This window comes from Tursiops truncatus, chromosome 5, assembly GCF_011762595.2.
Source record: "Tursiops truncatus isolate mTurTru1 chromosome 5, mTurTru1.mat.Y, whole genome shotgun sequence".
Lineage (NCBI taxonomy): Eukaryota > Metazoa > Chordata > Mammalia > Artiodactyla > Delphinidae > Tursiops > Tursiops truncatus.
The window spans coordinates 110,167,116-111,171,666 of record NC_047038.1 but is presented as its reverse complement, the minus strand read 5'-3'; the positions used below and the strand labels follow the sequence as shown (position 1 = coordinate 111,171,666).

Here is a 1,004,551-nt window from a genome sequence, read left to right as displayed (position 1 = left end):
GACACTCAGGAAAACGCTAAAAATCCATTTGAGAGGAAAGAATCTAAACCCGGGAGTCACCTCAACTCTTTGTACTCCTCTCCCCATTCCCCATCAATCACTGCTAGTCCAGGTCCCAGAAGGAAAAAGACTCAGAGGGCTTATTAATTAAAGAGAGTTTAGCCAAAGGACTCTTTACAGAGGTCAGGGAAGTTAAGGGAGTCAGCAAGATTTGAGAGGTACCCACAGACCTGAAGAAGCAGGAGAGGACTGTATTACCAGAACCAGAAAGTTGTAGTTATGGAAGAGGGACCACCTAGATGGAACTATAGCCGTAAGCAGAGGAGAGAATTCCCTGACCTTTTTCTCCCCCTGCCCACCAGTCTCTTACTAATGCCTCCTACTAGCAGAACCCAATCCAAAGCCAGCCAGTAAGGGATTTTGGATGATACAGTCCAGAGAGTCAGCCACCCTCCAGGGCACAGGGCTGGGCAAAGAAAGGTAAAAAATGGTGCTGTAGGGCAAATGGAGAATAACCAACATAATTACCAAGTTTTACCTCTTTACTTACTAAATTTTGAAAAGTCTGCCCTCTCCTCTCCATGCTTATTACCACTGCCTGCGTTCATCTTCTTTTAATCTTTCACCTTGTCTGTTATAATGGCCTTTTCATCATCGAGCCTTCAGTCATGCACCCCTTAAATTTACCTTCCATGCTGAAGCTAGAACAATCTAAAAAGCAAATTTCCCGTTCAGTGGCTCCCTAACGCCTATAGCTGTGTATTATAAACTTAAAAAAAATTATTTGTGTGGAGAATAATTCTAAATCCTAATTAAAGATTTCCCTTAGAAAAGGGGAAGCAAGAGTCATGTTGAATGTGTAAGTTTACACACTGAGGTTGTTTGGTTTAGAATGTACATTTGAAAAAATGTATTAAAGATGTGGGGTTCCTTAGTGGTTAAAAGACCCAAGAATTTCACTTATAGTGTCCTCCCTGAGCAAAATAAAATAGTTGACCCAATTAGAATTGACCCGTGGTTAGTAAACGAGTTGATAAGGACACAGCCTCAACTTCTTTTGTAGCAACCTTGGGGGAACTGGACCATCAAAGTACAGTAAGTTCCCTACACACGAACGAGTTCCATTCCAAGAGTGTGTTCGTAAGTCCAATTTGTTCGTAAGTCCAACAGAGTTAGCCTAGGGACCCAACTAACACGATCGGCTATATAGTACTGTAATAGGTTTATAATACTTTTCACACAAATAACACATAAAAAACAAACAAAAAGTAACGAAAACATTTTTTAATCTTACAGTACAGTACCTTGAAAGGTACAGTAGTACAGTACAACAGCTGGCATACAGGGGCTGGCATCAAGTGAACAGGCAAGAAGAGTTACTGACTGGAGGAGGGAGCGGAGGTGGGAGATGGTAGAGCTGAAGGATCATCAGCAATAGGAGGTGGAGGGCAAGCTGCAATTTCACTCACGCCTGACGCTGATGGCACAGTTTCTGGTTCCTTGCTGGATTCAATTCTATTTACCCTCTTGAAAAAACGATCTAATAATGTCTGGGTAGTAGCTCTTTTTCTCTCATCATAGATGACACGGTAGCACTGGGTGCATTTTCAACGGCTGCTGCAAACTTCGTGTACCGTGCTACATTTGAGTCCTGTGCCTCAAAAACTAACAGTGCCTCCTCAAATAAAGAAAACCCCCTTGCCATTTCCTGCGTCGTGAATCTCTTTGGTTCTTCAGTTCCTTCTTCCTCTTGTCTCTCTTCGTCCTTTCTCTGGGCCTCCAATTCCTGGCGCTTCTTAGTACCACCTACATCACCACTGCTTTTACACTTGCTTCCGGACATCCTGGGCTTGAAATAAAGATACTGCACTACTGTATACAGTACGGTACAGTAAAGTACACAAAAACACAACCACTTGCAGAGGATGCACGTGCGTGACAATGTATGCCAGGCATGTGAACTAACTTACGTGACTGGACATGCAAATGCACGTTTGCATCTTTGAAAGTTTGCAACCCGAAAGTTCGTACGTAGGGGACTTACTGTACAGGCTTTCTTTTCAAATGGTAGAGATGAGATAGATTGACTTTAAAAAGACTAAGCCCTGGTCCCAGGCTAGGCTTGCTGGGGTTGGCCTTTTACACCCTTTGCATTGAAGGACTCTGTGTAAGACCCACTTTTAAGGAGACGCTTTAGCTCAGTGATTGTGAGATCAAATACGGGAGCCAGGCTGTCTGAATTTGAATTCTGGCCCTGCCATTTACCACCTAGGTATCTGGAACAAGTTACTTAGCTTCTATACCTGAATTTCCTTATACTTAAAATGAGGATCACACAGTACCTATCTCTTAGCTTCGTTGTAATGGTTAAATAAGTTAATGCAGTTATGGTACCCAGAACATATTAAGCCCTCGGTGAGTTGCCGTTCTTACTCCAGCTCCTCCTGGAGCAGAACTCTGATGATTCTCAGAGGAGCCAGGCTTCCACCCAAGAGGAGCCGTATCTCCTGCCAGTTACAGAAGCCTTACACAATGCTTGGACTTTGAGACCTCTAACTGGGGGGAAAGAAGACAAGAAGTCTTTCCTCCTCTGCCTGCTGCCTCCCAAATAAACTGACATCTGCCTTCAGAGCTGAACAATAAGTGCTTAATTCTTTTCTCCCACAGCTGAGTTAAGGAAAGGGAGCAAATACAGTGTTTTTCTTGGTACAATAGATCTTAAATTGTGGTAACAAGCCCACAGAAGGTGTTTTGAACTTGGTGGAAAGCAAGTGATCACAGAAGATTCCTGTCACCTAATTTTTGCGCAAGGTACTGATTGGATGTGAAAGATCATAGAAAGCTATGTGGAAATGATAACTGAATGTCTCATCTTGTGATTCGTCTGCAGAACAGTTGGCTTAAACTGTTCAGCACTCATGCTTTCCAAGCTAATGATACCCTCTCCAACCCCGTTATGTGTGTGATTTTGATAAGCACCCAACACCTTTAGGTCAGGGAACTATTATGCAAATGATGGGATAAAGGTTAGCTGAGCTGTTCCCCTTGAAGTAGGTGTCAGAACCAAAGCTGTGAAGCCCAGCTGGCCTTCCATGCCCCCGCCCACTCAGTGAACCCTGAGGAGCTTTGTTTAGCCCAGTTTGAAACTACTGCCCTGTAAGGTTAAGTCTAAGCTCCTTAAGTAAGTCCATGTTACATGATTTGGCTCCCACTTAACCCCTCCCTCTAGCCTCAGTCTTCAATATTTCCTTCTCGGTATCATCATTCACACTTTTGCTAAGGCAGTTCTCCCTCCCTGTATATAATGTGTTCCATTTTAGTTTGCTCTGCTCACTCCATGTCATCCTTTCTCAGTTCAAAATTCTCCACTTCTCCAAATGGCTAGTTTAGGTAAAGCATTCTTTCTCTGATTTCCCGTAGTCCCCTATCCATAACTCTGTTTTAGCATTTACCCTGTTGTATACATGAAATGATCTGTTTATCCTCTTGACTAGAAAGTGAGTTCCTGGGCCTCAGGGAGTATGCCTTATTCATTCTTTATCTGCAGCATTTAGAATAGGAATTAGTATTAAAGAAGTCATTAAATGTCTGATGGAACGGAGCTGCAGGCCATGGCAGGAGAACCAGAGGAAAAGGACGATTTGGCACACGTGTAGAGACCAGACTCTACAGGAGTTGAAACAGTTACATGATTGGAATAGCCAGGGCATGAGGAAAGGGGAGAAAATGAAGGTGATGCCAAAATGTTGAGCATGAGCAACTAGGTACATGGCGGTGCCATTAACCAGGATAGGCAGTACAGGCCCAAAGAAGAAGGAGAAGAAAACAGATTTGAAAAGAAAGGTGATGAGTAGAGTGGCTGTGTCTGAGGTGTCAATGGGACATGAAGTGAAGGTATCCAGTGGGCAGATGGGTAGGTGTGTCTAGAGCACAGGAACAAGATCTGGCCTAGAAGTATATTTGGAGGTTTTAATTACGTTGGCAGGTTGAAGTTGTATGAACGATTATAATTCTCCAGGGAAAGTATACAGAGGGAGGAAATACGCAAACCAAAATGTAGACTGGGGGGAAAAAATGTAGACCAGAGAGAAAGCAGCAAAGCCTCTGATTGGGAGAATCTTCTGAATATTGAGAGTGGAAGAAAGTAAGATACTGCGTAAGGTGGATCATCATTCTAAGGAATGGTTAAAAAATGAGTTGCCAGTAGGACCAGGGTCTCTCCTAAATGCAGTCAGGGCAACCAGCATATGTAAGAAATATGAATAAATTATGTTTTCTCAATATATTATAATTCACCTTTATGATGAGAATGTTTTATGACTCACTAAACATGGGAGTTGGAAAGTTAGGATTTATTGATGGTTCTCAGGGGAGTCTATATTGAATGCATTCTGTATTGTAGGCACTGTTTTAAATAATTTAATGTTTCACCAGCCAGCATCTCCCCTCTCTTTTTCTGGGAACTGCTTGTATTAGCTTTCACCAGGTTATGCTGTATAACAAACAACTCTGAAAATTCAGTGATTTAGAAAACAAAGGACTAATTTTTGCTTATGTTACATGTAGACTACAAGTTGCTTACAGTGCTGCTTCAGGCTTTGGGAAGACTATGGCTGTGCACCATGTGCTGTCTCATCCTGGATTCCAGGGTGAAGAAACAACTCCTACATGAGACTTGCCCAATCTCAGGACAGAGTGGGGCAGCCAGGGAGCTGCCAGAGGATCATGGTGCCTCTTAAAGCTTCTGCACGAGTGTCACATCATATGGCTAAGCTCAACCTCAGTGGAGAGGGGATATATACTCTTTCCACAAGGAAAGGAAGCTTCAAGTCACATATACATGGAAAGTGAGGAGCAAATAATTGGGGGCAATAATACAATTTACCACACTGTTCCTCTGTCAGCTTAAACCCTGTAGCACCTGTGGGAAAATTGCATGTTCTTTCCTTTGGCCACAATTGATTTCTTCAGGGTTAAGGATGTAACCCAAACATCTTCTAACAGGAATTGAGAACAAAAGGAAAAAAAAAGTAGAATCTTGGTAGCCAGATTGTAAGATGTAAAATGTGGGAGTTATCAGTGACCATGTTCCTCACCATATGGAGGAAACTAAGCTGCAGTTGCAGGGAACAGAGCCAACACACAGAGTAAAGTCAAACAGGGACAGAGAGGAAGACATTATTCCTGCTCTTCCTATGGTTTGGTTGTTCAGTCATTCCTTGGATTCTGTGAATTATGAAGTTTTCCTTTTTGTCTAAAGTTGAATTGATTTCTGTCATAGTGAAATCATGATTCATGCACATGTGTAATTTCATTTAATCCTAACCAATACTTTTAAGTGGTTACTGTAATTGACATTTTATAAATGAGGCTCAGAATTAGAGATGGAAATTCTCCCTGGTACCCTGCCTAGAAGAAATATTTTACAGTAACACCCAACTGCATTATTCTAACCTGTGCTCACCAAGCAATTTTTTTTTTTTTTTTTTTGCGGTACGCGGGCCTCTCACTGTTGTGGGCTCTCCCGTTGCGGAGCACAGGCTCCAGACGTGCAGTCTCAGCGGCCATGGCTCACGGGCCCAGCCGCTCCGTGGCATGTGGGATCTTCCCGGACCGGGGCACGAACCCGAGTCCCCTGCATCGGCAGGTGGACTCTCAACCACTGCACCACCAGGGAAGCCCCCATGCAATTTTTTGACCTGGTCTCTTTCACGGCTACTAACACACTGGGAAACAGAGACCAAAAAATGGTCTGATATTGGTTATCTTGCCAGAAATAGTTTGCATTATGAAATAATTTATTGACATTATGATTTATAAATTAGTTTCTTATTAGTTTGGTTAGCATGAATCATTTCTGAGAATTAGAGGTAACTCTTTAGAGTTTAAGGATCTGAAAAGTTGAGGGTCATATTAGAGCTAAACCATCTCAGGATCTGACCTTGCCTAGACTTGTACGACCTCTTTTGGACATCTTCTTAGCTGCACAGCTGCCATAAACTAAGATTCCTCAAGATGTCAAAGATAGAGGTTCCACCAACAATTGAATCCTGGCCACAAAACTGAACTTTCTAATCAGTTGTATCTCAACAAACATTTTTTAAAATTATTAGGCAAAATTCCCAATGAAAAATGGGCAAACAACTGTCAGAATCAACATTTTTTGAACTCTGGAAATTAGCCAAAGGCCTGCAACAACCTGGCAAAAATACTTATTTAAGGAAAATAGCTGATTCTTAATAAGTACTAATGTGATTCCAGTCCCATCCCCCTCTCCTTAGATCAGTGGTAGCTATGAGAATAACAGCCTGCATTCCTGGTACCAGAGTGAGTAAAGAATTGTGGTTAGTTATTTGTTCTCATCTGCCTGGTGGCTTCCTAGAATAGTGGCTTAAAGGCGTGTCTTTATTTTGCCTAACTACAGACTAGCCTAGTGCTAAATCTCCTTCCCTGGAGTATTGGTTGAAAATATTTACAGTCTAATAATCTTAGGTTACTACTGCCTGTGGTGATCACTAACAGCAGGGGCAAACAGACTAAACAAAAAGCTTGTGAGGAAAGGCTGGGGAATGAGTGTCCAGTAAGGGCTTACAAAGCTCTGACAAAGTCCTGAGAATGTAGAAAGCCAAATGCATGCATAGGGCTGTGTGCGTGTTCAGGAGAAACCAAAAAAAAAACAGAAATTTTCACCTCCCGCTGACCTTAAGGGTCTAAGAAAGCTGGAAATAAAGGCTAAGGTAGAATTGTAAGGTTCTTGGCAAGTGTTGAAAGCGGGCCAAAACAAACACGTATGAGCCCTCTGCAAAGACTGGAAGATTTTTTGTTTCCAGGTACAGCCATACCTCATGTTATTAATTTCACTTTATTGTGCTTTGCAGATACTACATTCTTTACAAATTGAAGGTTTGTGGCAACCCCACATCAAGCAAGTCTATCAGCACCATTTTTCCAATAGCATTTGCTTACTTCATGTCTCTGCGTCACATTTTAGTATTCTCACCATATTTCAAACTTTTTCATTATTATTATACTTATGGTGATCTGTGACCGGTGATCTTTGATGTTACTATTGTAATTGTTTTGGGGCACCACGAGCCATGCCCATATAAGACAGAGAACATAGTCGATAAATGCCATGTGTGTTCTGACTGCTCCATCAAGCAGCTGTTCCCTGTCTTTCTCCTTCTCGGACCTCCCTATTCCCTAAGAAAAAACAATATTGAAATTAGGCCAGTTAATAACGCTTCATTAGCATCTAAGTGTTCAAGTGAAAGGAAGAATCACATGGCTCTCACTTTAAATCAAAAACTAGAAATGATTAAGCTTAGTGAGGAAATCATGCTGGGCTGAAAGCTAGACCTCTTGCACCAACAGTTAGCCAAGTTGTGAATGCAAAGGAAAAGTTCTTGAAGGAAATTAAAAGTGCTGCTCTGGGCTTCCCTGGTGGCGCAGTGGTAGAGAGTCCGCCTGCCGATGCAGGGGACACGGGTTCGTGCCCCGGTCCGGGAAGATCCCACATGCCGCGGAGCAGCTAGGCCCGTGAGCCATGGCCACTGAGTCTGCGCGTCCGGAGCCTGTGCTCCGCAACGGGAGAGGGCACAACAGTGAGAGGCCCGTGTACCGCAAAAAAAAAAAAAAAAAAAAAAAAAAAAGTGCTGCTCCAGTGAGCACATGAATGGTAAGAAAGCAAAACAGCCTTATTGCTAATATGGAGAAAGTTTTAGTGGATCAAACCAGCCACAGCATTCCCTTAAGCCGAAGCCTGATCCAGAGCAAAGCCGTAACTCTCTTCAACTCTGTGAAGGTTGAGAGAGGTGAGGAAGCTGCAGAAGAAAAGATTGAAGTGAGCAGAGGTTGGTTCATGAGGTTTGAAAAGGAAGCCATCTCCATAACATAAAAGTGCAAGCTGAAGCAGCAAGTGCTGTTGTAGAAGCTACAGCAAGTTATCCAGATCTAGCTAAGATCATTAATGAAGGTGGTTACACTAGACAACAGATTTTCAGGGTAGATGAAACAACCTTATATTGGAAGAAAATGCCATCTAGGACTTTCATAACTAGAGAGGAGAAGTCAATGCCTGGCTTCAAAGCTTCAAAGGACAGGCTGACTCTTGCTGGTGCCAACACAGCTGGTGACTTTAAGTTGAAGCCAATGCTCATTTACTATTCCAAAAATCCTAGGACCCTTAAGAATTATGCTAAATCTACTCTGCTTGTGCTCTATAAATGGAACAACAAAGCCTGGATGACAGCCTATCTGTTTATGACACAGGTTACTGAACAGTTTAAGCCCAATGTTGAGACCTACTGCTCAGAAAAAAAGTTTTCTTTCAAAATATTACTGTTCATCAACAATGAACCTGGTCATCCAAGAGCTCTGGTGGAGATGTACAGTGAGATTAATGTTGTGCCTGCTAACACGTTTGTTCTGCTGTCCATGAATCAAGGAGTAATTTTGACTTTCAAGTCTTATTATTTAAGAAATACATTTTGGGCCTTCCCTGGTGGTGCAGCGGTTGAGAGTCCGCCTGCCGATGCAGGGGACACGGGTTCGTGCCCCGGTCCAGGAAGATCCCACATGCCGCGGAGCAGCTGGGCCCGTGAGCCATGGCCGCTGAGCCTGCGCGTCGGAGCCTGTGCTCTGCGATGGGAGAGGCCGCAACAGTGAGAGGCCCGCGTACCGCAAAAAAAAAAAAAAAAAAAAAAAAACATTTTGTAGGGTGTAGCTGCCATAGTGATTCCTCTGATGGATCTGGGCAAAGTAAATTGGAAACCTTCTGGAAGGATTCACAGTTCTAGATGCCATTAAGAGCCTTTGTGATTCATAGGAAGAGGTCAAAATATCAACATTAACAGGAGTATGGAAGAACTTTATTCCAGCCCTCACGGATGACTTTGAGAGGTTCAAGGCTTCAGTGGTGGAAGTAACTGCAGATGGGGTGGAAATAGCAGGAGAACCAGAATTAGAAGTGGAGTATGAAGATGTGACTGAATTGCTGCAACCTCATGATAAAACTTTAATGAATGAGGAGTTGCTCCCTAAGGATGTGCAAAGAAAGTGTTTTCTTGAAATGAAATCTACTCCAAGTGAAGATGCTCTGAAGTTGGTTGAACAAAAACATAGGATTTAGAATATTACATAAACTTCGTTGACAAAGCAATAGCAGGGTTTGAGAAGATTGACTGCAATTTTGTAAGTTCTACTGTGGGTAAAATGCTATCAAAGAGCATTGCATGCTGCAGAGAAATTGTTCATGAAAGGAAGAGTCAGTACAGCAAACTTCATTGTTGTCTTATTTTAAGAAATCGCGGGACTTCCCTGGTGGCCCAGTGGTAAAGAATCCACCTTCCAATGCAGGCGACTCGGGTTCGATCCCTGGTCAGGGTACTTAGATCCCACATGCCACGGGGCAACTAAGCCCATGCGCCATAACTACAGACCCACACGCTCTGGAGCCCGCGTGCCACAACTAGAGAGAGAAAACCCGCAGGCCACAACTAGAGAGAAGCGCACGCCGCAACAAAAGATCCCGCGTGCCGCAAAAAAGATCCCGCGTGCCACAACTAAAACGTGATGCAGCAAACAACAAATATTAAAAAAAAAGAAAAGTAATTGCCACAGCCACCCCAACCTTCAGCTGACCACCCTGCTGACCACTCTGATCTGTCAGCAGCCATCAACATCAAGGCAAGACCCTCTACCAGCAAAAAGATTACAACTTGCTGAAGGCTCAAATGATGGTAAGCATTTTCTTAGCAATAAAGTTTTTAAATTAAGGTATGTACATTGGTTTTTTTAGACATAATGCTGTTGCATACGTAATAGACTACAGTACAGTGTAAACATGACTTTTGTATGTACTGAGAAGCCAAAAAATTTATGTGACTCACTCTATTGAGATACCTGCTTTATTGCAGTGATGTGGAGCCAAACCTGCAATCTCTCTGAGGTATTCCTTTGTTTAAGGACTCTGCCCAGTCATTTGCTGACCACTAAGATAATATAACAGAGATTTCAGGAGCCACATAAAACAAAGAATAGACTACAGAATTTGTCTGTTTAGAAAAGTCATTAAACAATAACAACTACAATAAGCAGCAACAACAAATCCTCGGAAATGGAGAGTTGATACAATTATTATCACCCGAAGTCCGTAATTTACATTAAGATTTATTCCTGGTGTTGTACATTCTATGAGTTTTGACAAATGTATAATGACATGTATCTGCAATTACAGTATTGTACATAGTAGCCCTAAAACTCCTCTGTGCTCTGCCTATCCATCCTTTTCTCCCTCTAACCCCAGGCAATCTTTCATCTTTTTACTGTCGCCATAGTTTTGCCTTTTCCAGAATGCCATATAGTTGCAATCATATAAGATATACCCTTTCCAGATTAGCTTTTTTCACTTTGTAATATGTGATAAATGTTCCTCTATGTCTTGTCATGGCTTGATAACTTACTTCTTTTCAGTGATAATATTCCTTTTTCTGGATGTACCACAGTTTATTTATCCATTCACCTACTAAAGGGCATATTGGTTCCTCCCATGTTTTGGTAATTATGAATAAAGCTGATATAAACATCCATGTGCAGGTTTTGTGTAAGCATGAGTTTTTAACTCCTTTGGCTAAATACCAAAATCATGATTGCTAGATTGGGTGGAAAATTATGTTTCATTTTTCAGAAGCCACCAAATGCCTTCCAGAGTGGCTGTACTATTTTGCATCCCTGCAAGCAATGTATGAGACTTCCTGTTGCTGCATATCCTCAACAACATTTGATGTAATCAAATGGTTTGAATTTTAGCTATTCTAATAGATGTATGGTGATACCTTGTTTTAATTTGCAAGTCCCTGATGAAATGTGATGTTGAGCATCTTTTCATATGATTATTTGATAACTGTGTATCTTCTTTAGTAAGGTGTCTATTCATATCTTTAGCCCTTCTTTTAGTCAGGTTGTGTGTTATTGTTGGGTTGTAAGAGTTCTTTGTATATTTTGGATAACAGACCTTTATCAGATCTGTCTTTTACAAATATTTTCTCCCACTCTGTGGCTTGTCTTCTCCTTCTCTTGACAGTGTCTTTTTGCAGAGGAGAAGTTTTTAATTTTAATGAAGCCCAGGTTATCAATTCTTTCCTGGATTTTGCCTTTGATGTTATACCTAAAAAGTCATCACCATGCCCAAGGTCATATAGATTTTTTCCAATGTTATCTTCTAGGAGTTTTATAGTTTTGCATTTTACTCTTAGGTCTGTGATATATTTTTAGTTAATTTTTGTAAAAGGTATAAGGTCTGTGTCTAGATTCACATTTTTGCATATGAATGTGCAGTTATTCCAACACCATTTGTGGAAGAGTCTACCTTTGCTCCATTGTGTTGCCTTTGCTTCTTTGTCAGAGATCAGTTGATTATATTTATATGGGTATAATTCTGGGCTCTCTAGTCTATTCCATTGATCTACATGTCTGTTCTTTTGCCAGTACCACACTGTCTTGATTACTGTAGTTTATAGTACGTTTTAAGGTAAGCTTGTGTCAGCCTTCTGACTTTGTTCTTTTCCTTCAATATTGTGTTGGCTATTCTGGGTTTTTATCTCCCCATGTACATTTAGAAACCGTTGTTGATATCCAAAAAATAATTTATTAAGATTATTAGGATTGCATTGAATCTGTATATCAAGTTGGGAAGAACTGACATCTTGACAATATTGAGTCTTCTTATCCATGAATATGGAATATCTATTTATTTAGGTCCTTGATTTCTTTCATCAGAGATTTGTAGTTTTCTTCAACTAGATCTTGCACATATTTTGTTAGATTTATACCTAAGTATTTCATTTTGTGGGGAGGGGTGCTAATGTATGTGCTATCTTTTAAAATCTCAAATTCTACTTGTTCATTGTTGGTACACAGGAAAGCCATATACTTTTGTATATTAACCTTGTATGCTGCAACTTTGCTATAATTGCTTATTAGTCCCAGAAAGGTGTTTTTGGCAATTATTTCACACCTTTTGTATAAACAACCATGTCATCTATGAACAAAGACAGTTCTATTTCTTCTTGAAACTCTATATCCATTGAACAATAACACCCAATTCCACCCTCCCCCCAGCTGCTGGCAGCCACCATTCTACTCTCTGCTTCTCTGAGTTTGACCACTCTAAGTACCTCATGGAAGTAGAATTATATAGAATTTGTTTTTTTGTGACTGTCTTATTTCATTTAGCATAATATCCTCCAGGTTCATTCATGTTGTAGCATATGTCAGAATTTTCTTCCTTTTTAAGGCTGAATAATATTCTATTGTGTGTATATATTACATACAATGTATGCATCCATTACTGGACACTTGGGTTTCTTCCATGTTTTAGCTACTGTGAATAATGCTGCTGTGAGCATGGTTGTACAAAACATCTCTTTGAGACACAGCTTGCAATTCTTTTGGGTACATACCCAGAAGTGGAATTGCTGGATCTTATGGTAATTCTATTTTTAATTTTTTGAGGAACTACCATACTGTTTTCCACTGTACCATTTTACTTTCCCACCAACAGTACACAAGGGTTCCACTTTCTCCAAATCCTTGCCAACACTTTTTATTTTCTGGTTTTTTTGATATTAACTATTCTACTGGATAGGAGGTGGTATCTCATTTTACTTTTAATTTGCATTTCCCTAATGATTAATGTTGTTGATCTTTTTTTTCATGTGCTTATTGGCCATTTATATATCTTCTTTGGAGAAATGTCTATTCAAGTCCTTTGCTGATTTTTGAATCGAGCTGTATGGTTTTTTTGTTGATGAGTTTTAGGAGTTCTCTATACATTCTGGATATTAATCCCTTATCTGATAAATGATTTACAAGTATTTCTTCCATTGTGTGGGTTGCCTTTTTTACTCTGTTGATATTGTGATTATTATTATTACTTGCAGTAACATAAGTTATCCATAAGGTACATGGTGTAATGGAAAGAGCACTGTATCAGGGGACTTGATTTCAAGTCCTGTTCACATTTATTATCTCTGACTGAGGTATATAGAGTCCTGGGTTTGAATTCCAGGTCTACCACTTATTAGCAATCTGAACTCAAGAAGAATTTTGAAACTTAGTTTCCTCATCTGAAAAATGGATAATATAATAAATCGCACCTTGTATGTTCTTGTGAGATTAACAATACTATATATAAAGCACCTGGCACATAGAAAATGATTATTATTTGATATTATTTTAGTGTTTTTTTCCCCTTTGAGTTGTTCTAGTTGTATACTTTAGGAACTTAGGGAGAGATTATCGTAGAGTGGTTTTTAATCCCAGTAAAAAAGAGTAAGACCACTTAGTACCGTCCCAAGGAATAGAGATAAAGAATAGTGGATGGGATACAGCTTCATGGGATACCTTATCTAGTTCTTTGATAAAGGAAAAAGAGATGGAAAAGACAGAGAAATCAATTATGTTTAATTTCAATTTCAAAATTTTCCTCCTTAGTCCAAGATGTTCAGTATCAAGCCATATGTTTGATGACATTGGCAGAAGGCAGGAGGAGAAATTCCAGAATGTTCTTTGCAGCAAATGGAAATATAAGGAGAATCATTTGATAGCAAATTTTTTTTTTTTTTTTTTTTTTTTTTTTTTTTTTTGTGGTACGCGGGCCTCTCACTGTTGTGGCCTCTCCTGCTGCGGAGCACAGGCTCCGGACACGCAGGCCCAGCGGCCACGGCTCACAGGCCCAGCCACTCCGCGGCACCCAGGATCCTCCTGGGCCGGGGCACAAACCCGCGTCCCCTGCATCGGCAGGCGGACTCCCAACCACTGCGCCACCACGGAAGCCCAATAGCAAATTTTTATCTTTCTCTATGGTGTATAATAAATATATACGAACCCAAATTTTTATTGGATATTCAAATTTGTAAATAGGCAAATTACCTTCAAGTGTAAATGTGGTATTCAAATATACATTTGTCTCTCTGATAAAGATAATTAAAAGAAAGGGTAAAGCTTTGTTTGATAACACATCATGTCCATTTCTCTCCTGAAAATAATAAATACCATAAAGAATAGTATATCCCATAATAAAATTTTTAATAATATGGTTGAAACAAAGGAAATCAGGTTTTATATATATATATATGTCATGATTAAATCCTGTTATTTATTAATGCACTTAAAATAACAGTGATAAATTCATTAAATATTACCATGCATAACATATTTTTATGAAGAATAACTACATTTTCCAAAACAAAAAAATAGTGAGGACAGTGGCATTGTTTTACATTTTCAAATCTGATTAATATCTAACTTAAACAAAGATCCTCATATCTTCTCATTCTATGAGTGCAATATGTTGTTTTAGTAGAATTTTATAAAGAAAATCCAGCCTGATATAGATATGTAGCTGTAAAAGTGAGGAATATTCTAATAACATTTTTGCATAATCGAGGATATTTTTCTTTGATACAATACTCAACAGCGAATAGTTTCTTAAAGGCTAGTTACAATATGAAATCTGAAAATATATCAATGGACTTTTAAAAAAAATCATCTGGCTGGAACCGTTATTATTTCAGAAATAAGCATCCTGTGTAATTTGAGGTGGCTAGAATATAGAATATATCTGTAATATAATACTTGTCAGATTACTGTAATAAATATTTGTCAGAAACAGTCATCTCAGTAATCATACACATTTATTTTATTCATAAAGTACTTACAAAAATAATTCTTCTGTATCAAAAAACTTACAAATGTCACAAGAGAGTTAGCTAATGGTCTACACAGTAGAGAAGGAAAAATCTGCTAGGGAAAGCTCTAAAGAAACATTTTCCCCATTACATTTTTGAATGGTACAGTTCATGAAGAAATCCTAGCTTTGCCTTCCTTTTTGGTGCTTTGTCTGAGAAGCAACACAAGAAACCAAGTCTTAGGAGAAAAACTGCTTTCAAAATCTCAAGTGTAAGCCACAAATAGGCTCTTTTGATAAAAGCTTCAAAGTTAAAGACATGAGAAATACAAGTATATATTGTATAAGGTATTTCAAAAAATTCAGCAACTATAAATGTATCCTTTGTATACTTGAAATTACAATTTTCATGCTTTGAATATTTTATCCTGAAAAAAGGTTTGACTATTTTGTTCTAGAAGATTCGGAAATGAAATTTACACACACATATACACACACACATATAATATATATTATGTGTTAGGGATTATGGATATATTATGTACAACAGGATTTCTCCATATGATTAACATTCTGGACTGTCCAAACAATGTCAAACAATGAGAAACCAAACATAATCACATCTGTGTTGTAAAAAGAGCACGGAGGGCAGAGTCAAGATGGCGGACCAGGAGGACGCGAAATTCACGTCTCCGTACGACTACGACACCTACCAGGCACCGGTGGGGGACCACGGACACCTAAGGGGACGGGAAGAACCCGCAACAACTGGGTAGGACGTGGGGCATGGGGGAAGTGAAGGGGGACGAGAAGTGGAGGCGGGACGGGACTGGTGCCCCTGAGAGGTGGCTGGGGGAGGGGAAGGGATCCTACACCCGAAGGGGGAAATTGGGGGACCACTGGGAAGGCAGAGCATCAAAAGGGAGCATGTCCAGGATTCCCCTGCCCCCTTGGGCCCCCTTCGGCCCTCACCGAACTCCAAACTCCAGAGGCCCTCCTTTGGACATGCTGTCTCTCCCCTTCCACACAGGTCCTAAACAGAGGCCCCACCCCACGCTTGAACATCGCCCTGCCTAGGCCCTGCCCCCAGGGCCTTTTCTGGCTGCCTGTGTCCTGAGCCAAGGCCCCACCCCAGACTCAAACGTCACCCCACCACCCGCCTAGGTCCCACCCCACCCTAAACCCCGCCCCTGCCCAAGTTCCACCCCCGCCTAAACTCCACCCCCATAGCTAAGGCTTTTTTTTCTTTTTTCCTCTTTCAAATTGGGGTTCTGTTTTACAGAACCCCAATAACAACCCCAAAACAATTAAGAAAATAGTAATAGGAACATATCGATAATTACCTTAAATGTAAATGGATTAAATGCTCCAACCAAATGACATAGACTGGCTGAATGGATCCCAAAACAAGACCTGTGTATATGCTGTCTACAAGAGACCCACTTCAGACCTAGGGACACATACAGACTTAAAGTGAGGGAATGGAAAAAGATATTCCATGCAAACGGAAATCACAAGAAAGCTGGTGTAGCAATTCTCATGAGACAAAATAGACTTTATTTTTTACTTATTTATTTTTTAATTCAAGACCCATTCTCTAGCTCTGCCCACGTGGAGATACCCTCCTTGAAAAGGCATTAAATCCTTCCGTTCACTTTAACACCTTGTGCTGAAAACACATGTTCCAGGGTTTCAACTATGAGATCCACATTCTTAAAGCACTAATTCTTAAACCTCATCTAGATTTCTCCCCTTGGTGGGGGGAGATGACCCAAACACAGCGAAGAACAGCTCAGGACTGTGGGCTCTGCTCTCCCAGAAGACCTTGCAGCTCCCCTGACCACCCGGCTGGAGCCAGGATTAGGACCCTGAGACGAGGGGTGCCTGCTGGGCTGCTGCCACCAAAGATGGGACGCCACTGCCTTTGGGCACCTTCCTGCTGCCACCGCCACTGGCCCCCAGCTCCTGTCCTCTTCACTAGGCTTGCTGTCACCTTTAGTTTCCCTGGAGTTTGGGGATTCCAAACGGTCTCTGCTCACACTTCTGTATCACTCCTGCTGCCTCAGCACTGCTGATCCACACCAAGAGGTGAAAAGCACACAGAACTGCTTTTCAACACACCAACATTCCACACAAAAATTGTTTTATAAGCCTGCAGGTTCTTTTTCATCAGAGGATATTCCCAAGGCCATGAGTTCCTCCGGCTCTCCACTGCACTTTTAAGCAGACTGGCCGTGCGTGGCCGCTGCGCTGAGTCGGGCACACCACCCTCGCTCCACTACTGCGCACTCTCCTGGAGCACTGAGGACGGTGCCCTGGGCTCATCAGCAGGATCTGTCCTGAATCCAGTCCTAGAGTGACAAGAGCCACACCTGCAGGTCTATTCCACTGACCAGCCGCACAGGACCGAGCTGGGCCCACGGTCCTTGGTCTGGATTCTGTTGGGTGATCATTCTTGCCTAGGTTCACAGGCCAACAGCCACCATCCTTCCTTTCCTGCTCATCACTGCACCAGTGGCTGACTCCTACCTGCTGCTTTCACACGCCTGGCAACCTCATATTCCAGGGCAAGCCAAGAACTGAGACCCCAGCAGGCCCTAGTTCCCAGCAGGCAAACTCCCCATTATGCTACTGCTGCCTAGACGTGTTCTCGAGGCTTCAGAGCCAGGAAAGTGCAGAGAGCATAGCGAGCTACAGCGCCCTCAGCCCCAGACCCACGATGCTCCGCGGAGGCACTGGAACCTCGCCACACCCCCCTGCAACACAAGCAACTTCTGCACCTGCCTGTCCCACAGACCTGGGTGCACCTCTGGCCCCCAGGACCCAGGATGGAGGTGCAGGATGCGGGACTCGGCTGGCGGTGGGTGCTGGGGTGGGCGGGGACCTGGGCTCCAGCCCTGAGGCCTTGCAGACCCCTCCAGGCCCACCTGCGTCCCCACCACCCAGAAAGTGACAAAACAGACTTCAAAATAAAGACTATTACAAGAGACAAAGAAGAACACTACATAATGATCAAGGGATCAATCCAAGAAGAAGATATAACAATGGTAAATATTTATGCACCCAACATAGGAGCACCTCAATACATAAGGCAAATGCTAACAGCCATAAAAGGGTAAATCGACCGTAACACAATCACAGTAGTGGATGTTAACACCCCACTTTCACCAATGGACAGATCATCCAATGTGAAAATAAATAAGGAAACACAAGCTTGAAATGACACATTAAACAAGATGGACTTAATTGATATATATAGGACATTCCATCCAAAAACAACAGAATACACTTTCTTCTCAAGTGCTCATGGAACATTCTACAGGATAGACCATATCTTGGGTCACAAATCAAGCCTTGGTAAATTTAAGAAAATTGAAATCATATGAAGTATCTTTTCCGACCACACCACTAAAAGACTAGATATCAATTACAGGAAAAATACTGTAAAAAAAAAAACCCAACACATGGAGGCTAAACAATACACTACTAAATAACCAAGAGATCACTGAAGAAATCAAAGAGGGAGTCAAAACATACCTAGAAATAAGTGATAATGAAAACATGACGACCCAAAACCTATGGGATGCAGCAAAAGCAGTTCTAAGAGGGATGTGGTAGCAATACAATCGTACCTTGAGAAACAAGAAACATCTCAAATAAACAACCTAATCTTACACATAAAGCAATTAGAGTAAGAAGAAAAAAAAACCCCAGAGTTACTAGAAAGAAAGAAAGAAATAAAGATCAGATCAGAAATAAATGAAAAAGAAAGGAAGGAAACAATAGCAAAGATCAATAAAACTAAAAGCTGGTTCTTTGGGAAGACAAACAAAATTGATAAACCATTAGCCAGTCATCAAGAAAAAAAGAGAGAAGACTCAAATCAATAGAATTAGAAATGAAAAAGGAGAAGTAACAACTGACAGTGCAGAAATACAAAGGATGATGAGAGATTACTACAAGCAGCTATATGCCAATAAAATGGACAACCTGGAAGAAAAGGACAAATTCTCAGAAAAGCACAACCTTCTGAGCCTGAACCAGGAAGAAATAGAAAATATAAACAGACCAATCACAAGCACTGAAATTGAAATTTGTGATTAAAAATCTTCCAACAAACAAAAGCCCAGGACCCGATGGCTTCACAGGTGAATTCTATCAAACATTTAGAGAAAAGTTAACACCTGTCCTTCTCAAACTCTTCCAAAATATAGCAGAGGGAGGCACACTCCCAAACTCATTCTAGGAGGCCACCATCACCCTGATACCAACACCAGATAAAGATGTCACAAAAAAAGAAAACTAGAGGCCAGTATCAATGATGAACATAGATGCAAAAATCCTCAACAAAATACTAGCAAACAGAATCCAGCAGCACATTAAAAGGATCATACACGATGATCAAGTGGGGTTTATCCTAGGAATGCAAGGATTATTCAGTATATGCAAATCAATCAATGTGATACACCATATTAAAAATTGAAGGATAAAAACCATATGATCATCTCAACAGATGCAGAAAAAGCTTTCTACAAAATTCAACACCCATTTATGATAAAAACTCTCCGGAAAGTGGGCATAGAGGGAACTTACCTCAACATAATAAAGGCCATATATGACAGACCCACAGCCAACATCGTTCTTAATTGTGAGAAACTGAAACCATTTCCTCTAAGATCAGGAGCAAGACAAGGTTGCCCACTCTCACCACTGTTATTCAACATAGTTGTGGAAGTTTTAGCCACAGCAGTCAGAGAAGAAAAAGAAATAAAAGGAATCCAAATTGGAAAAGAAGTAAAGTGTTCACTGTTTGCAGATGGCATGATACTATACATAGAAAACCCTAAAGATGCTACCAGAAAACTAGTAGAGCTAATCAATGAATTTGGTAAAGTAGCAGGATACAAAATTAATGCACAGAAATCTCTTGCATTCCTATACACTAATGATGAAACATCTGAAAGGGAAACTAAGGAAACACTCCTGTTTACCACTGCAACAAAAAGAATAAAATACCTAGGAATAAACCTACCTAAGGAAAGAAAAGACCTGTGTGCATAAAACTATAAGACACTGATGAAAGAAATTAAAGATGATACAAACAGATGGAGAGATATATACCATGTTCTTGGATTGGAAGAATCAACATTGTGAAAATGACTATAGTACCCAAAGCAATCTACAGATTCAGTGCAATCCCTATCAAACTACCAATGGCATTTTTCACAGAACTAGAACAAAAAAGTTCACAATTTGTATCGAAACACAAAAGACCTTGAATAGCCAAAGCAATCTTGAGAAAGAAAAACAGAGCTGGAGGAATCAGGCTACCTGACTTCAGACTATACTACAAAGCTACAGTAATCAAGACAGTATGGTACTGGCACAAAAGCAGAAATATAGATCAATGGGACAGGATAGAAAGCCCGGAGATAAACCCACACACATATGGTTATCTTATCTTTGATAAAGGAGACAAGAGTATACAATGGAGAAAAGACACCCTCCTCAGTAAGTGGTGCTGGGAAAATTGGATAGCTACATGTAAAAGGATGAAATTAGAACACTTGCTAACACCATACACTAAAATAAACTCAAAATGGACTAAAGATCTAAATGTAAGGCCAGACACTATAAAACTCTTACAGGAAAACATAGGCAGAACACTCTGTGACATAAATCACAGAGTGCCCCGGTCTGGGAAGATCCCACATACTGTGGAGTGGCTGGGCCCGTGAGCCATGGCCGCTGAGCCTGCACGTCTGGAGCCTGTGCTCCGCAACGGGAGAGGCCACAACAGTAAGAGGCCCGCGAACCACCCCCTCCCAAAAAAGAAAACTGGCTACACAATATTTAGGGGACTCCACAAAAGAATTGCCAAGCCCTTAATCAGGGGCGCGGCACCTGAGGGCTTTTTACACCCAGACAGGCCTGAAAAAAAGGGGATAAAGTTTCATTCTTCTCACTTACTCCATCATCCTCTCCATCTTGAGCGTTGTGCTTGACAGTCCCCGGCGCTGTCCCCACGCCAGGTTTCTGCCACGAGCCTTGTCCCTGTGCCATTAATAATCACCGAGGTCGCCCGCACGGCAAGGGCACGCTCACTGCCTTCCCTGGCTCCCTGGGGCCCACATCCCAGCTACTCTTTGTTTCCTGTTTGGAGAACTGGAGGGGCAGGACCTCATTTCTCGTTCTCCCTGGATGAGCCCCTATGTCTCCAGGGCAGAGATCCGCAGACTGTGGCCTGCCTCTGCCTGTTTGTATGAATAATGGTTTATTGGCATGCAAAAAAAAAGAAAAAGAAAAAAGCACTGAGAAGGAACAGTGGGAGAATGAATCACCTATGTCTGTGTTTTCTATTTATTTATATTTTGGCTGCGCCGGGTCTTAGTTGCAGAACACGGGATCTTTGTTGCAGCATGCAGGATCTTTAGTTGTGGCATGTGGACTTCTTAGTCGTGACATGTGAATTCTTAGTTGTGGCATGTGAATTCTTAGTTGCGGTTGTGCACTCTTAGTTGCGGCATGCATGCAGGATCTAATTTCCCAACCAGGGATCAACCCCAGGCCCCCTGCATTGGGAAAGTGGAGTCTTACCCAATGGACCAACAGGGAAGTCACCGTAACTGATCATTTTTATGTATTTCTTCCATTGATGCTTCCGGGGAGGCCTCCTTGAATTCTTGGCCAGTATTTCTATAATGGTTCTCAATTCTTTTCTTGTTGGTGTATTCCCTCCTGGGTGTTAAGAGCCATTGATCCTTTGTAATGAAATTCTTCACGGCATGGGAGGCCGTGGTTAAAGCTGGGTGGAAAACCCCAGAAGGATCTGGAAAGCTCAGTCCCTGGTCACCTCAACTGCACAGTTCCCCTTCTCGATGAATGTTTCATACTGTTACATTAAAGTTTAATGTCTCTCTCACACCTTTCACCGACCTTTAACGCATGGATGATTTTGTAACCTTATGCATTTGTCATTTGGAAAATAGTTCGCTGAACTCTGTGGATCTTCCAAATGTTGGCACACTTCGTTACACAATATCAAAAAATCACATTTGCTAATATTGCCACCAATCTCATCAGAATTCTTTGTGTTTTGGGAAGCTGTCAAACTAACAGTGGTGGATACAGATTTTCCAAAATTCTGAGTTTTACCTGAAAGGTTGAATTTTACTGCCAGTTATTTTCCTGGAAGTTGCAGAATTACTTGGCTCATTTTCAAAAAAAGAAAAAAAAAGTCTGCCAAATTTTCAAGTCTAGAAAACCATAGTTTATCTTCCAGTTGTTCTTTCAAGGAACGATGAGGTTTCATTTTAAAAAAGCGGCTAGTTCAGCATGCAATTCAAATCATCACATGTGCTTTTCCTCAAGACAACCATTGTATTTCTGGATGCAGCAGAGGTACTTAATGTGTATTTCCCTTTTTGTCACACAGAATGTTAAAAAAAAAGTGTACTCAAAGGGTGAAATTTAACATAAAAGTTGATCAGTTTTATTGCTCCATTAAAGACTGATTAAATGAAACTGGCTTTTTTTTTTTTTTTTCCTGAAGGTGTGTGGTGGTGGAGAATGCAGTAACTACTATACAGTTGGTACCATTCCCTTTTTTTTTTTTTTTTTTTTTTTTGCGGTACACGGGCTTCTCACTGTTGTGGCCTCTCCCGTTGCGGAGCACAGGCTCCGAACGCGCAGGCTCAGCGGCCATGGCTCACGGGCCCAGCCACTCCGCGGCATGCGGGATCTTCCCGGACCGGGGCACGAACCCGTGTCCCCTGCATCGGCAGGCGGACTCTCAACCACTGCGCCGCCAGGGAAGCCCGGTACCACTCCCTTGATTCATGCTAAGGCACTTGCAGTTTAACCCACCATTGTTTTTGTACTATCAGTGCACATATGAGCACACTGAAAAAGTCAAATAATACCTTAGTATTATGAATACAATGTTTTTGACCTCTTGGACCCTCTGAGATATTTTCCAGGGACCACACTTTGAAAACTGATGATCTAGAATGTGAGCTCTATGAAAGCATTGAGTTTATTTTGTTCACTGTTGTATTTTAAATATTTATTTATATATTTATTTATTTTTGGCTGCGTTGGGTCTTTGTTGCTGTGCGCAGTCTTTCTCTAGTTGAGGTGAGCGGGGGCTACTCTTGTGTGCACAGGCTTCTCATTGCGATGGTTTCTCTTGTTGCAGAGCACAGGCTCTAGGTGCACGGGCTTCAGCAGTTGTGGCTCATGGGCTCTAGAGTGCAGGCTCAGTAGTTGTGGCACACGGGCTTAGCTGCTCTATGACATGTGGGATCTTCCCGGACCAGGGCTTGAACCCATGTCCTCTGAATTGGCAAGCAGATTCTTAACCACTGTGCCACCAGGGAAGTCCCACTGTTATATTTTCAACACTGCTGTATCTAGAACAGTGCCTGACACACAGTAGATGATTAGTAAATATTTCCTAAATGTATTACTGAAGCAAGGACAGATGGGAGATTAATCCTCTGTGGAGAACAGAATAACTTAAAATGTATATTTTTTTTTACTACATATAGCTCAATAATCAACCAACACTTGCCACAAAATGGTATGAAAATCTAGTTTCATTATTGCCATTTCCTCTGCTGAAGACTCTACTGACTTTTAAATTATGAGCAAAAAAGACTAAAGGACCTTTGTGAAGGAAGAAATGTAAAGCGTGCCCAAACCACAGAACAAATGCATTTTTTTCGTTGAAGCACAGAACTGAGATGTCGTTAGATCATCTAGCCCAATACCTTCATTTTTACAAATGAGAAAACCAAGCTGCCTGTGGGGTTAAATGATGGACCCTAAGTCATAGTTAGTGACAGGGCTAAAATATAGGCTCTTTCACATTTTCTCTTGCACATAGCAATGATGGGAATGGGAATGAGAAGCAAGAGATGAACTTTGGTGTATTTTTTATGTAGGAGACTGGCCAAGCAAGCTCAGAGGCAAAAACTCAAACCACTCCATGGATGGAAGAGGAAAGTGAAGTTAAAAGATGGAACACCTAAAGGTACCTCTCGGTCCAGCACCTTGTTCCTCCCGCAAACAGCTCAGGCTGGAGAGGTGCAAAGACTGCATGGGGAGACAAGCTAGTCCCTTGGAACTGTGGAGAGGAAAAGAGTCAGCTTCTCAGAGGTAAGAAAGGAGGACCCTGGAGCTGTACCGTTTAGTAACACAGATGGGGCCACAGATTGGAAAAGCCCCCAAAGAGAAGAACATCTTTGGTATTTTTCAGCAGGGAGCTATTGGCATTTTGTATGGCATTGTCCTGCAACTGCATGATATTTACCATCCTTACTCTCGCCCACCAAATGCCAGTAAATCCCTAAGTCACTGTGACCACTAAAAATGTCCTGCACGTTTCCAAATGCCCACTAGGGGGCTCGCATCACCCCTGATTACCATTTCCCCCTTCACCCACTGAATCAATAGCAGTCATCGCTCTAGGATGAGGGTTAACATAGCCAAGAGCGAAGAGGACAACTAAGTTTCTGAATGGAATTTTAAAATCAAAGCTGAAACAGTGGACTTCCCTGGTGGCGCAGTGGTTAAGAATCTGCCAGCCAATGCAGGGGACATGTGTTCCAGCCCTGGTCCGGGAAGATCCCACAGGCCACAGAGCAACTAAGCCTGTGCACCACAACTACTGAGCCTGCGCTCTAGAGCCCACGAGCCACAACTACTGAGCCCACACGCCACAACTACTGAAACCCACGCACCTCGATCCCGTGCTCCACAACAAGAGAAGCCACCGCAGTGAAGCCCAAGCACTGCAATGAAGAGTAGCCCCCCTTCGCTGCAACTAGAGAAAGCCCGCACACAGCAACGAGGACCCAACACAGCCAAAAATAAATAAATATAAATAAATTAATTTAAAAAAAAGCTGAAACAGTAGGCTTTTTATTATAGGGCTGGTTTCTTGAAAGTGGAAACATTTTTTGAGTTCTAAATGAATAAGCGCTTGGAGGACTCAGGACGTTTACATCATAAACCAAAGAGTTAGGAGGTATGAAGTTGTCTATGGAAAGGAAAAAAGAGGAAGAAAATCTAAGGGCATATGACAGAATTTAGATGCTTAAGAAAGGATCGTACCCTCTGTCCACTCTCCTCAGTCAGCTGAGAGGACAAGAAATTCCCTGCGGGAAGACAGGAAGGACTTGAGGGCAGAGAGGATCCTCACCTCGCTTCCAGCAGGCCTCACTAGGCGACTGAGACATTGCTTCTCACCCTCCAGGTTAGTGAGCATCCAGCACTTTCCTGAGCACCCCCAGCCCCCAAAGCACACAGGAGTGGCTGAGAGACGGATGGCAGAACAGGAGGGGCCTAGTGTTCAGGACAAAGCTGGCAGAGGTGGGTGCAGACATGGGGCAGCAAGGGAAAGAAGCTGACAACCAGACTAGGGAATTGCCCAGCTCAGCGGATCCTGAGCCAGGGGCCTTTGAGGTCAGTACAACAGAAAAGAGAAGGAAAATGGAGAGGGGGAAAACCCCTGTACTGACTGAGTTTAAATCTGTAAATTGCAAAGTTTACATAAAAGGTTAAGTCTTAGGCTCTTAAGTGGAAAGGGGACTCAGCAACTAAGTATAGTAATAAGGACATAAAGAGCCCAAGAAATTCATGTTTAATACATTAATGAATATTTACCCTTCTTTAGTGAAGCCCTTTTAATTTGCAGGATGTATCTAGGTGCCAAAAAACAGCTATTCAGCTTGTTTGGAGTTAATTATCTGTGTGGCTCTCATGACTGTATATTGGCAAACAAGTGTTCCTTTTACCTCTCTGTGATTGTAGATATCACTGAAGTAGCCCCTACCTATATAGAGGCTGCAGATCTGTTAATTTTGCCATTATCAAAGGATGAGATACTTGAGCTGGAATATGTCCATTTTTTAATCAATGAAATATTTACTCCCTATTTTGTGCAAAGTGTAATTTTAAAATTGTCACTAAGAAAACAAGCACCTAGACCTTAGGATGGTTTTCTTGAAACATCCGCCAAAGAATTACAATCCTTAAACTGAGAACCATAGTGTAAATTGAGAGAGAGAAATTCTACTTTAGATTTGACTAAATATCTAGGAGCAAATGATTTTCTCTTTGTTCACACTCTTTTTTTTTTTTTAATGCTATAGTGTCTGAGTTTCACCCCATCAGCACCACATTTTGTTTTTGTTTTTAATTAATTAATTTATTTGGCCGTGTCGGGTCTTAGTTGCCGCAGGCAGGATCTACATGGTGGCTTCTCTCCAGTTGTGGCGCGCAGGCTCTAGAGCACGCAGGCTTAGTTGCCCTGTGGCATGTGGGATCTGATTTTCCAGACCAGGGGTCGAACCCACATCCCCTGCATTGGAAGGCAGATTCTTAACCACTGGAGGCTTTTTGTTGATGTCATTAACATTCAGGTTTTTTAATTTGCTAGACGTATGCGGTGTACAGACTCAGCTCGCCTATGGAGATGACCAAAATGGGCACTCCTAGCCTACTTACACCCAATCCAAGTAAGCCTGGAGCTGATTTCCTTGTTTTGATACTGGTAAGAAGCTCCCGTTTTACATTAGTAATTTCTACCTCTCTCTCTCCCTAGAAAACAAAGGAATTTTAGTTTGTTCACAAAGAATGCCAAAATAGTCTGAAAAAGAAAGAAAGCCTTAAGCTCATAAGCACATAATCAGATCTTCCTGCCTTTCATGGGGACTGTTGTTTGGTAAATTCTGCTTTATGTTCTAGAAGAACTAAGTGGTGGTGTTCTCACACAATTCTAGTTTTGCAACAAAGTCCGATAAACTGTCACGTTCTCAGTATTCAATATGTGGCTTTTTAAGGGCAGTCTCCTTGCCTTATGTCAAAACCAACCGATGAAACAAAGGAATGTGCTGAAGCCAGCCTATTTTATTGCATACCTGACACCTTTTGTGGTTGACTTTATTACTTGATTCATGAAAAAAATCTGCAAGCTTGGCTTTCAGGTCATTTCTGATAGTCTTGTGGTTTCTTCTGTTGCTACTTACAAGCTTCGTATTTTGCTTTTCAGTAGTTTGTTTTACTTTTCAGTGAAAATGAGTTGGTAGCTTGAATGGCACCTATGCTTCAGTTATGCAAAGAATAAAGAGAGATGACTTCTTAGACTTCTTAATCGTATTAATGTGTTCTCGAGGAAGATGGCTGAGGCTGAATGGAACAGAAAGGCAGTTGTGAATGTAGAGTTTCTTTTTTTCTTTTGATCACTTCATTCCGTAAGTAACAAGAAACCCATGAAACATAAAATTCTAAAAACTAACTTTTAAGCTCAATGTTTAAAAACCAACTTGTAAATTAGAAACTGGATATTAGTCACCAAGCATGCCAAGCAACTTATTTCTTGCACTCGTAACTCCTTTTTTCAAACAGGTTAAAAACTGATAAGAAGCTTGGGAAACTCTTATCAGTCATTGCAAAAAATAGCTTAACCCATCCTAATCTGGCAAGATTTAAAAGGCCTAAATTCCTTAAAGTTTTAGGGGATTTATTTATTTTTTCTATTCGCTGTGTGCAGAATAAGAATCATTTGTGTTACAGTAAATTCAGATTTAAATATCTTCCTATTCATGTGATATACTCTATGAGGGCATTTCCAGCCTATAAAATAGATCGTTGCTTAAACTGATGCTGTAAAACATTGCAGGAAGTACAGGTTAGACTTTGCACATTTGCTCTGAGTTTGTGAATTCCAAGCAGGTCTGCTAATGGGAAGGAGCGGCTCTTCCATGGCTGTGTAGCTCTAGATCACGGTAACCTGGGTCTGTTTCCTAGGGACGACTGCCACTGATATTTTGGTGCATATTCTTCCTGTCTTTTCCTCTCTTCATATACTTTTCTTTTTTTTTTTTTTCTCGTTACACGGGCCTCTCACTGTTGTGGCCTCTCCCGTCGCGGAGCACAGGCTCCGGACGCGCAGGCTCAGCGGGCATGGCTCACGGGCCCAGATGCTCCGCGGCACGTGGGATCCTCCCGGACCAGGGCACGAACCCGTGTCCCCTAAATCGGCAGGTGGACTCTCAACCACTGTGCCACCATATACATTTTTTAATTTGCAAAATTAATCCCATAGTATACTTGCTAGTTTGTAATCTTTTTTCATTAACAGTCTTATTAATTAAAAAAAATGGATAACCATGTCAGATAATCCATCATTTGCTATAATGTAATTTATTAAACTACAGTTGACCCTTGATAACGCAGGTTTGAACTGTGCAGGTCCACTTATATGCAGAATTTTTTCAAACAGGAAATACTACAGTACAACCTGATCCGCTGTTTGTTGAATCGAAGGATGCAGAACCGTGGCTGTGGAGGAAATAACGGATGTGGAGGAACCACTCCTGAGGAGAGTTGACAATATGTTATACTCAAATCTTCTACTGCGAGGAGGGTCAGCGACCCGAACCCCCTTAGTTATTCAAGGTCAACTCTTCTCTCCTATTGTTATACACTTAGATTATTTCCAATTTTTACCTATTGTAAATATTGTTGTGACTAGCATCCTTGAACTTAAATCTTTGGGCATATCCTAATTATTTACTATAGATAAATTCCTAAAAGTAATATTATTGGGTCAAAAGACAAATATTTTTAAATAGTCACATGTGCTATTACCACCCTAAGATAACCACTGCCAACAATTTGATGCATATCTTTAGTCTTTTAAAAAATGAATATGTATGTGCATGAATATACATTTTTTTGGGGGGGGGGAGTTGTTACTGTGTTATGTATAGGAGGGGATGTACTGAAGAATTGTAAGCAGAGGAATGATATGATCTGTTTTTGTTTGTTTGTTTGTTTTGCCGCGCCACTCAGCTTGCAGGATCTTAGTTTCCCAACCATGGATCGAACCTGGGTCTCGGCAGTGAAGGTGCCAAGTCCTAATCACTGGACCACCAGGGAATTCCTGATTTTCATTTTAGAAGGATCACCCTGGCTGCCCCGTTAAAGATAGACTGCAGTGAACAAGAGCAGAGGCAGAGCCCAGGGCGGAGTCGACAGGTCCCAGCGGCTTGCAGCAGAGGGCAGCATGGAGGGAGTGAATGGAGGTCAGATTCTGGATATCTTTTTTGCAGGAAGTCAGACTGGATGTGCAGTACGAGAGAAAGAAAGCAGTGCAGATTAACTCCAAGTTCTGGAGGCCTGAGCAATTGGAAGGATGACACTGACGTCAAGTGACAGGGGAAAAAGGCTGTAGGTGGAGCAGGCTTGGCGAGAGGGAAGAACAGGAATTTCATTTGGAGAGAGTGTTTGAGGCGTCTAGTAGATATCCAAGTGGAGAGGTCCAGTGGGCTGCTGAATACGACTTTCGAGTTCTGGGGTGAGCAGCTGTTGGAAATATACACTTGGGAATCATTGGCATATAGATGATATTAAAAGCCAGGAGACTGGGTGAGGTTACCAAGGGAGTGAGTACAGACCAAGAGAAGAGGAACTAGACTAGAGAGGGGGAGTAGGGCAACATGAAAGCACTTACTCTGCACCAGGCACTGTTCTGTGTGCTTTGCATAGATTATAGGGTGACTCGTTTATCTCCAAATAAACTCAGTGAGAGGGGACGATTGTTATCCCCATTTTACAGAGAAGGAATCTGAGGCATAGAAAGATTGTCAGTAAAACAATAACTACTTCCTATTATGAACTGATGAAATAAGTTTTAACTCTCTTTTTCAATAATGCAAACTTATTTTGAAATAAATCATGTGAACTTTTTCTGCACAGACTTTACCCATCATGTCTCAAAAATCTTCGCAATTATACATTTTAGTTATACTTTAAAGAATCAGCATGACTAATCTGTTCAAAGGTGCTTTTCTTTTCAGCTGACAACACATTCTAGGGTGGAATATTGAGGAGAGACCAATAAAAAAAAAGCTTATGTTCAAAAAGGAGAAAAGGAGAGCCATATTTAGTGTTCGATATTTCTTAAGGACATTTTTCTTGCTTACATGTGTCTCTTCCTCAATAATCATGCATTTTCTAATTATATTTGAAGATGGGAGAGGCAAGTTAATAAAGGGAAATTGTCATCATTCCTACCACCTCACCCTATAACATAATCAGAATATCTCAGAGGGACAGTTTCTAAGGCCATAGTTACTCTTAACAGAAATGTACAAAAGACAGGGAAAGACAAAACGCACTATGGTGGGTTAATCATTACAGAAGGCTTCGGGAAAAAAATCTTTGAAATTGTCCCCTTGGTACCCTGGAGATTCTTACATCTTGGGACAAGGATGCAGATGAATGAGCTCGCAGTGTGCTTTTCCACCTTCTCCTCTTCTCTGGGAAAAGGGTTATTGTGAAAGGGGAGGTGGGTAGGAGAACTTGCAAAATAGCTTTTCAGACAGATCAATTTTAGGAAGAAGAACAAATGGAAATTGGGGATCTGGAAATAAAATTTTCCCTGCCAACAGTGCTTCTTGGAAAATTTCGACATACTTTTGGGGGTTCCTGTAAGTCGAATTGAAGATGATTGTCTTAATTCCAATAGGGAAGAAATAAAGAACGATATCTTAAAAAACCAGAAGCAGCTGCAGAGGCATTCCTCTACTGAGCTCAAAATATGAGCTAATGGATAATGTTTATATTTACCTAAATACCAGAGAGCAGCACATTATTTACGCATGACCCTTAAGTAACAATATCAGGAAAAGCAGATGCAGAATGAGCTTAGAGATGTGAAAAATAGTAGAAAACCAAAAAGGGTCCTTTTAAGGTCATGTTCATAGCAAGAACAAAAACACAAAGACTCTGGGGAAAGATGATGTAATGTTAAAAAGATAACAGAGAAAGCAGAACTAACCAAAGTCTCTTTTTCTCCATTCTTCTCTCAATAATTACCTTCAGATGGAAAGGGGAAATGAGTTATGGTACGACAGAACCTAAATTCAAGAAAGGTAAGAAATAGGAGGAGATATTTTTTAAAGTTAGTTATTTTAATGAGCTTATTTTTATGCCCAGATACATTGTATCCTGAGATATTTAGAGAACTTGTAATTGTAATCATGCAACCATGGTTAACAATCTTAGAAAATAATTTTATGAACAGAAAGTCAACTGCATTCATTAAGTCAAAACTGTCAAACTAACCTTACATCTAGGAACTTACTACTCAACTTATGAACGAAGGTTTGTATTTTTTTTTCATTTAATATTATATTGGAGCAGTTCACCAGTATTCCTCATTAAACATTCTACTGTACTATAATTCTAAATAGCTAAATAATGCTCAATTATATGAATATACCCTAAATTACATAACCAATCCCCCATGGTCCACTGTTTCACATTTTTAGCTTTTAAAAACCATGCTGGGGTTATGATAATTTTACAGAAAATTTTGTAAATTATTTTTAAAATTTTAGGTCAAATACCCAGAAAAGGAATAAATGAATCAAAGGGCTTCATATTTCAAAGGCCTTTTTTAGTACCAAAATTGCCTCCAGAAAGGAGTACGTATTTATAGTCTCAATAACAACATATGAATGCCTATTTTTCCAACCCTTATCATTATTGGAAGATTTTGATAGAAAAAAAGTTTTCGGTGATTTTTAAAAGATTTTTTTGATGTGGACCGATTTAAGATCTTTGTTGAATTTGTTACAGTATTGCTTCTGTATCATGTTTTGGTTTTTTGGCCATGAGGCATGTGGGATCTTAGCTCCCGGACCAGGGATTGAACCCTCACCCCCTGCATTGGAAGGTGAAGTCTTAACCACTGGGCCACCAGGGAAGTCCCTGGGGATTTTTTAATTGTGGCAAAATATACGTAATATGTAAAATTTACCACTTTCACCATTTTTCAGTGTACAGTTCAAGTAGCATTGAGTACATTCACAATGTTGTATAACCATCATAACTATCTATTTCCAGAATTTTGTCATCATACCAAACGGAATCTTTGTACCCATTAAACAAAGAAAAACTTTAAAATAATTTAAAAAAATATTGCCCTTCTTTTGCTATATGTTATTCAGTCCCATGAGCGATAGTCTTCCCCCTTCCTAAGATCTTGGAATTCTTCTGTGTTAGTCAGAATAGGACAAGCTATACTGTGGTAACAATCAACTCCAAAATCTTGTGGCTTACCCAACAAGGCTTTATTTCTCACTCAAGTTACATAATCTATGCCAGTCAGTGAGTATATCTGCTTCTCAGTCTCTCAGAAGTTCAGGCTAATAGAGGCCCAATCATTTCATTGCTTCGTCTTTTGGAACATGAGGACTTCATGGTTACTAAGCCAGGGCAAGAAAGTGCAGTAGAGCCTTGTACCAGCAATTAAATGCCTCAGGCTGGAGACAACACATGTCTTGACTTGTTTCTCCAGTGTGTGCCATGGGCTACTAGGTTCCCCTCTCAGAATATAAAAGGGTATGTAACTGTTTTCTCTTCTAGCTCAGCCACATAACCAATTCCAAGTGCCCTACAATTTCCCTGAAGGTCCATTGCCTTCTAGTACCGATCTAGGTATCTACTGCTTCTTGGGTTGCAAGGAAAAACAAAAAGATTCTGGCAACTTAAGCCAAAAGGCATTTCATTGGAAGAATGTGGGGTGCTAAAGGAAGCCTGAAGAACCAGCCTGGGAACTAGAAGCTGGGTAGCCTTCCAGGCAGCAGGTCTCTTTTGACACTCTTGGCTGGACAGATGAACTGTTTCTCCTGTCAGTGCTTTACGGGGCGCAGGAGTCAAAGTCCAGGGAAGGAGAGTCCAGTTGGCTGAGGGTAGGTCACGTGCTCAGCCTTTGGCAGCGGCAGGCCTGAGAGGAGGGATTAACAGAAGGAACCTCCAGGGATCTCTGGACTCCCCAGTGTGAAGCAGGCACACGCATTTTACCGAGACTCCATGCTTTGCGGGAAAATGATTACTCAGGTGGAAATCAGTGTGCTCTGGGGAAGTGGGAGTGAAGGTAAAATGCCAGTGTCCACCACTGAGAGCTAAAGCACGATCATATTAATGGCATCAAAGCCTGTGAACCCCTGAGTCTGCTGAGTTGATATGTGCTGATTTGTTTTGCTATTTTCAATTATTAGATTGGTTCTTTCTTTTCCCCTCTGTAACGAATAGCCCGAGGCATATACCTCTAAAAAAATTAGCTTCTTAGGACAAATTGCCAGGTCTGGAATTATTGCATCAAAAGATATGAGTATTTATACGTGTTCATTTTTTATTTCACTGAAGTGACCATGGACTCTGAGAATATGTCCCTAGTCATGGCAGATGGGCTTTCTAGTGACAGGATAATTGCCTGGTTGAAGGTCATCCTACGGAAACCTCTTTCTGGGTCATGCCAGGGGCATCTGGGCTACTGGGAAAAACATACTCTTTAGAGCTCTTCTCTTTCCTTCGACATTTGTTTTATATCCATTGCTATCTGGATAAAATAAACTGCAGCGTCACTGCTTAGGTCAGTCGATCCACATGTTATAGGAAAGAGGGTAGCATTTGCCTGAGGGACCCATAGGCACTGGGCGTGCCTGCTGATATACATCAGCAAATATAAGATGGGGCACCCAGCTCCCTTTTCTCCACGCCAGGTCTCTCCAAAAGCTGAGGGCAGGGGAAGCAGTGATTGCACGAGGACAGGGCACACCACCTGGGGAGGGTACCGCTTGTGTGCCTTGACCTACATTTTAAGCCAGGTTCTTCTAACTCCAAACTTGAAAAGATAAGAGTCCCAGATTTTTCAGAGGATTTTAACTTAAATGAGAGAGAATTGGAAAATCCCTCCCGCTTCCCTGCCCACACACTCATTCCCAATTCCCCCACCCCAGCTTCACTGGAAACATCCCCTTCTCAGCCAGACCACCAGGGTGGCTAGACCAAGCGGCAGTGAACTTCGTTTTGTAATTATCCCTGTGTCAGCTTATTCCCCATGGCTGGAGCATATCAGATGGTAAACGCCTTGAGATTAGGGACTGTCTGACCTTAGTACTCCCTGCAGGACTCTCCACAGTAGCTTGCCCACTCCAGGTATACAATCAGTATTTGCTGACTGAATATCCTTAGGAAAGTGGAGTAGTTCTAGAACTTCCTTGGGGTTCCAAACTCTTCTAAGTTATGATGTCTAGGAGTGTTGGGAAAGGGAGCTCTCCCTAGAAGCAGTCAGGGAACCCTGGAGGGGTTCTGAAACCCACACTTAGTGTTCTTTTTTTTTTTTTTTCTTTGTTTTTTTAGTTTTGGCCACACAGTGTGGCTTGCAGGATCTTAGTTCCCCAACCAGGGATGGAACCCACGCCCCCTGCATTGGAAGCGTAGAGTCTTAACCACTGGACCATCAGGGAAGTCCCTCACACTTAGTGTTCTTCAGCAAAGAAATGAGTCTTGTGCAGAAGCAGGTGGGATGGGCCCTCACTCCGTCTTCGGGGGCTGTATCTCAGCGTGTGGTGCTCCAGCCACAGAGCCTTTTTCAGTTTCCTGTTCTAGTTCTTTGACAACACTTTCCCTGGGAACACGTCTTCCCTCTCCACGTCACATCCTTTTCACCTCTACCCATTAACTCCTCATCCCACAGATATCAGCTCAATTGTCAGTTCCTCAGTGACGTCTCAGAATAGGCCAAATTCCCATTTAACACCTGTGCGGCTCTTCCCCAGCACTTATCAGGATTTTCAATTACTATTTACATTTGTGTTTGTAATTATCTGATACGTGCTTTCTCTCTGACTGGAGACTCTTGCTTCATGAGGGCGTGAATTGTGCTTGTTTTGTTTGCTGTTGTCTTCCTGGTTCTAGCACACCGCCGGGCATGTATATAATGGGAGAACAGTTACTGTTAGAGGCACAAGTAACAATTTCTCTACACCACATGGGTTTACTCTCTGCAATCCTGGGAGACACAGAGTGTATTAGGGTTCTCTAGAGAAACGTCATCAACTAACAGGAGATAATATATATTTCTATCTGTATATCAATAGCTATCTAGATATCATCATATTGATATTGATATATATGAGAGAAAGAGAGAGAGAGATTGAGATTTACCATAGGAATTGGCTCATGCAATAATTATGGAGGTTAAGAAGTCTCACAATCTGTCATTTGCAGGCTGAAGAACCAGGAAAGCATTGGTGTAAATCCCAGTCCAAGTCTGAAGCCAGAGAACAAGTAGCACCAACGTCCAAGGGCAGAGGAAGATGGATGTCCCGGCTTAAGAAGAGACAGAGGGAACTTATCCTTCCTCTGCCTTTTCTATTCAGGCCCTCAGTGGATAGGCTGATGCCCACCTGCATTGGTGAGGGTGATCTTTTTCACTCAGTCTACTGATTCAAATGCTAATCTCTTCTGGAAACACCCTCCTAGACACACCCAGAAATAATGTTTACCAGCTCTCTGGACACCCCTTAGCCCAATCAAATTGACACACAAGAGTAACCATCACACAGAGATTCTGGCTTGACCCTCAGTAGAGCTTATGCAATGTGGTGCTCTCAGAATAGAATTTCTCAAATTGCATTACCCAGATTACTAGTTCATGAACTCTTAATAGGGTTCTGTGAAGGAAAAAAATTTCTTTTAAAAATATAGATGTAATGAAAATGTCAAACACGCTTGGACAGCTGTTTATTCTGTGATAATTTATCTTTAAGAAAACATACACTCCAAACTGCTACCATTGGTTATGTATGGGGAGGAGGTTTTTCCGCTCTCCCCTCTTTATACGTTTCTGTTATAATGTATCTGAACCTAATTCTAACTGACTCACAGCCTGAAACAGATCCAAAGATAATGTTCAGTGGAATCCATATTTGACTTTACAGGTAGCAACTTTGTGACCCATCAGGGAAAGACAATATTGTATGTAGTGGAACCTACATAAAGGGAAGGTTTCATCTGAGTTAACGTCTAGACTGGAACCTGACCAACTTTTTTTTTTTTTTTTTTTTTAATGCGGTACACGGGCCTCTCACTGTTGTGGCCTCTCCCATTGTGGAGCACAGGCTCCGGACGCACAGGCTCAGCGGCCACGGCTCACGGGCCCAGCCGCTCTGCGGGACATGGGATCTTCCCAGACCAGGGCACGAACTCGCGTCCCCTGCATCGGCAGGCGGACCCTCAACCACTGCGCCACCAGGGAAGCCCTGACCAACTTTTATTGATTCAAATCCTTAACTCATCCAGGCACTGATGAGTGCCCACCTGACAAACTGACATGCATACTTGAATATCTCCCAGGCATCTTAAGCCTAATGAGTCTGAAACTGAAACTGATCTTGCCCATCCCAGTCACCACCACATGGACTCCTTATCCCCTGTTTTCTTTGCAGTCAGTGTTCAGTAGAGTTCATAGCTGTCTACCTAACTTATCATGCCAGGAGCCTGGGGCCATCTTTGACACCTCCTTCCTCATTTCTATATCCAGGTCTCTGTCAAGTCCCAGAATCTCCCTCTAAAATACATTTGGATCTATTACTCTCTGTCTCCACTGTCACTTGGAGGGTGAAGCTGTACCATTTTTTGCCCAGACAACTCCATAAGCCTTCCCTCTGGATTCCCATTCCCTATGCAGCACCTGGAGAGAAAACACAAACCAGATCACGATACCACCACACTGAAACCTCTTCAAAGGCTCCCGATAGCATTAGGATACAATCCCAAATCCTACTGTTGACAAAAACAATCAATAAACAATCTACAGTAGGAATAGAAAAGAGTTTCATTTGAGCCAAACTGAGGACTATAGCCCAGAAGACAGTCTCTCAGATAACTCTGAGGAACTGCTCCAGAGAAGCATGGTTTTCAGTGCAGTTTTATGTCTTGTCAGAACAAAGAACATCACATGAATCATGGATACATGCCTTCAAGTTAAAAAAAAAAAAAAAAAAAAACCCAAACAAACCAGATCATCGCGAATGCAGTGAGTTAGTGTGGCCTTGGCCCCTGGGAAGGGAGTCTTATCATCGAATGAGTTCCAGCACTGGTGTCCCAGAAAGGGAGGCATTGAATCTTTATTTTTAACATGGACATTCTTATCTTCTGGTCAATGCAGCCTTTTCTTTAAAAATTAAAGCAGATGTACAATGTATGTTTGATAAGCTACAAACAGGCTATTTTAGCATAAAATTTGAGTTAACTCATGTATAACCCAGTAAGACTTCCCCATACCTCCATACGTGGAAATTTCTTTCATCACTATATATGGCCTGTGAGGCTCCACCAGATCTGACCCCTGCTGACCCTCCACCACCCAGCATTGTCATAGTTTCTCTCACTCACTGGGCTTGAGCCTCCTGACCTCCTCTTTTAGTCTCTGGAATGTACCAGACTCTTTCCCATCCCAGGGGCTTGCACAGGCTGCTTCCCTGCCTGGATTCCTCTGCTCTCCCCCCCCCCCCCCCCCCCCCCCCCCCCGCCTATTTAATGGTCACGCCCTACTGATTCTTCTGGTCACTGTTTAATGACACCTTCAATGAGGGCTTCTTTTTTTTAAATATTTATTTATTTATTATTTTTGGCTGTGTTGGGTCTTCGTTTCTGTGCAAGGGCTTCCTCTAGTTGCGGCAAGCGGGGGCCACTCTTCATCGCGGTGCGCGGGCCTCTCACTGTCGCGGCCTCTCTTGTTGTGGAGCACAGGCTCCAGACGCGCAGGCTCAGTAGTTGTGGCTCACGGGCCCAGTTGCTCCGCGGCATGTGGGATCTTCCCAGACCAGACTCGAACCCGGGTCCCTTGCATTGGCAGGCAGATTCTCAACCACTGCGCCACCAGGGAAGCCCTAATGAGGCCTTCTTAACCCCACTCCCAATTTATATTCGGACACTTCATACTGAATATTATATGTGGTGTTTTGTGGCTGGCTTCTTTCACTTAGCATAATGTTTTTAAGGTTCATCACGTTGTAGCATGCATCAGTACTTCATTCCTTTTTATTGTAGATGAATTATTCTGTTGTATGGATACACACATTTTGTTTATCCACTCATCAGCTGGTGGACATTTGGGTTGAGCCCACTTTTTGGCTATTATGAACAATGCTACCAAGAACAAGCATTTGTGTGGACATATGTTTTCATTTCTCTTGGGTATATGCCTAGGGAGTGGAGTTGCCGGCTCATATGCTATTTTCATGTTTAACACTTTGGGGAAGTGACAGCGGCCCCTCTTTATGAGGAAAGGTCTAGGATTTTGCCCAGAGGGTCGCATGCCTGTCAGTGTTTGGTTGTTTTGCAAGGCCCTCACTGTTTACACCCTTCCTGTTCCTGAGTGTCTTTCCCCCTTTTATTTGCCTCTTTTATTTTCTGCTCTGTAGACTCCAGCCCCCCAGCTGATTGTAGCCGGAACCAGGCTTTTCAACGGGTAAAAGTTATTTGTAAAACATTTTGAACTCTCTGGAGGATGGCCATTAAAGTAATAATGTTTATCTGTGGGCTAGCCACTCACAGAGCTGTTTTGTAACGAAAATCTTATTGAGTAGGAGGCTTATTTAACTTGTTTCTGAGGGTTACAGCCCTACAACCTGCCATCCAGAGCCTCAATTACCCTACTCCGAGTTTGAACGTTTTAAAGAATCACTTTGAAGTCGCTTGGTGACATTATTAGTGAACCTATATATGTAAACATATGTTGTGAGCCTGTAAAAATGTATGTAGAGTTCCTGGTGTGTGCCTGGCACATAATAATTGCTTAATAAACTGTTAGCTGCTAATTACTAAAAGTTACTCTAATGAACAATCGGGTTCTTTGAGGTAAGGCTTTCAATCATTTAAAATGTCTTAACATTTTGGGGACACATTTGAGTTGTTTCAGGACACGTGGAATAGTACCCTTGTTCCATCTGCCCTGACAAATTCTCCTTTGATCCCCGCCTTTGATCCCCGCCTCGCGAAAACCAGAGAACCTGGCATTCGTTGTCAGGTGGTTATACTTAGCATAATAAAGATCGACTCTACCTACCCAGGCAAATTTAATTTGCTGAATACAACAGAACCCTTCCGTGGTTTAGATACCTTCTCCCCTCCCCCCAAGTCGTTCAGTGTGGATACACAGAAGAGTAGGCTGCCCGGCCCATAAGAAAATGCACCCTACCCTTAAAAAGCTTTCAATCTAAAGCGGAGATTTATACGCATTTTACTTTAGATGGGGATCGAGAGTGGGGAAGAAAGAGCCATGAATGCGAGTCCATTCACAGCTCAGGGTCCGTCCCGGTTCCATGAGATAGTTGTCCATCGTTTCCCCTAGCAAGCCAGAGCTGAGTTAAGTCGCCCGGCTGCGGGGATTTACAGATGCTCTGAAGACGCCCCTTCCTGGGCCCGGTCAAGTTCCCCGCTTCGGGGAGCCGACAGTGAGTCACCCCGAAGAAGGGCGCTAAGAAAAGGGGAGGCGCCCGCGCCCGGAGGAGAGCCGCGGGGCGAAATTCTAGATCGAGGAAGCCTCGGAAGGAAGAGGAGGGGCCACTGCGCGTGGGAAGAGAAGAGGCGTCTGGGGGGAGGAAGGGAGGGAAAGGAGAGAAGGAAGGAGGAAGGCGGAGGAAAGAGAAGGGGGCGAGCGGCTAGCGCGGGAGGGGGCTGGGCGGGAGGCGCCGGGGCGGGGCGGGCTCGCGCCTCCGGGAGGGCGTGCGGCGCGGGGGCCGGGCGGGGCGGGGCCGCGGCGCCCGAGTTTAGGCGGGGGCTGCCGGGATCGGAGCTCCGCCGGGATCTGAGCGCCGCATTCTCGCTCGCCTCGGCGGCGCTGCTCAGCGCGGCCGGGCTCACCTCCGCAGGGCATGTCTGCGCTGCTCTCGCCGCGCGCCTGGGACTGCTAGCTTCTCCGGCGCTTCCTGCGCGCGGGGCCCCGCACCTGGTACCGAAGCCCGGCTCGCGCTGTGCTCGCGGACCGCCGCCGTCATGGGGCTGCAGCCCCTGGAGTTCAGCGACTGCTACCTCGATAGCCCGTGGTTCCGGGAGAGGATCCGCGCCCACGAAGCAGAGCTGGAGAGGACCAACAAGTTCATCAAAGAGCTCATCAAGGACGGCAAGAACCTCATCGCGGCGACCAAAAGTAAGTGGGGGCGCGGGCGGGCTGCGGCGTGGCGAGGCCGGGAGGAGCCTCTCCCGGAGGGAGACCGACCGTCCGGTGCCCGGGGCCGGCAGCCGGAGGATTTGGAGATTGATCCGGGACCCGGAGGCCCCGGGGTCGTTCCTCCGCGGCTCCCCGAGCAGCCAGGGGCGAGTCCTCTTTCCCGTCCCTGCCCTGCGCGGCGGCCGGAGCCGGGAGCCGTGCGCGCGAGCGCGCCGCCCGCCAGCCCCGCTGCTCCGACCCGGCTCCTTGTGTTCCCCGCTGGACCCCCCCGGGGCAGGTTCTTTTACCCCCTAGAGCTTATCAGTGTCTCTCCCGAAACAGACACATAAGTTTCACGGGTCTTGTCAAGTTCTTTTGAGAGATCACGAGACTGGGAATTCTTTGAAAACCTGCTGGGTGTTGAATTGTTCAGAAGGCCCTTAAGCCGTACGCTTTCCGTGTCATTTTCGGATCGCCTGCGACAGTCTCGTCCCGGGTCCCTTACTGTGCTCAACCCGAAAGTCCACCTGGCGTTGTGCTGCCTTCCGCACATTCCTTCCCTCCTCCTGCGCCGAGGACGGTTCAAAGATTGGGGCTTGTGAGGCTGTGCAGACAGCCTGCCCTCCGGCCCGAGCGAGCACTGCCTGCAAAGAGGGAATTTCACCCCGGTCAAGCTTAATGCTTTCCTCCCCTCTCTTCCTCCATCTTTTAACTCGGAAGTGGCCACACAGGAGAACACAATTAATTAGTTGATTATCTGAAGAGTCTTTCTAGGAGGGAGGGGGCCTGAAATTCGTGTTGAAACACTAAGTTGGCTGGAAATGGGGAGACATTTGCTTGAGTGAGGAGCTGCGCAGCCTGACCACACCTGTAACCCATAGCCGGTTCTGAGGAAGCCTGTGAGTGCTCCCTTTTCCCAATTAAAAAGACCTACCCGTATAGCAGACTGGGAAAAATGCCCCGTGTCATCCCTCCCCCGCTTTTGCATTAAGGAAGATGAAAACATACTGAGCAGACTGTCTCAGGTACCCAGCCCAGTGCCTATTTGTTGAATGAATGAGTTGAAAGAAATACGTCTTCATGGGTAGAATTCAGTGAGCCAGCTCTGTAATTTTGGAAGCACGTCCCACGACTTCTCTGGATGTTGTCCGTGGTTTCTTTTGCCTCTGTGACCTCTTTGGTGTTGCAAAACGAGGACTGGGAATCACTTTGTTTGGGACATGTGATAGGTGGGCATATTTGGTTGGTGGCTCTCCAGTGCCTTGGCATTGGGTATGTGTGTTGGGATGGAGGTGGGGAAGGGCTGTAAATATGTAGGAGTGGAGAAAGGAGGAGGAGAGAAGGGTATGCGGTGCCTGTGTGTGTGTGTGTGTGTGTGTGCGCGTGCGAACGTGCATGCACATGCGTGTGGGTATGTGTGTGTAGTGAACATCTCCCTCTGTAGTTTGGTCTTAACTAGCGTCACTAGGTAGGGGAGTGCCCCTTCTCTCTTACTGGCTGTAGCAGCTCCCTCTGGGACATGGGGCATGAGGAGGGAGGCTTTGGTGTGGAGAGAGGTAGATGGCAAAGCCAGTTTGGCCACTGGTAGAAAGCTATTTATGTGACTGCATATTCGCTCTTCTGCCAACAGGACACATGCCCGGTGTTCCAGCAGCAGCTAGTGCATCTGGGGGGCCAGCTGTCAGCCTTCCCCTCCAGAATGTAGACTTTCTTGAGTTTACGAATTGGCTCCTTACTCCTTTTGATTCTTGTCCTTTACCATAGGAAACATAATTTATGCTCAAAGAAAATATCTTTTCTCATTGTGTGTAATTACCTTAAATTCTTTTCCAGAGGAGGACAGAGATACAGCTTTAGCTCACACGCTTGTGGCAAGTTAGGGGGACCTGGCCTTTGCCCAGCTTGCCCCGTACGTAAAGTTGACGTCCAGCTCCTATCAAGACTAAGAGCCCTGGACGTAAGTCAGGACACCTGGGTGTAATTAGCCTTCACTGTTAGAGCCTGGCTACAGGACAATTGGGCAGGTCATTTTTGTGTTCAGTTTTTCTTGTCCTACTTCTCAGAGGCATCAGTAAGATTCTGCAGTGTTTGGAAATGGCGTGATTAGGTCATTTGAAATTGCAGTCTAGGTCAGTCGTTGGCCTAACCAGTCGAGCTTTTCTATAACAGCTGAGAAAAGCTCAAGAGGTCGAGGCGGGACCTGAGACCGAGGGGGAGCTACAGAAAGGAACAATCAGCTAGGTCAGACTGATTATATTTTCAGATGTTTTGTGCTTTGTTTTGCAAAAACGGCGTTTTGCGCATTTTCAGAATCTGCGTGTTTAAGTGATTTCTGCTTTTAATTGCCCTGTAAGATGCCTCCTCCATGCGCTAAATACATGTTGGATTTATATAACTTTGATGTCTTGATGCTTTAGTTTTTTTTTAAAATTTCTTAGTCGTTGGGGAATGCGTAGTCTCTGAAAATTATGAAAACATCCCTGCTACATTTCTAAATACACAACTGACGACCATATTGTTACTTCCGTGTAGAATGTCTTGATGCTTTGACTAATCCGCAGATATTTAAAGAAGTTGGAGGTGACTTCTGTGGGACCTGAAAGTTTATTGCCGAGTTCAATTATGTAGCGATCAGCAAATATTTAGCATCTACAGTTTGTTAAATATTGGGCTTGAGACACAAAGAGGAAAGAAGTTAGAGGCCCTTGTCCTTGAGGTTATTGTCCTATAGTTGAATTCAGTTCAATCTAGGGAACATGTTTGAACTGCTGCATGCATTGTGCTAAGTTCTTGAAGAAGTGAAGGATACACAGACACACATATTAAAAGATTCAGAAGATTCAGTGGCAAGGTTTCTAACTTTGACAGAAACAAGAGTATGTTGTAGGTTAGAGTGGAAGTTTGGGAACTCATTGGTGTTTTAAGGAAGGGATAGAACCTTGTAGAACCTTGTCAGATTGGAAACAGCTGAGAAGAAACCAGCGCCCCCCCCCCCCGCCCCCCTCCCCCACTCCCGCCACCGTGTCTGAAGAGGATGAGAAGACCAGTTTGGCTGGAATGGTGATGATTTCATTTGGGGGAGTAGAATGAGATTCATGGAAAGGTCAGTTTCAGATTGTGGAAGCCATAAAAGTGGGCTTGGAATGTGGGCTTTATCCTGTGGAGAATCACTGACATAATGGGAAAGAGATGGTTTAGAGGCTGTGTATGGTATCTGTCTGTGTGTCAGGTGATTTTTGGAGATAGCGGTGGGGCTGGGGAGGGGCTGCGGAGCGCAGAGTCTGGGACCACTGATTTATGTGGTGGATTTGGAGATCATTCACTCAGTTCAGTGGAGTCTTTGTTTAAATGGTTTTATTAGCCCTTTTTCTTTTTTCACTCCTTTCCTAGAATAATCAGTGTCTTCTTTCAATACAGTTTAAACTTTTGTGAGCCTTTCGTAGGATGTCTATGTAGTTGCAGATGCTTATGATTCGTAGAAATGCATAGTCTGTTTACCAGAAACAGCAATAAGCTATATATACTTTTCTCATAAATTTTACAATTAGGTGTTCTTTTTCTTTTTTAATTTATTTAATTTATTTTAATTTTTGGCTGCGTTGAGTCTTCGTTGCTGCGCGTGGGCTTTCTCTAGTTGCAGAGAGTGGGGGCTACTCTTCATTGCAGCGCTTGGGCTTCATTGCGGTGGCTTCTTTTGTTGCAGAGCACGGGCTCTAGGCGCATGAGCTTCAGTAGTTGTGGCCTGTGGGCTCTAGAGCTGGCGGCTCAGTAGTTGTGGCTTAGTTGCTCTGCGGCATGTGGGATCTTCCCGGACCAGGGCTCGAACCCGTGTCCCCTGCATTGGCAGGCAGATTCTTAACCATTGCGCCACCAGGGAAGCCCCAATTAGGCATTCTTGAAAGAATATGTTCTGTTCTAGAGAAGGAGAAGGATGTTAGTGGTGGCCAGGACCAGAACTTGAGTCTTTCAAGTCTTGATACTTCTTTAGGCCTTGATGTTTAATGATTTTTGGCTTGTTTTTCTCAGGACAACATAAAAATTCCCTTTTTCTGTCTTTGTATTTATTGTTCCAGAAACATGGTTCACGTGGTAATTCCTTTTGGAGAAATTTCCCAGGTTGCTCTTGCATGGAAACATAGGGAGATTCGGATGACTTAAAAGAATTTCACTTTGTAAACTTCAGCCTTGGTCTCCATATCTGTGAAATGGGACTGTTGCATATAGCCTTGAGGATTGAACCACATGTGCCAAAGTGTTTTTATTTTATTTATTTATTTTTTTTGCGGTACGCGGGCCTCTCACTGTCGTGGCCTCTCCCGTTGCGGAGCACAGGCTCCGGACGCACAGGCTCAGCGGCCATGGCTCACGGGCCCAGCCGCTCCGCGGCATGTGGGATCTTCCCGGACCGGGGCACGAACCCGTGTCCCCTGCATCGGCAGGCGGACTCTCAACCACTGCGCCACCAGGGAAGCCCCCAAAGTGTTTTTAAAACACAAGTGTGAAGCGGTTGTGTAGGCTTTATTGTTTGCCCAGCTAATATTTTTTTCTGACAATCCAAATTTTGTTCAGGTGTCTACACTCTTTCCCAAGTGACTCATAGAAAGGTGATTAGGTATAATTCTGATTAGTCTGACTCAGTCGTTCTCAGTCCTGAGCATGGCTGACCGTTAGAATCACCTGGGGAGCTGTAAAAACCATGCAGTTGGGATTGAGAAACACTGAACTCTAACAACTCAGCAGGGTAAACCTATTTTCTGGGCTGGTAATTGGATAAATGAGGATGTATCTCAGTTCTGACCAGTGAGACATGATAGGAAGTCTGCTGGAGACTTTGGGAAAGGTTTTCTTTTGTGTGAGAGGAGACTTGTAAAATGGGTTCTAGACTCTTCTGTGATGTCTGGTTGTGTTGCCTGGAGCTGCTCCTGCCATCTTGGGACGGTGAGTGGAGCTCAAGGTAAGGACCATTGGAGCAGAGAGGTAACTGAATCTGGGTTTTTGATGCGGTCATGGAAGCCACAGATGGTTCTGTGCCTGAAGCCTACCTCTGCATAGCTTGTTAAATGACATAAGCCAGTTTGAGTTGGGTTTTCTGCTACTTTACACCCTAATTTTGTGGGGTTTTTTTGACTGCACCACGTGGCTTGTGGGGTCTTAGTTCCCCCACCAGGGTTTGAACCCGGGTCCTCGGCAGTGAAAGCGCAGAGTCCTAACCACTGGACTTCCAGGGAATTTCCAACATCCTAATTTTGATGGAGAGATATAATTGTAAATTTTGGGCTGATGCTTCGGTTAAGTGGAAGTTAGAGAGGCATGGAAGTGAAATGATATTTAAATTACAAATATAATTTTACCCCAGATGGACAAGAAGGCTCATCTATATTCTTTGCCCCAAAGAAATTACTGTGGACCCCCTACATTTCAGGGCATCACTTGGGGGTAAGTCTTCAACTCTCACTTGGGGTCTTACTAATGGGCTGGTCTCTAAAGCTAATGTAGATTTGCTGTGAAAAGATTTCCTATCTGGCTGGAACTGGGCTGTGGACCCAGAAGGGCTCTAAAAGCTTTCATTGCTTTACTCTCTGCAGGTGGTCCGTGTCTCCATTTAGAGTAGTTCCAATTGAGGGCCCTCCACCAGCCGACCCTGTCTGTATGGAACGTTTGCTGGGTCTGTGAGTCATCTGCTGTTGTGAGTTTTCCTGCCACATTGCCTTTTCCCTGCCCTCCCATCTACTGGAGTTCCTTTGACCACCTCCTCTTCACTCTGTTTTGGGGGGGGGGGGGGGGGGGCCAGAAGCATTGTGGACTTCTGGAAGAGGGAGAAGGCCCAGGAGGAGGGCATTTTTGTGTTTTAACGTTTAACGTGGCTGATGAGACAGTGTAGTAGAGAAGATTAAGAGCGTGCTAAGGCGCTGCCTTTCATTCACGCTGGAAACCTCAGTCACGTTGCTTAGCTTTTCTGTATCTGTGTTGTCCAACAGAAAATGGAGATAATGATACTGTCTGCCCTGTAGGGTTGCCAGTTGGGTTGAATGAGTTCATACGTGTAAAGCATTTCAAATACGCCCTCAAACGTGAGCAGTCATGATGTTCTAAATTGCAGGTATATGTTTTAATATGCAGGCCCTTTTCTTGCCTGAAAGAGGGTTGCTCTGGCCCAGCGGCTAGCGTCTAACTTTTTAGCGCTTATTACCCCTAAGAATGTATTTGTCCAAATCATCGTGACCAGTGACCAAGAAGAAAGACAAAGTGGTCAAAGTCTGGTAAGGCTTCGAAAGTTTGAATGTAGCTCAGTATGCTGGAAAATCTGGCAGGTAAGTGGATGAATCAAAGCTAAGTGGTATCTTGGGAAAATACGTCCCAGGATTTGTTTCTGAGTCACAAAGATCTGAAGATGATGTGGAAGGTGTCACTAAGAATGTTGGAAATCTAGCCCAGCCGTCTGCAGCTGAGACTTGAACAGGCCTCTCATTCAGGGGATTGCTAAGAAAGCCAAAGAAGGCGGGGAGAGCTCTGACCAAGGAACTGGGATGACATCATCAGAGGCTGGAACCTGCAGATACTTAAAATTGCAGTGATGCCTTTAGAAGGTATTCACTTTAGTGTTTAACTTGCAGGAGACCCTAACAACCTACTGGACAGTGCTTGTATTTGCTGTGGGAAATGTACCAGGAGAAACACAAGGCAGCCAGAGACCGCCCAAAAGAGTTGTTACGTAATCCTCCTATTTTCTGCAAAACGATACTCAGAGTCTCCTGGACAGATTCCCAAAGAAGCTGTTTTGAATTCTGACTCCAATAGCTATTTATCACCTTATGATTTTGTGTTTATTGGGGAGGCAAGAATTATGAAGGAGGTAAAAATATTGGGTAGTCAGCTAGGTTACCGTGTCATGCTTAAGGTGATTGCTAACTGTATGTGGCAGTGAATAGGTCAAGTGTTTACATCTGACCATAGTTAGTAACATGTGGTGTCTTTTCTCACTTTTTAAAAGTTTGATGTTAGAAACGTAGCTATGAACACATTGCTTTATGGGATTCAGTATGGTCTTGCATTGCCTTTGATTCTACATCTTGTTTAGAGAAAACTCATTTAGTCAGGTTGGCTTTCCTTCAGGATTTGTAGGAGAGTGGTTAGAAATTTGTAGATAATAATTCTGATTAAGGGTGTCTTGGATGTTTTACTAGGTTACTTTTTAAAAAAATATTTTATTTCCTTCGTGGCACAGATCAGTATTTTATTTTATTTTAAAATTTTATTTGTTTTGGCTGCGTTGGGTCTTCGTTGCTGCACGGGAGCTTTCTTTAGTTGCAGCGAGCGGGGGCTACTCTTTGTTGTGGTGCACGGGCTTCTCACTGCGGTGGCTTCTCTTGTTGTGGGTTCTAGGTGTGCGGGCTTCAATAGTTGTGGTGCGCAGGCTAAGTAGTTGTGGCACGTGGGCTCAGTAGTTGTGGCTCGCAGGCTCTAGAGTGCAGGCTCAGTAGTTGTGGTGCACGGGCTTAGTTGCTCTGCGGCATGTGGGATCTTCCTGGACCAGGGATCAAACCAGTGTCCCCTGCACTAGCAGGCGGATTCTTAACCACTGCGCCACCAGGGAAGTCCCTACTAGGTTACTTTTTTTTTTTTTTTTTTTTTTTTTTGCGGTACACAGGCCTCTCACTGTTGTGGCCTCTCCCGTTGCGGAGCACAGGCTCCGGACGCACAGGCTCAGCGGCCATGGCTCACGGGCCCAGCCACTCCGCAGCATGTGGGATCTTCCCGGACCGGGGCACGAACCCATGTCCCCTGCATCGGCAGGCGGACTCTCAACCACTGCGCCACCAGGGAAGCCCTAGGTTACTTTTAATGGAATTACATTTCAGAGACAAATAGGCAATCACAAACTACAATCGAAAAATGTTATTTAAAATGTATATGTTAATGATTTTAATAATAGCTAACTTTTATTTATTTTTATTTTAAATAAATTATTTATTTACTTTTGGCTGTGTTGGTTCTTCGTTGCTGTGCTCAGGCTTTCTCTAGTTGTGGAGAGTGGGGGCTACTCTTCGTTGCGGTGGGCGGGCTTCTCATTGTGGTGGCTTCTCTTATTGTGGAGCACGGGCTCTAGGCGCGTGGGCTCAGTAGTTGTGGCTCACGGGCTTAGTTGCTCTGTGGCATGTGGGATCTTCCCGGACCAGGGCTCGAACCTGTGTCCCCTGCATTGGCAGGTGGATTCTTAACCACTGCGCCACCAAGAAAGTCCCAGCTAACTTTCATTAAGCATTTACAGTTTGCTTTACTTCGTGGTAAATTCTATTATTTAATGTGAAGACTTCCTTATTGAGGTATGTTGTCATTCACCCCATGTTACAGATTTGGAAACTGAATTTAGAGAGGTTAGCAGCTTGTTCCAGTCACACAGTTTGTCAGTGGTGGAGCTGGAACGAAAACCCACATTTGTCTGACTGCAAAACCCTTAACCACAACAGTAAGCTGTCCCTGTAAAGAGATGTAAGTGCGTTCTTCTGTTAGGGGAAGTTATTACGATAAATCCTGGTTATCTGGCAAGTGTGTACGTTTCACAGTCTGGTTAGGAGACTATTCTTGTTAGCTCAGCCCAAGGACCATGATTTAAAATTTAAGGCCACCTGGGATGGTTACTGTAAATAAAACCGATTATTAATTTGTGCAGTAAGTGTAGATATTCAGAGATTGGGTTGATTTAGGATGAATTACTAGATGCAGACGTCTACTCAAAAAAGTATGATTTCCTTCCTTCAGTCTCTCTCCCTGTCTCTCTCTTTTTTTTCTTTTTTAGTTCCCCAACCACAGATGAAACCATGCCCCCTGCAGTGGAAGCATGGAGTCTTAACTGCTGGACCGCCAGGGAAGTCCTCTCTCTTCCTGTCTCTTAATCTTCATCTCTCCCCCTCTCTTAGTGTCTCTTTTACTTTCCACCCCTCATCCCACCCTTTAGAAGAGTAAATTTTAATTTTGTTTTCGTAATTTCATATTAGGCTTTTTCCTCTACAGAAAATTTGAGTTGTTTTAGAACTATAAACCAATACAAAGAATCTCATGATCATCTCTGTATTTGCCTCTCAGCTTAGAAATAAAAGCTTCCTGTCTGCCTCTTCCTAATGGCACCCTTTCTAATAGAGAACCTGTTCTTTTCCCCAAGAGGTGCAACTGTCTCAAATCTGGTGTATATTATTCCCAGACATTTTAATACATCTGTACACATTCCTGAATAATAGATAGTATGTTTTGCATGGTTTTAGACTTTAATGGATTCATATACTATTTGTTTTTCTGCAGTTTCTTTTCTTCCCTCAAGATACTTGTGAGATTTATCCATGTGGACACATGTAGCTCAATTTCATTGAGTTCAACCTCTTTTTCCTACAGGTGGCATTTGAAAAGACTTGGTTAATTGATGGTATGTAGATGTTATATAAAGAACTTAAGATGTTTTATGATGTACCTTATTTCCATGCATTTTTGGATTGTGAAACAATATAGAGAGTTTATTCAATATAAAAGCCTTATAATTAATTTTATAAACTTTAAAACACTAGCTTTGACAACAATCTATAGATAACGAATCCATAAATTTTAAAGGCATTTAATAAAAGTTCTGTTTGATATTTAACGTTATCAGCTTGGCATGGATAATCAGACCAAACGAGTTTAACTTTCAGGATTGGAAGAAATAAGTGGTCTGAGTCACAAAAAATCTTCAAGGGCCTTTTTGCCTCATTGAAATGAGATTTCCAGTGTTAGCGTATAGAGAAGAAAATGATATCTTCATAGACACAGTGCTAGTGAAGCACTCTGGAAGCCGTCAGTCTAGATAGGTCAGATGAGCATGACTTTTAGGCAGGGATTGGTTGGTATTTTGTGATAGGCTTCTATGCAAACAGCCTGTTGATTTCATTACCCTAATGTAGGAACATAATTTATAGACTTGCCAAGGGGATGCTTTTGTAATGAGAAAGCCTTGACACCCTTCTCTTTAAACAAACAGGCAGGCACACTGAAAAACCCCTGACGCTTTACATTCGAAGGGCAGGCATCTCTCTAAGGTCCAAGATCTGCTGGGACCACTGCTGGATGCTAGGCCTGCCTCCCTGGTCAGACCAGAATTCCCTCCCTGTGTTTCCTGAGGAAGCTGTTAATCCTATGCCACTAGATATTTCAACGGGGAGTATGGGTTCTTCTTCGTTGCCCGGTTCACCGCAGGCACTGTCTGCCCTTGGATCCCGAGGTCCCATCATCGTCTGGTAGTGAGTCACGATGAGGTGTGTGGCTGAAGGAAAAATCAGTTTGGCTGGGAGATGTCACCTCTGGTCTGAATATTTAAGACTCTCTTAAAAAAATTTTTTTTTTTTTTTTAATCTCTGACTATAAAGTTAGCTGCTTCACTTATTAGGTGACCTTGGGCAAGTTACTGAAACCATCAGTGGCTAATTTTCTGTTTCTTTGTTAGTAAAATGGAGATACTAAGAACTCTGTCTCAAGGGGTAGTGGTATTTAATTCTCATGTTACTTACTAGAAGATCTTAGAACTCTCCCTGGCCCATGGTAGGTGCTATAATTATCATCATCACCACCACCACCATCATCGTTGTCGGAAGAGCACTGTCCTGGCTTCCTTTGGTTGAATTTGGGTACAGCTGTGGCTTTACCCGTAGTGACAGTAGGAGTAATCTGTGAACGTGTTCTTGCCTCTCTTTGAAGCGAACCATATTTTGAAGTGCAGGGATGGTGTAGGCCTCTCATTTATTAAACAGGAGAAACCATCTGTAGAAATCCAGCATATTACTGAAGATCTTTGCTTGAAAGTTTTGGAAACAAAGCCAAAAAAAGCACAAGGGAGCAGAGTGTCGTTGACGTGTTGTTACTTGTATTTGAGAATCTGGTAGATAGTACTTCTGTCACTGTGACGGATAGTTTTGTTTTTCTTTTGTGAAATGCAGGTCAAAGGCAGCACAGCCAAAATATTAAAGATCATGGTCTTTGAAGTTACATCTACTTCCTGTGTGACCTTGGGCAACTTGCTTAACTTCTTTGTGCCTTAATTTCCTTGTCTGTGAAATGTGGATAGTAATTTTATCTCCCTGAATGTTGCTAAGATTAAATTAGTTATTTGTAAAGCACTTAAGAAAACAGCCTGATCCATAGTGAGCCCTATATGTGTTTGTTAAGTCTTGGAAAAAAATTTGTAAAAATCTGTTTACTATATAGTCTTCACTGTGATAATCTCCTGTACGACAGTGGGGGAGAGGTGTCATCCCAAGTCATTGAACTCGACCTATTGTTGAGTTGCTAGAGGATTAGCAGTGAAAAGAGACCTTTTATATCTCCGTGCAGAAGTTAGAGTTCTAATGGGGAGAGACAGATTAATTAAGCACTGTCATTCACACCCCTGAGTGAGAATGGAGAATGGGATGCTATGGCCGGTAGTTAACAGGACTAATTAGTTGAGAGGGTCAAGGACAACTTCAAGAAATTGGTAACTTCTCTGGGACTTCCCTGGCCGTCCAGTGGTTAAGACTCCAGGTTTCCAGTGCAGGGGGCGCGAATTCGATCCCTGATCAGGGAGCTAAGATCCTGCGTACCGCGCGGCAAGGCCAAAAAAAAAAAGAAATCTGAGACCAGAAGGAAGTCTAGGAGCTCTCCGCGCTGAGGGTAAAGATGCCCCGAGCACAGTGAAATGCACGTGGGAGGCTGTGGAGACCAGAGCCAGAACATGTGTGGTTGCAGGAGCTGCACAGATGGGTCTGGGCGGGAAGAGGGGGCTCCAGAGCGAGCAGGCGCAGTGTTGGGAAGCCCTGGTGAGGCCCACCTCAGGGTCAGGGACTTCAGAATTTATTCAAAGCTCGGTGGGAAGCCATGGCGACATTTTGAGCAGGGGGTTGGCATCATGTGAGTCACATTTGAGAAAGGCTTCCCAGACTGCGGTTGGGAGAATGGATTTGAGGACAGCAGGCCTGGAGGGTGGGTCCTCACTGACCCAGGCCACAGACTTGGGTGGAAAAGGCAGATTCTTCAGGAGTCAGGATTCAGAGGCTGCGGGCTTTGGTGGGTGCTTGGGTGTAGGGGCCGACGAAGGAGGTGTCCAAGACGATTCCTGGGTTCCTGGCCTGGGCGGAGAGCGCTGGGCGCTGAGGTAGTCCAGCCAGAGGAACGGGTTTCATGGGAGTGAAGATGTGTTTTTGGTTTGGCCTGTGTGGAGGCGGAGGTGCTTCTGGGCTACCCAGTGGATGTGTTCGGGAGTTTGTTTCTTTTACGGGTGGAGTTTGTTTCTTTTACGAGTGTGTACTGCACAACAGGGAACAGAGCTGAAGATTCTGGAGACACAGCACAGAGATAGGAAATGACACCAGGCAGCTGGGTAGCAAACCAGCTGGAGAGAAAATGTAGAGGAAGAGGCAGGGTGGCTCAGGGCAGATCTTGGAGAGCAGAACTTTTAAGGGATGGGTAGAAGAAGTGGTTGATAAAGAGATTTGACAGCGGTAGCCATTGAGAGGGAGGGAGGGAGGGGGTGGGAAAGCCCCAAGAGGGTTTCACAAGTTAAGGAGAAAGATTGTTTCAGAAAGTAGGAGGGAGCAGACAAGGTCATGCTACAGAGAAGTCAGGTCCCAGGAGTCCAGATGACACTGCGTTAGCAAGACAGTGTCATTGGCACTCCTATATATAAAATAGGTTACTAATAAGTACTGTATAGCACGGGGAACTCTACTCAATACTCTGTAATGGCCTATATGGGAAAAGAAGAAAAAGAAAGAGTGGATATATGTATATGTATAACTGATTCACTTTGCTGTACAGCAGAAACTAACACAACATTGTAAGTCAACTGTATGCCAATAAAAATCAAAACAAAACAACAACAAAAAGACAGTGTCATGGGTAATGAGTGGGAGATGAGTTTGTGGCACGGCAGGGATGGGAGCCTGATGGCACAGGGTGGAGAAGAGGGTACCTGGAAAATACATGAGCCTGTGGTGCAGGCATTTCTCCCAAGCTGTTGGCTAATTGGTGAGATTTGAACACGCCGATTTAAGTGTCCAACAGAGAGGAAGAGGTGGAAGATTCAGGGAATATTCTAGCATACACAGGGCTTCTGAATAGCATAGAAGGTGGGATTCAGATTCCAGGTGGAGGGGGGCAAGATACATCTACTTCAGTAACAGAAGGGGTGGAAAGGATGTGTGCAAACCCGGGTCCATTTGTAGCTTTGTGTCAGGACATTGAGGAAATGAGGAACCGATGGATTTATTTCGTCTGTGAGGTAGACAGCAAGGTGGTTTTCAGTAATGAATTCTGTTTTAATTTCTCCCTTACCGCATTCTTTTTCCGCTTAATAAGTAATACATGACTTGTAAAAGTTTTGTCTGTTTGAATCGGGTGGGATGGAATATAGATGTTGAAAGAGAAGAAGTGGTGAGAGGTGAGTGGGGAGAAAAAGTAGGAATAAAATGTCTGGAAAAACAGACTTGGGACTTCCGTGGTGGTCCAGCGGTTAAGACTCCACGCTTCCACTGCAGGGGGCGCAGGTTCGATCCCTGGTCGGGGAACTAGGATCCCGCATGCTGCATGGCATGTCCCCCCCGTTAAAAAAAAAAAACCCAATAAACAAAAAGCAGTCCTCAAGACACCAAGACATGTGTCTATTTCAGAGTTTGTTCTGCTGGTACTTCAGGTCGAATGCTTTATTCAAACAATCTTTAATCTTGGTTTAAAAAAAATATTCAATGAAGATGGCTTTTTTTCTTTTTCACTGAGGGACCCTGCCGATGTTTCGGTTTGCTCTCAGTGGAATTGTGCTGGTTCTCTTTGGATGTTTGTAAAGAAGAAGTTTCTCTTGGCAACATCGGAGAAGAGATTCCAGGACTTCAGGTTCAGAAGAGAACCTGTAAGAGTTAAAGGCGTAGCCATTATCAGTGATCTAAACCAGAGGTCCCCAGCCTTTTTGGCACCAGGGACCGGTTTCGTGGAAGACAGTTTTTCCACGACGGGGGCGGGGATGGTTTTGGGATGACTGAAGCACATTACACTTATTGTGTGCTTTCTTTCTATTATTATATTGTAATATATAATGAAATAATTATACAACTCACCATAATGCCGACAGGAGGCGGAGCTCAGGCGATAATGCGAGCGATGGGGAGCGGCTGTAAATACGATGAAGCTTCACTCGCTTGCCCGCTGCTCACTTCTTGCTGTGTGGCCCAGTTCCTAACAGGCCACAGACCAGTACGGGTCCATGGTCCAAGGGTTGGGGACCCCTGCACTAAACATATAATATCTTTTCTTCCTCTTTTCTAGCTAACTACTTAGTTAGGTTCCAACTAGTTTAAGAAACAATTCATGGCCGTCCTCTTCCCTCTGGCTCCGGATGCACTGGCTGTGAGCACGTGGCACCTTCAAGGACGGGAAGCATGCAGACTTTCAAGTTCTTCACTGGGAGAGAGATTCTAGGACTTAGCAGAGGAGTTCATAGCCTGTGTCGCTACAGCTAGAGTTGGTGGCCTGTTCTTGTGGAAAGCAATAGGACAGGGTTCAGATTAATTCTGTTTTTTTTTTTTTTTTGACAGTTCAGATTTTGGCATAAGACATCCTGCATATCCTCATGCATTGCCTTCAGTTGCAAGTGAGAGAAACCCAACTAAAACTAGTTGAAGCAAAAAAGAGACTTTCTGGCTTGCGTGAGTGAAGTCTTGGGAGTGGGGTTTCTTTGGCTACACTGGCATCCAAGGGTTCAAGCGATGTCATCAGGTCTCTCTTTTTGCATCGCTAGCGTTTCCTGCAATTGGCTTGACCCCGATGGGCACTCTTTCCACAGTGGCGATAGCTTAAGTTTACTTACATCTTTCTCATTGCTCTGGGGATTCCAGAGAACAGTGACTCCTTTTCCTTAGAGCAGTTGTTCTCAATCAGATGGTTTTGTGATGTCCTGGAGACATTTTTGGTTGTCATAATTGGGAGGTGCTGCTGGCATCTAGTGGGTAGAGGCCAACGTTGCCATGTGGCTGAACACCCTACGATGCACAGGGCCAGACACCGCACCCCACCCCCCACCCCGCAACCTCCCAAGAACGATCTAGCTCAGAGCTAATTGCACTAAGGCTGAGAAACCCTGCCTTAGACATAGAAACACCACATAGTTTAGATCAGAATACTTTGGGGGGTAAAATTACGCTGGGACCACAGGCATAAACTGGTCTTGTCCTGGGTGAACCGGAACAGGTGGCTGCCCTCTCTGAAGGCCCATCAGTCCTGGGTCACTTGTTCAGCCTGGACCCATCACTGAGTGTGGCAGATGGGATGCCTTGGCCAGCCTGAATTGCATGCCTACCACGGGGGAGAAGCAGGTGACAAGTGATGTCTGCCTCACCGGAACGCCAAGGGTCCCAACAAGGGATGTGCAGAGCATAGAATAAAGCTGTCTAGCGTGCAAGAGAAGGTGCATTTTTTTTGAAGCTTCCTCTAAGTTCTTTTTTTAAAAAAATAGTTATTATTTATTTGTTTTTATTGTAGTTTTACAATGTTGTGTTTGTTTCAGGTGTACAGCAAAGTGTTTCAGTTATACATATATATCTTTTTTCATTTTTTTCTTTTTATTGGAGTACAGTTGCTTTACAATGTTGTATTTCGATTCTTTTCCCTTATAGGTTATTACAAAATACTGAGTATAGTTCCCTGTGCTATACAGTAGGTCCTTGTTGGGAACACGGATTTCGGAAAGCAGCTTTACTAGACCTGTTTTTGTCCGGGCCTAGGGGCCACGTGTGGCAAAGGACTGTGAGATTAGCGAGTCAAGATAAGGAAGCCTTCTCTTTTTTCCTGTTGTTCGGTTGATTCATTTTAACCAAAATAGAGAAGGAGGGGAGAGGTGAGAGGGTGGAAGGGAAGACTCTGGTCTGCGCAGCTCGTCTGGATACAACATCGAGGTTGTTGATTCACTGCAGTGCTTAGTGTCTGTGCCGTCCAGTATTTAACCTCTGAGCTATGGAGTAGCTCAGACGCTTGTGATCATTGTGGAAAAAGCTGGAAGTAGTTAACGTTTATAACATCTTAACTTGTTAGAGTTCAAGAAAATGTTTTAAAAACTAAATAGTGATTTTATGGCTTCATTTAGATTTCTGACACAGTGTTCCTGTTTAATTTTGGAGAAATATTCTTAAGAAAAGCTGATCCTTGTGAGTGTAATTCATCTGGCAGAGTGGATTGAGTAATTTTACGTTCTTTTTCCTTTTAAACAAACAAAATATTTGAACAGAAATGAGAGCACATTTAAAAAATTTCTAATTTTCTATATGCCTGGCTTGATTTTAAGTTTGAAATCAATTGAGAAATCCTATAAGCACCTAGAAGAGTTGTCCAAATAAGTTTATTTTCTTCTGAAATTGTATGATAGTCCCTGGAAATGCTTTCCTTGTCTCTGTTTTATTGTGTATGCTGGATAATATCAAAAGCAAGGATTCAAAAGTAGGTAAGTGACCTGTTTGGACTGTTTTCTTTTAATTCATACTGTAGGGGAATTGAGATGGTTAAATTAAATACTTATGATGTGAGCTCTGAAATCTTTTAGAATTGACTGCTAGGTCTTAATTGATATTGTCTAAAAGGCTTGCAAATTAACCTGGTAATGAGCAGTCCTATGTCCAGAAACCGGATGTATCACTTAACCACAGCTAAGTTTTTTTGTTGCTGTTGCTATACGATGGTTCAGTGCCTTTTGGCAGTGTCTACAGGGTGTCTGTAGGACTGATTTATCTTGACAGTCATCGGACCAAAAAGGTTTTAAAAAGTGCTTCTTTGTCCAGGGAACAAAGAGGCAACTTTAGTAAAGACCTTCACGTTTTGTGACTTCGAAGCTTTCATTTCCCAAAGCTTTAAAGCTGAAAGTAGAGCTTTGAGTAAACACACTTCCTCAGTTTAATGTCTGCAGCGAGAGCACAGCAGAAGAGTGGAGAGGGAGTCGGGTCCATGGTGGCAGCTGGTGCATCAGTGAGCATTTGACCTTTGGAGGGCACCTTGGAGTGACGCCTGCTAGATTGTGGCATGGTGAACCCAAACCCAGAGTTTATATTAGGAAGAAAATTTGGAATGGAGTGGAATGCACATTCAGCTCTGTGGGCTTACCTGTGTGTGTGTGTGTGTGTGTGTGTGTAATCTAATCACACTTTAGATGTAACTAAACCATGTGTATTATTTAAGAAGCATCAGTGATGATTCCTTTAAAGTGTAAAGTCATCTCTCAACCTATTTTTTTGTGTATGTGAATATCCATTTAATTTTTTTCCTTTTATTATTGAAATATTAGCTGACTTACAATGTTTCAGGTATACAGCAAAGTGATTGTTATATCAGATTCTTTTCCACTATCGGTTATGACAAGATACTGAATATAGTTCCCTGTGCTACACAGTAAATCCTTGTTGTCTACCTATTTTATATATAGTAGCGTGTATCTGTTAATCTCATACTCCCAACTTATCCCACCCCCTTCCCCTTTGGTAACCATAAGTTTGTTTTTGATGTCTGTGAGTCTATTTCTATTTTGTATATAAGTTCATTTGTATCCTTTTTTTAGATTCCACATATAAGTGATATATGATTATCTTTCTCTGTCTGACTTAATTCACTTACATGATAATCTCTGGGTCCATCCTTGTTGCTGCAAATGGCATTATTTCATTCTTTCTTTATGGTTGAGTAGTATTCCATTGTATACATATACCACATCTTCTTTTTCCATTCCTCTGTTGATGGACATTTAGCTTGCTTCTCTGTCTTGGCTATTGTAAACAGTGTGTGAATATCCATTTTTCTGTCTTGGATTTGGTTAAATGAAGGTGCATATAAAATATCTTCAATCTGAAACAGCAATGAGTAGATTACTACAATCTCAAATTAGAAGTGTTAGATTTTATTTTCATTTGCCTCATAATCTACTTATAAGTTTAGCTGTTGGTAAACATTATCTGAGATGTCCTAACACAAAGTTTAAGTTTCCTAGAAGTCATGATAATAATAGTGGTTGTCGTAGAAGTAGCAGTTAACAGGGTTTTAAAAATTTTTATTATTTTTTTTAAACCATGTAAGGGGACAAACCTTTACATTAATTAGCATTGACTTCTCACAACCGTTCTATCTGGTAATTACTCTGACAGGACACACCATTTTGCAGTTTAGGAACCTGGGTTTAGGTCGGTTAAGTTACTTGCCCAAAGGGCACTTGCCTGGAAAGCTGTGTGGCCCCCGCCTGTTTCACACTCTCTGAAGCCTTTAGTTTTCTAGAAGAGCATATATGATTGCCATTGATACCGTATGTATTTCACAAGCTTTGTTTGTGGTAGTATCTTGTGTAAAGCCATGGGGGAGGGTGTTATGTCTGTAGAGCGTACTTTAGGAAATTTAAAAAATTTCCATGCAGGTGATAGAAACTTCCTTTAAGCTATTAAAAGTCACAGGAAAGGAAGTCATTTTCAGATGATCTGGAATAGTGGCTGTATGATTCTACTTGTATTGCACAAAATGAAAAAGAGCGCTGTTGCTTGCTTTTTAGCCAAAGCAGAATCTGAAGAGTAACGTCATTGTTAACGATCCAGAGGGCTCATTGGGTTTGAATGGTGCTGACAGCTTGTTTTGCCATTTTCAGCCTCCATGTCTTGTCACTGATAGGCAAAGGCCTGTAGGATTTCTCTCTTTAAAGGAAAACACTTTCCTTTGTTTTGCGGAACGGATGCTTTGCTGTCAATGTCAGTTTGGACCCTTGCTTAAATTTGCTGCTTATTTTATGTCCCCAAACCGTACTGCCGTTTAATTTTCTTCGCAAATAGCCATTCCCTTTCTCTCTAGATGTATTTTCATTCTTTCTGCTGATGATATTCTGAATCTATTTACCATGAAATGAATTTTCTCCTGGTTTACCCATGAGCGACTTGCTATCCAGAAGGTTAAGAATTTCGCCCAAAGTCATATGGCGAAGGCAGAGACAGTGTTAATGAAGACATTGTAGTTAGGTTTAAAATATTTCAGATTCTCTCTGATCTTGAATTTAGTAAACCTCAGTTTCCATGTAGAAAGCTGGAACTTAAGTCCTGCAGTGCTGACTCCCGTGGAGCGGGAACCAATGCCCAGGCCTCCTACTCTACAGCTGAGGAAACATGCCCCACGTGTCCGCCTAGATACCTGCTCTGTCCCGTCTGTTGGTTTCATGAAGCTCATTTGGTAGTGTTGAGTCTACATTGAAGTCATTTTTCTTATCTGTATGTTTGCAGCATTAATGAACAAGTAATGAGGAAATCCTATGTAAAGGGTGACTTTTTTTTTTTCCCCTTTGGAAACCAGCTGTTTTCATGATGCTCACATCATGTTCATGTTCATCAAAAATTTAGATCCGGAGGAGAGAAAATACAAGGTCGAAGATCGTTACAACAGGCCAACAAGTTCTTCAAAGTAGGAGGCTTGGAATAAAGCCAATTCTGGTCCCTCTGATAGAGTCCTTATAAAAGTTCCTGGCTTGACTTTCACTGTCAAGTATTTTGCACATATTAATTATGCTTATGTGTCCTTCCATTGAGATAAGTGGTACTGTTCCCAATTCTCTGATTTATAGGTGTGCATAAACTAACTTAGTCCCAAAGGAAGCTATGATTCCATACTAAGCTTACCCCAATAATATATGCTGGTTTTTTAAAACATCTTTATTGGAGTATAATTGCTTTACAATGGTGTGTTAATTTCTGCTGTATAACAAAGTGAATCAGCTATACGTATACGTATATCCCCATATCCCCTCCCTCCCACCCTCCCTATCCCACCCCTCTAGGTGGTCACAAAGCACCGAGCTGATCTCCCTGTGCTATGCGGCTGCTTCCCACTAGCTATCTATTTTACATTTGGTAGCGTATATATGTCCATGCCACTCTCTCACTTCGTCCCAGCTTACCATTCCCCCTCCCCATGTCCTCAAGTCCATTATCTACATCTGCGTCTTTATTCCTGTCCTGCCCCTAGGTTCTTCAGAACCTTTTTTTTTTTTTTTAGATTCCATGTATATGTGTTAGCATACAGTATTTGCAGCACTATTTACAATAGCCAGGACATGGAAGCAACCTAAGTGTCCATCGACAGATGAATGGATAAAGAAGATGTGGCACATATATACGATGGAATATTACTCAGCCATAAAAAGAAACGAAATTGAGTTATTTGTAGTGAGGTGGATGGACCTAGAGTCTGTCATACAGAGTGAAGTCAGAAAGAGAAAAACAAATACATGCTGTTTTTGATCTGAGATTCATAAGGCCGTTTGAAGCAGATCCTCAGCCCTCAACCATTTAATCATTCCCATGAGTAAGAGCGCTTCCTCCTGACACCTCCTTTGAAGGTGAAGTAGAGAAATTAATGAGTTGGATAGAGATGATGTGACATTGTTTTGTGGTCGGGACATCCATTCGTCTGCTACGACTGGTCCTAATAAAGCCTGAACATTCCTAAAAATGTCCTGCCCCTCACCTTGCTCCTGTTCCGCATTTCAGTAGACGCTCAGCCCCTTGAGGGCGTTGTCTGATTTGGGTCCCCAACTAGTGCCAAGGACTGTGCCTGGCTCTCAGGTTTTGGATTCATACTTGCTGTGTGGATTCCTGTCTGGCTCCTGGCATGTTGGAAGCCCTTGAAGTGCAGAGGTTGGATGATACCAGTAGAGAAGCAGATGCGATTGTGAGAATCCAGGGCCTCTGATGGCTGCCCTGTCTCCGAGCTGCTGATGGAAGGCGGGAAGGGCCTTTTGTAACTTTGGACTACCATCTCCCATCTCAGCTGCTCCGCAGATTCCCGCCAGGATGCTTTACATCTGATGAACACAGTCAGAATCAGACCTCTCGGGAGGTGAAAGTGGCTGGAGTCTGGTTAGAAGGTTGTTTTGGCCTGAGTTGAGTTGATAAAATTTTCAAAGCATGAAGAGAGGCCTGGGAGGAGTTAGGGTACATTTGGGACAGCATTCAAATTCTGTTCAGGGTCCCAGACTGCCGCCACATGGAAAGAAAAGCTCAAGAGTTGTTAGTAGTTTATTTCTTTTGGCTGACTTTCTATTGTCATTCCTTAATGACTGTTTATATTTAATATGCTGCAAGTTGTATATAAGTTTCTGTTTAGTCTGTCTCTGTATAGAGATAAATAGCGTAGGTGAATTTTCTCTGTTGTACATGAGTAAAGAAGGGTGTTAATGTTTCATTTGTTTCACATCAAGCAAAATAACAGGACAAAGACAAGTAAAAATAGTGATGTGGCTACACAGTCAAGTTGTACTTCTTTTATTAGATTTAATAGAATGAGGTCCCTGAAGGAATGTTAAAATCTGTTCAGAATAATAACTCCAAAACGTTCCCAAGCAGTAACGATAAAATACAAGGAATCGTATTATTGATGCAAAACCAGAGCTGTGATATTAGAAGTCCTTGTTATCTTAAGAAGAACAAAATGTCATGTTTTTCCTTATTAAAATTTTTTTCTTACATAACCAGCTCTGTGATAAACTCAGTCTGGACGTTCTGTGTTCATGGCATCACTTCTCATTTTATTTCTCCTAGAAAACTGTGAGGCATGCCATCCATTGGATGCTTTGTACACGGGAAGGGACCTCGGCCATAGGAAGGGACCCCAGTACCGTGTTATCAAAAAGAGAGAGGGCTCTTTTTGAAAACAGTGACATCACTGACCTTTTCTTTGGCAAGCTGCTGATAAAATATTGTAGGGAGTAGCTAGCTCTCTTTTTGCTCTTGTAGACACAGTAAACAGAGACTGGCCTCTTTGGCTTTTCTTACCCTTATTATAGTGCAGGTGATACTTTTCTCTGTCTCCTTTAGAAGCTAGACTATCACTAAAGAAGGTAGGTGTGTGTGTGTGGGTGTGTATGTAGTACGTGGTGAGTCAGCCTCTGTGGCTGTTGGCTGTGTATTTTGTCCTTGGTTTATATTATGTTTTTTTTAGCTTAATCTAGATTTTAAATTTTCTTTTTTTTTTACATTGAAGTATAATTGACTTACAATATTGTGTTAGTTTCAGGTGTACAGCAAAGTGATCCAGTTATACATACATATCTTTTTTTCAGATACTTTTCCCTTATAGGTTATTACAAGATACCAAGTATAGTTCCCTGTGCCATACAATAGGCCCTTTATCCCATTATGTCTTGAGGAGCAGTGTGTCAGTAACAACTGGCTGCATGTTACAGAAAAGCCAGTTGACAGATGTTGACTGTGTCGGTTGGTTGATTTTTTTTTTTTTCCCCCTCCCATAGTAAGTCAATAGTTGGTGGTTGCTGGCTGGTTTTCAAGGCTGAGGAGTCTACAGGTTTTGTAGCCTTTTACTCATGGTTTGCAAGATGGCCTAGCCATGACACCCCCTTTCTAGGGGACAAGAAAGAGGAAAAAGAACAAAGGGGGGAAAGTCTGTATCAAAGGCTTTCCCAGGAATCTCCTATCAGCTCCCGCTCATAGATCATCGGCTGCAGCATTCACGTGGTTTCCCCGCGCTGCAAGGAAGTCTGGGAAGGAGTTGTTTGTAGTCCAGCCTTTGTTGCAGAGGAAGGCAAAGGGAGAGAAGATTGGAATGGCTGTTGAATGAGACAGTTTCTGCATCTGCCAGAAGCAGGTCCAAATTCTAGTGCTGAGGATCTTCATAGTGTTTCTCCATTTAACGTCACTTAATCAACAGGTCGTCACAGAGCATTGTTGATGTGAGCTGTGTAGTTATTGGTCTTAGCGAGCCAGAGAGAGATGCTAATGGATAATGTGTTGTCTTATTAGGATTTACAGTCTAGTTATAGAAATATAAAACACGTGAAAGAAATGGTTCTGGGAAATTAAGTGCTATGTTTTCTCACCGGATGATAAGAAGAGGGACCTTGATGGATACCTGGTGTAGTTAAAAGGGCTCCATGGAGAAGGTAGAATTGACTGGGGATGGGTGGATGGGACGGATAGAGGTGTCTGGGAAAGGGGAATAGCTTGAATACCCAGGGTTATTTAGGATGTAGTGCAGAATATTAGGGCCTATAGGAAAGATGAATGTGGCTATAAATTCTGCCCTAAAACAAAACCAGAGAGTTGTGGTTTTGGAACAGGAAATAAGGAGGTAGGCTGCTTAAGAAAAAATGATCAGATACTCCTCTGTGGGAGCAGGTAGAGCCTGGGGCCAGGGAAACCCATGAAGTCCTGTTCTGCTCACCTTGAGGACAAGGGCCATGGTCTAGGTTGGTGGCAGTGCCTTTGGGGAGGGAGCCCAAGGGAGATGAATGAATGAGGCCAAAGGAAAGTTAGCAGGACTCACTGGCTTCTTAGATTTGCTGAAAAATCTAAATCAAAGATAATATTTTCAGTTTGGCACGCTAGGAGAACATCAGAAACCAGAACAAGAAAGTCACTGGGAGCACAGGGCAGTTTGGTTTTGAGCCAAAGGCTTTGTGCCCCAACTGGTCTTCCCAGTCTCTGCTGCTCTGTGTTCATCATCTTGATTTCCCTTTACCAGCTTCCATCCCTGTAGCACCGATAGCTTCTGTTTATTCACAGTTTCTGCTTCCTCCAAATGTTGGCTAACTCATGGGCTGCTTCTTTGAGTGTTCCCTCAGCCTCACTGTTCCTATACTCCACGTCTGCGTTCATAAGTCAGCTTCCTAAGGGAATGTGGTTGGCCCAGCTAATTACCATTGTTCTTGTTTGGGGGAGAAGTTGTCTGGCTCTTGGGAGGTCACTGGCCAGCCTTTTTTTAAAAATTTTATTATTTTTTTTATTGAAGTATAATTGATTTACAGTGTCGTGCTAATTTCTGCTGTACAGCAAAATGATTCAGTTTACATACATTTTATATATATATATATATACACACACACACACACACACACACACACATTTTTTTTTTTTTTTTTTTTTTTGCGGTTCGCGGGCCTCTCACTGTTGTGGCCTTTACTGTTGCGGAGCACAGGCTCCGGACGCGCAGGCTCAGCGGCCATGGCTCATGGGCCCAGCCGCTCCGCGACATGTGGGATCTTCCCGGGCCGGGGCACGAACCCGTGTCCCCTGCATCGGCAGGCGGACTCTCAACCACTGCACCACCAGGGAAGCCCCAACACACTTGTATTTTTAAATATTCTTTTCCATTATGGTTTATCATAGGATATTGATATAGTTCTCTGTGCTATACAGTAGGACCTTGTTGATCCATTCTGTATATAATAGTTCGCATTTACTAACCCCAACCTCCCACTCCATTCCTCCCCCAACCCCTTCCCCTTTGGCAATTTTTTGTTTTCTGTGTCTGTGAGTCTGTTTCGTAGATAGGTTCATTTGTGTCATATTTTAGATTCCACATATAAGTGATATCATGTGGTATTTGTCTTTCTCTTTCTGACTTACTTCACTTAGCATGATAATCTGTAGTTGCATCCATGTTGCTGCAAATGGCATTATTTTGTTCTTTTTTATGGCTGAGTAGTATTCCATTGTGTATGTGTGTGTATATAAATACACACACACACCACATCATCTTTATCCATTCCTCCGTGGATGGACATTTAGGTTGTTTCCATGTCTTGGCTCTTGTGAACAGTGCTGCTCTGAAATAGGGGTGCATGTATCTTTTTGAATTGTAGTTTTGTCCAGGTATATGCCCAGGAGTGGGATTGCTGGATCATACGGTAATTCATTTTTAGTTTTCTGCGGAACCTCCATACTGTTCTCCATAGTGGCTGCACCAATTTACATTCCCACCAACAGTGTAGGCGGGTTCTCTTTTTTTCCACACCCTCTCCAGCATTTGTTGTTTGTAGACTTTTTAATGGTGGCCCTTCTGACTAGTGTGAGGTGATACCTCATTGGCGTTTTGATTTGCATTTCTCTAATAATTAGTGATGTTGCCTATTTGGCCAGCCTTTCGATTGGCTGCTCTTGGATCTGGTGCCCCTCCCTGCCTGGCCAGTTGTAAGCTATCATATAGAACAGGTTTGCCCAAGATTGTCGCCTCACCAGGGCCTGGGAGAGGAGGAGAGGGCTGGCTGGGGGCAGGCACCGTGCAAGTATGAACCTGGTCCGTGTGCCAGAGCTTGCTTGGTGTTTTACAATCATTTCTTTATCAGAGGGAGCTGTTTTCCATCTCACTCTGTGCAGAATGTGCAGTTACATATGAATAAACCTGTGATTAATACTTCTTTCGGTATTTATTTAACAGCTTTATTGTGACATAATTCACACACCATATGCTTCACCCATTTAAAATGTACAATTCAGTGGCTTTTTGTACGTTCACAGATTTGTGTAGCCATCACCCCAGCCGATTTTAGAATATTTTCATCACCCCCCAAAGAAGCCCTGTATCCCTTGGGCTAATTAAAAAAAAATTTTTTTTTTTGCTGCGCCCCATGGCATGCAGGGTCTTAGTTCCCTGACCAGGGATCGAATCTACAGTGGAAGCGCAGAGTCTTAACCACCCTGATAATGTGTAACATGCTTCCCACCCCAGTGCTATTCCAAGTGAGGCCTTTTTGACCAGTTTTTCCATTTGCATTGCTTCCCCATTCTTCTTCCCCCTTGGCCACATAGCACTTATCACCTACTGTGTGTTTTTATATATCTACTTTAATGTTTGTTTTTCTCAGAATGTGAGCTTTATAGAGGAAGGGGTTTTTATCCTACTTAAACTGTCCAGTACCTGGTCAGTATTCAGATATTTGCTGAATGAATGAATTATAATCAATTTGTTATGCTTCCAGCTACCAGTTGTGCTAAGAACTCTGTACCTTATACTATCTTTATTTTATTCCTATAGAAATTGAAGCTCAGAGGTGGAATAATTTGCCTCAAGTAGGTAACTGGCAGAGCGGATTTGTGAATCAGTGTAGCTCGTTGCTGTCTGCTGAAGATGTAATGTAAGCCACGTATATAATTTACATTTTGTTAGTAACGTCATTAAAAAAAAGTAACAGGTGAAATTAATTCAAATCAGATTTCATTAATCCAGCATATCCAAAGTATTACCATTTCAACGTAAAAATTGTAACCAGTATAAAAATTGTCTTGTGCATTTTTGTCAAACCAAATCTTTGGAAGCCCGTGTGCATTTTATACTAAAATGGTAAATATTCATGGGGCCCAGCCACATTTCTGGAGACCAACAGCCCCACGTGGCTAATGACTGTTGTGTTGGGAGCCCGGCTCTAAATGACATCAAATCTCATGGTCCTGCGTCTGTCCCTTGCTGCTTCCCTGTATTCAAGCTGCCACCCCTTTCCAGCTTGGGAAGATAATAGCAGAATCTCCATCTGACATTTGTAGAGGCCAACCATGTATAGAAGCCTTAGTTTACGTGCTCAGCTCCTTTGATTTTCAGAAGAACTCAAGGAAGTAACTTTGTCAGGTCCCAGTTCCCTTCTAATCAGCAGAGAAATTTTACAGGCAATGGTATGGAGATCTAGAGAGCTTAATAGCTTGTCTGAATTTACAAGGTTTCTATTGATACTTGGCAGGGTCAGGTATAGAATCCAGCTCACGTGAGGCTTGGGATAGTCCTTCGACATAAAGTCTGCCCCCAAGTCCATAGCTGGCCCTAGGACCTCGCTCTGTCCGAGATCCCCAGAAGTTCTGTGTTGCTGGTTTCAGTCTCTGCACATTTTTCCTCTTGTTTTGAACACTGTTCTTCCCTCCCTACCCTCATTCACTTGTTGGATCTCTTCTTTCAGACTGGGCTCCTTCTGAGACTTTATTTCCCCCAATTCTCCCCTGGAAGTTCCCTGTCCTGTCCCTTTCATGATAGATAACGTCAGACAAACCCATATGAATCTTTTGAGAAAAAGATTTGTTAATTTGCCGACTTGACTGTCTGAGGGCCGGTTCGGTAGTTGGCAGTATGGAACTAGGGGAAGGAAAGATTTCTCATTTGTGGCTAGTTCCCTGCCCTCCCAGTTTGAGGGGGCTCTGTGGGTGTCTTCTGGGCAGGAGGGGAGAGCCTGCAGCTGTGTGGGTGCTGGGTGGGGCTTTCAGCGGCTGAGAGCTGGCAGTCCTTGCCAGGCTTGCGGAAACTATGTGGATTGGAACAAAAGGCTGGGTGTGTGAAGTTAAGAATCCTCGACTGAGAGCTGGAAAAGAGCTGCTTATGGGCAATTGTTTCTGAGAGGCAGTGTATTTGATACGTTCGGGTATTCTCTTTCTGGTATCCTGGAGTTAAATGTGTCGAGAACGGTTTATGTCTTCTCTTGGGTTTTCCCTTGTAATAGTAGTTTCTTTACTGACCTCAAGTGCCGTTCTGTGTGTGTTTTGTGTTTGTATTGGGCTGGGGTGGGTGTGGCAGTGACATTTAATTCAGACCGCATAGTCTGCAGCATGACCTAGCAGTTCCTCTCTGATTGAAAACTTGGTATTTGGATTTATTCCGCCTTCACGGGAGAAGCAGCATTCTTTCATGAATGGAAGGAACGCTTTTGTTGGGGGGTTAGTCATTACATCACACTTTTAAGTTTATCCACTCTAAAAAGGAATTGCGTGGACTTCTGGAATCATATAAAAGCGAAGAGTATGAATTGGGAAATCTGTCCATTGAGAACGTGTGGGCTAGTTTGCCTTGCATAGTATTGGACTTTTCTTAAGATTTTGTGCTGATTGGTGCTAAGCAACTTTTAAGGTGATTTTAAGAAGGCTTTTCCAGGACAAAAGAAGGAAAAATGCTAAATGAGTTGAATTAAGTGAGTCACCACTTGCTTCAGCCATTTGGGCAGCAGCAGTAGCAGTAGCAGCAGCGTCTTTTCTTGCGTCCATTCTCTTGACTCTGGTTTTCATGCTCATGCCTAGATCAGAAGCTGCCAGATTCTCCACTATTACAAATTCATTCCTTTTGAAACATAAACACGATACCAATTCATGTTATTGTCTTCTAACAGATTACACTCTTCAGCATTGGTATTTTTTCTTTCAACTTCACTGAGGTATACAACTTACCCTTGAGAAACACCAGTTTGAAATGCATAAGTCCACTTACACGTGGATTTTTTTCCAATAAATATTTACTACAGTACTGAATGGTCTGTGGTTGGTTCTGCATCTGGAGATGGCAGAATTGCCTGTGTGGAGAGCTGACTAAAGTTACATGCAGATTTTTGACTGCACGGGGGTCGGCACCCCAAACCCCTCATGCTGTTCAAGGGTCTACTGTAATGGACAAGTAAAATTGTAAGATATTTAAAGGGTGCAACGCAATGATCTGTTATATGTGTACGTTATGAAAGGACCGCCCCCCCCCCCCACCCCGCGGCACTGATATATTTTATAAGGCTAGTTGAAGCAGATACAGAATGGTAGCCCGGTAGGGGTGGAGGAAAAGAAAAATGAATGTTGATGTGGTTGATGAGACAGCCCCAAAGAGGAATGATTTGTTTATTTCTTCACTAAGAGGGCTGGGCTGGGGAGCAGAGAGTATTGTTACTCATCAAAGAACAGATATCTGCTGCTCACCTATTCTCTGTTGCATTCGCCAGGAATTCTGAAGGATAACAACAGCTTTTAACAATTGAGACAGGACATAAACTTTGACAGGACGTAAGCACAAGGAAAGGAGAATCAGATATAATGATATTATAAAAAAAGCAGAAGACCCATAATAAGGGTGTATAAGGTTTTTTGCAAGATGGATATTAAAGAACAGTGGCTCTCAACCCTCACTATGCATTACAATCAAATGTGAAACTTGTTTTTTTAAAAAAAGATGCTGATGCTTTAAAAAAAAACAGGTTGAGTGATTATATTCTACTTGCTTTGGGGTGAAGGTTGGGCATTTTTGAAGAGTTGGGAATATCTGAGATGGGTCATGAATGAAGCCTTACGTAGAGAGTGATTCATGACCTTTAGGGAATCAGAATCACCTAGGGTGACTCACTGAAAATGCAGTTTCCTAGTCTTCCCTCAAATTCTGTCCTGGGTCTTGGGCTACCGTTTGAGAAACCCTCTGGTAGGAGTAGAGTATTGGGTCATGAGATCACTGGGTACTGAATGGGGTTGGACAGGTTTCCTGGAAAGTGGGGCATGAGCAAGTGTCTGAGTAATGGATAGAATCCAGAAGTGTGGGTGGGAAAGCAGGTGTGTTTGGGGCATTGAGAGAGTTGGTTTCAGTGGGAGAGACATGCAAGATGAGGCTGGGAAGGTAGAGGGCCTTCAGTGCCACTTGGAGGAGCCTCGTTTTTGCATTGTTAGGCTTGGAGAGACCTGAGTTTGGAGAGCCTGGCCTGAGCCAGCCAGGTGGGTGAACATGTCCAGAGGGTAGGTGTCCTTGACACTAGGAAGTGGTGGTTATGTGGGTGGTGACTTGGGAAGTACTGTTTCATTTCGTATCAGCTCCCAGGGAGTAATAAACTGGTGACACTTGAACTAAAACCCTCTAAATCTGGAATAACTTAATTCAGCAAACTTTTATTAAGTGCCTTTTATGTAGCAGATATGCTGAAGAACTCTAGGTTATTTTTTAAACGTGTGTTAGAGTGCTGTGTTGGTAACACGTTTATATAATTCCTGCAGACCCCAGTCCATCAGACCAAGGAGAAAAATAGCAACTGTGACTTTTATTTGTGTACCGATTCTAATGTCACAGTCAGGGCTCATTGCAAACATCTTACTCAGGACAATTTGCAGTGTTTTTGAGGATCTTGACTTGACACATACAATTGTTTTGTGTTGGAAATATTAGCAGAGGAAAGCTGAAAGACTGCTTGTTCATTGGAAGTGTTTTAAAAATATATGCTGGGGGCTTTCCTGGTGGCGCAGTGGTTGAGAGTCCGTCTGCCGATGCAGGGGACACGGGTTCGTGCCCTGGTCCGGGAAGATCCCACATGCCGTGGAGCGGCTGGGCCCGTGAGCCATGGCCACTGAGCCTGCGCATCCGGAGCCTGTGCTCCGCAACGGGAGAGGCCACAACAGTGAGAGGCCCATGTACCGCAAAAAAAAAAAAAAAAAAAAAAAAAAAAATATATATATATATATATATATGCTGGGCTGTGGAACCCTTTGAATAGCTAATAAAAGCAAGAGCTGCCTTTCTACAAAAATGCATGGAGACATGTAATCTTGCTTATAATTTTAGGGCTTTTAAATGCTCTGAAATCAGTTCATAACTCCTGTAGGTCTCATAGACTCCAAGTTAATGCTTAGAGTAGACTATGGAATAACTGTGATGTTGCTTACATCTTAGGGGAGTGGAGCAATACAGCCGTCCCGGACATTTTCTTTTCTTTTAGTTATTAGCCATAATTCATCAAGACCTATGAGTAATTCAACATCTATTTAGCAAATAGTTTTTGAATGAAGCTGGCATAAGCCACAACCAAATGTTTGCATATCATAGTACTATAATTAAGTACACGTCAGAGTAGGTGTGTGTGTGGGACTTATGCCACATCCATTTTCACTCCTGACAGGCTGCCCAGCAATGAGCGTGTTTTTGTTAGGTCTTCTGAAATAACACACGAGATATGATCTAATCCAGCGATTCCCAGGGTGTTTTGCGGGGTGGGGTGGGGTGAGGGAATGCTAGTGCCAATAGAAAGAAGCTCCTTGAAAACAGTATCTGAAGTAAACATTGTTCTGTAACTCATGACATGTTCTGTCCTGTCTTGAAGATACATCGTACACCTGATTATATTAAAGGAAGTCTGGCAGTAAAGAAGCCTGTTTAGTGTGGTTTAAACCCATTGATTCCTAAGTTTATTTAACTAGGACCTCCCTTCTCAAACCACTCTTTAACTTCTCAAAAATAAATGTTGTGAGATTTTTAAAAAAATTAATTTATTTATTTGGCTGCGTTGGGTCTTCGTTGCTGCACGTAGGCTTTCTCTAGTTGCGGCGAGTGGGGCCTTCTCTTCGTTGTGGTGCACGGGCTTCTCACTGTGGTGGCTTCTCATGTTGCGGAGCACGGGTTCTAGGCGCGTGGGCTTCAGTAGTTGTGGCACACGGGCTCAGCACTTGTGGCTCGCAGGCTCTAGAGCACAGGCTCAGTAGTTATGGCGCTCGGGCTTAGTTGTTCCGCAGCATATGGGATCTTCCCCCACCAGGGCTCGAACCCGTGTCCCGTGCATTGGCAGGCGGATTCTTAACCACTGCGCCACCAGGGATGTCCAGTATTGTGAGATATTAATTAAACTTATGGTAATCAAAGTTGGCTGCATGAAATATAAATGAAGCCTTAATGTGTGTGAGCTGCAGGATTTACTTCTTTTTGTTTTAACCCACATGGAAGGAATTATGTAGACACTTTGGGTGTGAACTTCATCTCCCCGCAAATCTGTTGTCAGAATTTTGAATAATATTGTGAGATGACTGAGATATGCCTAGTAGTACCTTAAAAAAAAAAAAACCTGTATTTGCTCCTATGAAAGAAGACAGAACATACCAAGAGGTTATCAAGAATCGTGTTGAAAATCAAATGAAAAACTTGACAGTTTTCTTCTGCTAACCTTTGGCTTTTGCTCAACTGGAATCTTTTCTTTCCCCAGCATAAATTGCAAATTTGAAAATAATCACGATGGGGGTGGAGGACCGGGGAATAACATATTTGAATGCTCAAGGGAATGGGTCTTAAAATCATAGGACCGATAAATTAGAGTGCTTTATGTATTGAAGGAGCACTGATAAACGATTATAGGATCATGAAGGATGTTATATATGAATATACTGGGCAGTAACTTCCCCCCGAAAATGGTATAAGTCTTAAGGTATGAAAATTGTAGTGTGATTAATGGATTAGTCCTTCTTAATAGTTTATTATCTATTTTAGAATGACTTTCAAACATTTAATTGATTAGATCACCTACCAAACACTGGATAAGCATCTGTAATTGACTGGCCAGTACCCTAGCTGCTGAATATTCAGGAAAGGATAGGATATGGCTCCTGCCCCTGAGAGGCTCCTAATTTGGGTGGAAGTAGCTTTCCCGATGCAGTTTTCCTCTGGGTTGCATCTTTTTCCTCTCTGGGCCTTCTCTCCTGCAAACCCCTCCCGCCCCCTGACCCCTACTCACTATTGCTATCTACTGTTGCTAGCCTAATTTCAGGCTGAGTGAGTCATGGAAAGGAGCATGGCAATACTTATTTTGCCTTCTTGTGTTGTCAAACACTTCTTGATGGTTTCCAGTGTCTGGAAACATTGTAAACCTATGGCCCAATAATCCTAAAGGATTCCCTACTAACATCAGTGTAAAGACTTATCAGTGACCTACCGATTCCTTATTCCTATCACAGCAGTCTCCCTAGTTAAGAGAAGTCATTAAAGTTTTTGGATTTAATGAATTTTACTTATTAAATTTTCTCAGGAACAAACTTGAGCATATTCTCATTATGAAATTGTTCATTCCAAGAATCTCCTCTGCCAAGTTTTCCATTTTTTCCAAAGCATATATTTGCCATTTTTAAGTTGAAATGGGTGATGGAAACTGTAGAAGCTGAAAGAATTAGATGTTACCTTGTATGGTTTTGAACTTTTATTTTTGTTCCACATTTTATAATCTTAAACTACATAGGGCTATATTCATGGAATATCAAATATGATAGGGAGACAAAGCTGAGAAACATTTACAGTACAGTAGCATAACTTGCTAAATTCTTCACCAGCGTTCTCTGAAAAAAACTTCTCAGGCCTTTCTCCTCTTGATTTTAGCAATGGATTGTGGAAAATGTGCCATTTTCTCTTGACTTGAGTTTTTGTTTTTAGACAAATAAAGGAATGTAATATTGGAAAGAAACAACAGCCAAAAATCTAAATGCTTTTACAATATGAGGAGAGATTATTTAACACAAGCAAGTTAAACTCAAGTACATTGCTTAACACTCACGTCAGTGAATACTACGCTGATGGTTCACCCAGGTTCATCTCGGGCACCGTGTCTCATCTGCATATCCTGACTGATACCCTAACATCATCATCATTTTATCATCAGTCTTTCAGAACTTATCATTCTAATGTTTGGATGGTCCAGCTATTAATCACACTTCATATATATATTAATATATATATGTATATATACATACATATATTTTAGTGTTCTGATTGCTGGAATAGTTTTTCTTAAATCAACATGAAAATGTTTCAGTGCATGGTGATCTTGCCTGACGGGTTTAGTATTTTCTGCATAACTGATACAGGAACTCCTATACGAATCTCTTTCATCCTGTTGTGAAGGTCAGAAAAACGCAGCAAACTGGGAGGGGAATAGCTTATCTCCAGGGTAGTCATGTCTGAAGGCTTTCAAAGTGTGTTGGTTTTTCCCTCCTTCCAACTGTTTGTCTCCATTTTCTTCTTACAGCTCGCAAAATATAGGGGTTTTGTTGTTGCTAACGGTTGTTCTTTGTAGGTTTTTTTTTCTCTTTCTTTCTCCAAGTTAAAGTCCTATCTCTCCTTAGTTTGTTTCTTTATGTGGTATTTGACTTGTTCAGTTCCTACCTGATTGCATGGTTTTGAAAGTTTTGATTTAAATACTTAAGTACTTAAAAATGGGGGAAAATAAATTATGCAGTGGTGATATCATTAGAACCCTTAAGGTACCACTAGTCTGTTTCAGTGATGAGGGAGTTTCTCACCAGTGTAGTAGTTCTGGTCTTCAGGGAAATTATTCAGTAAATGTGCTTGAAGAAGAAAGGAAAACTGAAAAAAAAAAGGAAGAAATGAAAAATGAAAAAATCATGGCCCATAATTTTAAAGTTAAGGTAAACCCCTATTTAGAAATTAAGTATAAATTTTATATGTATCTAGGTTCCTATATGTCTTTGTTCTATATTGCTTTAGTCATATTACAAACATTAAAAACAAACCATGCATCAAGTCTTTTCTTTCAAATGCAAGCCACGGAGCTTCTCTTTACATGGTAAATTCCCTATTAGCTGGCATTCTGTTAGTCTGGAATTCCTCTAAGTTGAGGTTCTTTCTACAGCGATGATTAATGCTTGTAATGATTACCCTGAGGATCCACAAAAACCTCTGGAGTAAATTAGATTCAGTCTAGCTGTCATGTCACAAATGTATTGTCCTCTAATGGTTTGAAACTTGAGAATCTGTGTGTGATATTTTTTTCTTGGTTAAATGCCCTATTTGCTCACATAAGAAACTGTAGGATGCTCTCGTGGAACCTGTTTTCCTTTGTTACCCTGGTTAAAAAAAAGCAATGGCTGGAATTAAGAACTGTGCTTAGGGAGGAAAAGACGAGGAAAAGAGGAGCCGGAAGTGCCTTCCACCTTTCCCTAACCGTGGACTGCGGAGTACAGCTTTGAGCTAAGGATGATTAAAATGGGGGGCCTTGAAAAGTCATCCTGTCCTTTGTGCACGTATACCAGATAACAAGGTCCTGACGAAAGCAGGCAAGAAAAATTACTGTGCAGCTGTCACCATGGAGATGGAGGCATACAACATCTTATTCTAACTTTATCCCAGCTCTCTGTCTGCGTCGCCATTGGGTCTCACCTGTGCCATCTCATCAGTCATGTAATTGGGGCATTTCTCTCAGTTTTGAACTTAACTCCAAACCATAGAATCGCTGTTGCAGTAGTATTTGTCTATCATAGCACTGAGGAATTAAGCCTGAATCACACTGTGTCATGACTGTATCTCCGTATCCTGCATTCAGTTGGTAGTCATTGGGTATCATTAGAGTAGCCAGTGTTTAATAGATATATGTGTATAATTAAGTCATTGTGCTGTTCACCTGAAACTCACACAACATTGTAAATCAACTATACTTCAATTAAAATTAAAAAAGTAGCCAGTATCTATTGAGCACTTGCTTTGTAGCCAGGCAAAGTGCTCAACCTGGAAAGAGTAGTTTGAGTTGGACCTGGATTCAGATTCCAACTTTGCCGCATATTAGCTGTGTGACCTCGATCAAGTTGCTCAGCGTCTCTGAGCTCTGCTGTATTTTTCTGGATAGCACTGGTGTTAGTTTGCTGGGGCTGCCACAGCGAAGCACCACGGACTGCGTGGCTGAAGCAACATATGTTACTCTTCTCACAGTTCTGGAGGCTAGAAGTCCAGGATCAAGGTGTCTGCATGGTTTTCTCGGAGGCCTCTCTCCTTGGCATGTGGAGGCTGCCTTCTCCCTGTGTCTTCACGTCTCTTCCTCTCCGTGTGTCTGAGGACTCCAGTCGTACTGGATTAGGGCCCACCCTGAAGACCCCATTTTAACTTAATTACCTTTTTAAAGACCCTATTTCCAAATAGACAGTAGTCACATTCTGGGCTACCGGGAGTTAAGACATCAACGCGTGAATTTTGGGGGACACAGTCCGCAGCCCGTAACAGCAATCAAAGTATGTGCTCGGGTATTGTATTGTTGTGAGGATTAAATGAAATGATACAGGCAAAGGCCTGGCCCAGGAGCTTAGTACCCACTCAGTGCTAACCTTCTTGCTAGAGGTGGGGTGAAATCTTGGTTGCTTTATATTCCATCCAAGTATGAACCGTAAACGTTGGTGGGGTTGTGTTTTGAATACTTAGGTGTCTCTTTTCATCTGATTCTCATCTTCTTTTCCCTCCATTCATTCAGCCAAACGGGTGACTTGCTTCATGGCTACTTGTGATCTGTCCTAGGTAGGTAGTTCTCTCTGCTTCTGCTCCCTGCCCACCTGGGCATCATGGTTTCCGCTTTTAAACCATGCTGGGCTCTTCTTTCCTTGCGTTGGCAGGCGCGCCTGAGACTTTTCCAAGGCACAGTGCTGGCCTTGAGCTCCTTCTCTCTCCCTGGATTCTTTCACCGTTTCCCCCTGGCAATGGTGTGTATTTGCCAGCGGGCACTTTTCAGATGTCATGGTTTGTGTTTTTTGGACCCTCCTCTGTTTTTCTCCCCCTCAACTTGGCTGTAATTTTTTTTTTTTCTCACCTTATTTCTACACACTGATTGGAAGTTTAGGGCAGGGTAGGGTAGAAAGAAAAATGAGCCCAGGCTTTGGATGACTTACTGTTTTAGTTCAGACCTGCACCCCCCTGGCCTGGGCCTCATGGTGAGTGAGCTGTAATTCCTCTGAGAATGTTCTCTTGAAGGATAATTTTTTTTATGTTGTTTTTTATTTTCTGAGGTTTTTATTGTGATAAAATTGGTATATAAATTTATATGTTTCAGGTGTACAGCATTATGATTTGACAACTGTATTCATTATAGTGATCATTACCAAAAGTCTAGTTACTACCTGTTGCCATATACTTCACCCCCTTCACCTATTTCACCCACCCCCAAATGCCTTCCCCTCCAGCAACCACCAGTTTGCTCTCTATGTCTATAAATGTTTGTTTGTTTGATTGTTTAGGTTTCACATATAAATGAAATAATGTGTTTTCGTCTTTCACCTTATGACATTTTATTTTACTTAATACCCTCAAGATCCATCCATGTTGTCGAAGATAGCAAGATTTCATTCTTTTTTATGGCTGAGTAGTAGTCCATTGTGTATATAGATCACATCTTATCTTTCCATTCATCCATCGATGGACACTTTCATCCATACACCCAGGTTGTTTCCATATCTTGGTTATCATAAATGATGCTGCTAAGAATATCAGGGTGCATATAACTTTTTGAATTAGTGTTTTTGTATTCTTCAAATAAATACCTAGAAGCTGACTTGCTGATCGTACAGTAGTTCTCTTTTTGTTTTTTTGAGGAACCTCCTTACTGTCTTCTAAAGTGGCTACAGCAATTTACACTTGCACAACAGTGCTTGGGGGTTCCCTTTTTTTTTTTTTTTTTTTGCTGTACGGGGGCCTTCCACTGCTGTGGCCTCCCCCGCCGTGGAGCACAGGCTCCGGACGCGCAGGCCCAGCGGCCATGGCCCACGGGCCCAGCCGCTCCGCAGCATGTGGGATCCTCCTGGACCGGGGCACGAACCCGCGTCCCCTGCATCGGCAGACGGACCCCCAACCACTGCGCCACCAGGGAACCCCGGGGGTTCCCTTCTGTCTACATCTTTGCCAACACTTGTAGTTTCTTGTCTTTTTGATAGTAGCTATTCTGACAGGTGTGAGCTGGTATCTCACTGTAGTTGTTTTTTTTGTTTTTTGTTTTGTTTTGTTTTTGCAGTACGCGGGCCTCTCACTGTTGTGGCCTCTCCCGTTGCGGAGCACAGGCTCCGGACGCGCAGGCTCAGCGGCCATGGCTCACGGGCCCAGCCGCTCCGCGGCATGTGGGATCTTCCCGGACCAGGGCACGAACCCGTGTCCCCTGCATCGGCAGGCGGACTCTCAACCACTGCGCCACCAGGGAAGCCCCTCACTGTAGTTTTGATTTATATTTCCCTGATGATTAGTGATGTTGAGCACCTTTTCATGTGCCTGTTGGTCATATGTATGTATGTCTTCTTCACATGTTCGACAAGGCATTAGCAAGTGTTCATCATCCCGAGAATTCCAGATAAACACACACGAGTTTAAAATCCTAGGGTATAAATGGTCCCCAGATCATTTTACTTATTTACTTCTAGGAGAGAATACGTATTTTATAAATGTCATTAAAAAAGCTTTCACAGGCGTCTTCACTATTAACTAAGAGGAGTTTCCCATAGTGTGTTCTCTCAATTTGAGAAGAGTTAGTACTAAATGCAGTTTTCCAACTGGAGCTTGGTTTCCTGAAAGCTATTCTTGGTGTAGTGGCTGAGTGCAGCTGTTCATATCTCTTAATATTTCAGTTTGAGGCATTGGGTGGGCGGAACTGATTAGAATTCCAAAAGCAATACATGCAGGTGGTTAGGGGGAACTCTTTGGAAATATACTAGGAGAGATTTTTGACAGAACCCCTACCTTCTGAAGTTAAGTGGTAATAAGAACGCTTTATGTGCAAAGTACCTGAAGAAATGTCTTCTGCATTTTGCCTTAGTTTTCTTTTTTGGTTGGTGAAAGGGACACTTTTCTTTATATATTAAGAAATTCTTAAAATATGTTGTCAAGCATCTCTGGGAGTGGAAGGGAGTTGGGAGTGGCAGCCAGGGCAATGAGGGGGTCCCTGAAGTGCTCGGATTCTCATGGCTGAGCAGGGACTTAACCGCCACCGTGTCGAGCAAAAGAGCAAAGACCAAGACCACCAAGAAGGGTCCCCGGCACACAACATCCAGTGTGTTTGCCACATTTGACCAGTCACAGATTCATGAGTTCAAGGAGGCCTTCCGCACGATCTGTCAGAACAGAGATGGTTTCATCGACGCGGAAGACTTTGTTTGCGTGGACGAATGTGAAGAACCTGACCTGGGTTTGTGTCTGTTGTGTTTAAAGTGTGTCTTTATTAGGATGAGGGTTATGAAGAAGGGAGGTTTTGCGATCAAAGGTGTGTTTTTTCTTTTCTTAAACTCTTTTTCCTTCTGGTTTTCTCCATGCTATAACATACTTATTTTTTTATTTTAATTTTTTTTAACTTTAAGGCTCAGCCTCTTTATTTTCCGTGGCTTTATTTTGTGGGACAGTGACCACCTGGGAGTTTGGGGTTTGTGTGTTGTGGCAGATTGCACAACATTCGAGTAATGCTTTTAGCCAGCCACTTGCGTGTGTTTTAGTTCTTTCCTTGGGCTTGCGTGAAGAGGCAAAGATAAGATAAACATTTTGGCATTGACGGAGCCCCAGCAAGGCTCAGAGCTGATGTCAGCTGCAGTCCCTGGGTCTTCTCCATGCTAATACTTTGCCACGGTTCTTTCCTCCTTGATGGTCCTTAACTGCCCTCCGAGGCCCAGCTTCATGGAGGCTAGGTGCAAAGCTTTCATCCCTCCTGCTGGGCAGTCCTGAGCCCTGTAGAAATAAACGGGCTCGCTTGTGGCTGCTGCACCCCCATCTGGGCCTCGTGGAGGTGGCCTCTCTGCAGGGGCTGAGCTGGGCAGGTGGGAGCTTTCTGGAAGAGTGCAGTGCCCGTTGTCTTGTGTTGCCTAAAGGCCAATGATGGTTAAGACCATCTCAAAACTGCGACGAGGTCCTGGGCCAAACCTTGCTGTCACGTGTGCTGAAGCAGTGTATTGCAACATGGCCTGGTCGCTTGGAGAAGGATGATGATTCTCGTCAGTGCCCTTGGCTTCTCTCTCCTTTCTGTTCGCCCAGCAGGCAGGGCAGGAATATGGGAAGATCACAGGAGGACCTGGGTTTGAATTCTGGCTGTGTCGCTCACTCTGTGACTACAAATAAATAACTCACACTCAGCCTTAGTTTCCTCTCCTGGAACAGGAGGCAGGCTTCTCGTTTCTCTTGCACACGTTTGTGGTGTAGAAACACGTGTGAGATGCAGCGTACCTGGATAGTGGCAAACAGTGATGACGATGGTATCTGTTAACGTTGGTGGAGCCCTTGCTTTGTACCAGGTGTTGTCCTAAGATGTCACGTAGCTTGTTACTTGAGCCCCGCCAGAACTGCACGTCTGTTTTGCACACCAGGGCCCTGAGGCCCAGAAAGGTGAATACAACACGTTGGCACTGAAGCTCAGCTTTGATTCCAGGCCCTCAAAAGTTTGCTTCCGCCATTGTCCAGATGTATAACCTTTTGATCATTTTGAAGACTTTCGATATTAGAAACTATAGCTACTTCTCAATTCTCAGATAACACTTCCTTGGCTGGTGCATTCACCTCCTGGTAGACCCAGCTGTGGGCGACAGAGACAGCCCACTGATGAGAAAATTGTCCTCTTGCAGCGGTGACAGATGGAGTGGAAAGGGTCGTCCCGGTTCAGTGGGAAGCATTCTTCTCCACTCGGAGACCACGGGCAGTGCCCCCACGGGCGGCACGCAGGCTGGGAGTCATTGTTCTAGAACTTCTGATGAGTCTCCAGACCCTTTTGCTTCCCTGGGCATTTGTCCTTAATCCGGGTTGTCCTGGGGCTCTGCCCTGCCGTGGAGGGTGCGGCTTGACAGGGAGCAGCTGCCCCTGGTCATGGGATGCGTGTTGGAGCCTGGACAGTTGCTTATCTGCTGTGAGGCTCAGATGACGTGTGATTCATTCTGGTCCTGCTAAGCGTTTGGGGGACTTTTGCCAGGGCCTGGTGAAAGCTCTAGGGTAGCTCCTCTGTATGGGAGAGCAAGTCAGCTCTATCCCCTAGTGGCCTCCTGAGGCTTTGGGGGAAGGTGTTTGGCTGTATGCATCACCGGCCAGTCTAGAAAAACACTGGCTGGGCTTGAACCTGGCAGCGGAAAGCCCTGTGATGCTCTCATAAGCTGTCATCATCAGTTTTCGTCTTTTGGACCTAAGTGTGTATTTATGGTAAACCGTTTTAAGTTGGACGTGCCAGAGTTGAGTCTCAACTACATGTCCGTGTCTGCTTACACACCATTAGGAAATTGGGTTTTCTGGACTTCTGCCGATTGAATGAAGGTTTGTGTAGCTGGATTGAATTGTCTGGCTAGGGTGTGCTGCTCAAACTTGGCCTCATGTTGAACCTATGGCTTGGAGAAGGAACCTTCCTGATCTGTGAATCACACTGGCTGGGCTTCGGAGGTCATTCGTGATTCCCAACTGTGTCTTTACTATACGTCTGGTAGGGACATTTGGCTTTTCTAAATAGTGATATGAATTGGGGGAGTGTACTCGGCCTTTATTACTCTAACACACGTAAAGTTATACATTGGAACGCTTATTGTACCATAAATGGTACAACAGTAGTACATAATGACCTGAGTTTCTAAAAATGAGATTCTGCTTCCTATAGGTGGGAGATATTTTGAGAAATTGGAAGCCTAAAACCAGAAGGGGAGTTGCAGGTCTTTTGCCAGTGTGTGGTTACCTTTCAGCACCACCTGCGCAGGTCACTAAACTAGATAACTTGGGAGTCAAAATAAGTCCTGCTTCCTGTCTTCAAGTTGCCTATGGCTTAGGAGGAGATGTAAGTGAGCTTAAAAACGACATAGGTTTGTAAGAGGGAAGATCTTGTCAGAAATGTCTGTTAACGTTGGCACCAAGAGGAGCAAAATGCGTTGAAATAGACAGACCCGCAGCCTCTGAGCCTGGCTTAGACGTGATATTTTTGTGTAGATTTCTTAAACACAGAGAGAGGGAAGTGGGTGTCATCTGCCAATGACAGATGTTACTGTTCTTGATAGGAAATGTTTGTTTTTTTTTTTTGTCCCTCACATCCCCCAGAATAGTGTAACTGTGGAATTCTGGAGAAAATTAGATACGCGTGGTGTTTACAATGCGCTACAACTCTTTGCTCTGGGGCATCACGTGCTGAGGTCTGCTGGGACCTGGGCTCCTTTCTCGCAGACATGTTGAAGTCAGCCCTGCCTGCCAAGTGCACAAGCAGTGAACTGTACTCCCAAAACTATGCTTACTGCAGTCTATTTTGTCTCTGGGTCTGTGACAGCCCTTTTCCCCATCTCACTTTGTGTTCAAACCCTAGAGCAGGGAAGAGATATAGTAAGTATGCTGCTGTTCTCCTCCAGCTCTCCCAAACAAAGTGGGATGTTGCTTAGCAAAATATTTTCCTACCTGGGTAGAGCCTCAGAGTCTTCCTGAACATGTGGTTCCTGGTCGCAACTGCTGTTGGCTTAAAATTGGCGCATTTCATGACATCTGTGATCCATACCCTAGAGGCTGGAGGTGTTGTCATCTTTTGGTTGTGCTGTCATTTTAGTAAGTGTGAGCGGGTGTGGGAGTTCAGAAGATGACCAAGAACGTGTTAGCGTGATCAGGAAAGATTCGATGGTGGAAGAAGGGGGGAGAGGATTCTGCTGGGTGGTGGAGAGGAAGCTGTCTTGTGGACAGAGGGACAGGAGAGGAAAGGAAGTAAACCCCTAATCTGGGGATGGTGAATAAGTCCGTTTGGTAGATTCGGAGGGTTTCTATGGGGCAGTGGTTCTCAGTTGTAGTGTGTCAGTCACCTCTGGGCCCCATCCCCGGAGTTTCTGTTTTACTAGGTGTGAGGCAGGGCTCGCGAATTTGCATTTCTTCCCGGTTCCCAGGCGATGCTGCTGGTCCTGCTTTAGGGGGAGGTCAGGTGCTGCTGGAGGAGTCACATTCAAGTGGTGGTGGGGTGACCGGGGCAGCCGTGCTCCCCAATTCCGGGGATCACCTTTCCCACGTGTGCTCCCTTCTGGGCTGGCCCTGGGCAGAGCTCTGCTGAGGTCTGGAGCTCCAGTCTAAGGAGCTGGCCCTTGACTGTAGGTTATGAGAAGCCAGGGGAGAATTTTATCTGGATCGTGTTATTGGCATTAACTTTTTGTTAATTTGGTAACAGAGGGGGAAGCAGCCAGAGATGGTTAGACAATATGAAGGGTAGGGCTGTGTCCAGAGGGTGGGTTATTTCAGGAGTGGATTTGGGAGGAAGATCTGGAAGGAAAGAAAAAGGAAGAATACAAAGGTGGGTCACAAAGGTGACCCAATGTTACCTTCAGCTTGGGAGCCTGGAGAATGGTGCTCACGTTGACGTAAAGGGGAAATCAGAGCCCCGCCTCCTTTGGAGAGAACCTCGCAGTTATTTAAAAACTGAGTTGAAATTGCTTATCTTCTCTCCCAAGGAGATTATTATCGATCCTATTTTCAAAGTCAAGGGTCTGCGTCATGTTCCATGCTTTCCAATTGTTTTTATCTTCAGTATCTAAGTTTTTCAGGAGCCTAAACATACAGTCACTTGCCTGGAATAATTTCCTCTTATCCTGAGGTTTAAATGGAAGACTATTGTTTAAAAAATGTCTTAGCCATTCCAGTATAACTTTCTCTAGATATTTATACCCTTATAGTCTTGCCTTAAGTATAAGTGAGATAGTATCTTTGAAAGTCACTTGTTGGGGGGACTTCCTGGTGGCGCAGTAGTGAAGACTCCGAGCTCCCAATGCAGGGGCCCCGGATTCGATCCTTGGCCAGGGAACTAGATCCCACATGCATGCTGCAACTAAGAGTTTGCATGCCACAACTAAGGAGCTGGCGAGCTGCAGGTAAGGAGCGCAGCTGCTGCAACCAAATAAATAAATAAAAATTAAAAAATAAAAGTCACTTACGTTTTTAGCAGTAGAGGCTTAATTACATTGGGTTGCGGTGTAGCTCTTTAACTTTTCTTTGAGTTATCACTTTCTAGTTATTCGATCCTTGTGAACACACACACATTGGTTTACATTTGGGTTTTTCCTTTTTTTTTTGTTGAAAGTAATACATGTTCCAAGTTGGAGAAAATTTGGAACATAATAACAGTTTAAGAAGAAGGGAAAATCTGCTGTGAACTACCCATAAATTACGCCTTTACTGTTTTCCTTCATCTCACTCAGTCTCCCGAGGGCTGCGTGTGGATTGCGGCCATTGTGCCAGGGTGTGGAGTTCCGTGACCCGTGACCCGTGTTCTCTGGCCTCTCCTCTGCCCCAGGATCTGACTTCCCCTGTATTTTGCCTGGGGCCGCATGACTGGGGGCGACGGTAGGAAACCAGATGCTGACCTGGACAAGGAAGGGGTCTGGCAAGCAGGGGCTGGGAGTGAAGAGGGCTGCGCTCGGGGCTCTGATGAGTTGCTGTTCTCATCTCTGCCTCATTCGGGTCTGTCCTCCTGGGGCTTTAGGGCCTGGGGAAGGAGGAGGCTGGGGAAATCAGGCTGAAGAAACTGTGTCACAGCAGAATTCCCCTCGCCTTGTCCTCGTAGAGGGACCTGAGAAGGGGAAGTTCCTCGCCGATCACGCAGAGAGAGAAGGAAACGTTTGAGGTCAGTGACAGGCCAGCCTCAGCCCGAGGTGGCCTGAGCAGGACAGCAGCCATGGGTGGAACAGTACAGGTGTCAGTAAAGGCAGGTAGTGACAGAGCTTAAGGTGCAGCTGGGTGAGCAGATGCCCAAAGGGATGTTGCTTGAGTGGCTCCGAGAGGGGGTCCGGTGACGGGGGAGTGGGCTAAGTGAGCAGCCTGGCTTTGTGCGGGGTAAGCCCTGTCTCCTCCACCTCTCGCCTTTGGGAACTCCAGAGAAAAAGAGGAAGGGCTCAAGTCTTTATTTGGCTGTAGGAGCCGTTGATCCTGCAGACTTAGGGAATAACTGTGAGTGACCTTATTTAGGACCCGGAAACTACTGGGACCTAGGTGTGGTGGCCGTTTAATCTGTTGACCAAACTGGGACACTGTTAATATTTGCATTGGGACTGGACCTGGCAAGCCCAGATCACTCTAGATATCAGGGGGATATTCAGGTCACATATACACATAAAAAGACCTCTAGGAACTCCTTCTTATAGCTTGAGTAGCTCCTTCCCAAGGCCCTAAACTGTTTTCATACGTTGGCTTTTTTGTTCTGCCTTAAAAAAAAATTAAGGTTAGTAGCTCTTTGTTATATTAGGACTATTTTGCTATACTAAATATTTTACCAAAAATATTGTTAATGGCTAGTTGTTTCATCTTATAAATGTACCACAATTTTATTAATTGCATCATGTTAATCATCTAGATTCCATGCCAGCTGTTTGCTACTATGAATGATAACAAAAGCAGTAAATCTTTGTGTATGTCTCAGTATTTCCTCAGAAGTCAGATTCTTAGAAATAGAACGACTGGATCAGATTGTACGGTTCTTGATATGTATGGCCAGTTCTAGGCATTTACGGTAATTTTGAATTTCTCAGTTGAAAAAGTCTGACAGTTCAGCTGCTTGGTTTTGGAACTACTATGAAATACATGATTTTCTGAAAGTCACTAGATAATTTTTACCACTTATGACCTTGGACTACAAAGGGTAATGCAATGAAGCAACAACTTGAATAAAGAAAAGACTTTTGGGGAAGAGAGGGCTAGATAAATCAGGAGTTTGGGATTAACAGATAAACATTACTATATATAAAATAGATAAACAACAAGGATTTACTGTATGGCACAGGGAACTATGTTCAATATCTTGTAATAACCTATAATGGAAAAGAATCTGAAAAAGAATATATATATATATACACACACATATATATATAATGAAATCACTTTGCTGTACACCTGAAACTAACACATTGTAAATGTAAATTTACATTGTAAATCAACTGTATTTCAATAAAAAGTTGTTTGTTTTGGGAAGAAAATTTCTATCGACAAAAATAAACATTTTTGCACATTGTAAAATAAAATTATAAAATAACACTTTTATTGCTAATGCAACCTCTTTTCACATTGCCGTGGAGCAAACGTCTTGGAGAGACTGGATTATACTGAATGGAACTGCGGTGCTTGTGCGGGGTGTGGACAAAGAAACATTTGCCTGTGAGAATTTTTTCCTGACTTTATTGACAGCTGGCACACCACGGTTGAAAGATCAAGTATTGGGCGTGTTGAGCTGTGTGTAGTGTTCAGGAGGAACATGATTCTTTATGTCTGTGATGACAGTTGCTCAACATCATGGGGGCACCGGTGGCATTTCTCGCGTGGCACGTGCATCTCATCAGCATGGAAGTAGCACATTTTCAGCAGTGGGTTCTTCCAGTGTGAGTCAGCCGTGCAGCTGACCAGTCAGCTACTAGTTATAGAATACTACGTTGTGGGAATGGTTGTCAGCAAAAAAAAAAAAAAAAAAAAGTCTGCCTGACCTCAGGGAGAACTAAAGCCGGGAAGTCAGCTTTGAGAGAACTGTGCGTGTAGATCACGGGATCAGATGAAGTGAAGGTGCTTTGTGGAGGCCGTGTGGTAACGGGTTCGGTCACTGCTAACGTCTCTGTGCAGCATGCCAGCCCTGGGCCTGGGGTGCACATTACTGACTGTGTTACAACTTGCTCAGAGGGGTCAGACCAGTTTGCAAACAGGAAAGAAGACACTTCTGGAATGTTCATGTGTCAAAACTTCCTGGTTAGTTTGAAAGCATTCCACAGTTGTTCCTAGCTCGACTAGTCTGTGAAGATTCAAAAGACCCAGGAAGGATTTCCTTCTATTTTAAATATGAGACTGCAGTCCATTCCAAAATGATGAAGTGTGTGGGTGATTATGTTCTAACAGGAAAATAAAGTGTTATTGTATGACACTCGAATAATAATACATTATTATTATATTAATTAATTATATTATATATATATTATATATATATATATATTATATATATATTATTATATTAATTAATTATATTATATTAAGCTAAAGGGGTAGAATAACTTTGAATAGTGACTTGTTTCGCTCCGAGGGTCTCTATGTATCTTGAAGCATCACTAATCTTAAAAAAAAAAAAAAAATCACAGGGCTGGAGTTCTGCTTTCTTAGATTTCCCAGTTTTCTGATGATGACTTGTGTCTCATTCCTTCTGCTGAGTCTGTAATCCAGTGTTCCACTTTGCTTCTCTCTTTTCTCTAGTCCTGGATTTAACATTTATTGTTATGGCTTCCCAGTTGTTTTTGAAAGGTGACTTGACAATGTTGGGCGTAAGTGGAAGCTGTATTACACCCTTCAGATTGATAGCATGGAACTTTTAGAACATGAGTATGGCCAAGGTAGTGTTTGTGATATCTTACGCAGCTCCTTGAATTCCTTGGACATCCCTGAAATGGATGCACATGCATGGTATCCAGGACATGAATGACATGTGGTTTATGCCTTTAAAAAAAGTCATCCTGGGACTTCCCTCGTGGTGCAGTGGTTAAGAATTTGCTTGCCAACGCAGGGAACATGGGTTCGATTCCTGGTCCGGGAAGATCCCACATGCCGCGGAGCAACTAAGCCCCTGCGTCACAACTACTGAAACCCACATGCGTAGAGCCGGTGCTCCTCAGCAAGAGAAGCCACCGCAATGAGAAGCCGGTGCACCGCAACGAAGAGTAGCCCCTGCTCGCCGCTACTAGAGAAAAGCCTGCGCGCAGCAAAGAAGACCCAACGCAGCCAAAAACAAATTAAAAAAAAAGTCATCCAGGCAAGCTGCCCCCCCCCCCCCCATTGTCATATCTGAGCTCTTTGCTCTTAAAATGGGTACTAAGCCTGTTTGAAGGTATTTACGAGGAAGATGTGAATTTGGCTTTCCCTCTCATTGTTAGCGATGACTTTGGCCAGTTATTGTGGATTTTTAGCAATCACTTGAAGTAAGGAAGATTGGACTCTGTGATCTTAATATTACAGTAGGCTTAAAAATACCTATAAAGGCTTGGCTCGTAGATGACTGTTAGCTGACGCTCATATTCTTAATCCTTTAGGTATGCAAACCACTCCCTATTTTCATAATTTAATCACCGAACACATTTTTTTTAAGTCCCAAGTTAGTAGTGAGAAACCGAACCTTGGAATTCCTTTTACAGGATAAACTTGTTTCTGATCTTAGGAGAATTGTGGTTTGTGTGTTTATGTTTATTGGTAAGAATTTTTCTGGGCTGGGTCATTTAAAAACTGTCGGTTTCCAAATTTTCCATGTGCAAAGTTGTTGTTGTTTTTTTTTTTTTTTTTGGTTAAAGATAAGGCAGAGGGAGACCCTAGGCGAAGGCACTGTGACAGTTGTAAACTGCCTGAGAGTTGTTAAGTGGAACTAGCCTTAAGGCAGCTGGAGAGCCTGTTAGCCTTTTGTAAGCAGCTGCATCATATCAAATAACTGATCTGCATTAATGTTAGTACGAAAAGCAGACCGAGTAGTGTCTTTAAGTGTATTTGTTTTATGAATCTGGCAATACCAACCTTCAAGTTGTGTGACCCCTGGAGTACTTGCCCTGTGGGCATGGGAAGCCTAACACCCTACTGAGGGATCCATGAACAGAAACTCAGTTCCTACCCTTGGCAGGGAAAAGAAGCGTGTCAAAACGTTATAGGAAGAATTTTTCCCCCTACTTTCCCATTAGCTTATTCTCTTAACCTAGATGCTGTCCCATCTGCAGGAACAGAAGGGGGTAAACATTCCGTGAAACATTTTGATTGGCGGGTTAGTAGGAAAAACACTGTAATATTTTAAAGGACAGCTGAAGATAAATGGAAACTTAAAAAAAAATTCATTGGTAGATATGCTGCAGGTCCTATGTACTGTATGGCACAAATTAGTTGTTGTGTTTGAGTTAATTTATAACAATAATTACTATCTCTTTACACATAAGGCCTGTTAAAGTTGTTTGGAGGTATGGGTGGAGGAAAGCTGGGTACAAAACTGAATCTGTATTCAGTCTCCATTTCCTTGCCCCCTACTGTGCCTTGTGTTTTGCTCTGGCTTCTCTAGTGATGTGTTCCCTCCCCACGGTCATGCTTCCGGTCTCCTTGGACTCAGCGTAGTGGATGCATTTTACTTCTTACCTTCACCCCTTGGGAGCATTTGCTGTGTTAAGTCACCCCTTTGTTCTTGAAGCACTCCCTGCCTGATTCTGAAGGACTGCTCAGTCCTTCTGCAAAAAAACTTAGCCTCTTGTTCACAAGTCTTATCTCCCCAGCAAATAATCCAGGTGGAAGCTGAGATCAGGGGTGTAACACGTATAAGGTGCCGTAGGCCTTTAGAAGACAGGAGGGAAACTGGAGGACCAGGTGTGAATTCCTGGTAGAAGCAGCATTGAGTTTTTTTTTTCTCTTGTTTAAGTGGCTTTTGAGATGCACTTGGCACGGTGGGAGCTCAGTACTTGAGTGAATGAAGGCAGGGTTTAAACAAACAGTTTGGATCCGGGAAGAGGAGTTTCAGTGTAGGAAACAGCATGAGCAACGCAGTCAGCTGAGGGGGATGATGGAGCTTTGAAGGTGAAAATGAATCATTCTCTTGGCCGGGGTAGGGGTGGCAGGGGGTGGGGCAGGAGGAGGGCAAGGCTGCAAATGGCAGCTAAGGAATTTCGGGTTGTGTTTGTTAGGCAGTGGGTGGAGTGGAGGTGCGGCTGGAAGCATTGGGAAGGTTAATTCGGCAGCAGCGTGTTGCATGGGGTTAGAATGAGGACAGCCTCATTTTGGTCTCACCTCTGGACTCTTCTCAGGCGTTTTGTCCCTGGAGGGGTCAAGTCCCAGCCACTGCCTTCCTGCTGCCCTGGCTCAGTCCTCTTGTCCTTTGGTCACTTCACCTGAACCACCTGGTCCCATGACCATTGACTGTTGAATTCCTACCACCTTGCGTGCACAGCATATCAAGTAATAACAGCCTTAACTCCGGTCTCCTGATAACACGAATACAAATGCAGTAACCTTGGGAGAAATCTTGGTACCTGGTGGGAAATACAACAGCGTGTGGGTGGAATTAACTCGAAGCCCCAGATCCCTGAGCAGGTCTGTGATGTAGGAAAGTGCGTGAAGAGGGTGTGGGCCCTGTGAGCTGGGTGCCTTGGATGGGATTAGGAATAAGGGGCTTAGGGTGAAATCAGGGCTCAGTGTTTGCTTAAAACCCTAATTAATAGTTCCCAGGAATGGAAAACATGAGAAGTGACTTTCCTCTCTTCCTCTGCAGGACTCCTTTCCCCCATATACACAAACTAAACACACCTTCCCGAAAACGCCACATTGACATCATAGTAGCTTTTTGTTTTTTTCTCTCTAAAAGAGTAAGTACTTCTAAGGTCAAGTGAAAGTATGAAGGAAACATTCTGAAGGCACTTCTTTCTGTCCAAACCTTGGTGAGCTTGGGGGCAAGGATCAAGGGTGGGGTGACAGGGCTTCCCTGGTGGCACAGTGGTTGAGAGTCCGCCTGCCGATGCAGGGGACATGGGTTCGTGCCCCGGTCCGGGAAGATCCCACATGCCGCGGAGCGGCTGGGCCCGTGAGCCATGGCCGCTGAGCCTGCGCGTCCGGAGCCTGTGCTCTGCGACGGGAGAGGCCACAACAGTGAGAGGCCCGCATACCACCAAAAAAAAAAAAAAAAAAAAAAAAAAGGTGGGGTGACAAGTGCACTGGGCTGGGATCCCCTGTCTTCACCTCTGCTGGCCTCTCTCTTCCTTTGTACACATTTGGGAATGTTCTGTGCACATGACTTGAGCCATGGGTAATCAGCAGGCTGCCTGCCTTATCTCAATAAGTGTTATCTATGTTAGATCTTTCTGGTGGGTGAAAATGAATAAAAAAGTGTCCTTCTGAGATATTAGAGAATAGAGAACTGTGATTATAAGTGTTTTGATAGATTCCTGTGACATCAGGAAACAGATACTTGCTTATGCTTGAGAAAATATTCATGCTTCATTGTTATTTATAAGCTATGGAACAGCTGGGATGTCTGGAAAGTCACTCAGATGGAATAAAACTAGGACTACCTACGTTAGAACGTCAGTTAATATTGTGATCATAAACATGTTGCTGATGCCATAAATCCATTCAGTTCTTGCAGCAGCAGCAGCAACTTTCCTCAGCTACTGGAATTTTCACTGACCTGCCGACCTGAGTGCAAACTGCAAGGGGGTGGTTGCTTTGGTGAGAGCATCCTTCCCTCTTAGCAGCTCCTACTGTCTTTGCGGGTGAGCCCTGAAAAAAGAGGCTCCTGGTATAAACATTATCTGCGTTCAATTTGTGGAAGTCAGCTTAACGATAATCTTAAATTCAGCTTGCTAAATTACAACCTAAGCAATATTTTGTGTAGGTGTATCTCTGTGTGTGTGCTGAGTGCCACCTGGCTATGGCCTCCGCATATTTTAAGCGAGTTTCAGAAATTCTGCTTAGCACAATATCCTAATTCTGACCTCATGCTTCAGGTAAGTGTGTCAGGTATGTGGAGGTGAACTGGGCTGCCTGGTGTCACACAGCTAGGTGGTATCAGAACTCACACCTTTTGTATTTTCACTTTCTATTCAGGGCTTTCCCCAATAAACTACAGTTTTTCTCTTTAAAACAGTGATGGAAGTTGTTTAGAGTCAGAGCATTCCTGTTGGTACAGGGAGGCAGGATCCACATGAAATGTGGGCATCTCATCAGCTCTCCTTGGTAGGGATTTATGAGGGCTCACATTTGGTGCTTTTCTATTAGCAATTGATAAGGTGTGTTCTTAATGAACAGAGAGTTTTTTTCTTAATCCTCGTGTCTTAGCTTGGGTTGTTATAACAAAATATCATAGGCTGAGTGGCTTAAACAACAGATATTTATTTCTCATTTCTGGAGGCTGGGAAATCCAAGATGAAGGTGCCGCCAGATTTGTTCCTGGCGAGAACCCTCTTCCTGGCTTGTCCACCTTCTTGCTGTGTCCTGATATGGTGGAGAGAGAGCACACAAGCTTTGGTCTCTTCTTCTTATAAGGACACTAATCCTATCAAGGGGCCCCACCCTCATGACCTCATCTAAACCTAATGACCTCATCTAACTCTAATTACCTCCCGAAGGCCCTTCCTCCAAATACCATCACTTTGGAGGTTAGGGCTTCACCATATGAATTTGGGGTGCACACAAACATTGGGTCCATAACACACAGTGATACTGTTTTTTAAATGGGCTGTCTGGTAGAAAATATGTGTTCTAGAGGAGATCCAGTGTATCAGTACTTATTATTCATACAAATATTCAAAGATTTGATGCACTGTATTTGAAAAGACTCAGAGATGACTAATAATTTGACTTTTTCTATGTGCTTGTCCAGTTATTGAGCAAATATTTACTTGAGCACATCTTATGATTCAGGCCCTGTGCTGGGTTCTAGGCTGAAGGGATAAGAAAGCTGTAGCACACCTTTGGTAGCCAGTATTAAAGTTGTATACAAAGAGTTTTTCTTCCAATCTTCTTTCAAATAAATTTTATCAAGTTGCAATCTTGTCCTGTTTTTTTTCATATGCAATATTATGAACACACATAATATATAGATAATATAATGAATACCTAAGTACTCACACCTGGCTCTGTCAGATCTTAATATTTGAAGGAAACATGTCAAAATGTTTTTTTTATTGTGAGAAATGAACATCGCTGGGAATTGAAGACCCTTGTGTGTCACACCTTGTCCTCCGTGTCTCTGTCCTTTTTTAGAAGTAACCACTATCCAGGATTTGGGGTATACCATTACCATGCATGATTTTATGCTTTTATTATACATGTATGAGTTTATGAGCAATGTAAAATAATCATTTTTAAAACTTTATCAAAAAGATAGCAAACTGTGTAAGTTTTTCTGTACCTTGAGAGAAAAAACAGCCATAAAAAATTACCTTTGGGGCTTCCCTGGTGGTGCAGTGGTTGAGAGTCCGCCTGCCGATGCAGGGAACACGGGTTCGTGCCTCATTGTGGGAAGATCCCATATGCTGCGGAGCGGCTGGACCCGTGAGCCATGGCCGCTAAGCCTGCGCGTCCGGAGCCTGTGCTCCGCAACCGGAGAGGCCACAACAGTGAGAGGCCCGCGCACCGCAAAAAAAAAAAAAAGAAAAAAAAATTACTTTTGAGATTCATTCGTTTTGATACCTAGCTCTAGTTCTTTTTAAAAAACTGATGTATATAGTATTCCTTTGTATGATTAGTCTATGTTATATTAGCCTGTTCTCCTGTTGTCAGATATGCTTGGCATGTTTCCGAATTTTCAGTATTGTAAACAGCACTGCTTGGACATTATTGTTTATGTCTCCTGATGTGTGTGTGTAAGATTCTCTGGGGACACGTGTGAGTGTGGAGTTGCTGGGTGAAGCTTATCTCCAGCTTTACCAGATAGTGTCACATTGCTGTACAGAGGAGCCAGTTTACATTCTCCTCAGAATATCTGTGATCTTGTTGAACTGCATCTTCCCCAACACTTGGTATCATCAAGCTTTGGAAGTTTGCTCATCTGTGTAGTGTAAAGTGATACCTTACTGTTTCTAGCTTTAACGCTGCAGTTCCCTGATTGCAGTGAGGTCGACTGTCCTATTACATGTCTGTTGGCCTTTCAGGCTGCTGCTTCTGTGTGGCTGTTCATAAGGTACCCCCACTTCTTTATTGGTGGTGGGACTCGGGTGCAGAAAAGTGGATTGACTGTAATCTTTGATTCATGACACATGATCATCATCGGGTTTTGTATGACCCTCTCGTTTATTCATATTTTTGATGTAATGAATACCTGTGAACTCATCAGGGTCTGAAACATTACCAACAGTTTCCATCTGCCTGTGCTTCTCCCTGCTCCATTCCTCTGCCTCCCCCTACACCCCTCATTTTTTTAAAATACTATCTTGAACTTTAATCATTGCTTCTCATCTAGTCCCCCCACACCCCCCATTTTTAAAAATAATATCTTGAACTTTAATCATTGCTTCTCATCTAGTTCTGTATGTGCTCTTCACTCAGGACCTTGTTTTTCTCATTCCCTGTTATTAGTATGATTTATCTGGGTTGTTGCCTTGGCTTTGTCCATTCATTTTCACTGCCCTATAACATTCCCCAGTTTTACTATTTTTCTATCATTTCACCTGTGACTGGGTTATTTCTAGTTTTGTTGTTATGCACCATTCTTCTATCAATGTTCATTTTTATGAATCTTGCTGGTTGTGATCAGGATGGTCTCTTGAATACTATCTGGGACAGGAAATGCTGGATTAGATATTCTGATATTAACTTGGTTAGCTAATTCCAATTTTTTCCCTACAAGGTGTACCATTCATGTTCCCATGAGCAGTGAATCAGGTTGCTCTAGAGCTTCTTCTCAATTTGTAGTTCTTTTTGTGTATATAATTCTCATTGGTACACAGCTCTTGGTTTGGTGGAATTGGTAATAAGGTTTGATTTCCTTGTAACACGCCAGCTGGTCTGGAGGGAGTGGGGGAGGAACCCATAAACCTGCCTGGCTCACTGCTGGAGGCTACCATTGTTTGTGAAAAGAACCTGATATTTGCGGGTGGCCATGTGGGCTTAGGTCATTTGCAGCATCTCTCTTCACGTGTATTTGATTCCTGCTTTTATGTTGATAATTATTTAAGATTTATTGGTTTTATAATATATCTCATAAGTCTATTTAAAGTTAAAGCAGGTAGAATCGCTGCTGTTTTGTAGTGTCTGCTCTGTTTGTTCATGGTGGCTTTTTTCCTTGTGTGTTTTTTAGTTTTGGATTGTGAGCTCCTTTTCGGTTGAGTTTTATCTGTGGGAGTCCTGGGAGACCTGGGTCGAAGGTGTATTAAAAATATAGAGTAGGAGTTTGATTGACAAAATACTTAGCAAAGTTGGGTAAACTAAAATAAACATCCTGTAATGCATAGCTGTGATTGTGTAAAAAGTATGGAAAAATCCCTAGCATCTGACAATGAGGAAAAGACATAATTCCAGACGGTATACTAGGTATATACTGAACTTACAGCAGAGTCAGAATCAAGATGCTTGGTGTCTTCACACCAACATGGGGAGAGAGAAGGAGGTTTTGGGCAAGGAGTTGGAGCTGGGATCTTCCTCCATATCTAGTTTGCCAGGACCACTCTGTGGCTGCACCCTCGGTGAAGGGATGGACCAGAAAACACCTGCCCACCAACACAGAAATCTGAAGAAGTTTGTCCATCTCAGCCTGGGCTCTGGGTAGGGGATGCAGGTGCTCTGGTCTCTTCCTAAAATTAGAAAGCACAGGTGGTCCCTTACCTCTTAGGGTTCACACGCATGCAACCCAAGTTTTCCAGGAATCGCCAAGTCAGGGAATTAGCATAAAATCCAATACAGAGTCAGTGATGGCCCTCTGCTGAGGTGCCTCCCAAAAACAAATCCGTGGCTGTTTACATGTCTTCTGCCTTAGCAGTAAGCTGCTTGGAATGTGGACACATTCCAAGAAGCACCTGTGCACCTGTGTACATCAGTGTGCTTGTGGAATGAATAAGTGAACAAGTGGAAACACGTGGGCATTTTTAAACATACATAACTTTTACCCACTATGTAGATTTTCAACATGTTAAGAAAATAAAGCTTAGAAGGGATGCTATTTTGCAGTTAAATTTTTTACAGTTTTCAAATCATTCTTCCATTCTTAGAATCGTCTTCAGATCCCAGAATCAGCAGACATTTATTGAGCATCTTTGCTGTTCTGTGTGTTGTGAAGGATACAAAGACGACTGTGTGCTCTGCCCGTTAGGGAGTGACAAGCTTGAACAGAAATCATTACGTGCAAAGTGCCAAATAAGTGCTATAGTAAATTTTAACATAGTTTCGGGATAGCAGAGGTTGGCAGTGATTCATTTCACCTCAGGGATTTGTTCATTCAGTGAACATTTACTAGAGCTTCCATGTGGTCAGCACTGGGAGGATTACAAAAGTACCTAAGATTTATTGTACGCTCACCCACGTATTAGGCTGCAAACATTTTATATACAGTTAATGTCTACAATGTAATTTAATTCCCACAACATCCCCTTGAAGAGGATCCTATAATTATCCTCATTTAAAAAACTTTGTATTGAAATTTAGCATATATTTAGAGAAGTCCACTTTCACACATGTAGACCTGGATGGACGTTCATGAATTGTATACACCTGTGTAACCAGCACCCAGAGTAAGAACAAACTAAACATTACAGACACTCCAGAGCGCCCCCTTATGCCTCCTTGACTTCCAACGGCAATTTTTTTTTCTTTTTCTGTATTTTCTAGAAATGGAATCCTGTAGTATGTATTCTTTTGGTATGTTGCTCTATTGTATGTAGTTTGGGATTGCTCATTCCCATTGTTGCCTAGTATTCCATTAGCCCCATTTTACTAGTAACGAATGTATTACAGTGCCACTAAGCGTTTTTTTCGAAACATGATTTTTCACGTTCTTACGGTGTTGGTGTTCTGTCATGTAGGTATAGAATGATTAATTTAATCCCAATGAATTTATCCTTCTGATGGATATCTGGGTTGTTGCTAACATGTCATCACTGATACTTTACCATAAAAGAAAAAAATCCATTTCAGTATTTAAAGTACGTTTTTAGTTTCCAGCTACTTTGCGGTTGACAATGATCAGGTCCATATAAATATGGCCGCTAACAAAGTATTGATTTCCCCCGTGGCTTCTTTGTGAGGTAGCAGCTGCCAGGCAGGGGTGGCTTTTGTAGTTTTTGTACATGGTCTACTTGCCTTTTTTTTTTTTTTTTTTGGGTTCGTGGGCCTCTCACTGTCGTGGCTTCTCCCGTTGCGGAGCACAGGCTCCGGACGCGCAGGCTCAGCGGCCATGGGTCACGGGCCTAGCCGCACCGCGGCATGTGGGATCTTCCCGGACCGGGCCACGAACCCGTGTCCCCCACATCGGCAGGTGGACTCTCAACCACTGTGCCACCAGGGAAGCCCAGTCTACTTGCCTTTTGAAAGTACCTTGTAAGTGTATGTAGTGTCCTTGCTTTTTTCCTTTTGCCCTATTTCTGTTGTCTTCTTCTTACTCCCCTTTTCTCTTTGAAAGTTTATTAGATCATCTCAGTTCCGCTGTAGCCCCAAATTATATTCCTTTGCCTGAGGGGTAGCTCTCCCTTTGGTCTACTGATGAGTCCTTCAGGAGGCTCTCCAGGGGTAAGGAGTCTTCAGAGGACATAGAATTTTCTTTTTCTTTTTTTTAATTGAAGTATAGTTAATTTATAATGTTGTTAGTTTCTGGTGTACAGCAGAGTGATTCAGATATATATACATATATATATATATACACACACACACACACACACACACACACATATACACACACACAGACACACACATATATATACTTTTTCATATTCTTTTCTGTTATACTTTATTACGAGATATTGAATATAATTCCCTGTGCTATACAGTTGGATCTTGTTTATCTATTTTATTTATTTCTATATTTATTTATTTATTTATGGCTGTGTTGGGTCTTTGTTGCTCCCCGCGTGATTTCTCTAGTTGCGGTGAGTGGGGGCTGCTCTTCGCTGTGGTGCGCAGGCTTCTCATTGCAGTGGCTTTTCTTGTTGCGGAGCACAGGCTCTAGGCATGTGGGCTTCAGTAGTTGTGGCACACGGGCTCAGTAGTTGTGACTTGTGGGCTCTAGAGCTCAGGCTCAGTAGTTGTGGCGCACAGGCTTCGTTGCTCTGTGGCATGTGAGCTCTTCCCAGACCAGGGCTCGAGCCCGTGTCCCCTGCATTGGCAGATGGATTCTTAACCACTGAGCCACCACGGAAGTCCTCTATTTGTATATAGTAGTTTGTATCCGCGAATCCCAAAGTTCTAATTTATCTCCCCCAACCCTTTCCCCTTTGGTAACTATAAGGTTGTTTTCTCTGTCTGTGGGTCCGTTTCTATTTTGTAAATAAGTTCTTTTGTATCATATTTTAGGTTCCATATATAATGATACTATATGATACTTGTCTGTGTCTGACGTACTTAGTATGATAATCTCTAGGTCCATCCATGTTGCTACAAATGGCATTATTTCATTCTTTTTTATGGCTGAGTAACATTCCACTGTATATATATACCATATACCACATCTTCTTTATCCATTCATCTGTCGATGGACATTTAGGTTGCTTCCAGGTCCTGGCTACTGTAAATAGTGCTGCAGTGAACGTTGGGGTACATGTGTCTTTTTGAATTAGAGTTTTGTCCAGATATATGCCCAGGAGTGGGATTGCTGGATCATATGGTAACTCTGTTTTTAGTTTTTTAAGACACCTCCTTACTGTTTTCCATAGTGGCTACACCAATTTACATTCCCACCAACAGTGTAGGAGGGCTCCCTTTTCTCCACATCCTCTCCAGCATTTATTATTTGTAGATTTTTGATGATGGCCCTTCTGACCCGTGTGAGGTGATACCTCATTGGAGCTCTGATTTGCATTTCTCTACTAATTAGCAGCGTTGAACATCTTTTCATGTGCTTATTGTGTAGACATTTCTTTGTGAAACATTGTTTAGTGCTGTGATTCACAAAGGGAACTTCTGGAGTGTGAGCTCCTGGAAGGTAGGAGCTGTGTGGTAGTCACCATGGCGCCTTGCATGTAGTTGGTGCTCAATAAATGACTCATTGAGGACCTGCTGGAGCCTCAGGCTTGTATTCTTTTGATTGAACTCTATAATGTCATGATTTATGCTTTGCGGGAATATGATTAATTTTCTTAGACTCTTCAAACACAAATAGAATACCTGGAGCTCTTTATTTAAATTTTTTTCTCTATTCTGTTAGTAAAGATGAGTGATTTAGGAGTGCACTAGAAAATAAATTTATAATGGTTTTGCTATAATATGAAGTTTCTTATATTTTCTCCATTCTTTGAATATTAATTGAAGCCCAACCTACTGAATGTCATGCAGTAGACATAGAAAGATGCATATGAATAATTCCCTGCCCTTGGGGAACTTAGTGGGAGAGACAGACACATATATGAATATAATACAGTGTGGTAAAATAGATCAATATAGCTGTGAGTAGGTTTTGGTTTTTGAACACCGTGGAAGGGGAGACCTCAGCATAGCAGATGGAGAGGGTGTCCATCCTGGGTCCTCCTGGAATAGGTGACACTGGAACAGAATCTTAGGGAGAGTGCTTAAATTCCTACACAACCTTCCACCCAGGCGCTACTCCACCTCTTTTCCCCTTTATTTCTAGAGTGGGAGTACTGCCTATAGTTACAATATTCTACCCTTTCTAATGTAAAAATCTGATTTTTGTCTTTTCCCCTCACATCACCTGGCTCTTCTCTTGCGGGGTCATGCTGATTCGAGCTCTGACATGGCTTTAGAATGTGGTTTCTGCTGTCTTGTCCTCTCTTTCCTCCCATGGATGCTTCCTGGGTTTGGAGGAAAAGGGGTAGAAATCAGTTTTGGTTGTGTTTTAAGCATCTGACCTGGAGCCTGGCACATCGTGGGTTCAAACTTCTGTTGAACCAGAATGACCCGAGTGATCTCTAACTGGTCTTCCTTCCTCTTGTCTCTTTTCCTTCCCTTTGACTTTATACAGGGTCGTCAAAATTAGTAGAACTCCGCCCTCCCCCGGCATCATTCCTCTGCTTAAAATTCTTCTGTGACTCCTTCTCATCCTCAAGATGAAAATCCAGCGTCTTAGTCCAGGTCCTTACCATTGACCCAGCCTGCATGAAGTGCACCCCATCATACTGCATGTCAGAGCATGCCTTGAGATCTTTGTTATTTCCTGGCCCCATGTACTCTCCTTTTTTCTGATGTGTCATTTCTGTGTCAGGTATTAAGATCCAGCTCAGCTGTCACCCCCCGCCGTGAAACCTTCCCTAACTTTGCCAGGAAGAATTAGTACCCTCTGCTGGGTTCCCTGACGTCTGTCCAGTCAGTCCTCTTGTAGGGTTTCTATATTACGCTACAACCCTCTGTTTCCCTCTGCATTTCCCCCATTACACTGAGGGCCAGGAATTGTGCCTGATTCTTCTTTGTCCCCTGGTCAGGCCCATGTTACATGTCAGACAAATAGATCGTCCCTATAAACACACTTCCTGCTTTCCCATCTCTCTTGTTTTGCTTGCATGATTTTTAAAATGATGGACATGCCTTACCATCAGCTCTATTTAAATGTAGTGCATTATTCAAGGGCCCGTTTCTCATGCCTTGTCTGTGAAGTTTTCTGTGATTACGGCACCCCAGGATATTGGCAGCTACCTCTGAACCACCTATGTTTGTTCGCCCTTGGCTGTGGCACTTATACGACATCCTGCTATTATTTTTTTTAAACCTATACACTTAAAAAAAATTTATTTGTGTATTTATTTTTGGCTGTGTGGGGTCTTCATTGCTGCGCGTGGGCTTTCTCTAGTTGCGGCGAGCAGGGGCTACTCTTCCTTGCGGTGCATGGGCTTCTCATTGCGGTGGCTTCTCTTGTTGCAGAGCACGGGCTCTAGGTGTGTGGGCTTCAGTAGTTGTGGCTTGCGGGCTCTAGAGTGCAGGCTCAGTAGTTGTGGTACACGAGCTTAGTTGCTTCGCGGCATGTGGGATCTTCCTGGACCAGGGCTTGAACCTGCGTCCCCTGCATAGGCAGGCAGATTCTTAACCATTGCACCACCAGGGGAGCCCAACACCTGCTATTATTATTTGTACTTTTGTTGTGTATGGGTCATCTCTCCCTAGTTAGATTATAAACTCTGAAGTTAGAGGTCTTCTCATAGATAATTTTGAATTGTCTCTGTGAAAAATAGAATTCCTTATTTAATATTCATTTGTTCTTTAAAAGTAGGTCTGCTAGTGACACATTCTTTTAGTTCCCTTTGAGAATGTCTATTTGCCATTCATCCCTGAAGGATACTTTTGCTGGATATAAAATTTTCAGTTGACAGTTCTTCTGTTTCAGCACTTAAAAAATGTGCTACTTCCTTTAATCCCCATGGTTTCAGATGGGAAATTCACTGTCATTTGAATTGGTGTTCCGCTCCTGATAGTGTGTCATTTCTATCTGGCTGCATTCAAGACTTTTTGTCTTTAGTTTTCAGAAGTATAGTTAGGATGTTATGATACTTTACCATTGACCCCAGCCTTGGCATGGATTTTTTTGGGTTTATCCTGATTCAGGAGTTTGCTCAGCTTCTTAAATCTGTATGTTTGTGACTTTTACTAAATTTGGGAAGTTTTCAGTCATCATTTCTTTGACTACTCTTCCAGCCTCACCCCATTTCTCCTCTCCTTCTGGGACTCTGATGATACAGATGTTGGATCTTTTGTTGTTTCACAGGTTCCTGAGGCTCTGTTCATTTTTTTCAGCCTGTTTTCTCTCTGTTGTTCAGATTGAGTGAATTCTATTTGTTTTTGTCCTCAAGTCCATGGATTCTGTTCTCTTTCATCTCCACTCTACTGTTGAGCCCATCCTGTGAATTTTTACTTCTGTTATTCTATTTCCCAGTTATATAATATTCTTTTTTATATCTCCTATTTATTTGCTGAGCATTTCTATTTTTTAATTTGTTTTAACAGAATTTATAATGGATTGTTGAAGCACTTTTATGACTTTTATGCTTTAAAGTCCTTATCAGGTACTTCCAACATCTCACTTTTCTCTTGGTTGGCATCAGTTGATTGGCTTTTGTCATTCAAGTTGCGGTTTTCCTGGTTCTTGGTCTGATGGGTGATTTCCCATTGTATCCATTTTGCCTGGACATATGAGGTCTCATTTAAATCTTGTATTTCAGCAGGCAGTCACCCTGTTTAGTTTTAGTACAGTTGTAGGCTGTGGTTTCAATGACAGGTTAATTTTCAGTGCCTTTGCAGTGTTATTTTAATCTGCTTGGTTGACCAGGTGTTGCTGGAGCTCACGTTGCTCCCTGCTGGTACTGGTTGCCGGGGTGGAAGGTGTCTCCCTGGGTGGGGGCACTGGGCATCTCTTGGTGGAAGACGGTAGACTCAGGCCTCTGGGGAATAGGAACTTCCCTGAGTGCAGTGGATCTCCCCTGCCTGTGGGGGACAGAGACCTTTTCTTGATCTGGTCACTTGTTGAAGTGAGATGTCTCTACTGGTGCCCCGTGGCTTCTCTGAGGTTTCTGGGCAGGGGAAGTGGGGAGTCTCAGGCTCAAAGAGGCTTCCTGGGCTGGGCCATGTGTCACTGGGTTCCTTGTGTGTGGCCTCCTGTCTTAGTGCGTATGTCCTGGCTCTCCTAGTTGCTTATTACTGGTGGGGCTTCAGATAGACCCCTTTTTGTATGGTGTAGGGCTTGCCTGATGTTGCCAGAGGGACTCCTTCCGTCTGGAGTAGGAGTGAGCCTCCATGTGCTGCCTGCTGTCGTAAGGATGGGGGTTGGGACATGGTGGGCCTGGGTGGCTGCCGTCTTTGGTTGGTGGGGAGGGGGGAAATGCAAGATACCCTTTGCTGTGCGATTCCTTGAGTCCTGAAATCACAAGCTGGTTTGCTTTCTTCTTACCACCGTTTAGAGTTCTCTTTTGTTATTTCCAGCATTTTTACTAGTTAGCGGGGAGGAGCAGGGGAAATATGTCCATGCTATTTTGTCCCTAATCATTCATCTCTAAATGTCAGATTTTTAAAAGCAATTAAAAATGTCAGGAAAGTTTAGCATTGATTTTTTTGTGTCGGCCAAATCATGTGACTGAGCTGTCTTACTTTACTAGGTTAGGAAATTTGAGACTCAGTCAGGTTACTTGACTTGCTCAGGGGTCCTATTGCTAGTTCATTGCAGAATCCAGCCTTGACCTAGGTTCTTGGTGAGGAATCCAGTATGTGTTTCATTGTAGCAAATTAGGTCAGAGAGTTATCTGGAGGAGAAGAGAACCTTGCAGTGCTGTAGTGTGGTTAGAACATTAACACACCAAAGAATTTATTCCCCAAGTGAAAAACCTATCCGAATACAAGAAGAAGAGAATCCAGTCTTATCTTTTATTGACTGAGATTGAATGACAGGCTTGCTGTATATTTGTACCCATTTTAATACTAATCATTTTTGATAAAGTCTAAGATAATATTCTTCTGCTTTTACTATAAAAACATCTGAATGACCTTATAAAATGTTCCTCTTGCAAAAGAGAGTTCTATCGCTGGTAATCATCACCATAGTCTACTTCAAAGAGAGTAAAGAATGTAACAAAGATTGGTGACGCTGTCTAAACAAATTACTATCATAGCATTCTCTGTGGCTTTTTAACAGATAATCTCTGTGTCCTCCATAGACATTAGATACTTCTCCTAGTGTTTTCCCAGGAAGCTTTTTCCTGTATGGCAGAGTTGGAGAAATGGAGAAATCCAGATGTGAACTCTTTGGTTGTTTGTAAATTTTTTTCTTTTTCTTTTTTTTTTGAAGTCTCCAGCGTTTTACAGAAAATAGGGTCAGAGCTGAACTGATGCCCAAACTCTATAGATCTGAGAGGGGAAGCATTTACTTCTTCCCCTAAGACTTTCCATGAGGCACCACAAGAATGAGGTATGAAAAATAGGACTAAATCCTGGCTCTGTTTAATGTCATTTGGGTAATGATGACCATAGGGGCCCATGGGATGGGTGGCACTGCCTCTCTGTCCCCTTATGTACTTGTTCTTCTCGTCCTGCTTTTGTTTTTTCTTCCTCTTCTGTACTCATGGAGTCTTGCTGAAAAGATAAAATCTCTGATCCCTACTGAAGAAGGGAATTAAACATATTGGGCTTTGGAGAACTTTTCCCATCATTCATGATAAAACACTTGCATGGGGGCTTTCCTGGTGGCGCAGTGGTTAAGAGTCCACCTGCCAATGCAGGGGACACAGGTTTCAGCCCCGGTCCAGGAAGATCCCACATGCTGCGGGGCCACTAAGTCCGTGCGCCACAACTACTGAGCCTGTGCTCTGGAGCCCGCAAGCCACAACTACTGAGCCTGCGTGCCACAACTACTGAAGCCCACGTGCCTAGAGCCCGTGCTCCACAACAAGAGAAGCCACCACAATGAGAAGCCCGTGCACCGAAACGAAGAGTAGCTCCTGCTCGCCACAACTAGAGAAAGCCTGCGTGCTGCAACAAAGACCCAACACAGCCAAAAATAAATAAATAAATTTATATATATAAAAAAAAAACGCAACCCACTTGCATAGGTAATCCATATGTGAAAATCAGTTGTTCAGAATTTGGAGTAAAGTTTCATGAAAAATCCTATATACTGTAATCATAAAAAAGCTGTACAGTATAATGGTTAGGTTTTCAAACCTGCCTTCTCTAATCCATGATGCATGTAGTTGAGCTATGATGCTACAGGTAAGATAGTAGTATGAGTGCTAATAATTTACCAACTGTTGATGGCTTAGAATTAGAAAATGTTAACATCAGACAGGACCCTTTTGGACCACTGTTCTGACCTCCCACTCTCAGCAGTGTCTCCACGATACAAGCAGTGATAATGTCTCATAATTGCCTGCAAGGAGACAGCCCACTGTATTATAGTTGGCAAGTCCTGCTTTATCCTAAACCAAACCTGCTCCCTTTAACTTCTTCCTGTATTGGCTTTTTAGACCATGCAGGGTGAATCTAAGAATTGTTCTGATTAACGTTCCCCACAATTCAGAAACAGAAGTTACGATTCTACCTTCCTAACATCCTGTCTTAATTGATGGGGTTTTTGGAGTTGTTATCCTGATATCCTGATGGGGTTTTTGGAGTTGTTATCCTGATTTTTTAGTGTTTGGTTTTGCCAGTGTCCCTTTAAATTGTGGTCCAAACGAAACACAGTGCCCCAACGTTTTCTTATTCATGCAGGGAATATTATTTCTTAAAACCTCCCACTCCTGGGCATGTATCCAGAGAATACTCTAATTCGGAAAGATATATGCACCCCAATGTTCATAGCAGCACTATTTACAATAGCCAAGACGTGGAAGCAAACCAAGTGTCCATCAACAGATGAATGGATAAAGGTGTGGTACATACACAATGGAATATTACTCAGCCATAAAAAAGAATGAAATCATACCATTTGCAGCAACATGGATTATCATACTAAATGAAGTAAGTCAGACAGAGAAAGACAAATACCGTATGATATTGCTTATATGTGGAATCTGAAAAAATGATACAAATGGACTTATTTACAAAACAGAGACAGACTCACAGACAAAGAAAACAAACTTATAGTTACCAAAGGGGAAAGGGGGTGGGTGAGGGATAAATTAGGAGTTTGGGATTAGCAGATACAAACTGCTATATATAAAATAGATAAATAACAAGGTCCCACTATATAGCACAGGAAACTATATTCAATATCTTGTAATAAACCATAATGGAAAAGAATATGAAAAAGAATACATATATATACATGTATAACTGAATCACTTTGCTGTACACCAGAAACTAATACAACATAGTAAATCAACTATACTTCAATTTAAAAAAAATTAACTCTTCGTCTCTTAACTTCCCTTTTTCTTTTTGGTGGTTCTGCTGTTCTCTGTCACCCAGACAGGATAATTTAGTAATCTTTTATTCATTAATTTCCTTTGCTACAGTTAGTTGTAGGAAATCCAATATTACTCCCAAGGCCTTCCCTGAAGAAACTGAAGCTTGGAGTGGTTACTTGCCCAGGGTCACCCAACTGGTCACCATTGACACTAGTGTGCGAGCCCCAGTCTGTCTGACACCAGAACCCATACTCCCAATCACTGTGCTATCCTATCACCAAGGAGCTTTGTGATAAGCCTTTTCCAAAGGACAGCTAACCTTATTACTTTTTTTTTTTTTTTTTTTTGGCGGCACGCGGGCCTCCTACTGCCGTGGCCCCTCCCGTTGCGGAGCACAGGCTCCGGATGCGCAGGCTCAGCGGCCATGGCTCACGGGCCCAGCCGCTCCACGGCATGTAGGATCTTCCCGGACCGGGGCATGAACCCGTGTCCCCTGCATCGGCAGGCGGACTCTCAACCACTGCACCACCAGGGAAGCCCCCTTATTACTTTGTAAACTGTGTCAAATGTTCAGTGGTTGGGATTTCTGCTGTTAACAGTACTTATACTAGGGGCTTCCCTGGTGATGCGGTGGTTAAGAATTCGCCTGCCAATGCAGGGGACACGGGTTCGAGCCCTGGTCTGGGAAGATCCTACGTGCCTCAGAGCAACTAAGCCTGTGCGCCACAACTACTGAGCCTGCGCTCTAGAGCCCACAAGCCACAACTACTGAGCCCGCAAGCCTAGAGCCCGTGCTCCGCGACAAGAGAAGCCACCGCAATGAGAAGCCCTCGCACCACAACAAAGAGTAGCCCCCCCTCTCCCCAGCTAGAGAAAGCCTGCGTGCAGCACCAAAGACCCAATCCAGCCAAAAATAAATAAACAGATAAAACATTAAAAAAACAAACAATACTTATACTAGCTGTCTGTTTTCTCTGGAAATGCTGCACATATGTTATCTCTTTTATGGACGCAAAAGAAATTTGTCAGTTTGCTATGCCAGATTATCTGCATTTTCCCCTTTTTGGGGGGAATAAGAGAGGAGTGGCAGTGGTGGGGTGCAGGTTCTTCATTTCTTTCCTCCCTACCAATACATGAAAGGGCTCATTTACCCATATACTTGCAAAGATTGAATGTCATGATTGAAAGTAGTGTTGGCCGTCAGGCATAAAAGGTATTATTTAAAATTTCTGCTCATTACTGGTGACATTGAATTTCGTGTGTGTGCGTTTATTCGTGGATGGGTGATGCTCACCCGCACTGGGGCGAGCCATCTGCTTTGCTCAGGCTACCAACTGGAATGTAATCTCTTCTGGAAGCACTTCACAGCTCTACCTAGAAATGAGTCTTAATGCGATATCTAGGTGTGCCATGACCCAGTCAAGTTCATGTGTAAACCATTACAGACACATTGTCTCACATCCCTGCCCATCCTGACGATCAGCTGTCGTCCACTCTTTGGTTTTGTTTTGGCTTTAACTGATTTTTTTCTGATCGTAAAAGTAAGTTATGCTAAATGAAGATGATTTTGAAAATAGTGAAAATCATTGGTTACTCTTTTGGCAGGGGGCTTACCTTCCAAACTGTTTTGTGGGCACGTGCATACCTTTCTCATGCTTTCAGTAAGTTCACGAGTTGACCACGTGTCTTGTTTCTTCACACTGGCGCCTCCTCCCTCTGAACAGGGCCAGTTTGCGGGAGGTCCCAACTTGTGTCAGGATATGCCCTGAGAGGCCTGGATCGTGTGGGCTCTGCTGTCTGGGATCTTGGTGTATATGTTGACGTTGCCCTTGAGGAAGCATGAAGCCAAGAGACAGACCTCGCTGCCCAACCTGACAGCTTTGCTACGTTGGCTTTGTGTCCTCCTTCCTGTTGGCGGTGGGTTCCTCCGTGTAACTCCTTCAGGATGCTTTCCTTTCTTTCCCAGGGCTGCCCACAAAACCTTTGTGGAAAATTCCTGATCTCTCCTTTACATTTCAACACCATCAAGAAAGACACTTTGATTATTTGCATGTATTTTGTAAGGGCATCGCGAGGAAAGGGTGTCGTGGCCCAGTTGTGGTGGCCTCTGTAGTATGCATTCCCTGCGGTGAGGCAGCAGATTGTGATGGTTTAGACCTAAAGCTGGCTGCAGGCTTCAAATCCTGGCTCCACGATTTAACCCTCTGGACCTCTTTATGTCTTCTTGTGCTTGACCGTAATAGGCAGTGAGAAATGCGTGCCTCCCGGGGTGTGGTGAGGATTGAAGGAACTCATGCATGCCAAGTACTTCCTTGGAGCAGTGACCAGCACATCGGAGGTGCTGAATAAATATTCCGTGGCTGTTGCACATACCTCAACCATGTGGGAGCCCTGGACTGGAAACGATTTTCTAGTCAGTGATGAGTGTTAACATTTCTTTATGTTGAACATAGTTCCTTACATTAAAATGGCCCATCTCATGAGCTCAGGCTCTGCCTGCTGCAGTGTTTTTCAGTGGACTGGTTTCTGCCTTTAGGGACTTTTTTGTGGAATTTTGTGTGTCAACATGGAAAAATCTTTAGAAGTAATTTTGGCATTTAAAGATGTGTTTTTTTTTTTAAATTATTTTAAAAAAATGGATGTATAGTCGATTTACGACGTGTAAGTTTCTGGTGTACAGCAAAGTGATTCAGTTATACATACTCTTTTTCATATTCTTTTCCATTATGGCTTATTACAAGATATTGAATGTAGTTCCCTGTGCTATACAGTAGGACCTCGTTGTTTATCTATTTTATATATAGCAGTCTGTATCTGCTAATCCCAAACTGCTCATTAATCTCTCCTCCACCCCCTTTCCCCTTTGGTAACCATAAGTTTGTTTTCGAAATATGTGAGTCTGTTTCGTAAGTAAGTTCATTTGCGTCATTTTTTCCCAAATTTATGTAAGTGATATCATATGATATTTGTCTTTCTCTGTCTGACTTATTTCACTTAGTATGATAATTGGTAGGTCCGTCCCATGTTGCTATAAATGGCATTATTTCATTCTTTTTTATGGCTGAGTAATATTCCGTTGTATATATACACCACATCTTCTTTATCCATTCGTTTGTCGATGGACATATGGGTTGCTTCTGTGTCTTGGCTATTGTAAATAGTGCTGCTATGAACATTGGGGTGCATGTATCTTTCCGAATTAGAGTTTTCTCTGAGTATATGCCCAGGAGTGGGATTGCTGGATTATATTGCAACTCTAGTTTTAGTTTTTTGTTTTTGTTTTTGGCTGCGCTGCGTGGCTTGTGGGATTCTAGTTCCCTGACCAGGGATTGAACCCAGGCCCTTGGCAGTGGGAGTGTGGAGTCCTGACCACTGGACTGCCAGGGAATTCCCTCATTTTTAGTTTTTTTTAAGGAACCTCTATAGTGTTCTCCATCATGGCTGTACCACTTTACATTCTCCCCAGCAGTGTAGGAGGGTTCCTAAAGGATGTGTTTTGTACTTGCTGGCCTTGCACTCTAGTTGTGACACATGGTGTCTGCTAACTACTTCACGGCTCTTCTCAGGGAGAATGGCTCTGCTCACAGCCTCTCTGAGGAGAAGGCTCTCTGAGGACTGTGGGACGTCCCCTCTCCTCTCCCTGAACTGGCTGATGTGACTAGGGAGGGACACTAGACAGCTCCCTCTGTCACATCCTTCTGTGGGAAAGCAGTGAGCGAGGCCATTTTGAGTCTCTTGAGAATTTTACTTTGGGAACATAGATGGGATAAACAGCGGGAGCTGACGTTGAAAGAATGCATCTCAGCTGATGTGAGGACAGTGAAAGGGCCCTCCAGGCGCTGGCAAGGCCTCAGACCCTCTGAGGAAGCAGCAGTTCCGGCAACAAGGACTGATATGAAATCGAAGAAACCACGCAATTAGAAGTGAGAGAGAAGTAAACACTCAGAGAGAAGCCGCGTTGTAGTAACGGCGGAGAGGGCATCCCAGGGCAGGCTGTAGTGCACGTTCTCAGGACAAGTTGTTCACTATTTTTTTTTTTCCTGGCTCTTTGCGATTGTATTCTCATGACTTGAGTACTCCCTGCATTCAAAGGCCCTAACATACATGGGTCCCCGAGTACTTGTAGTCCTTTTTCCCATCTCAGGGATTCTCCCCATTTTGTTCCTGATGCCTCAGTGTCTCCCCTGTGGTTTACAGTGATAAAAATTTAACTCACTTTTTGGGACCCTGTTCAACTCCCATTCTGTGCTGTGTTTTTCTGATGACTTTACTGTTTTTTTTGAGTTTGTCTTCCACTGAACTCCTATGAAGTTTGTCGTCTGGACCCCGTGTGCAGGATGTGACGGTGATCTCTCTCCGATGGGGGTCGTGGACTTGTGGCAGTTCTTGTGATCCTGGTTTAACTCAGGGCACAAACAAGGAGGTTTTAGCCCCTCCTAAGGGTGAGTCTTACTTGATTTAAAATTTTAAAGGAAATTAATATTGAAGTGTTTGAGAGAAATGGGAGAGTTATACAGTAACTCTTGGCTTTCGTCGGCAACCAAGTATCTAGTCTGTGCCATGAAATGGTGATACAGTGGCCAAAGGGTGGGAAAGCTTATATTCAATAAACCAGATGAACACCTGACATCTAAATCCCTGCTAATATTTACTTTGGGCCTTAAGCATACGCTGTGGTTAACAAGGTGGCTTTTCTTGACATTATCCCCTGTATGTGGTTTTATTTGTTTTTCTGTCTCCCCTTTTTTCAGACATTTTGGAAAGCACTTTGTTTGCCAGATTACTATCTTCAGTACCAAAATGTTTGAATAATATTACGTTTCGTCATTGAGCTTAAATACCTGATCCGGAAGAACGATACTTGCAAGTAGTGTTCTTCTACCGTATATTGCCTTGAACCTCAAAGTTACCCTATTTTCCTTAAAAAAAAAAAAAAAAAATCATGGTGTATTTGTTTCCTAGGGTTGACATAACAAACTACCACAGACTGGGTGGCTGAAGCAACAGAAATATATTGTCTCATAGCTCTGGAGGTTAGAAGTCCAAGATCAAGGTGTTGGTAGAATTGGTTTGTTTTGAGGGCTGGGAGGGTAGGATCTGTCCCAGGCCTCGCTCCTTCATTGTAGATGGACATCTTCTCCCTGTGTCTCTTCACCTTGTCTTCCCTGTATGCATGTTTCTGTGTCCAAATTTCCCCTTTTTTCAAGGACGCCAGTCATTGGATTAGCGCCCACCCTAATGACCTCACTTTAATTTGATGACCTCTGTAAAGACCCTATCACCAAACAAGGTCACATTCTGAGATACTGTGGGTTAGGACTCCAATACAGGAATTTCGGAGGGACACAGTTGAACCCATACAAGAAGACTACTAATTACCACTGCGCCTGTAAACCAGACTTTCTTGGTACCACAGCCATGAAGCTTCAAAGGTGATTGCCATCCTTGGGGAAGTTTTTGTGTGTAGACCCCTCAGATCATTAGGTTGAGACCCCCCTGAGTCTCACTAGTTGTTGGCATGGTTTCCAGAAATTCTTGAAAGAAGTGCTGTCATCTCTCACCTGGATCAGGGCAGGGACCGCCTCACTTGTCTTCCTGCCACTGCTCTGGTCCATCTGTATGTAGCCTGCTCTCAGCACAGCAGCCGGAGCGATGCTGCTGAAGGTCAGGTCACATCCCTCCTCTGCTCCCAGCTCTCCAGAAGCCCCCCATCTTGCTCATAATAAAAGCTCGAGTCCTTCCTGAACTGGCCCCCGTCATCCCTGACCTTGTTTCCTCTCAGTCTTGCTGTCCTGCCCGCACTCAGGGCCAGCCGTACCATCCTGTCCCTGTCCTGCCTCCAGATGGCCCCCTGTGTCTGGAAAGGCTTCTCCACAGTTCCCTGGGTGGCTTGCTTCTTGCATCCTTCAGCTTTTTCACAGATGCCAGCTTTTCTGTGAGGTCTGCTCAGACCTGCACAACCTCCCCACGCATTCCCATCCCCCTAACCTTTCTTCACTTTCCTCCCTGGCACTTAACAGCTCCCAGCATACTGTGTAATTTATTTATGTTTTATTATCTGTCTTATCTCAGATTACTGCCCCCCCCCCCGACCTGGTATGTTACCCTCTCTCATCCGTCTGTGTGATTTGTTTGTTGCTGTAACCCCTGTGCCTAGAACACTGCCTGGCAAGTAAGGATAAATAAACAGCACAAGTGGGTGTGGGTGTATAGAGTAAGGCAGAGAATACTGAGGAGGGAACACTGGGATTCTGGCCACTTGGGTCCCTGTAAGTATAGGAATGAGATGAAGGTGGATGCGATGAAGGAGGAGAACACAGTGGTTTATTGATTCAGGTGTGTGTGTGTGCGTGTGTGCTTGTCTTTCATTTTAATAAATAAAATCGTGATGACTTTGTTCTTTTGTGCTACTTTATTTTTCAGAATTTACCATAAAAAGTGCATGGATAGAATTGTGACCATCCATATACCCTTTCTTGGACTCACCCGTTGTTTAGCATCTCGTGGCATTTGCTCATCTCTTGCCTTCTGTATATACATATTCCACGTGTCCCGTCTCTCACTGGCCTGTGGGGCCTGTTCTGTCCTTATTCATTTAGCCCTAATGAAGTTTGCATAGGGTCATGTGCTATAAAACCTGCCCATGTAGGAAGTAGGGGCTCTGGGTCCAGCACTTTTTTTTTTTTTTTTTTTTTTGCGGTACGCGGGCCTCTCACTATTGTGGCCTCTCCCGTTGCGGAGCACAGGCTCCGGACGCGCAGGCTCAGTGGCCATGGCTCACGGGCCCAGCCGCTCTGCGGAATTTGGGATCCTCCCGGACCGGGGCAGGAACCCACGTCCCCTGCATCGGCAGGCGGACTCTCAACCACTGCGCCACCAGGGAAGCGCCCAGGTATCTTTCTGAATTAGTGTTTTCATTTTTTTCAGATATATTACCCAGGAGTGGAATTTCTGGGTCATATGGTAGTTCTATTTGTAGCTTTTTGAGAAACCTCCGTATTTTTTCCACAGTGGATGCACCAGTTTACATCCCCACCAACAGTGTAGGAAGGTTGCCTTTTCCCCACATCCTTGCCAACATTTGTTATTTGTGGTCTTTTTGATGATAGCCATTCTGACAGGTGTGAGGTGATATCTCATGGTGGTTTTAATTTGCATTTCTCTGATGATTAATGATGTTGAGCATCTTTTCACGTGTCTGGCCATCTGTATGTCTTCTTTGGAAGAATGTCTATTCAGCTCTTATGCCCATTTCTGAATTGGGTTGTTTGTTTTTTTGATGTTGAGCTGCATGAACTGCTTGTGTATTTTGGAGATTAATCCTTTGTCAGTTGCTTCGTTTGCAAGTATTTTCTCCCATTCCGTAGGTTGTCTTTTTGTTTTGTCGATGGTTTCCTTGGTTGTGCAAAAGCTTTCAGGACTACCAGTGTTTGTTGCTCAGGTTCAGGTGTTTCTCCGGACATGTGAGCCATCCTAGTTTTCAACATGCAGTCTTGTCATCACATTGTTTGTCAGCTCTTCTTGTTTTCTCGTGTGATTAGAGAAGGTGGAGGCTGAGAGTGTGTTATCCTGGATATTTTTCATACTTCAACACTTCCCCTTACCGCACAACATGCGTGTACACACACACACACACACACACAAACACACATGCGTGTCCTTTGCAGCCTCTCTCTGGGTCATGCTGTCCAACTGGTGGGCCATGTATACCTCACTAACCTGGACACCTGTTACTGTCATTCTGTGCCTCACCAAGTTGTACTAAAACTGGGTTCTATGCCAAAACCTGGATTCTAGTTAGTGTTCTCCTTGAACTAGGTGTGTGAAATTGAACTAGTTGTCCAAAGTTGCACTTTCATTTCCCGACTGTTCAGTGAGGGTGAGACTGTCAGTGATTTTCAGGTTGGGTCCTGCAGGGTGTGGTCTCACTGGGAAGCACTCAGTGGGAGATGGGGACCAATTGGGCAGGGTTCTTCATCCTACCTCCACCTGAGCAGCTTTGATTATCTTTTCGTTCCATTACTTACTAGTTGTGAGATCTTGGACAAGTTGCTTGACCTGTGTACGTCAGTTTTCTCCTCTGTAAAGTGGGCATAATGACAGAACCTGCCCCGTAGAGTTGCGGTGATACTCCAATGAGTCAATAAATGTAATGTGGTTAGGAGAGTACCTGACATTATCAGGTAAGGTAGGCAGCATAATGGCCCTCCAAAAGATGTCCCTTCCTAATTCCCTGGAACCTGTGAATGTTATTTTAGGTGGCAAAAGAGACTTAGCAGGTGCAGTTAAAGATCTTGAGGCGGTGAGATTATCCTGGGTTATCATGGTGGACCTAGTGTAATCATGGTGATCCTTAAAGGAGTAAGAGAAGGAGACGTGATGACAGAAGCAGAGGTCGGAGTGATGTGAGTGGTGGCCGGGTGCCAAGAGCAGAGGAATGTGGGCATCCTCTAGGAGCTGGAAAAGGCAAGGAAGTGGATTCTCCCCTAGATCCCCCAGAAGGAATACAGCCCCGAGAGACCCATTTTGGACTTCTGACCTCCAGAAATATAAAATAATAAATTTGTATTGTTTCAGGCCACTCAAGTTTGCGGTAGTTACTTACCGCAGTAATAGGAAACTAATACAGACGTGTTAGCTGTTTTTACTGTTCTCACTGTAAATAAGATTTTTCTCTGAACAAAGGGATGTGTGGCCAAAGACAGTTCGAAAACCAGGAAGCTGGGTGATCGCCAGCCTGCACTTCTCATCTGACAGCCTGCTGTGGTGGGTCCTCTCTCTATATGCAGACCTTTGTCCAAGAAGACTGTCCGTGTTTGCTGAGTGCGTGCAGTGCAGCTGAAGTCTGGAATAGGGGGGTGGTGAAGGTTGAGTGGTGGTGTCCAGTGTGGACCTGCCTGTGGACTCTCTGCAGTGCCCAGGGCACTCCTTTCTTAAGTGTTCTTCATGATGAGTTGGTCACTTTGATCAACGGTTATCTGGTTGTCTGTCGTGTGTCATACTGGGTCTTGAGTCCAGTTTTATGCATTTGTTTTGAGGCATCTGCATCTCTGGGGACTCAGCTTGTGTTCCTTTACCCCATACATTTGTCAATTCAGGTCAATCTAGTGACGTCAGATGGTGTTTATTCTCTGATTAAGAAGAACTCACTACACAGCCACTCCGGTTGGGCTGGAAGTGGAGAGTTAGGGCCAGGAGGACCTTGACCTAGCAGTCACAGAGACCGTGCTGGCCCTTGAGCTGCTCCTAGAACAGCTTGTGATGTGGCCTTCAGGCCTCCACTAGCCCAGTAATGCATTTGGGGCTTGGGGGACGTTCGCACCACTTAAAACATGTATCCAGTGAGTTATTTTCTTGCTTTCTGACTGGTACAGAGAGGCCGGAATGCTACTCTTGTACATAGCGCTGCTGCCAATTCTGTAAATCTGGAAACCACGAAGGAAAATGAGAAGCCAGTCCGCAGTGCTGGAGGAATTTTGTTTCACTTCCAAGTTCCTTGGATTAACATTAGCACTATTTCCTTGGTATGAATCTGACGTGAAAGATATTAAGTTCTTAAGAGTCTGTACCCTGTTCTTTAAATAAAACACAGAAGAATTTGGGGACTTGTTTTGATGGGCAGGATGGGTAGCAAAGCTTCCCCTGGCAGAGCCTTTGCATATTTGATAATCTAGTGATTTGGGTCTCACCATGCCGAGGAATGTGAGCTTCTAAGTGCAATTTTGCCTGTTTGGAAAAAGAGTTCAGAATCCGGTATGGTTGGTGAAGAATCCTGAGCTTCACGTTTACTGAGTGAGAAAGGTACATTGATTTGCTGTTTCATTTTTCTTTTCAAGCCCGGAATTAGCATGCCACGTTTCCTCAGGTATACCACTCAGTGCTTTGGTGGGGCCGAAAGTTCCAGGAGAGAGTTACAGCCTTATTCGCAGGGCCGGGCTTGTAACTTCAGGGGTTCTCATGTACCCAGAAGGCTGTTTAGCAGTGAAGTAGACCAACCCGTTTAGAGAGGTTCCCCACCCTTCCTAGTGCCTGTATGCGTCTAATAGTTCATGATCACTGAAAACTGTTCATAGGTGGCTGTGCTGTAAGAAAGAATTTTCTCATTTGTCAAACCATCAAGGGTGACCAGGGGCAATTCCTGCCAGTGTCCGGAGGTTCTCTGAACCTGGATTTAAACTGTGGTTGGATCTCTCCACGTGGTGTGCTGCTTCTCAAACTCAGCAGGTCTCAAATACAACTGCTCCTCTCTCAAACTGCTCCTAACCCTGGGAAGAGTTTTAGTGCCTGTGCTTTTCTCTCCCGTTGGTCTGCAGATCGAAGACCTAAAAGTCTTACTCTGGGAGACTCTGAAGTGGCAAGTTTATTTGAAAGTGTGCAGATCACTTCAGTTCTTTAAAGTCAGCTGTTGCATTTTGTGCACACGCAGGCTTGGCAGTATCCATCAGCGTATGCCAGCCTGCGTGGAGTAAAGGGAACCCTCCTGCACTGCTGGTGGGAGTGTAAATTGGTACAGCCACTATGGAGAACAGTATGGAGGTTCCTTAAAAAACTAAAAATAGATCTACCATATGACCCAACAATCTCACTACTGGGCATATACCCTGAGAAAACCATAATTCAAAAAGGGTCATGTACCACAATGTTCACTGCAGCACTATTTACAATCGCCAGGACATGGAAGCAACCTAAGTGTCGATCGATAGGTGAATGGATAAAGACGACGTGGCACATATATACAATGGAATATTACTCAGCCATAAAAAGGAACGGAATTGAGTTCTTTGTAATGAGGTGGATGAACCTAGAGTCTGTCATACAGAGTGAAGTAAGTCAGAGAAAAGCAAATACTGTATGTTTAACGCACATATGTGGAATCTAAAAAAAACGGTACTGATGAACCTAGTGGCAGGGCAGGAATAAAGACAGAGACGTAGAGAATGGACTTGAGGACACAGTGGGGAAAGGGTAAGCCTGGATGAAGTGAGAGAGCGGCATGGACATGCACACACTACCGAATGTAAAATGGATGGTTAGCGGGAGGCTGATGCATAACACAGGGAGATCAGCTCGGTGCTTTGTGACCACCTAGAGGGGTGGGTTAGGGAGGGTGGGAGGGAGATGCACGAGGGAGGGGATATGGGGATATATGTATACTTATAGCTGATTCACTTTGTTGTACAGCAGAAACCAACACAACGTTGTAAAGCAATTATACTCCCATAAAGATATTAAAAAAAAATATATATATATATGCCAGCCTTGAAGGTGTTTCAGGAGAGCATGTTAATTTACAGTCTTCAGGAATTAGCATGCAGGAGAGGACTGGGGGCGTAGAGTTCTGCATTAGAGCCATTAAGATAATAGTTGAGATCTGTGCACGGGCCCTGGGAATAATGTTAAATCTCCTGAAAGTCAGAATGATGTGATGCAAAGGATGTTGGTAGAAGCTTGAGAAACCAAGGAGTTGATCCTTTGCCTCCAGGACATAATACCAACCGTCCGAAGAGGTCTGTGACCTTGATCAAGTCACTAATCTATCGCTGAATCTACTTATGATTTGTAAAATAAGGTAACGTCCACACCTACCCTGTAGGCTGGTTATAAGGAATAAATGAAATAATATCTGTGAGTCCATTAGCATAGAGTAGGCCCTGAGTAAAGGCAGTCCTATCTAGTGGGCTCTTCACCATCTTCCCCTAGTAGAGGAGTGCTGCCAGCCTTTGTGATTTAGACTGTTTGAGTTTCATGTGTGATGATAAACCATTATCTTTTGCACAAAGCATCTTTGTGCTTTTTCAATGGACTGTACTAAATGTAGTAAACTGTCTTATGATTTTATGTTATGTTTGGAAAGGCAGAAGATAATCTATAAAAGTATAAACTACATGAGAATAAATTTAAAATGTACTACATAACGAACAGGTGATAAATTTATGATTTTTAAATGGAACGGGAGTTTGGTGTGGTCCAATTTTTAAACAATAACAATTTTGCATAATGAATTCTAATAACACCAGAAAAGTCAACAGAGAGAAAAAATGATTATATGCTAAAATAAAGACTTGATGTAACTACAGTACCTAGCACAGCGGTAAGAGAGAAAAGCATGCTATTTACATAGGGAGAAATATATCGTATTAGCTGTGCAAACGAACCCAAATTCAGTCTACTGTTATAAACATTTTCAACTAATGAGATTAGGAATTATGAAATACGTCTTGAAAAACAGACGCATTTAAATTTTAGCTTTCTGGAGAGTATCCTGCCCTGACCATAAGAAAGCATGGTCTTTAAGATATCCTTTGACCTGGTAATTTAAAAAAAAATAAATTTATTTATTTTTTATGTATCTGTTTTTGGCTGCATTGGGTCTTCGTTGCTGCGTGCAGGCTTTCTCTAGTTGTGGTGAGCGGGGGCTGCTCTTCGTTGTGGTGTGCGGGCCTCTCATTGCGGTGGCTTCTCTTGTTGCGGAGCATGGGCTCTAGCCACGTGGGCTTCAGTAGTTGTGACACGTGGTCTCAGTATTTGTGGCTTGTGGGCTCTAGAGCGCAGGCTCAGTAGTTGTGGCTCCGCGGCATGTGGGATCTTCCCAGACCAGGGCTCAAACCCGTGTCCCCTGCATTGGCAGGTGGATTCTTAACCACTGCACCACCAGGGAAGTCCCTGATCTGGTAATTTTGGATAAAATACTCAAAGGAAATGGCTCCAGAGGGGAAAAATAGAATTTATACCAGTATTTGTAGTTATCTGCATATTATAAACACATTTGTATATTATTTATATATAATATTTATAAATAAGTACATATAGACATACACACATATATACACGTATACACACACACAAACAGAACCAATTACATGCCCCTTTTGAGAACCGGCAGCGCAAGCATTAGCAAAATGGAATAAAGTTATTAGAAATGATAATAAGCCCACACGCTTAATATTTGGAAAGAGCTGCATGAAATAAATTCAAAAAGAAAAGCCCTGTGTGGTCTTTGTTTCAGGGATGCAGGGAAGCACAAGGCTGTCGGCTGCTGTCTCAGGGACTGGATATTCTTCAGCAGAATAGATAACCTGGAGGAAATACTGACTAAATAAGGCAGTTTCAGGTGATCAGTGCTATGAAGAAGATTAAGCGCCATGGGATCGAGAAGAGTTTAGGGCAGAGGGGTGATGCTCTTTTGGGGGTGATGGTACGAGGGGGAGGGTTCTGTGAAGGAGCCATCCAGGTGAAGGTGGGGCTGGGCAAGGAGCGTTTCCAGGGGTGGGACAGCACTTTGAAGCCTGTCAGTGCCCTTCTGGAATGAGTTGGGCACGTGTGAACGAAGAGCAAGCCAGTGTGGCCAGATCGTAGGCAATAATGGTAGGTTTCTTGGATTACAACAGAATAGTTAACTTGGGAGTGACTCCAATAGCCAGGCTTTACTTTTTTACGGTTAAAAAATTTTTATTGTTTAGTCGTGGAATTATGGTGAAAGTACAGAAGTATATGAACCAAGCGTATGTTTTAAAGAAGAAAGATAAAGCAAATAGCCGTAGACTCACCACTAGGTTATGAACTAAAATACCTTGAATCCCCTTGTAGCTGTCTGACTGTCCCCCTCCCTTGCTTCCAGTGGTAAACATCGTGTGACTTTTGAGATAATGACTTACTTGCTGTTCTGTAATTTTGTGACCTATACGTGCAATCCAAACATAGGGTTTAGTGTAGCTTGCTTTGAACTTTATATGAAAGAGCCATACTGTGTGTATTCTTTCATGGCTTACTTCTTTCTCTCCAAATTGTGAGGTTAACCTGAGTTGATACATACATTTATTGTTATTTTTACTTTATAACGTATGAATATAGTATAATTGAGTCATCTGTTGGTTGTTGTTTGGTATTTGCTTTTCCAGTGTTTGGCTATGCTGTGGTCAGTTCTGCTGTAGAAAGTACATGTCTGTAAGTACACATGTGCAAAAGTTTATCTTGGGAATTTACCTAGAAGGTCAATTGGGAGTTGTAGGGTATCATCAAACTTACAAGAAAATGCCAAAGTACTTAAAGGGGAATTATACCGGTTTTTACCCTCGCTGGCAGTATATGAGAATTTTTGTTGCTCGACATACACCCGTTCTTGAGGTTGCCGAACTTAATTACATTTTGCCAATCTCATGAGTGTATTGAGGTATGTTGAGGTTTTCTCTTCACTTTTATAATCACTAATGAGTTTTGAGCACCTTTTCATGTGGTTTTGGGCCATTTGGATTTCCTTTACTTCCTTCTGTGAAGGGCTTTTTCAGGCGTTTTGCCCCATTTTTTATTGGCCTTTCTGCCTTACCTCAGTGATTCATAGCTGTTATTTGTGCCTTCGGGGTGTGTGCTTTTCTTCACTCTTTTTATGTCTTTAAAATTTTAATGCAGTCACATTTTTTAATCTTTCTATATTAGTCTATTTGTTGCTTTGTAACAAATCGCCCCCACCTCCAGTGGCCTAAACAGCAGCCATTTATTTATTTCAGTTTGGACTCAGCACACTGGGCAGTATGGTCTCATCTGGACTGCCTCCTGCATGGCGGGAAGCTCTGCTTCTGAGGGTGGCATGTCTGACCGATGGGGCCATAGGTGGGGGGCCTGGGCGACATGTCTTTCATCACCCAGCAGGCTAGCGTGGGCTTGATCACGTGGACGCCAGAGGCTTCCAAGGGAGTGGAGCATGGGTGTGCAAAGGTTCTAGAGCTAGAGGCTCCGAATTAGCGCAGTGTCACTTCTACCACATTCTTTGGCCGCAAGACCAGCCCGGATTCAAGGGGTGGGAAAATAGACGCTACCTTTTACCCGAGGAGCTGCAGAGTCCCACTGAAAAGAGAAGCTCCTACAAAGGAGGGGTGGAGAATTCAGACCATGCTTGCAATCCATCACATTATACGTTATGGTTTTGCTTTTCTTCTCTACTCCAAGGGTAAGAAATTACAATCCTGTATCATCTTCTAAAAGGTTTCTGGTTTAGCTTTGGAAGAATGAAGTTTCAAAAACTGTGACAGTGGAGGATGTTGATAATGGGGGAAGATATGCCTGTGTCCGGGCAGGGAGTCTAGGGGAAATCTCTGTACCTTGTGCCCAGCTTTGCTGTGAACCTAAAACTACTCCAAAATAAGGTCTGTTAAGAAAAAGTAAAACATGAAACCAGACCATGACAGCAGCTGAAAGAGCTGGTGAGCATGATTAGAAAGTTTAAGAAGTGAGAGGAAGCAGCTTGTCGAGGAGGGCATTGGGGAACCATTGTACTTAATGATTGGAGGTCAAGAGTTGGTTAAAAAAAAAACAAAAAACATTTTCCAATGTAAAAATAATTTTTTGCTTTCATTCCTTGTCTGTTAGCTATAATACAACGACTAAGAAAGAGAAGATTGCTGCTCCTACTATCTTACCAACTTATTCAAAACAGCCCTCAGCATTTATACTGTGTGGTTCGCTTTTGTTCATATTTATTTTTTTGCCTGAATACTCTTATCAGAAATTATGGATTGTGTTTTGTTCAACTTTTCAGTTTGCTTGACCTGAAGTTTTACTTTAACACGATCTGTCAGTATTCATTGTAGTGAGCCAGGACCCATACGGGGTGCAGGAGTTGGGAAGCAGCTTCTTTGAAAGTGCTTTAGACCAGAGGCAGAATTGTACCCTGGTGAGGGCATGGGTTTTGGACAGATGGCTCTGGAATAGATCAGACTTTTGCTGATGTAGTACCTGTGTGACTTTGTGCGAGTTATTTAACATCTCGGAGCTTTGGCGTTCCATGGTTAAATAGAGACTCTCAAGAGTATTGAGTAAAGTTAAAAATACACCTATTCTCTAGCATGGTGCATGGCCCATAAAATAACTGTTAGCCTGTTGTAGAAGTTGGGTTTTCCACTATTTTCTATGACGACAATAAAAAGAAAGAAAAATGAGGACCTGTAGGTCTCTTGCAGAATGAATTCTTTCTGCCACTTAAGCGTGGCCTTTGGTTTCCGTTCCTGCTGCTGTTTTCTATGAATACTCTTTGAATCCTCTGGATTTCTCTGACTGGAGTTGAACCATCAGTTAAGGGCATCTGGTTGGCTGACTTTAAGCTTTGAGACCCTTAATATTTGAAACCCTGGCAGCCAGCTGGATCTCATCCAGCCCTGGGAGATACTATCAAGTGTGTGTGCTCCTAATCATAGACGGAACTTTTGCGTCCGGGAAGTTCTGACCTGAGTGAGTAGAGAAAGGGAAAGTGCTTCCGGGAACAATATATATATTTCTCCCGCACCTGCTCCATCCCAGAGCATTAGCATAGAAGACAAGCCACCAGAGTGCGCCCGGGTGGGATGATGGGCCCCTTGGCCGAGGAGTTGGGTTGTGTCTCCTCACAGCTCACGTGGAGGAGAGCTCTACAGCTCTGCCATCTGAGGAAGAATCAGTTCCTGCTGAGCCTTGACCTGAAACAAGGACCCAAGTAATCACTCCATCTTTCTTTCCAGGTCTTTCGGCAGCCCAGCGGAAGTTTGCTCATTCACTCAGAGACTTCAAATTTGAGTTTATCGGCGATGCAGAGACTGACGATGAACGCTGCATAGGTGCGTAAAGACAGGGTTTTGGTTGGCTTTCCTTTGCTTTGACCATGAAATAATCATTCCTTTCTTCTTACAGATGCTTCGTTACGTGAATTTTCTAACTTTTTGAAGAATCTGGAAGAGCAGAGAGAAATTATGGTGAGTGGTGGGGTGTAAAATAACAAGTCCATCTTTAAGTGGGGTGGAAATCTGGGTAGCTGGTTCTGGTGGAAGTTTTGGTGCATTTGTCCATGGATGAATAGTGCACAGTAATGGAAAGATCCCCAGATGAGGTTTGGGGGCCTGGATTTCTAGTTCCCCAGGGGTGCCGACCATCCTGGATAAGTTGCTGGACCTCTAGACCAAGACCCTGTGTCTTCGTCTGTAAAAGACCATGTTGAAGTGTATCAGTGCTTTCTAGATTTTTGTTAGCCCTGGAACAGTTGCATTTAAATCGAGTCTCACGCAGAATCTTAATATGTTAAGAAGACAAAAGCAGAAAATCTTATGGAGAGGACAGCAGGGCACAGTTGGAGCTTGCCTCAGTCTTCTGTGGATTTCTAGGCTGTGTGGAGAGGAAGAGAGCTCGAACCTGGAAGTCCTTAAAATCCCACTTTGCCTTGAGATACATGATCACAGTAGTAGTGAATAATAGCTCCCCTCTGTTGAGTGCTTTCCATGTGCCGGATGCTACGTTGAGTGCATTGAGTAGATCCTATTTAACATGCATTTTGAGGGTATTGAATAGTATTCATCCACCTTTCTGAAAACTTTGTATTTCTCTCCTGATATTCATTCAACAAAGATTTACAGCAGACTCGCCATTGGATTATGACACATTATCTATTTTCACCAGTTTTTTCAGGTTTTTAAAAAAAATGACCATCTGTTTTTTCTATGTTCTCGAGAACGAGAACTACCTAGAATTATGTGGAAGTGTACCTGTATGAGGGGGTTCAGATGTGGTGGTAATAATATTGAATATGGCAGCTAAGACAATTAACCTTTACTCTGTGCGTGGTACTGGTCTAAGCTGTTTACCTACGTTTAAGTCATTTAATTCTCACATCAGCCTTATGAAATAGACTCTGTGATTGACCCCTAACTGACCAATGAGGAAATGGAGGTGCAACACCTTGCCCAGGATCGCATGGCAGCTGAGGGGTAGAGCCCGGTCAGGCCACAACCAGACACCCTGGACCACCTGCCAGCGTGGCGAGCTTCCTAGATGTTGCTGCAATCTGGCTGGTGGCTGGTGGGGATTTCTAGCTGGTAGAATTGGAGTAGGAGAAGAAGTAGGAGGAAAGCACTGATTTTTGACTGAAGCATGACAGAGACCTATGGCCCCTAAAAGCGCTAGCGTAATTCGCACTGCACCCTAAATTCTGAGATGATTTGTGCCTATTGTAACTACCGAAGCGGGCACGTGAAGGTACTGTGCTCCCACTAGGTTTTTTCTGGCACAGAGTGACATACATAACCCTTATTCACGTGTTCCTATAGTCACAGATCTTTCAAGCTCTTTAGAGCAGTCTAAGTGTGAGAGTGGATAACTGCAGTGCCATGAAGCCACCCTTCTATTGCATGAAGTGGGTGCGGACGTGTGGGTGGTAGAAGTGCACGTTCTTAGTTTATGTTCATAGTATCAACTTTCTGTTCTCAATCCTTGAAATTCAGTTGTATTTTCCTGGGATCCTGAGCATTCAGCAAATATGTATTTGATCTCCTTTTACGTTTCAGTTACCGTTTAGAATCTGAGCACACAGCCGCAAACAAAGCAAAGCCCCTGTCCTCACGGAGGTTACATTTTGGAAAGGGGAGGTGATAAATGAACAAATGTATAACACATTGTCAAGTAGCAGTAAGTGCTACAAAATGAAATTGAGGGAATTCCATGGTGGTCCAGTGGTTAGGACTCTGGGCTTTCACTGCCGAGGGCTCAAGTTCAATCCCTGATCCAGGAGCTAAGAGCCCACAAGCCGTGTGGCGTGGCCAAAAAAAAAAAAATGAAATTGAGAAGAGCAAGGAGCCAGGGCACCATTACATCTAGAGTGGCGAAGGAAGGAAGGCCTTTCCAGTGGAGAACTATGGAGGCATCCTGGTATCTGGGGGAAGAGAGTTTCAGGCAGTGTGGTGCTGGGGTTTAGCTCTGCAGAAACACAGAGTGATATTCTATAGTTGGCCCTCTGTATCCACGGATTCTGTATCTGCAGATCAAAAAATATTTGAAAAAAATTCCAGAAAGTTCCAAAAAGCAAAACTTGAATTTACCACGTGCTGACAACTGTTTACCTAGCATTTACATTGTGTTCACAACTATTTACTTAGTATTTTCATTGTACAGGCATACCTTGTTTTGTGTTTTTTTAGTTTTTTAAAAATTATTTATTTTTGGCTGTCTTGGGTCTTCGTTGCTGCACGCGGGATTTCTCTGGTTGCGGTGAGCAGGGGGCTACTCTTCGTTGCGGTCCGCGGGCTTCTCATTGCGGTGGCTTCTCTTGTTGCGGAGCATGGGCTTCAGTAGTTGTGGCTTGCGGACTCTAGAGTGCAGCCTCAGTAGCTGTGGCGCATGCGCTTAGTTGCTCCGCGCCATGTGGGATCTTCCCGGACCAGGGCTCAAACCCGTGTCCCCTGCATTGGCAGGCGGATTCTTAACCACTGCGCCACCAGGGAAGCCTCCATACCTTGTTTTATTGCACTTCACTTCATTGTGCTTCGCAGATGCTGTTTTTTTCATATATTGAAGGTTTGTGGCAACCTTGTGTCAAGCCAAGTCTTCAGGCACCATTTTTCCAATAGCATTTGCTCACTTTTTGTCTCTGTCATATTTTGGTAGTTCTTGTTATAGTTCAAACTTTGTCATTATTATTATTATATTTGTTATGGTGGTCTGTGATCAGTGATCTTTAACGGTACTATGGCAAAGAAATCACAACTCACTGAAGGCTCAGCTGATGGTTTGCATTTTTTAGCAATAAAGTATTTTTTTTAAATTAAGGTATGTACGTTGTTTTTTAAAGACATAATGCTATTATTGCATACTTAATGAATCATAGCACAGTGAAAACATAACTTGTATATACTGGGAAACCACAAAATACGTGTGACTCGCTTTACTGCAACATTCGCATTATTGCAGTGATCTGGAATTGAACCTGCAATATCTCTGAGGTCTGTCTGCCTGTATTACATATTGTAAATCATCTAGAGATGATTTAAAGTATATAGGAGGGTGTGCATAGGTTATACGCAAATACCATGCCATTTTATATAAGGGACTTAAGCATCCTTGGATTTTGGTGTCCATGGGGATCCTGGAACAGTCCCCACTGGATACTGAGGGACGACTGTATTTCCTTTTTTTGTTCCTTGAGATGAGTTGGCTGGAATGTGGTCTTAGCTCCAGGCTGTCTGATAAAGAAAGCATGGTTCTCAGAGCTCTTGTTAACTGACCTATTGATTTAATCTTCAGCTATGATGGGGGTTGATGGGGTCTCTATCTTAGGCAGAATGAGGATGACAGGGCTGGGTTTCCAGTGCTGGGTAGAAGTAGGAGTAGGATGTTGTCTGTATAAGGCCACGAACCTCAGAAAGGAATGGGACAGCATGTTCCAACCCATTTGCGGGAATGGCAGTTCCTGCCGGATAGCAGGAATCTATCCAAAGGCAGAAAGCAGTGGAGGGCAGTTACTACCAACCACAGAATTAACAGGACGCCTAATGCTTTTAAAAAAATTATTAGCTTAACTTTTTTTTTTTTTTTTTTGCGGTACGCGGGCCTCTCACTGCTGTGGTCTCTCGCATTGCGGAGCACAGGCTCCGGACGCGCAGGCTCAGCAGCCATGGCTCATGGGCCCAGCCGCTCCGCGGCATGTGGGATCCTCCCAGACTGGGGCACAAACCCGTGTCCCCTGCATCGGCAGGCAGACTCCCAACCACTGTGCCACCAGGGAAGCCCTAGTTTAACTTTTTAGTTTGGAAAATTTTGAGCATGCGCAAACAGAAAGGAAAATATAATTAAGCTACATGTGCTCAATATTCGCCTTTGATAACCATTGCCACACAACCAGCCTTGTTTCTCCTATACTCCTCACCACCCCACCGCCATTGTTTTGACAGAAAGCCCAGTATTATATCGTTTCATCCATAAATACTTCAGTGTATAACTCTCAAAGATAACGCTCTTTATGAACCAAAATATACTTGTCACACCTAAAAACAAATAATAATTCCTTGAGATTACAAAGAATTGGGCCATATTCATTTTTTCCCCTGATATTCATTTACATTTTGTTTCCTCCTCATGCCTGCGTCCTGTAACAGTCGGTTTGAATCTGGATCCAAATACGTTGCATTTGACTGATAAGTTTCTAAGTCCCATTTAATCTATGGGTTTTTCTTTCTCCCTTTTCCCCTTGACAGGAATTCCTGATACTCTTCCATTCATTTTAAAAAACCTTTAAAATAGCACTCTTCCTGAGTTATCATTGAGTTATAATAATAAAATGGATAATAACGAAAGTAAAAAAAAAAGGCATTTGACCCATATTGATGTTATTTGGGTGTTTCTGTCTAATCTTGGTAGTCAGTGATCACTTTTTTTTTAAACCATGAAAATTGCGTGGCATCATTATGGCTACTTTTGGTTCATGAAACAGCTTTGAACACTTCGTAGACAACAAATCTTTGATGATTTCCTCGACACCAGCCTGAAACTTTTTTTTTGTGGCTGCATTGGGTCTTCGTTGCTGTGTGCGGGCTTTCTCTAGTTGCGGCGAGCGGGGGCTTCTCTTTGTTACGGTGCTCGGGCTTCTCATTGCGGTGGCTTCTCTTTGTTGAGAACAGGCTCTAGGCATGCGGGCTTCAGTAGTTGTGGCTCGTGGGCTCAGTAGTTGTGGCTCATGGGCTCTAGAGCGCAGGCTCAGTAGTTGTGGCACACGGGCTTAGTTGCTCCGTGGCATGTGAGATCTTCCCGGACCAGGGCTCAAACCTGTGTCTCCTGCATTGGCAGGCGGATTCTTAACCACTGCACCACCAGAGAAGTCCCCAGCCTGAAACTTTTGCATAAGAAAAGATAGCTCCCTCAAGAAGTATCCAGTGTGGCCCTGGAGAGTAACTGGTAAAAAGTGAATTAAAATATGTTATACTAAGTGCTAAACAAAAGTATAGGGTGTGGTTGCCTGGGGAGGGGAGGAGCTAAGCCTGTGCTGGTTGGGAAAGGCTTTGTGAAAGAAGCAGTATTTGAACTGGAGCTTGTGGGGCAGAGATGTGGCTTGTGGGGGGTGTTTGTATAGTTTAACAAGCTCATACCCACCAACACAGGGACAAGGAGATAAGGAAGGCCTTTCAGGAGCTAAAGTGGATGCCAGTGCTTTCTGAGAACTTTGAAAAACTCGTGTTTTCCTTAAAATTGCCACAGAGTAGCAGCATGTTAAAAGCCACATATTAAAAAAGGCATGCAAAATGATAGCTGTAAAGCAGAGGTAGAAATATTCTAAGATTGGTTCTAAGAGTTTAACAGTCTTTATGGTCACTTAATCTTTAAAATTGGTTAGTCAGTGGGCACATGAAAAGATGCTCAACATCACTAATCATTAGAGAAATGCAAATCAAAACTACAGGAGGTACCATCTCACACTCGTCAGAATGGCCATCTTTCAGAAGTTTACAAATAACAGATGCTGGAGAGGGTGTGGAGAAAAGGAACCCTCCTACACTGTTGGTGGGAATGTAAGTTGGTGCAGCCACTATGGAGAACAGTATGGGGGTTCCTCAGAAAAGTAGAGTTGCCATATGATCCAGCAGTCCCCCTCCTGAGCATATATCCACGCAAAACTATAATTCAAAAAGATACATGCACTCCTATATTCATAGCAGCACTATTTACAATAGCTAAGGCATGGAAGCAACCTATCCAGATGAATGGATAAAGAAGATGTGGTATATGTATGTGTACACACACACAGACACACACACACACACACACACACACACACACACACACTGGAGTATTACTCAGCCATAAAAAAGAATGAAATCATGCCATTTGCAGCAACATGGGTGGAACGAGTGATTATCATACTAAGTGAAGTAAGTCAGAAAGAGAAAGACAAATACCATATGATATCACTTATGTATGGAATCTAAAATATGACACGGGAATTCCCTGGTGGTCCAGTGGTTAGTACTCTGCACTTGCACTGCAAGGGGCACAGGTTCGATCCCTGGTTGGGGAACTAAGATCCCGCAAGCCACGCAAACAGAAACAGACTCACAGACAGAGAGAACAGAATTGTGGCTGCTGGGGCGGGTTGGGGGGATGGGGGAGGAATGGACCGGGAGTTTGGGGTTAGCAGATGCAAACTATTATATATAGAATGGATAAACAACAAGGTCCTACTGTACAGCACAGGGGACTGTATTCAGTTATCCTGGGATAAACCATTATGGAAAAGAATATAAAAAAGAATGTATACGTATGTATAACTGAATCACTTTGCTGTACAGCAGAAATCAACAAAACGTTGTAAATCAACTCTACTTCAATTAAAAAAAGGTAATTAGTATTTCCCAAAGTCCTAAATTAAATGATGGTGCAGCATAATAATTAGACATTTATAATTAAGGCTGAGTCATTAAAATCTTAAAAGATATCTATAATCTGTGTTTTAGAAGGCAAAGATCAATGCCAGATATTTTTTAAAAAGCTTTCCATCTCCTGAATAAATGTTAAAATGTAGGACTTAGGGCTTTAAGGTATGAAGACATGAGTCTGGAAGCTCCACAGTCAGGAAGACGTGCTTGTTTGTTGGTTTTGAGCCACTGGGTGTATCTGGTCATGTGCCTCCTCTCTACCTCAGTAGGCTAGATACACATGCATAGTTGAGCAAACGCTGTGGCCAGCACTGTGCCAAGCGCCATCGAGACAAAGGCATCGTTCCTTCCCTTGAGTGGCGGGCTGTCTGTTGGGGAGATTGCTGAAAGCGTGCATTGTGGTAACAGTTATTGGGGAATTCGGGGAAGGCGCTTTGGAGACATCATTTCTGGTCTGAGTTGACACATCAGAGTTAGCCAGGGAAGGAAAGATGGAAGTGAAGCCCCAGTTTCACTTCCTTAAGGGAAAATGGATTGAATTTGAGAATGAAGGAGGACTATGTTTGCATATCACTGCCCTGCCGCCCCCCCACTAGTGTCCAGCTCTGTAGCTATTCAAATGAAGTGTTGGAAAGTGGAGAGAAGGCCAGTCTGGGAAATCAGTGGTTCCCTCCATGTATGAAAGTCAAATTTCTTTGAATGGATGTGCTGTGTCCTTGAAAAGGCCAATATTGCCTTTTTCAGGACAGTGTTTTCAAGCGAGTAGTTTTTCCTGATAATATTGCCAACCTAGAGGTGGAGAGCCGGGCACCGTTAGTGGCCAGGATGGCTGTGTCGCTTCCGTGCGTGTCCTCCAAGGAAAGTCCTGTGCGGTGTTTCCCTGCCAGAATTCCAGACATGGTTCTCCCTGGCGTGGCAGGACATGCTGTACTTATCTGAGGTGGGCAGCTGTCCAGGAATTTAAGGACTTTTAAAATAGTGCTGTCGTGTTCATGGTGTTCTTTTGAAAGCCCTTCATGTTGCATTTACTTCTCTGCATGCATCCTGTCATCCTGTCTTTCAGTTTTTGTCTGTTGCTGAAATGTGACTCTAGCGTCTGAAGGTTCTGGCACATCAGGGCATTTGCGTGAGACCCCGCGGGGGAGGGAAGCTTGGGGGAGGAGGGGGCGACTGAGCTGGCCAGCAGACACGGGGGGTGTCTTGTCCCGCAGCTGCATCCTTCTCTCCCTTGAGCAGGAAGACCCTGTGTGTACACAGACTTATTTTTTTTTGATGTGGACCATTTAAAAAAAATAAATTTATTATTTACTTTTGGTTGTGTTGGATCTTCGTTCCTGCATGTGGGCTTCCCCTAGTTGTGGTGGGCTACTCTTCGTTGGGGTGCGCGGGCCTCTCATTTCGGTGGCTTCTCCTGTTGTGGAGCACGGGCTCAGGCATGTGGGCCTCAGGAGTTGCAGCATGCGTGCTCAGTAGTTGTGGCACTTGGGCTTAGTTGCTCCGTGGCATGTGGGATCCTCCCGGACCAGAGATCGAACCCGTGTCCCCTGCATTGGCAGACGGATTCCCAACCACTGCGCCACCAGGGAAGCCCCATGTATACAGACTCTTTTGGCTTTTGAGACCTCTTTCTTTCTTTTATTTTCCCTTCCCCATGTTTTTCCCCACAACGGATTTCACTCTTGTGAAAACACTGGGCCAGGGAACACTTGCTGGGTGATTGGCCTTGAGCTTCCGTCTGGATAAAGAAGGCACTAGGCTTCTGAATCCTGAAGGCTTTTGTTAATACAGTAAGTCCCCTACATACGAACCGAGTTCCGTTCTGAGAACCTGGTGGTTAAGTCTAACGAAGTTAGCCTAGGTACCCAACTAATATCATTGGCTATATAGTACTGTACTGTAATAGTAATTACAGTATTACTGTACTGTAATACTTCTCTTACAAATAATGCATAAAAAACAAACACAAAAAATAAAACATTTTTAGTCTTACAGTACAGTACCTTGGAAAGTACAGTAGTACAGTACAACAGCTGGCATACAGGGGCTGGCATCAAGTGAACAGGCAAGAGGAGTTACTGACTGGAGGAGGGAGAGGAGGTGGGAGAGGGTAGAGCTGAAAGATTGTCAGCAATAGGAGACGGAGGCCAAGCTGCAATTTCACTCATGCCTGACGTTGATGGAACGCACGTTCGCATCTTTGAAAGTTCGAAACTTGAAGGTTCATATGTAGGGGACTTAACTGTAGTTTAGATGCTTCCAGGCAAGACACGATGGGTGTTTCTTCAGCCCTCGTCTGATTTGCTTCACTCCTTTCTCATCATTCTTTCATTTTCTCAAGGATCTTACAGAAGCATTTGGTTAAGTGATTTCTATATCTTTTGGGAGTTTTGACACTGATTTTTGTTTCAAACTTTCTCTGACTCTTTTAAAATTTCAAAAGTCCTTCATGATGTTCTTAAAATAATATTTGTTGGTTACAATGAACTAAATATCTTTTATTTCTGGGGAGGAATTTTTATGATATTCTTTCTTTAGTACACCCTAGGGCAGTGGTTCTCAAAGCTGGGTCCCTGCACTAGTAGCAGTAGCATCACCTGGGAACTTGCTACAAATGCACATTCTTGGGTCACACCCCAGACCTACTGAATCAGGAACTCTGGGGTGGGGCCCATCAGGCTGTGTTTTAATAAGGCCTCCAGGTTATTGTGCAACCTGCTGACAGCAGAACCACTGGCCTAGGGTGCAAGTGAGATCTCCACCGGCTTTCGTCATGGTCTTGTAGCTAGATCTGTCTGAAAGTTGGAAACACTATGAATGGCTTTTTGACGACTTTATGCTTCCCAGGATGTTAAAGTAGTCTTCAAGACCCTAAGCTTTCACTTGTCGTTTCCAAAGGGTTTTGGACTATATTAGTTTATTATAAAGGAACAAGTTTCTGCTGTTCGGAATTTTAGCGTGCCTTAATTTGTGTTTAACATTGCTTACGAGTTTCTATAGTGTGATAAGTATCCAAGGTATTACATGCCATCGGAAAGATTGTGCCTTTAGTGTTATCTAATTCTATGGTGTATCAAACCTACTTTAATCGGTTCTTTTACAGATAAAGTGACACATTTTTTTTATGCAGAATTCTCTTGGCAGTCACATTCAGCTGGGAAAGAATATCCCTTGAACTTACAGAAACATTTCTCAGTTTAGTTTAAAAACTGTCAGTGTTCTACATTTTTTTTTAAAAATTTTTTTTTTTTTTTTTTTTTTTTTTGGCTGCATGCAGCTTGTGGGATCTTAGTTCCCTGACCAGGGATCAAACCTGGGCCCACAGCAGTGAAAGCGTGGAGTCCTAACCACTGGACCACCAGGGAATTCCCTCCTGTCAGTGATGGAAATTCATGAAGAACTTTTCTCCTTGGAACTGACCTTTACAATTGGACAGCACTGTTTTTCTTGTACATTCATTACAATTCAGTCAGAGGCAGATGTCATTGTGAAACCTGTTCTTCAGGAATGCACCTTTTGAGATCTCTCTCTGACCTAGAATCCTCTAGAGGCCACAGTCGGGGCTAACTCAAATCAGACTTCTGTCATGAGCGCACGTGTCACAGGCAGGAGGCCTGGGCTCCTCGCTGACCCTTTTCGTGTGCGGCCTTGCCTCCTGACTCAGTGTCTTTGCCATTGGTGACTCACTGTCATCTGTGCCCTCGCAGCCTTGTCATCATCAGATGCTCCTTCCCTACTGAAACTTACGTTTCCTGTGTTTCAGCTCCTTGGGCTTGTTCTCTGCTTCTGCGGAATCAGCTCGCTCTTGCCATAAACTGGTCAATCCTGACGTGAAAGAGTAAAGAGCAGGCGTGGGTTCCTGCTGTTTACTCCCCCACCTCCAACAGGGGGCGCCAGAATGTAACCAGTCCGCGCAGTCGGCTCTCTCATCCAGAGGACTGGTTCCCTTAGTGGGAATTAGTTCAGCTGAATCCACAGTTTCATGAGGAAACTATTTTCATTCAGATCCTGTCGTGAAACACTCAAAGGTATGGCCTAGACTCCTAAAACGAAGAGCTGAGGGGGAACTTAGGGAAACTTAGATTTAACCCCTTCAATGAAAAAAAAAAGGGGGGGGGGAACAGGAACAGTGAGGTGGAGGGATTTGATTTACAGCACAAGTTAGTGACAGAGATGAAAAGAGCATCTTTCTCCCATCCTGGTCCTTGCCTTGAGCTCCTCGAGATTTAATACCCTCCCCTCCCCCTTCGAATATGGGTGAGGTGTATCCCCCAGGCAGCAGTCAGGAGGAGACGTGAATTTGGTTTTTAATTCTCCTGGCCTGTTTGAACAGCTGTAGCCCCTCACTGCTTCAATCAGCAAACCACTTAAGGACCGCTGAAGGAAGAAATTATGAACCCTGATGGTGGATGGGAGACCTGCCATTGAGACCTTCTGGATGGGTCGAGGAAGTACCAGTATTAGTACCTAAAGAGTGGGTGCTGGCATCTTGGAAGAAAATCCCAGACGCCATAGTATCTGGGATTTAAGGGAGCACCCCTTAAAGAAACGGTGCAGCTCCAAGATTCTTGATGGTACAGAGGAAGAAATGTGTGGGGAAAACCAGATATTGGTGACTGAGCTGAAAAGTGATTTGGAAGAGTTGGACTCTGAAAAAGCTTTAGAAATATCTGAAGTATATTTTGCTTATTGTCTTTTTAAAAAGTGTACACAAGAGGGATGTGTGATAAAAATATATCTAACTGCCCAAAGAGCTTTTTCAGTAAATATAAAAGCTCTTAGAGTTAAGATAGTAAATGAAGATGTCATCATCATTTTTTTTTAATAGTATGTAAAAATATGGAGTGTCTTAGTATTAGTGGCATGTTAGATTTAATGAATCGCAGTACTGCAGTGGTGATGGGAATTGTTAGAGGTCCAGGGGAAGACTAGTGGCCATGATAGTGTAGTGGAAAGAATATGGATTTTGGAAGCCGTGGCAGCCATGAGGCACCCCCAGATCTCCTGCATCAGGGAGTGGAATCGACCGTTGGGCCCAGCTGCTGTAAGGTTCCATCGCTGCTTTAGTGTGAAGGCCACGGGTTCCAAGCCTGCCCCCAGCCAGTGAGTGAGCACAGCAGGGGTACTAAAGCAGTCTCATTCCTGGGGACTCTGGAGTCCTCTGACAGGCAGCCTTGGCTCGAGGAGTCCCTGATGGTCTGGCCAGACTTTTTCTAGAACTGCACTGCAGTCTAACATGCATCCACCCCACCTTCCTTCTCCCACCTTGTCTCCTTCCCCTGGGGCCAGATCTGCGTTGCTTGCCTCTTCCAGCCTCCCCTGGCTCCCTCTCCCTTTTCTCTCATAGATGTTTCCCCTAATAAATTTCTTGTATTTCGAGCCCTGTCTTGGTGTCTGCTTTTTAGAGGACCTGGTCTAATCCAGACATAGACTGTTCTGAAGGAGAGAGAACGTGTCCATACAGGAGACTCAACGTGGGCCTTCACGGTGACTGTTATCACCAGCAGCAGGAAATGTTGCATTGATCCAGAAATGCTGTTCTTTATACTACTAAATTTGTGAGAGAATCCCACTTCGTTCATAAAACAAATATGTTTGAATGCCCATTATGAGCTGGGCAGTGTTCTAGCACCTGAGGATACAGTGAGGACTTAGGCCCTTTTCCAGGATGAGGTGTTTAGCTCGTGGCTGCATAGCAGAACGAGCTATCAAGGGCCTTTCTGCCCCAGGCCCTCCCTTTTCCCTCTTGGCCACTCAAGGAGCCCAGCCCTCACAGAAGGACTGGAGAGCTCGTCTCTTTGTTGTTGGTCAGAAGTGTAGGTGTTCTTTTCTGAATAGTTCTCCTTTCTACTTCTGTCTCTGTGTCGTATTTTCTTTCTAATTTTTATTGGAGTATAGTTGATTTACAAGGTAGTGTTAGTTTCAGGTGTACAGCAGAGTGAATCAGTTATACATATACATATATCCACTTGTTAAAATTCTTTTCCCATGTAGGCCATTATGGAGTATTGAATAGAGTTTGTCTCATATTTTCTCGATTCAGTAGTTCATTGCCTTCTTATTCATGAGGTTCCATTTCTACCTGTGCCCCTGAGTAATACCATTCACCTCGGAAATTAAAATTTTCTTATTGAAAGCTACAAACCCACCCAATTTCCAGTTCTCTCATGAAGCTTTTACAGCTTTCTGACTGGCTTATCTTTTACTCCGGTGGGGTTTTATTCCTTCTCATCATGTTCTGCCCAAGTATTTATTTTGTCTAAAAAATACAAGCCAGGTCTTTGTGTCCCTCAGGCACAGAGGGAATGAGGCTCGAGGTTAAATATCTGCACATCCTTATTAGGTTAACTCACTCCTACTAAACCCAATAGCTTTTGTTGGAAGATTCTCGATTTTTCCTAAGTATGATTGAAAACAACGCCAAAAACCTTTACTGGTGGGGTCTGTTTGATTTAAATAATGAGTAAAATTGGTACTTTTTTTCGATTAATGTCCTTCAAAACTGATGCTCCCCTCTCCCCGCCACGAACGCTAAGATATTTGTAGAAGACAGGCATTAAGTGAACCTTAAAATTTTGTGATACAATGACCTAACATCTTTTTTGAGAGCTAGGTCATGGCCAAACCTCGAGGGAATTAACTTCTCGGAGCAGAAGTTGTCAGACCTTGAGCTCAAATCCTCTTGTTTTGTTAGGTGTCAAGCTACTCAGAGTTTAGGATTGAAAGTTGATAAAAACTCGGGAGTTTTTATTTTGGACTGTCTGAATGAAAGCATAAGTGTGGTAAGTGAAGTCATGAATTTGGAATATATGTCAGTATTTTACAAATTATGGTTCCTAGGCTTTTCAGTGAAGTTGCCTTGGTCTGAAAGAATCAGACATCCAAGGAGCCATTTCATATTAATTGGCTCCTGATTTTCAGGTGTAAACTCTGCAGAATTAATGTGCAGTCCCTCTGCACCTGTGTCCTCTTTAGAGCTTTGTGTACAGGTTCATTAAGACGCTCTCCAGTTCTTGTCAGTTTGAGCTATTAGCTCTATAAAATTTAATTTCATTTTTACATTAATTTTTTCTCTACCAGGAGGGATCAGCTTAGCCTGTGCTGTACTTAAAATATCATCCAGGGATTTATTTATTTTGAAGTTAAAATTGCTTCTAGCATGATATACTCTTCTTTGTTTTACTTAATTGTGTTAAGCAGACAGAGAGCAGGTATTATCCTTCTTTATAGTTGGGAATATGCAGGCAACAAAAGAGAATTATTTTTCCTATGGTCTAAAAACAGAACTAGTTCGGACAAAGGCCAAGTGAGAAAATGTTGGTCTCCTATTTGTCTCTGCAGCAGGGTTCTTTTAGAAAAACCAATTGTGAAACTTTTTCATTTTTTGCCAACATTAGAGCCTTTTAAAAAAAAAGTGGGAGGACTCTATTCTTCGTTTAAATTTTCCCTTGAAGATTTCAGCCTAGATTAATGGGGGAAGGTATAGCACAGGGTGAGACTGGTTAGATGGAGAAAAAGGTAGCAAAGGATGCATGTGGATGGGGAGTAATCTCATTAATTAAAGTGAATTGGTTTAATCAGGAGAAAAATCTTGTTTAGGAATATTGAGAAAGATAGTACTGAAATCAGTTTGACAAGATTGTTTAAGGTTCTGAAATTTAAAAAAATGTTAATCTGGATTCTCAGTTGCATGGTCTGAACAGAGAGAGAGTTTATTAAAGAATATTAGGTAGCTTCCAGTATCTTTATCAGTTTTGGGGAACCGGGAATGATGCTGAGAGTTGCACTACAGAGCTGGGCTTGGAGAAGACAGTCACCACTGTTGCCACCAGGTGTGTAGAACAGTACAGTGTGCACCAGGCAACACCACTGCCCCTGGTGGTTGTTGGTAGAACTGCTGCATCTGGAAGGAATTGTTGCTACCACCCACCAGAATCTCTGTTCACTGTTTTTTAAGCACTAGCTTCCAAATCAAATTCTTGAGTGGGAACATCTGATTAGTGGAACTCTGGCCAGGTGCCAGGACCTCATGGAAGATGGCAGGGAAAGCAAGTGTCTGTGATTTTCAGCTTTTATAGTAGAAGGTGGGTTTTGCCCTATTTGGGAGGAGAATTCCTCAAACATAGGAAGGGGTTTCAAGTACCAGGTAGCCCAAAAGGGCAGATATACACTACCTATAATGTTTATGCCTGATTGTAAGGCAACACCATTTTCCCATGAAAAGATTAAACAAAAAATTTTTGGATAGCTTGAACGTACACACTTTTAGGTATGCATTTATGTGTCTGCTAGATAATCAGATGTGTATTTTCATTATTTAGTTGATTAAATGTGTGTCTGTATTTAAAAATTAAATTATCAATGTATACTTTAGGAATATTTTCCCCATTTATTTCATGAAAAAGTTATTCCAACTCTTGACGACTTTGACATCAGTGTGTTTATCACGGACACATTCGGAATTTTTCAGCACAGCTTTCCTCATGGCCACATCCGTCTGAGTTATTTGAGATACAGCCCCTTTTAAAATATCTTTCTGATGCTTTCATTGGAAATTTTATCTCAAGTCACAGGTACCCCCTTAGTGCACATTTGGACAGTCTCACTTAAAAAAAATTATCCCTGAGATGTATTTTTATGACTTTCTTTTTTAAAAAATTTACTTTGTTGAAATCCAGTTGATTTACAACGTTGTATTAATTTCTGCTGTACAGCAACGTGATTCAGTTTTACATATATGTACATTCATGACTTCTTAATGCAACTACTTAGCTTGTTTTTTTAGAGCGGTTTTTATATTACTGACCAGTTAAAAGTGGTCAGTAATATTACTGACTTATTTGAGGTCATCTCCTGAACGATAAATAAATCTCTTAAATTTCTTAGCTTCCCCTTGCGTTTGTAACCCAGACCTGTTTGTGAGCTCTAAGCAGCTGAAACTAGATGTGATTGGGGCCGTTTTAGGCTAAGATTCCTCAAACAATTCTTTGTTCATCAAAATGATGGGGAGTGCACTCCTTCAGGAGAGTATAAGAATTCTTATATAGGGCTAAGTCCCTTTTTTCCTAAGGGACAAGTTCGGGAAAAATATTCCTTATGTTCAGATATGTATGAGGGTTCCTTGACATCCTTTCTCAAGGTTCTGTTTCAAGGAAAAATAAGAAACATGTCTTTGCTGAACGGTTTCTTTGCTGCTGTTCTTGACATTGGAATTGGAAAGTCGCGTTTTCGCTTCAGTCTAATGAAATGGGAAGTCTCTGGACGGTCATGGGAGAAAATTGTGGAAATTCTCCTTTGCTCTCAGATTATGCATTCCTTTGGGGTCAAGAACACATGGAATCCAGGCTTAAAATAACGAGGTCCGTGGGGGAATGGACATAATTCCTTCTGTTTCATTAGACTCAGTCTGTCCTCGTTAGTGCTGAGTGATTAGGAAGGCAGGATGTCGTGCTTCTGCTGGTTTATTCATTGTTTGACCTGGACTGAGACTTGAAAAAAATTACTAAAGCTATCCTAGGATGCAGTTCTGCCTTTGTTGTCTTTTACTGAATATGGGTTTCTGGTCCTAAGCCCCATTAGCATTAGAATGTATCAATACATCAGAACTTAGCCTTTGATCTCAAACGTGAGGGAAATTTAAAGTACCGGCAGTGGTTTCTCCCCCCACCCCCAGTAGAGTCTGATTCTCTTCCGGTCAGCTAGTATTGTCAAGAGATTCTCAGCTTTGGCTTAAACTGTAGGGGAAGGTAAAGATATTTACCCTATCTTTTCTTTCCTTTTTTAGACATTTAAGCTCTCATATCCAAATGTCTTACAAAAAGGGGTTTCAGACTCTACAGTGGGAAAAAATGTAATCCTTCAGACTGTTATATAATAAGCTTGTTCTTTTACTTTGGATTGTGAAGTTTGGATGGATTCTGTGGTTTGCCATCATAAGGCAACATGGAAATGTAGTTTGCGTTTCTGCCTCTCCCAACTCATGTGGAATCCCTGAATCAGAGAGATGGGTGGGACCTCAGGGGTTTCCTCGGCCAACTTCCTCTCAGTGCAGGAATCTGTGACTCTGTCTCTGGACACCTGTCACTTGCTTCTACTTGTTGATACGGAAGGAGCGGTGGGTGGGGAGGTGTCACATTACCTTGCTGGGTCCATTGTAATTTGTACTGAATTCCTCTTGATGGCGAACCCAAACCTGCTCTGTAGCTTCTCCTCGTTAGACCTGGTTTTGTCCTCTTCAAGCAAATCAAAATGATTTTTCCTTCTCTCATGTGATACCCTTTTAAATATTTGAAGACAGCTTTCATCATTTTCCCTCTCAATGTTCTCTTCCTCCCAAGTCTCATTAAACACCTCTGATTTTTTTTTTTTAAACCTGTTCCTTCTACACGTTTTTAGCCTTCTCTTCTCACATTCCTGCTTTGCCTCAGTTAGAGAAGGTCTCTCTTAAAATATGGTGACCATACTGTCGAGATAGGTTCTGATTTTACAGGACACAGTTGTATGATTACCTTGTTAGGATTTGAACAATATATGTAACCTATATATGTGTTCATTATCTTCTAGAACAATTTAACTACTTTAGTTCATGCTGAACTTTCAGTTAACTCAAATTTTTAGGGGCTACGGCCCCCGTTAAAGTCCACTGTTAAATTCACATGAGCTGTTGTTAAGATACCTTTTACACTTGAGCATTTGCCTTTCAAGACTGAAACCTGGCTGATTGCTTATCTCAGGCAAATTCTGTGGTGCCACTTTTGCATCCTTTTTAGGTCGAGAGCTACTCGAGCTGTGATTCTCTCATGCAGCGTTCAACCTTCCCTCCCAACTGTTGGTGCCTTGCAAACGTACATTTAAAAAATATACAAACAAATATATAAGAGTAAGAAGAACATCTTATGCTGTGATTCTCAAGAGAATTCTCTCAGGCAGGGTTGAGTCAACCATGGCCCATGGGCCAAACCCACCTCACCTATTTTATAAATGAAATTTTGATGGACCACAGCTATACTCATTGATACACTATGTATGACTGCTTTTGTGCTGAAATCGCAGAGTTGAGTAGTTGGAAACCGAGGCTGTATGACTCAAAGCCTACATTATTTACTACCTGGCCTTCTGTAGAAAAAGTTGGCTGACCCCTGTTCTAAGGTGAGGCCAACTGATTCATTAACATGTTTTATGTTGATGTAGATACAAGACTATCCAAATCTCTTTCCAAGGCGCATTAGCAAGGCTTCTTATGACATTTTTTTGGGTGGCTGGTTCAAGTATTTTATGGGAAAAAATATAGTTATATAGTCTTATATGTGTGGTTATAAAAAATCACATTCTAAATTTGCTTTCTCTCTAAATTATTTGATTGATTTTTAATGTGTTAGTATTTGAAAGCGCGTCTCCGTACTATTACCGCGGCTGTCTCTTTCAGATTTGGAAACTTTCCCCACCAGAAATTGTCTTAGAGTCTTAAGTGCCGTCCCTAAAGTTGGTGTGCATGTACCTCTGGGAAAGAAGAGTCACGTTTTGGCATTAGAAAACTTCCACGCACTTATTACTAGCTTCCATACACTTATTACTAGCACTTCTAGTAATATTATATAGCACTTCTGTGAACTTATAAAAGGAACTGAGAGATTTCATGGAATCTCTATTTTGAGAAAAAGAAGAAAGCCATCTTTGTTGTTCAATCTACATTGCCTTACTCTGAAGCATTTACCAGCTACTTCATGATTTTGTCCTTGAACAGAATGCCTAGGGTTCAATTCAGAAATGACATAATCAGACTTTCTTTAGGAAGGAAAATGATAATTTTAAATAAAAAATTAAAAAAAATTAAAACATTTTTTTAATTAAAGAATTGCATTAGAGTGGTGCCTGTCACAACTACTGTTTTCTTTGTTTTGGAAACAGGCTTATTGACCTGCCAATGGTAAGGTGGAAACTCCTTATATATTTTGTCTACGCTAGTGCTAGCCCTTGAAGGTCAGACAAATATTGCATCAAATTCTCCAAGTGAAGGACAAATATAAAATTGCTCGTGTGGAATCTTTGTGTCCTCGTCCTTTTGTGAATGAGAGTGTTTACTCCAGGGTATGGAGTTTCAGGGTTTGAATTTTAAAAGGTCTTCGTGTACCCATTGTTGTTGATGCCCACATCTAGCCCCGACTGAGCATCTCCGGGTCCTGTTCTGACGGCCACTGGAGCCCATCGGATCTCGTCCACCTCCTCCGCTGCTTCCTGACTTCTTCAGGGGCTTTAGTGATGCTGAATTGCTGGTACTTCCGTGCACTGGAAATGCTGTTTTCCCCTCTCTCATGGAGGGCCTTTGTTTTACTCTTATCCTTTGCCTGGAGAGCTCCTGTACTCTGTTTCAGGCTCAGGTCTGCATTATCCCCTCAGGAAGTCTTCCCTCACCCAGGCAGCTTCCTGTTCTCACCCACACTGTGCACACCACATCATGTAACGCTGATGGGCTTACATCTCTCGGGCGTACTCTTACCGCAGGTGAATCGAACTGCTCACCTTCTCCCTGCCTTGCTAGTCTCACAAAGCCCAATGGATGTCCTCCAAAACTCCTGTTCACCTCTCTTAAAGGGCCTTCAGCCCAGGAAGTGCTCTCCTCCCTGTTTGTAATGATTCCTTCTTTCATGCCCCGCTTTATTCAGACTTCTCCCCACACCTCAAATCTTGAGAACTGACCTTGCCTTGTACTTCTCGAAAAAAATAACTATCTGGTAGCAACTCCTTCAGCTTCTGTTCGTGAAACCTACAAACCCATTTGAATGGGCCGTTGCTTTCTCCTTGCTTCCTATTACAAGCGCAGGCGGGATCTCTACTCCTGTGACGGGTCAGCATTCCGTTTCCTCCCACGTTAGAGACTTTGAACCATCTTTTCTGGAGTCTTCGCATGGGCATGGAGATGTGCTGTCATCTTTTTTTTTTTTTTAACATCTTTATTGGAGTATAATTGCTTTACAGTGTTGTAATGTTGTGTGGGTTTAAGTACTGATCTTCTTAAAAAACAATCTGCCTTCACTTTACCTCGTGTTCTGTTTCAACCATTGTCTTGTTTTGATTCTGTCCTTCGTGGCCGTCCTTTTGAAGAAGGGTCGTTCCCACAAATGTCCTCACCCTTTATTTATAAACCAACTCCAGTCTGGCCCTTTCTCCCTCCTTTCCGTGGATATTGCTGAGATCTCATTCATTCTTTAATTTCTCTGCAGCTCACACAGTTAAACCCCTGTCTTGCTTCATCCAGCCTCCACGGACGATCAAATGTGGGTTTATTCAGGACCACTAGTAGGCTAGGTCCAGATGTGGATGCCTAGGAGATGATACTGGTGCTAAGGGAAGTGAGCTTTAAATTATTTTGAGATGTTGTGTGTCAGTTGGATCACCTTGAAAATGTATGGAAGAGCCTCTCATCTGCTTTCCCAGGTGGACCTTGGGGCATTCCGTATTGTTTCGAGTCGTCAGGATTCCTGGCATGTGCTGCCGTGTCCCTGCTCTGCTCTTTGGTTTGCCCTTGTTGCAGGTCACGTGGCCTACAATATGAAGAGGATAAAACGATCGTATTTTGAAGATGATCCCTTTCCATTGACTAGTGATTGCTCTTAATTCTGTCTGTTGCCTCAACTCTTTGATACCTAAGTAACAAATTGTCAGGGCTGGAGTGAGTGAAGTCCGGTGGCCGGCCTGGGGAAGAGAGTTTAAGCAAGCTCTGGGCATCTCGAGTGTGGACAGGATCATTTTTTTCTGAGGATTCTGCATCTCACTGGATGAATGGTCTCTTTGGGAGAAACCCGTCCATAATGAAACACTGCAAAGGAGCCTAGGGTTAAATGAAGAATCCTTTCCTGTTGTGAGTCACTTATTTTTTTCTGTAATTTTAAGCTTGGATTTTTGGGGGGCTTTTTTTGTAACAAGAGGGATGGCACATTGTTGTCAAGTGTTTTGAGGGTTGCTTTTCTATTCTGAATCCTTCTGGAGGTGGTGAGAACGCTACTACTCACTAGCACATTGTGGTTAAATGCATTCTCCTTCGGTAAATATTCCCTTCTATGTGCATTTTCAGCATTGTTTGTTGTAGATTCTTTTTTTATTTTATTTTTATTAAAAAATTTTAAATCGTAGTATAGTTGATGTACAGTATTATGTAAGTTACAGGTGTGCAGTATAGTGATTCACAATTTTTTTAACATCTTTATTGGAGTATAATTGCTTTACCAATGGTGTGTTAGATTCTGTTTATAACAAAGTGCAGCAGCTATACATAAGCATATATCCCCATATCTCCTCCCTCTTGTGTCTCCCTCTCACCCTCCCTCTCCCACTCCTCTAGGTGGTCACAAAGCACCGAGCTGATCTCCCTGTGCTATATAGCTGCTTCCCACTAGCTATCTATTTTATATTTGGTAGCGTATATACGTCCATGCCTCTCTCTCACTACGTCCCAGCTTATGCTTCCCCCTACCCGTGTCCTCAACTCCATTCTCTATGTCTGTGTCTCTATTCCTGTCCTGCCCCTAGGTTCTTGAGAGCCTTTTTTTTTTTTTTAAATTCCATATATGTGTGTTAGCATACGGTATTTGTTTTTCTCTTTCTGACTTACTTCACTCTGTATGACAGACTCTAGGTCCATCCACCTCACTACAAATAACTCAATTTCGTTTCTTTTTATGGCTGAGTAATATTCCATTGTGTATATATACCACATCTTCTTTATCTGTTCATCTGTTGATGGACACTTAGGTTGCTTCCACGTCCTGGCTATTGTAAATAGAGCTGCAATGAACATTGTGGTACATGACTCTTTTCGAATTATGGTTTTCTCAGGGTATATGCCCAGTAGTGGGATTGCTGGGTCATATGGTAGTTCTATTTTTAGTTTTTTAAGGAACGTCTGTACTGTTCTCCATAGTGGCTGTATCAATTCACATTCCCACCAACTGTGCAAGAGTGTTCCGTTTTCTCCACACCCTCTCCGGCATTTATTATTTATAGATTTTTTGATGATGGCCATTCTGATTGGTATGAGTAGATACCTCATTGTGGTTTTGATTTGCATTTCTCTAATGATTAGTGATGTTGAGCATCCTTTCATGTGTTTGTTGGCAATCTGTATATCTTCTTTGGAGAAACATGTATTTAGGTCTTCTGCCCATTTTTGGATTGTGTTGTTTGTTTTTTTAATATTGAGCTGCATGAGCTGCTTGTAAATTTTGGATATTAATCCTTTGTCAGTTGCTTCATTTGAAAATATGTTCTCCCATTCTGAGGGTTGTCTCTTCGTCTTTTTATGGTTTCCTTTGCTGTGCAAAAGCTTTTAAATTTCATTAGGTCCCATTTGTTTATTTTTGTTTTTATTTCCATTTCTCTAAGAGGTGGGTCAAAAAGGATCTTGCTGTGATTTATGTCATAGAGTGTTGTGCCTATGTTTTCCTCTAAGAGTTTTATAGTGTCTGGCCTTACATTTAGGTCTTTAATCCATTTTGAGTTTACTTATTTATTTATTTATTATTTATTTATTTTTTTTTGCAGTACACGGGCCTCTCACTGTTGTGGCCTCTCCCGTTGTGGAGCACAGGCTCTGGACGCGCAGGCTTAGCGGCCATGGCTCACGGGCCCAGCCGCTCCGCGGCACGCGGGATCCTCCCAGACCGGGGCATGAACCTGTGTCCCCCGCATTGGCAGGTGGACTCCCAACCACTGTGCCACCATGGAAGCCCCATTTTGAGTTTATTTTTGTGTATGGTATTAGGGAGTGTTCTAATTTCATTCTTTTACCTGTCCAGTTTTCCCAGCACCACTTATTGAAGAGGCTGTCTTTTCTCCATTGTATATTCTTGCCTCCCTTATCAAAAATAAGGTGACCATATGTGTGTGGGTTTATCTCTGGCTTTCTCTCCTGTTCCATTGATCTATATTTCTGTTTTTTTGCCAGCACCGTACTGCCTTGGTTACTGTAGCTTTGTAATATTGTCTGAAGTCTCAGAGCCTGATTCCTCCAGCTCCGTTTTTCTTTCTCAAGATTGCTTTGGCTATTCGGGGTCTTTTGTGTTCCATACAAATTGTGAACATTTTTGTTCTAGTTCTGTGAAAAATGCCATTGGTTGTTTGAGAGGGATTGCATTGAATCTGTAGATTGCTTTGGGTAGTAGAGTCATTTTCACAATGTTGATTCTTCCAATCCAAGAACATAGTGTATCTCTTCAACTGTTTGTATCATCTTTATTTTCTTTCATCAGTGTCTTATAGTTTTCTGCATACAGGTCTTTTTTCTCCGTAGGTACATTCATTCCTAGGTATTTTATTCTTTTTGTTGCAATGGTAAATGGGAGTGTTTCCTTAATTTCTATTTCAGATGTTTCATCATTAGTGTATAGGAATGCAAGAGATTTCTGTGCATTAATTTTGTATCCTGCTACCCTACCAAATTCATTGATTAGCTCTAGTAGTTTTCTGGTAGCATCTTTAGGATTCTCTGTGTATAGCATCATGTCATCTGCAAACAGTGACAGCTTTACTTCTTCTTTTCCAATTTGGATTCCTTTTATTTCTTTTTCTTCTCTGATTGCTGTGGCTAAAACTTCCAAAATTATGTTGAATACTAAGTGGCGAGAATGGGCAACCTTGTCTTGTTCCTGATCTTAGAGGAAATGATTCAGTTTTTCACCACTGAGGACGATGTTGGCTGTGGGTTTGTCATATATGGCCTTTATTATGTTGAGGCAAGTTCCCTCTATGCCCACTTTCCAGAGAGTTTTTATCATAAATGCGTGTTGAATTTTGTCGAAAGCTTTATCTTCATCTATTGAGATGATCATATGGTTTTTCTCCTTCAACTTGTTAATATGGTGTATCACATTGATTGATTTGGGTATATTGAAGAATCCTTGTATTCCTGGGATAAACCCCACTTGATCATGGTGTATGATCCTTTTAATGTGCTGCTGTATTCTGTTTGCTAGTATTTTGTTGAGGATTTTTGCATCTATGTTCATCAGTGATATTGGCCTGTAGTGTTCTTTCTTTGTGACATCTTTGTTTGGATTTGGTATCAGCGTGATGGTCACCTTGTAGAATGAGTTTGGGAGTGTTCCTCCCCCTGCTATATTTTGGAAGAGTTTGAGAAGCATAGGTGGTAGCTCTTCTCTAAATGTTTGAAAGAATTCGCCTGTGAAGCCATCTGGTTCTGGGCTTTTGTTTTTTGGAAGATTTGTATTCACAGCCTCATTTTCAGTGCTTGTGATTGGTCTGTTTATATTTTCTATTTCTTCCTGGTTCAGTGTCAGAAGGTTGTGCTTTTTAAGAATTTGTCCATTTCTTCCAGATTGTCCATTTTATTGGTAGATAGCTGCTTGTAGTAATCTCTCATGATCCTTTGTATTTCTGCAGTGTCCGTTGTTACTTCTCCTTTTTCATTTCTAATTCTATTGATTTAAGTCTTCTCCCTTTTTTTCATGATGAGTCTGCCTAATGGATTATCAGTTTTGTTTATCTTCTCAGCTTTTAGTTTTATTGATCTTTGCTATTGTCTCCTTCATTTGTTTTTCATTTATTTCTGATCTCATCTTTATGATTTCTTTCGTTCTGCTACCTTTGGTGTTTTTTTTTTTTTGTTCTTCTTTCTCTAATTGCTTTAGGTATAAAGTTAGGTTGTTTATTTGAGATTTTCTCGTTTCTTGAGGTAGGATTGTATTGCTATAAACTTCCCTCTTAGAACTGCTTTTGCTACATCCCATAAGTTTTGGGTTGTCATGTTTTCATTGTCATTTGTTTCTAGGTATTTTTTGATTTCCTCTTTGATTTCTTCAGTGATCTCTTGGTTATTTAGTAGTGTGTTGTTTAGCCTCCATGTGTTTGTATTTTTTGCAGATTTTTTTTCCTGTAATTGATATCTAGTCTCATAGTGTTGTGGTCAGAAAAGATACTTGATACGATTTCAATTTTCTTAAATTTACCAAGGCTTGATTTGTGACCCAAGATATGATCTATCCTGGAGAATGTCCCATGAGCACTTGAGAAGAAAGTGTATTCTGTTGTTTTTGGATGGAATGTCCTATAAATATCAATTAAGTCCATCTTGTTTAATGTGTCATTTCAAGCTTGTGTTTCCTTATTTATTTTCATTTTGGATGATCTGTCCATTGGTGAAAGTGGGGTGTTAAAGTCCCCTACTCTGTTTGTGTTCCTGTTGATTTTCTGTTTTATGGCTGTTAGCATTTGCCCTATGTGTTGAGGTGCTCCTATGTTGGGTGCATAAATATTTACAATTGTTATATCTTCTTCTTGGATTGATGCCTTCATCATTATGTAATGTCCTTCTTTGTCTCTTGTAATAGCTTCACAACTTTTAAAGGTTATACTCCATTTATAGTTATTAAAAATATTGGCTGTATTCCTCATATTGTACTTTATTTCCTTATACCTTATTTTATTTTTTAATATTTATTTATTTAGTTATTCATTTTGGCTGATCTGGGTCTTAGTTGTGGCATGTGGACTCTAGTTCCCCAGCCAAGGATTGAACTCAGGTCCCCCTTATTTGGGAGCGTGGAGTCTTAGCCACTGGACCACCAGGGAAGTCCCTGTTGTCTTTTTTTAGATTCCACATATAAGTGATATGCAGATTCTGTCTTAACATGAGAAGCCCTAAACGAGCCAATATAAAAATGAGTGAGGTTGTGGGTGGAGTCTGTGTGTGGTTCCTGTCATGGTGACCTTGCCAGCTCTCTGAATATTTGGGTGACTGACTGTCCTGAGCTGCAGTGACTCTGCTTTGCTAGCATAGCCTAAATCCTCATGAGGAATTTTCAGTGATGAAGGGCTGTCCTGCTACATTTAAACTTGTAGCCACAAACCTAGCCCTCTACATTATGTAGTCTGATCACTAATAATGGAATGTCATCGACTTTTAAATTTCTGAGCAGTGGGAGAAAAAAAAAACCCTTCCAACAGAAGTGTTCTGTTAATGAATGTGATAGACCCCTTTGTTGTTTGAAGCCAACCCTCTTGCTGTTTCCCTGAAGAAAGGGCTGTACTGGGGCTAGGTTGCACATTTCCCTGGCACTTTGCCGCACCTCCTCTTCCCCGAAAATATTTATGGAGATTTGATGTGTTAATAAGTTTAGAAGTGATTTAATGGTCACATTGGCAGGGTGAGATAAAGCAGTTCAGTGTGTTGTTCATTTTGTTTCTGGGTGGGGTGGAAGAGGGAAATGAAAGACTAACTTTTTCCTCTTTGGAAACCTAATACTCTGCTCTTCTGTTATCACTCTTGTTCTCTAGGCATTAAGTGTCACCGAAACCCTGATTAAACCCTTGGAAAAATTCAGAAAAGAGCAACTTGGAGCCGTCAAGGTTTGTGTCTAATTTGAGCACACTTGTAAACAGCAACTGTAGACACCTCTGCTGCTTGAGCGTACGCTCGGTTCACAGCAGCTTTGAAGGAGATGTTGGAGTCCACCGTCTGTTGTTTCATGTTTCAAATGTGCTTTGTCCCCTCTGGGGGAATATGGAATTGAAAACAAAACAGAAACGCCTGGACTGGATGGTAAAACCTCTCGTAATCATCTTTGGCTGCACCTTTCCATGTAGAGTTTTAAAAATATCTTTAAGCAGACAACACGTTTACTCTGTATAGAAACATCTTATCTCTGTAGGAAGGGCAGTGATTTCCATGCCCGCCTCAGCTTGATGGCAGACTGTAGCATCATACTAGGGTTTAAGATTAGAAATGCTGCTACACCAGCATGCCATTGAAACTAGAAAGAGAATATTCAGTTACAGTAAGTCCTCTACATACGAACCTTCAAGTTGCAAACTTTCAAAGATGCGAACGTGCGTTCGTATGTCCAGTCATGTTAAGTTAGTTGATGTGTCTGTAAGATTACTGTACTGTAAGGTTAAAAATGTTTTCTTTATTTTTTGTGTTTGTTTTTTGTGTATTATTTGTGTGAAAAGTGTTACAAACCTATTACAGTACAGTATTATATAGCCAATTGTGTTAGTTGGGTACCTAGGCTAACTTTGTTAGACGTACGAACAAATTGGACTTACGAATGCACTCTTGGAATGCAGCTCATTCGTATGTAGGGGGCTTACTGTATTGGGATGTATTTCCTTCAATTTAACACAAATTTATTGAGCGTCTGTTATGTGCCAGCATTGTTACGGGTGCTGGGGATTCAGAGGTGAGTGAACCACAGACTCTGTACTCAGAGCTCTGGGATGTAGCCAGGATTTCTGGGAATAGTGCAGGGACTTTGCCACTGGGAGCCTAGGATGTATTTAGCAACTTCTAACGTCTGCTAACTAAGAAACTTTGAAATTAACTCAGAGAGGTAATTTCCACCAGCCTCTCTTGAATGTTGTGCACGTACTTGAGGGAGAAAAAATAGCGTTTCCGTGTTGTTGACCATTTTTGGCTTGGCCTAAGGAGACGGGAATAACTTCAGTTTTAGGTAGGGAAGAGAGGTTTTATATTTATCTTTTTTTTCCCCCCATGCATTGGTGATGTGAGGTTTTTTTTTTTTCTTTATCTTTGTAAATAAACTATTAAAATCCTTTTCTACGAATAAACATTGTGGTCTCCATGGCGATAGCTATATAAATGGATCCAGAGAGGGCCAGCTTCTTAGCTGCTATTCATAGACTCAGTTCTCCTTTAAGTGACCTGTTAACATATTAGACACTTCTTTTTGGCATGATATTTTACAGTTTTTAACGAAGGGCTGTGTTTTGAGGGGAGGTCAGTGGGGGTACCACCCCAAGTCCTCTTCCTGGAATCGTTTGCTGAGCTACCTGAAGCTGGTTTGTGTCTGCTGGCTTTGTAGCAGGACATTGGGGGGTCTGGCTTCACATCTGTGACCTTGGGCAAGTAATTGGCTTTAGTTTCTTACCTGTAAGATGACAGACTGGGGATCTGGCTGCTCTAGTTTGCAGTTTCATGATTCTGTTTTCTCTGATCTTCATAGGCTGTCTTAAAACTTGAATAATCTTGGTTCTTTCTCTTTGAACATTTCATGGCAGGTACTGAATGTAAACATTTCTTCTTTTTCTTACTTTACTTGGATGATGGTCAGGAAGGATAAGGGTTATATTATGTACGTGAAAAATGAATGTGACTTAATTAATAGATGTATTTCCTTTTTATTTACCTACTGGGTTTTTAGAAATTTCTGGCCTTGAGCCTTCTCCTGACTCCTTCTCCTCCCAAGATTTGCCCAGCTTCTCATGTTGTGCCCGTTCAAAGTGTGGTTGACCCTTGAACAACTCAGGTTTGAACTGTGTGGGTCGACTTATATGTGGGTATTTTTCATTAGTAAATACTACAGTACTACAGGATCCACGGTTGGCTGAATCCACGGATGTGGAACCGCCTATGTTGAGGACCGACTCTAAGCTATACTCGGATTTTCAACTGCTCCTAGGTTGGCGTCCCTAACCTCTGCATTGTTCAAGGCTTAACTAACTGCAGAGCAGCTTGCAAAATAAATTGCCATATTACAAGGTTAAATTATTTTAATACTTTGTCTCTTGAGCTGTTTAATGGCCAAATTCTATCCTGAAGTCCCAGTTCTTTCTTTCTTTCTTCTTCTTATTATTTAAAAACATTTTCTCCCCTCCCCTCCGTCACACTTCATGGCATGCGGGCTCTCAGTTCTCTGACTGGGGATCGAACCGCGCCCCCTGCAGTGGAAGCACAGAGTCTTAACCACTGGACTGCCAGGGAAGTCCCCCATTTCTTTCTTTCTTCATTTTTTTTTTTTCTGGCTTCAGGTTTATGAAGGGTGTATCCTACACTCTTGTTCAGTACAGTGTGTGTGTTGGCTGTCACACCTATCGATGTTACCTGGGAGAAGCCTTTTTTTTTACTGGTAGTTTTGTGTATTAAACAGTAGAGAAAGGTAGTTTTCTAGGTTATATAGTGATATATAAGCATCTGTCTTTTTCATTAGATTGTTAAATCTTTAAGAGAAAAACCTATGCTTGTTTCTTTATTTTCTACCAGCCTCCACTCTGTCTTACTATAACGTATTTAATAAATAAACCAATTCTACTGTTCTTCTGTTCTATTCTAGAAGATCCAGGAAAGGGCTTATAACCTGGATATTTGATGATTTTCTCCATTTGTGCGTTCTAAACGCCAATCCTATTTTGAAAAGCACACGCTCTTGTTCCAGTGGTTTATTTACTTACGCAGGATACTTAAAAATAACTTAATTCTCTTAGGTTAAAGATCTTTTTTTAAATACCGTGAAGCAGTTTTCATGTGGGGAGAAAAAGACAAAAGACTTTAAAAGTTGACCGCAGCAGAATTTTTTAGATACCCTTGTCAAAATGTTTATCTTTTCTTTCCCTTCTCCTTTTTCCCATCTGGGACGGTCCTGTCTTTCGCTTTTGTATGCAAGCTCTTTCAGTTCCATTTACTTCTTCATTTTCCAGCATCCCAGTGACATGTGTAATTTGTGTTTTTAACATAATCGAAACTGCTAGGTGGCTTTTGTAAACTGGATTTTTTAGGAGCCCCCAGGACTTCTTTTCTGCTGTTTCACTTCTATTTGGATGTGTTCCCTGTCAGTCACGTCAGTTTGGTTTGGGCTTCAACCTCCGTCCTGTAGGTTCTGCCACATTTTCTCATGTGCCTGCCCGGTTCTTGTCTCTGTTTAAAGAGCCCCATTTCCCACTGCGGGACACAGTCGTTCTGTGCTGTGTCCCATCAGTTCAGAGTTTTCTTCACGGCCTCTCTTAGCTTTACTTCCACGGAAGCTCTTTTCCCTTCCCCAGAAGCTTGTCACTTATTCCTAAGTATCTGCATAACATTTTGTCGATAACCATTGCTCATTAAATGTCAGTTTAGCCACAGGAAACTAATACAGGCACCAGGCAACATCGGAGCCAAGTGCATTGTGTACAAACTCCAAGAAATACTAGAACTTGCTAAGAGTTAACAGTGGGAGAATTTAAAATGGCTTTGTCTGAAAGGGGCAGCATGCAAATAATCAAACGGATACAACGAAATGATACTGATAATTTATAGAGCCTATTCAAATGCTGTTTTGCAAAGAGCTAATTACTGTTTTATTCAATAGAGTAAAAGGTTTAACCAGAAGGCTTGAAAAAATGTTTATTTCATAAATTATACCTTAGTAGCTCAGCCATTACCAGACTCTCACCCCATATTTCCTTTGTATTTCTTTTCAAGACTATGCCTAACGACTAAATGTTTAATAAAAATTAAAAATTAATAAAAATCAACTTCCTGAGATTCTGTAAATGACTGCACAATGTGGGTTAAAAAGCAAATTTATTTGAATAATTTCTCAATTTATGTTTGATAGAGCAGGAAAAAGGTGATTTAATCACATTTCTTTCATTTTTAGTAATAACAACCTTATCAGGCCTATCCTATGGCACAGTGCCAGAGGCCTTGGGATATACAACTATGAATTAAAACACTGGTCGGCCTTTAAGAAATTGGCAAGTCTGTGTGGGTGATGTCAAAATAAAAAAAAGGCAATAAAAATGCACTGTGAAAAGTGCTCTGATACGAGTAAGCATCGGTGCTCTGTAGGTGTCCTATCATCTTGGCTTTGGAGCGCCAGGAAAGTCTTTCAGGAAGACCTGATTCTCCCTCATTTGGAATCCTGCTTCTGCCCCTTAAGTGGCTCTGTGATTTGGGGCAAGTTACTTAAGGCCTCTGAGCCTGTTTCCTGATCTTTAAAACGAGACTTAGGACACCGGTCTCTGAACGTTTCGCGAGGCTTCAGTGCATTTGCTAACATATTTCTGGGGTCTGGCATATACACATATGCATATATGTGTACATATTTCTGGGGTCTGGCATATACACATACATATATGCAGGGCCTGGCATATACACAGTTGCAGTTCTTTTAGGATCCCCTTTGTGACATGCTCCATATCAGCTTGCCAAAAAGAACTGTGCAGGTTTTTGTCCACTCTTGGCGTGCCGGGTTCAAGCACTGTGGCTTGTGACCCCCCCTGGCCGGATGGTGCTAAGGTGATGGATAGGTGACTCGAGAGCAACGGCACCGGAACCAGCAGTGGCACTTTGTCAGGGTCGGTGTCGCTGCTCTATAGGCTTCTCCCTTCCCGTGTCCTCTGACCGATATCTCCTGGGCGCCTACTGGGTGTGCAGGTAGAGGCTGACTTCTCATTGCCGTGGAGAGGCTGAAGGAGCTTAAAGGCAAAAGGGGGTGGGGGGCTGGGTAGGGCAAATGAAGTGTCAAGGAGGACTGGTGACATTGGTGCAGGAGTTGAGGGAGGCGGCTGTCCCCCTACTGGAGGAGACAAGGAGTACTTCATGGAAGAGGTGGCATTTCCACCGCCTGGTTTGGGGGTAAAGGCTGAGTTTCCAATGCCCTGGGCTGTAGTGTGTTGGTGGACCAGGGGAGCAGAACAGGGATTGCAAAGCTCTTGTTGGCCTGGATATACAGGAAAAAGTGCTCCTGCCGAGTGTGTTGTATGTGCTGTGAATCTTGTTTCTTGTATGTGCAGCATTACTCCCACCTTTTTATTTAAATAAAGAGGGAGAAGGAGTTGGAATCTCTAAGAAAGTATTTAAGCTCCTGTCTAGACTAGTCAGGCCTTATTATTTACTGTTCGTAGTTTGAAAATAAGTCTTTTCATTTCCTCATCCTAGAAAATTTGTAAAATACCAAAGATATTTAAAAAAGAAAGTTACCTGGTAACTTAAAAATTTCCCCTTCTTCTAAAACAAAGCAAAAAATTCTAGTACCCTGCAGAAATGTGGACAGTCCACAGGTGTGTTCAAACTTTTGTGAATTCTTTATATGTTCTTTACTCATTTTTCCTTGGAAGTGTAATGTGTGATTTGAGCAAAAACTTGCTCAATAAAGAGTGTTTTATGTGTTAGGAACATTTACTTCTTTTCTTCCATATTAATTGTATCTTCTCTCTGCCTGTTGTTTGCCTTTTGCCTTATTTATTGTGTATTTTTGATATCTAGAAGTTCTTATGGCTTCTTCCATTTCTCTTTTGCTCAGAAGTTCCTTCTCTGTTCTGAGATCTGATTGAAAATACTCTTTTTTGGCTTCATTTTTTACTTGTGGTTCTTTCAGTCCATCTGGAATTAATTTTGATTTGAGACATGGTTCTCTTTTTATTTCCAGCTAGTTAACCAGTTATACCCACACCATTGGTTGAGTAATATTTTTTTATCCAGTGATTTGTGATGAAACCTTTATATATATATATATATATATATATATATATATATATGTATGTATGTTTACTTCTAATAGATTCAAAAAACCTGATTATTTATGTTTTGTTTCTTAGGTTTATTAAGGCCCTCTACCATTTACACCATCTACATCTTATTTGACTAGTTATGCTGTTTTAAGTAATAGCGCTTCTTCACTGTTTTTTTTGTTGTTGTTTTTGCATGTGTGATTCTATAACATTACAAGCTGACTTCCCATGAGTCATCTTTAACTTGTAAACATTTCGTTTGGCTTACTCATGTTAAAACTGAAAAAAAATTTTTTGTTGCCACCATTTAAAAATCACTGGGTTTTCCAGCTGTTCCAGAAAAATCAGAAGACAAGGCCTGTGTACTGGGCTTATATTTCCACATGGCAGAAATCTGCAGGGGCTCTGTTATGGCTGCCTGCCGTCCTAGAATAGATGTGGGCTACCTGATTTGCCCTTGCCTCCACCTTTCCTTACTGAGTTTTACTTCCAGCTTGACTCAGACTCACTTGAGTAATGCTGTTTCATAAAAAAGTTTTCATTGTATTAATTTGATCCTTGATAGAGCCTTTTGTCTCATATGGCTCAATTTATTATATATATGTATATATATATATATATATACACACACACACACATACATATATATGTATCCTACATTGCAGTGTTGAAGAAAAAGGGCTCCATTCTTTATTGAATGCTGCTTGAACACAATTCCTTTTAAAATTCATATTATTTAAGTGCCAAAAGTCATATGAATACAAAGAAACAGAATATTCTATAGTGACCTTGAGAAGAAATGCAAGGAGAAACAATTATCTGAGTCTTAAGATTCAAAAACAAAACACAGTAGCGTTTGTATAATACCATACCAAGTACGAACAATTGTATTTCCACTCTAATTGGTGGGCGTGATGTTGTTTCTTGGCTAAATTCTTTCTTCACAGAGCCTTGATAGAACCATTTTCTTTCACTCCCAACCTAACCCACATGCTAATTTACATGCCCCACTATTGCTGCGTGTGCTGGGGTGTTTTGACTGCTGACTTTAGCATCATTGCATCCTTTGTCCCCTTCTGTGATTCACATGAAATCAAAGGAGTAAAAATGTTTTCAGTATTCTCTGGTAAGTACTAATCTGCAAAGATGGTGAGCACGTTTAATCACATGATCTCGCTTTGCAGCGTACTTGCGGTAAATGCAGCTGTGTCACCTCCATTTCTATCTCATTTAAACCTGAGAAACTGATGCTCAGAGAATGCTGTGACCCTGGGGCAGTGTCACAGAACAATGCGTGGCTGCTAGAACCTGCGTCTCTGACACCTAATCCAGTGCATGCTCTGCAATATGAACTTTTAAAAATAGTGGAGATTTTGAAGTAGTGGCCATATGTTCTTTTTAGCTTATTTTCTGTTAGTCATTAAAATCGTTCAGGAAGTGCGTCATAATGAAAAGCAGAAAAGAGAGTAACCATGTAGTATTAATGCCTTAAGCTTTTAAAAAAATAGTTGTAAATTAGACCTAGGACATAAAGAAAAAATGTGCTTCTGTTTCAACAGAAGTTTGACTATTCTCATACATAGGCGAACCGTAGGGTCACAGAATTTTAGGATTGGATCTAAGAATGAACTAGTACAAAACCAAATCCCTGATCTTTTCAGTAGGAAAACTAAGGTTCTGTATTGTTAGGTGCTCCCCTCCCCGCCCCCGAAAGATGTGCAGCTAGTTGGTAATTAAACTTGGAGTAGAAATGGGAAGAAGTAACAGTTCCCGAGTCTGTCTCTTCCATCAGTATGGGGATTAATTTAGGGTCTTTAGGTGGGCTGGCAGAGCTCCCTTCCTGGCTTCTCACAACAGTTTGTAGTCCTGTGGAGTGAAAAAATGATAATAAATGTGAAGAAACAGAATTTTTGTGCTTTATTTACTCCTTTTGCTTAATAGGGAAAAGATCATGCCAGAAAAGGCTGGGAGAATCCATTATTTTTGACCTAGAAAACGGAAGTTGGAAAATAGGGAAGGGAATGTTCCTTTTCAGGAGGCCTTGGAGAGTTGGTGAGAGTTTGAAGTTAATGGAAACATTCTGACAGCATGAGGACATCGCGTGTGCTCATTGGTGCTCCGAAATGTTTATGAGAAATCTACTTACCTTTGGCAAGCAGTGTTGGGGAGATACTCTGTCTTCACTGCTGCCTTAAAAAAATTTGGTTCCTTGTGAAATAGGGAGGGTGGGAGGGAGGCTCAGGAGGGAGGGCATATGGGGATCTATGTATGCATATGGCTGATTTACTTTGTTGTACAACAGAAACTAACACAGCATTGTGAAGCAATTGTACTCCAATAAAGATGTATTTAAAAAAATAAAAATGCACAGGGAACTCTATTCAGTACTCTATAATGACCTATATGGGAAAAGAATCTAAAAAAAAGTGGATATATGTATATGTATAACTGATTCACTTTGCTGTACACCTGAAAATAACACAGCATCACAAATCAAGTATACTCCAATAAAAATTTGAAAAATATATTTAAAAAAATTTAAAAAAGCTACTCTAGCAAAAGGAAAGCAAATGCTGTTTCCAGGCAGTGCCTGAGAAATGTTTGTAATGTTAACCAAAGGATCTTGGTACAAGTATGTCAGTATTATTTTAGGCCTTGTTGACCTATTGCTAGTATTCTAGACAGTGTTAAAGAAATCACTCCTAAGGTTTGGGTGAGTAGATGACATTCCTGGTCAGAGGATTTTATTGTGATATTCATACTGGACAATTGGGGAAGATCTTTTAAGATATTTCCTACTGCCCCAGTGGTGATGATGATGATTTTTTTTAATGTAGATCAAAACTTACTCAGTTTTAAGTGAATTCCATTTCTGTGCCAAAATCTGTACTGTAGCAAGTTTGCTTTTTTAAACTTTATTATGTTCTTATTATGTGTTCATCTTAAAAATATATATTTTTTTGAATGGAAGGACAAGTGAATGGCATTAATTCCAAACACTGATACGTATGAAGAGTTGAAAAATAACAGGCTTGGAAAAAAGCCCATTAAAGGAAAAAAAGAAAAAAATAAGTGACTCTTCAATCCTAATGCTGTCTTGATGAGTAGTAAGCAGTATGGCCTGGGTGCAGATAGAGTTTCCAGATAACTCCTTCACACTTCGTGGTATTTTCTTTTATTTTGGGGTATTTTTCATATTTTGGGTTTCCCAATGGATTAACTATGTGTATGCCTTTTTTTTCCCTTTTGTAATCACAGTTGTCTATGTTTTTCTGATTTGTAGGAAGAGAAAAAGAAGTTTGACAAAGAGACAGAAAAGAACTATAGCCTAATTGATAAACATTTGAATTTATCAGCGAAAAAGAAAGACTCACATTTACAAGAGGTATTGTTTTTATTTTTCTGTTAACTTGTTTCTAAAATTCAGTAATCAGTGCATGCCTTTTTTTAAAAAACTGTGCTTTTCTTTTGAAAACATTTCATCCAGGATTATTAGAGGTGGAAAAAATGACCAGGTATCACCATGAATAAAAGAGCTCTTTTGGAACAAGATGTAAAATATAGACCTCTTAGGGTGATTAATGCAGTGTGGATTCATAGTATTAAAAGTTTTGGTTCTGAGTATATTTTCACAGGAACAGTCATTTTAACCAGCATAACTGAGAACAGATATATGATTTTCAGGAATAGATTCATTAATTGGCTTTCAAGATTTCTTGAAGAAGTGAATTGAGTAAGCTCCTCCCCCATTTGGCTTTTATGTGAAGGCAGCATTAATCTTAACGCAGAAGATTCAGGAGTTTTCACCTTCATTGGAAAGAGAGCACCTGTTTTACTTGTGTTAACAGACTCATTTTTTTGTTTTTGGAGGGAGCTGTATGTAAGAAGAAAGGAATTTATATCTTGTCTCTCATTTTCTCTTTCTGTTTCTTAAATCCCCTGCCACCTGTTTTTCCTCACTGGCACACTTGAATGGAAACTCAGTTGTTTACAGTTTGTAACATATGCTTTCCTTAAACATAATGCTGTTTGCAGCTGTAAGGATCTTGACTCATCCCACAAAAGTGTGATGTTTTTTTCTTCCATTTGTTTGTTTTTAAACACATAAGGAATCCAGGCATGATATGCCACTATAATATACACTTAGTGAAATATCATCAAAATGACAACATTGTAGAATAAACCTGGGTTATGTTTACATGTCACAGATTTAGTTGCAAACTCTGTGTGTGTGTGTGTGTGTGTGTGTGTGTGTGTGTGTGTGTGGCGGGGTTATTTTGACATTACCTACACGTCACGTTTTCTTTTGTCTGGCTAGTACTTTTTTTTTTTCTTTTCTATTTTTGCGGTACGCAGCTCTCTCACTGTTGTGGCCTCTCCCGTTGTGGAGCACAGGCTCCGGACGTGCAGGCTCAGCGGCCATGGCTCACAGGCCCAGCCACTCCGCGGCATGTGGGATCCTCCCGGACCAGGGCACGAACCCGTGTCCCCTGCATCGGCAGGCGGACTCTCAACCACTGCGCCACCAGGGAAGCCCTCGCTAGTACTTTTGACGGACATTTAGATGGCATTTGACGTTCTGTAAAAGAGAGAGGCCCTTTTGTACCATTTGATCCTCACTCCAATACTGTGGGTAGGGCTCCATTCTCTCTTCCATATTACGTAGGAAACCATGCACTTGTTATGTGTGTTCCCTCATCTCCTACCCTCTGTCTTTTTTGAAATGACAGCTGTTGCTCTTCGAGGCTCTCTTTATGCTAGCAGTTTTCTACCTCTCTTCTCCCCTGATCTCTGTTTTCAGGTATCCTGAAGGGATTTTCATGCACCGGGTCACTTTCCATCTCCACCTCACTATCTAATGAGGTATCATTAGGCAAAGTCTGTAAAGTCAGTCTTGGCCCTTTTGCTCTCACCCCATATCTAGGCCATCAGCCTATGTCTTCTTTAGCTTCAGAATATTCTCGGAATATGGCCAGTTCTCCTGACTCCCCACCCCTGTCACCCGGCATCTCTTGCACAGATTACTGCAAAGGCCACCCTGCTTTCACCAGGGTGTCCCTACAGTTTATTTTCTGTACAACAGCGGAGTGAGCCTTCATGTTCCTCTTCTCTAAATACTCCTAACAGCTCCCTTTAGAGGCCCTGGGCGTATCCCGCCTGCCCTCACACCCACGTGGCTGCCTTGCTCTGGCTTGGTTCCATGCTGAGGGCCTGTGCTTTGTTCATCCTTCTGCCAGATCTGCATGCCTCACTCCTTCAAATAGTCTTCCAAATACTCTCCACTCAGACTTCTCCTTACTAGAGAAGTTTTCCAGCCATCTTATTTAGAGTGTCCCCCTTACTCTCCTTTATTTTTTTTTTCATACTCTGACAGCCTTTTTTTTTTTTTTTGCGGTTCACGGGCCTCTCACTGTTGTGGCCTCTCCCGTTGTGGAGCGCAGGCTCAGCGGCCATGGCTCACGGGCCCAGCCGCTCCACGGCATGTGGGATCCTCCCGGACCAGGGCACGAACCCGTGCCCCCTGCATCAACAGGCGGACTCTCAACCACTGCGCCACCAGGGAAGCCCTCTGACAGCCTTTTGACTCACTACATATTCCGTTGTTACATGGCTTCTTCCCATAGGATGTAAGCTCCTTGCAGGCAACAGCTGTGTTCTGTTCAGCACTCTGTCCTCAATGCCTAGAATGAGACTTGTCAGGGAATAGGCACTTAATAAATATTTACCCAATGAACAAGTGTGAAGATTGTGAGGTAGGGCTTCGATAGTTTCATCATTCCCAAAGATAATTAAACTCCAGATGGGAAATTTGAAGAGACCGTCAAGGAGAATCATTTTAGTTTCACTTAAATTACATATTCTTGGCTGTCTTGCTCTGTTTGCTCTTTACAGACATAGAGACTCCCACTTGACCTAGCTTTCCATTGCAAGCGTGAAGGCCGTAAGAAGGGGGATGCTCGTTAATGGGGAAAAGGTTAGATCTGGATTTTGGTTACTTTTGGCAGTGGCTAATGCATTGCTCATCTTCAGTAAACTGAGGTGCTCAAGAGATTAATAAAGGTTGCTGAGACTGGTACTGACCAAAGGCATAGAAACTTGTTATCTATTCTTTCCTCTTGTTTCCAGTGAAAATAACAGGAGGAAATTATGGCAGACACCAGGCTGGCAATTTTAGTAATTCTATTAGTACCTTTACCTGTAGCTCTGTTTATTGAGCACAGTGGCTTCTGCCTCCATCACAACCCGACATTCTAATTAATATTTGCACTAGAACAAGAATTGGATATTCGAGAACATTCCATGACTGCTGATTTTTGAAGTATATTTTTGTTTCCTGATGCCAATTAAAAATTGGCACCTGCCACCTGTCTCTACAAGGATTAAGTCACTAGCCTAGCTCTGAGGAACTAACTGCTCCAGGGCTGTAGTCCTCGTTTTGCCCCAAATCAAACTGAACTCACAGCTCGCACGCTGTACATTTTTTTTAAGTCGGCACTGAGTCGTCACATAATTATGTTTCAGTAAATATGACCAGAGAAATAGATCCTTTGAATATCTTTGTGTGAGTGATCTACTTCTTTTATACATATTAACAGCAAGAATGGTTAGAAATGAGATGATAATCAAATTGAAATTGTATGTTTGTTTTAAAAAAATGACTTTTGCTTGGTGTAATAAAAAGTATAGTTCAAATGTAATGTGTGTTTTCCAACACCACCAAGCAACTGACTCAACTCTGACACTACCTAGAGACAGCATCAGATCCAACAGGTTAAGGGCTCAGGTGGACAAGATTGCCCCACTTCTGACTAGCAGATGCAAACTATTATCTACAGAATGGGTAAACAACAAGGTCCTACTGCATAGCACAAGGAATTATATTCAATATCCTGTAATAAACCATAAAGGAAAAGAATGTGAAAAAGAATGTGTATGTGTGTATAACTGAATCACATTGCTGTACACCAGAAACTAACACCTTGTAAATCAACTGTAATTCAGTTAAAAAAAAAAAAAATAAAAGACTACCCCACTTCCGACATCAGTCTGAAGCCCTGGTTGTTACCTGTGCTTCTGACTGGCTACAAAGAAGAGGTTCCTATGACCCCTTCCTTGCTAGAGCGGCTCACAGAACTCAGAAACATTTAGTTAAGTTTAGCAGTTTATTACAACAGATAATATAGAGGATACGGTTGAACAGCCAGATGAAGAGGTGCACAGGGCAGGGTCTGGAAGGGTCCCAAGTGCAGAAACTTCTGTCCTCATGGAACTGCGGTACGTCACTCTCTAGGCAAGTGGATGTGTTTCCTGTTAACCTGAAATAAATAGTCTGCTAGGTATTTCTCCAGCAAAGATGGGTTTATTCGGGATCAGCAGAGAATTGCAGTTTAGGGTCTGCAACCATGGGGAACCAAGGGCAAGTTTCTGCACGGCAAGGGAAGGAGAACACTTTTGTTGAGAGGGAAAGAGAGTTGAGAGGGCTATAGTAAAGAGTCCCTGGCTTTTCTTGGGCTGGGTCCTAGCCAGGAAAGAAGAGTGGTCTTTCTTCTTGTTGGGCTCTGCGATGGTCTGAAGCCATGTGAGCTCCCCCTTCTGGTGAGTTTTCCGTTTATTAATTTTTTACATTACCAACCTGGAAGCTCATGAGCTCTTGTTCAAGAGCTGTTATAGAACTTAATTTACAGTGTTCCCCTCTTCCCAGAAATAGGTGGGTAGAGCTGAAAGTTCTACCCCTCTAATGAGTGCTATCTTGGGCCCCTACCCTAAGTCACCTCATTAGCATAAACTCAAGCGCTCTCAAAAGGGGCTCCTTACAAATGACTAGAGACACTTCTGTCGCTCAGGAAATTCCAAGGGTTTTAGGAGATTTGTGCCAGGAAGTCTGAGACAAAGACCACGTACACTTTTTCTTACATCACATATATAGTGATTGCCTTTTAGACTGAGTCAGGCTAAAGGACGGTGCTGCTAGGTATAATTTGGATGTCTGTGGCATTGTTGAGGTTACCGGCATGGGTTACCGGCAGTCCCAGGGTTTCTTGTGGTGGACCATGCTGCACCTGGCACAGTGGTTCTGAACACTCAGAGCATTAGGAAGCTGTGGACAGAAGCTGACCTGCCATGCCGGGGTAATTGCAGTAACACAGCCAGGCGAGAGAATCCACTAAAATTAAATTAAAAAACCACCTTGGTAAATCTGACCCTGGTGTCATTTTCTTGAAGGACATTTCCTAGTAACAATAACATGAAAAATCCACCCTTAACCTCCCCTATCTCCATTTTATTAAATACTCAACACACTCACATTGTTTCTCCTGGGAGTTGTGTCTGTTAACTGCTAGTGGCTGAACTCTCCATCTCTGGATCTTAGAGGCATAAAAAAATCATGATTTTTATGAGTGTTAGGTAGAAATTCTCATTTTGGCTTAGTAACAAACACTCTTATTATAGTTAAACATTACTTTAATTAAAAAAGGATACGATGCCAAAAAAATTATCACCTGTTAGATAAATACTTTTTTTCCCCCAAATTAAAAACTTTTTGTGGTGGTAAAATATACACGACAAAGCATGATTTTAACCAAGTTCAGGCATGCAGTTCATTCGGTGTCATTAAGTACAGTCACACTGTTGTCAGTAACCACCACATTCCAGCTCCAGAGCCCTTTCAGCTTGAGATACTGAAACTCTGTGCCCATTAAACACTAACTCCCCAGCCCCCTTGTGCTCCCAGCTCCCCAGCGACCACCATCCTACTTCCTGTCTCTGTGAATTTCACTGTTCCGGCTACCTTATCTAAGATAAATCATACAGCATCTGTCCTTCTGTGACGGGCTCATTTCACTTAGCATAATGTTCTCAGGGTTCATGCATGTTGCAGCAGTGCCAGAATGTCCTTGCATTCTGTGGCTGAACAACATTCCATTATCTTTGGAGACCACATTTTGTTTATGCCTTCACCTGTCGGTGGACACTTTGGTTGCTTCTACCCTTTAGCTGTTGTGAATAATGCTACTGTGAATGTGTGTGTGCAAGAATCTCTTTGAGTCCCTGCTTGCAGTTCTTGTGAGTATATACCCAGAAATGGAATTGCAGGATCATATGGTCATTCTATTTTTAAGTTTTTTTTGTTTGTTTGTTTGTTTTTTTTAGAGAACTGCCATACTGTTTTCCATAGCAGCTGCCTCATTTTACATTCCCACCAGCAGTGCACAAAGTTCCAGTTTCTCCACATCTTCACCAATACTTGTTATTTTTCTGTTTTTTTTTTTTTGTTTTTTATTTTGGTGGGGGGAGATAGGGTTTTTTGGATTATTTTCTGATATCTTTTGTTTGTTTTTTGTTTTTGATAAGTGTGAGGTGGTACCTTGTGGCTTTGATTTCTGTTTCCCTAATGACAAGTGATGTCCAGCATCTTTCTCTGTGCTTAGATATGGCCTCTTTGGAGAAATGTCCAGATAAATACTTCTGGACCTAAAATTAGCTGAGTTAGGAAATACAAGATGCCTTGTAAGAACAGTTCTGAGGACCAGAGGTTTCACTACTGTTCCTCTGTGGAACCATCTGCTCTCTCAATTCCCTTCTAGTTAGACAAGAGAAGCTGGAACCTTTCTTTGGAATAGTCTCCTGACCATCTGGTGCCTGTTCCCTCCCAGAGGACAGGACATGGTGAGGACTTAGGAGGGCGACTGCCTCCAGATGGGCTTCCAGCCCATGCCTCTCTGCAAAAGCCAAGTTCTTGAGATGGTGCCGTCACTTCCTCACCTGCTGCCCTCACTCCTGAGAGCTGTGGCGACTGGAATTTGCTCAGCCCTCCTTCCCGGGCCACTTCATTCTTAGGCGATTTGTTAATGGAAATAATGTTTATGTAATTTGGGTTCTACATGTGCGGTTCCACCTTGGGTGTCCGTTGTGGTTGGGTAGGTTTTTCATGAAGTGCCTTTTACTGTTTGATCTTCTGTCCTTCGGGGCCAGTCTCGTCACAGAGAGCAGGGGTTTGCAAACGATGTCTGCAGAGAGTCAGTTAGTAAATATTTTAGACTTTTGAAGATCACGAGGTCCCTGTTGCAACCACTCAAGTCAGCTGTTGTACCCGCAAGTCTACATAGAAGATGCATAAAGGAGTAGTCCTGGCGCTGGTCCAGTACAGCTTCGTTTAGAATAACAGGCAGCAGGCTATATTTGGCCCATGGACTGTAGTTTTGCAGACCTCGGGCAAAGAGTTTCACTCCGAACCATCTCTAATTTGACTGGCCTCCATTATTTTAACATAGGCAGATATCCAAGTGGAACAGAACCGGCAACACTTTTACGAACTGTCTCTTGAATATGTGTGTAAGCTTCAGGAAATCCAAGAGAGGAAGAAGTTTGAGTTTGTGGAACCTGTAAGTATAAATAGCAAGTTGCTCTGCTAGTCGAATTTCGTGATATAAGAGGAATGTGTTTCTTTGAAGATCTAATTTATGGTTGCTAGAGGCTGTGGTGCATAAACACGAAGCAAGACATCGTAAATTGTACACAGTGCACCCAGAGCCATGAAGTCAAAGAATCACTTCTAAATAGTGGTTCTCGGCCTTGTTTGCACAGCAATGTGTAATGAGTATTATTCCTTTTGCCATATGGTCTCAAGGACTCTGCAATCAGGTACAACTTCTGCCATCCTAGCTGTAACTCCACCCTTAAAAAAAAAAAGTCCCCATGAAAGAAATTGTATTGGAATGTGAGTGAGCGTGTGATATTTATGGGATAATCTTTATTCAAGTTTGTTCTAAAGCAAGTGCATCCAGCAAGTGCATTCAGCAATTATTGGTAACCAACTATTTCTAATACAATTCACAATGCTTATGCAACCTAAGTTAAGAACCAGTGTGTGGAACATTTGAAACTATTTTGTAAGTTACTCTGACATTTCTTTTTTTTTTTTTTTTGCGTTACACGGGTCTCTCACTGTTGTGGCCTTTCCTGTTGGGGAGCACAGACTCCGGATGCGCAGGCTCAGTGGCCATGGCTCACGGGCCTAGCTGCTCCGCGGCATATGGGATCTTCCCGGACCGGGGCACGAACCCGTGTCCCCTGCATCGGCAGGCAGACTCTCAACCTCTGTGCCACCAGGGAAGCCCTCTGACATTTCTTTATACTTATTTTAGAAACACATGATTTTTTTTTGTGCTTATATAGATGCACTCTGAGAGCTTCAGTTACTTATATGTTAACATATCTACGAATATATGTATCTTCTGAATCAAAATATAAAGGGTATTTTATACTGTGGGTTTTAGCAAAAAAACCAGAGGTACACTGAGATTCATGATTGTCAAGATTCACTTTAATTTTAACATAGACTATATTGCATGTGATTTTAAAAAACAGCTTTATTGAGATATAATTCACATGCCATACAATTTACCCACTGTGTGTATGATGTTGAGCAACAAACCAAAAAAAACCAAGTAATGATTCACTAAAAATTAGCATTCGTGGAAGCTATGGTCCAGTGGAGTAATTGAATTACCCTAAATTAAACAATTAGAGAAAACCTCCTTAAAGCTTTCTTTTTATGTGAAATCATAATAATGGCCTACATTTTATATACTGAGCATTTACAGTGTGCTCAGTCATTGTTCAGGTGGTTGTTCTAAGTACTTTTCTGTGATCATGCATGTATTCCACACGGTACCCTACTGAGGAGATATTTTAATTATCCCACTTAGCAAATGTAGAAATTGAAGTAGAGAAACTTCAGTAATTTGCCCCAGTTGGGAACTGACCCTTGCTGGCCACTTGACGTCAGAGTCCCCAATTCCTTACCATTATGCGGTGTGACGTTCTGAAGACAGTGAATCTCAGGATTTCCTTAACCCTCACCCCAAATCACTCTTACTCTAGATTTTCTCACATGTGGGGGAGAAGCAGTGCCCTCTGATCAAGAGGGGCAGGTGGAGAGTTTGTAGGAAACTCAGGGCTTAATTACTGCCCTGCCTCTGCCCCTCTCTGCTCCAGTCACTGAGCATCCTTGTCAACAAAACAGAGAGGTTACTCTGCACTGGATGCCCTTCGAAAGAGCTTTTAGCTCTTTGATCTGTATTTCACTTTCCTTTTAGGTCCTATCGACCTATAGTGATAAGGTTTCAATTATAAATGAATATAGGGATTCTCTTGACTCAAAAGGACAAATGGATGATGTAGAATTCCATTTCTCCTATACAGCATACTGTAAAAGCTGTCTAATGGCTCTGATAGTTAAGGAAAAAAATCACAAATCCTTTTATTTTTTTTATAGGGACAAATTAATGAATAATATGCAGTTAGATGTAGTTGAATTCTAGTGACTTCCTTTTAATTATTGTACTTCAATAGAATCATAATGAGATGAGGCAAAATACGTGACTTTTTAATTTATTTTTTTCATTGAGATTTTTTGGGTGCTAATGTCATCTTTTCTCCTTTGTTTTAGATGCTGTCATTTTTTCAGGGAATGTTTACTTTCTATCATCAAGGCCATGAACTTGCCAAAGACTTCAATCACTACAAAATGGAACTACAGATCAACATTCAGAATGTAAGAAAACGGAAGCTTTCTCCTAAAAAAGATGCTTGAGAGGTGTAGTTTTGATTTCTTTGGTGTATGAAAAGCCTTAAACCAAGACCAGGCTGATCTGTTGGTACCGAGAAACTGAGGCTACGTTGCCACCTTCTGGTCAGTTCTTGGTGTAACAAACTGTTTTCCAGGAAGGGAGGCTCCGAATTCTGCTGCAGGCAGCTCTGTTTTGTTTTGTTTTGTTTTTCAAGAATTCATTTCCTATAATTTATTTTTCTTCCCTTATTTTCAGAAAAGTCATGAAGTATGTTTTTACAATCAAAATTTCACATAATTTGCCTTATTTTTCCAGTTTTATTGAGATATAATTGACACACAACACTGTGTAAGTTTAAGGGTTACAGCTTAATGACTTCACTTATTATATTGCAAGATGATTTCCGCATAAGTTTAGTTAATATCTATCACTTCGTGTAGTTAAAAAATTTTTTTTCCTTGTTATGATAACTTTGACTATCTACTCTCTTAGCAACTTTGAAACAAGTCATGTGGCAGTGTGACATAGTTATTCTGCACTTTGTGAGGCAGTTCTAAGGATAACCTCTGTTGTGTAAGTCTAAGTCTGCTCTGTATGAAACAGACAAAACAGTCCTCCACTTTAAATTTAAGGCGTTTCAATTCTAATTTAACTTTCTTCTGTTACTTGTATGTCTTATTTGATATTTATTCCCAGATAGGCTAACAGTTCCAGTGGAATTTCTTTCCTGTGTTTTGTGCCCCCCATTCACTAATGTATTGGTGTTCACAGTTGCTGTTGGCCCTTTATTGTTTTCCTAGGAAATGTATGGTTTCTGTTAGGTCTTGGATAAAGAGTTTTTTTTGAGAACTGTTAAACAGTGTAATGTATGTGATTTTGATCAGAAGGTGGTAGATGTTTTTCCTTTCAACGCTTTTGTTGATTTTGGAAGTGTCCTCATTGAAAAGCTATTCAAGTTATGTTTAATGTAATTTCAAACCTTGTTAAAAACACAGTGAGTGAGTTTTGGGACAGACTCTCAACCCATCCTGAAAGACATACAAGAAGGATGGGGATCTCTGTGCTGTTTGCTACCTGACCTTCAACTTCTTATAATCTTAGAAATTGAGGACTAATGGTTTTTGTGTAGATTTTGTTTCTAAGTTATTTTGGTATAGTTGTTCCCTACATTTGGGAATGTAGGTAACGAAATCTCTTGTGTTTTGTAATTTATGCGTCAATTTGTATTTGAAGATTCTACATTCTGTTCAGTTAAACTAAAAGAGTACATTACTCCCTACACCCTCCAAGATCAGTGATATAAGGTAACATAATTTAAAAATATGTCAAAGTGTATATGTGTAGATTAGTCCTAACTTCAAAAATGTCTCTGTAGGTAGTAGAACATTTAGTCTAATGATACTGTGATGTATCAGAATACTTCTGTAGACAGCAGAACACAGCGTTTGTAAAAAGAACATTACATAGTTTAGAAGATTAGGTTATAATCCTGATTTTTTCTTTTTTTCCCCCTCCACTAACTGTATAACTTGTGTCTGTACCTCATCTGTCAAGGGCAGGGCTGGCCTGGATGAGAACCTTCAGGCATAACTGATTCATAATTTCTGTAAAATGAGGAGACAGGGTCCCTTATTCAAAAATGAAGAATTTCAAGACAGCGATGGCAGAGCATTAGATCAAGTGCGCGACCTTCTGAGCGCAGGGCTGTGGGTGACGGCACGGGCTACCTGCCCGTGAAGCCAGCCGGGCCTCAGGGTCTGGGGACACATCAGCGTCTCCTGGGGGCTCCAGAGAAACTGTCCATGCACAACTTGCTTACGTGGAAGTTCATTTATCACACCCACCCTGGGGTCAGGGGCCTATAGTTACCTTAAATACACCAAAATAATTTCAGCGAGATTCAAGATTTAAATGGGAGTGAGCAATACTCAGGCATGAACCACTGTAAGCAACACTTGAAGACAGCCTGTCATTTGAAATGGGTCAGCTGGTCAATGGAATCTAACTTAGTCTATTAAGAACCTAACACACATACTTGGTAACTTTCATTTCCCATAAAGAACTGGGCGAAGAACAAGCTACTGGAAAAAATCTTTTCCTGTGTCCTCTGGAACTTCAGGATTGTCATCAGGAAGTTGCCTGGGGTCCTCCACCTCTCTGCCTTTTGTTCTGGCTCTTTCTGAGGCTGCTCCTGCAGCTCTGCAAGTAGAGGCTCTGCCTTCCGCCTCACCTTCAGTGTTGAGGACACCTGATCCGGAAGTCGCCTGTGCTCTTTACTTTTGCTTCTAGCTCATTCTTTGCCCTTCAGAAATACCAGAACCTTTGAAACACATGCCACTCATTCTACCTCACCTGCTATATCTCAGTATTGCTGTAATTTACTACTTTCTTGGCCATTTCTCTCATTCCCTGAGGATGTCAGCTTTTAGCATATCGAAGGGGAAGTGTTGGCTGCATAAAACTACGTATTACAAAAATCCCAGCTGTGTGTTACTTTTTTTTTTAATTGCAGTATAGTTGATTTACAGTGTTGCTAGTTTCAAGTGTATAGCAAAGGGATTCAGTTATACATACATATGGATATATCTATTCTTTTTCAGATTCTTTTCCATTATAGGTTATTATTTTGAGTAGAGTTCCCTGTGCTACACAGTAGGTCCTTGTAGTTTATCTATTTTATATATAGTAGTGTATATATGTTAATCCCAAACTCCTAATTTATCCCTCCCCGCCCCTCTCCCCTTTGGTAACCATAAGTCCATCTTCTACATCTGTGAGTCTATTTCTACTTTGTAAATAAGTTCATTTGTATTATTTTTTTAGATTCCACATATAAGCAATATCATATGGTATTTGTCTTTCTCTGTTTGACTTCTGTGTGTTACTTTTTATGCTATGCGTATTTATGTATTGAAAGAAATATACCGAAATGTTGAAACCAAATCTTAGAGTGAACTATCTGTGCACTATAATGGTAGAGATAATTTTGGTCAACTTTTAGGTATTTTACTATAGAAAAAATGACAAAAACCATTTTATAATCAGAAAAAAGGTAAAAGTTATTTAAAAGTGAAAATAACCTATTTTCACCCAACTGGTTTCACCTTTTCTGTTGTAAAAATGGTTAGACCTTTTTTTTGAGAGAGATTCAGTCTTTTTCCATTTTCCATAATCTAGAGTAATTAATGGACAGCAAAAAAGAGCAGGTTGGTTTTTAAAAAATAGACTTTGCAGAAGAATGTAAATTACATCAAAATTAAAGGATATTAAAAAAAAAAACTAATTTAAAATTTTTGTGATCTCTGTCCCCAAAGGAGACTAGAGTAGAGTTCTTCGCAGGAAGAAGTAGAATCCTAAGAAATTTTAGGGATTCCGAAGGAGTACCCAGAAGATACTAAGAATGGTGAAGAATAATTTAAGGATATGCACAGATACTTTTGTTACAGTTTTGTGAGCAAAGTAGAACACTAAAGTGATAAACTATGTTACCAGAAAAAAAAAAAAAGATTAGAAGTGACTGTGTAAAAATATGAACATGATTGTTTCTGAGAGGTGAGTTTCTGGTCACTTTTTAATCTTGTTTATACCGCCTCTTTTTGCCTCCCAGGCAGGGCTGTTTGTGCTGTCCCCTCTCTCTGTTTTATAATGTTGTGAATTAGCTTTTATAACCCCCCCCCCAAATTTTTTTTTAAATGTACTTTCTCTTTCATTCAGATAAAATTTTAGTTTGATATTGAAGATTCTCTTTTTTCCTTTGTTAGGGAATAATTGTCACTTTTCAGTGACTTAATTGCAATTAAAATAATAATGCCACTTACAATTATTTTGTTGCCATGTGCCAGGTGTTACCTACGTGCTTTTCTTTGGATTGTACACATTTAGTCTTCAAAGGTGTCCTATGATGTAGATTTTTTTATTCCTTCTTCACAGATATGGACAGTGAGGAAAAAGAACTTGCTGACATCATACTGCTTTAAGGCCAGGGCAGCACTGGAATTTGGGCAGGCCCAAGGCAGTTGCTTTCAGATTTAGTGTTGGTGTAGAAATGGGTTCAACTCATGGTGTATCTGGGGTCAGTAAATATAGGAGCTGGGGAACATCCTGATATGGCCATTTGGCTTCCCGGGACCTTAACAATTTCTGGGTAACATGGGAGTCACCTTAATGGTAAGATCTCAGATTTAGGTACCGAAGGTAAACCTCAGCTCGCGTCTGCCTCTCAACAGTTCTAACCTGCGTTCCCCTCACTCCCATGGAAGGTGTCCTTCGGGTGTTTTTAGACTTGATCACCTGTTGCTGTGGCATCCACTGCACTCCATTCCTTACTCTGTCACGTCCCCATTCATAGGGCACTTGAGGAGATGTTTGAGGATTGCAGTGAGGGGTGTGTGTTAGCACCCTACCCCTTTTCTGGTTTATTATTTTGGGAGGTTACTAAAGCAGGCTGCAGGAGGCCCACCCCCTGATGTCTTACAGCTGCTTCGTGAAACCCTCTTTATATATATTTTAATTAATTAATTAATTAATTAATTTACTTTTGGGTGTGTTGGGTCTTCGTTTCTGTGCGAGGGCTTTCTCTAGTTGCGGTGAGCAGGGGCCACTCTTCATCGCTGTGCACGGGCCTCTCACTGTCGCGACCTCTCTTGTTGCGGAGCACAGGCTCCAGACGTGCAGGCTCAGTAGTTGTGGCCCACGGGCCTAGTTGCTCCGCGGCATGTGGGATCCTCCCAAACCAGGGCTTGAACCCGTGCCCCCTGCACTGGCAGGCAGATTCTCAACCACTGTGCCACCAGGGAATCCCCTCTTTGTATTTTTAATTATTCTTTTGCTCCCTGAATGAGGTCATGGGGCCAGGATGGGAAAACTTAAATGAAAAATGGCAATCTGTACTTGGAATTAGCCTTTGCCATCTGCCTGTAAAGCTTTATTTCTGGGTAAAACTTAGTGTGAACAGTGCCTCCTCTCCCCGCTCTTTCTTTCCTCCTTAAATATGGGTGTGAACCTGTGCTAAGCCTGACCTGCCAGTTTTGTAAAGTACTCAGATGTGTCCGAATTCCAGCTTAGTCTCCACATTGAATTCTCCTCCCCCCAGTAGGTGATGTAATGAAATATTTAATTTATAAGACTTAAGACTCATTGGTTTGGAAATTTGTTTATTTATCAAAGCATGCAAGGAAAGGAAATACAGCAATGTTGTTTTATCAGCATTGGAGAATGCTACGCTATCTCGTAGGTTACTGTGAGGATTAAAGCACCGTAAACTGCTCTCAGTCATGTCATTCACAGTGTAAACACTCTCATGTGACCTATGGTAACACTTAAGGTCTATCATTATTATTATTTGATGATATCTTCCTATTCAGCCAGAAATTAGAATTGGAAATTGCTAGGTTCCAGCCACTCTATTATTTGTGCTCAAATTTTGAGAAATGTAATTTTCACCCTCATTTGTAATTTGCCTAAAATAATACATTAAAAAATTTAGCTGAACCTTCCTTTCCCTTCCCAGTGCAGAATCACATCTGAGGAAGGACGGCAGTGGGGGCAGAGTGTACCACGTGGAGGGGTCTGTGACAGTGAAAGTGGGGGTGGGAAGGTGCAGAGGCAGCACGTACAGAAGAGGTGGCTGGCATATTTGGGAGATTGGTTACGTTGAGCAGATATGTTAATTGACCAAATAAGTAAATCTGTTGAGAATAATGGGAGCCATGTTTTTTACTGTCTGAAAAGAAATGTGCGGAACTGGAAAGGGGTGGGCTAGAAAGAAACCTGAAGTACTGGATTGGAATTAAGTGTAATGGTATGAACTCATGGGTTTTAAGATAGATAGGTACAGAAGTTGTGATATGTATATATATGTGTATATATATATAAATGTATTCACACACATACATATATACATACATGCATTTTCTCAGTCTGTCTTCCAGGAAGACCTAGAAGCAATAGCACCCCCTTAGCTGTGAGCACACTGTCCCTAGATCTTGGTTTCTAAATACTACCAGAGTGAAATAAGTCAGAAAGAGAAAAACAAATGTCGTATATTAACGCATATATGTGGAATCTAGAAAAATGGTACAGAGGAACCTATTTGCAGGGTAGGAATAGAAACACAGACATAGAGAACAGGTGGGATGAATTGGGAGATTGGGATTGACACAAATACACTACCAGGTATAAAATAGATAGCCAGTGGGCACCTGCCATATAGCACAGGGAGCTCAGCTTGGTGCCCTATGATGACCTAGATGGGTGGGATGGGGTGGGGGAGGGAGGTCCAAGAGGGAGGGGATATGGGGATATATGTATATGTACAGCTGATGCACTTCGTTGTACAGCAGAAACTAACACACCATTGTAAAGCAATTATACTCCAGTAAAAAAAAAAATACTACCCTCCCCTGTAAGGAACAATGACTCCTTTGGAGAGATGGCTGATTCTAGGACTGGGACAGAGAATGTATAAAGTAAACCTGGGATACCTTTTTGGACCAGAGGGTGAGGGGTTACTCAGAATTAAGGGGGTATGTCAAGAGAAACAGGAGCCAGCTAGAAGGGGCCTCTGCTGGTCAAACCTAGGACAATTTGAGCATTAACTTAAATAATGAGAATTTGGGATACAACTCATTAAGTTAATTGTGTGTGTGTGTGTGTGTGCGCGTGCGCATGCGTGCACTAGCATCTACACATATATGACATGCACATATGTGTGTATATGTGTGTGTATGTATGCATAAATATTAGATACACAGAGATAGAAGTGAGGGTTGTGGAGAATCTCAGTAAAGTGACAAAGCAGGTGAATAAAATTAGGGTATAATCAGTATTAAGATGGGGACAAGAAATCCCAGAGACATGAGAAACAGGAAGGCAGGAGAGGGAACAAGCCGTTAATAAATGAGTCCCACCCTCTTTGCAGCCCTGTACATTCTTATAGTACATAAACAAATTAAAAAAAAAAGCTCTCAGCTTGTGTTTGAAATAAGCCTCTGCAGTTAAGTTTCCCCTTTACAGTGTACATTTATCAGACTCTCCATCCCCCTAAAAAATGTACTATTCTATCATTTTTCTGCATTTAGAACTCTTGGTAACCCCTTTCATTGTAGGGAGGAGAGAGGAGGAATTTCAATAATAATTTTTCATCTTAGCTCTTCCACAGTTTCACATCAGCAGTTTTTCGGTATTAATACAATTATTTTTGAATGTAGATGGAAGAAATGTCGAGAAACTTGGTGCTGCTGACTCGTCAGGTTTGCCTGGGTATTTTCGTCACTTCACCTTGCATGTCCATTTTCAGTCTAGCCATTTGACAGAGATATTGACATCCCAAGTCTCCTGGGCTTCAGAAATGTGATTTGTCTTTTTAGATATCAAAGACATTATTTGTAAGTGAGATTCCCCCCTACTTCCTTCTTCGATGAAGAAACATCATTTTCAAGTGCAATTGCCATGACCTGGAAAAAATGACACTGATGTTTATTAGTTTGCAAAGAAGAATTAAGTTTTTCAGATTCTGAATTCCTAGACATATTGCTGAGATAATAGTAATGAGTCAGATTGATTGTTGCAAAGGAAAGACTTCCCAGATAGATATTTTATGGCCTATTTTTTTAAATGTAAGATTTAGTAATATTGTGAGACCTGCAGGCAGGAATTCTTGTGTTGAATAATAGAATTATTCTTGGTGTTAGAAAGCTTCAAAAGTAAATAACCTCTAGTAACCTTGGTTTCTATATCTGTTAACTACTTAACCACTAATTTTTTTTTCTTTGCACAGTGATCTCAACAAAGAGATACATGGGAAAGGATGGGTATATTTTGAGAAATTTGTACAAAAACACTACAGATTTAATTATAGTTATCCAGAGACTTAAAAACAGACATGAAAAATCTCCTGTGGGAACTTAAAACTTGTATGTGTTTTTTAAATCCTTTTCAGACACGGAATCGTTTTGAAGGAACAAGGTCAGAAGTGGAAGAGCTTATGAACAAGATTAGACAGAATCCCAAGGACCACAAACGAGCGAGTCAGTTCACAGCGGAAGGCTACCTGTATGTACAGGAAAAAAGTAAGAGGCTCTCCAACAGTGATGAATAACTAATTAAAAATTAGTTTAAAACTCTCACTGTAATTTGATACTTTTGGAGTAAGTATTCCTACCGCTTTCTTGCTCTCTCCTATCCTGGAAGGCATACGTTGGACTTTTTGGGGAAAACACATTCCTGCTCTAGGGAGGGGACGGTGAGATTAGGAACTCTGTGAGCACCCTGCTTTCCAGCCACACCCCCCGAATTCTGTGCCACACTTTGTTAAAACTTGCTTGCAAGGGAGCCGGGATTTGGTGACAGACTGAAAGCGAGGTGGGATAGTACCTTTTTCCTCATTTCCTCTCATCCCCACCCATCTTTATCTCACTCACACACACAGACACACACACACACATTCATACGCGTATGCACCCCTCTCCCCATAACCCTGTTCCTCCATGTTAAAGTCAAGAAGGACATATTTCTCTTCTTCTTTCACATTATTTCTTTGCACATTTATTTGAGATGGTTTTTTGTTCTTGTTGAAATTTTCAGGGCAATTGCATACGGCTACAAAAAAATACTCCTAGTTGACATGCTAACTTGTCTCACTGAATTTTCAGCATTGTTGCCATCTTAGCTGTTATGCAGTGTGTAGAGTATCCTTATTTGGAAATTAAGGCACCCCAAGACGATTTCAGACTTCTGAGAGTTTGGTCTTATTTTAACGAAGCTCTTAAAGTTTACCTCTTCAACTGTAGGGCTTGATTGCTAGCCAGTAGGGGGAGGAGTATGTGAAAATGTTTCTGTGTTTCCTGTTTCTCTCCCTTCCCGCCGGGTGCTTTAGAGTTTTTGTTTAAGTGGCTGATTTACAGGATTTTCAAACTGAATAACTTCATAGCAGAGAGACTCATGGAACAGCCATGTGATACGGATGTTCATGTTATAGGCAATCGCAGAATAGGGCTTCTTTTTCCATTTGCCCTTATTTAATGTGGGCTTAGCCTTCACGGCTCATGATGAACAGTTACTGGCATGACAGAACTCTAAATTTTTCTAATTTTTTAATCTTTCTTTTTTTTTTTCAAAAAAACTGAGAGGTAATTTATTTTTACATATTTTGGTTGAACAGTAAAAGCATACCGTTTCTAAAGGTGCCATTAGGAACAATAGCACAACAGCTATTGAAGTGTGTATAGAGTGAATGTTTTATTTTTTAAAAGTTGTATTGAAGTATAGTTGATTTACAGTGTTGTGTTAATTTCTGCTGTAGAGCAAAGTGAGTCAGTTATATATATTCTTTTTCATATTCTTTTCCATTGTGATTTATCACAGGATATTGAATATAATTGCCTGTGCTGTACTGTAGGACCTTGTTGTTTATCCGTCCTGTATTTACTAGTTTGCATCTGTTAATCCCAAGCTCCCAATCCATCCTTCCGCCTTTAATTTTTTTTTATCCTCTTAATCTCAGTTTGTTTATTTAATTTGAAAGAACTAAAAATACAGGGTGGAGACATGAGAAGGATAGAAATTTTGTATTAGATGTCCAAAGCGAAAAATCACAGGAAATTTTGATTTTTAGATTCATAACTGTTGCTTAACTTACTGGCTTTGAGAGAAACGGGGCTGAAATTGGACTGAAAAAAACAAAAAAAACCAATAGTGACAGAATTCTTCACTTGTTAGCAGTATGCCAGGCACTGTGCTAAGCTCTTTATCCAACTTGTTTCATTTAATCCATTAAAAACCCCTGTGAAGTGTACAGTGCTGTTATCACCCCATTTACCAATGAGAACATGGAAACACTGAGGAGTAAACTATGTTTCTTGGATCATACACCTCCTCAGTGCTGGAATTGTCCTAGGCTGGAGTCCGTGTTGTACCCTCTCTTGCAGTATTGCCTGAAGCTTGGATGGTGTGAAAAACCATCACTAATCTCTATGCTCAGAGCTGGTTGAGTAGGGTTGGGTGGTGTCAGGAGGGGATGGCAGCTTAATCAGTGAAGAACCTTCCTTGATATTTGGGGCCAAAGACTCTGAGGTTTGGCTTTGCCATTTCTCAGGCATTTGGTCTAAGCCTAAGACTTTTTAGATGAAAAAGACCGTAGGACTTCCCTGGCGGTCCAGTGGTTAAGACTCTGTGCTTCCAATGCAAGGGACACGGGTTCGATCTCTGGTCGGGGAACTAAGATTGCACATGCTGCAAAAAAGCTTAGCTTTACCACTGTTAGTAAGGGCAGCTACTTACAAGGTGCTTCAGTGGATTTAAAGCACTAGATCGATTTACAGACTAAACGCTTTTCTGCACTGTGATTCTACAGTTCTGTCATTTTTTAGAGGCCAGAATTGAATCCAAAACCATCACATATATTCAGTGGAATTCTTGAAACCCTCATGAGCTCTTCGTACGTAGACACAAACAAGAAACATAGTTTACAATTAAGAGATTTTCAGGTATGAGATAACAGTCTAGCAGATTATTTGAAAAGTATGTCTTGAAATTACTTCCGTGTTGCTGAAAACTCTTAGGACTGTCTCTACGAGCTTTCTTATTTCCCCTTGTTTTTCCCTTGTCTGAGACCAGCTGTGTTGCTGATTTGTTTCCTTGAGCTGTGTTAGTTGCTGCTTCTTGGGTTTTTCCTCTTCACGATTGTGTTTGAAACTCTGCATATCTGCTTCTTTATGAGGAAAAAATGTAAAGTCCTATTTCTTTTCTTTTTTAATTTAATTTTTATTTTATTTCTTAAATTTTTATTGGAGTAGAGTTGATTTACAATGTGGTGGTAGTTTCAGGTTACTTTTTATTTTATATTGGAGCAGAGTTGATTAACAATGTTGTGTTAGTTTCAGGTATACAGCAAAGTGATTCAGTTATACATATATATGTATCTATTCTTTCTCAAATTCTTTTCCCATTTAGGTTATTACAGAATATTGAATAGAGTTCCCTGTGCAATACAGTAAGTTCTTGTTGATTTAAAGTTATGTCTCTTGTTGAAGGGCCTCCTCCGTTTGGTTCCAGCTGGGTCAAACACTACTGCATGTATCGGAAAGCGGCCAAGAAGTTCAACATCATTCCGTTCGAGCACAGATCTGGGGGGAAACTAGTAAGTCTTTGCTTTTATTTATTTATTTTTTAAAAAAATATTTATTTATTTATTTATTATTTTTTGCTGCAACAGGTTTTAGTTGCTGCACGCAGGATCTTCAGTTGCGGCATGTGGGCTTCTTAGTGTGGCATGCATGTGAGATCTAGTTCCCTAATCAGGGATCGAACCTGGGCCCCCTGTATTGGGAGCACAGAGTCTTACCCACTGGACCACCAAGGAAGTCCCAAGGCTTTCCTTTTATACTTTATATTCTCTGTGAGGTGGTCTTTGAGGGTATCTTTTTAATGTTGTTTATATTCACTCATGATAAATACTTTCATTTTGTTTTTAGAATGAAAATCTTTTTTTTTTTTTTTTTTTTTTTTTTTTTAAATAAAATAGGCCAGAAAATAATTCCTGAGTTTTCTGAATTGTTGGCATGGGTTTTTATGGTCAGATTTTTGTGTTTTTTTTTTTTAAGGAGAAGAGTAGAATCATTTTGTGTCCCTGTTATTGGAAGATCCAGTTAACACCTACAACAGACTTTCATGACTCAGTGGTTTGTCTGCTCAGGATTTACACGGGAGGCCTGATGGGCACACATAGATTCATACAGATGAAAAGATTATATAGAGTAGATGATCTGTAACGAAGTTTACTGTTTTTCACTTAAACTTTAATGTTCTCACTTAGACACTCCCCATTTAGCTTACTCCTCCCACAGAAGTAAAAAGCAAAGGAACTCATGATAGCTGGAAAAAGGCGAGAAGCCCTTAGGAGCTGGCTGGGTAGGAAAGGTGATCTTTGTTTTAAAACGGAAACTGCAGCTGTGGCAACAATAGCAGTCAAAACAAAGCTCCTCCCACTAGGGTTGCACATACCTGGTAATGCATTTTAAGGTCAATTCATTGCTTGCTGGGTGGATGGGCATAATTTTTCTTATGTGAATACAGAATGAACCCAAGTTCACTTGTATTTACACATACTTTGCATCTTCCTGAAAAATATTTAAAGCCCCTTATAATACAAACGCATTTTTGTGATATTGAAATAGACATGGAAAATCAAGTCCGTGGCAAAGAGGAGGAAGTGAGGTTGTCACCCTTGGAGGGTGATGGGTTAAGACTGAGCGTGAGAGTTTTTGTCGTTGTTGTTTTGTGGTGGTAGTGTTGTTTTAAAGATCGCAGTAATTTATGTTTGTCAAATGTAATGTGTCAGACGCATAGAAAGCAAAATTTGTTGCTTTTTAATAAAAGAGCAAATTCCATGAATGAACAGCAGCAGTGCACAATTCATTCACCAGATGCCCGCGATTATTTCACATTTCAGAGGGCCACTGATACAGTCAAAAGTTGTAGTAAAAGGATAAATATGGGTTCACTTCAGCATCTCTGTACATTTCAGTTATAAACTGAGCATGAGGTTGGAGTGTGAGTTTCCTGTCAAGTCCCAAGACATGTCTGCTAGTGGTGTCTTTCTGTTTGAGCTACCAAATAATAAAAAATATATTTAAAAACATGACTGATATTTTGAATAATTTTATATTCAAATGCTTGTTTAATATTAGAGATCCCCATGTTCCAGAAAATATTAAAATAGTCTAGAAGTGTTTACTCAGACTCCTTACAGTTTCTCACTGGGAACCTGCTTCTGCGTTGCTTCTGTTTCCTGTTTCCTACCTCTTTTTAATGCTCTTAAAGAGCATGAGGAGGATGGTTTAGGGAGGTAAATGGTATGATATTTAAACGAAAACTCAGGAAAGATAAATTCAGGGTGATTCACTTTAAGAAACAGCAAAACCATATAGTTGGAGTGGTTCCAGCTTTAGATGCTCCCAATGGCTGATCCAGGGTCCTTAGTGTACTTTTAGGTAGATTCCTGTGGAACTGAAGTCTTTATAGGTCAGAAATGGTTACATATGGACTGTTTTATATGGTATAATGTAATGTGACATACAAACACATTATCCTTCTTTTAACGAGGGGACAATAAGAGAATAACAAATATAGGCATGTGGAAACTGTACTGTTAACCCACCTTTTAAAATCAGCACTCATAAGGTCTGGTTTAATTTTATTGTAATCAAAGCAGGGTCTTGAAAACCTTAAGAAAAGGACAGTGACAAAAAAGAATTGGAAAAAGAATACATACATGTATATGGATAACTGAATCACTTTGCTGTACATCTGAAACTAACACAATGTTGTTAATATACTTCAATATAAAATAAAAAGTTAAAAAAATGGCTACGACTCTAAATAAAGTGGTTTGAAAGAGAATAAGATAGAGGAACCTAAAGTCTGAACCTTGCCTCCTCCCCCCATCAAATATAGGGTGCTTAATTCCGTATACGTTTATACTGCAGTTCTTCAGAATGTTTAAAATGATTCTTTGCAGGGGGACGGAGAGGTGTTCTTTCTGAAAGAATGTATCAGAAGACATACTGACTCCATCGACAGAAGGTTTTGTTTTGATGTAGAAGCTGCTGACCGGTAAGTTATTGGCATTATTGGACTTTATGAAAAGAGTCATTTAAAAAAATGATTTAAAAAAAATAGAAGTTAATTGCAACTGAGATGTCTGTGGCCTGGAAGAGTGGTATCTCGTTATCTTTCCAGGCTGTGTATTCACCGCGGGCTGTTTCGTCTTGGTCACTATGTTGAGCTGTGCAGTGATAGCTTAGCCTTGGCTGAAGTTTGGCATCATCTTAACTAGTGTTGTCACTTAAAAAATGACCTTGGAGCATTTCATTGTTGATCTAAGCCTTCCATGTATATACTCTGTATGTGGTGGAGGGTCATAGGCAAACTCTGTTTATTCAAAGACCAGTTCTCATTTTTTCTTGTGGTATGACTTTTAGTTATTTAGTTAGAAAAGAATCTTTGCTGGAGAGAAGGAAGTAAAAAAAAAGAAAAAGAAAAACGAAGCTTGTTTGTCAATATTACTGCTTGTCTGGCATTTGTTTCTGTGTCCTGAAGCACTAAGGAAAATCACGGTACTCGTAGAATACTTCCTTTTTTAATGGCTGACACTGTGGAGGTTCCTTGCCAGCCCTAGTTTTGGTAACAGTGGTCTTTAGATAACACTGTTTCATACTTGTATAATAAAAGTTCACAATATGAGATTTTTTAAACACAAGTTCATTTTAGGTCAGGACCCAGGAATACAAAAATAATTAATTCTTCTCTTCCCTCAGATGATATAACTGAGTCTATGGTGTTAGTGCAGAGAGGGAAGATCTGTGCTTTACTTTCCAAAAAATGAATTGAAGACCAGGTACATAAAAATGTGCTCTTTATGCACCATGATAAATATGGCCCTACAAAGAAAAGGACAGATGGTTTAATGTGCATTTTGCCAAGACTGGAAAAAAATGAAAGGGAACGTCATTGTGAAAGAGGTTAAATTTCAAGCCAGTTAGGACTGGTTCAAAAACTTTAAGAAGAGATTCGGGCTGTGTAATACAACTCGAGCATAAATATGTGTGCATACACCCATTGTAAGCATTTACTGAGTTTTCTCTAAGTGCCAGTGTTCTGAATTCTTCTGTGCTTTATCTCAGTTCATCCTCAGCCCAGCTCTATCAGGTAGACATTATCCTTCTCATTTTATGGTGAGAGACTGGGGCCTAGAGAGCTTAAGTGATTCTCCTAAGGTCACGTAGCTAGTAAGTGGAAGAGCTGGAAGTTGAACTCTTGCATCCGCCTCTAGACCCCAAGCTCTTAACCACTGTGCTGCAGGCATCAGAGTAGAACCGTGTAAGTGTGTTGTTTCCTAACTAATTGACAGAGGCGAGTCAGCAATGCTGTCTACTAGAAAATGTGTTCAATGAGATTCATCTGCTTTGTCTCGAAAGGATAATTCTAGTACTTCCATGTAGTAACACAATTCGTATTGTTTTTGTCCAGCCCTATATTTTCTCTGAGACCTTGATCGTGCCAAGTGCTCTTCTGCAATCGGGATCTTTATTACGATTATAACTACTTTCCATCCCTCGTAAAGGTTGATGAGGGGTTACTATGGAGTTATTTCCCTCATGATATCATCTTGTAAGGAGACTCTCAGAACCGGGGGAGACCTTAGAGATGATCTAGTCTAGTGGTTTTCAAACGACTTTATAGGGATGCCTTCTTTTCAAATAACACCTTTACATTTATGCATATGTGAAATATAAAAAAAAAAGAGAGTTCTCTTATTAAAGTGGAGTAGGGGGCCTGGATCCTTACCCTCTCAGCTTCATTCTTGCAGAAATCTCTAATTTATTTCCATTGACGCTCAGAGCGGCTCTCTGGGAACTGGGTGTAGAGGGACCACTAATCTAAGTGATTCAAGAAAGGCATACAGAGGATCTGACGTCTAAATTGATAACTGAAGGCTTATTTGGAGCCAGCTGGGATTGAGACACAGTCCAGGCAGAGTGATGTATAATATATGTAAAGTTCTGGAGACAAGAGAGAGCGTGGTCCACTTGAGGTCCCCCCCGGGGGACACCCAGCGTCACTGGAGCAGAGAGCCAGGGAGGATGGGAGAGGAGGCTTGAGCAGGGAGGCAAAGGCCTGACCTTGAGGTTTTTGAGCTTAACCTATTAAATGGTTTTAAGCAGGGCACTGAGTGATAGAGTTATATTTTCAAAACTCACTCTGGCAGAGTAGAGAAAGTTTAGAAACGGCAGGAGTGGTTGGAAGGGTTATTGATTGGTGTGGTGGAGCCGGAATGGAGCCCAGCGCATCTGTTTGAGGGAGACTTTTAGAGACAAATTTAGAGAGAAGTTGGATGTTAGAGTATAGAGTGAAGGAGGGGAAGGAAAACACAGGAGGCATGAGGGTGGAGGAAGATGATGAATTCAGTTGTGGTCCTGTTGAGTTAGGTTGCGGTGAGCCGTTCAGTAATACACCCAGCAGGAAATTGAGTACAGCCCTTGGCAGCTTCCGTGGCATTGGACTTGGTGTTTACCGTCTACCTCCTGCAGCTCTCCTGTCCTTTGACTGTCTCCACAGTGAAACAGGCAGGTCCTCCCCCAATTTGGGCACCTGTCCATTTTCAGCCATTGCTCCTCAAGTGTTATTTCCCATTGTTGTCTTGTTTGTGTTTCGCCGTCCATTCACGTGGTTTCACCCTCAGAGTGTCTCTCTACAATCTGTATCTTTCTTACCTTTTTCCGTGTTTGAAACTACTTTATTTATTTATTTATTTATTTATTTTTATTTTTATTTTTTGCGGTACGTGACCCTCTCACTGTTGTGGCCTCTCCCGTTGCGGGGCAAAGGCTCTGGATGCGCAGGCTCAGCGGCCACGGCTCACGGGCCCAGCCACTCCACGGCATGTGGGATCCTCTTGGACTGGGGCACGAACCTGTGTCCCCTGCATTGGCAGGCAGACTCTCAACCACTGTGCCACCAGGGAAGCCCTGGGACTACTTTTAGGATCTTCCTTATATGGTGTGTCTCCAGTTCTCTTCCTTTTATGCTTTTCTTAGTCATTTCAGTATCATTTCAGATGATTCATGTAGGACTTTGCATCTTTCTCCTTCAGCTCCTCTCCTTCAGTCACCTGTTCTTCACCTTCCCTCAGCCATTCCCTCTGTGCTCTCTCCTTAGATCGTGTCATTACGAGGACAGGCACCCCCTCTGTCATCTCAGTTGCAAGGCTTTCTCCTTCTGACACCACCTTCTACTCTTCACTGCTTACTCTTTTCTAGTAAGTATCCTTAGCTTACAATCAACTGATCCTACTGTTCTCAGCCCCTCACACCCTCACTTCTTTCCTTGCCAAGTGTGAATTTCAGTCATTCATTAAAGTCACTCTTTTCAGTACACTCAACTCCATTGCCCTTCCCTCCCTTTACTGTACTTGTCTGCATAGCTCCAACTTAAGTTAAGATTCACCTCTGCCTTCTCTCTTTCTAGAGAAATGTATTCTACCATGTTCACTGGGATCACTTGCGATTCCTGACCGCTGGCTTCAAATCCCATTAATCCCAACCACAAATCATGTTCCACTGTCTTAGTTCCTTCATTCTCCTAGTTGACGGATATTTCACAGTTTCCTCCTTCTCTAAGCTTCTGGCACTGCCTCCCGGTCCTGATGAAATAGAGGTAATTCGAAGAGCTCATCCACTGCCATGGATACCCGCTCCATCAGCGGTACCCACCCTGCTGTCCCCATCACCGTGGGAACTGTGTTCCTGACTGAGGCCAGCCTCTCTGTCTAGCTGTTTCCATTCCCTCTTCACCTCCCCTCTCTCCTGGTTTAGGATGTCACTCAAGCACTTCTTCCTTTCTTTCTTTTTGACACCAGCTTTGCCCTTTCTACTAGATGAATCCCATCAGCGTACAAAACTGATTCTTAATTTCATCCATCTTTTACAAAAAACACCACCACCACCATCACCAGTGAAAAAACCCCTCCTTGACCAGTCTTCTCTTTTGTCTGCTGCCCATATCTCTTTTCCCATAAACAGTAGAAATTCTTCTTCTTTTTTATTTTATTTTTTTCTTGCAGCATTGGATCTTCGTTGCTGTGCGCAGGCTTTCTCTAGTTGCAGCAGGCGGGGGCTACTCTTCATTGTGGTGTGCAGGCTTCTCATTGCGGTGGCTTCTCTTGCTGTGGAGCACGGGCTCTAGGACGCGTGGGCTCAGTAGTTGTGGCTCATGGGCTCTAGAGCGCAGGCTCAGTAGTTGTGGTGCATGGGCTTAATGGCTCCGCGGCATGTGGGATCTTCCTGGACCAGCAATCGAACCCGTGTCCCCTGCATTGGCAGGTAGATTCTTAACCACTGCACCACCAGGGAAGTCCCAACAATTCTTCAAAAAGCTCTTATATTCAGGTCTCCCATTTCCTTCCTCTTGTGCTCCTTTGCGTCCTCTTCAATCAGGCCCTTGCCTCCACCTCTCCACTGGGTTTTTCTGTTGTTGCTGTTAAGGCCATCATGTTCTTGTGCTACAGCCAGTGAGCAGTTCTCAGTCCTCTCGTTCTTTCCTGGCAGTAGCATCGGACATGGCCAGTCACCCTCTCCTCTGTGATACACTTTCTTCACGTGGCTCAGTAATGTCACACCTGGCCTGCTTTTTCTCCCACCCCAATGGCTTTTCATCTTTTTTGGACTCCTTTGCCAGTTCCTCGTTTCCCAGACCTCTTGATGTTGGAATTCTCTGGAGCTCAGTCTTCAGATCTCCCCTCTGCAGCCCTAACGATCTTGTCCAGCCTCAGGACTTTCCATGCTATCCATGCGTTGGTAACTCCCCAGATTTAGTATCTGTACCTGAATCTCTTCCCTGAACTCCAGCTTTTTATATCCAGCTGCCGACTCAGTTGCTTCTGGGATGTGTGATAGGCATTTTGAATAGTGCAGAGGTTGGAGAGACTGAATGGTTTTTGTAAAATTTCCAAGAATTCTTGGGGGAAAGAAGATATACTCTCTTTATGGACCCAACATTTTATATGGGTATATTTATTCAATCTTATCATATAAATACTACCATGTAAATCTTTTAAAAAAAGTAATACATGCTCATTGTAAGTCTTGTTCTAAAGCTCTTTGGTTAACTTGGAAAATATCTTTATGTGTGTGTCTCCTTGAGCCTTTGGGCTCATGTGACTGTAATTAAGTTGAATTACAGACTTCTGTTGTCTTTGCTTTATTTCCTGATTTCTGAACAGGGGAACATCTATTCAGGTCTGATGTTACCATCAGCCCCCCAGGTTTGATGTTTCTGGGGGCTCTTAGTTCCCTGCCACCCCCCACTGTCAGTGTGTTGCTGTTGGTCTCCCACTTTTGGAGCAAATTCTGGAGAGAAGGGGAGTGTCCTCTCTCAGAGGTCTCCACCCTGATTCTGGGGTTCTGAAGGCATCTATTCAGTGAAAAGTTGAAATGAGATAGGCTCTTCTTTTGTCTATTTCCCTGATTCCTGGCCAAGCCGACTATTGGGGATTATAAGCAATTTGTTCCTTGTTTATTAGGTATGAATTCCGTGAGGGTAGGAGCCTCATGTTAGTTCCTACAATGCTTTATATGTGGTGGGCATTCACCAAATTTGTACTGGATTAAATGAAATTGAATTGTTGCCTAGCAGTGACGGGACTGGGATTAGATTCAATCAGGCGATGGTTAGTGAACCGTCCTTTTCTTCCGCACACATGGCAGCACTGTGAGCTCCAGTATTTGTATTCTGCTGAAAGAAAATAAACTTAACGCATTTTGGAGCATGTGGGTATTGCAGATGGGTTTCTGATGGGGTTTGTACAGAATTCCTATTGCAGACCTTCATATATAGCAGTTTCACCACTGATTGCATAGGTTCCATGTAAAGTTTTTTGTCTTCTTTCCTGGTATCAGTCTTTGCTATCTTTTATTCCTCGTGTTGGAAAAGCAGTCAGGTAACATTGTGACAATAGGCAATACTTCCATCAACTGCAGAATGGAGCCTGGCCTTGCGTTTGATCTGTGGACATGTACGTCAAGAGCCTTCACTTAATTGTTACATGAAATCATCAGGTTTGATTGCACGTAACAGAAAATCTCAAAATAAGATGACTTCAACAGTGTAGGAGTTTAATTTCTTCTCTTTGTTAGGAAGTCTACGGGGGATCCGGTCATTGTCGGTATGCTGCTTGGGGTCAGACACTGCCCACTCTTGTGCGCGGTTTACCTTCCTGGTCACCTTAGGTCCAAGATGCCGGCCCCCATTTATTATGTAGCATTGTCTGTTGTGGTAGGAATGCTTTTCAGAGGAAGTGCACACTACTTTTGGTCATATATCATTGGCCTGAGTGGAGTTGTATGGTTATACCGAGCTGCAAGGAGGCTGGGAAGTGCTGAGGCAAGGAAATGTCTGGAAACAGAAGAGAGCAATCCGTGTGCTGTTCTAATACTTGGGGAATCTCTTAGGAAGAATGAAGGGGAGAAGAGCTGGGTGGGTTGATTTCCAACTAGCCGTTACTGCTTTGATTCTCAATGGTTGGGAGGATGTGTGGTTCATTTTCCTTCCCTCAGTTCACTGAAAGGTTACTTTGACTGTCTTAGTTGAGACGTAGCATTTAGGGACACAGGTGCCAAGAACACAAAGTGGAAAGATAATCCAGAGAATGGGAGAAAATACTTGCAAATGATATATCCGATAAGGGACTTGTATCCAGAATATATAAAGAGCTCAGAACTCAATAATAAAAAGACAAATAATCCAATTAAAAATGGGCAAAAGTTCTGAATTAGACATTTCCTCAAGAAACTATACAGGTGTGTGTAAGCACATCAAAGGACACCTGACATCATTAGCTATTAGGGAAATACACATCTAAACCACAATGAGGTATTACCCACTAGGACGACTGTAATTGAAAAGCCAGGTAATAACAAGTCTTGGTGAGAATGTGGACAAATTGGAACTCTTACATACTGGTGGTGGGAATTTGAAATGGTGTAGCTGTTTTGAAACACACTTGTCAGTTCTTCCAAAAGTTAAAGTTACATGACCTAGAAAATTCTGCTCCTAGTGATGTGAACAAGAGAAATGAAAACCCATGTCTGCCTAAAGACTTGCCCAGGACTGTTCATAGAAGTATTATTCATAAGAGCCCAAAAGTAGAAACAACACAAATATCCATCAGCTGATGAATAGATAGATAAATGTGCATGGCCATATGGTGAAGTGTGATTGGACAGTAAACATAAATGAAGAGCTAATACATGCTGTGTTTCATTTTGAGGCAAATTACTCTCAGAGCCTGAGATTGTCTTTGCCAGTATTTTATTTAACACAGGTTCACTGTGGGAATTATAATAATTTCACAAGCCAGTAGCATATAGGATGAATAATGTCTCAATGTATACTGTCTCTAATAGCATATGTAACGTCTCTTAATAAGCTAATAAAGAAATAACATACTCTAAACCAATGCTAGATTAATTACACTGTTGTTCCAGGCAAGGGAAGATGAAGGGGATACATTTAGTTGAGGTGTACCTTTCTACCAGTTGGCTCTTGGGAGGAGACAGCATGACCCATTGAGAGCAAAAGTGGAAAGTCCCTGGTTGCTAGGGAACGAAGGGGCCAGTGTGGATGGGCAAGATCTTCTTTGTGGGGCTGCTGCATGGCTTTTGCTGCTGCTGGTAAGAGTCACCTTCACCACAGCAGGAGCTAACGCCCCACGTCTTCAGAGAGCTATTTAGATCAACAGAGGGTAGCCTTGCCCAGACCGAACACACTCGAGTAGACCTTACAAACTGTGTATTCAGAGTCCAAATCCCCCCTCTCCACCGTTGCTTCTTCACGTGTTCTTATTGATAAGGCTTCAGCAGCGCCCTTCACTAGCTGAGTTACGGAGTGCTGTCGGCAACCTCAGATGTGGCTGATGACCTCCTGACTCACAATTTCACTTTTATACAAAAACAGTAACTTTGCTCTTGAAAACAACTTCACTCTTTTTATGTTTATAAAATGATTTTTTCTTACAAAAACTGAAATTTATCAAAATCTTTTCAAAGACGTTTTACAGCAAGATGTAGTTATTTCATGTTGAACATGGATGCATTTGAAAACATAGGATATGACTGTCAGTGGCTAAGGCCCGGAGACGTCCAGTCTGGTAAAAAGTGAATAAAGCAAAAAACAAAACAAAGCAGGGAATGATAAGGAGAGCTTGGTGGCATTCAGAGAAGATTCCAAGGCAGCTGGGTGCAGAGTCCTTCTGGTACCCCAAAACTGCATTCACCTGTCGGAGGGTGTCAAGCCAATAGTCAGGAGAAGGAAGGACTTATTACCTGCAGCAAGTAAGGAGAACAGCAGGGATCTCTCCCAAAGCAGTGTCTCTCCCAACTTCACTTTTAAAAACAACTTTATTTTTGTCATAAACAAGAAGATTTGAAATTACATCAAACCACTACAACATGCTACAAGGTGGATGAACCTTGAAAGCAGTTTGCTGAGTGAAACCAGCCAGTCACAAAAGACTACATATCGTATGACTCTATTTATATGTAACATCCAGAATGTTCTACACAGGCAAATCTGTGTAGACAGAAAGTAGATTAGTGGTTCCCCAGGGCTGAGGGTTTGGAGGAAAATAAAGAATAAGGGCTAATGGGTATGGGTTTTTTTTTTTTTTTTTTTTAAGGTGTGATGAAAATGTTCTAAAATTGATTTTGGAGATGGTTGTGCAGCTCTGTGACTATGTTAAAAGCTGTTGAACTGTACACTCTAGGTAAATTTTATGGTGAATTATATCTCAATAAAGCCTACAAAAAAGGAACACTGCTGCAGGTAAAGGAATACTTACCATAACTAAAATCAGGCTTTTAAATGACTATAAACATTCACTACTTCATGCCAGTCACACTTCAAATACCATGAGCTGTGAAATGGTCACGTCACTGGTTTTAGGTTGGAGAAGAGCATTTTGTGTAGTTACTTTCCCCATGGCAAGCTGTAGTTTGTCAGGAGGTGCAGCGTTCCTCCCTGAAGGGTGAAATATCCCCGGATCCAACAATTTTGTTACATAACTTGCTTTTCCGTTTCACTGGCAAGCCTGCCGCATGCTGCATTGTGCTGTGACCCTCACACACTTGCTTGCTTGGTAAATAATTACCATTCTGTGAAGTCCTCCCACACATCACAGCCAGGCGCCACTTAAAGAAAATGCTTCCCATGTTGCTTTCATTAATTTGACATTTCAAATATTATATTTGGTTTGATGTTGCCTAGGTCCTAGTATATTGCACTTGGAAGGATGTTGGCAAGATACTTCTTATTTTTATAATTCACCCATTTGTATTTTCATGATGATGATGGGAAGATGAAATCCCCTAGGTATCTGAAGCAGTATGCATTTTAGCCTGCATTTATACCAGAGACTTTATTTAGCAACTGTGTGCCTGGTAATGTATTCTTTATCACTTTAAAAGAGTGAATTAAGAGCATACTGCTTCCAGAAGCCCATGCAGTTGGACTGAATAATAATGAGAGTGTTTCTGTAGCACATTAGCTGGAGTAATATTTGTAAGTATTTTATAATGCATGCCATTCAGGCGACTAAACAGCCATTGACTGTGTTTGACGCTGAGGATGGGAGAGTAAACCAGAGACTAAAAGGAAGGCCTGACCTTAAGGGAACTCACAGACTGGGAGTGTTTGCAAACAAAAAGCAGTTTAGAGGTCTAAGGTGCTTAGGGAGCTGAGAAGCAACAGGGAATAGGGCTGGCTGGAGAAGGTTATACTAGAAAAATTGATTGTTAAATTTAATCTTGAAGATTTGGTCACAGTTTGGAAACTCGGAGGAAAAAAGGCCCAAAGCACAAGGAATCATAGAAATCTTGGGAAAACATGTTAAGGTAATCCTTGAAGTCTGAGGTTCTCAACAGTGAGTGATTTTGTGTCTGGGGACATTTTGATTGTCACAGTTGGGATGGGGAGGGCAGCAGGGGTGCAGGCTGTTGTTACTACTGTCTAGTGGATGGAGGCCAGCAGTGCTGCTAAATGTCCAGCCCAGGGCAGCCCTCCCCAGGAAAGCACCGTCTGATCCAACCTGTCAGTAGGGTTGCTCTTGAGAAGCCCTGTTTTAAAGCATTTGAAAAGACAACTCCAAGAGTTTGTGGAATTGAATGGAATTGTACTGTTTTCTTTTACGTGTTTACAGGAATATTTATGGGTGTATATTTCAGTTAAAAAAGTGTAATAGGATAATTTGTTGTAGTGCAGGGGATGAATAAAGCCACAATGCAAAGGGCTCTCTCTGTCTGGAGTTATCCTTTCGGGCGTGGTGCATTATTCAGGAGTTCTGCTAAGATTCCAGGGTAGAGAGAAGAGAAAAGGAAGTCATTTTAAAAGAATTTAGGTGGAATTGGTAGAAGACGGAGTGGGCAGAATTAGAAATAGCATTTCTTGTATGTAGCCTTCTGTGTTTTTCATAGAATGTAAGATTTTTACCCTAAGAATGCTATTGTTGATAGTGGCACACTGAAAGCCACATTTTATATTGGTTCCAATATTTAAATGGAAATCTGAATTGACATTCATGAATTTATTCATGAAAATGCATGCTGAAGGACATTGGAGTGTGGATCATCAAAAAGTTTTTAGCTTTTGTAAATAAAGTCATAGGGCTTCCCTGGTGGCGCAGTGGTTGGGAGTCCGCCTGCCGATGCAGGGGACATGGGTTCGTGCCCCGGTCCGGGAGGATCCCACATGCCGCGGAGCGGCTGGGCCCGTGAGCCATGGCCGCTGAGCCTGCGTGTCCGGAGCCTGTGCTCTGCAATGGGAGAGGCCGCAACAGTGAGAGGCCCGCGTACTGCAAAAAAACAAAAACAAACAAACAAAAAAGTCATAATGAACAATTGTATACAAGGGTTTGTGTGGACACACGTTTTCATTTCTCTTGGATAAATACCTCTGAGTGGGATTGCTGGGTGTTTGTGTGTGTGTGTGTGTGTGTGTGTGTGTGTGTGTGTGTGTGTGTGTGAGAGTGAGAGAGAGAGAGAGAGAGAGAGAGAGAGAGAGAGAGAGAGAGACCTTTAAGAAAATTGACAATTGTCCAAAGTAGTTCAGCGATGTATGAGAGTTCCAGCTGCTCCACCCTGTAACCAACCTTCGATGATGTTAGTGTTTTTCATTTAAGCTAATCATGACTAGTGAAGTTGATTGAGTGCCGTTCCATATGCTTTCTGGCCAATTATATTTCTAACATTGTGAACTGTCTATTAAAGTCTTTTGCTCATTTAAAATATGTTGTTGGTCTTTTTGTTATTGAATTGTAGGAATTAAGTTTTCTGGATACTAATCCTTCATCAGCTGTATTAATTATGAATATGTTAATTGTGAATATTTTCTCTGATCTGTGGTTTGCCTATTCATTTTCTTAACAGTGCTTTGATGAGAACAACTTTCTAATTTTGATTAAGTTGAATTTATTAGTTTAAAAAAGTTTTATTGGTAGAACTCTTTGTTCTGAGAAATCTTTACCTATCCCAAGGTTGCAAAAAACATTTCCCATGTTTCCTCCCTCCCTCCCTCCCGGAGGGCTCCTTGGTTGTGGCATGCATGTGGGATCTAGTTCCCTGGCCAAGGATCGAACCCAGGGCCCCCTGCATTGGGAGCACAGAGTCTTAACCACTGTGCCACCAAGGAAGTCCCCGCATGTTTTCTCTTTAAAAGCTTTATAATGGGTCTATGACTTGTGAAGATTTTTGGGTAGTGTGATTTGTCGAGATTGTGTGTTATTTATCTTTTCCTATACAGATAACCAGTATTTCTAGCACCATTTGTTGAAAAGGTCTTTCCTGTCATTGGATTGTTTTGGCACCTTTGTCATAAAACACTTGTCTGTGTATTTGCAGGTCTAATTCTAGCTTATTCTGTTCCATTGGTTTATTTGTCCTTTTGCCAGTTCCACACTATCATTAATACTGTAGCTTTATAGTAGATCTTGAAGCCAGGTGGTATGATTCCTCTGGTTTTTTTCAAAATTGTTTTGGCCATTCTAGATCCTTTGCATTTCCATATAAATTTTACAGTCAGTTTACTTGTATTATTTTAAGTATTCTGGATACTAATCCTTCATCAAAAAACCTGCAGGCCAGTATTTTCAATATGGAGTTTTAATAATTCATGAGTCTAGCTTCTATGTATTTAGTCTTGAATTTCAGCATTGTTTTATAGTTTTCAATGTAGGGTCATGGATAACTTTTGTTAAATTTCCCTAAGTATTTTATGTTTCTGGGTACTATTTTAAAATGTATGATGTTTTTCATTTCATTTTCAATATACTGTTAGTATATAAAAATGCAGTTCGTTTTTGTCCTGCTCTGTTGCTGAGTTGATTTATTGCTTGTAGTTTAAGACTTTTTTTTTATTGTACACAGTGGTATCCTGTGTGAATAAAGACAGCTTGCTTGCTTTCTTTCCAATCTGAATGCCTTTTATTTCTTTTACTTGTCTTTTTGTACTGCCAAGACCTCCAATAATAATATGTTGAATGGAAGTGGTGATATTGGGCATCTTGCCTTATTCTCCATCTTAAGGGGAAAAGCATTTATTATTCACTGTAAAGTATGATGTTAGCTGAAGATTGTAGGTGCCTTTTATATTGAGGAAGTTTTTGTCGCTTCCTAGTTTTAATCCTAAGTAGATGTTGACTTCTGAAAAAAAAAGACTTGTCAGCATCTATTGAAATGCTCATTAAATATTTTTCTCAAATCTGTTAATGGGTGAATTGCATTGAATTTTCTAAGTTAAACGAATCTTGCTTTTCTGAGATGAACTCTACTTGGTAGTGATGTATTAACTTCATTGGGTATTGCTGTATTTTTTTGCTAATATTTGGTTGAGGGTATTTGTATTTGTGTTTGTGACAGATATTGTATGTTATGCTCTTTTTTTGTAATGTCTTTGTCTGATTTTGATATCAGGGTTATGGTGGCTTCAGAGAGTTGAGAAGTTTTCCATCTGGCTCTGTTATTTCCAAGTGTCTGTGTGGTTTCTTCCTTAAGTGTTTGGGAGAATTTACCTGTGAAGCCATCTTGGTCTAGTGGGGTTTTTTTGTGGGAAGTTTAAAAATTACAGATTCGATTTATTTAGTATGTAAAGTGATATCCAGATTTCCTAGTTTTGTGTGTTAGTTTTGATAAATTGGTTTTCAAGGAATTTGTTTATTTCCTCTAAGCTTTTGACTTTATTGGAATAAATTTCTTCATAATACCTCTTATTTTCAAAGAGGATCTGTAGTGGTACCTCTTTTTTAATGCTTGGTACTGAAGTTTTTCATTTTTTTCTCAACAAGTCTTGCCTAGAACTTTATCAGTTTTACTAATTTTTTCAGATGACCCATATTGTCCATATTATATTTCATTGTTTTTTGCTTTTATTTTTATTTCCTTTGGATTTTGGTTTTCTTTTAAACATTTCTTAAGATGGAAGCATTGATTTTCCATTTTATTTTGAATGTAGACATATAACTCTATAGATTTCCTTCTAAAACGGCTTAGCTTATATCCCACAAATTTTGATGTGTAGTGTTTTCATTGTAATTCAACTCCAGAAAATTAAAAAAAATTTTATGTGATTAGGACATAGGTGTTGAATTTTTACTCAGGTGTTATCTAGAAAGAGGATTTATTTATTGATTTATTGATTGATTGATTGATTGGCTGCATTGGGTTTTCGTTGCTGCGCGTTCGTTTTTCTCTAGTTGCGGCGAGCGGGGGCTACTCTTCGTTGCCGTTCAGGGACCTCTCATTGCGGTGGCTTCTCTTGTTGCGGACCGCAGGCTGTAGGCACGGGCTTCAGTAGGGAAGCCCAATTTGCAATCTTTAAAACATCTTTCTAGGGACTCACCTGGTGACACAGTGGTTAAGAATCCTACTGCGAATGCAGAGGACACGGGTTCGAGCCCTGGTCCGGCAAGATCCCACATGCCAAGGAGCAACTAAGCCCGTGCGCCGCATCTACTGAGTCTGTGCTCTAGAGCCCGCGAGCCACAACTACTGAAGCTGCGCGCCTACAGCCCGCGGTCCACAACAAGAGAAGCCACCGCAATGAGAGGCCCGTGCACGGCAACGAAGAGTAGCCCCCACTCGCCGCAACTAGAGAAAAACCAACGCACAGTGACGAAAACCCAATGCAGCCAAAAATAAATAAAATAAAATAAATTTACATTTAAAAAATTCCACATGGATGGGGATTTTCTATGTGCGATATTATTATTGTTTTTCTACTTTAATTGTCTTTTGGTTGGATAACATACTGTGTATTTTATCAATGAGTTGAAGTTTACTAGACTTGTTTCATTGTCCCAAATGTGGTCTATTTAGTAAATGACCCATGTGTGCATGAGACCAATGATTTTTCTGCTGTTGTAGTGTTCTTGAAATGTCGGTTAGATCAAGCTGGTTTTTGTTGCTCAGATCTTCTGTATTGTTTTGATTTTTGGTATTGTTCTATCAGTGACTAAACTAGGGATGTTAAAATCTCTCACTTTGATGAAGATGTGCCTGTTTTCCTTTTATTTTGTAATTTTTGTTTCCTATATTGATTATTTGAGATCTTTTGTTTTTTTTGTGTCTGTACGTTTATGATTATGTCTTCTTGAAGTGACCCTTTTATCATTATGAAATGTCTCTCTGTTTCTGGTAATAATCTTTTATCTTGAAATCTACCTTGTGATATTAATATAGCCACACTAAAAAAAGAAAATATATATAGCCACGTTAGCTTTCTTATGCTCAGTGTTTACTTGGCATATTTTTTTTTACTTTTTATTTTATATTGAAGTATAGTTGATTAACAGTGCTGTGTTAGTTTCAGGTGTACATATTTTTTTTCCATCCTTTTTCTTTTAACTCTTTGTGTCTTTATGTTTCAACTTTGCTTTTCATAAACAGCATATAATTGAGTCCTGCTCTTAAAAATTCCAGTGTATTAGCCTTTGCATTTTAATCAGGGTTTTAGTTAATGTGTATATAGTATAGTTGTGGATATGTATGGGTTTAAGCCCACCATCTTGGTTTGTTTTCTATTTGTTCTATTTGCTCTTTGTTCCTCTGTTCCTCCTTTGCGGCCTTCTTTTGAATGAATTGAGTCTTTTTTAGTGTTCTATTTTATCTCCTCTGTGATTTATCTCCTCTGTATGATTTTTAGTTATGCCTCTTTGTATGTGCATTTTTTAGTAGTTGTCCTACAGAGTATAAGGTGCATTTTTAAATTACCATATTTTTACCTTTCCATAAACAATATAAACTTACAACAGTAGACTTCCAATTACCACCCTTTTGCCCTCTGTGCCCTTGTTTTATAGACTTTAATTCTACATATACTCTGAGTCCAACAATACGTTACTAGTTTTACTTTATGAAATTAATAATCAGTACTCTTTTAAAAAATTTAATGTTTTATTTATGTATATATGGGTGTGTGTGTGGTTTCATCTTTTATTTTAAAAATATTTACTTATTTATTTATTTTGGCTGTTCCTGGTCTTAGTTGCGGCATGCAGTATGTTTTTTCTTTAGTTGCAGCGTGTGGGCTCTTAGTTGCGGCCTGTGCACTCTTAGCTGTGGCATGCATGCGGGATCTAGTTCCCAGACCAGGGATCGAACCTGGGCTGCCTGCATTGAGAATGCAGAGTCTTACCCACTGGACCACCAGGGTAGTCCCTCATGTCTTTTAATATCAAATATTTATCCATTCTGATTTTCTTCATTCTTTTTCTGCAGAACTAAGTTTCTATCTTGTGCTATTTCCCTTAAGTTCCTTGGGCTAATTTAATTTGAGCATTTCTTGTAATGCAGATCTGCTAGAGAATTCTTTCATGTTTTGTCTACCTGAAAATGTCTTTCTTTTACCTTCATTTTTGATGGATGTAGGACTGTGGATTGATAGTTTTTTTCTTCCCCCAGCACTTCTAAGAAGTCATTTCTGTTTTCTTAAGGGTCCACTTTTTTTTCTCATGACAGGTCATCTATCTTTCTTACTGTTCTCTTGTATGTCATCTCTTTCTTTTGCTGCTTTCAAGATTTTCTTTTCATGAGGTGCCTAAATGGGGTTTTCTTTGTTTTACCTTGCTTGGGGTTCATGGAAGTTCTTGGATGTGGGAGTCGATAATTCTTCTCAGTTTCAGAAAATTTTAGCCATTATCTCCTCATATGCTTCGTTTGCCCCCTTTTCTCTTTCTTCACGTTCTGGAACTCTAAATGCATTATGTTAGATCATTTGATACTGGTTTCAGTTATACCTGCAGGATTTTAATTTACAGAGGTGGCTGAGTGATGTCATGTAGAGGCTAATGCCACTGGAAGAGAATTTTATTCCTTACACTTTCCAAGAGAGGTTTTCAGTTGTCTGGTATCTGGCCTGGGGGTGATTTTAGGGCAGGGGAAATACTGGCTGGACGTGTGAGTTAGATAAAGGGGGCAGTTGGGGATATAGACTTGGGTTTGGTTGCTTTGCATGTGGAAGTTGTGTTCCTGAACTCTTCATCACTTATTTTATTTTTCATTTCTTGCATATCCATTTGTGTCTTTTTAATAGTTTCCATCTCTTTGCTGAAATTCCCATCAGTTTATGTGTGTCGGCCGCCTTTTGCCATGGATCCTTTAACATATTTACTGTTGTTTTTAGGTTTCAGTTCCCCTCCCCCTGCCCCTCCCCCAGCCATACCTGAGCTATTTCTGGGTCTGGTTCTCTTGACTACTTCCTCTCTTGATGTTGGGTTACATTTCTTTGCTTCTTTGCATGCCTTTTAATTTTCTGGTTGAATACCAGGGATCGTAAGAGAGCAGTAGAGACTAAGGTAAGTAATATTCATATCTGGTAAAGGACATGCCCATTTTCCCATCAGGCTAGCTAATGCGTAGGGCTGTCAGGTCAGTTGGCGGTTGAGCTGAGATTGGGCATTGTTGTTACTTTAGTTAGATTCTGTTAGTCACGGGCTTCCTGTGATTTGAGGATGCTCTCTGAACCCTCTCCGGAAGCTCTCCCGCCCTGCCACTCAGTCTTAGCAGACACATCTCTTTCATCTCTGCTCTCAGACTGCCCCTGAGCACCTGGGGAAACACTGCGGGAAGGAGTGAGGGTGGGTTCACATTCTCTTCGTGTCTGTGTCTTCTAAGGATTTAAACCATCCCACCAGCTCATACTCTACCTTTAAAACTTTGTTAAAATCCTGCTTTCCTCATCTCCGATGGCTGCCTCTTTGTCCTGCTGCTTCACAAAGGATGAAAACAGCTGTATGTGCGTACGTGCCTTCTCTCCAAGAAAGGACTTGTTACTTCCTGCATTTTAGTTAACTAGGGATTTTTGCATTTTCAGTTCTCATATGGTTCTTCACTTTACTTTACTTTACCTACTTGCTGCGCCATGCGGCATGTGGGATCTTAGTTCCCCGACCAGGGATGCAGCCCACGTCCCTGCATTGGAAGCATGGAGTCTTAACCACTGGACCACCAGGGAAGTCCCATCAGATGGTTATTAAAAATAAAGCAAAACAAAACTGTGATTTTATAGGTTCTCCATCTTGTTCATGTTCTTAAGGTGAGAATGATGTTGTCTTAACAACTTCTACGCAGCTGTTCTCTAACGATGAATGGGTTGAATTCACTTTTACTGGAGAAAACAATCCTCCTTGTGACTCTATCATTGCTTACTTGCTCTATTTGAAGCAGCTTCTTAGTGGACAGATGAAAGAAGTTGTTATGAAGTCTTCCCCCTTAGTAAGATCAGGTAACATGCTTTAATTATCTCAAGAAAAAATATATGTATTTAAAAAATTTTCCAGCAGCCCTTATGAGAAGCTAATTATGACTAAACATTTCTAAAACTTTTAAAAGTGTTTTGCTTGGCTTTGGCGCCTTCCCCTTAGAGTATAATTTAGTGCAGGACTTGTAATGTGCTGGGTTATTTTTTTTTTCCCCTCTTCCTTTTCAACATTCCTCTTAGAAAAGCATTAGAATATTCCCGATTTGTTACCATCATAAATTTTGGTAGCTGCTTCTTAGTTTTTTCTCTTAATTTCTCCATTTACAATAATATCAATTGACATCTCATAAATGTCTTGTGAATGTTTCTCTCTGCTCTTGTTGTATATTTTCTTAATATACGGGCTCATTGATCTGCCATGTAGAATCTAAGGAAAATGCATGTCTTCCACATGCTTCGAGAGCACTATAAAAAATGCATTTGAAAGAGAATTAATAGATATGGGGTCAAACATAGAATACAGATACTAGTTTCCTAAAACTGTTTCTCACGCATCTGCCTTGGGTAGTGTCTGATGCGTAATAGTCCATACTGTTTTGTTTTGTTTTTTGCGGTACGCGGGCCTCTCACTGTTGTGGCCTTTACTGTTGCGGAACACAGGCTCGGGACGCGCAGGCTCAGCGGCCATGGCTCATGGGCCCAGCCGCTCCGCGGCATGTGGGATCTTCCCGGACCGGGGCACGAACCCGTGTCCCCTGCATCGGCAGGCGGACTCTCAACCACTGCGCCTCTGGGGAAGCCCGTCCATACTGTTTTGAATGAATGAATGAAACGAGATAGAGGTGCTGATTTAAGAATAAGAACCTGTTTAACCTGTTACTTCAGATTTCAGTTCTCAACCTTGTGCTCTACAGATAATAATTTTGGTTTTAAGTAAGGACAGACTATCCCGGCCAGGTGCTCTCTTTTGTTGGTCCACTTTTCCTTCGTGAAGTTTATCCCATTGCCTTTGTATGCCAGGAATCCTCTTTGCCTTGCTATGCACGCAGGATTATCCAGAGCTTAGCACAGTGTGTGATACACAGCCTGTACCCGATGTACCGGGTATGTACCGAGATGATTATTTGATGAAGGAAGAAGAGGAGGCGCCGTCCTCAGCTGGACCCGTGTAATGCATTGCAGCAGTATCTGCTCCAAGAACCCCAAATTAGAACGTTCTCAATCCTGGTTCTAGCTTCTGGGGAGTTGCTAATGTTTTTCCCTTAGCTACTCCGTGAAACGAAAGAGATAATTGCTGTTTCTTTCTTTATGTAAATGTGAATTATCCAGCACATGGTTGTAAAATTTTCTGTTCTTCACTAGCCTCGTGGTCACCATGTTGTTCTACACTTCCATTAAATCTTATTAATAAAACATGTCTTTGTTTCAAAAACTAGAGAGTTTTTATGGTTTAAGGATGAGATGCTATTAATACTGTAGTTTAAAATGTGTCCTTAAGTCTCAGTTTGGCTTACTGATTTCCTAGCAGTTGATTATTTAAAAAGGGGAAGAAACTTGAGCAATTTAAAATGGTTGAAACGTGTTTTAGTGCACGATGTTTTATTTAGAGGTAGGGGCTTATAGAGGATGGCTGTGGGCAGCGTGTGTGTTAGGATGGGGCCCAGCTTTCTGTAATACTGGTGACTGATCCCTTTAAGTAACATGTGGCAAGTGTGAAGTGTTCCGAGGGATCACTACAGTGTGATGAATTAATTCTGCAAACTGGAATTGTTGGGAGTTACCATGTTATTATTTGTCAAAATGGGAACAGAAATAGAATTCTTTCCTTGTAGGTGATAGATTTCTACTGAATCTCTTATCTTGCAGCAGGTTGGTTGGTTTGTTCTCCGCCGTATCCTTCAAAGGGCTAGGGGGCTCAAGTCTGAGGCATCACGCCTCGGAGGCAAGGAGTAGAATAATGCTTTAGTTTTTGTGCCACATTCGATTTCTATCCAGTTGTAATATGGCTGTTTCATCTGAAGCGTGACGATTGCTTTTGTCCTTACTTTACTATCTGTAATTCTAGTTCATGAGTCTTCATCATTCAACACTTTTATCTTGTCTTCCAAGTCATCAGAACCGGTCATTATTTCTCTTATCTGCTGCTCTATGTACAACTTAGTTAAGAGTATCCAACCAGGGACTTCCCTGGTGGTCCAGTGGTAAAGAATCCGCCTTCCAATGCAGGGGATGTGGGTTCGATCCCTGGTTGGGGAACTAAGATCTTATATACTGTGGGGCAGCTAAGCCAGCACGCCACAACTATTGAGCTCGCGTGCCTCAACTAGGGAGAGAAAACCCACACGCCACAACGAGAGAGAGAAAACCTGCCCGCCACAACTAGAGAGAAACCCGTGTGCCTCAATGAAGATTCTGCGTGCCACAACTAAGACCTGACACAGCCAAAAAAAAAAGGAAAATAAATAAATGAATATTGAAAAAAAAGAATATCCAACCATATACTGGTAGTAACTATTATTTCCCCTCGAGTATGAATGGAGAACCTTAGAGGGAAAACAAAAAGAAACTAGAAAGCACGAAATTTCATCAGGTTCGGTGTCTGATTTTGAGTATTATAAGTATAGTAAGTCCTTATTTGCTACAGTTGTTTTTGGCTCTCAGCGAATCCCTTAACTAGTTATTGATGTTATATGGTAAATGATCTGTCTTTTATTCTTTATTCTTGGAGTGACAGCTTTCTTACTCATTATTTTGTTGCCCATAGTACGTAGTAGCACCTCATGACTATTTCCCAGGTCCATTCATTTGTTTTTCCTTCATCTTGGTCACTCTGTCTTATCCTCTGAGTCTTCTAACAAATCTTTGCACGCACCCCTGTTCAGTCTGTTTTCCGCCCAGCAGCAGCCAGTGTTCACGTACACCTTTAATCTGATCATGTTAACCCCCTACTAAAAACTTTCAGTGACATTTAGGATAAGTGAGCCCTTAGCATGGCCAAGGAGGCCCTTTGTGGCGGGACCCCGGGCTGCATCTCCAGCTTTCCATCGAGTTGCTTGTCCAGCTGGTTTGTAGGACCCGTGATGAGGCTGATCCCAGCTCCATGAAAGTGCACTCTTTCCTCCTAGGTGCCTCTTTGGTCTGGGGGACGACTCTGGCCCTATTGCTCCTGCATGGCTCATTTATCCTTAAAGCCTCAGATTAAATGTCGCTTCCCCAGGGATGCCTAACTTCCAGGGTTAGGCCAGGCTTTCCTTTTCTATCTCCATAGTACCTTGAAATCCTGAAGTTGCCCAAAGAGACTGGCAGCGGAATTAGCTCACCGACAAGTCTCCTAGACCACAATGATTTAGCATATTTGAAAGTGAAAGTTTTTAATATGTGGACACGCATCTCCTGATGTCCTGCTCATTTCCTCTTTTCCTTCTAGGTAGCTGGTTTTACACATTTAAACTTACCTGACTCCCTGGCAGCGCTCTGTGTACTTGTAACTAATTGGTTATTTGCATTTTGTTTACCTTTTGCTTTCTCTGCTAGATAGTCAGCCCTTTGTGGGCTGTATGCTGAGCCCAGTGCCTAGCAGGTAGTGAGATATTTAATAATTCCTGACCCTCTGGTTCAAGACCTAAAGCACAACAGATGATATTTCAATGGTTGTTGAACTGAATGTTTGTAAACCCCGTGTTTGTATTCCCGTGACAGACTTTGCCATTTTTAACCTGGGGTCCCGTTTTCCTCTGCTGGTTTTGCCATTCCTGGATTAGAAAAGCTGTTAACTTTCTGTTATATATTTGCTGTAGCCTCTTACTGTCCATTTTATACTTTAGTTCACTTAGTTACATATTAAGTGTTTGAATCCATTCCATATACTTTCGGGAGAGGTCTTTAGCTATTTTTTCTCCTTTACGAGAACGGAGCAGTCATGCAGACCTGAGACCCCTGTGTGTAAATATTGTTTTATCACTTAACCGATGTAAAGAAAAACATGCCTGCCATCTGAAGTTTTCCCTCACAATTTTAATTAACTCTCCTGAGCCCAGTGTGGGTTACTAAGAATAAGGGCCAAAATCTTCACGTCCCATTCGAGTTACTTCTTAAAACAGCCTGGTTTTCTGGGCATCTTGCCTCGATTCTTGCTCCAGAAGGATGCTGTGCATAGAAGAGCAAGAGGAGGTGGAATCTTGGTTGTGAGCTCCGTAGTGCCAAGGTGATGGCAAAGCCGGGCCAACGCTGAAATGTTTAGGGTAGACAGTAAAGAGCCGTTTTGCTGTTCAGGAGTGGGGTTGGGGGATTACAAGTGATTTTTTTTCCCCACAAAATTCATAGCCTGGAGAAAATGGTTGAAGACAAGAGACTATCAGTTGCAGCTATAGTTACTTGGTAGTGAACTTGAAGCACATAACTTCTCCGGCTTTATAACCATCACATGGGGAGAAAGCCTAACACCTGTGGGTGTGAACGTTGGGGGCATCACATGTTTGTATTTGGGATGATGCTTTTGGAGTGCTGCATGCTTTATAGTACTTTATAAAAATTGTAGCGATTATTGAATTGCACTTGATTCTTGCAGCTTACTTTACTTGTAAGAGATTACCCAATACTTGAAAATGAGATGAAGTACTGTTACAGGAGTGTTAACTTTAAAAAGTATATTCAGGGGCTTCCCCGGTGGCACAGTGGTGAAGAGTCTGCCTGCCGATGCAGGGGACACAGGTTCGTGTCCCGGTCCGGGAGGATCCCGCATGCCGCGGAGCGGCTGGGCCCGTGGGCCATGGCCGCTGGGCCTTTGCGTCCGGAGCCTGTGCTCTGCAGCGGGAGACGCCACAGTGGTGGGAGGCCCGTATACCGCAAAAACAAAACAAAACAAAACAAAAACAAGTATATTCATTATCAAAGGAGAATGAATGTTTACTTTCCATTTCAACCATCTATTTTCATTTCCAGTTGTCTATGGTTTTCATTTCCAGTTGTCTATGTTTTTCATTTCCAGTTGTCTATGGTTTTCATCCCTTGCCAGAAAGGTTCATTTTTAATACTTTTGATCAAATATACAAAATTTGTTTCATTGGAGAAACCACCACAGTTGAAGAGGAATTATTAATGGCTTTTCTACCTAGGACTCCTTCCCAATATGATGAGTTTTCTGGAAGACTCTCTAAATATTCCAAATAAACTGAACTGAGAAAGATTGGCATTTGGCCCTGAGGACCAACCCAGAGCTCTAAGAAAATACAGAGGAAACACCCTAAACAGTTAACAGTGCTATCTTCTTGGAAGTGGAATTGGGATGGGGTGAAAGATGATTTTCTGCTCTCACTCTGCCCATGCCTGGGTAAAGATAACATGTTATCTTTTATAAATAAAATTTAATCATTACTACCACCCCACACCTATTAGAATGGCTACTTTCAAAAAAAAAAAAAAGAGAAAATTACAAGTGTTGGTGAAGAAAGATATGGAGAAATTGGAACCCTGTGCATTGTTAGTGGGAATGAGCAACATTAAAAAAAAAAAAATTACATTTGACCCCTCTTGTGAGACAAAACTGTTTCTCCCTACTCATGGGACACTTCTGTACTCAGAATGGTGTGGGTTTCTCTGCACTAAGCAATTCTCCAATTCTCTGTGGAGACCAAGTGTCCTATGATTGAACTCAGTTTTGACACTAAGTAGAGTTCATGAAGACCCAACGGATCAAGGGCTCAAGACTGCCCCCTACCGCTTCAGATGCCAGTTACAAGTCCAGGTTGTCAACTGTGCTTTTGGTTATAAATCAGGCATTCCCATGACCCTGTCCTTGAGTTTGATAATCTGCTAGAATGCCTCACAGAACTCTGGAAAACAGTTTACTTACTGTTGCTGATTTATTACAAAGGATATTTTAATGGGAACAGACGAAGAGATTCATGAAGAGATGTATAGGGCAAAGTATGGAGGAAGGGGCTTGGAGCGCCCATGTCTTCTCTAGGTGCTCTCCCTCCAGCATCTTCATGGGCTCATCAGCCTGCAAGCTCTCTGAACCCCAGGGATTTTTATGGAGGCTTCATTGTGCAGGAATGATTGATTAAATCGTTGACCATTGGTGTTTGAAGTCAATTTCCAGCCCTACCCCACTCCTGGGAGGTGTATGGGTGGAGTGGAGCTGAAAGTTCTAATCCTCTAATCACATGGTTGGTTCCCTTGGCAACCGGCCCTCATCCTGAGACTTTCCAGGAGCCCCCCCAGTCCCGTCAGCTCATTAATATACAAAATGACACATCATTGCAGAGATTCTAAGGGTTTTAGGAGCTGTGTGCCAGGAAATAGGGTCAGAGACCAGACATATATTTATTATGTCATGCTGGACAACTCCACTTGTGGGTATATACCCGAAAGAATTGGAAGCAGGGTCTCAGGGAGATATTTGTACACCTATGTTGATAGCAACCTTGTTTACAGTAGCCGTGTGGAAACAAGCCACGTGTCCGTTGGTGGATGAATGGATAAGCAAAATGTGGTCTGTACATACAATGGAATTCTGTTCAGCCTTAAAAAGGAAAGAAATTTTGACACACGCTATAGTATGGATGAAAATGGAGGATACTTTACTAAGTGAAATAAGCAAGTCACAAAAAAGGCAAATACTGTATGAGTCCACTTCTAAGAGTTACGTAATCAAATTCACAGAGACAGAAGGTAGAAGGGTGGTTGCCAGGGGCTGTGAGGAGGGGAAATGGGGACTTTTTCATGGGTACAGAGTTTTAGTTTTACAAGATGAAGATTTCTGGAGACTGGACTCAACACTGCTCAACTGTGTAGTTAAAAATGGTGAAGATGGTATATTTTATGTTCTATGTATTTTATCACAATTAAAATTTTAAAAGAAACAATGACCACAGTGAAAACTTAGAAAGTAGAAAAGGAGGTTTGTTTTTCGCAGCCAAGGAGTAACCTGATCTGTTCCTGGTGTCTTGCAGGCCTGGAGTTTCTTTGACCATGCAGGCGTTTTCTGAAGAGGAGAGGAAGCAGTGGTTGGAAGCTCTGGGTGGAAAAGAAGCTGTAAGAATAACCAATGGTTGAGTTTTATTTCAAATCCTGTAGAGTTGGCTTGTGTTCGTTTTCATGTTGTTTTTGCTTTATAGTATTTGAAAAAAGTCCCCTGCTGAAACTGGTGTCTGAATTCCTCTCGGAAGCATTCGGTATTCTAGAAATTCAGCTTGAGGTAGCAGGGGCACACATGAGACTGATACATCGTTAGTTTTTATTTTTCTTGACTTTGCCGCTAGGATTTGCTTTGCTTGAGGAAGTCACCTGAATCCTCAGTTTCTTTTTTCCTACCTGTGACAGTACTTTGGGTGATGACCACAATAAATGCTTGCAGTTTGATCTCAGTGGAGATGGAACAGTAAACATGAGGCTGTGCAGGCAGTATTAGAAGTGATGGCTGTACTTGTTTTTCATCATTTGACAGTTTATGGTTCAGCCTAATGATTCGCAGTGTGCAATATCATGTAGCCGTAGTGAATGGGCCTCTGTATTCAGATTGGTTTGAGGAATAAATGAAAGGCAGTGCTAGAGATCCAGAGGCACAGGACTTCAGTCAGTTTGCCGCTTTATTCAAGGACTACCTTCCTCTCAGTGGACTGGTGGCATTTGGGAGCTGAGAATTGGATAGCTCATCTGTTGAATGGGGGACTTAGTGAGGATAATTATAGAAAACACCAGAGAACCAATTTCAGTCAACGCTGCTTACAGTCTTATGCCTCTGAACACACCGCCAGTGCAGGCACCAGGTGGGCTTACCTGGAGAGCTTTTGCCATTTCAGCAGGATTTAAAATAAAAAGAGGAAAGAGCATGATTTGCAAAGTGGAAGAGGGGTCATATATAGTAAAAAGAGAGGTATCAGGATAGAGCTTTTGAAACGGGCAAAATATATTGTTATCTGATGGTAGTGGAGCACCCTGAGAGTGCAGGAAATAAGGCAAAGAGGCTGGGCAGCACCGAGTGTGGCAGTCTTGATGTGGTGTTTGAGAAACGGAAGCCCAAATTACATCTTTTAAAAATAAATCCTGTATAGGAGAAGGTATCATTCTTGGAGGAAAAAGGCAGTGATTGGAATTGTGTATCATTTTCTTATGCTTGATCTGCATTTAGCCTCCTTGGTTTTATTTCTATTTACTCTTAATTTGTCCTTGAAAATTTTAGCTGGGAGTCGGGAGTACTTCCAGCACTGACAGTTGCTGAGATCCAAAACAGGTTATCCGAATCGTCTCTAGTACAGGCAAGGCAGTGACTGGGACTTGTCCCCCCGGAGATTCAAGAAGTTCTTTGGGGGCTTCCCTGGTGGCGCAGTGGTTGAGAGTCCGCCTGCCGATGCAGAGGACGCGGGTTCGTGCCCCGGTCCGGGAGGATCCCACATGCCGCGGAGCGGCTGGGCCCGTGAGCCGTGGCCGCTGGACCTGTGCGTCCGGAGCCTGTGCTCCGCAACGGGAGAGGCCACAGCAGTGAGAGGCCCGTGTATCGCAAAAAAAAAAAAAAAAAAAAAAAAAAAAAAAGAAGTTCTTTGGAAAGTGAGTTTGCCTATTTGCATAGCAAAATGATCCCATGACTAAGTCATGAAGAAATAAGTCTATTGCCAAAGGCAGTGTAACCTTGAAGACATATACGCTCTCCTTTAGAGTGAAAGAGCTAAGTAATTAATTCAAGATATACAGACAAAGGCAAGTATGTAGAAAGAAAATAAATATTCAGCTATGTGTTTACAAGGGGACACTTAAGGCACTGTGTATTTTTTCCAGGTGTTGTATGGGCCTTGCAAATAACGGGACAGCGCTAGAATTCTCAGAGGCAGCCTGGGATCATCACCTTGATATTTCAGATGTGGTTATTAAAATTATGGGCAGCAGTCATGTGTTTCTTAAGTAAACAGCAGATTTTAGAAATAGTGATGAAAAAAATGAGCTTCCTGATTAGAATGCAGCCGTTCATTTGAGCATTTCAAATTTACATGAACTTTCAGTCCTGGCCCCTTCATCTTAATTTTGCTACTTTGGCAATATCTCAGGGAGAGACAAAGGAGACCCAGAGTGCTCTTTTTTGTTACCTACCTTTGCATGATAGGTGATTAACCAATGTCAGTGTATTTTTTGTACAGTCCCTAGGTGTGCCTTCTAGAATCACTTTTATTGATTTGCTAAAAATATTGTTTCCCCCTTTTCTCTTTTATTAGCTGTTCCCTAGTTTTAATAGAGCCATCATCCCAAGACCAGAAGGAAGTAAGTGCTAATTTATAAAAATGACTGTTGTCTCCCTTTCTCATGAGTTATTTTGTTTTTATTACTGATGTCAAACTGTTGCTGGGTGCTTACTCTCTGTACCCTGTCTGTGTTAGTCCTCTATGTAGTAGATGTCTTATTCATTGAGGACCTCCTCAAATTTTCCTGGACAGCTGTAACCCTCCTTGATCTTTCCCATCTCTGAGCGTTTTTCTTTCCAGTCTTCCTATACAAAACCGAAAAAAACTTTCTCTGTAATTCACTTTGGTATTTGTTTTTATAGCCACAAATGAATACATAAGAGTTTCAGTTACACATCTGTCAGCTTCCTAAGTTGTAAACTCCTGTGGATAGGAACTGTTTACCAGCTCCCCTGTTCTCAACCCTTCTCACCTCCACCCTTAATATCCTTTATCCTTAAAGTCTCTTGAGTATGGGCTGTACAAATAGTATGGCATTGCACCTTAGAAAATAAAACAAACAACAACCAAACACGTTCAGGTATTCTAGGACAATAATTTTCACTTGCACTGTATGCACTAGAGGAAAAGGAAGTACTCCCTAGCTCTGTACTCTTGATTTGTACTGAGATAAAGTGAAAATGTGATCAAATTTGTTGGATTCTTTATGAATCTACTTTTAATATCTTTGGAGGAATGAAGCTACATTTGTCAGATGTCCACAGTTTGGAAACATTGTTAAATACCCATGATTTTGAAATGATCATGACGTGCATCTCACTTAGCCTGCCACTGGACCTGGTGCCGTGGAAGGTTGTCAGTCACTGAAGTACCTCTTCTTCCCCTTTGTCCTTTCTTTTGCTTTTCTTTCTCTTCCCTCTTTCTCTTTTCCCCTCTTTCCTTTTCTTTTTCCTTTCTTTTCTTGTTTTTATAGAAAAATGAAAACATGCCTTGTTTTGGAAAAGTAGTTTTGCTAAGCAGAAAGAAACACTTGCGTTTTATATAAATGTTGTGAATAGTGGATCCTGAAAAAAGTAAACCACTGCCCAATTTTCCTCCTTAAAATGCTGTCCGAGCTTAGTTTTAAATCTGCAAAGTTTATTTTCATGACTTGTTCATGCTATCCCCTCTGAGAACAGTTATTTAGTATTCCTGCTCCTGAGTTCTAAATACAGAATAAAGCATTCACTTTCCCTGATTGCATTTTTGAAACAAGAATTGCCTTTTATTAGGGTATTCAAATAGGTCAGCCTAATCATGGTTAAGTATCCATATTAGAAAAAAATATAAAATTATATTTTCAAAATCTATTTTTGCTACACGAATCATCTATTTTAAATTCATTATGAAAATAATAAAATATTAAATGCTTAGGGCATGGTATAAAATATGAAAAAAAATTTCAAGCTCATGGCTCAAATACCATTTTTTAAAAGTATTAAAAACATTTTCCCCCAGGTTAAAAAAAAAAAAGTTTTGTGTTTTCCAGCTTGTCAAGAAATTTAAGAACTTTCACTCATATATATAATTAAAAGAGAAACCTGAGCTGTTGCTGGAATTTGGGCAAAATGCTATTTCTAGATGGCTTCCCCTAAAGATTTGTGTCACTTTCTTTTCCACTATTTAAAATACTATATTTATTAACTTAAAACCTAGTTTAAATTACAAGTTTATTTATATATGTTGGTAATAAATGTCTTGAAATTCCAGTAAATGCTCCTCTTAGTATATGAAATTCTCATTTACATTATTTAAACAGGGAATGCGTGGCCTTTAGCTTTCATTTTTTAAAGAGTGAAATAAAAATTATATTGGATTTAAATAATTTTCTCCTATTTTTGTAAGGAAGAGATTGTGAGTAACTAATTGTGCCTTTAATATTTTATGACTGTTTCTTTTAGGTGCACAGTTGGATAAGATGGGATTCACAATTCTTAGAAAATGCATCAGTGCAGTTGAAACACGAGGTAACATGATTGAATCATTTTACTCATGAGAGGCTATAGGTATGTAAAATCTAAGGGTCATTTCAAATGCTTACTGCATGGTTAAGTTTTGTAGAATGAAATATATTAATGCAAAATGCACATTCTATGCATCAGAGATTCAGTTGTTCATTTACTCTGCCAGGGTGGGGTTTTCCTTTTTATTTACATGTTTCTCCCTTGCATTGAAACAAAGTCAGGGCTAAAATGAGAATCAGTAGAAGAATCAACAGTGTCGGACAACCAGTCTTAATCGCTTCTTGTTCACGCACTAGTGAGATATTTCCATCTTCCATTGTCTTGTTGGCTTCCAGTTTAAAAATCGGCGTCGTTAAGATATCATTTACTTAGAGTAAAATCCATTGATTTTAACTGTACAAATTGATGAGTTTTGACAAATGTGTATAGTTGTGTAACTACCACCACAATCATAGAAGATTCCTCTCTCCCCCCAGAATTCCTTTGTGCCCCTTTGCAGTCAGTCTCCACTCCTTCCTTGACCCTGGCAGCTACTGAGCTGCTTTTCATCACTTTAGTTCTTTTTTTTGTAAGCATTTTATATGAATGGAATTATGCAGTACATTGTCTTTTGAGTCTGGCCTCTTTGTTTAGCTTCTGAGATTCATCTTGTTGGGTGTAGCCCTAGCTCATTTCTTTTTATCGCTAGGTAGTATATAATTCTATGGATATACTGCACTTTGCTTATTCATCCACCTGTTGGTCATATTTAGGTTGTTTCCGTTTTAAACTTCAGGAAAGATAATCCCTCCCCATTTTGGTCCCCTGACTAAAAGCTCAAAGGTCTCTTGTTTAGAGTTCCTAAGGAAAAGCAGGGTCCTGGCGCTCTGCAGCCATTCCAGCAGACTTTGGAGAAACTAAATATTGAACTTTGCAAAACAGGCTCTTTCTGGAGGGTGGATTTCTCTTTGTTTAGAGTCTAGTGAAGTATGGATAAATTGAATATTTAATTCACTCTCATACGTTGTATATCCCAGTCCTACTTTGGATGACTTAGTGGGATGAAGCATTGCACTCACGTTTTCTGTCAAAACAAGGTCTTTGTTATAAAGCCAGGACTGCCACCTGTGAAATGAGAGCGCTGGCTAACAGATGAATACGAGCTGTTGTATGATTTGGGTATTTGCCCATCGATAATAAAAACCCAAGCCACAGAAAGCTTTTCTCCCATTCTCTCTAACAGTGGCAATTCAGGCTATGACAGAATTTCATTCATTTCAACCTGCACTGAGGTTGAGCTGACAAATTTCCTCTTTTTCCTAGTGCTTCAGAAATTTCCAAAATTGGGATTTTCATATCTCTCACTTCATCATTCATGTTTCTCCTTTTCCTGAGCTTCTAGGGAGCCTTCATTGTATCACTTGCATGCTTATTATTTTGGTAAATAAAATTCTTTCCCAAAAGTATATAATTTATACATACTTGCTTCTACCTGACCAGATAAAAAAATCTCTCTAGAATGCTTTCGGATTGGTCTGTGTAGTTGTATGGAGTGTTCTGTACATTGAATGGAATATGTATAGTAGAATCTGCATGTATTGAATGCATTTTTATTATAAATATGTAAATTGTTGGATTTTCTTTACAGAAGAATGAGTCTACAGATTTTTAAGTTAGATTTTCCCCATTTAAAATAAAAGACAAAAAAGCATATGTTTTTCTTTTCAAATCTTTTGTTCCTAAAAGTCTTCCATTATTAAAGCCTTTTGCTTTTAATGGCGTAATAGACAAAAAATAGAGTTAAAAGACTCAACTGTCAGTTCATGTTATTGAACATGATGAGGAACCGTGTGGAATCTCTGAGCCTTTTATCCTAAATTTAAAAGTGCTCTCAGGGACTATTGCTCTTAATGATTTTCCCCACATCACCTATCATGGCTGTTGATTTTTTTTTTTTTTTTTTTTACATGGTACAGATGTTGTTGCATAACTTCTTTTTTTTTTTAACATCTTTATTGGAGTATAAATGCTTTACAATGCTGTGTTAGTTTCTGCTGTATAACAAAGTGAATCAGCTGTAAGTATATATATATCTCCATATCCCCTCCCTCTTGCATCTCCCTCCCACCCTCCCTATCCCACCCTTCCAGGTGGTCACAAAGCACCGAGCTGATCTGCCTGTGCTATGTGGCTGCCTCCCACTAGCTATCTATTTTACATTTGGTAGTGTATATATGTCCATGCCACTCTCTCACTTTGTCACAGCTTACCCTTCCCCCTCCCCATGTCCCCAAGTCCATTTTCTACATCTGCATCCCCATTCCTGTCCTGCCCCTAGGTCCTTCACAACCATCCTTTACTTTTTGTTTTTTAGATTCCATATACATGTGTTAGCATATGGTATTTGTTTTTCTCTTTCTGACTTACTTCTGAGTATGACAGACTCTAGGTCCATCCACCTCACCTACAAATAACTCAATTTCGTTTCTTTTTATGGCTGAGTAATATTCCATTGTATATATGTGCCACATCTTCTTTATCCATTCATCTGTTGATGGACACTTAGGTTGCTTCCATGTCCTGGCTATTGTAAATAGTGCTGCAATGAACATTTTGGTACATGACTCATTTTGAATTACGGTTTTCTCAGGGTATATGCCTAGTAGTGGGATTGTTGGGTTGTATGGTAGCTCTATTTTTAGTTTTTTAAGGAACTTCCATACTGTTCTCCATAGTGGCTTTATCAATTTACATTCTCACCAACAGTGCAGGAGGGTTGCCTTTTCTTCACACCCTCTCCAGAATTTATTGTTTGTAGGTTTTTTGATGGTGGCCATTCTTACCAGTGTGAGGTGATACCTCATTGTAGTTTGATTTGCTTTCTCTAATGATTAGCGATGTTGAGGATCCTTTCATGTGTTTGTTGTCAATCTGTATATCTTCTTTAGAGAAATGTCTATTTAGGTCTTCTGCCCCTTTTTGAATTGGGTTGTTTGTTTTTTTGATATTGAGCTGCATGAGCTGCTTGTAAATTTTGGAGATTAATCCTTTGTCAGTTTCTTCATTTGCAAGTAATTTCTCCCATTCTAAGGATTGTCTTTTTGTCTTGTTTATGGTTTCCTTTGCTGTGCAAAAGCTTTTAAGTTTCATTAGGTCCTATTTGTTTATTTTTGTTTTTATTTGCATTTCTATGGGGGTGGGTCAGAAAGAATCTTGCTGTGATTTATGTCATAGAGTGTTCTTCCTATGTTTTCGTCTAGGAGTTTTATAGAGTCTTGGCCTTACATTTACGTCTTTAATCCATTTTGACCTTATTTTTGTATATGGTGTTAGGAAGTGTTCTAATTACATTCTTTTACATGTAGCTGTCCAGATATCCGAGCACCACTTATTGAAGAGGCTGTCTTCTCTCCACTGTATATTCTTGCCTCTTTTATCAAAGATAAGGTGACCATATGTGTGTGGGATTATCTCTGGGCTTTCTGTCCTGTTCCATTGATCCATATTTCTGTTTTTGTGCCAGTACCATACTGTCTTGTTTATTGTAGCTTTGTAGTATAGTCCGAAGTCAGGGAGCCTGATTCCTTCAGCTCCGTTTTTCTTTCTCAAGATTGCTTTGGCTGTTCGGGGTCTTTTGTGTTTTGATACAGATTGTGAACTTTTTTGTTCTAGTTCTGTGAAAACTGCCATTGGTAATTTGATAAGGATTGCATTGAATCTGTAGATTGCTTTGGGTAATATAGTCATTTCCTCAATGTTGATTCTTCCAATCCAAAAACATGGTATATCTCTCCATCTGTTTGTATCATCTTTAATTTCTTTCTTCAGAGTCTTACAGTTTTCTGCATACAAATCTTTTGTCTCCTTAGGTAGGTTTATTCCTAGGTATTTTATTCTTTTTGTCGCAATGGTAAATGGGAGTGTTTCATTAATTTCTCTTTCAGATTTTTCATCATTAGTGTATAGGAATACAAGAGATTTCTGTGCATTAATTTTGTATCCTGCTACTTTACCAAATTCATTGATTAGCTCTAGTAGTTTTCTGGTAGTATCTTTAGGATTCTCTATGTATAGTATCATGTCATCTGCAAACAGTGACAGTTTTACTTCTTTTCCGATTTGAATTCCTTTTATTTCTTTTTCTTCTCTGACTGATGTGGCTAAAATTTCCAAAACTATGTTGAGTAATAATGGTGAGAGTGAGCAACCTTACCTTGTTCCTGATCTTAGAGGAAATGTTTTCAGTTTTTCACCATTGAGAAGGATGTTGGCTGTGTGTTTGTCATAGATGGCCTTTATTATGTTGAGGTAGGTTCCCTCTATGCCTACTTCCTGGAGAGTTTTTTTTTTATCATAAATGGGTGTTGAATTTTGTCAAAAGTTTTTTCTGCATCTATTGAGATTATCATATGGTTTTTATCCTTCAATTTGTTAATATGGTGTATCACATTGATTGATTTGCATATATTCAAAAATCCTTGCATTCCTGAGATAAACCCCACTTGATCCTGGTTTATGATCCTTTTAATGTGCTGTTGGATTCTGTTTGCTAGTATTTTGTTGAGGATTTTTGCATCTATGTTTATCGGTGATATTGGCCTGTAGTTTTCTTTCTTTGTGACATCTTTGTCTGGGGTTGGTATCAGGGTGATAGTGGCCTTGTAGAATGAGTTTGGGAGTGTTCCTCCCTCTGCTATATTTTGGAAGAGTTGGAGAAGGATAGGTGTTAGCTCTTCTCTAAATATTTGAAATAATTCACCTGTGAAGCCATCTGGTCCTGGGCTTTTGTTTGTAGGATGATTTTTAATCACAGTTTCAATTTCAGTGCTTGTGATTGGTCTGTTTATATTTTCTATTTCTTCCTGGTTCAGTCTCAGAAGGTTGTACTTATCTAAGAATTTGTCCATTTCTTCCAGGTTGTCCATTTTATTGGCATAGAGTTGCTTGTAGCAATCTCTCATGATCCTTTGTATTTCTGCAGTGTCCGTTGTTACTTCTCCTTTTTCACTTCTAATTCTGTTGGTTTGAGTCTTTTCCCTTTTTTTCTTGATGAGTCTGGCTAATGGTTTATCAGTTTTGTTTATCTTCTCAAACAACCAGCTTTTAGTTTTATTGATCTTTGCTATTGTTTCCTTCCTTTCTTTTTCATTTATTTCTGATCAGATCTTTATGATTTCTTTCCTCCTGCTAACTTGGGGTTTTTTTTTCTTCTTTCTCTAATTGCTTTAGGTGTAAGGTTAGGTTATTTGAGATTTTTCTTGTTTCTTGAGGTTGGATTGTATTGCTATAAACTTCCATCTTAGAACTGCTTTTGCTGCATTCCATAGGTTTCGGATCATCATGTTTTTATTGTCATTTGTTTCTAGGTAGTTTTTGATTTCCTCTTTGATTTCTTCAGTGTTCTCTTGGTTATTTAGTAGTGTATTGTTTAGCCTCCAGGTATATGTATTTTTTGCAGAGTTTTTCCTGTAATATCTAGTCTCATAGTGTTGTGGTCAGAAAAGATACTTGATACAATTTCAATTTTCTTAAATTTACCAAGGCTTGATTTGTGACCCAAGATATGATCTGTCCTGGAGAATGTTCCATGAGCATTTGAGAAGAAGGTGTATTCTGTTGTTTTTGGATGGAATGTCCTATAAATATCAATTAAGTCCATCTTGTTTAATGTGTCATTTAAAGCTTGTGTTTCCTTACTTATTTACATTTTGGATGATGTGTCCATTGGTGAAAGTGGGGTGTTAAAGTCCCCTACTATTGTTGTGTTACTGTCAGTTTCCCATTTTATGGCTATTAGCATTTGCCTTAGGTATTGAGGTGCTCCTGTGTTGGGTGCATAAATATTTACAATTGTTATATCTTCTTCTTAGTTTGATCATTTGATCAATTATGTAGTGTCCTTCTTTGTCTCTTGTAACAGTCCTTATTTTAAAGTCTCTTTTGTCTGATATTCAAATTGCTACCTCAGCTTTCTTTTGATATGCATTTTCATTGAATATCTTTTTCTATTCCCTCACTTTCAGTCTGTATGTATCCCTAGGTCTGAAGTGGGTCTCTTGTAGACAGCTGATATATGGGTCTTGTTTTTGTATGCATTCAGCCAGTCTGTGTCTTTTGGTTGGATCATTTAATCCATTGACATTTAAGGTAATTATCAATATATATGTTTCCTATTACCATTTTCTTAATTGTTTTGGGTTTGTTTTGAATGTGTTTTCCTTCTCTTGTGTTCCCTGCCTAGAGAAGTTCCTTTAGCATTTGTTGTAAAGCTGGTTTGGTGTTGCTGAATTTTCTTAACTTTTGGTTGTCTGTAAAGGTTTTAATTTCTCCGTGAAGTCTGAATGGTATCCTTGCTGTGTAGAGTAATCTTGGTTGTTGGTTTTTCCCTTTCATCACTTTAAATATGTCCTGCCACTCCCTTTTGGCTTGCAGAGATTCTGCTGAAAGATCAGCTGTTAACCTTATGGGGATTTCCTTACATGTTATTTGTTGCTTTTCCCTTGCTGCTTTTAATATTTTTTCTTTGTATTTAATTTTTGACAGTTTGATTAATATGTGTCTTGGTGTGTTTCTCCTTGGATTTATCCTGTGTGGGACTCTCTGTGTTTCTTGCCCTTGATTGACTATTTCCTTTCCCATATTAGGGAAGTTTTTGACTATAATTTCTTCAAATATTTTCTCAGACCCTTTCTTTTTCTCTTCTTCTTCTGCGACCCCTATCATTTGAATGTTGGTGCATTTAATGTTGTCCCAGAGGTCTCTGAGACTGTCATCGGTTCTTTTCATTCTTTTTTCTTTATTCTGCTCTGCAGTAGTTATTTCCACTATTTTATCTTCCAATCACTTATTCGTTCTTCTGCCTTAGTTATTCTGCTATTGATTCCTTCTAGAGAATTTTTAATTTCATTTATAGTGTTGTTCATCATTGCTTGTTTGCTCTTTATTTCTTCTCGGTCCTTGTTAAACGTTTCTTGTATTTTCTCTATTCTATTTCCAAGATTTTGGATATCTTTACTGTCATTACTCTGAATTCTTTTTTAGGTAGACTGTTTCCTCTTCATTTGTTTGGTATGGTGGCTTTTTACCTTGCTCCTTCATCTGCGGTGTGTTTTTCTGTCTTCTCATTTTTCTTATCTTACTGTGTTTGGGGTCTCCTTTTTGCAGGCTGCAGGTTCGTAGTTCCCGTTGTTTTTGATGTCTGCCCCCAGTGGGTAAGGCTGGTTCAGTGAGTTGTGTAGGCTTCCCTGTATAGGGGGCTAGTACCTGTGTTCTGGGGGGTGGGGCTCAATCTTGTCTTTCTGGTGGGCAGGGTTGTCTTTCTGGTGGGCAGAGGTGGAGGTCCCATCCCTATTCTTTTAGGGTGTCTGTGAATTTATTATGCTTTTAGGCAGCCTCTCTGCTAATGGGTGGTGGTGTGTTCCAGTCTTGCTAGTTGTTTTGCATGGGGTGTCCAGCACTGGAGTTTGCTGTCCGTTGGGTGGAGCTGGGTCTTAGCATTGAGACAGAGTTCTCTGGGAGAGCCTTCGCCAATTGATATTATGTGTGGCCAGGAGGTCTCTGGTGGTCCAGTGTCCTGAATTCTGCTTTCCCACCTCAGAGGCTGAGCCCTGACACCAGGCCGGGGCACCAAGACCCTGTCAGCCACACAGCTCAGAAGATAAGGGAGAAAAAGAAAAAAAGAAAAGAAAAATAAATAAATATTTTTAAAAAGTAAAATTATTAAAATAAAAAAAATAAGAAAGTAATAATAATAATAATAAAAAAGAAGAGAGCAACCAAACCAGTAAACAAATCTACGAATGATAACACGTGCTAAAAACTATACTAAGAGAAACATAAAAATCAGAAACAAGTCAGTTGCAGACAGTTGCCCACAAAGTCCACCACCTCAATTTTGGTATGTTTCATTGTCTATTCAGGTATTCCACAGAAGCAGGGTACATCAAGGTGATTGTGGAGATTTAATCTGCTGCTCCTGAGGCTGCTGGGAGAGATTTCCCTTTCTGTTCTTTGTTCACACAGCTCCCGGGGTTCAGGTTTGGTTTTGGCTCCACCTGTGCATGTAGGTCGCCCTGAGGCATCTGTTCCTGCCCAGACAGGATGGGGTTAAATCAGTGGCTGATTAGGGGGCTCTTGCTCACTCAGGCCGCGGGGAGGGAAGGGAAGGGTATGGTAGCTATAGTTGGAATGCTGGCGAGCTTGTGGCGGCATAGGCGGGTGTGATTTTGCAGTAGCCTGAGGTGTACCGTGTGTTCTCCCAGGGAAGTTGTCCCTGGATCCTGGGACCCCGGCAGTGACGGGCTGCACAGGCTCCGGGTGCTGGGAGGCGTGGATAGAGACCTGCGCTTGCACACAGGAGTTTTGGTGGCTGCAGCAGCAGCATCAGTGTTTCATGCCCGTCTCTGGTGTCTGAGCTGATAGCTGCGGCTCCCGCCTATCTCTGAAGCTTGTTTAGGTGGTGCTCTGCCTCCTTCTGTGGGCAAGCAGGGAAGGAATCCCCTCTCCTCGCACACCCTGAAACAATGGTCTCTTGCCTCTTAGGCAGGTCCAGATTTTTCCTGGACTCCCTCCTGGCTAGCCGTGGCGCACTAGCCCCCTTCAGGCTATGTTCACACAGCCAACCCTAGTCCTCTCCCTGGGATCTGACCTCTGAAGCCCGAGCCTCAGCTCCCAGCCCTGCCCGCCCCGGCGGGGGAGCAGACAAGCCTCTCGGGCTGGTGAGTGCCGGTCAGCACCGATCCTCTGTGCAGGAATCTCTCCGCTTTGCCCTCCGCACCCCTGTTGCTGTGCTCTCCTCCTTGGCTCTGAAGCTTACCCCCTTCGCCACCCACAGTCTCCGCCCGTGAAGGGGTTTCCTAGTGTGTGGAGACCTTTCCTTCTTCACAGCTCCCTCCCAGAGGTGGAGGTCCCATCCCTATTCCTTTGTCTCTGTTTTTTCTCTTTTTTTTTTTGCCCTGCCCAGGTACGTGGGGAGTTTCTTACCTTTTGGGAGGTATGAGGTCTTCTGCCAGCGTTCAGTAGGTGTTCTGTAGTTGTTCCACATGTAGATGTATTTCTGGTGTATTTGTGGGACAGAAGGTGTTCTCTTTGTGTTCCTGCTCTGCCATCTTGAAGGTGCCCCTGCATCACTTCTTTTCATCAGTCAGGATAAAGCTAGTTTATGTTCCTGTAACAGGAAACCTGAAATCCTCTGTGGCTTAAGACAACAAGACTTATTTCTCACTCAGACATTGGTAGGAGGGCTTTGCCCATCACTGATATCTGGGCTTCCAGGTTCCTGGTTGCCTTGCCTGGAGGGCTTTGGACCAACAAGTGAGTGCTCTGGCCTTGAAGTGAGTCATTTGCTCACAGTTCAGTGGTCAAAAATGGCCACATGGCCCCACTCAAACCCAGTGGGTCTGCATAGCACAACCCTACCAGGAGCCTGGAAAGTACACAGCCAGGAATATTTGGTGGATAACATTAATGACCACTGTGTGTGTGTCACGTGCCTGTGTCCAAAGGCATTTAATGATATCTGATTGAAGAATTATTTCTAATCACTTTTTTCAGTGTTTTAAACATGACTATCATTGTCTGAAAACTACCATTTCGTATGTTTTGGTTAAAGCAGTTAGTGTACCTTTTACCTATCATGTTCTTTTATTTTTATTTATTTTTTATAAATAAATTAAATTATTTTTGCCTGAGTTGGGTCTTTGTTGTTGTGCATGGGCTTTCTCTAGTTGCTGCGAGCGGGGGCCACTCTTCGTTGTGGTGCGTAGGCTTCTCACTGTGGTGGCTTCTCTTGTTGCGGAGCACGGGCTCTAGGTGTGCGGGCTTCAGTACTTGTGGCTCACGGGCTCTAGAGCGCAGGCCCAGTAGTTGTGGCGCATGGGCTTAGTTGCGCCGCGGCATGTGGGATCTTCCTGGACCAGGGCTTGAACCCGTGTCCCCTGTATTGGCAGGCGGATTCTTAACCACCGTGCCACCAGGAAAGCCCTACCATGTTCTTTTAAAAATAGCATGTGGCGTTTTTATCTACTTTGTTTGTGACATCAGTTAAATATTTGCAAAGCATCAGACAGATGTCTAAAATTTACTATAGTCTTCAGTACCCTAAGAAAAGGTAACACTTTTAGAGTATTCACATACTAATATAGATAGCATATATAATATATGACACATATATAATATCATCTGTATTGGCCAAATGGGACTGTTAGCATTTACTGTACTTTTGGCATCAAAGCAAACCCCGTTTCACTACAGTATCAGTGTCAGTTAACAGATCATACTCTTCTTTTCCATAGAGTTGTTTGTTCATGAAGGTAAGGCACGTTTGGGAGTCAGATCAACTGATCTTTCATCCATTTACCGAGTGTTTGTCAATGATGTGAACCGGCTCTTAATGGATCCAGGCAGTCTGACTACCACTGGGAAAGTATTGCTTATGTTTTCCAAGCTGAAGGACTTCCTAAAGCAGCTGTTCTCAAACATTGCTGTGCAGTGGAATCACCTGGGATCTTCAAACCACACTGCTGCCTGGCTCTCACACCCAGTCAGCCTGATGTCTTTGCTGTCAGGTGTGAAATAGGAAGTTGGCATTTTCAGTGCTCCTGAGGTGATGCTGATACATGGTAAAGTTCAGGCACCACTGTCCTGATGTTCTTGTGTGTTGGAGCAATGGAATACACAGTTGTTATCTTTGTAGTGTCCTGTTACATGGGGAACTTTCAACTTCTTTTTAAAAATAACCCAACCTAAACCCAGACAAACAAAAAAGAAAACTTCCCAAGAAAATAGCACAGTGTTCTTCTCCTTCCCTCAGTAACAGGTGACTTATCACAGTTAAACCCTAGCTCTCATCTGAAGCCAGTCGGCCAGTATTTATTGAGCATTCACGTGGTGTATTGATAAATAGCCTTGCTCTAGGCCGTTGAGATACATATTAAAGGCTGGTTACATATAATTCTTGATCCATGAATGGTAGACAAAATATAGATATTTGTAATTTAAGTATAACAGGTACTAAAATAAAAGTGTTACAATTTTGCATGGATCAAGGGAATTTGAATGCATTTTGATGGATTGCTGAGTACTTGATCTTTTTTTCTTTTGCGGTACGTGGGCCTCTCACTGTTGTGGCCTCTCCCGTTGCGGAGCACAGGCTCCGGACGCGCAGGCTCAGCGGCCATGGCTCACGGGCCCAGCCGCTCCGTGGCATGTGGGATCTTCCCGGACCGGGGCACGAACCCGTGTCCCCTGCATCGGCAGGCGGACTCTCAACCACTGCGCCACCAGGGAAGCCCTGAGTACTTGATCTTAATTGAGGACTGTGTTTAGGAACAGCCTTCTTTGGTTTTAAAGTAGTAGAAAAGTATATTTTAGCATTTAGAGGGACGTCAGCAAAGATGTGGAAACAGAAGCAAGCCAGATGGAAAGGAAGCATGAAGAAACAGAGGTAAAGAAGTACTCAGGTATTTGCATTTAATTGGCAAGGACCTGGGGTAAGTACTAGAGGGTAGTGGATAGCAGAGTAGCAGGCTTATCAGAAAGGTAATTATAAAAACCAGTATTAGTAGCCATAGGTGGAATGACTCAGAATTCTGCCTAGGTTGGAGTATTCCACAGGGGAGGCAACTGATTGAGGATGATCGATTTGGCACTGGGGTCGGGCAGCACGGATACGTCCAAGTGATTGAGCAGAGGAAGATGTCGTCATCTGGAGCAGTTGGTTGTACACAGAGAATCACAGTTCTGCAAGGAATTTCACCTTCAAGTTTTAGTTTGGGAAACAAAGGATATCAGGGAAACTCATGGGTCCCTGGCAGACCTGATGAAATATATTAGGATCACCAGGGTGCTTCTTGAAAATGCAGATTCCTGGGCTCAGTCATCTTTGTTGAATCAAAATCATTGGTGGCCGGGCTTCTGCGGTAGACAGTGAGAGGTCCAGTAAGAACAGACAGGTGGAGACGGGAGTTTTCTCATCTTGTACTTTTTAGGGGATAGAAGAAGCTTTCCTGAGAAAGTAGAGTTTATGAAGGCTCCAGGTCCTGGATCCATGTAACTTCTGGGATTACAAGAGAGAGCATAGTTGATGTAGGGTACAACCTCCACCCTAAAAAGTGAGCTTAAGAGAAGTAATCACCAAATGTCTCAAAGTGGCCAAGTTGCAGTGCATCAGAAGTCAAGGATGGTTCAAAGCTAGATGCTTGTAGGTTAATCCAAGGCAAATTCAGAAGCGTTCACTCATCTCACCGCTTTGCTTCTAGCCCTCCTACCTACCATCTCTGCATGATGCCTAGTTTCTGATGCCCTGTGGTAGTTTCTCCCTCTGTGGGAAAAGACGCCAGTATTCTCAAGCAGTTTATACACCCTCTCGGCCATTGTTTGTGTCTGATCCATGGCGCTGTCATGATGGGGTCTGCTTTTCCAGGCGCCTGCACCCCTGGAAGATGATGATGGGTCCAGTCTTTTCCTTTGCCCCTCCTGGGCCTCTGAAATACCACTGACTCTAGGCTTCCTTGAGGACCCAGCAGTCGGGCTTCCTTCCAAAGTACGAGGGGGAACTGTTCTAGGTGCACATTTGCAGGGTGTCAGGAGCAAGGAGTCTTGGCAGGGAAAAGAGTGGGTGTTGAAGTGGAGGGGTTTGAAAGGATGTGCTGCACCTGGGACCTGAGAGTCATTGGGTGAGACTGGAGGAGGGGCTGGAGAGGTGTGTGGGAGAGAGGGGGCACTCAGGTCCCTCTGTGGAAGGTTTACCTTTCTGTGGGTGACAAGGATTTGTAGGTTTACGTTCCAAAGTGGTGCAGTAAGGGAGGCATTCTGGAAAGTTGTAGTTTGGTAAAACTTTGTTAACCTTTCAGACCCTTAGTTTCTAAAAGACTGGAACTAGGAAGTTCATTCTCACTGTCTACTCCCACCCACGTCTGTGAAGGTCAAAAGAGCTAATTTTGATGATGGTAGATTTTACTACTCATAAATGTATCTCTTTATTTCCTCTTTCCATCCTTCCCCTGGATTGTTTTAATCCCGAGATGTACACGTTCTTCATTTGGCACTTCTGTTGCCTGGTATCGTTAACTGTGTCTCACATATTTATTTTGTTTCTGGAACTTTGCTTTTCCCTTGGAGTAGAGAAAATGTCTTATTTATCCTTTGCCTCTTTGCATTTCTAAGTACAATGTCTTGCACACGTAGTAAGCACTCAATAAGCAATTGCTTTTTGCTCGAGTATTCAGAGATCTGCTGAAAATGCCACATTGGCAGTATTATGTGTTCCAACAGTTTGTAATATTATTGGAAGATTAGTGAAAGAATTTATTCTTCTGTATGTGATTGGAATTAGTGCTTTCAAATAACTTGCAAGATTGGTTTTCACTCCATGAATTTGTCAGCATCTTTCTGAATTATGGGTAATATTTTAGACATAGATAGAAAGATGCATCATGTTACATATGAAAAAAATCGCAAGGTTTCAGAGCTTGGAGAATAATTTCCTTAAGTAAACAACTTAAGGAGCTGCCTCCCATGCCCAATACCTGGTCTTTTGTTTGGAACTGGGTGACACAGCGTTTTTCAGGTGCATATGTTGTAAAATGTGCAAAAACAAAGTAAGGCTCTTTTGCTTAAAAAGTTCTTTAAATAGTCGTCATGATTTAAAACTATATTTGTGTGCCACTTCTGTTTATGAATTTCTCTTAAAAAATTCTTCCATATGTGGATAATTTGAATATTCACTTTAATTTCTAGAGCATGGCATTAAAATGTCGGTCTAGGCAAGCTGTCAGTTATCAAATTCAGCTTTGTAACAAGCTGTGAACTCATGGGATAGAAGTAGGAAGCCACATCTAAGATGTGACAGTCTGAATTGTCGCATGTAAAAGTGAATTTCTCTTTCTTTGGAAAGCAAAGTTTTAGGTCTTTGGAAAATCGTTCTCAAGTTGGCTTGAGGGTTTTTCTGATTCCAGAGCACTTCTGGAATTGTATGGGGCCTCAAGACGGTAGAAGATGATAATGTATAGTTTCAGTATTAATCTTTGTGGGAGGGAAAATGCCCAAAGTGGACTTCAACATATTTTACTACGTTTGCACATTAATCTTCAACTGCCGAGGGCCAATTATGTGCAAAATGAAGAAAATAAAGAACAGCTGTCCCCAGAAAATTTACAGCAAGTAAACTAGACCTTCTTGCTCGCTGTCTCTTTTTGAATCAGAATGGGTGTGAGATGTGTGTGGGTGGATACAGAGGACAGGCTTCCACGGTAGGGAGGTGAAGAGTCTTGTGGTGTCTGCAGAAATGCAAATGTGGAGCTGAAATACTAACTCCAGGCGATTCGGGACTGATTTTTAATTTTCTCAATTAGTAATCTTATTTGTTTTAAGAGCAAAGAAGTGTCTAAAGCTATTAGCCTCCAAATGAATGGTTGAGTGAAATTAATACAGACAGATGGTTAAATCTTCTTGCTCCTGAGTAGGTGTGCGAGGCTTTGTGTGTTCGGCTCCCATTTGGATGAGGTCCGTGGGCATTTTATTGTAAGGCTCTCTCGGCACTCTTAGCATCAGCTGGAGAACAGGGACTCAGAAGTCAGCCTTGTTCAGAATCTCTTTCTCCACTTCTTCGCTCTGCAGCCATGCAAGTGAGCTGGTTAACCTCTCTGTCTTGATTTGATCATGTGTAATTCGGGATAATGGTAGCAACTTTTTCGTAGGGTCGTTGTGAGAATTAAACAGGGAGGCTTGGGACATTGGCGTATATTGAGTGCTCAGTAAATGTGAGTTGCTTCTTTAGAAATAAATCTATGAATTGAGGCCAGTCACAATTCAGTGGTCCCATTATTGATGCAAGGCTCTGGGAACACTAAGGGATTTGTTTTTTAAATAGTAATTTATATAGGCAAAGAAATCCCCTGAGTTCACTTTAGTCACGTAATTTTAAGTGGCTCTTGTAACAAGCAGTGAAATTAACTGGCTTGCCTTTCAACCTCCTGTCTCTCTGCCCTACGGATACTTGAGCAGTTAAATGGCCAGAGTGCAAGGAAGAAAAGAGACTCAGGAGCAAGATGATGGCTTTAGATTATCTCAAGCTTTCAGAAAAAAAGAGGAAAAGAAAAGAGAAAAGAAAAGAGGAAAAAAAAAAAGAGAGAGATTGTCCAGGGTTGCCTTTGCCTAACATGGATTTGTCCCTAATGCCACAGCTGCTCTGAGGTGGAGGAGAGGCAGGTGGCAGTAGCGAGACACCAGTAGACCTTTTCTAATATTCTGATCTCTGTAGAGGAGGGATAAAAAGGAGGCTTGCAAATAGCAACGGGCAACTTTTGCCTTGAGTCTGAGTCTCTTTTCTAATTTAGAAGTAAGTAAAAATTTGTAGCTACTTCAACTTGAGCTACACGAATGATGAGTTTGAAAATAACATGTACTCTTCCCTAGCTGCCCATTTATTCCAGCTTACTTTACTACTTAATACTGCTGGGTGTGTACATGTTAGGTGGACTTTACTCAGAACTTTCTGGCTGTTTCTTGAAGGAAAGATACAGGGGAGAAATGGTCAAGGTATGGTTCCTGCTCTTAAATCTAACCTTTAGTTTCAAGACAGTGAAGGTGCTGAGATTTTACTTTACTTTCCTGTGAACAAGTTAGCCTGTACGGTTTCATGGATGCTGGTAGAAGACACAAGACTCCTGGATCAGAGGTGAAGGACAGTTCATTACTCTCAGTAGCCAGTGTTTTACGTTTCGTGTTGGGCCCTGAGCCCCAGTTCCCAAGGGCACTGCAAAGAGGCTCAGATATATCTGCACACATTGGGTTGTGTTTTAGGAGAAGGATAACTCTGAACTTAGGAAACTCGACTCTTTCGAAATGACTGGCAAGCATGTCTGCCGTTTGCTCTAGATGGACACTATATTTTCCAAGGCTGCAAGCAAACCTGTTCTTTGCTTCAGAGGGAGATGCTGGCGCAGATGGTGTTCACCCACCCTGGGGTGTTGCTGGCGGAGGTGAGTGGGTGGAGATGACGTGAGAAGATGCTCTGTGAGCAATTGAGGCCGGAGTGTGGCAGATCCCAGGTGCTGGGCTGCGTATTTGCCTCAGTTCTGTAGGCACTGGTGCGACAATGACAGATCTGAGCAGGGGTGCGTTCAGATCTTTGACAGGAAGTAGAGTTGATGCGGGGAGGGGCATAGAAGGAAAGATGACTGGTTGGGTTTTAGAAATAATCCAGGTGAGAAATCACGGAGGTTTAAACTTGCCATTGGCAATGGAAAGAAAAGATGCATAGAAGAGACGCTTGGCAGAAAAATAGAATCTGGTGGCCTGTTGGATGTAGGAGGTAAACGAAAGGGAAAAGGAAAACCTGACTCTAAGGTTTCCAGCCCTGGTAGCTGAAGACATCTTTAGCCAAGACAGAGAATGCAAGAGGAACAGTAGGTTCAGGGGGAATACAGACTGGTTTTGGATATCCCAGATTCCAGGTACCTGTGACATACCTGCGTCAGAAACGCAATGAAGGCTGCCAGAGAGGTATGGGCGTCATTTTTAGAGAGGCAAAGTTTGGATAGTTGGAAAATCCTTCAGGTGGATGGTGAGGTAAGAAGATAGTGGGGCAAAGGGCAGAATCTTTGGGGATCTTTGCATTTAGAGAATGAGAGGGAGAAGAAGAGTGAAGGAGACATACAACAGTCAAAGGGGTAGGAGGAGAATCAAGAGAGTGTGGTGTAAGGGAATCCACAAGGGGAGATTTGAAGGGGGATCAACAGTGTTAATGCTCTAGATAATCCAGGTATGAGGAGGATCAAGAAACAGCCAATAGAAGTCAAGAAGTCATGAAACTGGAGAACAACGAGGTTGTACTTACGTGTCATTTTTACAAGAACCTTGTAAGACAGTGGTATTTCTCCGTTTTACATGATCAGCTGAAGGGAAGGGTCATCATCGGACTTGTGTGAGTCTCAGGGCTAGGAAATGGCAGACTACAGCTCACATCCAAGACCGACTTCTTCTTAAAGCTGGTGCTCTGAACCACAATGAACGTGAGGACATGGAGATTCTCTAGGCTGATCTTCTGAAGACGCTGGAGATGAATGAAACAATAGAAGACACATTTTTTTTTAAATGTTTTAATTTTATTGGAGTATAGTTGATTTACAGTGTTGTGTTAGTTTCAGGTATACAGCAAAGCGATTCAGTTATACATACATTCATTCTTTTTTTTTTTTGCGATACGTGGGCCTCTCACTGTTGTGGCCTCTCCCGTTGCGGAGCACAGGCTCCGGACGCGCAGGCCCAGCGGCCATGGCTCACGGGCCCAGCCACTCCGCGGCATGTGGGATCTTCCTGGACCGGGGCACGAACCTGTGTCCCCTGCATTGGCAGGCGGACTCTCAACCACTGCGCCACCAGGGAAGCCCTATTCATTCTTGTTTTAGATTCTTTTCTCATATAGGTTATTACAGAATATTGAGTAGGGCTCCCGTGCTATACAGTAGGTCCTTGTTGGTTATCTGTCTTAGATAAAGTAGTGAGTGTGTTCATCCCAAGCTCGTGATTTATCCCCCTCCCCAACCCCGTTTCCCCTTTGGTAGCTATGAGTTTGTTTTTGATAACTGTAAGTCTGTTTCTGTTTTGTAAATAAGTTCATTTGTATATTTTTTAAAAAATTAGATTCCACATATGAGTAATATCATATGATATTTGCCTTTCTCTGTGTGACTTAGTATAATAATCTTTAGGTCCATCCGTGTTGCTGCAAATGGCATTATTTCATTCTTTTTTATGGCTGAGTAATATTCTATTGTATATATGTACCACTTCTTCTTCTTTTTTTTTTTTTTTAATTTTTTGGCCACACTGCGTGGCATGTGGGATCCTTAGTTCCCCAACCAGGGATCGAACCCGTGCCCGCTGCATTGGGAGTTCAGAGTCTTAACCACTGGACTGCTAGGGAAGTCCCTGTACCACACCTTCTTTATCCGTTCATCTGTTGATGGACATTTACGTTGCTTCCATATCTTGGCTATGTAAACAGTGGTGCAGTGAACACTGGGGTGCATGTATCCTTTTGGATTATGGTTTTCTCTGGATATATGCCCAAGAATGGGATTGCTGGATCATTTGGTAGCTCCATTTTTAGTTTTTTAAGAAACCTCCATAGTGTTTTCCATAATGGCTGCACCAATTTACATTCCCACTCACAGTGTAGGGTTCCCTTTTCTCCACACCCTCTCCAGCGTTTACTGTTTGTAGACTTTTTGATGATGGCCATTCTGACTGGTGTGATGTGATATCTTATTGTAGTTTTGACTTGCATTTCTCTAATAATTAGTGACGTCGAGCATCTTTTCAGAAGACAAATGTTTAAGGAACAGAGGAGGTTTGAAACTGTAGACAATAGGAAAGGGAAGTGGGGAGGGAAGATTTGAGTATCACTCTCTGAAGTGCTCATCTCGATCTGGGATGAAGCCATCCTGAAGTTACACCTGCCCTCTTTCCAGACCAGCTCCATCATGGACGCCTGAAGGTGTACCATCAACCCAAGGAAGATGTGTCCCCTTTGCTGAGAATCTCTGCAACTCCCTGGAAAGTCTCTCAGTGGCAGACCTAATGTCAGTGTGGGACCTGCAGCTGACAGTGTTTGAAATTCAAATAAACGGCAGTTTACATTTTCCGAGTATTCTGTGTACTCTAGTTCACCCAGTCTCTACAAAACTCAGTAGGTGGTTGAGCAGATACATCTTGATTAGGCTTAGGTGCATATATTAGGCTCAAGAGACAAGTTGAAAGTGGCAGAGCTGGGATTTGAATGCCGGTCTTCGATTCTTAGAATTACTCTGTGGCGATAGAAGTAAAATGAGACAAAGAGTTGGGTGACCGAGCAACTTAGTGGTGATGGGGATGCCGGAAGGTGCAGAGGCTGTGAGATGCTTCTTTCCCGGAGGTTCACGCTGTGAGGAAAGATGGAAGGGCACGTCGAATGAGTCAGAACTAGATCTCTTAGACCTGGGACAGCTAGACATCAGACACCTGGGGAGAGTTTGGGACCCCGAGTGTTTCTAGTGAGAGAGGAAACTCCCTGTTATTTTGCAGCTTCCTCCTGCCCCTCTCTAGGCATCCTGCCTGCTGGCTTGGTGGTTGTACAAGGAATAACAGCAAGCCTAGGGGTTGTCTGGTCTGAAGCAAAAATGCTTTCCCTTGTGCTGGCTAGAAACGGGAGATGAGGCCAGCCACACGGAGTACTGGGAGTATACTATAGTCCATTTGGACCCCAATACAAAGGTAGCCCTTAATAAACCAAACACTCTTTGTATTTGAGACTTGGATTTGAGAGGATGAGACTTAGAGTCAGGCCTAGATGTCTGAAGAGTCCAGAAATGATCAGTACTTCCAAAGAAATTGGCTTGGACCTGGAATGGGATATTTGCCTTGTCCTGTTTTCGGGTATTTCTCACTCCTGCTGGAATGGACCTGCATGTGACGACCAGCCTCGGGAGTGCCAAGCTGGCAGGTTTCTGAGCTCAGCCTTGGGTTGGTCTGGGTGTGAAAAGAACACGTGAATGAAATCATGAGACCTCTCCGCTAGGTGCCTGCTGGTAGGGAGGCTCTTGATCCTAGCCCAGAAACGGATTTTTATGAAAAGAGTAGGGGAAAGCCAACACGAAAGTGGAAGCAAGACTTCATAGGAAAGGAAAACGCAGATCAGTTCCTGGCGGATAGTAGCTGTCTGTAATGCTTTTCTATCTGCCGCCCAAATAATTATCATCCAGGGGAGAAATTCCAAACGTTATTGGTGAACAGGAATTTTATATTTTCCATGAGTCATTCGTATTAAATAAACTTTGACTGTCTTCCCAACATAAGCTTTATTTTATGACAGTGGGCTGTAGACTACATGCCTTGGTTAGAGTGACTTTTATATGTATTTTGCCAAGGTGTTTTGATATTAATCTTGATTTTATGTTACAGTTAAAAAGATTTTCATGAGTGCTTGTTATGTAAGGCTCATGCAAATGCTTTATAAACATTATCTCCTTTAATTTTCACAACAACCCCATTCCATCATTAACCTCATTTTTCAGATAAAGAAGTTGAGACAGGTTGAATAACTTGCCAGTAACAACTGGGAGAGGGGAGAGCTGGAAGCTTCCAGAATCTCCATAAGCTTAATTTGTAATAGTTTGTATCTTATAACCTTAACAAATTTCTATTTCCAGGATATGTTTTGTTTTTGTTGTTTTTTTTTTAAATGAGGGAACCAAGATCTAGAAAGGTTAAAATGTTACTCGGTATCATTTTGAGCTTCTCATCTTTGTAAAGGTATAGGTAACCTTCTAACTGTCCCAGTGCTTAGAAATGGTCTCTTACACTGCTTTTTGCAGTATTTAATACATTGTAAGTGTTAAAAATAATGCATTCTTCTTCTAAAGCTTTAGAATTCTGCAGTTTTATATATAGAGCTTCTTAAATTTATGATGTTGAATGGTAGGTCCCTTTGATGGAAGAGTGAATCATTCTTGGTTCTATGTGCTTATATTTAAAACTAATTTAATATAAACATGTGTTTTTGACAGAACCTTAAAATATTATGGATCACTCTGTATCTTGAAAGGGTATCTTTGTGTATGAACCTGTTTATTTTTATGTGACTCAGTGTAGTGGGTGGACTGGAACGTGTTTACTATACTTACACAGACATATAAGCATAGTGCTTATCGAGGGTTAGTTATAAATGTATGGAAGGAACGCATTACCAAGTTTTTGTAATTCACCTATGACCTGAAACGATATTCATGAGTCTCTTCATTGCTTTTCTTTGAATGCCTTTTGTAGTATCTCTTTCTTTTTTAAAAAAATTGAAGTATAGTTGATTTACAATGTTGTGTTAGTTGCAGGTGTACAGCAAAGTGAGTCAGTTATATATATATATATCTATATATATCTTTTTCAGATTCTTTTCCATTATAGGTTATTACAAGATATTGAATATAGTTCCCTGTGCTATACAGTAGGTCCTTGTTGATTATCTATTTTATATATTTTAGTGTGTATATGTTAATCTCAAACTCCTAATTTATCCCTCCCCCCTCACTTTCTCGTTTGGTAACCTAAAGTTTATTTTCCATGTTTCTGAGTCTGTTTCTGTTTTGTAAATAAGTTAATTTGAATCATTTTTAAAGATTCCGCATAAGCAGTATCATATGATATTTGTCTTTCTCTGACTTCACTTAGTATGATAATCTCTAGGTCCATCCATATTGCTGCAAATGGCATTCTTTTATTCCTTTTTATGTGTAATATTCCATTGTGTGTGTATATGTGTGTATAATACATCTTCTTTGTCCATTCATCTGTTGGTGGACATTTAGGCTGCTTCCAAGTCTTGGCTATTGTAAATAGTGCTGCCGTGAACATTGGGATGCATGTATGTTTTCGAATTAGAGTTTTCTCCAATATATACCCAGGAGTGGGATTGCTGGATCATATGCAACTCTAGTTTTTTGAGAAACCTCCATACTGTTCTCCATAGTGGGTGCACCAATTTACATTCCCACCAATAGCGTTGGAGGGTTCCTTGTTCTCTACACCCTCTTCAGCATTTCTTATTTGTAGACTTGTGGCTGATGGCCATTCTGACTGGTGTGAGGTGATGCCTCATTGTGTGTTGATTTGCATTTCTCTAATAATTAGCGATATAGCATAGCATTCTTTTTTTTTTTTTTTTTTTTTTTTTTTGCGGTACGCGGGCCTCTCACTGTTGTGGCCTCTCCCGTTGCGGAGCACAGGCTCAGTGGCCATGGCTCACGGGCCCAGCCGCACCACGGCATGTGGGATCTTCCCCGACCGGGGCACGAACACGTGTCCCCTGCATCGGCAGGCGGACTCTCAACCACTGCGCCACCAGGGAAGCCCTAGCATAGCATTCTTAAGCCTTGTTGCTAGGTATTTCCTCACAAATTTTTCCTAATCACTTTACATATGATACTGTTTCCCTTTTATTTTCAGGAATCTTTCAAGATATATAAGATATAATTACCAAACATATTTAAAATTATTATACACACACATACATGCATGAATATTTGTATTTGTTCATTACATAGCCAACAGGGGAGTTTGTCTTTGCAGTGCCGGTGAGATGTGTAAACCTTTATTTGTACTTATGCATGTCCATGTTTGTATATGCACATGTGCCTCATTAATAATGACACATTGCAGACTTTTGATGTGAATGTGAACATGAACATTAATGACCTTTCACCCCTGTTGTCAACGTGCACAAATGCAAGTAAACATTTCACTTCCTCTGCAAATATTGCTCAAATATCTCAGTTCACACCAAGCACTTTGCTGGTTACTAGATGAGAACTGAATGAATGTTAGTTTATAAACCCCTGGAATCTGATCATTTATTCTGTAGAATCACACACCTGGAAAGTTTTTTGCAATAATCTTGTGCCTGTTACCATCAAAAGTATTGATGTTCCAGTTTGAGCCTTACTTTTTTATACTGTTATATCTATTTTTTTCTTTTTAAAACATTTTTTAAAAATTTCATATTGGAGTATAGTTGATTTACAATGTTGTATTATTTTTTGTAGTTATAAATAATCCTTTTTGTCTTTTCATTTTCTTTCCACATCTCTTTACTAACCAATCATCAGCTTATCAATTACTGATTCAGTTTATTTATTATTCAGTTTCTTTGCTAAATGTATACCATGGGCTCTCAGGCACAGACTCTGCTCCTGAAGCCAAAAATGTTCTTTCCTAAACAAAAGACTTTCTGGCTGGGTTAGTCCCAAGTTGTTCTCTGTTTTCATTTTAATTCTCTTTTTAATTTTACCCTATGTGTTCACTTTATTCTAACTCAGTGCCTAAAATTTAGTAAGTCCTCAATACTTTTTATGAAATTAACAGGAAATTAAGTGTGATATAATTTCTAGCCTGTTGTCTTCTCACTTCTTTCCAACTTCTCCTTCCTTTCATTTTATATTCTTCTTCTCCCTGTTTGCCTTTCCTGTGTGCGAGTTTTAATTACCTTTCTTCTCTCTTCTGCTTCCTTAACTCCGAATGGCACTGTGTTTTCTTCTTACTTCACTGACTTGTCAGTTGAGTCCCTCCAGCCTTTACCTCCACCTCTGTTGTTTAATGGAATTTATCAACCCTCTAAAACTTTTTGTTTTTCTTTTGCTTGTAATTTTTTTTTTTATTGTCTCAAAGTATCTTCTTTTCTCTTTTGATTCTCCAGCCCACCTACAAGGACCTCTGGTTGCCCACTGGGGTTCCTGAGTTCCAGGCAGCTGTTTTCTGGAGCTGAACGGACCCTCTGGGTCTGGTAGCATCATTTGGGTTTGGAGAAGGAAACAGTGAGGCAGAGATGATGATGAAACTCATTTCTACTTCTCGCCCCTCTCCTCAAGGAAGATGTGGGCCGTGCTTAGTGACAGCACTGTGTGAGATTGGAGGAGGCAGGTGGTGGGAAGGAAGGCACGTTTGATATCACCTTGGCCGCTTTGCCCAGGGACAGCTGTCATCAGCTGCTTGTCAGTGAACTTGAGAGCACTTACCTTGCCTTTACTACCGATCAGAACCAATCTTATAAATTAAAAGAAAAAAAATCCTTGGGCCTATAAACACTTTGACCCAATTATAGATTTTTGTTAAAAGTTAGAAAGTATTGTGGTAATGATACCTGTCAGTAAGCTGTGGTATGCCGAAAAAGTTTTAATACCTTGGATTTTTAAAAAAATATTTTATGGGAGTACGGTAGATTTATAATGCTGTGTTAGTTTCAGATGTACAGCAAAGTGATTCAGTTATAAATTTAGCCACTCTTTTTTAGATTCTTTTCCCATATAGGCCATTACAGAGTATTGAGTAGAGCTCCCTGTGCTCTACAGTAGGTCCTTATTAGTTATCTATTTTATATGTAATAGTGTGTATATGGCAATCTCAATCTTCCAATTTATCCCCTTCCCCTCCACCTTACCCGTTGGTAACCATAGTTCGTTTTCTACATCTGTAACTCTGTTTCTGTTTTGTAGATAAGTTCATTTGTACCCTTTTTTTTAGATTCCACATATAAGTGATATCATATGATAGTTATCTTTCTCTGTTTGACTTACTTCACTCATTATGACAGTCTCTAGGTCCATCCATGTTGCTGCAAATGGCCTTAGTTCGTTCTTTTTTATGGCTGAGTAATATTCCATTGTACATATTACTACATCTTTATCCATTCATCTGTCAGTGGACATTGAGGTTGCTTCCATGTCCTGGCTATTGTAAATAGTGCTGCATTGAACATTGGGGTGCATGTATCTTTTCAAATTATGGTTTTCTCCGGATATATGCCCAGGATTGGGATTGCTGGATCATATGGTAGCTCTATTTTTAGTTTTTTAAGGAGCTTCCATACTGTTCTCCATAGCGGCTGTACCAGTTTACATTCCCACCAGCAGTGTAGGAGGGTTCCCTCTTCTCCACACCCTCTCCAGAATTTATCGTTTGTAGATTTTTTTGATGTTGGCCATTCTGATTGGTGTGAGGTGATACCTCACTGTAGTTTTGATTTGCATTTTTCTAATAATTAGTGATGTTGAGCATCTTTTCATGTGCTTTTAGCCATCTGTATGTCTTCTTTGGAGAAATGTTTATTTAGATCTTCTGCCCATTTTTTGATTGGGTTGTTTGTTTTTCTGGTATTGAGCTTCATGAGCTATTTGTATATTTTGGAGATTAATCCCTGTCACTTGCTTCATTTGTGAATATTTTCTCCCATTCTGAGGGTTGTCTTTTCGTTTTGTTTATTAATACCTTGGATGTTAAAGTTTTTAGTTCTTAAGTGTAATGTCTGGTTTGGGCCAAGTTCAATCTGTATCTGTAGTTCTAAAATAATTTCAAGTCAGATCAACCTAGCTATACCTATTCTGTACTCAGTTATTCTATGCAAGGCACCGTGAAAGCTATTAAAAATAAACAAACGAGAAAAGTCCAAATCAAAGTTAACCTAATATCTTTCCAGGTAATATCTCTATGTATTTGGGGAGAAAAGGAAGAACACAGGTCCACAATTCTTTTTTTTCTTTAACAATTTATTTATTTTTAATTTTTTTTGGCTGCGTCGGGTCTTGGTTGTGTCACGCGGGCTCTCTTGTTGAGGCACGCAAGCTCAGTAGTTGTGGTGCGTGAGCTTAGTTAGCTGTCGCGCGGCGTGTGGGATCTTAGTTCCCCAAACAGGAATCGAACCCACATCTCCTGCACTGGAAGGTGGATTCTTTACCACTGGACCACCAGGGAAGTCCCAGAGTCCACGATTCTTAATCTGAAAATTCTGAGGTGGACGTGTTTGAGCAAAGGCAATATAGGACATATACTGTCTTATATTTAACGTCTTCAGATAGGTTTGGTGTGGAAACTATTTTTAACATAGTGACATATGAATATTCATGCTGAGTGGGGAAAAATACAGACCTAAATAACCTGATGTCAGGTCAGGCATTCAGATTTTTGATTTTGGCAACTGTGAATAGCAGAATGTGGGCTTGTTTTAAAATGTGATCAGGTGTTAAAAGAAAATAATTACGAGTCACATTCAGAAAAAGGGAATATCAGAGGGTGTGGAGAAAAAGGAACCCTCCTACATTGTTGGTGGGAATGTAAATTGGTACACCCACTATGGAGAACAGGATGGAGTTTCCTTAAAAAAACTAAAAATAGAGCTACCATATGATCCTGCAATCCCACTCCCAGGCATATATCTAGAAAAGACAAAGACTCTAATTCAAAAAGATGCCTGCACCCCAAGGTTCATAGCAGCACTGTTTATAGTAGCCAAGACATGGAAGCAATCTGAATGTCATCGACAGATGAATAGATAAAGAAGATGTGGTGTGTATATATATATATATATATACACACATATATATATACAATGGACTATTACTCAGACATAAAAAAGAATGAAATAATGCTATTTACAGCAACATGATAGACCTAGAGATTATCATACTAAATGAAGCAAGTCAGACAAAGACAAGTATCATACAATATCACTTATATGTGGAATCTAAAACATGATACAAGTGAAGTTATTTACAAAAACAGAAACAGACTCATAGACATAGAAACAAACTTAGCTTTACCAAAGGAGATAGTGGCGGTGGTGGGGGAGAGACGTTAGGAGTCTGGGATTAACAGATACACACTGCTGTATATAAATTAGGTAAACAACAAGGACCTACTGTGGAGCACAGCGAACTGTAGTCAATATCTTGTAATAACCTATAACGGAAAAGAATCTGAAAAAGAATAGATATAGACACATATATACTCACACAGATATGTATAGCTGAATCACTTTGCCGTACAGTTGAAACTAACACAACATTGTAAATTAACTACACTTCAATAGAAAAAATGGTGAGAAAAGAATATATAAGTTCAAAACAGATAAAAATTTTAATAAAAGGGAATATCACTGTGGGTGGTGACAGAAAAGGTGGGATTTTTTTCTGATTTGAAGGTCTGGATGGGACTTCACCTTGCTCACTGTCGACTCTTGGGCAACTAGAATCACACCTGCCATGTATTTGGTGAATACGTATTTGGCAGATGAGTTATTAATGAAGAGAAGGGGAAGAACTTCCCCGTCAGAGGAGACTTGTGCCTGAGGAGGGGATGAATTTGATAGTCAGCGGTCTGCTCTGATTGAAGACGAATACTCTGCAATAAATGTGGGTAGGTGAGGTGGGACCCTTTATGGGGAGTTATGTGTCTGTGCCTTACATGCTTCTTCAGCTGAGGAATTCGGATTGGATCTGATGACTTTAACTTTTAAATGAGGATGGGAGAGACCTAAAGGTAATCAAAGTGGCTTGAAAAATGGAAAGTAGAAAAAATGATGGTGTTCAGAATGGATTATGGTTGTGTGTATGTCCCTGTAAGGATGCCCAACATGCAGGCATCAAATTCGAGGCCATGCTGAAGAAGCAGAGATTAGTCCAGAGTGTGAAGAAAATGCAGAGATTGCGATCTGTTGCATTTGGAAAGTGACAGGAAGTCAAAGAAAATTTTCAAAATTCTAATACTTGGTGATGAGAAATACTGATCCCTTTGGCTGATAGGGGAAATTTGGAAGAGAAGTTGGAGAGGATATACGAATCGTATGACTTGGCGTATTGATTGGTTTATATTCTTCAAACCTGTTTATATGATGTCTTTTGTATGTCATGTGTGTGTTCATAGATGTAAAATTTGTCCCAAGTCCCTAGTCCAGAGCTTTTAAGGACAATGTAACAAGAAACAGTAAATCCTACATGACTTGAGTGTATGTGTTCTAGGTGCCGTTTCCAAGCTGCTTTTATAGGAGGTTTATTTAAATTTCATGTTAAAAAAGGAAAAACTGTGTTGAGTAGCATTAGTTCCCCCTTGTACCTTTCATTACGCATTAGCAATGAACTCTCCTTCTCTCGGGTTGATGAATTTGAACTTGATCTATTATCTGATAGTAATTACCAGCACAGAGTGATGATTATTGCTGAAGTAACATTCTTATTTCATTTCTCTTTGTATGTCGGGCACTTCTCAGAGGGCACGTTTGTTTGCAGCATATGACTTGCTCTTTTGGCTTCTGGCTTTGAGGCCACTATTTTAGGTTTCTTAAATAGAGTAGTATTGACAAAAATCCTCTGGTATTTAAAATTCTCTGGGCATGGTCTTCTAGCTTGTAGGAGACAGAAGGAGTGGGCTGTGGCTGGTGTTTTCTCCTCCGGCAGGCTCAAGCTCTGATTTTTGTGTTTCTTGACAGTTTCTTTTTTTTCCCAACTCCTGGCAGGGCTGACCTGCATCTTTCTCTGCTCTTGGAGTCAGTGTTTCCCATCATGAAGGTGCCTCTCTGCTACTTTGATTCTTGAGCCTTCTTAATAGTCTTGTGTAGGCTGAAGGGCCAGCCTTTCCTCTTCTGGTCCTTTGAGCTCTCCAGAGACAGTCGAGAGAGAAGGTGTGTCTGTTTTGCTGGGGCTGCCGTAATCAAGTACCACAGACTGGGTGGCTTAAGCAACAGAAGTTTATTTTCGCAGAGTTCTCGGGGCTAGAGATCCGAGACAGGGCGTCCGCAGGGCTGGTTTCTTCTGAGGGCCCCTCTCCACGGCTTGTGGATGGCCATCTTCTCCCTGTGTTTTCACACTGTCTTCCTTCCGTTTGCATCTGTGGCCTGATCTCTGCTTATAAGGATACCAGTCATATTGGATTAGGGCCCACCCTCATGACCTTGTTTTAACTTAACCCCTTCTTTTAAAGACCTTAGTTCCGGAAACAGTCACATTCTGAGATACTGGGGGTTAGGACTTCAACATATGAATTTTGGGGGACACAATTCAGCAAATAACAGACGAATAGGACATTTCAGAAGCTTGAAACTGAGTAAGGAGAACGAAACAAAAGGCAGCCCAGTGAAACAGCCTCTGGTCCTCCTTTGGAGTCTTAGTGCTTCTTACTGGACAGTGCCTGTAATGGCTCTTAAAAAAACCCTGAACAAAACAAGTTTTGCTTTACTTTTGAGTGAGTGATTTCCATGGTCTTCAAGAATCAGCCGCACAACGGTTTCTTCCTGTGTCCTAACCAGCACCATATTATTTTTAAAAGGCTAAAAGTTTTCAAGACAAATCTGAAGAATAAGTAAACATAAGAAACAGGAAAGGTGCCGTGCATCTTTGCAAATTGCATTGGTATGTGTGAGTACTACTTAATCAACTTTTTTTCATAACCACTGGCTCCTTACATTTTGGCCACCTGCAACAGTGTTTCAGGAGATCAACTTCCAACCATAAGTCATGAGTACCAAGCTGCTAAGGCAAGTTGGTAAACACTCACTTTTGTCAAACGTTGTTTTTATAGGCAACGGGAATGCTGCTAACGTGAGTTAGCAAGGATTCTGAGTGCCACTGTTTGTTGACAGCTTTTCAGACTTGACTGTCTCGTATTTGCTAACATTTCGTCTCTTCCAAATAGGTATAAACGACCAAGGATTGTACAGAGTTGTGGGGGTGAGTTCAAAGGTCCAGAGACTTCTGAGTATGTTGATGGGTATGCCTCTTTTCTAATCATTTTCCATGCATTGTTTGTTTATGTTCGTTGTCTTTGCAACTCAGTGTTTCATAGTAACGTAACTTGGGAATTCATCCTTTTCGTCTGCTGTCTTGGAGTCCTTTTCTCCTGAGCAGAGATAGTTAGCTCAGAGAAGTCGGTTAGCGTTTGCTCAGGTCCCCCTTACTAAGAAATGGAGGAAGAAAAGAAGGCAGCTCATGGGTGAACGTCTTCTACTGCTTGCTTCTCCCAGGGGGAGTAGCAGCCAGGCCTCTGTGATTTGCATGGCTTCCAAATTGCCCGTCCAAAGTCTTGACAGTACATTTGGTTGCACAAGACCACTGGGCCTCGCTCATTTTTCTGGAGCTTCCACAACTGTCACTCAGCAGCAAGGGTCTGATTCTCAGGGATTCATTGGTATGCACAGTGGCTTGTCTGTAGTTTGCACCAGGCTGTTCTCCAGAACCATGCCTGCTCCATCTGTGCTGATAACACAGTGTTCTTTGGCATCGCAGACAAGAGGAAGCCAGAAAGTGAATTCATTTCATTACCCCAGACGTTATGTGAATGACAAAGCGCTTTTACATTACACTCTGCTGTCAGCTCAGTGCCACCTGTAAGAGGCCCTGCTCCTCCGCCCCCCATGACCCCAAAGCAGGCTGCCTCCTGGGGGGTGACGATAACTCATCAGGCTTGAGGGCCTGTGTGTCAAACCGATCTGTCATTATGACCTCGCTAAATATTAATTTATTTGATATCTCACTTTAATCAGTATTAACAGTGCCCTCAGGTATTCTGTCAATGCATTTAAACCCGTCTGCATCTTAAAGCATTGTCGCAAAGACTTACTTTGAGCAAGCATCAACCGAGCTGAATCAAATCAGCCGGGATGTTACGGATAGCGTTGCTTGTTTGGCTGCGTTTGAATTCAGGATTTAATAAGCAACAACTCTTTTCTGAGCTTATTAACCACAGGAAAAATGCCTCGTCATGACTTGGAGAGCCTTGTTAGAATACATTCGCTTTCGCGAGTTGTTTTCATTTTCTGCCTCTCTGGTTTGACTTGGGTATGCAATTTTGGCAGTCAGATTTTCCTTTTTACCATTAGTGGGCTCCAAATGAAATAGACTCAGGTTGCCAGTGGTTCAGTAGCAGCTGGCAGGGTTTAATGGGACGACAGCATCTGCTTTTAGTTAATTTTAAAATTAGAAACACTTCTCTCATTTCCAAGATGGTGTTATGGTGATTAGAACTGGAAGACTCTGTTGGTATCAGAAAGGGAGAAAGGCTGAAAGGCACACTTGGCAGTGAATCGGTTAGAAGGACGATAGCTTTATTTTATTATCTTCTCATTCATGTTCAAGGGCAGCTCAAACAAGCAGGTGTCCCTGTGGTCACCCTGAGGTGTTAAGCTGTCTCCAAATTTGTTCTTAAACTTAGAAAAACCATATGATCATCCACATCCCTGGACTTGGGTGGTACTTTCCTCTGCTCATGGGAAATGTCCCAAGACAGTTCTGAACTTGCAAGGTGCTTAAAATATCTAAACCCTCAAAAATTCATGACCTGGAAAACTGTTTTCACTTTCCGTGAGGCTCAGCATAGAGAAGTCCAGGACACAACCTCATTTAAGCTGCTGGCAAAAAGAAATGCTGTGTTTTCAGTCATATCATTCTGCAATCAGAGGAAATTAGAGAATTGACACAAGGGAAAGATACTGACTTACTGTTTTCTTATTAAGTAATGCATTTAAGGGAACGGCACAGGATAAATTAATTTCACTTCATCTCTAAATAATTCCTAGTATGAATTTAAGATGGTCAGTCACAAACTTTGGATTTTTATTAGCATTAATATCATTTTCTTGTTACTTTATGTTACCAACTCAAACTTCAGCTCTTAACGAAAGAGGTTTATTCACTATTTCCTAATGAATTTAAGATTACCTTAAGATGTTTCTTTCCTTTCTTCCTGATTCAGCAAGTGTTCAAATTGAACTAACTTACACCTCTTCCAAAAAAAGAATTTGAGTTTCTGAATAGTTGTGTACACACTGTCCCATAGATATTCATTTTCTACATTTCCCAACCTCTCTACATTGTTTCAAAGTTATATATGTTTAAGAGAAAAAAATTGGGTGAGTCTGCCAGATTTTTAATTTTGCTCTTTTGTACCAATCTGTTTTTTTTCCCTCCAGTAGACAATTAATTCTGATAATTTTGCCCATTTGTGGTACTCGGAGTTATTTTTATTTATTTACTTTTAAAAACCAAAATTTTTTATTTTGAAATAATCTCTAGCCTGCAGAAAAATTGCAAGTAAATAGTACAATGGACTCCCATAATACCCCTTCCCCAGATTTACCAAGTTTTAACATTTTTAGGCAGTTATTTTTTAAAATTTCGATTCCTCCAGATAACGTTTATTTCAAATTTGAATTTTTTCAAAGTACTTTTTGTTTGGAATGCGTTTTTCTTTGCAGAAATGAAAAGTAACCTAACTTTTTAAAAATCTGAGATAAAGTTCCAAGTCGTTTTATATTTTTTGACAGGAACTTCTGTTCACTTTGGTTCTCTTTAGTTCTTGAGAGCTAATCATTTACTTTGCTATTATTTTTCCTTTATTGCCATTTTTACATAAAATATTTTTGTATTTAAAATATTTTCAGCATTCTTTAAATACTCCTGTGTAAAAGTTTGTGGTGATTTCTAAAAGAAGGATGCATGCTTAATATCTTGCATGTTTTCTTCACTTGTGTCTCTACTGGGTGTGTTTTCATGACCTTCATGTTTAAAATTACAATAGAGAAAAATATTTCTCTCTGTTCTTCTTCTCCTTCCCCTTCCTGTTCTTCTTCCCCTCCCCCGTTCCTTTTTCTCGCTTCCCTTTCCTCCCCTGCCCCTTTCTTCTCTCCTCTCCGCCACACATGAAGTACTAATGGCAGCTGACCACCATTTGTACTCCTCCAGGTCAGGTAAAGGAGTGGGCAGCTGCCCTTCTCCCCTGGTGATGAGAGTTGTTTGCCTTCTTGGTCAGCTTCCATCCCTGGGGGCAGAAAGTAGCGGTGTGCTGGATTTTCCGACAGCCTCCTAGCTTTCCCTTGGACCGAGTTTCTTAAGGTTCCACAAGAACATGCCCCAGTGAGCAATTACATTCCTTCCCTTTACAGGTGTTTTTCTTTTCCTTCTTTTTTTTTTTTTTTTTTTTTTTTTTGCTCTAACAGAGGGCACACATAGTCTGGTAGAATTTTTTTTTTTTTTTTTATTAGAAACTTGAAGCAACTGGGGAAGGCAGGGAGAAATAGCAGATGAGGTGTCTTTGGGTGAGTCACGGTGTTTTAGTAAGTGGGGTGAAAATGTAACAGATGAATTATCGCAATTGGTAGGTTGGAACTCTGCTGAGTTAGGATTGTCCTGTGTTCTTCCTTCTTCTCCTTCTTTGGAATGAAAGCATCAGAGCAGGGAAGGGAAAGTGCTGGGAAAATGTGGTGGTAGCTTGTGTGTGCTGGTGAATTTTCTGTTTGTTTCTAAATTTAATTTGTAAAAACAGCTGGATGATTTTATTTTAAGAGAACCATAGAAAACCAGAAATCAGACTAATTTAGGGGAGTTTTACTATAAACATATTACCATGTTTACTTTGTTTGTAGGACTTTTCACAAAGATTGAGGGAAAAAGTAAACTAATGTAGCTGAAAAAGATTCTGATTTTGGATTATAAAGAATATTCTCCAAACTCGTTCAATCACTGGGCGTCTCTAAGAACTTTAGACTGGGACCCAAGTCAGTGTCAAGTAGGGTGCCAGCACGTTGGGCTGGGCTGAAAGTTTCCGGTTTCAAAAAAATGACCAATGGTTATAGAATTGTGAAGCATTTACCGAAATAAAAAGTCAACTATTTGTATCTCTGTTCATTAGTTTAGGTTTTAAACTAATCCACGAGGTGTAGTGTTCCTTGGCCAGAAAGGAAACAGAATTTCTACCTTATTTATGGTAGAACATATATTCTGATTGAACACTCTAAATGCATTTTTAAGTTTGAATCCCAAATAAGTTATTAACAAATTTACCTAGTCCCAGTGTATCCATGGATTGTTAAGAGCTGCTAGGGATGATTGAGTTATTTGAAAACAGTGAAAATTTAATAGAGGATTAATACCGTAGACATTATGTAGTCATTGGCTTCTCGTGTGACAGCTCCTTTTTATTCCATGAATTCAAAGGATGGCTTATTTTTTCATATAAAGACTATGGTTCTCAAAATATAGAATGATCATTTGGTCAAAAGCTGAAAATAAAAGATTTCCTTGAGAAGCCTCCTGGATTTGAAAATGGTGATTTGCTGGTAGCAAGTTGATTGAAAATGTTATCTGACTTGTATGAGATTTAAATAATTGACTTAATGACAGAGAGAATATTCAGTTACTGCAGTAATTGGTTGGCAAAGCCTTTAGAACAGAATTATTTAGTCCTAGTTATAAAGGATTGCACCTTTAATCAGGGTGCTTAATTTGATTTCTTGAATGTATCTGTGGCTTGTCTGACAAACTCAGTAACAAATGAGTTCTGAACTGTAGGAACCGATCAAAATGTAATCAGTGTCAATTGCCATTGTTGTAGTTTATCGCATATTGCTGTCAGTTGCTGTAATCGAGAGCTGTTGAAGTGCTTTGAAAAGTTTCCAGACTTTTGAGTAATCGACTTCATATATCTGATGTTACGGCTGTGAAATAACCATCACTTCCTGTTTTACTTTATTTTCAAAAAGTTTGAGAAATAACATTGCGTTGTCACCCATCCTTTCCCATGCCGAAGCCTCAAACTTTTTAAGTGGCGTGCATGACTTAACATGGTGGTCCCATTTGGACAGGATTTTCTTTTTGAACTTCAGTTTGAAAAGGGTATGCTAACAAGTTTCCTTCTGTATATAGACAAATAACAGTGTAAGGGAGGAAAAAATACCTGAAACGACTAGTTTTCTGGGGGGGTCTTAGTTGAAACATCATTCTGGAGTGAGGGAGAAGTAAGTGTTTTCCACAAATCTCTTATTTTCTCCTTTGAGTGATTGGAGCGTAGAAACTCACTCCAGTTTCTGTTGATTGTTTGATGTCTTTCATCATAAGCCATTTACTGCTCCCTCCCGAGGGTAGGTACCACCACTGAGCGCTTATACTTTTGGTGACTCAGCTGTGGTAATTACCCACTCATTTGATGATTTATGGAAATCTGCGTACATTCCTGATTTGCTTTGATGCTCTCAGTAGTTCCACGAGAGTGTGTACGTTATCTCCGTCGTGCACATGAAGAGCTGAAGTTCAGAGAGGTTTGGAGCTGACTTGTTGGGGTGGTGAGGCTGGTCAGGGCTGAGGCGGGATTGAAGCCCAGGTGTGTGTCCCTTGCTGCACGCTCCTCCCTGCTGCCAGGTCACGGCCAAGTGCAGTAGCCCAGCCTCACGAGGCTCGGAGATACCACCACACTTGGAATGCTTGCCTTTCCCACTATCCTTTCCTTTTATTTCAACCAGGGTTGACTTTTTCCTTTACAGAACTAATTGCGCTGCCCTCCTCCTCCTTCAACTCTTCTACTTCTTCTTTTTTTTAGTGCCTGTTTTACATCTTCTTTAGAGTTTACTAGATATTTGAAAGGGCATTTGTAAGAAATGCATCATTAACATACTTTTAGGACAAAGAAAACTAATTCAGAATGAATGTCAGACATGTTACATAGAGGCTTCTAGTAAATATTTCTTGGATGAGTGTATAGATTGTAACGGTAATGTGAAAGATTACCCATGAAAGACTTTTTAAGTTTATGTGTCATTTCTGTTTTGGTTGATCACGTATTAGTCTTCAGAAAGACAATATGATGAGTATAAACCTTAGAAGTGTGGGACCAGACTTACCATCCTTTGCCCCCACTGACTTCTTGTTCTTCTAATAGGAATTTTGCCATTAAGGGTACTGCCTGTTTCCCCTGTCATGACACAGTGTGATAGCAATCGTGCCACCTGAAACAAGTTCAAATGTATAGACACTGCAAAATGCCACATGCTGTAAGCCATGGCTACTGAGTAGTACCTTATAATAAGAGTAGTAGTAGTAATAATAATAGCTGTACATGCTTTGCAGTTATGAATATTTAAATGCTCTGTCCAGTTCTCCCCTACTCCCAGCCCAACCCTTCTCCTTTTACTTCGATCTTCACTACAGATTTTCTGAAGTGTGAGAAATGTCTGATAAAAGAATATGGCTTATGATATGATAAGAAATTATATGTAATGTTTTTATAGGAAACCACAGAATTCAATATTTGTGGTTTGGCTGTTTAAAGATGAGCCATTTGGTCAAGGTTTGAATTATTTTTTTCTTCCTTGCTTGCTCACCAGATGTGAAAACCTGCAATGAGGTGGACCTGGAGAATTCTATAGATTGGGAAGTGAAGACAATAACGAGTGCCCTGAAACAGTATTTGAGGTGAGCTCCTCTCGGTGGTGGGGCGGGGGAAGAGCAGACTGTTTGGATGTTTAACACACAGCAAATGCAGACTCCGAACATGCATCTCAAAAGTCAAACCTTATGAGAAAGGACAACATTTATGAGGTACCTAATGATGTCCCAGGAAGTGTGGGACATAGTCAGTGAACATCAGTTGATAGATAAATTGCAACAGAACAGACCTGGAATAGACTTGGGTTTTGAAATAGAGTCTATTGTGGATGTGAGTTTTTGGAATTAAATGCTCTGAAACAGTAAGGAGGAAGGCTGTTTATTACATTCATTGAATCTTTTCTTTATGTTGTGGGCTAAAATGAAGACGTTTTCGTTTAAGTGTAAACCATGTGAACTTAAAGGATTATAATGATGACATACATATACCGAGCGATTTGAAAAGAAGTTTACTTGATGAGGTTTTTTATTTTTTTTTAAGATAAACTTTGAGTTTTATATTTACTATAGGAAGTATCTAGGATTAGAGCTTGAAAAGCTTCAGCATTTCTTTGAGCATTCACCTTTCTTGAGAAAAGAAAGGAAATGAATGATCACAAAGCTTGAGGATAGATGAAGGACAAGTACACGGAGTAAGGGAATGGAAAACAGTCACGACTGTAATTCTTAGGCTGTGGGTCCGCTGGGGACTTCGCTTTTTGCCTGGCAGACAAATGGCACTGCTCCCCCATCATCAGTTCTTTTTAACCAACCCACAGGATTGATTTTCAGGTAAATACTATTTGGGTTCCAACAAGCACATTAGAATCAACTTATATTACATATTTTGTGTTTTAAAAAATTTGTATATTTTAAAAATTTCAAATTTATACAAGCGGAGAGATGAGTATAATGACTCCTCATGGCCCCATTATCCTGCTCTTCAGTTTTCAACATTCGACACTTCTTGTTTCATTAGTCTCTCTACTGCCACTTTTTGGAATAATACTTTAAAGATTTTCTAAAACACATTGCTGCACTCATAAATACTGGAGTGCATATCTCAAAAAAGGTAAGGACTTAAAAAAAGGACGTTACAGAAAAGACAAAAAGAATATAATTATCATACCTAACAAAATGCGTATGATGCAGTACTCAACCTGTGTTCCATTTTGACAGATTTTTTTTTCAAAAACGTATTTTAATGTTTGTTTTAATTCCTTCAGGATTTCAACACTGTCAGCACATTTCATTTGGTTGGTATGTTTTAAGTCGTTTTTCATTTGTGCAGTCCCCTCCCTCTACCCCGCCCCCCCAGCATTTAATTTGTTGATGAACCTGAGTCATTTTTACTCTTTTTTTTTTTTTTTTTGCGGTACGCGGGCCTTTCACCGTTGTGGCGTCTCCTGTTGTGGAGCACAGGCTCCGGACGCGCAGGCTCAGCGGCCATGGCTCAGGGGCCCAGACGCTCTGCGGCATGTGGGATCTTCCTGGACCGGGGCACGAACCCGTGTCCCCTGCATCGGCAGGCGGACTCTCAACTACTGCGCCACCAGGGAAGCCCCTGAGTCATTTTTTAAAATAGAATTTTCCACATTTTAGATATGGCTGGTGGTATCCTCAGCTTTCTCTGTTATCTGTCATGTTTCCTATAAGCTAATAGTTAAATCTATAGGCTTCGTTAGATTCACATTCGGCTTTTGTTTATTTATTGCAAGAATACATCATAGCAGTGCTGTATTCTTCCTGTTGTGTTATTACATCAGGAGGCCTGTGTTGTCCAGTTGGCCCACTTTTTAATGAAATTAACATTTATCAGTGGGTTCAGGTGTGTGTTACCTATTTTCAAGTATTTTATTTAAAGATTTATTTTTTTATTTTTTATTTTTCTACATCTTTATTGTAGTATAATTGCTTTACAATGGTGTGTTAGTTTCTGCTTTATAGCAAAGAGAATCAGTTATACATATACATATGTTCCCATATCTCTTCCCTCTTGCGTCTCCCTCCCTTCCACCCTCCCTATCCCACCCCTCTAGGTGGTCACAAAGCACTGAGCTGATCTCCCTGTGTTTTGCGGCTGCTTCCCACTAGCTATCTGTTTTACATTTGGTAGTGTGTATATGTCCATGCCACTCTCTCACTTTGTCCCAGCTTACCCTTCCCCCTCCCCATATCCTCAAGTCCATTCTTTGGTAGGTCTGTGTCTTTATTCCCGTCTTACCCCTAGGTTCTTCATAACATTTTTTTTTTCCTGGATTCCATTTACATGTGTTAGCATACGGTATTTGTCTTTCTCTTTCTGACTTACTTCACTCTGTATGACAGACTCTAGGTCCATCCACCTCACTACAAATAACTCAATTTCGTTTCTTTTTATGGCTGAGTAATATTCCATTTTATATATGTGCCACATCTTCTTTATACATTCTTCCGATGATGGACACTTAGGTTGCTTCCGTCTCCTGGCTATTGTAAATAGAGTTGCAATGAACATTTTGGTACATGACTCTTTTTGAATTATGGTTTTCTCAGGGTATATGCCCAGTAGTGGGATTGCTGGGTCATATGGTAGTTCTATTTGTGGTTTTTTAAGGAACCTCCATACTGTTCTCCATAGTGGCTGTACCAATTCACATTCCCACCAGCAGTGTAAGAGGGTTCTCTTTTCTCCACACCCTCTCCAGCATTTATTATTTCTACATTTTTTGTTGATGGCCATTCTGACCAGTGTGAGATGATATCTCATTGTAGTTTTGATTTGCATTTCTCTAATGATTAATGATGTTGAGCATTCTTTCATGTGTTTGTTGGCAATCTGTATGTCTTCTTTGGAGAAATGTCTGTTTAGCTGCTCTGCCCATTTTTGGATTCTGTTGTTTGTTTTTTTGATATTGAGCTGCATGAGCTGCTTGTAAATTTTGGAGATTAATCCTTTGTCAGTTGCTTCATTTGCAAATATTTTCTCCCATTCTGAGGGTTGTTTTTTGCTCTTGTTTATGGTTTCCTTTGCTGTGCAAAAGCTTTTAAGTTTCATTAGGTCCTATTTGTTTATTTTTGTTTTTATTTCCATTTCTCTAGGAGGTGGGTCAAAAAGGATCTTGCTGTGATTTATGTCATAGAGTGTTCTGCCTATGTTTTCCTCTAAGAGTTTGATAGTTTCTGGCCTTACATTTAGGTCTTTAATCCATTTTGAGCTTATTTTTGTGTATGGTGTTAGGGAGTGTTCTAATTTCATACTTTTACATGTACCTGTCCGGTTTTCCCAGCACCACTTATTGAAGAGGCTGTCCTATCTCCACTGTACATTCCTGCCTCCTTTATCAAAGATAAGGTGACCATATGTGCGTGGGTTTATCTCTGGGCTTTCTATCCTGTTACACTGATCTATATTTCTGTTTCTGTGCCAGTACCATACTGTCTTTTTTTTTTTTTTTAACATCTTTATTGGGGTATAATTGCTTTACAATCGTGTGTTAGTTTCTGCTTTATAACAAAGTGAATCAGTTATACATATACATGTGTTCCCATATCTCTTCCCTCTTAGTACCGTACTGTCTTGATTACTGTAGCTTTGTAGTATAGTCTGAAGTCAGGGAGCTTGTTTCCTCCAGCTCCATTTTTCGTTCTCAAGATTGCTTTGGCTATTCGGGGTCTTTTGTGTTTCCATACAAATTGTGAACTTTTTTGTTCCAGTTCTGTGAAAAATGCCATTGGTAGTTTGATAGGGATTGCATTGAATCTGTAGATTGCTTTGGGTAGTATAGTCATTTTCACAATGTTGATTCTTCCAATCCAAGAACATGGTATATCTCTCCATCTGTTTGTATCATCTTTAATTTCTTTCATCAGTGTCTTATAATTTTCTGCATACAGGTCTTTTGTCTCCTTAAGTAGGTTTATTCCTAGATAGGTAGGTTTATTCCTAGAAATTTTATTCTTTTTGTTGCAGTGGTAAATGGGAGTGTTTTCTTAATTTCACTTGCAGATTTTTCATCATTAGTGTATAAGAATGCTAGAGATTTCTGTGAATTAATTTTGTATCCTGCTACTTTACCAAATTCATTGATTAGCTCTAGTAGTTTTCTGGTAGGATCTTTAGGATTCTCTATGTATAGTTTCATGTCATCTGCAAACAGTGACACCTTTACTTCTTCTTTTCCGATTTGGATTCCTGTTATTTCTTTTTCTTCTCTGACTGCTGTGGCTAAAACTTCCAAAACTATGTTGAATAAGAGTGGTGAGAGTGGGCAACTTTATCTTGTTCCTGATCTTAGTGGAAATGGTTTCAGTTTTTCACCATTGAGGAGAGTGCTGGCTGTGGGTTTGTCATATATGGCCTTTATTATGTTGAGGAAAGTTCCCTCTCTGCCTACTTTCTGCAGGGTTTTTATCATAAAAGGGTGTTGAATTTTGTCAAAAGCTTTCTCTGCATCTATTGAGATGATCATATGGTGTTTTTCCTTCAGTTTGTTAATATGGTGTATCACGTTGAGTGATTTGCGTATATTGAAGAATTCTTGCATTCCTAGGATAAACCCCACTTGATCATGGTGTATGATCCTTTTAATGTGCTGTTGGATTCTGTTTGCTAGTATTTTGTTGAGGATTTTTGCATCTATGTTCCTCAGTGATATTGGCCTGTAGTTTTCTTTCTTTGTGACATCTTTGTCTGCTTTTGGTATCAGGGTGATGGTGGCTTCGTAGACTGAGTTTGGGAGTGTTCCTCCCTCTGCTGTATTTTGGAAGAGTTGGAGAAGGATAGGTGTTAGCTCTTCTCTGAATGTTTGATAGAATTCACCTGTGAAGCCATCTGGTCTTGGGCTTTAGTTTTTTGGAAGATATTTGATCACAGTTTCAATTTCAGTGCTTGTGATTGGTCTGTTCATATTTTCTATTTATTCCTGGTTCAGTCTCAGAAGGTTGTATTTATCTAGGAATTTGTCCATTTCTTCCAGGTTGTACATTTTATTGGCATAGAGTTGCTTGTAGTAATCTCTCATGATCCTTTTTATTGCTTCAGTGTCAGTTGTTACTTCTCCTTTTTCATTTCTAATTCTATGAATTTGAGTCTTCTCCCTTTTTCTCTTGATGAGTCTGGCTAATGGTTTATCAATTTTGTTTATCTTCTCAAAGAACCAGCTTTTAGTTTTATTGATCTTTGCTATCATTTCCTTTATTTCTTTTTCATTTATTTCTGATCTGATCATTATGATTTCTTTCCTTCTGCTGAACTTGGGGTTTTTTTCTTCTTCTTTCTCTAATTGCTTTAGGTGCAAGGTTAGGTTGTTTATTTGAAATGTTTCCTGTTTCTTAAGGTAGGATTGTATTGCTATAAACTTCTCTCTTAGAACTGCTTTTGCTGAATCCCATAGGTTTTGGGTCGTCGTGTCTCCATTGTCATTTGTTTCTAGGTATTTTCTGGTTTCCTCCTTGATTTCTTCCGTGATCACTTCGTTATTAAGTAGTGTATTGTTTAGTCTCCATGTGTTTGTATTTTTTACAGACCTTTTCCTGTAATTGATATCTAGTCTCATAGTGTTGTGGTCGGAAAAGATACTTGATACGATTTCAATTTTCTTAAATTTACCAAGGCTTGATTTGTGACCCAAGATATGATCTATCATGGAGAATGTTCCATGAGCACTTGAGAAAAATATGTATTCTGTTGTTTTTGGATGGAATGTCCTCTAAATATCAATTAAGTCCATCTTGTTTAATGTATCATTTAAAGCTTGTGTTTCCTTATTTATTTTCATTTTGGGTGATCTGTCCATTGGTGAAAGTGGGGTGTTAAAGTTCCCTACTATGATTGTGTTACTGTCGATTTCCCCTTTTATGGCTGTTAGTATTTGCCTTATGTATTGATGTGCTCCTATGTTGGGTGCATATATATTTACAATTGTTATATCTTTTTCTTGGATCGATCCCTTGATCATTATGTAGTGTCCTTCTTTGTCTCCTGTAATAGTCTTTATTTTAAAGTCTATTTTGTCTGATATGAGAATTGGTACTCCAGCTTTCTTTCGATTTCCATTTGCATGGAATATCTTTTTCCATCCCCTCACTTTCAGTCTGTATGTGTCACTATGTCTGAAGTGGGTCTCTTGTAGACAGCATAAATATGGGTTTTGTTTTTGTATCCATTCAGCCAGTCTGTGTCTTTTGGTGGTAGCATTTAATCCATTTACATTTAAGGTAATTATCAATATGTATGTTCCTATTCCCACTTTCTTAATTGTTTTGGGTTTGTTATTGTAGGTCTTTTCCTACTTTTGTGTCTCATCCTAGAGAGGTTCCTTTGGCATTTGTTGTAAAGCTGCTTTGGTGGTGCTGAACTCTCTCAGCTTTTGCTTGTCTGTAAAGGTTTTAATTTCTCCATCAAATCTGAATGGGATCCTTGCTGGGTAGAGTAATCTTGGCTGTAGGTTTTTCTCCTTCATCACTTTAAATATGTCCTGCCACTCCCTTTTGGCTTGCGAAGTTTCTGCTGAAAGATCAGCTGTTAACCTTATGGAGATTCCCTTGTGTGTTATTTGTTTTTTTTCCTTGCTGCTTTTCATATGTTTTCTTTGTATTTAATTTTTGATGGTTTGATTAATATGTGTCTTGGCATGTTTCTCCTTGGATTTATCCTGTATAGGACTCTCTGTGCTTCCTGGGCTTGATTAACTATTTCCTTTCCCATATTAGGGAAGTTTTCGACTATAATCTCTTCAAATATTTTCTCAGTCCCTTTCTTTTTCTCTTCTTCTTATGGGGCCCCTATAATTCGAATGTTGGTGGGTTTAATGTTGTCCCAGAGGTCTCTGAGACTGTCCTCAGTTCTTTTCACTCTTTTTTGTTTATTCTGCTCTGCAGTAGGTTATTTCCACTGTTTTATCTTCCAGGTCACTTATCCATTCTTCTGCCTCAGTTATTCTGCTATTGATCCCTTCTAGAGTATTTTTAATTTCATTTATTGTATTGTTCATCATTGCTTGTTTCCTCTGTAGTTCTTGTAGGTCCTTGTTAAATGTTTCTTGCATTTTCTCTATTCTATTTCCAAGACTTGGGATCATCTTTACTATCATTATTCTGAATTCTTTTTCAGGTAGACTCCCTATTTCCTCTTCATTTGTTTGGTCTGGTGGGTTTTTACCTTGCTCCTTCATCTGCTGTGTGTTTTTCTGTCTTCTCATTTTGCTTATCTTACTGTGTTTGGGGTCTCCTTTTTGCAGGCTGCAGGTTCGTAGTTCCCGTTGTGTGCCTGTCCCCAGTGGCTAAGGTTGGTTCAGTGTGTTGTGTAGGCTTCCTGGTGGTGGGGACTAGTGCCTGTGTTCTGGTGGATGAGGCTGGATCCTGTCTTTCTGGTGGGCAGGTCCACGTGTGGTGGCGTGTTTGGGGTGTCTGTGGCCTTATGATTTTAGGCAGCCTCTCTGCTAATGGGTGGGGTTGCGTTCCTGTCTTGCTAGTTGTTTGGCATAGGGTGTCCAGCACTGTAGCTTGCTGGTCGTTGAGTGAAGCTGGGTGCTGGTGTTGAGATGGAGATCTCTGGGAGATTTTCGCCATTTGATATTACGTGGAGCTGGGAGGTCTCTTGTGGCCCAGTGTCCTGAATTCTGCTCTCCCACCTCAGAGGCACAGCCCTGACTCCTGGCTGGAGCACCAAGAGCCTTTCATCCACACGGCTCAGAATAAAAGGGAGAAAAAGTAGAAAGAAAGAGGATAAAATAAAATAAAATAAAGTAAGATAAAATAAAGTTATTAAAATAAAAAGTAATTATTAAAAATTTTTTTAAAGTAAAAAAAAAACGGATGGACAGAACCCTAGGAAAAATGGTGAAAGCAAAGCTATACAGACAAAATAACACACAGAACATACACATACACACTCACAAAAAGAGAAAAAGGGAAAATTATCATGTCTCCCAAAGTCCACCTCCTCACTTTGGGATGATCCGTTGTCTATTCAGGTATTCCACAGATGCCCGTACATCAGGTTGATTGTGGAGCTTTAATCTGCTGCTCCTGAGGCTGCTGGGAGAGATTTCCCTTTCCCTTCTTTGCTCGCACAGCTCCCGAGGTTCACCTTTGGATTTGGCCCCGCCTTTGCGTGTAGGTCGCCTGAGGGCGTCTCTTCACGCCCAGACAGGACGGGGTTAAAGGAGCCGCTGATTCGGGGGCTCTGGCTCACTCAGGTCGGGGGGAGGGAGGGGTACGGATGCGGGGCAAGCCTGCGGCAGCAGAGGCCGCCATGACGTTGCAGCAGCCTGAGGCGCGCCGCACGTTCTCCCGGGGAAGTTGTCCCTGGATCATCACGGGGCCCTGGCAGTGGCGGGCTGCACAGGCTCCCAGGAAGGGGGCTGTGGAGAGTGACGTGTGCTCGCACACAGGCTTCTTGGTGGCGGCAGCAGCAGCCTTAGCGTCTCAGGCCCGTCTCTGGGGTCCGCGCTTTTAGCCGCGGCTCGCGCCCGTCTCTGGAGCTCCTTTAAGCAGCGCTGTTAATCCCCTCTCCTTGCGCACCAGGAAACAAAGAGGGAAGAAAAAGTCTCTTGGCTCTTCGGCAGCTCCAGACTTTTTCCCGGACTCCCTCCCGGCTAGCCGTGGCGCACTAACCCCCTGCAGGCTGTGTTCACGCTGCCAACCCCAGTCCTCTCCCGGCGCTCCGACCGAAGCCCGAGCCTCAACTCCCAGCCCCGCCCGCCCCGGCGGGTGAGCAGACAAGCCTCTCGGGCTGGTGAGTGCCGGTCGGCACCGACCCTCTGTGTGGGAATCTCCCCGCTTTGCCCTCCGCACCCCTGTTGCTGTGTTCTCCTCCACGGCGCGGAAGCTTCCCCCCTCCGCCACCCGCAGTCTCCGCCCGCGAAGGGGCTTCCTAGTGTGTGGAGACCTTTCCTCCTTCACGGCTCCCTCCCACTGGTGCAGGTCCCGTCCCTATTCTTTTGTCTCTGTTTTTTCTTTTTTCTTTTGCCCAACCCAGGTACGTGGGGAGTTTCTTGCCTTTTGGGAGGTCTGAGGTCTTCTGCCAGCGTTCAGTAGGTGTTCTGTAGGAGTTGTTCCACGTGTAGATGTTATTTGTGATGTATCTGTGGGGAGAAAGGTGATCTCTGCGTCTTACTCTTCCGCCATCTTCCTCAAGTGCCAAAGAAGATGTTTTTAGCCACTGTTTGAGATTTTTTTTCTTAACCTTTTAAGTACAGTCAGTCCTCTGTATCCTCAGGTTGGTCCCACATTCACGGATTCAACCAACCGTGGATGGTGTAGGTTGTTTACGGTCCACAGTTGGTTGAATCTGTGGAAACTGAGGCCAGACTGTAGAACATGAGCATCTGCCGATTTTGATGTCCAAAGTGGGTCCTGGAACCAATCCCCTGCTTATGCTGAGGGACGACCTTATTATTATCCCTGTTCTAGAAGGGGGTAAAATGAAGACTAAATCTTTGTGCTTATATTTAGTTTGCCACTGGTAGTGAGTAACTGGTTTAGATGAGGATTATGGTAATATCTCATTAGCCCCAACCCTGGGATTGGAGTGTACACTTCCTGATGATATTGACATCTTATGTGGTTTTGGTCATTGCAGTATCTCAGCATCTAGAGCTAACTCTGTCACTCAAATATGAGAGCAGAGGTTCTAAACTGGGGGTGACTTTGGCACTCTCCAGCCCTACTCCAGGGCTCTTTGGCAATATTTGGAGACATTTTTGGTTGGCAGGATTCCTGAAGAGGGATGCTGCTGGCATCTAACGCGTGGAGACCAGGGATGGACAGCTGAACATCTGCAGTGCGCGAGACGGCCCTCCCCTGTCCCCAGATGTCCAAAATGTCAGTAGTGCTGAGGTTGAGAAGGCCTGTATTAGACGGATGAAGGACAGAATGGGTGAAGGATATAAAAGTAAAATAAATGTCCTATATTAATCTGACCAGCAGAGGATGGTGCCTTGCCAGGAGGTAGCTTTAAACCCAGTTTACTGTTTTTTAAGCTTATGCCTAGTACAGTTCAAAATGATTTGGTTATTGGTTGGAAGCTAAGGGCAAAAATCCACTTCTTTTGTAGTAAATTGCATGTGTGTTTTTTCCTACTTCACATGATTCTTTCTTCCCTTGTTGGGGGAATTAGTTTAATAAACTAGAGGATCTTTTTCTGCAATACATACAGTTTCTTTCTGGTTCTTTTTTTTTTTTTTTTTTCTTGCAGTACGCGGGCCTCTCACTGTTGTGGCCTCTCCCCTTGCGGAGCACAGGCTCCGGACGCGCAGGCTCAGCGGCCATGGCTCACGGGCCCAGTCGCTCCGTGGCATGTGGGACCTTCCCATACTGGGGCACAAACCCGCGTCCCCTGCATCGGCGGGCGGACTCCCAACCACTGCGCCACCAGGGAAGCCCTCTTTCTGGTTCCTTATACTCTCTGAAGTTAGTTCCTTCTTGTCTCTGGTCTTGTGTTACTTTTTCTGTTTTTTTCTCTTTACATTGCTTCATCCTATTGAATTTCACTTTTAAGCAAGCATTGCCTACAGAAGAACATTAGGAGATGCTATTATTGTATAACTTCACTCCTAACAATACACACAGGCTGCCTGAAGGTGATAAAGTGATTATCATAAAATGGCAGATGCCTTGGGAGAGTTGAAAGTTAGGTTGCTGTTCCCTTCCCCTATGTTATTTTTAGCAACTGAAGATGCAGTAATCAGGATTTAATAAGTTTTCTGGTGATGCACCAAAGAGGAGAAAACTGAGGTTTTTATTTACCTTCATTTTGGCTACCTGGTTACGGTCAAGCAAGGGTGTTTCTTTTAGCACAAGAGGTAATACAGTGTGATGGTTTGGAGCATGGGCTCTGGAGCCAGCCTGCCTGGGTCACTTACGGCACAATGACGCGAAGCTGAATATAGCTTTTCTCACCAAAGAAGCTGTTGCCCTTGAATTCTTTTCGCTGCAAATATTGGATCGGAGGTTGGAAATAGATGAAGGGAAATAGCCAAACATCCCCATCCCCCCTCCGTCCCCCAACAAACACTAAACTAAAATGAGCAAAGCCTCCAGGGTCTGGGAGGTAGAAAAAGATGTGCGATAGATACATGTATGGCATCTCCTGTCATCTTCTTCTGACTTGAGGCGAAGTTTTTTTTTTTTTAAGCTAAAACGAGGGTTGGATTCCAGCCCTCTGGTTGATTTCCCATCTGTTCCGACCATAATTTTGATTTCCGGTCATGTGTTCATTTCAGCATTTTCCCATTGTCAGGGGAGAGATGAGCTATTTTGTGAGGTTTGTAGTAAAATGATTTTACCTGGAAGAAACTTCTAAGCCTGGAAATGAGAATGGGACTTTTGGGGAAGAAAATGCCACTCTAGTAAATATTATGCTTTATACCCCTAGACAGAGCCCGTTGAGAGGTAGGTCATGTTGGGTGAGAAGCCGACAGGTATGATGACTCAATATAATTAATTTTGTATGGGGAACTTGTCATTTTTATTACTGCTTCCCCAACATTAACAATACTTAATATTTTTTTATGCTGCATTGCCTGGCTAGACATACAGCAGTGATATAAGCAGCACGTAGAAGATACCTAGATACAAATTCATTTTTATTGGAAAAGAAATGCTCTCTATGGGGTTTCTGAGTGTTCTCATTTTTCCCCCTTTCTTTTCGAAACCCTTTAACTTTTATTCTCTGACAGATTAGCATTTTCCTTCATCGCTACTTCCTGCTTGTTCGAGTTTTGAAACAAAACCAAAGGTTTCCTTCTGATTGCCTCTTCTTTTTCTTTATTTAGTCTGTGGTGTAATTCATTTTATTTTTCTTTCCTAAATGAGAGTCTAGAGGATGAAGGGGAGGAAGAGAGGAAATAAAAGAACAGTTTTTTCTTCACTAGTGCTTTTAAGTTTTAGTATCGGCCTCTACAGCTGTCATTTCATGTGCATGCGTGCACATGTGTGTGTCCGTGTGTGTCCTGCAGCATCAAAGGCTGTATGTAAGATAAAATGGTGGCTACTAGGGGATGGTGGAGGGATAAGATTGATGGTGTATAAGGTACAAACTTGTAATGAGTAGTAAATAGACCCTAGAGATCTAAGGTACAGTATAATGAATGTAGACAATAATAGTACACTATAATTATGTAATGTGATAAATATTGACACATCGGTGATATCACGATATATAAATGTATCAAAATAATAGGCTGTACACCTTAAACTTACCCAATGTTCCAAGTGAAATTTATTCAATAAAAAATTGTATGTAGGGAACATAATCTGTAAATTTGTTTTTCCATTTTGTTGAAGTTTTATTGACGTGTAACTGACGTACAATAAACTGCATATATTTATAGTACACATTTTGATAAGTTTGATGTGTGTGTACATCTGTGAAGCCATCACCAAAATCAAGTGGCTGAACCCTCCCATCACCCCCAGAGTTTCCTCAAGCCACTTTGAACTCCCTGTCTCTCACTTTTCTCTTCTCATTCCCTCATCCCTGGGCAAACCACTGGTCTGCTTTCTGTCATTATACATTAATTTGCACTTCCTATAATTTCATATAAATGGAATAACATAGCATGTACTTTTTAAAATCTGGGTTCTTTCACTCAGCATAATTACAGATTCACCTGTGTTGTAGCAAGGACCAATAGTTCATTCCTTCTCAATGCTAACTAGTGTTCCATTTTATAGATACACCACAAATTTCTGTTTTATCCATTTACCTGTTAATAAATATTTGGGTTGTTTATAGCTTTTGGCTGTTATAAATAAAGCTACTAAAAACTTTTGTGTACAAATCTTTGAGTGAACGTAGGCTTTCATTCCTTTTGGGTAAATCCTAAGAGTATAATGCCTGGATTGTACGATAGGTGTATGTTTAACTTTTGGGGAAACGGACAAACTTTTTTCCAAAGTGGTTGTTTTTCGTTACATTTCCACTTACGATGTACAAGAGTTCCATTTCCTTTATACATCCTTGCCAAATCTTGATATTTCGGATACAAGTCTTTAGATAATGTGCTTTGCAGATGTTTTCTTCATGACTTCCTGGCTTGTATTTTCATTCCCTTAAAAGTGCCTTGCAAAGAGCCTTTAAAAATTTTGATGAAGTTGAATTTACTAGTTTTTATGGACTGTACTTTATGGATTGTGCTTTTGCCTAATCCAAAGTCACAAAGATTTTATGTTTTCTTCTAGAAGTTTTATAGTTTTAGGTTTTACACTTAGATCTATGATCTATTTTAAGTTAGTCGTTGTGTAAGATATAGAATATGGATCCAAGTTCACTTTTGAATATGGATGTCCAGTTGTTTCAGTACCATTTGTGGGAAAAACTATCCTTTCTCCACTGAATTGTCTATTGTTTACTAGTATGGTGAGTTGCATTGATTTTAATTTAATATTAAGGCAGTTACATTTCTGTGATAAACCCAGCTTGGTCATGATGTATTATCCTTTTATTTATCTTGTTGAATTCCAGTTGCTAACGTTTTATTTAGAATAGTTGCATCTACATTCATGAGTAATACCGGTCTGTAGTTTTCTTATAATGTATTTAATTTTGGTACTAAGGTAAATGCTGACATCAAAGAATCAGTTAGAAAATATTCCCTCTTCTATTTTCTGGAAGGATTTGCATAGAATTGGTATTATTTCTTTTTTAACTGTTTGATAGAATTTATCAGTGAGTCATTTGGGCCTAGAGCTTTCTTATTGGCAGGATTTTTAACTACAAATTCATTTTCTCTAATTGATATGGGTTACCTGTTTCTCAGGTTACCTATTTCTTTTGGAGTGAGACTTAGTAGTTTGTGTCTTTTGAGACATTTGTCCATTTCATCTAAACTGTTGAATTTGTGGGCATGAATATTTTCATAATATTTTATTTTCTTTGTAATACTTTAGAACCTGGAGTGATTCTTCAGTCGCCTCTATTACTTCTGATTGGTGATTTGTGTTTTCTTTTATTTCCTAATTATTATGGCTAGACTTACCAACTTTATTGATTTTTTCGAAGAACCAGTTTTTGGATTTATTTATTTTCTCTGTTTCTGTTTGTTTGTTTTCTGTTTAATTGATTTCTGCTCTGATCTTGGTTTCTGTTTTTCTGCTTATTTTGGGTTTAATTTACTTTCTTTTTGGCTGTTTAAGGTAGGAAGTTTAAGACCTTTCTTTTTTCTAACATAGGTACTTAGTGGTATAAATTTACCACCAAACACTGCTTTACCAACATCCCTTAAATTCTGATATGTTGTATTTTCATTTTTGTTTCATTTCAGAATACTTCCTGATATTCCTTTCTTTGAGGTTTTCTAGATATCTCTGTTATTGATTTCTAATTTAATTTTTACTGTAATCAGAGAAATACCCTGTATAAATTGAACCCTTTTAAATTTATGGAGATTTGTTTCATGGTCCAGGATCTCTTTATCTTGATAAATGCTTCATATGCACTGGGAAAGAATGTGTCTTCTGTTGCTTTTGGATGGCGTTTCATTTAGGTGATGGACGTACCAGTCAGGTGAAGTTGGTTGATAGCTTTGGTCAAATCTTCTCTATCCTAACTGATTTTGTCTACTCGTTCTATCAGTTATTGAGACACAGAGGTATTTAAGTCTCTGGCCATATTTGTGGATTTGTCTATTTCTCCTTGCAGTTCCATCCATTTTTGCTTCCTGGATTTTGAAGCTCCTGTTATTAGACCCACTAACATTTAGGATTGTTACAAAAAACAAACAGCCATTTAGGATTATTATGTCTTCTTGATGAATTGACCTCTTTATCAATATGAAATGACCTTCTTTATCCCTGGCATTTTTTGGGGGCTTTTGCATATGTTTAAAATTTTTTTGTGTGTGTATCTTTGATGTCTTTTTTTTTAAGCATTTGAAGAGGAGTTTCTGGGCTACGTGATTTAAACCTTTCAAAAGTTTTTATCTTTCATCTTGCCAGATTGCCCTCCAGAAGGGCTGTGCAGATTGATAACTTGTCTTAGTGTTCTTTAGGTGTTTATAGAGTCTGGAGATCTCGTCTTTTAAAATTTAAGATATGTATAAATGTTGATTGAACTGTAACATTCTGTTGACCACAGGATAAAAATCTACCATTTATGTAATCTGTTTGTAGAAAATTAAAATGATATGGGTGTTTTTTAAGTTGTCATCAATTTTATTTCATTTCTCTGTTATTTCATAGGCATACATCAATATTGGATATCATATTTTTATAATAGAGATGTAAGAGAAGAGGACTGGAGGGACTTCCCTGGTGGTCCAGTGGTTAAGAATTCACCTTCCAGTGCAGGGGGTGTGTGTTCAGCACCTGGTCGGGGAGCTAAGATCCCACGTGCCTCATGGCCAAAACAAAAACAAAAACAAAAACAAAACAAAACATAGAAACAGTATTATAGCAAATTCAATAAAGACTTTAAAAATGGTCCACATCAAAAAAATCTTAAAAAAAAAAAGAGGACTTGATTTCTTTAAATTTGTTTAATCTTTTCCATATTTTTTTTGTGGCATCCAGTTAATATCCTAGAGGTGATTTTCAAAATTATATGTTTATATTTGGTTGGATAGAATATTTGACTTTAAATAAGTTAGTATGTGGAAGGGAGTTTTATACATGAAATCAGATGTTTATAAAGGTACTTTCCAAGATTAAATATGAAGTACTGTGTGCTTAGATCTGATAGAGATTTGTGACTACTTAAGCTTGTACAGTGCGTGGTGCAGATAACACTTAATAAAGGAATGCATTTGAATGATGTATCTTCTTTGATATGTAAAAGTATTTCCTAGGGAAGTTTTGTACATTAAGAAATGCATGACATATTTAATATCCTTTTATAAAAAATGAATGCAAAAAGAGGTGACCTGTTTGTATTTGGTAATTCTAAGCTGTCCTTTTAATACAGGAGTCTTCCAGAGCCGCTGATGACCTATGAATTACACGGAGACTTCATCGTTCCAGCCAGTACGTATTGCATCGAGGTGATAGAAACAGTTTTGTGATTGACAGTGTGTACAAACTGAAATTTCCACATGAAAAATTTATCTTTATGTTATTGTAATCTGTGTTAAAAATGGAAATCACTTGAGGAGGTGTTTGCCCCCCCTTTTAGAAGATGAAAAAAGGGACAATTAATATATTCATTCATTCATTCACTCACAGACATGTATTTATGTCCTACTGTGCACTAGTCACTGGTATATAATGAATATATAGAGCCATGAAAGGATTTCTGCCCCCAGGAGCCAATTCTTCAGCAAGTATTGGGGCACACACACCTCTCCCTGGACCATAATGTATATAATAATGACGTGAGCACAGTACGATGGGAACACAGGAGTATTTAACTTACAGACGGTTGGGGAGATTAGCAGATTCGGAGAGATTCGCATGTTGGAAATGACTTCACGTAGAAAGATATTGAGATGGAAATTGCAGGCAGAAGGAATATTGTGAGCTCATACCGGAAGCCCACACAATATTTGGTAGAGAGTGAATTCTATGTGATAAAATGTTAAATGAAAAAGGCTTATAGTTGGTAGCATTTTAATTTGTGATTAAATTTTTTGTGAGTCATACTCATTTCGAGCTTTCTTGCTTTCTCTCTCTGATACACTCTCTTACACTGTCTGTTGTACACACTCAGTTTTTCTATTCGACACTTGGTGTTAAATCATCCCAGTCTTCCAAAATATTCTGGTGTTAGGTATTTGATAGTTAAGGAAAGGAAGGTGGAGACATGCTAAGTGACTTGCCAGATTTTGGAGATCTTTATTTAAAATTCAAAACCCCAGTTCCACTGGCTAAAACCTGCAGTATTGGTTTTCACAGGTGCACTGACAGTAGTTGTAACTGTATCTCCATTTCCTTTTATTTTCTTCCCTTGGATGTATTCCATCGTTTAATCTGTTGAAAACTTGAGCGCAATCCCTTGGGTCCTATGTTACTCCTGCTTGAACATTGCTTTAAATGTATCTTCTTGTGAGGTCCCTGCTCCAGCCAGCATGAAGGTTCCTAGGAGGTTGCAGAAAGAAGGAATAGTTAGGCCCAGTTAGACTCTACATATAAAACAGGCATTTGGAAAAGGCAAAAATATGGTTCTGTTCACTTTTGTTTTCACATGGAAGAGGATTTCTTTTTTCTTTTTAAAGGGAGTTTGTATGATCAAGGAAGTGGGGGAAAGATTTCTTGGCAAAAACTCAAGCAAATGCTTAGTTGTTTTGATTCTTCCCCGTGGCATTTTTGGCAAACCGGGGGAAGAGAAATTAAACTCTCATTGGGGGACGGTTGTTTCATGTTTGCCTCAGAGTCTGGAAAAAGCAGAAGAGTGCCAATTTTAATCTAGAATCCTTTGAGAATTGGAGAAAGATAAAGGGATTATGGAATAAAGTTTTCAGTTACCACAGGTTAGTATCATTATCACGCCTTGTAACCGAATCCAGTGTGTTTGAAATTCTAACATCGATGTATTTTACCAGATGAAGAGGTAGGAACTTACAAGTGTTTACTAAGTCCGTGGTGGTAGGAGGTGAGTTTTAAGAGTTGTTGAGGCTATCTTTCAACACTGTGGGAGAAGACATTGTGCCAGTATGAAGGGTAGCATCACCTCCTAGACGAGTACCTTGTGTTCTGCTTCCTGACTATGTTGGGATCTGACATAGAGTTTTCACAATGATTTGAATAACAAGCCTGTTCCAGAGAAACACTGTAGCTACTGTATTATTGGCAGGTATTTGCACCCAAGTGGAGTTACGGTTGGCATGGGACCCATAGTTACCTTATTTAATGGGGAAAAGTACGTATATTAAATGGGTGTATTTTCATGGCCAACATTTCCAGTGCAGACTTTCATTTTTTATTCAGTTCTCTTGTGAGCACTCTCAGCAGAGAGTATAGAAGCAGGTCCTCTGATCTTTGCATGTGTCCTTTCCAGTGTTGACTAAAACGGTCACAGAAATCAGGTGGCCAGGATTAGTCTCCTCTTGAATAATGTTGGAAACTTGGAATTGCAGTTAAACTATCATTTTCCATTAACGATGGCAGAGATTCCCTTGTTTTGCTGCAGAGTCTTAGCTGAGCTGACTTCTAAATGATCAAGCATCACCCATCTCTGTTACTGCCTCTCACACCAGCATGGAAACTAAATTTTGATTCTTTTCAGTCATGTGCAGTAGTTTCAGTCTGTTCTGTGGTGTTGAGATGGTCTTTTCTCCCCTCCCTGCTGAGGGTTCTGAAGGTTTCTCTTGGGTCCCTTCATTTCTTCTCATCAGTTTCTTTCCTGTAGAGTTCCGTTGAGAACCTGTGAGTTAATTTCTGGAGTGTGTGATACAAATGTGAATTTTCTTTCTTTGTTGTCACCACAGAAGGCAAACATCTTTTGTTTTTCATTCTTAAAAGAAATACCTACTGGTCAATGGTGAATGCATTGAGAAATTAAAAAAAAATTTTTTTTGAAAGCGTCCAAATAACCCTTTCAGCTGAGGGAGTTAACTTAAAATTGCTAAAAGGAACTGGAGACCCTCTGTCTAGGAAAGTCACTCCTGTGTGTCTTCTGTACACACATAGTACTGCACTTCTGGTCACCAAATGTGTGGGTTTTCCCCACACCAACCAATTCTGTGATGCCAGCTGTGTGTCCTGCAGTTGGATTCAGGTCTGATTCTGTTTATCTGGAGTTAGCCTCTGATCCCACAAGTTAAGGACTCGTCCTACAAAACTGCACCCCCCATGAAAGACACCAGTTCCAAGTCCCAGGTTATCCCTGGGACTTTTGACTGACCGGCTAGAAATCAGCTTTCTCGTAACCCTTACCTTGGACATGAGAATTTGCTAGAGTCCATACCCTGTGCTGGGGGGATTTTTATGAAGGCTTCATCCTGTAGCCATGAGGGATTGTTAGTTCCTTTTCTTGCCCCCTCCCCTCTCCAGAGAATGGTGGGTAGATCTGAAAATTCCAAGCTTCTAACCTCTCTTGTGACCAGCCCCCATCTAGAAGCCCACCAAAAGTCACCTCATTAAAACAGAAGATGATCTTATCAGCCCCCAAATTCCAGGGGACTTAGGAGCTTGGTGTCAGACATTCCAATCACTCAGGAAATGACAGAGCCCCTAGGAGCTCTGTATCAGAAACTAGAGGGCTTCCCTGGTGGCGCAGTGGTTGAGAGTCCGCCTGCCGATGCAGGGGACACGGGTTCGTGCCCCGGGCTGGGAGGATCCCACATGCCGTGGAGCGGCTGGGCCCATGAGCCATGGCCGCTGGGCCTGCGCGTCTGGAGCCTGTGCTCCGCAACGGGAGAGGCCACAGCAGTGAGAGGCCCTCACACCGCAAAAAAAAAAAAAAATAAAATAAAAAAAAGAAACTAGAAATACTAGAACAAAAGACTCTCTGAGCACCCCCAAATACAAGACTTTTAGGAGCTCAGCATCAGGAACTGGGTGCAGAGACCAGTATACGTATATTTATTATTGTTTCACACCATCCATCTTGCAAGAGAATATAATGGGCCTTTAGTATAGAAATTTATAAGATGAAAATACAGTTTGCTTGGTTTACGCAGGAGTCAGAAGGTCGTTCCCAGCTGGGGAAGGCTGGCAGGCATTTACCTGGATCTCTTACTGCATGATGTTTATTACCTTTGAGAATGTTGTAGTCCTTGGTGTGTGTCTCAGCCTTTCAGGCTCAGAGTCTCTGACAGATCATATTGGTAAGAATTGGATCCATGCTTCAGGGCTGGACTCACGTTAAACTTGGTTTGAGAATGACAGCTGAAGCCTGGACGCCTAATATGGCATCCCAGGAAAAATTTCTGTCCCCCAGACCAGAACACTTGTCTTGCCGTCTTCAGTATGTTTTCTTCCTGTAGTCAAGGTACCTGGGAAGCAAAATCATAATCACAAAGTTTTTTAGTCACTTATGATGAAAAAGAAAACTATTATAGGATCCAAGGCACTGGCATTTGCTTAGCCAGAATGTTCTATCCTTATTGGTAAACCTGCAGGGGAAACAAGACAAAATCATGTTGTCTTGGTGGGGAGGGACTCAGAAATCTGGAAATTAAAGGAATCGGATGCTTAATGACATCAAGCTATCTTAGCCTGCTGTAGTCAATTTCTGGTATTAGATAGTGTCTCCCACAGAAGGACTGGGATGCTTGATGTCTGGTAATTGAAGCCCCGTGTGCTGTGGGAAGTGCTTGAATGGTTACTGCTAATGCTTTCCTGAAATTACAGTATTACTGACTGATGACGTTTAAATATCAAATTTAAGTTTCCCTGTCTGTGTGTCTTTGATAAGGTCAAGTAAGCTACGCTCCTATCTTTTTCAGTCTCCATTAGCTGGCATAGCAACATAAGCAGATAGACATTAAGTGTTGTAGATGCTGATTTGTAGTTTCACAATTAAAAATGCTTCTGCTATTACAGTAAACTCCGGTCCCTGGCATTCGTCAGGAATTTAGTGTTATGATTAATTCAGTATCTCAGATTTTTAAAAAGTTATGCTGTGCATTCTTTGTAATTTATATCAATTAAAATATAATGAAATGCACACAGCATAAGCAACTAAGGGTAATTTATCTTAGAAAACTTTCTGAGTACCTTAAAGTCATTATTGTAGCCACATGAAAGTGCCCATTAATACAAAGCATTAATTAATATCAAAATGAAACAAGATGGAGAAAAAGTTTTACTGTACACAAATTCTTCTTTTTAGAAGAAAAGGGAAAAAGCAGACTTGGCAAAGAATGTGTGTATGATTTCAAATGAGATGGGAGTGAGCTGGTGGGAGAGGGACTCAAAAAAGCAAGTGGAAGGTTTTGATTTTATTTTTAAAACTGATTCTAGTATTTGCCACTTAGAAATGAAGGCCCTTATCCTTAGAAGGTGGGAAGCTATTTTCCTATCTCGTGTTTCTCAATAAGTAATGAATAATAAAATATTAAAGTTGGGTTTTCTTTGGAGGAAAATGGTTATTAATGACAAGACACACACGAGTTAGAAAGTGTTTCAGTGAAGTTTTCAAAACTGTTCAGTCTTTGAATGTACAAAATTCTTATTGTAGGCAGTTACTCTTTTCTTCCTTTGGAATTTTTGACTTTTTCAGAGTCCCTGCTTTAATTTCATTTTAAAAATCAAAGCTGTAAAAAAAAAAAAAAAAAATCAAAGCTGTGAGTTGAAAATGCTATTATATTTTTATTGCTTTCATTTTCCTCCAGCTTTGATTTAGTAAGGCATTATGTTGGTTTTAACTCCAGATGAACAACTTGATTGTAATTTATCACCTAACTCTTTAGATAGCTGTACTTTTATTTTCGAAGACAAATGTAGTCTGTATCAAAGAGTCTTTTACATGATTTGATTGTTTGCGTTCTGCTTTATCATGTGCCTGTTCATTTCCTAGCCTTTTCCTTCCCCTCCCTTTAGCAACAATGTGTTCTGTGTTGTAAAATCTCATTCCTCCCTCTCAGACACTACTCCTGGAAGTGTAAATTGGCGCAAACTTAACTTTACAAACATTGGGAGCGATCTAAATATTCATAAAATTGATGGTGTGCACTCCATTTAAAGGCATGGAGAGATGTCCGTTATCTATATATTTTTTTTAATTAATTAATTTTATTTGTTTATTTTTGGCCACGTTGGGTCTTTGTTGCTGCACGTGGGCTTCCTCTAGTTGTGGCGAGCGGGGGCTACTCTTCGTTTCGGTGCGCGGGCTTCTCGTTGCGGTGGCTTCTCGTTGTGGAGCATGGGCTCTAGGAACGCGGGCTCAGTAGTTGTGGTGCACGAGCTAAGCTGCTCTGTGGCATGTGGGATCTTCCTGGAGAAGAGCTCGAACCCATGTCCCCTGCATTGGCAGGCGGATTCTTAACCACTGCGCCACCAGGGAAGTCCCTCCATTATATATTAAATGAAATAGGTTGTTTGAACATCTCATTACAAAAAAGGAAGGAAAACTCTGAAATGATTAAATTTAGAAGTTACTAGGGTAGCCACTATAGAGAGCAGTATGGAATGTCCTTAAAATTCTAAAAATAGAGATACCACATGATCCAGCAGTCCCACTCCTGGGCATATATCTGGGAAAGATGAAAACTCTAATTCGAAAAGATATACGCACCCCAGTGTTCATAGCAGCACTATTTACAATAGTCAAGACATGGAAGCAGCCTAAATGTCCATCAACAGATGAATGAGTAAAGAAGATGTGTGTGTATACACACATACACACACACACAATGGAATATTAGCCATAGAAAAGAATGAAGTAATGCCATTTGTAGCAACGTGGATGGACCTAGAGATTATCATACTAAGTGAAGTAAGTCAGAAAGAAAAATACAATATATCACTTATATGTGGAATCTAAAAAAAAAGATACAAACGAACTTATTTACAAGACAGAAATAGACTCACAGACATTGAAAATAAACTTATGGTTACCAAAAGGGAAAGGGGAGGGGGAAATAAATTAGGAGCTTGGGAGTAACAGATACACACTACTATATATAAAATAGATAAACAACAAGGACCTACTGTATAGCACAGGGAATTATATTCAGTATCTTGTTGAAAAAGGATCTGAAATAATTTTAAAAATTACTAGCTTATCTTAGGTTGAGATTTACTGTGTGAGTAACTTTAAGGAACTTTTTGTTGAAATATAACAGAAATGTGCACAAATAATAAGTGTAAATAATAAGTGTGCAGCTTAATGAATTTTCACAGTCAAGATAGCCATGTAATCAGCCCCCAGATCAAGAAATAGAACATTGGGGAATTTCCTGGTGGTCCAATGTTTAGGACACTGCGCTTTCACAGCCGAGGGCCCGGGTTTGATCCCTGGTTGGGGAACCTAAGATCCCACAAGCCAAGTGGTGCAGTCAAAAAAAAAAAAAAAAAAAAAAGGGCTTCCCTAGTGGCGCAATGGTTGAGAGTCCGCCTGCCGATGCAGGGAACATGGGTTTGTGCCCCGGTCTGGGAAGATCCCACATGCCATGGAGCGGCTGGGCCCGTGAGCCATGGCCGCTGAGCCTGCGTGTCCGGAGCTTGTGCTCCGCAACGGGAGAGGCCCGTGAACTGCAAAAAAAAAAAAAAACAAAAAAAACCAAAAACATTGTCAGAAGCCCTTCCTCATACCCACACGGTCACCATCCACCCCCATGATATGTGAGCACGCTCCTGACTTCTGACACCACAGGCGAGGGTTGCTGCATTTGACATTTTTTGTAAATGGAATCAAACATAATATACCAATGTGTCTGGCTTCTTTTGCTTATCTTGTGAGATTCATTCCTGTTGAGTGAATCAGTGGATCATTCACTCTCATTGCAGTACAGTATTCCATGGTATGAATATACCACCACCCTCCTGTTCTGCTCTTGATGGGTACTTGAGTTGCTTCGGTTTTGGACTGTTACCAAGGGTGCTGCTGCCGAGAACATTCTGCTATGTGTCCTTTAGTGAATGGTCCTATGAATGACATTTTGGGGTCGTTGGGAATGTGTGTGTTCAACATTAGTAGATACTGCCTAACTAACAGTTCTCCAGAGTGGTTGTACCATTTAATTATTCCCACCCAGTTACTCTATGACAGTTCCAGTTTCTTCGTGTCCTTGCCCAAGCTTAATATTCACTTAAAGCCATCCTGATGGGTGTATAGGAATCCTTTATTGTGGTTTTAATTTCTGTTTTTCTGATAACTAATGAGGTTTAGTGCTTTTTCCATACACTTATTGGTGGTATGGCTGTCCCCTTTCATGAAGTTTCTGCTCCATGCTTTTCCCTGTTTTTCTTTTGGGTTCTCTCTTTTCTGATTTGTAGGAGTTCTGTGTAATCTGATTGCTTGGTCTTTCTCAACTCTATATGTTTCAGATTTTTAGTGTTTTTTTTCAACTGAATTTTTATTTTATCTATGTTTCCTAAAATTTTAGCAGAAAAGATATTTAATTTTTACAATGATAAGAAGGTGAAACTATTATCGTTTTGAAAAAAAAGTTCTCTAAGTCAAGCAGAGAAAGATAAATACTGTATCATCTCACTTATTTGTGGACTCTTAAAAAAAAAAAAATCCAAAACAAAAAACCCAAGTTCATAGGTACAGAGAACAGATGGATGGTTGACACAGGTGAGAGGCCAGGGGGTGGGCAAAGTGGGAGAAGTGGGTCAAAAGGTACAGACTTCCAATTATAAGATAAATGAGAAAAAAAAAAGATAAATGAGTCATGAGGATGTAACGTACAGCATGATGACTATAGTTGCTAATACTGTATTGTATATTTGAAAGTTGTTAAGAGAGTAGATCTTTTTTTATATAAATTTATTTTATGTATGTATTTTTGGCTGCATTGGATCTTTGTTGCTACACGTGGGCTTCTCATTGCAGTGGCCTCCTGCTGCGGAGCACGGGCTCCAGGCACGCGGGCTTCAGTAGTTGTGGCTTGCGGGCTCTGGAGCGCTGGGTCAGCAGTTGTAGCACACGGGCTTAGCTGCTCTGTGGCATGTGGGATCCTCCCGGACCAGGGCTCGAACCCGTGTCTCCTGCATTGGCAGGCGGACTCCTAACCACTGCGCCACCAGGGAAGTCCCAAGAGAGTAGATCTTAAAAATTCTCATCACAAGAAAAAAAAATTGGTAACTTATTGTGGTGATCATTTTGCAGTGTATCCAAATATTGAATCACTATGTTGTACACCTGAAACTAATATAATGTTACATGTCAATTGCACCTTAGTTATAAAAACCAAACAAAAAAGCCCCACCAAATTCCCTGTTCTTTTTTTTTTTACATCTTTATTGGAGTATAATTGCTTTACAATGGTGTGTTAGTTTCTGCTTTATAACAAAGTGAATCAGTTATACATATGTTCCCATGTCTCTTCCCTCTTGCTTCTCCCTCCCTCCCGCCCAAATTCCCTGTTCTTGATCTGCTTTACCTTTCTTTCCCCTTCCCTTCCCTTTCTTCTGTTTTGAACCATTGGTCTGAAACCCACCCTCTCCATCCTCTTCAGCACTTCACTCTTTAACCTCTTTTTTTGTAAAAATTGGTAAATTTAGCCGTGGACCCCTTCTCTGTCTTTCGATTCCCCAGTCTCCCGTAACTCTGGATAGCACTAGCTCCCCAGTTCGCAGGTTTCTTCTCACTTGACTTTCTGATGACCCTGAAACTCCCTGGTCCTCTTGTCTCTTCCTCCTCCTGTGCTTTGCTTAGCTCCCCTGTACGTCTTTGGAGCTCTTTTCCCCACTGCATCCTCTGTTAGCCTCTGAAGTACTCGGGCAGCCTTGGCCACGTGCCGGAGGTCACACCCTTTGGAGAGCGTGGCTGGCCTTCAGCTCTAAAACCTCTTCCCCTTCCCAGATACCTGCTAGGATACCAGCCCCTGAATGTCACTTTCTCCATCACTTCCACCATCGTCTTCCTCCCCAAACCCGCTTCACCTCCTGGGTTCCTGTCTGTCAGCAGAACTGACCGTACTGCCAGGTAACCAGGACATGAAACGTCAGTCATCTTTGCCTCTTTCCTTTGACCCGTAGCCGGTCTGAGGCTAAATCCTGTCAATTCTACCTCTTCCATAGTAGCTCTGACATAAGAGGAACACAGACATCAACAGTGACGTGAACAGCATCAGCAGTGACTGCTAACAGCGGTCCAGCGCCTCTGTATGCCAGGTGCTGGGGCTAAGTGCTTTGCAGATGCCGCCTCACGGAATCTCAAGTGGCCTTCTGAGGTAGTGCTATTCGCTTCATTTTGCAGGTGAGGACCCTGAGGCCCAGCGAGGTTAGGTAACTTGCCCAAGGCCACTTAGCTGTCACTTGGAAGCGGTGATTCCACCATCTGACTGCAAACTGTACTTCTTTGCTCTATTTCCTTATTTGTAGTTTGATCTCTTTCCCCACCCCAGTCCCCGCCCCTTCCTGCCTCAATACTTCTTGACCACATAGTGGTTCCCTCTTAGTTTGCTCTTTTCCCCATTCTAATTCATCCTCTACAAATGTCAGGTATGTCTTCCCCCCAATTTAACTCTCCTCATATCCCTTCCTTGCTTTACTTTCAGTGACTAATTTAGAAGCAACCAGTAAAGGCAAGTTCTCTTTTTTAACTAATTTTTATTGGAGTATAGTTGATCTACAATGTTGTGTTAGTTTCTGCTGTACAGCAAAGTGAATCATTTATACATATATCTACTCTTTTTTAGATTCTTTTGCCAGGTAGGTCATTACAGAGTATTGAGCAGAGTTCCCTGTGCTATACAGTAGGTCCTTATTAGTTATCTATTTTATATATAGTAGTGTGTATATGTCAATCCTGATCTCCCAATTTATCCCTCCCCCCACTTCCCCCTTGGTAACCATAAGTTTGTTTTCTACATCTGTGACTCTATTTCTGTTTTGTAAATAAGTTCATTTGTACCATTGTTTTTTAGATTCCACCTATAAGCGATATCATATATTTGTCTTTCTCTGTCTGACTTACTGCACTCAGTATGACATTCTCTAGGTCCATCCATGTTGCTGCACATGGTATTATTTTGTTCTTCTTCTTCTTATTTTTTAATTTTTATGTATATATTTTTTTATTTTGTTCTTTTTTATGGCTGAGTAATATTGGTCTTTACGGACCAGAGTTTGGCCCTGACCACCTTTATGTAAGCTTAGGAGCGGTCTCTGAATAGGCTGTGTATTTTCTCACACTGTTTGCTGAATCCAGAATGTACCCCACACCCCTTAGTTCCACCCTTCCCTGAAACCTCTCCCGTTCTTCAAGCCCTGACTCAAACATTCTCCCTTATGCGAAACCTTCCTGAGCATCCCTGGCCGCTCTCTGTGAACTTCCATAGCGATTTGTAACCTTCCTTCCTGCTGTGGTAAACGGAGCACCTAGTTCTTATGGGTCACTTCTTTGACACCCCTGACAACTCTAGCATAATTCTCAATAATAAGCATTGTATCGATTTGTCCCATAATATTCTGTCAACACAATAAAGGGAATTTGGGCACATTGTTCGTAAGAGCCATGGACGATCATTAATGCCAAAGTCTAAGGGATAAAGGTAATATATTCAATATTTGTTCACTAGAGCTGCTGTGACAAAGTACCACAAACCAGACGGCTTAAAACAGCAGAAATTTATTCTCTCACAATTCTAGAGGTGAGGTCCCAAATCAGGGTGTCAGCAGAGCCATGCTTCCTTGGAAGGCTCTAGGGAAGGAGCCTTGCCCCATCCACCTTCTGGTGTTTCCTGGCAATCCTTGGCATTCCTTGGCTTGTAGGCTCATCTCTTCAATCTCTGTCTCCATTGATACATGATACTCTCCCGTATGTCTGCCTTCACGTGGCCATCTTCCCTCTACGTCTTTGTTTTCTTATAAGGATACCAGTCCTTGGATTAAAGGACCACCCTGCCCCACTGTGGTCTCATTTTAACTAACGATATCTGCAGTGACCTTATTCCAAATAAGCACTGTCAAGTATGTCTCATTATTCTAATGTTTTGACATCTGGGGCTTGACTGACCCTGGGGAGACTGCCCTTCCTGGGGCTAACCAATTCCTAGAGATATTTAACCTGAGCACACTTTCCATGTGCAGACTAACCAATCCAGAGCCCGTTTTTCCCTCCCGACCCCATCTTTCGGGTTCGAACACTCCAGACCAATATTCTTCTGCCTTAACTGCCTCAGAGCCAGGAACCAGGTAATCAGGAACAATCTCTATACCCCCGAGCCTGCTGAAAAAATTCACAGCAACCAGTCTTAAGCCTGCTTACCCTGCCTTGCCTGTTCCTTCATGTGGATACTGCAATAAACCCTCTTGCCCACATTTTCCTTTTGCTCATTGCCTCCTGACCTCCCCGGTGCTTCCCCATGCGGCCCTGCATGCCATGCCATGCCTCCCGTTTCTAGGGATCTGTGAGGACAAGCGTCTTCGTTCCTGAGAGTTGTTTCCATGTCTGCGTGTCTTACCACACCTGATAAAAACAAATCCCTGGTACATTTAAAAATAGTCGCATTCTGAGATACTGGGGTGGAGGAGGGTTTGCAGTTTCAGCATATCATTTGGGGGGGATAAAGTTTAACCCATAAAAGGGAGGAACCTAATCCTGGTATTTTATTTGCATTCCAATGTGGGGCAGTGACCCAGTGACTAGACTCATCAGGTAAGCGAGGAGCAGACTTGAGGTGCAGCATGCCAGAGGGAGAATCCGTAGTTGCCCTCTCTTCTTAAATATCAGCAGAGGGAAAGGCACTAATTGCAGCCCCACTGACATCACGTCATAGGGGGAGGCATAGAAGATTCATAATAGGGAGAAAGATGGATGGATGGATTTTCTTTTCCTTTGAAAAGTGGCAAAATACATGTAAATTATCTGCTTGAAGATTTAACGGATGAGCTATTGTAATTGTTTTTAGGAATATATTTGATTCTGAGTTCTCTGCTAACCATTTTTTTTCTTTTTCTTTTCTTTCTTTTTTTCTTTTCTTAAAAGAAAGCGGCAGCCCAGAATCTCGTGTTAACGCTATCCATTTCTTGGTACACAAACTGCCGGAGAAAAATAAAGAAATGTTGGATATTCTGGTGAAACACTTAACAAAGTAAGCCTCTTTTTCTTCCGAACTTGCTTTATTTTGCTCTGGGCGCCGTGCGGTGGTGTCAGATATGTAACACTTGGAGCTGGGGCTGTTTACACAATACCAGGGACCACACCTGCGAGGGCAGGCTGGACACTTGCCTTATTGTGTGTGTTTTGGACAAGAGTGATGAAATACGATGCTCTCATGAAGTCGTGTAATTATTTGCTTAACGTCACTGCCAGCAACTCAGGGTTTGATTTGAAGTAAGAAAAGAGAATCTTATACATTTCCCTGCTTACAGATTCTGGAAATGTGATTATAAGCCTGTTAGCAAATTTAGCGTTGGTTTCACACCTACCTAACTCTGAGTCTGAACATGTCCTTCAAGTTTGTTTAATCCAGTAATACGTGGTTATTTCATAGGATCCAGTTTATTCCTTTCACTCCCTCTTTACAAAGCAAGCAAAAACTAAGAATTCAGTGGAAAAATTAGCTCTTTCTTCGTATATAAAGGACTCCTAGATCACTGTAATTGTAAAATTTTAGAGGTGGGAGGAAGCTGAGGAATGCTGGGTTTTACAACCCATATTTCACATGAAAAAGAAACTGAAGGCCAGAGGATATTATGAGTTTCCAAGGGTCCTACTGCTAGTAAAGCTGTTCATTCATTTGGCCAGAAAATATTGGTTGAATGCCTTCTTAAGGTGTTAGCTGATACAAAGATGCATAGTTGAACAAGATAGACAAAGTCCCTACTTTCATGAAGTCCCTTCTTTCTAAGACAGAAAAGATAATAAACATTAAAAATAAAAATATAAAATAATTTCAGGTGATAAATGGTAAAAAGACCAAGTAGAGTGAGAGATAAAGAATATATGTTGGGTTTTGGACTATAAAGTGGGTTGTTATGGAACTTCGTTTCTGAGGATGAGACCTTTTGAGTTGAGACCCAAATTAGGTTGCAGGGCTGCTGAGAACAGTTGTCCAGGTTGTTCACTGCACAGTGGTACTGGGAGAGGGATGAGTTGGGTGTTCTGATCAAGCTCTGTGTGCTTGTGAAGGTGATTCTTACAAAGGTGCCGTGTGGTCTAGTAGTGCCTGGAAGCGAGGGTATAATGACCTGGGGAAAGAAGCAATGTTCTAGGTAGAAAGGAACAGTAAACGAAGGTGTTCAGAGACACAAGCTTAGCATACACATAGAATTATTAAGAAAGATGCTGTGGTTAAGCAGAGCATCAAAGAAAGGGAGGTAGGAAGGTAGGCAGGGACCCCATCACATGGGGCCTTGCAGATGCGGTGATCTCAGTGGCAGACGCTGAGGACAGTTGAGTCTGGCTCCTCGTTTTTAGGGAAATACAGAATTGCAAAATACTCTGCATGCCACAGTTATTGCCCCTTCTTTTAACCAGAGACCTTTCTTCCCCCCCCTCATCTTATTAGTGTTTCAAATCACTCCAAGCAGAACCTCATGACCGTGGCAAATTTAGGAGTGGTGTTTGGACCAACTCTGATGAGGCCACAGGAAGAAACTGTTGCTGCCATCATGGATTTGAAGTTTCAGAATATTGTCGTGGAAATTTTAATTGAAAACCATGAAAAGGTAAAAGTGCTTTTTTTTTTTTTTTTTTTTTTCCCAGAAGGGAATTCCTGTTTTGGGCTTGTCCCTGTGTGAGGTACAACTGTCCTCTTAGATTTTCCTTCTCTCTCTTTTTATTTAATGATTTTATTATCATGATGGTGAGCCTGGTTCTGAGAAGTCCTCATGGAGCTTCTGTCTTTGGATGGAGTTCCACGAATCTGAAGCTTTACCCGGTCTTCTGTTATCTCATTGGTTTAAGGAAGCAACGTTTAATCCAGATGCAGATGAATATCGGCAGTGTCATTGTGGACTGTTTATGGTTTTTGCTGCCTTTGTTCCTATCCTTGGATTTCTCACTGAAATTCTGTTTACTGTAACACAGGGAACACATTTTTTGTCAATCTGTATCACACTCTCCCCAGAAAAACACACACAACTGTCCCTCTCCCTACAGTTGTGCTAACAATTTCAGGGGATTCACAGCATCCTCAAACCCGGGGCCTCCAGGTTGAGAATCTCTGGTTTAAAATGAATCTTAGGTAACATATCCTGTTGTTTGTTTCTCTGTATTCAAGGGAATACATGATTTTTCAAAATACAATAGACTCTTTCAAGAACTTTTAGATATTTTTCCCCCCTTTATTCTGTTCATATAGATCAGGACCTTGCTAATAACTTTCCTCACTTTTAAGATAGGGAATTGGAAAACTTAAAATGCTTGGTCAACAACTTTAATTGTTTATAAATTTTCTAAAATATTGAGATTGCGTTATATGCCAAGCATGTATTAGGTGCTGGGAGGTGAAGATGAACATTACAGTCCCTGATGGAAAGCGGGTCATGATCTAGGGGGTTGAGCCCTGTTTCGGGACTTCTGTCCCACAGCACACATCCCTGTCTAACATATTATGCAATTGACTTATTTTTCTAGTTGTTATCTATTTCTTTCTTCTAGATCTTTGAGGGCAAAGATCTTTTTGCACATTTAGAACAATACCTGGTATTCCTTAGGCACTTGGTTAGTATTTATTTGGTGAAGTAATGGATTCAATGAAATTTCTGGGGGTCAGGGGAGTGGGAAAGAGACAGATGAAGAGAGGTGTAGTCCTTTTGCACAAGTGTTGCGAGAACATTTCTTGGATTCTTGTTGCGTTTGCTGTTGGCTAGAGCAATTCTAGCTGGTGCAAATATCGATTCCCTCTGAAAAGCTAGGCTTGAAACCTGGTTAGAGATTTGCTTTATCCGTATGGTAAAAGCAGCTTGTTTTGTGGGTGTCAGACATTGGTGGGGTTTTTGGTTTTGTTTTTTGGTAGCTAGTGGTGCATTTATGCCTCCTCTTATGGCCCCGTCAAACTGTCATTAATATGTACGGAAGTATCCAGACAGCTTCAGGGCACGATGGCTACTATTCGTTTTGAGAAAAAGAAATAATTAGACCATAAGCTTCGAGGCAATGTTTAGGGGCGCAACTATCATTAGATTAAATCCCCATTAAGAGAACCTTTATCCAATTTATTTGTGAAAATACTGGTTCTGGGTCTTGCTCTTGGATAAAAGGTTCTCCATCTAATGCCGTAGCTTCCTATTTCCTTCTCTTATTTGAAGCTGGGAAGATAAGTACATGAGTTTTTTCTGCTGGGAAATCGATAGGGCTGCTTTCACCTTGTTAACCAAGCTTACAGGAATTCCAAGTGGCATTGGTGAGCCAATTATAATAGTTAACAGCAGATGGAACTGGACCCACTCTCGGAGATGCAGCTTCATTGAACGAAGTAGAGGGCTTTCGGTTCTCCCTCTCTCCCTTTCGGTGGCCAGGCTAGATAGTGCTGTGAACGCACAACCAATACTGATTGCAGTCCTGAGGTTTCCTACCAAGAGGAGGTGAGATAGTGACTTTCAGATTCTTCATTGAGTGTGTGAGTTTAGCTTTGGAAGCAGAGGGTTGCTTGGGGCTGGGTAGGGGCAGTGAGCTTGGATTAGTGAACATTTTTGAGAACTTAATATCCCTATTACCCCTTTATTCACCCCTTCAATTTCATCCTTGTCCACTGTCACTCTCACTCCCAGCTCATTGTTCATGCTCAAGTGGTCTTCACTTCGGAGTCCAGGCTCTGCTATGAGGAGGAGTATTTCTGCTAACAAGGGTGATTGCGTAGAAACACTTTGTAGGGGTGTCTGGCCCCAGCTGAGCCATACGTTTCCCTGACAACTGATCCACGTGCACCGCCCGAAGGAGCTGGTGTTTTACTTGAATGTAGTGAGGGAGAGATACGGCTCCTCTTAATGTCTGAGAACAAAGAGAAAAAGAGAGAGGGAGGAAGGATAGCAAACGTTAAAAAGAATCGTCTCGTGAGGAAGGAAACAAAATTATCATTAAAAAAAGGAGGGGAAACTAGCAATGAAATGAAACGGCCTAGGTGGTGTCTATGAAGGAGAAGGAATTGGGGGGGGTGGGCGGTAATGACAGTAGAAGGAAAATGTTTTCTTTTCCTCAGTTACTTATTTTTCTTCCCTAGGAATGTGAAAAATGGTAACTCTGACTAGGAAAGTCACTAAGTCAGAAAAGGAAACTTTCAACATATAATGAAAGCAAGAACGCTCCAGATTAATTTCGGAGTTAGAAAAAGACCCTTGGTTAATCTGCTTTGGAGATCACATCTTATCCAAACCTCTTTGTTGTTTTCATAAAATCCATATGTACTTTATAGGAAACTTAATCCATATGTTTTGGCTTCATTTCCACTCAGTACATTAAGATGTTGTTTTAAAAGAAGTGTTCGCGGGCCAAAAAAATTATCAAGTTCTTTCTTCCCTTGCAAACCAGAAAATTGCATTTCCCAGGTGGAAAGGGTACTGTGAAATTCCCAAGGATTTTCAAATTGGGGTTGTGCCTCAGAAATGTGTGAGTTCTGCATATGTTTTGTTCTTAAAGTATACAGTTGTCCCTCGGTATCTGGGGGGGGATTGGTTCCAGGACCCCCTGCAGATACCAAAATCCACGGATGCTCAGGTCCTTTATATAAAATGGCAGAGTATTTACATATAACCTATGCACATTCTCCCATATACTTTGTCATCTCTAGATTACTTATAATACCTGATACAGTGTAAATGCTATGTAAGTAGTTGCCAGCATGCAGCAAATGCAAGTTCTGCTTTTTTTGGAACTTTCTGGAACCTTTTTTCCCAAATATTTTCGATCTGCTGTTGATTACATCCGCTAATGGGGAACCCACGGAGGACGGACTGTACTTGTTACGGATTAATTCAGTACATCTGTCATGAGTGCCTGCTCTGAATCAGACATGGTGTGAGATTTGGGAGAAGTGAAGACAGTCCTGTAGGGAAAAGAAGAAATGGTGGAGAGTAAGCGCTCTCACACAGATAGAGAGAGAGCCGCCGAGACTCCCGAGGAGAGTTTATGTCCACCTGTGGGGAATCTGGAACGTTTCCTGAAGAGGTGATTTGAGTAGGTTTTAGACTGGAGTTTGAACAGGTGGAGGTGTTTTAAGGGGACACTTCAGGTGTGGGGCATCATGTCATCAGAGAAACAGAGCAGGTGTGTGTTCTGGGAACACGAGGCTCCTGTTGGCAAAGGGGCGAGCGGTACGAGATGAGATTGGAAGGAGATCTGGGCCAGGTGTGGGGAGTTTCAGACGGCCACCTTAGGACTTTGGATCTAATTTTAGAGGTATCGGGGCCTCTCGTGGTTTTTAAGATTAAGCCTCTCGTGCTTAACCTGGCATCAGGGTTGGCAACAGAAAGTAGAGGAATAAAAGACCAGGTGAGAGGTCACATGGCATGGTCGTGAGAGTGGTGAGTTACAGGTGGAGAGCATCAGTTTGTGAGGTGGGATAGACACAGTCCAGGCACTGCATTTGTACCTCAGAAGAAGGTGTTATAAATGATGCTGAATATTCCATCCTGGGAGAATATTGGTGTTATTAATGGAAGGAGGGGAAAAATGGGTTTGGGGCAGAAGGTGAGTTCCATTTATAACATGCAGAATTTTAGTTGTTGTCTGGATATCCAGCAAGATAAGCCCAGCAGACAGTTGGAGATGTGGGGCTCAACCTGGGGAGAGAATTTAGTGGGAGAATGTGTACCATATGGTGTAAAGACATGAGGTAGATGTGAGAAAGAATTCCGTGGTGCGTCTGTTATATACGGTGTTTATCTCATATGACCTGTGTCTGTGTGTGTGTAATGCCCATTGCGTATATATATGTAATGGTATCCTTATATGTGTAAAGAATTCATATTACATATCTTATCCCTTTATGCATATGAGAAAAACCGAAGGGTAAAACATCCCGTGCTCACGGCCACACAGCTAGTGAGTGGCAATGCCTGGGTTTGCACTAAGGATTGTTCGACCCCAAAGCTTTCATTACTCAGAGAGGAGAAGAACAATATCTTTGAGAAATAATGAGATTTTACTCTTAGTGATAAAAGAGGAGCCAGAAGAAGCCCAGATGAGTTCAGTGTCAGGGTGGTCAAGGGGTGTTGTCAGTGATGCCAGTTGCTGTCAGGAGATGGGCAAGTATGAGGACTAGTGGAAGGCGTGTTCTCTCCAAGAGTGAGATGTCTGTTGAGAGCAACGTGTAAGGCCTTAAACGTGTGAGTGTTCAGGAATGGATGATAATAAGTCTGGATCTACTTCCAGTTTTTCCCATGTGACAGAAGAACAGATGGGAGGAAAAGTCAGAGCAGCCGTGACAGGGAAAGGAAGGATGACGGAGGACGCGTACACCTGCGTTGTCCACGGCTTGCTTATTATTCTCATATTCTGATCACCTGTCAGCTCACAGCTGGGGTGGGGGCTGTCTTTAGAGGAACTTCGTTAAATAGGTGTGTAAAGAACCCTATCGAGTTACAGGATCTGTTTAAATTGAGCCTATTCTGCTATTTTATACATTTTTAATGTCATAAAAGAAATATATATTTATAATGTGACTCAGCCTTTTCTGTGCCCTGCCTCAGTCCCTCGGGGCCCTTGAAGATTCAGAAGAGCCTTTGAGAATCATCAAAAAAAAAAAAAAAACCCACCATATCAGGGTGGTTCTCTTTTCATATCTGCCTTGTTTTATGTTAATGTTTAAACTGCCAATTTATATAAAGTAAGGTACATAATGTTACTCTTAACCAAATCACTTTACAAAATACATGCCATAATATAGTTATAATCCAGGTTATATTTATCTTGTTAAGGATTTTCGTTGGATTTTCAGTGTGATAGGTTGCTTTCATGGTCACTGATTCTCTGAGGGTCAGTAGGTTATGAAGTTTTTGGATTTTTTTTCTAGTAATTAGCCTTTATGTAGTACAGTTTCTGTGGACCACAAGGTGCTAAGAGTTTGTTTACATAAAACTTTTCCAGACTTCCCTGGTGGCGCAGTGGTTGGGAGTCCGCCCGCCGATGTAGGGGACGCGGGTTCGTGCCCCGGTCCGGGAGGATCCCACATGCCACGGAGCGGCTGGGTCCGTGAGCCATGGCCGCTGAGCCTGCGCGTCCGGAGCCTGTGCTCTGCAATGGGAGAGGCCACAACAGTGAGAGGCCCGCGTACCGCAAAAAAACAAACAAACAAACAAAACTTTTCCTTGGTGAGGATTCCTATAAGTTTGCTAAAAGAAGCATATTCACCTTTGAAGTGAGCTCTGTGTCAGTCTGTCTCGTTTTTCCTGGTGAGAAAACGGAGGCCATTCGGGATGGTGACGCTTTGTTGGAAAAGGCTGACCACGTTCTTGTTCACGAGTTTCTTCAGTAGGTTGTGCTTTATCAAAGCACCTTTGTAACATAGGTTACAGAGTTCTTGAATAGGCTGTGTCCTCCAGTCATAGAGGAACCTAGAAACAGTAAAGGTGAGAAGGACGTATACATTTCCCCTCAGGTGTCCAGCGGAATCCCCAGAATATTAAATTACATGCACATGGACAAGGGTATCCAGTGGTGCAGTGCATCACTTCTGTTAACCTTGGGACTGACTTTCTGACCTGCATCCTCCTGTCTTTGCCAAAAGCTAGAAGAACGTGTCTCTGCTCCCAGGTTCGTGGTGGGATGGATTCCCTGTTCAGGCCCCACCTGCAGTCCACGTGTGGTCTGTTTCTGGGTCCAGGGCAGCCCGTTCCTCCATTCCTGAAGCTTCAGAAACCACACCCAGCCTGGCTCTCTCCTGCGGGTTGATCTCTGTCATCCTTTAATGCCAGTGAGGCCCAAGTGAGTAGCATGCAAACCATTTTTCACTGAGCGCGAGGAACCTTCCAGGCTTAGGGCATGCTTGTCATTTAATGGGGAAAAGAATCCTTTTTAAAAAAGAATCCAGCCTGAACTGCATCTTGATTGAGCTTTGCTGGCCCTGGGTTGCTAGGCAGCAGCAGTTTTCATGCGACAGGAAAAGAAATATCTTAAGTACCAGCAACAACAATAAAACTCCAAAGTTTCTAAAAGTTGGTGTCTGCCTGAGTCATGACCCCTCAGCCTAGAGGGCAAATCCTGCAGCAAGAATATTTGACAAATTTTCAAAGGTTTTTTTTTTTTTTTCTTTTCCCCTTGCAGTTTTCATAAGTGTCCTCCTTGGCACAGCCATGAAAACGTACTTTACTGTTACTTTTTTTTTTTTTTTTTCTCAACAGGGCTGTGCATTTTCTGGTGTGTTTAGAAAGAAGCTTTAAAAGCACAGAAAGCTTGGTCTTTCTCGTTCCTTTAAGGAGAGTTGGAAAATAATAATGACATTGTCTTCTGCTCTTTTCGTTTAGCTCCGGCATGGGATGTCTCTGCTGTGGGCTGTGCTATAGCTCTGGAGATGGTAGATAATATTTTCCCATGGGACTAGAGTGTTTTGATGCAAGCAAATTCTGTCACATTTTCCTGTCCAGTAGAGACAAGGCACTGGGACTGTCTCAGGAAGATCGAAGAGCTACGGTGTAGAAAGCGGGGCGGGGAGGTCTATTCTCTGTTGTCTGAGAAAGCATACTCGGTCCAAGTGAGTGGAACTTGCTGGGAGGTGAGTTTTTGATTCAACAGAAGGCAGAACTCCATAATATTTGTAATAATGAGACTGTGTTCCTAGTAGAGATGGGTCTGAGGAGTTGGAGGAAAGCTGGCAGATGGCTGAGGTCTGGCCCACTCTGAAAGTCTTGGCCAGAGACCTTGGAGATGCAGAGCTGCAAAGACAGGTCCTCCGAGCTTGTCTCAGCACTTGGCACTTGACACTGAATCAGCGTTGGTAGAATTCAGAATGGTGAGGAGGAAACAATTTTATGTTGTTTATATTCCCAGCAATACCCCGAGTCCTTGGAAGGGAAAATAAGGATGTAAGCGTGAGGGGTGGGCGTGGCGTGGTGTGTGTGTGTGGGCCCTAGAGAAGCAACCTTGACTTTCCTTAGGGGACAGCAGAGTGTAGGGTGCTTATGGGCTTGGCTTTTGCATGGACAAAGCACCCCCTTTTAACTTTTCTTTGTAAAATAAAGAAACCGGCTTTCAGAGCTGTCTCTTCCGTATCTCTCAAGACAAAGTTGAGAACAGTAATAATCTCAGCCAGCAGAGGGATGCTTATGTGCTGGTACCTAGGCTCCGCTCCTCGTGTGACATTTTATTGAAATAATCTGCTGACAGTATCACAGAATGTAGCAGAGCCAGCTCGAAAGGAGAATTCCTTGGGTTGGAATCTCAGCTCCACCAAGTTGTGTGACTTTGGTGACCCGGGCCCCCCACTTAACCTCATCATCAGATTCCTCACCTGTGAAAGAGGAAAAGCTGAAGTACCTATCCAGCAGAGACGTGTGTTGAGGATGAGGTGAGCTGTTTTACAGATGAGGAAAACGAGGCTCAGTGAATTGCTCAAGTGGCCAGGCTGGGGTTTGAACTCCGTCTGTCTGCCTCCAAAGCCTACTCCTGACATCTACACTGTAGCTGTCCGATCATGTGTGTGTAAATATGCACATTTCATACGAAACTAATGACTTATTTGTGTTTTTCAAAAGACTTTGTATTTTTTAGAACCGTTTTAGATTTATAACAGAATTGAGAGGAAGGTACAGAGATTTCCAGTACCACCCCCTCCGCCCCCATGCGTGCAGAGCCTCCTCCATTTGTTACAGCCAAGGGACCCACCCTGGCACGTCATTATCACCAGAGTTTACTTAGGGTTCGCTCTTGGTGTTGTACCCTCTTGGGTTAGGCCAAATGCGTTATGACACGTATTCATCACGATCATCAGTGCGTTTTCACGGTTCTGAAAATCCTGTGCTCAGTCTGTTCATCTCCTCCCACCCATGCCCTCCCCACCCGCCAGCCTGGCCACCACTGACCTTTCTTTTTTTTTTTTTTTTTTTTTTTTGCGGTACGCAGGCCTCTCACTGCTGTGGCCTCTCCCATCGCGGAGCACAGGCTCCGGACGCGCAGGCTCAGCAGCCATGGCTCACTGGCCCAGCCGCTCTGCGGCACGTGGGATCTTCCTGGACCGGGGCACGAACCCGTGTCCCCTGCATCAGCAGGTGGACTCTCAACCACTGCGCCACCAGGGAAGCCCATCCATCACTGATCTTTTTACTGTCTTTATAGTGTTGCCTTTTCCAGGTGTCTTATAGTTGGACTCATACAGTGTGAGCCTTTTCAGATTGGCTTCTCTCACTGAGTACTGTGCATCTAAGGTTCCCCCACATCTTTTCACGGCTTGGTAGCTCATTTCTTTTCACTGCTGACTTGTTTGTATTTTGAGAGAACCAGGATGATTGTTATGTAAATGACTGTTACACCCAGTGGGTGAGGACGGGAAAGCAAACTCCTCTCACCTGGCCTTCTTCCCGCCGCTCAGGTGGCTTCCCTGTGACATACAGCCCACTTCTGAGATGCATTCTTTCTAGGCTCGGCAGGCGGGGTCAAGGCCTCTTAGGCTCACCATTGATGAAAGCTCTAGCTAAGCCCTGGTGACCCTCCTCATCTTCATCACCATCAGCATCATTAATATAGGATAACAGGGCTTCTCTGGTGGCACAGTGGTTGAGAGTCCGCCTGCCGATGCAGGGGACGCGGGTTGGTGCCCCGGTCCGGGAAGATCCCACATGCCGCAGAACGGCTGGGCCCGTGAGCCATGGCCGCTGAGCCTGCGCGTCCGGAGCCTGTGCTCTGCAACGGGAGAGGCCACAACAGTGAGGGGCCCGCGTACCGCAAAATAAAAATTTAAAAAATAGGATAGCAGTCTGCCTGATACTTATCAAGTGCTCATACCGTATTCTACATCATGATCTCGTTTAGTACCTGCTCAGCGACTCTATATGTCTAACGTCTCAGGTAGACGTTATCATCCTTATTTTACAATTTGGAAAATGGGGCCTAGGGTGAAATTCGCCCACGGTCACGCAGCTGGGAAATGGCGACGATGGGATTGGAACCCAGGACTGTCTGGCTCAGAGGTTGGAGCTGTCAAGCCTTCTACTCTACTGCTGCTCCTTCCATTCTAAGTGGCTTTCAGTGGAAGGCTTTGTGTTCAGGGTCAGTGCCTAATGGGCAGGGCTGCAATATTCTGATGCTCGGGAACAGCAGATCTGGAATATATGTAGATTGAACTACATCACTAAAAACAGTATTTTGATGTCTCACATATATTTTCAGATATCTAAAATTACACCGAATAGTATAAGCGGGAAAACATAAATATGGAGTTATCAGTTCAATAATATGTAAAGAACTGATTTTTCAAAACTATAAACCAGAGGATTGAGAATAAGCTACATGTTTTTAGCAAAACCTTTAGAATTAAAAATGATAAGTTTGTACCATATAGTATGTGTATTGTTGAAGCCTATACCATGATAACATAGCCATTTGCATCAGACTAGGATACTTGCAGAGAAAAGGTTTTTTTTCCTCCTTCTTTGTCCTGGAAAGATCTCCTGCTGCTTTGTAGACAGGGCTGGGAAAAGGGCATTTTTCTAGACTGTCCCCCCTCATCTGTAGTGTCCTGTAAGTCACTTAGTACAGATATGTCCTAGCGGAGAGCCCAGCCCCCAGCGGCTTGCTGTGGAGGTCGACCCCTCCAGCACGTTCGTGTGACGTTGTGCTCCTCTTACTTAGGTCTGCTGATTTAGGCCAGTTGGATGCAGAAGAGCAGACACGGTGGAACCTGGGCTGAGTGAGATTCTGTCTCCTAGAGATTTGGAGTTGGGATGTGGGGAAACGCAGCCCGTTACTGTGAGGTGGCTTTTGGGCTTGGGGCTGAAGAACCCCTGGGATGAGTCCAGTACCAAGTGGAGGAAGGCAGTGCTCTGGGAAGGATCGGGAAGCTGATCCCAAGAGGGATGCAGAGGCGAGAAGCGGAGACTTGTTGGTTGACTCCTGATGGCCTCAAGCTCCTAATTCAGGCAAGTGTTGAGTTCCAGCTCTTTCTGCTTTCTGCTACTCCTTTTAATAAATCCCTGTTTAATTATGTCAGCTTGGTAACATTCTGGTTGCAACCAAGTCGTCTTTGGAGAGTGTGAGAAAATACACAGTGCAGGGTTCTGGCCAGTTTGATAAATTCACAGATAGTTTATTCATTAGCTTTGATTTTGGCTCAGTTTATGTTTCAGTGACTTCACGTAGCCCCTGTATGTCCTTGAGGTCAGCTGCTCCTTGCACCCAGTCCTTATGAAAACAGAGCAAGTGGGTCTGGTTGATGCAGTTTTAGGTAGAAACTCGTACTTTGAGGTCACCCAAATCTTAACTTGTTGGTCGGTTCCCATAACTATATGATTAGACCTTCTTTAACTTTCTTCTTCAGTTTTCTCCTCTTGGACCGAGGTTGAAACCGGAAATGGCTTTCTTCTCAATTCTCATATCATTTCTTTTTTGGCCAGGTAATTGTTTTCCTAATGCTTGGTCTCCAGTATTGTACCCCCCACTGTGTTCTTATACATCTCCCGGCAGGACGGTCCTCTGGTCTGCTGTTCAGTCAGTCAGTTGACATTTTAAAGTCCACTCACGCATCCAACATCCTTTTCCTCTATCAAGAGCAGTAGTTTTGAAGCCTTACTACATTAAGACCCACTTTGAAAATTTAAAGAAAACTTTGGGTCCTGTTCCCAGAAAGCAGTATAGTATATATACACAAAAAATATATATACAACTTAAGGAATTTTGGGGACTCCCAGGTCAAGAACCTAGAACCATAGGGAAACCAAGAGCTGCAGGATAATCCTTGAGGAGTTAAGGTCCAGAGCATTTCTTCAGGCTCGACTTTTCTTGCCTTTTGCTGGTGACTTACTTTCCACACTTCTGCTCAGGAGCTGGGCGGGGGTCAGGTAAGGATTCATACTTTATTTATTCTTTTTAATATCTTTATTGGAGTGTAATTGCTTTACAATGGTGTGTTAGTTTCTGCTGTATAACAAAGTAAATCAACTATATGTATCCATGCATCCCCATATCTTCTCCCTATCCCACCCCACCCTCTAGGTGGTCACAAAGCACCGAGCTGCTCTCCCTGTGCTTTGCAGTAGGTTCCCACTAGCTATCTATTTTACATTTGGTAGTGTATATATGTCAGTGCCGCTCTCTCACTTCACCCCAGAGGATGCATACTTTTTTTCCTATGTTCCCCACTTGGGACCAGCCGCCCAGGAAACCTTTCATGGAAGTATTGATTGCTTGTCTGGGCCATAGACAGTAGGAGTCCCCACTGAAAGGCATTGTGCTTAAATAGCAAAAGGCAGCCCCTTTGTATTATTTTGAGATGTGCTGGTGTGTTCAGACTTCTGCGACAGGGGGCAGAGGGTGGAAATCAGCCCGGGGGCAGATTGAAGAAGGCCCCTCTGTCCAGGTCAGGTCTTCCTACAGCAGCCTCGTTATCTCATTTGAATTCTTTCACATTTCCCTGAAGTTAAGCCCGTTTTGAAACCCCACTGCTGCGTTTAGTCAGTGATAATGGACCATGTGCTAGTGTCTCAGCTCCTGCGTCTTCAGTATAGCAAACACTGATGTCCTGTGCAACTGGTTAATGAATATTCAACTGCCTAATGAATATTAGGCAGACGTCCTACCCAACTGCCTTTAGAATGGCTAAACGAAGGGTTGACGGTCTTAGCTCATGGACCCTGGGGAGTAATTGTTCTCTTTCTCCTAGACTTCCATTCATCCTCCGATTTCCACTGGAGCTAAAAGTCAGAGTGGGTACAGTGACTGCTTGATGAAGCAGGCTGCCACTGAGGGTCCTCCAAATCGAGGTCTTCCCATTAAGTCTAGTGCCTGCCTCCTTGGGTGTGTCCGGGGTCCTCAAGACCACTCCCGTGTCCCGGGATTTGCTGGAAGGACTCATGGGACTCAGCGTGTGGTTGTACTCACAGCTTAGGTTTATCACCGTGATGTAGTGAGGACATGCCAAGGAGAAGATGACGACACAGCTGGGGTCTGGAGGAATCACTGGAATTTTCCTTATGCTCTCACCTCCTCAGAGGGGTCACACACAGCGGACTCTTCCCCCAGCACCGAAAACGCAGCCACAAGCGTATAACGTGTCTGTTCGGGGAAGCGCCTTAGAGACTCAGTGCCTGTCGGGAGATAGTCATATCGTCATCCTTTGCTGAGCGGGTACTGAAATCCAGACTCCCATAAGGAAAGCCGGTGTTCCGCATCACACCAGCGCGTGCACATTTAGGTGGAGACGGTTGAGTCACAGTGGGCCCTCCTAAGCATTTTGGGAATGTTTCATTTCAGTTTAGAGAACTGTTGATCAGCCAAGTTGCCAGATGTCAGCCAGGGACCAGCTTTGCAAGCGGGGTTTTCTAAGGATGGCCTCCCTAGGCCTGCCCCGTTTCCTCTTTTCTGTACACCGGGCATCTTTTTCCTGCCACGGTGAGGAGCTTGAAGGGCAGCGGTGAGGGTGAGTTCCTATTTCTCCTGCAAGGATGTTCTCTGTCGTTGGGATTCAGAGCCCTTCCTCTTTTGCTTTGGAAGCACCTTCCTTATATTAGCAGGGAAGTGCCCATTGTCAGCACTGTTGAAAAGTGCAGGGTGAGTTTTGCCGAGACGCATGGGAATCGAGAACGATGTGGTCCGTACAGGTTAAGTCAATTTCAAGCCATGCCGCCTTATGTCACTGGATTAATTTGGCACCGTAGGAAACGTCCCTCAAAAGCCTTCCTTGTTTTAACTTTCCACTTGGTTGATTTCTCCATAAGGGTGACCCCAAAGGGCAGGAATCAGTTTTGTTCGCTTTGTTTCTGTTTTCACCCTTAAGCTCTGTTGAGTGCTGTCTTTGGGGCCCCATGTTGTCTCAAGGATCAAGGTGCTATCATGTCTGTCCTGCCCCCTCCCTTTTGCGTCTGATCAAAACCGACCTCCTTGTCTCAGCTTGGTCATCATGGTGTCTGGGTGACACCGACACTCCTCAGATCTGCTCCTTCTTCCATTTAATCTTCTGGAATTTTCTTCAGAAAACCTTTTTGTTAGAAAATTTGAAGAAGTCCCTGCAGCCTTTAGTCCGTATTCCTTAGGTGAGCTTTCCATCGAGTATTAACTGTCTTCCTCCTCCCACGAGCTTTCTCAAGGTCATTATTTCTTTTCATGCAGATATTTGAAAAATTATTACTAACTCGCCTTTTTTTTGGGGGGGGGGGCAGGTATCTTCATGATATCCATACTAAAAGTACCCCCTAATCCAGAGCGATTTAGGGGGAGGGTTGATTTTTTACTTCAGTCCTCTCCTGACCAGGTAGTGGTGAATTCTGTTGATCTTGATGCAGAAGTGTGTGTTTGTTGTTACGCTAACATACAAGTATCTGGAATTCTAGAGTAAGACCTAATCACCTAAAGCTTCCTAAAGATATGTATATACGGTACATAGTCTGGAATCTGCTTCAAAATAATCTGGGTGATGTGGATGAACTAAAGTTGGTCATCGGTTAGGGACTGATGTAGGTAGGTGATGTGGACATAGGAGTTCATTAAAGTATTATTTTTACTTGTATATATATGTCGGAAATGATTGATGATAAAAGTTAAGTGATCTGATATTTGGTGTTGGCATCATTTCTTTTACACAGTTCATTATTCGTTCAACAAACATTTTAAAAGCTGCTCCTTGCCTTGTAGTATATGGACAGGGACAAAAGATTTTAAAAAAAAAAAGCAGGTCTTGCTTTCCAGAAGTCCAGCCTTTAGCGAGAAAGACAACAGTGCAACTAACTCTGACACAGCCGAAGTCTAGTTCCCTGGCCTCAAGATAATGTGTTTGAGTTTGGACCTCTGAGAAACTAGTCGCTTTCTTTGTCCAAAGCCAGGTTAAGACCATTTCTGCACATGAAAGACTTCATGTACTAGGCATCCCTTGGTGAATCACCTTAGTTGTTTCTTCAGAAGATGTTTACCCCTTCCATTCGCAGCAGTGAGCGAGGCCTGCAGGGGATAGGGTGGGTATAATTATGAAATGCAAGGTTCCTTTTCCTTAGCAGACTAGAATGTTCGGAAGAGGCTCGGCTCTAAGGGCTTCCTGAGCCCTGGTGCTCCAGACTGGCTAGCTCTAGTTCAGACCAGGAGTCGACCAGCTAATGCCGAGAGGGTAGGAAGCATGGGTTTGTCTGCAGTTTACAGATGCAGGCAAGAAACTGAAGCTTGGGGAGTTGATATTAACCAACCCAAGGTCACACAGCTTGCTTTATTCATTTATAGCCTGCCTCGTTCCAAGAAGGATTCCAGGCCATGAAGCCACACAGTAAGAAAATTCCTTGTGGTCCCTCTAACCATCCCAAGAAAAACAAGGCCATATTTTTTTTTTTCTTTTTGAGCTTAAATGGTGCATAGTGTTTCAGTCAGTATTACTGCATGGATAGCTCTAAATTTAAATTGAACAAAAGTGCTTATGTATGTCTCTGTTGGAATGTGTGGGAGTCATAAAGGAAATCTCTGTATTTGATTTCATAAAGTCATGAGCATTCTATAGTCGCTTGAGCCACACATGCCAGCGCCTGGTTGTGTGCATGAGAAAGTTCTTATTCATCACTGCACAGCTGGTGTGTTGTTTGTCATCATTATTCCTTATTCTTAATTACCAAAAGTGCACATGGGCTACAGACTGTAGATGGTGCCAAACCAAACCTCTAAAGTGGTTGAATTAATAGGTTTGGAGGAAGATTTATAATCCTTTGTAAATGATAGTAATTCTGTGTTATGTTCATAGAAAGAAACAGTGCACATCAGAAACTCACTCAAAATCTGGATCGTAATCTCAAGTATATTATTATTCTCTATATCTACCTCCTGTTCCCTTTTGTTTGTTGCTGAATCAACTTTGCTTTTTTTGTGTGTATTGAAAATGGAATTTATTTATAGGCTGTGCTTTTTTTTTTTTTTTTTTTTGCGGTACGCAGGCCTCTCACTGTTGTGGCCTCTCCCGTTGTGGAGCACAGGCTCCGGACGCGCAGGCTCAGCGGCCATGGCTCACGGGCCCAGCCGCTCCGCGGCATGTGGGATCGTCCCGGACCGGGGCACGAACCCGTGTCCCCTGCGTCGGCAGGCGGACTCTCAACCACTGCGCCACCAGGGAAGCCCTTTTTTTTTTTTTTTTAAGGTAATTTTTTTTTCCCCCTACCTCAGCAGTAAGTAAAAGTGGAGACATTCTTTCTCCAGGGAAGGCTTCAAATGCTTGGTTTCTCTGGAATGTCATTTCTCTTTAGGTGGAAATGAGGGAAATGACCACTAAGAGGATTAGTCATCATTTTCAAAATTTACTGAAGGTATTAAGTCATTTGTGATTAATGCGCTAATAAGCTCAGAGTCCGCTGTACTTATGGACAGATTGATGTAGAAAGGTCCTTGGAGTGATAATTGTTTCATGTGTATAATCATTTTATTCCATGGTTTCTGCAGGATTGTTTCCTACAATGCCCAGGGCCACAAACATATCCACAGTTGAACTTTTTTGGAAGTCTGCTGTGGCTTTAGCCCAATTCCACGTAACTTAAAATTCTTTTGATTTTATTATTCAGATGAATCCAACCTACTGTAAATTGTTTATAGTTCTCCATTCTTGGCAGCTCTCCTGTTCATTACTCTAGGTCAGCGATTCTGAACCAGTTTTTATGCTTTGTGCCCCTTTGAATTTGAGAATTTGAAAGGTAACATCCCACTTTCTGAAAAAATCCAAATGCATATATGCCATTTGCATATGACTTTAGGGCATATCCTAACACTGAAGAGACCTCAAGGAAGCCCCGCTCTAGGTGAAATTAACTTGGGTGGTATTGAAATAATGTAATAAAAACATGTGGCCCATTAATACAATATGCAGAGTGGGGGAAGTGAAGTTTATCAAGTTATAGTTTTCCACATGTGATGGTTTATTACTTTTTACTTATGGTTTATTACTTTTTACTTATTGACTTTTTACTGGTAAATACTTATGTATTTACCAGTATTATTTATCATCCATTTATTATCTCAGACACATGCTTTCTGATGGCATAAAGGTAGAGACAGATCTTTAAGAGTAAAGACAGATCTCAAAATGTTGCAATATAAACCAAAAATAGGTTAAAAAAGGGAGAAAACCCTTTGGCATCAGCCAAATGGAGGAAAAGGCCTAGAGACCACCAAATGGAGTTTTCCAAAAATTGGCCTGGGCCATCTCTGTTTTACGCCTAACTCGACCTTCCACAGACGCGGTATGGGGCAGCCGCACATGCAATCCTCAGACACCTCCTCGTGGAGGGAGGTGGAGGGAGAGACGGTCTAGGCAGCTTCAGGTGAAGATGTGCAATTTCCACAGAGGTTGAAGCTCCTCCTGGCCACCCAGCAATTCTGCCAGAGTAGGTGGGGCATGACAGATCACACTCTGTCTCCGAGACACTCCAGGGTCAGTGATCTTCAGCAGTAAACAGAAAGTCAGAAAGAAGACTTCAAGATGAAAAGAGCTTCTGCAAAAGAAGAAGACAGGGGAAATGAACGCTGAGAGTAGGAGAGGAGTGTCGTTTGCCACCCTGATAACTTTCAGCGTGAGCAGCTAGAAGTCATTCTCTCGTATGTGGTCCATCTTCTGCCTGGAAAATGGTGAGGAAGTGTTTGATAAACTGGCCACCTAAGACTGATGCTCCTCGTGGGGGCTGAAGGGCCAGGCCCTCTGCAGGAATCGTGTGTAGCCCAGGCAGGGGGAGTGAACACAGATACGGGCGTTTTGGCAAAACCGCAGAGATGAGGTCAGAGACTATACTGCATACAGGCCCTGGCTGAGTCCTTGTTCTCCCCATAACCATTGGTTAGGGATGGAATTGTATCGTCTCAAAATTCATATGTCGAAGCGCTAGCCTCCAGTGTGACTCTCTTTGGAGAGAGGTCTTTAAGGAGGTAATTTATGTTAAAGGATGTCAAAAGGATGGGGCCCTAATCTAATAGGGCTGCTGTCCTCATAAGAAGGGGAAGACACACCCAGGATGTGCATGTGCAGAGGAAAGGCCACGTGAGGACATAGTGAGGAGGAGACAGGTCTCGGAAGAAACCAGCCCTGCTGGCACCTCGGTCTTGGGCTTCCAGCCTCCAGAACTGTGAGAAATAGATTTCTGTGGTTCAAGCCACCTAGCTGTGATATTCTGCTGTGGCGACCCTAACAGATGAATCTGCTATTCTCTCAGGCTGCAGAACCCTGGGCAGGCAAAACTGTAGTGCACGGAAAAAGGAAACAGACATCCAAAACATGGGAAGAGATTCAAGGAGATGTCACCCGAAGTGTAGTGGTGTGAATAGAGAGTGTTCACAAAGCTGCCCATTTAAAACATTAGTATAATTGAAATCAACCTAAAATGTCCAGTGTGGAGTCTATGTGAATATATTGCAGCAGAAGGGGAAAAAATGTAAACTGTAGATGAAGAATCTATTTCAGAAGAAATACTGATCTAGGGAAGAGGAGAAGTGAACTTACTAAAATTTATCTCTCTGGGAGAACTAAATATTCAGTAAAATGGGAGTTCAGAAATAAAGTGATGAGAATTTTTTTTAAAGACGCATGCTGGGCTAAGAAAACAGACTGATACCTCCAATGACATTTCCAAACAAATGAACAAATTAAAAATGGAAATGAATAGAAGCAAAAATTAAAGAAACAAGTGATCATCATCAATGAAACAGTCCCATTCAATGAAAGGAGAGAGACAGATGGAAGAAGTCTGAGAAAACAGGAGACGTGGAGGGTGAAGATAACCCAGTGCAAGAAAGATCCCGGGGATACAGAACCAAGTACATAGATACAAATAATTTTAATAATAAAAATAAGAGGTTTTTTTTCTCAATCAAAGTGAGACCTTAATCTGATCAAAGTATTCACTGAATTGCAGGAAACATCAATTCTGAATTTTAAGTCATTCAGAATTATTCATATAGAGACAGAGTGTGGTTTAGTTATTGGATTTTTGAGGAAAAATCACAATTCCAGTGGGAGGACACATCTGCTTGCCTCATATTTTTGTACAGCAACTTGAAAAATAATAAAGCAGTGTTTTATAAGTCTTGAGTGTCTCCTTTTGGCCACAACGAAAAATCGGACATTTCAGAAGGCAGAAAAAAAATGCAGACCACTTTTTCTGATCCATATCACTCTAAATCCAGAAAAATTTTAACAGTAATTTAACAGTAGTATTAATTTAATTTAATTTAATTTAACAGTAATTTAACAGTAATAACTATAGAAGCAAAAAAAAATGTCTCTGGTCATTTGGAAATTTAAAAACTTTCATGATTTGTGGATCAAAATAGAAATTAAAAAAAATTGTCCAATACCTAGAAAAATATTATGAAAACAGCACATTAAAACTTGGAGGATAGGGCAAAAATTATGTTCTGAGGGAAATTTATAACCTTAAATAACTAAGACAGAAAGAATGAAATAAGCTTCCACTCACCCACCTCCCCCTAAATTTGTAGAAAATAATAAATATAAAAAATGAAATTAATTAGAAAAAAAGATGGCTTTTATAAATACCTCCTACATTTTTGAGGGATTATGGAGCATAAAATAGATAAACCATTGGCTAAGTTAGTTGAGAAAAAAAGGGTGGGAGAGATGGCTTGCATATATAAATAGAAACAAATGTGGAAATGATCACAGATGCACGGTGTATAGAATTTTGAAAATCTGAATGAAATTAGTGAACTAATAATGAAAGAAACTGAGACATTTTTCAAAGAGTTACCATCTATTCCCTAAGAAGCACCAGGTTTAGATATTGTCACAGGTGAATGCATTTAAACTTGGAAGAAACAGTTAAATCTGTTGGTATTTGAACTGGTCCACAGCATAGCGAAGGAAAACTTCAAATTATTTTTGTGACGCCAGTAGGGCAGTAACAAAGCCTGTCAAAGATAAAGTTGTAGATCAATTTTACTTATGAATATTTATGCAGAGATCTTAAATAATACACTAGCAAATAACAGCAGCACTTTAAAGAGTATAATATTTCAATCTAAGCTGAGTTCATCCCTGAAATACAAGGGCAGCTCAGTATTAGGAGATACATTAATATAATACCGTATTACTAAGTCAAAGGAGAAAATCTTTCAGCAGATGCCTAAAAGCACTTGACAAAATTTACATAATTCCTAATAAAATAACAAAGCAGAAATTGTGGATACTTCCTTAAAGTGATTTAAAATGTGTATTTTAACCCTGAAGGTAGTATTTTTGTTTAATTATTGAAATGCTTTAGATGTTGAAGTTCCGACTTGTTACTGATTAACTATTGTCCTAGGATTACTAAACAAGAAAAGAGAGGGGAAAAAAAAAAGGTGGTGTGAAAACTGGAAGGGGAAAATGTTGCATTATTTACAGATTGGATTGTGTACATGGATAGCCCAAGAGAACAGATTGAAGCACTCTTAGGTATACTAAAATGATTCATCGTGACAAAGGACTAAACGTAGTTACCCAAATCGATAGCTTCCTTATATTACAAGAATCAGAAAATACAGTGGGAGAAGAGGCCGTATTATTGGTGTCATTTGAAAAGATACACTACCCAAGTGTAAGCCTAAATCAAGAGGTGAAGAACACCTACTTGATGAAAATGGTAAAGTTCCGCTAAGAAACGTGAGAGGAAATAAGTTGTCTTATATGTGGCTGATGAGAGTGTGAGTTCGTTTAGCCTTTCTGAGATGGTTTGGCAGCATCCAGCAAAGATCAAAATGAACTCCTGCTGTGAAGGTAACCTCTCTGCTACAAAATACTCTACAGGAACTTCCCCGGCGGTCCAGGGGTTAAGACTGCACTTCCACTGCAGGGGGCACGGGTTCGATCCCTGGTCAGGGAATTAGGATCCCGCATGCTGTGTGGTGCAGCCAACAAAACAAAACACACACACACACACGCACACACAAATTTTTTTTAAATTCCAGTATTCTCAAAATTTTGCAAAAATGTAGAAGATGTTTACTGCCACGTGTGTCTCAGTAAAAAAATAGAAACAGATAGCCTTCAGTGGCAGGAAGAAGGTTAAATAAATTATGTGATGACCATAAGAAGAAACATATGGTAGCCCATTAAAAGAACGAGGTAGATATGTAAATACTGATACTGGTTGTGGTGGACACTCTAAGGTGACTCAGTCATCCAGGCCCTTGAGCACTGGTGGGACCTGCTTGATTCTAACCAGTAGGACCCAAGGTGATGGGATTCTTTCCCAAGATTGGTTATGTAAGACTCCATTGGAGCAGACTGGGGAGAGATTCCCCCGCTGGCCTGAAGGAAGCAAATAGCCATGCTGTGAACTGCTTTCGGAGAGGGCCACATGGCAGGAAGCTGCAGGTGACCTCCAGCCCCTTGTCAGCAAGAAGTCAGGACTTCAGTCCTCCAACTGCAAGGAAATGAATTCTGCCAGTGACCCAAATGAGCTTGGAAGCAGATTCATCCCTAGTGGAGCCTCTCTAACGCAGGCTCGCGGACACCTTGATAACAGCCTTGTGAGCTGAGGACTTGAGTGGAGGCCCCAGTTAAGATGTGTCTGGGCTCTTGACACCTGGAAACTTTGAGATAATTGAAAGCTTTGTTATATATAACAAGAATTAGAAAACACAATAATAGTAAATATATTGTTTTCAGCCTGTGAGTTTGTGGTCATTTGTTACACAGCAATAGTAAATGAATACACTGAAATTGAATGATCTCCAAGACACTGGCATCCTGTCTCACTGTGAATTAAATTAAAAAATCACTTGCTATTTACTGATCCAGTTTCCCTTTCATACCCTCCTGCACTGCACTCCAGTCATCCTGGCCTCTTTGGTATTCCTGAAACATGCATGGTACATTTCTACCCTAGGGCCTTTGCATTTGTTCATTTATTTCCAATGTCTAGAATGTTGCATGTCCCATAGTAGGCATTCAGTTAATAGTTGAATGGATCATTCAAAATTGGCGGTCTGGTGGTTAAGACTCCACACTTCCAATGCAGGGGACGTGAGTTCGATCCCTGGCCGGGGAACTAAGGTCCCACACGCCCCATGGCATGGCCAAAAATATTAAAAAATAATTGAAGTGATGCACCATATCTCTGTGGTGATCCTTTGTGTGTTAAAATACATAAATAGAAATTATATATGCATGCAGGCGTATGCATAGGTAACTTTTAAAGTTTTCTTAGCAAAAAAGTCTAAAAAAATAGAAAAACTACTGACACAACGATTACCTTGGTGGGGAGGAGGGGACTTAGTATTTTTCCAGTATTCTTTGTGTGTCAGTATCGTCATCAACAGTGTTAGCAGGGTGGGGAGATGATGGCTCATTTGTAGTTTTCTTTTTAGACTTAAAAAATAATAAGCCAACTACCACACACTTAAATTTATATTACAAAATAAACACAGTAGTTCTGTATCTCAGTGTAAAAATATCTGTCAGTTTGACTATATATTGGATAAAGCTGGAAATTGCTGGAGAGATCGGGTTTCAGTTTGAAGAAACATTAAAAATGCGTCTGGACCTTTTTTGAGTTCCTTCCATTCTTCCATGTCCTTCCTTTGTAATAAATGAAGCCCCTGTGTGGCCATCTTGTCCTCAGATGACAAAGACTTGAAGCAGTCCTGGGAGACTGTATTTATGATCTATTTAACACGTTATATTTATTGTGAAGCGATTATATCTTGAAGTTACTTTGGGATGGTTATATTCCTCATATCATAGCTGGTTCTGCACATGATACCAGATGAAAAAGGAAATAAATGTGTCTCTTTGTGGCCTGTCAAAGAGGGCCACAAATTCTCACTTCTCCCATCGAGATTGGAGAATCGGTGTCTCCTTCTCTTAAATCTTGATGGACCCTGAGATTGCTTTGATCATTAGACTACGGCAGAAGTGACTTAGAGCTGTGGCTTGAAGAGACTGACCCCTTCCTTCCTCTTGGATACTGCTTCTGGGGGAAGCCAGCCACCATGGAGGAAGTCCAGCCATCCTGAGAATGGCAAGCTGTGAGGAGGCCCTGGCTCACCATGGGCAGAGGCTGCATAGCAGAGAGGTGGAGATGCCCAGCCAGCCCCAGCTGCTCCAATCTGCCCATCCCAGGCATCATCCCAGACGCCACTGGACCAAACTGAGGAACCCCACTGACAACCAAAACTGGGGTTTCACACTTAGGGCCCATTCATGTCCCAGCGTGTCCAGCCATTAGCCAGACCCCATGAGGCTGATCGGGCCTGCTGGGCCGTGTCCAGATTCCTGGGCTGGAGAATGAGGAGTGTAATTCAACAGAGGTTGTTGGAAACCATTCAGCTCTGGAGAGGTCTGTTTTGTGGTGTTATGTGGTATCCCACTATTTTGGTGAAAATGATTTTTGGTTTAGTGAGTCCCTTTCCCTGTTGCCTTCCAGAGGAGTGTGCTTTTAGGTGAAAAAGGGAATATTTCAAAAATTTTTTTTTATTAATTTTTATTGCAGTATAGTTGCTTAACAGTGTTGTGTTAGATTCTGCTGTGCAGCAAAGTGAATCAGTTAAACGTATACATATATCCCCTCTTTTTTAGATTTCCTTCCCATTTAGGTCACCACAGAGCACTGAGTAGAGTTCCTTGTGCTATACAGCAGGTTCTCATTAGTTATCTATTTTTTATATTTTAGTGTATATATGTCAATCCTAATCTCCCAATTCATCCCACCCTCCTTCCCCCTTGGTATCCATACGTTTGTTCTCTACATCTGTGTCTCTATTTCTGCTTTGCAAAAAAGTTCATCTGTACCATTTTTTTTTAGATTCCACATATAAGCGATATTATACGATATTGGTTTTTCTCTTTCTGACTTACTTCACTCTGCATGACAGTCTCTAGTTCTATCCATGACTCTGCAGATGGCACTATTTCGTTCCTCCTTATCGCTGAGTAATATTCCATTGTATACATGTACCACATCTTTATCAATTCGTCTGTTGATGGGCATTTAGGTTGCTTCCATGACCAGGCTATTGTAAATAGTGCTGCAATGAACACTGGGATGCATGTGTCCTTTTTTTCTTTTTAACATCTTTATTGGAGTATAATTGCTTTACAATGGTGTGTTAGTTTCTGCTTTATAACAAAGTGAATCAGCTATATGTATACATATATCCCCATATCCCCTCCCTCTTGCGTCTCCCTCCCACCCTCCCTATCCCACCCCTCTAGGTGGACACAAAGCACCGAGCTGATCTTCCTGTGCTATGAGGCTGCTTCCCACTAGCTATCTGTTTTACATGTGGTAGTGTATATATGTCCATGCCACTCTCTCACTTCGTCCCAGCTTACCCGTCCCCCTCCCCATGTCCTGAAGTCCATTCTCTGCGTCTGCGTCTTTATTCCTGTCCTGCCCCTAGGTTCTTCAGAACCATTTTTTTTTTTTTAGATTCCATATATATGTGTTAGCATATGGTATTTGTTTTTCTCTTTGTGGCTTTCTTCACTCTGTATGACAGACTCTAGCTCCATCCACCTCACTACAAATAACTCAGTTTTGTTTCTTTTTGTGGCTGAGTAATATTCCATTGTATATATGTGCCACATCTTCTTTATCCATTCATCTGTCAGTGGACAGTTAGGTTGCTTCCATGTCCTGGCTATTGTAAATAGAGCTGCAATGAACATTGTGGTATGTGACTCTTTTTGAATTATGGTTTTCTCAGGGTATATGCTCAGTAGTGGGATTGCTGGGTCATACAGTAGTTCTATTTTTAGTTTTTTAAGGAACCTCCATACTATTCTCCATAGTGGCTGTATCAATTTACATTCCCACCAACAGTGCAAGAGGGTTCCCTTTTCTCCACACCCTCTCCAGCGTTTATTGTTTGTAGATTTTGTGATGATGGCCATTCTGACTGGTATGAGATGATATCTCATTGTAGTTTTGACTTGCATTTCTCTAATGATTAGTGATATTGAGCATCCTTTCATGTGTTTGTTGGAAATCTGTATATGTTCTTTGGAGAAATGTCTATTTAGGTCTTCTGCCCATTTTTGGATTGTGTTGTTTGTTTTTTCGATATTGAGCTGCATGAGCTGCTTGTAAATTTTGGAGATTAATCCTTTGTCAGTTGCTTCATTTGCAAATATTTTCTCCCATTCTGAGGGTTGTCTCTTCATCTTGTTTATAGTTTCCTTTGCCGTGCAGCAGCTTTGAAGTTTCATTAGGTCCCATTTGTTTATTTTTGTTCTTATTAGCATTTCTCTAGGAGGTGGGTCAAAAAGGCTCTTGCTGTGATTTATGTTATAGAGTGTTCTGCCTATGTTTTCCTCTAAGAGTTTGATAGTGTCTGGCCTTACATTTAGCTCTTTAATCCATTTTGAGTTTATTTTTGTGTATGGTGTTAGGGAGTGTTCTAATTTCATGCTTTTACATGTAGCTCTCCAGTTTTCCCAGCACCACTTATTGAAGAGGCTGTCTTTTCTCCAGTGTATATTCTTGCCTCCTTTCTCAAAGATAAGGTGACCATATGTGCGTGGGTTTATCTCTGGGCTTTCTATCCTGTTCCATTGATCTATATTTCTGTTTCTGTGCCAGTACCATACTGTCTTGATCACTGTAGCTTTGTAGTATAGTCTGAAGTCAGGGAGCCTGATTCTTCCAGCTCCATTTTTCTTCTTCTTCTGAGATCCCTATCATTCAAATGTTGGTGAGTTTAATGTTGTCCCAGAGGTCTCTAAGACTGTCCTCAATTCTTTTCATTCTTTTTTCTTTATTCTGCTCTGCAGTAATTATTTCCACTATTTTATTTTCCTGGTCACTTATCCATTCTTCTGCCTCAGTTATTCTGCTATTGATTCTTTCTAGAGAATTTTTAACTTCATTTATTATCTTGTTCATCATTGTTTGTTTGTTCTTTAGTTCTTCTAGGTCCTTGTTAAACGTTTCCTGTATTTTCTCCATTCTTTTCCAAGATTTTGGATCATCTTTACTATCATTACTCTGAATTCTTTTCCAGGTAGACTGCGCATTTCCTCTTTATTTGTTTGGTCTGCTGGGTTTTTACCTTGCTCCTTCATCTGCTGTTTATTTCCCTGTCTTCTCATTTTGCTTAACGTACTGTGTTTGGGGTCTCCTTTTTGCAGCCCGCAGGTTCGTAGTTCCTGTCATTTTTGGTGTCTGCCCCCAGTGGGGAAGGTTGGTTCATTGGGTTGTGTATGGTTCCTGGTGGAGGGGACTAGTGCCTGTGTTCTTGTGGATGAGGCTGGATCTTGTGTTTCTAATGATCAGGACTGTGTCTGGTGGTGTGTTTTGGGGTGTCTGTCACAGTATTATGACTTTAAGCAGCCTCTCTGCTGATGTGTGGGGTTGTGTTCCTGTCTTGCTAGTTGTTTGGCATAGGGTATCCAGCACTGTAGCTTGCTGGTTGTTGAGTGGAGCTGGTTCTTAGCGTTGAGATGGAGATCTCTGGGAGAGCTTTCGCCGTTTGATATTACATGGAGCTGGGAGGTCTCTTGTGGACCAATGTCCTGAACTCGGCTCTCCCACCTCAGAGGCTCAGGCCTGACACCCAGCCGGAGCAACAAGACTCTGTCAGCCACATGGCTCAGAAGAAAAGGGAGAAAAAAAGAAAGAAAGAATAAAATAAAATTTAAAAAGTCATTAAACTAAAAAATACACATACACACCCACAAAAAGAGAAAAAGGAAAAATATATATATAAAAGTAGGAGGAAGAGAGCAACCAAATCAATAAACAAATCTACCAATGATAATAAACTCTAACTACTAAGCTAAGATAAAAATAAAACCAGAAACAAATTAGATGCAAACCCCAAGTCTACAGTTGCTCCCAAAGTCCACCGCCTCAATTTTGGGATGATTCGTTGTCTATTCAGGTATTCCAGATACGCAGCCTACTTCAAGTTGATTGTGGAGATTTAATCCGCTGCTCCTGAGGCTGCTGGGAGAAATTTCCCTTTCTCTTCTTTGTTCACACAGGTCCTGGGATTCAGCTTTGGATTGGCCCTGCCTTTGTGTGTAGTTTGCCTGAGGGTGTCTGTGTCTCCCCCCCCACCCACGCAGACAGGACGGGGCTAAAGTAGCAGCTAATTAGGGGGCTCTGGCTCACTCATGCGGGGTCCGGGGGAAGGAAGCGTACGGAATGCAGGTGAGCCTGCGGCGGCAGAGGCCTGCGTGACGTTGCACCAGCCTGAGGCACACAGTGTGTTTTCCCCGGGAAGTTGTCCCTGGATCATGGGACCCTGGCAGGGGCGGGCTGCACAGGCTTCTGGGAAGGGAGGTGTGGATAGTGACCTGTGCTCGCACACAGGCTTCTTGGTGGCTGCAGCAGCAGCCTTAGTGTCTCATACCCGTCTCTGGTGTCCGGGCTGATAGCTGCGGCTCGTGCCCTCTTCTAGAGCTAATTTAGGTGGTGCTCTGAATCCTCTCTCCTCGTGCACTGCGGAACAATGGTCTCTTGCCTCTTAGGCAGTTCCAGACTCTTTTCCGGACTCCCTCCTGGCTAGCCGTGGTGCACTAGCCCCCTTCAGGCTGTGTTCACGCAGCCAACCCCAGTCCTCACCCTGGGGTCTGACCTCCGAAGCCTGAGCCTCAGCTCTCAGCCCCCGCCCGCCCCGGCCGGTGAGCAGACAAGCCTCTCGGGCTGTTGAGTGCCGGTCGGCATCGATCCTCTGTGCGGGAATCTCTCCGCTTTGCCCTCCGCACCCCTGTTGCTGTGCTCTCCTCCGTGGCTCCGAAGCTTTCCCGCCTCCACCACCCACAGTCTCCGCCCACGAAAGGGCTTCCTAGTGTGTGGAAACCTTTCCTCCTTCACGGCTCCTTCTCACTGCTGCAGGTCCCATCCCTATTCTTTTGTCTCTGTTTTTTCTTTTTCCTTTTGCACTATCCAGGTACGTGGGGGAGTTTCTTGCCTTTTGGGAGGTCTGAAGTCTTCTGCCAGCATTCAGTAGGTGTTCTGTAGGAGTTGTTCCACATGTATATGTATTTCTGATGTATTTTTGGGGAGGAAGGTGATCTCCATGTCTTACACGTGCCATCTTGAAGGTCTCCACATGTATCTTTTTGAATTATGGTTTTCTCTGGGTATATGCCCAGGAGCAGAATTGCTGGATGATACAGTACCTCTATTTTTAGTTTTTTGAGAAACCTTCATGCTTTTCTCCTTAGTGGCTATACCAATTTACATTCCCACCAACAGTGTAGGAGTGTTCCGAAACGGGAATATTTTTAAAGGTTATGTATTTACAGAACAAATGTTATATGCATCTTTCATACGATAAAAGTTGTAAAGATGAAAATACAGTGCCGGTTCTGCAGGTCATCAGTTATCTTCTCATAGTATTCTCCCCATATTGACAGCAATTTTAGAGCTCTCACTACCTGGCTAAGTTTCCACCTTCCCTGCCCTCCTGTCTCTCCCATCCTTTCCCCACACACGGACTTGACTTCTCAGTGGAACTCTCAGGTCTTCTTGGGAATAGTACTCAGTACGACTATAGCACCTGTATAGTCTTTTTGTGTGTGTCTGCATATTTTTGCATACTGTGATATAGGAAAATCAGGTTAAAATGCCAGTAGGTGCTGTGGCTCTTAGGAAACTTCTAGGAGGCTATTATGCTCTTGGATATGTCTCTGGAATAATTATAAAGTTAGTATTTCTGGGGGCCAAATAAGGATGACTTTATGATGAATATATTTATGAAATTATAACGGTTTACAGAGCCTTTTCATGTACTTGTTAATATATGGCATGTTCTTTTTTGAGAAAGAGAAAACCAGGTTAAGAGGTATATTAAGATGAGATTACTCCCCGAACAGTCTAGGTCCCTCCTTTGACATGTTAATAACTGTGCACTGCCGATGAAATCAGAACTCTGAATGTGGCCGACTTGGGGTCGGGAACGAAGGGAGTTCAAGTCCCGGCATGGCACAGGCTGTGTTTATCAGGGATTCGGAAAGGTTGCCCTGTCGGCAGAAAAGGGTGACAGCGCAGCTTGACATGCTGGCTTCTGTATTGAGAAGGCTGAGTCATTTGGCTCACATAGCTTGGTGAGTGAGAATGTCTTCGGGGGGTGGGCATGTATTTTGTCACCCGTAGATGCATGGGTCAGCTATTCGAGCCCTGCATGTAGTATTTGAACCTCTTTTGGAATACCCCTATTCTTACCTTGTAAAACTTTGGTGACACGGAACTCAGTATCTCCCAAGTTGACCTGCTCAGCAGTTGTGCAACTTCACCAGTCCAGAAAGTTGTTTCCCCTCATATACAGCTGACATGTGCCTGTTTATAATCTCAACTCATTAGCCCTAGTTTAACCTCTGGGCCAAGTACAAGGTGAATCCGTCTTCCACATGAGAGTGTTTTTAGAATCTGAGAATTGGTACAGCACCCGTTGGATTTCTTTCGGTGTCCTTCACTTGTACGACTTTGTTTTGAATTTCCTACCTTCCTGGTTACATTCTTTGATGTAGTTTATAATAAGAAATATACATTTGGTCTTTGTCCACAGTGCCTGGCTCCCAGCTCCCAGAACCCTTGGAGTTTCCTGAGCGATAAGAGCAGTAGGCGCATCTTTGTTATATTTCGCTTCTAATTTTCGTCCTCAGTTCCTGAAGTCCCTTCAGGGCCATAAAGATGAAATGGGTGTCTTCCTATTCATGACAAGCCCCTTTGCACCACAACTGGGCTTATGTTAATTAGATGACTTTTGGAAAGCACCTAAGGGTGGGGGCAGATTGCCAGAGAATCAGCCATGAATAAAGGATTGGAATGTTCATTCCCACCCCCGGATTTGGGGGGAGCAAAGAGGGGCTGGGGGTTGAATCAATCACCAGTGGCCAGTGGTTTTTTTGTTTTGTTTTGTTTTGTTTTTTTTTGCGGTACGCAGGCCTCTCACTGTTGTGGCCTCTCCTGTTGCGGAGCACAGGCTCCGGATGCGCAGGCTCAGCGGCCGTGGCTTAGGGGCCCAGCCGCTCCGCGGCATGTGGGATCTTCCCGGAACGGGACACGAACCTGTGTCCCCTGCAAAGGCAGGCGGACTCTCAACCACTGTGCCACCAGGGAAGCCCTCTCTGGTTGTTTTATCCTGACTGTTCTCTGTCCTTCCAATTAAAGGAATACACTTAACGCATCATTGCACTTTTCATCATGATTGGAAGCCTTTGTGTCAAAGCTGGTCCTAGGCGAAGTGTGATCAGTTGAGGGAAATCTTCCTTTTTTGGCATTTCAAACACAGCTGCAAATGACAGAGGGTGAGCGAGTTCCAAACTGAGGTGGAATCCAAGAATCTAAGCATTAACCTTTTGAGATGTTCCTTGTAAGGTGCAGGAACTCGGTATCGTTGATGCTTTCATCATATTTAAGACTTACGAAAATAAATCGTACACACTGAAGGAAAGGCTGCTGTCGGCCCTCAGTATGTGTGACCTTCACATAACCTTGAGTTGGCAGGCATGAGGGTCTATCTAACCATTGGGCTGTTTGGAATGCTCTTAAAATTATGCACGACTATCTCCTAAACTCCTAATTAGAAACGTTTCAATTGGGGGGTAAAATCTAGCTGAGTCCTAATGTGTTTAGAAATCGAATCCTGCCCAAAGCTTATTCCTAACAGATGCGTATAGCAGAGGTCACCTCTCACGTGTAACTAGGGACTGCATACTGGTAAATTCTAGGAACCTGGACCCCAGATACAGTTGTCCTGATGGATTGACTTCTTTAAAATGAGACAGATGTTGCACGGGAAGAAAAACCTCTGATAAATAGTCATCAACATTTTAACTGAAATGTCTCTGTGTGTGGGATGATGGGTGGTTTTCATCTTTAAAGAGTTTTTTTTTGGTGTTTATCAGGATTTCTGCAAGGAATGTAATACGTTATCACTTTTGTACCATGGATAAATTATAATTTGAAAGAAATTTATTATTAAAAAAAGAAAACCAAACTAGCCCCATAAATTTTAGGAGCAGTGATTAAATATGAAGGTTGAAACCACACTCCACCCCTCCCCATGCAGCTTCTCATAAAGTCCCACCATTGACCACCTTCAAAACATGGTTTTGCTTTAAGGCATTTTATTTTTCTGATCGCTAAAATGGGAGGAAAAAAAAAAAAACCGTGTTGCATTCTCTCTTAAATATGTAGGCCATGCCTGGGGGCGTACATACTTGGAAAAAGATTTCAGATGATTCTGATAAATATAATCATATATATGTCTTCAGGAGATGTTTTCTTCACTGATCAAAATTCACACATTTCCTTTTGTAGAATTAATAGGTCCAGGGCTGGTTTTTCTTTCCAGGGAAATGGTCATTCCTGCCTACCCAAATAACTAGGGGTCATGGCTTATATGCCAAAGGGAAAAAATGTCATTTACCTTGAAAATTTCATAAGATGATGAGTCGGTTTTAAATGTGTTTACTCATATTCAGTTTAAAGATTCACAAGGAACACTGAGGGAGAGTCCTGCTTTTGTCATGGCCAGAGCTAGCCCTGGCTGGGAGAGGCCTCTCTGTGTCGCCATTAGGACCACATGTTTCTAAGGCAGGCTTGAGTCCTGGAAAGACGAACGGTGGCAAAGAGAGAAAAAAAAGAACTTCGGAAGAAGTTGTACACCTAAATTGAAAGAGGAGGAAAAGAAAAACAAAGGAATATCATGTATGGGGTGTGCCTTATCGTTGACACGGAGTATGTTTCTTTAATGTTATTCTAGATTTCTATCGCAGAAGTGTCAACTTTTTGTTTGCGTGTGAGTGAAGGACACATTGATGGGGGAAAAAGTTCTAGCTAAGCACTGGCTCTTCGTTCAGTGAAGAATATTTGTAGACATTTGTGTTACGAAAGTCAGGTTACAGCTGTGTTTAGGAATGTGTTTTCTTCTGACTTCAGAAAGTGTATGCTTGCGTTTCCCAAATGCTTGCAGGTACAAATTGATAAAAACCGCACTGGAGTGTTTTTAAAGGTTTGTAAACCAAAAAACATTTTATAACTGGGAATATGTGTTTGCACCATGAATGTAAGAGTGATGCAACTTTGGCTTAATTAGGAGAGGTTCACCTCATGAGCTGATTGGGGAGAAAGTTACTCCATGAGCCTATGTGAATTTCTTTAATACCACTTGGTTCCAGTATGTTATCAAAGTTATTACTATTATTACTGTTATTATTACCGCTTTTGGTCTTTGTTGAACATTAGGAAGACCAGGGCACTGATGCTGTATCCACAGTTTATGTCACTGAAAATGCCCATGGTTTGGGGTGGGTAGTTCTGAGGTACATTCCATTTTATAAAGTCTTGTTGATAAAGGTTATCATTTACTGAAAGCTTGAAGTCAAGACCAAAGTCAGTTATGTATTCTCCTCTATTTAGTGCACAGGGAACTGCAGAAATCACTATGTATATCCCATTAGGACTTGGGAAGGGGTCGGAAAATGTCTCCAGAAATTGAAGTTGGAAACTTAGAAAGAAAAACAGGAACTCTACCAATTGATAAATTGGTTGTAAACCAAATTTAGTTTCTTTTTTTTTTTTTTTTTCTTTCGGTTGTAAACCAAAATTGAAGTTGTTCTTCAAAAAGCTAATGGCGGGCTTCCCTGGTGGCGCAGTGGTTAAGAATCCACCTGCCAATGCAGGGGACCCAGGTCCGATCCCTGGTCTGGGAAGGTCCCACATGCCACGGAGCAACTAAGCCCGTGTGCCACAACTACTGAGCCTGTGCTCTAGAGCCCGTGATCGACAACAAGAGAAGCCACTGCAATGAGAAGCCCTCACACCGCAATGAAGAGTAGCCCCCGCTCGCCGCAACTAGAGAAAGCCCGCACACAGCGACAAAGACCCAACGCAGCCAAAAATAAATTAAAAAAAAAAAAAAAAAAGCTCATGGTAAGTCAGGGCTGCTGTCAAGCCGGAGCCTGTGAGATGGATGCCCATTGGGCTGGCTGTCTCTCCTGCCCACTTCCCCTCTCTCATTCTTCCTGGCTGCCCTTCTCCCTCTCCCCTGTGATGTAATGGAAATGGTTTCATGCTGACGGGCGTCAGCAGGGCTCCGAACAAGACCCTGTAACATGCTCCTGTGTCAGCCTCACAGCTCTGTGTGTTGAGGCTTGTGTCCGATAATGCATGTGAGAGCACTTAGAGGAATTTCAGCCACTGAGCAAAAACCTCCCCCGATGAGGAAGTACATGCATAGAGGACAGTCTGTTGGAGAGAAAGGGCTGGTGCCAGCAAGATGGGAGATAGCAGTGGACGTTGAGACCTTGGTCCGGAACAAAGCCTGGGTCTGCCGCTGGTGGTGGTGTGAATGTGAGCGAACCTTTAGCCACAGGGCCTCAGTTTGTTCCCCTGTGAAATACAGGGTTGGCTGAAATTATAACTAGGAGGCTTTTCAGCTCTGAGATTCTGAGTTTGGATGAACGAGAACAAACATGAAGCCTTAGACTGTTTCCAGCGTCTAGCCTGAACCCAACTGTTGTCTCACTGTCAGTTGCTATCATTAACTCTAGTTAAAGTTTTCTATAAAAGACCCATATTTAGTCACGGGGTAGTGCTGATTCAAGGACAGACAGCTGGAAGGGTTTCAGAGCTTTCAGTGGACTGTTCCCACCATAGCTAAACTCTGAAGTTATGCTGTAGATGGATGGTTCAGGCTACCTTGGAGGCAACTTAAGAGTCATACAGCCCCAAGGGAACGAGTATTTGTCTAAACACACTAGAGACTCTGAAGCTGAAAGAAATATCTGGCCATTTTGTATTTATGTGTTTTATTTTATTTTTTAAGGTCATGTAATTTTATTAAATTTTTTTAAAAATTTTCATTTTTTATTCAATTTTTAAAGGTGACCCTCCATTTACAGTTATTACAAAATACTGACTCTTTTCCCTGTGTAGTACAACATATCTTTGTAGCTCATTTTATACCCAATAGTTTGTACCTCTTAATCCTCTACCCCTGGATTGTCCTTCTCCCCTTCCCTCTCCCCACTGGTAACCACTAGTTTGTTCTCTGTGTCTTTGAGTCTGTGTCCTTTTTGTTGTATTCCTTAGTTTGTTGTATTTTTAATTTTTTAACTTTATTGGAATATAGTTGATTTACAATGTTGAGTTAGTTTCAGGTGTACAGCAATATCATGATGTATTTTAGAAAGAGATTGGAAATTTTATTTTTCCCTTCTTTCCATGTTAAAAGTTTACTAAGGGGAGTATGCATTAATTTCCAATGTCTTCTGGCTGTACCTCTGTTATGGGTCACGTAGTTATGAGAGATATGACATCACCAAAGAGGACATAATATGAATGGGGCTTAATACGAGTGTGTGATATCGGAGGCAGGCGGGCATGATGACCAAGACATGCACGCTGGAATCAGGAAATCTGGGTTCAAATCTTTGTAAGTCAAGTACTTGGCATAATGTCAGCCATAGTGCAAGTACCCAATAGTTGCAACTGTCATTGTTCAAGATGACAGGAATATACAAACATATTAGTAATCTTCTTATCACAAGAAACACCACTGAACTCTTCTGGAGAAACAGCTTTTTAGAAAAGAATGACCTCATTCCCCTTCATTTCCTTTACCCATAGTGTTTATTAATTCAGCTGAACCAAATGCTGTAGGTTTGAGTTGGGTACTAAAGTGAAATTTGCAGAGCCCATTCTTGTTTCCTATTCTCTGCAAAGTATTTCCAGCAGAGGTGGACCGGTCATTTCCACATGTGGCCCCTGGTAGCAGAGCGCGATGGAAGGACTTGGGGAGGTGTTTATATGTGTGGCTGCGTCCCGTGGGCATAAACATCCAGTTGTTGTGTGTAAGGAATCTGTGACTGAGCAATAGTGCCAGACTTTGTTTGTGCTAGCACTCTTCAGAGACCTGAATAAGCGCTTCCTTACCTGACACCTACGTGTGGAGTTTTGTTTTTTGTCATTGGATTGTCTGGTTTGAGTTTTTCTTATGTTGTAAATACGTAGGTGAAGTGAAGAAATTTTCTACCCTGAAAAAAATAAGTTTTGAGTAGACTTGATCTATTCCTTAAGGTAATTTCATCTTTTGCCCCAGAACAAAGGTGACATGATGTAGGGAAGTTAGGAGAGTCGCACGATTTTGGAAAGAGACCTGGGCGGTAGGGGAATTTGCATCCATGCCATGGTTCTAGAATTGGAAAATCAGTGTTATATTTAAAGAAGACACACATTGGCTACACAGAACAAGATCAGCTAACTTTTAACTTCTAGAATCAGATTGCCAAGAAAGAAGACCAAATTTTAAAGTAAATAATGTACTGTTTCCTCCTCTTCTGAATTTAAAAAGAGTATCTTTTAAAATCATTTCTGATGTTTCAGAGAGAACCATGAGAGCATAGCTTTGTATCAATAGCTTTAAAAAAAAGAGAATTGAGAACTGAGGTTGATGCATTGGCAGACAAGGTTAAATGCATATAAAAGGTAATGCATTCTTGCAACATCTAGAAGAACACAGCACAATGATGGTGAGTCTATAATCTCCAGGTTTACTCTTTCTAAACAGATACGGAACAGTATAATTGGTGATTTTTCCCCTAAGAATTAAATTTTGTTTGTTTTTTCAACTGGCAGCGGGGGCTTTGGAATCAGAGTTGAGAGTTAAGATACCAACTGTGCCATCTTCACACTGTGGAGACTTGGGCTGATTGTTTAATCTTTGAGCTTTTATTGTTTTAAACTGTGAAGAGCAATACGTACCTCAGAGGTTCTTGAGGATATTGAAGTGCTTTAGAGAAAGCCTACCACCTAGTAGGTGTTTATTAAGTAATGAATGATAGAGAAAGTAATTTAAATCTCAAATTTCAGTGCTGAAATGCGGAAGTAAATACACAAAACAACTGTGTGATTCTAGGTGACTTTGGAATTTTGACAAGAGCCTCTGTTTATTGCTTCCCTTTAGTCCATTTCTTGATGAGTTTTTCCGCAAACACTTTTGATTAACTAAACACTGAATTTGAGGAAGTCAAGACCTCAAGAAATTAATGACCTCTCAAAACAGTGGTTTAGTAGAGTAACAAGGGTCTGCATCCATTTTTATTATCACTATTTACTGGATGTGATCATATTTACAAATAGAATAGCTACCATTTACTTCTGGTTACTATGTACCAAGTGCTGTACCAAATACTTTATGAATGTCTCATTTAATCCCGGTAATAACTTGAGACATAAGTGTTATGGCTCTCACTATATAAATGAGAAGATGAGATACACTCTTTTAATAATATGTCTAAGCCTCCATAGCTGGGAAGACTTAAAAGCCAGGATAGTGCCTTTTCAAGTTAGCATCTGTGCTTTGGAACCACCTAATTTGATGATAGGTTAGCTCTTTGAAATGCTAATACACATAGAATTTTTTGAGGGAATGGTTGGTCTTTAGAAGCTTTGAAACATTTCATGCCTGATTAGGACTTGGGAAGATCCAAGGAATTGATTGCATATGTCCAGTGCCACTGTTTTTTTTTTTTTTGCGGTACGCGGGCCTCTCACTGTTGTGGCCTCTCCCGTTGCGGAGCACAGGCTCCGGATGCGCAGGCTCAGCGGCCATGGCTCACGGGCCCAGCCGCTCCGCGGCATGTGGGATCTTCCCGGACCGGGGCACGAACCCGTGTCCCCTGCATTGGCAGGTTCACTCTCAACCACTGTGCCACCAGGGAAGCCCCAGTGCCACTTTTTTTGAACTAATTTTTCTGGTGTTTCAATTTAGATTTTGGTCCATCCAAGACAAGTACAGAATGCTGTGGAATGACTGCCTAATGGGTATTTCTTAGCCTTGACTATACAAAAGAATCACCTGGGGAGCTTTAAAATACAAACCACAGAAAAACAAAACAACCCCCCCCAAGCCCAGTCCCCATTCCTAGATATTCTCCCCCCTCCAGTTTTATTGAGATGTAATTGACATATAACATTGTATTAGTTGAAGGTGTACAACATAATGATTTGATATGGGTATATATTGTGAAAAATTACCCCAATAAATTTAGTTACCATCCATCATCACCTCACATAGTTACAATTTTTTTTTTCTTGTGATGAGAAGTTTTAAGATGTATTCTCTTAGCAACTTTCAAGTATATAATATAGTGCTGGCAACTGTGTTCACCATGCTGGACGTTACATCCCCAGAACCTATTTATCATATAACTGGAAGAAGTTTGTACCTTTTGGCCACCTTCATCCATCCCCAGAGCTGTCTCTGGTAACCACCAATCTGCAGTCTGTTCTTTGTTTCTATGAGTTTTTTTTTTTTTCTTTTTTAAGATTCCACATATAAGTGACATCATAAAGTGTCGTCCTTCTCTGTCTGACTTATTTCACTGAGGTTGAAGGTGCATGCATGCTGTTGCATGTAGCAGGACTTTCTTCTTTTTGATGGCTCAATAATAGTTTCCTAGATACTCTGATGTAAACTGAACGATGTCATAAGTCTTCTGGAGACTTCTGGAGGCCCAGCTCTGGGATGTCTCAGATCAGCCCCCCAGGAACATTGGAGTCACACTCTTGGGTCCCGGTTTGCTTGGTATTCTGGCTCTGCAGACCGGGGCTGCTCTCACACCTTACTACCCTCACCCTCACTCTGTGTGGTGGTGGAGGAGAGTGGGGCAGGGAGGGGAAACCATGGTCAGCATTCTCATCATTCCAGTCCGTGCGATCTTCCAGGAAGAGCTGCTCGGAAGGTTATCAGCTATCCAGTGCCGGTTCTTGGGATATAACCTTTCCACTGTTTATTTATACTTCGGATATATTGGCTCTGTGTTGTTTGGTTTCTTATTCGAGTACCATTCCAGAGCCATGTGCCATGTTTATAAAGATCGAACATAAGTCAATGAGCTATTCCCAGTGTTGGTCACCCACAGGTGCTAGTTTCTTTTGATGGGATCAAATTTTCCCACCTTTTCTTTTCTCCTTCACCATTGTCATCCTCTTCACAACCTAACTTCTCTCCTGTTCCCTCTACTTCACAACCTTCCTTAATTTGAACAATGAGAGATGGCAATAAGTCCAGATGTGGATGATAGTCTAGACAGCAGAGGATTTTGTTTTTTAACATCTTTATTGGAGTGTAACTGCTTTACAATGGTGTATTAGTTTCTGCTGTATAACAAAGTGAATCAGCTATACATAGACATATATCCCCCTATCTCCTCCCTCTTGCGTCTCCCTCCCACCCTCCCTATCCCACCCCTCTAGGTGGTCACAGAGCACCGAGCTTATCTCCCTGTGCTATCTGGCTGCTTCCCACTAGCTAGCTGTTTTACATTTGGTAGTGTATATATGTCCATGCCACTCTCTCACTTCGTCCCGGCTTCCCCTTCCCCCTCCCTGTGTCCTCAGGTCCATTCTCTAGTAGGGACAGCAGAGGATTTTGGGCAGATGAGTAGTTTGCTGTTTCCAGACTGCCCTATTGGAGCACAAAGTCTGTGGAAATATGGTATTAGCAGGTTACCAGTTGGAGCACAAAACTAACTCTTAACTAGCAAATATTTGTCCACAGTAATTTAAACCATTTTTTATTCAGTTTACACATGAGGGGGCAGTATGGTACTTAGAAAGCAAATGCTCTGTTGAAATTGTTTATTTCTGTTGGTATACAGTAGTTTTTAGGTGAGAACTTTTAGACCGTGAATATAATTCTGACACGTTTGTTAGCTATTAAATGTGATACATATATGTGATACGCTCACGCGTATACACAGGTCATGTTTTTATTCAAGTATATAAATAATAATCTCCTTGTAACAGTGGGGCTTTCACACAGGGCCTTTTATTGTGAGTTTTATATTTACAGTTTGTTTAATGCTAGCTGGCTTTCTTCGAGCATCTACCTTTAGAACATCAGCCTTCTGGAGATACAGTGTCAGGGTGATGTCTAAATATTTTATGTTATGACTTCATTGAGGGCTGAAGGGACTCCAGTGTTATTGGGGACAGGAAGCTTCTGAACTCAGGTCTTGGCAGCTATGAAAATTTTATTATGAATCACCTCTGTATGATATGCTTCCCTTTATGGCATAGTTTGCTTTTCTCAAGAGAAAAAAAAAAATTGCTGAGCAAAGAAGCAGCACGTTTTAATTGATGTTGTTATTGCTGATAGATGGATGACACTGTAGATAATCAAGGTGCTGATACTCTAGGTTTCATAAATGGAGGGGAAATATTTAAGAGAAGTTGGAAGGTATTAAACGAATTGGTGAAATCTACGAAGCATTTTCTGAAAAATGCGCGTGGGAATCCGAAAGGTAATTTCGTAAAGCACAGGCTATTTTTAAATGTGTAAAAAATATTTGCGGTCATATGTTTCTGTTTCTGTAGTTTGAAAAAAAAATTGAGACTAGCATTTTGGCATAGATATAACTCTGTGTGAAATTGAATGGGATATTTGTTTTTAATATTTTATCCCGATTACTTCCTTTGTGGATGAAGAGCTGTGGTATTGTCTACATCTGGTGAAGATAGTTATACTTGTTTAGTTTGGGCATGAATCTGTTTTTAAATATAATGATTTGATGCTGCTTTTACTTAATTTTAATGAGAAATTTTATTTTGAAATCTCTGTTAAAAAATAAAGACTTACGGCTTAATACCCAAAATTTGAAGGCATGGATTTTTGGCTCCAACAGTCCCTTTTGGATGAACTCCAAATGTTGTTCGGTACTGGTATGACTGTTGGAAAACCCAGGTTTCTGTTCATGGAAAACAATTAATGTCCTTCATGTTTTGATGGCAGATTTTTAGGACCCTGCCTGACGCCACACTGCCTGAGCCAGTCACCCTGTCAGCATCACCCCCGAATGCTCCACCAAGGCAATCGAAGAGACAGGGCCAGAGGACTAAGAGACCCGTGGCTGTATATAATCTTTGTCTTGAACTGGAAGATGGTAAGATGTTAATTACATGTTTCTTCTTGATAGTCTGTTGCGAATATGGCAAAGCCTATGACCCCAGGGCGGGCCATGGTCTTCCATCCTTTGGATTTTAACTTCTTTTCCCCTTAAGATTATGATTTTTGAGATTAACGGGGCGGGGGGGTGGTAAATCTTTCCTTGTCAGGGAGAGAATGCACGTTTCAGTTTTGTGTTTGTCTTTGTTATTCACAGTTCTTTTTTTACTTTGAAAAGACAGCTAAAATTTCTTTTTGGGGAGACTTGTGTGACCTCCTGTGAGGTTACATAACCCCGAGACAAATGGAAGAGGAACTAAAATGAAAGTAGATCTTTCATGAGAGGAGCAGATTGGAGTCTGATGTTAAATGCATTGAGATCAAAGGCACGGGTCCCTGTGGCGCTGGGGTCTGTGCTTCTGCACCGTCCGGTTTTCTGACTTTCTTGTAAGGCAAGAAAGTGGGGTGGGGTGGCAAATTGACCACGGTCGGGGGCTAGGCTGAGTGGACCGAGCTGCAGTGGGACTCTGACCAGTGGAAGTCCTTACTTTCCATCCAAGCCACGCTGTTCCAACTCTCTGTTGTCATGTGGCCACCTTGTCTCAGTATTGCCAGATTGCCTCGTTTTTACTGGAGCCTAGAAATTGGAATTTTAAACACTGATCCCTACAAAACAAGGCTGTGAGCCATAGCGAGACCCCAGTTGCTGATTTGTAATCACGTAGTTATTGGCGTGGAGAATAAGATCGAAACTACCAAGGTTTTATTGGTTTGGAGGTGTGAGGTGATTGTCAAAGGGAAGGAGGAAATGAAGATAGAAACATACAATACCTCCATCGTAAGCAGCTGTATAATGAAATGTCACATAGCTAATATCCAAAGACCCATGCAAGCAGGTGACACCGGTCTTTAACTAACTCTCAGGGGATCTGTACACGAGGACTCAGAATGCCTCCTGTAGTGTGTGTGTGTGTGTGTGTGTGTGTGTGTGTATACACTTATATATTACACACACACACATATACACATGCACACACGTTAGTTTTAAAATCAGATCCTCATTTTCTAGAGAATGGGCATGATTTATTCAAGTCAACCTGTACTTTCAGAGCTTCCTTTTAGCCCTTAGTTTCAGCTTCTGAGCCCAGCCAACTTCTTATTCTCTGTTTCTTTTCTCGTGTTCACTCTCTCAACGGAGTTGCTAATAAGGAGTAAAGCTGACTGGTTTGAATTGAGCCTTGTCTTATCTATCACTTGTCCTCTGGTGGAAGTGTTAAAAAATTCGTGAACGAGGCAAATGTTGGAAAGTAGGAGGGGAGCAATATCAAGGCGATGTAAAACAATACCTACTTGGGCTCATCGGCCCTTGAGCAAAACTGAATTGACTCTGTTTCATAAAGGTAATGACCAAAGAGGGAATCACATCTACTTTGGGGGGTATTTTTAGGAATTGAATCAGAATAGCCAGTCATGTGTACATAGTTTACTAATTTTTTGATCATTGGGTTGCTGAATGATTATTATTAATGGGTAAGAAGCTGCTGAAGTGGTATTTAGCACATCTTTTATGGGAATACTCAAAATGGTGTACAATCATAGCTTTCCTAATTTTTAGGCCATATATAAATTCTGTACAACTCTTTAATTTTAAGGGAAAAAAGAAGATGGACAAATATTTAATTCCTGTAGTCTGTTTTTACGTTCACCATCTATATGATGTCTTATTGTACATTTTGTCTTTTTATAACTTTACATTGATCCTTCTGGATTGCAGCCTTTGATTTTTCCGGAAGTTGTTAGAATCAGAAAAGCCCATGATTTTGGTCATGGGGTGATTTTGTTTTATCTTACAGGTCATAAGATAAAGCAATTAAAACCTGTTATTTATCCTCTCCCCTCCCCCACCTATTATTTGTAGCTAAGCTTTAGTGAAACTCAAGCTGTGTGAAAAAGAATTATTTCAGGGAGAACAAAGTGGGATCCGTGTTTTGCATATTCTAAAAAAAGAAATAAATGAAGAGGTGGTGAAAATGCTTTTGAAAGGAAGCATACAAGGAAAGGATATTAAAAGGCTATGTTGTTGATTATTACTTAGCACATTGAAAACTCTACCCTTTCAAAAAAAAAAAAAATCTCTTCTTATCACCAAGACTTAAATGTTTTTCAGTAGCCTGAGTCATCTAATTGTCAACTCCATTTGAAATTTTCAAAAGTTTAATCTTTTTATGTATTTTTTCTTATTGATGGTAGTTGAGTCACTTTCCATGCTTATCTAGTTTTGGTTAAGGTATGCATTAGTAGCCAACTTTGGTTGATGATTTTTCCAAATTTTTTAGTTTATTGTGAGCCCGATAGAAGGTTTAAATGCAAGTATGTTTCCACCTTTACCCTCCCCCCATTTATTCACTGTAGTACAAGTTAAATTTGACTTAATAAAATCCAGGACAAATTATTTTTGTTTAAGTTTAGGTAGATTATTTGCCAAGATTCAAGGAACTAGTTTGAATGACTGGAGAGTTTCCTCAGCTGTATGATTTGGTCACAGATTTGGTATTTGAGTGAAGTGGTTTTGTGGTATGTTATTTCTTCTGCATTGAGTAAGGTATGAAACCATGCGATGGACCCAACAGGCAACCCTGGAAAACACTCAGAATTGGTTTCAGTTCAGCATTAGGCAGACCAGAAAGTCGTCATTAGCAGTCAGCAAGCCTGTTAGCATGAGCTGAAGTAGGATAGACCTAGAAGTGGAGAATCCTAGCTTAGCTGGTGTGAAATAGGAGAGACGCCCTCCGCTGTTAGACATCGTTTTTCAACCCCGCCCCCCAAGTTTAATTAAAGACACTTAATATCTTTACTTTAACAAAGGCTTTAATTGGTATTGGCACATTTAGCCATACTGCATACACAATGCTCATTTATTTTCCTTTTTAACATGTGATTTAATGGCATTAAACTTGTTATTTGCAGAAGACTTTAGAATTCTAGTTACTTGCTTAAAGATCTCTGTTGATGATTAAGATGAACTGAAATGGATATATTATCTAGCTAGATTTCTTTAAATAGAGCAGCTGTTAAATTTTTTCTGAAATTCTTTTTATTATTTTGTAGAAGCCATATCGTTCATTTTCATATAGCATTTAATAGTCTCACAAACCTCAAAACTGAGTAGATTTGGCTACGTCAGTTGTTGGGAAATAGCAAAATATGAGGTAGGCTGCTAAGTGCTAAAAAGAAGATGAAAAAATCAAAGGCTTCCTTTTATTTCGTTCTCAGGTTATCTTTGTGTTTTTATTTCCTTAGAAGTGGTAGTAACGTAACTCAAAAAGTTCAGTGTATGTTGTGTTTTTGTTTATACCTTCCCACTCCAAATTTATGTCCTTCCTACCTCTTTTTTTTTTTTTTTTTTTTTTGCGGTGTGCGGGCCTCTCACTGTTGTGGCCTCTCCCGTTGCAGAGCACAGGCTCCGGACGCGCAGGCTCAGCGGCCATGGCTCACGGGCCCAGCCGCTCCGAGGCATGTGGGATCTTCCCAGACCGGGGCACGAACCCGTGTCCCCTGCATTGGCAGGCGGACTCTCAACCACTGCGCCACCAGGGAAGCCCTACCTCTTTTTTTAATTATATAAATTTCAGGTGTACAGCATTATAATTTGACATCTGTGTACACTACACAGTGATCACCGCCACAGGTCTAGTTATCATCCATCACCATACACTTGACCCCGTTTACCCCTTTCATCCACTCCCCAACCTTCTTCCTCTCTGGTAACCACTAATCTGTTCTCTGTATCTATGTGTTTGTTTTATTTTGTTCATTTGTTTTGTTTTTTAAGATTTCAGATGTGAGTGAAATCATATGGTATTTGTCTTTCTCTCTCTGACTTACTTCATATAGCAGAATGCCTCCAATGTCCATCTGTGCTGTCACAAATATCAAGATTTCATTCTTTGTCATGGCTGAGTTGCATACATACATATACAATATGTATGGTACACATATATATATTCATCTATTGATGGACACTTAACGTTGTTTCCATATCTTGACTATTGTAGATAATGCTGCAATGAAAATTGGGGTGCATGTGTCTTTTTGAATTAATGTTTTTGTGTTCTTTGGATAAATACCCAGAAGAGGAATAGCTGGGTCATATGGTAGCTCTCTTCTTAACTCTTTGAAGAACCTCCATACTGTTTTCCCTAGTGGCTGCACCAAGTTATATTTCCAGAAACGGTGTACTAGGGTTCCCTTTTCTCCATATTCTCTCCAGCATTTGTTATTTATTGTCTTTGTTAATAGCCATTCTAACAGGTATGAGGTGATAGCTCATTGTGGTTTTGATTTGCATTTTCCTAACAATGGATGATATTGAACACCTTTTCATGAGTCTTTTGGTCATCTCTCTGTGTTGTTTTGGAAAACGTCTGTTCACATCCTCTGACCATTTTTCAGTTGGGTTGTTTTATTTATTTATTTTTGCTTTTGTTGTTAAGTTGTATGAGTTCTTTATATATTTTGATATTTTTAGATATTAATGCCTTATTGGATATGTGATTTGCTAATATCATCTCCCATTCAGTAGGTTACCTTTTCATTTGGTTGATCGTTTCCTTCGCTGTGCAGAAGCTTTTTAGTTTGATGTAGTCTCATTTGTTTATTTTTCCTTTTGTTTCCCTTGCCTTTGAAGTCAGATCCACAAAAACATAGCCAAGACCGATGTCAGTGATGTTACCACCTCTGTTTTCTTCTAGGAATTTTATGGTTTCACCTCCTACATTCAAGTGTTTAATCCATTTTGAGTTGATTTTTGTGTGTGGTGTAAGATAGTGGTCTAGTTTCATTCTTTTGCATGTTGCTGTCCAGTTTTCCCAATGCTGTTTATTGAAGAGACTGTCATTTCTCCATTGTATGTTATTTGCTCCTTTGTCATAATTTAATGGTCCATATATGTGAAGGTTTATTTCTGGACTCTCATTCTGTTCTGTTGATCTGTGTGTCTGTTTTTGTTCCAGTACCACGCTGTTTAGATTACTATAGCTTTGTAGTATAGTTGCAAGACAAGGAGTGTAATACCTCCAGCTTTGTTGTTCTTTCTCAAGATTGTTTTGGCCATTTGGGGTCTTTTGTGGTTCCATACAATTTTTAGAGTCATTTGTTCTGCTTCTGTGAAATATGCCATTGGCATTTTGTTAGGGATTTCATTGAATCTGTAGAGAGCATGGATATTTTGGCAATATAAATTCTTCTAATCCATGAGCATGGAATATCTTTCCATATATTTGTGTTTTCTTCAGTTTCTTTCCAGTGCCTTATAATTTTCAGTTTACAGGTCTTTCACCTCCTTGGTTAAATTGATTTCCAGGTATTTCATTCTTTTTGTTGCAATTGTAAATGGGATTGTTTTCTTAGTTTCTGTTTATGGTAGTTTGCTATTAGTGTATATAAATGCCACAGATTTCTGTATATTGATTTTGTATCCTGCAACGTTAATGAATTCATTTATTCTAACTGTTTTTTTGATGGAGGCTTTAGGGTTTTCTCTGTATGGTATCATGTCATCTGTGGGTAGTGACAGTTTTACTTCTTCCTTTCTGGTTTGGATGTCTTTTATTTCTTTTTCTTACCTAATTGTTGTGGCTAGGACTTTCATACTATGTTGAATAAAAGTAAGGCGAGAGCGGGCATCCTTGTCTTTTTCCTGATCTTACAGGACAAGCTTTTAACTTTTCACTGTTAGGATATGATGTTAGCTGTGGGTTCGTCATATATGGCCTCATTATGTAAAGGTACATGCCCTCTATACCAACTTTGTTGAGAGTTTTGAATTTTGTGAAATGCTTTTTTGGCATCTGTTGAGATGATCATATGGTTTTTATCCTTAATTTTGTTGATACGATGTATCATGTCGATTGATTTATGGATGTTGAACCAATCTTACATCCCTGGAATAAATCCCACTTGATCATGATGTAAGATCCTCTTAATGTATTTAATGTATCATTGGATTTCGTTTACTAATATTTTGTTGAGGATTCTTTTCATCTATGTTCATCAAGGATATTGGCTTGTAATTTTCTTTTTTTGTGGTGTTCTTGTTTGGTTTTGGCATCAGGGTAATGCTGGCTTCATAAAATGTGTTTGGAAGATTTCTCTCCTCTTCAGTTTTTTTGGAAGAGTTTGAGAAGGATAGGTATTAAATCTTTGAGTGTTTTGTAGAATTAACCAGTGAAGCCATCTGCCTGGGCTTTTGTTTGTTGGGAGATTTTTGGATTTCTGTTTCAACCTCCTTACTAGTAATTGGTCTATTCCTTCATGATTCAGTTGTGTGTTTCTAGAAATTGATGCACTTCCTCTAGGTTGTCCAATTTGTTAGCTTGTAATTGTCTGTAGTAGTTTCTTATGATTCTTTGTATTTCTCTGGTTGTTACTTCCCGTCTTTGATCTCTGATTTTATTTAGTTGAGCCCTCGTTTTTTCCCTTGGTGAGTCTAGCTAAAGGCTTGTCAATTTTGTGTTTTCAAAGAACCAGATCGTAGCTTCATTGATCTTTTCTATTGTTTTTTTTAATCTCTTTCATTTATTTCCACTCTTGATTATTTCCTTCCTTCTACTAATTTTGGACGACTTTGTTCTTTTTTCAGTTCCTTTAGGTGTGAAGTTACTGGAGTTTTTCTTGTTTCTTGAGGTAGGCCTGTATTGCTATGAACTTTCTTTGCTACATCTTGTTGATTTTGGCATGTCGTATTTCTGTTTTTATTTATCTCTTGGTATTTTTTTATTTCTCCTTTGATTTCTTCAGTGAGCCATTGGTTGCTCAGTAGCATGTTGGCTTATCTCCATGTTTTTGTGGTTTTTCCTTTTGTTTCTTGTGATCGATTTCTAGTTTCATACCATTGTGGTTGGAGAAAATGCTTGATATGATTTCAGTCTTCTTGAGACTTGTCTAGTGACCTAACATGTAATCTGTCTTGGAGAATGTTCCATATGCACTTGAAAAGAGTGTGTATTCTGCTTTTGGATGGAATATTCTGTATTTGTATATATCTATTAAGTCCATTTGGTCTGATGTGTTGTTTAAATTCAGTGTTTCCATATTAATTTTCTATCTGGATGATCTATCCATTGATATGAGTGAGGTGTTAAAGTCCCCCACTATTATTGTATTGCCTTTAATATCTCTTTATGTCCATTAATATTTGCTTTCCTATATCTTGGTGCTCCTCTGCTGGGTGCATATACATTTATAAATCTTATATCTTCTTGTTGGATTGACCCCTTTATCATTATGTAATGCCCTTCTTTGTCTTTTATTACAGTCTTTGTTTTAAAATCCATTTTGTCTGATATGAGTGTAGTTTCTCCAGCTTTCTTTCATTTCCATTTGCATGGAATGTCTTTTTAAGTCCCTTCACTTTGAGTCTCTGTGTACCCTTTCTTGTGAAATGAGTCTCTCTCCATTCAGCCATTCTGCCTTTGATGGGCAAATTTAGTCTATTTACATTTAAAGTAATTATTAACAGGTATGTACTTATTGTCATTATGTTAGTTGTTTCCTGGCTGTTTTTGTAGTTCTTCTCTGTTCATTTCTTCTCTTTCTTGCTTCCTTTGTGTCTTGGTGGGTTTTTGGGCGTGTGCACGCACGTGTGTATGTATGTGTGTTATGCTTACATTCCTTTGTCATTTTCTTTTGTGTGTTTACTGCAAGTTTTTTTCCCTGTTGTTTCAATGAGGTTTACATATAACATCTTAGTAAATAGTAGCCCATTTTAAATTGGTAACCTCTTAAAGCTTTGGAATGTGTCCAAATTTATCTTTTTACTCCCCCCATCACATTTTATACCTTTGATGACACATTTTACATGTCATTTTGTGCATCTTTTAACTAATTGTTTTAATTTTAGTTAAGTTTACTACTTTTGTCTTTTAACCTTCATGTTTGCATTTTAAGTGGTTTCACTACCTGTATTATATATTTACCTTTTCCAGTGATGTTTTTACTTTTATGTGTTTTCTCATTATTAATTAGTGCCATTTCTTTTCAGCTTAAAGAAGTCACTTTAGCATTTCTTGTAGGGCTGGTTTAGTGGTGATAAACTCCTTTAGCTTTAGCTTATCTGGGAAACTCTTAATCTTTCCTTCAATTCTGAATGATAACTTTGTGGGTACAGAATTCTTGGTTGGAAGTTTTTCCTTTCAGCACTTTGAACATGTTGTGTCACTCCCTTCTGGACTGTAAAGTTTCTGCTGAAAAATTTGCTGATAGCCTTATGGGGTTTTTCTTGTATGTAACAAGTTGTTTTTCTTTTGCTGCTTTTAGGATTGTCTCTTTGTCCTTAACTTTTACCATTTTAATTATAATATGTCTTGGTGTGTGTCTTTTTGGTTTCATCTTGCTTGGAACTCTTTGGGCTTCCTGGACCTGGATGTCTCTTTCCTTCCACAGATTAGGGAAGTTTACAGCCACTATTTCTTCAAATAAGTTTTCTGGCCCTTTCTCTCCCTCTTCTCCTTCTGGGACCCCTGTAATATAAATATTCTTCTTCTTGATGTTGTCTCAAAGGTCCCTTAAGGTATCTTCACTTAATTTTTGTTTTCTTTTTGCTGCTCTGTCTGGGTGAGTCCTATTGTTTTCTCTTCCAGCTTGCTCATTCATCCTCCTGCCTCATTTAGTCTGCTGGTGAGCCCATGTAGTGCATTTTTCAGTTCAGTTATAACTTCTGTTTAGTACTTGCTTATATTTTTCTGTCTCTTTGTTGAAGTTCTCACTGTGTTCATCTATTCTTCTCCCAAGTTCAATGACTACCTTTATGACTATTAATTTGAACTCTGTGACGGGTAGATTGCTTGTCTTTGTTTCCTTTTGTTCTTTTTCTGAGGCTTTGTCTTTTTCTTTTGTTGGAACCTATTCCCTTGTCTCCTCATTTTGCCTCATTTTGTGTTTGTTTCTATGTATTAGGTAAATCAGCTGTCTCTCCCAGAATTGAAGGAATGGCCTTATTTAGGAGATGCCTTGTGGGGCTCAGAAGTGCATTCCTGACTGGCCACCAGAGCCAGGCATTCAGGGAGTATCCCCTATGTGGGCTGCATGTGCCCTCTTGTGGTGGGAACGTGGCTGCTGGTGCAGTGTCTGGTGGACGGGGCTGGGTCCCGGACCCTTAGTACCTTTTTATATAAAGAGAGACTGTTGTGTTTGTCCCCATATACAAGGAAGGTTCATGAGGCTGTATGAGGTATATTCTTTGCTATTTTCTCTTCAAGGCAGAAGAAACATTTTAAAAGAAGGTTTGGTGAGTGAGAAGAGGATTATCATCTGAATTTTGACTAAGCTCTCCCATTCTTCCTTTACGCTAGCTCTAATTTTAAACACAACTAGACATTCACAGGACTAGTTTTATTTGTATCTTCTTTGGTAATTAGGTATTCTTTGCCTGTCTTCTTTTGTACATGGTATAGCAGTTTGTTTATTTAGACAACAGAAAAGATATGACTTATAAAGAGTTGAAAACAAAATCATCTTGCGAGCCAATTGGCAGGATTTAATATTATTTTAGGGTAGTTCTTACTTTGGGTGTCGTTAGGTTGGCACTTTCCCACTTGGATCCCGGATGTGCTAACTGGAGCCCATTTTGTTGAACACGTATTATTGTAGTCCTACAGTGTGGTAGAGAACATGACGAGGATGCAGAACTTTATAGGCAAAAAAGTGAAAATACAACTGTTGAAGGGGAGATGGGGTAACAATAAAGCAGGACCATTTTCCTCCTTTCTTAAAGGAAGAACGTATCCTGATATGCATCAGTCTGTAAAATCAGGGTGGGACAGATCTGTCTTGTAGGAGTCAAGAAGGCCATGGTAAAAGGCTGGTTAAGTAATTTAAGCTTAGGTTGATGTGGGCTTGAGTGAGCTCTAGGAATTGAAAATAAAATGGATATCTGGTAGAAATGTGAAAGCAAGTTGTTGGTACTTCTCCACTGACCAGGTGTGGAGAATGAAGGCAGCTAATCAACACAGATGTCATCAGCCACATTGTAGGCTCATAGGTAAATCTTTTCCTTGTGTTTATGTCTTAGTTTTGTCCTGAGGCTTTTTTTTAATATATATCTTTAGACCATCTTTCCATCAAAAGGAAGAAATCATCTCATCTTGTTAGTGTCTTCAATACATATTGTTATATGTAACTTGTTTAGAAAATAGGTTTGGTATAAATAGTGTATGTGGAAAGCCAGTGGACAGAGAAATGTTAAGTAATAACTGAAATGCTGTGTCTTCTTAGAGAAAGATTAGTCTCATAATTATGAACAATGTAGAGCTCAGTTTTCTCCTACTTTACCTCGCAGACTTATATCCATTCAGTCACAGGCTTATGTAAAGGATGGGCGGCCCCCACCATACTCAAAGATGTTTATTTCTGTAGAAGTCAAGGATGGAGAGCTGACAGTCACGGCAACTATGCACTCTCCAATCTCAGCTCCCAAGGGAGTATCTTTAGAGGGGTAGATTGGGCATTTGGGATTGACATGTACACACTGCTATATTTAAAATAGATAACCAACAAGGACCTACTGTATATCACAGACAACTCTGCTCAATATTCTGTAATAACCTAAATGGGAAAAGAATTTGAAAAAGAATAGATACATGTATATGTATAACTGAATCACTTTGCTGTATACCTGAAACTAACACAACGTTGTTAATCAACTGTGCTCCAATTAAAAAAAAAAAAAGAAATGACCTTCATGAAAGCATGCTTTCGTAAGTGAATTGTTACTACCCCCGTCCTCCCTCAGATTGTATCAGGACACTTATATGAGAGAAGAATCACTGTAAAACCATTTTTGATGTGGATTTTCAGAGACCTTCTGCAGCTATTGACATTTCCTTATAGACATAGCTGATCAGCTTGCAGAGATTAATAATCAGCCCAAGTAACCGGCTGCAAGCAGATCTCTGTCTTATGCTTGGTAATCTTCTCTCGATTCTTACCATTTTTTTGCATGACGCTTCACGGGTAGATTCTGGATAATAACTTTCCAAAGGCCGAGCCATCTTACCACCTCCTCTGAGCAAAGTCATGATTCCCTGGCATGGAATTACTGTGTTGTGAAGTTAAATCTAAGACCGGGCTTGAATCCAGTGACAGGCTCTGTCGACAGATTATTTCTCACTTTTACCGTGATGAGATCAATGGGTTGGAAAAGGCAGCCAGAAATGTCAGGGCTGTGATTGAGTTGTGACCTGCCCATAGATCATGCCCGCTGCTTCTCCTGCACCGGCGTCTCCCCAGACGCTTCCTCGAAGCTCAGCTCCCCTAATGTTAGTGACAAAGCACGAGGCACCTTCTTATATGACTTCCTCTATAATCTTAACTATGCTCCTGTGTGGGATGAACATTTCCCCCTCTCTCTGGAGGGGGAAGAAAAAAAGTCTTATTTAACGCCTTAAAAAAGTTCATGGCAGGTAACTAGAATAGAAGAGAGAAAAATTCTTTAAAGCTTGTCTCCCTGTGGTGTGGGTTTTTTCCTCACTTCTAATAGCTTTTATTTTAATTTCTAGTTCTGAATTCAAGCAGCTGTCACTCTCTTTATAGCCCTCTTTGAAACACTTACAACGTAGGAGGTAGCCGGGCTGTCTAAGAAACATCTTTTCAAACCAGCTGAAGTATTGTTTATCCTGAATGAAATAGAATTTTTAAGGCTGTCAGGAGTGACTGATTTGAAACGTTTGCTTTGTAGCTAGGAAGATGAGGAGAAATCTTGAAGGGGAAGGTATTATCTCAGTGTGGCCAATTCCAAGCAATTGTTATTACTCAGAAAACTCTTACGGACCGTGATAAAAATTACCAGGAGATAAGACTGTTGTCTACAATTAATAGAACCAAACAAACCTGTGGTCAGTTTATTTGTACTTACTGAATCCTTCCCAGCTGTTGAGGAAAAAGAAATGATGTGAGATCAAGTCAACTGTGGAGGCTACTCCTGTAACGAGTTGTGTCTCCTTGCCTTTTATGAACTCTGGGTCGCAACCTTGCAGCCTGGCTCCTTCCAAATGCTCATTCTGCTTGGCATGGCAGAAGACACACGTCTTCTAGGCAGTATTTAGAAGGAGTCCAGTGTCAACCTTGGGTGGAAAAAAAAATCTTCAAACCTATTACAGTGAATTAGACGGCTGACATTTTGCATGTACTAATATTTGTTCTCTGAACTCAGCAACAGGAGTCTTTGAGCTTGAATGGTGATGGTGGCTGTGGTTTTATTTTACTCTTTGGGTCAGAATAGAAATAGTGACTCTTTAAGTCTCTGGTTATTATCTTAGTTATTTTAAAGGTGGACTCTTTTTCTTAAAAATTTTAATAGTTAATGTGAGAACAGGATACAAAATTTGGAGGGTAATAGTACACAGTTACAGATACCATACTATATGCCGGCTACTGTTAGCAATATTCATTAAACTTAGGTAACCCTCGTAACAATCCTATCGGTAGTATTATTATCCGTATTTTATAATTGGGGAAACTGAGGCTCAGAGAAGGTCAGGAGCTCACCTGAGTCTCCTGGCTAGTGAGTGACAAAGCCAGGATTAACCAGTCCCATTCCAGAGTCTGGGCTCCTTACCACTCTGCTCAAGTGCAAACCCAAGTGCCTCAGCAAATGGTCTTCTCTTCTCTGGAGTTTTCCTTGGCCAGTCTTTTCAGAGATGTCATGTGCCTTTCAAACAATACATTGATTTATTCTTTTTTAATTTTAAGAGTGATTGTTAGTTTTTCCATTAAAAACAGTGGCTAGTTTTGTTGTAAAGGAATCAGAGTGATGGTTTTGATGAAGGAGATGAAGGAGAAGAAAGGGCCAGAGATGAGGATGGATTTAAACCTGGGACACAATACACTGTAACAAAAATGGGTCCTCTAAGAGAAAGGAGTCGCTCATTTTTATGGGCAGGGAGAAGGAAAAGCAATCATTTTATTTCAGTATATTTATTTTATCGTGATGTAGATACCCATTTACCTAAATGAACAAATATCTGGTCTTACGTTAGTTGCAGTAAGGTGAAAAGTCTCCATTCAATCCCATCAACTCAGTCCCTGCAAACCAAATCTGTAACCACTGCTATTAATAGATTGAGCCATGTCAGAGGGCCAGCTCTCAGTTCCAAAGTTATCTAATATCAGCAATTTCAAATGTTTTTTCATTTACATGTCATTTCAACCTATAGTTTCTTAAATCCTTTCAAAGTTAAAATTCCAAATTGGATTGCTGGCCGCTGTTATTAGGAGGGTCGTATCACATGAAACTGCTCTGCTGTTTGTCTATGTCAAAACTGATTGAATAGCAGCAGTTTGACTTGGTTCAACCTATAGTTTCTTATTTTTCCTTCTAGAATCCTTCATGTACATATAAGCAGAGATGAATAGAGATTTTTATATATCCCCTGTGTGCTCAAAAGCTAGTTGTGCACCGTATTTTTAAAAACTTTATATCTGGTATTGTTTTCATATCAACACAAAAAGAGTACCCTCTCCTTTTCACTGCTGTATAGTATTCTGTATGTTCTGTTGTGTGGGTGTGCTCCTAAAGGCCTTGTTCTACAGCCAGACATAAGCAGGTGGTACAGGTCCTCAGTCATCACACACAGGCTTCTAGCCTTCCAAGGATCACAGAAATGTGTCCACAGAAATAATATACATGGTGTGATTTTGAATGACTAAAGTAAGTTATAAAACAGAATTTCAGAATAGCCTCACTTCTAAAGGGAAAACTGTGTGAATAAGTGTATAATCATAGAAATAAATCCGGAATAATATTAATCAGTTATGACAGTGGTTTTCCTTAGGAAGTGAGAGAATGATGATTTTCTTCTTTAAACGTATCTGTATTTCTTTTTCCTTGTTATATACATGTACGTATATACACATATATGTATATACACATATATACACATATATACGTGTACATATATACACATATATACACATGCATCATGCATACGAGTATGTGTATTTAAGTTACAAAAGTTTCAGCCTAAAACTGATGCAAGTTGTGCTTGTTATTTGGCGTGTTGGGTGTAAGTTGAAGATTTTGAAGTGCAAAGAGTGAAGCAGAGCCCAAGAGAAAAGCATATGGAGTCGTGCTAGCATGAGTTGACCTGGAGAAATTTCACTGGCAGTACATTGAGAATGGGGAGCTGTCACGCTTAGTGTTTTCCTGTTGGATTTAATGCATCTTTCACCTTCTACCTGGGCTGCTCTCAAAGTCACATTGTCCTAGCGTTTTGGGGATCACCATCACTGGAAATACTTAGGCCACAAAGAGTTTTATTGAGTGGTAGAATTATCTGTGGTTACATTTGGATTTAACCTAACCTGGATTTAAATCCCTGTTCTCTTCTTACTGTCTTATATGACCTAGGCACATTCCCCTTTGAAGCCTCATGAGTTTGGGTCAGTAAACTTCCCCATGGCTTTTGCCACGAACAAATGAGTTCATGGCTGTAAACCACCCAATATTTAGTGAATACTCAATTTTAGCTTAGATTTTCCAGAGGGCCTGATGTGTAAAATAGAGGGCTTCAAATATATTTTCCTGTGTGGTATACTTTCCAAGAAAATGTACTTAGTCTTTTGTGTTTGGTTATTTTTGTCCAGCTTAATAAGTTTATTGGTTGCTACCTTAAACTGACAATTGATAATAATGTACATTGTTCAGGTGAAAAGAATGATGTGATGGGGGAGGAGGATAGGTAAGTAGCTAGGAGTCCAACAACCCCCCTTTCTCAGCTGGACTGGAGTGTGTTCTGAACACACTGCTCTAAATTTCCTGAGCTGTCAAAATGTCAGCCTTCCTCAGAAGTTTATGCAAGACAGCTTGATTCAGTATCTGATTACTTTTTGGTTCCTAAGGATAATCGTAGATGGTGGTTATATTTTTTGTTTATATAGGCAGAAATCTCAGTCTGTAAATAATGCCTGTGGACTGTGATTATGATATAAAAATGCTCTCTGCTTTACAGAGTAAAGCAATTTGCTTTGACTTCTATTGACATTGCAGCTGAACTGGTCTTATTCACTTTGTAATTGAATTGCTACAGCCTTCCATTGACCTTGTAAGTAGCAGAGGTGGTTCCTGGAGTTGTAACGTAAAGCCTGTTAGCCGCTGCTGTAACGTTATAATGGGGTCTGTGTTTTATGTCATGCGATTAGAACACAGCCGATTCCCTCATCAGCGTTTCCTAGCATACACTTTTGCCATGTCTTAGCCATTCGATAGCTTTTCAGGCAGGCGTTATGCTTAATTTTTAATATCTTCAGACAGTAGAAAATAAAATCTGCTTTATAATTGTATGGCAATTTCATTGCATCTTTTCACGCCTTACTGTGACAGTTTAACTTGTAGTTTAGGAGTTGACTTCTCTCATTCAGTTTTCTGGGGGGGGATGCATATCTATGTGTACTTTTGTTTTCTGGACTTTTCGGACTGGGAGTGGGAGGTTATTTCATTGAGAGTCACATTTCCCTTTCCTAGACATGATTTCAGATAAAGAAATTATATTACCCAAGGGAATTATTCTTAGCTAGCCACTGACTGTCATTAACCTGCATGTTAATTAGCTTTATCATGGTTCCCATTATGGTTTGTCTTGTTTGGTGAGGCCAAATGAAATGAGAGGAACTGGGACATCTTGCCCTACCGCCCCCAGCATGACATTGCTTTAACTTGCAGCAGAACTGAGAATTGGGGTCAGTGGGACTTTACAAACCTTTCCTTCCACTTGGCAATTATAACTGGTCTCTCAGTGCACCTTTCACTGCTGAGAAATACAATTAGCGTTCTTTCCTTAATGGGCAGTTGGCAGGGTTAATTTCTTATACCCCCCCTCCCGTTTGTTTCCCTAATGGAAGATTTTCTGATCAAAGAATCTAAACTGTTTTCTCTTAATAGTCATTTACTACCTCCTGCTCTGTGGACAGCAAAGAAGAATTCCCTTTGAATGGGAGGGTTGGATTTGGTTTTTTTAAAGAAAGACACCCAATTACATTAGCAATTTTAAAAGTTCAATTTTAAAGTCAAACTTTGAGTCTCCTAACTTGTCTTTATTATTCTAATTAAAGAAAGGAATTGCCTGTGTGTGTGTGTGTGTGTGTGTAAGTACAAACTAATGTACAAGATAATATAACTCTTTTGGCTTACGTTTTTAGAAGGATAAGAATAAATATCTGGCCTGAAAAATATATCGGCTTTACTTTTTGTCTTGCATTGGATTCCTTTTTTTGGGGGGGGGGTGACTTCTTTTTCTCTCTATAGATCTTATCTGTATAACGCCACTATTGCTAGTGCCTCATAATGCAAGTTCTCTCAGTTCCTTGGCCATTTTAGTTGAAGTAGACTAAGCATATGGGAAGCTGTGAAGGCAGTGCTGGGTTTTCTTTGGCTGGTTAGGTGTTAGTGGGGTTTGGGATCTGATCCTGACCCTTCTCAGCCATGCTGCTCACAGACTGCTCTGTTGTGCACGAGTCATTCCGTGTGTATACTGCAGCTTCTAGTTCGAGAAGCTCATAGGACTCCGTGAGGTTCTGGGTGAGTATCTAAGTATGCTATGAAGAAACAGAGCTGTTCACTTTTTTTTTTTTTTTTAACTAGCCAAAGAGTGGGCTACTTGGACAAAACTAGTCTTAGATGATCCAGCTAGGCAGGACAGGCTGTCTTTCTATGTTGTTGGAATGTAGCCTTTTCCTGTTTTCCTCAGTCTCGATAAATTTGGGTATCTGGTCACACTGGTATCTGCACATCAGTAAATATGGGGATGCTAGCGCTAAGGACCAGATGCAAAAACAAAATACTGGACAGAACTGTAATCCTCCCTTTGGAGCAGTAGTGAGTGTTAAGCTGTTGTGGGAGTCATGCTCCTTTACTTAGCCTTGGAACCCTTGAATGTTTCATTGACTACAACAGTCTCACCCAGTAATTTGAAAGCAAGAAGACATTATGATGTACTTCTAAGACTTAGGTAGGAAGAGTGAGGCTATGTATGACTCAAGTGTTCTTGAGTGTCCTTGTTAAAAGTAGAATGCTCTCCTAGATGGGTTAGTGTTCCAATGCAGTACGGCAGTTCTATGATGTGTCATTTCTCATGAGTTAAGTAGTATACTTTGACTTGTATTAACTACATTTCAGGGACCAGCACTGCTTAGTCCATGCTACTTTTCCTGTACACAGGGTCATTAAAGAATGGATGATGGCTATGTCCTTTGATCTCTATCAACCTTAAAATGCCACTGTTGGCACCCATCCCATCTGTTATGTCGGCCTTATGAACATTGGTGGGGGAATGTTTTCCTTCTACTGTTTCATATGTTGAAGCATCTCACCAGCTCCTAGACAGATTTAGTTTAATTTATAGAGGTCACTTCCATATTTATTATTCAGCATCAGGTTTTATATACAACGTCAAGTCCAATTGCATATTGAGCAGGGGGAGGGAAAACATAAATTTTGGCTTACTCTAATTTACACTAGTCAGTGCAGTATTAGAAACTAGCTTTTGACATGATGAAATATAGCAATTCAGACTTTCTTTTAGCAGAGTAGAAATTACATCAGAGTGTCTTTGAAATGAGTTTGGGAGTACTGTTCTTGATGGTAGGCACCCTTCTCCTTTTCAGTATGCTGTGTGTCCTGGGTGACCTTAGGAAGAAAGACCACTATGGCTCGAAGGAGATTTTATTGATGTCATAATATCTGCCACATGATGGAAACTAGGGCAGCCTGAATATTTTCTGCTTAGTTCAAAGGTTATATTTTGAACAGGCTTATATAAGTTAGCAAAACAAACAAACCTCTCCTCTTCCTGTGGCATTTCATCATCCTCTTCCCATTTCAGCCTCTTCCCATCACTTCCATTCCCACAGCTATCAGTCTGTCTACTACTGTGACTTGTACCCAGACATGTTCTCCTTGAGGATAGCCTTTCTCAGTTCCCTACATGCTGTGCCCTCTTCAGCTTCAGGCATTAAGCCTCAATTTTTGGTGCTTGAGTCTTCCTTGGGTGTAGCCTCATGAGAACAGACACACCAAGTGGGCAAAGAAGAAATTGAAATACTCTAAGCAAGACATTATTGGGCAGCCCTGTTTAACAGATAGAAAATTCAGAATGAAAGGAGGATAATTACAGTGCAGAATGACAGGAGAATGAATCCAGGCACAAGGGGAGGAGGGGGCTAGGGTAAATGTCACCACGTCAGCTTTTTTGCCCCCTGCTGGGGAAAGAATCTACCTAGTTTGGGCTGAAGCCCCCCTCAAAAGTAAACTAGGTCATGTTTAGCCTTGAGATTTATTTCTCTGTACTTAGGTAGTGAGTTTTTATATGTCTGGTCACATTTTCTAGTCGATTTCCACTGTGATTTTGGAGACTTTTTCCCCCAGAAAGTGTTACATACCAATCGATAATAAAAATAATAGTTAAGAATATTAGCTTTTCACTTTGTGGAACAGCCTGTGTACACTAATGATAGTATACAAGTAATCCCTGTTGAGTGAGCACACTAAAATATAAAAGAAATCAAATATATTTTAGTAAATTCTAGTTTTGAGAGTTTTCCCTGACGAAATGTAATATGAATATTTAAAGAGTCATGATGACCCTTTGACTGTCAGTATTTAGGGAAATTGTTTAAATATGGCATAAAAATGTTCTGAATCTTGTTTCCTAATCAATATTTTAGAGCTATAAAGTTTTCTTTGGTATTATTGTGCCATGTTTCACAAATTTTGACATGAAATGTCTTTATCGTCGAGTTCTAAATCTTTCTTAATTTCCATTATGATTTTCTTTTAAACCATATTTAGTTTACCAGCATATTGAAATGGTAAAATCTATCGTTTCGTTTATTAAGTTCTAAATATTTTGTAATTTTGGTCTGAGAAGAGAGGATGTGTAATACCCATCCTTCAAAACATTTCCTTAAGAATTCTTCGGTGTTCCAGTGGTTAGGACTCTGCGCTTTCACAGCTGAGGGCCCAGGTTCGACCCCTGATCGGGGAACTAAGATCTCACAAGCCTCATGGTGTGGCCAAAAAAAAAAAAAATCCTTAAAAAAACATTTGTTTTAAAGAATATTTATCCTCTGTTATTTCAAGGTGTGTGTGTATCTAAACAATAGAGCAGCTTTGTATTGTTGATTACAGATATTTCTCTCTCTCCCTGCCTGATAGAACTGTCGGAGAGGAGTGTGTTAAAGTCTCCAATAATGACAGTTGATTCTTCTGTTTTCCCTTACGGTTCTATATATTGCTTGAGGCTGTATCATTAGGTGCTTATCTTCTTGCTCCATCATCTTGTCCTTTTATCAGTATAAAATGACCCTCTTTATCTCTCATGTAGTTTATTAAGATCACTGTGTACTTTGATTTATATTTGCCTAGTATAGCTTTATTTTCTTGAATTTCCAGCCTTGCTTTGTCTTTTTGTTGTAAGCATGTTTCTCGTAGTCAACATATTATTGGATTTGGAAAATATATTTGGAGAATCACTGTCTTTTAATTGATGAGTTTAATCCATTTATGTATACTATGATTACCATTATGTTAGGATTTCTGTCATTTTATAATTTTTATTTAATAATGAATTTTGATACCTTTTTGTTTTCCTTCCTCCTTTCTCTTTACAAAAGCAAATGTTATGCTGTTTCTAATAATGTGTATCCTGTTTTTGTTTCTAAGGTGGTTGCCTTATTTTGAGATTTGTAAGCTTATTTATCTGTTGGCTTCTTAAACTCAACTACGTTTCTGCCTCCATCTCTAATAAGATGAATATCCAATGGACTCTCATTTCCTTTTTGGGCTACCCACCCCCACTATGTTGATATTTTCTAGATTCTAGGCTCTGGATCATTTTGGTTATTTTTTTTCCCCTTTTCTTTTGTCCTAGAGTTTTTAGAAGACAGTGATAGACATTGAAAATCTCATATTGCTTCTTTTATTGAAATACTTGAAAACTGTGTTTTGGGAGTGTTATCATTATAGTTCTTTATGTGGCAAACCTTGGGTGTTTTTAAAGTCTAATAGGTTTATTACGCCCTCACATTTTTTTTGTTTGATTTTTTTTTTTTTTGTGGTACGCGGGCCTCTCACTGTTGTGGCCTCTCCCGTTGCGGAGCACAGGCTCCGGACGTGCAGGCCCACTGGCCATGGCTCACGGGGCCAGCCGCTCCGCGGCACGTGGGATCTTCCCGGACCGGGGCACGAACCCGTGTCCCCTGCATCGGCAGACGGACTCTCGACCACTGTTACGCTCTCACATTCGATTGGCAGTTTGAATATACAGTTCTGTGCTCAAAATTCTTATCCTTCAATACTTTAAAAATGTTACTTCAATATTCTGAATTCAGTTTTGCTGTTGAGAACTCTAATGTCACTCTGGGTCTTTTTTAAAAATATGGTCTGTTCTTTCTGTCAGGATGCTTTTTATTTTTTTCTTTGTATTTGATATTCTCAAATTTTGCAATAAGGTATCTTATGTGCAGTCTTTTCTTTATTTGTCTGTTTGGTACTCTGAGTCCTTAGATTGAGGTCTTTGAAATTCTTTAATTTTGAGGAATTGGTCATTATTTCTTTAAATATTTCTTCCTCTCAGTATACTTCTTTTTCTGGGATCTGACTGTTGGCAATTTCACTTCTCTTTTGTGTTACAGATCTCTAAATTGCTGAATTTCTGTTGTTGTTGAGTTTACTATCCTAGTTTTCTTTATGTTCTTAGAAACTGTAGGTATAAGTCCATCAGGAAGGAGGATTTTGTGTGTGTACCTGTCGTTGGGACGACTTAGAGCCTCCTTCTCTTCCTTCTTTCTTCTAGTTCCTCTCCGGCTCTTGACCACTGTGTTCACCAGGTTGAACCAGGTGCTTTGGTTCAGAACCAGCTATTATTCCTGTACGTAACTCTCATCCCGGGGAGGGGGGTGGGTGGGCTTATCAAATCTACTTTCCAGGCAAGTGGGGAACTTGGTCACAGATTTTTGGCCTCCATTTAGTGTGGTGAGTGTCTCCCAACCCCTAGTTCCACACGGGGAGCCTGGTTCTACCCCTGAACCATGCCTGGTGTATTGTAGGTATATTGACCTAAGGATACCACAGGATTTAAATGTCTGTTGTTTCTGCTGGTTTGGGTGAGTCCTGGAGCTGGTAGACTTTTGGCTTGTACTCCCACTGACTTCTGAAACTGTTTCCTTTCTGTTTCTGTTTCACAGAGATGGGAAACAAGTTTTCAAGTGCAAATTTATTTTAAAAGTCATTTCATTGCTGTTGTTGTTGGGCACATGTGAGAGGAGAGGTGGGTTTCCATTTAAAATTTCATTGCCGTCTTGACTGGAAATTTCCTGATTGGCCTTTACTGTAAAAGTGTTACTGTGTTGTTACAAGTGCAGTTACTTTGTTCTGCACTTATAACAATAAATCTTTCTTTGATCCTAGTGACTAGCTGTTTGATATTTAGAAGCATCTAAGATTATTCTGACGGGAAGCATATTTCTGTGCCAGCGGAACCACAGAGAGAGTCTCCTGTTGTCTTCCATTTAACCAAATACGTAACTGCGGAGTTTGTCAGAAGTTTAACTAATTCATTAGATCTTCTTCTCTTCTCTTCTCTTCTCTCTTCTCTTCTCTTCTCTTCTCTTCTCTTCTCTTCTCTTTTCTTCTCTTCTCTTCTCTTCTCCTCTCTTTCTTTTCTTTTTTTCCATTTTTCTTTCTTCTCTTCTGTCCCCTTTCTTTTTCTTTCTTTCTTCTAATTCATAAGCCAGGATGTTTGAGAGAGGGGAGCATGGACCAGCCTTATGAGTGGAGACAGCTCATCTCTGACAAATAACAGAAACCTCCTGTGGTTTCAGCTCATACTCAAACATTCTAGACTGAGTAGAAAACAGCAGGTAATGGATTCAAGGGGAACCATCTCTGACGTCTTAACAGTTAGGAAGTTTATTTGAGAGATGGACAAAGAAGAAATGAATGAAATGGGAGGGAAAACTCTAAGCCCTATTCCCTCCAACAGCAGTTCTGTTTAAGTGAAATGAGCAGAAGGTGAGTAGAGAGAAGCACTTATCATCAGAACAAGAAAGTTCAACTATCTAGAGTAAAAGTTGATCAGCATATTAAAATATAGGAGATAGGGCTCCCCTGGTGGTGCAGTGGTTAAGTCTCCCTGCCCATGCAGGAGACACGGGTTCAAGACTTCATCCGGGAAGATCCCACATGCCACAGAGCAACTAAGCCCGTGTGCCACAACCACTGAGCCTGTGCTCTAGAGCCCACATGCCACAACTACTGAGCCCGTGTGCCACAACTACTGAAGCCTGCGCAGCTAGAGCCCGTGCTCCACAACAAGAGAAGCCACCACAGTGAGAAGCCCGTGCACCGCAATGAAGAATAGCCCCTGCTCGCCACAACTAGAGAGAAGCCTGTGCACAGCAACAAAGACCCAGTGCAGCCATAAATAAATAGATAGATAGATAGATAGATAGATAGATAGATAAACATCCTGTGTATTGTTAACTGTGGTAGAATTATCAAGTTCTTTTTCCCTCTTCCTGCTCAGTTTTCTGCCAGTCATTGAAGATCGCTTTAGTCTTTTCCTGAAAACAAAACACATGTGCATGTACTCAGGGTCATAAAGAAATCAGACTAAATAGTGGAATCCAGTAGCTGACATGAAAGGCATGTCCTCGTGAATACTTTTTTGGTCCATTTTTTATGCGAATCTATGTCTGGGCCGGAAACCGAAATACTTGTAAGATAACACTTCTCTCTGTTTACCATAGTAACAGCAATAACCACCACCACCACCATCAGTACGGAGAAGGCTGCTCCTTACTCTGAAGTTCCTCCAGGGTTCTCTTCCATTTCTATATCTTCTCCTTTGCCCTCTCCATCCAGTGCTATGACTTCAAATCAACCCACATGCCTCTCAATAAAATCACCCCAGATCTTTCTCCAGGGCTCTGGGGCTGTATAACCAGCTCTCCTTTGGACATCTTCCCCTCGATCTCTTACCCCCTCGAATCCAACATGTCTACAGCTGGTCGTCTTATCTCCCACACGCAACTTGCTCCTTGTTTTTCATGCCCTATTTCAATGGATAAGTCTACATTCACCCGGTTACCTAAAGCAAGAACTTGAGGGTCATGGTAGGTTCCTCTTTCAACCTTCACCTTCATTCACAGAGGTCCGATGACTGTAATACCTGAATATCTCTTGAATCTGTATCACTTCCTTGTTTAATCCCTGCAATAACTTCCTAATGCCTGTAGCACAAATACAGACGCCTTAGCGAGATATAAAACTCGACACCCTACCACCTTCTGCTGTGTTGGCTTTACCTGACTGTCTTCTGCACCTTTGGGTTAGAGGCTGATTCTTCACCTTTGTAACTTGGCATCTGCAGTGTGCCTTATTATATAAGTAGAACCTCAATAAATTGAAGAAAGAGGGTGAGAGATGTTTGTGGCTTGAAAGGGGAGAGGACGATTATCAGAAGCTGCGTGCAGATTTTCTAACAATACTTGGAGATTTTTTTCCTTCTTAATTCCTAGAGGCACTGGCTTTTCAATTTCATGATCTTTTCTGTGGCAGTGAGTCCACAGCCAGTATTTCCTGAAGCCTCCTGATTTGCCTGGCACTGCATTGTGTTCTCTACGGATTACCAAGATGAGACATGGTCTCCACCCTCAAAAGATGCATAACGGAGGTGGGGAGCTAAAATCAGGTCATGAAATCATTGACAGAACAACATAAACTTCTGCTTGCCTGCCGTCGTGAGAAAGGAGAACAAGCAGAAAAGGTGGTTGGCAAGAGATTATGGAGGAGGTGGGAATTAAGCTGGGTGTTGTGAGGAAGTCATTGTCTCTTCTAGATGTGGTAGTTGTATTCTATTTCTCATCTTGGAGTCTGTTCATAACAAAAGCCCTTCAGCACCATTTTTGTTCACGTACTCGGATCAACCCTGTTAGTCGCAGGTGTTGAGTCTGGAGATGCCTGTTGAAGGGTAGCACCTAGGGAAAGAGTTTGTGTGACACTCTGGAGAAATAAAAGGTGAAAAATGACGAGGGTGCCGGACTGTAGTTCTCAAGTACAAATTAGTTTCATAGGATTTAAAATCTTCATTCCTGATATTGTCAAACAGAATTTTTTAAAGCTTTATTATTTTCCTACTAGTTAAAAAGAAGTCATTTAATTTTGGTGAACTAAAATTTTAGACTATTTAACCTTTACATGCCTGGTATTAGTGTTTCCTCAAATGCAGTGATTCTCAGGTAGATAAGCTCATTCTTGAACAGTGAGAGAGAGGAATTTTGTGCACATGGAAAGCAGGCTGAGAGATCTCTCCGTTTGATCACTTTGTGTAAACCTATGCCCTTGTATCAATATTCTTTTCACTTGAGGGCTCAGATTGCCACTGTTTGGCAGGAAGTAAGGGAGAAATTCTCTTACTAGCACGTGATTTAATATGTTGAGTGAAAATTTGTGCTGTGTCAGTCTGCTTAGGGACAGGATTGGAGGGGGTGGTGATGAGCTAGTGTATATGGTTGTGAGAACCTTTCAGGTATCTTTTGAAAGGAACCTTAGACCCTTGGGCTCCACTTCCCCAAAGCAGCTTCTCATTGACACGTTTCTCCTTGTAGGAGTGAGTCAGGGGATAGCTGGGCCCAGACTCTCACTTGCTGCTTTGCTGTGTCAGGTCCTGCCCCAGAGACAGGGCCTGCAGCCCAGAGAGCAGAGGGCCAACATCCAGTCTCCTGCAGCCAGGAAGCTGCTAGCGTGTGACCCACTCTGGAGGTTATCTTGTCCTGCTGCAGAGCTGGTCATATTTTGCAACTTCTGGCCAAGCCCTGAATTGGCAGCTCTCGTGCAGGTAAACGTTCAGGAGTTTACTTTAGACTCTGCGCTGGGGTTACATAGGAGACCTTCTTAGTTTTGAAGGGGGTTGTTGCCCAGGATGACTGAACGACACACAGAAGGGTCCTGGAAAGCTGGAGCTCCAGGTCTCATTTGCAGGAAAGAACTGGATGGATTGAGCTATCCAGGCACAGGGGGAGAGGCAGCCTTTGTTTCAAAGTGGACTGTATCCCAGGATGAAAATAAATCCAAAGGAAATCATAGAGATCTATCAGTGGGTTTGGGTTCATTTGCCTGAAAATGAGCCCTTCTTTTTGGGGCTGAATTATTCCAGTTAGCTAAATATGTTTGCGGTGAAGGGCAGTAGAAAAAGGAACTTCACTGAAAGAGGAAGCATGTGGTCTTCTGGGCTGTGAGTTTGTGAATGGAGAGAGAGCAAGGCTTTGTAGAGCGACTTTGCCCAGGGAGAAGACCTGCTCACAGAGATCGCATTCACCTCTCACCCCATTGTATCCCTCTCCCTGACCATGCACTTAGGAAAGAAAAAGTTCAGAAAACTCCCTCACCGCAATCTTCTGCACAGGATCATGCTATCCCCCTAGCTGCTTCTATAAAGGGTCCCTTCTTCCAGCCATCACCACCCCCTCTAATTCCTCCTGGCCTGAATTCTGCTTCTCCAGATCTCCACTTCTAAGATTCTTTTAGCCTTAGTTGTAAGCTAGGTCAGAGTTAAGTAAGAATTATTTTATACAGTCAATTTTCAAGATTAGTATCTTGGGAGCGAGCTTCATCAGAGCCCGGGATTGCTCTTGTGCTCCATTATCAGCAGAATTGAAATCCATCTAAGATGGTTTTCCGAGAGCACGTTCCTCGCTGTTCCTGGCGTTCATACACCCTCCATTTCTGGGACTTGGGACTGAGGAGATACGAAGGTTTAATCAGCTGGAAGCTGTTTGTGGCTGGGGTGTGACCCTCCACATTGTGTGTCATCTGCCACGGCAGTTTGTTGAGCCACTCTTGTGACCCAGCATTTATAAAATCAAGGCCAAGCCAGTGCTGTCTTAATAGAAAGTCGCTGCCCCGGAGCAGTTACAATGTAATGGGGACTGTGACTTTGACTGAAGGGTCCAAGCTTCAGTGCGGGCTGTTCAGATGTGTTGATGGCAGCTGGGAGTACCATGAAAGCGAGGAGACCCGTCGAGGGACACGGCTGCTCTTCTGAGCTTTTCTACCTTCTGCATTTCCCACCCACGCCCATAATGTGTACAGATGATACAAACGCATTTCACAAAATGGTCCTCCGTGAACGAATAAATCATGCAACCCATTTAAGAAATGCATTTTCGTTTGGGTTTAAAGTCATCCCCTGCAGTCACTGCAGGGGTCTGGTTCTTGTAGAACATCCTCCCTAATGTTCACCGGGAAATGGAAGTTTCTCTGTGTCCGGGATTTAATAAATCGGGCTATTAAATTGTAATCCAAGACACCAGCTCAGAAGATAAGGTCCCTTTCAAGTTGTTGAATTTGTTATGACTGGGTGGTGATTGGCAGTGGCTTAAAGGGCCATCATGTGAGTAGAAAGTGAGAGGCTGGACCCTGCAGGACTGGGGTACTGCTCTGGATTGTTTTCGAGGTTATCACTGATTTATGACTGTGCTCCTTAGAGACCAGGAGTTCACTGTGGCCGCCATTAAGGCTTTCATCTTCCGTTTGATCTGATTTTGATTATTGTTTTTTTCTTGTGGGGAAAACACTCCTCACTTTGTATTACCTATAATGTATTTTAAGCATCTTTGGTTAAAATAAAAAACACCAAAATCCCTAAAGTCAGGGCACCAAAATACTCTCAGGCTGCATTGTAAATGTAATTTTGGATATAATTTGATTGACTAATCAAGCGATACCATGTAGTTCTTAGTGGAGGTTTTTTTTTCCCCTCTGAGTATTTGAAAGTTGATGGCTTTTTCTCCTCCCCAGGTGACCGTCCCAATCTTCCTAAGGAGGACACTCCTCCCAGCAGCCTGGACTCATTTTCCTCCCCATCTCCCACGGCTGCCGCTGCCCATGGGCCCCCTGGACCAGACAGAAACCACCTTCTTGCAGATGGGGATACCTTTGGGGACTGGGCATCCACTGCGTAAGTAGCTGTGCTTTTCTGTTTGGTGCTGAGGCAGGGAGGGCCCTGAAATGAAAGTGGCCCTTCATTTTGAAGTTTATGTGGCAGGTCGATACTGAAGCCGTTAGATCTCAGGACCTTTGTTCTCTAATTAGTGGGGCTGCCAAAAGGAGAGGGTCCATAAAACAAGGCCTTTCTTTAATAGGGTGTCTGTGTTCCCAGTATGGAAGGGGTGGGCAGGTGCTATTTCAAATCTGTTTTAAGTTCAATTCATGGCAGTTTGGGGTTGCACGTAGGAAGTTTGCTATTGTCCTGCTCGGGATGTTTTCTCGCTAGTTATCGCAAACTTTTAGAAAGATGCAAATGCGTGCGTTGTGATCAGTAGACTTTCCAGGCTTTCTGTTGGATGATATCTTAGTTATATGAATTTTTGCAAGCTTTATGCTCGTGTCCTGCTCTGTTTACTCTGTAGCACCCTGCATAATTGACAATTGATGGATGAAATACCCGATATTAGTTTCTCAGTTTGGTTGATTGCCAGCCATGAGCAGATCAGCTCAGGTGTATCAAGACAAATAATACCAATACAAACAAAATACCATGGACCTGGTTTCACTACATGAGGGTTTGTCTTTCTCTGTTTCCTGAGGCTGTGGCGTAAGTGCAGGTTGGTGGTGGTGTGGAGCATCAGATTTCAAACAGATGCTCAGAGAAGGAAAAAAAAAAAAAAAAAAAAAGAACTCTGCTAATAATTACATGACATTACTTGATTAGTCAATCAAATGACATCCAAAAATACATCTATAATTCAGCCTGAGAGTATTTGGGTGTCCTGTCTTTAAAGTTAAAAAAAAAATGTTTTCAAAAACTCAAAGCTGCTTAAAATAAGTCATAGATAATGATGTCATTCTACCCTAGCTGGGCATTCTTGGGACTTTAAATGGAATTGGAGAGTGTTTCTCACATCACTTGGCTTTTTATAGTTACTGCTGGCTTCACATGAACTCATTATGAACTTACTAAGTATTACAAGAGGCTGGGAGAAGTTGGGTATGCTAAAATTTGGGGGTGACCTGAAGACTTTGAAAACTAACCGAAAATCCAAGTGGAACTCAAAATATGGGTACGCATTCTCCGGATGAGATTTTTTTTTCCCTTCAAAATTGTCCTATGTGTATCTTTAAATGCTGAAGACTGTGTATTGTGGATTTAAACCACAGAGTACTCAAACAGGCCTGTCATTTTTGCCATTCTTTTTTCAAAATAAAAATACTCTTTCACTTTTGTGCTTGCTACAAGCCACAGTGACAGTGGTAACATAGGAACCCAGCCTCTGCAATGCTGGGCACTCCAGCAGTGGAATTTGGGGTATGTGTGTGTGCGCGCGTGTGTGTTTTAAAGCACAAGCCAGGTCTCTAATTATTCCTGTCAGTAAGTGTCTGTCACAGTCAGTGGAGAGCATTTTAGTCAGTGCCTCTTACTCCACAGTGGTTCTGTGGAGAAGTGACATTCCAAGCCACGATGCAGGCAGTGCTCAGTTCACAGCACATCCATGGCTGAACATGAAGAGCTTGATATTTTTGGTCATCAATCAGATGAGGAGTGAATCCCCCCAGCTTCCTATTCATGCAAATTTTAAAATGTCATGGAAAGCACTCCAACCTTGGAGAGGCCCGAAAGGGAGGGGCCAAAATAAGTAGCTGAAACAAGTCTGGAAAGGAGATTTTTGTTATAGTGGAGACTTCCTGCTACTTGAAGAGCTTGACTTTTTGTTTTCTGGGCACTGGATAAAACGCATCTCTCTCTTACATATATATATAATAGAATTCATGTGTATCTTTTAAAGGACTTACTGGTAAGCATATCTCAGTGCAGATTTCTCATGAAGTCGGGGGGCGCCTCTCATACTTGAGGACCGTGAGGACCCCCTGCAGGGCTTGTGCAGCCCACGGCGCTGGGCCCACACCGTAGTGACACTTAGGATTGGGGAGAGCCTGCAAATGCGGATTTCTAACGTTTTCCCCGATGATGTTTGGCAAACCCTGACGTAGACTCCTGTCCGCCCCTCCCCGCATGGTTCTAGGCATGTGCTGATGTAAACAGCTTCTCTTAGGAGTGTAGTTAGGAGAAGTGACAGTGCTTCCTTCTTTTTTCTTTTCTTTTTTCTCCTCTCCCCCCTCCCCTCCTCTCCCCCTCTCTCCCCCCTCCCTCCCTCCCCTCCCTCCCTTCATCTCCCCTCCCCTCCCCTCCTCTCTCTTCCTAGGATTGTGTTTGCTGTCTTCAAGCAGCCCTTGGGTGCCCCTGCAAACTTTGATTCCCTCTGCCTGAAATGTCTCCCTTCCTTTCTGCTCAAGACAATCTTGACCTGTCTTGAGGATCTAATTTAGTTTTCACTTTCAGGTAGCCTTCTCTAGGGCTCTAGTCTACTGGAGGGTTCGGAATAATCCCTTCCTCTGTCTATACCCAATACATGATGTTAGAAAACGATCCCCTTCTAGTACTAGTTGGTACTTACCTTTTATTGTTATTTGATAGTGGTATATGTGTGTGTCTATCTGTGTATCTACGTCAGTGTCTCCATCTGCCTGCCTGCTTATCTATCAGTCTTATTCAGTTTGGGCTGCTATAACCAAAATACTTTGATTGAGTGGCTTATGAAGAGCAGGAATTTATTTCCCACAGTTTTGGAGTCTGGACGTCCAAGGTCAGGGTGTCAGCCTGGCTGGGTTGAAGTGGGAGGCTGCTTCCAGTGTACAGACGACTCACTTCTCACGTATCCTCACATGATGGAGAGCAGAGAGCGGAAGCAGGCTCTCTCGTGGATCTTAGGAGGACGCTGATCTCATTCATGAGGATTCCACTCTCATTGCATCCTAATTTTCTCCCAAAGGCCTCACCTCCTAACACCATCCCATGGGAGGGGGTGGGGTTTCAACATGCAAATTTGGGGGGGGTCACAAACATTGGATGCATAACACTATCCAATCTTTCCCTCACTCCAAGATCGATCATAAAATTATTTTGTAATAGATTTAATTAATTAATTAATTATGGCTGCATTGGGTCTTTGTTGCTGCACACAGGCTTTCTCTAGTTGCAGCGAGCGGGGGCTACTCTTTGTCGTGGTGTGCGGGCTTCTCATTGCGGTGGCTTCTCTTATTGCGGAGCACGGGCTCTAGGCGCATGGGCTTCAGTAGTTATGGCCTGCGGGCTCAGTAGTTGTGGCACGTGGGCTTCAGTAGTTGTGGTTCACGGGCTCTAGAGCGCAGGCTCAGTGGTTGTGGCGCATGGGCTTAGTTGCTCCATGGCATGTGAGATCTTCCTGGACCAGGGCTTGAACCTGTGTCCCCTGCATTGGCAGGTGGATTCTTAACCACTGTAGCACCAGGGAAGCCCTCGATCATAAAATTCTTGACAATAAAATTGGGTCTCATACTCTTTGAACTTTTTAGTGATATTGACATAGTTATTAATAAATATTTTATTTCCAATTTAAATTATTATGCATTTATAAAAATACTTTTCTTTTGGAAGTCTCATTTCTTTCTGTGTGTCATTGAATGTCTCTTAGGCAATTTAAAACTCTTTGGGAATTTCACAGAATTAATCTCACCATTTTCTCTTTATAACATTTTTCTTTATTTCCTTAGCACTTACAAATTTAGTTTTCATTGTATGTGCTTTTCTTTTTGTTTCTTTTTTTTTAAATCCATCATCTCTGCATACCAGCTGTACAGTATTGATTATAGTAGGATCTGAGTAAATCTGATTAAGAGCCCTTTTAATAAAACCGAAGTTGCTGTGTAGTCATTAAAACTCTTCTCAGAGCCTTAAAAAGGAGGCACTGCCTGGACTGCTTGGTTTTAATCCAGACTGGTGACTCTCTGTTCCAAAACTTACACCTGCCTTATCTTAGGTCCTGAAAAATGAAGCCCAAATGTATGTAGATCACATAGGACCCCAGTAGCTCTATTGTACAGAAATGCCATGACCGCAGCTACCAGAAAGCAAACTTATGCAGGAAAACCTACAGCAGCTGATATTCTGATATAGGCAGTGTGTAAATACAGCTGTAGTCTCTGACAGGTAGAAAACAATCTAGCAGAATTGGATTTCTTGGGTTTCTGCTGATGTTTATGACTTGTGGGTATTATTCATTGCAGTCAATCAATCTGTAGCTATTCCTTACCTGTACACTCAAGGTGGTGGGTGACTTCATTGCCAGTAAAGAATTGCTAGCTCAGTCTCCTTGGAGGACATTACATCATAGGTCAAGGTATTTCAAATGTTCCAAAGTCATTTTTTCCCCAGTAAAGTAGTTTTCTCTTCATTTTTAAATGATGGAGCAGGTCCTTGATAAGTAATTCTTTTAGGTTTTCTGCCACAAAAGAAAATCTCTTGTAAGTAGATACCAGGAGTTGTTATCTGCTTCCTGTACAGATTTCAAATGAAAAGGAGTACCTCCTGCTAGCACGTGTCCGTAGTCAAGATGGCAGCAGCATCTTAGAATCGTTCTTCGTAGCTGGGAATGTTGGTACCCCGAGGTGTAACTCAGTGTGTGCTCTGGCAGGCTGGGAGGGCAATAGATCCTTCTCTCCCACCCAGTGAGAGGCTTGGCTTGGTAAGGTTTATCCTGAATGGGAAGGTGTTCCTAACAACGTCTATCCCCGATGCTGCCCTGAGCCGCTGTTGTGCATCAGAGGTACATGCCTCCCCAGGCTTGGTGCTAGTCGGTTAAAGTCATTAGACGGTAAGCTCCCATGCCCATTTACAGCCTCGTGCATGTCACCTGTAGACTTTGTGTGTGCTCACTGGTGACCATTTTTATTCTTGTCTATGAAATAATAACTTGCCTCCTTTAAACTGGGCAAACACATAGAGGTTTCCCATAGACAGCTGCTTGGCATTTGAGATTACTTGACTTGGTTCCATGATTGCTTTTCAGGGAGTTGATGAATTTTGTGGGGAGATAGCAAAGTACACCTTAAACTGGCTTTGTGTCTGTGACAACAAACCATGAGCGATTTGTCTGAAGTTCAGAAAAATAATCACCTTAAACAATTTTTAACAGGTTTTGGTGAAATTGGGTGCACACTTAGAAATTATAAGGTAGCAGTCATGGGCAAACTTTGTCTTCGCCTCTTCCCTTCGTCTCTCTTTCTTTCTGTTCTCTCTCTCCTCCACTGCTTCAGGGAGGGCTTCCTCAACCCCATTGCTCCTTGACTTTACTGCTCCCAACCCTGCCAGGGCAGTCAGTTCACCCTAGAAGTTGATGTCTTAAATTTTGATTGTTTCAAAAGAAAATAGGGCATTTAACTTTTAAAAGTTTTCTCTCTCTTGGGGGGGTGCATATGTGCTTTTTTGCTAACTTGACTAAGATGAGCACATATGGCTTTTGTAAAAAGGGGAGAAAGGTTATGTATATTTAAAAAGAGATCAGGAGACGGTGGTATTTAACCCCCCAAAGTGAATTGCCCATCACAGGCATTTCCAGCATCTTTATTGGCTAGTTAGGACATCATATCCTAATAAGGGGAGCACCTTTTCTTCTCTGCTTACCTGTAGGTGGACCCTGGTTACAGAAAGTGGTGGGTTCCATTGACCGGCGTCTCTAGTAGAGCTGGTGCCTTCGTGTGGCGCTGGGTGCTGTGAGGAGTGGATTGGAAGCCAGTCTCCCATACCTAAGTGAGCGGCAAAGTCCCTGGTGGGTTCAGAAAGATGGAGGTGTAAGATAGCTCGTAGGGAAGCACATGAATGAGCAGGAGTAGACCGCCTTGCTGTGAGCCCCGGCAGCCTTGTGACTTCTGCCCAGAGCTTAGCCCATCTGGACCTGTTGGGGGCTGGGGACTTAGAGGGGGCAGAAGCGTCTGCGTCAGCAGTGGCTGGTGGTGAGAGGCTGCAGAGAAGGCTTGATGCGGTAGATCCTCTCTTGCATTTCTCAGAATCAAAGACTGTGGAGCATTAACTCTCGGGGGCCACAGACTTTGTTGTAGCTGCTTTATAACTATGTCATGTTGATCCTCACATCAGACCCAGTGAGGTAGAACTATGTTCTTTTTTTTTTTTTTTGCTGTACACGGGCCTCTCACTGTTGCGGCCTCTCCCGTTGCGGAGCACAGGCTCCGGACACGCAGGCTCAGCGACCATGGCTCACAGGCCCAGCCACTCCATGGCATGTGGGATCTTCCCGGACCGGGGCACGAACCCATGTCCCCTGCATCGGCAGGCGGAATCTCAACCACTGCGCCACCAGGGAAGCCCTATGTTCATTTTTAAAGATAGAGAAATGGAGGCACAAAGAAGGTCAGAAATTTGCCCCAAGCCACATGACTAGTAAGGGGCAGAGAAGGGTTATGACCCTGATCTGTCTGACCTCGTGATCTGTGGTTCCCTTGGACTTGTTTTACTGTCGGTATGGAAAGTCTGGTGGCCTATGGGAACGTTGTTCAATTGTAGTTTTCCCCCGATTCTGAGACCCACAGTGAGCTAACAGCGGCTGTCAGCTGGCCGCTGCCCTTGTTCTGAAGAGGGAGCGCTGACCCTGTGTTAAGACACGTTGCTGTGGTTTATAGTTACCTATGGAGAATAAGCCCTTGAATCTGAATTGCGGCACATTCACCATCCAACACCTTTGGCTGAGATTTGCGGAGGAGGGCATCCTCCCCTGCCGCAGAGCTGGGAGACTTGGAAATTTGATATTTTGCAACAGAGAAGCATCCGTAATCTTTTCATGAGTAGCACGATATCCGGTACAGCTCTTGAAGCTAACCTCGGGGCCCACGTGCTTGGCCATCGACCCTCAGTCTCTTCACACTCATTGGGGTGGTGGTGGTGGATAACTGTAGTCCCGTATATCTTCTTCAATCTTCTCTCCAACTCAGTATAGAAATTACGCCATCCCGACTGACCGCCTAGCGTCCTCACAGCCTTCCATACATGTCCCTTGGGTCCTGCTGGGGTATTTTTGGTATTTGTATTGTGTACTTGGCACTTGCGTGTGGCCTGAGTCACCTCTCCCTTTGCTGTGCTCTAACTACAGGTTCTGAAATTCAGAGATTTTATTTTCAAGCCAAATGGTGGGTCATTCATCTAACTTTAAAGCCCCGTAATGAAAGTTGACTTTCCAAATTAAAGACGCTGGTCTGAATTTTTGTAGTGGCTGCTCTACTGCTGAAGATTCAAACAAACAGACAAACAAAACTTAAGTCTTCTCCTTAGTCTTGTTTTGGTTTTGCTTTTCTGTTTTGTTTCACTGGTTTTTGCTATTGTAATGTATCATTTGCTCTGCGTGGACTGGTTGGCTGGGTCTCAATACTGAAATGCAGGCAGGGGCCTCGTGAGCTTTCTGTGAGTTGGAAACCCGTGGTGTAGACTGGTAAAGCACTGATTTTAGAGTCAGACAAGCCTGGCTTTGCATTCTTCTCCTGCCACTTCAAACCTTGGAGGCCTTATGTAAATTACGTCAGCAAACCAAGGCTTAGCAAGATTATCTGCAAAGGGGGAGTAACAGCACCCAGCCCTCTTGACTGTTGTGAGGTTTCAAGGTACCACATGTCATAAAACCCAGTCACGGCTCCCCTGGGAGCCCTAGGCTTGCATTTTCCTTTCCTCCGAGAACTTAATTTAATATTCTTAGTTGAACTTGACCCAACTTCCTGGTTCATCAGTTATGTAATCTCCCCACTAAATGGCTTAGGGGAAATAGGCTCTTTAGTCCTGGAGAAGCCTTTAGTGTTGACCTGAAGTTGCATTGTTTCCAGCATTTACAGTAGTTATACCAGGAGAACCCGCAGCTCCTGTCCTTGCCTCGCTGTGTAGAAAGCTCCTCTGTAGAAGCTTCGGAGAATAGGGCCCTTGGGTAGCTCATGACCAAGGCGTAGTGTTCCCAGTGGGACCCAGCCAGCTCTCTAAACTGTTCTGAGCAGTATGGGAAGCTCTCCTATCACCACAGGTAACCCGTAAAACAGCTTGGTAAGTAACCAGAGGATTTTCTTAGCAGAGTAGTGCTGTACCCCTTTTGAGCTGTGCTTGGGAGCCCCTGTTTTATATGTTCCACCCTCACGTTGGCTGTTGGCTGTCTTCCACATACGAATTGAGCTTGTGGAAATATTCCCGTCGGTTGCCCTGCGGGACCATAATGCTGAGACCTCTCTACAGCCCCATAATTCTCTGAAACGCAGCTGCAGCTCCTTTTCTGTTTGGCTAGCAAGCTAAAGTTCAGGCCTGGTGCCTGATTCCACAGTGATGATCTGGAAGGAAGAGAAATGCAATTCAAGGAGCACTTTGAGTGAAAGATCAGTCAGAGGTGTAACTCTCAGTTCTCTCATAGCAAACCCCGAGAAAATGATCGGCCTGGGGGTGAACTTCGTAAGATATGGGCTGACTAGGTCTAGTGGTGTCCTTTCTTGTCAAGGAGGGAAACCCCCCAGCAGACCCAGCATCCTGGGGGGTGAGGACTGAGTGTTCAGTGTGGTTGTATCCAACCTCAAAAGGTTCTGTCTTATCTGTGTTCGAGAGATTTCCTTCCGTGCCTTTCCTCCTCTCCCTGCCCACCTCCCTCCTTTTCCTCAAGGGGGACCAAGTTCTTGCTTTTACGTGCTGGCTCGATCTATTGGCTGTCTGCCTCCTGCATGGGAGGTGATCCTGAGCAATTAGTCAGGAGAGCTCCTGCTGCAGGAAAGCCCTGGGTGCTTGCAGATCGGCTTTTGGTACACACAGGAGTCCCCACGCCGCAAAGCCAGTGAAGATGGAGGAAGGCGAGTGGGCTTTCTGAGCCCAGGGGAGTTTACCATCATTATCTTCACCTCTTCCAACTCTCCACTACGAAATGGATTCACATCTGATCCATCTTATCCAGGGGTGAGCAAACTGTGGCCCACCACTGCCTGTTTTTTTTTTATAAATAAAGTTTTATTGGAACACAGCCACCCAGTCATTTACAATTGTGTCTGTGACTGCTTTCGTGCTGCTATGATGGCAGGGTTAAGTAGTTGCAAGACCTACAGCCTGCAGACCCTGAAGTATTTATCATCTGGCCTTTTGCAGAAAAAGTTTGCTGACCTCGATCTAATCTATAAACAAAACTGATCTTTTTGGGAAAGCCCACGCTCCTTAAAAACCAGTTTCAACAGCTGTGGTAATTGCCATGTTTTAGATGGGCGGTCCAAGTGATTTTTAAATGTAACTCTTAGGAATCTTTTCATGTCATTGAACTAACCAAAAGTTTTCCTTATGGCTTTTGGATGCCTTCAAGTGTGTGATCATAATTTCAAAAGGCTTTTTAGTACTTCAGTGATTGAAAAATTTATTTGGGGTTATTCTTTTTACAACCTGTTGTTAAAAAAATTTATTTTGAAATAGTTTTAGATTTACAGAAAATTTACAAAGATAGTATAGAGAGTTCCCATAGACCCTTCACCCGGCTCTACTACTAACATCTTACACCAAACCATGGTACTTTGGTTAAAACCAGGAAATTCACATTGGTGCGATACTGTTACATACAGACTTTATTTCTGTTTCACTCATTGTTTCACTCATGTCCTTTTGTTCCAGGATTCAGTCTTGGATCATATGCAATCATACTGCACTTAGCAACTTTTTTCTCCCAATGGTGACATTTACTTAATATTGATAGTTTTTCCCCTTTGACAGAGTTTGTTGTCTTTTGGTAAAGAAAGTGATTCATTGGTGAAGATGTAAGCTTGGAAAGCAGAGGCAATATACCTAATGCTCATAAGAAGGGCTTCACCTGTTGAGTACTCACTGTTCTCCAGTCACTGCTGGGTGCTTTATACCTGTCATCTTATTTACATCTTACTGCCACCCAGCCTGTTAACACTTACTTTCATTTTAGCTAAGGACACAGACCAGGGAGATGGTTACTCTCCCAAGTTTCAGTTGTGGCTGACTCTCAGCCCAGGCTGATAATACCAGCTCTGCCCCAGCCTCTGAGAGTGAGAAGTGTCCTCCCCTCTCTCCCCATTCCCCTCCTGCCTTCTTTTTTTTTTTTTTTTTTTGCGGTACGTGGGCCTCTCACTGTTGTGGCCTCTCCCGTAGCGGAGCACAGGCTCCGGACGTGCAGGCTCAGTGGCCATGGCTCACGGGCCCAGCCGCTCCGCGGCATGTGGGATCTTCCCAGACTGGGGCACGAACCCGTGTCCCCTGCATCGGCAGGCGGACTCTCAACCACTGCGCCACCAGGGAAGCCCTGCCTCCTTTTTTTAAAAATCAAAAAAAGGAACAAGCTGAGGGAGATTAGGAAACTGCAAATGGGCACACTGCCAGGGCTATCTTTGGAACCCAGGGTCTGTGTAGAGTGGCGGCGTCTCATGCTACTGTAATCGGTGTGATTAAAATCCTTCAGTCACCCTGCCTGTGAGCATCTGACTCAGTGGACCTGCGCAGTGAGTGCCTCTGACTCTCCTGTGTCTCCATTCAGCTCCTTGTGTCCCACTCCGGCTGCTCGCTCGGAGGGACTTGAGGCTGTGAGCTCCGTGCGGTCTTGTCAAAACGGGGCTTTGACCCGACATTGACCTGGAGTAAGTCACCGTCACCTTTCTGCTCTCGGCTTCTCACGTGTCGCGTGGAGCGGTAGCATAGCTGGGAATGAGTGGATTAGCGCGTGCCGGTTGTGCCTGGCGCAGCGCCGACTGTGCCAGGATGTAGGGAGGGCGTGATGATGCTGACAGTGGCGCCGTGGGCTCCGGGCGGAAAGCCTCCCTGGCTGCCCACGTGGCAGCTGCTCCCTCCTCTGTTCTCCTGCGGGACCCTGGCCCCCTCTCTGTTGTGTGGCGCTCATCACGCTGCGTCATGATCATCAGTTTGTCCTTCTCTTCTCACCTGACTGGGTGCTCATGGAAAAGAGCTGTTATAGTTCCCTGGGTGTCCCCAGGGCAGGCGTGGGGCCTGACAGGTAGTTCTCAGACCAAGAGTGATGAGCGAACAGGGTCCAGTTCGAACCCTCCTCATGATCAGTGACGTCCTCCCGGCCCAGTGCTGTAGCTTATGGCCCCTTGTCACAGGTGCATGCTTCTCCCCACGGCTGTGTCCCTCACTGTGCTCACTTGGGACCAACAGCGTGCTGGCTGGGGAATTGCCCCTCTCTGGCACGTAAAGAAGAACGGTGGCATTAATTTGAACAGAGATGTCTCATAATATACAGATCGACAATATTTCCTTCTGTCTTTATTAACATTTTCAAACACTTTTGCCCAGGACAGCTGTTCTAGACTTATGCTGTACGTTGTTTCCCAGCCTGGAATGAAAGATCATTTCACTAATGTGTTGGCTTCTGCTCGGAGACCTTGCAAATGAGGTTTTAAAATCTTTCCTTCCGGTGCAAACTTCTGATTTGATGCCGACATCATAAAAGCCATCGTCAAATATCTTGGTATTTGGGGGATTTAATCATTTCAGAGAAGCAGTCATTTCTTTTCCTGATGTGTATCCTCCCTCAAATGCTAAATTATGCTCTGTGCTCCCAGAGCCTGGAATCGGGCACTTGTATTGCGAGCACTGCCCAGAGCCTGACCTGCCTATGGTTTGCAAGAAATGTTTGTTAGAGGCAGACGTTCTCTGGTGACTGGTGCAGCTGTTGTCGAATTTTAACAGTTAAGGCCCTAAGTCCCCTCCCCCATTTCTGAAATGTTTGTGCTTTTCTGCTGCCAAAAAGTTTTTTTTAATATGCATGGCGCGTGGAGTCTGGTATTGGAGACGATCGGGTCACAGTTTGAATCCCAAGCAGCATATACCACTGATTTGTTACATTTTCAGAAAAATGAACTCTGTAAAGTGTACGCATACACAGAAATGGTCATAATTTCATGTTATTGAGGGTTTATTCCTCCCCATCGTGAAAGCTACACGGTCTTTCCCTGACGTGCAGACCTGTTTTGCCAAGGCAAGAGTGTTGTTAGTGGAGAGAATTCGCTCGTCACCTTCACAAATGTGTGTTCCACTCCACCTGCCCCGCCCCCAGGCAGGAGACTTCCCATTGCCTTAGGAATACCAGGTAGCCTTCCAATGTCAGAAAGTTTTCGAGGATGAGTTTCTGAGCTAGCAGGAGGAAATCTCGGTGTTTTTAGTGAAACCCTCTTGTTTCCATTTCTTCCTTTTCTTTGAGAAGGAAACATTTCTCCTCAAAGGGAGGTTGGCTCTTTGGCCCCGAAGACAGAGAGGAGTCATGATGCTTTCAGTCTAGTGTGTGAAATTGGGAAGAGAGCAGAGAAAGAGATTCATATTTCTCTGTAATTTATTTCTGTTTTGGTAAATGTGGTTTCTGAGCTTTTCAGGAAGAGTAGACTTCTGCCTGCATTTTTGCAAACCACAGCTTGGCTTTCAGGAAACATGGCGCTTTAGGTGCTTTTTTATCATTGCTCAGCAGCTCCTTATTCAATAAAATCAGTGGTTTCTGATCATGCCAGTCTTGGTCATCAAAAATCCATAGTTAAAGGGGCAGGAGGAAGAAGGAATTACATAGTTTTGTTTGTTTTTTTTTAAATGCTTAAATTTGGGAAGTGGTAGGAGAGCACACTTGAAATATTCCATGTGTTCTTGCAGGCAATGGGCTTTTGAATTCTAAGATCACCTACCAGTTTTGATCGTTAACCCGAAGACTTTCTTAGCCAGGGTTCTCCTCTGAACCACAGAATACAAAAAATGACCTGGGTATTTTCTCAGTTTTCCCAAGGATGCTGTCAAGAACGGTGACATCTGAAATTTGACTCTGCAGGGTCCCGCATTGGCCTGCCATGATTCCAAGGATGCTGGCAGAAGACATTGGGCTCCTGGTCAGAGTCAAAGGACTGTACTAATCACAGCCGTAGCAGTCCTCAGAGTATTAATCCGAGTCCCAGTTGCCACAGGGTGATGCCCCGTGGCCCAGATAACACCTGCCTGTGGAGTGTTAGCAAGAGAGAAACCCAGAGCTCAGGAAAAACACATCTTTTATGACGGACAGTAAAGCCTGCTCTTCGCTCCAGAGGAAGACACAACTTTATCTTCCAAGGCTCTGTGCTCTAAAAGCATCCTTGAAAAGATAATCCATCCTTTGCTCGCTAGAAGTGCAGACACACCAGAGACCCGTATTGAATTGTCTCCCAACACATGGGTAGCTAGAACGGTTCTAGACATGCAGGAGAGGGGTTAATTCATTATGTAAATGGATGCCTTAGGACGCCTTCTCTCCGGAGGCCCAGGCTGAGAAAAACTGCTAGATCACACCGAGGGCCCAGGCTGAGAAAAACTGCTAGACCTTTGCTCTGGGCTGCCGTTTCCCAAATGCCTAGGGTTCCTCTAAAATGTTTTAAGTCAAAGAAGAGAAAGACAATGCCAGAAATTCTCCTTTAAAAGGAATACTTTACTGCTTTTTGAGAAAATTATAAGTATTATCTTTTAAAGAATTAAATAGTTAAAAAATATTTTTTGATCCTTATTACCAAAAAGCAAAATAAAACCCAAATTCTGGAAAGTAGGAGATGGTTTATATAAAGAAACTCATATTTACAATTTCTTGCCTTCCAAAAAAAAAATTGTTGGCAGGTTGCTTTTGGAGACACCTGTGAAACGTCATCTGGCCTCTGCTGGCTGAGGCGAGAATTCAGGTCTTAGGTCTTGAGTGTATTTAACCGCTTCCTACCTCATCCCCATTCCTTCCCAGCGAAGAAGCCCATGGAAATTTTCTTGTATCCTCATGGCTCCTTGGCTCCATTTCCTGAACTTTGTTTGGCTGGGCAGGTCTCCTCTTTCACAGGACTTAGTTCTCTACATGACTTAGGATACCTCCTCCCCATATTAGAGGCGAACATGAATAGTCCAGTCTGCAAAGTTCATGCCCACAGAGAAGTCCCGAGCGGAGGCTTCTGAGATACTGTGGGGAAACCCAGGGACTCAAATACAGAAATTTAGGTCTAAGTGGGAAGCCTGAAAAGACTCTCTTGGTGAACCAGTGAGTGTGGGATCACATAGCACATCTGTGTGTTGACAGAAAACAGAAAACTCACCGAGAACAAACCAAGAAGCAAGAAAGGTTCATGTTGCGAGCTTGACTCTGGACAAGGATGGGTGACTCTGAGTTCCTGTTTTGGGACAGGGTAGAGAAAGCCGAGCTAAGGATAGGCCCTTACCTTCTAAACCTGCTATTCCAACAATTCTTTCACTTGCCAGGAGGGGTATTTTCCCTTTACAAAAAAACAAAACATTTCTTTTTATTTTATTTTATTTTTTTTTTTGCGGTACGCGGGCCTCTCACTATTGTGGCCTCTCCCGTTGCGGAGCACAGGCTCCGGACACGCAGGCTCAGCGGCCATGGCTCACGGGCCCAGCCGCTCCGCGGCATGTGGGATCTTCCCGGACCGGGGCACGAACCCGCGTCCCCTGCATCGGCAGGCGGACTCTCAACCACTGCACCACCAGGGAAGCCCAACATTTCTTTTTAAAAGAAAGATGTGAGGATGAAGCAGATCATAGCTGTAAAATTTATGACCTTTGCCTTTAAAGAGCCTTATAGATACACACACTGTGAGCTTCTCTTCATCCCGCAGCTGTCCTCCCGCTCAGCAGATAGATGGCCGTCGTTTCATCACCTGACGATTTATGACCAGGAAGGGTTGGTTCGGGTCGGGTGAACCACCTCATCCTCCACCACCACCAGCACCCACCAACGCCTTGAGTAATTGCTGGGAGATAACATGTCAGTTGTTTGGCCAACTATGGTCTTAAATTCTCTGTCAGAGCTTCACTCACGCCATCCTCTCCCTTCCTGATTAGTAAGAAGAACTCATTAAAGTTTCATTTTCTGCTGAAGAATGGGGTGACTTTTGCTGTTGGTGATACAGATCACCTTGAGATTTCTAGGTGTCTTCGCTTGGTGTGAAGTAGGTTTTATGACTTCCAGATGAATGGCTGGATAGGGGGACTGTAAATAAGCTGTTCAGAGAATAATGTTTTTAAAATGTTCCTCCTTCCCCCCCTTTTCTGATCAGAGTAAAGGCAACCTTCTGTGTGCTAAATACCTATCAAGTCAGTAATGCAATATTTCACGGCCCTGCTGTATAATACTCAGCTGTAGTGTTAGCACGTGTGAACTGGCTGCTTCAGATGTGGCTTGAAGACTTCCTGTGCCGAGCCCTCTGCCCGGCTTTGTGAATCTGCACAACGAGTTAACCCACCTGCTCTCAATCCAGAGGCGAGAGAAATGTCTGAAACCAACACAGAACAACTCATGCTGATCGGCCCTCCCGTTTATTGGTGTGACGGGCCTTCAGAGAAGGTCTGTGACTTAGAGAGCCCAGAGGAGAAGAACTGGGGGAGGCAGCTGGAGCTGAGCCGGGGGGAGGGGACAGATTGGAGCCAGCAGAGGAGCGGAAGAGCCTGAGGGGGGAGGAGGGGAAGTCAGGGGAGCAGAGCTGTGGGCTGAGCCTCCAGGCTGCCAGGGCAGGTGGGAGAGCACACCTGTTCCTGGGGAGGCACATGGGGTGGACTGGGTCTTACCCAGGTGGCTGAATGTGGCTGACGGAACTGGCCGAATGGGAGGCCTGGGGCTAGGGCCTTGTCTAGGAGAGCTCTGCCCTGACACCGGCATGAGCAGTGAGATTGGGATCGTCTCCTGTTCTTGACGAGAGCGTAGAGAAAGGAACAGCCTGGGAGCTTTTTGCAGTAAAAATGGACAGGATGTGGTGTTAGTCCTGCTTTAGAAGAAGAATCAAAGGTAACACTCGGTAATATGGAAGGACACGGAAGCTGCTTGTAGAAACTGGTTTTAGCCAAAGAGGGTGAATTTGAGGTGAGGGGCATCGGGGTATAGCAGCATTGAATACATATGTGTTGAAAATGTACTTGAGTAAAACGAGAAGCTTTCAGCACTGTGCTTTGAAAGCAAGCTTCGTAGACCATCGTCACAAGCCTCCAGTTTTGAAATCATTGAAGAATAATTTATTCAGATCAACATGTATTTATCGAACCCTCCACGTTTAGAAGCCCCTCCATGGGTCTGTCTACTGACCTTTTTACATTAACTTATTTTCAAAATTGGCAACTACTAGGGAATGTTAAGGTCACCAAAGATTTACTGTTCATTGGTTTCTCCCTTAAAGGCTAGTCTTTGGTCCACTCTACAGGAATCTTGATTCCCAGTGGCATTCTGTTCTGAGTTGCCACATGTATATGACCAGATGAAAGAGCTTTATTTTTTTATTGAAGTGTAGTTGCTTTACAATATTGTGTTAGTTTCTACTGTACAGCAAAGTGAATCAGCTATATGTATACGTATATCCCCTCTTTTTTGGATTTCCTTCTCATTTAGGTCACCACAGAGCATTGAGTTGAGTTCCCTGTTCTATACAACAGTAGGTTCTCATTAGTTATCTATTTTATGCATAGTATCAATGGTGTATATATGTCAGTCCCAGTCTCCCGGTTCATCCCATCCCCGCTTGGTATCCATACCTTTCTCCTCTATGTCTGTGTCTCTATTTCTGCTTTGTAAATAAGATCTTCTATACCAATTTTTTCAGATTCCACACATATGCCTTAATATATGATATTTGTTTTTCTCTTTCTGACTTACTTCACTCTGTATGACAGTCTCTAGGTACATCCACATCTCTACAAATGACCCAATTTTGTTCCTTTTTATGGCTGGGTAATATTCCATTGTATATATGTACCACATCTTCTTTATCCATTCATCTGTCGATGGGCATTTATGTCGCTTCCCTGTTATGGCTGTTGTAAATAGTGCTGCAGTGAACATTGGGGTGCATGTGTCTTTTTGAATTATGGTTTTCCTCTGGGTATATGCCCAGTCGTGGGATTGCTGGGTCATATGGTAGTTTTATTTTTAGTTTTCTAAGGAATCTCCGTACTGTTCTCCGTAATGGCTGTACCAATTTAGACATTAAAAGGCCACTGTTGAATATTTAGAGCTATAGGTCGTGGGCTTGACTGTAGATTCTTGTGACTTTCCTTATAAGCAGAAAACATGAATACCTCAAAAGTCCAAGCAACTAGTTTTGGCCGTTGGATTCTGGTGTTGTAATTAGTGCACCAGTATGGTGCTAGGTTGGACAAGACTAGATCTTCTCCACAAACCTGAAGAAGTACAATGAGGCATCTCTAGTTTTGGGGTGTGGCTCTTGGGGCTACAGACCTGGGAGGAGGTGGAGAGGACCCTGTCCATTTCAGTCATCAGGAGAGAGAAAGGAACTATCACCCTAGCCATTGAGGGATGGGGTGTCATGTATTTGGTGTTCCGTGGCCTTTATACTATTAATCCTGTTCTTCAAACTTCCACACTTAGCCCAGGCCAGGCCCGATCATCGACCGTCCAGTGGCTTAACCCTCAGTCACCAGCCACACCTAGCTGCAACCCAGCCGCTACACCTCCTTCACCCAAGCTGTCATCTTTCCCCCTCTCTCTTCCTGCCACCGTAGCGGACAAGCCACCTGAAAGGTATGTGGTTTGGAGTGTGATGTAGAATGTGAGGGCGGCACACAGAGGGGCTTGATCAACCTGAGCAGCTTCTTGTGCTCCCCACATGGAAGAAGCTTCTGGTCTCCTGGACTTCGTGGACAACATTTGCAACCTTGCCTTAGACTTAAAGGTTCAAGTACGTTCTTAGAGATTTGCCTTACGTGAGACCTGCTTGAACCTACTCTTTCTGGTGCTGGTTGTGCATTTATGAAACCACGTGTTTTGCAAGAACTTTTTATACGTGAATAGAAAGCACACGGTTTGTTTTAAAGGAAGGTAAATGGGGCACTGGAAACTGTAATTAACACAGCTCTTTAATGGGCCAGTGGTGCAGAGGCCAGAGGTGCTGACCCTGTAGCAAAGCCCTTCCTCCGGGACAGCAGGCCGAGGCTCTTCTCCCCATCAGTGGCTTCCCCTGCTCCGGTGAGGTGGGCTGCTTCCTTCTGCCTCGGCGTGCATCTGGCTGACAGCCTGCTTTCCATCCTTCCCCAGTGTGTTCTTTTCCCACAAGAACACACAGGATGTTTTGACAAGTGTCGAGAAGCCGAGCCTGATGTACCTTTTGGGGGCGAGACCCAGCTGAGAGCAATGAGCCCCTTCCAGGGTGGCGTGAAAGCAGAGCCTCACCGTAGACTGATGGGCGTCCGAGGTGCGTGGCTGGAGCCTCTTACTGCCCATGTGCCTCTGCCCTTCAATGCCTCGCCTTCGGTCTCAAGACACCGGTGCTTTTCCTTAATAGATAAACCGAGATGCTTCAGAAATAAACATGCCCTGTGGTTCTAATAACGCTGAGTGAGAGGGAAGGGCATCCCACTGAGCGGAGAGGAGCAGTAGGTGAAGAGGTTCAGGGAAAGCTTCTCGGAGAGGCTCCCTAAAGAAAGATTGGGGTTTGAAACCTGTCATTTACTTGACAGTCAAGTGCTGTGGTTTGCCCGATGTTCCCTTTCCCGCTGATTTCCTTTTTGGAAGGAGCTGCCGTGCTGGTGACATAGAAATGAGATTTGGGCAGTGTGGGCGGGGGAAAGGTGAGGTTTCTCATGTTTCACTTGGTGCCTTGCATGTTCCCTCTTTAGCCTCATCAGTCGGAAGGCCCGGGCAGTGTACCCGTGTGAAGCAGAACACAGCTCGGAATTGTCTTTTGAAATAGGAGCGATTTTTGAGGATGGTAAGTGTTAGTGGGAGCTTTGTGGGAGGCTGTCTTCTGCCGGCGCAGAGGGTCTACCACCCAGAGCACGCAGGCGGTCCCTGGCTGTGGGTTTGTCAGGAGTACAAGTCTGTCCCTTGATGCTTTGGACGGGCGAGAGCCTGCCCACCTGGCTCCCAGGAACCGAACGCCAGGGGGCTGTGGGTGCCCACTTCCACTTTAATCTTGGTTATTCCCCAACTCTTGTAACTCTTGAGGGTCTTCGTTTGGGATATCTTTCTCCTGATGTAGAGAAGCCGGTGCCACTTGGAGTCAAGAAATGTTTGTGATTTGCATCCTCTGTTTTCCTCCCTCATCGTCCCCACCCTAGCCTCCTAAATGCTCCAGGTTCACCAGCTCTGTGCTACAGACAAGTGCTTTGTCGACCAATTTTGGTTTATCATTCCCTTACCATTCTTTTGCTTTACATGAGTTTCGCTTGTTTGCATAGTGCATGAATCTCTAGATAGGGGTACTGATTCTGCATACTGAAACCAGGGTATAGATTTTTGTTTGCATGTTTAATAGTCACACACAAGCATTGAGGGGCTATGCCCGGCTTCAGATTGCACAAATTCCTCCCATGGTTCAGTGTACATCTCTTCCCTCCCCCTTGATTTCTTCCTTCCCCGTCCTCCTCATTATGAAATTCATTGGTTGCTATGGAAACAGTGATGTTGTGTGGGGGCAGAGCTGCCCAAAAGGGTTCTGGAGAGGCAGCAAGAACCTTTGATGCTTGGAATGGAATGGTTGATTAGCCAGAATGTTTGGAATATACGGAGTATATCAACACAACGCCTGGTGCTATATTGTCAGTAATGCGGCATGAGCTGATGATTGTTTTTTAGAAAGCGAGTTGCCTCATTTGGAGTAGATTTCTATATCTGTGTGATACGTACTCTGGAGAGCCAGAGACTCCTGATAGTGTCAGAAAACAAACAACAAAAAACCCCACATATGACAGCATTATACTTCGTGGAGAAATTTTGCTCTTGGAGTAGAAGCAAGAACAGTCCTCTGTCACCATAACATACATGCATGCAGTTTTGGCAGGAGAGTCAGTTAGCGGCCCTCCTCCAGGCCTGGCATGTACGGGCACCCACATGGCAGAAGGGAAAGCGGAGAGCACTGAAACCCACCGTTTAGGAAATGAGGGTGAATCTTGACGCTGTGTGGTTGATTAGATATGTTCGGGGCCTCAGAACACAGTATTGTTCATGTGATACTTACCTTGGTGGAAGGTGTATCTGTTAGATTGCCTTTGGCTGCAAGTAACAGATAGAGCTGGTTAAATCAGTCACAAAAGCGAATTCGCTCACGCACTAAGAAGTCTGCACGTGGGGAGCTCCAGGGGCTGGTTAATCACCTTTTCAAAGATGTCACCCAAGACCGCAGTGTTTCCATCTCTGCTTATGGACAGGAGCCCCTGGCTGCTTCCCCAGTGCGGGTGGGATGGCTGTCCCAGTTCCAGGCCTCATGGCCACACTCAACCCCAGCAGAAGGGGGTTGCCTCATCCTTGTGTTCTTTTTTGAAGCATGAGAAAACTCTTTCAGAACATCCTTCCTAGGTGACCTGCTCTCACGTCTCAATAGCAAGAATGAGGTCATGTGCTCCCCTTAAAGTCATTGCCAGCCAGGACTTCAGATCAATCAGCACCACACTGGGACCAGGGGCTTCTCCTCTGGGCACGCAGACATGGGAATGGGGGTCAGGACCCCAATCAAATCCGGTTCTGCCAACTTGGATATTGGGAAAGGCCGGTAGATGTCTGACGCGGGACACTGAAGTTCTGCACTTTTAAAGTCCCTCGGTGACTTGCAGGAGACCTCCTAAGAAAAATAGTGTGTGCGTAGGTGTGTGTGTGTGTGTGTGTGTGTGTGTGTCTGTCTGTCTGTCTGTCTGTCTGTCTGTCTGTCTCTGTCTCTCTCTGTATATACTCATATGCATGTATACACACACATACAGGCATACACACACATATCTCAGTGTGTTTCGGGAACAGGAGAGTGATTGATAGCAGGTAGCTATCAACTCTGCACTTATTTTGCCTGAGGTCAGTTGGCTTTTCCACTTTCTCTGTGACCCTGGACAAGTTCCTTAAGTTCTCTCTGCATCAGCCTCTCCGTCCTAATCCACAAGGATGTCCACACGTGTGGTGATGTGTCAGGGCAGCATTTTGGGTCACGTGTGCAGCACAGACATTGTGGAGGATGTTGCCAACCTTGGAGCCTCGCTTGGCGCACCGTGCACCCGGCTTCGTTTTGAGCCAAGGCACATACCACTCAGATTCCGGGCTCTGTGGCGCTGGTGTCCTCAGGTCCTCCCCCAGGCCAGCTGCTCTAGAGACGCTTGTTGATGTGTTGACACCTTCCCCATACAGGAGCACGTGCACATCTCATCTGATGTGAGCTCCTTGCCCTGCAGCCCCTGCATCCCACTCCTGTTGCCAAAGATACGCACGGGGACCACGATCGGAACCCACGTCCCCAAACTTACTGTTTCTTAGGGTGGTTCTTAAAGGTCACAGGAAATGGAAGACCCTTAAGCAGGATTTATTCTTTTCTGGGTGTTTGTACCTTCATCTTCTGTGCATAGTTGATCTCTTAGCAGAGACTTGATAACTAGTTAGAAGTGTTTGCTCGGAGCACGTCTAGTGATGCCTTTCTTGGAACGGCTGCGGCTCTTCCCTTCCGATGCCGGACGCAGGCCAGGCCGGAGCAGCAGCTCCCCTGGTCTCAGCTGCCGTTGCTCCAGGCGGCCACTGTTTATAGCTCAGCCACTGGAGTGTCGCTGGGAACATGTCCTTCCTGCAGACCAGGGATACGTAGCATCGCTGAAATACCTAAGACGTTTTTTCTGTGTCCATCTGGAGTCTTCCAGCTACCGTAAATGCTCTTGCTCTTGCCCGGCCAGCCGTTCTTGTCCCTCGTGCAGGCAACAAAGGAAATTGGCTTACGCCATTCAGTGGCCTTTGGAGTAGACAAAATCCAGGTCAGAGTGGCCCCTGGGCCGCATTGTCAGTAGTCACGTGGTTGCGAACATATACAACAGTAGGAAATCCTGACCCAGAGTGTGGAAGGGAAAGGGATCTTTAGTAATCACCTTGCCCCATAACTGTCCCTTGCTCTTCGCTCTTACCGTGTGGGCCTGGACTTGAGTTTAAATTCTAAGCTGAAGATTCATTTCTATAGTAGACGCACTAATGCTTAGCTGTTGTTCTGGGGCAGTGCCTCCCATATCCTCCAGGGGGCGCCGTGTGTAAGGTCTCAGGGCAGCTGATGTGCGTGTGTCAGCCAGAGGCCAGGGCCCTTTTCTCTGGGCCTGGGGAACCTCAGAAATACGTTACTTTGGTGACCAGTCAGTTCTGCTCTCTTTCCCGATAGGTTGCCCTGCAGCTTCCGGACCCACCAGTCCAAGCAGCGAGTGGTCTCCGTCCCAGGGCTGCCCGGCATTAGGATTTCCAAGGTCTGGCTCTCTCTGGGCAGGGAGGCTGGCTGCCTTGTTTGCCAGACTTTGTTCATTTCTAATCTGGAGACAGGATCTGTCCATTGTTTGGGGAGCAGGTGTGGCCCAGATTCATCTTTAAAAGCTGCTGGTGATTCATTTTAAAGTCCTCAGATATATAAAGAGCAATCCTTGGAAGACAGCTTGCCATTATCTTAGAAAGTTGACCCTCTTATAGACCCCACAGCCTAACAATTGTGTTCTTATATATATCCCTAACATGAGGGACTCTTAGAAACTCATTTTAAGTAAAAAAAATTAAGTGCAAGAAGCTTCTATAGTGTATGATTCTGGTTCAACTCACAAACAAACAAAATAAGTAGTATATTATTAGGGATCTAAACGTACGTGATGAACCTGTGTTTGAACCATCGCTGGGGTAAGACAGTGAGAAACACAGCATGGAAGCTGCCGATCCCCTTGGAGCAGGGGGAGGGTGTGAGGGGGGAGGGCAGGACACAGGAATGAGCCCAGGACGGAGGCATCCATGTCGGCTGCAGTTCTTGAGTTGAGTGTGGGTTCCTGCTCTCTGTTGTGTAATGATGATTTAGATATTTCTCATTCATATTGTTTACATCATGCTAAAAAATACCCCAAGCTGAGACCAGATTCTGTTCTGGAGAAAGCTTCTCACAAAGTATTCTTGTCCCTAGCTCAGTGTCCTTGTTATGGGATAGTAAATCCGGAGGCCATGGAGAAACCACCGTGAGATACCACCTTACAACCTATTAGGATGGTCGTTATCAAAGATATGGAAAATAACGAGTGTTGGTGAGGATGTGAAGAAATTGGTACCCCAGTGCATGGCCGGTGGGAATGTAAAATGGTGCAGCTGCTGTGGAAAATAGTGGGGCAGGTCCTCAGAAATTAATCATAGAATTACCATGTAGTCCAGTCATTCCTCTTCTGGATCTGTAGCCCAAAGAGTTGAAAGCAGAGACTCAAACAGATTTGTACACCCATGGGCATAGCTGCATTATTCACAATAGCCAAAAGGTTGGAACAGCCCACATGTCCGCCGACAGACGAATGGATAAACAAAATGGGGTCTCTACGTAGAATAGTGTATTCACCCATAAAAGGGATGGAATTCTGACACGTGCTGCAACATGGATGAACCTGGAGGACATTATGCTAAGTGAGATGACCCAGTCACCAAAGGACACAGATTGTATGATTCCACTGATATGAAATATCTGGAGTAGGCATAGGCTCATGAAGACAGAAAATAGAATAAAGGTTACCAGGAGCTTGGGGAGGGGGAGGGGGGAGGTAGTATTTAATGGGGACAGAATTTCAGTTTGGGAAGATGCAGAAGTTCTGGAAATGGAGAGTGGTGACGGTTATACAGCATTGTCAATGTACTTAATGCCACTGAACTGTGCACTTAAACATGGTTCCAGTGGTTACATATCTCCATATATGTGTTACATGTATTTTACCGCAAGTAGAAAAGATGATGATAGCAGGCAGTATTGGTGTGACCGTCATCACATACTCATCAGGTTCTTAAGGATGTGAGCCTTGCCCGGGGCCAACGCAGCTCGTGAGTGGCAGGACAGGGTCTCTGGCGTAGGCGGTAGCTGGCACGAGGTTAGTGCTCCCCAGTGTGTGCCACGTGAGTGCTGTACTCTTTGCCGCGTGTCGTGGGAGTCTTCAGTGAGCAGCCTCTTGGTGTGGGGCGTGGAGCTACCGACCTGCCCTGTCCCCACGGGAGATGGTGGCCAGGTGGCATCCCAGCATGCGGGGACGAGCGGATTCGGTCCTCATTCCTCTCCCATGGTCACTACCTCCCTGAGTGTTTGAGGAAAGGATCTACTCGGCCCCCGGACCCCCACCCCGCATTGCACGACCCCTGGGTGCCTTTCCCATAGAATCCAGTCCTTTTCCCCAACAGGGGCTATGCTCCGATGGCATTGCCAGCGTGGGATTAAGTGAGAGCCCTTAAAAACCCTGCTGTGAGGAACGATGTCGGGGTAAAAGGGTGCGAAGAAAGGGGTGCCGCCAGGTCACCTGGAGGGCGCATCTCTGGTTCATTTGTTTATTCGTCCTTTCAGCAAATCGTCCCGGTCTAGACTAGGAGGGAGGGTCCTGTGTGTGGGGGGAGGGAATGAGTAGGGGGCACATATGGTGGCTCTGACCTGATCTGGAACATTGGGAGTGGTCTCGGAGGGAGGGGATACCTCAGCTGGTATCTGAAGGGCAAGGAGGGTTGTCCAGGCATAAACGGGGAGGAAAGCAGAGGACCAGCCATGCAGAGGTTGGACTGTGGGTTGCTACACAGGAGTGGGTTGAACCCCGTTTGCTGAGTTGCCATCAGCATTGAAAAATAATAGAAAAGAGTGCATCACACCTAGTGAGGAAGTGCTGTTCCGTGAAGCGCTTGTGTATTGGGCACGTGGACGTGTGTGCTGGGTTCCAGCTACACAGTCAGCCGTCTTCTGATGGGCTGCGGTCATGGCTGCCTTGCTGGGCCAGCTCCTGACTTGCTCTGCTGATCCAGCCCGCACCTCCCCTCTCTTCTACATGCACGGCTGCCACATCTGCTCCTGGCCATGGCCGAGGCCTGAGTCGGGGCCTGCCCGCAGCTGGGGGTTACTGGATGCTTCTAAACCCTGGTGATGAATGTTTGGACCCTGTGCCCTTTGCTGTCTAGCCTGTGGTCCCTGTCCTGTGTGTCCGTCATGGCTCTTTGTGGAACGTGCTGGGCACTGTGCCCAGCTGTGGAAGGTCTCGCCCTGCCCTCAGGAGTTCCCCGTCCAGGTGGCAGTCAGACAGGTGCCCAGATGATGCCGGTGAGGCCTGGCAGGTGCCGAGAATGCCCGAGGAAGACTCCCCAGAGGACAGGGCATCTGGGGTCTCTGACGAGGAAGAATTCCCCGGTGAAGAAATCGGGAAAGGCATGTCAGCAGACGGCGGTGCTGCAGCTACAGAGGTTTAGAGGCTCGGCCGGGGCTTTCTCTGGATGATTCACTGTGGGTGACACGCATGAGGTGCTTGTGGGCGAGTGACTGGTGGCTCGGGAGGTGGCAGGGCCAGGTGCCCCGGCAAGCTTGGGTTTGTTCCTACAGACAGTGGATGTTAGGCAGGGCAGTGCCGTGTCCAGCTGTGTGTTCTGGAAGGTTCACTGAGCTCCTTTGTGCACTGTGGATTGGGAAGAACCTGACCGGAAGCTGGGGGACCGGTTAGGAGGCTGTGGCGTGAAGACAGGTGAAGGCTGGGGTGACCAGGGGGGCACCTATAAATAACTCTTGTGCAGATTTGTAACCAGACATCCCGGGAATGGCCCCCGTTTCGGTGTTGGTTGAGCCTTTAAGACCCACAGCGGTGCGGTGAGTTCCCAGGCGGAAAGTACCCGGGAGCATTTAAAAAGGATTTCTCTTCCTTTTCAGTGCAAACCTCAAGAGAACCTGGCTGGCTGGAAGGGACTTTGAATGGCAAGAGGGGCCTGATTCCACAGAATTACGTCAAGCTTCTGTAGCAACTGGCCCGTGAGGGCCCCGCTGCAGACCCTGGCCCCCGAGGACCTGCCTGTGGGGTGTGAGCACCGTCTTCCCCCCAGGTGAACCCACGGCCACCTGGACACACGGCAATGACAGATCACGGACTGGCACTCCAGGGGTGGGGGGGTGGTTTAATACTGCTAGACGTGGGGGGAGAGGGGACGCACAGCACAGAGCTGCGTAGGGCTGTGTGGATATGTGCAGCGGGAGAAGGATGTCCAGGTTAACAGGATGGACTGCATTTTCAAGCCTTGGAACTCGTGAGTTTTAATTTTCCCGTCTGCAGAGCGAGAGGAAGGGCAGCCTTCTGCCGGCCCGCCTGCCCCACTGGCGGCCACACCACCGGACACCCCCCCGCACACCTGAAAGGGAACTGCGTTTGCAGGACGTGCCCTTAACTCTGGTGTCGTGGAGGGGCTGCCGCGGGCGGGCGGTGCATTGGTCTAAACCCAGAGGGTAGCGGACAGAGGCTCCTTGCCGTATGGACAGCTGCCCTGGGGACCCCACACTCACTGGACTTAGGGCACCGGTGGACTCACAACAGGCTTTCTCCTCCATGCTGCTCACCTGTGTGCTGTTTCCCCAACCATCACCTTTCAGCCCTGAGCTCTCTGTACATGAAATAAAATATAATTTCCTATTGGATCTGTGTCCTCACGTGGGGAAGAGACTGTGGAATTCACTCACTGTAACATTTCACGATCTGGCAGCCGGTGGGTGGGGAGGCACTGTCCCCTGGTGTTGGCACGTGTGCACTCACAGGCAGGATGGGTCACCCAGGAGCCTTGCCGCTTCGGAGCGGGGCGTGTTTCTGGGGGCAGCGGTCTTCTCTGACAGGTGAGATCCTGGCGGGCCCCCTCCACTGCCTCAGCTGGCCTCTCCCGCGTGTCCTGCAGGAACCCGGGCCAGGATGGGGCTGGGGCGCTGCCCCCCAGGGCTTTGTGTGTGAGACCCTCCCTCCCAGTGACCTTCAGTGTACAGCCCTGTCCCCACCCCACACTCCCTATGTTTTCCAGGCCTTGACGCTCACGTCTCCATCTGGATCTAAGCCGGGCTGCGGGGCGGCGGGTCAGGCATTCGGACCGGTCCTGGAGGAACCTCGGCCATGCCCCTGCAATGGATGCTTTGTTGTTTGTCTTGTCAGTCTCCGACTCCCAGGCACAGGCTATACCGACCTCTCCGGGAAGGGGGAACGTCTCTGTCCCCTGACCTGGAGTCCCTGGGATGTGGAGCTCATTTCTAGGGGCCTCAGGACTGTGCAGCCAGCCCTGCCCCAGGGCCCGCTCTGGGGGCCCGGCATGTCTGTCTTCCCCATGGGAGGCTCCTCGGCCTGTCACAGTTCTCCCCTAAGATTGTCACAGGAAGGATGTGTCCGTCGCCTCTTCCCCAGGTAAGATGATTCCAGAGCGCTGGTTATCCGTTTGGAACTCGCCTCCCCTGGACCAGGTAAGGTGTCAAGTTTGGGGTCAGGTGTGTAGAGGGGAACAGGCCCATTGAAAAGTATCCACGTTCTACCTAAAAAAAGTAAGGACACTCTCAGTGCAGCATAATTTAAAATACTGGATTGCAGGCCCAGTGGAGGGTTTGGGGGCTGCTGAAGAAACCAGGGCCCCATGACAATGGCCGGCCCTACGGCCAAGGGCCAGCCTGACCAGGGGGTGGGGATGGCATCGCCCCCCGTGTCCCCCGTGTTTCTGAGTTATCACTTCCTGCCCCTGCCCGCTGCTTAGGGATGTAGAAGAAAAACTTGGCCTGGGGCAAACGCTCCCATTTCCGTGGGAAAATACAAACTCATGGGCAGTTACAGTGAGTGGGCTCAGGTTAGCACTGGGAAGGATTTCCTGGCCATGTTCTTAATTGGTATATATCCATGGGGCAGTAAAAATATGACCCACCACACTGGGGCTTGATTTCTTTGCTCGCTTGAGGAAGACTTCGCTCATTCACCGTGAGGTGCACCCAACCTGCTGTTGCCACCAAACTGTTGTTAACTCCCAAAGTGCATTTATCACCACTTTCTTGGTCAAGAAAATTGCTGTGAGGTCTGGCTACCTGTGCGGTTTGGGGCAAATTAAGTTGACTCTGTGATTCTGTTCCTGCTTTCTAAAAAGAAAACGGTACTCAGAGGTTTTGGGTTGAAGTGCCTGAATACAAGAAGCATGCCCAGTACATAGTACGTGCTCAGTTAGCACGATGCCCAGTACATAGTACGTGCTCAGTTAGCACCATGCCCAGTACATAGTACGTGCTCAGTTAGCACTGCTAGTCCCCATGCTGTTACTGCTGTGAGTGTCACTTGCCTCTTTGTTGTCGGGGCAGCTGTGTTCTGTAGGATGACAGTGTGGCAAGGGTGAAGCCTCAGGACAGCACTGGCTGCAAGAGCTCCCCAAGCCCCAGCCCTGCCAACCCCTCCTGTGGTTGTTTCGGGAAGAACGGGGTCACGCCAGAGGGGAGCCAGGGGTGTATTCCTCTGCAGGTAGGACCAGTGTGGCCAGGTTGGCCACAGCCCCCAGCTAGGGAGCCTCCCTCTGGGCCTGGCCCAAAGAGTACTTAGTGACCAGATCAGGAAGTGTTCCCTTAACTAGCAGATCATCTTCATTTCCCCAGAGGAGAAATGGGGGGATGGGGTGATAGGTTTTTCTGTGTTTTTGCTGCATGGGTGTGGCCAATCCCCTGAGCGTCTGTTGAAGGCTGGCTGAGCAATGGCCCTGCCTCCCTCACGGCTCAGGACCCGCAGCCCCGCCTCGTTCAGCACCAGCTGCTTAGACCGGGTTTCGGCCTGTGTTCATTCAGAGGCACACGATGGGGCCGAGGGGTTTGGGCAAAAGAGGGCGCTCAGATTTTGTTTCTCGCGGTGGGGCTTGCATTTGATGGTGTCACCCCAAGGCTGGCCCTGGTGGTCTCTGTGCTTGGAAAGGAGATGCCAGGTGAGATCAGAGCCAAGTGGCCTAGGGGGGTCTGTCACCCCCCTTTCTTTGTAGTAGTAGAAACGTCTGTAGTTGGGAGTCTGGGTGGGGAAAGCAATGGATTGTCCGTACCGGTGGTGGGCATTCAACTCATTCTTTCTTTACGGGGACTGACTCAGCCAGGGGAAATGATCTCATTTTAACAGAGACTCTCGAGCAGAGAGCTTTGTTTAGATTCAGTAAGCTAGCCATGGTCTTTCTGCTCTACCATCTTGCCACTGGGGGCCGGTAGGGGACAATGGCTGTTACGAGTTGAATTGTGCAGCACCTTCCAAAATTCGTATGTTGAAGTCCTCACTTCAGTACCTCACAATGTGACCTCATTTGGCAGTAGGATCATGGCAGATGTAATTAGTTCAGATGAGGTCAGTAGGGTTGGGCTCTAATCCAATATGATTGGTGGCCTCATGAAAACGGGAAATTTGGACACGGAAACAAGTACAGAGGGAAGGCAGTGTGAAGACACACAGGGAAAAAATGGCCACGTACAAGCCAAGGAGAGGAGCCAGATACAGATGCTTTCCTCATGGCCTTGGAAGGAGCCAAGCCTGATGACCTCTTGATCTCAGACTTCTAGCCTCCCACACTGGGAGACAAGACATTTCTGTTGATTTTAAGTGCCTCACCCCCCGCCCTGCCCCCGGTTTGTAGTTCCTTGTTAACGACATTTCTAGGAAACAAATACAGTGACTAAAGTACGTGTTTTGAGTTAAAAAACAACCTATTTTGAAATTCTTTTTTCACTGTTTTATACCTTGGTGACCTTGGACGAGTTCACTTCACCCCTTTATGCATCAGTTTTCTTCTGTGAAATGGAGAGAGTGGTACCAACTTCACTGGGAGGTTGGGACAAATGATGATATTAAGTGCCTCAAGGGTACCTGGCAAGAAATACAGTTTAGTAACCGGGGAAGATGGGAGAGGGTAGCCGCAGGGTACCATGTTGGGGGGTGGGGTTAGTCTCTGCCACCCTTTTCATCTCCTAGCTATGCCTGCTTCCCTCCAGCGTACCTTCTCCGAGGCCGTACGTTGCTCTTTCCCTCTGCCCTATATTTTTCGCCCTTTCTCTGTCTTCCCAAGGGCACACGCTGCCTTTTTCATCTTGACCTTGTCTCCGTTCCCCGTTCGCTTTCGTGCTGGGCCCCTTCTCACTGGTTCTCCCCTTAAGACTCTCACAGCCAGGTTTGGTGACCCCTTCCTCAGCCAGAGTCCTGCGTGACTTTTTGAATCTTCCTGAGCTACCCGACTTTCTTTCCTCCCTCCTCTGGGAGGGAAGTTATTCCAGGAGAGTGTCCTCAAACAGCTTTCTGTCTCCTAGCTCTGCAAGTGTCTTCTCTGATGCTTGTCAGTACTCTTTTTCCTTGGCTGGCCTGGGTGGTACCTTACTGCTCCCCTATTTGGGTAACCCAGCACGTTCTCTTAATGCTTTAATGTCTGGCTAAAAGTATATCAGTCTGCTGGGTGGAGTACCTTGGAGAATTCTTTCCTATCAGAATATCAACTTGACTGGAAAATAGACTTTTGATTTTTGCCCAAAGAGAGACTGCATTTCGGATGGGCAGTCAGTGCATGGGATTCCTTTAGGCTGCTTGGTACCAATGCGTCAGTTTCTGAATTTTTCCTTCCTTGGAGGGCTTAGCGGCTGCAGGTGGAGCATCTCAGAGAGTGGGCGGAACACGATCCGACTCCGCTCAAGCCAGTTTTCACAAGAACCATGACCCTCTCTGGACCAGGCTGGACCAGGGCATGAAGATCCAAAGAAATGGCTTTTTCAGAATTTGGAAAACTTGGAAATCACTGTCTTGGCAACATACATTCTATGAAAAAAAATACCTAAATTGTGCGTGGTACGTTGGTTGAATGATCCCAAATTTCACCCCTCTCCGGATCCATGCCCTTGTGTGGAGCCTTTGCCATGTCAGCTCCGGGCTTGACCTTATAACTTGCTTTGGCCAAAGGGACGGAAACAAACTTGATACCATCAGAAGCTTGAGAAGTGCTAACCCTTTCTACTGTCTTAGAGCCTTGCTTCTTCTACCATGAAAATATGTCCAGGCTGGCCTGCTGGAAGAGGGGAGGCCACATGGAGCAAAATCATCTCAGACCAGTCGGCTGCATGACCAGTCCAACCCAGCCAAGCCTGGCCCAGGTGAGCAGAACTCCCCCCGCTAGCTAACTCATGAGAATAATAAATGATGGCTGATTTAAACCACTCGGTGATGGGGTGGTCTGCAGCTAAGTACCTGCTACTCTGCCCCATCTTTCACTTTGCTTTGGATCCAGGCTTGGTCTATGCTGAACGTTAAAAGATCACATCTTAATCTTCTCTTAGCCAATGTTGTTTGGGAAGCCACTGTTTTATTTCCAAGAAAAATGCTGCACCAGCAATTGCATGACTTGGAATTAAAGTGCCGGAGATACATGTAATCAAGTCATTTTAGTCTGGATACATTCGCAGTTTATCAAAAAGTATGTCGGAGCTGACTTTAACATAAAGGAACATTGTTTCCTTTTTGCTTGAGGGACATTGGTCATACGGAAGTAAACAAACCCCTAATTATATATGCATCATTATGCATAATTGTTCCTGCTTTGGCGTACAGTGGCTGGCTGGCTCAGTGGCAGAGACTTAGTTCTTAGCTAGTGATTCTTAAATGTGCATCTGGATCCTTTGGGCCCGAGAGCACTTTTGGTCTTAGAAATGCAGTCACACTTGACCCAAGAACGAGCCTGCTCTATTCAGAAAGGGCACCGACTTTAGCCAAGGGTGCACAACCCTGGGGCCTCCACCCTACCCCCCACCGCTGGCCACAGCAGATTCACAGCCCACGATGGCTTTTGTTTAAAGTTAGGGGCTCTCTGCGACCAACTGTGCTCCCTAATAGGTCAGATTGCATAAATTTTAAGATATAAAATTACCTTCATTTTCAATTAAGGCTTTACAAATTTGTGCACAAAAGTTTTTTTTGTTTTTTTTTGCGGTACGCGGGCCTCTCACTGCTGTGGCCTTTCCCGCTGCGGAGCACAGGCTCCGGACGCGCAGGCTCAGCAGCTGTGGCTCACGGGCCCAGCCGCTCCGCGGCACGTGGGATCCTCCCGGACTGGGGCACGAACCCGTGTCCCCTGCATTGGCAGGCGGACTCTCAACCACTGCGCCACCAGGGAAGCCCCACAAAGGTTTTTTAAATAGTTTTTTCCCCTGGGCTGTGTTTCACGGCTATGTTGTGTTCCAGAAATATATCAATTGTGTTAAAGCAAGGTTGTGGTTAACTCTCAAATAGTCTTCTAGTTCGACCAATCACCAGTTAAATGACACATTAACAATGTACCTGAATTTCTCTTGTGGGAAATACATGTTTTCTAGTTTTAAGATGAACTCATAATTGCTTACTGCTCTTTTGTTGTTCGTATTAATGAGGGACGTCAAGGGGAGCAGCCTGTAAGGAATGTGAGAAGCATCACAGCTGGTTGGAATGGAGTCTCTTGATAGTCCAAGAGGACCTGGGGTGAGAGCAAGACTCCACTGTGTGGAGGGAGACCTGGGAATGAGACGGGGCATCTGGTCTACTCAGGTGAGTCTCGAAGTCTGTAAAACGAACAAGCTTCCGTGAGGTCGCGAAGATAAATGAGGCAGTGTACCTACAGCATTTAGTGGCTACATCAGTAGTAGTTATTGTTATAAAATTGTTATGGGGTATTTCAGTGAACCAAATATCAGCAGTAAGAAACAGGACATCTAACCAGTCCCCAAAGAGGATAATTAATATGTGGATAACACAGGGCTTTCTAACATGGGGGAAAAATGGTGACTCCATCTTGGATGTAGGCAGAAGGGCACATAATCCAGGTGGAAAAGGGCACAAAGTCCACGTGTTCCTACAGACGTTCAAATGAACCGTTTCCAAAACAACAAGTGATTAAAGTAAAGGATTTATTGTAATCTGCTTACAGTCCTTTGCAAAGACAGACATATGTTTTTGCATAAAGATATAAATTGCTTCATTTTAAACTAATTTAGTGTTTTTTTTAATTATATGAAGAAGTTTTGGTGAATTATGAATTGTACCAAACCAAGATTTTTAAGAGCAATATGGTACAAAAATAAGAGACAATTTGGACTGGGACAGGCATTCAACAGTGGATTTAGAATATGGCTTTGCTGTTTAATCAAGCAAAGTTACCTGGAGACACACAAAGAGCCAGTAACTTCGTTAATACAAAAAGCCGATGCAGACCGTCTCCATCCCCAAACCTGGTTACGTCAAGATTCCGATTTCATCAAAAGTCAGTCTGAGCTAAAAGCTGCTCTTGTGAAGCCATTTCTTTTCTAGAAACTCCCAGTCTGCATGCTGTGTATTTATCACCTTCCAAGTGTGGCTTTCATATTGCTGTGCATGTAAGTTGACTGTATTTAAAGATCTGCATAAAAATTAAATTCTTGAAACTGCAAATTATGTAAGAGAAACTCCTCCCTCTGAGTGCAGCTTTCGCAGGTTCCCCTTTGCACAAGGCAGGTGTCTTCTGAAAGACATGGTAATGTTGCCTGCATGGTGAACCCTGGAGAAAAGTGTTGATCCCAACGCTGCCATCTCCCGGCCTTGGGCTTCTCCAGCTACAGCTTTTAGGTTTTGGAAAAGAATACGATTTCACTGAGTACCTGATGATTATCATCACTTTTACAAGATTAATTTTGGCCTCTATTCAAAGTATTTAGTGCAATCATATTGTTAAGTTTCCCCAAAGATATATATGTTTGTGATTTGGGGCAAGAGAAAAAGCCATAAATTGCATCAGTGCCAAACAGATTAGTGAATTAAAAATTTTAGTGCCACTGTCTTGCTTATATGATCTGTAGTTTTTTTTTTTCCAAAACTGTTTACATATAAAATTCATTTTTAAAACCTACCTTTTAAAAATCTAAAAACCCTCTAATCATCGTGCAGTCTCCTCGCCGTTCTGACTGAACCGTGCTGTGTCCACACACACCTTCCCAGTGCCTCCTGCCATGACCTCCGTGTTCCCATGACCAGTGCCAGGAGTGCAACAACCCCTTCTGAGACCAGAAGCAAACATTTCACCTTTTGCGGACGTAGCGCGTGCATGGAATTCCTTTCCCCCCAAAGGAGAAAATCCGATTTTCTAAAATGGGATGAGGATACACTCTCTGAGCCATCGCATTTCCAGTCTCTCTCTCCCCTAAAGCTGATTCTGCTTCTTGAGGAAAATGGAAAAGAGGCAGCTTTCCTAGAGCTGCTGCACTCCCCGGACATCCTCTCAGGGAGGGTGTCATCGAATGACGCCTTCATGGAGCTGCAGACACCACAGCGCGCCGTCCCCAGTGGAAGGAGGATGGAGCCGAAGCCGGAAAACGTGCTCAAGTCCCACGAACACCCCAAGCGGGAGACCAAGGACGAAACGAAAGTACAGAAGAAGTAGAAAGGCTTAAAGACAACCGAAGAGGTTTAAGTGTGGTTATTTACAACAGAGACTGTAAAATGGTAAATTAGATATGAAGCTAAAAAAAGGCACAGCTTTCCCTTTCTTAAATACACTGTAAACGGTTCATGATGCATGCAGAACGTTTCACTTTACAAAAAAAAAAAATTTTTTTTTACCTTGTTGGTTTAGACAAAGATAGTACTTAAATAGTCTCCAGCAAAATAGAATTCTTTCAAAAATACTTTCCCATTCATCCTATTAACCATTAAATTTTTTTTTTTTTTTTTTGTATGTGTCTCATTTACAAAAGTTCCTTATACCTTAGTTTAGGTCCTTCACAATTTATACATACAGTAATGTACAGCACAGCAAAAGACTGCAAAAATTATTGGTAAAGCCAACACAATAGATACTAGAAATTGAAACCAAGGCATTTGTTTGAACATCTTATCCGTTCTAATTAAATAATAAATGGAGGCTAGAGGGTGTGGATACCAGTGATGCAGAAAGACGTGGGCGAAGCAATGCCCCCAAGGGGGTCGCTAGTCCAGTCCACGTGCTCCGTTATTACACAACAGGAATCTGTATATATTTTTTTGTGTTTTTTGTTTTTTTAAATAACGAAAGAATATTAATGCCCCATATTGACTATACGCTTTATGTGCAAACCAAGGGTGAGCTTGAAAAAGTTCGTTAGTCCTTGAACCCTTTTAAAACAAGCGAACGATCCCAGAAACTACATGGCATAGTTAAAACTTCCATCTGTTAAAATATCAAAATCAGAGAGTTATTGACTAGATATGGCTTTTCATCCAGAGGAACAGGAACGTGTTTCTAAGTGCTGGGGGTTGGAGAGGGAAGAACCTTTCAGACTATGCAGGTCTCGCCAAATCCACGTCACCCTGCCCGCCTGCCTCCCAACCCTTGACATGATTTTCAACTTGAGCAACTGCTGAACAAGTGGGAATCAACCATCACGTGTCAAAAATATGATTTTCTTGGGTCCTTCGTGGGTGTGTAGTAACACGGGGAAACTTAAGGCAAAGTTCTTCTGGTGAGATGTCTCCCGTCACTTCCTGTGAAAGTAAAGGGTCTTAGCGTTCCCGGACTCCACCTTCGGCAGCTGGTCACTGATGATCTCCACCAGCATCGCTGGGAACTCCACTTTCAGGGCCTGGGACTCCCGGAAGGTATAGAAGCAAAATTCCAGCAAGTCGCTCACCAGCTGCAACAGACAGACAGAGGGGCTGTGACATCAAGGCCTGATTCCCACCCTGTCTCCGGGCCCCTCTGAGTCCTAACTAACTCCGGAGTAAGCTCAGAGCAACATTCACAAATCCCACTGTGTCTACGAAGCTGCTTAATTAACGTGACTAAGTCATCTGTCTCGGGGGAGGAAGGATGCTCAACGTCCGCTGCACGTAATAGGTCTTTCGTGCAAAACAGATTCAAACAGGAGCTGTGTCATTGTTGAGTCTTAAATATATCAGCAGCAACAGGGCCAGTAACAGAGTTCATAGCGGCAGGGTCACTGAATTGCTCTCATCAAATCCTCATTTATAAATGTGTGAATTGGGCGGGGCAAGCACCTGTGTGTAGCCACCTCCTGGTGCTGGGCCTTCCCCAGCTTGTAAGGGCAGGTGCTGTGCCCCCTCGAGGCCTGGCTGGACCCTGCCAATGGAGCTGTGGCCGCAGGGGGAGCCAGACTTCCACCGGCAGCCTCCTGGCCTCATCTTGCCAGTGTCCTCCTTCCTTCAGGATCCCAGTCCTGAGCTGGGGGCTGGGGCTGAGACTCCTCAGCCCCATTCCCAGCTTTATTAAGATATAACTGACATACAACTTTGTGTGAGTTTAAGGTGTAGCAGATTTGATACACTTATAATATTGCAAAATGAGGAACACCTCTATCAAGGTACGTAATTACCATTTCTTTTTTGTGATGAAAACTTTTAAGATCTACTCAGTGGCTCTTGCGTGTAGAGTACAGCATTAGTACTATAGTCACCACCATGCTGTACACTAGATCACCAGAACTTATTCCTCTTAATAACTAGAAGTTTATACTCTTTGGCCAACATCTCCTCATTTCCCCCACCTTCTGGTGACCACCATTCTACTCTCTGTCTCTATTAGTTTGCATTTTTAGATTCCACATATAAGTGAGATCAGATAGTATGAGTTTTCTCTGACTTATTTCACTTAGCATAATGTTCTCTAGGTCCATCCACGTTGTTGCAAATGGTGGGGTTTCCTTCATTCTTCTGTCTGAGTCGTATTCCGTTATGTGTGTGTATGTGTGGATATGGATAAAGATGATACATAATATGGGCCTTATCTAACATCGTCTTTATCTATTCATCCATTCTCAGCCACTTGGAGAACATGAAAACATCAAGGAAAACATCTATGTCTTTCCGCCTGTCCAGCCATTTTCCCTACTCTGTGACCCAAGGACCTTTCCTATCCTCCTGGACCTGAACTACTCCCAATTCGGTAAGGTTAAAAAAAACAAACCAACCCACAAATGCAGTATAGCATTACTGGGTGCTATTCTCTTTACTAGGAATATACTTTCAAATCAGAAAGTATACATTCTAATTTTTCTTTAGTTAATTCTGTATCCTATCATGGGAAAAATGACTTTGGGTCATTTCCCACTGTATTAAAGCAGACAACATTAACATTACATGTCATAACGGTCATCTTAGTAAAGTGTTTTTCACTTTATTAAGTGAAAATCTGTAACTTTCCCTCAGGATTAAAAAAAAAAAAAAAAACCCAAAACAATTAGCAGGCTTCAATTGAGTCGCGTAGTAAATAACTGTGTGGTAAAGGCCTTCGATACAAACCAGGAATCCAGAAAAACTCATTGGGAGCTGTAACTGGTGCTTCTGTTGGTGCCTGAAAATGCCCTCAGTCTGTAGACTGGTATCTTCCTAGGTAGGTCCAAGGACTGACTTTTCTGTACCCACAGGAAGTTGGGGCCAAATAAGCTGGGAAAGAGCACAAGGCACCATCTGCTGTGGGCTTGTTCAGACACACTTGTGCTTGCTTAGTGAGTGATACACCTCAGTTTCCCCATCTGTAAAATGGGGGCCGTGAGAGTATCCGCTGCAGAGGGGTGCAGCAGAGGCTGAGTCAGTGAACTGGCATGGAGTAAGTGCTGAACAGATGCCAATTCTCAATCATCCTCTCCCTCTTCCCAAACTCCTTCAACCATCACTTTTCTCTGCAAACTGGGACACAGCTTGCAGGACCTGCTCTGGGTCATCTTTGTGTAACCTGGTCCTCAGGCCTTCCTTCTATAAAATGTGGGATGGGGGAACTTTGTGTTTGGCTTTTCCTGGAAAGAGAGTCTTGAAACAGACTTGGGGTGGCAGGTTTCTTAATTGTTTCCGGTGGTGGGCCAGTGGCTGCAGGCGCTAAAAGCCACACTGGGTCCTGCTCTCCAGGTGTGGTACCACAGACGAGTCTCACTGTGGACCGCGGGTCACGCCCTTCAGTGGCACCGGCCAAGGGCACTCGGGACCCAGTTTAAGTTCATCCTGGTCTCTGCCCCTGCCGCTGCCCCCGAGGGTCCCTCTGGGTGGCCACCTTCAGGGCTGTGAAGGAGGGTGTTTTTCCTTTTGAATTTTAACCCAAGCGTTGACATCCGAGTTTCTAGGCCATATTAACACCCCCCCCCCCCCCCCAGGACAGCTCTGCTTGGCGGCCACAGCCTGCACATCTCCGGGGCTGGGACTGGCTCACATCCGGAGATAAAGGCTCCCGGTGCTCAGAGCGTCTGAGGTGTGGGGCAGGGGTGAGGTGGAAGGTCATGGTGACAAGGTGGCCTTGGCATATGACCCGAGGGGGGTGGAGCTGGGCCGTGTGGCACTCAGGGAGCAAGTGTGGGGTCGCTCAGGGGGTTCAGAGCAGCAGGAAGCTTGTGAGCGAGCCTGCAGGGCCAGGGCCACTGAAGGGTTTATGCTTGTAAACAGGAGACAGCACTGCCTGCAGATTCCTATATACAACGAGAGGTAAGGAGCAGAGTAAATCAGTCCGTGAACCTGAGGCAGTGTGCAGGGGAGCACCTCTGTGAGCCTGTAAATGGGGACAGGTCCCCTGCCCCATCTTTAACACCCACACGAGTATTGCCTAGGAGATGCTGGGGAACTAGACCAGATGGAGAGAGACCAGGGCCAGGGGCTCGGCTGTTTTTCCTGGCAGGTTGGCTGGGGGTTAGGTGTCCCAGATGCTACTCACAGACCCTGCATATTAACCGGGGGCTGGCATTTCCCGTGCATCTCTGGTCCACGTTCCATGGACTGGGAAAGCAGCTCATTTCCAGTTATGAGCTATACCCAGGGCTTCTGTTCATAATAGATGTCAGCTGATGGGGGGGGCTCTCCTGGGGCACATGGGGTCAGCCTGGAAGGCCAGGGCTGGGCCTCTGACCCTGCGAACACCTGGAGAGGGGACCCCCATTACCACTAACTGACCAAGATGCCTGGGGGCCCCAGCAGCTACCAGAAGGCGCTGGCTGCCTCACAAGCCTGCCGGACCTGCCTGCCCTGGGAGGGCTGCAAACCTCTGAAGATCCCAACCCAGCAGGGCCTGAGCCAACGGCTGCAGTTGCTGGGGTCAGGGATCATCTGAGAATCGAAGCCAGGAACCCCCAGTCACTGGGTGAGGAGACAAGGGCCACTCTGCAGGACCTGCCTGCTGACCCACAGTGCATTGCCAGTGCGCCGGGCCCTAGGGGTCCCTGGCCCTTAGCGGATGTCTGAGTGAGTTGGCCTGTTGCTGAGGTTGGTACGAGGGCACCACCCCTCCTGGAAAAAACAAGGCACGGGGAGGGCGAGGCTGCAGGTGGTCAGAGCATGAGGCGGTGGGAACTAGGTCCTGAGAGCCGGGGAGTCACATACTGTTGGGTCGGCAGAGATGTTGACCCATCAGAACAGATACCGGTTCCTGAGCCAAACTGCCGTGTCACAGCGAAGTGTCTAACGGTCACGTTACACACGTGTGTCTCCTGGATGTCGGCCTGATGCAAGGCAGGCGGCACCTCTGCCAGAGCCTGGAGGAGCCAGGAAGCATGGGGACAACCAGGTATGATGCGTGTGCCCTCACCAGGCGCCATCCTGTCCTCTGCCCCAGGTACGGGGGTTGGTTGGGGGCAGGCAGGCCCCACGGTCACAGCCTGGAAGGCTGGTTAATACTAGGCTAGAAGGAGAGTCAAGAACCCTAATTATAATCAGTAATAAGAGTCCATATTATTAGGAATCAAAGAGAGTCCTGCGTTGACTTCTCATTCTGTACAAAAGGCATCTGTTGGGATCACAGAAGTCTAGCTGGACGCTCAACATGATTTATCCAGAGCCCGATGTCAGGGCCACAGCTGTTAGGGTGACAGAGGAGCCTGACAAGGTCACAGGTTGACTGGTGGCACTTTGCTTGTTCGACACTGAAGCTATCAGGCTCAGTCGGTGCCTATTTCCCACTCTGTCCACTGAGTCATCGCCTGTGGCAGGCCAGTAGCTGGGCCCTGCTCCCACCATGAGCTGCAGTCTCTTGGAGGGAGGGGCACGCAGGGAGGGTTCGGCACTGCTGTTCCAAGATTACACAATCAGTGAGCAGTGACTGAGCAACTGAATGATAACAGCCTCTCTGGGTTGGGTCCCACGGGTTTTCAACAGCAAGCCCATGTCTCATAAGTTAGCCACTGACTCCAGAACTTTCACCTCATGAGGATGGAGCTTTGGCTTGAATTGAGCATTGGGAGGTTTGACGCTTTATTTGCAAAGATCAGAATTTTAGCCAGATATATTGATAGCATTAGGGGCAAAAGATACACAGCTTCAACTCTAAATACTGTTAAGGTATAGACAGAAACGACTAGCAACTGTCTACCCTCTAGCAATGGCCTTCTGAATGCTGGAAAATGATGCACGGTGATTATATAAGGAGTCTGGGCTTCATTCAAAACTGGCAACAGCCACCCAGTGAGGGCTAGTGTGGAAGATACTGGCGTGTGCACAGGTTGGGGCCCCGTGGCCATGCAGGACTGCTTCTCTCTGGCTGGTGACGTCTCAGCAAAATGTGATGGTAACAACACCCCCTCAACTTGGTAGCACTTGTTTCTACACCCAGAAGAAAATGTACCTTTAACAACAAGGTTAGACTGTTTGCTCGTGGATTCCCTTTGAAAACCCAGGCCCTGCAGTGAGGCGACCCCACTGAGTGCTGGCAGGCTCTACTAGAGGCTGAGTTTAGGAGGGTCCTGAAGGCCTCCTAGAGGCAACTGAGAGAAGAAGTATCAGCAAGAGACCATCAAAGAGTACTGTCAGCACCATGACAGCATGACGCTGACAAGGCCCCCCTTTCAACAAAGAATTAGTCATCCATCCATGAACAAAAGCACCTTTGTGGAGCTCTGGGATCCGGTCCCACGTGCAAAGGGACCTGGGGAGGAGTCTTGCCCATCTGTGCATCTGGTAATAGGCAGACAGACTTTGGCATGGGCTATGAAACCAGTGAACCTGTCCCAACCCCTCTTGCCATGGTCAGGAAAATACCTGGAGACTGACCTGGGCAGATACCGACTGACAGACAAGGGAGAAATTGCAGAAAATCAGCCTTCCCAAGGGGAGACGCCTGCACACCACTGGAGCAATAAAATTAAATGAGTTTGGAAGTAGTGGAGAGGAAAGAACTTTACCAGCGCTGTCCCAACCCCTGGCGACACTGCGTGGGGCCAAATTATCAGGTAGCAGCAACCTCTCCCACAGGAGAAAAGGAGAGTGGTGAGTGAGTGCTTGGCTACCCTCGTGTTGCAGGATACAGCTGGAGAAACCAGTGGCACCCAGAGTACTGAGGTGGGACTTCCATGACTGGGAGGAGGAGGGAAGGGATTGGGAAAGAGACAGATAGGAATATCCAAGGGCATTAAAGGGACACAGCCATTAAGGTCTACCCTGAGCCTCTGGGAATACTACACCTGGGGATCTCCCTAGAGGGTCCACAGGTACCCCCCCAATCCCTGAGTGCTAAACTCATACCTCCCCCCACTCTGCAGCTGGCATCTTGTGCACACTCCTGAGTGTGGCGGCAAGAGTGAGCTCCAGTAGACAGGAAGTGTGCTCAGAAAACAGGCCAGGATCTGTGGGCTACGGAGAAACCACAAACTTGAGCTACAGTGGTGCCACTTTCTGGAAAACAAAAAGAGGCCTCTAGTAGCCATCCTGGGGAGCTGTAAGAACCAGGAAAGACAGAAAAGCTGCAGAATTCTGCCACAACGAGAAGCAAAAAGGAGTGGAACAGATGTATCCTTACAAAGGCAGAAGAGCGCCAATGAACAGACTATCCCATCTGAAGGCAACTAGCAATAACTGAAGACAGTATCTGCCACTTCAAGTGCAAGAAAAAGGCAACGCAAAACTACAAGGAATATGAAAAATCAAGAAAACGTCATCTCCAAAAGATAATAATTCTCTAATAACTGAGCTCAAAGGCATGGACTTTTGCAATCTAGCTAAATTCAAGAATTGCTGTTTTGCACAAACTCAGTGAGCTACAAGAAAACTCAGGAAGACAGTTCAACAAAATCATGAAAAAATACAGGCTCAAAATGAGTAGTTTACCAAAGAAACACAAATCATAAAAAAGAACCAAGCAGAAATTCTGGAGCTGAGGAGCTCATGGAATGAAGTGAAGAATGCTATAGAGAGCATCTGCGGTAAAGCAGAGCAAAGGAAGAAAGAATAAGTGAGTCAGAAGATTCCAAAATACGCACATTAAAGGAGAAAAAAGAATGGAAAAGAGTGAGGAAAGCCTATGTGATCTAAGGGATTCCATCAAAACACCTAACATTAGAAAAACCAGGGTTCCAGAAGGAGAAGAGAGGGATATGGGGCAGAAAATTTATTTAAACAAATAGCCAAGAACTTCCCAAACCTGGGGAGAAAAATGGACATCCCAAGTTCACAAGGTTAATAGTTCACTCTGTTTTCTCAATGCAAAGAGGCTTACTCTAAAACATGTTATAATGAAACTGTCATACAGCAAAAATAAATAATTCTAAAAATAGCCAGGGAAAGAAGATTATAACCTACAAAGGAACTTCCCTTAGGCTATCAGAAGATTTCCCAACAGAAACCCTACAGGCCAGGAGAGAGCAGAATCACATATTCCAAGTGCTGAAAGAAAAGAATTGCCAGCCAAAAACTATCTGGCAAAATTACCTTTCAAATACATAGGAGAGAAAGACTTCCCAAAACAGACAAAAGCTGAGGGTGTTCATTACCACTAGACCCCCCCTTGAAAGAAATGCTGGAAGGAGTACTTCAAGCTGAAATGAATATATGCTAAACAGTGACATGAAAATATATGAGTATCTAAGACACTGGTAAGGGTAAATATACAGTCAGACTTGGAAAATCCTAATTCTGTAATAGGATGGTATGTTAACCACTTAACTATACTGTAAAGGTCAAAGAGTATCAAAAATAATTATAGTGACTATAATTTGTTAAATAATGACATCAAAAATATAAAATGGGGTAGCCTGTGTAGACAACTGAAGTTAGGTTGCTATGAACTTAAAATGGACTGTTTTATCTATGCAATGTCTTATGTAAGCCTTGTGGTAACCACAAACCAAAACACCTAGAGTAGATGCACAAGAGATAAAGAAAAGGGAAACAGGCATACCAAAATGGAAAATGCCAATTTACAAAGGTAGGCAGAAACAGAGGAAAAAGAAACAATGAAAATACAAAGCAACCAGAAAACAATGAACCGGATGGCATTACTAAGTCCTTACATACCAATAACAACTCTAAATGTACATGGACTGAATTCACCGTCGAAAGATGCAGAGTGGCTGGATGGGTGAAATATCAAGACCCAACTATATGCTACCTACAAGAGATTCACTTCAGCTTTAAGGACACACACAGGCTCAGAGTGAAAGAATGGAAGAAGATGTTCCATGCAAGTAGAATCGAAAAGAAAGTGGGAGTAACTCTATTTATTACAGACAAAATAGACTTTAAGCCAAAAATGGTAACAAGCATCAAAGAAAGTCAATATATAATGATAAAGGGGTACATTCATCAAGAAAACAACGTGTGTGTGTGTGTGCGTGTGTACACACACACACACACATGCAAAATCAGAGCACCTGAATATATTCAGCAAATACATATCTGGTGGGGGAAATACATGACAATCCAATAATAGTAAAGGACTTAAGCACCCTACTTTCAGCAATGAACAGATCGTCCAGACAGAAAATCAATAAGGAGACACGGGACTTGAACCATATATTAGGCCAAATAGACCTAACAGATATTAAGAGAACATTCCATCCAACAGAAGCAGACTATACATTCATCTCTGGTGCACATGGAACATTCTCCAGGATTGACCATGTGGGAGAACACAAGATAAGTCTCGGCAAATTTAAGAAGATTGAAATTATACCAAGTATCTTTTCTGGCCATATGGTATGAAGCTAGAGTTCAACAAGAGAAAAGCTGGAAAATCTACAAATATTAGAAATTAAACAACACACTCCTGGATAACAAATTGGTCAAAGAAGAAATTTAAAAAATATCTCAAAACAAACAAATAAAAATGGAAACACAACATACCAAAATCCATGGGATGCTGTAAAAGCAGTTCTGAGAGGGGGTTTATGGTGATAAATGCATACATTAAGAAAACAGATCAAATAAATAACCTAAATTTACACTTCAAGGAACCAGGAGAAAAAAGGGACAAACTATATTCAAAGTTAGCAGACGGAAGGAAATGACAAGGATCAGAATGGAAATAGATGAAACAGAGACCAGAAAAACAATAGGAAAAAAAAATCAATGAAACTAAGTTGGTTTTTTGAAAAGATAAATGAAACTGACAAAACTTTAGGTAGATGAAGAAAAAAAGAGAGAAGACTCAAATAAAATCAGAAATGAAAGAGGAGATATTACAACTGATACTCCAGAAATACAAAGGATCATAAGAGACTACTAAGAACAATAATATGCTAACGAGTTGGGTAACCCGGAAGAGATGGATAAACTCCTAGAAGCACACAACCTGCTCAGACTGAATCAGGAAGAAACAGAAAATCTGAACTAACCAATAACTGGTAAGGAGACTGAATCAGTAATCAAAAATCTCCAAATATAGAAAACCCTGGACCAGCTGGCTTCACTGGCAAATTCTACCACACGTTTCGAGAAGAATTAATGTCAGTCTTCCTCAAACTTGTCCTATAAACTGAAGAAGAAGGAATACTTCCAAACTCATTTTACCAGGCCAGCATTACTCTGACACCAAAGCCAAAGAAAAGAAAACTATAAGCCAATATCCCTGATGAATATAGATGCAAAAATTCTCAACAAAAGATTAGCAAACGAAATTCAACATTACAGTAAAAGGATTATACACCATGACCAAGTGGGATTTATCCCTGGGATGCAAGAATGGTTCAACATACACAAATAAATAAACACACACTACATTAACAGAATTAAAAATAAAAATTATACAATCATCTCAATAAATGCAGAGAAAGCATCTGACAAAATGCAACATCCTTACATGATAAAAACCCTCAACAAATTGGGTATTGAGGGAACATACCTCAATGTAATAAAGGCCATATACGACAAATTCAGGGCTAACATTATACTCAATGGAGAAAGACTGAAAGTTTTTCTTCATTTAGTATCAGGAACAAGACAAGGGTGCCCACTCTCACCCCTCTTAATCAATATAGTACTGGAAATCCTAGTTAGAACAATTAGTAAAGAAAAAGAAATAAAAGGCATCCAAATCAGAAAAGAAGAAGTAAAATTACCTCTGTTTGCAAATGATATGATCTTATATACAGAAAATCCTAAATACAAAGCCCCCAAATTGTTGGAACTAATTAACAAATTCAATAAAGTTGCAGAGGTCAAAATCAACATACATAAGTCAGTTGCATTTCTACATATTAACAATGAAACATATGAAAAAGAAATAAAACTATCCCATTCACAATAGCTTCAAAACAATAAAATACTTAGGAATAAATTTAACCAAAGAAGTGAAAGATCTTTACAATGAAAACTACAAGACCATGATGAAAGAAGTTGAAGAAGACACAAACAAATGGAAAGACATCCCATGGTCATGAATCAAAGGACAATACTGTTAAAATGTCCATACTACTCAAAGCCATGTACAGATTCAACACAATCCCTATCAAAATTCCAATAGCATTTTTCATAGAAGTAGAAAAAACAAGCCTAAAACTTGTATGGAACCACAAGAGACTTCAAATAGCCAAAGCAATCTTGAGAAAGAAGAAGAGTCAGAGACATCACTCTTCCTGATTTCAAACTTTTCTACAAAACCATAGTAATTAAAACAGTAAGGTACTGGCAAATAAATAGATACATAGACTTACGGACCAGAAAGAGAGCCCAGAAATAAACCTCTGCATTTTTGATCAACTAACATTTGACAAGGGAGCCAAGAACGCTCAATGGGGAAAGCACAGTCTCTTCAACAAATGGTGTTGGGAAAACTGGATAACCACATGCAGAAGACTAAAACTGGACCCCTATCTTACACCACTCACAAAAATGAACTCAAAATGGATTAAAGACTTAAATGTAAGACCTGATACCATAAAAATCATAGAAGAAAATATAAGAAAGAAGTTCCTTGACATTGGTCTTGGCAATGATTTTTTAGACATGACACCAAAGTTCAACAAGTATGACTATGTCAAGCTAAAAAGCTTCTGCAGAGCAAAAGAATCAAAAAAAAAAATGAAAAGGCAAACGACAGAACAGGAGACAGTATCTTCAAACCATATATCAGATAAGGGATTAATATCCAAAATATATTAAAAACTCATATAACTCAATAATAAACAATTTGATTAAACAATGGGCAGAGGGACTGAATAGACATTTTTCCAAAGAAGACATCCAAATTGCCAACAGGTATGTGAAAAAGATGCTCCACATCATTAACCAGGGAAATTTAAATCAAAAGCACAATGAAATAACTCACTGATATCAGATGATGACACCTGTTAGAATGGCTATCACGAAGAAGACAAGAGATATGTGCTAGTGAGGATGTGAAGAAAAGGGGACCCTTGTGCACTGTTGTTGGTGGGAATGCAAAGTGGTTTGGCCACTATGGAAAAACAGTATAGAGGTTCCTCAAAACATCAGAACTAACCTATGATCCGGCAACTCCACTCCTGGGTATGTAGCTGAAGGAAAGGAAAACAGGATATCAAAGAGATATGTGCACTCTCATATTTACTGCAGCATTATTCACAACAGCCAAGATATGGAAACAACCTAAGTGTCAACGGATGAATGGATGAAGATGTGATACACACACACACACACACACACACACACACAATTTTTCAGCCATGAGAAAGGAGTAAATTCTGCTATTTGCAACAACACTGATGCACTGTGAGGGCATTATGGTAAGTGAGATAAGTCAGATGGAGAGAGACAAATATTCTATGATCTCATTTATATGTAGAATCTATAAAAGCCAAACGCTTAAAAACTGAGAGTAGAAGAATGGTTACCAGGGAATGGGGGACTTAGGGAGATGTTGTTTGAAGGTACAAACTTGCAACCAGTAGATAAATAAGTCCTAGAGATCTAATGCGCACCACAGTGACAACAATACTGTTTTATAAAGTTGCTAACAGACTAGGACTTAATTGTTCCTACCACAAAAAAGAAATGATAATTATGTGACATGATAGGTGTTAGCTGATGCTATGGTGGTAATCATTTTGCAATATATAAATGTATCAAAGCAATATGTTGGACATCTTAAACAACGTTATGTCAGTTATATCTCAATAAAAAAAGGTACCTGAATCCAACAACACATAAAAAAGATCATACACCACGACAAAGTGGGATTCATCCCAGGTTCACAAGGATGGTTCAACATATGCAAATCAATCAATGTGATATGTCATATCAACAAAAGAAAAGACTAAAACCACATGATCATCTCAATAGATGCAGAAAATGCATTTGACAAAATTTAACATTCATTCATGATAAAAACTCTTACAAAAGTGGGTAGAGAGGGAACATATCTCAAGATAATAATAGCTATTTATGACAAACCCACAGCCAATGTAATACTCAATGGTGAAAAGCTGAAAGCCTTCACGCTAAAATCTGGAACAAGTCAAGGATGCCCACTCTCACCTCTTCTATTCAACATAGTACTGGAAGTCCTAGCCATAGCAATCAGACAAGAAGAAGAAATAAAAGGTATCCAAATTGGAAGGGAAGAGGTAAAGCTGTCATTATATGCAGATGATATGATACGATATATAGAAAACCCTGAAGACTCCACACAAAGACTACTAGAACTGATAAACAAATTCAGCAAGGTAGCAGGATACAAAATTGACATTCAGAAACTGGTTGAATTTCTTTACACCAATAATGAAATATCAGAAAGGGAATGTAAAAAAAAATCCCTTTTAAAATCGCACCCCCCAATATAAAATACTTAGGAATAAACCTGACCAAGGAGGTGAAAGACTTACACTCTGAGAACTATAAAAACACTGATAAAGAAAACTGAAGATGATTCAAAGAAATGGAAAGATATCCCATGCTCTTGGATTGGAAGACTTCATATTGTTAAGATGGCCATACTACCCAAAGAAATCTACTGATTTAATGTGATCCCTATCCAATTACCCATGACGTTTTTCACAGAACTAGAACAAATAATCCTAAAATTCATATGGAACCATAAGAGACCCTGAATTGCTAAAGCAATCCTGAAGAAAAAGAAGAAAGCAGGAGGCATAACCCTCCCAGACTTCAGGCAATACTAAAAAGCTTCAGTAATTAAAACAGCATGGTATTGGCACAAAAACAGACTTAGGGATCAACGGAACAGAATAGAGAGCCCAGAAATAAACCCACACACACCTATGGTCAATTAATCTTTGACAAAGGAGGCAAGAATATACAATGGAAAAAGGTCTCTTCGGCAAGTGGTGTTGAGAAAGTTGGACAGCTGCATGTAAACTGATGAAGTTAGAACACACCCTCTCACCATACACAAAAATAAACTCAAAATGGCTTAAAGACAAACATAAGACAGGACACCATAAATCTCCTAGAAGAGATCATAGGCAAAACATTCTCTGACATAAATCATACCAATGTTTTCTTGGGTCAGTCTCCCAAAGCAATAGAAATAAAAACAACAATAAACAAATGGGACCTAATCAAACTTACAAGCTTTTGCACAGCAAAGGAAACCATAAACAAAATGAAAAGACAGCCTACAGGCTGATGCAGCCAACAAGGATTTAATTTCCAAAATATACAAACACCTCATACAACTCAACAACAAAAAAACAAACAGCCCAATTGAAAAATGGGCAGAAGAACTAAACAGACATTTCTCTAAAGAAGAAATATAGATAGCCAATAGGCACATGATAAGATGCTCAACATCGCTAATTATTAGAGAAATGCAAATCAGAACTACAATGAGGTACCACCTTAAATGTGTCAGAATGGCCATCATTAAAAAGTCTACAAATAACAAATGCTGGCGATGGTGTGGAGAAAAGAGAACCCTCCTACACTGCTGGTGGGAATGTAAGCTGGTGCAGCCACTGTGGAAAACAGTATGGAGGTTCCTCAGAAAATTAAAACTGAATTACCATATGATCCAGCAGTCCCACTCCTGGGCATATATCCAGATGAAACTATAATTCAAAAAGATACATGCACCCCTATTCATAGCAGCACTATTCACAATAGCCAAGACATAGAAACAACCTAAATGTCCATCGACAGATGAATGGATAAAGCAGATGTGATGTATATATACACAATGGAATACTACTCAGCCATAAAAAAGAATGGGATAATGCCATCTGCAGCAACATGGAAGCAACTAGAGATTATCACACTAAATGAAGTAGGTCAGAAAAAGAAAGACAAATACCATATGATATCATTTATATGTGGAATCTAAAACATGACACAAATGAACCCATCTCTGAAACAGAATCATGGACATAGAGAACAGACTGGTGGTTGCCAAAGGTGAGGAGGTTGGGGGAGGGGTGGAATGGGAGGTTGGGGTTAGCAGATGTAAGTTTTTATATATAGAATGGATAAACAACAAGGTCCTACTGTATAGCACAGGGAACTATATTCAGTATCCTGTGATAGGACTTCCCTGGTGGTGCAGTGGTTAAGAATCCACCTACCAATACAGGGGACACAGGTTCGAGCCCTGGTCTGGGAAGATCCCACATGCCGCGGAGCAACTAAGCCCGTGCGCCACAACTACTGAGCCTACACTCTAGAGCCCACGAACCACAACTACTGAAGCCCACATGCCTAGAGCCCGTGCTCTGCAACAAGAGAAGCCACCGCAATGAGAAGCCTGTGCACCGCAACGAAGAGCAGCCCCTGCTCGCCGCAACTAGAGAAAGCCTGCACACAGCAACGAAGACCCAACGCGGCCAAAAATAAATAAATAATTTAATTAAAAAACTATCCTATGATAAACCATAATGGAAAAGAATATTAGAAGAATGTATATACATGTATAACTGAATCACCCTGCTGTATAGCAGTAATTAAGACAACATTGTAAATCAACTATACTTCAATTAAAAAAAAATGCCATCAGAAAAATACCTAAAAAGATTGGGTTTTAAACACTCACCAAAAGGGTGTTTTTTGGCCAGAAGCTTGGCTGTCAGTACGCTCAATGTATCAGCTAAATTCTTGGCCTACAGGAGGCATTTGGGGGAACTTAGCAGGGTGTTACGGGGCTCTGAACTACCACCGGCAGCAGCAAAGCTGCCATCTGGAAGGGGTATCTTTTGTTGATTCCTTATTTTAAACAACTGCTGTCCTCTGCCAAGGGCCAGCCCACATGGAGGCAGGCATCTGGATTCAAGTGTGTCCCTGAAGCAGGAGACAAGCCTCGGTGGGGTTGCTTGCTCATGTCAGCCCTGCCTGCAAATTCTAGGCAAGCGGACTCTCTGCAAGGGTGACTCCAGGCCAAAATGGGCACCTCTGGCTCTGCTTCCAGAGGCCCAGCTGCCTGACGATGCCAGGGATGTCCCCTGTGGCCTCAAAGGGCTGGTCCCTGAGTCTAGGCTGGTACGGGCTGGAGCAGCTGGGCCACACCAGGTGCCCAGGAATGGGCTGGCGGCCGGGATGGGAAGCAGGCTGCTCAACATCTCATGAAAAGCCAAGGGCATTTCTGAACACTCACCTCTGCTTCCCATCCATCAGCATCTGACTGTTATCTGAGGTTACATTTTAATTCGTTCCTCATCACCATTTTTATAATAAATTCAACACCAGTCACTGATCTCTGGTCAGTGATGAATATTCAATCTTCAAAATACGTTGTTTGGATGCTGTGCTAAGCAAGATGGGTTCAATTTCCTTCTGATTATTTTTTTTGGTACTTAAATTTATTTAATTTCCACTCTGTTTAAGTTTCCTTGTATTACAAGCCTCATTCTAGATCGCGGCTCCGCCTTCCTGTGAATAAGGTCTGTTGTACATGTGAAAAACACAAAGAAAAATGACACAATGCAAAAGCAGAAAGTAGAGCTTAAAGATAAGGGGATAATTAGAACACTGCTGAACAAAGGAAATCTAATGAAAGGGTTATGTGTGAAATGCATTGGCACGTTACTGTATATAGAAGTATGAACTTTTGCTACTTTTGTTTTCAATATTTTCTAGATCCTTCTTGCAAATGTACGCTACACGGAACAATGTAAAAACCTAAACCAATTCATATTTATAAGTTACCAACTTTACTGTCTGGTTACATTAAGATTAAGCAGTTAAATCCTTATTTCAGTCTCTGAAAGAAAAGGAACACTGAGTAACAAGGGCAGACACCACTGGCTAAGGACCGAAGGCCTCTTCTGATCCAAGCAGGGCTACTACAGTAGAGACCAAGGTGGCTGAATTTATTCCTTTGATCCTACGATGCCACTGAAGGAATCAGGGGTTGGCAAAGTCGGGCCTCCAGGGCAAATCTGACCTAATAATGGTGTTTGTAAGTCTTTTCATTTTGTTTTTTACACTGTTAAGTGGTTGCAAAAAAAATCTAAAGAATATTTTGTGACAGATGAAAATTATATGAAAAAGTTTTACTGGAACCCAGCCATGCTCATTCATTTAGATACTATCTGTGGCTGCTTTCAGGCTACAGTGACAGAGCTGAGTAGCTGTGGCAAAGACCATGGGACCCACAAGGCCTAGTCCTTTATGGAAACAGTCTGCTGGCCCTGGATTGGAAGGCACGCCAGGGATTCAGTAACAGCCTTGGGAGAACGGGTTTTGGTTGTTTGCTAAAATAAACAAAGCAAGTATAAGATGTTTCCTGATTTTAGAAATATTAAATGTGGGCAAAAGAAGTATATGAATCAAGTGATACGGTGGTGGCCAGATCTGGTGTTCCAAATATTATACAGATTCTTCAAGGCTTTAAAAAATGCTTTGGAGGGCTTCCCTGGTGGTGCAGTGGTTAAGAATCCACCTGCCAATGCAGAGGACATGGGTTCGAGCCCTGGTCTGGGAAGATCTCACATGCCTCAGAGCAACTAAGCCCGTGCACCACAACTACTGAGCCTGCGTTCTAGAGCCCGCGAGTCACAACTACTGAGGCTGCATGCCACAACTACTGAAGCCAGCATGCCTAGAGCCTGTGCTCCGCAACAAGAGAAGGCACTGCAATGAGAAGCCCACACACCACAATGAAGACCCAATGCAGCCAAAAGTAAATAAATAAAATTTAGGAAAAAAAAGGCTTTAGAAAGAATCCTTGTCCATAAAGGGGTTGAACTAGGGAACTGAAAACATTGCCCAGCTTAAAGGATCCAGAATTTGTCATTTAAATGGAGAGTTCCCATCACTCATGTCTTCCATTTTTGACCTTTGAACCTATAGTCACTGCAGTTCACATACATTTACAGTTGATTCCCATTATTCGTGGTAGTTATGTTCTATAAAGTCATTGCCAAGAGTGAGTCAGCGAATACAGAACCTTTGCTCCTAGGGATATAGAGGGTTAGGTTCCCACAAGCTACTGGTCACAACATTTTCATCAAACAAGTGATACATAACCTTGTTTTACGTGTTTCTGTTTAAAGACACCTTATTCCCATGTGTGTTGCTGATTCCTTCACACTGAACTCACGGCCAACAGCATTATTATAACTCATGCCCGAACGAAGATTATTTTCTCCATAAGCCTCCTTGCGCTGAAAAGCACAAGACAGTGTGTGAGCAGTACATCTGCGGACAATTTTAAACAGCAAAATCACCAACAAAAATGCAAAAAAAGTGCTTCCCTGGTGGCGCAGTGGTTGAGAGTCCTCCTGCCGATGCAGGGGACGCGGGTTCGTGCCCCGGTCCGGGAAGATCCCACATGCTGCGGAGCGGCTGGGCCCGTGAGCCATGGCAGCTGAGGCTGCGCGTCCGGAGCCTGTGCTCCGCAACGGGAGAGGCCAAAACACTGAGAGGCCCGCATACCGCAAAAAAAAAAAAAAAAAGACACTAAATAGTCCACCAAAAGGACACTTATTTACTGTACTGTGAAACCATATACAATTTCTAGTCCCATTAACCATGACAGTGATAAATAAAATCGATCCACTGGCATCTTCCCAGCCTTTTCAATCTCAGTCATTTAAAATGATTTTAGTTTTAAGGTTCCTTTACAGTGCATTGGTGTCTCTTGTTCCCTTCAGTCCTCACGCCCTGCTCCAATGAAGCTTTCTGCCTTTCCTACCCCTGCTTCTTCCACAGACACATTTGCACGGTGCACCACGGGCTACAAACTGCTCTTCACACTCAGCATCTCCTCTGATCAACATCTTAAAAAGATTATATTATGCCCGAGACAGGCTGCATCGTTTGTGGGGCTCAGTGCCAAATGAAAACTTGGGGCCCCTTGTTCAAAGTTTGCTAAGAATTTCAAGATGGTGACAGCAGACCATTAAGCCAAGAGGGGGGCCCTTTTACGTGCGGGGCCCCCGAAGTGGCAGCTAAGCTACCAGGAGCCATAGGGCTGACCAGGTGCAGGGCTGGCTCTGCACTGCCATCCTCCACAGGGGCTTCTCTCCCCTCTGCTCCTGCCTTCTGCGCCTGCCTCGCTCATGAACCAGGGAAAATGCACTTAATCACTCCCTGCCTTAATTCTTTTCTCTATAAACAGGGTAAAAAGAAAAGAGTAAATATTACTATTATTCCCTTTTTATAGAGAAAGGAATTAAGATGAGGTGATGAAGTGTAAATAGTAGTATTTACTCATCCTTCCTTCACGGAGATATTAGAAGGCTTTAATGCTAGGACTTAGGAAGAAAGGCACTAGGTAAATCCCAGGCATTATATAGTTATTTTAATTGTAAGAGGAGGGATTTAGGCTGCCTAAGAGGGGGCGGGATTTATAGACACAGGTGTTAGACAATGAGATAGCTTTCCAAAATCTTCCCTAGACAGATTTCAGATTGGGAAGACTCCTGTACGTCAGATGTGATTTTCTATGAGCACGGCTTCCTGGACCCTCAGTGGATCTTTCTATCTGATGCTTTTTTTCCAGAAAGCCCACCCTATGGCATCATAAATCTCACGGGGTCAGGTGGAAATGGAATGCACATTTCCCTTAACGTCCCTGAAAAAGGCAAGGTCCAAGTTTCTCCCCAGCATCCTTACAGGACTTTCTTTTCTTACAGATTTTCAAAACTAGCTGTGAACAATGGCACATGTTCTGTGGGTATACTTATGAAACTTATGAAATGAATAACGAAGCCAAAGGAGTGGTTATCATAAGAAGAAAACGCTTCTTCCCCTCTCTTTAAATAAATTGGGATCAGACATAATCTTTAATTTTGCCAGTTAAGGATTAAAAGGAACAAACTACTGTCTCTTATCATTGTAAGTTCATAAGAGAAAGATTTTTCACACCAAGACAAAAACCCATGGAATGGGAGAAAATATTTGCAAATCATATATTGGATAAGGGGTTAAAATCCAGAATATATAAAGAATGCCTACAACTCAACAAGAAAAACACCAATTTTTAAAAATGGGCAAAGAAACTGGACAGTTCTCCAAAGAAGACATACAAATGGCCAATAGGCACATTGAAAGATGTTCAGTATCACTAATCATTAGGGAAATGCAAACCACTACCACAATGAGATACTACTTTAAAACCTGTTAGGATGGCCACTATCAAAAAACCCCCCAGCAAATAACAAGTGTTGGTGAGACTGTAACCCTTGTGCCCTGTTAGTGGGAAGGTAAAAATAACTGGAAAACAGTTTGGTGGTTCCTCAAAAAATTTAACATAGAATTATCATGTGAACCAGGAATTCTATTTCTAGGACTATACCCCCCAAATTGAAAGTAGGGTCTCAAAGAGATATCTGCACACCCATGTCCACAGCAACATTATTCACAATAGCCAAGAAGTAAAGCAAGACAAGTGTCTGCTGGCAGATGAAGGGGTCAACAAAACGTAGTCTATACATATAGTGGATTATGATTTCCCTTGAAATGGAAGGAAATTCTGACACATGCTACAACATGGATGGCAATGGAGGATATCATACTAAGTGAAATAGGCCAGTCTCAAAAGACAAACACTGTATGAGTCCACATAGATGAGGTACCTAGAACAGTCAGATTCAGAGACAGGAAGCAGAATGGTGGCTGTTCTGGTGCGGGGAGGGGAAGCAGGAGTTAATAGGTAGAGAGTTTCAGTTCTGCAAGATGAAGAGTTCTGGAAATTGGTTGCACAACAGTGTGAATGTACTTGACACTACTGAACTGTACAGTTAGAAATGGTTAAAGTAGTAAATTTTGTTTGTGTATTTTACCACAATTTTAAAAAATAAAAAGGAATGACGAGCTCCTGTTTTGAAGTTTGTTTCCTCATTTCTCTAAAGTCAAATACAACTGCATCTTAGAATGTGTCCGGGTGACGGATCAGCAGTTGGTAAGCATTGTCTTCAAGAGTCTAAACATTAGCCACTGAAAATATCTAAACGTTTTACATCAACCTTTGCCAAGGAGGTAAGGAAATAACCCAGGTTTTGCATTAAGTCAGCTGCAGAAAACCATGAGCAAAGACCAAAGGAGATCAAGTTCTGTGGCTGTATGTGGAAATCAACTGTCCTTGTAATTACGGTGTGATGTGAAGGTGATGGGTGAGAAAGGACTCAGGACCAACATTACTGATAAAATCATGACCTGAAGCACAAGGCCAGCTCTGAAGCATCACGGCTCCCTCTGATGCCGAAATCTCATATCTGATCTATAGCTCTTCAACGCCAAACACTCACATCCATCCCTCCATTCACCTACCCATCTATCCACCTACCTACCTATGTGTCTGTCTGCCTGCCTATCTAATCTATCTATCTATCTATCTATCATTTATCTATAAATAGTACATATACATGTATTAATATATAGTACATGTATATAATATATAATAAAGCTTTCACTAATTCAAAACTACGTATACACGGGTCTAGGTCCATAGCAAAGTTTGTCTGGGGGTTATTTATAAAGATAGTTTGCTACGCTACTGTGATTTCTTCACTGTATCTAAACACAAAACTTTGCAAGTTCACTCAACCACGTTCAAAATGCTCCTTTTACATACCTGCCATCACATCAGAGAAAGACTTATAGTTCTATTTTATTAAAGCAGTTTTACTAAAGGGCTTTACCAGACAACACCTTGACCTTTTCAAAGCTTCCTGCAGCCCCTGGTGGCTTTGTGGTTTCCGGCAGAGTTACTGGAAACCTAGGTGAATCAATCAGCTATTCCTCACAAAAACCTCCTCGTTGCTATGGCTACTGAAGAGTTTTCAGACTTTCTGTGAACTGACCTGTCTGCAGTCTCTGCCCCAACGTTTGCACGGGGGGGACACACGCTTTTCTGGCTTGTCCCCCGTGTCCCTCTTTTTGCCTTCTTATCTCACCTCAGCAGCAGCTCCTGCCCAGACTCTCTGCAGGCGCCTTCCTGGTTTTGGTCCCTTGGTGGTTCTCTTCCTCCGGGCTTGGTTCTGTCCACCGTATGGCCACACTGATGTCCAGGCAGTTCTGTCGAGCCCTGGGCTTCAGTGACCACCACGCGCTGTACCTCCTCAGGTAGTATCAGCACTTTGCTTCCTCATCTCCATGGAGCCCTGAGCTCGCCTGACATTTCCCCGGGACTCCTCAGGGCACCTCAAGTCAGTACATCTAAAACACCCTTATCTTCTCCACTCACAAAGCGCCTCCCCTGCGTCCCCTCGCCCAGTGCTGGTGCCACTCCATCCACCAACCTACGTCCGAATCCACCAACCTACGTCCGAATCCTGGGGGTCGGTACGCGGGCCTCTCACTGTTGTGGCCTCTCCCGTTGCGGAGCACAGGCTCTGGACGCGCAGGCTCAGCGGCCAGGGCTCACGGGCCCAGCCGCTCCACGGCATGTGGGATCTTCCCGGACCGGGGCACGAACCCGTGTCCCCTGCATCGGCAGGCGGATTCTCAACCACTGCACCACCAGGGAAGCCCTGGGGGTCCTCTTAGATCCGCTCCCTCCTCTCTCTCAACCTCTCCGTCCTATCCACCACCAAGAACCATCCATCCCACCACCTGAATATGTCCTAGGTCCCCCTACCCCTGCTCTAACTTAGCCCCCAGCCCCCATCTCTTACCTGCACCACTGCACCAGCATCCTAACTGGCCCTCTGCTCCTCTTCTAATAGACTTTCCAGATCAGTACTGTCAATATGACCAACTGCCCTGCCCAAGATGATGGCAACTGGGCACATGTGGCTGCTTGAGCACTCGAAATGTGGCTAGTGTGACAGGGGAACTCAATTTTCAATTTAACTAAATTTACAGGTCAAGAGCCACACATGGCCAGTGGTTACCACATTGGAAGGAGCGGCGCTAGACTCCACAGATGTGCTCAAAATCTCTCAGTAGCTCCCTCAACATGGTTTTACAGGTCCTTTCATTGTCTCCATCCTTATTTTTCTCCATTCCTTGGATACAATGAAATTCTCCATTTCTCAAAAATCACCATGCACCCTTCTCCTTTGGCGTAATAACTCCTTTGGTTTCGGTGAGCTTCCCTCTGTCTGTCTGGTCAACTCCTACTTTGCCTTTGGGGCTTCCATCGTCTGCTGCCCTGGCCCATCTCCACCCTGCCACTTCACCTTCTGGATGCCCGCCCCAACCCCGCCGGCCCGGCCCATGGGCTTTCCAGTCCACCTCGAGCACCCAGCACTCTGCATTCTAATTCCCAGTTTACCTGTCTACTCTATTCCCCCATCAGACCGCACACTCGGAGGGCAAGGGCCTAGTCTCCCTGGCTACTGTTGTATCCTCAGCAGCAGCACAGTGCCTGGCCCGGTGGTGTCTGCCCGCCCCGGGCCCTTTGACACTGTCTTTCACAATGATTTTTTGGATGTGACACCAAAAGCACAAGTGACAAAGGCAAAGCTCAATGAGTACGACTACATCAAGCAACAGCCTCCTGGGGCACCTACAGGGTAGCCTGGAGAAACACAACTGTGATCGGAAACACAACTGAGCAGCAGTAACCTTAACCATCAACACGGTGAACAAAGGAGGTACAACACGCAAGGACACCCTTTGTATCTACAGGCAGTTGCATCTTCCAGCTGGGCTTTGTGGCCCCAGCTACCAGTGCATGAAACACACCAATCCTGGAACTGCCTAGACCTTTTCACACCACACACCCAAAGTCATCCTTTCCCTATTTATCCACTGGCACAATTCACCCAGGGCAATGCAGTCTGAACTCTGCTATACCCTTTTTTTTTTTTTTTTTTTTTGCAGTATGCGGGCCTCTCACTGTTGTGGCCTCTCCCGTTGTGGAGCACAGGCTCCAAACGTGCAGGCCCAGCGGCCATGGCTCACAGACCCAGCTGCTCCGCGGCATGTGGGATCTTCCCGGACCGGGGCACAAACCCGTGTCCCCCACATCGGCAGGCAGACTCTCAACCACTGCGCCACCAGGGAAGCCCTGCTATACCCTTGAAGTGGGAAATTTGTAGAGGCAAATGCAAAAATAGGGCTGCAGAGAGAGACGCCGTGAACCATTAATACCTGTCCCATTGGTTTCACCAACTAGACAAAGAGTAAGATCTGCCCGGTCAATTACTCGATTAATTTGAAATCTTTACCTATGAAGATTTCTTTTCCCGGACAAGTGGGTCTTTGCCCCTCCCTCGTGCTCTGAAAGATAAGGCTTTGCTCACTTTGCTGACTCTGGCGATAAGCAAATCTGCCTTTATTTAGAATCTTTCTTAGTCATGGTCTCGTCAAAGAAGAAGGCCGTGGTGTAATACCGCCAACAATCATATCACAGGGGCAAGGGTTTTCATTCACCAACATCCATCTTTCCTGATGGTGACCTCACAGCAATCTGCCCTTGTCTCCATCACCAAACACCTTCCATCCCATCTGTGAATCTGAAAGTGTCTCAAGCACACCCAACACGTTCTAGCAACACCAGCCTCCCCTGGTAAGTGGCAGCACACGTAGAGCACCAGGACCGGAAGTGCCTCGAAAAGGCTTCTATACTGACCTCAGTCTATGTGATTCGCGACTAGGTGACTGCCCCACCCTGTAGAATGGCCTTTCCTGCTCATGTCCCTGCTTGATCTTGCCAACTTTACACTGTCACCCCCTTGAAGGCTCTGCCATGTGCTTGTCTGAGTGTCTCTGGGCTGAAAGTAAACTAAAACTGCCTGATATATGATGCTCTTCGGTGGTGCAGAGACAGGGTTTTGGGAAACTCAAACACAGTCTTGGAAAAGGGGAAGCGGAGGGGCGCTGTTCGGTGCCTGTTACCTGTGGACTCCTCAGTACCTGTGTTATTTCATGCGCTTCTAAAAATTTCCTACAAGATGGGTAGGAAATTATTATTATTCCCATAATAATAATAATTACTATTCTTCCCATTTTACAGCCGAAAAAACGGAGGGCCAAAAATTTAGGCCAAGTGCCCAAGTTTACTGAGAGAAATGTTGGTGGAGCAGCAGAGGCCAAGCTCTATCTGCTGTCTCCAGTGGTCACAATTCTCTGGCAGATTCCCACGCGGGCCTTGGAACTTTTCTCGAGGAGATACTGACTGTAATGACGTGAAACAGAATCAGACGTCAAAGCAGCAGACAGCCCAAATGGTGGATCCACCCAACCTGGGGGCTGGCATGCTTCAGTGTGCGGGAAGAAATAGATCTGCATTGCCCTGAAAACCACCTCGAGCGTGGTCATGATGGAAACTGCCACTATCACTGCTGGATGCAAAAGCACCCACTCGTTAAATGAGCAATGGGGATCTCAAAATTATTCGTTAATAGATCCAGCTGCTTGCAGCGATGGCTCTTTTGTTGATGATCATGAAACTGAAACGTAATGCCCTCTCCACGGAAAGCAGGGAGTCTCCCAGTGGGCACTCAGGGAGGTACTGTATCACCAGATGTTCTGCTCCCATCTCGTCTGCATCCCCCTTGCAGAAGGGAAGCTCGGCTCTGAGAGCCTGGCTGGAGGACAGCCACCTGGGCTGTGCAGCCTTCCCTCTGCAACCACAGAAAGCGATCACTCAGCAACAGGACCCTCTGGTCATGCCGAGGGACTTGCCGGTACCTGCCCAGGCAATGGGTAGGTTCTTAGCCGGGTTTAACGATCATCGGCAGAGATGAAAGCCCTTCCCCACCAAAGACGGCTCGGCTTATGGTGAGGCAGACCCAACATTTGGTTTTGGGAACTGCCAAACGTGCATGACATTTTAATATAACACCAGGTTCACTGCCTTCAAGATGTAACCCCATGCCTCACAAAAACAACGCATCCCAGAAGATGCCAGGGAAGAGCAAAATGAGACTGGAGAGCCGGAGAGCAGTGCAGCTATTTTCAATATACTCATTTTCTGATCTCCAGAGATGCAGCCCAGCCTGAAACCCAGCAGCTATGATCAGCCTGAAGCCCTCCTGCATCACGTGGGTGGCACAGAGAGTGCCAGTCAGTTAAGAGGGTTCCAAGCTGCCACTGGCTACCTAAGGACCTTGAGAAATCACTCTCTGGACCTCTGTCTCTTCTTCTACGAAAGAAAGATTCTCTGAGATGCCCCTACCCCACCACTGGAAGCCTTCCATGACCCCTGCCCAGCACAGCTGGTTCCTAGACCTTCTCGACAAGCCTTTCCAGCAACTCAGAATAAACATCAGTGAGCCCATGACTCATGGTGTGCTCATCTCTACAGAGCTCCCGGCCCGCCACCCTGTATAGTGCTGTCTGGTGGTCCTGAGCAGGCAGGAAGCCCCCCGTGGCCAGGTTTGGGTCTCTCCCACTAGTGCCCTGCCTGGTGCTTTTAGACACTAATGTATTTGTTGAATGAGATGAACCTCTTCTTCTATCAGAGCAAGTGGGATTCCTAAGGACAGGAATGGGAATAATGAGAATAATACCCAGCTTGTAGGGGGTTTTTAGAACTGCATGAAATAACATAGGTACTGAGGCATCCAAACCAATGTTCACCCCTCGGCTTCCCCTTTAGAATGGGATGAACCTCTTCCCCCATCAGGGTGAGTGGGATTCCTAAGGACGGGCATTCTGTTCCCACTTCCACCTCTGGTCCTAGAACATGGTAGGGGCTCAGTCACATGAACGAATGAACATGCGGGTGCTCTCAAAGGTCCCACTGCCCCTAGTTACCTTCTGCCTTGTATTACACTCTAGCTGTCTCTCTAGAATCTAAGCAGTCTGAGGGTTGGGTTGGTGTCCCACGTTTATTTTCTATCCTCTGCAATCTCATCAATTTTGCTAGGCATGAGGCACTCTGTAGGCTAGTGTGTAGGTGGAAATAAAGTCAATTACAACAGTATAACCTTGAAACTAGTTAACAGAGAAAGGGCAATTTTTTTGCCTCTAAGAAACACTAATATCATCCATTAATGTTTACCAGCTGTTCTACACACTGATAGTAACATAAATAGTCCCTGATCTCCATGAATGAGTGGAAGTTACCAACAAATTCATTAGAAACGTGCCTCTTACACTCACAGGAAATTAACTGCCATTCACAGCAATACCTAGAAAGTGACTAGTAATTCTCTGTTCTCGCTAGAATAAGGAATCTACATGCTTTACATATAACGCCCATTTACGATGCAAAAATACACCTATCCCGAGAAGCCTGGCCACAGCTGCTTTCTTTGAATCTTTTTTGGGGGGAAGATTGATGTTTGGAGGGCTTGTGATTCATGAAAGTTGCTGACCAGTTCAAATACTTAACTGCCAACCTGTTCTTTCAGAGAACGTTCCTTCCACGCACCTCGGCACTGCTCTGCCAACCCATGTGTGCACCAAGTGGGAGAAAACCATGCATCACGAGAGCTGTGTACACGTGTCCCCAGATCTAAGGATGTGAGTCCTGAGGGCTGCGTACTATGCACGCTATTTAAGCAGAACTTTGATTTACATGCACAGGGTTTGTTCGTTTGTTTGTTTTGCGGTACGCGGGCCTCTCACTGTTATGGCCTCTCCCGTTGTGGAGCACAGGCTCCAGACGCACAGGCTCAGCGGCCATGGCTCACGGGCCCAGCCGCTCCGCGGCATGTGGGATCCTCCCGGACCGGGGCACGAACCCGTGTCCCCTCCATCGGCAGGCGGACTCTCAACCACTGCACCACCAGGGAAGCCCAGCACAGGGTTTTTGTTTGTGTGACCCTTAGGAACACATGCTCTCTTTCCACAAGGTGACCAGAACGAGGCTCTGAGTACAGAGCCAGTCCTTCTGTAGCTCTTTGTTCCCTGGAAGAAAATTCTACAAATGTTGACTCTTTTATTTACTCTAATGAAAAAGCTGTAGGCAGTCTCAAGTCTGAGTAAGCGTGAATGTTAGAAAGGTCCCTCTAGACTTACAATGCATTTTTCAATGTTCTGTCTGGGATGGGAATATAAACAGAGCATTCAAGATGCTTCTGTTAGGCTACTTCTAAGGGCAAACAGTTTTGATTGCTTAAAATAAAGGTTTTAGAATTAAAGTGATTCCAGTGATTCCCCAAAGAATGTTCTCCTTCTAGCCAAAGTGGAGTAAGGTGGATTGGATTTACCCTTCCACCAGAAATAACCAAAAATACTCAGAAAAAAAATACATGAAGAAAAGGTTTTTGAGACACTACGTATCAGTCAATGAAGGACAATGATCTCTAGGAGAAAATGGAAGAGAAAAGCTTTGTGACATTGGCTTAGACAAGGATTTCTTAGCTATAGCCAAAAACATAATTCATAAAAGAAGAAAATAATCAATTGGACTTTATTAGAATTCAAAATCCCTGCTCTGCACAAGACACTGTTAAGAGAATGAAAAGATAAACCATGGCCTGGGAGAAAATACTTGCAAGTCATATATCTTATAAAGGAATTGTTTCTAGAATATATAAAGGAGTCTCAAAACTCAACAATCTAATTACAAATGAACAATCCAGTGTTTAAAAATGAGCAAAAGAGGTGAACAGATACTTCAGCAAAGATGGTGAATAAGCACAAGAAAAGAGCATTAATCATGAGAGAAATGCAAACTAAAACCACAGGGAGACATCGCCACACAGCTATGAGAATGGCTACAACTAAAAAGACTAATGATACTGAGTGTTAGCAAGGATGTGGGACAATCTGAACTCACACACACTTCTCGAGGGAACGCACAATTGTCCAGTGACTTTGGAAGACCGTTTGGCGATCTCGTAAACAACGAAAACATACCTACCACATGACCCAGTCTTCCGCTGCTATTGACTCAAGAAAAAGAAAGCAATGTCCACACAGAGACGTATACACGATGTGCAGGGCAACTTTATCTGTTAGTAGTGCCCAATCTGGAAACAACCCAAATGTCCATCAATAGGTGATAGGACCGCTGAACTGTGAAATATCTTTATGATGGGACGCTAGTCAGCAATAAGTAGAAATGAAGTACTGATATATGGGAACAGCATAGATGAATCCCCAAATAATTACGCCAAGTGAAGGATGCCAGCTACCAAAGATTATCTACTGCATAATTCCGTGTATATGAGACACTAGCATATATAAACTAATCTACATTGCCAGAAAGCAATATGGAAAGCACCTAGGGAGTAGTAGGTAGCAGGAAAGCTTATGGATAAACAACAAGGTCCTACTGTATAGCATAGGGAACTATATTCAATATCCTGTGATAAGCCATAATGGAAAAGAATATGAAAAAGAATATATATATTTGTATAACTGAATCACTTTGCTGTATAGCAGAAATTAACACAACATTGTACATCACTTATACTTCAATTAAAAAAAGGCACAAGGAAACTTCTGGAGTGATGGACATGTTTGCTGTCTTGATTGTGATGATAGTTTCATGGGTGTAGACATGTGTCAGACTTCTCACATGGTATGCACTAACTATGTTTGATTTATTTTGTATCAATTATACCATAATAGAAAAAATACTAAAAAGACACTGATTTGCCTTGGGGGATTTTGCAGCAAGTCATCATTTATGATTTGGCAACGGTTCACTGAGTTCCTATCTTGTGCCAAGCACTGTGCTGCACTAAAAACAAGCCAGCAGAGGACGGTTTGACACCTTGACCCCTGGTGCAGCCTCCGAGGGTTTCCACTGTCCTACTGTGCTCAAGGCACAGAGATCCCGAAAGGCTGTGGATATACAGGTTTTAACTTCTATTGTCAGTCTCATTACATGTAAATTGCCTCAAAATGTATCATCTCTTTTCATATGCTGTGATAACACTTACACACTCATTTTGAAACTGCGCTGTGCCTGCCCAATCATTTGCACAAATGACAGAATTCATCAAGAGAGAATCACACCTGCTGTTCCTCCGCCCCCACCCCAGCTCCACTAAGAAGGACTTTCGAGAAAACCAACAGGAGCGAGTAACTGTGCTGCTTGTTCTCGGGGAGATGATCCTGCGCCACAGTCTAGTTTCCTTTACTTCCTCTTGTGAGGGCTGTGGATAGCATCGTTTGCTGTGTTCCCCACAGTCCTGTAGACCATCATTTCTTATCCCTGAGATTTTCTATTAAGCCATGCTTTTAGGCCACTAATAATTAGCAAAACTATCTATCGCTCTATTCACCTTGTGGAAATTTGACTCTTATTGTATGGAACGTTCAGAGAAAGCAAGGGCCAACGTGATACGCACAGGGTCTTCAGTGTGGAAACCCTGGAAAGTGACATTCTTTTATCAACCAACCCACAAGGCCATACCATTCCACTGGCATAAACAAATCTCTAAAGGATGAACCATTATTTCAGTAATAATACCATTATAATATTGGTCATCAAGCCTGTCAACATTGCCCTTAACAATACAGAAGTACTTGAAAAGGGGTTTCCTACCCAAATTACATGGGCTGAACTTGGGCAATAAATTTTCCAAAAGAAAGTAGGAAAACCTTCCAAATATAAAAAAGCTAAATTAGCATGACCGTGTATAACTTTTTTTTGAGCCAGAACTAGAGAAACTGCTTGCAAAATGAAACAAGAAGCATATTTTAAGTGACATAACAAACCAAGTTATCCAAGTCAGTATTTTGTAGAAACTGCTAACCACCACTACATCTGTAATTGAATAAATTAGAAACCAGCTCAGAATTTACTTTCCACATTTACACAAGCCAAGAAAGGTGACTCCTACGAAGAATACTGAATATAAGATTCAAAATTTGGCAACAAATGAGATGATCCCAGCTGGCCCTGGACCACTAATAATGTTTTTGAAAGATTGGGTTATTAGATTAACAGTTGTAGAAGATGGACTCTATTTATGCAATGTTAAAGCAAACATTTTCATTAACCAAACAGTTCCTAAATTGCAAGCAGAAATGGGAAACTTGATCTGACACCTGTAGCAAATCCGAGGGCCTTCCCTGGCCCAGAGCTCAGGCTTTGCCACCATGGTGCACATTTCTCTTACACTCCGCTCAGGAGGGAAAAGAGCCACACTTTTTCCTTTACATGAAGTTTGTTTCAAAGGTATTCTGAAGAAACGCTTCTTTCCTCCTGAGTTTTCAACTCTTGCTGCCTCCCGTGGATAACTTACCCCTATTCTTCCCAAAGCCTCGAGAACTTTCTCAGCTCTCCAGTTGCTCTGGGTCCACAGTGTGTGGCTGTGGATCCTTCATTTAACAGGCACCAAGAGGCTCTACTTACATCATGCATGGAGTCCAGAAGCTTGGTCAGTTGGTAGAACCTCTGCCAGCTCTGCCCGGAATTGTTGGGACACTTCGTTACCATCTTCCTCAGTTCTTTGATGTAATTTGTCCTCATTTCTTCAAACGCAGCCTGGCTTTTGAGGCCATCCTTTGGAACTGTGTTGAAGGAATACCGACATGTAAGTTCCCAAGTTGGAAAACAGCTTTAGCGTCCTCATAGTCAAATAGCTTAGACTATTTTGAGGTCATGAGGCTCACACTTTGAGATTGATATTGAATCTCAGTGATTACATAGATGAATAAACATGGCAGCTGTATGACGGTTAACCTTTGTACACACACATATACAAAAGAATAATAACTGGTTTATTGGGTGTATGTTATAATGCACTTTGTTTATATTAGCTTGCTTAATCTTGACATCAGTCTTACGACATAATCATTATGTTATTCTCATTTTACAGATGTGGAAACTGAAGACTGGAGGTTTAATCACTTGCACAAGGACACGATAAATACATGGTAGAGGAAGGGTATAAACTTAAGTCTGTCTGTTTCCAAAGCCTGTCTCTTAACCACAGTGCTATACTGTCTTGTGGTCTGTCATCAAAGTTTTTATGAATCCCAACTTGCCAATACCTCAGACATAGGAAAATATACTTTGATTTTCCAGGACAACTGGAAGAGCCACAGACAATCTAAGCTGGGGCTGGAATTAGAAAGCAGCATCTTCATATTCCAGTTCCAATGTCAAAGACACTCGGGGAAACCTGACATCTACCAGGGGCAAGACAGTGTGTGGCAAAGAAGCACTTCCCATCCTCTTTGTTCCAAGAGCACATGACCACCGAGGCACTGTCATGTGACTGCCCAGACCTGCTGGCAGGTCTATGCACTGGCTTATGTGTGTGACGGGTAACAAAACAGTGCTCTGCATACAAGGCAAGATCAAAAACTTTCGAAGAGAGAAACCACATTCATCATTATCTTCGATAAGATAGAAAATTAAGGGTTATGTTTTCTTCTTTCTTTGTATGGAGTGGCTGGCTTTCCTAATGAAACAAAAAACATCTCACTAAAAATAATACTTTGAAATTCAGCACCTGGAAGGATACGAGTGTTTCTGTGACCTGAAAGGAGATGCTCTTTCCCAGGACACATGTGAACACACTTTATGGAGAAGGGGGTGCACCAGGGTCTGTGTTCTGCGAGGAGATGTAGGGCAGAGTGTAAGCTACAAGTGTCCCCTTTGAAAATCTACCTACATGTTTGCTTTTGTTCACTACAGCCAATATGTACTCATGCTTATGCTTTAACTCTGAAAAATCAAATCACTTAGAACTTTCCTTTTTGGATGATGAAGATAATAAAAACTCAACTTGTGATAATAGAGTCTGAAATTGCTCTTACTCTCACTTCTTAAGTGCACATCCTATTTGCTAATTTACAATAACTGGTATAAATAATAACTTACTTGGGCCATCAGCTCTTTAGAATGGCTGAATATGTTTTTGAGTGTTACATGTAACCCTGGGAGCAGGAATACCACTGTTTCCAAATAAACCCTGTTGTCCTGTATAAAGATACAGATTATCTTGCAAATTAACTTCCCATATGATGTTAATAATCTTCTCCTTGAGTTTAATTGTTGAGGCTTTTGATTTGTCGTTTATCTAAGTCTATTGTTTGTGGGGAAAAAATAAATCCCTAGTGGCCACTGCACAAATTCCTGAGGCTGCCACAATATTAGTTGTGGTTTAAAATATTGGACATTCACGTTCAGAATTAAATATCATCCATTATGTGACAGTTTATTTTTGTTTGCAATTAAACCCTTGTTGTAAAAGTATAAAAAACGTAAAGCAGGATGGTAATAACCAGGACGTTAATAGTGAAACTACGGATCCACTTTCTACCAAAACTTTAATGTTAACCCAAAACGTTCCAAAAGAAACTGAAAGTTTGCAAGTAAGTGCCTACACTGCCCACCCACAGATAAACATTTATTTTTTTAAGTTTCAAAATGTTATGGAGTAAACCTTTAGTTTTTCAGTATAGATACTCATGGATGTCATACCTTAAAAAATTATCTAAAATTAGAATGGAGTGAATACATTTCACAACTGTATTTCAATGCTATTTGGTATAGCTACTAAGATTAACCAAAAGCCTTCATATTTCTGATACCTGTGTTATCAAAATTCTCAAGATTATGAACAACTTGTATCAAATATTACTTGTATTTTACTGCTGTGACTGAAATATATTGTACCAGTTTCCCAGCCAGATATTTTAGAAGTTGAAACAAACCCACAAAAAAAGAGAACTTAGGCAAAACCTCAAATTTTGGAGGTCTGCCCGGATTTTCTGAATTTACTTATTAAATGCAGCAGGGCTCCTGGAAATCATCCAAAATCTATGGGCTGGAGAAGAGCAAAGAGGCAACTGGGTGGGAAGATGGTCTGCTTTCCTCTGTGAGCAAAAAGAACATGATCTTCTCTTGATGTCATTGCTTAGAAACTTTCCTGATACACTGGACATCAGGTGTGTCATTTAAGCTTCTAAATAAGAAGAACATTTTTCATACGTTGTATCACAGGTTAGCAAAATAGGCTTGCAGTAAAATAAGCTGCAGTTTAAGCTGCAGTAAAATTCTTTACTTCTGTTCTACTTTTTGATTTTGCTTTTTCTACATCTACAAAAATCAGCCTTGAATGTACTGAGCTACTTGGAAGCTAATAAATTAATTCAGGGAGCTTCAAAGTGATATCAGAATTGATTATAGGCTGACTGATTAAATGGATGTAAAAGGATAAGACACCAATTACAAGGAGTGGTCAAAGTTTACGAAGGATTAGTATCACATGCATTTTAGAAAAAAATTAAATTATATCACCCATCTGATATATATATATATATATATATTTTTTTTACATTTTTCTAAGAGTAATGGTTAGTGACATAGCTTGGAAAGGGGAATAAAATCACTGTCTCTGAATTTCAAGAGTACATTTCCAGGGAATTCCCTGGCAGTCCAGTGGTTAGGACTCCGTACTTGCATTGCTAAGGGCGTGGGTTCAATCCCTGGTTGGGGAACTAAGAGTACATTTCCAAGGTTACATTCCAGAACGAATAAACTGGGAACCTCAGAAACCTTGAGGAACACTGGAGCAGGGAGCTAAGCCTGGTTCCACTGACCCTGCGGATGAGGGGCTGCAAACACAAGCTCCTGGCTGTGGGCTGAGTGTACAGGGAGGAATGGAGGGACCGGTGGGGCCCGCGGTAAACTGGGGACAGCGTGGGCTGCCCTGCACAACTGGTCAGTGAAAATCAAACCAGACAAAAGGCCAAAAGCAACCTGAAAAGCCTTGCCGGCCAAGTGAAACACAGCTGGGAAGTGCTGACCTCACCTCCCTCCCACAGCCTGCTCTCCCTCCAGTCTCCCTGCTGCCCTCACCTGTCACGGCCTGCTTTCCACTTCCTGCTTGGGGCAGAGCGGGAATCGCTGCGAGTGAAGGCCAAGGCCCTGGGTTTGAGTCCTAACTCCCCAAGGAGGCTGCACAAGTCACACCTGCATGCCTCCATCCTGTCCACTTTAGAACGGAGGGCTACCCACCTTGCAGTGTTAAATCAGATCACAGATAAAAACACCTGAGAGGTGTTAAACGGAGGTGGAGCAGGTACGGATCCGCATCTGCCACTGCCCCCCTGCTTCCTGCTCTACCCGTCTCAGGCTCCAGTCTTCCCCAGACCCAATCCTCCCTGTTGGAAACAGCACCTCTTCTTATCCATTCCATCCTCAGTGCTTGGCATCTGCCACTGCCTCCCTGCTTCCTGTTCTACCCGTCTCAGGCTCCAGTCTTCCCCAGACCCAATCCTCCCTTGTTGGAAACAGCATCTCTTCTTATCCATTCCATCCTCAGTGCTTGGCATCTGCCACTGCCTCCCTGCTTCCTGTTCTACCCGTCTCAGGCTTCAGTCTTCCCCAGACCCAATCCTCCCTGCTGGAAACAGCACCTCTTCTTATCCATTCCATCCTCAGTGCTTGGCTGCTGATGCCACTTGCTTGCTCGTGACTCTACTGAAAACCGCCCCTTCTCCCAAGCTGCCGATTCCTGGACCAAGGGGAGGGCTGGCGGCATCCTGGATGCTCTTTTCAGCTTCCAGGTGGTCGCTCAACAAACTCTCCTCCTCTGAAGTCCTCGTCACTCACCCCGGCGTCCTCGGCATTCAGGACATTTCTCCGTTTTCTCAGTGGCCCACAGCGCTTGGCTCTGGGATTTCCTCTCCATCCTGTCTCTTGCCGTCATTCCCGGTCTCACCCTCATCTGATGGGAGCTTCCTCAAATTCCTTCCCCTCTGTTTGAAAAGGCCTGTGCCCTTGTCTGGGGAAGAAGCGCTCAGCATCCTTGACAAGGCTAATCCTGCCCTCCCTCGTCTCTTCTGGCACCGTCTGCCATCGACTTCTCTCCTCTCATGCTTGGTTCCGGGCGCCTAAAAAGGCTTCCCATCCATCTGCAAGTCCCTGGCTGTCTGGCACCTGCCTGATGCCCAACGGTCAACCCCACTAGGCTTCTGTCAGCATTCTCAGCTTTCCCTGGAAGTGATGCCATTAGTCATGCCGCTTGGGAAACCTTGAACTCTTGGCACCTTCCCAGTTCCCCGACCTCCCTGACAGTTCTGTCCCTGTCCCTCAGCCGCTGCAATCCTCCTTTCCAGTAGCTCAACGGCTCTTTCCTCTTCTTTCTGTGTCTCGGCACCCCACTCGCCATTGGACTTTCATTTTCTACAAGGATAATTGCGAGTTTATATCTTGATACCCAAACCTGTCTTCTGAGCTCGAGTCCCCCAGTTTCCCCCTCTTTCAGCCTCTCTATGAGAGGCTACCTCTGACAATTAGCCCATCCCAAAGAGAAGTCATTTTACGCTCCACAAAATCTGCTCCAAGTCCTGACGTGAACGCATTTCTCTTCATGGTATCACTGCCATCTGAGTCACTTCGCTGCACTCAAAACCTAGGTCACTTCCAACCCAGACTATTTTTATTTCCCCTTCTTGTCAGTTGCCAAGGTCAACTCTGCAGTGTATCTTGAACGCGTTTGGTGCTGTCATCATAGCATCCACCATTATTTTCCAGGCTGTTATTTCAACAGCCTCACAGCAGGTCTCTAGGCTTCTAGTCTGGCTCAATTCTCTGTCTGGCTTGGCCTCTCTCCCTCCCTGTCCCATTCCCTCTCATCCAGTTTACTGTCAGACACATGTTCATAAAGCCATGAAGGATCCCTTTGGTCATGTCACCCGACTGCTCAGAGCCTTTGGTACCACGCTCCCCTGCTCGCCTAATAGACACCAGTTGTCTTCAACAGGTGGGAATCTTCCGGCCCAATCTGCATCCCAACCTAATTCCCCACTTCTCCCCAATCCAATACCACCTGATGTGCCTTGAAAAATTTAGTGGATACAGAAATGAGATAAAAAATTTAAAACATTAACAGGCAAAACAATTCCCGAGAACTAAGTGCTATTGCATGGGTCTGCTTCCCACCCCGCCACGCTCGCTCGTGCTGTGTTCCCCAGCAGGAAGGCCAGCTCCTGCCTCAGATTCAACCCCTCATCCTGGCAAAGCTCTCTGAGTTGCAGCTTCACCACGAATCCCTCCCTGATACCCAGAACTGAGCATGCGCTTCTCTTCTCTGAGCCCCCAGAGAAGAGCCCCCTCTTTATCTCTATCACGGTAGATAATCCCTTTCCACAGTGTATTAAAACTACCTTGGAATTTATCTTACGGTAAAACTCCCTGAGGGTGGAGACTGTGCCTCATTCATCCCAGTCGTTCCTGAATTGCCCAGTCCCACCATACACATAACAGACACTTAACAAATCAGATGGATGAAGGAATCAAGGCAGATGCTCTACCCAAAGCTTCACACTCTGCAAGTAACTTAGGTCATCCGACACCAAAGCCCTCCGCCCACCTCCTCCTATTTTTTTTTCATATCGACTCCCTGACCCTATAAATAGGCAACTCTCCTAAAGGGGAGATGATGTGACAATGTAGGAGAAGGGCCAGGTGGGTGTCAGTTTACTTGTGCTCAGCAGCAGCAACACTTTCATGACGGTGTATTCCTCAAAGGTGAGCTGCAGCCGGACAAACTGAAGGCTGATCTGGTGCATCCCCTGGCAAAGCTCATACATGGCAGACTGGTGCATCTTCTCTCTGCAAAGGAAAAGCAAAGACGTCTGAGAAGGCAATGTCCACGATCCGACCCAGACTGGCGGCCCAAGGCAGCCTGATGAGAGATCTGGGTCAGATCTCTCATTTGCTTTTGGCTTCAACATGGAGCAGAGGTGTACTTGCAAGGCAAGTCAGCTGCCTTGCACGGTGACTGGTAAATGGCTTACAGACCAACCCCGTCAGGCTGTTGACTCGTCCATTGGGAGAATGTGTCAGAAGCACCGAAACCAACCTTTCTCAAAGCGCGCCGTGATTTCATTTTACGTCAAGAGTGACAACAAGTGATGGTGGCGTGTGTGATCGTGAGATTGTCCACCAAGCAGAGAAGCTGCTGTGATGTGGGGGGAAGCCTGGAGATGCCTGTTCCTCTTTGGCCAGTGATCCCAAGCACTTACTATTTGGAAGGGCTGTGTTAGATGCTGTGGATGCAGGACAGTGATGAACAGTCTTATTTCTACACGGACCCCTTTACAGAGGTCGTGAAACGTGTCCGTTAACTCTTTGCAGCAGCACATTTCAAAAGGGAAATCAGACAACATTTTAAAAGATTCCTCAAATGGAATCTCTCCAGTACAGGAAGAAAGTGATATCGGAGTTTGTGTGATACATACACGTGTCCATTTAAACAGCCAACCAAGCTACTTTCTCCGCCAAATTCAAGCGTTTCCATAAAAATCCTCATGCTTTTACGACAGAACTCATTATTTTCTCTTTCCGTGAGAAGGAAGTAAGGCATCATTTAGTTGTTCAGATGTTTTTCCTCAAAGTAATAATTCTTTTGGGAGGCCCTGGATAAGTACTCTGCTATGATGACCAGAATGAAATTAGTAAAAAAGAGTTTACTGGTGAGAACTGGGAAAGGACTTAACAAAGGCTATAGACACAGAAAAGGAGGTCACGATGGCTGATCTATTTCTATGAGTGACCGAACCAGGTGGGTGTCTGTAGCAAAGCAACCCTGCGATACCTCTTCCGGATGCACTCGTGGGTTCAAATGGCAAAAATCTCTTTTATCCCAAGTCTGAAAGACATTTGTAAAAAACCCATAATGGAACACATAGCATTTTGCTTGGTATTATTGCTATATGTCTCTCCCTTCCCATAACAGGCTAAGAGATATTGTTATCATTTTTTAAATTTATTTTTTTATTGAAGTAGAGTTGATTTACAATGTTGTTAATTTCTGATGTACAGCAAAGTGATTCAGTTATACATATATATATAAATTCTTTTTTATATTCTTTTCCATTATGGTTTATCACAGGATATTGAATATAGTTCCCTTTGCTATACAGTAGGACCTTGTTGTTTATCCATCGTATATATAATAGTTTGCATCTACTAACCCCAAACTCCCAGTCTATCCATCTCCACCCCTCTCCCCCTTGGCAACCACAAGTCTGTTCTCTACGTCTGTGAGTCTGTTTCTGTTTTGTAGATATGTTCATTTGTGTTGTATTTTAGATTCCACATATAAGTGATATCACATGGTATGTGTCTTTCCAGGAGCTATGTTTAATTAAGGAAATATTTTTAAAACACACACACATACACACACAAACACACACACACAGAAAAATAGCAGGAGCCTATGGACCTACCATGCAGAATTAAGAATAAATGCTAATATTTTTGCCGTATTAGCTTTAGATCTTTATAAAATAAACACGGCCGAGTTGAGGCCCGCTCTGTCTCCCTCCCTGTTCCCATTCATCTTCCTCACTGAAGAAGTGAACCACTCACTTTGGGAGATTATTATTTCCTCTCAGATGTGTATCCTTTACACACACGTATGTATTCATAAAAACAGCACACAGTACTGCTTGGTTTTATGTAAATTTGAAAATAGATATGCATATCCTTCTGCAGCTTATTTTTATTCAACGTTGTGATTCTACGACGTATCCATTTTCATACAGGTAACTCTAAGCAAGGACATTTTCTCTGCTGTGAGTTTCATCGGTTTGAATACATCACAGTTTACTAATCCATTCCACTCCGGACGGACACTTGGGTTTGTTTCCACTTTACGAGTATTACAGATGATGCCCAAGGGACATCCTTGGGCACTGCTCTAAAATACAGGACAAAAATAGAACTGCTGAGTCATAGATGTGTGCACATCTGCTGCTTTCATTCCAACCAGTAAGAGATGATATGTCCTTTTATTCCACATGCCATGAATACTTGTCATTAACCGATTTGAATTTTTTTTTTTTTCCCGCCATCTGATGGGGGTTGAAAGGGTTATCCCACTGTTGCTTTTATTTGCATTGCCATTATCACCAGCAGGCTGAAACATTTCTTCAAATGTTTTCTGACCATTTGGGTTTCTTCTTTGATGATTTGTCTCTTCATATCTTTATCCATTTTATTTAAAGCTTTTTCCCCCTCCTATCACTAATACCATCTTTATTCATAATATTTTTTGCCTTAAAAATTTTGTCTGATGATCTTTCCTTAGTCCCTCCCTCCCTCCCTCCCTCCCTTTCTTCCTTCTGGTCTCCTTCTTTTGCTGTCTCTTTAGAATTTGCCCCGAATGCCCTTTTAAAAAATCCCTTGTTTACAAAGTTCCCACATAATTATATATCACACATGTATCTTTTAAACAGCAAAAAGCTGGATTAAAAGAATCTGAGAGTCTTTGTATTATACTAGCTCAGTTTAATCTGTTTTCATTTATCATGATTACTAATATACTTGGCTATTTTTTCCACCATTCTAACTTTCTCCCCTCCTTTCGCTCTACTTTCCTTCCTTTTATTACATGGATCCAGCTTACAAAATTAAAAAAAAAAACCTCTTGCTCATCTATTGGGATTTAGAAGATACACATTCTATTTTTACTCTTAAAACAATTATCAAGTTATGAACTTGCATACTTAAAAATCTAAAGTTAATCAATAGCTTTTCCATGAGAAACTGAAAAGATGTCGAGTACTTTATCTTTGGTCCACTGCTTCCCATCCTGCATCTTATTCCTCTTTAGTATTTAAATTTCAACTTGTTTTCAGATCACCCTTGAAATCAGTCTGTCTCTCTCTCACATCCACACCCCATGTCTGTTTAGAGTTACAAACATATTTCTCTCATCACCATTGCTTTTTGCACTCCACTCCGTACTACTGGGTTCAACTGGGTTCTTAGTTTGTTTTAACCCAAATGATCATCGGTCTCCAAGAAGCATTTTATTCTCCCCATGATACCAGCAACAACAACAAAAGCTAACATTTGTACAGTGCTTTACAATTTAAGAACTTCCATAGAGCTGGTCCCTACATCTCTGCAAAGTAGGAATTTGTGTTAATTCCCAGTTTTACACATGAGAAGCCTGGATTTAAGCTATCAGGGTACAAACTCATATATATATTTGTAATTCTTTCAGCAGCGGTCAGTTGCTGAATGTTCAAATCTTTCAGTCTTGATATGTTTGAAAATGTCTTTATTTCACCTTTATTCTTGAATGATAGTTTTAACACATTATAGATTTCTAGTGTGACGGGTAATTTCCCTCAGTACTTTGAAGATAATATTCCATTACACCTGGTCCTTCACTACTGCTTTTGGGAAATTTCTTGTTAGTCTAACTGTCATTCTTTTAAAGGTAGGGAATTTGCATCTTCTCTTTGGTAGCTTAAAAAATTTTTCCTCTGTTTATATTTTTAAATTAAAAAATTTTTTAAATTAATTAATTATTTTATTTTTGGCAGTATGCGGGCCTCTCACTGTTGTGGCCTCTCCCGTTGCGGAGCACAGGCTCCAGACGCGCAGGCTCATCGGCCATGGCTCACGGGCCCAGCCGCTCCACACGGCATGTAGGATCTTCCCAGACCGGGGCACCAACACATGTCCCCTGCATCGGCAGGTGGACTCTCAACCACTGCGCCACCAGGGAAGCCCCTCTGTTTATTTTTGATGTCTGCAGTTTTAATATGAAGGACGGAGGTGCAGACTGATTTTTATTTCTCTTGCTCAGGACTCAATGTCCTTATTTGACTTGAAGATGCAGGTATTTCTTAAGTTCTGAAATGGTCTTAGATATTGTTTCTTCAAACATCATCCCCACCCCATTCCTGCTATTTTTCCTTTTTGAACACCTGTTAGCAGTGCGTTGGACCATCTCACTGTCTTCCACATTTACCTCCCTTTTATATTTTCTTTTTATCTGTCTGTACTGCATTCTAGATAGTTTTCTCAGATCTATTTTCTAATAATTTTTTTTCCTTTTCTGTGGGCTAATCTGTTTAATGCCTCCAGTGTTTTCATTTGGATGTTTTTAGTGCCTGGGTGCCTAGAAATGCTCTATTTGGTTCCTTCTCAAACACTTCTGTTATTTTCCATGACAGACTTCTTACTTTATGGTTACTACATCCCCTTCCTCTAAATTATACCTTACCTATTCTATCTCTAACTACTTTTAACATGTTTATTTTACAGTTTCTTTCAAATGTTTTAAATTCGTTTTTTGGGGGGATGCTCATATGCCTATCTAACATGCATTATTTTGGTATATATTGTTTTCTAGGTGAATCCCAGGGGTGCTGTCTTGTGGAAGGGACTCTACAGGAAGTTTCAGCATTTATAACTATCAGGGTACAAGCATTTCACTGGATCTGCCAGTTTTGATGCTAATTTCTCAGCTTAAATGCTTTTTGCAAGACTGCGTTGTTTAAATTTTAGACTCCACACTTGATGTGGTGCAGGCTTGTATTTCTTATTTCTTTCAGCTTCCTTGCTATGTCCCTGGGCTGGCTGGCTTGCTGGGTTTTACTGTCCTTGTTAGTAGACAGTGAAATCTTTGCAGAGCCTGGCTTTTGGCAGGGGGCTCCATTTCATGCCCTGGTCTTGCTGGAGTCTACATTCTTGCGTCCTGTTCCTGTTTGTGCTCTAATGCACGTCCCTAAGGCATCTTTCTACAGCCAATAGTCTGTGGGCCACGTGTAGCTTTAACTCCAAGTTAAACCACTCTAGCTGTGAATTTCCTGTTCTTAGACCTGTTTTTTTTCTTTTCTTTTGAACTTGGTTATATAATTAAGATGTTTTTTAATGCAAAATTTCTATGTGTTCAGAGGGGGAAAAAGGCTCAGTTCACTACCACCATTCTGATTGCTAACTATAAGCATCTTAAAGGCAGGATCCACGTCTGACTGACCTCTGTGAACGTCAAATAGAGTCTGATAGGCAAGTGCCATGTGTCAATATTTGCTCAAAAGTGTTTCATGAACGAATGAGAGAGAAGGAAAGCCTAAAGGAAAGAGGACAAGTGAAAACAACAAAATGAGCTGCAGACACACAGATGTGCAACTGAGGATGATGATTAGAGAAAGGGAATACTGAAAACTTACAGAAAGTAAGATCAAATGGCTAATGAAATAGATACGGTATTTGTGAAGTTCTCAAGAAGTTTCTCATACTACCAAATGCAAAACCGATAGCTAGTGGGAAGCAGCCACATAGCACAGGGAGATCGGCTCGGTGCTTTGTGACCACCTAGAGGGGTGGGATAGGGAGGGTGGGAGGGAGGGAGACGCAAGAGGGAAGAGATATGGGGAGATATGTATATGTATAGCTGGTTCACTTTGTTATAAAGCAGAAACTAACACACCATTGTAAAGCAATCGTACTCCAATAAAGATGTTAAAAAAATTTTTTTAATAAAAAAAAGGGAGAGATTTAGATTGTAAAATTGGTGAAGTGGCTTGCAAATCTGGACACCCGTGTAATATAACACAACACGCATTTGAAGCTGTGCGGTTTAGGAAGTGCGCTCCTAAGCATTTGACCTCTTCCTCTCCCTTGTGCTGGAGGCAGAACAGGCATCCTTGGCTTTGCCACAGCAGGGCGTAGAGATGCACGGCCCATTGGCCCCTCAGCGTGCTGGCTTTGGGAGCCCGGCATCGTGTCACTTCTGAGATCCAGGCTTATCATGTGTGAAGCGGGGAATTAACACGAATTCCTACTTTGCAGAGATGTAGGGACCAGCTGTATGGAAGTTCTCAAATTATAAAGCATGGTACAAATGTTAGCGTTTGTTGTTGCTGCTGATATCATGGGGAGAATAAAATGCTTCTTGGAGACCAATATCATTTTGGTTAAAACAAACCAAGAAATAATCAAATTCTTCTTTTTGCTTGTTTTTTAAATAATTTCTTAGAACCTACTCATGATTGTGGGTAGTTTTTTTTTTTTCTTGCGGTACACGGGCCTCTCACTGTTGTGGCCTCTCCCGTTGCGGAGCACAGGCTCCGGACGCACAGGCTCAGCGGCCATGGCTCATGGGCCCAGCCGCTCCGCGGCATGTGGGATCTTCCCAGACCGGGACACGAACCCGCGCCATCGGCAGGCGGACTCTCAACACCGCGCCACCAGGGAAGCCCGATTGTGTCTTAATAAATTGCTGTCAGGCACACTGAAACCTCTGGAGGAAAGGCAGTGCATTTTAAATAATTAATTAATTAGCAGCGATGGGTCTTCACTGCTGCGCACTGGCTTTCTCTAGTTGCGGTGAGCAGGGGCTACTCTTAGTTGCAGTGCGTGGGTTTCTCATTGTGGTGGCTTCTGTTTGTTGAGGAGCACTGGCTCTAGGCACACGGGCTTCAGTAGGTTGTGGCACACGGACTCAGTAGTTGTGGCTCGTGGGCTCTAGAGCGCAGGCTCAGTAGTTTTGGCACATGAGCTTAGCCGCTCCGCAGCGTGTGGGATCTTCCCGGACCAGGGATCAAACCAGTGTCCCCTGTGTTGGCAGGCGGATTTTTAACCACTGCGCCACCAGGGAAGTCCCTAATCAAATTCTTAGAATGACTTTTCAGGAAAATAAGACTGTGTTCTTGCTGTTATTTCTATATGCAGGATGGTAAATAAATCAGGAGAGAAACTGGAGAGGACTCAGATTTTCAGGAAGGCAGGCATGACTTGCCCAGAGTAGAACATGAGAATGAAATGCCTCTGTGTCAAAGTGTTTCTGTTATCAGATGTGTTAGCAAAACATCCACACACAGATGAAAGGTTACTAAAGAGAGACCTCAGGTTCCACTTGAAAACAGATTATAAGGTTAATGTGTAACAACACACCTAAAAATAAAAAGCACTTTTTTTTCACTTCAGTAGGAACAGCATCTCTTTAACTCTTTCTTGAGACCCTCTATGGTTTTCAGAGCTATTACTTACGGAGTGCCTACCATGCCCAAATTTAAATTTCCTCTTGCTAGTTCTCATAATGCCTTGTGCAGAATCATTCTCATGTTCATGACAAGAAAATAATTTAGGTATATGATGTAGCCATGGACCTAAACCCAGGTTTTTTACTTCAAAACTCATGCCTTTTCCTCTCTCCATGCTGCTGGCTCAATCATTTATAGCTCTTTCCTCCAGAGTATCTCTTTACAGCTATAAAGAGATATTTGGAACCTCAGATGTTTTGCTATTACATTCACTCATTTGTTTATTTTTTGCTCACCATTATGCAGTAAGATGTTGTGTTTTTCAAATTCCATTGCTGCTTCGACTGCATGAAATTGAGTTCTCTAAATGAAGAGTACTGTGTCCTCAATATAGCTTAAAATTTCAAGAAAACAGGCCATCTTAGAAACACATTTTACTTCACATCATTTTTGCACAATTAGACTAAATGCACAGGAATGCACATCCAAAGAAGCTGAAATAAGGACAATCTTTTTGGCATGATACTGGGATTAATTCTGCAACATTACTTCACAGAAATACTCTTCTTCGCGACATGCTTTTATTCATTTAATAATCTTACTTCATTTTGAGTAAAAAAAATGTAAAAATACCTTGGTATTCCCAAGATTACCTTGGGAAAGAGATGAAATTTGTATAATGTTTCTAGAAAGTAAAAGTAAACGCAAAATTCACTCTTAACAGTGGGCTAATATAAAGGCAGTAGGATTTTTTTTTTTTTTTTTTTTTTTTGTGGTACGCGGGCCTCTCACTGTTGTGGCCTCTCCCGTTGCGGAGCACAGGCTCCGGACACGCAGGCTCAGTGGCCATGGCTCACGCGCCCAGCCGCTCTGCGGCATGTGGGATCTTTCTGGACCAAGGCATGAACCTGTGTCCCCTGCATCGGCAGGCGGACTCTCAACCACTGCACCACCAGGGAAGCCCTAGTAGGAGATTTTTGAGATAGGAAATATCCCTGTATTAAAGCAAACATCAGACCTGAAAAACTGACAGTCATCAGTCTCTACTTCTGTGGACATGTCATCGATTTATAAATATCATCTCATTTGCAGGGACAGCATAAACTCCACTTTTAAATAAATAAACACAACAACCAAATGGTCATAGAGATCCAGTTCCAATTCCAAAGACCTTCGGTTAAAATCCATGAAAACGACAGTTCTAAAATATTTTCAAAGACACTCTTCAAAAAAGAAGAAAAAAGAATGAAAGAAACATTTCAATAGTTTTGTCATTTTCTTAAGCTAGCAAACCAATTTTATTCACAGCTACAACTTCAGCTGGTCCTCTCTTAGGACGTGTTACACTAAAGTGCAATCATATGATCATTTGGAAATAGTTTTAAAATATTAAATTAAAAGAATCTAATGTCTCTAAACCTGATTCACCTGGAATAAAAGTGAATAATCAAAGAATTAGAAAATACTTTTTTTCCTGTTTTTTGAGAGAATTCAGGGTTGGAATTTATTCTCATAATAAGAGTGAGAATTAGAAAAAGGCTCATTAAAATCAGAGTGGGAAGGGCATTCACAATTTAAATGATTTGTATGCTAGTTGCCTGCTTTTGACTTAGTAGCTAAACGATCTGAACAAGTTGTGTATCTACAGGACCCATGCGCTCTTGCCATTATTATATGTTAACAGTGTTGTCCTACTTCACATTATGAGAATAGTCCACTGAACCTATTGGCCAATGGCTGTCAGAAGGAACACTCCTGTTTCAGTTTTCAAGTACTGGCTTACCAAAACACTACTAAAAATGTATTTGAAAGTCTTAGCTGTTCAGTTTTCTGGAGGTCCATATTGGAGGTAGCTGATTTAGGAAATTATTGCCCCAAACTAAATACATTCCTGGAATCATATTCATGTTCTACTCTGATAGAAATAGACATTTGATAAGCCCAAACCACAACACATTCCAGGTTATGGGTACCATAGGACTCAGGAGCTCTAAGCATTAGCCTGAACACCTACAGGGACACCTCATGCTGTGGCCGTCTACAAGGAGAATGCAAGCTAACTCCAACTTAAAGAATCTCTGCAAGAACTGGAAGCAGGCTCTTGAAGAGATATTTATACACTCATGTTCATCATAGCACTATTAAAAATATCCAGAAGGTGGAAGCAATCCAATGTTCACTGATAGATGAATGATAAAGTGTGGCATATACATACGATGGAATATTATTCAGCCTTAAAAAGGAAGGATATTCTAACACATGCTACAACCTGGATGAACCTTGATGACGTTATGCAAAGTGAAATAAGGCAGTCACAGAAAGACAAATACTGTATGAGTCCATTTATCTGAGATACCTAGAGTCGTCAAATTCATAAAGACAGGAAGTAGAATGGTTGTTACCAAGGGTTGGGAGTAAGAGGGAATGGGCACTTGTTTACATAACAATGTGAATGTATTTAACATTATTGAACTATACAGTTAAAAATGGTTAAGATGATAAATTGTATGCTATAAGTATTTTATTGCAATTAAAAATTTTTAAATCAAAAAACAAAAAATATTTCCAAATTATATGACAAATAAAGGGTTAATGTCCCAAATATATAAACAGCTCATATAACTCAATATCAAAAAACCAAACAACCCAATTAAAAAATGGGCAGAAGACCTGAATAGACATTTTTCCAAAGGAGGCCATCAGGCCATCATGGCTATAAGGTACATGAAAAGATGCTCAATGTTGTTAATCATCAGAGAAATGCAAATTAAAACCACAATGAGCTATCACCTCACAGCTGTCAGAATGGCTATCATCAAAAAGACCACAAATAACAAATGTTGGAGAGGATGTGGAGAAATGGGAACCCTGGTACACTGTTGGTGGTAATGTAAATCGGTGCAACCACTGTGGAAAAAAGTATGGAGGTTTCTCAAAAAAACTAAAACTAGAACTACCATATGACCTGGCAATTCCACTCCAGGGTATATATCTGAAGAAAATTAAAACACTAATTTGAAAAGATACATGAACCCCAATGCTCACAGAAGCACTATTTACAACACTCAAGATATGGAAGCAACCTAAGTGTTCATCAATAGATGAATGGATAGAGAAGATGTGATACACACACACACACACACACACACACACACACACACACACAATGGAATACTACTCAGTCATAAAAAAGAATGAAGTTTTGACATTTGCAACAACATGGATGGACTTGGAGGGTATTATGCTTAGTGAAATACATCAGACAGAGGAAGACAAAATACTATATGATAGCATTTATATGTGGAATCTAAAAAATAAAACAAACTAGTGAATATAACAAAAAAGAAACAGACTCACAGACATAGGGAACAAACTAGTGGTTACCAGTGGGGAGCGGGAAGGGGGGAGGGGCAAGATAGGAGTATGGGAGTAATAGGAACAAACTACTATGTATAAAATTGGTAAGACACAAGAATATATTGTACAACAGGGAATATAGCCAATATTTTATAATAATTATAAATGGAGTATAACCTTTAAAAATTGTGAATCACTGTGCTGTACGCCTGAAACTTATATAACATTGTAATCAACTATACCTCAGTAAAAAATGAATCTTTGCAACCCATAATCCTACCTGCTATACTTCGATAGAGATTAGAAACTAAGATTTGTGTTTAATTATGTAACTTCTTTTTGGGTTTAGGCTTTTCATTCATTCTTCTTCTTTTAGAATATATAAATTATCTTCTTCCTCCTCTGTTTTTACTACTTGCCTTTTGCCTTTTTTGTGTTTTGCTGCATTTTTAGTCTTACTGTGTCAGTGTTTTTATTGCAAGCTGTACTAAATGCTTTTTGAAAGCAGGAAGAGTGAAAATTCTTTAATAAACCATAGTTTTAAAAATCAGTCAGAAACAGCTCCTTAAACGCCTGTCTTCTGTAGTTCTGGTATCCTAAGGGGGAAGGGAAAATAGAACTACCTTTATCACTCCTTTCTCTTTCCAAGAACTCACATTTAATAGATGAAATCCTTTCACACTGGCTGATTTCATAAATGCCAAAGCACAAGAGGTTCCTAACCCTTCTACCTATGGGAGCCTAGGGAAGGTACAGTGACATTTAAAAACTTAAGCTCCTTTAGCAATACTGCACCAAACTGTACCTGTCACCCAAACACCTTTTAGGTGTGTAAGACATCACTTTACTTAGTAAGGAACTAGAAAAATAAACCTCTGAAATATTTCACTTTATCCCTTGAATCCAAGGGCTATCGTATTGTTTAATCAAATAACAGGCAACTCTCAGCACCTGGAAAGTCTGTGTCCTTCTCCTGGATACTAAGGCGCATATCTTTCTATGACTGATTCTTGTACAGTGCATAGGTCCAAAATTACATGAGTGCTAAATAAATACCTGATAGCTACAGAGAACAGGGAAATCCAACAAATTTCACAGACTTTGCTCTTCAAATATAGATATAAACAAAGAAAATTAGTGCTCATTCAGGGCTGAACTCCTTGAAATCTCTGGAATCTCAAGAAGAAGCCTCTTCATAAACCTGTTTGCTAACATGTTATTACTTCCATCAATTGCCCCAGGTGTAGGGGTGTGTGTGTGTGTGTGTGTGTGTGTGTGTGTGTGTGTGTGTGTGTGTGTGTGTGTGTGTGTGTGTGTGTGTTATACAAGGCTGGAATGCGTGCAGCGATAGTGTCAATCTTACAACAGAGAATTAAATAATTTGAGTGGTATGGTGCACACAGATAATCACAGCAGATCTGCAGGACCAGACCTTACATATGATACTGCAAGCTACATTTTTATGTATGAATAAATCTAACATCTTGTTACATGGTCAGTGTAACAGATGGTGCCTGTCTGAAGCTTGTTATTTTCCTAGAAACAGCATGCAGAAACAGTCCTTTTTTTTCAAATCTTAATTAGAATAAAAATGACCTCAATTTGAGCATTCAAATTATGCCAGTTTATGGTTTTTATTTTTTTTCATAGTCTTACTAGATTTTTCCTGAACGGACAAACAATATATATCTGTAGGAGGACCATTTTTCTAGTTGCAGTTTAGATGTCTGTTCATTTTTATAGTACTTACATCATTTATTAACAGGCAGGGCAGAACTCAGCTGCTTAAGAATCACTGCAGAATGTTGTTTGTGGTTTGCTTTACTGGACAGATGAGCCAGAGGGAGTGGTACCCAGTGATCTCCATAACATTCATGTATTCTCTATTAATTTTACATCGCCAAGTCCAGTACTAGTTAAAAGCTAGTTCAGTGTTTTGTTTGTTACCTTAATTGATGTTCCAGAAGGGATACGTTTCATAGAACTGCCCTCGACTTAAGCATCACAATTTCTGCTGACTTTAATGGATGTTACACAGACCAAAAGAATATGTGACAATTGAAAAATCTAGAAGCAGCCTGGTTATACAACAACCATAATTTACCACAGATGGTCCTAGAAATCTAGAAATGTTTAATCTTTACCATACATTTTATCTATAGTTTTTGATAAAACAGTCCTTTGTACCTTACCTTTTAAAATACTCATAGAGTCAGCACAGTTTCTTTTGGGTACAGGACACATGTTTTTGGTAGAGGAAAGAAACATGCAGCCATAACCCACTGTGAAAGTTCAGATTTTAGAGCAAGTTAAATTGGGGGTATCTGTGATAAATCGCATGACAAAAATGTTTTGGCTTGACCAAAGGTTTAATCTTCGTATTCACTGCACTGTGAATTTCCACAGGCCAGTTACAGTATAATTCATTTTAAAAAGTCCTACTAAATAGCAGAGGGATCTATAACCAATCTCTTGGGATAAACCATAATGGAAAAGGATATAAAAAAGAATGTATATATGTATAACCGAGTCACTTTGCTGTGCAGCAGGAATTAATACAACATTGTAACTCAACTCTACTTCAATAAAATATAAAAATAAATTACAAAAAGTGATTTCTAAGCAACTTTTCATGACACTACCCACTGTGTCATGGGGGACACACCTGTTTCTGAGATGTGTGACTAAATACCTCATACAAGAATAAAGTAAGGAACCCAGCCAAGTACAGAGTGTTTACCAGAAAAATGGCTCACCGTCTATTATCTATACCACGAGTGGGAGCCTTTTGCACGGGCAAACAGGTGAATACTACTGGCACTGCATGCCTACTGACAGCAGCCGCTCTAGCAGGGGAACAGAGCCTGGCCTGATTATTCCCTGGACATGTGAAGACCTAGTGAACCAAATGTGGTAAGGAAGCTTATATACGTCCTTGACAAAGGAACAGGCTCTAGTTCTTGACTAGATAAAGTGACTTACTTATTCCAAGTAAAAACTAGGAAGTCAAACCTCGCTGAAAATAGTATTCTAGGATTTGAATCCAAGCAGCTTGGTCTCAGAGCCTGGACTCAACTGTTATATTCAGGTTAAAACACCCAACAGCATGCTCAGAACCTTATGAGATTTAATCCGTGCTAACCATATTTACCAGGGGGGAAATGGGAGGGATAAACTGGGAGACTGCGATTGACACATACACACTACTACGTATAAAATAGATAGCTGATAAGGACCTACTGTATAGCACAGGGAACTCTACTCAATACTCTGTAATGGCCTGTATGGGAAAAGAATCTAAAAAAGAGTGAAGATATATGATTCACTTTGCTGTAAAGGAGAAACTAACACAACATTGTAAATCAACCATACTCCAACAAAAATTAAAAAAAAAAGTCATCACTAGAATCTCTCTACACACAGAAAGGATTCAAAAGAACAATATTCTCTTGGGAAAACATTTTTTAAAATAATCAAGCCTTATTTTCATAGGCTGTAGACTTTAATAGAAAATTTCTGTAAATTTAACAGTATGCAGACTGCAGATGGTTCAACAAAAGACAGAAAACCTACAGTGAGCTACTGCTTCAAAAACAGAGGCATTTTGGGTATATATCAATACTTAAAGACATTGCTCAATTTCAATAAATTAATGAATTTATTAATGAATTAATGAACTAAATGACCATAGTTTCCTTGTTAAAAGGGGCCATAAAAAGGTCAAATTCCCACTTGATAACTACTGAATTTCAAGAATATGAACAAAGTAAATTGCTGAATTTAGAAGTGTGGCTAGACTATTGTTTGGGTAAAGGGTGATAGCAAAACACCTTTTCCTAGTATGATAAAAGCTTTGTATTAAAATGCAAGCTGTGGAGTTGTTTTCTTCCTGAGGCAAAAGTCACATTCTTCTAGCAACCAGAACCTGCCATAGGTTATAAAGAAGGACGCTCACTCTGATGAAGCCCGGATGTGCAGCTGCACTTCCAAGGCAACAGCTGAGCGGCTCACTCATGCAGAGGTGGCCTTAGCAGTGTGTGTGTGCTAGGATGGGGATGCAGATGTGGAAGGTGGGAAGCAACTGGATCACAGATGCCTTCTTCTACCTTGAGAGTCTTGCTTTGGAAGAAGAAAACAGCTAAACCTCCAGCGACTGTTATTATAGACGCTCTTCAATTCATTAATCAAACGGGGACCTAGAAAACATTTTCAGGTGCCATAATTCTGGGTGAAAGGTAGATTCTGCTGTTTGACTGATTGTAAAAGCTGATAAATCCATCTCCCTAAATTTATTTATTTATAAATTATTTTTAAATTGAAGTATAGTGGATTTGCAATGTTATTTTCAGGTGTACAGCAAAGTGATTCAGTTATACATATACATATATCTATTCTTTTTCAGATTCTTTTCCCATATAGATTATTATAGAATACTGAGTAGAGTTCCCTGTGCTCTACAGTAGAGGTCCTTGTTGATTATCGTTTTTACACATAGTAGTGTGTACTGTCGCTCCCAAATTCCTAATTTATCCCTCTCCCCTCACCTTTCCCCACCTTTCCTGTTTGGTAACCATTGTTTTCTATGTCTGTCTCTTTCTGTTTCGTAAATAAGTTCATTTGTACCATTTTTTTTAGATTCCACAGACAAGCGGTATCAAATGATATTTGTCTTTCTCTGTCTGGCTGACTTAGTATGATAATCTCTAGGTCCATCCATGTTGCTGCAAATGGCATCATTTATCTGCCTAAATAAAAAAATAAAGATGATGTTCGACTCGATTAATTTATCAGAGATTAGCCACGTGCCCTTTCTTATTACTGATTCCAAACATCTGTCACAAAGCAGATGTTGTTTAGGACATTGTGAACACCTACATCATTCATGATCACCCCCCCAGGGGGTGATCACCCCCCCCCCCCCAGGCCACCACACCAGTAGCATAAATGTCAACACCGGGACACACTACACATGCACACGGAATGACATGAACACAATGCTTATTCAAAGGGTAGCCTCAACAGTTCTCTTTTTTTTAATCTGCTTGTAGAAAACTGCTAGTCAAGACTGCTGAGGAGCACAGCTGACATTTTCTAACCTTCTCTTCTACTCAGAAATTCTGTGAACTTCTGAACTTCCTCTAATCGGAACGAAGTGGCCATGGAGTCTCTCTTTAAGGACAAGCAAACGATTCTTTGGGTTTCTGTGTTCATCGCCTAGAAGCAAAGAGAGTTAAGGCTCACATTTCATGAGTGCTAGTTCCCTGGGGTCTCTGGAGCAGGCAGGACCCCGGTACCCAGCCAGGCACCAGCTCTGGCACCTTTAAGAGAGAGGTGGGTGCCACAAAAGCCCCCTCACTGTGTGCTCAACACCAAGATCTGGGGGTGCAGTTACAGGTGTGGGCAGCCAGCTGGAGTCAATGTTCTCTGCCACAAGGACAGAGACCAGCAGTCGGGAAAAAATAGAAAATACAATAAAAATTAGAAAAGTGAAGTCATCCCTTCAAGTAACATCTGGAACAGGAATTTCAATGATTTCAAGGGCAAAACTGGTGGAGCCTGTGAGAAAAAGTTTTCCATGTAGGGTGACCACCCCAAAGAGAAGAGCACCAGGGTCACAGTAAAGTAAAAAAGCAAGTTTGTGTCATCAGTTTTCTTCCCCCGGAAAAGTGTAGAAAAGCCTTAATGCATTTAATTTCAGTGTAAGATATTCGGAGGTAATGTTTTTATTCAATAAATGCGATATTTGGTGATAAGGTCTCAGTCTACATGAGAGACAGTGATGGAAGAAAAGAGGAAGTGGGGGGGAGAGAAAGCCAGAAAATGGGGAGGAAGGGGAAGGGCCAAGCAGAAGTGGAGGGATGGGATGGGATGAGATGGGATGGGATGGGATGGGATGAGATGGGATGGGATGGGATGGGATGAGATGGGATGGGATGGCATGGGATGGCATGGGATGGCATGGGATGGGATGGGATGAGATGGCATGGGATGGGATGGGATGGGATGGGATGGGATGGGATGGGAGAGAGATGAAAAGGATGGTCGTAGGGGGAAGGAGGAGAGGGAAGGCAGAAACCACCAGAAGGGAAGGCAGAAGGAAAGAGCCCCCTCCACTCTGGAGGGTGAGCCGCAGTGCTTCAGATCCTGTGGTTCCATCACTTCAACTCTGCACTCAGAGACTGATCACCTTTCCTGCTCTGGATGGTTTCTCATGTCTGGACTGCACACACCACCTCTGTACTCTGTCCGGCCCGATTCTAACCCTCCTTTAGAGGCTGGCAGAGCCTTCAAAGCTAGATGGTTCTGCCAGCAGCTTTCCTTGAGGAGTTATTTTGTCCTTACACTCCTGGAGCACCCACCTTAGGAAAAACTCCTTTGTCATTTATTATTCCCACTTCACCTCTCAAAACGCTATTCATGTGTCTCCATCTTTTTTCCCCCCAAACAAATAACTTTTTGTTGAAGTAGAGTTGATTTACAACGTTGTATTAGCTTCAGGTGTACAGCAAAGTGATTCAGTTATACATAAATATCTATTCTTTTTCAGATTCTTTTCCACTGTAGGTTATTACTAGATATTGAATATAGTTCCCTGTGCTATATAGTAGGACACTGTTGTTGATCTATTTTATATATAGTAGTGTGTATCTGTTAATCCCAAACTCTTAATTTATCCCTCTCCTCTTTCTCCTTTGATAACCATAAGTTTGTTTTCTATATCTGTGAGTCTATTTTTGTTTTGTAAATAAGTTCATTTGTATCATTTTTTCATATTCCATGTATAAGTGCCATCATATGATATTTGTCTTTCACTTAGTATGATAATCGCTAGGTCCATCCATGTTGCTGCAAATGACATGATTTCATTCTTTTTTATGGCTGAGTTCCCCATCTTCTTTATCCATTCATCTGTCAATGGACACTTAGGTTGTTTCCATGTCTTGGCTATTGTAATAGTGCTGCTATGAACATAGAGGTGCATGTATCTTTTCAAATCATGTTTTTGTCTGGACATATGTCCAGGAGTGGGACTGCAGGATCATATGGTAGCTCTAGTTTTAGTTTTTTTTTAAAGGTAGATTATTTTTAATTTTATTAATTGTTACAAATGAATACATTGTTTTGAAAAATAGAGAGAAATTGGCACATAGCAAATAGCTCAAACATAAGTCAAGAAAATATTAGACCAAGATAGATTTGAACTCGGACTTTTAAAAAGGTCTTCCAAAACTGTTTATCTCTTTTTACTTATTTCCAACAATCAACATTATTTCATTGAGCATCTATTAGTATGGCATAATGTAAATACTTTAAGAAAAAATATAAGCATATCACATTGTCCTTGTCCTTAGCAGTTTATAATCTAGCTATTTGTGATTATAAAGACACATTTAAAAAATTCTGGGACCTAACACCTTTAAGTAAAATCATCTTTGAAAGTAATCACTCTGGAAGGTTATATGATTATTTCAAAAAATCCTCAAACATTTTTGCATCTTTTCCTTTGGGATCGCCTTTGGAGTCATTATACAAATCATTTAAGAAAGGCAGACTCATTACTCTAATTTTAGTTTAGAATGCTGCTCTATCGTCCTTCTGTACCTAATTTAGACACCTGAATTAATCACTGGGTTTGTTGCTCACCGACTTCTGGTTATTCTAAAATCTCAAATTCACTCTAAAGACAAGTTTCACTATTCTTGATGCCCTTCAAAAGCATGTCCTGCAGCATCACCGGACAGTAAGTACCTGGAGGACGGATGAGAAGCCCTTCCTCATCGGCTTTGCATCTCCCCCCAGCATCCCGCTCAGAGCTTAAGCACAGCAGGGATGCAATATGCATCCTATGTTGAACTGACAGCACATTAGCTGTTCAGCCGCTGGAGACATCAGGGTGGGCTGTGGATAGAGGCGAGGAAAGGCACCAGATGGGGCTTGAGGGGGATTTCTTTCCATTCTGCTATTTCAGTGTTTTCTTTCATGACTCCTTAGGCATCTGGCTTTAACACTGAAGGGCAGAAAGGTCTGCCCGAAGTCGGCAGCAGATTCTCCCAACACTCTCATCTGGCCCTGGCTCTAACCCAGGGTTTGGTGTGTGTGCTGAGACCACTTCCCCAGCTGCCACGTTTGTCAGAAGACAGAGGCAAAAATCCCCCTTCCAGGGCCAGCTCCTCTGCTATCGCCCTGATGTGGGAGGGCTCAAATCCACAGCACCCGCCTTATGTACCTGACCCCCAGGTTGTAAGCCTCTCTGGCGTATTTTTGAATATCCCATCTGGTTGCAACTCTGGGCTCCAGTGCGAAGGGATATTCGAGGAGATCCACAAACCCTCTTTTGCCTCAGTCGGGCAGGTGGAACCCCAGGGACTGCACCATCAAGTGTGCTTTCAGCCCTGTAGCCCGCAGGTCTTCCTTCATGAGTCTCATTGTCTTCAGGCTGGTCCAGGGCCCACATCGGCAGTTCACGCCAACGACTGAAGCCCCCGCCTTCACCAGCTTCCACCACATTCTCCAGGTGTTACACCATGCATGTCTCTCTCTGGGCCTATGCACACGGTGGCTGCCACGGGTTTTCCGGATTCTTTTAAGACTTCCACGGCCCACGCAGCTTCTTCAACGTGTTCAAAGTAGTCTGCAATCCAGAAGTCCACATTTTTCCTGGCAAAAACCTCTAGCTGTAGTCGAAAAAGTTTTAAAATTCTAGCCTCATCCTTGTGGTGTTTGTACAACGACGTCTGGCAGATCCCCCCTGCGACTGAAGCGTCAGCTCTGTCGGCTGCTTCTCTGGTAAGGTCACAGGCAGCGGCGTTTACAGCTTCCCACTGGCTTTCCATATTGTCCTCACTGGCAGAAAAGGTGAAGGTCCGCGTGACATTCTATCCCGCTCTCAAGAACTCCACGTGAAGATGACGAACTGCATTTGGATGTCCTACTATGGCTTCTGGAGTCCAGAGCCCGGCCTTCACGTAGCCCCTCTTCTCCAGAGTTATGCGAAAGCTGCCGTCTCCAAGCACACCCTCCCCGCTATCCAGAGACTCTAAAATGCCCTTCTTGGCTCCAGGGCCATCGCGCAGCTGTTGCAGGCGCTGGGTGGTGGGGAGCACATGGGGCCAGGAGCCCAGCCCTCCTATTTTTAGTTTTTTCAGGAACCTCTATTCTGTTCTCTATGGTGGCCGCCCCGATTTACATCCCCACCAACAGTGTAGGAGGGCTCCCTATTCTCCACACGTGTCTACATCTCAATTCACCAACCACACGACAGAATTCTGGAGAACAGAAACTGTGACTGTCACTGTGGTTCCCTTACAATGGCCACCACAGAGCCTTGCACAATGCAGACATTCTCAATACTTCCTCCCGACTAGCGAAACACCAGTTGTTGTTCATTTTTTTGGCTAAATGATAAGAGTGAAGAGATTTACTTTTCACTTTAGGGGAAGTGACTGGGATAGTCTTTGTAGTATTGTTCTCCTCCTTTTTTTTTCTTTTGGCTGTACCTCACGGCTTGTGGGATCTTAGTTCCACGACCAGGGATTGAACCTGCGTCCCCTGCAGTGGGAGCGCGGAGTCCTAACCACTGGACCACCAGGGAAGTCCCTCTCCCTCCTTCTTAATCGACCTCATGCTAACCACAAGTTCTCACAGCTATAAGTTATGTGACTGGTAAAGCAGAACTACAGAATCATAAACTGTAAGAGGTTGGAAGGGACCTCTGAGACCCTTCCTTCTCCACTACTTTGTAGACGAGAGGAGACATGTGATGTAATGAAAACAGCAGGAGTTTTCAGGGAAGACCTGGGCCCACACGTGAGGTTCACCTCTCCACTGCTATGTGATCGCTGATAATCCACTGAACTGCTGTCTGCCTGAGGCAGCTGCATCATTTATAAGACAGTGATCATCGTACCTGTCTTAAAATATGATTGTCTATAAACGAGTGGGTCATATAAAAGCATCGAGTAGAGCTAATGGCACATGGCAGAGGCCCCATAAGTATCCTGCTACTAGACGGAGAGCCCTTTAAGCACAGAGACGATGTTCTACTGAGCTTTGATTCTCCGGTGTGGGAAATGTAGATAATTAAATGAGGAAACAGAGATCTGGACCTTGAGTGAAGCTTCCTGAAAGCCAAGCAGAATCAGAGTCTGGGTTGGGTTTTAAACATCACCTAGACAAGTGGTTCTCCAAATGTGGTCTGAGGATGCGGGGGTGTCCCCAGGACCCTTTCCAGGATTCCGAGAGGTTCTTTCTCCAACTATACATCTGCGTGAGGCTGAATCTTTTTCCTACACTTTGGCCAAACAACCAGTCACAACTGGCTGGATGTAAGAAGCAGGTAAGAGAGTGCAACTGTCTTCATTTAAGTGAGACTGAAGGAATTGCAAAAAAGGCAATACAATGCCACTCTTCTAATTTTTTTTTTGTTTCGAAAAAAACAGTTATTTTTCCTAAAATGTTTATGCTATTATGTTTTTGTCTTGCTATTTATGTAATATGTAATAGGTTAATTTTATTTTAAAATGAATCAATAAATCAATATATTTTTTTTTAATTTCTGTTCTAATTTCTGATATGAGTAAATACCAATAGCCATAACTTACATAAATAATAGCTCTTTGGGATCCTTGACGATTTTAAGAGCATAAAGGCGGTCCTGAGAACAAAAAGTTTGTCTGTTGATCTCATCCAATTCCCTCATTCTGCAGAAGGGAGACAAGGGTCTAGTGAAGTTAACTTATTCACTTGACAACACGGAGGGACTGATCAGCAAGGTTAGGGACTGAGCCCCTGGTCTTCAACAATGGAGCTCTTAAATACTGTTGTGATATCAGAGAGGAAGGAAACAGATTTGGAGGACTAAGTCACACTCTGAACCAAAGTTCCAGTTTTTCTAAGAATATTTTATTTTCCATTTGTGTTCTTTATACGTTGGGCATATTCTCACCCATTTTAGAGAGTAACTCTTATGAAAGATGATACATGATTGGTCAGTAAAGTTTCCAAATACATACAGTCTCTGAAACCACCCAGTGAAACCAATATTAGCGCCAAAGGTCCACTAGGCCTAACTGCCTGAAAAATCAAGTTCTGTGGTCAAGGTATAAGCGTTGACGTAGTTGAAACATTCTGAGTTTTGGACTGAGAAACACTGGGGCTCAAAACTTTGAGCCTCTGTCACCTCATCTTTGAAAGAGGGGTAATAAATTCCCACATCACAGAGCTGTGAAGATGAAATAGGATAATGTGTGGGAGATGGCATACAGCATGATGCCTTTCACCAGCTTTCAGCAGAAGCCCATAATCCTTCAAATAACCCCTGTAAACTACTTGATTATTAATTACTTTTGCACTCTAGTATCCATGTAAATGGAGTGTTATGGACTGAATGTTCGTCTCCCCCAACCCCCATATGTTGATGTTCTAACCCCCAATGTGATGGTATCAGTAGGTGGGGCTTTGGGGAGGCATTTAGGGTCATGAGGGTGGAGCCCCTATAACAGGATTAGTGCCCTTCCAAGAAGCAGGAGAGACATTAGAGCTGACTCTCTCCACTACGTGAGACCAGTGAGAAGGCAGCCTTCTCTCTGCAAGCCCGGAAGAAAGCCTTCAGCAGAACCTGACCATGCTGGCATCCTGATCTTGGACTTCTAGCCTCTTGCACTATGAGAAATAAGGGTCTGCTGTTTAAACCACCCCATCTATGGGGTTTTGTTACAGCAGCCTGAGGTGCCTAAGACAGAGGGGGACACCATGCCTGTAGCAGAACGGGAGTTAGGAGTTTATAAACTATTCATTCCATTGATTCTATTGAGGCAGTGTCTATTTCAAGGTGGATGGGCACAGAAGATGGGTCCAGCTAGACAAAGCTTGCAACACCCATCACTGTGTAAGTTGACTGGGGCGACATTCCTGCTGCAGTGCTAATGACCCAGATATACAGATGAGTTTTAAATAAGGATGTGGAGGGTCTCCACATATGACTTTCTTTTTTTTGGTTTCTCTCCCTTCTCCACTTGTTTCTTTCAGAAAAGTATCAATCTCAGAACTTAAGAAAAATTAAATAACCACTTCAGAGCCTGCCCAAAACACAACCTTATTAAATTAGCTTAGGGTTTCATCAGGGGAAGTGAGGGACATAAAACCAAAATCATCTCTCGTGTGTGATACAATAAAAATGGATAATCATGTGACCTAGTTTGGGTTCTAGAAGTATCTAAAAACACAAGTTCAGAAAATACTTTATATATCAAGACACAGCAGGTACGCTCTCCTTCAATCCAGAGGGGCGCTGTCAAAGCTACCATCTCTGGAGCTTCCCTGGTGGTGCAGTGGTTAAGAATCTGCCTGCCAATGCAGGGGACACAGGTTTGAGCCCTGGTCCGGGAAGATCCCACATGCCATGGAGCAACTAAGCCCATGCGCCACAACTACTGAGCCTGCGAGTCACAACTACTGAGCCTGCGAGTCACAGCTACTGAAGCCCGCATGCCTAGAGCCTGTGCTCCGCAACAAGAGAAGCCACTGCAATGAGAAGCCCACACACCGCACTGAAGAGTGGCCCCTGCTCGCTGCAACTAGAGAAAGCCCATGCGCAGCAACGAAGACCCAACACAGCCAAAAAAAAAAAAAAAAAAAAAAAAAAGCTACCATCTTTGTGTCTTATGACCTGTGTCAAGGGGGGAAGCCTGGAGCCCTCCTTAGTGTGTTAGTTGGTTAATCCATTCCTTGCCACCTGCCCCATCTTGCAATATAATCACTGCATCAAGACTAATTTTTCTCTATCAGTTTTTCAATAAAGAAATATACTCCAGTGAGTTCATTTTGTATTGAAGAGTATTTTTACCTGAAGAGACCAAAGTCCTTGAGCACATTAACTGAACTGAAGAACAACATGCTAATATTAGCCACATTAAGCCTTTTAAACATAACATATGATCTTAAACTGGTTTTGACTTTTACTAGAAATGAAAAATAGCTCCCTCTAGTTAGCCAGAGTAAAGCTGGGACATATTTCTTGCATCACCACTATTCTGTGATTCCAATATAGTTATAAATAGCTTAAACAGTTCATTCCATTTGCAGTCTCCTATTTGTTTTGCTTTAATTTCGTACTATACTGGCAATTACCCAGCTTCATTAACTACTTAGGACATTTCTCAAGTACACTACAAGAAACGCCACGCAAGAAATATTAACCTACAGCAGTGCTCTTGAAGTCAACCTTGAAAGGGAAATCCTTTTCATCAAGTTTACAGGCCAAGCCCTAAAAGCACTGTAGGGTCAACCCACATCAAAAATCTTGCTTCTGACCCTTGTACTGGAAAGAAGACTCATTATCAACCCCCAGAATCATCACTGAGTGCCAATTATGTAGAAAGCATTTTGCTAGACATTAAGGAAAAAATTTAAAATACTTCCTGAATTCTAGGAGTTTACAGTATATCTGGAGTAAAACTGTATGTGTAAATACACACACACACACACACACACACACACACACACACACACACAGTAAAACATAGAAAGTACCAAAGGACTGATATAGAAAAAATTGACACAGATAAAAACAGTTTTGGGGGAACAAGTCACTATTGACTTTGATGGTAAGAGAAGTGATTGGAGAGGAAGCATCCTTTGGGTTGGGCTTGGGGGAGGGGAAAGGAAAATGTTAGGAGCAAAGGCACAGCAGTGGAAAGACAGGACAAAGGGAAGAGGAAGGTTAATTTGGTTGGCATAGAGTTTATGCGGGGAAATAATACTGAAAATAGCATTTTAAAATTAATTAGCTCTATTTTATATACAGTAGTGTGTATATGTCAATCCCAATCTCCTAATTTAGCCCTCCCCTTTCCCTCCCTGTTAAGCATAACTAATTAGAACCTACTGTATAGCACAGGGAACTCTACTCAGTACTCTGTAATGGCCTATATGGGAAAGAATCTAAGAAAGAGTGGACATATGTATATGTATAACTGAATCACTTTGCTGTACCCTTGAAACTAACACAACATTGCAAATCAACTATACTCCAGTAAAAATTTTAAAGAAGCAGAAAAAAAATAAAATTAATTAATTCTTCAAGTACTTACTAATGCCAGACAGTATCCTAGCTGCTGGCCATGCAAAGGTGTACCACACAGGCCAGTTTCCTCCCCTCCCTGAGCCTACGTTATGGGGTCAGGGGACCTGCTACAGAGAAAATACACATGTGATATGATGGGAGGGATTGGCCAAGGTGGTCAGGGAGGGTATATACCCTAGGTCTGGCGGTCGGGCAAAATCTGTCTGAATAGCAATAGTCTGAGCGACAAGGTGAGAACGCACCATCCTCCTTCACAGAGCGAACAGCAAGTGTGAAGGGCCTGAGTCAGGAATGACCTTAGATCCTTCAAAGCACCAAAAGGTCATCAGTGGGGCTAACCAAGGGCGCTAGCAAATCCTCTGAGAGAATTCCTTCAAACTGCCCCTTACTATTTTCAATACCACTTTTTTGTGGTCCTATATGAAGATGATGGTATATTACCTGAGTCATATTCTCTGGGGATATGGCAGGTGGGATTTCTTCATGACGCTGCCTTCATTTTTCCCATGACACCCCCCACCTGCCACTAGAGCGGGAGCCCCATGTTTTGCTCACTGTTGAATTCCTGGTTCCTAGAACAGTGCTTAGTGTATTTAAGTTGCTCAAGAAATATCTGTCGAATGAACACACTGAGTGAACGTCACTTATCTCCTCCTCCCCAGGGTGGTCCAAAATGAGAGGCGTGAATGGGGCAAAACAAGACAGGACAAGGAGTGAGTAAGAATATCTACCTGCGATTCTAGCTTTAAATTAAGACTGCTCTCCTTAACGCACTCATTTTTCTCAGGTAAGGGAGGTCCCTGTCGCTTGCACGCTCCTCTCAGGAACTTCTCTTTTTTTAATTGGAGTAGAGTTGATTTACAATGTTGTGTTAGTTTCTGCTGTACAGCAAAGGGATTCAGTTATACATATATTTCTATTTTTTTCATACTCTTTTCCATTACGGTTTCATATTCTTATCCATTATGGGATATTGAATATAATTCCCTGTGATGCACTTTTCTTGATGTGAGCAGCTTACCCATTCCTTCAAGAACTTCCCTCCCCGGGCTTCCCTGGTGGCGCAGTGGTTGAGAGTCCACCTGCTAATGCAGGGGACACGGGTTCGTGCCCCAGTCTGGGAAGATCCCACATGCCGCGGAGCGGCTGGGCCCGTAAGCCATGGCCACTGAGCCTGTGCTCCGCAACGGGAGAGGCTACAACAGTGAGAGGCCCGCGTACCGCAAAAAAAGAAAAGAAAAAAAAAAAAGGTTAAAAAAAAAAGAACTTCCCTCCCCTCACCTCCTCTGCTGACATATCTGGAAGTAACTTTTAACTCCCAACTCTACTTCTCATCATCATGCTAGGTTGATAAAGGGGAAGAAATACTGTTGAAAAAAGAAGAAAAAGGGGGACTTCCCTGGTGGTCCAGTGGTAAAGAATCCACCTTTCAAAGCAGGGGACACGGGTTTGATCTCTGGTTGGGGAACTAAGATCCCACATGCTGTGGGGCAGCTAAGCCCGCACGCCTCAACTAGAGAGCCTGCGTGCCGCAACTAAGACCCGACGCAGCCAAAAATAATAATAATAAAAAAACCCAAGATAATCGTTAGGAAAAAAAAGAAGAAAAAGAAACACCTCCTGTTTTGGGATTGTACCTACATTTTCTCTGCCCTCATATATAACTAATTATTTCTTGTTTGTTACTTACAAAACCTCCTCAGTCCCCACTGCACCCTCTCCTGCAGTTCCCTCTGCCTGGCCTTCAGGTGGCAAGATGTCCTTTATACCTAGTTTTGTGCAAAAGAAAGATAGTTCCATTCTGCGATGTTTCTGTCCCTTGCAGACAAGGAATGACTGTTCTCTATTCGTGACATTGTTTTTCTTTATTCAGAAGTCTCAAACTCAACCATCTACAGGGGCCGGGCATGGACGACGAAGGGCACAAGGGCAGAGGGTGTGGGAAGTGTGATGAGACAGGCAGCTCGTGCACCGTCTAAAGGGGGGGCTCTGAGTCCTGCCCAGCAAGCCAAGTGCTCAGCCCCTTCTGCTAAACACCTTGGCCCTCCAGCTGCTGGTACAGGGCCTGGGGTGTTGGAGGGTCCAGTGGAGACAGAAAGAGGACTTCTTTTCTTTTATAGTTTACTCCCTTAAATTGACCCAGAAGTAAACAAGAAAGCAAAACAATGGAAATCTCAGAAGGCTGCTGATTTTTCAGTGGCAGGAAAAGAGGTGTAGGGGTACGTGTGTATGTGTGTGTGAGAGAGAGAGACAGACACATAAAAAGAGAGGAGAGGAGGAAGGAAAGAGAGGGGGCGGGAGGGCGGGGAAGGAAGTGAGACAGTAGGGAGGGGAGAGGGAAAGGGAGGCGGTCAGAGACTAGAAACACAGAAACTACACAGTTCAGTGTCCCGGTAAGCGGAGGGAAGTAAGAAATCCTATCCGAAAGCAGCAACAAGGGAACAGAGGAGGGAAAGAGAGGCTGGGGACAGACGGGGGAAAGCAGATGGAGCCCGTGCAGGGGATGCTGAACCAGGCTCATCCCACCCTCTGGCTCTCTCATCAGCACCTCTGCCCCTTGTCCTAACCCTGCTGGAGCCAAGGGTCCAGGCAAAGAAGTCATCTCCTGTGGCTCAGGAATATCACTCAGCCCCCTCAGGAGGCGAGGGCAGGGCGTGCCAACCCCTGGGTCCCTGTGGGGACACTCTGATCCCTGCCTGAACAAAAGGGACATGGCCTGGAACACGCAGCACGAGTGAGCCAAGACTACTGGAACTTTAGGGCCTTAGGTGCAGAAGGACCTTAAGGAGACTGTCCTGTTGGCAGACTGGCCTTGGGGAGAGCCACTCACTAAGGACAGCTGGGCAATGGCAGCACAGTGGTCCCCAGTGGGGACACAACAGGGACGGGCATCGCTCCACGGAAACATGGCCCGAAATGACTGATAACTAAGTCCTATGGTTTTCTACTGGTGCTGCCATCACACAGCCAGCACTGAGCAAAGAGGGCAGTGTGGGCTGAGCTCAGCTCCCCTCACTGATGAGCTGGGCAAGCACTGCTCTCCCAGGAGTCACACTCAGCACTCACCCGAGGGACTCAGAAAGTGGCACTAAGACTTAAACTCTCTCTCTAACCAACAGTCTCTGAACCGAAATAATCGAAGATTCAGAACTACAAAGGCAGTGAAAGATCATCGAAAATACATTTTTTTATTGGGCTCTGACTTGAAACAATATAAACATGCTTTTAAATATACTTTTAATTCTATATTACTCAGCAATTAAAAAGAATGAAATAATGCCATTTGCAGCAACATGGATGGACCTAGAAATTATCATACTAAGTGAAATAAGTCAGACAGAGAAAGACAAATACCATATGATACCATTTATATGTGAAATCTAAAATACAACACAAACGAACCTTTCTACGAAGCAGAAACAGACTCACAGACATAGAGAACAGACTGGTGGTTGCCAAGGGGGAGGCTGGATGGGGGAGGGAAGGACCGGGAGTTTGGGGTTAGCAGATGCAAACTATTATACATAGGATGGATAAACCACAAGGTCCTACTGTACAGCACAGGGCACTATATTCAATATCCTGTGATAAACTATAAGAGAAAAGAATATGAAAAAGAATATATATATTATGCATAACTGAGTCACTGCTGTACAGCAGACATTAACACAACATTGTAAATCAGCTATACTTCAATAAAATTAATAATATATATGCTTTTAATTCTAAAATATTGGCTGACCTTAAAAGAGCGTAATACTGAACCTTCATTTCAGAAATTTTAAAAAAAATTGAAGAAATTTCATTTCAGGCTTAAATGGGAGTTTTAATACGTGTATTGAAATTGATAAGACATTTGAATACTTGCAGTGATCTGGAACCATATATGATAAGCTGTTTCAAGGTGAAATTGAAGAATGAATCATTTAATACATATTTGAAAAGTTTTAAGTTCATAATAAGAAAAGTTCTATTCTAATTTAAAGTATTAACTCATATCTTCACCCCAATGTTTAATAAAAACTTACAGAGAATGTTTTCCTTAATTATTCTCTACTTCGCATCTTTCCTCCAACTCTAATGAATCCGGTACACAGCTGAAGGAGAAGATCTTTGGGAACTTTCAGATCCATTTCACAGTTGAAAGCAAACACACATGATCAACTATTCAAGTTTTCTTCACCATTTTAAATATAGCAACGTCTCCGTTGGTGAAAACGCTTCCCCACATCACACTTCTTGATCATAAGCTTCACCCTCGTAACTAGCGATGATAACCTAGAAAACCCCTTCTAGACTGACTAATAGGTTGTTTGGTTCATTTGCTCAATAATTCATTTATTCACCAAATATTTATGGAGTACCTGCTATGTCCTGGACACAATGCCACGGGCTGGAAATTAAAAAATGATTAAGACAGAGTCTGTGATTTCAAGGAGGAGGTGCCAATCAAACAAGGGAAGGATACAGATGCTTAAAAAGATCTGCCAATGCGGGTGAGAGGGGGTCCAAGACAGTTGAGGGAGGGTGGGTGGGAAAACAAGGGAGGGTTCCACCAGTGCATTCTATCCTCAGCTGAACAGCATGCATTACTCCCTTGCACAAAATGCCAGACAGTTTCCTTCCCTTTGGCAAAGGGTCTGAGGTACAGGCAATTTTGGGGATTTGACCAAAAGGCTTTATGTCATTTCCAAATGTTTCCTGGGAGTAGGTCCTCCCTCCCCCTTTGAAAAACACAGCTCTGCCCTGTTCTTTCTAGTTGAGAGAAAACTTAAGTCTAGGCTGGGGTTGAGGTCAAAAGTTTTAAGAATAGGGAACAAAATGTTCACTCTAGGGCTTCCCTGGTGGCACAGTGGTTGAGAGTCCGCCTGCCGATGCAGGGGACACGGGTTTGTGCCCTGGTCCAGGAGGATCCCACGTGCCGCAGACCGGCTGGGCCCGTGAGCCATGGCCGCTGAGCCTGCGCGTCCGGAGCCTGTGCTCCGCAACGGGAGAGGCTACAACAGTGAGAGGCCCACGTACCGCAAAAAAAATAAATGTTCACTGTAACAATTATATAATATCATACTATTTAACTACTTGTAACATTAGAAAGCAATTTTTTTGTTGTTTCCATTTTATATCTATTAACATTTTCTAGAATAGACATGCATAGAGCTTATATGATCTTTTCTTTTTTTCTTTTTTTTTGGTTTCCTATTTACTTCTAAAAACCTTCGATGACATTAATTTTCAATGACAATTTTCAAAATTAATTTTTTTCAATGACATTAATTTTGAAGGTGTACAGGCTTCAGATATAAGGTGCTTCCCCCTAAGTTTCATTTGTGAAAAAGGATTCTTACAATTTTGGACTTTGAAACCTGTACACCTGGATGTTTACACACAATTAAAAATTAACAGATGACACCAAAAGCATAGCAAACAATGACAAAAAATAGATGAACTGAACTTCATTAAAATTAAAAACTTTAATTTTAAAAGTACATCAAAGGACACTAGCAAGAGAGTAAAATGACAACCCACAGAATGGGAGAAATATACGTATCATATATCTGATAAGAGTTTACCATCCAGAACACATAAAGAACTCCTACAACTCAGGAACAAAAGACAAACAACCTAATTAAAAATGGGCAAAGGACTTGAATGGACATTTCTCCAAAGAAGATATACAAATGGCCAAAAAGTCTATGAAAAGATGCACAACCTCCGTAGTCATTAGGGAAGTGTACATCACAACCACACTGACAGTACTTCACACCTACTATGAGATAAGTCAGGCAGAGAAAGACAAATACTGGATGATATCACTTATATGTGGAATCTAAAGGAGCCAAGCTTGAGCAAACAGAGAATAGAATGGTGGCTGCCGGGGGATGGGGGAAGAGGAGGGATGTTGCTTCAGGAGACAAAGTTGCAACCAGTAGACAAGTAAGTCCTGGAGATCTAATGCACCGTACAGTGAATACAGACAGCAATATCATATTATAATAAACAAACTGGCCAAAAGACAAGATCTTAGTTATTCCCACCCAGAAAAAGAAATGATAATTATGTAATGCGACAGAGGTGCTAACTACTGCTGTAATGGCAATCATATTACATATAAATGTGTCAAATAACATGTTGTATACCTTAAATTTACACAATGTTATATGACAAATAGATTTCAAGAAAAACAAACCAAAGAACCCCCCAATACTTCATACCCACTAGTATAGCTATTAAAAAAAGCAAAAAACAAAACCAAAACCCAGAAAACGAGTGTCAGCAAGGATGTGGTGAAATTGGAACTCTTGCTGCTCTTTTTAATTTGTACACTGAGGGTGGCAATGTAAAATTGTGCAACTGCTGAGGAAAACAGTTCAGTGGTTCCTCAAAAGTTACATGTAGAATAACCATATGCCCCAGCAATTCCACTGCTAGGTGTATACCCAAAAGCAATGAAATCAGGACTCAAACAGATAATCATACGCAAATGTTTACAGCAGCATTAACCGTGATAGCCAAAGGCAGGAACGACCCATGTATCCGTGAATGGATAAACAAAATGTGATCAATTCTCTTTATTTGGTAAAAATAAGTATGGTAATTATATTCCATAAAGTTGTAGTAGACACTGATCATAACATTTTCATCAGGTGATCTATACATAATCTTGTTTTATGTGTATTTCTGTTTAAAGACACCTTATTAACATATATTATTGATTCATTAACATTGAACTCACAGCCAACAGCACTGTCACTCATGCCTGAAAGAAGCTTATGTATAACACCTATATTTTTTCCCTAAGGCACATCAAAGCCTTCTTGCACTTAGGAACACTAGACAGCGCTCTGGCACTCTGCTCGTGGGTCATTTTAAACAGTGAAATCACCAGCCAAAAGCACAACAATGCAAAAAACATGGCACTAAATAGACCATGGAAAAGACGCTTGTTTACACTATGAGAGCTGAAACAAGAAGGCAGAGTCTCAGCTGAAATGTACATGCTGTGTACCTCAAACTTACGGCCTCTCTGTGCTGCAAATACTGACTTTGGGGTTACAAATAAATGTGCCAGGTCAATGCACAACTACAGAATCTGCAAACAATGAGGTCAATTCTATACATACGTACAATGGAATATTATTCAGCCATGAAATGAAATTCTGATACAAGCTACAATAAAGATGAACCTTGAAAACATTATGCTAAGTGAAATAAGTCAGACAAAAAATGGACACATATTATATGGTTCCATTTATATGAAATATCTAGAATAGGCAAATTCATAGACCAGAGTTTATCAGGGCTTTGGGGGAAAGGAGGATGTCGAGTTACTGCTTAACTGGTCCAGAGTTTCTGCTTGGGATGATGAAAAACGTACTGGAGATGGAGAGTGATGATGGTGGTGCAACAATGTCAGTGCAATTAATGCTACTGATTGTGCACTAAAAATGGTTAAAGTGGAAAATTTTATATTATACGTATTTTATTACAAAGAATCAACAGATTCACTGAATAAGGTTAAATGAATCTTCTATTAAAACAAAATCTAAAGGAGACACTCCGGATGGCAACCGTAGAGATTCGTATTTACCCACGTGTCCTCTTAAAACAAAGAACCTCCTTAATATGCTTTCCTTTTTTTTTTTTTTTTGGCCACACTGAGCAGCTTGCAGGATCTCTCAGTTCCCTGACCAGGGGTCGAACCCAGGCCCCCGGCAGTGGAAGTGCAGAGTCCTAACCACTGGACCGCCAGGGAATCCAAATATGTTTTCCTTTCGGTTTACAGACCATTTTAAAAAACAGTCTTACTATTTAATAATATCAGCTGATTATTCAGGAAAACAAGTAAATTAAAATGTGCCTGTCAGTTGTTTGGCCTCACTTCATGCTTCTGAAGCATGAAAATTTATGCACTAGTAGAATTATTTGTTCTGACTAATGGCCCAAAGAACGGTCACCCCAGGAACCAACAACTGATGCTCCTAATTTATCTTGGACTAAAACTGCCTCCCAGGTCCACCATATTTGGATGAAGTGATACTCTCAGGGCAACTACTACCGGTACAATTTAGGTATTTTGGCACTACATGTCCACTTTGAATCTTTCACGTCCCTTTTCTCTCTTTTATCACCAATCCATTTCTCATCTGCTTCCTTCCCTATTGAAAAACCCCTATTTTCATATCTTGAGAGACAGCCATCTGTTAGAATATGGCTGTGGTTACTATCATCATTCAAATGTTCCTTTTTAATTTATCTGTTTCTTGACCCAACAATTACAAAGAAGCATGGCTGGATATAAACACGCACAAAATGTGCTAATGTAGAATGCAAACAATATTAAAATGTAAACTTCACATAGGGAGGAATTCACGGCCAAAGAAAAATCTAGTACTATTCTTTCAATCTTTTTAAAATGCATCATAAACCTAAAAATGTTTCACTACAGAATAACAGTTTGGCTTCTCTTATGATCACAAAGAAGGGTAATTATGATTGTCATGAAAACACACTGAGCAGATGTATACTATTAACAAAAGAATCATTATATGACTGTGCTCAAAAACTGGCACGTTATACATTCACATTTCCTAGAAATCAGACAGTCTTCCCAACTGGAGTAGATACCAGAAGAGATTGTTTTCTATTAATTGTGGCTTGTACCAATCAAGTTTTGGGAGCCAACTGGATCATCATTCTTTGGGACAATTCCCACATACTATCATGTGAGATCTATATACACTGATCTATATATACTCAGACACGTGCATTATAATTTTGTAAAAAAGTCATTTTTAAGTTCTCAAATGATAGCTTTTAAACTCTTAAAAAACGTTATCAGTGGATTCTTTCACAAAGGTACATCTGTTTAGAAATCATAAAAGAGCGTAGCGAGTAACTCTTCGGTTTATTTTATGAAGGCTAATTAATAGGTACTTACTCATTAAAGACTAGGTCTGGTGCAAAATAGAGAAATTGGCTGTTCGTATGTTTGTACGATCTCCAGCTCAAGGCAAATGATGACAGACACATCCAAGAATACTGGATGAGGGTAATTTGGTCCTCGAGAGGCAGGTTTTTAAATCCTGAAGAAGAGAACAATTCATCACAAAAATACACTTAGCATTTAAGAACATTCCAGGAAGAAGCGTCGTAAGTCAACCCCAAACTGCCCCCTTACTCTCATTGACTCAAATCAATTCCACAGTTATTTACAGAGCACCTATCGTGGACCTGGTCCTGTTCAACATTTCATGTTAAATTCCCCTTAAATTGTCAATGAGGGTAAACTGCCAAGGCAAAAAAAAACTAAGACGTTCTGGGAGTTTCATTGTGGACAGTGGTCTACAATCCTTAGTTAGACTGAAAGAATTTGTGTTCACCTGTACCACTTGCTTCATCCTACTCACAATGAATAACTTCAAAATAAAAGATAACTTAATGACATCAACTCTTGCATATCTGCAACACTGGTGGAAGATTTTACTTTACATGAGTTTGCAGTGATTGAAAAAGCCTTATTCCTAGCTTCCCCTAGGCTGGGATAATGCCAGACTTCAATAGACTTCTGAGGCAGAATAAGCATCCTTGATGCTGTCCTGCCTTACCCACAGTCTTCCTTTCTGGGCCTCAGGCCCTTCTTTTGTTTCTTTTCTCACCCTCTGTACTCCCAGGGGCACCAGGGTATTCTTCTGTTTGTATATAGTTTCACCTGGGCAAGCTCCCCTTCAAAGAGTCAGTCATCAGAGCTTTCCCCAGACTTTTGTCTTACGGCTGCTGGTCGACAACAGGGCATCTAAGAAACTGCTTTGGATTAATGAACTGGGACAATGTGATCACAATTCTGAGCAATGTTTCTGTAGATTAATAGGAGCCTTATTAATAAAATGCTACAGCATAAAACAGACTAAAGTAGGCATTTCAAGGACAAATTAAAGGGTTATGGAGGTAAGATATTTTCAGAAAGACTCTTTCAGAGGCCCCTACAGCCTACCTGAGAGGTCTTTTTTTTTTAATTAATTTTTATTGGAGTATCGTTGATTTATAATGTTGTGTTGGTTTCTGCTGTACAGCAAAGTGAATCAGTTATACATATATCCACTCTTTTTAATTTTTTTTATTTTATTTTTTTTCTTCGGTACGCAGCCCTCTCACTGCTGTGGCCTCTCCCGTTGCGGAGCACAGGCTCCGGACGCGCAGGCTCAGCGGCCATGGCTCACGGGCCCAGCCGCTCCACGGCATGTGGGATCTTCCCGGACCGGGGCACGAACCCGTGTCCCCTGCATCGGCAGGCAGACTCTCAACCACTGCGCCACCAGGGAGGCCCTCCACTCTTTTTTAGATTCTTTTCCCATATAGGCCATTACAGAGTATTGAGTAGAGTTCCCTGTGCTATACAGCAGGTCCTTATTAGTTATCTATTTTATATATACTAGTGTATATATGTCTTGATTTACCTGGTCTAGGGCTTAGAGTAGCCCTGGCTACAAGCTGCTAATAATGGGCTCAATTCTTGCTTTGGCAACTAGAATGTGTTTTGCCTTATTAATATTACTGGAATGAAACTTTCCATTTCAATCCTCAACATAAAAAATGGGTATGTTCTATTAACAGAACAATAGAACAATGTTCTATTGTTCTATTAACAATAGAACCCTTAACTCTAACTTCTCAAGAGAAATGAGCATATTCACCAGATTTTTCTTCTACACACTTGATTCATTTGACAACGAGTAAAAAACTGGCTGTCGGGATCGAACAGAAAGCAAACTCAATCGCACCGTTGCATACGGTACGCTCTGTTGCCCTGACGTGCCTAGTTCAGGACGCAGACCCTGAAACGCGAGGCCATCCTACCTGGAATTACCTTCGCCCACTTCACGACTTGGATCATCTGTTTGCCTGCTAAGCGGTTTAGGGTGGAGAGCAGATTTTCGGCTGTATCTGGTTTGGAGTTGTCATAGCCTGCATACACAATCTCGGGTTCGATGGTTTCAAGGACCATGGAAGGGGAAGGTGTGAGCGCTCGGGAAATTGTGGAGAGTTGAGGAACCAGCGCTGAGTTGACAGACGGCTCTTGCGCAGGAGCGATGTACGTAGTTCCTTCCTCTGGGCTCTGTGGGGGGGGAGGTGGAGGCTGCTGTGACTGTTCCTCGTGAATCCCTTTTAACTTCCCCAACTTCTTGGACTTCCGAGCTGTAAAAAAAAAAAAAATTATAAACAGGGCAAATTAAGATTATGTTTGGCATGATAAATACCATCTAAAGCACAACACTTTTGTATGTTATATACAAATGTTAAGAGTAAATCTTAAGAGTTTGCGTTACAAGAAAAAATCTTCTATTTCTTTCATTTTGTATCCATATGAGATGCCGAATGTTCACTAATCTGATTGGGATAATCATTTCACATCGTATGTAAGTCAAATCATTATGCTGTACACTTTAATACAGTGCTGTAGGTCAAATATTATCTCAGGAAAACTGGGATTAAATAAATAAATCAGTGAGTGGCACCACACAAAAAGAAGGAATTAAAAAAAGATTATGTTTGGCATACCTTACATGAGGTAAATTGCAAGCAAATATTGACTTATATTGATTAAAGCGTACTTTTCCTCTAAGGATGTCTTGTTATACTAGTAGGAACAGCCTCTTTTCAATATTTTTCTGATACCAGACACTGTCCTAAATGCTTTTTATAAATTAACCACTTTAACAATTTTATGACTAGGTACTATTACGATTCTCATTCTATAAAGAGGAAGCAGACCAGAAGGGTCAAGAAATCTGTCCAAGACTACACAGCTAGTATATGTAAAATAGAGTTAAGAGCTCAGAGGAAGGATAAATTATTTCAGATGCTAATAAGTTACATATGCCTCAACTAAATCTTAAGTAAGCCAATAATTCCCACCTATTACCCACCGAAGAATTGGCAACAAGGGCTAGACTCGCCCGATTGAGCTTATTATCTTAGTGCTGTCTCTGCTCCCTCTAATTAGCTTTCTCTGGCCCTTTACTTATTCCTCTTTGGTGCTTCTCTACCACTTACTCTTCCTGCTGTGGTCCATGTGCAACCACTTGCTTGCTCAGAGTACTTATTTTGTGCAGATGCTGTTAGACCGACCGATGTCCCCGGCTATACTGTGAACTGCTGAGGCATAAAGATTGGGTGTTCCTCTTCTTTCACAGCCCGCATGGCGCACCTTGGTAAATGCTATGCCTACACAAAGTGACTTACCGATTTCCACTGAATGAATGCGAGCTAATCAACCCCAAAGAAAGGCAACAGAAGGGAAGAAATGAAATATCTGGATGATTCCAAATTGGGGCACTAACCAGTAAACGTACAGGAATTAATGCTATTAAAAAATTCAGGTGTGAGTTATACCATTACACAATCCTTAAAAATCTCTCCTACTCTATATTTTTACTATAAATAAACATTTCACATGTCACATAGCCTATAACTAAAAGATATCACAATACGGTACAAGAATACCACTTTAGAATTTTAGTAGAATGTATTACAAGTGACCATATTCTGATTTACCCAGAACAGTCCTGGTTTATGCTTGTTTCCCAGCATGCTTATTAGTGAGTGCCCTGTTTACTCCTAAAAGTACCACATTCTGGACAATAAATAGTGCGTTCATCATAAAACCAAAGAATCAGTATTAACTTTAATAGCAGCTGCTTTTAAACAAATCTTATTGAAGTAGAGTTGATTTACAATGTTGTATTAATTTCTGCTGTACAGCAGTGACTCAGTTATACATATATGTATTTTTTCATATTCTTTTCCATTATGGTTTATCACGGGATATTGAATATAGTTCCCTATGCTAAATAGTAGGACCTTGTTGTTTATCCATCCTATATATAATAGTCTGCATCTGCTAATCCCAAACTCCCAATCCTTCCCTCCCCTATCCCCCCTCCCCCTCGGCAACCACAAGTCTGTTCTCTATGTCTGTGAGTCTGCTTCTGTTTCACAGACAGGTTCATTTGTGTCGCATTTTGGATTCTACATATAAGTGATATCATATGGTATTTGTCTTTCTCTTTCTGACTTACTTTGTTTAGTATGATAACCTCTAGGTCCATCCATGTTGCTGCAAATGGCATTATTTCATTTGTTTTTATAGCTGAGTAATATTCCATTGCATATATGTACCACATCTTTATTCATCTATCGATGGACATTTAGGTTGTTTCTATGTCTTGGCTACTGTAAATAGTGTAACAGCAACTGCTTTTCATTCACATCTCTCTTGAGGGTTCTTACAATAGATACGGGGAAAGAAAGACTGGGGAGGTGGAAGGGAGAATTGGGAGGTAGATGTGAGGACTCGGGAATGGATGGCAGGTGGGTGGGGTTAACGGGGAGATGGATAGATAATGGGGAAGATGGGTGAATGAATGAATAAATGGATAAAGGATAGAGAAAGCTCAGATGTGCCAAACTGAGCTTAGAGCTATGGTAATAATTTACTTTGCAATTGTAAGGTTTTCCATTCTATTGAGGAATTTATTTTAAAATTCTTGAAGTACCAGACACCTTCAACTTAGCTCTAACATGTGTGAGAAACTTACAGGATACAAATGTAACACAGAGTAGGGCTATGTCACACCGATTAATCTGATTTTCAAAATAACCATTCATGCTTGTAAGTATGGCCATTAATATTACATTTACCACTTGCATCACAGAAACACTGATTCAGATAAAAGACAAGCCCCTATCCAACAACAGACATACCTGCCACACATTCATAAAATACTGGAATTGGGCTTAAGAGATGAACAAGATATAATTCCTATCTTAAGAAGTTTGAAATTAGCAAAACAATTTAAAAATTTCAATTATTTCAGATCATTTCATTTCTCATGGACTGTCTCCTTCAATGAAAGAGGCAGAAAAACCTGAGTTTTAGAACTGTCTGAATGAAAAGCAGATGTATCCTATTCATGTAGTATGCTAATGGCGGGTGGCTGACAAAGTACCGCTCAGCAGTGCTGAGCATACAGTAGGGGACCAAGATGCTTCTGATGAATGAATGAGTGAACGAACCAAAGAAAAAAATAATCACTAAATGCCTCAAAAACTAGGCAAAACAGAGAAGGAGAAGAAAAGAATCAAACATGCAGATAATCCCCAATGCTGGTCAGTGGATGATTGTATCTATAAGTGTTTGAGAAGATCCTCGATAGCACAGATTAGTCATCTGGGGAATCAGATACTTGGGACTAACTGCCTCTGTGTCACATAAACTTGTCTCTAAGCCTCAACTGATTCATCCGAAAAATGAGAATGACAGTGTTTCCCTCTCCTATCTCACAGAGGACTCAACAGGTAAGAAAACTAAAAACAATGTTGAAAATTATTATTAACATCTGAAATAGCGCTTCAATGCTACTTCCATTCTTTCACATAATTTTGCAGATATTAAAACTATTCCCGTTCATTAAAATGTCCTTATCCTTTATAAGACTACATCTGATGATAACCATCATTTGATTTGATGAGAAATACACAAGGGTGATATTCTCAAACTTTATTAAAAATGATATTTGCTTGCAAGTTAATTATAAAATTCATACTTGTTTTAGGTCTTTGGTCTGTAATGCCGTGTCTATTCTCATGGCTGATTTAAGGCCAATGCTATGAAATATCATGAAGAAGAATGCTTAATATTTTCTCTAGCACTGATACACAAGGCTGTGGCCTGTAGCACAACTGATTGAGCAGATTATCAATATTATGTTTAGCATTTCAGTTACATTTAATTTTATGTTGTAATTTTATGAATATATGAGGGACACTGGAATTGAGTATTTATTTATAGTTCCTTAAATAGTTCAAGAAAATAAATATTTTCAGTGTGCAGATTCTTCAGCCAAGTGTATTCATCCTGCATCTTCTTCTAAAAGAGTACAGTTACATAACAATCATATTACCCAAAGCAGCCCTTCTAAAATGCTTGAAAATTTTATACTCTTTCTAACACGCGCCGCCTTCTAAAATTAAAGCCCCTGAAAGTTGCCAATGTCTGATGTGCTCCTATAACATCACTTTCCATGACCCTTATGGGTACTCAATAAATGTTTGTTGACACTTCATTTTCAAACTGTAATACATTTTAACAAACTATTACATATGTAAATGTAAATTATTAATAAAGTAAATTAAAAGTAAATTATTAATTTACTTCTGTGTAGGAAATGTAGGCAAGTTTGACATTTTAGGATAAAATTTCTGAATTGTTATTATTCCTTTTCAAAATTTCTACTGTGTAATGATCCACCTGCAGAGTTATTACTCTGAAAATGCCACAACTAAAATAATAATAAGCTCAATTTATGGAGCACTTACGTGCCAAGCACAGTTCAAAACAATTTCTAGTGGTCTTAAGCCTTCCGATGCTCACCATGACCCTACGATTAGGCAATGTTACTTCCATTTTACAGATGCACAGAGACAGGAAGTACTTCTTCAAGGTTGCAGGGCTGGTAAACACCAGGGCTAGTTTTTGAACTGGGCCATGGCTCAGAGCCCACACTCTTAACCTCTGTGCTATGCAGTCTCTCTTTTAATCCTTTTCTCTTTATCTAATTTGTTTTTTAATACTTTAAGATTAGCACCAGCTTCAAATCCAAGTGTATAATTAAGATGTGTGCTAATTACACAGGAAAATCTCTGGCCAAAGATACTTAATGAACATGTTTCCATTACCCAAAGCAACCGTGAACATAAATTAGGGGTCTTATCACTACCTACCACCTTACTAAATTAACATGGAGTTAATGGCCTTTGGGCTTGGGAACACATGTTCCCTTGTGACCCAGACACAATTCATTTCTCACCTGCCAGCCACAGTTGCAGGGTGTGTGTGTGTGTGTGTGTGTGTGGTGTGTATTAATATGACTGTGAATGTCTCCCAGTCCCACGTGAGCCTAGAAGAATTTCACTTGTTCTACCTGGATGTTATAGTAACAGTATATGCTCAGCAGCTGCCCCCAGGTGCCAAGTCCTTAATTACTAGCAGCATCTTAGCAGCCACTTTCTCCTGGCACTGCCGGGGGAAAGAACGCTATAGATTCCCCATGAATTGTTCCCCCAGGAGCTGTGCAATGGGAAGGCCCTGCTTCCTATCCAGAATTATAAGCTGGACAGCAAGCAGGAAGCGTCTGGTGGGACCCTATAAAAATGGTGGAAAATTCCCAATGGGGTCTCAAGATTCAAAAAGGCCCTGAAACATGGCCCATGTTTGCTCTGTCTCCTGAGGCCCACCTGGTCTGCTACATACCCTTTGGACAAACTGCCAGTGTGGTAGAATGACGGCCGGCTGGGAATGACAGACACCGCTTCTGCATCCCCCAGTAAAATGATGAGATGCACGGGATTCTCCTGCTACTTTCATCACTATCTTTCTCAAGTGTGTTCAAATGACAGATTCTTTAGACTTGGAGATGGGTCATTGGGACAACGTCTTTTTTTTTTTTTTTCTATCTGGAGTAGAATAAAAGACTGATGGGGGGCTTCCCTCGTGGCGCAGTGGTTGAGAGTCTGCCTGCCGATGCAGGGGATGTGGGTTCGTGCCCCGGTCCGGGAAGATCCCACATGCCGCGGAGCAGCTGGGCCCGTGAGCCATGGCCGCTGAGCCTGCGCGTCCGGAGCCCGTGCTCCGCAACGGGAGAGGCCGCAACGGGAGAGGCCACAACAGTGAGAGGCCCGCGTACCGCAAAAAAATAAATAAATAAATAAACCTTTAATTTAAAAGACTGATGGGGAGCTTTTTCAACCATAACATTTCACTGGAAAGATGTAAAGTGAGAATTCTGTCATTTTAGAAATGCTCAGTGTCATGTCTTGAAATTTTAGGTCTTGGCAGTAAATATTAGAGAGGATATATTGAGGTTATATGAAAACATGTATTTTTCTTTTCCAGGCCAAATGTAATTACTGGTTTAAACCCACAGGACAGGGCTTCCCTGCTGGTGCAGTGGTTGAGAGTCCGCCTGCCGATGCAGGGGATGTGGGTTCGTGCCCCGGTCCGGGAGGATCCCACGTGCCGCGGAGCGGCTGGGCCCGTGGGCCATGGCCGCTGAGCCTGCGCGTCCGGAGCCTGTGCTCCACAACGGGAGAGGCCACAACAGTGAGAGAGGCCCGCGTACTGCAAAAAACAAAAAACAAAAAAAAACCCCACAGGACAATAAGAGCATCCACCCCATTCTCTTTCTTTCATAGACCATTTCTCTTGCCACTCTCCTCCTAATCATGCTTTCCTATTTTCCTCATCCCCTTTATCTGCACGACTTCTCCCCTTCTCCTGCCAGGGGAGGAACACACCGAGAGTTAGCGGAACAACCAAGTATTTCTGTGTCATGGGATCAAAGGAAGGAATACCACCTTCCTACAGATTTAACTGGTTTTGCAGCAAAACCTCTCTCCTTTTTACTAATAGGGAAAAGAACATCTACGGTTCTCAAAGCCATACACACTAATAGAACTGGGGTGAGGGTCAGGGGCACATTGCTTTATGAATAAATAATTAGCCTCTCAATTGATAAGAAGTGGCATTCCAATTGTTTAATAAATCTCCTTGAGTGGTTATAGAACTTGAATACTGGGTGTCTTAAAAAGTATATCTAAACATTCTCACGTTAATATACATAATTTAACAAATGAACAGGCATTATTGATTTTATTAGTATAAAAACCATGCTGAGGCAAACTCAGACCCAACCTTGGACCACTTTAAGACATTCCACACGACAGACACACACACACATATACCCACACACACGCGCGTTAACTGTGTGAGGTAATGCGCACGTTAATTAGCGCGACTGTGGTAATCATTACATAGGCATATTGATATCACAATACCACATTGTTCATGTTAAATATGTATCATTTTTTGTCAATCATAACCTCAATAAATCTGGGGGGAAAATGACATTCCAGATTAGTGGATCTCCACAGATTACATTTTAATGTGTGTACAGAGATAACCACAGATATCTCTATAGCTATAACAAACATAATTTTGTTGTTATTGTTATAGAATACATTTATCTACTACTTAGCAAGTAACTAATATTCACCCATTGTGTAGAAAGTGCCCTGGTTTTACGAGCAGTGCAATGCTGAATAAGATGATCTGAGCCCAGACAAGAGCTTACAACCTTGCGGAAGTTGGATCAATACATAAGAAAGCAATCAGGGTTATAAAATAGGCTATGTCAAGTTTGGGGTCAGTGTTCCGGACTATGTATGTGGTGAGTGAACAATGGCAGGAAGACATTGGTTTATCTTTCTATGAGCGCCTCCACTTTCCTGTATCCCTCTGTGTTAATTCCCACTGTGCCCTGGTTTGCTTTTGGTGTGATTCAAATGACACTGAGGGCCCACGTGGAGCAGTCACTTCCCTGTGTGGGCATCCACCCAATGTTAAGCATCACTGACCCCCCCACCCCCTCCGTCCCGAGAGGAGAGTCCCTCAGACCAGAAGCTAAATGTGAACAGAGACTCAAGGGAATCTGAGGGAGATAGAATAGGGGTCTGCTGATTTTGCAGAGACAGTGACAAGGTTCTGGAAGACAATCCCCAGTGACATATTCTGATTCCTTCCCTGCTGGAGACAGGGATTCAGAAAGGGGCAAAGCCAGACGCTGCCTAGGAGATACTTCTTGGGCGAGATGGCTGATTAACATGATTGTTTTTATGGCATTTATATTTTTCTGTAATTAGATTCTTTTTTTCTCCTCTAATACTTCGCAACATTTTCTCCTCCCTTTTTTTCTTTTACTGTCAGTCAGACTCAGGAACGTCTGTACATAGGAGGATGTGTCAGGGGGAGGGTTCCATCTCTGGACAGAGTTTTAAAGGTGAGGCAGTATGTCTTCGACGTCTGGCCAGGCTGGGACTGCGTTAAACCAAGTAAGAAACTCCAAAGAAGAGGAAACAATGTCTTGAGAAATGGCCTCTTGGTGATGGCCTCTGGGTAATGGAGAAAGTTTCCAGTGCTTTCTTCTGTTGAAACCTTTGCTGGTTTAAACAAGAGAGAATGCCACTGGACTGAGTGGCAGTGGGCTGAGCCACTGTAATTCCAGAACTCCTTTGGACATCACTTCTAAAGAACCGCGGGCAGTGGTGGGGCAAGGGCGGCAGCCAGCACCCCACGGCCAGGTGGGGTGGACAGCGGGTTTACTGCACGGAACACCCCCTACCTGGGCCTTGCCACTGTTGGGCTGATACACACCTCCAGGGAGTATCAGAAGGGAGCAACAAAATGACGAACGCTCCATCCCCAAAGCTTTGGACCAAAAATGTTTATGGGGGGAAAAAAAAATAAGTGAAAAAAGACAGGGATTGAGTTATTCTAGAGTAGAAAGTGAGGGACATGAGAAACCAAATAGCAATTTCAAAAACTTGACAACCCTTTTCCAAATCACAGTGAGCATCTATTTTCTGTTTCTACTGAGGTCAAGATAAGATCTAAAGGGTTTAAAGGGCAGAAGCAGGGATTTAGATGAGACATTAGGAGAAATTCCTGCAAGTTTTCTGGAATGTGTTATGGAGAGAGCCTGGAATGCATGACCGCCAAGAACATGTAATATTCTTTTCTAAAAACTCGAAAGTAATAGGTAGGCAGGTTCCCTGCTTGCCTGAGTGCAATTCTGCCGCGCAGGAGGAGGACGATGAAATGAGTTATCGAGACCCGGCAGCCCTACAAGGGAAGGAAATATGACCTCCAATGTACATTCCAGCCTTCCATGTGTCTGAGTGGAACTTCTCTGGCTCATATTTTTCTCAAAAACATGAAGAAATCCCTTACACTTGTACATGTGGTAAGAGATAATTTTAGAAATATTTTTCCAAAATATACTCCAAGGGCAAATACTGTGATCACTGAACGCAGGCTTGGGAGAACATCCACTGCCATGGAAGAAACTCCTAAAGTTCTATATGCTCCCTTTTACCCTATCCCCAGAGTTCACATGCCCCCCCCAACTTTTTTTTTTTTTTTTCAGTTTTACCATTTAAGGTACAGAACTCAGGTCTGTACTGAAAATGGGCTCTGTGGTTTCTCCTAATCCTGAGGTTACCTAATTTTTTTTTAAGTGGGGAAAACAGTTCATAGTAAAGGCTATCATTAATTGAGAATCTGTATGTCCAGCATGATAGCATCTTTTAAAAATGTTATCCTGTTAGGTCCTCATAAGTGCCCTGTGGCTAGGTACTATTGTTAGCACCACTGTACACAGGGGTAAAGTGGTTTGTACAGGGTCACAAGGATGGTCTGCAGTTAGGAGAAAGTGAGTTTTTGTCAGGGCATAGAAAAAGAGAACAGAGAAACCCCATCACATGTGCAGAGTGCATCAAATCAGGAGGTCAAAGGGGTATGAAAAGGACCCAGAGCCCTAAAGACTTTTCTAGATTATCAGCGAGGTTGCCATTGGATCACCTCTAGTAACAAGATCAGCAGCCTTTTTTAATGGGAGACACAGAAGAACCGGTACCAATACACAGGATGCTTTCTCTCCTAATTCCCTGGGCAGGACAGTCAACCCCTGTGTAGGACAGTCAACCCCTGTGTACTCCGGGGCTGTTGCTGTAGCAGATGAGACAGTCTCTTTGCTTTTGCTCCTTGTTTTGACACCTCAACTCTGATGGCAGGAGAAATCAAAGCAGGCAGAAATCAAACCAGTCTGTACTAAAAAACAGGACTTATTGGGGGAAGAACTTACTCCTTCTGATTAAAAATCAAGTTCTGGGCTTCCCTGGTGGTGCAGTGGTTGAGAGTCCGCCTGCTGATGCCAGGGACATGGGTTCGTGCCCTGGTCTGGGAAGATCCCACATGCCGCGGAGCGGCTAGGCCCGTGAGCCATGGCCGCTGAGCCTGCGCGTCCGGAGCCTGTGCTCCGCAACGGGAGAGGCCACAACAGTGAGAGGCCCAAGTACCACAAAAAAAAAAAAAAAAAAAAAAAATCAAGTTCTTATGTTCAAGAATATTGAAATGGTTAGTAGAGATGGATTAATCAATGTACGAACCCAAATGTCAACTCTTATAAGTATTAGTTCAGCTAAACTTCACGTATGATCTTATTTTATTTCTGCATCACCAATAAAGCAGAATTCTTAGGTAAAAAACATAAGGTTCCTAAGCTCCATTGCAACTGAAAGCTGAGTTCTGAGTCTGAATAAATATATTTTTAAATCAAATGAGCATTCTTTAGAAAATACAGATAATATATTTGCTTTTGTAAATTCTTATTCTTTGGGAATAATGATGCTGTGCTCAAGATTGATATCTGTGTAAATGTAAAACAAAACACAAGCAAATAAGCAAAAAGAAGACAGAAAAGCTCCTTCTAGTTTTACAATCTACTTAAAATAAGAAAAAGAGCACTGTGATAGCTATGGCTGTCCAGCAAAAGGTCCTTCTCTCAGTTAAAAAGTTCATTCTTTAATAGCTGCAAGAGCCGCCTTCTTGGCATATGTTTCAGCAGAGAACTTATTACATGAAGTACGATCTCACTGGATATGCAAGGTAAATAGTCTCATTAAGAATATTTTATGAAGAAACATGACTGTTCTAACAAGGTCAAGCGGTGAATAAGGTATGATAAAGAGGCAAAAGGCAGTGACCTGGAAATAGATTATGGCACCCAGCTTAATTTACTGTGTCTTCCCCAGTCCTGGCGTGATTCTCCATAGACTCAGGCCAAAAAGAGCTGGTCAGATGCTAGCGCACACGCTGGGCAGAAAACCCAGAAGAATGGTCCCGAGCAGACCTGCTCACACTGGCAAGTCAGCTAAGCAGGATCTACCTTAAGAAATATTATGTATAGAAAAATAAGAGTTTACCCAACAGAGGTATGATGAGGGTATCTACACTGGGTAATGCCATTTTCCTTTACAAAAATTTCAACCGAAGACTTCTTTCATAAGCTCTCAAAGAACATACAAAATGTAATGCATTCCTGTTTGTCTGCACATTATTTTTTACATATGTTTCAATTATCCTGTTCTTTCCTCTTAGCATTTGTTGCTACTTCACTGCAATGGTTTCCTCAGCTTGGTCCCTTTAACTGTAGCCTTACAATTGACATTACAATTTGGAAGTGTCTGAGAATTCTAAAGCAACCAAGGAATTTTCCTAAATTCAATTTCAGAAATTTTTAAATGATTCGTATTTGTGTACATAAGACATAAAAACCATGCAGTGAAATGAAAAAATATACAGATATAGAACAGTTTTATCTCCAGTACCAATTTTCTTCAAATTATTTCATCTCCCTTAGCTCAACATTCTTCCTATAAAATAATTACTTAGAGCCACATTATAATTATTCTTTCAAAAGCTTTTATTTAACAGCATTTTCTATATACAATCACCTTAATTTTAATCAAATTTTAAGTAATGCTTTACTTTATTTAGCTGAAAAGTAAACCAACGAGGTTTTAGTTGAGACTACCAATGTTGAGATTATAACTGAATGATTAAAAATGATTAAAATTGCTTCGGAAGAAAATGAACTGGTGAAGCAGAAAACCAGATGTAAAATAATAATCCCATGAATTGATACAAGGACATTTTTCACAATTTTTCACAACTGGTATAACACAGAAAAGATTCTGTATTTCTAAATACTATCACTCTAGTATTAAGAACATTTTACAAATGCAAGACAAAGCTGGCCAGCAGAATTTGAAAAATATCCTCATGTTAGAAGCTAATGCTAATATAAAAAAGAATGAGTAGAATGAGGACATGTTAATGAGTTAACAGGCTCCCACTTAAGTTGGGGGCAAAAATTAGATAGGCCTGAGGAAAAAGAAAACAAACGTCAATGTTGATAGCTTTTCTGCATTTTCAATAAATATTACTCCACATTTTATTCCACTGACATCATCAGAATGAGTTGAAATTAAGAATTAATAGTAGCCAATGGACTTGAAAAAAAAATATTTTTCTAGGCTGGGATCGCTTCAGGATTCAGGCTGAACCAAGCTAAATGGCCTTTTTTGAATAAGTGATTCTCTTGCATTCGCTTCTCGTGTTTTCATTCCAGCCTCTCTTTGCACACAGGGTTTCGTGCTGGAACGTCTTGAGGCCCTCTGGTGATGTCTGGTGTTGGCAGGTATAGGTCACTGCTGGAGAGGAGGCCTCTCAGCTGCCTGGTGGCGAGCGGAGCCATGCCAGGGTAGGGCCGACGCCCAGGTCTGACCTCTCAGCTCTGTTGAGAAGACAAACTGCTCTTTTTTCCTTTGGTATTCTGCCACAGTGTAAATTCCAAAGCTTTTGGTGACTCTCTCAAACCTAGCTCAGCACAGCAGGCTGAACAAAAGCATCTTTAAAAGAATATGCTTTCCATTTAGGTTGCAAAGGACTCTTCAAATTTATAGCATTTAGCTGCATTAAAAAAAAAAAAAAGTCCAAGGAAGAATTTAAGAAAGTTGTGAATACGATGCTGACTCGTTAAAAAGAAACTTTTAGAAGAAGGAAACATTAAATGTCCTTTTATTTTCAGTGATTCCTTATCATCTGTATTTTTCTTTCACATATGAGACTGAACCACAGACCTGGATGGAAACGAGTTGGCCCTTCTCCATCAAAGCTGGAAGATGAGCTGTCTTCGGGAGAGGATTTAAGTAGTTCAAGAAGGATGGATAACTGGGCCATTTCTGCAAGTTTTTCTTTGGGGTCGCAATTCACATTTAAGTCATTTAAGTCACTATTTTTAAAGTAACGTCACATTTACAATAAAGAGATTAAACGAAAACAGTTATTTATTTCTTCTCACATATGGTTCTCCATTTTCCTATTAAAATTCTGCTTCTGTTCCAAAGATAGGTTTCCCTTCATTTAAAACTAAGTCTGCCAGCATGCTGTGATGTCAGCCCTCCTATACGTAGCTCTGAAGAACGGACACTACCGTTGATGATGGATTTCACTGATGGCTTTGCTAGCGTTAGAAAAGTCTTGTCTGGGGTCACAGGGTGGCCCACGGCTGTCATCCCAGAGCAGATGCCTTGACCAGGAGTCAGTTCTTCACTGCTGACTTGGGTGAAGGCCAATCTCATGCTATGATTTTCAAATGGATGATGTGGTCCTAAGTCACATACCAGGTAAAACACAATTTTTATCCCCCATAATAATTTTTAACTTCCGTAATTGAAGGGGATGACACAAGCCTCTAAGCTTCCCTTTAGAGAATTTCTACCCTTTAATGGCATTTTCTTTGGGTCCCCAGTTAGAATTAGAAATTCTCTTTTAGATTCAAATCGTTTCCCTTTATAGATATGACCACAGAGAATAAAGATCAAGAGACCACGCCCAATATAATGAAACACCTTATATTAATTCTCTAACAAAGCCTTTAAGGGAAACACAGAGGATGTTAAGTTTCACCTCCAACCCCAATGAGCTAAGGTAGTTTCCTAGAGGAAACAATTCCAGCCAAGGGTCAACTCAGTCTTAGGCAGATGACAGAGGCAGGTCAGGCATCTTCCAAAAAGCAGCACCCCAAGTACAGTAGTGGAGGGCAGGTAGCCTGCCACTTCTAACCTTGAGAGAGTCTAAAGAGAGATGAACAGGGAGAAGCCGAAAAGAAGGTTTTTTCCTCTTCAGCTCTGTGGAAGAAACACACTCTGGAAATAGAATCCAGAAAGGGTCACTCTGCATCCCTAATCTTAGGGCCCGATTAGTATCTCTGAATCAGGAATGTCAGCATGGGTTTCTTTTTGTGGCTGGAATTACGGGAAATGTACTTGCCCTTGACCCTGACCCATCCTTGGGGAACGGGCGGGGATTCAGAGAAAAGCTGTGATCTTCTCCTGACTCAAAACACCATCATCAATTCAGCATTCTGATACCCAAATTGTGAACACCCTAACAGAACCTCCTAGAACCGGAAGGGGCATCACAAAACAGCAAGTTTGATCTCATTTTAAACAGAGGGAAATAAAGTTCCAGAGGGTGAACTGGCTTGCTCGAGATTCCAGATGGTAGAGGTGGGAGACTCTCAGCTCCATCATTTCAAGTTCAGTGGCCTGTTTAGCAGTGCCAGCATCAGAGCTTTCATAGAGGAAGACTTTAAAGAAACATGTGAAAACACATGTACTCAATGCGACAGTTATTCATGTTTATTTTATAGTAGGTTGGAAGGCATCTGATGAAAATTATGAGGGAAAGGCTATGACCCTCTCCCCGGGCCATCTGACAGCCACTTGAATATCTGTTTAGTGTGGCATAAGCACATGCTATCAACATGGAATTCCAGTTTTCTCTCAAAAACAGTTTCTTCAGGATTATCATGAGAAACAACCAAAGTTGGATAACACAGTTATCCGGGACTCGTGAAGGTAAGCTGGTTAGTATACTGACAGCATACGACTGTAAGTGGTCTTATCTGTGTAGACAGACATTTACGTTTTGGTAATGACAGACCGGAGAACAGTCCTTGATAAATGACCCAGTCATTGCCATGTATCATCCTAGTTATAAATTTCAAGAAGACATTTGAATACCTGACTATCAAAGTCCTGTGATTTGAATTCAATACATTACGACACGTGGACTATCAGACATGAATTGAAGCCTCTGAAGGCAGGTACCTACAGGGGCATAAACATGCAGTTTTCCTAAGTAGCAATCAGTATGTAGAGGAATAGCTCTTACGGACCCTACAACTGCCCTCACCATTTTGCTTTCACGGAGCAAGCACACAGCATAAACTAGTACCTCCTGGGAGTCGATCTTCTGTAACATTTTGTATACATCAGTGTGGTCAAGAAATCACTTACATGGATTGTTTTCAACATTTTCAGCTGTAATAGTCCATGACCTTTTTTTTTTTTTTTTGACTAGTTCATATGCTTAAAAAAACAAATGTTTAATCTTTTACTTTCAGGGAACCACTATCAACCAGCGTCTTATGGGGAGGACATATGGTGTATGACAAAAAATGGGGAAGAGACTAGAAATCTGGGGAAAAAACTCTAAGATATAAGATATACTACCCAGCTACTTGGATAACTCATAAGGACCACATACGATTATATATACTCTCAACTCTTTGTCCGTAATACATTTAAATTTACTTATTTCCCAAAGTATAAATAATTACTAAAAGCTATGTCTGTATTAAGGGATTAATAAAAGCAACAGGATATAATTGAGATGTTCAGCTAATAAAGGACTGAAAAAATGAAGAAAAGCACAGGGCCAGAGATTATGAAAACGAAGATTATCTCACTACTTCTCTAACTGTGGTCCAAGGATGGTCTTCCTTAGAATCACCTGGGAGCTTTTTCAAGATGCAGAGTCTTGGGCCATCCCAGATCTGCCTGTCAGCATATCTACAAGTGGGGGCTGGGACTCTTCATTTTTAAAAACTCCCATGTGACTATTCTTCTGCATTTGGAAAATGAAAACTACCAACCTAAAGGTTCTGAATAAGATTATGGAATGAGGGAAAAACAGACAGAACCTGGAAAAAAGGTTCTTTAAAATAAAGATAGGAAGGAAGGATGGGAGGGAGGGAGCGAGGGAGGGATAGACCGGGATAAAAACATGGCCTATACCAGGGTTTCTCAACCTCATCACTATTGATACTTGAGGCCAGATAATTCTTTGTTGTTGGGTTCTGTCCTGTGAAAATGTAGAATATTTAGCAGCAGCCCAGGCCCTCTAATCCCTAGATGCCAGTAGCATCCTCCTACAAGCTGTGACAGCCAAAAATATTTTCAGACTTTGCCAAATAACCCCCGCCCCCAGGGAGTAAAATTGCCCCTGATTGAAAACCACTGGTCTACACTAAGGAAACTGATAAAAACAAGAACAGTAAGCTAGGAAGATAATTAAATCCCTAGACTACATATCAATAAAAAACAGTCAAACGAGAGCTGAGATGAGAAGCGTGCTAATCCATTATGCTCCACAAGCTAGTTTCCTTGTTAGCAGAAGTCATAAACTGGAAAGTGAGCTAAGGATGATTTCAAAACTTCATTTTCATCTTTCACAACTTGGCATATTTCACACAAAACTTTGTATTTCTGATATCATGAAAAGAAATCTTAAAACCTCACCATAGCTGTCTGCTTTCCCTCATGGAAACAAGTGGCTGGAGCTGAGATCAGGACATCTCCTTTGGATGGAGCACTGAAGTTTTCCCTTTATGCTTTACAGATAGGTAAATTCCACACAAAATTCCTGATATAGGTCATTGGGGTTGTAAAAGATTAGAGTGTATCCATATAGTTAAGATTTACATTCAGTTTCGTAGAAATCCAAATTTTATTATCACTGCCACACTTTTTAACTACAGATGTAATTTATGGGGGAGATTAGTTCAAGATGGCTGAGTAGAAGGATGTGTGCTCATTCCCTCTTTTGAGAGCACCAGAATCACAACTAACTGCTGAACAATCATTGACAGGAAGACACTGGAACTCATCAAAAAAGATACCCCACATCCAAAAACAAAGGAGAAGCTGCAATGAGACGGTAGGAGGGGCTCAATCACAAATCAAATCCCATAACCGCTGGGTGGGTGACTCACAAACTGGAGAACACTTATACCACCCACTGGAGTGAAAATTCTGAGCCCCACGTCAGGCTTCCCAATCTGGGGGTCTGGCAATGCGAGGAGGAATTCCCAGAGAATCAGACTTCTAAGGCTGGTGGGATTTGACTGCAGGACTTTGACAGGGCTGGGGGAAACACAGATTCCACTCTTGGAGGGCACACACAAAGCAGTGTGTGCATCAGGACCCAGGGGGAAGAAGCACTGATACCACAGGAGACTGAACCAGACCTTCCTGCTAGTGTTGGAGGGTCCCTGCAGAGGCAGAGGATGGCTGTGTCTCACCGCGGGGACAAGGACACTGGCAGCAGAAATTCTGGAAAGTACTCTTTGGCATCAGCCCTCCCAGAGTCCACCACTAGCCCCACCAAAGAGCCTGTAGCCTCCAGTGCTGGGTCGACTCAGGCCACACAACCAGCAGGGAGGGAGCCCAGCCCCACCCATCAGCAGACAAGAGGATTAAAGTTTTGCTGAGCTCTGCTCACCAGAGCAACACCCAGCTCTACCCACCACCAGGCGCTCTCATCAGGAAGCTTGCACAAGCCTCTTAGATAGCCTCATCCACCAGGAGGCAGACAGCAGAAGCAAGAACTACAATCCTGCAGCCTGTGGGAGGAAAACCACATTCATAGAAAGATGGACAAAATGAAAAGGCACATGGTTATGTACCAGATCAGGGAACAAGATAAAACCCTAGAAAAGCAATTAAATGAAGTAGAGATAGGCAACCTTCCAGAAAAAGAATTCAGAATAATGATAGTGAACATGATCCAGGACCTTGGAAAAAGAATGGAGGCAAAGATCAAGAAGATGCAAGAAATGTTTAACAAAGAACTAGAAGAATTAAAGAACAAACAAACAGAGATGAACAATATAATAACTGAAATGAAAAATACACTAGAAGGAATCAATAGCAGAATAACTGAGGCAGAAGAACGGATAAGTGACCTGGAAGACAGAATGGTGGAATTCACTCCTGTGGAACAGAATAAATAAAAAATAATGAAAAGAAATGAAGACAGCCCAAGAGACCTGAGGGACAACATTAAACTCACCAACATTCGTATTACATGGATCCCAGTAGGAGAAGAGAGAAAGAAAGGACCTGACAAAATATCTGAAGAGATTATAGTTGAAAACTTCCCTAACATGAGAAAGGAAATAGCCACCCAAGTCCAGGAAGCGCAGAGAGTCCCAGGCAGGATAAACCCAAGGAGAAACACGCTAAGGCACATAGTAAGCAAACTGACAAAAATTAAAGACAAAGAAAAATTATTAAAAGCAACAAGGGAAAAACAACAAATAACATACAAGGGAACTCCCATAAGGTTAACAGCTGATTTCTTAACAGAAACTCTACAAGCCAGAAGGCAGTGGTATGATATATTTAAAGTGATGAAAGGGAAGGACCTACAACCAGGATTACTCTATGCAGCAAGGATCTCATTCAAATTCGATGGAGAAATCAAAAGCTTTACAGACAAGAAAAGCTAAGAGAATTCAGCACCACCAAACCAGCTCTACAACAAATGCTAAAGGAACTTCTATAAGTGGGAAACACAAGAAAAGAAAAGGACCTACAAAAACAAACTCAAAACAATTAAGTAAATGGTAATAGGAACATACATACTAATAATTACCTTAAATGTGAATGGATTAAATGCTCCAACCAAAAGACACAGGCTCGCTGAATGGATACAAAAACAAGACCCATAAATATGCTGTCTACAAGAGACCCACGTTGGACCTAGGGACACATACAGACTGAAAGTGAGAGGATGGAAAAAGATATTCCATGCAAATGGAAATCAAAAGAAAGCTGGAGTAGCAATACTCATATCAGATAAAATAGACTTTAAAATAAAGAATGTTACAAAAGACAAGGAAGGACACTACATAATGATCAAGGGATCAATCCAAGAAGAAGATATAACAATTATAAATATATATGCACCCAACATAGAAGCACCTCAATACATAAGGCAACTGCTAACAGCTATAAAAGAGGAAATCGACAGTAACACAATAATAGTGGGGGACTTTAACACCTCACTTACACCAATGGACAGCTCATCCTGACAGAAAATTAATAAGGAAACACAAGCTTTAAATGACACAATAGAGCAGATAGATTAAATTGATGTTTATAGGACACTCCACCTGAAAACAACAGATTACACTTTCTTCTCAAGTAATATTCTCCAGAACAGATCACATCTTGGGTCACAAATCAAGGCTTAGGAAATTTAAGAATACTGAAATCATATGAAGCATCTTTTCCGACCACAACGCTATGATTTTAGAAATCAATTAAGGGAAAAAAAAACAAAAATCACAAACACATGGAGGCTAAACAATACGTTACTAAATAACCAAGAGATCACTGAAGAAATCAAGAGGAAATCAAAAAATACCTAGAGGGGCTTCCCTGGTGGCGCAGTGGTTGAGAGTCCGCCTGCCGATGCAGGGGACACGGGTTCGTGCCCCGGTCCGGGGAGATCCCACATGCCGCAGAGCGGCTGGGCCCGTGAGCCATGGCCGCTGGGCCTGCGCGTCCGGAGCCCGTGCTCCACAATGGGAGAGGCCACAACAGTGAGAGGCCCAAGTACCGAAAAAACAAAAACAAACAAACAAACAAACAAAAAAATACCTAGAGACAAATGACAACGAAAACATGATCCAAAACCTAGGGAATGCAGCAAAAGCAATTATAAGAGGGAAGTTTATAGCAATACCATGCTACCTCAAGAAACAAGAAAAATTGCAAATAAACCATCTAAACTTACACCTAAAAGAAACTAGAGAAGGAAGAACAAGCAAAACCCGAAGTTAGTAGAAGGAAAGAAATGATAAAAATCCGAGCAGAAATAAATGAAATAGATACAAACAAAACAACAGCAAAGATCAAGAAAACTAAAAGCTGGCTCTTTGAGAAGATAAACAAAACTGATAAACCTTTAGCCAGACTCATCAAGAAAAGGAGGGAGAGGACTCAAATCAATAGAATTAGATGTGAAAAAGGAGAAGTAACAACTGACACTGCAGAAATACAAAGGATCATGAGAGATTACTACAAGCAACTCTATGCCAATAAAATGGACAACCTGGAAGAAATGGACTAATTCTTAGAAAGGTATAAGGTTCCAAAAATAAACCAGGAAGAAACAGAAAAGATGGACAGACCAATCACAAGTAATGAAATTGAAACTGTGATTAAAAATCTTCTAACAAACAAAAGTCCAGGACCAGATGGCTTCACAGGTGAATTCTATCAAACATTTAGAGAAGAGCTAACACCCATCCTTCTCAAACTCTTCCAAAAAATTGTGCAGGAAGGAACACTCCCAAACTCATTCTACGAGGCCACCTTCACCCTGATACCAAAACCAGACGAAGATGCTACAAAAAAAGAAAATTACAGACCAATATCACCAATATTGATGAATATAGATGCAAAAATCCTCAACAAAATACTAGCAAACAGAATCCAACAACGCATTAAAAAGATCATATACCATGATCAAGTGGGATTTATTCCAGGGATACAAGGATTCTTCAATATATGCAAATCAATCAATGCGAGACACCGTATTAACAAACTAAAGAATAAAAACCATATGATCATCTCAATAGATGCAGAAAAAGCTTTTGACAAAATTCAACACCCATTTATGATAAAAACTCTCCAGAAAATGGGCACAGAGGCAACCTACCTCAACATAATACAGGCCATATACGACAAACCCAGAGCAAACATCATTCTCAATGGTGAAAAACTGAAAGCATTTCCTCTAAGATCAGGAACAAGACAAGGATGTCCACTCTCACCAGTATTATGCACAAAGTTTTGGAAGTGCTAGCCACAGCAATCAGAGAAGAAAAAGAAATGAAAGGAATACAAATTGGAAAAGAAGTAAAACTGTCACTGTTTACAGAGGACATGACACTATACACAGATAATCTTAAAGATGCGACCAGAAAACTACTAGAGCTAATTGATGAATTTGGTAAAGTGGCAGGACCCAAAATTAATGCCCAGAAATCTCTTGCATTCCTATACAATAACAACGAAAGATCAGAAATAGAAATTAAGGAAACAATCCCAGTCACCACTGCAACAAAAAGAATAAAATACCTAGGAACAAACCTACTTAAGGAGGTAAAAGACCTGTACTCAGAAAACTATAAGACACTGATGAAAGAAATCAAAGATGACACAAACAGATGGAGAGATATACCATGTTTTTGGATTGGAAGAATCAATATAATGAAAATGACTAAACTACCCAACACAATCTACAGATTCAATGCAATCTCTATCATATTACCAATGGCACTTTTTACAGAACTAGAACAAAAAATCTTAAAATTCGTATGGAGACACAAAAGGCCCCAAATAGCTAAAGCAATCTTGAGGGAAAAGAGCGGAGCTGGAGGAATCAGACACCCTATTTCAGACTATACTACAAAGCTACAGTAATCAAGACACTATGGTACTGGCACAAAAACAGAAATATAGATCAATGGAACAGGATAGAAAGCCCAGAGATAAACCCATGCAGCTATGGTCAGGTAATCTATGACAAAGGAGACAAGGATATACAATGCAGAAAAGACAGTCTCTTCAATAAGTGGTGCTGGGAAAACTGGACAGCTACATGTAAAAGAATGAAATTAGAACACTCCCTAACACCATACACAAAAATTAACTCAACATGGATAAAAGACCTAAATGTAAGACAATATACTACAAAACTCTTAGAGGAAAACACAGGAAGAATGTTTTTTGACATAAATCACAGCAAGATCTTTTTTGACCCACCTCCCAGGGTAATGGAAATAAGAACAAAAATAAACAAATGGGACCTAATGAAACTTAAAAGCTTTTGCAGCGCAAAGGAAACTATAAACAAGATGAAAAGACAACCCTCAGAATGGAAGAAAATATTTGAAAACGAGTTAACAGACAAAGGATTAATCTCCAAAATATATAAACAGTTCATGCAGCTCAATATTAAAAAAACAAACAACCCAATCCAAAAATGGGCAGAAGACCTAAATATACATTTGTCCAAAGAAGACATATAGATGGCCAAGAAGCACATGAAAAGCTGCTCAACATCACAAATTATTAGACAAATGCAAATCCAAACTACAATGAGGTATCACCTCACACCAGTTAGAATGGCCATCATCAGAAAATCTAGAAGCAACATATGCTGGAGAGGGTGTGGAGAAAAGGGAACCCTCTTGCACTGTTGGTAGGAATGTAAATTGATACAGCCACTATGGAGAACAGTATGGAGGTTCCTTAAAAAACTAAAAACAGAATTACCATATGACCCAGCAATCCCAGTACTGGACATATACCCAGAAAAAACCATAATTCGAAAAGACACATGCACCCCAATGTTCACTGTAGCACTATTTACAATAGCCAGATCATGGAAGCAACCTAAATTCCCATTGACAAATGAATGGATAAAGAAGATGTGGTACATATATACGATGGAATATTACCCAGCCATAAAAAGGAATGAAATCCGGTCATCTGCAGAGACGGGGATGGACCTAGAGACTGTCATACAGAGTGAAGCAAGCCAGAAAGAGAAAAACAAATATCGTATATTAATGCATATATGTGGAGTCTAGAAAAATGGTACAGATGAACCAGTTTGCAAGGCAGAAATAGAGACACAGATGCAGAGACCACACCTATGGACACCAAGGGGGGGAAAGTGGGGGGGTGGGGGGCAGGATGAACTGGGAGAGTGGGATTGACAATATATACACTAATATGTACAAAATAGATAACTAATAAGAACCTGCTGTATAAAAAAATTAAATTAAATTTTTAAAAAAAGTCATGATCATGGAGTCACAGAGCAACATTAAGTTCTGAAACACGCTCATGAAAATAAAAGTGTAATTTACAAGCAACGCAGGCACAGCATGCTAGAGAGGTTCCCGCAGCCTGGTGTAATCACAGCCACGGATTTACAATGCACAAGCCATGGCCAAGTGTCCTACCACACCCAAAGGGTGTGTCCACTGACTGACAAGTATGTTATTACACTCATAAAAGAACATGAGTAACAGCTGACCGATTTCGATATTCTTATATTAAAATTCAAGCTGGGCTTTCTACAATAGGTTTCCTTACTAACCATCCATTAAGAAGAATATTTGTTCCTGGGATGAAACGCACCCCCCAAAAAATAATCTTCCTTCAGCTGTGTGCCTGGCACTGCTCCCCATGGTCCACTTCCTGCTGACACCACCTGGAGGGAAAAAGGTCCACACCCCCAAGTTTACAGCCTGTTTCTCATCTTCGGAAGTTGCACCTTTTCCCCTATACCAGGAATGGTAGCCTTGCGTCCAGTCAACTTAAGTGCAGAATTAATCATGACTACAATCTAAAGGGATTTCCAGGTATGACCTGCATAGAATGACTTCAATCATGAGTGTAGTTCCACACCATTCAGTTATATAGGCACTCAGCTTTCTCATGAATGAAGGTCTTCTAAATCCTCCCTGGTAGCATTGTCTTTTTTTAGCTGATAGGCTTCTTCATTTCCCGGAAATGTACTGGCACAAGAAATGTACAGCCCCAGAAATGGGGCTGCAAAACTGTCTTTGTGTTTATGGCCATGAACACAGCATTGCTTATTTCCACTTCACTCAACAGGCCACTCGAACATGGATGGAGAGTTTCTGTCCATTTTGGTGAAGACAGGTTCTTCTCCCTTCTGAAATCAGCACTTCTCCCTGACTCTGACTTTGGGTTATACGTGGATTCCACTGATTTAGTTAATAATCTTCGGAATTTACTCCACTAAACCTCCTCAACCAAAACTTCATCTTAACCTACTCTTCTTGGGTTTGCCTCACTCCTTTGTTTTCTCTACTTTCCATTCCCTGTTATCCTTGTCTTTTTTTTTTTTTACACTTATTTTGGAGGCTGTTCCTCCAGTTTCGTTCCTCCAGTCCTTTTACTCTAGGTCAACTCATCCTAGCTTCTCTTGACTTTGAATTTAATGCACCACTACAAACTATCTGATCAGGGCTAGAACTCCCACCTTAACAGCAAAAACAGCTGTCCCCAAATGTTATCCCCCCAATGCTTGCAACAAAAATCGTGGTTAAATAAGCATAATCAAGAAAACACTTAAAAATTCTCATCAAGGAAAGAAGAGGTATGCAAAACTGTTTCTTATCATTTATGAAGTGGCCAAATTATGCTATACAAGTCAATATGAGATCAAGACTTATATGTTTCTTGGAAACTACACCTTCCTGGTGCAGGGCTGAAAAATAATACTTGTACTAGAACTTTCTTAAAATACCATCCTTGGAATCTTTGTTACGGTTATGGGATTGGTTTTAAAATGAAGTCCATTGTGACTTTAATAACTGTATAACCAAACTTAGAGTTTTTGCTAAATTCAGCTTAGTAATGTATGAACAAGGTTTGACTTCTTATTCATTCATTCATTCATTTATTCCATAAGCCTTTATTAAGCATCTATGTGCTAAGTGCTCTGGATATGAAGGCAAAAGGATAACTCTGTTCCTAAGAAATTCAAAGACTATTTGGCAAGAAATACTTATAAACAAGTAAGTACAATAAAATCTGTGAAATGCTACAATAGAGGCTTTGGAAGCACAGAGGAGGTACTAATGAACTTGACCTAAGGAAGTCATAAAAAAGCTTTAAAGGAGAAGAAGTCTTAATAAATTATATACATACAGAACATCTCAGAACTGTGTAAAAGACTGATCTGTGAAGGGTACAATTTATGTAGAGTTGGAGGTGATGGAATTTTTTGAGGTTGGTCTGAAATGGGTAATAGGGATTTATTAGCATAGGGGAGGGATATGTAGGCCATTTAAAAACTGTGTGGACAAAGGCACAACCAGAAGGTTGTGAAGAAGTAATCAGAATGGATTTTCAAAAAGGAAGGGAAGTGTCAAGGAGTAAGGAGAGATGGGGATGAGGTAGGTGAGTATGTAGAGGGCCAAAATCAGGAAGGCATCCAAAAATTCCAGAGTGGTAGGCATATATCCAGGAAAGGCAAAAACTCTAATTCAAAAGGATACATGCACCCCAATGTTCGTATCACTACTATTTACAATAGCCAAGACATGGAAGCAACCTAAGTTTCTATCAACAGATGAATGGATAAAGATGTGGTATATATACACAATGGAACATTATTGTTATAAAAAGAATGAAATAATGCCATTTGCAGCAACATAGGTGGACCCACAGATTATCATACTCAGTGATAAGTATGTCAGATAGAGAAAGGCAAATATTATATGATATCACTTATATGTGGAACCTAACAAATAAGATAAACAAATGTATATGCAAAACAGAAACAGACTCACAGATATAGAAAACAAACTTCTGGTTACCAAAGGGAAAAGGGCAGAGGGAGGAATAAATCAGGAGTATAGGATTAACAGATACACACTACTATATATAAAATAGACAGCAAGGATTTACTGTATAGCACAGGGAACTATATTCAGTATCATATAATAACCTATAATGGGAAAGAATCTGAAAAAAAATGTATAACTGACTCACTGTGCTATACACCTGAAATTAACCCAATATTTTAAATCAACTATATTTCAATAAAAATAAAAAATTCCAGGGTTTTGTTGGACACAGACTATTATATAGGTGATGGGCAAAATAATGGTCTCCTAAGGATGTTCACCTCCTAATCCCCAGAACCTGTGAATGTGTTACCTTACAGGGCAGAAGGGACTCTGCAGGCTTAACTAAATTTAGGATTTTAAGATAAAGTAATTATCCTGAACTGTTCACGTGGTCCCAATATAATCACAAGGGTCCTTGTAAGTGAAAGATGGAGGCATGATAGGCAGAGAAGAGGATGTGACAACAGAAGCAAAGTTAGAATGCATTGAATCTGGCTTTGAAGATGGAAGGGGGCTAGGAGCCAAGGAATGCAGGCAGCCTCCAGAAGCTGGAAAGGGAAAGGAAATGAATTCTCTCCTTGAGCCTCCACCAAGGAATACTGCCTGCTTACACATTGATTTTAACTCAGTGAGATCCATGTTGGACTTCTGACATCCAGAAGTGGAAGATAATAAATGTGTGCTGTTTTAAGCTTGTGTTGCTTTGTTATAGCAGCAAGAGGAAACTCATACACATAGGTACATAGGCGCCTCCTTCTTAGCCTTCCTATGTCTGGTGCAAATGAGAGGTCTTTGCTGTGCCTGAAGAAGGGAGCCTTGTCACTCAAACCACCAAGGGGGACTTGGCAGGAACTGTCCCACAGCAGTGAACCAGAAGGAAGAGTCAGGGGTGGAGAAGTCGCTGACCATGCGGAGGGCACAGCTGGGCAGGTGGCAGGACCAGTCACATAGGATGATGTCCAGAAGTGGCTCAGAACCCTACGAGGGGCTGGGGAGCAGGCAGAGGCAGAAAGGGGTGTGTGTGGGGTTGAGAGCAAACAAGCATTGTGTCCACTGCTTTAGGATGAGTCACAGGATCCCGTTTATTCTGAATTTCAAATAGCCCGAGGGGAGGCTTCAGATTTTGTTTTTTAAAGAAAATAAATCAAACACTTTGAGAAGGACTGACCCGCTGGCTATGAAAGCCTGTGTGGGAACGGGGCAGTTAGTGAGCCTTAGAGTAAATAAATCAAGTAAAGCTAGCTTCTTTAACTTCTATTTTGAATCTGTTTTCGACTCCAGAGTATTTTAATAAAATCTTTTATATCATATTTAAAGCCTGATAAGAACTTTTCTTTAACCATAAAACAGCTGGAAAGCCAACAACAGTGTCACCACTAACATTATCTGAAAACGTTTAATGATGTGGCCCAAACCGACTCTACTGAGTAAAGATGGAGAAGCGGGTCAAGAGGTTTTACTGTGAAGAACAAACATTGTGCACCGAACAGACTCGCTTGAGGGCCTGGAAGACACCGGACACACAGATGTTTCCTTCTAACTCACATAAGCGTGAGAGGAGACCACCATGGTGGGGCCTGGGAACTGTGAATGTGGGCGCGAGATGCAACCCCATTTCCCTTCTCTCTGCTCCTGCCTGTCCCCAGAGGGTACAAATGTCTACACACGTCCAGGGTGTGTCCAGGGGGCACATGAGCAGAAGTGAGGTGACACTGAGGGTGGCATTTAAAAATGTGTTTCTTCCCTTGTAACAAATCACAAACCTCACCAAGGTCCCCTCTTTTCCCTCTCCATTTCCTTCTCAGGATTATGCCCACCTTCTCTCTCTTATCCTCCTCTTGTTTCCCCAATACAGAATGTCAGGGTCACTGTTTCAGGACCTGTTCTCTCTGGGGATAAGGAACCTACCTTCACCTCTGAGTTCTGAACACTCTGCCCCAGAGATGTGTAGCATTTAAATGTACAGCTTATTCAATATGCTTAAAGTTTTAGTGAGGCACAAAACTAGTACAGTCAGTGGACTAAAAGCTAACATGGCCCTTTATAAGGCTATGCTAGGGCTGGCAAGAAAAATGCAAATACATTAACTTAAAATATTTTTAGGGGACTTCACCTGGTGAAGAAATATTTACCAGATGGTGGTTACTGATTCACTTGAGAAAAATAAAAATAACATTAAATAGAGAGAAAAAAAAAAAACTAAAGGGCTTAAAAAAAAAAAACCAATGAAAGGTTTTTCTTATCCTAAGAAAAATGCTGCCAATGTTATAGCAAGCCCTGGAACAGTGGTTCTCTGCTCTGATGAAGTGATGTACAATGTCTAGAGTTTTATAAGATCAAGATACTGCCATGCTCCATCCACATTTACAACATGAGAGTCTCTAGGTGCAGGGCATGGGTGAGTGTGTTTAAAACAAACACTTGAAGTGCTGGAGAGGGTGTGGAGAAAAGGGAACCCTCCTGCACTGTTGGTGGGAATGTAAATTGATACAGCCATTATGGAGAACTGTATGGAGGTTCTTCAAAAAGTTCAACATAGAGTTGCCATATGATCCAGCAATCCCACTCCTGGACATATATCTAGACAAAACTATAATTCAAAAAATTACATTTACCCCTATGTTCATGGCAGCACTATTTACAATAGCCAGGACATGGAAGCAACCTAAGTGTCCATCAACAGATGAATGGATAAAGAAGATGTGGTGTGTGTATGTGCGTATACACACACACACACATATACATATATATACACATACACACACATACTTACATACAGTGGAATATTACTCAGCCATAAAAAAGAATGAAATGCCATTTATAGCAACATGGATGGACCTACAGATTATCATACTAAGTGAAATAAGTCAGAAAAAGAAAGACAAATACCATATGATATCACTTATACGTGGAATCTAAAATATGGCACAATGGACATATATACACTACCAAATGTAGAATAGATAGCTAGTGGGAAGCAGCCGCATAGCACAGGGAGATCAGCTCAGTGCTTTGTGTCCACCTAGGGGGTGGGATAGGGAGGGTGGGAGGGAGGGAGACACAAGAGGGAAGAGATATGGGGACATATGTATATGTATAACTGATTCACTTTGTTATAAAGCAGAAACTAACACACCACTGTAAAGCAATTATACTCCAATAAAGATGTTAAAAATAAATAAAAAGAAAAAGTAAATAAAATTTAAAAATATGGCACAAATGAACTTATCCACGAAACATAAACAGACTCACAGACATAGAGAACAGACTTGTGGTTGCCAAGGCAGGGTGGGGTGGGGTTGGGGAGGGATGGATTGGGACCTTGGAATTAGCAGATGTAAACTATTAATACATAGGATGGATAAACAAGGTCCTACTGTATAGCACAGGGGACTATATTCAATATCCTGTGATAAACCATAATGGAAAAGAATATGAAAAATAATGTATACATAACTGAATCACTTTGCTATATACCAGAAACTCACACAACACTGTAAATCAACTATACTTCAATGAAAAAAATTTTTTAAATAAAAATGGAACAAAGACTTGACAGATGAGTTAGAGAGGCAGCAAGAACTGAGAACAATCGCCCCACTGGATTGCTGATCACACAGTCCTCCCCATTCCCATCATTCATCATTCTTACGTGGTGTAACCTTTAGAATTTGGCTTAAAATTTCGAATCTGGCTCAACTTTACCTAAAAATATGAGTATTTACAGAATGGAAAAGTGTTTTTGCTCTATGGGATTTAAGTTTTTGCTTTAAAAAAATGTAGGGCTTCCCTGGTGGCGCAGTGGTTGAGAGTCCGCCTGCCGATGCAGGAGACACGGGTTCGTGTCCCGCTCCGGGAAGATCCCACATGCCGCGGAGCAGCTGAACCTGCGTGTCCGGAGCCTGTGCGCCGCAGCGGGAGAGGCCACAACAGTGAGAGGCCCGCGTACCACACACACACACACACACACACAAATGTAAAAACAGACCTAATTAACATATGCAAATGTTTCTAAGTAATTAACATGAAATGCCTGTCACTTATATGGCAAATGAAGATGTAACTGTCTGAATTTTCACTGGTGAATTAGTCTAATTTTAGGATGAAGAACAGCTTGGTTTGAAGATTGATAGATTAAGAAAACTGTATGTTGAAAGAAATCTTCAATTATTTAAAAATTTTTAAAATTGTTCATAAAGGTGTCTCTCAGTTTCTCTGGTGATGCTGAAGTGAGTTCTGAAGAGTTTCCAGGGGAGACAGCAACGTGCTGGGGCAGGTCAGAAACTGAAGGGAGATGTCAGCAGGTCGGCTGCTAGCAAGTGGCCCCGCGAATCCCAGCCTGTCTTCACAGACATTTCTTAGTATCTGTTACAACAGCTACAAGAGAGACAGACAAGGCATGCATTCTGAAGGGACCAACCAGAGCTGCCTCAGCCGTCCTCAGGCTAGAAACAATTTAAAAGTCTCTAAGGTGGCCAGAAAGCTTTAAAGTTGTATTCAATTTTTTGGTAAGAATAGGAAGGGCTGATTTTCATAGTCCGAGTTCAGAGTGCCAACCTCAAATGAAGAATGCTGTTGACTGATGGATGCTGATGTCGGAATGGAGGTGGTCTGCAGGTAGGGATGAGCGTGGGTCTTCTAAAGGATTTCATGATGCAGAGCTGCTCCTTTCCAGACTATGTCCCAAGCAAGTGTCAGTACGTGCCATAGGACCATTTGATGGGATCGATGTACAGCGAACACAACCGGGATGAACACCCCCAAATATGGAGGGACGGAGTTAGAGAATGGCATCCTGACATGCCACCATCTTGTTGCTAGAGACACAAGTCAGGAAGTTGACACTGCTCTAAAGCAAGGAGAAAGCTCTAGGGACGTGTCACACTGTCAACACCGAGGCTACACTTAAGTACATCGTTGTAAATTTCGAATGCTTATCTGACCCACAATAAATGTCTTCTTTCTTAGAGATTAGCCCTTTGAAAACAAGGCCAGTGCCTGCCTTCTCCTGGCTACACTGGCAACATTGTGGGGAACACCTGGAATTTAGGAGGAGTGTGATGGATATTTGCTGAATGAAGAATCAATGGATGGATTCATCAGAGATGCACTTTTTAAATACTGTGATGATCCTCCCCTCTACAAATCAGATTAATCTTAATACAGAAAATAATTACACGGTAACAGTAACTGCTTAGTGTCATCACTGTTTAAACATATTTTACGTTATTATGCTCTCAAAACAAATACCGTACAAAACAAAACACTTGGAGGAATACAGAACAATTCCATCTTGGAGTTTCTTGTTTTCATGACCTAACTCAGCAACTGGCTTTACATTGTTGTTGACGATCTACTTTTCAAAATAATGAAGCAGCACATTCAGAAGAAACCATTTTTACTGGCTCTGCTAGTTCAGCTTTGAAGAGCCTCTTCGTCAAAATGTAAATCATTATTTTTTAGTCAGCAAACGTCTTGACTCTTCTTCCATCTTCATTCCCCCAATTTATTACAGAGAACTTTCTTTCCTTTATTAATCACTGTAATGAGTATGCATTTTATAACTTGATAAATCAATAAAAATATTTAAAAAATCTGTTAGAATTGGGTTAGCTGTTAAAAGGGATGTTATCTGTCTCAGAAAAATCATCATCAATGATACTAAGTATCATACTTATTTATTCCTGAAGATTGAAGGGCTGTTTTATTTTTTTTTATTTGATTGGAATATAGATGATTTACAATGTTGTGTTAATCTCTACTGTACAGCAAAGTTATTCAGCTATACATATATATATATACTTTCTTTTTCATTTTCTTTTCCATTATGGCTTATCACAGGATATGAAGGGCTGTTTTCTAATAGACAGTTGAATGGCTTTCTGTACCTTTCAGAGGTGAGAACAGAGACTTTACTGTTACATAAAGAGGTCCCTCCCCCTTTTTTATAATCACACTATTTTACTATGAAGCGGGGAGAAGAGGATATTTATCAGAGAGCCAACAAGCAGCAGATCACTAGTCTGTAGATTTTTCAAATGAAAGAAAAAAGACTAAGTTATATTCCTCAGTGTGCATACCTGTTAACTGAAAGTAAATGAAATCAATGATTATAACTGAGAAACCAGAGTCTGAGGTAGATGATACCTACAGAATAGGCAGGGACTTTACGTAGAGTGATGGATCAGCTCTTTCTAAGATGACTGAGTGCAGAAAGCCTATGATGCTTGGTTTTAAGTGGTTTGTCCTTCCTTCCATACTATCTCCACATACCTCACCCCTACTCTTCCATGAGCCCAGAGTGCACCCGCAATCCTAGTGTCTGGCATTTAGGGAGAGAGAACGATTCAGGTTTAGAGAGGTGTTCTATAAGAGAATGTCCACCTTACACATTAACAGATGGTTTAAAAAAAAAAATTAAGATTTGCTATTTTAATGCTTTTTGTGTTTTGTTCTGGTTTGTGTGTTTTCAAAGTAGCCATCTCAAAAACTCTTGAACTCCAAAACAGAGCCTTTGCAGTTCTGTTCCAAGAGGCATGGAAAGCTATTATTCTGTTTTGTCCATCAGCTTTTTAAAAATGGATACTTTTTTACTTCTAAATATATAGATAACTTAGAATGTGTGAATAAAAATCAGGCTGTTGGAAAAATTGCTATGATTTAAGAGATGCTCCAAAATTAAGAGATGACTATAATGGCTACAAGTCTGTATTGCATCTACTACACTCTGATCACTATCTACACTTACAGCTCCCTTCTGAAAAATGGGGTCACAAAAGGCTTCTTGTCACAGGCTGTCATGCTTTGTACCACAGGGACCTGTAATTGGCCATGCCAGCCTGAGTAAGGTAGGGGCAGCAGAGGCAAAGCCAGCTGTTTGTCTATGTCTCAGCCCAATCAGAAGCTCTGTTCTGGATGGTGACCAGCCAATTGGCCGGGACCTTCTTTGGGGAAGTCTGAATACAAGACACTCAGGGGACAATGATGACAGAGAGAGAGAAGGCAGTAAGTAGAAACAAGTGCAGTGGAAAAAAAGAAAGAAAGAAAGAAAGCAACAAGGTAGGGAGGAGAGAGCATGGAAGAAAGAAGCTGACAAAAAGAGAAAAAAATCAGAAAGTCCTAGAAATTAAAAACCTATTGTGCCTTAAATGACATCCTGGTATTTCCCAAAGACAAAATGTGAAACTAGCAATATTTTTATAATAAAACCCCATCATCTGCGGTAACCCAAAAGAGTATAACAACAATATAAAGCGCCATGAACAAAACGAAAACAAAACAAAATCCCCAAGATTTTACCAGAGAGTTAGAAAAAGAATCATGTATTACAGAAAATATCGGTGAGTGTGTGGAACTGCAGGGCTGCTGTAGACCCGTCTAAAGAGACCTGTATATCTGAGACGCTTCTTAGGAAGGACAGCTCTGATTCATGCCTATTGAGACAACAAATGCAAGATCTCAAAGGTGGAAATGTTAAGCTCCAGGCCCACTGGCCCCTTAAGTATGACTGGGATGATGACCTACCAGGACAGACTGCAAATGCAAAAGGAAATGGAAGCAGAAATGGGCATCTGTATACCCAGCAGAAGGTTTCCAGCATCCCTGGGTTTTGTACTTAAAAAGACCCAAGATAAGCAGCCTACTTGGGTAAGCTCACTGAGGCTCAAGTGCGGCCTACGAATATGTATATTCTTGGGAGGGAAGAACGTTTGCATCCAATGCCTGTATTGCTTCTGTTCTAAGACGTTATCAGTCACGAAAGAAGACACCAATTTCCTCCCCCCCTTTTTCTTAGCTTTGATGTTTTTCTTTTTTTTTAATTTTTATTTTGTATTGGAATATAGTTGATTTACAATGTATTAGTTTCAGGTATGCAGCAAAGTGCTTTAGTTACGCATAAATCTATTCTTTCTCAGATTCCAATTTAATTAGAGTTTTGAAGGAAACTAATACAAATTAAACGTACATATTGGTTGCAAATTATAATCACAACAGTCAAAAATCTGAAAAGAAAGAAATTCCTTAGAGTTGAAGAAATATAGTAAATCTTGAAATGCTGCCTGCTTCGGGACTGACCCTAAACTCTCCTTCTGAAATTCTGCAAGGTAAAAATACCAGTTGTTTAATTCAAATTGTATTACTATGACAATGAATATGGCTTAACTTATAAATGAAGATTCAAAAACCATACTTTCACTGATTTATAGAAATGTGTTATTTTCCCCTCCACTTTCCTGCTCAAAAGTCCCACTTAAATTCGTATTGTCTACAAGCAAGGGGAATGGGAAGGGGGAAAGAAAAACCTAAGGAATGGTATTTCTTCATAAAACTCGGTACACTTGGGCTTTCTAAACTTCTACAGACTACTGCATATCATGCCTCAGGAGACCCTTAAAGATATAAAAATTGTTTTTCTTATTGGATTTCAGATATTAAACCTCCTCTCTCACTGGCATTGATCCTGTAATTTCTCTCCCCAGACCTGTGCTGCATGTGAATTTTACAGGTGCCTGACCATACAAGCTAGTTGGAGCAAGTTGCTGGCAGGTAAAGCCAATTTTCCTCAAGTAAAAAGATCTCTCTCTGGCCTCTCCATGTTGGTCATAGTTCTGTCATTCTTTTGTCTCTGGGTCTTTTGTTTTTCACTTAACTTCTCCATTTCAGTTTTTAAAGCACTTCCCAGCAGGAGACTTACTGATGTCTCTAGGTCTTTTTTTTTTTTTTTTCTTCTCTCTCCTTTTTTCTTCCTTCCTGTTTGGCTTTCTGTATATGTCTAATTCTTTACCTCTTCTGCTCAGCAGCACGACTAATCTTGTTTCCCTTCTTTTCAGTTCAAAATTGTGAATGCTATTTTCTTTAAATTTGATTACAGAACATGTTCATTAGGATTGATAAACTAGGAAAGAGGGAAGAAAAACCTTATCCGTCACCTTCACAAACACAAACGTTTTTGGTATTCTCCCATTTCCTCCTAGTCTTCTGACTCATGCAAATCTTTTCCTATAGAGCTGTAATCATGGAATAAGGAACCTAAATCGTTTTGCATACTCATTTTTCTTTATTACTTTTGTGCAGAAAGTATTCTATGTTGTTTTGAATTTTCCTAGCCGTAATTTTACTGGCTGATTAATACTGCATTATGTGGATGAATTTTAATTTAAATATTTTTCTTTTTTTGGTTCCATTCTTATCAGGAATATAAGAGTATCCATTTCTTTGAATGGTTCCCAGCATTAATCTCCTGTCTCCCTACCTTTTTCACCTAGTTGCCTGCCTTCCAGTCTGCAAAAAAGCAACCATGTGAGGTCTGCTGTTGCGACTGCTTCCTGTGTCTGAAATTCTTTTCTCTTTTCATATGACACGTTCCATTCCAGGAGGAAAAGGTGGACCCGAGATGGCCACCCTTTAAAGGCTCACCTGAGTAAAAGTGATGGCTGGGATTAGGGAACACTGCAGATAGTCATGGAAGTCAACTGAAACCAGAGTTAGGACTATACTATGGTTTGTGAAATTTCCATTTTTAAAGCCACAGGAAGCAAGATTTGCATATTTTAGAGTCTTCATTAAAGGAACATGAAAGTAGACTTTAGCATATCAGATGAAAAATGAATCAGGGGGGTGGCTTGGAAAAGAGGAAAGACAACTGTATTAGAATCTTTAGGTTGCATTTCTCAAGTTTCTGATGATAGCATCTTGGCTTCCAAGTTCCTCATCTGTGAGTGGGAGGAGTGGGAAAGAAAAACCTCTAAGATCCTCTCTATATTCTATGGCCAGAGTACAGTCGAGCTAGAAACGCCCCAAAGGACTCATTCTTGATATGAGGTCCACATAGCCTTGACGCTGTGCTTTATATTTTAGGAGCAGCTCTAAAAGACACACACAGATCATCCTCTTCAGATCACTGGCAGTAAAACCAAAGTGATGAATTCCTTTGGAGGAGGCTATGCAAAGCAGTACATTCTCATGTAAATAAAACCATGCCTCTTTGAGATCTATTATTAGGGGCTATTGCAGAGTGGTGGGCCCAGCCTGGGGCCAAAGAACTGTTATTTTCCTTTTAATTTCTCTGTTGACATTCTCACATCTTCTGCTCTATTTTACTTTGCATGCGCCCTAAAGCTCAGCAGGATTTTAAAGAAAAGAGATAGCACGTGTAGGAAGAGGAAGGGAGTGGATCTAGAGAAAAGGGAAGAGGCACGTTTTATGGCTTTGGTTTCTGATAAATATAAACCTACTCATTCTTCTTCCTTCCACTTTCTAAGGGAGAGACTAGTTTGGGGACATGGTTAGGATTACATGCTAACCAGCTGACAGGATAGGAAAAAAAATATTCTAAAGTATTCTGAATCCCTGATGTCCTTAGAAGGCAGATGACTAATTTTGCTCCCAGAGTCATGACCATTCACTAACAGAAAATGTCTTTCAAGTACAGGGTTGCATCTGCTGTATCCCCCAAGAAAGGTAACAGGAAAGAAGGGTGAAGAAAAAGAGACTGCAGACCTGCTTTGCTAGGAAAACAGGGGTGAGATTGGAACATGCATAAAAAGGGTTTAATTTAAGTCACATATTTCATTTAAAAAATTGCTTCACATTAAAAGGTTAAACTTCATATTATCTCTTTTAATATAATAAAATTGCTTGCATTTCTTTTTGCCCAAATTGAAACGGAAAACGAGGCTTCAAAATAAATTACAAAAGAAAAATGGCAATGTATGTTACCACAAGTGGACACTTAGTAAAAGTGAATTACTTAATCCAGGAACCAGAAGTAGTTAAAGTATAACTTGAACCTAAAGAAAATGCTGCTTTTATAAATATTGATTTCTACTCTGCCCATTTTTTTTAACATCTTTATTGGAGTATAATTGCTTTACAATGTGTGTTAGTTTCTGCTTTATAACAAAGTGAAGCAGTTATACATATACATATATCCCCATATCTCTTCCCTCTTGCGTCTCCCTCCCTCTCACCCTCCCTATCCCACCCCTCTAGGTGGTCACAGACCACTGAGCTGATCTCCCTGTGCTATGCGGCTGCTTCCCACTAGCTATCTATTTTACATTTGGTAGTGTATATATGTCCATGCCTCTCTCTCACTTTGTCACAGCTTACCCTTCCCTCTCCCCGTGTCCTCAAGTCCATTCTCTAGTAGGTCTGCATGTTTATTCCTGTCCTGCCCCTAGGTTCTTCGTGACCATTTTTTCCCCCCTAGATTCCATATATATATGTGTTAGCATACGGTATTTGTTTTTCTCTTTCTGGCTTACTTCACTCTGTATGACAGATTCTAGGTCAATCCACCTCACTACAAATAACTCAATTTCGTTGCTTTTTATGGCTGAGTAATATTCCATTGTATATATGTGCCACATCTTCTTTATCCATTCATCTGTTGATGGACACTTAGATTGCTTCCATGTCCTGGCTATTGTAAATAGAGCTGCAATGAACATTTTGGTACATGCTTCTTTTTGAATTATGGTTTTCTCAGGGTATATACCCAGTAGTGGGATTGCTGGGTTGTATGGTAGTTCTATTTTTAGTTTTTTAAGGAACCTCCATACTGTTCCCCATAGTGGCTGTATCAATTTACATTCCCACCAACAATGCAAGAGGGTTCCCTTTTCTCCACACCCTCTCCAGCATTTATTGTTTGTAGATTTTTTGATGATGGCCATTCTGACCGGTGTGCCTACCTGCCCATTTTTGACTCAGTTTTCAATGACCTCAAGATTCAAGGTAAGCTTTTTCTCTAGTATAATGTTTTACCGAAATCCATAAAACCTACCCTGCATACCTAGAAACCAGCAACAAAGCATGTGGATTCTGTATCATGTACTACTGTGCCAGGCCTCACTTACAGACCATCACAGACACAAGAAAGAAACCTGGTGCCACAGCTGCCATTAATAGATAATCTGAGCTATTTTTAAAATGTCAATCTATAAACAGTGGACCCGTTTCATACAGAAGAGTGATGCTGGGTGTGTGCTTTGGTGCCAGGAACAGAGATCTCAGTTCTGGCTCTGCCACTACCCGGCGCTGTGGCCTTGGGCCAGTTCTTTAACCTCTCTGGGCCTCCATGAACTCACGTTTAAAATGGACAGGTTAACAGTATGTATCACATGGTGTTATGTGATATTTAGAAGACACGACACATATATAGAGGGCTCAGCTGAATTCTCAGCACACAGAACCCTTAAAAATGCCAATTAATCATGCATTCACTCAACAAACAACTACTGAACACCTACTTGGTGCCAGGCACTGTTCTAGTTACTGGAGATAAAACAACGAACAAAGAGACCAAAATTCCTCCCCTGATGGAATGTCTATTCCAGCAGAAAATATCTCACAGTTAAATAGCGCTTACAATTATTTACTCTTATTGCTAAACTAGTGGGTCTCAATGCCACCCAGGGCATACTTAGCAAAGTTTAGAAACATTTTTTTAAATTTATTTATTTTTGGCTGTGTTGGGTCTTCATTGCTGCGTGGGCTTTCTCTAGTTGCGGTGAGCGGGGGCTACTCTTTGGTGTGATGTGTGGGCGTCTCACTGTGGTGGGTTCTCTTGTTGCGGAGCATGGGCTCTAGGTGTGTGGACTTCACTAGTTGTGGCACATGGGCTCAGTAGTTGTGGCTCACGGGCTCTAGAACACAGGCTCAGTATTGTGGTGCATGGGCTTAGTTGCTCCACAGCATGTGGGATCTTCCCAGCCCAGGGCTCGAACCCGTGTCCCCTGCAATGGCAGGAGGACTCTTAACCACTGTGCCACCAGGGAAGCCTAGAAACATTTTTGGTTGTCACACTGGGGGTAAAGGGACAGCTACTGACATCTAATAGGTAGAGACAAGGAATGCTGATAAACATCCTACAACACACAGGACGGTCCCACAGCAAAGACCTATCTGGCCCCAAATGTCAACAGTGCAGAGGTTGAGGAACTCTGTTCTGAAGGTTATGTATGGACTCAACACAACCCTATGAGGTAGGAACTATAAGTATGGCTACTTCATTAGTATTTTATAGTAACTGATAGTAATGACATTTTATAAAGTGTGATCATACAGTATTTATAGTAATATTTACATAGTATATGTAAATATATAAGATTTGTAAAGCTATACAAAAACTGCACAGAAATACTTTAAAATATACCTCAGCAGTGTGTGTGTTTAAATTCAGATGGTAGATTTTACAAAACTGATTCAGAGTTCATTTTATGACCAACGGCTGTACCACTGTGCCATTTAGATTTTAAATTATTCATCTGGCCCGATCCTCGCTCACATGCTTCAGAAGGCGCTCTTTTGTGCCACATCTGCGCTGATTTGGATGTTAGAACAAGGAAGCAGTGTGGCACACCAGAACCTCCAGACCCGGGGTCCAGAGATCCAGATCTAGCTCCAGCATCTCACTGGCTGTGGCATCTTAGGGCAAGCAGCTTAACTTTTCTGGGCAACTGAGGTTCACCATCACCAACATGTGGGGCAATCGTGTCCCTCAGATCATGTGTGCAACTGTCATGGAATCTGCAGTGAGAGTTTCCACCACTCACCACACCACCAACGTGTACAGGTACTGACTTTTTTTCACTGTACCCTGACGCATTTACTGTTCTCCACAGCCTAGGAGGTAGGCACAAGCTGAAGGAAACAGGGGCATGGAAAGGTGTAACCTGCCTCTGAGGTTACAAGTTCAGGAAGTGGCAGAACAAGGGTTCTCACCCAGGCAGCGTGGCTCCACAGCCCGCCCTCTGGACCAGCATGGGCTGCTCTGGCTGAGTTCAAGCCACCCAGGATGCTCTCATAGGAGCAGTGCCACATGGCCACAGCTCATCCACCTCTTGATTCCCAAGAGCTGCTCTGTTCTGCATGCAGCCATGTTCCTCCCTAGTCCTGACTAGTCAGGCAGTTGGTGCTTTCATCAAAGCAAAGAGTGAAATCTCTTTGTGTTTCTTTTTCGAATTACTTTCTTTCTTTTAAATAGGTAACTTGTGTACACAATACACGCATTGGTCCAATATGAAGTTCAAAGGCACAGAAGAATATACAGTGACAATTAATTTTCCTTCCTATCCTTGTCTCCCAGCTACCCAGTCCTTTCTACTGAGACCACCACCATGACTAGTTTCTTGCATCTCGTTCCAGAAGTGCTCTATACAATATATATTCTTTTCTGAAAGCAGATATACAACTTGTAGGATACGAAACATACTATTTTGCAACCTGATTTTTTTCACTAAACAATATTTTGGAAATCAGTCCGTATAGAGCCCCCTTTATTCTTATTAGTGTCTGAGAGTATTCTATAATTTATTTCATCAGTTCTGAACAGATAAATATTTAATGTGTGTCTGATATTTAACAAGGCTACAATGAACATCTTATGCATATCTCATTTCTTACATTGCCAGAATATACTTAGGATAAATTCTTAAAAGTGGAATTGGTGAGTCAAAGGCCTTGTGCCTTTTAACATTTTATTGAAATAGCTGAACTGCTCTCCATAGAGGTTATATCAATTTCTACTTCCACCTAAAATGCAGGAGATCAACACTGGGTTTTACTTTTATTTCTATACTCATCAAACAATATATCATAAAAATGTTTTATCTTTGCCATTTGCAAGAAATTGTATCTCATATTTTAAATTTGCATTTCCCTTATTAGGATTAGATTGAGACTCTTTTCATGTGTTTCAAGAACCAATTGTATTTCTTTTATTATTCTTTTCCCTATATTTTGTTCACATTCCTATTCTTTTCATTCTCATTTTTCTAATGAGTTGGTTTCTTTTTCTTATGGAATTAGACAAGCACAAGAAATAAACCCTTTGTCTATAAGCTGCAAGTATTTTCCCCCAGTTTTTTATTATTTGCCTTTGCAGTAATATTTGATTTGTAAGTCGTATTGATTTCCTCCATTCTTTTCTCTTATAGCTTCTGGGTTTATTTAATACTCAAAAAGTATGAAATACTCCACTTGCAGAATATAAAAATATCCATGTTTTCCTTTAGTACTTCTGTGATAGCAGAGTTCATTTTGGAGGATCATAGGAGTTTGGATTCAACTTTCTTGTTTTCCAGATGGCTTCGCAGTTGTCACAATAATTTCTATCGAATAACCTATCCTTTCCCCACTGATTTGAAATGCCAACTTTATTATATACAAAATTCTCATATTATTTGAATCTATTTCTTGACTTTCTGTTGATCGGACCCTCCATAAACAAATACACAGACCATTTTAACTACGGTAGCTGTGTCATATGCTTTGCTGTGTGGCAGAGCTAGTTGTCCTTATTATTTACCTTTTCCAGAATTTTGCTGGCTGTTCTTTAGGAACTTAGAATCACCAAGTGGTATTTCTGTTGGGCTTGTGTTATATTCATAAAATAACTTAGAGAAAACTGATACCTTCAAGACGTTGAATCTCCCCACCCAGGGACGTTGTCTACTTTTGTGTTTGGTTCAAGTCTTTACCTGCCCCGCTCTTTTGGTGAGCTCCTGTAACATTTTTAAAGTTTTGTTTTTTTGGGTTTTTTGGCTTTTCTTTTTCATATAGGTCTTCCTTTATTACATTTACTCCTAGAGTCAGGAATATATTCCTATCTGGTTAATGTTATCACTTATAGGTCTTATTTCTAAACAGACACAGTAATAAAAACTGTTAGCTACAGTTTTATGTAAAATATCATTCATTTTTGTTTTGGTTATGCACCCAGTTCTTGAAACCTTAGCAAACTCAAGAGGACCACAGCCACATAGCAGACTTGTTTTCAACTCCTTCTTCTAAGAAATATTTTTCTCCTGAAATGTTTTAGCATAAATGTAGAACTTACTCGATTTTTAGAAATCTTTGCTTCATGTTAGCTTCATCTTCAATTTTGGGAGTATAGAGCCTAGTGGTGTGATATCCATCTTAACAACTCTTACTGAACTAAAACTACGAAACTTACCTCCTAAATTCATTCCAGCTTGAAGACACTTCTGAAGTCTGCAGGCAGGACAATTCTTCCGTCGAATCTTATCAATTATGCAATCATTTCTTCCAGCACATAAATAGTTGTGTTGCCCTGAATAAAATAATAAAGAACAGTTGTTACAATAAAGACTATTATATTAATATAAAGTACTAATATGTACAATCAGGTAATGAAACATCCTCTTTCCTGCCTTGAAATCTCTTCTTCAAAAAAGTAGAAGGGAAACATGATTTGCGAGTAATATAGGTACAGAAATGGTCAGTTTAACACAGCTGAGACTTTAGGTTACAGATGATAAGCTTAATGTTTATTTCTAATAGGTTCCCATAGAAGTAAAGCTGCACTCCTCACTGTTTGAATTTCTGGGCATGCACCCTTTCAGGAGATGGTGCACATTTCATTCAGCCATCACCCAGCACCAATCTAAACAAAGGCCCCGCTGCAGGGTGTTGTTTTTTTTTTTATTTTATTGAAGTATAGTTGATTTGCAATGTTGTGTTCATTTCAGTTGTATGGCAAAGTGATTCAGTTATACATACATATACATTCCTTTTCATATTCTTTTCCATTATGGTTTATCCCAGGATATTAAATATAGTTCCCTGTGCTGTACAGTAGGACCTTGTTGTTTATCCAACCTATATATAATAGTTTACATCTGCTAACCCCAAACTCCCAACTGCTGTAGCTGTTTAAGCTCCTCTGCCTATCCACATTTACACATGTCATTTCAACTGGAAGACTTGCAAAGTATACAACTAGAAATGTAGAATGATTTCATTTTGCATGCCAAACTGGCACCAAAATAATTCAGATGCGGAATATGCTTGGGGAGCGGCATCCACCGGCAAAATGCAAAACTGGACCCTAGCTCTATTATTCATTTATGTATTCCAATAAATATAAAGTATCTACTGAACCTCCACTAGGGATCAGGCAGTATTAGACACACTGCGGAAACAGCAGTGAATAAGACAGACAAAAGTTCCTGTTCTCGTGACCCTACCGTGAGGGGGAGACAGTCAACAGACAAGGTAAGTAGGTAAAATGTACAAGTGCTGGACAGTAATAGATGCTCGGGAGAAAAATGAAGGGAAGGGCACAGGACATGGTGGAGGTGAGGAGGGTGTTGATATTTTAGAAAGAATGCAGGGGAAGCCTCGCTGGAAGGCGACTTTAAAATAAAGCTCTGAAGAAAAGGAAGGCGCTAACTATGTTGACATCTTGGGGAGAAAACAGAGTAGAGCAGAGGGAAAAGCAAATGAGGGAGGGCAGGGGTGGGGAGGAAACCTGGCATGTTTAGGGAACAGCCAAGGATGAAAGATGGAAAGAATGAGTGAACAGTAAGAGGAGATGAGGAAAAAGGGCCAACGTGACTCAGATCATGTAAGGCCTTATAGATCATGTTCAAGACTTGGAGTGGATGGGAAACCATGGGCCTAGAGGGCTTTTAGCTGAAAAGCCATGGCTCTGGCCGCTGTATAGAAAACCGACTGCAGTGGACCGAGGACAGAAGCAGGGGGACTGGGGTAGCAGGCTGTCCCTATAATCCAGGGGAAGATGATGGTGGGTTGGTGATGAAAAGTGGTCAGGTTCTAGAGGCATTCTGAAGGTAGAGCTGCTAGAATTTGCTGACAGATCTGAGAAAAAGGGGAGCTAAAGAGGCATTAAGATTCTTGGGTGGAACAATTAGAAAAATGGAACTGCCGTAAATTAAAATGAGGAAGACAGTAGGAGCACATGGCTTACGGGGAACTACCCTGGCTCAGTATCGGACATGCTAACTTTGAGACACTTGAGGTGTATCTAAATGGAAGTGCCTGCAGGTTGGTTAGACACACAGGTCTGGAGTTCGGGAGAGGTCTGTGCTGGAGATGTAATCAGCTTGTGGTCATTATTTTAAGCCGTGAGACTGGATGAGATCATATGGAAACTGGAAAGGGAAGAGGTCTGAGGACTGAGTCATGGGGTCATTGAAAACATGCAGAAAAGCAGAGGGTGTCTCACCGATGACTGTAAAACAGGGAACAGGCTCTAAAGCCCTCCCTTCAGCCTAGTACCATCACACTCCCTTCGTTGAGAATTACTAAGTAAATTACAGCAAATACTCAATAAAAATAACGTGTACTGCCCAATGGTATTAAAATAATTTAATCTATAGCTCATTCTCAGTAACATTATGGTAAATATTAGTAATGATGATCACAATAAAACAACAGTAATAGAATAGGGAAATCTATCAAAGTGAAGAAATGAAACTCCACCATTATAATAATCTAATGACTTTTTAAAAAATGGAAGGCTCTTAGCGAATATAAGTAGGTGTAGGTAATTACACAAAGGCAATCGATACCCACGGTAAAGACTATAACCGATTAATATAACATTTCATGTTGCTGCACAATATCTTAAGAAGTTACCACTTTAAAAATAAAACTTCAAGGCCCTATTATAGCACTATTTTATTTAAGCCTTACAACAACCCTATGACACAGGTAAGGCGATTATTATTCCTATTCTTCACAAGAAGAAACTCACGTTAGAACTGGTAAAGTAACTTCCCCAAAGGGTGGAATTGGAAGCAGAATTCAGTAAGTCTGACAATGTTGCTGGGTCTTAAGGCCAGAGGTTTGTGCAAACATCAATTTGCAATATAATTTACTGGTGGTCCAACAGGATGCTGAAACTGCTCTTTGGAAACAACAAGCAAAGGAACGTTCTTTGAATGAGGCATACTCTATCACCCAGTATTTGCATTGGCAACCAGCATTATGTGTCTTCCTTCTATCATGGTGTGAAATTAAATACAAAACCAAAGATTTCATCTATAATTCACACTGAATTGAATAAAATGTAATGTCTAAAGAAACAACTAAATGTAACTTTAATTGGTTTCAATTCAACAATTATTTACTGGGAACCTACTATGTGTGCAAGGCCACAAAACATTTGCATCAGGGGTTGGGGTAGCCTATGGTTCTTTCCGTTTCTGGTAATCTACAATAAAATGTGACAGCCTCTTAGTTGCAGGCATACAAGAATGCGTAAGAAATGGTCACTGTCTAATGCACACACTAGAAAACTTTCTTTTCTGGGTGTTCAAAAACAGACTTCTAAAAGCTGGGATTGTTTTATGAGGATTTCTCTTTAGTAAGCACCTTTAAAAAATTCAAGTTACTATAACAGCTGCAAAAAATTTCCTTCTAGGTACAATATATGAAATAGTATACCTGGTTTCTATCAGTCAGCGTGGTTGCAGCCACTGATTCATCTTCCACAAGCAGGATGGAGAGCTTAAGGGACAGCTGTGGGCATGTGTTACTAGTTTTCAGACAATTATCTGTCACTTATATTTTTAATTGTGTAAACATGAAAGACTTGAACTGCACCTACACAAACAGGTAATGTGTGTCCCATCCCTTAATCTATATTGAAAAACAAACAACCACCAAAAAACCGCAATGAAAACAAGAGAATGCATTTAGAAGATTTTAAAAACTTTTGATCATGTCCTTTTTTATTCTTTTTATTTTTATTTTTTTTGCGGTACGCGGGCCTCTCACTGTTGTGGCCTCTCCCATTGCGGAGCACAGGCTCCGGACGCGCAGGCTCAGCGGCCATGGCTCACAGGCTCAGCCGCTCTGTGGCATGTGGGATCTTCCCGGACCGGGGCACGAACCCGCGTCCCCTGCATCGGCGGGCGGACTCTCAACCACTGCGCCACCAGGGAAGCCCCATGTCTTTTTTGAAATACTGTGCTCTCCTAGTGTAAAAATAGCTAATTCAGAGTAAGTCATACCTCAGGCTTTTGAGGGTAAGTAATTTTCTACTATAACATTAGTACTATATTAATAGGGCAGACAACCAGAATGCCGGGGACCAGACAGTGGAGGCTCTGAATAACAAGCTGGTGATGAGACTCCTGCTTACAGGATGTGAAGTCCAGAGCTGTATTTTAGAAACATTAATCTGAAGGTCATGTCCTAGATAGGTAGAATGGAAGTAGGGAACACTACTAACAATCTACTTGGAAGTTCTCAGAGACGGCCTCTTTGCAAGTTAATAGTTGTATATTAATCAGAACATATAGCCACCAGAATAATCCTGTGGATTAAAAAAAAAAATGTCGGTGGTAAAGGAAACAAAGATTTATTTCTCATTCCACTTATATGTCCATTTGGGGAAGAATACCAGTTCTAGTAGTGGCAGAATAGCTTGAATCAGATAAGCCTCCTACAAAAAACAATTATAAACTGTCCACAAAAGGGGGGAAAAATATTTGAAGGCACTGGGGAGAAACCAAAAGAAAGGAGAGGCTGGAGGAAAACTGACTCTTGAAAAAAGAGAACCACCCTAGACATGATTCATGTTTGAACGGCTTTTTTTCCTAAGGGCCTTAGACTCTTACACCCTTCAGTGGAGGCTGGATGGAAACGCTGCAACATCTTCAGTCCTACCGGCCTGAGAAGACAGAGAACAGACTGTGGGACTTTTAGAACAGCTAAAAATTGAAGAAGGATAGATATTCTGGAAAGGAGGGGTGGACATATTAACTCCCCTCAAATTTTTGGCTGACCTGTGAACTGAGCAGGAGACTCCAAAGAGTGAGAATCCAGGGGTGAAACAATTTAAGGCTTGAAAGAGGCTGAGCAGGTATTTCAGCTATTACTAATCACCGGGTGACAGAGTTTGAATCCCACTAAATCCGAAGGACACAATCAATACCTCAGGCTTTCCACTGAAATTGTAGAAGGTCCCTGCCTTTGGAGCAAATACTGTATCCTAGGATTAAGGCATTCACCTTAGGGTTAAAGGCACAACCAAAACAGACCTACCCTAAAAAAGCATACAGCAGAGGCCCCATAAGTTCAAAGTGATTTGTCAGTAATTTAATTGATTACAGAACAAAACTCAATATTCTTCAGAAAAATATAACAGAATCTGGAGTCTCCAGGATGTCTAGAATACAATAATAATTACTAGAAAAATGCAAACCAGAGTCAATAGAAAAAGTCACTAGCAACAGACTCACAAATGACCCAGAGGTTGAAATTACCAGATAAAGATTTTTAAATAGACTATACTTGTTAGACTATACAAGAAAATATGAATAAAAGGGTTAAAGAAATAGAGACTCTCAGAAGAGATTTGGAAACGATAAAAAACAAACACAAATGGAAATTAAAGAACTACAAAATAATATCTAAGATATTTTTGGTTGAAATTAACAATATATTGGACACTAACAAAAAAAATCAGTGAAATTAAAGAAACAGAGATATAAAAACTAAAGCACAAAGAGAAAACATTAAAAGATAAAAGGAGGGCTTCCCTGGTGGCACAGTGATTGAGAATCTGCCTGCCAATGCAGGGGACATGGGTTCAAGCCCTGGTTTGGGAAGATCCCACATGCCGTGGAGCAGCTAGGCCTGTAAGCCACAACCACTGAGACTGTGTGTCTGGAGCCTGTGCTCCGCAACAAGAGAGGCTGCGATAGTGAGAGGCCCGTGCACCGCGATGAAGAGTGGCCCCACTTGCCCCAACTAGAGAAAGCCCTCGCACAAAAAAGAAGACCCAACACAGCCATAAATAAATAAATAAATAAATAAATAAATAAATAAATAAATAAATAAAATTTAAAAACAAAAAAAAAAGATAAAAGGAAAAGGCATCAGGGGCCTATAGGACAACATTAAGTAATTTAATGTATGTGTAGCTGGAGTTCCAGAAGGAGAGAGATAATAGGTCAGAAAAATATATATAAAAATTTCCAAATTTGACTAAAACAACATCCTACAAATTTAGAAAGCTTAGCAAATGCCCCAAGAGATAAAGAAAATCACTATGGCACAACACGGTTAAATTGCCGGAAGAAAATATAAAGATTCTTAAAAGCATCCAGAACAACAATGACAAAATTACATCGCATTAAGGGGAACAAGGATAAGAGTAATAAGTGAGGCCAGAAGACAAAATATAATACCTTTAAACTCAGAATAACCAATGGAAACATTTCTCAAAATGAAGGTAAAATAAAGACATTTTTGGATAAACTAAAGGTAAAAGAATTTGTTGCTAGTAGAATCACATAAGGCAAAAAAAGGAAGTCCTTTATGCTGAAGGGAAATGATAGCAGAGAGAAATACGGATGTACATCAAAGAAAAGAATTAGAAATGATGAATAGAAAGTAAAATTTTAAAGAAATTTTCTTTCTTTTCTTAAATTCTTCAGAAGTCAAATTACTATTTAAAGCAAAATAAAAAATGTATTATGGTATTTATAAAAAAATAAAATGTGTATAAGTAAAATACCTAAAAACATAGCACAAAGGATAGGAAGAGATATAAATGGAATTTTACTGCTATAAACTTCTTACATTACACTTGAAATGGTATAAATTATTCAGGGTAGACTATGGTAAGTTAAGAGTACATTCTGTAATCCCTCAAGCAATGGTTCTCAAAGTATGGTCCCTTGCCAAGCAGCATCAGCATCACCTAAGAATTTAACAGAAATTTAAATCCACAGGCCTAATTCCAGACCTACTAACTCAGAAACTTTGGAGCAGGGCCTAGAAATCTGTGTTTTATATAACCCTTCAGGTGATTCTGTTGCACAATAATGTTTGAGAAATACTACCATGAAGCAACCACTAGAATAATAACACTAAGTGTAGCTCAAGGGACAATAAAGATATAAAATGGCATACTAAAAAAATATTCAACCCAGAAAGGACAGAAAGGGAAAAATGGGGGAACAAATAAAAGAGGAAACAAAAAGAAAACGAACGTCAAGATAAGAGATATAAATTCAAGTACAGCAATATTTACACTAAATATAAATGGTGTAAACACTCCAGTTAAAAGTCAAAGATGGCAGACTGGATTTCAAAAAGGCAAGACCCAAGTGTGTGTTATGATGCATTTTAAATATAAAGGCACAGACAGGGTGGAGGCTAAAAGATGGAAAAATATATGCAATAAAAAAATGCAAGCATAAGCAAGATGATGTGGCTACATTAAAGTCAGATAAAGTAGACTTCAAGAGAAAACCTGTCACAAAAGATAAAGACTATCACTTCATAATTATTAAATTAGGATATAACAGCCCTAAATATCAATGCACCTAATAGTAGAGCTTCAAAATTCATCAACTAAAAATTAGTCAGAACTAGGGGGAAAAAATGCAAATCCAAAATCATAGTTGGAGATTTAAAAACCCCTCTCTCAGCAACTGATAGAACAATCACTATCTAGAAAATTAGTGAGGATACAGAAGATTTGAACAATATTAGCAGAAACCTTGACCTAATTAACAGTTAGGTCACACAACTGCACAATACACATGTTCTTTTCAGGTGCACATGAAATATTCACTGAGACAGACTGTATCCTGAGCTTTAATACAAATCTAAAATTCTAAATAAAAGGATTGAAATAATGTACAATATATTTTCTGACCACAAAGGAACTAAATGAGAAATTAATAACAATGATATCTAAAAAAGCCCCATATTTGAAAATTAAGCAACATACTTCAAAAATTTTATGGGTCAATGAAGAAGTCAACAAGGGAAATTACTGAAGGTTTCAAACTGAATGATAATGAAAACTCAACATATCAAACGTTGTTGCATACATCTAAAGCAGTACTTTTAGAATTTTTAGCTTTATATACTTCAATAAGAAAAGAAGAAGGGTTTAAAATTGATGATCAAAGATTCTACCTTAAGAAGCTAGAAAAAATAAAAACTAAGCCCAAAGCAAATGGAAGGAGTGAAATAATAGTGAATGAAATGAAATGAAAAAGAAAAAGGCAACAGAGAAAAATCAACAAAGGTAAAAGTTGGGTTTTGGTACATATTAATGAGGCAACGGCAGAGAGTCTGCGAATTCCGTTCCACGTGTTCTCACCCTGGGCCCCAGGCTGATGGGGCAGCCACCATAGTGAGTATTGTGAGTCTCACGGCAGAGCAGCTATAGAATCTGACTTAGGAAATGTACTGCTCCAGCCCAGAGTGGGCAACTCATTCTTCATTGTTCAGATGTAGTCCAGTGACCCGCACCTAACTGCAAGGGAGGATGGAACTGTCATCTCACCTTGTGCCCAGAAGACAAAGAGCTGGAAATATATGGGGAACCTCACTGAAGACTACCTCCATGAAGGGGAAATAAGAACACAAAATCCAGCCTCCATATTACTTCCTCTCAGAAGTATTAAAATATTTACATTATTGTTTTAGGGACAAATTAATTTTAATGGATGAAGTTGAGGCCTCTTTCCATAAATAGCTAAATTTTTCAAAACATTATTGAGAAGCTACCAGTACCTAATACATTTTTTTTAGGAAAAAACCAAAAATCTATGGGCTATTTTAATAAAGAATGTAATCCAGTGACCACTCCACCCCTAAGTCCCCAAACCCACAACCCACTTTCTCAATGTCAGTACACTAATATGCATACATACTCAAGAATCTGTACAAAAAATCAGAAACTAAATAATTTAAAACCTTATTGGGTAAATGCAAATATCCCATGATTTTCAAATTGATTGTATTTCCTTATCAAAATATAGAGTAAGTTCTGTCTAGTTAGCTGGTAGCAAGCACTGTGATAGATACTCCAAAGAAAAAAAATGCACAATTCCACAACATGGAGAGAAATAAAAGCTTAAAATAAATGGGATATGACAAAGATTCCAAAATATTCCTTTGAAATAAAACTTTTGTACAAAACGGCTGAGCCTCCATCTGTAGGCACTAAGGCACTCCACTGGAAACACTGTGGAGAATTAGTCTACAAGCTAATTGAGCAAGTAGAGGTATGGTACACACAGCATCGTGCTTGACACAGAGCTGCTACTACATGTATGAAACTCAGGACTTACATGTTCATACAGAATGTTGTATATAGACACAAACCTGCAGTCATGAATGTTCACACAAGACCTACTGGCTCCTAAGTAACTGGTTCACTAAAGGCCCATACACACAAATCATTTCTGTCCCATCTCCAGCACCATACCTTTTAGATCCCCGCCTCTACCCACACACCAATTAAGAAAAAGAGCTCTGAGGATTTGCAAAGAAGCAGCAGAAAGGCAGAAACAGCTTAAACCAAGGTCAGAATCCCAGGCAGGATGTTTGTACCTTCTTGGTGTCCTAAAGTACTAAATACTTCCCCTGTAAGGTCCGAATCACCCTTCACGTAAGTTGGTTAGGTTGCCTTAAATCAAAACTATTACAGAGTCATTCAGATGTAAAAGCATCTTGTTTAAGAATGAAAATCTGTCCAGCAGGGCTCAGGGAACTCTAGTCACTCATCCATCTGTGTATACTAGCTCAACGCATCTCCTGCCTGAGGTAGTGGTCGCTTTTTGGAGAAAAGGAAGAAAGGAAGAAAAGGAAGAAAGAAAATAGAAAGCTGTCAAGGTTACAGTAAACTTGGATGGGGTACCAGGAGGATTAGTTAGTACATGTATAAAATTAATGTGCAGGGAAACCACAAGTACTCTGATCAAAAGAGAAATGCCTATAGACTTAAAAAAACCAAAGCCCAAAACAACCAAAGTTGAGTTCAAAAACAAAAAAACAAATCAGGGCTTCCCTGGTGGCGCAGTGGTTGAGAGTCCGCCTGCCAATGCAGGGGACACGGGTTCGTGCCCCGGTCCGGGAAGATCCCACATGCCGCAGAGCGGCCAGGCCCGTGAGCCATGGCCACTGAGCCTGCGCGTCCGGAGCCTGTGCTCCGCAATGGGAGAGGCCACAACAGTGAGAGGCCCGCGTACCACAAACAAACAAACAAAAAACAAATCAAAAGTATCATTTTTTTCCAGCTATGATACTGCTTTTAACTGTCAAATAATTCCGTGTTTAAAGTTAGTTTCATTCTTTAAAAAGTTACTGAACCCAATACAAATTATCTTTTAAAACTGTCAATTACTTTGAATTCCTTGGGCTGGTCCCAAATGAGAAAATACAGATCGGGTGACATATGGATCTTGCCTCAAAGCATCAACAATGCTAGAATGGAAAAGGTGGAAACATGGAAGGCGGTAGGGAGAAGACAGTAGGAAGGGCACGATTTTGAAACCAGATTCACCTGGGCTCCAATCCTACCTCAGTCAACAGGGAACTATGAGATTCTCAGCCAAGTTGTTTAATGGTTCTGAGCCTCAGCTTTCTGATCTATGATATGGACACAGTAATGCCTACTTTGTAGGTTGCTAAATGTAGGTTGCTATTATATATAAACAAGAAGCACAAAGCCTGGCCTGAGGTACTCAAAAAAAAAAAAAAAAGGTGATCGTTATCATCCATCATTCATTTGGTTAGGTCTTAAAAAAAAAATATGAGAAAATCCAAAGAACAAACACAGTCAACTCTTACATATAAGTGAGTAAAGATTTTCCTGTGGGAGCAACTATGACCACTGAATTAAGAAGGTTTCTAGATGAAAAGGGTCCACTTGAGACACGACAAATACTACTCAGCTCTGATCTCATCTTCAAGACTTAACTTTTTCTAAAGGCTGGCAAGGATGTGAGAATGGTGAACTATATCCTTTTAAGGTAAACACAGGACAAAAAGCCAGGACTCTCCGATCTGTTTGCAACTCAGCTAAGAATTCTACAGCAGTGTCCAAGACTGTAAGAGTGGTGTAAGATGCTGGCAAGTTATAACTCCCCTGCATTATTGTTCCTCATCTCCCCTGTCTGTTTTTGGTTACACCTTAATATCCAAACTCTTAAAAGTCGGTAGGTACACATGTTCAGTGGCAGAAGGAAAGGTGAACCCGGGAGACTGAATTCCATTCTGCCAGATGGGGGTAGCAGATACTTAGGGGCAAGCAGATTGAGGACCAAAGACCCTTGCAAAGAAGCAAAATAGGTTCTGGGATTAATTGATTTTATTGAAGTAGACTTGATTTACAATGTTGTGTTAAGTTTCAGGTGTACAGCAAAGAGATTCATTTATACATACATATATATATATCTATTTTTTCAGATTCTTTTCCTTTATAGGTTATTACAATATTGGGTATAGTTCCCTATGCTACACAGTAGGTCCTTGTTGGTTATCTATTTTATATATAGTAGTGTGTATATGTTAATCCCAAATTCCTAATTTATTCCTCCCCCGACCCCTTTCCCCTTTGGTAACCATAAGTTTGTTTTATGTCTGTGATTTAAAATGAGTTCCCAGACCATGATTTAATTCCATTCAGCAAAGATGTCTAAAGCAAGATATAAAGAGGCAGAACATGGTCCATTCCTTCTAAGACCGTAACATTCTAAAGGCTGGGGAAATTTAAATGATTAAGAGAAATCACATGGGACTCTTGTGAGTTTAAAGGCGGAAGTGATTATATCTGAATGGGGAGATGCACAAGGCTTGATGGAGGAAGAAAGCATCTGACGTAAGCCTTGAAGAGTGTTGTGGATTTGAAACATGGAGAGGACAGGCATACAGGCACCCCAAGTCAAGGATGGGCACAGGGAAAGGCAGAGACACAGTTCCATGTGCAGTGAGCAACTGGTCTGGTGGGTGGAAGCCCAGGAAGGCAGGGGTGCAGAGAAGGGCAAGCAGCTTCTCCGCACTCTGGTGACCAGAGGATGTGCAGGGGCTGCCAGTGCCACGGGAGCTCCTAAGCCCTCTCTTCCCTTCTGGTTTCAGACCCCCACAGGCATGTACCTGCGGAATGCCCCACCTGAACGCCTGACACTTCAAACCAAGCTTAACGTCCCCACCACACACGCAGCCGCCTCTATTCCTTGTCCTTAAAGCTACAACCAGGAGTCACAACTAGAAGCCCCTGATCTTCCCTGATTTACACCCCAACCCCAGACATCCTCTATAATCAGTTGATCACAAGATCCTGATGACCCTTCCCCCAAGTTTCTCTTGAATCCTCTCCATGGGCACCAGTACCTTCTCCCCTTATTTCAGGCTCTCTTGGTTAAACTTCTAAATTAGGAAGTTTGAACTCTTGCTTACTATTCATATGACCTCAGACAAGTGACTCAACCTTTCTGCCCATCAGTTTTCTCCTTTGTTAAATGGGAATTCCCCAGATGCCTATCATGAGCGCCTATCATGAATTACCTCATGAGTTCCCCTGAAGATTGATACACCACACACGGCACTGGAACAGTCGCTGGCCTCCAGTAAGGATCCAATGAATGGTAGCTGTTATCACTGTAGTATTGCTACTGTCGCGTGTTACTGCTGTTATCACACATTACTGCCTATTATCTTCATTACCTCAATGGACTTGTAATGAGTCTACCTGTCTCTACTATTTCCCCATTTCTAAATCAAAGGAGTCTTAAACTTCAAAAGCTTTCTAAAAAAATTAACTCTCGGGCTTCCCTGGTGGCGCAGTGGTTGAGAGTCTGCCTGCCGATGCAGGGGACACGGGTTCGTGCCCCGGTCTGGGAAGATCCCAAATGCCGTGGAGCGGCTGGGCCCGTGAGCCATGGCCGCTGGGCCTGCGTGTCTGGAGCCTGTGCTCCACAGTGGGAGAGGCCACAACAGTGAGAGGCCCACGTACCACAAAAAAAATAAAATAAAATAAAAAAAAATAACTCTCACACAGACCTCAACTTGTTAAAACAGGGAAAGAAGAGCTACTCTGGTTGAAACGAATGTAAGGGAGCTTCCCGGGGCTGGCCTCCACTTTGTACCCGTCAGTGGTCCAGGAGGTACCCACTGGACCCCTAGGGCTCCTCTGAGCCCCCATCTCCCACACAGCCTGCACAGCGATCCTTCTGAATCACAAATCTGATGAGCGCATCCTTCTGATGAAAGGCCTTCTAGGGCCCTTCACTACTTAAACTCTCAAGTTCAAACTCTTACCCACCTTATTCAAAGTGACACCGGGCCTCTGGAGCACAAGGAGGGGAGATGGGAAGGTGGGCAGAGCTCAACGATGCTCTTAGCAAAACTTACTGCCATTTCGGGAAAAGTAAGCAAAGCTTGGATCAGAGGCATTTGATACAGTAGCACTGGATCGTTACTTTCATTGGTGTTTTTACTCTTGGTGTTTTATCATTATTATTGGGATGAAAGACAATATATTTTGAGGCATATCTTAACAAAATGGAAAAACTCAGAAGATTGGTCACTCTGTATATCTGTACCCCTGTTCACATGTACAGACATGTAGGTTGGTCCTGAATCACGAACACCGTCTTTAGAGACATCCTAAGGCTGCAGACGGGTCGTGCAGCCCGGAGGCAGGCCCCTGCCTGGCTGACGCACGTGGGTGTTCAGCCGTACTTTGGGGCAGTACCTGTGGCACGTGTTCCCCATCAGCTCTTTTTTCTGACCTCAGAAAGGAGTGTCCTATTCCTGCTCTTCTCTGACTCCACTGATCTCATATCCAGTGCTATCTGTGGATACGCACACTCTTTCAAGTCCCCAGCAATGTTCTGTGCCTCCAACTACATCGTCTGGAAATACTCTATCTCCTTTTCTTCCACGTGGGAGCTAAGATAAGGATGACTCACAATCCAGGTCGCCCCCTTTTATCAAGTAAAATACTAAAGTTCTCAGGTCAGATTAGATATGGAAAGGACCAGGTTCTAGAAGCCCACAAACCATCATGAACACCTACAAATACCTTTTAGAATCTACACGAAAGAGGCGCGGAGAAAGAGGTGGTTGAACTCGATCCTATGAGCAAGCACTTCACCAGGCAGGAAATTTAAGTGATTTTAGACTGAACAGAATGCCCCAAATTCCATGTGTGGAAAAAAATGACTTCTCATCACACCAAATATTGACATTTGGCCCTACCCAGCATCCCAGATCCCTTCCCATGCCCTCAGAGAAGCTGTGCCTGGGGCCTCAGATCGGGTATCCCGGAGGGGACCGCTTCTGTCCCCACCCCCAGCCTGATGTCTCCTTCCAGGCAGAGGCAGCTGCACGGATGCCACACGTCAGGCCCCTCTCCATCTCCTTTACTCACTCTGCCTTGACTAGTAAGTCTGAGAAGATCTGACTTGCTTGCCTCAGCACCATTCTCCTCCTCATGCGGGAGGGCTCCCTCAGGGAGCAGGTGCAGCGTCCAGTGGTGGGGGCCTGCCCTGACCCAGCACTGCCTGTCCTCGTATCTAATTTTTTTTTTTTTTTTAGGCAGGTTAGAAAGTAATTTTGCTACATTTATTTATGCTCGTTCAGTCCCCCAAACATTTCCCACAATGTTATTGGATAAAAACTGCAGGAATATCACACAAATTATAAACTCAAGATGTGCAAATGTTTTTTTTTTTTTAAATTTATTTTTGGCTGCGTTGGGTCTTCGCCGCTGCACGCGGGCCCCCTCCAGTTGTGGCGAGCGGGGGCCACTCTCCGCCGCAGTGCGCAGGCCTCTCACCACGGTGCCCTCCTCCCCCCTGCTGCAGAGCACAGGCTCTATGCACACAGGCTTCAGTAGTTGTGGCACGCAGGCTCAGTAGTTGTGGCTCGCAGGCTCCAGAGCACAGGCTCAGTAGTTGTGGCGCAGGGGCCTAGTTGCTCCACGGCACGTGGGATCCTCCCAGACCAGGGCTTAAATCCGTGTCCCCTGCACTGGCAGGCGGACTCCCACCCACTGCACCACCAGGGAAGCCAGGGAGTAGGCCCCTCCCCCTGCCTTTTTTGCTCTTACCATTAAACCATATCCTTCAACCTATTTAAAAACAAGAACAAAAAAGTTGATATTTTATCTTCCACACACCACTTTGTTTTATTTCTCCGTTTCCTCAGAATCCAGGTGGGGAAAGAACCCCAGAGACAGGTTCTGAGACCCAGACCTCAACAACAGGGACAGATACCCAGTGGGCTTCCTTCAGGATCCCTGACTCCCAGAACTGCAGCTTCTTAAAAGGCAGGGAACCCAGAGGATGTGGTCGCTGTGGAAATCCAACTTAGGGTGCAAGTCTCTTGATGACGGTTAAGGCAGATTTTAAACCCTCCTCCGTTGTTGTTTTTGTTTCCCTTTTAAAAAACCATCCGTCAATGACATTTCACCAAAGAATCTTATTTTCCTTTAAAACCTTATTTTCATGCTTACTGTGCTACGTGAAATGTAATTTTCTTTTTCACACCTTGAAGCTACCAGAGAATTTAACTCAAAGGGACAGAAACATGAACTAGTTGAATATTCATCACTCTCTGAATGATATGTTGCTCAATAATTTGTTATACGCCCAAAGCCTTTAGCCAAACCCGATGGTTTTGTTGTTGCCGTTCCTTAAAACATGGGAACTCGGCATGTCAGCAGCAAACTAAACTTTTTAAGAGTCTTTTTCACTTAACGATCCCTGATGGATGCTCTAGAATGACCAGATCTTACATACAATGTGGTTTCCTTTTTCCAAAAATCTCATTCAGTTTCAGCCTCAGAGAGGCAATTTCATCAAAGTCCTTTTAAAATTAACTTCTTGCTTAAATCTCTTTTTCATGTTTAGAGGTCCATGTGTTGTCCTGCTGGAGGATTTTTTTTTTTTTTTAAAGCAGTTGACAACTGCCCAGCAACAGCAGCCTGGGTTTGCAGTCACTATTTTGGGCTACATCACATGGCACTTACATAACCTTGTTTAACTGCTCTTGAACTGGTTTGAGCAACCTGGGAAACAGATTAGGGCGGTCCCAGCAAATTCCCGCACTGCGGATTCTGAAGGGTGAGTTCCCATCCCCCCCTCTCTACATCTTATACTGCTGCCTGGTGAGTGAGAGGGTGTCCAAAAAGGACTGGTTACTCATTGCTCGAGCCAGCTAAAACATTTGACAATTAACTGCCTCTGTTCAGTTAAAACCAGTCCCGTCTGCCCATAATAAACCAATGAACAAGGATCCCCCGCCGCTGAGCTTTATGAGTGAGCCTGGATTAACAGGCTTTAAAATGCCAGAGTTGGGGGCGGGGGGGGGGCGGGGGGGAACTCACTTGAGAAGGAAGTAGTACCTCTGCCACCACCTTTAAACACAGATCTTTTGAAGTTATGATTTGGGGATTCTAAGATTTTAATTTAGAAGGCAGATTGGACTTATTTTTTCCCTGTGGTGTTTTAAGAGTTCTTCCCATGTGGGTAAGCACGAAATTCCTGGATAAACATTCTTCTCAGTGTGAAAGGTGTTAGTTTTTTAAAAATATATATAACTTCTAATTATCATGATTTAAATTTTAGGCCTGCTGCATATTTTAGTGAAAGATAATCAAAGAAAATACTATACGGCAAAAGCCAAGTGCTATAAGCTTTTAACCCGGAGAAACATGTATTATGACGTGTAATAAGAAAAGACAAGTTATCGCCATGGAACAAGGAACGTTTTTTCAGGAGGCATGACTTACATCCTACACATTCAATAGTAAGAATTTAACCTAGTTGTACTTGACTATGCAAAAACATCTGTTATCTAGATAAACTAATAAGTTATTCAGGGTAATGGGCAAGGAACTAACATTTGTTGAATTCCTATTATGTGACAGGTGCTTTCCCAATCATATAATTTAATCCTTAATTAAAAAATCCTATCCGGGGGTGGGGGGCTCTGAGATTGGTCCTATTATCCCCATTTTGTCAATAAAGACACAGAGAGGTTAAATCATGTGACTAGCTTAGCTGGGATTTGTACTTGGAACTCTTTTATTACAGCACTTGCCCTTTCTATGGCTTCATACATATTAGAAGTATCCTTAAGATAGTTCTACCTAGAGGGTAATACGGAACAGAAACAGAATCTTTGCAGTGAAAAATATTTAGGTTGCCATATAATGGATAAGTCTCACATGGAAACATCACTCATCACTCTGGCAGGTGGAAGAGGAAACTGCATGAATATAGGCTTACCCAGAAATCCAAGACTCAACTGAAATATGCATAGGATGACAAACTTACATACTAACTAATCCACCTCTTTCTGCCTGATCCAAAGGTACCTCTAAACCCCAGATCTCGAAGCAGACATGTGCACAGCCCTGCAGAAGTGAAAACTCCTGTGTGCTGGCTTCTTCATGATCAGATTTCATTCATTCTTGCCCAACCGGTGAATCTCCCAAGATCTCAAAAGTAGAAATGAGACCTGGGCAGACAGAAGGGACTCTGGTTTAGCCACTCTGGCCTCAAACTATTTGTTAAGATTTGAAGGTCTCAACACGGCTCAGTAGGTCATAGGTGCCATCTCAGGGATAGCCCGGTTTCTAAACACCCTTAGAGCTTGAAACCCAAATGAAACCCAGATGAGCACCGTACTGGTGATAGAGCACAACGGTATCATAAACTTCTATCAGCAATCTAAATTTTTGCAAGGAAAGAAATTATGACATCATTTGATATCAGTTTGTTTTGGTCATACGCACATACACACACATCAAATTAGAGTAGGTTTGGGTATATAATGACATAGTGCATGCACATGGTACAGAATTCAAGAAGCGCTAGGGGTCATATGGTGAAAAGGTCCTCTGTCCCTCCCCTGTCCTCTAGGCACCCGTTCCCTTCCCCAGAGGCTATCACTGTTATCAATGACTCTGTATCCTTCCAGAGGTTTTCTAGGACATGTTTTTTTAACCACAGTAAATCTGTTCTGTTTGTTAAGTTAGGCATTATTAATTCAATGTCTGCTTGCTCTTTTATTAATTAATTCAATAAATAATTATTGGGTGGCTATTACATGCCTGTCATTGTCATCAGCACAGGGGTGGAGAGAGCAATGAGATCTCTGTCCACAGGGGACTCATACATGGTCCAATGTGGGAGAGGGGATCCTAAGCACATCAAACCCTGGGGCCAGAGGTCTACAGACACACAGAAAAGGAAGTGATGATCTTTGCTATACCGTGCTGCATAGCCTGGACTTGAATCTTCAGGTGATGGGGAAGCCTGTCCAGGTCTAGTTTGTGTTTGAGGAAGCTCACACTGACAGCTCAGTGGAAAATATCTTGGAGAAAGGGCAAAGGGACTGGTTAAGCCCAGGTTTCCGATGACTCTTTCAGAAGATGGTGGTTAGAAGATACAATTTTCAATTAATCATCCTCATCTCTGTTGTTCCCTAGCCCCAAATGTGTTTTTTCCACATCTCAATTGCTTCAACATCTACTCATTAGCCAAGAGAGAACAACTGAAGCCATCTTAAATGATTTCTTTCCGGACCTTCAGGCAAATATTCCACACCTTTCTGATTTTCTAACTCAAAGTTATTGACTTCTGCCTCCTGCGTCCTGTCATTGTCTCAAAGAAATAGATAATATGTATTCTTGAGATAAAAATGGCAGCCTTAGAGTTATTACTTAGCTTACCAAAGCAGAATAGATATTTTCTTTTTTAATATTCTAAACTGGCCAGTCCCCTTTTATCCAATTATTCCCAGTAGAAATGACTTACAACTTTAGTATGTGAACCAAAATTCTTGTGCTTATGAGGAAAAAATGGTGCAAGACATAAATCTGCATACACTAGAATTTTGTCTAAGTTTATTTTACCACTTGGAGGTAAAGATTAGAATCAGATGAGAGAGGGTAGAGGGGAGAGAAACTGTGGGAAATTGTTCTGTGAAATAAGACAAGCTGTTTGCCAAGAAATAAGAAAGGCAGGGCTGGACGACAGACCAGATCGTAAGTGTGGGGAGCAACCATGAAAATATGACAGACAGCATGAGATAGAATTGAAGAGGACCAACATTTGTTGAGAATCTATTATGGTCTAAGCTACTAGACCGGGAAAGTTATACTCTTCTCATACTTAATACTTAAAGGTTATTTACAATAACCTTTTAAATAGGTAATATTATCCTTCTGCCCTGGACAAGGAAATAAGTTAAGCAGCTGTCTATGGTGCTTCATGTGGCCAGTGGTGATACCAGGATTTGACTCACCTGGCAAGTCATGCAGAGCAATGATGAAATCTCAACATGTACAAAACTATCTCATTTTGCTTTCTGAGAAAGCTTTGTACTTACACGTTTTAACTTTGAACATTTCCTCACTGGAATAAATTGCTTAAAATGAAAGAATTTCCTATTTAGAGAAGAGCTTATCCTTAATTACAGCCAAAATTCAGGACAAGTTCCTAATGTAGTTCCTAATGTAGTAATGGGGTTTGGCATTCAGACACGTGTGGGTTACATTGAGACTCTGTCACTAATCAGCTGTGTAACCCTGAGCAAGCCATTCAGGCTTGCATTTTCTCATCCATAAAGTGAGAGTAACAAAACTTATCTCCCAGGGGATTATCAAGAATAAATGCAGTAGCACATTTTAAAAGCCTAGCCCCGTGCCTGGACAAACCTTCCGGTCTTCCTCAAGGTCATTCCCTTAGTGATGGAGATCGGGAAGCAGAGCACTGCTCCTGGAGCAAAACTGCTGGGTCTCAGCCGGCTTCCCCACACCCTGACTGTGAGAGCCAGGGTTAGCCAGCCTCCTGAAGCTTTAGTCTCCCCGTCTGTAAAATGGGGCAGTAATGGTGCCTCTCCCCCAGGGCTGTATTTAGCTCTGTCCAGGACAACCCTGACTTTGAGCAGGAAGGATCTAGTCCCTCTACTCTAAATTGGATCTCTGAGTTAAGCCAGTTTTCTACTAATTATGCTTGTATTTCATATTCGCTTTGTTACCCTGGCTTGTGCCTCATTCCCCTGTGTCCCACTGCCTGCATGGTACCCCCAATTCTTACACCCCACATTCCTACAACTTTGGCTCCCTCTGAAGTCCAGCCCAAGGCTGGGGCTCTGACACTTGCCTTTCTCGACAGTCTACCTGTCTCTGTTTGCACCCAAACGCATGTCCTGCCCAGACCACAGGGGCTTCTGCGCTCTGCCTTCTGAACTCTTTTCTCATGACACCTGTGCCCAGGCTCCATCACTGTCCCACCTTGGTGAGCAGGCCTGGTTTCACAGCCCAGGACATTCCACTCTGCCCCATTATCACCTTAGTTAATTTCCGAAAACATAGGTACTTTCTCTAATTCCTGTCACCATTTCTCTTACACAGAAGAGATAAGACACATACTGAAATACATAATAACATTTAGTTCAACTGCAATTGTACTGTGTCATTTTTTGTCTCTCAGAAAACAAGGGCTTGTCATGAGGAACATACCGAAATGGCTTGACTCGGTCATTAAAGGAGTGTATATAGATTTACAAGCTGATGGCCTATCACTGCCGTCACTTGTAAATGAGAGATGCATTCATTTTAGTGGCCTATGTCACTGGAAACCGCCAGCTGACTTTTAGCTCAGAGACTCTAAACAGGCCTGGGATGGTTGTTCCAGCCCTCATCTGTCTGGGCCTTCCCCTGCTCCTCCAGGACTCCTATCTCTAGGTTCCACAAGCCTTAGGCCTGGGTTGATCCTGCTTAAAACCAGAAGTTCCTGAAACATTCCAGCCCTTCCCTACTCCTACTTCCCAATCCATGATGCTGGCCTCCTGAGTCTGCTCCGAGCTGCACTGCCGCATCATGTTCTCTCCTGGACAAGAGTTTCCCAGGCCTAAGTTTCCCTGCTGGGCCTCAGGTCCTAAGACAGCAAGGCCTCTCTGTTCCACATGCTCTTCTCCTTGGGGGAGGGTCTGGTGGTCAGCTTCTAGAGAACAGTCTCTTTTTGCTAGCAGAGAATGAAGGTGGGCACACAGAGGCCTGCTTTGGTGGGGCGCCTGACTAACTCTGACTTTCTAAGATCCTCCGCAGCGGGGTCTGGACCTAAACCTAGTTCATTACAACAAGGTAATTTGCCTCCCCACTGGTCAGTGCCCCTCTGCATGCTCCCAACGGGAGAAAAAGAACTGCGGTTTGAGGCAAGGTTGGGCCTTGGCCGTGGCCCCCCATCCGAGCTGCTTTCCCCGTCACCTGTGTGCCATGGCTGCTGCGCCCTTACTGGTCCCCATCATTTACCCCTGTATCCCACAACGTGGCTTAAGCTCTAACAAACCATGGGTACAACTCCAACATGCCGACTGTCTACCTGGATTCTTCTTCTTAAGCCCTGCCCATCTGCTCCACAATCTCTGAGGCGTCATGCCAGCCATTCACCTGGACTGAGCCTGGGTACTGCCACATCCCCCTGACTTTCGACCTTACTCCTATCTGTCCTAAGATGTGTTACAAGCACAGCACCATGCCGTGAGGATGAAGAAACCCTGATCTAGAGCAAGGACAAAGCAATCATGATGTGGTTTTTAAGCCTTTTCTATCACAAGTACCAACAAATTATTACTTTAATATGTTCAGCCTTTTCATATATAAGTTCCTGTGCAATGTTTGTAAATCACTACCACGCTGGTCAATCTGATCCAGTTATAGCCTTTCTAAATCCCTTCTCTTAGCTGTAAAATGTGGAGATGGGATTAGATGATCTCCATTGTCTCTGTCTCTCTATCTCTTTGCCTCTAGGGTCCTGTAAAGAAGAACTGTTGAGGGGAACATATAAAGTCAGCATTAGAATGAATAGGCAGTAAATAGGGCAATGGAGTCTTACCCTGTGGCCTGTGTAAATACACGGCGTAGCTGGCAAAGCTGACTAAGAGCAAAGTGCTAAAGACAGGACAGGGAGCTATAATCAGTGTCCTTACCCCACATGAGTCTTAGAATTGCAAATGAGTTAAAAGAATTCAAAAGCAGTCACTATGGCCTTTGATGAAAAAGGCAGTCAGTGATAAGGGAAACTACTTTTTCTGAAAATAACTTCTAAGGAAAGTACTCCAGGAGATAAAGAAAAACAAGATTGTGGACATACATGTATAGATATCTATTCATACATATATTTTAAGTAACTGCAACAGGGTTGAAAGTTAAAAAGGGATCACGCTACAGTCTTGAAGCTCTGTTCTAAAAAATATCTAAAATTTTATTAGGTATTCCATGATTAAAAGAAAATTACAGAAATGGAAGGTTCACTCCCCTTTTCTTCCCTGCTCACTGCAGTCCTAGAAGGAAGCTATTTATTTATGTGTTTATATACACATAGATGTGTTTTAGTGTGTTTATCTTACGTTGCAATTACAAAATTGATAAAAAGTGTTGGGGAAAAGTCTAGAAGTGATATTTTAAGTCAAAGAAAAAATGAGAGATTATTATACTTGATAAGCTGTGGCCTCGCGGGAAGAATATTAAAGGAAGAGGCACTGTGGTTAACACCTTAGATCAAGTTCTGCGAGATAATGTGCCTCTATGAAGCAGAATGGTGATAAACAAAATACAGCTTGTAGGCCAAAAATAGCCTAGTTTTTCCCAGTTCTGAATTCCACCTATCAAAATAAGGCGGGGGCTTCCCTGGTGGCGCAGTGGTTCAGAGTCCGCCTGCCGATGCAGGGGACACGGGTTCGTGCCCCGGTCCGGGAAGATCCCACATGCCGCGGAGCGGCTGGGCCTGTGAGCCATGGCCGCTGAGCCTGCGCCTCCGGAGCCTGTGCTCAGCAACAGGAGAGGCCACAACAGTGAGAGGCCCGCGTACCGCAAAAAAATAAAATAAAAATAAATAAATAAATAAGGTGGATAGCGTTCACCAGATACCAGCAATGCAAATGTAGCTGGACTCATTCAATCTTCTGGGGAACTTGGTTTTATTATCCATAATAAGAATCAACCATTATAAAAACATGGAATTTGTATAAATGTTTATGCAAAGGAGGCTTTGGTCATTACCATCAGCCTACTCTTCTTCCTTTTCTAGAGACTAAGGTCAGAACACTTTCACGTCCTCTCTATACATGCCCGACTAACCCCCCACTTTGCCCGAAAACTTCAATGACCTTGGACAGATATACCTCCTCTTTCTGAAACACCCTTGCACTTAATTTCAACATCAAGGATCCAGCTGACATTGGCTGAGAATTATTATGAGTCGGGTCCCATAGCACCGCATTATCTTAACTAAGATTTGCAAGAATTCCAAACACTATTAAACTTACTTCCACTTCATGCTGTTCTTATTGTCCTTATTGGTAATTATCACTTTCTTCCCTACGTGAAGGTTGGCTGTTTGTACATCACTTCTTCACATCTGTAACAGAAGGCCTTCAAGGAGGGAGCATGTCTTATGTGTCAATAGAGCCCCATGGTGCCTTGTACCTGGTAGGTATTAAGTATACATGGCTTGGGCAGTTACACCCTCACTCTCAGAAGTCACGTGCTATCCTCTTGTTTAGCAAGAGGCTAATACCTGGGGCAGGAATGCCCTGTCCTCTCAGCTGATGCACCAATGCCATGCTGTGAACTACCATTTCCTCCTAAACCTTGCAATGCCCAGACTGGCAGAGTAGTAGGAGTTAATGTTTAAAACCCTGCCCCAGAGGAATCGTTAGTTATTGTATCACCAAGGCAAATACACACAGGGGGCCAAGAAAATACCTGGAAGTAGATAAGAAGTTCATCTGAATGAAATAAAAAAAAAATGTTTTTAAGTACATTTCAACTATTTTTAGTGGTCTGCAACAAAATGAAAAAAAAAGATTCTCACTTATCAAAGTTTAATCCTATGATACAAAATGATTTGTGATAAAATAAAAGTATTTTCTAATTGCTTGGTTTCAGCCTCTGTCCCTTTATAAGCACCCACTGTGTGACCAACACCACATGTATTGAGCACACAATGGTTGTAAGAAAAAACATCTACTCACAAGGAGTTCACGGAACTACATACAATGATGATTAATGTATAAAAAGTGCTATGAACCTCACACCTGTTAGAATGGCTGTCATCAAAAAGACAAGAGATAACCAGTGTTGGTGAGGATGTAGAGAAAAGGGAACCCCTGTGCTCTGTTGGTGGGACTGTAAATTAGTGCAGGCCCTATGGAAAACAGTGTGGAGGTGCCTCAAGAAATTAAAATAGAAGTACCATATGATTAGCAATTCCACTCTCAGGTATTTATCCAAAGGAAATGAAATCATTATCTTGAAGAAATATCTGTACTCCTATGTTCATTGCAGCATTATTCACAAGCCAAGATATGGAAACAACCTAAGTGTTGACTGATGAATGAAAATGTGAGACGCATGCACACAGGAATATTATTCAGCCTTAAAAAAAGGAGGGCTTCTCTGGTGGTGCAGTGGTTAAGAATCCGCCTGCCAATGCAGGGGACACAGGTTTGAGCCCTGGTCCGGGAAGATCCCACATGCCGCAGAGCAACTAAGCCCGTGAGCCACAACTACTGAGCCCGTATGCCACAACTACTGAAGCCCGTGTGCCACAACTACTGAAGCCCATGTGCCTAGAGCCCGTGCTCTGCAACAAGAGAAGCCACTGCAGTGAGAAGCACACGCACTGCAATGAAGACCCAACGCAGCCAAAAATAAATTTTTTAAAAAAGAAGGAAATCCCGCCATTTTCAACAACATAGATGAACCTAGCAGGCTTTGCATGATTAGAAGTGAAGCAGAGAAAGACAAATACTGCATCTTATCACTGACACGTGGAATTAAAAAAAAAAAAGTCAAACTCATAAAAACAGAGAGTAGAATGATAGTTGCCAGGGGCTAGGAGGTGGGAGAAATAGGGAGGGGCTGGTAAAACAGTACAAAGTTTCAGTTATAAAATGAACAAGGTCTGAGGATTTAATATAATATATATATATATAATACGGTGATTATAGTTGATAATACTGTATTATATAAATGAAATTTGCTGAGAGTAGAACATAAGTGTTCTCATCGAAAAGAAAATAATTCTTAAAAGGGTTAATATGCGAGCTGATATAGGTGTCAATTAACTCAATGGTGGGAATCCTTTCATAATGTATATGTATGTCAAACCATTATGTTGTACATTTTATTTTTTTAACTTTTTATTCTATATTGGAGTATAGTTGATAAACAATGTGTTAGTTTCAAGTGTACAACAAAGGGATTCAATTACACATATACATGTGTCTAATTCTTTTTCAAATTCTTTAAATATATTACAAATTCATTTGTCAGCTATACCTCAGTGAAGCTGAAAAAAGTGTTAAAGGGTCTTAGAGGAGGAAGAACTTAATGAGAGAAGGAGGGGAGACAGCAAGTGGGGATCAGAGAGCCTTGATGAAGAGGTGATCTTTCACCTGGACCTTAAAGGAGAAATGCAGTGTCTCCAGGCTGGGAAGGGAGAGGATGATGCTTTCTTTCAGACAAAGATCATACCTCCCTAGATAGGGTCACAGGAGCCTCAACACGGTCCCGCAGCACACAGAGCACCCTCTACACAGGACTCGGAACAAATTAGTAAAATGACTGAATGGTGAAATTCAATGACGTCATGGAATTAACTTTAAAATCAGTATAATAAAGATACCAAAAAATATCAGTATATGAAGACAATCATATTGCCGAACCCAAAGGAAAACAAAAATCATCATTGACATGCTTCTCAAGTCCAAGGAATGTCAAACAAAAGGTAAGAAGCTGAACCCCTAAACTGATGGCATTCCTGTGTAGGTTTGCAGTTACATGATAACTGACTAAAGAATCAGTTTTCCACTTTAATATTTATAGTACTCTGAACTGAATGTTTCTCTCATATGAAAGTAAAGTTGAGTGTTATTATGCAGCAGTTCCGAAGGATATGGTCTTTCACACGTACTCAACCTTTAAGTCAATACAACCTAATAGTTTAAGAAGACATTACTCTTCAGACAGCCATTCTGCCTAAAAACACTCTAAATCATTTAAATGGAATTCTGATTAAAGTTAAAATAAAATCTTCTTGAATAGGGCATGCAAGGGTCTCAGAACTTTTGCAAATGAGATCCTTGTAATCCGACTCCGTTTCACCCAGTAAGACCGTCGAATGAATATGCTATGAGGCTATAGTCATCATGACTGTGGAATATTTTTCAACTCACGGAGCCCTCTTGCTCTTGAACTCTAAGAAGGCAGGGGGAAATGGTACAAATGGTTCTCCTTGAAGCTTGAATAGTAGGTACTACCTTCAATTGTTGAATTGAAAGTTTTGCTTCTTATAGAAGAAAATAGAGGGTTTTTGGTCTGTTTATTTTAGAAAATTATATCATTTTAGAGCTGGAGGGAAACAGTTCACTCCAACCTACAGCTTACCCAAGGTCACAGAGATAACAGAGAGATGCTGGACTTTATCTTTTTTTCTTTTGTTAAACTCAGTTCCTGCATTTATTTAACTGCATTGAGTCTCAATTTCCTCACCAGTAAAATAAAGATAACAATGCTAATTTCATAGGGTTGCTATGATATAACGCATGTATATGCCTGGGATGCTAGACTTTAAATCAAGAGACCTGGGTTTGAAATCAAATTCAATTAGTTACTAGCTATGTGACTTAAAACAAGTTACTTTACTCGTTATGGGTCAGTTTCTTCATCTGTACAACTGTAAATATATAATCTACCTTGCAATTGTAAAGGACAGAAAAGAAAGCATATTTAAGGTGTGAAGTCTAGTGCTAAGCAGAATAGGTTTGCAAACAGTGCAGCTATTAATATGGATTATAAAGTCGAGGCTGGAACCAACCAAGATCTCCTAGCTTCAGTCCACCATACTGTCTGGGCTGCTTTTCTTCTGCTCTCCTTTTGAGAAGTTAAAACAAAAAAAAAAACAAAAAACAAAAAAACAACAAGGTAATATAATCTTGTACCCACTTCCTACATGGTGAGTTGTTTTTTCAACCCTACAAACGAAATAAAACAAGAAGGTTTCCCAGATGACAGTTTAGGTCAAAATGATGCATTTGGCTTTATGACTCTTTAGCATGTCAGGTGACAAGTGAAAATTACCTATAGCTAAGGAATCGAAGACTCTACAAAGAGCTACCTGAACAGCACCTAGGAAAGGTGCGGCCCAGCAAGTTGCAATGAGGCTGCGGCCAGAAGATGACTTGAGCAAGGCAGCAGTGGACTGCAGGCCCCGCCCCAAGGAGACAGCAGCTGTCACAGCTGCTACTCAAGGAGTGCCGACTGCTGTCATGTGGGAACGCAGGGGCGGTGATGCCAAACCATCCTCTGCTTCGAGAGAGGCTGGGGGTCCAGATTTTATATGAAATCTCCTGATTTTTAAATGCTGGCAACTCATTCAAAAAATTCAAACAACAAAATCGTATAGGCCCAACAAAACACCTCAGCAGGCTGGATTTCCATCGGATTCTAGGCAACCCTTGAAAGGACAGGTGCACCAGGGGTGAAGGCTGGGGTTACCCGTCCCCGGATGGGAGCTCGGAGCAAATTCTCCACTGAAGCACTGCTGGGCAGGAACCTGGCCTTCTGTATTTGGATTTTTACATTTCTATGTCTAAGAATTCACAGTAAACCCTGGAAACTGGTATTAGGGTCAATAATATAAACCCTGTTCAGGGTATGAGAAGGGAAAACAGGGCATCAGAACATAGGCACGTCCCTGAATTTCGTTACCCTTATGTCCTTGGGATTCGCGGCTATATGACTCTGGCGTTTCGTTGAGTACTGGGAAAAGCATTCACATGGACTCTCAGTTCTCTGGAAAACCATTCCAGTTCACTAAGCTGCAAATGTTATTAAATGCCCTTGAGGCGTTTCTCCCTGAACTGCTGTGTGCTGGTGGTGACTGTGCTTGGCAAGCTTCAGGAAGCTGGGCTGGGCCTTCCTTGTTAGGAAGCAAATGCTGTGGATAAACAATACGGAGAAGGTGGGGGTAATTTATTAACTCCAATCCCAGCAATGCCACACAGGACCCAAGATATGCATTTGTAACCTCAGGCTCAGTATAGCTATTGAATTTGTGCTTCCTTCAATCCACCCTGGTAAGTAACACGGGGCATCAAAAACACCAGAACATCCAGGCAAAAAGGCTTCCTCGTTCTTTGTCCTGTTCGAGAAGGGCTGTGATTAACCCAACTGGGCTCTGGGCACTGCAAAGATCTAGAGCAGGGGTAGACAGATTTTCTGTGACAGGGCAAACTGTAAATATTTCAGGCTTTGTGGGACATACAGTTTCTGTGACAACTGCTCTACTATGCCACTGTAGTGTGAAAGCAACCACAGAAGATATGTAAAGGAAGGAACATGACTGCGGTTCCCATCAAACCTTATTTATAGACATCAAAATGTGAATTTCATGTATTTTTTATGTATCACAAAATATGATTTTTCTTTCGATTACCCCCCACCCCAACCCATTCTTAGCTCAAAGAGCATACAAAACCCATCAGCGAGCCGGATCTTCCTCTGATCTAGAGAAATAATCAAACAAGAGGAAACAGCATTTCCAGGTCAATTACCATAAACCGTTTAACTATGATGACAACCCTACGAAATATTCTTTTTCATAAAATTTTTTATTTATTTTATTTATTTATCTTTGGCTGCATTGGGTCTTTGTTGCTGCGTGTGGGCTTTCTCTAGTTGCAGTGAGCGGGGGCTGCTCTTCATTGCGGAGCATGGGCTTCTCACTGCGGTGGCTTCTCTTGCTGCAGAGCACGGGCTATAAGCGCACGGGCTTCAGTGGTTGTGGTGCGTAGGCTCCGTAGTTGTGGCTCAAAGACTCTAGAGTGCAGGCTCAGTAGTTGTGGCGCACAGGCTTAGCTGCTCCATGGCATGTGGGATCTTCCCGGACAAGGGCTCAAGCCCGTGTCCCTTGCATTGGCAGGCGGAATCTTAACCACTGCACCACCAGGGAAGCTTGGAGCAGTCAAGTAACTTGCTTAAGTGTATGCAGACAGGATTTGAACCCAAACACACTGGCTGTGGGCTCCATGCTACATGCTGAGGGCCACATATGCACACAGTGGTTCTCAACCCTGGTTGGGCAACCTTACTGGAGAATTTTCAAAAATACAGATACCTGGATTCCCCCAATTTACTAAATCAGAATCACTGGACAGGGGACCCAGACATATCGATGTTTAAAAAAAAAAAGGTTTCCCGTAGTGTTTCTGGAGTACAAAGAGGACTACTATATGCCTAGACCCTTGCTTTGTGAGACCAAGTATTATCAGACGTGGTACTACAGATAAAGAGCTTATATATCTTGAACGTACATCGCCCTGCTATTTGGACCTGTTACTTAGTTCATGTTCACAATCACAGACAAGTTCTTTAAAGGCATCCAATTACAGATCAGGCTCGTAACACACCAAGTCCCAGATGGTGGCTGGAGTCTTATTACCAAAGCCATATTGCTGAAAACTACAGCCATGGAGCTGGGGATGAGCCAAAGTTGAACTACAACTGGATTCTTAAGCCATATCAAGGGCAAAAAGTAGCAAGATGGCTAGAAAAGGCAAAGAAATCACGTGAGAATGTTAACTAATACATTTAAACAGAATAATCATAGATAAACAGACCTGATTTGGGGCAAAGCATTTATTTCATGACTGCCATGGGTTCCCAGTGGTCAGAATTCCCTCTTTGGGCTCTGGAAAGAATTTCAGTTTCTGGCTCAGAAAAAACTCACCACATGAAGTTCTTATGATCTCCCTTGCTAGATTTAACCCAATGGAAACCACACAGAAAAAGCAGTCTGCCCAGGGAATATGCTTCTACCTCAGAAGAAAAATACAGATAGCTCCTAGGACGTGCACAGGAAAAATCACTCATGGCCCACAGAGTCCAACCTGGTACTTTACACCTCAGAGATTTTCATCCTGGGGTCAGGGCCAGCCATGTCTTCCTGAACTTCCCCTTGTCAGAGGCCATTCATGCGATGGATTCTTTGCAACACATGCGAAGGACGTGACTGTCTCTACTGAAGCCTTCCTGGGGCAGATCCACTCTCTTACTGGGATTTTACACTTCCAATGGACTTTCTGCCTCCTTCCATCTTTTCTCTTTGATGACCTGTGCTGATATGCCCGCCACTGTCTCTGCTGACATTAGCCAACTGTTCCTTCCTTCTGTCTACTTATAAGTCTCTGATACCAAATGTGGATTCAGGGTTCTGGAACTGAAAGGAGTCTAAACTTTTTCACTTTCTCACTGGAGTTGAGTGCTTGCTGCTTATCAAGTGCTCAAGAAGCTAAGAGCTATAAACAGACATGGAGAAGAACTATATACCGAAAGGGGCAGACAGAACCCACGTGTAATGAACTACGGCCCTTGTAATGAACATCTGTTGCCACCAGCAAGAAGCTTCAACAATGGCACCTCTGAAAATAAAGTACAAGGTAAACCTCTTAAAACCAAGGCAAATCTACTGCAGCTACATGTCTTTACTTGCTGGGAGGTTTAGTCATTCAGATAAATAGTCTTATTGTCTTGTTTTAATTTTCTAAGGGGTACCTTGTAACTTCAGAAGAATGGTACAAAAGAAAAAGTTACCAACATTAGATCTTAACTTCTTAAGACACTAGGCGCCCAATGTCTGGAGTTAAGGCTGTGAATCTGCTATAAGCTTAAGTACAAAAACAAAGTAAATATCACAGTTACAATTAATAAGTGCTACACTTATTGTAGAGAAAGAGAAAAAATGGAAATAAGAGATATTAATGATAAGAATGCATGGGAACCACTGGAAATTATGCATACATACATGCATATATATATAATGGCAAAAACAAGATAATACCTTGAGAGTGTGGTTCAAAGAGCCTCTTCAGGCAAAAAACACATTAGGGTTGAACAGTCCATTATACAAAAGCAGGATTCTGCAGAATCATAGGAAATGCTTTTTTTTCCCCTGAATTTTTGAATTTTATTTTACTTATTTTTTATACAGCAGGTTCTTATTAGTTATCTATTTTATACATATTAGTATATATATGTCAATCCCTAAGGGATTCAAAAGGCTATATAGGATATAATCACATATTCTCTCATAGGTAACAAGAGTTCATGTCAGTCTATAGTGGCTTTATTGCTCTATTTTGGTCAAAATTTGGGTGTATTTCTCTTCCCTTATTTTTCAAGAACGCATTTTAAAAAACAGAAATAGTTTTTCTCTCACCTATTTTAAGTGTACTACTCAATGTTTATTCGTTAATTTATAGACTTGAGCAACCACATTCTAGATTTAAAACATTCCCATCTCCCCAAAAAGGTGCCTTATGCTCATTTGCAGTCAGTTCTCATCTCTTCTACCCCAATCAATCACTAATGTTTCCTCTCTCTTTAGAACTGACTTTCTAAGGCAGTAGAATGGAATCATATAGTAGACGGTACTTTGCTTTTTTTTCCTTAACATCTTTAATAGAGTATAATTGCTTTACAATGTTGTGTTAGTTTCTGCTGTATAACAAAGTGAATCAGCTATACGTATACATATATCCCCATATCCCCTCCCTCTTGCGTTTCTCTCCCACCCTCCTTATCCCACCCCTCTAGGTGGTCACAAAGCACTGAACTGATCTCCCTGTTTTATGCGGCTGCTTCCCACTATCTGTTTTACATTTGGTAGTGTATGTCTGTCCATACCACTCTCTCACTTCGTCCCAGCTTTCCCTTTCTCCTCCCCATGTCCTCAAGTGCAAGCTCTATGTCTTCATCTTTTTTCCTGTCCTGCCCCTAGGTTCTTCGGAACCATTTTTTTTTTTTTGTATTCCGTATATATGTGTTAGCATATGGTATTTGTTTTTCTCTTTCTGACTTACTTCACTCTGTAGGACAGACTCTAGGTCCATCCACCTCACTACAAATAACTCAATTTCGTTTCTTTTTATGGCTGAGTAATTTCCCACTGTATATATGTGCCACATCTTCTTTATCCATTCATCTGTCGTTGGACACTTAGGTTGCTTCCATGTCCTGGCTATTGTAAATAGAGCTGCAATGAACATTGTGGTACATGATTCTGTTTGAATTATGGTTTCCTCAGGGTATATGCCCAGTAGTGGGATTGCTGGGTCATGTGGTAGTTCTATTTTTAGTTTTTTAAGGAACCTCAACACTGTTCTCCATAGTGGCTGTATCAATTTACATTGCCACCAACAGTGCAAGAGGGTTCCCTTTTCTCCACACCCTCTCCAGCATTTATTGTTTGTAGATTTTTTAATGCTGGCCATTCTGACCGGTGTGAGGTGATACCTCATTGTAGTTTTGATTTGCATTTCTCTAATGATTCGTGATGTTGAGCATCCTTTCATGTGTTTGTTGGCAATCTGTATCTCTTCTTTGGAGAAATGTCTATTTAGGTCTTCTGTGCATTTTTGGATTGGGTTATTTTTTTGATACTGAGCTGCAAAAGCTGCTTGTATATTTTGGGGATGAATCCTTTGTCTGTTGCTTCATTAGCAAATATTTTCTCCCATTCTGAGGGTTGTCTTTTCGTCTTGTTTAAGGTTTCCTTTGCTATGCAAAAGTTTTAAGTTTCATTAGGTCCCGTTTGTTTATTTTTGTATTTATTTCCATTCTTCTAGGAGGTGGGTCAAAAAGGATCTTGCTGTGATGTATGTCAAAGAATGTTCTGCCTACGGTTTCCTCTAAGAGTTTTATAGTGTCTGGCCTTACATTTAGGTCTTTAATCCATTTTGAGTTTATTTTTGTGTATGGTGTTAGGGAGTGTTCTAATTTCATTCTTTTACATGTAGCTGTCCAGTTTTCCAGGCACCACTTATTGAAGAGGCTGTCTTTTCTCCATTATATATTCTTGCCTCCTTTGTCAAAGATAAGGTGACCATAGGTATGTGGGTTTATCTCTGGGCTTTCTATCTTGTTCCATTGGTCTATATTTCTGTTTTTGTGCCAGCACCATACTGTCTTGATTACTGTAGTTTTGTAGCATAGTCTGAAGTCAGGGAGTCTGATTCCTCCAGCTCCGTTGTTCTTTATCAAGATTGCTTTGGCTATCTGGGGTCTTTTGTGTTTCCATACTAACCGTGAATGTTTTTGTGCTAGTTCTGTGAAAAATGCCGTTGGTAGTTTGATACAGATTTCACTGAATCTGTCGAGTGCTTTGGGTAGTATAGTCATTTTCACAATGTTGATTCTTCCAATCCAAAAACATGGTATATCTCTCCATCTGTTTGTATGATCCTTCATTTCCTTCGTCAGTGTCTTACAGTTTTCTGCATACAGGTCTTTTGGCTCCTTAGGTAGGTTTATTCCTAGGTATTTTATTCTTTTTGTTGCAATGGTAAACGGGAGTGTTTCCTGAATTTCTCCTGCAGATTTTGCATCATTAATATATAGGAATGCAAGAGATTTCTGTGCATTAATTTTGTATCCTGCTACTTTACCAAATTCATTGATTAGCGCTAGTTATTTTCTGGTAGCATCTTTAGGATTCTCTATGTATAGTATCATGTCATCTGCAAACAGTGACAGTTTTACTTCTTTTCCAATTTGGATTCCTTTTATTTCTTTTACTTCTCTGACTGCTGTGGCTAAAGCTTCCAAAACTATGTTGAATAACAGTGGTGAGAGTGGGCAACCTTTTCTATTTCCTGATCTTAGTGGAAATGGTTTCAGTTTTTCACCATTGAGTGTTGGCTGTGGGTTTGTCATATATGGCCTTTATTATGTTGAGGTATGTTGCCTCTATGCCTACTTTCTGAAGGGTTTTTTTTAATCATAAATGGGTGTTTAATTTTGTTGAAAGCCTTTTCTGCATTTATTGAGATTATCATATGGTTTTTATCCTTCAATTTGTTAATATGGTGTATCACATTGATTTGCATATATTGCAGAATCCTTGCATTCCTGGGATAAACTGCACTTGATTACGCTGTATGATCCTTTTTAGTGTGCAGCTGGATTCTGTTTGCTAGTATTTTGTTGAAGATTTTTGCATCTATGTTCACAAGTGATATTGGCCTGTAGTTTTCTTTCTTTGTGACATCTTTGTCTGGTTTTGGTATCAGGGTGATGGGGACCTCGTAGAATGAGTTTGGGAGTGTTCCTCCCTCTGATATACTTCGGAAGAGTTTGAGAAGGACAGGTGTTAGCTCTTCTCTAAATTTTTTTTTTTTTTTTTTTTTTTTTTTGCGGTACGCGGGCCTCTCACTGTTGTGGCCTCTCCCATTGCGGAGCACAGGCTCTGGACGCGCAGGCTCAGCGGCCATGGCTCACGGGCCCAGCTGCTCCGCGGCATGTGGGATCTTCCCAGACCGGGGCACGAACCTGTGTCCCCTGCATCGGCAGGCGGTCTCTCAACCACTGTGCCACCAGGGAAGCCCCTACATTTTTGATAGAATTCACCTGTGACACCATCTGTTCCTGGGCTTTTGTTTGTTGGAAGACTTTTAATGACAGTCTCAATTTCAGTGCTTGTGATTGGTCTGTTTATATTTTCTATTTCTTCCTGGTTTGGTCTTGGAAGGTTGTGGTTTTCCAAGAATTTGTCCATTTCTTCCAGGTTGTCCATTTTACTAGCATATAGTTGCTTGTAGTAATCTCTCATGCTCCTTTGTATTGTTGCAGTGTCAACTGTTACTTCTCCTTTTTCATTTCTAATTCTATTGATTTGGTCTTCTTTTTCTTGATGAGTCTGGCTAATGGTTTATCAACTTTGTTTATCTTCTCAAAGAACCAGCTTTTAGTTTTATTTATCTTTGCTATTGTTCCTTCATTTCTTTTTCATTTATTTCTGATCTGATCTTTATGATCTTTCCTTCTGCTAACTGTGGGGTTTTATCGTTCTTCCTTTTTATAACTGCTTTAGGTGTAAGGCTAGGTGGTTTATTTGACATTCTTATTGCTTCTTGAGGTAGGATTGTATTGCTCTAAAATTCCCTCTTAGAACTGCTTTTGCTGCAACCCATAGGTTTTGGGTTTTCATGTTTTCATTGTTTTTTGTTTCTAGGTATTTTTTTAATTTCCTCTTTGATTTCTTCAGTGATCTCCTGGTTATTTAGTAGTGTATTGTTTATCCTCCACGTGTTTGTATTTTTTACATTTTTTTTCCCTGTAATTGATAGTCTCATAGCGTTGTGGTCAGAAAGGATACTTGATATGATTTCAATTTTCTTAACTTTACCAAGGCTTGATTTGTGACCCAAGATATGATCTATCCTGGAGAATGTTCCATGACCACTTGAGAAGAAAGTGTACTCTGTTGTTTTTGGATGGAATATCCTATAAATATCAATTAAGTATATCTTATTTAATGTGTAATTTAAAGCTTGTGTTTCCTTATTGATTTTCATTTTGGATGATCAGTCCATTGGTGAAAGTGGGGAGTTAAAGTCCCCTACTATTATTGTGTTACTGTCAATTCCCCCTTTTATGGCTGTTAGGATTTGCCTTATGTATTGAGGTGCTCCTATGTTGGATGCATAAATATTTACAATTGTTATACCTTCTTCTTGGCTTGATCCCTTGATCATTATGTAGTGTCCTTCTTTGTCTCTTATAATAGTGTTTATTTTAAAGTCTACTTTGTCTGATATTTGAATTGCTACCTCAGCTTTCTTTTGATTTCCATTTTCATGGAATATCTTTTTCCATCCCCTCACTTTCAGTCTGTATGTGTCCCTAGGTCTGAAGTGGGTCTCTTGTAGACAGCATATAATCGGGTCTTGTTTTTATATCCATTCAGCCAGTCTATGTCTTTTGGTTGCAGCATTTAATCCATTTACATTTAAGGTAGTTATTGATACATACGTTGCTACTACCATTTTCTTAATTGTTTTGGGTTTGTTATTGTAGGTCTTTTCTTTCTCTTGTGCTTCCTGACTAGAGAAGTTCCTTTAGCATTTGCTGTAAAGTTGGCTTGGTGGTGCTGAATTCTCTTAGTTTTTGCTTGTCGGTAAAGGTTTTAATTTCTCTGTTGAATCTGAATGACATTCTTGCTGGGTAGAGTAACCTTTGTTGTAGGTTTTTCCCTTTCATCATTTAAAATATGTGCTGCCACTTCCTTCTGGCTTGCAGAGTTCTGCTGAAAGATCAGCTGTTAACCTTATGGGGATTCCCTTGTATGTTATTTGTTGTTTTTCCCTTGCTGCTTTTAATACTTTTTCTTTGTATTTAATTTTTGATATTTTGATTAATATGTGTCTTGGTGTGTTTCTCCTTTGCTTTAATCCTGTATGGGACTGTCTGAGATTCCTGGACTTGACTATTTCCTTTCCCATATTCGGGAAGTTTTCAACTATAATCTCTTCACGTATTTTCTCAGTCCCTTTCTTTTTCTCTTCTTCTTCTGAGACCCCTATAATTTGAATATTGGTTGTTTAATGTTGTCCCAGAGGTCTCTGAGACTGTCGTCTTTTCATTTTTTCTTTATTCTGCTCTGCTGTAGTTATTTCCACTATTTTATCTCCCAGGCCACTTACCTGTTCTTCTGTCTCAGTTATTCTTGTACTGATTTCTTGTAGAGAATTTTTAATTTCATTATTGTGTTGTTCATCATTGTTTGTTTGCTCTTTAGTTCTAATAGGTCCTTGTTAAATGTTTCTTGTATTTTCTGCATTCTACTTCCAAGATTTTGGATCATCTTTACTATCATTACTCTGAATTCTTTTACAGGTAGACTGCCTATTCCCTCTTCATTTGTTTGGTCTGGTGGGTTTTTACTTTGCTCCTTCATCTGCTGCATATTTCTCTGTCGTCTTATTTTGTTTAACTTACTGTGTTTGGGGTCTCATTTTCACAGGCTGCAGGTTTGTAGTTCCCATTGTTTTTGGTGTCTGCCCCCAGTGGGTAAGGTTGGATCAGTGGGTTCTGTAGTCTTCCTGGTGGAGGGAACTGGTGCCTGTGTTCTGGTAGATGAGGCTGGATCTTGTCTTTTTTGTGGGCAGGACCACATCCGGTGGTGTGTTTTGGGGTGTCTGTGAACTTATAGTATGATTTTAGGCAGCCTCTCTGCTAATGGGTGGGGTTGTGTTCCTGTCTTGCTAGTTGTTTGGCATGGGGTGTCCAACACCGGAGGTTGCTGGTCGTTGAGTGATGCTGGGTCTTAGTGTTGAGTTGGCGATCTCTGGGAGAGCTCCCGCCAATCAACTGATATTACGTGGGGCTGGGAAGTCTCTGGTGGTCCAACGTCCTGAACTCGGCACTCCCACCTCAGAGGCACAGGCCTGATACCTGGCCGGAGCACCCAAGACCGTCAGCCACACGGCTGGAGGATGGGCAAGTCAGAAAGGAATCAGGTTTCCGGCTCTTGGATGGTGACTGACTCGGGACTGTGTACTTTGCTTTTGATGTTTTTCACTTAGCACAGCGCTTTTGAGGTTCATCTGTGCAGCATGCAACAGTAGTTAATTCCTTTTTGCTGCTAAACAGTATTCCATTATGTGGATATACCACATTGTGTGTTCCTTCACCAACTGATTAACACTGGATGCTTTCCCTGTTGTTGCTGTACTGAATAATGCTCATACTAACATTTGTATATAAATCTTTGTGTGGGCATAAATTTTTCATTTTTCTTGGGTAGAAACCTAGGAGTATAATTTCTCAGTATTAAGGTAAGTTTTATGTTTATTTTTTTTAAGAAACTGACAAACTGCTTTTCAAACTGGCTCCACCATTTTACATTTCCACTACCAATGTATGAGAGTTCTAGTTTTTCCACATCCTCACTAACACTTAATGTCACCTGTTTTATTTTGTATTTTGATTGTAACCATTCAGCGGGTGTGAAGTGAAATCTCACTATGACTTTAACTTGCATTTCCTTAATGGTTAATGATGTTGAACATCTCTCCATGGAACTGTTAGCCATCCATGCATCTTCTGTGTATGTCCATTCAAAATTTTTGTTCATTTTTAAAAGAGTTGTTTGTCATCTTATTATTTGGTTCTAGGTTCTAAGTATTTTCATAATTATACTAAGACATTATTTGCCCTTTTCATTCTCATTCTTTTATGAGTATACAATTGAGTTTTTCAGAGACTAGAAGAAATACCTACAATTATCTGAAAAGGCTCTTAAATTCTCTTCCTTTTTTCAACTATATATCTGGGTGAGGCCACAGTGCCTTCATATACTGCAAACAAAACGACACAAAAATCCAACTGTCTTCCAGTAAATCAGATATTAAAATTTTCGAAAATATAAATCAATGTCATCCTTCTATTTTTTTCAGAAAACAGTTATTTTTCATAAAAATATGTAATTAAAGTTAATATGTAATGGGTTTTTACTGTTATTCTGGAAGAAATTAATAAATATTTTTAAATGTCTGTTTTAATTTCTTTTTCTAAACTTTTATTTTATATTGGAGTAGAGTTGATTTACAATGTTGCATTAGTTCCAGGGGTACAGCAAAGTGATTCAGTTATACATGTATCTATTCTTTTTCAAATTCTTTTCCCATTTAGGTTATTAAAGAATACTGAGCAAAGTTCCCTGTGCTATACAATAGGTCCTTGTTGGTTATCTATTTGAAATAAAATAGTGTGTATATATCAATCCCAAACTTCCAATTCATCCCCCCCCCCCAACCTGTTCCCTCTGGTAAGTCTGCTTTCTAAGTCTGTGTGAGTCTGGTTGTTTTGTAAATAAGTTCATTTGTACCACTGTTTTTAGATTCCACATTTCCACATTTAAGTGATATCATATGATATCTGATTCTCTGACTTACTTCACTTAGTATGATAACCTCCAGGTCCTTCCATGTTGCCGCAAATGGCATTATTTCATTCATAAAATGTCTGTTTTAATTTCTAACATGAAAACTATAGATAGCTATAACTTAGAGACACAAAAGCTCTTCAACATTTTTAAGTGTATCAAGGAATCCTGCAACCAAAAGACTTGAGAACCACTGAGGTAGAAAAACCGTAAGTTAAGGAAATACTGGAGTGACTTGTGATTCGAGAGGCTACCAGAAAGTATTTTCATATGCCAATGTAAAGCAAGAAAATCTATAATCAAAAGGAAAATTTCCTTATGGAATCCAGCTGCAGGTGCAACAGACAAGAAAGTGGCACAAACCTGGAAAGGGTGAGTGCCGTCCAGGGCAGGAGCTGGTCATAAGGATCTCTGCTCCTCACCTGGACTGCGGTGGGTGGGGTGCGAGGCAGGGGCGTGGGGAGAGAGCATTGTGTTGATGTAAAAAATACACGGAGTGGACTCTGGTTAATCCCAGGTTTTTAACATCTGCTTCTTTACATCAGATTCAACTAACATTTTTGAAGGCTCTGAGGGCTTTGACATCACATGCTGAGGAGAGGAATAAAGAAGCTAGTAAACAGGAAAATACATACAAAGAATATCTGGAGTGAGCCCAAATTTCTGATGAGATTACTGTTGAAACCTGATAATGTAATGTTGGTCCCATCTACCTCTTGGGACACTGTTGTCAGAAGACAGTGGTTGAGGAGTTTGAAAGGTAAATTGTAAGCCTTTAGTGTTATGTGAACCTACCCGTCATATTTTTTTGGAATACATCTGCTAAATCTCAAACAAAATTTCCGAACAATGTAGTAACACTATACAGTCATATGATGCAGACATACAACTCATAGAGTAAGCCTTTCTCAATCACTGTACTGTATTCTCAGACATCCTGGAGTTCGAAGGGGACTGTCTGTTTAATTGGTGGTCACCATATGTTGTGAATTATTACCAATGAAAAAGAAAATGGATGATAAAAATTGGAAGAGGATAAGCTTCTTCAAAACAAATTGATGAAAGTTTTAAAAAGCATTTTTCCTACTGATTGAGACTAGAACAAAACAAAACCTCCAATAACTACAGATTTAAATCAAAGGTAAAGCATATCTTTATTACACTGTAAAGCCAGTTTAGAAATAGTACTATAATCTTAATACTCTAATATGAAATAATTATAGTAACGTAACTTATAGATTTGTGTGTATGTGGATGTTTATGTATGTGGATTAAATGAATTAATATAATATATAAAGAGCTAGAACCATGTCTGGCAACCATTAAACTTACTTGATTACTCAGTCACTAATTAAGTAGGCAATCAGTAAGCGTTAGCTATTATTATGGTTGTTATTGATAGAAAAGAAAACTAATGGATACCAATAGGATTTTCATTTGTTTAATCTGTGGAACACTGTGATTATACTGTCTTGAAATGAAATGAAACATCATTGGAATTAGGACATATCTTACGAAGAGCCACAAAACACCATCTAAAGTGACAGATTTTCTATTACTTACAGTTATGAGGAATTAGAAGAGCACGAACCATTAAAATTCCCCAACGGATTCCTATTTCTTAGGAGGGTGCCAGGTGCTAAGTACACAAAAGCCTGTTGATTTATTCAATGAACTCAAAGCCCACTTTAGCCCACAATGTTTGCCTGAAAGAAATTCACTCTGGTTATCCAGTGTAACTATGAAGCTGGACGAATTCCTATTACCTTAAATAGCAACTCTACTCTCTGTCTCTAAAGGGGACAATAATCTTAAAGTTTTTAACGATAATAGTTGAAAGAGAAGCAGTATACCTAGTAGTGTAGACACTGATTTGTAAACCACTGAATGACTGAAAATTTTCAGTGTACTTCGTTTCCATGGCAAATAGTAGCATTTAGGAGGTTAAGAAAACATAATAAAAGCAATGCAATTTAAAATGCAGGTTATACATTCTGTTTGAGATTCCTTATTTAATTCAGATAATTTTATAGCTTGCCATTTGAAATGTTCACTAGAAAGGAGCAGAGAAGGTAGAAGTTTTGGCATTTGTTTTGCCACAATTTAATAAAATAAGTGTTTACTGATCACATACTGTGTGTCTACCAGCTTCTTAGATGCTACAGGAATACAAAGACATTTCAGACAGCATTTTATGCGCTTGAAGTTCGTGGAATATATTGGATGTGTCAAGACCTATATACAGTCATCATTCAGTACCCACAGGGGATTGGTTCCAGGACTCCCTGCAAATACCAAAATCCACAGATGCTCAAGTCTCATATAAAATGGGCCGACTGTACATAAAACGTGTGGGAGGGGAAGAAAAACAAGTGTGTGAGGGGAAGGAAAAAGCTATCAGGGGTAAAAATGTATGGTAAATTAATATGGGCATCTGGGTAAAAGGGAACAAAGAATGTGAACTAGAATTCTTTAGAAAGACTTTAGAAAGAATATTAAAAAGGGAGTAGAAAGCGAATAACTAGAGAAGTCAAAGGTATTTGGGTTCCAGCCCCACTTTCCAACCTGACCATCCACTCCACCCTACACTAACTCTCCCCTGCGGCAGTATTACAGAGCTGTGCATTAAGCTTCTAACAGTCCTTACATCCCCTTAGAATTTCCACTCATTCTCTCTCTGGAGTCTCAAGGCATCCCCACTTCCTGCTTCTATGGCTTCCCTGCTTCTCTAACTCTTATTATTCTCCAAGACTCAGCTTAAGCCCCATAAGGAAGCCCTCCTCTGGTCCTCATTAAACTCTCCCATGTATTCTTAGTGTTATTTTCACACTTATGTTTTAATTCTCCAACTAGACCATAAAACTGCTTGAGCACATGGCTGTGTGTTACACAAATCTGTATACTCCCCACAGTGCCTGGCAGGCCTTCAGTAAGTATTTGGTATTTGATTAAGGAGCAAAGTCAGACTGTTATTGAGCTATGATAAGCTCTTATTAAAGGAAGGCACAAAGGAATCAGCATTGGAGAAATACCAGCTGAGCAGTGGTATGCTTAGTTTAGGGACAGGGCAGAGTCTGCCGAGTGACACAGAATAAATACCTGAATAAACGTAGGAGGGAGAGCGGCGATAGTTTGAAGGAAGAGTAATTAAGACTTGGAGACTAATTTTACAGAAAGAACAAAGGCAAGAGATGAATCCAAATGACTTCAAGGTTATAAACCTTAGTGACTGAAGTAATAATGGTGTTATCATTAACAGTAATGTGGAAGTTGGAAAGAACTGCCACATTAGCAGGAAGGCTCACAAGTTAAAACTTCATCTTATATAAGATGCTTAAGCATCTATATATATAGAGAGAGAGATGCTTAAGCATCTGTAAAATACAGGCATCGGGAGATTCTACAGGCAGATGAACTCAAAGAACATGACTGGGAACTGAAGCTGGGGAGAGGAATATATTGATTTGGGAGATGTTTACAAACCTATGCTGACTGGATTTACCAAAGGGATTAAGTGAAAAAAGGCAAAGACCAGAGAGTCAGAGCCTCAAGTTAGGTGGGAAGAGTATGAATTGCAGAAAGAATGGACCAAAAAAAAAAAAAAGTGGAGGAAAAAGAGGGAACTAACACACAGACAACCTGAGAGCGTCCACTCTCAAGAAGAAGCAGGTTATTTTGCAATCAACGTAGTGAGCTGTACAGTCAGGAATTTTATGATTAAGGAACACAACGAATTTTAGTTTAAAGGTTTTGTAAGAGACTATCTATATACACATATGCTTATATTAGTCCAAATGGAATGTATTATACTATTTCATGATTTGACATTCAAGGCACAATGATTTTATCTTTTTCCACCCTTCAGCCCTAACACACAGGAAACCTCGGAGCAAGCAGTGAATAAATAAATGGTTACATAAACAGGTAAAATGTTTCTCTCTCCTTAGAAACAGTGAGATAGCATCCCATCATGGATTACAGAGACATGGAGAATGAGGCTCTCTCTCAACTCGAAGGTGAGCCCTGTATTTACATTCTATAGCTGGAGAGCATTTTAAGCTTTTTCACATTTTATGGATTTTAACATAGTCTACACTTCAAGCCATAATGTGGCATGTGGGAAACTATTTGGGCTTTGGAGGTGAACAAAATGGGTTAGACTCCCAGCTCTGCCATTTATTTTAAAATCCTGAAGCTTCTGGAAGTAACCACTTCAATGTCCTCATTTAAAAACGGTAATAACAATATTTAACAGGATTGTTAAGAGGAGTTAAAGAGATAGTATATGTGAGAGGGTCTGACTAAAGCAAGGAAATTTATTTATCTTCCCTCTTATTTTGGGAAAGTTACCTTCAGAAAAAAACTCCTACAGTTGAGATTCCAGCATATCATATCCATTTTAATCAAGTATTTCCTCTTTCTGCTGAGTCAAGGCAAAACTGATGAACAAAGAGGAACATATTACTAGGAATTAAATATTAAGGAATTATAACTTAAGTAAGAATGTCATGTGTAAAACTGGGAGCTTAAATCTTCATTGGGAAGACAAGAAGCTATGATGATATATAGCATATTGTTGATAAAACATAGGTTATTTTTCCCTCCCCTGAAGGGCTCCTCTTCTAACTGGAACCTAATCTTAACCCCCTATCCAAGCTGACACAAGATTCTAGAAAATCCTGTCACCAAACCTGTACGGTTCTGGTGGATAACAGGAAACAACACACTGAGGCCTGACAACTGAGAGAAACGTTCTGCTGAATGATCAATAAAACAACAGTATATAAAAATGCTGTGTGAGTTTCTAGAACAATTTATTCATCTACATATTTGAAAATATGAGTTAATATTTGCAAATATAATTCATTATGAAACCACATCAAATCATGCCTCAAAAGATAGCTATAAAAATGCAAATTCCCTCACCTCCAGAACTTTGTTTTCAAAAGTCTATAAATAATAATTTTATGAATTCTGTAGGAGTTTTAATCTTTTTCTTTGCTGAAACTGACACAAATATTCATTTAGAAAATATTCATTCCCATCAGCTCCTAATGAATTACATATAAGTTGTGAATATTAAAACTTCACTAATTTTGAAATAATTAGAACTCTTTTGAAAAGCGAATTTCAATATCACTTCTATACTACTAACAGATTCACTCAGTTCCAGAAAAATGCCACTTAAAAACCATGAAAAACATTTTTATTAACAAAAACCAACCTCCTGAGGAAATGAAGTGAATGCAAAGAGTTAACAGCAGACTCATCTGGAAGATTATGAACCTAATATTTTTATACTCTTACTTAAGCTGAACTCAGACATCTGGCTTTCTACTCTATTACTCACTGGTTCATTTTACCTCTTTCAAAAAGGATGTTTATGACTTACTAATAAATGTCCTAGCTTTCTACAGAAGTTTACTGAAGAGTAGATATTTTCAGACGTTTGCTATCTATAATGTAAAATAGATTAATAAAATTTAGATAAAATGTCTTTATGCTTTCCTAAGATATGTCTAATAAAAAATAATACATAGTTAACTTTCCTACGGTGTCTACCACAGAATAGCTACTGAAAGCTTTACATACATGAATATTAACTTAAGGTTCCAGTTTTATACATGCCATTCTTGTTTAAGTTATCATTCCTTGCAAATTTCACTAAGAGCTTATTCAATATCAGGCATTCTGCTCCATTCTGGGCCTTGGGTTTAATTGGGATAAAATTTATTGTGTAATTCAATAAATTTGGATAAATATATACACTTGCCAAATCAAGATACAGAATATTTTCATTATCCCAGAAAATTCCCCTGTACCCTCTTCCAGCCAATCCCCACCTACCACTGTACAGTCACTATTCTGATTTCAATCACCATAGTTGGGTTTTTGCCTTTTTTGAACTTCATACACATGGAACTTCACAGTAAGTATTCTTTTGTGTCTGACTTCCTTAACTCAGCATAAAATTTTAAGATTCACCCATGTTGTTGTATGTATCACTAGTTCATTCTTTTTCACTGCTGAGTAGTATTCCACTATATGAACAAATGTAGTCTATTATGTTATGAATATAAGATGCTATGAATATATATGGAACACATTTGTGTGTTCCACTGCAGTGTTATTATTTTACCTTTTGTTATTAATAAATATTATGTAGGGAGGTATTTTGAGACAAGGCAAATACAGTCAGCCCTCCATACCCACAGGCTCTATACCCACAGATTCAAACAGCCATCGATCAAAAATATTAGTAGAAAAAAATTTTCAGAAAGTCCCAAAAAAGCAAAACTTGTATTTGCTGTATGTTGGCAATTATTTACATAGCATTTACATTGAATTTACAACTCTTTATATTGTGTTAGGCATTATAAGTAATCTGGAGGTGATTTAAGGCATATGGGAGAATGTACACAGGTATATGCAAATACTAAGCCATTTTACATAAGGGACTTGAACATGCACAGATTTTGGTATCTGTAGGGGGTCCTGGAACCAACCCCCTGCAGATGCTGATGGACAACTGTATCCTGCTTTTTATAGTTTTACCCAGTAATTTAGCAACCATTAATCATCCTTACTTGTAATAATTATTACTGCAGTGTTGGCTAAGTGGTGGTTCCCCATTTCCCTCCTTTCTTCTACATTTATAATGGAACTGTACTGTACAGAAGAATTATCCATTTCCCCTAATTTATATATCAATTGTGTATGGAATATGGATATTTTATTTATGCTACGGGTTATAACCCATTACTATCAGTCATCTTGTTGTGCAAGTCCCTGATTTGCCACTGAGAGCGCCTTCAAGTTGGCTCTTGTGTGCTTTTGACATGTCCCCATCATTTGTTTTTTTTGAAGACATCCTTATTTTTTAGTGCCGCTAGATGTTCCAGGATCATCTTGTGCGTTTCTAGCCCCAGCCCTAAATTCAACCATTTCTCCAAAGATTCTGACCCTTTTGTGGGAGAATGGTATTTATTAGAATCAAGATCTGGGTGTTAGGTGTGCTTATTGCTACTGGTATCACTGCTTCTGGGCTTTCTCAGGAGACAGAACAAGAAAGTGTATATATGCATGTAAAAAAAGACATATATATTTATATATCTGTAAGCAGATTAAAAATCATGAGTTCACACTATTTCCTATTCTAATCCAACAGTATAGGGTTCATTGCTTATCTGTAACCAATTTCATTAGTTTCTGGTTTATCCTTCCAGTACAAATATGCAGATACATTTATATTAAATCTTATGTTTTCATCTTTCTCAAATGAACAGTAGCGTTACATAGATGCACTTTTGTACTCCGCTTTTTTCCACTCAACAAAATGTCCTCCATGTCAATTATGAGATCCTTCTCATTGTTTCATAAAGTTGTATAGTACTCCATTGCATGGATGTACCATGGCTGATTTAGCCTCTCTCCTACGTATGGGCATTTAGGTTATTTCCAACATTTTGCAATAACAAGCAAAGCTGCAATTAATTTTTACGTTTAAAAAATTTTACCTTTAAAATATATATATATGTATCTTATATAAACAAGCCCTTTGTCAGATATATAAGATATATGTTGTAAATATTTTCTTCAGTCTCTATTTCCTTTGTATTTTTTAATGGTATTTTTTGATGAACAGAGGTCAAAATTTTGATGAGGCCCCAATTTTTTATGAAAAGATGGTGAAGCAGAAGAAGGCTTTAAAAAGTCTGAGGAGTTACAGAAATCTAAATACCTATTTTTAAAAAATGGGTCAACTATACAAACTGTAAATATACAGTTTAAGAAACCTCATATTCAAGCCTATACAATAACAGCATTCAGAGAAACAGAATCTTTCCATGGCAGCCAGACTGCTGGCAGAAGAGAACGGCAAGGACATAGTCCAAACCTCTGCATGATACCAATAAAAGAGCTGGGAGGCAAAGAAGGAATGAACAATTACAGTGAACGATCTGAGCACTAAGAAACATGTGGTCCAGACTCCATGAAAAAGACTGCTGACAAAGAGACAAGGTCTAGGCTGAGAAGCCACCTCTTAGCGTTTTGCTGAAAGTAGACCAAAGTAAGTGAGATTAGAGATTAGTGTACACGCCAGTTCTGGGAAAGGAAGGGATCCCAAGACCTGATTCTAAAGAAACAAATGCGATCTGGGCTGTGGCTCTAATGGCAGAATGGGATGTGGTCTGGTTAGAGAGTACTGACATTGTCAGCTCATAGATGCACATTATGACAAGTCACAGAAACTCCTATGGCACCCAGGTCTCCCAGCTCTATGACCCACTACAGCAAAGAGAAAGACACCAAAGTGAAACTCACCAGGGTGACCCCTAGCCAAAGATTCCCATTTAAACAGTTAGAAGAGCAACTAGAGACGACCATACTAAATGAAGTAAGTCAGAAAGAGAAAGACAAACACCACATGATATTACTTACATGTGGAATCTAAAATATGACACAAATGAACCTATCTCTGAAACAGAAACAGAATCAAGGACATGGAGAACAGACTGGTGGTTGCCAAGGGGGAGCAGGGTAGGGAAGGGATGGAGTGGGAGGTTGGGGGTAGCAGATGTAAGCTTTTATATATAGAATGGATAAACAACAAGGTCCTCCTGTATAGCACAGGGAACTATATTCAGTATCCTATGATAAACCGTAAAGGACAAGAATATATATAAAAAAGAATGTATATATGTACAACTGAATCACTTTGCCATACAGAAGAAATTAACACAACATTGTAAATCAACTATACGTCAATTTAAAAAAAGTAAACAGAAGAAAGTTGACTTTTTCATAAGCTGCTTGAAATTAGAGACCTTGTAGTGGTCACTACTGTTATCCACTTACCATCCATTTCCACCTTCTCCCTTCCCAAAAGGTCTCTAAACATGCCCCCTTTTCCACCCCCCCTTCCCACATAGATGATGTACTTCAAGGGAGCTAACGCCCATCTCAGCCCCAGGAAAGTTCTTAATCCTACAGTTAACACCAATCCCTATGTCGATAATTGTTCACAAGTGAGCGTGCAACTCTCAGGCCAAAGGATTGCTGAGGACTTCCAGAAGAACAAAGCACTCATTATTATTATTTTTAAATGAGAATTCTCTCTCTTCTCCATAACAGAAATGAGAAAGCACAGAGCTCCAGCTGCTTCTGGGGGCAAAACAGGGACTCAGAGGGAAGAACAGAGAGAGGAAAGTAACCTGGATCCTGATACTGTTACTCTCCTCTCTTTGCCAATTCCTCATACCTGCCTTCCCTGTGAATTTGCAAGTATGGGAGCCAGTAATATTCTGCACTATTGAAGTCTGCTTGTGTTGGATTTTTGGAAATTAATTATAGCCAAAAGCATCCTAAATGATAGAACACACTACTTAACATCCAATACCTTCATCTTAGCTAAGTAATTTCTTCCTGCATTTCATTTAAGCTTGCCTGCTCAGTCCTCACCATGCAATAGGATGGAACAGTAGTAAGCACAAGTTAAAGCTCCAAAGTAAAAATGGCAGAATATAATTATGCTTAGTCCTAAATTCAACGGACCATGTGGTTCCTAGTATCACATTAATGTTTAGCAACAGCTAAAGAATGAGAAAGATGTGCTCAGCAAATTTTCAAAATTTAAAATATCAGTTACTGAAAATAAGCTCTTGCAATATAAACTCAAAATAAATTCTAAGATGTGAAATTCATAAACGGGCATGGTAGTGGTCTTACAGCCTAACAAATAAGACAGGCTTTTATTTTTAGTACCATCTAAAAGGTCTTAGAACCTATGTGTCAAGGTAATTTTCACCCCCTGGTGAGAACGCCAATTCCTAGACAAATGAATCATCTCAAGCAGTATTCAGTTAGAAGCACAGTGCTCTGAAGTTATGACCGGAAGTACCATGTTCTAAGAAACATGATTCTCTACTGCAAGTAAAGACCTAGATTCTAGGCCCAGGTATACAACTAATAATCATTTTGCACAACTAATTAAAACTTCCTGAATTCAGCCTTTTTGCTCTATAAAACAAAAAATAAACAACACTTGCTACAATGACTGATAATGACTCACTGTGAGGATAAAATAACCTACGAATAAACTTGAAATAAATGGCCCATATTTACTAAATAATTATAAGGTTGACCATCACCCACAAGCAATCCACCAAAAGCAATCTCCACATGCAAGTTTGGCTTCTGTCATATACAGCCAAGAGTGTCTTATTCTGGACTTCCCTGGTGGCACAGTGGTTAAGAATCCACCTGCCAATGCAGGGGACACAGGTTCAAGTCCTGGTCTGGGAAGATCCCACATGCCACAGAGCAACTAAGTCCAGGCGCCACAACTACTGAGCCTGTGCTCTAGAGCCCATCAGCCACAACTACGGAGCCCATGTGCCACAGCTACTGAAGCCCACATGCCTAGAGCACGTGCTCCCCAGCAAAGAGAAGCCACCTCAATGAGAAGCCCGTGCACCGCAATGAAGAGAAACCCCTGCTCACCTCAACTAGAGAAAGCCTGCACACAGCAACGAAGACCCAACGCAGCCAAAAATAAATAAATAAATTATTTTTTTTAAAGTGTCTTATTCTGCCTACTGAAAACATTGTACTAATGATCAATATAACAATAATAATATTCGATGACTTTTAAAACAAACTGTACAGATCTGCTCTACATGAAAATGTTTTCACAGGATATTTGGGCTAAACTACATGCGCTGTTTTATGATATGATACAAATATTTACAAAAGGACGTCCTTCCAAAAGTACAATATGGAATGGAGAAAAGAGTAACTGTACAGTGGAGAAACCTGATAAACACTGCCTTAGCCTAGTGAACAAATTTACCATCAACAGTGCCATCTGGTCTTGGAGAGGTGGCCTGGTGTCATGCTTCAGGCTCCAAGGTGGGAGAGATGAGTTCAGGACAGTGGACCACAAGAGACGTCCTGGCCCCAGATAACATCAATCTGTGAGACCTCTCCCAGAGATCTCCAACTCAACGCTAAGACCCAGCACCACCCAATGGCCAGCAAGCTCCAGTGCTGGACACCCCATGCCAAACAACTAGCAAGACAGGAACACAACACCACGCATTAGCAGAGGGGCTGCCTAAAATCATAAAAGGTTCACAGACAGCTCAAAACACACCACTAGACATGGCCCGGCCCACCAGAAAGAAAAGATCCAGCCCCACCCACCAGAAAATAGGCACCAGTCCCCTCCACCAGGTAGCCTGTACAACACACTGAACCAACCTTACTCACTGGGGGCAGACAAAAAAAACAATGGGAACTACAAACCTGCAGCCTGTGAAAAGGAGACCCCAAACACAATAAGTTAAATAAAATGAGAAGACAGAGAAATACGCAGCAGATGAAGGAGCAAGGTAAAAACCCACCAGACCAAACAAATGAAGAGGAAATAGGCAGTCTACCTGAAAAAGAATTTAGAATAATGACAGTAAAGATGATCCAAAATCTTGGAAACTGAAAGGAGAAAATACAAGAAACATTTAACAAGGACCTAGAAGAACTAAAGAGCAAACAGACAATGATGAACAACACAATAAATGAAATTAAAAATTCTCTAGAAGGAATCAATAGCAGAATAACTGAGGCAGAAGAACAGTTAAGTGACCTGGAAGATAAAACAGTGGAAATAACTACTGCAGAGCAGAATAAAGAAGAAATAATTAAAAGAATTGACGACAGTCTCAGAGACGTCTGGGACAACATTAAACACACCAACATTTGAATTACAGAGGTCCCAGAAGAAGAGAAAAAGAAAGGGACTGAGAAAATATTTGAAGAGATTATAGTTGAAAACTTCCCTAACATGGGAAAGAAAATAGTCAATCAAGTCAAGGAAGCACAGAGAGTCCAAGACAGGATAAATCCAAGGAAAAACACGCCAAGACACATATTAATCAAACTATCAAAAATTAAATACAAAGAAAAAATATTAAAAGCAGCAAGGGAATAGCAACAAATAACTTACAAGGGAATCCCCATAAGGTTAACAGCTGATCTTTCAGCAGAAACTTTGCAAGCCAAAAGGGGGTGGCAGGACATATTTAAAGTGATGAAAGGGAAAAACCTACAACCAATATTACTCTACCCAGCAACGATCTCATTCAGATTCAACAGAGAAATTAAAACCTTTACAGACAAGCAAAAGCTAAGAGAAATCAGCACCACCAAGCCAGCTTTACAACAAATGCTAAAGGAAGTGCAAGTGAAGGGAAAGACCTACAATAACAAACCCAAAACAATTAGGAAAGTGATAATAGGAATATACATATCAATAATTACCTTAAATATAAATGGATTAAATGCTCCAACCAAAAGACACAGACTGGCTGAATGGATATAAAAACAAGACCCGTATATATGCTGTCTACAAGAGACCCATTTCAGACCTAGGGACACATACAGACTGAAACTGATGGGATGGAAAAAGATGTTCCATGCAAATGAAAATCAAAAGAAAGCTGAGGTAGCAATTCAAATATCAGACAAAGTAGACTTTAAAATAAACACTATTGTAAGAGACAAAGAAGGACACTACATAATGATCAAGGGATCAAGCCAAGAAGAAGGTATAACAATTGTAAATATTTATGCACCCAACACAGGAGCACCTCAATACATAAGGCAAATACTAACAGTCATAAAAGAGGGAATTGACAGAAACGCAATAATAGTAGGGGACTTTAACACACCACTTTCACCAATGGACTGATCATCCAAAATGAAAATAAATAAGGAAACACAAGTTTTAAATGGCACATTAAACAAGATGGACTTAACAGATAGTTATGGGACATTCCATCCTAAAACAACAGAATACACTTTCTTCTCAAGTGCTCATGGAACATTCTCCAGGATAGATCATATCTTGGGTCACAAATCAAGCCTTGGTAAAGTTAAGAAAATTGAAATTGTATCTAGTATCCTTTCCAACCACAATGGTATGAGACTAGACATCAATTACAGGAAAAAAACTGTAAGAAATACAAACACATGGAGGCTAATCAATACACTACTAAATAACCAAGAGATCACTGAAGAAATCAAAGAGGAAATTTAAAAAATACCTAGAAACAAATGACAACAAAAACACAACAACCCAAACTTATGGGATGCAGCAAAAGCAGTTCTAAGAGGGAAGTTTATAGCAATACAATCCTACCTCAAGAAACAAGAAACATTTCCAATAAACAACCTAACCTTACACCTACAGCAATTAGAGAAAGAAGAACAAAAGAAACCCAACATCAGCAAAAGGAAAGAAGCATAGAGAACAGATCAGAAATAAATGAAAAAGAAATGAAGGAAACAATAGCAAAGATCAATAGAACTAAAAGCTGGTTCTTTGAGAAGATAAACAAAATTGATAAACCATTAGCCAGACTCAACAAGAAAAAAAGGGAAAAGACTCAAAGCAACAGAATTAGAAATGAAAAAGAAGAAGTAATAACTGACACTGAAGAAATACAAAGGATCATGAGAGATTACTACAAGCAACTATATGCCAACAAAATGGACAACCTGGAAGAAATGGACACATTCTTAGAAAAGCACAACCTTCTGAGGCTGAACCAGGAAGAAATAAAGAATATAAACAGACCAGTCACAAGCACTGAAATTCAAACTGTGATTAAATATCTTCCAACAAACAAAGCCCAGGACCAGAAGGCATCATAGGCGAATTCCATCAATCATTTAGAGAAGAGCTAACACCTATCCTTCTCAAACTCTTCCCAAGTTAGCAGAGGGAGGAACACTCCCAAACTCATTCTACGAGGTCACCATCACCCTGATACCAAAACCAGACAAAGAAGTCAGAAAGAAGGAAAACTACAGGCTAATATCACTGATGAACACAGATGCAAAAATCTTCAACAAAATACTAGCAAACAGAATCCAACTGCACATTAAAAAGGATCATACAGCATGATCAAGTGGGGCTTTCCCAGGAATGCAAGGATTCTGCAATATATGCAAATCAATCAATGTGATATACCATATTAACAAAATGAAGGATAAAAACCAAATGATAATCTCAATAGATGCAGAAAAAGCCTTCAACAAAATTCAACACCTATTTATGATAAAAACCCTCCAGAAATTAGGCATAGAGGGAACATACCTCAACATAATGCAGGCCATATATGACAAACCCATAGTCAACATCATTCTCGATGGTGAAAAACTGAAACCATTTCCACTAAGATCAGGAAATAGACAAGGCTGCCCACTCTCACCACTGTTATTCAACATAGTTTTGGAAGCTTTAGCCACAGCAGTCAGAGAAGTAACAGAAATAAAAGGAATCCAAATTGGAAAAAAAGAAGTAAAACTGTCACTGTTTGCAGATGACATGATACTATACATAGAGAATCCTAAAGATGCTACCAGAAAATAACTAGCGCTGATCAATGAATTTGGTAAAGTAGCAGGATACAAAATTAATGCACAGAAATATAATAATGATGCAAAATCTGCAGGAGAAATTCAGGAAACACTGCCGTTTACCATTGCAACAAAAAGAATAAAATACCTAGGAATAAACCTACCTAAGGAGACAAAAGACCTGTATGCAGAAAACTGTAAGACACTGACGAAGGAAATGAAGGATCATACAAACAGATGGAGAGATATACCATGTTCTTGGATTGGAAGAATCAACATTGTTAAAATGACTATACTACCCAAAACAACCTACAGATTCAATGAAATCCCCTATCAAACTACCAATGGCATTTTTCACAGAACTAGAACAAAAATTTCACAATTTGTATGGAAACACAAAAGACCCCAAACAGCCAAAGCAATCTTGAGAACTTAAAGTGGAGCTGGAGGAATCAGGCTCCCTGACTTCAGAGTATACTACAAATCTACAGTAATCAAGATAGTATGGTACTGGCACAAAAACAGAAAGATAGATCAATGGAACAGGATAGAAAGCCCAGAGATAATCCCACACACATATGGTCACCTTATCTTTGAGAAAGGAGGCAAGAATATACAGTGGAGAAAAGACAACCTCTTCAATAAGTGGTGCTGGGAAAACTGGACAGGTACATGTAAAAATATGAAATTAGAACACCCCCTAACACCATACACAAAAATAAGCTCAAAATGGATTAAAGATCTAAATGTAAGCCCAGACACTATCAAACTCATAGAGGAAAACATAGGCAGAACACTCTATGGCATATTTCACAGCAAGACCCTTTTTGACCCACCTCGTAGAGAAATGGAAATAAAAACAAAAATAAACAAATGGGACCTAATGAAACTTAAAAGCTTTTGCACAGCAAAGGAAACCATAAACAAGATGAAAAGACAACCCTCAGAATGGGAGAAAATATTTGCAAATGAAGCAACTGACAAAGGATTAATCTCCAAAATTTACAAGCAGCTTGTGCAGCTCAATAACAAAAAAACAAACAACCCAATCCCAAAATGGGCAGAAGACCTAAACAGACATTTCTCCAAAGAAGATATACAGATTGTCAACAAACATATGAAAGAATGCTCAACATCATGAATCATTAGAGAAATGCAAATTAAAACTACAATGAGGTATTACCTCACACCAGTCAGAATGGCAATCATCAGAAAATCTACAAACAATAAATGCTGGAGAGGGTGGGGAGAAAAGGGAACCCTCTTGCACTGTTGGTGGCAATGTAAATTGATACAACCACTATAGAGAACAGTATGGAGGTTCATTAAAAAAGTAAAAATAGAACTACCATAAGACCCAGCAATCCCACTACTGGGCATATACTGTGAGAAAAATCATAATTCAAAAAGATACATGTACCACAATGTTCACTGTAGCACTATTTACAATAGCCAGGACATGGAAGCAACCTAAGTGTCCATCGACGGATGAATGGACAAAGAAGATGTGGAACATATATACAATGGAATATTACTCAGCCATAAAAGAAAGGAAATTGAGTTATTTGCAGTGAGGTGGACGGACCTAGAGTCTGTCATACAGAGTGAAGTAAGTCAGAAAGAGAAAAACAAATACCGCATGCTAAGTCATATATATGGAATTAAAAAAAAATGGTTCTGAATAACCTACAGGCAGGACAGGAATAAAGATGCAGATGTAGAGAATGGACCTGAGGACATGGGGAGAGGGAAGGGTAAGCTGGGACGAAGTAAGAGAGTGGCATTGACATATATACACTACCAAATGTAAAACAGACAGGTAGTGGGAAGCAGCCACATAGCATAGGGAGATCAGCTCGGTGTTTTGTGACCACCTAGAGGGGTGGGATAGGGAAGGTGGGAGGGAGACGCAAGAGGGAGGGGATATGGGGATATATGTATACATATAGCTGATTCACTTTGTTATACAGCAGAAACTACCACCACATTGTAAAGCAATTATACTCCAATAATGATGTTAAAAAAAATATTTACAAGACGTTTGGTATGCTTAATAAATCACATTTATAAGTATAACTCCTAGCCTTAAGATCCTAGTTACATGCTGTTTAGGACATTAAAATTTGTGGAGCTTGTTTAGTTCCTGATTTCAACAATTATAATAAGACATTTATGATATGATACTAAAGAAATTCTCAATGATTATTCTTTTAGTGATAATTACACTTAACATTTTAGGTAACTATTAAATTTTAGTTTTACGTTAAAAAGGGTCCTGTCTCTTAAAGATACAAATTGAAGAACCTATGGATGCCAGGGCATGCTTTAAAATAACCCAGTGAGGCAGCGAAGGGGATATACTGATAATTGTTGAACCTGACAGTCCAGTATACTATTTTATCTACCTTTGTATATTTAAAAAATTCTCCATGGGGCTTCCCTGGTGGCGCAGTGGTTGAGAGTCCGCCTGCCAATGCAGGGGACACGGGTTCGTGCCCCGGTCCGGGAAGAGCCCACATGCCGCAGAGCGGCTGGGTCTGTGAGCCATGGCCGCTGAGCCTGCGCGTCCGGAGCCTGTGCTCCGCAACGGGAGATGCCGCAACAGTGAGAGGCCCGCGTACCGCAAAAAAAAAAAAAAAAAAATTCTCCATGTTAAAAAACACTTATTTTAAAATATGAGGAATTAAAGCAGAATGGTTCAATGGATTTTTTTAAAGATACAACAAAACCATCTTGAAATCTGATTTTATGTTTTTCACTTTTAACTGCTTGATTGAGGTATAATTTACATCCATATAATTCACCCACTGTTAAGTGCACAGTTCATTGATTTTTAGTTAGTTTATACAGTTGTACAACCATCAGAACAATGATTGAATTTTAAACCAGGAGAGCTTTTTTTTTTTTTTTTTTTTTTTTGCTTGGGGACTATTTTTATTTTTTCTTGTTGGGAAACAAAGTTCTACTTAAACGATGGTTAGCATAATAGCCTGTCTTCCTCTTCTTTAAATACCAGTATCCTAAAAAAACAGTATTTATCAGCAACTAGATTTTGAGACTAGAGCTATCTTTTTTCCTCCATCTTTATTGACATATTTCCTCCTTGCCAAGTTATGAGGAAGAAATAGACATTTTTCCCTTTTCCCATATAACTTCTCTGTTGGCAGATGGCCACGGCCAGCAGCAGTGGGCAAACACGAGATCTGAATCGACCCTTCTGTGTTTCTAAGGCTAGACCAGGGCAGCTCTAGGGAGGGTTCCCACCCCCGATATCTCAGGTCCCCTTGGGAAGAGCAGAACATAATTTATCTTTCCCACTTCTCAGGAAATGGGAAAAAACTGAATACACTAAAGTAGGCCTGACTAGAACTGTACCATTACTTCTCCACCATCATTCCCACCCAGGCGTAGAGGATGAGGTAAATTATCACCCAGCAAACAATGGCTTCTAACATTCGTCTCTACATAAACATTTCTGTGTTACTTTAGTGTCTGCTCTAGGAACTGGCATTTGTGCTCTCATTTTCAAATCTCCAGTCTCAACCGAAAAAGAATGGTTGATTTGTCTAATGAAATCCTATAGGCTTTTCATATAGGTGAAAAGATAGCTTAGTATTAGAACAATTCACTTTGGATATATACTGTTAACATACACAACTAACAATGGATATCCCTTAAGTTAAAAATAAAACCTCAGAAAACTTTTATTTGAAGGTTTAGGGATACCATAAATAAAATATGTAAGATTTTACTATCAGTAATAATGCTCATATTTCATTGTTTTGAGCTTTTAAGAAAATAAATGATTTTGGGGAAGTGTGGTACATAGCTGGACACTTGTGGTCACAATTATAATGCATCATATGTACAGTAACCATACCATTTATTATCCAAATACTTCTGAATGTGAAAGGAGATGCTATAAAAAATTACACCAGGGTAACAGGCATAATCCAAAACTATTCCAGGCAAACTGGGACACATGATCACCCGAGTTATAAGCAATTCAACATGAAAACATTTAAGATTAATGAGATTTAGCTATAGTTCCCAATTCTTTGTGGGCTGTAATGAAGTCTCCGATAGTTATTCTCAAGTTTCTACCTTTGGAAAGCTTTAGCCATCTGTAGGGAGATGCTAAAAGGACCTCATTTTTAATCCTATCCCTTGACTCTGATATTCTACATTTGTACCATTAACATCCTTGTCTTTATATCGGTAATATATATATATCACTGAATTATGAACTTTAATGAACATTATTGAATATAGTAAATTATAATTTATCAAACGAGAATTATGGTGACCACTCAATTGCAAAATTTTGAAAATATAGTCCAGTTCTAGGGAGAATACTTTCACTTCCCAATTGGATAATTTGTTTAAGAAATATGGCCCAAAACCACTAGGACTATAAAATACCAACAACAATTTTGAGACGCAGAGTGTACAGGTAAATTAGAAATCCAAAATAGAAAAAGAATGAACTCTGAGGTGTTCTCCATATTTTTCTCATTTGGATAGCCCTAGAATTTGAATAACATTTCAATTTCTTTTAAGGTCGCCTCACTTTAAAAATGTCATAATTAAAATTCTCAGCAGCACTTACTATGTACATGAACGTTAAAACCCAAATCAAACTGAAAAATTAAAACCAGCTGGAATTTATAAACCAAAAGGCTTTTCCACTTTGGTTAAGAGATTATAATGAAGTGTGACACAGTTTTATGAACTTATTAGTAAATTCATAATGTAAATGAATTTACATTATGCAGCACTTCAATAACTTTGTAAGTTGGAGCACTGCCCACAAACAAAATGGGAACATTTTTCTTGCTACTTTTTATGCAGAAGTCAAAATGATTTACATTTAAAAATTCAATTACGTAAGAAAATACACGGCATTAAAAAATCAATTTAAGAATACTAATGCATAAAGTTGATACATTTTACGGAGTAGATTAGTGTGCTATGTTTCTTTTGTGAAGCTAAAATTGTTTATAATGGGTGAGTAATAGCAATGTGAACTTCCCTGTCAAGAAACAAGCAATATACATGTTAAAACTATTTCCAAATGATTGTCCAAAACTATTAGTATCATTCATTTAAATACTCTGAGAGTAAGAGGATACCAGCTTAAATATGGGTTCTGACAGTTTATTCCATCTATACAAGGTATCACAAGGAGGAATTTAGACACAGTCTAAGGATCCCAAATGAGAAACCTCAATGTAACTTTTTGACTAATATTTAGAACAAGCCATCTGAGGACACCATCAAATATATCTCCCTTTCTCTAACTGATCACTATAATTACTGCCAGCATTATTTTATATTTTTGTTTAAAATTGCAAACTCTATTTGCAAAAGTATCAACGTTCAGGCATCCTCTCTTGGTATGTTCAGTATATGGGTCTAGAGGAGAGAGAGGCCACTGTTATTCACTTAAAAAGCCCCTCAGCAGGAAAGACTATGCAGTTACAGATGGGAATGACACCCGGATTTATCTTCGATATCTGTTTCCCAAAGCCAAAACAATGTTTCCCTTCAGCTGAATTTTACCACTGGACCCATCTAAGTCAAAACAAGTTGAGGTTCTTAACGTCATCCGTAAGAATGTGAGAAATTTGAGCAAATCCCTGTGACTAACGCCGGCAACAAAAAAAAATCATTTTGCCAGACAAAGGAGAGGTCAGAGAAACCAACACGGAAGTGGAACTGAAGGAAGCTATCAAAAGTGTGAGAACAATTTAAAGATAGTAATAGATATAAACTGCATCAAAAGATCATCATGAAATGCTGAATGACAGTGCACTGCAGAGACCCAGTGCAAAAGATAACAAGCGTCCATTTTTTTTCCCATAGTTAATTTTTTTAATATTGCATTTTCCAAGATCTAAGACAAACATTCAAAAACTACCCACGTTTCTGAGGAGACCCTCGTGTCTCGGTTTCCAGCTCATTCATTCATTCCCCTACAATGCACGAGGTACTGCGTTACTTGTAGGAATATAAGAGGAAACCAGGCGCATCCCTACTCTTCGGGATCCAGTGGGAAGACGGAAACAGGCCACTTTAAGACCTGTGATGGGGCAAGCTCGGGTGCGACAGGACACACAGGAGTCAAGGAAGCCTCCAGGGGCAGCCACCTCTCATCTGAGGACAGAATCCCTAGGAGGAACCAGCTGGCACAGATCAGAGAGACGGAGGATGAACGGGAGAACAAACAGAAAAAACCGCGTGCACAGAGGCCTCGGGGTGGGATGGGCATCTAGACACACACACACGGGAGGGATGGATGCTTTCATAAGCCAAGGGCAGCTAAGGAACAGATTCTGGGGCATGAGCGGAAAGTGATGCAGCTAGAGAAGGAGGTAGGTTCCAAAGCTCGTGTATAATGCTGAGGAATTCTTTTTTTATTATTTTTTTGGGGGGTGGGTTCTCACAAAACTTTTTAATAAAAACTCTATTTGCCAAATATTTGTCATAGTGAACAACAGTACAATTAATGATCTGATTTTATGCACATTTACTATAATTTGTTTGGTCAAGGAACTTTTTACTAAGCCCCTTCACAATTTTTTTTTTTTTTTTTTTTTTTTTTTTTTTGCGGTATGCGGGCCTCTCACTGTTGTGGCCTCTCCCGTTGCGGAGCATAGGCTCTGGACGCGCAGGCTCAGCGGCCATGGCTCACGGGCCCAGCTGCCTCGCGGCACGTGGGATCTTCCCGGACCGGGCATGAACCCGCGTCCCCTGCAGCGGTAGGTGGACTCTCAATCACTGCGCCACCAGGGAAGCCCACCCCTTCACAATTTTGATATGAACTAGGAAGTTCTGCCACATTGAAAATATTCTCAGAGGACAGCAAGCAAGCTATGACAATGTCAAACTAATCATGAACCAGAAAGACGCTTTGTTTCTGCTATGCAGGGATTTTATGATGTTCCTGAACATTCTCATATCCCTTGGGAGGGAGAAAAATAAAAATGTAACAATCCCAGAATATGTAGTATGCAGGAAAAAAACACAGCCCTGCATTATCAAGGGGTCACAACTTGATCTGTTGTGCATAGCAGCCTTCTGGTTTATATTATGCAGTGACACAAAATCCTACATACTCAATCTAAGAAAACAGGGTGAGGAATCCCTACCCCGGATACAGAATCAAATCCTGCAAGACCTGCTGGAATTCGATAATAAATATTTACAGATCTTGCTGATTCAATGATCAATTTGACACGTTTGGAGAAAGCCAACATTGCCAGCTGTTTCCCAACAAGGTGGCTAGGGAAGCAAAGTAGCCCTGAAGAAGCCCCCACGAAGAGCTGACATTTCAGCAAATGTGAAGGGGCATGCTAGATGCCCCTGCAGAAAATGCCATTCCCGCAAACCCAAGAACAGACGTCTCCACGTCCCAGAAAATGCCATTCCCGCAAACCCAAGAACAGACGTCTCCACGTCCCAGAAAATGCCATTCCCGCAAACCCAAGAACAGACGTCTCCACGTCAGAGGGAGTATTCTGGCATCTGAAAAGCACATAGGTACAACCGGCCTCCTCTGCTCTTACAACGCTGAGGAATTCTGAGGAACCTTGCAAAGCAAAGCCACGTAGATGAGTGAATGCTAGAAAGGCTCATGTGTTCTCCCCGTCATCTCTCCCCAGTGCTCCCCCACCACTCAGTGAATGAAACTAGTGCTTCTGCCACATTATTAAATGTAATGGACTTTACAACTAAGGCCAGGCTCTCAGACTGGCAACACAGTTCATGACAGTTGGGACCTGCAGGCCTTCTTCAAGGCATGGCGTCTTCAGTTCAGCCCTGGGTCCCACCTTTTCCTTTACCTGGCTGCTAACACACTCCTTACCTACCCACCTCTGAGGGCATCTGAGTCCGCCTCTGGGTTAGACTACTGGCAGCAGGGCCAGAAGTGAACAGAAAGTGTCAAGAGTCTGCTGCGATCTCTAAGTGTCTGATATGCAAAATGTACCATGACAACTGCACAGATGCAGAGGACGTGCGACTGCTTAGCTGTCAGGAAGTGCCGCTCATGTCTTGAGGAGTCATCTTTCATCGTAAAAAATATATTTTTATTGAGAACATTATGCTAGGTGAAAGAAGCCAGTCACAAAAGGACAAATACTGTCCGAACCCACTTACATGAGGCACCTATAGTAGTCAAATGCCTAGAAACAGAAAGTAGAATGGTGGTTGCCAGGGGTTACGGGGAGGGGGATGGAGAGTTAGTAATTCATGGGCAGAGTTTCGGTTGAGAAAGATGAAAAGAATTCAGGAGATGCAAGGTGGGGTGGCAGTGATTGTACAACAATGTGAACAGACTTAATGCTGCTCAACTGTAAGCTTAAAATGGTTAAGATGGTACATTTTTTGTTATGTGTATTTTACCACAATTAAAAAAAAGTAACAGTGATATATACTTAGCAAAGTAGCACAAAGCAAAAAGTGTGGTAGTACCAGTCACTGGTGGGGATGGAGGAAGGGTCCTCAAATACATTCCAGGCGGAAATGTGAATTACTTCAACCTTTTGGAAAGCAACATGGCAACATTTCTTTCTTTCTTCCTTTTTTTATTTTATTTTTTTATTTATTTCTGGCTGCGTTGCGTCTTCGTTGCTGTGCACAAGCTTCCTCTAGTTGCGGCGAGCGGGGGCTACTCTTCGTTGCGGAGCATGGGCTCTAGGCGCGCAGGCTTCAGTAGTTGTGGCACGTGGGCTCAGTAGTTGTGGCGCACAGGCTTAGTTGCTCCGCGTCATGTGGGATCTTCCCGGACCAGGGCTCGAACCCATGTCCCCTGCATTGGCAGGTGGATTCTTAACCACTGTGCCACGGGGAAAGTCCCTGGCAACATTTCTTAAAATTTAAAATCCTCATTTGATTCAGAAATCTTAGTCTGGAAGCCTATCAAATATTAAAAGAAAATATAAGGACATATGTAGGAAAAATCTTCCGGGAAGCATTCTCCCTCCATGTGGGAAGAGTTCAGAGCGCATATACTTTTTGTATTCCTGGGCACCCTGCGTTTACTGGAGAGTAAAGCAAACATCACAACATCGACTGACTCTCATCTAATTCCCTGCTATGCTCAAAGCATAAATGTTTTCTCTTCCTCATTCTTTTTTTCTAAAATTTTACAGAAAATATTTTCTTATATAAGCAGGAGAAAAGACTACTTATTAAAAAGCTGGTAAACCAATGCAATTCTGTCATCAAATCAACTTTTTTAGGATAAGAAGTTTAAAAGTCTACTACAAAGTAAAGAGAAATAGTGCGAACATGTAAGAAGCTGAGGAATGAGAGTGAGTGAATCACATTAAGCTTCGACCACTTAATTTTCCAGCATATTTTGTCAAATCAAAAATTTTATGTCTACTCAATGAGACTAACTTAAGGCAAAAATGAAATCCTATTAAAATGATCCTGATAAAAGTAGGAACATTAATTAGTTGCAAGAAGATTACCATTATAGGTAGAATTTTTAATAAAATAGGTAGTTGGCTCTTTCTTTCTATACAGGCATATTTTTTGTTGTTGTTTTAACTCTGGGAAAAATGGTCCCATGATAAATAAGAGTCTCCTCAAGTATCACTAATCCGCTGATTACTATTACAAAAAACAACTCAGAGCAAAGTTAATTTTACTTCATTTCACTGCCTCAATGATTAGTTTTATAAAGGATTTCCAGTATCCACTTAGTATCCTGAGTTCTGTATGAGACCAGACCTATTCTCCCTGGATTTCCAAGGGCCCCATGCACCTCCTTACACACTCAGGAATAATGTATACCAACCAAAGACTCACTGATCATTTCTATCATTTCCATGTCAACAAATACAGACTCCTACAGAGCGGGCTTTCTTTAAATGGAGTACACTTGAACAGTTCAGAGCAGTAATCCTGACTAGTTCCCTACTGTCCTAAATGTGCCCCCACCCCCGAAATCTACAATGACGTATTCATAATTGAAAACATGAAGCCATCCTGATTTCTTACAATGGTGCAAAGCATTGGGAAGTCTTGGAAAGCAAATCATCTGTTGATTTTAACTGTGTGCCAAGTGTGACGTCGGTACCTGTTTATTGAAGAAGAGTGCTGTACGCTTACTGTTGCAATTTCTGCAACAGAAAAGTCTCCTGTGGTTACATCCTTTACAACTGGCACTATGGACAAAATTATTAAAATGGGTTGGTTTGCGGGACAGTCACAGACATACGAGAATGAGTTTGTATCACAGTAAATTCTTGCTAATATGTACAGAGGGTCAGCCACATGGACCAGTGGAGCCGGCAAAACCACCACCTTGAAAGGTGTCCCGGAGCCATTTATTGACTCCCGTGATTTAAGAGGCCAGTGACACAAACAGCATCCTCAGTAAATGGTGCTCTCTTAATCTCAGTTTACATACTTGCTTCTAAATGGTCAGCTATAGGTTCTGGGATGAGAGGAATGGGCATCTCAGGTATTTTCAGGGAAAATCACTAGAAGTTTAAGAAAGTATTTTGGGACAATGTATATCAACTCCAATTTAAATACTTTAACTAAGGGGCATTCTCTCTTTCCACTTTTCTCCCATTTACCATGCTCACAGAGTTAGCTACTTTGTCAGGGAACAGTACTGGCTTTGGAGTCAGATGCAGGTTTGAGTCTCAGCGTCCTCACTGGTTAGCTGTGCCACTTGCCGAAGCCGCTCACTGGCAAGTGTTTAGCAGTGTGAAGACGCATACAAACACACGCTGTTATTATCGCAACGGTACACAAAGAAATGGAGGTGACCTTCCCTGCATATTGCTTCTCAGGAGCAAAGCCCCCAGGATCTTAACTTTGGCTGCCAATGTATTCTGGTTTCTGGAGATCTGGTCTTGAAGGGAGAGAAACTGCCTAATATTTTTATCAATTTATTGTATTCCCTTCATTTTCTTCCATAAGTTTTTTAAAGGATACCTCCCTATCAGACCTATGTGGGCAGAATTTTAGTAAAATTTTGTTTCAAGTTAGGATTGAAATTACTCGTTTTAGAAACATGACAGTTTAGGACTTTTGATCTGTGCCCATACCTAATATCATGCAGAGAATCTCTTCTACAAAATAGTATTATAGTTTTTAACGCAATCCATCACCCGATTTGATAATAAAACAGAGCTATTTTAACAACTGGAAAAGCTGCTCGCCCTTGGTCTACATTCAATTTCAGTGGTATTTATTCTCACCAGGATTCAAAGCAGCCCCTTTACTGGTTTCAAATACACATTTTGCATTTAACACATGTGTAGGGGGTTTTGGAATCAGACATATAAAATTACTGTGCCCCTGACATTTATACACTATTTCATCAAGTAACCACTTAGGGAGTTCTGCCTACTCTGTGGGATGTGTCCAGTCTGACAAGTAATAAGAGTACTGTGAATAGCTATTATTTCTGTATGATAGTTATTCACAGTATGATACAGAAGCTATCATTCCTGTAACGTCTACAACGTGTCAGAAAATTGGCATATATCACAGTCACCAAAACATCACGATACCCAAGGTATTTCCCCATCTCCATTTTACAGCGAGGAATCAGGAAGAGGCTGGTAAATTGCCCAGGCCTCGGGGCCAGTAGGGCAAAACAGTGAAATCAGACAAAGTCTGGAGTCAGGAAAACCTGCCTGCCATTCCTACCTCTGTTCTTCACTGTGTGACTGTGGACAAATGGCCTAATTCCTGTAATTAATTTTCTCATCAAAACAGAAGGATACTACTTCACACCTACAAAAACTGTACAGAAATAAAATGAGACACTGTCCACTGCACTCCTAGCTCACAGTCACATTTAATAAATGTTCACCATGATGAATACTAGAGACAGTGACATTGGACTTTGAACACAGGTCCCTACGGTTATGATTCTAGCCGTAACAAGGTACATCTACACTGAATCTGGAAAACGACATACCATCCTCTAGTTTCTGTAACAATTAAAATTAAGAAAAAGCAAATGTTACAAAACCAAGACATATAAAGACAAAGTATAATCGTGGTTGACAGGGGCTGGGGGAGGGTAGCATGGGGAGTGATTGTTTAATGGATACAGTATTTCAGTTTTACAAGATGAAAAGCGTTATAAGGATAAGAGGTGGCGATGGCTGCACAACCAAGTCAATGTATTTGACACCACTGACCTGTACATTTAAAAATGGCAAGATGTACATTTCATAGCATGTGTGTTTCACCACAATAAAGAACAAAACCAAAAGTAAACACTAAGCTTTATGAGACTGAAGCTGGAAATATGGTATTTGCTGGAAATTTTGTATAAGGAAGTGGAATTACGACATTTTAAATATAACAGAATTATTTTATTATAGGATCTTAGTAGAATCTTAAACAGTGGGAAGAATATTTATCCTATGATTTACCTGTATAGTATAAATACATAAATAAACAAGTCATTGCCTGGGGTTAATTTCCATCTGATTTCTAAATTAGTCATTTAATAACAATGAGTGGGTACCTGCAATGTGTTCTAGAAACCTAAAGGTAACAAAATGGTTGGCATCCCCTCATATGATGAGATGAAAGAAGGTGGAGGGCCCTTTCCGTGATTCTAGATGCAGCAATTTCTATTTTAAAGTAGCTGGTCTGTGGTAGGCAGCATGGCTGCAACACAGGTACACACCTCATTGCATAACGACATTTCTTTTGGCAACTGTTTTTCCCAAAACAAATCACATAGAACGTATAGCAGAATGATGTCACAGTGCAATTACTAAAGGAAAAACTATCTACATGTGAAAAATGTGTACTAATGTCTCAACTTAAATCTTAAACACATTTCAGTACCTGTAAAAATATTAAGAGTTGATTTTTAAAAAATCGTTATTGAAAGCACCACAGTCACAAGTATCTGAAATGACATTCTTCTTGTAATCCAGCTAGCAACTGACGACCTTCAAAAGATCATAGTCAGATACGTTGAGTACAGTTAATTTTAAAATGTTAAAGGGAAAGCTGATTGAAGGAATTTTAGACCTAAAAACACTTATATAATTATTTCCCCATCTATTCTCTTTTAAAAACAGTGATTTTTATTAACATTTATTGAATACTCTTTTTAGATTACTATTCTTTTGTAAGTTGTAATTTCAGATCATACTGGAGAGCAAAAAAAAAAGAAAGCAGAATTAGTACTTATGTAATGGTGAGTTATGGTAAAGACAAAAGAGACAGCCTGCTCTGTTTTCTGACATAAATGAAAAACACGCTTTTATGTTATACTTCTAACATTCTCTCCTCACTATAGGAAAGACAATTTTGCTTGATTTTTTAAGTCATTTAAAAATCGCTTTTATTTTCAGGCTTGTTTTACAAAGGATGTGTTAATGGCTCAATAGAGGTTAATTTTCACTACTAAAATAATTTCGTTTTTTTGTTCCTATCCCCTCCCTGTGGGTCATGACTATAAATTACAACTTAGTCTATTAAAGGAAAGAGCTATCAGTACCTGAAAACACCAATTTTCTGCCTAGTAAATTGAGTTCAACAGTGAGAAACTTTGTAAAACGGGAAATCTTTCCTAGTTCCACTTGATTTTTGCACAATTTGCACTGCTGCAGTAAAAAAGACAAGGTTAATTCCTAAGACTCTATATGATTACTTTTGCTTTACAGGTAATTTTTAAGATACAGTAGAGGATTTTATAAAAAGGTACACTACTTAGAATAAATTAAAGTAAGGTATCTGGGATTCCCATGCCTTTCTGTTAATAGGAATGGACTGTAGCACACACTTAGGGTCTAGTACATAGTAAGTATCCAACAGATGCTGGCTGAATTGAAGGCATGTGCCTGGTTTCTACACAGTGGGTCTACACTGTGGGCCCACATACGGCATGTTCCTTTCTATTTTCAATGACTATTTTGTCTGACATCAGCTCTGGCCCTGTTGGTTCCTTGCCTCTTCATTGCCTTCTTAGCACCTGATCCTAGCTTGATTCTCCAAGTTCTGGACCTAGTGCTTCATGTTTCACTGACATCTGACCTTAGTCACGATCACAGCTCTGTTCTGTGAAATGCTAGTTAAATTAGGTGTAGGTCAGCTATTTCAGTATTTGGGAGATGTCACAGAAATATTTTGAATTTTAAGTATCACCAATGACAGCAACTAAAGATCTTCAAATACATCTTAATCTTCATCAGATATGTCAGAAGCACATTTATTTTTAAATATTGAAAGGAAAGGTTGCTTGAAGGACCTTTTAAATCTATTATCATTTAATAATGACATTTCAATAACAGTTTCTCCACTATTCTCCTTTAAAAACAGTGATTTTTACTTAAGATTTCTAACTAATGGCTACTAATACTCTTCATTCCTATTCTTTTTCTGAATGCAACTTCAGTTCATATTGAATAGTAAAAAACAGAACAATTAGTACCTATGTAATGCTAGCAATATCAAATTGCTGAGCCTGGTTCAACTGGGAAAATGCTATGGTACAGGCCAGATGAAAAACAACCAACCTAGACTAATTCTGCACTGGTTTTCCAATTAAGCCATTCAACACAAGTGGGAGGGCAACAGAATGCAGCATGTTTTAGAAATCCTGGTACAGTTAATTAAAAAAAGAAGAAGAAAGTGAAAAGTAGTTGTGATCTCCCAAATTGTTTAAGATGTAGAAGGAGTATGAAAACTGTCTCTGTTCTTTTTATGATTGTGTATTCAGGAAGATTAAATTTAAATCCTGATCTTAAATATATACGAAGCTTTCCCCACTGTGGCCCTTGGGTGCAATCCTCATGAACAATGTGGATCTGCCTAAACCTTCCTAAACAAGGAAGTCAAACCTCTAAGTCTTGCCTAAAGTGAGATACTCTTTTAATTTTTACTGTTTCTTTTCCTTCAAGGCAAATATTTAGCACATACAGAAAGTAGCTAGAATTTAAATATTCTACATTTTATTGAGAACCATGAATTATTGACTCAATTACTTCCTAAGAAGGGGAATATTCATTTTTAAATGTGGCGTTTGTAAAGTAACCCTTTATTATTTCTAAAGCAGTTTCAACATACAGGTACTAATTTTTATCCTCCTAACTCTGAGAGATGGGTAGGGCAGATACTTTTAAGATTTATTTTCTTACAGAAGAGAAAACAGAACTTCAATTATTTGCTCAACGTCTCAGAGTGGGCAGTGTCACTCTGGACCCAAGGCCAGGTTGTCTGACCCCAAGGCCAAATCTCTCTCTACTCACGCGATACCTCAACATAAAGATGACTCTGGAATCTGTGCTGGTGACGCTTTATTATACAGCTTCTTACTGGAGCACTCTCACAGTAAGTGCTTAAACTGCTGGATAATATTCAAGGAGCCTTTCACTAAAACATTAAGTGGTCAGTATGGCTTCTAAGAGGATGGTGTGAATCTCCAAACTCTAGCCTTGGTTCTTCCTTCCAAATTGAAGAAGAAAATAAAATAAAAGGAGGGATTAGGAGAGAGGAGGAGGTATTTGTGCCCCCGCCCCCCGCCAAATTATATACTTTTGATTCCTCTGAAACAAATATAATTGAATGAGTCTGGGCTCATCTATACTGCTATGTGTAAGTGTGAATTTCTATTAAACTTCCTAAAAACCTCATCCCATCTATTCCTCAGCTTATTTGCTACAAGTGACTTTTCAATTCTTGTTCACAGTTATGATGCCCCTCTACATTTTGATTCTTTAATCTTTTGTTTTATTTCATTTGCTTTATTTTGTGGTTTTACCATTAGAAAAGTAAACAGGGCCCTTGTGTAAAGCTGCATTAGGTTGTCAAAGACCAGTGATTTAATGGAGCCTTTAGTCTTATACCTGTAAGGAGAAAATACATTTGTCACTCCTCCTTAGGGATGTTTTGCTTGGTGAGGTAGAAGAGTTCACTGTTAATTAGCAACACAGCACAGACAGGAAGATGACGCTTTTGTAAATGTAATGTTATAGTCAGCTGGCATGGATGAAAGAGCTTCAATTGGGGCCAACCTGAGGGCAGATGGAAACAAGCTCCATTGCTTGAGACGGGTGAGCTTCATTCCTTGGTGTCAACCTGCTCTTATCTAGAGGTGGATTTGGTCTCTGATACTGGAGGGAGGTGTGTGAGTGTGAGACAGAGGATGTGAGCATGTGCACAGATGCTTTCATGATCATTTCAAGTGGTTTGGGAGTCTTCTTGCTGACGTTCAAGGTTTTCCCCTCTCCTCAGAACGCCAATCACTGGGTGACAGGGTGAAGTGGAGCAGAGCTCTAAAAGTGTGTGTGTGCTTATGTGTGTATGCGTTACAGGTACCTGCTTATCTCTACAGAAATCATCATCAGCCTTTCTCTCTTTCTGATCTAAGAGGTCAGGATGGGCAGTGAATGAAGATACCAAGGAATAAGGGTAAAAGAAAAAAATCATTCCATTGGATATGTCTGTCTTTAAAGAGCAAAAAATTACAGCAAAAATTTTGGAGACTTGAAACATGCGCTTTTTTTTTTTGCTATACAATTTTTCTGAATCTTGAAGACGTTAAGCGAAGAGAAATAAGCTGGACACAAAAGGACAAATATTGTATGATTCCATTTATATGAGATACCTAGAACAGTCAAATTTATAGAGATAAAATGTAGAATGAGGGCTTCCCTGGTGGTGCAGTGGTTGAGAGTCCGCCTGCTGATGCAGGGGACATGGGTTCGTGCCCCGGTCCGGGAAGATCCCACATGCCGCGGAGCGGCTGGGCCCGTGAGCCATGGCCGCTGAGCCTGCGCGTCCGGAGCCTGTGCTCCACAACGGGAGAGGCCACAGCGGTGAGAAGCCCGCGTACCTCAAAAAAAAAAAAAAAAAGTAGAATGATAGTTCCCAAAGGCTGGGAGAAGTGGTATTGGGGAGTTTTTGTATGGAGTTTGGGAAGGTGAGAAAATTCTGGAGAAGGATGGTGGTGATAGTTGCAGAATAATGTACTTAATGCCACTGAACTGTACCCTTAAAAATGGTTAAAATGGTAAAAAAAAAAAAAAAAAAAAATTAGCTTCATGTTGTGGTTTCCTACGGTGTCATGAGCTGCTAACATCATTTAGTACCTCTAACATGGGCAGTAATGATGACATGTCTCCCCAACGATCCACCATGCCTTGTGGGGCTGTTTCATTGGGCCCAGCACTTTCACCAGGATTTCAATTTCATTTCATAACTTCCCATGTTCTGCACCAAACAGCCAAAGAAGCCACTGACATCTGTTGCCTAAAACTAAGGCGATCTGCCAAACTACCTTATCTCTAGTTACACACTTCTTTTATTTTAAAATGTGCCCGAAAATATATCCAGGTTAAAAAAAAAAGAACTTTTTCAGAATTTAGTCTCTGCTTTTTCATAGAGACTGCTTTATCTCTTTGGGTGACCCAATCTCAAGTTTTGTTTTGTTTTGTTTAATATTTATTTATTTGGCTGCATCAGGTCTTAGTTGTGGCATGCGGGATCTTTCATTGCGGTGCATGGACTTCTCTCTCGTTGTGGCGCATGGGTTCTGGAGCGCGTGGCCTCTGTAGTTTCAGCACGTGAGTTGCCCTGCGGCATGTGGGATCTTAGTTCCCCGACCAGGGATCGAACCCACGTACCCTGCGCCTTGGAAGGCGGATTCTCAACCACTGGACCACCAGGGAAGTCCCTCTCAACAGTTTTTAAATTCCTCTCATCCTCTCCATTCTCAAAGTGTTTCCTCCCAAGTCTCCATCAGAATCTCCATCATCCCCCAGAACTAATCCACCATCAGGTCTTGCCCGTTCCTCCTTCTCATTTCTCAAATCAGGCCTTCTGTTCAGTTGCACCACTTCCATCCTAAGTCAGGCCCTTTCTACCTTCCATCATCCACAATCCCATCCCAGTTGTCTTCTCTTCTGCTAGGTGGTACCTGCCATGAGCCACTGCACAGACACCAAGGGACAACGCTGCCTATACCCCTGCGTTGATTTTTCTCCTCAAAAAAGACTTGCTGTGTTTAAGAAGGGCTGAGATTTCGCACTGCAAAATGAGGGCCTTTGTTTGGCCCCAGTGTCTTTGTTCAGTCGCCTCCTCCACCTCTGGGCATGGACCAGGCCCTCACCGAACGGGGCCTGCTCAACTGAGCAGACTCAGGTTCAAGCCCCCATCTTTCCATCCCTCCACCACCCGCCTCCACCTTAATGCCTAAACGCCTCCTTATCCTCCGTATCTTCCAGGGCTCTGTTTTTGGCACTGACTGCAATCAACTTAGCAATTTTCATTTCCGGTGTCAAAGCATTCTCAAGGGGACAGAATCACGCAGGCGGTACAATCCTAGTGACATCATGGGCGCAAGTTCTGGGAGGGCAGCCCTGCATCCTCCAGCTCTCGGGTCTGTTTCTGAGCTGCCAGGCATCAGGGCTGAAGAGTTTGGGGCTTTCAGCTTTGGAGGAGGAAGGTCCTGCTCGCAATGCTTCTCTGAGCCTGACAGGCTCTGTCTAATTTTTATCACACATAGGAAATGAAATACAGGAAGATAAAAAATTTCCATCAAACCTTAGATTAATATCAAGATGTTAAAGATGTACTTTAGGGATGGTAATGGTAATTTTTAAAAATAGGGAGTTCACTCCTTAAGAAAAAATTAGAGACTACCCAATTTCTTTCCCATTAGGGCAACAGAAATTCAAATGAGAGCTTCAACTTGGAATGGCTAGGAGTTAATTATTTAGAGTATAGCGGGAAAACTGTTAAATTACAATGGGCTCTTCATAAGTGTTCTCCAGCCAGGGATGTTGCCCTACTTTTTGAGGGGTAAAAATAGTTGGGATCTGATATAACTCTGTGAGAGGCAGTAGAGCTTATGTGCTGAATATACAGAGTCAGAATGCCTGGACTTCCCGGGTTCAAATCCCCGCCCTGTCACTTCCTTCGATCTGGGTGACCTTGGACTGACTAATTCAACTCTTACGTGCCTCAGATGACTAATTTCTAACATGAGGACAGATAATAATTGAATAATCGGACCTATTTCATAGGATTATCATGAGGATTAAAATGATAAAACAATAAAGTTCTTAGGTTAATGTGCACAAAATAAGTACTCAAATGTTTATTGCTATTAATTTTTTTGTTTGTTTGTTTTTGCGGTACGCGGGCCTCTCACTGTTGTGGCCTCTCCCGTTGCGGAGCACGGGCTCTGGACGCGCAGGCTCAGCGGCCATGGCTCACGGGCCCAGCCGCTCCGCGGCATGTGGGATCTTCCCAGACCGGGGCACGAACCCGTGTCCCCTGCATCGGCAGGCGGACCCTCAACCACCACGCCACCAGGGAAGCCCACTATTGCTATTAATTTCAAGAGTGGAAGGATCATACCATTAAGCCTTGTTAAAGAAAAGTAGTCACTGTTTTCCTTGTGACAACAATTGCTTAGAGGGTTCAGGTTTAAAGATATTGCCTTGCAAAACTCACAAAACTTTCAGCTTTAAGACAGCAGTTATGAGGAAAACATGAGATAAAACATGGAGTACTTGGCATAGTGCCTGCCTGGCATGGAGTAACTGCTCCATAAATAACAGCGATGATTCTCGGAGAAGGTGTCTGACAGAATAAAGCATGTTTCTCGCACTGCTCCTTAAGATAAACCAAACAATCCCACTAATACCAATGGGAGAGTTACTTTTTTAAATTTCAGGTTATAATTCACATGAAAAGAATAGGCACGTTACAGCCAAAGCAGCTCATGAAAATTTTCTTCTCAACAGGCAATTCCCTAATCTACTTGTTAAGAACATCGTACATCAGGTGACTCACCACTGTCTGTGAGCTGGGGCCTAGAAAGCCAAGTAGGTGGCCGGTGTCTGCCAGGGCCAAAGGGCATATTTCTCTCTACCATCCCCTTTCCTGGCTGTATGTTCTCTTTCTTGCTCTCGTCTTGCCTTTGTCCTGTTTTTCATTTCACTTATGAGAAATTTCATTTTACCTCATGGAAAGCTGTGAGTTGCTTTGATTCTTTTCTGGAACAACATGGGCTGCAAACAGAGGCACAGACACGGGGAATACCTGAAAATTACTTACTGTGCTTCTAATTTATACTTTCCAAATTTGCTATGTGAAGTGCACCTTCATTTAAAATTTTAAGCAGCAAGAAGCTCTCTTTGGATAACGCTAATTTATTTTTGGCCTACGTGTCCCTACTCCAAATCATTTTCTAAGAAATCACTTCAACATAGTTTTGACCTCAGAGAAACAGTGACAGGAACAAGGGGGAACCCCATACATATATTTAAATAGTTACCGATCAACAAATGTGTCTAGAGCATCTGCTACATGTGTGACATTATCTCTGCCCGGGTTAGCAAATCACATTTCCTCGCTATCATGTTTGGTTGTGGGCTATGGACTGGCTAAGATTAAAAGAAAATCAAGACTAATGATTAATAAAGAGCAAAAACTGGGATTGAAAGTTCCACAGATGCAATAAAGTCTGAAGTTCATCTAAACTTGGAAGAACCAGAGACCAAGCAACTAAGACTTTTCTGTGTACAACTTGGAGGAGAGAGAGAGAAAAATTATTCACACATGTGTAACACACACACACATACACACACATACACACATATATACACAATGTCCTATATTTATGCTCTCTAAGGTTCTAACCTTGGCTTATTCCTTGTCTCTCTAAATACCCATTTCTTGGGCAAATGCATCTACTTTCATGGCTGATGATTCTAAAATAGTTATTTTCGATCTTTCCCTATTCCCCAAGTTTTAGAATCACACATCCAACTTCCTGTTAGGCACGTCTGAATGTTCTATGGACATTTCAAACTCATTGTCCTAAAAGGAATTTCATTCCAACCCCATTTATCCCGGCAGTGCTTGTTTTCCAGAGCACCCATCAACTTTTCATGTTACACAAATAACTCGTTTAGTATGTTTAATCTCTCCACCACCTCTCACTAGAATGTAATCTCCACCACGGCAAGGATCTTTGTATATTTTTTTCACTTTCTTCATCCAGGAAGTCCCTAGGTATGCCAAGAAGAGTGTCTGCCATTTAGTGGATATTGAATATGTTTGGTGAATGAATGACCTTTGCCCCCATGCCCCCAAAGCTGCTCCCACTCCAGCATCCCCAGTCTCAGCAAAGGGCACCAGCAGCCGAGCCTATGGAAACATCCCAGATCTTTGCTTCCTTACCTCCAATACAGACCCACCAATGTTACTTCCCAGATAGTCTTGTTAGCTGTCCCCTCCTCTTTATCCCTAACGCTGCTGGTCTAGTTCTATCTCTGGTCATCTCTCACCGAAATGACTTAGAAGAGCCACGGGAACTGTCTCTCTTTAAATAAGCCTACCTCCGCACAGCCAGATATTAAATGCGAACCTGAGCTTACTATTCTGCTGTATTGAAACATTCAGAGGTTCTGTTTTGCCCAAGGATAAACTCAGGCCCCTCCTTAGAGTCCAGGACCTGGACCCAATCTGCACAACAGCCTCCACTTTTATCTCCTTGCCTCTCACACGTCCATAGAGGTAACATGAAATAGCTTTTGGTGCCCTGTGCAGACAGCCTGTCCTTACTCCCCCTCAGCATTGCCAATCCTAATCTTTCAAGATTCAGTTTGGGGGTCAATTCTTTAAGAAGTTTCCTTGACCTTCCAGATTGGCCTAAATGTCATGGCTCTGTATGTTCCCATGGCAACCAACTGAAGGGATATATAAAAAAATCTGGGCAAACATTTGTAATTAACACAAAACCCTTGGGTTTATATAAGGAGGAAAGGAGTGTTCATAAAAATCCTAGATACGATCTACTGGGTAGGTATTTATTTAAGCACTTATAGGAAGTAGTTGGAAAGAATCAGGTTACCTTGTTTCCAATTTTTGGTAAAGGGAAAAAAAGACTTAATCTTTAAAGTGTTTCGTGAGAAAACTGTAAGCCAGAAGAATCCTTGGTTTCCTATCTCTGACTCAGCAGTTTTGTAGGAGGGACGATGCCCTCTGATGTACATTAGCTTCCTGTACGTGGCACACAGAGACACGGAGGGCTGCATCACACACATCGTGACCTGAAGACATCTAATAAGCAGGTGTTATTTCCTTGTTTTATCATTTCCTTAATTTCATATTGCCAATTACAAGGGGATGGCTGTATTTCAATTACTATGTAAGACCATCCTGATCTAGCTTGTGTCCATTCAATTTAAATGCTCTGTTTTGTGGCATAATTGAACGGTCCATCATCCAGCCCCCCAGACCTCACACTTACTCACACTCTTGCCTGTTGGGCCCTCTTGCTTAAGAGCACACACAGTATTGATGGGGATAACATGAGCCCATGACATGGTGAGACACACTTTCCTCTGGACCTGTTCGGTTTACTCATTCAGTTTAGAAAAGCGAAGAAAATTAACTATTAGTCAACCATTACATGTCCTTAAAAACATGTTCCCCCATAGGATAATCAGTCTATGAATTGCAGGATTTCTCACCTATATGCTGCGAAGTACACGTGAAAGGAATGAGGTGCATGTATCCAGGTGTGGGTACCTTAAATACTGCATATTTGAGGACTGCTGAGATTAATCTACAGTTAGACCTTTTAAAGCCGTTTCTTTTCAGGAAATAGATTTATAAGTCTCTTACTTCAGGGAAATGTCTGAGTGTCGAAATAGACATCATATGATTTGGCTGGCCATACCAAGATATGGACTCTTTAGCCTAACGGGTCTGCTTACGAAAATATAAATCCAGCTGACTTTACATTATAGTGAACTGTCTTCTTCTTTCACAGCCCCATACCTCTTCAGTGATTTGTGGGGGCTGTGTCTTCCAGACACTGCTGTATACTGAGTAGCCAGAAAGGAAATTAGGTTATAAAATAGCCTGCTGACTGTAGGCAGCTCTGTTCATTGAGGGATCACAAAGTAAAATACACACAAGATGAAACCAATGGGAACTTACAGTTGGAAAGAGACTGAGAGAGTAAAAACTCAGACTAGAATTAGAAGTTGCAGATTAGACATCAAAAGGCCTGCGTAAATTCTTGGGCCAGTTTCGTTGCTAATCTACTGGTTTGAGGGGCAAGTCATTAACCTGGAATGCTCTTATGCCACATAGGTACGTTGATATGTACATTCAAACATTTATTTAGTGGCTACTAAATATCTGCGGTGTTGCTAGGTTCTAGAGATAAGACCCTGTCCTGCCCTAAAGACATCGAACAGGGGAGCTAAAAGTCCAGTTGGCATCTCTCAATATTTCCTCTACTGTGCAACTCCCAAAGGTGGGTGCCAGAGTCAGCTATGAAGGTTCGTTATGGGAATCAATCTTGGTGGTTCAGTCCACGGTGGAAAATGTGGAAAAGTCCCTCAAGGAAATGTCAACAGGCCTTCTATCCCCTCACCCCTGATGCCGACATCCTTTGAAACTTTGAGAACTGCTAGTCTAGAAGGATCTTACAACCTCAAAGGGCAGTTCTACGGGCAAAATAATGTAATACGGGAAAAACGAAGAAAAAATGAAGACCTAACAGTACAACGTTACTGAATCATTTACATGATCTCTGTGTACGGACGTGGCCAAAGAACTTCAGCAGTTGTTCCTAAAGTCAAGGTCTTATATATATATATATTTTTTGCGGTACACGGGCCTCTCACTGCTGTGGCCTCTCCAATTGCGGAGCACAGGCTCTGGACGCGCAGGCTCAGCAGCCATGGCTCACGGGCCCAGCCGCTCCACGGCATGTGGGATCTTCCCGGACCGGGGCACGAACCCGTGTCCACTGCATCGGCAGGCGGACTCTCAACCACTGCACCACCAGGGAAGCCCAAGGTCTAATATTTTGATGCCACTTTACGATTTATAAAATCTGCAAAGACATTTTCCTTTATGTAATTTTTCATAGCAACAGGTAAGGCAATACTACCATTTCCATTTATAAATAAAGAAACTGACGCCCAAGTAAGTTAAATAACTTGCCATAATCTTATACCAAGTGAGTGGCAGAGCTGGAAATTAAACCAAGTCTTCTGACCCTAAAGCCAGTCCACTTTCCACCACTAGGGAGAACCCAACTTAAAATATATATGTGTGTATGTGTGCATGAGTGTGTGCATATAGGTTTATTCTTTTTCTTAAGACAGAAAGGTCCTGACAAACCTTCAAGGCAAATAAGCAATTCAAATTTAAAAATAAAACGATAAGCTTCCATTGTAAGGTACAGTAATACGGCTCTAAACCAACATTATTGACAAAAAAGGTATTCTGGATGAGACACCTAAGTGTTTTTATATTAAATGTTTAAGAAGAAGAAATAAGCACATATCTACACCCCATTAGACGGGACACAGAGAACATAATATACACTTAAAACAAATGATGTGCAGTCTCCCTATGTAGTCACCACTACACTGTCAGACCAAGCATTGCAGTGGGGTGCTCTAGGGCATAAAAGCCTGAAGCCAACAAGCTTGAAGCTCAGACTGCTGTGATTTTCCCTCTGTCCTCTCTCTAGTGGTCATTTCCAGTTCGCCCTGATGTTGTTAGTTCCTTTCGATTTTAAAGGACTCCCCTACCTGCAGCTGCTTAGAAGCCTCTGTATACGTAATCCGAGGAGGAGCTTAAGGTTAAAACCGGAAAACCACCGTAGTAAATATTCAAATATAAAAACACACATACATGTTTGTATATGTGTGTGTATGTACACACACAGTGACACACACGCAGAGACACACACTAAGGGTACCACACTGTCTTCTCAATGTTTACATCACTGCCCTCATTATTACCGAGCAGGCATAAACAATGACATATAGAGCAGGATTTTCATGAACTTAAGAATTATGGAAAATGGAAAGAAGAGATTATGAGATTTAGATCTATGAGGCCTTAGGGTGGGTCTAGGTTTGGAGCCATAAGACTTTAATATGGGTCTAAGTTTGGCCTTATGATTCCAAATAGATTAATTGGGTCTGATCCCAAATTTCTTCATCTGTAAAAGGGGAATAAAAATAACATCCATATACCATAATTTTGTGAAATTAGTGCCTCTAATTACATAAAATATTTTTAAAATAATTTCTTATTAAATCAAAAAGTTCTGATACAGAGATAGTCCTATTTCTTTCACACATACACACATGATAAAACAGTAAGCAAATACAAATTACAAAACAAAAACAAGTCATTACTCTCATGAAGTTTATATTTAAAATTTATAGCCTTGTTTCACACAGGTAGGTGCTAAAATTCTAATTCCCAAATAAATAGGAAATAAGCTATATTAATAAAAGCCTTAAAAGGCACTTGTCAAGGTTCATTATCCATTACTGATCAGCTTTTCAATGAGAGAAAAAGATGTACAGACATTTAGGCTTTTCCATGTTTATATGTACCTCAGTTGCAAAAACAATTCTTTCCTTAGCTACTTCCAGAGAAACTACTTAAAAACAACAAAAACATCTAGAAAACCGTTTTTTTGCAGAGAAGGGCAGATTTTATGAAGAGCCATACATGGGTTCTGATGTGGATGCTGACCCATAGGTAGGGCAACCCAGAGGCACCCTCTCTAAATGTCCTTCGCTCACTGCTTTATTTTTACTTATCACCTTTGTTCACCAATTAGTGAGCCTAGGAGGGGAGCCCTTACGTTGGAAGGTATAAAGCGGCATTAGAAGATGCCAGAGGTATATCTTACCTACTTATCTTCTACTGAGTCCATCACAGAGTTAAGGAAAGAAAGAAGAGGGTGGCGGGGAAGACAATCTTAAAAAATTAAATTGATTTCAGTACTATACATACTTGTTTCCCCCATTTTCTGGAAATCAGCCTTCTGGTAACAGGGCCCACCTTTTTCTCCGGGAAATGCTCATTCCCACAGTTGGTCTAGGTTGTTCAGGTTGGCCAACTCCAGCCAGGACCAGCCTATCAGATCACTGCTCCCCCCAGCCACGGTGACTGGTCTGGAAGGGGCCAACGTGAGTCAAGTTCAGTCTATGGAGATTCAATTGGGGGCTTTTATAACAACCCCTGGGAACAGAAAACCTCTTTCCTTCTCACGAGAGAAGCCACATGAGAACAGAGCCAGAACAAAGTCAAGCGATGGAGAGAATGAGATTGAATGCGAATGACCTGGCTTAAGACCATGGCTTGCCCAAAGCCATGTCCACATGAGGACTTTCCAGTTATGTGGGCCAATGAATTTCCATTGGTGCTGAAGCCAGTTTGTGTTGAATCTTCTGTCACCTGTAACCAAGAGCTCATACCCCGAGAAAGAAATATGGAACTCCTATTACCAATTCAATGCTGGGTTTGGGGACTACTAAATAATTAATAGTGTAAATAATGTAAAATCATGTACTATCAATTAAATAATGCAGAATCAACCTCAGAAGCACAGAAATAACTACTTGGTCAGCTTTTTTTATCCCAGAACTAAGGACATTTCCTTGTGGTCCTCAGCAAAACAAACATTCAAGTCATTTATGCTTAAGTCTCTGAAACACCAATTCACCTCTCAGAAAAATGTCCTGAGAAATATACCTGCAGGAATCTTAATGCTGAACTCCTTAGTAAGAATAAGTATCAATTACACAACACTTCTCCTGATAGCAAAAAATTCTACACTTTGACCAGTCATAGTAGTCAACATTAATAAAACCATCAGGCCTAAGCCTGATGTTAGTTAATTGCTTGGAAGTGAAGCTGGAGAAAGGCAGAAACAAACGAAAAGACCATTTCTCCTTAGTAAGTACAACTACTTGGACAGAAGCAAAAGCTAGACTACATAACTTAAAGAATCTCAGTCCAATTTTTCATTTAATGTACTGGTTTGGAAACTTTCAGTAGGAACGAAGGTAGGACTCAAATGGGGACCTGGACTCTCAAGCGGCTGTTAAATGACAATGTTTTGTAAGGAACACAACTTAAATTACACACACGATCCTGATGTCAATGTTTTAACTGGCCACCAACACATATATTTATACAGAAACAGACCAGGCAGATGTGCTGTAAAAAAATGGTCTTTCTGATCATGCAAATTAAATTTATGGTGACACAGAATGATTTTGATTAAGTCTAAGTGGAAAAAAAAAAAAAAACTGAGACAAACCAACAACCAAAACAACCAGTATTTCTGACTGGTTGCTCTTAATCCACAGTTTAGAATTTTGGCCATTAAATATTGCTCGGTGGAGAATCTCCAAGTGGTTTTTAGACAAGGCTTCATTACTATTTATCACTGACAGATTACATCCAAAACTAAGGACAGATTACATCCAAAACTAAGGACATTTTTGAATTATTTCCCAATAGTGTTATCGAGTTAACCTTGCAAGTAAACTGCACACCAGGAAAGAAAATGTGTAAAAGGAACACCCACATGAACATTTACCTTCCACTGCTCTTTTGAAGAACACTTTGCAGCTGCCACAGGTCACTACACCATAGTGACATCCTGAAGCCTCATCCCCACACACCAAACATATTTTGGAAGGTCTTGAGGATCCAGTGGAAACACTTCGTAAAGTAGAGCTGGGGAAAGAAATCAAGATTTAAATAACTACAGTGTAGTGGCACATTCGACATGCTGTACAGCTTAGCTCAATATCTGTCAATCATCTTGGTTCCATCAATGAATTCAATATGGTCCCATCCCGAGTGACTTAGGAAATGAAGGCAAAATCCTATGAGGGGAGTAATGTATCAAGAATTCTCTACAGCAAAGCCTCTTCTCAGTACTAAGAAGTCATAAATAATCCCATATAAACTTTTCTCTTCCTTTTCCTGTTTTTGAGAACGTTTACCAAAAAATATTATTTGCATTCTAGGTGAACAGAGAGGAGAGAAATCTTGAGCTGAGTCATCACAGAACTATTTTTGGCATCAAAGGGCTATTACAATACTTCTCAACTCTCTTCACTCGGACTCAGATTATATCTCAATTTATGCCAGATAAAAAACTCTCCCCTCTCCAAAACAATCCACAAATTAAAATTCAAATAATTCTTGTCTCTTTTGCCAGGAATTTTACTCCTCCAAGCTCCTGCATATTCTCCCATGTTACCTTACCTAGGTATGTTCAAATTGCTTCATTTCGCTTACTAATTTAAAGGGGCACAGTCAATACTAAAAACAAGCCATATATGGTAACTATCTCAGGTACCTTTCATGGTAAGAAACTGAAGGGTGCAGTTTTTAGGGACAAATTTAACCTTTTAAGCAACAATCTACATGAATCCTTTTTTTTTTTTTTTTTTTTTTTTTGCGGTATGCGGGCCTCTCCCGTTGCGGAGCACAGGCTCCAGACGCGCAGGCTCAGCGGCCATGGCTCACGGGCCCAGCCGCTCCGCGGCATGTGGGATCTTCCCGGATCGAGGCACGAACCCGTGTCCCCTGCATCGGCAGGCGGACTCTCAACCACTACGCCACCAGGGAAGCCCTACACGAATACTTTTAAAGGAGACTCTTGTCAAGCTATATTACATATTCCCGTGCCGGTTTATGGCACAATCTGAACAAAATTGTTTTAAATTCTAATAAGGTCTCATAGTTCAGTGACCGATGTGTGCCAAGCAGGCAAAGAATTCGATTTTTTTTTTTCATTCCTAGCCCACATGCACTTATTGAATATCTACCCACAGGTCCTGTGCAAGGTACTGAGGAAATAAATATAGACTGCTCAGTCCCTGTCCTCAAAGTTGGTGGAGACATGCAGCATTATGGCCTGAGCTTAGGTGCGGGGTAATACGGCAGCACATGGTAGGCTCAGCCTTCCATACTGGGAAAGCTAGGAATATACCAGTCAGCAGCCTTCCCCAAAGGTGACAGCTGAGCTGAGTTCTGAAGCACGACTAGATGGTAGCCAGACAAAGACAGGGGCAGAGCAAACAGAATGTGCAACGCGAGCTGGAATGTGAGAGAAATTCGAGCTGAACGTGTTCAGAAAACATTGGGTAAATTTTTTGTATGTCAGCACCATCACCTTGTTGTCCTAGCTTTATGTCTCCATGTAAAACAGCAGGAACATAAAAGCTCAAAGAAAACATATGAAATGGCTAGAATGGTGATGATTTCTGTTTTTCAAATTAGCTAAATGTGATACTATTGCCTTCGTGATTTTTTTAAAATTGATTTTATACGTTTTAACTACACTCTCACCAAAAACAGATGAAGGAACAAACTATGCAGCTGCTCAGAGCACTGCAGCATGACTGACTTTCTAGAAAAATGACTTCTTAAATCAAAGGCTGAAACAATGTTCTCCAAAGTTGTTTCTCCTTCTGAGAAAAGTGCTCTTTATTATTTTTATTAGCGTCCTTTGACTTCTTTATGGCATTCAAAACATTCCATTTCAGCCCCAGTAACTTCTTCGGCATATTGGCCAGTAGAACTCAACCCATACTCTCTCTTACGCTTCACAGGAAAATACCATGATTGCATAAACAATTAGAAGACAACGTAAAAACCATCATTAACATGTAAGTGCTTTTTTACAACTGCAAGCATACATGGGATTTGTATTTAACATTTTTGTGAGCCTTGGTCTTGGTCCTCAAACTGAAGAGTCTCTTAACTTTGGTCTTTGGAACTCTCCTCTTCTATCCAAATACACTTTCCTTGGCTCAGTCAATGGCAACTGCTATGGGCTGAATCATGTCCTTCTCCCCACTTCCAATTCCAATGTTGAAGTCCTAGCCCCTAAGACAGAGGGTGACCTTTTTTTTTTAAACCGAAGTACAGCTGATTTACAATGTTGTGTTCATTTCTGTTGTACAGCAAAGTGACTCAGTTTTTTATCTATGTCTATATCTATATATGCACACACACATTCTTTTTTATATTCTTTTCCATTATGGTTTATCCCAGGATATTGAATACAGCTCCCTGTGCTATTCAGTAGGACCCTGTTGTCCGACCATTCCATATATAATAGTTTGCATCTACTAACCCCAGACTCCCAGTCCATCCCTCCCCACCTCCCCCTCCCCCTTGGCAACCACGAGTTTGTTCTCTGTGTCTGCGAGTCTGTTTCTGCTTCATAGATAGGTTCATTTGTGTCATATTATAGATGCCACGTATAAGTGATATCATGTGGTATTTGTCTTTCTCTTTCTGACTTACTTCACTTAGTATGATAATCTCTAGTTGCATCCATGTTGCTGCAACTGGCATGAATTCATTCTTTTTTATGGCTGAGTAGTGTTCCATTGTGGATATGTACCGCATCTTCTTCATCCATTCATCTGTCAATGGACATTTTGGTTGTTTCCATGTTTTGGCTATTGTGAATAGTACTGCTACGAACATAGGGGGTGCATCTATCTTTTTGAATTATAGTTTTGCCCAGATATGTGCCCAGGAGTAGGATTGCTGGATCATACGGTAATTTCATTTTTAGTTTTCCATCAGAGTGTAATCTTATTTGGAAATATGGTCATAGCAGATATGATTAGTTAAGATGAGATCATTTTGGAGAAGGGTCATCCCTAATCCAATATGATTGGGGTTCTTAGTAAAAAGAGGAAATTAGGACACAGACACACACAGAGAGAATGCTGTGTGAAGATGAAGAGAGTGATACTCGTACAAGTCAAGGAACGCCAAAGACGGCCAAGAAACCACCAGAAGCTAGGAGAGAGGGATGGAACAGATTCTCCCTCACAGCCTTCAGAAGGAACTAACTCAGCTGACACGTTAAACTTGGCCAAGCCTACAGAAACCATGAAACAATATATTTCTGTTGCCGAAGCCACCCATTTGTGGTACTTTGTTATGCAGCCCTAGCCGACCGATACAGCAACTTGGACTCATCCCTGACTCTTCCTTCTCCCTAGTTTCCTTCTCAATCTGTTCAATTCTATTTACTTTACCCTCAAAAAACATCCAGATTCTGATCACTTTCCACACCTCCTCTGGGACCACTCTAGTCCAAGCCATCAACACCTCTTCCCAGGATGTGTGGAAGTCTGTTCGCTCATCTTCCTGTTTCTCCTTGCCTCCTTCCTTCCCCTGTAGCCAGAACGGTCCTTATTCACTCCTTTGCTCAAAACCATCCAAAGGCTCAGAGGAAAAGCCAAAGTCATCCTATGACCACAGGGCCCCAATGTGGCCCCTGAGACCTTACGAACCTTTCTCTCTTGTTTGCTGCCCTTCAGCAACACTGGCATCCTTGCCAGACCTCAAACACACCAGGCGTGCCCCCACTTCGGGGCCTTTGCACGTGCTGCCCCCTGTTCATCCAGATATCTATACAACCCCACACCCCCACCTCCCTTCAGGGTGTCATCCAAATGTCACTTTCTCAGTCAGGCCTTTTCTGCCCCCTCTACTGAAGACACCCCTTCTTCCAAACCCCCTTTCCCTTCTGCTTTATTTTCCTCCCTAGCGCATGTCACCAGCTAACATGCTGTGTATTTTCCTTCTTTAGTCTGTTTATTGTTTGCTTCATCCACACAAGAAGGTAAACTCAACAGGGGCCTGGATTTGCTTCTGTGTTATTTGCCACTATGTCCCCAGGGCATGGCATAGTCCCTGGTACCTATTAGCCTCCCAATTAACACTTGGGATAAATGAGTGATCTCAGATGACTGGCCTTTTCATCAGTTTTGAACTCCTACTGCATTCCTTACATATAAGAATGTGATTGGTTTTTAACTGTCTTGAGAGTGAAAAGTATGTAGTGGAACCGAATGCAGAGAAGTCAAAGCATAGCATCGAAAAGATGCATTGTGAAATCCCAATTAAAACAGTAATTTGGCTCAATGACAAAATTAAAGCAAAGGGGGATTATTTTTCCTTCTTGTTCACTAACATCTCTCAATGACAAGGGAGCACACTTGCCTCTATGTGTCTCTCGGCAGCCCTCTGCTTCTTCGGTTTCTGTAACAGTGTACTGAGCTCAGTCTCTATTTCTCAGGCTCTTTCTCATTGTCTATATCACCAATGTAGATTTTCTTTGGCGTTCTACCTTTGGCCATCTTTTTTTCTCATTTCTACACTTTATCCCTTAATGACCTTATCCACTCTCCCAGCTCAAACAGCTCTCCTGGTGAATGACTTCCCGAATCTTTATATCCAGCTCCAACCTCTCCCCAGTGTTCCAATTTCATGTGTTCACTTCCTTTACATAACTTCCCAGCCTCTGTGGTCTACTGGCCTCTGGAAGGGTACTGCCATCTGCTAGGCACCCAGGTTCAAACCTTCATTAACACGTCTAGTCAGTTACCAAGTTCTGCTTCTCCAGGCCTGTCTCCCATCACTTCTCTTCACCCTGTTGGGAACCCAGGTTCAGACCCTTGTCACTTCCTCAGGCTTCTTCCCCAACCCTCCAGTTCATTCTACAGTGGCTAACAAATGACGTTTCCTGTTATACAGTTCTGATTCTAGTACTGCCCAGTTCAGAATCTTCCATCATCCCTACACAACACCACCATAAATGATAACGTTCCTGTCCCTCTTCCTTCATGCCTGCCCCCGCAGGTCCTCTCACGCTTGTGCTCGCCCCACTGCAACATCCCTGTTGAGGTGCTGTGGGTACCACCATCTGTACACCTACCCTCGCTCCAACTCCTGGGAAAACTGTCCATCCTTCAAGGGCCCCTAATGTTCTTCCGGCAGGATGCACCTCTCCCTTCTGATTTGCTTTCGTGAATTCCTGATTTGCTCACCCCCCTCCCCCAACGGTCATCACTTCTGCCCCGACATTCGTGATTTGTGTCCTTATCCTAATCCTTTGAGGGCAAAGACCTTGTCCTCTGCCTCTCTGTACTCTCTGCTGCCATTAGTGTGGAGCTGGGACTATTTATTGAATGAATGAAATCACAACCTTAATCTCATCACAGCAGAACATAAATTTCCAAAAGGCAATTTTAAAGAAGATAAATGAATGAGGCCAAGGTTATAGGTTCAATTCCTATATGGTTCATTTAGCTTTGCACAGAGGCGAAAAAACATCCGGGGAGACAGACTATCCTCAAAAGCTCAGCGAGCTATCCCACAAGCGTCTGCATTAGTAACAAAGAAGACAGGCCACAAAGTGTGGACGGGTCAGGAAAACTCCAGTCTCCACTGACACCCTTTCATGTGATTACCTCTGAAACTGAAAGATGGGACATGGTTGGAAGGGTATATGTCTGGTTTCAGGAAATACGTTATTACATTTTATAAGCAGGGAGAGGGAGGAGAGGAAAAGGAGGAGAAGGGAGCAGACCTTGAACTCACTTGTTAGATTCTGGGTTATATCAAAACACAAAGCTTATTGAGTGATTTTTGGATGTAAGAATTCACCTTTATAGTATGTATAATCCATTAACATCTTATAACATCTAAGCATCTTCATGGGATGTGAGTCCCAAACACGCAGGGGTAAAGGCAGGCACAGGAGCTCAGTAAGGAAGCCTGGTTCCGGTTCTAGCTCAGCCACTAACTGATAAAACCTTAACAAAATCACCTCTCCTCTTTGGGCCGTAATTCTCACCACAAGAATGTTGAACAGATCATCTCTAAGATCCTTTTCAAGATACCCCTTTAAGATAAATATGGGCACAAAAGATAAATGGAACACCCTGTCATGATCAAGCTTTATTTGAAGTGGATTTCAAGCTCAAGTTAAAGACAGCACCTTACACACAGTAAACAGCCATTGTCTGATCTAGATCAAGCATGAAAACATCTGCATGTAAAAACTTATTCTTTCTAGAACAGCTAATCCTATGGCACTTAAAATCTTTCTTGCATCTACATGATTGTGTCTTTGCTGATTCTGCTTAAAAATTCTGCATAAATGTATGCATTCAAATGGTATTCTACCCACTAAAAACCATTTTAACAGCAACGAGTTGGGAAAAACTACCCAAACTGGTCATTTTTGGTCTTGGTAATCAAAGAAATAACATGCACAGAATTTTATTATCCACAAAGGTGGTTCACAGGGTTTTAGACAGATGTTAAAGTACTATATAAAGCAGAAATGAGTGAGCATTGCATTTCCACTTGTAAAGACAAGTGTCTCTCTTCGGGAAACACAAGGAAGGTGCAACTATTTTCAGTACCAAGTAGAATAGTTCTAATGACTCAGTGAAGAGCTAAAGAGATTAATCAAAGGTTCATGCTGATTTGGGTGACAATTGGGAGGGGATATCCTAACCAATTATCAAAAACACTTACTGGGCAATCTTTTTCCACGAAACGGTTGGAGGCTTAGGGAGAAGCAATAAGAAGCTGTGTGAGAAAAAGGGATTTCTACCGACTGAACTGGAAAATTGGGCTGAGAATCTATAATGTACCATGTTGTTCCAGGAATTACCATGTTATTTCCCCATCTTTATAACAATTACATAACAACACCATAGTGATTGATCCACCACTATTCAGTGACCAGAAATTCTTCACATGACAAGGAGTTTGTCCCCTGTCTCAAGCTCACTCAACATCAATGAAGCAAACCTGTCTTTTGTACTTTCACTTAATCAGAGATGCTTCTACCATCATCACCAGCTGCTGAAAAGTTGAATCTTTCCACATGCAATCAATTCAAGCATTCATTCAGTGATCTAGAGCAGAGTGAGAGTTTGGAGGCCTATGCAAACAATACTTCAGGAAACATCCTTCTGTCTGAACATGCTGGTGTGTTTTAAATCCTTCATTAATTAAGCTATTCATTGGAAGCCTGCTATGCCCCCCCCCTTTTCTAGGCACTCAGATGAGTAAGAAAAAGTCCCTATTCTCATGGACTTTCTACTACAGTAGAAGAGAACAACAATACAGAAGGAAATAAATTCAGACAGTGGTAAGTGCTTTGAAGAAAATGACAGAGACCGAGATTGGCTGGGGCAGTGGAAGGTTAGGATTCTTTAGAAAGGTAGCCTGGGAAGGCATCTCTGGCGAGACTGAAAGGACAAAGTAGCCAGACATGCGAAGATGCCAACAGAGGGAAGAGCAAGTGCAAAATCCCTGAGGAAGGAATGAACATGACACGTTCCAGAGATGGAAACGAGGGCAAATGAGTAGTAGCCGAAAGGAGGCAGGAGAGATGGGAGGAGGTAGGATGTGTGGGCCAAGAGGACAGAGAGAGACTACATGGGTCTCGAGGGCTGTGGTGATGACTCAGGATGCCAGTTTAAGTGCCATCACGAGTGATGTGAATATTGAGATGTTTGAAGCAGAAGGGTAATATGATCTGCATGACATTTAAAAATCTGACTTTGGCTGTTGCCTGGAGAATGGACTACAGGAGTGGGTGATGTTGGAAGTGGGGAGACCAGCCACGTGAGCTCCAGCAATTATGCAGGAGATGACAGAGCTTGGATTTAGCTTAAAGCAGTGAAGACGGTGAGAAATGGCCTTTTTCGCTCTTTAAGTAGATAGTACCCACTGGACTTGCAGAAAAATTGTATGGTGGTGCTGTTTATATTTTCATAGTGGAATGAAGAGCAGTTTGGCAGTTCAGGGGAGTTTGTTTCGGACCCGACAGTGGTAAAACAGTTATCAGTATGGTATGTTCCTATTTTTGTAAATAATACAATAGCAATAATACTAAATGATAGTCTATCCATAGGAAAAACTGGGAGCAAACATATATCAGTCTTATTTAACCTTTCTGGGCCCACTTTGTCATCTGTTAAGGAGTGATAACAAAAGTCCTACCTTATAGGGTTCTTACAGATTAAATTAGTCAATACATACATACATACATATAGATAGAGATATATTTTAAAGGAATCCAATTTTTATTGTAACACAGTTATCAAAATATTTTTTTCTTTTCCATTAAGGTTTATTACAGGATACTGAATATGGTTCCCTGTGCTATACAGTAGGACCTTGCTGTTTATTTTACATATAGTAGTTTGCATCTGCTAATCCCAAACTCCTAATTCATCCCTCCCCCACCCCCTTTCCCCTTTGGTAACCATATGTTTGTTCTCTAGGTCTGTGAGTCTATTTCTGTTTTGTAAAAAAGTTCATTTGTGACGTATTTTAGATTCCACATATACATGATATATGGTATTTGTCTTTCTCTTTCTGACTTACTTCACTTAGTATGATAATCTTTAGGGCCATCCATGGTGCTGCAAATTGCATTATTTCATTCTTTCTTATGGCTGAATTACTCAATATATTTAAGAGCACATACAACGGTGTCTGACACATATTCAGCACTATTTAAATTCGGACTATTATGAATCAGTATTATTGTTGGATCTACAACTCTTTTTTTTTAAATTCATTTATTAATTTATTTATTTTTGGCTGCGTTGGGTCTTCATTGCTGTGCACAGGCTTTCTCTAGTTGCGGTGATCCAGGGCTACTCTTCGTTGCAGTGTGTAGGCTTCTCATTGCGGTGGCTTCTCTTGCTGCGGAGCACAGGCTCTAGGCGGGCAGGCTTCAGTAGTTGTGGCTCACGGGCTCTAGAGCGTAGGCTCAGTAGTTGTGACGCATGGGCTTAGTTGCTCCGTGGCATGTGGGATCTTCCCGGGCCAGGGCTCGAACCCGTGTCCCCTGCATTGGCAGACGGATTCTTAACCACTGCACAACCACGGAAGTCCCTACAACTCTTAATAGAGACTGGCATAGTAGGAGAACTACAGATAATTCTACTTTTCTATAGCATATTTTTCTGTACTGCTTTAAATTTATATAAGCATGTATAACATTGGTTAGCAGCAAAAAACAAGGTTTTTAAAAATATAGTATAAGAGAGTGGTACAGCAACAGCCATATTGTTTATTTACTGTTTAGGCAATGTTCTGTGTGACTATGGATTTGAGAATCTCTTTTAAGAATTCTGGTTCCTCTGGTGACTGTAGCATGTAGGCTGGGAACAGCCACATTAGACCATCAAGATAAACAATCACTGAGATTCAAATATATACTTTTATATAAAGAACACTAAATTTAAGAAACCTAAGAATTTGGAGAACACTCAATATACAAAAAATACATTTCAGAAACAAATCACCTTTGACTACTAGTTTACTAAAATCCGTACCTTCATCCGCATATAAATGAGGAAAAAAAACCCTTTTGCTGACTATTTCCTTTTTGAGTCAATTTTTAACGTAAGATATCTCATTTTAGTTTTCCCACTATTTAGGGGTAATATTTGGGAGTGATTCTTGTGGTATATTTTCTTTGGTGATATTATCATCTTTGATGATAAGTGAATCATTAATGTTTTGGGGAATGATTTACCACTAAACAAAATTCCTCCTCTTAAGCCACAATTCATAATGCACCACAGACAGGAATTAAATAATTGGTACACATCTTTCAATCTCAGATGTATGAATAAAATTATAGATAAAGCTACCTGACACAGAAACTTCAAGGATATAACTAGCTTGGAAAATAAAAATTAAAGCCCCCAAAATGGCTGATTAGTCTTTTCCTATTTACCTTTTTCTTTGTTTTTACAACAGTTTATATGATTAGTAATATTTATTAGAGTGGCTCTGTTTAATAAGTATTTTCTATACTTTGAATTTCATTTAAGTGAATGCAATTTTCCCATAAAAGACTTATAATCAACAGAGCATAGCTTCAGCACAGCAGGAACGTATCCTGACAGAGATCTAGAAGGAAAAAAAGGTAGGAATATTTTGGATCACATGCTAAGCCTAGCCTAGGATGTGTAAAATTTCATTTTAAAAATAAAGATCTAGGGCTTCCCTGGTGGCGCAGTGGTTGAGAGTCTGCCTGTCGATGCAGGGGACACGGGTTCGTGCCCCGGTCCGGGAAGATCCCACATGCCATGGAGCGGCTGGGACCGTGAGCCATGGCCGCTGAGCCTGCGTGTCCGGAGCCTGTGCTCCACATCGGGAGAGGCCACACAGTGAGAGGCCTGTGTACCAAAAAATAAAAAAAATAAAAAATAAAATAAAATAAAGATCTATGCTAGAAGGACATTCAAGTAACTTTTTCTCCTTCAATTATGGCTAGACAAATTCTCACTTGATGATAATATGCAAAATCTATTTTTTTGGACAGTAGGCAAAATTATTTAACCCTAGATGAAAACGTATTTTCTAACAAAACGAAGTGTCAAATGTAATTACCGGCCACTGTACTGTTAATGAATCATTTTAATCAGGTGACTTCCACACCAGCTGTGTGGACGTCCTTCTTAGAACACAAAGATAACAAATGACTTCTATTCTCAATAAGTTTATAATCGAGCAGGGTAGGTAAGACATGGAGATTGGTAAATATTAAAGTCACTGTGTGACAGGAGTCATCCATGGCTAAAAATAAAGAATTCATAGAATCCAGTAACTTGCAGTTGGGTTGAAGGAAAGCTTCACGAAGAAATGGGGCAAGGTGAAAATGAGCTGGACCAAGAAAAACGTCCAGACAGGGACAAATGCATTGGGATACAGAACTCAATGAGTTATACACTGACAAGCATGGAAAAAGGCCCAAATCATGAGTCTCCAACACCAGATTCAGTGGTTAGAGATGATTCTAGGACAGTGAGTTGAAACATCTGGCAGACAACTGAAAAGGTGACATGGAAAACGAAGCGAGGTACAAAGATCTACCATGTTAGAGGACACAAAGTGACTGATGACAACTGTTAATATGCACAATACGGATAATGACAACAAAAGGTCTGATGAACTGAAAGAAAACTAAGGACCACTGAATAGGGGAAGCAGGAAAAACAGGTTCAACAAGAGAAAGTTTGGAACATCACTCAAGAGGTAGGTCACCCTTAGAGAGCAAGGACTCTGGATTTTACTCTTAGAACAATGAATAAGCTCACCCCAGCAGAAGGTGAAATGAGGAGAAAAGAAGGTCACCGATGGAAATCTACAGAAAACTCACATTTCTGGTTAGGCAGGGAAAGAACTTGCTAACAAACCTGAGGAAGAAAGACAAAAGAGGCGGGAAGGCAAGATGATGCAGAGTCTTGGAATCAACGGGAGGAGATCAGGAATGGGGGACCAACAGTGTCATATGCCACCAAGAGAGCAAGACTAAAGATGAACCACTGGGCTGTGGTCACTGTTGACACTGTTGACTTTAGCGATGGTTTTTTCTGCATATATAAGATGCATATATAAGCCATATTGAAGTGAAAGGCACTCCCCATCTTCTCTATTAAGAAGTTTCCATATTCAGGGAAGTTGTCTTAGTCATAAAACTACTACCTGGTAATTTGAGCACATGCAAAGTCTCTAAAAAAGATCTAACATCAAATCATCTCCAGAAACATTTACTGAGCACATATATGCCCATCAGTGGTTGCTAATACAATGACCAAATATATGTGCTAAAAAAATGCCTCCACATTTTATTTTACCTCTGTAATCACTGGCATGTCGAGTGCTAGTTATTTAGAATCCCCTTGGAAGGAATCATAAACTTATCACACGATCTGTTGGACAGTACTTTATAAAGTATGTTGGAAAGAGACTACCTCTAAGTACTTGCTTGAGTGTATAAATTATGTTTTAAGAAGATTACCACAAAATGCTTGCTTGAGTGTTTTTAATTGCAGTGACTTTGCTTTTGAAACATACTATAAACAGAAACAGACTCACAGACTTTGAAAACTTATAGTTACCAAAGGGGAAAGGTGTGGCGGAGGGATACATTAGGAGTTTGGGATTAAAATATACACATTCCTGTATATAAAATAGACAGTCAACAAGGACCTACTGTATAATACAGGGAACTCTGCTCAATATTCTGTAACAATCTATATGGGAAAAGAATCTGAAAAAGAATGGATATATGTATATGTACAACGGAATCACTTTTCTGTATGCCTGAAATTAACACATTATAAATCAACTACACTCCAATATAAAATAAAAATTAAATTAAAGAATAAATAAAAATTGTGAAAAAAGAAACATACTATCAATATGCAACATGATTTAACTTTTCCCCCTGAACGTTAACTATCCTTATGTTAAGATGCAGACTTAGATGCTGATACGGATGGCCTGAGATTCTGAGCAGTAATGGACACTGGACCTAGCTGTGGATCCTGAACCTGAGTTATTTAGAAAATTACTGATTTCAGCATGGTTTTTTTTATCACATTTTAAAGAAGTTGATGGAAAACATGCTTCATCATGGCCTTTCTGAACAACAGAATATGGCTTCTTTCTATAAATTTAATTATTCCAAACTCCAAACTGCTTTTTCCCTGAGTTGTTTCTCTTAAATTCTAGAAATAATGATTTTCATTGCCACTGATACGGCCCTCCGATTTGCCAACTCGACTCAATCAGTTATGACCGCTGCTATGCAAGGCTCATATGTAAGATCACAGAGGTTCTGCAGCTGGCACCCTCTATCCTACCTGCCTTATACTAAGTTTTCTTCACATGGGATAAAGGGATAGCCTTCATTATTTCAAAAATTTACATGTGATAGGTTTAGAGAGGTTCATTCCAAAATCTATAAATTAATGACATTAATGACAATGTCCTGGCACATTTGCTGACATGGCACCATGACATATTTACTTCAAATCTACTCAATATCTGATTTTAAGCAGAGTTACCACCCTTGAAATATTAAAAACAGCATCTTCCTTAAATTTAATTTTTATTTTATGTTGGAGTATAGTTGATTTACAATGTTGTGTTAGCTTCAGGTGTACAGAAAGCGATTCCGTTGTACATATACATATATCCAGTCCTTTTCAGATATTTTTCCCATATAGGTTATTACAGAATATTGAGTAGAGTTCCCTGTGTTATACAGTAGGTCCTTGTTGATTATCTATTTTGTATACAGTCGTGTGTATATGTTAATCCCAACCGCTTAATTTATCCCCCTTTCCCCTTTGGTAACCTAAGTTTGAAAAACAGCCTCTTAGTATGTCATCAAAAGTCCTAAGGAATGCTTATATTAATTGGATCAAATAAATTCATTCTTTACCATCTCAGTTTCTGAATGATCAATGAGGTATCACCACTTTAGAGTTAGGGAAAAAAATTGAAAAATAAATCCCAAATTATTAACGTATTTTGTTAGAGTTAATTCTATAATTGTGAAATGACATCACTGCGTTCAGATCAGCTTAATACTCTGAAATGGCCTTTCAGCAAAGGTATAAGGAATCTATCAGAAAAAAATCTTTTCCATTCACACTTTAGTTTATAACAGGTCAAAAGAATATTCCTTTTCAAAACACTAATACATTTTTCTAGTTACGAGGGTTTTCTTCACGGGAGCCTACAGTCTAACCACACACGAAAAGAGCCACCTTGTCCTCATTCTGCTTGAAGGCAGGATGACTCAAGGCTGGCTCCTGTCGGCGGGCATCACTACAAGGAGTGGTTTGGTCAGAGCTGCAAAAGGCTACTCAGGGAAATGACCAGCCTCACTGGTAAGCTCTGAAAAGAAGGCATATGTGTGCACAGACACCTGAAGAGGAACACATATGTACCCTCAAACATGCAAGAATCTTCTGCAGTATTCTTCTGCTCTGCAGGTATTCTTCATAAGAACTCCCTCGGAAGAAAATGGCAGAGGCTTTAAGGAGGAGCCAGCATAGGGCACTAGTCAGTAGACTTGGATGACTGAGTCTGCAAGGAAATTCAGAGGCGCCTTTTCGACTCCACCCCCCTACCCTTCAGGACTGAGGGATCAATGCTGTACTGTTCCATCTGAGCCGCCTACGCTCGCCTTTAAGTTCCCTACAGAGCTCCCTTTTAAACTTCTCCTGCTTAAGCACAGTCTGTAGGATTAAGCCTACATATGAAATTGCTGTTCAACTGTTTCTGACCTGCAAAAGCAGGCATTTCTTATGGTTGCATTTAACACATTTCTGGACACTGGTTTCAATGATAAAACCAGGGTCTATCACAGGACAGCATTTCCAGATCGATAAAATCATCATCTACGATTAAGTGGGCAATAGCATTCTACTAAGTATGATGGTCTCAGGTCTTCAAGGTAACACACTGAAGTACTGAGGTGAACTTAGATATTGCTGATCCCACCCCCAGACCGCCGAGTTCCTTTCCATTACCATGTTCTCCAGCAATTTTGGCTCTTATTTTAAAAACTGTTCATTTTTTCTGATCGATTTCATTACTTTTACTTTTCAGTGAAATGCTAGTATAAAAAATTAATAAACAAAACCGTATGCTCATTTTCTGACTTGACATGAACAGAACAATGACAGAATCCTGTGTACTTTCTTTGGGTCTTTATTATTCTTAGGGTTTGACATGTCGGGCTGTTACTCTGATTGCCTCCCTCCAAAAATACTTGACACCCAAGGTTTCACAAAGGCTGGGTTTTGGCACGCAAAGACCGTCTGCACCCATGTGTTGACTCAGTGTGGCTCCATGCGGCCAACTCAGAGGTTCATAAAAATGCAGGAGTTATTTCACGAGCTATCATCTTGTCCAGGTATCTTGTACCCTACTTTACTCTTAAGGAAAAAAAGCAAGACAAAAAATATCTATCAAATACTCTGCTTCTTCCTTCTCCTCTTCCACCTCTGTCCCCACCTTCCTACTGCCCCAACCCCACTATCATACATATTTTGGCTTTGAGAAAAAAGCCACCACTATTATTAGAGGTGTGGGTATATTTGGTTCTTGTAGAAAAGACATTAAAAGTATTTAAATATTTCATTTAAATGGAAGGGACCATTTAGGTATTTGCCAGTAGTGGACCCACCTTTTTTCTAGCTAGCTCACATATACCTTCTTCCTCACCGTGTCTCTGTAACTAAGGAATAGGGATAGTCACCTCCACATCTCCCTCCAAACCCAGAGGTCCTGTGCTGTGAGCAATAAGCAGGTGTTGCAACAACTGTTTTGTCCCTCTTTTCACTTACTTGACACCATTACTGAGCACCTAGCATATGCCAGGCATTGTCCTAAGTCTTGACCAGCTAACAAAATACACTAAAATCCCTGTAATTTGGAGGTCATGCTCTTGGGCTCAGATGGGGGTGGAGGGGCAAGGGGACTGCATAAATCCCTACTGGAAAGTAAAGGAATGTTGATATATGTATTAACTTCTGAAACCATTTAAAATTATTTTCCTCACTCTTATAAAACGTATCAAGCCTGCTTAAAAGAGTTCTTCCTCAAAGCAGGAAAAACCAAAATGAAAGGTCTAGATTCAGTTAACTCAATGTAACTTCTTGTAAATGAGATGACAGTCATGAGACTCAAGAAAGTACCCTCGAGAGTACTGAATCAGGATTTAAATACATACTTTCATGGTTTAGTCCTGGGGTGTGTGTGTGTGTTTGTGTGTGTGTGTGTGTGTGTATGTGTGTGTGTGTGTGTGAAAATGCCCTTGGAATTTAAGTAAACACGCTAGTCTTTTCTTGCTTTCAGTGAGATGTGGCAGTCCTTCCAATAAAAGGTACTCATGTTTTTACAACTGGCATGAATACTCCATTTAATTATCTTCCAATGTTGTGAAAATCTGTACTTATGAAAAGACAATCGTTAACTTGCACCAAAATAACTTTTATCATTTTCCTGACATTCTTAAGAGCAATCACAGAAGCTTTTCTCAAAAGTTTAAAACCTCAAGTTAGGTTTTTGCCTTTGGAATGGATCTGAGAAAAGATGAAAAACATTTTAAAAACAAGGCAAACGGCATAGATATCAAAGCAAATATGACATTGTTTAGTGGTCAGAAGTAGTTCCACTAGAACTTGTGAAAAAAGAAAAAGATTTCAGAATGCCTATAAATAGTGATGAAAGACGGTGAAGTTGAGGAAGGGCGTTCCTTCAGTTTTAATAGCAACAAGGCAAGAAGCAGTGGATAAGTAACTTACATCTATCTTGCTTCAAAAATCTTTCCCTGCCACTACTGTTGCCAGAGAAGAAGTAGACGAACGGCCATCTGATACCACCCTGATACCCACCACCAAAGATCTGAGGGAACCTGGCCTTTCTCTTTCTATTTTATTATATGGAATTACCTAATATAAGATCTACTAAACCTCCTATGTTTAATCTCAGTGCCACAGAACTAGGACTGTTAGATGTCCCGACTTGATTTTAAGGACACTGCATATACCCTCTATCAAAATTGTACCATAATCACCTGTTTGCAATAAAAATTTAAAAATCTGCATCAATATTCCCTTTCTAGTGTTTGAAATCTGTATATACTATATATATTCTTTGGAAGAGATTAATATATTTTCAAACAGAGGGAACATAATACAGATGCATATACATACAAGGATGTGTATCTGGGTAAATTCTACCTGATTTAAAGAATATGGTCACCAACATTTTTTTTTTTAATACAGTAAAATAACGTTCAGGACTCAAGATAGCATCTTGGCCTTTTCTCCTCTTAATTTAATAAAACTTATCCAAACAGATAATATAATTTTTAAGGGCCCAGAAAAGAAGGAGTTGGCCCCAGGGGTGCTGTGATCCCAGCAGGGTGGGTCACAGGGACAGCAGGAAACTTTTTTTTTTTTTTAAGATTTTAGCATTTTTTATTTTTAATTTTTATTTATTTTTTTGGCCATGCTGCGCGGCATGCGGGATCTTCCCCCATCAGGGATCGAACCCGAGCCCCCTGCAGTGGGAGTGCGGAGTCCTGACCACTGGACCGCCAGGGAAGTCCAGCAGGCAACTTTCAAGAGCCAGTGTGGACACCTGAGAAGGGACACAGCTGGGACAAGAAGGTGGTCAGGAAGCAGGAAGAGAAGGCACACCGGGAAAAGGGGTGTCTGCTAGAGCCAGTGGGTGCAGAGATGCCCAAAGCTGGGACAAGGAAAGTTTCCAAGTCAGGGAGGCCACTGGAAACCAGCCAACAGAATCACAGCCACCTGTGCAGCAGAGTCAGATACGAGGTAGCTGGCCCGGGCCAGGTCAAGTTGGCGGGCAGATGCACATTACAGTGTTGGGGCAGATAAACCTTGTGGTGTCAAAGTTTGCCTTGTCCTGGGAGCCTCCCCAGCTTGCCCTGGCCAATAACTGTGCTCAGCCCAGACCACGTCACAAGCAGCAACAGGCCAGCAAGTTCAGTAGGCAGTAGGCAGCTGGTGCATGGGAAAAAAGGGAAGTTGATGCAGGTGAGAAAGAAAGGAGAGAAAAACAAACCTTTAAAAAAAAACCCAAGCAGTCAGAAACAGCATAAAGTTTCTGAGTATGTTAAGTGTTTTAAGGGAAATGCTGTTAAGAACAGATGGTGTTCAGAGACACAAGTGGTAAATAATTTATTGGAGTCCTAGGAGGGTGGGTATATACAAGTTTAGTCAGGAATGTTACCTAGACGTGGCCTGTATTTCCAAGGAAGAAACAGGAAAATAATGGTAGAAATCAATTTGAGATCAAGGGAAACATAATTCTGAGGTATGCATCCAAGTTCACTGTTTATCTTCTGGGTAGAGAAGACTATTTGCTAATTGAAATAATTAGAGCCACACTAAATGGAAAGATCACTATAAAGTGAGAAGCCTAAGAAGTTAAGGGTAGGAAAAAGGATGTGTTAGGATAGAAGAATGTTCTACCGCATGTTTGTAGAATAAGAATATAATTTGTGGAGGTCTTAAATTAAGCTAAAAAGTTTTGTTCACTTTTATTTCCAAAATTTAAGTTATAGAAGCACATAGGAGTTTATGAAGAATTAAGTTTGCTATAAAGTAGATTATGCTAACTTTATGTTATAAACCATATGAAAAATATAATGAAAATAATTACCATATGCCATTCATACAACTAACAGAAGAAAATCTGGATGTTCCAAGAGTCAACAGATCCCAAGCAACTCTGAACAAATTTCTAATTCAATTTATAATTCCTGAAATAGGGAAAAATATTTCAACATAGGCTTATTTAAATAAACACATTTTATGTGAATAATATAAAATGTGATCGTAATAAATAAGGGATAATTTGGTTTGTGAAATTTCATAGTACTTGATTATTATTCATAAACTTCTTTTTCCTTAAAACAAGTATTAAAACCATTCTAAAATACACAGAGTATAGTGAACTCAATGGAAAATTTTCACCTCACTCAGAACCTTAGAATCCTTACTGTGAACAACTGATGAGAGCCTTAATGTGTCTGACCTGAGAATACGGAGCAGGGGAAGTGGGGTACATGTAGGGTGGGGACACCACTGGAGTGAGGTGCTATTTTGTTGATGATTTCCTATTAACTACTAGAATTCTGCGTACAAATTAGTAATTGCAGGCTCTGATTAACGTGGATCTATTTAACTGTGAGTTTCTGGAGTGTTTTTTAAATGCACACAACTCTGATGTAATGGGTCTTATAATGTGCATTTTATAGGTCCTGAAGTTGACCCAGAATCTAGGGATTAAGGACCAAATATAAGAGAGTTTACTCTTATTACTCACAGTTGCATAAAGTTTAAAGACCTAGTATGAGCACTAAACAAATAATGGCAACACAGTAATATAGGAATAGGGATTTCCTCTTCCTAATGATATGTACAGTCCCAGCAAACATTACCCCAAACCAGAAAAGGACTACAGTCCGGTAACAACAGTTACATATGGTATTTTTTAGCAAGTGGGACCAGATGAAACAGATGATTACAGACACTCTCCCTTTCCCACAATTAGTAACAGGCTGTTCCCGAGAAACAAATGTCAATCATTCACAAAGGTACCACAATTTCCTATTATTTGTTCAAGAGAAACTGAGGTAATACTGCACAGAGATACAGTATTTCTTTTACACTATGAAATAATTTACTGCTGAGTTACAACATTAATACCATAACCCAGTGATAAATTTCTCTTTTATAAACAGTTTCAAGAATACTGACAGCTGTTTTTAACTCTAGTTAAAATAACTAATTACATGTGTTTGTACATTATTTCAAGCAAGATTAAGACAGATGATAATTTACTGTGTTGAGTGACTTGATAATACCACTTAATAGATTTGTTTCATTTGATCTTTAGAAGCAAATGTTCAATTTCTAAAAGGAATGAAAATATTCATAAATAATTTTTTTGGACTATTCTTTAATAATCAAACATTTGGGAACTAGATCTATAGTAGCAACTTAAAGATCAGCATTCACCTCACTTTTTGATAAATATTAGCATAAAATCCTACAAAATGGAATATTTTCATACATAAAAGCTTAAATTCCAGCTCTTAAAGAATTTTAGTCTGTTACGTTGTAATATTAGCAAGATAATGAGTTCCCAAAGAAGACATTTGAAGACTATTAAAACAATACGAATCATCGCTGTACAGAAAATAATGTGCCCTGGAATCCTCACGGCTACTGGTCATCCTCACAGGCATATGAAGTACCACAGGATTTTAAATATTATAATAAAGTATCTAAGTGCCTAAAAATTAATCTACGTCAAACTGGATGGAAAGCAGAACACTAAATAAACACGACCTTCCTTTTCTTCCCATTATTGGAAGTGCCGTAACTATCGAGAATATGCGTTTTACACCAGACTTATGGAAAGAGGAAACAACACAGTCTAAAGACAGGACTACAATGTAAAAACAAAATATAAGCAAAGCCCTGCCCTACGTCTTCCAGCTCAAAGTATCAACCAGAGAGGGTTCAGAGTATTTATAAAAAAGCAATGCACATGCTGACAACCTTACATACAAACATAAAATGAACCTATTTTCCCTGATGTAGGGTTAACTAAGAATTTAACCTGAATCAAATCAAGCATCGCCTCCATTCCTTGCCACACTATGTAAAAGCAATAATTTTAGCTGGCTTCAAACTGACAAAAATATCTTATTTTCACCTTAAAATAATCTGTTTACATCAGGAAAAATGAAAACTTAGTAACAGGAGATAAGTGTATCCTTTAACAGAATTTCACTGAGTTCCTATGGTAGAATGAGTCTAGTTTTCAACATCTGTTCAAAGAAATTTTAAAGCTTAATGTATCCTCACAATTTTTCTGAAGTGCACTTTTTGCTATTATAACTAGAGTTAATATGCTCTTACTTCCCTGGAGAAATAAAAATGTGTTCTGCAATTTTTCAGTTTATAAATACAGTTACCTCTTCACCTAGAAGGGTTAACAGGGAAAGAAAGTTATGAGCAATACCAAAAAGAATGTCAATTACAGCAAAGAAAAATTCAGTGTACTTAGAAATGCCAAGAATGGGACAGGGCTTTCAGGCTATCAAGAAAGAGAATTAAGTCTATTTCAGAGCATATATATGTACATGATATTTTTCTCTGGTAAACCCAAAATAAGGTAAGAGAAACAGATTCATATGCATTAATTCCCCTTTTATGCTAATTTTGGGTGTTATAATGTGTTTGAGAGAAGGGGTGGACGCTAGTTAGGGAAAACACTGACCAGAGAGAGAAACAATCCCAGGCCACCTGTCCTCCTTGGGCCAGAGCTGCAGGTACCTCTGGGAGCCATTTCCTTGGGAACTCCACTGAGCCTCTGACACTCCCTTTACCTCCCACTGGCACTTCATTCTTTCCTGCTCCCTGGCTCTCTAAATTCAAGCTGTCATGGCTTTGACATTCCCTCTGTTCTTTTATCCCTTTGTATAATTACAATCCCCAAAGCAGAGGAGACAGACTATGACACTAGCTAGTTAATCCCATGGGGTAAAAAAGTGGGTAAAAGATGAGAAAAATCATTTTTAATTTTCCTCTATAAAACTAGTGCCCCTGATTATATGAAAATGCAGGGAAAACTGCTGAACTATAGTTAATTACATTTAATTGAAACAAAAGTTTCAATTCAGTCAAACACTGTTGAGCACATTCTATGATTCTATATGCTATCATGACTCTGTGTTCTTTCCTAATTAAAAAAATGAACACTTTAGGTACATTTATATACTTTCAATCATTACCAGATATTTTCATTTACATTTTCTCCTTCATGATTAAGAAAATTCAACTGCAAAACATTCAGATACGTATTTTAAAGCTTCAAAAATCAGTGTTTTCTCAGCTATTTCCTATACTTTGTGCTTTCTCAATTTAAGTTCCAACCTTTGCCCTAGATTTCACTGCTTCTTTCTGCCTTATGCCTTATGAAGAGATCTGGTTAAATAGCAACGTTCTCTGAATTTTCATTTTCTATGCTTTTTACACCTCTCAATTTAGTCTGACAAATATTCAGCAAGCATCTATGCTATGCAGGGCATCATGCTAAATGTTCTGGGAGATGGAAAGATGATTCCTGTCCTTTCAAGGAACTAACAGAGAAGCAAAATATGTGTAAAGATGGTCATATGTAATATTCATAAAGGCTATATCATTTATAGAAATTGCGTCATAGAAACAAAAAAGGAAGAGATTAATTCACTTTAGAGGCAGTAATACCTGAGGTGGGCCTTGAAGTACCGGTAAGATTTTAACACCTATACGTTTTCATTAATTTATCTGAATATCTTTTAGATTATTTGTTTACTACACGGTAGGCTGAGACAATAATTAAAAACAGAACCATTTTATGTATGCAGGCAAGTCTAATATATATTACAGTATAAGAGTTTGTGCAACAGGGATAAAAGTAGAAAAGTCAAATAAGCTATTCCTTCAACAAACATTCACAAAACAGGTTAACAGAATACAGAGAGGATGCTGACAAAGTTCTTGCTGGGAAGGAGCAAGGAAACAAAGAAGAAAGAAAGTCCCAAATCAAACTGTGTGTGTGTGTATGTGCACCTGTGCACGTGAGCGAATGGGTATAGATAACCAAAGGGACAGAAATACCAGGAAATTGCCTAAAACTCATTTGGCAAGAGTAATCTGAAGAATTCCAGGAGTGGTGACAAGGGAAGGAAAATAAAAGACAAGAAAAGACAGGGGTAGGTGAAAAGACAGAGTAGCAAGGAAGGAATACAAGGTGGACATAAGTGAAAGATGGCAGTAATAGGAAGAGTAGAATTTACAAGACTGAGAAGAGAAACAAAGACGATGGTCTGGAAGGATGAGAGTTGAAGGACTCTGTAGGGAATGTAAGGAAAAGAAAACAACAAAGATGTGAGAGACAACGTTAGAAGGAAAAGGAAGGAAACAGGGCTGAGAAAAAATCACACCTAGCAAACTGCAAGAATAAATTATTTTAAATATTCTATGTGCTACAAGTGCGAACATACAGCACGTGAAAGAAGTAAGCAATCAGAATAATTGGGTCATTTTTATCATTTATCTTTAAAAGATAAGAAGGAGCATGTGAAGGAAGAAGATAACTGTAAGAAAAGTAAATAAAATAACCTTGCTTAAGAGTATGGTCAGGTAAGCCAATTTTAGTCATTACGTACAACTGAAAGGATCGGAAAAATATAAGCACCATAGATAGGTCAGTCTTACTTCTATACCAATAACATTACAAAATTCATAAGGCTCTTCAAAATATTAAACTTTTAAACAAATGATACCAGGTTTATAGCACTTAGGATTAATCAGTAGAGTCTCCTTCATGTCAAGGGATATTTTTGTAAAGAACCCATCAATAAGGGAAACACAAGAGTGACCGTGACCCCAAGAACCCAGGGTGTTCTTCCCCCATTGTGACTGCTGCTGACAAGCGTATTAGGATTCGTCAGGGAATATCAAGAAAATTTTAAAGCATTAACAACCTTAAATTCAGATGACTGTTATTTTTCAGTTGAACTATTCAATACATACCTAGTCACATTCATCTCCTTATCTACCTCTTTTTGTAACCCAACTGGCAAAAGTACTTAAAATTTCTCTCCATTTTCAAAATATAGAAGAAACATGCTGAAAATTATGCCATCTATAACAATAAAAACCCAGCAACTTATAATTCAATTCTTGGTTAATTCACAACTGCTGCTAGGACAACAAATAACTTAGTTCATTAATTCATATTTGATTACATCAGTTTCCGGTAAATCAATTTTTTTTTTTTGCGGTACGCGGGCCTCTCACTGTTGTGGCCTCTCCCGTTGCGGAGCACAGCCTCCGGATGTGCAGGCTCAGCGGCCATGGCTCACGGGCCCAGCCGCTCCGCGGCACGTGGGATCCTCCCGGACCGGGACACGAACCTGCGTCCCCTGCAGCGGCAGGCGGACTCTCAACCACTGCACCACCAGGGAAACCCTCATTATTCAATTTTTAACAGTAGTCAGAACAGAAATTCAAAAGCACACAAACCCCTTCAGGTCACAGACAATAGAGGGTGAGGACGGTTACCAGCCCATCTCTACCTATGTGAGGAATTACGACTTCCAAGGTGTTCCCATACCAATTCAATTCACTTTAAGAAATATTTTATTGATCTTCTACAGTATGAGAAACAATATTGTACAAAAGAATGGGACAATGCAGTAGTTCAGGGATGGGGTGCGAAAGGAGGGCTGAGCGTGAACATACTTCTCTCTACTGATACTTATTCCTCCAGGTTCTTCTCTGCATACACACGTGTCCCCAAGAAGCCTGACGACTCCTTGAGAGTACGGGCTGACTTTCTCGTCTTTGCCCAGCTAAAGGTCTGACATATCTTAATCCTCAATACATGTTTGCTGACATAAATGCATGAAGGAGTGAAGCGAAGGGTCGTGAACAGGCCTGAGTCTTCATAGCTAGCTCATGGCAGGATCAAGTCCGGGTCCTGCCCAGTGATCTTTACTTTTACCTAGAGGAATACTAGATTTGTTTCTTTTTGTAACAAATCAGGTAGGTGAACAAGTACATTTAGGTTATTTCCATAAGGATTCCTGCTAGTCCATTTTGCTGTCAAGAATCTTACTGTGACAGCATTCTGACAAGCTAGAAAGGTGAGAGGAACCATGACTGTCTGTCTTGTGAGGCAAGTTTTATTTGATACTGATATACAGAGCTCCAGTGAGCCCTTGCTGCCATCAGATGGCACACTGGCCCACGGCAGTGTGATCCCAGGCCACTGCCCAAACCTTCTGACCTTCGAGGGGAAGAGGAAGGAAACTAACACATGCTGAACATAAAAGCACTGAGGGGCTTGAGTCTTTGCATGCATTATTTTCTTTAATTCTACAATAAGTCTTCTTGCTACAGATAATTGTTCTCACTTTATAGACGAAAAACTCAGGCCCAGAAAAAGCGAAATCTAGCTACCCTTGGTTACAGAGCGAGTATCTGGAAGAGGCAGACTTGAACCCGGGTGAGTAAGACCTGGAAGCCAGTTCTCTCTCGACATCTCTCTGGATTGTACAACACAGAGGTCATTTCCAAAGCCCAGATCTCTCGAGCAATAGCAGCTCTGAGAGCCCCACTCTAGGGGGCTTTACTTTTACGCCAAGGGTTTACTTCATAGGAAGTAAGTGAACTGAGGATGTCAGAAGAGACCAGGGCCCAGGATGTTTTCTGCTCCAAGAAGGAAGTGATTTCCCCCTTGTTGCAACCTTTCTCATGGAATGAATTCATTAAAAAATGCTCAGGGCTCTCTAATCTGTAACTTGTATCACAGAAGACAAAGAAAAACTGACTCTCACTGAAGGATGAGGCTGAAGTTGTACCGATTCTAGGGGTGCCAATGAGAGAGGCAACACGTCCAATTTACAGAGAAGTCAAGAGAGGAAGTACAGTTCATCTTCTGAAATGAAAACCTCCCTCCGGATGGCCACATCCTGCAGCGGCTTTCTGTCCTTTACATGTGACGAAAGGACGAGGTATCACAGTCACATATAAACTTCAGTCACAGTCAAATATAGAGGACCTTAAGAAGTCTGATGCTTTCTCATATAATTTCTATCAATCTATTTCACACGTGTGGTATGCTGTAAAATACATTTATCTTTCAAAGAATTTATTCTAGAGGAACATATCCCCATGTTATTTCTATTCAAAGAATGATTTTACAGTGTGTGTTTAAAAAAATGATTAAAATTAATGAAATTTTATACATCATTTACTGTATAATTAACATATGACTAGGAAAGTTGGGAAGCAATGGGTTAAATAATGATAATTGGAAAAAAATTTTTAAATGTATTTTATTGAAGTATAGTTGACTTACAATGTTGTGTTAATTTCTGCCGTACAGCAAAATGATTCAGAGATATATATATAGATACATATATATATTCTTTGTCATATTCTTTTCCATTATGGTTTATCACAGGATATTGAATATAGTTCCCTGTGCTATATACAACAGGACCTTGTTGTTTAACCATCCTATATATAATAGTTTGCATGGGAAGTTTTTACTTTATCTAAAGTGACACTGCAGGACAAGCCTGGGTGGTGTGTGGCACAAATAATTCTGCTATTTAAATTTCTGCTAGCAGTTCAAACTCTATGAAAGAACACAATAAACAGGAATACAATTTTCTTGGGACATGTTGAACTGTTAGGATATTATAACATTGGGAAGATGGTTGATAATAGTTCCAGAGCAAACTAGGCATCACATTAAAAAACCCAGCTACTGTGAATGGCTTTCAAGTCTGTCTGTCTTCTTGAGGACTTCCATTCAACTGCTCATGGATGTATAGGCCAGTAAAAATCAGGCTGTACAAAGCTGAGGAAAATTACCTGATTATATGAATCAACTGTTTAGATTCTATAGCAATAGAAATTCTCTGTGATTCACTTCTACAAATAACCGCATGATCTTCACAATGACCATATGGTCACTGAAAAAAAAGATAAAGTTCAATCAAATCTATTATTTCATGAAGCAAACGAGCCTGAACAGTCATCCTTGGGCCCATTCAACACATCTGGATGAAGGAGAGAGGTACCTCTTTCCTGAATAAATCTGAGAGATGACCACAGGTCATTCAACTAAGATAAGGAAATCATGCAACAGTCAAGTACAAAGATGTTTGCTCAATAGTGCATACAGCCTTTTCTAGGGATGAGATGGAATGAGGGCTAAAGAAATCTATGTCCAAGCATAAAAGCATTTTAATAAATTCAACCTCTTATTTTACAGATAGCAACATAAATCCACCAATTGAGCTCGGTTACAGCAAAAATCATCTAATATAATTTCTACCCATTATTACTTTACAATCATGTACAAAGGGAGTCATGATTCTTTTCTGAATGGGAAAGTCGTTAGAGAATCAAGTGCTCTAAACTCTCCTGCCCGCAACCGCATTCTTATTCTGCATCTGTGTTTCCTGCTCGCTTAAGGCAGAATGCTAATTCCACCTAATTTAAATGAGAGCCCCCACATAATGTAGCACTCTCATTTTATTTAAACAAAAACTAGAGATAAGGCCAAGTCAGGGATGGCCCACAACACTGCTCAAGCCAGCTTTCCATTATTTAACAGAATTATTAGCTATGCATGGTAACCATGGTTTTTTTTTTTTTTTTCTCTAATGTTTCTGAATTCCGATCAGAGCTGTTACTACTGTTTCTAACTTTGTACCCTTTTTTGCAAGCTTTCACAAGCCCCTTATTAAAGCACTGGGAAGGCTTCCTATCTGATACTCTGCCAGGCACTGTCCTTTTGGACACAATGCATTCAGGTTATTAGCTTGATGGGCACCATTCAGCAAGCTGTCTTACAATTTCACTGATCATCATCTAGTAAGACTGAATTGCTGCCTTGTCCATGGCTTTTAGATTTATATAATTAACCAAAATTAGCTTGATGTTTAAAACACAATGCCAGCCTACTCATTTATTTTTGGAAGAACACTTTAGTGAACACAATGAGTGGGCTGATTTGGAATTGCCAACTTAAACTCTCAAAGTTTTCCTATAAAATTACTATACTTAAAAAATTCAAATTCTATTAAGGCAGATACCATTAAAAGAAAACTATGTGATAAAATGATCAGGTACCATATTATTTGCATTTCAGTTCCCTATTATAGTCAACTAGGTTCCAGGATAAAACATTTCACACAGTTCCTTGGGTGTGCGTTGTAAATATGATTTGTACATAATAACTCCTGGAAAAGTGTATAACGGTTTTGGTTACATAGCCTATAAAAACATAGCATGCACCTGAATGACATGTATACATTCTGTCATTCAGAAGTTCTTAATGTCAGACAAAAAATTTAAGTGCCAACCAGATGTTAAACATTCTAATACGTGGTCAATAATACCTTGGGGAAGAGCACGAGTTTTTTCTAAAACACTTTTGCTTCCTGATAGCAAATTTATCTTCATAACTGATCCATAAAACATATTTCATTGCCTATATTTTCCATAAAGGGATTGAAGAGCAGAAAACCAAAATGATTTCCATAAAATGAAACTGTCTGTAAATAGCATGAAGAAAGGCTGAAATTAAAATCCGGTTCTCCTGGCTATTTCTAGTTCCACTAAAGCCAGTAGTATGTACTTTAGAAATTTGCCAAACCTTAGTTGGTATAATTTGAGACAAATTCAATTTCTCTCTAGCTCAAGTTCTTTATATGGAAGTTGGTGACAATAATACCTACCTGATACGCATCTAGTGATACCTGAATATCTTATTATGTGACCAGCATGAAGCATAACTGATATAAAATAGATGCTCTGTACATGGTAGTTCACGCATAATTCTTTTAGATCTAAATTTATTCAGCCAATGTTAATTGAGCACTCTTAAGTGCCAGGCATTTTTCTAAGGCACTGCCCACATGGAACCATCATTCTAGTAGGACGAATCAGAAAGATGCTGGCTTGTAGCATAAATGCCAACAAGCGGCCCCTCAGTCAACTTGGCCTCACCACTCCATTCAGCACAGGGTTCCTGGGTACCAGCCAACTGCTCCAGAGCATACAGAAGGTTGGAAGATTTGAATCCTGCCTGGCTGCTTTACTTTTTCTCTCTTGTTCTTCCTGTCTGCTCCTTTCTTCTCTTCCTACTCTGCCCTTCAGTCTCAACCATCTATGATTTAAACTATGGCGTGTCAAATTGTGCCAAACACAGGGGTTCAGCCAGGAAGGTTGCTGGGAGTAGGGATGGGGGTGGCTGGTGGGAACAGGTCTCTCTGCCCTGCCTAAATCAGAGCATATGTCTCTATTTTATCTGTTTCATGCTTTCTACTTAACATACTAGGCTCCCAGTGCAAGATTCTGGTATGAATAAATAACTTTTCCACTAAAGGAATGAATGTTTGGGAAAATAAAAAAGGCACTGATTTAAAATATGTCTTATTCTTTAGCAAGTTGATGTACAGAAAAAAAGAAATGGAATAATGGAATAATAATAATAATAATAATAATAATAATAATAATGGCTCTTGTCTGAATCCTGGTTTGAGAAAGTCAGCTGTATTAACTGTTAATTTCGTTATGCATTACTACAGTAGTATGCTATGGGGCAAAACAGGAGTGTTAAGAGCTGAGTACTGAAATACTTAGACATGAAAAGCCACAGTGTCTGTAATTTTACTTTTAATACTTACAACCAAAATAGGTGTTACAAACATGACAGTTGACAACTGTTAAACCCTGGTGATGAGTATGCACTGTATGCTTCTCTTGACTTTCTGTACATTTGACATATTTCATTAAAAAGGTTTTAAAATACACGGTATATGCAATGCCTATTGGCATTTACTGGCCCTCAGCATGCCTTAAACCTCCTTCAAAAACACCAGTTAAAAGTTAAAACTATACACGGGTTGTTAGTTTTGTACATAAAAGTTATATAATCCAATTAAAGCCTATTTTTAAAATATCAAAATGACTCACTAACCACTATAAAGAATAGATGGTTTACAAATACATATAATCATTACCATGTAATGGGTCTCTATGCTCTGATTTTTTTTTTTATTATATGGATAATCTTAACGGCAAATATATATTTGCCGTTATATATATATTTGCAATATATATATATATATTTGCAAATATATGTATATTATGAAGACTCTAAGACCCTCAGACAACCAGGTGTGGTAGGCAGTCCCAACGAGCCCGGGCTCCTGGCGCTCAACCCTTATATAATCCCCTCCCCTCTGAGTGTCGGGATGGACCTAGAGACATATTTCTAACAATCAGAATACAGCAAGAGCGATGAGACATCACTTTGGAGACTGGATTATAAAAGAATGGAACTTCTGGACTCCCTCTCCTCGTTGGGTCCTTCCTTTCTTGTTTGCTGTCTCTGATAAAGCGGGCCGCCATGCTGCAAGTAAGCTGCTCTTGGGAGATTCCCACATGGCCTCAGAACAATAGCTTATGAGAACTGTGGCCCCCAGTTCAAGAGCCTGCAAAGGAGTGGATCCTGCCAACCACCATCTAAGTGTGCTTGGATGTGGATCCTTCCCCAGCCAAGCCTTGAGAAAGCTGTAGCCTGTGAGACCCTGTGTTAGTTCGTTAGGGCTGCCGTCACAAAGAACCACAGGTTGGGTGGCTTAAACAACGCTGCATTTGCTCACAGTTCTGGAGGCTACGAGAACGTGATCAAGGTGAATGGATAAACGAGACGTGGTACATATATACAATGGAATATTACTCGGCCATAAAAAAGGAATGAAATTGGGTCATTTGTAGAGACGTGGATGGACCTAGAGACTTCATACAGAGTGAAGTATGTCAGAAAGAGAAAAACAAATATCGTATATTAATGCATATATGTGGAACCTAGAAAAATGGTACAGATGAATGGGTTAGCAAGTCAGAAATAGAGACACAGATGCAGAGAACAAACGTATGGACAACAAGGGGAGAAAGAGGGGGTTGGATGAATCGGGAGATTGGGATTGACATATATATTTTACTATGTATAAAATAGATAACTAATGAGAACCTGCTGTATAGCACAGGAAACCCTACTCAATGCTATGTGGTGACCTAAATGGGAAGGAAATCCAAAAAAGAGGGGATATATGTATGCATATAACTGATTCACTTCGTTGCACAGCAGAAACTAACACAACACTGTAAAGCAACTATAACCCAATTTAAGAAAAAAAAGGTGTGAGTAGGTTTGGTTTTGTCTGAGGCCTCTCCTTGGCTTGCAGGTGGCGGCCTTCTCTCTGTATCTTCACATGGTCTTTTCTCTTTCCGCAAACACGTTTGTGTCCAAATTTCCTCCCCTTCATCAGTCATATTGCTTCATTTTAACTTAATCACTTCTTTAAAAACCTTATCTCCAAATATAGTCACATTCTGAGGTACTAAAAGTTTGGGCTTCTACACAGGAATTTTTGGCGGGACACAATTCAGCCTATAAAAGACCCTAAAGTGGGCTTCCCTGGTGGCACAGTGGTGGAGAGTCCGCCTGCCGATGCAGGGGACACAGGTTTGTGCCCTGGTCTGGGAGGATCCCACATGCCGCGGAGCGGCTGGGCCCGTGAGCCATGGCCACTGGGCCTGCACGTCCGGAGCCTGTGCTCCGCGCAACGGGAGAGGCCACAACAGTGAGAGGCCCTAGTGCCGCAAAAAAAAAAAAAAAAAGAAAGACTCTAAAGCAAAGGACCTCACTAAGTCACTCTTAGATTCCTGAGCTACAGAAAATGTGAAATAAATGTTTCAAGCCACAAGGTTTTGGAGTAATTTGATATGCGGTAACAGATAATCAATATATTAGGTAAAACAGTTATTACCATTCACCATCTGGGTCCAGTGAAAAAAACTTCATTAAAACTTGTCATTTGAACTTAAACCTAACGAACTCAAATTTTTTATTCCATATTTCCTGGTTTTGAAGGTATGTATACTTGAAATGACTAATGTCCTTTGAATGCAAAAACTACTGTCATGCAGAAATCTGGAGCATATCCATCTGGTAAACACCAATTCCAGATTCAAATTCCTCTCTAACAGGTTCAAGTTTGTTGTTACTTCTGGTACTTCCTGCACTTAAATCATCAAAATGCAATATTCTGAAAAGTTTGAGGTTCATCAGTTTCCAGAGAGGAGGGTCATCTTCTATGCTCTGTCTTTGTAAAATATTTTCAATTTTAGATTTATAATAACCCATTAGAATGAGCAATACAATGATTTTTATCATATATTATTTATTTCCTTTCATTCCATTTCGTATAAAAAACTGCCTTCAACGCTTGTCCACTTACAAACCATACCCAGTAAATTAGCATTTTTATTGCAAGATGGTACAAATAACACATCAGCTTTTTACACTGACATCTACTCTTTATTCTATTTGTTAATGAAAATGATCAACATTAATTAAAGGCCAAGAAAACACACTCTCTTCAATTTCAGTTTTATGCTCCCCCTGCTAATTGTAAACCTGTAACTACATTACGACTTAGAATTTTTTTCCTAACAATTTCAAGATGGTCTTTACTCATTTAAACTTTTATGCCAGGAATTTCTAGTTTGCTACAAGGAAAAATTCTGGATCACATCCTGAATTTAGCCTTTTGACATAGTATTTTCCAAAAGTGCCTCTCTGCTTATGTTTTAGGAGATAACATCTATCTTACAGGGACTGCTTTGTACACTACTTCTTATATGTATTATTTTTATTGCTCTTACTTTGGGGGTCTGAAAAGCATTTATCTCTTTCCCTGTGACTATCAGTATTTCCGTAGGCTACTGAACATTAAACAATGAAATCCAATTTTTGTCTACAGGCATTACCTACTATTCAGTTCTCACCTGTATTTACATACAGGGAAGTGACCCTGCTTGCCTTTTCTTCTTTGACCTTACAACTCTATGAACAGTGGTATTTAGTTACTATTTCTTTAATTTCTTAAAATGTTTTCGAAACATCAAGTTTACCATTGAGGAAACACTCAGTAGCATTGCCATTCTCAGCTCTACCCTGTAGTATTTATTCCTATGTACCTCTTTTCTTTATTTGGAGTAGCCTCAATTTTCTTTAATATACCTTCCTATTACCTTCCTATTTTTCTAAGTCTTTCTTCTTTTGGTCTTTATTATTCTCTATCACCATTATTTCTGGATATCATATAGAGCGTAGAAAGGGTAAACTTACTTGATTCATATAAAATCAGCTGTCACCCTGATATTCTCTGAGAAACTTTACTCTGGTTCTAGATTTACCTCTCATAGTTTCTTAACTGAAATCCTGTCTGGCATGTATTCATGCCCAGTAAATATCTGTTGTTTTAAATAATCATATTTTAAGAAGACAGGTATGTAGATAAGTGCCATGTTAATATTGCTATAACTCTTATTATAATACACATTTTAGAAAGATCTAAAGTAGAAAATTCTAGTATTTTAGACATTTTGCTATACTGATTTGAAAACTGGAAAGTAAAGACCCACGTATAAAAACATACTAGTTCCCCCTTCCCTGTCCTACCATGGTTGCAGTCCAAAGTAATCCACTCCAGGTTGGTGCCCAGGGTATGAGGTTTCCCTCAGATTGTGGTTTGAATGAGGGTGAGGGATCAGAATATAGGGAATTTTAATAAGGGCTTTTGAAACTCAAACAGCTGAGTTCTTGACCATCTTCCCAACTGTGGTGCTCACAGGTCTTTGGACTAGTCAGGGCTATTGCCAGACTCCAGGCAACATAACATAATTCTGATATGATAGGTTAAAGTCTATAAAAAATAGGATTTGACAGCTAACCTCTTAGAATGTATCTATTTTTATATACTCTGTTCAACAAGCAATTCAAAGTATACTCACTGCCGTCTAGACACCAGGGCTGTGATAGGTAAAGGGGATATAGAGATGATGTTGAGTAATAGCTGTACAGAACACTAAAATATATATTGATTTAGAGCTTTTGAAAGAATATATGATATGAAACAAGGTTAACAGTTAACTTCACAGTTAGAAGACCCTGAAAAATCTCAAAATAAGAACTCAAAATAAGAATAAGATCTGGGACTTCCCTGGTGGTGCGGTGGTTAAGAATCGGCCTGCCAATGCAGGGTTGGAGCCCTAGTCTGGGAAGATCCCACATGCTGTGGAGCAACTAAGCCTGTGTGCCACAACTACTGAGCCTGCACTCTAGAGTCCGTGAGCCACAACTACTGAGCCCGTGTGCCACAACTACTGAAGCCCACGTGCCTAGAGCCCACGCTCCACAACAAGAGAAGCCACCACAATGAGAAGGCCGCGCACCGCAACGAAGAGTAGCCCCCGCTCACTGCAACTAGAGAAAGCCCATGGCTAGCAACAAAGACCCAACGCAGCCATAAATAAAACAAAAAACAAAAAAGAACATCTGAACTCATGGCAAGCATTTTTCCATTGTTTGTTTAACTTCGAATTAAAGTAAGTAAAATTTTATACCCTTTTCCAACAAATACAATGCATAACACATATAATAAATATATTCATATATAATATGGATAATACCAGGACACGGGCCATAGAGAAGATCCAACTAGATATAAACATTTCTCCAAAAAAGCTGAGTCAATTTACAACCATTTATTTAGCAGATCAAATTCCTCACTTGGGTATGTTCAAGGAACTAATATTATTATGGTTGTCCTCAGACCAAACTCGGTATCAGAATTCACTGGAAAGAAGGGCATCTCATCAGATCATGCTGGAAACATCCTGAAAATTTAGAGACAGAGATTGCTCAGAAACTCCCAGACACTGACTCTGCTAGGGGTGCGAAGGCTGGTGTTGGTCCCTCCTCCAAACCATTTCTGATCAGAAATGCCTTAATAACAATATATATTCACCGAACGTTGTAAGTTTTTTTCTTATAATCACAACTGGTATTGCTCTTCACACTGAGAAATCTGCCTTCCCTGTGAGTGCTTTCTGTGTCTGTCCTAAACCATATGGAGTCTGGCCTATCTGCTCTTTCAAGAACTGATCCAGGGAAATTACAGGGGGTTACCAGCACCAGCTCTGTGGGCAAAGAGAGCTAGGTTCACACAGCGGCGTGCCACTAGCCATGTGTGATCATCAATTAGATACATGCTGCCTCCAAACCACAGTTTCTTCACCCAGAAAATGGGGACAGTACCTGCTTTAGTTTTTTTTTTTTTTAATTTTATTGGAGTATAGTTGATTTACAATGTTGTGCTAGTTTCAGGTGTACAGCAAAGTGATTCAGTTATACATATACATATATTCATTCATTTTTAGATGCTTTTCTCATAGAGGTTATCACAGAATATTGAGTAGAGTTCCCTGTGCCATACAGTAGGTCCTTGTTGGTTATCTATCTTATATATAGTAGTGTGTGTGTGCTCATCCCAAGCTCCTGAGAGTTTTGAGGACTGACCGCGACAAACACCCAGCACAGGCCTAGGGACTAGGTCAGTACTCTATTAATCTCCAATTACATGTCCTAAATTTGGACAAGTCCTGCCTGGTAGTGCCACCCTTTATTTTAATGAATTCCAAATGATTTCAGCTATATTATACATACAACTCTGTGTTTTCCATATACATACAACCTGTGCATAGCTATTTTTGACAGTACTGTATTTAAATTGTCTGGAAATATTTTAAGCATATTATTAGCCACTCCTTACACAAAACAGCCCTTTATCCTGTTTTCTACTGTAATTTAATGCAAGTACTTCAATTGTGGGTAACCTGAATTTTAATCTAATACTATAGCACCTGTACCTTCATCCTAGTTCAAGAATTCCTTTTAGAGTTCTTTGTTGATATAAAAATATGTTGCTCTGTTAATCAAATAACAGTGAAATAAGCATTCCCAGACTAAATACTGACAAAATATGAAATATTCAAAAATCTATTTAAATACATTCATTAGAAAACAAAAAACTATAGAAGAGAGGGAAAAGATCACTAAATTCTACCTGATTTTAGATATTCCACGAAATGAAAGTTTCTCTTTGAATTATGTTGTAAGACCATCTTTTCTGGAACCCAGTATTTTAAAAATGTTGATATAATCAGAAAAAACTGGAGAAAAAAAGTATAGGAAAACCAAGTGAATTGAGAAGTACATTTAAGTATGAAAATAAGCACTGTCCCCCCAATATCCAAAAGCCACAGCCCTAATTGAAAACTGTCACAATGAGTAACTAATTCTCTCCATCCTCATGCTAATTCCCTGTATGTACCCTCTACTCCAGGGACTACATGTACAGACTTTTCTGGTATGTCTAGTCTCTGAACCATTATCCATTTCATCCCCTCTATCAGAATGCCTAGTCCTGCCATCTTTGCTCATCAAAAATCCTGCCCGTCTTGTAAGGCCATGCCCAGAGGCCAGCACCTGCATAGACCAAGATGGATGGGCTCTCTCTTCCTTCCACTCTCACTGTTGGCATTACCCTGAATTCGTCTGATACCCGTCTACCCTCTTCTATTTGAACCTAAGCTCAATAAGGACAAGATATAGTCCTCTTGACTAATTCATCTTCACTTCACCACAGCCCCTGGCAAAGGACCTGCACGAAGCATCAGTAGAGGCATTCTGAAGGGGTTTTAACAGTGGCAGGTGATGCTGTCCTGTCTACCCAGGCCAGCTGATCATCTCCATACAAGTTAAAACACACAGACTGGAGGCTGATAGGAGCTGGAAAAGGTGCATTTTTAACTTCAGAATCAACCCATTTCATCCAGAAATACAGCAAGTACAGAAAACACAGGACAATTTTGTTCAAGTCAATACTTCGTTTGAAACATAGAGATCCTTAATATCAGCTGGGGGGTGGGGGGGGAGAATGGAGGGCTAGGCAGACCTAGGATGAGCTTAGGAAGGTCGCAAAACATCTTACTGGACTCACATCCTCCTTAAATCCATTATCAAAACAAACATCTATTATTTTAAAAGATTATTTTGAAGAATGAAAACGTAATATTTTTACTGTCAACTTACTTATCTGTGCTACAGCATCACTTAAAATGCTACCACATTTCTGGGAACTGACCCAAAAATGCAATATTCCTTAAGATTTATAAAAGAATCTAGTTTGAAAAAAAAAACAGAAACAAGTATTATTTTATTTTGTCACATTATATTCAATAGTAAAAGAGAACACCGTCTAATTAGGATCTTTTGTTTTCTTTCTTCACACCGAGATATTATACCTATCAGAAACACATAATCATTGAAACCAAATGAATTCATTCTTAAGAAAACTGGATTGTTCTTTAATAATTCATTGTCTTTATGACTTCAATCTGCTCAGTAATGATCTGACCAATTAAAAAAGCATAGGTGCCTGTAACATAAAAGGAACATATGAAAAGTTTCTAACAGCATAAACAGAAGGCAGTCTGAATCAGCTATTTCATTTTATGCATAGAAACAGCTGACCAGTAGAATGAATGTTTTTATAGGTTGCTACTGTTCTAAATAACCTAAGCATTACATCAAGTATACATAAAAGATAACCTCACAGAACTTGGAATTCTGCGTTTGCTTGTATCTGTATTGAAGTTCTGGTTGTGATATTGTACTATCATTTTGCAAAATGTTACAATTGAGGGAAAGTGGATGAAGGTCATTCAGGATCTTTTTTTTTTTTGAAGTATACTTGATTTACAATATTATATTAGTTTCCAGTGTACACTATTGTGATTCAGTATTTTTACAGATTATACTCCATTAAAAGTTATTATAAGATAGCGGGTGTAATTCCTTGTGTTATACAATATATCCTTGGTGCTTATCTATTTCATGCATAGCAGTTTGTATCTCTTAATCCCATACCCCTGATCTGCCCCTCCTCCCTTCCTTCTCCCATTTGGTAGCCATTAATTTGTTTTCTATATCTGTGAGTCTTCTTCTGTTTTGCATATAAATTTGTTTATATTTTTTTTAGATTCCACGTACAAGTGATATCATACAGTATTTGTCTTTCTCTGTCTGACTTATTTCACTAAGCATAATATTCTCTTGGTCCATCCACACTGCTGCAAATGGCAGAATTTCATTCCTTTTTCAGGGCTAATATTCCATTGTATATATTTACACTACATTTTCTTTATCCATTCATCTGTTTATGGACACTTGGTTTGCTTCCATATCCTGATTATTGTAAATAGTGCTGCTATGAACATTGGGGTGCATGAATCTTTTCGAATTAGTGTTTTTGCTTTTTCCAGATATATACCCAGGAGTGAATTGCTGGATCATATGGTAGTTCTATTTTTAGTTTTTTGACGAGCCTCCATACTGTTTCCCACAGTGGCTGTACCAATTTACATTCCCACCAAATGTGTACAAGGGTTCCCTTTTCTCCACATCCTCGCCAACATTTGTTATTCGTAGACTTTTTGATGATAGCCATTCTGACAGGCGTGAGGTGATATCCAGTTGTTTTATTCATATTTCTCTAATGATCAGCAAAGTTGAACATCTTATCATGTGCCTGTTGGCCATCTGTATGTCTTCTTTGGAAAAAGTCTATTCAGATCTTCTTTCCTTTTTTTGATTGGGTTGTTTGTTTTTTTGATATTAACTTGTATGAGCTGTTTATATATTTTGGAAATTAATCCCTTGTTGGTCATAACATTTGCAAATATCTTCTCCCATTCTGTACATAAGTTCCCTTTTCATTTTGTCAATGATTTACTTTGCTGTGCAAAAGCTTTTAAGTTTAATTAGGTCTCATTTGTTTATTTTTGCTTTTATTACTTCTGCCTTAGGAGACAGATCCAAAAAAAACATTGCTACGATTTATGTCAAATAAGTGTTCTGCCTATGTTCTCTTTTAGGAGTTTTAAGGTTTCAGGTCTTACATTTAGGTCTTTAATCCATTTTGAACTTATTTTTGTATATGGTATTAGAAAATGTGCTAATTTCATTCTTTTCCATGTAGCTGTCCAGTTTTCCCAGCATCACTTATTGAAGAAACTGTCTTTCCTCCATTGTATATTCTTGCCTCCTCTGTCAAAGATTAATTGACCATAGGTATGTGGGTTTATTTCTGGGCTTTCTATTCTGTTCCACTGATCTATGTGTCTGGTTCTGTGCCAGTACCATGCTGTTTTTTTGTTTTTGTTTTTTTTCTTTCTCTAGCAATTTATTACTTCATTGGCTCACTGCCCTTGACAATTAGGAGAAGATCTATAGACATGTCCCCTTAATAACTGGCAATTAATTGGAGATCAGATGCCAAAAAGTACAGTAGTTTTTTTTTTTTTTAACATCTTTATTGGAGTATAATTGCTTTACAATGGTGCCTGAGTTTCTGCTGTATAACAAAGTAAATCAGCTATATGTATTGATTACTATAGCTTTGTAGTATAGTCTGAAGTCTAGGAGCATGATACCTCCAGCTTTTTTCCCAGGATTTTTTGGCAATTCAGGGTCTTTTGTGGCTCCATATGAATTTTAGGATTATTTATTCTAGTTCTATGAAAAATGTCATGGGTATTTTAACAGGGATTGCATTAAATCTCTAGACTACTTTGGGTAGTATGGCCATTTTAACAATATTCATTCTTCCAATCCAACAGCATGGGATATCTTTCCATTTCTTTGTATCATCTTTAATTTCCTTCATCAATATTTTATAGTTTTCGGAGTACAGGTCTTTCACCTCCTTGGTTAAGTTTATTCCTAGGTATTTTATTCTTTTTGATGAGACTTTAAACAGGATTTTTTACCTTTCTCTTTCTAATATTTCATTATTAGTGTATAGAAAAGCAACAGACTTCTGTATTTTAACCTCTTGTCCTGCAACTTTGCTGAATTCATTTATTAGTTCTAATAATTTTGGGGTAGAAACTTTAGGGTTTTCTATATAAAGTATCATGCCATCTGCAAATAGTGACAGTTTTATTTATTTCCTTCTAATTTGAATGCCTTTTATTTATTTTTCTTGTCTGGCTGCTGTGGTTAGGACTTGCAATATTATGTTAAATTGAAGTGGCAAGAGTAGGCACAGGAGGAAAGGCTTCTAGCTTTTCACTGTTGAGTATTATGTTAGCTGTGGGTTTGTCATAAATAAGCTTTATTACATTGAGATATGTTCACTCTTTACCCACTTTGCTGAGAGTTTTTATCATGAATGGATGTTGAATTTTTTCAAATGCTTTTTCAGCATCTATTGAGATGATCATGTGATTTTTATCCTTCCTTTTGTTAATGTGAAGTATCACAATAATTGATTTGCAAATGTTGAATCATCCTTATGTCGCTAGAATAAATTCAATTTGATCATGTTGTATGATCCTTTTTATATATTGTTGGATTTGGTTTGCTAATATTTTGTTGAGGATTTTTGCATCTATATTCATCAAAGACATTGGCCTGTAATTTTCTTTTTTTGTAGTGTCTGTGTCTGGTTTTGGTATCAGGGTAATGGTGGCCTCATAGAATGAATTTGGGAGTGTTCTGTCCTTTTCAATTTTTTGGAATAGTTTGAGAAGGATAGGTATTAGTTCTTCTCTATATGTTTGGTAGAAAAGATCTTTATTAATTCTTACAACTACATGTGAATCAATAATTATCTCCATAAAAACTTCAATTGAAAATAATTTTTAAAAATTCCAAATACAAAAAATTTAAGTGATATTAAAATGATTATAACCAGGCTTGCACTTCCTAGTATATAAATAAGAAAGACATTTTCTTTATTTTAAAATATAAGACCAGATAATACTTGGACATATTTATTTAGACATGTGCTATCTGAAACAGTAGCCACTGGCCATAATTAACACAAAATAAAATGTAATATCGATTGCTCAGTAGCACTAGCCACACTTCAAGTGGTCAACAGCCATGTCGCTATCATGGCACAGAATGACCATGTCCGTCCATCAAGACAGAAAGGTCTATTGGGCAGCACCATCAGACAATCAAATAAAATTATTAAAAATAAAAAATGACTTATGAATGAATGAATCAATGAATAAATGACTTGGCTAACAAACAAACAAACCTATTAAAACATACATTTCCACATTTCATGCGATGAAGACTTATAATTGCCAAGTTATCTTTAAATATCTTTTATCCCTAATCATTATCCATTATCTTTAATTGCTGAATGTCTCAACTCTAACCAATTAACAAAAAACATCTGTGCCAATTTGAAAAAGAGTTCACCTAGTTTCTAATTCAAAAACAAATAAACATCAAAATATGTAGATAATTCATAGCATTCAAAATAACCTTGGAATTCTTGAAAATATACCTATACATATATTAAAAAGTCACACACTATACATACACCAAAATAGCTGAAATTAAAAAGGTAATACCAGGGCTTCCCTGGTGGCGCAGTGGTTGAGAGTCTGCCTGCCGATGCAGGGGACACAGGTTTGTGCCCTGGTCCGGGAAAATCCCACATGCCGCAGAGTGGCTGGGCCCGTGAGCCATGGCCACTGGGCCTGCACGTCCGGTGCCTGTGCTCCGCGGCGGGAGAGGCCACAACAGTGAAAGGTCCACATACCGCAAAAAAAAAAAAAAAAAAAAAAAGGTAATACCAAGTGTTGGTGAGAATGTAAAGAAAAAGGAACTCTCAGATGTTGGAGGGAGTGTAAAATGCTGTAAGTACCTTAGGAAAATGTCTGGTGGTTACTTCTAAGACTAAACACACATCTGCCCTATCATCCAACAATTTCCCTACAAGATATTTATCCGAAAAGATGAAAACATGTCCACAGAAGACTTGTATTAGAACATTCATAGAAGCTTCATTCTAAATAGCCAGAAACTGGAAACAGCCTAGATGTCTATCAACAGAAGAGATAAACTGTTCGTGTATTCAGACAATGGAACACCACACAACAATAAAAAAGAATCATTTTTTACACAACATGAATACAACTCAAAAACATTAAGATAACTGGACCAAGAACATACTATTGCAATATATGACTCCATTGATATGAAGCTCTAGAAGACACAATGCTTACCTACGGTAAAACAAAACAAAGCAAAACAAAATGCAGAACAGTGATCGTCTCTGGAAGAGGATAAGGGGAAAGAATGACTGGGGTGATGCATATTGCTTGTTATTTTAGAACTTACAGGTTTTCTTTTCAGCCAAAATAAAGAACTGGAATAAAAGAAGAACAAATTAACCGCTAATTTAGTTTCCTTTTTATCAGCAAGGACACAGCTAATTTAAAAATCATTAATAGCGACTTGAGATACTGATATATGACAAGATGATCAAATGACTTATGTGGATGTCTTAGAACAGATGGCAAACATCAAAGATCTGCGGATCTACTCCTCCTTGTGTGTTTCCTGGTGTGTCTCTCCTCATCCACTGTTAAATGGCACTTAGACCGATCAGAATTCAACAAGGCACAAACACTTCAGTGATTCTGCTGCAGAGAAATTACAAATGCTATTGCAAATATGTTATGTCTCCCGTAACATAAGGGCTTTCGTATTTAGAATTAATCCATAATGAATAAGCAATCTGTTTATAATTCTCTAGGTAATTTACAATTTCTTGTAGTTTTGGGGTGGTCAATGAAATGATAAAATCAAAATTTTCTCATTTGCAAGAGTGAAAAAAGTGCAAAATATCTGTGGTATCGTTGGCATAATTTAAAATTTGGGTACATATAAACTGAAAAGGGAAATATGATGTCATTAATTTTCCATTTAATTAATCTGGATTCTTGCTTAACTTTTTCTCAAGTTTTGTTCTAGACCAAATATCCTTGGGATCTGGGATGAAATAAAGTTTTTTTCCTCCACCCCCCTCAATATAAAAAACCAACAAGGACCTACTGCACGCACAGGGTACTCTGCTCAGTATTCCGTAATAACCTAAATGGGAAAAGAATTTGAAAAAGAATAGATACACGTATATGTATAACTGAATCACTTTGCTGTACACCTGAAACTAACACAACATTGTTAATCAACTATGCTCCCATATAAAATAAAAATTAAAAAAAAAACACGCAGTCTTTTTTTTTTTAAAGCCAGCTAGGAGAGACAGTGGCCATAGTTAAAGAGGCTGGCAGAGGCTGAAGGAGCAGGTTTTCCCAGCAGAGCTGGATAGAGTCCCACATGCTGTGCCCCACTCCCAGGCCTGGGCTCACAGGGATGGGTGGTGAGGGGCACACCACTGGATTGCAGAACTGTGCAGTATCCACTTGATCCTTTTGTCAAGTATCAATATCTCATTCTTTCTTTAAAAAAGTTACAACTTCCAAGACTCCTCTGAAAATCTCCAAAATGAAGAAAAGGCTACTTGGGGGAACTTTAGGACAATCTTCATCTATAATCGTACGTGAGCATGTATGCCTCAGAGCTAGGAAAAAGCTGGGGCTTGCAGGCAGTTAACTAGATTTGGGGATGTGGAACTAATGAAATGTTACTACTATGAAAACAGGTGAAGGTCCTTTTAGGAATATGAATATTTTATAAAAATTCATAGAAGTTATAGATTCAATATGTGTGCTGGCTATTCTAGATGCTTTTATTTTACATGCCAAGTAAGCAGCTGCTCCCAGAGTTCTCAGAAAAGATAGACTTGCAGGAGCTAAAGGGTGATGGAAGGGGTTCTGAGGATTGACTAATGAAAGGACAAAAGTTGAATCTATTTTAACATGAAATAAGTCCATGAGAGCCATCTGGCCCACAATGTACGCCATACCACTGCCTTGTATTTGTGCAGCACTTTACAGTCTCAGACGTGTTTAATAAACTGAGTTATTCTTCTCAGCCCATCATGGACTGTTCTAGGCAATCTCACCTGCATTTTCCCTCAGAAGGGGACATAAATTAAGTAACTGCTCAAGGAAGCAAGAGGTAGAATAGAGGCTTAGATGTAGAGGTTTTTCCTGGATTCTAATGCATTTGAATTAGAAAGTTCTTCCTTCTGTTATATATTAAGTTCCTCTTGGCGGCACTTTGGGACTTCGGGAAGGAAGATGACTTCTCTCACTGATTTTTAAGATAGACACCTGGGACTCTTCAGCTTTTCTGTCTGCCAGAGTTGGAACTGTAGGGACTAGATGCTGCAGGTATCAGGGAGTCTAGATCACAAAGAAAACTGTGGGAATCATGGATGGGCCTCATCCAATCAGCTGAAATCCCGAATACAACCAAAGACTGACCTCCCCTCAGCAAGAATTCTGCCAGCCTTCAGACTTAAACTGCAACCTCAGCTCTGCCTGAGTCTTCAGCCTGACAGCCTGTGGACTTGAATGACAACATCGCTCTTCCCTGGGTCTCCAGCCTGATAGCTCACCTTGCAGATTTTGGACTTGACAGCCTCCATAATTATACAAGCCAATCCTTAAAAATCAATCAATCCATCGATCAAGCTCTCTCTCTCTCTACACACACACACACACACACACACACTCTCTCTCTCTCTCTCTCTCTCTCTCTCTATTGGGTCTGTTTCTCTGGAAAACCCTAATACATATAGTTTTTTCCTTCTGCTGCAACATGTGAAAATACCCGTAAACATCATAAAATCTTACCTCATATACATGAATACGTAGCTTCTAAGATTAAGAATATTGCCCAACATAACCATAATTCCATTATCACACCTAAGAAAACTGGCTTTAATTCAATGGTATCTAACATATAGTCAGTATTACAATTGTCCCAGCTGTCCTCAAAATGTCTTTTGTACTTTGTTTCGATAAGGATCCAATCAAGGGCTATTCACTGCATTTCGAAAAATCCATCTTTATTTAGGAAACAGACTTTGTAAATGGGGTCCACATTCTGGTGACCTAGGATAAGCTGTTTTTTGCAAGAATTCTACATAACATGATGCTGAGTATTCTTTATTGTGTCACATCAAAAGGCATGTAATATATCAGGTTATCCCATCTCTGATGATAGTAGCAATTTTAAACAAAAAAATTAATACCAAGTATACACCCCTTCTAGTCCAGATTCTGTTATAATTATTCACCAAATACTTTTAAGGAGTTGGCATTTCAAACAACCTACAGAAACCATGGGCCACGATCCCACGCTTACGATACGGGCAAAGAATCTGCAAAAGAATGTGTGTGTATGTGTGTGTGTATATGCATAACTGAATTGCTTTACTGTATACCTGAAACTAACACAACATTGTAAATCAACTACACTCCAAAAATTTTTTTTTAAAAATCTGCAGACTTTAAAGTAAAAACATGCGAACAATGGAATTGGTTTTAATGAAGTAAATAGCAAGATAATTCACTTCAAAGGACTTACATATTCAAACTGTTGGGGAAGAACCAGGAGTGGTGTCAGTCTGTCGCCCTCCTACTCACTCTATGAAAATCAGATTCTTGTCACTTCCCTTTCTTTAGTTTTCTGTACCTTCCTTACTTTGTTTTTGTTTGTTTTTTTGTTGTTTGGAATTTTTTTAAAAGCTCAAGAACAACTTTATATTCCAAATCTCTGGGGAAACAAAATTCCTAGATGAAGTCTACTGAAAAAGAGAATCTACTAAAATCTATAGCGGAAACTAAAACCCAACCGTGTCTTTTTTAGGATGTTAACGGGTTTGTTGTTTGTTTTTCACTTTCTAAAAATAACAACGTGACTTTCATACTCCGATGTAAGTAAAATGAATTTCTATATTCACCTTCCTTTCCACTCATACTTGAAAGTCCAGAAGAAATACAGGAAAAATACTAATCCAAATAGAAAATGGAATGACTATTAAATGAAAAATTCTGGGACATAAGCATGTCGATTTTAGTGAACTAAAGAAAATATTATTTTAATTGAAGATGTACACCAAGGCTCTGCTGACCCAGGTATATTTTGTCATCACTTTCTACACAGCTTCTCCGCACATGTGTTTCACTTATAAAAATTTAAATATGAACTTGAAATACAAGTGCCAAGATGGATTTTGAATTAGTGGTGCTCTTCGTGTCTGTCTTTCCCTCTTGCTAGAGGTTACACGGCAATGATGGAAACAGTACCTAGAGTTCTTGTACCAGGAGGCCTCTCTCCTTATTCACTCTTAACCTTTCACAGTGAAAAGTCAATGAAATATTTGCACTTGCAATTCTTGAGGGAGTGTATTTATTTTAATAAATAAAGTCATCCATAAATGGTTCCACAATTGGGGGAAGGGAAGGATTTAATATACTTTCCAAAAAGAGATAAAATCTCCTAGATATAAAAAAGAAAAATTGAGAGAAAAGAAAACACATCTGATCATTTCCAAAGTGATAAAATCAAGGAGAGGGAAGTAAAAAAATTTCCTTAATGCCATTACCTATAGATTTACTGGTTACGTTGAAACAAACTGTGATCAATTTGTACAAAATTCTTACACCTCTCTTTTGAGACTCACCATACCCCTTGGTTATAGAGTATTTTGCATATTTTACAGCTCGATTAAACTTCTTTGAAATCAGGGACACTGCTGTATTCTTTTTTTCTTTTTTCTTTTTTTTTTTGGCTGTGTTGGGTTTTCGTTGCTGTGCACGGGCTTTCTCTACTTGCGGTGAGCGGAGGCTACTCTTCGTTGTGGTGTGCAGGCTTCTCATTGTGGTGGCTTCTCTTGTTGTGGAGCACGTGGGCTTCAGTAGTTGTGGCTCGCTGGCTCTAGAGCGCAGGCTCAGTAGTTGTGGCTCACGGGTTTTGCTGCACCGCGGCATGTGGGATCTTCCCAGACCAGGGCTCGAACCCATGTCCCCTGCATTGGCAGGCGGATTCTTAACCAGTGCGCCACCAGGGAAGTCCCATGTTGTATTCATTTTTGAATCCACCCCCTACTGTACCTTCTCCAACTGGTTAAGTGAATTTTCAAATAAATAGATTTATCATTCCTATATCTGAGGACAAGTCTATTATGAATATTCCCTCCAACACATGCTGAACTTTAAATACTAAATTACTATTAACTGGACATATTTTTTGCTGCCTTGGGAAATCATAAGTGTTTATTTTTATAACATAATGATTCTGAAATATGACAGAATACAAAGCAGTTTGAATTCTCTTGTGGGAAAACAACAGAACTCATTTTCAATGTTTCTCATTCTTTCAGTTGTGGACTAGGAAAGATAATATTAAATGTTTAAGCCTCCTCGCCCCCCAAATAAGGAAACACATTAATATAAGAAGTTTCTGTTTTCCAATAAGTTCTAACAGATGGTTTCCAAACACATACCATAGATTTAAATGCATAATTTCACCCTATAAATATGCTGTAAAACATTAAAAATAGATTATGGCACATATGCCTTATGGGGCAAATGAAATGATAAGATCAGTTCTGCAGTGGAAAGACTCATAGTTGAGAGATAATACTTGTTTACAACTATGTGTCCCTTTCACCAGAATTTGTGGATTAAATGTGACAGCTTTTGACATAGTTATATTCCAAGCATAGTGAGGGAAGGTTTTCCTTTTAACAAATATTTTTGTGACAGTTTAGGGTTTTTGAATTTAAATGTTTTTATATTTATACCTCACTAATAAGAAACCACGTTATATTTAAACACTAGGAGAGTTTGTTGCTGTGTTACATTATATTAAGTAAAAAAATAAAACAAGCTAAAACTTGGCAAAGAGAAATGACAACTATCTGAAAGAATTTTCCTACTTAAGATGGTTTTCTCTGTTGAATTCTCACTTGCAGCAGTCATTTTTGACAACTTCAGATCTAACTTATGATTGCGGTTAAAATATATTGTCTGCTACAAAGTGAGAACAAAATAACAAGTGAAGAAATCAGTCAGTTATTCTGTATTATATTTCTATCCTACTTTACAATTTTCAACATAACTGCCTGAAGTTTTAACTTACAGACTAACATGAGGATGAAATGAGATTGGTAGGCAACATTTGACAAATGAGATTCAGATTACGTGAGATCTGTGTATGACAAAGAACTACTCAAATATCTTTTACATGAAAATCACATAAATGAATAAAAGAAGGTGTGGTACATATAGCCAATGAAATATTACTCAGCCATAAAAAAGAATGAAATAATGCCATTTGCAGCTACATGGATGGACCTACAGATTATCATACTAAATAAGTCAGAGAGAGAATGACAAATACCATATGATATCTCTCATATGTGGAATCTAAAATACGACACAAATGAACTTAGCTCCAAAAAAAAAAACAGGCTCACAGGCACAGAGAAAAGGTTTGTGGTTGCCAAGGAGGTTGGGCAGGGGAGGAATGGATTGGAAGTTTGGGAGTAGCAGATGCAAACTCTATACATAGAATGAATAAACAATAAGGTCCTATTATATAGCACAGGGAACTATATTCAATATCCTGTGATAAAACACAATGGAAAAGAATATGAAAAAGAATATATATATATAACTGAATCACTTGGTTATATACCAGAAGCTAACACAACATTGTAAATCTACTATACCTCAATTTAAGAAAAAGATGTAGTGTCTGTTGGGTATAGAGTTGCAGATTTCCAAGATGAAAAGAGTTCTGGAGATGGAGGGTGGTGACAGCAGCACACTGCGGATGTATTTAATACCACTGAACTGTACACACAAAAATGGTTAAGATGGTAAATTTTATGTTTGTGTACTTTACCACAATAAAAAAAATTGGGAAAAAAGGTATAGTGTTTTCATAAGCAGGAATAGAGTTCAGAAATCTTAATATCATCCCTCTCAATCTACAAACGACCTTGGAAGATCATGGGAATTGTCCAAGTTCACATGGAGCCATGTGGTATGTGAATTTAAAGCATATGACTCCTTATTTACCTCTTATCACAGTAATTATAAAACTCATAGAATGTGTTAAGTGATCATCTAGATGACACTCCCTGACCATCAATGCAAGTTTAATGAGCGATAAAGGAGCAAGAAGAGAGATACAGATTTTGCTTGGTGGGGTGACAGGCGGGGTGGAGGAGAAAATTATAAAAGAGGTCACAGGGCTTATAAAAATACTCTAAGAACTGTAAATAAATGCGATATGATTATTTAACTGCAACGGTTTTACAGGAAATCCAAACAAACTTTTTGGCCAATCAAATATAACAAAAAAGTTTTGAGCTACCTCCTAAAATACTTGTGTAGATTTATGCTAGAATTACATTATTTCTTTCCCAAATATTTTAATCTCTCCTCTTGCATAAATCTTCAATTCCTCTTGCTACCTCATACTTGTTTCATCATACTTGCCTAGCAAAACTCTAACCCTGCTTTAATCCAAGTCTCCACGCACCAACTCCACACCACTGCATCCATGCCTCTGACCACGGCTAGATAAAACTCCACTCAGAAGACGGGTCTCATTTTAATCTCAAGATCGACAAATGCATGTGAACCTTTAGTGCTGCCTACCAATCACCTAGGCAGCAGAGAGCAGTTCCCTAGTCTATTCACCCTCATGTACAACTACACAGCTATTCATACCTTCCCTTTTAACTGAGAAGACATAGGCAAATTGGAAGAGATCTCTTTTTCTTTGTTTGTTTTTGTTTTTGTTTTAGTTTTTGCAGTACGCGGGCCTCTCACTGTTGTGGCCTCTCCCGTTGCGGAGCACAGGCTCCGGACGCGCAGGCTCAGCGGCCATGGCTCACCGGCCCAGCCGCTCCGCGGCATGTGGGATCTTCCCGGACCGAGGCACGAACCCATGTCCCCTGCATTGGCAGGCGGACTCCCAACCACTGCGCCACCAGGGAAGCCCGGAAGAGATCTCTTGTAGGTGTCCACCAGCACATCTGCCCGCCTGCACCCATGGACTCCGCATTCCCTTGTGTTTCTATGGATGCCCCAAAGATGCGTCTAACTAAAGCAGAGTGTCCCCTGGTGTGTCAGCTCGGCACATTCTCATGCCTGCTCAGAAATGATACTCCACGTCAGTTTGCTCCTTTTGATTCACTGCCGTTAGCATAGCAGCATGCTATCATTGTTTTTTTAAAGAAAGAAAAACACTTTGACTCCATTTCCCCAGCCAGCTACCACCAATTTCTCTGCTGGCCTTCACAGCTAAAACTAAGGAGAAAATCCCCATGCTCCTGGTCTCTAACTTCTCTCCTCCCATACTCCTGTGAACCCACTCTCTGAACACGGTCAGTCACAGCAGAACTGCTCTCAACATGGTCACCAATGACCCTCACATTCTAAGTCTACTGGATGATTCTCAGTTCCCGCCTTATCTGACCTATAACCTGCAGCATCAGACATGTTTGATCACCCCCTCCTTCTTGAAACACGCACTTCACTTGCTTTCCCAACACCATGCCCTTTATTTCCCTTCTAACGCCGGGGCTATATATAGCTCGGGCTCCTTCACCAGCTCATCTTTCCAATCTGTTGGGTTGCTCTTGACCTTTTCTCTTCTCCATCCTCTTGGTAACCTCATCCACCTCTATTCTCAGGACTCTCAGATTTCTATCTCCAAACCCAATCTCTCCCCTGATCCTTAAATCCAACTGCCCACTCAGCATACCTGCTTAAATGCCTAACAGATACCCCAAGCTTAACATCTCCAAAAAAAAAAATACTTCTTCCTTCTAAATCTGTAGCAGGCTTCCCCACCTCCATCAATCGTAATTCCATTCTTCCGGTGGCCGCAGCACAAGCCTTGGAGTCGCCATCTTCTCTCCTGCACCCCACGTCAGCAAATCCAATCAACTCTACCATCAAAACAGATCCAGAATCTGGTGACTTCTAACCACCTCCATCACTACCACCGTGTCCAGGCGATCATTCAATGAATTATGGCAATAGTGTTCTAACAGGTTTCCACACCTCTCTGCCCTTGGCCCCTAGAATCAGCAGCAGCCAGTCATCCTGTGACACCTGAAACCAGTGTCATTCAGAAGTTTCTAATATTTTCCTACCTTGCCTGAATAACAGCCCAAGTCCTACTAATGGCTAACAAGAGCCTTCATGGTAAGGCCCCTCACTTAGTCTGGACCAGCCAAGTGGGCTTCCATGATGATTCTGGAATGTGCCAAGTCACTCCTGCCCAGGGCTTTGGCACCTGCCTGGAGTACTCTTCCCCTGAGGCTGCATAACTGTCTCCTTTACCTCCTTTGGAAAGTTGCTCAAATGTCAACTTCTAGGTAAGGCTGCTACTGCCCACACTTTCTAAGGCGGTACATCTGCACACATGTGCACACACACTCAGCAATCCCTATTTTTTTTTTTTTTTTTTTGCTTTAATTTTTGATAATACTTATCACCTTTAATTTTTTTGATAATACTTATCACCTTTAATTTTTCATTTTGCTTGTTCCTTCGCAGTGTACTGAGACAGCTTTCAGTTGGTCATGAAAGCTAATTCTTAAATCTTCAGGAATCTGGCCAGTTGGTTGATATAAGACAGCTATTATTAAAAATTACCTTCTGTAAACTTACAACTAATTAATTGTATTTAAAAAGGTAATAAATACTCAAAACTCATCATTTTCTAATTATTTTACTACCGTTTCCTCTATGTTCTTTAGGTGGAAATATCGCATAACTGCAGGCTACCTTAGCACCTTTTCCCAACTGACATTCAGTAACGTCACATTTGCTTTGTGAAATCAGCTATGGTGGGAGTATTTACACCACAGAAATGAACAAACACTAAAAATCAGGCCTTTCTTCACCCATAGAGAGCCAGCTGTTAAATACCTAGTACAGTGCCTGGAACGCAGCAGGCGCTAAAATACTGAAGGGATGAGAGAAAGAATTTCCCTGAAAGTCACTTGCAAAAGTATAAGAAGAAGAAAGAAATCACAAAACTATAATGTACTTTCATTTGACAAGTCGTATACAGTTTTATATGTACTCTATTAAATAATGTCCCATTAATTCAAATAAATGTCTCATGAAACAATGATTCAACTTAGCTACAGCTGGCATTTTTCCAGACTTTTAAAATTAATACATTCTTGCCTCAGAGTTTTGTTTAGCTTGGATTTCAGCAAATTTATAAGGCCTTTTTTCCTAAAAAAAGAAAGCATATGTTTTTAAAGATATGTAACAATTCAGAAAAAAATTTTTTACTGTCGGAATGATTCACCTTTGAACTACTGGAAGCTGTAAGCATAGACAATAAATGCATCATTAACTCACAACAAATAAAACTAACACTTTTCAAAGGCAAAAACCAGTAAATGGTCCTTTTAATTACTTATTTAAATGACCCAGGACTCTCTTTTATTACCAACTGCGAGAAATAAGCCATACCAAAATAAGATAAAATATGATGGATAATTTACCAGGGAAAGGAAACATTTCAGTCTTTAGAAAGTCCTTGGGCTACAGTCCAATAACGTTTATCTTGTGACTAGTAAGCAGATTTATTACGATCCATTGAAACAAACCATATAAAACATGATCATTTTTAACGTACTTAGTCCTGAAGAACTTCAAATCTGCAACAGGTCCGTTTCACTCAGGGCACGCTTTGATATACAAAAATATTTGTAAACCATCCAACGTGTTATATTTGTGAGAAACTTGACCTGGTGGACAACAATAATAAGGGAGACGCAAGAGGGAAGAGATATGGGAACACATGTGTATGTGTAACTGATTCACTTTGTTATAAAGCAGAAACTAACACACCATTGTAAAGCAATTATACTCCAATAAAGATGTAAAAATAATAATAATACACTTGGGTATGGTTCCTATCAGATTTTGTATTGATTAAAAAAACTTTCAATTTACGTTTTGTAAACTAAAAAGAACAAAACGCTTTTATTGTAAATCTAGCTAAAAGTTAAAATCCTTTTAAATCTGAGGACAAAGCTTGGGGAGAATTGTTATTGGCCCCGTTTTCAAAATGAAAGAAAACTGAACTTAAACAGCTTAGCCAGGACTACACAGTTAGTAAGGTGCGAAAATGGGGCTCAGTTTTGACCCTGAATTCTTTGCTCTTTCTATTATGCTATGCCGAGTTTTCAACCGTTCTTCATATTCCAGTTTTTAAAGTTTATATGCTTTGAGTTTACCTACTGAAGCCTGGCCTTCCCCTTCTTCTATGTATTCTGTCTCGCAAAATGGTAAACATACCCCCAGGCAAAGCAATTTTTTTGCTAAGCTCAATGGCAAAAACTCAGATCCCGATATCCTATGGCAAGCCTTTCTTGCTAGCACACACTTGCAGGTTTTATGGAAATGGCTGATACATCTTTTCTAGCAGGAAAGCAGGTGATGGAAGGGTCTCATTTACAGAAGCTGCAAAGATGGCAACTTCTGTTTGAAAGAGGTGTATTTTGTCATAAGAGCAAGTGTATGGCATCGCAGTTCCTAACCTGGAACCAAACTCTCCTGAGAGCAACTAAGAGTGGATTCAGTTAAAAGCAACAACTGAAGGACCATGTGGGGAAAAGATCTTCAAAAGTAATCTGATCACACAGTTTGAGGTGGAAAGGAAAGAGCAAGTGTGCCATGAGGGAGACTGAAGCACCCACCTTGCTACCACGCGTCACCAGAAATCAACAAACAACACAGTTTCAGATGCAAGTGCCCTGTTTTTAGCACGGTACTAAACTTGGCCATTTTTTAGTTCTGTGAAAAATATTAGCATTCTTCCAGATAGAGAACCATGCTTCAAATACGAGACCTCTTTACATTTAAGAGCTTTCTTCAGTATCAGTCATGGAAAAGGTGTTGTGCGTTTACTATGTACATAGTTATATATATATTTTCCCATAAATGGCCTAATTGGTATAAAATAATATTTTACATCTGTATTTACAATGTACACAGTAATGACACTTCAGTACCTAAAAGCCTTCATTCAACATGGTATTTTAATAAAATACTATAAGGCTACCTGCCTGTCCACATATTTTAAACATGATCTTGTTGTTATTAATAATCACTTGCAAACAGTTTTGTAATTTCCTAGGAAGGATAATTCATTTTAGAAGTAAATAATGTTCACACTGGTTTTGAAATGAAAACTAAGTTTCTGACTTCCTAATAATCCAGAAGATTCTAAAAGAAAAATTAAAATCCAAAGTCTTCCATTACCACTCATTTGTAAAAACAATTACAAATTCTATACCTGTTTCTGATACCAAAATAAATTACAATATTCTCATAACTAAGGAAACATACGTCCAATGACACAGAATCTTCAGTGAACACAGTAAACAATTTGAGTGTTTTATACAATGAAATTGATGTAAAATCTCTATTATGTAAAATTCTAACACTCAAAACAGCATTCTCCAAATATAATAATAATAAATGACAATTATGTACTTTTAATGTGGAAAACTCTTGATTATCTATAACTTAGACAAGTGAAAGTTTTAAATAACCAACGTTTTGACAGGATCAAAGTTGCTATAAGAATTTATTTTTACAAAATGGCTTTGGCAGTATGTCATGGGACCAGAATAGTTAGGGCCAGCACTTGATTCCCTCCTACATCACGGCTCACTCTTCAGTCACTTTGATCAGTTACTCACAAAGCCCAACAGGGTCTTCCCAGGGTTGGCTGTGCCCAGTCACGGCCATATTCACTCCGTGGCAAACCATGGCCGTTCTGGGTGGTTCGGAGCTGACATGGTGCCCGAGCCCACCTGTCATGCAAAATGACCTGCAGTGTCACCTCTGAGCTACCACGTTTGGGTGTTAGTATTCCCGACTATCCAACACCTAAATACAACTCGAGCAAGATAAAAATAGACTCTTCTGGAAAACTCTGAACCCCTTACTATCTAAGCAGTAAGTAATGTTTCTTCACAACGATGCTAAAAGTTTTAGGCTGCAGGATCCCACAACACCTTCTGAATATTTTCTCTTGGTGTAGCTTCTTATAGGATCTTTTGCTTTCATATGAAAATTAATGCTGACAGTAATGTAAGTTGTACTACACTTATAAAGACAGTTTTATGACATATACTTTCAGAAATCCTCGCTCTTTCATCTGACAAGCCCCCTTTTAGGAATTCATCTTAAAGTGTCAGAATTCAGGTAGAGATTTAAGTACAAATGTGCACTTTCCATGAGTTATATGAGGAAAAAACCACATGTGAACTTGAATGGTCAAAAAGAGAAAACTTAAGCACATTAGGATACAGGATAAAGGCTACAATAGGCTTTTTCAAGCATTAAAAATATTTTCCATATTGAAAATGCTTATGATGTGCTAACGGAAAAAAGAAGGTGATTGTAATATAAAACACGATCACAATTATGTTCAATTTATGTAACTGAGTGCACACAAAACACACACAGAGAAAAGACTGGAAGGAATCTGTGAAATATTTATAGTGGTTGTTTCTGGTGTGGCTGAATAACATTGGTTTGCTTAATCTTTATTTATATATATAATGAGGGAGTTATTTACAACAATTTTTTAAAACTATATTTATAAATTTATAGTGAACTTGTTATTTGTATTTCCTCTTTAAATGGGGGTATTATTTATCTTCTGGGAACTACAACCCATGTAAATGTAGCTTTAATTTGCTGTACACAAATTTCTGTAAGGCGCTGACTTAATAACACAAGTGCCAATTCTTATGAAATATGAGAGAAAAATATTATCTTGCACATTTTTACAAAAAGGATAGAATGGAGAAATTGGCATAAGTTAACATATAAAGTGTTAATTAGAATTTTTGAGAAATAAAAATCAATAGGTATTTGCGAAATTCTCTCTTCGATTTGTTTTAAGAAGGAAAATTTTATAATTAGTCAAAATTATGCTTAGAATTACATGGGTTTTTTAATTTACTGATCTGACTCCAATTTGACATTATATTTATACTTCATGTTACTTTAGGAGAATGTGCATTTTGGGTCCCAACACCCACTTAAAAATCAAATGTTCTCTACTAGTATTTTTAAAAGGAAAATCATAATCTTATGAATACTTAGGAATTTACTGACCTAAGGCATTAGAAATTCAATACATATATTAGAAAGATTTTCATAGAAGATAGCTATCTGAATGGAAAAAAGAGTACTTCAAAATTTTCCAGTTATAAAAATTGAAACAGTATCATCTTATTAGCTTTCTTCATAACTGAAGCAGCCCAACCAAATATAACTAAACCAGGTTGCTTTGTACCTATTTTGAGTAACTCATAAAAAGTTTACAAGCTACATGAAAGAAAATATAACTGGTGTGGTTAAAATAAAGTTGAAGAGAGGGAGCATGGGAATTTAAAGATGATAAGCCAAAAAAAAAATGATCTCAAAGAGGAAGGTATTTAGTTTTAATTTGCCTTGAAATATACATCACAAATCACTTCAGCATTATTTTAAATATATGAACAAATGAAGGAGAAGTGTTATGGTAATAAATGGGAAATGATGGATCTATAGTAAAAGTAAAAAAAACCTGAAATTATGTCTATCTCATATTTTTAAAAAGTCTTCAATCCCAAGGTTTTTCGAAATGTGATATAATTTTAAAATGTCTGCATTTGTTCCAATTCACAAATTACTCATTTCCAACCTCTACATAGTTCTAACAAAAACAAACATAAATCTCAGCGCAGAATGACAACCAGCTGGTGAGACCAGCATCTACGTAACAATGCCTTTATCCTCCTATATGCTCCATTATTAACCAGAGAAGACAGCATAACTCTGAGAAGGATTAGCTATCTTTAATTGAATAATCATTCTACATGCCTTAACTGCTACAGAAGTCTCTCTTTTTAAAAACTGTTACAGGCTGGTAAATTATAGAAATAAAGACACGGCAAAATATCTGTGACAAAAGCCAAATGTTATTTCAGAAGTTAACATGGGTATGAGAGAGAAAACCAGTATCACACTTCAGGATCAATGATTACAATGACTTAGTGATCAATGACAATGATTACAGATTACTGGATCATTTGTATAAGCATACATTTACCAAAATGATTCTCTAAAACAAGCATCACAAGGTCTGCTGCTGTGATAAAGCAAGGAGAATGGGGGGAAGGGTGTGCATCCCTGGGGAGGGGGTACCATAATGAATACATTTCTTCACACTCAAATCTCTCAGCTCTGCTACCAAACAGCTTCGTAACCCTGAGCAAGACATCTTGCATCTTGGTATCCTTATCTGTAAATGATGTCCTTCCTATACTACTACATACTGTGAGTCATCAAAATTACAGGAGGTGGGAGAAAAATAAGCAGATAGAGTGAAGTTGCAAAGCAGCCTCTGCGTGCATGTGTGTCTCAATGTCTCTCTTTTCTCTCTCTACTACATTGTCCCTATTGTTTGCCTTCTCTATAATAGCAGAGATGTTACAACACGTAAGTGTGCTACAGATCCCTGAGAAAGACATGACTGGACTTACGGCTAGCAGGAAGTTGTGACATGTAAAGTGCAGTAACTCTGCATGAAATATGGGTATTCTCTCTCACGGTAGTACAGGGGGCTGTTTCACACAGGTGCTTGTCATCCACCAAGCGTGCTACAGCATAAGAGGGGTAAGATCAAAACAGATCTAAACAACCGATAATTTATTCACCAGGGAGAGAGAAACCAGAATTTCCCTGCTGCCATTAAGTAAGCAACGCAGTAGCAAATTGTTTCCCCGATGACTGTCAACAAAACTAAATACTTCCCCTACCCGTGTAATAATCAGAGCAAGCAACTGATCTCCTTGAATATATTCAAAAGTACATCCCTGGGCTTCCCTGGTGGCGCAGTGGTTGGGAGTCCGCCTGCCGATGCAGGGGACGCGGGTTCATGCCCCGGTCTGGGAAGATCCCACATGCCGTGGAGCGGCTGGGCCCGTGAGCCCTGGCCGCTGAGCCTGCGCGTCTGGAGCCTGTGCTCCGCAATGGGAGAGGCCACAACGGTGAGAGCCCCGCATACCGCAAAAAAAAAAAAAAAAAAGTAGATCCTTAAAATATAAGATGATATCTAAGATCTTGTTTTGTCTGTTAAGTAGGAGATATAATTACATGTGTGTGTGCTACATTAGCTGCGTTTGTCCAGATTCTGTCAGTTTTGGTTTTACTTTCTTTTGTTCCACGAAACATAACACTATTAACAAGTTTATGGATGAATTCAGTTTGATCCCCCAAAATATACTACTCTCTAATTTACAGTTAAGGTTAGATGTAAACTCCAACCAGCAAGATCACTGGACCCAGACTGTGATAAGAACTGTAGATGTTTCATTTCTAAAATATGTATTTCTCAAAGCATCTTTATAAGTTTTATGTAAAGCTCAAGCTTGCCAGTGTTAGGATTCCAAAATGAAAGGGTTCTTTAGGGAAAAGAATTAAAGAGAAGTTTATACATAGCTAAAATTGGTCCAGGCAAAGGTTTTATTATTATCCATTATTTTTACTGTCTTAACATGCAAGCCGTCAATCTCTGACAGACTTGAGCTTCTCAGGTTTTTTTCTTTAGGGCTTGAAGGATTTCGACACCAACTGTTTCTGTAACACACAGGTTTAAACAATACATTTAGAACAAGGACTGATAAACAACTTCTGTGACAGTGAAGCTTCACCACCACTAACAATGTTTACCTTTCATGAAGGGAGCTTGTGCCACACTGCTAAGAAATCCCACTGTCTAATGCTTACAACTAAATGTAAATATTTAAAATTTTCTTCTAAAAGAATATCTGCTTTAGGGACTTCCCTGGTGGCGCAGTGGTTAAGAATTTGCCTGCCAACTCAGAGGACATGGGTTCAAGCCCTGGTCCGGGAAGATCCCACACACCACGGAGCAACTAAGCTTGTGCGCCACAACTACTGAGCCTGTGCCCTAGAGCCCGCGAGCCACAACTACTGAGCCTGTGCCCTAGAGCCCGCGAGCCACAACTACTGAGCCTGTGCCCTAGAGCCCACGAGCCACAACTACTGAAACCCGTGCACCTAGAGCCCGTGCTCCGCAACAAGAGAAGCCACCGCAATGAGAAGCCCGCGTGCCACAACAAAGAGTAGCCCCTGCTCGCTGCAACCAGAGAAAGCCCGTGCACAGCAACAAAGACCCAACACAGCCAAAAATAAATAAATTAATTAATTAAATTAAAAAGAAAAAGAATATCTGCTTTGTAAATCATTACAAAGGCAAAAATGATCAGAAGATATAAAAGCTCAGTAATACTACCAAGAATACATTATATTTATAAAACATAACTCAAATGGGTCTAAAATCCTATTTTAAATACTTCTTTACAGATACACCATGTGAGATAAGTCTACAGTTGAGTAAGAATTATTTTTGTCTAATAATCCGAGTTCTAGGCTTTCAGGCCTACATAAGGAGAGGCTACATAATTGGAAGAAATTAAAATTAAACAGGCAGAAGATGTCAGTGGGGTTAGGGCAGTAATCTTCAACAATCAGAGTGGCTCAAAAGGAACACAAATAAACATACCAAATTCCCTCAATTCTAAGTCATGATGAGTGGTAAGATGCAACATTCATTTATCTGGAAAGAAACCTATACAACATGTTTTTGCTGATTTTAAGAAACATCTCAATTTCTGGAAGTTCAAAAGGGGATGGGAGAAAAAGTACATTTGAAAAATTAAGGACACAGAGCTAACTTAGTTGAGAATATGTGAATCTTCAAATTCATGGTCAACCATGTAGAGCCCCAATCCAAAAAAAGAAAAAACACTCTAATCATGGCCATTCCTATGTATTCTTCAAGCTCACCCCAGGGGTCCCTTAGAGCATCATGGGATCCTGGGGACTACTATTGTGGCAAAAACATGTCTACCATTTGGAGCACCTCTAAACACACTATAACGATGGTTTCTGGAACGCCTACTCTTCCTCCTAGTCAGCGATCAGCCGATGCATCAGTCAGCGCACTGGAGCTCCCAAGGTCCCTTCCTGTGACATCCTTTCTGATGATTTTACCGAAGTGAGGAGAAAGAGTTATGGGGCGGGAGTGGCTATGCTTGGTCAATGGGGCAAGGTGGGTGTGCTCTGTTACAGAAGTCAAATAAAACCTGTTGTTTTTGCTAGCATTGGGCATCTTAGTATTATCTCTTGGTAGCTGGGATTTGGTAATGGAATGAAATTGTATGGTCTCATCCAGACTTAACTTGCTGGACTTCGCCTTGTTCTCTCCGTTTCCTCACATATACACTCTTACCTGCTTGCAGCTACACAGCTTAGCCAGACAGACGCATGGGAGCCCACCCATTACCGGCAAAGTATTTTCACATCCCGAGCCCCTACAGCCTCTTCCTCCCTGTGGGGGGATTTCGGTCTCTGCGGTTGTGCTTTCTTGCCTCAATCCCATGCCCCAGCTTATCCTTTTTCAGAGGCAACAGTGGAGCCCATCGACTACGGGTATTTACTTCAATGCTGGCTTCCTGCCAGGGCTCTGCCACTTGTAGCCAGGGCTGCATTTGCTGCAGAAAGGACTGGAGGGATGAGGAAAGAAGTGGCAGCGGCTGCAGCAGGAACAAATTGTCCTACTTCCCTTTTTTGCCTTTAACAACATAACCCTGCAAAGGGCAGTGGCAAGTGGCAGATGGAAGGTTCCTGCTCCCACTGTAAAAGAGGGGAGGCGAAATTAAAGGAAGAAGCATCAGTGTGGGGAGGAAGGTGTGGCTAAGGGAAACAGAAGCATCCCTGGGGCACAAAACACACCTCCCCACCTGAACCCTATGCAGATTCTCTTTCTTGCAAGGCGGACACATATACCCAAAGGGAGAAAAGACACGAAGCCAAAGCCATGCCTTGAAAGTAGGTCCTAGCATCTTCCTCGGTCATCTTCTGCCACAGAAACAGAAACAATGGCCAATTTTGAACAATGTAAAGGGAACGAGAGCACACCCCCCCTCCCCCCAAAAAGAGAGTGAATAAAAGAAATAAGCCTTCTCCCCAGTAAAAGCAAACAAGCTTTTTGTTCTCAATTCTCAGGAGTTCTCCACCCGGTCAATCCAGATTCTTAAATTTGTATCCTTTAGTCTAAACAGTAAAAAGAGTGTTGTTAACACAGAACTATATTCAATTCTTAATTAACAAAGGGAAGAAACTAACAACAGGTTCACTATCACCAAAGAGCCAGGCCCTGGGCTGGCTCCAAGTATTCATCCAAGGCCTCATGATTCATAAATGGCGGAGTGCAACTTCTAACCCTGGGTTTTCTGATTCCACGTGAATTCTCAGTTATTTCAGAATCTAACTGTAGCGCCCAATCTCAACCAGTCTCCGACCGAGCTTCTGCCAGATTTCTTGATGATGCGACCCATTTTTCTGTTCTTCCCTGTCATTCTCTACACCTGTAGAAATTGTAAACCTCTACATTCGTGAGAGACTATACAACAGGACGATGGGATAAAGGTCTAAATTGTGAACACCTTCAGGGGCCTGGTGACCGGTCACACAAATTAGGTCACTAGGCTGAAGAATGACACTCCAGGGTGTATAGAACCTTTGGTGAGTGGAGGGGCACCAGCCCCATGTCCCCTCAACATCCACGGGCACAGGTCTACAGAACCTTTCCATTGCAAGAACTCTTATGTGTCATATATTTACCCCTTTCTCTTTCTTCACACTTCTTTCTTTTCTGTTCTGCCTCCCCACTGATGTAATATGATTCAGTCTTAGCACTGTACTACAGAAAATGAATATATCCGTATATACGTATACAAACACACGTGCATACAGATGTATATGCATACACGTGTGTATGTTCTGTATCAGCTATTTTTCAATGCACTTAAGCCCCAACTCCTAAGTTTATAAGAATCATCTAAAATGGGACATCTTCATTTTCCAAGTTATTAAAAAAAACAAGGAGGATTCATTGACACTGCTTACAGATTCTATACTTTTTTGGTTCTTTCTTCTAAAACTTCAAGTCCTTTTCTTCCACAATACCAATCTGATATAACAATAGATTTCCCTGTTAGATGGCAATCCTTTTAAGTAAAAAAGAAGAAGGTAGACAGACAACTTCCATTTGCTGAACACCCTCCTTGTACCAGGTGGCACACTAGTAGATTTACATATACAACTGCCTCAAGCAACTCTGGGAGAAACTACAAACGTTTCTAGGACCTTCTACATTTTACAGGTAAAGAAACGGGTTGAGAAAGCTTAAGGAACTTGCCCAAGGTGGTGGAGACTGGGGTTGAATTCTGACAAATTCTAAACTCAACAATTCATTCAAATAAAAGTATTGAGTGATTCTTCTATGAATTTGAATCCGCTAACCAGAAAAAAGTTTTATTTAACTGTTAGTAAAACTTGAAACCTAAGGCACAGATTGGTGCCGAATGGCTTTTCACTCTGTGATCACCTACTACTACCTTTACATACCTAGCCATTGATCATCTCTTACCTCTTTTTGACTATCCAAGGAGACCGTGGTTCCAACAATGTAAATATTTCTACAATACTGATTTGAGGGCAAGTTTAAAAATTGGGTGGTTGAGTTGAAAATCCAACTGTGAGTTTCAAAGGTTAACCTCTCAGTAGCTAGAAAACATTTTGGTGTTAATGGAAGTGGAAAAAATTAGTATGTCTCTGAGCACCTACATGTGCCTTTCATCTTCATAAAACTCAGCAAATATTAGCTAATTAATCCCAGTGAAAGCCCCACAATATGCATTAAGGTCAGATTCATTCTCAGTAGGCATTTACAAACTAGACAAGTTGTGGTTTCGAAATTTATGAGGTCTTCAGCTCAGAAACATTATGAAATACAGCCTTATGTTCACAACTGGCCCATCTAAATTCTGATAAAATAACAAGCTTCACTGACTTATAACCCAGTGTTTCACAGAGATTCCACTGGGCTATCCCTCGCCTCTGATCTCATGGCATCCCAGAAAATAACTCCCGTGTCACAAGCAGAGGTGACCCAACTTAGTGGTGACCCAATAACTCTTCATTGCATATAATCTTTTTGTGCCTTGTTAACTGTGTTTTTCTTCCTCTGATTCTGGCAATTAAAGATTGAAGAATAAGTCCTTTTTAATAAGTCCTTTTTAATAAGTCCTTTTTAAACTCCAACCTTTAGGTATACGTGCATCCCCGTGATAAATACCCAGACACTCCTATTCTCCTTTTTGACTTTATTTTCAAAAGTTCACTCACAGTATATAAATGAGATACATATATTCTCCAAAACTGGTCAACAGAAGTAGATCTAACCTTTGGCATTCATAAGGTTTGTAAAAAGGTGCAAAGGAAAAAAAATAGGTCATTCTGCTAATAGAAAAAGTTATACCTAGAAATCTTTGTAATTTTCTTCTTACAAGAAAAAAGATGGGTTAAAAAAAACAACAAATGATTGTCAAAAAAGACTGTCCCAAACACGGAAAGAATCAGTTGAATAAGGGTTTAAAGTCTCTTCAGCCAACTACACACATCAACATAAGGGGGCAGCATAGAGGTGACAGCATCTTTCAAGTGGAAACATGACATTTAAGGTCCAAAGTTAGCACAGGAACTCTACTCAATGCTCTGTGGTGGCTTAAATGGGAAGGAAATCCAAAAACAAGGGGATATATGTATGCATGTAGCTGATTCACTTCACTGTACAGTGGAAACTAGCATGACATTGTAAAGCAGCTATAACCCAATTAAGAAAAGAAAAGTGTCCAAGGTAACTCTCCTCATTCAAAAAATAAATACATGAGAATTAGAAAACATTTAACTATCAAAGGATATCCAGGATGAACGTTGCATAAAGGACACTTCTACAAGGTTTCTAAGCAATAGTTTAAACCTAAGTTAAGCAAAAATTCTATGAATCCAATGAAAAATTGCTTTTTTCATAAATATACAGAGATACACTTTGATGTTAGAAACAAAAGAAAGTAGGTTCCTAGTAGGAGAGGAGTAGTGAGCTGCAAAGAGATATAATAATATCTCTATATTAGATATAGTAACATTTCTATATTAGATATAGTAACATCTATATTTTAGATATAATTACACCTATATTTTAGATATAAAAATATCTATATATGTTGATCTTCCATATCCAGGTGAACAAAGGGTGTGAGAAAATGAAACACGACATTTCACAGAGGTCATCTGACCTTGTCACATATAAAATACTATCTTTTATTACTAAGTAATAAGCTCAACTGTCAACACTCTCCTTGGGGCTCAGCCATTCTTCCTCATAGCTCCACTGCATGAGGTTAGAGAGCTGGGGTAAAAATACCTGCTTTCACACATTAGTTGTTTAAAAAAAAAGAAAAAAACAAACAAACCTGAAAGCTTGATGATTTATAAGAGTATCAGAGAAAATTTAGGAGAATTGTTCTATGAACTTCGGGTTAGAAAGAACTTTCCAAATCTGTTACTAAAACCAGGAATCATGAAGGTTGACGGCTATTAATACTTCAGGAAGAAAAAAACACTTTAAAAATATTGACAATTTACAATCTTGAGAATAGTATAAATGCAACATATTGTGATAATTAAATTACAAGCTCTTGCAAATCAGGTTGAACAAGAAATCCAAAAGGTTAAAAACTATAAAAAGAAATAAATGTCGTGTTGATGATTACACATGTCTATGAACATACTAAAAAACACTGAAGTGTACACTTTAAATAGGTAAATTGTAATATGGAGATTAGACCTCAACAAAACTCAGGAGGAAAGGAGGAAGGAATGAAAGAATGAAAGAAGGAAGGAAGGGAGGGATAGAGAGAGGGAGGAGGGAGGGGGAAAGATATTCTATAAATCTATGCAAGTAGGTAATCATGGCAAGAAAAAACTGCAAATAATCATTTTTTTTTTGCCCAGGATTACAATATTTATAACACTTACTGCCACTAGTAAAGTAAATCAATTCAATCTTTTAGGAGGCCATTTAAAAAATGCTTTACTATTTAAACCATTATAACCTTTGAAGCAGAATTCCACTGGAAATGTCTGTTTTCTTAACACAGGTGATAGCTATATGAATATACACACCTTCCCATTTATCAAGTTTGGAAGACTATACACAAATATTTGTTAACAGTAGTTATCGCTGAGAGGTTTGTTTGCTTTGTTGATTTTTGTCAAAATGTCCTGTATTAAAATGGTTAGCAGGCTGTCCTCAGTATGCTAATGTCTGTGGCATTCTACCTCAGTCAAAACGTCACACGTCTATAGCAAGACGAGGGTAATGTTGCCAAATGACCTTATAGCCTTGCTTCTCACATGGGGCTCTGGTATCCCAAAATGAAACATCATAGAGATAGTCATGGCACACGATAGTGTGTCTTCATGGGACATCAATTTTATTCTATTTTAGAGAAAGTTTTAATTCTTTTCCAAATTAAGGTTTTTTTGCATGTGGGGTTTTTTTTTTTTTTTTAGGGTTTTCTTCTCGGCATTTTGTTTTTGTCTTGTTTTCTGTACATAAGCGTACAACTGAAATCTACAGAAACTTACTTTTCTGTATTACTTAATTTTGTGTCTTTTTTTTTTTTTTTGGTACGCGGGACTCTCACTGTTGTGGCCTCTCCCGTTGCGTCCCGTTGCGGAGCACAGGCTCCGGACGCGCAGGCTCAGCGGCCATGGCTCAAGGGCCCAGCCGCTCCGCAGCATGTGGGATCTTCCCGGACTGCGGCACGAACCCATGTCCCCTACATCGGCAGGCGGACTCTCAACCACTGCGCCACCAGGAAAGCCCTGTGTCTTTTTTCATAAAAAATAAACCTCAGGGTTAAAAAAAAATTATATGCTATAGACAACCACAAAAGTTGGCATTTTGTATCATCAGTGGATATCTGATATCTGGTCTCCTGTCTTAGTAAAATAACTCTGATTTTAGGCCGGGCGTACTGTTGCCTACCCAAAAGACTAGACTTTCCAGTCTCCTCTGCAGCTGGATTGTGACCATGTGACTAAGCTGTAGCCAATGAGATACAAGCCGAACTATTCATGGAACTTCTAGAACGTCTCTTTAAAAATCTCCCTAGAGGGCTTCCCTGGTGGCGCAGTGGTTGAGAGTCCGCCTGCCGATGCGGGGGACACGGGTTCGTGCCCCGGTCCGGGAGGATCCCACATGCCGCGGAGTGGCTGGGCCCATGAGCCATGGCCACTGAGCCTGCGCGTCCGGAGCCTGTTGCTCTGCAACGGGAGAGGCCACAACAGTGAGAGGCCCGCGTACCACAAAAAAAAAAAAAAAATCTCCCTAGAGACAGAATGGAAAGTTGGGAGGACCGTGAGTCTCTGATGACTAAGTAGGACCACCATGATCGCTCCAGACGGCCACATCCTAGATTCTTTTACATGAAGGAACCTTATTTTTTTTCAAGATTTTTTTGATGTGTACCATTTTTTAAGTCTTTATTGAATTTGTTACAATATTGCTTCTGTTTTATGTTTTGTTTTTTTTGGCTGCGAGGCATGTAGGATCTTAGCTCCCCGACCAGGGAGAGAACCCTCACACCCTGCATTATTGGAAGGCAAAGTCTTAACCACTGGACCACCAGGGAAGTCCGGAAAGAAACCTTATTTAAAGCACTGTTTTTGTGTGTGTAGCTAAACCTAACCCCAGGTGATATAAAATCAGGACAAGCAAGGCAGTATTAGTATAAAAGTTGTTTCAAAGTGAAACAGATATATTTTTGCTACAGCAACAGACTGTGCCCGGGACCCTGCCCACTGGAGCGCTCCTAGTCCAAAGGAATCAAAAAGCTGGAAGCAGTGATTTCAAAACTGGTCCTAAGATGCCCACACAGCTAACTTTCTTTGAAACTAGCTTTGAAAAACTGACTAAAAAACCAGTGTTTGGCTTCTATTTTTTTATTGTACACTTTAAAAATCAAAATAATTTAAAATTTCTTTTCAGCTGAGACGATGGCTTGATAATTAGAAAACAGAAGTTGTGAAGTGGAAATAAGAAAGCATACACAGAATAGTAAGGTGTATCTGCAAAACCTGGAAGTCATGAAATGCCGTAATTGGCCTGAGCACAATGATGCCATACAGGCCTTCAGGAAAATGACGAAGAATATTAGGAACATTTATGGCTACAATGAGAGAGGTTTTTTGATTTAGAAAAGGCACAAAGCACATAAAAATGTGCTTAAAGCATCCTTCAAGGATAGTAACAGAATGGACATAAAGGGAGAATAGCACAAAATAGAAACTTTAGAAGCTCTGGCATTGATGTGACCATAATTTGTTTCAGATGACAAAGAAAAGGGGCAACCAACCTAAAAGGGGGAAGAAGGACCCTTGGTTATCAAATAGATAATTGTAAAACATTCTTGAACTGGTGTATTCGTTTGCTAGGGCAGCCATAACAAATACCATGAACTGGGCTGGCTTTAACAACAGAATTTTACTGTCTCACAGTTCTGGAGGATATAAGTCCAAGACCAAGGTTTGCTCAGGGTTGGCTCCTTCCCAGGACCATGGAAGGGAATGGGTCCCAGCCTCTGCCCTGGCTGCTGGTGGTTTACTGGTAATCTTTGGCGTTCTTGGCTTCTGCTGCCTCACTTCAATTTCCGCCTCCATTCTCACATGTTCTCCTTTGAGTGTCCGTGTCCTAATTTCCCCATTTTATAAGGACACCAGTCATACTGGATTAGGGGCCCACCCTACTCCATCTTAACAAATTACATCTGTGGTGACTATTTCCATGTAAAGTCACATTCTGAGGCACTGAGGGGTTAAGGCTTCAACATGTGGGTTTTGGCAGGACACAACCTGACCCATAACAACTGGTAAGACTCTAAGGTCCATCTGATTCGTTCCCAGGACAGCTGGACGAAAGCAAGCGGGTGTTAACACCTGTGCCGTTTTGTATTGATTTCTATTTGTATTTATTTAAAAGGGTCTGTGAAACATGTTAATGTACAAAGTACTTGATCATGAAATAACTAAAGTAACTAACTAATAAACTGATGTTTAGCTAAATAAAAGCTCTGAGTGACTAGACTAGAGAAGATGTGTGGAGCTGAGCACAGATGGGGCCACGTCTGAAACAGGCAGGACCACAGGAGTGACTGCCCACAGGGGAGCCACTACTCAGCCTCAACACCACAGCAGCCATTGACTCATCCACTGAGTGCCCAGCTCCTCTCAGGTACCTCAGCGTGCTCAGCGAGTTGCCTTAAGTTGAAAAAATTTATTAAAAGCAAGCATTAGAATTGCTTGAATACTCATCATTTTAGAAAAACTTGAAAAGAAGAATGACTTTGAAAGCCTGCTTTACTCACTACATAGCTGTAACCCCCAGAATGTTCTACTCAGTTTTCAAACTCAGCGTTGGAAAGCATCTTGGCTCTACAGTATCTAAAAAGTCATAGAAAGTTTTTCATAACCAGAAATGCTCCTTCTGAGGATTTACCCTAAGGAAATCATAAATAGCGAAGAAAGTGTATGCACAAAAATGTTCACTGCAGTGTTATTTGTAACACTGAAAACATAATGGACAGGGCTTCCCTGGTGGCGCAGTGGCTGAGGGTCCGCCTGCCGTTGCAGGGGACACGGGTTCGTGCCCCGGTCTGGGAGGATTCCACATGCTGCAGAGCGGCTTGGCCCGTGAGCCAGGGCCGCTGAGCCTGCACGTCCGGAGCCTGTGCTCTGCAACGGGAGAGGCCACAGCAGTGAGAGGCCCGCGTACCGCAAAACAAAACAAAACAAACATAATGGACAACAATTGTCTGAGACAGGGGAATGGGTAGCAAAGTATAGTGCAGCCCAGATACTATACTCTGCAACTATGACTGGGTAACTAACATACAAGGGCATCGTATGTCCCTCCGTTGCCTCAGAGCCAGAGGCTGATGTTGCGGGCAGACAGTGGGACTCCCTTATGTCTTCTGGAAGCCTGCACTCCTCAGTGGGATTAGACCAAGTGTTCCCGTGGGTGGGAATGGAAGAGAGGAGCACGCCTTTGAGAGCTGTGAGGTGACGGCTGCATAGGAGAGACCTATGCAAGCCAGGGCAGGCCTCTGGGAGTAGGTGGCCTGCTAGGAGAAATGGTAGTTTTATGGGTCTATTCAGGCAGAACTCCAAGATCCAGAGGGTGCAGACCTGACAGGATTCCCATGCCCAATGAAGACGTAGATCTATCAGTTGTTGAAGGAGCATGGTGGCTTGGATGGCAGGCATGTTAGTGGTGAGGGCATAAGGACTCCTAAGTGGGGGACCTCCACAGTGCTACGCAAGACTCCACGCACACACCACAGGATCTCTGCCAGGACACGGGAGGAGAAAGCTACAGGTGGCAAACAGTGTCCCTCTCCCTAACCTGTCAGAGTCTATAAAATTTACAAGAAATTATGTATAAGTCTCTTGCCTACCCTAGATTTTAGCTTAAGAATCCTATGTGTTACTCAACCATTCAAATGGTGAAAAAACAATTATGCCAAAAAGAGCTTGTAATATGCTACGGGAAAAAAAGGCAGAATAAAAAAAAAAAGGTGAAAGTCTGATGACATATACATATTATTGTTTTTTGAAAGCACATAGGAAAAAAGCCTGTGAGGAAACATATCAAAATGACAATAGCTGCTGTTTCCTCTTTTTTCAGCAGCCTGGGAAGAGGGAATATTATTTCTCTTTTTTCTATAATATGGTTATATTACTTTTAAAATGGAAAAATAGTTCAAGATAAACACACGGGATTAGTATATTCTTTCCTTTCAAACCTAAATGTTCGATTCACCTGGCATTCTGCTGATTGCTGATTACTTTTTAAGATCGCTAACTTTCACACTATCTCCTGATGACGCAGAAGTTATAATTTAGTGGTTGGTTTCCTAGATTGGTTAAGTGGTTGGTTAAGCAATACACTGTAAAGCAGAAACATTAAGAAGAAAGATCTTTTAATTAAGGCCTTATATGAACTTTCAAATATATTTAAGAATTTAGGATTTGCTACTGATAACAAGTCTAAACATAATTTATCAATTATTATAAAGCATGTCATTTGGTCAGAAAGGCTTTGGTTTCAGTACTTGGTAAATGTTTATGTTTACTACCTTTTAACAACTAAAAGGAAAATCAATATTAAAAAATGCTCCTTCAGACAAGAAATATATGGTATATATCCAAAATTAAGCAAACATTTCAGGCAAAAATATCAGTGTTTTCACTAGTACACTTACAGTGTAATGGTTTCAGTACACACAGTGGGAATTCACCTTTTGCTTTTTGTTCTTGGAGGGAGTGGAGCCAAAGGAAGCATGTCTCTCTTTTCAAATTTTGGAAAACATCATCGTGGTTCAATGCTTACAGAGACAGAAGACCTGGATTTGCATCCTGGATTTCTCATCAGCTTTGTGACCAGGTATACATTTTCTAAATTTTACACATCTCATTTTTTTCTCATCTGTAGGATTAGGATAATGTTAAGAACTGGCTTCATTCAGATACTGTGAATTAATTAAATACAGTATCTCAATCAAATTAAATACAGTATCTTTATATGTAAAGTACATGGGCGCAAAGTGAGCACCAATATGACTCCACCGTTATTGTTACTTTTAGGAACAGGACTTGCTCTCAAAGAGGAAACCTTCCCTTCATTATGGGGAACAGCAAAACTACCACGCAACTCACAAAAGTCACTTTCCCTTTAGAAATTCAGGTTGTTTCTTCCAGTATTAGTAACTACCTTAGAAGGAAACGTGCTAAGTTATAAACTCCTTTTTACTCTGCTACAATATTTAATATCCAATTAATTAAGGAAGGAATTTTAAATGACAAATTAAGCAGATCCTCTGCTCCATAAGTTAAGGCATCTGGTATACCAAAAGTCTTAAGTCCAGATAATGTGTTTATAGACTAAAAATCAAAAACAGAATATCTGAGAGCTAAATGTAATGATTTTTAAATTAGTTTTTTTAAAAAAAGAATATTTCAGTGTTTGTATTTTTAAGTGGTGTAGATGATGGAATCTTGTGGATACATTTTCCTTTGCTCATGGTATGAAAGCTTTCTCATGATTTATCTAGGACTGGCTTATTCATGTCAAAATCAGGGGTCAAAACTGAAATGGTTATGCGACTTAGTCAGGTGAAATAAAGGAGGAAAGGTGTCAGACTGGGACTGGGCAAGCCCGTTGTTGAATGACACCCAACCCTTCATCTTAGCAAGAAGGAGCAACAGGGTACAGTGGCAAATGCAGTGACCTAGCAACATGTGTCCCCTGGAAAGAAGCCAGTTGCCCTGGACAAGGTAGAATTCAAATCTAGTAGCGCCAGACAGTCTGGTCTCCGCCATCCCCCATCCCCGCTGTGAAGGACCAGAAATAACTCGATTTTAAAGAGTTAGGGACTAATTTAATTTTTAAAATGTAGAGGCAAAACAAAACACTTTGCAGGGCCAAATATGGCGATGGTGCCAGTTTTGTGACCTCTGCCGTAAGTGTTCCCAATCACCTGAAACATTTTCAGTACCATCCCTTTTGGAGTGTATGAAATAGAAAAATATATACATTTTTTAAATTTGAAAATTGCATTATATAGGTACACATCCCTTTTAACATAAACACTTATTTTTTAGGTCTGGGAAAAGTAACTGAAAACTAGAATAACAACTCGCATATCTGTAATCTAAATACCCCCAAACATCGCCTATGTGCCACTCAAAAGCCAACCAAGCAGCAAAAGGGCTTCTGAGCAGAAAACACTGTTGTCACCATTTCATGCAGTGGATTTACATGGAAACCTTGGGTACCCCCCTTCTAATTTTTCTTACTCTGGTTTTACATGCTTTGTCATCAGCCTAGGTGGAATGGGGTTGCTGCAGACAGTCCCACTGATAACAATAGACTTGATGTTAAAGACCCCAAGATGACAGGAAGAGCCTCAGAGAGTGATAGCTACCAGCAGTCAAAGTCAGAGCCTGAGATCTTTGGTGAAGGGTCACGTTGCCCAATATGACCCACAAAGCTCAGAGTTCTGCAAGGTATTTTACCAAAGGGCCCCGACGGCTTTTCTACACAGCACAATAGTTCAAACTAGTGCTACAAATAACATACTGCATACACTCACACACATACAACCCTGGGTTCTTAGGACACAGGCACAGGCTGGTCAGCATTACATTTCTAGAAAGGTATGTGTTTAATTCAACAAACATTTATAGGAAATCTATCATGTGCAAAGTCCTGGGCCATTATAAACACTGGATAAGAATTATTTTACGAGCTGATGTTTCATTATAGGTTAGACTACATCTCTGAAGGGCCTCGCAACTTCAACATTGGCCTGTGCTTTTCTCCTAAGGGGTTAAACACTCAAGCTTTCCAGAAAATCAGATTTGAACCTGTAAGAGTTCCTAATGGTAGAGATAAGGGGTTTTGTTTTGTTTTAAATCAGAATCATGACTACAGATAACAGGTTACTTAAAAAAAAAAAAACTCTCTGAGGTTTAAGGATTTTAGCTATCAATGAGTGGATCAAAAACAAGTTTGCTCCAATAAGCAGTCATTCAAATCAAGTTTGCCCCGTAACTATGATCAAAACTTTTCTGTACACTGGCCAGATTTTAATACCGACTCTGCCACTGCTGATGGCACGTTCCGATGAGATCAGGAGGAGGTGCTAGCCTTTCCCTCTTAGCCCACAGTGTAAAGGAAATAAGCAGCAGCAATTAACCTTCAGCCCAGTGCACCCAAAGTACTGTAGCAATCAGACAGGCCTGGCTTTGTCTTGCTGAACGTATTTTGAGTTAGCATTTAAGAACCGATGCAGTCCATTTTGCTGTCATTATGTTGTGGTTATTTATTTCTCTAAGATATACAATTTCCAAGCCTGCAGAAAACAAGAGCCATTGAAAATGTTGAGTAAGTAAAACATTTCTAAGTGACTCTTTAAATAAATTATTTCTAAGTCTTCACTACTCAATATTATCTATTAGTATTGTTTCATTTAAAAATTTTGGGTCTTTTTATTTTTTTACTCCAAAGATTTAGATTTCAAATAAATTGAATAAGGTGAGGAAAGCCTGCATGTCCTGTATCAGTTAGAATAACCCCAAGTTTGGCTTTTAGAAGCATAAGAACAAAGGTTATAGTGTATACCAAATAAAGCTTGTCCTAAAGAGTCAAGCTCTGTGACATATTCAAGGAGCCATTAAGGGCAATAAAAGAAGACCGCGGTTCAAATTAGGATAAAGGGGAATTTTCTTGTTTTTAATTGAAGTATAGTTGATTTACAATAGTGTGTTAGTTTCAGGTATAAAGCGAAGTGATTCAATTTTCTATATATATATATTTTTTTTCAGATTATTTTCCATTATAGGTTACTACAGGATATTGAATATCCCTGTGCTATGCAGTAAATCCTTGTTGCTTATCTATATTACGTAGAGTAGTTTGGCTCTGTCGATCCCTTCCCCCTAATTTAACCCTACCCCCATCCCTTTTCCCTTTGGTAACCATAAGTTTGTTCTCTACGTCTGTGAATCTGTTTCATATATTGGTTCATTTGTATTATTTTTTATATTCTATATACAAGTGATAAAATACAATATTTGTCTTTCTCTGGCTTACTTCACTTAGTATGATAATCTCTAGGTCCATCCATGTTGCTGCAAATTGCAATATTTCATTCTTTTTTATGGCTGAGTAATATTCCATTGTATATATATATATATATATATATATATATATATATATATATACCATGTCTTCTTAAACCAATCATCTGTTGAGGGACACTTGGGTTGTTTCCCTGTCTTGGCTATTGTAAATAGTGCTGCTGTGAATACTGGGGGGCATGTATGTTTTCAAATTAGAATTTTCATCTTTTCCAAATATTTGCCTAGAAGTGGGATTGCTGGGTCATATGGTAGTTCTATTTTTAGCTTTGTAAGGAACCTCCATACTGTTCTCCACAGTGGCTGTACCAATTTACATTCCCACCAACAGTGTAGGAGGGTTCTCTTTTCAAGAGAAGAAGTTTCAGTGAAACAGGAACCACAGCCGAGAAAGTGAAAGAAGAGAAACCCTTATAAGGAAAGCTATTATACCATTTCTTTAACGTCATGGATTCCTAAAAACACCAACTAGCAAGAGACTGAAGGATTAAAAGCACATTAGAAATTTCTCCATTAGGGCTCCATACATGTACTGGGATGGGTATCAAGTGGCACAAAGTAAAACAACTCTGAGAATACACCTGTATTTCATACCTGATGAGGCCCCTGGGTGCTGATCCGTAATAAGCCCCTTAAGAGCTAAGCTGTGCTTTCACTATAATCCTTCCCCACATATCCGAACCTGCTGCAGGATTTTTTTAAACTGCTATTAGCAGTGACTAGAACTTCTAATCCTCTGCTATACCTTTATTATTAACACATACAATTAACACGCTGTAGCATTAAAGAACTGCAAAAAACCTAATCTTACTCCAAAATCTCACCATACAACAAAGAGTAACAGTACAATTTTCACAGAAATACTGTTTCAGTCATTTTGTCTGTATTTTTTACTGTAAATTACTTTAGCTATAAGGTTAACTGACATCTTTTAAAGGCTCTGAGAAAACTTCAAAGAACTTGGAATGAATCCATTACTAATGCAACTACTTCAGATACAAAGTAATCTTTCTTGAGTTTACTAAAGACAAGGACAGATTTTTAGCCCATTCCTGGAATGTAAAATAAAGCCCAATTAGGAGATTAATATGGTAGTCTGATACAGAATGGAGTTTATCTGATTCCATGGTAATTATTAAATCAAGTATCACAGCTCTTTCCCTAATCAGACTTAGGAAAGATTCCTAAGCAGCCCAAACTCTGGAAAGTGTAAAGCAGACATACATCCACCACTCCAATACCTACAGGATCTGAGGCCAAACAAATGGCGGTCTACCCCTTACTGTCACAGCCAAGTGCTTATCCCCTCCCCCACCTCTCTTGGGTTCCCTCAGTCCATATTATTTTATCTCAAGTTCAATTATTTCGCCTTCCTCATTGTCTGTGTCATTGAATGAGAACTGCTAAGGAATCAAAGAGTTTAAACCCTTTACTTCAGACCAAACTCAGCCTGTCTGAATCTCTCTGATTCAACCGCCAACGCAGGAGGGAGGCATCCTGGGGCTGCTTCTCCCCACCGACACCCACCCTGTCTAGCATGCTTTTGGTCTCCAGGATTTTACCAGGTTCGTTCTTTTTAATTCTCAACTTTTGGGATGGAGCTGGAGGGAATGAAGCCCCAATTTCTCATTGTGTTTGTAGACAATTTCAACCGAAGCGTACAGAAACTAGGACTAAAACTTCCTATAAATGAGAAAATTCCCCCAAAGGAGCACTTTAAAGATACCTCTGAGAAAAGGTAAAGTCAGATGAGGGAGCAGAAGTCATTGAGTGATATAAACCCACGCACACACGAACACACACTCAAAAAACTAAAAAGCAAAAGGAAATGTAATAGTTAAGTGCCAGTCTTCTCCTTTGGAGAGCAGGACATTCAGAATTGGGGGGTTCAATTATGACCTCTCCATAGAAAGACAGGTTGCTGAGTGGGACCTGGTTCAGCTACAAAATTATAAGCCTGGTTGCATTCTTGTTTGCTGAGCCTCAGGATAAGCAAGGCTAAAGTTGTTGACAATCCCTGATATAGCTTTAAATTGGTTGTTGAATGCCAACTAAGGCACAAGCTTTATCTAGAGAAAGAACAATAGACCCATGTTTTACTTAAAACTTCACGAAGAATAGTTCTAAAGCCCTTATTCTTTTGCCTAGGATTGACTTTACTCCAACAAGGAAAAGAAACTTCCATCTCATTTCTCTCTTAAAGTAACAGAAATGGCTCCTTGCAGGTCGATACCTTCAGAAATATTAATAACGAGTTTTTAAACCTCCTGAAACAATACTCAAATACATCCCTTCTATTAAGCTCAATTAAAATACTAGAACCATTTGTAATACAGTGCAACTTTGGTATTGTAAGCAATGACAACCACAATAACTCAAGAAACCTAAACAACACAGAGGTGGTGGTGGTGCTGGAAAAATCCTGGGCTTTAAAGCCAGACACCAGGATTGGAGGTCAAACTCCACTGGGAGCTATGTAAACATGGCAAGTGACTTGACCTCTGTAATTCATGAAATGGAGATACCCCTCTGTCCTCAATGAGACAACATACCTACAGCACTGAGTGCAGCACTCAGCACTGCATCAGCACTTGGTACATGTTAGATGCTCTCAGCAGAGAGCCCGCATCTGTACACCTTCAAAGCCCGAGTTTTTCCACTGCTTCTCTGTTATTAGTCTGAGGTCAGCATTGCTACTCTTGCTCCACACACTTAACATTATTAAGAGGTTTAGAAATTCTAAAACCAGATGATGCAATTTGAATTCTCTTGAGGAAGAACTGAGATAATACACACGATCAAGATTTGCTTGGGTCTGCATCTGACTCTAAGAGGGGAAAGCAGGACAACTGACCCAATAAACTATCTGCTTCTTTAACATTATTCCAGGCCATAGAGGATTAGCAATTCTGCCATAAACTGGCAGAAAGTAAACCTTTCCACTGATTAGCGAAGGATTAAAGATGAACAAATTCGAATTGGTTTTCAGATGCACAAAACTTAAAGATTGAGAAAAGTTGGTATTTTCAAAGCATGCGCCAATGGAGGATTTCCTTTTAATTTTAATTGTTCTTTCCAAAACTTTTAAACATTCAGCGAAATAATCTCAAATTGCTTTGCTTTGTTCTTTGCTTTCAAATACTGTAAATGGCTGGATTCCAGATAGAGTAGTTATCCTCAAATGCCTTCCAATGAGGCCTGCCAGATTCTGTGGTTCAGAAGTAATTTAAAAGCAGAAATGTGTAACAAATGAGACCTAATGGAAAACACTGGATGCTTTATAGTTAGAAAGATCACTTTTTTTTCCTCCAGCGAGAAACAGACAATACATATATGCACATAAGAATGCATACACACTCAGACATATAAACAAGACAAAAAACGAGTTGACATGTGTTTCATTTCTCTTCACTGTAGACACTAATTATCAAGAATAAAATATATATATATACATTGTTCTGTTTTTCAGTGGAAAATGAAATTCATGATGCAACTATTAACTAAACTCAACAATAACACTTAAGTCAAAACAGAATACTTAGGATAATACATACTATCTCATGGTTTTCTTTGGGGAGGAGAGGGTATAATGCTTTAAAGTTTACAAACCAGTTTCTTATATAAGACGTACTTTCTCTATACAATGAAATAACTTTTAAATAATGACTTGAAGGAATGCCCATCTAGTTAGTGAGATTTCCATTACTAGTATTCAAGCAGAGGCTGGGATGTTCCAAAGGTAACTCATGTACTGGGTAAAGGTTAATTAAACCTGGAAACCACTACACTGTGTTCTTCCTGGATTTGTTCATTCATTCATCCCTTCAAATATTTTCTCTTTTGAATTTATTGTAGTTGACTTACAATATGATATTAGTTTGGGGTATACAACATAGTGATGTGATATTTTTATAGATTACACAAAGTGACTGTAAAATATATAGACACAAAGTTCTAAAATATTGACCCTATTTCCTGTGCTGTACATTACATCCCCGTGAGTTATTTATTTTATAACTGGTAGTGTGTACCTCTTTATCCCCTTCACCTATTTCACCCAATCCCCGCTTCCCCACCCGTAACCACTCATTTGTTCTCTGTATCTGTGAGTTTGTTTGTTTTGTTATATTTGTTTGTTTCATGAAATGCTCACTAAATGCCAGGTAAATTACTACACACTTTACACACAGCAGAGCAAAGGACAGACCTAGTCTCTCCCTTCCTGGAGCTCAGAGTCCAGTAGGAAAGATGAAATACAAGGATTTATAAACAACATAAGGGCCATGAGGATGTTAATGAGAGACTTAGGCCTGGGGCAGGGAAAGACTTCTCTACCAAAGCCATCTGAAGGGCAAATCGAAGTTAACTGCCCAAGAGGAGAGAGAAGAATTCTCCAGGCAGGGAAAACTGTGAGTGAGAAGTGAAGGACAGTCAGGATGGCTGAAAGGCAGGGGGCGGGGGTGAAGCCTGGAAAGGAAGGCAGGAAGTGACCTTGATGGACACAATAAAAATGTTTGAATTTTATCCCAAGAGCAAGGGAAACTATGGAGAGATCTTAAACGGTGACGGGACGATTAGAATCAGGAAGGAACTGTGGGCAATATTGTGTCACAGCAAGAACCGCAGCAGGAAAACCAGATCTGAGGCTGTTAGCAAAGCCCAGATGGGAAATGATGGTTCTGTGGTCCAAGCAACTGCAAGGACGATGAAGAGTGAACAGATTCAAAGACGTCTGGTTGATACATGTGACAGGACCAGATGTGCAGCTGAGGGAGAGGGCAGGGCCAAAGGAAATGCACAAGATTCCAGGGTAGACAACTGGGTAGATGAAGGTGTCTTCACGGACGTGAGCCCTGGAGGCACAGCAGGTTGGAAGGAGGAAGGGAAGACGGCAGGCTGAGTCCAAGGCACTTTCCAGGGAACTGGATAAGGGGGTCTAGAGCCCCGTGAAACTTGTGTGATAGAGATGAAGACCTGGCAATTGTGAGCGCACAGACCTGCAGGGTGCAGCACGGTGGCCCCGACCCACAAGTGCCTGTGGAGCACCTGGGGTGGGGCCAGGCCACAGTGAGTTGTGCTGGATATAAAATACATGCCAGATTTCCGAGAAATCCATACGGAAAAGGAATGTAGGGTCTCATTAATCGTTTTTACGTTGATGATATGGTGAAGTGAAAGTATTTTTGACAGCAGTTTCAACAAAATATATTATTAATATGGATTTCTTCTGTTTCTTTTCACTTTGATAATGTGGCTACCAGAAAATGTAAAATTACGTGTGAGGTTCACACTGTGACTTATGTTATATTTCTACGGGCAGCGCTGACAGATGGTAACAGGCTTGAAAAAGCGAAGAAGAGCATTAGTGAGAGTTTGGTCTCAGGAAGCTGCAGGTTCCAACACTCGCGGGATGGGGGTGATGAGGAGGATTGAGCTGGGAAAACTGGATAATGTGGCGCCACAAGAGACCAGGAACGCACAGGCTCGGAATGGCAGAGAGGGGAGAACAGGGTCTGCTGGGCCGTCAGACAAGAAAAAAGACTGAAAAGCATATTCAAGCTAGAACACAGGTAGAAGAAAAAATTGTTTCTAAAATACCAATTTATTAAAAAAATTATAAGGAAATAATTACTGGGCTTCCCTGCTGGCGCAGTGGTTGAGAGACCGCCTGCCGATGCAGGGGACACGGGTTCGTGCCCCGGCCCGGGAAGATCCCACGTGCCGCGGAGCGGCTGGGCCCGTGAGCCAGGGCCGCTGAGCCTGCGCGCCCGGAGCCTGTGCTCCGCAACGGGAAAGGCCACAACAGTGAGAGGCCTGTGTATCGCAAAAAAATAATAATAATAATTACTGTAGTTAATTTTCCTGCATTTTAAGTCTTTTAACTAATAGTTTCTGAGCACCTCTTATATCCCAGGTGTTCTTCTAGGTGCTGAGGATATAAATCCTTGATTTAGATACAATCCTTGCCTTCATGGGGTGTACAGAACAGTCGGTGAATCAGACGTAAATCACGTACTGTGAGTGCTGCTCTGGGCAGACAGGGTGTGTTGTAACATCAGGTTTGTGGCCGATACAGCTGGCAGGGGAATGTGGCATAGATCCCCAACCAAGAGGCTAGGTCTACCCAGGCAGAGTGTGGCTTGAGCGCGGGCTGCTCTGTCTTGATTTTTTTTCATCCGTGCAATAGGCCCGACGAGTGACCTAACTCATGAATTAATTGTGAGCGTTAAACAATTAATAAGTGTAAAGGGCTTAATGGTGCAGCTTATAAGGCTTACAACTGTCAACAACTGTGCCATAACTACTAGTTAAATGAATGAAAGCAAATTTTCCAAATTCAGGAAATTTATTCACATACAGGCCCAAACTTGTATTTTTACCATTCAAAGAAAACTCTCTTATCCTTGTCTGCCTTCTTGTATCGTGCAGAATGGATGTAACTGTATCTTCCCTGGGTCATCATTATAGACTCTAATTTTTGCACTTGATTGTAAATGCAGTGATACCATCGGGAGCTAATGAGGTCTGCAGGGTCGTTTGCCTGGATAACAGATCGCTCCCTAATTGCTGTGCTAAGTGCTTGTATGGGTTTTAACATCCTGTCTTTCTTACCACTTTCAATATGCTTGTTCTCATCCTCTCATTTGCTGCTTCTAATATATGATAATCCAAGAAACCTGATACTTGTTTATTGGCCTTATCAAAAGGGCATGGAGGGCTTCCCTGGTGACACAGTGGTTGAGAGTCCGCCTGCCGATGCAGGGGACACGGGTTTGTGCCCCGGTCCGGGAAGATCCCACATGCCGCGGAGCGGCTGGGCCCGTGAGCCATGGCCGCTGAACCTGCGCTCCACAATGGGAGAGGCCACAACAGTGAGAGGACCCTGTACTGCAAAAAAAAAAAAAAAAAAAAAAGGGCATGGAATATCGTGCAGAGATTTTGGTATATCTTATTTTAACTACTAGAATGACTTTTCTCCTTTCATCCTTCTGACTTGTCAACCATCTTCACACCCTAAGGTTAACTTGTTACCTGATTTTTGCTGTATTCAAAGCAGTATTACCAAGCAAAAGGAAAATAAAACAGAAAGAAAACGGAACAGCTGTTTTCGAAAGAAAACAGAACAGCTGAACGTGTACTAAGTTAATTTATCCACTTAATTACATAGACATGGCAATAACTCTGAAAGTCCTGAAGCGGATGCTTCCTTACTAACCTAGACCCTGACTTGGCTAAAACAATGAATCCAGAACATGGCACCTTTTGGAGTAGAAAATTCCATTACGTACTATGCAAAATAAGCCATCATATTTCTGGTATTAAAATAGAAAAGTGTTCTCTCTCACAAGAGCCTTTCCTTTTCACCGATTATTTTGTTTGGCTGTCTCTACAGTTTTTTCTGGTTTCATTATGTCTTTCTTGCACTGTAACTTGAATCTGAGCTATAGCAACTTTCCAGGGACAGCTCACGATTTTGCCTGTTGCAAAGGTTGTTGAGATCAGCTAGAAAACAAGCCGAAAAAAAACAGAAATTAAACTCAGAAAAGGAAAGGCCTATGACAAATGTCCATCATCTTCTTTAAGGTAGCCCCATAAGGAAAGGAAGCGTTCCTGCAAAAAAAAGGGATCACAAATGCTTCCTGGTCTAAAAGCTGAGCAAACCTTTTGAATGAGAATTATCTCCCTTCTATGAGGGCCATGTTGGTTGCTTGGGAAAATAGTTCATTATGACTGCTTCCTTAGTGTTTATAACACATTTGATTTTTTGTTGTCAATGTTAATGTATGACATGCAATATCCCAGTTAATTTCATGACTTCCAATTCCCATTAGACAATTTCTCATTATTTGCTAAATTTCTTTTGAGTCCCCAGAAAAGTGTAAAAGAAAGGCTGATGGTGTATATTGTTGGCATCAAATAACACAACAGTGTACTGCTCCCAAGGCAATGTTATGAGACTGAGGGAAAACATTTAGAGGAAGAAGAAAAGATGTATAAACATAAAATTGAAGAAATATGCAAACAAGGGTCCTATTACAGAAGTGGCAAAATAAACCAAGCGGCCCCAAATTACAATATGGTTGTCTTTCCTGAAAGACAAGTATCTTATTATAAATAAAACCAAGAAACACTTACTTGTTGCTTAGAATGTGAGCGAGTATTGTGCCAGATGCTCTACGTTGTCTCCTTAATCCTCACTAACTCTATAAGCCATGAAATCAGGCATTATGCCCATTTTATAGAGGAGAATACTGATGCCGAGAAAGATTAAACTGCCCAAGAAACACAGCTGCAAAGTACAAAAGGTCTGTTTGACTCCGAAGTTAGTGTCCTCGTATGCTGACCCTTCTGAAATCATCTGGACCCCGCCCTGCACTGCCGAATATGGTAATTTCCAAGAAATTTCAGGTGGTGGGATTGAAACTCCATATTCATATCCATAATATGAGTAAGACTTTTAATTACTATATATTTGGATAGAAAAGACGAACTACAAACCCTTTACTTAACTTTTCAAATAACTGGCACTAATAAGTTAATGGAAAAACTCAGAGGTCTAGAAATATCTCTAAAAGACTTTTTTTTTTAATTCTTAAATTTCCAAATTATACCCTTGTTCAGGCCATGCTATTTTCTCAGATTATTGGATTAGTCTCCTAAATGAACCCCTCATTTTTATTTATGTAGCCACCATACTAAAATTCAAATTCAAAACACAAATTCAAAACTGTCTCTCCTCTGTCCTCTAGACAATGTCTGACAAGAACAGCTCATTTTTTTTTTTAGATTCCATATATATGTGTTAGCATATGGTATTTGTTTTTCTCTTTCTGACTTACTTCAGTCTGTATGACAGACTCTAGGTCCATCCACCTCACTACAAATAACTCAGTTTCGTTTCTTTTTAAGGCTGAGTAATATTCCACTGTATATATGTGCCACATCTTCTTTATCCATTCATCTGTCGATGGACACTTAGGTTGCTTCCATGTCCTGGCTATTATAAATAGTGCTGCAATGAACATTTTGGTATATGACTCTTTTTGAATTATGGTTTTTTCAGGGTATGTGCCCAGTAGTGGGATTGCTGGGTCGTATGGTAGTCCTATTTTTAGTTTTTTAAGGAACCTCCATACTGTTCTCCATAGTGGCTGTATCAATTTGCATTCCCACCAACAGTGCAAGAGGGTTCCCTTTTCTCCACACCCTCTCCAGCATTTATTGTTTGTAGATTTTTTGATGATGGCCATTCTGACTGGTGTGAGATGATATCTCATTAGAACAGCGCATTTTAAACTTAAACCCACACTTAAACACACTCCTATCTCCTTGGCATGGGATATAGAGACCTCAGAGGCTAGCACTCATCAATCACCTGTCTTAAAGTAGCTGTGAGCTCAAGGGTGAGAAAAAAAGCTTTATTAGTTCAATAAATGTTTATTGACATGAATTAAATTAGCAGCCTTAAACCTGGCACAAAATATTCTTCTATCATTCTACTGTTCTTTTTCTTGTCTTATTCCTTTGTTCCCATCCTGAGATAAAGAAACCATGTATATACATCTCTAAATGCCAGAGTAGCTGGTGTGCTACAGTAGGTGCTCAATTAAAAAAAAAATTAGTTATAAATATAACAACCTTACCAGACTCATGTTTTTATGTTTTGATTTTTTTCCCTGAACATTTTAAAGTGCTGCATAGGATATCCAAGTCTTCTGTTTCATCAGCAATTTCATATTCTGGTCCAACTTGTCTTTTCTAGTAGGTAACCTTTGCCTGTTTCTTCTCACTGGCCAGGAACATCTACCACTTCCCCTGTCAGTGGATGCCTGTCCCTCCCCTTTCTCAGCCATGGGACAATGACAAGAACCCCATATGGGCCCCACTGGTTAGTGACAAGCTTGCAAGGCTTTCAGTCACCTGAGGGCAGGACGGCATCTTGTTCCCGGGGCAGCTGGCAGGTGATCAAGTGTTGAGTAAATGAGTGAACAAAAGCAAATAAATTGACTCATGGTGATCAACTCTGAGTCCAGGTTTCCTCAGTCATAAAAGGGTGATAAACGCTGCCTACAAGGTGACATTAGATATTGTTGGTGATATGACTGCATCAAGGGAGGCATTCTCAAAATTCAGCCTCTGTTCTTTTTTTTAATTGAGATATAACTGACATAACATTGTATTTGCTTGTGTATAACATAATCACTTGATGTATGTATATACTGCAAAATGTATATAGTTAAAAAATATTGTTAACTATAGTCACCAAGCTGTACATTACATTCCCCAGGATTTGTAATTGGATGTTTGTGCCTTTTGACCACCTGTGCCCATTCTGCCCAACCCCCATCTCTCGTAACCAACAGTCTATTCTCTGCATCTATGTCGGTCTCCATTCTGATTTTCAAGCCTTAGCAGATCAAGTACCATAAGATGTATTTCCTCAGTGTTCTAAACTCAGGATACCACAAGGGTGAATAATCTGCGGTTGAAAAAGAAAGGAATTCTGGAATCTTATTAAGTAGCCAATGGAACGATAAGTTATTTATTCTTCCTGCCTTGCTGGAGGGAGGAGGGCTAATGGAGAGATCAAACCTGTTCCTTAAACCTTGAGAATGGATTTTGCAATACTGGTCCTTGGACAACAGTGTCCTACCCACTTCCCAGCAATAAAACACGTGAAGATATTTTTCTGGATTTCTCTCTGGGTTTTTGGATGTTATCTTGAGAAAAGATGATGCGTGGGGTGATACTTATGGGGTATTACTTTATACATTTTTTGAGATCACTCAAGAGTATTTGACTTCTCTTATCTGTGTTAATTAAAATCATAAATCTTAACCCTACACAGAACTATGATGATATATATCCTTGTTCATCTGGCCAAAATGCTACTTAGCATCTCTGAGATTCTATTCAGCCAGGGTTGCCCTGACACAGTGACTCGTGTAGGCTGATGCTCAGATGGAACTGAAAGACCCCATCCCAACATCACACTGCAGACTGTCCCTCCTGCATCCACAGGCCATCAGGAAAGGATGAGAGACTGTGGCCCTTGATCTCTATTTATCTTATTCCTAAAAGCAATCAGCAGCTAGCTTCCTCCACCATGAACCCAGTAGTGAACAAACTATAGCTTTTTCCTGTTTTAAAAATCCTATCTTACTAAATGTTTTGGAAACGCCAAGCAAGTATGGATATATAAATAATGTGAATGCTAAACGCAAAGCAAACGCTTGAAAAATAAAGATTCTTATATAAATGTGGTGTAAAAATGTACAGCAGCTAACAAGTTACTTAACAAATTTTCTGAAATAACATAAAATATAAAGTTGAACGATGAACGAATAAACATTAATGAGAACGCCACAGATGACAAAGCAGGTCTTAACATTGAAAACAAAACTCCTTAAAGACGGTTTGCATAGATCACAGGTAGAAAAAAGGGAAGTACTCACTGTAGGGCAATGTATCCATTTTTACAAAACCAGAAAGATCTTTTCTGCCTAAATAAGTAGACAATCTCAAAATGCTCCCAAGTTATAATTAAACCAGATAGTGTACTTTAATATATATTTATATCCTGCTTTATTCCAAAAAAAATGTAAGGAGGCTTACAATAAAAATGCTAGTTAAATTAATTCCAAAACCCTGGTAAAATACACAACTGAAGCACCAATATATTCTTATTAATACAAATTTACCTTAATTTTAAACTACAGAAATCTATTAGAGTCAAAGCTAAATTTATAGTTTGCCAAAACCACCATAAGAAACAACTTGTTTAATAATAGAGGATTGTTTAAATATACCAACATAAGATAATTATAGATACATCTTCCATATACATGTATATATACACACATATATATCCATGTATTCTAGAATATATAACAACACTGGAAAATTTTTATGAGATACAGTAAATGCAAGTGGTAATGAAAAGACAGTCTGCAGAAAAGTTTTCTACAAAGAATGTGTTTTATTTTTATAAAGTAGAAAACTATACTTTTAAGAGAATCTAGGAAAATGGTACAGAGATGAACTTATTTGCAAAGCAGAAACAGAGACAGAGATGTAGAGAACAAACGTATGGACACCAAAGGGGGAAAGGAGGGGTGGGATGAATTGGGAGATTGGGATTGACATATATACTATGTCAACTGTATATATATATATATCAATTGACTATTGATACTATGTATAAAATAGATAACTAATGAGAACCTGCACAGGGAACTCTATTCAATGCTCTGTGGTGACCTAAATGGGAAGGAAATCCAAAAAAGAGGGGATATATGTATACATATAGTTGATTCACTTTGCTGTACAGCAGAAACTTACACAACATTGGAAAGCAACTATGCCCCAATAAAATTTTTTAAAAAAGAAAAATGCATATTCTTATATGCATTTTTAATTATATTCCTATAGGAAAAGACCATTGCTGCCTCTCAAAACAACAGACTTCCTATAGATGAGTAATAGTAGAGGATCTATTATCACTCTTCTTGCTGACTTAACATGTTTTATTAAGATTTTATTGTTTTATAGGACAGAGTTTCACCCTAGGCCAACCCATGTACTGTAAATGAGGAACCATATCCTAGTAATGTTTTACCATATATAAAAGGGGTTCAACTTAATGGCTTCTTTCACTTAGGAATCAAAACCTCTTTTACTACCCCCTAAAATTAATATTACACAGCATGAAAAATTATTACACAATTCATAAGTTATAAGTTACACCTCTGGACATGTAAAAATTATTTTAAACCTACCCAACCTTGCAAATATCTACTCACCCAATGAAGAGAAATAACTGAAAAAAGAAAAAATGAACTACATTTTCAGAAGGATTGTATTATAAAATACATTTTTCTCAAGGATAAATGGCTATAAAGGCATATTTGTTTTTCAAGCCTGGGCTGGGTATTTTAAAATTTAAAAATCCTGATATAAAACAATGATAGAAAGCTAATAGTGATAGTAAAACACAGATTTTTTTCCCAACACTATGGGTGTACAAAGCATCTCCCAAAGAAATATAGTCCATGAAGTTATTTTTATGAAAAATACTATAAAACTGCACCATATTCAATTACGAATGATACAGGTTCACCCCAATCAAGGATGGTTGAATTTTAGAAGTATAAAATTAAACGAGTCTGTTGTAGCTAGGAGAAACATGAAACAAGAACAAAAACATTATACTCCAAATTAGCAACGGAAATGAAGAAGTGAGTTGATGACTTTATACTGAGTTTATGCCATATTTTAAAAAAAAAACCTCGATCACATCACTAATCACACTAATTATTTCAATGAAAGGGGGCAATCAAATAACAGTTTTTAATGCAACTGAGCAAAATTAAACTACCACCTATTTCAATAATCAAGAGTTTAAAATGAGCTGTTCTTATTGTCAGAAAATGTCTAGATATCAGTGTCCTGCGTACAGTAAGGATTCTTCTCACTGTTCCTGCACCCTCCACAACTTATCAGTAAAATATCTAACACCAAAACTTCTCAAGGTGAGGTCCACAGACCTCTTGGGGTAAGTGAGGTGTGCCAGAGATTAGAAGTCCCAAGAAAACCTGCAGCATGTCACCTTAGGTTTTTTACTTTAGGAGTAGCATGCTTTCCAACAAAAGCATCTCAGACGAAAGCCCCAACATGCTGATGGGCCCTACATTCATCACAGTGCTTCTGTCTCGTGATCTTTGTTTATTCTTTCTTTTGCTCAGAATACTTTACTCAACTTCCACCCCCATTCTTTTCCAGATCAACAACTGTTGAACTTCAACCCTGGTGTAATAGCCAGAAGAAAGCTTTCCTGCATTTCCCAGGCAGTGCCCCGTTTGGGGCAGTACTCCCGAGGCACCTGGGGGACGAGACTGCAGCACACTTCCAAAGGCAGCAGCATCGCTCTCCAGGGGAAGGGCAGGGGCCCTTTCTGCTCCTTCAGTCAGCTACTGTGAGCATATCACTGGCAAACAACAAATGTGGTACAAACTGCTCTAAAGCTTGGACGTCCACCACGATCACTGGGAGGAGAGACGAGCTACCTACTAATAAAACGAATGATAAGAATAACACTTTGAATAAAGAGGTTTCTTGTCAGAAATCTGAAGAGGAAAAGTAAAGTTTTGGCTTTGGAGATCAAATCCTGGTCCTGCTACCTGGCCCGGACCAAATTAGTTAACCTTCTGAGCCTGAATTTCCTTGTTTTTAAAATGGGGACACGGCGAATTCCCATCACGTTGGGTTAGAGTGTGTATTACATGACTCACGTGCATGAGGTTCTTAGCACTGAACCCGACCTAAGCTGGTGTTTCCCGAGTGCCACTAAAATCACATAATATTCATGTGCAAACCTCAGACACACAGGATAAAACTCTCATCATGCAAACTAATAGCATGAAAAGGGACAAATTTTAAAGTATTTTATACATTATACTTATCAAACAATGGAAACCACTGTCGCTATAATAACGAAAATATGCTCTCTGTATATTTGAGAAAATTTTATCCAAAGTACTTAAAATACTGACGAAAATAAAAACTCTTGTAAATGTACAAATGATTTTGCTAATTCCATTGTGTGTCCTGTTTTTATATGTACATTATATAATTTTGAAAAAAACTATATGAACATACAAATAGCAAATTCTCATTTAAAGATAGACATCTGTGAAATGGACATCCAGGGTTAAAAAAAATGGAATATTTTTTCAGTAGTTTTATCCATAAAGGTTGTAGATCTAGGCTGTAGCTTATTGAGCCACAATTTCCTACGTGTAAATATACTGGGAGCGTAACATAAATCTATCCACTCTAAATTGGAATTTGCTAAAAGAGATACTTAGGATCCATATAGTACTATGATATTATTTCACAAACAAAAAGACCACTTCTTCAAGTAGCCTTACGTATATGGCGCATATCACAATAGCAGACATATTTATAAAAATTCTGACACGGTAGCATATGTGTGTATATGTAAAAATAAAGTCTTGTTACCTGAATAAAATTTTACTTTTCCACAACTCTCTGGTCATAACTTTATAACGCTGGTCAAATCTTTACTTGTAAATCTTTAAAATCAGCATTATATTATAAAAGACAAGCCCATTTACCTATTGTAAAACTACCTATGCTTTCAAATGTCATAATCACCATCAATCTCCTCTATAGTGAGAGGACTGAATTCTAAGGTACATTTCTAAATGACTAGACTATAAGTATTTTTTATATGGTAGCTGTAACTTCGAAGGCTCCCCCAAGTCAGAACTTTATCAAAGTTAAGCAAATATAATGCATATACTGCTCCAAATATAAAGCATTTTTGTGATAGCTAAGAATTTTTATTTCTTACTAAAAGAATATAGGAAAATGCTAACATGACAAACTTTTATGAGGAAACTTCCATCAAAGGCTCTTTTTTATTTAACATTAATTATCTCTGCTAAATTATAGCATATTGATTGTTCATTTTTCTCTGTTTATAAATCCCCACTATATCCTTTCCTTTTCAATTGTCATTTAAAAGGAAAATGGAATAGACGTGCAAACCACTCTAGTTCCTGGCATGTTAAAATTCAAAGTAAGGCAAAGGCTATGAAGGTGAGGAGTGGGTCAAAAAAGGGATAAATACACTGAGATCAGAAATTTTTACTACTCAGTTAATAGAGCATTATTATAAGAGAAAACCACAAACAAGTATCTTTAAATTGTGAAAATGTACTGAAAGTATTCTCTTTCAAAAGAGCCATATTTATTCAACTATGTGTTTCCAATACAAGGTAAACCCCTTATTAAAATGACATGCCTCAGTTCTTTGTTTCCTAAATTTAAATTACATGAAACTGCTTAATCACTGAGGTTTCTAAAAGTAGTAGGTCCTAGAATCTCAAGAAAAAAAACATGCTTCCATTTTCAAGACATTATAGCTGTGCTTATCTTAATCCATTAGCGTGCTTGGCCAGTAAATTAATATTTAATTGGCAATTTCCTTTAAACAGGATAATAGCATACCAATAACAGTATTTCCATAATCAAAGTTTGGTCTAGAAAAAGGGAAAAGCAGCTACAGAAACACTACGTAGATAAAATAAAATAAGCTAAACCACAACTCATGAAAAGGACAGACTGCAATAAATCAAAAAAATTCCAAAATGCTACATGTGATTCACTTGCTAGGTCACAAAACATACCTATTTTTCAAGCATCATTCCTTTGGATCATCGTGTCAGAAGAGAGTTGCATAAAGGAAGAAGTCAGGCTAGAATGAAATGATAAATGAATTGCTTTTGCTAATCTGCAATTTTGGACCAACTTCCTTACACAGCTCTCTCTCTTTATTAATTTTCTTTTCTGGACCATTCAACTTGGATATCATCCAAAAAGTTGATAAGCCAGGGCTCTCGGAGTAACTTCACTCAACATCTGACTAAATGTTTTCAGTTCTCTGCCCTGTACTCACCGTAGCTATTAAAAAAGCTAATAATTTGAACACCTCATAGCTGGAATTTATTGCACCACATGGTTCTTATACATTCCCGATAGAAGTTAGGATTTTTACCGCCTATAATTCTCACATCCCCTTGGGTGACATATAAGATCTGTACCTCCCTCCGCAAACAAAAGGATTCCAGCTACCTTCAGTTTCACCACTCGAAATTGGCAAATATAGCTAAAAAATTAGAGGAGAAACAAATGAGTACCAATAAATTTTATAGGTGCGAAATAAATTAATCATCACTACAGCTTTTCACAGCTGTTCAAGATCCACAGTTTAATTTTTTTTTTAAGAGGAAATGGTGGTATATTGGTGGAGGTGGAGGAGATCTAAGAGTCAGTACCCATTTTTCCCACATTTTTTGGGTCCCAACCCTTTGAGAAACAGCTGTGTACCCACTCCTCTCCCCTAGGTAACATATACACAGAATGTTAGATATAATTTCAAGAATTAAAATGTTAAAAATGGCAGTAGCACGTGTATGGGGAGCTAAATCTTCACACACAATTAATTGGATTATCCTTTGTAATTGGTTACGGAGGCAGGAGACAGGTGAGCCCTCAGGATGAGCGACGCAGGTACGTATGGATGAGAAGCTGATGCCCAGGGGTATAGCAGAGCCCCTGGCTTTGCTTTCTTCACTTCTAAGCGGGAAGTAAAGGTAGCCAAATAAAGTGGAAGGAAGTTAGTGATAAGAAGAAATGGAATTTTTCTCAGGCAGCCTGTTCAAGCACAAAAATGTAGAAGGGATATCACAAGTCATTCTTGGCAATACAAAGGAATTTCTCATCTCCCCCTGCTTCACGCTTCGTTCTCATCTTGCTTATTTAGCATCAAGCACCGTAGAGAAGTTTATAAAAATAAAACTAATTCTATAATTGACACTATTAATTTATATATACACATAAGCATACTGTATATATGTTTTTTTCCACATAACCGTATGTGCTTTCTTCTTTAAACAAAACCGAAAATAAGCTTCAACTGAAACTGGATCACAGTAACGCAGGCCAAGATCCATATACTATGTAACTGCAGTAAGTATGCTCGTTAATTTCTTACTGTATGCTCTGGGTATTAAAGGATATTATTGTGAAGCTCATAGGAAAGGCAAACAACTCAGCCAAAAGCATCACAAAAACTTCACTGTAATTAGAAGTATATTTTCTTCACTAACAAACGTACTTTTCCCTAGAGAACTTTATTTTTTTTTAATTTATAAGCATCTGACATATTAACTAAAGATTAATCATCCCTGTATGGTTTTAGGATGTGTTTGCGTTATAAACAAAATCACACTTTTGAGTCACCGCTTGTTAGAATATTCTCAGAGTCTGGAATATTCCAATTCACACAGTAATTGACTGGGTTTATGAAAGAGAATTTTAAAAAACTCTAAGTGCTATGTGCCAGGTATTTCAATAGGAGATTTCATATAAGTTTTCACTTTAATATAAGCATATAATGCTAACATCTTTTATAACACAGTATTAAATACAGACTGACAAGAAATTATATTTTAGACCCACGAAGTCTGGGGCTCCCAGGACAATGGAGTGTATGACTTGGGCCACAGTTGTCACCCTTGTAGACAGCCTCCTAGGATGCCACTCAATCCCTGTTGTGGCATCAGCACCCCAGGATTGTAAATATCTGTATATATCTCCTTCTCCCTCACTGGCCTGTAAGCTCCTAGAAGGCAGAAACCATACATTAACTATGGTACATTCTGGCACCTGGTAATAAACCTCTGCTGAATTTTGAAAAAATGAAGTGCTTGTTTACAGATAACCTAACAGAAGTTGGGGATTTAAAGAATACAAAGATAATATAAATCAAGAATGAATTTTACACACCGGTTAGAATGGGCATCATCAGAAAATCTACAAACAACAGATGCTGGAGAGGGTGTGGAGAAAAGGGAACCCTCTTGCACTGCTGGTGGGAATGTAAATTGATACAGCCACTATGGAGAACAGTATGGAGGAAGATTTTAAGGAATCTTCCTTAAAAAACTAAAAATAGAATTACCATGTGACCCAGAAATCCCACTACTGGGCATATACCCAGAGAAAACCATAATTCAAAAAGACACATGCACCCCAATGTTCACTGCAGCACTATTTACAATAGCCAGGTCATGGAAGCAACCTAAATGCCCATCGACAGATGAATGGATAAAGAGGATGTGGTACATATATACAATGGAATATTACTCAGCCATTAAAAGGAACTAAATTGGGTCATTTGTAGAGACGTGGATGGACCTAGAGACTGCCATACAGAGTGAAGTAAGTCAAAGAAGAAAACAAGTATCATATATTAACGCATACATGTGGAATCTAGAAAAATGGTACAGATGAACCAGTTTGCAAGGCAAAAATAGAGACACGGATGTAGAGAACAAATGTATGGACACCAAGGGGGAAAAGCAGGGTGAGGGTGGTGGTGGTGGGATAAACTGGGAGACTGGGGTTGACACATATACAATAATAATATGTATAAAATAGATAAGTAATAAGAACCTGCTGTATAATATAAATAAATAAAATTTTAAAAATTTAAAATAAAATAGTATGACAAAGTAAAAAAAACAAAGCATTTGTCAAAATAAAGGTTTATCAATTCTTAAAAAAAAAAGAATGAATTTTAAATGAAAAGAAAGAATCTCTAAATTGATAGCCCACATCAGTTACACAAGATCAATTTCAACATCAGCTTCCTCCACAACAGAATTAAAGTACTAAACCATTAGTCACTTTGAAGAAAAATCCCTACACTATGATATTCTTTTCTTTCTTAAATGTAATATAATTCAACGTTCTGCCAATGACTCAGTAATTATTGTGAACATCAGTTCTTATACAGAACTCTAAAGGCAACTGTAAGTATAGACGGCATAAGCCAAGGAATGGGAGGACCACACCGAAACTTGTCCCTGCAGTAGCTCTGCAAGTTGATGACCTTCCAGGCCTGCGACATTGTCTTTTTCCAGCTTCCTCAAATATGATTCAATTAACGGAAAATCATGGGCTCTAGTTTAATCTCAGCTTGGACACCTAACGTCTGAATCTCGGACAAGTTCAATCTCTTGTCCACCATCTTTTCAACTGTTAAGTTTTTGGTAACACCATCCACCCAGGGCCGTTGCAGAGCTCGAGTGAACACACACACCACCCTCCTCCGTTCTTACAAGGTGCACCTTACCTTCAAGGTTACTGAGGTACAGGTGACCATATTTTCTAAACCCCAAATTGGGGGACAAAACCAAACAACTAGACTAATATTTAAAAGAGAGATTTCCTGGAAAATTCAGGGCACAGAGCATTCCCCAAGATTGCAAGCTGTCTGCACTGCTTCTTTTCATTAAAAGTCCTTCTGAGTCTTTATCTCCACATTGGCCATTCTTTTTTTTCCACTCACTGATAATTTCTTATATATTCATCCCTGCTTTCATAGAAGTTTCAGTATATCAAGCATTATGCTCTGAGACTACAGAAGGGAAGATACGGGCACTATTCTCATTGCTATGGAATTTACAATCTAGACTCTTGAGGGAGAAAGAGGTAGTTTTTAAATTGAAGTATAGTTGATTTATAGTACTGTATTATTACTACAGTACTATATTATTTCAGATGTACCACACAGTGATTTAGTACTTGTATAGACTATACTCCATTTAAAGTTATTATAATAGCTATATTCCCTGTGCTGTACAATATATCCTTGTAGCTTATCTATTTTATACGTAGTAGTTCACTCCTCTTAACCCCCTACCCCTACCCTGCCCCTCTCCTTTCCCTCTCACCACTGGTAACCAAACCAATAGTTTGGTCACTATTATCAGTGAATTTCTGTTTTTTTATATTCATTCACTTTTTCTTTAGATAAAAAAGCTGTGAGATACACACACACACACACACACACACACACACACACACAGAGGAAAGAGGTATTTAATGAAACAATTACCCAAATAAATAATTACAAATTGGGATAACTGCTGTGAAGTACAAGAGAAAGCATCACATCCTAGGAAGACCAGATTCGGCAGAGGGGAGGGCTAAGGAGCCAGGGAGGCCGGGAAGGGTCTCTGAGGGACGTACGCTTCAGCAGAGGACTGAAGGAGACCCTCTCAGTCCCTGCAGCAAGGCTTCCATGGTGCGTCTCTTTACTACCTGTTCCTCTATTTCTTTCTGCAGCTTTTCAATTCTCCCCAGGATCCCTCTCCCTTCCCACACCACACCAGCAGGATATGGTGGAGAGGCAGTCAAACTCTGAATCAGGAGACCCCGCTCTGCCTCTCATCTGCAAAGCTGACAGAGGTGCTTCCCCTGCCTGGGCTCCAACCGTACAATGGGGAGGACAGGTGCCCTGAGCGCCTCATACGGAGATCCTGGGAATAAGACTGTGTGTGAGTGACGGACGCCAGAGGTCCTGGGGACTCCAGAGCTCCTTAACTGTGTGAACTTGTATTTATTACCACATCTTCTCTTTCTCCTCCCTTCTGATCTTCAGTGGTCTCTTCACTGCTGTTAGCTTTCTCTGAATGAACAGACATTTCAGATATTCCCAAGTCAACCTCCACCAGGATTTTGACCCATCGCAACACAACACACCTTCCTTCCATTTATCAGTCACTCATGCACTTAACAGAGCTTTAAAATATGTTTGTTATGTATCAAAGTCACAGGCACAAGGGGATAGGATTTAAAAAATGAAAATATGTAACTAATCATAATAACTAGAGTCGACTCTTCATATATCTCTCTATCATGTCTCACCTATAATTTCAAAGGGGTAAAAATACCCTCCTGCCCAAACTGTATAGCCAATCTCAGGCATCAGTGAAGAAATGAACAGTGCATTAAAGAGAGAAAATTCTAAAAGAAAAAAGAATCTCACATTTCAAAATTAATGCCTAATTAATTTTTACTCAGTAATTATATTTTAATTCAGTCACATGGCTTTACAATTAGTCTTGTACAATAAGCTAAGTTTGGTAACTTCTGAGTAACATGACCATTTAATAAGTTGATACCTATTTGTTTGCTCATTTGTTAAATGCTGTAATATTATGACCTACCTAAGGTCACCATAAAAATGAAACTTTTATAAAACATCAAATATCATTCTCCGTACCTGTTCTTCCCTCTTCCCATTTCTTACATTTCTTCATTAATAATATTGAGTAAATAGAGGGACTTCACCACACTGTTACCCTTTGGTTTGCTGGAAACGAAGCATGCACTTTTCTCCTGTGATTTGCCTGACTGACACATTGCTTTGGAGAGCACTGAAGCCCATCGGTTTGGATTAGAGGATAGGAGACTACAGGAATCAATTGAAAAAGAAATATTTAGAGAAAACGAATTCTCTTTGCTTCCGTGAATGGTAATGTTTTTAGAGCTATGTTGAAACTGGCGTGTCCCCGTAGCAGTTCACTGTAAAGTGTAATGATGCTGAGTTATACTCTGAAATGTCAGGGTGAACGCAGAAATTATATTAGATGCCTCATTTACGCTCTTAACAATGAATAATAATATACGCATGTTCTTACAGAGGCAGAAAACCCTTCTGTATGAATACTAAAATTTTTCAGAACGATTTCCCTTGTTCTATCTCTACAGTAATTTCCTAAATCAATGGATGCCGTCATCATACGGCACATCTGTGAGGTACTGGGAAAGGTCACACAGTGAGGGGCTGGTAAACCGGCTCTAAAATACCCATCTGTTCGGTGCCCTCGCCCAGCGGCCTTGATTTGCGCCCTGGATCCTTTTCGCAGTCTGGTAAAGTCTATGGACTCCTTCTCCAAATAACGTGTGTTTTTTGGTCGTATATAACTAGATTACATAGAAAATAAAACGACTGACAGTTATCAAAATATTTTTAAATGTGATATAGTCACGGACTGCTTATTTGTCTATGAAATAACAAGTTCTAGTGTGGGTCTAATAAATACTGTAATTTGAAAGTAGTGATGAGCTTAAATATTTTGAGATATCTACCACAACTGTAAAGTGATATGAAAATATCTGTGATTTCTACCAGGGGCAAAGTCGCAGTGTGCCAATACTATTATGGCTTATTGCCTGCGCTCATAATTAAGGGAAATGTTCAATTTCAGTTAGCTATTACTGAAAACGAAAGTGTAATTATTTCCCTCACCAAAGCTCACGAACTCTTGGAAATTCTAGCCACCGATGCCACTGGGACCCTTGACAACTGCCACAACAAAGTTCACCAATGTATAAGATGGCCACAGGAGTTTCAAAGCATTTCAATACATGACCAAAAAAGTAGTCCTTAATATCAGTATCAAAATCTAAAGGTCGAACCAAAAAAAAAAAAAAAAAGCCAGAAAATTCTACTTTTCATGAATTCAAAGTTTTACCTCCCAACTTCCACCAATCTTAATTTTCCAAACCTTTCTATAAATCTCTAAAAAAAATTTCAAGAAATATGGAATTTTAAAAAACCTAGTGTGCTGAAAACCTATTTGAATAAACGTAGTTTGGCTTCCAAATCAAAGAAAAAGGACACATGGCAGGTGTATCCACACACAAGGATGTTAAATATGATGAAGCAGGATGCATTTGTTTCCATGCCTTTTCCCAAATCTCCTCCCCTGGACACACTTTCCCACTGTTTGCGCCTTTCCCCAAGATTTTTGTAACACATGGCTCGACTTCACTATCATCCTGTACAACTCTACCGAGGTACCTCATGCAGAGAGACCTCAAAATAGCCCCAAATTCATTCCTTATAGATACGGAGACCACAGATTCTGAATCTAAAATAAGCAGACATGGCTTGATGGGGGGAGAACCAGACAAAATACTTGCTATCGGAAGGCTCCTGGAAAACCCATAAGGAACAATTCAATGCACACAGAGGGAAGTTTTTCCTCCTCCTAAAGATAAGGCTGACCTTCCTGTACTATAATGGGCACATCTGCCTGCTCTACACGCTGTACGGTGAGTACGTCTTTCGCCAATTACGTGATAGTCTTTCACCATCTGGGAAGTTTTGAAGTAATTTCAGCTACTTCCTTTTTCATACACTTGTTTTTAGGAAGCATTAAGATATTCTAGAAGATATACTAGAAGAGAAAAAAGTTACTGGCACTAAAATTCATTTATCGATTTCAAGACACAAGTCCTACTTCAGGAAAATCTAAATTGAATTAAAACTAAAGGAAAAAAAAAAAAAAAACTAAAGGAATGTCTCTATTCTTTCTCATCAGTTCCCAAGCCTCCTTACCTATGAAAGGCAAAGATAGGACCTATCAAATCTTTAAAAAATTCTGATTTCCTCTTTCTCCCATACTTAAATCCAGAGTGATTACATGCCACCCTGAATATCAAAAACTAAAATTACAACAACAACAATAAAAACCTCTCCAAGAACTATAATAGAAATGAATTATCCAGCAATCCCACTACTGGGCATATACCCAGAGAAAACCATAATTCAAAAAGACACATGCACCCCAATGTTCATTGCAGCACTAGTTACAATAGCCAGGACATGGAAGCAACCTAAATGCCCATCAACAGACTAATGGATAAAGAAGATGTGATACATGTATAAAATGGAATATTACTCAGCCATAAAAATGAACAAAATTGGGTCATTTGTAGAGATGTGGATGGATCTAGAGACTGTCATACAGAGTGAAGTAAGTCAGAAAGAGAAAAACAAATATCGTACATTAATGCATATATGTGGACCCTAGAAAAATGGTACAGATGAACCGGTTTGCAGGGCAGAAATTGAGACGCAGATGTAGAGAACAAACATGTGGACACCAAGGGGGGAAAGTGGAGGGGTGGTGGTGGTGGTGGTGTGATGAATTGGGAGATTGGGATTGACATGTATACATTGATGTGTATAAAAATGGATGACTAAGAAGAACCTGCTGTATTAAAAAAAAAAGAAATGAATTTTCTAGAACATCAAATCAGTGAAATGACCTTCTGTTAGTTATGTTCAGATTTTATTAACAAAACAATAGCTAGATGTACAATTACACTGGCAACGTGATTTCAATGCCAATCTACAAAAAAATACCTTCACTCTTACGTTTTATGTAGGGTGACTTAGTTTCTATAAGGCTATGAAGTTAAAAAAGAGCCCTTATAACATTCAGAAAGTATGTTACATTCTATGAACCCAGTCTTGAGTTTTGTTACCTCCAAAGTTATTCATTTTAAAAAGTACATATCACTTGAAAAGGGCAAAAAGGTTCCAGTACCTCTACACTTGAGAGTCACTGTCCAAAAACAACAACAACAAAATATATATATATAATAAAACGGATTTGTCATGTGACTTTGCTACATTTCAAAAGCTACCTAAAAATTAAGAGGTGGTTTTCAATGAACACAACTGTTTGAGCTGATACGGCAACCCAAATATTAAACACATAAACTTTCAATATACTATTGTTCTGTTAGTCTAGATCATATTACATAAATACTATCATAATGTTAAGTCAACAATGTCATCATTTAACTGAACCTATAATATATTAAAAAGTTTAAAGGTACTCTCAAACTGAAAAAAAATGTATATTAAAATTCAGCTTGGGTTTAATATGAAAAGTGTTAATGTTCCAAAAGAAATCTAGCTAAGCAATCATGTATACATAGATACTAGCCTGAAATTTAAGACAAGTTGCTGGATTGAATGATGAGACCATTAGCTCGAGTTCTTCAGTTCATTAGCTTAACCACAATCTCAACCTAATATCCATAAAAGCACAAAGGCAAATGCAATATACCTTCTAAGTGTACAGAACGACACAAATTTCTCATTATCCACATCACGAAGGATTTACGTTCAGCATTACTTTAGTGACAGTAAAGAGAAAACTAGAAGTCTTTGAGGAAGAAGCTAACTTTTTAAAAACCATTAAAAACCTGTTTTTCTTATGTTCAATGCCACATACTGAAAAACAGAAATACATTCCTTTTTAAAAAAAAAAAAAAAAAACAACAACAAACTGCAAATTACCCAGTATGCATCCACCCAGAGACACACCAAAGCAACTCTCATTTTTCGCCCACAAACCTTCCCTCCTGCTGTATTTCCTCCACCATCTACCCGGATGCCCAAACCGGGTCTCAGGTATCATCCTGAACTCACCCTTCTCCCCAAACCCTCGCCATCACTCACTCACCAAGTTCTGTAGATTCCACTTAAGTGTCCCCCAGATCCGTCACTTCTCCTGACGCCCCTGATGGGGGGGGGTGGCCACACGTCTCCCCAGGTGAGGCCAGTCACCTGTCCTCTCCCTCTTCTCCACCCTCCTTCAGTCACCACCACCCCTGCTCAGGCTCTGGCAGGGTCTCTCACCTCTGAGCCTCCGCACACTTCCCGTTTCCCCTTGAAGTCGCTTACTGTGGCGGGGAGGAAGAGCTCTAACTTCTCTGGCTGGGATGTGCTTTTAATATTAACAGGGTGTTTCAACTGAATCACTACCTCCTCAAAGAAGACAACCCAGGGAAGGGAGCAGAACCCTGAGCTGTGCAGTAGCACTTTCAAGGGCAGTGGTTATTTTTATCTCCCCCCATGCCCCCACCCCGTCTCTGCTATTGTTATTACATGGTTATTCTTACATCATCAGTATGTTTGATAACAATAATAAGTAATAATAAGTAACCAACAGTGGCACGTTTTTATTATTCATGAAATTAACACGGTACTTTAAGATACACAATCACAAAGTTAATCCTTCCCTGGTCCTGGTTACACCAAGGGCAATGGAAATCCTATACATTCTATCAGTATATGATGGCTCATTAAACGTGGGTGAGGGAAGCAGCAGCAGAAGGAGATCTGAAGACTGGATGGGTATGTCAACTGGCACTGGAAAGGAGAGCATGAGTGAAAGAAAAGGTAAGACAACATAAAAGGCACACATGACCACCTAGGAGGTATGTCCACGAGGAGACTCCAGAAAGCGGTCATCTCGATTCATACCTGCTCCACTCTGTCCAGCATGATTTCCCCAAAGACGCAGCCTTGTGGAGACAGCTTTTTTCCACTATACTGGGGATATTTTCCCGGTTCTAACTTTCCTTCTCTGCCTTTTCTCAGATTGTTACACTCAGCTCCTCTCTGGGTCTACTCCTCTTCTACAGCTGGCTGTCATTAACTGCTTTCTGTAAAAATGGAGTCAGCACTTTAGAATTCTTTGCAAGTCATGGGACTGGTCACACTTGGAAATTACCTGTTAGTCAGGGGAAAAAATTAGTTCCCTTAATAGAGTTTATGCAAAAAATGATCCAGAATGGATTACAAAGGCAAGTATCGAAACTGTGATTCCATACGTGGCATTGCATTTGTGAGTTTAGGTGGGTTTAAAGTGTTGGCTATAAATGGATAAAATCTAGAGCTCTCTTGAAATTTTGTTTAAGGTGCCCGTGACATTAATTAAAAATAAGTTAGAATGCAATTTCACACTGCCATATAGAAGCCATCTTCTAATGCTCTCCATTTGCATTCAACCCCCCACGTTTAATGACTACAGCATTTGCCGATAGAAATTTAAATGCGCCAAATGGCAGCATTATCAGAAATGTACACTTGACTTGAAGCATGAAAAATTAAAGCTGGACTGAAAAAAAAAAAAATCAACGGGCAGAACGTAACGGGTAACAGATCTGAAAACTGACAAGTATTTCTTAAGCAGGAGTATAATCACCACGCTCACCATTTCTCTTAAATCCTTCAGTTTCTCTAAATGTTAAAACATAATCTGCTATTTGTCTACCGCAAATGGATTGTGCCCACTTTAATGTCAGTATGGAAATTCTTATCCAGAGACACTTATTTCCCCCCTTGGCAGGATCTTAATGAGGAGAACACTACAAAACAAGCACAATAATGTCACAGGAGGAAAGGCGCAGTGAGCTACACTGCAAAAAGCAACAAGACTTGCTTCCGAGCTCAGGATTAGCTATGCTGGCTGTCAGTCTCTCCAGGCGTCACATAGAGTCTCACAGAATCAGACGCGATTGATGGCACGGAAGGGTTGGAAGCAAGCACAGCCTCTTTAGAAGCAGTAACTTTCTAAATCAGTCACGGCCTGCTTTCCTGTAGACCGAGATGGTACGGCCAGCCCGTCCGCAGGGAGGCATGCGCTTTGAAGTGTTTTGCTAGCAGTGGTGATGGATGGGAAGATCTATCCCATGGGGATGGATAGCCAGGGACAGGTGCAAGACAACTGTCCAGACTCGGCCTTGCAGTCTGACCACAGAACGAAGTATAGTGCCTTCTCCTTATGCAAGGAAACCTGGACCCCACGAACTCCAGGACTGACCTGGTCAAACAGGCTACCAGAGGCACAAAAACCGACCCGAGAGTTCGGAAGACAGCGTTTCTGTCTACTCAATACTTCTGTTCCTGTGGTGCAAAATGCACCTCACTGCAAACTAATAATTCAACAGTCAAAAAAAAAAAAAAGAACAAAAAACTTTACTAAGCAATGAAAAGGCAGCTACTCAATTTACTTTGCTTGAGCTTTTCTTATGAAGGTAATCCTGAAAGTGGTATGGTTAGAAGAATACAAGAATTAGCCTTCCTACGTAGCTTTGTTTCAACATGTATGTATGTAAGCCTACATGTGAAAGAAACATGTTTCTTTCACATGTGTTATTTTGAGTAAAATTACATGGCATGCTGTCAAAATCAAGAGGTTTAGGTAGGAGTTTCCCTAACTATGCAGTTTATAAGAAATAAAAATGCAGGCATGGGAGAGAGTGCTGAAATTTGGAAAAAAACAGACATGCTCACAGTCTGGTTTACCTTAAAACAGAAAAATCAATCTTACCAACAAATATTATTTAGAGACTAAGTTTTGAATGTTAAGTTCCCTTCATTACTTTTAATTCTTATAATCATGTGCGAGAAAGGAGAGCTGGTAAAAACTTCTCTGGGCCTTTCTGCAGAGGAAACTAGATAAATGCCCAAGGACCCATTGGTTTGACTAGTTTATAATTCTACTAACCTTCTAAATACACAGAGACAAAAGAGGCTCCCAAAGACACTATTACAGCACAGAATTAAACAGGCATATCCTGTCCAATAGAAAGTGAAAATTTTGTACCAATAATCTTGTGTATAAACAGTCCCTTTAAATGTAGTCTCTAATTCACCAGAGAGGAAAAGAAATGGAGGAAAAAACATTCAAAAGCACCAAGAACTTTGGAGGGATGCCAAACAAATTTACACTGAACATTTTTCTCAAAATTTTGTTAAAATGAAAACATGATCTAACTTAATCCTCACGCACCTGAGAGACAGGTTCTATGACAGACAAACTAAAGATTAGATACATTAAATAAGGTCATTGCTCATGGTCATAAGCTAGTGAGTGAGAGTACCCAAACAGGACAAGATTAAAAGGACAACGTGGAGAAAGTCAACTTTTCAACTTTTTCCATGAAAATCATTACTTCTATGCCCTTGATTTTTCATTTATTCATTCTGCACACATCCTACTATTGTTGGTGACCTGGACAGAAAAGAAATAAGGGGTGAATGCTGCTCATGTACCAAAAATTCATGGTCACAATTTTAAAAGACGATGTCTAAAACTGGAAGCAAATACACCTGCATGATGCTTTAGCAAATGAAGAGTACTAGTTTTTCAACCATAAGGCATTTAAATTAAGATCTGTTATCTGATAAAACATTTAATATCATATTCTACCTTAAAAGGTGTTCTATGGATAAAGAAACCAAAGCAGAAAAATGTGTCATTTTCTGAAAATCTCCTAAGTGAATTAACGATAACGGCAGAAATAGAATTCTAGATACTACATTATGATCTCATCTTTTTAAAATATGCATATGCTAGAGTCCCTTAATTTATATGTCCTGTTAATATATTCTTCAAACAAAAGCCCTGGCCTTGACCACTTCTTCTCAGTGATTCTATTTATATCCTTTAAAATGATGTGAGTGGTAATCTCAGCATTCCCAAAAGCCAAACATATGTAGTCAAACACTAAAGAAAATTTCTTCGCATGTAAGAAAATAATTTAACTCAAGGTTTGAAAAAAAATTTCCTATTGGCAATTAGAAATACAATTTATTTATAAGCAATTTAATTCATAGTAGCTTATTTTAAATAATATATTTTATAATATTATATATTATACATATATATTATTTTATATTATACATATTTAACAATATTATTAAAAATGGTTTGTTACCAAACTTTGAAGTTTGTTACTTCAAAGTCAGTAACACAAACTCAGATACTGACTAGATCAATTCCAAAGAAAAAGTTATTAAGTTATAGCATAAACTGAAGTGATAATAGCTAAGATTAAATATTCCAATCTTTCCACTGATGTCTGAGTATGCTTCAGATAGTTTAATCCCTTTAAAGAAGTTTTTCATCCTAATTAGTTAAAAAAAAATCAGGAGTATAACATTCTCCTACTATTAGAGGAATTTATATACCACTTGTAATTGAAAGATTTTTCAGCAGTATCTGATTATGTCTGAATACACACACACACACACACACACACACACACACACACACACACACACACACACACACACACACACACACACACACACATTATATGATTTGGAAAAAGTATCCAAAGAAGGTAGATGTCTTTCATAAGACATTAGAATAAACCAGCACGTTACATAAGTTTCCAGTTTCTGAGGAAATTAAACACTATTTCTTCTTCCATAAAACAATGCTGTACTTGAGTTCCTCGTGAAGCAACTTCTATTCTGCCCAAACCCACCTCCTCATGCAGTCTTGCACAATCTTACCAGTTGACATCTACTGCCCTATCTACATTACTGTACTGTCATTCACCTTTTTTACAACCAACTTTTCCGTATCATGCTTTCCATTCTTATTATCCAGGCATATACATGCTTCCCCTGAGCATCGTACCTTAGATACCCAACAAAAATTTGCTGACAAACTGAAAGATGACATTTTTAAAATGTTAAAATTGAAGTTAATGGTAGTCATACACACAATCTAACTTAAACTCCGTTAGTACTCACAGTGTATCTATGGAACTGTCATTGATATCCCCATTTTGAAGACAAGGAATCCCAGAATTGGAGCATTTTAATAAATTATGCCCAGGATAAAAATTTCAGCAACAAAACCAGGATTAAAACGCAGGGTCTGAGCTCAAAGTCTTATGGCATGGTGCTCTGAGGCTGCCGCTCAAGATATGAAATGGTATCCCCCTCCTAGGAGGTTTAATATGCACTGGACTCTTCAAAATTACCAAACACCCTAATCTGTAAGCCATTTTTCTCACATTCTCTTGATGCATGACATCAAATGACAAAGGGCTATTGTAAATAAAAGAAAAAGGATTCTAAAATCAGTAGGAACTAAGGAGATAAGAAAAATGCCTTCAAATTATACAACTTTACAAAATTATACACCTATACTCTATGAATGTAAATTAAATAGTCCCTACGTTAGAATATCATGTTCTCATTATTCACAAATTCCAGTCCATAAAAAAGGCAAAATAATCATAGAAAGTTACCTAGACTCTTCGTGTTAGAAGAAACATGTAAGATCATCTAATTCTACCGATTATTTCACAGATGAGGAAACTGGGCCCAGAACGATTCAACAGCCTCAAGGCCGTATTGTTATTAATAAAGTCCAAGATAAGAAATGGGCCCCCTAAATATAATATCAGCCTAACTGCTTTGTCCACTGGTTATACTATAATTACACTATGCTGGTATAATTATATACCGTGTTTCTAGAGGAACACTGAAAATAAGAATTATTAATTATATATCAATACCTGAAAGAACCTATGGCTCCTTACACTTTAATGTAACAACCGAAATTTTCATATGAGAAAGCTGAGGCACAAATAAACCAATACATTTTGCCCAAATTTTAAATTTATTTTTAATCAGTTCAATGAAAATTCTCCCTCAAACACTGAAAAATATATTAGGGTATAAAGAAAATTCATCACAGTAACTGAGAGCATCTTTGTAGAAGCAGTCTCCCTATCTTACTCATCTATACTTTCTTAGATCTTCCACATGTTCTAAAAAGACTGTCATAAAGCTTATCTGATTACCAACATAATATCCTCTACTGTGAGTTGTATGTGGAAACAAGACGAATATCCTTCAATTACAACCTAGTGAAATTTCCCTTTTTTAAGAAACGATTAATGAACAATATTACATTTGGTAATGTATATACGTCCATGCCACTCTCTCACTTTGCCCCAGCTTACCTTTCCCCATCCCGTGTCCTCAAGTCCATTCTCTACGTCTGCATCTTTATTCCTGTCCTGCCCCTAGGTTCTTCAGAAACTTTTTTTTTTTAGATTCCATATATATGTGTTAGCATACAGTATTTGTTTTTCTCTTTCTGACTTACTTCACTCTGTGTGACAGACTCTAGGTCCATCCACCTCACTACAAATAGTTCAATTTCATTTCTTTTTATAGCTAATATTCCATTGTATATATGTGCCACATCTTCTTTATCCATTCATCTGTCGTTGGACACTTAGGTTGCTTCCATGTCCTGGCTATCGTAAATAGTGCTGCAATGAACATTGTGGTACATGATTCTTTTTTGAATTATGGTTTTCTCAGGGTATATGCCCAGTAGTGGGATTGCTGGGTCGTGTGGTAGTTCTATTTTTACCAAATGTAAAATAGATAGCCAGTGGGAAGCAGCCTCATAGCACAGGGAGATCAGCTCGGTGCTTTGTGACCACCTAGAGTGGTGGGATAGGGACAGGGGAGGGAGACGCAAGAGAGAGGGGATAGGGGGATATATGGATACATACAGCTGATTCACTTTGTTATACAGCAGAAACTAGCACACCATTGTAAAGCAATTATACTCCAGTAAAGATGTTAAAAAAAGAAAAAAAGGTTATTTCTACCATGTAATAAATCTAATAAATCAAGAAGTCAAGATTAAAAGGAGTAGTGAAGGAAATGAGAAAGTAAACATGTTGATGTGTCTATCATATAAAATATTTTTAATGTCAGTGACGTAGGCAAGGATAGTACGTTCAACCTTAGCTTGATTTTTTAAAAAAACTAGTCACCACGTATGTTTAATTTTTACTCGGTTCTAGAAGTTTCTATGCATAAAAATCAATAAAACTGCACAACTAAGATTTTGACAAGATGTCATTTATATCAAAAAAGGATCTCCTTTCTGGCATCTTGATATTAATATCAGAGCAAATAATCCTTTCAAAAATACACTTCCAAGCTTTTTCTTATATTAAAAACAAAGTTTCAAAAGGAACACACCCTGTAGTTGAAAGGCAGAACTCCCCACCCTTCACTTCCCTCCACCTCTTTTCAATTCAGCTGCGGCCACACAAATTCCAACACAAGGGAAGGCAACTTGGTAATGTCAGAAATACAGCAGGCCCATGAAAACGAGAATCGAAAACCAAATACACTCTAGGACAACAAGAAGTAAAGCCAGGATGACAAAGAGAAGTAGGAAAACACGGGGGCAGAATCCGTTTTTAAAGCAGCATGGTATGCAGCAGTGCTCTGCCTTCAACTCAGCTCACCCTGCTCCACTCGAGCTCTTTTCATGTGTCATCAGAGGACATTATTCTTTTCAAAGTGAAGAGCAATGAAGGGATTCTACTTATTTCATGAGACATCTACCCGAGGTTAAGTGGAGAAAGGCAGAAAAAAAAAAAAAAGGATTGTCTGGGAATTTCTTTCCCCCCAACCACAACGACTGCTTTTCTATCTTCCGATAGATGAAACTCTTCAGTATAGAAGGGGAAAGTAAATAAGAGGAAGAACTGTAATTCTTGAGCCTGTGCCAGTTTACAGTATTTAAAAAAAAGAATCTGCGCCACAGCTTGGCGGCTGGCCATATTTACAGTAAGCTATCTAGTGTTTTGCCCAACGGGAAGAACAAAGGACTCTGTGTAGTGTTGCTGGGTTTGTGTGTTTCAAATATTGTGGAGAGAAGGAATGTAACCCCACATGCAATAGACCCTCTCCTTTTTACAGCTCTCTCTCCTCAATGACTCTCAAATTATAGTCACAAGAGTCGCCAAAAGGGCAAGAGAAAGCGTACCGGGCTAAGAGTTTTAGCTTAAACTTTAAATAACCATGTATTTTACTTGCCAAGATAGCATATCTATTCATTTAGATTGAACTTTAAAAATTTCCAAAGCTTACAAGCACATGATATTTAACAATATAGGTGGACTCTGTCTTCTGAGAACAGCTAAACCTGAAACAAGAAGCTTCTCGGGGAGTTTTAATATCTCTTCTTTCCATTATGTTGTGACACATTTTTAGCCAATAAAATGGACTGAATGACACCAGGAAAATTATATTAGGGACCCGACAACAATTTTAATAGAGCGCATTCCTACTTTGTTTCCAGAAGTAACTAAAAATTTAAAGTGACAGTTTTATGACCAGCATATTAAAATCAACCACCACAAAAACTCTTTTCCCCCAAAGTGACACTTCTTTTGAAACTATGCCCAAATCCAATGTAAATGAAAATGAAGTATACTGCAATTTTTATTTCTCTATCTATACCTAAGGTTACATATTTGCTTCAGCCGAAACAAAAGTTTATCTTAAATATCAATGTGACGGAAAACACGTCTCTGATTTAACTTTTAGTTTCCTCATTGACATTCTGTTCTCCCTAAGGGGAGAAGGAGGACAAAAGAAAGGCGAATAAGTATAATAGATGGACTACTACATAGTGAAAACTGCTGAAGAGAAAACATAAAGAAGGAATGGGGGGTTATGATTTGGTGGGGCAGGAAGAAGAGGGTGCAGTTTTAGGGAAGGTGTCTGGGAAGGTGTGTCTGGAGTTGTACAAGGGAACCAGCCTCTGGGTATCACCAGCACACGACGGGGTTTCCTAAGGAATCAACAAGTCTTCTCAACGACTGTGAAGCTCTTCCCAAAGAATGGGGGCGGACAGCAAAGCGACTTTTCTTTAAACACAGATGCTGCTCCCCAAATGAGAAAAGGAGCTCATGTGGGCACAGAAGGAATGTGGAAAAAGAGAGAAAAAGAAAGCGGATGAACAAGGGAGAGGCAAAGCCATGGACAGCTGGGAATGATGTGAAGAGAAAAGGTTTTGAGGCAGTGGCCTAAACATTAATAATAATTCGCAGAACAGCTGAACATTAGACATTTGGAAAGAGAGTTTGTAAACTCTTGAAGCCTGCAAGAGGCTTCTCGGGAGAGTTTGAGTAGCTACATGGAGGAATCACCAAGATACTTCTACAGCAGGGTAGTTTACTGAGATTTTATTTTTGTTCTGTTTCCAGTGTTTTGTTTTGTTTTGTTTCCTTCCTTGTGGGGACAGATGGGGGAAGGAACTTCTCTGGGATCCAGGCAGTCGGGCCTCCCAGTGCCCAGGAAAATAACAGGACCCGAGAAATTTATTTCTCGTGGGTGTGTGGTGCAAATACAGACTGTGCCAGCATGTCCTGGAAATCTTCATGCCACCTTCAAGGGGTTACATGGATTTGGACGATAGACACACCAGATACATGAGGGGAAAGTACAGACTGACAGCCAGAGGGACCTCCCCAAATGTTCTACTCTGTGTATAACCTCTGGGTCTTTCACATCAGCCATGGAGGAAGTTAGAGGAATAATAATGAGTATGACTAGGAAGATTCAATTTCCTTCCAATCTGGTTGCTTAGGGGCTCTTGAGAAAGAAAAAAGTAACTGAAAGGCAACAATAAGAAGACATTCGTACCCATCAGAGTAGCAAAAACTTTAAACTCGTTAATAGCAGTGTTGGCAAAAATGTGAAACCAGGAGGACCCTCATACACTGCTGGTAGGACTATAAATTGTAAAAGAACTTGGCAATGACTAGAATAAAATGAAGACAGGCATACTCCATGCACAGTCAATTTCATTTACAGGAATAGACCCAGAAAAATGGTCACATCTCTGCACAAAGAAACACATAAAAGTATTCACTGCACCATAGTTTGCAGTAAAGAAAAATTACAAAGAATTTTCATCAAAAGGAAGTGAAAGAAACAAATTATGTTCATATAATAGGATATTAAAGAGCAATTAAAATGAATTCATGGAATCAACCTGCACCAGCAAAACAAGGGAGGGAGGGAGGGAGGGAGGGAGGGAGGGAGGAAAAAGGAAAAAGGAAAAGATGAACAAACAATGCAAGTTACAAAAGAATACATAGTATGCTATATTATAAAGAGTAAAAGCTGGAAAACCCACTAGAGGGAGAGTAAGCAACTAATGAAAAAGGATTGGGAATTAAAATTTACCTCATACTTTAATTACGTGTCTAAATTTAACTGTACAGAAAATCCAGATACCTCTTATGGAATATGCATATTATTATTCTTACACTGCTTTTATTTAGAAATTTGATTTAAGGATGTAAATCAAGTATTCTTTATGCCAGAAGTTCTCAGATAGAGGTGGCCAGGAATTCATCAGGGGATCCAGGCAGGGATATACAGCCTCCCCACTTCCAGGGAGGAAAGGATTCGATCTCTGGTGCGCAAATGGGTAGAGCAGAACCTTCTAGCATAAAAGCAACACGGGCAGGGAGCTCACCCTCCCTGCCAGAGCCAGGCTGTTTCTACTTTGGGAAATGAGGTCCTGGAAAAGTACCAGTAAGGCACCAGCAGAGTTTCTAGGTACAGTTTTCAAATGGGTCTAAGAAACCATCCCTTTGTAACAACTATCTGAGCTTCTGTTCAGAAACAAGAGTTGACAAGAGATGACAGGCCAATTCTGAAGCAAAAGAAAAACAAAATTTTATAGTACTCTCCCGTATTATCTACTAAACAAGCATCTTCAACTTTCTCTGGCTGCCTGGGATAAAGAGAATGATGAGATGCAGTGAAGGGTTCAAAGAAATTTGAAAATCTATGTCAAAAGCTTGAAGATATTGAGAAGCTGGATAACATTAAGCCTGGCCTCTGTACTTACTTTTCCTCACACGTGCTCATTTATTAAGTCCCTATTTTAGTATGAATACACTTTAATGCCAACTAATCCTCTACTTCCACCTAATTTGGAAAACTAAAATTAAGGATTATATGAAAAAGTTCATAAAAATAGATTTAGATAATTTTAATTTTAATTATTCAAAAAGGTGCATGGGAAATTTAGATATTTTTTTAAAACATAGTGATTTAGGGGAAATATAGCACCAGTGGTACTCTGCACGCACATAAACTTTTTTCCTTTGTTTTTACTGAGATATAATTCATATAACGTGTTTTTCAAGTGTGCAATTCAGTGATTTTTAGTATATTCACAAAGTTGTACAACCACTGCCTCTATCTAATTCCAAAATACTTTTATCATCCCCCCAAAAACTCTGTACACTTGAGAGTCACCCCCCCACCCTTCCACCCCCTCCCCACACTCCATCTCCAGCCCCTGACAACCACTCAACTATGTTCTATGTCTATGGAACTGACTACTCTGAACACTTCAAATAAATGGAATCAGACAATATGTGGTCTTTTGTGTCTACTTTCTTTCATTTGTCATAATGATTTTAAGTTTCATATATGTTGTAGATGTATCAGTACTTCATTCCTTTTTATGACCCTAAAATATTACACCGTATCGCTATACCACACGTGTTTATTCATTTGTCAGCTGATGGACTTTTTGGCTGTTATGGAATAACACATCTATGAACATTCGTCTGCAAGTTCTTGTGTGAACATAAATATTTTCAGTTTTCTTGGAATTGCTGGGTCATACAGTAATTCTACATTTAAGCTTTTAAGGGTTGCCAGACTTTCCCAAAGCAGTTGCACCATTTTCCATTCCTACCAGCCATGCACAAAAGTTCCAATTTCACCACATCCTCACCAACACTTGTTATTCTCTGTTTAATTACAGCCATCTTAGTGGGCATGAAGTGGTAGTTCACTGCAACCTTGATTTGCATTTCCCTAATTACTAATAATATTGAGCATCTTTCAGCACAAAGACTTCTAGAAAAATAGTTTTTCCATATAGCTTATATTGATCTAACTAGTGCTACAACAATAATGAATGAGTTTAACTCTTGCATAATATTTTTCTTACATAATTAGACCTAACAGATTTACACAGTCAATGAGTACTTATTTTGTGAACAAGGAAACTGCTAGAAGATCATCAAAAAGTAAATCTTGGGACTTCTCTCATGGTCCAGTGGTTAAGAATCAGCCTTCCAATGCAGGGGACATGGGTTCGATCCCTGGCTGGGGAACTAAGATCCCGCATGCCGCGGGGCAACTAAGCCCACGTGCCACAACTACTGAGCCCACGTGCTCTAGAGCCCATGTGCCACAACTAGAGAGAAGCCTGCGCGCTGCAATGAAGAGCCCACGTGCCGCAATGAAAGATTCCACATGCCACAACTAAGACCGGACGCAGCCAAATAAAAAAAAAATTTTTAAATAAAGTAAATCTTTAAAAAGTACATACGCTGACATACGATTTTATACATTTATATAGTTATGAAATTTTATAAATTTATATGCTTATAATATGCATATATTTTGTCCTTCTTTAGCAAAATGGTTGATCAAAGGAATACTAGCATAAGCATAAAGTTTGGGAAAAGCAGTTCAATATCTTATAGCAAAGCAGTAAATGGTGGTAAGTAGCTAGCCCAGTTGTTCAAATGCCATTTATTATTTCTCTAGAAAAATATTCTAAGTAATCACTAAAAGTTTCATTACTTGTTACAGTTTTCAAATTGCCTTAATCTCACTTCTGTGACCTTTCTATGTGCTAGACCAAAATAAAACATTAACTTAAACTACATTCAGAAACATTTCAGTATTAATTCAAGTACTAGAAGGTACACTTTCTCTTTTGACAAAATACATTACTGCCCACACTCATGACATTTAAGACCTCTGTACAATAAAAGTTAGGACTCAGACTGATGTTTAAAACATGGAAAATTCAATCAAAATGTTGCGATTTTTCAAAACCTAAAATAAGTCAAAAGCTCCAAGTACTGCTGACGGCAACGGTTAACTCATTCAAGCTATGATCTTTAACTCATTCAGGATATGCTCACTTGATCATTTAGTAAATGATGCCATAATTTTTTCCGCTGCCAGTACCAAAACCATTTAGTGAGCTCTGTTAATATTTTGTGTATGTGTACATATTCAGATGTTCTGGTCTAACCACTAACTCCCCCCAATATATTCTGTATTTCCAGCCTCAATACATTTGTTCATGTAAGTTTCCCTGTCTGGAATTTCCCTTTCTCCAGTCTTCTTTTTCTACACCACTGCCATCTAACCACATCCAATACAAGCCCATAATTTATATAAAGCTGTTGGTGTAACTATTTCCTCCACTGAACAGTTACACCAAATATCAGTGGAGGCAATTAAATTCACGGGTAGGTAAAAGGAGCTGGATTTTGAAGAACCAAGGATGAGTCCTAGGTTTCTCATTTATTTGACTATGTAGGTCACACCCCCTTCTCCATAAACATGTAATGAAGGTACGAATCAACTCAAAGAGGACAGCCTCCAAAACAGAAGGTACAAAAATAGTTGCCTTTCTAGGATCTCTAAATGAATTCATTATTATGCATTCATTCATTTATTCAGCATTTATTCCACCTCTTCCCAAGTGGACCCTAACCTAGTGCTAAGGATAAAAATAGGAAGATGGTCCATGCATTTAATAAATATCTAATATTAATTAAGCACTTACTATATAACAGTTGCTCCACATCTGCACTGTTATAGATATATCTTGGAGCTATTGAAGGTTCAGTTCCAGACTACCTCATAAGTGAGTCACATAAATTTCTTTGGTGTCCCAGTGCATATAAAAGTTATATTTACACTATACTTTAGTCTATTAAGTATGCAATAACATTACATTTTAAAAATGTGCATATCTTAATTTAAAAATATTTTATTGCTAAAAAATGCTAAACATCATCTGAGCCTTCAGCAAGTCATAATCTTTTTGGTGGTGGAGAATCTTGCCTTGATGTTGGTGGCTGCTGACTGAACAGGATGATGTTTGCTGAAGGCTGGGGCTGCTGTGGCAACTTCTTAAAATAAGACAATGAAGTTTGCCACATCGATTAACTTGTCCTTTCACAAACAATTTCTCTGTGGCATGCAATGCTATTTGATAGCATTTTACCTACAGTAGAACTTCTTTCAAAACTGGAGACCATCCAACATAAATTATGTCTGCTATACTTCAATTAAAAAATGGAATCAATCCTTTCAAACCTTCCCACTGTTCAATCAACTAAGTTTACGTAATATTCTAAATCCTTTGTTGTCATTTCAACAATCTTCACAGCATCTTCACCAGGAGTAGATTCCATCTCAAGAAACCACTTTCTTTACTCATCCATAAGAGGCAACTCCTTATCTATTCAAGTTTTATCATGAGATGGCAGCAATTCAGTCACACCTTCAGGCTTCACTTCTAATTCTGGTTCTCCTGTTATTTCCACCACATCTGCAGTTTCCTCCTCAACTGAAGTCTTGAACCCCTGAAAGTCATCCATGAAGGCTAGAATCAACTTCTTCCAAACTCCTGTTAATGTTGACATTCTGATCTCTTCCCATGAATCACAAACATTCTTAATGGCATCTAGAACGGTGAACTGTTTCCAGAAGATTTTCAATTGACTTTGCCCAGATCCATCAAAGGAAGCATTATCTATGGCAGCTATAGCCTTATGAAATGTATTGCTTAATAAGTAAGACTTGAAAGTCAAAATTGCTCCTTGATCCATGGGCTGCAGAATAAATGTGTTAGCAGGCATGAAAACATTAATCTCACCTTACATCTCCCCTCCATCAGAGCTCTTGGGTGACCACGTGCATTGTCAATGAGCAGTAATATCGTAAAAGGAATTTTTTTCCCGAGCATTAGGTCTTGACAGTGGACTTAAAATATTCAGTAAACCATGCTATAAATAGATGTGCTGTCATTCAGGCTTTGTTGTTCTATTTATAGAGCAAAGGCAAAATAGATTTAGCATAATTCTTAAGGGCCGTAGGATTTTCAGAATGGTCAATGAGCACTGGCTTCAACTTAAAGTCACCAGCTGCATTAGCCCCTAACAAGAGTCAATATGTATTTTGAGGCTTTGAAGCCAGGCATTGACTTCTCCTCTCTAGCTATGAAAGTCCTAGATGGCATCTTCTTCCAACAGAAGGCTATTTCATCTCCACTGAAAATCTGTTATTTAGTGTAGCCACCTTCATTACTTATCTTAGCTAGATCTTCTGGATAACTTGCTGCAGCTTCTACATCAGCACTTCTGCTTCACCTTGAACTTTTATATTATAGAAATGCCTCCTTTCCTTAAACCTCATGAACCAATCTCTGCTAGCTTCAAACTTTTCTTCTGCAGCTTCCTCACCTCTCTCAGCCTGAGTGTTAGGACCTTGCTCTGAATTAGGCTTTGGTTTAAGGGAATATTGTGGCTGGTCTGATCTTCTATCCAAACCATTAAAACTTCCCTCATATCAGTAATAAGGCTGTTTCACTTTCTTATCATTTGTGTGCTCACTGCAGTAGCATTTTTAATTTCCTTCAAGAACTTTCCCCTTTGAGAACTTTTCCCTTACATTCACAACTTGGCTGTATGGCCCAAGAGGTCTAGCTTTTGGCCTGTCTTGGCTTTTTTTTTTTTTTTTTTTTTTTGCGGTACGCGGGCCTCTCACTGCTGTGGCCTCTCCCGTTATGGAGCACAGGCTCCAGATGCTCAGGCTCAGCGGCCATGGCTCACGGGCCCAGTCGCTCCGCAGCATGTGGGATCTTCCCGGACCGGGGCACAAACCCGCGTCCCCTGCATCAGCAGGCGGACTCCCAACCACTGCGCCACCAGGGAAGCCCCTGTCTTGGCTTTTAACATGCCTTCCTCACTAAGCTTAATCATTTCTAGCTTTTGATTTAAAGTGAGAGACGTGACTCTTCTTTTCACTTGAACGCTAAGAGGCCACTGCAGGATTATGAATTGGCCTAATTCCAATATTGTTGTGTCTCAGGGAATAAGGAGGCCTGAGAAGCGGAGAGATGGGGGAATGGCCAGTTGGTGGAGTAGTCAGAACACACTCAAGATTTATTGATTAAGTTCACCATCTTAAATGGGTGTGGTTCATGATGCCCCCAAATAATTATAATATCAATAGTAACATCAAAGATCACTGATCACAAATCACCACAACAAATATAATAATGAAAAAGTTTGAAATATTGTGAGAATTATCAAAATGTGACCTAGAAACATGAAGTGAGGAAATGCTGTTGGAAAAATGGTGCCAAAAGACTTGCTCGATGCGGGGTTGCCACAAACCTTCAATTTGTAAAAAACACAGTATCTGTGAAGTGCAGTAAAATGAGATATGCCTGTATTTTTAATCTTCACAAAAGACCCTACTATTTTATTCACTGCATAGAAAAAACAGCCTCTAGAAGTGAAGTTGTCCAAACTCACAAAACTAACCAGTACTCAAGTCAAGATCAAAAGACAAATCTGGAGGAAAAAAAAAAAATTTTTCCAACTCCAACGTCACCCAATCTCAATGTCTGAGGCAGCTCAATCACTGAGAAGTGTATTAAGGTATAAAAATACATATTACATAGATGCAATCATTATGTACTTTATAGCATATAAAACTAATGTCCATAATTTCCATGACATTATACATTAAATAGGCTACTCTAGTTTTCTTATTCTAAATTATAACGTAATTTCTTTTATTAAATATTTTATAAAATTTTTCATAAATCTTTTGTAAAATTATAAAAATAGGCTATGAATGGCAGTAATTGGTTTAGTAGAGTTTTAAAACCATAATCTATTTATAGGTTCTAACCTCTTACTGCCAATCAAGAGATCTGTTTTGGAGAAAAGAGTAAAGTAAGAGTCTGTAAGTAATATTAAAAGAAGGATGTAGTTATTAGGATCTTATAAGTAAAGTAGGACTACCCATAAAGCATTGAAACAGTATTATCCTTCTCTCCCAACAAAAAAAGACCTGCTCCCCACCCATTCCTTAAAAAAAAATGTAAATGGTTGAAGTCTCAACTTCCTCAGAGGTAATATTTTCAAATCCAGTTTGTCACCACAAGATGAAGATCATTTACCCAAAGTGTAAATAAGAAGGCCTATAAATTAGATAATAAGCAAATACTCAGAATATTCTCAAAATTAATCTGTGACAGGAGTTAAGAGAGTCACAACTTGATTATTTTAATGTATGATAACGTGTAGGGTAGCATGAAATATCGTCATGCTGCATGTTTCATTATATTGTATCAAAAGTGGCTATAATAATATGAACTAAAGTAGCAATTTTCAATGATTTTCCAGCTTTTTCCTTTCCGAGCTGAGAAAACCAAGCCTTAGGCAATCAGAGGGAAGATAAATCTACTGTATTAAGAGGCTAAATTACCTTCATGTAAATCAAGACAGTGTAGTTATAATTTTGTTATGCTCCAGTGTACAGTAGCCGAAAAATCTAGTAGATCTTCGTTACCTTTAGGATAATTTCATACTCGAGCCTTTGGTTAACAATTATGAGTTTTCTATATTTTGTGTGTCTGAAATTAAACATGACAGCTTTGCCACAAATTTTTGAAGTTTTATAAATGTTAAATAACAGCTGTTTGACTAGGGATCTACCATATCAAAATGTAAACGAACATCACCGGTGCAAAGGGTCTAAGTTTACAACTCTAACACCATAATCCAAGGACACAGTTTGATTTCACAGGCTCTATAAATAAGCACCTTTTAAAGCTGGATGACAGCAATAAGGAACTACACACTTAGTAAATGATAGGGGGTTCTGTTGTCTTTTAAGAACCACGATTCATTGGCAATTTCTGGGAAGGAAAAGCAATACATATTACGTAGAGTACACTTGGCATCTACTGTTCTACGTATATCAAAATAGAATTTAAATGATCACGTATGATAAACAACGCATATTTTCTATCATCCAAAATATTAAGACTATAAAAACAAATAATTTCTACCTGTAATAATAGAAGCTAAAATTTTTCACATCCATATGTGATCACTTGCTAGTAATTTTCTTATTCTTATATATATATGTTCATATACAGTATACATCTTATATTTATTTAAAAGCACACTGGATTCTCTTCGTCAGTAAGGAAGTATCATGAGAATATTGTCTTGCTCCTAAAGCAACATTTTTTTCTAAATGTTACTGACAAATAAAGACATATCGTATGGCCCCATCAACTGAATGAGGTGTTTTTTTTATCCAAATGGTTTACATAAAACTTACTAATATTTTGCACTTCAACACCACGTGGTTTTGAACTTACTCCTCAAGCCTAAAATTCAGTACACATTCTAAACAAACAAGAAACTATATTTGCTAAATGTAATTCCCCCAACTGTATACAACATGTTTTTCTTATTCTATTTGGTGAAAACTACAGATTTTCCCTACGCTTTCGTCAATTCTGCAGCCAAAATGTTCTATTATCTGTTCTTCATAAGACGCCATGTAAATGGAGAACTGTGAATTAATTTAATAAAACATTTAATGGCATTGTACTGCTTCTTTTCAAAGTCATTTGTAAAAATACTGGGAACTAGGCAGACTGGTAACCACTCTGCAATCATAGGTCCTAGAGTAAATGCAAAGGAAGACCCAAAGGCCATCAGGGCAAAGTTGTACACCCCTGTTCCTGGAAGAATGATCTCCCAGGACAACGTGATCTTGAGGGTAGAAAGGAGAACCTAGATCTTCCCGTGTCCATTTTATCAAAGTGGAGGATCATGGCTCTGGTTGTCCACGGGCCCGGCAGAGGTTAGCAGGCCTAATATGACTTGGATTCAGGGAGCTGCACTGGAACCACGGAGATCCTCCTATAGGACAGCAACACTCAGATGGCCAAAGACAGGGCCCGAGAAAGAAGCTACCACCGAAATGCAAGAACAAATCCCCAGGAAAACAGATTTATCACATCACCGTTACATAATAGGAAGAAACCGAATGCATCAGGCGGCTTGTGCTAAAACGCTTAGTGATCTCATTCTTACCATAACAAATTATCTGCCAGCAAAGATCTTCAAGGTCGAACCCTGGCAACAATTAAAAAATAATGAAAAGCATTCATCCCAAAGGCAGAGTTAGAATGTTTTAGTTTGAAGCAATGTGCTGTATATTTTATTAGCTATAACTTGTTTAATTATTCATTGCAACTCTGCTTATATTCCATACAGAAACCTCAGGTTGCTCAGATTTCTATCTGAAATCCTAGGGGGTTTTTTTTGCCTTATTCAAGGGCAAATGCCTTAAGAGACCAAAATGTCTCTCCCCGATTTTCAGTGGAACACAAAGATTTATTTGTTTAGAATAAAATACTAAATTAAAGCCAGAAAGAGACAGATGGAAAAAGAGAGGGGAAGGAAGGGAGAGAAAAAGAGAAAGGCAAGACAGACAGATGCACTATTTTATCTTGGCAAATCATGCAAACCTCTGTGACCAGACTTTCCACAGGGGTCCCCCTCCTGCACCTCAGCTGCACACGCCCCTCCTGTCCCACACCTGCCTTCTCCACGAACCTGTGCTGTTCTCAGGGTCCAGGCCCCTCTGCAGCCTCAAAGGCTGACCGAAGCATTGCTAGGCACTTTCCAAAAGCCTCCACGTGGTTTAGCATCAGTGACGCCACCTCTGTCTATTTGAGTTGCTTCCTGGCACATTTTGCCCCTAAAGACAGAGCTACTGTCATCAGTTTAATCGTCTGCCTTTTTCCGATACACAGGTGAGCCAAAGGAGCTCTCTGCTGCAGGAGCAGACAGGGTACAGAGGGACCAGAGAGGGGGGCAGTTCTGCTCTGGGATGTTAACGCGACTGGTGTCTGCACGCCTGAAACCAGCATGATGAGCATCTGCGAATAAGTTCCCATCACTCACGTGACATCAAGGCCCCCGGCTCCTCTCTCCACAGCTCTGAACATGAGCGTCCAAAAAAGAAAATTCAACTCTAACACCAAAATTCACAGGGCCCACTCCCTGTGTGGGCACAGGTCTGAGCCACAGATGAGTCTTAAACGGGTGACATTCTGGACAAACGGCACACCTCGGCTTTCCTTTCCATACAAACGAAAGCCTTATTAACAAGTAACCTGATGGTAACGTTTCCTAAAAATGACCACCAGGACTATATATACTTAATCAACCTCACGTGCGGGGATGTAAAAGTGAGCTGGATTTGGAGTCAAACTGAGTAAATTGTTGGCCACAGACTTGGACAATCAAAACATCTTTTACCTTGGAGGGATCACAGTGATTCGTTTCACTCCCTCATTTTAGAGGCCAGGGGAAGAAACCCTTATGCCAAGAAGAATGAAGCAGCTTGTTGAGCATAATAAAGTCAGACAAGGGCAGACCCAGGGGCAGACCCCAGGCTCCCCTAATACTGGGTCTGGAGCATTTCTATGACACTACAAATTGCTGGAATTCAAGAACTCCCTGTGGTCCATTTCAAAAGAAAAGACTATAGAATGTTAACTTCTTTTTATGCTATTGTTCTTTAGAGCTTTGTCAATGATAAAAAACGTAGTTCTGTTCTACGTGCCATTTTCCGGGGTTTTGTCTTGGCCTGTCTGCCATGGCACTTCTGCACACAGGTGAGTGTGTGTCGGGCGGGGGGGGGGGGTCCTTCTACCTGCCTGTCTAGTCTACCCTCCTTTTTCTTTAGCAACACAACCCCTGTTACATGCAGAGCAGCAGTTCCTAGCTAAGAAACTACATATCCCAACCTCTGCTTCAGCTACAGATGGCAGAGACCTAGCTCTGGACAATGAAATATATAAGCAGAAGCTGCCAGTGGGAGCTCCCAGGAAAGCTCTTTAAAAGGGAGCAGATTTGACTGGTTTGTGCCTTTTGTTCCTTGCCTTTCACCTTCTTCATTCCTAGGAGGATCCTGGAGGTGTGGCAGCCACTTTGTCACCATGAGGCAACAAGCACGAGGATGAAAGCTGGACAACCAAAAGGAGGGCCGAACAGAAAGTCAGAAAGATCCTCAGATCTGATTACATTGTAAGGCTCCCTATCCTGCCCTGGGCAGTCTAGATAAGAGAAAAAGAGACCTCTGTTTGATTAAGCCACTGTGGCTTGAGTTTTCAGTTACTCACAGCTGAAATTATTCCTTATTTATATATCAGGTGTCGACAGATGTCACCATGAACAAGAAAAAAAATCACAATTGTACTTTTTCAATTGTACAGTTCAAAAAAATTTTTTACTGAGAAAAGTTGAGGTAAACTGGGTCCGTAACTTGGAGTAATCTCTAAGAATTTAAAAGCGACAGCAACATCTCCTATATGAACTGGGGATGCTGTTTTCTCAAAAGGATATTTTTAACTCTAAATAGCTGATTTCTCAATGTCTCAATTCTGCAATTTAGTGCAAGCAGTATTTTACAGGTGGTGCAAAGAACATCCAGGCAACTGGTTACCCACATCCTATGAAATACTTTGTAGCCAGAAACACAATCAGAATATGAACACACCCCTAAAAATCCTGCCACCTACACTGCATTTCTGGTAAGTCATTTTCTATGTCCAGATTCCTTCCTGAGACTACCCAAGAATTCTCAGCTGCTACCACCTCTGCCTCTGCCAGACGCATTCATTTTTATTCTTGTCTCATTTGCAAATTCTAATAAGCTGAAAGGAGAAAACAGCTTCAGAAAATAACTTATATGCTACAGTAGTTTTCTTTACTTTTTCTCAGAATATTAGGCAAGTAAATAAAGTCCAATACATTAGGACAAAATGATAAAGCACTGCAAGGCTGCATCAGCCTTGGATAGACACTCTTCTAAATTTTAAATTACACCAATTTTACTCCTCAAAACGTGTATTTGTATCACATCACAACTTCACATAAAAACATATCAAGCGTCAGCCCCAATTTCAACATATAAAACCAGATAGAAAACGACAAAATGCCTAGCTATAAGTAGGAGAACATTAAACAGTCATTTATTTGGAACTAAATAAACCTATTTCTTAACAATGCATGTCATTTAGTCGCTGTCTTGCCCAAATACTTATTATAATAAGTGGAAGGACTAGTAGGGATAGCTGACAACTGAAATGCATTCTGTAGTCACGGGGCTTGCAGGAGACTCAGATGAGAGAGTGGAGTTTCTCTGGCTCTCCTGAAGCTCCGCCATCCTCGGGCAAGGGACTTGGGTGGCATATAACCCTGGCAAGCGAGTTGGAAAGGGACATGTGAACTCATAGGCATTGCCTTTGCAGGCACCCTACAGCATGCTGGCTTACATGAGAAAGCTTTGCTTGGCTAAGATCATAACTAAGCTATGTTACAGGTCAATACTTTAGAAACATATGTTCTATCTCAACTGATTCAATGTTCCATTTCCAGGTCTAGCTTTCATCTAAGATTTCCACTTTCATCTACCAAAGCATTACACTTGGTTCTTCCTAAGATTCAAGGAAAGCCTCTCTCGGCCACACTCTCTCCCCCAGGTCTTTGAAGCCATCCAACTTGCAATTAACAGCAGTGAGGGGCCTGGCCAGATCCTTCAGAAAGGGCAGAGCCACAGGTGAAAAAGAGCTCACTGCAGAGAGAACCTCGTCCACCTGTATGTGAAAATAAAGATGGCAGGGCTGTGCCATGATTCTACAGTGCGCAGCTACAGTGGCTCACCTGCAGGATTCAAAAGATGGGCGTTTCCAATGTAAGTGCACTATTTTCAGGTTATTAATTTGGTAAATGTACCTGTACAGTATATTTGAAAAATATACTGTTCTTGTAGTTTTAGAAGTCTTCTTGCCCTTTGCTTTTTTTTTTTCTTTCTCCATTTATCTCTTTAGTTTTACTTTTGTGAAACTGAGGCTTTCCTCTCTTCCCAATTACAGGAAAAATCCCACATTTTCCAGTTTAACTTATAATAAGACAATCTTTGTAGATAAGAATTAAAAAACTCAACTGTACAAAAAAGTACACTCTTTGGACTGACAGATACATATCTTGCATCCTCTATGCATCTTATAGTGATTACAATGAGATAATCAAGTCTTAGGTGTACATTATTTCATTTAAATATACAGAAGACATGTTAGTGGTTACCAACTATAACAGAGTTTTAAGAACAAAAATACTTAAAGGATAAAGGATACTGCTGAGGCTAAAAACCTATATTCACAAATCATTTTTCATATTTAAAATGCAATAAGAAATTTAAATGCTAAGCAATGTAATCATATTATTGAAAAAATTTCACTTGCACATGATATGTCATCAGGGAAATGCAAATTAAAACAATGAGATAAACTACACAACTATTAGAAAGGCCAAAATCCAAAACACTGATGACACCAAATGCTGGCAAGGATGTGGAGCAACAGGAACTCTCATTCATTGCTGGTGGGAAAGCAAAATGACACAGCAAATCTGGAAGACAGTTTGGCAGTTTCTTACAAAACTAAACTCCTCTAAGCACATGATCCAGCAATCACGTTTTTAAGTATTCACTCAAATGAGTTGAAAACTTATATCCACAGAAAAAGCTGCACAAGAATGTTTACAGCAGCTTTATTCATAATTGCCAAAACTTGGAAGCAAGCAAGATGTCCTTCAGTAGGTGAATAGATAAACAGTGGTATATCCAGACAAGAATATTATCCAGCACTAAAAAGAAATGAGCTCTCAAGCCATGAAAAGACATGGAGGAAGCTTAGGGATGAATATTATTAAGTGAAAGAAGCCAGTCTGAAAAGGCAACATACTGTATGATTCCAACTATGACATTCTGCAAAAGGTGAAACTCTGGAAACAGGAAAAAGATCAGTGGCTGCTGGGGGCGGGTTGATAGTAGTGGGACAAAGAGGATTTTTAGGGCAGTGAAAATACTCTGTACAGTACTATGATGATCCATACCCATCATTATAACGCTGTCCAAACTCACAGATGATACAACAACAAGAGTGAACCCGAAAGTAAACTACCAACTTTGGGTGATAATGATGTCAGTGTAGGTTCCTCCTTGGTAACCAATGTACCACTCTGGTGGGGGACTGTTGATAATAGGGAAAACTATGCATGTAAAGAAGAAGAGGGTATGTGGGAAATCTCTGCACCTTCCTTTTAGTTTTGCTGTGAACCTAAAACGGCTCCTTTAAAAAGTCTTAAAACGTTCACCTGTAACACAATGCCCCAATTTTTAAAATCATTACCTTTTACATATGCCAAATTATGAACATGTAATGCAATAGTTCCTATTGTTGTGGCTATATAGGACTGTGATACAAGTATAAAATATGTGCTAGAAAAGGGCACACCAGTTGAGTGGTAACATCTGGGAAAGAAGAAAGGAAATGTGATTAGGAGCCCTTCAATTATACATTCCTTTAAAAAAAAGGAATAGCAGTAAATATGCAAAACGTTGACAATTAAATTGGAGGGACAATTTTGTTAGTGTGTTCTCTAGTGTCTTCAGTACGGAAAAAAATCTTGGGGTGAAACTGTAACATTCTCAGGTGAAAACAAGACCCAGTGGGATCTGAGGTTAGGTAAGAAGTGTCAGACTATAAGAAGAATTCAAAGGTTTGGGGAGAGAGGCAGGCAGGGTATTTAGAAGGGTCAAAGAGTAAAGCCAGAATCACCTGAAAAGAGGACAAGGTAGGATTGTCTGGGGAGACAGTACACTACAGGCACTGTGTGAATGGAAAACACAACAAGGTCCCATTCAAGCAGATGCTGTTTACTTGGTGATGTGTGACCCCAGAATTCAGTACTGTATATATCACCTTACTATGAACCAAATAGGAAGAAGCCTGACTTGCTCCATAAAACTAAACCTTAAATACAGAGGAAAACACTAAAGTAATGTTAGGAACAACAATCTTGAACTAAGATTTTGACAGCACACAAAAAAAAATTGTTATAAAAGACATGATTACCTATAAAAGTAAAAACTTATGCCTGCTCGTAATACAACTTTTAAGAGTGAAGTCAGGAATTTATTTTATCTGGTACACACAGTAATTTGCTATAAAGCTTTATGAAACAGCTAAAATAATGTTACGGCCAGAAACCAATTGTTGTTAAAATGCATTCAGTTAAAATGGAAAATATAGGGAAATAAAACACTGTAATTGTCTCTCAACCCACACTGTACATTATGTTGCTAAATTATATAGCATTATATTTTCTACATTTTAATAAGCTTCCCCATAGAGGAATTGATAACACAAGGAAATCATTCTCTGCTTTTATTTCTAAAGACCTAAATAATATCCCACACGTATTTATAAACCAAACAGGGCCTCTCATTAGATCCCAAGGCTTACAAAATCTATTTCTCAAAACCACGGTATGTAACAATACATGAAATAGCTAACATAAATGGTTTTCTGTTCTACTTCTTACTGTGATTCACAGTCGGGGAGTTATACATTTAAAGTGAGCTATAATAATATGTAAGAAAAAAGATCAAGGTTTTCTTAATTTTAGAAAATCTTTTAATAGTGTGTTATATAATTCGTACAAATATTGTCTTTGGCCTTGATAATATTTTATTTAAACATGTCCATCCACTGAATTGTTGGTACAAGTAAAGCAGAGACTTCTCCCCAAAGAGATAAGAGAATTTCATGGCCTTGATCCAAATTTAGCAGGATGTTGACAAACCATATACTAATAAGTATTATGTCCAGTACTTAAATATAAAAGGGCAAATGTCTCCTTTAGCCTATGTGAGAATTTTAAAGATAATAAATCATCATAATTAATAAAATGGTAGAAAACCTTGGGGGAAGTATAAGAAATTCACACATTAAGACACTGAATAATTTTCTAAATACAAAGTTAATCATAATACCAGGTTCTTGGTTTAAACAGAGAGTACTAAATCTGCAATTTGGGGCAATATTTCTAAGGCCTGAAAAGTATCTGGTTAGCCAAATATACTGAATGCACACAGCTTTAAAGATCTGGACAGGACAAGTAAGATGCACTTACCAAATATTAACAGAGAAAGTTCCATCAGAAGAGACAGGGTTTGGTAGAAGTTTCAAAGAAGCCAATTTATAACTCTTTTCAGGTCATATTATCAATTCAGATTTTCTATGAACACCTTAAAGTGTGAAATAGGAAAGACAGTACCGTGCTTAACCCCTTTTAAGGTTCAGACTTCAGTGAATCCATTCTAGGGAACTAATGTGTTTCTGAAATGTTTGCTATCGGCGAGCTTTACATTGTGTTTTTCCTGTTGACTTCTAGAGCAGCTGGCAGGAGTCTCTCTTCCAGGATTTACAACACACTGTAACTTCCTGGTCCCCTCATGCTCTCTGAGGGCAGGCATGCCTGGCCAGTGTCCCCAGAATCTAGCCCAGCACTTGCTTGCGACTCTATGGGTATGTACGACACACAGAAGACAGGGCTGACAAAACTGAGAAGGCAGGTCAAGGAAAACAAAAGCTGACCTTAAAACATGTTTTTGGGTTTTTTTTGTTTTTTGTTCTTGCGGCACCCAGGCCTCTCACTGTTGTGGCCTCTTCTGTGTTGCGGAGCACAGGCTCCGGACACGCAGGCTCAGTGGCCATGGCTCACGGGCCCAGCCGCTCTGCGGCATGTGGGATCTTCCCGGACCGGGGCACGAACCCTTGTCCCCTGCATCGGCAGGCGGACTCTCAACCACTGCGCCACCAGGGAAGCCCAAAACTTGGTTTTCTTTGAAAGAACCTCAAACACTGACCACATCTAAAACACTATAAAATTTTATTATGGTAAAGTAGAAGTATTTTACTAAAATAAAATACCATAAAAGAAGCTGCCTTCTGAGACACACTGAAGAGGGAAGATACATTCTGTGTGCCTCCTCATCCTTTAATATAATTTAAGGCTTTACCTTAATTTCAAGGTGAATGGTACTATCACCATAGCATCTTCAGTGGCTATTAACGTTCACAACTCTCTCCCATCTTTTTTTTCCATCTATATCATTCTCATGTCCCCTCTCCTTTTTTTTTTAAAATAGTAGATCCTTGTTGGTTATTTATTTTAAATACAGCAGTGTGTACACGTCAATCCCAAACTCCCTAGCTATCCCTCCCCATCAGGTAACCATAAGTTCGTTCTCTAAGTCTGTGTTTATAAAGATATCTTTCAATAGGCAGAGATTCAGGTGCTAGTAAAAGGACCACCACTAATATTTATCGTTTCTATTTGAATTTCCTGTAAGTGGAATATCCCTGAAGCTACAACAAATGCTGAAGTTTTGACTGTTTCTATTTTTAATATGGAGAAGTTAGACAACATTAAATTTCCCAGCAATTCACAAATTAATTTTCCTGTCTCAGTTTCATCAGAGAAGTTATGAGGAAAAATGAAATAAACGTGAAAGCACATGACATTTTTTCAGTAGAGAAATAAGTAATGTACAGTCATTTCTCAATTATTCAATATTATTCAAATATGTGGGAACCTTATCTTGAATCAGTGTTTCTTAATGATGGGGGGATATTAGGATCACCTGTGAAGCTGTGTGAACGCACATATACCCCGGCTCTCCTTCCCAGCGAATCTAATTCAAAGGGTTGTGCCCTGGAATCTGCAGTTTTAAAAGTTTCACAGGTGATTCTGATACAGCCCTGGTTGATGGTGAGCTGTCACAGGCTCAAATGCCTTGGAAGCTGGGTGGGTCATCTAAACTAGAAGGGGCAGTGGTGGGGATGGTGACAAAATGGGAAAGACACCCCCTACTTAGCACCAGCTCCCTGGGAACTTGCAGCTGCAAGCCTGGTATTACCAGGGCTTCCGTTTCGCTAAAGAGAAGAAAGAATTCAAGACTCAGTTGAATGAGAAAATCTCTTGGGTTTTAAATGCTGAAACATGCCAATGATCACACTGAGGCCCTGGCGGTCTTTTCCCAGGTTTAGAAGATCAACAGTGTTGAATAAGTTGTGCCCCTCAGCCAGAGCGCTCTGGAGGTAGGTCATGGAGCGGGGAGGGGCAGGGGATTGGTAAAACACGATCCTAGTATTTTGCAGCTCTTTCCATTAAGTGATGGGGTCTATTTCCCCACCCCTCAAGTCTGGCTGGCCCTGTGACTTGTTTTGACCCTCAGAACACAGCAAAATGACACTGTGTGTGTTGCAGAGCTGGGGCTTCAAGGGGCCTGGTAGCCTTCCCCTTCCCTCTCTTTGAGCACTCCTGCTGCCAGATGAGGAAGCCTGGGACAAGTTACAGGATAATGAGAGACCCCCCCTGGGGAGAAGGGCCTGCCTCGTATCCAGTACCAAGGGCGCCCACACACAGGCGACGTCATCTTAAGCTCTCCAGCCCCCGTCAGACAAGGCATCAGATGACCACAGCCGCCTGAGTGGGCCCAGCTAATACCAAACAACTGCCCAGCCAAGCCCACCCAAAATGCAGAATCGTGAGCAAATAGCTATTGCTTTAGCCACGAAACTTGGGGAGGTTGACTCAGCAGAAATAGAAAACTGATACAGAAGCTGTACTGAAAGCAGAGGGCTGCCATAATAAAAGCTCATAATCAAAACTGGAAACATGTGGAGTCAGTTTTCGGGCTGGGTGGTAGACAGAAGCCGGGGAAATAATAAAGAGGTGATTAACGATGGGAAAAGCAGCAGCCCATTGTGGCAAAATAGCCGACCGCGTCTTTGCCTGCCATAAAGTGGGAGATAAAAATGTACCTAACGACCTTGTTGATTTGGCCAAGAAGATCTCTAGAAAGAATGCTGAAAATATAATTTGGTTTCCTTAAGCTGATAAAGGCACGGGGGGCGGCGGGGGGGGAAAGAACAGCTAAATAAGGAATTGTTCAGTTTGCAAGCAGAATGTAGGGGAAAAAGAGAGAGCTAGGATTTGGTGGGTTGAAAATAAACCTCTCTCTCATCCTCAAAGTTTTCAATGTGCTAGATAACCAGTGTGACTGTGTGTGTGTGTGTGTGTGTGTCTGTGCGTGTGTGTGTGCGCGCGCGTGCGTGCGCACATGTGCGCACGTGTACTGACGGGGCATGAGGGGTCCGGGGTGTAAAAACAAACAAGGTACTTAAATGTATACACGTGTGTGTGTGCAGATGCAATGTTTTTCTATGACTTATTGAAAATATTGCTTTACATTAAAATAAGTGTGAATGTACTATGTATAGATTCTAAATTGGCATTAATTTTTTAAGATAAAATGTAAGGCTTCAAAAAATTTTATTCTTGTGGCTGGTGGTTTGGGATATACCCCTAAACCCTCTGGGATGGGCATTCCTCTTCCGCCACATGACGGGCGCTGGGTGGAAAAGGGGGGCCCAGAAGGGCGATAAGCCACCCAGGTGAGACCTCACTTCCCAAGTTTTGGAAACTTGGCATCAGTTAAAGGTCCCACCAAGGTGAGGAGCACGGCAACAAGGAACCATGGGATGAGAACTGTGCCACAAGGGTTATCCCAACCCTCACAGATCTGTTTCTCAAAAGAAAAGGACGGAAGCAAATGGCAGGCAAATTAAGAAAAGCAGGGCTTCCCTGGTGGCGCAGTGGTTGGGAGTCCGCCTGTCGATGCAGGGGACGTGGGTTCGTGTCCCGGTCTGGGAAGATCCCACATGCCGCAGAGCGGCTGGGCCCGTGAGCCATGGCCGCTGAGCCTGTGCGTCCGGAGCCTGTGCTCCTCAACGGGAGAGGCCACAACAGTGAGAGGCCCACATACCGGGAAAAAAAAAAAAATAGAAAAGCAGACCTCCGTGATTAAGACAGATGACCCCAAACCTACATGCCAAAAGCGCTCCTGCACAGTGAGGGTCAGGCTCTTAGAGAGTGTTTGTTCTCACGGTGCAGAATACTGAAGCATACTCAGTTAAATTTTCCAGACTCATGACAAAAGGAAAAAAGTATTTAGGATGAGCTACACGAGATTATTAGCCCCCAAACAGGAAGCAGCAACAGCAATCTGAGGTCATTTATTTTGCTGGCAGAGTACACTAAATACATCAGTTGGCACTCAGGGCATCGTATTTTGGCATAACAGCGTCATCTATTCAACTAAAATGACTGACCATGTGCCAGGCTAGGTGTCCATCGCAATGTGAATCTTGCTTTCAGAGGACTTGCGAGCAGGCCAAAGTGATAGTCATACAAGGATAAGACATCTTACCCTTATGAAAGCAACGAAGCTCCCAAGGAGCTTAAAATAAACCCTGATCGTCTGATCATTCATCAAGGAAAGGTTTTTGCTCAGTGCCATCTATTTAAGAAGACAGGAAAACGGGCAATTTATTTTCGACAGTCTTCTATTTCAAATGCCTAAAACAAAACAGTGTTGAATTTTAAGCAAACTCTCAGCTCTCTGGAACAATCTCAACGCCAAACTTGTACTGAACATATCATGTGCAATATTTCACGATATGTCACATAAATATAAAGCAGCACATAAAATAAATTACATATATAAACAGAGACTAAAACTTCATATGTTAGTACTTATGAGTAATAAAACTTGAAATGCTTATGTTTTCCCTGGGGCAGAGTTTCTTCACTTTATCCGTTAAGAGTTCAAGGCAATTTGAGAAAAATTTATATCCAGCCATTCTGTATACATCTAAATTACCCTCAAGTTGTATAACTAAGCACCTCTCACTAACAAAGACTTGAGGAAAATAATTGAAGCCTTACTTGAATTTAATTACAAAAAAATAGTAAAGAGATTATTTTCCTTCCATAGTTAACTAAGTGGGTGGAAAGTTTCATTAAACTATAAAAAAACAAACACAACTTTCATACCATGAACTTATTTTTCAACCTAAATAATATAGGGACAGAAACATCTAAGTCCCTGGAAACAGGTTCCCATAAAACTACCTGCTTAGAAAACACTGTAGCTACTAAAAGATATTTTTAATTCATTTAGAAATCACACCATAGCTCATCTGAATGTATTCCATGAAGTAAAATTTATTTTTGATTAGCTGAAAACTTAGTATACTCTAATAAACTTTGAATAATTTTAAAGCAATTTTTAATCTTTTCATTAACTTTCTAAACTTTTCCTTTTAACATAAGTACATTACAAAAGGGATGGGGTTCTCTCTAAGCCCTACTTCTGCGTATAAAGGACGGCTCAATTTATAGAAGTTGGTGGTATTTTTCTTCCCTGTTAGACATCTAAGAACACTTCTTTATGAGGGATTCAAAAGTTTTAAGTATTAAATATAGACTACCATTTACAAACGTCCTCTGGAAGTTCCAGTATCAAAACTTCCCACATGAACCTTATTGAGATTTATGGTTTGAATAGCTGCTTTATATATTATAAATGATGGATTATATATCATGTTACAAAGTCCTGCTTTTCACTGAACATCCCTCCCAGAAGACATGACGGGAAACACCAGAGAGGGCCAGCCTCCCCCCACACCCCTCAGTCCTTGACTGGCTGTCCTGACCACCAGGCTGGGCCCTACATCCCAGAGGGGCAGGGTGGCCCCATTCCTGACCCTGGGGAGCCATGGCCTTTCATCATGACCCCTTTCCAGGCAGCACTGTGCAGTGAAAATATGAACAGTCCTGGAGCCAGAGTCCTGGGTTCTCATCCTGGCTCTGCCATCTAAGAACTATGTGGCTTGGGCCCGTCAGATGACCTCTGTACTGTGGTTACACAGAGCCACAATCTCAGAGAGGCTATCCAGACATATTGTCACACTTTTGGCCACATTATGTAATCTTTTACATCATGTCAGCTGAGACCAGAACCCAAGGTATAAGTATATTCCAAATCCATAAAGGAGAAAGACCCACAGTGAGCAAGGAATCGTGCTGGGGAGAGAGCTGGAACTCCTGATTCATTCATTCAGAAATATTTACTGAATGCTCCATATGTAACAGCCATCAATCTGTAAATATAGATAATCTCTGCTCCCATGGAATTTACATTCTATTAGGGAAACAAGCGGTTAAGAAATTCACAATAATTACCAACTATGATAAGCTAAGAAAGACGTACCCACAGTGGTGGGATGGATATAGAGAGAGACGTGTGTGTGTGTGTGTGTGTGTGTGTGTGTTTGGATGAGGGTGAGGAATTCGGGGTAGGTTTGGGGAAGGCCCTTTATGAAGGGGTGTGTTGAGCCATAGTCTGAGAAGAGGTGAAGCAGCCACAGGAGAGACAGAGAAAGAACATTCTCGGAAGAGAGAACAAATGTATGTTTAGGATGGCACAGACAAGGCTCTTTATAAACCACCTCCTGCTTACCTCTGCAGGGTCATTCCTGCCACACTGCCCAACTCAAACCCTACGCTTGTCTTCCATTCAGAACCACTTTCAATCCCTTAAAACAGCCCGCCTTCCCTTGCCCCGGCCTTTGTGTAACTGTCCTGCTATGACTACTTATACACAGAATACATATAAGATTATTCTGTGTTATATATAGTGAACATTTGCCATACTTGTAAGAGTTTCATGATTGTGGTAAAATGGCACCATCATATTCCACTGAATGCCATGCCATCATTTACCGTATTATTATTCACTGACTTTTTAATATCTAACATTGTATTTTTCAAGGGTGGAAGCATCCAAAATGGGGTATGGGTGTCAGGCTTACATGCAGGCATTTAACCTTATCCCAGGGCAGTGGTCAGTGTTACATGTATAGTCATAAGTTTCATGAACAGTAGACAGACACAAATACCTTCTGGGCTTTGAATTCTTCACAATAAGCTGCCAGGCTAAATTATGTTTCAGTAATTATTTTGAGCTAGGCATAACTGGAGAGAGGAGAAAGAGAAGCTAATCAAAACGAAGCTGTTAATAACAAAACCAGCTACTTAATAAGGAAAACATCATCAGTAATCTATATTATAGCAGATGATATATGAACATGAACTATCTCACCAGGATATTGTTTGTTATGGTCAAAGCAATAAGCTGGTATTTACTGGGCTTCAGGTCTTGTGATAGACATAAAATTCACATAAAGTATCTGGGAGTGAAGGGCCTCAGAGACTAATATAGAGGCCCTACGCTGACTGGACAGCTCTTGATTACAACTTGCTAAATTTTCAGTTAGAAAGTTTCTTCAGTATTTATATTATTTTTGTGTATGGACACACATAAAATTGCTATGTAAGTCTTTGAGGTCAGGAGCTATATCAACATCCCTGTACCTATTTGGCAAATGATAGGTATTCAATAAATATTTATTTTATGATTTAATAAATGCTTCCAACTTATTTGTTTAAAGGCTTTTAAGATTGAAACATACAGACAATGGAAAACAAAACAGACTTATGAGGCTTTCCTGACATGGAAATAAGTCCAAAATGTACTAGTAAATTAAAAATGGTAGTTGCAGACAAACAAGTAACTAACTGGTAAATACACTGAAGAATCTCTGAGAGGATATAATACCAAATAGTGGCTCTTTTGATTCTGAGCGTATTTTTTTTTTTGGTAGTAGGGAACAATAGGAAACTTTCTACTCTATGTAATCCTGCATTATTTCATACATATATTTGTATGTATGAATATAAACACATATAAACATATGTACATATTTTAAAACACGTATTCTATAATAAAGCACTTTAAATGTTTTTTTAATTACTTGAGGGATCCAAATGAAAAGATGAATATTACTCAAATAGTTTAATCACAAAATTGAAATAAAAAAATAAGAGAAAAGAAGAATCTATAGCATGAAATCCTTACGTTTCCTCTCATATTACAAAACTTCAGCTTCATATTTCAATAAATTACTACTTTAGATCCAAATAAGATACTGGATGCTGAAAAGGAAAAAGAAAGAGGTCTCTCTATTCCACCAGCTCTTTATACTTTGTTATGGTTTGCTTTCCATTTACTGGGTAATAATATCATTATTACAGACTAATCCCTCCTGGCTTTAAAAGGAAATCTTCCATTAGAAAGTAGTCAAGTGTTGAAAGGAAGGTGATCAGGCCCAAAGGAAAATAGAAATTTAGGGAGATGTTCTATTTTCTAATGACTGGGAGGAAAATATCTACTGCTAGCAGATTTCAATGCCTGCCCTCTCTATATAATGTTACTCAATTTTATTTCAGAATATTCTTTACAGATTATTCTCACTCCTCAAGAAACACATTTTTTAGAGAGAGCCAGGTGCTGGTGGAAACATGAGGCCATGAAATTAAGACAACCTTTTTACTAGACTAGATTTGATCACAGTAATTTGCAAATATAACTGTTCTAAATAATACAGAGTGAAAAATAAGTACCAGTGTAGAAGTTCAAGATTCTTAAAATAAGCACGTTGCATACTTCCTCTGATAGCTAGTTTCTTTATGTTTTAGAGGAAGGTATATTTTCTGAGATCTCTTCAAATGTCAAAAAATTTTATGTTCTCTTTTATATACTTTCTATTTTAAATATATCAGGGGAACTGTTTATCGCGAGGAGGCCAGTGACAATTTGTTAAATGTATGAAGTTTCACATTCTACAACAAACTTTACATATTTATGTGTCTACTCTTTTTGGTAAGTGTTATCCTCATTTCTTGGATGGACATCCAAGAGTGAAAGTAGTTATATTTTGCTCAGGCTTAGAGAGCTGGGTCAGATTTTAAATTCAATATATTTGATTTCCAAAATCTGTGCTTCTGATGCTTTCTACTTACAATTATTTCGTAAAGTATACATTCATGTCTAATTTGTCTTCATTTTATAGCTCAGGCTTAAAAACCTGGTACACCTGCATAAAATAACGGAAAACGCGAGTTTATTAAAATTTATATAAATCAGTGAATCAGAAATGATTCACTGGTTATTTACATTAAATATTTTTCTTTAGCATATGATTCTAAAGATTTTAAAAATTAAATTCTCCTGAATAAACTTTAAATATGTTATATGGAACTTAATTCTCAAAAAAGGAATGAGAACCCATTCATTAAATGAGGTACACTAGTATTTAACAGTCAACATTTTGTTATTGGCCAAAGATCATCTCAAGGCTCCCAGCGCCTTTGTTTTGTTTTTCGTTTGGTGCGAGGAGGTCCGCGGGGCGAAGTATCTGCGCAAAAATGCAAACAGAACATATTTCCGATCTCTTACCACAGCGCAAGTATGATGCTAGCATGATGCTCAGTTAATTTCAGGGAATCATTTTCTAACACTTATGATCTAGCATCTCATCTAGAAATTCAAATTCAAACTAATATATGTGGATCTTGATGAATTATTTGGAAGGAAAATGATAAAATGATTTTAAAACATAATACCAAAGCATAAAAAAATAATAAAAAAAAGAAGGAAATGTACTTAGGGGCATATTTTCAGTAATGATGAAAGTCTAGGTAACGTTTTTCATTTACATTCACAATCTATTTGTAATATTTGCTTCTCAGAATGTTACCTGAAGGAAAAAAATTATAATCAAATTTAGCTGACTTAAAATAACCAGAAATAAAAGCATATATTTAGCAGAATCTTCTAAGCTTATAAAACTAAAATGCATGTGAGGAATCAAATGGTTCCAACTTCACAGATTGGATTTTTTAGCAAATTATTTCAGTATACAAAGTCAGTGGACTGTTAAGTTCCAAATATTTTTGAAGATTAATTTCTAATAAGATAGTAATGTTTTAGAAATTGTCTTCTGCTCATATATAATAACATCCAAACCCAGAACAGACTTATTTTGCTTAAAGAAAATTCAGTACATGGAAATAACAAATCATATCAATGACAATTTGACATGCAGTATGCCTTTGACAGAGAGATACAATATTCTCGCCAAAAGGCTATATGAAGGGCATCATATACAGCCATCACCCTTCTCTCTCCAACTCTCAAGAGAGAAAATACGTTGCAAATCTTTCAACTACACACATGTGCAGCACACAAATCCGTCTCATATTCTCCAACTGGGAGTAGGCAAGAGACAGTAGGTTCAAGATGGATCTGTCAACCACCAGAATCATCATCTCTTCCTACAGACACATTCATAACAGAGGCGCAAAGACTTCACTCACTTCTCCCTGGTGAGGGACTTACGGTTTTTATTGAAGTATAAAGACTTAAAATATTATATTAGTTTCAGAGGTACAACATAGTGATTTGATATTTTTACCCATTACAAAATGATCACCACAATAAGTCTGGTTTATCATCTGTCACCATACAAAGTTATTACAATATTATTTACTCTATTCCCTATGCTGTACATTATATCTTTGTGACTTATTTTACAGCTGAGAGTTTGTACCTCTCAATCCTCTTTACCATTTCACCCAAACCCCTACCCCTCTCCCCTCCGATAACCACTCGTTTGTTCTCTGTATCCACAATTCTGTTTCTGTTTTGTTATGTTTGTTCATTTGTTTTTCAGATTCCACATATAAGTGAAATCATACAGTATTTATTTTTCTCTGAATTATTTCACTTAGTATAATACCCTCTAGGTCCATCCATGTTGTCAGAAATGGCAAGATTTCATTCTTTTTTATGGCTGAGAAATATGCCATTGTAAATATATACCGCATCATCTTTAGAGGGATTTCACTTTTGGAAGTTACCAAGTTTAACAAAATGGCACTGCAACAAAATATTGACTAGTTCTTGAACCAGTCATAACTGGATTTTACCTACACGAAGAGAAATCTGCCTATTTCCAGCAAAGTTTGAATGCTCTCTATTAATAAAAATTTGAGAGCTCTTTGGAATTACAAAGCATTTTACAAATGCAAGGTCTCTAATGGGAAGTTAGAGAAGGTTTTTAAAGGGAAGTTCCTGCTTCATACGAGGGCAGGCAACAAGGCACATCTGCCCACGTAACAGCTGTCTGACAGGTGCCGAGTCCCTCAGTGGCTCTTGCCACTCTTTTCCAGTTCAGAGGTTTCCAACTTTCAAATGCAAAGCACAGTAAGATAAAAGTGAGCAAGAGAGACACAGCACTGTCCTCATGCGGGCATACATTCTAGAAGGGAAGACAGTTAAACAAGTAACACAAAATGACAAAGCAGTAGTACTAGTAGTACTAATAATCACAATACTGATAATGTATATACTTGATAGAAAAGTATGAAGATCGGCGAGAATACATAGAGGGAGAATTTAAGATCACAGAGTTTGAACGCCTTCTTGATGGAGAAATGGCAAGCTGAGCCCTGAAGTCCTAAGAGGTAGGAGACACACGTGGGGCAAGACAGCTGTGGGGTTGGGAGGTATGCAGGGAAAACTACCCACAGGTGGGAGTAGGTACTGTTGGAACACTTGGAAGAAATTCAGCACAGAGAGAGCTGTGCTGTGAGAGAGAAGGTAAGAGAGGAGAAAAAGGGCTCGTCAGGGTCTTAGAGGCTGTATTAAAAAGTTTGGCCTTCTTATCCTAATGGCAATAAGAAGCCACCAAAAGGTTGAACTAAAGATCCTGACTGATAGGATCTTAAAATACTGACATTCAGGATTTTTCAAATATTAAACTCTAAAAATGTTAAAATAAGACAACTCATTATTATACAAAATAATTGTTAACAAAAAACTTTTTTATTCGATTTCTTGACCATCAGGTTGTGTGATCTGGAAAACACAAAACATACACATCTCAGTGTTGAAATCTGACAGTGGACAATTTTCAGGAAGATGTGAAGTTAAGGTGCAAAATTATTGGACTTACATGTTTTAGTCTAAGAAAATGTTAATACCAAGTAGTTAAAAATATGTATCTTATTAATGGCAACCATTTGCAGAGTTAACACTGACATAAGCGCCAAGCTCTGTGCTAAGGACTCTGTGTGTATTATTCACTTATTCTTCACAACCCCCTCCCCAATGAATTAAGTAGATTCTCACAAATGGAGAAACTGAGGCTTACAGAAATTAATAACTTTCCCAAGGTCACAGTACTAATAGCCATCCAGAACCAGAATGCAAATGCAAGTCAGTGCAATTTCAATTCCCGCCACTACACAGTAATCAAAGTCAGAGATGTCTGTTAGGAAGATGATAATCTGTAACCTAGGGGAAATACAGCCTATTAACAACAACAACAAAGACCCTGTTACACGCAGCGTTCCCCTGATTATATTTTATTCAACTAAAGAAAGTCTTCAAATCAGAGTCTATGGCCATAAACTGCATGGGGGGGGGTCATAAAAAAATATCTCTTTTCATACAGTTTCCCATATTAAAATGATTTTATCATGCCTCCCAAACATATAATTAGTTTTGATTGAATGGTTTACTTTTGTGAAATTGTATTGATCCATTCATTAAACAGCTTATTCTTCAAAGAAAACAGTGTTAAAGTCTGCATAAATTACCACTGACAGACAGGATTTCACCAGACTGCCAAGCATGCCAAATATCTCCTTTCATCATTCTAGAATATGATTTGCAAGCATATGCACATAATGAATCTAAATGAATGTAAATCACTCAAATCTAACAGAGGTCCCACTTCATTAGGAATACATCCTTCTAAAGAAATTAGTTCACCGTCCCATTTCTACATTAGTTAGCAGCTCTTTTAACCATTTTAGTATTACTGTAGTATTCAAAAGTGCCACCCTTCTTTCTATGAAAGATCAGTATCCTTGCCCCATCACTGTTTACTACTGGAATAGTGTTCAATTTGGAATATTAACACTAATCCTAGAGTATTTTCTTCTAAACAATTTATATTAGCAAATTGATATGAAGAAAATTCCAACAACTTGGTGAAAGGCCCTCAGTAATGCCTTCCTGAAAATTAAAAAGCAACAATTTTTAGATTAAAAAAAAAAAAACCTTAAAAGAATCCTTCCTCCCACCTCCTTCCTTTTGCTATTGTGCTGAGCATGAGGTAAGCCAACATGTGGTCAAATTAATATCCTTAGCAAAAAAATAAGAAGGTTCCTTTATTAGCTGTCACATATGAACTAGCAGAGACCCAACACCTGCAAGACAATTGTTTAAGTTTTAATCTAAACATGGAAAGGGGAGGGTGGCGGGGTGTAACATGTCTTCACAGATGGGCCAAGCAGGCCTCAGTGAATCCGCGTAAATGATCAAAATTAATACTTCTATTAATCACTGCTGGTTATCAGGTGGTTGCAAGAATGGAAACTAGATTTCCACCCTCTATTTTAATGTAACTATAGAGGTAGGTTCTGAAAACTCAGGGAACTTGTAGGATTTTCAGCAGAGTTTTATCTTGCCTCTCCAATCACGTTTTATACTCCTGGAAGGCTGATATCATACTATATTTCTTTATACTCCAGAGCATCAAACTCAGTAATTTATACTCTGTTTAAATAATCAAATCATCCATTAAAACTTTACAATGTTCAAAGAAGAATATTTTTTTAAAAAATGCTAGATAGTATCTTTGCTTATAAAAGGGCAGCTGTTACTATTTACAATAGCCAAGACATGGAAGCAACCTAAATGTCCATCGACAGATGAATGAATAAAGAATATGTGGTACATGGGCTTCCCTGGTGGCACAGTGGTTAAGAATCCACCTGCCAACGCAGAAGACACAGGTTCAAGCCCTGGTCCGGGGAGATCCCACATGCCACGGAGCAACCAAGCCTGTGCGCCACAACTACTGAGCCTGCACTCTAGAGCCCGCAAGCCACAACTACTGAGCCCGCGTGCCACAACTACTGAAGCTCGTGTGCCTGGAGCCCATGATCTGCAACAAGAGAATCCATCGCAATGAGAAGCCTGTGCACCGCAATGAAGAGTATCCCCTGCTCGCCCCGACTAGAGAAAAGCCTGCACGCGGCAACAAAGACCCAACACAGCCAAAAATAAATAAGTAAATAAATAAATAAATAAATTTATTTTTTAAGAAAAGAATATGTGGTACATAAATACAATGGAATACTACTCAGTCACAAAAAAGAATGAAATAATGCCATCTGCAGTAACATGGATGGACCTAGAGGTTATCATATTAAGTGAAGTAAGTCAGAAAGAGAAAGAAATACCATATGATATCACTTATATGTGGAAGCTAAAATATGATACAAATGAACTTCTTTACAAAACAGAAATGGACTCACAGACATAGAAAGCAAATTTATGGTTACCAAAGGGGAAAGGGGGTGGGGGAGGGATAAATTATGAGTATGGGATTAGCAGATACAAACTACTATATATAAAACTGATAAACAACAAGGTCCTACTGTATAGCACAGGTAACTATACTCAAAATCCTATAATAAACCATAAAGAAAAAGAATATACATACACACACATACGTGTGTGTGTGTGTATAAAAAACCGAATCACTTTGCTGTACTCCAGAAACTAACACATTGTAAATCAACTCTACTTCAATAAAAAAATAAAAGGGCAGCTGTTTTAACTATTTAACTTTCTGATGATAAAAACAATTGACTAATTATAGATAACAGAGAATTTTAAAAGTGCTAAGAAAAATGAAATCCCTCATAATATCACCACCCAGAGAAACAGTGTATTTCATCTATGAATCTGTTTCATCTATGAATACATCTAAGAATGTATATTTTACATACATGGATACGTGAAAAGCTCATGCTGTATAGACTGTTTTATACTTTGCTTTTTCACTGAGTAATTTCTATTCTTGAAAGTTGTTAGAAAATATTTACAATATTTACAGCTATAAAGTCCCAAATAATAGGAATGTACCAAACTTTGTTCACTAATTCCCCTATTAGTTGTTGTTTTCTTGGTCTTCTAATACCGCAATAAATCACTGTGAACGTTTGTCCACATTTCTCATTTTTCCCTAAGGATAGTTTCCTAGAAGTGGGGATACTGGGTCAAAGGGTAAACAAAACAAGGCTCTTAACATATTGCCAACTGCTTTCCAGAAAAGACATCCCAGTTTGTAATCTCATGAGAAGCATATGTATATCTCTCACTTCAAAAAACACAGCTTATTTTAAAATTTTTATCAAAGTGGAAAGCAAGCAATAGATTCTTAGCGTCTTAATTTATAGTTCCTTGATAGTGAGATAAAACATCTTTTCATATGTTTATTAGCCATTTATATTTTCTCTTTCTGCACAAAAATTGTTAGTGTTTTTCCTTACTATGAGCCATGAACTGTTCAGAACTGTTCAGAACCGTGAACTATTCAGAGCCTAATTTCAATAACCCAGGGGGTAGCTGTGGATTCCCTAGTATTTATCCGCTAGCCTTAGCCCTTGTTTTTATTGCCACAACATTGTTTTTGTCAAAACTTGTAAACCTAGACTCCAGCATTCAGATGGAACATTTCTCCAGTTATAGTAAGTATATTTTAACTGTTATTTTTATCTTCCAAAGAATTACCTAAAAAATACCCCTAATTATTAAGTCAAGAGGTCAATTTCTAGGTTAGTATTTTGTAAATTGAGATCATAAAATGTTGAAACTAAAATGTATTATCAAAATAGAAATTTTATATTTAAACTTCATATAAAGATATGTGATTATCTAGGTGGTCCCTTTAACTATCATAGCTTAAATAAGGTTCATGGTAAAATGTCCCAAGGAAAGTAACTTACTTAGTACTAAATTCTGTTGTTTTGTTTTTTAAATGAGATATAATTGACAATATACCGTATATTAGTTTCAGGATACAGTGTGAAACGATCACCACAACAAATCTAGTTAACATCCATTACCTTACACAGTTACAAAATTTTTTTTCTTGTGATGAGAACTTTTAAGATCTACTCTATAAGCAACTTTCAAACATGCAATACAGTGTTATTAACTGTAGTCACTATGCTGTCCATCCTCAGAACTTATTTATTTTATAACTGGAAGTTTGCACCTTTTGACCTCCTTCACCCATTTCTCCTACTCCCACCCTCCTAAATTCTGTTTTTACCGTGATTTTCCTTAGGACTTTAAGGAAAACATACTTTCTCTTTAGTAAAAATTCCCCTCTATATAATAGCAGGTTTAAGAATGACCCTATAATCAATCACATGAGAAGGATGTTATCAGTCTAAACGACATAATGTCAACAAAGCCCTTTAAACCATCCTGTATTTTAAAAAACTCGTACACAAATTCCAAAACTAGCATTTCACATGTTTTCTATAAAAACCATGAAGGAAAAGTCACATCAAAATGTAGATACTTTTAAAGGGTTACTTCATTTTTAACATAAAGGAAACAAAAACTCTTTAAAGAACAATGCATGTTTATTCATTTCTCAATCTATGGGTTGTCCAGTTCAAAAATCATGTCAGAAGTTTTTTATACAACTCAATACTACTCAGCCATAAAAAAAAAAATGAACTTTTGCCATTTGCAGCAACATGGGTGGACTTGGAAGGGATTATGTTAAGCGAAGTAAGTCAGAGAAAGGAAAATACTGCATGATATCACTTATACGTGGAATCTAAGAAATACAACAAACCAGTGAATATTACAAAAAAGAACCAAACTCTCATATATATGGAACAAACTAGTGGTTACCAATGGGTGGGGGGCAATATAGGAGACTGGGAGTAGGACGTACAACCTACTGGGTATAAGCTGGACTCAAGGATGTATTATAGAACACTGGGAAAACAGGCAATATTGTATAATAACAGTAAATGGAAAGTAACCTTTTAAAATTGTATTAAATTTTTTAATTTTAAAAATAAAATGAATAAAAATTTTAAAAATCATGTCAGAAGTTTTAAAAAATATGCTAATAATCTTATATGTGTAAACTTCCTGTTATTATGAAATATAAGTAGTGACCAAATTGCTTCCGGAACGAAGCTCACCTCAAACCAGCTGGCTGCTTCTCACGCATGCTATTCCAAATCAGGTGACCTGTGCTTCCAATAAGTGAAAGTGCTTAAACGGTCTATTAATAAAGTTTACAATAAAAGCCCATTCTTAAAACCAGGACACAGAAAGAGGAGATGCCAGGAAGCCGGACCATCCTCCACAAGGTAACAAATCAGATTCTCTCACATCCTCAGTTCACAGGATCTCCCCCCTTAAAGGAGCAGTAACAGGAGTTTATGGGCTTCAAATTTAGAGAGACTCAATTCAGGGAACTCTTAACACCGCACTGTAGTTAAACTGCAGAAGCTTAAATCAAAGTTTAAAGTACAGAAATAAAATGAAAATACAAACTAGTGCCTTGTGACCTTACCTACATGGCTGGGGACCTTTCACTCTCTCTCAAAGAAGCAGGGTCTCTCAAAGAAATGATTTTTCTTACCTATCTGTGAGTTAATGTGACCATCTTAGACTCTGGGGGGAAAAACGTGACTCCAAGCAGTGAGTACTTATAGGCTGGTCATCCAGATTTCTTTCTCACCCATAATAATGGAGGTTGTGCTTCTATCATTTATGTGCTCAGAGAGCACAACAGTGTCACACACCATTTGGACAGGAGCAGTGACGAGGTGTGCTTTGCAGGTTGCTGCCAGAGTTCCCAGACATACAAAACACATAGCCACCCAAGCCACAAACCAAGGCATGTAAGAAAGTCTCAGATAAACTTCAACATTCCAGCTCTCAATTCAACGTCACCTTAACACAATTTGGGGACCCAAAGGGCAGTTTCTTATTACGTCCCAACTACATACTCTTCGTTTGGGCAAGAAGAGCTTAATGCCACTCCTTTTAGCTGGTCACAGCAGACTTCTCTTTTCAACAGTGTAAACAAGGAATCAAAGAAACTCTTTAGTTCTGGGTCCAAAATAGCTCTGTTTGGGGGCTGGGTTACCAGTAGCAAATCCTCCTGGCTTCTGATCATGTTTTGTTGTGGTGTTTATTGGGGGGGAGGAAATTCAAGTACAGAAAAGTAAAAGCAAGAATATCAACATGTAACAAAACGCTCACAGACCTACCACCTAGAATTTTAAGATGTTATAGCATTCATGAAATCCATCTCAGATCTTTTCAAATATATAATGAAAATATTACAGATAAGGGTGATGTCTCTGTGTGTCCCTCCTTCACCAGGGCCAAGCAGTAACAAAAGGTTCGTTGCTATCTTTGTCCCATCTGTTTATACTTCATTATATACACACATATGAACAATAAATGGACGCATTTATTGCTTTAAATTTTTTATGCAAATGGCATCATCATGATATGTACTGCTCTACTATGCAAATGGCATCATCACGATATGTACTGCTCTACAATCTGCTTCTGCTTTGTCCTTTTTAAAAAAAAAAACCTCAACACAATACCACTGAGACCCATCCTCCAACCTTCTGGACAGTGTAGCCCTACTTAGGTTGTCTTCGGACAACAGCACATCACAAGACACTTATGGGTGGTACCACCTGCATCGAGATCCAGGACAAGCTCCAAGGTTAACTATTACAGTGCGGTGTTAAGAGTTCCCTGAATTGAGTCTCTTTAAATTTGAAGCCCATAAACTCCTGTTACTGCTCCATTCAAGGGGGAGATCCTGTGAACTGAGAATGTGAGAGAATCTGATTTGTTATCTTGTGGAGGATGGTCCGGCTTCTTGTCGTCTCCTCTGTGTCCTGGTTTTAAGAATGGGCTTTTACTGTAAACTTATTAATAGATCGTTTAAGCACTTTACTGGAAGCACAGGTCACCTGATTTGGAATAGCATGGGTGAGAAGCAGCCAGCTGGTTTGAGGTGAGCTTACTTCCGGAAGCAATTTGGTCACTACTTATATTTCATAATAACAGGAAGTTCACACATATAAGATTATTAGCATATTTTCTAAAACTTTTGACATGATTTTTTTAATTTTTATTCATTTTATTTTTAAAATTAAAAAATTTAATACAATTTTTAAAGGTTACTTTCCATTTACTGTTATATAAACAAGAGGCAAGGTGAGGGAAAAGAGAATATTTATTCCTGCAACACTGAAGGCTAATGTCTGCCTCTTCTGCAAGCACACAGCAAGAATCCCTGGCTCTTGATCTTTGACTCCACATCTCCCCAGGTAGGAATTTGAGAAGCCACTCATTCCAAGGCACAAAGTCATACAGTTCTAACACCACTGCTCGTTTTAATTAAGCAGATAGGATCGATAAGAAAAGGGTTTTTAGAGTCTGTGAGTATGGGGTTATCAGTCCAGCTCTGCATTTACTGTGGGATCCGGATCACAAAGGTCTACTCAGCCTGGTAAAAGCATCAGTCTCTCACCAGCAAAGCAGGTGTGGCACACCTGTCTCCTAGGGTCGCCACGGAGACTCATGCTGGGAAAGCACATGGCAACTAAGACTGGCCCATGGGCAACACTGAAGGCAGGATTGACTGATGCTGTGTACCCACCAATGGGATAGCTTCTTCTCTGTGGGGACAGGTGGGTGCAGCGACGCCATTCTTAATGTTAAGAAAGCAATGAGGGCTTCCCTGGTGGCGCAGTGGTTGAGAGTCCGCCTGCCGTTGCAGGGGACACGGGTTCGTGCCCCGATCCGGGAAGATCCCACATGCCGTGGAGCAGCTGGGCCCGTGAGCCATGGCCGCTGAGCCTGCACGTCCGCGTCCGGAGCCTGTGCTCCGCGACAGGAGAGGCCACGGCAGTGAGAAGCCCGCGTACGGCGAAAAAAAAAAAAAAAAAAAAGAAAGAAAAAAGAAAGCAAGCAATGAATCCCTTATATTTAATCACTTGTTTTCTTGGGGCTGACTTCTTCCTCAAAGTGTAGTTCAAATGAGTTAAGTTTCAAAAGACTGAATTTGTGTTAGAATATATAAGTGAAGTAAAAAAAGATCAAGCTGGACTTCTAACTAGTCTCTTGGCTAAGGAGTCACAGTTTGGGGATTCAGATTCAGCCCTTCAATGATAAGATGCAGGCAGTGTCTATCAGTAATTTAACTTGGAGAGGCAGAAACAAGAGAAGTAGAGAAAGACGGTAAAAAAAAAAAAAAAGTTCCTTCCTTTCTTAGAAAGGAAAAATAGGTTCGTCTGAGAGCCTTACAATGGCAACACCAACTGTAGCCTCGAAAACTCAATTTCCAGTGCTCTCCAGTCTTATGAACATTCTTTTATAGTTTCTAAAAATGAGTAATTTTTGTCTTTGAATCTGTGACAGAGCTCCCCTCCCTGACCCAGGCCACCCACTGTGAATATAAGCGTCTTATTTAGGCATCGTGCCCAAAGGGCTACTGACTATCCCTATCATACGTCAGGTGACCAATTATGTTGCGAGAAGAGAGCCCAAATTTATATCATTTGCGCTTTTCCTGTGTTGCCTTATGTTCATTTCCCATGAAGTTTAAGATAATAATCTAAATCTACACTGACAACTGGAATCATCAAAAGTAGAAGTTTCCTCTATTTCATCTTCCCACACTCACATTTTATTTTCACAAATATTTGAACCTCAAAACCAAATCAGAAATAAACACAACCCTGACTTCTGTGCTTTATCTTGTGTTTACTGAAAAAACTTCTAAATAGCTATGTAGCTGTTGCTCTTGGTAAGTCAGTAACTGTTTTATTTTCTTAGCTCCTTAAATATGGTAGGAAATTATTCCTATTGCTGTGAAGATTATGTTAAAGGATGGTGGTGGCAACAGGACATTTTCTAGAGTAACCACATTTCTGAAAAATAAATTATTTTATCAACTACTACGTGAAAAGTTTTGAGACTTAAAACAAATAGAGAAGAAAGCACATATCAGAAAATATCTTTAGGAATGTAAAGTAGGGAAAGGTTTCTTGGGTAAGGCATGTAAAGCACAAACCTTAAGAAAAAAATGAAATTTTACATCGAAATGTAAAGCATCTGTATGAAAAAGAATGCCATAACAAGGATAAAGCACAGGCCATAGACTAGGAGATCATATTTTCAACTCATATAACCAAAGGTTTAACGTACAGATGAATTGCTTTTATAAATCAATAAACAGAAGATGAGTCAAAAGAAATCTGGGGGGGCTTCCCTGGTGGCGCAGTGGTTGAGAGACCGCCTGCCGATGCAGGGGACGTGGGTTCATGCCCCGGTCCGGGAAGATCCCACATGCCACGGAGCGGCTAGGCCCGTGAGCCATGGCCGCTGAGCCTGCGCGTCCGGAGCCTGTGCTCCACAACGGGAGAGGCCACAACAGTGAGAGGTCCGCGTACCTCAATGAAAAGTAGCCCCCGCCCACCGCAACTAGCGAAAGCCCGTGCGCAGCAACAAAGACCAATCGCAGCCAAAAATAAATAAATTAAATAAATTAAAAAAAAAAAGAAATCTGAGTAAACAGGATATGAATAGCAATTTAAGAGGAAACCCACTCTGATAAACCTAGAATATGTCAACCTCACTAGTAATGAGGAGATTCACATTTAAACTACAAATGAGACACTGTTTCCTACTAGCAATACAAAGTGCCAACAAGGAAGTGAGGAAACCAGTACCTTACACACAATGTAAATTAGTACAAATACACTGCCCCTGCATCATGTAAAACTTGCAAAAAGATACATACATTCTCCATTACCCAGGAATTCTACTTCTGGTTATATATCCTACAGAAATCTCTACTCGTGTGTATAAGGAGACATTTACAAAATTGGTCTTTGCAGCACTATTTTTATTAGCAATAACACTGGAAACAACCTAAGTGCCCAGTAATAAAGAACCAGATAAGCCACAGAATACATAAAGTAATGAAAGTGGAATGAACTAGATCTGAATACATCATCACACATGGAGCTCAAAAATTGTTAGATATTTTGCAAGGGTGAGATTCCATTTCTGTAAAATTGTTAAATATATGCATATATATATGTGTGTAGAATAAAAATACGGACAGAGAATATATATGACATTCTTGACTTCAACTGTCTCTGCAGAGACAGAGAGGAAGGGGGGAAGGGATTCAAATAGGACTTGAACTTCAGCTGTGATATTTTGCCTCTAATAATTTAAAGAAAGATCTGAAACAAATGACAAATGAACACGTGTTAACTCTGAGTGGCAAAATATGGATATTATTATTGTCTTTGGTAATTTTAAAATAAAGAAAGGAACAAATAAGGCATCATGTGTAAATTCCTAACCCCTGTTTAGCTGATTTGGCCTCTGTTTGGTTCAACTGATCCCACTTCCTGGAAGGTAACTGTAATCTACCTTGACTGTTGCCTAGCTTAAGGAATTCTATGCTGAACTTTATGCCCCTTTGGAAAACTACACCCCAAAATTACCAGTAGGTCAAACTGAAATACATTAAAGTCTTTTGGAAGATAATTTGTCATATATACTGATGTTAAGGAAACTTATGTAGAAATTAATTTTCCTGTAACTTATCTCATAAAAAAATTACTTTTTACTACAAAGAAATACTACTTCACAGTAACAGCTGACTAACTATAAATATAAATCTAGATAAGTCACTACATAAAGGTCATCAGACCCTTGGTGAATATAGCATCTAGTCAGCGGAACAATTCCAAACCATGAATTAACAATATAAGTGGTTTTTAAAAAATAAGAATTTCATACTTATACATAAAAGTCGATCTTTAAAATATTTTTCAACTGATTAGCCTACCAAAAAAACTCTACGAGGCTTACAAAATTTCCAATGATCACCCAATCCCAATTAATAAATAAAACTCTTCCTGTTCATTCACATTTAACTTTTCTTCATATCATTAAGCTAAAGGATCACTACAGGAGAACAGCACAACTTTACAAAAACAGAAATGAAAAGAAGAAACAAAAGACGGTCCATCTAACCTAAGCACCCGAAAGAACCGTTCTTACACAAAGGAACTGAAGGGGTCAGATTTCAGGCCTGATAAAACCGGGACCCCATGGTGGAATAATAGGAAAGATCATTAAGGTAGAGAAGGAATAAATGTGAGGATAATGGATTTTTTTAAGCAATGTTTTTATTCTGCCCTAATAGCTCTTAAGTTCCTTTATTAGCTTAGGAAATAAACTGTTACGAAAAACTTGCATTATTCATCATGGTTGCTTATTCAGACAATTATAAACATAACAGTTTAATTCACTCTCAAGTAGTTTTAATGGCTGTTACGACAAATGGTCCTACAACCTTAAAGAATCTGGAAGCAGGTTAAACCTGCAAGAAACAGAGCAACATTCAGATGGGCGTGTGCAGGGCCCGCCCACCTCTCGCTGTCCCAGACCACCGACCACTGGGTCTTCTAGGGCTGGTGTGGAGAGCGAGAGGCAAACACACCCAGCAAGCACAGATTATAAGGAAACAAAATGCCCATCAGCCCAGAATCCTTCACTTCTCTGTGAAAATGATAGTACCGTCTGGAGACAGAGATGATCTGTTCTCATATGTGGGAGATTTATTACACTCTCAAGATCATTGCTGGTGCTCTTTTAATAATTTTTTGCTGCAGGAATAACGTTCTCATCGTAGAAAATTTGGTGATTACAAAAAAGAAAAATTAACGAAACAGAAATCCTACTATTCAGTGACAACCGCTTCTGATTTTGAGACTTTTCCTTCCACTGGGAATGAAATATACACATACATAAATGTGCACAAATTCTGTAAATACATTTGCATATATAATATTAAATGAAAAACATTTTAATGATTTTCCAAGTTATTAAATTTTCTCCATAGACATGACTGCAAATATTACATGATAGTAATAAAAATAAATTTACCATGATTTGGCTAATTCTTAATTCATTGGGGAAAACGCTATTTAAATTTTTCTAAGTTACGCTAAAACGAACACCATTATACGCTAATCTTTGTCCACATGTATAATAATTTCCTGATGATACAGTCCAAGAAACTGGACCTTCTGAGGTATATAACGGCAATGATAATCAATAATAACAATAAAGCAAACATACTTACGTAGGGCTTACATGGGCGAAGTACATTTCTAAGCACTTTACATATATGAACTCAATGAGCCCTTATAACAATTCCGTTTGATAAATTCTATGATTATCTCCATTTTACAGATGGGAAAACCAAGGGTAAGTAACTTGCTCAAGATTGCACAGCTAGTAAGTGTGAAGCTGAGATTCATACAAGGCCTTCTGGCTGGAGAGTTCCTGCTGTGGAATCACATCACACTGCTTCTGATGGCCATATCACTTCTTTCTCTTTATACTTACTTCCTGTGGACATCCTTCACAGCGGAATCCATCTATCCATCATTTGTCCTCCTCTCTGAAAACCTGATAGGTGAAAAATGCTATCTAACTGTTGCTTTCATTTCCATCTCTCTACTTACTAGCATGACGAAACAGTTTAGATGTTCACGCACTCCTCCTGTATTGACTTTTCTATGAGCTGTCTCTTCATGTTCTTTGTTTTTTCCCACCCCTACTGGAAGTCTCCACGGTCTTATTGATTTGTATTAGCTCCTAATATAGAGCTAATTAACCTAATTATCATTTTCCATCTTTTGTCTTAATTTTCTTTGGCACATAGGCATTTTATTTGGCACACAGAATCTTTATATAATCAAAATGCTCAGTTTATGTGTACGTGTGCTTTTCTTCCACTGCTCCAGGCTTTTTTAAAATTACGTTACATTTATTATCAACATGTGAACCTTGGAAATGACTCTAAGTCCACAATTGAGATCTGCTCAGAATAACAAGAATCAAGGCTAAACAGGCATATAAACCGGTTTATCTAAATTTATATCTATAAATGACAATTATGAGGAACTGAAAGTCATATAAAATATTTTTTGGTGGGTGGTGGGACGAAATGGGTGAAGGGGTCAAAGGTTACATATTTTCAGTTATAAAAGTTATGATATATATAGATATCAAAACATACACCTGAAAAATATGTTATACCAATTACACCTCAATAAAAGTATGTATAACATTATTTGTTCAACATGTTTTGTGAAATATGTTCTCAGCTAATAAATAAGACCCGCATACAAACAGTGAAAACCAAAGCACATTTTAATAAAACCATACCCTCCTTTAAAAACATTAATTTACAGGATTAATAGGGATTAATTACTGCACCAACATTATTGTGTTTTTCAGTATAATGAATGATACCCATAAATCACAGTCTATCCTTTTGAGACTTGAAACCTAAAATCAAACAAAACACACTGCTCTAGTCTTATAAAGTACTTCTCTCTCCAGGATTCAGATAGGGGTTCAAACGTTTTTTCTCGATTGACATTCTCTTTCAGAGAAACTGGAAATTATCTGGTGTATGGTGCTGGCATTAAATCTTCAGCAGAGTGAAATCGTAAAGACTTGATACTATGGATGGTTTTACAGAACGTGTTTTTATCCTCATGTAGTTTTTAGACTAGCCAGCAACATATGCTGATTTATTACAGCCGAATTACTCAATCTGAGGAAAAGTCATAATCTAAGACACTTCTATTCTGGTTACAGCTACATCAAAAAAAATCTCAAACATGAAAATTATTCTTACCTTTCAAACCTTGCAGAGTAAAAGCCGTCATGGGCCTTCTCCGAACAATAAGTCTAGCCCAATGTTTAACCGTGATATAAAGTCAGCAGATTTTCATAGCTGATCTAAATCCCTAACAGGATTTCTTCTTGTTTTATTCTATCGTCCAAAGAAGACAGCAACTATATATTTGGTATCATCAACTGAACGGTTCTCCAATTTGAATAGCATTATTCTAGTTAGTGATTTCAACTGTGTAGAGGAAGAGGGGGGATTATGGCACTTTTACTAATTTCTCAGGCTCTCCTTTATATCAGAGTACCACACAATAGGGCATGATCAGTTGTGAGCCGTGTGCCAAGTAATTTGTTAATAATAATGAAATTGATGTTTGTGAATTATTTACTTTTAAAATAGAAACACACAACAGGTCCATGATTCTTCCTACAATAAAGCCACTCACTCGTTTGCATCCTAATATTTTCACAGATGGGAAAAGAGATGGAAGTTAAAACCATCACAGTATACCACCCTGCAGCCTGTCTGATCTATGCTACAGCCCATAATAAGCAACTCTAAGAGAATAATATTTTTATGCCGAGTATTGATTTTTATGAATACCACAAAAACAAAAAGCTCATGGTGCTATTTGCTTTGCTGCCCACACACACATACCCACACAACGCTTTTTAAATCAAATCTGCCATGGAGTATGGGATATATGTGAATATCAATCTTCATTTGTATTGCTCTAAGAAAGCGTTGAGACTCACTAGTCTAAACTATCTTTATAATAATCTCTATTTTTGGAATTCAGAGAAGAATAGAGTTCTCAATTAAGGATCTCATGAGGGCACAGAGAATTGGAAGGATTTCCTCGCTCTAAAATAATGTTAGTTTTGTGGTTGAATTTATTAAATCTACATTGCTAATTGTTTTCACGATGGAATCTTTTACGTCATACTTTCACATGAGCAATTATTTATGCTTGTAGTTCCTATTGTTCCTATTCCTCGATTTCATTTCTAACTGAAACTATTAATAACAATCAACAATAATGGTAAGAGCTAGGATTTCCACTGAGCACTCACTGTATGCCAGCGCTTTACTCAGACTGGTTCAGATAAATTTCCCATAGCCACAGGAGGTAAGGACTATTATCGTCACTCTTTTAAAGATGCGGAAACTCACTGTTAGAGAGGGTAGGTAACTTGCTCAGGGTCATACACCAAGTAAGTGGAGGTATGACCTCAAAGTTGGCCTTCCTATCCACCACCATTCTCCTATTTATTCATGTCTTACATTTTCTCCCATTTACCAAGATAACTCTGGCTTCTGATTATATTTTTCCTAAATGATGCTATCTCTACCTGTCAATACCTGCAAGCTTACTGAGCCTCATCTTTTTCCACTTGTCAGAAATCAACTAATCAGATCAACTGATATCTCTGGCCTGTTTATATGGGCCACTCCACATTCCCTATTTCATGGGATTCTTTCGCCTAGATAGCCATCTTGCATAAATATTTACTGCGTAAGATGATGTGACCAAATGTATAACCTGGCACTACTGTTGAACACACAATTCAAACTGCATTTTCAACTACACATGTCCTATTGGTAGTTGATCACTACAGTCCTCTTTCTGTAGTTATGTAATCATATTTTAACAATGAACAAGTGGGGTGGTTCTTAACCTGCAGTCCATGAGTTCATGAAATGATCCATGAATCTTCTGAAGCCACAGCAAAATTATATGCATAAGTATGCATGTATACTGAATTGGTGAACAGGTGTAAGTTCATTTTATTAGTAATCCTCCCACACTAAGAAACTATCATTTTTACCAAGAACGGCAGAGGCTCTCAATGAATAAGCCAAAGAAAATACAATATAAGGCATTTCTTAGGTGCTCCTAGATGGGCAATGATAACTAGTTCTGGATGGCCTAGGGCCATATTTATTAATGGGGTCAATTTAATGAACCTTTTAGAGTTTCATTAACCCCAATTTTCCCTCTGTATCAGAAAGTGGGATTAAATCTGCAGTGTACTGTTTTTGGAGCACATCCTGGTTACTGCTAAATATTCCCATCATCAAATCATCTATAGGGCTTCCCTGGTGGCGCAGTGGTTGAGAGTCCGCCTGCCGATGCTAGGGGACACGGGTTCGTGCCCCAGTCCGGGAAGATCCCACATGCTGCGGAGCGGCTGGGCCCGTGAGCCATGGCCGCTGAGCCTGCGCGTCCGGAGGCTGTGCTCCGCAACGGGAGAGGCCACAACAGTGAGAGGCCCGTGTACCGCAAAAAAAAAAAAAACACAAACATCTATAAATGTACTTCACAAAAGAGACCATCAGATCTTCTCTCCCTCTAAAAAACATTGCATTGGCCTTTCCCAATCATCATTTTTCTATCCTGCACAAGTTTTCAACATTGCCAGACAGTTCACTTCAATACTAGTAAAACCTCATTAATGATAATGCTTAGAGAATCAAGCATTGTGCTTAACATTTCTATTTCAATAAGAGATAATTAATAACGGACAACATGATCAGCTTTTGAAACTATTGCTATAGAGTACAGTCTTGTTTGTCCAGAACACTCTGGAGACTCATCCTGCTGTGTTCTTAGTCCAAAGTGAGGCTAAGGACTCACCCCCCCACCTGCATACATGTACACACACACACCATCACCATCTGTACTCAAGGCTGGACACCAGACCCCAGCCAGGCCAATCAGAATCTATCAAGAAAGAGGCTGTTCCTTCCACCAGGGTCAGTGACTAATGAAAATACAAGCCCAGGGTGATACTGGCCACTGCTCCCCAAAACAAAGTCGAATGAAAAGAGAAAAGCTCCAACAGATGGAGAGACAAAGAAAGTCACAACATCACTATTTGAAACCTGGGATCTAGCCAAGCCTGAGGTTTACCCCTTGAACTTCTCCCATTTTGTGAGCCAAGGGATTCCGTTTTGTTTAAATTAGTATGAGATGGCTTCCTGTGCTGTTTCCAAACCGAGAGTTCTGACTGATCACATAAAATTTGCTTGTGGCCATCATGTAATTTTATTAATGAAATGAATATTTTCGAAGTGTTCCTTCCCCCACGTTCTGGAAACATTACTTGGTACCTCCAGAAAAAGACTCATCACAACCTACTTTGCAATGGGATCTTGGCTGGATCTAGACTGAGTGTTCCGAAGGATGAGGAAGTTCCCATTCTTATTGTGACCATACATACACCCAGGACTCTGCCCAGACAGAATCAAGTGCTTCATAAAGGCTTGCTGAGTGGGAATCAGTCCTGAACACAGCCTGTGTGCGACGCTGTACAGGTCAGTGCACGGCTCTGGGTGATACGGTCCCCACCTCCTCTCTACTTAGAGGGGCTCCCACACTGGGCCTTCAGGGCACCCCGGAATCTTACTGTGTGCCAAATTTCATCAATGCAAGGCACCCCCGTTTTTGTTAGGATTAGGTGCTATTTTCATTGTGATAAAATATATACAACATTACACTCACTATTTTAGCCATTTTTAAGTGTACTAAGTACATTCACATTGTTGAGCAACCATCACCACCATCCACGCCCAGAACTTTTGCCAAGTAAGTGTTTTTTTCTAATACATCTATTCTTTTTGAGATTCTTCTCCTTTATAGGTTACCACAAGATACTGAATAGAGTTCCCCGTGCTATGCAGTAGGTCCTTGTTGGTTATCTATTTTATATATAGTAGCGTGTATCCGTTAATCCCAAACTCTTAATTTATCCCTCTCTGCCCCCCCTTTCCCCTTTGGTAACCATAAGTTTGTTTTCTATGTCTGTGAGTCTATTTCTGTTTTGTAAATAAGTTCATTTGTATGTTTTTTAGATTCCACATATAAGTGATATCATATATTTGTCTTTCTCTGATTTACTTCACTTATAGATTATCATACTAAGTCCATCCATGTTGCTGCAAATGGCATTATTTCATTTTTATGGCTGAGTAATATTCCATTATATATATATATGTATATATACATGTGTGTGTATACACACACATACACACACGCCACATCTTCTTTATCCATTCATCTGTCGATGGACATTTAGGTTGCTTCCATGTCTTGGCTATTGTAAATGGTGCTGCAGTGAACACTGGGGTGCATGTATTTTTTTGAAATAGAGTTTTCTGCAGATATATGCCCAGGAGTGGGACTGCTGGATCATATGGTAATTCTATTTTTAGTTTTCTGAGGAACCTCCATACTGCTCTCCATAGTAGCTGCACCAACTTAAATTCCCACCAACAGTGTAGGAGTGTTCCTTTTTCTCCACACACTCTCCAGGATTTATTATTTGTAGACTTCCAGTAAGTGTTTTTAATGTACATTGTTGTTATAGATTCCATGGTGTTCAGTAAACAGAATTGGTATTTCATTTAGTTACTTATAGGTAGCAGTGAATGCCTTTTTAAAAAACCTCCATGTTTTCTGTCTTGCATAGTCTCTCTTGGGCTAAGGACCAGGGAAGGGCACCCCCTTTTAAAGCCAAGCAGCTGAATATCAACACTGTCTAAGAATAGTATGACAAGCAAACTTTTATCATTCTTCATTGATTAAAAGCCTTAAATAACTCGGGGTTAGCGAGCTCTGCATCAGTTACATGTCTGGGTCTGGAGGAGACTGACTGTGTAGGGACTCTAACACAGTCATGGAAATGTAGTCATTTTCCATATTAAATAAAACATTGATTTCTTAACATTTGTTTTATGTCTACTTTCCTTAAAACCCTCATAATACTAAATTTGATAATTGCTGCTAGAGTAGAATTGGCAAGAATCAAAATTCTTAAAAAAGCATATTTCATCAGTGTTATGAAATCGTAGAGGCTAGACCACGTTCAACACTTAGATTTCTATTCTTTACTTCTTCCATCCTCGGGTACTGGCGACAAATTAATCTTCAAAAAAATGCACAGTTCATGTAATTATGCCCTCTTATAAAAATCTTTGGCTTGTAAATGAACATTAGCTCAAAAACAGGGACATTTAAGAACTACCCATGGAGCTAAACGTTTCAGAAGTCATGTAAATATAAGCGCAATCTGCTTTAGATTTTCATCATGAAAATGTTGCTGTGTTTGTAACTCCTCTTTCCCCTACTCCAGGCCTCTGTCAATTTCTTCAGTTCCCTAAAAAACAGTACTTAGGAGGGGAAAGTGCTGTTTTCACCTGAATCATAGCAACCAAGTCCAAAATACAGGGTATATGTCAACAAAATTATCATATTTCTGCCACATACAGAAACTCAAATGCTTCCAGAGGTCTCAAAGGAATACTTCACATGTACACTTACCTCGACTGGGTCTGAAAATGACAGAGAGATGGAGAAAAAAATACTTTGTATCGTACAACCAGAAATTCTTCAGCCATACCTTCAAGTTTCCAAGAAAAAAAGCCTCTCTGAACACAATTTCCATTTCAAAAAATACAGTGAAAATCCGAACTGGAGTAAATAAAAGAATATCTGCTCCCATCACATCTCTACACTCTCAAACTCTGCACTTGGACTCTCACCTCAAACTTATCAGAAAAGTATTTTTTTAAGTAAATACAAACTCTACCACGTGATGAAGGAAAATCAGCACAATTCCACTTTTGGAAAGAGTCCTGCGAATTCAAACACCAGATACTTGAGCACAAAATAAATGGACTTCCCAACGAGCTGAGATTCTTCTGTTCCTTTATATCTTTGTATGCAAATCAGAATTCCATATGTCACTATTTCTAATTGATTTACATAATCTTTCACCAGTTTGCTTTCCAACTTTGTTAAACCAGGAGCTGGTTCTTCCTGTTTCCATTTCCCTGGGGGCGTTTTTTCCCCAAGTCTAATAAAAAGTATTCTATTTTGGTATCGAAATTATCGGGTTTTACCTTCATCCAAATAACAATACTATTCTGCTCCTTTTCTCTTAAGAGTCATAATTACGCAGAAATTCTCTCCTTGTTACTATAAAACTCTGCATTTTTCTTCCCTATGCTCTTTGGCAATCTACTTTTTGTGGGGCTGTTAACACACATGGCTTGGGAGTAGAGTGGGAAAGAAACAGGCTTTGGGTCAGATAATCTGGTCTTCAATGACTTCTTCCCATAAACTGTCTCTAATATTTATCCCTTGCTCACCATTCCAACCACTCAGCCTGAATTACCAATATGATAGCCTCTCCGTTGCTTTTTAAAATTTGTTTCTGTCACTATTTTCTATCTCCCTTACCGGATGGACCTCTCTATCCTCTTAGGTCATTCCTAGATTTAAAGAAAATTATTTCATGGGGACAGAGTTTCAGTTTGGGAAGGTGAAAAATTCGGGAGATTGGATGATGGTGAGAGTTGCACAACAACGTGAATGTACTCAGTGGCACTGAACTGTACAGTTAAATATGGTTAAAATAGTATGTTTTCTATTATGTAACCTTTAGCACAATAAAAAAAAATTTTTAATGTTTACGAGCACTATATTAAAAGTACGAAGCACTTCTTTTTCACATTCACAGATTTCTATAGTCTAGTTTTCCCCAACTACCACTAAACCCCTCCAAGCAGCCCTTGTTTGTCCTGTGCCCACACACATGACCTGTGCTTTTCCTTCTTCCTGTGACACCTCTCTACTCCTCCCCAAAGACCGCCAATCTTCAAACTTCAGCTGAAATCTCACCTCCTGTATGAGGCTCTCCTTCACTATTCTAGCCCACATAAGACTCCTCCTTTTCTCATCTTCGGTAACAGACCAAACACGTAACTAGGGAACAACCAAAAGAAGGGCTATATAAACTCAGGTGAGTCCTCTCTCTCAGCTAGATGGGAATACAGGGGAGACACTTGGTTTGCTTCATATTCATTTGGTATCTTCCCCCACATTAAGAACACAGTAGGTACTAAATAATTCGAGAGTTGCCTGGTATTTTTCCCGCTGCCAACACAGAATTTTTAAGCTATTTCTCTCTTAGTTCTAGGTTTTCTATCAAAAAGCTTATCTTAAAATACACTGATAGCAGAACTCAAAAAGATGAAAACCACCCAATAAAAATGGGCAAAAGAGAGGACTGCCCTGGCAGTCCAGTGGTTAAGACCCCATGCTTCCACTGCGGGGGGCACAGGTTTGATCCCTGGATGAGGAACTGGGATCCTACATGCCACGTGGCAAGACAAAAAAAAAAAAAAAAGAAGAAGAAAGGGGAAACATCTTTTTAAAATGGGCAAAAGAGTTAACAGCCATGAAAAGAAGGCGTATGGATGGCAAGTAACACCTGAAAAGATGTACAGTATCATGTAAGCATTAGAGAAATACCAATTTAAACCGCAATAAGTTATCAGTACTGTTATCATGCCTAAAATTAAAAAGACTGACCCTCCCAAGTGTTGGCAAGGATGTAATGGAACCAGAACTCACACACTGCTGGTGGGAATGTAAACTAGTACAATCACTTTGGTGGGAAATAGTTCATACTTTCTTAAAAATTAAACCTACATCTTTTGATACTATATGGCCTAGCCATTTTACTTGTAGGTATTTACCGATGAAAAAAGGCAGTAAACATCCCTACAGAGATTTGCACGTGAATATGTACAGTAGCTTTATCTGTTAACAGCCCAAACTGGAAACAACCTAAATGTCCATCAACAGGTGAACAGATGGACAAATAATCGTGTGGCCACAGATGGAATATCACTCAGCACTAACAGAAACTAACTATTGGTGCCTGCAATACCACCGATGAATCTCAAATGCACTATGCTAAATGAAAGGACCAAGAATCAAAAGACTGTATAAAGTATGATTCCATTTATATGACAATCTAGAGAAAACAAAACTACAGGGATGGGGAACACATAAATGGTCACCATGGTTTGACAGTAAGGAGAGGGGCTGAACTGGGAAGGGGCAACACAAGGGTATTTCAGTGGGTGATAGAACTGTTCTGTATCTTGAGTGGGCAGTGGTTACCTGATTCTGCATTTGGCAAAACTCACAGAACTGTACACCAAAAAGAGAACATTTCACTGTTTATAAATTAAAATTAAATAAATGACCTCATAATGAAGACTAAGAATGTCACCATAGAGCCTGGAATACACTCTTACCAACTCCTCTATGATGCTGAGATTAGAAAAAATAAGAAGAGCATCTGTTGCTTATTTTGTGAAAGTCCTTAAAAAGTATGCTGATAGAGGTCACAAGAATTTTTGCTAAACCCAGTAGAACTCCACTATTATTTAACAATAATTTTATCAGTCTTACCCAATCACCAACACTTATCTCATCACCCCAAGTCCCTCTGCTAACCAAGGCACTCAGTCCATCAAGATTTACTGAACATCCACAGCGTACCTGGCACTGTTTTAGGTATGGCGAACATACTGGTAAAACAGGACAGCTAAGGTCCCTGCTCTCAGGAAGCTGACATTCTAATTAGGGAAGTGAAGTAAACGCAGATAATTTCTGACAGGTGTGTGCTATGAAGACAACAAAAGAGGATGATGTGTTAGAGGAGGGGGGTGTCATCACTTTAAATAGAATGGTCGGGGAAGGCCTCTTTGAGAGGGTGACATTTGAGCTAATCCTGAGTGACAAGGGACAGGAAACCAAAATCTGAAGGCAGAGCCTTCTTGCCAGAGGGACCAGCAAGCAGAGGCCCCCAAGAAGGAAGGGAGCTTGGCTGTCTGAGCCCCAGAAAGATCAGTGTGGGAAATGAGCAAGGAGGAAACATACTAAGTAAAATCGTCAGGGGCCTGGTAACTCAGTGCTTTACAGACCCTAAGTTACTTTACTTTGCGCTGCTTGCAATGAGATGCGGCCAGAGGCTTCAGGTCAGCCACCCAATCTGATTTACGCTCGTTAAAAGACCCATCTGCTTATTCCAGGACATTCAGCTTTCGTCTTCTCTAGCTCAAGTGTTTGTTTCTTCATCTACCTTAGCTCTGTGGCCTTAGATGGATCTCTTTTACAGGCTTAAGTCTCAGTTTCCAGGTCTATAACACGGTGACACCGGCTACCAGCAACTGCCTCCACCTGTGGGTTCGAGCCGGCAGTTAAATATCTGACCGTAGGCTAACGACAGTCTCACTTCTGCCCTCGTCTTCCTGGGACACGGCCCCCCATCAAGCATCTTCCCTCCCTGTGACGTTTTCAACCTCAATCTCAGCACAGGTCCACTGCCCTCTTTAGACCTTACCTGTCCAACAAAGGACTTACCTGTCCTTTCTCCAATCCTGCTGTGTCTTTCTGCCAACGTCTCTCCCTTTGACCCCTCTCCCTTTACCACCAAGCGTAAGCACTGTCCCCACACCCACAGGTTTCTCTTCTTCATTGCTAACTTATTCCTCAGTCAATCACAGACTGGGTCCCATTCCCACCGCTCTACAGAATTCCTTCCTGAAAAGCCACCAGCTCCAACTATTCGGCCTAGTTCCTGGCCTCCTCAGCCCTCCCATCGGGTTTTGTTTTGTTTTGTTTCGTTTTGCGGTACGCGGGCCTCTCACTGCTGTGGCCTCTCCCATTGTGGAGCACAGGCTCCGGACACACAGGCTCAGCGGCCATGGCTCACGGGCCCAGCCGCCCCGCGGCATGTGGGATCTTCCCGGACTGGGGCACGAACCCGTGTCCCCTGCATCGGCAGGCGGACTCTCAACCACTGCGCCACCAGGGAAGCCCTCCCATCGGGTTTTGAACCCCCCTCTCCCACTGGAAGGAAAGCTCTGTTACTAACTACTTTGAGACCGGAAGAGGCATACAGTCTCTCTCAGCCTCAGTATCTGTGCCCGTAGAGGGCTGGATTTATAGACAGACTTAGGGCCCTTCTAATTTGGAAATTCCAAGACAACGTTATTCCTCCCTTGGCATCCAGGAGTCCGCACTATCTTGACTGTCAAAACAACTCCTGTGTCCTTTATTAGCATGTGTTGCTCATCTACAGGGGTACTTTTCCTCCAAACTCCCAGAGAAGGCACTGTAGACGATACTTGAGTCATGTATACCTTCTCTCCTTGGCTAGCACCCACACTGCCCCCTGAACTGCCATGTCTGTGAAGAGGCCTCCCATACTCCCACATCAGCATTCCCTCCTCTCTGGAACGTAAAACTCAGGCAACCAAGATAAATCATCACTTCTTCTCGACCTCTCCATTTCTCTTAATTGCTCACCCCCCTCCATGATGGTCAAGCTGACAACCTGTGAGTTTTCACTGATTTTCCACATCCTTTCCACTCAAATATCAACTCCTCTCCTGCCCTTCCTTAGTGATTTAGTCCTAAAGCCATTAGGCCAGACATAGCACGGCAGAGCTCCACACTGGGGGCTAGGGTGTGGATGGCTATGGTGGCCCACTGGGGGGGCAGCAAGCCCCCCATGCAGAGAGTCAGAGTCCCAACAGAGGGGGAGGGGGGCATCCACGTGCTCACCTGGCCTAGTGCCGGGTCTCAGAACCCAGCAGCGGGAGTCAGCACCCAAGTGGTGGAGGAGGGCATCCAGCGGGGGTGTGGCCCTGTGACCCAGGATGCAGAGTTAGACTCCAGTCACAGAGGAGAGGAGGGTGTCTGCAGGCATGGGGGGCACTCCTTGCAGAAAGGGCTGGCTCCAGGACTGGGACAGGAAAAGTACAAGATGGGCCTAAAGCAAGGAAGCGCTCAGAGAAATGATGGGAACGTGGCAAAAGGTCACGGAAACCAGCTGGAATGGGCTCCCAATTGTTTGAGGAGCAGTTTGAACCTCAAAAATAAGGGCAGTAACAGGCTATAACTCACTGCAGAAAAGAAGAAACAATGATGCCATAAAGATATCGATAACTTAATGAATAAGCAAAGTGCGATGAAGATTGGGATGTTTATACAACTTCAAAGTACCACTCCCCCAAATAGCTCCTAATTGCAAAGGGAAAAGAGTAACTTGACCGTGGAGAAGCCTGGCAGACGGCACCTGGATAAAACGCTGCAGATGAACTGTAAAGGCACGAAGGGAAACGGCTTGGCATGTGATAGGAAGCAAGGAGGAAGGATGCTACATCCCTTCTGTGATACGCCTGACAAGGGGGCGATACCCAAATCAAATCATGAGGAAACAGAGGACAAACCCAAATCAGGGACTTTCTACTGAAGTGCTGGCCTTTACTGCCCTAAAGTACTGTAAAGTCAAGAAATCTAGAGAAGAGTGAGGAACTGTCTCAGACTGAAGGAGACTAAAGAGTCATGACAGCTAAAAAGAACAAAATACAATTCTGCACCGGGGTGCTTTCACTATGAAAGACATTATGGGCACAACTGGCAAAACCAGAATCAAGATGTCAGCAACTTAAGGTTATTTTCTGAATTTTGATGGCTGTATTGTGTACATGTGTCCTTGTTTATCATTCTTTGTAATGGTTCCCCCATGATCTTCCTAAGTCTGTTATTATTTCAAAATAAAAATTTTATTAAAAAATCAACTACTACAAAGTCTTCTTCTGGAATATGTCATATCTGCCCCTTTTTTCCATTACCCTCGACATCCTTGCTCCAGAGATTCCAGTTCCCATCCTCCTGCACTGTTGCAATAACTTCTTAACAAGGCCCTTTACGTTCCAATCCACCCTACTACCACTGCCTAATTAAGGTTTTACCCAAGTGTACTTCAGCTCAGGCTGCTTGCCTGCTCCAACATTTCAGGAACTCCTCATTACCTGCCAAATTAAGTGCAAACTTCTTAGTGTGACTTCCAAGTTCCACTGGCTTCTAGTTCCAACTAGGCTCTTCCTCTTTCCCCCAATTCCCCATATCACAGCCAGCCATACAGCTGGACCACACTCAGTGTTTTCTGCCTGTCAGGGGTTTGCCCACGTAACTCCTTCCACCAGGAAGTGCCCCCCGATCCCCAGCAAACTTTTCAAGACTAAGGATAAATACCAACTGTGATCACCATACCCCCATCTCCTCATTTTCCAAGACGCGCCCAGATCCTTCCCTGTCGGAACACCCGAAGTTGATTTTGCCCATTACAAACCTTGTTTCTTTGTGTTTCAGGTCACAATTTTTGGATATTTGTTTCGACAGCTCCTAATATATAAGGTGAGGATACATGCCAATGAAGAGGTCATCACTGATAACATTAAGTCATGGCCAGAGCTGCGAATTCAGATGGCCAGTTATTAGCTCACACTCTCTCCCCAGGGTATTAACTTTGTTAAGTATTCAGATTACTTTTTGTTTGTCCTCTTTTCCTTCCTGGGCTAGAGTGTTCTATGTCTTGCATAAAATATAAGCAATTTCTACCTCTTTTCTACATAGAAATTTTGGCCTTGGCCATACCACTAACAATCATAAATCCAGAGGTTTTTCAGAGCATCAAGTAAGTAACACGTGCTTACATAAAATTACATTTTAACTTCGTCATTACCTTACTATATAAAGAACAAAATAAAACTCTTAAAAATGAAAACAAAGCCTAGACTTGACAAGTTTAAAACTAGAAATTCTAAAATTTAAGATGATACTATCCATTTAACACACTTATATTTCTTGGATTTTCACTAATAAATTTTGGAATGCAGTCCACAAAAATATACAACTTAATGGCTACATTTAAATGGATCCAAGAAATCAATATTTTTCTCTCAATTTGAATTTGGTAAATGAAAGGAAACGATCAATTATTTAGAAGCAGAGCTGAAATTTTATCAGTAGGTGAGCTGTATGAAACTACAGCAATAGTTGAAAGCCTGGGAAAATAAGTATTATTTTGGAGAAAAAAATAAAGGACATCAGGGGAAGTGAAGTATTACTCCTAAATTACTGGTGATCAATATAACATCTTCTCTTACTGTAAACATTACAGGGATAGAAAAGGTCAGACACACCCAGAATTTCAATATTGCAAAAGGCATCAAATCCATAAATGATAAACCTCCAGGTCCTAGTTTCACCATGTCACTGGTATGTATGAGAACTGCCTTAAGTTAAATAATTTGAGTTTATTTAACTGAAACCAGGGCTTTTACCTCCACTTTATTTTTAAAGTATGAAATAAACAGTTCTAAATATACTAACACTTCAGACGATAAAAGGTGGACATACTGACATATAAATCAAGGAGGTGAAAAGCAAAATGTATAGAAGGGCAGTACATACTGATTTGTTTATTAAAAAGGAATAGGGTTTTTTTCCTCCAATAAACTTATCACCACTTTTACCAGAAATACCATAAATAATGAAGGTGAATGAATCATCAGAAGAAGCAAGTCTCCTTTTAAATATTTATAAAAATACTATTTAAAACACTAACCTGGAGAAATTCTAGGCACACTAGCAATTTCAAAATCAAAATATTATAAGACAAATAAGAAAAAGAAAGTTCCATGTTTTCATTTCCAAATGACCTAAGTAATTCTGTAATGGATTTATTATGGTAAGCACCAATAATCAGTCAATCTCTCCCCTCCAAAACCCATTATTCTTTCATGCTTTGCATTACATGAAGTTACTTATATCTCAGCGGTTTATTTACAAAGCTTACTAAGAGCCATGGCAAACTTTGTAACAAACTCCTTGAATTCTGAAGGTTTTGACTTATTATGGAAGATGGGTTTTGAAAAACTCCAGGGACCACTGAAAAATTTTGAAAACAACTGTAGGTTATCACTAAATTGTTTCCTCCTATCGTGGAAAAAAAGTTCAGCATATATTAAGATAAATTCCTGATTACTTGTCTTGAAAACTACCAGAACGTGCCCTTTGAAACAGTGAACTTTATATTCGAAAAGTCTAAGTCAATGGTAGCACTGTGTTACAATGCTATCAAAGTGACTATGACCATCACCATAAACACCCAATGTTATGTCAACAGAAAAACCCTGTTTCCAGAAGGAATAGTGTAAATTCAAAAGAACAAGAAACTCATAGTGTAAGTGTCAAGTTTTAAGAAAGGAAAGATTTGATTAAAAGAAAAAAAACCTGCCACTTCTCCAAGCAAAATGACAGGTCACCCGTACTCACCCTTACTTTTAAAAGGTAAATGGTCATGACATTTTTCTATCCTGACTACCCTGGCAACTACAGAGCTGGACTTGTAAGATAAACTTGAAACCAGACTAGCAAATATGTTAAGGGATACTTCTATTTTTATTCTTAACGTACACGACTCCAAGGAAACTACACAGCCACTCAGTCGCGCTGTTGGCAGACCTCACAGAGCATCTAGGTCAACTCGTTTTCTTTCAAATGAAGAAACTGGGGCCGAGAGAAGTTGCCACTCACTCAAGGTCACAGCTTTGTTTGTGCCCAAGCGGACAGGGGAACTCGCATCTGCATGACCCAACTAGGTCCAGTGTCCACCGCAGAGTTTTACATCCAGCTTTTGTCATCATGTACCTTCCAGTGTGGCCCTCAGATAAACCACTCGCTGGAAATGATAACAGGCGTGCCTCTGGTCACCGCTCTTGTAGAACGCCCACAGGCTGAAACTGACACACACTCCATGGCCATCACTCACTTCTATCAGCTTGACAAGTTCACCTGGATACGAATCATTTTCCTTATCTGCCTGGGGCACCCCTTCCTCAGCATAACATTCAGTAAAGCTAACACAAATAGAGTAATATCCTCTTTCTGCATTAACCTCCAAAGGGTGTATAGGATAGAAGAGACCAGCAGTTCTCAACTTCTGGGTCTCGGGATGCCTTTCCACTCTTAAAATGTATTGAGGACAAGAGGTTTTGTTTATCTGCATTTCTATCTACTGATATCTACCCTATTAGAAATTAAAACGAATATTTCTTTTAAATCATTTAAAAGAAGTCATCACACATTAACATAAAAGTGCATATGTGAAAAAAAAAACTATTTCCCAGAACAAAAAACTTTAGTGAAAAGAGCAGCACTGTTTTACAGTTTTGCAAGTCTATTGTCTCGCTTAATAGAAGACAGCTGGATTCTCGTATCTACTTCTGTGGTCAGTGTGTGGTGATGTGTTCTGGTTCAAGCATATGAAGAAAACCTGGCTTCACACTGATACATTGTTGGAAAAAGGAAGAGCATTTTAATGGTCATTTCAGATCATTGCAGATACGATTCTTTAACACAACACTGAAAATGGAGAGTCAGTGGTTTCTTAAAGCTTAGTTGCCACATGGAATCTGAAACTCTATCAGTGAACTTTTCACACACTATTACATTAAAACCGTTGGTCTATCTTCCTTTTTTTTTTTTTTTTTTTTGCGGTACGCAGGCCTCTCTCACTGTTGTGGCCTCTCCCATTGCGGAGCACAGGCTCCGGATGCGCAGGCTCAGCGGCCATGGCTCACGGGCCCAGCCGCTCCATGGCATGTGGGATCTTCCCGGACCGGGGCACGAACCCGTGTCCCCTTCATCGGCAGGCGGACTCTCAACCACTGCGCCACCAGGGAAGCCCTGTCTCCCATTTTGAATGGCTTTTACCAATACACAATTTTTGAGTTTGTGGACCTCCCTGAAAAGGTCTCAGGAACCCCAAACCATACTTCGGCATCTACTTGAAAATAGTTTAGAGCTGAACCTAAAGATAAAGGATATTATGAAACTCAGAAGCAGTTTCGCACTGCCTGGATCCTTTACAATCTTTAATTCATTAATCCAAATTCCCTGGAATGGGGTATCATCATGATAAATTATGACATAGGCAGAAAGGTTGGATTTGGTCCAAAAGACACAAAAGAAGAGGCCAATAATAAAGCTTGGATGAGATTAAATTAAATATTATAACATGTAAACTGAAATCCAGAAAAAAAAATCTAAGTTTACTCTGAGAATGATCAAAACAAATACATTTGGATAATATTCACCAGGAAAAGCTGTAAAGAATTAGTAATCTAAAAGAGACTTTGAATAACATTAAAGCTTTGACATTACAGTTTCTGGAAAACTTATATTAACTAGCACAATACCGGTATATATGTAAACAAAAGGAATCCCCTCTGACTATATTAACAAGCTCAGTAAGAATTTTGGAAGGCTCAAGAAGAGACACCAGCCAACACCCCAGGTTCCCACAAAGGCAGAGTAGGCTCAAGGTCACTGATTTATACGAATATGTAAGGCTATGGGTCCCCAGACCACCAGGAGGGGCTTCATGAGTTGAGTGTGAAAAAGACAATTAAAACAGTAGAAATAGGATACAGAACAAACAAAAGAGAATTACTGATTTTAGCTAGTATCACTCTAGTATTTCTACCAGAAATATCATTACCCAAAGCAATAGCCTTCAAAGGTAAAAGAGCATAAATAGAAATGTAGTAGCAAATGTAGGGTGCCTAACCATAAAAAAAAAATTTAATCACAAGAATTTATCAACAAACATTTCCTTACACTATGCATATTTCTTTAAAAGATTTTGTGGAATTTCACAGAATGCAGAAAAGAGAACTCTAAAGGAAATGGAAACTAAAGGTTATGAAAACAATTGAATTAAATGCTAAGAGCAATCAATGAACTGTATATAATACTCTGTGGTGCATACTGTGTACCAGATGATAGTCAAAGTGCTTCTCATAAATTAACTCAATTGTCTTGACTACCCTTGAGATGGGTACTACTGAATTACCCTTTTACAGATGAGAAGACTAAAGTCCAGAAAGGTGAAGGGATGTGCACAGGGTCACAAAGCAGTTAAGGGGCAGGGTTGGGGATTTCAACCAGGGCAGCCATGCTCTTAACTACCAGGCTGTCCCCGCTCTGAATAACCTACTACAAACATCACTTACAAAAATATCTACATCGTGTGCAAAATGTCCTGCTCTGAAAGTAAAACAAAGCACTAGCAGTGGAACACCTGCTGAGCTTGGTTCTGAGGAAAACCATGCCACCTCAGCATTTGTGTAAAGAGTTTAGAGTTCAGGAGAGACAGGCAGCATTAGGATAGGATTGACTAGTCATGCTACTGAGAACTGTAACAACGTGTAAATTTCCTTTATGGAATGTGTGCTTCTATAAAAGCAAGAGGAGCGAGGTATGAGTTGATGATGATGAAAACAATGCACAAATGAAAGTTTTTCCTTTTGCTTCGGTAAAAAACCGAAGGAGAAAGAGTAAGGGATACACGTCAACCTTACATCTTGTTAATGGGAATGGCCATTTTTCCCACCAAATAAGTTTTTAAGGAAAACAGCCACATCTTCCTAGATGCCCATGTGAACTATATCTAGGAAATCTATTCTTTATATGTTCAATACAGGGATCGTTGACCACAACCGTATAATAAACACAGTACTGAATCAAAGTCCAATGCAAGTATTCATTGCATAACGTAGAACCACCCTTCAGAGTCATATCTAAAACCTCTTCCTTGTTTTTTCTAAATATACACAATATGCTATCTGCATGAAGGAAAGCCAAGAGGTATTTTACAGTAAGTAAAGTATGTCTTCTTGCACATCTTAAAAGTTATAAATATACCAGTTCAAAACTGCAGTGACATACTTCACTTCCAATGAGTAAGAAAGCAAGACGAGCCACTTAGTAATTTTAGATGTGCTGAGTCTTTAAAAAGCCCTCCAGAGTTAAGGAAATGATTTATTTGTACTGAAAACCACAACTTGCATACGATTAACCAATCTAGAAAAAGATGAAGAGGGTGGGGAGCTTGTGGGTAACAGATTTGGGGTTTCATTTCATTTTTCACAACCAATGAAGTGGTTAATAAAGAAAATTAAAGGGAAAAAAAGACTATGACCACAAAGAGACCAATTTAAAGCAATTTTAGTGAACCCGTACACAGCTAAAGAAAAAAAAAAATCTAGCACTAGTTTGCTAAAGTAAATATAGTAACAGACAATAGGAAACAAACTTTTCCTAAACACCTACAACAGGCAATGCAGAGGGGGAAAAACACCTAAATACACTCCTTCAAAATCAACACAAATATTTTCTAAGAGATTCACAAAATTTTTGGTTTCTCTATTTCAAAAAAGTAGTAACATACCAACAAGAGAAGGGAGAAGCGCTAAATGACCATGCTGAAAACAAAAATCAAACGTGTTTAAATTTCTTAACAGTAAAGATAGTGCTAACCTTCAGCATTTTATAAAGCCATTTTCAAAACAGGAAAAAAAGGCCCACTTACCTTGATACATTTTCTGGAATGTACTCTAGGACCGGATATCCGTCACTTCTAGATGACAGGTCACCGTGTGATTTCCACGACTCCACTAAAGTATTGATGGGAGGAAAGGAGCTCAAGTGTTGGAAAGATTGGTCTCTAGCTGATCGTGATAAAGATATTGTACCTTGAGCACCAATCCTGTAGTGAAAGGACTGTCCACCTGAATTCACACCAACAATGGCAGATGAAGGGATGCTGGCCTCCGGGTAATAGCTCCCATCATCCGGTTCTTGTTTTATCCCCATTGGGAAGCCACTGCCTTCACAGTTACCATCGAAGCCGGGCACAGGTGGTCCTAAAATTCCTGATAGAGAATAATAGTCTTTATCATCCATGAAGGAAAAATATGAGCCATCCATGAATGGAAAGGGGTTGACGGCTGGATTCCCTTTAAAAGAGGTGCCCGAACACGAATGCTTGGTTGATTCTTGTTTTATTGGTACTGAGAATGGGGAATCAGAATTTATTTTGCTATTTCCTCCTAGACACGAGCTGCTAAAAGCTCCATCTGGCTCCGGCTTTATGTACTGGATGATGTTAAGCTGGCCAGTCACACCGTTGGAGACTGCACTCTCTGCCTCCTCAGTCTTAGGAAAGGGAAGCTCATGAGCACCTTTCTCGTGTGTGTCTGGACTAGGAACCGCATCCCGGGCTGCACTGGATCCAGCCGGGGTGCCCGAAGCAGTGTAGCTGAAGGCGTTGCTTCCCGGGCTACAGATAGATCCCACGGTACTAGCAGTGGGGCTGGACAGTGTGGATCTGTTATTTGTGTTGGAAGGGCTGGAAACAGAGCACCTTGAGTTGTTGATATTTGCCGGGCTGGATACACAGGATCGCAGGAGGACGTTATTAGGACTGGAGACTGGCGATTTTACACTGCAGTGACTCGGGGGGCTGGAAATGGGGGATTTCATGCTACTCAACGGACTGGAGAGAGGAGAGCCCACGTTGCTGGCGTGGGCTGGGCTGTGTGACCTGGAACCCCGATTCTCCACATTAGGGGAGCACGGCAGAGGAGTGCCCTGGGCGATGGGGCTGTGCACTGCGAAACTGCCAAAGCTAGCCGAGGTGGAGGACACACAGCTGATGCCGGCAGGGCTGCAGCCCGAAGATGACATATTCAGAGGGCTGCAAACAGAGGGGCTCTTCTCGTGACCCAGGATGGGGCTCTTCACCATGGTGCGCATGACCCCGCCGTTCTCGGAGCTCCCCGAGTCAGCCATGAAGGACCTCAAGGGCCTGCTCACGTTCCCCAGAGTGGAGGGACGGTGGCCATTTTCTTTGTAAAATTTCACCATCTGTTCGACGTGTGGATAGATCTTTGCTGGACTCGCGCTTCCTTGTGGGTTCTGCTGATCATAGGCATAGTCGGCCTCTCTTACAGAATCCATGTATAAGCCCATGGACTCAGCCACGGTTGCCGAAAGTTCCTTAGATTCCAGCTCGGTTTTAATATCAGATGGTAAAATCCCAGACCGATTATTGTCTTGCTGAAGGCAAGGGAGTAGTTCCTGTTTTTCTTTGCTGCTTCCTTGAGTACTGTTGTTTGGAATAGCACCGGAAACACAGCTTATGTTGACGACCTCCATGTAGTTATTCTCATCGGTCCGCTCTGTAGGTCCCGAGGAAGAATGCTCCGCAGCCTGAGAAGCTTGACCCCACCGTCTTTCCATATCTAGACCTTCAGGGAGACTGTGGTAGCCTTTGGTTTCCATAGCTAACAAATAAATTTATATTAAAAAACCGAATTAGAGTTCTTGATAGCAAGATTACTCTAAAAGACATTCTGAAATTGCATGGAATGATCTCTAAATACGTATTCTACTTAATATAAGCAATACTTCTAGTTATATTAAAATTATTACCTTCTTAGGTGCTGATACAACAGTCTTGACTATAATTTGGAAGTCAGAATATAAGAAGCAATAAAACTATTTTGCATGGAAATAAAAGTAACGTCTTTGCTATAACACAGCCTTTAGAGGTTGCAAAGAATATTTACCAATAAATCATCTTTGCTATAATACAGCCTTTAGAGTTTGCAAAGAGTATTTACAAATGTTAACTTATTTAATATGCAAAGTAATCCTGGGGACTCATGAGGCAGGCAAGGAGGAAACTGAGGGCTTAGTGAAGAGGGCAACTCGCCCAAGGTCAAAGGCATAATAAGTGACAAAGTCAGGTTTAAAACTAAATCTTCTAACTCCAAGCCTTTGGAGTCTTTCCAGCATATAGAAGCTGCTTTCCATATCTAATACGTGGCTTTATTAAAAACAACGAGGAAATGCAATTAATGTTACCATTTCCCAATATAAAGTCATCAAGTGAATGATCACAGGCAAAATAACTTAAGAATTACTTTTAAAACAATAAGATTTTCTTAAAATGGATTAGTGATGAAGATAATTTAATATCAACTCTATTATGTGAAGAGTCACATATCCTGATTAATTAAGCTGGTCGATAACAGAGAGGCTGTAGGACAACTTAAGAATATCAGGACTCTAGTCTGTATTTCAATCCTGGCAAGGACTCTGACATGCAGTCTGACCTAGCGGTACTTCTGCTAAAACGACTCCCAACAGACAGCCAGTTTCAGTCTCAACAGTTAATGGAGGAAGTTTGAGATGGGCCCTGACAATTTATGTGTTCATTCATTCAACAAATATTTACCCAGTATGTGCTACATCCTGGGCCTACAAGTAGTCACTGAATCTACAGTGATAAACAAAACAGGCCCAGTCCCCGTCCTCAGGGAGCCCACAGGATTGTTTTACATATACCATCTTACTCACTGGCTCTCTCTATAAATTTATTTCATAGGTAGAATAATGATAATAGGCTATATTTATATAATTCTTACACATTGTATCATTCAATGCCATATTACAAGCCTTTCACATATATTAACTTATTTACCCTTATAAACAACCCTACAAGACTGGCAAAAGTATTATCCCAAATGATACAACTGGGGAAACTGAGGCAGGGGCCACACAGCAGAGCTGGAATTTGATCCCAGGTGTCTACACCAAGCTATCTCAACCTTGGCCCTATTTGGGACCTGATAATTCTTTGTTGAGATCTGTCTTACGCATCATAAGATGTCCAGCAGTCTCCCTGACCCCTACCCACTAGATGCCAGTAGCATTCCTCCTCCCCCGTTGTGACAGCCCAGACTGCCTCCAGACCTTGACAAATGTCTCTGGGGCTGGTGGGTGCAAAATCACCCCTCGTTTGAGAACCACCCCTCTAAAGAAACATATCTCAAAGAAAATTAACTCACTCTCAATAAAACTTCATTTGTGCATTTCCATGCATAAAACAATTAAAATCTTCAAGTATGCATTTTAAAAATCCTTTCAGGTGTGTAAACATTCTCTGACCCAAATAAAGGTCCTGATCTACAAGATGCAGTTTCTGCAGTTCTGAATACAAATATTACTTTAGGCCTCTCAGTCCTCTCCCCACCAACTTTTGCCACTCACAATCTCCTTCTGCCCTATGTTCCCCTCATTAAAAAGAGACTAGGATGCTTTTTTGCTCCAGAAATTATATTAATTATCATGGAAAAATAATATAATGACTCTACTAAATAAACTGGCATGAGATATTGCAGGGCTCACTGACAAAATTTAATGCCCAAATTGTCCAAGTATCATAATTACCTCTTACTTTTCTGTACTCTACACTAGACTTTAAGTTCCCAGAAGGCAGAAACTTTATCAATTTTACCACTGCATCCCAAGACGACAGCATAATGCAAATTTAAGAAAGTTAAACTATTATAACATAATCAATACTCAGTAACTTGTGGACATTAAAATCTCCCAATCATGCAGTGTGCTTTTACTTAAAGAACATTTTTCTATAAATTCCTAATCACAAATCAAATCACAAAACAGTGGAAAATAAGTCAAATTACGAAGTTTGAGGAGGTCATCTGGTAATTCCAGCTGAAAAAATTAATGTGGATGAAAGCTAAGTGAAAGTTGAAAAAAGAAAAATATATATATATATAGTGAAATGGGACCAAAACAGCTAATACTGGCCTTTTCTACCTTACTGAAAAACCATTTAATAGTAGCCATGGGTTGAAAATACCAGTAAATATTATGCCCTGCTTCTACTTCTACCTGAGAATATTCTGTCTTCCCCATAGCAAACTTGAACAGATGTATATCTAACGTATAGATGTTTCAGGTCCAAGTTCATTAAACACCACAAGAAACATGTCTACTCCTGTTCAAAATTGAACACCTGTGCATCATTCCCCCACCCCCAACCCCGTCCCTAAACCCACATTCTCTGTCTTGGTGAACTGCACCACCCTCTACCCACATGCCCAGAAGTCACCCTTGCCTTGGCACCCCCACCAAAGGTCTCCACAGGCTCACCCCTCCTCACTCCCACACCTACAGTGTCACTCCTTGCCCCCCAGGCAAGAGAACCATCTGCCCTGGGTCTGAAGGGCCATCCTCATCCAGACCCCTCCCCAAAAATTCATCCTCCAAATTGTCTTTTGGAAAGCATGATCACTCACTGCCTTTTCTGAAGTTTCACAGTGGAAATTTGCATGCTAAAACTCCAGGGAAGTTCCACGGTACAGAAATCTGTTTCCTTTTTAATCCAGAGTCCTCTAAATAATTTGGTTACTGCACCTTTTTTTCACAGAACACCTACTAGCAGGCTGAGGGACACTTTTCACCACTCTGCCTCCAAGCAGGAGCCACGGATACGTAAGGCTATGTGAAGATTTGAAGAGAATCTCTACAACAGCTGACCGGCAAGAACCATCTTAAAGCAATCTACAAGGAAGCACCTTGTCAGCTAACATCATGCAGGTGATCATAACTTTCCAAGTCCTGTCTGGCTAGCCTTGAACTCTCTTGACAATAACATAAACCAGCCTGCATTTCACCACATTATTGACAGGGCTATCATTAGAGAATTTGCAAAAGGTTTTGCTGAAATCTATTACATTAGCTTTGTTTAAGGTATTCTCATCTACCAACCTAATGCACCTCTCAACAAAGAAAACAGAGTAAAGGCTGGCAACAAACACAAAACAATGGAGGACATCAGCATGCTTCCATTGCAAATATTTTTAAAGACTGGGTTTTTAAAAGAATATGATTATTGAAGTATTTTATGCTGAATTCTCCCGATTATCTTAATTGGTCTTCTCTGTAAAACAAATGGATCAGTTTAGGTAATTATTTCCTACAGTGTCCAGGAAATCCAGGCTGTCTTTTTAAAACCGGCATAAGGACCATGGCTGGAGCAGAATTTCCTGAACTTACTAGTGAATACTCAAAATATTAGTTGATGAATATGATCCTCATAGAACTTAATATCCAGATGGTAAAGGGAAAGTTTTGTTACTAAAGTATAAGACGAAACAGATACCAGTATACAAATCTAGCTTATATAAAATCAGATTTGTCTCCCTTACAAATGGAAACTGTTAACAGAGACTCCCTTGGGACAAAGACAAAAACAATGAGGACCCCTTAATTTTCATGCAAACGGCCTCCCCCCACCCAAAAAAAATAAAGGAACTTTCACATAAGGAAAGTAAGGAAAAGCACTGATAGTTCTACCTTAAGTCATATATATGCTCTTAAACACTATTTTGCAAAGGAAAAACCTGACTTTAAAATTTTATATTTTACAGACTGTGTTAAATTGCTGTTTTCTACAAGGAAGTAGTTTTTTTTCAGGAGTATTAACAAGGAATCTTGCGAATTTATATTTTATCTGAAAACACTTTCACTTTTACTAACCCCCAAACATAGTTCCCTTCAAATGCATCATTTTCTATAGTTATTTGACTATAATGACATCTTAAAGACAGAACCTTAAGAATTTCATAATTTGCACCAGTTGCATAGTTGTAAAAGTTCACTGTTTGTAACTATTTTGCTGTCTTCCCCCCTGCATAACTATTACTAGGTTCCTCTTTTTTACAGATGAGGTAAATGATAGAAATCAGCCCAAGGTCACCTAAGGGAGCCGGAGAACCAGTTAGAACTGAACACATCTGATTTCTATTCACTCACCTAATTCACTGAGCCACCTGATCTTTCTAAAAGCCCCGAACTAAACTATTTCTCCCTTAAAGGAAAAAACTCCCCTTCAGATTATTTTTAAAAACTTCTCTCCTCAAGCATTTCCATGATAGCGTGCTATGAAGTCAGATATAAAATTAATACTTCCCAGAACTTCCCAGACGGAGAACGCTGTTATCATTACTATGTAAATAAGATCAATAACAGCACTTAGAGAAATGGCAATTCAAATGTTAAAGACCAATTACTGCATTTGAAATTAAGTGGTTTCAAAAACTTGTCTGCTATCAAGTTTTCCTACTTGAAAACTTGTTATAATAAATAGTTAAAAAAAACTGTTGGTGCCATAAACCATTAAGATTTAAACCTGGCCTTTTAAAATGCATTAGGAAAAGCTGTGCACCTAAATTCAGTAGCAGGGTACTGATGCCACCAAAAGAAGCCTCATTCCTTTTTGGATGCCTTTAGAATTCCAACTGATGCCACAGAAAGCATAATCTCTTTCAGGAGTTTCGCGAATACTAAGGAACGGGAAATGCACGAATTTCCAGAGCCCCTTTCATACAGGATCTATCAGGATCTGTTATCTCCTTCAACTGCCCTTTTACCGCTACACCTCCGGCTGAGATTTGGGTGCTTCCGCAATTGATAGAGGAAAGAAATATTATTCAAACGTCCTTTAAAAACTGTACAAGGAAAACGATCCGAAATTCATCTTTGGGTAAAGGGAAGGGTGGTAGACCTCCCACTGCCAAAGCCGGTTGAAAGCTGCTCGTTAGAGGGCATTTATCCAAAGTGGCCAAACTTTCCCAAAATAGTCCTCTGGCGGTCAAAGGGGAGAAAAAGTGGAAAACCAAAACAAAACAACAAGCACACAGCACCCTACTGACTGCCTCCGGATTACGCAGCCACTTCTCCCTGCAAAGTGCACGCTCCCGCGCCGCGGCCGCACGCCGACCCGGGCGAGCGGCGCCCAGCCGCGCACCCGTACACACCTGCCTCGGCCAGGGTCCGTCTCACGGCGTCTACCTGTTGCAGCGCTTGCCAACGCCACGACACTCCTGCTGCGGAGCCCCCCTAAATCCAACAACATCCAGGCCAGCGAGTGCCGCTCTCCCTGCAGCGGGAGAGTCCGAGGCAGCAACGCTCTTGCACCCAGGTGACTGCACGCGTTTCCTCCGAGCGGCCTGAAGTTGGCTTACGTCTTCCCAGTCCAATGACACCCCGGGCGCGGAGGGGCGGAGAGGAGGGGCACGGGTAGGGCCAGGGCGGGCGAAGTAGGGAGGGAGAGAGCTCGAGAGGGCGGGCGAAAGCCCGGAGGGGGAGTGGGCCAGCTCCAGGGCCGGCCCTTTTAAAAGCCGGTCACATGTCCAGATAAAAAGTTCAGGTTGCTATCCCGCCTCCCTGGGCCCTTCCCATTGGCCCGGAGGGAAGCGAGTCTCCACGCTGCACGGGTCAGGCTGGCTTCTCATTGGGCAATTCCGGCTGTCAGTCACCAGGAGGGCGACATGACTGATACAAAGTTGCTGCGACACAGCCTGGACTCGGCAGCTCCCTTAAAGCCGCAGAAGCCGTGGCCGCTTGGGGTGCAGGGCAGCGGCTACGCCACTAGGTACCCTCCACCCGCGGCCCCCCGCCCCCATCGCTTCACTGCCCCAAAGTTGCTCACGCCCACCTGGCTCTCCTCCTGGTTAAACCCAGGATGTCTGGAAAGACGTGAAAAGTCTGGTGACGCGGAAGAAGTCGGTTTTTCCGAAAGCCAGTCAAGGTGCCGTCCCCTGTCGCTCTCCACCTGCAGCTCCAGGTGAGCGGCAGCCTTGGCCCAGGCGCCGCCCACCGCGTCCGCGCTCAGGGGAGGACTCTCAGTGGGCTTCTTTAGACCCCCGAGGTTCCGCTCCCCGCCCCTCCCGTCTGTCTGCCGAGTTACCTCTCAGCCGAGAAGCCGCAGCGTCCGCAGCCAGCGAGCAAGAGGATCACGTTCCCACTCGATTTGAATTTCCTTGTTTTAACCGTGCCGGAAAAGCGAGTGATTTCACTGCAGGCAAAACCCTTTAAACACAGCTTCTCTCCCACCTCCCCCACCCCCGAAAAAGTGCCAGGGTCTAGAGCTGCTGCACTCCTCCCTTATAATTTTGTTGCTGTATTTATTACTTTCGTATTGGATTTTTCCACTAGTTCAGTTTGAAAGAAAGCTTACCATCGAGGAGAGTCACTTCTTTATAATGGGGGGGGTGCACATAATTGGGAGAAACAAACGGGAGTGGGGAAGGAAACAAACTGTTTTCTAAGGATCAAGTGTCTGCAAGAAGAAATTTCGGTTTCCCTCCAATCGCCTCCACCTCGATTCTCCTCCCGCCCACCCAAACGCTGAAGCTACTAAGCGAAAGGATGGGCTTCTTAACTTTGATTTCTAAGGACTTTGAGGCTCCGCGTATGAGGCTCCGTTTTAGATTCCCGGCTGGCCCAGAGTCAGCACCAGTGACGTACACACCTAAATCTGGTCCCCCGGCCCTTGGCGACCCGCAGCCCGGCGGCGGCAGCTGTGCAGCCTCCCACCTCACCCTTGCCCCGCACCAGCCAAACTCGGAAGGGGGGAGGGAGTTAGCCCTGTGCTCAAAGGCCCCTCCTCTCCTTACAGTTAATTAAGCTTCAGGATTCAGACCCAGAACCCAGGAAAACTCGAACTCTCCGCCGCTCCAGGTACAAAACTCCCTGGCTGCGGGAGAGACGGCGGCGGCGCAAGAGAGCTGGTCCCAACCCCCGACTCTGGTGCTCAACAGTCCCCCGCGCTGAGCGGCCCCCTGCGCACCAGCAGCCGGGAGTCCCCGCAAGTGTCCCAACTTTCCCGCGGGGCCCGAGGTCATGCGCGCTCTCCTGGCCAAACGAGCAGCCGGGCATCGATCGCACCCGGGGCCGAGCGCGGGCGGCCGGCAGGAGCGAAGGGAGTCCCGGACCTAGCGCCCGCGCACGAGAGGAGACAGCGGCTCCGCCTGCGCCGCCGAAGTATTCATTATTAAAGGAATGGACGTGTCTCTTTTACTAAGTTTTTACCTCCTTTACGGAGGGCCGGTCTTGCCCTGGATCTCAGCTTCTTGCAGAATCTAGGTTAGAATCTTGCAGGGAGAGCCGCCGCGATTGCTCGCCCGCCGCCCAGCACCCGCGCCCGGAGGCGGCCCGGCGGGCACCTCATCTCCTGACCGCAACCCACCTCGGTTCGCCAACCCGCGCCCTCTGCGCGGACCATGCCTTCCCTGGGGCAGCCTTGTGCTCCCCGGGCCCCCTCCCGCCGCTGTCAGCGCAAAGTGACTGTCGCCGCACTCACCTTTTCTAGGACATGGTGGGGAGGCTGGGGCGCGAGGGGTGGGTGGGGGCAACCAACTCCCGCCGCCGCCGCTATTGCCGCCACCAGCAAGTCCAATATTAGCAGATCGGCGGTAAGGATGGAGAGGAAGAGAATCCCGGCAGTCGCCCTACTGACGGTGGGTAGAGCAATAGAGCAGTAGTGTCGTTACCCGGCAGGAGGAGGCGAGGCGGCGGCGCCAAATCGCGCAGAGCGGGACGCGGGCGCCCGCCCGCCCGCCCCCAGCAGCTGGCGGCCGGGCCTCAGGCGGGCCCCTCTCCCGGGGCTGCTGGGTCTCCTGGGCGGTGACGGCGGCGGCCCTGGGAGCCGGGAAGTCCGGCGGGATGACCCCAAGCCGGCCGCCCCGCAACGGGCTCTCCGCGCCCCCTCCCCAGGCCTGGGGTGGCCGGTGACAGCTCGGGCGGCTGAACGTGTGTGTGTGTGTGTGTGTGTGTGTGTGTGTGTGTGTGTGTGTGTTAAGGGGGCGGCCGCAGGGGGAGCCCGTGGCGCCGCGGCCCCCTCGCCGGGTCACACCCTCACCAGCGGGAGGAGGCAGCAAAGCATCCAGCCACCAGCTGGTGGGAAAGGGGGCCGGGGGCTCCCGTGGCCGCCCTCCCACCCTGGCCACTGGCTGCGAGGAGGCCCAGAGCAAACGGAACCCCGATGCACGTCACCCCACACCCCTCCCCACGGCTCCCCAAAGTCCAGCCCTGACCTCGCGCCCCGGCCTCAGGTGCAGTTCCCAGCCGCGGGGGAGACGCGGGCTAGGGACCACGCGCCGGGGGCAGCAGGGAAAAGTTTCTTTTCCTGCTCCCCAGCTGCCCACCGGGCGAGGCTGCTCCTCTCCCCCCCCCCCCCTCGGGCTCGCAGCTCCTGTGCCCCACCCCCACCGTGGGGGGGCGGCGAGGAAGGACAGGGTGTCTGCGTGCGGGGGAGAATGGCGAGGAGAGGCGGGCGCCACCGGTCCCCTCGCTCTGACAGCGACTCGGACGCCGCCGTCGCCCGCTCGGCCGAGCGAGCGGAGGAAGGGGCCGAGCGCTAGGACCCCTCCACTCTCTGCTCGCCGAGCGCCGCGCGCGCCCCCGCGCCGCCCCGCGCGCCCCCGAGCCCTCCCGCCGCCCGGGCAGACACCTACGCAAACGCGAAAGTGAAAGGGGGGCGACCGAGCCGAGAGGGCGGCGGGCGGCTCAAGGGAGCGCGGCGGGGGGCGGAGGATGGAGCTGTGACCCGCGGTCCCGGGATTCTCCAGCTCCGGCTGCCCTGAGAAGCCGCCTGTGCCTCCTGGCTCCGGAGTCTCCAGAAGTCCCACGTCCTCCACCCCCCACCCCGCCCCCCCGCGCCACACAGATCACCCTCATGAGAGCAAATGTGTGCGTGTGTGTGTTCGTGTTCACGAGCACTCACGTGTGGGAGAAATACGCTTCCGCCCCAGACTCTTCTACCTCACCGTTACACTTACCCTTAGCAGAAGATTTGGGGTGGGCGGGGGCATGCATTGTGAATATCACTACCACTTCCAGGCTCCCCTGCTTCTGGTCCTTTAGGACTCAATTAAACCCCAGGAACTGACAACATACGCCCCTTTCCCGGCTACACACTCCTTTTCCTACAGGCTTTATTGACCCCTTCCCCCTGCCCTTTGCTGGGTTCTTTCCCGTTTTCTTCCTAAATAGCTGTGAAAGTTGTTAATCCCTTCCCACTGTGTTAAACACGGAGCTGCACTGCTAACACAATCACTACGTCTCTTCAACCACAATCCCACTGTCCGAGTCCCGAGCTGTCCATTGCGTCGTCACCCACACAGTGCTGGCACTACCCTGTTCTTGCATGGCTCAAGGTGGCATCTGGCCTGTAGCAAAAGAACATTTTGCCTGTTTCCTTATGGGTAGGGAAGGTGAAGTTCTTAAAGTATTATGTTTTAGGTGAAATCAAGAAAACAATAATTAAATGATACATTTAAAAAATTAACAATAAATATTCAATGAACTTTAAAAAGCACCACCATGTAAAAGTGTATTGACTGCAAAAACTGAATTTTGAACTGCATCAAAAATAGGACGGATTGACGCTGATGGATTGATATAATGGACAGAAGGATGAACAGTTATGTGATTAAAGCATGTATATGGTACAATACTAGTAGTAGAATCTAGCTGGTGGTTTTTTTGTATGTTTGAAATTTTTCATAATGAAATGTTAGGGGAAAAGAACCCTCCTTTAAGGTAACTTTTGTAATGTAAATTCAGTTTACAAAATCGATAAATTAGGCATTTGATTATTCTTTTCCCCTTTACAAAACGATTGTCCTTAAACTTTTTTTACCTAGGTACTCCATCACTATTTTAATCAGTAATTTCTATTACAAACATCTTGTCAGGGATCAGACTCTGTTGTAAAGCGGGGTTATAACTGCAATATTTTAGAAATCTAGAAGATTTCTTCTTGCGTTTTTCTCTTGTCCAATTTCAAATTTTAATCTTCCATGCTTTAAAACAGTTTCGTATTATAAAACTAAGATTGAGTTTTTAAGCATTTATATATATTCTTTTGAAACTTTTTCACACCAAAATAGCTCATGGGGAGGTCCATATGCCCATGTATATCAGTTTCTCTTATCCTTTGACAGAGATGTTAGGGGATCTTGCCATTACTAACAGGCAAAACTTTATTTTTGGAAATCTGAGTATTTGGGTATTTGCCCAAACTTTTGAACGATAAAGTTTCCGTCTTCTCTTCATTTACTTTTGCTGGCTGCAAGAGGTGGTCTTGTGCCACCCTAAAAGGAAAACAGCTCCAAGATAAGATCTGTGGCTCCCTCATCTGAAGAAAAGGTGGCACTGGTTTTGCTGGGAATCACCCCACAAGTAGTGTCTCTGAGAGACTCCATCAAAGATGGAGATGCAGGTTTTTCCTGGTTGTTCAGAATATTCTTCGTTCCAATGCTCATTAATAAAGAGCCCTATCAACTTTAAAAATGTACGCCTAGAAATGTCATTATTTGCTGTTTTTTAAGCTCTTAACAAACTTTGTTCTTTTCATCCTTTTAGATGTATTTTTTCTTTGCAAAAGGGTAGAAATGTGTTTTTAAGAAAAATAAAAATTAAGAAAGGAAAAGCACAGAAATGGACCTTAATTTCATCTCCAAATCGTTGGAGACTATTTACATCTGCCAAATAGTCTCAAAGCTTGAAGCAGCATAAGATCTGTCCCTTTTGACAATTGTTCACCCTCCTTGCACAGTCGCTGTACCTCAGGACACCTCCCTCCCTCATCCCATTAGTGTCAAACTCCCTGAGGTTTGCTACCATAAAGTGCACGGCTCTGCGTTTGCAATTTACATGTGTGACGTCACATCCTCTATTATATAACTTCAGATACAAAGCTTAATATCATCTAAGTTTGTGTTGGAAAAAATCCTCCCTTGCTCTTTATTTCAGCTTTAGCAGAACCACCCCTTAGTTCTCTGATCCAAATCCCACTTCTTCAAACAGCTGACACTGGGGGAGAAATAAAAGGCATGGAGTTGTTTAAGCCGAGAGATTTTAAGCAACCCCCCCAAATTGAATATATTTTGAAATGTATTAAATACCACTCCTTTATATCTTTATTTACTGATAAGGAAAGTAAAGCCCATTAAGTATCATATAATTTAATTGTATTCAATAATTTTAAGAAGTTAAAGACTAAGCATTTGGTCATAGTTAACTTCATTAATAAGCCTAGTCATGCTGGCACTTTTTTTTTTCTTTCTAAAAAGCTAAGCTTTTTTTTTTTTTTTTTTCCTGTCTGTTACCAGCTGTTGGAAAGAGTTGAGAAAGAGAGAGTCAGAGAGAGAAAGGAGGGGGGTGTTGGAGAGCAAAGATGAATAGGAGAATAATATAAGATAGAACTTCTTTGTTTATTGCAAAACACACATGTTACAGTTTATAAACATTGCAAGCAAATAAGAAATTGTGGACCAGAAGAGAAATACAAAACATATCAGAGTTTTAGTTAATATCCAAAATAGACCAAATTCAATTTTCTGGACTACTTGGAATATTTTATTAGCTCTGCTTACTCATTAATTTCCATATTTGTTTACCAAACTATTTATTCATCTGTCTACCTTAATTTCATTTGTAGTCATTTTAAACAGAAAACACACAAACCTCATACATTTCTATGACCAGATTTTGAGATGACAGAGCACCAAACAGCACATGCATCACAATTAGTATGCCATATTATTAGAAGCAAATCAGATTTCACTGTGCCTACACTGATGTTCTAAATTTAGAAATAATGTACAGTAGTTGAAAAGGGGGGAGGGGTAGGAACTCAGAGCAGTGTATTTTAATAAAAATAAAGATATTTGCAACTATTCTTTCCTTCTCTTTTTCTTGGTTTAGTGCAGGAAATTCATCACCTTTAAATAACTGTGCTAATCTTACATAAATAACTGCATGGTTTGTGGGCTCATTAGAATTATGCATCAAGGCTGTTTCTCTGATATTATGTGCAATAACAACCGCGGAAAAGTGAAACAATCCAGTGGGTCAGGTGTGGGAAATAAGAGTCTTTGTCGAACTTGATGAAAAACTCATTTAGAATTTCTCATTAGGACTTCACAGGAGCAGTTATCTTTTCAGTAGTTGGCGCTATATTTTTAGCAGCATTTTAACAGCTGTCAGTAACAACTAAGACAACATTCTGATCAACACTTTTTAAAAAAATTCTAACAAAGATGATTGCAAAGAAACAAAATGCTTCAGGATTTAAATGTTTAGCTCTGAAAGCAAAAACAAAAAAGATATTTTCTTGTGACGTAAAATGTTAACAATGCATCAAAGGCAGGCAAAAAGGTATCCACATAAAATGAGGGCAAGTGAATTCTTAAGTTTTCATTTACTGATGCCTAGGTACACATAATAAAGGTTAATTTATTCTTGAAAGGTGTGTTCAATGTCAGAAACAGAAACCTCAGAATAAGATAATGTGCACTGGATCTTGTCATATATTTGCAAGTAGGTCAGGAATAGCCATGTGGGCACCCGAAAGGAATAAAATCTTCTCCCTAACATTAGAGTTTATAAAGGGGGTTATCACATGTCAGATATATGACACTGGAAATAGCAGACAGAAAAAATGTAAGAGGCTTCATGACAGATGTCATCCTTATTCCTAAAGATAGAGGTAAATTTGCTGTGGGTAATGCATTACAAAGCAAACTAAAACTAATCTCTGCAAGTGTCAAATTTCCCTTTCATCTGCAGTCTCCCCAAACTGAGTGATTTTTGTTCTAAGAGAAGTAATGGTATATTATTAAAGCAGCCTACTGAATCATCCTATCCAGAGGTCATCTGCTCATTTCGAGGACCTAATCCAAATTTTGAGTTTGTCCCAACTAAGGCAACTGAGTATTTCCCACTTCATCTAGCTGGCGTGGTGGGGAATGAATGCATTCTTAGATCAAATGATATTTTTATTATATTGCATTTGTTTTTTTTTCCTAATCCTTGTGGGGGCACCGATCTACTAGCTCTTTCAATATGAAGCCTTTTTAACTGCTTGGTAGGACTTTTTTCAACAGACATGTGAAATTTTCATAAAAATTGAGGTAGATATCCTTTCTTCTCTCCCAGCACAAACCCCTGTCAGATGCAAATCTTTTGGGGTTGATATTTTTTCACAGAGCATTATATGGTTTTCCTAGTGCATACATTTTTGACATTAAATATCCATGTGTAAAAATGAAACATGTATCAACACCTTCTATATGGAAGGTATAGGCCACATCAATTATTAATATTTAAACCACAATCTATTTGGAAGTGCTTAGTGCTAATTATAGCTAGACTTTAATATTTTATCAAAACAAGTAGAAATTTAAGCTAGTTCATTACTTTAAAAAAAAAAAAGCTTTTTGATGACCTTCACTATGAATGTCCTTTAAGTAGAAGTTAAGTAGACTTACAATGCCACTATATGACAGTACGGATTGCTTGCTTGTATAAAGAACCAAGTAAGCACCTAAGTAAAGTCTTGGGATTCTTCTAATACACTTATACATGTAACTTTTATGTTGTTGTTTTGATTTAACACAAAAGCACGTATTTTCACAATATATATATCTCAAAAGAAAAAATTCCAGGAAAATTATTTTTATAACTACATCAATTCAATATACACTATTACCCTATTCATTTATAAATTACATTGCTTTTATTTCCAATTTGAATATGACATGAACTGAAGCTTTGTTTGAAAACATATATTTTTAAATAACCTTTATTTGTAAAAAAATATATTATTATTGTAATTCAATAAAAATTGCCAAGGAACAAAATGCAATATCATATACACATATTTTTTACCCATTCTATGTTATTTCCATTGCACTATATGATTAAAATACTAGAATACAATTACTAATACTTTAACAAACTATGGATCCAATAGCTGAATCAAGATTATTAACCATAGCAAGTATACTCACTGAGAAATTCAAGCAAACACTAGCTTCTACAGATAATTCAAAAAGCCCAAGGTAAAGAAGACGCCCCAAGGCTCAATCTCCTTGAATGAGTCTAATCAGTAACTTTCAGCCTAGAGCTGTATTTCACTACCCTTTTTCACAGAACCAGGAAATCAAACAGTACAGTAAAATCAGCTTGCATGGCTTTGAATCCTGGCTCCATCACCTCCTAACCATATGACCCAGGGCAAATTACTTAATCTTTCTAAATTTAGGTTTCCTCACTTGTAACATGAGACAGTTGACACCACAACAGGATATGTACTTAACACAGTACCTGGACCTGGTAAGTGCTCTCCAAAAGTGTTAGATATCTACCTCCAGAGACGTGTTATAGAAAATCGAGACTGATTCATTTGAGGATTCAAGATCTTGCCTCCAATTCAGAGGGGTTTTGAGATCCCTCAAGAATCAGAGCTTTGCCTGAGGTCTTCAAGCACTTCAGACTTCTAAGAATCCTCTTCCCTGGAGCAGTGATTCTCAAATTTTATTGTGCATCTGAATCACTTGGAGAGCCTTTTCAAAGCTCACTTGGCTCCACTCTTAGAGTTTCCCATTCAGTAGGCATGGGGTGAGACCTAAGAATCTGTAATTCTAACAAGTTCCCAGGTGGATGTTGATGCTGCTGCTCTAGGGACTACTCTTTGAGAACCACTGCCCTGGAGTATAGAACAAGAAGCAGTTGCCCCCAGGCTGCGCACTTTCCAAGGTTTAAGTTATTGCTAGCAGCTGCAGATTTGCGGTAGGTGAGAGGGAGGGATGAGAAGCACAAAGTAAGAGACTGAAGAAAGGAAGTGTCAGGTAGTGATAAAGCAGGGTGGGGCTTCACAATCACATAATCATTGGAATCATGGGGCTGGTAACTGCTGCTGAGTGAGGACTCTCTCTCCACAACCCTCAGACTATATGTTGATTTTTCATGACCTCTAGATTCTTCCCCTGAATCAGTATTTGGGAAGTACTTTACCACTTTCAGGCTCTTAAAGTATCTGTTGGTTTATTATTGTATTATCTTAAGGCACTAACTTTGGTTAATTTGGGGAGTGGGGGGGGGGGTGAGAACTGGTAAACCACATTCCTTCAATTACCTTTGCACATAGTTCACCATTGCCAAGTCTAGATCACTTTTCTCCCTGTATCCTGAGTGTGTCATGAAGATGAACCCATTACTCTTGAGTTAGATTTTAACTGATGTTTTTATTTTCAGGTTTCATCAAATCAGAAGGGAATGTTAGGTCAATTGGATGTGATAAGCTTTTGACAAAGCCATAGTGGTCATTCCTAGTTTTTAACCAACTATTATGTGAGGAGATTTCCAATATTTTTCTCAGGAGTTCAGGCCTTCTGTTTACTTCTATAACAAGTTCATTGCTTTATTAAGAAATGATGTTGACATTGTAAGATTTAACTTCCTTAAGAAGTTGAAAAAATGCAATTCAATCAAGATAGATGAAACCCCTGTATTTAGACAGATGGACCTGAAGAATAATCAAGGAAAGCCAGCAGAAAGAAAATAACACTGTATTCCTAGTGTTACTTAAATCAAATGACCTGGCATGAGCGAGATTAGAAAGGGAAGAGTAGAATATGGTACTTGTGAGGAAACTTGGTGTTGTACTTCGCAGTAGACCCTTATTGGAGCATTATGTCATCCATAGGTTGATGGAAACTGTTCAGAAAGACAGACATCATTAACAGTTTTTGAAAGTAAGAAATATGTGAAAAAATTAAAGTAATTAGATTCCCTTAACCTTGTAAACAGTGACATCATACAAAACTAATCATAACAAGTCAGGTAGCCCATTGAGTTCATTTTATTTTTTGCTACTGTGAAAATCACTTAGAGTTTTTGACTGCATTTTAAAAAATATTGTTATATATTTAATTATAATATTATAAAGCATAACATATTTCAAAGTTTATAAATGTTTCATAAAATATTTCAAGCACACCAAAAACTAATCAGGTTTTCACATAGTCACCACCCTCATATTATGAGGTGGGAACATTTTGTCATATTTGCTGCAGAAGTATAAAATCTTGCATGGAAGTGATACATTCCTATTTCTTGATAGGGGTTACTGCTGGAGAGGGAGGGAGACAAAAAGTATAGGGGGTAGTTTTTATCAGCTGGGAATTTTGCTTCCATTGTTAAAAGCTCTGAGTATTGCATCCTCTGCCCCAGATCTTAAGAAGAGGGAATTAGTTCTTAATATATCCAAACAACACTCAAAGTTGGGCTGGTAGATAATCCCAGCTCATGGTTTCCACTGAGGGCAGGGATTTAAAAGTCAAACTATTCTCTCTGAGACCTTCAAGAATGAAGATGACTTCAGGGCATGAGAACTGCCCACCTAGGAAACTACACATCCTTGGAAAGGAACAATTCAAGTTCAGTTCAGTTCAATAATATTGCTTTTTGCGTCACTTTCCAATCATCTTTCTTCCTAGCCCAATTAATTCTAATAGTCTTTTACCCAATGAAATTCAGGGCTGATATAAATCATTGCATGCTGATCTTAAATCATTACCAGAACTATTCTGACTGGTTGGCCCATGTTGTATGAATTGTCAAGTATTTTGACTCTAATCCTAGAGGAAAGTGTTCAGTCCAGTTCGGACAGGTGTCTTAGTCTGTTGGGGCTCCTATAACAAAATACCACAGACTGGGTAGTTTATAAACAGCAGGAATTTATATCTCACAATTCGGGAAGCTGGATGTTCAAGATCAGGTGCCAGTGTGGTTGACTGAGGACTCTCTTCCGGAGAACAGACTTTTTTTTTTATGTTGGAGCGTAGTTGATTAGCAATGTTGTGTTAGTTTCAGGTGTATAGCAAAGTGGTTAAGTTATACATATACATCAACAATGGTTTTACAGTGGTTACTCTCTCACATAAGTGTCCTGATACAATTTGAGGGAGGGCGGGGTAGTAACAATTCACTTACGAAAACACGTTTTCATGAAGGTCATTTTGTTTTTTTCTTTTTTATATTGGAGCACAGTGGATTAACAATGTTGTGTTAGTTTCAGGTACACAGTAAAGTGATTCAGTTATACATATACATATATCTATTCTTTTTCAAATTCTTTCCCCATTTAGGTTATTACAGAATATTTAGCAGAGTTCCCTGTGCTATACAGTAGTTCCTTCTTGGTTATCTATTTTAAATATAGTAGTGTGTACATGTCAATCCCAAACTCCCAATCCCTCCAGCCCCCTTTCCCTTCCCCCTGGTAACCACAAGTTCATTCTCTAAGTCTGTGAGTCTGTTTCTGTTTTGTAAATAAGTTCGTATCATTTTTTTTAAGATTCCACATATATAAATATCATATGATATTTGTCTTTCTCTGTCTGATTTACTTCACTTAGGATGATAATCTTCAAGTCCATCCACATCGCTGCAAATGGCATTGTTTCATTCTTTTTAATGGCTGAGTAATACTCCATTGTATATATGTACCACATCTTCTTTATCCATTCATCTGTCGATGGACATTTAGGTTGCTTCCATGTCTTGGCTATTGTAAACAGCTCTGCAAGGAACATTGGGGTGCATGTATCCTTTTGAACTATGTTTTTCTCCAGATACATGCCTAGGAGTGGGATTGCTGGATCATATAGTAGCTCTATTTTTAGTTTTTTAAGGAACCTCCATACGGTTCTCCATAGTAGCTGTACCAATTAGCATTCCCACCAACAGTGTAGGAGGGTTCCCTTTTCTCCACACCCTCTCCAACACTTATCGTCTGTAGATTTTTTGTTGATGGCCATTCTGACTGGTGTGAGGTGATATCTCATTGTAGTTTTGATATGCATTTCTCTAATAATTAACAATGCTGAGCATCTTTTCATGTGTCTCTTGGCCATTTGTGTGTCTTCTTTGGAGAAATGTCTATTTAGGTCTTCTGCCCATTTTTTTGATTGGGTTGGGTTTTTTTGATATTGAGCCGCATGAGCTGTTTGTAAACTTTGGAGATTAATCCCTTGTTGGTCACATCATTTGCAAATATTTTCTCCTTTTCTGTGGGTTGGCTTTTCATTTTGCTTACGGTTTTCTTTGCTGTTGGAGCACAGACTTCTCATTGTATCCTCACATGCTGGAAGGGACCAGGGAGCTCTGTGGAGACTTTTTTAAAAAGGCACTAGTCCATTCATGAGGGCTCTGCCCTCAAGGCCTAATCACCTCCGAAAGCCCCCTCCTAATGCCATCACATTGGGGATTAGGGTTTCAGCATACGAATTTGGGAGGACAGGAAGATTCAGACCATAATGACAGGGTTTAAGAATTCAACATTTAACCACTATTTGGCTCACGTTATTTGGCAATATACTGACCTTTAACCTAGAAATAATCTTCAGGTATTTCATATATTCTGATGTATTAGTCAGGTACAGATGAACCACCTATACAAAGGCCCCCCCCAAAATACAATGGCTCAAGTAAGAAAGAAGTTTACATCTATCTTACATGAAACTGAGAAAAATGAATGTGATCCAGGGTAGATAGGTGGTTCTGCTGTGTGGAGTCTTCAGGACCCCTTGTCTCTTGCTGCTCCCCAATTCCATAGAGTGTTGTCCTCATCTGTATGGTGGAGGCTGTGTCACCAGCATCGCATCCACAGTTTTCCATTAAAAACAAAAACTTTGACCAAGTAATTTGCATGCATCACTTTTGTTTACATCTCATTACCAGGGCAATTTTCAAGAAAGGTGGACTGGCCATGTGCCCCCCTCTAAAACTGGAGTTCTACTAAAAGGAAGAAGGGGTAAATTAATAGATGGGACAAGTAACAGTCTTTGTCAAGTGATGACCAGCTCCTCTGAGCAGAGCAGAAAATGGGACAGGCTTAAACTATGGCACAAAGACCTAAGTTTATGGTTCAGGAAGGGTGCAAGAAATGATGGGTGGGGTCAGGGGCGCTTTTACACTCTCAAAATCAAGGGGGGGGGGCCTCCCTGGTGGCGCAGTAGTTGAGAGTCCGCCTGCCGTTGCAGGGGACACGGGTCCGTGCCCCGGTCCAGGAAGATCCCACATGCCGCGAAGCGGCTGGGCCCGTGAGCCATGGCCGCTGAGCCTGCGCGTCCGCGTCCGGAGCCTGTGCTCCGCGACGGGAGAGGCCATGGCAGTGAGAGGCCCGTGTACGGCAAAAAAAAAAAAAAAAAAAAAAAAAAAAAAAAAAATCCAGGGGGTCCATCTTTTGCAATAAACCAAAATATTGGAATCCGGTAACTAAATATTCTAGTGAAGATGGGTTCATCTTTCACTAAGCCACATGGTAAGTTTCCAGAACAAGCTAGATCCAATTAATGATTTTTTTAAATGGAGAGAAATATATCCAATACAAACCAATCACCCCCCAAATCATTGAAATATAACAGGAATTTCAGCTATGTGAGATAAATAAGCAGAGTTTGAAATGCAAGTAACACTATTCCATGGAAAGCCCAAAAAAGGCTCAGATTTTAATGCTCAGATTTTGCTTAAAAAATGCCTGATACAGAGAAAGCTAGCATGTGGCCCTCAGCATGTATGTTAGCACAGGGGGAATGCACAGGAGATCACAGTCTCCTTTAGTCTGCCTGCCAGAACCCCACAGGACAAGGTGAAGGGCAGGACTGATGTTCAGTTGGTCAATACCAGGACAGCTGGACCCTGCTCACAGCCCTAGTTCCTTCTGATTGGCTGATATCCAGGCCTGATTGATCAGGGTTACAATACAGGTCATTAAATACTATCAATGTTACCCCTGCTTTCAGGGACTATTCAAAATTTTCTTGAGAGGTGTTCAGACCACATAGGGCCAAGGAAGAAGGATTCTTAATAAAGAAAGCAGTAGTTTCTTCTCCTTCAGTCTGCAGTAACTCTGCATATGGAATAGATAAGATGGAGAAGGAAAAAGATAACACCCAGATTGATTTGTCAACTTCTCTATAAGTGTGAAGGGTCTGCAGAAAACATACTTTTTGCCACTTTGGTTCATACGCTATTCTGAATTTACTGGTCTTCCTGGAATTTTGATGAAGAATTTCTGATTTCTCTTACATTCCAGATGCTACATATCTAATGTATTTACAGATTACAAAATATTGAGACAGATTGCAAAGGAAGTTGTGAACTTCCTACTCTGGAGGAATTTAGAAGTAGGATTTCCTCTGATCTGGAATGGCAAAGGCAGGGGTCTGTGAGCAGGGTGATGGAGTAAGGTATCTATAGGTTTGTGCAGTCTTTTAAATAATTACTTTGCGAAGAGGAAATGAGATCAGGGAAAAAGAAAGTCCCAATATAGCCTGATGAGTCAGTGGGTGATAAAGTACATTGGAACTTTGACATCCAGCCTTTTACATTTTCTTTTGAAAAGCTGCCTCTAAGTCATAAACCAGGTATCACATAAAAGAGGAAATCCAACAGTGTTTGTCTTTAAGAGTGACAATAAAGAATAAAGGTTAAAAGCATAGACTCTGGAGTCAGACTTAGCCTGGGTTTGGATCCCAGCTCTGTCTATGAGTAGCTGTGGGACTATGGGTAAATTAAGTAAACTCTGGGCCTCTGTTTCATCACTTATAAAGTAAGATAATACAACTTACCTCATATGGTTGTTATGGAGATCAATAACCTGTACTATGACTGGCTTATAGTAAATAATGAACATTAGCTATGATATTTTTACATACCCTTAATCCTAAACCATATACTCTTACTTGTTCTTCTATCCATATTCTTTCCTGCTCTCCATGCTTGGCTTCTGACCTTATTGGATCACTTCTTTTTTGGTATTTTCCTTACTGGGCTATTTGATATTTAGGACTGACTGCCTGATTTCCTCCCACTAACTTTCAGGAACACGTTTTTCTAATATTTCAAGCCTCCCATCGCAAAACATGCTACACTTGTGGCACGTAACCTAGTGTCCATGTCATAAACTTGACTTTGACCCTTACATAAAATTCATTGGGTGTTTTTCTACTTGAAGAAATAAATTCCTTTAAATGGTGTGGAAGAGACAGTGCTATGGGTTTCCCAAATTCACTTTCATTTGTCTCTTTCTGAACAGACAGGAAGGCTACATATCTCAGCCTCCCTTGCACTTAGGTTGGGTATGTATGACCGGGTCTACATCCTGATGTATTGGCGAAAGTGACATGCTCCACTGGTTTTAAAACCCCTTGAATGCTTGTCTCAGCTCTCACTTCCCTTACCATGAATGCCTTGGAGGCCTCAAGTTTGGGATGGCAACATCACAGAATGGAAGGAGACTAGATCCCTGAGTCACCTTGTGAAAGAGAGCTACGAAGGAGAGTTGCCTGAACAGCATTGGACTGTGATGTAAGTGATAAATAAATCTTTATTGTGTGCACTCCATGAGATTCTGGTACATTGCTCTGATTAACTCAGATGGTGCAGAATAGGAATATTTGTACAGAATATAAGCCTAGAGTGAACAGTATTATAGTGAAGTTTGCATGTATTTATATCCTAATGTTTCCTATATTTAAGATTACCGAATTCATTATGGAGTTTAGGTAGCTGAGCAGAATGTTGTAGAGAAAAGAATATGGATTGGAATCCCACTGAATCAGATTCAAATTCTGTCTCAAACAGTTATTACCTTGATTTTAATGTGTTCTTTCTCTGAAATCCCAATAATACTTTCTAGTAGCACTACAGGGTTAGGCACCTAAAACCTATTAGGTAACTGTCTTCCATCCCTATACCCTTTTCAATATTTCCAATCCAGTGTTTAATTTCTGTGATTCTCCATTCTAAACTGATTTTCATAAATTTGACTTTATAGGAGCAGTAAAAGGTAACAATTGGGTCCAGAGAAATTATCTATATCCTTAATGTATGCCCAAATAAAAGAAAATCACTACAAAATTTTATGTGTCGAAAATAGTGCTTAACAGAGAACAATTTTCCCTTTATTTAGTGCATTATTCAGAAAGTTCCCAAGTTGGAGAAAGCCTATGCGATGCACCATAGCACAATTTTGAAGATATTGTATTTAACTAAAATGGGAATTTCTGAAATGATTACTATAGAATTTATCTTTCCAAACCTCAAATAACATTTTGACCCATGTAATATTTATGAGTTAATTTTCCTTTTCCCCATCTCACCTTAACAATCAGAAGAATAGTCTCCATTTCAAATTACTGAGGGTGGACCACTGGCAGAATTTACACCAGCAAAGACAGAGATAAGTAGTAACCACCTACTTTTCAACCTGTTTACACACACACAAAGCCACTTGCACACACAATATAAACACAGACTTCAAAGGTACACCTGGAAGAGCTGCCATTGTTACTTGCTGTTTAATATTTAAACAAACTGTCTAGAATTTATGGCATTTACTTGGTGGCTTTTTAAATTAAAAAAAAAAACTAACACATAACTCAACTTAAAAAACAAATATGGCAAAATTTCACATTAGGCGCCCTAGAAAAGAGAGTTAACAATTCAGCAGGCATTACATTGGAAGTTTACAGAATTTGATCCTACGTTGCACAGTAATGTCTTTAAAAGATCAATATTGCAACAGACTAAGCTCTCCGTGGTGCAGCTTGCCTTTTATAACATTAGTAAGTTTTCCTTTCAATTATCAAATAGATGTCCCTGAAAATGGATAGACTAACGAAGTGCTCTCTCAGGCTTCTTTGCCTTCCTGATCTTAGCTCACAATTTCTTCTTTTCTTTCCTCTTCCTTCTCACCATCCCTCTAATTTCCCTCTGAGCTCTACCCCAAGACCTCTAATTCTTCACCACCTCTCCTCTAACATGGAGTTACATTTTACATAGAATTTGGTTCTAAAGTCAATGATCGAGGTGAAAAATCATACCAAAAAAAATCTCTTAATTCACTCTGAAAGTACCATATACATGGCCCTTTTTATGCACGCTCAAAGCTGCTATAGCATCCAACTCAGCCAGTTTTTCCTCCAGCGTCAGAACAGATTGCTGTTTTCTCAGTTAAACACCTGATGAAGTAGTTGGCTTGCATTTAGGGACCGTGTTGTACAAAAAAAAATGTATCTTTAAACACTTGAATCACACTCAGTATGGTGAGATGCTCATACTCTGAGAGCGATTCAGGAACTGAGACCAACTGAAGGAACATCAGATTCACATCTCTCTTCCTGCGTTCCTCTGGGGCATATGCTCTAGTGGAACGTGGGACAGAATCACCCACACTATTTACATTCTTCTCTTTCTCTCTTTCTCTTTCTGGCAGAGTAAGTAGAGTTGAGTATGGATGAGAACATTATTCTATATGTATTAGGGAAAAATTCTATTCAAAACTACAACTTTTTTCTGAGAAGGGCACCTCGTGTTAAAGGAAATCTCAGGGTCTATGTTGCTCTTGCGTGTCACAGCGAGGATTGGGGCCCCTTTCAATTTAATGGAGGGAACTGTCTCATGGGTTGTGGACATACAAAGATGCGGGAGACTTGGAGTCCAGGATAAGGAGGTTGGAGAGAGCTGACTTGCTCTCTGTATCATGGTTTTTCAACATTGGCTCTATTGACATTTTTGGATCAGATAGTTCTTTGTTGTGGGGTGGGGGGTGGGGGGGAAATTTCCCATGCAGTGTAGGATGTTTAGCAGCATCCCTATCTTCAACCCACTAGGTGTCTATAGTAATCCCCCTTCCACCAAGTTGTGGAAACCAGAAATATCTCCAAACATTACCAAATCATCCATGAGGAGAAAAACCACCCTTGACTGAGAAATGTTGCTCTACATAATAGAATGGAAAGAGTTTGAAGTATTGCGGAGAAGTGAAAATGGAACATGGGGTGGGAATGGAAGCAGCTTTCTAGCCAGTGCAAGACTGGGCACTATATGAGGTGAACTGGCCTCTGAAAAGTTCTTAGTCGTGGGATGGCTGAAGGCTTTTAAAGAACAGATATGTCTAAAATCCCATTTGAAGCTATTTTCTGTTATACGAACATCCTTCCATTTCCCCAAACATTCAATAAGATTTACTGTGAATACAAACACCATGTGAGAGCAGTTAGCTTGTAGCCCTCAAGGACAAGAATGAGTTCCCTAGCTGGGCTGACAAGGTGTGGAACAGGGACAGCTCACGCGGAAAGGTTACTTAATTCAGAGGAAAGGGCATCTTAGAATCAAGGTAAGCATTGTCAACATGGATTGTGCAGAAATCTTTGGATTTCCACAGGAGTGGATTGTGGGTTTGAACCACTCTCATCTGGATCTGAAGGGGCCAGGGCCTCTCAGTGGCGCCACTGGTTGTACTCTAAATGTTTGTGACCTGTGTGTTCCACATGCCACACAGAGGCACCACCAACTCTGGCAAGGGTTAGTGTGGGAGATAAAGATACTCTTTTCCTCTCCTGTGTCTCTCAGGGGATTCGGATTAGAATCCAGGGGCCCCAGAAATGGAACGTGATTGCTTCTCCTTGTGAGGATGGTCTTTACTATATTATGTAAATCTGCCCCAGAACACTGCTAATTCCTCTTCTCCCTCACGCTTAAAATCTCACAGTCTGTTTTGCTTCTCCACCTAACTTGCTCCTCTATCACCCTTGTCATGATGTCCAATACATTATTTTCTAAACAATTATTTTTCACTCTTTTAAAGTTACATTTATTATTTTTTCTTAGTATACTTACAGAGTTGTGCAACCATTACCACCATCTAATTCCAGAATACTTCATCACCCCAAAAAGAAACTCCATACCCATTAGCAGTCACTCCCCATTCTCGCTTCTCCTTGGCTTCAGGCAAGCATTAATCAATCTTCTGTCTCTATGAATTTACCTATTCTGGACAGTTCATAAAAATGGAATCATACAGTATGCAGCCTTTTGTGTCTGACTTCTTTCACTTTGTATAACTTTTAAGATTCATCGATGCTGTAGCATGTATCAGTATTCTTTTTACGGCTGAATAATATTCCATATAGATATACTGCATTTTGTTTATCCACTCATCACTTGATAAACATTTGGTTTGTCTCCACTTTTTGGCTATTATGAATAATGCTGTTATGAACATTTGCGTACAGGTTTTCTGTATGGGCATATGTTTTTAATTTGGGGAGGCATATACGTTAAGAGTAGAATTGCTGGATCATATGGTAACTCTGTGTAACCTTTTGGGAAATTGCCAGACTTCTAAACAATTTTTGATGTAGCTCTTTGTCACCTTCCCAAGGCTACCTGACTACTTGGGTACAGATTTGGAAGGGTTCCACTGCTCTTACCCCCTCCCCTTTTAGCGTCAGGTCCATCTTGCCAGATATAAACTGTTTCCCCCAAATATACCGCTCTTTATTACTTCCATCTATTCTAGTCTCAAGCTGCTCCTCCCTATATAGAAAAGGAGGAGCAGCTTGAGACTTCATGGCCATGTCTTTAGGTATTAATTTGATTTATTCTATCCTACTTCAACATATTGATTAGCAATACTATTTCCTTTTTTTTTTAACATCTGTATTGCAGGATAATTGCTCTACAATGGTGTGTTAGTTTCTGCTTTATAATAAAGTGAATCAGCTATACATATACATATATTCCCATATCTTCTCCCTCTTGCGTCTCCCTCCCACCCTCCCTATCCCACCTCTCTAGGTGTTCACAGAGCACCGAGCTGATCTCCCTGTGCTGTGCGGCTGCTTTCCACTAGCTATCAGTTTTACATTTGGTAGTGTATATATGTCCATGTCACTCTCTCATTTCATCCCAGCTTACCCTTCCCCCTCCCCGTGTCCTCAAGTCCATTCTCTACATCTGCATCTTTATTCCTGTTCTGCCCCTAGGTGCTTCAGAACCTTTTTTTTTGTTGTCAGATTCCATATATATGTGTCAGCATATGGTATTTGTTTTACTCTTTCTGACTTACTTCACTCTGTGTGACAGACTCTAGGTCGATCCACCTCACTACAAATAACTCAATTTTGTTTCTTTTTATGGCTGAGTAATATTCCATTGTATATATGTGCCACATCTTCTTTATCCATTCATCTGTCAATGGACACTTAGGTTGCTCCCATGTCCTGGCTATTGTAAATAGAGCTGAAATGAACATTGTGGTACATGACTATTTATGAATTATGTTTTCTCAGGGTATATGCCCAGTAGTGGGATTGCTGGGTCATATGGTAGTTCTATTTTTAGTTTTATAAGGAACCTCCATACTGTTCCCCAGAGTGGCTGTATCAACGTACATTCCCACCAACAGTGCAAGAGGATTCCCTTTTCTCCACACCCTCTCTAGCATTTATTGTTTGTAGATTTTGTGATGATGGCCATTCTGAGCAGTGTGAGGTGATATCTCATTGTAGTTTTGACTTGCATTTCTCTAATGATTAGCGATGTTGAGCATCCTTTCATGTGTTGGCAATGTGTATATCTTCTTTGGAGAAATGTCTATTTAGGTCTTCTGCCCATTTTTGGATTGGGTTGTTTGTTTTTCTGATATTGAGCTGCATGAGCTGCTTGAAAATTTTGGAGATTAATCCTTTGTCAGTTGCTTCATTTGCAAATATTTTCTCCCATTCTGAGGGTTGTCTTTTCGTCTTATTTATGTTTTCCTTTGCTGTGCAAAAGCTTTTAAGTTTCATTAGGTCCCATTTGTTTATTTTTATTTCCATTTTTCTAGGAGGTGGGTCAAAAAGGATCTTGCTGTGATTTATGTCATAGGGTGTTCTGCCTATGTTTTCCTCTAAGAGTTTGATAGTGTCTGACCTTACATTTAAGTCTTTAATTCATTTTGAGTTTATTTTTGTGTATGGTGCTAGGGAGTGTTCTAATTTCATTCTTTTACATGTAGCTGTCCAGTTTTCCCAGCACCAATTATTGAAGCCAGCACCACTTATTGAAGAGGCTGTCTTTTCTCCATTTATATTCTTGCCTCCTTTATCAAATATAAGGTGACCATATGTGCAGGGGTTTATCTCTGGGCTTTCTATGCGGTTCCATTGATCAATATTTCTGTTTTTGCGCAGTACCACACTGTCTTGATTACTGTAGCTTGTAGTATAGTTTGAAGTCCGGGAGATTGATTCCTCCAGCTCCATTTTTCTTTCTCCAGATTGCTTTGGCTGTTCGGGGTCTTTCGTGTTTCCATACAGATTGTGAAATTATTTGTTCTAGTTCTATGAAAAATGCCATTGGTAGTTTGATAGGGATTGCATTGAATATGTAGGTTGCTTTGGGTAGTACAGTAATTTTCACAGTGTTGATTCTTCTGATCCAAGAACATGGTATATCTCTCTGTTTGTACCCTCTTGAATTTCTTTCATCATTGTCTTATAGTTTTCTGCATACAGGTCTTTTGTCTCCTTAGGCAGGTTTATTCCTAGGTATTTTATTCTTTTTGTTGCAATGGTAAATGGGAAGTTTTCCTTAATTTCTCTTTCAGATTTTTCATCATTAGTGTATAGGAATGCAAGAGATTTCTGTGCATTAATTTTGTATCCTGCTACTTTACCAAATTCATTGATTAGCGCTAGTAGTTTTCTGGTAGCCTCTTTAGGATTCTCTATGTGTAGTATCATGGCATCTGCAAAGAGTGACAGCTTTACTTCTTCTTTTCCGATTTGGATTCCTTTTATTTCTTTTCCTTCTCTGATTGCTGTAGCTAAAACCTCCAAAACTATGTTGAATAATAGTGTCGAGAATGGACGACCTTGTCTTGTTCCTGATCTTACTAGAAATGGTTTCAGTTTTTCACTATCGAGAATGATGTTGGCTGTGGGTTTGTCATTTATGGCCTTTATTATGTTGAAGTAAGTTCTCTCTGTGCTTACTTTCTGGAAGGTTTTTATCACAAATGGGTGTTGAATTTTGTCGAAAGTTTTTCTGAATCTACTGAGATGATCATGTGGTTTTCTCCTTCAATTTCGTAATATGGTTTATCACATTGATAGATTTGAGTATATTGAAGAACTTGCATTCCTGGGATAAACCTCACTTGATCATGGTGTATGATCCTTGTCATGTGCTATTGGATTCTGTTTGCCAGTATTTAATTGAGGATTTTTACATCTATGTTCATCAGTGATATTGGCCTGTAGTTTTCTTTCTTTGTGACATCCTTGTCTTGTTTTGGTATCAGGGTGATGGTGGTCTTGTAGAATGAGTTTGAGAGTGTTCCTTCCTCTGCTATATTTTGGAAAAGTTTGGGAAGGATGGGTGTTAGCTCTTCTCTAAATGTTTGATAGAATTCGCCAATGAAAGCATCTGGTCCTGGGCTTCTGTTTGTTGGAAGATTTTTATTCATAGTCAGTCTCCATTTCAATGCTTCTGATCGGTCTGTTTATATTTTCTATTTCTTCATGGTTCATTCTCGGAAAGTTGTGCTTTTCTAAAAAAGTGTCCATTTCTTCCAAGTTGTCCATTTTATTGGTATATAGTTGCTTGTAGTAATCTCTCATGATCCTTTGTATTTCTGCAGTGTCAGTTGTTATTTCTCCTTTTTCATTTCTAATTCTATTGATTTGAGTCTTCTCCCCTTTTTTCTTGATGTGTCCAGCTAATGGTTTATCAATGTTGTTTATCTTCCTAAAGAACCAGCTTTTAGTTTTATTGATCTTTGCTATTGTTTGCTTCATTTCGCTGTCATTTATTCCTGATCTGACATTTATGATTTCTTTCCTTCTGCTTACTTTGGTGTTTTTTTGTTCTTCTTTCTCTAATTGCTTTAGACGTAATGTTAGGTAGTTTATTTGAGATGTTTCTTGTTTGTTGAGGTAGGATTGTATTGCAATAAACTTCCCTCTTAGAACTGCGTTTGCTGCATCCCATAGGTTTTGAGTCGTGTTTTCATAGTCATTTGTTTCTAGGTATTTTTTTATTTCTGCTTTGATTTCTTCAGTGATCCGTTGGTTATTAAGTAGTGTATTGTTTAGCCTCCATGTGTTTGTATTTCTTACAGAGTTTTTCCTGTAATTGATATCTAGTCTCATAGCGTTGTGGTTGGAAAAGATACTTGATACGATTTCAATTTTCTTAACTTTACCAAGGCTTGATTTGTGACCCAAAGTATGAGCTATCCTGGAGAATGTTCCAAGAGCACTTGAGAAGAAAGTTTATTCTGTTGTTTTTGGATGGAATGTCCTATAAATATCAATTAAGTCCATCTTGTTTAATGTATCATTTAAAGCTTGTGTTTCCTTTTTTATTTTCATTTTGGATGATCTGTCCATTGGTGAAAGTGGGGTGTTAAAGTCCTCTACTCTGATTGTGTTACTGTCGATTTCCCCTTTTGTGACTGTTAGCATTTGCCTTATGTATTGAGGTGCTCCTATGTTGGGTGCAAAAATATTTACAATTGTTATATCTTCTTCTTGGATTGATCCCTTGATCATGATGTAGTGTCCTTCTTTATCTCTTGTAATAGTCTTTATTTTAAAGTCTATTTTGTCTAATATGAAAATTGTTACTCCAGCTTTCTTTTGATTTCCATTTGCATGGAATATCTTTTCCCATCCCCTCACTTTCAGTCTGTATGTGTCCCTAGGTCTGAAGTGGGTGTTTTGTAGACAGCATATATACGGGTCTCGTTTTTATATCCATTCAGCTAGTCTATGCCTTTTGGTTGGAGCATTTAATCCATTTACATTTAAGGTAAGTATCGATATGTATATTCCTATTATCATTTACTTAATTGTTTTGGGTTTGTTACTGTAGATGTTTTCCTTCTCTTGTGTTTCCTGCCTAGAGAAGTTCCTTTAGCATTTGTTGTAAAGCTGGTTTTTTGTTTTTCTCTTCTTCTTCTGGGACCCCTATAAATTGAATGTTGGTGCATTTAATGTTGTCCCAGAGGTCTCTGAGACTGTCCTCAATTCTTTCCATTCTTTTTCTTTATTCTGCTCTGTGGTAGTCATTTCCACTATTTTATCTTCCAGGTCACTTATGTGTTCTTCTGCCTCAGTTATTCTGCTATTGATTCCTTCTAGAGAATTTTTAATTTCATTTATTGTGTTGTTCATCACTGTTTGTTTGCTCTTTAGTTCTTTTAGTTCCTTGTTAAATGTTTCTTGGATTTTCTCCATTCTATTTCCAAGATTTTGGATCATCTTTACTATCATTACTCTGAATTCTTTTTCAGGTAGACTGCCTATTTCCTCTTCATTTGTTTGGTCTGGTGGGTTTTTACCTTGCTGCTTCATCTGCTGTGTGTTTCTCTGTCTTCTCATTTTGCTTAACTTACTGTGTTTGGGGTCTCCTTTTCGCAGGCTGCAGCTTCATAGTTCCCTTTGTTTTTGGTGTCTGCCTCCAGTGGGTAAGGTTGGTTCAGTGGGTTGTTTAGGCTTCCTGGTGGAGGGGACTAGTGCCTGTGTTCTGGTGAATGAGGCTGGATCTTGTCTTTTTGGTGGGCAGGACCATGTCCAGTGGTGTGTTTTGGGGTGTCTGTGACCTTATTATGATTTTAGGTAGCCTCTCTGCTAATGGATGGTGTTGTGTTCCTGTCTTGCTAGTTCCTTGGCATAGGGTGTCCAGCACTTTAGCTTTCTTGTCATTGAGTGGAGCTGGGTCTTTGCATTGAGATGGAGATCTCTGGGAGAGCTTTTGCCATTTGATATTACATGGAGATGGGAGGTCTCTGATGAACCATGTCCTAAACTCAGCTCTCCCAGCTCAGAAGCACAGGCCTGACACCTGGCTGGACCACCCTGACTCTGTCAGCCACTCGGCAATACCACAGGAGCCAATTCAAATGCTCTCTTCTGTACAAATCACTTCTTGAGAGTCAAAATAGTAGAGATGAGTTTTGACAAGGGTAGCGCTGGATCTGAACTTTGCTTTGGGGAAATTACTCCGACATGGGTATGAAATCACACACAGCAACAGGAGCAGCAGCTATCACCGGGTCATTGGGGGCCGCGACGGGCACGTGTGGAGTAGGGCTGGGCACTATTTCTAATAGTAAGAAACTCTGAACTCATAGAATTTTATCTATACCTCTTTACTGGCATTTATCATTTTCCATTCACAGCTATTTGCATACATGATATCTTTACTCCTAGACTCCTTGAAAATAGGAACAATGTCCTAACATAATTGGTTAATCACCGCTGTTACATAATTGATTTTTTTTCTATTTTTCCCCACAAAGAATTTAAGGTGGTTTAGAAGGACAAAAAATATTGGCTAATGACTTAAATAAGAAGAAAATGAGAAAAAAATGAGAGATATAATTGATACTTAAGAATAGTAGGTTATCACAAAATGCTTGCCAAAAAAAAATCAATTTTCTTTTTTTTAAGACTTGCCAGTGGGTTCAACCTTAGGCACAAACTGTATTTCCTTCCTTACTCAAAACTCTCTCCCAGTGGTGATGTCCATGCTTCATTCTCCTTCTTTACTCCCTATTCCCTGCCCCCACTCCCCAGTCCCACCAAATCCAGCCAGGCTTTATTATGTGGTCCATTAGAAATTGCCATCTTTTTCCACATGCTGACCTTCCTGACCACACTGCGGGTTCTAGGCATGGGTAGTTATTTCAAGCCAAGCCAAACAGAATCCTTCTCTTGGGGTTTTGGACTTGGAGCAAGAGGTAAGAGTCTTTTCTCTATGGCTGGGAAGCCAGGAATTTGCTGAATCACCACAATCCCTGGGTAGAGAAAGCTGATTTTGAAGAGAAGCAATTGAAAGCAGCCTCCAGAAAGAAGCAGAGGTCAGAAACAGAGAGATAGTTCACATACTATCAGAATTCTGATAGTATTTGAACCCCTGGTTCTTGTTTCTGAGACGCCCCTCCTCAAAGCTTCCCTCATCCCCTGCCTTCCAAAGCATATTCATTAGATCTTTTTAAAATTTTTATTGGAAAGAGTCCAAACACTTGAGTCCGACAATCCAGCATTTCCAGCACCCAGTCAGCCTTATCTTGCTTCTAAATTCTCAGTTGAGAGCTGGCTTCTCCCAGATGCCAGGCTCTTTCTTTCCTCTGTGGTTTTCTTACAGTTATTTCCTTACCTTGAATGACCTCTTGCTTCCTCACTCTGCAATACTAATTCAGACCTTTCTTCAAGGTCCATTTCAAGATCTATCTCCTCCATTAAAACCCTTCTTGATTGACCTTTTCCTTCTCTGAACTACTGTAGCCCTTATTTCCCCAGCTTTTGCCATGTTGTCTGAACATATTTATTTCCCTGCCTTGGTTTGTTCTCTTTTGTGTTTTCTGTGTCAGAGGACTGTTGGGTTGGTTTATTATTCATACATTTAACTGCCATTAAGAAATGGTATCTTCCCATTCGTTAGTTAGCCCCTTGATTTGTTTGGGTATGACAGTGTGGGGCAAGGATTGAGGAAGAATTGAACTGATCTACATAAAAATGAGAGCCAAATATGAAGCTCTAGCAAGCAATTCAGAAAAGAAGAAATGAGGGGCAGAGAGGGGAGACTGGGAGAAGATGGGGTTAGCAGTGAAGAGAAGGTTGTGCATAGTCTAACCTCAGTTGAACAACCTCAGTTGCTCAGGAAATTAAACTCATAAAATGCTTGGAGAGCATGTATATTTTATGGAAATTGGTGAAGGGATAGGGTTTTGGGTGTAGATTGTCAAGGGTGGGGGGGGAACAGAAGGAGCACACATGGATGCAGGTGCTATAGACAAAGTGATCATGAAAGGTAGAAGCCTCTGGGGACTTGCAGAAAGCAGGATAAGGCTTTTGAAATTCAACCAGGTCTGGATCTGGGGGTTCAAGCCAAAGGGCAGAAGCTTCCAGCCAACATCAGCATTATGAGCATTTATTAATTTAGTGTTAGATACATTAGTCTTGCCTCCCACATTGTGACTGTAAGTTTCATGATATAGGGACCATGCTGTCTTCTGCCTTAGAAGCTTCTGCCTTATCAGGCTCAGCGTAATTGTTTCCACATCCTTGTCTCTTCACTTTCCAATGCTTCCTCTATATCAATATTAGGCTAATAACTCATAAGTTTGATTTTATCATGTCAGTTTCCTGGTCTAAGAAAAAAAGGAGAAATCAGAGAAGGAGGAGGAAAAGAGGACGATAGTCTATAATTGGTCTCTGCAGCCATGTCAAACTCCTCTGCTGGTGATCAAACACCTCCACTATCTGGCCTCATCTGATTTACCCAAACTCACCTTCTCTTACCCAACACGATTCTCTTTTCCAGGAATGTTGAGTTCTCCCTGTCTACTCACATCACATGGGGATCTCATCTCAGTTGTGTTTTGTTTTGTTTTGTTTTTAATGCTACTGTTCTCACCTACAACACTTTCCACATTCCTATCTACCTACCAAATCCTACTTGTCCTCAATACCCAGCACAAGACACAGTTCTTCTAGGAAACCTATTATGACTCTCAATCAATTTCCAATTATTGTTCTTCTCAAAACTTTAATTGCATTGATAGTTTGGACCATGCCACATAGCACTGATTATTGCTCTAGTGATCTTAAGATGCTTAATCTACTCATAAGCACCTTATGGATTGAAAGAGTGATTATAATTTTTATAAAATGGGTGCTTAGTACTTATTAAGTTTTTAAGGAGTCCCTCCCCTGAGTGGATTAACATAAGGTAGCAGTTTTATTTGATTTCCTATTCTTCCCCCAGTGCCAGAACATTGTCTGGAAAATAGGAGGTACCCAATGAATATTTGTTTAATGGATAAATGAATATCAGTCTGCCAAACTTTAAGGCTCCCAGTAGGTAAGACCAGTCTTTTTACTTTGTCTTTCTCACCTAATGTTTAAAGCCTTTTTATAATTCTTTTGAATCTAATAACTGTACTTCCTTTGTTGGATTTCTCAGCCTTTTAGATAATTTCAAATGCTGCTACCTAGTTCCTTTACTATGGCATCCATCATTCTGAAAGCACCGCACTTATTTCAAATCACGTTTGTGCTAAATTTAATCTATTTATACTGAAAGAGAAAACAGGAACTGCATATGTATCGCCTACTCCTTCACTTCCATACTCCCTTGGGTGTATCACAATATTGAAAAAGTGGGACTTGGGCATATATATGGTAAAAAAGAATCTCTCTAAAGACATATCATTCATAAAGACATATCATTTTCATAAATGGAAAAGTCAATATTGTAGAGATATCAATTATCCCCAAATTAATATAATATATTAAAATGTTATGCAATTCCAATAAAAATCCAAACAGAATTTTATTTGGTGGAAGTTAACAGGTTGAGTCTAAACTTCACTTGGTATAAAATGTTGAGAATAGCCAAGATAATTTTAAAGAAGAACAAAGGAAAGGGACTTGACTTTTAGTCCAGGGATAGACAAATAGACTGAACAGAACAGAGAGCCCAGCACACACACACACACACACACACACACACACACACACACACCACACACACACACAGAAGCGGCATTACCAATTAGTGTGAAGGTTCGTGCCCCGGTCCGGGAAGATCTCACATGCCGCAGAGCGGCTGGGCCTGTGAGCCATGGCCGCTGAGCCTGCGTGTCCGGAGCCTGTGCTCCGCAACGGGAGAGGCCACAACAGTGAGAGGCCCGTGTACCGCAAACAAAAAAGAAAAAAAAAAAAGCCGCAATGCTTTCAAGAAAAACACTTTTAAGACTTGAGGTGGGGAAAATTTTTCTAAATAAAACAGATAATGCATAGGCCATGAAGGAAAGAAGATAAATAAATTTGACTGCATTAAAGTTTGAGGCTTCTTTATAAAGAAGACAAAATTAAAAGGAAAGCCACAGAATGGGAGAAAATATTTCAAACCATATATCTGACAAAAAATAGTATCAGGAATGTACATTTTTAAAGCTCAATTAGGGAAAGATCAGGAATTCAATGGAAAAAAATAGGCAAAGAGATAAATAGGCAATTAGAGAAAAAAATGGCCATTTATTCAACTCTACTAGTATTCAGAGAAATGCAACATCTAATAAAGTTGAGAATGGACATACCCTATTTTATTGTAATTTTTCTGTTAGGCATATATATATATATGCTCTTGTATGTGTGAACAAGTAGGTATATACAAAGACTCAGCAAAATTATAATTATAAAAAATTGGAAAAAAACCCAAATTCTCATTAGTAGGAGGATAAATAAGTACATTGTGGTATTTTCCAAAAATCAGTTAACATAAACAAATTAGGGCTACATGAGTTTACATGAATAAACCTCAAAAACATAATTTGAAGGGAAAAAAGGAAATTGTAGAATATGTATAACACAATACCATTTACCTAAAGTTTAAAAACACACAAAATGATATTTCGTATTATTCCAAGAGATATGTGGTATAGTATAGTGGACTGGGTTCCCCATACAGCAGTTTCTGAGATAGAGATTATGCAGCAGGAGGCTCTTTAGGGAGTGCCTTTGGGAACATTTCTTTTGGAAACGAAGTGAAGAATGAAGAAATGGGCAGAGGGAGAGTTTGGGTCATGATGGGGTCTTAACAATGGCTTCAGTCAACCCTTCTGAAAGCCTGTGAAGCTAGGATTGCTCTTCAGAATTATCTTGAGTTCGGGTGAGGGCCCTGGCCTTTATACACCTGCAATGATGAGTCACTAGATATGGGAAAGGTGTATGACCTTGAGGGAGGCAGTTGCCCTCAGCCTCTGTGTAGTCGTTAGGAACATTCACATGAATATTCTGATTTTCTTCTCCCAGACATATGGTAGCCTTATACTTCCCCACGTCCTTTGAGTTAGGTATGTAATGTGCTTTGTCCAATGGAATGTGAGCAGAAGTTGTATGTGTTGTTTCTGGGTGGAAATGTTTAATAGTCCATATATGATTCTCCAAATTCCCTTCCCCTTGTGAATGTCACTGCGATCTGTGACATTCCAGATCTATGGGGGCCCTTCTACTTACATGCCTGATTGAAGACAAGGTGGAGCAGTGCCCTCAGCCATCCTGTGATTGACATTAGGCATGAACGAAAAATAAACACTATGTGTTTAAAATCAATAATACTTTAGATTTTTTTGATCACTGCAGTACCGTAACCTAGGTATCCTGACTGATGCTATCTCTTGATTCCAAATACCGCTTTTGCCATCTTTGATCTCTCCTCTTCTTGCCGCATATATTTACTTAATGGTTTTCCTTGTCTTGTTTCCTAGATCAGGGTTTCAGAAAATGAAAATGTTCTGCAGAAAACTAGTTATGTGATCTGTTCTCTAAAATCATGGTTTTTATGGTCAACTAGGTAAGAAACCACACACTTTATCACTCTCTCAGGGACTTATAATTGCTCATTAGCATATTACATTTCCAAAACAGTCTTTCCATAAAGAAACCTGCTTTAACTAATTTTAATCTTCCATTTCACAAACTCATTTGACTATGGAACCCTAAAAATAAAATCTATTAACATCTGAGCACATTTTTGGAAACTATGCCCTAAGCAATCTTCCCTCTTTCCATTCCAAATTAAACACATCCAGAGGGTCTACTTGGAAATGAAGAGAATGGAGCTGGGACTTATGTACAATGGGTTCAAGAGCTGAAAGCCTTTCTACAAGCATAAAATTTCAATAGGACTGACTTATAAAGCAAAAGCAAAACATTCATTTGGCTTCAAAATCAATCAACACATAGATCAGATATACAGACTAGGCAGCACAAATATGTATGGGATATGCAGTCCTTAATCACGTTAAGGCTGGCAATATGTTTGCAAAATAATACGCAGACACACAGAAAGCAGAACAATATAAGTACATAATCACTGTCAAATGAGTGGGTATAGACAGAACCTTGAGGCAGTCTAAGATCACAGAATGAGTGAGGGCCAGACTTAGTGTCTACATTCCACGTATTGGATCCAAGAATCAAGGATTCACTGAGTCATGGAAGACTCAATCTTTGATAGTATTCTGAATCTCTTACCTGAATTTTGATATCAAAGAACTTAAATCTTAGGCACAAACAATCAGAGTGATTAGCATTTCTGTATATTTCCATCATGATGTCAGAAAACAAAAGAATACTTGCCAATTTTCCAATCTGGCAAAGTTCAAAAAAATGCCTGCCTGCCTGCCTACCTTATGACGTAGCAAACAATAGCACTGCTTGTTGGCTGAGAAAATGGTCCACTGAGAATGAGGAGGCAGGGCAGACGGTTGCCTGTGCCTTTATGATTTTTTTTTCTTACTGAATTTAGAGGAGTTAAGGAATTACTTCTTTTGAAGGAAAATTCCATATTTTAATAAATTAGAGTGGTTGACAACCTGGAATGGATGGAGCAGAATGTTACATAATTTCTAACCTCCTCTTCTTCCTTTTTATGTGTTCTGAATGAAAAGGAAACTATTTTAGCAGACGGGAAGAAAAAACAAAAACTTTAAAAGAAACACCCAACTACCAAAGTCTTGCTTTTGCCTACACGCATGAGAGTTCGAGATAGGATTAACATTCACAGTGTAATGTTTTAGAGACTCAGAATCCAGATATTTTGAGAGTCGATGGCTCAGCAAAAACACAAATTACTTTTAGACCCAATCTATTATTTATTATTTCAGTGTATAAAAAATGCACCCAATGCATCTTTGGGATGAGGAGTTCAAAGTCATTGTGATTGTTTAATTGGCTTATCTCTGGCATATGGAAATCTGCATATTTTATGTTGACCTGAATTTGTGTTCTATACGATATTGTCATGTTATAAAAACAAAAAGTTAATTTTCAAGAATAAAATTTACAGTGTCATCATAAATATATTCATTACTTTTAAGTTACATAACAAATGATATTCTATCAATAAGGGGTTTTCATTATATTATGATGGCTGATGAGGTTTGGAGTGAGCATTATTTTGATCACTATAGTTGATCATTCTTATCGCCTTCAAGCCAGAATAAAAAATCCTCCACAGAATTAAAAGTGTGAAAAAAACAGCAAGTGGTTATGCTAAGCTCAAAAGTCTCCCATGTCACTTTCATTGGAGATTAGTAACAATTCTTAGAAAGTTCTCATTTTGATTCTGAGACTCTTCTTTCTAAAAACACTTATAATGATGAAAAATCGTGTTTCTTATGTTAAAAATTAATGTTAAGGGCTACATTTAATTGAAAAATATTACTTTGAAATCAATGTCTTGCTTTTTTTCTGAAAATATACTATAAAAGTAGATAAGGAAAATTAAACTGTCTTGATGCCTCCCTACATAAATATTTAAATCTTGAGTCTGGGTTTTGTTTCCTATTTGATTTTTCATTGTCCCTTTCTTGTATAATATTTCATATCTGACGGGATGCAAATATTTTCAAATACAGTAAAAGTAATCAAAGCTTAGCTATGTAATAAATATAGTTTGTTGTTCTCTTTATTAAAGGTGAAAGAGTTTAATACATTTATAAATTCATAAATCAGCAGCCAGTTTGGCGAACTTCTTATATTAAATTAGACAGCATTTAATTATTAAGACGACTAGGCGATGAGTGAGATGCTAATTAAAACCCCAGTAACAGCTACTCTCTATTCCCAACTTATAATTTAGTGTCCATCAAAAAAGTCAAATATAGGTCATCATATCTTCTCACATCTGAATATCTAGGAAAGAAATCTGACTGTTCAATCTAGCATCATTAGATCTAAATCTGGCTATAAAGAATAAGCATATAAAACAACCGACCAAACAAATAAACTAAAAACTCCATAGAGTGAGATTTCAAAAATGACAAGGATATAAGACAAGATACTTAGAAAAGTATATTTCACATTTTTTGTGCAAAAAGTGAAAGCAATACAGCATTTTCAAATTGCAGGTAAATAGACATTTATGTTGCATCACCAGTTCAACATCTCTGCATGGCATAAATAGGATGAATAAAGCTATATGGCACAGAAAAAGATTCTTTAACACTGAGTTCCAGTTTTATCTTGTTCATCACATGAATGTGAATGAAAATAATTCAGAAGCTTAATCTGAACAAACTACTTATCATGGAGCACTTAATGAAATACTGCTTTCAAACAGCATTTAGGATATAAACTCCAGAATGAAGAATCAGAGATCCCATTACCTGGTACAATGAAGTGTTTTTGAAGCTACTTTAATTCTTTCAATCTCTAGTTGATAAAGATGGTTGGACTACCTTCCAGGAGGAGGCTGGGTGAGTTCCCATGAGGCTGTCTACCCGGAAATTTCTAGGACCAAAATTTGCATCATATCAGACACTGCTGCTGCTTTATCTGTCCTGTCTTCAGGAAAGCACAAAGCAATCCCACATGTTATTGGGAAATGCCCAAGTGCCCAGAGTCTGAGGAAATGGGAATTTAAAGGATCTTGCACATTTTCTCTAAGATTTCAACTCTGTGTTGTGTTTATAAAATAGAACTTGTAGGAGTGAAGAATTTACCTAGTCAGGTTCATCTGATTAATTAAAGTAACCCTAAGGTAGTAGGATCATTTACATGTATTGAATTAACTCTTCAAACACTTTTTTGGTGAAGCCAAACACTATGCTGGCCACTTACAGTTGTCTCCCTGTACTATTGTTTCTATCCCCCGTATCTCTGTATCTATACTTTCAGCAATGTGCTTTGCAGGTCTGTTCATCAAGAGGTAGAGTCCAAATTCCCATCCCTTTAGTTGGCCCTCACCTAGTCGAATGTGGCAGAAGCGATGGTGTGCTAGTGCCCAGCCTAGGACTTGAGAAAATTTGCAAGCTTGTCTCTTTTGGGACTACTTCCTCCATCTGATAAGCAAGCCATGACTATATAGCTAGGGAGTGAGAGACCTCGAGGACAAGAGCTGTCAGCCCAGTTCTCCCTGCCGAGGCCCAGACAGGTGAGAGAGCCCAGCCAAGATCAAGACCCGACCTGAGGCTTCAGACCTGACCGGAAGCTGGTCTACAGCTGATCACAGACACATGAAGGAAGGAGCCCAGCAGAGCTCAGCCTAAATCACCATGAGAAAAATAAATGGCCAGCTGATACAAATACGTTGTAAATTGATGATACCCGTTGTCCTCAGTTAGTGGTGTGACACCTGGGAACTGAGTCAATAAATTCAAGACATAAACACATGAAGCCACATCTCTATATGGACTGTTATCTCTTTTTTTTTTTGCGGTACGCTGGCCTCTCACTGTTGTGGCCTTTCCCATTGCGGAGCACAGGCTCCGGACGCGCAGGCTCAGCGGCCATGGCTCACCGGCCCAGCCACTCCGCGGCATGTGGGATCTTTACGGACCGGGGAATGAACCCGTGTCCCCTGAATTGGCAGGGAAACTCTCAACCACTGCGCCACCAGGGAAGCCCTGAACTCTTACCTTTAAACTGTCTTTGACATTGTGTTTTGCAAGGCCATACATGAATCAGATTGCTACACTGACTTTCAGTAAGTTTTAAAAATTGTTTACCATATAAAACAATTTATATTTATATTTTATATTTTCTTCTATTGTGTGGAACTATTAAAAAAGTGTTCTTGCTTGATTAATTAAAGTTGAAAACCTACATTAAAGTTGAAAACCAAAAAAAAAAAAGAAAAACCATAAAAGATGAACTCAACAAACTCCACATACTGAAAACCAAACAAAAAGGCCATGTATGTGTACATAACATTGTGAAAGGTCATCCATTCTCCTGTATCTGGGCATTTCAGATCAGTCAAGGATCATTCTATCAAAGCGGAGATATAAAGTCCTCTCCCCACCACCATCCCAAACCTTTCATATTACTAAATTTTATTTCAGCGATTATAGATCAATGTCCGAATTCATCAAAAGCCACAGAGCAGGCAAATGATAGAATTTTAAAGTTAGAATGAACTTCAGAGTTTCCTGAGTGTGGTGTAAAAAAGTAATCGTATATGAAGAATCCTATTCTATTCCTGGCTGTGCCACATAGAACTTCTTTAATCAATAGTTTTTGATCAGTAAAATGAGAGTTTCAGTATACATGACTTCTTTGTGTATAGGGCAATTAAAAAAATTCCTCTCTGAATTCTAAAGGATGGTGAAGAAGAGTTGAATTGCTGAGGGTTTTTGAGAGGATAAGTGGGGAAATAGGGAGAGGGCACATGTCATTAGATGGATAAAAGAAGCCCAATGGGGGAATTTGGGGAAGTTTCTTTGATATAGCATGTGAGTTTCCCTATAAATCTTGCCAATACTTTCAGGATGGTCCTAGAGATTGTCATACTGAGTGAAGTAAGTCAGACAGAGAAAGAGAAATATTGTATGATATCGCTTATATACGGAATCCAAAAAAAATGATACAAATGAACTTATTTACAAAACAGAAACAGACTCACAGAGAACGAACTTATTGCGGGGAGGTGGGGACGGTGGGGGAAGGGATAGTTAGGGAGTTTGTGATTGACATGTACACACAACGATATTTAAAATGGATAACAAACAAGGACCTACTCTATATCACAGGGAACTTTGTCCAATATTATGTAACAACGTAAATGGGAAAAGAATTTGAAAAACAATCGATACATGTATACGTTTAACTGAATCACTTTGTTGTACACCTGAAACTAACACAGCATTGTTAATCAACTATACACCAATATAAAATAAAAAGTTAAAAAAATAAAATAAAAAAAGAGGAAAAACACAGTAAAAATAATATTGAGGCAGGTTGGGAAGGCGTAGGGAACAGACTGAGAAGTATAACCAAGTGTATCTAGGGGCTCTAACATATACTAGAGGTGAAGAAAGAAGCTGCCCCCCAAAGCCCAGCCATGTTTGGCTTATGTAAGATTCCCTGCACGTTTAAAAATCTCTGGCTGTAAAGGCTGTCCCTGCTTCACAGCATTTATACTAAATAACAGTTCTCTTTATTCTAAATTCTCTAACTCAGAATTTTTGATGAGCCATTTGGGACCTGGTTAATGTAGATTTCTGTGCTATATACAAAGGATTCGTCATGGAAGTAAATGGCACAAACAAGATCATAAAAATGACACTCAAAGTGCTTGAAAGAGCAATTTTCAAATATCCTAAAGACTTTAGGAACACAATCTAATCAATTGTCCTCCATAAAACACGTTAAAGTCATGACTGGTGATGTAAAAGGATGTCTCTATATGTTTTTTCTAATTTTGTAGAATAATAGGAAGACATTGCCTTTTTAATGTGTGAGTTACTACAAGATTTAGGGAAATTGGCTAATAATTTGGCAGGCTGATTAGATGAATTAGTAAATTAACCCAAGCTGTTGTGTACATGTGTAAGTCCTCTGAGATGGGAATTTTTAATTGATTCCTCAAGGGTTCTTGTTAAATGGCAAGATGGCTGCTTGACTGTTCAAGCAAATTAAAAAAAAGAAAAAAAAAAGGAGTCAGTTAACTTCCCTACCAGTGGGGACATCACAGCCACTGAACATCAAAGTTCCAGCTGAAACTCAGGGCTGGTTAGTTTCATTTGCTCTCCTCCTGTTCACCTCCCAACTTCCTACATCCCCAATGCCATTAATCAGTAATGACAGGTCCCTCTTGTCAGCTACTCTTGCCCATACTCGAATCTCCTCCAGTTCATTTTTCCTTATCTTCTGCCCCCATCCTCCACTAGTTCTTCGTGCATCATTCTGTCATGTTCTCATTTCCCCTATAAAGCTCTGAACACATCAGTTTAATGTAATGGAGTAGAGTGGAGAGGGGATGGGATGTGATCTTCCTGAGATGGGTTCAAATCCTGCTACTCTGTTTAGTAACTGTGCAGCCTCAGGAAATTTACCCAACCACAGTCCCTGTATCCTCATTTGTAATCTGAGGGTACTGATAGCTAACTTGCATGGCTACTGTGGGAATTCAGGATGATATAGATAAAGCTCCCAGAACTTAACACACAATTAGTAGCTTGAAGGATTTTCTCTGCGTGTTCCCTTTTACTGAAACCTGTATTGACTCCTAGTGACACTGTTTCCCCTACAACACTCTAGGTGTTGCTCCTGTATTTTGGCTTCTTGCAAAGGACTCAGGATTATCCTGTCTCCCTGCAGCTTCATCTTGGCAATTTGGGGTAGTTTTCATTGAACTCTCCTTTGAAGGACGTGCTGCCCACTTGGACCACTTGGTTCCCAACAATAAAAAATTTATATAATTTATAAATTAGATAAATTTATATAATTATATATACAATTTATATAATTTTCACAAGAAAGCTGGGTGGCAGGAAGAGCCAACATTATCTTGATGAAATATACAGGTTCTTTTCAGTGTTACCTCTGGGGCATTTCTTCTCAAGTCTTCAAGGACTTGGAAACTTGGCTCACAGTTTCTCTGTTCCCTCCAACATCTTCCCTCCAGCTGTCATCTTAAGTGACTTTATGATATATACTTATGAGTCCTCTAACAGCCTGTCCTCATGCTGACAATCACCTCCATTCTACTTTACCAACTCCATTTACAGCAACACTTTGGACCTTGTAATCACTTGGAACTGCTCCTCTGAACATCTGAATTTTGAAATGACTCTCTCTGCACATAACCTTGTATTCTTTCTCTTCTCAAACTCTTTGACTCCCAAAGAACATGTTCTTCTGCCTCATCGCACACTCCTGCTTCTCAAATCCTTCCTAGTCTTTCAGTCTATTAATGTCCTCCCACTTCATTCCCCCCATAACCAGCCTGAATTTCAAGTATGTGCTCATTCATTCATTCATTCGATTGTTCATTTGTGCATTCATTCCACATTTATTAAGTGTCTTTTGTCTGTCAGGCACTGTGGTAGGACTTGTAAGAGACCATTATCCTAGCCCTGAAATGACTCGGGGTAGACTGGTCAGCCTTCTTCATCACTCTTGGATTCCTTATCCCCTTTTCTTTCCTTTGTTTCCACCTGGCAAAATATCTGTTTTATTTATTTATTTGTTCTTGTTCTTAGACCTTCTGGCTCCAGTCATGGCTGGAGAACAATTTATCTCTTTAGGACTCCTTGCCTGAGCTGGGTCTTCAGTGCAAATCCAATTCCTCATGTACCAGAAAGCCTTGTTTCTCTGCAGCTACCTTTCTAGAACTTAACTCTCTTCTCAAGCCTTTACCTGGATGGTCTCTTACTGTATGTTCTAGCCTGATTTCACTGAGAAAATAAGGTCTATCACTTATGAACTACCTCAATATCCCTCACTCTTCATCTATGCTTTATTCGTTGTTTTTAAAGAAAAAGATGAAACAAGATATGATGTAATATGCACAATGCGCTTCTCCATAGGTACTTTGGTCCCATCTCCTCTGGCTTCCACCTTGATTCATTAACTTATGTGCTCTTTCAATCTTCCATTCCTCCTCCTCCAAAAGATGGAGGAGATGTACCCTCAGCCTACAAGCATACTAAACAAGCTTTCTTTTAAGTCTGCCTGTTAGCAGGCTTCCACCACAAAATTCCATTAAATTCCATTCCATCTTCCCTCATTGCTTTCACTTACCAATCTCTCCTTCACTCTGGGTAGTGTGACATCTGCCTCCCAAATTAATGAAGTTGCTTGAACATCTAATTGCCAACACCCCAGCAGCCCTTCAGGCCTCTCATTACTGGAAATGATTGACCATCTCTTGTGTTTATTCTGACCCAGTCTACCATCTGGCCAGAACTTTATAAGAAGGAGCTCTGGCAAAAATCCTGGACCTTTTTTGGCTTTTTCCTGTCCTGATCCTTCACCTCCCTTGTTCTGCATTTACTTGATGTTCGACCTCTTGCTCCATCTTTGATTTCCAGTCAGCATTTATCACTTGAATCTTATGACAGATTTGCATTTTCTGGCTTATCTTCAGAACATGTCCACAAAGTCTGATACAGTTCCAGACCCTGTAGTCTCACTTGATGGTTCGTTAGCGTATCTGGTCTCCCTGCTGGCTCTGGTCTGAACTCTTCTGAGTGGGCGGGAGTCTTAAAGCCTCTCTTCCCCTGTTTTTCATGATACTCTTCTCTCTTGATGCTTTTTATACTCCTCTAACCACTCTTTCAAGTATCCTGTGAAATCTCTTCTTCCTTTTCATCTCACTCTATACATATTTCTTGGCAGATTTCATCCACTCCCATGGTTAACCATCATCTCTATGTTGCCAACTCCCAAATTTATAATTCCAATTCTGAATTTTTTTCTGAGTTCTGCATATGTAATGCAAACGACACACTGGATAGCTTCTCAAATTTGGACTTCAAATTCAACATATTTAAAAGCAAATTCATCATCTTTTCCTTCTAGCCTGTTATCTCCTCTCGTGTTCCCCATGTCGGCTAATATTACTTTAATGTCTACACCTAACAGCTACTTGAACTTTATGCTTTTGAAATGCCTCCTCTGGTTGGTCTCTTGTATCTGTTTTTGGGTCAGTTTCTTCTGCTGCAGCCTAGATCAGCTCTTGCAATATCTCTTGTGTGGATTTTTCCGATAGCCTGGTAACTGGTTTCCCTCTCACATCGGCTTCCCTTTCCAAGTTATTTTCCACTCTGCATCAGAGTTTACCTTCTAATGGAGAGTTTTGTTTATGCCACTCTGCAGCTTGAAAACCTTTTCTAGATTCTCCTGCCTATATGGTAAAGGCTACCCTCTAGCTTGGCACACAAGGTCGTTCATAATCTGACCCCTTCCTTCAATTTTGGTCTCAATGCTCACATGTGTGCCTGTGTTCTATTCTGTGCTCCATTTATGTTAGACAACTTTTGTTCCTGCAACTAAACCCAAGATTTCACGTGTGAAGCTCTGTGTATGCTTCCTCTTCTATCCAAGGTGATTTTGCTTTCCTTCCTTCCAACTTAAATCTTAATTCGATGCCATTCTCTGATATAGTGATTTCTGAATAACCTTTCCTAAAGCTTTCTGTTGTGTCCTCACAGCACTTATTTCTCTCCTCCAAATGCTGACTCAGGGACCCAGGGTCCTTCTTTTGGTGGCTCTTCCATCTCCTGGGCCTCAGAATGTTCCACTAGATTTCTGCATCTGGTTAGAAGATGAGGGAGCTAAATGGAGGATCACATATACAAGGGTTTTATGGCATACATCACTGTTGTTGACAAGCCAGTGGCCAGGACTCAGGCACATGGCTGCAGTTGATTGCAATTGAAGCTGAAAATAGTCATCTTACTGTGCCCAGGAGGAAAAGGGAAATGGCTTGGTGAACCACTAGTAAATGTCTTTCCACACGGGCATGTGGGAGATGATTAGTATATACACACATTTATAAGCTGAATGAATCAACTTAATTATTACAGAATGGGCATTCCCTGAGGTAAGTCTATATCAATGTTCCTGCCTTTCAAATTCCTTATTGGCTTCCAACATTGTAATTCAAGAAAAATAAACATTATACCATATGACCAGTTATACCACTGGTCCAGAAATTGATTTTACTGCTTAACGAAATATTTTCATTAATAAAATTTATGATATATAACTCTTATTGACATTATAAAATTTCAGAGGGGACCATTATCCTAAGAACACTAACAGTGTAATGAAAAGAATCTAATGTTTATTCCACACAACAATTTACAGATCACTCAAAATTACCTTATGAAATTGCCACGTTTCAGGTTATTAATTTCAGAATCCGTCTCTTTAACAATGTGTTTGGGAATGGCAGACCCTGTGCAAAGTGTGATCCTACTGTGTGCAGTAGAAGGAGACGTGGGGGACTTGAGGTCCGACTGTACTGTTTCTTGGCTGGGTACGACTGATAAGTCAATTTGGCATAAATGTCTTCATCTTTAAAATGACGGGGTTTTTTATTTTTTAACATCTTTAATGGAGTATAATTGCTTTAAAATGGTGTGTTAGTTTCTGCTTTATAACAAAGTGAACCAGCTATACATGTACATCTATCCCCATATCTCTTCCCTCTTGCATCTCCCTCCAACCCTCCCCATCCCACACCTCTAGGTGGGCACAGCACCAAGCTGATCTCCCTGTGCTACACAGCTGCTTCCCACTAGCTATCAATTTTACATTTAGTAGTATATATAAGTCCATGCCACACTCTTACTTCATCCCAGCTTACCCTTCGCCCTCCCTGTGTCCTGAAGTCCATTCTCTACGTCTGCATCTTTATTCCTGTCCTGCCCCTAGGTTCTTCAGAAACTTTTTTTTTTTTAGATTCCATATATATGTGTTAGCATACAGTATTTGTTTTTCTCTTTCTGACTTACTTCACTCTGTATGACAGACTCTAGGTCCATCCACCTCACTACAAATAACTCAATGTCGTTTCTTTTATGGCTGAGTAATATTCCATTGTATATATGTGCCACATCTTCTTTATCCATTCATCTGTCGATGGACACTTAGGTTGCTTCCATGTCCTGGCTATTGTAAATAGAGCTGCAAAGAACATTGTGGTACATGACTATTTTTGAATTATGTTTTTTTCAGGGTATATGGCCAGTAGTGCAATTGCTGGGTCGTATGGTAGTTCTATTTTTAGTTTTATAAGGAAACTCCATACTGTTCTCCATAGTGGCAGTATCAATTTACATTCCCACCAACAGTGCAAGAGGGTTCCCTTTTCTCCACACCCTCTCCAGCATTCATCGTTTGCAGAATTTTTGATTATGGCTATTCTGACCTATGTGAGGTGATACCTCATTGTAGTTTTCATTTGCATTTCTCTAATGATTAGTGATGTTGAGCATCCTTTCATGTGTTTGTTGGCCATATGTATATCTTCTTTGGAGTAATGTCTATTTAGGTCTTCTGCCCATTTTAGGTAAGTATCGATATGTATGTTCCTATTACCATTTACTTAATTGTTTTGGGTTTGTTATTGTAGGTCTTTTTGTCTCTTGTATTTCCTGCCTAGAGAAGTTCCTTTAGCACGTGTTGTAAAGCTGGTTTGATGATGCTGAATTCTCTTAGTTTTGCTTGTCTGTAAAGGTTTTAATTTCTCTGTCGAATCTGCATGAGATCCTTGCTGGGTAGAGTAATCTTGGTTGTAGGTTTTTCCCTTTCATCACTTTAAATATGTCCTGCCACTCCCATCTGACTTGCAGAGTTTCTGCTGAAAGATCAGCTATTAAACTTATGGGGTTTCCCTTGTATGTTATTTGTTGTTTTTCCCTTGCTGCTTTTAATGTTTTTTCTTTGTGTTTAAGTTTTGATAGTTCGATTAATATGTGTCTTGGCGTGTTTCTTCTTGGATTTATCCCGTATGGGACTCTCTGTACTTCCTGGACTTAACTATTTCCTTTCCCATATTAGGGAAGTTTTCGACTATAATCTCTTCAAATATTTTCTCAGTCCCTTTCTTTTTCTCTTCTTCTGGGACCCGTATAATTTGAATGTTGGTGTGTTAAATGTTGTCCCAGAGGTCTCTGAGACTGTCCTCATTTCTTTTCATTCTTTTTTCCTTAATCTGCCCTGCAGTAATTATTTCCATTATTTTATCTTCCAGGTCACTTATGTGTTCTTCTGCCGCAGTTATTCTGCTATTGATCCCCTCTAGAGAATTTTTAATTTCATTTATTGTGTTGTTCATCATAGTTTGTTTGCTCTTTAGTTCTTCTAGGTCATTGTTAATCATGTCTTATATTTTCTCCATTCTATTTCCATGATTTTGGATCATCTTTTCTATGATTACTCTGAATATTTTTTCAGGTAGACTGCTTATTGCGTCTTCATTTGTTTGGTCTGTTGGGTTTTTACCTTGCTGCTTCATCTGCTGTGTGTTTCTCTGTCTTCTCATTTTGCTTAGCTTACTGTGTTTGGGGTTTCCTTTTCTAAGGCTGCAGGTTAATAGTTCCTGTTGTTTTTGGTGTCTGCCCCCAGTGGGTAAGGTTGGTTCATTGGGTTGTTTAGGCTTCCTGGTGGAGGGAACTGGTGCCTGTGTTCTGGTGGATGAAGCTGGATCTTTTCTTTCTCATGGTCAGGTCTGCATCTGGTGGTGTGGTTTGGGGTGTCTGTGACCTTATTATTATTTTAGGCAGCCTCTCTGCGAATGGGTGGGGTTGTGTTCCTGTCTTGCTTGTTGTTTGTCATAGGGTGAGCAGCACTGTAGCTTGCTGGTCGTTGAGTGGAGCTGGGTCTTAGCATTGAGATGGAGATCTCTGGGAGAGCTTTTGCCAGTTGATATTATGTGGAGCCGGGAGGTCTCTGGTGGACCAGTGTCCTGAACTTGGCTCTCCCATCTTAGAGGCACAGGCCTGACACCTGGCCTGAACACCAAAACCCTGTCAGCCACATGATTCAGAAGAAAAGGGAGCAAAAAAGAAAGAAAGAAAGAAGACAATAAACGAAAGTCATTAAGAAAATAATAATTATTATTAAAAATAAAAGAATTAAAAAGTAATTAAAAAAAAGAAAGAAGAGGGCAACCAAACCAAACAACAAATCCACCAATGATAACAAGGCCTAAAAACTATAGTAAAAAAAAGAGAAAAAAAACAACAAAAAAAAGAAAAATGGACAGACAGATCCCTAGGACAAATGGTAAAAGCAAAGCTATACAGACAAAATCACACAAAGAAGCATACACATGCACACTCACAAAAATAGAAAAAAGAAAAAATATATCTATGTATAAAGAAAAAGGAGGAAGAGAACAACCAAATCAATAAACAAATCTACCAATAAGAATAAACTCTAAATACTAAACTAAGATAAACATAAAACCAAAACCAATTAGATGCAGAAAGCAAACCCCAAGTCTACTGTTGCTCCCAAAGTCCACCGCCTCAATTTTCAGATGATTCGTTGTCTATTCAGGTATTCCACAGATGCAGGTACATCAAGTTGATTGTGGAGATTTAATCCGCTGTTCCTGAGGCTGCTGGGAGAGATTTCCCTTTCTCTTCTTTGCTCGCACAGCTCCCGGGGTTCATCTTTGGATTTGGCCCTGCCTCTGTGTGTAGGTCGCCTGAAGGCGTCTGTTCTTCCCTCAGACAGGACGGGGTTAAAGGTGCAGCTGATTTGGGGGCTCTGCCTCACTCAGGCCTGGGGGAGGTAGGGGTACAGAGTGTGGGGCGAGCCTGTGGCGGCAGAGACTAGCGTGATGTTGCACCAGCCTGAGGTGCGCCGTGCGTCCTCCCGGGGAAGTTGTCCCTGGATCACGGGACCCTGGCAGTGGCGGGCTTCACAGGCTCCCCAGAAGGGGGGTGTGGATAGTGACCTGTGCTCGCACACAGGCTTCTTGGTGGCGACAGTAGCCTTAGCATATCATGCCTGTCTCTGGGGTCTGCACTTATAGCCACGGTTCGTGCCCGTCTCTGTGGAGCTCGTTTAAGTGGTGCTCTGAATCCCCTCTCCTCGCACACCCTGAAACAATGGCCTCTTGCCTCTTCGGCAGCTCCAGACTTTTCCCCGGACTCCCTCCCGGCTAGCCGTGGTGCACTAACCCCCTGCAGGCTGTTGTCACGCCGCCAACACCAGTTCTCTCCCTGCGCTGTGACCGAAGCCCGAGCCTCAACTCCCAGCCCCGCCCGCCCCGGCGGGTAAGCAGACAAGCCTCTCGGGCTGGTGAGTGCCGGTCGGCACCGATCCTCTGTGTGGGAATCTCCCCGCTTTGCCCCCCGCACCCCTGTTGCTGTGCTCTCCTCCGTGGCTCCGAAGTTTCCCCCTCCGCTACCCGCAGTCTCCGCTCGCGAAGGGGATTCCTAGTGTGTGGAAACCTTTCCTCCTTCACAGCTCCCTCCCGCTGGTGCAGGTCCCGTCCCTATCCTTTTGTCTCTGTTTGTTCTTTTTTCTTTTGCCCTATCCAGGTACGTGGTGAGTTTCTTGCCTTTTGGGAGGTCTGAGGTCTTCTGCCAGCGTTCAGTAGGTGTTCTGTAGGAGTTGTTCCACATGTAGATGTACCTCTGATGTATTTGTGGGGAGGAAGGTGATCTCATGTCTTACTCCTCTGCCATCTTGAAGGTCTCCCCAGAACGATGGGCTTTTAATGGATAATCTTTTAGGCCTCTTGTAATTTTAACTTTCACTTGTAGAGTCTGTTTGAAAGTGCTGGTTAATAGGGGATAGGGTGGTTAATAGACTATTAGAATGGCAGTCAATGGAGAGTTTACTATTTAAGTTAGTTGTTAAATAAAATTGTGTTTGGTGTTAGAAATGTATTAATCATCCTTAAAAGCAAGGGGAAAGTACTATGTAAAATTATGTAAGGTCCGCTTTATTGCTATACGTTTAATCAGACTGCAGCACTGCAATTATTGGGCCATGTGCCAGGCCTGTTCCTCTCTCCAGTGCTCATGCAACATCACATGCCTGCCAGGCTGCTAAATGGTCTACCACTGAGAGTAACCAATGGCTTTCATTATCTTAATAGCATCATATCTTAAGATGATATTATTGTAGCTGAAATAACTGTTTGCTTACTGGCAAAGTGTGTTTTGCAATGGTTTGCCAAGAATTTGTTCAAGGACCATGTAAATAGGATTAGCACCCAAGAAAATGCATCCTTTCTTGGTGTGGTGTAGGTTGTTCTAACCTACCCCATAGCTTAGATGTTTTCCCACCATCCTATCCAGTGTTAGGAAATGTAATGGCTTGAATTTCGTTTTTGCTTCTGATAACACTCATGAAATAATAAAAGATTTTACATTGTTCCAGAAATTTATGCCAGTGAAGTCAATAGTGTAGATCAGTTATTACAATGTCTCTGTAGTGGTCTTGAAAATGTAATGACAGAAACAGGCTCTCAGACTGCTGGTTGCCAAGGGGGAGGCTGGATGGGGGAGGGTTGGACTGGGAATTTGGGGTGAGCAGATGCAAACTATTATACATAGGATGGATAAACCACAAAGTCCTACTGTATAGCACAGGGCACTATATTCATTATCCTGTAATAAACTGTAATGGAAGAAAAAAAAAAGAAAATGTAACAAGACTTGGCCTGAACACCTATGATCCAGAACCTAATCTGCCACTCATTAGGTGTGCCATGGTGGTCAGATCTTTTAAGCCTCCTGTTCCTGACTTATTATTTATGACATGGGAATAGTATATTCATTTATTTATTGAGCATCTGCTATGTGCTTGGTGCTCTGTTGGGACTGGGGAAATAGTGGAAAACAAAATAAACCCCCACCTGCATTGAGCTTACATTCAAGTACAGAAAGACAGATAGAAACCAGTGCTACTGGGGAGGGAGATACTATTTTATTTGGGGAGTGAAGGAAGGGTTCTGAATAGGTTACATTTAAGTGAAACTTGAAGAAGTGAGGGAGAAAGCCATGTGTCTATCAGGGCAAATTGTGTTTCAGGAAGAAGGGAGGGCACCTATAAGAAGCCTGAGAAGAAAATAGGTTTTTTTTTTCACCTCCATTATAGGGCTGCTGTGAGGATCAAATGAAATAATATATGTGATCTGTATATTATTATGTATTATAGTCATCTTCACTACTGTTGTAGTTAGTATTTTTATAGCTTATTGTTGCAAAATGAAGTTTTATGTTTCATTAAAAGAGAAATTCTCTGACAGAAAACTTAAAGGACATGTAGAAACTGCCATAATCTTGAGGTTCATAGTGAAAACACACTTTACCTTCAAAGAATTTAGGAACTACTAGAAGAAATCTGTGGGGAAAAAAGCAGAATATAAGAGGAAATAAAGCAAGGCAAGGGTTAGGTTGATGTCAGCAGTCTGGTAAATCATCTCTGAGATCTGAGAATTCAACGATTCTTGCAACATTAAGATTGATTTCTCTGCTAAGGGATCCTTCTCTCTACATCATTTCCCTCTTTCTCTCTCCTTCTCTTTCCTTTCTTTCTTGTTTATCCTGCCTCTTGCACACAAATTTTGAGGTGGTTCACAAGGAGAACACAAACAATAAATAGTGGTTAAGAAAGAGGAACTTATAGCGTCACATGAGTATAGCTAAGAACACATTTCTTAATGTTCAATTAACACTATTATAGGTATTTTCATGACAAGTTAAGCAGCAGGCACATTTTATAATTTTCTCAGATAAACAGGAGTGCAGAGAAGTTGGCTCCTTGCTTCTGCTTCTCTAATGTTGGGGAACAGTTGTAGTGAGTATGGAAACACCATCAACACCTATTTTTTTCTATATGTACATGAACAAGTGTTCAAAATACTTTGTGATGTGAGACAGGGTATTACAGACATATAAAAAAATAACTTGGGAAACAAAAAAAACAGAACTGAAAGAATGTTTATCAAGACACACAATGAGAGAGAACTGCTATAGGGAGATGACTTAGCATTAGTTGAAATATCCATTCCTGGGGTAAGTCACATAGTATTTAGTCATGCCTGTTTATAATACCACCATCATGCATTTTAAATATCATTGAAAATTATAAATATATTCCCAAGCTTTGACACTAACCCCCGCCATGATCTGAAAAGCAGAACCTCTTTTGTAATGATTTGTAGACAATAAGTTCTATATCCTTTCATTGACTCATTTAGTCATCTTAGGTTCAACATTTACTATGCTTTCCATGTACCTGCTGTATAACTTGAGGTCGTGGTTTTATTCTGCCTGGGAAAAGAAGCAATTTCTGGAGGTATAGAACACTGGGCTTTTAATTGCTTTAGTTGGCAAAGAGAAAAGCATTTCCGTCTGAGTTCTCCCAGGTCTCTTTTCTCAAGTTTATGCCAAGTGCTACTCCCATCCCCCGCCAGATCACTCCAAGGAGATTCAGGATTGTTAAACTTGAGGACACGGGGAGGGGGAAGGATAAGCTGGGACGAAGTGAGAGAATGGCATGGACATATATACACTACCAAATGTAAAATAGATAGCTAGTGGGAAGCAGCCGCATAGCACAGGGAGATCAGCTTGGTGCTTTGTGACCACCTAGAGGGGTGGGGTAGGGAGGGTGGGAGGGAGATGCAAGAGGGAGAGGATATGAGGATATATGTATACGTATAGCTGAGTCACTTTGTTATAAAGCAGAAACGAACACACCTTTGTAAAGCAATTATACTCCAATAAAGATGTTAAAAAACAAACAAACAAACTTGAATGTGCTTAAGGCACACCTGGAGTGCTCGATACAAGGATAGAGATCCTGATTCAGCATGTCTGGGGTGCTGCCCAGAATCTATATATTCCATAAGGAACCAGGTGCCTCAGATGGTCTGTGGACCACACTGTGAGAAACACTGTTTAAACAAATTTACTCAAAGGTAAAAAAGTCTTTAAAGGAACTGAACATTGTAGTGAGAGACAAGTGGCTGGCAGATAATTCTGCTTGAGCAGAAGGCAGGGAGTCCTGTGACACTGGCCAGGGCAAGAGAAAGGATTTTAACATATAATTTTTATAAAATAAAATTATGAGTAAATCTGGTTAGATGGAGCTATGGTGGGTATCAGAAAAATGCATATCGGTTGATTAGAATTAGAAAAGCCTTGAAGGAAAAGGGAGGATTTTTCCCAGGAAGATATGGGTTCCAAAGGAGGAACAATTCCTAAAGAGCTACTCCAGTTACTATAGCTCTACAACAAACTACCCCCAAACTTTATTGCCTAACCAAAAAACAAACAACCCAATTAAAAAATGGGCAGAAGACCTAAAGAGACATTTTTTTCAAAGAAGACACACACATGGCCAACAGGCACATGAAAAGATGCTCAACATCATTAATTATTAGAGAAATGCAAATGAAAAGTACAATGAGGTATCACCTCACACCGTAAGAATGGCCATCATTAAAAAATCTACTAATAACAAATGCTGAGAGGGTGTGGAGAAAAGGGAACCCTCATACATTGTTGGTAGTAATGTAAATTGGTGCATCCACTATGGAAAACAGTATGGAGGTTCCACAAAAAATTAAAAATAGAGTTACCGTAGGATCCGGCAATCCCACTCCTGGGCGTATATCCAGAGAAAACTATAATTCGAAAAGACACAGGCACCCCTATGTTCATAGCAGCACTATTTACAATAGCCAAGACATGGAGACAACCTAGATGTCCACTGACAGATGAATGGATAAAAAAGATGTGAGATACACACACACACACACACACACACACACACACACACACACACACACACAATGGAATACTACTCAGCCATAAAAAAGAATAAAGTAATGCTATTTGCAGCAACATGGATGGACCTAGAGAGTAAAAAACTAAGTGAAGTCAGAGAAAGACAAATACCATATCATATCACTTATATGTGGAATCTAAAATATGACACAAATGAACTTATCTATGAAAGAGAGACAAACTCACAGACATAGAGAACAGACTTGTGGTTGCCAAGGGGGTGGGAGGATGGGGGAGGGATGGCTTGGGAGTTTGGGATTAGCAGATGTAAACTATTATATATAGAGTGGACAAACAACAAAGTCCTATTGTATAGCACAGGGAATTATATTCAATAACCTGTGATAAACCATAATGAAAAGAATATGGAAAAGAATGTATATATATGTATAACTGAATCACTTTGCTGTACAGCAGAAATTAACACAATGTAAATCACTATACATCAATTAAATAAAATTTAAAAGAAAGTCAGTGTTTAAAACAGCATCCATTTTATTACGCTCATGGATTAGGAATTTGGATAGGGCACATGGGGGCCAGCTAGTACCTGCTGTAGGGTATCTGGGACTTCAAGTGGCAAAACTCAAAGGCTAGGGGTAACTCAATGGATGGGCCTGGAATTATCAGCAGGCTCTTTCACTCTTGTGTCTGGTATCTGGACTGCACGGATTAGAAGATCAGGGCTGACAATTGGAGTTTCCACACATGGCCTGTCCATGTAGCTTGGCTTCCTTGCAATATGGTGACCTCAGCATATTTGGACTTCTTACATAATGGCTCAGAGCTCCAAGCATCACTGTTCCAGTAAACAAGGTGGAAGTTGCATCATCATATGATTATGGCCCAGCCTCAGAAGTCACACAGTGTCACTTATGCCAAACCCTACTGGTTGAAGCAGTCACAATCCCACCCAGATTCAAGGAGAGAATGAAACTCCTACAAGGTAGTGGCAAAGTCATATGGTAAAAAGAGCACATGGCATGAGGAATATTGATGTACCATCCCTGGCAAATAAAATCTGTTGGGATCTAGGGAGTTGGGTGGCTGAAGGAATAGGAACAAAATGGATAAATCAACAGTAGTAAGTTTTTTCAATGCAATACCACATAGTAGTGAAACGAGTGAACTACAGTACACACATTACCGTGGATGAAGCTTAGAAACACTGTGGCTTTAAAAGTGCAAGTTCTAGAATATTTACAGTATGCTACCATTTTTACCAAGTTCAAAATAGTTAAAAATATGTAACACATTTTTCTTGTTTAGGTTTACCTACATATGCGATATGACCCTAAAGAAAAAGCAAGCCAGTGAGAAAAAGGAAAGGAAACTTTGAAAGAGTGGTGATTTCTGGGGAGTTCTGGGTGTTGAGATGAATGAGTGGAGCAGAATATACAGGGGAATTTCTAGGTTCCAATGCTGCTCTACTTTTAAGGTGGGGGATGGGTGTTTATCCCATCCTCTACTCATTTATTGCTATTTTGCTCATGCTGACTGAGTGATTAGTTTATTGTTCATTCAACAAATATATCTATATATTGAGAGTCTTGTATGTGACCGGCATGTATGAGGCAGTGAGAATAGAAGGATGAATAAGGTAGTCATGGGTCCCACCTTTTCAGAAGGGGTTTATTGTGAACGAGTACACAGTGGAGGAAACAAACAAACAGGGAATGACGTATAGTGAGATAAGTCCTCCCATAGGAGACCAGAAGCCGTGAGTGGCACATGACCCAAACTCGAAGTCAACAGAGATCTCTGTAAGTAGAAAACATCTCCACAGAGATCTGAAAGATGAATAGAAAGGGGGAAGAGCATGTACTCTTGGAGGGTTTGTATTATTGAATGAACTTGAAAGACAAAGCAGGAAGTAGCCAGAGGTAAGCTTAGATATTTAAATAGGGTCTAGCTCCTGAAAGGCATTGGAAACTGCATTCATAGGGACTCTTGCTTGCAAGGACCTGGAGCACACCTCAACGAACCCAAGTGAGAAGATGATTTTTATCATAAATACACTGTACCATCTACAGAGCCCAAGGACACGGGAGGGTCTCATTTACAGGGACATCCGAAACCAGGAACGCAAATGCCATGAGCAATCTCTTGCGCTGTTCATCTTGGTGTACCACCTTTCTCTCTGCTGACACCTCTGCTTCTGAAAGTCACATAATAGAAAACATGACCACTGACTCCCTCAGTCCAGGTCCTAAAATCCAGGGGAAGAAACCTATTAACTGTGGCTGGGGTAATAACGCAGCTCTCTCGGAAGCCATGTAGAAAGATGGGAGCAATTGCTCTAGAAAGGATCCTCCAATGTCCACGTCTCTCTGTTAAGGATGGTACTTTTTCCCTAAAAGTAATAGAGTTTTAATAGGATGACAATATAACCTGATCCGCATATTAGAAAGATGAATTTGTCCAGAGTTTGGAGAATGGTCTGGTGTGGTGGTGATAAGGTCACAGAGAGAAAGATGAGTTGGAAGCTTGCTGCAGGGGAGAAAGAATGTATTGTGAGACACTGAAGACTTGGTAAATTTCTGTTTATTTTCCACTAGACTTGAGTGTTTCAAATGGTGTCATTAGAGCAATTTTCCGAAAAGTCTAGCACCCAAGGAGGGGTGGGAAATGTCTTTGTAACCAATAAAATAGCCTTCTCTAGGAAAGTAGTAAGGCCCCTTCCTTGTCTTGATTCCTGCAGAACAAATAGAATTCTCAGAGATGTTTTGAGGCCTCTTTAATGTCTGCATTCACCCTTTTCATTTTATTTTCACTGCCACAGTCAGTGGGTATGTCCAGGTTTGGGAACCCCCCCTTTTAGAAAAAAACATAAAAAGTTATAAACACAAAATTAGAAGTGGAAGTAATTTTTATTTAGACTGAGATAAGGAATCAGAGCTGACAAATACCACAAATGTTACAAAATCCATTAAAAAATGAAACATTTTTATTAATTCCCTGCTTGATATACCTCATCACATTATTTTCCCCTGAATCATGTATTTTTTGGCTACATACTTGTTGATTATCACTTTACAAGCTAAGGATTGTGGAACATTTTCTATAGAGAGACTAGATAGATAAGTCTTTTCTCCAACTTGGTGGATTGAAATTTAAAAAAAATTATTAATAGTTTAAAATTTTCTTTTGCCATCACAGATCATTATTGATAATGTCACATAAATTGTTCTCAATTGTAAATTGTTCTCAAATTTATGAAAGAAACTGTCAATTTTTTTTCCACAAATGATTTGCTTTAGACTTTCTGTGAGGTGGGGCTGAAGGTTTGTGTTACATAAACCTAGGAATTTTGATAAATCGCACTTTGTACAACTCTGATTTAAAAAGAAACAAAGTATTGTGTGTTTATAATTATAATACAGTTAAACAGTTATAATGCTTATGCTGCATTGTTGAATAAATTCCCTGCAGGAGAGAACATCTATTTTGATTAGTTACCAATGAGAATCAAATCATCCACTTCTAACTTTACACATCTGATGGTTAGAAGAATTTTCTACAGACCAGTTCTGCCTCCATATATTTCAAATTTGTTTCTCTTCCATCACCTACACCTTTGGGACCTGAGGGCCTTGGGGGATGTTATAATACAATTTGTGGTTCTCTTCCTTCCTGTAGAGTTGGCACTCGGGCATGGAGTATTTCTGAAATTGTTTCTGCACAAGGAAAGATGCTAATAACTTAAAAATACAGGGAAGTGAATGAAAACCATATAAATATACCTCACTAAACCCAAACTAAATTTCTCTCCCATTCAAATTCCCCCTAGTCTCATTCCCCAAACGTCCACAATCTCTCTAGAGTACAAGAGAAAAGTGACAAGGAAGGAAAGTATGGGTGGATCATGGACTGAATGTTTGTGTCCCTTCAAAATTCCTGTGCTGAAGCCCTAAACCGGATTGTGACGGTGTCAGGAGGTGGGGCTCATGGGAAGAAATTAGTGTTAGATTAGGGCATGAAGGTTGTGACCTCATGATCAGATTAATTTGTGTCCTTATAAGAAGAGGAAGAGCTCTCTCTGTCTCTTTCTCTTTCTCTCTCTCTCCACCTGAGCACACAGGAAGGGCCCCATGAGTGCATAGTGTCTCAAATAACCTTCTCCAAGCCAGGAAGAGGGCTCTCACCAGACCTTACCATGCTGGCACCCTGCTCAGACTTCCAGCCTCCAGAACTGTGAGAAAATAGATATCTGTTGTTGAAGCCCCTCAATCTATAGTATTTTGCTATGGAAGCCCAAACTGACTAATAGGTAGAAAGAGACAGTAGTCTTCATCAATTAATACCTTATTTTTGAGAAGCTGACAACACCACATGATTATGCAAAGCTATTGCTATCTTCACATCATTTCTGAGGCCCTGGATGAGGCTCATGCAAGGAAGGAACCAAAAATGAAGATTCATTAGCTTCATGGTAAATTCATCTCTGGCCACAACCCTAATTCTAGCCCTTAATACTTAATGCTCACATCATTGCATTAACCTTCCAGTGAATTTCTCTGGATCAAGTCTCCCCTCTCAACCAGCTTGCATAACCACTGCAAGAGCAATAATCTTTCCCAGATACAGCTTTCACCATGACCTTTTTCTGCTGAAAGCCATTGGACACCTATAAAGCCTAAATCCCTTAGTCTGAGGTTCATGGTCTCTACAATATGGCTGTAATTTTTGTTTACAAATTTTTATTCTGTGTTTTCCTACACAATGGGAAAAACAAGTGAACAATTATTAGCGGCCTACTTAGTTACAGGCTTTTCCCCAAATGTTAATATTTTAAATTCTTGAAACAATCTTGCATGATTTACAAATGAGAGAGCGGAGTTCAGAGACAACAGCTAGGATTGGAGGTGGATCTGTCTGGATTCAGTTCTCCTGCTCTTTCTATTGTACAACGTGCCACTGGCTTAGTCCTTCACCCTTAGTGTGAATTTAGATGTGGTTAAAGCCTCCATTTAAATCTCATTCTCTGGGGAAATCTTTTCCAGTTTACTGCCTCCTCTATGGCCCTTCCCTACTCTGAACTGCCACAGTATTTGGTATCTTTATTACTCAGTGGGCATGCATTCTACTTGGCCTTGTATTTTTAACTTATTTCACTCTTATGTATCCCAACTCTAACTTGGTTGTAAGCCCTTTAGAGGAGGAAAGAATGATTTGATGAATGAATTGATGCTTTTGTGTATAAATTGTTAACACCTGACAAGGCTCCCTATACCACTTAATCTATCATTTTAGAATGAGTATATTTTTTTGTTAGTGGGATCCCAAGATTAAGGTAAAATAAAGGGCAAGAGCCAGCCACACTGCCTCTTGTTGTTTCTCTATCTCATTATTAGATTATTAGGGCAGGGAGAGTTGCCACTGGGGTTTGGTGTTAGATTCTTCTCAGAAGTACAGCTGCTGATTGACAAGACCTCAGAGAATATTAAAAATATTAAATGAGCACCAGTTGGCACTAGCTGACACAAGGATGTTATTCCCCAAAGCGCCAGTCTCAGGGGTGACCGACACACCCATCAGCTTTCACAATCATGACAGAACACAAAAGAGCTTGGCTTCCTGGGGATTCTGAGCACTTTGAAGAAGAAGTTGAAATTTCCTGAATCACCCTGACATGTGTCCCATGTTCTCTAGTAGAGTTATAAGTTTACCTTTCTATCATATTTACTGTTAGTCTTTATTTTTCATAAGGGGTACTAAATTCAATTCTGAAGTTTTACTTCCTATTTTCAACTTTTTTTTATTACAGAGCATCTGAAATATATACAAAAAGTAGAGAGACTAATATAACGAAGCACCATGTAATCATCGCAAAGCTTCTAAAATTAACATTCCATGGTCAATCGTGTTTCATTTTTCTGCTAGTTCTGGATTATTTTGAAGCAAATCCCAGAAATATATTATTTCCGGCTATACTTCTTTAAAAAATATCACAGGGCTTCCCTGGTGGCGCAGTGCTTGAGAGTCTGCCTGCCGATGCAGGGGACACGGGTTCGTGCCCTGGTCCAGGAAGACCCCACATGCCGCGGAGCAGCTGGGCCCATGAGCCATGGCCACTGAGCCTGCGCGTCCGGAGCCTGTGCTCCTCAACGGGAGAGGCCACAGCAGTGAGAGGCCCGCGTACCGCACAAAACAAACAAACAAACAAAAAAGACAAAGTAAGCCTTTGACAAAAGAAGCTTAATATGGGAAAATTTAGTGATAACACTTTTAATATGACAAATTTTTTAAAAATTATGACATTTGAGTTATATTTATTTATTTAATTTTCCAAAAAATAATTATGCAAAATATCTCTTTCGTCTAAAAATCTTGAATGTACAAATCCTGAGTAATGTCAAAGAAGACAAATATTCATCTTATTTATCCTATTCATATACTGTAAGCTAGCTAGCAGGAATAAGTAAAATATCCAATAGTAACAAACGTGGATCCCGTGTCTTAGCTGGAAATCAACTCTGTTTACCTAATTCATGTTCTATAGTTCAGTTCCTTAGCAACACATCTGTGGAATTTGACTCCAGAATGGTCACTGGGTCATTGAGATTTCCCCAAGTGCAATCTCTGAATTTTGGATCCGATTAGAACAACCGAGTCATATATAATGGGGAAGAATATGTTGATGTCAGAAGTCACATCTCTTCCCCCAACACCTCTCTCTCTCTCTCTTTTTTTGTTTTTTGCGGTACGCGGGCCTCTCACTGTTGCGGCCTCTCCTGTTGCGGAGCACAGGCTCCGGACGCGCAGGCCCACCGGCCATGGCTCACGGGCCCAGCCGCTCCGCGGCATGTGGGATCTTCCCGGACCGGGGCACGAACCCGTGTCCCCTGCATCGGCAGGCGGACTCTCAACCACTGCGCCACCAGGGAAGCCCCCCAATGCCTCTCTCTTGATGTCAATTTTCCTCTCACCACTTAAGAGACTGAAGGCTCCTCACAAACTTGGAATGCAGGGCAGATGAAGAAAGTAAAACAGACAGTTGAAAAGACATTTAAAGAACCTATAATGAAACATTCAATTTCTTTATCTTTTTAGTTTATGATGTCTCATTGTCTCTTAGAAAGGATTCATGCTCTCCTCCTGGTTGCTATGATGAGACAGATGTGGAACTTTTCATTTTCCTGGATTGTGTAGACGTCAGCTGTCATCTCTAGTGAATGTCAGCTTACAAGACAGCTCCGTTCAGGCTTTTTCTTATTTTTTATTTTTGTAATAGTAAGAAAAAAATGACTGATATGAAGAGAGCGCTGGATTTCTAAATCCCGCTGAGGGGAAATCCTCTGCAGAGGGGTAAGTGAGGAGGGAACTAGAAGCGTTAGGCTGGGAGAAGGTGTAGGATCTTCTCTGAATCTGAGAAGGGGGGCAAGCTGGTGGTTTGGGAGTGTGAAGAGTAGTAGAAATCTCTGCATTGTTTCCTCCCTCTCGTGCCCCTAGAGAGGTAGGACCATAGGTGTCGGGCTCCCATTCTCAGCAAACCCCACCCCCCACCCCCACATCTCAGCTCTGGGGCCACCATGTGGTTTGGGCAATGAGCAGCCTACCTGACATGATGACCAGCACAGGCTAAAAGAACAGTGGACTTCTCAAACATTCTCAGCCAAGTGAGACTTCCATGATCTACACTGCACCTGAATGAAGGGGGCTGATGGAGCCCCAGTAATAACCACAACTGATTTGCCTACAGCCTATTGGTTAGATTAAATAATATTCAGAAAAATAACAAATGTGGCACTTCTTAAACTTGAGATGTGGAGTAAAACTGATGACAGCTGCATGTTATACTTTGCCTAATTCTTTAAGAATCCTCGTAAGTATTAAGGAAACTTTCTTTCAGTGGGATTATAATATTCATGAGTTTGAAGGTTCTTTTGGGTCATACGTTATGAACTGAATTGTGTTCCCCCCACTGTAAAAAAGAATCATATATTTAAGCCTCAAAGCCCCCAGTGTGATGGTATGTGGAAATAGGGCCTTTAAAGAGATAAAGTTAAATGAGGTCATAAGGGTGGGGCCCTAATCCAATATGACAGATGTCCTCATAAAAGAGAGAGAGATCCCAGCAGTGTGTACACAGAGGAAAGGCCGTGTGAGGGCCACAGCATGAAGGTAGCCATCTACAATCCAAGGAGAGAGGCCTCAGGAGAAACCCACCCTGCCAAGACCTCTGTCTCAGGCTTCCAGCCTCCAGAACTGTGAGAAAATGAATCTCTGTTGTTTAAGCCACACAGTCTGTGGTATTTTGTTATGGCAGCCCCAGCAAACTAATATGCCATAGTTAATACTTTGATGTAGAGGTCTTTATTCTCACAGAAAATCTACAGTATGGTACTCTAGTAGAAATTCTCCAACTGTGTGGAGTTGATTTATTCTCTATTGGCTAAAATGATTCACTTTCTGGAAAGAGTGTCGCAAAGAGATATTGGGATGCCATTGACCAAACACACAGAAAGAGGTTGCTGTTCAAAGAGGGACTAAAAATAATGGGGGGAGTAAGCATATATGCAGGACGGGGAGGCTCTATCACTGCAAGTTAAAACAGGAAATACTTTTCCCAGAGACTGTGGTGATGCGAGCATCACATTAACTTTTGTTAATATGGAGGTGCTGAATCCATGCTAGTTAACCAGGGAGACTATATTACATTATAAACATTACTTTCTTACTGACATATTTGCCTGTTTGCTGCCATTACAATTCTTAAAATCTTTGAAGATTGAGGGTCAATCTGCTTCTGATTTTCTAGGCCTCTAAAATTGCTAGTTAAATTTCATATGTGCTGTCAAAAAAAAAAGAAGGGAGAGAAGACAGGAAAAATACAAAGACAAGGAATATATACTGCTAAACTATAAGTTCCTAGAAGTCAGGGGTATATCATTGTCTCTTTGAGATTATCAAACACTGTAATTTGCACATGGTGGCATTTATGAGAGGTTTATTGAATTGCCTCTCCGAGACAAAGAAAAGCACACAGCTAATATGATTGTAGAATAAAGATGAAATTTTGCATATGCCATGTGAAATCAATTTTATCACTTTATAATTATACATTATATAGGAGTAAAAATATATAGGTAAGTTTTAGCTGAGCTAATCTACTGACAAAAATGTAGGCATTTCTGAATTTCTAGATATTTCCAAATATCTATGGTATTAAATATTGTGAAGAACTAATGAATTGATTATCCCAATTGGTCATTTTTACTTGGTTCACATTTTTTTTTTTTTTTTTTTTTTTTTGCCGTACGCGGGCCTCTCACTGTTGCGGCCTCTCCCGTTGCGGAGCACAGGCTTCGGACGTGCAGGCTCAGCGGCCATGGCTCACGGGCCCAGCCACTCCGTGGCATGTGGGATCTTCCCGGACCGGGGCACGAACCCGTGTCCCCTGCATCGGCAGGCGGACTCTCAACCACTATGCCACCAGGGAAGCCCCTTTCCAGCTTTATTGAGATACAATCAACAAATCAAATTGTAAGACAGTTAAAGTATACAGTGTGATGATTTTATATATATATGCATATACATATATATGTATATATGTGTGTGTGTGTATATATATATATATATATATATATATATGCACACACACACACATTGTAAAAGGAGTTCTCCTACAGAGCTAATTAACATATCCATCACCTCACTTATTTACTTTTTTTTGGTTTGCCTTTTTCAGAAATATTTGATATCAAAAAATTTCTCCTTGTTTAAGAACAAATAGCAGTGAAGATTAATAGTGTCTAAGTTTCCTAAATATATCATCCTGGTAATGTGACCATTTGATTTATAGTTTGTCATAAATTAGTATATATCATTATAATAATAGCATATATCATATATTAAAATGAAAAGCAAACCATTATTTTTTTTTCTGGGTCTGGTAGGCTCTCCTTTAAATTTTTAAAAAAATATTTTATACAATTTTTAACGGTTACTTTCAATTTACAGTTATTACAAAATATTGGCTCTATTCCCCGTGTTGTACACTACATCCTTGAGCCTATCTCACCCCCAATAGTTTGTACTTCTGACTCCCCCACCTCTATATTACCCCGCCCTCAACACTGGTAACCACTACCAGAAGTCAGTGAGAATTGAACAAAAGTACACAGTTCTATTTCTGTCGTAAAACCAAACACACAGTAAATTTCCCTCCATCAATCTATCACGTCACCTCTCTGCCACATACTACAAAGTATACACCATGTTTTAAGGTACAATTGGAACTCAGGGGAGGGAGAGAAGGACCTGATGGAATATGGGAGTGACGTTACCGATGCTGCAGTACAAGCCCAGTGTGTGTGTGTGTGTGTGTGTGTGTGTGTGTGTGTGTGTGTGTGTTGGCTGAATTTTAGCCATGCTCTCTGCAAGCTCAGCAGCCCAATCATGATAACAGCAATAACATCAGAAAGCATTTACTTAGTGTAGACAAAACATAATCTTGTGCTAGGAGGTTTAATTCATTATGTTTAATCCTATCAGAATATCAGGGCAAAAACAAAGTCTAGCCCGGTTTCTACCTAGAGGAAAAAGTCTAGTAGTAGGGACTTTCTTAACTAAATGATGTAAGAAATGCTGGAGCAGAACTGTCACCCTGCCAATGTCATGTATCAATTTAACCAGTACCTAAAACGGTGGTCAGGAAACTGGGTATTGGCTCTAAATGTGCCAGGAAAAGAAGGTACTGGGCACTCAAGACAGCAGGAACCGACTTTGAAAAGAATCTAGGCACAATACAAGCACAACACAAGCCTCAGAGTTTACCAGAACCCTGGTACATTTCTCTTTCTCTCTGAAAAAAGAAAACAAAAGCAAACATCCCACTGACATGGTGCTTAGTTTTTACTGAGCCCTTTCTATCAGCTGTTGGACTAGGTATTATCTTTGTAACAGGCTCCTCCAGACACTCTAGTTTATGGGACTGTTGGTGAGTGTAAATTTCATGTTCTATTCTAGAAAATCTCAATTAAGGTTTTTATAAATTGGGTGGTCTTATTCAAAAGGCTACTGAATTTTATATTAAAAAAATCAATATTATATTTAAACTAAATTTGAGATATTTTTATATTTATATACAGCTAGTTTATTTTCATTTTGTAATTTGCACAAGCTCTGAAGGATAGTAGATTTTGGCTCCAATCAACTCTCTCATTTTTAAGACAGGAAGTAAAATGAGATGATTATTTGCCTTTGGAGGAAAAAAGGAAGTCTTTGCCCTGATTCTATCTGCGAATTACTGGTTTTCTAAATCCCACAGAAAGAGCAGCATTCAGTTTTAAACTGTTAAATAATACAAGGACACCCTAAATCATGAATTGCTTTTAAGAGAGAATGTAATCTATGACATAATTAAAACCAATAACTTTATTATTGTCTATTAGAGAAAAGTCCACCTCCCTCTTAACGTTCAACCTGAACAAGTCTGAACATTTTTATGTGAAACATATTTTTATGTGAAGCCATAAAGCCCCAAACACAAGTATGGTGAAAGACTAAAGAGAGAAGTAATGGAGATTTTGGTTTCTTCTGCATGTGAGGTGAGCATATCTACTTGTCCTAGACTGAAGTAGCGTGGTGCAGTCACCCCCGGTTTGTAATATGTCTCTTTTTCTTGGAAGAGCTGGTTTTAGGGCACTTGTCCCTTTACGGGGTTGCAGCTTCAGTTAATGGCATGGGTGTGATTTTACCCACAGGAAGCTACGTTTTTTAATCTCTCTCCTTTGTCCCTTAGTGTCTTTCTTATTCCTGGAAGGCTGCCTGGAAAGAAGGGCATTGTAGGAACCACAGCAGCCTGTACTTCCACAGTTCTGTTTCATGAAGAAGGTCAAGGTCATTTACACTTTGGCTGTAAAATGTAGAAGCTGACCTCCAAACCAAGAGGAAGCACCAGCTTTACAATTTGTCCAGGAAACTCCAATCTTAATATTTCAAAGATGTACGTGCTTGATAACGTTTTGTTTTTTTTGTTTTTTTTTCGGTACGTGGGCCTCACTGTTGTGGCCTCTCCGGTTGTGGAGCACAGGCTCCGGACGCGCAGGCTCAGCGGCCATGGCTCACGGCCCCAGCCCCTCCACGGCATGTGGGATCCTCCCGGACTGGGGCACGAACCCGTGTCCCCTGCATCGGCAGGTGGCCTCTCAACCACTGCGCCACCAGGGAAGCCCTTGATAACCTTTTAAACATCAACTAGGTCAAGGAGCGTATTCTGTGGTGACTACTTTGCATAGTTCTACAGTGTAATGTACTTTGAAAATTACGGAATCAATGGAAAGAAAAGACTAGAATCATTTCAGTAGAATTGGATACTACACCTCAGAATTCAAAACTCATTTTGGTGAGCAGTGGAAGGTAAACTTGACACATATGCCCTAATTTACCTAATAAAGTCTTAAAAATGCAGCAAGACTATTAGTTAAAATAAACTTTCACATAAGTACAGTAACTTAGAAACGCTCTGAAGATCAGTGTTTTTGGCTTTGCCTGTTGCCTCTGCAATTTACTTGCTACTCCAACTGTACGTGCTGGAGAACGTATCAATTACGTTATGGCTTTTTCCTGGGGAAACCAAGTCATCTTCTGAGTAATGACATGACTCCGATGAAACTGGTCCAATAGTTTCAAGCCACAGAGCACTTTCTCTGTTATACATAGTCATGGTTCATTTATTGCAGAGATTCCCAAACACCTTTGGTCGTGACATACTCCTACTCCAAATCGCCTAATCTACACAGAAGACTGGAATCAATGGAGAGGATACTCATAGCCTTAGGGCTGGGACAGCAGCTTCCCCAGCCTCCTTCCCATGCACCTGAGAACGAAGAGCCTTCACATCCTGTACGCTTACAGTCCACCTCTAGGCACATCAGTTGATCTATTTAGAGCTAATTTACTGACACATCTGCGCAGTCCAGATACCTATCACCTACAGTCAATCATCACATTTTGAGTTGAATGGGACCTAAGAAAACCTTTGGAGTGACCATTCAATTCACAGATAAGACGACCTAGGAAGAAAGCATCAGCATGATAGAGTGGGGAAGGGAGGGATTTTGGAAGCAGAACTAGGTCTTAATCTTGGGGTTTCTGTTTAGTATGTCTGTGATCTTAGCCATGCTACTAAACCACTTGGGGTCTCATCTGCAAAACAGGAATAATTATACTTACCTTGCTATAATATTTTAAGATTAGAAACAACGCATGTGTGCCACACACCACATACCTAGCACGGTGTGTGGCACATAATTAATTGCTAATTTGCTAAGTGACTTTCCCAGTTTATAGAGCAAGACAGAAAGCCTGAATTAAAATACTACACCTAGCTCCCAGCTCAGTGCATTGTTCATACATTGTGATGTCTTGGATATTTCAAAATATTTTGACCTCTTATGTTAAGGATGAATATTTGTGTTCCCCCTACCAAATTCATATTCTGAAAACTTAACCCCCAAAGTGATGGTTTTAGAGGTGGGGCCTTTAGGAGGTAATTAGGTTTAGATGAAGTCATGAGGGTGGAGCCCCTGTGATGAAATTAGTGTCCTTATAAGAGGAAGAAGAGATCGGAGTCCTCTTCATCATGTGAAGGAGCAGTGAGAAGGCAGCCATCTGCAAACCAGGAAGAAGGCCCTCACCAGACACCGAGTGGGCTGGTACCTTGATCTTGGACTTAGCCTCCAGAACTGTGAAAAATAGATGTCTGTTGTTTAAGTCACCCAGTCAATGGTGTTTTGTTATACTAGCCTGAGATGACTAATACACTTTACTTCTACATACTTGAGTTTCCTGATGGTGTTGTCGCTCACCCATTTAGTGGTTATCAACTCCCACTTTACTGTAGAAAGTAAACACGAGGGAAAAGAGATCTTTTGGTAAGAATCCCCAAAGTAACCAATATTTGGAGAGCACTTACAGTTTTCAGAGACTTAGAGCCTCTGAATAACCTTGAGGAATTGCAACCATCCATGTTTTCACTTTCACCACCCTTGATATATAGATGAGGCAGCCTCAGTCAAAGAAGCTAAGGGTGGCCAAGGCTTACCACCACCTCAGTAGAGGCTGCCCCCAGTCTTGTGTTTCCACTGCTCTAAGTGTTTCACTGCTGGATTTTGCAGATGACTCTAGATGAAGATGCTGATGGTTCAGACCCCTAACTATACACAGCAGATCAGAATGTAAGGGATTAGAGAAGCAGGAATAAGACACACAATGATGGTGAAGGCAGTTATGATGGAGGCATGACAGAAGCAGGCACAGGAGGAAACTGTAGGGCAGGAAGCTAAGAAATGCATGAGCTGAAGTCTTCTCCAGACGTTTTCAAGACATCCAGGTTAATTGTAATTTGCTAAAAAGAATTCTGTGATTTGAGGCCTCTGCAAAGTGGCAAGCTGCCACCTAATAGTATCACAGCCTCCCTTAGGCACAGACTAAGTTTTTCTAGTGTTTTGATAAGATGAAAGAGTATTTTACCAAGTATTACTTAGCTCTTCATTAAACTGAAGAGTTGAAGGGATGGATCAAAAAAAAGTTGAAATCGTCAAGTTCAACAAATATTCGTGATATTTGTGATAATCTGAGTTGATATAGGCCAAAATCATTGGGAGAACTGATTTATCACGTAAAGTTGCTAAGTTTATTTACCTTGTTTCGAAGGCAGAGGAAGTATAAAAATTTAAGGGATTAAGATTAATATCAAAAACGATTACAGAAACGAATCCACATATATTTAGCTTTGTGGGGCCTAAGGAAACATAGGCTGAATTTACTGAAATAGATGTGCTGTTAAAAATAGAGGACTGATCCAGTGAAATCTGCCTTCAACTCCTTTTCCCTTTGGCAAATCACTTATTCTTTTCAGATGAATTTTTCTCATTTATGAAAGATTGCACTAGCCTTTGGCTTAGCATTTCATTTTAAACTTACTTAATAGAATGATCTAGGTACTAAATGGTAAAAATAATTGCAATTTATTGGACATGTTATATATATATCAGATATTCTGCTGGACTCTACCTGTGCGCGTGTGTATTATTTGTAATCTACACTACAGCCAGGCAAAGTGAGTAGTGTAAGTCTCATTTCATATGAGGGGGAACTCAGGCTCAGTTCATTTGATGATTGGCTTAGATTAGAATCCAGCCTTGTCTGCTTGTAAATCCTATGCTCCTTCTTCACCATATACGTTCTGATATATAAGGGTGTACAGATGTTTAATGTTCAAGCCAATTTAAATATACAGTACAACTTATTTATTCTACAAATATTGATTGAAATTTTTATTATGTTCCAGGTACTGTGATAAGAGCTGAGTCTACACTGAGGAACACAACCAACAAGTGGTCCCTACCCTCTTGGGGTTTTACCATTCTGTAGAGAGGAGTTTGGTGCTAACTATTCTAGTAAGGAGAAAAGCACACATGATTGTTCGCGATAGGTGCTATTTCAATTCTCTACATGCTTACTTTAAGAAAAGAAAAAAATTATAATTATGAAAAATTAGACTATAATGCAGCCCTTTTGATTCTTGCATTTTATCTCTAGAGGTTGCAAAGAAATTTCTCATGGAGATATTCTTTCAACCCCTTCTTCAAAAGACACAATAAGTCATTCCACTCCAGGGAAACATATACACTGACATCTCCTTCTGAATACCCACCATAGGTAGTCTCCCTAACTCTGCTCCCTGAGACAGGGTCTTTGACTACACCTAGAAAGAAAAATAATTGAGAATGTTTCCATTTTTGCAAAGAAGTCACTTTAAAAATACTAATAGCATGAGAGGCACAGGTACACAATTTCCGGGAATTGACTTTTTTTTTTGCTTAACATTGTTATTAGTTAGAGAATTAAACAGCTCTGAGTATTTATTTACTTTGGGAAATGTGAACTAATTAAGGGTAAGATCTATGTATCTAATTAATAATTAAAATTTATGGTCCCCCCAATATATTTTCTTTTATTTCAAAATACAATTTAGCAGACTCTACTATTCACTGTCCTAGGTACAGACTAATGAGATTTGTGGTCTCTATAATCTGTCTTGATCTCAATCTGTCTGTCAACCTCTCTGCCCTATTCATGCTGAATTTGGCCAAATCTTGAACCTAATAGTTACTGCAGTTTCTCCCCATTCATTACTAACCCCAACCTGGCTTTGATGCACCTGTTTCTATTTTAATGTATCTCAAAGTGGAAGATAATCATGTCCAATTTCTACTCATCTTGAGAGTGAAAATCTTTCAGTCAAGTGGAGAACTTCACTGTGGAATTTTCAGTTTCCTTTATTTTTTCATTATAGAGTATTGTTTAATTGTTCTATTTTATTATTAGTTTTTTTAAAAATTATTTTTAACATCTTTATTGGAGTATAATTGCTTTACAATGGTGTGTTAGTTTCTGCTTTATAACAAAGTGTATCAGTTATACATATACATATGTTCCCCTATTTCTTCCCACTTGCGTCTCCGTCCCTCCCACCCTCCCTATCCCACACCAGCAGGCGGTCACAAAGCACCGAGCTGATCTCCCTGTGCTATGCGGCTGCTTCCCACTAGCTATCTACCTTACGTTTGGTAGTGTATATATGTCCATGCCACTCTCTCACTTTGGCACAGCTTACCCTTCCCCCTCCCCACATCCTCAAGTCCATTCTCTAGTAGGTCTGGGTCTTTATTCCCGTCTTACCCCTAGGTTCTTCATGACTTTTTTTTTTCTTAGATTCCATATATATGTGTTAGCATACGGTATTTGTTTTTCTCTTTCTGACTTACTTCACTCTGTATGACAGACTCTAGGTCCATCCACCTCACTACAAATATCTCAATTTGGTTTCTTTTTATGGCTGAGTAATATTCCATTGTATATATGTGCCACATCTTCTTTATCCATTCATCCGATGATGGACACTTAGGTTGCTTCCATCTCCTGGCTATTGTAAATAGAGCTGCAATGAATATTTTGGTACACGACTCTTTTTGAATTATGGTTTTCTCAGGGTATATGCCCAGCAGTGGGATTGCTGGGTCATATGGTAGCTCTATTTGTAGTTTTTTAAGGAACCTCCATACTGTTCTCCATAGTGGCTATACCAATTCACATTCCCACCAGCAGTGCAAGAGTGTTCCCTTTTCTCCACACCCTCTCCAGCATTTATTATTTCTAGATTTTTTGATGATGGCCATTCTGGCTGGTGTGAGATGATATCTCATTGTAGTTTTGATTTGCATTTCTCTAAAGATTAATGATGTTGAGCATTCTTTCATGTGTTTGTTGATAATCTGTATATCTTCTTTGGAGAAATGTCTATTTAGGTCTTCTGCCAATTTTTGGATTGGGTTGTTTGTTTTTTTGTTATTGAGCTGCATGAGCTGTTTGTAAATTTTGGAGATTAATCCTTTGTCAGTTGCTTCATTTGCAAATATTTTCTCCCATTCTGATGGTTGCCTTTTCATCTTGGTTATGGTTTCCTTTGCTGTGCAAAAGCTTTTAAGTTTCATTAGGTCCCATTTGTTTATTTTTGTTTTTATTTTCATTTCTCTAGGAAGTGGGTAAAAAAGGATCTTGCTCTGGCATTCCTATACACTAATGATGAAAAATCTGAAAGTGAAATTAAGAAAACACTCCCATTTACCAGTGCAACAAAAAGAATAAAATATCTAGGAATAAACCTACCTAAGGAGACAAAAGACCTGTATGCAGAAAATTATAAGACACTGATGAAAGAAATTAAAGATGATTCAAATAGCTGGAGATATATACCATGTTCTTGGATTGGAAGAATCAACATTGTGAAAATGAGTCTACTACCCAAAGCAATCTACAGATTCAATGCAATCCCTATCAAACTACCACTGGCATTTTTCACAGAACTAGAACAAAAAATTTCACAATTTGTATGGAAACACAAAAAACCCCGAATAGCCAAAGCAACCTTGAGAATGAAAAATGGAGCTGGAGGAATCAGGATCCCTGACTTCAGACTATACTACAAAGCTACAGTAATCAAGACAGTATGGTACTGGCACAAAAACAGAAATATAGATCAATGGAACAGGATAGGAAGCCCAGAGATAAACCCACGCACATATGGCCACTTTATCTTTGTTAAAGGAGGCAAGAATATACAGTGGAGAAAAGAAAGCCTCTTCAATAAGTGGTGCTGGGAAAACTGAACAGGTACATGTAAAAGTATGAGATTAGAACACTGCCTAACACCATACACAAAAATAAGCTCAAAATGGATTAAAGACCTAAATATAAGGCCAGAAACTATCAAACTCTTAGAGGAAAACACAGGCAGAACACTCTATGACATAAATCAGTTTCCTTTAAATGGGGCTTAGTCTAAGTAGACTTGCCCAGATGTGCCTGAAAAAGAGTGTCAAAAGGAAAAGATCAAAATAAAGGCACAAATGAAGCCAAGAAGATTTGCCTATTGTTCTTGACTCTTAGATCCTTTCTTTAAAATCAAATGCTTGCCTAACAAGGATTCAAGTGCTTGCCTTTCTTGACAAAGGCTAACTCAATGTATTGACATAGGAAGCCTCACATTCAGACTGTGCTAAAGGGAAAGGTCATTTAAATAAAACTTTCAATAGCCCAAGTTCCTGACTTGTAGGTTGGAAGTATTATACCAACTTTCTCCAAGCATGAGAAGTGACTTCGGAGTGTAGAGACCATTGTCATTATATTAAAATAGGGGACTCACTCTGTGTGTATTTCCAGGATGGAGAGTTAGTTCCTCTTTCCTTTCTTCCCATGTAGGCAGAGAAGAGAGTCCTCCTCCCAAACCTCCCTGACTTCAAACGAAATGTTATATTCCTGTCTCCTCCTAGTGTCAGGACAGGGGTGGAATTAGAGAATTTAGGCAGACAAGATCTCTCCTTTCTAGAAAAAAAAATAGGCAATATATAGTAATATGTATATATATATATAACATATATAGAAACTTCTCTAGATTCCTATATGTGGATTGCTATAGAAATCTTATCTACCTATCTATATATAGAAACATATAAGAAACATATAGAGAAACTTATCCAAAAATATATGTATATATTTTGAAATTTTGGAAAAATATGGCAGCAATCCAATTTTCATTGTAGAGGAAAGAATGCTTAACTCTGAGCTAGAAAACCTGGATATCTCCTAGTCAGGGGACCTTGAGAAGCACATGAAATCTCTAAATCCAGATTAGTTTCCTCATTGGTACACTAATGGCTGCCCTACTTACCAGATTATTGTGAGCATGAAATAAAGTAATATATGTGAAAGTGATTGAAAGACTGTGATGCCCTATGCAACAGTCAGGTATTAAGTATGACACCTGCTTTTACTTGCCTGAACTGTTCACCATCTTAGCTTATGTGCCTTAAGGCCATGTGAGGAGCTCTACAAAATTTATATTGGAAGCCAAAAGAAAATGTGATTTGATCTATAAAAATATTTGTTTTGTCTATAACATTTGGAGCTAAAGAGCAAAAAAAAAAAAAAAAAGAAGAATGTTTGTAAATGAAGTAGAAAAAAAAAAGTTAGCATGATGCCCTAGTCAAGGGAGTAATTACATATTTCAAGGTGAAAAGTGCAAGTCGCAGGAGATGACTATTCACTGGTGCCAGGACAGCCGTGGGCTTAATCTCAGCAGCCCAGCCAACTGGTATCAGCTCTGCTGTCACTCATCACCTCCTCCTCCCTCTGCTGTTCTGTGAAAGCCATGGAGACTCTCGGCATGTACCTGCAGAAAACTGGAGTTTGGATCTTCTCTTATCAATATATCGGCAAACTGAAATGATCTCAATTAAATTGAACACTGAAGCAGAGTAATTTAATTGATCCGAACAGATATGGGTTCACTCCCTAAACATCAGGATCAGTATCAATTTTCATGCCTGTGTTAGCGCACACCACACTCGATTCACTAGTAAACATACAGGTGTATCCTGGAATAACCATCATGCTTTCAGTGTGTTCGGCTATGCTCTGAACCATTCGCCTTAGCTTGCTTTTTTTCCTTTTTTGGCCAAAGACACCCACATGTGTTTGCTGGCACTTCTATGTTTCTATAATCAGTCTGCACAAGTGTGCACAGCCTGCAGGCTACACTCATCCCTGATGTTTGCCAGTTTCACCCAGACACCATCTACAAAGGCAGGTTCCATGCACTTTTTCAAGGCTCAGTTCAGAATGGCCACGCCCCACTGGCCTTCTTAGGTTCTCCTCTGCAAACATGGATGCTGGTTGGTGCTATATTTACATGTTGATGTGTCTGCTAAAATTCTGGAGGTTGTGTTTTCTCAACAATGGTTTCTGGGTTTTACACTATGTGTATGTTTAGGGCTTGGAGTAGAGAAGAATTACTGGTATTTTTATAGTTGTGAACTACTTCCTTCAAATTAATATTACTCAGGCACTATGTACCCTAGCTTGTTGCATTCTCTGTTCTAAATATTTTGATATCTCTTGTTTGAAAGGAGGTAGTTAAAACATTTCTGTAATAGGTAAGTATACAGAGACCATGAGAATAAATTTGTGACATTTTCTTGCCAAATGAGTGCCAAGATGTGGCATATTAAAAGTTTAATTGAGATTGAATGGAGTCATTTTAAAATTAGCAGAACAGCAGCAAGTTATAAAATTATGGTAGCATTTTGGCACATGTTCTGGTATTCATATGTTCACAAGTCTACCTTTCACTTGCTGGAATGGCAAATGGTGACTATATCTATGATATATTAATTATTTTTATGTTTCCTGGAACCATAAATTCAGGTTCAAGTATGCTTGGTTAAGTCTTACATCTTGGGGAGAAATAATTTATATTTTCAAAAATTCCCAGGTCAGAAATTTTACAAAACATTTACAAAATGAATCTCTCTCTATTTCATCTGTGATTAAAATGCAGTGGAAATTTTCAGAAAGGTTACATTCTACCTTAATGTTCATGGGTAGAATTTCTGGAATGCTGGTGCATTCCTTAAGAAGTATTTCTTACAAACACATTTAACATGTATATGTTTAGAAGAATTTGCTTAGCGGCAGTATCTGATATTAAGAGAAAAAATATTCATAACTGTGAAAAAAATCTACCTTGGTACAATATTTGCATTCTTGAAAATTTGCATATTTCCAAGAAATGCAATATTTTCGTATTGACTTAATAGTAATTTCAGAAGTATGTTTTCACACAGACTTATCTTTCAAACAACATATCAGTCACTGTTTGGAATGTGATAAATCTCTCTTCTTCATTGCACATTTCCCTTCCAAAAGCCTGCAGTGAATATGAAGTGCTTTTGTTCTGAGAAAACATATTTAATTGTAGAAATCTGATAAAATTTCAAGAAATCACTAGCACAAGATTAGCTAGTTAAATAAGTGCAACCTCATACAATGAATTAATATCCAGCCATTAAAACTCATAAGACAATATCGATGACATGAGAAAATACAAATAATATATGATAAAGGCCTATTGCAAAATTGTAAAAAATAAATTTTGAAAGAAAACAATGTGTGTACACATGGATAGAGAAAAATGCACAGTGAAATATTAAATGTGGTTGTCTCTGAGTGGTAGGTATGTGGATGCTTTTGTTCTTTTCGAAACTTTTCCACATTTTTCAAGTTTCTCTGAGAATTGTATACTATTTCATAAGCAGGAAATACATATACTTTAAAATTACTGTGTAGTGCTTCTATAGATCTTTTAAAATTCTATGTTTAACAGGCATGACACAGAGAGTACATGAGATCTTTGTATAGGGATAAGAGCAAGCAAATGGACAGAAATGTAAAACAAGACATTGCATTTGGTGAATGGCAGGTAGATCTATTGAGCTGACGAGATAGACAGGGCCAGAGCATAGAAGAGCTCTAAATCAAGGTAAGAAATTTAGACTCTCTACAGGGTGACCATGAACACTGGTTTACCTGAGAGCCCCATTGTAGTCCTACTGTAGGAGCATAATTATTAATAACATCCCCTTTTATTATCAAAATTGTCTGGGTTTAGATGATAAATTATGCGGTCATCTTATGTAACTACTGGGAAGGCTTATATACCACTGAAGGCTTATTACTGGGAAACTGACACAATTAGATTTACATTTTGGAAAGAGATTCTTGGCTGCACTGTGAAAATGAATTTGGCGGGGGCGGTGTGCAGGAGTGTGGGCGGGGAGATCAACTAGGATACAATTGCAAAAGTAACGTGAACTAAGTCGTAAGGTTAGGGTAGAGAGAAAATTCATATGGAAGAACAGGTTTAGACATTCATATAAGAGATATTTTAAGTAGAGGTTTTTTTTTTTTTAATGTCATTTGTAGGAATTTCTAGAGCAGCACTGTCCAATAGAACTTTCTGCATTGATAAAAATGTTCTGTATTTGTGCTGTCCACTATGGTACCCACTAGCCACATGTGGGTAGTGACAACTTGAAATTGAGTTTTAAATAATATTAAATTTTAACTAATTTAAATTTGAATTTGAATGGGTCCACATCTCAGGGTTTCTATCCTGGACAAAGTACCTCTAGACTTTTTTCTCTAAACTATGAGAGAAAGATCTGGCCTGGAGTTGTAGCTTTGTGAGCGATCAGTTAGGTACAGGTCTTGTCAATGCATTTGGCCAGCAGAGCTTGTATACTGAGAAAAGAAAAGGGTACCATCTTTAAGAGACTGGCAATGAAGATGAGCCTGTAAAGGGTCTGGGGAGACTCAGGAGAGGGCATTGAATTGGTAGTCAAAGAAATTGAGAGTGCCAAGAAGGGAATGATTAACCATAATCAGAGATCTTATGTTATAGGACATTCAAGTAAAATGGAGACATTTTGGAAGGATTGAAGTTAGGAGATTCTAGACATAGGGAGGCATTTGGAGGTTAACTGAAGAGTCTAGGTCTCATACAATTGACTGACACCTGAATTAGGATAATGCTGTTGAAACTCCACCCTCAAAGATAGTACATAGGGAGAGAGTTCAGAAATAAAAGCAGTGGGATTTGACCCCTAATTCAATGAGCTGGGAGTCAAGGGGGTGGGATTCAGAACTGGCTAAGAGGAGATATTGTTAGTAAAAAGGCAAAGTTATGCTTTCCTCTGAGACAGAAGCTGTAGTTTCTGTAAAAGTTGAAACATGAAAACTCAGCCCCATCCCACCTCCTACCCCTATGCCCCAATTCTTAAGGAACTGTACAGCAGATTTCTTAATGCAGCTACTTTCATAAGAATCGATGGCTTGTGCCAGTCAGGAAGGAAACCTGTTTCATGAGTGCAGGGAACTGCTTTTGCTTTTTTTTTTTTTTTCCTTCTTTGATAATATCAGACAAGAACCTGGAGGTTTGTTTACCGTTTCAGCAAGGCAACTGCAGGAAAGGCCCACAGATGAAAGAAAGGTGGAATCCAAGAAACGCAGACAGAATCAAAACATCCTCTCCCCATCCCATCGCCAAATAAAAAAAGAATAATTATTGAAGAAAAACTCAGAAGTTTACTTTAGGACTGGAAAGATGCATATAGCTCTGTGTTCATCTGTAAATTGCTTTTAGGGGGGCAACATGATGTGTTGGAGTTAACAATTGAACGGGTTGTCCAGTCAGTAGACTTGGGTTCTAATGCTTAATTAACTCTATGACCACAGCATGTACACCATTTAACTCTTCTGGGTAACAGTTACTCATTAAACTAGATTAGTGTTCAAGTTTATGTTTTTCAACTTCAAAATTCTATCAGTGTAAAGAAAAATCAGTGTAAAAATTATATCTAATGTGCTAAAATAAATCTGGATGCATGAAACCATGCTAAATTTTGTTTACCTGTGTCACAAAATTTCAGGCACCGCTTCAATGGATACACTTTAAATAACTTTAATGGTTGTGTTGGCTCTCCATATAGAAGTCAGTGTTAAAATAGACAGTACATAGGTAAAGTGAGTTGTGCAAAGTTAACAGAATATAAAATACATAAGGAGTTATTTTCAAATTAGAAAAAAACAAATAATCTAGGCTGAGAACCTATATGACAAGTTTCAGTTTAAAGAAACTACTGAAGGCTTCTTAATGGTGCCTGAAGAGACAGACAGTGGTGGGTTAAAGAGCACAATACTTTTCATGTCTTGTTTCAATATTTTTTCAAAGAAATGAAGAAAGAAGGAAAGAAGAAAAGAATAAAAGGAAGGAAGGAAGGGAAATGAAGGAAGGAAGGGAGGAAGAAACTAAGAAAGGAAGGAAGAGATAGAGAAAGAAAGAAAGAAAGGAGAAAATGAAATTGGTTGTTTATTGTTGCAAGAAAAGTTTATGTGGTAGAACATAAGTAGAATTTCAGTCCTTAATCTTCCAGTAACTGTGTGGCCTTGGGCAAGTAATTACATCTCTGGGCCCTCATTTCCTTGTTGGTAAAATGAGGGGTTGGGGTCAGAACCTTTTAAAAGTTCCTTCCAACTCTATACTGTTACGACATTGACACTGTAACTCATCTGGCCCAGGACTGTTGATTTGTGCAGTTCAGAAAAGAGCAAAGTGTAGTATTAGGAAAAAAGTCATCTATTTATTTGTTTCATTTTCATGCTTATATTCAGTTGCAGGAAACTGTTTTTAGCTGACTAAGGTGGGGAAAAAAGCAGTCTTAGCAGTTAATAATCCCCATTATTCCAGCTAAGATGGGGAGTAGCTAGAATCATTAAATCTGCCCAGAGGAGGAGTCCTGAGGATTCACTTCTATTCTCTCTGCCACCCCCTCCCCAACATCATCAATCCTAGGAAGATGTGCTCATCTCTACTGAAAAAAGATAAGGAAAAGCCTCCATTAGAGAGAAGGAATGGGGGAAGAGCTCAAAAATATCTTGAGACACTGGACCTGTTGACATTCATGTATTTTCTGCAATTACTAAGTGTTTAACAAAGATTTATTACAGTTAGTCTCTTTGCACTCATGTAGTTTGGTTATGCTTTTGAAGCATTGAGGGTACTCTGCAATAACATGAAAAATATCTTAAAATTATCTTTCTTTTTTGGAGCAGGGTTGATCAAGAACTTCACTGTCAGAACCTTTAGGCTTATCGAAGTGCTATCTGCGATTCTGAAATTAGGACTGTCCGACATGTTTGAGATTTCCAGAAATCACTTAAGTTTGGACTGCCCTTAAAGACAGAGTGAAGGTAACAGGAGTTCACTCTGCTTAGTTTCCCAGGGTACACATTACTTCTTTGTTTCATGTAAACACAGCTAAAATGATAGAGTGTGATGACTCCGCTCAGAATTGTTGTATTTTTTTCTTTTATTATAGAGATTGGTAAAACCCTTTAAGTGATACAAGGGACCAGAAGAAAAGCAGTGCTTTCTTTTAATATTAAATCTTGTGGGACCTTAAATATCAGGTTTCAGGAAAAAGCAGTTGTTTTTTGTGTTGTAATGTTCTTGACCTTTGGGTGTTAGAACCGGTTCACTCGTAACTGCTCTTTATCCTTCTTGCATCTTGATTGGTGAGGTTATAGTATAGAGCTTTCCCTTTATTGGCACAGAAACATTTCAACATCTCTGACTGCTTGGCACCATGGCTATTCAGTATGGACATTTCTGTGAAATCAGTGAAACAATCAATTATCCACATTTTCTGACTACTTAATTCCTTACTGACATTTATTCCTTTACTGAAAGGACTTTTGTAAATGTCACTCGAAAGCAAATGATCGTACTCAGCCCTCATTCTCCAGGACCACTGTTTCAGTTGGGCTTGGCTGACAGACTCTTCCCTCTTGAAATGTTCCTTCTCTGATATGTCCAACATCATTACTCTGGTTCTTCCTAATTAATTTGTGTTGTCAGTTTCTTTCCACTTTCCTTCCTCTTCAACCTTGGCAACTTTCTCTTGCCCTATTTTTCTGGAATGTGAGCTCATTTGTATGGATTCACCTACCATTTCTAGTCTGATAACTCAAAGTTGAAATCTCTTGCTCTGATTTGTTCTCAGAGTTTCACTCTTGAGTCTCCAGTTGCTTCTTCCATAGTTAGTGCTAAGTGAAGTTAATTGTGTTTCCAATGAGTTAACTGCACTGAAAAGTTACTAGTAACTTTTAGCTGTGTAGGCAGAAATTCACTGTGGAGCAGCTCCTCACTTTCTTAAGTTACACAAATATAAGCCTAATATTTAATCTTATGGTGGTTCTGAATGATAGCAAAGTTATCTACATCAGAGATGTCAGGTGCTCTATTCAAGAAGATAAAAATATTCTCTGGTATCAATATGGATACAACAGATAAGATTCAATGACAAGAAATTTGCAAATTGAGAATAAATAAGTACTTTAAAACCACAACTTCTTAAAACGGATGCAAGAAAACAAAGCCTGAATACTTCCATTTTAAAAAATGGAATCCCTCTATTAAAATCTTCTCAGAAAGAAATATCCAGGCCCAGCCAATGCTCTGGATATTTAAGCAGGAAATATTACCAATGGCCAATTACCAGGCCATTACAAAAAAAGGATCAAGAAGAGGTTGATATCTTTCATGAACATACAAGAAAAAATCCCAAACACTATTAGCGAAGAGAATTCCACACTATGTTGAAAGGATGATATTTCACCAGGGTTGCAGATTTGGCCTGTGGGAGGGTCAAATTCTACCTTCAGTATGCTCGTTTCTTGCCTGAGGGCTTTTCTGGAGCTTCAGAAGTCCCTCTGTCTCTATGCATGGAGATCATAGATACCAGAGAATTAACACTTTCCAGGAATGGTCTTCAACAAGTGATTGATTGGTGGGGAAGGCTAGTTTATAAATATTCCAGTTCTCTCATTCCTCAGGTGGGATAACTCTAAGACATGTGCCCACACCATTTCCTAGAGTTTCTTGGTCAGCGTGAGCTCTAGTCACTGACCACAGCCACAGGCTTGATAACCCACCCTCTGTTGGCTTCCTTTCCTTCCCTGTCTCATTTCTCCACTCTCCGTTCAGAATTTTCTTCAACTCTCTAATTATACTTGCAACGAAATCCTTGTCTCAGACCTGCTTCTGGGAGAGCCCAAGCTAAGACAATAATCAAGTTAGACTATTTCAAGAATGAAAAGTAGTTTTAACATTCAAAACTCAGTTTGTTTAATCCATTACTTTTACAGAATGAAGGAGAAAAAATATCATAGCATTAACTCAATAGATACAGTAAAAGGCTTTTCTAAAAACTAATACTTCTTTATGGTATTTTTTTTTTTAACAAACTAGGAATAGAAGGGAATTCCTCAGGCTGACAAATAGTATGTACAAATTCTTATAGGAAGCATAATACTGAGTCATGAAATATTGAAATTTATTTCCTTAAGATAGGAGACAAAGATATTTGCTAACACTACTTCTATTCAACATTGCACTAGACATCCTAGACAGTGAAATAAGGCAAAAAAAAATCATAAGGCTTGAAAATAAAGAAATAACTGTCATTATTCACAGATAAAATAATTGTTGCTGTAGAAAATCCAGAAGAATGTGCACATAAATCACTGGAATTAATGAGCAAAGCTTGCAAAATCATTAACTCTAAATCGAGTTAATGTAAAAATAAATTTCATTTCTATATACTAGCAACAAATAATTAAAAAATAAAATTATAAAGCACAATACCATGGACAATGGCATCAAAAGCCACAAATACTTGGAAATAAATCTAACCAGTCACAAAGAAAGAAAACTACAGGCCAATATCACTGATGAACATAAATGCAAATATCCTCAACAAAATACTAGCAAACAGAATCCAGCAGCACATTAAAAGGATCATACAGCATGATCAAGCAGGGTTTATCCCAGGAATGCAAAGATTCTTCAAAATACGCAAATCAATCAATGTGATAAACTATATTAAGAAACTGAAGGAGAAAAAACATATGGTCATCTCAATAGATGCAGAGAAAGCTTTCGACAAAATTCAACACACATTTATGATAAAAACCCTCCAGAAAGTAGGCATAGAGGGAACTTACCTCAACATAATAAGGGACATATATGACAAACCCACAGCAAGCATCATACTCAATGGTGAAAACTGAAACCAATTCCTCTAAGATCAGGAACAAGACAAGGTTGTCTACTCTCACCACTCTTATTCAACATGGTTTTGGAAGTTTTAGCCACAGCAATCAGAGAAGAAAAAGAAATAAAAGGAATCCAAGTCAGAAAAGAAGAAGTAAAGCTGTCATTGTTTGCAGATGACATGACACTAGACATAGAGAACCCTAAAGATGCTACCAGAAAACTACTAGAGCTAATCAATGAATTTGGTAAAGTAGCAAGATACAAAATTAATGCACAGAAATCTCTTGCATTTGGATACACTCATGATGAAAAATCTGAAAGGGAAATTAGAAAACAATCCCATTTACCATTGCAACAAAAAGAATAAAATACCTAGGAATAAACCTACCTAGGGAGAAAAAAGACCTGTATGCAGAAAACAATAAGACACTGATGAAAGAAATTAAAGATGATACAAATAGATGGAGAGATATACAATGTTCTTGGACTGGAAGAATCAACATTGTGAAAATGATTCTACTACCCAAAGCAATCTACAGATTCAATGCAATCCCTATCAAACTACCAATGGCATTTTTCACAGAACTAGAACAAAAAATTTCACAATTTGTATGGAAACACAAAAGACCCCGAATAGCCAAAGCAATCTTGAGAAAGAAAAACAGAGCTGGAGGAATCAGGCTCCCAGTCTTCAGACTATACTACAAAGCTACAGTAATGAAGACAGTATGATACAGGCACAAAAACAGAAATATAGATCAATGGAACAGGATAGAAAGCCCAGAGATAATCCCACACACATATGGTCACCTTATCTTTGATAAAGGAGGCAAGAATATACAGTGGAGAAACGACAGCCTCTTCAGTAAGTGGTGCTGAGAAAACTGGACAGGTTCATGTAAAAGAATGAAACTAGAACACTCCCTAACACCATACACAAAAATAAACTCAAAATTGATTAAAAACCTAAAAGTAAGGCCAGACACTATAAAACTCTTAGAGGAAAACATAGGCAGGACACTCTGTGACATAAATCACAGCAAGATCCTTTTTGACCCACCTCGTAGAGAAATGGAAATAAAAACAAAAATAAACAAATGGGACCTAATGAAACTTAAAAGCTTTTGCACAGCAAAGGAAACCATAACCAAGATGAAAAGGCAACCATCAGAATGGGAGAAAATATTTGGAAATGAAGCAACTGACAAAGGATTAATCTCCAAAATTTACAAGGAGCTCATGCAGCTCAATATCAAAAAAACAAACAACCCAATCCCAAAATGGGCAGAAGACCTAAATAGACATTTCTCCAAAGAAGATATACAGATTGCCAACCAGCACATGAAAGGATGCTCAACATCACTAATCATTAGAGAAATGCAAATCAAAACTACAATGAGTTATCACCTCACATCAGTCAGAATGGCCATCATCAAAATGTCTACAAACAATAAATGCTTGAGAGGATGTGGAGAAAAGGGAACCCTCTTGCACTCTTGTTGGGAATGTAAATTGATACAGCCACTATGGAGAACAATACGGAGGTTCCTTAAAAAACTAAAAATAGAACTACCATACAACCCAGTAATCCCACTACTGGGCATATACCCTGAGAAAACCTTAATTCAAAAAGCCATGTACCAGAATGTTCATTGCAGCTCTATTTACAATAGCCAAGACATGGAAGCAACCTAAGTGTTCATCGACAGACGAATGGATAAAGAGGTTGTGGCACATATATGCAATGGAATATTACTCAGCCATAAAAAAGAAATGAAATTGAGTTATATGTAGCGATATGGTTGGACCTAGAGACTGTCATACAGAGTGAAGTAAGTCAGAAAGAGAAAAACAAATACAGTATGCTAACACATATATATGGAATCTAAAAAATAATGGTTCTGAAGAACCTAGGGGCAGGACAGGAATAAAGATGCAGCCATAGAGAATGGACTTGAGGACATGGGGAAAGGGAAGGGTAAGCTGGGATGAAGTGAGAGAGTGGCATGGGCATATATACACTACCAAATGTAAAATACATAGCTAGTGAGAAGCAGCTGCATAGCACAGGGAGATCAGCTCGGTGCTTTGTGACCACCTAGAGGGGTGGGATAGGGAGGGTGAGAGGGAGACTCAAGAGGGAGGAGATATGGGGATATATGTATATGTATAGCTAATTCACTTTGTTATAAAGCAGAAATTTACACATCATTGTAAAGCAATTATACTCTAATAAAGATGTTAAAAAAAATCAAACCAAAGAGGAGGAAAATCTCTACATGAAACTATATATAAGACATTACTGAAATAAGTTAAAGAACTAAATAAATGGAGAGATTTCCCCATGTTTATTAATCAGAAGACTCAATATTGTAAAGATGCCAATCCTTTCCAAATTTGTGTGTAGATAATAATGCAAGTGCAATGCAATCCCAATCAAAAAGTAAAAAAACCAAAAAGCTTTTTTTTTTTTTGTCCTGAACAATGTGAGAAGTTGATTTTCTATTTATGTGGAAATGTAAATGGTCAAGGATAACCAGGATAGTCTGGAAAGAAGTATGTAGGACTTACGTGATCAGGTATCAAGACTTACTACAAAGCTGCAGTAATTAAAATAGGTATTGATGCAACAATAGATTAAAAAGTAAGGAACAGAATAAAATATCCAAAGCTTACCACAAATATAAGGTAATCTGGTTTATATTCAAGGTGCTCCTTGTGGGCGCCGGGAGGAGGGAAAGCAGAGCAGAGATGGGGAAGAAAACCGTTTTCACAAATGATCCAAGACTGATGGATGTCCAAATGGAGAAAAAGTAAATATTTATCCTTACCTACTTACTACTGATGGAGGAAAAGAAAGCATGAATAGTTCTATTCAAGGAATGCAATCTAACTTAAGACCCGCCCCCCCAAAAAGAAATTCCCAGGCCTAGTGAATGCTCCAGTTATTTAAGGAAGAAATATTACCTATAGCCAATTTCTGCCACTACAAAATAAGGAATCAACAGGCTAAACTCACTTATGAACAAAAGGTAAAAATCCTAAACTCTGTATTAGACATGAGAACGCCACAATACGTCAACCATAGAAAGCATAATACCACACACCCAAAAATCCCAAATAGTTTGTAAACCTAAATGAGAAAGGTAACCTGATAAAACTCCTAGAATATAACATAGAGAATATTTTAATGACTAATATGTTCTTTTTAAAAAAACAATTATTTATTTGGCTGTGTCCGGTCTTAGTTGCAGCACATGGGATCTTAGTTGTGGCACGCGGGCTTCTCTCTATTTGTTGCACACGGGCTCAGTAGTTGCAGCGAGCAGCTCTCTAGTTGTGGTGCGCAGGCTCTAGAGTGCGTGGGCTTAGTTGCTCCACGGCACGTGGGATCTTAGTTCCCCCACCAGAAATTGAACCTGCATCCCCTGAATTAGAAGGTGGATTCTTATCCACTGAACCACCAGGGAAGTCCTCTAGATATTCTTAAGTAGTAAAGCTTCCCCCATCCCACCGCCCCCAGCTTTATTGAGATATAATCGGCATTATAACATTGTGTAAATTTAAGGTGTTGAATTGACACACTTATGTATTGCAATATGATTACCACAGTAGCATTAGCTAAAGCCTCCATCACTTCACATAATTACCATTTCTTGTTTGTGTTAACAATATTCAAGATTTACTCTTCTAGCAACTTTCAAGTATATAATACAGTTTAATTAAGTATAATCACCACACTGTTCATTACATCCCCCGAAGTTATTCATCTTATACTTGGAGGTTTGTACACTTTGACCTCCGTTCCATTTTCCCCAGATCCCAGTCTCTGGTAACCACCACTCTACTGTCTGTCTGTATGAGCTTCTGTTTGTGGATAGCTGTCTAATTGTCTTTCTTTGTAAGGGGACAGAAGGTGGTGTCTTCTGTGTTGCCATTTTAGTTGACAAAGTTTTCTTAAATAGGACCTAAAAAGCTTTAACCATAAAAGAATAGCTTGATAAATTAAACTGTATTAAAACAAAGACTTTTATTTACTAAAAGATATCCTTGGGAGAGTGAAAACTTATTGTTAAATTATAGACTTTAACATAAAAATCATGAAGAATGTTATAGAGAACATTCATGTTCCCATGACCCAGCTTAAGAATAAACCTTTATTGGATATATTACATGTATAGCCTCTGTGTCTCCCATTTACCATTCTCCAATCTAATTACTCTCGCTCCCTTCCCATCTCCCGGAGTCAACCACTCTTCTGAATGTTGTGTTCATCTTTTCCTTGCAGGTCTGTATAGTTTTAGAAGACACGGATGTCCAAATAACATGTATTATTAATACTTTATTAGTTAGGGTCCCAGCATGAAAGTGATGGCACTCTGTTGGGTAAATGGAAGAGAGTTTATAAAGAGACTTTGCAGAGGTGTGATTGAGTGTGGGAAGCCTGAAAGGAGAAGTACTACCCTGGTACTAGTGGCTTTGGAGTTCTGTTACCATCCCTATGTTTCAAGAGCTAAGAAAATATACTCAAAGAAAAAATGTGTTGAGAATAAAGCTGCCTGGCAGGAGCCTAGCCCTTTGGCCAGGCAGGCTGCTGACCAGGAGAACTTGCAGGGACGGAGCTAAGAGAATGGACTCCTCTTATCTCACATTTCTGCTTCGTGATGCTCCTCACTGGCAGAACCCAGCTGGAATCTATCATGCAGGGGGCCCAAGGATGCAGAAGACGGACAGAGGGAAGTCAGCCTCCCAGGGCACAAAGAAGTGCAGAGGAAGGGGAGTGCAGATGGGTGTAGGTGAGCTGCACTCCCCCGCCAAATAGTCAACATTCATGCTGTTATGCATATCATAACCTTGTGTTAAATTTATCATGCTTCCTGTATGTCCTTTAACCATTTGCTTTTCTTTCTAGTTTTCTAGACCCTGTGATGAACTTAGTGTTTTCCAAAAATATTTATTTATTTATTTTGGCTGCACCAGGTCTTAGTTGTGGGATGCAGGATTTTCATTGCAGCATGTGGGATCTTTAGTTGCGGCATGTGGGATCTTTAGTTGCAACATGCAGACTCTTAGTTTTGGCATGTGGACTCTCAGTAGTGGCATGAGTGTGGGATCTAGTTCCCCAACCAGGGATCGAACCCAGGCCCCCTGCATTGGGAGTGTGGAGTCTAACCCACTGGACCATCAAGGAAGTCTCTGAATTTAGTATTTTTACTAATATACATTTTTTATTTTGTTTATTTATTTATTTATTTGAAGTATTGAGATATATATATATATATATATATATATATATATATATATATATATATATATATATCTTCTTTTTCAGGTTCTTTTCCATTATAGGTCACTACAAGATACTGGATATAGTTCCCTGTGCTATACAGTAAGACCTTGTTGTTTATTTTATATGCAATTGTGTGATATCTGTTAATCCCAAACTCCTAATTTATCCTCCCTCCCACCTTTCTGCTTTGGTAACCGTAAGTTTGTTTTCTATGTCTGTGAGTCTGTTTCTGTTTTGTAAATAAGTTCATTTGTATAACTTTTTTTAGATTTCACATATAAGTGATGTCATATGACATTTGTCTTTTCTCTGTCTGACTTCACTTAGTATGGTAATCTCTAGGTCCGTCCATGTTGCTGCAAATGACATTATTTTATTCTTTTTTATGGCTGAGTAATATTCCATTGTATATATGTACCACATCTTCTTTATCCATTCATCTGTTCATGGGCATTTAGGTTGCTTCAATGTCTTGGCTACTGTTATTTCCTTTTGAAAACAAATATTGATTCAAGAGGCACATTCTGCTCTCCATGGTCTAGTCTCTGTTAAAATTTGTAGTTGCAAACAACAGAACCCACTTGCACTATTTTAAACATAATAAGAAATTTATAAAAGAATAAATTTTATGTCATAGATTTTCTGTGATGGCCAGAGAGTCAAACTTGGTGGCCTTTCACTCAGAAACAATCTCCAAATTGCAGTATTGCCCAACTTCACTCAGTACAGGCTCTGAAGTTTGTAGGGAACACTAAAACTAGGACCACTGTCACTGCAGCCAATGAAGGCTGTCTCTTCCTGCCCTGCCAGCATCAATTTAACACTACACTCTTTCATTCACTCCACCTTCTTCCACCTTTGTCTTGTGTGAGGTGAATTGGCGAGGCCCAGGTCCTGAGCCCACCCATACCCTACCTTCGAGGGAAGCTGGGAAAACAATTTCTAGCTTCTGCTTTGGGGAGGGGAAAACTCTTCAACATATGAAGGGTGCTCAAAAGTTCTGGGACAGCTATGGAAATATGATAAATGTCCATCCATCCCCCTACCAGCCATCACTTTCACGCTAATTCCTGTCTCAGTACTTTGTATTGTTGTATATAACCAAAGGGCATCAGGTCCCAGGTGCAAATGTATAAATATGGTCTCTCTTCTGAGAGACCTTGCTCTGCATGAAGCACCTGGACTACTCAGTACCTTTTTGTCTCTGAGTTACTTTAGTACTAATTAGTGGTACCATTCAATGAGCCATTGATTTTGCCCTTTAAATGATATTTATGATTTTGCTAAAATCGTCTGAAATGACATTTTGTTGTTGGCCATGTATTTTATTATTTGGTCTTCTCTCTCCATTAAAGTTTTAGGGATCCTTAGGGAGGATGATAATCTTTTCCTTTTCATGGGAACTAGCATATTGCTAGGAACATAGGAAGTGCAAAGTAAACACTTGCTTTTTGATTGTTTTATGGTTTGAGCTTTGAGGGATAGAGATCATGGTCAAGTAGTTTTTAATATGTTCATGTGTATTCTGCTGTCCAGATCAGGATATAAAGTAGTGTACACAATCCCAATTCCTAGTTCCCCAGTAGTATACTTATTATTCATTAATACATTTTTGAGTTTTCTTCCTCTCCTAGATCGTATAGAGGGTAGAAATGGGAAATAATGTGGTATTTATAAAAGTCCAGAAGGGAAATGAAATTTGGATAATACAGTGTTTATTTTTGCATACAAATTTGGCAATATAACCAGCAAGACCCTTTTGGGGGGAGAGAATTTACATTGAATAAGAAATATGAAGTTGGGTAGGTAGGATATATCAAAGACCTTTTATAGTAAGAATCTATTAGTAGCTCTCTCTGGAATTCCTAAAATATAGTCTTCAGAATAAATAATCAACTGACCAACAAATCTCTGAGATGCTTGAGCCAATAGGCACAGAAATAAGGTAAAGGAATGATATGCTTGTGCTTGTGTTGACTCTTCCCCTGTGATGTGACTTACCTCCAGTTGATGTGGGTGTGCTGCTGAATACTGGCATTTGAAAACCATACATAGAGAGAAGATGAGGCAGCATGTCAAGCCCCAGACAAGCCTCCTGAAATCCATGCCACGAACCCACACGTGCACAATTAGAATACTGTTGAGGCACTCAGGAAAAAACGCTAATAAAACATATGGAAATCTTGGCAGAGCAAGTATAGGACCATAGGCTTGATATAAGTCTGGGAAGAACAAAATCATATCCCAGCTTGCAGAGAGGAAGCAAGTAGCCAGTTAATCATTTTGATTGACAAAGGATATCTAAAATCCATCATGTTTTTTGGTACCTAGGCAGTGTGGAGATCCAAGAGATCCAATGATCATGAGTAGAAAATGGAATCAATCAAAAGTTCAGGGTTCTCCAAGGTTCACTGACAGATAAGATGTGTGTGTGTGTATAAATATATATACACATACATACAGTCACCCTCCGTATCTGTGGGTTTTGCATCTCAATCTGAAGATTCTGAAACCACGATATGGACTATTGAGTACACTACACGATTTTATTTGAGGCACTTGAGCATCTGTGGATTTTGTTATTCGCTGAGGTCCTGGAACCAATCCTTCCTGAATACTGAGAGACGACTGCATATATTAAGACTCCAGCGTAAAATGAGGTTTTTCAAGTCTTCTGATCTGTCTTATCAGCATGTATTAAGCACTTATTAGGTGTAAAAGAGTGGTCTAAGTGATATTAAAGAAGAGGTGCTAGCTCTGCTCTGAAGTTGGAAGAGAACTGTGCATCACTGCATTAAAAGCTCCACTGTGGCAGGGACTGTGTTTTGCTGTGTTCCCAGCACCTAGAACAGTGCCTGGTGCTTCAAGAAATAAGCGGTAAGTAAATGAATAAACCGTTTCTCGAATAGGTTCGCCAGTTCCTCTTGTGAGTGGTATTTAACTTAAAGTAGGCAAGTCAGACAGCAAGAACCCAAACTTTGCTAGTGAATGAATATTCTTACGGAAACATGAGGCTTTGAGACTAGGCAGGTGTGAAGAACGTATGGCCATAGGAGGCTCTCGTGGATGCTGTTTGCTAGCCTGAAGGATGGCAAGCAAAAGAAGAGTGAGCAGAAGAGCTGTAAAGGTCCCAAAAGGTAAAACGTAGTATGAGTCAGTATAAGTCTGGAATTCCAAGCGATAATAGGAAGAATACCTTTACTTGCATGAGTGACATGTATCGCTATTTATGAATAATGGTAATGGGCATAGTATGGTTTTGAATGGTGGAGTTGCAAGTAGCTGAGGGCTCTGCAAATAGGGCTACAGCTGCCAACCATAGAAGAGTCTTTATGTGTGTATGGTGTGGAGAGAACAGTTGGTCAGGCAAAGGTTTTTTTCAGCCACACCTGTTCACTCAGATAACAATCATCATGAGCAGTGTTATCTCTAAATATAAATACATATTTTATATATCTATAACTATTGCACATCTTGTAAGTTAGGTGAAAGATCAGCTGATTTTTTTTCTATTAAAAGAAGAATACAATCTATTATAAATACTGGGTAGAAACTGGCAAATCTAACTTAGGTAGAAGGATCTCGAAGTTGAGATGATTCTTTCAGAGTCATTAGCATGGTTTCATTTATGAGTACAATACTGGTAAAACCTTGTTATGAAATGACTCAAATCACATCTTCTGAAGTACAACAACCACGTAAACTCTGGAACAATGCGATTGGCCCATTAATCATTCACTCACTCAATAATGCATTCACTCAATCAACCAATGCATATCAAGTGCATCTTTAAACTGGAGGGATTATGGGCGACACAAAAAAGAATAATTCATAAACTTTGTCCATAATTACCCTAAGAAAACTAGTTTTATCTTGTGAGATTGGTACTCTAAAAGAATTCTTTTAGTTTTTTGGTAGCAATATTGATATCTATTATGAAATATTTTCATCCTAGATTTTTTGAGAAACATCTATAGCACCCTCAAAATAGTTTTTAGAACATCTGTTGGATTTTAAACAAAAATAAAATGAAAGATCAGGAATTAGTGTCAGTGTACTATTTGGATAAAAAAACCTGATTATGTGCCTTCATAAAAATTATGATTTTTAAAAATGTGTAGCTACAGGGTGAAAACATCTAGAACTGCCTGTCTCTCAACCCAGACTTAATCCAGGCTATTAACTATGACTAAAATTTAAGATACTTAATTATCATGATTTAGGATATGTCTACACCCTCTAAAGAATGCTTAAGTGGAGTATGTTTTTCTGGTTAAAGTCAGAGAAGAGGTAAAGTTTCCCTGCTGTGAGATTCTCTTCCTATATCAGAAATTATAATTTAGAAATTAATTATTTTTATTTTTAATTGAAGTTAATGTTGTGTTAGTTTCAGGTGTATAGCAAAGTGATTCAGTTATACATATATATCTTTTTTCAAAACATTTTTTCAGATTCTTTTCCCTGATGGATTGTTACAAAATACTGAGTACAGTTCCCTGTGCTATACAGTAGGTCCTTGTTGGTTATCTATTTTATATATAGTAGTGTGTTTATGTTAATCCCAAGCTCCTAATTTTTCCCTCTCCCCACTTCCCCCTTTGGTAACCATAAGTTTGTTTTCTATGTCTGTGGGTCTATTTCTGTTTTGTATATATGTGCAAATCAAAACTAAACTGAGGTATCACCTCACACTGGTGAGAATGGCCATCATCAAAAAGTCTACAAACAATAAATGCTGGAAAGGGTGTGGAGAAAAGGGAACCCTCCTACACTGTTGGTGGGAATGTAAATTGGTACAGCCACTATGGAGAACAGTATGGAGGTTCCTTAAAAAACTAAAAATAGAGCTACCATATGATCCTGCAATCCCACTCCTGGGCATATATCCAGAGAAAACCATAATTCAAAAAGATACATGCACCCCAATGTTTATTACATCACTATTTACAATAGCCAAGACATGGAAGCAACCTAACTGTCCATCAACAGATGAATGGATAAAGAAGATATGGTATATTTATACAATGGAATATTGGCCATAAAAAAGAATGAAATAATGCTATTTGCAGCAACATGGATGGACCTAGAGATTATCATACTGAGTGAAGTAAGTCAGAGAAGGCAAATACCATGTGATATCACTTACATGTGGAATCTAAAAAAATTATACATAGAAATTATTTAAAACAAATTAAATTATTTCTTTTCCAACTCTAGAAGGTGGGAATGTCAGTTATCCTTTGCTGCATAACAGAATCATCCCAAAACTCTGTGACTGAAAATAATAATCATTTTACTTGCTTACAGTTTTCTAGGTCAGCTGGGTGGCTCTTCTATTCTGAGACAGCTTTGTACATCTCAGCTGGCAGCTCTCCTGGGGATGCATGCTCTAGGACAGTTTCACTTGCATATCTGTCAGCTGGAAGGTTGGTAGTCTAGAGCCTTTCAGCAGGGATGGCTCATTTTTGTGTCACATGGTCTCACCAGTAGGCTAACCTGGTCTTCTTCACATGGTGGTAGAAAGTTTCCCGGAAGCAAGAGAGGGCAAGGCCCGAAGTACAAGCCTTTTTCAAGTCTCTGCTCACATCGTGTTTGCTGGTGGTCTTTTGAACAAACCAAGTAAAAACAAAAAACAAAAACCCAAACAACCCAAGATCCAAGGAATAGAGTAAAGATTTTTCCTCTTATTGTGAGGAACAGAAAAGTCACACTGTACAGGGATGTTCTTACAGAAATGGGAGGAAATTGTATCCATTTACTTGTAATCTAACATAGAGTATTCTACAATAAAAAGCTTCACTCTCCTCTGTCAAACATAGTATGTAAATGTTAAATAATCTATAGATTGATTCAGGTTCTTGAACTAAAGAAAAAGTAAACAAATATTGTCAATCTAGGAGCTGTTATTTTAAAAAAGAATGTTTAATTATAATTCAAGATTAAGAAACATACCTCATCAAGAAAAAAATATAATAAAAAATTTAAAAATTAGTTTGAGTGGAATCACCAGGACAAGTTAATTAGGATTAGTTTGAGTGGAAGAACAAGGGCAAGTTGATTAGGATAAGGAAACCTAAATTCTACTAACACAAAATTGTAAATCAACTATACTTCAGTTTAAAAAAGTGATAAAAAAAAAGAACAGTTAAACTCTACCTTAGCCTTAAGGCTAAGCCCTTTCAGCCCCACTAACCAGGACACTCACTATCTTTTAGTTGGTGTAATGCAGACAGGTCTCCGTTGTTTTTTCTTTTCTCTGCTTATTCTCTTTGTTCCACTCTCTATGGGCTATGCTTTCATCCACACTCATTATATTATGATGATTCCCAATCTAAATCCCCAGATTTGACCTGTCTCTTGGGTGACAGACCTATTTAATTAATTTACTCCTTGATTATTTCTAGAAGACTATCCCTACAGGCATTGCGAACTCAGCATGTCCAAATCTGCACTTATTGCCTTCTGCCCAAATCTCTTTCTCCTACTGCAGTCTCTAACTTAAAGAGTGGTAATGCCAAAATTCATTCCATGTCCAACCAAAGCATGGAGAATTAGCTCAGGTTCTTCCTCCCCTCCCATCATTGCCTCCTTCTTATCAATCAACAGGTCAGTGGTTTTTGCCCCTTTAATATTTCTGGATTTCACCTCCTCCAGTTGTACTGCATCTGTCTCATTAAGACCTCAGCTCATCTCTCTGCTTTTAAGTTTTTCCCAAACCCTCCAATCCATCTAGAGCAATTGCTTTAAGACATAAACCTCATCATGTCATTCTAAAGATTCCATCAAAAAAATCCTCATGACCTACAAGATATGATCCACTTCCTTATCTTGGCATACAAATCTTTGCAGGATCTGACCCTTCTGTTTCATCGGAGGAAACCTCTTTCTTTTTTTTTTAACATCGTTATTGGAGCATAGTTGCTTTACAATGTTGTGTTAGTTTCTGCTGTATAACAAAGTGAATCAGCTATACGTATACATATATCCCCATATCCCCTCCCTCTTGCGTCTCCCTCCCACCCTCCCTATCCCACCCCTCTAGGGTGTCACAAAGCACCGAGCTGATCTCCCTGTGCTATGCGGCTGCTTCCCATGAGCTATCTATTTTACATTTGGTAGTGTGTAATGTCCATGCCACTCTCTCACTTCGTCCCAGCTTACCCTTCCCCCTCCCTGTGTCCTCAAGTCCATTCTCTACGTTGGCATCTTTATTCCCGTCCTGCCCCTAGGTTCATCAGAACTAGTTATTTATTTATTTTTTAGATTCCATATATATGTGTTAGCATACGGTATTTTTTTTTCTCTGACTTACTTCACTCTGTATGACAGAATCTAGGTCCATCCACCTCACTACAAATAACTCAATTTCATTTCTTTTTATGGCTGAGTAATATTCCATTGTATATATGTGCCACATCTTCTTTATCCATTCATCTGTTGATGGAGGTTCCTTTAAAAACTAAAAATAGAACTACCATATGATCCAGCAATCCCACTATTTGGCATATACCCTGAGAAAACCATAATTCAAAAAGAGTCATGTACCACAATGTTCATGCAGCACTGTTTACAATAGAAACCTCTTTCTTGAATGAATCATCACATCTCTCACTTCTTTGTCCAAACTGATCCCCTGTCTTTATTATTCTTCCTGATCCCTTTTCTTCTCTACCTGATTAACTCTTACTCATTGTTTAGGACCTCAAAGGCCATGTTCCTTGGGAAGTATTCATAAGTGAACACCAGGCTTGGACGGGTAGTCCATTGCTTTCCCTTAGAGTACACAACTATCATCAATCATATCTCATAATTTTTAATTGGTGATTTAATTAGGTCATCTCTGTTATTGATTTCTGTGATGTTAGCAAATTAACCCAGTCCCTGACACAAAGTAAGTTCTCAGAACTTGAATGATTACTAAGATTGAATGTATTGAGTTAAATGAGTGAGTGGATGAAGGATGTGAGAGCAGTATAATGTTAGGCTGGCTATATCTCCATCCAACGCACTCATATTGAGAAGTAATTTAGGTAAGCCTGGGTATTGGAAGGAATGCACCTGGAGTTTACGATTCAGTTCAGGATAAGAGTGGGGTCAGGTTAAGAATGGGAACAGCTCTGCTTCTGAAAATTTATGGATCATTTATTTATCAGTTATTTTGTGATTATTAAAAATTTGCCTCAATACAATTGAGGGGATTCATTTTCTTTATTATTTGTTGCTAAATGGTAATCTCTGGATTCTCTCTAAACTCTGATCATCTTTGACCCTTGATATCACTGCATATTTTTCTAGAGAATTCAAACTAGTTTTAATACTTGCCTAATTGAAGAAAATTAGGAATGTAAATTTAATGTAAATAATTATGTTTTTCAGAACCTAATTTAAATCATTTTGGAATATCTGCTGTTTTGGATTATTCAGATCAATGCTTCCAGCATCTAACCATAGATAATGGAATTGAAGATGATTAGTAAATTGAACCTGATTCTTTGCATTTATAAGCAGTTGGGTGGTAGCAATCGATTTTCCTGGACTCTCATTTTGGAATATTCTGCTTTGAAGGAGAGATTTTTCTATAAATGGAGTTCTTCTCATTTGCATCTTTATGATACATTAAAAGGGGTGTTAAGAAGATATTTCTATCATTGGTGTACATGTGTGTGTGAAAGTGGTCTTATATTAATTTAAGAATACCTACTCAGTGAGAAAAAGAGCTAGATCGTTAACTTCTTCTCCTACTATCTTTCTTTCCCAGACACAGCGGGCTCCTAGTCAAGTTCCTCATTCTTTCTAGCAGCCTATCATTCACCTTGAAACACTAACTGCTTCATTTTCCCCTTTATGTTCAGGCAATTATTTTTCCTTCTATTTCATAAGAAAGTGAAGCTATTATACCAAACGCTTTGAATTTCCAGCCATGAAATTGATGTTTGTCAGCAAATATACCCTTTCTTGTCTTTCTTTTCCCTCTCACAAACCAGGAGGAGTTCAACCGCCCTAAGGCCTGACCTGGCATCTTTGTCTACTTCCCCATCAGCATTTAAACACACTCAACACTGCCCCATTTTCCAGCCTCACATTCCAGCCCAGTCTCTGCACTCTCTGTCTCTCTCGCTCCAGAGCCAAACTTCCTGAAAGCGTTGTGTATCTTCATTGTCTCCATTTCCTTCCTCTTGACCCACTTCCTACAACTCACTTCCTTCTGGATTCTGACCCATCTCTCTACGTAAACTTGTCAAGTTTACGACTGGATTTGTCTCTAAATCCAGTGGGCATGTTGAAATTTTAATTTTATTGTCTTGAACGTTCAACACTGCTAACCATCCCCTGTCAGCAGAATAAGGAGACTAAGTACATGCTTGAAGTTCTTTCCCAATCAAGGAAACATTGAAGAAATTTAGCCTCACTGAACTTACCTAAATTCTTCCATCAGAGAAATTTAGAAAGAAGACATTTTAAGTTCAATATACGTGTTGAATCATGCTTTATGAATGGATAAATATATTACATATAATGATTTAATTTTAACATGCATATATAAATACATACTTAAGTTTTAATTTCCTATTGGAGACAGAATACTACAATCTTTTAATGTCTCTAAAAGCCTTAATCCAGCTCCTGGAACTCTCTTTGATTACTTCTGTCATACCACCAACTCCCAGCTTCTTAGGAACATCTCTGATTGCTGTCACTTCCTCTTCAGGGACTTTAGTTTTTAATTTTATTTTATTATTTTTTCTTTTTTTTAACATCTTTATTGGAGCATAATTTCTTTACAATGGTGTTGTAATTGTACAATGTAATTGTACAATGTAATTGCTTTACAAGTTTCTGCTGTATAACAAAGTGAATCAGCTATACGTATACATAAATCCCCATATCCCCTCCCTCTAGGTGGACACAAAGCACCAAGCTGATCTCCCCATGTGATGTGGCAGCTTCCCACTAGCTATCTATTTTACATCTGGTAGTATATATATGTCCCTGCCACTCTCTCACTTTGTCCTGGCTTCCCCTGCCCCCTCCCCATGTCCTCAAGTCCGTTCCTCTGAAGGGACTTTAAATGCTGGTGTTCTTTGAGGTTTTGTCCTGACCCCTCTTCTCTAACTCTGGCCACACTCTCTGGATGAGCATCCACTTCTAGGCTTCAGTTTTATTTCTCTTGGCCATGTCTCCCATATTTACACCTGGAGGTTAGACCTCTTTCCTGAATTCTTTATTAGTATACTCAACCAGCCATTACTATACTCAACTGGAAGCCACTGCTACGATAGATATCCTGGAGATGATTCAAGATAAACGTGCCCCCAAATTATCTCAATATAGCTCTCTACAAGTCTCTCCTCTCTTCTTAGTTCTCATTCTCTTAGTGAATGACACGAAAGTCCAAACTGGAAACCCAGGACGCCAACTTCACTCCTCCTACTCCTTCATTGTCACAACCAACCAATCAGGAAGTCCTAAGATTCTGCTTCCTCCTACGCCTTGATTATGCTTATGTCTCACCCTAGCCACTAACACACTGTTCCAGGCCACCAGCATTTCTCCTCCAAATCACAACAGTAATATTCTTATCAGTCCTCTCCTCCAGTCTATTCTCCAGTTTAGAACCAGAGTGATTTTTTTTTAAGCAATGTGATCCCATTTCTCCTTGTTTAAAATCAGTACTTTTAAGATGACTTAAAAATCCTCCAGACAATGTTATCTCCAAACAATGGAACATTATTCAGCTCTTAAAAGAAATGAGCTACCAAGCCATGAAAAGACATGGGAGAACCTTACATTTTTAGCATATTACTACGTGAAAGAAGCCAGTCTGAAAGAGTTACATACTGGATGATTTCAACTACATGACATTATGGAAAAGGCGAAACTATGGAGACAGGAGAAGATCAGTGGTTGTCAGGGGTTAGGGGCGAGGGAGGAATGAACAGGCAGAGCACAGAGGATTTTTAGGGCAGTGAAACTATAATGGTGGATACATGTCATTATACCTCTGTTAAAATCCATAGAAGTATAACACCAAAAGTGAACCTTAATGGAAACTGTGGGAGATAATGTAGGTTCATTGATTGTAACAAATCTACCCCTCTGGTTCAGGATGTTGACAGTGGGGGAGGCCTTGCATGTGTGAGGACAGGGGTATATGGGAACACTATATTTTCTGCTTAATTTTGTAGTGAACCTAAAACTGCTTTAAAAAACCAAATGTATTTAAAACAAATGAAAAAACACAACCCTCCATGGTCTGGCTTTTCTATACCTCTTTAAAATAATCTTTTCTTCATTCTACCCTTGCTCTGTGTGTGTGTGTGTGTGTGTGCGCGTGTGCGTGTGTGTGTGTGTTTTAATATGGAACTTTGTTTCTTTGAACTAGCCACGTTCTTTTTATCTCTGAGCCTTTGCCCATCTTTCCTGATTTTCCTTCTTCACTTGTTGTCTTCTTGTCATCCTCTATCATTTATCATACTTCAATGTTAATGCGTTTTCACTTGTCTGTCTTCTCTGCCAGACTCTAAGTTCTGAATCCATCTTACTGTTGTATCTCCAATGTTGGGCGTATAAAACACTAAATGAATGAATGGGTGATATACGGCTGGAACAGTTTTCCCTCATTCTTACTTAGACTTACCCTGGTTTTGTTTTCAATTGCTCTGAGCTCTTTATAAGAAAGCACTCTAAAAAAATAATAATCACGGGCCTAGATTGTCAGATTTAATAAGGACAAAAAAAGTATAAGACTCTCAGATAAATTAGAATTTCAGGCAAATAATGGATAGTATTTTAACGTTAAGTATGTCCCCAGATATGTAATATTTTTATAATATTTAATTTAATATCTATATAATATTTGGGGACATTTATATTAAAAGTCTATTCATTGTCTGGAATTCAAATTTAAGAGCTTCCTGTATTTTATCTGACTATTCCTCTCGGGCTCCAAGAACTGTTTCCTAGTTACTGGAATCATTTATTTACACACAGATAATAGCATTGGATAACTGCCTCTATATTGAGTTCTCTTCAGTAAATTTCTACTGAGGACTCCCCTTTTCTCTTTTTATTTTTCAGTGCTTTCAGCAGAGCATTTCTATCTCTGCCATGGAGAACATTTTTGCCATTTACTTGGAGGAAAACGTTTTACCTATAAGCTATTGCGCTATCTTTTGAAATGTGTTATTGACATGTCATTCACATACCATAATTCACCCATTTAAAGTGTACAATTTAGTATATTCACAGAGTTGTGCAACTGTCACCATAATCTAATTTTAGAACATTTTCATCACCTCCCAAAAGAAACATTGTACCTATTAGCAGTCACTCTCTATCTATCACCCGCTCCCAGCCTTAGGCAATCACTAATCTACTTTCTATCTCTCTGGATTTGGAAATTTTAACTAAATCAGATCATACAATACGTGGTCTTTTGTAACTGGCCTCTTTCCCTTAGCAAAATATTTTCAAGGTCTATCCACGTTGTAGCATGTATCGTACTTCATTCCTTTTTTTTTCTTCATTCCTTTTTATCACTGAATATTATTCCATTGTGTGCGTATATCACATTTTGTTTATCCATTCATCAGTTGATAGACACTTGGGTTATTTCACTGTCTTTTGTAAGAAGAACATTCTAAAACTGAGTTTTTGTCAATTTTTTTGTTTACTGTCTATGGTCAAGTTTTAGGGAAAAAGCAGAGAATATATTCTGCTTGTTTTAAAAGTTGTAGGATTTTACTTCGCTTTTGAAATTTCAGTGGATTCCTTGATCTATCTTGTTTTTAATCTAATCTTTTCTTTTACATTGGAATTGTTTAAGTTAACACAAGAGGTATATTGGATGATGCAATAAGCAACTGCAGATTTTGTCAAGCTGTACATGACGTCTCAGAAACTTCAAAGTTGAGAATTCATGGTGCAACAGGTCTGTCTGATGTGATATTTTCCATGACTACAGAGAATGTTATAGACTAGAGCATCTGGAATTGGTCATAATCTTTAACTGGCACAGATGTGTGAAACTGTGGCATGAGGTTGGAGTTTTTATGTTCTGTATTGTTTTTATGAAATGTATATTCTGATCTGATCAGTGGATGATTGCACCCAGGATGGTAAATCAAAATATAAAATCAAAACCTATCAAGACAATAAGAAATATTTGAGTCTTCACAGATACAGAAATGTCATTTTAAAAACAAATAATTTCTTAGAGAACGTGAGTACACGAGAGTCAACACTGATAATTGCGCTCTACAAGAATCTTAATTCTGCCGTGGGGAGTCACATGGCTATGTTTACATTAACCCCAAATAATGGAAGATTTGTAAAATTAAATATAAACTTGCTGTGCTTATGTCAATAATGAGTGGCTTCCTTCCTTTTTTACTTCCTCTCTCCCTCCCCCCCACCTTCCTTCTTCGCTTCCTTTCTTTTTCTTTCCTTCCTTTCTTAATGATTTCCCCAAAATCACTTGGGTAGAATGAATATTTGGAAATTGCTTAAAGGAACCATAATACTTCGGGCATTTTTACATAAATATTGATGAACACAAAGTAGTGATTTTCAAACTGCTTAATGCACAACTTCCAATAGATTAAGACATCATTCAAGCTTTATAAAGAGTTGACAGCCTAGCAGTCTTTTTTTCACATCTTGTCATTTTGAAACAATTACGGTATGTACTTTTAAAAATTAAAGTGAATATATATTTATCTTATTTTGAGATTTGCTCACTTCCCTTGAAATAATTATATATTTCCTAGGGCATCACAAAACACTTCTTTTTACACATGTACCTTGTTCATACCTGTCTTTTTAAATATCCTTAAAGTTGGTGCTCAGAGACTAAGCGTCCAGGAAGCATAATAGATCACTATGGTCCACTAAACTGAGTATTTGCTCTTTGACTTTCAATCAGGACTCATTGCATACTCATTTTCTGGAATTCTATATGTTAACATTTTAGTGAATCGAAGATTCCATCTTTTATGTACCACTAAGAAAGAAGAAAAAGGCTAATTAATTGTAATAAATTGTAAGATGTATCCTGATTTCAGAGGTGTAACAATGAGGAAAAATATCCATTCTAAAATTAATGAAAAGTAGTAGCACTTTTGGAAGTATACAAATATACTCAAAAGGCAACTGCACACTAAAATACATAAGGCAGTGGTCAATTTCATTTAGTTAGAAATTAATTGAGCACTTAAAATATATTTAGCTCTGGGCTCAATAACTGGGCTGGAACCATTTAATTATCTAGAAGTTTCTGTTTCGTAACTGTCTTCTGTATGCACCACCTTATACCAGTTGAAATAGGTGGAGTAGGTAGCTGCCCACAAAGTGTGGGTTAAAGTTTTCTGGGAAAGTCTTTATCCTTATTTACTTATCCTTATTCTCTTCCTGATGCCAGGAAACCTCTTGTAAGCCTTTTCTTACTTTGGCCTTATGTCCTTTGAACATGTGGCTATTTCTGGAAGGATGCATTGAGCATTTTTTTGTTTGTTTGTTTGCGGTACAGGGGCCTCTCACTGTTGTGCCCTCTCCCGTTGTGGAGCACAGGCTCCGGACGCGCAGGCTCAGCGGCCATGGCTCACGGGCGCAGCCGCTCTGCGGCACGTGGGATCTTCCCGGACCGGGGCACGAACCCGCGTCCCCTGCATCGGCAGGCGGACTCTCAACCACTGCGCCACCAGGGAAGCCCCGCATTGAGCATTTTAATCTTTATCTCTCCAGTATGGAATCCTTTGATCATTGATTACATTTTCCCAATGGGATGGCACTCTATCATCACTGATGAGGATTTAGAGCTTCAGAGAGCTCATGTAACTTGCCAGGACTGCACAGCACATAGCCAGTTTAACTGGGCTTTCGTCTCCGTGCTATTTATTGGGTCTGGCAGCCTTTCATGAACACCTCAAATATACAAAAATGAAGTCTCTGATCCATCTGAGATTTTGAAAGGTAAGAGGATAAAGAGACAAGTGGAGAAGTGAGGTATTGCCTGAGAGGATCAGCCTTGAGTGAGGATGGTGGGCGGGGGGTGGGAAGGGTGGCTTGGGCAGTGAGAATGCGAAGTTTTCTGAAAGGGAAAGTGGAAGGATGCCAGAAATAAACCTGTCGTTTCACAATTTTCCCCTGTGCTTGTACCAGAATTGCTGATTCCTAGAACTGAGATTGTCTACCTCATACATTTGTTAGGTTTACTTCAATTCAATATTTTACTGTGGTTCCTCAGGAAGACTTTAGGACTCACTTAGGAACCCTGGCAAAATTCTCGTCTTGAACCTATAGCTGAAATTATTGCATTTTTAATCCAATATTGAATGCATTTTTTTTCTGACCAGTATTTAAGACTTTGGGGGTTCCTTTTATTCACTCTTTCTATGATTGGGATAGGAAAACAACTGGGAAACTCTAGGTTGCAAGCATCTGAACCTGTATCTGCATGGCTGAATCTTAATGGCAGTTCATAAAGCTCATGGAAAGATAAGAGACACTAATATCATTTTTTCTTAACATGGATAATATTTGCTGTCTCTTTGTCTCTCAATACCATTGAAGAGTAAGCTATAATTTTTATAGGAACACAAGGATGACATACTACATTTGTGCAGTAGATCCTTGATAGGCATAAATGATACTGTTGTAAACCCTCAGGCTTAATCATCAGAGTAAACTAACCAGAGTTCCTCGTTGGAAGATGTAAGTGGAAAATAACAGAGCTGTGTTGAAATGCATTAATTCATTCCACAAATATTTAGAGAGATCCTACTGTATATCACTGTATATGCACTTTTCAAGGATATGGATACATAGCAGTGTACTAACCAGACAAGTCTTCTGTCTTTATTCTAGTAGAAGAACAGACAAGCGTAGTAAGAACAATTAAGTCCTTGTGGTCTATCTCAGATACAGTAGTCTTCACATATGCTCTTCCCTTTGCTCCGAAAACTTCTCACCCAGACTTTTACTAACTCCCCCTTACCCCTTATGTCTCCATTTAGACAGCCGTTCCTCTGGAAGATTTCCCTGACCCTCCAAGTTCAACATACCTGCCCTTCCCATGTACTCTCATGGAACCTTGCATTCTTCTTTTTTTTTTTTTTTAGCTCTTAAACTAAATTGTTTCCTTTGTATGTTTTTTTCTCCACCAGATTATAAACTCGGAGACAATAAGAACTATGAACTTTTCTGTTTATCTTTGCACCCTCAGCAACTTGCATGATGCTTGGCACAGGATGGGGACTATTATTTTCTCAGTGAATAAACGGTCTAATAAAATGTCTCATTCTTGAACATTAGCCACTTACAGAATAAAATTCAAAATCATATTTCCTCAGATTATTAGATGGTTGGTGTGGAAGAACCCAGCAAGGATGTGAGATCCCAGTTTACCAAGAGTTGAATGCTTTGAGTTCCTAGTCAACGTTTCGATGTGGTGGGATGACTGATAAGATTTTAAAATGTTCTTACAGTGTGTGTGTGCGTGTGTATGTTTGATGATGTTAACTCTGATTTGCCATGTATTCCTATGTGAGACTCCAAAGTATATTTCGTATCTCAACACCTGTAAATACATAGTATAACAGCCTCAAGGAATAACATGGCATAAAATAAGATAATAATCATGGTGATAGTAACATACACTTATGTAATCTTATTATGTGCCAGACAATGTTATAAGCTTTATACATACTTACTTATTTTATATACCCACATCCCTATGAGGAAACTGAGGCCCAGGGAGGTTAAATAACTTGATTACATAGTGACTAAATAGTGGAAGGGGGTGTAAACTCCAAAGCTTGGCTCTAGAGTTCACATTCTACATTTGACTCCTTGACTTTGAAGAAAAAAATCTATTGATCTGAAAAAAAACCCAAAACAAAATAAAAAGAATAAAACAGCTAAAGGAGTACCACTTGAATTGGACCAAGCCATTCTCTTGTTGTATGAAAAACTGATATATTAAAAAACTACCACCAGTGTCTATTTTTTTTTTTTTTGTCAAGGGAATTAATCGCTTATTAGACAGATGGAAGAGTTCAGCTGAGGGGGAAAGCGCTAAAGTATGTAGCCTGTGTGAGAGAAAGGACAAGCTTGGTGCACAGTGCTATGCCAAAAATACTTGCAAAAATATGTCAGAAAGATAGCGGGCTGGTGACTAGCCTCCAAAAGTCCACATGACTGGGGCCAACAGGGGGAATGAAGAGAAGACAATGAATAGAAATATGACAGGTGAACAAAAATCTTTTATCTTTTAAAAGATGTCTTGTGCAATGAAATAGAAGAGATGACTCACAGTGCTGTAATTAGATAGGTAGAACGTTGTAAATCACAGATTACTGGTAGAGTAAAACATTTAAATGACTTAACCAATTAATATCCGATAATATTTTTGAGAAAAATATATTTTTTTGATGACCACCCATTTGATGAACACTCTACAGCACCAAAGTTGATTTATGAATAACTTGTAAATGTTGAAGGTTTTTCTGTATTCCAGGGCTAGATCAGGTAGTGGGAAAAAGGAAGGGATATTTGTAAATGCCTTTGGAGGATCTTAGAAACAAATATGGATGACGAATTAAAATTGACATAGGCAATATGGTTTTTAACATAAGGATAAATTTTTTTTTTTTTTTTTTTTTTTTTTTTTTTTTTTTGGCGATACGCGGGCCTGTCACTGTTGTGGCCTCTCCCGTTGCGGAGCACAGGCTCCGGACGCGCAGGCCCAGCAGCCACGGCTCATGGGCCCAGCCGCTCCGCGGCATGTGGGATCCTCCCGGACCAGGGCACAAACCCGTGTCCCCTGCATCAGCAGGCGGACTCTCAACCACTGCGCCACCAGGGAAGCCCAAGGATAAATTTTTTATTGAGAAATTCTAGAACAGAATACAGACATTTCTTTTGCTATAGCATGATATATGCTTTTCTGAAAAACCTCATGTTTGGCAAAATCATCTCTAAAAAATAACAAAGGTTAATGGAAAGAGAGAATTGGGGCAGGTCATTCCAAACCTGTACACCTTTTTAAGTAGTATGTTACAAAAAATAACAGTCCTAATTACTAACAATAATTCAGTTAAAAGGACATGCAATAGTCTTTAAAAATAATACTACAGTAAATTTTAGATTTCACCTCTGGGGGGAAAAAGGTAAAGGTAGCTGGATAGCAGTGAAAGTAAGAGAGTGTTGAAGCATCTGAATTATGGAAATAAGGGAAGAGAGATATGTTGCAAGTAGAGGAATAGTTTCAGACTCGGTATAAAATGCATGAAAGGAGGAAAATCTTCCACCAAGCACTTCCAAGACAGTGCTTGTTTCATTAGGTAGAGTACTGGCTCCGTTTGCACTCTGCTGCAGTGAGCTGTGTTACTGTATTGTGTTCAGCTGCTTTTACATGATGACACAAAACATTAAGGGGCTGAGAAAATTTGTATATAAGCCAAGGTGACTTTTGTGTAGAAGCTGCAACATTGTGGAGAATCTATTATTTGTAACTTAGTTTCTATTATCTATCTATCTAATCTATCTATCCTATCTATCATCTATCATCATCCATCCATCCACCAGTCCACACACCCAACTATCCAGCTATCCATCTATCCAACTATTCATCTATCCATCCATTCATCTATCTACCTACCTACTTACTTACTTATTACTTAGCATGAGGGATTGAGGATGTTCTTAGAATGAATATTTCTCTCTCAGTGCCCACAAAACTGGGACCTCCCCCCCACCTCCACTGCATCTTAGAAAACTCCCATTTGGATATTTTACTGCTTGAATCTGTTCCTAATGTCTGTGACGCTTTGCCTCTATTGTTGAATTTGAAGGTCAGAAGTCAGAAATATATTTTGATTCTAATATATTCAAAACAGATATTTTTTGATTCAAAAATGAAAACATCTCCAAATACACCTGCTTATAATAAAATTAGTCTCTAAAATGAAAAAAACCTTAAGAATATGGAAAATCTGAAATATATATTTATCCTATTGAAATGAAAATAAACACAGGCAATTTTCTCCTATGTATTGAACTAAATTGCTGTTAATGCTTTTTCAGTTCTATTTTTGTACCAAATGACTGGGTTATATGAATTTTTATTGCATGCTGTTTCCTTTGCATTGGGAAAAATCATTTTGAGTGAAGAATTACTTCTCTCAATATAGGTTATATTTCTGACGACTTGGCAGGTGAAAGAAAATGACAGGAATATTATTGCTTGTGTTTAGCTCTGAGCTTATTTAACATGTGTAGCTGAAATAATTAAAATGAAAAGAATGCTCTTTTTATTTAATGAATTAATGGAATGGGCATCCAGAAGTTGCACTGCAAAAGTTCAACTGAAGCTGCTTAAACCTTCTTCCATAAATCAACTGAGTTGGTTCAGTAAGTTCACAACCAATAAGGTAATAATGTCTTCCTTTGCCTTGCTTTTATCTTCTGCATTCAAGTTACATGCACAACCTCGTTTGATATACAACTTTAGTTTTAAGTTTATATGAGAGATGCAACATAATTTTATTCTAAATATGAACTTGACAATATGGATTCAAATTTGATTCACTGATGTGCAACCTTGCATGTGATATCTGAAACCAGAAATTGTCAAATGGTATATCAAAAAGGTAAATTAGCATTTGCTCAGCGCAACCTGACATGACAGATGGGTAGGAGGAGTGCTGTTATCCCTGAGAAGAGACTAAATATATTATAATTTGGATGTATATACAAACTGGATAAAGCTTTTCAGAAAAGAATTTTCTAGGCAAAATCTACTTTCCATACTCAAAATAATTAGTTAAGCCCCCTCCAGCACTTGCTTCTTTCTCTGCTTCCATGAATTGCTTTGCAAAGCATCCATGCATGAAAATTACTTTATCGAATTTGTGTTCGCTAAGCACATACTAATTTCAAGACACTACGCTGGGCTCTGTAGAATACATTGGTAGAACATTTCCATGATAATAATATTAGCAGTAGTAATACGAAAAGTTAATCATGCTGATAATTGCTAATACTTGTTGAGCACTTATGTGCCAGGAACCTTTCTAAGTGCTTTACATATATCCTAATTTTCACACACAGATACACATGCAAACACAGAGATATACACGGAATCATACAGATACACATACCACCCAGTCAAGTAACAATACATGACAATTGAGTGACGTGGGCAATATTTGTTTTTGCAGATCAGAAGAAGCTTAACACTAAAAGGGTCACATGAAGAAGGGGGCTGAGCTTGGACCTGAAATGAGCCAGAGTTGAATAGACTGCATGGGGAGAAGAAGGCATTAGGGGGCAGGATGTTGGGAAGAAGCTCTGTGAGCAAAATCTTAGAAGTGGGAAACTGCAGCCTGGATTCAGGAACAAAATTCGCATTAGGAAGGAAGTAATGGTAGAGAAGGTGGGGTTAATGTTAAGAGTAAGACTCTTGAGTGCAAAGCTGAGGGGTTTAGATTTGATGCTATGTAAGTCATGGAGATCCATTAAAATTTTCAGATAAGGGGAGTGATTTGAAAGGAACAATTTCAAAAGATTAATATGGTGAGAGTGCAAGTTGGGTTGAATGGAGGAAAAATAGAGACTAATGAGGAGACGGCATTTGTCTAGGAACTGACATAAAGTAGTGATGATAGGAAAGGAATTTCATTTGCTATCAGAGGTGAGGAAAGAGGAGGGAATGATGACTCTGACCTTCATGGTCTGGATGACAGTCAGTATGAAGACCAGGTTATGGAGGCAGGTGATGATCCAGGCTCTACAGATGTTAGAACGGAGGCAGCAGTGAGATGTCTATGCATGGAGTGTCGTAGAACATGATCAGAAACTTATGGGAGAAGCTCCGTTTGAGGAGTCATCGGCTGAGAGATACATGGGAGAGATGGACAAATTCTGTTTTCAAGAGATAGAGAGTGAGAAGTGTGGAAGGCTAAGGAGAAAACCTGACTAACGGTGCAGGCAGAAGAAAAACCAAAGAGAGAATAGAATAAGGAATGGTCAGAGAGGCAGGATTGAAACAAAGGCGGCACAGGCTATTGGAAGGCAGGGAGGAGAGGAGCTCAACAAGGAAGGCGTCTTCGATAATACCGGATGCTTCTTCCAATGCATAGAGAAAAGGGCCTGAGTAAAGATGAGTGAATTATAATTATGAAGTCACTTGACATCTGAGAATACAACTTTAGTGAACTGGGGCATTAATACCTTATTTTAGACTGTATATAAATTATATATATATATATATATATTTAATCTTTATTTATATTGGAACAGAGTTGATTAACAATGTTGTGTTAGTTTCAGGTGTACAGCTAAGTGATTCAGTTATACATACACATGTATCTATTCTTTTTCAAATTGTTTTTACTGATCACAGCAAGTTACTTTTTTGGTTGGTCACCTGCATTCTGATAACTTCTAAGTAGGCTAGGTTGCCTAGAAAAAACATCATGTATGTCTTCAGGCTTTCAACAGCGACAGTATAGGCAACAAATAAAGGAGCAGGACAGGGCACTCTTGCGGTTTCTTTATATTATCAAATTAGAGAAACAAAATAATGTGAGAGGCTGAGATTATTTAATAATCTGCTTGAATCTGCTTCCTATGGGAGCCAGAGAGTGTATGGAGTCTGGTGTCAAACCACATATTCAGTTTTTGAGGAGAGTCTTCCTGTTCAAGAGGCTTTTAGCTTTTGTTTATGTTCTTGAAACTTTTAAAAAGGAAATATGGCTTGCTTATGACTCAGGACGATGACAGATTTAAAAACATTAAGGTTTTTCTATATACTAATAATTACATTGAAAGGGATTAAAATTAATTAAAATTAAAAGTACCGGCATTGCCCAGAAAACAAAAATAGAATGCCCTTAGGAGATAGAGGTTTAATTTCTGAGATATTGGTGATGAATTTATAGGCTTAATACGGTATTAGAGAGTGGCCCAATGTGGTTATTTACATTTAAATAAATATTTGATTTATATTAAAACTAATTACAGTTACAAGTTCAGTTCCTCAATCACACTAGCCAAATTTCAAGCATTTACTGGCCAGTGCAGATAAAGATCATTTCCATCACCACAGTAAGTTCTACTAGACAACACTTGTATAAGATACAAAACCATCTAAAGCACAGCCTGGTATCATAACCAGATATCATATCATATCATAACCAGGTATCATAACCAGGTATCATAACCAGAGCGATATACAGACAATAATTTCATTTTAAAGGATACAAAGAATACAACAATACTTCAAGACTACTTTTGTGTTTGTTAAATCTGGTTACAATGGGACTTATTTGCTTCACGGTCTTGGGTTAAATTTTCTTCTGTAGTATAAGTAGGTTTTGCGAATAGCTACAAGCTGTTTTCCAAATAACTGTGAATAGGAGTGAGGGGTAGAAGAAACAATGAAAGGAGATGTTAGCAGAAGCTTAGAGCATGAATTTCTTGGGATGGGGTAGGGTATTGCCATGTCTGTGTTTGTTCCTCCAGCAGACTTCTGTCTGTCCCATACCTATCAATAGTTCCTCTCCATTTCTAATACCATCACACCGCTGAGCTACTCTGTAAAATGGACGGAAACTGAATCTGTGTCTGTAGGAGCCCCAGGCTGGGCCTAGCCCATTTTACAGAGTAGCTCAGCGCTGTGTAGTGGTCCTGGGGGTAGGAAGGGACTAGGCATGGGACAGGAAGAAGTGGGGATTGGAGATAGAAGAAGAGGGATACCACCCATTTCCAAGCACAGAAAGCTACTGTTGGGTAGCAAAGGGTGAAGGAGCCCAGAGTGGAAGGAGATTGTGACACAAAGCCACAGGCAGCATAGGTAAATTCTGCACTCCATGGCAGCATAAGACTGTAGAGGATGATCATAGAGACACAGGCACTGAGCGAGATACAAAATCACAACGTAAGTAGACTTTACTGAAGAGGAGGCTATATGGTTTGGGACATGAGGCATGGACGTTACATTAAGTCATCACATCAGATTTAAAAAGGCAGCTTTCTGGCAACAGCTCTCTTGAAAGCTGAGCCTGAAATGGGACATTGGGCCTAGGCAGTTTATTTGAGAGGTGATCACAGGAAGCTGGAGAGAGGAAGGAAAGAGTATCATATGGGGAAGTGGAAGACGTGAGGGGACATTATTACGGTCACTGCTGTGATCAAGGGGACTCTATTCAGGGCAACCTCCCCAATTCTCCTTCTGGAGGACAAGAAGCTGTTTGCTGTGCACCACTGCTTGAGGGTTGTTTCAGGGGTCCTTACTCCCTGACATTCCTGGGCTGCACTTTCAGCTGGCCCAGCAGTGTTCCCAGAACCTGGGACAGAGTGCAGAAAGATCAGAGCTACACTGGAGATAAGATGTTGCCAGTGTATTGTGAGTCTGAGACACACCCTACCTGTGGCTGAAATCAGAGGGGGGCCCAGAGCACGGGACACAGGGCACAAAGGCGTCGGATACAGCTGCCCTTTACTTAAAATAACCATTACCTGTCAAACCTTGTGCTAAGACAAAGCATTTACATTTTCTCATTTAGCAACACAGCCCCCCGTGAAGTGGGTGTAATGTGTGTGCATTTTATAGAAGAAGAGAGGTTAAGTAACTTGCTCAAGAAATCAAATATATCACATGCCTAAGATCAACAGCTCACAAAGAATTCTTCCCCTGGCCTCATTGCCCTAATCCCTAGCTCCACTATATTTCACCCTTCCTTGATGGCTCTAAAGTTTGCCTTCTCTGTCTTCTTACTATTTTTTTTTTGTAATTACCACCACCCCACCTCAACTCCTCCCCTCATTTGCTCTTTGTAGTGCAGCATTCTTCAAGTTTTGGCAAACATGTACCTGTAACCATCATCACCATCATAATCAATATACAGAACAATTCTGTCACCTTCAAAATCCCCCCATGACCCTTTGTAGTAAGGCCCTCTCCCCTTTCCAGCTTCTTGTAACCACTGATTTATTTTGTTTCCCTATACTGTTGCCTTGGCAAGAATGTTATATAAATGGAATCATCTCATTTATAGCCTTTTGAGTCTGGATTCTTTTGCTTAAAATAATGCATCTGAGAATCTCCCAAGTTGTGAGTATCAATAGTTTACTCCTTTCAGTTACTGAGTAGTATTCCATCGTGTGGCTGGACCCTAGTTTGTTTATCCATTCCCTAGCCGAGGGACATTTGGATTGTTTCCAGTCTTTGTTGATTACAAAGAAAGCTGCTATAAGCATTTGCATAGAGGTATTTGTGTAAACAAAGTTTTTTATTTCACTTAGGTAAAAACCTAGGAGTCAGATTACTGAATCTTATTGTTAAGTGCCTGTTCAACTTTTTAAAAAATTGCCAAACTGTTTGAGAGACTGACTTTACAATTTCACATTCTCACCATTAATTGCTCCACGTTCTCACCGGAGCTTATTAAAAAACATTTTTTTTAGCTGTCTTAATAGGTATTTAGTTGAATATCACTGTGGCTTTAATGCATTTCCCTGGTGACATATGATGTTAAACATCTTTTCATGTATTTACTTGCAATCTGTATATCTTCTTCAGTGAAGTATCTGTTCAAGTCTTTTGCTCATCTATTTTCATTGAGTTGTTTACTTTCCTACTATTGATTTTTTAGAGATGTTTTAATATTATGTATACACAGGTTTTTAAAATCAGATGTGTGTCCTGCAAATATTTCTCCTAATATATGGCTAGCCTTTTCATTCTCTTAGTAATGCCTTTTGAAGAGCAGTTCTTAATTTTTATGGAATCCAATTTTTTTTTCTTTTCTTCTTTCATGGTTTGTGCTTTTGGTGTCATGCCTAAGAAATCTTTGGCTAACTCCAGGTCACAAAGATTTTCTCCTGTTTTCTTCTAAAACTTTTATGATTTTAGGTTCTACATGAAGGCACATGAGTAATTTTGAGTTAATTTTTCTATAGGGTACAAGGTATAGATCAAGGTACTTAAAAAATGAATAGCTAACTAATTGTTCCAGCCCATTTGTTGAAAAGATGATTCTTTCACCATTGAATGTCTTCTACACCTTTATCAAAAATCAATTGACCATATATATGTGGGTCTGTTTCAGGACTTTCTATTGTGTTCCATTGATCTATGTTTCTTTGTTTCTCCAATACCACAGTGTCTTGATTACTGTAGCTTTATAGAAAGTCTGGAAATAAGTTAGTGTTATTCATCTTTCTTCTTCTTTTTTAAGATTTATCTTTGCTATTTTATTGCTATTTTATTTTGCATTTTCAAACAAAAATTAGAATCAGCTTGATGATTTCCTAAAAACAATTCTGCTGGATTTTGACTGGAATTCTGCTGAATCTATAAATCATTCTGAGGGAAAACTGACATCTTAACAATACTCCCCTTATTTTAGTACTAATTAGTCATCACATAGAGGGACTGAATGTAAGCAGTATATTGAAAGGAAGACACGTTTATTAAAGTGTGACTGATAAATAGTTAGGAAATTGTGAACACTTCTGTTTCCCAAGTTTACATATGATATAAATATCAACAATGTAATACAACCCTGTATTGTTGGCTAGGAGAAGGAAATGGTGTGTGTCGACTGGGAGAGAACAGTGATATTTGCATCTTGCTATAGCCCCTCTAACTTCCTTAGTATCCCCTCCTTGCGGACCGAAATATCTGCCTCTGTCAAGTATAAATTATATATCATACATATTTAGGGAATCCAGTAAGTTGTTTAAAAAATCATTACTTCTTAAAATATATTTTAAAAGTGAAATACTTCCTACTTGTAAAACCAAGAATTGGGGCTCTTATAGGAAGTAAATCTAGTTATTATTTTTTTAAATGCAAAATAGGTAAATAGATGATCTTTAATGCAGGTCTCTGGCATTGACTATTTCAGTATTTCTTGAGTATGTATGTTTTTCAGTGGCAATTCTATCTAACTGCTGGAATTTTCTGAAGGTCTATGCATAGTTTTTAACTGATAATTGCAAAAAGCATAAATCTTTCAGACACAGAAGGAGTGGATTTCTTCCACTTTGGTAACTTAGAATTTTGTCACCTTTACCTCTGGCCATCAGGCTCCTTCCTGTTATTCATGCCCAAAATTCAACTTTCAAACCTCTGCTACTTGCCAGCTCAGTGTTTTAACCTTCCCCAGCCTATTGCTGGCTTCTTGGCAGAATGTCAAACCTGTCCAGCCAGGACGTCAGACCAGTCCAGATTAAACTAGCTTGACTGAAGAAACAAGCCAGTGCAAAACAGTAAGATTCTCGTTAATTTTAATTAACAGTTCCAAACAGAGTTGCATAACAAGGTCATTTTCCCTAAATGAATTATTAGAGATAATAGAAGAAGTCAACTTCCCCAAGCAGTATTTTTAAACCCCAGGAGTTGGCAAAAACTGTCCCAGAGAATATCTGTCTTTCCAAGGCAGTCCACTCTCATAAGTTTGAATTAGACTTCCCTGAAGTCATGGTCGGTACCTGTTTTTTTTTCCCCTTTCCCTAAGATTCAAATGACTTAGTTCAAATGACAAAGTTCAAAGCTTTTCAGGGAATGCTATGCAGTGATATTTCCTCACCTGGAAAAAAAACAATGATTAGAAAAATCTAAACAGTTTGGAACCATAAGGAAAATAATTTTTCCGTATAAATTGAGAATATCTGATATCTTCCAGAGAGCTCAAAACAATGTCCTCTCTAGATGTTCACTTGCTTATCTGCTTTATTGACTCTTTTGCTTATTAAAACTTAATTGGGTACATTTTTTGTAAATTAGGGCCTTTGTTGTTTTCACTTATTTTGTCTTTTGCTTACTTATATGTGACATTTTAATCTTCCCCCAAAGCAAACAATACTGTTTCTATGAAAAAGCTTTAATTTATGATGGAATGTACAGAGAATAAGTATTTTCCTAAGCACTTGGGATCCCACTTTTGTTGAAATACTGTCTAAACATCCAAATAAAATTATCAATAAAAAAATGCTAAGAAATTTAACTTGGACATGTAAATATAAATATCATAGTAGATTGACAGTTTCTCAAACTTCTCTATAAACTGTCAGAAAGTACTTATAAATCCTAATCATTTATCCAAATAACTAAAAATATGCATGAACACTGTTGGCTTCTTTGTAATCTGATACCCTAGTGAAGAGATAAAAGCATTTAGCTTAAAAGTTTATCTAAGAAACTCAGATTTGCAGTTACTGTAACAATTCTTGTGAAAAATCAAAACACTGCCAAAAGCAGCTGAAGCTGCTGACCTAGCAGCCTGAATCTGGAAGAGGCATGCGCTAAAAGCCGTAGGGGTTGAACTCCACATATGGTGTTGGGTTACCATCAATCTGGAGAAACAGGCCATCAGCAAATTGAGAAAAGAATCTCTTAATGCGGTGATTCGTCAAGGCTTTGAGTTTTCATCCTCACTCTTCCTTTCTGATTTGTCTTCTTGTGTTTGCCTTATTGTCATGTAGGGATAAATGGTTTTCATAATGAATGGATTCCCCATGCAAATGCTTATACACATGTTCCCACCAATAACCTGTCAAATTTCAAACTGACACTGACATATATGTGTATTTCTCTATAGCTGTAGCTACAGTTATAGCTATATATCTATAATATTAAATATATAAAAATATATGGGGCTTCCCTGGTGGCGCAGTGGTTGAGAGTCCGCCTGCCAGTGCAGGGGACACGGGTTCTTGCCCAGATCCGGGAAGAGCCCACATGCCGCGGAACGGCTGGGCCCGTGAGCCATGGCCGCTGAGCCTGCGCGTCCGGAGCCTGTGCTCCGCAACTGCAGAGGCCACAACAGTGAGAGGCCCGCGAACCCTAAAAAAAAAAAAAAAAAATATATATATATATATATATATGTATGTATATATATTTCTATGTATTACATATTGAATATATATATATATTTGGTTGGCCAAAAGTTCATTTGGGTTTACTATATATACATATATATATCAGGCAAACTTTTTCCTTTTTAAGTTCATTTTTTTTTTTTTTTTTTGCGGTATGCGGGGCTCTCACTGTTGTGGCCTCTCCCGTTGCGGAGCACAGGCTCCGGACACGCAGGCTCAGCGGCCAGGGCTCACGGGCCCAGCCACGGGCCCAATATGATAATATGTATCCATTCCCTAAACTCTCAAAGTATCCAATATTTACATATTATATCTCTTATCATATTATGTTGAAACACACCATTTTTATGCTTATTTTCCCCATCAAACCCTTGAGAACAGGATGTTCCTTCTGGTGTTTCTGCTGATTAGCTCAGTCCTCAGAGCACTGCAGGAAGACCTTGCAGGACTGGCTGGCTGGTGATCAAGGTGGCAAGTAGCATGATCAGAGGGTTGTGGGAAGTGGCTGAGAAAGGACACGTTTCTATCATAAGCCGCAACCCTCTAGAGGTCCGGGAAATGCCCATGGCTACTCTTCCAGGAGGGCTTTCATACAAATACTGGAAATGAAGTTCTTTGCTATAATTGTCTATGGCTCTAATTCCCAATTCTTCTAGACCTATGAATCTCTGAACATATTATGCAAATTTACTGTGAATGTAAATCTCCCTTATTTTTCATTTATTTCTTCTGTCTTTAAAAATGTGAAAGCTTTAGGGGGGTCCCATATAAATCCTATCAATCTTCTATTTGATAATATGCCACTACTAAGTGAGTATAAATTCTTCCTTGCAGGCTGAGTAAACAGAAAAACCACCCAAACTTATGAAAACTCATTGAAGTCCAGAGAGAAAACGAGAAAGAGAAGAAGGGAAAGAGAGGGCAAAGGAGGGGAGAGAAGGGGGAGAGAGGAGGAGAGAGAGAGAGAATACAAATATGGATGTGAGCATCATCATGGAAAAGGAAAACAGTCTAACAACCTATGATCTGGAAGTATCACATGCATACAGAAAACTTAACTATTTAATTAATAGATAAAATGGAATCAGTAGAAGCAAAATGATGAAAATGGAACTGATGTAGTAAAAGATAAATATATTCAGCCTTAATTCAGAAATTAAGACCAGGAAATTATGAGGGACATAGATGACCAAGAGATTAACCTATATAAAATGGAATTTCTATAAATAGAAAACTAGAAAGGATGGATCAAAAGCAATGGTCAAAGGAAAAAAGGAAAACTCCATTATGGTAAAAGGATGATCTCAGCCTCAAAAGCTAGAATGTGTTTTGAAGTACATTACAGGTCAATTTTGTGAAAACACACCACACCTAGACATATTCTGATGCAATCTTTAAAAACCCAGGATCACATAAAGATCAGGAAAAAACACACAGAGAAAATAAATGTTAACATAAATTTCGCCAAGTTCCCTACAAAGGACATTGATTCTCTTAAATCCTTTGCTATTAAATGTTAGAATATAAAGGAATAGAGAGGTTAAATGTCAAGATTATGGAGAGGCTGGGGCCAGACTGCCTGGTTTCAAATCCTAGCTTTGCTGAATATTAGTTATTTGAGCTTGGTCAAAGCTCAGTCTTGGTCAAAGCTCAATCTTGGTCAAAGCTCAAACATCCTCTTTGTGCTTCATTTTCATCAATAATACAAAAGATAAGAAATACATGTTCTTATGGTCATCTTTAGGAGTAAGTGAATTAGTATATTTAAAGTATTTAGAAGAGTACCTGAGACATAGTAAGCAAAATGTATGTTCTTTTTCTTCCACTTCCCTCCCCCACCTTCTCCTCTCTCTACCCTCCCCCTTCTCTCCTCATGGTTGCTGTTTTTATTACACAGCTCTGAAAGAATTTTATACCCAGTCAAGTTATCAATGTGTGAAGGCAACAGAAAGTCATTCTTTGATACATATGGATTAAAAATATGCTATCCAGGCAACATCAAAAAATAATTTGAAAACCTGAGTCACAACAATACAAACTGTGTCAAAGATCAGATGGGAAATAGTGGCTGCGAAGGGTCATTAGTCCAAATTATTAGTAAAAATTACTAGACTAAGTTATTAGGCTAATAATTTTTAAAGTACCACATGAGTTACAAAATTTGGCTTCCCTTTAAATACACAGCTTCTGCTGTATAAGACATTAAAGAAGGAAAAATACAGGATTCATATCTTAAATTAAATTACAATCTAGAAATTGCAGAGTATTTGAAAGCAAAGGCACAAAGCATTTTAGTTTTCATCAGTGGTAGTTAACAAATGATTACTTTGCCCTTAACTCTTATGGTAACTTTAATATAATTTTATGACTGTCTTTGGAAACCTTAAGGTAGTTACTTAAGGAATAAGTATAAGTATAGATTTTGTTCTTTCCAAATTAAAGATTATAAACAATAGCAAAAAAACCAAACTTCTATTCAGGAAAAGTAAATAGGGGAAAATCAGCAAGCAAATATTTTAAAAGAACAAAAAGAAAATATATATTGATAGAAACATGACCAAGAATTAGTAAGATTACTAAACATATATTAGTTAAATATCTCAATGAAAGAGCAAATCCATTGGTATGCTATTTATAATTTCCTCACTCAAAACAAATATATGGAAATATTGGCAAATAAATGCAAGGCAAATAGAAGCCAAAAGAAAGTGATATTAATATGACATAAAGTAATTTAAGGCAAAACCATTAAATGCTATATGGAGGGTCATTTTAACCAAAAGATAGTAAAATTAGTAACAACGATAAAACATTCAAAAATCCTCATGCCTGGAATAATATTGTATCAGTAGCAGAGAAGGTGAAAGCTTTTTAAATTCAAAGTAGTTTTAGCAAAATTTAGTTATCGTGAGAGATTTTAATTACCATGATAGATCAATTAGACAAATAAATTATTAAGAACGTAAGTACTTTATCACAGCATCATTAGAAATAAAATAAAATAAAAATAAGATACCTTTTTCTAGCTATCAAGTGATCAAATATGTTTTGAAAATATCCATATAATGGCCAATGTTAACCAGTGTTTGTTGAGATAGACCCTCTTGTGGTTGATGGATGTGTATTTTGATACAATTTATGAGGAAAAACAACTTGGTCATATCCTTCTAGAGCCTTGGAAAAACTCATATTCTTTGTCAGAATATTTTCAACCCTTGGAGACAGATTGGACAAAGATTTATATTTGTGCACATTAAATGTGGAATTTTTTGAATAGAAAAACAATGTAAATAAAGTATTTATTAGCAGAAGAATGGTTAGATAAATTATTTTTGCCATACATTATAATATTATACTTGAAAATATCTGTAATAATATTTTTGAAGAATATTGATTGACATTAGGGAAAGGAAAAATAACAATATTTATTACTATTATAAAAGGAAAATTATTTAAAAATTCAATAAACAGCACGGTTCTATTTTTGGTTAAAAAATAGAAGTGTATAGAGCAATGTCTAAAAATAAATGACTAAATGTTAACAGTGGTTATATCTGGGTGGTGTGACAGGTAATTTTTCATGTTCCTTTTTGTGGATTTTCAAAAAAAAATTTAGATAAGAAAGAACAAGGAGAGACTTGCCAAACAAATGTGTAGAATAGAATGCTTTGAAAAATACCTTTTCTGAATTATTCTCTTGTTTTTTAATATTAAATAAATATTATTTATTATATTATTTATTGAATATAATAGCTACAGACAAATACATTTCTCTATTGTCTTCCTTCCCCAAGACCTATAAAACACTGAGTGTGACTGAAAAATAGGAATATCAGTCAATTAATCATGTTTCTCTAGCATATTAATAAATTTTAGTATTTATATAGAATTCTATATATCAGGAAACATTTTCACAATCATTACCTTATTTAACGTTCACAACATTTCTCTGAAAAAGGTGATACTATGATGCCCAATCTACAGGTGAGGAGACTGAGACTCAGAAAGATGCAAGTTACTTACCTGAGGACACAGATAAAATCCTGAGCTCTTTCCCGCACTCCATCTGCGCTGCTGATGCAGATATTTCAAGTCCTCTTGAGTTTTTATGAGGATCCTGGTATCACATGTTATTACTATTGCGTAGATATATCTAAGAAAGAGGGAGAAACATTTTACTCCCTGGAGTGACAGATTATAAAAAGCTAAATTAATGACTCAAACTTGTGATTCCCAAGAAAAATTCATATGCATTTTGTTTTACTTTTCATTGGGCTACTAGTTTTGAGGCACATGGAACCAACTTATGACTGTAAATTTACACCTGTGATCTTACTCTTTTTAAGACAATTTTTTTTTACAATAGTTTTAGCTTCACAGCAAAATAGAGAAGTAGGTACAGCACCTATTACCTTAATGTCTCTCTACAAGCCACAAGTCACACTGGACGTTTTGCCCTTTTGTGACAGAATTTAACCTTCACTTTATTCGGGACTTTGGGCTACCTGTAAAACTCAGACGGGCATTAATGGAAGAGCCACTGGGTATTGAAAGTGAGTACATTCAGCATTTTGTCTGGGCTAGAAGTCAATCAGAATGCAATCATTCATTAAGACTCCTGCAAGCAATAGCCACTGTGCTCTGCCAACATTCATCAAGTTAAGGGCCAGGAAATGTGAGCGCCAGGGCAGATCTCTGAAAGAGACAGCACAAAATTCAGCTCTTCTCAATTACAACGTGGCAGTGGCCTTCTTCCTCCGAACTACACTCTCAGAAGGGAATCTGAGAGGCAATTCAGACCTTTTTCATTGGGTTCATTCCCAACAGTAATATCCTATAAGAAACAAACCAGGATATTTATTTTCTTGTTCTTGATTTTCACAAGAATGGTTGGAACACAGTGCCGGAGCCTTGCTGACTCAAGAAATCAAACAAGCAAGAATGAAGATGAGGGACTTCCCTGGCGGTCCAGTGGTTAAGACTGCCCTCCCAATGCAGGGGGCACAGATCCGATCCCTGGTCAGGGAACTAAGATCCCACGCGGCGTGGCCAAAAAACAACAACAACAACAAAATCGAGCTAAAAGAATGAAGATGAGCCGTGAATACTGGAGTCACGGTGAGAGAGAATATTGAAGTGGGAACGCTCAACAGCTTTTTAGGAAGACAGTTGAAATCTTAGTTCTACCTTGTGCTAACTATGCATTACTAGGCAAGTTCTTTATTTTTTCTGAATTTAAGTATACTTATCTGTAAGCTATCTACTCCATAGGGTTATTACAAGAAATAAACAAAAAATGTAAAGTACCTGAAAAAAAGTGCACAGTAAGTGGTAGCTATTATGACAAGGGCAAAAGATCATTGAGGTTTAGAATATTCTCTTTCATCTGAAATTTGGATGTGGCTAGCTATGTTTTTAAGAGTCAGATAAAGATTTAAAACTTTGAAAGCTAATGGTAGTGATCAAGAACTGAATTAAGTCTGAGGAACTCCTTAGAGAATCTTCAATTCCCGTGGATCTCATTAGGAAACAAGAGTGATGTATGCTTCTCACATAAGCCTAAAAAGATGTTTGAAGCTCACCTGTCAGCATGGAGACATCCAGAACAATTACTGAAAACAAAGGGAGCTTTTATAAGTCCAAGATGTTTTGACAGCGGAGGAAATGACTAGAAGCAGACTTGAGTTTTTGGAATGCTCACTCATCTCTATAGTTTCTGTGGGGTGCACACGAATGCCTATGTTATGAGGTAGATGAATTATATAAACTCAACTGCTTAATTTTCCCTACAAGTACATGTAAACTTGATGTAGTTACCTGTAGATTAAAATGATGACGTGAAATCTATTGTCCACATGGTAACATGCTTTGTATCTGTTCGCAATGTAATTTACCACGTGTCAGTTCATGGCCCGGCCCTGCATCATTCCTGGAACAGTCACGTAGCCGTGTGAATTCTAGTTGAGCTCATGGTCTGTTTCTACCTCTGCGTGTGAGGAAAGCCCACAGTACAAGTCATAATCGGAGTTTCCTCTTTCTCTCAGAAGCCTATGGCATGCAAGCCTGTAATTCTGGAATGCATGACTCCACGGATGTGGAATTCAAGTCTTGCTTCAAGGGTTGGGCTCAGTGTTACTGTACGGCACATGGCCACAGCGTTGCTGGGCAACAGGGTTTGTTTTCCCGCTGCTGGGATTCCCACTTCTGCTTCCCTAGACGCTTGTTACATACTTGATCTGTGTGGTGTGTTCTAATTCTGTTTAGGATGGCGGCTGCCAGCAACGCAAGCATGCAAGGGGGACTTTGGTTATATAATATCTGTCTCTTCTGTTATAAGGTTAAAGAATAATATAAATCGTTCGCTATAAAGATGAGCTATACGGATGCAATTGTAACAGTCTTGCTTGCTGCCACCTGTTCAAAAATCTCCAAGCAGTGGCCCCTGTCCCACTCTTCTTAGGGTATCCTAAGTTTTCATCTCTGAGGAGTCCATGTAAAAGTAGCTGAGAGAGGATAAAGAAATGACGTATGTGTCAGCAAGGATGGTTTACTGGAAACGTATTTCACGCTAGTCTAACAGAGGAAGTTGATTACTAATTCATCATGGATGGGACAACTTTCTTTAGGACATTGGTCATCTCAGCCTCAAATACACAAATCTAGACCTACATTCACGCCCTGTCCTGTAGGGAATTGAAGCTATTTCCACATGATGAGATTAGCAGTGGCTGTGGTTGGAGACAAAAATACTTAGAACCTTATTCTTTTTAAGAAAAGTGCTATCACAAACAGAAAATTTAAAATTGCTGCTGTTTTGAAAGCACTATAAGTGTTTTGTTCTACCCTCAGATTGCTATGCTTGTATAGCAACACTGCAGGAGGTGCCTTTACACTTCTTTACACCCTTCTACACTTTCCCAACCTTCTTTTTAGTGCTTTAAAATTTTTTTATTAATAAATTTTAGTATGCCAGGAGTAATGAAATTTTTACTTGCTTATGGATTATAAATGAAGAATATAATAAATTTAAAATTGTTAAGGACAACCAGATTCCAATTAAAGGGAGAAATGTAAAGCAGAATTTCTCTGTCTTATGAAATGTAATCTGCTAGATGGGTGTGCTGAAAAATATTTGACAAATGGCTTTGGGAGTAGGTGGAATCTTTAAAAAAAATTTTTTTAAATTGAACTATAGTTGATTTACAATATTGTGTTAGTTTTGGGTGTACAGCTTCAGATTCTTTTCCATTGTAGTTACTACAAGATATTGAATGTAGTTCTCTGTGCTATACAGTACATTCTTGTTGTTTTTCTATTTTATATATAGTGGTGTGTATCTGTTAATCCCATACTCCTAATTTATCCCTCCCTCCCTTGCCCCTTTGGTAACCATAAGTTTGTTTTCTATGTCTGTGAGTCTGTTTCTCTTTTGTAAATAAGTTGATTTGTATTAGTTTTTAGATTCCACATAAAAACAATATCATATAATATTTGTCTTTCTCTGACTTCACTTAGTATGATAATCTCTAAGTCCATCCACATTGCTGAAAGTGGCATTATTTCATTCTTTTTTATGGCTAAGTAGTATTCCATTGTATATATATTCCACATCTTCTTTATCCATTCATCTGTTGATGGACACTTAGGTTGTGTCCATGTCTTGGTTATTGTGAATAGTACCACTATGAACATTGGGGTGCATGAATCTTTTTAAATTAGGGTTTTCATCTTTTCTGGATATATGCCCAGGAGTGGGATTGCTGATCATATGGTAACTCTATTTTTAGTTTTTTGAGGAACCGCCATACTGTTTTCCATAGTGGCTGCACCATTTTCATTCCTACCAAGAGTATAGGAGGGCTCCCTTTTCTCTGCACCTTCTCCAGCATTTATTATTTGTAGACTTTTGATGATGGCCATTCTGACTGGTATGAGGTGATACTTCATTTTAGTTTTGATTTGCATTTCTCTAATAATTAGCACCTTTTCATGTGCCTCTTGGCCGTCTGTATGTCTTCTTTGGAGAAATGTCTATTTATGTCTTCTGCCCATTTTTCGATTGGGTTGCTTGTTTGATAGAGTTGTATGAGCTATTTGTATATTTTGGAAATTAAGCCCTTGTCCACTGCATCATTTGCAAATATTTTCTCCCAGGCTATAGGTTGTCTTTTCATTTTGTTTGTGGTTTCCTTTGCTGTGTAAAGGCTTATGGGTTTGATTAGGTCCCATTTGTTTATTTTTGCTTTTATTTATTTTGCCTTGGGAGACTGATCTAAAAAATATTACTATAATTTATGTCTGAGAATGTTTTTCTTTGTTGTGTTCTAGGAGTTTTATGTTGTCATGTCTTATATCTAAGTTTTAAAGCCATTTTGAGTTTATTTTTGTGTGTGGTGTGAGGGTGTGTTCTAACTTCATCAATTTACATGAGATTGTCCAGCTTTCCCAACACCACTGCCTTTTCTCCATTATATATTCTTTCCTCCTTTGTCAAAGTTTAATTGATCATAGGTGTGTGGGTTTATTTCTGAGCTCTGCATTCTTTTCCATTGATCTGTATGTCTGTTTTTGTGCCAATACCATGCTGTTTTGATTACTGTAGTTTTGTAGTATTGTCTGAAGTCTGGGAGGGTTATGCCTCCAACTTTGTTATTTTCCCTCAGGATTGCTTTGGTAATTCTGGGTCTTTTGTGGTTCCATATAAATTTTAGGATTATTTGATCTAGTTCTGTGAAAAATGTCATGGGTAATTTGATGGAGATTGCATTAAATCTGTAGATTGCTTTGGTAGTATGACCATTTTAACAATATTAATTCTTCCAATCCAAGAGCATGGGCTATCTTTCCATTTCTTTGAATTATCTTCAACTTCCTTTATCAGTGTTTTATAGTTTCCAACGTATAGGTCTTTTACCTCCTAGGTTAGGTTTATTCCTGGATATTTTATTTTTTTGATGCAATTTTGAATGTTTTTTTTTTAACTTTTTCTGATACTTCATTGTTAGTGTAAAGAACTGTAACAGATTTCTGTTTATTGATCTTGTATCCTGCTACCTTGCTGATTTCACTTATTAGTTCTAATAGTTTTTGTGTGGAGTCTTTCAGGTTTTCTATATAGAGTATCATGTCATCTGCATACAATGACAATTTTACCTCTTCCCTTCCAATTTGGATAGAGTAGGTGGAGTCTTGACTTGTAGTGTTTGATGATTTCCATGGTGTAGATACTCCCTCCATGGCTGATTTCAAGTTACCATCTTACTGTCACTGAACACAGAGCAGGGAAGAAATGAGTACAGTGGTATCTCTGTACAAGCTGGCTTCAACACACCATGGCTGCTAGATATTAATAGGATTTCAGGAAGAATGTATTCATAGTTTAAAAAAAATTGGGGAACGCTGAGTGAAGTTAAACATATGTGGGAAATTTTACAACATTTAAAATATGAATTTACATTTTGAAATTCTAAGACATTCTTTATAATTTATTTGACACCTATCCACATCTAGTGGGACACTAGTGCTCCAGTAAACACAATTTAGAAAATGTATAAATTAAAGCTTTAATTTTTGTATTGTTAATCTCTTAAACTTTGTAATTCTTGTAAGTTACAAAAGGAATATCAATTCAAATTAATAAAGCACCAATAGAAATAAAAAGTTAAATTCTCTCTTTTAATTCCACTTCCCTGAATTAATCAGTAAGGGCTTGAGGTATGTCATTGCATATGTTTAACATATAAACATATACAAAATAGATCTACATATGTAATAGAAGTTCTCTATTACCTTTGTTTAAATTGAGATATAACTGACATATAACATTATATTAGTTTCATGTGTACAACGTAACAATTCCATATTTGTATATATTGCAAAACGATCACCACAATAAACCTAGTTAACATCCATCACTACACATGGTTACAGTTTTTTTTCTTGTAATGAGAACTTTTAAGATCTATTCTCTTAGCAACTTTCAAATATGCATCATCTTTTCAAAAAAACACATTATTCTGCCACTTAAAAATATTTTAACCTTCTTATTGTAAACAAAACAGAATTAGCAAACCACACAGAACAAGTATGGGGCTTAGTACAGTGGTTCTCAAGCTTTAACATGCATCCTTAAACCTGGAGGGACTGCCAAAGCACAGATTGCTCAGTCCCATCTTGAGAGTTTCTGATTCAGTCTTCAATTTTAATCTCTGAGGAGTCTGTGTAAAAGTAGCTGAGAGAAGATAAAGGAATGCATATGTGCCAGCAAGGATGCTGTTTATTGGAAACATATTTCAAACTGGTGTGACAGAGGAAGGTGCACTAGGGTCTGAAAATTTGCATTTCTAACAAGTTCCCAGGTTATGCTGATGCTATCTGGGATCACATTTGGAGAACCTTAAGCTTAGTGAATTGTTTATGGGATGAACACCTTATAACCACAATGCAGGTGAAAAATAGAACTTTGCTGCCATAGCCCACTCTAACAAGAGTTCCTGTCTCCCTTCCATGGTAAGCACTATTCTGACTCTTAGGGTAATCACTTCCTTGTGTTGCACTGTGTTTTTTTTTTTCCTTATGAAATACATTTTATTGAACAAATTGGGATCATCCTGTACACACTGTACATGCCACAACATGGTGTATTCCCATGTCAGTCAAATACTAATCTATATTATTTTTATATTAATGTACTTTATGTTTAGAGGAGTTTTAGTTTCACATCAAAATTGAGTGGAAAGTACAAGAGTTGCCTTATAAATCCTGCCCCTGCCTCCCTCCCCAAGCCCCTAACTCAGTCACGATCTACACTCTTCACCAGAATGGTACGTTTGCTACCAAGGATGAACCTACACTGACACATCATTATCACTCAAAGTCCATAGTTTATATTAGGGTTCACTCTTTGTGTTGTACCTTCTGTGGGTTTGGACAAGTTTATAATGACATGTACACACCATTATAGTATCATAAAGAATAGTTTCACTGCCTTAAAAGTCTCTCCTTCCCCCTTAACCACCTGGCAATGACCAATCTTTTTACTGTCTCCATAACTTGCCTTTTCCAGAATATCATATAGCTGGAATCATGCAGTATGTAGCCTCTTCAGACTGTTATTCTAGATAAGAGTCCTTTATCAGATGTGTCTTTTGAAAACATTTTTTTCCAGTTTGTGGCTTGCCTTTTCATTCTCTTGACAGTCTTCTAGTGAGTAGAAGCTTTTTAGTTTGTCTGAAGTCCAGCTTATCAATTATTTATTTCATAGATCATGCTTTTGGTGTTGTACCTAAAAAGGCATTGCCCTACCCAAGGTCATCTAAGTTTTTTCCTTATGTTTTTTTCTGGGAGTTTTACAGTTTTGCCTTTTATGATCTATTTTGACTTCATTTTTGTGGGGGGTGCAAGGTCTGTGTTTAAATTCTTTTTTTTTTTTTGGTATGTGGATGTCCAGATAGTCCAGCATTATTTGTTGAAAAGACATTATCTTTGCTCCATTTTATTGTGTTTGCTCCTTTGTCAAAGAACAGTTGACTATATTTATGTGGGTCTATTTCTGGGCTCACTATTCTGTTTCATTGATCTGTTCTTTTCCCAATACCACACTGTTTTTTGTTACGGAGCACAGGCTCCGGACGTGCAGGCTCAGCGGCCATGGCTCACGGGCCCAGCCGCTCTGTGGCATGTGTGATCTTCCTGGACCGGGGCACGAACCCGTGTCCCCTGCATCGGCAGGCGGCCTCTCAACCACTGCACCACCAGGGAAGCCCCACACTGTTTTGATTACTGTAGCTTGAAGTCAGGTAGTGTCAGTCTTCTGCCTTTGCTTTTCCCTTTCAATAATGAGTTGTCTATTATGGGTATTTTTCCTCTGAATATAAACTTTAGAATTAGTTTGTTGATATCCATTAAATAATTTTCTGCGATTTTAATTGGAATTGCATTAAATCTAGAGGTCAAATTGAGAATAACTGATATCTCAAAAAATATTGTCTTCCTATCCATGAACATGGAATGTCTCCTCATTTATTTAGTTCCTCTTTAATATCTTCATCAGAATTTTACAGTTTTCCTCATATGGATCTGATACATGTTTTTTTGGAATTATACCTAAGTACTTCATTTTGTGGGATGCTAATTTAAGTGGCACTGTGTTTTTAATTCCAAATTCTACTTGTTCATTGCTGGTATATAGAAAAGTGATTGACTGTTGTATATGAACTTTGTATCCTCCAAACTTACTATACTTATCTGATTGGTTCCAGGAGTTTTCTGTAAATATATTATATATATATATAATTTCCTTTTCTTTTCTTGTTGCATAAGCCAGGAATTGTAGTATGATATTGAAAAACAGTAGTCAGAGGGGAAAAACTTGCCTTTTTCCTAATCTTAGTGAGAAAGCTTCAAGTTTCTCACCATTAGCTGTAATTTTTTTTAATAGATATTCTTTATCAAGTTGAGGAATTCTCCTCTATCCCTGGTTTTCTGAGAAATTTTACCATGAATGGGTGTTGGATTTAATCAAATGCTTTTCCTCCATCTATTGATATGATCACGTGATTTTTGCTTCTTTACTCTGTTGATGTGGTGATTTAAATTAATTTATTTTCAAATGTTGAACCAGCCTTTCATCCCTGGGATAACTCTCACTTTATTCCATATGTATAATTTTATTCCACTTTGTCATGGTGTATAATTCTTTTTATACATTGTTGGATTTGATTTGCTAATATTTTGTTAAGGATTTTTGTGTGTATGTACAAAAAAAAATCCCATGAGAGTTTTCTTTTCTTGGAATGTCTTTATCTTTTGGTATCAAGGTAATTTCGGCCCCATAGAGTGAGTTAGGAAGTATTCCCTCTGCTTCAATCAGCCAATTAAGTTTCTGGTGAGAGCTCTCTCCCTAATTTGTAAATGGCCAACTTCTCAGTGTGTGCTTACATGGTCTTTCCTCAGTGCATGCATGCAGATTTAGAGAGAGAGAGGGAAAGAAGTAGCTATCTTCCTCTTCTAAGGCCATTAATGCTATCAGATTAGGATCCCTACCTTTATGATCTCATTTAATCTTAATTAACTCCTCAAACCTCTGTCTCCAAATACAGTCACATTGGACATTAGAGCTGCAACATATGAATTTTACAGGGATACAATTCAGTCCAAGGTACCCTCACTGCTTCCTTCTCCAGTGCCCTTACTTTCTTTATGTAGATCCAAGCCTCTGAATTATATCATTTTTCTTCTCTCTGAAGAGCTTCTTTTAACTTTTTTTTTTTTGCAAGGCAGATCTACTGGCAATAAGTTTTCTAAATACTTGTTTGAGAAAGTCTTTATTTCTCTTTCACTTTAAAAAATAATTTCACAGGAAAGATCATTTCACAGAAGGAAAATTTCTAGGCTGGTGTGTTTTCCTCTCAAAACTTTAAATATTTCATTTCACTCTCATTTTGCTTGCATGGTTTCTGAGGAGGGTCAGATGTAACTCTTACCTTTTCTCCTTTATAAGTCAGTTGTGCTTTCTTCTGACTTTTTTCAAATTTTTTCTTTATCATTGATTTTCTGTAGGTTGAATATGATATGCCTAGATGAAGTTTTCTTTGCATTTATCCTGCCTCTTCTCTGAGTTTCTTGAATCTGTGGGTTGGTGTCTGACATCACCAATTGGAGGAAATTCTCTGTCATTATTTTTTCAAGTTTTGCTTCTGTTCCTTTCTCCCTTTCTTCTCTAGTCATCCAAATATACATGTGTTACACATGTTGCAGCTGTACCACAGTTCTTGGATATCCTGTTCTCTTTTGTTTTTCACTCTTTTTTCTCTTTGCTTTTCAGTTTTAAAAGTTTATATTATCATATCCTCAAGCTTGGAGATTTTTTCCTTAGCCATGCTCAGACTACTAATGAGCTCATTAAAGACATTCTCCATTTATGTTACTGTGTTTTTAAATTCTAGCATTTCTTTTTGGAGTCTTTTGTAGGATTTTCACTTCTCTGCTTACATTATCTATTTGTTATTGCATGTTGTGTACTCTCCTAATTAAAACCCTTAGCATATTCATCATAGTTAAAAAAAATTACTGGTCTGAAGATTCCAACATTCCTGCCATATCTGACTCTGGCTCTGGAACTTGTTCAATCTCATAAACTGTGCTTTTCACTTTTTAGTATGCTTTGTAATTTTTTCTTGAAATTTGGTCAGGATGTACAGAGTAAAAAGAACTATGATAAATAGCCTTTACTGATGTAGTTCTAAGGTGTGGGGGGGAGAAAACTTCTGTAGTCTTATGATTAGGTCTCAATCTTTTGGTGAGTCTATGCCCTTGGAATGTAAATTTCACTGGGGCTTCTCAGTTGTTTTTCCTCCTTTAGGTGGGACAGGATGGCTAGATGGGGCTGCAGTTGGGTATTTAGGTTCTGATAAAATTCCAGCAGGTTATGTTTGGGTAAAATAGTTTCTCCTGAGGGCAGGCCTTGTTAAGAAGAAAAGAATGCTCTGGTATATTTCGAGACTGTTACTTTTACCCTCCTCATGCTGGAAGCACAGGGAGGATTTTTCTCTGATATTTACTGAGGATCTTGTAGAGCTCCTGAAAATGACATTCATGAAAGTGTGGAAGACACCCATGACTGGGTTCTCCTGCAGGTTTTAACTCTCAGAGTTGTCCACACTGAGTCTCCAGCAATATGTCATTTACACTTCAGGTTTTCCTACCCCAGCACTGGTTTCTCTGGACTTTTCTGCTCATGGGTTTCTGCTCCAGTAAGTTGTGATTCTCTGTATCTGCCCATCTGTCTATTCAGTTTTGGGGACAGCAGTTTGCCCTGTGACCTCACTTATCCAGTGGATCTGAGAAGAGTTGTTGATTTTTCAGTTTGTTCAGCTTTTTACTTGTTTTTAGGATGGAGTGGTTACTTCTAAGCTCCTTATGTGCTGAACTGGAAACTGGGATTCTGCTTTGTGTTTTAATCACCCAAGTATGATCCATAGACACTAATTGACAAAGCTTGCGTTTTTTTTTTTTTTTTTTTTTTTTGCCAATACGATTTGTCTTTTAAACCTGTAGAATGTATCTTGTTGAAGAACCCTGGCCATTTCACCTGCAGAGTTTTCATAATCTGGATCTTGTTGATTTCATAATGCTGGTACAGTTCAACACAGTCATTTGCCATCTAGTTGAAAAAGAACACAGTCATTTTCCTTCAAACTGGCAGCTGGCTCCAGAGGCTTGATCAGACCCATATCCAATAACTTTGGCAAGAATATTAGTGGTTTTGAGTTTCTTCAGCAGGAGGCACATAAAGTCTGGCTTTTGTTTTATTTTTAAATCAGTTTTATTGTGGTATAATTTATATACAATAAAATTGGTGAATTACATTTAAAATGTAATATTTTATGGGTTTTGATAAATATGTACAGTCAAGAAACTGTCACAATACTGGTATTGAACATTTCCATCACTCCAAAATTTCCCTCTACCTTTTTGTAGTCAAACTCCTCTGCCCATCCACTATCTCCTGAAAACCATTCATCTTTCCATCACTATAGCTTTACCTTGTCTATACTTTCAATAAATGGACTCACACACTATGTAGTCTTTTGTGTCTGTATCCTTTCACATTACATGAAGCTTTGAGATTCATCTCTGCTTCTGTGTGGATCAGCAATTTAATCTTTTATTGTTACAAAGCAGTTTTCCATTGTATGGGTTTATCACAATTTGTAAATCCATTTACCAGTTGATGGATATTTGAGTTATTTCCAGTTTGCGGCTATTATGAATGAAACTGTGCTGAATATATCTGGCCCTCAAATAAGTTCATGCAAACAGCAACCCAACTCCTCTGCTCTAAGCATGCAGTCCCAACCTGAATCTGCCAGTTTTGATTCACTTAGCAGTGCTTTCAAGAAGCTGCTCTTTGTATTATATCCAGAGTTTGTGGTTGTTTTCTGGTCTGTTATGAATCTAGTTTGCTATTTCCTAAAGTATTTGTTCTCATAATGGTGATATTCTTATTTTATTATTTAATTTTCATTTATAATTGTACTTGTTTAACTATATATTATTTCACAAAAAGACAACTCCCACATTTACTATTTAATTACCCATGGGTATAGTTTATATTGGAAAAGCAGGATAAATGCTTAATTCTGTCCTTTTATTTATCCAGTTTTCAAGATAATGAAGTAGCTTCCAGTCATCTGCAGATGACTAATAAGTTTTGAAAAATATATAATTATGATCAATAACTAATAATCTTGCAAAACAGAAAGCACAAGACTGGTGAATTCTACCAAATATTTAAGAAAGAAACCTTACCAATTCTCTAAAATCTCTTTTGGATGATTGAAGCAGAGAATATTCTTCCTAACATTGTATGAAGACAGCATTACCCTAATACCCAAACTAGGCAAAGACATTACAAGAAAACTACAGACAAAAGTCTCTCATGAACACACACACAAATCAACAAAATATTAGCAAACAAAATCAAACAATATATAAAGAGAATTATATACCACAACCAAGTGAGATTTATCTCCGTGTTCCAAGGCTGGTTCAAAATTTGAAAATCAATTTGTGTAATCCATCACATCAACAGGGTAAAGAAGAAAAAAACTCACATGATTATAACAACATATACAGAAAATGCATTTGACAAAATCCAACACTTATGCATGATAAAAACTCAGCAAACTGGGAATAGAGGAGAATTTCTTTAAATTGATAAAGAATATCTACAAAAACCCTACAGTCAATGGTGAGAAACTTGAAGCTTTCTCACTAAGATCAGGAACAAGGCAAGGATGTCCTCTCTTACTACCCCTTTTCAACACTGTACTGTGACTACTAGCTAATGCAATAAGAAAAGAAAAGAAAAAAGTCATTATGAAATTATGTATTTAAACTTATTTGTCGAGGTTTAATTCATTGCAATTCTCATTGTTATTAAATTTCAAAATTTCTATGTTTGGATAGTGGACTCCTCTTTGAGTTGGCTCCTGAATTTTCTGATATAACCCTAACTGTTTTTAATAGTTCTATGCCATCTACTATGTTGAGGTATTACATGCCTATTTTGTTCATTTCCTTTCCCAGACCAGAATCAGTTATGTCTCCAGGAAATACTTCTCCTCTCTGTTTTTATTGATAAATAGTATTTCAAGATCACAATCTGGGCTGTAATGATGCTCACTGCTACTGGATTGATTGTTTCTAGACCTTTTCAATGGATACCTAGGGCACACACACACACTGGACACCTACGGCACACACACACACTCTCACTCTCTCTCTCTTTAAAAATGCCTCATGTGTTCTTAATGATATTTCCAACTGAAATTCAGAATGACAGGGTTTTTACTTAACCTGCTTGGTATTACACTGCTATGTCCTTACATTCTGAGAAAACTGCAAAGTCATAAGAAATATTACAAGTAAAATATCCCATAATTACTCATTTGTTTTACTATACATATATGAGTTTTATAACGATACTGATATTACTAGCACTAATTATGATTACTGAAAATAGTTAAAAATAATTCTAAAAAAATTTTTTTAATGTTATCCCATTCTCTCTCTTTCTAGTTACAATACATCTACATGTGAGATTCCATCATGTCTGTTTCAATCTTTATTTAGAATCAGTTCTGTACATATTTATATATTTACTTCTTGCCACCAATCTTTATGTAAATATCTCTTTGTTCATTTTGGTTGCTTTAAGCTACTTTTCTAGTAGATTACTTAAGAAGGACTTATGGGAACAGTATTCCCTGAATTCTTGCTTATTGATAACAACTATGTTCTATTATTAAAGATCCATTTCACTGGATAGAAAATACTTTGTTCACATTTTCTTTCCTTAATACATTAAATATATTACTTTATTTTCTTCCTGCATAAAGATATGATGTCAAAAAGTCTGATGACAACATACTTTTATACCTCTTAAAAGTCATGTGTTTTCTTCTCCTGAACATCAAAGGCTTTTTATTTTCCTTTACATTCTAATAATTTCACTAGCAAGCCTTTGTGTTTTTTGTTCTGAGTATATACTCAAGTACACATTATGTTCTTCCAATATATACTTTCAAAAACAGCTTTTAGTATTATTTTAGGAAAGTTTCATAAACTTTTAGTTTTGTTATGTTGATTTCCTGTTAGGATGCTTAATATATTAGATCTTTTTTTTTCTTTTGCCTATCTTTAATTATGTCACTATCTGAATTTCTTTTATTTCTTTTCTTGTTTCCTTTAGATTAAAAAAATTCTTTTTCCTTTAATTATTTTTAAAGACAATATTTGTTGTGTTTATTTACTCTGGTTTTCTTCTAGACAGTCTTGATTTCTAAAATGATTTTATCTCTTTCTTCTAATTCTTGAATTCTGTCATCACAGTTATGGATTTTTATAATTTTGAGTTACACTCTTTGTCATATTTTATATTTTTTCTTAATGTCTTTTAGCTTGTTTTGAAATAATACTTTATAATTTTCTTCTGTCTTTTGAATACATCTTTCTGGTATGTTTTTATTGTCTGTAGACATGTCATTCTGGTTCTTATTCATTTTTTCTGTAGTAATTTTGTGGGGAGTTGATTTCAATACTTTTATGTTGATCACTTTAATATGATATTAGTTCCTCTGTATTTTTAGAAGGAGCTTGATTCATATAGTTCTTAGACTTTACAAAATGTCCTTTTCTGTTTGTTTATGTGTGGTGTAAAAATATGGTATACTGCTTTCTAGATTTCCAGGCTTTATTCACTTTGCCCAATTTTATTTGACTCTTTTCTTTCCTTTGTCATTCTATCCCAGTCCTGTTCATTTTTCATTTTGCTTCCATAAGTTTTTCCTCCTCGCATGGCCATGTCCTACAAAGGAGTCCTGCTAATTCAGTTTCAAGGGTTCATAGGGACTAGACTGCTGCAAACTCTTTAGTCTTTACTGTGGCTCTTTGCACTTATACACTAGTATAGGGTGCAAAATGCTTCTGAGAAGTAGCTATTGTTCTCACATTGGCCTGCTAAAGTTCAAGGTGACTATTTTGTACTATCCTATTCTTAAGTGAGTCAGGTGTACTCTTGATTCCCTCTGCTTTCTCTCATAGCAATGTCAATAATATTTTGATCTTGTGGCTATTGGTGGTTTGTCTCTGTTTGTATTTGGGGGTACATAGTTTTACCTTGTTACCAATTTTTATTGTAAATATTGTGTTTTGGTTCTCTATTTACTCTGACTGTTTTTATGTGAGAATTTAGAATGATCTAAAAGCTGTACCTTGGCCAACAGCTTACCAAAATTCACATTTTTTTCCTTCTTAATAGACAATGGCGAGGGGGAGGGGAAGATGGCGGAAGAGTAGGATGCGGAGATCACCTTACTCCGCACAGATAAATCAGAAATATATCTACACGTGGAACAACTCCTACAGAACACCTACTGAACGCTGGCAGAAGACCTCAGACCTCCCAAAAGGCAAGACACTCCCCACGTACCTGGGTAGGGCAAAAGAAAAAAGAATAAACAGAGACAAAAGAATAGGGACGGGACCTGCACCAGTGGGAGGGAGCCATGAAGGAGGAACGGTTTCCACACACTAGAAGCCCCTTCACAGGCAAAGACTGTGGGTGGCGGAAGAGGGGAAGCTTTGGAGCCGCAGAGGAGAGCACAGCAACAAGGGTGCAGAGGGCAAAGTGGAGAGATTTCTGCACAGAGGATCAGTGCCAACCAGCACTCACCAGCCCGAGAGGCTTGTCTGCTCACCCGCCAGGGCGGGCGGGGCTGGGAGCTGAGGCTAGGGCTTCGGTTGGAGCAGAGGGAGAGGACTGGGGTTGGCGGTATGAACACCACCAAGGGGTTAGTGCACCACGGCTGGCCGGGAGGGAGTCCGGGAAAAAGTCTGGACCTGCCGAAGAGGCAAGAGACTTTCTCTTCCCTCTTTGTTACCTGGTGCGTGAGGAGAGGGGATTAAGAGTGCTGCTTAAAGGCGCTCAAGAGACGAGCGCGAGCCGCGGCTAACAGCGCGGACCCCAGAGACAGCCATGAGATGCTAAGGCTGCTGCTGCTGCCACCAAGAAGCCTGTGTGTGAGCACAGGTCACACTCCACACCTCCGTTCTGGGGAGCCTGTGCAGCCCGCCCCTGCCAGGGTCCCGGGATCCAGGGACAACTTCCCCAGGAGAACGCACGGCACACCTCAGGCTGGTGCAACGACACACAGGCCTCTGCTGCCGCAGGCTCTCCCCGCATCCGTACCCCTCCCTCCCCCCGGCCTGAGTGAGCCAGGGCCCCTGAATCAGTGGCTCCTTTAACCCCTTCCTGTCTGAGCGAAGAACAGATGCTCTCCGGCAACCTACACACAGAGGTGGGGACAAATCCAAAGCTGAACCCCGGGAGTCGTGCGAACAAAGAAGAGAAAGGGAAATTTCTCCCAGCAGCCTCAGGAGCTGCGGATTAAATTTCCACAATCAATTTGATGTACCCTGCATCTGTGGAATACTTGAAAAGACAACGAACCATCCCAAACTGAGGAGGTGGACTTTGAGAGCAAGATTTATTATTTTTTCCCCTTTTCCTCTTTTTGTGTGTGTGTATGTGTATACTTCTGTGTGAAATTTTGTCTGTATAGCTTTGCTTTCACCATTTGTCCTAGGGTTCAATCCGTCCTTTTTTTTTTTTTTTACTTAAAAATTTTTTTTTCCTTAATAATTATTTATTTTAATAACTTTATTTTATTTTACCTTACTTTATTTTATTTTCTTTTATCCCCTTCCTTCCTTCCTTCCTTTCTTTCCTTCTTCCTTTCTTCCTTTCTTTCTTTCTTTCTTTCCTTCTTTCTATGTTTTCTCCCTTTTATTCTGAGCCGTGTGGATGAAAGGCTCTTGGTGCTGCAGCCAGGAGTCAGTGCTGTGCCTCTGAGGTGGGAGAGCCAACTTCAGAACATTTGTCCACAAGAGACCTCCCAGCTCCACGTAATATCAAATGGCGAATATCTCCCAGAGATCTCCATCTCAACACCAACACCCAGCTTCACTCAATGACCAGCAAGCTGCAGTGCTGGACACCCTATGACAAACAACTAGAAAGACAGGAACACAGCCCCACCCATTAGCAGAGAGGCTGCCTAAAATCAATAACTCCACAGACAGCCCAAAACACACCACCAGACGTGGACTTGCCCACCAGAAAGACAAGATCCAGCCTCATGTACCAAAACACAGGAACTAGTCCCCTCCACAAGGAAGCCTACACAACACACTGAACCAACTTTAGCCACTGGGGACAGACACCAAAAACAACGGGAACTACGAACCTGCAGCCTGCAAAAAGGAGACCCCAAACACAGTAAGATAAGCAAAATGAGAAAACAGAGAAACACACAGCAGATGAAGTAGCAAGATAAAAACTCACCAGACCTAAGAAATGAAGAGGAAATAGGCAGTCTACCTGAAAAAGAATTCAGAATAATGATAGTAAAGATGATCTAAAATCTTGGAAATAGAATAGGGAAAATGCAAAAAACATTTAACAAGGACCTAGAAAAACTAAAGATGAAAAAAGCAACACTGAACAACACAATAAATGAAATTAAAAATACTCTAGAATGGATCAATAGCAGAATAACTGAGGCAGAGGAACGGATAAGTGACCTGGAAGATAAAATAGTTGAAATAACTACTGCAGAGCAGAATAAAGAAAAAAGAATGAAAAGAACTGAGGACAGTCTCAGAGACTTCTGGGACAACATTAAATGCACCAACATTCGAATTATAGGGGTTGAGAAGAAGAGGAGAAAAAGAAAGGGACTGGGAAAATATTTGAAGAGATTATAGTTGAAAACTTCCCTAATATGGGAAAGGAAATAGTTAATCAAGTCCAGGAAGCACAGAGAGTCCCATACAGGATAAATCCAAGGAGAAACACACCAAGATACATATTAATCAAACTACAGAAAATTAAATACAAAGAAAACATATTAAAAGCAGCAAGGGAAAAACAACAAATACCATAAAAAGGAGTCCCCATAAGGTTAACAGCTGATCTTTCAGCAGAAACTCTGTAAACCAGAAGGGACTGGCAGGACATATTTAAAGTGATGAAGGAGAAAAACCTACAACCAACATTACTCTACCCAGCAAGGATCTCATTCAGATTTGATGAAGAAATTAAAACCTTTAAAGACAGGCAAAAGCTGAGAGAGTTAACACCACCAAACTGCTTTACAACAAATGCTAAAGGATCTTCTCTAGGTAAGAAACACAAGAGAAGGAAAAGACCTACAATAATAAACCCAAAACAATTAAGAATATGGGAATAGGAGCATACATATTGATAATTATCTAAAATGTAAATGGCTTAAATGCTCCCACCAAAAGACACAGACTGGCTGAATGGATAAAAAAAATAAGACCCATATATATGCTGTCTACAAGAGACCCACTTCAGACCTAGAGACACATACAGACTGAAAGTGAGAGGATGGAAAAAAGTATTCCATGCAAATGGAAACCAAAAGAAAGGTGGAGTAGCAATTCTCATATCAGACAAAATGGACTTTAAAATAAAGAGTATTAGAAGAGACAAAGAAGGACACTACATAATGATCAAGGGATTGATCCAAGAAGAAGATATAACAATTGTAAATATTTATGCACCCAACATAGTAGTACCTCAATACATAAGGCAAATACTAACAGGCATAAAAGGGGAAATCGACAGTAACACATTCATAATAGGGGACTTTAACACCCCACTTTCACCAATGGAGACATCATCCAAAATGAAAATAAATAAGGAAACACAACCTTTAAATGATACATTAAACAAGATGGAATTAATTGATATTTATAGGACACTCCATCCAAAAACAACAGAATGCACATTTTTCTCAAGTGCTCATGGAACATTCTCTAGGATAGATCGTATCTTGGGTCACAAATCAAGCCTTGGTAAATTTAAGAAAATTGAAATTGTATCAAGTAACTTTTCCGACCACAACACTATGAGACTAGATATCAATTACAGGAAAAGATCTGTAAAAAATATAAACACATGGAGGCTGAATGATACACTACTTCATAACAAAGTGATCACTGAAGAAATCAAAGAGGAAATTAAAAAATTCCTAGAAACAAATGACAATGGAGACACGACAACCCAAAACCTATGCGTTGCAGCAAAAGCAGTTCTAAGAGGGAAGTTTATAGCAATACATTCCTACCTGATGAAGCAGGAAACATCTCAAAAAACAACCTAACCATACACCTAAAGCAATTAGGAAAGAAGAACAAAAAAAGCCCAATGTTAGCAGAAGGAAAGAAATCATAAAGATCAAATCAGAAATAAATGAAAAAGAAATGAAGGAAACAATAACAAAGATCAATAAAACTAAAAGCTGGTTCTTTGAGAAGATAAACAAAATTGATAAACGATTAGCCAGACTCATCAAGAAATAAAGGGAAAAGACTCAAATCAGTAGAATTAGAAATGAAAAAGGAGAAGTAACAACTGACACTGCAGAAATACAAAAGATCATGAGAGATTACTACAAGCAACTCTGTGCCAATAAAATGGACAACCTGGAAGAAATGGACAAATTCTTAGAAATGCAAAACATGCCGAGACTGAATCAGGAAGAAATAGAAAATATGAAAAGACCAATCACAAGCACTGAAATTGAAACTGTGATTAAAAATCTTCCAACAAACAAAAGCCCAGGACCAGATGGCTTCACAGGCGAATTCTATCAATCATTTAGAGAAGAACTAACACCTATCCTTCTCAAACTCTTCCAAAATATAGCAGAGGGAGGAACACTCCCAAACTCATTCTATGAGGCCACCATCACCCTGATACCAAAACCAGACAAGGATGTCACAGAGAAAGAAAACTACAGGCCAACATCACTGATGAACATAGATACAAAGATCCTCTACAAAATACTAGCAAACAGAACCCAACAGCACATTAAAAGGATCATACACCATGATCAAGTGAGGTTTATTCCAGGAATGCAAGGATTCTTCAATATACACAAAGCAATCAATGTGATACACCATATTAACAAATTGAAGGAGAAAAACCATATGGTCATCTCAGTAGATACAGAGAAAGCTTTAGACAAAATTCAACACCCATTTATGATAAAAACCCTGCAGAAAGTAGGCATAGAGGGAACTTTCCTCAACATAATAAAGGCCATATATGACAAATCCACAGCCAACATCGTCCTCAATGGTGAGAAACTGAAAGCATTTCCACTAAGATCAGGAACAAGACAAGGTTGTCCACTCTCACCACTCTTATTCAACATAGTTTTGGAAGTTTTAGCCACAGCAATCAGAGAAGAAAGGGAAATAAAAGAATCCAAATCGGAAAACAAGAAGTAAAGCTGTCACTGTTTGCAGATGACATGATACTATACATAGGAAATCCTAAGGATGCTACCAGAAAACTACTAGAGCTAATTAATGAATTTGGTAAAGTAGCAGGATACAAAATTAATGCACAGAAATCTCTGGCATTCCTATACACTAATGATGAAAAATCTGAAAGTGAAATCAAGAAAACACCCCCATTTACCATTGCAACAAAAAGAATAAAATATTTAGGAATAAACCTACCTAAGAAGACAGAAGACCTGTATGCAGAAAATTATAAGACACTGATGAAAGAAATTAAATATGATACAAATAGTTGGAGAGATATACCATGTTTTTGGATTGGAAGAATCAACATTGTGAAAATGACTCTACTACCCAAAGCAATCTACAGATTCAATGCAAGCCCTATCAAACTACCACTGGCATTTTCAGAGAACTAGAACAAAAAATTTCGCAATTTGCATGGAAACACGAAAGACCCTGAATAACCAAAGCAATCTTGAGAATGAAAAACGGAGCTGGAGGAATCAGACTCCCGGACTTCAGACTATACTACAGGTCTTCCCTGGTGGCGCAGTGGTTGAGAGTCCACCTGATGATGCAGGGGACACGGGTTCATGCCCCGATCCAGGAAGATCCCACGTGCCGCAGAGTTGCTGGGCCCGTGAGCTACGGCTGCTGAGCCTGTGCGTCCAGAGCCTGTGCTCTGCAATGGGAGAGCCCAAAACAGTGAGAGGCCCGCACATCACAAAAACAAAAACAAACAAACAAAATCCAAACAGACTATACTACAAAGCTACAGTAATCAAAACAGTATGGTATTGGCACATAAACAAAAATATAGATCAATGGAACAGGATAGAAAGCCCAGAGATAAAACCACACACATATAGTCACCTTATTTTTGATAAAAGAGGCAGGAATGTACAGTGGAGAAAGGACAGCCTCTTCAATAAGTGGTGCTGGGAAAACTGGACAGGTACATGCAAAATATGAGATTAGATCAATCCCTAACAACATACACAAAAATAAGCTCAAAATGGAGTAAAGACCTAAATGTAAGGCCAGAAACTATCAAACTCTTAGAAGAAAACATAGGCAGAGCACTCTGTGACATAAATCACAGCAAGATCCTTTTTGACCCACCTCCTAGAGAAATGGAAATAAAATCAAAAATAAACAAATGGGACCTAATGAAACTTCAAAGCTTTTGCACAGCAAAGGAAACCATAAAGAAGACCAAAAGACAACCCTCAGAATGGGAGAAAATATTTGCAAATGAAGCAACTGACAAAGGATTAATCTCCAAAATTTACATGCAGCTCAATAACAAAAAAACAAACAACCCAATCCCAAAATGGGCAGAAGACCTATATAGACATTTCTCCAAAGAAGATATACAGACTGCCAACAAACACATGAAAGAATGCTCAACATCATTAATCATTAGAGAAATGCAAATCAAAACTACAATGAGATATTATCTCATGCCAGTCAGAATGGCCATCATCAAAAATCTAGAAATAATAAATGCTGGAGAAGGTCTGGAGAAAAGGGGACACTCTTGCACTGCTGCTGGGAATGTGAATTGGTACAGCCACTATGAAGAACAGTTTGGAGGTTCCTTAAAAAGCTACAAATAGAACTACCATACAACCCAGCAATACCACTACTGGGCCTATACCCTGAGAAACCATAATTCAAAAAGAGTCATGTACCAAAATGTTCATTGCAGCTCTATTTACAATAGCCAGGAGAAGGAAACAACCTAAGTGTCCATCATTGGATGAATGGATAAAGAAAACATGGCACATATATACAATGGAATATTACTCAGCCATAAAAAGAAACGATATTTAGCTATTTGTAATGAGGTGGATGGACCTAGGGTCTGTCATACAGAGTGAAGTAAGTCAGAAAGAGAAAGACAAATACCGTATGCTAACACACATATATGGAATTTAAGGGAAAAATTGTCATGAAGAACCTAGGAGTAAGACAGGAATAAAGACACAGACCTACTAGAGAATGGACTTGAGGATATGGGGAGGGGGAAGGGTAAGCTGTGACAAAGTGAGAGAGTGGCATGGACATATATATACTACCAAACATAAAATAGATAGCTAGTGGGAAGCAGCCGCATAGCACAGGGAGATCAGCTAAGTGCTTTGTGACCACCTAGAGGGGTGGGATAGGGAGGGTGGGAGGGAGGGAGATGCAAGAGGGAAGAGATTTGGGAACATAAGTATATGTATAACTGATTCACTTTGTTATAAGGCAGAAACTAACACACCATTGTAAAGCAATTATACTCCAATAAAGATGTAAAAAAAAAATAATAATAAGATAATGGCTATTTTCCAGGTCAATGCATATAGATCTAGTACATCCTTTTTATAAGCTGAATAATGTTAAATTTTAAAATCCAGTTTATTCAGCAATTTTCTTTTATAATAAGCTCTGTCATATATAGTGAAAATATCGTCTCCTAGTCTATTTTTTAATGTCGACAAAACGTTTTAATTTTTATGTACTCAAATCTGTTGATAATTCTTTTATGGTTTCTGGGTTTCACAATTGTCTTAAATTATCTGATGTTCTCAAAATTACACAAATATCTCTTAAATATTCTACTACAATACTTATTTTTTTTACACAGTTTTAAAATTGTATGATTTATTTTTTTGGGTGGTATCAAATATGGTATACTTTTACTTTTCTGGATGGGTAGTAATTGAATAAAGTACACTTTATCCAATATATTGTAAAATCATATTTATTATATTTAAAATTCATATGTACTTGGATAAGTTTCTAGACTCAATATTCTCTTATTTGTCTATTCCTGTGCCAACATATTCTATTAAGATTATAGTAACTTGATAGTAATACTTTTTTTTTTTAAAGAAGATGTTGGGGGTAGGAGTTTATTAATTTATTTTATTTATTTTGCTGTGTTGGGTCTTCGTTTCTGTGTGAGGGCTTTCTAGTTGTGGCAAGCGGGGGCCACTCTTCATTGTGTTGCGCGGGCCTCTCACTGTCACGGCCTCTCTTGTTGCGGAGCACAGGTTCCAGATGCGCAGGCTCAGTAGTTGTGGCTCACGGGCCTAGTTGCTCCGCGGCATGTGGGATCCTCCCAGACCAGGGCTCGAGCCTGTGTCCCCTGCATTAGCAGGCAGATTCTCAACCACTGCGCCACCAGGGAAGCCCGATAGTAATACATTTTATCTAGTAGGACGAGCATCCCTTAAGTTTAATTTTCAATTTAATGTTATTGTCAATTTCTCATAATTGCCTTTGTGAATGAAATAGAAAATGTAATTTTTACTTCACTAAAAATCCTTTATTGTAATTTAATAGGAAATACATTACATATATATATTAATTTGGGGAACACTGACGTTTGAAATTATCTTTGTATCAAAGATAGCTATTCTTCCAAAGTTATTCAGGTCTTAATTTTGTGATTGTTTAATATATATAAACAGACATAGATTTTACAGTCTTTTGCTGAGGTCTACGGAAGTTTTAAAATAGTTTTTATGAGCTTGGTCACACAAAAAATTTACTTTCCAAAAAGTACAGGTTTTTCAGAGCATGTTCTTTGAATATGATCAAATAAAGATAGAAAGCAACAATAAAAAGTTGTCCAGGAGAGTTTTCATATACTGCTGGTGAAGGTATAAGGTGGTGTATCAATTTTGAAAACTGTTTGACAAATTAAAGCTGAACATTGAATATATGCATACCCAGAAATTTCACAGCTAAGTAGAGGCCCTGTGTACAGATGTATACCAAAACACAAGAGTGTACATAGTAGTACTGTTTATACTAGCCCCAAACTGGAAACAGCCCAGAAACTCTTCAGTTGTAGATTGCATAAATAAATTCTGGTATCTTCAATCAATGGAGTACTATATAGCAATGAGAAAGAACAAACCACTGTTACATGGGAAAAGATAGATGAGTTTCATAAAGACAATATTAAATAAAAGAAACCAGAGAAGAAAAAGTATATACTATATAATGTCATTTATATAAAGTTAAAAAATGGGCAAAACTCATTTATGGAAGCTGGGATAGTGGTGCCCTTGGGGACATAGCAACTGAGGGGGAATATGAGGATTACTGCAGAAATGATGACGTTCTCTGTTGATCCCTTTGTGAAAAAGTTATTAAGTTGTACATTTATGATTTATGCACCCTTTTGTATGTATGTTACACTCTAGTAACAAATACACTTAAGGATGTGTCCAAGATATATTGTTAACGGTACTTTATTTCCTGAACAAACAAGCAAAAAGCCACTCCCAAATCCACACAACCAAACACATATATCTATTTTAGTACACAAATAAACATTTTTCTTCAGATGGAACAGACGGTTTTTGTTGTTGTTCATCCATTATTTTTTTACGGCAGTTTTAATCAAAAGAAGTTTTGACAAATGGCTCTGGTAGAATTACAATGTTGAGAAAAGATGAATCTTAATGCAGAGGAAGGAAGTGTCTGGTCCTGCCTGCTTCATTTAAAGCTATCCGGCTGCCCCAATGCCATGGCAGCAGCATCTCCAAGAGCAGAATATCCAATGACCTTGCACAGTTTAAGGTTTTAAACCTGAAGTGCTTACTCTAAATCCAACTCACTGTGCTCCCCAATTTCCTGCAAATCCTAGTGCTTCTGACCCCGTGGTTCTTCTCACAGTCAGGGCTTTACACACTTCTTGTACCTCTCACTTTTTTTTTTTTTTGACCCAAATTATACCCTCCTAATCATGCTGCCCATGATCCCCTGATTAAAGAGATGCCTGACTCTCAGCATCTGCTTCTTGGTATTGCCTCTCTCACCATTTTTCCAGTGCCTCTAGATTGTTCTTGGTCCTGAAAAAGGGTTCTGGACTGAGGGTATAGATTTTTTTTTAAAAAAACCTCCATTTTAAAATTCAAACTTACAGAAAAGCTACCAAAATAGTAGCAAGAATTCCTGTATTTTCTTCTTCCAGATTCCCCATTTAATATTTGACCACATTTGCTTTTTCATTCTCTCTTTCTGTATTCTCATTATTTGTGGTAGGTTGTTCTATAAAGTCAGCACAAACACTGAATTAGCAAGTACTGACTTCCCAGTGGAAAAACAGGCTTCCCTGAGCCTCTGCTCACAACATTCTGTCAACTGATCAATACCAAACCTTGTTTAATGTACGTGTCTATCTAAGGATACTTTAAAAAACATATATCATTGATTCATTAACATTGAATTCACAGCCAATAGCACTGTAACCCATGCCTGAATGGAGCTTATCTAACATACGGCTTTTCTCCATAAAGTATATCACAGCTGTCTTGCACTTAGGAACAACAAACAGCACTTCAGCTCTATCATGGGGGCCTTTTAAGCAGCAAAATCACCAACAAAATGAACAAAAATGCAAACACTGTGGCACTAAATTGACTGTGAAAAGGACACTTATTTGCAGCCTGAGAGCTGAAACAAGAAGGCAAAGTATCACTTGGTCTCTCTCCCCTGGGAAGTGTGTATTGGGTGAAGCAAATTTTTCACCACTCTGCACATGTCTGTGAATGACTGCAAAAGCACGACAAGTGTTGATTTTGTGGTTACAGATAATTTTAATGAGTAAAAAATTTGCAAGTATGAGGCCCATGAATAATGAGGATCAATTATATGTATGTATACATGGACATATGTAGAGATACATGCACACACATATTTCTGAACTGTTTGAAAGTTGCACATACGATACTCCTTTAGTTCTAGATATTTTAGTGTGTATTTACTAAAAACAAGGACGTTATCTTATACAACCACATTACAGTGATCGTAACCAAGAAATTAACCTTGATAAAGTATTGCTATTGCAGCTACAAATTTTATTTGTATTTCACCAATTATTTCACTAATGTCCATTATATTTCAGGATGCAATCTAGAATAACATGTTGCATTTAGCTGTCATATCTCTTTAGTGTCCTTTAATCTGTAAGAGTTCCTGGGTCTTCATTTGCCTTTTATCAATGCTGCGTTTTTGGTGGTATCAGGGTAAGGAAGTAAACAGGAGAAAATTGTGGAAGATGTAAATGAAGGGGGATGAGAGAATATTCTTTATTAAACACTGCTGGATTCTCATGGTGATAACTCAGAGGAAATGTATCAATGGGAAGCAAGAACTAATATTTTGCTGCCTACTATAATAGTACAATTTCATTCTTTCTGAATTAATTCCGTCTTTATGCAAATGAGGGCAGGCACTGAGGGTCAGAGAAGAGTTAAGCATTTATGGAAGGTCACATAACTAGCAGTGGTGGGATTAGAACTCAAACCAGTTTAATAAGGCACTGAAAAGCTCTCTTTTTTTTTTTTTTTCCGGTACGCGGGCCCCTCACGGCTGTGGCCTCTGCCGTTGCGGAGCACAGGCTCCGGACGCGCAGGCTCAGCGGCCATGGCTCACGGGCCCAGCCGCTCCGCGGCATGTGGGATCTTCCCAGATCGGGGAACAAACCCGTGTCCCCTGCATCGGCAGGCGGACTCTCAACCATTGCGCCACCAGGGAAGCCCAAAAGCAATGCTCTTTTAAATATACATCCTAGTATTACTAAGACAGCATCCGATGAAACATCAAATAGTCTCAAGTACTACATAATTGCTATACTGCCTTTATTTTTCTCATCTTCTATCTTCAAAAAAAACAAACAAAATCCCCCCAAAAACAAAACCTGCAGGAACAATATAAGAAAAACAGAGTGGGCTTTAAAAAAACAATTGTAAATCCAAATAGAATCACTAAAAACTTTCCATCAGGAGGTGGCTCAGAGGCAATCTCATTATCATTTTTCCCAGCAGCATCTCCCGTGAGGATGCATTTAATTTTATTGTTAAAGATTTGTAAAAAGCAGTATTTATAAAGTTTTTAGCCGAGTCTCCCTTAAGGTAGGAGATACATAGATTTGATTAGTCTGTGTTCTCAGGAGTATTGGAAAGGGATATATCTTGGGAGTTAAGTTTGCATTTAGGGACTGTAATTCCAATCCAGAAAAAGTCTGTCTGCTTAACTAGAATACTTGTTCTTGTCCCAGTGGTCAGGTGAATACCCTGCATGGTCAAATTGCTTTGTAAAAGCTGAAACCAACAGCATGTGAGAGTACCGGGTGGTACGTGGGATGTTGGTGACATCTGAACATCTACATGAGAGACAAGCATGAATTGTTTCCCTGATTTTTCTGCCTTTGTTTGGAATCATATAATCAGAAACAGAAAAGGAGGGAATATAAGAAATCATCTTGTCTAACCTCTAATTTGGGGAATTTTTTCCTATTAAAATGATTTTTTTAAAAAATGCTAACATTCAGTGAATGCCAATGTGTTGGATATTACGCTAGGTATGTTTCATTGCTTAGGTTTCACAATTCTCTGAGGTGGGTGTTATTCTTCACAGTTTATAGATGGTGAAACTGAGGCTCAGTAACTTGTTCTAGGTCACACAACTAAGAAGCAATAGACTGAAGTCTGAAGGCAGGGCTAACCAAAAAGTTTGTGCTCCTTTCATCCCATCACTGATTTCCTGGGCATAATATTTCCATCTTCTCTGAGGGACTTGTTGCTATGCTAATAGCTATTAATGACTGTGACTGGTCTAAGAAAAATTGTGAATTACGTGAAATCTGCTCTTGGTATCTCCTGAGTCATCATCTTAAACAACCGTTTTACAAGGCTGGCTCATATGCCTTCTTCGCCCAGTGTCTTTGAAGATTCTTTTTTCCCTTTTCTACCACTCTGATTTTCTCAGATCCAAAAGTGTCGCCTAGATAGTCAGATAAATTAACACTTGTGAATGTGAAAATGGGAAATTACTCGATGAGTATCTTATAGAACATATGCACTTTTCTTTCTAAGACAGAGTTAATATGGTGTCAAATTCACTGAGGTGAGGTTTTCAGGCCAATCTATAGAAAGTGGTATGGGATCAAGTCTGTTAGTGAAGCAGAGAGAAGCACGTCTGTGAAAATAGATTATTAATGTTCAGCTCTTCTATGTTATCTGTTTCATAACTCCTGATAGGTTAACAACATAGGTACAGGAAATAAAAATGGTACATCAGGGGATGTAAAGGAAGCTTGAGTTCTGAGTTCATACAAACAGGTTATTATTATGACATTACACACAGAGAAGTTTAAGAATGCTTTCCTAAAAGATTTTCATTATCTTTGTGCACTGAGATTTATAAATAATATAAAACGTAGTAGCAGAAATAACAGAATCTGAATAAAGTAGTCATGATAGCATCAAATGTAGGTTGAAATCAACTAGCAATCCCTAAATCCACAGCATTTCACTTATTTCATTGTGCAGAGAGCTTCAGATGGCTGGAGAGTTTTAGAATGCCCTCACTCTACGAAATGGAAACACAGAGAAGTTTTTGTTCCAATCATAATGTCTGCAGATTATTGTATGTCAAAGGAAAATTCACATCTGAAATCCATGTGTTTAACATCTGCAGAAGGAGGAAAAAAAGGAAGGCCTGACCAATTTATTACAAAGCTCTAGATATGATTAATCTATCCATGTATAGAAATATGGAAACTTAGGAAATGAAATGGGAAATCATTGTAATCAAATATACTTTATGGCCAGTAATTTTGAAGAAAAAACCATATACATAGAAATATACATGTGCATAAATGTTTCTATTATCTAATCCAAATTAGGTGATAAAATAATGATAGAAAGCAGGGGAGTTAACTAGCTCTAAGGCAGGACTGTGAAGATAAACTGCCGTCCTTGCACAGGAAAGGTAAACAGCTTCTGATCCTCCATACTTAGGGAAATCTTGTTAAATATCGCCTTACTAAATTCCAGAAGCTATGATGATCTGCGTCAGTAAAGAAACTGAGATTGGGGCTACCATCTTGTTAAGGTTGCAGTGGTTCACCCTCATCTGCCAGGATCCATCTGGTGTTTGCGAGGGTCTAGATGAGGTGATAGAGAGATGACGCACTGCCAATGTATCCTTCAGTTCTTTGATGGTGATGGATATCTCTGAAATTCTTCATAAGAGGTGGCCTTTTGTCTGATTTACTGACTTTGATTATTTCTGTTTATTTACATTAGCCGGGGGATGCAAATTTCAGAGACTGCTGCCATAATATCTCTCACTCCACCAATGTGAGCAGCTATGTATGCATTATATATTTAGAACCTGTGGAAATTACCAAAGGGTAGGCTCAAGGACCTGTTGGACCCACTATCAGATGATCCTGGCCTATAACTGCATTGATTACCTGGCTTCCATAAGCTCTCATTCAAATTGGAGGAGTGAAATGCTATTCTGATTCTTCTGGGAAAGTCTGGGTATTATTTATTCCCCAGTGGTCTTCATCCTGGGAAATGACTTCAGGTTTCTTTGGAGCAAGAAAGAAGGACTATTTACTATATATACCTGAGTGGCATTGATGTGTCATTCTTCAAAGGGATCTAACATCTCCTTCAAACAATATTATAGATGTAAAGTGGGAAACTAGGTGGAAGGTGGTGATTTTCCACTATAGTACTGACATCAGCCTTCTGCTCACCAGATTTCAATTTCTGTATATACACAAACCAAACAAAACCTTAGCCAGCTGTTCTTATATCTCAGCTCTGCAGACATCACCATCACCAGAGATCTCTGTGTACTCAACACACTAAATATCTCTTTGGTCTTGATGCCATGATGTTAATTCCATATACCTTGACTCTGTTGGTTAGGAGTTTCCCACAGGCTTCTGCCATTCTGGAGCTCAGTGTTATGGTAGAGAACAGTCACCACCAAGCTTCTCAAAAATTCCAGTGTTCCCTTAACTACAAAACATTCATCTCTGAGGTCAACTCAAGGATGGACAAACAGACAAGAGCACAGAAGTAGATACATGTTGGGGAACTTGGTATAAATCAGTAGGCAATCAGTGAGGAAAGGATTTAATAAATGGAGCTGTAAACATTGGTTCCGCTTAAGGAGAAAATAATTATATACCTGGATTATATCCCTATCTCACACCATACAAAAATAAATTCCAGATAGAGATATCTTAAATATGAAGAGCAAGCCAAAAACAAGAAAACCAAACAATAACTTCATGATCTTAGGATAGGAAAAGACTTCTTAAATAAGAACACAATAAAACAAAAATAAAAGGTACTAACTCTAATGGAAATATTGATAAATATGACAACTTAACATTAAAAATTCTAATCCAAAAGACAACCTACAAATTTGGAGAAGATATTTACAATATTTTAGCACAGGATTATATCCAGAATATTCCAAGGTCATCTGCAAATAGGTAAAAAAAAGATCTAGTGATATAAATAATGTCAATAATAAATTCATAGAAGAGGTAATCCACATGGCAAATTATAATAAAAATTAAAGCCGTAATGAATTACTATTTTGTACCATCAGACTTCCACAACTAAATATCTCAAGAATTGGAAAGAGTATAGGGTAGTAACAGTTTATACGGCTAGGGGTAAAGTATTTAGTGAAGCTGAATGTGTTCACATCCTACAATGCAGCAGTTTCATTTCCAGGATGATTATAATTGGAACCACACAGAAAATGTCTTCCTCCCTAGCTTGTCATGATATTCAAAAGTCCTGCGAACAGGTACTTGCCTTCAGATTAAGTTACTGTTTATGAAAGGTCACAGTTGAAAGGCAAATATCTTTCATTGGAGGAATAAACTAACCAGCAACATGGATTATTTTATCACCTTAACTTTTCTCTTTGACAAGAGTACTAAGGGAGGAGCTGTGGGAAGGACAAAAACAATGTCTTAAAAGTGAAAAATACTATTGAGAGGGGATTCAAGGAAATGGAAATAGGCACATTGTCACCTTTTCCTCCTTGTCCAATTTTGATTCAGCTCTGTCTTTTCAGTTAAACCTCTACTGGGTTTAATGAAGACTTTGGTCTTGTGGGAACATTAGCAGAGAACACTCGTGAGGGGCTTCTTTCCCAGTGAGCCCTTGGAGATCTACATGGGGGCAATGGAATAAGGATTGTAACATGAGAGACACTGGGATATTGCTGGATTGATAAGCATTGTGGATCAAGGTTATAGGAGGAAGGTAATTTTGGCTATATTTCATGAATGTGAATGGTTTCCCTGGCCTCCAATGGAGAATTGGCTGAGTCCCCAGCCCTGAACTTGTGAGAGTGAGAGAAAGGGAGGCTCCCACTGGTTTCCTAGTAGGGGTCTATAGCCCATGATAAGGGACACTTGTACTCTCAACTCTTTGGGGGACATGTTGTCTCTTAGAGTAATCCAACAACCATGAGCCCCAGTGTGCAGTCAACAGCAAGAACCCAAATATGCAAAATAATAACAATAATAATATTTTAGTGGATCCAAAAACCTAAGAAGAGATACGTGAAAAACAGATCATGTCCCCAGTGAATTAGACCTCCTGAAACAAGCAGATGGGTGCTCCCATCAAGATGGCAGAATAGAAGGATGTGGAGCTCACCTCCTCCCACAAACACATAGAAAATACATCTATATGTGGAACAACTCTCACAGAATACCTACTGAACGCTGGCAGATGATCAAAATTTCAAGAAAGATCTCCACATAACCAGGTAGAACAAATAAAATAGGCAGATGACAATGTAAACAAAAAAATAATAAACACTTTTGAAGAAATTAAAGTTGAGCTTTAATTGTATATTTGTACAAAAAGAGATCTAAATGCAGTACATAAACCAAAAATATAAATTACAAAGTAAGCAAATCAGCAGATAGGATATCTGTTGCAGTGATAATATAGTAACTAGGATTAATTTACCCTCTTATAGGGGCTTCCCTGGTGGCTCAATGGTTAAGAATCTGCCTGCCAATGCAGTGGACACGAGTTTGAGCCCTGGTCTGGGAAGATCCCACATGCCATGGAGCAACTAAGCCCATGCACCACAACTACTGAGCCCGCATGCCACAACTACTGTGTGCCTAAAGCCCATGCTCCACAAGAGAAGCCACTGCGATGAGAAGCCTGTGCACCTCAACGAAGACCCAATGCAGCCAAAAATAAAATGAATAAAATAAATAAATAAATAAATAAATAAATATAAATTACCCTCTTATAGTAAACAACCAGAAAACAGAATAAAATAGATGAACAAAGTTTTCTGATTGTGGGCAACAGGCTATGGTAAATAGTGATTCCAGGGAGAAAGCAAACAAAATTGGTGAGCCCTACAATCACATTGATTTGCTGCCTGCAGGCATTTTTCAGGTCACCATACAAGCAAGTCCTTCAAAGCAGAACACAGTAATTTCACTGAGTTGAGGAGACAGAGATCAGAATTTGAAGAGGTCAAGGCAGCAAAAATTTTGGGGCTGAGTACCAGAGAAGAGAGAACCATGCAGAGAAGAGCTCCAGAAATTTGCGTAAGAGTCCCCTTGACTCTGTTGAGAACTCACATAGATTTGGAAGACATGTGAGTTCTGACTAGCCAGACTGGAGTGTCCTGTTGAATTCTCAAGGCATTCAGTGAAATCCTAGAAGAGTCATGCCTTAGTATTAGAACAAATGTATCTTCATCATAAAAGCTACTCTAGATCCATCCTAAGAATGTTTAAAAATAATCTTTTGGAAGACTAAGTATGCCAATAAATTAGTAATTTAACTGCAAATCCAGAATGAAGTCTAGTACTCTTTAAAGGAAGAAAACATAATCCAGTATTTAATAATGTAAATTTCACAACATTCAGTATCCAACAAAATTGCTAGATGTGATGAGGCAAAAACACAGAGGAAAAAGCTTTGAAAATGACAGTGATGGTGGAACTATAAGATACAAACTTTAAAACAGCTGTAGAATTTAAAGGAAAGCATGAATATAATGAGAAGAGAAATAGAAGATATAAAAATGACAAATGGTACTTCTAAAAGTGGAAAATACAATATCTGAAATGGAAAATTTATTGCTTGGGATTAATAGCAGTGTAAATTCTGTAGAAGAAAATATATGTGATAGAAACAATTCAAACTAGAGCAGAAAGAGAAAAGAGATTTTAAAATGAACAAAGCAGAAATTAGTGAAATATAAAATGAACAAACAAATAAAAAAAGTAAAGCCAACAGCTAGGTCTTTGAGAAGATCAGCAAAATTGATAAACTCTAACCAGATGAATCAAGTAAAAAAGAGACAAAACACAAATTACCAACATCTGGAATGAAAGAGAGGAAATTACTGCAGACTCTTCAAACATTAAAAGGGTAATAAGAGATTATGACTATGAACTTTAGTCTAAGCAAAATAGATAACCTGAATTCCCTATACTTATTAAAGAAATTGAAGTCACTCTAATTGAATTATGCCCACTCCTTGTACTCCCCAAAATCCAGGTATAGGTGGTTTCACTGCTTAACTTGATCAAATCCTTAAAGAAGAAATAATACCAATGCTATACAAACTCTTTCAGAAAATAGAGAGGCAGGAGCACTTCCCAACTTGTTTTATAAGTCCAGCATTATTACGATACCAAAAGTTGATGAGACATTACAAGGAAAAAGAAAAGCTACAGACCAATATCTCTCATGAACCTAAGTATAAAAATCCTTAAAAATACATTAGCAAATAACTCAAAAATATAGAAAAAGGATAATATATCATTATCAAATACATTTATTTCCAGGAATGCAAAGTTGCTTTAGTATTTAAAAATCAACAACTATATTTTCCAATATTAATATAATAAACACAATAAGCCACATGATTATATTAATAGAGGAAAAAAGTTGGCAAAGTTTAATCCTCATTCATGATAACTCTCTCAACAAATAATATGTAATTTCCTCACTCAGATAAAGGGCATCTACAAATGAGTAGATAATATGAAGGAGAGGATGGTCACTGTTCAGATGCAAATTAATGGCTTTGAAGGCCCGTTGGAAGGAATATTTCAAAACATACAGTGAAAATATAAAGAGTTGGAAATCAAAAGGAAAAGGAAAGAAGTCTTGTATAATGGATTCAGAACACCTATCATAAAAAGCAGAGAAAAGGCAACCCTCCTACACTGTTGGTGGGAATGTAAATGGTACAACCACTATGGAGAAAAGTATGGAGGTTCCTTAAAAAACTAAAAATAGAAATATCATATGACCCAGAAATCCCATTCCTTGGCATATACTCAGAGAAAACCATAATTTGAAAAGATACATGCACCCCAATGTTCACTGCAGCACTATTTACAACAGCCAGGACATGGAAGCAACCTAAATGTCCATCAACAGAGGAATGGATAAAGAAGATGTGGTACACATATACAATGCAATATTACTCAGCCATAAAAAAGAACAAAATAATGCCATTTATAGCAACACAGACGGACCTAGAGATTGTCATACTGAGTGAAGTAAGTCAGACACAGAAAGACAAATATCATATGATATCGCTTATATGTGCAATCTAAAAGAAAAGGTGCAAATGAACTTATTTACAAAACAGAGTAGAGTTACAGATGTAGAAAACAAACTTATGGTTATCATGGGATAAGGGGAGGGAGAGGGATAATTTGGGAGATTGGGATTGACATATACACAATACTATATATAAAATAAATAACTAATAAGACCTGCTATACAGCACAGAAACTCTACTCAATACTCTGTAATGGCCTATATGGGAAAAGAATCTAAAAAAAAAAAAAAGTGTGGTTATATGTATAACTGATTCACTTTGCTGTACACATGAAAGTAACAAAACATTGTAAATCAACTATATGCTGATAAAATATTTTTTTAAAAAATAGGCATTTTAGAAGGATATACAACAGATAGAAGCAATAAGTGAACAAATAATACAAGAATTTTTGGGAATTCCCTGGCAGTCCAGTGGTTAGGACTCTGTGCTTTCTGCTGAGGGCCTGGGTTCAATCCCTGCTCAGGGAACTAAGATCCCATAAACTGTGCAGCATGCCCCCCCCCAAATTTTTTTCCCCTAAGTTGAAGATTTGAATGCCATATTGAGGAAAAAAGACTCATATAGGCAATTCTTTATAAAATTATTGAAACCTAAGCATTAAGATAATATGTTACAGATCTTCAAATGAAAGAAAATTTTTTTTACAAATGAAAATGAATTAGAGTATCATTAATCATCTCTCTGCAACACCAGAAGGCAGAAAATGTTAATATCTATAGACTGAAGTAAGGAAAGAGTTGTAGCTCAGGAGTGCTTTGTCCAACCCAAATACCATTCATGGATAGGGAGGAAGAAAAACTTTGAAGATGTCCAGTAAACCATAAAACTTTACACATATACATCACATATAAGGATTCTGAAAAAAAGTAAAAAATTGAAGAGAGACATTGAAGTAGGGGAAGATGATGAGGAAATTAAACAGTGGTGTGCATAAAACACTGTTATGTATACATTATGGATATCTAAGTGGATCCACTAGCTGGAATTCTGCAAAGTAAATCTAAGTAATAATCTAGAACTAAAAATACTCAATTATCTCAGCGAAACTGGAAGTTAAAAAAAGAATCTCAGCTTAACAATGTGGAGAAGAATTACAGGGGAAATTAAATTTGATAAGAAATGGTGGTTATCTTATTTGTGAATAATATTAGAGAAATATAGATTTGAAAATAAACACAGGGAAAATTCATCACTAATATGATAGAATAATCTGGCAGAAGTTTGAAGTTAACAAGGGGGAAAATGGAAATAACAAGTAGTAGATAAATACAAAAAATAATAAAGAACAGTGTAAAATAAATAGAAAAATGAATGAAATGTGTAACAGTATTATACCTAGATATGAATGTTTAATTTATTTATTATATTTTTTCAATAAATACACTATAAAACAGGTGATTAATAATGATTGGGAATTAGATAAGAAGATCTTAAAATGTTTCTAGAAAAATAAATATCTAGGATTTGTCAACAAAAATACAAATAAGAAAAATAACAATAGTGGATTTTCCTTATCAGACACAAGAACATACTATAAAGACAGTGTAATCAAAGCAATATTGTGTTGGTATATGCATAGACATATAGATCTGAAAATAGAATCCAGATATATTATATTATATATGAAGATTTATTATATAACAAAAGTGATAGCTTACATTGATGAGAAATAAGTGGATTATTTAATGAAGGACAATGGCTATAGTCTGGGGAAGGTGAATTGGATCTTTCTTGTCAACTTATACATAATTATATCTCAAATGAATTAAAGGTTAAAAAGTAACCAATAAAATAATAACTACCCTAAAAAATATCTAGACATGCAAAGGGGCAGGAAAATGAGACATAATTAAGAGAGGAAACAGTAAATAGAGGACAACCTACAGATGATTCAGATGCTGGAGTTAGCAGATAAGGACTTAAAACTGTTTTGAGTATGTTACAAAATATAGAGAAAAGATAAAAATGTAGAAATTTTAACAGAGAATTCAAGATTACAAAAAGAATTAAGTGAACATTCTAGAACTAAGAAATACAATACTTGAAATTAAGAACTCATTGGATTGGATTAGTCATAGGCTGGACACAGTTAAACTCAAGAGATAGGCCAAAAGAATTATGGGAAAATAACATGGAAAGAGACTAGAGTGTAACAGACATGTGGAATCCATTCAAATGACCTAGTATTCATGTAATTATAGTCTCAGAGGGAAAGAGGGAAGAGCATTGGACAGAGCAATATTTGACAGCTAATGGTGAATAATTTTTTTAAAAATTGATGAAAGACACCAACGTACAGGTTAAAGGAGCTTAGTGAAGCCTAAACAGAATAAATTCAAAGAAAGTCACAACTAGGAACAACATATTCAAACCACTAAAAAAACAAAAGGAATGGGAAAACAATCATAAAGTCAGCTGGGCAGGTATAAATTGCTTTTAAAAGAGGAAAAACAGAACTGAAGGCCGAGTTTTCAACAGTATTATAGAAATCACAAAACAATAAAATGACATTTTTTTAAGTGCTAAAAGAAAAAATTGCCCATTGGGAATTCCATATTCTGTTAAAACACCCTTCAAAAATGAAGTACATAGTCAGTGGTGAAAAGCTGAAAGCTTTTCCTCTAAGATCAGCTCAAGACAAGGATGCCCCCTCTCATCACCTTTATTCAATGTAATATTGAAAATCCTAGCCAGATAAATTTAGCAAGAAAAGAAATAAAATTCATCCAAATCAGAAAGGAAGAAGCAAAACTGTCACTATTTGTTGATGACATATGATGTGTACAGAAAATTCTGAAGACTCCACGAAAATCCTGTTAGAACCAATAAATAAATTCAGCAAAATTTCAGGATACAAATCAATATAAAAATCTATAAATCTAAATCTATTCTATATACTAATAACAAACAGAAGTTAACATTGTTAAAACGTCCATATTACCCAATCTACAGATTCAATGCAATCCTTATCAAAATTCCAATGGCGTCTCTCACAGACATAGAACAAACAATCTTAAAATTCATATGGAACCACAAAAGACCAGGAATAGCCAAAGCAATCTTGAGAAGGGAGAAAGCTGGAGGCAAACTATATTACAAAGCTATAGTAATCAAAACAGAATGATATTGGCATAAAAGCAGACAAAGATCAGTGGAACAGAATAGAGAGTCCAGAAATAGACTCACACATATATGGTCAATTAATTTACAGCAAAAGAGCCAAGAATATACCACAGTCACCCCTTATTTGCAGTTTTTCTTTCTCAGGTTTCAGTTATCCACCATTAACCATGGGGTGAAAATATTAAACAAGAAATTCCAGAAACCAAAAATTCATAAGTTTTAAATTGCATGTCATTCTGAGTAGCATAATGAAATCTTGCATCATCCTGCCTAGGATGTGAGTCATCCCTTTGTTCAGAGTATCAACAGTGTATATGTTACCTGCCTGTTAGTTACTTAGTAGCCGTATTGTTTGTAAGATCTACTGTGGTGGTAATGCAGTGCTCATGTAGTCCTTATTTTACTTAATAGTAACCCCAAAGTGCAAGAGTAGTGATGCTTGAAATTTGAATATTCTCTTACTGTGTCTAATTTATAAATTAAACTTTATTATAGATATGCATATATAGGAAAAAACATGGTGTATACAGACATACCTCATTTTATTGTGCTTCGTGGATACTGTGCTTTTTACAAATTGAAGGTTTGTGGCAACCCTGTGTAGTCAGATGATGGTTAGCATTTTTTAGTAATAAAGTATTTTTTAATTAAGGTAAATATATAGTGCTTTTTTAGACTTAATACTATTGCATACTTAAAAGACTACAGTATAGTGTAAACATAACTTCTGTATGCACTGGGGAATGAAAAAACATGTATGACTCTCTTTATTGTGATATTCACTTTATTGTAGTGGAGTGGAAATGAACCTGTAATATCTCTGAAGTATGCCGGTACAGGGTTTGGTACTGTCCATGGTTTCAAGTATCCACTGGGGATCTTCAGCTGTATTCCCTGCAGATAAGGGAGGAATTACTGTACAGTGAGGAAAGGACAGTGTCTTCAATAAATTGTGCTGGGTAAACTGGACAGCCATATGCAAAGGAATAAAACTGGAATACTATCCTACACTGTAAACAAAAAGTAGCTCAAAATGTATTAAAGACTTGAGCTTAAGACCTGAAACAATACAACTAGAAGAAAACATAGGCTGGAAGCTCCTTGATTTTTATCTTAGTGGTGATTTTTTTGGACTTGAAAACAAAGGCAAAGGCATCAAAAGTAAAAACAAACAAGTGGGACTATATCAAACTAAAAAGCTTGGGCACAGCAAAGGAAACCATCAACAATATGAAAAGGCAACTTATGGAATGGGAGAAAATGTTTGCAAATCATCTATCTGATAAAGTATACCCAAAGTATATAAAGAACTCAAACAATTTAATAGCAAAAAACCAAACAATTAAATTTAAAAATGGGCAGAAATGTCTCTTTCTAAAGGAGACATACAGAGGCCAACAGGTACATGAAAGTGTGCTCAATATCACTAATCATCAGGGGAATGCAAATCAAAACCAGAATGAGATTCCATCTCACACCTGTTAGAATGAATATTTTTAAAAAGAGAAGAAATAACAAATGTTGGAGAGGGTGTGGAGAAAAGGGAACACTTGTACATTGTTGGTGGGAATATAAATTGATATAGCAACTATGGAGAACAGTATGGAGGTGCCTCACAAAATTAAAAATAGAACTATCATATGATCCAGAAATTCCACTTCTGGGAATATATCCAAAAGAAACAAAAATACTAAATCAAAAAGATATCTTCACCCCCATTACAGCATTATTTATAATAGCCAAGATATAGAAGCAAACTAAGTATCTATTGATAGATGAATGAATAAAGAAGTTGTGGTATTTATATTACACTGGAATATTATTCAGCCATAAAAAGAAGGAAATCTTGTCATTTGTGATGACATAAATGGACCTTGAGGGCATTATGCTAAGAGAAATAAGTCAGAAAGTCAGACAGAGAAGGACAAATACTGTATGATCTCGCTTATATGTGGAATCTAAAAACAAACAGACAAAAAAACCAAACTCATAGATACAAAGGACAGATTGGTGGCTCAAAATGGGTGTGGTCAAAATGGGTTAAGGTGGTTAAAAGGTACAAACTTTCAGGTACAAAATAATAAGTCATGGTGACAACGTACAGCATGAAAACTAGAGTTAAAAATCCCATTTTGTATGTATGAAAGTTGCTAATAGAGTAAATTTAAATGCTGTCATCACAAGAAAAAACTCATAAGTATAGGTGATTATGGGTGGTAACTAGACTTACTGTAGTAATTATTTTGCAATATATACAAATATTGAATAATTACGCTGGACACCTGAAACTAATATAATATATATGTCACTTATACCTCAATTTTAAAAAAAGAAGTAAAATTAAAATGTTCTCAGACAAAAAAAGCTGAGGAAATTTTTTGCTGGTATACATTAAAAAATAGTAAATGAAGTCATTTAAGTTGAGTAAAAGCAATCTCATAGAAGAAAACAGAATACATATTAAGGTAATCCCAGATGGCAGCAAAGAACTGAAAGATAGATGAAGAGCACTAGAAAGGTAAATGTGTTGATGAATATAAAAGAATATTAACTGTTTAAGACCAAAGTAATAATGTTTTGTGGTGTTAATAGCTCATCTAGAAATATCACAATAATAGCACAAAAGATGGGAGGGTTAAATGTTGTTACATTTCTTCAGTGTTCTTGTACAATTTGGGAAATGCTAAAAGTATCAATTTAAGTAAGACTATAATAAGTTAAGCATCCATATTTTAACTCTAGGGTAACAATTAAAAGAAAAAATATAAAATGTTCTAACTACAATATTGAAGTTTGGTAAAGTAGATAAAAATAGAATTTCTTAAAGTACTTGATTAATACAAAACAAGGCAGGAAAAGAGAAATAAAGGAAAGAAAAACAGGTGGGATAAATGGAATAAATAAAAACAAATAGGAAAATAAAAGACTTAAATTAACAATAAGAAAAATTACATGAAATGTAAATGGTCAAAAAACTCCAATGAGAAGACAAAGATTATTAGACTATATTTAAGAAAAGAAGACTCAACTGTATCCTATTTACAAGAGACAAACTTAAAATATAAGAACATAGGTAGGCAGAAGTTGAAAGAATAGAGAAATATATAACATGACATACTAACTCACAGAACCTAGGGTGACTATATCCATATCAGAAAATCTAGACTTTAAGGCAAAAAGCATATTTCATAATAAAAAAGAAAATATAATTATAAAATTGTGTGCAGATAGTAACATAATTTTAAGTTGTATTAATCAAAAATTGGCAGGAAATGGAAGAAGAAACAGACAAATTCACAGTCAGAGTTTAAGATAAGACAAGCAGAAAAAATTAATAAAGATATATAAAATTTGAACAACCAACCTGCCATAATCAACCTGACATAACCAACTTGACATAACTGACATAAGAAAGAATACACGAACTTTTCAAGTGGTTACGGAACATTGAACAAAAGATAGTGTATGCTGAGCTATAAAAAAAATTCTTAAGAAATATCAAAGGATTGAAAACATAAAGAGAGTATGTTCTCTTGTCATATTGGAAGTAAGCTATAAATCAATAGAAGAAATATAGATAGAAAATCTCCCCAAATTGGAAATTTCAAATTTCAAAGCAGTACATTTCAATATAACTCATTGAGCCAAATGGGAAAACCCAGTTGAAATGATAAAATATTTTGAACTGAATAATAATGAAAATATAACATATTGAAACATATACAGCACAGATAAAGCAGTATTTAAAGGGAAAACTTTAGCTTAAATGTATATACTAGAAGAAGAAAGGGTGACAATCTATGATCAAAGCTTTTATTTCAAGGGGCTAGAAAAAGAACTGCAAATTAAACACAAACAAAGTGAGAAGAAGCATATGTGAATAGAAAAAGAAAAAGAAATGAAGTGGAAAGCAAAGGTACAGTCAAGAATATCAACAAAGCCGAAAGTTGTATGATGATTAATGTATCAACTGGACTGGACCACAGGGTGTGCAGATATTTGGGTCAATACTATTGTGGGTGTGTCTGTGAGGGATGTTTTTGGATGAGATTAACATTTGAATCAATAGACTAAATAAAGCAGACTGTCTTCCCGAAGTGGGTGAACCTTTAATTTTGTAAAGTCCTTAATAGAACACAAAGGTTGAATAATACAGTATTTCTTCTCCCTCTGACAGTCTTCAAGCTGGGACATCCTGCCTTCACACTTGGACTCAGACTGGAACTAATATCATCAGTTCTCCTGCTTCTCAGGCATTTGGACTCAGACTGGAAAGAGATCATCATTTCTCCTTGGTCTCCAGATTGCTGACTGCAGATATTGGGACTTATCTGCTTCCATAATCATGTGAGCCATTTCCTATTGGTTCTGTTTCTCTGGAGAACCCTGACTAGATTTTGGTACTAGGAGTGGTTCTTCTTAGGATGCCTCAGCCTCTGTAATCCTGTAAGCCAATTCCTTATAATAAATCTCTTAATTTACATCCCTTATGGGCTCTGCATTTATGGAAAGCCCTGGTGAAGACAAGTTGCATATTTGAATATTTCAATAAAATTTTACTAACACCTAGAAAGATTGATCAAGAAATAAAAGAGAAATAAAACAATTATTACTAAAAATAAAATTTTTGTCATCACATATTTATGATATATGAAATTAAATTAAGAATATAATAAAGCTTATTTTGCACAACACTAAGTTTAAAACTTGAAAGAGAAAAATTTCTTGAAAAACGTAATTCATCAAAACTGACATAAGAAGTAATTGATCCATATCAAAGTTTTTTATCTGTTAAAAGAAATTGAATCCTTCCCACAAAGAAAACTCCAGGAAGAGATGTCCTCACTGGCAAATTTTCCCAAACATTTAAAGGAAAAAAAAAAAAAAAATCAACCTAACAAACTTTTTCAGAGACTCCAGAAAGAGAATATACTTCTTGTTTTAAGAGACCAACATAATCCCAACACCAAAACCTGAAAATAAGGTTAAAAGGAGGTAAAATTAGAGGCTTATATCTCGTATGAAAATAGACGTGAATTCTTAAACATAAGATTAGCACATTGAATCCAGTAAATGTGAAAAGGATAATAAATCATGACTGAGTAAGGTTTATCCAAGGAATGCAAGGTCAGTTGAACATTAAAAAATCAAACAATAAAAAAACAATTTAATTTATAACATTAACAGAATGAGAAAAAAAAGGTAATCTCAATACATAGGAAAAGCATATGATAAAATTCAATCCGTATTCATAAGAAGAACTCACAGGAAACTGTACTCACAGGAAACTGAGAGTACAAAGGAGCATCCTTGACCTGATAAAGAGCATATATAAAAAATGTACAGCTAAGCCCATAATTAGTATTAAATATTGAATGTTTGCCCCCCTTCTTGAGTTTGGGAAGAAGAAAGGATTTCCACTATCACCATTTCTACTCAACATTATTCTGGAGGTCATATCCAAGACAAAAAAGCAAGAGAAAGAAATTGAAGTGCAAATACTAGAAAAAAAGAAGGAAAAATGTTTTTTTTAAGATGACATGAATATATATGTAGAAAATCCAAAAGAATCTACAAATTGGCTTATTTATTTATTTATTTAACATGTTTATTGGAGTATAATTGCTTTACAATGGTGTGTTACTTTCTGCTTTATAACAAAGTGAATCAGCTATACATATATCACCATATCTCCTCCCTCTTGCGTCTCCCTCCCATCCTCCCTATCCCACCCCTCAGTGGTCACAAAGGACCGAGCTAATCTTCCTGTGCTATGCAGCTGCTTCCCACTAGCTATCTATTTACATTTGGTAGTGTATATATGTCCATGCCACTCTCTCACTTCATCCCAACTTACCCTTCCCCCCTCCCCATGTCCTCAAGCCCATTCTCTACATCTGCGTCGTTATTCCTTTATATGGATTCCATACATATGTGTTAGCATACGGTATTTGTTTTTCTCTTTCTGACTTACTTCACTCTGTATGACAGACTCTAGGTCCACCCACCTCACTACAAATAACTGTTTCGTTTGTTTTTATGGCTGAGTAATACTCCATTGTATATATGTGCCACATCTTCTTTATCCATTCATCTGTCAACAGACACTTAGGTTGCTTCCATGTCCTGGCTATTGTAAATAGAACTGCAATGAACTTTGTGGTACATGACTCTTTATGAATTATGGTTTTCGTAGGGTATATGCCCAGTAGTGGGATTGCTGGGTTGTATGGTAGTTCTTTTTTTAGATTTTTAAGGAACCTCCATACTGTTCTCCATAGTGGCTGTATCAATTTACATTCCCACCAACAGTGCAAGAGAGTTCTCTTTTCTCCACACCCTGTCCAGCATTTATTCTTTGTAGAGTTTTTGATGATGGTCATTCTGACTGGTGTGAAGTGATACCTCATTGTAGTTTTGATTTGAATTTCTCTAATGATTAGTGATGTTGAGCATCCTTTCATATGTTTGTTGGCAATCTGTATATCTTCTTTGGAGAAATGTCTATTTAGGTCTTCTGCCCGTTTTTGGATTGGGTTGTTTGTTTTTTTGATATTGAGCTGCATGTGCTCCTTGTAAATTTTGGAGATTAATCCTTTGTCAGTTCCTTCATTTGCAAATACAAACTGTCATATTTAATATTTGAATTTAGAAAGGTCTTTGGATACAATATAAAATTATTTATTATAAAATAAATATAAACATATTTTTATTTATTATATATTCTAGAAATAAATAATAAACATTTAGTATCAAAAATCATACAAATTTCTAGGAATAAGTTAGCATTGTGAAATATGTGCAAGAGTTCTACATTGGAAATTAAAAAAATATTTTTAAAGAAATTAAGGACGATCTAAATAACTGGAATAATATAACATTTTCATGGAATGGAAGGCTTATGTCTTTAATGTCAATTGTTGGAGGAGATCAAGATGGTAGAGGTGGAGGATGCAGAGCTCACTTACCCCCACAAACATGTCAAAAATATATCTACATGTGGAACAATTCTCACTGAAAACTGGAGACTGGCAGAAAGATTCCTGTACAACAAAGGTTGTCAGAAAGATCCACATGGAATTGGGTAGGAAGTGAAAAGAATTGATCAGGTTGGGACCTGTGCCTCACGGATAGAACTCAGAGATAAAGGGAGATTACATGAGCAGAGATCTTTGCTGGGGAGTGAGCAGTTCGAGAGACATATTGGGCACTCCAATCCTGGGGTCCAATATAGGAAAGATGAGCCCTCTTGGCTGGCTGGAAGGCTGTTGAGACTAACAGAGGGGCTGTTGGAAGACTGGGCTCCATTCAGGAGGAGTGCGTGTGCCCTTGCTTGCTCCTGAGGCAGGATGGAGAGGATGTAATGAAACTCTGAGGGTGGTTGACTGGTTTTCCACAAGTGCCCTGGTGTGTGTCCCAGCCCGAGCCGAGTGGACACTCCAGCCCCTTTTTCTTCACATTGCAGCTCCACACTGGAGCAAGTGCTGCCATGACTGAGGAAAGATCTCATCTGTGAGACACTGAGGCATCTGAGCAGAGTGGGGGCAACAATTACCAGCACTTGCACAGGCAGTGAATCAGAAAACATCCCAAAGTCTGTCTCTAGCCAAACTGCTGAAGCCTGCATCCCATCACATGCCAAGAGCCCATATAGGTGCCTTTTACTCCAACAATGCTCCCCTCTGGGGCAAGGGTGCTGGTGCTTGGATGGAGAGAGCTCACACTTAAATCAGAAAAAGACAGCATAATTTTGACCCTCAGGGCTTCTGCTCTAGCTACTTGAGACCTACACCCATCCCCATAGGGTGGTGACAGCCACTGAGCAGAAGGGAAGCCCTGCCTCACATCTGGCTACTGCTGTAGCTCCTCCTTCTTCATCCCCGCTTCTTACCAAGGTGATAGCTGCCAGCACACATTGAGGTAAGATGTGACTTGTGTTCATGTCAAATTAAGCTCTCCCACTAAAGCCAGTGGGCACATGCAAACTGTATAGGGATGCTCCCACATAAGGAGACTACTTCAAGACTGAAATAAATCATTATTTCACCTAATTTTATAGAGACAAAGATAGCTAAGCAAAATGAGAAGATGAAGGAATTGGTCTCAATTGAAAGACAAGAGGAAACCCATGAAAAAACAACCAATGAAACAGAAACAATTTACCAGGTAAAGAATTAGTAATAAGAATGCTAACTGAATTAGGGAAAAGAATAAATGAACACAGTGAGAATTTTAACAAGACTAGAAAATATAAAAAAAGAAATAGTCTATTCCAGAACTGAAGAATACAATAACTGAAATGAAAAACAAACTAGAAAGAATTAACAGCAGACTAGGTGATACAGCAGAATGCATAAGTGATCTGGAAGACAGAATAATGAAAATCACCCAATCAGAACCACAGAAGAAAACAAATTAAAAAAAATGAGAACAGTTTAAGAGATCTGTGGGAAAACATTAAACATACCAACATTTACATTATAACTATCCCAGAAGGAGAAGAGAGAGAAAGGGTTGAAAAATCTACCTGATGAAATTATGGCTGAAAACTTCCCAAAGCTGAAGAAGGACACAGAAACCCAGGTACAGGAAGCACAGAGGGTCTCAAACAAGATGAACACAAACAGACTCACACAAAAACATATAATTAAAATGGCTAAAGTTAAACATAAGGAGAGGATTCTAAAAGCAGCAAAAGAAAAACAGAGCCAGTTACAAGGAAACCCCCATAAGGCTATCAGCTGATTTTTTTTTTCAGAGCTAAGACACATACTGACTGAAAGTGAGGGGATTGAAAAAGACATTTCATGCAAACAGAAACAACAAGAAAGCAAGAGTAGCAATACCGATGTGAAACAAAATAGACTTTAAGATAAATCACTAACAAAAGACAAAGAAGGGCATTATATAATGATAAAGGGATAAATACCAGAAGAAGATATTATACTTATTAACATATATGACCTCAATACAGGAGCACCTAAATACATAAATCAAATATTAACAGAAATAAAGGGAGAATTGGTAATAATACAATAAGAGTAGGGGATTTTAACACCCAACTTCCATCAATGGACAGATCATCCAGACAGAAAATCAACAAGAAAACAGTGGTCTTAAATGACATAATAGGCCAGTTGGACTTAAAAGGCATCTACAGGACATTCCACCCACAAACAGCAAAATAGACATTCTTTTCAAGCAAGCATGGAACTCCAGGATAGATCACATTCTAGGCCACAAAACAAGTCTTGACAACTTTAAGAGGACAGAAATTATATCAATTATTTTTTTCCAAACACAATGGTATGAAACTAGAAATTAATTAAAGAAAAATGGGGAAAGTGCAAACACGTGGAGACTAAACAAAATGCTCCTAAAAATCCCAATATCTAAACAATGAAATCAAGGAAGAAATCAGAAAATACCTCGAGGTAAATGAAAATGGAAACACAACTTTCCAAAATCTATGGAATGCAGCAAAACCAATTCTAAGAGGGAAGTTTATAGCAATATAGGCCAACCTAAAGAAACAAGAGCTATCTCAAATAAACAACTTAACCTACCCACTATAGGAATTAGAAAAAGAAGAACAAACAAAGCTCAAAGCCAGCAGAAGAAAGGAAATAATAAAGATCAGTGAGGAAATAAATAAAATAGAGGCCAAAAAAAAAAAAAAAAGAGAAAAAATAAAAGCAATAGAAAACTTCAATGAAACCAAGGGCTGTTTTTGAAAAGATAAAATTAACAAACCTTTAGCCAGATTAATCAAGAAGAAAAGAGAGATGAGCAAAATAAAAGAAAGAGTAGAAATAGAAGCCAGTATCACAGAAATACAAAAACTCAGAAGAGAATACTACAAACAGTTAAATGGCAAAAAATTGGATAACCTGGATTAAACGGACCAATTTCTAGAAACATGCAAACTTTCAAGACTGAATGAGGAAGAAGTAGGCAATCTTAACAGACTGATCACTAGTAGTGAAACTGAATTTGTAATTAAAAAACCTGCAGCAAACAAAACTCCAGGACTGGTCAATTTCACAGGGGAATTCTACCAAATATATAAAAAAGAGTTAATACTTATCCTCAAACTATTCCAGAAAGTTTAAGAGGATTGGAAACCCCCAAATTTATTCTTCAAGGCCCCTATTACCCTGATACCTGAACCAGACAAAGAAAGTACAAAAAATGAATATTACAACACCATTGTAAAGCAATTATACTCCAGTAAAGATGTTAAAATTTGAAAAAATGAATATTACAGGTCAATGATGAATATAGATGCAAAAATCCTCAAAAAATGTTTCCAAACCAAATTCAACAATATATAAAAAGGACCATACACCATGATCAAGTGTGATTTATTCCAGGGATGCAAGGATGGTTCAACATTCACAAATCAATCAATGTGATACACCACATTAACAAAAGGAAGGATAAAAATCACATGGTCATCTCAATAAATGCCGAAAAAGCAATTAACAACATTCAACATCCATTCACAAAAAAACTCTCAGCAAAGTGGGTACAGAGGGAGCATATCTCAACATAATAAAGGCATTTTATAACAAACACAGCTATCATGATGCTCAATGGTGAAAAACTGAAAGATTTTCCTCTAACATCAGGAATAAGACAAGGATGCCCACTCTCCCCACTTCCATTTAGCATAGTATTAGAAGTCCTAGCCTTAGCAATCAGACTAGAAAAGGACATAAAAAGCAACCAAATTGGAAGGAGAGAAGTAAAATTGTCACTATTTGAAGATCACATGATACTATATGTAGAAAACTGAGAAGTCTCCATCAAAAAACTATTAGAACAAATGACCTCAGCAAAGTTGCAGGATAAAAGATTATTATACAGAAACATGTTGCTTTTGTATACACTAATAATGAACTATTGGTAAGAGAAAGCAAGAAAACAGTGCTGCTTAAAATTGTTTCAAAAATAGTAAAATACCTAGGAATAAACTTAACTAAGGAGGTGAAAGATAGATCCTATGAAAACTATAAAACAATGATGATGGAACTTGAAAATGATACAAAGAAATGGAAAGATGTTTCATTTTCTTGGACTGGAAGAATTAATATTGTTAAAATGTCCATACTACCGAAAGCAATCTGCAGATTTAATCCAATCCCAGTGAAAATACCCACGACATTTTTTTTTAGAACAAATAATCCTAAAATTTGTATGGATCTATTAAACTGTAAAACAATGAGATTAGAACATTTCCTCACATCATATGCAAAAATAAATTTAGAATAGATTAAAGACCTAAATTTAAGAATTGAAACCATAAAACTCTGATAAGAAAATATAGGCAGAAGACTCTTTGACATACATCATAACAAGATATATATTTTTTGATCTGTCTTCCAAGGTAAAAGAAATAAATAAAAGCAAAAATAAAGAAATGGGACCTAATTAAACTTAAAAGGCTTTTCACAACAACTGAAACAATCAACAAAGCAAAAAGACAACATACTGAATGGGAGAAAATATCTGCAAATGATATGGATGATAAAGGGCTAATATCCAAAATATATAAATAACTCATACAATTCATTATCAAAAAAAAGAAACAACCTGGTTAAAAATTGGGTGGAAGACCTGAATAGCAAATTTTCCAAAGAAGATATACAGATGGCTAACAGGCAAATGAAAAGATGTCCAACATCATTAGAGAAATGCAAATCAAAACCACAATGAGACACCACCTCACATCTGTCAGAATGGCTATCATAAAATTCTACAGATAACAAATGTTGCCCAGGATGTGGAGAAAAGGGAACCCTTGTACACCACTGGTGCAAATGTAGATTAGTGCAGCCACTATGGAAAACAGTATGGAGGTTCCTCAAAAAACTAAAAATATCAATAGAACTACCATATAATCTAGCAATGCCACTCCTGGGCACTGATGAAAATGAAAACTCTAATTACAAAAGATACATGCACCCCAATCTAAATTGTGATATTATTTATCAGAAGATACAGAAGAAACCTAAGTGTCCATCAAAAGACGAATGGATAGAGAAGATGTGAGCTTATATATATATACACACACAAACACACACAGAGAAAATGGAATATTACTCAGCCATAAACATTAAATGAAATTCTGACATTTGCACAAGGTGGAGGGAACCAGAGAGTATTATGCTTGGTGAAATAAGTCAGACAGAGAAAGACAAACACTCTATTTTATCACTTATACATGTAACTTAAAAAATAAAAGAAACAAATGTATGTAACAAACAGCAACAGACTCACAGATATAGTGAACAAACTAGTGGTTATCCATGGGGAGAGGGAAGTTGGGAGGGGTAAGATAGGTGTATGAGATTATGGGATACCAGCTACTATGTATAAAGAAATAAGCAACAAGGATATACTGTGCAGCACAGGGAAATTTAGCCATTGTTTTATAATAACATTATATGGAGTATAATCTATAAAAACATTGAATCACTTTGTTGTACAGCTCAAAGTAGTATAATATTGTAAATCAACTATACTTCAATTTAAAAAAATGTCAATGGTCCCCAGCTAGTCAAGGCAATTTTTAAGAAATAAAACAAAGTTTAAGAACTTACGCACTACTAGATATCAAGGCACTAAAAAGCTACAGTAACTAAGGGTGCGGTATTTCTCCAAGGATAGAAAGTTAAAAACTACAGAATAAAGAAAAATTCTACCCCTATATGATCACCTGGTTTACTACAAGGGTTCCACTGCATTTCAGGGGGAAGAGGATGGTCTTTTCAATAAATGATGGTGGAATAATTAGATATCTCTATGGAAAAAATAAACTTTGACCCCTAATAAAAAATTCTGTTCAGGGTGGATCAAAGCTCTAAATATAGATGGCAAAATAACAAAGGTTCTAGAAGAAAGCAGGAGAATCTCCTCATGATCTTGGGGCATGGAGTTTTCTTAAACAGGATACAAAAAAAGCAACTAACTATAAAATAAAATACTGGGAAATTGAACTTCATTAAAATTAAGAACTTCTGTTTTTTGAAATACACCATTGAAAGAGTGAAAAGGGAAGTTATACATTGGGAGAAGATATTCATAATACATACATCCAGCAAAAACATGAATCCAGAATATACAAAGAGGCTTACTAGTCATTAATTAAAAGACAACTAATCTCTTTCCAAAATGGACAAAGGATTTGAATAGGCACTTCATAAAACTAGCTTCATAAAAACCAACAAGGGCATGGAATAAAGCTCAACATCATTACTCATCAAGGAAACACAAATTAAAACCAAATGAGAGGACACGGGAGAAGACGGCGGAAGAGTAAGACGTGCAGATCACCTTCCTCCCCACAGACACATCACAAATACATCTACACGTGGAACTGCTCCTATAGAACACCCACTGATGGCTGGCAGAAGACCTTGGACCTCCCAAAGGGCAAGAAAACTCCCCATGTACCTGTGTAGGGCAAAAGTTAAAAGAATAAACAGAGACAAAAGGATAGGGAAGGGACCTGCACCTGTGGGAGGGAGCTGTGAAGGAGGAAAGGTTTCCACACACTAGGAAGCCCCTTCGCGGGCGGAGACTGCGGGTGGCGGAGGGGGGAAGCTTCAGAGCCATGGAGGACAGCACAGCAACAGGGGTGTGGAGAGCAAAGTGGAGAGATTCCCGCACAGAGGATCAGTGCCGACCAGCACTCACCAGCCAGAGAGGCTTGTCTGCTCCCCCGCCAGGGCGGGTGGGGCTGGGAGCTGAGGCTCGGGCTTCGGTCAGAGCGCAGGGAGAGGACTGGGGTTGGCGGCGTGAACACAGCATGAAGGGGGCTAGTGCACCACGGCTAGCCGGGAGGGAGTCCAGGGAAAAGTCTGGACCTGCCGAAGAAGCAAGAGACTTTTTCTTGCCTCTTTGTTTCCTAGTGCGCGAGGAGAGGGGATTAAGAGCGCTGCTTAATGGAGCTCCCGAGATGGGTGCGAGCCGCGGCTAAAAGCATGGACCCCAAAGACGGGAATGAGATGCCAAGGCTGCTGCTACCAGCACCAAGAAGCCTGTGTGCGAGCACAGGTCACTATCCACACCTCCCCTCCCTGGAACCTGGGCAGCCCGCCACTGACAGGGTCCCGTGATCCAGGGACAATTTCCCCGGGAGAACGCATGGTACACTTCAGGCTGGTGCAACGTCACGCTGGCCTCTGCCACCAAAGGCTCGCCCCGAACTCCATACCCTCCCTCTCCACGGCCTGAGTGAACCAGATCTCCCGAATCAGCTGCTCCTTTAACCCCGTCCTGGATGAGCGAAGAACAGACGCTCTCAGGCGAACTACATTCAGAGGCAGGTCCAAATCCAAAGCTGAACCCCGGGAGCTGTGAGAACAAAGAAGAGAAAGGGAAATTTCTCCCAGCAGCCTCAGGAGCAGCAGATTAAATCTCCACAATCAACTTGATGTACCCTGCATCTGTGGAATACCTGAATAGACAACGAATCATCCCAAATTGAGGAGGTGGACTTTGGGAGCAAGATATATTATTTTTTCCCCTTTTCCTCTTTTTGTGAGTGTGTATGTGTATGCTTCTGTGTGAGATTTTGTCTGTATAGCTTTGCTTTAACCATTTGTCCTAGGGTTCTGACCATCTGGTTTTGTTTTTTTTTTTACTTTAAAAAATTTTTTACCTAATAATAATTTTTTATTTTAATAACTTTATTTTATTTGATCCTCTTTCTTTCTTTCCTTCTATTTTTCCTCCTTTTTATTCTGAGCCATGTGGAGGACAGGCTTGTGGTGCTCCAGGCAGGCATCAGGGCGATGCCACTGAGGTGGGAGAGCCAACTTCAGGACACTGGTCCACAGGAGACCTCCCAGCTCCATGTAATATTAAATGGCGAAAATCTCCCAGACATCTCTATCTCAACACCAACACCCAGCTTCACTCAACAACCAGCAAGCTACAGTGCTGCACACCCTATGCCAAACAACTAGCAAGACTGGAACACAACCCCACCCATTAACAAAGTGGCTGCCTAAAATCATAATAAGGCCACAGACACCCCAAAACACACCAGCAGACGTGCCTGCCCACCAGAAAGACAAGATCCAGCCTCATCCACCAGAACACAGGCATTAGTCCCCTCCCGCAGGAAACATACATAACCCACTGAACCAACCTTATCCACTGGGGACAGACACCAAAATTAACCGGAACAATGAATCTGCAGCCTGCGAGAAGGAGACCCCAAACACAGTAAGATAAGCAAAATGAAAAGACAGAAAAACACACAGCAGATGAAGGAGCAAGGTAAAAACCCACCAGACCTAACAAATGAAGAGAATATAGGCAGTCTACCTGAAAAAGAATTCAGAATAATGATCGTAAAGATGATCTAAAATCTTGGAAATAGAATAGAGAAAATGCAAGAAACATTTAACAAGGACCTAGAAGAACTAATGAGGAAACAAGCAATGATGAACAACACATTAAATGAAATTAAAAATACTCTAGAATGGATCAATAGCAGAATAACTGAGGCAGAAGAACGGATAAGTGACCTGGAAGATAAAATAGTGGAAATAACTACTGCAGAGCAGAATAAAGAAAAAAGAATGAAAAGAACTGAGGACAGTCTCAGAGACCTCTGGGACAACATTAAATGCACCAACATTCGAATTATAGGGGTTGAGAAGAAGAGGAGAAAAAGAAAGGGACTGGGAAAATATTTGAAGAGATTATAGTTGAAAACTTCCCTAATATGGGAAAGGAAATAGTTAACCAAGTCCAGGAAGTACAGAGAGTCCCATACAGGATAAATCCAAGGAGAAATACGCCAAGACACATATTAATCAAACTGTCAAAAATTAAATACAAAGAAAACATATTATAAGCAGCAAGGGAAAAACAACAAATAACACACAAGGGAATCCCCATAAGGTTAACAGCTGATCTTTCAGCAGAAACTCTGCAAGCCAGAAGGGACTGGCAGGACATATTTAAAGTGATGAAGGAGAAAAACATACAACCAACATTACTCCACCCAGCGAGGATCTCATTCAGATTTGATGGAGAAATTAAAACCTTTTCAGACAAGAAAAGCTGAGAGAGTTCAGCACCACCAAACCAGCTTTACAAAAAATGCTAAAGGAACTTCTCTAGGCAAGAAGCACAAGAGAAGGAAAAGATCTACAATAACAAACCTAAAACAATTAGGAAAATGGAAATAGGAACATACATATCGATAATTACCTTAAATGTAAATGGACTAAATGGTCCCACCAAAAGACACAGACTGGCTGAATGGATACAAAAACAAGATCTGTATATATGCTGTCTACAGGAGACCCACTTCAGACCTAGGGACACATACAGGCTGAAAGTGAGAGGATGGAAAAAGATATTCCATGCAAATGGAAGTCAGAAGAAAGCTGGAGTAGCAATTCTCATATCAGACAAAATAGACTTTAAAATAAAGACTATTCCAAGAGACAAAGAAGGACACTACGTAATGATCAAGGGATTGATCCAAGAAGAAGATATAACAATTGTAAATATTTATGCACCCAATATAGAAGCACCACAATACATAAGGCAAATAGTAACAGCCATAAATGGGGAAATTGACAGTAACATAATCATAGTAGGGTACTTTAACACCCCACTTTCACCAATGGACAGGTCATCCAAAATGAAAATAAATAAGGAAACACAACCTTTAAATGATACATTAAACAAGATGGACTTAATTGATATTTATAGGACATTCCATCCAAAAACAACAGAATACACAGTTTTCTAAAGTGCTCATAGGACATTCCTCAGGATAGATCATATCTTGGGTCACAAATCAAGCCTTGGTATATTTAAGAAAATTGAAATTTTATCAAGTATCTTTTCTGACCACAACGCTATGAGACTAGATATCAATTACAGGCAAAGTTCTGTAAAAAATACAAACACATGGAGGCTAAACAATACACTACTTAATAACGTAGTGACCACTGAAGAAATCAAAGAGGAAATTAAAAAATACCTAGAAACAAATGACAATGGATACACAATGAACCCAAACCTATGGGATAGAGCAAAAGCAGTTCTAAGAGGGAAGTCTATAGCAATAGAATCCTACCTTAAGAAACAGGAAACTTCTCAAATAAACCACCTAAACTTGCACCTAGAGCAATTAGAGAAAGAAGAACAAAAATCCCCAAAGTTAGCAGAAGGAAAGAAATCATAAAGATCAGATCAGAAATAAATGAAAAAGAAATGAAGGAAACGATAGCAATGATGAATAAAACTAAAAGCTGTTTTTTTGAGAAGATAAACAAAATTGATAAACCATTAGCCAGACTCATCAAGAAAAAGGGGAAGGCTCAAGTCAATAGAATTAGAAATGAAAAAGGAGAAGTAACAACTGACACTGCAGAAATACAAAAGATCATGAGAGATTACTACAAGCATCTCTATGCCAATAAAATGGACAACCTGGAAGAAATGGACAAATTCTTAGAAATGCACAACCTGCCGAAACTGAACCAGGAAGAAATAGAAAATATGAACAGATGAATCACAAGTACTGAAATTGAAACTGTGAATAAAAATCTTCCAACAAACAAAAGCCCAGGACCAGATGGCTTCACAGGCGAATTCTATCAAACATTTAGAGAAGAGCTAACACCTATCCTTCTCAAACTCTTCCAAAATATAGCAGAGGGAGGAACACTCCCAAACTCATTCTACGATGCCACCATCACCCTGATATCAAAACCAGACAAAGACGTCACAAAGAGAGAAAACTACAGGCCAATATCATTGATGAACATAGATGCAAAAATCCTCAACAAAATACTAGCAAACAGAATCCAACAGCACATTAAAAGGATCATACACCATGATCAAGTGGGGTTTATTCCAGGAATGCAAGGATACTTCAATATACGGAACTCAAGCAACGTAACACACCATATTAACAAATTGAAAGAGAAAAACCATATGATAATCTCAATAGATGCAGAGAAAGCTTTCGACAAATTCAACACCAATTTATGATAAAAACCCTGCAGAGAGCAGGCTTAGAGGGAACTTTCCTCAACATAATAAAGACTATATATGACAAACCCACACCCAACATAGTCGTCAATGGTGAAAAAGTGAAACCATTTCAACTAAGATCAGGAACAAGACAAGGTTGCCCACTCTCACCATTCTTATTCAATGTAGTTTTAGAAGTTCTAGCCATAGCAATCAGAGAAGAAAAAGAAATAAAAGGAATCCAAATTGGAAAAGAAGTAGTAAAACTGTCACTGTTCACAGATGACATGATACTATACATAGAGAATCCTAAAGATGCTACCAGAAATCTACTAGCACTAATCAATGAATTTGGTAAAGTAGCAGGATAGAAAATTAATGCACAGAAGTCTCTGGCATTCTTATACACTAATGATGAAAAATCTGAAAGTGAAATTAAGAAAACACTCCCATTTACCATTGCAACAAGAAGAATAAAATATTTAGGAATAAACCTACCTAAGGAGACAAAAGACCTGTATGCAGAAAATTATAAGACATTGATGAAAGAAATTAAAGATGATACAAATAGATATACCATCTTGAGAACTAAAAGTGGATCTGGAGGAATCAGGCTCCCTGACTTCAGACTATACTACAAAGCTACAGTAATCAAGACAGTATGATACTGGCACAAAAACAGAAATATAGATCAATGGAACAGGATAGAAAGCCCAGAGATAATCCCGTGCACATATGGTCACCTTATCTTTGATAAAGGAGGCAAGAATATACAGTGGAGAAAAGACAGCCTCTTCAATAAGTGGTGCTGGGAAAACTGGACAGGTACATGTAAAAGTATGAGATTCGAACACTTCCTAACACCATACACAAAAATAAACTCAAAATGGATTAAAGACCTAAATATAAGCCCAGACACTATCAAACTCATAGAGGAAAACATAGGCCGAACACTCTATGACATAAATCACAGCAAGATCCTTTTTAACCCACCTCCTAGAGAAACGGAAATAAAAACAAAAATAAACAAATGCGACCTAATGAAACTTCAAAGCTTTTGCACAGCAGAGGAAACCATAAACAAGACCAAAAGACAACTCTCAGAATGGGAGAAAGTATTTGCAAATGAAGCAACTGACAAAGGATTAATCTCCAAAATTTACAAGCAGCTTGTGCAGCTCAATAACAAAAAGCGAACAATCCAATCCCTAAATGGGCAGAAGACCTAAATAGACATTTCTCCGAAGAAGATATACAGATTGCCAACAAACATATGAAAGAATGCTCAACATCATTAATCATTAGAGAAATGCAAATCCAAACTACAATGAGATACCGTCTCACACCGATCAGAATGGCCATCATCAAAAATCTAGAAACAATAAATGCTGGAGAGAGTGTGGAGAAAAGGGAACCCTCTTGCACTGTTGGTGGGAATGTAAATTGATACAGCTGCTATGGAGAACAGTATGGAGCTTCCTTAAAAAAGTACAAATAGAACAACCATACGACCCAGCAATCCCACTACTGGGCATATACCCTGACAAAACCATAATTCAAAAAGAGTCATGTACCAAAATGTTCATTGCAGCTCTATTTACAATAGCCAGGACATGGAAGCAACCTAAGTGTCCATGGACAGATGAATGGATAAAGAAGATGTGGCACATATATACAATGGAATATTACTCAGCCATAAAAAAAAATTAAACTGAGTTATTTGTTGTGAGGTGGATGGACCTAGAGTCTGTCATACAGAGTGAAGTAAGTCAGAAAGAGAGAAACAAACACTGTACACTAACACATGTATATGGAATCTAAGAAAAAAAAAGATCATGAAGAACCTAGGGGTAGGATGGGAATAAAGACACAGACCTACTAGAGCATGGACTTGAGGATATGGGGAGGGGGAGGTGTAGGTTGTGACGAGGTGAGAGAGTGGCGTTGACATATATACACTACCAAGCATAAATTGGATAGCTAGTAAGAAGCAGCCGCGTACCCCAGGGAGATCAACCTGGTGGTTTGATTGCCTAGAGGGGTGGGATAGGGAGGGTGGGAGGGAGAGAGATGCAGGAGGGAAAAGAAATGGGACCATGTGTATATGTATAACTGATTCACTTTGTTATAAAGCAGAAACTAACACACCATTGTAAAACAATTATACTCCAATAAAGATGTTAAAAAAGAAAAAACAGAAAAACAAATGAGATTCCATTTTACATACACCCGAATGGCCAAATTAAAAAGATTGCCAATCAGTGCCACATATGGACTAGAATATGGGACAAGTGGAACTCACATGTTTTCTTTGTGAGAGTGTAAATTAGTATAACCTCTTCGGAAAACTATTTTGCAGTATCTAAACCTGTATACCCATGGCCCAGTTGTTCTTATCAGAGTATATAACCAGGAGAAATCGTTGTGTATATCTACCAAAAGACACATAAAATAATGTGTCTTTTAACAGCTTTATTCATAATAGCCTCAAAGTGAAAAGATGTAAATTTTTAAATAAATTGTAGAACATTCATATATAAAAAGCATTGAAAAGATGGAACTACTTCTACCTCCTACAATATAATGGCATCTCATACATATAACATTGAGTAAAAAAGTAGAAAATAATGAGCTTGCTCTATATAAACTATTTACATGAAATTCAAGATCAAAATTAATCTGAGGTGATAGAAGTCAGAGCAATGATTTTGGGAATGGAGTGAGGTAGCAGTGTGTATTGTTGGCAAAGGGGTACATGGAATCATTCTAGGATGCTGTTAATATTTTGTATCTTGATCTGGAAGGTATATGCTTATGCAAAAATTCGTCCAGCTGTACACATAAGTTTTGTGCACTTTACTATATATATGTTATATCTCAATCTATGTGTTAAAAAAAAGTAAACAGGAATTCTCAGAAAAACTAATCCAAATGGCCAACAAAGGGAAACATGCTCAAATTTAGAAATAAGGAAATGCATGTTGAAGTAACAATGAACAACACTTTAGACATCACTTTAGACTGCCAAAAAATTAAAAAGCAGGTAGCACATTGCTGGTAGAAATGTGAATTATTACAATAGCTTGGAATGCAATCTGGCAAGATCTATTAAAACTAAAAACATATACTTTTGACCAAAGATATCACATCTGAGAATCTCTCTCAGAGGAATAAAAACTCTGGTTCTTAATTGATATTTATAAAAGTTGCAACATTGTTTATGTAAAGGGTAAAGATGGAAACAAAGTTAACGTGTAAATAGAGTTACTGATTTCAAAAATTTTGATACATACACATCATGCCATAGTAAACAATAAATAACTGGGGTTAATTAGAGCTATATAAGTTGGCTTGGAGGCATATGAGTGAGAAACAGAAGATATAGAGACATGGATATATTTTTATTACATATTGGTGGAAAATGAGAATCCATATACACATATATTTATATGAAATTATATGTCTATCCATAATTGCACATGTCTGTGTGTTATAAGAATATGGGAAAAATGAAACAATATAGTAGCTTTTAAAACATGGATAAGTTGGTGAGATGGTGATGGGGATTTGGAGATGTTGACTAGGAAGGTAAGTAAAACAAAAAAATGAGGGTGCACAAAAAATTCCCACTGTATGTTGATAGGACTATATTTACGCATTTATGTCAAAATATGTATACATGTATATATGTAAAAAGAAATGAAAAACTGGCATTTATTTATAAAAGTTACCAATAATTAAACCCATAATTATTTCACCTGATACATCATAAGTATTTTTTCTTATTTAGTAAATCTATTGCCATCATTGTCAGGTTATACAATTACATATTTTTTCTTTTATTTGTAGACATTTTTTGGTATCTCTATAGTCTTTATGTTCTTACCTTTAAATTGCTTCATATTTCCTTCCAGATAATATATCATATTTACTCATTTTCTGAATGCTGAATCATTCATATTTTAAAAATCAGGATTATATTAACATTCTTGCCATAACCACTTTTGTCCATATAATATTTTTGTCTTAAAAAAATTATTTCGTTAGTTTAAATTCCTGGGAATGTGGTTATTGGGTCAAAGGTTATGAGCATTTTTATGACTCTTGGAACATGCTGACAGATTTTATCCTCAAAGAAGGAAAAAATGGATACTAATACCAGAAATTCAAATTTTTCAAAATTTTCCCTTTTAAAATTTTTAACTCAATAGATGTGAAAGTCCTACTTTGTTGCTTTAGAGATAAAGATTGATTTCTTTCAATGTTGAGATAATCTTATAATTCTATTTTTGTTGATGCCTTTGAACTACATTTCACACTGGGCTTTGGTATTGCTCTTTATAAATTGACATTTAAAATGTATTTTACTATTTTGAGAGCATATGGGAATTTTATGAGTAATAAAAGCATTTGATTTGTGTGAATGGAGTCTTGCCTGGACACTCAGAGTTATGGACCTAATCAGGACACTGGACATTGAAAGGGAGAAGGGAAATATGCAAGAGAGATGGCATATGCAATAGTTGAGTAGCTGTGTTTGAAGACGATTATTACGGAATGCATTGCCCTTTGCTTATCTAGTGTTCAACAATCCTGTAGGACTCAGTTTAAATGTTGCTTCTCCAAGGAGGCTGCCTAGATATTTCTACACTTAAACTTCCATGCTTACGTAGCACCTAGGAATATCCCTGTTATCTTCATTCAACATCCTGTTTTATAACATTTGGGTTACTTGTTTGTCTCCTCACAGAACTTTAGAGCTGTGAAGACTGAAACCATCACCTAGGGTAGCTAGCATGTAGTAGGCAGTCAAAAAATAATGAATGAAGCAATTTATCTCAGACAGGAGTGTTTAGTATTGTTGATAATTAAGTCAGTTAGCAGGAATGAACATGCTTGTTCCTTTATCACCTAAGAAAAGTATAAATCTGGGAGGAATCCAAGTGAAACACCCATGTAGACAGATAAATATATATATATGTTTTCAATGAGGGGGGTTTTATACCTTGCTATAATAGTCCATTCCAATGTGTAACCAGTGAAATAGTATGAGTGTCTGTTACAATTGACCACGTGATTCTACAGGAAAATTATATAAAGTAATTTATCATTTCATAAAGTGATATATGTGTTTAAGTAGTTTGTTTTCCATATTTTAATGGCTTTCAGGCTTATATCTACTATGACTCTATATCTGATATCCTGGGCCCTAACCAAAATATTATGAATAGAATATTGTCACTAAGAGCACCTAAACACATTTGACTCTATCATCACAGAAGGGATACTGACTGTTTACACATAGGACCTGTAACAAAAACAATAGTAAGAGCTAACATTTATATTGTATATACATACATTATATGCCAGGCATTGTTCTAAATGCTTTACTTTTAAATGCATTTAGTTTTCACAAAACCCTAAGAGGTATTATAATTATATGTTGGCACTCCAAGATACGCTGGTGTGAACCTAGTTCAGCAAGGATACCCAGCCACATGGAGCTTAAGTGATTACAGTCACATAGTCAGTGTACCAGGAGGGCCAATGCTTGGTCTCAGACTTCCTGAGTATTATGATTTAGATCTACTTTCCTTCTACTTTCCAGAAGTTTGTATTTTACTTTAAGTTTTAAACAAAAAAGGAAGAGCTAACATAATGTTGCAAACTTTTTTCTTATTCCAAGTAAGGGGATTAAAAAGCAGTATCTTTTCTTAGAAAACAGCAACAACCAAAAAAAAAAAAAAAAAAAAAAAACAAGGAGCAAAACCAACAAAAAGCAATGAACAATAATAACAACAACAATAATGATCCTACGTAACATCTATTAATCATTTGCTATTAGCCAGATACTGTGCCAACTTTTCCATGGATTATCCTGTTAAATCCTCACACAATCTCACAAAGTAAGTATCATTATTTTCATTTTTGTCTTTATCCTTTCACAGGAGAAAGTATATTTTATTGAAAAAATAAGTACAGAGGCCATGACTTTGGAATAAATCTTAGTCTTTTAAATTGAATAAAATTTAGCTTTTTGAAAATGAATATTGTATGTTGTGTATATATATATTTTTGGCTTGCTTGTTTGATTTTTGGTAAAATGTGAAACTAATCCATGGTATGATGATATAATAGTGGGTACCTGTCATTACACATGTGACCGAACCCATAGAGTATATAAGACCAAGAATAAACCCTAAAGTAAACTATAGATTCTGGGTGATTATGATGAGTCAATGTATGTTCATCAACAGTAACAAGTATACCACTCTGTAGAGGATGTTGATAATGGAAGAGGTTATGCACGTGTGGGGACAGAGAATATATGGGAAATATCTATACCTTCCACGTAATTTTGCTGTGAACCTAAACCTGCTCTAAAAAAATTACAGTCTTAAAATACAAAACCAAACCAAAAATCTTTAGCCATGGACCAGTGTTTGCTAGTCTTGCCTGATACTATATTGCTCCCCTCCCAAAAAACAGAAGAATTTTAGCAGCTATTTGGAAAACTGAAGCAAAAGATGACTGCAGGTTCCAGAAGAAGAAATGTTCACTTGACATCCTGAAATACAATTTAAAGCCTTGCTGTATAGTTAAGATATTCTGGGTATAGCAGCAGCCAAAAGACCCACTTGGCAGTGAGTAAATCCATGTAGCTCTTTTAGAGCAAAGACATCAGTAACCCATTGAGCAAAGAGACAGAGTCATGAGAAATGATTTGTTCTAAAATGGTATCTAGAGCTACAAAAATAGGACAGTCCTCCCATGCATCTGCCCATGTGGCAAGACTGTTAGTCTCCCTCTGAGATTTTTAACCTTATCCATATATATGGCAAACAACTCCATTAGTAGAGTTATCTGTGAATGCAAACTACAACAATACATTATATATGTGCACTAACATATTTGCTGAATTTTAAAGCACGCAGCAATATGAGAGTTGGAGTGAGGCTGTTGTTTATAACGTATATCATGAAATGAAGAACAGATGATCTAAGAATGAACATTTGTTGGAATGATCTCTCTGGGCTTAAATATTTATTTTACTTCCTCCACCCCCTCCCTTTTTGACAAAGTACTATGTTTTCCAAAATCTACAATATGAAACCATGGAAGGTTTATGATAAAATCACCTCACACTGCTACCATAAATTACCTCCTACATAGTCTCTTTTTCTGCAATGTGCAGTTAATCAAGGAAGTAACTTATTCATTCTAATTAAAAAGCTGGTTCTCAGAGTTTTAGGTGTGAGAGGGGGTTCTTGATTTCTGGGGAAAGAAATACATGGTTGCCCTATAATATGTACTGTACTTTCACTTCCATCTTCAGGGTTTTGTATATGATCCCAAGGAAGGGACACCCTTTTCCTATTCTTCAGGGCAAGCGGGAATCCATCACTGTAAAAGTTCAAGGTTTGGAAGACAGTCTTGAAGGAAACGATGTCTTGATAGGTAGTTTACACAGTAGATATTTGGGAGACACACAAGGGTTGATGAAGATCAAAATGTAGAGCTCATTAGAGAGGATGAAGGTTTATTTTCTCTGATAACTCCTGCAGGGTGTGGTGAGAATCTCATTGCTTATTTCCTAGGTTTTTTACTTGTTCTGATAAATTATTTCACCCAAAGCTTATTTATCCTTGTGGTGCAATGACTCATCTGTTTATTCATTCATTGACCATTCATCCTTCTATCCATCCATCCATCCAACCATCTCCTAACCAACTAATACATCAATACATATGTATTGAGCAACTGCCATATACAGGGTAAGTCTTGAAAATTCAAAAATGAATGAAACGATGATCTCTGCCTTTGAAAAACTCCCAGGTCAGTATAGTCACGCAATAACATTTGCTTCACTCCTTGAATTATTTTTCTAAAACTGGATAACATCAAGACTCTTCAAGGGATCTACCTTGCTATCAGAATAAATCTAATCAGTGTGCAATTTGCGATCTTTTCTGAATTCATCCTTAATTACTCTTGTAGCCTCACTGTGCACCACGTTCCTTCTCAAGGCCCACACTTTGGCCCAGGCACCTACTTTCTGCTCCTTATACTTCTGGTCCTTGTACGTTCCTGTCTCCTTAACTTTATTCACGTTGTTCCATTAGTCCTGAATGGGATTTTTCCAATTCCAGGGTGCAGCTCAAATTCTTCCTCCTTCAGGAAATTATTCTACTTTTTACAATCCAACATTATATCGTACTTCTACTGAGGGTACTGTTCCTTGAGCACAGCATGTTCTCCTGTGTGTGCAATCCTTTGCACAAATTTTCTTTTCCTGAATGGCATCCATTTCCCTTTTCTACCTGTTAACCTCCTGACCTTCTTTCAGGTTCCAATTTTGATGTTACCTCCTTCAAAAAATCTTCTTGGTTCCTAAAGATTGGGTCAGGTGTCTCCTATGTGTTCCCATAGTGTCTCGTATTTCCCCTAGCAAAGCACAGTAGGTACCTTGTCATGTTGACATGCAATAGGTACCAGCAATAGGTATTCAGTGAATGTTTGTTTAGTTGAGAATATTGAGTTGAGGCACCACAATTTCCCTCAGGTAATGTACAAGCTGGAAATTGACAGTAATGTTTTACCACGTGGCCAAACATCATGTGAGAACTGGAGGGAAGCAGGTGAGCATTGAGACTAAATATTCCCACCCCAATATGCATACACTAAAGTTTCTTATACAACTTGATATGAAGCGTAGTTTTCATAGGGTAAGAATAACAATTCTCTGTCTAAAATACTGTAGGTATGAATTCAAAGAGCCAAATCACTAAGAGCTGTAAAACTGATTACGTGCAGGTGGTTCTTCTTTGATTTCATTTGTTCTTGAGGAGTGGGTGTCTTTCCTTGCATCTCAAGAAATCATTAAAGTCTAGGTTAATCAACAGAATTCTTCCTTAGTAGCTGTGCAAACAGTGAGCGTGGCCCTGGGGACAGGGTCATTTCTACAGTGTATTCAGGTTCTAGAAGTTACTGTTAAAGGAACCCAAGAGAGCCAACATCAGCAGGTCAGGCTCTCTCTGGAAGTCTCCTGTTGTGGAGATCTGTACAGAGTATATCTGATTCACAAACCAGAATAAACAAACCTGGGGGTTCTTCATAATTTGTGTACATGTGGGGGAGGGGGTATAATTACTACTCTCAGGATGTGGTAATTAGGGTCACATTAGATTTGGTTCATTGGATTTTAAAGGTAATGCAACCAAATTTTATAATCACAGTTTGGGGAAGATTGGGGGCTTCTGAGTTGTATATCATTAATTAAGCCATACCAATTTCCCCCCTTCTTTTCCAAATAATCCATACTTTTCACATTTAAAAAGTGAGCTCATATAAACCTATGGAGCATAGGACCTTAACAAATTACAGGTTGATTTCTCTGTCTCCAATCAGGTCTTCACTGTAGGAATTGTTTGTTTGACTCTTAAAAATCTTCAAAGGGAAAGATTCCATAACTTCTTTTCGTAACTAGTTCTTTTGTCTTCCTTGAAGTAATTTCGTTTACTTGTGTAATCATCCTTCCTACAGCAGTTTAAAATCCTGTTTTCTTTTTGTGGTCTTGACTTCAAATGACAGCATTCCTTAGTGTGCTAGGATAAATGAAGCAAACTTTCAATTATCTGTGCTAATGGGGTGGGCAACTGAGGAAGAGCACAAATAAATGAAATTTAGCATAGTCTCCAAACCTCATTTTGGCTATTAGTTTTGACATTTTCTCCAACTAAAGTTTCGAAGGGTCTACTAAAAAGCAACACGCTTATTTGAATTTCATGCCTTTTCTTTTCCATTTGCTTATTCTCTGGTGGAGGTGATAATGATCACTGAGATCCCCAAAAGAGAGGGAGACAGTGGGAGATAGAGGAGTCAGGGATGTGGATAAATTGGAGGCTACATTCATGCATTTGTATAAGCTTTAGGTTTCTGGCTTACCAATCTGCCAATCTGCTTTCTCCAATTGCTCTATAACTTCATTTAGCATTGTAAGTCATGAAATCATTGTGCATGCATGTCATTTTGGATGGGAAAAATGTGCACTTGAACAATATTCTGCATTGAGCATTGGTAATGTATCCAGCCTGAGCTCAAAATCCATGAACTACATAACAATTAGGTGCTACTAAGGAAACTGAACTTGGCATTTGGTAAAAATGGGACAATAAAATAATAATTGCTCCTTAGTAATTAAAAATGCAGCCAATTAAAGGCATGTACATTTCCATAAATGGAAGAACCTTACATTTTGCATTTCCTGACTGATAGGATTAAACTTCCAAAGAAAGTGTGAATTAATGCAAATGTTAACATGGCATCTCCTAAATCCTTTTCTACTTTTACCACCATGAACAGAATATAGAAAAGCAAAAATACATAATGAGAGGCCAGTCTCTGCTTGTTTTGTCATTTATCCAAGAAATACCAAGCATGCTTAGAAACTGTGGAGGGAAAGGGGGGGGAGGGATAAATTGGGAGATTGGGATTGACATATACACACTACTATATATAAAATAGATAGCTAATAGGGCCTACTGTATAGCACAGGGAACCCTATTCAATACTCTGTAATGACCTGTATGAGAAAGAATCTAAAAGAGAGTGGGTGTATGTATATGTGTAACTGAATCACTTTGCTGTACACCTGAAACTAACACAACATTGTAAATCAACTACACTCCAATTAAAAAAGAAAAAGAAACTGTGGAAAATTTAGCAAGATTTCAGGTAGCAAACATCTACAGAGATTATATCCATATCATCTATACGTATATATCTATAGCATCGATATCTAGATCTATATAGTGAGACGTAATTTCATATGGCATATCCATGTAGTTCAGAATCCCCGATAGGAAACTCCTGACTGGCTTTCTCTTTTCAGAGGCTGTCATACTTAGTGGTCCCATTCCTTAAGTGAGAGCTTCCTCTTTACTATGTACAGCAGCTTTTTTAGGATGGCTGCCTGGTTGTCCTACGTCCCCAGCAAAGTGTTTGTTTCCTTCTTTGTTCCTCTGCTTGTTCCCTTTCTAGTGGGATCTGGGTTCTATGATGGCAGTCCATTTTCTTTAGACATCTCTTCTTTCCAACTGGACCCCTCACTCATCGCCCTGGGCTGGGGAAGTGCAGGTCTCGACAGGGCTGCCTTTGCATGCCTGTGACCCTGTAAGGTCAGGCATGTTGCAAAAAATATCATCCCAATTGAACTTTGAACCCCACGATGCTAGGTTTATGGATACAACTATGGCTGTGTCGACTGTAAACTACTTAGGACATTAGAACACTGCAGTCTGGATTGATGCTTATTTGCCAGATTTTCCATGGAGATGGGTATAAGAAATAGCATGCTAGAAGATTTCTACTTTTCTCTGCTTTATATGTTTGACATTGCTTAATAAACATTCCTGTGTATTTCTTCTCATCTTTACCTGCTCATTTATTGAATATCTCACTGACATTAAATATTTTATAACCAACAATTGCAAAAGCTTATGCTTATTTTTATGAAGATTCATTTAAGATACAATTTCCAGAAGTGTTTTGCATTGTAAAAGCTGGAGTCATCTGTCAAAAATAAATGCCTACCTACTCAACCAAAGATACAGAAAAACAGTGTTTGAAAAATGAGTTTCCATAGAACACAAGTTACAATGACCCATAAAACACAGTTCTTTGCATGCTGTCACATGCAAAGTCTTCATTCAGTTTCAAATGACTTGTGAATAGTTTCTGCAGCTCATCCTCTCCTGACAATAAATGTATTTAAATTTTTATTTCTCACTGTTGAAAAATCACTTGCGAAATTCAAGGTTTTATGGTTCAGCCATGTTGGGAGGACTCACTGCTAAAAGTAATCATAGTTCAGGCCTGGTGGTTCCTGGTTTCACTCCTTTGTAAGGTGCTGAGGGGCGTGTACCCACCAGAGTTCCCAAGCTTACAGCCAATCAGAGCAGGACCTCTGGTTGTGCTCTCCTCTTAAGATGCCAACTTGTGGTCAGAGATGACTCAGTCTAGGTGATGAGAGGTGGGGAAGGGCAGCCTGGAACCTCAAGGTTCAACTGCCATCTTCTTTTTCACTGACACAACACTGCATTTTATGGTTTGTTTTTAAATCTCATGATTGACTTCAGAGGAAGTCTTTTGTCAGTGTCCAGAAGGTTTTTTGAGTTTTGAAAATTATATTGTTTTAATTTTTTAAAATCTGAGCAAGCCATTTTCAACATCTCAGGAGCATTTCTAACTTGTTACCATAGCATGGTCCTCTGTGCTTTAGAGCCCACGTTCCCTGATTTCCTCTCTCAGAGTATTCCCAAGGCGGTTTTGTGAGCTTCACAAACTCATTCTGGTTATTTCCTATGTGGACTGTTAGGGGAACCTATTTGGTTTCACCAAACTCTTTTTCTCAGGGCTTCCCATCCAAAGAAGGCTTGTCCCAGGTTGGGTTCTCCAGAAGTGGATGTTGAGTCAGAGATTGGAGTGAAGGATGTATATGAGGGGTCGACACCTGTGGAAGGAAGTAGGTTTGGCAGAGGGCGAAGTTGAATTGAAATGCTGGCCAGACATCCCATGGGAGCTCTGAAAGTTTCTATATTCCATCAGCGTTGTCCCTCAGGGAGCTGACATGGCCAAGCCTTTATATCATTGCTGCAATCAGTCCTTGGGTGTGGTCCACCCCTGGAAGGGCATGGCCTTGGTTAAGGAGGGTCTCTGCCACGGCGGCAAACCTTGAAGAAGCTGGCAACTAGGGGTCCTTTGCTGATAGCACTCCCAGCAGCTGGGACAACAGTTTCTCTCTTGAAGGGGATTTGGGCATCACATCTCCATGTCCACTGCAAGTCTTTTTGCTACTCTGGGTCTCAGGACATGCCACAAGTATTTCACACTTCCTCTAGGTAGATATGTGAACAGGAATAATGGGCCCAATTATTCCTTTTTTTTTTTGGTGGGGGGAAGCAGGAGGGGGCTCTCTTGTGCCTTGCAAGATATTTAGCAGCATCCTTGGTTTCCATCCACTAGATGCCAGTAGCAGTCACCCCCTTCCTCAAGTTGTGACAACCCAAAATGTCTCCAGATATTGCCAGATGTCCCTTGGGGACAAAATTGTTCCTGGTTGAGAACCACTGTGTTACATGGGCAAAAAGAAAAAGTATAGTTTTGATTTCACAATTTAAATCAGCTGATACACTTAAGCAGAAAGAAGAAAAAACATCTTTTGATAATATGAAGAAACGTTCATTCATAATTATTGTGCCAAAAGAATGATTGTTAAAGTAGTGAGGGAAAAAAGAAATCTGTGCTTCAGGGTAGAGATTACTAGGCATTAAATAACTTTGCATGTGAATAGAATGCTAAGGTTTTCTTTTTTCCCAAGTGTTCTGTAAATTTGCTAGGGTACTTTTTTCTCCTTTTTTTCTCTTTTACTTAAAGACGTGAGATTACAGATTTCACCTTTTCCCTTGCTTCTCCAATCTGGCTTTGGTACATCATGTCACCTGGGGATGTTGTAATCTGGGTGAGGTTATTGGGTGGAGGTGGTTTCTAACTAAATAGTTTGGTTAGTTGTAACTGAAGGTAAAAGAGAAAAAGAAAACTCAAGAAATTGAAATAAGACATTTTTATTTCTTGCTTTTTCTCATCTCCAGATGTGGATGACTTCAATTTATGCCATTTTAACATCATTTTAATGATTGATCTAAAACTGATGTTGATTTCTTATAGATTTTTCAAGGTTGCTCCAGGAGAGCCGTTGATATTTTCTCGTTGTCAAGTGTAGAAGAATGAAGTATGAGAAAACAGGGACTTTGACACAACATAACGCTGGACATAAAGTTTCTGTGAAAGTTTTCTTCAAGACTGCTGAGGAACAGATGATTAACAGGACAGAATGTTTTAGGTATGTTTCAAATAATGACATGAACTTGATCGTGAGATATTCTTCCAAAAGGGAAGGCACAAGATTTCCTCTGAATGGAAAATTCATATTTGAAATGTCTGCGTGAAATATATAAGCTACAATATTTCCATTTCGAAGCAAGGGAAAGATTGAGGAGAAGGAAAAATGAGTTAAGTAAAATAACTACAAAGAATTTTGATTTGGTAGAGAAAAAATAGATTGTAATTTTAGAAAACATATAAACAGATTAGTGGTGAATTCTGAAACCTTATGTATGTATAAATATTTAAAATTGCTTTTCAATGTGTCCCTTTACAATTGTTGGCAGGTACTTCTCTCCATTAGTGATTTGTGATTCTCAGAATTATCAAATCGCATTAAATCGACAGGTTTTAGGAATTGTGTTCAGTGCCATGGATGTAAGACTAACACAAAACACCTGCTCAAATTCTTGAGCCTAAAGTATTGCCAGAGTAGTGATTGTTCAAGAGATTCGAAGCTTATAACAAATCTCTTTGAAGTGTTCTCTGAGAATGCACTGTAAGATCGCTCTGTACGTTTTTGACTCATTTCACTCATTTTGCCCACCTCGCAACTCTCCTCACCTCTGGCAACCACCAATATATTCTCTGTGTAGATGAGTTTGTTTTCTTTTTCCTTTTTTTTAGATTCCACGTATAAGTGAGATCATATGGTATTTGTCTTTCTCTGACTTATTTCACTTAGCGTAATACCCTAGAGGTCCATCCATGGCAAATAGCCAGATTTCATTATTTTTATGGCTGAATAATATTCCATTGTGTGTGTGTGTGTGTACTATATATATCTCACAATTTATCTATTGCTCTGTCCATGGGCACTGAGGTTGTTTCCATATCTTGGCTTTTATAAACAATGCTGCAATGCACATGTGTATGCCTGAATCTTTTCAAGTTAGTATTTTCATTTTCTTCAGATAAATACTCAGAATTGGAATTGTTGGATGGTGTAGTGGTTCTACTTTTAATTTTTTGAGGAACCTCCATACTGTTTTCCACAGGAGCTGCACCAGTTTGCATTCCCACCAACATTGCACAGGGCTCTCTTTCTCCACATCCTCAACCACATTTGTTACTTCTTGTCTTTTTGATGATCGCCATTCTAACAAGTGTGAGGTGACATGCACAGCATGGTGACTGTAGTAAATAATGCTGTATTGCATATTTGAAAGTTGCTAAGAGATTAAAGCTTGAGAGTTCTCATCACAAGAAAAAAATTCTATAACTGTGAATGACGACATGTTAACTAGACTTACTGTGGTGACCATTTTGCAATATATACAGATATCAAGTCATTATTTTGTACACCTGAAGTGAACATGTTGCATGTCAATTATAACTTAATTTAAAAATAATTTAAAAATCACTCTGAATATCAAAACGTTTTCATTGCTTCAATGTGACCCTGTTTGTTATAGCTGAAACAGTACGAGTCACATACGTTCTTATTCATGGAGAAAGCAGGCAGCTGCCCATAGAGTCTGACTGGATTGGCCCAGAAAAAAGAATCCAGCCTACACATCTCCCCAGGCAGGGAACAACATGTCCCAGTGCTTCACAATGCTTTGCTGGACATGCTTTATGGGGGGATTAGTTTGTGTCCCAGCGTGGTGGCCATACCCCTTGCAAAGTTACTACAAACACTGCTTGCTTAGTTACTGTTATGTAAGAGTTTGATAATCTTTTTTAGATTAGAAAGGTCCATGGTCTGATAGAAAGGTTGGTACTCCACAGAGATTTATGTAAAATTAGAACATTATTGACTTAGAGCAATAAACATAAGTTCTGCCCTCTCCCTGGATGGCTTGGTAAGGATAGGAATCTGAGCAAGAGGAATTGGTTGTATGATCCAATCAACCAGTAACCTCCAACCACGATGGCCTGATTCTGTCGTGCTGGTCCCCTTCTCGGGACAGCACTGGTGACATTCCTCAGCTCTTTTCCAACAGAAGCCTTGTAGACCGAGACACTGAAAGCGCATTTGGGCCTGGTGAAAACTTTTTTTAAATAGGCTTCCCATGGGCTTCCCTGGTGGCGCAGTGGTTGAGAATCCGCCTGCCGAGGCAGGGGACACGGGTTTATGCCCCGGTCTGCGAAGATCCCACATGCCGCGGAGCGGCTGCGCCCGTGAGCCATGGACGCTGAGCCTGCGCGTCCGGAGCCTGTGCTCCACAACGGGAGAGGCCACAACAGTGAAAGGCCCGCGTACCAAAAAAAAAAAAAAAAAAAAAAAAAAAAAATGTGCTTCCCAGTGAGGAAAATATGTTTTGTAAGATATTTGTAACAATATTTACAAATATTTACAAATCTTGTATTAATAACATTGCCAGATGTCATTCCACTTTTTCTTTGGAATATGCTTTCTTAAAATATCCAGGTTATGTTGATTATATTTTGATTATATTTTGAGTTCCTCTGAACCTCTTCAGTCTCCTGCACTGTGTCATCCTTAAGGTCGTTCTATTTTAACATTTTCTTTAACATTTATTTTAATGTATAAAAAAGCACACATATTCTAAATGTTTTTCTCAGTGAGTTTTCACAAACTGAAAACACCCAATGGAAACAGCACTGGATCAAGAACATAATTTTTTCAATACCTAGGAAACCCCCTTACCCTCCCACTTGCCCCCTTCCAATCTCTAACTATTCACCTAAGGGTAAACACTACTCTGACTTCTGTAGCATAGAATAGGTATGTTGAGGCCAGGATAGTTTGCTTCATCGGAATTTTGTTTCTAGGTTGTGGTGCTGATTTCAACCCTGCTGTTGCCCCACATCCTGCATGTAGGTAGGACACTACCTGAGGAAAGTCCACGTAAACTGAACTGCTCCAGCAGTGTGATGTGCTCTGGGCAACGATACAGGTAGAGGTAGCACAGTGTGATGTGCTCTGGGCAATGATACATGGGAGGAAATGGGCATCATGGGAGAAGGACCTAGAAAAGGTGAGATGGGCAGAGGTCAAAGAAAAAGTCCATGTCCTCACATCTGTGCTTAGGAAAAGTTCTAGGGAACAGAGTTCTCATTTCTCTTTGCAACTTTCCTCTTGAGACCTCTGTATGGCTCTCATTGTTGACTTTGCCATTTGTGCTTGTAGAAAAAGATCAAGTGTTCTTTTAGTACAATATCACTTGGTAAGTATTAAAGACAAAAATACTGAGATTTGTAAGAACATTGTGCTTACACGAGTATTTTATTTTAGTGCATTTCCAGGGAATGTCTTTCTCAGGGCTGGATAGGACCCATATTTTCGATTCACCAGCAGAATATTAGTTACTAACAAGAGGTACAAAGATCAGTCAAAGTATAGGATTGCATCATTAGTGAGAGGGTGGAGGGTGAGTAGAAATTGATTGCTTCAGGTGTGGATTCTTAGTAAGCAGTAAGAACTACTGAGGGGAAACAAAACAAAACAAAACAAAACTTCCAGAAACACTCATCAGCTCTCACCTGCTAAGGGCTGAGGTAGTTCTTTTATTTCTTTCTTTCCCTCTTTAAGGAACATCAGGCGTGAGTGCCCTTCACTAAATATGGGAGTAGGAAGTAGCAGTGTGACTTATCCAACTTCAGCATAGGCTGAGAGAGCTGAGAGCAGCACCTTTTCTTAACCCCAGCATGATTCTTGGAAGGGCCACATCCTAGAAGAGCATGGCTCAAGGAATCTTCTCAATAGCTCTGGACACTTCCCCTCTCTTCTATTTGAAACAGACCTCACCCTTCCAAATGCAACAATGTTTCAGCTGTTAGAACATGTGACTTATTAAGGCAACTTAAGGGAGTTCTTTTCTCTTCTGTCTGATCTACTTTTATATGGTTCCCTGCATTCTCCCCAGGAAAGCTAGGGCTTGGACTGGAGCCAGGAGAGATGCAGAGCTAGGCAAGGCTGGAGACTCACTACTCCCTTTCCTCCACACATGCAAGAGAACAGCCATACCTGCCAGTTGGAAGGGGGTTTGTATATCCTGTGAAATCTTGGTAGTCAGTAGGCTGGGAATAAAAAACTCCTGTTAGGTCTGGGACTTCCCCTTCAGGTTCATTCTGAGCCCTGGGAATCTCACTGAGACCCACATAAAAATAATGTTCTGAAGTCCATCCATATTTACAGCTTGCTTTCTGTCATGCTTTCTTCTCTAGTCTCAGTTCTCTTTGCCTTCTCAATTTTGATCTCTATGTCATTTTTTCCCCATTTGTGTCCCTACTCAAGTTCCTCTCTTATGTCCAGTAGGTTTCTTTTGACTTCTGCTCTGACTCTCTTCACCTGGTATTCAATTTAGCTCCCACTTTGTGAAGCTGGGTCTACCAAGGTGAAACTCTGACGAATCGTTGTTTCTATGTCCTAGTTGTTCCCAAGAGGGACAGCTCAAGCTGTGGTTTAGTGCAGGACTCTCCCTCTGCCTTTTCCACCCCTCCTTGCCTCTTTCTTTTTCCCATCTGTGCCAATTTATTCATTTATAATGAGAAATACAAATGCCAAGTTTATTACAGTGCTTGTTTTGTTAGATTGCCTTAATTTTTTCCCTGTAGGTGAAAGAAAACTTGCTTAGCAAACATGGAATCGGACATAGCGTATTTGATTATTATTTGACTGTTTAAGCTATGCATCTCTGAAACAGGAAAGGACTTTCCACTTGGGTCATGTGCTTGTGCTTGGGAATGCTTCCGCCATGTTGGATGGTACTGCTGTTATGTGTGGTGGAGCTTGGGGATCCTCCTTTTCCAGGCCCCAAAGCAGGCAGTTTATGGGGCTAAAACCTTGGCTTTGAAAGTGCTTCTACTTTCTCAGCATCTCCTTCTTTTCTGCTTTCTTTTTCTGCTTTTTTAATGATGCATTTCTACACTTCTTTTTTCTTTTTCTTCCTATCTTTTGTTTCTTTCCCTGGAAAGAACTCTCTCTTGCTGCACATCCTCTGCCTTACTGTGCACTCCTGGCAGTGCACCTCCACCTCTGTCCTCCTGGTCTCTGCTTCTATTCATTTGCCACAGAAAACCAGATTATCATTGGTGACTAAAGACAGATAGCCACAGAATCTATATTTCTTTACATTTCCTGGAAATAGGAAAGTGCAATCACCATTCATTCTTTACTTTTATTTTGTTGCAGAGCACAGGCTCCGGACACGCAGGCTCAGCGGCCATGGCTCACGGGCCTAGCCGCTCCGTGGCATGTGGGATCTTCCCGGACCGGGGCATGAACCTGTGTCCCCTGCATCGGCAGGCGGACTCTCAACCACTGCGCCACCAGGGAAGCCCACCATTCATTCTTAATTTCTCTAGCTTCGGCAATGTGGCAGGGACCAAGGTAGATCAAACTCTTTTGGACAACCTCAACTAATTGTCAGCCATGGTAGTGACCCATAAAAATACCACTGTGGGGCTTTTGATGCATTATTATTTTTAGTGAGTGTTATATAATAATGTTTACCTTAAAAATTTTATTGTTTATTTATCTTACCAAGGTTGGGGTGTGGTGGGAGAGGCACATCTTAGGATCTGTTCTTAATTAGTTTCTTTAGGACTTGCTCTTAGCAGCATTTTTCTGTGTTTTTTTTTTTCCTGAGTAAATGAGTAAGTAAGTGGGGGAGATCTCAAACTTGATGGGAAAATGAACCCAAGAAGAATTAAAGATGGGTAACGACATCATTCCTTTTTGCTTTTAGTGGTCCAATCCCACATGTTCATTAACTAAAATGAAGGTGCTATAAATGAATGAAAGGTAGACTATTTCTAAAAAAAACTTTGTCTTTTTTTAACAATGTGAATGAACTCCAATTAGCTGTTTACAACATGTTGCCAAGTAGTACTCCTACCAAAACTGTTTTAATGAACAACAAAGACTCATTTGTAAGTAGTCATTTTTTCCCCCAATGACATTATGAAGGTATGTTTTTGGTTGGTTGATCATTTTCTCTGAAACCTGGCTTATATGGGTTTACTCAGATCCTTGCTACTTATTCAAAGTATGTTTATGTATTGATAGCATAAGTATCAGCAGGGAGTTGATAGAAATGCAGACTCTCAGGGCCCCATCCCAGAGCAACTGGGATGCTTTTAACAAGATCCCCAGGTGATCAGCTATCTCCCGCATGGTATAACGTTGATTGTTCTCAATTAATGTGTCGATTTTATCGCTATCAACTTCAACTGGTCTACCCAACCGTGGAGCATCGTCCAGTGAGAAATCTCCAGCACAAAACTTTGGAAACCACTTTTGACATGTTCGATCAGTCACAACACCTTCTCCATACACTGCACAAATCTCTTTTTGCATTTCAGTTGTGTTTTTACCTTGCTGGAAATAATAAAGCATAATATGTCAAAAATGTTGTTTTTCTTCCATCTTCAGTATTGAAATGGCTACACAAAAATTCACCAACTTTGATTTTTTTTAAATGTGTGCTGATATGACAGCTGTCACATACAGTCTAATGCAATTGTTTCAAATGACAACTAAGTGCTACTAGAGCCATCTTACGGAAAAAACTGAATGAAAGTTTTGGCCAACCCAATATTAAATTTCACTTACATTTATAGACTAAATTTTACTGTTTTGATTTTAATTAAAATTGTATTATCTAATAACTTATTTCATGGGCTTGCATTATCTACTTTAGAGAAAAATATCTATTAAAAGCTGGAGTCATACCCAGATCCCCTTTCAGCCTATTTAGCATAGATGGGCTTTGTCTACAGGATTCTATTTGAGGCAGGTTTTGACATCTTGGCATTTCCTTTTCTCTGGAGTATTGTAGTCTTTCCTCTAATTGTGTATTGGACAATTTCCTCCAGCCCTCAGTAGCAATCTATATATCATGTTTATTCCCTGAATTAAGAACCTAGAGGGGTGGGATAGAGAGGGTGGGAGGGAGACGCAAGAGGGAGGAGATATGGGGATATATGTATATGTATAGTTGATTCACTTTGTTATAAAGCAGAAACTAACACACAATTGTAAAGCAATTATACTCCAATAAAGATGTTAAAAAAAAAAAGGAACTCCCAACAAACTTAGAGAAGTCTCCTGATATATGTTCAATGGACAATATTTGGAACCTACTTGATAAGGTACAAATTTCTTAAATACTCTAAAACACATTCAAAGGTAAGTTTCAGCTTTTGATTCAAATAGGAGTGAATGTGCAGAGTATCAGGGCAAAACTCTACTTATCATGGTATACACTTTGCATTTCTTACATCTACTTTGTCTTTTATCTTTGTGCTTTAAACGACAGCTCTAAGTGGTCCAAACATGTGCAAGCCAAAAACTATAAGGCAAAATAAAAATAGTATAAGTCACATTTGCTTGATCTCACTTTAAAAGGAAAATTTATTGATCAATCTGGGAATCCATATTTTCTCTTTAAACATGGATAATACTATAGCTATCTGGATGGCATCCTTTATCCTACTTATTTATAAATACTCCCTGAGGTACAAAAAAAAAAAAAGTTAAGGATTGCCACTTTATTAAAGAAAGCACTTTTTAGACATTAATTTATTTGCAGATGAATCTCAGATTATTGTAAAACTAGAGTATAAGCTCTCTGAAGGCAGTATTTTTGTCTGTTTTTTCCACTGTTGTATCTTCTAGCACCTAGGACAGTGCTCCCGCAGGTGGTGTATGATAAATATACTTGCTGACAGAATGAATAAATGAATTAAAAGATTAAAAAGATGAAGAATGTAAAGACTCTTCAGAATTAAACAGTTTAGATTCATTTCTTATTGGTCGCATTTTGCCAAAAGTGTCTTTGAGCAATAAGAGTCTCCCTGGAGACAAGATCTTATCTAAAACAACTAAATAATGGAAGCCAGAGATAATTGTGATTCTTAAAAGAACTATGTAGGAATAGTCCCAACAATATGCCCAGTTTACCTACAGCTCATCTATTTCATGGCTTTTATCTATGATGGTATCACAGCTGAAGTGCTTTTCTCTTAAAGTGCCTCCTTTTCCCATTCTTTGATCTGACCCCATCACTTGACTTCTGGTAACAAAACTGTTCAGAGGGATTTTCTTTCCACTTCACTCCCATCACCTTCCTGGCCTTGATATGGAGCCAATTTTTTCTTTTAACCTTGACTTTGAAGGCCTTCTCTCTACATGGTTGGCTGGAGGCATGGATCTCTGCTAAATTTATCTGATAGGCTCATAACCCCCAATTTATCTCCCTTTTCCTTATGGAAGAACATACTCTAGGTTGATGGTAGGGTAGGTAGACAGGTGGATAGGGAATGACTGAGTGCTATTTTCCCTTTTGGGCAAGTTTTGTGGTCAGAATTCACTTCTGTTCTCTCCCATTTCACCTCTATGTCCTATAAAAAGGCCTCCCAAGAAAGTTGGCCTTCCCACACACCTGGTGAGTTCTAAAGCTTTTCAAAAGGGCTTATTATTTTTAAAATGTATTTTATAATTCTAAAAGGAAAAGGAAACTGTTGTTTTCTACTTCGTTTTACTTCTAAAAATGTGATGAGCAATTCCACACATTTTGTGGACTGGCCTAGGAAACTTAATTTTTACTGGGACATACATTATATTAGAAAAACATGATTTGTTAATGAACTTTCACAAACTGGGAACTGTAATATACAGTAAAGTATGTTTATAATCTAAAATCATAAAAGTTTTTGAAAGAATTGGAACAAAGGATAACAATTCCTTAAGCCATTGTAAAAGCAACCAATTATTTATCCAACTGTTAGTAAAAACAATTTGTAGGCTTTATCATAAGAGGTACATTCACAAGCAAAGTATGTGGAACCAACACAGTAAGATGGCCAAGAGGTGTGGACTCTCTAGTCAGAATCCCGGTTCTGCTACTTACATGTTCTTTGAGATCAGCAGGTTAGCTTTCCTGTTGATGTCCCAGTTTTCTCATCTGTAATGAGATGTTAATATAAGTTATTTATAGAATTATTGTAAGGATTAAATAAAATACTACATGTAAAATGTAAGTGCAGTGATTATCATGCTTAAGTGTTGAATAATAGCAGTTCTAATTGTCTTATACATGGCAATACTTTATATGTTTATCCATTTGAAAATTCGGCTGCCTTTGAATGAATCTAAAAATTAACGTCATGTTAAGACATGCTGAGAGTTTTACATCATCTGCTCTGTGAAAACATGGTATGAGAGTGGGCTGATTAGCCTGAAAGGGAGCTTAGCCCACCCTAGCATCCACATCTCATGCAGTGTGCCCTCTTCCATTTGATGTCAGGCGCAAATGATGGCCCTGGAAAGGAAGCCAGGTGCTTATGTTGGCAATAGTATTGGCACATTTGAAGATGCACTGACAGGTTCCTTATGAGAGCTAAAGGTCTACTTGTTATATTTGTTACTCCTTAAAAATGTAGGTTGCTAATATCACTCTTATTTTGCAAATAACTAAAACTCAGGTTAAATAGTCCATAATGTATGGCTATACTACATCAGTGGTGAATCAAATATGACAACTCAAACATCTTTGTTCATGTTACAGAGGCAGATTCCAATGAGGACAGGTAAGAGCTTCAAGGCACAGAACTGGGTGAGACATAATTCGGGAAAATATTGCTGTTTGAGCCAGGCATATAATAAGAGGGTGCAACCAAAAGAAGGAATCACACTGTTTTTTTTTAAACAGTGAGAATTTAACATAAAGAATTGTTAATTAATGAGTGAAGAATTGACAAGGCTAAAAAGACAACCTGAAGGTATCTCCAAGGTAACAAGGTTGATAGCAGGGAGCAGCTATCAACTGCGGGGCTGAGAGAAGCTGAGAACATAAAGGGAGGGGCTGGAGTTATTACAATTTAAAAGCTTGGAGGAGTGGGCTGGTGTTCAGATGATCAGAGGAGGGGCCCTGTGGACCGGGGATCTGAATTCCTAAAGAGAGGACACTGGCTACTGCTGTGTCTCTGAGCGGGCATGATGAAGTTGGAGAAAACTGCAAACTGGATTTGACAAGCTGTTCCTGGGATTGACTGCCAGGGTGAAGAAGAGGCATTGCTGATTGGTGCTGTCAGGAAAAGAAAGCCCTCAGAGAGTGAACAGGAAGCAGCAGCCCCTTTCCCCTCCTCCAGCCCTGCAGTCTCCCTCTAACAGCCCTATTGGAAGTGTCTAACAGAGCCAGCCAGCAAAACAGAAATGCAACTCACAGAGTCCTTGTCTCAGCATCACAAGGTAGAGAATAGAAGGGTGGGTTTCAAGCTGAGACACCATAACATAATATCTAGCACAAAGAGGGTCTATAGGGTAGTGACTGAAGTTGGAGGAACAAGGCAGAATCGGCGGTTCCATGAGATCTGTCTGTCCTTCCTAGGGCAAATGGGGTACCACCAGATAGGACAGCCAGGATGACTACCTTGTGGGGGAAGCATGAAACAGTCTTGAGGACATGTCCCTGGAACTTAATGTTTTGGCTGCTGGTCTTATGGCAGGAATGCCACAGCCTGCTAAGTGTTAAGCTGAAGCTGTTGCAATTACTGTTGTCCTTGTCAAAATGACTCAGAAGCTGAGGAGGGTCTGAGGCTGTAAGTGAGGGTCATCAGTGACTACTGTGGTGGTGAAGGAGCCAAGGCGGGGAAAGGGGGCTGAGAACCCAAGTTGGTGCTTATAATATTCCATAGAGACAGAAGCCAATACTTCCAGAGGCAGACAGGGAATTCTTGTCTTAGTTTGCAGCAAGTGAGTTGTGAGAGAGAGAGAGAGAATGGGAAAGAGGGCTTTTTAGTACTGTGTATATTGACTAAGAGGGAGTAAGCAGTCCTCAGGACACTGTAGAATTTGATGATGGAAAACTCCCACTCATTCAAATCTCCCAAGACCACTGGTCAATCAGAGAGTCCATGGTGAGGGATGATGTGGCCCTGGAGCAAGTTAGTTCTTCATTGCCTAGAGCTGGCGTTCCTGGAGCTCTACAATCTGACCCTCATTCACTTCTCTAGGGCTGCTCACTCCCATTCCTTGCCAACATTATAAATCACCTTGGAACACTGCAGATAATACTGGTGCTGGTTCCCTCCCAGCCCAATTAAATGAGATTATCTGGAGATGGGGCAGGGGCACTAGTATTTTTTCAAAGCTCCCCATGATATTCCAATGGCAGCCAAAGTTGTAAACCATGAGAATCCAATGCCCCAACTAATCTGGTCTATTTTTCAATTCAATTTAATTCAATTCAAAATTTTAGATATATACTGGGTACTTAGCAATATGCTTGGTACTGGAGATACAAATGAGAGAAGATAAATATCTTATGATTCAATAGGTGAGACCAAGACATACACATATATGATTTAACCTGGTAAATATTATTATATTATGGACAATTAGCTATTGAGAAGGATGGTAATTAATTCTACCTGGGGATGTCTGAAGAGAAAAGATGGGGAAAACCTCCCAGCACAAATGAAAATATGCATCTAGAGTGTAGAAGATTAGTCTACACTGAGTTGATTCTTGGAGGATGAATAGCCTTTTAACAAAGAGTCTGAAGCATGAGGGAGCATGCTATGTTCAGTCATGATGAGTAGTTCATACAACTAGAAAATTGATTGAATTGGGTGAAGCTAGAGATGAGACAGAAAAGGAACCACACTGTAAAGGTGTTTTTTTTTTTTTTTTTTTTTTGGTACGCAGGCATCTCACTGTTGTGGCCTCTCCCGTTGCGGAGCATAGGCTCTGGACGCACAGGCTCAGCAGCCATGGCTCACGGGCCCAGCCGCTCAGCGGCATGTGGGATCTTCCCCGACCGGGGTACAAACCCGTGTCCCCTGCATCGGCAGGTGGACTCTCAACCAGTGCGCCACCAGGGAAGCCCTGTAAAGGGTTTTGAATTCCATATCACTTGAACATCCATGAGAATCCAAGCACTAGGCTAGATTCTCAAGGTACAAAAATGAATAAAAGTCAGTACCTATTTTTAAGATGCTCTCAGTTATATGCATGAGTCAGATACAAAGTTGTGTAGGGAAGTAGTGCAGGCAGAGAGAACTACATGGACAAAAACACAGAGGCTCCTACTTTATCATGCCTGTGATTTCAGGACTGCTAAATGTGTGATAGGGATGGATGGAAATAAATCTTAAAAGGCAAACTGGGGCTTCCCTGGTGGCGCAGTGGTTGTGAGTCCGCCTGCCGATGCAGCGGACACGGGTTCGTGCCCCAGTCCGGGAAGATCCCACATGCCGCGGAGCGGCTGGGACCGTGAGCCATGGCCGCTGAGCCTGCGTGTCTGGAGCCTGTGCTCCGCAATGGGAGAGGCCATAACAGTGAGAGGCCCACGTACCGCAAAAAAAAAAAGGCAAATTGAAATGAGATTGGAAGAGCATTGTGTACTGTATGAGTTTGGATTTTACGCTATAATTAACAAGGGATTATGAGGATTTTAAACCATATCTGATTTATAACTAATAATTTTGGCGGTATTATATAAATTTTGACTTGATAGAAAGGTGGAAAGAGAGACTGGAGAACAAAAGACCAGATAAGGACTATTAAAGTGGTCTAGGCAAGAGGTTTTCTGATCTAAGGCAGCTAGGTTTTGTCATTAATGGGTATTGTATTTTATGGGGCTTGGGAAGACAGGGAAGGAGAATTTTTTCCTTTGCATACTTTTTGGTGAGAGGAAAGAGGATACCTTGTGTCTGAGCTATCCGGGTTATCCAGGTGGAGCAGTGGACAAAAATATGCCTCTAGAGCTAGATTAATCTAGATTGGAAATGGCTACATGGTGCCAGCTGCTTGTAAGGGATAGATGATGACAAACAGCCAGACATGAACGGAGTCTTGGGGAAAATCAACATGTAGAGACGAACAAAAGAATGGAGCAGAAGGAGACTAGGAAAATTAGGAGGAAATCAGGAGGGATGAATATTTCAGAGATCTAGAGTCTCTCTAGATATTAAGAAGATCATTTCAAGAGGAATGGATTAGGCAACAGTGTCAAATACTGAAAAGAAGTCAAAGAGGATACAAAACCTGAGAGAAAACCCCTCTAGACCAAATTCCATGGACACAGGGACCATAAATGTCTTTGATACATATTAGGTGCTTAACAATGTTTGTGGGAAAAATGAACGGATTTACCTTAAGGGCCATTACTGCTACTGTTCTCCAGTTTTCTCTTGCTTGTATATAAGATTATGTATATTTAAAAATATGACCCATATTAAATAGGAATATTTATCTGGTTTTCAAAGGAAGGAGACAGAAATAATCTAAAAGGAACATAACTATATTTTTCTAGTTAAAAATGGGCATTATTTTGCATGAAAAATATTTTTCTCCTCATTTTCAAATGATATATTATGCATTAAACAATAGAAGATGAAATAGCACAGATTTAATTTCCTATGTCATTAGAAGTATGTTCCTTTTGACCTTTACAAGTTAAATTCAAAAGTTAATTCAATTTTCTGACTAAAGACTATTAAGGTTCTGAAGCAAGGATTTAGGTTGGATTCAGAAAGATTTTAATGAGTTGGAAGTGAGTCAAAAAACATTCACTACTCATTTTCAGAACTGCTCCTACTTTATCATGACTTTCTCCCTAACGTTTTCATAGTTTGTCCTTTATCAAAATTAAATCCCATTAGCTGATCAACTACTATATTAATTTGAAGGTAGCCAAATGTCTTTCAAGGGGCCTAAAAAAATAATTTATAGATTATTTAAAAAATATATCACTTGAAAGGAATTTGACTTAATTTTTTTCAGTAAAGAATCTTCAAAACTGCTGTAAACCTAAATATGATTTTTAAATCATATTTGTACTCTTCTAATTTTCCGTGTGATATTCACATTCAATAGGATGATGTCTAGTTTTATATTGTCTTTGAAGGAGAGGCTTATGAAGGTATTTAATAGATTATGTGAAATTTTTGTTGGTTACTGTAAACTAATTCAGAAAAGATTCTGTTTTTGAACATTACATATACACGTATACTACCCATTATAGGTTAGTAGGGAATGTAGATGGCATCATTTTATTAGTGGTCTGAGCTACTGTCTTAGGTTAGTTTCTCCAGAAACAGGCTCAGAGAAGAGGATTTGTGGCTAAGTGATTTATTAAGGAGGTACTTCTAGGAGAAGCTAGCAAGAGAGTGGGAAGCCGGGCAGGGAAGGGGCCAGGCCAAGCAAGGGTGGAGTTTCAGACAATGTCTTTCTTGGCCTCAGCTTGAGCCCAAAGGAGAGCTCTGGAGCATTCGGTACACCTCTGAGTGCCTAACCCTGGGCAAAAAACTTGGACTGTCTAGTTTGGTGTCAGCTAGACATTTGCTAAGGTCTGTGGTGAGAGTGGGAGAAGACACGAAGGCAAGGGGAATACATTCCCAGAACTTTCTTCTACTTTATTTGGGCAAAGCAGTGTTTCCAGTAGCCTGAGGACAGGCCTTTGAGGAGAGTCTGGGACACTGGCCATTGGAATCAAAAGGAGTAGGTGTAGGGGATGAGGGTCAGGGAGGGGGTAAGAAATTGTAGAAGGGATATGAAGTAATCTCAGTGGAGCAAAAACAATATGTTTTATATAGTCAAAACCTAATTTGCCTGAAGATATTACAATTTCCAAATTCCTCTAATTTCACTTTAGTTCCTGATTCGAAAGTCCATACCAACAAGGTTTTGTGTAACTACTTATAGGGCATTTGTTGTTTGGTTGCTGAGTTAAAAATGTCCTCCTTTCTTTATAGACAAAACCAGGTAGAAATGCATTTAGAGACATACTAGCTGGCTAGAAGGAACTGTTCTTTATTGCTCCATTTTTATTTTGAGAGGCTCTTTTCCTGTCCTAACACAAACTTTTCTATGTGACTTGCTTCCATAGTAGAAATAGGTACGTGATACACCAAGATAACTTCCATATCACATTTGACAAGTGACCATTTTTTCTCATTCAACAGAGTTTTTCCAGGTCCACAAGAAGTTTGTTTTGCTTTTGTTATGGGCAGTCACTTTTCTTATCTTAGTTTGGCTAAGATATTTTTTGGTCCAAGGCTAAAGAAGCCATATAAAAGTATATGGTGATGTTTTAACTCAAAAGCACTTTGCAAAAATCTCTAAGTCATTAGTTTCTCTTTATTAAGAGTGTGAGAAGTTAGTTGGTATAAAAGTTCTTTCTTGGTTTGCAGTAACTGCTGAGAAGATTAAGAAAAGTATTGATAGTTTAAAAGATGTGCTAGCTTTGCTTTTGCAAAAAGAGTGATATTCTGAGCTACAGTGTCCTCTGAAAAAATTTAAATTTTGATGGGATAAAATATGACAGAGATCTTAAGACTGTAACTAGTATTTGTTGTGGATTCAAATATTTCATTATTGCATTGACAAACCATAGACAATAGCAATCTAGGTCAGAGGTCAGAGTTTACCCCCTGCTTTCCCTTTTGTTGAGGACTGAGAGAGGAAGATGTTTTCAAACTGGGGGTGAGAGGATAATCCAGTCCCTGTTACTTCATCTTGGCTGCAAGTGGAAATTGGAACTTTGTTTTCTGAAAGTGGATTTGATGTTTAAAAGCAGCCCAAAGAGGGACTCCAACCAAGATGGCAGAGTTGTAGGATGTGGAGCTTACCTCCTCCCATGAATACATCAAAGATACATCTACAAATGGAACAGTTCTTGCAGAACACATACTGAACACCAGCAGAAGACCTCAGACACCTGAAAGGGCAAGAAAGGTCTCCAGGTAACCGGGTAGGACAATAGGAAAAAAAATAAAGAGGAAGCGGTATGGGACCTGTGCCCCTGGGAGGGAGCTGATAAAGAGGAAATGTTTACACACCCTGGGAAGCCCCCTCACTGGTGGGAAGATCAGCCAGGACAGAAAAGGAGCTTCAGATCATCAGAGGAGAGTTCAACAACTGGTTTGTGACAGGCAGAACAGAGAAAGAACTGCACACACTGTCGGTGCCACCGCCCTGAGTCCCCCAGCCTGACACGTGCATCCGCTGGTATGGGTGGGGGCTGGGTACTGGAACTTGGGGTTCAGAGGACAGACCCAGGGAGAGAACTGCTGCTGGCTGTGTGGAGACAGCCTGAAGGAGCTGGAGTGCTGTACTGCCGCTTTGGGAGAATGACCCCAGCTGCCACCTTGGCCGGTTCCTGCGTGGGAAGGCTTTGTAAATTCAGCACCTGTGGGACATCTGAATGGACAATGGGTGCTCCTGCAGCTGGGACAGGTCTGACCTTAGCAGCTGTGGGCTTTGTGGGCTTGTGCATATTGGGGCTGGCCCGGGCCAGGGTCTGAGCTGCCTCCCAGCTCCCACAGCAGGTCTAGGTGCATGACTACTGCAGTCCTGGGACCTGACTTCAGCCGATCTGCCCTGGTGGCCTTGTGAAAACAACACCTGAGGGATGCCAGGTCTTACTGCTGGGATTCCCAAGGTCGAGACAGAGCCAAGGGCAGTGCCAACAACAGTGTACTTTGTGAGCCTGCACAAAGGGTGACAGGTGACAAAACAGAGTACACTCAACAATGAACAGCTCTGACAGAGGAGTACTCAGTGGCTCCTCTCCCAGTGTGGTGCGCCCACCTCACACCAAAGATCAGAAACACAGCTCAGAAATGGACCTGGGGGCTTCTACTCCAACAACTAGGGAGCAGACCCTTCCCCTGACAGGGCTATGACAACCAAAGAGCACCACAACACCAGTCGCACCTTCTATCAAGGGGAAAATGGCCAGCGTACACTGAGGAAAGAGGTGGCAGGCATCCATACTAAAAACAGCCCTTGCACCAAAAATATTAAACCCAAGCAGGCTACACGGGGATGATCCCACATAAAAATAGCCCCCAAGACCACAGTAGAGAATTGTTTCTCCTAAACTCATAGAGCAAGAGAACTATAAGTAAAATGAAGAAGTGGAGGAACCATTCACAATTAAAAGATCAAGAGAATTCCCCTGAAAGAGCAAACAATGAAACAGACCTCTTCAGTCTAATAGACAGCGAGTTCAAAAAGGAGATAATGAAAATACTGAAGAAATTAAGAAGGGCGATCGACAGAAACACAGATTACTGTAAAAAGAGAACTAGAAACTATAAAGAGGAACAAAGAAAAATTAGAAAATGTATTTGCAGAGATGAAAGCTGAACTAAAGGCAATGAATAGCAGAATGAATAATGCAGAACAAAGAATAAGTGATCTGGAAGATATGATAATGGAAATCACCCAATCCGAACAGCAGATAGAAAGCCAAATAAAAAAAAAGAAAGCAATATCAGAGACCTATGGGCTAATATAAAGTGTGCTAATCTATGCATCATAGGGATTCCAGAAGGAGAAGAAAGAGAAAGGGGGATTAAAAATGTATTTGAAGAAATTATGGCTGAAAAATTCCCAAACCAAAAGAAGGGAACAGATTTCCAGGTACAGGAAGAACAGAGGGTCCCAAACAAGATAAACCCAAACAGACTTACACCAAGACATATTATAATAAAAATGGCAATAAAAGCAGCAAGAGAAAAACAAAGAGTTAATTACAAGGGAACCCCCATAAGGTTATCAGCTGATTTCTCTACAAAAATGTTACAGGCCATAAGGGAGTGGCAAGATATGTTCAAATCCCTGAAAGGGAAAAACCTGCAATCTAGGATACTCTACCCAGCAAGATTTAGAATAGAAGGACAGATAATGAATTTCTCAGACAAGCAAAAACTAAAAGAATACAGCACTACTAAGCTTATCCTAAAGTAAATATTGAAAGGTCTTCTCTAACTAGAAAAAAAAAAAGTAAGACTGTATAAGAAATAGAAAATCACAATTGGAAAGTAAATCACGTAAATAAGCCAGTACACAGATTTAAAAAAATCAAAAATTTCTGTGAAAGTGATGATAGCCACATGAACAGCAAAAGGATGAACATGAAGATGTAAAATAGGACATCAAAATAATAAAATGTGGGGGAGGAGAAAGAAAATATATATTCTTTTTCTAGAATGTGTTTGAGCCTATATGACTACCAGTCTAAAGCAAGTAGATATAGGAAGGGGTTTATATATTTGAAAAATAGGGTAACCACAAATCAAAAACATACAATAGATTCACAGAAACCAAAAAGAAGAGAACATAAGCATAATACAAAAGAAAATCTTTAAACCACAAAAGGAAAAAGAAAAAGAAAGGGACAAAGGATGACCACTCTCATGACTTCTATTCAACATAGTATTGGAAGTCTTGGCCACAACAATCTGACAAGGAAAACAAATAAAAGTATTCAAATTGGTAGGAAAGAGGTTGCATACAGAGATCAGTTGCATTCCTTTACACTAACAATGAAATATTAGAAAAATGAATGCAAACAAAAAAGTCCTTTTTTAAAATCACATCAAAAAAGATAAAATACTTGGGAATAAACCTCATCAAGGAGGTGAAATACATATGCTGAGAACTATAAAGTATTCATAACAGAAATTGAATATGATTCAAAAAAATGGAAAGATATTCCATGCTCTTGGACTGGAAGAATTAATATTGTTAAAATGGCCATACTACCCAGAGCAATCTACAGATTTAATGCAATACCTATCAAAATACCCATGACATTTTTCACAGAACTAGAATAAATAATCCTAAAATTTATATGAAAGCATAAAAGACTCAGAATTGCCCAAGCAATTCTGAGAAAAAAGAACAAAGCAGGAGGCATAATCTCCCAGACCTCAGACAATACTGCAAAGCTACAGTAATCAAAACAGCGTGGTATTGGCACAAAACATAAATACAGATGAATGGAACAGAATAGAGAGCCCAGAAATAAACCCACACACCTATGGAAAAATAATCTTCAACAAAGAGGCAAAAATATACAATGAGGAAAAGACAATCTATTTAGCAATTTGTGTTGGGAAAGCTGGACAGCTGCATGAAAATCAATGAAACTAAAACAACACACCCACACACCATACACAAAAATAAACTCAAAATGGCTTAAAGACTTATAAATATAAGACAAATCATCATAAAACTCCTAGAAGAGAACATAGGAAAAACATTTTCTGACATAAATCATACCAATGTTTTCTTAGGTCAATCTCCCAAGGCAATAAAAATAAAATAAACAAATGAGACCTAATGAAACTTATAAGCTTTTGCACAGTGAAAGGAACCATAAACAAGACAAAAAGACAACTTACAGACTGCGGGAGAAAAATTTGCAAATGATGCAACTGACAAGGATTAATTCCCAAAATATTAATCATTACCTACCTATCTCAGAGAGCTAATAAAATTCAATATCAAAAATAAAAAAAATTAATGGGCAGAAGACCTAAATAGACATTTCTCCAAAGAAGACATAGATGGCCAACAGGCACATGAAAAGATGCTTATCATCACTAATTATTAGAGAAATGCAAATCAAAACAACAATGAGCTACCACCTCACACCAGTCATAATGGCCATCATTAAAAAGCCTACAAATAATATATGCTGGAGAGGGTGTGGAGAAAAGAGAACCCTCTTACACTGTTGGTGGGAATGTAAATTGGTGCAGCCACTATGGAAAACAGTGTGGAGGTTCCTCAAAAAACTATAAATAGAGTTGCCATATGATTCAGTAATCCCACTCCTGGACATATACCCAAACAAAATTATAATTCAAAAAGATACATGCACCCCTATGTTCATAGCAGCACTATTTACAATAGCCATGACATGGAAACAAATGTCCATCGACAGATGAATGGATAAAGAAGATATGGTATGTATATATATATAATATATATATACATATACAGTGGAATATTAATCATAAAAAAGAATGAAATAATGCCATTTGCAGTAACATGGATGGACCTAGAGAGTAATATTATTATTATTACTTAAGCGAAGTAAGTCAGAAAGAGAAAGACAGATAACATATGATATCACTTTTAAGTGTGGAATCTAAAATACAACACATATGAACATATCTATAAAACGAAAACAGACTCACAGATATAGAGAATGGAGTTGTGGTTGTCAAGGGGGAGGGTAAGTAGGGTAGGGAAGGATTGGGAGTTTAGGATTAACAGATGCAAACTATTATATATAGGATGGATAAACAACAAGTTTCTACTGTATAGCACAAGGAACTATATAATACCCTGTAATAAACCATAATGGAAAAGAATATGAAAAACAATATATATATGTTATAACTGAGTCACTTTGCTGTACAGCAAAAGTTAAACACAACATTGTACATCAAGTATACTTCAATAAAATTTAAAAACAAACAAACAAAAAACAAAGGAAAAAGAAAAACCCAGGCAATCCATTTTGGAGACACGAAGTCATTTCCATCACTGAAAGGACTGGTCATTTCTCCTGCCTTTTATTACATAAAACAAACCTAAAATCAGGCCTGATTTACCTCTTAGGGTAATTGTACTATCTGTCTGTCATTCTTCCCTTCCCCCCACCCTCACTCCTTCCCATAGTTTTCCAGTGTGAGAAGGAGGGAAGAGGAGAAGGTAAAATGGATTCATTTCTTCTCCCAAAAACACGACCTTGTCTTAGCTTCTAAGAGGACTTTTCTGGTTTGTTTTGTGCAGGTAGTTTAAGCACTTACTTGAAGAAATAAGGTTTTCTTCTTGCTGGTTTATTATTTTTTCCTCATCCTCAAATGTTAGCAAAAATAACTCTAAAAAACATTCAAACTCATACCCTTCCTATTGCCAAAAATGTAGGTGCAGAGTAAGGTATATGGGGATAGGGCAGAATGGAGACGATTGCAAAGAAGCAGAGAGAAAACGTCCCAGATATTTGAAATGAGTGGTTTACCTACACTGGGACAAATCACTTAACTTCAAATTTGTTATCAGTTAAGGTGAAAGAAAGCATATTTGATTTCTCTCTTCCTTTGCCATCAATCTCAGATCACTTTGACCCAGAAGAATAGGACACAAGCTGAAAGGAACTTGGCTTAGTTTATCCCTACCAATTCGGATCTTTTCTTTCCAAATTCCAATCAGAAATCACAAATTTCAGAGAACGACATTCCATGTGAAACTAACCACTGGAAAAATGAGATCCAAAAGTGATGTAACAACTGAAGAATGTGTGGAGTAATGGAAATGGACTTAGACACCACACCCTGCCCTACCCCTGGACCACTGTATTTATTAATATTGTGCTTTCAGTGTGGAGTGAAAATGGTGTTAGAGGTGACAGCAGCTAGTCTGTCCTCTGAAACCATGGTGCGTAGGAAGTCAGGCTGAAGTGACCATCCCTTTCCTCCCCTCTTCTGTCTCACTCTTCATTCCTTTTGATCTCAGCATCTTCTCATTTCTTTGTGGTATTTTGATGGGACATGCTTTGGGTCCCGCAATATCTACATCTGTGGCCAAATTGCAGTTTGAGGGCAAATCACTGTCCCTTTTGAGCATCCATTTTCATCACTGGAAAGCAAGGAGGCTGGTCCTTGTCTTCCTTGCCTCATAAGAATTTAAGGAGGAGGAAGAAGAAAGTGTGCACAGAATGTTCTAGACATCCAGGGAAAAGGTACTTCATACCACAGGTTATCTGCCTGTCTCATGGGGATGTTATAAAACTAAGTGAGATCATATGTGAAATATTTTGGGTTCCATGAACACAAGTAGCATATGCATTTGAACTGCTATGATTTATGTTTTATGTAGCTATGGCAGTATTTTACTTAATATGTTCATTCACTTCTTTATTAATTCTGTAGCAGACTCCACACGGACAGTGATTCAACAGTGGAAAAAAAGAGGCTGTGTTTAAAAAAATTTCCAAGGAAATATACAGTCATCCAATAAATATTGAAGGTCCTGTCTACGTACCACCACCAGGTTGTCTATTGTGATTTATATTTTCCTTCCAGTGAGGAGTGAGGTGGGAGGGATGGTGATGAAGGGAGAGAGCGAAGAGAGGATAAGGTCAGAGAGGCTTATATTCAAGTGATTCCAGGTCTCCTAACGCTCAGCAAGCTGAAAGAGCCTCTAAGCATTAAGACACTGAAATCTCTCTTTGAGAATGACTGACCAGTGGAATGGACTTGAATTTCTCTGTTTGCTACAGGATAAAAAGCCTTTTTTTAAAATCATATTTTCATGGACATCTATTTTAAGAAACATTGGTTGTCCAGATCAACGCCCTCCATGGCTCATTTGCATTCCAAAGCACCATGGAAAAATGTTTGTTTATTGCATGTTTAAAGTTTACTGTAACTAGCATATTACTTTTGGAGAGGCTAACAGAAAACAACACAGACTAATTTGATTAACAAAATATTTGTGGGGGGTGGGAGGCCGGGTGACCCACACAATCTAAGAAAGAGCTAAACGAGCAGACTTTGAGGAAGGTAGGAATATCTGCTTCTGCCATTTGAAGAGCAGGAATTCAGTGCTCTCTCCTTTGGTTGGGGCCATCACCCAAATCAGTGTCTGTGTTCTGCTCAAGACTCAACTCCTTGTGAGAGGGTAAAATTGAATTAGTTTGGATCTGGTGCCCATCTTGGTGGTGGTGGCTGTGAAGGGGTTCAGGGCATTGGCAGCCCCACCAAAACACATGGACCTTTCCCCAAAGGAAAAGAGGTTGGTGGACCAAAACCAAAGACATCTACTACTTCAAAACTCTACTATATACTAAGTTGATTTCTGAATATAGGCGGTCGGTATATTTTATTTTATTTTTATTTTTTGTGTGGTTTGACATGTTTTCTTTTTTAAAATTTTTATTGAAATATAGTTGATTTACAATGTTGTGTTAGTTGAAGGTGTACAGCAAAGTGATTCAGTTATACATATGTAGATGAATATATACACTATTATATATAAAATAGATAACTAATAAGGACCTACTGTATAGCATAGGGAACTCTACTGAATACTCTGTAATGGCCTATATGGGAAAAGAATCTAAAAAAGAGTGGGTATATGTGTATGTATAACAATTCATGTTGGTGGTAGGTACATTTTATAGTGTATTGGACTCCTGACAACTTTTATGATATGGTTGTATACAATGCTTAAACTTACGTAAAGATGTAATGGGGTGAAGTGGTCTGCATATGTGGGTTTGCTTTGGTATGGCCACTAGTTAGCAGTATAAACTGGGCAGCAACCTTAATCTCTCAGGGTCTCAGTTTCCAGGGTTAAAAATGAGGTGATTTATAGATCTATCATTTTATCCATTTATTTTTGCTTTTGTCATCAAACAGAATTATTAATTATATGCCTCAGTATATAGTACCCCATCACATTCTTCTAAGCAAGGTGCCTTTCTGGTTTTACTTTATTTTCTACTTTATCCTTAATCACCATTCTTTTCATTCCATACACAACCGATTTAATACTTTCAATACATGTTCTTATATATGTAAAATATATAGTATTTTCAGTATGTATTTGTGTATGTTACATATACAAATTTATTATATATATATTTAAGCTATTTGTAAATAGTATTAGCTGTTTGTACTAGTATTACTAACTAGCTACTAATCTCATTCTGTTTTTTTAAATTGTTTTCATACAACATCATGTTTTTAAGGGCTATCCACATTGGCCCATGTATATCTAATACATTGTTTCCAACTGCTTTGTAGCATTTCATTATATGCGCCACTATTAATGTATTTATCTATTGATAAATACATAAAGCAGTGCCAAATCTCACCAATACTACCAAATTGCTTGCTTGTACATGTATTTTGTAGGACTTTCAAGAGTTTCTTTGAGATATTCCTGTTATAGTGAGGTTAAGATATGAAATTTATAATTTTACAAAGTACAGTAAAACTACTTTCCAGAAAGATCTTATACTTACTGCTTCTACCTGCTTGGCACAAAAGTTCTTATTTGTCTATATTCTCTTCAAAACTTCTAAATACACAGACATATAGAAATATCAATGTACATTTATATACATGTTTATATTTATGTATTTTTTGTCCCTGATCACCAAGATATTCACCTATACTTTCTTCTATTTGCTTTAGGTTTTAAACTTTCATATTCAAGTTTTCAGTCCATTTGAAATAAATCTTTTTTTTTCATTTTGTCTTTCTCCATGTAAACTAAGTTTTTCAAAAGCATCTTCTAAATAAGCCATCTTTCATTTTTTCTCACATATTTTTGTGTCAGCATTATAGTATAGCAAATCACATATAAATATTGGCCTACTTCAAGCACTCTATTTTGTTCCATTGATCAGTCTGTTTGTTTTTGTACTTACATCACACTGCTTCAAATTATTGTAGCTTGTGGCATGCCTTAATATCTGAGAGGTTAAGTCCCTGCTCTTTGTTTTCCTTTTTTCCAAAACTGGTCTAATGGCCAACTAGCTATTCATATGGAAAGAAAGAAAAATATGACCTATTATACAGAAATAAACTCCAGACAAATAAGGGCTTAGAAATAATAATTTTTAAAAACTTGGCTAAATATCTATGAGAATAAATGCAGAACAGATGGATTACTGAGATATTCCTAGCAAAACTGGAAATCCAGAGGCTATCAAACAGGAGATAGAAATAATTGACTATGTAGAAATTTTAAAATTTTAGAAATAATTGACTATGTAGAAACTTAAAACTTTTATACGGCAAAATATTCCATAAAATATCAATAGGCAATGATGGAACAAGAAAAACACATTTGTAACTCAGATGAAAAAGTATCAATTTCTATGTTATTCAAAGATAAACAACTCAATTGAGAATGGATATAAAATATGAATAGATAATTCAGAAAATGACAATTTACATAGCCAACAAATGTGAACAGAAGTACACATTCAAAAGAAGACAGAGAAATCCACATTAAAGAAACAATGAAATATACTTCATACTCATTGGACAAGGATATAGAGGAAAGGGTAGTATGATACATATTGGTGGTGGGAATGTTAAGATGTATAGAATTTGGGGAAAGAAATATGGCAATATCTATGGAAGCTAAAAGAACATCTTCTCTTGGTCAACTAATATTTGACAAAGGAGCCAAGAATATCCAACGCAGACAAGGCAGTCTTCAATAAATGGTTCTGGGAAAATTGCATATTTGCATGTAAAAGAATGAAATTTTACCCCTATCATACATCACTCACAGAAATAAAATCAGAGTCAATTAAAGACTTAAACATAAGATCTGAAACCATGGAACTATTAGAAGAAACACAGGAAAAAAATCTCCTTGACACAGTCTTGGTAGTGAATTTTTGGAAAACACAATAAAAAATAAACAAGTAGGACTACATCAAACTAAAAAGTTTTTGCACAGAAAAAGAAATCAATAAAGTGAAAATGCAACCTGCAGAATGGGAAAAAGTATTTGCAAACCATGTATCTGATAAGGGGTTAATATCCAGAATATATAAAGAACTCATACAACTTAATAGCAAAATATTCCCCAAGTAATCCAATTAAAAAATGAGCAGACTCTGAATAGACATTTTTCCAAAGAAGATATATGAATGGCCAATAAGTACATGAAAAGATTTTCAGCATCACTAATCATTAGGGAATTGCAAATTAATACAGCGAGTATCACTTCACGTCTGTTAGAATGGCTATTATCAAAATGACAAGAGATAGCAAATGTTGGGTGGAAGTAGAGAAAAGGGAACCCTGTGCGTTGTCGGTGGGATTGTAAATTGGCACAGCCTCCTTGGAAAATAATATAGAGGATCCTAAAAAATTAAAAATAGTATCATGTGGTACAGCAATTTTACTTCTGAGGAAATATAAAAGAAGAAAGACTCCAAGTCAGAAAAATATCTGTACCTCTGTGTTCATAGAAGCATTGCAAGTATTGAAAACAGCCAAGACATGACAACAACCTATCTGTTGATGGATGATTGGTTAAAGAACTTGTGGTATATACATACAATGGAATATTATTCAGCCATTAAAAAGAGAAAATTCTATTATTTGTGACAACGTGGATGGACCTCGAAGACATTATGCTAAAAGACAGAGAGACAAATACTGTATGATCTCACTTTTATGTGGGATCTAACAAACAAACCAACCTGAAACTCAAGAACACCAAACTCAAAAAAAAGAGATCAGATCTGTGTTTACCAGAAGCAGGGGGTGGGGTTAGGGGGAATTGAAGGCGGTCAAAAGGTATAAACTTCCAGGTATAAGATAAACAAGTACTAGGGATATAACATTCAACATGATGACTATAGCTAACACTGCTGTTATGATGTATAGGAAAGTTGTTAAGAGAGTAGAACTCTCAGAGTTCTCATCACAAGGAGAATCTTTTTCTTTTCTTTTATTATATCTATATGAGATGATGGATGTTCACTAAACCTATTGTGGTAATCATTTTACAATATATGTCAATCAAACCATCATGCTGTATATTTTAAACTTAAATAATGATGTGTCAATTATTTCTCAGTAAAACTGGAAAAAATAGATATTCTCTTCTACTCAGTGCTTCTATTCCCAGAATCTCTATTATAGAAATAAAAGTATAAACATTGCCCACAAAAATAAAAGTACAAATTTGTATGAACCTACAACTTACAAGGACATTTACTGCAGCACTGTTTATACTGACCAAAAACTAGAAGTAAAGAATATGACTAATGAGATGAATAGAACTGAGTTATGGTTCAAACTCTATATAATATTCTACAGCCATGAGAATTAGAACAATATGTGTGTAGGATATGTGGTTATGGAGAAAAATAGAATGTTAGCATGGAATTGAGGATGACAGGGGAGAAAAGATATCCATGATATGATGTCACCTGTATAAAATTATATATATATATGCAAAAGTAATACAACAATGAATGATTACAAAATGTTAAAGGTGGTTATCATATGGTAGTGAAATTCCAAATATCTTTACATTTTTATATATTGTTCTAATTGTTTTTATAATGAATATGTATATTTATATAATCAGAAAAAAAAGATATTTTCATTGTGGGAAGAAATTTATAAAAATGCCAACTACAAAATAAAATTGACAACAATTTATGAAGCTTTATTTTTCCATGTAATATTAGAAAAAGTTTGTCAAGTTTACAAAAAAATTCCTACTGACATCTTTATAAGCATTGAATTTAATTAAGGAAAAATTCCTTGCAGATTTGATATCTTTATTATGTTACATTGTATTGTATATTTATTTAGTTCTGCTCATTTTTTAATCCTTAAAAGATTTTAAACTTTTCCTCTGTAAAGGTCTTTTTCATCTTGTATCAGGATAATTCCTAAATGCATTATTGTTTTTATAGCTATTGCAAATGTTTTCTTGTTTTCTATTTTATTTTGAGGTATAGAAGAATCTTTTTCACTTTTATAATTGATCTTCATCTTGTAATTGTACTGAATTATTTATTAGCTCCTGTGGTGTTTTTATTAGTTCATGTTTATTTTTTATTATTATTTGTTTTGCGGTACACGGGCCTCTCACTGCTGTGGCCTCTCATATTGTGGAGCACAGGCTCCGGACGCGCAGGCTCAGCAGCCATGGCTCACGGGCCTAGCCATTCCGTGGCATGTGGGATCTTCCCCGACTGGGGCACGAACCCATGTCCCCTGCATCGGCAGACTGACTCCCAACCACTGCGCCACCAGGGAAGCCCATCTTATATGGTTTCTGATAAGAAATCTGCTGTAGTTCTTATCTTTACTGCTCCATAGACAACATGTTTTTCTTAACCTGACTACAAGATTTTTTCTCTATTTTTATTTTTCTGTACTTGAATGTGATATATGTAGATGTATTTTAAATCATTTTGGTATTTTTTCTGCTCTTCATTCTCTGAGCATCATAGATCTGTGGTTTGGTGTCTATCACTAATTTTGGAACATCCTCAGCCATTATTACTTCAAATAGTCCTTTTACTTTGTTTTCTTTTTGTTCTCTCTCTGGTTCTTCAATTCTGTTAAAAATTTTCCAAAGTTCTTGGATATTTTCTTTTTTTTTAACATTTATCTTTCTCTTTGCATTTCAGTTTGTGACATTTCTATTGGCATATATTCAAGCTCACTGATTGTTGGCTGTGTCCAGTCTGCTTATGGGTAGACTTCAGTGGACCCATCGGAGGCATTCTTCATCTCTGTTACAGTGTTTTTGATGTCTACCATTTACTTTTGATTTTTTCTGAGCGTTTCCGTCTCTCTGCTTGTGTTATCCACCTGTTATTGCATGTTGCCTACTTTTTCCACAGGAGCCCTTCACATATAATCATGGATATTTCAAATTCCCTTTCAGATAATTCCAAAATCTGTGTCATATCTGTCTTGTTCTAATGATTGCTTCTGTCTTTGGACTGTATTTTTTCTTGCTTTTTGGTATGCTTTGTAATTTTTTGGTTGAAACCTGGACATGTTGTAATCATTTACAGAAACTGAGGTAAAAAGGCCTCCAGTTTAAGAATATATGTTCATCTAGCTAGGAGTTGGGCTTCATTTAATGTCTTCTGTAACTACAGGTGCCAGAGACTACAAATCCCTCTATATATCGTTTTTTGTCTCTTTTCTTTTTAAAAAAATTTTTTTGAACACATTTATCTATATATTTATTTATTTATTTTGACTGCACTGTGAGGCATGCAGGATCTTAGTTCCCTGACCAGGGATCGAACCCATGCCCCCTGCAGGGGAAGCGTGGAGTCCTAACCACTGGACTGCCAGGGAATTCCCTTTTGTCTCTTTTCTTGACTTCTGGTTTCCCTGAGTATTCCTCCTTAGAGTCTGTTTTTTTCAGCTGTTATTTACTGTTATGATACTGGAACCCTATTGGTATGGTCGTAAGGTACAAGGAGGAGAGTGTTCTATAATACTCCAGGTAAGTCTCAGTCTTTCAGTGAGCCAGTGTCTCTGGTTTGTGACCTTCACAAGCATTTCTTCTTGTATAGCTCCCCCTCTCCCCTTAGGGGAGACAGGAAGACTGGAGGGGACTGGAGTGGGAGGAACATCCTTCCCCCTACAACTATTGCACAGGCTCTGGTAAAGAATTTCTCCCTGGAAAGTAGGCCTTTATTTTAAATAGAGAAGTCTCCGGGCATATTTACCAAGGATTACTCTTCCACTCCCCTTAGAGCCACAAGCGGATTTTTCTTAGATCTTTACCTTGAGAACCTGGTAGGGTTGCAGGAAATAAAGACCATGTGGCCCTAGGACTTCTTCATTCTTAAACTAGAACATACTCAAGTTCCAGAAATTAATCAAAGGTGCCACTTAGGTGTTCCTACCAGTTTGTGGCTTGCATGGCTTCTGTTCCAGATGAGCAGATCTTGGCTGTGACCCTCTGGGTTTGCCCAGCTTTCTAGATTTTGAGATGGCAGTGTGCCCTGAAAACTCAGTTCTCTGATTTGTTCAAGAAAGGTTATTGATTTTCTGTTCGTTCAGCTTTCTTTTGTCGTCAGGACAGGACTTTGTGTATTGGAGCTGAAACAAAGTTCAGCTTACATCTTATCTGATGCATTCCTCCCCACCCTTTTTATTGTTTTCAGCTTTTCTGTATTCTCCTACTCATAGCATGCTTCCTATGTTGGACGCCTTGCTGGATCTTGTCCTTTTTAGTGCAATCTAAATGTCTTATTTCGTTCTGTGAATTTTAAATTTACATGTATTGTAGTTACTGCTAAAATATATGTTCTTTCACGTTATTTTGTATTTTTTGTTTGCTTCTTTTTTGCTTCCTTTCCTGTCTTCTATCTGTTGCATTTTATTGACTTTAAAGTTATACTTTTATTTTTTGAGAGACTCCTCCTAACCTGTTAGGGATCATACCTAAATTTATTTTCCTTATTCATTTTAAAGTTTCTGTATTCTATCTTCCTCCTGAACTAAATGAGTACTTCTGCCCACCTACAACTACTCTGGTTTATTATTACCAACATACTATGCTCCCTCTCTTCATATTGTAGGTTGGTATTTCTCCAGGTTTAAATTCGGGTGAGAGAGGCACCAACCATGCTACTGGCCATTTTATCAGGTACTGAAGAATTTTGCTCTAACATTTGGTGGGTCAAAGCTCCAATTGCTACTCCATGTACCACTTGGTAGGGGCAGCAATAATGCACTTTTGCCTATTTTGAATGAGAATCATAAAATTTGTGTGCAGAAATTGACCTTAGAGAACATTTAGTATAGTAGTCCTTATTTAGTAGATAAAGAGTCATTTTCTTATGGCTCTCTAAGCAGGTGGTTCCCACCATGCCCATGTTGTAGAAAGGGAATATAGTTAATTATAAGGCTTAGCTACTCTACACAGTATATTTCGTGTCATTCCCATCTCTAATAAGCCTCCAGAAAATTTCAGATAAAAGTCAAGTATCACTTCAATATAATAAGGGATACCTGATTTAGTCTAATTCCATGCTTTTCAGAGAAATAAACATAGAACTAGGTGGTTTAGGTGACTATGGTCCAGCTCCTGTATCATGTTAGAAGAAGAGCCAAGGCTGGATCCTGGGTTCTGACACCTGTTCCAGTGTCCAGTCCCTGGAACTGTAATGGCTCCTATTTAGATTCTATTTTGTGTAGGAGAGTAGGAGGAAATAGCTACATTTGAGTACACGAGAATTCCATATCACAATACAATGCTGTATTAGAAGGAGAAAGTCATTTTCCTTATAAGCCATTCCTTTCCATTGTTCAAAGCTTTCTGAAATAATCTCTTTTAGATTTAAATTATCCATGTTTGAAAAATGCAAGGTGAACGCCCGGAGGTAATTTTACTTGAAAAATTTGGGCAGACTCTTTTGAGATACATCAGATTAGTGGAAAGTTAAAGAAGAAAAGAATTATTAAAAACTCACTTCTTCTTAGCTTTTATTTAACACTCAACTGCTGAATTGTTAACTTTCTTTAAATTCTTCATTTGGAAGAAAATCATAAAATAGTTGAATAATTAAAAATTTTAGGGCACTTAATTTTCAATTAATTGAAAATACCAATAAACATCATGACCCTTATTTTTCTTGTTTTTAAAAGAAAAAATGGCACCAGCTAAAACAAATATTAATACATACAATAACAGAACCACACACAGAAACTTGTATTTATGTAGATTGTTTGAAAACTTTAAATTCAGGAGTTTTCAAATATAAGGTCCTTTATGAAATAAAACACAAATTCAATATTTCTTACTACTGATATTTCCTTTTTCTTGCTGAATATTTAGTTAGGCATTTTTACTTTGATTGAAAGGAATACAGAACTGTTCTAACAACCCAAGAAATGGAGGCTTTTTGGGAGAATGCATGAGGTCTGGAACTAGGAGAGAAAACCCACTGAAAACTGAACTGCTTTTTCTTGATCTCACTCATGGAGTTTGAGCTTCTCTCTGGGTGTCCTTTTTGGCTCTTTTCTTCCTTCTAGCAGATTCTTTTGTTTATTTAAATCTTATGCTCCCTCCAGACTTCATTGTGTCACTGCAGTCTCTCTGGCCTCCCTATATGTCATGAATATTCATCTCCACCTTATCCTTGGAGAACAGAAAACATCCACCCACAGGTCATAGCGATGTCCACTTGATGCACCTGGTTTCATGTAGGTGCAGTGAGGTCATGTAGTACCAGCTATGACTGCAGAGTTCCTAGCACATATATGTACATATGTACATATTTAACCAGGAATGACAAATGGATACATATACATTATCAAGTTCATCTTGTCATTATAAATAATAGTTACTGGGGACCTCACTGGATAACCCCAAGATGTCCAAAGTGATAGTATATATAGGGTACAACTGTCTAAGATAGTTTCCCAAAGTATTTATTATGAATCTCTTAGCTGGATATTATACAGTATATTTCTGTAATCCAGACACATTGCATGAGTCTCAACATATACAGTTGCTACACATCACCATATCTAAGGCATTTCTATATAGAGTTTCACTGGGGTGAGTGAGGGGGTGGGGTAGGGAATACATGGATCATTTTTTTAAAAAAGAGGAAAAAGGAACTGAAATTGTCAAATGTTTGATTTGATCAATATATATATACAAAGGTAGAAATATTTGGTGGGTATTATCAGATTACCAATGAAGCCAGTGGTACCTCCACTGACTATTTTTAGCAGATTTTTCCTTGGGATATCCTCCTCTTTCCTAACTATTTTCAGTTGCCTAGATTTGAATCCTAGGAAGTGGCAGCCTGAACACTGAAATTATCCCTGGTACAATTATGACCTTTCACTGCAATTCATGTATCATGCAGTTCCAAACAGGCTGTAGAAAATGAAAAAAAATGCTATCTAAAAGCTGGTTCTTTGAAAACATAAAAAAATTGATAAACCTTTAGCCAGGCTCATCAAGAAAAAATGGGAGAGGGCCCAAATCAATAAAATTACAAATGAAAAAGAAGTTACAATTTACACCACAGGAATACAAAGGATCATAAGAGACTACTACAAGCAACTATGCGAACAAAATGTACAACCTAGAAGAAATGGAAAAATTCTTAGAAAGGTACAATCTCCCAAGAATGAACCAGGGAGAAATAGAAAATATGAACAGACCAATTATAGATAATGAAATTGAACCTGTGATTTATCAGCTTCCAACAAACAAAAGTCCAGGAGCAGATGGCTTCACAGATGAATTCAATCAAACATTTAGAGAAGAATTAACACCTATCTTTCTGAAACTATTCCAAAAAATTGCAGACGAAGGAACACTTCCAAACTCATTCTATGAGGCTACCATCACCTTGATACCAAAACTAAAGGTACCACAAAAAAAGAAAATTACAGGCCAACATCACTGATGAACATAGACACAAAAACCCCCAACAAAATACTAACAAACTGAATGCAACACATTACACACAATACAATACATTAAAAGGATTGTACACCATGATCAAGTGAGATTTATCCATGGATGCAAGGATATTTTTAATAGCCACAAATCAATCAGTGTGATATACCACATTAACAAATTAAAGAATAAAAACCATGTGATCATCTCAACAGATACTGAAAAAGGTTTTGATAAAACTCAACATTCATTTATGATAAAAACTCTCCAGAAAGTGAGAATAGAGGGAACCTACATCACCATAATAAAGGCCATATTTGACAAAGCCACAGCTAACATCATACTCAATGGTGAAAAGCGGAAATCATTTCCTCTAAGATCAGGAACAAGACTAGGATGTCCATCTCTTGTCACTTTTATTCAACATAGTTTTGGAAGTCCTAGCCACAGGAATAAGAGAAGAAAAAGAAATAAAAGAGATCCAAATTGGAAAAGAAAAAGTAAAGCTGTCACTGTTTGCAGATGACATGACAGTATTCATAGAAAATCCTAAAGAAGTTACCAGAAAACTACTAGAGCTCATCAATGAATTTGGTAAAGTTGCAGGATACAAAATTAATACACAGAAATCTGTTGCATTTCTATACACTAATGATGGAAGATTAGAAAGCGAAATTAAGGAAGCAATCCCATCTATCATCACATCAAAAGAATAAAATACCTAAGGAGGCAAACCTACCAAAGGAAGCAAAAGACCTGCACTCTGAAAACTATAAGACACTGATGAAAGAAATTAAAGATGACACAGATGGAAAGATATTTTGTGTTCGTGGATTGAAAGAATCAATATTGTCAAAATGACTATATTACCCAAGGCAATCTACAGATTCAATGCAATCCCTATCAAATTACCCATGGCATTTTTCACAAAACATGATCAAAAAATTTTAAAATTTGCATGAAAACATGAAAGACCCTGAATAGACAAAACAAGCTTGAGAAAGAAAAACAGAGTGGAGGAATCAGGCTCCCTGCCTTCAGACTATACTACAAAGCTACAGCAATCAAAATAGTATGATACTGGCACAAAAATAGAAATATAGATCAATGGAACAGGATAGAAAGCCTAGAAATAAACCCATGCACCTATGGTTAATTAATCTATGAAAAAGGAGGCAAGAATATACAATGGAGAAAAGACAGTCTCTTCAATAAGTGGTTCTGGGAAAACTGTACAGCTATATATAAAAGAATGAAATTAGAACATTCTCTAACACCATGTGCAAAAATAAACTCAAAATGGATTAAAGACCTAAATGTAAGACCGGATACTATAAAACTCCTAGAGGAAAACATAGGCAGGACACTCTTTGACATAAATGGTAACAATATCTTTCTGGATCTATCTCCTAAAGTAATGGAAATAAGAACAACAACAACAAAAAACAAATGGGAACTAATTAAACTTAAAAGGTTTTGCAAGGCAAAGTAAACCATAAACAAACAAAAAAAGACAACCTACAGAATGGGAGAAAGTATTTGCAAACAATGCAACAGACAAGAGGTTAATCTCCAAAATATACAAGCAGCTCTTACAGCTCAGTATCGAAAAAACAAACAACCCAATCAAAAAATGGGCAGAAGACAAATGGACATGTCTCCAAAGAAGACCTACAGATGGCCAACAAACACATGAAAAGATGCTCAACATCACTAATTATTAGAGAAATGCAAATCAAAATTACAATGAGATATCACCTCACACCAGTCAAAATGGCCATCATCAAAAAGTCTACAAAGAATAAATGGGAGAGGGTGTGGAGAAAAGGGAACCCTCCTACACTGTTGGTGGGAATGTAAATTGGTATGGCCACTATGGAGAACAGCATGGAGGTTCCTTAAAAACTAAAAATAGAGCTACCATATGATCCCACAATCCCACTCCTGGGCATATATCTGGAAAAAACCATAATTCAAAAATGTACATGCACCCCAATGTTCACTGCAACACTGTTTACAATAGCTCAGACATGGAAGCAACCTAAATGTCCATGGAAAGATGAATGGATAAAGAAGATGTGATATATATTTACACACACACACATACATATACAATGGAATGTTACTCAGCCATAAAAAAAGAATGAAATAGTGCCATTTACAGGAACATGGATGGACCTAGAGATTATCATACTAACTGAAGTAAGCCAGACAGAAAAAGATAAATATCATATGATATTGCTTATATGTGGTATCTAAAAAAAAAAAAACGTTATCAGTACAAATGAACTTATTTACAAAACAGAAAGAGACTCACAGATATAAAAAACATATTTATGGTCACCAAAGTGGAAAGGGGGTGGGGGTAGGGATAAGTTAGAAGGTTGGGATTAAAAACTACACACTACTATAAAAACCATATGATCATCTCAATAGATGCAGAAAAAGCTTTCAACAAAATTCAACACCCATTTATGATAAAAACTCTCCAGAAGTGGGCATAGAGGGAACCTACTGCAACATAATAAAGGCCATATATGACAAACACACAGAAAACATTACACTCAATTGTGAAAAACTGAAAGCATTTCCCTAAGAACAAAATTGTGTCCACTCTTGCCACTATTATTCAACATAGTTTTGGAAGTCCTAGCCACTGAAATAAGAGAAATAAAAGGAATCCAAATTGGAAAAGAAGAAGTAAAACTGTCACTGTTTGCAGATGACATGATACTATTCATAGAAAATCCTAAAGATGCCACCAGAAAACTACTAGAGCTAATCAATGAATTTAGTAAAGTTGCAGGATACAAAATTAATACACAGAAATCTCTCTTTTTTAAAAAATAAGTTTATTTATTTACTTTTGGCTGTGTTGGGTCTTCACTGCTGTGCATGGGCTTTCTCTGGTCATGGCAAGTGGGGGCTACTCTTCCTTGCAGTGCATGGGCTTCTCACTGTGGTGGATTCTCTTTGTTGTGGAGCTTGGGCTCTAGGTGTGTGGGCTTCAGTAGTTGTGGCATGCAGGCTCAGAAGTTGCGGCTTGTGGGCTTTAGAGCACAGGCTCAGTAGTTGTGGTGCATGGGCTTAATTGCTCCAAGCATGTGAGATCTTCCTGGACAAGGGCTTGAACATGTGTCCCCTGCATTGACAGGAGGATTCTTAACCTTTGTGCCACTCGAGAAGTCTCCACAGAAATCTCTTGCATTTCTATATACTAGCAATGAAAGGACAGAAAGAGAAATTAAGGAAACAATCCCATTTATCATTTCAACAAAAAGAATAAAATATCTAAGAATAAACCTACGTAAGGAGGCAAAAGACCTGTAATCAGAAAACTGTAGAAGAACCTTGAGAAGATGGCAGAAGAGTAAGACACGGAGATCATCTTCCTCCCCACAGATACATGAGAAATATATCTACATGTGGAACAACTCCTACAGAACACCTACTGAACGCTGGCAGAACACCTCAGACCTCCCAAAGGCAATAAACTCCCCACCTACCTGGGTAGGGCAAAAGAAAAAAGAAAAAACAGAGATAAAAGAATAGGGACGGGACCTGCACCAGTGGGAGGGAGCTGTGAAGGAGGAAAGGTGTCCACACACTAAGAAGCCCCTTCGCGGGCAGAGACTGCGGGTGGCGGAGGGAGAAGCTTCGGAGCCATGGAGGAGAGAACAGCAACAGGTGTGCGGAGGGCAAAGTGGAGAGATTCCCGCACAGAGGATTGGTGCCGATCAGCACTCACCAGCCCGAGAGGCTTGTCTGCTCACCCGCCGAGGTGGACGGGGGCTGGGAGCTGAGGCCCAGGCTTCGGTCGGATCCCAGGGAGAGGACTGGGGTTGGCTGAGTGAACACAGCCTGAAGGGGCTTGTGCCACGGCTAGCCGGGAGGGAGTCCAGGAAAATGTCTGGACCTGACGAAGAGGCAAGAGACTGCCAGGGTCCCGGGATCCAGGGACAATTTCCCCGGGAGAACGCACGGTGCTCCTCAGGCTGGTGCAACGTCACGCTGCCCTCTGCTGCAGCAGGCTCACCCCGCATCCGTACCCCTCCCTCCCCCCGGCCTGAGTCAGCCAGAGCCCCCGAATCAGCTGCTCCTTTAACCCCGTCCTGTCTGAGCGAAGAGCAGACGCCCTCAGGCGACCTACACGCAGAGGCGGGACCAGATCCAAAGCTGAACTCCTGGAGCTGTGCCAACAAAGAAGAGAAAGGGAAATTTCTCCCAGGAGCCTCAGGAGCAGCGGATTAAAGCTCCACAATCAACTTGATGTACCCTGCATCTGTGGAATATATGAATAGACAGAGATCATCCCAATTTGAGGAGGTGGACTTTGGGAGCAAAGATATATAATTTTCCCCTTTTTCTCTTTTTGTGAGTGTGCATATCTATGCTTCTGTGTGTGATTTTGTCTGCATAGCTTTGCTTTTACCATTTGTCCTAGGGTTCTGTCCGTCTGTTGTTTTTTTTTAATTAAAAAAATATTTTTCATAATAATTATTTTTAATTTAATTTAATTTAATTTCATCCTCTTTCTTTCTTTCTTTCTATTTTTTCTCCCTTTTATTCTGAGCCGTGTGGATGAAAGACTCTTGGTGCTCCAGCCAGGCATCAGGACTGTGCCTCTGAGGTGGGAGAGCCAACTTCAGGACACTGGTCCACAAGAGGCCTCCCAGCTGCACGTGATATCAAATGGCGAAAATCTCCCAGAGATCTCCATCTCAACACCAACACCCAGCTCCACTCAATGACCAGCAAGATACAGTGCTACACACCCTATGCCAAACAACTAGCAAGAGAGGAACACAACCCCATCCATTATCAGAGAGGCTGTCTAAAATCATAATAAGTCCACAGACACCCCAAAACACACCACCAGACGTGGACCTGCCCACCAGAAAGACAAGATCCAACCTAATACACCAGAAAACAGGCATTAGTCCCCTCCACCAGGAAGCCTACACAACCCACTGAACCAACCTAAGCCACTGGGGACAGACACCAAAAACAATGGGAACTACTAACCTGCAGCCTGAAAAAAGGAGACCCCAAACACAGTAAGATAAGCAAAATGAGAAGACAGAGAAACACACAGCAGATGAAGTAGAAAGGTAAAAACCCACCAGACCTAACAAATGAAGAGGAAAAAGGCAGTCTACCTGAAAAAAAATTCAGAATGATAGTAAAGATGATCCAAAGTCTTGGAAATAGAATAGAGAAAATACAAGAAATGTTTAACAAGGACCTAGAAGAACTAAAGGACAAACAATGATGAACAACACAGTAAATGAAATTAAAAATACTCTAGAAAGGATCAATAGCAGAATAACTGAGGCAGAAGAACAGCTAAGGGACCTGGAAGATAAAAGAGTGGAAATAACTACTGCAGTGCAGAATAAAGAAAAAAGAATGAAAAGAACTGAGGACAGTCTTAGAGACCTCTGGGACAACATTAAATGCACCAACATTCGAATTATAGGGGTCCCAGAAGAAGAAGAGAAAAAGAAAGGGACTGAGAAAATATTTGAAGAGATTATAGTTGAAAACTTACCTAATATGGGAAAGGAAAGAGTTAATCAAGTTCAGGAAGCACAGAGAGTCCCATACAGAATAAATCCAAGGAGGAACATGCCGAGACATATATTAATCAAACTACAGAAAATTAAATACAAAAAAAAAAACAGATTAAAAGAAGCAAGGGAAGAACAACAAATAACACACAAGGAAATCCCTGTAAGGTTAACAACTGATACCTCAGCAGAAACTCTGCAAGCCAGAAGGGAGTGGCAGGACATAGTTAAAGTGATGAAGGAGAAAAACCTACAACCAATATTACTCTACCCAGCAAGGATCTCATTCAGATTTGATGGAGAAATTAAAACCTTTACAGACAAGCAAAAACTGAGAGAGTTCAGCACCACCAAACCAGCTTTACAACAAATGCTAAAGGAACTTCTCTAGGCAGGAAACACAAGAGAAGGAAAAGACCTACAATAACAAACCCAAAACAATTAAGAAAATGGGAATAGGAACATACATATTAATAATTACCTTAAATGTAAATGGATTAAATGCTCCCACCAAAAGACATAGACTGGCTGAATGGATACAAAAACAGGACCTGTATATATGCTGTCTACAGAAGACCCACTTCAGACCTAGGGACACATACAGACTGAAAGTGAGGGGATGGAAAAAGATATTCCATGCCAATGGAAATCAAAAGAAAGCTGGAGTAGCAATTCTCACATCAGACAAAATGAACTTTAAAATAAAGAGTATTAGAAGAGACAAAGAAGGACACTACATAATAATCAAGGGATCAATCCAAGAAGAAGATATAACTATTGTAAATATTTATACACCCAACATAGGAGCACCACAATACATAAGGCAATTCCTAACAGCCATAAAATGGGAAGTCGACCGTAACACAATCAGAGTAGGGGACTTTAACACCCCACTTTCATGAAGGGACAGATCATCCAAAATGAAAATAAATAAGGACACACAAGCTTTAAATGATACATTAAACAAGATGGACTTAATTGGCATTCATAGGGCATTCTATCCAACAACAACAGAATACACATTCTTCTAAAGTGCTCATGGGACATGCTCCAGGGTAAATCATATCTTGGGTCACAAATCAAGCCTTGGCAAATGTAAGAAAATTGAAAACGTATCAAGTATCTTTTCTGACCACAACGCTATGAGACTAGATATCAATTACAGGAAAAAATCTGTAAAAAATACAAACACATGGAGGCTAAACAATACACTACTTAATAATCTGTAAAAAATACAAACACATGGAGGCTAAATGATACACTACTTAATAACCAAGAGATCACTGAAGAAATCAAAGAGGAAATTAAAAAATACCTAGAAACAAATGGCAATAAAAACACGACAACCGAAAACCTACGGGATGCAGCAGAAGCAGTTCTAAGAGGGAAGTTTATAGGAATACAATCCTACCTTAACAAACAAGAAACATCTCAAATAAACAACCTAACCTTACACCTACAGCATTTAGAGAAAAAAGAACAAAAAAACTCTAAAGTTAGCAGAAGGAAAGAAATCATAAAGATCAAATCAGAAATAAATGAAAAAGAAATGAAGGAAGCTGTAGCAAAGATCAATAAAACTACAAGCTGGTTCCTTGAGAAGATAAACAAAATTGATAAACCATTAGCCAGACTCATCAAGAAAAAAAGGGAGAAGACTCAAATCAATAGAATTAGAAATGAAAAAGGAGAAGTAACAACTGACACTGCAGAAATACAAAAGATCATGAGAGATTACTACAAGCAACTCTATGCCAATAAAATGGACAACCTGGAAGAAATGGACAAATTCTTAGAAATGCACAACCTTCTGAGACTGAACCAGGAAGAAGTAGAAAATATGAACAGACGAATCACAAGCAGTGAAGCTGAAACTGTGATTAAAAATCTTCCAACAAACAAAAGCCCAGGACCAGATGGCTTCACAGGCGAATTCTATCAAACATTTAGAGAAGAGCTAACACCTATCCTTCTCAAACTTTTCCAAAATATAGCAGAGGGAGGAACACTCCCAAACTCATTCTACGAGGCCACCATCACCCTGATACCAAAACCAGACAAAGATGTCACAAAGAAAGAAAACTACAGGCCAATATCGCTGATGAGCATAGATGCAAAAATCCTCAACAAAATACTAGCAAACAGAATCCAATAACACATTAAAAGCCTCATACACCATGATCAAGTGGGGTTTATCCCAGGAATACAAGGATTCTTCAAATATGCAAATCAATCAGTGTGATACACCATATTAATAAATTGAAGAAGAAAAACCATATGATAATCTCCATCGATGCAGAGAAAGCTTTTGACAAAATTCAACACCCATTTATGATAAAAAAACCCTGCAGAAAGTAGGCTTAGAGGGAACTTTCCTCAACATAATAAAGGCCATATATAAGAAACCCACAGCCAACATCGTCCTTAATGGTGAAAAACTGAAACCATTTCCACTAAGATCAGGAACAAGACAAGGTTGCTCACTCTCACCACTATTATTCAACATAGTTTTGGAAGTTTTAGCTACAGCAATCAGAGAAGAAAAAGAAAAAAATGAATTCAAATTGGAAAAGAAGAAGTAAAACTGTCACCGTTTGCAGGTGACATGATACTCTACATAGAGAATCCTACAGATGCTACCAGAAAACTACTAGAGCTAATCAATGAATTTGGTAAAGTAGCAGGATAGAAAATTAATGCACAGAAATCTCTGGCATTCCTATACACTAATGATAAAAAATCTGAAAGTGAAATGAAGAAAACACTCCCATTTACCAGTGCAACAAAAAGAATAAAATATCTGGGAATAAACCTACCTAAGGAAAGAAAAGGCCTGTTTGCAGAAAATTATAAGACACTGATGAAAGAAATTAAAGATGAGACAAATACATGGAGAGTTGTACCATGTTTTTGGATTGGACGAATCAACGTTGTGAAAATGAGTCTACTACCCAAAGCAATCTACAGATTCAATGCAATCCCTATCAAACTACCACTGGCATTTTTCACAGAACTAGAACAAAAAATTTCACAATTTGTATGGAAACACAAAACACCCCAAATAGCCAAAGCAATCTTGAGAATGGAAAATGGAGCTGGAGGAATCAGGCTCCCTGACTTCAGACTATACTACAAAGCTACAGTAATCAAGACAGTATGATACTGGCACAAAAACAGAAATATAGATCATTGGAACAGGATAGAAAGCCCAGAGGTAAACCCACGCACATATGGTCACCTTATTTTGATAAAGGAGACAAGAATATACAGTGGAGAAAAGATAGCCTCTTCAATAAGTGGTGCTGAGAAAACTGGACAGGTACATATAAAAGTATGAGATTAGAACACTCCCTAACACCATAAACAAAATAAACTCATAATGGATTAACGACCTAAATATAAGGCCAGACACTATCAAACTCTAAGAGGAAAACATAGCCAGAACACTCTATGACATAAGTCACAGCAAGATCCTTTTTGACCCACCTCCTAGAGAAATGGAAATAAAACCAAATATAAACAAATTGGACCTAATGAAACTTAAAAGCTTTTGCACAGTAATGGAAACCATAAACAAGACCAAAAGACAACCCTCAGAAAGGGAGAAAATATTTGCAAATGAAGCAACTGACAAAGGATTAATCTCCAAAATTTACAAGCAGCTCATACAGCTCAATATTAAAAAAAAAAAACAAAAAAAAAACCCAATCCCTAAATGGGCAGAAGACCTAAATAGACATTTCTCCAAATAAGATAAACAGACTACCAACAAACACATGAAAGAATGCTCAACATCATTAATCATTAGAGAAATGCAAAAGAAAACTACAATGAGATATCATCTCACACCAGTCAGAATGGCCATCATGAAAAAATTTACAAAGAGCAAATGCTGGAGTGGGTGTGGAGAAAAGGGAACCCTCTTGCACTGTTGGTGGGAATGTAAATTGATACAGTCACTATGGAGAACAGTATGGAGGTTCCTTAAAAAACTAAAAATGGAACTACCATACGACTGAGCAATCCCACTCTTGGACATATACCCTGAGAAAACCATAATTCAAGAAGAGTCATGTACCAAAATGTTCATTGCAGCTGTATTTACCATAGCTAGGACATGGAAGCAACCTAAGTGTCCATCAACAGTTGAATGGATAAAGATGTGGCACATATATACAAGGGAATATTACTCAGCCATAAAAAGAAATAAAATTGAGTTATTTGTAGTGAGGTGGATGGACCTAGAGTCTGTCATACAGAGTGAAGTAAGCCAGACAGAGAAAGACAAATACTGCATGCTAACACATATATATGGAATCTAAGAAAAAAAAAAGTCATGAAGAACCTAGGGACAAGATGGGAATAAATACACAGACCTACTAGAGAATGGACTTGAGGATATGGGGAAGGGGAAGAGTAAGCTGTGACAAAGTGAGAGAGTGGCATGGACATATATATAGTACCAAACGTAAAATTGATTGCTAGTGGGAAGCAGCTGCATAGCACAGGGAGATCAGCTAAGGGCTTTGTGACCACCTAGAGGGGTGGGATAGGGAGGGTGGGAGGGAGAGAGAAGCAAGAGGGAAGAGATATGGGAACATATGTATATGTATAACTGATTCACTTTGTTATAAAGCAGAAACTAACACACCATTGTAAAGCAATTATACTCCAATAAAGATGTTAAAAAATAAATAAAAACAAACAAAAAAACTGTAAAAACACTGATGAAAGAAATCAAAGATGACATAAACTGTCGGAGATATACCATGTTCTTGGAATGGAAGAATCAATATTGTGAAAATGTCTATACTACACAAAGCAATCTACAGATTCAATGCAATCCCCATCTAATTACCAATGGCATTTTTCACAGAAGTCGAACAAAATTTTTTACAATTTGTATGGAAACACAAAAGACTGCGAATAGCCAAAGCAATCTTGAGAAAGAAAAATGGAGCTGGAGGAATCAGGCTCCCTGACTTCAGACTATACTACAAAGCTACAGTAATCAATACAATATGGCACTGGCACAAAAACAGAAATATAGAGCAATGGAACAGGATAGAAAGTCCAGAGGTAAACCCCTATGGTCACCTAATCTATGACAAAGGAGGCAAAGATGTACAATGGAGAAAAGACAACCTCTTCAATAAGTGGTGCTGGGAAAACTGGAACAGCTCCATGTAAAAGAATGAAATTAGAACACTCCCTAACACCACACAGAAAAATAAACTCAAAGTGGATTAAAGACCTAAATATAAGGCCAGACACTATAAACCTCTTAGAGGAAAACATAGGCAGAACACTGTCTGACATAAACCACAGCAACATCTTTTTTGACCCACCTCCTAGAATAACAAAAATTAAAGCAAAGATAAACAAATGGGACCTAATGAAACTTACAAGCTTTTGCACAGCAAACGAGACCATAAACAAGACGTAAAGACAACCCTAAGAATGGGAGAAAATATTTGCAAACCAAGCAAGTGACAAAGGATTAATCTCCAAAATATACAAGCAGCTCATACAGCTCAGTATCAAAAAAACAAATAACCCAATCAAAAAATGGGCAGAAGACAAATGGACATTTCTCCAAAGAAGACATATAGATGACCAACAAACACATGAAAAGATCTTCAACATCACTAATTATTAGAGAAATGAAAATTAAAACTATAATGAGGTATCACCTCACACTGGTCAGAGTGGCCATCATCAAAAAAATCTATAAAGAATGAATGCCGGAGAGGGCGTGGAGAAAAGGGAACACTCATACACTGTTGGTGGGAATGTAAATTGATACAGTCACTATGGAGAACAGTATGGAGGTTCCTTAAGAAACTAAAAATAGAACTACCATACGATCCAGCATTCCCACTACTGGGCATTTACCCTGAGTAAACCATAATTCGAGAAAACACATGCATCCCAATGTTCACAGCAGCACTATTTACAATAGCCAGGAGATGGAAGCAACCTAAATGTCCATTGACAGAGGAATGGATAAAGAAGATGTGGTACATATATTCAATATAATATTACTTAGCCATAAATAGGAATGAAATTGGATCATTTGTAGAGACATGGATGTACCTAGAGAGTGTCATAGAGAGTGAAGTAAGTCAGAAAGACAGAAGCAAATATTGTATAATAACACATATATGTGGAATCTAGAAAAATGGTATAGGTGATCTTAGTTGCAAAGCAGAAATAGAGACACAGTCGTAGAGAACAAGTGTATGGATACCAAGGAGGAATAGGGGGTGGTGGGAGGGATTGGGCGACTGCGATTGACACATATATACTATTGATACTATGTGTAAAATGGACAACTGATGGGAACATGCTGCATAGCACAGGGAACTCATCTAGTGCACTGTGGTAACCTAAATGGGAGGGAAATCCAAAAGGGAGGGGATGTCTGTATGTGTATGGCTGATACATTTTGTTGTGCAGTGGAGGCTAACACAACATTGTGTAGCAACCATACTCCAATAAAAATTAATTAAAAACAAAACAAAACAAACCCCCACAAAACACCAAATACATACTACTATATATAAAATAGACAAACAACAAGACGTACTGTATAGCGCAGGGAACTATACTCAATATTTGAATAATCTATAAGGGAAAAGAATCTGAAAAGAAATATATATAATTGAACCACCGTGCTGTATACCTGAAACTAACACAATATTATAAATCAACTATATTTCAATAAAAATTTTTTTTTAAAAAAAAGGAGGTCTGCATCCATCACTCTGTGCCTTCAAAGGCCCAAAACTTCAGGAGAAGTAGGACAAGTAGAAAGATACAGCAGGAGGCCAAGCTCCCTCTGGAGCAGGGGAATCTATGGATGGAGGGCTGGAGGTCAGGGATCCAGACCATCAAGTCCCACTCTATTTGCTTTCAAGTTCCTGCAGCTTGCCTGATTAACCAAGTGGTTCATGTGAAAACCATAATAGTCTGGTTTGAAAAAGCTCCATTAAAGTGTTGATTTTGTATTTATGTGAATGCATCTGGTATTTGTAAATCTGCAACAGCACAGGCTCTGGCTGGAGCACATTTCTACAGCAGGAAGATTCACTGTGGTGTAATGGAAAAAATCCCTGGAACAAGCATCAAAGCATCAGAACCTGGATTTGTCCTCATGAGCTGTTTGACCTTGGGCCCTTACGGGACTGAATTCTCCATCTGAAAAATGCAGGTGCTTTTCTTTTAAACAGTGGAACACGCACCCCACTTTTGCTTCAAATGAAATTGTAAACAGAAACCTAATGTATACAAGATTTAAAGCTAAGTGGGGATGCTCACTAAGCTTTCTCTTCACTCCTATAACAGTCCCTGAACCGCCTCTGCAGAGCCCTAGAACTCAGAAAACTGATATGGTCAGATTATCTCAGTGGCTCCTGGGCTCAGCTCCCAAAGATTCTGGTTCAGAACCATTGGGGGCAGTGCCTAAGAATCTGAATTTTTTATGTCTCTCCCTCACCAAGTGATCCTGATGTGGGTCGGGATTTCCGAGGGTCTCTTGGTCTGTTACTTCAGCTTCGTGAAATTTCACTTGGCTCATCTGCAACTATAAATATTAAAATACTATCCTACCCCAAAGGGTTTTTTTTTTTTTTGGTGAGAATCTGATGAGATAATGTGTACAAAATTATGATTTTTAAAATGATATCTGTTGAAAGATGATTTAACTACCTGACAGACTATAGACTACTATACTCTATTAAAAATAGCTTCGTGTAAAAATGTAATCCAGATAGTGTAAGAAGGAGGCTTTAATTCAAAAACTGCTATATGAAGATCTTCTAGAAAGAACAACTCTATTTGGGTGGTGTTTTTTTCTGTTAACAACAACAACAAAAAAGTGACAAATATGCAATCTGATTGATTAAAGCAATATAGTTCTTAAAAGAATAGTACTTCTTTTTACAAGTGTTCTTATAGGAATTTCTATGTAACAGAGGGATATAAAGGAGATTTTCTCTATTAAATTGATGCTCATTTCAAACAGATCTTCAATCTGACAAGAGGTCAAGGGTCTATGGCTAATTTTCACTTCATATAAAGAACATTCTTTTCTTTGGATGAAAACAGACTTGTGCCTATTTGAAGAAGTTCAGCTCTGGGATATATTACGTTCCGTTTGATACTCAAAACACTTGTTCATTTCAAAGTCTCTGGAACTTTATTCCCTCATTCATAAAACAAGCAACCAGGGAATTTCCTGGTGGTCCAGTGGTTAAGACTCCCCGCTTCCACTGCAGGGGCCTCAGGTTCATCCCTGGTGGGGGAACTGAGATCCCACATGCCTCACAGCCAAAAACTTAAAAACTAGCAACCAGAACGTCTCCAGGTCCCTCAACCTAAGCATAAGTTTTGCAGTTTGTAAACAGCACTCTGGAGGGGATAAGTTACCTCAAACCATCTGGATAAGAAGGTGAGGTTATTGTTTGTCTTACAGTATTCAACTTTTATTTTTGCAGCAGCTGATATTTCTGATGATTCTGTAGAATTTCCTCATTTAACAGCCACTATTAATTAGCCTACAACCGGAAGATATGCTAAGCCTTAGTTCGACCCAGGCTCCTCTCAGACCTACTGAAGAGTAGCATTGGGATGACTGACATTTTAACTGTGGGTGTTTCCGAAGCAAAATACAGCATACCTTGCTGCAATATATATAGAGTACCACTTGCTGCGAGAGAAATCTGAACTTCCATCACATCATTGTGCCAAGTTTCTCTTTCCAACGAGTTCTATTGAATCTTTACAAAATATAGGCTTTCTTACGGTTTTATAGCCATGAAGAATTTAATATTTTAAAAAGTATACAAAGAAGTCAGGTCATATTATTATATATCCTCAAATAGAATCAAATGAAAATCCTTTCATGAATTTAGTCAATATGCCTGGCGTTCCTGAGCGCATACTGCTTTACACACATGCAAGTGTGTATTTCTGTACAGCTCCCCACCGACACCACGTGATAGGTGCCAAGGGCTGAGTTATTCCTCCTCAACTCCAGAATTTCTTTGTAGACAAAGGAGAAAAACATTTCAAGGGAGTAAAATAGAAAAATGTGGAGTATAAAAAGCTGCTGTTGAAAGAATTTATTATAAATCGATAGCCCTCTTTAAGACCTGGTGTATGGGAAAAAGACTGATGGAGGACTTTCAGTCAATATTTTTAAAAAGTTGCCTTTGCATGTCTTCTACGTTTCCTCCTGCAGCCTGGACATCTTCCTTGCACCTGTGTTTTCTCTTACAACTGGCTTAGAAAATGTTTTCCTTTGCTTGTGTGACAGCTGGTGAGCTTAACTTTTACCGCATTATGTTCTCCTGAGCTCGTGTTTTGATGACGCCACTAATCTGAATCTGGTACAGATATGTACCATGGGTCCTCTGCTGAGTTTCGAGGGCCTAATCAATACTAAATCATGATAAAATGTCCCATTCATGTATCTCATATACGTTATCACAAGAATCATAAAGAAATGCTTCAATCTGAAATTTTGAAATATTACTTTTTATAGCTGACTATCTTAGGGATGATATTAGCAAAAACAAGCTCACTCAAGCCAGCATGAATAAAGGGGTTGTCTCATGACCTTTCACTGGGAGCTAGAAAGTCAGATTTTTCCCTCTTTTCCCCTCATCTTGTCACTATGGATGTAATGTCTTCAGCTAGTGTCTCTGGCTGTCATTTCCCAGAAGAATCTGATTGGCTCAGGTATCACGTAATCGAGTCATCCTTCCTAGAGCTGGGGGTTGGCGAGGAGCACGGTATAAGAAGAGGCATGGGAACTGGGCAGAAGTGACAATATTTCTGGTAAATGACTACTGCTATTTTTTTTGCTAATGTACTTTCAATGTCAAAGCATTTTAAAAACTAGATTAGTTCACTTCAGATACCATTTTTGTTGGTGTCAGTGCCTCCTATGTGGCCCCAGCTCCCACGGGCCATCATGGTCCCAGCTTCCTCTCTCCTCCAGCCCCTGGCTGTCATAAGGTCTCCCGCCCTTTGTCTTTTCAGCTTAGGGGTAGAAGTTGTTTCCTGCTATTACAAATCAAGTTGATCTCACTGTCTGCACCTCCTCTGATTCTCATCTCCCACCTCACCTGTGTAACCAGTCCTTGTTATTAAATCCCTTTGGCTTTAAATACTTAACAGCAGTTTCTGTTTTCCTGTTTGGACCAAGATTGATACAGGTTGATAGATTGCTATCAGTTAAGACAGTGTTTGGACAAAGTGTGTTATGATAGAATGGAGCTAATTCCATACTATGTAATTTTCTATACAATGTATAGAAATACGTAAACTATATATAGAAATTCTATACTATGTATTTTCATATTAATAATTGACTATTTTTTAGAGCAGTTTTAAGTTTACAGAAAAACTAGGCAGACAGTACAGAATTCCTTATATATTCCCTCCCACTCCCAGGTATCAGGTCTCTGTTATTAACAGTTTGCATTAATGTGGTACATTTGATGAGACTGTGAACAAGTAGTGATACATTATTATTAACTAAAGTCCATAGTTAACATTAGGGTTCACCCTGGTATTACACATTCTATGTGTTTTGATAAATACATAATGATATGTATCCACAAATATAGTATCATAGAGAACAGTTTTGCTGCTTTAAAAATCCTCTCTGGGGCTTCCCTGGTGGCGCAGTGGTTGAGAGTCTGCCTGCCGATGCAGGGGACACGGGTTCGTGCCCAGGTCTGGGAAGATCCCACATGCCGCAGAGGGGCTGGACCCGTGAGCCATGGCCGCTGAGCCTGAGCGTCCGGAGCCTGTGCTCCGCAACGGGAGAGGCCACAACAGTGAGAGGCCTGCGTACCGCAAAAAAAAAAAAAAAAAAAAATTCCTCTCTGTTCTACCTATTTATCCTTCACTCCTTCCTCCATTCTCCCTCCTCCTGGCAGCTCCTGGTCTTTTACTATCTTTATAATTTGCCTTTTCAGAGTGTCATATAGTTGGAATTGTACAGCCTTTTCAGATTGGCTTCTTTTACTTAGTAATATGCATTTAAGTTTCCTCCATATATTTTCGTAGCTTGATAGCTAAATTTTTTTATTGCTGAATAACATCCCCTTATATGGATATACCACAGTTTATCTGTTTGCATATTGAAGGACATCTTGGTTGCTTTCAAGTTTGAGCACTTATAAAATAAAGCTGTTATAAACATTTGTGTGCAGGCTTTTGTGTGGATGTAAATTTTCGACTCACTTGGGTATCCAATCACTGGATCATGTGGTAAGACTATGTTTAGTTTTGTAAGAAACTGTCGGGCTGTCTTCCTAAGTTGCTGTCCATTTTGCATTCCCACCAGTGATGACTGAGAGCTCCTTTGGCTCTACATCCTTGCCAGCATTTCAGTGTTTCGGATTTTAGCCATTTTAATAGCATTTTTTCCCTGCTATTGATGATAACCCAATCTTTTTCTTCTCTGGTAAACAAAGGTTAGATCAGTGGCTGAATCATGACTATAGGTAAGACATGTTGCTAATCATAACTATTTCTTAAGGACTTACCTGTTTTTAAAAACTTATGTATTTGCTTCTTTTGGTTCCCATTGCTTTTTTTGGTCACTGTTATTCTTGTATTTTATTTCTTAATTGGTAATAAAACCAGAAATCAAGGATGGTATGTGCGTGTGTGTGCATTTGCTTGTGTGTTGCGGTGTGCACCTACACAACCACACATAAGACAGGAGAACAAAAGATATTTCCTGTATTTTCTATGAGCACTGTCCAGATCCATGCTTTCTTTGTTGGATATGTAGACGAATCAGCCTAAATCATTATTTACTACAGTGGTCTGTAACTCACAAAAGAGGAACAAGATAGTGCTTTTTGGTTATTTTGGAAAACGTTCCAGGACTTAACCTATTTTTGCAACCTCTTTCATGTCCATTCCCAATGCTGCAACCTCAGTTCAAGCCTCAGTGTCACTTGGTTCACTCCAATAATCGGCTGAATGGCATTCCTGCCTGCACACTCTCATTCATTCACTCCACGAATACAGTACAAGGTTATGACAAACCTGCCATGTGTGAACATTACGCCGATCAGCAGTGACACACAGATCAGTGAGATATGGTCGTGTCATCAACAATATCATATTGTAATATTATATCACCATATAATAGGAGAGAAAATTAGGTGATGACCAGATCAAAACAGAATTTGGTAGCTCAGAATAGAGATATCACACAATAACCATATAATTGCTTGTGAATACTCCCAGGTAGTTAGTTTTGGATGGAAGACTGGTTACTATGCCAATATTTCCAGCAAACAATAGTAAGGACCTTGACCCACTCATAGGCAAAGCCTTTAAGGTCATCTGGGAATTTAGCTTCAGAAAGCACAGCACAGATCATGGCTGTTCAAAAATCCTTCAGTGGATTGGCATTTGCTTTTAAACTAAAACCAAATGCCTTAACTTGGAAATTAAGGGCATTCATGTCCAGACCTTTGCCTCTCTTTTCAACCCTGTCATATTTTACTTCTGCAAACATATTGTACATACTAGTCAGACTAGGCTATTCACTGTGCCCCACATAGACCCCCATGTCCTTCTCTATTCATGCCATTCTGACTGTAAAACTCCCTCCTCATCTCTACCTGTCAAAAATCTTACCTACTCTTCCAGTTCAAATAACAGGATATTCGTAAAGATATTGGGATCTCTCCAAACACATTCAGTCTCCTGATTTCTTCAATCCTTATAGCACATATACTTTTCTCTTTATATTTTACCAGAATGTGATTCTTTGCATAATTTGCATACTTGTCTAGTGTTCTTTAATAGCTTAGAGGTTTCCTGAGTGTTTTTCCCCATAAAGGATATAGCACAGGGCTGTGACCATACCATGCTCTCAAGAAATATTTGTTGAATGAATGAAAGCATGAATTTGCCCTCTCTGTGAATGTCAGTTGAGTCTTCAGATGTGCAGTTTGAGAAGCTGTAACTCTTAGGGAAGCATAAATCTCACTGTCTTTCCAACCAAAAGGTCCAGATTTAACTGAGTAATAAAAAACATACTCTCTCTGTTCTACAGAAAGAAGCAAGTTGCTGTTTAGAGCATTGCTTGTTCTTCTCACAAGTTTCCATTGAGGCAGTATATAACACTCTATAAATATCCTGTATCTAGACCCGCAATATAGCTACAGCTGTTTTCCCCTCTGGCTCTGACAGTTCTCCCCTGTGTCTAGAAATTTTGGGGACTGTGCAGAGGCAAGTTAGAAGTCTTCCCTGTAAAGGGGAAAGCAAAGAGGGCTCCATCTCCTGGGGCCTCCGTGGCAAGGAAACATCAAACATGTGGAGTCACCACATGGAAATGGCAAAACCAGACCCACACATATGTCCATGATCATGCAACCCACAGAACTGTTCCCTGTGGTATCTAAAAACACGAGTTGCTATTGAACAGTCTATGTGTCTGGCAAAGCGCTAGGCACTTTTCCATCTATGATAACTTTGAAATCAACAGGCTACCAAATTTGTCAGCAAGGAGATGGTTTGATGAAAGTAGCTTTGGGGAGAGGTGGTCAGTGTACAGCTGAGTACAGAGAAGGCATCCTTGCTGAGAAACTTATATTTGAAGCAGAAGGTAATAGGAGACCTTGAAGTGGGAAAGAAAACTAATAAAAGCAGTGCTTTAGGAAATTTGCACATCAGTGTTTCCCCCAGTCCAGGGAGGTTGACATGAGAGGTGGACCTTAGCAAAGAGCTCTTGTGTTTGAGATGAGCTCAGAAGTTCCCCTTTGATCCCCAGCACTGTGGTCTCTGGAGCATGTTATAGCCCTGCTGTGTCTGACTTTTTCTGCTGTGTCCTCTGCGCTTTCAGTTTGGAGGTCCACTCAACTCTGAAGGTGGGGATGCAGGTGTCAGAAGCACAGATGTGGCAGTTGACCCATGAGAGGGAATATGTTCAAATGGGAGATTCAGGACTCAAGGACTAGAACTTGGGGAGGGAAAGAGAGAAAGGAGTCAGTGAAGGACCAGAGAGTTTTGTAACAAGATCTTGAGATGAACACTGAATCAGGCTACTAATACCAACAAGACTAAGTAAGTTTTAAGAACAAAGGAATGTTCTTTGGTACAGATGGCAGTGAGCCTGTTAAACATTTAGAAAACCTGGTTAAAATTAATTGCTCCCTCATCTCTGCTCATCCTGTACAGCTACTGTTTTGGGGGGATCAGAAAAATAATTGGCACCATGAACTTCTTTACACATATTACCTATTTAAGTGATTAGAGCAGGTTTATGAAGTAAATATCATCAACATCACTATTTATTGATTGATTGCAGATAAGGAAACTAAACTCAGAAAGGTGAAATAAACTGTTTGAGTTTACACGGCCAGTAGAGCTGGGATTAAAACTCAGGTCTGTTTGCATCCAAAGTCTGAGTGTTTAGAACCAGTGTTCATTTATGGCACTTGAGTTTTTGTCTGTGGGCCTCCCTCCATTTTTCTACTACTTCTTTGATCTTCACCACCTCATGCACATGATAAGAATATAATGCAGATTAAATGAACAAGTGAGAGAGAAGTGGAATGAAAAAGAACAGGCTGTTGGAACAGATGATAGAGAAGTAACTGGTGCCTTGTGAAGTCAGATTGCAAAGGAATTACATGGGACCTAAGGTAGGTTTTCTATTCCCTCTCCTGGGTAATTTGTAGGCATTTCCAGATTCCCATTTCTATTATCTGACTGGGCTAAGAATTATTGTGCAGCTACCCCATGACCATAATTGTTAAGTGTAAGATTCTAAATCTAGAATAATTTTTGACTCACTGGCCCTCCCCAATTCTTGAATATGCTGTCTGTTTAACAAAACTTTTATTTGCATAGAGTTTTCTATAGTTTCTAAATGCTTTGTGGGCTGATCTTGGTAAGAGAAAACTCAAGGACTGTTGAGTGAAATGGAAATATTTTTGCTCATTCTGAATATAATATTAGATTTTCCCCTCCTTGTCATCTGAAAAAGAGACTACCTATAGACTAAAGATAAATAGAGTGGAGAAGGACTGCAGATTCTTGGGTAAATATGATCTGCAAAAGAGCCAATTGTCCCCTATTTACAGATACTCCTGTGCAAATTAGACAGTTGGATTTTCCCCTAGGTGAGTGAATGTTGGGTGATATTTAAAATTGGGGTGGTGGACTGCCTTTTTATTTAAAAATGTGTGTACAATAGAAGCCTGTATTTGAATGGAGCACAGAGATCATTGGATTCACATTGGCTCTCACAGATGAGAAAACTGAGATTAGCTAACTGGCCTTAAAATCACAAAAGTAAGAAGGTGGGGAGTACACCAAGACTCTTGCCCTATCTTATTTTCTGGTTACCATGGCAAACTGCCACCGAACAACTTTGTAGTCCCTCCTTTTAATTCCCTGGAAACAAAATTCTGAGCTTTTCAAATATTTCTAAACTTGGGTCCAAAAATTTATTTTGGGATATTAATCCCAGCACCCACTTTTTGATGCATATATAATACAATAATTAGGAGGATAAAGAACATGGTTTTAAGAGCCATGTTAATTCAGGGACTTAAGAAATGTTTACTGAACTCCCATTATGTGCCAAGCACTGTGCTAGGACCACGTGACTCAATGGCGAGCACGACATGGGCCCTCAACTCCAGGAACTTCAAGGATAGTAAAATTGGTTTCTTGTCCTGCCATTTAGGAGCGTGACCTTGGGTCAGTTACCTAATCTCTTGGAGTTTCAATTTCCTTATTGTACAATGGGATACTATTTCATAGAGTTATTGTATAAAGGTACGCATGAAAATCCTAACACACAGGAGCTCAGTAAACAGAGCTATTATCAGCAGCTTCCTTTTATAAGCAAGAAAACTATGGTCCAGGAAGGCTGAGCTGTGTGCTGAAGGTCACACAGTTGTGGGCAATTAATTCATCCACAGGCCCCGATTCGGCTGCCTGGGGCTTTCTGAGCATGCTCAAGGATGTGCCCTTCACTTACATTTTGTTGAATGATATCTTGTGCAACAATTGCTTTCTGTGGTATTTTGTACATTGCAATCTCTTTGAATGTGGAAGCAGACGACAATAACAAAGATGATCTAGCAGGTGTTTAGGGGGATAAAAACTGATACTCTCAACCTGAATTTTTCATCTCTTATAATGAAAGAAACCTCAGAGACCATTTAATTCATCTTCCCCATTTGGTCATTCAAATAAAGTCTTTCTATGCACTGGCTTTCTTAAAAGCTGTATGGTGTTAATTTTAAAGGATGCTTATTAATTATCAGATAATCATCATATCAAAGCACACTCAGGATGATAGAGCTCTCCATTTTAGAAAATCATGCATTAAAGAGCCAATTTAAATAGAGTGTCCTCTTCAGACTAGCATGGTAGGTTTGCTTCTGTGTAAAGTAAAGGAAGGTGGAGAGGTTAACTGGTGCCCATTCAGTAATATTCAAGTACTTTCAGAAATATTTAAAGTTAAGGGCAAACAAAATTTTAATAAGTAGTCATACTTTCTGTTATCCTATACCAAATTTCATTTTAAGAAAAAAAAATTGTTACTTCTTTCAGGACTGCGTTTTAGTGTACTCACTCTGGACCAAGGTTAGGAAGAGTTATCCTCACGGTCATAATTCCACCTCGGCAGCTCTTCATCCGCCATCTCTTCCCCAGAGTTTCTACTGCTTCCAGATCACTGGGGGCTTGTTACAAATGTAGATTCTTAGGGCTCATCCAGACCAACTGAATCTGATCTTCTGGGGGAGGTGCAGGGTGGGTCTGAGAGAATCCACAATTTAAACAAGCTCTCCAGGTGAAATTCCCCCATAATAAAGTTTGAGAACAACTTCAGGTGTGTCTGTTTATTGTCTCACTCCGGTACCTGTTTTAAAACAGTGGTTCTCAAACCTGGTTGCCTGTAAGATCTACCTGGGAAGCCTTGAAAAAATACTGATGTCAAAGCTGCACCCCTAGTGATCCTGAAATAATTGGCTTGGGATGGAGCCCAGCCATCAGTATTTTCTCCAAGGAATTTTCACTTGTAGTCAGAGTTGAGAACCGTGGCACTACTTCTGGGCTCCCCACCTGAGGCTCTCACACACCCCCCTCTCTCCCAGCACTGTGCCCTCTTCCATCACTTTCCAATTTGCTGCTTCCTTTACTTGTACACCCCTCATTCCTGACAGATCACACAGACCATTTGGCCTATGAAAAAGGAAACTGTAAACACGAAAAAGAGGAAGTCACCCAGTATTTAACATCTGTATTGCCTGCTTGTAATCTCCAGGAAGGTTGTGTTCTAGACACTGTCTTATAATTCAAATGATGCCCTTTGCACCTGGCTTTGATTATGGAGGTGACGCACCTTAAAAATAAAACCACAGAAAAGGAATGATTGATCCTATTGCTGCCGATGTTTCCATTTGCTGTTATGACATGGGGAAGGGTGCTGGGACACATATCAATGGACCATATGTTATATTTCCTGTAACCTTTGGAGACTCAGGTTGAAGACAAAGCTTGGTCCATTTCCTTCATTCCATGACATGTGGAGATTTACTTCCTCTTCTGGATGTTAGTGATCATTGTTTCACTCATTATCTTCATTTACAAATGTTTATTGGATGCAGGCACTACCGTGATGAGAATGATCTATAACCATATGCAACGATATGGATGATTCTTCCTAACATAATGTTGAACAGAAGAATCAGACACAAAAGCAAATGTACTGTATGATTTATGTAAAGTAAAAGCAAACACAAAATTAATCTATGCTCTTATAATCCAGGATTATAATCACCCACCAGGATGTATTCACCGGAAGGGGCACAATGGGGGCCTTCTGGGGGGTAAGTCATGTTCTAGCTCTTAATCTCGGTGTGTTTGATTTGTGATAGTTTATTGAGCTTTTAAGCTATGATTTGGACATGTTTTTGTAACTATTTTATATTCCAAAGAAGCTTAAAAACAATGTAAAGAAGAAATATTTAATTTCACGGGCACTGCAAGACACTGGGGATTCAGTGGTAATTAAGTCAGGTACCCTGCCCTCCTAGTATTTGCCGTCATGTAGGGAATGCAGGAAAGTGAGAGCAAACACAATTTACAAGATTTCTGGGAGAAAAATGACAGCTAAGGGATTTGAAGTGTGAATAGGAGTTGGCTAATATAAGTGGTGAGAGAAGGGAGGGTGTTCACGGTAGCAGACACTGCATGAACATGGCTCAGAGGATGAACGAGCATGGCGGGTTGGAGGAACAGAATGATTTGGCAGGATGGGGGTATGGTGAGTGAGGGGCAAGTGATGCAGGATGAGACTATACAGATAAGCTGGGGGGCCAGGTCAGAAAGATCTTAATAAACCATGTCAGGAGTTGGACTATATTTTATGCTGAGGTCACTGAAAATCAATGAAGGGGACATGGCAGAGTCCTGATCGGACTTAGTTTAAAAAAAATTACTGTCACTGAAGGACAAGGAACAGATTAAAGCAGGCAAGTCTGTGGGCTAGGATGCCTGTAATCAAGGCAAGAGATATTGGAGGTCTAGCTCTGATGGTGGATGGGGGCGGCATGGAAATGAGGATTGAGAAGCATTTAAGGAGGCAGACTTGCCAAGCTTTGGTGCTAGATTGGAAGTGGGGGAGAAGGAGAGGTCAAGACTGAGCAGCCAGATAGATGGCAAAGGCTGGCGGGAAGGGAGTAAAACTATTCTTAATTCTTTAAGAACTCTCTCTAAAACTCTCTTGTGTTTTCCTTCTCTGCCTCCAGTCCTCCCTAAGAGAAGGGCTATTTCAGAACAACCGCATTAACGGTGAAATGAAAAGAAGCTGTTAGATCTACTCATGGGGCAGCTTGAAGCAAGTCTCTTAACCACGAGCTTTCTTAGCTTCTTTCCCTGTAAAATGTTGACAACTAACAAGCCCCACCTACTCACAGGGAAGTCTGAGAAGGAATTTAAAGTGGAACCCTAATTGTCATCACACTACCTAGAGGCAAGGAGTTACTATTCCATCCGATTAGGTCTTGAGAGCCTTTCCCAGTAGTTTTTGGGAAGTAGAGCCTTTCCCACAGTTCTTGGTAGATGATATCAAATGTCTGTATTCTAACTTCACATTCATATGATATCTGTGGATAAAGGACTGGAATCATACCCTCCTTCATTTTTAACTTTGAGATGGATCTTTCTGTCCCTGTGTTGGCCGTGTTGGCGATTTGGTTCATCCTGTGTTCCTGACAAATTGCTCCTGAAACGGGTACTCCTCCTGGATCTGCTGTCAGCTTCTTTTAGTTCTATAAGTGGCACCACTATCCCACAGGCTGTATGTGCAGCCTGGGGCTGCAACCGGGAAATTACTGGAGAACCTCTACCTCCTAGACTGAAAGACAAAATCACTGCTCTTAGGTTGCCTACCTTCTGCTCACCAGTGAAGAAAATCATAGGTGTCACTTTATGATTACTCCCACATTTTATTGGTTGTATGTCTAAGAAGATACACGAAAATCCTTCCTTTAACATGTAGGTTTGAAAACTGCTCTAGTATGAAAGGTTGGGTTTATGTCTAATCATGTTTTATTCACAATTTAAACCATAAATTACAAAGTTAGAGATTACCTGTATGGCTGACTAAAGTTTCCAAGTGTTGTTCAGTGTATTTTTGAGGGGAGAATCTGACTTAACTACGTATCCTCCCTAGATTCTGAAGTAATTCTGGAATCATTATTCACCACTATGAAAGTTCATTATTTTTAATATTAGGCGGAACATGGACAACTATTTCATATAAATATTAGTCATGAGCATCAATTCATATAGTGCCATCCAAGATACAATAAATAACTTGATAGCTGTTGAATACATAGTGTTACATGGTATTAGAAAACAGTTAATTTGACTGAAGAATTTAGTACACATTTAATTTACTTTCAGTATCTGTGTATCCAGCTGCCTTCCTAACTATTGAACTTACACAATGATTTTTAAGCCCAGGGATTCCAGATATAGTTTAGGCTATCTTCTTTCTTACATCTCTCTTCCAGTGTACTTATTCTTTCCCTACCTGTTCTTTAATCCATCCATTTAAGGTTTTCATTGAACGAATTATTTAATATTTTTGTTTAATTGTTTTTCAAATCTGCCTGTCTTGTCTTTGTTACTTTTAACATTGAAAACCACTCAGGTTGCTTTTTACATGTAACTCTTAGGTTGCAAATTATGCTGTTTGTTGAGATTCTTTTCTGTGATGGTTTGTTCCTTTCTGTTTGTAATTTTTTTTTTTTTTTTTTTTTTTTTTTTTTTTTTTTTTTTTTTTTTGCGGTACGTGGGCCTCTCACCGTTGTGGCCTCTCCCGTTGCGGAGCACAGGCTCTGGACGCGCAGGCTCAGCGGCCATGGCTCACGGGCGCAGCCGCTCCGCGGCATGTGGGATCTTCCCGGACCTGGGCACGAACCCGTGTCCCCTGCATCGGCAGGCAGACTCTCAACCACTGCGCCACCAGGGAAGCCCTGTTTGTAATTTTTGACTGTGACTTCCTCTTCCATGCAAACTCCACCACATGCCCTGGCCAAGGGACTCAACATTCAGTGGGACCCAGTTTCCCCAAGGCAGACTCTCTCGTACTTTCCTATCTTCCGATCTGCCTTCTCCTCTACTTCCAGAAATGCCTGCTACCACTGGTTTCTGAACGACTGTACTATCGAGCTGTATTCTTCTATTTGCATTTCATCCATAGAGCTGTGGATAAGAAAAAGCCGTATGTGAAAGCTTTCGTTAAGAACCCTTTAAAACACTATCATAAAGAGCATTGATGATGGATATTAATTAAGCACACATGTATTTATTAGATATTAGGTGTCAGGCTCCTTCTGGTTATTGGAGGCACAGAGCTGAGCAGAGCTTTTTTAGTTAGGAGATTGACAAGCAAACAATTATTATATGATCTGATAAACAGCGTTATAGAATCATGACAAAGTGTTCTGGCAGAACAGGTGATAATAATTACAGCAACCACTGATGGATACTTTGCGCCAGGCACTGTGCTAAAGATTTAATTTTGATAATAACCCTGAGAGGCAGCTGACAGTGATAGACACATGTTTTTGTTTTTAAAGATTTTTTTTGATGTGCACCAATTTTAAAGTGTTTATTGAATTTGTTACAATATTGCTTCTGTTTTGGTTTTTCGGCCACTAGGCATGTGGGATCTCAGCTCCTCGATCAAGGACTGAGCCTGCAGCCCCTGCATTAGAAGGTGAAGTCTTAACCACTGGACTGCCAGGGAAGACACCTGTTAATATGCTTGTTTCACAAATGAGAAAACAGGATTCATCACATGAGCAGGAGTTATACCCATAGTAAGTGGCAGAACTGGCTTTTTCAAGCATATCTCTGACTCTGAACCCCTCCCTGTTAGGAGAAATTGGGAGAACTTCACATAGGAGTCCACAACTGAGCTGGGTCTAGGGTGGGTGGATGGTAGCCAGTCAGGGGTGTTCTTGGGATAGAGAAGATGTCATCAGAGCATGCAGAGGATCCAGGAGTGGGGAACTGCTTGCTGCGTTGGGAACATAGAAACTGTGGAAGCACAGTGGGTAAAGGGTAGAAGATGAGTCTGGAAAGGTAGAATGGGGACCGGTCCTGAGAATGTCACAGCCACCACTGTCTCTGCTACTGGTCAGCTCCAGCACATCCTCAGGATTGGAGAGAAGTAAAGTGGTTGAGGATGGGATGGAGGTGAGGAATAAAGTATAAAACTGATGTGTATTTCAATAAGGAAAATATAAAGTTAAGATACTGGCATTGTGTATGAATTCCCTGCTCCTGTTTGCCACGTGTATAATAGTACCATAAAGCTACTGTCAAAGAAGCCGGCTGCACCTACCATCCTGATGCCGTGTTTGCCCTGTAAAAGTGTATTGCCTCACCACACTGTCCTTCCCTCACTGCAAAGCATCTGTTTCATTTTATGGCTGGACTCCACCTCAAAGGTTTCAACCAGTATTTTTTTTTTTTTTTTAACGATTTGCTGCGGTTGAACTTTGCAAGGTAGAAAAAAAATCCCCCTCCCTTAGCTGTGCTCTGGAGAGTATATGCTCTGTTCAAGGACTTCAGACAATCAAGCTAAGAACAGAATAATAATAACAGGTGATGTTTAGAGGAGCACCAGTGATCTAGGGTTTTCTTTCCTTTGGTTGGCTTATGCCACCCAGGTGGAAACATCTCCCTATAACGCACATCACTCAGGGAATGTGCTGCGTTTGGGGGCTTTTTTAATGCCATAGAGACAGTTTTTCCAATTTGTATGACAAATAATGTTTTGAGGCATTTTTCTGCATTCACAAAGAGATTACTCTGCTTTACTAGTGTATATTGTAGAGAAAGTGTAGACATAAAGAGCTGTTACTTACTGTGGCCCTTTGTCGGTATAGACATTTCCCTCTCAGGTACGTGCACAGTGATCAAACAGAGGTGCTCTGAGCACACTATTTCATTCGAAATCCCAATTAAGGTGTCTTGCAACTATCACAGGTTTAGTTGAACTTGTGTTCTTGGCTTGCGCTCACCGTCAGCCGTTCTTTTTATTTCAGTGCCAGATAATCACTACATTCTTGTATTTATTTCCATTTTGCCAATTAGCTTAAGTTGTTAGCGCAAATTTATATGTCCTGGTTCTTCTAAGTCCTTGCCAATTACTTTGGAACTTTGAACACTTAACTGTGCTTGTTCTGGGGTACTAGCAATGAAGCAGTAATTAACTGAGATATTTGCCTCTTTTCCTTAAAAGCTAGAGAATAGGATTATACTCCAATAAACAGGCTTAAAGCAACGTAATGGTACCTCTTTTGATAACAAATTTTTAATCATCATTTACATGTAATTTGTTTTTTTGCATTAGTTAAACACTACAGAAATGAAAACAAACCAAATTAGGGTTTGTCAGATTTAATAAAGTGCTCACAGATCAAATCTGGCTTGGCTCAGCAATGCTCTACAATTCACATGATGCTTTAAATGAATCATAAAATGCTAATCAAGCAGAAATCTTGACCAAATCCAAGTAATTTGATTCAGTTCTGCAATAGATATGAAGCAAATGGAATTTTCTTTTCTAATTACATTTTTTAATCTTTTAAAAATACATTTATGATTATTGAGGAACAGACAGAAATAGTTTTTAAAATACTTTAAAATTAATCTCTTCCATCACCTTCAACATTTTGGTCATTGTCCTGTGGAGAAAAGTGAAATGGGGATTAAATGATCTCAAATGTTGTCTCAATATTTAAGCTGAATTTCAGACACACTGGGGGACAATCAACAGATAGGCAACTTTTGCTGAATCTCTACTAATGCCTCTAGATAAGGATGCTAAGGATCTGTAATGGGTATGTATCAAAATATATATATACACACACACCCATTGTGATTTTATAACCTGCTTAATATGGATCTAGGACTTTAGAAGCATAAAATCCAGAGATGATGTGAGAGGATTATTTTGTGTTGTGTGACCTTCAGATACTTGGTTTGGGACAAAGACTGAGATGGAGATGAATGAGATACAAGTTGGGAAGTTCCGAAAGTGACACAAAGGAAGAGATGCTCTAGCTAAACAAAGGTGTAGTGGATTCAGTGGGAGCTGCAACTCCTTACTCCTTCACTACTTGAAAGTCTCCAACTCAGCTTACTGGGAGATCATTTTTTTAAGTGTCAATATATAGTCAATTAGGAAAATTAAAAACATTTAGTTAAAATATTACATAACCATTTTTTTTCTAGATATTATGTGGGTTTCATAAAATCAGAGATTCTTATGAAGCATTTAACAACTTTCTCCAACTAAGTTCAATGCCATCTGTTCTGTAGCAGGAGATGTCACTGTCCACTGCCAACATCCTTTAGTTACAGCTTCTTTCTTTCAGAATCTGGGTCTCAGGGCAATGGGAATTTGGGCAACAAGAGAAGGAAAAGTAGCTTGTTTCAGAGTTCCCTATCCCCAAGGAAGTTCATTTCTTCCCTTTGTGAAACCTCTCCATGTGGCTTATAATTTATGTCATTCTCTTTTAAGATCCAAGTGTCTATTTCCTATGAAGTTTATTACATCTCTGAAAGTAAAATACAACCATTCTTATATGGACATGTCTTGACGAGACAGAAAGATTTTAACTTCGTTTATATCAAAACTTAAGCTCTTCCTTAGAAGGCTAATGGTTCAGTAGGACATCTGTATCTTTGTTTTTCTTCAGACGTTTCCAATTTCCCCCTCGACCTCTGAATGAGTATGACAAAAATCAGTCTCCCACTCCATCTTAATATAATGTAGAATCAAGTGTATCATCAGACGCTCATTTCTAATCGAGATCTCATTCTTGGCGTATCCCAAACTAAGCCCCAAATCTCCAAACTTCAGCCCACATGCCCCATGACCCTCCCCTCTGCAACCTGCTCTTCCTTCCATATTCCTAGTGTCATTTGATGGCCACACCATCCTTCAAGGTACTTAATACTCAATACAAAAATCTTGGTGCAATCCCAACCCCACTTTGAACCATCCCATCCTGGTCTACTTTATCCCTCTTACCATATTCTACTTTTTCTTTTTCTCACAGCACTTACCATTTTAATACACTATGTTATTTACTCATTTGTAGTGTGTATCATCTATTGTCTGTCTCTGCAGATTAGAATATAAGATTCTCAAAGGCACGAGGACAAGGATCTTTGACCTAAGGGCCTAAAATAGTGCCTCCATAGATGACACTCAAGAAATATTTGTGAATAAGTGATAAAATAAGCTATGAACAAATTCCATAAGAGATTCTTGAGTTAACTATTTTTATTTCCTAGCTGTAGCTAAAAGTACCCAATATCAAGGAATCTCTTGCTGATTATCCAATTTAGAAGAGTCCCAGAATTGCTGGGATCTGGCTTTCAAAGTAAGAGCGAGCTGGGTTAGGTTGGTTTCTAGAGATATCCTGAAAGTGAAATGAATTTTAAAGACTAGAAGAATGATCTCCAATCTTGTTGATACCTAATCTTTGATAGATCTTTTGTATGTAACATTTTTAGAACTGAAGCGTGTAGGCAAAGACATTCACTATGCTCCTGAGAAAAATCCAGTTTTTATTTTGCTGTTCTTGTAATTCAGCATGATTGCTTTATTCAAAGAGCCTAGCTTTAATCCTGACAACACTCTCGGTAAATTTAGATGATTAAATTTTTTCTGCTTAAACTTACTCAACCTAGCTATAGGAACTAGGATTAGATAGTTTTGTACTTATTTCTGTCCTCAAGCAAGGAAATACATTTACTTAGTTTTCCTTCAAAAATGTCTCAGAATATGGGTAAAAAGCAAAATAAGAAGAAAAAATTCATAAGATATTTCATTTTATTCTCAGATAATTAAGATAAAAGGCTACTGTTTAGGAGATAAATTGTATAGGTAATTTGTAAGATGTAAAAGTTGAATTTCATGGTTGAGTTATTACTATTTTATTTTTTCCAGAAGGACTGGCTTTTGTTTAATGTACTTGATTAAAATATCTGAATCCTAGATACTTAGCTTTGAGAAATATCAATTTGATGGAACTTTGACTAGGCGACATCAAGTGATTTATCCAAAGATTCCCCATCACATGGCTAGTTAATGGCAGAGCCAGCAGTAGGACCCAGGAGTGAGGATGGCCAGGGAAGAATTTTATCCCAATATATATATAGTTTGCCTGGCATATTGCTTTCCTTCTTAATTTCAGTTTAATTTTATTATTGCTGTTATCATTGAAATATAAATTCTCTTGTATTTAAGACCAAAAGGTAACCAAGGAACCAGGCTAGTGTGGAATGGCATACATTCTGCCCTGGGGCATAAACTTGTATTTTTGGCACCTAAGCAATGTTTTATATATGTCATATGTGATATATGATTTTCTGCATCTTCAAAATTTTTTATAATTTTTACATATACTATTTTACAATAACAACTTAATTTTAGAAAACATTAGTAAAGAAAAATATTCATCATACATAATAATAAATAAAAAATATACAATAAATATACTAATATAGACAAAAGTAGATTCTATATTTATTTTTCTCTTTAAGGAATAAATTATGTTATGTTTAGAATGTCATTTGTTACTTTTGATGTTTAGAAAAAAAAGTATACTAAAATAAGCTTTACGAATACGCGTCCTTTCTTTTTCTGATTCCTTTTGTAAAAAGAGTCCTTACCTAAATATATTCTCTTGCTCTTCATATATTGAAAACCAAACCTTTCAAGAATTACATATATGTAACAGTTTATTGTATTTCTTTTTCCATCTGTGGGTAAATTTCTCTTTTCATCTCTGGTAGTTACACTTGACTTACCCAGTCAGGCTCCACCTTTCTTGATAGCGTCTGTACAATCAAAGGACAGTAGGGGTTTAAACTATATTTGAGTTCTCTGGTGGTTTTCATTTTAATTTTCCAGAAGCTGAATTTTGAGCTTAAATTAGCTGGCTACCTTGGAACCTGACCTTCTACTTTCACTTGGCTGAGGAGAGAATTCTTATTATGGAGAGATAATTCCTACCAGGCAGGAATTTGTATCCAAGAACTATCATGTTTCAAATGCCCTTAGTAGAAGCATTTATCAGTGCTGATCTATTTGTATACATCAGGAAGAGAAAACAGAAATTTGTAAATTATTATGAGATATAGAATCTACAGATTGGTCGGAGGAAAGAAAGAAGACCAAAAGAGGAAGGAATTGATATTCTGGATAAGACAGTGTGGGATACCCTGGAGGTACAGTAGGAAGAGAGAAAAATGCACTAAACTGATAAGGTGTCCTGCTCCCTCTTGAAGGGAGTGTGATTTGGGGTAAAATAGCCTTGGATGGAAAGTAGGTGGAATTCAAGCCCATCAGCCCAGGAGCACCTCATTGATGAGTCCAGCGGACATGGAGAGGAGAGATGGCAGTTTATCTGGAATCAAGTTGACGTTGGCTCCAGAACTCAGTGGGCGCTAACAAGGACATTCCTTAAAAAGGGAATTTCTTGCATCCAGAATTTGTCTTGAGGAGGAGTCAGGATATGATACATATGGAGTATGAAGAAACCTGGGAATCTATTCAGCCTGAACACAGGAGCAAACATAAATTAAGATCTCATAGGTTAGTCCCTGGAGGGACGTAACCCCAGAGGTTGTAGGGGATGTAAATTGAATTGTATATGTTAGGTAATCCCTGGACTTATCCTGTTTAGACATAGTCTATGTAGTGAGTATTAAAACATGTTCATGGTGGCGTCATATTTGTTAATGCTCTGTCTATGGTCATCCTTCCTGCTCTGTTCCTCTTCTCTTCACAAGGTTCTGCTAGATTCTTTGGAGGAGGGACTATGTACTGTCCATTGTTTTATACCCTGATCATACCACTGACAATTGCAGCCCTGCTCCCACCCATGATCCAGCATTCCCAAACTCTCTACCCTGCCCTATTTTGAGCCCCTTGGATTTATCATAATCTTGTATGCTGTATAATTCACCTATATATTATGTTTGTTATTGTCTGTCTCCTCTTCCTAGAATGTAAGTCCCATGAGGATGGATTGTTGTCTCTTCTCTTCATTGTTGTTGTTTTTTTTCCCCCAAAGGCCTAGAAAAGTGCCTGGGGGGTAGGAAGTATTAAGTAACTGAGTGTTGTCTAAATTGTTGGGTCCCTTGTTAAATATCTTGGTTGGTGGCATATATCTTATGTTTATGCTATTCTCCTTCTCTTGTAAGTAGAGCTGCAAAGCCAGATATTTAAATCAACACAGTCTCTCTTGTTTTTCTGAGTTGGGAGCAATTACAATAGGCATTGGCCTGGGACTTCCCTGGTGGCGCAGTGGTTAAGAATCCACCTGCCAATTCACGGGACACAGGTTCGAGCTCTGGTCTGGGAAGATCCCACATGCTGCAGAGCAACTAAGCCCCTGTGCTACAACTACTGAGACCATGTGTCACAACTACTACCAAGTCCACACAGCTAGAGCCCGTGCTCCACAACAAGAGAAGCCACATCAATAAGAAGCCCACACACCACAATGAAGAGTTGTCCCCGCTCACCACAACTAGAGAAAGCCCATGTGCAGCAACAAAGACCCAATACAGCCATATATAAATAAATTTATTTATTTAAAAAAGAAAAATAGGCATTGGCCTGAAAGGAGAGAAAGAACATCAGTTAAGGTGGGACTGACCTTGGGACCTGGAAAGATAGAAGCACAATGAAGAGACTTTTCTGCTCTAGTCTGTTCTGACTCAAAGAGGCCCAGGATTTCCCTCAGTGTCTTAAACTCATACTTAGGAGACCTTGGTTCTAGATCTGTTCTGTCACTAATTTACTATATGACATTGAACAAGTCACTGTCTTAGTTTCATTGTCTATAACATGGGGATAATAAGAGTTTGCCTTTTTTGTTTCACTGTTTTTCAAGATAACCCTGTATAAAAAATGTTAAAATAGTTTGAAAAGTTTAAGATGCTATATATTTATAAACACATTATTATTATCATTATTATTGAAGGTTTTTAAAAAAATACTTTAATTAAGATATCATATATCTATGCATAGAATAAGATTTAAAAGCATAATATATAATTTTTTAGGTGGTACTATTTGCTTAATATCTGTATCAGATACTTCTGGGTTTAGAATATCAATCATTTTTGTAAAGCATGATGTTTTTTTTGGTATCTTCTTCACTCGGACAAGAACATACGTTACTCTGTTGGCAATGAGAAAATGAAGTTTGGCTATCTGTGATCACTGCTTTTGGCTAGGAAAATAGTGGACCTGAAGTGGAGTTTGTACAGAGGGTCAGTGAGGAGGACTGAGGCAGGTCGTGAGGACTGACGAGGACTGAGTGTGTCAGGATCAAGCCCATCAGGTGCTTGGGCCATAAAATGAGGCCAGGAGGGACACAGTGTTCCTGATGACAGTAGTAAATCTGTTTCAAATAAAGTGAATTATTTGGTTAAACTTTCCTATGTTCTGTCAGATCTTTGGCACTGAGAACCAACTCAATATAGAAATTAGCTCACCCAGAGGCCGGAGGACAGAAAGACTCAAAGTACAGACTGTTGCATCAAAATTGTGTTTAGAAACACAAAGCTCTCATGAAATATTTGGTGTGTTGCTCTTTAGAACTTTCTAGTTTGAACAGAATTGCCACTTCTTATATTACTGCTCTTTTAGTATACGTTTGGGACAAAGTACTTACCTGATGAAATATATATATTCAGGTCTCTGACAAATCTGAGCTCTTTTAATTTTTTATTAAAATCATACAAGGAAAATTGCTTAACATCCCAAGGGAGCATTGACTGTACTGATTCTCATGGATATTTCATTAAAAAAAAAATTTACGTGGACTCTTCCCCTCCCGTTTCTCCAGTGAAGATTGTTTCAAATAAAGCTGTCTGATACAGAAAGACGTGGTTGCTAGGGAGCCAGAGTCACGATGGCTGATGTTACTAGGGAGGATACAGAGGTGAGTCCCTGATTCAGAAGAGAACTGTATTTCCTTCTCCTTGAAAGTGAGTCTTCTTTATATACAGATGACAAGCTCGCTAACTCAGTAGGAATAAGACTTCAGAAAGAAAAACGAAATTTTAATATGTTTCCTCAGAGTGACGTAAATCTAAAGCTATTTCTTCAGGATGAATAGGGTTTATGCCCACCTAGATCTCATTCTATGGTGGAAATGCTTCTGGCAAATCCCACGTGGTGCAAATCTTTTGGCAAGCTCTCGAAGGCCTTGCACCTGGGTGGAATGAAGACTCTCTTCCATCTTCACATTTGGTTAAGTACAGGCCAATAAACATTGAGATCTGCTACGTGCTAGGCATTTTACTAGGGGCTTTTAACACATTTTGTCATTTAATCCTATAGTCCTGATGCAAGGTACTGTCATTTCAATAAACACTAGGAAATATTCTTTGTCTGTGGAAAAGGTAGGATTTGAATACTGTTCAATGTCACTAAGTTCTTCCTTTTAAAATGTCTCCTGCTAGGGAAGAATAAATACATAAATATATCAATTCCATGTAAACCACATCACCTGTACTTTTTCTGCTAGTTTTACCAATACTTTTTAAAAATCCATATGTGGGAAAGTTTAATGGAAGACTTTCAGGAGATTATTCTGGCTTTCTTTTGAAAACAAAACGTGGTAAACACTGCTTCATTTTACCATTAGATAGTTTAATTGGTGCCCTGTTGTTTGGGCTCCCTGTAGGATGTTAATGCCCACACAATTGAACTCAATTGGAAAAAAAAAAAAACTTACCGAGTAGATTCCTTGTATACAGTATTGTGCGAGGATGGGTAAGACTGTCACTATGAAGCTTTCGCTGTAATGCTGTGAGGATATTACCAGATGGTAAAAGGAAAGCATTTTGAGTAGAAGTCTTAAATGCTCCTTCAGTAGTTGAGATTGGCAAACAGTCAATCCTATCAACGATATGCTGCTCTCCAACTTTAGATACCTTCAATCTTCAACACTCTAGAACACTTTTGTGGAGTTACAAGGCCAAAGCCAAAGAGTGTCTGCAACTTCTGAGATGATGGAATTTTCATCGTCACTAGTATCTACTTACAGAGACTGAATAAGGGCATATGCGGTCGACAGACACTCTTTAAAAAAGGTGGTGTTTGGGTTTGCACATGAACAAGGCATGAGCCAAGATGAAGAATGGAATGGGCACCCTATTAGCCTGAGAAGCCACATCTTGTAGCCCAGAATATATTTTAGAAAGCAAAAGTGGATTTAAAAAAGACAGCAATGTGCTGAGAGAGCAAGCTGTGTGACCTGAGTGGGATTTATGGAGGTAATTATTGTGTCTGGGTTTTCAAAAATGCTGGAAAATTTTATGATCACCACCAGGCACTTGTAGCCTGATCAGTGGAGATAGAAGAGAAAGGTTATTTAATGCTTCTCAATATGAATTTATTGCCCATGGGAATTAGGATTGAGAGGCTTTTCCATGTAGTGCTTTTTCTTATGCTATATTATTTTTTTAAAAGATAAAAGAAAAAAAGAAAGGTCTCTTCCTCTGAAATGCCTGTTTGTTGATTCCTATTAGGGGCAGGACATTTGATTAGATGGACTAGAGCATGTACAGCAAATGCCACCCTACATGAATAGAGGTTGCTAAGAAACATAGTGTTTTGGGATTACTACCTTAATGGTTATCTACAAATTTAACACTGCCAATCTCTCATTTCACAGGGGGCATGGGCAAACCTTTAAATGACTCCAATTTTACAGATTGTGATGCTGTGCATTAGACATCAGCCTTTGCAGCAGACCTGAGCCTTGAACATAGACCAAGATAAGAGATTTATGTGAAAGACAAGACTTGTTTCTAAAACTGCTGTCTCCTCATAAAACATGACAATCAAGTAGAGCTGTATGAGTTTGAAACATAGGAAGAGGAGGATGTATTCTTCCACACACTTTGTGATTTTTATCTATAAGCCAGCTTTCCAGCAAAAACCTTATGAACAGTTGTAGTAAAGATGACATATCTATGCGACTTGTTAAGGGAAATAGCAGTGTTAAAATAATCTGTAAGACTGCATTGTTCATAAATGAGCCAGTTGGTTTTGAAGGATTTGATTGAGCCCATAAGTCAAAATGGCCAAAGTATTTGTGTAAATTACCTATGTTGATATATCTAGGGATTGTAAGTATACGTACAATTCACAGAGCATTCAGAAATTAGTATGAAGCCTTGGATGTGGTCTAATGTTGGCCTCCCTATAATACAGAAAAAGATACATTCAATTTACTCCTAAGATATCTTCCGAGTTACATCAGGCATTGCAGATGTGACTATGGATTAGATATGGGGAAAACAATCTTACTAATAAATGAAGAATATTTACTAAATCCAACATTGCTATTGTGACAGATTGTGCCACACAAAATAGGTATTATTTGACCTTGGTTGTCATGTCAGCCATCATTGCCTATTCTAGAAGATATTGGTCCATCATAGCAAAGACCCAAGAGACCTGCATATTTTTAGGTTATAATAAGAAATTAAGAAATTAAAAAAACTGTTTCATAAACACTTAAAATCTTTGTTCTTCAGACATACACAAATGACTGCTGCTACATGTCTTCTTTTTTTCCTCTTTTAACAGGCAGTGGCTACAATTGATTCAGCACTACTTTACCAGAATAAGCAAAGGTCTATTTGCCTTGCATGATATTAAATTAAATCAGTCTGAGAGATAAACAACTTAAATTTTAATGCTTCACATTCAAGAGTGCATCTGTGCTAATATTTAAATAACACAATACATCTATCTTTCAGACTCAGATTCCATGTCTTGGTCTTCTTTGGTTTTAGGCGTTTGTTGAAAGCTCTAAATTTATTTAATCTTCCTCTTTTCCAGAAAGGTGAGAGTATTGCTGTAAACCTTGTTCAACTAAAAAAATTGTGCAAATCTTACTTCAGATTCATCCACTTAGTTATTTATTTTACCAGGTTAGATCAAGACTTAGTCACAAAGGCAAATAATATAAAGCAATATTAGCCGTAACATTCTTTCAGTATATTTGATAGAAGTATAGAATGACCACATCATCAAATAAGTGCCTATAAAGAAATTTGTTCATGTCATTCCTCACTGATTTGAATTACTTCATTCCCTAAATCACTGAAGATGAAGCAGTCCTTCTAGGAATTCTATACAAATGTAGGTAGTTCTTTTTCAGTTTTCATATATCAGATGAACCAGTGGAGGGTAAATACATTTTCCTTTCAATTTTTTCCCTACTTTATATTGGAATATATTGTTACCAAACTGCCTCCATCTTTATGAAGGTATATATACATAAATGCTCTCTTTACACACATACACACACACACACACACACACACACACACACGTATACTCACTTTGCCTCATGAGAAGAAATAGTGTGAGAAAAAAAATTCAAGACCCTAACACTATTCTTTCCATTAACTTGGGTAAGTTTCTAAACCTCAAAGAACTTCAGTTTCTTTATTTGCAAAGTGGAATTAATCATACCCACCTTTTTGGGGTTTTATGAAGATTAAATGAATATGCAAAACAAATAGATCCTGACAAATTACGGGCAATAAAAAAGTATCTCTTTTCTTCTTATTGCTAATTGTTGAATACGTTAGCAGGGTAAAGCAAGCCATTCTTTACTTTTTTTCCACTAAGATCCAGGAGACATGGTAAGACTATATTTTACTTTTCACAATGTATAAAGTTGCCAATCAGAAGACATAGGATTTAGTACTAGGAGATAATTTAGTACTAGGAGATAAACAATAATGGTATTGTTTCATGTGTTTTCTTAGAAGGAACTGAAATATACTCATTTGAAATTTTATTAACCATGGAAACTATGCTATAGTTTGCCAAATTATTTCAATGAATGAAGTTTTGAAATTTTGTGGTTTTTTGGAAAGCTTGTATACAGCCCAAACCCTTTTTTTCACCATGAAATTCAGTTCACAGTTATGCCAGAAGGACTTCCTGATGAGTTTTAACACACCACAACTCTCAGATGTAGTAGTTTACATCTAACCTTTTAAAAATTCTGTAACTTTTAGGCATTTGTGTAGATAGTATCCAGTGATGGCCACTACCAGTTTCTTCCTTCTCTGCTCTTGTATGCTGCCCCTCATGTCAAGAGATGGAGTCTAATTTCCATCCCCTTGAGTCTGGGCTGGTCTTAGTGACTAGTGTGACCAATAAAATGGGTCAGGAATGATGCTCTGCAGCCTCTGAGCCAAGGCTATAAGAAGTTTCATATCTTCTTGGTTGATCTTTTGGGATGTTTCCTCTCAGAATCAATCTGACTTGCTGTGAGAAGTCCAAGACACATGGAGAAGACTTGTAGGGACTCCAGCTTAGCCCCAGTTGTTAGCCATTATTAGTGACCAGCCATGAGAATGAGCCATCTTGGACGTCTAGCCCAGTGAAGGATTCACATGACTCTAGTCCAAGTAGCCATTGGACTGCAACCACATAAAAAAGCCCAAGTTAGAACCAATCAACCTATAGAACCACAAGAGAAAATAATAAATTGTTGTTTTAAGCCACCAAGTTCTGGGTACTTTGTTATATAACAAAAATATAGAGAACCAGAGCAGCGTTATAAGCAAAAACATGGTACTCAAACAAACATGTTCATATAAAGATGGGGTATCTGTTACGTTAAACCTCAAAATATTAAGCAATTTGTGCCCTTACTAAGGCCTAAATCCTGTTTTTGATTTCAGTGTAATGAGGCTTCAAGAAATATAGTGAGTGTATGGTGTTAGATTTGAAGGGGGGAATTGAAATATAGCATTTTGGAGCTTGGAGCTTCATATGCACCCATCCATTCATTTAATATTGATTATGCAAAGCAATATGCCAGGTGCTGTGGGGGATAAAGGCATGAGTCAGAAAGCTGTACCAATATTAGCATTTTGGAAGGCCCTTCCTTTTCCCTCCGAAGACAATAAACCACAGTGTTCAAGTTTCCTGCTGGGTTTTCATTTGGTGCTCTCTCCAGTTTTCTTTCTTCCATTCTTTTGGCCATTTTTTTTTTTCAGGTTGTTTGTTTTTTTCAGTGTTTTGAAAGTGTAAAAAGAAAAAATAAACCCTTAATTTCAAGGAAAAATAGTTACTTACATAAGGACATGGTAATCTTCAAAAAAACAAGCTAGTAATACTAGTAAGCAATCTAGAATTTTGGTGAAGATTTTTATTTTTATTTTTAGCTCCAATTTCTATTGACCCCATAGGATTACTTTTCTTTCAGTGTGATTTAAGCTCATGATCTGGTATAAATGACAGGATGGATAACAGAATTCTTATGTAGCCCAGATGCTTGAAATGTGATAAACCAACTATTAATTGCTTTCAAGTATTGTGACTTTGTGACGAACATGGGCTTTGAAGAGAGAAAACCTGGACTCTTTCTAAATCTGACAGTTACTATTTTTTTACTTCAGGTAATTTTTGAAAACACTCTAAGCCTAAGTTTCATTATCTATAAAGTGAGTATAAAAGTGGTCTTGATATCCAAAGGCTATTGTGAGTATTAGCTGCAGTTATGCACATAAAGTACTTGAAAGGGCTCTAGTACATAGTAAGAGAACCAACATTTTTCTGAGATCATGATCACGGGAATTACATTTTCTAGGGTGTAAAAGATAGTGATGCTGAGGGTTCAATGTGATTTTATTTAGGTTCCACAGTCGGTGGGGCAATTAAAAATTATCTAGATCTATTTACTTTTTACAAGTGGTTTAAAATTTTTAAAGTATCATTTAAAAAGCAGTGCAAGCTTTCTTTAAATGAAATCCCACCTAGGTGGGTCATTTGTTTGGTTGAAATGGGGGTGGGGACCAGTTTCACTTTCTGCAGTGGTTCTCTTATGACAAAAACCTAATGGTTTAGCAAAGTCCACTTTAAAAACTACTGCACTAGGCTATTTTTCCTATGTTTGCAGCTCTATTTCTTTCTAGTCCTGCTTTGCCATGTGTTGTAAGCCCTCAAAACTCTATATTATCCTAAATGTCCTATGTCATTTCTTGCCTCCCTACAGGGGTTACAGCTTCTCACTCTGCCTGGCTAGTCCTAATCTGTACTTTTGGTATTCAAGATCAGCCTCTTTGCACCAGCTTGGAGGTGAAAGGATGTGAGGGGAATATGTATTAAGGAAAAAAAAAAAAACCTTAAAATGCATTAATTTGCTATTGCAAATGTTTTATCCCAATTACAAAATGAAATCAAATATGTTTCACCCTAATTGCTCAAGCCGACTGAGCTACATTTTCATCCCATAGTTTTAAGTTTTATAATTTGGGATTTCTCCAAATACATTCTAGGGAAGTTGGTGAAGGCAGCTGGTGAACACAGATGTTATTTCATTAACATATTTAGCCAAATCTTGATAAATCCTAATATACATTTCCTTAAACCAGGAAGTTCCTTTCCTTGAGTTCCTTTTCTGACTTCCAGAAATTTTCAGGAATGTTGACCTGTATTCATGAAATTTTCCTGGCTTTTTATAGTGCCCACAGTAAGTCCAGTCCAAACTCCACCGAACTTAGAGTTGCTACCGGCTTCTTCTGCCCCTCAAGGCTTTGCCTCTGCTGTCACTGATGAGGCTGGGTGTCCCTTATATTTGGCTTAGGGGGTCTTAGAGCCTGCTCTTGAAACTGTAAAGTGTGAATAAGAGCATCTCTTATGTATTCCAACACAGGGAGGAACTAAATATTTGCTTGAACAAATAAGTACTTGAGTAGCGGGTGACAACTCTTGTAATTAAACAAAAATCAAATTATAAGAATAAAATATGCTTATTTTAAAATGAAACAATAGTGGTGCATGGAGGTAAAAAGGGGGAATCCCCCATTTTTTGTCCATTTTGTTCAAGTCTTCTGTATATTTCTACTTTTTTGTTTGTTTCTATATTATATATTTATTTTTTTATCAGTGCTCTTAGGAAGAAAGAAGAGAGAATGAGGCAGAGGCAGTATTTGGGAAGATAATGGATGAAAATATACCAACTTTGTTTTGATTAGCATTGTATGATATATGTTTATCCATGCTTTCGTTTTCAACCTTTCTGTTTTTTCTGTTATGTTATATCTCTTATATTTAATAAACAGTTGGAATTTAAAAAAAAGTAGTCTAAAATCTTTTGTCCTTTAACTAGAACATGTAGTGCATTTAGTGTAATTACTAACATTTCAAATTGTCCTGTGTTTTCTCTCCTTTCTTGCTTTTTTAGAATTGATTATTTTTTATCATTCTCTTCTCCTACTTTGGAAGTTGTATACTGTATTATGTTTCCTTTCTTTTAGTGGTTTCCCTAGAAATTATAATGTAAATAATTAACACATCAAGTTCTAATGTCAAACAAAACCTTTACCTTTCTCCTACACAATACAAATCTTAAAAACCTTTAATTCCATTTACTCTCCTTTTGATTTGTATTACTTTGCTAGGAAATTTAATTACATCATTTTTTATACTCCACAATACATTGTTACTATTATTGATTTTATATAATCAAAGCTCACTTGGAGTTACACAAACACCTGCTAGTTTCTTTGCTATTTATTCTTTCTTGTACCTTGATCCCAAGTGTATCCATTTGGGATCACTTTCCTTATATATGAGGAATATCCTCTAGAATTTTATGAGTGAAGGTCTGCTAGTGACAAATTTTCTCAGTTTTTGTTTATAAGAAAAATGCAATTATTTTTAAATGCATATTTTAAAAATGATATTTTCCCTGGATATAGAATTCTAGATTGACAGTCACTTGTTTTCAGACCATTGAATGTATCATTTCACTGGCTTTGGTCTTAATGAAGCTGTTGAGAAATGAGATGTCAGTCTGTTGCTTTATTGAAAGATTCCCCCCACCGTCCCGGCTTCTTTTAACACCATCTCTTTGTCTTTGGTGTTGTGCTGCTTTACTATAATGTGAAATTTCTTCTGATGGGGATGTATTTGGCTTCTTAAATCTGTGGATTGATGTCTCATCATTTCTGGAATATTTTTGGCCATTATCTTCCCAAATATTTTACCTGCCTCATTCTCGCTTTCCTTCCTTCTGAAGCTTTGATAGAAAATATGTTAACATGCTAACTCTATCCTCAATCTCTCTTAAATTTCCTTTCATTTTCCCCCCACTTCTTTATTTCTTAGTATTGCATTGTAGGTAGTTTTTTTCTGACCTATCTTCCAGTTCTTAATTTTTTTCTTCAGCTGTGTTTAAGTTGCTCACAAACATATCAACTGAGTTCTTAAATTTAAGTAAATGATTTTTTATTTCTAAAATATCTCTTTTATTCTTTTTTAGGTCTGTGGGTCACTTTTTTTTTTTTTTTTTTTTTTTTGCGGTACGCGGGCCTCTCACTGCTGTGGCCTCTGCCGTTGCAGAGCACAGGCTCCGGACGCGCAGGCTCAGCGGCCATGGCTCACGGGCCCAGCCGCTCGGCGGCATGTGGGATCTTCCTGGACCCGGGCACGAACCCGTGTCCCCTGCATCGGCAGGCGGACTCTCAACCACTGCGCCACCAGGGAAGCCCTGTGGGTCACTTTTTATAGTGCCCACTGATAAGTTAATTCTTCTCTTTATTAGGCATTTTATAACTTAGAGATATTTATTCAAATATCTGAACTCTCATTCTGTTTTGGCTTTTTCGTTACTGTTCTTCTTATAATGCTTGATTTGATGTGTACATAGTAAGTTTTAATCCTAAGTTGCTTATTTTCTTTGGGAAATTATTTATGGGAATTTTTGAGTCCCTGGGTGAATATGAATTTCTCTAAATATCTGGAGAGTATTTTTGTTTGTTTGTTTTGTTTTTTTGTTTTGCGGTACGCGGGCCTCTCAGTGCTGTGGCCTCTCCCATTGCGGAGCACAGGCTGCAGATGCGCAGGCTCAATGGCCATGGTTCACGGGCCCAGCCGCTCCGCGGCATGTGGGATCTTCCCGGACCGGGGCACGAACCTGTGTCCCCTGCATCGGCAGGCGGACTCTCAACCACTGCACCACCAGGGAAGCCCTGGAGAGTATTTTTGTTTGTTTCTGCCATATATTTGAAAGAATTATGTCTGGGACAGCTTCAAACTAAACTTATGGTCTGAAGTCTTTTGGACTGACCACACAAATAATATGGATTTGAGCTACAAATCTATACAAAACTTGTTTAAGATTATGACTTCTCAGGGAAAATATATCCTCTTTGCTCTCTTTAA

General features: G+C 40.1%; 2 protein-coding genes, 1 non-coding gene and 1 pseudogene across 9 annotated transcripts; 2 read left to right on the top strand and 2 right to left on the bottom strand.

Moving 5' to 3' along the window:
• The first annotated feature begins 39,324 nt into the window (after positions 1-39,324).
• ARHGAP10 (Rho GTPase activating protein 10) lies at positions 39,325-365,797 on the top strand. 6 transcript variants are annotated; one of them, XR_012332145.1, is made up of 23 exons: positions 39,325-39,707; positions 120,670-120,765; positions 120,839-120,900; positions 146,620-146,691; positions 155,855-155,956; positions 162,846-162,956; positions 165,026-165,130; positions 173,086-173,215; positions 176,177-176,283; positions 178,663-178,757; positions 203,399-203,480; positions 205,652-205,697; positions 207,559-207,624; positions 236,587-236,661; positions 243,044-243,131; positions 258,970-259,028; positions 271,546-271,651; positions 273,071-273,230; positions 312,349-312,499; positions 339,350-339,509; positions 354,032-354,759; positions 355,792-355,834; positions 356,788-356,926. XR_012332145.1 is itself a non-coding variant. In XM_019926556.3 (23 exons), exons 1-23 carry the CDS (start codon positions 39,554-39,556, stop codon positions 365,128-365,130), a joined length of 2,361 nt encoding a protein of 786 aa, XP_019782115.1. In that variant the 5' UTR covers positions 39,328-39,553; the 3' UTR covers positions 365,131-365,797. The 6 variants fall into 6 exon arrangements, 3 of the variants coding, with proteins under 3 accessions (XP_019782116.1, XP_019782115.1, XP_073661618.1); XM_019926556.3 differs by lacking the exons at positions 354,032-354,759; positions 355,792-355,834 and adding exons at positions 358,035-358,126; positions 365,042-365,797 and having other exon boundaries at positions 39,328-39,707; positions 356,788-356,940; XR_012332146.1 differs by lacking the exons at positions 339,350-339,509; positions 354,032-354,759; positions 355,792-355,834 and adding exons at positions 358,035-358,126; positions 365,042-365,088 and having other exon boundaries at positions 356,788-356,940.
• Positions 126,905-126,977, top strand: TRNAA-UGC (transfer RNA alanine (anticodon UGC)). The gene has a single exon. It is a non-coding gene; the product is annotated as a tRNA-Ala (tRNA).
• A 6,238-nt stretch (positions 365,798-372,035) lies between the features above and the next one.
• NR3C2 (nuclear receptor subfamily 3 group C member 2) lies at positions 372,036-742,756 on the bottom strand. 2 transcript variants are annotated; one of them, XM_073805516.1, is made up of 9 exons: positions 742,617-742,756; positions 735,512-737,267; positions 567,897-568,048; positions 487,720-487,836; positions 446,560-446,898; positions 444,644-444,788; positions 410,957-411,087; positions 404,869-405,026; positions 372,036-374,782 (listed from the first exon to the last, which is right to left on the bottom strand). In XM_073805516.1, the coding sequence occupies exons 2-9, from the start codon at positions 737,263-737,265 to the stop codon at positions 374,627-374,629; spliced, it is 2,952 nt and encodes a 983-aa protein (XP_073661617.1). In that variant the 5' UTR covers positions 737,266-737,267; positions 742,617-742,756; the 3' UTR covers positions 372,036-374,626. The 2 variants fall into 2 exon arrangements, with proteins under 2 accessions (XP_073661617.1, XP_019782119.1); XM_019926560.3 differs by having other exon boundaries at positions 567,909-568,048.
• Positions 427,595-436,730, bottom strand: LOC109548563 (S-methylmethionine--homocysteine S-methyltransferase BHMT2 pseudogene; annotated as a pseudogene).
• Positions 742,757-1,004,551: the final 261,795 nt, after the last annotated feature.

Bases quoted from the DNA above. Each gene is read 5' to 3' on its own strand.
- NR3C2 (XM_073805516.1), bottom strand. From the start codon at position 737,265: ATGGAAACCAAAGGCTACCACAGTCTCCCTGAAGGTCTAGATATGGAA. The intron at 446,899-487,719 runs GTAAGTTTCGTA...TTTTTTTTACAG, and splicing joins AGCTGGAATGAATTTAGGAG to CTCGGAAGTCCAAGAAGTTG. The intron at 374,783-404,868 runs GTAAGTAGAGCC...TGTCTGTTGCAG, and splicing joins TTCTGGACTCCATGCATGAT to CTGGTGAGCGACTTGCTGGA.
- ARHGAP10 (XM_019926556.3), top strand. From the start codon at position 39,554: ATGGGGCTGCAGCCCCTGGAGTTCAGCGACTGCTACCTCGATAGCCCG. The intron at 120,901-146,619 runs GTGAGTGGTGGG...CTTGTTCTCTAG, and splicing joins AAGAGCAGAGAGAAATTATG to GCATTAAGTGTCACCGAAAC. The intron at 271,652-273,070 runs GTAAGCCTCTTT...TCATCTTATTAG, and splicing joins CTGGTGAAACACTTAACAAA to TGTTTCAAATCACTCCAAGC.